Genomic DNA, 1,153,433 nt, shown 5'->3' with positions numbered 1-1,153,433 from the left:
GGTTATCACATTACCACAGGTAACAGATTCTCTTTACAGAGGCGTGATCTGGGGGAGCCCAGTGACGCCTGGTGTGAGCTTTCGGGGACCACAGTTCTCTTTGTCAGATGCAACTGGCAGGGAGAGCTGTGGTTACCGAAGGCTTATACTACATAGGAATTGGATACCTTCACTGCTACAAACTGACTGCACACCAAAAGGAAATGTTTACATTTCCAAGCAAAGGAATGTTTTGATTGCCTCTATGCTAATTGCATTCTGCCTTCTTGTGATTTATGCTCCCCTCCTTCCCTCTCTTTCCCCCTCCTCTTCTGTATCTGCCCAGTTTTGATCAGGCATCTGACGAAGAGAACTTGATTCTTGAAAGCTTATGCTATAATAAAATTGGTTAGTCTTAAAGGTGCTACTGGACTCTTTTTGATTTTCCTAGTTTTATGGACTAGGATCTGGATGACCCAGATTTGATTCCGTAGAAGCCATAGAAGCTTACTAGGTGATGTCGGTCCCATCACACTCTCTCAGCCAAACCCACCTCACAGGGTTTATTGTGAGGAAAAAATGGAGGAGAGGAGAATGATGTAAAATAAAAATAAATCAAAAATAAGGATCAAATCTTGAATCTGCTACAAACAGTATAGATTGGTGCATAGCTTTCCTACATCCTAGGACATCTTCCCAGTCTTCAATTAATTCCGCAAAGCAAGCCTGTTTCAGAAGGGCCTTTATAAGTTATTAATGGATGTCAAATTTACAATGTTACCTTCCTTCACCAAAGTCAAACTGCCAACCTAAGGGTCCAACTAAATGTGCAGATTCCCCAGATTCAACTTGGGTTTCTTACAACCTCACAGCAACTGTGAGGAATGGCTGTTAAAAAACAAAACAAAAGAGAGCCCAAACAGCCTCAGAATGCCACTACAGGGGAAGGAAGAGCTCCTGCCCCCCCCTAGCTGTTTCCCAGAATGGGGGGGGGGATTTCCCCTCCCATTTTTACTGTTCCACATGCACAGAATATGCTAAGTAGATCAGCAGAAACAGAGCCCCCCCCCTCCTACCTGCTTACTGTTTTGGAAAACAGCTTGAGGGGAGGAGGAATTGCTCATGGTGGTGTTCTGAGGCCCTTTGGGCTCTCCTATATTTTTAAAAAACCATTCCCCACAATTGCTGTGTGGCTGCAGAGAACCTGAGTTGAGTCTGGGGAACCTGGACCCAGATCTTTAAAAACCAGCACTATTGGTTTGACCCCCCCCCCATGCCACCCTATCAACTCAGACTCTTCACTGACACTGACATGCTGATAAAGTATAATATAGATTTCTAAAATTTGGTGGTGATTGGGGGATTAATGATAATTTCCTTGCCAGGTTAACTATAGTAATGTTTGAAAGAATACAGATGGAAAAGAACCTTCAGCAGTGTGTAATGTGGGAGAGGGGACTCAGGGCACAAACTTAGCAGATCTAATCAGAAGTAAGTCCCATTTCTATACAAGGGGGCTTACTCCCAGTCAGTGAGCTTTAGTGCAAAAACTTCACTTTTCATCTGTGAAATGTTGGAAGTATGAAACTACCATTCCATATAGAAAGGAGCAGCAGAGTACTCAACAGCCTGGATTAACTTGTCTGGGGTGAATAGGACTCTCTGTTCTTGCAATCTTTTATACAGAAAAACAGAAATTTGAATCATTCTCCTGCATGCCAAGATACATTCTTCAGATTGTTTTAAGACAGGAAAATATTTCCGTTGTTTCTCTGTGTTCTTTTTTGACAGGGAAAATGTAAGAATGGAAAGAAAAAAGCCAGTCCATATTATATAGGAAAGAGGGGGGGCAGAGAGTTAGATGGGGAAGGTCCTGGTTTGAGGAACCCCAAAATATTGTTAAACTGGGGAGCGGGCATCAAATTAAAATAAAAAAGGTTTGCTGTGGACTTATGAATCCTCTACAAGTGTTAGCATAAGCTGTAAAATAAAGAAACGTCACTTGAACAATTCTTCGTCACACCCAAATTTTGGTTGACCATGTGGATTTTTCTACTCTTGCTGAATAGTTATTGAAGAAGCAGTGCCTACCGCGTGTACCTTGAAATTTGTCTTGTCAGACAGTTACTGTAAACACAAGACCCCTGCCAGCAAAATATGGCAAAAGTATATTTGGTCTTTTGTCTTTTACCTGGTAGGGATTGGCAACACCTGCATTCTTGAGCCTGGAGAGAAAAAAAACCTATTCTGCAGATCCCAGTGTTGGAATCAGAAGCATATTTAGATTTTAAAAAGCTAACTCTCGGGTGCTGAGGGGTTTAAACTTGGAAACTTGCAGAGCAGGGATCTTTTCCATGCAACCCAGTGCCTCCGGATTTGCCTGTCAGTATGGCAGACAGTTTGAGGTGGCATACAAACATAACTTTCAAGAATCCTTATGGCCCAGAGGCTATCATTATGTAATAAGCAGCTTCCAATCTTCTTTCTGTCAGCTAGCACTATTTAACACCATATTACTAGCATTTGAGATGTAGGGTTGCCAGCTGGTGGCTGGAGATCTCCTAGAATTACAGCTGATTTCCAGGCCACAGAGATCAGTTTCTCTGGAGAAAATCAAAAAGAGTCCAGTAGCACCTTTTTGGACTCTTTTTGATTTTGCTACTACAGACTAACATGGCTAACTCCTCTGGATCTGGAGAAAATGGCTGCCTTAGAAGGTGTGCTGTATGACATTATACCTTGCTGAGGTCCCGCCACACCCCAAACCCTGCCCTTTCCAGATTCCACCCCCAAAATCTCCAGAATTTTGCAACCTGGAGCTGGCAATTCTATTGGATGCCAGTAAACTAAACCCAGTGGTGAAATATTAAAGTGAAAGACTCATCTCTCTTTGAAGTTCTGAAAAAAAAATCTTGTAAAAGTAAAAAAACCTCTTACGTTGCTATTCATATGTTCTTGCCTGCTGCTAGCCATACTGTGAAATCCTAAGCAGAGTTGAAATAAATGGGCTTAGACAGGAGTAACTCTGCTTTGGATTTCACTGATAGGCTTGCCAGTCACATTCTGGCAACCAGTGGGAAATGGTGGGGCAGAGAATTCCAAGTTTCGGGGCCACAGAAGTTATCCCTAGTTAGATGATGTCACTTCTGGGATATGCATCATTGCGCCAGGTGATGCTGTAGCATTTGCCCCAAATTCTATAGTTTAACCATAGAGTTTGGGGCAAATGTTAGGATGTCACCTGGCGCAATGATACCACTTCCAGGTTGCTCCAGAAGCTATGACAACACACTGGGGCTCATGCACACCTATTTCGCTAGGCATTTCTTTCTGCTGCCCAGCCGAGTGTCAGTAGGCAACAGGAGCTGGGGGCAGGACATTCGTCATTACCACCAGAGAGATGAGACTAGCCATGGTGAGTTAGGGACCCTCTGTATACAAAAGCAGCAAGCTTCTGGATACGGGATAGAAGGCAGCATCTGGGGAAAGATCTTGTCCTCTGAGCTCTGTTTGTTGGCCATTCAGGGCCACTGGTTTGCTTCTGTATGAAACAGGATGCTGGACTAGACAGACGGCTGATCTGATCTAACAAGGCTTTTATGTTCTTAAGGATGGTCAAAATTTGTGCCACAGTTTTATTAAGATATGGTCGGGCTGGCAAGACCGAGACAGAACTGCTTCCAAACAATGGTGTAACAACCTTGCCTTGGGGTTTAAAATGGCTTTGCAATGGATGAAAGTAGAAATTACTACAATTTTATATATTTAACTTGGCTATTTATTTAAAGACCTTTTATGAAGTATTCTTTCTCATATCCTGTTTTTAGAAGCAGCTATTTGTTTAGCAGTCAATTAATTTAACTTGCTTCATCTCCGAAACATATTGTTTACAGTGTGTCATTCCCCCCTGCCCCCCTCCTCTTTTTTTATAATGTATCACCAGGCTCATAATTGCTAACACATGTCTTATGAAATGAATTTGGACACAATACGATGTTCCTGTTCTGATTTAAGCATTTCACAACTAGATTGTATAAAAACAAATTGTTATATCCTGAATTTTTTAAAAAAAATATTTGTAACTACTTCTAATCCCTAAACAATTGTTTCTCCAGCTATTGCAAACAGAATGCAGAACTGTTCCTTAGCTTCTCAAGGGCAGCTAGGAATATCAATGGCTCAGGAGGATCATTAGATAAGATTGTCACCAGGGCCTCATGGACACCATGGTGCCCACCGATGTTTTTTATGTTGCCCACTTGTTTCTTCCCCCAAATGCCTCTTCTTCAAAGCACCAGTATAGGCTTTCCTCTACTCCACTGGAGCAAGAGGTGCTTCAGAAGAACCAGTTGGTGTAGTGGTTAAGAGTGGCAGGACTCTAATCTGGAGAACTGGGCTTGATTCTCCACTGTTCCGCTTGAAGCCAGCTGGGTCACAGCTTCTCGGCGCTCTCTCAGCCCCACCCACCTCACAGGGTGATTGTTATGAAGGTAATAATAACATACTTTGTAAACCGCTCTGAGTGGGCATTAAGTTGTCCTGAAGGGCGGTATATAAATTGAATATTATTATTATTAGAAGATCCCAGGAGGATTTGCCTTGCACCTGGCTAGTTGCAGTTGGAAATAGAGTGCTGGAGTAGTTTAATCTATCAAGGCTCTTCTTATTCTTTTAACCAGAAGCACAATTAAGATTCTCAACTAGGCAGCAATGATGGGAGTGGAAAATAAACCAATTCTTATTTTTGTAACATGATCAGTCAAAATCATTTGACTTTTCCATTAATTTTGGAGTATTATCAAGCCAGTCTTGTGGATATGTCAGCCCTCAATAAGACTGTGATTCTCCATGTCCTCAAATCTCTATTCTCGAAGATTTTTCAGGGTATGGCAAGCCACACCATCAGAACATGTCTTGGGACATTTAAAACAACAGTTTGGCAGTTGTTTATTAAAATCCTCAGTGTTAAAGGCAACTTTGATTGGACTTGTAGAAAATAGTTATGTGAAATGGCCTTAAGTGGAAGCCCATCTAATCTTATACATGACAGTGGCAGATCCCAGTTTTTATATGAGAATCTACTCTGTATATATAAAGTGTGAATTGGTTGTGATGCGGAAACTTCTACTTGCTCTGTGCAACACATGTGTTCCTCTTGCAGTCCCTTCTGCAAATATTTTTCTACTAGCTGGTATCAGAGCCCCCCTCAAAAAATACCTGAGGCAATGGACTGCAACAGTGAGAACAGCAGGTCAAAGAAAGGTTTAGCATTCCCCTCTGCTTACTTGTTTAGCTCTTTACATTGCATACCACTTTCCATATGAATCGGAAAGGCTTGCGTTGAAGAATATGCTGCCACTATTAGGATCTTTCCCACACATAAGATGCCAAGAGCAGGGGACTGGGAGACTTACCAATGTGCTGACATTACTACCTGTGTGCCTGGAAATGACATCAGAGCATTGCCAGGGATACTCCAGTGTGACATGGTACACCATGGTTTCCCCTACCCAGTCTCTCCCTTCCATGCCCAAGGCACCAGTGGGCATAGAAGGGAATTGCTGGGAGGCCTCCTACTACAGCGGGAGGCCTGGTGCCCCTATTCACACAGGTTATTTGTTCTAGGTTTGATGCTATTGAGAAGATTTTTTTTCCCTGCTTCCCCACAGAATTGTAATTCACTGGTGCAATACCAGGGGTTTCCCCAGCTTTTCTCTGATCTTTCCCATACTTGATTTGCTGCAGACTTTTGTGAGAGATCGTACCAAAGCTGGATGGTTGTTGTGTAAGATTTTCTGACCCTGCTCATATGGCCATTTTGCTTGCTCCAGTCCCCATGTAAATCTTTGTCAAGGTTATAAGTTAAATACATAAAGTGCGAAATGCTCAGTCGTCCTCCAAAGCAGCCCCCTTCCAAGTGGGGGATGGTCTACACTCTGGAAAAGAAATTGACAACATATTTATTGACTTTTATACCAGTTGGACTGTCTGGAATTATTTTGGAGCATTATGGTCATTAACTGGAGTCAATTGAGATTGTATATGTAGTATGTCTTTGTATTTCACATGTAGTTTACACTGAGCATTTCGCACTTTATGTATTTAACTTATAACCTTGATAAAGATTTACATAATACTTATATCTTTAGATTAGTTTTGCCTTCTACAACCGTTTGTGTGTAGCTTTCTAGCAAGTGAAGGTGCCCCTGTTTTGTCGGTTGCTCCAGTCCCCATGGCAATCATTTCCTTCCCCTTCTGGGGAGGTGCCTTTTATTGGTATTTGAATGTTGTTCTGACATTATAATAATCTGTGTATTAGGTTCTCTGAATTCCCAGCTTTCCAATTTTTTTAAAAAAAGATCTCTAGACCCTTTCATTGCATAGATATAAAGGAAAAGGAATATCTGTGCAACAAAAGGGGCTAGAGTCCCTTATAATAAAAACTAGGAAGACGGGGGACACAATACATAGATTATTATAATGATATATTGATATTCAATTGCCAATTTAAATAAAATCTGAAAGAACCTTTATAGCACAAATTGGAGATAGGCAGCTGCCAGGGAACTGGGGCAGAGAAACTATAGGGAAACCTTCCATGTGGAAGTCATGTTGCCACTGCACTGTCTAGGCAGTATCAGGGAAATTACACCAGTCTGTCCCTGTGTGGAAACCACCAGTGTGTAGGAGTAAGTGAGTATGACGAAAAAGCTGGTTTGGGGGGCCTTATAGGCTCAGCCAAATACTTCAGGGCTGCCTGTTTGCGGCTACAGGCTCTTCTTTAAAAAAATTCTGAAACCACTCTACTGATACACATTAATAAGGTGTCATTGAAAGAATAACTGTCCATTCTTAACTATTTCATTTAATTAAAATTGCTTATTTAACTTTGCATGACTTTAATCTTCGAAGTCCTCCATCACATCCATCCACCAAGCTCAACATAACCCTGCCCTTCAGTGACATCACAGGAGCTTAGCATATGGCAGCCAGAGGGGCTATAACAACTGCATCTACACATTGTTGGATATTGCATTATCATTGTGGTATAGAAGTAATTTGCGACTGAATTCTCCTACATGGACAAAACAATCCAGTTGAGAATTATTGGTATTGCACATTGTGCAATATCCAGCCATGTTTGTATGCATAATCTATTTAGGTGAGCAGATTAGGCTTATCAGGGTTCTTTTACTCTCCCAGTGTGTGTGGGGAACCTGGATCATACCTTGAGATCTTCTTGTGTGCATGCACTCCCAGGCAGGCACAATAACGTCACTTACAGAACCGGCAGCATCATGCCCAGCGATGGGCATGATGCTGCACTTCACAGGGGCCAGTTTGGACCCCTGTGCACCTGTTTTCTGCAATGAAAACAATATGTTGATATATTTATGTTGAACAATGCAGCATCCGATGCAGTTCGGAGTGCCATGTATAGCATCTGTTAAGGGAACCTGTTCATCTGGGCCTTTGACATTACATACCCTTCTCCCTGTTCCTATGTAGTTTGAGAACTTCTTTTAAAAGCTTTATCCCCCCCCCCAATTTTTCCCCAGGTAATCTTTGATGTATCTCTTGAATGGGAACACTTATGACTAGCTGCCACCATTTTGCTTGGGGAGGGGTGGTGGGATTTTCCCCTTGGTCGTAGAAGTCCTTTGCAATTTCTGTAACATCAGTGCAGCCCAAAGAATTAGCAACAAATGCAAGAGATAGCAAAGAATTTTGGATTCTTAATTGTATATCGGGGGCTTTGGAGGCTGAGAAAGTTGCATTTTTTTCAAGACGGTATTTTGTAGTACTGTGTATTATATATTTGTTGTCTTTACTGAATTGTTTTCTGAGGTTCTGCTTTGTTCATAGTATGTCATTGTCATCCTATTTATTGCTTAGTTTTCTAATTTTGTAATCTAGTCTTAATGCATTGTTTTGTAATCCATCTTGAGTTTCAGCGAGAAAGGTGAACTATAAATAAAGCAAATAAAGAAGTAAACCAATAAAATATATTTATTTCATTTATAATTCACCTTTCTCACAGAGACTCAAAGTGGATTGCAAAAATTAAAAAAAACATCAATACAATAAGAACAATAAAGACAGTAAAACTATCTAGAAAACTTCCAGAGGCATTAAAACTTTCATGATATTCCTCATAAAAATGACCTCTGAACAGTTCCATTTTATGTTTCATAAACTTTGCAGTTTTCTTGGTTTCATCAGAAACTGGGCAAGGCAATATGAGAGCTACTCTATATTCTTTGTATCAGAGAAACAGTTTGATAAGCATACAGACTGAGCTTAGTTTGTGGGAAAACGAATGTAATAATATGAATAAGACTGGGGAAGGGGAAGTCTGAGGTTCTGAGGTATCTCAGCCACAAAATTTAAGAACAGAAACTGATTCAGTCAGTAACTAGAGGAAAGATTACAGTTTGAGCCTCTTCTTACCATGCAAAGCTACAAATTGTTTATGAGACATTTTGTATAGACCCCCCAAGTACACATGTAAAATTTTGTCAACTATGTATGATGCACAAATCTATAAATTAAGGGTTTTTTTTCTTTGAAAGACACATGAGTGGAGATTGGGAAATTATTAAGCCCTCCTCATTACACATCTTAAATGGAAAAATAGACATTGTTCATAATTGACTTTGGCTGCTTCCACAAACATTGGATAATCCACTTTCAATACTCTTTAGCGAACATTTGGAAATGCTTTTCCATGGCTGCTTCCACACACATTGGATAATGCACTTTTGATGCATATTAGTGATTGTTTGCAACTGGATTTTCCTGTGTGAAACAGGAAAATCCAGTTGCAAACAGTCACTAATGTGCATCAAAAGTGCATTATTCAACATGTGTGGAAGCAGCCAATGTGTGGAACAAAAAATGCACTTCCAAAGGATTGCTAAAGTGCATTGAAAGTGCATTATTCAACATGTGTGGAAATGGCCTCTGCATGAATTTTACTCAGTAAGTCCCGCTATATTCAATAGCAGTTACTTACAGGAAAGTGTGAAAAGGATTGCATTTTAAGTAGGTCTAGACCGAGATCTGGGAAATTCAAATTTAAATATCAATTTAACTTTGAAACTCATTAGGTAACTTTGGGCAAATTATTGTAACTTAGACTACTGCAGAAATAGGTTGCTGAAAGCCAGTATAGTGTAGTGGGTTTTAGGTGTGCAACTAGGACTTTGAGATCTAGTTCGAATCAAAACCACATTCCACCATGACACTCACACCTAGGTTAATCACAGTCTCTCAGTTTAACTTTTCTCTCAGTGTTGTGATGAAAAAAAAAGAAGGGGAAGAAGAATCAGAAATGCTTCTTTGAGCTCTTTGGATAAAAGGTGGGAATAAAAATGTAATAAATAAGTAAAATGGCACTCCAAATCCTTTTGAAAGTGACAAGGATTAAAATGTAACCTATCAACCCCTAGAGTACATGTTCTCTTCCCTTTTCACCAGGAATGCGTAGCTGTCTGCCCCTCGAAATGAACCCTCATGTCAGCGTTCCCAGAACTGTTATCAGATAGTTGTAACATCATTCATTTCATCTGTCTTTTTATGTTAGTGGGGCTGATTTCACACTAAGGATTCCCCATGTTTCAGCCACTTGACTTGACTGATGTGTTTTTTCCATCTTTCCATTTCTGTTTGTGCGGAGACCTTTAACAGCCCATTCCTCCCAGTTGAAAAACCCAGAGCTTTTTTTCAGCTGGAATGCGGTGGAACGGAGTTCCGGGACCTCTTGAAAATGGTCACATGGCTGGTGGCCCCGCCCCCTGATTTCCAGACAGAGATTGCCCTTCGTACTGCGGTGCAAAGGGCAATCTAAACTCCGTACTGTGGCGCAAAGGGCAATCTAAACTCCCCTCTGTCTGGAGATCAGGGGGCGGGGCCACCAGCCATGTGACCATTTTCTCCGAGGGCAACCCACTGAGTACCACCACCTTTTTTCCCAGAAAAAAAGCTGTGGAAAACCTGTATTAGGGCTTTTGGTCCTTTTCTCCTGTAGGATCATATCCTGTAGACTTGGACAACTGACCTGCTGGATTTTGGACCAGCCCCAGCTTACTCCTCTCTCTTTGACCACATTATTCTTGGTAGTTTTAAGTGGAAAGGCATGTTGGTCTGTAGTAGAACAGCAGGATTTGAGTCCAGTGGCACCTTAGAAACCAACAAGATTTTCAGAGTGTAAACTTCTAAGAGTCAGAGCTCCTTTCTTCAGGCACAAGCTCTTGTCTGAAGAAGGGAGCTCTTAACTCTCAAAAGCTTGCACTCTGAAAATCTTGTTGGTTTCTAAGGTGCCACTGGACTCAAATCCTGCTATTCTTGGTAAATACAGAAGATTTGTAGAGCAATAAGAGCTACAAATCCAATCTTAAATACCATCAATTCTAAGCAGGGGTCATTTCATAGAAAAAGAGCTGGAGGGACTCATTAGCATAGCTCATTAGCATATGTCACACCTCTTGCCATCACTGGAAGTGTGTCATTAGTATAACTGATTTGCATATGCCACACCTTCTGACATCACCTATTCTGGCTGTTTTGGACCCAATCCTGGTCATTTGGGGCCGAAATTGGGCCCAAAATGGCAAAAAGGGGCTAAAAATGGCTGAGAAGCGGCACACAACAGTCAGGATTGGGCCACTGATGAGCGGGAGACTGATCCATCACCCATCAAAGGCCTGATCCAGGCCATTTCGCCCCCAATCCAGGCTGAAACGGGCCCAAAATGGCCGAGAGTCAGGTGGGTGGGGCTGCCTGACATGTGACCTCTTTGGGGAGCTGCCGGAACTGTGTTCCTGTGCGTTCCCCCTCGAAATGAGCCCTGATTCTAAGCTTGTTCTTACTTGGTGATCTTCTTTTACAGGTTTTGCTGCATGTTCATGAAGGGGAAAAAGCTAACACACTGTAAAAAGTGACAAATATATGTGTTAAGCATGTGTAAAACTTCAGATATATGTGTATAATTTCATTTTATTCCCACACAAGATTTGGTAAGCAGAAGCATGCTGAAAAGGGATGGAAAGAAACTATTATGAAACTTTGTGAAACATCTTCAGTCAGGACTTAAATGCTTTGCGCTGTAGATAAAGATGGTCTGGCAAAGCCTGGGATCCAACTCTCAGAGCCGGCATGAAGATACAGACTTCCCTTGTTCAATATGTTAGCGTTGGCATGGGAAACAAAGATCCGCCAGCTCCCAACACCACATTTGCATCTCTGCACCGCAAAATATTAATTTGGTCCCTTGCTGTTGCTGGTTCCTTACCGGCCAGCAAACCCAAGCCCTTGACATTTCAATTTTATTTCCAGACATGGCAGCAACAATTTGTCAGGGCTCATTGTAGTCAGCGCTGAAAGGCATTTCACGAATGAATGGGCTATGTTGTGTTGGTGATAAGACAAACCAATGTTTGGAAGGGCTGCCTGCCAGGTAGAAGAGAATAGTTTGAAAGGCTGAAAGAAGGACCTGGTGACAACTTGCTCATATTGGCTGTGCCGTACAATGTTGCTGTGGCCAGGGCTAAAGCTTGCAAAAAGAAAGCAGGGAAGCGACTGTCAGCAAGCTTTGCAATGACGAATCAATAGATACAGCAACAGAGAGAAGGATACAAGCATTGGGATTTTTTCCTCCCCTGAAGTTTGGCAAAAACAAGTCTTGGCTCTTACAAACAGACCAATGACTGCCAGAGTGGGCATTTTAATGGGTCTGTTTTCAGTGATAGGCAGCTTAGACATTAAATGCATACCAGTACAATTCTAAGTGGAGGTTCACTGATCTCAGTCCACTGTAAATGTACCAACTCTTTGACATATACAATAAGGGATTTATACCTCTCATGTGATGTAATGGTCGCAGCACATAACACATGTGGCCTCCATGATGCCTCCTGATGTGTTTCCTAGCACCCACATGCTGCTTCTCCAAAGCAAAGACCATTCCTGACTATTCACCTTGTGGGAGCAGGAGATGCTTCAGAAAATCCCTTTACCACTCCACCATTGCCAACTCCACCTGGTCCCCTAGCCAGCCCCCATGAGGCGAGGGCCTCCAGTCAGCCTCCATTGGCTCCTCTTTGTTCCCTTGGAGACCATGAGGCTGCCAGGATGTTGACCATCCCTGTTAGCCTGCTCAAAGTTTCCCCAAGGGTCCCTGGCCAGATGTGCCACCTCTGTCTCCATGAGGAGCTGGCGTCCTCCAGCTGGCCCTATGTCCTCTGCCTCCACCTGGGGGTGCCAGCCTCCAGACACTCCCCTCACCATTCTTCCTCCGTGCTGTCGTCTGCTGCCCATCCTTGACCATTGTTGCCCTCCCCCTTGAGGCCCTAGCCATTTCCCTTTAAACCCCTCACCTCCTTAGTCAGGCCCTGCCAGTGATGTCCTGATGCTTTTTCTGGCCCAGCCATGTTATCTTCTGGCTGGGCTGTAGGAGGTACAGTGATGCTGCTCAGGCCCCATGGGATCACCAGGGGTCATGGCATTGGGAGCCATGCTGAAGGCCACAGAGCTAGGAGCTGTGCTGAGGGCCTTGGCACTGGGAACCTCAGTGCTGAGAGTCAGTCTGTCGCAGTGTTATTCACTACCCTCTTAACAGTCCAGGTCAGCATTGTTACATCATGATATAATTTGAGCTTTTGCATGCCTACACCACCTTTAAAACATTTGCCTTGTACAACTGACCACTTTACCCTCAGCTTTTTGTTTTCCCAAGTAAAATAGTTTATCATTAAACATTCTTAAATGTCAAGGCAATTTTATCCAAGTCAGCCAGAATGCAAATACTAGAACAGGAATGAGTAAGGTAGGGATGCTGAAAGATCAACATGGAAATACAGGTCAGGACAAAATAAAAGATTATAACAATACACTGAAGAACTATACAAATGAGATGGAAGGATGACAGACAGATTCATACAAAGAAGAATCTTTTGATGAACCTGCAATCTTAGAAAGTCAAGTGAAAGCTACACTCAAAGAAATAGGGAGAAACCAAGAGTAGATGGCATACCAAAAGAACTATTTCAAGCTACAGAAACTGAGTCCATCAAAATTTTATCAAGAATATGTCAACAAATATGGAGAACGGAACAATGGCCCACAGACAGGATTCAATCTACATTCAAATTCAAAAAAGGAGGATGCCAAAGATTGCTGCAACTATTGAACCACTGCATTAATTTCCCATACAAGCAAGTGATGCTCAAAATTCTATAACAAAGACTTCTACTGTATATGGAACAATAAATGTCAGGAGTTCAAGATGGATTCAGAAAAGGAAGAGTGTTCTAGATGACTCTGGTCAGACCTGATTTAGATATAGGCATGTACTTAAGAAGCCCTGAGTGTCTAGTTAGCTTTCCTATATTGAATCATTTAACTCCTGGCAAGAGGCACACCACAGATAACATCTTAGGTTCGTTACTGGAGTCTCTGCTTCCTTTTATTCCATTATTTTTACAAAATAATTAATTAGTATTCTTAATATCAACTCAGTCATCAGAAAATTATACCATCCATTAAATCTACATAGATCATTAAAGGAGAGCAAGTACATGAGTCCAAAAACATATCTTACCCAAATATACAAAGATCATAAGCAAGGAGTCCCTCCAAAGAGGAAGCTCCTGATTACTTTAGCTGGTCATATTTATAGGATTAACAGAACCTTTTCTTAACAATAGCTGCTTCAGAGACTTAAATTCTTAGCTAACTATTATCTTATGATTTCATACACCAAACAATATTATCCATATTTGAAAATCTTCTTGAAACATATAACAATAGCTAGTTCATTTTTGCTACTTTTGTTTTAACAAAGTCTATTTAAAATTAGTGATTACAAGTTTCTCATACATTTGAGTATCTTTTCACCCTCTACCAATGCAACTATCCTTAAATAATATTGCCAGTTTTTATGAAGTTAGACATTTCTGCTGTTCTCAGATACTCCTTGCACCGGGACCTTGGTACATTGTCTATACTGATAAGAGTTAGATGGGTCTTCTAATCCATACATAGCAATACAACTATGTAACTATTGTTTTATGCCCCTATTCAAGGTTGTTCTCTCTCAGCCCTCTAGAGTCCCTTTGAGGCCTGTCTAGTAGAGGTGGGCAAGGACTGGAAAACAGACCAAAATTTTGCACGGCCTGGGCCAGTTTGGCGTTCGTGAACCAGTGGGTCATGTGATGGCTATTTTCAATGGACCCACAGACTTTTCGCTGGTCTGTTGGTCTGTGGTCCATTAAAGCCTCCTGGCGCCACTGGCAAGTGGCACCGGAAGTGCTTTAACATTTAAATCCCCCCTTGCTCCAGCTGCCTGGCGGGCTGCCAGTCAGCTGGAGTGGGGGAGAGGTTAGAGGCGTTTCCAGCACTGCTGGCGAGCAGGGCTGGACCATGAAAAGTTGTGGTCCATTGTCTGTGAAACACCACAGACCCATGGCCCGTGGGTTTTTCCTGGTCCATGGCCACCTCTACCGTCTAGTTATGGTACGGGTCTAACCCTGTCTCTGTGTGCAAAGGTATCTTGAATTACTTTCTTGGTCATATTCAGCAACCGTTCCTCTATAGCTCTAGCCATATCCATGACAAGAGGCACTAGAGATCATACTGTAAATTTATGGTGGCTAATGGAGCATACCAGTGAATTTTGAAGAAAATCAGCCTGTGTTTTATAGATTACAGCAAAGCCTTTGACTGTGTGAATCATGAAAAGCTATGGATAGTGTTAAAAAAATGAGTGTGCCACAACATCTGATTGTTTTGATGTGCAACCTGTACTCTAGACAAGAGACTACTGTCGGGGCAGAATATGGGGAGAAGGAATGGTTTCCAATTGGTAAAGGAGTCAGTCAAGAATGTATACTATATCTATAAGCAGAAAATATCATCAAAAGAGGGGTATTATATTTAGAAGAAAGTGGAGTGAAAACTGGTGGAAGGAACAATCATTTCAGATATGTAGAGGACATCACATTACTGGCAGAAAATAGTAAAGACTTGAAATGGCTACTGATGAAGGTTAAAGAAGAAAGTGTCAAAGAAGGATTACAGCTGAACCTCAAGAAGGCAAAAGTAACAACTATCAAGGAATTATGCAATTGTAAGGTTAATAAGGAAGACATTGAAATGAATAAAGATTTTCTGTTCCTCAGCCTAATCATCAACCAAAAGGGAGAGTGCAATCAAGAAATCAGGAGACCGAGGTTTGGAAGGACAGCCATGAAGGAAGAAGAAAATATCCTTAAGGACAAGGATGTGTCCTTAAGGATCGTACTATGGTATGCCTCATTACAATGTATAGATGTGAAAGTTGAATAGTGAAGAAAGCTGACAGGAAGAAAATTGACTCATTTGAATGTGATGCTGGAGAAGAGTTTTATGCATACCATGGACAGCCAAAAAGACACTTCAGTGGGTTCTAGAACAAATCAAGCCTGAATTCTCCCTAGAAGCTAAAATGATTAAACAATAGGTCACATCATGAGCAGATAGAACTCACTGGAAAAGTCAATAATGCTAAGAAAAGCGGAAAAGTAGAAAAAGAGGAAGTCCCCAAATGTGATGGCTTGACTAAATAAGAGAAGTAAAGGCCTCTGGTTTGCAATATCTGAACAAGGCTGTTAATGACAGGATGTTTTAGAAGTCTTTCATTCATAGGGTGGCCATAAGTCAGAAGTGATTTGATGGCACATAACACACACAAGGTAGGGATTTCTTTGTTAGGGTTAGAAATGGAAGTCCTGCTTTTCTTGGAGGAACGTTTAAAGTTTTGGCAGCTGTGACTATGCCTTGTGCATACTTTTGTGGAGGAAGAGATGGAAAATGTGTGATTGCCAATGTATGATTGTGTAATGTAGATATAGCTCATCCTAGGGTGACTTTGAATGTCACAACATTGATTTTTTTTTTTTTTGCTGATTTGTTCTTTTGGCTTTGTTTTCTTAAAGTTGTTTCCTGAAAGCAATGACAAATCCTTGTTCAATAGAAATTGTGAAATAATTCTACTCTCGGTGCACTTTTCTTGAGGGAACTGTACTTGTCATTTTCTGACCACAGAATTCTTGGTAAATACAGAAGATTTGTGGTGCAATAAGAATTATATTGGTAGATACAGTCCCAGCCTCAAACACCATCCAGTCTAGGCTAGATGATACAAAGTGGTCTTCCTATACAGATCTAGCAATTTGTTCATACAGAAAAAAATAAGTGTAGTGTAACGTGACAAATGCATATGTTAAGCATAAAGTGTGGTAGAATTCATCATTATTTTTGCTGCTGTGTTGCATCCAGTGCCACCTTTTTCTTTTGTAGTGTGCTTCATTGCAGTGTTAACTTCGTAAGCTGAAAGATGGCCATGTACATCCTGCTTGAAAACCGTATGCTCCTGACCTCAAAGGTCTGGGGGTTCATTGCTGATAATGAAAAGTATTTTATACACTTCTGTTTATTTAAAATAGTTCTCTTTCACCTGTCTCCCAAAGGATTTGAGGTGAGATATGATTTTTTAAAAAGCAAAGAACGTATAGACAACACATTATAAAGAAAGAGGCCAGAATAAAAATAAAATAAAAATTCAGATGGTGATGTTGATCTAGTTACATTTTATAGAGACCTTTTTAAATAATTCCGTCTTGAAGTGGTGCCAGAAAGCCATCCAAGTAGGGCCTTCCTTGCATCCGTAGGAAGATTATTCCTCAACACTAGTGCCGCCATAAAGAAAACCCCGGCTCAGGCATCTTGGAAGAGTCTGTTCATGAGAAGTATATAGGAAGAGGAGATAGTTTGGGTATGGTGACCCCACAACCTATGAAGAGCGTTATTATTTAAGCTCCACATTTATCCAGGTACTAGTACGTGTAAAGTGATTGTGCATTCGTAACACGTGAACAGGCCAGGGCTAGAATCTTGAGATATCAGGATGCATTGCTGGGGTCTGACTTTTACATTGATAGACAAGCACATCTCAAGGTATTTTTTCACCCCTCCAAGGTATAATATTTTCCCCCTCCTCTGGATTAGTTCATGAACAACATGAGTTCATGAAAAAATAACCTACAGTTTCCTGAGCTATAAAGCTAGTCAATGATATCTTCATATGGCAGAGCTGAGGGTCAGAGATACCAGCTTATGAGGTCACAGAAAACGATTTGAATCAGGGTATTTCCACATTGCACACAGCCTCTGTTATAGGCTAACTTGTTAGATTATCATAATCTGTGTTTACAGGTTACAGTGAACGCACATGCATCCTGCCTGTACATACATCCGTTTGTGAGAAACAGCCAATGTGCATTCACTTTACAAATGAAATAGGAGGCAAATACCTGGATAAATATGTAGTTTCAATCTCACATTCAACTGTACGTGAAATAAAGGTAACATAAAAATTACTCAGCAAACATATAAAGAAAAACCAAGTGTACACTGTACATGGATTGTATGTGAGTTCACTGTAACTTTTGAATGGGGCTTCTGTGTGTACAGTGTAAATTTGATTTCTCTTTATACTTGTATTGAGTAACTCATGTTACATTCCGTTTATGTACTGCTGAACATGTGATTTAAACTGCTCATTTATTCAAGTACTGGGCTGAATCCACATTACCCTTTTCCCCGCATTTTTCCCGGATATCTTCCGTTTGCCTCTACTCCGTGACTTTGTCTTTTCCATTCACATCTCCACCTCCAATCCGCCTTTTCCGCGCATCCTCGCGGTCACACGGCTGCCCGAAAACCGTTTTTTTTGGGCGGGACCTTTTTCCCCCGCCTTTTTTTTAAAAAAAAAAAACATTTTCCGTTATAACGGACATGCGTAATAAAGAAACATAACCTATTCGAAACATCAAATGAGCACAGCAACACCATTGGTCCGCGTTTCTTGGCGGGGTTTTTAAAAACGTTATAAAAGGGGAAGTGTATGGGGAAAAACTCTTTGTGGGTTTGAGTGGTTGTTTGGTGTTTTTGGAGTTGGTGTTTTTGCAATCTGTGTTTTTTGAAATGGATCCTATTCTGGCTATCATCGGGCATGTGCTTCTGATTATGATGGCATGCCAGTCTCAGATGCTGCTGGCCTACTGGCGGTACCGTGCCCAAAGGCGCAGGGCTGTTGCTAGATTTTTGTCCAGCAACTCGTTTACCACCTTTGCAATGACGCGTGCACGAAGACGACGGCGCCAGCCCCGACACCAGTGGTTTTTCCTGGCAGAGATGCAGGAACCGAGGCAGCATTGGGTATACCCACGCAGCACGGATTGGTGGGAGAACATCGTGCTGCGACATTGGGATGAGCATCGGTGGATTCGCCGTTTCAGAATGTCCAAGGGCACATTTTTGGAGTTGGTCGCCGCTCTCCGTCCAACGCTTCAGCGAAAGACAACAACCTTCCGCTCCCCGATTTCTGTTGAGCGCAGAGTAGCTGTTGCGATCTGGTGGCTTGCAAGCGGCACGAGTTACCAGGTCACCAGTGACTTGTTCGGACTTGGCAAGTCAACTGTTGCCTCGGCGGTTGTAGAATTCTGCCTTGCCGTCGAGCTCCACCTGCTTTCTCGAACGGTTCTCTTTGGAGACTCTATTGCCCAGGTTAGTTATATAGTGAACTAGCTGAATTTCATTATGCCGGTTATCCTTAAAAAAAAAAATTCTGTGTTGCCACTTAAAAACCTTATAAAAACCCTTTTATTCACAGTGCTGCCACCCTCCCCTACGCTTCCACCCCCTGAAAGAAACCATTGGTACACTGGAGTCATGGTTTGCACTGTGTCTCATGCCACATCACTGTAAAACTGGATTAGCAATTCCTACACAAACACATTTGCGGATGACCTTTTAAATTGTGGTGAGCGGCATCACAATAGTGGACATGTGTCTCTGCTATGGCACGTCCACTGCTGCAATGTTAATGCCAGCAGAATTTAGGCAACAAAAATTTTACTTTGTTCCAATTCCCATTAAGTGAAATCCGAACACATCCTCTCTTAGTGCCAGTCACCCACCACATTCAGGTTATGATGGCATAATTGTGATTTTGGACCACTGGGGTCATTGTCTGCACAGCGTGTCATGCCACAGAATAGTGCAACTGGGTGGACAATTCTTTCCCGTGTTCTTTGTGTTAAAAAAAAAAAAAATTGTTCAGCTTTGTTATTGGCCCCATGGGACTGCAATGATGTCTCCAGTTGCGCATTGTTAATGCTTGCTATCCCTGGGTCAAAAGTAGACCTCTGTATGGAGACCACATCTTCGATTGCTGTTGACATGACTAAGGCATCAATTTGACAGTGTCTGACGGTTTTTTTTTGGTTCTTCGGTTACAGTTGAATCGAAGCTGCATGACGGAGCAGAGAGAGACCATATCGTTCTCTTTCTGGTTTTGAATGAACAGAATGCAACTTCTATGGTCTTATTCCCCCCAAAAATAAGTTATTAGAATGATGCCACCACGTGAAAAATCCCCTCTCTATTCCTCGGAAACATCTCAATGACATTTGTAGTGGATGTCCCTGGAACAAAGCAAGAAACATTGTTACACAGTAAATGTTCACATTGCTTTCATGTGCCAATCACTGTAACTTTCATGGCAACTGTCTTTGAATCATTGGACATGAGAGATAGGAATAGTCAGCAGTGAAATAGATGTGGATTGAGTTAAGTAAGGGCTTTGAACACTTCAGAACACATTTAACAATCTGCTACGAACCCATTTGTAATAGTTCCTTCAAGCATCAAGCTATATCAACCCTGGGCATTTTGTTAATTGGATTACTGTGGAATCTTTTCCTTCTATCAGTATTGAAACAACACTTTACCGTGCTTCCAAATTGTTCCCTCAGTTTGGTTAAACAATAGTCTTTGTTCCCCACCCTATCTTTTCAAACAGATAATGGATGGCTTCAGGAGGATGGGGTTTCCTCACTGCGTGGGAGCAGTCGACGGGACACATATCGCCATTTGTGCCCCTGGTGGCCGTCCAGAGCAGTATGGCAACAGGAAAAACTTCTCCTCGATACTGCTCCAGGGGACTGTGGACCACAGAGGAAGGTTTGTGGACGCCGAGGTGGGGTGGAGTGGCAAAAACCATGATGCGTTTGTTTTTGCCCACTCAGCCCTGTGTTCTGCGATGGACTCTGGCGCACTGATCCCCGATAACCACGACATGGTTTTGGATGGGATTAGAATTCCACCTGTGATTTTGGCTGACGGTGCATATCCCATGCGCAGATGGCTCATGAAGCCATACGGCCGAACCGCAACAACGACCGCACAGCGGAATTTTGATCGGCAACTTGCTCGCTGTAGGAACGTGGTGGAAAGGAGCTTCGGTAGATTGAAATCCAGGTGGAGGTGTCTCTCACACAGGCTGCAGATTAGAGAGCAAAATGTCATCTCAGTTGTGACTGCATGTGTGGTGCTCCACAATTTGTGCGAGAGCAAAGGTCACCCGATAGTGGGTGGCGGTGAATGCCTCTCACCGGTGCTGCTGTCCCAACAGGAGGAGCAAGATTACAATGGCAACACCGGGCACCTTGCGGAGGGCAAGATGGTCCGCGATGCCCTTGCCAGACATATCTTGGGAAGGATGGACTCACTCTGAGATTGCTTGTGTGTGTTGGCCAAACGTGAATACCGGAACAACACTCATGTTAACCGGGCTCAAGACAGAAAGAAACACTGTGATTGGGGTTGCAAAAATTCTTCTTTCCTCTTGTATGTTAATAAAAATTACTCTACATAAAATTAGAGAATCTCTCCTAATATTTTTCTTACTTGATTTAGAATATTTAAGTTTAAGCTTTGGAAGGAAAATTGAAATGTGTGGTGTTGTTGATTTGCCTTCCAGAATGCGATAATTCCAGTTTGTTTACATGGTTAAGCACAAAGCGGTGTGACAACAGATTAAAAATTGATATTTCCAAATGAACCATCATTTTGGAAATTTCCAAAGTCTCCAACAATGACATTTTCACAGCCAACCATTGCTTAATATGTTTGTCTTTGAAGCATTAGAAAACAACGTTCTAGGATACATCCAAGCACGCAGTCTGGGAAAAGGGGGAGAAATCGGCTTAGGAATGGCCAGACACATCAAGGAAAGCCACAGCAGCCACTTTGCAGGATGTGCTTTTTAGAACAAACCGAGATCTACTTGAAATAACTCATGGGTTACTGAATTATCTTTGTCATGTTCCAACTCACCCTGAGAACACTGGTTCTTGAAAATCAAAAATGCACAAATCATTGTTAGTCAGAAAGGTGCTTCCTGTCCCATAAATATTTTTTGCAAGCTTAGCTTAAAATAGCAGACTCCGTGATCCATTGGCTAGATGCATCAGTGTACAAACATCTCGGAGGCAATCAAATCATTGATTATCACAGGACATGATTTAGATTTAGATAACATCTTCTCACCTCACATGAGAGAATACATCTTTTCCAGTAATTGTGTTTTTTTCATTTGATCAGGAAAGGGTGACTAGTTTGGAGACACAAACGTAACATGATTGGGGCTCCCCTTTTGGGGGGGGGGGTTGGGTATCACCAAGAGCTGGCTAACTCTGTTATTAGATATTGGGTTGACACAAGACACATCTTGAGTGAGAATGGGGACAATTTTCACCATTGTGTATGCCGGTGCGGTTTATTTGGGAACTGTCCTTTGTCTCAGTCAGAGGCCCGACAAGTCATGGAATTGGAAATAACTAAGGGAAGACAGGAGGGGGTGGACAAAATTCAGATTGCACATGCCATGACTGATCTAACCAAAAAAGGGGGGGACTGCGGTGTTGAAAGAACGGGACTGAGTGTGTGGGCAACGGTTGAGATCATAGAAACCCAACAATAGCGCAAACACTGCCCATAAGTGTGGTTGAGGCCATGCCAGAAAGAAACCACCATTATCAGCCTGGATCAGAATTCTCATGGAAAAGCCCATCCATGTCGACACACTACTGGTGTGCTCCTGCTGGAGCTGGGCGTGAGTATGGACCATACACCACGTTGGCCTGGATTGATGTGTCCTCTGCAAGTGCTGAAAATGCAGTTTGCAGAAAAATAAAAATGCATGAACGTTATAAGAAGGTGCAAACATTATTTTTTTCATGAAGAAGAAGAAATTTGAAATTGCGGCTATACATTGTTAGGAACACCAAGCAAAAATTTTAATTAACACAACTACAATTATTAAAACTGTGGCAACAACATAACCAAAGACTCATCCTAGGACGACACTGCACAATGTTCAGAGGGTCAGCCTATCTCTAGGTTTGCCAACGCATGACCGTCTGGTGTTGGGGTGCCTGTTAGAGACAGTTAAAACGTCCTGAGACAACTGTTCTGTTTCTTGCGTGACAAATGTTTGCCGGTGTTGACTGGTTAGCATCTCTCCAAGTGCTTTCAATGTTTGGACAGCATCAGTCATCACAGCAATGTTCTGTTGCCATGCTCTGGCAAAGTTGTCACTTTCCGACCTTGCTTGCTCCAAAAACTCTCTCTGGAGCCTCCTCTCATCCGACCTCCATTCACACATGACCTCTCTGTCATTCCTCCACTCTGCGAGATGAGCATCGTGTTCCTGCCGAGATCGGTTCATCATTTGGTCAGCCACGCCATATAGTGCCGCGTTACGCCTCTTCCTGTTTCTGATCTGGTTTAACCTTGTCCCCGGAGAAAGTTCTGCCAAACATGCGTTCAATCTTCCTAATTGTGTGAAAGATAACTTTTGTCATTGATCCATACACATTAATTCCACTACAGCCATGTATAATCACGAAGCATTACAGAAAGTATTGTGATGGTGGGATGTGCCCCACACTGGCCCCAAGCAAAGAAGGGAATTGGCATGACAGGAGCACTGGTCTTCCATGTGACACAATGGTAACCGAAAACACAAGTTGCAGTTCAGAAAACATCAGTCCATGCATAGATTGCCATGCACACCTGTGGATTGATTACCATTTGCTGTTGGGGATTGTCAAATAAGTATGTCGGAGAGGATCGATTCCAGTGTGCGATCCACAAATTTATGAGGTGATGCGTAACAACCATTTTAAACATTACAGGTGTGTGTTCCGAGTTGAGAGACATACCACTGTTTTGAATTAGCAAGTACACAGATCCTTACTTTTCTAACCGATGATGAATAATCCACTCACCATTGTTGTCGCGCAAGCGATGGGCCATTGGCAGGTCAGATTCACTGTCCGCGTCATCCTCAGCACTGGCACTGGTGGGATTGTTCTCTGCAAATCGAAGCGTGTGACATTATGAGTGATTAAAAAGGCTGTTCCTTGGTTAAGTAACGCAAAAAAATCCTGGATGTCCTCCATTCTCCAGGTTTGTGGCCAGATGGGGTTGTCACCGGATCATGGTATGCAGAAGTTTGGAAATGCAGATGCTATCTCTCTGGGATGACAGCAGAGGGACAAATTGTATCCATTTCCAAAGTCTCCAATTCAGTTTTCAGTAAAATACGTAAAGGTTCAATGTGGGCACTGTAACACATGGAATGAGATTAACTGCATGCATAAATGGACTCCTGATGTTGTAATAACCTGAATGTCTGCAGGACACGGGTACCGCTGTTCTTGCAAGGACAGCGATCTTGTCTGTGTCTTAACAGTTCTAAAAACACCAAACCATCCACCTTTCACAGCAACATTCAAATACGTGTGATTCTCAGAAGGGCACTATGAATTTGACAACACATTTTTTTTAAAAAAAGGAACCATATAGTTTAACATTTTCACAGGGGAATGTACTCAGCTTTGAAATCACACGTGATGGTGACCTGCACTCCTCACTGTAGAAAAGGAAGGGTGACATCTTCATGGGCAGTTATGTGCTTAAACAACATAAACCTTGTCTTGTCTGGATGGGTCATCTCTTTTAAAAAAAGAAATTGAAATATGCCAGCACATGATATCCCCAAATCATTATCACGCTTTTCAGGTGGGGTTCTCACAATAGAATGAAATCTGAAAAATAGCCATTAAACAAGAAATACAAATTTGGCCCCCAACAGGCACACTCAATACCCACCCTTGTCTTCCAGTCCATCTATGGTGCGGTCAAGGTCATCATCGGCTACATCCGTGGACGATGTTGAGTTATTTTCTGGAGTCAAGGAAAAAAATATCACATTATTAGCTTTTTACAAAGGTGAGCGTGCGCACAGACAGAAATTGGTTTGTCTCACTTTTATGTTGTCTGGTGTGCACTCACGTTCATACATGGTCGTTGGTGACGAGGTCCTCAAGAGGGCAGAATCCACGGTGACCAAATCGTGAGTAAATAACTCTTCAGATCCCTCCATGATTACATCAGGCCTGTTCAGCTCCTGGCGACCAATACCCAAATTCAAGCTGCGTGCAATTCTTCTTGGCTTCACACTTGCATCACCTCTCAATATACTGTCCAGCTCCCTAAAGTATGGGCAGGTGATTGGTCCATTGCCTGAGGTGGAATTGTGAGCAATCACGCGTTTGTACTCCAAACGCATAGCTTTGGTTTTATTCCGGCATTCCAACGCTGTGCGTTGATGGCCACGGGAGGACATCATCAGTGCGATTTTTTGAAAGCAATCAATGTTTCTGTGGGAGCTCCTGAGGGCTTCTTGAATTTTCTCCTCTCCCCAAAAAGAAAGCAAGTCCAGCACCTCGCGTTCCCTCCATGTTACAGATCTAAATGAAGCTGGTGCGAGGTCTGTCATATTTAAGCAATTGCTCTCTATGCCCCAATCTCCCAAATATCAGATGACAAATAAAGATTATACTTCCCTTCCACCTTTTGACGGAGGCGCAAACAGAATGCTGTGATCCCCAGTCGCTCAGAGGTTGACCTGAACTGAGTTCTCCCGCGGTTTGTTCAATCTATTCCCTGACCATGCGCAAAACAGCCCAACGGCTACCGTTCCTCTCTCCTGCCCTTTTATCTATTTTTATATTTCAATATTCCGTTATATCGAAGTTTTGTTAAAATGGAGGACCGAAAGAAATGCGGCAAACACCGAAGCGTTGTCTGTTCTTTGTGTTGGGGTGGTTGTATTTCTATTTTTTAAACTGTCAGTTCTGCGACCAAACTTTCAAATGTGCAGTTGGCTCAATCCTGCAAAAGCCGTGTTTTGCGACCAAGATGCGGATCCTCAGAGATTAATTCTAGTGTGGATTTTAACAGCGTTTCCCAGTATGTCCTCCTGGTCACTGGTTTTCTTTTTTAAAAAAATTAATTAAAAATTGATACATTTGCGCGGGAAAGCAAGGCAGTCTCCAGAGTTGATTTTCCTCCTTTTTGCAGAAGAACATGTCCCATTGGACAAAATTCAAGCGAGAGACCAATGAACTGCCTGTATTTTCGCGCCTTTTAGTAGCCGTTTTTTGCTCGTGTTAGGTCTCGTTCAAGGTTTTTTTTGTAATATCGATCTCACAATACGATGGCCGGACGGGCTAAGGGAGTCTTCTGGACAGATGAAGAGGTGGAGACACTTCTGGACCTCATTGCACGCTCAGGGAAAGCTGAGCGTGTGATGAAGAGCACTCATTTGCCAACCAAGCTAATATTTCACAGGCTTGCAAGGCAAATGAGTGCTCGAGGTTACCAGCGGACCCCCGAGCAGTGTAGGTCCAAATTCAAAAGGGTAAAAGGTGATTTTTATGGGGCGCTGGAAGCTTGGCAGGGGATTCCTCGCCAAAGCGGAAAGCCCCCCTACTTCACCAGTCTCATGCACCTCTGGGATCTCTCCGGAAGACCAAGCTGGCAGACCCGAAGACATGCTGGTAAGTTTTTTTTTTAATAATTTGCGTTCTGTAAGTGTAACTTGAAAGCTCACCCTTTGGCTTTCTCAGGACACAGCGGATTCCCTTGCTTCTGGGAATGTCCTGTTATCTGTCCCTTTAGTTTTGCGAAATAATGTAAGATAGATAGAGTCTTGAGGCGTGCTAGCGTGAATTAGAGTGGATTCCACCATTGATTGGTGTTTGAGAGAAGTTGAGAAAGTAAAAAATTCTTAGCTTTCCTAGAAATGTGCATGCAACACAGTCTTTCCCCCCCAATATCAATAACATTGGTTTATTTTGTTTTCATTAATAGAAAGGATGACTGTTATGTTTGAGTCTGAGTTGATTCTCTGATGCTTGGCTTGTTTCCTTCTCAGCCATACTTCGTGGAAGAGTTGCGGCTCATCGTGCGGGTGAGGAAGAAGAGGAGGAAGCTCAGGAAATTCCTCCACAGTCACCTGAACAAACCGCCCCAGAGGACACAGAGGTTCCAGGGACACAGCAGCACTCTGGTGAGCCTAGTACTGAAATTTCCACTAAGTGCTGGTCACAAGTCGCACGGGTCAACAATTCAATAGCACGGTGCTCTAATTCGGCACATCAGAACAGATGAAGTGTTGTCCTTTGGCATTCCTTTATTTTCAAGCTTGGTGTTTAATGGTACAGGTTGTGCACGTGCGGGACATTGTACTGCTTGAACATGCTTTTTCCTTAAGTATTTGCTCTGCTGAAATCAAAAATTTACAGTTCCCAACACATGCTCCTAAGCTGTATTGACAAAGTGAAAATCAATAACGCTATTTCTTCAAATTTTTAAAGTGCCCTGTTTTTTTCTTTCACAGTTGAAGAAAGCGCCCCGGGAACGTCGGCAGAGGATGCTCCCTCAACTAGTGCTCCAAGAATCACCAAAACCCAACCCAGGAGGAGAAGTGTGGAGGACATTCTCACCGCAATGGAGGCCATGGAAGGAAGACTGGGTGCCTCCAGTAAGTGTTGTTTTGACAGGTGAGATAAACCCTTCACTTGGAAGATGATAATATCTATCCACTTCTCCACCTCTCCACAGTCACCAACTTGCAGGAGAGGATGACCATGGTGGAGGGGCGTCTGAGAAGAGTGGCGCGAAGGGTGTCCACCCTCGAACTAGATTCTGCATAGCCTAATGTTTGTAAAACTGCAAGGTCAAAGACAGCCGTTCACAAACCACGAAGTAATGGATGTTTTGAGCAGCCAATCGGAACTCTTGGAACGGCAAGAAAAATGGAGGAGGGAAAGGTTCAAAAACAAAACCCGCGAAAATTGCGGATTGCCCGTTCACGGCCACCGTTAACGTCCCGCGAAAAACCCGTTCCTTAAAAAACGTGGAATATGCGGATGAGATGCGTTTGGGCAAACAGGTTATGTGACCGCGGCTCGGAATTGCGGGGGAAATCCGGGAAAAAAACGGAAGAAAAGGGGTAGTGTGGATTCAGCCCAGGTTGCACACCAGTTTCGTTTGTAAAGCTAATGTGCATTGTTTTTTTCTTATGAACAGATGTGTGCAGGTGCATGCAGGATGTATGCATGTATTCAGTGACATGCAGGACTTTTTTTCTGGGAAAAGAGGTGGTGGAACTCAGTGGGTTGCCCTCGGAGAAAATGGTCACATGGCTGGTGGCCCTGCCCCTGATCTCCATACAGAGGGGAGTTTAGATTGCCCTCCGCGCTGCTAAGCGGCGCAGAGGGCAATCTAAACTCCCCTCTGTCTGGAGATCAGGGGGCGGGGCCACCAGCCATGTGACCATTTTCAAGAGGTTCCGGAACTCAGTTCCACCGCATTCCAGCTGAAAAAAAGCCCTTGTGACATGTGAACTGGCCTTGTGTCTGAATGCTTTATGAAACAATAAAGTTGGTGCTCAGAAGTGCAAGGCTTGATTCAAATTGATTTTAAACTGACCTTAGAAAACTAGGAAACACTAGATGCCTTAATTATTAAAGTGAACAACAGATTTGTTTTATATATTCAGAAATGAAGAGTTGAAAACCAGGAACTTTGGGTCATCTGTCTTTTTATGCCAGGAGGAATGGTCTCCTAGACGAGAAGAGAAAGTTAGCTATAATGAATAAGTGGACATCCTGGAAACATTTGTGGTAAACATGAGTTGTCTCAAGAACTAGTGTAGGGCTTTAGGCAAGTAAATAGTCTCTTCTGGCCTGTGTTTCAAGGTTGTTTTAAGGATAATTGAGAATGAGATAATGTACATGAATAGTTGTGAAAGTTACAAAGGCTACACCCTGCTTTGCCCATCTGTATTCAGTTTAACAGACTGAATTGTAAACCTGAAGTCCCTGGCACAAACATATAGGCATTAGGTTGCATGTACACCATTAAGAGAATATAAGTAGAGGCTGCTGGATTGACTACTGGTACATCAAATCCAGTGTCCGGTTTCACACAGCGGCTAGCCAGTTGGCCTGGAGAGCCAAACAAGCAGAGCATAGAGGCTGAGGCTTGATACTGCCTCCCAGCAGTATTCAGAGGTTGTCTGCCTCTGTATATGGAGGCTCCCTTCCCATTTACAGCTGCTGAAGCCTGTTGAGACACCACAATATGTGACCAGCTCAGTATCAGTCAGTTCACCTGTGAATCAGAATCTCAAGCAGACATAACAAGGAATAATAAGGAAAGTATCTCTGAGCATATGCAGAGTGCTTTTCCCTCACTCCTGAATAATTGCAATTTGTTCTTCCACCACGCCAAGAAGTAAAAAACTGAATTTAGAGAATGATGCTACAACTCCAGCACAGATTCAAACCCCAGTGCCTCTCTCTTCAGTTCAAGCAGCATGTGTTAAAAGTTGCCACCATCCTGACTGTACGATTGGCACAGAATCAAAGGCTATGCCTTGCAGACTGTGCTATCCTTTGTCAGTGAACGTATCATGGAATATGCCTCACTCATTCTCTGACTACTCTTTTGCACTCAATCTGAACTTCCCCATCAGAAACATTTGGGTCAGCAATCATGACAAGACTGCCTAATTACATTACTAAGTATCTTTGAAAGCAACTTCCATTTCCTGTTACAGCCTTGTGTAAATGCCCATTGTTAGTGAAGACGTCAAAGGAGTCTCCTTCCCTCACCCTTAAAACACTTCTAGACTACGATAAGGGGCCTTGTTGAAGGTCATCCTCTTCAGTGATCAGTCCATTGACATCCCCAACTTGCCATTCTCTAGAAGGCTGGATCATTTCAGTAAAAATATAATATAGAATCTTGCCTCAGATTGTTCACACAGCAAGAAAGCTTACTATTTTGGTTAACGTGAGGTCCTCAACGTCTTTGGCCTTTTGCCAGTTCAGATCTTATGGAGAACACAGGTTGGGACTGGAGTCCTGACCTTTGTGTCCTGTGTAACAGTCCCAGATCAATTGCAGGTTTGCCTCAGTTCTGGGGTGTACGGTTCCCAATTCACATCTCAATTGTGGCCCACGTGGAGAAGGGCTTCGGCATTTTCCTCCTGGGGCAGTTTATTTTTATTTGATTTGCTTCACCTTTTTCATTGATCCTCAGGCAGATTCTACCATTTTTAAAAGAAAAATAAACAGTTTGAACAGCATAGGACATCCAATAGGACTGGGATTACAGAATTGGAAAACAGGGCAAAAAAAACCCCTGCCTAAGGCACGAGATATATTGCAGAAAGTGGGTTACAAAGTTAAAAGACAATGCGGTAAAAGCAGGTGATACATACAATAAACATTGCGATAGACTGCACTCCTGTTCACTTATAAAAGCAACCTCTTGAACTGTTACATTATACAACAGCTCTAATCCTGTTATAAGGAGCCTTCCTCCTGAACATTTTTGTTTTACACATTTGGTGAAATGATAGAAGCAAGGGGGCCTTCCTGACCTCCTCAGGCTAAGCCCTGGGCAACCTGCTTTAAATATCTGAAGAGTTGCCCATTTGGATAAGTGAAGGGCATCAAACGCTGACAGCAAGAAGAATCTTCATGGACCGGCCCAGGACAGAGGTTCCAATGTCATGATGAAGCTGTGGAAAAGGCCCTCTTCTGTCCTGCCCTGAGGTTTTCAGAGACCTTTGCTGTGGGCCATATAAGCATAAGAAGGGGAGAGGGGGAATCAGTAAGGAAAACACTCTCCTGATACATTAGTAGGCCTGGAGAAACTATTCTCCCTATCTAACAGGATTTCAATTCAGTAGCACCTTAGAGACCAACAAGATTTTCAGAGTATAAGCTTTCAAGATTCAAAGCTTCCTTCTTCAGGGCAGGGCAGAATAGGGTCTTGTATCTGAAGAAGGGAGCTTTGACTTGCAAAAGTTTTTATACCCTGAAAATCTTGTTCGTCTCTAAGGTGCTACTGGACTCAAATCCTGCTGTTCTATTGCAGTCTAACATGACTACATACCTGAAATGATCTCGCTATCTACCTAGCTGTAGAGCCCACCCACTAGCTTCATAGCCCCAGCAAACTTTTGTACAAATGCAGGCAATGCTCATGACAAGGAGGCTGCATCTGTGGGTTGCCCAACAGAGCCAACATAAAAAACAGGAAGAGAAATAACACCGTCAGTGTGGCGAGAGCCAAAAGACCTGATTCAACATTATGTGAGGGGAGAACCATGTACTAGTGTACTACCCTGAGGTCCTTTGAGTAACTGTGAGATACAAATATGATTAATGTATAAGCACTAACTACCTCCACTTTCTTCCATCCCCCTCTATTCTAACTCCTCTCAGTTTCTTCAAAAAATCCCATGTAAATATATCAAGCCAGACTTTATCTTTTTGCTTAATTTATATCCTGCTTTTCTCCCCAATAGAACGGCTTACAGCGCTCTCTCCTCCATTTTACCCACTTTTGTTCTGGCCAAATTGCTCATTAATGCCCATTTCCCCCCACCAGTGACTGGGCCACCAGACCTAAGTGGAGTGTAATTGCTTTGCATGACAGCAAGGGTCCCCAACTCCAGCTTAAGAAATTCTTGGCGATTTGAGGAAAGGCATGGAGTGGGAGCACAGCTGGGATGTGATACAGCGTCTGCCCTCCATATCGGCCATTTCCTCTGGGGAAATAATTTCTGTAGCCTGCAGATCAGTTGTAATTCCAGGAGAGTTCCTGGCTGTGGCTAGATGTTGGCCATCTTGTTTGCAGAGCATGACCTCTTTTTAGGCCAATAAAGGTTGCTGTGCTGTGCTGCTGTAGAAGATGGGAGCACCTGAAGCATGACCTCTTAACGTCTACACTCTGGCAGTTGCCTGGCCCTCTGTTCTTTACATTCAGTGCTCTACAAGAGAGCAACCTGTTATGCTGAAGCTGGTTTTCCATCCTTTTATGAGCAGGAGTAACTCCCACTTCTGTCTCCATCCCCTGATACCTGAAGTCTGAAAAACAGCTGGAGGACTCAGCACAATCCCAGCCCTTCACCTGTTCCTTCTCATTCACTCCCACAGGCCCTTGAAAAAACATTATTATTCCGATGGCCTTGTGAAATAACCATTGGACAAAGGCTAGACTGTTATAAAGGCACATGGCGGTGTACAGCTTTTGCCATGTGCAAGACTTTCATTCTACATGAGAACTCATGAAGCCGTCTTATACTGAGTCAGACCCTTGGTCTATGAAGGTCAGTATCATCTGACCAGACTGGCAGTGGCTCTTTAGGGCAGTGGTCTCCAACATGGTACCCATGGTGGCTAATGGTGTGTTTTTTGGTGCCTGCTTGCTCTTTCTCCAAAACATATATCCTCTTCAAAGCAAAGAGCCAATTCTGTCATTCTGTAGCTCAACTGGAGTAGGAGATGCTTCAGAAGTGCCCAGGAGGTATCACCATTGTGTCTGCACTCTGCAGCTATCACTCCTTGGTTTGGAACCCCTTGGCATTTTGTAGGATTCTTGGCTTGGAACCTCTTAACATTAGTTAGAATCTTGTAACATTTTGAGATTGGACCCCGCCCCCATGGCAGCCATTTTCTCATTGTGCCCACTGCTTGCTGTCAAAATTCCAAATGTGCTCATAGGTTCAACAAGTTTGGTGAACCCAGCTCTAGGGTCTCAGGCAACGTCTTTCACATCACTTACTACTGGATCCTTTTAACTGCTAATGCCAGGAATTGAACCTGGGACCTTCTGCATGCCAAGCAGAGACTCTACCACTGTGCCACGACCCCCTCCTTGTGCCTCTATAATCTCCTGTTCGAGGATCAGGCTGTAATCTTTTTTCCATTTCATCCAGCAGTTGGTGGACAGCTTGACAATGAAAGCCACAGTTGGAGAAAAAGAAGGAAAATCAATCAGGGGGTTCGTATTGCAGCATTTTAATCATGGTGCATTTTATAACGATGGTTTTATGTGGAGATACTATGAGAAATATTTCCTAGATTAGAGCAACATGACTCTCTGATATCATGTCATTGCCCTATCATGATGTAATATTAGTTTCATACTGCCAAGGAGCACATTTTTTTAAAGAGCAGTTTGCTTATTAATTTGCTTGGCCTGCCTTTCTTCACTTTATTCATTGTTCTTTACTGTCAAAAGTCAGCCATATATATGCGTTCCCCCCCCTAATGTAATGACTAATATTTATGAAGTTATTGGGGCTTCTAAACTGTGGGTGATGAACTCCCAGGTATAAAATTGCAAAGCAATGTAATCTCTATGGAATGAAAATTTTAAATCAGCTGCTGAGCCAGTTGCCCTTAAGGGAAATAAAATATTCTGTGATTTTTGTCGCTGTGTTAGCATATTTTTCATTTTCTCCCTGTGCAGAAAATAAATATGAAAGTCTGTTCTGCAACCTAGCAAAGAAAGTACTTGGCTTTAAGTTGGTTTGTAGAGTGGATGAGAATTATATTCCGGGAGATCCCGCATCCTTTCATGATTGAGCAGTTGAACGACCATAGCTTGCTTAACATTATAAGTAGTTGCTTGTGCTAGCCTTTTATCCCTCCTGTTTAATATAAGGTGGTTTTCATTGCATTAGTCAGCTAAGAAAAAGAGCTACCTCTTCTTTTTCAAAGAGTCTCACTATTCATCTTGCCGTTTTATGCTTAACTTTTCTAAAATAAAAACAGTCCATTTACATAATTCCACTTATTCATTTAAACTCATATCCTATATTAGATGAATTCACCAAAGGTTTAGAGTGGTTAACAATATGTTAATTAAAAAACAGCAGTAAACAAAATACCATGATCTGGTATTTGTGTCTCAGTTCAAGTCTACTCATGTACGAAAACAGTATGTAAGCATGGCTAGTTATTCGATAATGTGGGGGAAACGTTTAAATGTGCATCTAAATGCATATTCTATTGAAACCAGTGCAGATTAAAATATATATGTGCATCTGGAGACACAGCTGGGCACTTAGTATGCCTCCCTCATTGGAGGAGTGATCCAGATTTGTATCTCAAGATTGTTACCCAAATAGTCTCCAAGTAACGATTCCTCGGCTATTGGAGAACTCCCCCTTTCAGCGTGTCGAGAACAGATACATGTAGCTGGGCAAATTATGGGATCCTGACTATGTATATCAGGGTCTCAGATTTGGGCAGAGTCTCATATCAGAGTGGGGAGGTTCCCAGAAACAAACAGGCAGAAGACAGAATAAAATTAAAATCTTTATTGAGAAACTGATAGAACAGAGGAATGGCAAGAGGCGAACAAGAATCCAAACATGCCTGCAAACATGTACACACAGAATAAAAAGGCCAAACTTAACACCTAACACCTAAACAATAAACAGTGGGTGTGGGGAGGGGGCAATTGAAAACATATGACCTGTCCTGTAGAGTGTGGAAATCCTATAGGGCTCTGGTTTGAAGAGCAGAAGAGAGCGCGTAGAGACAGAGACCAGCTCGTCTCCAAGAAACTTGTGCCACACAGGGGCAGTAGCTGGAAAGACTGCTGCCAGGTATTGGGGATTCATGGGCAATATTTATTGCCTAGAAGTTCATGATCTGGAATGTGTTTGTCATAAGGTGGGACAATGATAAGTGAACAAAAGACTGGAAGTGACGGATGACTGGTTCCTCTAGAGAAAATGGCTCCTTTGGAGGGTGGACTCTATGGCTTTATACCCATTGAGGTTCCTCCCACTCCCCAAACCCCACCCTCTCCAGGCTCCACCCCCCAAATTTCCCAACATGGAGCTGGCAATCCTAGTGTTAAGTGATAGGTCTATGAGAAGGCTGATCTCCTGCTAGATCCCATCCTGCATTAATGCTATCAGAAAACCTAATTCTAGAGAATCACCCAAGTTTAAAGTGGGGAGGAAGCTGATATGGAAAAGGAGAGTTTTCTTGGTTTGCCTAAAAGTTAAAAATGCTTCCTGGAGGAGGTTTGGAGAAACACACACCCTAACGCTGGGTGAATAAGAAGATTAAGGAGAAGACAGAAATCTTCCTGTACAGTCACTAAGCGGAGGAACTAGATGGGGCAGTCCATTGCTCATTGTCTTGGGAGACCTGGGTCATTCATTAGAGTCAGATTATTCAGAGAGGAGGCTCCAGTGTCTGTGGGGAGAATGCACCCTCTGGTTTAATCGGCCTGAGGTGGGCTTTAGGCAGGAGCGATTCTGCGTTCCATTGCTGCTTAGTGACCCACCACCTTGTCCTTAGCATGGCTGCTGCTTAGTGAGCCACTGCTGTTAGCTTAACTTCAGCAGGGCACAGACTCCATTTTTTAGCCCTAAGCCCATGTTAGAACCAAGATGGGATTGGGGTCAAAATAGTGGTCCTTGTGAGGCGAGACCTCTAGGGACTACAAGGGGGAATACCTGTAAGGGTTAAGAGCAAAGCTTTTTAGTAATATGGTTTTACAGTGGGTTGAACCCATCCAGCTTTTCAGCAGGTGATGAAAGACTATCTTTTGAGTACCCAAATAGGCATGCTGGGAATCATGGGACCAGCATGGACAAAGGTTGTGTAGAACAGGAGAGGAGGAGGGGAACTGGACAAGATTGAGTTATAAAGCTGGCTGGATCCAACCTGATATTCGTTCTCCTTCTTGTGGGCTATTTCTGTGCAAAGTGGCTTTCTCTAGATTTCCCATCTCTTATGTTCTAATGTGCCTGACATGAAACCAGAAAGATGTAGTCCTATGACATATGTCTGATCATCTGAGAAATTCTAGGGTGGGGGCTCTGCATCTTGTTGAGCCTGTGGGAACGTTTGGATTTTGAAAAAAGGCAGCAGGCAGCACCACACTGGCTGCCATCTGTGGGGTGCAGCCGATCGCAACGTGGCTTCCAGGGAGCCAATGACAGAATGTTGGCAGGTTGCATGCCAATTCTCCTCTTCTGATAGACTAGCTATTTCTAAATGGGTGCTCCCTGCAGACGTACAGGTGAATCTTTCTAAGGTCTTCTGAGGCCTGTTCTGCTCCAATGAGATGGAGGAAAGCCAAAACTGGCTCTGTGGTTTGGGGAGCAGATGCTTGGGCGAAGAAGGAAATGAGTGCCAGGAAATAAACTGGTGGGCACCATGGCACGACGTTGGGAAATCAGTAGGATTTATATAGTGCTTAGAAGAGCTGTATCCTCTGTGTTTGGCAAAAGGTAATAGTCTTTTACAACTGTTAATCCCCAGGCTAGGTTTTGTGTCCAATGTGATACGAAGAAACATTTCAGCTCCTTGCCTGAGTAAGCACCAGAAATATTGATGTAATAACAACAATAATAATGTCAAGAAGAAAAACCATGAGAACAATAGTAAATAAAATCAGCTGTGGCCATGTAAGGAATCACGAATGAGAGAATGATTTGGGTATTCCTGCACCTGTCCCTCAAAATCTGACCCTCCAGGGTTCTCCAATCTCTCAAGGACTTATGAAAGCTGATTTGTCCCCCGTGTTCCTTTAAGTGACACTTGCCATTCTAAACATTCCATCCATTTTGGAGAGTTCTCATGCTTCATCAGGAGTTTTTTGGGGGATGGGGGGTGCTATTACAAATAATATTTCCTGCCTACCTATTATGTGGATGGCTCTGTTGTGCGGTTTTCATCATTCACCGAGACCAAACAACTAATAAACATCTAAATAGGAAAGTCAGAAGAAATTAGATTACACTTAAGGATTTAAGTGAAAATGCAGAAAAACAAACTGCCATCTGCTAAAATGAAAATATAACAGGCATGGATTTGATAACTGAATGAATATTTTCTATCAAAATATATAGCATATTATGAACTTACACTCCACTCTCCAAGATACAAGGATAGATTGAGTCCCATTCTAGCGTGTTACCAGAACTGCTCTATTTGAATGGGGAATTAGCTAGCAGTCCGGAACTAAATTTAGATCTTAACCACTGTATACCAGGGTCCCTCTCCAGATGCTCATGCAATAAAGAGGCAGACTAAATAACAATAAAACGTGTTTTACTAAAGAATGTGGCGTATGCCTGAGATAACACACACGTACACGGTTACACACAAGAACTAGGAAAGGCAGAGTAAGAAAATAGAGCTGGTTGCATTAGCGGGGTAGCCCACTTGAGAGCGATGAAGTTGGGTATACTCACAATCCCGACGTGGAGCAAAGACGTAGCAGCGAGATGAGATGGTCTAATGCCTGCACTAGATCCAATATAGGGTGACAGCAAGGAGTCTGGATAGGAATGGCACACGCACCATGTGGCCTAGGAGGCCAGCTTAAATACCCCAAAATGTACCCTAGGGCTGGTGCAGTCTCCAGTGGTTCTCATGGGTGAAACAAAGGTTTTAATGGCTTTACAACTACCCTAGATGGGCCACTTTAGGAATCTGATTATATTATTATATTATTATTATATTATTATTATATTATATTATTAGCTTGGGAAGAGGGGACAAAGGAGGGAGGGGGAGATCCGGGCGTGTTGAATGGATGTTCCAGCGAACTGGGCTTGTCCTGGTGTCATCATCTCTGGAATGCGGAGGCTGCTTTGAGATGCATTCCCTAAGTGCTTGGGATGGCCGGCACTTAGAGCAGAACCACAAGTGACAAAAGGCACAGATTGGACACTTGTCTGCTTCCCTCAAGTTTTGATGGGAAATGTAGGCAACTTGGCGGAATGTTGGACAAGTGACAGTTGAAAAGTCCACTGGACAGCAGTCAGAGAGCGAAGCTGCGAGACCAGGATGCCTACATTTCCCATCAAAACTTGAGGGAAGCAGACAAGTGTCCAATCTGTGCCTTTTGTCACTTGTGGTTCTGCTCTATGTTCCCATTCCGGGGCGGCTGTTAAGATATGCAGAGCAGGGTGAGGTTCGCCGCTGCAGACGTGGTCTGCTCGCTTCTCCGAAATGGCTTCTCTCAGCAGGCTGTTCAAGCTGGTCTTCTGGCTGCCTGGGAACATGGTTGCCGGCTGGGCATGGCTGAGGCTTGCTAGCAGGCTGCCCGGTAGCGAAGGCAAGCTTGGCGGCCGGCCCGCGGGACGCTCCAGGTGGGAACTGGCCAGGGGGTGCCTGGTCAGGCTTGCTGGAGGTCTCCCTGGCTGGCACCTGGCTGCTAACAGTGCGGCTGGAGCCCAGGTGAGGCAGGCTTCCATGGAGGCAGGGAACAACAGGTACAACACAGTCCATAGCAGAGATAGGAGACAGGCACAGTCCATGGTAGATAATAAACTGGCAGGAAACAGACACGTATTAAAATGCACGCGTGCAAGGCAATCTCTGGTGTAGCTGTAAAACAGCAACGCAGGAAACCCAAACACAGTCCATGGCAGGCCTTGGAGTGGGAGAGGGGGCTGCCTGGCAACAAGCGGTATCTGAAGAAGTGAGCTATGATTCATGAAAGCTCATACCCTACCACAAAAGTTGTTAGTCTTATAGGTGCTACTGGACTCTTGCTCTTTTCTATGAACTTACAGTGATGCTGAAGGCACACAGTTACTTTTTGTGTATTGCTCCTAAAGAATGTCTATTTTGGATTAGAAGGGGAGTTACTGAGCTGCTTTCATTTTGACAATAGAAGTGAAAGGAAGGGTGTGAATTTCCTACATTCCCAAGGCTTTTAGCACTGCATGGTGAAGTAGATTTCACAGACCTCACAGAAGGAATGAGGCCCTGCGGAAGTTGACATTCTTGCACATTTCATATTTTGCCACTTTGAAGAAAGAGAAACGTTCTTGTTAAGATCCAGCAAAGCCAAAATCAGTAATCAGAAAAGCTAATATTTGGCCTGTGTATATAGTGTATAGATTGCCAACTTCTGGTTCAGAAATTTCTGGAGATTTGGGGGTGGAGTCTTGGGAGGGTAGGGTTTGGGGAAGTAAGAGACTTAAGCAGGATATAATGCCATACAGTCCACCTTCCAAGGTGCCATTTTCTCCAGTAAAACTGATCTCTGTGGCCTGAAGATACAAGCTCATCCCTGGAGGTTAGCATACCTAAATTGTGGCACTATGATGATGATGATGACGACGACGGCGACGATGACAACAACAACAACGATTTGGGAAGGAGACTAGAGGAGACTTCTGGGTAACTGCCCTCAGAACTTATGGCTGTCCAAATCCAATATCTGGCTTCTCCATTTATTTGTTTAAACTCCAGCTGCCTACAATCAGCAAAAGGAAGGGACACAAGCATTATCTAACTGGTTAGTAGTATGTAAGCTTTGTATTCCCTAAAGGACTGTCATTTGGGAACCTACTAGAATAATTGTACTTAATTGTGTGGTGAGTATAAACCACTTTTCACAACTATTATGATTGGACAGAAAAGACACTGATGAAGATGAAGAACAAACATTTATGTACGAAGAATAAGTGGTGTAACACAAAAAAGGTTTAGTGAAAAACTTCAGTAAGAATGTACTACTTGCTCTCCACTCCCCAGAGATTATAAGTTTTTTCCACTGGGAGTTAACATGTTGAAACCGAGCCTTCTACCAAAAATAAACACTGAAGGGAGACATGATTACTTTTTCTCCAGGCAGTATTCCTCAGTATTAAAGATTCAGTTGTAACCTTTTAACCACAGCTGACAGGCTTACAGTTAAGATTCCAGACCACTCATTTAACTTCTAAAGCTTTCGGTCACAGAACCTGTACACAAAAGTTAGATTTGACAAGCTCTGAATAGACTGTTTATTTGTTTCAGTCAAACAAGTTTTCCATCCTAACCTGACGCCTAATCCTAATTAAAAGCTGGATAAAAATCCTGTGTGATGCTCTTATCCAGAACTGCAATTCTCTGAGGGAAAAATCATCCTGAGGGGATGATTGCCATACTTCCTCTGCCAGCAATTTCCCCTAAAAAACTTCCACTTTTACCACCACAGTTCTCAGCTTTCATTTAAAATGAAGTCTCCGGCCCCTTCCATTGCAGAGATAAGAGCAGAAAGGCATTCCTCCGTAATGAAAGGAGCTAACTTTAAAAATAAAATAAAAATAAAGTTGGGAATTCAGAACCTTACAAGAACCTGGTATACATATTGGTACAATGTTATAACAATATTCCAGTGCCATTTTTTAATTGCAAAAGCCCAGGTGGCCCACAGGAGATGGGATGGCCACTGCTTTGGGGATTGAGGCAGGAAAACTGCAGGGAACCTGCCATGTGGAAGCCCCTTTGTTGTTGCACTTAATAAGCAGCCGCTCCAGCAATAGGGAAACCACACAAGCTCATCTCTGTATGGAAAGCACCTATGTCAAATGCTAGCAACAGAAAGAGAATTAATTCAATAAAGAACCATGCTTAACAATCCTACGTAATAATCAATATAATAGCCCCAATAGAACTGCAGTTGAAACAAATTCCATTGTATTGATTTTTTGGTTTAGGCAATTTGCCCCCCCCCAAGCAAATCCAAATCAAATGACATTTCTGAAATTTACACTCCCAGTTCTACAGGTTTACAGGTTTCCTCTTGAATTCAATGGTATTTACACCCAAGCAGGTGTGTGGAGGGGTTAGGTTGCTAACCTATGCACCATTACTTGAGGGATAAGTTCCATTGAATTCCATGATGCTTAACTTCTGAACAAACGTATGTGGATTTGAGCTGCAAAATGTTGTATTGTGGCATCTAACCTCAATAAAAGCCACTGCCTCATTGCTGGTTTGTCATATTCTGCAACATCTTTGCTAGAGGCCATAATAATTTTTTAAAAAGAGTAACTTTGAAAGCTAATAGTTGTTTCATCTGAGTATTTATTATCTGGAATGTTGAACACACTTTGATTGATCAGGGTGATGCAAAAACGTGGGACTGCAAGCCCAAGAATTTTATAGCTCCTATAAAGTGCTGTATACAATTTTTGCTCAATTTTATGCTGTTAAACTAAACATTTGGTATCATATGGCACTTTGAGTGCTTTGATTTATGTAAAGACAGCAATTGCATCAGTAATAAACATTCTAAAGTGTGGGCTTAAGAGTAGTCTACTGTATTTATTTGTGACATAAACACTTACCTGCAATGTATTTGGAGAATCATCTTAGATTTAACTTGTACCGTACATTAAAGACATTAAGCTTCCGACACAACAAGGTCATCTCCAAGGTAAAGGCAGTCATGATGGAAAATCAGGCAAGGATAAAGTGGTGACTATTTTGAATTTAAACTGATAGGAGAAAAAATATACTATTTCTCCTGAGAGATGTTCTGTATTAAACTGAATTGAAAAGCTGCACTAAGCTATTATGCATTATTTAGTTTTTAAGTTAAGAAGATCACCGTCTGTTTCCTCAGAAATTAATTGCATCTGAAAACTGCCTTTATTTTGACAGCATGAAAAGATGATTTTAACAGTACAACCCTAAGCAGAGGTACACCCTTCTAAGTCCATTGCAGCCAATGGGTTTGGAAGGATGTAACTCTGTTTAGGATTGCAGTGTGAATGGGCGTGGTCATGTCCTTGCTTTCTCTTTTGCTCAGTACTGATCAAACATTAAGGGTATATCCAGGGCTTTTTTTCTAGAAAAAGAGGTGGTGGAACTCAGTGGGTTGCCCTCGAAGAAAATGGTCACATGGCTGGTGGCCCCGCCCCCTGATCTCCAGACAGAGGGGAGTTTAGATTGCCCGCAATCTAAACTCCCCTCTGACTGGAGATCAGGGGGCGAGGCCACCAACCATGTGACCATTTTCAAGAGGTTCTGGAACTCCGTTCCACTGCGTTCCAGCTGAAAAAAAGCCCTGGGTATATCTGCATTATGAACTTACAGTAGAACTCTAAACAGAGCTAGGATCTTGTAAGTCTGTTGAAGTAAGTGAGTCTATGTACACAACTGCCAAAATTGTATACTATGACCCTTACTCCTCAAACGAGTGACAAGCAAAAATGGCACATATGGGGCACATGAAGATAGGATTTTAACAGTGGCCTCCAAAGCAGAGTTACATCCTTCTTAGCCCATTGAAGTCAATGCACTTGAGTGTAGCTCTAGAGTGTAATTCTATTTAGGATATCATGACAAATGTGTGGGCATCATGCAAATATTGAAAGAAGCACCTGGAAGCCAAAGACAAGCAGGAGGGCCATGGGTAGGACTGGAAGGTGCAATACTCTTGTGCATTGACTTGACTCAATTTGTTAAATGTGGGTGTGTCTTTCCCCCCTTCAAAACATTGGTAAACAAAATACCTACAATGTTGCAATGCCAGACATTAATATTAACTGGTGTTTTAAAAACTGAGAAATAGCAGCTCAGTACTTAAGCAAAGCAATACATTTGGATTTTAAGTGTCTCTGATTAGGTCTAGATCAGAACTGCTGCTGTTATGCCAGAACCAGAACCAGAACTAATGCAGGGCTCTCTCTGAGAATTTAGAGGCAGTCAAGCCAGACATGCTTCAAGAGAAGTGAGGTACACAGAATGTGACAGATAAGACTCTAAATAAGCCTGCTATTTTAAAAACATCAGGGGATTATATTGGATGCCCTCTAATTACACCCCCCATACACACCCTGTCCCTAATGACTTGATTCAGAAAACTGATCTCAAAGTGTTCATCATAGCTAAATGCAAATATGAGAAATGTAATTCTTTCATGTGCCGATAATTAGCAAAGGTAAACATGGGGATTATTTTAATCAGCACAGAGATCTTCCCCTGCATAACCCACAAAAAGAACTTAATTGGCTACTGTGGGTGGACTGGCACATTCCTATAAGACCCCAGCTATGGAGTGTGTCCAATGTCTTAGAGTGGCTAAAGATGATTTGGATAGAACAGACATTTGAGGAGATGCTCTCTCAGCAACGTTATTTTGAATTTGAGTACCAGTCATGAAGAAGACCATTTCTATGTAGAAAATGTTACAGAATTAGAATCAGTTTTAGGGGATCAGATAATAGATGACTGATACAGATTAGTCACATTAAATTTGTAAGGTTATAATCAAATAGGAGGTGCCACAGATTTTAATTTCCTATACACCAGCATCCAGTTACTAAAGGATAATGTAAATATTCTTCAATCTTCTATTATGATATAAAACAGTTCATATAAAGGCACAAAGGCTAGTGAAGGATGGAGCTGCTAAAATATGAAGCTGTCTTACATTGAGTCAGACCAGTGAAATCCTAAGCAGAGTTACTCCGGTAACATTGAAAACAGTGGGCATAGACTGGAGTAACTCTGTTTAGGACTTCACTGTTAGACTAGACTGTTAGACTAACTAGACATGCCAGAGATTGAACCTGGGACCTTCCCTACCACTGATCCATGGCTCCTCCTCAAAAGTATTTTTTAATTCATTCAATACATGTTCTGGAGACGTTTCTCCTATAGGCCTTCTGATGGAAAAATCTGCTTGGTGAGAAACAAGGTATGCCTTTTGATAAAGCAGTGCTTCACAATGATGTTGTGTCCTCTGTGCTGGAACACTAGAACATGGTGTAAGTTGATGCACTCCTTTCTTCCATAGTACAATTACAGACAGTTGCATATAGATTGTGCTACAATTCAAAATTTTTGTATACCTTCCTTTAGGATAGTCCACTGATTTTGATGAAACTGCTCCAAAGAACATACAAGTTTTGTCACTTCCTATGTGACTTGATCTCAAACAGGCAAGTGGTTTAAAATGCTGATACTAAGGGTGGACTAGCACATTTCTACAAACCCCCAAACTCCTTGCTACTTTTAAAAAATGTGAATGTTCTCAAGAAGATTCAGAAGGAGCTGCACAAGCTTTTCCAATGTTTTTGATGCAGCATGCAAAAAGCATTCCTGCATAGCATAGCAGGAATGTATAAACCATTTCTGCATCTTGAACATGTGTGTGTTTTCCCCCTTTACAAATTGCTTTTCAAATATTACATTGGAAATGCATCCCAGAGAATGATCCGAAGGTGCATGAACAGGTCTCAGCCTGGCAAATACCTAGATAGGAGATTACTTGAGATCCAACTTAAGCTTCCCAAAGGAAGTGTAAGATATCCGTTGCAATAAATAACTAAAACAGCATGTTCTCAGCTGCTCTAGGTATGGCCATTATCCCCAGCTGAGTGTATTCCTTGGCATCCCCCTATTTATTCTATAAGGGGTTGGAAATTGATGATGAGGCCGCTAGTTTTTATTTCCCAAAAGATATCAGAAAAATGTCCAGTCCACATCTTGTACTTTAATAAACATTTTCAATCCCATACAAAGGAAAACTATGGAGCTGCCTTCCAGCCATTCCACAATTGTACACGGCCTTTGAGTGACACCATCTGGCCAAAAATATAACACCACTGTTGTTTTGGATGACATGATATCCCCAAGACAGGCTCACCCACAGACCTCTGCTTTTTTTAAAATGGCAGGTCTGTTTCCTGCTTTGTGAATGTGTGTTTTACACTGAAATAAATGGAATCTATATCTAAATAACTGTGTTTAGGATAATGCTCTACAGATTTAGCTTTTTTAAAAAATCACTTTTTAGTTCTGAGTTCTGGAGAGGAAGGCAGTGGAATGAAAAACAGTATAGAACAGTGTTTAGAGTTCTAGGAGAGAGAAAACCCAAGTTCAAATCTTTGCTCATCCATGAAGTTCTCTTGGGCTACTTGTCACTCTCTTCAGTCTAGCCCAATGTTTCCCAACCTGGGGATCAGGAGTCGGACCCAAAAATGTGTCACAGGCCAGCCCTCCCTGATGGCCACCCCTGCCTTTTGCACTGCTCTCTTTTCACTCTTCTTCCTTTATACCAGCTTTTCACATTCTAGTTTTCCCCACCCTTTGCGACAATAATGGAAGGAAAGGCATCCCACATCTAGTACCTTTACAGGTATACACATTTTCCTATGTAGAATAATGTTTCTGTAGGAAAATCATCACGTCTGAAGTGGCTCCCATCAGAGCCAACTTCAGTGCTTAATTAGAGGCAAGGCTTTGATCTGTACTTTGGAAACTAAGACCTAACCCTGGAAACAGTATCTTCCATGTCATACACTAGTTGGTATTTTTTCTTCTTCACTGCATATGCATGTTGATTGATAAAGAATCAAGTAAAATGTGTCCTGATGGATGCTAGAATGAATCTCTTAGGCTCTTAAAGAGGATTAGAGGGAGAAGAAGAGGGTGGTCAATGTACATGTAAAGGCTATGTACTTTGGAATACTACTTGCCTGGGGTTTATAGCAGTCACACTTGTCAGTTTCTTACAGTGGTGGGCCACTGTAGAAAACAGAATGCTGGACTAGATGGGTGCCAAGGTCATACTTCGTCTATGGTGCCATAAAACGTTTGCACCAGCCCTGGATAGGTTACTGTGCCAAGTAAATTTGGACTTCTGGGTCACCATATCTAACAGGTTGAGAAACACTGGTGTAACCTACCTTGCAGAACTGTTGTGAGGATAAAATAAGGAGATGGAAAATTATGTATGTCAGCAAGTGTATCTTTGAGGAAGAGCTGCAGGATAAAAAATGTGATAAACAGAGAGAAAACCCCATATATATGAACTTTGTTCCATAGCTTGTGGAACAGCAACATTTCCAAAATGTTGGTAAGATGGACCCCAAAGGATAGTTTGCCACAAAAACAAGAGTGGGGCTCCTGGGCTACCTCACATCCCAAGACATACAAATAACAGCTCCGTCCAATCTATTCAAGGCTGCGGATACTTACAAGAAACATTACTCACCTGCTTTTAGAAAGACATTTGAACAGCTGCTGGTTTTTGTATTTTCAGTGGAACACTTCCCTTTTTTGGTTCCTTCTTCCTAGCAAGTCAGAAGTGCAACTGAATACCAGTTAGCAGTTACAACCTCTACCTATTCAAATCAGCTAAACATCCTACGGGATGCAAACAGGCTTTAATACTATGGCCTGAAAGACTTCCGGTTTGGGATCTATGGAGGTCTGACGCAGCTCCATTCGCGGAGCTGACCGGACTGCCGTTTTAAGCGGCCGGCGGGGGCAATTTAGCCCGCGGCCGACTGCTCTCAGGCGGAGAGCAGGCAAAGAATGCTCAAGACCTCAGGGCGCGTTGATCTCGGGCGAGGGGGGGGTCCTGCGCAACGGATCTCCCCCCGACCCTTGAGGTCCCACCCTGTGACAGGTCGGCTAAGATCTCTGCGGCAGTTTCGGGGCCAATGCGGTTGGCATAAGATCTACATACCCAAGCTTCAACAAGGGGAAGAAGAACGGAGGGGAAATTAAGATTGAAACAGTGATTACAACCCAAGGAAACTGAATGAGAAGGTAAAGATCACTATCTTCTGATACGGGACAGATTGTTAAAAGTAAAGAAGAATAAAAGTAGATTTTCAAACTGCAACAGACTAATTATAAGGAGGGGAAGACTCGGCAAGAGTTGCATTAGAAAAAGGACTAAGTTTAAAGAAGCTATTAAAGAAATAGGACTATTGTTTTGAATACTTGCGGTTACGGAGCTGTGAGAAAATCTTACCATCGCGAGAGCTATTGTGGGAAGTCGGGAAACAGGAAGTACGTAATAACAATAGAGTTGCTGAAGAGAAGCGGCTCCTGCCGGAGGGCAGGAAGAAGGGAATCGCCATCTTTGAAAGGGGAAGAACCGCGGCTTCAGCGGAAGCGGAAGTAAGCCATTTTGGATTACAAAATCATAGAGGAACCATAGAGAAAAGACGCCCGACATTTTGGATTTTTAAAAAAGTTTCTTTTTGAGAAGACCGGGACATTTAAATTAAAAGGACATTAAATTTAACGCCACAGAGTTAAGAAAGAGAGCGGACTCATGGGAGCGAGCCAAAGCAAGCCCCACGATGTCGAAAAAAGAGTGGCAATCGGAAATAGAAAATTTGGACAAAAAACGTTTAGAAGTGATTAAAGAACTTAAGGATATGAAACCGGAGCTGATTAAAGAAGTAAAACAGACTGTGAAAAGTGAGCTTTCAGAAGTGAAGAAAGGTATGGAAACAATGCAAAATGAATTGCAAGGAACACAGCAGAGAGTCAAAGCAGTGGAAGGCGCGATGGAGAATCTAGCTGACACGCAACAAACAGAGATGAGGTTGATGAGGGGAAGAATGGCGGTTGCGGAAAGTAAACATATGGAGAAGCAGCTGAGATTTCGCGGCTTGCCGGAAGTGGAAGGAAAGACAGCTCAAGAACAGATTACTGAGGTGTTAGCTGAATACCTGGGAAAGGAGGAGGAGGAAGTTGTGGCTATCCTAGATGTGGTATACCGTGTAAACTCAAGAATTGCGACCCAGAGGAAATTACCAAGAGACGTGATTGTGCAGTTCACGACCCGAAACATGAAAGAAAAGATTGTGACTAAACAGTTCCAAGATCCATTGGAAATTGATGGCAAGACGATTATCATCATGAAGGAAATACCTAGATCGGTGCTACTAGATCGGAAAAAATATAAAGCTCTAATTCAGATCCTGAAGGACATGAAAATAAGGTACAGATGGGAACTACCAGAAGGACTGTCCTTTGAATTTGGAGGAGCTAAAAAGCGTATCAGATCTGAACGTGAGATGGAGCGGTTTATAAGGGACAATGAAAAGGACTTACCAGCAACAAGATTATGATCATGGAGTGTAAAGTTTTATCTTGGAATGTAAATGGACTTAATTCACCGAATAAGAGAAAAAGTATCTTTCACTGGCTATTAAAACAAAAATGTGATATTGTATGTTTGCAAGAGACTCACATTCGAAAACAGGATGTAAAGTATTTAAAATCAAGAAAATTGGGCAATGACTTTGCAGCGGCCTCTAATAAGAAAAAAAGAGGAGTGGTGTTGTATATAAAAGAGGAGCTGCAGCCAAAGCTTGTAATGAAGGATGTGGAAGCCAGATTTATAGCAGTGGAATGTATATGGAATTTAAAGAGAGTGCTGATAATTGGAATTTATGCCCCTAATGGAGCGAAAGAAAGCTTCTTTGAGGATTTGAGGAAGCAATTAGATGAACTTTCATATGATCAGATAATTCTTGCTGGAGATTTCAATGGAGTGACAGATTTGGAATTAGATAAAAAATCAACAACTGCACAAAAGAAAAAAGGACTATTACCAAAGTTGTTTTTTGAACTGATACAACAAGAAACCTTAGAAGATGTATGGAGAAGACAAAATCCTAAAAGTAGACAATTCACGTTTTTCTCCGCAAGACACTACACATTATCGAGAATTGATATGATCTGGGCCTCAAAAGACTTAGCGATATGGACTAAGGAGGCGGAAATAATGCCGATGGTTGGCTCGGATCACAACCCAGTTATGTGGAAGTTGGGGAGAAGGAGTAAAAGGAAAGGATGGAGAATAAACGAGGATTTGCTACAAGAGGGAGAGAATATGGAGATGTTGAGAAGAGAGACAAAATTCTTCATACAATACAATATGAACAGAGAAGTACCAACCAATAAGGTTTGGGACACCTACAAGGCAGTAATTAGGGGCATACTAATGGACTTAAATGGAAGGGTTAGAAAAAAGAAAGAGGAGAAGAGACAGGAGATTATGGAGAAAATAAAAGCCAAAGAAATACAGTTAAAGAAAAGACCAGGGAAAAAGAAAATCTATCAGGACATTAAAATACTTCAAGAGCAGTTGACAGCAATGAATAACAAAGAAATGGAGTGGAATCTTAAAAGATTGAACCAGAAAGCGTTTGAAGGTGCCAATAAACCTGGGAAATATTTGGCATGGCAACTAAAAAAGAGAAAAGAGAAGAAAATAACAAATAAAATTTGTGAAGATAACAAAACGCATTTGGAACAGACAGCCATTAGTAGAGCCTTTTATAAATTTTATGCTAAATTGTATAATAAGAAGGAGGTGAACAAAGACGCAATAGTGACATACTTGGAGAAAATGAAGCTACCAGTAATTTCGGAAGCTTGGAGAGATAAACTGAATAAAGAAGTAACGGATGAGGAAATAAGAAAGGCAATACAGTCAACAAATCTGGGAAAGGCACCAGGGCCAGATGGACTTACAGCCAAATTTTATAAGGTAATGGCCAATGAGCTGGTACCATTCCTAAAAGAGGTGATCAATGGTGTCTTAAAGGACCAACAGATTCCAGACACTTGGAATGAAGCTAATATATCATTGATCCCCAAAGAGGGGCAAGACCTGACTAACGTGAAAAATTATAGACCTATATCGTTACTCAACAATGACTATAAAATCTTTGCGAAGATATTGGTGGAAAGAGTGAAGGGATGGCTTTCGGAAGTTATTGAGGAGGAACAAGCCGGTTTTTTGCCAAATAGACAGATCAGAGACAATCTAAGGACAGTAATAAACGCTATTGAATACTATGATAAGCGTTGTGATAAGGAGGTTGGTTTCTTCTTCGTGGATGCTGAAAAAGCATTTGACAATTTGAACTGGGACTTTATGTTTGCCACTATGGAAAAGCTACAAATGGGAGAAAGATTCATAAGAGCAGTGAAAGAAATATACAGAGACCAGAATGCAGCAATTGTAGTGAACGATGAGGTTACTAAGAAATTGACTATAGGTAAAGGAACAAGACAAGGCTGCCCGTTGTCTCCGCTGTTGTTTATTCTGGTGTTGGAGATTCTGATGATACAAATACGACAAGATGAAGAAATTCGTGGAATAAAAATAAAAGACTTTTCATATAAGGTTAGAGCATTTGCGGATGATATAATGTTAATTGTGGAAGACCCAATGGAGAACATGCCAAAAGTGATAGAGAAGATCAAGGAGTTTGGAGATTTGGCAGGGTTCTATATCAACAAAAAGAAGTCAAAGATACTATGTAAAAATATGACTAAGCAAAAACAACAATTGTTAACGGAAATAACAGACTGTGAAGTAACAAGTAAGGTGAAATATTTGGGAATCGAACTGACTGCAAAGAATATAGATCTATTCAAGAACAATTATGAAAAACTATGGACTCAGATAGAGCGAGATTTGATTAAATGGAATAGATTGAATTTGTCATGGTTGGGAAGGATTGCAGCAGTTAAGATGAATGTGTTACCAAGAGTAATGTTTTTGCTACAGACAATACCAATTATCCGAGATTCCAAGCAGTTTGAAAAATGGCAAAGGAAAATATCAGACTTTGTATGGGCAGGCAAGAAGCCTCGAGTGAAAATGAAAGTTTTACAAGATGCAAAAGAAAGAGGCGGAATGCAACTGCCCAATTTAAGATTATACCATGATGCAACTTGTCTAGTGTGGTTGAAAGATTGGATGATGCTGAAGAATCGGAAACTATTGGCCCTAGAAGGATATAAAAAAACATTTGGATGGCACGCATATTTATGGTATGATAAAGTAAAAGCGAACTCCATGTTTTTGCACCATTATATACGGAGAAGCCTATATACAACCTGGAAAAAATACAGAGACTATTTACAAGAAGGAACCCCCTTATGGGTGGTTCCATATGAGGTAATAGATCCGAGAACTGTCGATAATGAGCAACAGTGTTTAACATATAAGGAGATAACACGAATAGAATTTTTTAAACTTAAAATAAAGACGCAGGACGAGTTATCTACAAATTATGATTGGTTCCAGTATAGACAGATCAGAGATCTCTATAATTCGGACTGTGCAAAGGGAGGGATAAGAATGGAGAATTCGGAATTAGAGCAGACACTTTTACAAGAAGACAAGAAGGAAATCTCCAAGGTATACAAAGTACTGTTGAAATGGTATACTGAGGAGGAGACTGTTAAAGTGCAAATGGTGAAGTGGGCCATAAACTTTAACAAAGAAATAACAATGGAGGCGTGGGAATACTTGTGGAAGAATACAATGAAGATTACGACATGCACCAATATTAAAGAGAACATTTACAAAATGATTTATCGTTGGTACATCACACCAAAGAAGATAGCGCTAGGGAATTTGAATATGTCTAATAAATGCTGGAAGTGTAAAAAACATGAGGGATCCTTGTATCATATGTGGTGGACGTGCGAGGTAGCAAGGCAGTACTGGGGGGAAATAATAAGAGTAATAAGTGAGAATTTACAATTTCAAATTAATAAGAACCCAGAACTCCTGCTACTGAATTTAGGAATGGAGGGTATTCCAGCTCAACACAGGACATCGTTATTTTACATGACAGCAGCGGCCAGACTTTTGTATGCGCAAAAATGGAAAGTACAAGAAGTGCCAACAATTGAGGATTGGATATATAAATTGCTGTATATGGCGGAAATGGACAAAATGACAAGAAAATTGAGAAATCTTGACCCAGGACAGTTCAACACAGACTGGGAGAAGCTGAAACAATATTTACTGAAGAATTGGGAGGTGGGAGGAGAACTGTGGCAGTTTGAGAACTATTGAAAAATAATAAAATGCAGAGGGGGGTGATCTTACCGGTGGGTGGAGAGGTAAATGTGAATTTCTAAGCAGCTATTTTATTAGATTATCATATATATATATATATATATATATATATATATATATATATATATATATATATATATATATAGAAGAACAATAGAAAGTAATTAAGTATAGGGATAGACTAACTAATATCATTTCTGGTAATTGTACAATGTATTAATTTGAATGATTTGGTTTGAAGATATATAGGGGTTAAATTGATTGATGATTTTTGATGATAGTATAATTGCATGATCAAAGTAAAATAATTATATAACTAAAGTAGGACGAAGCTGAGATACGTAGAAAAGTAATATATAGAGTGCAAGTTAAATTGGTTGACTTATATGAATTGTTCATAGAAATATCTGAAATTATGCAAAAGGGGACAAATTGTTTGTTTAATACGGTAGAAGGGACCAAAAGATAGAGTACAGAGTATCAAAATAGTTAAAGAATTATGATTAGAAGAAAGATATTGTTTAGTTATTATTCTTATTATTATGTTAATGTAAGTAAATAAGAGAATACAGTGGTAGAGAGATAAGTTTAGAAGAAATTGAATGTATATGTTAGTTAGACAGAATGAATTTAAAATGAGTAAGGGAAAAGGGACAAAGGGTTGGAAAACTGTTGGAAGTCAACAAAAAGGGGGGGAAGGGAGGGGGTTAGAATTAGGAAATAGGGGAATTGAATGTAATATGGAATAATAATATGTCTAATCCAATAAAAATTTTATTAAAAAAAAATACTATGGCCTGAAAGACATGTGCCCCAGCTTTCTTTTGTTTCTAATATCCAGCCTGATTATGAGTTCTGGAGAACTCAAACACTCTGTGCTGGGGAAGAGGGGGGCAGCAACTGCTCCGGAGCTGCTGTGCCCCTGATGCAAGGTGAGGACCAGAAGGAGTTGTGATACACCTGCTCACTTGCTGAGCCAGCCAGGCAGCTAAGATGAAACAGGACTCAGAGCTGGACTAGAATATAGAGGCAGATGGGCCACTGTATGATACTCACCTGCCCACTGAACCAGCCAGCTGAGATGAACTAACTAGTTATGGCTGGCTGGCAAATGATTGGGTAGGCTCCATGCAGTGCCCTGTCCCAGTGCAACTCCTGCCTTGTTGCTGGCAGAGAGGGCCTAATGGACCTGCGTAGCCATCAGAATGGAGGGAGGTGTCCAGTGGGGTGCCACAGGGCTCGGTTCTGGGTCCAATATTTTTCATTATTTTTATAAATAATCTGGATGAGGGTGTGGAGGGGCTACTCATTAAATTTGCAGATGACACCACATTGAGAGAAGCAGCAAACACACCAGTAGATAGAGATAATATTCAATGAAATCTGAACACACTGGAAAAGTGGGTGGATGTGAACAAGATGCAATTTAACAAGGGTAAGTGCTGAGTTCTACATCTGGATAGCAAAAACGAGGAACACACATACTGGATGGGGGATACACTTCTGGGTAGCAGTATGTGTGTACAAGATCCTGGGGTTCGGATGGAACATAAGTTAAATATGAGCAGCCAGTGTGATGCAGCAACAAAAAAGGCTAATGCAATCTTGGGGTGTATCAACAGAAGCATAACATCCAAACTGCAAGATGTCATGGGGGACACGATTGCTCTCTTTAAGTATTTGAAAGGCTGTCATTTAGAGGAGGGCAGGGAGCTGTTCCTGTTGGCAGCACAGGATAAGACTCACAATAATGGGTTTAAATTAAGGGTGGGAAGGTACCAGCTGGATATTAGGAAGCACAGTGAGATGAGCTTTGGAGAGGTATAATGCCACAAGCACTGACCTCCACTGACATCATTGTCTCCAAGACAGATAATGTCGCCATATGGAGTTCAGTTGTAATGGAAATAGATCTCCTCGTGCCACGTGGAGGTGTGGCAACCCTACTATGGAAGGGCCTCTGTGGGTATAGTGACAAAGAGGCTACTCTCCAAAACATCTGCTGTCAGAGAGAGTTTTAAAATCTCTCCTTTGGAGGTCATTGGTAGTCCTTGGAGATCTCTGGGCGGGTTAGCAACTACTCTAAGGAGGTGTTTCAAACACCGCAGTTGCCAATAGCCAATGCCACCATTGTCTCCAATTTACGTTGGTAAAATAGGTTATATGGAGTTCAGTTGAAACAGGAGATCTCCAGGTGTAGCAACCCTGATATGGAGGGTCCTCAGTGGGATATAATTCCACAGAAGCCACTCTCCAAAGCCACCATTCTGTTTGAGATAATTACAATCTGTCATTTGAAAGTCATTTGTAATTCTGGGAGATCTCTAGGTGGGTTGGCATCTATTGTCAAGTGGAACCTAAGTGGAGTATAATTTCAGATAGGCCAGCCCAAGAAGCCTCCAAGTCTCTGAGGATGTCAAAATCTGTCAATTGGAGATCAGCTGTAATTTGTGGAGATCTCTAGGAAGGCTGGCATCCACCTGGACACAGACTAGCCAACCTTGACACAGCCAATCTGGCCACCTGGATTCCCACCATGGTAACATTAAGACTAAACTACTGTAATGCACTCTGTATAGGAGACTCCAGCTGCTGCAGAATACTGCAGCTCATTTACTAGTAGGAGCTAGGCAGAGCATGCATATTACTCCCATTCTGCAGTCACTTCACTAGCTACCCATCAGTTACCAGGCTCAGTTCAAGGTTTCGACTAGCACATGGCCTTGGCCCCTCATATCTGCAGGACCACCTCTTCCCCTATGTGCCACCACGGCAGCTTTGCTCATCTGAACAGGGCCTTCTTCAGATATCACGGGGGAAGGGAGGAGAAAGCAGCCATGTCTCTATGGCTGTAAAGCCTGAATGCCTTTGTCCTTTGCGTATGTAAGAAGCTTTATTCTTCTGCATATGCGACGGGGGGGCGGGGGGCATTAAAAATGCCAAACCTTGCCTCTAGAGTGCTGAATTCTGCCATGGATGACCTGGGTCCATTTTGGGGGTCACCAACCCACAGTTTGCAAAGCAGTGGGTGAAGATGACCCCATTTGAGTATGTCATCTACTTACATCTTTGTGGCTGAGTGGTGGATAGTGCTGTCTTTGGGATATACATTTCCATATGGCCCAAGTACTTGGTTCCATGTAACAGTGTTAGCAAATATGAATGCTGTGCTGTCACAGGATGGCATTGTCAACAATATCAAAAGGCACTGAGAACTTCAGAAAAACAGGGATGCAGTCTCGCAGTCAGAGGACCAGTGTAGACCATTCATCAAGGCAACCAATGATGTTTGTCTGCCATGATGGGGCAACAGTCAGACTGAAATGGATCATCTTTATGACTTAGCAAAAGGAGTGGACAGGGTTGCCAAAACAGACATGGAAAATGGCTCTTCACCTCCACCGGTCTCATCCCTCTTTCAGCAACACTGCCTCATCTGGTGGAGGTTCACCAGCTAATGGGCTAATATGCAAGTACAAGCCAGCAGCAGCAGCCAGCACCACAGTGAAGCCAAAGACTATTGCTGCCTTTCTCCCTTGGCTCATCCTTGCCTCTCTTGCCTCATCATTGGTCATCTGTGGCTGGTACGTCTGATCAAGGGTGATCACTGATAGGTCAAGTGAGGCAAAGACAAGCCAGGTGAGGAAGACAGGCAGCAGCTGCAGCACCAGGCTTTTCTGCACCACTATAGCACTGGCTGATTCTTGCCTAGGTAGCCTTATTGGCACTGCTGGCTGCCTGGGCACTGTGGAGAAGTTGTACCCCAGGTCACCATCCCGTGGGAAATATTCTCCTGGCAAACCGACCCCTGCTTAGAAGCCCCTTATCTGTTATATTCTAGCTTGTGACATTTGCTGCTCCACCATCCTCAGTGTCGCCAGTTGTACGGTTGCTGACTCCTGCGTGTACCTGGTGATTTGGGGGTGGAACCTGAGGAGGGGTGGAATCTGAGGAGGGCATGGTTTAGGAAGGGAAGGAACCTCAGTGGGGTATGATGTCATAAAGTCCACCCCTCCAAAGCAGCCATTTCCCCTAGGGCAATTGATCTAGAGGTCAGCTGTAATTCAAGGAGAACTCCAGGCCTCACCTGGAGGTTGGCAACCTTACCCAGTCTCCTGCTTCTCAGATCGGCTCTGCTGTTCTCCCCTGTATGCTTGAACTGTCTCTCCAAGCACCTACTGATGCTTTAGTCAAATCCCTCTTCAAATACTGATGCTTCATGCAGCTTTCCAACCAAAGTGACATCAATTTTGCATCACTGGTTTTGTTCACATTCACCCACTGTTCAATGTTCTCTCTCTCTCTCTCTCTCTCTCTCTCACTCACTCACACACACACACACACACACACACACACACCCCTTTTCCATCATTGTTGCACGCACCTTCATTTTGACCCACTGACTGAATTGGTCTATGGGGAGCAATAATTAAAGCAGTTTCCTTTGTTTGGTTGATTATATATATTAATAGGACATCTCTTTTGATTGTTAGTTGGAGCCTCTAGACAGGCGACCCCTATTGGCTCTAAGCCATGTTTTCATGGCTACCTCCAGGCGTGGGGGTGGGGGGGGGAGAGCTGAAAACATGGTCTGGGCGCATTTTCAGCCCTGAGCTACTGCAGAAAACCCTGCTGCCTGCTGTTCCGATCCAATTCTCCATTGTTCTCCCCTCCAGAAAATCTGGCAAACTATCCTTTCCAAAACTCACCCATAGATCATCTCTATATTTTTATGGAACTTGGCAACCCCATATTTCAAACAGTTTCTGAGCAAGTGGAAGAAATGATGTCTAGTTTGAATGGACTGCAACCTCCATGTTTAGTTTTTCTGTGAAGAAGGATACCTCTGATATTTGTATAAACTTATATCCTGTCCTTAAGTGTCTCCAGGCCATTCCATATCATGAAAAGCTTCAACTGCCCATTTCCTCTATTAAAGGGGCATTTTTCTCCAGAACTATTGGTAACCCTACTCCAGACCACTTTGTCTTTAATGCTTCCCACAGTTTTTTGTGGCACTAACACTTCTTTAGTGCCGGTTCCAGCCTGTTTTGTGCTTTCCCTGAAGCGTTTTGGCAGGGAAAGGGTTAATAAAAGTATGATATTTCCATGACTTCATTTCTAAAATATTGTTCTGCAGGGTTTTTAATGCTTCTGTCTGGTTCCCGGTCTGGCCAGTTCCGTGCTGTTCCGGGAGTATTTGGCCAGCATGCTATGTCCATGTTTTTATTTCTAAAACATTGTTCTCCGGTGTGTTTAACACATTCCACTGTTTTTTGTGGTAGCACTATTTGTTTAATGCCTGTTCCGGCCCTTTCCATCCTGTTTCAGCCTTCAGCCCTTGCCATTCACAAAATTCTGGAAGGCAACCCATTCATAAATTGGGGAGTTCGTGTGCTCTTGTTCGTTCTGGCTTGAGTGAGGATAAAGGGAGTGTGCATGTGTGTGAACTGAAAGACGAGCCTTTAACTTTTAACCTGAAGTTCAGACTGTATGTCGCGGTAGGTTTTCCCTTTATCTCTATGGTAAAGGACCCGCCTTCCCCAAGGCCGTGCTGGTCGGCAAGGGTCTCACGTGAGGGCTCCAGGTTGGGCAGTCATGTGGTCGGGCTCTCACGTGATTGCTTGCGGCTCTTGCCGCTGAGGGTTGGAAGACAAGATGGCGGCGCTGGAGGAAGAGGAGCGGGCGTTGTTGGGCGAGGAGGAGCCGCCGCCGGAGCGCGATGCGCCCCCTTCGAGGAAGCCACTTTCGGCGCTCTGCGACCCGCAGCGCCTGGCTCATCGGCTGGTGGTCCTGGCGCTGATGTGTTTCTTGGGCTTCGGTGAGCGAGCGAGGGAGGACCAGAAAGCAGCTCCCCTGGGGCAGTGATAACTTTTTGGAGTTTAGAACAAAAAAGTCAGTTAAGGCTCCGAAGTCGTGAATAACTCTAATTCTTTATCCCTCTTTTCTCCCGACGTGTTTTTTCAGTGAATGAATTGGGATGGGTGCGGTGGGTTTCTGCTTGAAAGTCTGATAAATTTCCAAATCGTGTGGTGATAATTTAATTAATCTCTTTTGAGAGGTCTGTGTTTGTGTTTTTGGCCCCCCCCTTCCTCTCCGTTCATGCAAATTGCTGGCAAAAAGAAGGAGGAAGTAGCAGAAAATACTGAGAAGTAAAGCTGGCTGGTGACTTGCTAGTTGCTGGAGCTGCAGCTTTTAAACTCCCCTCCCTTCTTATGTTGTATTTGAATTATTTGAGTGCCTTTAAAAGTCTGTATCACTTTCCTGTGTGAGAAGCTAAACCTTGCTTGTTTTTTCTCATCTGGCAATTACTCTATCCAACTTGAAAAATAAACATAACAATAGTAAAGTGTCGGAATTCATGTAGCTTCAGGGAAGTGTGGCCAAAGCCCCGAACTAATACATCAGAGTTCTTCACAATTCACTTATAGTCCGCTTTTTTGCTGAGCCTCAAGACAGATTATATAATTTTTAAAAATGCAATGAAGTTAGATTGCAAGTTTTTAAAAACATGCAGTAAAAACAGTATAATGCTGTCAGCAACATGATGAAAATTGCCTAAAATTTACACAGGTATTAAGACTACAACTTTGAAATCATAGAAACATAGAGTTGGAAGGGACTCCAAGGGTCACCTAGACTAACCCCTTGCACAATGCCCATGCTGAGTGACTCCTGCTCAATGCCCAGAGGAAGGCAAAAAACCTCTAGGATCCCTGGCCAGTCTGGTTTAGAGGAGGAAAATTCTTTCCCTGACTTCAAAGTGGTATTCAGCATTACCTTGGACACATAAGAAAGGGCCACAAGGAGTCAAGTACAGGCTCATCCCTTCCAGCCCTCCCTCTCACAATCTGCCTAAGTTCATACTGAGTCATAGAATCAGCACTGCTTATGGACAGCCATTTAGCCTCTGCTTAAAAATATTTATAAAAATGCCAGAGAACATCTGGTTGCATTCAGTTCATTTTAAAAACCAATTAACGTTCTCTTTGAAAACGGAAAGAGTTGTTTTAGTTTCGTGATAAGCAGAATAGGAAGGTTTTTTTGGCAAAAAATTTAGGATGTTTTAAAACAGGATATAGATTAATTATCATGATTTGAAGCCTTTTCAGGATACAAAGCACTTAGCAGTTCATAGAATCATAGAGTTGGAAGGGGCCATACAGACCATCTAGTCCAACCCCCTGCCCAGTGCAGGATCAGCCTAAAGCATCTCTGACAAGTATTCATCCAGCCTCTTCTTGAAAACTGCCAGTGAGGGGGAGCTCACCACCTCCCTAGGCAGCTGATTCTACTTTTGAACTACTCTGACGGTGAAAAAGTTTTTCCTAATATCCAGCCGGTACCTTTCTGCATGTAATTTAAGCCCATTGCTTCGCATCCTACCCTCTGCTGCCAACTCGAACAGCTCCCTGCCCTCCTTCAAATGACAGCCTTTCAAATATTTAAAGAGAGCAATCATGTCCCCCCTCAACCTCCTCTTCTCCAAACTAAACATTCCCAAGGCCCTCAGCCTTTCCTCGTAGGGCTTAGTCTCCAGACCCCTGATCATCCTCGTCGCTCTCCTCTGCACCCTCTCGATTTTGTCCACATCCTTTTTGAAGTGAGGCCTCCAGAACTGCACACAGTACTCCAGGTGTGGCCTGACCAAGGCAGTATAGAGAGGGGCTATGACCTCCTGCAATTTTGTTGCTATGGCCCCTTTGATACAACCCAGGATTGAATTAGCCTTTTTTGCCACCGCATCACACTGACTGCTCATATTCAGTTTACAGTCCACTCTTACCCCAAGATCCCTTTCACATATACTACTGCCCAGTTCCTAATTTCTGTATTTTAATTTTCTTTAAAGGCAGCTATTTTTGCTATGACAACCCTGCAGCTCTGCAGACTCAAGTTCAGGGGGTGAGTAAAGAAAAAGAAGTGTAAACATGTCGAAGTTCACTGTTTACCTGTCCAGAAAAATTATTTTTAGAAGTTTCTACAACTGTTAATTTACATATGTTAAGCTTGGTAAGAAACAGTTCCTTCCCACAGCCGATTAGAATGCTTAATTGTTTGGTTTCCAAAAATAAAAATGATGGCTAGTTACAATGTGTGTTAAACCCTAGCTGTTAAATTTTGCTATCTGGGAATGTAGTAGCCCTAATAGCCCAGACTAGCTTCTCCTTGTCAGAGCTTAGAAGCTAAACAGGATTGGTACTTAAATGGGAGGTCACCTAGGAAGACCAGAGCTGCTATACAATGGCAAACCATCTCTGCTCATCCCTTGCCTTGAAAACCCCATGAGGTGGAACTTCATGGGGTTGTCGTGGGTCAGTTGCGACTCAACAGTACGCTTTACCTTTATATCTGGTGATAAATTTGTACAAAAATAGAATTCTCAAAGATTATATACATACTTCCTGTTGAGTTCATTGTTGGCGCCACCTAATTGGTATGGAGAAGCTGCTGTATTATTGGAGTGTCGGCGGTAGCTGAGTTGAACTTACCAGATATCCAGCTTCTGAGGATTGTCCTCTTTTTCAGATTATGGTGGTTTATTATTTTCAAGGCTACCTTAAAGATCATGACTTCCCTTTGTTCACGTTATCCCAAGGCTATTGTTTGCTCTGAGAAAACAAAAATACAGCATTACTGCAGTTACTTACTCTCTTGGTTTCAGAATGTCAGAAAGAATGTGAGAGAGTCAGGGAATGTGTTCAGTCACAATAAAGTGCAGGGAGTAGAAACAGAGTGTGTTCACCCACCATAAAGTGCAGGGCTGATCCAGTTCTGAGAAGGCACTGACACAATGGTAGAGGAGGGGGGAAAGTTATAGCTAGCAGAATAAAGGAAGGGAGGAGGGGAAAAGGCAAGCAAGCTCTGTCTAGGGCTGCTTTACATGGTGCTTGTGATGGGTAAAATGCTGTTCTGAGTGACTTGGAGGAAAGAAAGGATGTGAATATAGTGAAGAAAAATAAATATAGAAAAATACATACAAGTGTCATACTTAAGAAGTAAGGCTGCAGTTCAAAGGCAGGGAAGTGTCTCCATGAAAACATGTTCACTTCTCTCTGATGCCAGAGGCCGCTTTCCTCTACTCGTCTGGAGTGTTCCTTCCAGTATTGGTGGGGCCATGTGTGGAGCCTTCCCTTTCCAGCATCTTTCTTCCAGATAGTGAAATAAGATGCCTGAAATAAGATACCTGAATCTTAAACCAAGTGCTCATCTTCCAGAGGGGGAGGGATGGAGGGACCAGACTTTGTGGATCTCTGGACTGGACTCTTAGTATAGTGGTGGAAAGTAGCTCATTTTGTAGCTGTTCCTGTGTGACTATTTTGTAGCCAAAGTGGTTCAAAGAAGTTTTATATGTATACTTTTCTGTTTAGGATATGAAAGTGAACACTGCTCAGTTTATGGCATTGTATGCCTGGTATTCCTGGCCAAATGTCGTCCTCTGTTTCTTTGGAGGCTTTCTAATAGACAGAGTCTTTGGAATAAGGTAAGTGCGCAAACTCTCTTCCTTCAAAATAATAGAACGTTATCATTTTAATTTTTAAAAATGATTGTGAGATAAGCTGATGGCTTTCTTGTATGAGATGAACTAGACTTTCAGCCTCTGTAGCGTACTGGCTAAGAAAATCAGTTGTGATTTGGGAGGTCACCAGTTCAAATGCCACCTCTGTTGCAAAGTCAGGTGGCCTCAGTCAAGCCTCCTAGTTGGCAGAATGGATATGATGGTGATACTGGCATACACGATGAGGCTTTTATTATTTTATTTAGACTGTTTATAGGCCACCTTTCCACCCCAAGGATCCTTGTAATTTAAAATATAAACTTGTAAAGACAAGCAGAAAGGGACTAAACTGTGTCAACAGGAAAGCTCAGGTATCAACAGTGCCCCTTATTTTGGTCTAGCTTGGAAGAGAGCTTTTGGAAGAGAGCTGTCTTTTGCTTGCCTCAGAAGGTGTGTTGGAATAGTGCTAATCTCAGCCCATAGGGGAGAGAATTCTAAATCTGGAGAGAGTGGCTAAGAAGTCCGCCCATGGAATCCAGGCAACCTAATCTCAGCCAAGGTTTGGTTCCACAGGAAAGCATTGCAAGTTGGTCTCAAAACTAAAGCAGTCCTTCAGGTATAACCATGACATTTAGAGCTTTAGAGCCAGCACTTTGAATTGAACTCTGAAACCAATTGGGAGCCAATGCAGTTGAAGTCGCTTTGATTTTTTAAATGATCATTCTGGTGCATCCCTGTAAGGAAACTCGCAGGTAGCGGCAATCAAAGTTTCTGAACTATCTTCAAGGGTGAACCCACACAGAGTATGGTAGGTTAAACTAATCTGGTTGTTAGCAAGGCATACATGTTTTTGGCCAAGTCAGCTTTCTCCAGAAATGGCTGCAGCTGATGCACTGGCCTTAGCTGCTAAATGGCACTCAGGGTACCTCCAAACAGCCCTTGCCCAAAGAGAGAGTGGCATCTAGAAGTTCTCTAAGCCGTGAATGGTTTCCCTACCCAAAGAGTTTCTGTTTTATCTGGATAAAGTTAGGGCTGTTGTAAGGAGTGCAGCAAAATAATGTTTGTGAAGTGTGTTGAACAGGGAAAGCACTGTGTATATGTGTAGTGTTAGATGTTCATATTTATTTTGTCTTGCTTGTTTTTTTTAAAATGATACAGGAATTGCAGTTTCTCCAATTCTATTACTATCTTTGCACATTGATGATGACTTATAATAAAGAAATTTTAAAATGGCTTAAACTTTTTTTACAGATGGGGCACAATAATATTTAGCACCTTTGTCTGTGTTGGGCAGGTGAGTTAAAATGAGTAATGTTCATTCACTGCTCAGCAGCTAATTACAGGAAAGTAATCGATGCTTTAATTCCAAAGAACTCAAAACTCCTGTATTAAATGATCCTGATTTTAAGCAAACTACTAGTCAGACTCTTAGGCTTGAATCCTAGTAGGTCTGTGAGCAGAACTGAGCTAATGAAGCAGGACTTTTTCTGCCTCCCCTTCTTGCTGCATTTCCCCCCAAGTCTATTCCTGGTTGGTTGGGGGCAAAGGGGCCAAAATGAGGATCTGAAGTGGGTGTGGGGGGCGGTGGTGAGAAATTGATGCCTTTTCATCATCAGAAGTGGATTATAGGATCCAACCCAATGATTATACTGCTTTTCAACTATTTGACTGATATGTGACACATTACTTCTCTTCTGTAGCTCATCTTTGCTTTAGGAGCAGTATTTAATGCTTTTTGGCTGATGGAAGCTGGACGGTTTGTATTTGGGTGAGTTCATATATGAAAGCATTATAAATATTTGACATTTTCTTTTTTTAAAAAAATCAGCTTGTCCAAATGAAACATTGTGTTATACAAGACGTTGTAAAAAGTTATAGACAGTCTTGCGCTGAGTTAGCCTACTGATCCTTCTAGTTCAGCATTGTCTCCTTTGACCAGCAGAAGTTCTCCATAGTTCCAGGCAGAAAGCAGGTCTTTTCTGCCACCTAGTGCCTGATTTTCTTTAACAGGAGATTCTTTAACTTGTTTAACCTGGGATTTTCTGCATTCAAAGCATAATTTATTTACTTCATTTGTACTCCCGCTTTGAACGAGTGGGGGACCCTTAGCAGCTTACATTGTTCTCCTGTCCACCATGTTATCCTCACAACAACCCTGTTGGGTAGGTTAAGTTGGGAGTACAAGACTGGGCCATGGACATAAAGTATCCATGGCAGGGTGGGGATTTGAACCTGGGTCTCTCAGATCCTGATCCAACATTTTGAATCATTACTCTGCACTGGCATGTGCTCTCTTCTTGAGCCCCATTAACTTATAACTGAGTTGAGGTTTGAACAAGAGATGTCCTGCCAAAAATCTCCTGCTCTTAGTTAATACACCATAATAGTTGGCAACTCTTTAATTTTGAATCTGAAAAATTGGATTAGTTCCCTTTTTGTCTTTATAGTACTGCCTGATTGCACCCCACTATGAACATACATCTTTTATCATGCAAAAGCAAGGTTGTTACATACATTGCTTCAAATGCCTGGATTCATGAACTTACATTTATTTTTTTTAGGATTGGTGGGGAGTCCTTAGCAGTGGCCCAAAATACCTATGCTGTCAGTTGGTTTAAAGGAAAAGAATTAAACCTTGTGTTTGGACTGCAACTCAGCATGGCTCGGATTGTAAGTATAAAAATCCATTTTCTGTTCTTCCTGTTGTAATGACCACCATATATTTAGTTGTTCATTTTGCAATTGATTCCTAGCTATCTTCATGAGGGTGACTAGCAGTTATCTAGGTACACATATTTTTCTAAAGCTAATATCTGATCAGTGAATACTGTTCTTCAGTTAAGGCTTTTAGGCATATCATTGTACAATTCACAGGGCCAGGGAACACTGGTGGGAAGTACTGTTGCATGATATGAATAGCAGACGTTTAGGATGATAGTGTTTGCATGCAAAGGGTACCCAAAACGTTAGTCTGTCTGTCTCCTAGATGGATTGAATGGTTTGAAATAAGTTCCTACAAGGGTCTTTGTAGTTCTTGGGGCCTCAGATGGCTCTTGAAATGCCAGTGTTTTTCTTCTATCAAGGGAGGCCTTGGTTTGTATATGATAACCTTTGGGTACAAAACATATCCTTCCAACGCATCAGTACAAAATGTTATGTGTGCATATAGTTGGCTGGTTCATGTTCTTAACTATTACAAACGTTTTCATGCTAGTTCAGATGGTCCAGCTAGTTCATCCTCATCTATTTAATGTGATACAGTCTCCAGTAATGTTCAGTAACTTCCCTGGAGATTTGCAAGCAAGGGCAAGTTTTTGATAGCTGTCTCCCTAAAAGTGTTCCCAGCATCTGACACTAGAGGTACCATTTTAGGTATTGCACCTGACAGTTGCAAATCCATCTTTTGTGCGTCTTCTCACTCCCTGTGGTGACCACTGCACTAGGTAGTTAAAGGAAATTTAAGTGGGTATAAATCCAAATCCATTTCCTCCTGTCTCTGCTAGTTTGGATAATCAGATCATCAACTCTGGTTAGACATGCTTTCTGCTTATTGAGAACATCAGCTTAAAATAATAGTGGAATCAAGTGTATCCCTGGGTAGAATTTCTTGAAGTGAAATGTACAGAGATGAGGCTTCAAATTCCATATCTTATATATATATTTGCAAGATGCTCTTAGAAGAATGCCCATATACAGACTCTTTAAAATATACATTGTCAACAGATTTAGAAGTGTTTTTGTGTGCATAGTGTTTCCTTAGAAGATGTTGAAAATGGTATTACACTGGTTGATCATCTCTTTTCCTAGGGGAGCACTGTGAATATGAATATTATGGGCTGGGTGTACTCTAGAATACAAGATCTGCTGGGTTCTACAGGTCACACCACTCTCGGCATAGTCCTCTTGATAGGTTAGTAAATACTTTAAGTGATACTGAATTTGCATGACATATTTAGGATTTCTGTACTGTGATATAATTGGAAGTTTGTTCAATTTTCAGCTCTGACATATGTAAGTAGTTCATACTTTGCTTCAGGCTGCATGTGCTTCATAGTATAAATGCCACACTTGAAGCTCTGCCTAAAGGATACGTGATAGTATTCCTGTCTCCAGGTTGCTGAAAGTCAGCACCATGACAACTTACACTGTCGGAGCAGGGCCTTCTGCAGATGCCACCTTGCAGGTGGGCAAGATCAACAACTGTCTGTACATGTGTATCCTCTGTTGCAGCCCGCCACTTTATGGATCAGCCTGTCTGCGCCCAGGTAGGCTCCCCCTCTCCTGACATTCCACAAACTATGCAAAACTGAATTATTCAGAAGGACATTTTTACAATGGTAATAGGGCTGTATTGTAATGGAATGGTCAGGAAGATGCCTTAATAAAGGGAAAGGGACTATGGACTATACTACTGGGTATAGTATGCACTATCTTTTGTTGTATATATTATTCTACTATGAAATGTCTGCATTGTTTGACATGTCACATTGATACTTATGCTTGGTTTGGGTCTCTGCTTGGTTTAATGTTTCGACAATCCTAACCGTATTGTGTTGCTTACTGTATGTTCCATCCAGTTGATTGTAGTGACTTACAGTGTGTAGTCTGCCTTGATTCTCAGTGAGAAAGGCAGACTATAAATAAAATAATGGCTTTCTTGTCTAGTGGAAATCACTGCTAGCATGGATGTCTCAAAAGGGGGCGGGGGGCTAGACAGATTCATGGAGGGATAGGTCCATCAGTGGTTGCCAGCCATGGTTATAATAACATTAGATTTGTATACTGCCCTTCAGGACAACTTAACACCCACTCAGAGCAGTTTACAAAGTATGTTATGATTCCCACAAGAATCACCCTGTGAGGTGGGTGGGGCTGAGAGAGTACTGGAAGAGCTGTGACTGGACCCCAACGTCACCCAGCTGGCTTCAAGTGGAGGAGTGGGGAATCACACCTGGTTCTCCAGATTAGAGTCCCGCTGCTCTTAACCACTACACCAAACTGGCTCTTAGTAAAGGGAACCTCTGGATACCTGTGCTGGGAGGCAATACCAGGGGAAAGCCTTGGCTTCTATACCCTGGTTGGCTAACCAGGGCAGCTGGTTAGTCACAGTTTGAAACAGGATGCCAGACTATGGACCACCGGTCTGATCCAGCAGGGCTGTTCTTCAGTTACTTGGAAACATGAACCGTGGTTCTTTTAAAAGAAAGAATGAACTTTCCTGCTTCGCGTGATAATCTCTTGTGCTACTTAATTGACTTTGGTAATTTATTAATGAGAAGGTCTAATCATTTAGATATTTTAGAGACTTTGTGTATCTTGCTAGCCCACGCCATACACAAGCTGCCTGATACAGCTGTGGAATTGCTGTGGACCAAAAGCATACACCAGTCACTGCAGCAGCTGATGGTGAGCTTTTTCGGGAATGGGAACAGTTGGCGACATCAATATAAGATTACAGAACAGTATCTGCTCAGCACTAGATACGAGCTCTAGGTTGTCTCTAGTTGCTGATACAGTGCACATCATTGCTGTACGCGTTGAACAATTAATACAGTAAATCTGTCGCTGAATTACACCATTGTCTAAGTTAACCTGGAAGCCTTGCTTCTATTTAGGCAGAAGACTTCTTACACCTTTTCACATAAAATTGTTACTCTTTCAGGGATTCTCTTGATTCCAATCCAGCTTTCCATACACACCATCGCCAATAGTTGAATGCATTTAACATCAGAGAAGTAGCACTTTGGTTGCTGTGCTGTGTGAAGAGTTGATTCACATATGCCTGGACATTGCTTCCATTTCACAACTGACTCTTTGAGCTCATGTTTGCTATTAAAGAACAGCCAGTGGCACTTGATCCGTCACAGATGTTTCACATCTGCAAATCATCTTTCAGTATTAGTCACTGGGTGCTTTATGTGTGCTGCTGTGAACTTCCTTTGGTTGCTTTCCATGGAGTAGATGCCTCCTTTTACACGTTAATTCTATGTCTTAATTTTCAGGTGGTGTAACATGTATCTTTTCATTACTCTGTGCTCTCTTCCTTGCTTATTTGGACCGAAGAGCAGAGAAAATTCTTTGTAAAGAGCAGGGGAAAACGGGTGAGTATCAGTTTTCAATAATAGGATTTTAGTTTATGAAAACTGTTCACTGGAGAGCAGAGGCAAACTTTTGAACGTCTGTGTTCCTTTCCTCACTCTTGAGTTTGTCAGAAGCCATGTAAAAAAATTCCCTCATTTAGTCAGGAAATTTATACTTAGAAATGACCAGTTTCGCTTGTCCAGAGTCTTGAGGATCTTTGCTTTAAAGATGAGAAATGGGAGCCCTTGCTTCATCTCAGAGAGGTCTGGGAAGACAGTATAGTGGCGGGAGGGCTTGTTTAATTGTAGATGATCTTCAAGTAGTTGTGGCATCTCTTTTCCTGCAAACATCAGACCTTGGAGGGCATTTTTAGAAGTTGAAGGCCAAACGGAGGGGGTATTTTCCTTGGGAGGGGGTATTAAGGATCCTCTACACTACAACTCAATCTTCCATTCCTGTTTAAAGATTTTTATCCCCATCTTATCTAAAATGATGATGCAGTGGAAAGAACTGTGGGAAAGCCAGAACCAGAACAAATAGCCTAGATGCCACTGAATCATAAATATCTTCCTGCCTTGAGGAAGAAAATAAGTTCCCTGTCGGCTATTGGTGTTTGTCCATGTACTGTGGCTTGCTCATTTTCTTGCCCCAAGAGGAGCTCCGAGGTGCAAGTGAGGCATGCTTAAAGGAGCTGACCTGCAAGTGAGTCTTTCCTATGAATTATGCCTTGGACAGCTGAACATCTGAAAATGTCTAGGCAAAACTGTATCGGTTCTTGCTACAGAAAGACCCTCCCTGCATAAAGAGTAGCTCCATGAACACTTCCTTGAAGCATTCTTCTAAAAATTCAGCTTGCTAAAGCTAATGCTGATGTTTCTTTTCTCTCAAGGTGAAGTGATTAAGTTAACTGATGTAAAAGATTTCTCGTTGTCCCTGTGGCTCATATTTATCATCTGTGTGTGTTATTATGTGGCTATCTTCCCTTTCATTGGACTTGGAAAGTAAGTGCGTGTTTAGCAGCGTATTATCAGTCTTGCTGTTTTTGTTCTACCAGATGTTAGAGGTTCATTGTTTTAGAACAGATATTCTCCATTGCTGTGATTTAGCACTTTATAGAAGTCTGTATTTCCCACATGGATGTCATCTCCAGGAAAATGGTTCACAGAGCTTGTTTCAGTGCTCCTCCAAATTTTTCAATGATTCTTTTGGAAAATATGAGGGGTAAAAAGTCTGGGGTGGGGCTGTTTTTCCTAGGCAGGACTATCCTTGGGTTTTTTCCCCTTTATTTCTAGTTAAGCATCTCCTCATGCCCATCATACTCTCTTCCAAAATCCCATCCAACCTTTTTATGGATATGGACACTTTAAAGGCTGGGAGCATCATGGGGCTTTTTTTGTTGTTGGTAATATTAAGTTTAGTCTATGGGGAAAGCCTTAGTGTAATGTCAGCCATGGAGGATTGTCTAGACATTTTCCAACCATAACCTGGAGACTTCACTTCTGTCATGAACTCAAGCCTTTAATGTATGTCCAGAATAGTCCACTTTGTGAAACCAGTAACATGATGGTTCTGACGTTGCTGGGCTCCTTATTAAGCACCGTGGTCACATTAAAAAGACAAAGTGTACAGTGAACTTCATATGGAAGCTATAGAGTCATGGAGGGTTTTCTGTTATGGTAATCTGGTGTCCCCATGTTTCTGAGGTGCTCACACTTTGAAAAGCTTTAGGTTATATGTTTCAGTAATGCCTAACCTTGGTTCTGTTTGTGCCTACAGACCTAGCCACTAGTAAGTTGTGCTAGTAAATAGTTCCCCGAACCATGATTTTTTAAAAAGTATACTAAATTCTATTTGTATGCATAGTGGATATTGCTATTTGCAGTTCATACAGAGCACTTTTTTAATACAGACAATGCAGGGCTGTCCCCAGTGCGTAAAAAAATATCTACATCAAGCTCAGCTCTATAACAGGCGTAAAATTTAGCGTACGTGTTTAGCACAATTTCTTCTAGCGATTTAGGGAGTTGAGAGAGGACCATGGAAGGATCACTGAAACTCCATCACAACCACTGGGAATCCTGTTTAAACTCCCCCTCTAACTTTTAACACGACTCCCTTGGACCAGGTTGTCCTTCAACAAAGAAAGGTTTTTCCTTCTGAAAAAAAAACACATCGTTTTCCACTGGAGTAAGTCTTTCTCTGTTGAAAAAAGACTTACTGGGAAGGAGTCATAGGATTCAATGTATTGACAATTCAAGACAGGTGTTTCTCCTGGCCTGATCAGAATGGAAGAGGGATGCTTGCTCTTCAGCAGGACTATCCTTGCCGTATTTTAAACGTTTTGTGAACTTATGATAAGCCAGGTGTGTTTTTTGGGGGGTGGGGGTAGTCTGTTTTTAATATCTTTTTTTAACCATGTATGATATTATAAAACTTCCTTATGGAATTTACAGGGTTTTCTTCATTGAGAAATTCAAGTTTTCTTCTCAAGAAGCAAGTGCAATCAACAGGTAACTATTGCAAAATACAGGTAAATATTGCAGAATCCGCCCTGAGCCTGCCGATGTGGGGAGGGCGGAATAGAAATTGAAAGTAAATAAACAAATAAATAAATTTGGAGTCACTATGTCTGGCTAGATGGTTTGCCGTACTGGACTAGGCCCACAACAGACATAGCGATGCATGGCATATGGATTATGCACTAAAGCTGGCTTTTCTGTTTCACCCGTCTTTTTTCAAAACTTCCCTAGCCTTACTGACTACAGAGAAAACTAAATAGCATTTAGAAGAGCAAGATTCGGGTCCAGTAGCACCTTAAAAACCAACTAGATTTCCCACTGGACCCAGATCTTGCTCTTCTGCTACAGGCCAATATGGCTGCTCACCAGAAACTGAATACTGTTTACTTATTTAAAATATTTATACACCCAGCTTTGTTCCAGCCAGGTCTCAAGGTGGATAACAACAACTTAATAAAACAGATTAAAACACAATAGAGACAAAACTAAAAATGACTTATACTGCAGCCAGCAGCATACTCTCCCCACCCCACCCCCTTCAGTGAAAGCTGCACACTGTTGATAGGAGGAAGAGCAATGGCCATTCCAGCCGGCATCGCCTCTGTCTTACACGAATTCAACTTCAGTTTGTTCTCCCTAAGCCACTTGACCACCCCATTCAGATTCTGGGCCAGCATGTGGAATATAGTGGACTCTTGTGTGGTTTGTTTGGACCTCAGCCTAATGCTTCTCAGTGCTCAAAGTTTGGTATAGTGGTTAAGAGCGGCAGGACGCTAATCTGGAGAACCGAGTTTGATTCCCCACTCCTCCACTTGAAGCCTTGGGTCAGTCACAGCTCTTTCAGCCCCACCCACCTCACAGGGTGATTGTCGTGAGGATGATAATAACATACTTTGTAAACTGCTCTGAGTGGGTGTTAAGTGGTCCTGAAGGGGGGGTATATAAATTGAATATCATCATCATCAAAGGGGTTACACCAGCCACCTGGAAAACAGGTTTTGAGGCTGAGAGGAATTTTAAAAGCAGTTTTATGATGTGACATGGAAGTCTTTTCTTCCCCCCTCCCCACCAGGTGGTATAAAATCACATTGGGGTTCACTCACCTGCAGCTCTTTTGATCTTGGCCCCTTGAAAAAGGCAAAGCAGATGGCCAAAGATTCATTTTAAACCTCCTAGGTCTTTCTTGAGGAACTTTAAGCTGCTTGTTTAGGTTTTTTAAATGTGGAAGATAAGCTGCTCTCAAAGTAGTTGATAACTGTGCAGGCGCTTTTTGGACTCTAGTTGTGACTTAACATTTTGCATTCAAGGAAAATGACTTACAGATTACTTCAATCGCTTGCAGAAAAATATTCCCGTTAGCTCCTATCAGTAGGCTAACAATGGTGTGTCGGATGTTATCTCTTTCCATTGTTCCCTTTCTGCTAATGCTGAGTGTTTCTGGGTTCCTGGCTTCTATGAATGCATCAAATAAAACATGGAATTTTTGCTTGGGCTACCAGAGAACTTACAAAGTGACTGAAGTAGTTGAAGGAAGAGTCTTTCCTATAAAAGCTGGTCCATTTCCAGCACCAAGAATTGTATCCTGATTATCTGGATCTTTTAAAATAATTGTCGTTTTCTCCCCTCTCTTTTTAAATAGCATTGTGTATGTCATATCAGCACCCTTGTCTCCTGTCTTTGGATTCCTAGTGGATAAATTTGGAAGGAACATTTCCTGGGTTATATGTTCAGTGGTGATTACTCTGGCTTCTCACGTCATGTTGGCTTTTACTTTCTGGAACCCTTGGATCGCTATGGTAAGCATTTCCTCTAGCTTCACTTTTGCAAATAGATGAATGCATGTGTGTGGAAATGATGAGTCACGTAATGAATTGCACTTCATGTGTATTGTGTTCTAAATATATTTCTGTGAAAACAGAAGGAAAGACATAATTTTGTGTAGTGTTGTTTTCTCTTTCCCTCTGCTGCCTCTCCTTGCAGTATAACATGGATGCCCCCAAACTCGAAAGCATCTCTTTTATGTAGCAGTGCACGCTCGGTATTAATGTCTCCAGTGTAAGAAGCACTCGGTTTTTATCAGATGGGTTAACTGTATTATGTGCTCTTGTCTGTTGCATTCTTCATACTTATTATTTTGACCAACTACTTATAATATCCACCAGTTTTAGGAGCAGAAGAGACTAGTGAAAGCTGCCTCTTATTGCTGTTTGGGGAACTAGGTAGAAAAATGGTGTGCTATTTTATTAAACCCCTGTAGTCATTCAGTACAACAGTTGGTTGTAGCTCATGCTGAAAGTGTTTGTTTTAATGTTTTCCCCCCCACAGTGTTTGTTAGGAATAGCTTACTCTCTTCTTGCCTGTGCCTTGTGGCCCATGGTTGCTTTCGTGGTCCCTGAACACCAGCTGGGAACAGCTTATGGCTTGTAAGTAAAAAGATTACGATGTCTTGATGCTTTGGGGTCTTCTGCTACTTAGAGATTTGTAGCTCCGTAGCTGGTCATTGTTAGACAGCGTATCATTTCTCTGCAAGAGTAATTTGTAGCTTCATTCTTGGTACCTTACTGTTTCCTTGCCTTTCTGCGAATGTCCCGAAATAAGGAAGCTTCTGATTGAGACTTGGCAGTTGTTCTTGATGGCTTTCTTGACCTACTGTGAGATCTGTGCTTCAACCCTGGCCTGTGAGCTCTTCAATCAGGAATGAAAATTTAACAGACCCAGGGGAGACGGAACCAGCAAGCGCACAAATGGGTCTCGGCCTGAGAAAATTACAAGCCTTCTGCTGCCTTCTGCTGCCACCATTATGCTACCCCATCCATCTTAACAGTTTTTTAAAAAACAAAACAATGAAAAGCATATAGTTGCAGGGCCATCCTTGAGATACTGTTCATGCCAAGCTTTGGAAATAGGGATCTGGGGATATGAATGCATTGCTTGTGCTTGAGCAAGCTGCTGTTCAGGAAGAAGAGCCAGTGTGGTCTAGTGATGTGGGTGTTGGACTAGGGTTTGAGAGATCCAGGTTCAAGTCCTCACTGAGCTTTCTCACTTACTGAGTGGCCTTGGATGAGTTGCTTCCTTGCAGCCTAGCCACTTTATAGGGCTGTTGTGATTTGTGAAGCTAGAATGCGCAAGAGAAAACTGTAAGCTCAAAGAAATGGTGGGTGACAAAAATATACAATACTGTGAATTCACTAAATAGATGTTCTTCCTGTTTTTAAAAATGGTTTTGTTTTATCTGCTACTGCCTAGCTGTGCTATTTGTCTCACTCTTATGTTATTGTTTTTAAGTAGATTTTATTACTTTATTTTTAAGTGAAACTGCTTTGAATGTATAGAAGAGTAAATCTTTTAAAAACTTATTCCTCTTTGGTAATTTTTTTTTTTTGGATTTTGTAAGTTAATTGTCTTCTCAATGCTTTCCAGTATGCAGTCCATACAGAACTTGGGTCTGGCAGTGATTGCCATAGCTGCTGGTATGATACTGGATTCCCGAGGATACCTGTTCCTAGAAATCTTCTTCAGTGCTTGTGTGTGTTGTAAGTATGCAGCCTTTTGGGGGTGCAGCCTCTCTCATTGTGAGTAACAAATCACATAGAAGGGAGTTTTGAAAGAGTTATGCTTAAGCAGAAATCCTGTATGGCTTCTGACCCTGGTTTATATACATGCACACGTGTACACACAGCAGAGATTGCTTTGGGCTTCATTCTAAATGACTTCTGTGCATGGATGCTCTGGATGTTGGAGGAACTTTTGCTGAGATTTAGCAATCAGGTTTGATTGAGAGTAGCCAGAAATTTTTGCTACTTCGCATATGGCTTTTTTCCCTATGGGGACATACTCTATGTAGATATTGGTATTTAAGCACACAGGGGCTCCTTGAGCTTAAGAGATGTTAGACAGCATTTCAGTTTTTGTGCTTGCTGAACTGGGCAAGATGCCGGTGTATGCCCAGAAGCTTCCAGATCAGGCTACCTCTTTGATTTGAGAGGGGAGGGGCTTTTGTTCTTGTATTCAGGCCTTGTCCAAGACCTCCCTTGTCCATGTCAATTGCCATTCATTCTCTTCCTTAATTTTGCCTTGCTGCACCTAATCTTGCTCGCCGGACTGGGAAGGTTACAGGTCTGACAGGAGGGGCACAGATGTATACGTTGGTGTCATATAAAATTGCCTAAGTGTCTGTTTTACTGCAATCGCAAGCAGTTTGAAGCAAAGCACTCTTTTTGCAGTTATCATACACTGTGTTTTGAAACTTGTGTAGGCAACTCTTTAGTTGCTTTATCCATTGTAATAGTGCTGTGATCCCCCTGGCCTGTGAGGCATTTGACTTTTCCAAACCTGGAACCTACTGAGTGACAAGCATGTATCAGGAAGGTGGAAAGGGACAGAGTGAAGGTGGTGTCAAGGTCAGGACCATGGACAGCAGCCCATAGAGGGAGTGTTCCTTAGTGAGCAGCAAGCCAAGGGAAATCCTCTTCCGTGTCCTGCTGCTTTTCTTAGTGTGCATGCAGAGGGAGCTGTGGCACACCTTTTCTGTACACAGTGGGTCCTTCTCAAAGGCAACAAGAAAAAAAAGGCAGCTCTAAATGACTTGCAACCCAGCTGGAGGGGCTCCCTGACGTTTCTGTAAGGTTTATATAACTTTTTTTCCTTTGCTTTCTAGTGTCGCTCATAGCTGTAGTCATGTTGTACTTTGTGAATCTCATCCGAGGTAAGTATCTTTTCAACTACTTGAAACTTGTGTGTACAACTGATCTTTTAGTTAACAGCACAGTGGTGGAAGCTTGTACCTAGAATGATTTTGCAATAAGGTGCTTTGACTTCTTAAAAGTTCTGAATTACTTTGACTTCTCATCCTGGTCTAGTGTAATGTAGAGTGTTAAATACTAAGCACAGAAGCGCTTTCTTACATATCACTAATAGCTTCAAATCATGTTGCAGACCTAACATAATGAAGTTAGCCTTTTTCCTGTCCCCATCACATGGGTTTCGTTTTGTTCTCTTCACTTTGCATCCAACAGCAAGTTAGTCTTTTATTTCAAAAGTGTATCAGTGTTCAGTGGAACTTGACAGTAATAAAAATATTCTATTGCTAAAGCTACAGTAAAAATAAGCTTAACAGCTAAAACGAAACTTAGCTGGAGAAAAATCAAACTAAAGTTCAGTGTAAAAAGACATTTTAGTTTCTAAACATGACTGATAGTTGCCAAAAGCTACATCTTTGCGAGCAACATGGAAGCCAACAGTGAACTGTCCAAACGAGCTTCCATCACAGGAACATAAGAGCCCTGCTGGATCAAAACAGTAGTCCATCTTGTCCAGCATCCTGCCTCATGCAGTGGGCAACCAGTTACTTAGAGGAACAACAACAGGACATACAGGCTGAGGCCTGCTCCTGATGTTGCCTCCTAGTACTGGTATTCGGAGGCTTGCTGTCTTTATTTGTGGCGGTGCCCTTTAGATACTAGCCACTGATCGACCTATCCTCCATAAGCATATTGAGTCCACTGATATTTCACTGACCAGCTTCTGTAGATTTGGCCTGGCCTTGAACCCTTATTGTTCATGCATCCATTAAAGAGGAGTGTGGGGCAATGCCTCCTCTTCCCCCTAAATGAGAATTGGGGGCATAATATGGGAGGAGGCATGCCTTGGAGCTCCAGGCTGTCATCACCATCTTGAATCAAGCTCGGAAGCAAGTCAGAAGCTGGTACATGCAGGGCCAGTATCAGTGTAGTATGTCCCCTCATACTATTCCTGTTGGAGACAAGCCATAGTAATCTTCATCACCTAGAGTTTCCAGATCACTCAGAGACAGCCCCATATAGATTGCATTGCACTTGTCAGCATGGGAGGTTACTAAAACATGGATGATGAAGACCACATCTTTGTCTGGGAGAACCAGGTAAGACTAGACTGGTTCAAGGTACCACCAGACATTGCTGCTGCTAGGGAATTCAGCAGTGTCCTGCTGTGTCCCTTTGTCACAAGGAGTGTCCCTGTGCCACAAGTCTTGCCTTTCCAGAGGAGTGTACAACCAGCAACCCTCTGGCCTTGGGCTGATGTCCCCGCACCATTATGATTTCTGCCTTTAGAAAATGTCAGTTGTTATCAAGGTCTCTGTTTTGCTAGAGTCAGTGAAGGATGGTTTACAGAACTGTGAAATATTGTGAAAATGGCTTCAGAGGGGATGGTGACAAAACTGTGTGATGGGGCTTTCAGTACTAAAAATGCAAGAATCTTGTGGATCCCGCACCAAGGGTCCATCTAGTCAGCATTCTGTTGCTAGCAGTGACCAGCTGGCTCTTCCATATAAACAGGCATGAAAGCTACTGTACTTGGTTGTTTGGTCCTCATCTGGTCTGTTTCTCCCAAACCTGAGATTCCAAGAACTTTGTAGCTCTCTTTGCATTTGGTAAATTACTTACGAAATAATCCTTTGGGAAATTGTCTTGGGTAGGAGATGATCTGTGTGTTTTCACTTACTGCCGAAGACTGTTTTCATCCTGCTGTTTTTTAAATTTCTCATTTTTAATGCCATTTGTTACACTATTGTTGTGAAAAAGGTGTGTATAAAATGGCAGGAACCCTAAGCTCCTGGGAGGAAGGCCAGGCTAAAAGGGCATAGATACGTAGCCTGCTTGTTTGCCAATAAATCCATTGGGAACAATGGGACAGTTTCAAGCAAAGTGGCTTAGAAGTGTGTGCTATGCGCACATTAGTGGGAAGGAATTGGATTCTACCCACTTTTCTAGTGGATTGGCTTGGCTATCTGGAACAGATAAGAAGCATTGCATAGCTGCTGTATTCCTGTGTGGCTGCACCAGAATGGTTACTTGCTGCGATGATTTCCTTATGTCTATAACTGTGGTGATGTTAGCTGTATGTTCCGTCAATCTTGTTGTCCTACACCTCTAGCCATGACCATTTTTCATGTACTGCACATTTCCTCCTGTACCACACCTCCCCCTGCTGATGTTTCTTCTTTGATTCAGCTTTCTTCTGAAATAATTAGAATTTAGTTTTACTGCTTTGATTTGTAACCCTTGCTGCCTTTGTTTCTCAGTTTCATATTGTATCTTGTTTTTAGTTAAGTACCTTTAATACTTGATGTGTACAACTTTGCACAGGTGTCTAAAAAGCACTGGGTAAATTATGCATCTGAGTAAGAGGACTGTGGCATGTGAAAGCTTACCCCATGATTTATTTGTTCATAGAATTCTGTATATTTCTTCTCCCATAGGAGGTGACCTTAACTGGTCTGCAAAGAGAAGGGAGAAGTTTCAGAAGCTGGCTGAGGCAGAGTAAGTATGTAGCTGTGATTCTAACATGCCTGTGGGCTCTCACAGAACAGACTGTAGGAATCACGTGCAAATGAGCTTGGAGGTCCCGAGTAATATATGCAGGAATTGATACCTTAATAAATTGTTCTGAATGAATCTTTACACAAAACTGGGAGAGCAGATGCGAAGCATTTGTGTCTTTTGAAGATGGCTTAAAAGTATTGGCTTGGTTCCCAGGTTGTTGTTCATTGGGGCTCCCATTTTCTGTGGCGTCTCCCTTCCAGCTGTGGCACTCCTGGCTCGCAGGAGTGACATTTCAGCTGGATTTTGCTTTGGATTTATCGTGTTAAGTCAGAAAAGTCATTGATTAGATGGGGTTTACCTCCTATGTGCCACAAGATGCTGGTAACTAATATGTAGTATGCAAGATCAGCAGTGCATAATTGCCCCATAGTCCTGTGCCAGCCCTGATTAGAGGAATTAAAAATAATTGTCAAGCAAACAGCTCATTTGGATAAGAAAATGAGAGGGTTTTTTAGAAATCACTTAACATCTTACTCTAAAAGTCTGAATCAAGGTAGACCAGTCTGTGATCACAGAATATAATTTTTGTTCAAGTGAACATATTGCCACAGTCACAGAGAACACAGCTGGCTATGGCTGCAACTACTGTAGCTCTTGCGTGATGCCTGTCTCTGTGGGGACTACTGTATTGTTGTGACAAATAACCCATTTAGGGCCTTGAGTTGATGAATATTGATTTGTTGTCCAAATATGGCTTGAGAACCTAATTTTAGGCTCTCAAGTTTTCCATTTTGCTACTGTTGGGAGAGACACCTCTTCATAAGTCTAAAGTATTCGTATACAGATCAGGACTTGGGTTTCCTAATAGTTTTGTTTACAGATTTTAAAATTAACTCCAGCAATGGAGAAGGGGAAAAAGAACCACTGTTGTGTCTGACATACCAGGTGATGTGAACTTGGCATCTTATTCTTTGTGATGGAGATACAGAATTCCAAGTTGCTTTAATTCAAGGTGATAGTTGCCTACATGGGCTGGCAAGTTTAACCTGGTACTTTCCCCCTTAAATATGCCTCCTCTGTTGAGGACTCTGGGTTGGATTCTGTACTGAGCCAGTGGATTTTTCTTGCTTCCCCCAGAGACTTCTGTGAGCCTCACAGGCAATGCCCAGGGTTGGGGGACCAGTATGAATGAAAAGCCATGTGACGTGGTGTGAATCGCGATGTGGATGGACAATAGATTAGAATGGCTGCTCTCTCTTTCATCAGCAGAGCTTTGGATGCAGCCCAGAGAGCCAGTTTCCTCCTGTTTCCTCCTCCTCATTGCACTTCACATATAACACAGGATCCCACAGCACTCTGTTACTTTTTTAGGGGCTCATGAGTGGCTGTAGTTTTGGGGGCAGTAGGAAAAATCCACCTGTGTCTTCTGCTCTGTTCTTTAACTTTTATTTTTCTTTTGCCCAGTTGGAAAACACTGTGTTGAGAATGTGCTGGGAGTTTTATGCGTACTTGTCTCATTCCCAGCCCCCGTAGTAGCCCAATGCAAGAGGCTTTAGAGCTCTTCTAACAGCAATGAAATGTCACTGGCTCTGGTAACAGAAACAGAGAGCTGCTCAGGGCCATTCCAGGATCCTTAGCACTGCTGTCAGATCCATCTTGCCAGCCACATCTCCTGCCCATGCTTCATTTGAGTGAACAGTAGGCATATTGGAGCTCAGTGTTAGTTTCCCATGCTTCTTGGTCATGTCAGTGGCACTTGCGTGGGAGAGGTTCTGGGGTGTTGCAAGTGCTTGGAGCATGAGAAGTATTAGTTACGATAGGAGGGAAAGCACGGCCTGCAAAATCTTAATGCCAGCCCTGAAGCCCTCTTAAAGATGCAAAGGGGTAACATCTTCAGAATGTGAAGCAGGAGGAGAATGTAGATCAGTAGAGATACTAATTAGGCCCATGTCTCCCCTTCTCTGTTAGCTTTGCAGATAGAAGGGAATTGCCTTTGTAAGCATTGGCTGCAGATAGCCATTTATGACCTGAAAAGAGTTGCCTGCTTGTCTTCTTCTTTCTCTGGGAGTCACCCTTCCCTGTTGCCTTTTGAACATTCTCAGTGTGGTGTTCAGTACATTAATGGCATTTCTGACAAGCAGCAAAGATTTTGCAAGCCAGCTCCAATAACTCTCCCTACAATGTTTTTTACAGGTAAGAAATCTGACTAGGAAATGTCATCCAGAAGTGGGGAAGCTCTTTGATCAGCCACAGGTCCAACTGAAGAGTGATGCGATGAGTGTGTGGTGCATGTGTGTTAACAGCTTGATGTTTAACTCTTGGATGATCTAGTTGATTGGAAAGCACAGTAGCACTCACTGGACACTTTCACAACTAAAACTGTGTATGAATTGGTCAAACTTGCATCTTGATGGAAGGACTTGGATGGCAGCCAGCACAGAACTTGTGTTTGTTTATCTGCGCCTCATTGAAGAGCCTTGGTTACTGCTGAACGGCAGCTGGCTTCTTCAAAATGTGGTTGGAGCTGATCTTTTGTTACTTCTGCAGCACTTTATATGATTTTACCTTTTTATTATGGAGTAATGATCTTTCCCCTGGTACAATAATGGTTAGTTCTCGCAGATTTACCTTATATTCTAAGGGAGTGTTGCCTTTCCAAATGCAGTGTTTCTTAATTAGACATTGCGAAGGGTTGCATTTTAATAAACTGTGGTATTGAGTTTCAGGACCCTGAGTGGTTTTAAATGAAGTCCTCATGGTGATGGTTTCATAACGGGTGGTAATGGTAGAGTGATTAGCCAAATCAATGGAAATACCTCTAGGAGAAACAATATCTTGGTCTGCCAAACAATTTCATGGCTTCAGGGGCTTACTCCTCTCTTGGTTTTTGTACTGATACAATATTTCATGTTCAAGGCAAAAAACTTTTGGAAACTTTGACTTTTCCCTGAAATTTTGACGTTTATGAATAAATACTGGAGAAGAAGGTGTCTGTCTCTTATTGTCTCTCAGGTTTATTTAGTTGATCCACCTTTCTTTACACTTGAGTGTGCCCTTGACCTAGAGAGGGATATCCAGCAGATCTTCTGGCACATCTCACTGTTAACACTTGTGTGCTAACAGCATTCCCTTTCTTTTTACAGAGCAGAAAGACGGGAAAAAATCAGACGGCAGAATGAAGATGACTTAGCCAAATTACAGCCAAAGAGTGACTTTAGTTTGAGGAATAGGTATCTCTCCAGATTAGGTGCTCAGGTACTGATAAACACACAATATATTTCTTTCTATGAGGTTGCAGCGTAGATCACTTTGAAATGAGTTCAGTCCCTGGCGTCTCCACTTAAAAGGATGCATGAAGCTGCCTTACACCGAGTCAGACCGTTGGTCTATGCAGCTCAATACTGAACACACATGAATATGCTTGCAGCTGTCTTATACTTAATCAGACCATCAGTCCATCAAGGTCATCATTGTCTACTCAGACTGGCAATTGCTTTCCAGGGTCTCAGGAAAAGGTCTTTCACGGCATCTACCCACCTGATCCTTTTAGCTGCAAATGCTGGGGGTTTAACCTGGGATCTTCTGTGTACAAAACAGATACTCTGCCCTTGAGCTGTGGCCCCATAAGATGGTTGAGAAAAAAGCTGTGCCTGAGACCTTTAGAATCAGTCAGAGTAGATGGACAAACAGGCTGATCTGGTATGAGATGGCTCCCTATGTTTACAGTGGAATGTAGTCATTTCTCCTTTCTCTACAAGTAAAGCATACATATCAAACCTTTAGCCAAAATGCACAGCTGATAAGGTCTTTCTGATTGTGGGAAAATTATGCAGTTGTGCCTGCTTCCAAATTCATCCAGAGTAAATTTAGACAGAACTCCTTGTTGACGAGTTGCCTTGCTCTTTCTCTTATTTTTGCAGCTGCCAGACAACTATGCTTGCCCGTTACCTGCGCTGGCACACAGAAGTGTGTTGAAGTAGCACAGTTGTGTTGAGACGCAGGAACACAGTCTGAAATGTTACGCAACCCAGGACCTCGCTCTTTCGTAGCAGGGAGCTGCAAGTAGAACGGAAACAGAATAATATTCAGTATTTTTCGGCAAACGAAGAAAACATAGGTAGCCTCTTGAAGATTTTAAGACAGTACATTTAACTCTGAGCCAAGTGTAGAGGGGTGGGGGGAGGAGAGAAGCTCATAAAAACATCATCCCTTTTAACATCTGTGGGCTGCTGTTGGCAGCCTTCTGCTTGTAGAATCCATATCGAGTTACGTTTCCCATTGTAATAAATGTGAGGGGCAGTTTGGGTCATGTACAGCTGTTAGCCTGGGACTTTAACAACACATATTAATTGCGGTAATTATATTCTGCCTTCACATTGGACATCCGTGTTCTTATTTTATGTCCCTTTCTCTATATATAAAAAAGGGAAGCTATATGATCTTAATTCACTTGATGTTTCATTTCTGTGAAATTTTATTCCTTATCTGTAACTTTTAAAGAAGTGCACAGCTTCAGAGTAGCTGTCTTGATCTTTTCCTTGTCAATGAAAAGCAGAGTGTCGACGTTTCCTATGGAAATAGCTCAGTATGTGTATTTTTTTCTTAACCAAGGCAAACAGTAATTTTATAGAAAATGAGAAGTCTTCGGTTACCGTTCACAGCAATCAGGATCGCCGTGGTTGCTTTTGTACTCCTAAATTAATGAAACAGTTCGACTGAGAAACAGACCTCGAGGTCTGGTGCTGCACAACCATTTCAATAAAAAGTCAGTGCTAGTTGCATAGTTCTTCATGTCTAACTGTGTAGCTTTTATTCAGTTAGTACTGATTTTCTGGGGTTAATGTTAACTGGTGCATCTTAAGATACCTGGAGCACAGAATATTACAAAACGCACGGTGGGGGAAACGTCTTTTATATCTCATAGTAACAATATTGCTTAACGTGTTTAAATTGTAAATAACTACCTTGGGCTGTAGTGATTCCATTGAGGGCCTATTGAGTGCAAGTTTTCTTGACGTAAAGGTGATTTTTTTGAAAACTAAAAGCTGTGGATGGATTTTTTGTTCCATTTGATCTTATTCAGCATTTAATTGTAAATACAATTTGTAAAGCATAGATAAGTTACTGGCAATTGATTGGCTTGTAAATGTGTCCCCCCCCATCCTAGAAATAAAGCCAAATAAGCAAAATGTATGAGTTTTTAAAAATATTGACCCTTGCTTTCATTTCTTAACAAGCGTCGTTCCATTGAGTTATAACAGCCTTGCTGGGTTTGGGTGGAAGAAGCTAGCTGAGAAAATGTGAAGTTACATCATGTGAACAATAAAATTCTTACCAAATCAAATGGCTGCATTTATAGTTAGTAAGGAATCGTCTGACGTGTATATCTATGTAACTAGAAATTGCAACATTAATCGGTATTCTGTGTAGGGTTTTAACATTCTTCTATGATGTAGATATCACCAGCGTGGTAAGTCATGTGACCCTTTTCTTGGCAGGACACGATTGCAACACTTTTCCTTCCTGTGGGAGGGAGAAACAGTGGATAAAGACATTAAGGGCCTTGATGAGTCAGGTGGAAGGTTCCCCTCGTCCCCCCCCCCCATTCTTTTTCAACAGTGGCCAGTTAGATTCTTCTTAGGAGACTCGTTAGGCAGCTAGGGAGTTTCAAGGACAACTGAGCCAGGATCCCAGGTACGTCCTGCCTGTTAGTTCCTTAAGAGGCGTTCTTTTGGCAGTGTTGGGGTTATCCCTTTGCTTCCAAATTTTCTCAGGGTGTGAAAGAACTGGAATCAGAAAGCCTGCTTGGGAAAGCAGGTTCTCTGCCCTTTTTTGCTCCTAAATGCATCCCTATTGCTGGGGGAAACCAGGACATGCCCTTGGAGCCCAGTTCTGCCCACAAGCCCCTTCAATGGCAAAGGAGTAGCTCCTGTTTACTCTTGGAAGGATTGCGTGGGGTATGCTCACTCTTCATAAAAATTTCACAAGTTTCTGGTGCTTCTAAATTGTTTCTGACTTGTCTCACTGGTCATTGTGTATTCATGTAATCCCTTGGCAAAGATGGCACAACTCATTTCCCCAAATACTTAGATTTGAGATTTCTCATGATTCAGCCTTTCTCTGCCTTAAGACATCACATTCTTTTAGGTGGCCAATTTCTGCCTCCATCTACCAGTTTCCCCCAGGCTTAGTTTATTGTCTATACTTAATTTACTTTATGTGGTACCAGACTTCCTAATGGGGACTCAAACCTGTGTACACTGTTCTCTGTTTTATCCTCACAACAGTCTTGTGAGGTAGGTTAGGCTGAGAGTGTGACAGGGCTAAGTTCACTCAGTGAGCTCTTGAAGGTGGCAGTTTAATGCTGCAAAGTAGTTAAGTCAGATATGTGTAGTACAGTACTTTTGAATCTCATGTTGGCAAGTGCTTGGGCGGGGGGGGACCTTTATGTATGTCATGACCTCCTCCAAGCAGCTCAGTGCCTCTGACTCAGAGGCCTTGGAGGAGGAGCCTAAGGAGTTCAGGCTGGTGGCTGAGGAAGACCAGCTGAAGCAGGGAGGGCCCAGCACTACAGAGGCACCTGCTGTGGATGCACCAGGAACACCAGAGACCACCCTGCCAGAGTTTGCAAAAGAAACTTTCCCCCCAGCCCATTAGGTAGCTGCTAGGTCTCCAGGCAGGACTTGAACTCAGGCTTGTATTCCCCCAGGACCCTTCCCTACTCTGCCAGAACGGTGGCAGCAGAAGACCCAGGCTGAGGTGACATGGAAGTGAAGTGGCTGCGCGCCACCTCCTGGTAGATCCAGAGCAGAGTGCTGAGAGCGGAACTTTCAGGAGCCTGGCCAGTGCCCAGCGCAGCTTCAACACCTTTCAGCAAGTGCAGCTGAGTGATCAACATCCAACCTATTGAGGCTGAGGTATGAGAAGGCTGCCTTGTTGGATCAACTGATCCACTAGGTGCAAGCCTGTTTCCCGCTCCAGTCTGGCCTGGGTTAAGTGTCCAGTGACACTCTGAGGAAACCTGACTGGGTCTGGCTGCAGAGTGCAAGACAATATTTGTGCAATTGGCTCAAAGTTACAGGAAAAATGCTTTTCCTGGCTGGTTATAATATATCTGAAAAATTGACGGGTGGGCTATTTTCATACTAATTTCTGGACAATGTACTAGAATAAATTTTCTCTAGGTACTTGGTCATGGAACTCATTGGGTGAACTCCATGGAAGAAGGAAACAAAAATGTGGTAATAATAACAATAACAACATACAATTTATATAACCCCCTTCAGGATGACCCCCTTCAGGACAACAAGGTCCACTCGGAATTGTTTATAAAATGTGTTACTATCCTCACATGAATCACCCTGTGAAGTGGGTGGGGCTGACAGAACTGTGACTGACTCAAGGTTACCCAGCTGGCTTCAAGCAGAAGAATGGAGAATCAAACCTGGTTCTCCAGATGAGAGTCCTGCCACTCTTAACCACTACTCTAAACTGGCTCAATGTAGTAGGTCAGTAACAACAGGTCACCTTTGATAAACCACAGCTGCCTGAGCAGTTTAACTCTCAGCAAGGAAACTGAAACACTTCTCACGAACTTAAACTCTTGGGGATGTAGCTCTGAGGTGAGCAACGTTTCCCAGTGCTCAAAGACAGAATGAACTGATTAACTAGAACTGCCTTTTTAAAATGTGATACTTTACACTTAAAAAAGCAATATTTTGCCCTGAAAGATGCCACAAACTGGTACTGACAGAGATGCTGCTACGTCACCATTTGTGGATGCATTAGTCCAAGGCCTGGCCACTGAACTGTCCCCAACACTGTTTCATCTGTTGTGAAATCTGAAAGGAAGCCTCTAAGGTGACACGTAATGCAATCTGCTTCTGATTACTTGGTGTTGTGGGTCTGCCTCCCCCGTGTTCTGCCACGGCAGCTTTGCCCATCTGAACAGGGCCTTCTGCAGATGCCCCCCTGCAGTTGGGCAAAAGCAACAACTGCCTTCACATGTGCTTTCTCTGTGGTAGCCTCCAACTTTATCGAATGGACTGCCTGTGGAGGGCAGAAAAGCTCCCATTCTCTTGGCTTTCCACAAACTATGCAAAACTGAATTTATTCAGAAGGGCTTTCTACCCAGATTATAAGGATGTGTCATAAGAAATGGCTCAGAGAGATGCTTTGGAAGGGACAGGAACTATATGCTACGCTATTGGCTACTGTCTGCTGATGCATATGTGCCTATTAGGAAGTTTCCATGTTTCTAAACATGCCATGTAAATCAACTGTTTTTTCAGAAAGATTTCATCTTTATGCTCGTTTTCAAATTTTCTGCCACCATATCCTCTTATCTGCTCACTGAATCTCCTAACTGTGGTTCATTATTGTACTTCCCTCAGTAAATGTTCCGGCTGTTGATTATATTGTATTTTCATTTGCACTGTGTAATCTGCCTTGGAACTCAGTGGGAAAGATGGACTATAAATGAATAAATAATCAGGTATAATTTTTGTATCTTGCCCTTTCTGCAAACTTCCCTGGCATTTGGCTTGTCACTCTTGAAAACAGATGGTTCTGGAGGGAGGGAAAATAGATGAGGTAACTTTTTACCTTGGGGTAGTGGCCTGATCCCATCAGACTGGAGGTAAAGTGGGAGGGCCTTGGTGACTTCCCTCTTTCTCTCTTGTAGCAGGTGATACCCATTTATCTTCCCTCCATCCATGGCTTGCTTTCCTTGCTGACCCCTGTTTTCTGAGGCAAGGAGATTTACCATCAATAGAAGTGGGGCCTGTCTTCCCCTCCCCCATCTCTTCCTTGCCTGAGCTTTTGCATTGTGTAATCTGCCTTGCATCTCAGTGAGAAAGGCAGACTAAAAATAATGTAAAATAATTCCTTGGGTAACTTAGTTTCATGTTTTTAAGACTGGCTGCTGGCCAATCAACCCAGCCAGGTGGCATCTCAGTAAGTATATTTATTGCTTTTTGTCTTAAGATAAAAATTTGCAGAGCTGTGCTACTCAGCCAGCCATGGGTAAATCTAGGCTAGCTTAATACTGCCTACTCTGCCAGGTAATGTCTCCCCAGGGGTGTTCAGACAAGGAAAGGTCTTTCACAGTACTGACCGCTTCAGATGTTTAAAATGGAGATGCCAGCAGCTGAACCTGAGACCGGCTGTGTATAAAATAGAAACTCTGCTACTGAGCCACAATTCCAAAGAGGTTGGATGGTTTTAATATAAAGAGGAGAAACTATCACACTTTAAAGCCTTTGGACCATTTAAATGCTACGAATAGTTTGATATGATCATACAATTTGATCAAAGAGAGCCAGTTTGGTGTAATGGTTAAGAGCAGCAGGACTCTAATCTGGAGAGCCGGGTTTGATTCCCCACACCACTGCTTGAAGCCAGATGGGTGACCTTGGGTCAGTCACTGTTGAATAGTGTGTATTGAGCGTGACTGCACCAGCTTAAGAAGGATCCACAAAGAGTCCACACCTTGTTTGTTTAGTAAAGGTGTATAATACAATTTATTTATAGGTGGATTAAGAGCAATATATACAAGTTTACAGTCCAGAGAGACAAAGTGCTTCGCCTACACCTGGACTTACAAGAAGCCCCTACCATACTGTACATAGTAGCTATATATACATGTAGACACCCAATCAGATACATGCATGAGTTTAGCTGAGTCATTCACTTCATGGTCTCCTGACTCTTAAGTTAACCATCTGACTCTCTGTCACCTGATGTGTCTACCTGTTATACTGATCGTTCTGATCTAAAGCCTCTGCACATTGGCTTTTGACACTTGGATATCAACAGTCACAGCTCTTTCAGAGTTCTTTCAGCTCCACCTACCTCACAGGGTGATTGATGTGAGAATAATATTAACATACTTTGTAAACTGCTCTGAGTGGGTGTTAAGTTGTCCTAAGGGTGATATATAAATCAAATATTATTGTTAAAACGACCTTCTGTATATTGTGCTTTAGAACAAGTAATCAAGCCTGTGTTTTATCAGACTGAAGATAAGTTTTAAACTTTGTTGTGTTCTCCAGTTTGCTCTCAGAACAGTGGTGTGAGTTGTTTATGCCAAGTGTGGGTGACTAGCTCAAGATCTCCTAGTGAGTATTATAGCTGAGTGGAGATTTGAACCTGGGTCAGCTGGACAATCTAACCATTGCACCCAACTCTATCACAATCTCAGTAAGACAAGAAATTCATTTTTTATTGGTAAAACTTGTATTTTCTGAGATTTTTGATCTATGGTCATAATTGTAAGCTGTATGGGGCTTTTAAAAAAGGTGTGGTATAAGTGTTTTAAACAAGTACAGTTTGGGCTGTTTAGGACACTCTTTTATTTGTAGCACATCTCTGAGCATGTAATTTCTGAGCAAACTCAGGAAGAACTATTAAAACAACAGCCCTGTGTTGCCTATCTTCTTATTTCTGGCCATCAAGAGGAGTAAATTAGCGCCAAATCCTGTTTTCTGAGTGAAATGGGAGATGAATAGTGCTAGCTCGGTCAAAAGTGTCACTGCAGGCCATTCTGTTATGCATGTATGATTTGTATGATAGGCTAGGCTGATATTCATTATTTGCATAAAACTTTTATGATCTATTTAAAGGTTTTTTGGGCTTATTTTTGAAATCGGGGAGTGAGTGAATACCAAACAAAACCATAGTGGCAGCTTGATCTATAAAGAACAAAGCGGTGATTGATAACCTCAGGTGGAGATGATTATTGGTCTATGAATAGATTTAAATTGCTCTGCAGTAATGAGTAGTTTATTGTGGCTCAGAGGTAGATATTTTGCTCGCATCAATGGAGACCAGATCTTGGGCCTTGTATGTATAAACCGGGGGGGGGGGGGGGGAATGGTATATTTCTGCTTTCCATCTTCCTTTTTAACCCACCACCTTTAAAAAGTGTTCAAGTCTAATTAGGGAAGGTTAAGAAATAAGTAGTTGCTTGTGTAACATCATAGGGAGTCAGAATTTTAATGATCCCGGAAACAAAAGATGTTAAGCTACAACCCATTTCAAAAGATTTTTTTAAAAAAGAGAACCCAACCTATAGCACAGTCAGGAGAAATTCTCATTATTCTACAAGTTTTAAGAAAACTTATAAACTTCTTTTGTACTTCTTGACGTATCAGAGGAACAATCTCCAAACTATAATGATAGTATGAAGGAAGTGTTAATGAGCCTCAAAATAACTACAGAGATGAAAAAGAGGGCAGACAGGAGAGCACAGGGTCACTAGTTGCCAAGCTCCCATCTAGGCTAGTCTTGAAACTAGCTGATTTGCATGGCTGCATCTCCACAGCCAGTGACATACAAGGATAATGACCAATTTTAAGGAGCTGACTAGTACTACAAGAAAATTATCTCCAAAAACTGTACTCCTCTTTTCTCCCCAATGGAGACTCAAGTGGCTTACATCATAATTCTCCTCCAAGATATCTCTTCAACAATTGGGTGAGAGAGGGAGGGACTGCCCCTAGGTCACCCCATAAGTTTCCATGGTAGAGTGGGCATTCAAACCCGGCTCACTCAGATCCTTGTCTGACATCTGACTACTATGCTAACTCCACTAGTTGTGAATTTAAGAGAAGAGGGGAAAAATCTGCCCTCTGATGGTAAAAGATTTGATTGAATGTATGCGCAAGGATCATATTAGTCATCATAAACACAGGATTTGTAATAACTATAACACTAACACTATTTAATCAGGGTCACCAACTATCTTTTGCCTGGCAGGCTCTTGTTCCTTTGATAGTTATGACAGGATGAAATTCAGCAGGAGAAGTGTTCTCCTAGCACAGCACCAAAATATAGATTTAAGCTTTGCCTACTGAATTTCTGCCTGTGTAAATGAGGGTATAAAAACATGGGAGCCCTCCCAGGATGGACATCCTATAAATAATATATACTAGATTCCATAGCTCTTTAAAGAGCAGCATTGTTACTGTCTACTGCTTAATAAATAGACAGTTGTACACTAAATAATGTAATGGAAATCAATATGTTATACACTCCACTTCTGACACCCTCATGAGAGTGTTCTCACCCTCGTTTTAATAATCCAAGAGATTGAAAGGATGCACACTGCCTCCATCTTTCATCTCCTGGATCAATGTTCTCTACTGGTCACTTCTAAGAGCCTGATTCATCATGAACTATATCACAGAATTCCCTTGTTGGCATCTCTGTCGATACACAACCAAACCCATCGTTAAGGCTACATATCAGGAGAAGGAGGTTGTCTTTATTCATGCAGTAAAGTTTGTTTTCTTAGTCTAGCAGGTTTCGGTGGTCTCTAAATCATTAAACATTGTGTTTATCTTGTTAAACGTGTTATAGTGGCTCCTTTCTGGGGTGTAGATTCCAGATAGCAGCATTGAGTGTGTAGGGCTCTTCCCTAGGTCTTTGAGACTTATGTGGCATTCCATCTTGTCACCCATTAGGGTGAATTGGCCATTACGACAACTGGAACTGGTGAGCTGATGGCCTGCCCCCTACCTGGCAGGGCCAGCCCAGTGATGAGAAGGACGGTGCCTGGCTGAGCCACATGTAGCACAGGGCTGGCTAAGCAGGCAGGCTATTTTGTTCTCCATCTCTCTTCCCCCAGTATTCCCCGTCACCCATGTTATTCAATACCTACATCAACTGCTTTCTCAGGTCATCCAGATCTTAAAATCCAGTGCCCTAAATATCCTGTTACCTCTATGTGCTCTCTTTCTGTTAGATTCCAGGGGAAACAGTTAAGAGAGACCCTGAGCTGGTGTCTGGAGTCAGAAAGGGTCCGGTGGAGGGCGAGCAAAATGAAATTTTGTTATATTTGGCATTCCCTCAATGATTCCTCTTTCATGCCCAATGTTTAAATTGTTTGTAATGTTTTAAATGTTGTTTTTATGTCTTTGTATGTTTTTAGCTCTGGTTTTGTTTTAATGGTGCGTTGCTGCTGCTCCTCCTGTTGTTTTAATAGTTTAAAAATGTAATCTTATTATGTATGTTTTAATTTGTTAGCAACTTTGGTGAGCCATATGAGGGCAGAGAGGCAGGATATCAGTTCTGTTACATAAAAAATTAATCCAGATAAGATGGACGTACTCTTAGCCAGACACTGGACTGCTCTGAGATCAGTTATGTGGACTGTTCTGAAGGAGTGGCAGTTTCCCTGAAAAATTCAGTTTGGGGCTTGGCGGTACTCTTTTTATTTTTATTTATTATTTTTATTTATAAACTGCCCTTCCTCAGGGCTCTCTTAGGTTTGATACTCCAGGATAACCAAGTTCTTATTGAGTGAAAGACATTGTAGAGCATATGGTACTTTCTTGACTTGTGTACTCTATTCCTGCTATATATTTTCCACCTCAGGATGTTTTCAGATATAATATAGAGTCCTGTTTTAGCTCCAGTTGAAGTTATGTGAAAAAGGTTTGCCATAAGACAGAATTTAATACATCTGAACTTGACATATGGGAGATACTGACTAGCATGGGGTTATAGAAATGGTTCGAGAATTTCTGGTAATGGCTATAAACTAGCCACTAGGTGCCACCAGCGTTCTATGAATATACACCAGATGGGCATCTTGAATACAGAAGAAAAGTGATCGTTCACATCTTCAGGAAAAGGCATCATTGATAAATTAACGCCCAGTTTCAAAGGCAGCTTTTATGATCTATTAGGATTGTCCATATAACAACAGTTCGGTCACGTGCTTTTTTTGTGGTGGGCCCAGTCCTCTGGAATGGTCTACCAGAGCATGCGCAGAGAGCACCTTCACTCGCTGCAATGCAGAAAGACACACAAGACACTTGTATTTTAGATTTGTATTTTGGATTTTTATTCCGCCCTCCCCACGAAGGGCTCAGGGCAGATTACAACAGTTTAAAAACATATTAGAATTAACGTATACAATTAAAACCATAAATAGATTTAAAAGAGAATTTAAAAGAGAAATTCACTCATAAAATATACACTAATTACAATCAGATGGCGGCAATCGATAGGCAGCAAGCACGGCTCGATAAGATAAGGGGGTGGACAGCCCTATTAGGGAGGGATCCGGGTTTTATATACCCACGGGGACCCAAAGTAGTTTACATCATTAGCCTCTCCTCCATTTTATCTTCAGGTTAGGCTCAGAGTGTGTGACTGGCCCAGGGTCACCCAGTGAGCTTCCCTGGCACAGTGGGGATTCGAACCTGGGTCTCCCAGATCCTAGTCTACACTGTAACCACTACACCACACTGGCTCTCCAGTGTAAAAAGTAAAAGCTACCCAGAATGTAATGTGTTCATCAGTTATGACACGGGTGATTGAGTCTTGTGGCCAGTGACTGTGAGTTCTGACCAGCAGAAACTGTTTATTGAGTTGCCTTTGCCTCTTTTTGGTTTTCAGACTCTTCCCTGTAGCCACAGAGTTCACGTCTCCTTCCACTGCCCTGGAAGCTTTCTCCCTGCTCCTTTCTAGCTGCTTGCCCCATCAAACTCAAGAAAATCGTGGGGTGTGTCTATATTCGTTAATCATTAATTTATATTGCACAAAAATTGTATGCCGCTGTACTGGTCCCTAAGGAGGAGATTCCCAAAGCAACAGTAATCGTCTTTATTAAGAGCCAAGTACAAATTCCAAAGTCAAGATCATGACTTCTCATTAGAGAGAGATTCTTAAAGCAAAACAGAAAGGGATTGGTTAGCTCAGCACATCCCCAGCAGTTTTGCTCTGCTTGATCACTCCTGAACCTAGTAAAGCTCTTTGCAACAGCCGTTTTGTCTATGCATATAAGAAAGACTTTGCAAAGCTCTTGGGAGAAATGGAAGGCATTGTAAGCAAACATTGTGGATAATGTCATAATAAGTAGGAAGAACGGGCTGTTCAGCCAAACTACAGCCAATATGAGGTATCAGGTTCTCATCACAAAGGTGACAAGCGGCTAGCTGCTGAGTTTGGTACAGCTAGAGCATTTCATATGACATTCAGAAATCCTACCAAACAATTGTTTTCCATAAGTGCCTTCTGTGCATCTTGGATTTCTTCTTATGTTTCAGCCAGGATTCTTGCCCAAGAAAAAAGATGACATTTATTTAGAAAATTTATATGCTTCCTCCCCAAAGACCTGCTTGAGGTAGCTTACAACTAAACAACAACATTTTATATATTCAGGACAACTAAATGCTCACTCAGAGCAGTTTATAAAGTATGTTGTTATTATACCCACAACAATCACCCTGTGAGGTGGGTGAGTCTGAGAGAGCTCCGAGAATCTGTGACTGACCCAAGGTCATCCATCTGGCTTTAAGTGGAGGAGTGGGAAATCAAACCCGGTTCTCCAGATTAGAGTCCTGCTGCTCTTAACCACTATATCAAAACAATACAAGACAAAAAACAGCCTAAAAGCCTTAAAAATATGGGAAGCAGTCTTCAGGCTAGAAGCAGATCATAAAACAGGTAAGAGTTGAACCCGCTTAGTTAAGAGCCCTGGTAAAAAGAAAAGTTTTGGCCGGGTGCTTAAAGAGAAGTAAGGTTGGTGCTAGGTGAGCCTTGAGGAGGAAGGCAGGTTTTACAACTTTCTTTGAAATAGTTGACTTTATAAAATTCAAGAATAAATGATAATTAAAATGTGTCACTGCTTTCAAGTTAGAAAAATAATAAAAATTTGTAATATTTTAAATGTTTTAAAATAAAATTATATAGATATTATCTAAAATTATAATAATAAAGTTGGGCATACTACCTGATGCACAAGGTGAGGGACAAACATAGCCAGGTTTAAGTACAGGCGAGATAAGATACAGTTTAAGGTCTCAGGTTATAAGGAGAAATCTAAATACAAAAATATTATTAAACGACCAGTCTTTTGGAATGATGTTATGGGGCATCTTAAACTTGACATAGCTCAGAACCTCAGCATGTTTTAATCTATGTCTAGGGGTAAGAGTGATGGCTTATCCAAAATCCAATCTCCTCTTGTGTACTTTTATTCTGCAACACTGGGGCTGGGTTTATGCTGGATCCACAATTGCATTTCTTTAATTGGGCCATCTTGCCCTCCCCTCTGTTTCTGAGGCTTAAAATCTCTTCCCTTTCAGCAGAGGTGAGGAAAGAAGATTGCATGAAACTCTGACCCCACTGAAAGTGAGTTTTTACGGAATTTAATAAAAACAACAACAACAACAACATTCAATTTATTTACTGCCCTTCAGGACAACTTAATGCCCACTCAGAGCAGTTTACAAACTAAGTTATTATTATCCCCATAAAAATCACCCTGTGAGGTGGGTGGGGCTGAGAGAGCTCTAAAGACCTGTGACTAGCCCAAGGTCACCCAGCTGGCTTCAAGTGGAGGAGTGGGGAATCAAACCAGATTAGAGTCCCATGCTCTTAACCACTACACCAAACTGGCTCTCAGTGCTTGCAGGTTATATTTGTAGATTTTTTTTGAAGAGGAGACAACTGAAACCTAAATTAAATATATTTAATTTTCTGATGTGCCGGAAACTCTGTAAACATGAGGCTGCAGTGTGCTCCAAATTACTGAAAGGCTCTGTTTTTCTAAGAGCATAATCACTGCAATTAATTGCACTGTTTACATGTTTACAAAGCTTGCTCGTGGAGCTATTATGCAGCTGTTAATGTCAGCAGTGGGGAAGCAGTTTACTTACCACTTTGCATTTGTCCTGTTTCGGCATGTCAAATTAAGGCACTTCTGACAAACAGGCCCTGTTTATACTGACCCTGCTCTGCAAAGATATCTCTCTACATGGAACTTCACTGGTGTGGGTAACGTCAGCAAAATCAATGAGGCTACTGATCGACTCATTATTGTCAGATTGTCCCAGAGCTTCGGTCAATTAGATCAGGGCTTTAACTGTCATAGGTACTGCCCCCCAAACACGCAGCATAATGATTTTTGGGTTGCCAAAGGACTTATTGATTTTTTAAAAATTCAGCTGATAGGTATAAGCCAGTAAATAGGTGGATTGGATATAGGCTCAAGAGATGCTAGCTGTCCATACAGATATGTTAATAGCAATGAACTAGGAACAGATTCCCTAATGTGTTGTATTTTATGTATATGTATATGTATATGTATATGTATATGTATATGTATATGTATATGTATATGTATATGTATATGTATATGTATATGTATATGTATATGTAGTAGCATAAGTTTTAGTGGTCTAAAGCCCCCTTAGTGGGAACTGGATAACTTGGGTTGCCACCAAAATATATTGTTATTGTATTTTATGATTTTAGTGCTGTTTTTATTGTAATGTATTTATTTATTGTAATCCACTCTGAGCCTGTTTATAGGGAGAGTAGATAATAAATCCAACAACAACAACAACAACAACAATAATAATTTATATAAAGTGTGTGTATAAAGAGGTCTCTTAAGATGACAGAAATGTTGTTTTTATAGAATTGGTTGGCTGTTTTGAACCATTTGGAAGACAGATTTTAAATGCTCTTGCAAGTATTCTTAGAATATAAGAAGAGCCCTGCTAGATTGGACCAGTTTATCTAATCCAGCATCCTGTCTGACATACTAGTTACTCTTGAAGGGCCAACAACAGGCCAGATCTCTAACTTTATGAATACACTGAGGTATCAACTGGCTGTAACTAACCAGAACTGTAATATGGGGGCCATAATGGAAAGTTCATTGAAAATGTCATCTTGGCAATAAACGTAAAAATGGGTTAGATCCAGTTCTTGTTTAATCCCAGCAGCAGGGGATTTCTGCCGCTGGAGGAGAGAAGCCATTTTTATCAATTTCCTGCACTACTGCAGTCCCCCACATCACGAGCAACATCATTGCTGCAGTTCCCCTAAAAGTGGGCTCAGAGGGCTGCACTGGAAAGTAGAGGAGAGAAAGTTCCATTGGGTTCCAGTGGTACTTCAGATATAACCCAACATAAGCAGTTGTTAGGAAAGGGTAGGAAACAAAATTGAAACCAACACAATGTCAATCAACTGAAGCAACTGTATCATTAGTGTACAATTCTAATTGCTCCATCTTAAAAAAAGGCTATCCTATAGTTGGGAAAAAATACAATGAAAGGCAAGCACAGCAATCACAGATTGAAGCACCTTCCTTATAAGGAGCATCTAAAGGGTTTGAGAGCCGAGCTAGACCTGAAATCAGAATATATATCAACTGCTTATTAAAGATAAACAGCAGAAACATAGAAACATATAGCTGGAAGGTACCCAAAGGGTCATCTAGTCCAGCCCCTGGCACAGTGCAGGAAATTCACAGCTACCTCCCCAACCCTCACCTCCCTCAGTTGCCCAGAGGAAGGCCAAAAAACCCCTCCAGGATCCCTGGCCCATCTGGCCTGGAGGAAAATTCCTTCCTGACCCCAAAGTGGTGATCAGCATTGCCCTGGGCATGAAAGAAAGAGCCATGAGAGCCAAGCAGCAGCTCATCCCTCCATGCCCTCCCTCTCCTGATCTGTGGAGGCTCCCAATGTGGATCTGAGGAGACAGTTAATCCTTCCTTTCTGTGCCATTTTTTGCTTACCTTAGTGCCCCACAAAGACAGGTTTATCTATGATTTTTCTGTACAGCAAAGAGCAGTTCAAGGGCTGATCATAAATGGGGGCAACTGGGGCTGTTCTGTATACTTTTTTAAAAAAGCAGTTACAATTATAAATGGTGTGGGCAGAGAATTTCCTCTCCTGACAACTCAAAGTTGGAATCGTCCAATGAAATTGGTTGCAAGTAGGTTAAGGACAGTTAAAAGCAAGTTCTTTATCCCAGAGTGCATAAATAACTGTTCACCATCACAAGATAAAATGACAGTTCCTATTTGGAAGCCCATGAAAACATTATTGTAAATAATTGTTGCCATAAATCCATATGATCAGGGCTGGAGAAATCAAACTAATATGCACTAACGTCTTCCTAGCTGTGATTTTCTGTTCACAGGCGATTCAATCATGCGTGTATTTGCTCTTTCCCTGTTATACTGCTTGTTTAAGTAGACATATGAACAGTTACTTTCAGAGGTTATCCTATAGTTGGTAACTTGCTACAGCAATGTTTTCACTGGCTGATACAACACTTTAAAAAAGAACAGATAAATGTCTGATTAATCAACACCTTTTATTTGTAAGAGTTAAATGGAATATCTACGCTCTGAAGCTCTGTAACTGTATAAGATACTCTGGGCAAATTGAGAATGGCCTTCACCTTAATGTACTGTTAGTGATTTTGCCATCTGGTTGGGCTGTTAGAATGTTGACCAGGTAAAATCTTAGATCTAGTGGGAACTTCTTTTGCTGTAGATTGTCTCGTGTACAGAACTGAAAACATAGCGAAGGCACTGGCTTCTATGGCATACTTTTCTCTGGCATACTTGTGAGTCAGCAAAATCTTGTTATCGCTTTTCAAATAGTGTGTTTGCAGATTTTGTTCATTCTACCACTGTAGCTCTTCCTTGAATAGAAGTGCTATTAAGATTGGTGGGCCATTAAAGAAGAACTAATATTTGAAAGTTCAAGAGTAAAAGCTAGGCTGTTGCTTTTAATGGAGAACCCTATGCTCAGTGTCACACCATCCTCTGGAAGACAGGAAAGTCAGTTGGTGATACTTACAACAAAACTAAGCACAATGGGTGCAATTGACAAGGAACATGTAATTCTGAAAAATAAGTTTCAGGTAGCTAGCCATGCTGGTCTTCAATAGAACAGTAGGATTTGAGTCCAGTAGCACCTTACAGAACTATAAGATTATCGGGGTATAAGCTTTCAAGAGTCATAGCTTCTATCTTGAAAATCGTGTTGGTCTCTAAGGTGCCACTGGACTCAAATCCTGCTGTAAAAAAATGTGAGAGTTCCCAGTTTCAGAACCTGAGAATTGGGAAGGCTTACATCATCAGGTGCAAGATACCAAAACCAAGAATTTACCAAGAAGAGTCTTAGGTCTCTTTCTCTGTTTTGTAACACATCTGAGGAGTTATTACTTTTTGCTTTGACCTCATGTGTTAATATGATTTGCAATATTAAAATTCTTCCTTGGTTGCATTTGGGATTAGAAAAGCCAGATTCTCATGTTCTCCAGCATCATTCCTCAAATTACTTATACTGGACAAAATTATCTGAAATCTCTAGATCTAGTCTGCAATAAATAGTTTTCATATTGCTGTCATTTATGTATGGGACTGTTTAGTGTATAATTTATAAGTGTGTGATCACACATGTGATCATCATAATCATTACAAGCTAGTAGGAAAGATAATTATTGCAGACAGAAGACAGAAAGAATAGTAGCCCACTGAGTAAGTTAATGGCAGAGCTGAGATTTGACCCCAAGGTTCCTCCACGCTTAGGCCCAACTAAGTTTTAAAAGTCGCTTTGCACAGAGTCTCAGGAGTGCATTGGGATTTTGGCAGTGCCCTCATGAAAGCACCTTGCAGCACCATGGACAGTTCCTCCTCTGGAAGCCTTTCAGTATCAGGAGGAAACAGAAATCTTTAATTCTGTCTCCTACCCATGTAATTTTTAATAGCTTTTGGAGAGGGATTGTAGATCACTGGTAGATGGTCTCAGGTTTGATTCCTGGCATCTTCACGTAAAAGGATCAGGTGATGTGAAAGACTTCTACCTAAGACCCTGAAGAGCCACCGCAAGCCAGAATGCAAAAGAACAATGGTGGCAGTCAGTATAAGGCAGCTTCACGTATTCATCTCTTTTAACTTTGTGTGGATTTTAATACTGGAAGCTGCCCTGAGTGTTTATTTTTAAATAGAAAAACAGGGTATATGAACTATAATAAAAATTTGTGAGAGCCAGCATTCGCATGCTGGAACCGTAGGCACCTCTTACAGTTTGCATGATTAATTTTCATTAAGGTGGTCCTCTAGATTTCTCCTACACAGGAATCACAAGAGGTGCCTCCACTTGAGTGCTTCTGAATGGTGAGCCTCATGCGCTACTGAGCAACTGTTGAGAGGGGGGAATCTTTTTAGTTTGAATATAGACCTCGATAATGCAGTATATTGGTTTTCATTATAGTATCTATATTGCATCGTTTCCTTATGTTACTAGGAACGGGCAAAGCAATCAGTAGCAAGACTCTACCTTTCCTTTAGCATAGTTTGTTACATTCCAAAACTTTCTTGGAATTTAGTGTTTATTAAATATGACAAACCTTTTAAATTTGAGCCTTCTCCCACTTTCCGCCACAGAAATGCTAAACTATCATTTGAAGCTGCAGTATTGTAGGTATTTATTACAAATGGGTCGACTCAGTGAACAAGCGAGCTAACTTCCCTGTTCTCCTCTGCAAAGATTTATTTAAAAGCAGTTGTTTTAGTCACTGGCTAAAAATAGATGTTGAAATCATTATCTTAGGAACCTGTCATCAAAGATCCATTTAAGAGCAGCCAAGCGAAATATGAAGAAGAAAAGACATGGAATTGTAAGGTTTAATTTAAATATAAGACTTATCCTTCAATATTTTATATAATTGATGTATTTTTGTGCCAATATGTTTTGACATAAATATGGCAATCCATAATATATCGACCACAATGTCAACGTTATTTTTACGCTGACTCAAGAAGAAAACGTCATTGTTGCTGCTAATATATATATAAGGCTTTGTTTTATGGGAGAGGGCCAAAAGTCTTTAAAAATTATTGTACACAAGAGAGCCGGTGGAAGAAAGCTCCTTGGCTTTCAGACTTTACTGAACAGAGTGGAATGATATGAGCCCTAGTCTGAATTTATCCTTTCCCCTTTCTACTGTGTCTGAAAGTCTTTCCAAAGACTTAGAACAATACTGCACAACCAATTTCACATGATTACTAACATTTATTTTTACTTACTTACATTTATTCACCACTTCCATCCCCAATAGCTTACAATATCAATCTCTACTCATTTTATCCTCACATTTCTGTGAACTGAGTTAGGCTGGGAGAGAGTGTGACTAGCCCAAAGCCACACAGCAAGCTTCTGTGGCAAAGTAGGGATTCAAACCCGGTCTCTCAGATCCTAGTCCGGCTCTCTAACCACTACCCCACATTGGTTTTATGAAACCTAAGAATAACTCCTTAGGCATGAGCAAAACACTGTTTTAGGGTAGGGGCAGAGGGAAGTATAAAGTTAGGTTTGAACACATATCACAATTTACAGGCAAGAAAAGTTTGAATTTTATAGCTTGTAAAACCTTAAATGTCAATGTAATTTTGTTAAGGTTATATTTCAAATCTGATAAAATGGTGATTCGCAGCTGAGGGAGAGGGCTTATTACATCAATTCTACCTTTTCAAAAATTTCACCTTCTCTGCTTTGGAGATCTATTTTTTCCCACTAAGGTCTTTGTAGATTTCTTTTCCATAAACAAAGATTTAGGAATGGCTCTTGAAGGAGAACACTGGGAATTATTTAATTATTTTCATCACCTATTTATTTTGGAGTTCTTATGCTGCCACGTGGCTCCAAAAGAATCTTCAGGGTAAAAACACTCAGGCAAATATGGGTTGGAGTCAAAGATTCCATTTTGCTGGGCCTTCCACTCAGTCCAAGGAGCTTTCCGTTAGAGGAACCTGCCTATTCCACCAGTGGAAGGCTGCTTGTATTAAAGGAAGTTGCCAGTGTCACACTTAACAGCATGGATCATTGTGTCCAATCCTATACAACAACAATAAAAATAGTCACAAAATGACTAAATCAGATCCTAAAGTAGCAGAAAAAACAACCTATGAGAATTCAGTCAATACTTAATGTAGAAAGAGAGCAGAATTTCTTGCCCCAGATATGGTGACTAGAAGGAGACAATACCTTTAGAACAAACATGCAGACTCAAAGAAGCACTGTTGAGCTGAAGGTCTGGATTTTGGGCTCTTAGCCTTAGAACACAATTCTTTCCACACTTACTAATTTGTTTACTTCATTTATCACCTGCTTTTCACTGTCCGTCTTCTGTGCAGCCCCACATGGGGACTGCGCCTGCGCAGGCCTGCCGACCGGATTTTTCTTTCTAGCAAACGTCCACTAGGGGGCGCACGTCCTTCCCAATGCGCATGCGCGGCCGTTTCCCGCCCGAGCGACATTGGGCGACGTCGCCCCCTTTCCCCTCAGTTTCTTCTTTGCCGCCGACCGGTAAAGATCTAGCTGTCCGCTTGTGAGGAAACTTTTCCTGTGAGGATCCTACGAAGATGTCTGAGAAGTCGCTGTTCAAGCGCTGCTCCAACTGCTCCACTAAGATGACAAGGACGGATGGTCACGCCGTTTGCCTCGAGTGTCTCGGCGAGGGACACATCGTCGGGAAGTGTGAGCACTGCCAACGGTTCACCCCGAAGGCCAGGGCTGAGAGGGCTAATAGGCTGAACGCCTTACTGTGGAGACGGGCGATGCGGGTTTCGGGGGCTCCCGTTACCCCAGAGGGACCGCCACCGGCTGGTGGGACGGGTGACACCCCCCCTGAGAAGGGGTCCCAGAAGACCGCGTCCGCTTCGCGTTCCCGCTCCCCGGATCGTCGCCAAGCCCGGCAGTTAACCCCGGATCCGAAGGGGACTGCGAGTTCCGCGTCGGGTCGCAAGCCCTTGGCACCAACGTCGGATCCGACTCGGAAACGTCACCGTTCCAGGTCCCCGTCGAGGTCGGAACCGACCTTCACGCCGGCTCCGAAGGTGCCGAGAGCGTCATCGGAACCGAACATCCCGGCTGGGTCGGTTCCCAAACCATCGGATCCGCCATCGGCTCCGACTCCGTCGGTTCCGAAGCCTGCTGAGTCGACGCGCACCGACCTCGCTCCGAAGACGGGCGCTTGGTCGGATCCGAAGACATCAGATTCGATTGGCAGGGACCGAAGCTCGGATCCGGCTTCGGCTGACAAGGGCGGTAAAAAGTCCAAGAAAAAGTCGAAGCACAGTCAATCGGCTTCGGTCCAAACAGATGAGGTCCTCTGGGAGAGGCCTTTGACTCCGTCGCCGCACCTGTCGCCTCCGCTGCACCATTCGTCTGATGATGATGGTGATCTGCCCGACGCGCCACCTCCGGCCCAGCAGTGGCGTGCGGGTGATTATGCGGACCGTGTGGACCGGCGTTACCACCTGCCGCGGGCTGCATTTGACAGAGAGGGTTCCCTGTATGCCAGCTCTCCATCATTTGGCAGGGAGTATTGGGGTGACACTCGAAGTGAGTTCTCCCACTATGGTTCTCCCAGACACGGTTCACCTTGCTATCCTGCTGAACCCTACCAGGGCCCGAGTCCCAGTCCTCCATCTGACCCATCTCCAGATGACGTCATCATTGGGACCGGTCGTGTGTCACCATCTGAGGACTACCGGCTCTACTCTGAGCAGATGGTCAGGATGGCCCGTTCTCTTGACATCGAGATATCGGCCGTAGATCCTAAGCCAAAGGACAAAATTCTTCAATATGTCCAGTCCGGGAACCCTCCAACTATTGCCTTCCCATTCACTGAAGGCTTGGTGGAGATCATCCACGACATCTGTGAGAAGCCGGCCTCTGTGTACGCGACGTCCCGCAAGCTGGAGGCCCTGTACAAGACACGGGATGATGTTTGTGCATACCTCTTTGCACACCCGCCTCCTTCTTCCCTCATTACGGAGGAAATGCAGACCCGCCAATGCCAGGGGTCCTATGCGGTGCCCATTGACAAGGAGAGCAGGAAGTTGGATTCTTTGGGCAAGAAGCTATACTCTTCTGCTGCCCTCACGCTGAAAATCTCCAACTATTCAGCCATCATGGGGGCGTATCAGATATTCCTTTGGAACCGCATGGCGGCCTTCCTGGAGAAACTCCCAGCAGACCAGAGAGTGTTGGCGAAGGTGATCCTCGATGAGGCCCTGAGGCTTTCCCGGCAACAAATAAATGCGGGCCGTGACACAGTTGACACCTCTGCGAGGGCACTGGCTTCTTCCATCGTCCTGCGCCGGCACTCGTGGCTCCGCACAACTGCGTTGCCAGTGGAGACACGCAATAAGGTGGAGAACCTGCCATTTGAGGGGCAATCCCTGTTTTCTACCAAAACAGATGACTACCTGTCGCAGAAGCGCAAGGATCGTATTACAGCCAGATCCTATGGTATTCTCCCGGCCAGACCACCCACCGAGAATCGTGGCCAGTATCGCCCTGCCCAGGGTTATCGTGGACGACAGCACCGGTACCAGCCATATCCACGCCATGGTTCCTACCGGCCATTCCAACCACCAGGCTCTTACCAGCGCCGGAAGCCTACCTACCGCCCTCGTCGCGGCCCTCATGCCTCCGATACCAAAGAGTCAGCTACGCAACCAAAGCAGTTCTGACTAGAGCTCGAACAGGCTGTCGTGTTTGGAAACAGATTGGCTCAGTTTGCCTCTGCATGGGCGGAGATTACGTCCGATAGTTGGGTTCTTAAAATCGTTACACTTGGATATAAAATTCAGTTTGACGTTTACCCAGTGTTGTCTCTTCCTGACTACTCAATACAATCCTCTTCTCATAACTTACAGGCTGAGGTTGTAGCACTGCTAGAGAAAGGGGCTGTGCGGGAGGTGCTCCCTCAGGACCCCCCCTTAGGCTTTTACTCCAGGATGTTCTTGGTAGACAAGAAAGATGGAGGGGTACGACCCATCTTAGACCTGCGGGAACTGAATAAATTCGTTCTCGTCAAGAGGTTCAGGATGCTTACCTTGAACACGGTCCTCCAGTTAATGCCCGAGGACATGTGGTTCGCTGTCCTGGACCTCAAGGATGCATATTTTCATATTGCCATCCATCCTAATCATTGGAAGTACCTAAGGTTTCTATGTAACAATAGGGCCTACCATTACCAAGTGCTTCCCTTTGGTCTCTCAACAGCCCCACGAGTTTTTTCTAAGTGTATGGCTGTTGTAGTGGCTTATTTGAGGGAACAGGGTTGTACCATCTATCCCTATCTTGACGATTGGCTTCTGGCAGCTCCCTCTGCTGATGCACTCCTGGCCCAGATTCGTACAGTGATGCTCACCTGCTCCCGGTTAGGGCTTTTGGTTAATTTGCAAAAGTCTAACCTTACCCCGTCCAAGAGAATACTGTTTATCGGTATGGAATTGGATGGTGGTGTAAACAGAGGTTTTCTCCCCCGGGAGCGTGCACTAAGAATTGGCAGGATGGTGGACCTTTTTTCCAAGTGCAGGTTCCAATCCGTGACAGCGATCCAGAGGTTGCTGGGCCTAATGGCCTCTTCTACAGCAGTCACCCCTATGGCCCGATTGCACATGCGACCTCTCCAGCTGTGGTTCCTGTCGGTTCATGATTTTGAACACGAGTCCCAGAATAAGCGGTATTCCATCCCCAGAGGGATTATCCGGGCCTTACGATGGTGGCTCGATGAAGCTAACCTCCTTGGGGGTGTTGCGTTTGGGTCCATCCAAACCGAGATCACGATCTCCACTGATGCCTCCACGGTAGGATGGGGAGCCCAGTGTGGTGCCCTGAGGGCACATGGGGTTTGGTCAGAGCAGGAAAGGAAAGATCATATTAACCTGCTAGAATTGAGAGCGGTCCGTTATGCCCTTATCGCTTTCGCAGACACGCTGCAGCAGAAAGCAGTTCAGGTGCTCACAGACAATTGCACCACGATGTTCTACCTGAACAAGCAAGGGGGCACTACATCCAAGGCCCTCTGCGACGAGGCCGTTCGGATCTGGAACTGGGCCGTGGACAGGGGCGTGTTCATTCAGGCGGTCCATATTCCTGGCACCACCAATGTCATCGCGGACACGCTGAGTCGGATGCGATTCGACAGCTACGAATGGACCGTAGCAGACAGATACCTGAACGCCATCTTTTTGGACTGGGGGTTCCCAGACGTAGACCTCTTTGCGGTAGAGGCCAACAAGAAGGCCCCACAATTCTGCTCCAGGGGAGGGCTAGGTCGCCGCTCCCTGGGGGACGCGTTCCAGATACGCTGGACAGGGCACCTGTTTTATGCCTTCCCTCCGTTCCCACTGCTGTCTCGGGTTGTCAGCAAAATCCAGAGGGATGGGCCGCACTTAATTCTAGTGGCCCCCTTCTGGCCCAGACAAGCATGGTTCCAACATGTCATGCAGCTTTCACAGGGGTCATATTATCGGTTCACTCTGAACCCGGACCTTCTGTCCGACAAGGGGGTTTGGTATCACGACCTACCCAAACTCAACCTCACTGCTTGGCACATTCGGGGACGGAGGGGATGTCTGACAGGGTAGCTGAAATTTTGCTGAATGCCCGTAGGGACACCACTTGCAGGTCGTACGCAGCTAAATGGAAGCGATTTGAGGCCTGGGCTGCGGCCAACGCAGTTAATGTTTGGGATTGCCAGTTGTCTTCTGTGTTTGAGTTCCTCCTGTCCCTAAAGGATGGGGGACTCTCTAATTCCTCTATTAAAGTTTATTTGGCTGCCATTTCAGCCTTTCACCCTAAAATAGATGGGAAGACGGTGTTCTCCCACAGTTTGTCAAAGTCTTTTTTGAAAGGGTTGTACAATATGTTTCCACAGGTCAAGGAAATCGTTCCCCAGTGGTCACTACAAGTAGTGTTGGCGGGGCTTATGAAATCACCTTTTGAACCACTGGCCACCTGTGATTTGAAATGGTTATTCTGTAAGGTGGCCTTTTTGATAGCCATTACGTCTGCCCGTAGGGTTAGCGAGCTGGCTGCACTGAGGTGGGACCCTCCCTTTTTGAAGGTCCATCAGAATAAGGTGGTGCTGAGACCTGACCTTCGTTTTAGACCCAAAGTGTCCACTCAGTTTCACACCTCACAGGACATTGTCCTACCTATCTTTTTTCCTGACCCTTCTGATAACTCTGAAAGAGCCTTACATTCTTTGGATGTGAGAAGGGCTATTTTATTTTACCTCCAACGTACGTCACAGTTTAGGAGTGCCAAACAACTGTTTGTGTGCTATTATGGGCCCAGGAAGGGAAAGGCTGCTACAGCCCAGTCAATTTCTCGCTGGGTCACTCAGACTATTAGGGCCTGCTACTCGCATGCTAGGTTACCTTGCCCTTTGGAAGTAAAAGCTCATTCCACCAGAGCGCAAGCTGCCTCTGCGGCCTTCCTTAGGGGCGTGCCCTTGCATGACATCTGCAGGGCTGCAACGTGGTCGTCTTCTGACACGTTCGCTAAACATTACGCACTAGATGTGTGGGAAAGGAAAGAGGCTGCTGTTGGTCAAGCAGTGCTTCAGTCTCTTTTTCGGTGAGAACACATGCCCGCCTCCTGGGTAAGTGGCTTGTGAGTCTCCCATGTAGGGCTGCACAGAAGACGGACAGTGAAAACAGAGTTGCGCTTACCGTAACTACTGTTCATTGACGTCTTCTGTGCAGACACACAACCCTCCCTCCTACCCCGCTGTGTTCTTCCAGATGATGTGAAGGCATTCGGCGGCAAAGGAGAAACTGAGGGGAAAGGGGGCGACGTCGCCCAATGTCGCTCGGGCGGGAAACGGCCGCGCATGCGCATTGGGAAGGACGTGCGCCCCCTAGTGGACGTTTGCTAGAAAGAAAAATCCGGTCGGCAGGCCTGCGCAGGCGCAGTCCCCATGTGTGTCTGCACAGAAGACGTCAATGAACAGTAGTTACGGTAAGCGCAACTCTGTTTTCTCATTGAGACTCCAGGAGGATTACAGAGTGATAACTTACTTACCTGGGAGGAAGCAACCATTGAACTGAGTAGAAAACCTAGGATTGTTAATTGCATAACTTATTTCTCAATGCACATGGTTGGAATCAATGGTGGTCAAAGAATCAGGCCACAAGTGTAAACTTAAAGTGACCAGTGTAGGAGAGCTGAGTGTGAGGAGGATTCCCATACATACCTGTACCTATCCGAAGACATTGGTGGAGATGGAACATCTCAAGGCCTGCTAATTGGCTAGTCACCCTCACAGTAGGCCAAGCTGGAAGCTACTAGTCAGTCAACAACTGTATTCTTTCTGCTTTTACTCCTCTAGGCATTATCAGTAAGTGCAGAGCCAAACCTGTGGTCACTGGAATGACCTAGTTTCATCTCATGCCCACTTTATAGAGATTTGAAAGCCAACCTATATATGTGGTGGAGGGTGTTAAACTGGTTGTCTGAATCCATACAAATTCAACAAGAAAAGTGATAACCTGCTTAAGCTGGGCTGGAATAGAATGTAACTATATGGAAAGAATAAAGCAGACAAAGACACTTTGAAGGAAAAATCATATCATAACAAAATAAGAGCCACGGGGCACTTCTTATTACCCCTCTACTATATTAAAAATTAGGTAGAAAATGGATTCTGGGAAAAGGGAGTTATTTCCAGAATGTGATGTATGCAGTTGAAGACCATGATTGGTTGATGAGTAAAAATTTCTGTGGAGGGACAGCTTGCCTACATAACTCTTTGGTCATTGAAAGTATGAATCACTATTTATGGATATGCCCTTTACACATTAACTTGAAAAACGGAAGTGCTTAACTCTGTTAATAGTGAAAGCAATAAATCAGGCATGTGAGGAGAAAACTGTCTAGCTGTTAGATTCTAATCCACTGAAGGTACTCTATTCTTTCGGGCATTTGCTTATTCAGCCCAAAGAATATGACAAAGATTCAATAAATCTTGCATGATGGATTCAAAATAATATCAAACCGGCGAATAATGTAAAATATAATGTCCACAACTAATAATTATTTATACTTGGTTATATCATTATTATACTTTGTTGTGCCAAGTTCTAATTTATCACGTCTTTTCCATTTATTTTTTAAAACTTTGTATTGTTGTAAGCCGCTGTGAGCACTGGAGAGGGTGGATACATATTTTAAATGAATCAACACATAAAACAAACACTTCTCTTACTGTGAGCTGCCTTGGTGGCTTGTTGTTAGGCTGTGTGGGCTGTTACCCAAATCAGTCTCCATGAGAGGCCTGCCATACAAGAGTGTCCCCTGCTTGTGCACAGCTAAGACACAAGGCCAGGAGCAAAAAAGAATATTTTAAGTCTGTTGTATATGTATTTCCCAGTTTGGCACAGTAAATCTCAGAAAAAAATAAAGATGGAAGGGAGACGAGCACTTAACTAGCAAGTAACAGTTACTCTGATCAAGATACTACTCAGGAACCTGTGAGGAATGAGGAACCAATATGAAAAAAGGAACAAAGAGCAAGCAATTATATCATAGCATGAAAACCAATAGCAGTTACTTTGCACAAACCTAATGTGTAGATGTGTTCCTTTTAACTAGATACCAGATTATAGTTAATATTATGTTCCTCCCTCACAGCTAGTTCAGAGCAAGCCGACTCAGAGAAAGGATATAGGTAAAGGGTTGCTTAAACTGGGACTGAAAGATGTGGTGGGGTAGACAGGAAATGGAATTTAGGGCCGAAGGAAAGGACTCCCTAACCAGAATGCAATGGGGGAAGGGTTGGCAAACAGTAGCCAGTTCTGAATAGGGAATGGAGAAACTAAGAGCAGGTAAATGGATAAGCAGGACATGAAGAAGATTAGGAGAGAATATTCTGCCAGTGATTTCATGTTCAGATTAATAGAAGAAGGTTCTGGAGGAGAACCAACCAGCTACTAAAACTGAAGGCTGGAGGTGCCCTTCTTATGCCAACGGAGATAATCTGCTATTGGACTATTTGGTGAGGAACCAGGATTCACGCTGGCATTGGAACAACATTTTGGAAACTAGCTGCCTATTGATGAACTTTGGGTTATGCTCTGATTAGTGCATCTTTAGGATCCAGCTGTGATCACATAGTGTAACTAACCTATGTTGCAAGGGGCGCTTGAATATGCATAGGAAATGTACATAGGATATGTGAGAATATTGGCACAGATCTCACAGCAGCCTCGAGATGTGTCATCTGGGAATTGCATTTGCAATGAAAATTTCATATAGCTTTGATTATTTATCCTGCAAATTAAGTATGTGCACTGGAAAATTTCCATTTCAGTTTTGGATCCAAGGGTTCCAAACCAACCATGCACCATTAATGTTTTTTTCCAGTGGAGGCATTGCTGGCTTGGATCAAATCTGTTTGGTTTTTTTCATTACCATGAGTTTCAGTCCCATTCTTTGCAAGGGGTCTTCCAGGCTCTTTGGGGCAGCCGCTTTTGTACCGAATGGTGCCAAACCCACACAGAACACAGTTATCTCTCTAAACCTGTGACCAGCCGAGTTTTCCCTCAGTTACATTACACACACACAACAACAGACCCTGAAGAAGGCAAGTGTTGGCAGGTGCACATGGTGAGAAACTGGCTGGCTAAGGAAAAGCAGGGCAGAAGTGGCGGCATTAAAAATAATCCTGCTTTACATTCATTTTTTTTCTTTTTCTATAGTGCCAATAGATTACTACCTTTGATGCCATATTTCCTTGTGCTTACTCTCAGGGAAGCATCTTTAGAATTGCTGTCTAAGATTGAAGTCTTCCAGGGCTTTTATCAAGTTTGATTGCTTGAACAGACCATGCCTCCCCCGTGGCACTTTTCCTCACAGTGATCATCCAAGTGCCCTGATGGGTGAGAGGAGACAGACCAGTGCCCGAGTAGTGTTGCCAGTCAAACCAAGATGCACCCCAGAAGGTCTACTCAAGTTGTAAATACCATGTTATTCAATAGCCCTTACTCCCAGGGAAGTGTCCTTTGAATTGCAGTCTATGATTGAAGTCTCCCTTCCAAATGTTTCCAAAGCTGGTAGGCGGGGATGGGGGGGTCTCCCCTTGTGAGGACCTGATTGGCAGGGAGACAGTGCCATTTCCTGGGTAGCAATAGGAAAGGGGGAGATGCATTCATGTGCATTGTACTCATTCCCCCTTTCTGCCAAGAGAGTTAATTAATAACATAAGGGCTCTCTCCCCTTGGGATCCCACTGGTAAATGCTGTTCAGGAAAACAAGATGACGCCCAGTGAGGCAAGCCCAGTGCCTGCTTGCTGCTGCTGCTGCTCCAAGGTACGGACTTAAATGAAATACACAAACTTTTTGGTGGGAGAGACTCATTGTCATTTAATTTCCCAGATTTCTGCCATTTCTGTGTGTATTTCTGGCTTGTTTTTCATTATGCACACCCCTACTGCAAACCTATGCCATGGTTTATAGAATCATAGGGTTGGAAGGGACAATGCAGGAAATTCACCTTCATCCCACACCCCAAGTGACTCCTGCTCCATGGCCAGAAGATGGCAAAACACCATCAGGATCCCTAGCCAAACTGGCCTGGGGAAAATTGCTTCCTGACTCCGAAGCGACAATCGGCGTCACCCTGGGCATGTAAGAAGAGGTCACGAGAACTAAGCACTGACCAGGAAAGTGTGAGGAACTCTTGGAGATTTAAAGGAGCATTGATTGATATGTTCCTGGAAGTCAAGCTTCTTTGCTGGGAGTGCTTCTTCTGTCTTTGATTAAGAGATTTTCTTCTAATGTGCAGATAAGATGAGTTCTTCAGATATATTTCCTGCATTCATAGCATCTAAAGGTCATGAGGTTTTAGAACTGTCCCTCTTGCACCTCTGTTCTTAGCATAAGCTAAAGGTTCTTGGGGGAGTACCCACTTTACTAGTCTCAATGTATTGTAGCAGGCTACTCAACAGGTGTAGTTGATAAAGTGTCAGACTAGGATCTGGGAAGCCGAGGTTCAAATGTCCACTCTGTCATGAAGCTTGCTGGGTGACCTTGGGCCAGTCAGACATTCTCAGCCTAACCTCTATCTCACAGGCAGGGCCAGATCTAGGGTTGTGAGCGCCCAGGGCAACCCGAGTCCTGCCTCCCTGCCTTGTGTGTGTGCTGCATGCACGCGCACTCCCAGTGCTACATGATGATGTCACTTCCATGATGTCATCACACAGGGCCCAGAGGCGTGCCGTCCGCATGCCAAGACGGCTGCCCCAGCACAGGGTGCGCTGTGGAGCTGGCGGCAGCAGCATGAGTGGCTGAGCGGAGGGCTGGGAGGCCGCCTGCACCATTCGCCTGCCCCGCTTATGGGGTGGCTGGCTTACCATGCATTCCCTATCCTGCACATGCGGCAAGTCAGACACCCCGTAAGTGGGGCAGGCAAATGGCAAGAGTGGCCTCCCAACCCTCTGTTCAGCAGCCCACGCTGCCACCACCAGCTCTGATATGCTCCCGGTGACTGGCAGCTGTGCCCGGCACCCCCTCTTTGGCAGTGCCAGGGGCAGACTACCCCCATTGCCCCCCCTGTTGATCTAGCCCTGCTCACAGGCTTGCTGTTATGGGGATAAAATGGAGGAGCAGAGTCAATGTTGTGAGCTGCTTTGTTTTTGTCACTGGGGAGAAAAGCGGGCTCTAAAATGTTTATTTAAATAATTCTAGCATTCCACTAATAGAGGAGTTCAGTAATTCCATATTAATTGAGAATTAATAGAGGAGAAGACTGTGGCTTGTGGCAGATATCTGCTTTGAATACACAAGGTTCAATCCATAGCATCTCCAGTTAAAGGGACTTCTGTCTGAGACCCTGGAGACCCACAGCAGCAAAATGGCCTTCTCCCAACTCAGACTAGCCTGGAAGATGGATCTCTACCTTGGCACGGCTGGTACGTCCACCTGGATTCATGCCTTGGTAAAATCGAGATTAGGCTACTGTAATGTATTCTATAGAGGTCTTTCCTCAAAGTCAACTAGGAGACTCCAGCTGGTGAAAAATGTTGTGACTTGTTTAATTTCAGGAACTAGACAGAGCATGCATGTCACTCCCATTCTGCAGTCTCTCCATCATTTACTGGGCTCAATTCAAGGTAATGACTATCACACAAAGGGCTGTTCATGGCCGTGGCTCCTCATATTTGTGCCATCGCCTCTCTCCCTGTGTTTCTCCATGGTAGCTTCGCTCATCTGAACAGGGCCTTCTGTAGGTACCGCCCTGCAGTTGGACTAAATCATCAGCCAAAGAGGTTGTGCCAAATTAACAAATTATAATATAATTGTGAACAATACCAATCAATGTAAGATTGGAATATAGTTTTAAACAAATAAATAAATTAATAAAATTAGTGAAAATAATAATAAATTAAAATAAACTTGTATTGCTTTCACAGTTTTAGTTTGTTGTTTTGGTACAACCTCTTTGATTACCCTTCTTTTGTGGGGTCATTTTTCTAAATAAACAGCCACCCATATATATTCTTTCACTGTGGTAGCCTCCACCTTATGGGACGGCCTGCCTGAGGATATCAGGAAAACTCCCACTTGCCTGGCTTTCCCCAAACTAGGTAAAAATAGGCTCTTTAACTGAGTCATGCAGGGTCAACTGAACGCCATCAAAGGTTGGAAGCACAGTGTACTCCAACATCTCTGCTTTTCAACCAGCATCACTTCCATCTTGTCTGGGTTCAATTTTTATTTGTTTGCTTTCAGTCAATTGACAACAGCTGTCAAGCAGCGACTCAGTAAGTTAAACACAATGATAAAGTATGAAAAGTACTGATACAGAAGCGGGCTGGGTATGTGTGCTTTGGGGATAATTTAGTGGAAATTCCTTTCTGCTGTTCCAACTTGGTTCCTCTTTAAAATAGAAAGATTAAAGGCTTATTTAATGTTTTTAAAGAACTGGAGAGCCTCTGACGGCAAATGCCATGTGCTTGAAGAGGATTGCTTTTCTACTGCTGTTTTATAACTGTCTAAGTGCAGCTTTACAATCTGCCCCGTGGTGCAGTCTGTTTATGCTATCGGGTGCAGGAGAATGTCTTGCGCTTGTACATGCCCCTTTCCCTATGTAAAGTAGAAATTTCAAAATAAACTGACATTGGGCAAACATATGGAATTTTGGTACTACAATAAATTAGGATACGTTTCTACAAATATGTGCAATTCTTTTCTGTTGTGGAATTAATATAGAGCTTTCCAGTCCTCAAATCTAGATTACCTGTTAATAAATTTCTTCACTAATCTACTTAAACTTGCTGACTCTTGCCTAATGCACGCATAGAGTGGCCCTTTTATGGCTCATGTCAATAAAACATTGTAAATGTTGCATTACTTTAAACCCAAACAACGGCCCTCTTGGGACTGAGGCTCAAATTAGCTCATCATTAAAGTAATGAATGAATGGAGGCTCTAAAACCGATCTGCTGCAGGAAAGGGAACTTCCTTGCTTACTGAACTAGAAGGGGTAGTTTTGCTCATTTGGAAGCTATTTACAAACTTTATTAGGCAATATCCAGGTGATGGATTTCAAAAGACATGTACTGTTTGTGGCTTGGAGGACAACTATTAAGTTAACATAATGAATGCATTCTCTCTTCCTCCACCACCTTAATAGCTTGTCTAAGGCAAAAAGAAAATGCTTGGGATAAATTTGCACATTAGCCCCGGGGATTGGCTATACATGTAATAGGATGCAGGCGTGACTCTTAGGTTCTTACATTCTATGATATACCAAGGTTGCCCAAGGGTTTTTTTCACATTCCCACATGATCTATGAGGCTCTGCATTTAGTGGCTGTCCCCAGATGCAGTCCCCAATTGTAGCCCTTCAATAACTCCAACCTGGCAACATGGCCACTGAGTCTAGAGGAGCCACACTTGGTATTGAGGGTAGTGGACCTGACTCAAATGCGAGTTAAATGAACGGGAGGCTTTATTTATACCTAGTTTTTCTTTTGTTGGGTATCCTTCATAATGACTCAGCTGCCTGATATAATTGTAGTGGAATTAAACTTGAATAGCTCAAAAATGTTTTTGCTAAAAATCTCAGGCAGGCCACATCCCGAGATCAGGTGGGTTGCATGTTGGACTCCCACATGATGGACTGTGTATTTCCATAGAGTCCTGCCTAGAACGTTGAGCCAGAAGGGAAGTAGCTACGGGTGCTATTCCATAAACATGTCACACATGCAAGAGTTCTTTCACTGGTTCTATTGCAGTCCTTGAGCTTCTGCTAATGCAATAGGTTGCAAGATTTAGTTGCAGCGTTCTCCTGAAGGGTTTCGATGAGTAGTGTAAAACAGGGCTTTTTTTCTGGGAAAAGAGGTGGTGGAACTCAGTGGGTTGCCCTCAGAGAAAATGGTCACATGGCTGGTGGCCGCACCCCCTGATCTCCAGACAGAGGGGAGTTTAGATTGCCCTCTGTGCCGGAGGGCAATCTAAACTCCCCTCTGTCTGGAGATCATGGGGCGGGGCCACCAGCCATGTGACCATTTTCAAGAGGTTCCGGAACTCCGTTCCCCCGCGTTCCTCCTGAAAAAAAGCCCTGGTGTAAAACAGCACTTCCAGGAGTTGAAGATGCCTTTTGCATGCAGCAGGGCACCTTGAGATGCAACCCATTCATTCTTGTGTGTTTATGTTTCTGTCCACGAGATCAAGCCATCATCTTTCTTAGCTAGGTAGATTATGTGGGTGTAATATAAGCACCTGATCGCACAGCTTACCCTCACATGACCTCAGCTTGTAAGGTTTAGAGTTTCATAAGGGACAGATCTTGAAGACAGAATCTACTCTGTGTGGAATTCAGCAGTCCAGCAAATGGCTGCTTTGTTTTGCCTGTTTTCATGATTTTTGTTTGTTCCAGGAAAAGAGGTATTGCATAGATTTCCCACTACAAGCACAGAGGATTTTGACTAGCACAAAAGTCTGACTGAAAGCTTTGCTTTTGAGTTTAAATAAGAGTGGTACTAGCAGCTTTGACTATAAACTTAAATCTAAATTCCATTGCAGTTAGAATAGGCTCCTATTCCCAAAGGGTCTCACAAAAAGTCTAACCTTGAGTCGATTTGTTTGTGGAACTAGCTGTTGTCCTAACCCTAAATATGAACACACACAGCTTGTTTATCTTCAGTCAAGCAAATGAATCAGATTCTTTGGGAGGTGGCAAAAATCAAGTCTCAGAAAACCAGCTAGAGTCATTCTTGTCTCCTGTGTGAAATGGCACCAGTTTCTTCAAATGCAGTCTGCCTGGAGTGAAGCTGTGAGACAAAGACCCTTGTGTTTATTTAGAATATTTGTTAGCTGCTCTAAAAATAACGCTTGAGGTGAGGAAGAGTGTTTTTCCCTCTGGCTGAAATTCTGTGCCAGGTGTATTGTTGAGCTGTATATCATAAACGGGCATTTTCTGTTCCCTTCAGCGCTGCACAACAGAATGGCCATTTTCAATCACAGCCAACAGATTTCTAAACCCGTCTTTCTACTTCTTTCATCATCCAGCACCTGTTCTGTTTTCATGCATGTTAGAAGCTGATAATGAAAGACATCGGAATTCTCTGATACTATAGAGAAGGACAAGTGGTATTAAAATGTAATGTGCATCTTCCTTGAAATTGGAACATCTATCCTGAAATCTCAGGAGAGTAGGCAATTTCTGTCAAGAACAGAGGAGAAAGCATCACCCAAATTACATTACAGGCAGCTAATTTGTGCTTTCAAATACATGTAGATTGCACATTAGAGGCCATTACAGATAGGCGAACCCACCCAAGAAAATTCCTGAATGTAAACACACAAAGCTGTGTCTCGTTTATATGAGCCCAGCTTCGGGCAGCAGTTAGATTCTTGCTCTAGGGCTCAGGTTCAAAACCCCACTCAGCTATAATAGTTGTTGGGTGAACTTGGGCCAATCACTCTCTCAGCCTAATCTCCTTCACAGGATTGTAAGGTTAATATGCAAATTGGAAGAGACAACAATTAACAGTGTCCTGAATTTGCAACAGTTAGCTAACTTCCGTACAGTGAGTGAAACGCTGCAGTCTGTCTATACTGTATATAATTGTACTCAGTCCCTACTCTAACTGGCAGTATTAGTCCAAAGGCCCTGGTAGAAGTCCTTTCCAACCCTGTGACTTGGTATCCTCTCTAACTCAGGCTGGATCCATACCACGTCTAGGGTGGCCAGGCTTCCTGCTATAGTGAAAGACCTCCTGCCCTGGAGCCCAGGTGCTCACGCTACTTGGTAGAGTGGTAAGGGGAAAGGGGGATAGGCATCATGGCAGTGCCACTTCCAGTGTAAACCCAGGAGTGGTGTGTTTCAGGATTCCACCCAAAAACTCTGTGGTTTGACACCACTGTCCCTGCCCTTTGTAACTCCTGCTAGGTGTCAGCTCTTGGCTGGCAACCCTAACCACAGCTTTTGGCTTGAATCTCAACTAAACTGCTACTTTCAGATTATTCCCCTTTTCTGCTTCATGTTTTCCTTCAGGGTCCCCTATGCCCCAGGAACAGCATTTCATGGAGACCAGTAGGGTGCACTGGAAGGGGGGAAACGGGAGAGTTCTGTTTCACTGATAAAAAATTTAGTCTGGATCTAATCCCTTTTTTCTGCTCCGTTGTTCCTTGTCTGAATTCTTCTGCAAGTAGGATTGAAATGGGGATTCTACACAGTATTTAATAAAATGCGATATTCCCCGTAAAGATCCATCCTTGCTATATGCACCCTTGGAAGTAAATCAGCCAAGGACCTGCTTCTCCAAGCAGTTTCCCTTTGTTCCTTTGTATTTAGGCTTATTAATTACTGGCTTATTAATTACTGTTTTCTCAGGGCTTGCTGATTCTTTCCTGGCACTCATGAATAAATGCTTGATTATTAGCTTGTTGAGGTGGGAAAGGCAGGCTTAAGAATTGTTTTTAAAGTATTTTTTAAAAAATGTTATTGTTATTACAAAATAACAATCATTTAAAAAAAATCAGTGACTTGGCTCACTGAAATGCTGTGTGTGAGAGTGTATGTTTTTTAAAATTCAATTCTTAAGCTTCCTTTACTCCCAAGAGAAGATAACCAAAGCATTTATTCATGAACACCAGCAGAGAAAAAGGAAGCATGGAGAAAACAGGAAATAAATTAAGCAGGTCGGAATGAAAGAAACAGACTTTTTAAAAGGTGCCAGTAACCTGGGGAAAGCACAGTAGTTCTTTGACTGTCCACCTAGGACTGATAGCTGCAATAAGGGTTGCCAACAGCCTGGAAAAAAATGTCTTGTCTCTTTAATAGAGGCTTAATGGAATGTTATTTACCAGGTGATGTTATTTACCTCTGTGCTACAAAATGCTTCAACTACCCATATGCACATATTAAATGAATGAAATCTGGCCCTGTCATAGTAGACTGATGGTGACCCCTGGTGAGGTTTTCATGGCAAGAGACTAAGAGAGGTGGTTTGCCATTGCCTGCCTCTGCAACCATAGTCTTTGTTGGAGGTCTCCCAGCCAATTACTAACCACCAAAACCAACCCTGATTAGCTTCTGAGATCTGATGAGATCAGGCTCTCCTGGGCTATCCAGGTCAGGGCATACACATATTAAGCCTCTATTAAAGGGACAGGACACTTTTCTCCAGGATTGCTGGTCATCGTAGCTGCAATTGCATTTTAAGCAGATGGGATCTTAGCCAGAAAATGGGATCTTAGTAGTGTTGCAAGGCATGGCTTGGCAACTAGAGGGAGATGGGTGGTGGCTGTCAAGCCAACAGCATGTTACTTCCAGGAAAACTTCAAGTGACATCATAACTCTCTAGGGAAAAATAGAAAAACCATAGAGTTTCTGGTGATTCCTAGAGTGGTGTGATATCACTTCTGGGTTTTCTCCAAAACAGATGTTGCACTGCTGGCTTGATAGCCATTTTAAAAATTTGTATCCCACCGAAGGATCAGCCTAACTTATCTCATAACGTTGTTGTGAGGACAAAGGGAAGAGAGGAGAATTAAGTAAGTCACTTTGGCTCCCCATTGGTGAGAAAGCAGGGTTGTAAGTAGAGATGGGCACGAACAGCAATACGAACAAAAAAAAGCCATGAACAGCCCAATCTGCTGTTTGCGAACAAGCTGTTCGTGAGGCCCCATTCTAAATGAACAGGTGGTCGTTGCAAGCCTCATTTGTTGCAGTTCGTTGCTGTTTGTCAAACCAGACAGTCTGGCACCTGCAATCCCTTGACAACTTAGTCAGGGATTATCTGAACTCTGTCTGAACTCCTTCTGTTGCCCTGGAAACTCCAATCTAAGCCCAATTTAGCTTGATAGGCAGGCCTTCCTTTCAAGTGTGGAGCTCCAAATTTGTTACAACAAGGGAGCAAAGACCAGAGGGGAGAGGGGCTCCCAGCTCTGCCTTTGCAGACAGTGGAGACACAGTTGCTGTTGGCATTTTGATGGAGAGAGTGCATTGGATCTTGAATTTTCTATGTGTGTGGTGGGATAGGGATCTACTCCTTCAAGTTCCAGGGCTGCTGCCAGGTTCTGGGCCAAGCTATTATTTATTATTGGTACCTTTCCTGCTGCCTGCTCAGGTCAGATTTCTAGAAGTGGTGCAGTAGAGATCTTGAATTGGATGATGGCTGGGGGAGAGCCTGCTGGCCCCCACGAACAGCCAACCATGAACATGTTCGTGAACAGGGCCATATTCATGGTTGTTTGTGAGTCCCTGTTTGTGGATAGCAACGAACAACGAACATCATGTTCATTTTTTTTCCTGTTCGTGCCCATCTCTAGTTGTAAGTGAAGTACATAAATAAATAATAGGTGATGTAGAAGATGTTTACCTAAGACCCTGGAGAGTTTCTGCCACTATATATATATATATATATATATACACACACACACACATATACATACATACATACATACATACATACATATCATCTATCTATCTATCTATCTATCTATCTATCTATCTATCTATCTATCTATCTATCTATCTATCTATCTATCTATCTATCTATCTATCTATCTATCTATCTATCTATCTATCTATCTATCTATCTATTGTCTAAGTAGCATTTTGTCTTCAATGGACTTAGAAGGGTATAGGATTGTGCTGTAAAATTTGCAGAATCCTAGCTTATGGGAAGTAATACTTTTAGAATTGTAATATCAAAGATTAAGGGAAATCTATTTACATAGTGCTTTGTTGCTTAAAAACCAAAGTGGGAGAGCCTTCCAAAATCTGAGTGTACATTTTTTGAAAATGGTATTTCTGTCTTAAAACACAACTATGGCACTGGGGCCATAGTCTGAAGACAGTGATGTGGGACAGAAAATTTTCTGATGCTATATTTTCCTGTGGAAAAACTTCCATCCCACTTATGTAAATATACTCAGTCCATCCATAATTGTCAGTGCAGTTATGCTGCGGCTCAATCATGTTAGATGGGCTAAATGTGGGATGTGAAACATGGACAAATTCTATGGTCCAGGCTTGTATGTAGTGTTTGCCTTCTTTTGCTCACATACTTAAAACCTTGATAACATTGTTTAAATGTTTAAATTATTTATTTAAATGGGAATTGGAACATTTCCAATTCACATTTTCTCAGAAAACTCACATGGCTGGCTGAGGAAGTAGGAATTTAATACTTCCTTTAGGATGGTTTTCTGATTGAAAACTCTCTCTCCCTGTCCATGGGCTTCTATGACAGACCTCCAACTCCACCCTTATGCTGTTCCTGGGAGTTCTCCAAAAGGATTTTTGGCAGGATCCAAGTGCGTCCACATGTATTTTTCACAATGGTCAAATGGTGTTTCTTCTTAGACCATTTTTTATCAAAAAATACCAAGGCGGGGGGGGGGGGGAGCTCAGAAGGCCCTACAATTTGCACCCTGCTCCTGATCTGAATTGGCCTCCTTTGCAGCTGGCAAATGAATTTCAAAAAATCTCACTGGGAACTCTGTACACAGAAAAACTCTTTAAACATCATGTAGTTAAACCATCATACCTTGAAGCTCAGTAGACTTGGACATTATTTGCATGTAAAATTGGGTGAATCATCTAATTTTCCTCTCAATAAAGTAATTGGTGGTACCTAGAATAAAGAAGGATCTCTATGGGAGAATTGTACGGTTGCACACGGGTTCTGTAATGTTTCTTTTTGTGCCCTTGGATGCTTCATCTAAAATTTAATAATATTCATGTTTGTGGGAGAAAAATAATCTACTATTTTCCAGTAGTTACCTGGTTTTCAAAGGAGCTTCTGAATTAACAGAAAATTGGCCATCATTGCATATTACTTTAGTCCGTCTGATGTACTGGTTTTGTTTCTAGCAATAAGTAATGTGTTGCAATATGTTATGACAGATAACGATGTTCTTCCCATTTCAGATATTGAGCGCTAAGCTGTAATACCTTAAGCCAAAGAAAGAGTCTCTATGCCACTATAATAGGCTCTTGCGTCATTTTAATGGTGAGTTATGAACTGTCAGGAAACATATTTGGTCGCAATAACTTTCAGCCAACAAGTAAAGAGGTATAAATGAAAGATCGTGTTGCCATTGCTTGGGAGGCTGGTCTTCTGCGCCACCAAGAAGCCATTATACTGCAGGAGTCTTTCTTGTGTATTTTTTAATATAATTACACATTTCTTTCTAGCTTCAAAAGCATTTCTATAGTGAATCGATCCAACTGAATCATAGCGCTGAACTGTTATAGTGAACAATATTTATTTGCAAGTGTCACATTGGGGTGCCTAATTTGTCCCCAAGAGAGAGGTTTTCTGCTCAGACGGCAAAACGTGGCAATAAAATTCCTTGATTGATGCTGATTATCAGATTAAATGGCTTAGCTCTGGGGACAAAAGTTATAAATTACAGCCACCCTGGAGTCGTGATTGGCGACTGGAGATCTTTCCAAGTGCCAGCAGTTTTTTAATGAGATCATATATTTTCAAGCCTCTATGGTATATCAACTTTTTGAGGCTTATCGAAACAGTGTTTAAAATAACACTGCATCAGCTTTTAGAAAAGTCAGATATGTTCTTGATTTACTCGGTCAAACATTGCGGGGGAGAATCCCTCACAAAACCTAAGATTTGTGAGACAACAGGTGTTTGGCCTTCTGTGGCATAAACGCAGTACTTATACTCAACATTCAATTTAATAGATATTGCTTTTCAAGTCTGCTAAAACTGGATTCTGGTTTGTAAGCTCTAAAGATGCATTCTGGTGGCAGCTCTGAGCAGCCTCAGTTAACAAGTGTTTGCTTAAAACCTGAGCATAGGAAATGGAACTAATTTAATAGATATAAGTGACCAGAAAAGATTGCTCTGTTTACAAGAATTTTCTGTAGATCTTCTCAGACATTCTAAATGTGTAGAATGAATGTGTGTGGAATGTCAGAGGCCATTTCTCATTTGATATACATGAATTCACTAAAAATTCCAAACATAGGTTATGGTTGTATTGTCAAAGGCTTTCACGGCCGGAGAATGATGGTTGTTGTGGGTTTTCCGGGCTGTATTGCCGTGGTCTTGGCATTGTAGTTCCTGACATTTCTCCAGCAGCTGTGGCTGGCATCTTCAGAGGTGTAGCACCAAAAGACAGAGATCTCTCAGTGTCACAGTGAGAGAGACACTGTGAGAGACACAGAGAGAGACACTGTAGGGGATAGGGATCTTCTACAGTCCTTTCTCTCTTCCTTGCTCAATATCCTTCCCCCTATGTCGTTTTCCCCTAGAGGGGTCCCAGATACATACCATTTGCATATTCGCATCTTGAACCTTTTTGTGGAGGAGCAATGCACTGAAGGGGACTCCCCAGGCAAAGCAGCCATGAAGGCCTGCCATAACACCAACTCTAGAAAGCTTCAGCACTGTCACTGGGACAGATCCACAGCATGGAGAAATATTGTCATTTCCTTATTGGTCTTTGCCATAATACTGGACTGGAGCCACCATGCAGCGTTAGTATGGTGTGGAGGATGGCCTGCTTCCTTTCTCTGCTCCATTAACAGCAATGTACTGCAACTGCTGACTTCTTTGTTGCATCCCACTTACTGCTCCAAAAAGGAAGATAACAACAACAATGATGACATTCGATTTAACTACTGCCCTTCAGGACAACTTTACACCCATTCAGAGTGGTTTACAAAGTATGTTATTATCATCCCCACAACAATCACCTTGTGAGGTGGGTGGGGCTGAGAGAGCTCTGCAAGAGCTGTGACTGACCCAAGGTCACCCAGCTGGCTTCCTTGATTCAGGAGTCAGGAATCAAACCCAATTCTCCAGATTGGAGTCCTGCCGCTCTTAACCAAACTGGGTCTCCAATGTATGATAGGTCATGGTTACTGGCCTATTTATTCAATGCACTCAGTGTCAGGAACAGTCAGATGGTGGGTGTGCGGTTCATAGTATTTCAGTAATCTGCTCTTGGTTCTTTTGTTCCAGTGTGCCTGCTGCAGCCTTCATCATGGCCATATTCTACTTTGTTTTCATCATCAATGTTCTCCAAAAGCGGGTTTTGGAAGAGTGAATCTTGGCCAGGACAGGATTAAAATATACTGAGGCTCTAAACTACATCATATTTAAGATGTTGCTCTAGCTTTCTGGTTTTACAAGTCTGTTTGCAGGAGGATTACATATTGTGAATAGAAAGATCAGCCACAAAAGATAATGATTACTTAAGGGCTCCTATCTGATGCATCACAATAACGTTATATAAACCTGCCTTTCTCTTCAGAGACTAGTACTAGGAGAAGCACAGTCTAACAGTGTCAGGGGATTGAGGCTGAACTGCTGAGGGAGAGAGGTATGCACTGATGATTTATTTTTTACTTCATTTATACGCCACCTCTCCCCGCAGTGGGGACCCAAAGCAGCTTACATCATTCTCCACTCTTCCATTTTTATCTTCACAACAATCCTGTGAAGTAGGCTGGGAGTGGTCCAAGATCAGCCAGCAAGCTTCCTTGACAGAGTGGGGATTCAAACCTGGTTCTCTCAGATCCTGGGTTGGCACTCTAAGTGCTACAGCACACTGGCTCAGGTAGAGAAGCAGCCAGTGCTTGAGGAGTCCTTTCTCATGATCGTGGACATGCAGGGACTGTATTTGCAACTGGAGGGAGTGTACAGAGAAGCAGAGATCTTTCCTAGTATCTGCTGCTTGAGAACTTTTAACTGGGGATCAAATCTGGGACTTTCTGAATTCAGAGCAGATGTTCTGAGCTGTAGCCCTGAAAGTTTTGGGAGATGCTGAGAGGTGGTAAAAAGAGTTGTCAAGTCACAGCTGACTTATGGTGATCTCATAGGTTTTCAAGGCAAAAGATGTTCAGAGGTGGTTTGCCATTGTCTGCTTCTGCATAATGACCCTGGATGTCCTTGGTGGTCTCACATCCAAGTACTAACAAGGACCAATCCTTGTTAGTACTTGTGACACTGAGAGATCTTTGTCTTTTGGTTCTACACCTCTGAAGATGCCAGTCACAGCTGCTGGTGAAACGTCAGGAACTACAATGCCAAGACCACGGCTGTACAGCCCGGAAAATCCACAGCAACCAAGGACCAATCCTGTTTAGTTTCTAAGATCTGATGAGATCAGGCTCGTCTGGACCATGAGATGTTGGGAGGTAGTGTCTTTACTTTTCTCCTTACCCAATTATGTATCTATTCTGCAAAAAGTTTGGAACTAAATAGTTCTAAAGCATCCATTAGTAAAGTAAACTAAATATTGCATTCTGTTGTGAGCCACAAGAGTTTTATAATTTGTTGAAATCTTAACTGCATGGCCGTTAAAGTCAAGAAGCAACAGTGTAGTTTTAAAAATGTAGCAATGGATATATGCCTCTTGGGCTTCAAAAACACTGTGCTAGCCTTGTTCAAAAAGCATTGGTTTCTTATTGTTTTAATATTTAAAATGTTGGCCCTTGATCTTTGTGGCATCGTGAAAGATGCTGATTAAGCTGTTTCAAGTGTTCATACTGGTCAACAGGGAGGGGGAGGGAAGAAACTTGCAAAATGAGCATATTGTGCAATTTCTACGTCCACTGCAAGCATTCCTGCCGAAGCAATGCACTCTCTTTCCCCCATAAACCCCACACCATAATAAAAAGAATGAATAATCCTCTGTACGGGAAAAGTATCTTTTAAAAAAATCCCTGTACAGGCTGAAAACAGTACAGAGCTACATACATCAGATTTCTGCAGGTAACAAGAACCTCTGCAAGGAACTCCTGTATCTTCTCCCTTTGGGGTTCTACATCTTTCTCCTTGTGGGCAGAAAAACCACCTGTGCCCTCTCTCGTTGTTTATAATGTGGCTGAGGAGAATGGAGGGGGCAGCCATCTTGAGACTCTGTCTTGGTTTTAAACATACTTAAATGTTTTATCTTTGTACTAATTACATTACTGTAACCCGCCTGGAGCCTGCTTGCAGGAAGGGCAGGATAAAAATCAAATTAATAAAATTTAAATTAAAATAAAATTTGGACAAAGAGTGGAAAGGTAAGGGTTAAGCAGCCTCCACCCTGACAAGCCTTGGTTCCCAATGTTGGCTTTCATGTTTATACTTCCAGTACTTTAAAAACAGAATTTTAAAAGCATATGTAAGTCACCAAGTGAATAAGAATACATAAACTCTTCCCTTCCTTGGTGAATAAGAATACATAAACCCTTCCCTTCCTAGGGTTGCCAAAACCAAATAGGAGAATTCCTGGGGTGGTGCCTTGAAAAGGCAGAATTTGAGGAGGGAAGGGAGCTCAACTGGAATGTGGTGCCATAGAGTCTATCCTTCAAAGCTGCTATGTACTCCAAAAGAACTGATCTCTGAAGTCTGGAGATCAGTTATAATTCTGAGAGAATGCTAGGCCCCATCCAGAGGTTGGCACCCCCACTTCCTGTAGAAAACAAGCTGTTAAAGGAAGCTTCTAGTTTAATGCTCTCCTTCAGTTGCTAATTTTCTCAGTGTAGAGTTGCTCTCCTCCTACCCCTGGAATATATGAATATGCAGTTCCCAGTTCTGCCAAAGTAGTACAGTCCAGGAAGAGTTTTAATAGGTAATAAACCATTTATGTAGTCTTTGGTACTAAAGTATGGGGACACATCTTGTTTTGAGGCCCTCAAAATGAGGTGAAGGCATGTTAATAATTCCAGATTAGAGATGGGCATGAACAGCAATATGAACAAAAAAAAGCCATGAACATCCCAATCTGCTGTTCACAAGCAAGCTGTTTGTGTGGCCCAATTCCCAGCCAACATGCGTTCATTCCAAGCCCTTTTCATGGCGTTCATCAGCCATTCGTAAAGCCAGACAGTCTGGTGCCTTTCAATCAATCCCCCTGACAACATAGGCACGGACTGTCTGAACTCTGTCTGAACTCCTTCTGGCTTTCCTTCTGGCTTGTAACCCCTCAAAGTAGCTTCCAGCAGACAGTCCAGTTTTTTCCAATGTGAAAAGAAAATGACAGGAAAGGGAGGGGCCCATGGATCATGGCTTTCCCGGGGTGCAATCTCTCTGAAACTTGGGGGATCTTCAGAGGACAGTGAGGACTATGTCCCCTGCAAATTTGGTGGGTATTGGACATTGGGAAGGTCAGTTTGTAACGCCTCAAAGTAGCTTCCAGCAGACAGTCCAGTTTTTGCCACTGTGAAGAGAAAATGAAATGAAAGGGGGATACCCACAGACTCTCCTTTTCCCTGGCTCAAGTTCAGCTAACTCCCAAGGGGGTCGTTCTGGCTCCCACAAACCTCCAACTACGAACATGTTCATGAACATGTCATGTCCGTCGATGTTCGTGAATCCCTGTTCGTGGAAGGCAACGAACAATGAACATCGTGTTCGGGTTTTTTTTCCTGTTCGTGCCCATCTGTATTCCAGAGACTGGGAGAAACCTGGGTTCTCCTTGCTTTCCATTGTAAAATGTGGGGGTGAGATGTGAAGTAGAGGGACCCTCCATCTTGTCTCCACTGGTCTTAGAAGCTTTTTCTGTGTGGATTCTGTCATGACCTGCCACAAAATTCTTTTAGTTGCATAAATATTAAAAGGGAAATGGGTAAGATTACAGGCACGGGAAACAAATATTATTTATTATAATGAATTATAGTAATTGTGCCTGGCACCATGCAGTAAGTTAAAATAAATTAATTTAAAATCCTTTAAATATGAATAAGTAATAAGCATGCACTGGGACTATTACTTGGCTTAAATTTGGTGCAAGCATTAAACAGTTTATTGCAAGCGTACAGAAACAAAACAAACTCCATATGTAAAAAAGTTATATAAAGAAGCAAGCTAAGGCATGGAACAAAGTGGATACTTTGCCCATAACTATAGGCTGTTTCTTGCTGCCTTAAGAATATTCAACAAGATCTGTTGAAAGATGGCAGTCTTAATGTTTCCAAATTAGTCTGTAGCAGCAAAATAAAACAGAAATCCAGTTGCATGTTAGAGACTAAAAACATTTATTCCAGCATAAGCTTTAGTAGGGTCAGAGTTCAGTTTGTCAGATGCATGAATTGTATATTCATACGGTCAATTAATTTATACGAAAGAACAGAAGGGGGAAGGGGAGATGTCTCTTCATTGGACGAACAGGTCAATCCTTCCACAAAAGAATAAATGGCCACTGCAACATCTGGAAACCAGTGGGTAACAGTTTTCTTTATTTAAACTTAATTTATTTAAATTACTTATAGTCTTATTTTCTCCAGATCAATGGGATTCAAAGTGGCTTATGTGCTTTAAAAAATAAATACAGTATCACGTTGCCAGAAAATACCAATGAAAGGAGCACATGACAACATTGATTCACAGGCTATGGAAGCCATGAGCTTACAGAGTTCAGAAGGTTGGGGCCTTCTTTGCATCCTTGGGAAGTCTGATCCACAGCAGAGGTGCAAAAGGAGAAAGTACAAGTTCAAGCAGATATGAGGGTGCCAAGTCATGGAAGGCTTTAAAGATTAGTACCAGGACCTGGAATTGAGCAGCGAAAGAGATTGCCAGCCACTGTTCGATGTTGAAAAGGTGACACGTTTAAAATGCATAACCCCTGTCAACAGTATAGCTATGGTAGCTATGCCAGTCTCACTGGCATGGCTACCCTCTTCCTATCCAGGAATGTTGCTTTTTTGGCGCACGGCCCAAAAAGAGAGGTGCATCAGACTGTCGCTAAAAGTTTGTAAAGCGTCAGTAGTGTTTTCAGAGATGTTTGGTGAGGAGGTCTGTTGGCCCCTGATGCAGTCTGGAAACAAGCGTTGTTGATGACCGGTTCCTTGTTGGGTCTCGGTCCTGCAGAGTGTTCCATCTCCTTGTTCCATCTGTTGCAATAAAATGAAAAGAGTACATCGGATCAAGAACTTACCTTGAACAGGAACGAGGGGTCCTCACGGTTTCTCTGGTCCATTTAGTTTCGTTTCATCTTTGTGTCATCTCTGTTGTGAACTCTGTTATGAACTTGGTTGTACCATTGTTTCTATGAATATCTCCATATTGGCCGACTTTAAACTGTTTACTTTATATTGTTTATTCATGTGACTTATATGCCTAGAATATTACTAATGTTTACACTGCACTGTGCCACTTTATCACACTAAAAATTTTGTATAGAACCTTGACTGGCTACATCCCTTAGTCGTGGTTTGTTCCACTTTGGTTGCCTGTGTTGCTGCTAAGGGAGCTTCTCTTTGTTTTGTTTAACAGTATAGTTGCAGCATTCTACTCCAATCATAGCTTGTGTGTTGTTTTTTTCAAGGGCAGCCCCGTGTAGAGCTCATTACAGTAATCCAGTCTTTTTTTTTTTTTTGAAAAAATTTTATTGGGTTAGAATCCATTATTTTTACATTTACATTCAATTTTCCCCAAATTTTTCATTTCTAACCCCCTCCCTTTCTCCCCCCTTTTGTTGACTTCCAACAGTTTTCCAACCCTTTGTCCCTTTTCCCTTACTTCTATTAAATTCCTCTATCTAAAACAAATATATATTCTCCATTATACTAAGCAGTACATCCTTAACTATTTTTCTTGTTATATACCCAAACTGTAAGTCTTTGTTTCCATCTTAGATAAACAATTTATCCCATTTTCCATTTTTAAATATTTCTATATATCATAAACCTATATATCATAAACCATAAAAATTTTACACATTTAAATCAAACAATTTGACTTATTCTCTATATATTACTCATTCTGTCTTTTTATGGTAATTCTATATAACTCTCATCACATAGTCAATCAATTTGACTCGTCTATACCTTCAGACATTCAGTTTGGTGCATTATACAAATCTTATCAAAGAAAGAAAATATTGTTGGTTACTCAATCCTTATATTTAATCCTTATAGTTAATTATTTTCTATCAATATTCTATTTATTAACCTATATATATCTATATATATGTCAATCTGTTAATCTAACTGCTTATAGATTCACATTTATCTCTTCTCCCCCCGGTAAAGTCACCCCCCTCTACATTTTATCATACTTCAGTAGTTCTCAAACTGCCACAGTTTTCCTCCCACCTCCCATTTCTTCTCCAAATATTGTTTCAGCTTCTCCCAGTCTGTGTTAAACTGCCCTGAGTCCAGATTTCTCAGTTTTCTTGTCATCTTGTCCATTTCAGCCATGTACAGCAATTTGTAGATCCAATCTTCGATAGTTGGCACTTCCTGTACTTTCCATTTTTGCGCGTACAATAGTCTAGCTGCTGCCATCATATAAAATATCAGCGTCCTGTGATGAGCTGGAATTCCCTCCATTCCCAAGTTCATTAGCAGGAGTTCTGGGTTCTTATTAATTTGAAATTGTAAAATTTCCCTCATTTCTCTTATTATTACCCCCCAGTACTGCCTGGCTACCTCACACGACCACCACATATGATAGAGGGAGCCCTCATGCTTCCTACATTTCCAGCATTTATTAGAAGTGTTCAAATTCCCTAGCGCAATCTTCTTTGGTGTCATGTACCAACGATAGATCATTTTGTAGATGTTCTCTTTGATATTTGTACATGTCGTTGTCTTCATTGTAGTCTTCCACAAGTATTCCCATGCCTCCATTGTTATTTCTTTATTAAAATGTATAGCCCATTTCACCATTTGTGTTTTAACTGTCTCATCCTCAGTATACCATTTCAACAGTACTTGGTATACCTTGGATATTCTTTTCTTGTCCTCTTTAAGAAGGGTCTGCTCTAGTTCCGAATTCTCTATTCGTATACCTCCTTTTACAGAGTCCGAGTTATACAAATCTCTGATCTGTCTATACTGGAACCAACCGTAATTAGGTGATAGTTCCTCTTGCGTCTTTATTCTAAGTTTGGATGCTTCTACTTTAGTTATTTCTTTGTATGTTAAACATTGTCGTTCATTATCAACAGCTCTCGGGTCATATGGAACCACCTACCAAGGAGTTCCTTCTTGTAGATAAATTCTGTACTTCTTCCAGATCGTGTATAGACTTCTCCGTACAAAATGGTGCAGGAACATCGAGTTGACCTTTACTTTGTCGTGCCATAGGTATGCGTGCCATCCAAATATTTTTTTGTATCCCTCTAGGGCTAATAATTTCTTGTTCTTTAATGTCATCCACTCTTTCAGCCAAACTAGGCAGATTGCATCATGATAACAGTAATCCAGTCTTGAGGTTACCACTTTCTAGAACTCTCTCAACCAGCAAGATAGCTAGTTATTTTTTTCTCTTTTTACCTTTACCTATCTATTTGTTAGTTCTACTAATAAAGCTTTTGTTATTCTTAATCAGTTCAGTTGCCTGACCACTGCTTAGGCACGCTGACAACATCACTGACCTTTGAAAACTTCTTGTTTTTGATTGTTGGGGGTTTTCCGGGCTGTATTGCCGTGGTCTTGGCATTGTAGTTCCTGACGTTTCGCCAGCAGCTGTGGCTGGCATCTTCAGAGGTGTAGCACCAAAAGACAGAGATCTCTCAGTGTCACAGTGTGGAAAAGATGTAGGTCATTTGTATCTACTCAGGAGGGGTGGGGTTGAGCTGAGTCATTCTGTAAGAGTTTCCCAGGGTGTGGAATGCTAATGGCGGGAGGCTTCACTGAATCCTGAGAAGGTTCTTTTGCATATGGATTGGTGCTTGATGTGCTAATCTTCTCTGCAGGGCTATTGTCGGGTGTGGAGTGTTTTGTTGGCCTGGTGTTTTTCAGAACTGGAGCCCATGCTCTGTTCATTCTTAAGGTTTCTTCTTTCCTGTTGAAGTTTTGCTTATGCTTGTGAATTTCAATGGCTTCCCTGTGCAGTCTGACAAAGTAGTTGGAAGTGTTGTCCAGTATTTTGGTGTCCTGGAATAAGATACTGTGCCCTGTTTGAGTTAGGCTATGTTCAGCCACTGCTGATTTTTCAGGCTGTCCAAGTCTGCAGTGTCTTTCATGTTCTTTTATTCTTGTCTGGATGCTACGCTTTGTGGTCCCGATGTAAACTTGTCCACAGCTGCAGGGTATACGGTATACTCCTGCAGAGGTGAGGGGGTCTCTGCTGTCTTTTGCTGATCGTAGCATCTGTTGTATTTTTCGGGTGGGTCTGAATACTGCTTGAAGGTTATGCTTTTCCATAAGCTTTCCCATCTGATCAGTAATTCCTTTGATATATGGCAAAAACACTTTTCCTGTAGGTGACTGTTTTTCCTTGGTTGTTTGATTCATCCTGGGTTTGATTGCTCTTCGGATTTCATTTCTGGAGTAGCCATTTGCCTGAAGTGCGTGGTTTAGATGATTAATTTCCTCATTGAGAAAGCGCGGCTCACATATCCGTCTTGCACGATCCACTAATGTTTTCATTATGCCTCTTTTCTGTCGGGGGTGGTGATTGGAGTTTTTGTGTAAGTAACGATCAGTGTGAGTTGGTTTCCTGTAGACCTTGTGACCTAACTGAAAGTTTGCTTTGCGGATGACCAAGGTATCCAGGAATGAGAGTTTTCCCTCACTTTCTTTCTCCATTGTGAATTGTATGTTCAGGTGGATGTTGTTGAGATGATTCAAAAACTCCCTCAATTCTTCCTTCCCATGGCTCCAAATGATGAATGTATCATCCACAAACCGGAACCAGACACTGGGTTTATTTACTCCAATCACCACCCCCGACAGAAAAGAGGCATAATGAAAACATTAGTGGATCGTGCAAGACGGATATGTGAGCCGCGCTTTCTCAATGAGGAAATTAATCATCTAAACCACGCACTTCAGGCAAATGGCTACTCCAGAAATGAAATCCGAAGAGCAATCAAACCCAGGATGAATCAAACAACCAAGGAAAAACAGTCACCTACAGGAAAAGTGTTTTTGCCATATATCAAAGGAATTACTGATCAGATGGGAAAGCTTATGGAAAAGCATAACCTTCAAGCAGTATTCAGACCCACCCGAAAAATACAACAGATGCTACGATCAGCAAAAGACAGCAGAGACCCCCTCACCTCTGCAGGAGTATACCGTATACCCTGCAGCTGTGGACAAGTTTACATCGGGACCACAAAGCGTAGCATCCAGACAAGAATAAAAGAACATGAAAGACACTGCAGACTTGGACAGCCTGAAAAATCAGCAGTGGCTGAACATAGCCTAACTCAAACAGGGCACAGTATCTTATTCCAGGACACCAAAATACTGGACAACACTTCCAACTACTTTGTCAGACTGCACAGGGAAGCCATTGAAATTCACAAGCATAAGCAAAACTTCAACAGGAAAGAAGAAACCTTAAGAATGAACAGAGCATGGGCTCCAGTTCTGAAAAACACCAGGCCAACAAAACACTCCACACCCGACAATAGCCCTGCAGAGAAGATTAGCACATCAAGCACCAATCCATATGCAAAAGAACCTTCTCAGGATTCAGTGAAGCCTCCCGCCATTAGCATTCCACACCCTGGGAAACTCTTACAGAATGACTCAGCTCAACCCCACCCCTCCTGAGTAGATACAAATGACCTACATCTTTTCCACACTGTGACACTGAGAGATCTCTGTCTTTTGGTGCTACACCTCTGAAGATGCCAGCCACAGCTGCTGGCGAAACGTCAGGAACTACAATGCCAAGACCACGGCAATACAGCCCGGAAAACCCCCAACAACCATCGTTCTCCGGCCGTGAAAGCCTTCGACAATACATCGAACACCTCTACGGGGAGGAAACATTCCAACAGACCCGAAGATTGGAAACACTTCGGAACAAGAAAGCACATCTACTCTGTTCTTTGACCTTTCTTCTACGCTGCAGGGACACAAGAACCATTCCATCTTTTCTCACAACTAAAAGAATCTTCAAAACCACACAGGCGAACCGCATTTATGACCGTCTAGAACAGGCCCTCTTACGTGAGAGAATCCACACTACCCGCAGAGAACTTGCTGCCACAGACAAGGAGCTATTTTGCTTGCATATCAACACCAGCCATAAAATGAGAAGTCAGGATTGGGACAAGGTCGATAATCTCACCTACAGGAAGATGGAACAAGTGTTTACCAACCACACATCCAGACAGAAGCAGAAGTTTAACAAACTACAGGAAAAAAGACAGACAAGCCCAATGCTCGACAATGCACGCATTGTCATCAATCTGACAGACCGTCAACTCTCACCAGAAGAAACCTCCATCTTGGCAAAGGGAGGAAACTTTGCAGTCACTCCCACCAGGATTCCTGTGGAAGACATCATTGCAAATGTAGAAGCTGCCATCCGTCATCTACCGGAAGAGGAAGCTGAGGAAATAAGAGGAGAGACAGCCAGGATTCTACGAAAGGCAAAGCTTCCCACCAGCAATTTAACACGCAAGGAGAGAAATGCCATCAAGACCCTCAATGCAGATCCAGACATCATCATTCTACCAGCTGATAAAGGCAATGCTACAGTGATCATGAAAACGGAGGAATACAAAAAGAAGATTAAGGAACTCCTGGACCCCTCCACCTACAAAAAACTAAAACGAGATCCCACTTGCAAAATCACCAGGCTAACAAATGCGCTGATCAAGAATTCCTCACTACATCCCGACACGCACAGAAAACTATGCAAGACTGAAGCACAGCCACCTAGACTATATGGACTCCCCAAAATACATAAAGATTCAGTCCCACTCCGACCCATTGTGAGTGCCATTGGTTCACCGACATATGAATTAGCTAGACATCTGGCAGATCTCCTGCAGGACCACATCGGGAAAACCTCGTCTTACATCAAAGATTCAGCAGATTTCATCAACAAAATCAGTTCTCTGAAACTCAATCCACAAGACATACTTGTCAGTTTTGATGTTGTATCCCTGTTTACCAAGGTTCCAGTAAAAGACACTATTGCACTGATTAATCAGATTTTCCCAGAGGATGTAACAGCCTTATTCCATCATTGTCTGACAACCAGTTACTTCCAATGGGACAACGAATTCTATGAACAGATGGATGGGGTGGCCATGGGGAGCCCACTCAGCCCAGTTATAGCAAACTTCTACATGGAACATTTTGAAAAAACAGCTCTAGAATCAGCACCCCACAAACCCAGTGTATGGTTCCGGTTTGTGGATGATACATTCATCATTTGGAGCCATGGGAAGGAAGAATTGAGGGAGTTTTTGAATCATCTCAACAACATCCACCTGAACATACAATTCACAATGGAGAAAGAAAGTGAGGGAAAACTCTCATTCCTGGATACCTTGGTCATCCGCAAAGCAAACTTTCAGTTAGGTCACAAGGTCTACAGGAAACCAACTCACACTGATCGTTACTTACACAAAAACTCCAATCACCACCCCCGACAGAAAAGAGGCATAATGAAAACATTAGTGGATCGTGCAAGACGGATATGTGAGCCGCGCTTTCTCAATGAGGAAATTAATCATCTAAACCACGCATTTCAGGCAAATGGCTACTCCAGAAATGAAATCCGAAGAGCAATCAAACCCAGGATGAATCAAACAACCAAGGAAAAACAGTCACCTACAGGAAAAGTGTTTTTGCCATATATCAAAGGAATTACTGATCAGATGGGAAAGCTTATGGAAAAGCATAACCTTCAAGCAGTATTCAGACCCACCCGAAAAATACAACAGATGCTACGATCAGCAAAAGACAGCAGAGACCCCCTCACCTCTGCAGGAGTATACCGTATACCCTGCAGCTGTGGACAAGTTTACATCGGGACCACAAAGCGTAGCATCCAGACAAGAATAAAAGAACATGAAAGACACTGCAGACTTGGACAGCCTGAAAAATCAGCAGTGGCTGAACATAGCCTAACTCAAACAGGGCACAGTATCTTATTCCAGGACACCAAAATACTGGACAACACTTCCAACTACTTTGTCAGACTGCACAGGGAAGCCATTGAAATTCACAAGCATAAGCAAAACTTCAACAGGAAAGAAGAAACCTTAAGAATGAACAGAGCATGGGCTCCAGTTCTGAAAAACACCAGGCCAACAAAACACTCCACACCCGACAATAGCCCTGCAGAGAAGATTAGCACATCAAGCACCAATCCATATGCAAAAGAACCTTCTCAGGATTCAGTGAAGCCTCCCGCCATTAGCATTCCACACCCTGGGAAACTCTTACAGAATGACTCAGCTCAACCCCACCCCTCCTGAGTAGATACAAATGACCTACATCTTTTCCACACTGTGACACTGAGAGATCTCTGTCTTTTGGTGCTACACCTCTGAAGATGCCAGCCACAGCTGCTGGCGAAACGTCAGGAACTACAATGCCAAGACCACGGCAATACAGCCCGGAAAACCCCCAACAACCATCGTTCTCCGGCCGTGAAAGCCTTCGACAATACATCTTCTTGTTTTTATTTATTTACTTATTTATTAAAATGTGATGCTTTTCAATCTCCATTCCACACGGTGCAAGTTTTCAATGATTTTCATTTTGAATTCATACACATATCTGAGCTCTTTCCATGTATTATTAAAGATTCCTTTATTCACTTACCCAAAGTGTGCTTATTATTCTGTAGACAGCATGATGTTGGGCAAGTCACTGTAAGCTGGCAGGACCTGGAATTGGCCTAACCCTACCTCACAGTGTTGTTGTGAGGATAAAATTAGCAAATCTCATGTGAACCACTTTAAGCTTCTTGGAGGGACAGTGGAATACAAATATGAGTACTGCTAATAAATAAATAACATATAATAAATTAATCTTTTTAATGCCTTCCTCACTGGCATAGCTACCCTCTTCCTATCCAGGAATGTTGCTTTCAGTTTTGGCCTCTGTTTTATCCTTTACAGTGATTGTGAAGAAGTATAATCTTCTGTTTTCAAAACAGTTCATGCCTGAAACTTCTATAAGAAAGCAAAGAGATCTGGGCTTGCACAAGGGTTATCCGCTGCTTTACTTGGTTTTGTGGTTTTAAAAAATATATAATGCTTTTTTCCCCCAAAGTGACTGGGGAAGTAAAACATTTAAAACAAAATAAGACAGAAAACAACTACAAGATCATCCTCAAAATAACAGCAACAATAGGATCGTTCTAAGATGGAACTAGAATCTGCCTAAACCAGAAGATTCCCCTCTCTTGTGCTATTCAGTCTTCTTTTCAGTAAGTGTACTACCGGCCCCAGGGAGGGTAGAAAGCAGGCTTTCCACCAACTGCTTGGGCCTCAGATGAGAAATTCAATGGCAGTTAGCATCCGCCCATCAAAAGGTCCTGGGGTCAACCTTCCATTAATGAAGGTGAAGAGATATGATGATGTAGGCTAGGAGTCTGGTTTTTTTTTTTTAATTACTATTTTAACAAGGGTTGCCAGCCTCCAGGTGGTGCTTGGAGACAGGGGCAGCACCAGGGTTTCTGGCACCTAAGGCTGCCCCTACACATGTGCGCCCCAGACTGCGTGATGACATCACTGCATGTGACGTCATCGCACAGCAAACTGGCCTCATTGGTGTGGCGGGTGGATGGAATGGTGCGTGGAGGCTGCCCGCGCTCCCAGTCAGGTGCAGCAGGTAGCTGGGGAGGTGCACATGCATCCTCCCAGCCCTCCCACTTCTTTGTTCCACACGCCGCCATGGATGCCTGCCACACCTGGCCCATGGCTATTGTGCCTGGCCGGGGGTGTGTGTTGGCGGTGACGGCAGCGGCATGGGGCGGGAGAGCTGGCAGGTTGCAGCAGCTGCGGGCTAGGCATGGCAGGCAGCCAGGATGGTGCGCGAGCGGCTTCCCATCCCTCCCGCTCAGCTGCCAGCCCTGCTGCCGCCAGCTCCACGGTGTGCGCCCCTGTCCCTGGCGCCCCCTCCAGCGCCTCAGCACTCGAGATGGGGCTGACCTGGGTGCACCGGCCCTGCTTGGAGATATCCCAGAATTACAACTGATCACCAGAAAACAGATATCAGTTCTCTTGGATAAAATGGTTGCTTTGGAGGGTGGACTTCATGGCATTATACCCCACTGAGGCCCCTCCCTAAAATCCCACTCTTCCCAGGCTCTAGCCCCCCAAATCTCTGTAATTTCCCAACCCAGAGCTGGCAACCCTAATTTTAACTAATCACTTATGTAAGATAGCTTTGGATCTGGGTGTTATCAATATGCTGATGACACCCAACAGTTCAAATCTTTAACTAAGGGCCAAGCTACACATGACGAATGACACTTGAACGGCAAGTGGATTGAGTGGAGGGCAAGTGAACAGGGAGAAATACACTTGCTGTTCAAGTGTCATTCGTCATGTGTAGCTTGGCCCTAAGCCTCTGGATGCTGCTGTTTTGCTTCTTGCTGTGGTAAAGAAACAAACAAGCTATAACTGAATCCAGGAAAGCTGTTTGGGAAGGATAATAAGCTAGAAGTGCTTTCGATGTCCACTTTGAATGTTGTAACTTGAGCACTCCGGGATTCAGTTCTAGGAGTATTCTTGGATTTGATTTTACAGATGGGAAAGCGGATTGTTGCTTTTGCTAGAAGTGCCCTTTTCAATTATAAATGGTTGAAAAAATGGGCCCCTTTTTTGTATACAGATGACCTGGCCACAGATGTCCACGTTACCGAGGCTTCCAGACTAAACTACTGCCATGTGCTCTGCATGAGGCTGTCTATGAAGACACTTGGAAACTACTTCAAGCTTATTTAGGAAAAAATGGTATATAAATCTGTTAAATAAATAATAATAAAATAAGTATAGTGTAAAAAACTAGCAAAGCACAAGCTCTGACAGAACATCCAGAATCAGTAAACTTCTGAATAGGGAAGGAAGACTGCATGTTATAGCCTGATCTCATCAGATCTCAGGGTCTCACAACACAGTGTTGCTTGCTCTTTAAGTGTTGGGTTTTGCAATTTTACCTGGGGGCTGTAGTTTTAAAAGAGCTGTTGGAGAGAGAATAATTCACTCTTTTTGTAAAACAAAGAGCTGGGCGGGGGGGGGGGGTGTTGAAAAAGAAAAGAAGCTTTTGGCTAGTGCCCTCAACTCCTTAGATGCTAACTTCACACTCTCCCCCGCCCTCTTTATTTTAAAATCTGGCAGATTCCACCCAGAGGGGTTGCTGAACTACACAGTCTCTCCCTCCCCACCCCCTCTGGGTGGAATCTTCTGGGGGGGGGGGCAGAGAGACTGTGTAGTTCAGCAACTAAGCAGTTAAGGGAGCTAGCCAAAAGCTTCTTTTCCACCCCTCCCTCCCAACTCTTTGTTTTATAAAAAGAGTGAATCCTTTTCTCTGATCCAGCGACTCTTTTAAAGCTACAGCTCCCCGGTTGCGAAACCCGACACTTAAACAGCACGTGCCAGGCGTCACTGTGTGGTGAGACCCTTAGAAGCTAAGCAGGGTCAGCACTTGGACAGGAGACCACCAAGGAAGACTCTTCAGAGGTCACCATAAGTTGGTTGCAACTTGATAGGACATATGCACGCACAGAAACCGCTGCATACCAGTGCCAGGAGGGAAGACCAGGGGTAAGTCTTGGCCTTTATGCCCTGTTGTTGGCCCTCTATAGTAGCTGGTTGGCCACTGTGTGAGATAAGATACTGGACTAAATGGACCACTGGTCTGATCCCTCTCAGAGATCTTCTTATGTTTTTACAGGGTTTCAAAATAAAGTTTCAGTGATTGAGAGAGAGAAAACAACCTTTTCAATAAACAGGATCTGATGTTCTCTGGCCTCTATTTTAAACTTTGGTTGATCTCTTGATCTGGAAGCAATTTTGCCCTGTTGAAAATTGCTGATACTGTTGTCAGAGGTGTTTGGAAACTGTTCTTTAACCCAAGGGAGGTTTCTTCTAAGATCTTTAAGACACAAAATGTCTCGTGCTTTGATACGGGGCGGGGAGAAGTTGTCTTCTCATGCTGAATGCCAGCTAACAGATTCTACCTTAAGAATGAAATGATGCTAGCAAAAGACATTTGTTTGGAACCGGAAACAAAAAAGTAAGTTGGATAGGAAAGACAAAATTGAAATGAAGGGCAGAGGAACAGAAAGGAAGTAATTCCTCATCGTTTTCTGTCCTGCCCGCTTGCAGACTGGTGGAATTATATTTTTATTGATTTGTTGAAGATGTCAGAAAGAACAAAAAAACTGCTTCAGTGCAGTAAGTAAAGCATCTGATTATTTTGTGAACGATCTTCTGGTGCCCAGCAGGTTGGTTTGTTGGTAAACTATCAGCAATTTCTGACTGTGTTCCAAGAGGAAGTTGAGGGAGCTGCTGACGCCAAATATCGTTTTGTCACCTTGGCTAGTTGAGACTATAACCTCAGCCCATTAACTGAACCCCAAGTAGTGCTGTCACAGATTTCTTGCCAAAAGCAAGCTGTACTTGTGCTGTTTGATCAGCATTAATGGCCAATGATCTGTCTGGATCTACAGCAGTTTGCGTATGTGCAATTTTGCACAGCCCCATGGGAAGAATAGTTTTCCACATGCCCTGGCATCATTTTAAGGACACAGCTGTCCATGAGCCTGGAGAAAATTTATCTCCCCTACTGCACAGGCTCAAAAGCAGCCATAAAGAAGAAGGAAATGAAACTCCACCACCACAGCTGTATTGAGTGATTGCAAAAGCGCGCTGCACGGTGCTAGAATCAGGTGCCAAACACTAAAGGAGAACTGAGCCAGTTCAAGGGTTGGCTTGCGTGATTGCAGCTGGCAAAAAGATATGCTTCCTGTGAAGGCGACAACAAAGAGGAAGATGGAATGGGGCTGTTTCCATTGCATAAACTAAGCAGAAAACTGTATTTACATTTTGGCTTCTGTCTTCTGATCTAGAAGAGCTAGAGATTGGCAGTTGGATCCCGCCATGCTATAGCAGAAGAGTGTTACTTAGCACAGTTCCATTTGTGCAAGACATCATGCCAGAACTACTGTAAGATCAAGCTCTGATTTCTGTATCTAATCTGTGTTCCATCCTGAGTACAAAAATCAAAACTTTATTTGGTCATAAGGGAGGCTGCTGAAATATGCCTTGTGCAATGCCTTGTGTGCCTTTTCCTGGATGGCCCAAGATAGCCTGATCTTGTCAGCTCTTGGAAACTAAGGGCCAAGCTACACATGACGAATGACACTTGAACGGCAAGTGGATTGAGTGGAGGGCAAGTGAACAGGGAGAAATACACTTGCCATTCAAGTGTCATTCGTCATGTGTAGCTTGGCCCTAAGCATGGTCAGCCCTGTCTAGTTCTTGGATGGGAGGCTGCCAAGAAAATACAGGGTTCCTACACAAAAGCCAGCAATGGCAAACCACCTGGGGTTGGCTGCGACCTGACGGCATTTTACATGCATATGTCTTGTGCAAATGCATGATGAGATAAAGTTAAGTTGACTTAACTTAAAGGCTATCAGCAATGACTTCCTTGCATTTTGACTTGTGCAAGAACTCTTGTGCAAGAAATGTTATGCAGAGCCCAGTGCTTGGTTTTGTAAAGGGATTTTTCTTGAGGACCCCTCACTGAAAGACCTATGTATGAGCTCTATTGAAACTGACCTCCTACACAGGAGGCAAAATCTGCCTCAGTGGGCAAATTGATTCTCTCAGGGCCAAGCTACAAGTGACGAATGACACTTGAACAGCAAGTGTATTTCTCCCTGTTCACTTGCCCTCCACTCAATCTACTTGCCATTCAAGTGTCATTCGTCATGTGTAGCTTGGCCCTCAGATTAAGCTGAGAGAAGCTGAGGTCGTGTTGGCCCTACAGTAAGGAGAGAATGTCAACAATTTTTTTTTCATTTTGCAACTAAGATTTTAACCTTGAATGTGCTATTTCCCAGAAGAATTTCAAACCCATGACAAAATTATGATTTCAGCATTGAAATGTTTATATTACAGTAAGATCTGACTGTCCTGTCAATCAGACTTGCTGGCTGCCATGTATCCTGAGGAATGTAGTCTGAACAACTGTTGATACTATCCTTCTGATATTTTATTCTGTAAACAAATAACAATTATTTTGTAAACAATCAGTACTGAAAGGTATAATAAGCCCTCCAATGGAACTGGTCTTTACACATAAGCGCCTATGGAGAGGTGATATGTGCCATGGGCTTATGCTGTAATCAATAAACCCATATTTCTTTGAAGATCACTGCCTTTGGTGTCTTGATTTGTGTAAAGTCATTGGCTGAAAGGGGAGATAAAATTAAAATGCAGAGTACTTTAAATAAATTCCCTTTCAGGTTTTTAAAGCAAAACCTGAGAATCTGAGTCACCTAATGGGCCTGATTGGCACCAGGTGGCATACCCAGATTTCAGATAAAACCCAGCCAACCAGGCAATATGGCAACCTTGTACTTGACAGTTGCACCTGCCAATGTTAAAATGAGAGTGGTAGACTTTCACAGCTCCTTTTCCTATACTAGAACCTCAGACGGTTGTCAGCCTAGCCCAAATACTGGAACTCAACTTTTAGCACTCCTAGGCAAGAGAGGATGGGAGAGGGAAGAATGCATGTGGTGAGGACCATTCTCATTCTCTTCCTAGGAACAAATCCAGAGGGGACATGATATTGAGAAGGCTCATAGCTGCTGCAAGCCAGTCTTGGAGAACGTGAACATATGGTAAGCATTAGAAAGTTTGCAAGTGTAATGATGCACAGCTTTGAAAATTAGGCTTCAAATAAGGAAAACTTGAATGGGATGCTAGGAACATATTAGATGGGAGGGAGGAAAAGATCCATATGAGCCGCCAAATGATATAGTTTGGAATTAATGCGCTGACAGAATCTACACGACCAAAATAATTTGCTGAGGATGCACATGAGTAAGTAGAAATTACTTAACCCCTCCCCAAGGAACATATGTTTATATTTTGAAGTAGTTGTCCATCTGTGTACTGGCTAGACTTGGAGCAACCAAAGGACACACCAGAATTTTGGATCCTTTCCTTTCCACTAAAGCATTATGAGCGAACCAAACAACCAGACGGATTACAGGAGATTAAGCCTCCTGTCCACAACCTCCCACAGTTTCATGGCCATGTAAACAAACGAATTCAGTCTAAATTGAATTCTTATCAAGCATAAAACCCACCTTAGGGATTGAATTTTGATGAGCTATAAAGACATATTAACAAATATGACCTATTGCTGTATGTGGCATTTGTAAGAGGCCCAGTATTTTTGTGGAGGATGGCGGGCGTGATGGTGGAAAGAAAGCTACAGTAAATGTTGTTGGATCATATTTTTGTTCAGCTGCTGCTTAGTTCTTGAGAAATATATTTTAAGAATTAATGTTTCAAGACACTGTTGCTATGTTTTAACTATTTTGTTGTACAGCTTGAGAAGGGACCTTGAGGTGGACAGGTGTCATGGCCCAGTCTGGGCTCAGTGAGAGCAGGGACTCAGGAGGAGAGGGGCTTCGTGTAGCCAGCCAGGACTCCTCAGGAGAAGAGGAGCTCCATGTAGCCAGGCCTGACTCAGTAGAGGCTGGTAATCAGGAGCCGCAGCTGTTGGCTTATCGGAGCTTACAGCCAGCAGCTGAAGCAGAGCCACCAGTACTTTCCAGCCCCAGCACCACAGGGGAAGCTCAGCCAGAGACTTCCACAGGGGAAGCTCAGCCAGGGACTGCCAACACCACAGGGGAAGCCCAGCCAGGGGCTCCCCCCTCCAGGTTTGCCTATGCTTAAAGAATGCTGCAGACAAAGGCTGAGGCTGGAGCTGCAGGAGAGACGGTGCAGTGCTCGTCTCCTGAACCGACGCCAGCTGCTGGAGAGCGCTGATGAGTAGCAGTAGGATGGAGCCCCAGCAGCTGGCTGTAACCCATGCCTGGCTATAAAAGCTGAGCTGAGGAAACTGCCGGACGTGGAAGCAAAGTGTTAAACTACCTGCAATCATGCTGTGTGCTGTGCACCTTGCGCATGCCTGCCTTTGGATCTGACACTATTGACAACTGACCTTGGACTGTGCCTGACCTGGCTCTTGGACTCTGGACTCACTCCTGGTGTTTAGTTTGTGCTCTGACCACAGTTTGGACTTGGCTTTTGACCCTTGAACTCCCCTTGGGCTTTGTGTTGGTGCTTGGACTTGAACCACCCTGCTTGGGCTGGCCCAGCCTATGACAACAGGTGACATAAATTTAATCAGTAAGCCTTTGGCTGTCCAGAACTAGGAATTAGGTGGAAGCATAGGTGAAGTTTCTCCTGGTTTCCCGTCAGTGGGAGATGGGCTTAGGATATGCACCCTCTGATCCCAGTTGCCCTTCTGCCCTAAAATGTGAGAGAATCTGCCCTTCCTCATTTTAAAAAGATAGTGGAACAACCCGAGTTCAATCCCCAAACCATCCTTTCAGCTGAGGTTCTAGAACCAAATGTGGCTTGGTACAGAGCTAAATGTGGCTCTTTAAAAAAAAGAAAAAGAAATATTTACACATATTTATACAAATGTATATTGGAGGGTTAGGTGAGATACTAGTATGTGAAGAGAATGGCAGGAGATGGTTTTTATGTGACTGAAGGGTTTTTTAGAGATGCTTTACAGAAAGGGAAACAATAGAGATGAACAACATGTGGGTATACACCGATGCACTAAAACTATTGCACAGGTTGCTCATATATATACTGTTTTATTTACTTCATTTATACCCTGCCATTCTCCTCAATGGGAACCCAAAGTGGCTTACAGCGTTCACCTCTCCTCTATTTTCATCAGCACAACATCTCTGTGAGAGAGCTTAGACTGAGGCCCTTTTCACACTGCTTACCTTCACTCGCAACGACGTGGAAGATCACACAAAAAACGCGGAAGATCGCGTTTTCTCATGCGAGATTTGTGCGACATTGCGCAAACCTCATGTGAGAAAATGCGATCTTCCGGGTTTTGTGTGCCATGTTCCACATCGTTGCGAGCGAAGGTAAGCAGTGTGAAAAGGGCCTGTGTGTGTGTGACTGGCCCAAGGTTACCTGGCAAGCTTCCATGGCAGAATGGGGATTCAAACCTTCGTACTTTTTGTGAGACTTTATGGTTGCTACTTCCAAGTAAAGGGCTTGCAACAGCTGGTGTGCAGGCTGCAGAAACTTTATGGATTATTAATTGACATGTCATTGTCAGTAATACTCAACTATATATTTTCAATCATGGAAACAGGCTTTCTTGTACCAGCTCTTGCTGCTTGACTTCTTGCTCTGAATTTTGATCATTGTAAACATTGCTACTTCTGCTTGTAAGCTTCGAGGGACACTGCCGCTTAAATGGGGTTGTCTTCAGTTGAAAAGTTTGCAGGGTGGGAAATAGAGGAGACACATTTCCTTCGAATCTCCAAAGAGCCTTTAAAGTGGCATAGAGGGAGCCCCATCACATGAAGATCTATGGAGTGGGGTGGGGTGGGAATTGGCTTCAGGAATTCGCCTGTGTTCATAGAAAGGAACATCACCATCACTGAAAGACACGGGGATTAGTCCTCATCTCTGATTTGTGTAAACAAGCTTTTAAAGTTTGTCGTCAGTATTAAACAAGTTTTAACAGAGTTAAATACAGTTAGAGAAGTTTTTTTAAATTATTTTTTATTTTAAACAATAATAAACAGTACTAGACATTAAAAGGTATACAGTGAATACAGAAGGTAATGCCGTATAGAAACAAGAAAGTTGTTTACAAATGTTTTAACTCCAAAATACTGTCATTATTTAACCTTACAACTAGAAGTAAAATATATATTGCCTTTAAATTTGGTTTGTTTGAGGAACCACCTATTCAATTTATACTGAATAACCATTCTACAACTATGTGCTTCTTCAAACATAGTTGAAACTATCCGTTATAGTGATAAGAACACAACAATACACAACAATTGTTTAATAGTTAGACCTGATATATAGGTGTCTACATTGTGAAGTAACCAAAGTTAGTTACTGTTTGCAAAATCTTTGATTTTGGTTGTAGCTTGTTTTCTTCTGTATAGGTAAAAAAGGGAAACCATTTGTCAGTGAAGTTTGTTTCCTTAGGGAAATGTTCAGCTCTATATAAATCATCATTTATCTTTTCAAGAATAAAGTTGTTCCAAAGTTTATCAAACCAATTCTCAATCGTCGGTGCTTGGTTCACTTTCCACAGCGTAGCTATGGCACTTTTGGCCGCGACAAAAAAGTTGCAATAAGCTCTCTTCTGATTCTTGGAATTGCTAAATCTCCCCATTGGTCTAGGAAGAAGATTTTGGGGTCTAGAGGGACTTTGTAGCCCGTAATTATTTTGATCTCGCCTAGTACTTCTTTCCAAAAATTAGAGATACAATCGCACTCCCACCAGCAGTAGGCGTAGGAACCGTCTTGTCCGCAATTCTTCCAACATAATGGGGATAAGGATGAGGAGATCAACAATAGCTTTTTAGGGGTTAGATACCACCTATGAATGATTTTGTATGTCTGCAGTTTCATTACATTTACATTTGAGTTGAATGTGTAGGGGGACCAAATCTTTTCCCACGTGGGGTTGGATTGATCAATTCCACAATCCTTATACCATCTGATTTGACAGTTTAATTGCTTTTTAGTTGTAATGTTTAGTAAAATTTTATATAGCTTGGCTATTGACCCTTTTTTTGTTTAATAGTGTTTCAAATTCCATTAACGGTTTATTCATAATTGCTGAGAGATCTATTTTTTCTGCCATATTTTTCAGTTGCAGATATTTATACCAGTGTAATTTCTGCTTTAATTTGTGTTCTAAGTCTGCTTTCCCTAGCAGACCAGTTTGGGAGGCAATGTCTGTTAGTTTTGTTATATTCTCTTTCCTCCAGACTGCACTGAAGGAGGTATCGTTTCCTGGCTGGAACCAGTCAGTTAGAGAAGTTTTAATTCAGACATGATTCACATGACCATGGAGCTTCTTGGAAATCGTTGGAAATGTATGTGTGTGTTGCCTGTAGTGAGATAATCGTGTGTGGCTGCTATGAAGAAGATTCTACTTGCAGAATGTATCGGCAGTTGCACAGAAACTTGCTTTGCTTTGGGTGCATCAGAAGTGGAATGCTTTGTTCTGTGGTCATTGCCCATGAACAGTCTGCCATAAGCAAGGGGCAAACAATAAACATGGGTTTCAAGAGACTGTCACATGCGCAGATGGTCAGGTGATTGGCAGTCACTAATTCATTTTTCTTTGTAACGATCCGGATGTGCTTATTTTAGGACTGGAATGAATAACTACGTGGTCCAGAAAACCAACAGAAGTCCACCATCGGCTGCGTGACTTAGACAAGAGCTGTTATAATAATGCAACACAGAGGTATGAGGCTGGAGGGCCAGAAATCATTCTTTGGCATTTTCTCTTCCAACTCAGCACAACAGCAGACTTACCACTTTCTCCGGAGCCCTGGGATCTGAGGATTTACTGCCTGTGAAACTGCCGTGTGAGTACTTGAATCAAATGGCTGTGATTGAGTTGTTCTCAGTGGGATTCAGCACGCTGAATCACTGAGTTATCTCTCTCCAGGAAAAAGCAATGAAATACAGTCTGTAGAGTTTGAACCTAACATCTACAAGAGGCCATCCAAATACCAGAAATATACATGTCATCTCTGGTGGATTATGAATAAGAATGTCAGCAGCTGGGATTGATTGTTCCAAGAGAGTCTCAAACAGTGCAGACACTGAGTTTCTTGCATTTCATAAGATTTTTTCAGAAGCCGAGATCCTCACAATTCCTTCACAGATACACGATAACTCTGATGCAGAACTCCCTGGGATGCGGCTATTGTTCTGACTGTCCTGGTCCTGGCCAGCTCCCTGCTGAGGGGATGGAGCTGGTCATGGACTTGGTGTTGATGCCTCCAAATTTCTTGATGCTTGGAGGCTTTGGCATAATTCCAAGGTGACACAGTGATGATCTGGGAGTCCTTGGATGATCTTGGAGTCTCAGCCACAGCAAGAGACAAATACGCATTTGGGCAGACACATTTTCCCAAGGTCTTTATCTACATCCTTGAGCATCAGCAACTGGAACTCATCCAAGCAAATGTGACAAGCAGAGCTTGTGCAGGGGAGTTACACTCAGAGCCAAGCTACAAGTGACGCCTGACACAGGTTGGACGCTTGTCAGCTTCCCTCAAGTTTTGATGGGAAATGTAGGCATCCTGGTCTTGCAGCTTGGCTCTCTGACTGCTGTCCAATGGACTTTTCAACTGTCACTTGTCCAACATTCCGCCAAGCTGCCTACATTTCCCATAAAACTTGAGGGAAGCTGACAGGTGTCCAACTAGTGTCAGGTGTCACTTGTAGTTTGGCTCTCAGTGTAGTGTTTAAGTCTGTCTGAATGCAGGTGAATTTATCTTCAAAGTATCTCATAGCCGGCTGCCGAGAGTTAGATTTTATTGTAGTTTGGGCTAGGTTGCATAAGGCCTTTTGCCTCTTGTGAAAGCTCTGTTGTGTGGTGCTGTTAACTCAGTGATGGCAAAGAAGTAGTTGCCTTAATCTCCACATTTAAAACATCAACAGCTCACTTAGTGAAATACATCAAACCCAGTCATGCACTGGGCCAGTTGAAGACAGCCCATTGGCCCACCTGCAGTAACAAAAGAATTACTGTGGTAATTCTTCCCCCACTCCACCACCACCTCTTCCACCACTATAAGAGGGGGAATATGTGAATGCAGACACATGCAGGATGGGTACTAGCATCTGTGATGGGAAGAATGGTTGAACCATGTTCTTATACAGCAGAAATACCAAGGGGAAATGTAAATTGCAGGAATAGGAGGCATCTGAGAAATGGTTGATTCCCAGTACCTGCAGAACTTCTTGCAACACCTTTTGCAACTAACTCAGAGTGGTTTACAAAGTATGTTATCATTATCTCCACAAAACACCCTGTGAGGTGGGTGGGACTGAGAGAGCTCCAGAGAGCTGTGACTATCCCAAGGTCACCCAGCTGGCTTCAAGCGGAGGACTGGGGAATCAAACCTGGCTCTCAAGATTTGAGTCCCGTGCTCTTAACCACTATACCAAACTGGCTTTCAGGCAAGCCCAGGACAGATTTCCAATGGTGTTCCAAACCAGGGAGAACATGAAGGTGATTACAGTCCAGGTATCCTTCCAAACCAGTTGACACTCCAACTGAAGGTATACAAACTAAGAATGAGCAAGTGATCAAGTTGTTTGCTAAACTCAAAGACTATGTGATGGGTTAGCAGTAAAGGTGAACCCCAACAGCAAGTCAAGTGCTGTCTTCTTGTCTCAGTAATATTTGAGATGCTGAGTGAGCACCCCAGAATAAATGAAGGGAATGTGGCTTATGTATTTTGTATGCTACAGCAGAACAGCCACACTGTTACCCAATGGGAGGGTCTCCTTGTGAGTTGGGGGAATTAGCATGCAAGGAGGGCAGCAAGAGGGAGTAACTTAGAGATCTGCACCAATGTATACAAGGATTGTCCCAACTAGAGAACTCTTTCAATGACTTGACAGAGGTTTCAACCAAAAAGGAGATTTTTTACTGAAAATAGCAAAGATCAACAGCACACAAAACATGCACAGCACACACTCAGAGATAACTGGAAAGCAGCGGTGAAAGTTGGATAGAGTTTAAGGGATCAGGTGATATTTACCATCCAGAAGAAGGTGTCTGGGAGAGAGAGAGAGAGAGAGAGAGCGCGCATTGAGCGACCTGCGAGTCAAAGTGGAAGAACTCGAACGGAGGTTCGAGGGTGGATTCTGGGTCCAAGAGCATGCACACAGCTATGGCAGAGGGATAGTCCAATTTCTCTGTAAGTTAAATGGCTAGGCTGCCCTGGTGGAGTCCCTGCTGTGTTCTGTTTGTTAGAATAGCAGACTGCAAAAGCTCCCTTGTTCTGAAACTAGTTGCTCCCATCCATGTATCTTCATACTAATAACAGATATTAATCTATGCGGTGTGAACCTAAGAGCAGGAACCTGAGTGAGTAGTACCTATTCCTGGTTTGCAAGCAAAAGCAAACATCCACCTGTTTCCCAGATTTGGCAGTGAGGGTAAACTGGGGGATAATTCAGGGGTCTTTTTTATGTACAATGATGTGGTTCGGGGCTTTTGAATTTTGTGTTTGCATTTCTGGTATTGGTACATTTGTTCTGTAGGAGTACCTTGTCATGCTAGCAGTTTGACAGGCCTTTTGGAGAAGAAAGCTATTGTTGTTACAGACTGCTGTGACGTTTGCTACCAATTCAAAGAGAGAAAGCTACTCTGTTATGATGTGTGACTTACTCTAAGAAGTGTTAACAAGTGATAAAAAATAAAAAAGTTAAAGAATAGTGTTAATTAGAATTAGATAACTTAAAAAATTGATTTCAAGCTTTACAGAAGGTCTTACAGCAGGGATGTCATCTCCTATTAAACAGCTAAAGTATACCACTGGAAAAAAGATGCTAAAATTCATAAGAAAATATTCATATAAAATTGGATGTGTTGCTCTAATTTCACATTGTATAATTGAATGGCTTTCAAACTGTCCTGCGGGGCTCTTCACAGTTTTATCAGGGTTCTTTAGTGAGAGGGCCAGAAAAGCTTCCTGAAAACCAGTTTGCCCATTAATAAAAAAAATTCCTCTAAAACACAATGAATTGGAGGATCATTCAAAGGCAGCAACAGGGTTAACCAAGTTTGATGGGATCCAGCTTGAGCCAGAAGTGTGCCATATGACACAACCCCAACTCTTTTGCAATGTGAGGGGGAGTGTTGCTCTACCACGGATATGCTGCAGACCCGCAGCAGATATGCTGATGCACCAAGGTTTGCAAATGACAGGATTAGTCCGCTGCCTCATGGAAAATGTCATTCTCTGCACTTTGAGAATGGCACCGCCACATGATAACTGCTTGTTCCCTTCTGGGGTCATGTTTGTGTTTTTAATGCTAAATAAGCAACTGTAAATCCACAGTAGTTCTCTGCAATCCCAAATTGCACAAGGGCCATAAATCTTGCTGACCATTCATCTGTCTGCCTTGATATATCAGAGAGGGTTTCCACTTTTTCTACTTATTTGAACTTCCAGAGCTTGTCCTTGGAATGAATAACATTCAGTTCACAGCTTTAACAATAAAATCTCATTCCAGTGCCCAGACGAGAAACGCGTTGTGGTTTTTGTTAGACCCACTATACATATAAACTGCATGCAAGATGACACTAGCATTCTCCTGTAGACATTAATATTATTATTATTGTTTTTTGGACAGTAGAAAGACTTCCATTTGAAAATCCCTGTCTTCCATTGCATTTGTTTGTTTTTAAAGTCTAAAGCCGGGATTTCTGTTAATCATCTTTTGTAATCAGTACACGTGTTTGCAGGGGTCATTTCGTAGAAAAAGAGCTGGAGGAACTCATTAGCATAAATCATTAGCACATCTCATTAGCATATGCCATGCCCCTCGATATCACCAGTAGTGTGTCATTAGCATAACTGATTTTCATATGCCACACCCCCTGACATCACCCATCCTGGCTGTTTTGGACCCAATCCTGGCCATTCAGGGCCAAAATTGGGCCCAAAATGGCAAAAAGGGGCTGAAAATGGCTGAAAAGGGGCCCAAAATGGTCAGGATCAGGACCTGAGCAGGAGAGTGATCCCCCACCCATCAGAGGCCCGATCCAGGCCGTTTTGGCCCCAATCCAGGCCAAAGGGCCCAAATGGCCAAAAGTCAGGAGGATGGGGCCACCTGACATGTGACCCCTTTGGCGAACTGCTGGAACTGTGTTCCTGCATGTTCCCCCTCAAAATGTATATAACACAGAAATTATGAAAGCATGATGCACTGACACATTTGCGACAGTAGCTTCTCAGGCTCACAAAGTGCAATTACATTACAAACAACATGAAATACATCTCATGGAGATCTTTGAAGAGTTTCCTTCAACCATATTGCATACCGATTTGATGGCACTTTACAAATACACAGGGCTCATTTCGAGGGGGAACACACAGGAATGCAGTTCCGGCAGTTCCCCAAAGAGGTCACATGTCAGATGGCCTCGCCCACTTGACTCTCGGCCATTTTGGGCCCAATTCGTCCTGGATTGGGGCTGAAATGGCCCGGATTGGGCCTATGATGGGTGGTGCATCACTCTCCTGCTCAGCAGCAGCCTGATCCTAACCATTTTGGGCCCCTTTTCGGCCATTTTCAGTCCCTTTTTGCCATTTTGAGCCCAATTTTGGCCCTGAATGGCCAGGATTGAGTCCAAAACAGCCAGGATAGGTGATGTCAAGGGGTGTGGCACATGCAAATCAGTTACGCTAATGACACATTTCCGGTGATGTCAAGGGGCGTGGCATATACTAATACGATATGCTAATGAGTTATGCTAATTAGTTCCTCCAGCTCTTTTTTTTACAAAATGACCCCTGTCAACACTGATAAAAATGCCACAGGAATAAAATACTTTGTGCTGTCCACAGGGTTGGCAGAATAATTTACATTTTAATTATCCTCTTCAAAACCATAAATGACTACATTTAATGGGTTTCTCTTCTGTCCACAGTCAGGATGCCCCAAGTTATTCTGAAAGTGTCTAGGAATGTGTTTGTAATTAAACCTATGTTTATAACATGGTTTTCTTCTCTCAAAAGTGATTGAGTGGTGGATAAAGTGGTGGCTGAATCAGCTTTCTTTAATATGTAAAATTGTGGGTATTGAGTCCATTTTCTCATCTGAAATGCCTTAATGCACGCACAGACATTTTTTGGGGGGGGGGGTGATATAAGCAACTGAGATCAAGTACATGTGAGGGCTGTTTATTTGTCTAGCATCCTCTTTTATCAAGTTTAAAACTATTTCCAGTACAATGCATTCTTGCCTTAGAAGTCACTGGGCATAGAAGGGTATAGCTCTGCAATGTGACAGACTACATATCCTGTAACGTCTATATCACATACATATGCAGTATATTGATAAGGAATTAAGATATTCTGTAAAACATGTACACATTTCACAGACAGGAACACTGAGACAAGTCCCAACAATTGACTGAGACAAGTCAACAATTGTTGACTTCATGGTAGCCAAAATACTCCAAGAGCAGATAATCTGAGGGCCAAGCTACACATGACGAATGACACTTGAATGGCAAGTGTATTTCTCCCTGTTCACTTGCCCTCCACTCAATCCACTTGCCGTTCAAGTGTCATTCGTCATGTGTAGCTTGGCCCTCAGTGCAATCACACTGTTCAAGTGAATTTACAGAAGAGATAATTTAAGGAAGTGATCCAAGCCACAGTAATCTCACAAGTGAACCAGAACATGCAAGCCAATCCAAAAAGCAAGGCCGTGCTGGAAACAGAAGGAGAAAACAGCTGAGGAGAAATTGGAGGGAGTAGATTACCTGCAGTACTGGCCTTATCAATTGCCACCCTCCACTGACTGAGGCAAGGTGGTGGCGCAAAACTGCCAGCATGTTAGCCCTTATAGTCTATGAGGTGTCATTCCTTATGTGTATTTACAGTTGTCCAGGCCATTACAAGGATTGGGCCTTTATGTGAAGCAGTTTGCTTTTTGGTCTGCCATTCTGTCTTCTTTTTCTTAGTGGACCCAGTTGAGAAAATAGTTTGTGGCGATTGATGGAACACTGTGTTGGGCTGTGGAAAATCCCTAAATGGTCTTCTTGAGCCAATCTAAGTGGAAACAAGTCCGGAAAAATACACTCCTGAAGGACATCAATTGACTGAGACCAAAGGGAGTAGTATAATAAAGAGGGGAATTTTCCAAGAGCTAGTTCACCTATCTCTTGAATATAGAGTCCAGAGGCTGTTGGACTGGAGTTTCCAAACAAGGAAATTATTGCTGTTCACAGATTTGCCTGATGAACTGAGAGGGTAAGAACACAACAGTGAGTTAAGCTGACACAATATCATGGGGTGATCGAAATGAGTGGACAATATAAGGTTGGTAGAAGCTTCTGGATGGTTCTGTAAGTTGTCAGCAGTCTGTACTAACAATAAGGCATATATTAGTAGGTGGTAAGCGCTAAGATGGCAGGGGTACATATTGAGGATATAAAAAAGAGTTTCTTCTACCTCTTTCAAGTTATGTTTCTTTCACCGTTTAGCTCTTACCTTCTCTTCTGAACAGGTCAAGGATGGTTGCTGGAAACCTCTCAGATCAACTGTTCTGAGCAGATGAGAACTGGCTAGCTCTCTCAGTCTATTGTACTTGGAGGTTGTTGAGATTATTAATTTTAGGCTTGTATTACTCAGAGTTAGTATTATGGCAAGATTTATTAGTATCACAATTTTTCTCTTTCTTAGATGGAGAAATTCAGTAGCAAAAAGCTATTAGATAAACCACAATGACTTCATTCTCCATTTATGCATTACACTGAATCCGTGACTCAATTGGGGTATTTTGCACCTGCAGGGGAGACCAGCCAGGAGAGGACGGAGAGAAGGACAATACAGATACACCAGAGTGTAGAAAATCAGAGGAAGTTACCATGATGACCCTCACTCCTCAGGCTCCCCTTTAAGTGGGGACCCCACCCTTATATATTCCTCATCCCAATGGCTAAACACCACAGGAGCAGACAGCCTAGCTTCCCAGACTCCACCATTGGACCAAAGGAAGCTGCAATATATGCACCAGTCCACCTCTGACATCATTTAGCCATACACCACTACCCTCATTGGAGAGGTATTTTCTGGCCTGTAGAGGTTGTTTGTGGGAAATGCCTGAATGCTCAATGACTCCATCATCCAGTGAAGCCCTTTACTGTTATTGTCAGTCCCTCCAGTATAGTAAGGCTATCTTTGGTCTTTGACTTCTGAGTGAGGAGTGAATTGGCAGGTTCTTGTGCTGCTGAGGTGTGGGCTCTCCTTCAGGAAGACTGCGTGGTAGTAGGAGAGAGTTCCCTCCCGATGGTGCTGGGCTGGCATTGGTCTCCTGCTCTGAAGACTGAGATGTCACTGGAGTTGGTGCTGACTGTCCAGCCTGGGCATCTGTTACTCATTTTGGGTATTTTGCACCTGCAGGGGAGACCAGCCAAGAGAGGAAGGAGAGAAGGACAATAGAGATACACCGGAGTGTAGAAAATTAGAGGATGCTACCATGACCCTCACTCCTCAGACTCCCCTTTAAGTGGGGACCCCACCCCTGCCATCTTTTGCCATGACCATGGCCCAATTGGCATAGCAGGTGCTGGTTCTGGGTCCCTGGTGTGAAATCTTACTCTGGCCGACGGCAGTGTTTCCATTATAAGATCTGATCCACTGTTGTTTTCATGTCTTCATATGTTTTTAGCTGTGTGTTAACTGTTTTAATGATGCGTTGTTATTATTTTTGGTTTGGTTTTAATTGTTTTTAAATGTGATTTTTTTTTATTATGAATATTTGTTATCCATCTTGGTGGCCCTTCTGAGGCCAGAAAGGCAGGATATAACTTTTATTAAATAAATAAATAAAAATCTGAGCTCAGGAAATACGCAGAAGAAACAAATTTTAATAAACACGTTTTAATAAAGAGAAGCGCCATTGCCATACAGCCTCAAACGGCACCCAGCAATGGAGAAAGTTTTCCAATCACCTTAGACTGAGCAGGATGGTTGACTCCAAATCAAATTAAAATTGGCATTATATCTGCTCAAAGTAGCTTTTAAATATCTCTGACAATGGTCATTGCTTCATATTGCGGTAGTGAATTCCACACTTGCATACCTTTAATGAAGAACCATTTTCTTTTGTCTGTCTTGAATCCGCTTCATTGACAGGCCCTGAAAGAAAAGGGCATAAGCAGGGCTGGATCGAGGGGGGGCAGGGGGGGTAGCCTGCCCCCGGAGCTGCCAAAGAGGGGGCGCCGGGCGTGGCTGCCAGCTGCCCGGGAGGCTGAGTTCAGGGTTGGGAGACCCTCGCCAGCCTCACCGATGGGGCGGCTGGCTGGCTTGCCGCGCAGGACCTCCCAGCCCTGCGCTCAGCTACCAGCGCGGCAAGCCAGCTGCCCCAGTGCACACCCTCACCGCCGCCAGCTCCGCGGCTCACCATGTGCTGGGGCGGCTGGCTTGCCACGTGGGCGGCACAGGGCAGCAGGGCACGCTAACTGCGCAGAGGGCCTCCTAGCCCTGCGCTCAGCTGGTCATGCAGCAAGTCAGCCACCCCAGCACCTGGTGAGCTGCGGAGCTGTTGCCACCGAGAGCATGCACTGGGGCAGCTGACTTGCCGCTCGGGGTGGCTGAGCACAGGGCTGGGAGGTCCTGCGTGGCAAGCCAGCCAGCTGCCCCAGCACACGACCGCGCCGCTGCCAGTTCCATGGCTCACTGGGCGCTGGGGTGGCCGGCTTGCCGCGCATGGCTCCCACCCTGCGTGACGACGTTATCATGCAGCGCCTGGATCCGGCACTGGGCATAAGAATAATAGGAGTAGGAAACTATGCTCTACATGCAAATGACTTCAATGAGGCCTTAATATTGTTGTTTTTAATGCAGCTATAAGAAGACAAAGATTTTGTGGGCAGAAGCAGAGGAAGAAGGAGTGTGTAACCCTTTCTCAGCTGACTATCTTCAGGTCCAAATGGCACTCAGCAGTTGTGAAAGCTCTCTAAGTACCCAGTTTGGTGTGGTGGTTAAGAACGAGGGACTCTAATCTGGAGAACCGGGTTTGATTCCTCACTCCTCCGCTTGAATCCAGCTGGGTGACCTTGGGTCAGTCACAGCTATCTGGAGCTCTCTCAGCCCCACCCACCTCACAGGGTGTTTTGTTGTGGGGATAATAATGACATACTTTGTAAACTGGTCTGAGTGGGTGTTAAGTTGTCCTGAAGGGTGGTATATAAATCAAATGTTGTTGTTGTTGTTGTTGTTATAGATGTGTGGGACGCAAGGCTATTGGGGGAGACCTCCTGTCCTAGACCCCTGTTCACTGCAGCTGTTTGTCCAGGCAGGGGGTAGGTGGGGCATTCAGTGTTACACCAAAGCACAGCATCACTCCCTGTGCGAAACCAGAAAGTCTTGAACTCAGACTGGGTTCCTTTCTAATCCTGAAATGAGCACACTGTCCCTAGCAGATGAACTCTGCTTGGCGAGATGGTTTCTTATAAAATGTGAAGAGATAAAAGGGTTATATTAGACATTACATTTTTGTAAATATTGTTTTCCGCTTTTACAATAAAAGTGGATTAAAGCTTCATTTAGAGCACAGTGCTCCTTTACATCTTCTCCATGGATTTGAAATGTTCAGTATGCGGACAATTTGTGTGTGACTAAACACGGTATTTATTATTCATTTTTAAAAATGTTAGTATGTGTAAATGAAGAATCACTGACAATCCTATTAGTTGTAACCAGAGGCAATGAAGACTTTGTCTAATGGGCTACTGAAGCCAAGACTTAGTTAATTTAATGGTTGCAATTTTTCACTTCGGTAATGTGAATTCTGATAACCAAAGTTTGAGATGAAAATGTTTTAAATTATTGATATCAGCCACTGCAACTTGATTACTTAATGGATTTATTTGCTGTAGACCTAGATCGGCATCGCATGACGGTTACCAACATTCCTGGAGAAAAATACTTTTTAATAGAGGCTTAATGTGTGGAAATGGCCAGCTAAAGCTTTTTATGGCATGGTGGTAAATGTATCTGATAAATGACATCTGATTAAGCCTCTATTAAATGGACTGGGCTCCTTTTCTCTAGGGTGTTAGCAGCCTGACATAACAACTAGGGTTGCCAGCCCTGGATAGGGTTGCCATGCCAACTCCACTTTGGGAAGTCCTGGAAATTTGGAGATTGTGCCTGGGGAAGGTAGAGTTGTGGTAGGGAGGGAGCTCAGCATAAAGAACACTCTCTGAAGCTGCCATCTCCTCTAGGGAATCTGATCTCTGTAGCTTGGAGAGCAGCTATAACTGGAGGTGAAATCTGGCTTTGTCTGGAGACTGAAAACCGTAGCGGTAGTAGCAAATGCTGGGAGACTTTGGGAGATGGTGTCTGGGAAAGGTGAAGTTTCAGGGGATGTGATATTACATCCTCTGTTATGCATTAGAAATTTTGCCAATCTCTATGGGGAAGACTCCTAGATCATCACAGAGGATGCAATAACACATCCAGATGAAGATTTAGGGAAAGTAATATCACTTCTCGGTGATGCTTTAAGAATCTCTACAGTCTTTATGTTTTTTACTATAGAGACTGGGGAAATACCTCGAGTGTCACTGGCCCTCTTCACACTACTTACTTGCTTCTGAAACATTGTGAAATGTAACGCAAAAAACGCGGAAGATAGCATCTTCTCGTGAGAGTTTTGTGCAATGTCGCGCAAAACTCTCGCGAGAAGACGCTATCTTCTGCGGGTTTTGCGCTACATTTCGCGATGTTTCGGAAGCAAGTAAGTAGTGTGAAAAGGGCCACTGTCAACATTATTCCCCCCTTCCCATTTTTTTCTGCCACTCCCCAAATCATTGACAGCATGGAATAGGAGCGGAGAGCAGAGAGTTGCTCACCCACTTGCCATGGGTGAGCAAATAGCACCTAAGAGGTAGGCAATGCAATCTTAAACAGAGTTATACTGTTCTAAGTCCGTTGAAGAAAATGGGTTTAGAAGAATGTGTAAGATAGGGAGTCCACACCAGCAATGGAAGGGTATAGTTCTGCTTCATTTGCATCACGGCATACAAGGCTTCAGCCAGGCATCCATTTTAGGAATCCTCTTCTTCCCCAGACCATGCCTAGTGTTGCTGCTTAAACATAAGTATCTGCCACATGGCCACTAGCGGGGTTTGGGGAGGGGTTTGGGGAGTAGGAGGGGTTTGGGGAGGGGAGGTTCCTCAGTGGGGTATAATGTTATACAGTTCACCCTCCAAAAGCTGCCATTTTCTATAGGGGAACTGATCTCTGTAGTCTGGAGATCAGTTATCATTTCAGATCTCGAGGCCCCCACCTGGAAGGTGGCAACCTGATGTGAGAATAGATCTGGGAAGATTCTGATTTTATTTCTACTCACCTTTCCCAATGTACACTAAAATCTTCTGTTTATTGGCCCTGAAAAAAAGGTGCCAATGAGTAGTGTCACAAAAAACCTGCTGGATTTTTCACTGTGGCAGTGATCGGTGATAGATCTAGAAACTGAATAGCTTCAGGAATGAGGCTATTCTCCCCCCCATTGTTGAGCACACTCCACACGATTGATTGAACTCAGTAAATAGCTGTGAAAAGTTGATTTTCCTCTTTGGCTAGGTGTCATGTAAGGCAACAGCTAAGCAGTAAAAACACATACTTGAGAGAGCAATCAATCTAGTGTTCTCCATAATAGCTTGAAATAATACGTGATTTAGTTATTTACATCCCCATAAATTTTTAAAATTCTGTGAACATATGGTGGATGAAAATAAAATCCCCCTGTAATTCTTCTATAAACTACCTCAGATGGAAAGGTTTAGGGGTTCTGCAGTGGCATAAAAAAATCGATGCCTGTTGGTTATGATTTGAAGGTGACTGTAGCAAACTAAGGCTGAAGAGCTTCTTTGCGGGCAATGGGTTTTGGCTTCCATATAATGTGCTGTTGTAATTAAGACTTTGTGGGATTTCAGCTGGTGGGATCATAATTCAGAACTCTACTCTTGTCATGAAGCTCACTAACAGTGCCATCCTGACTAGTGCCTTCTAAGCCCATGAGAGCTTCAGTAGTCACTCTTCTCAGTAATCAGTTTACCAGATTGGGATTCCCTTTCTCTTTAGTTTCCCTTTCTCTTTAGTTTCAGGCGGGGCTTTTTTTCTGGGAAAAGAGGTGGTGGAACTCAGTGGTGGAACTCAGGACTGCACAATGACGTCACTTTGGGTTAGCTGGAACAAGGGAGGAATTTTTTAAAGTTTAAATTGCCCTCGGCAAAAAAGGTCACATGGCCGGTGGCCCTGCCCTCTGATCTCCAGACAGAGGGGAGTTTAGATTGCCCTCCACACTGCTCGGCAGCGTGGAGGGCAATCTAAACTCCTCTCTGTCTGGAGATCAGGGGGTGGGGCCACCGGCCATGTGACCATTTTCAAGAGGTTCTGGAACTCCGTTCCACTGCGTTCCAGCTGAAAAAAAGCCCTGGTTTCAGGTACGTAACCATGTTGTTCTGCAGTAGAACAGCAGGACTTTCATTCAGTGGCTGCTTAGAGACCAAGATTTTCAGGTCAAGATGGGTAGCCGCATTAGTCTGTCTGTAGCCGTAGAAAAGAGCAAGAGTCCAGTAGTGCCTATAAGACTAACAAAATTTGTGGTAGGGTATGAGCTTTTGTGAGTCACAGCTCACTTTTGTCCACACAAATCCTGTTGGATGCAAATCCTGCTGTTCTGCTGCAGAACAACATGACTACCTACCTGAAACGAAAGAGAAAGTTAGCTGTGACTCATGAAAGCTCCTACCCTACCACTAATTTCGTTAGTCTTATAGGTGCTACTGGACTCTTGCTCTTTTCCAACATTATTCCAGCATGAGCTTTCATGAGTCAGTGCTAACTTTCCCAGATGCAGTGAAGAAAGAACCGTTTTCTTCATATTTATCTTGAAAGTTACAGACCGGGAGGGGGGAAAGGAGAATTTGGGGGCAAAGAGAGGCTTAGTGTATAAACCAGTGTTAATCCTGTTAAGAAGAGGAGACCTAATGCTGTCCCTTTCTCAGGTTTCAGAGGGGGACAAACCCAAGAGTTAGAAAGACAGAGAGGTCAGGAGTCTGTTTACCCGTTGCTCTTTACTAACCTGGAACTATCCTTTGATGTGTAGATTGCTATTATCAGGACTTCCTCCTTGTGACACCCCATCTTCCTCTCTGTCACAATCTCTATTCCTCTTCTCCTTCTTGAACTGTGGATGCAGGACTCGCCCTGCTAGCCACTGGCATCCTTAGAGAACACTCTCTCCTCTTTCCTATCCCATATGGAGTTGCTACAATAAAGAACTCTATTTTCTAAACCTTAACTAAGGCTTTGAGTGTAAGTTTGTTTTCTCTCTCCCCCATGCACTCTGAATACAAGCTCCTACACCCCACGTTTCTCTGCATACTATGCTGTGCTGCTAACAGATTTTCTGTGTTAGATCCAATCCCTTGCACAAGGAATCACACCTGATTAATGACACCAGGCCTCTTTCTGCTCCCCCTCTTCTAGCATAAGCTCTCTTTGCCCCCAAATCCTCCTTTCCCCCCTCCCAGTCTGTAACTTTCAAGATAAATATGAAGAAAATGGTTTTTTCTTCACTGAATCTGTGCTATGTAAGTGTGATTATCTTGGTGGTGTTGTGATTATCTTCAACACGTATTTCTAACATATTACTTAAAGAATGCACACAAGTTAATAGTAAGTTTGTCTGTGTATGTTTGTGTTCTTTCTGTTTGCAGTGTATACACACTAAAAATGGTTTCCACTGGGCGGTATTATTCCAGGGTTTGTTTCCTGGCAAACAGTGTGAACAAATGCAAGTCTTTGTGTTCCCTCTGCCATGTTCTTACCTGGCATGTGATACTGTCTGTCTTTCTTGGGACAACCTCTCTGTATGCTGCTGCTGCCGCCTGCCTTTGTTGGGGTGCCAAATGCAAACCCCTCTGCCCTGCTGCCTGCCGGCTTAAGATTCTAACATGCAAGCTTCTGCCCACCGTATAACACAACTTTTTCCCTTAGGCTGCCAAATGTACTCCTCTTTTCTTGCTTTGTAAGCCTGCCTTTGTGGGGTTTCAAATGCCTGCCTGGGCTCACTGCCTGCCAAATATCTATTTCAGCTCACTCTGCATGAGAGAACAGCCTACGTGAGAATGTCGCTCATCTGTCTGAAACCTGGCAGCGAGGGGCCTTTGGTTGAGAGGCTTCTGAAAAGTTTATCCAAATTGAATGGAAAGAAATTGAACCGAAACCCCCTGGCAACGAAATTAATAATGAATAATGTATGAAATTAAAATGAATATAATTTTTTAAAAACAAAACAAACAAAAAAACATACCCACCATTCCAGTTCTGTTTCATACAGTTTAATTTCACATTAGCATTTCAGGCCTTATGAGCTAAGCCGGGTGTGGGTCTTCTTCCCTTCCTGTGAAGAAGATGTGTACCCAGGAGTTCCCTGTTGAAATTTAAGTTCCCCGGTGTGGGTGAACTCATTTGGATCGGGACCATGCTGCATGGGGAGAGGGAGCTTAAGCCTCCTCCCATGCTGTTTTCCCATCTTCAAATGGCAGTATTTGCCCCACTGAGGAACCTTATGTATAGCCCAGCAGTACACTTAGAATGGAAGCCCACCTAGAATTTCTATGGGGGTGAGGTGATTTTTGTTGATCCTCCCCCTCACATGGCAGCCCCCAATACACCCACCAGTTCTGCTCCTGCCCTGGACATCCCAAGCTATCCTGATCTTGTTAGATCTTGGAAACTAAGCAGGGTAGGCCTTGATAGTAATTGGATAGGAGACCCTCCAGGAAGACCAGGGTCATCATGCAGAGGCAGGCAACGGCAAACCGCCTCTGTTAGAGCTAAGCTCCAAGAGACTAATTACACGAGGAGGAGCTCGTGAAGGCCAGCAAAGATTGCTCCTCAGAGGGGTTGTTTATTTCCTCTTCACCTCTTAGAAGGGGAGGAGAAACTGACAGAGCCTTCAGGAAGCAAAGAGGAAATTAACAAACCCTCTGAGCAGCAATCTCCCTGGCATTGTAGGGAGGGGAAATTGACAAAGCCTTCCGATCTCTTTTAAAACTCAGCTTCACGGCTAACATTGTGACCCCCTTCACGTGCTCCTCCTTGTGTAATTCGTATCTTGTAGCTTGGCTCTCAGTCTCTTGCAAGGTAATGCCCTGTAGGGGACACTGTAAGTTGGTGGCACTCCCACCACCACCAGTGCTGCTCCTGGGCTCAGGGAAATCAGAAGTCTTCAGTGTGAGGGGAGAATTGATTAAAAATATCCCCCACATCCACAGAAAGCACAGGAATGTTCCAAGGCATTTTTTCCCACTGGGGCAAAGAGATACTTCTCAGGGCCAATTTAAGTGACATGGGGGCAGAGGCTCTTCCCATGCACCATGATCCTGATCCAACTCATCTCCACCCCACACCTGACAATTTGTTTCAAGAGTGAAATCCCAGAGCACATTTGCTTTTTAGGAACCAGAACAGTCACGAGTTGGACCTGTGAACAGTGTCATATGTAGTTAGGCCCTCTGAAGTGAGGGCCTAGCTACATATAACACTGTCACCACTTTCCTTTGTTCCTAAATTAGGAATAAAAAATAGGTATGTTTTCTTCTCCTCATTCTGCCTGCCTATGTCGGGAAAAGAAAAGGCGGATCCTCTTTGCTGTATATGTAATTTGTTCATCTTTCTTTATAGTCTTTTCCACATCTGGGGTTTAGAATATGGGAACCTGCAATATGGGAGAAGGGGGGGCAGGGAAATAATACCCAGGAAAACTTTGTACCTTGTCACCAAAAGCCAACCCAGATGTGTCAGAATGCTTTCGGTGCATGTTCAAAAGCATGACTGATCATGATCATATCTATACACACTTAGCCAATAGTGTTAATAAAAAAATCCTTCCAGCCAGCTTTGTGAAGCTGAGATAATTATGATGTGTTCCAATCTATTCTAGGCATGATCTCCTCTATTAGCTGTTGCAAGACGGCTGACCCAACCAAAACTGCATGATTGCAAATTGTGAGAATTCCAACAAACCTTTGCAAACAAATGCAGGGGAATGTGCTATCATGTTCTCTGTAGATGTACGAAACAACAATATATGCCCCAATAGGTAATAACAGTGAAATCTGACCATTCTTCCATGTGGCTGAACAGCCATTTCTCAACTAAGACTTCACCACAAAGTTCATTTATACACAGTAAATGCAAGGATTTGCCCAGTAATAGATTCAGGAAGTTGAAACTTCATGATCCTGCAAATAGGTATCAACACAGACGAGCCCTCTGCTTAAACTGGGAATAATTTATATGTTATTTTGGCATGTAATTTCACCCCTGGTGATCCGGAAACTCATTACAAGGTAGCAGGGACTGCTAATCAAGATTTCTAGGTCCCACTCTCTTTCTGATAAGCCTTTCGACCATTAAATCATCATCTTCAGCTGATATCAGCATGTATCATGTCTTGCCATAAGTGATAAAATGTTACACAGTGTTCTATGGTCCCGTTAAGTATAAATGAATTACAGTAAATCATTTGGAACAATGTAACTTGTTCTGAGTCCTCAGATCTGCATCTACAAGAGTGTAATGCGTTTGAAAGATTACATGGAAGAGTCAGCAGCACTAAGGGTACCTATCCACAAATAGTGAAAATGGCCAAGGTTTTGGTATTAACTGGATTTTGTTAGGTCTTTGTAAAAATTGTGGATTACATGAAAGGGAAAGCTCCCCAATGAAATGACTCTTCACAGGGTAGAGAGACACACACAAGCAAATGCAAGAATCTCAACTGTTGCACACACAGCTTTTAAAGGTGACTGCTCCAATCAGAGAATAAGTCAATTAATCCAATCAGTTTACATTTCTGCCGCCTCTATCTTAGTCAGCAAAGTAAGCCCCTTTGAAAGTTTAGCTGTGCTTCCTGTAGGAATACTGATATTGTCAAGGTCAGCTGGCATTATTGCTGTCTTTAATTTGAAATTGACCAGATGTTGTCTTCTAGTGTTCAGTTTTTAAGGAAAACATCAATTAGAACAATCCAACAGGCATCATTGTGGATTGATTTTCAAATGTAAATGTCATTGCCTTTGTATATTGCAACTAAAATTAAATGGATTTTTGTTTATGGTACTACACATTAAGACGTATTGTAGAGAAAATACTGTTTTAGTACTTTGCTCAGCAACTACACCCCCATAATCTTTCTTTAAAAGGAGATTGTTTGGGAGGGGTTCATTGACTCATTGTTTATAATGACAATTTTCCTCCTCCCTTTAATACTGCATCAATGCTACTGCAGTCCAATGAGGCTGTATCTTTGAAACAAACTGATAAACTTACTGCCAAAACATAGCTTAAAAACCAAGCTGGAAGGGGTGTGTGTGCACAGTGTGGCTGCATTTAAGCACACAACTTAGTTTGTTTTAACTTAAGGAAACTATACCTATCCTATAAACATTCCGAAATTCCAAGAAATTTGCAGAATAAAATTTCAAATTTTTGGTTGTTACACATTCTTGGTTTTGGTTGTAACACATTCTTGCTAAAGCCTCAAAAGTTTGCATTAAATCTGAGGACTTACCCTGCTGATTGATCAAAACATGCCCGTATTGTTTTTTTAGGTATTCTGGAATCATCCAGAAAGTACCTTTTCAAAGGTAATAGAATGATGTGGTGGTTTAGAGTGCCCTCAAGTCATAGCTGACTTATGGTGACCCCTGGCAGGGGATTCATGCAAGAGACTAACTGAGGTGATTTGCTATTGCCTGCCTCTGCAACCCTGGCTTTTACTGGAGATCTCCCATTCAAGGCCTTAGCTTAGCTTCTGAGAGCTGATGAGATGAAGCTCACCTGGTCTATCCAGTCCTTAATTCATTGAAGAATGGGACAGCTTTACAGGGTAGTGGAGCCATGGGCACATCAGAGGGCAGGCATGGAGCATGTGGAGTAATGAAATTCACATCAAGTTAGGGCCCCCAGTTCCAACTATAGCCTCCCCAATGCCACAAGCAATGCCACTCTTTTGTGTGGCTTTTTTGGTAGCGCAAGAAACTGGAGAGAGAAGAGGGTGGGTAGGAAAGCCACATTCCATTGGCAGATTTCCTCTTGTGGTTGTTGGGATCCAGTTCAGTACCACCTTTGCAAAGAAGAAGCAGTGTGCTCATGTAGTACATGGAAGGGAATGGGACAGCATTTGTACAGCTTATAGGCAATGTATCACTGCAGTCCCCTGTATTAAAGCTGTAGTTTGATGTGGCTGATAAAGTACACTTATTTTCTCAGCAAAGACATCTGTGGCTCTGTGAGTGTCATAGTCCTCTACTGTTCAGTGGCAATGGCCATCTCCATCTATGTATCTATGTACTGTTAAGTTGCAACCAACTTATGGCATCCCCATCAAGGGGCTCTGAAGACATGTGAGAAGCAGAGGTGGTTCACCATTGCCTTCCTCTGCAGAGTCTGCCTTGGTGGTTCCCCCATCCAAGTACCAACCCTGCTTATTTTCCAAGATCCGACCAGACTGGGCTACAGTATGTCCAGCCTTCCCTCCCATGACCATCTCTCCTATACTCTGCTTGCACCATGCTGGTACCATTGTGAAATGAAGACTTCTTGGATATTTTGATGTATTTCCTAGGTTTCCCTCCCCCTTTCTTGTTAAAAATGAGTGCAAAAGAGCTCCCCCCTCATTAGCACTGTGATGCGCAAATGATGAGACCATTTTTAAACAGTGATGTGGGAGGAAGGGGAAGAGCAACCAAGTGATTCCCTTTCAGCAAGGCTTATCTACACCAACATCCATGTTAGGAACACTAATATCATGCCAGTATTGGGTTTCATGCTAAGGGGGAGAGGAATTGCCATTGTTTGTCCTCTGCAAGCATCCCTGGTGCATGCACACATCACACTCAGCCCGTATGAATGTATTTTAACTATTAGGTATATGTTTCCCTTGCTGCAAAGGTTTCTTTGGAAAACATAGTAGAACCATTCTAAATTTAACCATTTAAATTCTTTTAAAAGCAAACACATGTTGCATTTTATAATCATTTTTAAAAAACTGATTGTTATTAAGTGTCACTAGTAGAATAAAAAAGAGAATTAAGTTATCTATCAAGACTATTTTCCAATATTCTTCTTTGGTACCACTTATCTTCATTTTCCTCTCTGTTTCTTGTGTGGATCTTCTCTTTCCACCCGAATAAATTTAAGTCCATGATCTGAAAGAACCATCTGCAGCTGGCACCTTGTAGTTTGTTTCCTGGTCTGGCAAGAATCACCCCAGCTTCATGTTACAGCCTATGCCAGGCTGATTACCTGGCAAGATGGTTCTTGGTCCTGAGTGTGTTGAAGCACTGGCCAATGCATGTCGTTTTTGTGTGTAGGGGAAAAATGCATTTCCTAACAGTCTGGTTGGCAAGGCTTGTGATTTACTCATTAGGAAGCTCTTGAAGAGTGCATGGCTCGGTTTCTGGGCACCAAATTCAGGACAGCCAAGATGTTTCATCTTGATGGCCACTTTGGAAATGGGTCGTAAGCCAGGGGATTGCAGCTTATTTAGATATCTTATTGGAGATAATTATCATAAATTGCAGGAGCTTGTTGGACATCAGGGCAGAGTTGGCAGACAAGATCTGCTTCACCAGGATGAATTGTCCAGCCATCTGGAGTGGCAAAGACCCCTGTTATTAGTGCCTTCTAACAGCCAGTCAGTTTCATGCTTCTCATGCCACTATGAGTCTCTATAGAGGAGACATCTTACACGAGGATGCTCGAGTGAAGAGAGATGCACTGTTAGCCAGGAAACATAGGGAGCAGAAGACTTTGTCACTTTCACCTGGGAGCTGAGAGGTCGCTCCTTGGAGGGTTTGTTTATTTCTTTTTTGCCTCTGGAAGGGGAGGTGAAAATAACATAGCCTTCAGGTAGGAGAAGGGGGAACGGGAAATTAACAAACCCTCCAAGGAGCGATCTCCGGGTTCTTTGTAAAGAGGTGCAAGTGACGAAGCCTTCTGCTCTGTCTCTCAAGTTTCCCAGCTAACATTGAGTCTCTCTTCACTTGAGCATCCTCGTGTAAGATGTCTCGCCTATAGAGACTCTATATGTCGAGGTTTCTAATGACTTAAGTCTTCCATTGGATGTCCTAAGATAAGATAATTGTTGTAAGAGAGGCTTATTTAAAATGTTTGCTACTGGACCTTTAACTAAGTAACCATCATTCAGATCTTCAAAATTCCAAAACACAAAACACTCTGCCTATAGAATTCTCCTCCCACAAGGGGTAGCACTCCTTTATTGTTCCTTGGAAGCTTTACCTGGTCCAAAATATGGCAGTTTTCTTGATCTAATGCCCAGTCTGCACATGCTTTCCCCCCCACACCCAGTCAAGTTTTCTGATGTCTCCTAAGCTCTGCAAAGCTCTGCAAAGTATAGTTGTAGAAAGCTATGTAGAAAGCTATGAACAACTTCTGAAGAATAATATCTGTCTAGTATATTTTTGTTCTGCCCTTTCTCTAATGGCATACATGGGTTCCCCTCATTCTTTATTCACAGCAACTCTGTGAGGTAAGTTAAACTGAGTGTGACTGGTCTGACAGCCAGTGAGCTTTATCGTAGAGTAAGCATTTGATCTCTAACCATTATAGCACATTAGATCTCTTATAAAAACTTCTGTCTGGTCGTAGTTCTGCTTGAAGCCAGCTGGGTGACCTTGGGTCAGTCACAGCTCTCCAGAGCTCTCTCAGCCCCACCTAGAGTGATTGTTGTGGGGATAATAATAACATACTTTGTAAACCGCTCTGAATGTGTGTTAAGTTGTCCTGAAGGGTGGTATATAAATTGAATATTATTGTAATCATATTATTGAGGGGTAGTATATTATTATTGATCAGTAGTAGCATTGGCACAAGTCCACTTTTCTCTTTAGCAACCCCTGTTGGTTCATCTTAACACCAGACAAAACTGTGTGGTGCTCATATGGGTGAACAACAAACAAGATAATGGGTTATTTGTAGCCAGTAGCCGTATGCATAAAAGAAGAGCAGTTTTGCGAACATGAATGTATAACTTCCAAATGTTTTGTTTAAAAAACTCTTATTTTAAGTAAACTTTATATAAACTTTATATAAATTAAAATTAAGGATAATTGAGGAAAAGGAACCAGAAGCATCTCGGTGGATCAATAAAGTGATACAATGTGATTGCAATGACACTGAATGGTGTGCTATTAAAAATATGCATGGGGACTCTTTGAACATAGAAATACATCCTTTAGAGACTTGCTGCTTCGCTTAATTCTAGCTCACTTGTTCTTTAAAACCAAACAATGTTTTATTTATTATTTAGCAACCTTTCAAAGGAGAATTTTCTCTATTGTGAGTCCTCAGTTCCCACTTTTGTATTATCTATACCCAAAGTATGAATACCACAGTGTAAGGAGTGCTTTCTTTGGCAATTATCCCACATCAGTAGAATGGAGAAGTATCACAGTTCTAACCTGAGTATTTCTGGAAGTGGAGAAGACTTTGTTTTGGTTGTCTTTCAGTGTTTGAGCTTAAGTAATTATGGAGGAAAATGTCATTAATTCTGAGATGTTTTAATGGATATCCAGTCTTGTTTTTTTTAAATAAGGTGACTATTATTTTCACACATCCGGAGCTATGTGAACATGGCCCAGGAATGTTACAGTGGGAAGGAAGTGAATTATTGGTTCTGCCCTTTGAGCCAGTTTGAATCTGTAAGTGTAAATAAGCTCTGAATTCAGGAGACCACCACTACAATGAGATTTTGGTCTTGAACAATTTAACAATAAAACAATAGTATGCTGCATCTGTTTAGTGAACAACGTAAAAGGTAATGGAAAGCAAAAACCAAAAACCCCACCAAATAATTGCTGATATCAACAAGGTAGTCAGCATTGTGAAGAATAGTGAACTGATAGGCAATCTTCAGGATGACCAAACCCATAATATCCCACTGAACCTGGACAGAGTGGGTGAGGTAGTATTACATGCAAACCTCGCAGGCCTGAAGCGACTGGAGATTGGGTCCCTGTCACTCCTCACTTCTCACTTCTGACGTAGAAGTACAGGAAAGAAACAAATATATTTTGCGGTGAGGGCAGCCATGCAACTTCATGTTGATCCAGTTGCAGGATCTTGTTAGGTTGGTGCCTGTTCAGGTGGGGCCACTGCTCAGCAGAGAACCAGCATGGGGTATGAGCATCAGACTAGGATCTGGGGACCCAGGTTCAAATCACCAGTCTGTCATGATGGAAGCTTGCCGAGTGACCTTGGGCTAGTCATAACCTAACCTACCTCTTAGGACTGTTGTGAGGATAAAATTGAGATGGGAGTATGTTGTTAGCTACTTTGGGTCCCCAATGGGGAGAAAAGTGGAGCATAAATAAACATTTCTTGTCATTCCAGAGGGCTATGAGAAAAAACAGAATTGTAGTATGTAGCTTTATATTGCCTTCATTCTATGGGTCAGTTCAAAGCAGAGTTTAATATGCTCAAGTTCATCAATATCATTTGGACTAGATGCCTCTTAAGTCTGTATAGGAACAGGTTGTTAAAGGACAAGGATCACTGTTACAGACCAGGCTTATGTAGGCTTACCATTTGCTGATCTCCAGACAGTTTTCTCTGTTGCTGAAAGCAGTGGCAGGAGAAAAAGAAATAAAAACAAGGCTCCAGTCTAGTCATCAACAGGTCAATTTCAGGGTACAACTCAGATGTGACAATGGTCACTCTAGGAATTGCCAGAAACTCTATGATAAAACCACAGAGGATGGACTTTATAACATTATATCCTGCTGAAGTCTCTCCCTTCCCTTCTCCAGACCTCTCCCTTCCCAGGTTCCACTCCCAAATCTCCAGGAATTTCCCAACCTGGTATTGACAACTCTAATTTCAAGAGAAACTACGCCTCGCTCCAGACTTACTTGGGTGGCCTGGGTTGCAGCCTGCAGGGTGGTAGAGGGGCATGAGGCATGGAAGCTGCCATATTTCGGCTCTCTCAGCATCCTGCCGAGAGCCTGGGATCAATAAAATTTAAACTTCCCAGCTGCCCAATCAGTAGTGGCCAGGAAGCAGCAAGCGGAGTGGGGCCAGGTACTGGACCTGGAGAACACAGTTCCCAGTCAGGTCCAGTGGTCAGTCATAAAGAGGGCTGTTGGCTGTGCTCCACTGCACTTCATTCCAGATTGTGAAATCCCACCTGCCCCCCCCTTACTCTATGGTTTGGCGCATCTTGCACATTGGGGTTTGTGTCATTTTGCCTTTTGTTTATACTTATCACAACTTTGTTTGGAGATTTGGCATTAGAATTGAATCCTTTTGGGGGGAGACAAGGCCTGTATGCCAAGTATCCCCAGTATATATGATTTTATCTTTTATGTATTTACCCATTTTAAATATTTAAAAACTGTTTTTTTTATCTGTATTTTACTTGGCTAGTCTTGTGACTGTAATAAACCCTTTGACTGATTGATTGTATCCCTAGTAAGGGAACTCCCATAAAGAATCTTGGGCATGAGTTATGGGGGAGGGGGGGTGGAATGCCCAGCTTGGAGGCTGCCAGGGCATACTCACTTCCAGGGGGCAGGGGATTCACAAGGGGTGTACACCCACATGAAATCCCACTAGCTGCACTCCTCAGTTTCCCTCCCTCAGCGGCAGTCTGAGGGGGTGGGGTGGGGGTCATCGACTGACAGACAGGTCAGCCGATGCTTGGAATCCGACCCCTATGCATCACCTATGCTCCTTTAGCTGTAGTTTTAATAAAGTTGTGGCCTTATTTACTCTAGTCAAGGTGTATGTGTTTTATCCCTGTGCCCTCCTCCCCTGCTCAGCCTATCAGCGCTGGGCTGCAACTCTAGGCTCTCTCTGGAATTTGCCAGTTCTAGAGATTTCCCAGTAAGTTAAAAGGTCAGTCCACCCCTGCTGTTGCTGTACCAACAGAAAGCATACAGAGACCCCTAAAAGCCCACCTCTCTGGGATACTCACATTAAGACCTTGAGATCAGTTGTCTCTGGATTATAGCATCCCTCAAAATAGAATAGTTATCTATGCTGGCACGTAGTTTCTACTACAAGGTCCTTCATTTCTGCCTGTCTTTCAGTTTATAACACACGATCCACTGTCCAATACTGTAGCAGCCAATGAATGGTTGAAAAGTTAAATATAGAGTGGTGCTGTGGCAGCAAACATAACTTTCTTAATTACTTGCATTGACAACAAACACTGTTTATCAGCCTTGAGATAAAGTGGTCTTAAAAGCTAGAAATTTACAAGATCTATGTGACTGCCAGACAGCTGTAATTTTTAGGGCATTGGTTTAAAGGAACATAAAGTAAGGAGGAAAAAAATTCTGGGAAGTAAGCAAGCAACTTTTAAATTAAGAAGGTGGGTGACGCGCATTTTAATTTTCTGAGTGCCTGTCCTCCCCCACTAGCGATCACATGTTTCAATCCAAAAGTTGTCTGGAAAAGTCGCTCTTCATTTTCCCTTTTAAAATAAAGTGCAGATCGTTTGCTGTCCGCTCCCCATTCATTTTATTGCGAAGCCAAGGAGATGTTTGGATGGAATTGTCACACAGAAAATAAGTTGCTGGCAGCCACCATCCTTCATGCCAAAAAGATGCATGTAATACATTTTGTTCTGAGAGATAAACGCATCGCTGTTTTTAGATGTGAGGACGATAGGCAGACCCTGTTGTGAACCAAGCTCCAGTTTTGCCTCTGGTGGTTGTTTGTGAAGGTGGTGAGATAATATAAGCTTTTTTAAAAATAGCATTTTTTAAACTAATGGGGGAAATCTGCACATTTCCTCGAGCAAGAGTAGTGCAGCCATATGTTAACCCAAAAACTAATTCTGTATGTTTAAATGCTCAGGCAGCAAGAACATTTGTCCCATTTTTTTTTTACTATTTCTTTGCCCACCTCCCCTTTCCAGGATTGTCCTAAAAATAAAGATAGTAAATGCCTGGAGGGCTAAAACTTTAGGCGTGCCTGTATCAGCTGTGTGTCTTGGAGAGGAAGCCCCTGTCTGCTCTCTTGGAGGAAGCTACAGAAGTAGCTCCAATACATGCTTCTGTATATGTAGGCTTAAGCTCCCCAAACCAGACATGCGGAAGCACTTGAGAATGGCATCTGTATGTATAACCCCTGTTTCCGGGCTATCAACATGGTTGCTGCTGCTCTACCCCAATTATTGACTCATTCTGTTACTATAAAGTAGGGGAGGAAGGGGAGGTAGTTGTGAATTCCCTGCATTGTGCAGGGGGTTGGACTAGATGACCCTGGAGGTCCCTTCCAACCCAATGATTTGATGAAAGTGAATTCTGTCATGGCATTGTTTTCTCTGTGAAGAATTTTTTTTTTAAAGTTGAGTATTCTTAACCTGCTCTCCAAAGAGTTTAGAGTGACATCCAACTTGTGAGATATTTGAGAGTAAGAGGTGAAAATTGGCTTCTTAGCAGGCTGGGGATTTGAATCCAGATCTTTCCTTTCTGAATCCAAGACTCCAAAACACATTGAATTTAACTGCATAAATGAAATTTAAAAAAAACTTATAGTGCAATCCTAAGAAGAGTTATTCTGGTAACTCTTCTTAGGTAACTGAGAGCCAGTTTGGTGTAGTGGTTAAGAGTGCAGAACTCTAATCTGGAGAGCTGGGTTTGATTCCCCACTCCTCCACTTGAAGCCAGCTGGGTGACCTTGGGCTAGTCATGGCTGTCTGGAGCGCTCTCAGCCCCTCACCTCACAGGGTGTTTTGTTGTGGGGATAATAGTAACATACTTTGTAAACCGCTCTGAGTGGGCATTAAGTTGTCCTGAAGGGCGGTATATAAATCAAATGTTGTTGTTGTCATTGTTGTTATTATTATTATTATAAGCCCATTGAAATCAGTGGGCTTAGACTGGAGTAAATCTGCTTAGGATTGCACTGTTTGTCTTGTGAAATGTAGACAGAGCAAGAAAGACAACATGTTTTTGAAAGGAAAACTGTAGTCATTAAATTCTATAGCTCTAGGGAACGTGTTTCTATGCAGCTGTCTCAAGCTATGGATTACTCATAAAGATGACATGGGGTGGGGGAAACCTTCATAAATACCCAAATTCTATTTGCTGAAGGAAAAAAAAGTTTATAGTGACATAGACAAAGAAGCAGTTGCAGGGTAGAAAACCCTACCATGTGGAAAGCTGATTGTTGGTATGGGTTCATCAGTCATCTGTAGTACCTTGGCATGGTGTAATGGTTAGAGTGTCAGACTAGGATCTGGGAGCACCAGGTTTAAATCCCCATTCTGCTATGGTAACTTGCCATGGGCCGGTTATGCAGTCTCACCGTAACCTACTTCACAGGGTTGTTATAAGAATAACATGGAGGACAGAAGTATGATGTAAACCACTTTAGATCCTCACTGGAGAGAAAGATGGGTTATAAATGAAGTACATTAAATAAATAAAGTGTGTATGGATTTCTACATTGGGATATTAAGAGAAACCATGGCAGATCTACTCAGAAGTCCCTTCAATGGGGCTTACTCCTAGGAAATTGTTCTTAGTATGTAGTCAGTATTACTCAGATTTTGATTGACTTTGGAGCCACAGGGGAGTAGTATGTGACTGAAGCGTTGCAACGGATGCATACCATTTGTGTCATTGCAAGTTCCTTCCTTCACTCAATTCCATTAAATTGGATGTCACACTTTCATGTTACGCTTATTCTTCAGGACGTGAAAAGATGCACTTTTGAGGGGTAAATTGTAGGTTAAGTATCAGGCAAAACTATTTCGGCCTTGAAAAGCAGCCTAGTTAAAGGCTATTTAGTCCTCTTTAATCAGGAATAAAAAGTATTTTTGTCTTGTGTTCTCTGATATTATTCTTTGTTGCTTTCTTAAACTGCAGAACAAAGGAGCAATCTAACGCTCACATCCTCCCCTGATAAATTAAACACAAATTGGCTCCGTTGGGTGCAATATCCCACCATGCTTCAACATACTTGGCAATCTTTAGCATCCATTTGACACAGCAGTAGATCAATTATGCTGGCTTTCTTACTTTGTAAAAAAAAAAAAAAGGCCCAAACCCAGAAATCCAAAATTTGTTTTCTTGGAGCCAAAATGAATACTTGTGTGACTTGCTGATTGGCTTCCTGATTGTGAATCACTTTTGAAATGTGACTGCTTAGCAGAAACACTGTCGAGAAATTATGGGGGAGACAACTAGGTTAGGTCAATGGTGTTCAAACTATGTTCCTTGGAAATTTATTAGGGGTGCCTTCTCATTAAGATCAGAAATGGCAGATAAGCCTCCTTAAAAGATGGTTTGTCTGTCTCTGTTACAGACCTTCCCCAATAATGTGCACGTGCTGGTGCATTTAACAAAAATTCTGTGGCATATGAACACCATTTGAAACTCAAGGATAGGAAAATGGCAACGCCTGGTTAATGCTCCATATGACCTGAGAGATGCGTACTCTGAGAATGCACACCACATTCCCTCTGTACCAGGGGTTCCTAGTGTAGTGCTCATGGGCACTATGGCAGCCATTAATAACTTTCCCAGTGTCTGACAGGTAACCAGCCTGCCTTTTGTTTGTTCCTTTGTCCAAATTCAAGCTAAGGCAAATCTGCATTACCAGAACTGCTATTTATGGGGAAATTAGCTTGCAGTCTGGGTTTAGTTATTGTGGGTCTTAACCAGCTATACCAGAGTCCCTCTTCCAGATTACTCGTGCAATAAAGAGGTGAGACTAATAAAGATAAACGTGTTTTTACTAATAGTGTTGCATATGCCTATAATAACACACACAAGCAAGGTACATACAAGAAACTAGGAAATAAAGAGTAGGAAAAATAGAGCCGTTTGGATTAGCAGGAGGACCCACTTGAGATCGACGGAACTGGGTATACTCACCTGGTCACAGCATGGAAGAAAGATGTAGCAGTGAAACGTGGCAGTATCTAATGCCTGCACTAGACACGCAGAGAGACGGCAGAGGTTCAGGATAGGAATGGCACGCGCACCTCATGGCAGGGGAAGCCTGCTTAAGTACCCCAAAACGTACCCTGGGGCTAATGCCTTCCATGTGGTTCTCAAAAGGGGAACAACGGCTTGATGGTTCTACAACTATTCTTGATGGGCCACTTTAGTATCTGATTGTATGATTGTGACACCTCGGGAATAGGGGACAAAGGAGGGGAGGGGAGTGCCGGGTGGGTTGATCGGATCTGCCAGGAAGCTGGCGTTGTCTTGATGGCATCAGCTCTGGAATGCGGCGGTTGTATTGAGATTAAGCTTCCATTAAGTGCCCTGGACAGCTGCCATGTAGCTTCCATTCCGGGGTGGCTTCCAAGATATGCATAGCAGGGCGAGTCTGGCCGCTGCAGACGTAGCCGGCTCGCTTTCATGAAATGGCAGCCTTGAAGTAAACTATCCAGGCTGTCTCTTTATTGCTTGGTAACATGGCTTCTTCCTTGGCACGGCTTGGGCTTGCTAGCAGGCTGCCCAGTGGCGAGGGCAGACTCAATGACTGTCCTGCAAGGGCCTCTCTGTGGGAACTGACCAGGGGGAGCCTGGCCAGGCTTGTGGATATTCCCTCCAGCTGGCACTGTGCTGCTGGCAGCATGGCTCTGGGCCCGGGCAAGATAGGTGCCCAAGGAGGCAGGAAACAGACATAGATGGCACAGTCCATTGCAGCAGGGAGAACAAGATACAGGCATGGGCAATGCTGCCCCAAAACAGAGTCTTTGGTAGATCTTTAAAACAGCAACACAGGAAACTGACATAGATCATGGCAGGCCCCCATAACAGGAGGAGGGGGGGGTCCCTGGCAACATCTGTTGGGTTAGACCTCTCAGGAGAATTCTGGGAAATGCTCCGAATCTTCATGGAGCATACCGAAGCAGGGCAATAAGGGGCTTCCGAAGTGGCTTGCCGCTTCAGAAATCGCTATTTCTGATTCTTCTTCCTGCTTCAGATATTCCGAAGCGGGAAAACTGAATATTTTTATCCCTGCACACCCCTACTCCCAACAGCACTTTATCCTTTGCAGAATGATCCTGCAAGTCTTTGTTCAAAGAGAATATTGTGGTATCTGGTTCACAAGAAATGGATGGGCTTGCGGGAAGCAGATTGTTCCCTTCTTTAAACAGTATCAGTGTGAGATGAACGAAGACTTCTGTTTGCCTGAAGCTAAAAACCCAAACAAATCCCATCTATTAAACATGGACATGATCCACTAGTAAATTCTGTTTGTGCAAGCCTCATTTAAACAAACACACCTGAGCAAGACATTAGTTTGCTTAAGCAGGTCACAGTACAAACTTGTAACGCACCCCCCCTACTAGTTTCATGAGTCATGGGAAAAAAAACTTAGATAATTCTGTAAAGTGTATCAGTTCCCCATGCTTGGGTCCTGTGCATAAGTATTGTTAACAAACACAACATCTTGCAGAAAGGAACTGGTACAGCACACTATGTTTGTGTGTGCATGTGCCGTCAAGTCACAACCGACCTACGGTGACCTCAGCAAGGAGATTTTAAGGCAAGTGAGAAGAAAGGGGTGGCCTTTCTCTGCAGAGCCTTACTTGGCAGTCACCCATCCAGATACTGACCCTGCTTAGCTTTCAAGATCTGATGAGATCAGGCTACAGCATGCCACCTTCCCTTCCCTTCCCTCAGGGTGGTGAAAGCCAGAGAGGATTGTGAGGCACTCCAAAGGGATCTGTCGAGGCTAGAAGAGTGGGCATCCATGTGGCAAATGAGGTTCAATGTAGCCAAGTGCAAAGTAATGCACATTGGAACCAAAAATCCAAAATATAAATACAAGTTGATGGGGTCTGAACTGGCGGAGACTGACCAAGAGAGAGATCTTGGAGTCATGATAGATAACTCACTAAAAACGTCAGCACAGTGTGCGACTGCCATAAAAAAAGCTAATGCTATGCTAGGGGTTATTAGGAAAGGGATTGAAAACAAATCAGCCGGTATCATAATGCCTCTGTATAAATCGATGGTGAGGCCTCATTTGGAGTACTGTGTACAGTTCTGGTCGCCACACCTTAAAAAAGATATCATAGCACTGGAAAAAGTACAGAGAAGGGCAACTAAAATGATTAAAGGGTTGGAACACTTTCCCTATGAGGAAAGATTGAGGCGCTTGGGGCTCTTTAGCCTGGAGAAAAGACGACTGAGGGGAGACATGATAGAGGTTTACAAGATAATGCACGGGTTAGAGAAGGTAGAGAAAGATGTGTTTTTCTCCCTTTCTCACAATACAAGAACTCGTGGGCACTCTATGAAATTATTGAGCAGTCGGGTTAAAACAGATAGAAGAAAATACTACTTTACACAAAGGGTGATAAACACATGGAATTCGTTGCCACAGGAGGTGGTGGCAGCTACAAGCATTGCCAGCTTCAAGAGGGGACTGGACAAATATATGGAGCAGAGGTCCATCAGTGGCTATTAGCCACAGGAGATAGATGGTATTCTCTTTGTGGGGAGGTGGTGCTCTGTTGTCTTGGTGCTGGAAGGAAGGCAGTGGGAGGGCTTCTGGTGTCCTGGCCTCACTGACAGTCCTTTAGATGGCACTGGATTTCTAGCCACTGTGTGTGACAGAATGTTGGACTGGATGGGCCACTGGCCTGATCCAACATGGCTTTGCTTATGTTCTTATGTTCTTATGTTCACATAGCACACTATACCCCCTCTATATCACCCCTTGTACTCCACTAGTCATTCTTTTTTTTTTTTATATAATTTTTTATTTTCAATATCTAACATACAACTACTACATACATACATACCCTACAAAACAGTAACTACAAAAGACTACAATAACACAAGGGATAGGAAAGAGGAAAGAAAAAAGAGAGAGGGAGGGAGGGGTGGAAAAAAGGGGAAGGTACCCTACAAACACTAAACACTAAACACTACATTTCTGTTTTCCCTTCATACTGCCATTATTCAAAAGTTAAAGCTTTATATTATATTGATGGAGTGGTTGACCTTACTAAATGCAAATTACAATTTAATTTCAAGTTAAATTTTTCTTCCCCTCCTGGGTCCCGGACGGAGTTCTCTCTGCGCAACTGCAGCCGCATTGCTCGTTTCCTCCCCCTCCCCCTCAGACTTCTCCTTTTCGTCTTGCTTGGTGCACTGGAATTCTGGGTTCCTGTCCTCAAAATCCCTTAGTTGATCTTCTGATAATATCTTAAAGGCTTGATCTTTATGGGTGAACCAGATTCCTTCCGGAAATAACCATTTGTACTTTATTCCACGTTCTCTCAGAAGAGCTGCGAACTTTTTATACTTAAAACGTCTTTTCCGGACTAGAAATGGGACGTCTTTCAATATCTTAATTTTGTTGCCCAAGAAGTCCAAATCCGCATTGTATGAATTGTATAGGATAGTGTCCCGGATCCTCTTAGATGAAAAATCGATGATGATCTCGCGCGGCAACTGACGCTTCATTGCATACTTTGAAGTAGCCCGACGGGCTTCCAAAATGGCGCTTTTAACTTCTTCTTTAGTTGCCCTCGCGGGTGTCGCCAATAGTTCCGAGACAAGACCCCGTAAGTCCTCGTTTTCCTCCTCTTTCACATTCTGGAGGCGCAAAATTGTCTGTGTTCGTTCCACTTGTAGCCCGATCAACTGATTCTCCACCAGTTTAAGCTCTTTATTCGTAGCCTTCACGAGTGACGCACTTTCCCGAGCAGACTTCTCTGCCCCCCCCGCTGCTTCCTTGATGGTTTTCACTTCGCTCTCAATTAAGCCGACCCTTTGATCTGTTTCATTCAGCTTGTCAACAAAGGGTTTTATAGCTTCACCAACCGCCCTCCGTACAATTTCCTCCAACGATTCTCCCTTTAAGGCAGCCGAAACTGACTTGCCAAGGGCAGGACTTTGTTTCTTTGATGCCATTTTGGGGGGGGGCGCCAACCAAATTTTGAGACTCAGCAAAGGGGAAGAGTGAGCCCTCTTGGCTTCAGATCTCACCTCTCCTTCACGTACGCTTGTAATAACAGAAGGAATTCGCTTACTTGTAGGCTCTCGCCTAATTCTGCTCTTTGCCGTTTCTCATGGCCCGGCAGCACTCGAGGCGCCACGCACGTCCGCCGGCCTCCGTAGGGACAAACGGGCAATTAACCCCCCGCATTGATTCCAGGGGGCTCTTCCCGCAGCGTCCCGGACCCAGCCTCCCTCACTGGGAGTTTTGGGGGCTAATCTTCGCAGATCAGCCGCCCGGACAGGGTGCTCGGCCGCTTCCTCTCGAGCCAGCGAAGAGGAGCGTCCGACATGGCGGAGAAAACGAAACCGAATCCGTACTCCACTAGTCATTCTTACCTCCTTTCCCCCTTTCTGTTCTCCCTTCAGTTGTCCTTAGTTACTAGGGTTATTATGATCCTATGCATATGTTCCTGGGAGTGAGCCACATTGAGTCTTACTTCTGAGTAGACATGGATAATATTCACTGTTTCTCACCAAACACTTACTTCCAATCTCTTAGGTATTTGTGATCCCTTCCCTTAGTATTTTTAAAGGTCAATAATTGGCAGACTGCAGAGAGAAGAAAGGGGCTCCTCACATAGCAACCCCCCATTTAAATGATCTAAGTCTACCCTGTACCCTTGAGAGCAGAAATGTGGCCTCTCTCGCTTGAGAAGTAGAAGTTTCTATGAACACATCCCATCTCCTGTTTAGAGTAGATCTTGGCAATGCAATTTCCTGAGCATGCTCTTTAGACCTGGTTGGGGAAAAAAAAACCCTATGTGTATCTGATCACATTGTTTTGTATTGTGTAATCCAGCTTGTGTCTCATTGAGAAAGGCAGGCAATAAATAAATAAAATTAGAACGTTATGCCAACAATATAGTGCTGGTGGTGAGTTATTGTGATTTAGGAGAAGGTTGTTTTCCAAAAGTAGTTTTGTCACTCAAATTCTCTGCAATCCTATAGTTTTCAGAAGTTCTTATCATGTCCAGAAAACTTTAGTTTAGAGAAAGTACTGGCAAGTTCAGAAATAACAATATGATAGTCATTAATGTTGTAGAAATAGCATAACTGTGTCACTGTAGAGTTAGATGTGAATTATTATTATTGGCAGGCTTTTGAATTGTTACCTATCACTTGCAAAGTATTCTCTCAACTCTTTTATATCTTGGGATCGCAGAACGATAACATTTATCACATCCTTGATTTTTTCCCCTCCCTTGAATAACAGCTTTTCTGTTTGCCAATAATTCTTGAAGAACCTTCTGGGAGAGGTGTGCAAGAGCTAGCGTCAAAAAGTCAATTGGAGAGGGACTGCTTATGGATTCTAGAATACCCACCCCTGCAAATTTTGTAACAGCTTAATTTTATGTTTGTTCCCTGGACACAAAAGAAGCAGCTTCTCGTTTTGTCATTACACACTAATTTCCTCTATCATTGCTAGCTTTTCATTATCAGTATAAAATATGTTTTGCTTTTCTTTTCTTCTTTGTTGACTGATTTGCATTTGATACTGGAATGTCTTTGCAGCTCCTTGACTAATTAGGAGTTGAACATCAAAAGAAACGTCTTTCAGTTGATTCTGATTGTTGTCTTTTTAAGTTATATTGCAAACTCAAGCAGATGAGTTTTCAGTAGGACTGTCCATCAATGAAGCAAGTTTTAATTAATTATCTGCCTTTATATGGTTAATGAATTGGTGCAATCTAAACAAATGTGAATACATCCAAAACTTAATAATGGGGTTGTGATATCCTTTTGCAACGTTAAAAGAAAGTGAAAAATAACATGGGCTTTCTTAAACAGCCAAGTCTGAGGCAGAGTTAAAACATACCTAATTCCATTTAAATGAATGGGCCTAGGCACTCCTATCTTTGCATAGAGGAAGCCTTGAAAGTTTCATTATTTTTTGATAGAAAAGAAAGGCCATCTTTAATGTTTTCATCTACTTTTTATTTTTTAAAAAATAGTCCTTAAAATAAATAAATGTGTGCCTATCATTTTTTATAGTAGGGGTAAAAACCGGCAAACTCTGTCTTGCACAAGCAGAAATGATGGTAAGATCTAATCAGTACTCCTGAAGAATAGAAGACTGGGCTGTGGAGAGGTGAATGGAAAATGTTCCTAGAGTAGGATTGCCAAACTTCAGTGGGGCCTGGAAATCTCCTGTATTACAACTGATCTCCAGACTACAGGGATCAGTTCCCGTGGAGAAAATGGCTGCTTTGAAGGGTGGACTCTGCGACATTATGCCATGCTGAGTCTCCTCCCCTCCCCAAACCTGGCCTCCCCAGGCTCCACCCCAAAATGTTGAGGAATTTCCCAACCAAGAGTTGGCAACCCTATCTTGGAGTCAATGTGCTGTTCTGACTTTGGGAAAGGTGAGACAGAGTTATGAGTTGATTGATGCTTAAAGCAGATTTATGTGCAGGGGCTCTCTGGGAACGTAAAGCAGTGAATTTAGCAGCTGAGTAGGGAAAACAACTACAAAGAGAGAAGGCTTGAGATGCCTTTCATATTTTTCTGGGTGCCATTGGAGGAGCTCTGATTGAAGGATAGCTGATGGCATTGGACCAAAGCTTCAGAACCTGGTTTCCCATTGATGGGCTTTTGATTGTGCTCTGATTGGTGTGACCTGGTTAGTATTACAAAGCAGAAGAGGGCAATAGTAAACTGCTTCTGCTATTCTCTTACCTTGAAAACTCTATGATGAGACAATCCAAAATTTAAAAAGTTATAGTGCTGGAAGACAGGATCCCCAGATCAGATATTTATTTATTTATTTATTTATTTATTCAATTTATATTCCGCCCTCCCCACACCAGCAGGCTCAGGGCGGATTACAACCACATACAATTAAAACACATTAAATAATTAATACCAGTTAAAACTATAAAACAGTCTAAGTCACACAGTTAAAAATACATACGTATATAAATAATCATAACGGCACAGCAACCAACCAACAAATCTTCACCCACCTCTAGAGCATCATAGTGGGGACTGTTTGCTAGATGGAGGCATTGCTAGTAGGGAGGGCATATTCTGTAATCTATCGGCCAGGGGGCTCCGCCTAACACCGCCCATATGCCTGGTGGAACAGCTCTGTCTTGCAGGCCCAGTGGACGGATCCTGCCGGGCCCTGGTCTTGTTAGACAGAGCATTCCACCAGGCTGGGGCCAGGACTGAGAAGACCCTGGCCCTGGTCGATGCCAGGGGGGCCTCCCTGGGGCCAGGGACCCTTAGCAGATGTTTATCACTAGAGCGAAGAGCCCACCCTGCTACCACCTCCAGTAGGCATGGCAGGGTGTCTGCTGGTGCTCTGGGTGGTCGGTACACCAGACAGACAGCCAAACTTTCCTCAGCACTCCACACCAGTCCCACACAATCAATGCCAGAGATCTCCAGGATGGGAAGCAGTCTGAAGGAGAAACCCTCTTGGATAAGGATTGCCACCCCTCCCCCCGACACTCCGTTCGAGACTGATGAAGGCCCAAGTATCTGGGGGGAGGAGGTCAGCTCACCTAAGGCGACTGTCTCGCCATCCCTCACCCAAGTCTCAGTCACACATACCAGGTCCATATTAGCTCCTGCAAAATTATCATGCAGAGTGCTGGTTTTATTGTTTATGGACGTGGTGTTGCACATCGTCGGTGTCAGAGGGGGATTTAACTTCCTAGCTCCAACTTTCCTTTCATGCCTAAGTCTCCAGGGTGGGTCTTAGCAATTTTCTTGCTGGAATTCCCCTGATGCAGATCAAGCTGCATTTAATCCAGGGGCCCTATGAGTTTATATCATAGGCCTGTATATCAAATATGGTGGAGGCAGGGGCCGATTACTTACAGCGGACATGAATAGATGCAAAAGGAATGCTGTGCGACACACATAATAGGAACATGAAATATGAGAAGTATGAAGCCAGGTAAGCTAGAAATCATAAAACAAGAAATGGGATATTTAAATATTTCAGTCCTGGGTGTGAGTGAACTAATGTGGATCAACTTAGGACATTTTCAGTCAGAAAACCACACAGTGTTTTACTGCAGAAATGAATTCAAAAGAAATGGTGAGGCGAGACATAGCACAAGCAGTCAAGAACTACAACACAAAGTCTGACCAAGTAATATCAATCAGACTTCAGTGAAAGCCTGTTACATAAACATTATTCAAGCTTATGCTCCAACTATAGTTGCTGAGAAGGAAGAAATTGAAAACTTTTACACAAGTGTCCAAGAAGAAATTGATTGTACACCTAAAGAAGATATGCTGATAATCACAGGTGATTGGAATGCAAAAGTGGGAGATAAAGCAGAATCAAACATAGTTAGAAAATTTGGACTAGGATCAGGAAATGAGGCAGGAATGCGGCTCATAGAATTTTGTGAAGGCTACAACTTGTTTATTGCTAATACATGCTTCAGGCAACCAAAAAGATGATTGTATATGTGGAAATCACCAGGTGACCAATCCAGGAACCAAATAGATTACATAATTGGAAGCAGAAGATGGAGAAGCTCTATTATGTCTGCTAAAACAAGACCGGGAGCTAATTGCGATACAGATCATGAGTTGCTAATATAAAAAATTAGAATAAAGCTGAAGAGAAACACTAAAAGACTCATAGTGCCAAAATACAATCTAAATAATATTCCTAAAGAATTTAAAGACTAGGTATGGAACAGATTTGCAATACTAAGTTTAATTGATCGTGAGCCAGAAGAACTATGGGCTGAAACCAGAGATATTATCAAGGAAGGACATGTAAAGACTATTCCTGTAGCCAAAAGAAAGGAGAAGTCTAAATGGATGAATGAGGAAACTATTAAAATTGCTATAGACAAGAAGCAAAAGCAAAAGGTAACAGAAATAGGATCAAAATTCTAAATGCAGCTTTTCAGCGACACGCATGCTGAGACTAAGAAATCTATTATAATAACCAGTGCAAAGAAATAAAAGACAACAACAAAAAAGGAAGAACAAAAAATATGTTACAAAAGATCTGAGCAATCAAAGGGAAATTCAAGCCACAGCTTGGGATGCTGAAAGATCAACATGGAAATACAGTATCTGATCCTGACAAAATAAAGGAAAGATGGAAACAATACACCAAATAAGTATACAAAAGAGATGTAAGGAATAGGATGACAGATACTTTCAACAAAAAACGTTTTGATGAAGAACCAGAAATCCTAGAAAGTGAAGTAAAAGCTGCACTCAAAGCAATTGAGAGAAACAAAGTAACCTGCATACCAATACAGCTATTTCAAGCTACAGAAATGGAGTCCATTAGAGTCTTAACAAGAATATGTCAACAAATATGGAAGACAAAACAATGGCCTACAGACTGGAATTGCTCAGTCTACATTCCAATGCCAAAAAAGGGGATGCCAAAGAGTGCAGCAACTATTGGACTATTGAATTAATTCCCCATGCAAGGTAAGTGTTGTTCAAAATTCTACAGCAAAGACTCTTACCACATATGGAATAAGAAATGACAAGATGTTCAAGCTGGATTCAGAAAAGGAAGAGGCACTAGCGATCACATTGCAAATTTATAATGGCTAATGGAGCATAACAGGGAATTTCAGAAGAAAATCAGCCTGTGTTTTATAGATTACAGCAAAGCTTTTGATTGTGTGGATCACCAAAAGCTATGGAGAGTCTTGAAAGAAATGGGGTGCCACAACATCTGATTGTTTTGATGCACAACCTGTACTCTGGACAAGAGGTGTCAGGACAGAATATGGGGAAACAGAATGGTTTCCGATTGGCAACACCCTCTTCTACAGCTGTACAGAGAATTTCATCATCTCTTTCATAAAGAGATCGACATGCTTCCATTGTTCCATTTATTGTGCTGGCAAGAAGTGTTAGCAATCAGACCCCTTCCCCGTGATAAAAGGGCAGTTTATGGATATGATTCATAAACCCCTTGCTATAAGTCCTAGAAACTGTCTGGCCCTAGGCCAGGAGACCAGAAAGTTATCAGGAGGACATGTATCAGAGGAGGAGTGATTGACTGATGGCATTCAAGACCCATAGAGAAGCAGAGATAAGGAGGCTTCTGAGAAAACTCCCTGCCTAATCCCATTAATGCCTTCCTCTAGCTCCTCTCTCCCACTTAACAAGATTCGGGCCCAGTAGCACCTTAAAGACTAACTAGATTCCAAGAGTATGAGCCTATGTATTGTCGAAGGCTTTCACGGCCGGAGAACGATGGTTGTTGTGGGTTTTCCGGGCTGTATTGCCGTGGTCTTGGCATTGTAGTTCCTGACGTTTCGCCAGCAGCTGTGGCTGGCATCTTCAGAGGTGTAGCACCAAAAGACAGAGATCTCTCAGTGTCACAGTGTGGAAAAGATGTAGGTCATTTGTATCTACTCAGGAGGGGTGGGGTTGAGCTGAGTCATCCTGTAAGAGTTTCCCAGGGTGTGGAATGCTAATGGCGGGAGGCTTCACTGTATCCTGAGGAGGTTCTTTTGCATATGGATTGGTACTTGATGTGCTAGTCTTCTCTGCAGGGCTATTGTCGGGGATAGAATGTTTTGTTAGCCTGGTGTTTTTCAGAACTGGAAACCATGCTTGGTTCATTCTTAAGGTTTCTTCTTTCCTGTTGAAGTTTTGCTTATGCTTGTGAATTTCAATGGCTTCCCTGTGCAGTCTGACAAAGTAGTTGGAAGTGTTGTCCAGTATTTTGGTGTCCTGGAATAAGATACTGTGCCCTGTTTGCGTTAGGCTATGTTCAGCCACTGCTGATTTTTCAGGCTGTCCAAGTCTGCAGTGTCTTTCATGTTCTTTTATTCTTGTCTGGATGCTACGCTTTGTGGTCCCGATGTAAACTTGTCCACAGCTGCAGGGTATACGGAATACTCCTGCAGAGGTGAGGGGGTCTCTACTGTCTTTTGCTGATCGTAGCATCTGTTGTATTTTTCGGGTGGGTCTGAATATTGCTTGAAGGTTATGCTTTTTCATAAGCTTTCCCATGAGTATGAGCCTACTCTTCTACCATGCTACCAACCATGCTAACTACCTGAAACGAATTAAAAACAGTTTTGGAAGGATAGCCATGTTGATCTCAGGTCAAAGAGTAAGATCTGGGTCCAATAGCACCTTAAAGACCAACTAGATTCTCAATGAATGAACTTTTCAGAGTCAAAGCTTGAGCTTGAGCTTTGACTTGGGAATGCTCATACCTTAGAAATCTAGCTGGTCTTTAAGCTTTGACTCTGGAAATCTCATACTTTGGGAATCTAGATTGTCTTTTAGGTCCTATTCAGCCCAGATACTGCTAATTAAAAACATTTACAGTTAGAACGGAAATAAAATAACCACCCCCAGTCCCTCTCTCCCTCCCCCTTTAAAGATGCTTACCATTCCAGTCTCCTCAAAAATTATGGCAAGTAGCAAACTTTGCAGCACCTACTGAATATCTCCAAAGTGGGGGCTTCCTTCCTCTCTTCAGAGAAAGGAATCTTGAAATTGCCTTGTGCTAAGTCAAAGAATCTGTCTGCGTCGCCCAGTTTTATCTGCTCTGCTCAAGGTCAAAGAAAAGCAATGATCTTACCACATAAGAACTTACCACATAAGATTCTTTTTACTGGAGTTGGCAGGATTTGAACCCGGTACTTTGACCACTGAGTCTGGAACTTGACCACTGAGCGAGACCTGACTGTCTTCATAAATAACAATGGGGCAGTAATGGTAACAGGGGCTTTGCACAATGGGAAATCCTGTTGTATTTCAATTTCACAGACAATTTTTAAAGGGAAATTCCTTCTGGACACAGAAACCAACTTATCAATAAAAAGAATACAGTGATGTTTACTGCATCTCTTTTCTCACACAGAGAGGTTGGTAAAGAAGCTGTGCTGGGAACTCAAAGGGCTTTCTTTCTTCTTCTTCTTCGTTAGCTATAAAATGCGGCGAAATGTTTCATTGCAAATTACTACCATGGCCTAATTAGCCCTGGCCTGGCAACCCAGCCTCCTGACACCATAGAATGCGACTGTTACTTTCGTTATAATGAAAAACGTTTATAACTAGGTATAAAAATACAGCCTTTAATGATGTCTTCGTTTCAGCAGTTTTTAAGAGAAATGTGCTAACATTAATAATTAAAAAATTCACTCACTTTGCTGGAACTATTCAGCTGAGCCACTGGGTGCTTTGTGGAATCAGTTTGATATAAGAAACTTCGGCTAACTGGGTCACACAAAGCTGCCTTGTACTGAGTCAGGCAGGCCCTTGGTCTATCAAAGTCAGTATTATCTTCTTTGGCCCTTTTTGCACTTATGGTTGAAACCATCATTTATGAACATTTGCTGAGATTGCAATGGCTTTGGCACGACACCCCCATGTTTCACACTGTCCAAGGCAGTTTCAATTTGGTGTCTTGTTTTTCATTTTAGATGGGCTTTGAAGCCTTGGTGCAGTTTCGAGCTTTCGGGGCTTTGCAATTCACATCACACTTTTTAAAAAAAACTTTGGGCAGGCGTAGTAACATTGCAATGTTGGAACCCATACCCCCTCCCCGGTATTTGCTGATTGGGCTGTCCCATGCCCACTGGAGAGGCAATTGATGGCGGAGTTCTGGGGGAAAATATATACTTTTTGTTTGTTCCACTCTCATTTTTTTAAAGCCAAGCCAGGAAAGGGTTAAAATGCTGATGTTTCCTCCCCTCCCTGCCTCTTTGTTTTGCAAAGGGCTGCTAATGGAAGACACTGGAGGGAGGGAAAAGCAGCCATTTAACCCTTTCCTGGCTTTTAAAGCCAGGAGGGAATAAGCAGCAATGTTAAGAATAGTTCCTGGCTTTGAAAAAAAATGAGAGAGTGCATGCATACCCAGGAGGAAGGAAGCCAACAGAGAAGCAGCCTTCTGACTGTGGCCTTCAAAATAAAATTGCAGTATGTCCACAGGGGGAAAAATTGGGGGATATCATGGACAAACATTGGTATTGCATCCCATGACTACCTTGCAAGTATGAAACTCCTGCAAACATGGGAAGCAGAACAGATACTGAAATGCTTTAAAGTCCCAGTGCGAAAAGGACTAGACAGGGATCTTTCACATCACCTGCTACCAGATCCTTTTAATTGGAGATGCTGGCGATCGTTTGCATGCACTTTCCTACTAAGATGCACTGAGGTCATTAATTCCAGTTTTGGTAGGACTTGATCTATTGTTGCCAAGTAGGCCCCCTCCCCTGCTTTGAAGCCTGCTATGAACTGTGTTAAAATTTCCTGCGTTGCTGTTTTACTGCTACACCAAAGACTGCTTTGCACGTGTGTGTTCTGGTACACGTGTCAGTTTCCTGCCTGCGTGTCAATTACCTTGCTGCTGCAATAGACTGTGTAGTTTACTGACTCCATGTTTGGTTAACTGCACAAAAGGACTCTCTTTCTGGGCAGCCCTGCCCTGACCTGTGTCTGGACTTCCCAGTGTGCGTTTGGACTGTGTTACAAGTGTGCCCCGTGCCTGCACTGCCATCTACCACGGACCGTGCCTGTTCCCTGCTTTGGACTGTGTTTTAAAGTGTTGTTCCCGCTGCCTCCATGGAAGCCTGCCTCATATGGGCCCAAGCCGCTGCTAGCAGCCGGGCGCCTGCCGGGGAAACCTCCAGCGAACCTGGCTAGGCGCTCCCTGGTCAGTTCCCGCCTGGAGCCTCCCGCGGGTAGGTCGCCGAGCTTGCCCTTGCTACCGGGCAGCCTGCTATCCAGCCCCAGCTATGCCCAGCCGGCATCCATGTTCTCAGGCACCCAGAAGACCCAGAGGAAGAGACTGCTTTGAGAAGCCATTTCGGCGAAGCGGGCACACCACGTCCGCAGCGAGAGCCCCTCGCCCCGCTCTGCATATCTTAGGAGCCGCCCCGGAGAAGGAACTAAGTGCCGACCATCCCAAGCACTTAGAGAATGCATCTCAAAGAAACCTCCGCATTCCAAAGCTGATGACATCAGGACAAGCCCTGTCCGCTGGAACATCCTTTCAGCCCACTTGGATTTCCCCCTCCCTCTTTTGTCCCCTCTTCCTGAGGTGTCACTTATCACAATCTGATTACCAAAGTGGCCCATCCAAGCCATTCAGTAGCCCATTAGACCCTTTGTTTTAATCTGTGGGAACCACCAAGTACAGCACCAGCCCCAGGGTACGTTTTGGGGTATTTAAGCTGGTCTCCCAGACCACTCGGTGCTTAGGCCATTCCTATCCAGACTTCCTTGCTGTCCGTCTGTGGTTCCAGTGCTGGCATTGGGCCACCTCGCTGTTGTGTCTCTGCTTCGCTTCAGGATAAGTGAGTATTCCCCCTATCATCGTTGGGAACCAGCTAATGCGAACGTCTCTGTATTTCCTACTCTGTATTTCTTAGACCTTGTATGTTCTTTGTATGATTGTGCAAGCTAGGCTTACGCTACACTCAATACACGTGTTTGGACCTTACTCCTTGTCTGCCTCTTTTTCACTAGAGTGTCTGGGATCGGGACCTCCGTAAACATAGGTTATGATCCTCGCTTAATATTAATAGTTACAGACTGCTACAGCTAATTCCCCATTATAATAAAGAGCAGTTCTGGTAACAGTTTACTGGTGGAGAATGCGGGCATAACCCAGTTCGTGTGAATACACGTGAGTCGACACGCGTGTCTTCGGCGAACTGACTTAGAGGAAAATTTTCCAGACCTCAGTGTAAAGAGCGCAATTTAGCTCAGGGAATTAAAAGTGTGAATGTGTGTGGCTCCAGCGAGCATTTCTATCTTGTGGGTTGGCTTTTCCCCCATTTCCTCCTTCAGCCAGCTTTGGACTACTTGCCTTTTGTGGTGCACCGCGAGGCCCTCCAGCCGTTATAACCGGTGTACTGTGGGTGAGGACCTCTGAACTGGTGAAGTTCCTGGCCACTTTCCGGGCCGCCTAAACGCGTCTATGTGGGTGGGATCCCAGAAGTAGGCACTATAGATTTATATATATCCTGAAGCAGCACATATAAAATTCTCTTCCGCCCTCCCCCGTCTCTCCTAAGTCCGTCCAAACCCCGTTCCTGCCAGCACTTAGGCTTCAATCCCCGCTCCGGAGGAAACGTGAAGGGATCGTTAGTCCGTTTGGTTAGTTAGCTTTGGGAATCTAAAGCCAGGTTCCTGAAGCCCCGCGGCAGCCGGCTGTACCGTGCTTAAGAGTTTTAAGGTAGACTCTTGGGCGCCTTTCCGCTTGCGAGTTTTAAGTCAGACTCGCGAGCGCACCTCGCTTGGGAGTCAGTGGGACTCTTGGGCACACTTTTGCTTGGGAGTTGTTAGAACTCTTGAGCGCACCTCGCTTGGGAGTACAGTAAGCTTTACTCCTGAGCAATTTTGCTTGGGGACGTGCAGTGGCAGTCCTTGAGCGCATTTAGTCTTTTGGTCAGGGCTTGGAGACAGTTTAACCGTTTGTCTCTGAGCACGAGGCCTGGGGACACTTTGAGTTTAGTTCTTGGGCAGAGAGCTTGAGAGCATTTGCAGCTTCTGAGCAGAGGCTTGGGAGCATTTCTGGTTGCCTGAGCAGAGGCTTGGGAGACCCCTTAATTGCAGTTCCTGAGCAGAGGCTTGGGGACACTTTTTGGTTTCCGAGTATAGGCTTGGGAGACCCCTGAGCTTTAGCTTCTGAGCAGAGGCTTGGAAGCGCTGAGAATTTTGTTCTTGGGCTTAGAGAGCTTGAGAGCACCCTCTGAGCCAGTAAACTTTTCCTGGTCCCGTGGCTTGTAGGCAAGCTTGAAACGGGAATAGGAATTTTCCCTTCTCCCCCGGTGGAGAAGAACCGAGTGTAGGACCCTTAAAATACCCTTGTGAACCTAAAAGTAGGACCTTAAAACCCCCTGGTAAAAACCCTTGAGGACCTGAGGGAAGGATAAACCTCCCAAAAGGAACATAGAGAGGAAGAAGTTGTTAAAACCCTTGAGCAGCTTTAATCGCCCCACCCCTGGTGTCGCTGATCCACTCTTTAACCACCCCCGAGATCAGCCTTAAACTAAAAAGAAAAATGTACCGGGCAAACCCCACCGTGCCCCGCCTGGAGAAGTGGCTAGTGAAGAAAGGAGATTGCCCTTGGGAAGCCGGTTCCTTCAAGGGACCCGACCCACTCCAGATAGTTAGAAGCGCCTTCCAGGACTTTTGTGACAAGGAGAAACCTAGGTCTAGCAAAAAGGACAGATATGGAGCCTGGGCACTTTTCACCGCCCTGCAGGACAGTGTGTCCCTAATTAGCAAGTTGCAAACAGCACAGGAGGAGTTAGAGGAGAGGTCAAAACGAGAGCAGGACGCCTTGCGCCTAGAAATCCAGACTCTCAGGACCAAGCTAACCGACCAGGAGAGAGAACATGAGGAAAAGGCAGTTGAGTGGCGCGCCGAACGCGTCAATTTCATATTAGAGAAGCAAGGACTAACTACCGCCCTCCAGGACGCTCAGCACAAGGCTGAAGCGGCCACCGCTCGTGCCGATATGGCTGAGCACGCATTAACTGAGGGACAAGAAGAGATTACTAAGCTCACCCATGCCGCCCGGTTCATGGCGGACCACAACCAGTCTAAAACCGCAGCCGCGGACCATTCAGCTTGTAAGAGGGAGCTAGAGGCCCTAAAGCGACACTTGGGGATGCAACAGGCCGTAATTTCCGCCATGCACCCCTCAGCCCTCTTGGCCCTCCCAGAAGATAGTAAGGATAGCTGGGCATCTCAGTCGTCCCAACCCGAGGAAGCCCCACAGCCCCTCCATCCAATAGCCACCAAGGAAATTGTATCCATGGACGAGGATGGCAGGAAAACAGACCGGGTCGTTAAGGAAACCCGCAATTGGAGGCCCGATGAGCTCCAAGCCATAGCAGATCGCATGGGACCCCTAAACCGAGACACCGCCATCCAGTGGTTCACCCATGTGACCACCTCTCAGCCTTCCGCTAGTGGTTCCGATGTGGCCCAACTGGCCCGCCAATGCGCCGCCCCTGAGATAGTTTCGGCCCTCAATGCCTATATTTCTAACCGACGGTTAGCCACACGCAGCCAGTATGGAGCAATTAAGGAAATTTGTGCATTCCTGTGGCCCACCAAGAGCTTGAAAGCCCTGTATATTGCGGAGTCCCAGAAACACGGGGAGGACCCAGAGGCATACTTAGCTAGGAAGCAGCTTCTCGCTGAGCTAGCAGACGAAGTGGACCTAGATGCAAGCGATGTACCCGACTTTGACGAGTTAGAATTCAGGAGAGCAGTCTTAGATGGACTCAATAGTACCACCCGCCTAGCACTAGCAGGAGTGGAGCCCGGGAGCATCTCATGGGGAGACCTGGAAGCTCGCATCAGAAGCATTGCTGGCCTGTTGCGAGAAACCGGCGCCATCCGCCATGTGAAGCCCCCGGCCTCTCGTAGGAAGGAGAGCGAGCCGATAAGTGCAGTCACCTATGCCAATCATGGCCCCCACTCACAATACCGACCACAGGGACGCAGCCCGTACCCGGAGGCAAGGGGAGGAATCCTGAGGGGAAGGAGCGGCAGCTTTAACCGGGGAAGGGGACCGAGGGACTACCGCCCGGGAGTCTCCTTTGCGCCCGCCCCGAGTTACAGTTCCTCCTCCCAGCAAGGACCCCACGAGCCCCGACTACAGGATGCACCCATAGCCCCTTCTCACTCGCGAGCATCGCACCCGTACCACCATCAGGTCTACCCGCCTCCAGATCAGTCTAATGCTTGGGGAGCATCGCAGGGCGACCACGAGGGCTACCGGGACCGCGGCAGCACGCCCCAGTCCAGGGACTCCCTCCGTTGGGAACTTTGGATGCGCCTCAAAAACATTGGAGCGAACATGGAGCTCTTCGACGGAAAGCCCACGTCCGTTCTAATGAAGGCGATCATGGAGTGGGAAGACCAGCAGCAGCCCCCAGTACCTCCGTCGGCGCCCCCTTTGCCGCCAGACCCTCCCTTCTCGAGTCCCCCGATAGCTGCGGTTCGAGAACGCCCGAGCCCCAACAACCCCTTTAGAGGAAGCGCCGCTTCCACCGACCAGAGTGCAGGATCAGAATAGGGTTGCCCCGAGTCCCAGTCTCCCTCCGTGGGCATAGTTGCCAAACTAAAGCCGGACACATGGGGGAGACCGACAGTGAAGGCAGGGATCGGGACTCCCGGGGAAAAGAAGAAGCCTGCCACCCTCCTCATAGATACCGGAGCTTCACTTAATATACTCCGGCCCACCTTAGTCACAACGGGAACTCAGACCCCCACAACCATGCAGCTCGCCGGTTTTGGAGGCGGCACGCAGGAATCCCCGGTCTGGCAGGATATCCCCCTCTCCGTTGGGAACCTGGCCACCCGGATTTCGGCATGCGCAAACCGAGGAGAAGATGATGGGCTTTTGGGCATGCCATTTTTCCGTGCCGAGGGACTGACCATTGACTTAGCGAACGGGCTCCTGTGGCGCATCCCGGGAGGCCCAGACTTTGTTAATGCGGTCCATCGATGTGCAGCCCTCAAGGCCCCCCTTCCTCTCGCCCCCATCACAGGAGACCCCTGGGTTCAGGACTTTCCCGAAGTGTGGGTGACAGATAAAGCCGAGTGTGGGATAGTGAAGGGCGCCTGCGTCCTGATTGAAGGAAAGGACCCCCCTCCCCAAAGACAGTACAAGTACCCAGCAGAAGCTGAGGCAGGGATAGCCAAGACTATAGAAGGACTCCTTGAGTGGGACGTCATACTCCCGATGCAGTCCATCTGCAACGCCCCATTGTGGCCAGTTCTGAAAGCAGATGGAGTGACCTGGAGAATGACGGTCGACTTCCGTGCCCTGAATGCCACCACCCCTCCAGTTGCCCCGGTTGTGGCCAAGTATAATGAGATCCTAACGGCCATTGCCGCTGGGTCCCGGTTCTACTCGGTCATAGACCTGGCCAATGCCTTCCACTCTATCCGGTTGCATGAGTCTTGCTGGTACAAGTTCGCGTTCACTTTCCGCGGCCAGCAATACGCATTCAAGCGGACACCCCAGGGATTCCACTCCAGCCCCAGCATTTGTCATGCCCATGTAGTTCAGATGTGGGAACGCCTCCAACCCTCCTCGAGGCCCCACGTACTGAGCTACGTGGATGACATTTTAGTCCACGCCCCCACGGAAGAATTAGCCCGCCAAATCACCAGGGAAGTCCTGGAACTCCTCCGCGAGACTGGGTTCAAGGCAAGCAGGGAAAAGGCCCAATTGGTTCAGACCAGCGTCAAGTACCTGGGTCTGACCCTGGGACCCGAGGGTCGCACCCCGGACGCCCAGCGAATGGAGGTCATTTCCAAGCTGCCTGCACCCACCGATGTCCCCTCCCTCAGAGCCCTTCTAGGAACTTTTAACTTTTCCCGAGACTTCATTGAGTCCTTTGCAGACAAAGCTCGCCCCCTTTATGCTCTCCTCAAGAAGAACACTCCCTGGGAGTGGGGACCGGAGCAACAGACAGCCTTAGCCGAGCTAAAGCGCAGCCTGGCCGCAGCCCCGGCCCTAGCCCATCCAGATGTAACTCAGCCATTCTTTATTCAGCTGGCAGTATCAGACAAGAGCATAGGAGCCACGCTCACCCAGCAGCAAGCGGGGACCGCTAGAGTAGTAGCCTATGCCTCTCGCAACCTAACCGCAATAGAGACTAAGTTCAGCCCATGCGAGAAGACATGCCTTGCTCTAGTTTGGAGTCTGACCCATTGGGAATTTATCATAGGAGGCTCCCGTACAATAGTTCAAACTACTCACACGCCCCTCAAATATATCCTGTCGGGAAAAATACAAGACGGACAAGTCTCAAACGCCCGCATAGCACAGTGGACCCTGGCCCTGGTCAACCGCGGAGTAGAATTTAAAAAGGAGACCACCGAGCCACCAGCCCCATATGGCCTATTGGTAACCGGGACCGAGCACGAGTGCCCCCTGGACCCGCCACCACAGGTTGTCTGGCTAGTCACCTGGGGGGTCCCGCTAGAGGAAGCCCGACAGAACGGCTTCACATGCTGGTTCTGTGACGGCTCCTCCTTTCACGTTGGAGGCTCCCCTCGGACAGGCTACGGCGCCGTGCGAGTGAGCGACGCCCATACTCTCAAAGGTCCAGCCCGCCCCCATTCCAGCCAAGCGGCTGAGGTGCAAGCGCTTCTGGCAGTGCTTGAGTTTGAGCCCCCAGAAAGCCCACTTGCCATTTACACAGACTCGGATTGGACGGCCAAAGCCGCCACGGTCTGGCTCCCGGTGTGGCAGAATCAGGGGTGGAGAGCCAGCGATGGGAAACCCGTAGCCCACCTACAGCTATGGCAGCAGGTAGCAGCACTCCTCCAGTCCCGCTCAGGCCCAACGCAGGTGACCCATGTCAAGGGACACCAGAAGACGAACTCAGAGACCGCTTACTGGAATGACCAGGCAGACCTTGCAGCCAAGGCAGCCGCCACTGAAAATGCTCCCCTACCGGAATCAGCCACCGACTGTCCCCTCCGCCCTGTCACCACTCGAGCACAAGCCCGCAGCCAAGCTCAGGGAACCGCAGGAACACTAGACCTAGCACAACTGCAACTATCTGACCCAGAAATAACTGACCTCCTAGCCGCAGGAAGGGATCAGACAGGGAGACTCATGATCAGAGAAGAGGAAGGCATAGTTTGGGCAGTAGATGCAGCCGGCGAACGCCATTGGGTAGTGCCATTGGAAGTTAGGGCTGACCTAATTCAGTTTGTCCACGAGCAGGGACACCGAGGCAAGGATCTGACTCTGGAAAGGGTAAAAGAGGTTGGTTGGTGGCCTGGCATGCGCACCGAAGTAGCGCAATGGGTAGACAACTGTCTGTCCTGCGCTATGGTCAATGCAGACCCCACCGGACCTAGAGCCCCCCTCCAGCATCAGAGAATTGACGGACCCTGGGCTCGCATACAAATTGACTTTATCGGCCCCCTTCCCCCCACTGCTCGCGGCAATCGCTACTGCCTCACTGTCATAGACCCCTTCAGCAAATGGGTCGAAGCGTTTCCGTGCAAGCGCAACAATGCAGCCACCACAGCCAAACTACTATTCAACAATGTCTTTTCAAGATGGGGCATTGTGCGAGTCATGGACTCCGATTTAGGCTCACACTTTATCGGAGAAGTTACACAGGAGCTTTGTAAAGCACTGGGCATCCAGCAACGGTTCCACATAGCCGGCAACCCTCAGGCTTCAGGCGCCATAGAAAGAACCAACCGGACCCTCAAGGAGGCTCTCCGCAAGATGGTTCGCTCCTCCGGGAGAGACTGGGATGAAAAACTCCCCATAATCCTAATGGCCATTAGAGGCACTACCGCAGTTCACGGGCTCACACCCCATATGGTAATGACAGGGCGAAGAATGCAGCTCCCGGAAGCCTTCTGGCTAGATACGCAGCTCCCTTCCGATATGCAGCCTGTAGTGATTAATGATGCTTGGGTCCAGGATCTGCTCTCATCCATACACGCCGTCCACATGCAAGTGGCCCAGAAGTTGGGCACAGCTCAGAAGGATATGGACCGCAAATTAGGATGGGTCAGGAACCCCAGGCAGTGGGAGGAAGGACAGCTCGTCCTATACAGGAAGTTCTCGCAAAAGGCGCATTCACTAGCAGCCAAGTGGCAAGGCCCAGTCCCTATCACAAAAAGAGTCTCCCCAGCTGTCTATCAGGTAGCCATCCAGAGAAAGACAGGAGGAACATGGCTAAAATACTTTCACGCCTCTCAATTAAAAGAATGGAGAGGGAAGCCGCTGCAAACCGCCCCTCCTGTGTATGACCCTGGGGGAACCGCCACCAGCCCAGCCCCCCTCTGCCCAGTGATTCGCCAGATATCCCTTCACCCTGGGCCAGAGATACCCTGTGTCCCCTTAGATAAGACCTTTGTAGCTTTAGTATAAAAGAAACAGTAGAACATGAAGATGTAAGAGTTTTTCCAATTCTATTCTTTAACTTCACTAGGCGGGCCCCACAGTTGGGACCCTTAGGGAAAGACACGGCAATCAAAGCCAAATAGGACCACCACCGAAAGTGATTCTCAATTGGATTGTAAGCCGCATGTTCGGGAAAAATTGCACAGGCAAAAGAGATTTGCTGTGTGAAAGTGGTTGGAGAGGCTTTAGCCCAGAGGTGAATGCATTCTTTCGAACATAGTGGAACCACCAAAAAAGGTGATCCCTGTATTCGAAAATATATCACCCGCCGTGCTGGTGAAGATCCCGCATCTACGTAGATTCGGGGTCTCACCTGCCAGACCCACGCTTTCGCATGATGGTCGGCTTTGGCTTTGAGGGCCGTGCCTCCCCTGGAAAAGGATCCCCAGATAGCCCAATATCCCTCTTTTACTAATGTTCATATTCGTCATGGTGAGTTGCTATACGGCGCCACCACTTAGTACGCTTTAGTGCAAAGGTAAAAGACCCGCCAGTATTTTGTAAATATGTTACCTCTGGAATGTGTTATTGGGGTGCGTTCGCCACGCACAAGGGGCAGCGTACCTCATTTACATAGCCAGAATCCCCCGCGCCAAGACGACCCCTGAATAACCCAGACCCAGTGGCGCCCGCAGATCTCGGCCGCCTCCGCCGCTTTTCGATAAACGCCGCCGAGCGCCTTCGGCTCCACTTCGGCCCTTTCCGCCAGCGGCCGCCCGCCCCACGTAATCTTTTCCCTTGCCCGTACCGCACAAGGGAAAAGAAGGGGGGGAGACATGTTGAAGTTTTAATGAAGCCCTGCCAGGCCTTCCAAGTGAGGGCAACCCAAAAGTACCCCACACCCGTATGCCTCTTGCTCCATGTGTTTTTCTTTTTTTGCTCAGTGCATTTTTCTTTTGCTCAGTATTTTTCCTTTTTGCCCGGTGTATCGTTTTTCTCTTAACTAGAAGATGGGGCCTCCCGAGGGAGTCCCCCCCAAAAATTGGTTGTCCTGCAAACATATGACGAAGGCCTATTTTTGAAGAATTAAAACGAGGGCCCCCGTCTGCAGCAACCCTTATAGTCAATGGAAGTCGCTCTTTAGTTTTTTTTCCATTTTAAAACGGCAAGGCCAGGCCGAGCCGGACCGACAGCTCTCAGCCCGCAAAATAAAAATAGCCCGCCACCGAGCAAGGGGCACCTGAAGGCCACATAGTCCAGGCACCCAGGGACCCCTGGGGCGAGTTTGCATAATCCCGCCTAACGTTCAGCCGACCCTTGCTCGACGCAAAGACGTCCCCCCTGAAATATACACGCTTTAGAAAGAAACCTCCGCACAGGAGCTCCCCAGAGCAACAAGCTGGAAGGCTCGCTTAGTGCTCCGGGACTTCTCGTTCGAGCCCCAATCAGTAACAGTGCTGGCAGAAATACGCCCTCCCTCTTTTTCCCTGCTTCACTTCATTTATTTTGCTGCAACAAACTCAGGGAACCTGTACTTATATCCGCAGGTCTCCCCAGGATATTTTCGGCACAGAAAGGAAAAAGAAGGCCAGGAGATGAGGCACCTGGCTACCCTGTGTTTGCTCGTGCTGGCAGGCACCCTAATAGAGGGACGCCCGTCCAAATTAATGCCCTACCCCCACTGGAGATGTATCAACACCCTGGCAGGAAATGAAATGATGGTCTGCAAAGTTGTACAGCAGAGCAATATGACCACCCCCACGGATCGCACTAACTTCCGCAGTTGTGAAGAGCAGTGGATCCGACCCCCAGAGCTTGTTATTTTATGTGTGGGAGTAAAAACTCTGTCCCAAGAATTAGTGTGTTACTCGCCTACTGATACAGTTTCACCTCTTGCTCCAATTCCATGTATGTTTCTTCCCCGTATAAGGCCAGCCCCCACCGCAGTCCCGGTGGTAGACAAATATACCACCCCTGCCAACTTCGAAACCTCGCCATTTGTCACTGAGGCTTTCGGACCATACTGTGAAGTTATTTTAGTGTCGGCCGCAGTATGGAAGGCAGGAGACCCCTTTAGAATGACCATCCTACTAGGCACCACTACCACTGAGTCTGCATCAGTCACTATCACGCCCCCTTCAGGCGCAGTTCTCTCCTTCACTATAGAACGCTGGGAGAACTTGACCTGGATTGTAAAAGAGGAAGACCTAGCCAAACACGGCCCACCCGATTGGATACTGGTTCAACAGACGCCCGAATGCCAAACCAAGCCCCTTGTAGAGAAATTTCACCGGCTTGGGCTGATCTTTGTAAATTTGACTCATGAACCAGGCAATTATTCCCTGCTGATCCGGACCTAGGGGACCCACACCATCCAAATTGACCCTTTGATTGCTAGCAATGAACAATTAAGCCAAGGCGGCACGCATATAGTGGGCTCCCATGTTTTGAAAACTGACATTCGAGAGAGAGTTCTAGTCCGCCCGCAAATGTCTTTAAAAGAGATCCGCATAGACTTAGCTGAACTAAATATAACCCAGAGGCTGCCGCAGTGCGCTCCCTATCTGGAGGCCGGTAGCAAGGGTTGGAATGCATGGCTACAACTGTGGATCGATCCCTCCCCCTCTCTCTCGCGTGCCAGACGAAGCATTGCCGACTGGACTGCTCCTGCAGCCGGAGGCTTAGCAATCATGGATTCGGTCAACATTGAGACTCTCGCTAATAAGTTTGCCCATGTCACGACTAGCATCTCCGACTTAGGTAAACCGGTGGTGCAGTCCCTAAATTCCATTTTGAATGGGCAACACGAGATCAGCTCCATTTTAGTTAACTGGGAGAGTCAAATTGAAAGAGATTTTTCTCTGCTGCTCAAAGGGACACAGTCTTTTGAACGCAACGTGTCAATAGCCATGGCATGTATGCAAGCCCAACAATTAAATCAGGCTGTGGCCATGGGGCTAATTCGGCAAGCCACGGACGGGCACTTGCCCCTGGAAATTAAAAGATTGATTATGCCCAAATTGTCACCCATAGGAGCTTGAATCCTGGTGGTCTCTCGTAAATTCCTCATTCTCACCGACCACCCAGGAGCTTAAATTATTTTTATTAACGGCCAGTGCGCACGAGTCATTCCACGTGTATCCAGTCGTGCCTCTGGGACTCCAAGTCAGCGACACCGAAGTCCTCTACGCCCGCCACCCCGACCATTGGGCCCGCTTCACCCCGACCGGATGGCAGCTCGTCAGCCTCCAAGGGTGCCAGCATCGAGACCAGACCGGCTTCACTTGCCAGGACCAAGCCTTTGCACCTCATCACCCCTGTGTAGCCCCGCAAGTCGACGCCCTCAACGAGTGCTCTTTTGAGGTCGTCCGGGAGAATAGCTCCGCTGTGGTCTACCTTGGGAAAGGATGTGCCTGCGTGCGAACGGCCTGCGACTTTGTGATCCTGAACTCGTTCCAGCTGAAGCCCGTGATCCCGGGAGTCAACCGCTGCTTCTGCAACCTGTCTTCGGTAGCAGCCTGCGACTTCACCTACACGGTACCGGTCTGGACCCAAGAAGAGATCCTGGTGGCACCCTCCATCTATCGGTATGTGAAGCCTGTCGCCCTTGGCATCGGTCTGGAATTAATCCACGAGCTCCTGGCACACCCGCAGCTCCACCGCACCCTCCAGAGCATCCAGAGGGACGGGGACACCACTGCTTTGGTTGTGTCCCACAACGGAAAGGAGATTTTGGATCTTGTCCAGCGGATTAAGACCACCGGCGAGCATTCCTGGTGGGAGACCCTCTTTGGTTGGAGCCCCACTGCCACTGGAATTTACAATTTGGCGTTGCACCCGATCGTTGTGATTTTGGCCTTTCAAGTTTTATTATGTGCCTCATTACTTTATTTGGGCTGTTGGAGCCGCCGACAGCTCCAGCAACTCCAGCTGTCTTACCGTTTGGATCATTACAACCCCGACCTCCTCCTGCCCTAATGGTTATTCTTGGCGCCCTCCTTTAACCCTTGTTTGCTTTATTGCTTGTGCCGGTATGGACTATGATTATGTTTATTACTATGTGTACGGATCCTGCACCGGCCCCATGGACGCTCTGCTGCCGGACACCGCTCCGAGGCCCTCCTGTGGACTAGGGGGGGGACATATTTCTCGGCCTCCCAGCCCACGGCCTGCCTACGAACGACCGCCAGCAACGCCACCGCCATGAGGGCTAGAACTGTGTGCCTGAAGCCCTTCTCGCCGCCTGCCGACCCTGCTCTGCGGATTGACGCAGACAGCAAGGGGGGGTGGAAGTGTGTTTTGGAGCACACGAACTGAGCTTGCTTGTTCTTGTAAATATGCAACCCAGTCCAGCAGCTGTACTGCGGACTGAGCCGTCTGTGATCTTTGTTGCTCTATTGTTTTATGAATTTCTTCTCACTGCTTTTTATGAATTTTACTCCCATGAATTTAGCCCCGAACTAGTCCCCCCCCTCTATCTATTGCAAGTGCGCCCATGAACTCTATCTCGATGAATTTGATTTTAACCTTAGGAATTGCCTTTTTAACCTGACTCCCTCCGCCGAGGTAATTCTAGCATATCTATTATTTTATGAATTTGGTTTTAACCGGGACCCCTTCTGAACGGTCCCTTTTAAAGGTTATTTTATTTCTGATTTTAAGTTCGATGAATTTGGTTTTAATCTGACTATATGAGTTGGTCTTTTAATTGCAGAGTTTATTTTTCTGCCCCCATGAGCCCTTCCGCCGCCTACCCCTCATGAATTGTTTCCACGCACTTGCTTTTATTCTTGCTGCTTTTGACTTCATGAACTATTGCTTTTAATCACATATATGTATTTATGATCTTAGCCATGTATGAATTACTCTACCCTTGATGAATTATGCCATGCTTGCACATTTCACTTTACCCTGTATGAATTGCTTTTAGTTGTCCCTGCTTTTAATCCTATGTATTTATGATTTTAATTATCCATGAATTGATCCATGTATATGAATTGCTCCTGGTTTTTAGTGCTTTTAATCCACCATGAATTACGTATGAATTACCTTCAATCATGAATTAATCGATGTACACAATTATGAATTATTGCTATTTATATGCATGAATTGATCATTGCTGCCTACTACTATGAATTACTATTGCTATGAATTATTACTATTTATTCTGACGATTGCACTTAGCACACCCCCTGGTGTGAACCCAGAGACCTGCAGCCCATTGGCTGATCTAAATTGCACTTATTCGGTTAGGTGGTTCTCCAAACTAAATTTTTGAGTGACGCCTCCCCCTCCTTCCCTTCCCACTCCTTCTTCGCTCGAAGCTCGACCACCGGACATTGCCGACCACCTCACCTTTGAAGTCAAGTTCGGAGACCCGCGCGCCTGACGTCACGGGGTCTCCGAGGGGGGGAATTGTTGCCAAGTAGGCCCCCTCCCCTGCTTTGAAGCCTGCTATGAACTGTGTTAAAGTTTCCTGCGTTGCTGTTTTACTGCTACACCAAAGACTGCTTTGCACGTGTGTGTTCTGGTACACGTGTCAGTTTCCTGCCTGCGTGTCAATTACCTTGCTGCTGCAATAGACTGTGTAGTTTACTGACTCCATGTTTGGTTAACTGCACAAAAGGACTCTCTTTCTGGGCAGCCCTGCCTTGACCTGTGTCTGGACTTCCCAGTGTGCGTTTGGACTGTGTTACAAGTGTGCCCCGTGCCTGCACTGCCATCTACCACGGACCGTGCCTGTTCCCTGCTTTGGACTGTGTTTTAAAGTGTTGTTCCCGCTGCCTCCATGGAAGCCTGCCTCATATGGGCCCAAGCCGCTGCTAGCAGCCGGGCGCCTGCCGGGGAAACCTCCAGCGAGCCTGGCTAGGCGCTCCCTGGTCAGTTCCCGCCTGGAGCCTCCCGCGGGTAGGTCGCCGAGCTTGCCCTTGCTACCGGGCAGCCTGCTATCCAGCCCCAGCTATGCCCAGCCGGCATCCATGTTCTCAGGCACCCAGAAGACCCAGAGGAAGAGACTGCTTTGAGAAGCCATTTCGGCGAAGCGGGCACACCACGTCCGCAGCGAGAGCCCCTCGCCCCGCTCTGCATATCTTAGGAGCCGCCCCGGAGAAGGAACTAAGTGCCGACCATCCCAAGCACTTAGAGAATGCATCTCAAAGAAACCTCCGCATTCCAAAGCTGATGACATCAGGACAAGCCCTGTCCGCTGGAACATCCTTTCAGCCCACTTGGATTTCCCCCTCCCTCTTTTGTCCCCTCTTCCTGAGGTGTCACTTATCACAATCTGATTACCAAAGTGGCCCATCCAAGCCATTCAGTAGCCCATTAGACCCTTTGTTTTAATCTGTGGGAACCACCAAGTACAGCACCAGCCCCAGGGTACGTTTTGGGGTATTTAAGCTGGTCTCCCAGACCACTCGGTGCTTAGGCCATTCCTATCCAGACTTCCTTGCTGTCCGTCTGTGGTTCCAGTGCTGGCATTGGGCCACCTCGCTGTTGTGTCTCTGCTTCGCTTCAGGATAAGTGAGTATTCCCCCTATCATCGTTGGGAACCAGCTAACGCGAACGTCTCTGTATTTCCTACTCTGTATTTCTTAGACCTTGTATGTTCTTTGTATGATTGTGCAAGCTAGGCTTACGCTACACTCAATACACGTGTTTGGACCTTACTCCTTGTCTGCCTCTTTTTCACTAGAGTGTCTGGGATCGGGACCTCCGTAAACATAGGTTATGATCCTCGCTTAATATTAATAGTTACAGACTGCTACAGCTAATTCCCCATTATAATAAAGAGCAGTTCTGGTAACACTATCTTTGATTAAAACCAGGGCCAGCAGGGTAAACCAATATAATCTTGGAGTATATTTGGCCCCCAATGATCATATTGAGCTCCAGTCATATCTCAGAACTAAGCTAATATGCATAAAGGATGCTAAATACATTATACACTGGTATACTGGGCATTCAACCATGTGGGAGACCTAAACTGATAACAAACTCTGCCTTTAGTACGAGTTCAGTTAGTTTCATATCCTTGGGTTTGATGTCTCTATTATACTAGGAGATGATTCACTGTATTTTAGAATTGTTGGTACCTTTTTTAAAGGCATATTTGCCTAAAAATGTGTGTGCCAAAGATTTAAATACTGTCCATGTTTTTATTACAGTGTAAGAACCTGCATATTAAGAAACACATTAGTCTTGATAGGTGTATTTTGTTACAGGATGATTAAAGAAACTGTGATTCATGACTATATCAGAATCAAATTAGACAGACTAGCATGGATGTGAGGTAGGTGTTTAGCTTCTAAAAGAAGAAAAGGCAATTTTAGATCTCAGCATCATTTAACGTTTTTCTTCCAAAGTATGAAGATCTGATTGCTGGAATGCAGTATTTTCTGAAATGTAAGGTATCAATTAGCTGAAGAGACAAGATTCTGTTCAGAGCATCAGTTTACAGTCAGGGTCTGCAACCTTTTCTAAGAATTCAAACTATGTTAAAGTTCAAAGCAAATGATCAACAAAGCCAGAGCCTTTTCCTATAACTGAAAATGTACATCTCAACATTACTGATAATTAACATCTTGATTTTCCATGAAGCTTCTACAGCCCAAACGCTGGTTGTTGTAAGTCCTTTATTAGAAAATGGTACACATGAGGAAATAAATATACTACAGGAGCACCCAGCGCAATTGTTCTTTACTGGATTACAAGATGTTTCCAAACATTGGCTTTCTCTCATGATTGTAATATGTTTGTAGATAACAGGCATGCCAGCCATCTCCTGCAAGCCAGATGCCATCTGCGGCAGTCTGTTTGCTGCTAGATCCAGGGGTAATAGGATCAATGCAGGGATATTGCCAACCATTACATGAAATGAACAATGATACATCCATCTTCCAAGTACCTCTTGGCTACCATTATTGGGGAAGGTGACATGTGGAAGTATTCTCATCCTCTATCTTGCTGTCTTACTACTTTAAATAGTAATCTTCTTTTCCCATGGCTGGAGGCCCTAGAAATTTTGCTGTCTCCCCCTTTCCTTTACAAAAGATTTAGACTCTGAAATGGTCAAGGTAGTATAAGTATAAATATACTGGAAGGAATGTATTCTGTTTAAAGCACGAGCAAACCTACCATCTGTATGTATTAAACTGCTTTAGGCAAAGGTTTGAAGCATGTCTAATATGAAGTTGTTTTTGTTTTTGGAGAGTAACTCCATCCTGTGTATTGTGGTACTTTTAGATGGACATTTTGCTCATCACATCAGAGGCATTAAAACTCATAAGTTCAGCTATTAAGCTGGAAGATAATGAGATGAGGCATCAATTATGGAATATATCCTTCTTTCCAAGGTGTCCAAACCTCTTACTATTAGACTCTGGAAGTGGTTGAGATTCATTTCTGAACTCTTATGTCCTAATTAGAGGCAGGCATGAACTGAAATATGAATTGAAGTTCATCATGAACTGGGCTGGTTTGTGGTTCGTGACCCAGCGGTTCATGGGAGCTCATTTCTCATGAATTGTGATCAATTTTAGCCCGGTTTGTTTGGTTCGTATTTTGGTTCATCACTGCAGACAGCCTGGCACTGATTAATCAGTGGGGAATGGGCTCTCTTCAGACCTTCTGCTGACTCAGAAGTGACATTTTCATGAACTGAATGAACTGATTCGCGAACAGGGGCAAATTTGTGAAAATTTGTAGTTTGTGAAACATGACAAACCACAAACGGCATGGTTCAGAATTTTCCCGGTTCATGCCCCTCTCTAGTCCTAATTTCTTAAACTCTTATGTCCTAATTTCTTTTAGATCATGGTTACTGGTCTCAATGAAACATTGATCTGGACAAGATATGGCCACTCTTATGTAATCAGCATTGCTTCATAGGTATTTGTGTTGTTTATTGCCTTGGAACTTTCATGAGATTGAGCTCAGCAGATTCAAGTATAGAATCTGAAAGGTACCAGAGAGTTTGGGCCATTGATTCTGAACAGTGCATGACCATTGAGGCTGTCTTTTGGTAAGAACTATAGAATCCTCTTATGATTACAAAGAGCAGTTTGGATACGTAATGACAGAAATTTGTGTATACTCTTCCATGTCAACCATCTGATCAAAGCTAGTATGAAGAAACTTGAATACATTAGCCAAGCAGTGTTCAACCAATAGGTGGGGACACTCAACTGGGTTGCTGCTGTAACATAGTGGTTAAGTGATTGGCCTGTAAGATAGCACTCTGTTGGTTCAAATCCCACCAATGCCATGAGCTCTGCAGGTAGCTTTGAGTCAGCCATTCCTCTCAACCCCAGCTGCCCAGCTGTATTGTGGAGATAATAATAACACTTCCTTTGTTCACTGCTCTGAGTGAGCAGTAATCTGCCTAGAAGAGTGGTATATAAGCACGCTGTTACTGTTATCATTATTTGTGTGGCCTCAACTACTGATTTATGAGCCTCTATAGAGCTACCATTTTTTGCTGTGCTTTGAAAGGACCTGCATGCTTTGGGAGTTCACACTTCCTGCCTCTCTTTGGATACATGCTGAGAAGAGTGGCTGATGGCAAGGTGAGCTCATTCAGTGGTGAAGAAGATTCCTTTTTAGAACAGGCGGCTTCAGAATATGCAGTTGTCAAACTCTCTCTTTCTTTTTCTCTTTTCCCCTACTCAAGGCATACTCCCCCCCCCATTGATCCACCAGTGCTCCATGCATGTGTATAGCACAGAGCATCCCTTTGAGGTTGTTGTAACTCTATCCCCTTCTATTTCTGTCTTGTCAAGTGATTCTGATGTAATGCAATTTCTTATCATGTGCTTGCAGTTCCTGCTGTTGTCTGGGGGCTAAAAGTAGATATTGGGCTTGGATAGGTTGAAGACCAATGAATTAGGTCATATAAAAGATGGAATTTTAATGTTCTTGATTTCATCTATACATAATATATAGCAACCAAACAACTGATTAAAAAAACACTCAGGTGCCTATTTGGAAAAAAACAAAAAACAGATGCCAGCCTTCACAAAGTGCTGGATTATTTAAGATAAAAAAACACTGGCCATTGACTATGTATGTAAACCTTATGAATTCAGGACATATTTTGTGTGCTAAATGGGATACATTCTTAAATTCATGCACTGTGATGTTTTTTAGACTGTCCTAAGTCTTATATTTGTTTGCAACTGTAGTAGATATTAGAAACCACTGATACGTGTGTATATTGAACCAGCTGGGCCGTGTCACTGATTTCTAAACATGTATTTGTTTAAAATCCATTACCCTGCTTTTCCCATAAAAAGAGACCACCATAAAACACAATTTTAATAGCATAAAACACACTCTGTAGCAGAACAGCAGTTGTCTCCTCCCTCCAAGCCCCTCTTGAACATCTTGGCTATGCAAAATCTGAAAGCCAGATGGAAAAAAAGCCTTTCTGACCTGCTGGGAAGAACATCCATCAAATTGAAGTCACCATTGACCAGGATGCCACAGCAGTAGTTCTAACTGATCTGCTGTAAAGGACAGTAAGGAAGAAGTTCTGAGACAAGCGTTTCATATGCTCTCCTCCCACCTTCTTCCTGGGAGGTCAGAGCAGTGTATATCGTTTTACCTGCCTCAGTTTTCTCCTCACAACAACTGCATGAGGTAGGTTAGGCTGAGAAAGAGTGACTGGCCTAAGGACACCCAGCAAACTTTGTTGAAGCTTGGGTTGCAATTAGGGATGTGCGTTTCGGCATTCAGAATGCCGAAAGAATGCCGAAACAAAAGTGTTTCGGCTTCTTTCGGGGAATGCCGAAACGTTTCGGGGAATGCCGAAACGTTTCGGGTAGCCGAAAGAAAAAAGCCGAAACGTTTCGGGATTCTTTCGGCTTTCTTCCGGCTTTTCTATGGGAAAATGCCTCCGTCTTCCAGGACGCCTGGAGGAGGCATTTTCCCACCGAATAAGCCCAAAATTGGTGGGGACCTTCCTCTAACCCTTCTCTGACAACCACCCAAGTTTCAGACAGATTGGACTTTGGGGGGCCATGTTATGGCCCCCCAAAGCAGGTCCCCCCATCCTCCCATAAGAAAGCGAAGGAGCAGCATATTGTTAGCATGCTGCTGCTGATCTTTCTTCATTATTTCCTATGGGGAAAAAATGAAGAGGCAGGCTTCCTTTGCCAGGGGTGGCATTTTGCATGCAAAATGCCCCCCAGCCCTCAGGGGCCCTTCTCCCACCCCTCCTCCCACCCCCCACCAAGGCTCAGCCTGCTCCCACTTGGGGGGGCCATTTCATGGCCTCCCCAAGTAGGTGCTCTAATCTCTACCACTGACAGCTGGGGGAGGCTTGTGTTGCCAGGGGTGGCATTTTGCATGCAAAATGCCCCCCAACCCTCTGGGGCCCTTCTCCCACCCCTCCTCCCACCCCCCACCAAGGCTCAGCCTGCTCCCACTTGGGGGGGGGGCATTTCATGGCCTCCCCAAGTAGGTGCTCTGCTCTCATCTCTACCACTGACAGCTGGGGGAGGCTTGTGTTACCAGGGGTGGCATTTTGCATGCAAAATGCCCCCCAGCCCTCTGGGGCCCTTCTCCCACCCTTCCTCCCACCCCCCACCAAGGCTCAGACTGCTCCCACTTGGGGGGCCATTTCATGGCCTCCCCAAGTAGGTCCTCTCAGCCCCTAAAGTCCACCCCTTACAGCCCCACACAAACCCAATTCCCCCCAGCTGCCACACACAGACCCAAATCCCCACATTAGCCCCTCACAGACCCAAATCCACCCCCACCTGCCCCACACCCATAACCCCAGCAACAGGCTGGCAAAGGCCAGCCCTCTCCCTTTGTTCCCTATGCTGGGAACTTCTAAACTCTCTTTCCCTGAGCAATTCTGCACAGCCCAGGGGTGCCACAATGGTGGGCACACTTCTGAGTGCCAGCTGGTCCCTGTGAAAGAGCACCTGAACCACAGACACCCTCCCTCAAATTCCCCCACCACCTACAGAGATGGCTGGCCAGCCAGCCCCATTGTTCCCTATGATGGGAACCAACTGCACAACAAAGAATAAAACAAGAACAACACAAAATAAAGTTTTAAAAAAATTATATTCTCCCTTCCAAAGTACAAGTAGGCAAAGCATTATGACACATTACACCAGCAGTCCCCCACACAGAAAAATTAAAACAAAACTCACTTAACATCAGAGAATCACAAAGCATGATTCCTGTCAAAAACACTTTATTTCTTGAACAGCTTTAGGTTACACAGTAGGAGGGCACAACAGGGCATGATAGCAATGTACTACAAAAAATAATACAACCCACTTCACCGTTTTTGACAGCAATTGTGTTTGTGTGATTCTCTGATGTGAAGTGAGTTGTGTTATTTTTGTGTAGTACACTGCTTTCCTGCTCTGTGGTGCCTTCCTACTGTGTAACCTAAAGCAGTTACAGAAATAAAGTGCTTTTGACAGCAATTTTTTGGGGTGATTCTTTAATGTGAAGTGAGTTGTGTTATTTTTGTGTAAGATAGTGCTGCCATGCCCTTTGGTGTTCCCCCCTGCTGTGTAACCTAAAGCTGTTCAAGAAATAAAGTGTTTTTGACAGGAATCATGCTTTGTGATTCTCTGATGTTAAGTGAGTTTTGTTTTAATTTTTCTGTGTGGGGGACTGCTGGTGTAATGTGTCATAATGCTTTGCCTACTTGTACTTTGGAAGGGAGAATATAATTTTTTTAAAACTTTATTTTGTGTTGTTCTTGTTTTATTCTTTGTTGTGCAGTTGGTTCCCATCATAGGGAACAATGGGGCTGGCTGGCCAGCCATCTCTGTAGGTGGTGGGGGAATTTGAGGGAGGGTGTCTGTGGTTCAGGTGCTCTTTCACAGGGACCAGCTGGCACTCAGAAGTGTGCCCACCATTGTGGCACCCCTGGGCTGTGCAGAATTGCCCAGGGAAAGAGAGTTTAGAAGTTCCCAGCATAGGGAACAAAGGGAGAGGGCTGGCCTTTGCCAGCCTGTTGCTGGGGTTATGGGTGTGGGGCAGGTGGGGGTGGATTTGGGTCTGTGAGGGGCTAATGTGGGGATTTGGGTCTGTGTGTGGCAGCTGGGGGGGAATTGGGTTTGTGTGGGGCTGTAAGGGGTGGACTTTAGGGGCTGAGAGGACCTACTTGGGGAGTCCATGAAATGGCCCCCCCAAGTGGGAGCAGTCTGAGCCTTGGTGGGGGGTGGGAGGAAGGGTGGGAGAAGGGCCCCAGAGGGCTGGGGGGCATTTTGCATGCAAAATGCCACCCCTGGCAACACAAGCCTCCCCCAGCTGTCAGTGGTAGAGATGAGAGCAGAGCACCTACTTGGGGAGGCCATGAAATGCCCCCCCAAGTGGGAGCAGGCTGAGCCTTGGTGGGGGGTGGGAGGAGGGGTGGGAGAAGGGCCCCAGAGGGTTGGGGGGCATTTTGCATGCAAAATGCCACCCCTGGCAACACAAGCCTCCCCCAGCTGTCAGTGGTAGAGATTAGAGCACCTACTTGGGGAGGCCATGAAATGGCCCCCCCAAGTGGGAGCAGGCTGAGCCTTGGTGGGGGGTGGGAGGAGGGGTGGGAGAAGGGCCCCTGAGGGCTGGGGGGCATTTTGCATGCAAAATGCCACCCCGGCAAAGGAAGCCTGCCTCTTCATTTTTTCCCCATAGGAAATAATGAAGAAAGATCAGCAGCAGCATGCTAACAATATGCTGCTCCTTCGCTTTCTTATGGGAGGATGGGGGGACCTGCTTTGGGGGGCCATAACATGGCCCCCCAAAGTCCAATCTGTCTGAAACTTGGGTGGTTGTCAGAGAAGGGTTAGAGGAAGGTCCCCACCAATTTTGGGCTTATTCGGTGGGAAAATGCCTCCTCCAGGCGTCCTGGAAGACGGAGGCATTTTCCCATAGAAAAAAGCCGAAAGAATGCCGAAATAATGCCGATAGAATCCCGAAAGCCGAAAGCCGAAAGAGATTCTTGTTTCGGCTTTCGGCTTTAACGATAGAGAATCTTCTTTCGGCTTTCTACTTTCGGCTATAGCCGAAAATTTTTGGCTTGCACACCCCTAGTTGCAATGTAGGTTTATACAGGGAGAGATTGTCTTCCTTGGAAGAAATTTACAAGATAAATGGAGGTGAAGAAAGAAATACCTAAATAATGAAAAATTGCAAAATACAAATAAAGAACACCACCACCTCTAACCTGATGAAATACAAAAATGGTCTCTGAATTTACAAAATGACTATTGTTCACATCAACAGTAGGCAAGGAGAAGGGAATTGCTGTGGAGATAATTCACAAGTCAAAATGAAAGGCCATGTATATTGTTTAAATACAACCAGTTTTGTTTGCTGTTATAAATTGAACTTGTATTGAAATGAATTGAAACTGAAAAATAGAAAGTCTATTTTTAATATGCCATAATCCACTGTAACACTGAAAATATTGAATTCTTTGCTAAAGTTTAACTTCACATCAATATGCTGGCTAGGTCTAGTGCGATTTTGTTTCTGGCCTATTTCTTTTATTTACTACAAACCTGTGTTTTCTATTCATCTTCTATTTTGGTAAGGTAGTATAAAGTGCAGCGGTTGATACTATTTTTCTCTCTGGTATTTAGTAAGTTCATAATTTTACTTGTAGAAAGCTAATGTAACCCTTGTCCACTAGAGACAGCTAAAGATTTGGGGTATTCCTTATAAGAAAAAAAAGGCGCAATTTTCCCTGAGAGACTGGAGGGCCTGATACTGCAGGGAGAAGCACTCCTCAGAAGCGCTCCTTTCTATGAACTCTCTATTAATATTGTAGGTATGAGAATTTCTTATTACTGGAAGGAAGAATTGTGTTTATATTAATTGGCTGTTAATTTGTTTGATTATTGTTGGGACTATTTGAAATGGATTGTCAGTCTATGAAGGTCAAATTACTTTGATTTCATCTCCCACCCCTTGCAGCAAGAAATCCAGATCTCGTGAGTCAAAGGTTTTTTATTGGAAGAGTATATATTCAAGGTACAAGAGTCCATAGATAGTCCAGATGCTGTAAAAAAGTCTGGCTGAACATAAGGCCTTTGTTGAGAATGATGTTAGTCTCAAGCAACAGTATATCAAACCCTCCTTTCCATCCCCCGCCCCCCGGATGCCTGGTTTGTATAGACAGACTGGGGAATGTGAAAGTTATCACTCCAAGGTCTCTTGCGAGTCTTCTCAGATAAGGCTGTCTTGGGAACCACATCTGTTCCTGTGAACCTGCACACAAAACAACACTGGAAAATTACAGCAGAACAGCAGTGGGAAAGCAATATGGCAGTTGTGTGGGTCACAGACCTGACATGGATGTTATATGTTACTCCTACTTCCGGGTTTTACCTGGAATTGATGAGCTGGCATGGAGGAGGCTGACATTCTTTCACTGTATTTTTCTTTTGCTGCTGCTCCAAGTGCCTGTGGGCAACAGAGGTAATTGGCAGGAGGCCACCTGCCTTAGCAGGAAGTCCGGCAACCCTAAATCCAAATAGCACAATTTTATATGCTAATGAAGTTATAAATGATACATTTCAGCCTGAAACTGTGAAATAAGTCTAGCAATTATGAGAAAGTATTGCCTATATTTCAAATTTCTTGTTTTTTCCTTGGGAAAAAATATTTTTTTGGTCCCGTTGCTTCGAAATTTTGTCCTATCACTTCAAAATTCCCAGGACATTTATATATCTACTTTTGCCTTTAGTATGAGATTCAGTCTGCATCCTGTATCTCTAGATACCACTAAGGTATCTTAGGGATACCACTAAGTGGTATCCCTAGATACCACTAAGGGACAAAGTCTGCTCCGGTGAATGTAATAAGCAACACCCACATTCATGCAGTTGGTATGGATTGCAACTCCATTTTTAAACGTTGGTTTTAATATGCAACATAGTTTAAGAGGAAGCCAGAATGCTTGTGCCTTTGCCTTTAAGCTAATAATTTTGGCATAAAAACAAGTTAGGAATATTCAGGTTATGGCTGATAAGTAAGTGATTGGAAGAGGAGTTTGAATGCAATATAGAATTCCACAGGGCACCCATATGTTTTCTTGATGTTTATCAGTCAGGTCTAGTTCCATGATGTGATGTTTGTTTTGTGTGATTTGAGTCCAGCGGCTCCTTGGAGGCCAACAAGATTTTCAGGGTATAAATTTATACCCTGAAAATCTTGTCTCCAAGGTGCCACTGGATTCAAATCCTGCTGTTCTACTGCAGACCAACGTGGCGACCTACTTGAATCTTTGGTTTGTGTGTTTTATATATCACAGGCTGAAGGTTTTTCTGACTAGGATGCCCAAGACAACTCTTTCCTTGCCCGGCTAATTGGAGAATCCATGAACTGAAGCTGCAGGTAAAGCATGTGTCCTAGACTGAGTTACTGTGGATTGAAACGCAATTTGTTTAGTTCTGAGTTATGTGCTGTTCCAGTTTTCTCAGGAGATAGTGATTAAAATCTGAGGTTAATATACCTGAAAAGGTCATGTTGGTTATTGTATAGCTTCCTGTGTCTCAATTATATATGGTCTAGTTCAGCCAACACTAACTAGGCAAACGCTGGCAGATTTGGGGGACAGAGAGGGTAGGTCAGGGCCTGTGGAGAGTGGTGTTTGGGGAAGATGTGATGTCACTTCTGGGTGATGCTCTAGTAATTTCTCATAATCTTCATGGTTAAGACCATAAAGGCATAGGAAAGTTTCTAAAGTGTCACTATGGAGACAATTTTTTCTGCTGCTCCTCAATTTCTCAAAGGCAGGAGATTGGGGCTGGGGAGAGTGAATCCCCCACCAGGTCAAGCCAGTTAGGAAGCCCAGGACAGTCCGGGCATTTAGACACAGAGGTCTGAAGGTTCAGTAGAGCCCCACTCCCTCCCCACTTAGTCCTTGTCCTTCAGCATGACCACAAGTGCACAGATGCAGGCTGTACAAGAAACACTGCAAGGAATGGAAGATCCATGCATGCCTCCCACACACCCCTCCCTCCCCTCTCTGTGTGTACGCTACAAGTTATTTGCTGTATTGTTCCCCATGTTGATTTTCTGTCCTAGCAAAATGGGGTAATGGCTATGTTTTAAAAAGCATTTAACAAAGTACAGATAAAGGTCAAAAACCTGTAATTGAGATATAAAAAAATGTGAACACAGCATCTTGTTTGCTTTCAATTGTATAGTAAACCTTCACCTTTGGCTTGTTAAATAGATCCAGAGGGAGAACACAATTGAAATTTTGGCATTGACTCAATAAGAGTTCATTTGTGGGAAATAAAATAAAATCTTTATTGAACTGTACAACATTTTGAGGCATATCCCCATTAGAAAATCTACAGTTTGTTCATTTAAACTAGAATCAAGCAAATCACATTTTTATTGTCAACAATTTAATAACCAGGAATGTCAGCAAGACGTATTCAGTTTACACTCAATTATATTTTCAGTGGCTATATTGTGTTCTCAGAGAGATGACTTATGCTAGCAACTTTTCAAATAAAAGTCAAAAAGACGTAAAACTGCAAAAATCCTTAGCAGCCTGCTTAGGAGGATGATTTACCTTCTGTTTCTAACAGAAGGGAACTACAACAAAGGGAATGCCCCTGTCATGAACAGTAAATAACACTAACAAGTATATAAATAAAATTTATAAAGTGCAAAAGTACAAGGTGCTATGATACAATAAATAAATAACAATTTTATAAATAGTTATTAAATACATCAAAAAATAACATTATCATAAATGACAACCAAGATAATACAATTCACAATCAATAATCATATACAATACATGTAAGAGAAAATTCGCATCCTGCAATGCTGTACCCTGGGTCTGAGGTAAGTAGTTAATTCATAAAGATAGTCTTTGTAATAACTCTGGCCGATTCCAGACGGCCCTCCCCATGCCGAAACGTCACGCGTCGTCGTGCGGAAAACGTGAAATATTGCGTTTTCTCGCGCGAGTTTTGCGCGACGATGTGCGACGTTTCAGCATGGGGAGGGCCGTCTGGAATCAGCCTCTGTTTCTTTTCTTTTTCAGGTCACCTCAGATCCAGAGAGGAAGTTGGAAAGTACAAGGTGGCCCCAACAGGCTGCTAGCAAGTAGCTAGTTTTGCAGAGCTTCCTCAGGCATTCATATAGCTGCAGTCTACAATCAAAGCAATCAAAAGGTAACTGACATGGACGCCATCTCTCACAGGTGTCAATGGATAATTCCTGGGAATTATCCGACGACACCTCTGAAACTGGCTACTTGCTAGCAGCCTGTTGGGGCCGCTTTGTACTTTCCAGCTTAGTTTGTGGTAGCGTCTCCTTTTTGGGGATTTCTAATAGAAGGGAGACTGCAAAGAAGAAATCAAATGGAGATTGAAACTTGAAAGAGTAGCCATGAAGGAACTAGAAAAGATCCTTAAGGATAAGGGAATGTCACTGAGGACCAACATCAAGATAATTCCTTCTATGGTATTACTATGTATGGATGTGAAAATTGGACAATGAAGAAAGCTGACAGAAAGAAACTTGAGTATTTGAAATGCAGTGCTAGAGGAGAGTTTTATGAGTACCATGGATGGCCAAAAAAACCAAAGTGGGTTCTAGATCAAATCAAGCCTGAATTCTTCCTAGAAGCTGAAAAGATACAACTATTGTACTTTGGTCACATCATGAGAAGACAAGACTCATTGGAAAAGACAATAATGCTAGGAAAGGTGGAAGAAGAAGACCCAAAATGAGATGGCTTGAAGGTGACCTTCACTTTACAAGATCTGAGCAAAGCAATTAATGATAGGATGTTTTGGAGGTTGTTAATTCACAGGATTACTGTAAATTAGAAGCCACTTAACAGTACATAACATACACAGACACATATACACTTGTGTATATCTATCTATAGGTATCTCAAATGGACAGACAACATTATGCACATCAAACTCAATGCACATAGAAGGCAAGTGGTCACAAGCATGCTGGCTTCACCCCCCACCTGCACATAATCTTCAGTTGTGTAGCATGGAAGCTACACATCTGGGCTCCTTTCCAGTGATTGATAACATTTGAAAACATAGTATCCCAGATCACTGGGACAGAGCCTACTTGGTAACATATTTATGCTTTGTACATACATAGTATGTAGTAATCCCATATAGGTGGTAGCGCAGGTGAAGCATGCTCATATATGGCTGCCAACTTGGGGTGAGTGGGTGGAGTTCTCTTGGAATTACGACTAGAGATGGGCATGGACCAGGAAAATCCCACGGATTTTCACGCACCATAAACTTTCCACGGACCAGCCCCATTCACGGACTGATTTGTCGGTTCATGGTCTGTCACTTTCAGAAGCTCTGGCTCCACCCTCTTTATACCCAGAGAGCCTAAACTCACAGAGAATCTTCAGCAGCCTCTCCTCCAGCCATCCTCCAAGTTTGGTCAAGATTGCATTTCGGATGTCCGAGTTACAGACCCCCAAATCAGCCACCCCCAGGAAACTTCCAGTAGATACTGGAGTCACAAATGCCAATTGACTTGCATTGGCTAGCAGCACCAAAAAGTTGCAATGAGGCAAAATCAAACAGAAAAGGGTGGGAGAAGAGCCCCCTCACTCACCACACAGACTCCTTCCCAGCCGTTGCTAAGGGAATTCATTCTTGCTTCTTGCTCACATAGAGAAGAATGGAAACTCTCTGGTTGGCAGGCAAAGCTGCCTATCAAGGTTTTGAAGGCTAAGGTTGGTGTTGCCATGGCTGCAGAATGTCCACCTCTCCCTTGCAGAATGAGAGCTCTCTGGTTGGCAGGCAGAGCTGCCTATCAAGGTTTTGAGGGCTAAGATTGGCTGTAGAACATTCACCCCTCCGTTGCCTAGGGAATTCATTCTTGCTCCTTGCTTGCATAGAGCTGAATGGGAGCTCTCTGCTCTGCAGGCAGAGCTGCCTATTAAGTTTTTAAGAGCTGCAAAAGGTCTGTAGACATCTTCTCCATTGCCTAGGGAATTTATAGATTGGCGTCAGGATGTCTGGACTCATGGACCACGGACCAAGGGACCGACCCAAATGGACCAAAATTCATGAAAAAGGTGAGTTCCATGAACTGTGTGTTCATGAACCATGAACCAGACCAGACTGTGCAAAATTTTGGTCAATTTTCCAGACCGTGCCCACCTCTAATTACGACTGATTTGCAGACTACAGAGATCAGTTCCACTGGAAGAAATGGCAGTTCTGGAGGGTGGACTTTTTGGCATCACATCTCTGCTGAGCTCTCTCCCCAACCTCTGTTCCACATGGCACCACGTCCAAATCTCCAGCAATTTCCCAATCCAGAGTTGGCAACTTTGTGCTCATGCCTGTTCCACCTCTATATCCATTGTTTTGTATACACATAATGTTGTCTGTAGAGGGCTAATATTCTGGATTGGAAATATTCTCCATTCCTAGGGATGGATGAAAACCCTAACGGTGGTGAATGCTGAAAGAAAACCTAGAATTTGTTGTTTGTACAGTCACTCATTCGATTTTTTAAAATAAATTTAGAAGCATCATTTAGCATGCGTATTTATTTTAAAATAGTTTTAAATCAAAATCTCAAAATTAGGTAACAATCAGCATCCTTATAGTTCTGTCTAATCTTACAAATAAAACATTAACATGTAATGCAGCTAATGAAATACAGAATAAAACCACTATTAAATAAGATCATTGAAAACTTCTTGAAATGAAGGAAGTTTTATAACTTCTTCTATAGCTGTGAGCCATTCCCTATAAATATGAGGAATATTTCCTTTTAACCATGTCTGTTGATGGATGATCTTTATTCTCATTGAGCTGGCTACTCAAAAAATTCCCACAAGGCATTAGAGTAGCAGCCGGATCATATATGACAATTTTTAAAAACATATTTCACAGCTGTTTACTATTTTAGACCTTAAAAGTTCTTTCTATCTTGATATCAAAAAGAGTTGTTTTGGGAATATGAAATTTGGAATGAAGAATCAACCCAGTCAGCAGCGCAATCCTGCCAAAATTCAGAAAGAATTGTTGCAGGAGGGCGGTACTGTAGCAGTTTAAAAGATTTGCTTTGAAGTCAATATTTTCACATTTATGACTGATGCCCCCTGCTCCGTGCTACAAGTAGTACCTCCTCTGATCGGTTTAGATTAAATCATATTCCAGATTATTCTAGGGGTCTTGTATTTATGCGTTTGGTGAAAAATTCCTGGTGTAGTTTTAGGTTATGAGGTGTCATAGTGTCCAGTTTAAGCAGTGAGAAGTAAAGTAATAACAGATTATTCAGCATAAATCACCCTCAGTACAGGCCCTCTATATTCTGATAGGAGAATGTGTTTATTTATTTAATTCAGTATTTAGCCTGTCCTGCAAGCAGGCCCACGGCGGGTTAACAACAACATTAAATAATACAATAAAATGCAATAAAACTTCAATCTGTAATAAAATGCAATAAAACTTCAATCTGTAACATCTAAAATACCAGTTAAGTATTTTGCCTCTGCTGTAGCCCACTTCCACCGCTGCGGCTCACTCCTGCTGCTGCTGCGGCCTGCTATCGCTGCCATGGCTCGCTCTTGCAGCACGGGAGTGTGCTCCCTGCCCAGGGGTATGCCATGCCACCCAGGGAGGGGACGCCCCAGGGAGTGCACCCCCCGCTGGTCAAGTAAGTGGGCATGGGGGGGGAAGAGTGGGATCGGGGGATCCCCTGCCCTGGTTAGGGGAATGGGAGCCCTAGTTCTACAGGCCCTGCAGTCTCACAGGGCCCAATCTCTCAACTGGGAGAGGGCAAAAAGGAAGAGCTGGCCACTCACTATATGAGAAGGGTTTCTTCATCATGTGTCTTCAGTCCATATCTTTTCCCAGTGGGTTGGACACTGCCCAAAAGTTCTGCAAAGGGAAGGGGGAATTTTTGCCAATTCTCCCTCCCTAATAGGCTAATGACTTCCCCTGACTCAGGGGAGGGGTCCTCCCAGCTGCAGCATTTTAGGGGGCATTTTAAAAGAGGAAAGGAAGGGACATCATACATTGTGGGTGGAAATCCTTCCTTCTACAGACATTTTGGGCAAGATCCACGCCAATATGATATGACATTGTTTTCAGTGTTTTCTCAGCCCTGTGCCTTTGCAGCAGCAGCTGCAATGGTGCTGGTGGAGAGAAATACTTGAAGAACCTCAAGACTAATTTTTCTCCAGTTTCTTTGTGCTGGGGGCAGGGAGAAGAGTATTCCTCACAAACGTGGGATTAGACTCCTAAAAAGGGTGGGGGGGGGGGGAAGAAGCCACAGAGGCAAAATGGTGGACAGGAAAAGGGATAACTGCCCCTTCATCCTGCCATTTGCCATACAACAGGCCCTCCCGATTCCACTTTTGTTTACAAAAACTTGTTGTTACATGCATATACCATGTAATTTTCACTCCAGTGACCGAACTATTTAAAAACTGACTCTGTAATACAGCTTAGCAAAACTAGGCAGACCTCTGAATTGTTGTCTAATTTCAAGTCATGGTATAATAGAATGTATTCAGGGTGTAGATTCTTTGAATAATATTTAGACAACAAATTATGTCAGGGTTTTTACTGTCCCAATGACATGTCCCCTGACAGTATTAGTCTCTAAGAAACAGAACTGAAAGGCATGAAAGCGTGCTGTATGGTAAGATGAAAAACAAATATTAATTTCCAGACTTAGTATTTGCACAAAGACAGACTACAGAGTGAACAATTTCTATTTAAATCTGAATAACATTGACTCACAGATCAAGGACCATTCAGATGGATTTGAAGGGCAAAACTGTGAGCTATGCTTAGAAAGACATTGATTGTGTTCTTTGTTCCCAGAAATGTGCCATGTACTAAAACAGCCTGATTTTGCACACCCAAATTGTACATTCCTGGTGCAGGCTGCAGCTCTATGAATACTTCCCTGGGAGTAAGCATCACTGAGTAACTAGGGACTGACCTTCTTAGTAGTGTTCCCAACCTCCAGTTGGGACCTAGAGATCTCCAGGAATTACAACTGATCTCCAGAATTTAAAGATTAGTTCCCCTGGACAAAATGGCTGCTTTGGAGGATGGGCTGTATGGTATTATACCCCACTGAGGACTAGGGGTGTGCAATTCAGGTTTCTGATTCGAAATAAGCACCTGACTCAGGCCTGAATCCTGAACCAAAGCTTTCTGAAGCGATTCGTATTGCTTCGGGAAGCTTTGGGTCAAGGGGTTTAAAGCGCCCATTTCCATGCCACTGGCAAGCGGCTTCAGCTGACAGGCGGGGACTTCTCCACCTGCCAGCTAAAGCAAGCTGCGGGGTTTTAAAACTACTGTCCGCCGTTTATTTCTCTCTCCATGTCAGGGGAAAAAAACCCTTTCTCCTTAGATGCGAGTTTGCCCAATGTAACACAGTTTATGGTGCAGAGACAGTAAACCAAGGCACACAGAAGGAAAAATATTTTTTATTCTAAGGAACTCAAACTTTGCAAGCATCTATAAAATAACAAATCCTCACTAAGAGGCTAATTAGGGCTAACATAACTGAAACAGATTAGCTGACTAATACTCCCACAGGTCGGCCTCACCAATGGACTCCACAGCGTGATAACAGGTCTTGCGACGTTCAGATCAAAGCAGTGGTCCAGCAGTATCGAAAGCAGGGAAAGCCGCACCCCTCCGTATAGCTGGAAACAGGCCCACCTTAAAGCGAATCCGGCCAATCAAGGCAAACCTCCATTAAACAATTGCTACCCTGAGAAACTTGTGAGAGGAGATAAGCCATGACGACACACACACACTAGTCGTGCCAAATTCACACAGGTGCAGGCAATTAGCCTGCTAACCCCTCTCAAGCCTGTAGCACTACTTTTTAACAGCTCTTAAAGTCAACTCACACCAATATATTCTTTCAGGCTCAAGTTCTTTTCCTGACACCCCCCCAAGTTTCTCAAGTTTCTAAAACGCGAGAAACTAAAACATCAATATGATTCATAGCTTCTAACAATCAAATGTTCAGCAAATCTACATAAGTGACAGTTAGTCAGCAAGATTAGATAATAAAACAATATAAAACACAGGATACATGATTATATACAGTTCAAAAAACAACATACAAGATGAACATTTCAACACGTACTGCCCGCCGCTTATTTCTCCCTCCTACCCCTCCCATCGGGTGAAATAAGAGGCGGGGCAGGAAGTTTGTCGGTGTGCTCTGAATCTTTATGGAGCACACCGAAGTGAGTTAATAAGCAATTTCCAAAATGGCTTGCCGCTTCAAAAATTGCTTATTCCCTACTCTGTTTCCTGCTTCAGAAATTCCGTAGAGGGAAATACGGTTTTTTTTGTTACACACCCTTACTGAGGACCCTCCCCTCCACAAACCCTACCCACCCCAGGCACCACTTCCAAATCTCCAGGAATTTCTCAACCTAGAGTTGGCAACCCTACTTTTTAGGATTGCTCTTGAAGTGTTATTGCCACCAAAAAGCAACTGTCCATTGTGATGATTTCATGTCCCTTCATAAATGTATACAATCAAGGGAGGTAAATATGTATTTATTTAACATTCTCCTGCCCCTCTCCCCTAAAGTGGCTTGTAATAGTGAACTGAGATGATAGTAGCATGGATCACTAAGACACAACTGGCTAAGTCTGAGAGGGGAGATAACTTCTGAACTAAATGAAGTTGGGGGAAAAACCCACTTTAAGATTCTATACGAATATGTTTGTTCTAACAATAAAGCTGGGTCTGGCAAGATCCCCAAGTTTTTAACAGAGTATCTGAAGAAGTGAGCTCATATCCTACCACAAATTTTGTTAGTCTTATAGGTGCTCCTGGACTACAGAGTCTGTAGAAAATAGCAAGACTCACCCCATCAAGGATGCACAACAGAGTTCTGAACACATGTTAAAATACAGAAAAACAGGATTCTCACCACTGTCTTCAAGACAAGATCTAGCATTACAGTACAATCCTAAAAGTGCTTTCCTAGGAATAAACCCCATTGGATAGACCTGAGTAGGATTCTGACTAGACATGCTTAGGATGGTGTTGGCAGTGAAGTTTCTGTGATTTTTCAGCCAGGTAAAGTACATCATTTGTTTGTAACCAGCTGTTCATACAAAGTAACGGAGGTATCATTTTGTGAGTGAATATGATCAGCTGCTAAAGACAGTTGAGTGGCTTCTTTCCAGAACAAGACCAAGTGTCATGATTTCTTGTGTTGCTTTCAACTTGCTTGATGAAAAGATCAGTCAGCTTTGGGTTGGTATCCCTCAGCTGACAACCTATGGCAGACTTTGGAGGGTAGACACTCACTAGAACAGTATCCCCTGATGTTATGATGTGTTACCATAGAGTTTTGAGTGAATACTAGATCAGCTAGTGACACAGGGACATCACTTCCAGTTACATGGCCAGAAATAACGTAATGCCATCAGGGGATGCCATTCTACTCCTCACATTTTCCCCATGCTGCTCAGTGTAACAAGGGTGGGCAATGAGGTACAGGAGTAGGAGTTCTACCACTCCCATCTAGCAAAATGGTGGTCCTGTTCAGCTCCACACTGCACAGGGAAATCTGTTTTTTCACCCCGTTAGTCATGGTTTTCCTTTCACATCAGATGCGGATTGCATATTTCCTCCCTGTTGTAATGCCACTGTCAAGATTTTGGGTTGCGTGTGTGCTGCACAATGCTACACTTTTTTTAAAAAGTGCATATCTCTACTCCAGAATAATGCAATACTTGAATCCTTTGACAATGTTAATTGCTGGATGGTCTCCCATTGAAGTCATTTATGTTGAAAAAACTACTTGGGAGAAAGGGAGAGAGCACTTCAGGATTTTTCAAATAGTAATCAAAACAGCAGAGAAAAATGTTTGCCATTTCTTGTCATAATGTAGTAACGGTACTACAACATTTCCCTGGTCCTTTTTTTAAAAAATCTGTTTTTTCACTGCTGTGCCATGTGGAACCTCTGTTAGAAGTGTGAACTGAGGAGCAATCTCACTGTCACTGTAACCACCATGGAAATTCACCCCCCCCCTTGTTGTGTGGAATCAGCCAAAATGTTGCTCATGTGTTCTTTTGAGCTCAATGTTTAGTTTAACAATAAATTTTGGACAAATCTGTATTTTACTGCTTCTGTCTCCACCTGATCCCCCCCCCTCCCATTTTAGAAAATGTAATCTTCACAGTCTCTCGTTTGGTACTGCAGGGCTGACCTGCTACAGTATTTATTGTGGTAATGCATTCATAAATCGCAGAATCCGATGGGCGCACCAGGAAAGGGTTCTGCTGAATTATTATAAATGTGATAATGAGAGGCTGTATATCACTGTGAAGGGCAAAAATGTCTGGAAATATCTGTGGTCACTGGTGCTTGTTTTCCATGTTTCAAAGCCTCTGACTTAATTTTTTAAAGCCCATTGTTAAGTTAGAAGAAATAATTGGGCTAGGCAAGTATTGATCGGAAACCAGAACTTGCTTCATCCATTTACTTAATTTAATTTATTTAAACATTTATATGCCACTGTTCAACCCAAAATAGGGTACAATGAAAAACATATAGATATATAAACCAATAAATATACAGAAACCAGGAGGAGGGTCAAAAAGAGTTTACTGGGGGTACTCCAAACAAAACAAGTCTTCACCCACTGGTGGAAGACAATGACAGAAGGAGACAGGCAGATCTCCCTATGGCACCATGACTGAGAAGGCCTTTTCTCAGGTTGCCACCTGTCTACCCTTGGATGGTGTGGTCATCAAAGCAAGGGCGTTGAAGATGACTGGAGTTGACAGGTTCTGGACCTAGTCAAGAACCAACTGGCTGGCCTTCTTGGATCTGAAGGTGCTTTCCTCCAGTATTCAAGCTCCTTAAGTCAAGATGACAGCATGGGAGTAAGGCAAAAAAAAAAAATGTGGGGCAAAGTAATGCGGTGGGAACAATGCAGGAGGCCATACAGAAGAGCCCAGAAAGCTGCCGGTGGAGGAAAGCGCATTGGATTAGTGTCTTGAGAAGCTTGGGTAGTTCTCTCCATCTTTTCTCCATCCTCCCAGCACTGAAGAGACTCCCTGCCTGCTTGGGCTTCTTCAGTGCCCCATGCCCCACCCACAGTCCTAAGACCAAACCCTTAATAGCTGATTTAGTAATTGTGCAATGTTGGTCTTACATTGCCTGCTGTGTGAAAGAGGATTCTGGAGTGGACCAATGGTTCGGTTCAGAAGGCTGTTCTTATGTTTTTCTGTTGCTAAAGTACCAGCTTAATATCATGTTTTTTTTTTTAAACTACAATAAATAGTAGTTGACATGTGTCCTTCAAAGGGCATATTTGCTGTTAGAGAAAATTTTAGGACTGGGTCATAAATTTGAAGACATTGTTATCAGAACCTGAAAGCTTTCTGAGATGCTAGTTTATCCTTTTCAGTAATGTCGTAGATTGAAAAAGTTTCAGATGTCTGTGTGGAAAGAACAATAGAAGGACAGAAAATTGCTGGCAAAGCCAAATGATCTGGGTATAAACATTACGGCAACTCTCCTATCTCCTTACTGTGAAATTCTTCTTTCCTGTGATAAGTTTGTTAATTGTACAGCTGCCCTCCCTCAGTCTTATTGCAAGCAGAGGATTAGAAAAAGAGAGAGAAGCTTGTCAAGGTTTAGAAGCTGGGGAATTAATGGCTTTAATTTGTTTTCATGCGGCTAAACCTGTTGAAATAAAGCAAATTGGATGACCATCTGAAGGACTAGCTCCTTTAGTGCTGTGCTGGAGTTGAAAGAGGATAAATTTTGTGAGGTTTTGAAAGTACTTTTCTGAAATGTTCTTAAAGGGCATTGCTATCTTCCCAGCTGAGATAAGGAGACTTTTAATGAAGTTTAAGAAATTCAGCTTGCCTGTTATTGGGAGAAGCCAAACTAATTTTATTTCTGTAGACAGACCCTATAATAATATAATAATCAAGTGCTGTCAAGTCACAACTGACATATGACAACCCCTTCTAGGATTTTTTTTTAAATTCTTTTTTTAAACGATAAACTATACACCATAACATAATAAATGAATTAAGAAACATGAACAATAGAAAAAAGAAGGATTTTGTGACTAACCTAGAATAAGTGTGACTCTAGAAATGATATATACTTGTTGCGGAGAAAATCGAAACTCAACCTGTAATGTAATCTAGGGTTTTTTTTGTTGTTGTTGTTTTCTTTCCCCTTTTCCTTTTAATTATATAGATATATGTATTGTTAGTGTGTTGTGTTTAGAATTGTGTGTTTTTTCTTATTCCCTTCTAGGATTTTTGTGGCAATAGATGCCTTCCTCTGCATAGCAACCCTGGTCTTTCTTGGTGGTCTCCTATTCTGATCCTTTTTGGTGGTCTCCCATGGCCAACCCTGCTTAGCTTCCAAAGTCTTATGAACTTAGGTTAGTCTTGCTATTCAGGCAGGCCTATAATATTTTAGATCTTATAGAATATTTAGAACATTGCAGTCAACTGTGTTTGTTCCATGTCAGAAAGGACATACCAAGAGTCAAAGCAGCTAACAGGTGAAATTATAAACAGCATTATAAGAAAGCGTTATAAGAAAAGGCTTAAAAGTTTGAAAAATTTAAGCTGAGAGGGGGAGATGACTAAAGCAGAGGTCCCCCATACATAAGCTGAGGGTGCCAGCAAACACCTTTTTGTGAGCCTGCCAAGGCTTTTCAGGAAGTGGGTGTGGCCAATCAGGGCTTGTGTTTAGTAGGGCTCATTCTGCTTGAATGTCTGTAGCTGTAGCAAGAGAATTTTATTTGCCTGAAGCAAGCTACCCTCCTAGGCCTTAGAAATGATCTTACTTGTTCGTGGGCAGGGGGAGCCCCTTTTCCCATCCCCAAGTGGTGCTGCTGCAGCCTGAAAGGGGTTGAGCACATGTGGGAAAAGAAAAGCTATTCCTACTCAAACCTGTTGCCCTGAGTTCTTCTCTGTTCTGCAGCCACCCCAGGAGGAAAGCAATTAAAATAAAGCTGTTCTTCCACAGCCCCCCCCCCACAAGCCAGCCAGAGCTGTTTTCTCTAAGTAACAGAGCTTTGGAGAGGAGTCTGCAGGGCTTGGGTGGAAGAGGGAAATTCCTCCCAAAGCCAGCCAGAACCAAATTTCCCTTTATCAGATTTAAAGCTCCTACCTTGACAATCTAGTTAGTTTCTAATGTGCTACTGGACTCAAATCTTGTTCTTCTGCTCTAGACCAACATGGCTATTCATTAGAAACTCTTGACATCTGGTTAGAATGGAAGGAGGAAAAGGGGGACTTTTTTTTTTATAAAGAAAAGAAGTCTACTTGCAATCCTATTTGGATTTACATGCAAATTAACATTATTCTTATTTCAACTGACTTGGCTAATTGATCGGCTTTGTGCTGATGAAGATTATGTGGGTCTTTATTGAGGTGCTTTAATATTTTGTTCATGTTTATTTTAAGCTAGATATTTTAAGTGTTGGTAATACATGATTAAAAGGTCTAATAACAAAAGAGCACTGCTGGGTTGGGCCAAGGGCATTCTTGTCCAACATTCCATTTCCCCAGTGTTCCTCCATGTTCATTTTAAAATGATGCTAGAAGGGCAATGTCAGAACACAATCCCAGCAAAATAATGGGATTTGGTTGATTATTGCTGTATATTCAATTGATTTTAATAGGATTCAGCTATTGCTAAGTGCTTCAGGATCAGAGTTTTTTGTGATTGTCTGTTGTCGCTAGAAGTAGAAAAGAGCAAGAGTCCAGTAGTACTTATAAGACTAACAAAATTTATGGTAGGGTATAGGGATGTGCGTTTCGGCTTTCTGAATGCCGAAAGAAAGCCGAAACAAAAGTGTTTCGGCTTCTTTTGGGTTAGCCGAAACGTTTCAGAGAAAGCCGAAACGTTTCGGCTAGCCGAAAGAAAAAAAGCCAAAACGTTTTGGCTTCTTTCAGCTTTCTTTCGGCTTTTCAATGGGAAAATGCCTCCGTCTTCCCGGACGTCTGGGGGAGGCATTTTCCCACAGAATCAGACCAAAATTGGTGGGGACCTTCCTCTAACCCCTCTCTAAAACCCCCCCACGTTTCAGACCGATTGGACTTTGGGGGGCCATGTTATGGCCCCCCAAAGCAGGTCCCCCTATCCTCCCATAAGAAAGCGAAGGAGCAGCATATTGTTAGCATGCTGCTGCTCATCTTCTTCATTATTTCCTATGGGGAAAAAATGAAGAAGCAGGCTTCCTTTGCCAGGGGTGGCATTTTGCTTGCAAAATGCCCCCCAGCCCTCAGGGGCCCTTCTCCCACCCTTCCTCCCACCCCCCACCAAGGCTCAGACTGCTCCCACTTGGGGGGGGGCATTTCATGGCCTCCCCAAGTAGGTGCTCTGTTCTCTACCACTGACAGCTGGGGGAGGCTTGTCTTGCCAGGGGTGGCATTTTGCATGCAAAATGCCCCCCAGCCCTCAGGGGCCCTTCTCCCACCCCTCCTCCCACCCCCCACCAAGGCTCAGCCTGCTCCCACTTGGGGGGGCCATTTCATGGCCTCCCCAAGTAGGTCCTCTCAGCCCCTAAAGTCCACCCCTTACAGCCCCACACAAACCCAATTCCCCCCCCAGCTGCCACACACAGACCCAAATCCCCACATTAGCCCCTCACAGACCCAAATCCACCCCCAGCTGCCCCACACCCATAACCCCAGGAACAGGCTGGCAAAGGCCAGCCCTCTCCCTTTGTTCCCTATGCTGGGAACTTCTAAACTCTCTTTCCCTGGGCAATTCTGCACAGCCCAGGGAACAGCTTGAACAGCTTTCTTGAACAGCTTTAGGATACACAGCAGGGGGGCGCACCAAAGGGCATGATAGAAGTGTACTACACAAAATAATACAACCCACTTCACCGTTTTTGACAGCAGTTGTGTTTGTGTGATTCTCTGATGTGAAGTGAGTTGTGTTATTTTTATGTAGTACACTGCTTTCATGCCCTGTTGTGCCTTCCTACTGTGTAACCTAAAGCAGTTAAGGAAATAAAGTGCTTTTGACAGCAATATTTTGGGGTGATTCTCTGATGTTAAGTGAGTTGTGTTATTTTTGTGTAAGATACTGCTGCCATGCCCTTTGGTGCACCCCCCTGCTGTGTATCCTAAAGCTGTTCAAGAAATAAAGTGTTTTTGACAGGAAGTGTGCTTTTGTGATTCTCTGATGTTAAGTGAGTTGTGTTATTTTTGTGTAAGATACTGCTGCCATGCCCTTTGGTGTGCCCCCCCTGCTGTGTAACCTAAAGCTGTTCAAGAAATAAAGTGTTTTTGACAGGAATCGTGTTTTGTGATTCTCTGATGTTAAGTGAGTTGTGTTAATTTTTCTGTGTGGGGGACTGCTGGTGTAATATGTCATAATGCTTTGCCTACTTGTACTTTGAAAGGGAGAAAATAATTTTTTAAAAAATTTATTTTGTGTTGTTCGTGTTTTATTCTTTGTTGTGCAGTTGGTTCCCATCATAGGGAACAATGGGGCTGGCTGGCCAGCCATCTCTGTAGGTGGTGGGGGAATTTGAGGGAGGGTGTCTGTGGTTCAGGTGCTCTTTCACAGGGACCAGCTGGCACTCAGAAGTGTGCCCACCATTGTGGCACCCCTGGGCTGTGCAGAATTGCCCAGGGAAAGAGAGTTTAGAAGTTCCCAGCATAGGGAACAAAGGGAGAGGGCTGGCCTTTGCCAGCCTGTTGCTGGGGTTATGGGTGTGGGGCAGGTGGGGGTGGATTTGGGTCTGTGAGGGGCTAATGTGGGGATTTGGGTCTGTGTGTGGCAGCTGGGGGGGAATTGGGTTTGTGTGGGGCTGTAAGGGGTGGACTTTAGGGGCTGAGAGGACCTACCATGAAATGGCCCCCCCAAGTGGGAGCAGGCTGAGCCTTGGTGGGGGGTGGGAAGAGGGGTGGGAGAAGGGCCCTAGAGGGTTGGGGGGCATTTTGCATGCAAAATGCCACCCCTGGCAAGACAAGCCTCCCCCAGCTGTCAGTGGTAGAGAAAAGAGCACCTGCTTGGGGAGGCCATGAAATGCCCCCCCCCAAGTGGGAGCAGGCTGAGCCTTGGTGGGGGGTGGGAGGAGGGGTGGGATAAGGGCCCCTGAGGGCTGGGGGGCATTTTGCATGCGAAATGCCACCCCTGGCAAGATAAGCCTCCCCCAGCTGTCAGTGGTAGAGATGAGAGCAGAGCACCTACTTGGGGAGGCCATGAAATGCCCCCCCAAGTGGGAGCAGTCTGAGCCTTGGTGGGGGGTGGGAGGAAGGGTGGGAGAAGGGCCCCTGAGGGTAAGGGGGCATTTTGCATGCAAAATGCCACCCCTGGCAAAGGAAGCCTGCTTCTTCATTTTTTCCCCATAGGAAATAATGAAGAAGATGAGCAGCAGCATGCTAACAATATGCTGCTCCTTCGCTTTCTTATGGGAGGATAGGGGGACCTGCTTTGGGGGGCCATAACATGCCCCCCCCAAAGTCCAATCGGTCTGAAACTTGGGGTTTTTTTAGAGAGGGGTTAGAGGAAGGTCCCCACCAATTTTGGGCTGATTCTGTGGGAAAATGCCTCCCCCAGACGTCCGGGAAGACGGAGGCATTTTCCCATTGAAAAAGCCGAAAGCCAAAAGAAAGCCGAAACAAAGCCGAAAGCCGAAAGCCGAAACGGCTGGCCGTTTCGGCTTTTGGCGTATTCGAAAGAGATTCTTCTTTCGGCTTTCGGCTTTTGGCTTTAGCCGAAATTTTTTGGCTTGCACACCTCTAGTAGGGTATGAGCTTTTGTGAGTCGTAGATTACTTCTTCAGATACCATGTGGGTTGGTATCTGAAGAAGTGAGCTATGACTCATGAAAGCTCATACCCTACCACAAATTTTATTAGTCTTACAGTTACTACTGGACTCTTGCTCTTTTCTACTGCTACAGACAGACTAACATGGCTACTCATCTTGAACTGTTGTCACTAGAGTTCCTTCTTGATCTTCAGTAAGCAGAAGTGTGTTCAACTTCTACATCTGAATTCAAAATATGGGGGTGGAGAGTGCAGAGAGGATGTGTCAGCATTTCTTGAAAACACAGAGTGGGATGCATTTGTGTGTGTGTGTGTGTTTTGGGAGAATTTATGGCTCAGGATCATTGGAACCTCAGTGAGACCTGCTTCTATTTCTTTTGTTTCAGGATCAGACAAAGCCTTTGCAACATACAGTCTTCATTCGGTGCACTGTGCTTATCTTCAAGTAGGAAAGTACCACCCTAGCCCGAAGGAAGTTGCCATGGATTACAAGCATTCATAGTATTTCTCTGTGAATAAAAAAGGTGACCTTGACTTCTTCATTCACATTCTCTCTCCCCCACCCCTCCTTCCTTTCTAACTAGCGGAAAAGATGGCTGGATCCACTGCTTAAATTTTCAGAGTAACACACAAGAATATACTTGTAAATGTCTGAATTGAAGTATACTGCCTCTTTCCATGGAAGTTCAATGTCATTTAATAACTGTGAAAGCATTCTGCTTCCAAGGAAGATAGCAGTTTTATGCGTACTGGTTCTGGAGTATGTTCAATTAAATCCAGTGGGTCTTAGAAGTAATGTGTGGGCTAAAAGTAATATGTGATGGCTCCTGCTTTGGGGCAAGGCCCTGTGTGGTCTGTGTCTGCCCTGTACTTCTCCTACCACCCAGTGATGTCCTTTGGAAACAGATCTCAATTGCCCCTCAGTGGCAACAGTGAGGTGGTGCACTGCTCTCCTATATAGGCACTACTGTTTTCAACAATAGTAACCAACAGCATATTGTTTTCCTTATTCATATGTCCCTTTTTATTTGTTTAATGTGTTGTCTGGGAACTGAAAAGGGTGAAAGGTTAGCGTCATCAGACTGCTGACTGTCAATTTCTTTGTTAGGCTAACAGCTGAGAATGGTTGGCTGATATTTTATCATTGAGCGCTGATGAGATTCATTGACAGTTGCTTGATAGATGGGGAACTGAAGTCTTTTCTAGACATTACATTTAGGGGTATCCAACCATGGGTACCAAAAGCATGTGCTACCCATGATCCTCCAGGTATGTGTATTTTGTCTGAAACTGGCATCACAGGCATGCATATTTTCGGTTTCAGTACTATACTGAAGTAGTAATTCTTCTGTTACTTTAAACACATGTCCAGTTGAACATGCAATTTTAAGCCCAATATTTATTCTGTACAGTGAATAGAGACAGATGTTTGCATGTATATGCAGGATGTGTGCATGTCTGCTGTAATGTGTGTATATGGTTTCTGTGGGTTTGAATTATTTAGAGGGGTATCTCACACACACACTTGAAGGCCAGAGGCAAGTTTGTAGGTGTGTGATGATGAAACCGTAGTTTACAATCTTGAAGAGACAGAGGTAATTTCCACACAGGTTTATCTGCCCTGGGTTCAAAGCTGCTGAGAAGTGGTTTGTCCCCCTACTTTCCCACAGCATTGTGGTGCATTTGTGCACTTCCTCGGGTTTCCCTTACTTTTTTTCTTTCCCAAACTTGCTTTGCTGTGACATGTTGGGAAAGATTGTAGCAAAGCATAGATGGCTGCCTTGTGGGTGGGGAAGTTAAGAAAGTTTTCTTGGTCCCACCTATATAGCAGCCATTTCCCTATCCCATAAGGCAAACACCAAAACGAGGCTGAAGCCTCTTGGAGTCCAGGGTTTGTTTTCTTCCTCTGTCTCTGGGGATCTGATGTGTGGTAGTAGACCTGCTAACTTGAAGGCAGACGTGTTTTATTTATATATTGCGAATAAAGCATCTAGCACAGAGTCATCATAACTTGCCACTGCTCTCTCATTGAAATCTGGAAAAAGTTCACTGTTTGGGGAAAGGGGAGGGAGCACATAATATTGGAAGAGTTGTCTGATGGGAGTCTGACACGTGCAGTTGGATAATGGGCTTGGAGATCTTTGGCATTACAAAGATTCATGTCAAAGATTCATTTTCAGCCTTCTTTCATACCTTCATCTTAAGTATGTGAGCGGAGAAATGTAATGTTATTACCTGTCTACAGATTAGCAGCCAGTGAACTGATTCCGTACAAGAACGGTGACCTTTTAGCTAAATATCTATCATCTACAATGAAGCCCCAATAAAGGAGAATAAGAGCTTAGCTCCTTCATATATAAGACATTCTGCTTAGACTAGATATTACTGTAATCTTAAACATCTTGTCCACTAGAAAGCAATCAAAGGGCCATTGATTCTCTTCTCCTCATGATACTACTTGGCGTCAAAAACAAACATCTTCAGGACACTTTTCATGATTATCTGAGAGTTCTTGAAATAAGCCACTTTCAAAATCCATATTCTGCACATCTCCAAATAGATAAGGCTACATCTAGCCTATACAAATCAGTTCAAACATGAAAGAAGGTGGGAAAGCTCCCAAGGAAGTTTTCGAATCAGATTTAAGTCTTTTCAATAGTTCTAAGATCTGATCTTTATGAGTTTCTTCATGTTACATTTTTTTTGTTTCTTTTAAGCATTCGCCTAAAAATATAAAATGAAAAGGCAGCTGTGACAGACTGCGTGTGTTAAAAAGTCTGAAAGTGCTGTACATAGAGCAGCACAACTATTAAGGGTTAATCCCTCACAGACAGAGCTGCGAGTGACAGGCTACTCCAAGTGATCTGATTGGGTAGAGTGAGCTTGAAAGAGGCGGGGCTGTTTTCAGTCCTAGCAGAGCGGAATCCACTCTTTTCATGGAAAACTTAACTACTGTTAGGACAAGATGAAGTCCTAATAGAGAGTAGTTTTAAAACTGACAGGAGAACTGGGAAAAGTTGGCAAGGAGGTTTGGGAAGTGAGTGCAGACTCCCAAACAGGCCAAGGAAAAGGGGATAGAACTTCTAAGGAGAGGAGATTTTCTCTACCCCGTCAAAGAGGGAGGTAAAGAGGGAGTGGAGAGATCCCTAATCGGTGCGGTTGGAAACTCCCTGTGGAGACTGTCAGATTCAGTTATGGACTGAAGGAAAGTGCTGGTGTGTGATGAGAGGGGGTTTGGGATACTAGAAAGTAGGTACCAGCATTCCTAACTCCAAATGTGACAGAGAATACTAAAAGAAAGTATACCAGAGTGCTTGGGGAAAAGTAAGGGCAGAAAAGCCTCAAGACAAAAGTATTTTATGTATCTGTGGAGAATATAAGAACTGAATACTGTGCAAGTTCTGATTTTACCTCATACATTTTAAACCCCTGATTTCACCTGACCTTTCCCTTCCAAAATAAATAAACTGAATTTTAAAAACGCCTCAGGTGCCATTTCTGTTGTTTAAGGATGAGGGAATGTCATAGCAGCAAACAAGTTTTGTAAATAAAAAAAGAAAGAAAGCCCCAAACCATTAATCAGATACAGCCAAACTGTCAGGGAGCTTTGACTGGTTGCAGCTTTTATATACGTTATGTAAGGTGTCTGAAGAAGGGAGCTCTGACTCTTGAAAGCTTACACCCTGAAAATTTTATTGGGCTCTCAAGTACCACTGGACTCAAATCCTGCTATTCTACTACAGATCAACATGGTTATTTATTTATTTATTTATTTATTCAATTTATATACCGCCCATCCCAGGGGCTCTGGGCGGTGAACAGTTAAAATTGATAAAAACAAAAACTAAAATCAATATACAAATAATAAAACAAATTAACAAGGTGCAGTGGTGGGGAGAACCTTCCCCACCCCAAAGGTGGGAGGCCGACATGGCACCGCCCCCTTCAATCACCAAACGCATGGCGGAACAGCTCTGTCTTACAGGCCCGGCGGAACGATAATATGTCCCGCTGGGCCCGGGTTTCCATTGACAGAGCGTTCCACCAGGCTGGGGCCAGGACTGAAAAAGCCCTGGCCCTGGTTGAAGCGAGGCGGGCTTCCTTAGGGCCGGGGACCACAAGTAAATATTTATTCACTGATCGGAGCGATCTCCGGGGAACATACAGGGAGAGGCGGTCCCGAAGATATGCCGGTCCCAACCCACTCAGGGCATTAAAGGTAAGAACCAACACTTTGAACCTGATTCGGAATTCAACCGGAAGCCAGTGCAGCTGGCGCAGGACAGGTGTGATGTGTGACTGGTAAGGTATACCAGTCAGGACCCGTGCCGCCGCATTCTGGACCAGTTGTAGTTTCCGGATCAGGCCCAGGGGTAGCCCAGCGTAGAGTGACTTACAGTAATCTAGCCTGGAGGTGACCGTTGCATGGATCACTGTAGCCAGGTCCTGGGGCATCAGGTAGGGGGCAAGTTGCCTGATCTGACGAAGATGGAAAAATGCAGACTTGGCAACCGCCGTGACCTGGGCCTCCATCGATAGGGAGGCATCCAGGAACACACCCAGACTCTTTACCACTGGCAAAGTTGCCAGTGGTGTCCCATCCAGGGCAGGGAGCTGGATCCCAACATCTGGCAGCCCCCGTCCCAGCTGCAGGACCTCCGTCTTCACTGGGTTCAATTTCAGCCTGCTCTGTTTCAACCATGCCGTCATAGCCTCCAAAGCTCTGGCCAGATTGTCTGGGGCCGTGTCTGGCCGGCCGTCCATCAACAGATTGTCTGGGGCCGTGTCTGGCCGGCCGTCCATCCACCTAAAGCTTCTCTCTATATATAACCTAGGAGAACTTTAGAGCTTGTACTTATACTAGCAATTCTTGCAGCATGATGGAAGTTTGAGCAAAGACCTTTTACAATGCACTGTTGTTAATAAATATTTCCTTAAGGAACTTAATCAGAAGTTTGAAAATGCTAATGTATATGTTCCCTGAGTTCTTTCTGTGTCAGCTAATATTCTGCTTCTACTACAGCAGCAGCAGAAACACTTTTGTTGGTGGTCACAGAATTGGCTTGGAAAAAATTTCCAAGTCCTTCAGGGGACGCTCTGATCGAAGTTATAGCACTCCTCTTTGTTGGGGGGGGGGGAGGTGAGGGAGGATTCTTTTTTCAGCCGGTAGAAAATCAAAACAGGGAGTTTGGGGAACAAATACTTTTTATTCCAGTGATGTAGAATTTATGAAGCTTTTGAGGTGTGCACAAAATCAGGATCTTCATAAGATTCACCTCATGACTAAATTCAAATTGGAGGAGCACAGGGTTCTGCTGAAACCTCAGTTTGCCCCACTGTTCCTATCTGCCAGGTGTGTCTGATGTTTTTGCAATGTTAAGAGAAAAACAAAGCTCAATGGCAGATGAGACTGATTAACAGCGCAATCCAAAGTACACTTGCACCCTTCCAAGCCTGTTCACTTGAATGGACTTATAAAGGTGTAACTTTGTTTAGGATTGCCCTGTTAGGTGCCTATTGGCTTGCAATGTAATCACTGTTTTGTTAATTTATACCTTGCCTTTCTCCCAAGTGGGGACCAAAAGTGGCTTATATTGTTCTCCTATCCTCCTTTTTATCTTCCCAACAACTTTGTGAGGTGGCTTAGGCTGAGGCCGTTTCCATACTACCTTAAAAAAGCGGTAGCTCCCGAAACGCTGGTGGCTTCTTTGCGCAATGTTTACTTTAAAACGCATGTGGGGTGTTTTTTCAGCTCATATCACACGAAGAAGCCGCCAGTGTTCCAGGAGCCTGCTGCTATTTTAAAGCAGAGTGGACTGAGAGAGAGGGAGAGAGAGAGAGAGAGAGAGAGAGAGAGAGACTGGGCCAAGGTCACCCAGCAAGCTTCCATGACAGAGTAGATATTTGAACATAGCTTTCCCAGACCTAATCTGATGCACTAACCACTGCACCAACTTGACAGAAGTGCTTGAAAGCTGTGATGAGAGCTTAAATATTTCATGTATAGCTGAACTGTGTGAAATAATCCTGACTCTTATTTGTCAACTAAGCGTGAGTTCGAGCCAAAAGCTTTTAACCACTTGATCAAAAAAAGAGAGTGGCATTCTGTTTTGCTGCAATCTGTCTCAGATGTTGGCTTCCAACACAGGGGGACTTAAATGCACATTACATACAGACATGTACAGCCAACCACTCATAGCTCCTTTTCTGAGAAAATACTTATTTGAGAAGGGAAAATTCAGTATGGATAAGCTCTCTGTGGAGGGTTTGCTCGTTCCCACATTGTTTATGGTGAGCCAGTGTGCTAGATAGTGCCTTTTCATCTGTGTATGAACACATTAACATAACATTTGAAACCATGTACCTTATATGAATTCACACATGCACATGGCTCGTGATGACTGCAGTACACAGGGAGAGACACACAAGCCATTTATTTTTATTTTATTTATTTGAAACAATAATAAACCTGCCTTTCCTCCAGAAAACTGGTACTGAATACCGATAAAGATTGGTCCAATACAGGGTAAAAACATCAGTACATTAAAATAGTCAGTATTGGCAGTGGATGGTTGTACTATGCTGATGTTTGGGGCTGGAGCTCGGTCTTTGCAGAAAATCAAATGATCCTATAATGTCAGTATTACACACTGTGGGCTCCATCTGATGATACACCACCTGAGCTGCCTTAGGATCAAGCTAGCTGAAAACATAATCCATCTGCTCTTGAACACCTTTTCACTCAGCTTTACTTCCTTTACCCCTGCTACTTCAGTATTTTGTTACTGCATATTTCTGGAACCAATATATTTTTGGTATCTCAGTTTTGCAATAATATCTCTGGCTGTGAGGACTAGGCACATGACCTTAATGAAAGCAAGGTTTCCCTGGAACTGAACAAGAACTTGGTACTGTTCTAGCAGCTGGCAGTAGCTAGCTCTTTTGCTTGTTACTTACATGGTCTATCCCTAGTACCAGCAATTACATTTTTCTCTTGCTGTAGAGACTATCACCTGTGTCCTAAAAGCAAAATGTATTTTCCCTACTTTATTTGGCTACTGGTTTAAGCTAGATGACTACTTGAAAGCATGTCAGCAATACTCCATTGGCAAATGTTTCAAAAGACAAAAGTATAATATCCAGTTCAAACATGATGGAGCTGGGTGGCTTTAAGGGAGGAAGGATAGCTTTACTATGGGTAGAGGAGGCTGCCATCTTCCTATTAAAAAGGTTAGATGACATGCAGTCCTGTGAGGGGGTGTGTCGTCAGTTTGCAAAGTGGGAACTTACTTGGGGAACTGAAATTGACTCAATGTGGGTCACAGGGGACCATATCATTCCAGTCTTTGCTTCTCTACGCTGGTTCCCAGTTAGTTTCTGGGCCTGATTCAAGGCGCTGGTGTTGCTTTTTAAACCTTATTAGGTTTGGGCCCAACATACCTTAAGGACCACCTACTCCCTTATGAACCTATTTGACCACTATAGTCATCTTCTGAAGGCCTGCTTTGGGTACCTAGCCTTCTCATGATAAATGGGTAGCAACCTGAGAAAGGTCCTTCTTGGCCATGACATCAAAATTATGGAATTTTATCCCCAGGGATATTCATCTACTCCCTTCTATCAGTGCCTTGCACCAGGAGATGAAGACTTTTGTTCCCTCTGGCATTCCCTCAGTGACCTCTCTTTCCTGCCTTATGTTTTAGTGGATGTTCTGTTTTTTTGGGGTAGTGGTGGTTTGGTTTTAATTGGTTTTATAATCTGTTTTTATAATGTGCTTTTTATTGTCAGCCACCTTGGTGACTCTGGTTGGGCAGAAAGATGGGAGAGAAATGAATATATAAAATGTACAGGAAAAGGCCACAGTCAGTTTCTCCTGGGAAAATATTCCACCTGAAGGGTGAAGCAAAATCTGAAAGTTCTGTCCCACTTGAGTTGAAATTAACAAGAGACTTCTACACATCTGGATGAGTTTTAGCTTCTTCTGGGTCATAGGAAGGGCATTGTGTTGAGCCCTTAATATTTGTTCACTCACAGTCCAAACTGCACTGCAAATTGCACTGACCCTACTAGCTAGGGAAACAGTAGAGCATTTTCCAGCAACCATGTAATGCAGTATGTGTGCTAGGAAAAAATACAAAAGCCTTGGAACAGAAGCTCGTCCTTGAACCTATGCAAGAACTATATAATGGACATGCAACAATCTAATAAATTGGAAAGGGTCCTTGCATTTAACATGTTAGGCATATTACTACAAATAATCGCAGAAAAGAAACAGGTGATTGGTTTTCAACAAAGATAGTTTCAGGCAGGTAGCCACATTGGTCTGCAGTAGAACAGCAGGATTTGAATTCAGTGGCACCTTAGAAACCAACCATCTTGTTGGTTTATAAGGTGCCACTGGACTCAAATCTTGGTTTTCAATGGGCAAGGATATGTTAGAGGTTACCTGGAATTTGGAATCACTCTCCAGCACTTTTCTGTCACGGTGGAGTTTGATATTATAAAAGACACAGGGTTGCTGCTGAGACTGGAAGCCCTGTGTATCTCCTTCCTCTCACTCTTGCAATGTCTAGAGATACCTATCACACAGCATGTGGCTTGTTAGTTTTGTCACACCCTCTGAACCTCACTGGCTGCCACTGGTGAGGATGCGGGAAATGTCAACATGATGTTGTCATGTCACATTTTGAATATCCCTAGATATTTTGAGAAGAACGAAACACCAGGCTTCTGCTTCTTGTGGCAGTTTCACTGTGTGAAAAACATCCAGTTCCAGCCTGTGACACCTGTTAAGTCTAGCTTCTCAGTTACTTGTTTCTTCCCTTTAGAGTTCCTGCCAGATATGTCTTAATTTGAGCTCATTTTCTGGGTCATCAGCTCAGTTTCTGAATGCTTTATAGTCTTGAGGAATCCCATTTAGAAAGAGGTCGTAGCTTTTAATCATTGTAACCATCTCGGCTTCCTGCAGTTTTAGAACCATGCTTTCAAATATGTGTTCATTACCATGACCTGAAATGCCTTCAACTGTTATAATGCGATGGCAGAGCATCTATTGGTATATTGAATCCATACTTCATCAGTATCACCTCTTCAATCAAGATTAAAAATTAATATTAAAAGAGAGTAGAGGGCTGAACTGTTTCGATTAAGAAATATTTCTTGAGCCTTGTTGTCAAATGGAGAACTGAAGCACTTGCCTCTGACTCAGTCTTCCATATCCTTTTCGTGCTGCATTGATAAGAATTGGTGCCACTAGAATCACTGATTGTGGTCATGTCTCACTTTTAATCATTGTTCTGTGCTGCATTGATTCTGAGGGTTGATGGGCACACTGGATGGGTAGAGTCCTTCCACCTTCTTGACCTCAAATGTCAGCATTCATGGCTTGACATGAAACCTGTGAGGCAGCTGTCAAACCCTGGCATTTCCAGTTTGTCCTCTCTATGTCCTATTGCCACATTGTCTTGGTTCTTCCCTTCTGCCTCCTCTGTTGTGTCTTCATCCTCCCCTGCCATCACCACTGCCACTTCCTCTTCCATTCTGGTATCTGGCTGTTGTCACCACTAGACATGGGCACGAACCGCATTACGAACAAAAAAACCCCACAAACTGTCCGTTCGCCTGTTCGCGATCCAGCGGTTTGTGAGCGTCCACGCCCAACGAACCAGCGTTCATTAGAGGCGTGGTTCGGTGTGTTCTTCTGCGGTTCGTGAAGCCAGACAGTCAGGCACCATCAATCAATCCCCTTGGAAACGGAGCCGAGGGAATGCCTGAACTCTGTCGGCACTTCTTCTGTCACCCTGGAAACCCGAATAGAAGCCCAGCTTACCTTGATCGGCAGGTCTTCCTTCCAACCACGGAGCTGCAAAGTGATTACAACCTGGGAGAAGACACCCGGGGGAGGGAGGGGGGAGGAGGTGTTCTGTAGCCATGGGCACTCCTATCTCATCCCTGCAAAACCTGATAGGCAACTCTGATGGCCAACCACAGACCTCCTGCATTGCTCAATGGGACCTCAGCTTATAAAAAGCACTGGGCTCCCAGGCTGGGTTTCACTTTCAGCGAGCAGTGGAGCTGGATGGAGCTGTTGCTTGCTACTTGTTAGCCTTTGGGAGAGAGAGACAGAGAGTTTAATTGAGCTTGGATTTTGTACACTGGGCCAACATCAACCAGTGGCTCTAATTGTATCGAGTGGGAGTTTCCTGGGGGCCTCAGATTGCAGAGGGTTTAGCTCCAAGAGCCCTATTGCAATCTTGACCATACTTGGGTAATGGCTGAAGGAGAGCTTGTTAAACATTCCCTGGAAATATGGGCTCTCCAAGTCCAACGGGGGCCATTCTGACACCCACGAACCAAGAACCTTGAACCGGTTCGGCAATGGGAAAAGTTTGTTGCGGTTCACTGGTTCGGGTTCATTGTCGGCACCGAACCATGAACCACAGGTTCATTAATTTTTTTTGGTTCGTGCCCATGTCTAGTCACCACCACCACTTTTCTGTTGTCTCCCTCTCTTGTCACTGCCTATTTTCTTCTTCTTTTGCTCCCTTTCCAGTTTCTTTCTTACCATTGCCACTGCTGCTTTCTTTCCTTCAAAATCTGCCTGTACTGTATCCAAGTGATAAATGAAATTATTAAAACTATCTGTGGAATAAGGATGGCATCACCTGTCTAAAATCTGGTATGGATAACCTCTTGCATAAAGGGTACGGTCCCTGAAAATTTCATCCCTACTGGTTGGAAAACAAACAAAAAAATAGATGAAAATGTTTCCCATTGATACCACTGGAAGGAAAAAAACAGAATCATGAATCTGAACAAGTGTAATAAAGAAAAGAAGTAAAAACTTTAAAGAAAAAACAATTTAATTTTTTTTGTGGACTGTGGAAAGTTTTTTGTGTCTTTTATGTCTGCATTTGTAGTTTAATAGGTTATCCAGAATGGAAAGAACACAATTGGAGCCATTACAAGTTAGATTTGGGGCCAATTTCAATGCTTGAACCAAGCCCAGCAGGCCACACAAGTGGGACCCAGAACACAGGGCATGCTGAGTTCAGCAATTCCTTTCCCTCTGTTTATGCCCAGCAGGAGGATGGTGTTAGCCCTCGTCAGATCTGCATGCTAGTTTTCTAGTACAGGCTAGAAGAGCTTGGCAGTGGGATGCCATGCTCTGATTCCATTCATGTGCAGCATCCCTTCTGCTCTTTTCAGAAATCCTGAAGAGATGTGAGAAGCTGGTGTTTTAGCCTTAAAAAGAAACCTTCAAAGGGAATTGTTTCTCAACTGGCTCTGAACTGGGTATTATTGTGGATGTGACAAAGTGAAAGAAATTCGTGTTGGTTTTTGTAATTGGTGGAAAATGCCATGAACATGGCTATCCTTGCTGGGGGGTTCAAGGCAAAAGACTAACATAGGTGGTTTGCCATTGCCTGCCTCTGCAACCCTGGTCTTCTCTGGAGGTCTCCCATTCCTGCTTGGCTTCTGAGATCTGATAAGATCAAGCTTGCCTGATCTTTCCAGGTCAGCTTAAAGTCTTCTGGTTGGATTCCCCCAGTCCATTCTGCTGATTATTAGCATTCTTTGAAGACATGAAGCATTGTTTAGCTGAGGGAATAGACTCTTACAATGATGGAAGTCTCCTTGCACGGATGAATTGTGCCAGCAGAACAGACTGGTACCGAGCTAATTTTTGGTTTCAATATAAAGAGTTTTTTTCCTTAGCTAAGGTTAATTGCAACTATACACTTTAATCAACTACATCTGATCATTAATTTGATTTCCAAGAACCAATCAATCAGTTGTGTTAAACAGATTAATGAAAAATTATTACAATGAAGACATCAGTTCTAAGGCAATTCTAGGTGATGCATATTGGAAGGAGTGTAGCTTATCTTCCTTATTTGGCTGAAGATCACAGTGAGATGATTCCCATACACCGTAGGGCCATCTTGTGTTATTCTTCCTCACTGGGTTGGTCACAAGTGGGGCCAAACCCACCGCAAACATTATTTCATTATTAAACATCATTTCCAAAGGAAGGACCGTTTATACCACCCATATTTTAATATTATTTCTGTTCATTTAAAACTGAAGGTGACTTTATGCAAACCATTCTCTCTCAGACACTTATGGTGATGAAAATACAGATTTACCTTACAGGGTAAGGATTACTGAGACAATTTAAGTTCTCAGAATGCTGGAAGTATCCTACAAATGCTACATATTCTATGGGGACAGTGCAAAAACATTTAGGAAAACGGGCAATGTTCTGAGGTCAATTACTTTGCCTGGTTTTCTTAGTTTATCAGTGCAATCCTAAGAAGAGTTACTCCACTCTAAGCCCATTGATTTCAATTGGCTTAGACTGGAGTTACTCTTTTTAGGACTGCACTATATGTCTTTCTGAATTTGCACATGCCTATTTTTAAAAAGGAGCACAACTGTGCATGTGTTAGCTTCTCCAAGGGCTTCTCCTGTGGTGAAGCCTTTGTCATTTGAGATGATTATGATAGCAGAGATGTGGGTTTTTTAAAAAAGGTTTTAATTATTTTTCAGGTGGAACGACTACAAATATTGAAAATTTGATTAAAATCTGGAACTGTTAGTTTTAATTTCAGGAAAAAGGGAAAGAGACGAAGCCAACCATCTGTGTTGCATAGGCTTTCAAGCCAAGAGGCAAACAGCCACTGAAAAAATCCGCCGGCAAGGCCAGCACCTCCTCACAACCTGCCAAGTTGTGGGTTTGGGTCCTATATAAGCAATGGCAAATTGGCGGAGCAACTTGGAGCAGCTTTTGAAGAGATGTCATTGACTGGTCTGTGGTCTGTGAGAGAAATTAGTAGCTTGCTCTGAATGTCAGTCAAAGGCCAGAAATCTCTATTTCTCCTCTTCACTGATCAAATCAAGAAAGAAAATTTTGTCCATTGCAACAGTGACTTCTGAAATGTTGAACTCTTTCATGGTTTGGAGAATCAACTGTTAGTGGGATGGTACCATCTTGTTGGTTGTAACGTTTCTCTTGCATTCTCAAAGTATAACTTGCTTTTTTTACCTGGGCTGCTGAGCAGCATTAGTAGTGGGACTGGAAATGGAAAAGATAAGAATTAAAGATAAGAATTAAAGATAACTTATAGGTTATGAACGCCTGAAGAATTCCATTTGAATGTCACTGTCAAGGCATAACCATAACAGTTAAAAACTGACAAATGATGAAAGAGGATTTGCAGTGCAACCCTAAACTGTGTTCCCCCATTCTAAATCCATCTCAGTGGGCTTAGAAGAGTGTAATTCTGCTTAGGATTTCACTGCTAATTTATCTTCTGTAAGAATGACCCCTTCCCGTTCTTGATGGTTAAGTGCCTCTTAATTGGGTAACAAAGTGCCACTTGAGAGATTCAGAGCCAAGCTACAAGTGACGCCTGACATAGGTTGGACACTTGTCAGCTTCCCTCATATTTTGATGGGAAATTTAGGCATCCTGGTCTTGCAGCTGTAATGGAGAGCCAAGCTGTAAAACCAGGACGCCTACATTTCCCATCAAAGCTTGAGGTAAGCTGACAAGTGTCCAACCTGTGTAAGGCGTAACTTGTAGCTTGGCTCGAAGTAGACTTTTCTGCCTACTGGTCAGTTGCTCTGGTATTCAGAAAAAATAGTTCATCAATTACAAAGAAAAAAAGGCCAAATAAAGATGGCTAGCCCCTCAGGTTGGAAGGGATGTGGAGGTTGCCTCCCCAGAGGGAATGAGCCAGACTGTGGGCGCAGGCCACTGGGAGCAGCGTCAGGGGCCTGTGCACTTTCATTGACCTCAACCCACAGCTCACCAGTGGCTTTCTGCTGCAGTGGCTGCTGCCATGTGAGCTCAGGGTCAGCGATGCTCACCCGTGCTGCCCAGGAGGAGTTCAGTGCAGGGCATCGGGGACACTGCAGGGGGGAGGGGGTTGCACTGTGGTGGCACTCAGTGGGCCTAGGGCCTGTTGGCCCAGCACTGGCCCAAATGCAGGGGGCCTGAGCCCATGCCCCTCACCATCAGGAGCACTGGGGCAGCCTTGTGCTTGGAAGCAGCAGCAGGTTCAGCATCCAAGAGCTGCAGCTTGTTCCTTGTGGTGGGTCTCTGATTCTCGAGAGTTCTTGCCCTGGAAACCTGGTTGGTCTTTAAAGGTTACTTGTGGCGGGGGGGGGGGGGAGAGAAACAGAGGTTTTTATTTTATGTTTTATTCCTGCTAGGCTCCAAGGGTGCTATGACTTTCCAAAAGCTCCTGCCCTGAAACTCTGGTCGGTTGTTGGGGTGCTGTTGGATCCAAATCTTGCTCTTCCACTGCCGACCAAGACAGCTACCCACCTGAGGATTGACTCTAAATGTTTCTCTTCTTCTTTATAGGGCAGGGTATATGTGGGAGCCCCCCAGGAATGGGCTTACATTCCCCAGCCACTGCTAGAATGATTTATGATACCTTAGGGGGGTTTCCGCACAGACTTATTTCTCATTATTGTGATCATTATTATTGTTTATTGATCACTGAGATCCAGTTGCTTTACAGGCAGCAGGGAGTGCAGTCAGTGTGGTCAGAAAATGGGGCATTCATAGCTGAATATAACATGATCAACATTGGGACATTCAGAACACCTTTCCCAGAGGAAGAGGTAGGGAAGTTAGAGACTTCATGAATAGGAATAAGTTAGAAGATTACAGGTTTGGTAAGCAATATGTATGGGACAGAGAGCATGTGCTTCCCCTCACGTTACTGGAACTTGGGTACTCACAATGGAGTTGAAAGATGCAAGGGTATGGCATCTTTACTAATAATGTGAGGGGTAGGTGCACTGGAGGGACCACTGTTTCAGGAAGGAGACGCAATTTCTCTGTCTCACCAGAAAAAGCATTGGTCTGTATGGCTGAGTTACAATTCACTCGCCGGAGTAGTTTAAGGTGCATCGAATGTTTTCACTGAGATTTTGGAACACAGCTTAGTTGTTTTACTTTATTTTCTCTTCTGTTAGGCAAGGGTCCTCTCACACCCCTGGGGATTCACTGCATGATTGCATACTTAAAGATAAAATGTACATGCAGCATCCATACACTAAAGGATGGTCACTTCAAACCTGGGGATATCATTGATGAATATAGTCTTCCCAGAGTGAACAACCAGCTACATAGCCTTGGCCTATCAAAGAAAGATGCATGTTGAGTGGTTTTGGGTATACCCTTGAGCTAAAACAACCTTCTGAGCAGGCACACACAGGGGACAGCCTCTTTACATGGTCCATAAATAGCATGATCCCATAGTGGAGTTTCACCCTTTGCAAGTCCACTTTGCCTGCAGGGGGTAGCTCTGTGGCAAAACTACCTTATAAGATTGTCAGGCAGGGCTCATAGGCCTGGACAGTACGGGATTCAGATCTTGTTGCTATCTTTGTATGCTTGGTACAGGCATAGTCTGGCCTCAGCCTCATAACAGCTGTGCAAACGCTTCAGCTAGAAGTCAGCAATTTTATACTTACATAGGGCTGCTCAAGTCTGGAGAGTCTATTTCCATATAAAGCCTTAGGACCAACATTTTGCACTCCAGTGCTTGTTCATATGGGGGTGTCCACTGGAATTCCATGAGTTGTGTTGCGGTGCTGCCTTGTGGGAACATCAGTGGCTAAGTCCCAATGGGATATGTCTTTCAGGCTGGGACAGGTTGCTTGCTTTTGCAGCATTCTGGCCAGACTCATGCTTTGGTTGCAGCTTTAAGAGCTTTGGCAGGAGCCATTTTGGGGCTCTAATGGCAGTTTTGGCATTGGGCATGGAGCCATGAGCCCAGTTTCCCCATACTTGGGGATTCTCTTAAAGGATCTTGGGGGTGAGGCATTGCAGGGACAAGCTCAGGTGGGGGCTGTCAGAGCATTCTCACCCCCAGGTGGCAGGGGGATCCGCACAGAGGTGTGTGCCCATGTGGAATCCCACAGCCTGTCATCCCACAATGCCCCCCTTCAGAAGTTGGGCTGAAGGGGTGAGGGGACATCAGCCAGAAGGCAGATCATTCAGTACTTGGATCCGTGCCCTATGCAATGCCAAGGCTTCCTAACCTCTAACTAACAAAGTTGTGGCTTTTTAAAATCCCAATGAGTTGTTTGTGTCCTCTGTCGCCTTGCCCTCATCCCTCCAGCCCCCTTTATGCAACCAACTCCCTGCAACCAACTCCCTGTATCCGCCATGCAGCAATACCCCTGATAAAGAGCTTCAAGGGACTTTCTGACTCCGAATTATATCAGATGATCTTAATATCTGGCTTCATTTTCTATCTTGCTCAATCACTTTTCCTTGTTATTCATTTGTTCTTTCATGTGCACAGCATTAAAATATCCTTTCTCTTCTTTGTGTTTGCACCCTAGAGCTCTGGCACCATGTTTTAAACAAACCAATTAAAATGAATTGCCTACAGATTGGCAACATGACATATCATTTCCCTCCAGAATATTGCTCCATGCCCTATGGCAGGCCACAAAGCGTATCTTGCTGTGCAGTTCTTTACCTTAATAATATGCCAAAACTTCACTAAGGAGTGTGTGTTTTGTGTTAGAGGGCTGTGTTAGTTCATTTCTCTTCTTAAACTGGAGGCTGGAGTTTCTGCATTTTCTTTTGTGGCCTTTTGTAAATCTTTTTTTTTGTCCAAATAGTTCTCTCCCTCCACCTCTTTCCCACTGCTCTATTTATAACCATTTTCATGGGAGAGCTGTTGATAAGTGTATTATTATGATCTCTCTGAAAACTGGGAGGCTGTTTGTACAAAAGAGGGGAAATATTTGTTTACAGCTAAATACAAAGAGCTAGGGGGGAAGGAGGAAGAGCTGACTCCTTTCAGAATAGATAATTTTCAGTGTTTATGTTTACAACAACCATTCAACATAGTTTTTTTTAAAGGAAGCTTTATGATGGAGGGTACAGCCAGACAACCCATGACCAGCTTTCCTGATTTTATTTAATTTTATTTAAAGCAGTCATAACAGCTGAGTGGGCAAGGGGAGCTAGCTTGGCTAGTTATATTTACTGATGTGTTATGCCTTCTACAATCAGATGGATGTACTGACATGCACATCCTTTTATTATTATAGGTGATAATATAGGTCATCACAACATATATAATCAGTGCTTTTTTTCTGGGGGGACGCAGGGGTATGTGTACCCCTAAACATTTTGTGAATCTAATGGGAGAAAGTAAAAAAATTAAAATGTTGGAATTCCCACTAAACCAACTCCAAACGTATTATGGATATTTATGTGATTTGTTAAGTTTTATGTAGCATATGTTGGCAACAAAGTTATAGTTTAGTTATATTTAAACTCACTAGGAGCGCTGTTCGTCTTACAAAAAATGGAACATCTTTGAGCATCGAACACGCCACCAAGATTGCTGGCATAATTGGTGACAGACAAATACAAACAAGTCTTCTGTAAGCCACTTGGAGCTCTGGTAGTTGGAATCTAGCACGGTGATTGGTCAGTCTTGTTAGGCTGAAGTCACTGAAATGGTGGTCAGTCTTGTTGCTACCCCCGATGGCGGTGACCAATTTGTGTATTTGTGTACGTTTTGCGCAAAGAGTGCAAAGAGTTTGTCTATACTGAAACTCTTTGGTTGTGCGCACGTGTCACTATAGAGGGGCTTGGTTGGCATATTGATATCCATAATTCTCATCACCGACAGTCTTCTGATATCATTTCCTTTCACAGTGTTTCCTGAGTCTCAGATGGAAGTGAGTGTTTAATCTGTGAAGTAATGTGGTGTTTTACTGATGAAAGTTATTATGAGCTGTGTAATATGAGGTAATGCATGTTCTTGGTAATTTTGTCCATTGACTGCATTTATTTTTTCCGATTTGAACTATAAAATGGTGATTTTCTTGAGTTAAAGTGAGAGTACCCCTAAACATTTTTAAGAAAAAAAGCACTGTATATAATAATAGTAATAATTATAATAGCAACAACAACAACAACATCTGCACTTATATACTGCTCTTCTAGACAGATTAGTACCCCTCTCAGAGCAGTGAATAAGGTCAGCATTGCTATTATCACCACAATACAGCTGGGGCTGAAAGGAGTGACTTACCCAAGGCCGTCTGCTGAGCTTGTGGTAGTAGTGAGATTCAACCCGGCAGAGTGCGGATCTGCAGGCTATCCTTCTTTAGTGTTTTGCTGTATAACCAGGAGATCAAGCCTAGAGAAACAGTTAGGAAGGGGTAGAAGGGCTCTTTTGTATCTAGGCAGATCTGTTGGAATAAGTGGTCTGTTCCTTAGTGCTCCTCAGTGCTGAAGCTTTTGTATTTGGCTATCTATATTCATAGTGTACAGTTTGGTTCCTGGTCCTTGCTCTACACAACTTAAACCTTCTAATGATTATCATTGCAGGCTGCCCACTTGCTCTGTGCCAGAAATGGACCACACTTGGAACTGGTCCAGCAGAAGAACTACTGGAGTTGCAGGAACTTTTCTGCTTAGTCTAGAGGAACTTTCTTCAGCCTAAGGTGGATGCATGCCAGTGTCCATTGTGAAGTTACTACGGGCCAAGCTACAAGTGACGAATGACACAGGTTGGACACTTGTCAGCTTCCCTCAAGTTTTGATGGGAAATGTAGGCATCCTGGTCTTGCAGCTTGGCTCTCCGACTGCTGTCTAATGGACTTTTCAACTGTCACTTGTCCAATATTCCACCAAGCTGCCTACATTTCCCATCAAAACTTGAGGGAAGCTGATAAGTGTCCAACCTGTGTCATTCGTCACTTGTAGTTTGGCCCTACATCTTGTTTAGGTTGTTTGTACGAATAAAGGGGAGATTAAATTTGGGGATCTGTTGATTCAAGAATGTAGTAAAAGGGTTAATAGAATATTCATTGTTGGATATGAAGTCGGTGGTGCTGAAAGATAACATGCTGGTTTCTATGTATAACATCCTAAATGGCTTGAGCTTGAGTTACTTGAAGGACTGCCTCCTCCTGTACTGTTCAGCTTGCAAGTTGAGATCCTCCTCAAAAGCCCTGGTCTCCTTGCCCCCACTTGCAAAGGTGAGGTAGTGACCAGAGATGGGGCTTTTTCAGTGGTGGCTCTTTCATCTGTGGAATGCCCTTCCCCATAAGGCTCCTGGGTGCCAACTGTACTCTTTACTATGTCAGGCTAAAACATTCCCTTTAACCCAGGGTTTTTGCTAGGTGTTGATCTTTCAAATTGTCTTACAGTCTGCTCAAGCCTGTTTTATGGGATTCTTTTAAAGCTGCTAAAAGTTCTATGCTGTAACCATCTGGCTTGGGTTTTTAATGCTCATTGTTTTAAATGCTGTGCTAATAGTTATTTTAAAATCATGTTTTACTTGTAAGCTGCTTTATAATGCTTTCCAAGTAATGTATTTAATTTGGATTTTATTTCTTGCTAATGTGGGTTTTTAAAAATTTTTACTGTGAGTTTAAATGCAAGCCTCTGAGGAAAGAAGGAGTGTAATCTGATTGGACAGTGGCTGTACTTCAGGGGTGGAGTGAATGGCAGTTTTTAGTCAGTGTGCTTCTGAGCGTAAGTGTTGATTCTAGTTGAGCCAGATGAACTGTGTGGAGCCTGAATGAGTCTGGTGGGGTTGCCAGGTCCAGGTTGGGAAATTCCTGGAGATTTTGGGGGTGGAGCCTGGAAAGAGTGGTGTTTGGGGAGGGGCCTCAGTAGGGTATAATGCCATAGAGTCTACCTTCCAAAACAGCCATTTTCTCCAGGAGAACTGATCTATGTGGCCTGGAGATCAGTTGTAATTCTGGGAGATCTCCAGCCACCACCTGGAGGCTGGCAACCCGAGTGTCTGGGTCTGTGTGCTTCTGAAACAAAGTTATGAAAGAAAGGAAATGCTAGTTAAGTCAGTCTTGAGTGTCTCTGAGAAAGGATTCTGGCTAAATCAGGCAAACTGTGTTGAAGCCTGAGAGCCTAATTCTGTCTATGTCAGGCAAACTGTGTGTGAGCTTAGATCAGTCTGTGTATATCCAAGAGAAAGAGTATTCTATCTGGGTCAGGCAAGCTGTGTGGAAAGGCCTGAGTGAATCCATCTCTGTGTGGATGAGAAGAGAGTTTATTTCCTTTTATAAAGGAAACAGTACTTGTAGTCTATGTCTTTGTGTATTGTATGTATTATCTATCTGTTTTACGGACTATCCTACTCTTAACTGATTTTTTTTTCAAATTTGTATTTCTATTTTCTGCATTGTTTCACATATTATACCTGATACTTTTTTGCATTGTTTCTAAGTTTGTAATCCTAGTTCTATTGCATTGTTTATTAGATATCTCATACTATTTGATTGCATTGCCCGTGTAATTTGTCTTTAGTCTCAGTGAGAAAGGCAGGGTATAAATAAAATAAACATGTATTTGTGTTTTGGATCCAATGGAGCATTTTCAGGGGTGGAAAGGTTTCATCTCATTGAGCATGACCTTTTTGCCTCCTGCTGCACTCCAAAATACCCCCTAAAATGCTGCTACCCTTCCCCCCAGAAGCAATGTTTTTGGGACTGTGGAGAAACGCCATTCTGTTTGTGGAGTTAACTTTCTATGGGCTGCAGAGGGGAGGGGCCAGTTCTGGAGTAGAATGTGATTGGAGGGAGAGCGAGTCAGTGGGAGTTGGTAGTTGACAGTTGGTGGGTGGAGAGTTGAGGGAGAGATGGCTCTGAGGGGAGATGTAGATCGAATGTAACCCCAGGTATCAAAGGATTGGGCCTGCCCTACACAACATCTAATTAGGGCATGAGGGAGATAGAGTAGGGGTTTCTGTTTCTGTTTTATTATTCTTTCCATTCACTGTATATTTGCCTGTGTATAGTTAGAAGTTAAATAAATGAGTTTTGGAATTGATGAAGGGAGAAAGCTCTTCTGTTCCACATAGTCCCCCAACCACTTGGGCCCACTAGCAGAGGAGGGAGGTTAGGAGGCTGTCCCGCCTAACCAGGATCCCATACGGGGACAGTGGTGGCAGCAACTACCCGGAGATAGGAAAGGAAGACAGCCCCTTCAGATGCCTGGCCTGAGGTGAAAAGGGAGGGGTAGGCAGAGCGGGGTCTACCCGTGGGAGGAAAGGCCCTGTTTCACCACATGGACATTTTGATCTGCAGCAGGAGAGGGAGATGAAAAAATCACCCTGGTGGATGGAAATCCTTCTACTCACATTTATGACTATACATCCATAAAGATATGGTGCTCCATGCTGCCCAGAATAGTATGAGAGTATGTGATGGCTACATTACGGTTGAAACTGATTAGTGCAAGCATGGAAGAAAACCAGAATCATCTATAAGATATTATACCAAAGAAATAATCTGATTAGAAAGGACTCTCTAACTGCCCTTGCCTTATTTAAGATGAGGCAAAGCATTTTGTTCTGAGTTTTTAAATTTTTTTGTACGAAGCATTTCACAGCAGAAGAAAAGAGAAATAGTTACATAATTTACAAAAAATCTGGCAGTCATTGTTTATTTTATTTATTTATTTTATCATATTTATATTCTGCCCTCCCTGCAAGCAGGCTCAGGGAGCATAACAGCATTAACAACATTTAAAACATCTCATTAAACATTATCATAATGTTATACTAGTTCCTATACAATGTTATACTAGTTCCTACCAAAAATACATATTTATCTATAATTTTGATACTAAAACCATTTCAAAGTCCAATCAAAGAAAGATAATGATAGGAATCAATCTACGAATTAAGTTCAGATCTCCAATAATCTATACTTGTCAGGCATCTCTTAAATGAACAGCCTTGCTAAATTTCTACTTTTTAGCAATTTGCTACACCTCCTTAACCCATTCTTTAACTGAAAGATTCCTAGGATCTCATTTTTAAAAAATATCATTCTAGTGGCTATTAATAAATCTCTAATAATTGGATAATGATATATAGCAGCTTGGTTCTGTTATGTTAGTACCTTTAGATAATGTAATACTTGTCAAGAGCTTTGACTCTTGAAAGATTCTTATCCAAATGTCAGAAGCTAAAGGTCATAACCAGCACATATGCATGTAATCCACTGTTTCCCACTGTTGCCACCTTAAGGGGGTTTGTCAAGTATAAAAGTGAAATGTCCTTGAAAAATAAGCAGTGCAAAAGGACATATTTGACTGTTTCAACCATGCCCAGTTGACAGGGACAGATAAACTTGGACTAGGGAGTATGAGAGTATCTACCTTCAAGGAGAGCTGATGGTAACTTACTAAAGCAGGCCAAGGTAAGTCTGTCGGGGTAAAATTTTTGCCAGTTTCTGGCCCCTGGAGCAGATTGGGCCTATGTTCTGTCAACTTGAAGGGCTATATTACATATTTGTTGTTTAATTATTCCTTTTGTTCCCAAGAACCCAAGATGCTTTAGGAGGGTAAAACCGTAACGTTGTAATTTCTCCTCAGCAGTTCTCACCTACCCTGAGCAATAATTATCTAGGTGAATTAGTGAGGTTAATCTGGAGAAGTCTGAATATTAACTTGAGCCAGAAACATATTTCTTGAAACCAGCCGCATACTTCAAGTGGAACCAACCTTGACTCTACTCTGAGAAGAACGTTGGGCACACAGTGCAGGACCACAAATACTGATCTGAGGAATTTGGATTAGATTGTTTCTCATTTGTGATAATCTCTATATATGCATAACTATAAACCATACGCCCTGACCTGGATAGCCCAGGTGAGCCTGATCTCATCAGATCTTAGAAGCTAAGCAGGTTCAGCCTTGGTTAGTAATTGGATAGGAGACCTCCAGTGAAGACCAGGGTTGCAGAGGCAGGCAATGGCAAACCACCTCTGTTAGTCTCTTGCCATGAAAACCCCACTAGAGGTTGCCATAAATCAGCTATGACTTGAGGGCATTCTTCACCACATAAACCATACATGAATTGGGCTAACTCCTTACCCTAAAAACTTAAATTGCATAGAGAAGAAGAATGTTGAAGTTGCTGAGACCGCTCTTTAGTCATTCTCAATAACATGGGAGAGGAGACACTGTATGGTTACCAGGCCAAACTGGCAACCAGGGGAAGGGTTGGGGATGGGGACATGGGGGTCAGAATCATGAGCATGATGATGTCACTTCCAAGAAAAACCCCAAAGTGACAGAAGTAGCTCTAGAAATCGCTGGAAATGGAATGGTAAAACCATAGTGTTTCTGGTGATTCCTAGAGCTACTTCTTTTGCTTCAGGGTTATCCTTGTGAGTGACATCATCATGCTTGTGACCCCAGTTAATGTTTTACTTTCTTTCCTTCCTCCACTAGGAGCTGCAGTGGGCAATAGGAGCTCAGGGTGGGGTATCCCCTACCTCAGCCCCCCCTCTGGGGGGGTGTTTGGCAGATCTAGGAGAGAGCTTGGCAGGGATGTGAAATCACATTATGACTACTGTTTTGCCTAGAAGCTCCAAAGCTACTACTTCCTCCAGAGGAACTGATCTCTGTAGCCTGGAGATCAATTGTACTCAGAAGACTATAACTTTTTTAAGGATTGCACTGAGAGCCAAGCTACAAGTGACGCATGACACAGGTTGGACACTTGTCAGCTTCCCTCAAGTTTTGATGGGAAATGTAGGCATCCTGGTCTTGCAGCTGTAATGGAGAGCCAAGCTGTAAAATCAGGATGCCTACATTTCCCATCAAAACTTGAGGTAAACTGACAAGTGTCCAACCTGTGTAAGGCGTCACTTGTAGCTTGGCTCTGAGTGGTCAAACAGGGGTTTGAATCCAAGCCTCCTTAGTTTCCCAGCAGAGAGTTAACTCAACAGCATAGGATTCATTTGTCCCCCTCCCCGCTCTTGCCCAGACATCTGGAATGATTTTTGTAGCAACTTGTGCCTGTCACTATCTGCCTTTTCATGTTCTGCAAATAGTTAATCTGATTATGTAGTGAGGTGCTGAAGTCATCCAGTTGGTAAGATATCATTACCGTGTGTTTAGTTCTGAACTTGCTTTTAGAGGACACAAGGTGAAGGAAGGTGATTACCTATTTACTGACCTCTCAAGTCACTAGAGCCTAGCAATATGAATAGCTGTTGCCCAAGAATTGCTATATTATCTGAGTTTACAGTTGGCCTTTCCTCCTCTGGCTCTTTCTGTATCTAATTTAGCAAAATTGCATTTAAATTAGTCCCTGATGAGAGACCCAGAGTTGACATTTTTCCTTTAATAGACATGTTAGTCTCCCTGCATGCTAAAATACCACAAATGGCACACTTTACTCTTCACAGGCAAGACAGCTATTATACATCAGTCAGTGCATTATATTCCAGGATTCACCTTGGGGAATTATTAGTAGCCATCACAGCTTTTCTTCCAGGAGAGAGTCGGGATTTCTTGACTGGCTAATTTATGTTTGTATTGTTCATTTTTCACAGCCATCTTGCAGAGGCTACCTTTTAGTAAAGTTAGTTTAAGAAAAAGAAATGGACTTGATACAAATGAGATTATGAATGCAGTTCTGTGCAGTTACTCCAGTTGAAACCCATTGAAATTGGACTGGTAATTCTGCATAGCTCAGGAAAGCCCAGTCTCATTAGATCTTGTAAACTAAGCAAGGTTGGCCTTGCTTAGTAATTGGATCAGAAACCTCCAAAGAAAACCAGGGTTGTAGAGGCACGCAATGGCAAACTGCTTCTGGTAGTCACTTGCTTTGAAAACCTCAGCAGGGAATTACTATAGACTATGACTTGACAGCACTTTCCACCACTACCACCAACTCTGCATAGGATTGCATTGTAGGTCTATGTTTAGGTTGGTGTTAATTTCTGTCCTACTGTTGAGCAGCACTATTTTTCTAATTGCCAGTTCATGACTCAGGAGTGGAGAAGCATTTCCAGATCAAGATCTCAAAGTGAATAGTAGCATGTTGAAACAAAAATTCAAATTCTGTTTCAAGAAAAGCTGGGTTTTGTAGCTGAATACATTTATGCTAATTAAGCAAATATGCTGTGACCCTCTTACACGTTGCCACCTTCCATAAACCTCCTTTCACAGGTTTGGGTTCTTCCCAGGCAGTTGAGGGCAGTCACAACATGTCATCTGTCTAAAGTATAAGTTTCAGGCAGAAAGACTTGACCCAAATCTGCATTGGGTCCCCTCTCTCCTCATCACAGAGGCTCCACCAGAAGCAGAGTTCCCTCTGTTTACTTCCCCTTATCCAGCTACTGCCCAGGGCTGTTGGGAAAAAGAATTCAGTGTTTTCTTTCCCTAATATACACTGCCACCATTTAGGTTAAACATATTGGCCCCTTGATTGTGAGCAGAGTGTTTGCGTGATATCATTGCACAGGCCCTGGGAGTGCTCACATAGGCCCTGGGAGTGCTCCTGGGCTTCATGCTGTGCTGATTCAGCCCATCTTGGGGACCAAATTGGCCTGATGTGTACCCCTAGAGCACTTCCGGGGCCTGTGTGATGACATCACTCCCGGAAGTGACATCGTTGCACCACAGTGGGGAGGGGGCATTTTGTACAAGAAGACACTAAAGGTAAGTGACCTGGCAACCCTAACAGTAAAGCATTGGATTTGACTAGAAACTAAAGTTCTGCAATTACGACGTGTGATGTGTACATTTAACAGTAATAGACGTATACACGAACCAAAATACGAACCAAAGCTCATCATGAACCAGGTCGGTTTGTGGTTTGCAAACCAGTGGTTCATGGGAACTCAGAGCCAAAACACACGTTAAGAAATACCTAGGTTCAGCACGTGTTCTCTTACCTCAAGGTTTGCCGGGATCTGTAGGCGTCCTGGAAGCTTAAAGTAGACGTCCTGGAAGCTTAAAGATCTGTAGGGGTCCTGGAAGCTTAAAGTCCTGGAAGCTTAAAGGATCTGTAAGCGTCCTGGAAGCTTAAAGGCGTCCTGGAAGCTTAAAGCTTAAAATACAGGCTCCTGTATTTCCCTTCCCCTTTTTGCTGCTCTGTAAATGCTAAACTTTAAGCTTCCAGGATGCCTACAGATCCCGGCAAACCTTGAGGTAAGAGAACACGTGCTGAACCTAGGTATTTCTTAACATGTGTTTTGGCTCTCATTTCTTACAAACCGTGACAAATTTTAGCCTGGTTCGTTTGGTTCATATTTCAGTTCATCACTGCAGGCAGCCTGGTGCCAATCAATCAGTTTCCTAGGCAATGGGGTGGGGGTGGGGAATGGGCTCTCTGTAGACCTTCTGTTGATCTGGAAGTGACATTTTCATGAACCAAATGTACCGGTTCGCAAACCGGGGCAAGTTCATGAAAGTTCATGGTTCGTGAAATGTGACGAACCACAAACTGCACGGTTTGGAATTTTCCCAGTCCGTGCCCATCTCTAAACAGGAACTATATGAACTATAGTTTGTTTTAAAGTAGTCTGTGAAAAGACTCACACTGCTCCCCTCTTAGTATCTCTGTGAGTGGGGGGTTAACTCCTGAGGTGAATTTGCCTTCCCTATAGCAGGGTTCCTGAGGGCTGCTGTTTACACTTCCCTGTAGAGGTGAATGGAAATAATTCAATTATAGCAGAAAAAGCGAGCTGGTTTATAGGTTTCCATTCTGGCCAACTGCTTTTGTGGCACTTCAGAGCATTTGATGAGCCTGTGGCACCCTTTTTATGACTTAGGAAGCCAGGAGGTGAAGTTTCACTTCCAGGAGCCCTGGAATGAGATATTAAGATGATAGCAAGGGTTGTTTTTTAGCGAGACTGAGAAAGGAAAGTGTATTAATGTTCCACTACACATGGCCTGGGGTTTGAGCCCTTCTACCTCCCTAGCTCTGGCATAAAGATACAAATATGAAAAGTAAAACAAAGAAGAAAGTCAGGGAAAAATTCTTTCAGTGGAAAGGAGTATATATTAGAGCTTAGGCAGTGGTTTAGAATGTTGACAGGCTCATATTATTTCAAAAGACTGCTAGTATGTAACAGTGGAATGATTTAAAAGTGACACAATTTTATTTGCCATCTTAAAATTGCATGCCTTGAATTTGGTACAACCCCCTCTCCCAATTACACCGCCCTTTAACACTGGGGGGAAATTCATTTTTCCTGCTAGCAAAAGAGCTCATAAAATGTCTCTAGTGTAGCATCTTGAGGCTGCAAATAGCTATGTTCATTGCTCTGTTCTGATTTGAAATGAGCGCCTGAATCATGTAATGCTGAAACGGTGGGGCTGCCTTCTGCCTTTGATGCCACGTTTGTAATACACATGGCAAATAGCTCCTGCCATGGGTGAGGACGCAATTCTAGGAAATGAGCACCCAGGTAAGGAATAGTCAGTGAAGGCTGAGATTGAGATGAAGCTCATTCCATTACTCATGTTCTCACTCAAGGCAGGGAAATGGTTGCCCATAGACTGCAGGTCTTGTATCATTATATTCCTGCAGATGGGAAGGATAATGGAATTGTGGCAATTAAGGTCAGGCCATTTGTATGCCTGAATGTGCAGAGATGTATCTTGAAAACCATGATAGCATTTGGATCTCATGGGATACTTGGTGAAGATAGAAAAGAGAAAATCTTTCACACAATTCAATGCTAGATTCTGGTAGGAGTAACTGTTGAAGGATGCTGTTCAAAACCACTATTGTTTCCTCTGCCGCTTTAGAACAGAGGTCCTCAATGGTGTGCCCATGGGTGCCAAGGCACCCAACGATACTTTTCCTGGTTCCTGCCAAGTGTTTTTAGAAAGTGGGTGGGGCTTTTGCCCAGCTGGGCTTCTGATTGAGCACTGGTGATCTGAACAGATTCAAAACAACATCGCTTTCAGCAGCAGCTGCCCCCACAGCACAACCTTCACTGTGTGATTGAAAATAGGCTGTGTGTATGCAAGAAAACATTTTTAAATGCTAAGTTCATATGTTTGTATAAACTGGCTCTGACCTGCTATTAGGGTTGCTAGCCCAGTGCTGGCACTCAGCATGAAATTGCAGGGGGGGCCTACTTTATTGGTGCCATGCTGATGCTGTCACTTCTGTGGTGCTGCTCTCCCCACCTCCCATTTTTTCCCTATTGGGTGGTGATGGGGAATGATAAGTCCAGGGTGAGAAGTTTCCCTTCATAGTAGGAACCCAGGAAGCCCTGCCTGCAATCCACTAGAAAGCAAGTTTCATTGAACTCAGAAGAATTTATATAAGCATAATTAGGATAAGGCTACATAATACTTCTGTAAGCACGGTTAGGATCAGGCTATTTGGATTAGCAATAGCGCCATTTTCAAGTGACAGAATTGTATTTGTTTTCTAATGTGCTGCAGCTTCTATTTGGTAGACATCCTAATGTTCCAACCACTAAAGAAGTACTTGTTCCTGATCTCTTTTCAGGAAGAAAAAAAAAGTAAAACACTGTATGTATCAAGTAACCTTGATCTTTGCATAGTTGAATACAAGGCACCATACTGTTTGGTATGATGAAGAATTTTATGTAACACAAATGCCTGAATTTTTCAACAGTACACTTAAAGCAATGGCAGGTAGCTAAATAAAGGTTATTACTTAATGCATATGGTATGTCTAGCATCCTGATGGTATGGACTGGCTTTATTTGAAAAGGAGCAAATAACTTCTGGAGCTGAAGACTTCTGCTTTGCCAAAGAATAATGAGGGAACTAGCTGCCAACCCTTCTCCTTTCCTTTACTTTTCGTTGGGGGTCTTGCATCTTGGAACAGGCATCAGAAATTGGTGAGGGGCCATGAGACCAGAAGGTCTGTGGCTGAGCAGTAGAGCATCTTCTCAGCATGGAGAATGTCCCAGGCATTTTCAGGTAAAAGGACTAGGTGTGGTGGAAGACTTCTTCCTGAGAACTTGGAGGGCTGCTGCCAGTCAGAGTAGCCAATACTGACCTTGATGGCCCCATGGACTGATTCAATATAAGGTAGCTTCAGTATGTATTCTGGGGGGAGGTGGGAGATTTCACTCTGGACAGCAATATTAAAAAGCTTTTATCTCACATGGTGTCTATGAGAGCCCATTTCTGATGAACCACCATGAACTTTAGACCGGTTCATTTGGTTCAGTTTTTGGCTCATCACTGCAGGCAGCCTGGCGCTGATCAATCAGTTTCTTAGGCAATGGGGGGGGGGGCTTTCTGCAGTCCCGGAAGTGACCTTCTGCTGCCCCGGAAGTGATGTTTTCACAAACCAAATGAACTGGTTCGTGAACTGGGGCAAGTTCATGAAAGTTAGTGGTTTGTGAAACATGACTAACCAAGAACCACATGGTTCAGTATTTTCTCAGTTTGTACCCACCTCTAATGTAGTCACAATCATGTGACTTTGAAGTGCTTTTTGTCAAAGTAAAAAAATTAACACAGCAATGAACAATGTGCTAAGTGTAAAATGTAGCTGAGGTGTTAGTGGTAGATTGCCGTCCCTTTGCAATGACCACAAGTAGCTTTGTGTAAAAGTCTTAAAAGAAGCCAGATATTTGTAATCTGGTACACCATCAGGTATAAGGGAAAACTGATTTGCTTAAGATCGTACTATGAGTCCTTTGTTAACTTAATTAGTGTATCTGTAATCTTTTCTCAGGAGATGTTGAGGGTGTGTGGGTGGGATTAAGATTCAAAACTGTGTTAGAAAAATGTGCTATGAAGTTGATAGCAATTAATCAATGCTTTAATTACTAAATGTAAGGTTCCTGAGTTACATCTATCTGCTCTAACCTGAACATTATGCCTTAATACTATGTAGGTAAGTATGTGTTGTGAACTTGTGTGACTCTGTAGTGAGGGAAATGTACCCTGCATATTTGCAGAGTATTTATAGTCCCAGCATTCAGAGAAGGGATTATTCTTGGCTCAAATTTATTTAGCTCTCCCAAAGGATTTATTTTTCTGTAGTGAGAGGTAGAGGGGCTTAAAATTGCCCGATATAATGCCCTCTTCCCACCCCTTTGATCTTCTACAGAGAAGTACCTTCATTTTCAAAACAAACATTTGAGTTAGGTTGGGCTGAGCATGTGTGACTGGTTCAAAATCATTCAGCAAGCTTCTATGGCAGAGGGGGGTTTCAAGCCTGGGCCTCCCAAAATCTAGTCCAGCACTCTAACCACTACACCACACTGGCTGTCTTTGAACCCTGAAATAACTTTTTCTCTTACCAGATCTCAGCTAGTGCAGTTGGGAAGTATGTATGGTGAATTGCTGGTAATCAGAATGGGACTAGTTGGACCCTCAGCCCAATTCCAAATAATGCTCAGGCCAGTGAGATCCACAAGAGGGAGATGTCTCTTCTTGCTGACACTGAGATTGCCACACAGAATCCCATGAAGTCTGGGCCCACAGTACACAAATAATTACCATTCTTTTACTCACCTGCGGAATCTGATCAGTAGATGTGCATTCTTGTGGCTATGGCAATGATATTGATAGGGCTTTGTGCTCTACACTGTTGCTGACTGAAGAGGTTCAGTTTGCATTCTATGATTCTACTTTGCAGATTGGGCTAGGCCTGTTTAGTGTGAACAGTCTTACTTTCTAGAATCAGCATAGAGTTCACATTGATATATTAACCATAGGCATGAGGAGAATGGTGGGGTTATAAACCAAAGAGAAATTTGTGCTGTTTCTGATATAATGAAAGTATCCTGCCGTAAACAGCCACAGAGATAATTAAGCACCTGATTTTTCTTCTCAAGAAGGTCATTATTAAAGAACTCCAGTGATTAGAGAGTTCCAATTAAAGGCTACTATCACTTTTACTCTTGATTTAGGTTTAGGGGGAAAGCTGCATTTAAAAAAACAACAACAAGCCAACAACCACCCCCCAAACAGCTACATGGAAATATTTTCATGACTTCTTAAATTCAATGAACCAATTTAGTTTGGGAAGCTTTCTGGAAGCTAAACACCTTAAATATAGCAGCATCCTGCTAATTTATGAAGCACATAGTGAGAACTAATAGCAAGTAGCATTAAACAAAATTGATGCTGGCTGGTTCATTGTCATTCCCCAGGCATCTGTGGGTAATGATGAAAGTAAATAAGGTAAGTTGGAGAAATTGAATTAAACTCTCATAGATTTTTTTTAGCATTCTGTAGAATTCGTAAAAGATGCAAGACACCTCCTTTACATTTTAAGAAATCATTTTACAGAGCTCTGCTTTATCCTTGCAAACAAAAAAGGATGGAGCCTTAATTTATGGTGGTAAGCACTGGCTTAGCCACTGCACTTGAATCCTGAAGTTAACTAATTCTAAGCCCATTGATTTCCATTGGGGGCATATGCAGTTGGGGGCACATGTGTTTAAAGCAATGGGACTTGGGTTTCAGCTATGTGCTATGTGAGCAAATGTTCCGATGGGTTGTTTAATGTGAAAAAATCAAGTGCTCAGAAACAATTTTGATTGGGACCATGGCATGAGGGAAGACTTAAACATTTCCTTCTCACCTGCATTTATAGTAGAAAATGAATAATTTGTAATGCAGATTAGAGATTGACCCCCTCTTCCAAGGTTCCGTTATCCCCAGTGAGAAAGAAAACATGGGCACAAGACAGGTGCCTGTCTTCTGCCCTACTAGAGCTAGCAGTTCGGGGTATGTATGTGTTTGTAAATTATTTCTATCAGGAAAATGGTACAAGAGAAAAGAATTAATTCTGCACTGTGGCCCCAATCCAAATCAACCTAACTACAGCTGCTTTTTTAAATTGAGAGATTTGGTCACTAATCTCCCACAGATCTTCCTTGTTCACCCCTCCTCAGAAAGGTAGTTTCCTTGGCTCGTACCACTTCAGGCCACAAGTGGGTGTTTTCAGTATTCACATTCTGTCTAATAGAGTTGCTAGCCTCCAGGTGGGGCCCAGAAGTTATCAGGAATTACAACTGATCTCTAGACCACAATTCCTCTGGAGAAAATGGCTGCCTTGGAGGGTGGGTTCTATGGAAATATATCCCATTGAGGTCCTTCATTTCTGAAAACCATACCCTTTCCAGGATTCACCTACAAATGGCCAGAAATTTCCCAACCTGGACTTGGCAACTCTATTGTCAAATAAAGGCAAAGTCTTTGTACATAAAAAATATAAATGTTGTAAGGTATATGAGCAGCTTCTAGGGGACAGCTTTTTGCTTTGCGTGTTCTTCATTCTTGGCCCTTCAGGGCTTTTGTAGCAAAATGGTTGCCACTGAGGGGACTGAGTCACAATTTGATCCATGGCAACAACTTGGGAGGTATACTGTGAAATTATCACACATTTTTTTCACTGCAAATGATGTAACAAATGAGGATAAAAAGAAAGCAATTCTGCTCAGCATTGTGGGGCCTTCCACTTATATTTTAATGAGAAATCTGTCACTTGTTCTGAGAACCTTGTTTAAGCAAGCCAGGCTATCCTTTGGTGGACTGAACCTGGAAACAGCCACACTGATCCTTATTACCAGAAAAGCTTTTATTGTTTTAACGTGCATGGGCTCTGGGAGTCTCCAACTACAGCAGCAAGGGGCAAATTGCATCACAGCTTTTTAGGTACACAGGCAACAAAAGTGCGGGAACAGAGAACCAATAAAGAACAAAGGCAAGAACAGAGGTCCAATCAGAAACTCACAGTTTATTTCTAAATACGGAGAGTAGTGTGAGTGAACATTACTCATAATATTGCTACTTTACCTGAGAGCCGTCACATTTCCTTATATGGGATTGTTTGCTAATTTACCAAGGACCAAATGCATGCAACTCACTTTTGCATTCAAGGCTCCACAAAATTCTCAGGACACACTACCTAAAAAAAACTTTTGGAGAGTTAGTAAATTTGTTGAAGAACCACTTTAATCCTGCTTCTAGTGCGATGATAGAGCATTTTAAATTTAATTCATGATCCATTAAATTTAATTCATGGCTGAACTGAGGAAGCTCTCTCAAAACTGCGATTACAGTGCCACCTTGGCACAGATGTTAAAGGATTGGTTAGTCTGTGGATTAAGTGATGAAAAAATCCAAAGACAACTACTGTCTGGATCTACCATGACATTTGATTTAGCTTTGATGTTGGACCTGGCTGTGGAATTTGTGACTAAAAATATACAGGACTTGCAGGTACCACCCCTATACCAGGAGAAGAAGAATTCCATGCCAAAGATGTCTGAACATGTTTTGAAAGTTGTCAAAGAACCAGAAAAGAGAAAGAAAAGTTGGGACAGCAGTTATCATTGAGCTTGATTCCATGCTCAATGTAAAGCGCTCTGAGTGGGCATTAAGTTGTCCTGAAGGGTGGTATATAAATCGAATGTTGTTGTTGTTGTTATTATTATTATGCCTCTACAGCCTGTAGATTTAAAAATGCAAAATGTTACAGTTGTAGTATCATTGGCCACATTTAGTCTGCAGATCTATGACACAAAGTAATGTGAAACATCAAGCCTTAATTCATAGGATACATGCAGCAGAAGATGAAAGTCCTGTAAGTGTGGCTGAGGATGTAGTCTATACCATTTATAATCTGACATTAGATGTAAACAACAAGAGGGTATCCTTCGAACTGGACACAGGTTCCAGTGTGACTCTTACGAGTCAAACCCCATTTGAGGCTTTATGGCAGCAGAAGGGCCGAATCCACACTACCGTTGTTCTTGCGGCAGTTTTTCACTTCTGCAGCGCCATTCCTTCATCTGTTCACATGCATCGTCTCCAAAGCCGTCATTAATTCGCCATGGCGTCGCCACAGCCCATTTCACTTTCGCCGCGGGTTATCTTTTGATGAATAACTGCCCTCCGTTGAATTCCGAGCCTCTCTTGACCCGCCTCCCAATTAAGAGTAATTCTCCGCCTTTGTCCCCACCCCTTTTTTAAAAAAATAAGAGTACCGTGTCGATATGGCGACATCTCATCATATTAATCTCATTTTAAAAAAGGGGGTAGACCTCAAATATCAGAGGAACAATTTCATATGTTAATTCAATTTATATATTTGGGGGGGGGGCATCCACATGATACTGAAATCATGGCTCATGTTACGCCCCGACACGGACTGTGCCGACAAGTTAGGCACAGATTTCAATTTTCCAAAGACAAAATGAAGCTCTGCTGTGGGATACTGCTGTAGGTGATCGTGACCGCTCACCCATTCCCGGATGATTTCAACCAGCATGCAGGCTGTGATGTTCCGAGCGCTCATCGTAAGTGTCTCGGGTGATTTTTTTAAAATATATTATCTTAATGGTGTCGTTGTACCATTGAACCAGGATGCTTACTCGTCGATATAGCGTCAATTTGTCCTTTTTTAAAAAAAACAAAAACCGCGGAGCCGTTCGGGTTTTTCCCGCCCCTTTACCCGTCTTTTTGAAAGGGGATGTGATCAACGGATTGTGCAGGAGAAGCGCTATTCAAAGGGTGATGTGGACAAACAAGCGAAGAATGTGCAATAACAGATGGAGCAATCATTACACAAGAAAAGCGGGAGCTAAGGTAGTGTGGAATCGGCCAAGGAGGAGGCACCCTTATTGCAGCCGAATACAATTAAATTGAGAACGTATACAGGAGAAACACTTCACTTACTAGGTGATGTTAAAGTCACTGTGTTCTACAAAGGTAAAGTAAAACTGTTATCACTGGTAATGGTTTCAGGCAGTGCCCCTAATTTACTAGGAAGGGGATGGTTAGCTGATTTTGGTTTAAGCTTTGATGAACAGTTTCAGATTTTCAACCTGGAGAAGGGATTTTTCTTGGAAAATGTTTTATCTATGCACCAAGAGGTTTTCCACGAAGAATTAGGTGCTATGAAAGGTATGGTGGTGGTGTACCCAAATTATGTGTGTCTGGTTATCTTAGCCAATTAAGAGAAATGAATACACACAGATAATGAAGTCTAATGAAGGATGTTGTAAAGAAAAGCCAGATATATTTGCAAATACAGGACACACTACTATTAGGTGAGCTCTGAGTGTGTCACCAGAACAAAGGAGTACATGCTATTTTAAAGGTACATTATGTCACATTGGAGAAACGAAAGTCACACTCAAGGCAAAGCATCTGACTTCTTTCACATCTTTGGATTGGCTATTGTCCGTTTTTCAAACTTAGTCTCGTGACAGAACATCTGCAATTCTATCCCTGTCCGTACCTTCTTCTTATCAGCTTCCCCATATATGGTCATTCTACCCTCACTTTTTCTTATCTCTGTTTCTGCAGATGGGTCTAAGGAATGTCCATTTAGCTATACTTCCTGAAGGCCAAAAGTTCTCCTTTTCCGGTGTGCAGCCAGAAAGGCCCAAGGAGCCAGAGAGGCCCAGGCAGGGACCAGTTACTTTAAAACGTGCACAAAGAACATATTTCATGTCCCCTTTTCTATACTAGTGTGATTTCATGATTGATCTAAAGTCACTACTAAAATTTGCTAATCTCACAGTGGCAAACAGTATGCCTCATTATTTTAAACCTAGATTGATTCCTTTTGCAATGAGACAAAAAATAGAAATGGAATTGGAAAGATTATTAAAAGCATGTATTATAGAGCCTGTAAAGTTTTCAGAATGGGCAGTTCCAATTGTACTCGTGTTAAAACCAGATGGCTCAGTGCGTATATGTGGAGATTACAAATGGACTCTTAACAGGGTAGCACAGCTGGAGCAATACCCTATTTCCAAAATAGAAGATCTTTTTACAGCATTAACAGGACGTCAATTGTTTACAAAATTAGTTATGAGTCACACCTATCAACGACTTGTTCTAGATGAAGACTTGAAGGAATATATTACAATCAATGCACACAAAGGTCTCTTCAGGTATCATCACTTATCTTTTGGAGTCTTTTCTGCCCTGGCGATATTTAAAAGGACTATAGAAGGATTATTTCAAGGGATTCCTCATGTAGTCATTTACTTGGATGACATATTAATCACATGGACCACAACACATGAATATTAACAAAATTTGGCAGAAGTTTTAAACTGACTGAAGGGGGCAGGATTGCATCTTAAGAGAAGCAAGTGTTCCTTTTTGAAGTTGAAGGTAGTCTGTTTAGGATATAAAGTGCATGCTCAAGGGATATACCCTGTGATGGACAAAATCCAAGCAATTTGGAATGCTCCCAGACCAAATAATGTTTCTGAGCTAAAATTTTACGTAGGATTGCTTAATTTTTATAGTAAATTTTTACTTAACTTGTCAATGCTTCTCTGGCTTCTTTATACATTGCTTAAGAAAAGGGTCACATGGCACTAGGGAGTGTCTCAAGAATAACATGTGATGCTTCACCTTATGGAATTGGGGCAGTTCTGGCTCATCAGCTGGAGGATGGGTCTGAAAAACCCATAGGATTTTTGTCACAAATTAGTCCCCTGCTGAGTATTTCCAAAATAGAAGAATAGATTCACAGCTGAATCAGGAAAGATTAACTGTTATGTTTGGAGTTCAAAAATTCCATAAATATATTTATGGGTGAAATTTTACAGTTTGCACAGACCACAAACCTCTGATTTCCTTATTTAATGAGATGAAAACAGTACCACAGATGGCTTCACCAAGGATCCAGAGATGGACTGTCACTTTGTGAGCTTATGAGTATAGTATTGTGTATAGAGCTAGAAAAGATCTGGGTTATGCAGATGCTTTGAGCCACCTACCATTACCTGAAGTGCCCACAACTGTAAATGTGTTTTACTCATAGATTATATAAGATGATAGTGTCTTACTCAAAAATTGCTTTGCCTCTCCACCAGTGACAGCCAGGCAGATAAGCCAGACAGCCAGACAGCATGGACTGATACAGATCCCTATTAGCCCAAGTCAGGGAATTTATTTTGAGAGGATGGCCACATATTCTGAAAGACAAAGAACTTTGCTGTGAATATTCTACCAACTTTGGTGTGAATTGAGTGTCTATGATGGATGTATATTATGGGGTGCCCATGTAATGTATATTATGGGGTGCCCATGATTCCAGGATCACCCTGGAATCATGAAGATGAAAGATGAAAGACTTAGCTAGAAGTTACCTGTGGTGGCCAGGAATGGACCAAGAAATTGGGCATATGGTACAAGCATGTGAATTTGTGCCAAGAAAGCCATAAAATGCCTATAGTGGCCAGATCAACCTTGGAGGTGATTACATATAGACTACGTTGGTCCTGTTCATGGTAAGATGTTCCTTATATTGTTGGATGCACATAAGATTTATCTTATGTCTACATCAACTAGCAAAACGACCATTGGGCAGTTAAGGATGTGTTTCAGTATGCACAGACTGCCTGAAATACTTGTGATGGATAATGCAAGTTCCTTTACTTGTCAACAATTCAAAAGATTTAGGGAAAAAATGGCATTCAGCATGTCACATCTGCACCATATCACCCAGCATCAAATGGACTAGCGGAACGTGTAGTGCAGTCCTTTAAGGAAGACATTTCCAGGATACCAGGTGAAAGTCTCAATATGAAGTTTGCTCGTTATTTGTTCTGTTATAGGATTACACCACATTCTACTACAAATCTATCTCTAGCTGAAATGTTGACAGGATGGAAATTGAGATCCAGGTTTGATTTGTTGCACCCATACCTAACAGGACATATGCATCACAAAAACAACAGCAACAGAAATGACAACGTGACAGGCAAGTGAGGGGACTTTTTTCTGATAGGAGATGCCGTTTAAGTTAAAAAATGTGACTGGGGTCCGTTGTGGATACCTGCTACAGTACAAACAATGACAGGCCAAGTGTCCTATTCTGTCACTTTACAGGATGGACGGATTGTGCAAAGATGTGGATCAATTGAGGAGGTGAGTTGTCCTGCCCTCTACTGTCCCTAACATTGTATCAAAGTAGCAAGCTATGGGCCCAAATTAAATGATGTCTCTTTCAGACTTAGGAGGTCCAAATGCACATCTCTATGGGAGCTCAGCAACTGACGCTGAGAATTTGGATAAAACTGTATATCCTGTTGTGCAGAACAAGGAGGATTCTGATAGTTCTGTGTTTCCCACAATTGCAGACCCATTGGGAACCCCATCACCTGCTTAGAGGCCAATGTGACGTTCTACATGTCAGAGAGTTGCTCTTACATATATAGATTAGAGATTATATTGTATGAAGTTCTTCATGTTCTTCTTAGTATTATTGTTAAGGTATTCTGGTTTGGGAGTTCAGTTAAAATTTATGAGGGGCAGAAATGTTGCAATGTATACGAGCAGCCCCTAGAAGACAGCTTTCTGCTGTGCATGTTCTTCAGTCTTGGCCCTTCAGGGCTCCTGTAGCAAATTGGTGACTGCTGAGGCTTGACTGACGGGCTAACTAGAAATGCAACCCTGTTTATTGTATATAAAGCTGGCGTGTCATGGTGTTCAAGAAAGATACAATCGTATGTGAGGAAGAAGGTGTGGTTGCTTTCTCCCTCACATGTATATGTGAGAGTGTTTTTTTTACATATGAGTGAGTAATAAAATATGGTCATAGATCCAGAGGAGTTAGCCGTGTTAGTCTGTAGTCGCAAAATAGTAGAGTCCAGTAGCACCATGCATCTGACAAAGAGAACTGTGGTTCTCACAAGCTTATGCTACAATAAAGTTGATTAGTCTTAAAGGTGCTACTGGACTCTTTACTAATAAAATGTGTAAATCCACACCTTCGTCTAAGTGGTACAGCCCAGCAAAAGATGGTGCATGTGCCAGGTGGATTAGGGCTGGATCAAAAGTTTTATTAATGCTGCTACTTAACACTGTTTTAAGTGGTACATACAGATATCATGTAGCATAGTGGTCAAGTGGTTGTGCTGTAAATCAGCACATGGCTGGTTTGACTCTCACTACTGCCATGAACTCAGCAGGTGGCCTTGGGTAACCCATTCCTCTCAGCTCCAGCTCCCCTGCTGCATTGGGGGGATAATAAGAACTATGACTTTGATCAATGGTCTGAATGGGGTGCTAATCTGTCTAGAAAAGCAGTATATAAGCACAGTTAATATTCTCTACATTTCTTCTGTGCTGAACTGACTTGCATGTAAGTTGTATCTAAGTCACTGTGGAGTTTGGGGGCTAGTAATATAAAATATTAAACCATTAATTATTGTATGGATTTGGTTTTATTTCTCTTGAGTGAACTGAATGTGATTTTTTGAAACTTGATCCCTGGATAATTCCAGAATATTCTTTGTTTTAGACTGTTATGCATCATGTGTGTATGAATAATTTTTTTAAAAAATTATAGGCATTGTAGTTTGTAGATAAAATATAGAGATAGTAGGAGCCTCGGGACTGGATTTAATTCATAGTCCTCCTTTCAGATCCGAATATTCCCCACCCTGATTTACAAAATCAGAATCACAATTTAAAAGTACCACAAACCATTTTAGCTCTTTGGAGATTATTCACTCTTTTGTACTTGGTTGCAGTTTCCTTTACTGTACTTTGTTATTGTTAATAATAAGACAACCTGTTTCTGGTCCCCTCTCCCTTTGATGATGCTTGCTTTCAAATCCTGATGCTGAATTAAGACAGGATATTTCTCTGTGATTTCTATTCTTCTTGCCAGAGGGGCACCGTAAGGATCTATAGAAGGCCCTGCTCTAGTTAACACTGTCTTGCCCCGGGATAATTTGTCTGGGAAAAAATAGTATTGGCTCTTATCATTTTGCTGATGACATAGATCTGTATTGTGTACCTGGCTATCGATTGCTGCAGACTGTGGTAGAGACTTGTTTAGTAGCTCTAAGCTCAAGTTATCCTGACGTTTGCTCCAGCTGAATAAAGGTATAATGGAGACTTGGCTTTAAGGGGCTTCCTGCAGCTCCTGAAATGTGTGCCAGCAATCAAGAGGTGTTCCGAGAGGCCTTAACATCGATACTGCATTTGAAAGCAGAATTGTGGATATCCTCATTTATGGTGCCCTTCCCTTAAGTATTCACCCTTCTGTATGTTTTAAAAAGGCTTTGAATTGTTAATACTCACTCTGTGTTGGCCTGCTGAAAAAGATGTCCCGCTAGAAAATTAATAAAGCATATCGAGTGGTTTTTACATCCGCCTAATAAACTTGTCTGTTCACAAATGTTATGGTGCCAGGAGTGAGAGGCTGATCTTTATTGCCACTTCGCTATCACTGGAAGTGCCCTTCACCTGTGGTACTTTGGTGTCCCACTAGATGTAATCACCATAAGAAGCTCTACCAGCAATTCCAAGCACCTTAGGGGACATCATCTCTAAAGCTTTAAATGGAGCAAGTGGTTCCTGAAATCAAACTAATGACTTCTTGCCTTCCTGGGGCGGAGGGAGAAGCTTTGAATAGACTGGTCTTTTCAAATGAATTTCCCCATCACTCCCTTGTTCCTTAAAAAGAGAGGTGCAACTTTTCTTAATGTGATATGCACAAAATGGGGAAAAAAGAGGAATTGCTCAGCTTCAGTGACAGTATGCATTAGCATACAACTGGGAGCCAGTAAGAGACCTGTGAATTCTGTCTAACTGAGCTTAATTTGAAGTAGGGTCTTTATAAGAACAACAGCATGTTAAAAAAAGGATTTGGGTATTCATCAAGTGCACATATACTATAGATACGAAGAACTGATTCCCGACACTTTGTGTTCAATACACTTTGAACATCTTCATACTAGCCCTTACACAGATCCCATCATAGCTAATAGATATCTTCATTGCTTTTTGCACACAGGATTGCCGAAGGAGGGATTGGCACTCTCCTTTTAAAACTACCGATCAGGCGACAGCTGTGGTTTCTGCAACACATTTTCTTCATGGTTCTTTTGTTCAGTTCCCTCTCCTGCCTGCTGTAATGAGGAAGACTCCAGATGTGCTGCACGGCAGACGTGAGTGTGAGAGAGTGTAGAGGTATGAAAAAAGGACTAGAGATGAAGTAATTAACAAAAGAAGCTACATCTGCTGTATCTCCTATTTATCTGTTGTTTTCAAGGGACAAAGCAAATCTGTGTTGCAGTCTGTATGTAAGAACATAAGAACTTCCCTTTCTATATTCACACAGACTTATTAGTGTCAAAGAGGAGTTTGGGCAAAAGGGAGCTACATGAGCTGCACATTTTATCAATAGGCTTCTGTATTTCTTGTTCAGGAAGAAGTTTGAGCCATATGTTAACCACAGATAATGTTTGTTAATACAAGGAATGTGGTTCACTTGCATTTTATTGCGGCACCTAGTGGTTTAGTACAAACATTACATAGTTTTAGAACACCAACAAAGATGAATTAGGAAGGGAACCAGAGGAGTTAGCCATGTTAGTCTGTAGTTAGTCTGTAACTGATTTCCTCAACAGAAGCAAACTGATCTCCATATCAGAAGGAGCTGTTTGCATCTCCATATCAGAAGGAGCTGTTTGCATCTACTCTGCCCTCCCCTCTCCTCCTCTATATCTGACCAGTTTCTTTTTGCCCTCTATGCATCTGACGAAGAGAACTGTGATTCTCGAAAGCTTATGCTACAATAAAATTGGTTAGTCTTAAAGGTGCTACTGGACTCTTTTTGATTTAGGAAGGGAACGTGATTCTATGAAAACAAAACACAGATGATTTAGACGCATTCTTACTATATTACAAAATATTGGTGGTAAACTGCTTTTCAGTCTTAGTTTTGTATCCTGCCTATTACTCCTGGTTTGCTTTGTTTTTGGTCATCTTCATCTGAAGTACTATATAACCAGTTTCCATTCACTGTTGTTTCTAATAATGTTAAGACAGTTACAGTGCTGTCATAAGCAGAGGTTATACCCTTCCAAGCCCATTGACTTCAGTGGATTTCAGTGGATGTAACTCCGATGAGGACTGCACTGGCAGGCTTTTAGACCAAGCCTTCCTGAGTGACATTCACCATGGAAGAATAATAGAAGTTTAAAATTGCAGTGTTCAGCCTTAAGACATTTTATAATGTCATATATTAATGCATTTGATAGTAATAACTAGGAATGTGACTTTTTAATGAAAGGACTATGTAGTTTAGTTATTCTGACTTCCATTGGTCCTGGTTGGATTGTCAAATATGAGGACAAGTGAGATCAATAAACTTCCTTTTGCTGAATTTCACCTGCCATTTTATTGACAGCAACTCATTGTGCTTGGAAGTATATTCTTGAACCCGTTGTGCATCTCGGAGAAGTCAGTATTTGCTTTCAAATGTCTATTCTGATCATGCAACTTCTGCTTTATATAGCTTTCCTTAGAAGTCAGATTATTAGGATTTACATTTCTAAAAATGAGTCTTTATCGTACACATTGTTTGATGGACTATCACTGTGTAGTTAAAGAGAACGTCCGCATTTGGAGATCCAAACCTCATGTTATATCTGCCAGATGATTCCAGCTGTGTTTCCCATGGGAAACCATCACAGGGTCCTGATTAATTCAGATTGCTGCTGTGCCAAGGCGGGAGGAGAAGTGGATCATGGCTTCCTCCTGTGCCTTTTTCTTAACCTAAAATAATGCCCCCATGGAGCATTATTTGTCCCAAGGGAGGCCTGCAGAAGCATTGAATGATTGCAGGAGCAGCATTCCATGGGGCAAATAATGCCACCTGGAATTGTTTGGGGGTCAGAAAAATAGAATGGGAGTAGCAGGAGCCCCCTGTGGTCCTGATCCAAACTGGGTCTCTGTGACTCTTCTGAATTGAATTTCCATGGGAAACTTGCCATTGGCATCCTACTACAAACCCCCATGATAATGATGTGGTACATTTAATGTGGTCACCAACAGCCTACCGCAGGATACTAGATGGAGAAAGCAGGAAATATAACCACCATCTTGTTCTGTTTGCAAGTTCCGGTTATGCCTGGCTGAATGCTGAACTATGGTGATGTATAGTGTGTGTGTGTGTGCGCGCATGCGTACACATGAGAGGATAAACCAGTCCCTTCTTTTAATAGAAGTGCCACTTGATTGAGTGAGGGTGGCTGAACAAACCTCAGGAACTTCTCAAAGTATCCAAACTTCCACAGAAATTACTGAATGGATTGGGCCCTAAATTAATGATGGCAAACCCTACATCTGTGGCTGAGGGACAAGATGTTCCATTGTGAATGCATCCTTCTATGTTCAATTGAACTATTTTTGCAGCAGGAAAGAACAGACCAGTTGGGCATGAACTTGTTTTGTGAGGCACATTTCTTGGTTTGGGAGCACTAATAAATATTGCCCTGAGAAGTCTCTTAAAAAAAAAGTAATAAAAATAAGCACTGAAGGCTTTTGTATAAAGGCAAGTCCATGATAAAATTGGAAGGAGGGTGTCATTGCAATAGATCTTGAATGTGCTTGTTAATTATAAATGGCATGTGATAAAGGGATGTGAGTGACAGAACAGAGTTATGAAGGTCTTGGTTATTTCTACCTCCTTTTCTAGCAAATGTGGATTGAAATTATTGTTCTTATGGAGGATGTCTGCTGCTTTGCTTACTTTTAAAATACAGCGTTCCTTGTATAATTAACTATATAGTACCTTGCTCAGGGATCTGGAGGCTTCTCTTCCTGCTACAAATTTGCTGTGTTTGGGATTGATCTGTTAGAAATGTACCAGTATATTAAACAAATGTGCAGAATCTAGTTATACCAATAAATATGTATCAAACTAAACCAGATATATGACTATGGGGAAAACCAGTGCTACATTACTTGTGGTCGCGCAAGAATAATTTACCACTATTTGCCTACAATTAAGTTCAATAACTTTTATGCTGTGATTAATTAAATCTTAACATTTCCTTGTAACCCCTGCATTTATTAAGCATGGAAATGAGTTTTCTCTAGCAACTCATTAAGCATGCAGCAAGCCTGGCGATACAGTGCAGTTTTACTCTAATAAAATACTTGGTCTTTACATTGCGTAGTAAATCTTTATATGCATATCAATCAATTCTAACTCTGTTGTTGACCCCAGGGAGGGAAATACTTGTTAGCATGGGAGCCACAGAGCTACTGTAGCAATGTTGACAATATTTTGCAGCTGTTTGTTGTATGCCACAAGTGGAATAAATATTTTGGACATTGGAAAGATGTAGGAGTATTTTTGGAGAGAAATAAGACATCAGTTTGTGTAATTCTGATGAGCTTAAAAAAAAACCTAGTGCTTTTTGCTGTTAATAGTAGCTGGCCATTCATGGACATGACTTGCCTTTTGAAAGGTGAAGTTCAAGTGAATAGCTTTGAGTGGTGCACCAACCCACGGTATGGTTTGCATTACCACTTGTAGTCTTTGACGTCTGCAATGCACCAGTACAGTAGTGCATGACTAAATCTCAAGAATCAGCTGCAAGATCATATATTTTCTTTCCCAAGAACCTTCTTACTGAAACATACATTTTCCTCTAGCCTTAAGCATGGGTGAGCAGTTCCATGGGTTAGGCTCAATGTTTTATGTTCTCTTGGATTGACTTGATAAAGGCAGCCATTGTCTTCAGTATGCAAGGCCCTGAGCAAGCCTGTTAATGACAGAATGTTTTGGAGGTCATTAATTCATAGGATCACCATAAGCTGGAAGTGACTTGACAGCCTATAGTGAACACTGGTTAACAGGAAACTTTGTTAGCTCCAATCATGGTTCATATCTGTAATATTTGTCCATGTGTTCACTGTGGAGGCTAGTGATGGACAAGAGGCATTCATTCTCCAGAAGAGACGGAAAGGGTTAAAAAGGCAGTGTGAGACCTGGATGCCCTTTTCCTGCATGATGAATCATGTTTAAGTAATCAGAACAAACCTGCCTAGATAGAAATGGGTGGGAAAGAGGCCGTTTTCCAATATGCGGCTGATGAACCCAAATGCCTGAATCACACTGGGAGTAGGACTGCCATGCTTTTGTGGGTGCCCCGTGGAATTCCCAGGGAACAGAGGTTGGAAGCTGCATTGCAGTAGTTCTTAGTTACGTTGTGCCCTCTACCAGCATACTTTGAAATTTGTCTGTTTGGAAAGCTTCATTATCAGAAAGCCTTGATAAAATGTGGAGCTCAATACTTAATATATTTAAACTATAATGAATCAAGATTAAGTTATTGTTAAGGCGTTCGTGCATTTTTTGGTTATGTCTATTAGATAAACATTTGTAAAACGTATACCATATTCTGCTAGGATATTTGTAATTTAAAAATGTGCTTGCAATTTGTTCAGAAGGCAAAATATCCCTAATATGCAAATAGTTCGGCAAGCTTTTCAATTTCCCAAAATCAGTTTTGTGACAGCAGGGAAACAAAGAGGGCTTCGGAGCTGTCTAATAGCTTTTGTTTTGATTTATTATCTAAGATTTGAAATAGCAAACAGAACCAATGCTAAGAGAGGGCTGAAATTTTTCGGCAAGTCTTTCCCCACTAATTAGCTCCCATGAGGTGAGAGATTTTTGTTCTGGCTTCAGCTTTGAACAGAAGGAGGCAGCTTTCCCTCCCACCCTTTCCCCCCATTGGTATTCACAATGTGTATTGTTTAAAATCAGAAGCCATAGCTGATAGCCATAAATGATTAATATGCTATTTATAGGGCACTTCCCCCCCCCCATGCAGTATACAATAGGCATATTCTTCTTTCAAGGAATTTGAAGCTGAAATACATTGAAAGTTTGTTGGTTAAGTCTGATGATGGTTAAAAGCATCACAATGATCTGGTTTCAGAATGATGAGCTGGGAAGCTTTGTTTGCTGAGCTTTATTAATTTACGCCCCCAGCTCTGGATGTCAAGTGCAAATCTTGTAGCAGGAACTGAAAAGTTCAGGTTGGCTCTACAGTGCTACGTATCAAGTCTAAGGCCACACACTTAATGTTTTGCACTGAGCCTTTAAGAGGAAACCTTGTTTCAACATTGGAGGTTCGGCCTGAACCATGGTCAGACCATCATCTGCTGAAGGCAAAAGTTAATATAGCCCCAACTCCTCACAAAATTGGGGGTCCAGTTAAAATGATTCGCCCACAAAGTCTCATGGACACTTCTAGATTCCAAAATGCCTTTGGGGATTTTAGAATCCCAGACACATGCCCCATGGTAGCTGCTGAAGGAGTGTGGAATGCAAAGCTCCTTGAAGCTATTGACACCATTGCTCCTTATCAACCACTCTGGCCCTTGAGATGGACACCAGCCCCAGGTTTTACCATGGAGCTGGCTGACTTAAAGAGGGTTGGAAGACTGGCGAAAAACTCACGTGGAAGCAGATAGAACATGCTACAGAACCCACTGGAAGACCTATGAAGTGGAAATGAAAGCGGCCAAGAAATGTTATTTTTCAGCAACTATTGTGTTGGCTAGTTCATGACCATCCCAATTGTTTAAGATATCCAGAGGCCTCCTAACCCCTAATTCTGAACCTTTACAGTCCCCAAAACAGACAGCTGCGAGGCCTTTGCTAAGTTTTTCATTGATAAAATAGCATGAATATGCTCTGATCTAGATGCTAGCTGCAATACAAACGAGATAGAAGAAATGCTTTATACACCATCCAGTTTACATTTGGACTGCTTTGAACCAATCACAATGACAGATCTTAACAGGATCTTGATGCTATGAAAGCTACTAATTGTGCACTCGATCCTTGCCCATCCTGGCTATTAACATCAAGTAAGGACCACGTAAGTGAACCACTGTCTCCAGAATGGGCACTATATTGTGGGGTTCCACAGGGCGCAATCTTATCTCCCATGTTATTCAACCTCTACGTAAAGCCTTTAGGAGAACTCATTCACAGCTATGGAGTTGGATGTCATCATTATGCAGATGACACCCAACTCTATATCTTGCTATCCAGGTCCCCACAGGATGCAGTAGAAATCTTAGATCGCTGCCTGACAGCTGTGGTGAAATGGTTGAAAAACAATAAGTTGAAATTAAACCCAGACAGGACTGAAGTGATGCTTGTTGGGAAGCCAGAGATCTTGAAGGACATCGTACTCCCCACTTTCGATGGAGTTCGTCTGACCCTTGCAGACTCAGTTAAGAGCCTAGGGGTTATACAGGATCCAGTGTTACTACTAGAAAAACAAGTTAAGGCAGCGGCAAAAAATGCTTTCTACAACTTCACTCTAGCCTGGAAGATGGCTTCTTGTCTTGACATGGCTGACCTGGCCACTTGGATCCATGCTATGGTAACATCAAGGCTTGACTATTGTAATGCTCTATACATAGGTCTCCCAACTAGGTGGCTCCAATTGGTGCAAAATGCTGCAGCTCGACTGTTATCAGGAGCAAGCAGGAGCATGAACATCACTCCCATGCTACAGTTGCTCCATTGGCTACCCATCAGTTACCATGCTCAGTTCAAGGTATTAGTTATCACATACAAAGTTCTTCATGGCTTTGGTCTGGCATACCTACGGGACTGCTTCCCTCCCTATGTTCCTCCACGGCAGCTTCGCTCATCTGAACAGGGTCTCCTGCAGGTGCCAGGCTGCACACAGTTCAGCAACAGCCTGTACACAGGCTTTCTCTGTGGTGGCCCCTACTGTGGAATGACCTGCCTGAGGAAGTCAGAAGAGCCCCCATTCTCCTGGCTTTTCATAAACGATGCAAAACAGAACTATTCAAAAAGGCTTTTTACCCAAATGGGAGGGCTATATCATAGGGATGGGGTCTCAGATGCTTCGCTAATGAGTTAGGGTCCATAGACTTCACCACTATGTTGCCTTCCATATTATCTGCTGCTTTAAATATGTACTCCTATGTACCACCAGTGCTCCATATTGTCTAATGTTAGACCTAGAATTGATTATGTTCTGCTTCAGTATTTTTTCTACTCTGTATTGAATTCCTGCTAATGCTATGTCTTTTAAACTTGTATCTATTTACCCTATGGCATTGTTTAGAGAAATGTCCTTGATACTGTATTGAAATATACTTGATACTGATTGTACTAATCTCATACTGTGTAATCCACCTTGAGTCTCAGTGAGAAAGGCAGACTATAAATGACATAAATAAAAATAATAAATAAATAAATATATTACATATTCATTGCAAAAGGAAACAGAGTGTCAGTCCCTGGCAGTTAGATCCCTTAGTTCTCCACAGCAAACACACGGGTGATTTGGTTGAAGTAACATTTATTAGAGATCCATCAATTCAGGTTGATCAGACAGTGGAATTGGCAGAAGTGACGTGTAGAGGAAAAGCATGGTTAGTTATAGAGGAAAGTCCCCCCCCCCCAGGTTAGTAGTCCGGTGAAATTCTGGCGCGAATGCCAGAGACAACGATATGCAACAATATCAAGTGAGGAATGAAATCATCCTTGTTCTCATGGCAGATACGATTCAGTCTAGCTGCCTCTGGCTCCAAGGCTGTTGGCTGCTAAAGTGAAAGTGTTTAACTTCAAAGGAGAGATAACACGGTGAGCTTCTAAACAACAGGCGTTGAAAGGCCCTCAAAACTCTTCACAGTTTCAGAGGTCTATTGGGCAGCTACTCTTTTGGTGGCTTTCATTTGGATATTTTGCTAAGGACCAACCTGCAACCTCTGTCTGGTTTGGGAATATGCAGCTGACTCTTAAAAGAAGGAAATGGAGAAGGAAGGACGCAAGCTAGCCAAAGGTTAGCATTTTAAGTTCTGGATGATTTACGGCGACAACGAGATCGGGGTGGGTCAGTGCTGCTGATGCTTTTGGATGTTACAACGGTGTTTGACACAGTCAATCATGATCTTTTGACTCATCGCCTCGCCATCATGGGAATCTGTGGGACAGCCCTGCAATGGCTGAATTCCTTTCTCCTCAGGCGGGGACAGGGAGTTGCGCTAGGGGAACAGATGTCTGCCCGCCATCCTTTGGTGTGTGGCATCCCTTAGGGCGGCAATTCTTTTCCCTATGTTATTTAACATCTATATGCGCCCCCTTGCCCATTTGGTTCATAGCTTTGGGCTGGGTTGTCACTAGTATGCTGATGATACCCAGTTCTATCTGTTGAGGGACAGCCAGTTAGATACTGCTCTGATATCCTTGGCTGGATGCCGTGACAAAATGGTTGTGTCAGAGCCGCCTGAAGTTGAATTCCCTAAAGACGGAGGTTTTGTATCTGGGTTGTGGGACCATGGAATTGGGAATCCAACTCCCAGCCCTTGGTGGAGTGCAATTACGGCCTTCTTTGATGATGAAGAGTTTGGGTGTGCTCCTGGATGCCACACTTTCTATGGAGACCCAGGTTGCAGCCATAGCCAGATCTACATTTTTTCATCTTTGGCAGGTCAGGCAATTGGTGCCCTATCTCCTGTTCCAGGACATAGCTTCAGTAATCCATGCAACGGTCACCTCTAGACTAGACTACTGCAACTCACTCTAAGCTGGGCTGCCTGTGCGCTTGACACAGAAGTTACAACTGGTCCAGAATGCAGCAGCATGCATCCTCATAGGGAAACCATTTAAGGTGCACATCCACCCTGTGTTATGCTGGCTGCACTAGCTCCCAGTTGAGTTCCGGATCTAGTTCAAGGTATTGGTTCTAGACTGGGACCTGCATACCTGTGGGACCGCCTCTCCCATTATGTCCCACACAGAGCCTTGCACTCTGCAGATAAGCAGCTCTTGGTGGTCCCTGGCCCAAGGGACATTCGGCTGGCCTCAACTAGAGCCAGGGCCTTTTCTGCCCTGGCCCCATCCTGGTGGAATGCTCACCCACTAGAGATCTGGGCCCTGTGGGACCTATTACAGTTCCACAGGGCCTGCAAGTCACAGATGTTCCACCAGGCCTTTGATTAGGGGCCAGCTTTGTGTCCCCCCTTTCTAACTGCCTGCCCTCCTTTTGCGGCCACCCTGGGTTTACACCATTGTGGTGTCTGTGGCTTGTAGTGGTTTTATAGTAGCTTAGTTTGATCAATGGGGCCTGAATTTTTTACCTGGATTAAGTGATTTGAATGTTTTTATTGTATTTATTGAAATATTGTTGGAAACCGCCCTGAGCCCGCTTGTGGGAAGGGTGAGGTATAAGTCAAATAAATAAATAAATAAAATAAGTTTTATGAATATCAATAGGCAAATTCAGCATGCCATTGATTCCTTCCCTTTGGTAAAACTGACCAAGACAGGAATTTGAATACTGTGATCAGTGTTTCCAACTCTGAATATTCCTTTGTTTCACTGACCTTTTCAACCTCATTATCTGTGAAACTTTCCAGTCTCCCTTCATCTGATCAGATAGGCTGAGATTGGTGGCCCTCTGGGAATGAGAAGTGCCACTTCTGTTATCTCAACAGGTTGTTGAAATTAAATGAATGCTTTGGAGAGTAGGTGGGCGGGATGCACACATTTTTTTAAAAATGGAAAATCCCAGTTGATACTTTTGTCAGGGGAACAAAAAATGAATAGAAACATCAGTCAATCATTTATTTCATTTATTTTCCTCATGACTGGCATTGTGCTTAGAGAACGTGAAAGAGTCAGGAGAGAGAAGAATAAACTGGCATGGAATTATTCTAGTCATCAAAGTCAAACATTTTGAGCATTCACCAATCAGATCCCAAGAAGAGAGAGACCTTACTTTATTAATTAATTATGTTATTAATTAACTATTTTGGCAGGAAAGGGGAATGAGACCAGTGTGCATAACTGCATCTCAACACCTTGCCAATTGGGTCCTCTCAAGGGGAGACCCCTCCCTTCCTATCAGCTTTGGAAATGTTTGGAAGGAAGACTTCAATCATAAGCTGCAATTTGAAAGACATTTCCCTGGGAGTAGTCATTATTGAATAACATGGGACTTACATCTGAATAAACCTGTTTAGGATTGCTTCTATAGTCTTTCAGGGCTCTTTCTTTTTCTGAGTCATATGGCAAATGTGTACCTACTCTGCCTTTTCAAAAACAATCCTGCCGCCTCCACGACAAAAGGAAGACTTACGGAAAAAACATAGGTCTGTATGGGTGGAGTGGGGGTTATTCAGACAGTCATTCTGCCTGTCTGCTTGCACTTGGGCAATGGAGAAGACTGGTGGTGTGAATACTCCATTTTGCAGCAGAATGCACTGTTTGAAGTACTCTCCTATTTGGAAGTACCTGCTGCTGCTGCCTTACCCACTGCCATTCGACTTCTGCAGGTCCATTGTTGCATGTGTCTGTGTTATTGTGCTTGCGGAAAAGCTCAGTGGGTGAATGGTTTGGACTAGGAGGGGCACTAATGGTTGAGGCTGTTTTTAGTTAAGCACAAAAACAGCAGTCCCAGAGTGCTGTTTCTTCACCCCATTGAAAAGAATAGCATGCAGTTGCACATGTGCAGTCAAAGTGAGTGCAACAGACCAAAATTCAAGAAGGTGGAAAATGCTAAACTAGTAATGGAATCGAATTATTCTGGAACCCCTGGAACTGAAATTAAAATAGAAGTTTTCTTGGTGCACACCTGTAGTCAAGAAGCACTGTGTGAACGTCAGTAGCGTTTGTCATGGCCAGTGGCTTTTGACCATTTACCAGTGGTATACCTATATGGAGCTCCCTGAATCACCCCTGCCTCTGCTATGACCAAATGATGGCTCCTCTTCCCATTGGTTACTGTTTAGTGGTGGTAGTTGCTTAATTCCCTGTGTGTCGCCTCATTCGCCATAGCCAAAACAATGATTTTAGATGAAGAAGCACTGCTATCCCCACCCATGAGATTCAGGATTACATTAATAAATAAAAGAAATCCAGAGCTTGGAACAGATGATTTTTTAATTTTAGTTTATTCTAAAAAGATTGAGCCTTCTCCAACTCTGCTTCAGGAACTGATTCTCATAAATAATCTCATTTTTAATCAGCCTGGTTTTAAAATTACTTTTCCATCAGTTAATGTTTAGTTACTGATTAAAAACAGAGTAATAAAAGTTAATGGTGCTGTCTTAATAAGTAGAATCATTCAGCCTCCTAACTATTCTAGGCTGAATTCCTACTTTCAATTATTTGAGAGGCTACAACTTGGCCTCTCCCCAGGCATCTTGAGGAGTTAGGACTGGAGCGAAGTATTAACAGCTAATGCAATTCATCAAAGGGGTCCAGAGATGTGGGGAGCCTGAAGGCCAGATAGCCATGTCTAAAGACAACATACTGTGGGTGTAGGCAGGGCACTGTGGGCAGAAGCAATCCTGACCTGGAAGAATATCATGAAGCCTGGAAACTGGATAAAGGACAAGTACCAGCAATGCAATGAAGGATCCAGCCAAGACTGAAGGGAATTAGGTAGGGTTTCTTTAGTCAACTCTCACAAATGCACCAATAGCCATTTCAGGAAAGCGTATGTACTTGGGAAAGCTCTATTTTCTAACCAAAGTATGAAAGGAATACTCTGAAGAAGTAATAGAATGAAGCAAAGTTTGAAATACTAGGTTCATTGGGTCTGAAAATCACGGAAACACAGAAGCATAGAACTGGAAGGGATCCCAAGGATCATCTAGTCCAATCCCTGCACAATGCAGGAAATTCATATCTCCCCCTCACTCCACCAGTGACCGTTGTTCTATGTCCAGAGGAAGGCAAAAACCCACCAGAATCCCTGGCCAATTTGGCCTGAAGGAAAACCCCTCAAAGTTGTGATTAGCATTACCCTGGGTATGTAAGAAATGGTCATGAGAGCCTAGCACTGGCTCCTCTCTTCTTGCTCTCCTCCTCACAATCTACCTAAACTCATACTGAGTCATAGAATCAGCATTGCTGTCAGATGGCCATTAGCCTCTTCTAAAAAACCTCCAAAGAAGGAGAGCTCACCACCTCCTGAAGAAATCTGTTCCTTACATATTTTAGACCTGTGGGCCATGGCTTCTGACAAAATTTGTGAGATGGTAGTAATGTACAAAAACTCCCCTTGCACCCAATTCCATTCCTTTACTCCCTATGCTAGTTTTTACAATATATTTGGAGGTTCTTGCAGTCAGTCATTCAATCAGCAATAATCCAAGCAAGGTGAAAACTTTCTTGCAAAATGAACTTCCTTCGGGGAAGAAGCTTCCAACAATGGTTCCTTTTGGGGATACCTTTATACCTGTATGGATGATGCTTCAGGTAAACGTAACTAATTATTCATCTTCGTTCTTCTGTGCCTCCACACATGGGGACTGCGCAGGCGCAGGCCAGCCGCCGGAGAATTTTCTAGAGCTTCCATGGCTCCGAAGGGGCCGTTTGTCGCGCGCCTCAGCGACCGTTTTCCCGCCCAAACGGTCACGTGATCCTCCAGCGACCAACGGCCCCTTCCCTCAGTTCTCTTCTTGCCGCCGCTTGGAGAGAACGTGAGCTTCGTTGCTCTGTGCTTTTTTGTGCTTCGTGCTTTATTCTGACTGATTGCTTGGCTTTTGACTTCGGACTTCGTGACCTCGACTATTCTTCGGATCTCGTTTTGGACTTTGTTGTGGACTCGGTAATTTGACTCGGACTGTTATTGACCTTCCTTTCGCGTGCCCCTGAAGATGGCCTCAAAGGCTCTCTTCAAGCATTGCCTCCAATGCCACACGAAAATGGCCAAGACCGATGGCCATGAACTGTGCCTGTTTTGTTTGGGGGAGACCCATAATGTGTCGGGCTGTAAGATTTGCCAGGGCTTCACCAGCAAGGCCCGGCAGGAGCGCAAGGCCCGACTGAACTCCTCCCTGTGGCAGAAGGTCATGTCCGGAGGCGCTCCGTTGCCCTCCCCCAAGGCCGGCCCTAGCCCCTCTGCCGATCGGCATTCCAGAGCTGGCTCAGTGGCCTCCGCGAGGTCGGGGTCGAAACCGCGTCCCCCGAGTACCTCGGTGTCGAGAGCGGCCTCTCCAGCGCAGGGACCGGTGCGGCCGCCCCGTAGCGCGTCTTCTACCAGGTCGGATCCGAGACCAGCTTCGGAACCGAGGATCCTGGTACCGAGTCCCCGGTCGGAACCGACGACCGGTTCGATCCCGATCAAGGCGAAGAGGTCGAAGCCGAGGTCCCCTTCGAAGGCGAGGAGCGCGTCGGTTCCGAGGTCTTCTTCGGAACCAGCGAAGAAGAAGAAGAAGACCAAGCATCATCGGTCGCCGCGTCCCGCTCCTCAGGAGGAGGTCATCGTGCTTCCTCACACGCCTTCCCCTCACCTGGGCTCCCCTGAGCCAGAAGGCATCTCCGTGCCAGTGCCGGATCCGATGGCCTTCGAGACGGTGCCCGCGGAATTCTCGTCGGGGCCGGAGCCGAGCCCGCGCCGTCGGAGCCGACCATCGCTTGCCCTTCGGTCGCCGAGGCTGGAACCGAGCCCGTCTCCTCGTCGGAGCCGTCCGTCGCCTGTCCATCCGTCTCCACCTCCGGTCGGTCGTGAGCGGCATGGTTCCGGGGACAGTGTCCGATCAGTCCGGTCCACTGCGTCCCGGCATCGACAGGCTTCCTACCTCCCCTCGCCATACCGTTGCCAATGGGAGGGGGCACCTGCGGGCTTCTCCGTGTCGGAACCGAGGCCTTCGACATCGAGGTCGGCGTGGGCTCCCCCTCCGCTCCAGGTTCCGGAATCCCAGCTCGGTTCCGATGAGGAGGATGTGGAGAGCTTTGGCGGCTACCAGTCGGAGTCCTGGTCCGAACCATCGCCAGCTGAGGAGCTAGTGCCATCTGCGGACTCCCCATTCGAGGACCTCCGCATCTACGCCGACCAGATGGCAAGGATGGCCCAGGCTCTAGAGATGGATATCTCTTCAGCAGTCCCCCAGACCAAGGACAAGCTCCTCAAACGTATTTACGGGGATAATCCGGCGTACGTTGGGTTTCCAATGCTCGAGGGTATTGAGGAAATCGTGGAGAAGGTATGGCAGGTGCCCTGTGATCAGCCTCCAACATCCAAGAGGATTGAGCAGCTCTACAAGATCAAGCAGGGCACCTGGCCGGCATTGGTGAAGCACCCTCCACCTTCCTCCTTAGTCACGGAGGAATTCAACCCCCGACGGTCGGGTCACTCTTCGGTGCCTGCCGATAAGGAGGGCAAGAAGCTGGATGCCATGGGCAGACGCCAGTACATTGTCTCTTCACTGGGTCTGAGGATCGCCAACTACCAGACCATCATGGCAGGGTACCAGCTGTACCTCTGGGAGAAGTTGGCATCCTATACCCGAGACCTCCCGCCTGAGCAGAAGGCTGTGGTGTCCCTCCTGCAAACAGAGGCTGTCCGGCTGTCTAAACAGCAAATGAATGCTGGGAGCCACGCTGCTGACACTGCTGCTAGAGGGATGGCTTCGGCGGTGGTCCTCAGGCGCCACTCCTGGTTGCGGTCTACGGCCCTGTCCCAAGAGGTGCGTTCCAGGGTGGAGAGCATGCCCTTTGAAGGGGACTCGCTGTTCTCCAAGTCCACCGACGAGACCCTGAAAAAGAAAAAGGAGGACAGGCAGACGGCACGGTCCTTGGGTCTGGCTCCTGCGGACAAGCCCTCCTCCAGGCCACGGTACGCTCCCCGGTCCGGCCCTTACCACTACCAGGGCAGATACCAACAGCAGCGGCCAGGCTACCATCAGTATCCTGCCTACCAGCAGCGGCCTTACCCTCCCGCACAACAGCAAAGGAGGCGTCGGCCCTTCAAGCCTCGTCCGGCACAACAACCGGCCCAGCAGAGAGATCAGCAGGGCGCCGGGAGGCAGTATTGACAGGTCGCGCCAGCCGTATCCCCGAACTTTTCGGACAGACTGAGTCCACTCCTCTCTGAGTGGGAGTCAATAACATCTGACTCATGGGTCTTAACTATTGTTGAACTGGGATACGGGCTGGAGTTCGTTGAGCTGCCTAGATGCAGTTCACCCCTGGCAGCTGTCAATAACACTATGGCCGAGCTGGATGCGGAGATCGTGTCGCTCTTGGCCAAGGGTGCTGTGGAAGAATTGCCCTATGAGTACTCTGTAAAGGGTTTCTTCTCTAGGTTCTTCCTGGTCCCTAAGAAGGATGGGGGCTTACGTCCCATTTTAGATCTGAGGGGCCTTAATGCCTTCCTCAAGGTGACCAAGTTTAAGATGGTTACGTTGGCGGCTGTGATCGCCTTGCTCAAACACGGGGATTGGTTTGCGGTTCTTGACTTAAAGGACGCATACTTTCACGTGGGCATACGGAAGGAGCACAGGAAATACCTGAGCTTTGTTTACCGGCAAAGGGCTTTCCGGTATAAGGTGCTCCCCTTTGGCCTGTCCACTGCCCCACGAGTGTTCACTAAATGTGTGGCCCCTGTGGTTTCCTTCCTACGGGAAGAAGGCTGTACCATCTTTCCGTACCTCGATGACTGGCTCATCGTGGCTGAATCGGAGTCTAGGCTGGTGCAGGACATTGGCTTGGTACTTAGCACTTGCCAACGCCTGGGGCTCCTGGTGAACTTGGAGAAATCCAAGTTGGTGCCCACCTGCAAGGTGTCCTACATTGGTGCACTGTTAGACTCTGTGGAGGGTAAGGCTCTGCTCCCCTTGGAGAGGGCTCGGTCCCTAAGGGGTCTAGTGTCCATGTTTAAAAGGAACCGATTCCAGTCTGTGCGCACTATCCAGTGCTTACTAGGGCATATGGCAGCGGCCACCTCTGTGGTGCCTTTCGCTAGGCTGCGTATGCGCCCTCTCCAGAACTGGTTTGTGCGGAGGTACGATGCTCTGCTGCACCCTCCGTCCCTCAAATTCTCTATCCCGAGGGTCATCCTCTCCTCCTTGGACTGGTGGCTGTCTGATGACAACTTGTTTAGAGGGACCCCTTTTGGGTATCAACACCATGACATCACGGTTACCACTGATGCCTCTCTATTGGGATGGGGGGCTTACTATGGTGATGTGTCTGTGCAAGATGTCTGGTCTGACAGGGAAAGGACCCTCCATATCAATGTGCTTGAACTAAGGGCCATTCGTTTCGCACTTGTGTCTCTTACAGCACTGCTGAGAAATCGTCAGGTCTTGGTGCAGACGGACAACACGACTGCCATGTACTACGTGAATCAGCAGGGGGGCACAGTGTCCATGGCCCTGTGCCGGGAAGCCACACTCACTTGGCAGTGGGCTATCAAGAACGGCGTGTCGCTCCGTGCTATACACGTGGCTGGGTCAGACAATGCCCGGGCAGATGCCCTCAGCAGGGTCCCTTTGCTGGACCACGAGTGGGAACTGAACGTAGAGTGCGTTGGGCCGATCTTCCAGATTTGGGGTCATCCAGTGATAGACGTGTTCGCCACTGCGGCGACCACCAAGGCCCACACGTTCTGTTCCAGAGCAGGGAGCGACCCCCTCTCTATTGGGGATGCCTTCCAGTTTACGTGGACGCAGGGCTTGCACTACATGTTTCCTCCGTTCCCCTTGATTCCCAGGGTCCTGTGCAAGATAGAGGAGGACGGGACGGACTGCATCCTGGTGGCCCCCTTCTGGCCACGGCAGGTTTGGTTCCCGAAGCTCCTGCGGATGTCCCAACGGACATATGTGAGTCTGCCCCCTCGGCAAGACCTTCTCCTAAACGGGAGCCTAGTCCACCACGATCCCAGGAAGCTGCACCTAACGGCTTGGCGGATCGTTCCTCCCCTGTAGGCTTTACTGACGAGGTACAGAGGGTCCTCCTGAATGCCCGTCGGCCATCCACTAGGCGCGCTTATGCGGCCAAGTGGCGCAGGTTTGAGCTCTGGGCACTTGCCAGAGGAGTGGTGCCTGACAGCAGTCCCTTGGGGGTTGTATTCGAGTATTTGTGCCACTTGCGTGGCCTGGGCTTGAAGGTGTCCTCCCTCAAGGTACACTTGGCAGCGATATCAGCTGCTCACGCCCGAGTTGAGGGTGCTACGGTGTTTTCTCACCCACATTCCCGCCAGTTCCTTAAGGGCATGTACAATCTTTACCCACCTGTGTCGGCGCCAGTGCCTCAGTGGTCGCTGTCCTTGGTGCTCTCACGTCTCATGTTGCCTCCATTTGAACCTATGGCTACATGCCCCTTGGATATGCTATCCTACAAGGTAGCATTCTTGGTGGCCGTCACATCGGCCAGAAGGGTCAGTGAGCTGTCTGCACTGCGGTCTGACCCTCCCTTTCTTGTGTTTCATCCCAACAAGGTGGTCCTGCGTCCCTGCCTCGGGTTCCTGCCCAAGGTGGTGTCCGCCTTCCACCTCTCGCAGGATATCTCACTGCCTGCATTCTTTCCTCAACCCTCCTCTAAGGGGGAAAAGGCCCTCCATTCCCTAGACTTGAAGAGGGCCCTAGCCTATTACCTGGATAGGACGAAGGGATTCCGCTCCAGTCCTCACCTGTTTGTATGTTTTGGGGCCAAGGACAAGGGTAACAGGGCTTCCTCACAGACCCTGTCTAGGTGGATTGTGACGGCCATTAGCAAGGCCTATTCCCTGGCAGGGGTGGCTTGCCCGCTTCATGTCAGAGCCCACTCCACGCGGTCCCAAGCATCCTCTTCGGCACTCCTCAGGGGGGTGCCCCTGGTTAACATTTGTAAAGCAGCCACATGGTCCTCTGCAGACACCTTTGTCAGGCATTACGCCGTTGATGTCAATGCGGAGCAGGATGTATCTGTGGCCAAGGCTGTCTTACACTCCCTTTTTTCCTGAGGGAGTTTTGGAATGACTTTCTTGGCGTACCTGTTGGGTACCCTTGAGTGAAAGTGTATATATGTACCTGGGGGTGTGTATATATGTAAATATTGAGTATTTATGTGTCCTTACACAGTATTTTTACATAGATGTATATATGCATATCTATTTATTGTTGTTCTTGTTTGCTTAATAAAATTGTGTTGGACTTCACCCCCGCCTTCCTTATTGTGTAAAGCTTGGTACACTCCCATGTGTGGAGGCACAGAAGAACGAAGATGAAAACAGGGTTAACATACCTGTAACTTATGTTCATCGAGTTCTTCTGTGCTGACACACAACCCTCCCTCCTACCCCGCTGTGAACTCCAATGCACGATGATGTGATGGCTGTAACGGAAATTGGTGTTTTTAAGGTGTTATGGCTGAAGTGTGTTGGTCAAGCGGCGGCAAGGGAGAACTGAGGGAAGGGGCCGTTGGTCGCTGGAGGATCACGTGACCGTTTGGGCGGGAAAACGGTCACTGAGGCGCGCGACAAACGGCCCCTTCGGAGCCATGGAAGCTCTAGAAAATTCTCCGGCGGCTGGCCTGCGCCTGCGCAGTCCCCATGTGTGTCAGCACAGAAGAACTCGATGAACATAAGTTACAGGTATGTTAACCCTGTTATATGGGCAACATGCACGTGGCTCGATGCCATGGATCTGAGTGTTTAACTCAGATTGTGATTGGTAGGAATCCCATGTAATACTCAGCAGAAAAGTGAAGGGATATTGTGGGAGGGGGTACTTTGATTTACAACCACCCCCGGTAAGATAGCATCAAGAAGTTTGATATCTGCAGAAAGGGTTTTCATGTTACTCTCTCTCTGACTCCTCTAACAATACCAATGGGTGACCAAAGGATGGGAAAAGCCTTTCAAGTTTGGCAAGATATCCTGTTTTCCTGGAAGTATTAAAGGAATTTATTCACATTTAGGTATACATCTGACTCCCTCTGAGATGCTATCACTGAGCACAGAAACTTGTGTTTTGAAGTGTAAAAACTCATACCTTGAGAATGTCAGAGCTTCCTCTTGGGGCACTTCAGAATGAGTAGATTACCTCTTGTAAATGTGGGTGGATGATTACACAGAATGAACTTTGAACTTTTATATTAAGCAGAGTTCGGTGTTCATGAGAGACAGAACTAAATCCCATTTTAATTTATATAAAACCACCTAACTCTCCAAGCCAGCCAGATTAATTCTTCATGCCGTGATTTGAGAAATATTCAAACAACAAGGTATTGGTCAGAGGAATGGAGAGGCTTCACTGTGTTGCAGTGATGCTGTAGAGTCTTATGCTGCTGTGCTGCTGTTACGGAGTCTTACACTGCAGCATCTGCATAGCAAGAATTGGGGACTGTGGCTGGAGCATCTTCCCTGCTTCTCTCTGCAATGGCATCTGTGGCTGATTTCATTCATGGACCTTCATAGTCCTGTATAGTGTGTGTGTGTGTGTGTGTGTGTGTGTGTGTGTGTGTGTGTGTGTGTGTGGTGTCTAGGGGTTCAACCCCCTGGCCACCGTTCCAAGTGCTGCTCTCAGCCACTCAGACCCCTAGCAGCCCTCCTGGAGGATTGAACTACCTGGTATTGTTTGAGACTTCCCAGTCTCCGGTTTCTTTACTTTGGGTGGATTTACACACAGCTGGTCAGAAACTCAAGACACAGGATTAAATATAATGGTTGTTTATTGGCTTAGGAGAGTGTATGCAGGGTTGCAGGAACCACTCTGTTAAGGCACAAGCAAAGGCAATAAACAAACGACTTATCTATTTCTTTCTAAAGCTATCTGACTAAAAACATAAGTTTGCTATCTTGCATTTCTCTGAGGAGGCTTGAGGCTCCTATTCACAAAGTCCATTAGCCTTGCCAGCCAGGTCTGGCCATCTCAGACCTGGCGGGGAACAAGAGTCTCTCACATTGTGATGGAATAAGGTAGCATAGAATGGTCAAACGAACTCTCAATGAGAGTGTGTGGCGTGATACAGAATGCAGTGAGGAGCCATCTTTTCTAGCAGTTTCAGCCAAACAGGGCACACTTCGCTATCAGCGTTGCTGAGCTTGAGAACAAGGAAGGAGGATGTGCAGAGCCAAGACTCCCTTGTGTCTCAAGGACACCTAGCCTGCCCAACAGCTCACAGGTGCAAGTAATTAACTGAGCTGAACATTCCACTCCCAGGGTGACAAGCTAAAACTGGGACTGTGAGATCTTTGGAAGCCTGAATCAATGTACTCAAATGGGCTTAATGTGGCTCTCCTAGACAGGGGGGTCCTGCAAGCATGCCCTAGTTCCTCTGATTTTTGTGCATATTCCGATAGACTACCTTGTCACTGGAGGTTCCACTTCTAGAAATATTTGGTATAGACATTGTCCATGCACACACTCATTGGACAGCAAAACTAAATGGATGCTATGACATCACCCCCTGCAAGAACACATCATAGTATCACAGAGATGATCAAGAACCTGATCCCAAATTTGCATAAGAAGGGTTGTGCTCACCTGGCAGCATGAGACATACCATAATAACATTTTTCTACATTATATCTGCACTCTGTTTCATGTCTAATATATTATATGCTATATTAGATGTCTCTTCCTATTGCTTGTAACAACTTACATTGTGCATCCTCTTTTAGTTTCAGTAAGAAAGGTTGACTATAATTATAGCAAATAAATAAAATCATACTGTGCTACACAATGAAGGATCGATCCCGTTATTAGCAGGGTCAGGAAGGATTCCCAGGTGAGTCCAGTAGGCTGAAACGGCAGGCTGTATATAAAAACTCTCAGTTGTGTTTGGAAGCTGCTGGGTCAACACTTTTCCCAGACCTGCTTTTTGTTGCATGTCTCAGGAGCTGGCTGTCTAGCTGGACAGCCCCCACCCCCAATCTTTCTGCAACCTTGTCTTGGATCCTGTCCCTGTCCTTGCTGGACAGCTCCTCTGCCTTGCCAGCATATTTATTTTATTTATTTATGTCATTTATAGTCTGCCTTTCTCACTGAGACTCAAGGTGGATTTATACAGTGTGAGGTTAGTACAGTCAATATCAGGAACATTTCCATGAGCAACGCCATTGGGCAAATAGATACAAATTCACAAAGACAAAGCATTAGTAGGAATCCAATACTACATAGTGCTGAGATCTATGGTTCCTAACTCATTCACGGATCATCTGAGATCCCCTCCCTACAATACAGCCCTCCTATCTGAGTAAAAAAAAATTTTTTTAATGATTTGGTTTGGCATTGTTTGCAGAAAGCCAGGAGAGTGGGGGCTCTCCTGACCTCCTCAGGCAGGCCATTCCGTAGGATGGGGGCCACCACGGAGAAAACTCATGTACAGGCTGCTGTCGATTTTGCCGATGTGCAGGGTGGCACCTGCAGGAGACCCTGTTCAGGAGAGTGAAGCTGCCATCGAGGAGCATAGGGAGGGAGGCAGCCCTATAGGTATGCCGGACCAAGGCTGTGAAGAGCTTTGTAAGTCATAACCAATACCTTGAACTGAGCATGGTAACTAATGTGTAGCCAATGGAGTGACTGCAGGAAGGGAGTGATGTTCATGCTCCTGCTCGCTCCTGATAACAGTTGAGCTGCCGTGTTTTGCACCAACTGGAGTCTCCTAGTTAGTTTAGATGGGAAACCTATATATAGTGCATTACAATAGTCATATAGGACATTTTTCAAATGTATGTTTAGTTTGGTTCATTTATACCCACATTTCTCAAAGCAGCTAACACCATTCTCTTCTATTTTTTCCTCACAACAAACCCTGTGAGGTGGGTTAGGCTAAGAACATGTGCTTCGTCTAAAGGTTACCCAGCAAGCTTCCACAGCAGTGTGGTGAATTGAACCTGGATTGCTCAGATCCTATTCCATCAATTTAACCACTGGCTCTGAATCCCACAACTGCAGTATTGGCAGGAACAAGACCCCTAACACTGCAGTCCTAAGCAGGTTACCACCCTATAAGCCCATCACTTTAAATGGATTTACAAAGGTGTAACTATGCTTAGGACTTCATGGTAACTCATATAAGTATGATTAGGCAGTATATGGCCAGGAAATTATATGCACTATTCAAGTCCTGATTTAAAAAGTCACAAGAGTGAGGTCTGATGCATGTTCTAGTGAAGTAGAATGCAGACTTTCTGGATACTTTCATTTTCTTGTGAAATCTAGTTGCAGATTCCATGATTACCTCTTAAATGTCATCAGACATATTCATTTTTAAGTCATTATTTGGGGAGCACAGTTTAATACATGGCAGAGCAGGATGCTCCTTTGTATATGTTCTTGTTATAGGAAATCAGGTTAATATGTTTGGAATCAAAGTTGAAGATTAGTTAGAAGTCTAATTCAGATCAGATTTTACGATGAGCATTGAAGTCTCTTCATAGCAGACAAAAGAAAAAGGGAGATGGAAGAGTGAACCTGCAACTCATTAAAATGAGAAAAAGCCTCCCCCAAAGTTAAAACTTTTAAAAGTAAACTTTAATAAACAAATAGCGATCTCACAGTCGATAAAATATATTATCATTTACTTTATAGATGGTTGTTGTGGGTTTTCCGGGCTGTATTGCCGTGGTCTTGGCATTGTAGTTCCTGACGTTTCGCCAGCAGCTGTGGCTGGCATCTTCAGAGGTGTAGCACCAAAAGACAGAGATCTCTCAGTGTCACAGTGTGGAAAAGGTGTTGGCAGGTCATTTATATCTACTCAGGAGGGGTGGGGTTGAGCTGAGTCATCCTGTAAGAGTTTCCCAGGGTGTGGAATGCTAATGGCGGGAGGCTTCACTGTATCCTGAGGAGGTTCTTTTGCATATGGATTGGTGCTTGATGTGCTTATTTTCTCTTCAGGGCTATTGTCGGGTGTAGAGTGTTTTGTTAGCCTGGTGTTTTTCAGAACTGGAAACCATGCTCTGTTCATTCTTAAGGTTTCTTCTTTCCTGTTGAAGTTTTGCTTATGCTTGTGAATTTCAATGGCTTCCCTGGGCAGTCTGACAAAGTAGTTGGAAGTGTTGTCCAGTTTTTGTGTAACTCCAATCACCACCCCCGACAGAAAAGAGGCATAATGAAAACATTAGTGGATCGTGCAAGACGGATATGTGAGCCGCACTTTCTCAATGAGGAAATTAATCATCTAAACCACGCATTACTGATCAGATGGGAAAGCTTATGAAAAAGCATAACCTTCAAGCAGTGTTCAGACCCACCTGAAAAATACAACAGATGCTACAATCAGCAAAAGACAGTAGAGACCCCCTCACCTCTGCAGGAGTATACCGTATACCCTGCAGCTGTGGACAAGTTTACATCAGGACCACAAAGCGTAGCATCCAGACAAGAATAAAAGAACATGAAAGACACTGCAGACTTGGACAACCTGAAAAATCAGCAGTGGCTGAACATAGCCTAACTCAAACAGGGCACAGTATCTTATTCCAGGACACCAAAATACTGGACAACACTTCCAACTACTTTGTCAGACTGCACAGGGAAGCCATTGAAATTCACAAGCATAAGCAAAACTTCAACAGGAAAGAAGAAACCTTAAGAATGAACAGAGCATGGTTTCCAGTTCTGAAAAACACCAGGCTAACAAAACACTCTACACCCGACAATAGCCCTGCAGAGAAGATTAGCACATCAAGCACCAATCCATATGACTCAGCTCAACCCCACCCCTCCTGAGTAGATATAAATGACCTGCCAACACCTTTTCCACACTGTGACACTGAGAGATCTCTGTCTTTTGGTGCTACACCTCTGAAGATGCCAGCCACAGCTGCTGGCGAAACGTCAGGAACTACAATGCCAAGACCACGGCAATACAGCCCGGAAAACCCACAACAACCATCGTTCTCCGGCCGTGAAAGCCTTCGACAATACATTTACTTTATACCTCATTTTTCTTCCCAGTGGGGACCAAAGGTGTCTTACACAACATTCTCCCCTTCTCCATTTTATCCTCATACTAACCCTGTGAAGTAGGTTAGGCTTAGTGTGTATGACTGGCCCAAGGTCTCCCAGGAAGTTTCCATGGCGGAGTGAGGAGGATTCAAACCTGGGTCTCATAGGCTGACAGTGCAATCCTAAGAAGAGTTACTCCAGTCTAAGCCCATTGATTTCAATGGGCACAGACGGGAGTATCTCTGCTTAGGATTGCACTGTAACACTTTAACCACTACACCACCCTGACTCTAATTAGCACCTACTGTATAGCACTAAAGTGGAAAAACTTCATTTGGCTCCTGTGCTTCTTTATAGGTGCTATAGAGGCAGTCTTTCACTGTGGAACTCTTTTCCTCTCATGCTAGGATCTCTGGGGCTTATTGAAAATTATTGCAACAATTATTGCAGTAGGGGTGTGCATCTGGATATTTTTGTATGGGGGGGAGGGACAAAAATTGACACAAAAATGTACTCAGAAGCTCGGCTCCGGTATATCTGGGGGTGGGAACAAGAATTCCAAGAGTAACAAAATTTATCTGCAAGAATTTCAGGAATCTTTTTGGGTCTTGTGGAGCAGGCACTCCCTCCCCCCATGGTTCTTCAAATCCTGCCTTTCTCCCCTTTTCCCTTTAAACAATGTAAATGGCCACAGGGGTTCTTTTTTAATTTCAGGATGGATTTTTCTTCAAGGCATGCTTTTGGGCTATCAGTATCTGGAACCTGAAATTTGTGCCTGAAAATAATTCTCAAAACGAACCACCCTCCAATTCCAGCATACCAAGAAGCATGCCTTGCAGAAAACCAGAAACTAAAATGGAAATGTTTGCAATGCTCATCCCTAAATTGCAAACACAAGTGCCAAGCACAAGGAAGTGAGGTTCTCAGACGAGGACTGCTTCCACGCCGTCCAGAGAGAAGTGTGCACAGATCAAAATTTAAGAAAAAAAAACATATGCGAAGGTTAAGAAAAAATACATGCACGAAGGAAGGAAGCTAATGCTTCTGCATTAGTAGAGCTTCTCCCCCAGCTCCACAGAGTCTTGCAGTAGAGCAAATCACCTTAACATGAGCATATTTTTGTGCCGGGAAGGGTTTCTTCATTAGCAACACTTGCAGATACCTTGCATTCTGTCTGGCTAGCTGCAAGAGAAATAATTGTTTGTCATCGCAAATGGAGATGTGTATAAGCCATCAATTATTGCCATTTGGGCATATGGTGGTTGAGTCACATCAACTAAACCAATGTGTATGATAGGCTTGTCACACAGCAAATAAGAAACCTGCAGAATATGCTGAAATTATATTCGCTGTAAGCAAAAAATACTTGCATCGGCTTTATAACTTCTTCCATACTTATTAGTAACGGACTCTCCTCAGTCATAGAGAGACAAAGGATAAATTAAGAAGAAAAAAGGTCCCCACTGAATGTGTTATACTTACAGGCTAGTACATAATTTATACAGAACATAGATGTTTCTTCATAAAAATCTATTGCCAAGCTAATGTTTATGCACTGGGATTTCCTAATACATTTCCTAATACATTTTATTCTACTGCAGAACACTGTATGGCACATAAATATAATGGGTTATGACAGCTTCAACATATTCCGGGCAAAGTATGCACTGTGTGCCAAAATGTTTGACATAAATAAGTGTTGTAAGTACACATGCTAAGAAGGATTAAAAATGTGAAGACTTCCCTTAGTTCCTTCCAGCTGTTAGCCCTCCTGGATATATTTTCAACCCAATAGTATATTCATGTATGTGTACATGATGCTCACACACACACACACACACACACACACACACACACTCTTACAAATTTCATGTATCATATGATATAAATGTGGTATCTCTTGGAGTAACTTTATGCTCCTAAGATGACATTTTTATAAATATACTTATGAATTAATTGCATTTTTATAGTGAGCCACTGTGCTGAAGCAGAAGATCTCGGGTTTAAATTGTATACAACAATTCAAGCACCATTACAGCTAATGTTAACCCTTACATGCAGGCACCCCTATGGGTGTGACTTGATGTCCCTTTACACACACACTTAAGTTTAGAACTTCATCTGTTGTCATCTCAATTTGTCTCAGTTCTTCAAACTCCCTCCATGAAAATAGTTGCTCTGACCTGGGAACATGCCCTACACTTGCCACAGTGAACACATATGTAAATAATTTATTTAGCTTCTTTGCCACCTTCCCATCTTCCTTTAGCAATCCTTTTATCCCTTCATCATCCAAAGGTCCAGCTGTCTCTCTAGCTGGTTTCCTGCTCCAGATATATTTAAACAAATCCTTATATTTAAAGAAATGCTTATACATTGTAGCCAGACACCTGTTGATATCCCACTCCTCAATCAATTTGTTTCTTGGGACATTTAATAACATCCTAAACCAATAGAATAAAATAGCTAAAGCCAACAAAAATAAAACATCAGCCGTTAAACATCTAGAGGTAAGAACTATAAAACACCAAAAATGATTAGAAATGAGCAGGGGTTTTTTTCTGGGAAAAGAGGTGGCGGAACTCTCAAGAGGGAAAAGAGGAAGAAATACACGGGTTTCTTTGAAATAATATTATTTTCAAGCGCTATTGCCGAGTATTTTCAAGAGGTGCCGGAACTCCGTTCCACCGCATTCCTCCTGAAAAAAAGCCCTGAAAATGAGAGATCAGAATAAAACTCAGCAAAAATATAATACTCAATGTCATGGTCAATAAAAACTACCAAGGTCAGTAAAAGCAGTGACTTAAAATAAAAAATGCAAGGAGAGGAGGAGAAGAAAAATGATTAATATGTAAGCTTGGGAGAAATAGGTAAGTTTTTACTCAGCAGTGAATGGATAACAAATATGGCACAGGGTGAGTATCTACAGGAAAGTAGTTCCAGTGCTGGGTGTGCCTCCGTTACAAAAGCCCTACTCTTAGTTGTGTCTTACCTCTAAAACAGGAGACAGGCTGAGCAGGGCTTTGAAGGACTCAGGGAAAAGAAGCACTGAAAGTAACATAACAGCAGTTTACAAAAATAGTGAGAGGTTATTATGAAAGAAGATGACGTTAATTAAGTTAACAAAGGGAATGGGGACAATAATAAGTGGCTTGAAGTTGGACTGCTTAGTCAGTTTATTTAGCATATTTTTGTCCTGGCCTTCCTTCAAAGAGCTAAGGAAGGCATACGTTGGTCTCCATGTCTGTATTCTATCCTCACTACAGTAGGGGTTTGTGTAATGAAATTCCCAGGAAGAAGATACACAAGGCAATTGCTGTTTTGAATCATTATCTTGAATCATTATCTTGATTTTCCAGGAAGTTAACATAAATCCAAGATGCTTGGGAATTATGGAGCCATTTGTGTTTTCTTTCAAGTTCTGGTGCTTATGAACCATGCAGCATAAATTCAGTAATACCAATTTTACCGAATCAGGTAAAATATGGTATTTTTTTACTGAAAACCAAACCCGAATCGCACCCCCCTAGCCTTGAAGTCTCTGCTCTAATTCCAGGGACTTGTGTTTATCCAGAGCCACAAAGAGAAATTTTGGGAGATAATGACACAGAATTAGTGCAACCAACTTTGACCCATTTTGTCTGTGGAATGCTCTTTTGGTTAACAAAGTTCTGCATTACAATGATGTTACAAATGAAAGAAGGATATTGATAAAAGGAAAAAGAATAGATAGTTTAGGGAAAGATGACTCTGGAAGTTGAGTATATTTTACCTCATTGATCCAACTGGGTTAAGAATAAGATGCACAAATGGTGGGTGTGAAGGAGAGTAGGCAGGTGGGAGTCAAGTTACTCATTCAGAGGAAAACGGGTTTTAAAATCATCAATTTCATATAAATATATTGGTGTGCTGTTGTAATAATAGGTAATAGGTGTAGGCGATTCTCTGAATTCCCAGTTTTCATTTAAAAAAAAGTATCTAGCCCCTTCCCTTGTGGAGATATAAGGAAAAAGTCATATCTCTGCAATGGAAGAGGCTAGAGACTAGCTTGAAAAAACATGAATGCTGGAAATTTAGAGAATTTGCTACACCTATTATTACAAAGGGGTAGGATGATATATTGATATGAAATTGACAATTTTTTAAAAAAAAGATTGAAAACAAAATCTTTTGTTTGCAGGGGAAGGAAGAGGGGAGTGGAGCGGTTCGATTATAATGACTGTCCAGTAACTGAAAAATAATTTAGTGGTGGGTGGGGAAGGGTGGGACAAATAAAATCAAAAGAAACATTACACACGATGAAGAAAATGGACTCTAAATTGGCTTCCAGAAAAAGATTGAGGCAAAAATGGTTTGAAAAGAACTGGATAAAAACTAGCGGGGAAACAAAAAAAAAATCAAACTGAAACTAAAGGCAAAAAAATTCATGCGGAAATCTTGGGATAAACCAAAACAGTATGAGGCCAGAACTGATGGGGAAAAACCATGCAGAAAACCCTTGTACTTAGATCATAATTCCGTGCTATAAGAAACATGGATCTGCCACCCCAAATGGAAGTTCTTCCTCCTTTCTGTAATTGTAATAATTTACCTTGTCTCCTAACTTCATTACACTAAGCATTTCCCCAATCCCACCTGTGCTAACCTAGGATATAGAGTGGGTCAGTTAAGCACCCAGCATGTTGAAATGACATGGAGGGTGTCACTTGGACCCCAGTCTAGAAAGAATATGCTTAAGATTATGTTTGCATGTGAATTGAAAACTGATTTTTTTAAAAGTCAGAACGTGGCAAGTTCAGCCTTGTTCCTTAAAATGAATTCTCTGTACATCATTGCCAACGTATTCTGGGACCAGACTGGTAAGTTGGTAATTTTGTAGATTTATGAGCCAAGATAGAATACTGCTTGCTCTCCTGAAGTGTGAATTAGCTCTCTAGCGAGAGTAGTAAAAACGTGGTTTTGCTAGTAAACTAAGTGGATACATCTTAAAAGATACCAAGGGATGGATGTAAAACGAGCAATGTCCTTCCGTGTCGCACCTGACCATGCCTGATAGACATAAGACAGCAAATCAGAGTTAGAAAAGCTTTCCAATTTTACAATGGCAGTAAATTGAGAGAAAAATATACTAAAATAGTCTGGAGGAATTCTACACTCAGAGAGAAATTCTTTGGTTTGAATAGATGAGGATCTTTATTGCCAATGAAAAGATCTGAAGCATTCCAACTTACAGGGACTCTATAAACCAGTGTTTTGTATTAAAAAGATAAACAAAACTGAGGTTTTATTCATGAGCCTCGGTGTGTGATCATCATCAAAACAATTGCCCTCTTCTCCTTTGTTCTTTTGCTATATTGTGCAAGGGTGGGCCTGTATCCGCTTACATGTGAAAACAGTTTTGAGAAACTGTCTTTTGGCTCATTGGCACTGGATGTAGTTCACAATTTCTCACTCTCCTGCTGTGTGAAATTGAGTGGCAGCCAGAGCATGAAAAATCTATCTTATTTAAGCAGGAATTATGTGTTGTGGGGCAAGGCTGGGGCAGCAATTCTCTTTCACCTAGACAGACCCTACTTTCTGGCTGCTGCCAGGACAAGCCCTGCTAGAGACCAGATGCAGAGATATGGCAGCTGAATAATTAGTACTTAGAATGAAGACCATTACCTGCCTTAATCTTCTTGTGATGCTTGCAGCCAGAAAGGACAGATAAGTGTGTTGTCGGAGCTGGCTAGGCTACTGTGTTCTTTCTTTAGCTGCTGTACCCCAAACCATAGAGCTGAGCAGTATTACCAGCAGAGGGCTTATGTGGTAAATTATACTGTTGACTTGGCGAAGGACACATGAGAAGAATGAACTCATTCACATATTTTGTACTTGTTTAGCCTTGTCATTCCATGTTTATTTTCCTCTAGTGTTCCCCTTGTAAACATCTGTGGCTTCTGGCTTTGCATTGGCTTTTTCACTTCTGGGACGGAGAGCTGGAGATTAATGCAAGGCATTGGATGCTGAGCCGTGCACTCTGCTGCCTTTCCAGTTTAGGTTTGGGAGACTGAGGGTCGTTTCTCACTTCACCTTATGTACTTGGGGTATGGCTGCTCAAGCACAAAATGCAGATGCTGGTCATTGGTGGTGAAAGGCATGTTTGTTTTAAAATTTGACATAGGCTGTTTCCACACAGCCCGTTATTCCTGCCGTTTTCCCACTTTAAGTCTGCATTTAGCTGAGTTCTTCCAAAAACTCATCCTCCTCACGCAGTCTCCACAAGTGCTTACTTTTCATTGTGAGGTTGCTGGACAGCCTCCGAACAGCCCCCCCAAAAGCAGTTTTGGAGGGGAGGTCGGGCACTTTCGTCATCGTAGCCCAAAATCACTTGCCTCTCTTTCAGGTTTTTTTTGTTGGCATATGCGTGATTGCATGCTGCTGCTTTTGCCATGAGGCTTCTGTAGCTGAACAAGAATCTAATAAGGAAGGGAAAGAGCTTCAGAGGAGGAACTGGGCAGTGACAGGAGGATTCTTCAGAGTGCTTTAACAGTTCATATGCCATAGAATGGAAAAAAGCTGCTTGGTCAACATGCAGCAAAAGAAAAGACTAGAGAAACTGTGGTCTCTGTAAAGACTTGGAAAAGGCAGTAACGAAACAGTATGCATACATTTTGCAAATGTAAATGTGCATAGGGTTAAGGAAAAGCCGCCAGAGGTCTGAGGGTGGACTGTGCCTATAAGGACGTGTGGAAATGGCCATATTCTCTTTAACTCGCTTTGAAGTGGTGTCAGAAGAAGATTGATATCCTCCTTGTGAGCGTCTGAAAAGTACACATTATAAATTTGCCACTGGTCTTCTCTTTAGGACACTTGTACCTTTTGTTTTTGGTTCCCCATATTTGAGAATGATATGAAAACTAAATGAGAACCGGCCCTATGCCTGGTTGATAAGTCTATGTCAGGTCATTACAATCCACTACTGTTAAACCATAAGCTACTGTAATACTAATGTGGATACACTCTAGCTTTAACTTTGCTCTTTCTTGTTGCTTTCATCAGTGTCCATTTGCATGTCTGGTATTGATTTCTAACCCTGTCCCTCAAGGGCTGTAGAATTGCTCAGCAGTCAAGTACTACCCTTAGGGATCCAGAGGAGTTAGCCGTGTTAGTCTGTAGTAGCAAAATCAAAAAGAGTCCAGTAGCACCTTTAAGACTAACCAATTTTATTATAGCATAAGCTTTCGAGAATCAAGTTCTCTTCGTCAGATGCCTGATCAAAACTGGGCAGATACAGAAGAGGAGGGGGAAAGAGAGGGAAGGAGGGGAGCATAAATCACAAGAAGGCAGAATGCAATTAGCATAGAGGCAATCAAAACATTCCTTTGCTTGGAAATGTAAACATTTCCTTTTGGTGTGCAGTCAGTTTGTAGCAGTGAAGGTATCCAATTCCTATGTAGTATAAGCCTTCGATGACCACAGCTCTCCCTGCCAGCTGCATCTGACAAAGAGAACTGTGGTCCCCGAAAGCCCACACCAGGCGTCACTGGGCTCCCCCAGATCACGCCTCTGTAAAGAGAATCTGTTACCTGTGGTAATGTGATAACCATTCATAGTCTCTATTCAGTCCCCGCTTGACAGAGTCAAATTTGCATATGAATTCCAATTCAGCAGCCTCCCGTTGGATTTTGTTTTTGAAAGGTTTCTGTTGAACCACAGCGACCTTTAAGTCTTTGGTGGAATGTCCTGGTAGATTGAAGTGTTCTCCCACTGGTTTCTGGACGTTTCCATTTCTAATGTCAGATTTGTGTCCATTTATTCTTTTGCGTAGAGGTTGGCTGGTTTGTCCAATGTACAGAGCAGAGGGACATTGTTGGCACATGAGGGCATATATCAGGTTGGAGGATGAGCAGCTGTAAGAGCCAGAGACAGTGTAGTTGATGCCATTGGGTCCTGTAATTGTATTTCCTGGGTAGATATAGGGGCAGAGCTGGCATCTGGGTCTGTTGCAGGGCTTGGTACCTGTGCTGGTGACTCTGCTGGCCGATTCATGATTGTAAGTGAGAAGTCGTTTAAGATTGGGGGGCTGTCTGTAGGCAAGGAAAGGTCTTCCACCCAGGGCTTCTGAGAGAGAGGTATCATTTTCCAGGATGGGTTGTAGCTCACTGATGATACGTTGGATGGGTTTGAGCTGGGAGCTATAGGTGACAACCAGTGGTGTTCTGTTGTTAGTTCCTTTAGGTTTGTCCTGGAGCAGACTGTTTCTGGATACTAGTCTGGCCCTGTTAATTTGTTTCTTCACTTCATTTGGTGGGTACTGTAGTCCCAAAAATGCTTGTTGTAAATCTCTTAAGTGTGAGTCTCGGTCGAGAGCATTGGAGCAGATACGGTTGTAACGTAAGGCTTGGCTGTAGACAATAGACCGAGTGGTATGTTTAGGGTGGAAGCTGGAGGCATGTAGATATGAGTATCGGTCTGTTGGTTTCCGGTATAAGGTGGTATTTATTCGTCCATTATGTAGTTGTACAGTGGTGTCCAGGAAGTGTACCTGTTGTGTAGAGTGGTCCAGGCTTAAGTTGATAGTAGGGTGAAAGTTATTGAAGTCCTGATGAAATCTCTCAAGGGCTTCCTTCCCATGGGTCCAAATGATGAAGATGTCATCCAGGAATCTTAAGTATAGTAGTGGTTCCAGTGGATGGGAGCTGAGGAAGCGTTGCTCTAAGTCCGCCATGAATATGTTAGCATATTGTGGTGCCATGCGTGTGCCCATGGCTGTGCCATTAACCTGTAGATATAAGTTGTCACCAAATTCGAAGTAATTGTGAGTGAGTACGAAGTGACAAAGTTCAGTGGCGAGGTTTGCTGTGGTTTTGTCCGGGATAATATTCCGTATGGCTTGCAATCCATCTGCATGTGGGATATTGGTGTACAAGGCCTCCACATCCATGGTTGCTAGGATGGTGTCATCTGGTAGGTTGTCAATGGATTGTATTTTCCTGAGGAAGTCAGTGGTGTCCCGTAAATAGCTGGGTGTGCTGGTGGCATAGGGCCTGAGGATAGAGTCCATGTATCCCGAGACTCCTACTGTGATGGTGCATTTTCCTGCAACAATTGGGCGTCCTGGGTTGCCCGCTTTGTGGATTTTGGGTAGTAGGTAGAATCTTCCTGGTCGTGGTTCCTGGGGTGTGTCTGTATGGATGCATTCTTGTATGTCCATGGGGAGTGTTTTTAATATTTTATTGAGTTCCCTTTTGTATTGTTCAGTGGGGTCAGAAGGTAGTATTTTATAGAATGTTGTGTTGGAGAGTTGTCTTTCTGCTTCTTGTATATAATTTTGTTTATCCATGATGACAACTGCTCCGCCTTTGTCAGCTTCCTTGATTACGATGCCAGAATTATTTTGGAGGCTGTTTATGGCCTCTCTTTCTCCACGGCTGAGGTTCTGCTTTAGGTGTTGTTGTTTGTCAATTATCTCAGCCTGAGCACGTCTACGGAAGCATTCAATGTAAAAGTCCAATGAGGAGTTACGGCCCTCAGGTGGTGTCCATGTGGAATTCTTTTTCCTGGAGTTTTGTAACGATGGTTGTGTATTGCTGGGTTGGGGGGGTGGGGGCTGCTGAGGCTGCTGTGATGGTGTCTGTTCAGTGCTTTGTTCGTCATTTTGTCCAGCAGAGTAGTTGAAGAATTCTTTCAGTCTTAGGCGTCTAAAATAGGCCTCCAGGTCTCCACAAAGTTGTATGGTTTGTGTGGGTCTGGCTGGGCAAAAGGATAGTCCACGTGAGAGGACTGATTCCTCTGCTGGGCTCAGCTTGTAACTGGAAAGATTGATGATGTTGCTTGGATCCCAAGTGTTTTTGCTCTCTGTTGCAGGCAGGAGTTTTGAGAATTTCTTCTCCTTCTTGTTCTGTAATTCAGTGAATAGATTACAATAAATAGTTTCTCTGGTTGTGGCAAACATCTCCCAGTTACCGGTCTGTGCAGAGGGGGTGCACTTCATGGAAGAGTCTAGTTCAGAGACCTCTTGCTTGATCCATTGTTGCTTGCTGTACATCAGTCCAATGAGGTGAATTAAGAGTTTCCTGGATAAGGTGTTGCATAGTTTCTCACTGTAGTCTGTGTGGTAAGTGGATTTCAATGGATTCCTCACACGAAGTCCCTTGGGTAGAATGTCCAGTCTTTTGCATTTAGAAAGAAAGGGATGACTCCGGACATAAGCAATATGTGTGGCTTACCTCCTTCAATACAATATAGTGTCCTACTACTTCTTTTATGTTTATTGAAAAAATTTTTTATCCTGTCTTTTGCTCAAGTTGGTGAACAATCAAAACCATTAAAATCTTTAAACACACACACACACACACACACACAATACAATCAAACAAAACACATAAGCAAGAAGGAGGGTAAGGGAGAGAACAAACCAGATGGAAACGTCTTTACCCACTGGTGGAAGAAAACGATAAAGAGGGACAGACAAATCTCCCTGGGGAGGGAAGCCCATAATTTTGAAGCCTTGACTGAGAAAGCCTTTCTTGGGTTGCCACCCAAGTCTTAGAAGTCTTAGAAGGTTAGGGCCCCAAAAGCCAGGCCCCTGAAGATGACCACAGTGGTAAGGTGAGCTGTTATAGGAGTAGGTGGTGATCCTTAAGGTACTCTGGCCTCAAGACACACAGGGCTTTAAAGTTCAATACCAGCACCTTGAATTGGGCTAAGAAGCAAATTGGGAACCAGTACAGATGGGATAAGACGGCAGGGATCCAACTCCCTAGAGTCAGCATGAGGGGGGATTTCAAGTGGAGAAGCAAGAAGTAGTTCCTGAGACCTTTTTCAACCTTCCACTTTTTATCCCTGCAAGTCAGAGGCAGTCTTAGCCAACAGGCAACTGAGGCAGTGGGGAGGGGGGGGACCTTGGCTGCTTGTTGCCCAGCCCCCCCCCCCAGTGGAGGGAGGAAAATAAGAAGAGCAGGCTCCTGTTGCCTCTTGTCCCTACCCTGCTCAGGCAACTGGTTCAGCAGTGGCAACTGCTTGGGCTGTCCTGTTTGGGTTCCGCTAGCTAGCTTGATAGCACCCCTCACTCAGGTGGTAATGGAAGGCCCTGGTGAGAAGTTGGCAGTGATTCTGGGGCCCCATTTTGGATTTTTGGCCAGGGCCTCAGAATCACTATCCATGCTACCTCTCTCTTCTCCCAGGGTTTTTTTCCTTCTAAGAAGGCTTACTTTTGGACCTGGAGGCTGATAAGGGTAAGCTGTTTAGGAAAGGTTTAGCATGCATGCACATACATCCCTGCCTGCTGCTTTCTTGCCTGAAGTGATCCCTTCATTTACACACACCCTCTTCACATCTGTCAGTGTCATTTGCCTTGGGAGATATCTGTCTGCCACAGTTCTGCTTCCTGCCAGTTTTGTTCATCTGGCTGGTAGGAGGATTGAGCTCTTTTCCACTGCTGAACTGACTTGGAGGAATAGTTTTTCAGAAGCTATGTATCAAGCTCCTTAGGTTGAGGTATTTTAATTTATAAGTTTTAGCTATGCTTCAGAATTGTGTAAGCTGCTGTGGGCATTGTGGAAAGGCAAGATATAAATGTTTCAAATAGACAAACAATTCCCTCTAATCTTCCCAAAGGGCATGTAATATAGTATTTTTCCCCTCAGTGGGCTTTCTGCTGAAGTTACAAACATGAACGGATTGTCTAATGGCCTTTTGGGGGGCAAATTTGTATTATCTATTCTGCTTGATGTTGATTCTAGCTATCTGGTTTGATGGGCTAGATTGTTTTTTGGATTTTTGCTATACCGTTATTCCTTTAGGGTTGCCAGCCCCAGGTTGGGAAATTCCTGGAGATCTGAGGAATGGAGCCTGGAGAGGGCAGGGTGTTGGGAGGGAAGGGACCTCATTAGGTTATAATGCCATACAGTCTGCCTTCCAAAGCAGCCATTTTCTCCAGGGGAGCTGATCTCTACAGTTGTAATTCCAAGAAACTTCCAGCCACCACTGGGTTGGCAACCCTATTTATATGTGATATTTTATGGTTTTAACATATGTTCCTGAGCAGCTTTGAGTTCTTTTGACATAGACAAGATACAGATTAAATTTTTCTTAAATCTAGTTCTGCTTCAGATTACACGAGGTTGGGGTTTTCTCTCCCTCCCCCAGCAGCCTCTCCCTTATGACCCTGTTGTGTGGTCCTGGATGAGCTGGGCCCTGTTGCATGGTGGGGAACCTGAAAGGACTTGTGGGGAGGTACTTTACTTTTCTTTTTTTTTTGAAAATTTTTTTATTGGGTTAGGATCAAATGTTTACACATTACAGTCAATATTCCCATTTCCCAATTTCTAACCCCCTCCCTTTCCTCCCCCTTTTTGTTGACTTCCAACAGTTTTCCAACCCTTTGTCCCTTTTCCCTTACTCCTTTTAATCTCCTCTATCTAACAAATATATATTCTCCCTTTATTCTAAGCAATTCGGCCACTCCCGGCAGCCACAAGTGGCTATGGCCGGGGGGCCGGGTTTGCAGCCTCGGATGGAGGATGGGACTTTCCCGCCCATCCGGGGCTTTTAGTGGGCGGGCGGAGATAGAGCCGTTGCTATCTCCGCCCTCCCCAGCACGCAGTTGCTCCAAGCGATCGGTTGGAGCAGGACGCGTTTGTTCCCGCTCTGCCGACGCTTGGAGGAACACTGCTGTGGGGACACGAGCTGACGCTGCGGCTAGTGCTCCCTTCGGCAGTGGGTTGGCACAGCGGTGCTTGCTTTTTGGCCGCTCCGGCAGAGCCGCGAGTCAGCGGAGCTGTAGGGCGGCGGCTGTGCAGGGCAGCGGAGCGCTCTCTCCCGCCGCTTGGGCCGGTCCGAGGGGCTGTGAGCCTAGAGGCCCGGCGGCGCAGCGCGGCAGGGCTTTTCTGGCCTCCACTTCGGCCGGCCTGGGAATCCGCGGGTGCAGGAGGCACCGGGCAGCGCAGTTTATCCACGCGGCGAGGCGGGAGCCGCCGGAACGGTTTGGGCGTTTACGCCATTTTCTTGATCTTCGCGGCGGGTCGGGCTGTTTCTCGGCCACGTTCCCTCGTCGCCGCGGCGCTTTCCCGGCGCGGCGGGCCTCGGGGGCGGTTTGGGCGCTTCGCGCCATTTAGTCCTCGCCCCCCCCCTTTTTGTTTTGCTGCGAGGAAAGGGGGCTTGGCTTTGCCCTGTCCGGGCCGCCAGTTGGGCCGGCGTAGTAGGCCTGTCCTGTGGGTTGCCAGCCTTCCTGGCTTATCCAGTTCGCCCTTGGGCTTGGCTGCTGCCGCCATTTTGGGCTCCCTCGAGGTTTCAGGGAGCACATAGTTGTAGTGTTGAGGGCGCGTGCCCCTGCTTGTGTAGGAGGGCCCGGTTCTTCTTCTTGGCTGGCCCCCTGTGTACCCTGGTGGCGGCTACGTGCCCTGTGGCGTGCTTCGCTATCACTGTACAGGGTTTGGCAGCATGGCTTCCAGGAAAGGAAAAGGAACAACCAAGGGCAAGCAGCCTGCTAAGAAACAGCCTGCTAAGAGGCCTCCCCCAGTAGTGTCCTCATCCGATGATGATGATGATGTTGGCTTTAACGCTGCCATCTTGAAGCGCCTTGAGGCCTTGGAAAGGGGTAAGGGGGCGCCTATCCCGGCGGGTTCCTCCTCTGAGCGGATTAGGCCTGTTAGGGTTGCTTCGAGGGCTGCATTTAGGAAGGAGATTTTAACTCGTCTGTCTGCACTTGAGTCCACTACAGGTTCGATGGAAGCTGGAACAGCGGCTGCATGTGAACTCCCGGCGGCTGAGGAGGTCGTGGCTGGGGATGCTGAGCCTGAAGAGCAGGCAGAAGGTGTCCCGGTTGCGGTGGCTGTGGAGACTAGTGGTCATGATGGTAAGGCTCCTCTACCACAACAGGCATACACCTGGCCATGGGGACCCTGGGGTCAGGCCGCTGCCTCCGGGTCCTCTGGTGCCACCACTCCATCCACTTCACTCAGCTCAGCCTGGCATTTTCCAGGGCACATGGGCTTAGCCAGCATGCTCCCAGGTGGGTCCAATGCCATGACGGCAGTAGGGTCTGCTTCGGGTCAGTCGCCTGCTTCCGATAATTTGGCCTCGGGTGTTCATCCCTTTGGATGGCAGTTTGGTGGCTACCCCCTATGGGGTTTCCCACCTTATGGTATGTATGGTCAGGTCCCTTATAGAGCACTTCCGTTCGGGGATACAGCTCTCCCCCTCGGCGACCATCTTACCCAAGCCACGAGGGACAAGATAGTTAAGGGGGAGTATGTGGATGTGTTTACCCTTCTTTTCCGTGAGTTGGAGAAGAAAGACAAGGAGGACCTGGAGGAACGTGACAAAGAGAAAATTAAGCGTCGTAAGGTGGATCGTTCGTGGCATAATTGGCTCCCGGGGTTTTTAATTTACGCGGGCGTACTGGGGAGGGCGCAACCTTTACGGGCTGTGTCCCTATTCCAGTACCTCAACATAATCTATCGCGGTTACACTGACTTTGTTGGTACTGCTTGGTTGCAGTACGACGAAGAGTTCAGGATGAGGGCGGCGCTGAACCCGCAGATACCCTGGGACCAGATTCACCAGCAGCTGTGGCTGCAGGTGATGTCCCCCTCCAAACCTAACTCAGGTGATAGGGCAGATAGTGGTCACTTGATCCACCGTCCACAGTCAGCTATTTCTACCCGCTCCCAGGCGGGGCAGCAGGTTCAACCCCGGCTGCTCTGTTGGGACTTCACCTCTAAAGGAAGCTGCAACAGGAGGGCTTGTAAGTATAGGCACGAATGTCCGGCATGTTCCGGTCAGCATGCCTATTCCTCCTGCCCCAGAGCCAAGCCTGGAGGTGGGGGGAGGCGTTCGGGTGGCGGCGGGGGCCAGCATTCGACTGGAAAAGGGCCCCAGCCCAGTAAATCTGAAAGCGCTTGAGCGCTTGTTGTCTCGTTATCCTAAGAGGGGTGATGCTGAGTTCCTGTTGAGCGGCTTTAAATTTGGTTTTAGGATACCGTTTCAGGGTCCGCGGGTTTCTTTCATGTCAAACAATTTACGTTCGGTTACTGGCATGGAAGCTGTTGTGCGGTCCAAGGTTTCGAAGGAATGTGTTGAGGGCAGGGTGTTAGGCCCCTTTTCGGCGCCTCCGGTGCCATATCTCCGTGTTTCTCCCTTAGGGGTGGTCCCCAAGAAGGCCCCGGGGGAATATAGGTTGATTCACCACCTTTCTTTTCCGAAGGGGGCGTCTGTTAACGACGCCATTCCAGATGAACTCTGTTCTGTGCGTTATACTTCCTTTGACCAGGCGGTCGAAGTGGTGCGCAGATGTGGTATTGGGGCTTGGATGGCTAAGTGCGACATTAAGTCAGCCTTTCGCCTGCTCCCAGTACATCCGGACGACATAGATCTTCTTGGCTTCTTTTTTGAGGGTCAGTATTACATGGATAGGGCCCTCCCAATGGGGTGTTCGATATCATGCGCTGCCTTCGAACGTTTTAGCTCTTTCTTGGAGTGGGAACTTAGACGGCGGTTTAAATGCTGGGACACCTGTCATTACCTTGATGACTTTATGTTCGTTGGGCCTGTCGGCTCTGGGCAGTGCGCCAACCTATTGGCTGGCTTTGTGTCCCTGTCGGGGGAGCTGGGCGTTCCCCTGGCTCATGAGAAGACAGAGGGCCCATCCCAGGTTATGACATTTTTGGGCATCGAGCTTGATTCGGTGCGTCAGTCCTTGCGTCTTCCGGCTGATAAAGTTAGCAAGCTTAGGGAGATGCTGGCTGCGTTTCGGGGCAAGCGGAAGGTGTCCCTTCTTGAATTGCAGCAGCTAGTGGGCTCTTTAAATTTTGCGTGCAAGGCTGTCGCTCCCGGCAGGCCGTTCCTGCGTAGGCTGTGCGATGCCATGTCTGCTCTTCGCGCCCCACACCATAAGGTCCGTATCGATAAGGGGATGCGCGCTGACATGGAGGTTTGGGAGGAGTTTTTGGGTTCCTTCAATGGGGTTACTTTCTGGCGTGAGAAGCTACTAGTTGGTGCGCAGTTTCAGGTTGCCTCGGATGCGTCGGGTTCCATAGGTTTTGGGGTATTCTTCCGAGGGCATTGGTGTGCCGAGCAATGGCCTGCCGATTGGTCGGCGGGGGAGATGGTTAGGGACCTGACCTTCTTGGAGCTCTTCCCCATTTTGGTGGCGGTTTTCCTTTGGGGCCACGAGTTGGCTAACCATGTTGTGCACTTTTGGTGCGACAACATGGCAGTTGTGCAAGTGGTTAATACCCTTACATCTAAGTCTTCCAGGGTGATGTCCTTGGTGCGGGCCTTCACCTTGAAGTGCCTTCAGCTTAATATACTGTTTCGGGCTAGGCATGTGCCGGGAGTCGACAATGGTGTGGCGGACGCTTTGTCTCGCCAACAGATGGATCGTTTCCGGCGTCTCGCTCCCGGTGCCGACAGCCTTCCCTCCAGGATGCCGCCGGAGCTGTGGCGGATTGGCAGGTCGAGGTGAACAGGGCTATTCAGATGGCCATTGCTCCCAGCACTCAGCGGTCTTATGAAAGGGCGGTAGGATTGCTTCAGGATTTTAGAAAAGGGGTGGGCCTGAGTCAGGTGTGGCCCATTCCCGTAGAGCACCTGCTGCAATTTTGTGTGGCCCAGCGGGCTCGTGGTCTTGCAGTCAAGACCATTCGTGGCCAGATGGCTGCGTTAGCATTTGCTAGCAAGGCACGTGGCTTGCGGGAGCATACGGGGGATTTTAGACTCAGGAAGATGTTCGAGGGTTGGTCCAGGGAGTCTGGGGTCATTAAGGATTTGAGGCAGCCGATTTCCCCTGCGATCCTTAGAGGTCTTGGAACTCTATGGGGGGAGATTTGCAAGTCTGGTTTTGAATGCCGATTGTTTCATGCTGCCTCTCTCACTGCTTTCTTTGGCGCATTAAGGGTGAGCGAGTTGGTGGCTCAGTCGCAGAAGGACGCCTCTGGGCGGGCTTTATCATCCCGCGACATTCAGTTCAAGGGCGATAAAGTTTTGATCTGTATTAAGCGGTCTAAGACCGATCAGAAGAGGGTGGGGTCTGTGTTGACCTTAGGACCCTGTGAGGACGAGGCTTTGTGCCCGGTGCGGGCTCTTCGTTCTTACCTGGCAGTTCGGGGCGAGGATGAGGGAGTGTTGTTTAGGCACCAGGATCGCTCTCCCTTAACTCGCTATCAATTCTGGGCAGTCACGGATAGAGCGCTGCGGCGGCTGGGTCTAGTGGGTGTCAAATTTGGCACTCATTCTTTTCGGATTGGAGCTGCATCTACTGCGGCGGCCATGGGCTATGCTGATAAGACCATTCAGAAGGTGGGCAGATGGAGGTCGGCTGCTTTTCGGTCATACATTCGTCCCCTCCCTTTGTTTTCATCTCATGCAGTTTGAATTTTGTTCCAGGTGCTGGGGGCATCTTTGAGAGGAAGCGGATTCTTATCGCGGGCCACAGTATGGTGTTCTGGGCTGCGGTGCAAGCCAGACGGACGCCGATTGGAGCTCAGCTGGGGCTGAGCGAAGACGCTTCAATTGAATGGCTGGGAAGGCGCGGCCTTCGGTGGTCTGGGTTGCTGCCTCTCTTGTTTGGGGGAAGGAACGGTCCTCCTCCCCATATTTTGGTCTTACACGTAGGTGGTAATGACCTCGGTTTATTGAAAGGCAGAGCCCTGTCCTTACAGGTGATTGCTGACCTTCGGGTGATTAAGAACCGCTGGCCCAGTGTTTATATATTCTGGTCGGAGATACTCCCTCGCCGCAGATGGCGGGAGTCATTAGACCCCCGTGGTATGGCTCGTGCCAGGCGCAGGGCCAACAGGGCAATTCAAAAAGCCTTAGCTACTGGCCTCGGCATCTACCTCCCTCACCCTCGCATTAAGGCCGCTAATGCCACCCTTTATAGGGCAGATGGGGTCCATTTGTCCCCATCCGGCAATGACATCTTTATAGACGACCTGCGGCTCGGGCTCAGGTTGGCGCTAGGCCACCTGTGGGGCGCGAGGGCCTAAGCCGAGGCTTGGCCTTTCGCGTTGGCAGGAGAAAGTGGGGAAATAGGGAGCGGGCTGGTGAGCACCCCCTTTGGCAATTCCCCAACGGTGGGGAAATGGGGTCTCTCAGGACGGAGGGTAATGCTTCATGGCTGCCACCACCTGTGCAGACTGCCACCAGGGAACCCCAGGTGCAAGTCCTTCCCTCATGCTGTATGGCTGAGGCTTTAGGAGCTTGAGGGGGAACCCTTTGCCTGGCCGGCCGGGCTGAGGCCATTCCATGAATGGATTACGCCCGGGGCAGTGGGGCTCGCCCAGACAGGTCAGGGCGGTGGTCTGAGGGACCCCGTGGCCTGACCTGTACCGCATAGTTTGCCCTTGCCGCAGTTTAGTGTTGATGTTATGTTTAATAAAGCGGCCATTTATTCCAAGAAATTGTGTCTGTCTCATTCTTCCAACTGAGGGTGCAATTCGGCCACTCCCGGCAGCCACAAGTGGCTATGGCCGGGGGGCCGGGTTTGCAGCCTCGGATGGAGGATGGGACTTTCCCGCCCATCCGGGGCTTTTAGTGGGCGGGCGGAGATAGAGCCGTTGCTATCTCCGCCCTCCCCAGCACGCAGTTGCTCCAAGCGATCGGCCCACCCTCCTCTCCCTGTTTCAGTGCAGGATTAGCCGGTTGCATTTGAGCCAGGTAGGAATTTTTTCCTGCTCCCCCTGATTGGCCTTGGCGGGGGGTAGGTTTTTTGCCTACCTTGTACTGCAGCAGAGGATGATGGTATTGTAAGGGTGGTGCCTAGTAGGCTTCCCCTGGCAGGAGAAAGTGGGGAAATAGGGAGCGGGCTGGTGAGCACCCCCTTTGGCAATTCCCCAACGGTGGGGAAATGGGGTCTCTCAGGACGGAGGGTAATGCTTCATGGCTGCCACCACCTGTGCAGACTGCCACCAGGGAACCCCAGGTGCAAGTCCTTCCCTCATGCTGTATGGCTGAGGCTTTAGGAGCTTGAGGGGGAACCCTTTGCCTGGCCGGCCGGGCTGAGGCCATTCCATGAATGGATTACGCCCGGGGCAGTGGGGCTCGCCCAGACAGGTCAGGGCGGTGGTCTGAGGGACCCCGTGGCCTGACCTGTACCGCATAGTTTGCCCTTGCCGCAGTTTAGTGTTGATGTTATGTTTAATAAAGCGGCCATTTATTCCAAGAAATTGTGTCTGTCTCATTCTTCCAACTGAGGGTGCAATACTTCTTTAACTATTTTTAATACTCTGTACCCTGACTATGAGTCCCATTTTCCATAATGGATAAACAATTTATCCCATTTTTCATTATTTCACTTTCAAATATTTCTATATATCATAAACTATGTAAACCATACATAAATCAACCAGTTTAACTTATACTCTATATGTTATTCATTCTATCTTCTTCTTTCTATTTTAGTTATATTTGTTTACATTAGTATTTCTATTCCCCTTCAGTCATAAGTCTATATATGATATCAATCAATTTGACTCATATACAACTTCAAATAAACATATTCAGTTTGGTACACTGTACGGAATCAAAAAGAAAATATTATTAGTTAATCAATCCTTATAGTTAACCCTTATGATTAATTATTTTCTATCAATATTCTATTTATTATTCTATATATATCAATCTAATATCATAACTGCTTAGAAATTCTCTTTTACCTCTTCTCCTCCCCGGTAAAGTCACCCCCCTCTACATTTTATTGTACTTCAGTAGTTCTCAAACTGCCACAGTTCTCCTCCCACCTCCCATTTCTTCTCCAAATATTGTTTCAGCTTCTCCCAGTCTGTGTTAAACTGTCCTGAGTCCAGGTTTCTCAATTTTCTTGTCATTTTGTCCATTTCTGCCATATACAGCAATTTGTGGATCCAATCTTCAATAGTTGGCACTTCTTGTATTTTCCATTTTTGCGCATACAAAAGTCTAGCTGCTGCCGTCATGTAAAATATCAACGTCCTATGATGGGCTGGAATTCCCTCCATTCCCAAGTTTAGTAGCAGGAGTTCTGGGTTCTTATTAATTTGAAATTGTAATATCTCACTCATTTCTCTTATTATTTCCCCCCAGTACTGCCTAGCTACCTCACACGTCCACCACATGTGGTAGAGGGAGCCCTCATGCTTCCTGCATTTCCAGCATTTATTAGAAGTGTTCAAATTCCCTAGCGCAATCTTCTTTGGTGTCATGTACCAACGGTAAATCATTTTGTAAATGTTCTCTTTAATACTAGTGCATGTCGTTGTCTTCATTGTAGTCTTCCACAAGTATTCCCATGCCTCCATTGTTATTTCTTTGTTGAAATTTATGGCCCATTTCACCATTTGTCCTTTAACTATTTCATCCTCAGTATACCATTTCAGCAGTGCTTGGTATACCTTAGATATTCTTTTCTTGTCCTCTTTAAGAAGGGTCTGCTCTAGTTCCGAGTTTTCTGTTCGTATACCTCCCTTTACAGAGTCCGAGTTATATAAATCTCTAATCTGTCTATACTGGAACCAATCATAATAAGGTGATAGTTCCTCCTGAGTCTTTATTCTGAATTTAGATTCTTCAGTTCTAGTTATTTCTTTATAAGTTAGACATTGTTGCTCATTATCAACAGCTCTCGGATCTATCACCTCATATGGAACTACCCACAAAGGGGTTCCTTCTTCCAGATAGATTCTATACTTCTTCCAGATTATATATAAACTTCTCCGTATATAGTGATGCAGGAACATCGAGTTCGCCTTTACTTTATCATGCCATAAGTATGCGTGCCATCCAAATATTTTTTTATATCCCTCTAGGGCTAGTAATTTCTTATTCTTTAGCGTCATCCACTCCTTCAACCACACCAAGCAAATTGCGTCATGGTAAAGTCTTAGATTGGGCAGTTGCATTCCGCCTCTTTCCTTTGCATCTTGTAAAACTTTCATTTTCACTCGAGGCTTCTTGCCTGCCCATACAAAGTCTGATATTTTCCTCTGCCATTTCTCAAATTGCTTAGAGTCACTGATGATTGGTATTGTCTGTAGCAAAAACATTACTCTTGGTAGCACATTCATCTTAACTGCTGCAATCCTTCCCAACCATGACAAATTTAGTCTGTTCCATTTAATCAAATCTCTCTCTATCTGAGTCCATAGTTTTTCATAGTTGTTTTTAAATAAGTCTATATTCTTAGCAGTCAGTTCGATTCCCAAATATTTCACCTTACTTGTTACTTCACAATCCGTTATTTCCGTTAACAATTGTTGTTTCTGCTTAGTCATATTTTTGCATAGTATCTTTGACTTCTTTTTATTAATATAGAAACCTGCCAAATCTCCGAACTCCTTAATCTTATCTATCACTTTTGGCATGTTCTCCAATGGGTCTTCTACAATTAACATTATGTCATCCGCAAATGCTCTGACCTTATATGAATAGTCCTTTATTTTAATTCCTCGAATTTTTTCATCTTGTCGTATTTGTATCATCAGGATCTCCAATACCAAAATGAACAGCAGTGGAGACAACGGGCAACCTTGTCTTGTTCCTTTACTTATAATCAATTTCTTAGTCGCTTCATCATTCACCACAATTGCTGCAGTCTGGTCTCTGTAAATTTCCTTAATTGCTCTAATGAATCTTTCTCCCAATTGTAGCTTTTCCATAGTGGCAAACATAAAGTCCCAGTTTAAATTATCAAACGCCTTTTCAGCATCAACAAAGAAGAAACCAACCTCTTTGTCACAACGCTTGTCATAATATTCAATAGCATTAATCACTGTCCTTAAATTGTCTCTGATTTGTCTGTCTGGCAAAAAGCCTGCTTGTTCCTCCTCAATGACTTCCGTAAGCCACCCCTTCAGTCTTTCCGCCAGTATCTTCGCAAAGATTTTATAATCATTGTTAAGTAGCGATATAGGTCTGTAGTTTTTCACATTAGTCAAGTCTTGGCCTTCTTTGGGGATCAATGATATATTCGCTTCATTCCAGGTATCTGGAATCCGCTGGTCCTTTAAAACTCCATTGATCACCTCTTTTAGGAATGGTGCCAGTTCATTGGCCATTACCTTATAAAATTTTGCTGTAAGTCCATCTGGCCCTGGCGCCTTTCCTAGATTTGCAGATTGTATTGCCTTGTTTAGTTCCTCATCTGTTACTTCACTGTTCAGTTTATTTCTCCAAGCTTCCGAAATTACTGGAAGTTTCATTTTCTCCAAATATAACGCTATTGACTCTTTATTTACCTCTTTCTTATTATACAACTTAGCGTAGAATTTGTAAAAGGCTCTACTAATGGTAGTCTGTTCCAAATACGTTTTATTATCTTCGCAAATTCTATTTATTATTTTCTTTTCCCTTCTCTTCTTCAGTTGCCATGCCAAATACTTCCCAGGTTTATTTGCACCTTCAAACGCTTTCTGATTCAATCTTTTAAGATTCCACTCCAATTCCTTATTATTCATTGCTGTTAACTGTTCTTGAAGTATTTTAATTTCCTGATATAATTTCTTTTTCCCTGGTCTCTTTTTTAACTGTATTTCTTTGGCTTTTATTTTCTCCTCAATCTCTTGTCTTTTCTCCTCTTTCTTTTTTCTTGCTCTACCATTTAAGTCCATTAGTATGCCCCTTATAACCGCCTTATAAGCGTCCCAAACTTTGTCAGTTGGTACTTCTTTATTTACGTTGTATTGTATGAAGAACTTTGTCTCTCTTCTCAACATCTCCATACTCTCTCCTTCCTGTAGCAAGTCCTCATTTATTCTCCATGCTTTCCTTTTTCTCCTTTTCCCTAATTTCCACATGATTGGATTATGATCTGAGCCTACCATCGGCATTATTTCTACCTCCTTAGTCCATAACGCTAAGTCTTTTGAGGCCCAGATCATATCAATTCTTGATAGTGTACAGTGCCTTGCAGAATAAAAAGTAAATTGTCTACTTTTAGGATATTCTCTTCTCCATACATCTTCTAAAGTCTCCTGTTGTATCAAGTCAAAAAAAAGCTTTGGTAATAGTCCTCTTTTCTTTTGTGCAGTTGTTGTCTTTTTATCTAATTCCAAGTTCGTCACTCCATTGAAGTCTCCGGCAAGAATTATCTGGTCGTATGAAAGATCATCTAGTTGCTTCCTCAAATCCTCAAAGAAGCTTTCCTTTGCACCGTTAGGTGCATAAACTCTGACTACCAACACTCTCTTTAAGTCCCAAATACATTCCACTGCAATAAATCTGGCTTCCACATCTTTCATTACAAATTTTGGCTGTAGCTCCTCTTTTATGTACAACACCACTCCCCTTTTTTTTTTATTGGAGGTCGCTACAAATTCTTTGCCCAATTTTCCTGATTTTAAATATTTTACATCCTGCTTTCTGATATGGGTCTCTTGCAAACAAACAATGTCACATTTTTGTTTTAATAGCCAGTGGAAAATATTTTTCTCTTATTCGGTGAGTTTAGTCCATTTACATTCCAAGATAAAACTTTACACTCCATACTCATAGTCTTGTTGGTAAGTCTTTTTCATTGTCCCTTATAAATCGCTCCATCTCTCTGTCAGAATATAAACTCACTTGCACATGTGTAAAGGCTGTTGTGCCCTTTAACATAGAGCATAGGGTGAGTCAGCAATTTCTCTGACAGTTCACACCTGATCAATTAAGCTGGGATTGCGGCAAGATTGCATCAGCCGTGTGCTGGTTGGCTGACTCCAACTCACCCTATAGGCTGGTGGACACTTAAAAGTCCAGCCAAAGGTTTGTGTAGTGCTGATCTGCTCAGCTTGGTGCCTGGTGCAAACCTTTGTCGCTCAGAACAATCTTGGATAACTCTGGTAACTGACCTAAGGACTGGACTCTGGTTTTGCTCTCTCTGTATGTATGCTGAGCACTTTTGCACCTGTAATATATGGACTTGTATAATACACCATCTGCACTTCATCACAACGTCTTGGCTCCAGTGTTTTTGTTGTTGGGCAAGGTGGGTCACTTGGCAGCACTAATTACAGGCGGTTATTCCGTCAGGGTTATGGGCCCAGCACGCTTCCGCTGCGCCAGTGTACCTGCCGCCTGCAACTGAACCTGTTGGTTTGCTGGAGCGTCGTTTGGATCGTTGTGTGGCAGCTCAAGGGTTGGAACAGACGCTGACTGGTTACAAGCCGGTGCCTGGACCCGTTAAGGCAGCTGTGAGTGCAGTGAGTGAGTGGGAGTCCTGCAGAGTGCAAGATAATAACCATGGCACAAATGGCTCTCATGCCGGCTGAAAGGCTGGGAGCCGATAACTATTTTACGTGGGCAGTATGGATGGAACATTATCTAAAAAGGGAAGGGCTGTGGACTGCTGTAAGCAACCCTCCCGCTGCTCCCACACCTGCAGATCAGACTAACATTGAAAAAGCCCTGGCCACCATCGTTTTGAGTGTGGATAAGACTCAGCTTGTCCATGTGATGGGTGCTGCTTCTGCCAAAGCTGCATGGGACGCTTTGAGAAGGCTACATGTGAGGCAAGGAGCGGGCTCACTCATTACTCTGACAAGAAGGCTTTACCGGTGCTATCTACAGCCGGGGGAGTCGATGTCTTTTCACTTGACTCGGATGGAGGGCTTTTTCCAACAGCTGGCTCAGAGAGGAAAAATCCTGCCTGAACAGGACAAAGTCTTCGCCCTGCTCAGCTCTCTGGATGCCAGGTTTGATAGCCTCATTACAGCCTTGGAGGCAAGAGACGTGGACAGTTTAACGATGGGCCTCGTCTCTGGGTTGCTGCTTGAGGAGGAATCAAGGCAGCAAGAAGCGAAAACTGCTACGACCTTCAAGAGCTCTGCAATCAACAAACAATGCGGAGGAGTGTCCCAGCACCTGCCGGAGAAAGCTTCCAGCGAGGAAACTGCACTACGTGTCCGTCATTGCTTTGCCTGCGGTTCTACACAGCATCTAAAGAATGCCTGCCCATCCATCCGGAGGAAGAAAAAGCAGCAGAAGTCAGCAGGAGTCGCAAGCAGTGGTGTGACCCAGCGTACTCAAACAGCACTGGTGTCTGCTGGACCCTCTGTGTCTGGTGGGAGTATCTGGCTAGTCGATTCGGGCGCTACACAATCTTTTTGTTGTGAGCGTGACTTGTTGGTCACTGAAACAGAGCCCAGGCTCAGCCATGTCTCCCTTGCAGACGGCAAAGCTGCTTCAACGCTCTGTCAAGGGGAGATTTGTTTTCCTGCATTGAAGCACTCCCTGGAGGGGGTGCTTTGTGTCCCATCCCTGCAAAATAACTTACTCTCTGTGGCTGACCTTGACAAAGCAGGCTTTGCTGTTTGCTTTGCTAACGGAGAGTGTACAATTTCCAGGGACGGAGTGGAGCTGCTGTCTGGACCACGAACTAACAATGTTTACATGGTTAAGAACTCTCCTACCATTAGCCATGTGAGTAACCGCCCTTACCACGATGGGTGTATACACTTTCTCCATCGCAGGTTTGGGCATGCTTCTTTTGGGGCTTTGGAGAAAACTTTGGGACTGCTAGGGTTAAAGGTAAAGCCTTGCAATGCTTTCCTAGACTGCAATATCTGCAAGGAAGTAAAAAGCAAGGCAGCCCCAGTAGCCAAACACAGCCAGAGGCAGTCAGCCAAGCCTCTTCAGCTGGTTCATATGGATGTGGCTGGCCCCTTTCCTAAAAGTGTTTCCAAAAACCAATATGTGCTTGTAATAGTGGATGACTGTACAAGGTTTTGTTGGGTGTATCCCATGAAACATAAATCAGAGGTTTTTAGTACACTTAAGTACTGGATGAGCAGAGTTCAGAGACAGCTGGACACTGCTGTGGTATCTATCCAGTCAGATAGGGGGGGCGAGTTCTGTTCAAACCAATTAAAAGCATGGTTGCAGAAGCAAGGGGTTGAACAGAGGCTTGCCAACACTATGTCTCCTCAGGAGAATGGTGTGGCTGAGAGGTGGATACAGACTCTCAAAACTAAAATGCAAGCCCTTTTGGCTGATAGTGGTCTGAAGAAACACTTCTGGGCTGAAGCTATGAAGGTTGCCTGCTATTTGGCCAACAGGACTTGGACTTCTTCAATACAGGACATTCCATATCATGCCCTGTATAAGAAGTACCCTAACATAAATCACCTCAGGGTCTTTGGGAGCAAAGCCTTTGTAAACGTCCCTTTGGGTAAGAGACGGACCCTGTCCAAGAAAGCCAGGGAGCTGGTTTTTCTAGGCTATCAGTCAGGTTCAAAAGCCTACAGGTTCCTGGGTGATAGAAATGAGGTGATCTTCAGCCGGTCCGCGGGGTTTAAGGAGAATTCTCACTGGGAGAGGCTAGGTGATAGCAACCACTCACAATTGCTATTGCCTCTGGCCCCTCCACAGCAGGAGGAGAACGTCATCACTCCAAAAACTCCCAGCCCGAAGAAACGGCATGCTGTGAAGCAAGAGGAGGGTGAGTCGGCTGTCAGCCGATCTCCCCCTCCTGCAGAAACAAACAGTTCCTCTCCCTCCTCCAGCCCTGCTCAAATGCAGGCTGTGCCGAGGAGGTCACAGAGGGAAAACAAAGGTGTGCCGCCAGACCGGCTGGGCTATTCACAGGCCATAAATTATGTTTACACCTCTGAGCCAGAGGATTTTTGGCAGGTTCAACAACTGCCACAAAAAGAGCAAGAGGGCTGGAAGGCTGCTATGCAAGAAGAATACCAGTCCCTCATTACCCATAAGGTTGTGTCACCAAGGTGGCTACCCAAGGGTGAAAAGGTAATTGGGTGCCGGTGGATTTTCAAAAAGAAACCACTGGAGGATGGTTCTGTCAAATACAAAGCAAGACTGGTCGCTAGGGGATTCTCACAAGTAAATCAGATACACTATGACCAAGTCTTTTCCCCAACAGTAAAAACCGAGACTTTTAGGACTGCATTGGCTGTAGCAGGTTTCAAAGGGTGGAAAGCTTTCCACTTTGATGTAAAAACTGCCTACCTCAATGCAGATCTTGAAGAAAGTCTATACCTGGATCAAATTCCAGGTTTCCCCATGGGAGAAAAAGGTATGCATTTAAAACTGCACAAGGCTTTGTATGGGCTGAAACAGAGTGCCCGGCAATGGAACCAATGCCTGCATCAGGCACTAAAAGCTCTGGGTTTTAAGCAGAGCAACGCTGACTCATGTCTGTATACCTTACAAAGGGCAGGTAAATGGGTGCATTTACTGGTTTATGTAGATGATCTATGTCTCATAACAGAGCATGAGGAGCACCTAACATGGTTCCAGGGCAAGCTGCAGGAAAGGTTCCAACTAAAGTACCTGGGCCCCTTAAGACACTACCTAGGGGTGGAAGTGACCAGGCACTCAAATGGAACCTATGTTTTGTCCCAAGAGGGAAAAATCCTGCAGCTCCTGGACAAATTTGGCATGGCAGAAGCCAAGCCAGTTAACACTCCCATAATTACAAATAGCTGTGATGAAGAAGGTGAGCTTTTTCCTCACACAACATTATATCAATCACTGGTGGGATCTCTCCTATATCTGTCCTCCTGGGTTCGGCCTGATATCGCATACGCTGTACACCGTCTTTGTCAGAAGAATGCCAGTCCTAGGCAATCTGACTGGGTGGCAGCCAAGCGAGTCTTGAGGTTTCTCAAGGGCACTAGCAACAGGAAACTAACTCTGGCAGCCAGCCATACAAACCTGTTCGCTTTTCCAGACTCCAGTTGGGGGACAGGGAGCAAAGGAAATCCACCACTGGTATAGCTATTTATTTGGGTGGTGCCCTGGTTCAGTGGAAGGCAGTAAAACAAACGTTTATATCCCTAAGTTCCGCAGAAGCAGAATTTGGTGCTTTAAGTTCCTGTGTCACAGAAGTGGAGTGGTTTACTTCGCTATGCCATGATTTTGGTATAGCCCAAAACAAGGTCATTATACACTGTGACAACACGGCTGCTATTCAGTTAGCTAGGGAGCAGAACTTTAAAAGTCGCTCCAAGCACATAGGGATCAGGTATCAAAACGTAAAAGCAGCTGTTGAAAAAGGGTTGGTGGACCTGCAATACAGCAACACTGAACAAAACATAGCTGACATGTTTACCAAAGGGTTGGATGTGATAAAACATAACATATTCACTGAACGGTTGTTTGATGGTGTAAATATGTAAGGTCAGCTGTGTATAATATATATAAATGATATGTGACATGTGGCAAGGAGTTTAGCAGGAGTGTCAGAATATAAACTCACTTGCACATGTGTAAAGGCTGTTGTGCCCTTTAACATAGAGCATAGGGTGAGTCAGCAATTTCTCTGACAGTTCACACCTGATCAATTAAGCTGGGATTGCGGCAAGATTGCATCAGCCGTGTGCTGGTTGGCTGACTCCAACTCACCCTATAGGCTGGTGGACACTTAAAAGTCCAGCCAAAGGTTTGTGTAGTGCTGATCTGCTCAGCTTGGTGCCTGGTGCAAACCTTTGTCGCTCAGAACAATCTTGGATAACTCTGGTAACTGACCTAAGGACTGGACTCTGGTTTTGCTCTCTCTGTATGTATGCTGAGCACTTTTGCACCTGTAATATATGGACTTGTATAATACACCATCTGCACTTCATCACAACGTCTTGGCTCCAGTGTTTTTGTTGTTGGGCAAGGTGGGTCACTTGGCAGCACTAATTACAGGCGGTTATTCCGTCACTCTCGCTCAGATCTGATGCGCTTTTTGGCCCCTCCAAACTCAAAGGACACACCTTCTGGTAACTCCCATCTGTACCTGATTTTCATGTCCTTCAAGATCTGAATTAGCACTTTGTATTTTTTCCGATCTGATAACACTGACCTGGGTAATTCCTTCATTATGATAATCGTCTTGCCATCAATCTCCAATGGATCTTGAAACTGTTTTGTCACAATCTTCTCTTTCATATTTCGTGTCGTAAACTGCACAATCACGTCTCTTGGTAATTTCCTCTGGGTTGCAATTCTCGAGTTCACACGATATGCCACATCTAGGATAGCCACAACTTCCTCCTCCTCCTTCCCCAGGTATTCAGCTAACACCTCAGTCATCTGTTCTTGCGCTGATTTTCCTTCCACTTCTGGCAAGCCACGAAAACGTAACTGCTTCTCCATGTGTTTAGTTTCTGCAACTGACATTCTCCCCCTCATCAGTCTCATCTCTGTTTGTTGCGTGTCTGCTAAGTTCTCCATCGCGTCTTCTACTGTTTTAACTCTCTGCTGCGTTCCTTGTAGTTCACTTTGTATTGTTTCCATACCTTTTTTCACTTCTGACAGCTCCGATTTTACTGTCTGTGTAACCTCTTTAACCTCTTTAATCAACTCCAATTTCGTGTCCTTAAGTTCTTTAATCACATCTAAAAGTTTTTTATCCAGGTTTTCTATTGCCGATTGCCACTCTTTTTTTGACATCGTGGGGCTTGCTTTGGCTCGCTCCCACGAGTCCGCTCTCTTCCTTAACTCCGTGGCGTAAAATTTAATGTCCTTTTATTTCAAATGTCCCGGTCTTCTTACAAAAATTAAATTTTAAAGAGTCCAAAATGTCGGGCGTCTTTTCTCTATGGTTTCTCTATGATTTTGCAATCCAAGATGGCCTACTTCCTTTTCCGCTGAGGCCGCGACCCTTCCCCTTTCAAAGATGGCGATTCCCTTCTTCCTGCCCTCCAGCAAGTGCCGCTTCTCTCCAGCAACTCTATTGTTGTTACGCACTTCCTGTCTCCCGACTTCCCACAGTAGGTCTCGCGATGGTGTCTTTTTCTCACAGCTCCATAACCGCAAGTATTCAAAACAATAGTCCAATTCCTTTAATAACTTCTTTAAACTGAGTCTCTTTTCAAATACAACTCTTGCCGAGTCTTCCCCTCTTTATCGTTAGCCTGTTGCAGTTTGAAAATCTACTTTTATTCCTCTCTGCTTTAATCAATCTGTCCCGTAACAGAAGATAGTGATCTTTACCTTCTCATTCACTTTTCTCGGGTTGTAATCGCTGTTTCGATTTTAACTTCTCCTCTCCGTTTCTTCCCTCAATCGAAGCTTGGGTATGTAGGTCTTATGCCAGCCGAATTGGCCCCAGAACTGCCGCAGAGATTGTAGCCGACCCGTCGCAGGGTGGGACCTCAAGGATCGGGAGGGGACCCGTTGTGTAGAGCCCCCCCTCGTCCGAGATCTAGCACACCCTAGGGTCTTGAGCGTTCTTTGCCTGCTCTCCGCCTGAGAGCAGTCGGCCGCGGGCTATTTTTCCCCCGCCGGCCACTTAAAACGGCAGTCCGGTCAGCTCCGCAAATGGAGCTGCGTCAGACCTCCATGAAGCCCAAACCGGAAATCCCCGGGAGGTACTTTACTTTTCCTTACATCCTCTTCCACACACAGTTTCCTCTTTCCCTCTTCCTAGCAGCCTATATATGCTCACCTTCTCTATCTCCTTCTCTCCTCCAAACTCACTAAAATTACTTTTTATCTGTACCCAATCTTCATCTATATTTATTATTTTTTACTACATTTATATACTGGCTTTCTCCACAAAGGGAACCCAAAGTAGCTTACATCATTCTCCTTGCCTCCATACTGTCTTCACAACAACCCTGAGAGGTAGTATAAGCTAAGAGTTTGTGACAGGATCAAAGTTACACAGTTAGCTTCCACAGTAGAGTGATGATTTGACCCTGGGTCTCCCACATCCTACTGTGAAACTATAGCCACTACACTACACTGGCTTTGTGGGAAGGTGTTGACCAGTAGCAAACAAGCCTTGGTGAGCCATAAAAGTCCTGTGGTATCAAGTCATCTGGTGGTTGCTTCTGGGCCTGGCCACAATGAGTCCTCCCTCAAAGGCCAAAACAGCCCTGGAAAGACCCTTGCTCCCTCTCCTTGCCTTTTACTGACAGAAAACAAGACTGGAATACTGGCTAAATGTTATTGTTGCCTAGCAACAGCTGCTGACAGCATCTGGTTAAGGATACAGGTGTTCTTCTTTATCATTTTGTGGTTTTTTAACCCCCCCTTTTTTTTAGATTTCAGAGTTTTCTGCAAACCTGGGTCATTTTTTCAGTTGTGTAGGAAGTAGACATGGGCACGAATCAAAATATGAATCAAATTTCATGATAAATCGGGCTGATTTGTGTTTCGCAAAACACGTTTCATGGGGCCATAGTTTTCATGAAATTCATGATTTTTGGGGCCGATTCGTTCGATTCGTGAATGACTCATGATGCCAGACAGGCTGGCATTGATCCATTGATTCCCTAGGCAACAGAGGCTTGGAATGTCTGCAGACCTTTTGTTTCTATTGGAAACCTCAATCTTAGCCCACATAACCTTGATAGGCAGCTCTCTCTGCCAACTGGAAAGCTTCCATTCTTCCCTATACAGCAAGGGGCAGGGGGGTTAATCCCCTAGGCAACTGAAGAGATGGGCCTTTTGTAGCCATGGGAACACCAATCTCATCCCTCCAAACCCTTTTAGGCAGGTCTGTCTGCCAACCAGAGACCTCCTGTTCTGCTCTATGTGAGTATTTCTTACATAAGGCATAGCTCTCTGCCTCGTGCTTTTCAGTTCTAGTAGACAGAGGGAGAGGGAGGACCTATTGCTGGGATTTGAAGTGAGAGAGTGGAATTGGGAGCTTTTGGCTGGATTTGCTGCTGCTTTAAAAGAGACTGAAAAGCCTCTTCCTTATTTTCAGCTCTTGGCCTTGCTGGGAAGGTCATAGGGTGAGGGTACCTTCTTTCCCAATGCCCCCACCCAACCCCAGTCTCAGCGCATTGCCTGGCTCTGGGGCCTAGCTTGACTGAGGCCTACCTTTTTTCTTTAATTTTCTTTGCTTATATTCTTATTTAAAGCATTTGTTCTTGCTGGCTGGTTGGGTGAGGGTGGGTGGAGGAGAGCCTGCTGAAGTCTCCCTGCAAGTTTGGCATCTCTGAGTATGAAGGGTGCCACTGAAGTGCCCTAGGTTCTGACGAATCATGTTCAAAATGGCTGAATAAAGAAGTTGGTCTGAGGCCTTGTGGTCTACACTGCTTTGTGCAGAATAAGACACATAATATGGTGCTTCCATTTTAACAAACGGTTCGTAAGGAACACCCCCTGCAAGATACCTGTATTTCCGGCATTGTGTCGGGATGATTACTTCTGTGACTGAAATTGTGATGAGAAGTTTCTTCATCCCTTGATGGGAAAAAGCTAGCCAACTCTAACAGGTTTCTCATTAAGCCTCAATTTTTAGAGCGGGCTGTAACATTTCAAATGTGTGAGGCTATAGAGCAGCTATCTGTGCACACATACAAATGAGGTTGTATCCTTTTGGATGCCTTGTTGAACAAGTGGACTATTTCATGTGGAAACCTTTTAAGCTATTTATACCTTTCGGTTACTTGGTTTGACACTGTGCCAGTTATGGAGCACTGCTGTTTTCAAATACTTGTAGCAAAGCATGAGGCAATAAAAAAATAATACAACTCTTTGTAGCTTGCTTCTATGTATTAATTATTTTAGAAAAGCTCCTTTTTTGTAAGAATACTGTGTATTTTTGTCTCCCACAGTTAAAGGAATTGGGGATTTTTAGGATTAGGAATGGGAAATTCTGGTTACATTTGTGTCTGTGGAACTCCTCTGAGATACCACATTAAAGGAGTTTGAATTGTGAATTAATACCATGGTGAAATAGAGATAAACCTGTGTAAACTTTGGGTTGGGAATCCTACAGATTTTTTATCCTCCAGCACTTTAAATCCTGCTGATGCAAGAAACTCTTCTGTTTGCAGTGTTCTGTTAGTGGAGGGACTAGTAGACCTGTTTAGCTACTGATTGTTACTGCCCCACCGTGTATGTTGGCTATTCACAATGCATTGTGCATCCATATGGGGAATTTCATCCACCTTGTTCCCAGAGATACAAGGAGGTCAAAATATAACAACTGATAACACCCAACAAAAATATCCATTCAAAGGGACATTAAAAGCACACACACACATATACACACAACTAGTAAAAGCCAAGTTAAAACTATAAAATCATGGTTCAAGAGAATGAGTAAAAAGAAAGAGATGAAACTGAAACAAAACAAACTGACGAGTAAATCATACGTTTGGATTAATAAACATTATTTAACCTAGCACTTGAAACTAAGACGATCAGATGCCAGGCAGACTGGCATTCCACAAATGGGGAGCCATCACATAAAAGGTCCTTTCTCTTGAAGATAACTTTTGGTGGGAAGACACAGAGAAGGGCCTCAGGAAATAATTTGTGGTTGGGCAGGTACATAGGCAATCAGAGGTGGATTTACAGATTTCCTCTGTGGTCAATGATCCAAAATTCACTAGTATACTTAAGGTCTTACAGTAAGCTCCTTTCACTGCTCAGAGCAAAGCTACAAGTGACTTTCTTCACATGGAGAACACTAGATTTTTCTCGCAAGGTTACCTGGGAAGTGAAGTCCAAGTGGTCCTTCCCCTCTCTGTTAGAATCGCTGCCTGAAGAGCCACAAGAGGGCTTCGTTTGGGGGCGGACAGCTGCTACTTTCTCCCAGGGCATCCTGCAGGCTGCCTGCTCCTGGGGAGCTGCTCTGGAAGCGGAAGCGGCCATGTCGGTGAAGCTTCAGCCACAGCGACAGCGGAAGAATCTGCTGCAGATTTGTGGAGAAGTAGAATCAAAGAATTATCATCGGTATGTAGATTTTTTCATAAAGATTCAAGAATAGTATTTACCAGTTTGTGCTATACAAGTCCAATCCGTTTTCTGCCAGGCAAACACAATTGGGTCCTGAAAAACATGCCAAACTGGTTTTACCCATGACCTACTAGTTTCTACTGAGCTTCCCGTACGAATCACCATATTTGCCCTTACCACTCTGATACCAATATACCACTTTGAAGTAATAGTCCAATGTTTAATGTCAGTTCTTCTATAGCTTTTCTTTCATGGAGAAAAACTTTTTTAAAAAATCAGAAGCAGACTTGGTTCTTGTGAAAGAATCTGAAGTACCATTCATTTGGCTCCTGGCAAGCAGTAAGCCAGAAGAGATCATCAAGTTTGCTGTTTGTGAGGCAGCCGGGGAACTGAATGCCCGTTGGAGCATTTACAATATTCCGTTCAACATGATTCTCACTATGGGGTGATTAAAAAAAAATTCTCTTGGTGGGAGAAAAAAGCTGTTGTGTGAATTCAGCCTCAGGGCTATACAAAAGTGTAAGGGAAAAAAGCAACCTTAGAAAATGCATCTTAATCAGATTGCTTGCTTTTCTGAACTTTACTCAGGTACCATTATTATTTTTTCCTTACCGTACAGTGTTTTGACTTAAGCTAACCTGCAGCCTGCTAGGGACTTTGAAATATGTTTCCTGTTCTGAGGCTTTTTTTTAAAAAAAATGCATACATGGGTAGAAAAGAGCTAAGCTCACCTGAATGGCTTTTCAAAACAAAGCAAATGCACAGTGCAATATAGTAACTTTTTTTTTTGTTTCTGATGCTCGAGTATTTGGGTTATACCTATTTGGAATGAAACCGGCAGAAGCAGTTTTCATAATAGGTGCAATTAAACGAGCTGCCATCAATTCTTTTCCACCTGGAATATTTGTTCGTGAGATGCACTAATTGAAAAATCTCAAATATTTCAGCTTTAGAAGTGGTGATTCCTTCATATTTGTGTGTGGGATTTGGGGAGGGGGGGCAGAGAGAGGGTTATATTTTAGCTTCTAAATGCTATCCCAAATGTGCTATCGACATAAATCTGTTTATATGTCTGAAGAGCATTATAAAAAAGACTATGAATCCACTTTGAGGCATAAAAGGAATTAGATTTGCTACTATAGCTCTGTGTGGGATTAATAAAATGCTCAGCATATCGCTGATGGAACGATCCTTTTGAGGGTAGGTATGGATACCTTGGGAAGCTGGTCAGAACAGCTGTGGTGAGTCTGCTCAGGGGTGTGTCTTATTATGTTGGTGGGGGGAATTGAAGAATCAATTGGGTTCAGTATTGTTTCTGGAAGAGCATTTTTAAAATGAACTGGGCTGAACCCTGCACATATTTTCAGAGACTGTTAAGCAAGGACAAATTCATCAGCATGCCCAAGTTTCCTTTCCTTTCTTTCTCTCTATATCTACAAATTACAGTGAATTCATTCCTCAGCTGGAAAAGTGCCAGAAGTTTCATCTAGCTATTTGTGGGCTGCCTCTTTTTCTTCTTTCCTTCCCCCCTCCTCTCTCTCTCTCTCTCTCTCTCTCTCTCTCTCTCTCTCCTTTGAGGCTTTCTGATGCCTATAGAGTGAGCTCAACTCAAAGGTTTTCAGCCTCATACTTGCCTGGTATTCTGAAACAGTCAGATCAGGCTGTGTAGAATACTGAGGAATACTGTGCCATCATCCGATTTCCTGCCTTATTTCCCTGCAGGTGATCAGCAACTTCGCAATGCATCTGGTAATGTATACCTTTTACTAAATAACCCACACAGGTGTCTTTTTTGCCCTCTGATTTTTTTTGTGAAGCTTTTGGAGGATTTTCTCAGCTATTTGAATCTAAAGATGGTGCTTACTGAGACACTGATGCTATTTATTTTAGTTTACATGTCTGCATATATAGGCTGTATGTCTCTGTGTAATTATGCATAGGTATTTTAAATGAAAGATATTTTAAAACTGTGTCTGTACAGGAGATTCTCATTCAGGCAACGTTGTCTGTCTGAACAAATCTTTGTGCAAATACAGATTAGTGCATGCAATTTATAATGAGTAAGTTTTTCAAAGCAAACTGCAATTGAAGACTTACCGCTCACACCAGTGTTTCTGAGCAGTGAAATAAGATACTAGTCTGACAGCAGTTGATTTAAAGCAAGGGTTGAATAAATAGCTGGAGACTCAGTGAACTCTGAAATAGCAAAGATCCTGCTGGTGTGGCAGAATTTCTGTAGATTTAAAATCTCTCTCTCTCTCTCTCTCTCTCTCTCTCTCTCTCTCTCTCTCATGTTTTCACTCTGAAACTGCTGGGGGGGGCAGTGATGATATGGCTGTTGTTCACAGTAACCTAATAGGGTTTCTGAGCTTCAGTATTTAGGAGGCATTATAGCTATTCTAAATACTACACCTTGAATAAATCAAGATGGGTAGCGGTGTTAGACTGTTTGTAGCAGTAGAAAAGAGCAAGAGTCCAGTAGCACCTATGAGACTAACAAAATTTGCGGTAGGGCATGAGCTTTTGTGAGCCACAGCTCACTTCTGTATCTGAAGAAGTGAGCTGTGGCTCATGAAAGCTCACACCCTACCACAAATTTTGTTAGTCTTATAGGTGCTACTGGACTCTTGCTCTTTTCTACACCTCGAATAGTAAGAGAATCAATGGAAACCTCAGAAACCAGGAGGTGGTTTCCCATGAGTACTGGGTTGGCATGCATGGGGAAGAATCTACATTTTTGTGTAAAGCGGTAGTTCAGTTATGTCCCAATGAGATCTGGCTGAAGGTGCTGGCGATGTGACTGAGCTTCATAGAGCAACAGAACTTAAAAGGATTTAGGATTGGATTTCCAAGACAAGCATCAGTCATCAATGCCATCTTTAGTAATTCAGTTGTGAAATTCCTTGGTACACTAGACATGTAGGAAACTTAACTATGAAGAAATATTATCTTGATCTTGAGTACAAAAAGGGCCAGTTTTTACTTGAGTTTGATGTTCCCTTAGAGATACTCTGATGTTCACTTAGAAATGTGTATACAGCTGTATACTCACACTTTCCTCTCGGGTCAGCTAGATTTGCTACGCTCCTTTCTACTTTAATTAGCATCTAATGATGGATTAAACTTATAATAATGTCATAGTTAAAGGTAGGCAAGATAAAGTAATGGGTTTTGTTAACAGGATAGAAAAATGAAGTTGAACTCGAACAGGGCATTTTAGAGATGGCAGATTGGCGATGTCCCAATTTAAATATATGTTCGCCAAGTGGTTAAAATGGGTTGGAAGGTATCCTTGAATGGGGTGTTTTAATATTTGATTTAGTATTTCATTGCGTCAAGCCTTCCTAGTCTTTTTAAGGATATTATAGTGGGATACATGTTGATCTGATTTGCAGTGTTCTACGTGTTGGTGCATTGAGTTGTAAGACAAATGACACAACATTGCATCAGAGTTATATGCTTATCTAAAGTTCAGTGCAAGTCTTGCTTGCTTGGGTCAGGCTGACCTCTGAGCATAGTTCTGAAGTGGTGCTATCATGTCAGGACAGGAGATAGCACAAGATGGTCTGGGAGGAAGGCTGAGAGAAAGGAGTACGGATAAGCTTCACCAATTTTACAACTTCTAGTGCTTGGGAGAATCTTAGGGTATGTCACATAGAAGTTCCCCATGCCTCTGACTACATACTTTAGTGCAAAATTTGAATAATTTGAGAAATGAGTACATATAAAAATTATTGTAGGTTTTGGGAATTTTTCATTCCAGCAGCGTTCCATCTTCCATGGCAACTGTATCATCTTTTCACAGCCTATGTATGCCCTGTCTACAAACTATGAATTGGTGCAATAAAATTGTGTGCATTTGGTTGAGCATGATCCCAAAATATACAGCCTCTTATATGGTTATATGATGCTCTGAACTATAGTTGTACCTTGTGTGAAGTTTATTTAGCCTTATACTCTGACTATTTTACTCGTTACTCTTTTACGCTTTCCTTGCGATAACTTTTTCAGTTCCATAAGGTGGGATCTCTAGGGCACAAAACTGTCTGAATCTCTTCATAGCATGTTGGATTTCTTCGCCACCGTTTTCTTTCATGGATGGATTTTTTTGGTTTGTTTGTCCAAAAGTGCATTTTCAGAGCTTGATGTTTAGTTTGGGGGCAACCTACTTTACACAGAACACAGAAGTCATCCTATGATGAGTAAAGAATTGCTTGTCTGACATTTAAGTCCTCCTGACCAGGAGTACACAGAATCCGACTGAATGGTTTAATCCTAGGAATGGGTTCTTAAGATGGCACTGTGAATCTTGTATCTAAGAGAGTTTGTCGAGTTGATTTATCGCTTGTTCCTTTTGACCAAGCGTCTCTGGATTGGAATCTTTTGTGGACCGGACTGTATTTTCATTCAAATATATGCTAATGCCTGTTTAATGGGATGATGTTATGCTATATTTTGGCTAGGGATAAAATGGGTTATGCAGAACTAATCTGAGCCTTTGTATTCTCTGGCAAATTTATTAGACAATTATAGACTATTTTGTTAATTCACACAAATAAAAGGGTACATTAGTGATGATTGATTTATCCAAAGGTGGTAAGGCTTTGATTCACTTCATTGTCCAGCCAAAAGCTTTGGTATCCATTTGCTAATGGCTGCCAATATATTAAAAATGTCAGCTCACACAAAGTGCCAACCTTGGAACTTTAATTACATATTGAATACATAATTTATTTGAAGAACTGCTTCATGGCATAAAACATGGTAATTGTGTTCTACTTGTTCACAAATTAAGCTATTTTAAAGATCAGGGGCTTCTGCCATAATCCTGCCCTGGGTTTTACATTGGTCTTCCTGTAGTTGTGATTTATTTTAAGAGTAGCCATTATAATACATACATATTTAAGGACGGTTATACATAATACATGGCCGTTCACATTTGTGTTGAAAAATGTGTATAATAAAATGTAAAAATGTATGTTTTGGCTGAGAAGCCACTTCAAGCACTGGCGCAGAGACAGTTTCTGCAGGCAAGCCGTCTTTCTGAAGGCAAGGAATTAGCCATTTGTTCTTTAGGTGGCCTTGGGAAGTCACCTTATGAGGCATAAGTGTAAAAGAAGCCATTGTAGGATAATGTAGGAAATGTCTGACAGTTTCAATTCCTCTTCAGCCATGTACTTCACTGGGTGATGTCGGGCCATTTGCTATATCTGTCCAAGCTACTTCACAGGATTGTTGTGAGGATTAAAACCCATGTGTGTTTGTTGCCTTGATGTCTATGGAATAAGGTTGAGCTACATATGTGATCCTTATCTATGATGCGTTTGGTGGTACTAAAGCCTCTGACATTAATAAGCTGTGGTGGTGCGGAATGTTCCCAGTCATTCCAAGTGCTCATAGAAAAAAGTTCTCAAAACATGTTCAGATCAGTATCTGAGAAGAGGACATTTACATTTTGTCTGGGGTTAGCACTCACACAGGCCCAAAGATACAGGAATAACATTGTGGCGCACTCTTGAGAAATGTAAACAGAAGAAGAGAAATAGCCGGCCAGAATGATGCTGTGAGTTTCTTTGGGTCCCCACTGGGGAGAAAATCAGGGTATAAATATCCAAACAAACAATAGATAAAATAAAGGTCTCTTGTACCCTGTTGGATCAATGGTCCATGAAGCTCAGGTTTTTTTACAGCAACTCAGAGCCAAGCTACAAGTGACGCCTTACACAGGTTGGACACTTGCCAGCTTACCTCAAGTTTTGATGGGAAATGTAGGCATCCTGGTTTTACAGCTTGGCTCTCCATTACAGCTGCAAGACCAGGATGCCTACATTTCCCATCAAACCTTGAGGGAAGCTGACAAGTGTCCAACCTGTGTAAGGCGTCACTTGTAGCTTGGCTCTCAAAGTGTACTGTGCTACCAGACATCCTTTCAACTGGCAGCGCCAGGGATTTAATCTGGGGCCTTGTGCATGCAAAGCATGTGCTCTGTCACAGAACTATGGACCCTTCCCTATAGTGGAAATAGATCTCTTCAGGAATCGAGGTAACTGAAGGAAGGGGAAGGAGAAACAAAATCCCACTGGAAGAACAAGTGAAAATGCACTAGACTTGGGGAAAAGGACAGAGGTAACTCCACCCCCCCAAAAAAGAGAAAGAAAAGGAAGAAAAAAAAGAAGCACAGATAAGTGACTCTGTTGCTCAAATGGATTTGAATAAAGCTGCTAATTCTTTGGCTGCCAGCTTTTTGTATAAATGCCAGGGCAATGATTGTGACTATGAGGATGAATATAATAAGGGAATATTGTTACCCTGCTTGCACAATCATCTTTAAATATGAGCAACTTGGCAACCAAAAAGAGACTTTGGCTAGATAACATCTACCAATGACTTGTCTGGTATGCAGAGCTGAAGAGCTGCCATCTATAATAATATACTCCTCCCCTTTTTAAAGGATGTCATAGAAGTTCTTCTCCCAGTGTTTGCAGTATACATATATAAAAGGGTGGAAAGACATTGTGAATGAGTTCCATGGAACTGGATTATGTCACTGTCACAGGATCACATTTAAAAGTCCCCGTGGGCTCTAAAAAGAAGTAAGCTTAGAGGTGGGGAGAGATTTATTTTGATTTGAAGAATTTTCTACAAATAACTATAGTGATGGTGGAAAGTGCTGTCAAGAGAGACCTCTGCTGGGGTTTTCAAGGCAAAAGACTAACAGTGGTGGTTTGCCATTGTCTGCCTCTACATAGTGATCCTGGTCTTCTTTGGAAGTCTCCCATCCAATTACTAATCAGGGCTGACCCTGCTTAGGATCCAAGATCTGATGATATTGGGCTTGCCTGGGCTACATAGGTAAGGTAAAGGTAGTCTCTATGCAAGCACTGAGTCATTATGGGGGACATCGCATCACGACGTTTTCTTGGCAGACTTTTTACGGGATGGTTTGCCATTGCCTTCCCCAGTCATCTACACTGGGCTACATATAACTATAGAAGTGACACACACCCCCAATCAGAAGAAATAGTATGAACAATTCTGAACAGCTGGGAAATTCATATCTAGATAAAACCACGTCCCCTTGGAATAAAAATTGCTGTTTCCAATTTGTGATGAAGCTTCCCCCCACCCTTGAATCTGAAGGTCTTTGATTATTTACAGTTTATTGCAACATCTGAATTAGAGCAAACCATGTTTTGCATTTTAATCCAAAATTCTATGATATAAACTTGGATGCTAAGACTATGGTTTAGTATCCCAGTTAAACCCAGATACTGGGTTTGTGAACGTCATGAACAAATTGTAGTTTGTTCAAAACATTGGAATGTAGTCTTTGTTTTTAACATGTGCATGCACACCCCCTCACCTTACTTGCACAAACTTCTTAATGTCTCTTGTACGGTGTTCAAAACTATTGGGATTTGGGACTGTGAAAGGTGGTAATTTTGAAACAATCTGCTCTACCTAAGTCCCATTGAAATCAATTAGAATATTTCCCAATAAGAAGATTGTATACAAAGCATCTGTATACAAGAGTAATTTGTTCTTACTAAGTGCAAAAACTGGTGTCACTGTTTGCATGTTGTTTCTGTTTCAATATGTGGACAATATGTGGTTCCGTAATTCTCTTTCCCAACAATATTGAATAAAGCTGCTGGGGTTGTACTTTAAAGGGGGAGACAGATGTGTGGAAAGCAGGGCCGGCGCGCCCATTAAGGCCAGGTAAGCAGTGGCCTCAGGGCGCGAGGGCACCAGAGGGGGTGTTGGGGGTGGAGGCGTGCACCGTGGAGCTGGCGTGGCTGGGCCACAGCTGCTGCAGCCAGCCAGTCCCATGCCACCACCGCCACACACACCCAGCCGGGTGCAGCAGCCGCAAGCCGCTGCCAGGGCGGTGTGCAGAGCACGGAGCAGCCTCTGCCCGCCACCCCAGCCATCTGCCGGCCAATGCCCCCAGCTTGCGCTGCGTGATGACATCATTACGTGATGATGTCATCACGCAGTCTGTGGCACGCGTGTGCGTGTGGAGGGGTGGCCGCAGGCGCCAGAAACTCTGGCGCCGGCAGTGGTGGAAAGGATGTGTTATAATGTCCCCTTGTGCTTTTTTCCCACTCAGCATTGCAGCCCCCCTCCCCCAAATTACTTTTACACACAGAGGGGAAAACTTATAGGCTCCTGTAAGATTTCCCCGTTGGAAGCAAAAGCATTTGGGGATCTTCAATTGTTGGTGGGAAAACAACATTGCTGGAAAGGATTAATTCCCTTCCCTACTCTTCCTAGCAGCTATATTCTTTTTTAAAAAAATGGAAAAAGAATAATAATGAAATTCTGCCCTTTGTCTTTCATGGCACGCACTGATTTTTACATGGTATGTTTTTGAAACGCCAGTCTTAAGTTGAGCTCTTTTAAATATTTGTAGCCTTACTGAATTAGCACAGATGTTTTGGTATGTCCCTTCTAACAACAACAACAACATTCGATTTATACACCACCCTTCAGGACAACTTAATGCCCACTCAGAGTGGTTCACAAAGTGTGTTATTATTAGCCTCACAACAATCACTCTGTGAGGTGGGTGGGTCTGAGAGCTGTGACTAGCCCAAGATCACCCAGCTGGCTTCTAGTGGAGGAGTGGGGAATCAAACCCGGTTCTCCAGATTAGAGTCCTGCACTCTTAACCACTACAGCAAACTGGCCTTCCAGTTTGTAGACAGGACAAACACCAGATTTGTTTTCTCATTATTTTCTTTTTCTTTATAATATAAAATGTTCTTAATCACTTTAAGAAGAGATCTATATGATCTGGTTGTGAGAATGTTTATCACTGTGAGGAGAATGTATCAGTGACAATTTGCCCCCTTTCATTAACATAGGATCCAATCCATTGGCTTACCTAACACCATGAACAACTTATCTGATTTTTCATTCTGAATCTCTTCAGAAGACTGAATTAAAGGTGGAACTCTGAAAAATACAGTTCTGTGAAGGGAAAGTGATAAACACTTAACAATTTTCAGTGCTTCACCAAACTAGAATTCCCAAGATTGTTTAAGGGAATCCATGTTATACAGGGAATCCATATTTGTAGTGTGGATATGTCCAAAGGTACAGTGCATCTAGCAGTGGGATAAGTGGTCATATGAAACCATGTCCAGATGGCAGATGCAGCATCATTTAGCCAATATTGTTTAACTTTTAAGTGTTTTGTAATGGAACACTTAGTCTACATTCCAGTTCCAAAAAAGGGGATGCCAAAGGGTGCAGCAACTATTGGCCTACTGTGCTAATTTCCTATGCAAGCAAAGTGGTGCTCAAAATTCTACAGCAAAGACTCTTACCATATATGGAATGAGAAATGACAGATGTTCAAGCTGGATTCAGAAAAGGAAGAGGCACTAGAGATCACATTGCAAATTTACAATGGCCAATGGAACATACTACAGAATTTCAGAAGAAAACCAACCTGTGTTTTATAGATTACAGCAAAGTTTTTGACTGTGTCAAACATGAAAAGCTATGGAGAGTCTTCAAAGAAATGGGGGTGCCACAACATATGATTGTTTTGATGTGCAACATGTACTCTGGGCAAGAGGCTACTGTTAGGACAGAATATGAGGAAACAGAATGGTTTCCAGTTGGCAAAAGTGTCAGACAAGGATGCATATTATCTCCCTATGTGTTTAACCTCTATGCAGAGTATATTATAAGGAAAACTGAATTAGATCTAGAAGAAAGTGGAGTGAAAATTAGTGGAAGGAACATTAACAATTTGAGATATACAGATGACACCACATTACTGGCAGAAAATAGTGAAGGCTTGAATGACTACTGATGAAGGTTAAAGGATTACATCTGAACATCAGGATTACAACTGAACATTACAGGATTACATCTGAACATCAAGAAGACAAAAACAATGACCCCTGACTGAGGAATTACACAATTTTAAAGTTGACAATGAGGAAATTGAAATTGTTCACCGTTTTCTATTCCTTGGCTCAATCATCAACCAAAAGGGAGACTGCAATGAAGAAATCAGAAGAAGATTGAGACGCAGAAAAGCAGCTGCGAGGGAGCTAGAAAAGATCCTTAAAAATAAAGATGTCTCTCTGGGAACCAAGATCAAGAAAATCCAAAATATAGTATTCCCCATCACTATGTATGGATGTGAAAGTTGGGTGGTGATGAAAGCTGACAGGAAGAAAATTGATTCATTCAAAATGTGGTGCTGGAGAATTTTGCAGATACCACGGATGGACAAAAAGACAAATAAATGGGTAATAGATCAAATCAAGCCTGAATTCTCCCTAGAAGCTAAAATGACAAAATTGAGGCTATTGTACTTTAGTCACATCATGAGAAGACACGATTCTTTGGAAAAGTCAATAATGTCAGGAAAAGTTGAAGGCAGTAAGAAAAAAGGAATACCCCAAATGAGATGGCTTGACTCAATAAAAAGAAGCCACATTCTCCAGTTTGCAGGATCTGCGCAAGTCTGTTAATGATAGGACATTTTGGAGGTCTCTCAGTCACAGGATCACCATAGTTCAGAGGTGACTTGACGGCTCATAACACACACAATGGAAGCATCATTGCAGATAGCTTTAAGGCCTTCTCCCAAATCAGACAGACTGGAAGATGGCCACCTACCTTGACATGGCTGATCTGGCCACCTGGATTCATGCTACGGTAACGTCAAGACTAAACTACTGTAAGGTACTCTACATAGTTCTTCCCTCAAAGTCAGCTTGGAGACTCGAGCTAGTACAGAACACAGCAACTCATTTACTATCAGGAGCTAGGCGGAGCATACATATTACTCCCATTCTACATTCACCCCACTGGCTACCTACCTATTAGCTTCCTGGCTCAATTCAAGGTTTTGGCTGACATATACAAAGCCCTCCATGGCCTTGGACCCTCATATGTGCAGGACCACCTCTTCCACTATGCTCTGGCACAGCATCTTCACTCATCTGAACAGGATCTTCTACACATACCACCCAGTTGGGCAAAATCAACACCTGCCTGTACCTGCACTTTCTCTGTAGTAGCTCCCACCTTATTGATTGGCCTGCCTGAAGAGGTCTGGAAAGCTCCAACTCTCCTGGTTTTCCACAAACTGTGTAAAACTGAATTACTCAAGAGGGCTTTTTTACTCAGGCAATAGGGCTGTGCTGCAAGAATGATACCCTGGTAAAGGGACAGGTTCTGTATTCTACTGGGCACTCCCTGTAAATGTAGATATGCTCCTATTTGGTAGTTTCCATGTCTAAGTTTAATGCTTTGTTTCAGCAAATGTTTCATCTCTGTGTTCAGAGATTTCAAATTTGTGCTACTTGTATCTTATTGTATTTATTCACTGTTGACTTACTTGCAGTGTCTAATCTGCCTTGGGTCCCAGGAAGAAAGGTGTACTAGTACAAACAAATACACAAACCATTGAAAACTTTTGACTGCAAGAACTTAACTTATTCATGGACACAGTGTTCTAAATGCATTGCATGCATCTGGCTATTGAGTCACAAACTTGAATGTGTAACTGTCACGACTTCAGGGCTTTTTTTCAGGGGGAATGTGGGGGAATGGAGTTCCAGAACCTCTTGAAAAAGGTCACATAGCTGGTGGCCCTGCCCCCTGATGTCCAGACAGAGGGGAGTTTAGACTGAGGGCAATCTAAACTCCCCTCTGTCTGGAGATCGGGGGCAGGGCCACCAGCTATGTGACCATTTTCTCTGAGGGCAACCCACTGAGTTCCACCACCTCTTTTCCCAGAAAAAAAGCCCTGTTCATACTTGATAATGTTTAAAAGATGAACACCCTGCATATCCCTCTAAGTCTAACCTCGTGAAATTTCCAAGAAATTTCAGAGGAGGCAACATGCTTTCACTTGCAACTGGCATAAAAATGAGGCATAAAAATGAGTAAATACAATGTAATAATAGCTTCATTTCCAACAATACATACGTCGACATTCTTCTACATCTGCATCTCATTCTAATATTTTCTTTCTGCTATTATTTTGTTTTTATGAACTTATTGCTCTAGAGATTAAAGTAACCCGATAGATAGATAGATAGATAGATAGATAGATAGATAGATAGATAGATAGATAGATAGATAGATAGATAGATAGATAGATCCATTAATGCCCATAAAAACTATTCTGTTGGAACCAAAGCTATGTAGATTAGCCACCTCAGGGTAGTTAGCAATTTAGATGCATAATTTATTTTTAAGCTAAGTAAACACTTAAATAGAGAAACAATCAGACATTACAATTAAATGTTTTGATTTTGCACTTGGTTCTGAAATTCATACCTATTGTTAGTTAAAATGCATGTGTGAGGAAACATGCAATAGTTTTAAATGGAAACGTTGCTTGTGCTTGGTGAGGAGAAAATATGTCACATTTTCTCTTTACAAGGTATAGCTACAAGAACAGGGAAATGACAGTGGCACCATCCTTTGACTAATGTATGAATCAAAGCACTACTTGAAATAAGGCCCATTGATTTGCCTTGTAGCATGTAGCTGGAATTCCTCCTAAGAAAATACAAGTGATAAGCTGCCCTAGGGACATGGTGTATAGAGAATTCTTAATAAATAATTTTTGTTCACAATAAATACAGGCCCACTATGGAACAATCTCACATGACCTGGATGATGATTTCCTGATTGATCTCACATGACCTGTATTTCTGATTTCCTGATTGTCCTCTCGCCCTTTCGCTCATGATATAGGGTTTCCAGCTGATGATTGGCACCTGGCAGGAGCTGGATGGATGGGGACATGGGGTGCCATTGGAGTGAAGGTGTGATGTCACTTCTGGGGAAAACTCTGGGGAAATCTGATAAGGAGATCTGATAAGGAAATGAATTTCTGAGTTGTAGAGAAAATGCAGATGCACTCTTCACAGCAGTTCCAACTACTGAAGAAAAGGGAGACATTCTGGATCTTCACACTGGAAACTTTGAAGACTAAAGGTTTAAATGAAGAAATTGATTGGTTGTGTGTATAAATGATATTGTTGCTTGGTCCTTTGCAGCTCATGGTGTCGCTTGTGATTTTTTTATACACTATACCTTTTTTTGGTATAGTGGGCTGCTAGAAAATAGGTTAAATCACTTTTGAGCTGATGTAATTGGCTGTCCTCTATCTCATGGTTACTTATACTATTGCATCTGCTTCCCCTCCCACTTCTAGGAGGAACTGCAGTCAGGATATAGATTTTTATAGACAAGCCAACAAACTAATGAGCCAGTTAAAGGACAGAGGATCTCCTACTAAAGTTCTAAAGCAAGTCTTTTATAAGGCAAGGAACACACCCAGATAATCTTTATTAACTAAGCTCTGTCATATTAATAGAGACAGAGATCATCCCTTTGACCTATGATTAGAGATGGGCATGATCCCAGAAAAATCTGTACCATGCAGTTCATGGTTCGTCGTATTTCATGAATCACAAACCCCACAAACTTTCACAAACTTGCTCTGGTTCACAAACTGGTTCGTTCGGTTCATGAGAACGTCACTTCCGGGTCAGCAGAAGGTGTACAGAGAGCCCATCCCCCGCATTTCCTAGGGAACTGATTGATCAGTGTCAGGTTGTCTGCAGTGACAAACCAAAATATAAACCAAACAAACCAGGCTAAAATTCATCACGGTTTGTGAGAAATGAGCTCCCACAAATGGCCAGTTCACAAAACATGAACTGGCCTGGTTTGTGATGAACTTCGGTTCATATTTTGTTTCGTGCCTGCCTCTACCTATGATTGTACCATTACTGGAGTAGAGTAATTGAAAAACATTGGGACCTTTGGTCAGAGATTTCAAGATGTAAGTCAAATCCTTTATTTACCTTCAAGAAAGCAAAAAATCTTAAAGATATACTTGTCAGGAGCACACTAAAAGAACATACTTTAGAAAATACCCTAACCCATGGGGGTGGGGGAAAGGAATGGGATTCCAAAAGGTAACTTTCCGTGTGGCAATTGCACTGTGTGTCTTAAAATCAACATGGATCTGCCAACACTATCATGATTGGAGACCATTCAGAGGTGTCAGTCATGGTTGCAGTCAGCCATGTGAAGTTTAAGCTATGCTTAAACTTTAAGCTATGCTTAAACCCCTTGCCTCTGAATCTGGTCAATATTTAAGTATTAAATATTTGACTACTTAAATCTGTATACCAGAGGACATGATTATGATATGACTGGATCCTTTCTTGAATCATTGCTATGTTTATTGCCTCGATGCTTCTCTTTCTTAAAGCAAGTAATCACATAAGATCAATACAGCTCAGAGCACCACTATGGTAGTACAAAACAGTACAAAACAGTCTCCAGAGTTGTATTTGTAATTTCATGTACTGAGTTAATGTGCATCCATCCTAATTACATACTTATCTGTTGGGAAAGTATCATTATATTTAAAACAGATGGTAAGAATAAAGTTGAATTAAGCATATCAACTTGGAAGAAAGTTTCTTCTAAATGTGTTCTAGAATTTGGCCATTAACCTGTCAATTCTTAAATAGAAGACCTTGGTTTAACTGCTACTTTTATATAGTTTGGAGGATATTTGTATTTGAAGTAAAACTTATCTCTTAGTTTGATAAGCAGTTTAGGCTTTCTTCCTCAATATGTAGCCCTGCTTACACAGAAGGGCCTTTATCATTTCAACTTTAATTACTCAAAGATGATGTATTGGATTTTTCTGTGTATCTTCTTCTATATGTGAGCTTCTGTAAACAACAGTACCATTTATCTGATTTGCTTATTGTGGCTCTTCTCCCAGCTATTTGCTGAATAGTGAGATTGTACTATATTTACCTTACCTATTAATATTTCTTTTGTTCAGCAGAGTGAATTCCATTAAATGCCATGGGTTCTGTTAATATTAACACTGCTGATAACGGCAAAAACTTTCCTTTGAGAGATTCAATTTCAAAGAAACATTTTAATATAAATCTGATAACAGCATTTTGTTGACCAATTATGTGTTAGCAATATTGGTGTAGCTAATTAGAGCTATAATAGTGACATGATGTATACTTTCTTAATTGTACTTTGAACTAACACAGCAAGTACTTTTAAAACCATTTCCATCGACCTGCACCGCTCCACTTGTACTCTATTTTTCTTTCATTAGCCATTTTGATTTTCTGATTGAGAAATAATAGTAGGATATAAATAAATATACCTTCATGCCACATAAAAATCTTTTAGGGCAAATATTTAATTCTAAGACAGGAGAGCTGGGCTGCAAAATAAAATTGCAATTTGGGGTGTGTATTATTAAACACTGGTTTTTCAAGAAATCTTCAAATGTTTGGACACTCAAGATTAGAGGTGGGCATAAACTGAAATATGAACCAAAGTTCATCATGAACCAGGCCAATTCGTGGTTCGTGAACCAGTGACTCATAGGACCTCATTTCTGATGAACCGTGATGAATTTTAGCCCAGTTTGTTTGGTTTATATTTTGGTTCGTCACTGTAGAGAGCCTGGTACCAATCAGTCTGCTTCCTAGGCAACCGGGGGGTGGGGGGGGTGGGGAGATGGGCTCCCTGCAGATCTTTTGCTGACCCAGAAGTGATGTTTTCATGAACCAAATAAACAGGCTTGTGAGAGTTTGTAGTTCATGAAACGTGATGAACCACGAACTGCACTGTCCAGAATTTTCCCAGTTCGTGCCCATCTCTACTCAAGATTCATTACAGTGTCTGTGTATAATAGTTCAACCAATGTTACCTTTTGTTGATAGAATAAGTAAAACATGCCAGGAATGTTGGCTCTGTTGACCGTTGTAAATGGTCAACAGAAATGTCTCTGCAAAGATTTTGTTTTTGCATCTTTTTCTGCTATATTGAATGCTTGCAGAAGCTGGTCTTAACTCTTGCCATTCTAGGCATAATGTCAAAAGCATTAGGACTAGAACATTTTCAGAAAAAAAATTATGCTAGTTGTGGTTAGAGATGGGCATGAACAGCAATATGAACAAAAAAAAGCCACAAACAGCCTAATATGCCGTTCGCGAGCAAGCTGTTCATGAGGCCCCGTTCCCAGCGAACATATGTTTGTTCCAAGCCCTCTTCGTGGCATTCGTCAGCCCTTCTATAGCAAGACAGACTGGCGCCTTTCTTTTCAATTCCCCTGGCAACATAGGCATGGACTGTCTGAACTCTGTCTGAACTCCTTCTGGCTTTCCTTCTGGACAGTGAGGACTATGTCCCCTGAAAATTTGGTGGGTATTGGACATTGGGAAGGTAAATTTGTAACCCCTCAAAATAGCTTCCAGCAGACAGTCCAGTTTTTGCCACTGTAAACAGAAAATGACATGAAAGGGGAGACCCATAGATCATGCCTTTCCCGGGGTGCAATCTCTCTGAAACTTGGGGGGGGGGTCTTCCGAGGACAGTGAAGACTATGCCCCCTGCAAATTTGGTGGGTATTGGACATTGGGAAGGTCAGTTCCAGCAGACAGTCCAGTTTTTGCCACTGTGAAGAGAACATGACATGAAGGGGGGAGACCCATAGAGTATGCCTTTCCCGGGGTGTAATCTCTCTGAAACTTGGGGGATCTTCAGAGAACAGTGAGGACTATTTCCCCTGCAAATTTGGTGGGTATTGGACATTGGGAAGGTCAGTTCCAGCAGACAGTTCAGTTTTTGCCACTGTGAAGAGAACATGACATGAAGGGGGGAGACCCATGGAGTATGCCTTTCCCGGGGTGCAATCTCTCTGAAACTTGGGGGATCTTCAGAGGACAGTGAGGACTATTTCCCCTGCAAATTTGGTGGGTATTGGACATTGGGAAGGTCAGTTTGTAACTCCTCAATTAGCTTTCAGCAGATAGTCCAGTTTTTGCCACTGTGAAGAGAAAATGACATGAAAGGGGGAGACCCATGGACTCTCCTTTCCCCGGCTCAAGTTCAGCTAAGTCCCAAGGGGGCCACTCTGGCTCCCACGAAGCTCCAACTATGAACATGTTCGTGAACATGTCATGTACGGCAATGTTCGTGAATCCACGTTCATGGATGGCAGTGAACAACGAACATCATGTTCATTTTTTTCCTGTTCGTGCCCATCTCTAGTTGTGGTAAATATTCTTTTTCTCTTTCCAGAAATTAGACAAATAATAGTGCCTGTTTTGATCTGGTTAACTCAGTCAATTTGCTCATGCATGAGAGTGTAGGTAGACACACAGGTATGTTTCTCACTTATTTTCTAACCTCTCTGTAGAGTATTTTCTCTAGTGAATTACCATTCATATGTGGGATCTGAGGGGTTGATGCAGAAATGAGCCAGTCTGTTGGTCTTGTGTCCTGAGGGAAACATAGGAACAGAGACTAGTTGCAGAGGTGAGAGGAACATTCAAGACTGTGGCAGGGTCTTACCATCTATATAGTATGCCAAGGAGGTCAGAGCGTTCTCCATCTCATCCTCAAAACTACCCTCTGAGGTAGATCAGACTGAGAGAAAGTGATCTGCCCAAGGTGATGCAACCACTTCCAAACGATTCTCCTGCCACTGCTCCGAGCAGTGGTGGGCATTGGAGCTTGCCAGCAGGAGGTCTCCTGCTATAGTGGAGGCTTGGCAAGCCTAATGAACATCAATAGCTTTAGAAGGTTATTAGACAGATTCCTGGAGGCTAGGGCCTTCAGGAAGCCTTCATATGCAGAGGCAGTGCGCCTCAGAATACAAACACTGGGAGGAAGCAGCAAGGGAGGTCCTCAGCGTCTATGCTGTTTTGTCCTCCAGGGCAACTTTTTGGCTGCTGTCTGGAACAGGCTGCAGGACTAGCTAGACCACTGGTCTGATTCAGTAAGCTCTTCTTATGTTCTTAGATAGGCTGCTTCATTCTTTATCATCTGGTTTTTCAGCTCAGTATCATCTTTTAAGCTATTTCTTTCTACTGTCTCCCCACCACCATGCATGAAAAAGCATTCACGACTGTAATTCTGAGCTTAAGTACAACTGGAAGTGAAACAGTTAAGCAGGCGGCTGCTGTGTTCTAATGTTCTGACTCATATGCTTTTTATAAAAATATGGTATTCTGTGAGGTGCTGGCTGCAGAGTAGGAGCTAGTCAAGTTTGACGTAATGACAGAGAGGAAGTGTAGGTCACATTTTTAATATCATCAGTCTAGTCTTTCTTGTCCAAGGGCATAGGTGAGAATCAGGACTGGTTCTTTGCAAAGTGCCTGGCCTCTCCGTTCTGATTGCAGGAAAACACTTCTTTCTAATTAAACACCATCAGTTTTCTGCCCTTCCTTGTTTACTTGCTGGGTGGACACTGTCATCTAGAAGAGCAGATTATAGCCATTAAGCTGAAAAGAGCAAAAACAAGGCCACTCTGAACGCCACAGGTCTACAACCTCTAACCGAATAAAGTCAAAGGCGCAACCTACTGGTGGCCTGAGGAATGATGCCACTGACCCAGATTTGGTGACAGAGTGCATTGAAGTTTAATCTTGAAGTTAAAAAAAAGGTTTTGCCCACAATTTCCTTGAAAGGAAAATTTGGCAAGAATTTCCATCCACGTGTATTTCATTGTGCTGTTTTCTCATGCACGTTCTGGAAAGGCAAAGGACCGCTGAGGATCATTCAGGAAGCACGTCGAGCAAATGATGTTGCCTAATACTGAGTCAGAAAAATACACAAAGGTGAATGGCAAACAGTAACAAAACAGTCCAATAGCACTTTAAAGACCAACTGGATTTCCAGGGTGTGAGCTTTTGAGAGTCAAAGCTCTTTTCGTCAGAAAGTAACAAAATAATGTATCTAGAGTAAACACCCTACTTTACAGCCATTCGCTCAACATCCTCATTTAAGAGCCATAAGTGATGCTGCTTTTAATGTGAAAACCCAGAAAACTGCTTTCCTCCCTGAGTTGTGGGTAGTGCTGTATGCCAGGAGACTGAGTCTTCTTAGTGACCCAGATCACAGATCCTTTTCACTATGTCTGAAGGCAGACTAATGTGTCACAAGAGGAGCCCGTATCTTTCCAGTTCCTACCCAGCTTTTGTGCTCACAGATCCTGGTCTTAAAAGCACTTGTAGTCATTGCCACATACAGTAAAAGATCTGTGATTTTGAGTCTACCAGAGACTCGGGAGGAAAGAAGTTTTCAGGACCTATGGGTCTTAATGAAGATGCTGATGTAATGGCTATAATGTAGGATTTGCTCTGAATATATTATTTTGTTACTGTTTACTATTATAAGTCATTTTGCTTTATATATTTTTCTATAATGGCTGGATTTTCTATTTATATGGAAACATTATGCTGAGTCAGACCGTTGATTTATCAAGGTCTGCATTATCTACTGTGATTGGCAGAGGCTCTTTAGTGTCTCAGGTGGACATCCTACATCTTCTGCTACCTGATCCTTTTCAGTGGAGACAACAGGCATTGATCCTCTCCTAATTCATTCATTCCTCTGTCTTCATAAACATTTACCTAATTCTGTCCATGAGCCAGAGATATTGTTCTGGCCCTGAATTAGGGGCTCGAGAGAATAATGCCTTTCCAGAATACTGAAGCTGGCCAGTCCTTTCTTAGGCAATCCATACCTATCTATTTACAAGAGACAGCCTGGGACTTGTCTTCTGGTTATAGGGGTACCACTGGCAGAAGTTAGCTCCCCCAGGCCTAGCCCAGTGGACCCACCCAGTTCCTGCTTCCCTGAGCCTCCTCCTAAGTAGGTCTTTTCTTCCAAGGAAACCTTTCTCCTTGAGTAGGCCTTTCTCCTATCCCCTTCTGCCACGCCCTCCCCAGGTGCCTATTACCTGGTCTCAAAATTTTCAGATGTGCCCCCCCATGCTCAACAAGATGGGGGATCCCTATGCTTGAGTTGACAGCCCACTTTTACCTTTTTGTCACTTAGCACAGCATACTTAATCGTTGTCAGTAGAAGAAAATTTGTAACAAATTTTGTTTTATCTTTGCTTTGGGGAACACTTAACTTGTGATTTTTGAAAGTTTGTCCCATTAAAAAATAAATAGCTGGCTCCATTCATGGATTACTCATTGGGTTTAGTAGAGCACTGGTCCCTGCAAGCCCTCTGCTAACTATGGCCAGTTGCGTCTCTCTCTCTCTGGGACTCTTGCACCATCCCTGCTTAGCTCTGTTTTCAACAGGGAAACAAGGAATGAGCCGGCTGGAGCAAGTTTCAGCCAAGCAGTTCTTTGACATATGGAAAGGGAGACAACAAAAGATAAATATACATTTTCATTACAAATGCTTCCCTCTTGGGTAGGTTTCCTTTCCCTTAAAAGAAGGAAAGGTGACGAGAGACATCTCTGCCAGGAAAGGAAATGTGCACAGAATAGTAATTGGTGTATTATGGCCTCCCACTCTATGCTTTGTTGCACTGTGTGCCAGATGCCCTTGATTCCAGACATAGGACTCAGTTCATAGATGCAACACCTGTTGGCTTGGGATTTTGGCAACAGTGCAGTATAACAGATTTTGCATGTAAAATAAGAGATCTTATTTTGTGAGCATGCAATCCCATTCGGCAGTGTTCCACCTGGAAAACCGAATGAAGTCATTTGGTGTGTGTGTGGGGGGGGGGGGCTGGGGGGGATGAATTTGTCCTGAAGGAAAATGTGTTTTTGGAAGCCTTAAATATTAAGATACAAAAGCACATTCAGAAAAATAAAACCTGTACTAAAAATGATGGAGGAGGAAAGAGATCTAGGCATACCCTTTTCTGTTGGAATTATGCAGGTGTAGAGTACTTATTTGTTTACTAAAGTTACACCATGCATTTTGGTTGGGCAGATCCACAAGGAAACTTACAATGAAAGCAAAAACACAACCAGTTAGGGATCTGCAAAGAATTGTGCCAATATAGTGGTGAGTATAAGCAAATAAAATTTTCCCCTAAGTAGTGAAAAACAGCTGAGCCTGGGGTACGTGGGTGGCTGCCAGCTTACCTGCCTATGGAGGTGAGCCGTTTAGGGCTAAAATGCAGTTGCTCATATTACCACCTGGTGAGGTTTGGTACTAGGTGAGCAAGAGCACCTCGTTTGCGATCTGAGTTGTACAGTCTTAGGAGGAGGGAGCTTTCACCGCACTGCACTATGACACTTGGAAATGATAACTGTGCCCAAATATCACCAGGGTATCAGAGGAAGGGGTTGCTCCTTTTAAAGCAGTTTTACAGGCATGCACATATGTTTATGTTTGGGCCTCAGCTAAAAGTAAATCTCCATTTTCCCGAACCCAATCATTCTCTCATTCGTGTGTGTGTGTGTGTGTGTGTAGGAAAGAGGGGGAAGAGGAAAGGGAAAGAGCACAATTTGAACAGATAAGCACTCAGCCATTACATTTGCTATTAGATGGAATGATGATAAATAATGTAGTATGATATACCATGAGAATACTCCTCTTAGCTAGAAAAATTGACTTCTTTAAACTGTTTTTATTATTTTGTTTAGTCCCCTTTCCCCCATAAAGAGCTCAAAGCAGCTTTTGTAGGGCTCCCAGTGGTCTCCCCCATAGGCACTGATAGGGTCTGTTCCTTCTTCACTTCCTAAATTCTATAGGATTAAGAACTTCCCAACGATACACTGGGTCTGGTTATAAATTTCTTCACTGTGTAGGTATGAAGGTGAACAGATAACGAGGCTGTTTCTTTCCCCCCATTATTAACTCATGAATATCTGGTTGGAATTCAACCGTGAGCTGTGGGAATAGTTTAAATCACTCTAGCCTAACACTGTGCTTAGTTGTGGTCTCTGTTGTATATATGCTGTTGTTGTGTAAATATGTTTTTTGTTACCAAATCCCAGTCTTCTGTTGAAAGGTTCATTAATGTCTGATTGTTGTCCATGAAAGCTGTAATAGGTATACTCATACAGAGAAGTTTTGCGTGTGTATAACTGGACAATTTCAGGTAACGTCCCTTGGCAGGCCGATTGACTGAAATGCTTCTGATGGATGCCTTCATTATATATGATGGGATTGTACAACCCAGTGGAAGTGCACATGGTTGTGTCCTGAAGTTTCTCTGAAAGTTTTTAGGGTTTGGGTTTTTAGCTTTAATCCATTACTTGGGAGTAAGTGTATATTGTTGGATGCTCTATACTGTTTTTAATTTACTGTTAATACATTTGTGGGGGAATCTCAAGTAGTCTTATCTCAGAGTGAAACACAATATAATTTTTTTAAAAATAACCCCACTGATGTCATAGAATTCCTGCACTTTCTCATGCTGTTCTTTTGTTCCCTGGTGTTAATACTGTGTTTTAAGAATAAAATAAGATCAGAGGTGAATGATGTGATGCCTGGGGCATATTTCTTTCTCAAAGTTTTACAGCAGCCGTCTAGAATACATTATGCAAGTGCTCCCTGCATAGATCTTCTGAGAGCAATTAATTGAACTTGTCTTGACTATATGTTGCTTCATATTAATAGAGCAACAGATTGTGTTTGTAGAAGCTGAAAGTCAAAGTAGTCAAGTAGCCTAAATGCAAAGCTCTGCATGTAGACAAAAAGAATCAAATGAAGAAGTGTAAAATGGGGGTTACATGTGAAAAAAAATCTCAGAATTGCAGCTAATCACAAGCTGAACATGAATCAGCAGTGTTGATGTGGCTGCAAAAATGGGTAATGTGATTTTAGGTTACATTAATATATTAAAGAGTACAAGTTCAGCCCCTGGCACTTCTACTGCACAGGACTACAGCTACAGGACCAGCTGTAGGCTACGTGAAAGACTTCTGCCTGAGACCCTGGAGATCTGCTGCCAGTCTGAGTAGACAATACTAATTTTGCTACATCAAGGGTCTGAGTCAGTATAAGGCGACTTCTTGTATAGGATCCAAGTCACAAAAACTAACACTTCCATTCTGTTGTGCTCTAGACTGCTCTAGACTAAAGCTTGAGTCCAAAGGACAACTTTCTGCATGCTAGATAGCCTTTGTTGTGGAGCATACTTCCTCTTCCATTAAAACTTCCATTTGTGTGAGATTAATTACTTTCAATAGGCCCTAGCACAAATAGAAGTTCACAGTATATACATATTTTAAATGAACAAACAAGATCCAAGTGGAAGAGTCCATCTGGACTACTGGGATGGATTCCAACTACCCCCCCCCCAAGGAGTCTTCTTCCATCTTAAGGAGAATTCCTCTAACTTAAGTGACTCTTCCTTCAATGGAAGGTCTGGGCACTGCACTCTAAGAACATTGTAGACAAATTGGAATGGGTTTAGAGGAATCCAACAAAGAAGTTAAGCGGGCTGAAAAACAAGTCCTGTGAGTAAGAGTTGAAGAAATTGGGTATATTTAGCCTGGAGAAGAGATTGAAGGGACATGATCACACTCTTAAAATGCCCTAAGGGGGCTTAAGTTGCAGAAAGGTAGATTTCAACTGAACATTAGCAGAAAATTCCCAATGGTAAGAGCTGTTCAACAATGGAACTAGTTAATGAGGAAGATATTGGGCTCTTACTCATCAGAGGTTTTTTGAAGTAGAAGTCAGCCAGCCATTTGATGGAGATAGGGTTGCCAGGTCCCCTGACTAGCCCGGCGGGAGATCAGGGGCCTGGCACTTACTTTGCTCTGTTCCTCGGTTCCTGTTTGTGCGTGCTCAGTGTGTGCACATGCCCGGGTTGTGCAATGACATCACTTCCAGGACGTGACATCATTATGCGGGTAAAGGGGCAGCCTGGGCCACTCCCATGCTCACCAAGGTGCCGAATTGGAGTGCTACGGGCCGCAATTTGGCTTGAATTGGGCCACACCACCTGGGGGCATGCTGCACTGTCTGGGGGGTCAGCGGACGAGGGAAGCAGGGGATCCTCCACTCTTAGCAGGGGAATGGCATCCCTTGATGGAGATGTTTTAGCTTTGGATTTCCGGCACTGAGCAGCAGATTGGACTAGATGGCCTCTAAGATCCTTTCTATTGCTATGATTCTATGTAAGTAATGCCATATGAAGTTTCCTTTTAAAGGGAAAAATTGGCAGCTAGATAGATTCCAATACTTTCTTTTGCTGTGAAAAATATGCCTCAGTTTTTGAAAAGGTTACTGGGTAGAGTATGCATTTTTTTACAAAAAGAAATGCATTATTTTTTTATACCAAGCTGTCTGTAAAGAAGAAAGTTACACAAAGGATTTTTACTTGCAAATTTAGGTGAGAAACAATGAATCTGGCTATGACAATACCTCTGCTCCTGCTGTGGGTGAAAGCAAATACAGGGCCTAATATAAATTTGAGAAGATTTCACACTTAAGAAATTTTCTTTGCCTGTTTGTCATGCCTAGCTCATGTTTTGGGGTGACTGTGATTGAGTCAGTAATACAGGCCAGCACAAATTGCCGCTCACAAACATAAATGTAGCTTGTTAGCTATGAATTGTGAGTGACCAGATGCTACTCATGCAGACAGGCAAGAGCCTTTGGTGTGCCTTCATTCTTGGCTGCTGGGTAAGATTGCCAACCTCCAGGTGGAGCCTAGAAATTATCCCCAGACTACAGCAATCAGTTCCCCCGAGAAAACTGCTGCTTTGGAGAGTGGACTTTATGGAATTATACTTGGTCCCTCCCCAAGATCCATCATCCAAGAATTTCCCAACCCAGAGCTAACATCCCTTCTACTGGGTTCCATTTGGCCTAATGGGGGCAGTCATGCAAACCTACAGTAAAGATTTCACACACAGCCAGGTGTTGTCTGAGACAAACGAATGTTATTAAACTTTGTGAGTATGTGTTTTCTATAACGAAATAGGAATGCGTATGCATGTAGGAAAAGAGACTCAGCCATATTAAAATGCAGATTCAAGATATTGTGGAATTGGTAAAATTAACTGCAAAAAGATACAAAGCCTAAACATTTTTAGGTTTTATTAAAAGCCTAAAACTGCTGTATTTGTTTCAGAGTAATATTCGTTGTCTTCCTACTATTCTAAACAAACACTATTTCCAGTTATGCCACTGGTAAGCAGTTCATTCCAAAATGTATACCCCTGATCTAGTACATGAAATGGATGTAACAAAAGACTGAAATTTCACGCTGAAATATAATTTGAGTTGACACCACAATTTCCTAGGGTCACATGAACTTTCAACACAACCCTCTGGAAAATTACTCCAGGTAAGTGAGAAACATTAAAACCATTTTCCAGGGTAGTTGAATCTGTTTTATTACTGTATGAATCCGATGGTATCAACTGAGTGTGTGGAGTGAACAAGTCTATGTAACTTAGAGCTGAACTAGATGAGACTAATGTGAGTCTATGTGAGTGGCCAGATTTGGTTTCCCCCCTCATCTTCCCGTGTCTCTTTTATCCCTGATGAACTCGTGTCCATGGCTATGATCTGTGCACAGCAAAAAAGCGGTTTACATTGCTGAGTGTCCGCCGACCATATCATTGAGTCACCGTTGCAGACAGGTGATTCTGTTTTGCTTCCGCTTCCCTCTTCCCGTACAGACAATAGGGGACAATGGGCTTAAATTACATGCACAAAGGTACCGGCTGGATATCAGGAAGAACTTTTTCACGGTCAGAGTAGTTCAAAAGTGGAATTAGCTGCCTAGAGAGGTGGTGAGCTCCCCTTCACTGACAGTTTTCAAGAAGAGGCTGGATGAATATTTGTCAGAGATGCTTTAGGCTGATCCTGCACTGGGCAGGGGGTTGGACTAGATGGTCTGTATGGCCCCTTCCAACTCTATGATTCTATGAGGGATGGTTACAGGGGACGGTTTAAGCATGCGCAAACTGGCAGTGTATGATGGGATACCATTCCTGCATCTTGGAGGAGCGCAGAAGAAACCTGTGCCAGCACAGACATGGGATCAAGCACAATCTGGCTGCGCTGGCGAGTGTACCGGAAAGCAACTGGGAAACACGTGTAAGTCTGTTTGCATGTTGTTCGCGTGTCATTCGTATCGTGTAGTTCGGCTCTTAGTATTGTCTTTATCTAAGCTTTCCTTTCCCCCTTCTCCTTGTTTTTTACTTACTACGAATTTGCAGAAACAGTAATGTGTAAGAAGCAGAACAACATAGCTAATTTTGACAATTTGAATATGCCTTGTACAGGTTACATTATTCCAACTGGAAGAGATTGTCTCTGAAATACTTTTCAAACACGATCAAGTTCAGCAGGTGCAATTTTATTTGTATTTGTTTAATGATATGGTGGAAATGGCTGCACCAATGTAGCCCTGACCTTCAAAGGAACAGAAGACCCTGTCTTGAATTGAAGTATGGCAATCATAAGCATGGGCACTTCTCGTGTGTGTGTGTGTGTGTGTGTGGGTGGGTGGGTGGAGTGCCCTCAATTCATAGCAGACTTATGGTATCCCCTGGTGGGGTTTTCATGGCAAGAGACTAACAGAGGTGCTTTGCCATTTCTTGCTTCTGCAAATCTGGTCTTTGCTGGAGGTCTCCCATCCAATTACTAACCAAGACCAATCCTGCTTAGCTTCTGAGATCTGATGAGATCAGGCTCACCTGGGCTATCCAGGTCAGGGTAGGCACTTCTCATAGTCCAAAATAATTTTTTAAAAAAAAATTGGAGAATTACAGGAACACATGTACTTTAGAACTAGGGCAGATCTTACATTTATGTGTTTCTGCTTTTAAAAAAAAGGTTTTGTGACAACTGATCCCTCTCATAATATTTTGAATTGCAACATAAGTTTAAGCCATCACATTTTCCCCACCTCTGGTGGCAAACCTGTGTTTCAATAGTACCATTATTGACTGTGGGGAGACTCTCACAATAGAATGGTACAAATATTCCATATAAAATTCTCTGTGACAACAACTCTCTGTGTATTAGTAAGAAGTAGCATTGAGCCCCATATAATATCTTTGTGCAGTCATTTCAATATAGAGCTGTTTTACTTATATATCACACTTTAAAATGGTTCTACATAAATAATAATGGATAAAGCAGCCATTCTTTCTGATCTTCATGAGCTAGCCCATTTATATCTGACTAATCTATGTCTGGAAGGAATTATACCTAATTTTTTTCCTGTCATTTACCTGCTTCCCCAGAAATAAACTTACCTATTTACTTAACTTTAACTTTAATTGAATTTTTATACCGCACATCTCCCGAAGGACTCAGGGCAGTGTACAGCCAAAATAAAACATACAAATATAAAAAAGTAGGAATATAAAATATAAACATGTTGGATAATTTAACTCAGAACAGAACAACTCAAGTAAAACACATTTAGGCCAGCCCCACTTGTTGGAATAATAACGTCTTAAGGGCACGGTGAAAGGTGTGTAGGTCAGGGACCATACGGATCTCCGGGGGCAATTCATTCCAGAGGGCAGGTGCCCCGACAGAGAAGGCTCTCCCCCTGGGGGTCACCAGCCAACATTGTTTGACCGACGGCACCCTGAGGAGGCCCTCTCTGTGGGAGCAGCAGGCGGTCTCGTAAATACCTAGGCCCTAAGCCATGGAACGCTCTAAAGATGGTAACCAGCACCTTGAAGCAGACCCGGAAGACCACCGGAAGCCAGTGTAGCTCATGCAGGAGAGGTGTTACATGGGCGCGCCGTGTCACTCCCATAATCACCCGCGCGGCCGCATTCTGAACTAATTGTAGCCTCCGGGTGGTCCTCAAGAGGAGCCCCATGTAGAGAGCTACAGTAGTCCAGATGGGAGGAAACGAGGGCATGGGTGACTGTGCGCAAGGCATCCCGATCCAGAAAGGGACGCAACTGGCGAACCAGGTGAACCTGATAAAAAGCCCCCCTGGCCATGGCCGATACATGATCTTCTAATGACAGCTGCGCATCCAGGAGGACACCCAAGTTGCGAGCCCTCTCTGTGGGGGCCAAAATCTCGCCCCCAATAGTCAGCGATGGAACCAGCTGGCTATAACGGGGCGCCGGAAACCACAGCCACTCGGTCTTGGAAGGGTTGAGTCTGAGCCTGCTTCTCCCCATCCAGATCCGTACAGCATCCAGGCACCGGGACATCATGTTAAGGGCATCATTGGGGTGATCCAGGGTAGAGATGTACAACTGAGTGTCATCGGCATACTGATGGTACTTTACCCCAAAACCATGGATGATCTCACCCAGCGGCTTCACATAGATGTTAAACAGAAGGGGCGAGAGGACCAACCCCTGTGGCACCCCACAAGTGAGGTGCCTCCGGGTCGACCTCTGCCCCCCTGTCAGCACAAACTGTGAGTGGTCGGAGAGGAAGGAGGAGAACCATCGCAACACAGTGCCCCCCACTCCTAACCCCTCCAACCGCCGCAGCATGATACCATGGTCAATGGTGTCAAAAGCCACTGAGAGGTCTAATAGGACCAGGACAGAGGAGCAACCCCTGTCCCGAGCCCTCCAGAGATCATCAACCAATGCGACCAATGCCGTTTCCGTACTGTGCCCAGGCCTGAAGCCCGACTGATACGGATCCAGATAGACATCTTCCTCCAGGTGCCGGGGAAGTTGTTGCACCACCACACTCTCAACAACCTTCGCCACAAAACGAAGGTTGGAGACTGGACGATAGTTCGCTAATACAGCCGGATCCAGGGAAGGCTTCTTGAGGAGGGGCCTCACCAACGCCTCTTTTAGGGCCGCTGGAATGAAACCCTCTCGCAAAGAAGCGTTAATAATTCCCTGGAGCCAGCCTTGTGTGACCTCCCAGGAGGCCACCACCAGCCAGGAGGGATACGGGTCCAATAAACAAGTAGCAGCGCTAAGCCTATCCCCCCATCTATACCCACCCAGTCAGAGTCCAGACCCTCCCGAATCTGAGCGATCTTGTCGTGCAGATGTTGGACAAAATCCTCAGCCCTGCCCTGCAAAGGGTCTTCCCGCGTTCCCTGGTGAAGTAGGGAGTGGGTCACCCTAAACAGGGCGGCCGGGCGATTATCTGCAGACGCGATCAAAGCGGAAAAATACTTGGATTTCGCCGCCTGTATCGCCCCTAGGTAGGTCTTGATATAAGACCGTACCAGTGTTTGGTCAGAATCGGAACGGCTGGCCCTCCAACCACTCTCTAGGCATCTTTTCCGGCGTTTCACCTCCCTCAGCTCCTCAGAGAACCAGGGGGCCACTCGGGATCGGCACCGGGTCAGAGGCCGCAAAGGCACAACACGGTCCAAAGCTCCAGCGGCCGCCCTATCCCAGGCAGCCACCAGCTCTTCAGCCGGGGCGTGAGCCAGCGCCTCGGGTAATGGCCCAAGCTCCGTCAGGAACCTATCCGGGTCCATCAGGCGCCTGGGGCAGAACCACCTGGTCGGCTCCGCCTCCCTGTGGTGGGGGGTAGCTGAACGGCAGTCCAGTCGAAGGAGTGAATGATCTGACCATGACAAGGGTTCAATGACTAACTCCCCTGTTCCTAGGTCATTCAACCACTGGCCAGAGACAAAAATCAAATCCAGAGTGTGCCCCCCGATGTGCGTAGGGCCCTGAACTAATTGGGTCAGGTCCATGGCCGTCATAGAGGCCATGAACTCCCGAGCCGCCTCCGATGCTTCACCAACAGATGGCAGGTTGAAATCCCCCATGACCACTAGCCTAGGGGTATCAACCGCCACCCCGGCTAGCACATCAAGCAGCTCAGGCATGGCCGCCACTACGCAGCAGGGAGCCAGGTACACAGTTAGCAGGCCCATCTGCACCCCACGGCCCCACTTCACAAGTAGGGACTCACATCCGGCTATCTGAGGCACATCGGTCTCCCTCGGACAAAGACTTTCCCTTATAACAACCGCCACTCCCCCGCCCCTACCCTGAGCCCTTGGCTGATGGAATGTGCGGAAGCCTGGCGGGCACATTTCAACGAGGGGAGCCCCCTCCAGCCCAGCCAAGTCTCCGTAATATCCACCAGGTCCACTCCCCCCTCCTGAACAAGATCATGAATGAGGGGGGCTTTATTTACCGCAGACCTTGCATTGCATAGCATCAGTCGAGGGCCCAGACCCCAAAGGTCTGTGCAACCCAGGGAACAAGAAGAACATTGGGGGCTGGAGTGTGCAACCTCTCGAAGACAGCGGCTGCACGCTCCCGAAACACAATATGGCCCCCTGCCGCCACCATATCTGCCCCTCCTACCTACAGTACTGATGGAGCCACCCTCATCAATCTGGGATCCAACCCCCGCCCTGATCTCCATCCCCGCACCTACAGTGCCGCGGCCCCCTGCCGGACCTGGCTCCGACCCTGATGGGTTGCCCCCCAAACCCACCCCGGTCGTATAAACCACACCCTCCCCCTTCCCCCTTAAAAACCGAAAAGCAAAACTCCTTAAAAAACCCCTAACATCCTTCCGCTTTCGATGCCATCTCTCGGGATTCCAAAATCCGTCATCAAGAAATTTCATTGGCAATCCAGATGGCCAGCCTTGAGGGGGGGGACCCCCTCAGGGTATATAGTTCAACCGCAGTATAGGTTAACATAAACCTAAAAACCTAAAAAGGGGAAGCCAGCCGGCTGATGACATAGGACCAGGGAAACACTGAACCGGAACAATGCCACACTAGCCTTCCCCCCCTGCCCTCTCACTGCAGCGGGGGGAGTCCTCAGGCCGAGACCCTCATGGACCGTGCTCTCACACCGGCCATGATCAGGAGATCTAATGTCCCAGTCCTTCAGCCAGGCAGAGGTTCCACCCGTCAGCTACCCTGGTCCCTCCTGGAGGAGAGGCGAAGCGGAGGAGAGGCAAAACAGAGCTCCCGAGGGCAGGGAGCAGTCTTGAGTTGAGGATAAATAAAAGGCCTGCAAATGGTAGTAATCGCATGATCCTGATGGTCAGTCCAAAGCAGATAGAAATGCTGGCAGACCCTCCGCATTCATGCAATGTCCCAGGACTAAATCCCTCGGGGAGAGACGCAGCGCCCCAGCGGGATCCGAAGGCGGCTCTGGCGAAGATGAACTCGGCTTCTCCAGTTGCACTCCCCCCACCATCCGGGGGGGGGTCTGGGAGGCCCCTCAATGGACGCACACGGGTCGCCCAGCGCGCTGGACCCGTTGCCGAGCGGACACACCCCTCGGGCTGCCAGCAGGGCCACACCACATCGGTGGCGTCAGCGCAGCTTGTGGATGAAGAGAGGCGGCGCAGCTTGTGGACGGAGAGGGGCCGCAAGAACTCCATCATGGCCCAGCAGGATTCCAACAAGCTATGGCAGCAGCAGCAGCGACAGTAGCACCCTCAGCAGCTGCTTCGGAGGTAATCCTCCCACTGCCGCCCTGGGGCGATGATAAGGACCCTGGGGTGGCCATGTCTCAATAGGCTGCCCCCGCCGTCCCAACTGGCAACGCCGTCCCAACTGGCAACACCAGCTTCCTCGGCGTCTTCCCAGCTTCCCAGCCGCGCCAACAGCACCCCCGCCTCCATTGCTTTCACCCGCCTACCAGCTGTTCTCCGCGGGTCTACAGCATCTCTTCCTGGCCATAGAACACGACCCGGGACAGCCCAAACAAGTCCTCAGGAGCCCCAGTAGCTGAAAACGGGCCTCAAAACAAACAATGGGACCCCCCAGCCCCCTCCAGGGAAGCCAGAAGCCTCCCCCTGCTGAACTCAACGGCGTTTAGCAGCCATCTTCTTGTTCCAGGAGGAAACAGAAGCACGTGAACTGATGAGAGGCTTTCATATTATGCAACAGTTTGAACCAGTTTGGTATAGTGATTAAGAGTGATGGGACTCTAATTTAGAGAACCAGGTTTGATTCTCCACTCCTCCACTTGAAGCTAGCTGAGTGACCTTGAGTCAGTCAGAGCTCTCTCAGAGCTCTCTCAGCCCCACCCATAATAACATATTTTGTAAACTGCTCTGAGTGGGTGTTAAGTTGTTCTGAAGGGTGGTATATAAATTGAATGTTATTATTGTATTATTATAACACTTCTGCTAAGGGTTGCCAGACAACAAGCGAGAGACAGCGGTTGGGTTTGGACATGAGGGGGGCTGGTGTTGGTGACTCTGTGACATAATTTCTGTGGAAAATCCAGAAGTGACATCTGTCCTTTCAAGAATTATCATAAACTCTATGGTAAAACTACCAGGTATCAGTCCTAGAGAGGACTGATATCACTTCTGGGTTTTAATGTCAGGCAGGCAAAAAGACTTCTTTATTTTTCTCCTTCAGCCATTCTGAGTGATGGTGGGAAACAGCAGCTTGGGACAAGGGATCCCTAAGACCCACCAGGGGTTTAGCAGCCCTACTTCTGTTCTCTAAATGCTCTCAATGTTTGGGCATTTGAGTTTCTATGCTCTTTTTGAAGATATTTAGATGCTGAAGAAGGCTGGAACACATTACCATGTGGTAACTAATTGTGACAGGGGCAGTTTGGCTATGCATCTGCATGTCTTGAGGTAGGTGAACTGATATGTGATTGACAGTGCAATGCTAAGCAGTGTTACACTCTTCTAACTCCACTGAAGTCAATGTGCTTAGAAGGGCATACCACTGTTTAGGATGGCACTATGAATGCATGAAAGTTGAAAGAGGGGATAAGAGGAGGCAATAATAGGAATTGTTTCATCCCTGTGATATTATAAATAGTAACAAAGCCTGTTGCGGGAAAAAATACAACAGGCTCTAGAAAAGGGAGGGTGGGCAGGCGGGCATTACCTCCTCCTCCGTGACTGATCCTGGCCGAGTGAAGGCAAGGGGCAGACATTGCCACGTGCTCCACACCTGATCCTGTCTGGGTGAAGGAGGGGCAGGTATTGTCTCCTGCTCTGTGCCTGAATTTGTTTGGGTGAAGGGAGTGGGCATGCTGCCTGCTCCATGCCTAATTCCAGAGGGTTGAAGAGGGAGTTGGCATTGTCACCTGGTCCACTCTTGATCCAGGCTCTGTGAAAGGGGGGGGGGGGTAGGCAATGCCACCTGTTCTGCACCTGATCCCAGCTGGGTGAAGGCCAGGGGGTGGGCATTGCTACCTGCTCCACTCCTGATCCCAGCCACGTGAACGGGTCGGACATTGCCTCCTGCTCTGCACCTGATTCCATCTGGGTGAAGGGGGGCAGGCATTGCTGCCTGTTCCACATCTGATCCCAATGGGGGAGGGGGGCATTTCTGCCTGCTCTGCTCCTGATCCTAGCTGGGTGAAAACAGGTGGGGCAGGCATTGCCATGTGTTCCACTCTTGATCCCAGCTGGGTGATGGCCAAGGGTTGACATCACCACCTGCTCTATTCCTGATCCCAGCTGGGTGAAGGCAGGTGGTGGGCATTGCAACCTGGTCAGCTCCTGATCCAGGGGTTGTTGTGCCACCCCAGAAGCATACCTGGGAGGCCTGTTCCCCTGCTTTTCTTCTCTGCTGGCCAGGTGAGGGGGGCAGGGGGGGAGGGTAGGAACAGGGGATTCTCCCACCTTCACTGTGGGGCCTGAGATCCCTAATAAACAGTGCAAAAGGGAAGTTTTCCCAGCACCCCAATGGCCCCAATCCATTCAACACTTCCATGGTAGTTTGGGGGGGCCAAGTAGCACATCTGGAGTTTGCTTATTTATTTGGATAGTTAAGCCTTCATTTTTTCTTCATTTGGGAACCAAAGTGGCTAACCACATCATTCTCTATTTTATTTTCACAACAACAACCATATGAGATGGGTTAAGCTGAGAGAAAATGAGTGATTCCACACACGTTGGATAATGCACTTCCAATCCTCTTTATAGATCATTTGGAACAGATTTTTTTGTGTGCGGAACAAAAAATCCACCTCAAATGATTGATAAAATGCATTGAAAGTGCATTATCCAACGTGTGCGGAATCAGCTCATGATTGTCCCAAGGTCACCCAGTCAACTCAGCTTTCATGACAGACTGGAGATTCAAACATGTTGTGTCTGAGATAGATTTGATTTGATTTGGACAATGGCCCTAACTGAATATGTGCGGTGTCCCTGCTACTTCAGTGTTCTCTTCTTTCTCCCCCCCTCCCCCTCATTTGAGAGCATATCTCCTTATCACATGGGAGACATTGCATCACCCTTCTACTTTTTCATATAGCTGAACTTTTTTAGGGTAAGGTGCCATTCTATCTTTACTGCAGATTGATGTAACACACCCTTATACATTGGAAACCAAGCCTCAGGTTGGTTTGTGATTGGGTTTTGAGAACCTAGGGGGATAATTAAGAGTTTGTTATGGAATAATTATCTAATTTGGTACATCTATAGAGTACAACAATCAATGAAGAGTATTGTGTGAATGCAGTCTGCAATATTTGTATTTTATCATACAATACTAGAGGTCAATTTTGATTTAGTATTTTACCTAAAATAATTCTAGTACATAAGAACAGACTATATTATATTGAATCCCCCCCTCCCCCCTTCTTTTTTTGTTACAGCACTAGATAAAACACCGGGAGCATTTCATGATTGGTTTCTATAAGTGTGGGTGTATGTGGTTATAAATTGTTTACAATTGACCACTGAGGAAGGCCTGAGGGCCGAAATGCGTCTGGTCAGTTTTTTTTTACTGTACCTTGGCCTATTTGTGTTGGTCATTGCACTGTACTATCATCTGAGATGTTTGCTAATGAGATGTTTTAGCAAGTTTTAGCATATACATGTAGCCTGCCATTCAGGCCTTATATTTATAACTTGTTTTTAATCTATATTTGTGCACATTTATAATAAATACTTTCTAACATATATTTTTAGGTTGTTACTTGAGCCCTCTATTCTGTTCCCCTGTTTGTTTGGGTTGAATTTGTGGGGACCTTCCCTCACCCCCCCCTTTTTTTCTTTCTTGTTGTTACTAGAACCAGTATGCCACACTAGCTCTTCCAGTCATGGAATTCCAGCATTGCATGTCATTTGGCTCTCATACATGCCATTCTTTTGTAGAAAATGTGCCATGCGCTCAGGAAATATAGATTTATAATACAGCTAAATGCAGATTTTCTCAGAAAGCTAAATTGCATGTTTTTGTTGTGGTTGCTTAGGACCAGCAAATTAATGTCATTGGAGTTGAGAATTTAAGTGCCGCTCTGCAAATTAAAACCTACATCCTACATCGCTTTAGGACTGGAAGTAACGTTGTTGAGTGAAGTTTTGTAATTAAAAGTAAAACAGAGGCCTCCGATGATAGATGTGACCTGCGGCACCAGCATACTGAAAAGCCTGTGCAATTTTTCTTGGGCAAGGGGTAGGCTGTAGATTTATCATCAGGACAGCAAACATATTCACATGGGGTGGGGGTGGAGGAAGCAATTAAATACAGACCTTGGTGACAGTGCTTGTCACAGAGAAGCATGTGAATCTCTTTACATGAATTTTAAATTAAAATCTTGCCTTTATTGTCCTTTTGAACTTCATGTTCATTTTTATAAGCCAAGCAACAAGATCAATGATAGATACATTCCCCTAAATCCAATATGTAGAGGTATTCTTGGTATGAAGATAAAGTGATCTGAGACAATGGTTACTAGTGGTGCCTGACACTTTAACAAAAATACAATGAAAGCGCTAAGTAATAATCCGATGTCCTGCATTTTATTGGGGACTGTGGCTAACCTGGTTACCTCTGACTGCATAAACCGTATTGTTCTACTGGAGTTTGAATGAGTGGACACGATTAATGACCGTCTAACAGCCGGAAAGGGCTGAAAGCATTTGTTTTTCTGCTACAAAAATTTAGAAGCATTAACCTAGGCATAAACGGCATAAATATTTGAAAACATTGGCTCATTAGGAACAATAACTTGCATAATAATGGCACTTTTCAAGTTTATTACTGTGCTCACTACCCCAGATGGCTGCAAAATTGTAGCTCGGATCTTCTATTGTGTTTGTCCGCTCTGCCAGGCTAACAAAAGGCTGTTAACATTCTGGCTAGCCATTACACGGTACATATGTTAATTGTGTAAATGACTTTATTGTAGCTCTAAATTGCTCAAAGCAAGGCAAATTGTATACTCTTGTGTGTGTGAGACAGAGAGAGACTTTTCCGAAAGGATAATTCTACATTGCTATTAAGCAACTTGTTCTATAGAGTTTTTTCCCCATTTCCCCATTTGTTTGAGCTCTCCCCCCCCCTCACCAGAAATATAAATTCTAATGTTATATCCTGAAATTGCATAATCTGATTTTTTTTTTACACATCATACTCATAAAGACAGGCTGATGTGTATTTCAAAGTGGTATAAATCTGAAAGACTACCATTGTTTGCCGAATTTTGGTGACAAAACTTTTACTTAGTGCTCTGCTAAGCTTCTTTATGTGTCCATAAACAGAAGTAAGACTGTTCAAGATATTCAGTGTTAAGGAAATATATGTCATGTTTGAGCAGAGATGGAGAATATTAGCCATTGAAAGAACCATTTTGTGTGCTTGTAAGGGCTCTTGCTATTTTCTTTCCTTTTTTTAATGCCAGATGAATCAACAGCCAGGTAATCAGCACGCATCCTTACTTCCTTCTTTCAAAATAGCTGTCAAACTAAAATGTTTCTAATAACTAATAACTCACTATTTCAGCTTCCATTCTCACTTTCGGGAACATGTTCCAGTACAAAATGGATTCTGGTGGAAATCTAGGTGATTGCCTTGTTACAACAGTGAGATGTCTAATATCTCTAACAACTTTTGCATAAATGGATATGGGGTTCAGTTAAGGACTCTCGATACATATTCTAGGCCACATTTAGTCTTTGGTTACACACACATTTCCTATTAACTTCCATGTATGCATACAAAAGGAGATTTAGAATCCATGAGTGTTTTGTATAATTTATGCAAGTAAATTGATTTAAATTATTTAAATGAGGGCCTGTACCAAGTCTACCATCTGGAATAAGGTTATGCATAGCAAAACATTTTGTGAAAGTAAGAGATGTACATCATTGAAATAAAAATAGACATTAATGCTTGAGAGTGAAAATTTTCTATATAAAATGAGTTATTGCAACAGAGTAGCTATTTGTTTGCCTTCAAAGCTAGTGCAAATTAATAGTGTTGCTATACTTGTTTAAAAATTGGTTTGGGATTAGGCTTAGGGGGTATTGAGGTATGAGATGACTACTCCAGTTATAAAGATGACTTCTTCCATCCAACCACCCAGTCCCAATGTGCTACTAGTATTTTATTTGTGTACTTCTCTCTACGCTTTAGTACAGGGTCTGCCAAGACAGAAATTGCTTTCTGGGTAAGCTCAAGTCCTTTAGGCCATCAGGGAGCTCAATAGACAAGATCTAGCTAGGGTTGACCGTGGCATGTGCTGCATGTCATGCTGAACAGTTTTTTCAGGCTGCTGTCCTAATGGCACTTTCCTGGTGGTAAGCTCCATTGAATAGCTTGAGAATTACTTCTGAGAAGACCTGCTTTGTATTTATTTTATTTATTTTTTCAATTTATATACCGCCCATCCCCAGGGGCTCTGGGCGGTGAACAGTTAAAATCGATAAAAACAAAAACTAAAATCAATATACAAATAATAAAACAAATTAACAAGGTGCAGTGGTGGTCCCAAAGAGTATGAGATGGAGAGGCTGTGGCTCCCTGAGGAGTTCTGAACTGAGGTTGTAAGAAGCTGCAGTCCAGAAAGAGTTTCCCTCCTTATTCTGTGATTCAATAGAGTTACAGAGTCAAGAGTCCTTAGAGGTGGGTAAGGTAAGATTCATTAGAAGCAGGGAGGGGGTTAATTTCATATGATCCTGATTAACACCTTTATCAAGACTCTTCTTTGAAAAAAAAAGCATTAGAGTAGTCTGAATCATTAAAATATTATAGTATCTTGCATTTGTGTGAAAGAAATATTAGATTCAGGGATAGGTGCTTCTTCTGACCATAATTTCCTACTGCAAACTACTATAAACTATTGTAGGATTGTACTGGCCAATTTCCCCTCCCTCTATCCTGCTCCTCCCCCCATAATTGGTAATCTGCACATTCTCTAGTTATTTGATCATTTTAGTGTGCATTTACAACACCTTTTCTACATACATATGAAGTCCCCAAATTATGCAAAAAGTTGAACTTGGTTTATGGTTGGCATATTCTGGTGATATACTGATCATGAGCATGGAAATCACTAGCAGGAGGAATAATAACTTAGCATCTGGAAGCCAGAGGTTCAAAAAGCAAAAGTTTTCATTTGTTCTCAGTTTAATTATCTCATTTTAATTGATTAATAAAATAACATCTCGTCTTAATTAAAAAGAGGTATACAAATTCTAATTAAAAATGAAATTAAACCTAGAGAGAGCATAACTAGTGGTAGCATGTAATAGATCACCACAATAGCTAGCACGCCACCTAATTCTTGTGTGTACTGGACAGTTTATATGCTTATTAATAACTCAGTAGAATGTTGAATTTGGAATTTAGCAAGATACACACATTTCAAAACTGTAGGCACAATACATTGTGAAATCCTTTGCATGGAACCCATTCATGTCAGTGGAGGTTGTGTTGGAGGATTTCCTGGTGTTCTTCTAGTAACAAGAAAAACAACAACATGAACATCTAATAACCAGTTTTATGAAGATCTAGATCTTTTTTGATTTGTAGAAAAATTAAGAGAACATGTAGAGCAAGTTAATATTGTAAAAATTAATATGAAATGTAGCCCAAAAAGTCAAGAGGACCATAATTCATAATCAAGGATTGGGCCATCGTTTCAGGATAAAGGCAATGCTTCAGAGATTCCCTGCACCTATCAGCTGTAGCACCAGGTATGTCAGGAGATCTAAATGTATCCTTACCCACTCCTTCATGCTATTTGATTGCATTGTTTTATACCATGGCCGAATCCACACTTCCTTTTTGTTTCCGTGCCTTTTTCGCAACCACGGCGCTGTTCAAGCAGATACTCACACGCTTTCCCATTCCGTGTGTTCCCTGCCATCACTGCGCCACAATTGTGCCTCCTTTCCATACCACGTGATAATGATGGAAATCTGTTTTTGCCCAGCCCCCCCTTTTTTTAAAAAAGGGCTTTCATAGTGCATTTGCACAATAAAGAAAGGTCGGTATACCGGAAAACCTACTTTAGTGAGCAGTGGTTTGCTCAGGAAAAGAAACAGATGATGGTCCTTTATCTTACCATCAGTTACTTTCCGCTCTGGGCTTTGAATGGAACCTGGTTCCCCCCTCTAAATACTCTGGCTTTTCCCTGGCTCTGCCTACATAAGAGTCGGAATATCGGTATAGCACAAAATTAACTGTTTTTTGGGGGGGGAAAAGGGAAGTGATGTGCGCCGTCAACGCTGATGATGGAGGAGGGAACTGCCCACTATAACACTTTACTCAGTGGTGTGTGGAGAACTGATTGCGCCACGAAGATGCACTGGGAGGGTGAATATGATGTTGCACAGCATGGTAGCAGAATGAACCCAACTGCCATGACTGCACAAGATAAGCGGATGGTGAGTGCATGTGGATTTGGCCCATGTTATCCACCTTGGGTCTTAATGAGAAGATGTCTATAAATTAAGTAAATATAATCAATAATCCCAGGTGGAAAGCCAATAGGATCTGGGGAGCCTCAGGTCCAGGATGATAGTGTAAACACTCAGTGTAATGTAGGTAGGAGCACAGTTGAACTTGTGAGTGAGAGTAGGATGGCAAAGGACGGCCATATGCAGAGACAAAGGGGCTGAGAAAGTCAAGGGTGTTGGTGAGGGAAATGTGTTATAGGTGTTATATATATGTGCCAATGCTAGAAGCCTCTGAACCAAGATGGGGAAGCTGGAGTGCTTGGTGCTAAACAACAATTTAGATATAGTGTCTCAGAAACATTGTGGAATGGAGAAAATCAATGGGATACAGTCATCCCTGGGTATAAGCTCTATAGGCAGGACAGGGAGGGACTTATTGGGGGAGTTGTTGCACTGTATATCAAAGAGGGGATAGAATCAAATATGTTAGAAAACATTAGGGGAATGAACTCCCTACCAGAAATGGGTAAATGTGCTTGAGTCATGCTGTAGAAATGAGGATCCTAAACATCATAAATGACTGTGCACTGGAAAAGTTGGTCACAGAGTCAACCAGAGGCTTATACTTGATTCCGAGTGGGCTCAAGACCTGCTGAGAGATTAAGGTGTTGTTGCACCAATTGGAAGCAGTGATCACCATGCTATTAAGTTCAGCATTCTTGTCAATTGAAAGTTACCCCTAAGGTCCAAAACACTAACATTTGACTTCAAAAAAGGAAACTTAACACAAGTGAGAGGAACAATTAAAAGGATGCTGAAGGGGAAGCACAAAAGAGTCAAATCCCTAGAGAATGCTTGGAAGCTCTTTAAAATCACACTAATTAAAGCCCAGATAGAATGCATTGCCCAGGTTAGGAAAGGTACTGTCAAGTCTAAGAAAATGCCTGCATCTGCTCAAGTCAAGGAAGCCAGAAAAAGAAAAGGCTTCTTTTACCAAGTCTGTCCCAGTGAAGGGAATGGGATCTGACAGAAGAAGTGTAAGTTAATAATCAGGCACGCAAAAAGAGAATTTGAGGTGCAGATTACTAAAAGCATTAAGACAAACAAGAATCATTTCTTTAAATATATCCAAACTACAAAATCAGCCAAAGAAGCACTTGGGCTTTTAGATGACCGAGGAATAAAACAGCAAAATTTGAATCCAGTGGCACCTGAGAGACCAACAAGATTTTCAGGGTTTGAGCTTTTGAGAGTCTCAGAGCTCCCTTCTTCAGACACTCTCAGAAGCTTATACTCTGAAAATCCTGTTGGTCTCAAAGGTACCACTGCACTCAAATTGTAGCAAGATTCTGTGCCCAGGTCTACAAGCAACGTAAATCACATAAGGCAGACTGAATGTATTTTAACCTTTTAAACAACTAATTTATGATTATCTTATTTTTCTTCTCTTATATTTATTCATCATTCTTCTCCTGTATTCAGTCTCATCTGTGTTTAAACTGATTTGCAAATGATTTTATATGTGTTGGTCGCAGACTGTAATAATAAACTTGACTTGACTTGACACTGCACTCAAATCCTGCTATTCTACTGCAAATCAACATAGCTACCCACCTAAAACTATCTTCAAGGAATAAAACGATTGCTAAAGGAAGATGGGGAAATGGCAGAGAAGCTAAATGAATTCTTGCATTTCTACAGTAAGATTTTAGTCTAATAGCAACGGACTAACAAGGCAAACAAAATTTTCAGAGTGTAAGCCTTCGAGAGACAGAGCGCCCTTCTTCAGTGTTCACTGTGAGAAATGTGGAGCAGCCAGTATTTTCAGGAAGGGAGTCTGAAGAACTGAGTCCAATTGAGCTGGTAAGAGAGAAAGTTGGAGAAATAAAAAAACAGTAAGTCTCCAGGTCCTGCTGAGAAAAATCCATATGGCTTTTGCAGAGGGAACTCTTGCTTCTTCAACCTTTTGGAGTTCTTGAGAAAGTGAACAAACATGTAGATAAAGTTGACCTGGTAGACATTATATACTTGGACTTTGAAGAGGCTTTTGACAAGGTCCCTCACAAAAGACTCCTAAGGAAGCTTAGCAGTTATGAAATAAGAGGAAAGGTTCTTTTATGGATTTAAAATTGGTTAAATGACAGGAAGCAGAGTAGGAATAGTTTAATAGTTCTCTCAGTGGAGGAAAGCAAGAGGAACTGGGCATAAGCAGTGTAGTTGCCAAGTTTGCTGATGGAACAAAATTATTCATAATGGTGGAAACAAAGGTAGACTGTGAAGAACTCCAGGAGGATCTTCAAAAATTTAGTGAGTGGGTAATAGTGTGGCAAATTAATTTCACTGTAGGTAAATGTAAGCTAAAGGTGCCCTGTGGCGCAGAGTGGAAAGCTGCAGTACTGCAGCCCAAGCTCTGTTCACGACTAGAGATGGGCATGAACAGCAATACGAACAAAAAAAAGCTACAAACAGCCCAATCCACTCTTCGTGAGCAAACTGTTCATGAGGCCCCGTTCCTGGCGAATATGTGTTCGTTCCAAGCCCTCTTCGTGGCGTTCGTCAGCCCTTCGTATAGCCATACAGACTGGCGCCTTTCAATCAGTTCCCCTGGCAACATAGGCATGGACTGTCTGAACTCCTGGTTTTTCTTCTGGCTTGTAACCCCTCAAAGTAGCTTCCAGCAGACAGTCCAGTTTTTTCCACTGTGAAAAGAAAATGACAGGAAAGGGAGGGACGCATGGATCATGGGTTTCCCAGGGTGCAATCTCTCTGAGGACAGTGAGGACTATGTCCCCTGCAAATTTGGTGGGTATTGGACATTGCGGAGGTCAGTTTGTAACCCCTCACAGTAGCTTCCAGCAGACAGTCCAGTTTTTGCCACTGTGAAGAGAAAATGACATGAAAGGGGGAGACTCGTGGATCATGCCTTTCCCGGGGTACAGTCTCTCTGAGGACAGTGAGAACTATGTCCCCTGCAAATGTGGTGGATATTGGACATGGGTAAGGTCAGTTTGTAACCCCTCAAAGTAGCTTCCAGCAGACAGTCCGGTTTTTTCCACTGTGAAAAGAAAATGACAGGAAAGGGAGGGACGCATGGATCATGGGTTTCCCAGGGTGCAATCTCTCTGAGGACAGTGAGGACTATGTCCCCTGCAAATTTGGTGGGTATTGGACATTGCGGAGGTCAGTTTGTAACCCCTCACAATAGCTTCCAGCAGACAGTCCAGTTTTTGCCACTGTGAAGAGAAAATGACATGAAAGGGGGAGACACATTGATCATGCCTTTCCTAGGGTGCAATCTCTCTGAAATTTGGGGGGTCTTCAGAGGACAGTGAAGACTATGTCTCCTGCAAATTTGGTGGGTATTGGACACTGGGAAGGTCAGTTTGTAACCCCTCACAGTAGCTTCCAGCAGACAGTCCAGCTTTTGCCACTGTGAAGAGAAAATGACATGAAAGGAGGAGACCCATGGACTCTCCTTTCCCCAGCTCAAGTTCAGCTAAGTCCCAAAGGGGCCATTCTGGCTCCCACGAACCTCCAACTATGAACATGTTCGTGAACATGTCATGTCTGTCAATGTTCGTGAATCCCTGTTCATGGATGGCAATGAACAATGAACACTGTGTTCAGTTTTTTTCCCTGTTCGTGCCCATCTCTATTCACAACCTGAGTTCGATCCTGGTGGAAGCCAGGTTCAGGTAGCCGGCTCAAGGTTGACTCAGCCTTCCATCCTTCCAAGGTCAGTAAAATGAGTACCCAGTTTCCTGGGTGTAAAGTGTAGATGACTGAGGAAGGCAATGGCAAACCACCCTGTAAAAAGTCTGCCAAGAAAACATTGTGATGTGACTTCTCCCCATGGCTCAGTAATGACTAGGTGCTTGCACAGGGGTCTACCTTTACTTTTTAAAAAATGTAAGTTAATGCACAATGAAACAAAAAAAAAATCCTAACTTCTGATATAGGCTAATAGGGTCTGAACTTGCTGAGAATGAGGGAAAGAGATCCTGGGGGCGTAGTGGATAGCTCAATGAAAGTGTCAACCCAGTGTGCTGCAGTGTGAAAAATATATTTTGTAAATTTTTATATTTTTAATTCTTACAAAAGTGCAAGTGCTCAAATGTGATAAATATTCTACAATAAATATACTACAATAAATATACAGCTAATAAACCTTCATAAATAATCATAAATATTCATCAAGCGTCCAATCCTTCCAGTCCACTTTGAATTCCAAATGCCAGAGTTGTAAACTGTATATTCTTAGTTCTTGTTCTATTTCAAAGCTGTTAATATCTGTGTGGAGCTTGAAAACGATAAATATCTGTGTGGAGTATCCTCAGATGACAGCATTGCCTAGTGGTTACAGCTGAAAAATCACCAAGATTGGGCTATGAAAACCTGTATGATCTTGTTCTTTGTTCTGTTTCAAAGCTGTTGATATTTGTTAGAAGTTTCAGAACTGTTCATATCCGTATGGAATATCTTCACACTACAACATTGCCCAGTGGTTAAAGCTCAGACCATCCAAAAATGGGCTGTAAGAGCTTGGCTGGCGTCGCCAGCCTGCTATCTCGTTTTGACAATGTTTTTTTCTAAGGCTCAAATCAACATACACTGTAATCAAACCATATGATGTTGGTATTAAATATTACACTATTACAACCTCCCTTAATCAAACCATATGTATGCCTGTTACTTACAATCACTCCAACACCACCACACTCATTTCCTGGAAGATGAAAGAGCCAATGGACCATTGCCGTAGGGTTCTAATGTTCATGATGTCATACAAATACATTTCTGCAGCCATAAATTACAGATTTAAAGGTACAGTGTTGTATTGAACAGATGCATAATTATATCACGAATAGCAAGAGAGTTCCATCTCATTATTTAGCCCATATGGAAACAGTGTTTTTAATCTGAATATCCATTCTGACTCCCTTTGCAATAACTTTTAGTGGACGTCATAGTTCAAGGAGGGCTTCATTACTGTTAAAACTGAAACCTTAAAGTCTTTCTCCCCATGGTTGTTTTCAATGAAATGGGACACTAAAGGGGCATCTGTGACTTTATTCTTTATTCTGGATATGTGTTCTTGAATCCTCACTCTCAAGGTACGAGTGGTACTCCCAATGTATAATTTTTTACAGACACATTGTAACACATAAACTACATAAGGTGTTTTGCAGTTAGAAAAGTCTCTATTACTGAGTTGTTTCATACCTACAGGATTCTCTATCTCCTTCAAATTAACTGCCGTGTTGCAAATCGTGCAATTCCCACAAGGGAAATGTCCCCCAGGGTGTATGGATGGTGATTGGTGATTATCAAAGGCAGCGTGTATGAGAATATCCTTCAGGCTCCTGGTTTTTCGATAACCAATTAATGGTTTCTCCTTGCACCCCTCTATATCTTTTAGAATGTACCAGTGTTTCTGTATAACTTTTGCTATTCTCATAGAAAGGGGTGTGTAATCCAATGTCCATTTTATTTGGTTCTTCACTGCTTGGTTTCTGGGGGTATACATGCTGTCTCTAGCTGTCTGATCTGCTTTTCTTTGTGCTCTCACTATTACCCTTTCTGGATAACCCCTGTTTTGAAAAGATTTATAGAGAGTGTGACTTTCCCTCTTATAGTCATACTCCTTGCTGGAATTTCTCTTCATTCTCAGAAACTGACCCTTTGGAATATTGTCCCTTAAGAAAAGCACAGATAAGTGCTCCTATTTACATTATACATCATTTCACCCACTGCAATTAAGGGACAATATTCATCAGTGGAAGGCGTTGTCCTCTATGCCATGTTGGTCCTGCAGGGTAACTGGTTGGCCACAGTGTGAGAGAGGATGTTGAACTAGAGGAATCACTGGTCTGATCCATCAGGGCTCTTTTTATGTTCTTATGTTTCTAAATAAATACATAAATTACATTTCCGTGTCACACTCTTTATACAACTTAAATGGACAATGCTCAGAAGAACTTCCTGCCTCCTCTGTGTATCAGTCATATTAATTTACATGCAAATTTGGTTCTTGAAGCAGAAAGAAAAAAGAACATTTTCAGAAATGTCACTAAACTTCTGCAAGCATACGCTTGGTGAACTTTATGCAAATGCATTTAATAAAGGCAAATGGCACATTTGATAAGTACTTTGTCATTCGGGCATGCATTCAGGTATACTTAAGGTAACACAACTGTCCTGTATGTAGATCAAGATTATTTAATGAACACCCTACTGGGTTACTGTTTATTAAGCATGCATTCAACAATTCCCCAGCAATTTGTTTAATTTGTTTACAGAGATTAATAGAGCATCTCTCAATTGATTCAAGTGACACAAGTAAAAAAAAGAAACTAAGAATCATCTACAGTATGTAATTCAACACAGACACTTAGAGAGCGATCCTAAGTATGTTTTCACAGAATTCCACTCAGGTATATTCAATGGGCTTTACTCCCAAGAATGTTTTCTTAGGATTGCACTGCCAGCCTCTTCAATGCCCAGAGTCTAGTCCTCCCTTGATACCACATTGGCCAGTATTTTTCTGGGAGCTGATGAATGTTGTTTCAATAGCAGATGGACATCAGTTTCCCCTTTGCAGGGCTTGCCTAGATAGATGTGGTTAGTGTGGAAAGACAGTGAATGGACACCTTAGTAGCTGCTGACTGACAGCCAAACTAGATGAGATATCTGACACAAGGAGGACGTGTGACTGTTACCCGCAAGTTTCCACGGGAAATGTAGTGAGAAAGAACCTCTGCCAGGGAGAAGAGGGAGGCAGAGGTTCTTCATCTCATCTAGTCTGCTTGGCTCCCTCTTGCCCACTGGCACACTCGGCTCCCTCTGGCTGCTGAGTGCATTTAGGGAATCAAGGGGCGTGCTCTCCCTCTTGCCGCTGCCAGCGCACTCAGCTCCCTCTGACTGCCGCAGGCACGTTTGGCTCCTTCTTGCTGCCACCAGCTCCCCTTGCTCCCCTAAATGCACTTGGCAGTCAGAGGGAGCTGAGTATGCCAGTGGGCAAGAGGGAGCCGAGTGGACTAGATGAGACCCCTAAAGAAAGAACCTCTGCCAGTGAGAAGAGGGATTCTCTCTTTTTTCTCCCTGGCAGAGGTTCTTTCTTACTACACTTCCATGGAAACTTGTGGGAAACTGACATGTGTCCTCCTCGTGTCAGGCGTCTCGTCTAGTTCAGCTCTGAGGCAGGTGAAGGATTCAGCAGGAATGTGACTCACAGTGATACATATGAAGGGGAGCTGTGTGCTGAGGCACACGAAAGTTCATGAAAAAGGTGGAGAGACAGGCACTGTATCATGGTTGGTTTGCAGAGACTGGGGTATGGTACTCAAAGCACATGTTATAAGATTTAACCCAAGCTAAGTAAAAGTATCTGTTAAATTGGGAGCTTTTAGTATCCTCTAATTCTTTTAATTGTAATAAACAAGAATATATCCTTCAGTTTGTCAAGGGAAGTATACGGTGCTTCTGGGGCATACAAGGAGATGGACATCTTTATTGGGATTCCTGAGGAAGAATTCTGATGCAAGGTGCAAGGCCCATGGGAAATATTGTTGTTTTTCATCTTCTGAATTCTGGTCCATGTCCATAAAGGTTTTCACTACTATCTTCAGACATTTGACTACCTCATCGTTAATAATTTTATCCATGATCTCTGACTCCAGGAGTGTAGAAGATGATTTTGCAGTCAGCAGAAGGCTTTGGTTGGGCAGATGGGAAATCTATCTTGGTACTGCTGGATATAAAGTTTCCTTCTCCACAGTCCTCTATCAGCTTCTAATGTAGCTCCAGAAGGTGCACCATTGAGTGGCCTCCGGGAGGGGCTGTTTTTGTGAAGAAAAGGGAGAGAGGAGAAGCGGGTGACTGTGGTGGCTGCTGCCTGCTGCTACTCCACCCACAGCCGGTACTGGAGAACAGACATTCTCCTCAAGGTCTGACAACCCACAGTGTTAAGGAGAATAACGGAAATATAGCTGCCAGGCTAGAATCTCTGGTGTAAGTTTCTTTGGATGTATTTTCTTGGGCCATTTTGATGGTTTACCTAGTATATCAAAACAACCTGAACACCTCCCCCCCCTCCACACACACACACAATATCCTCAGATCAGCCTTGGAGAGGAGACCTCCAAATAAGACCAGGGTTGCAGAGGCAGGCAATAGCAAACCACCTCTGTTAGTCTCTTGCTTTGAAAACCCAGGCAGGGGTCACCATAAATCTGCTGACTTGGCGGCACTTTCTATCACGATTTTTACCAGAAGGTTAGTGGGGAAAAGTTTGAAGGCTTTTGTTGACCTGTAAATATTGTATTATAACATAGCAAACACAAACATACTTCAGAATCTAATACATCTTTATAAATTGCATGAAAACAGATAAATTTGCTTGCATGTTATTCCTCAGGTGTTTTTTTTCCTGTGCAGGAAAAGAGAATGTATACTGGCTCTTTGTTAAAAATATTACTAGGAATATGGAGACTTTGGGAAAGATTTAGTGGACACCACTATATGAGCATTTCCAGGATATCGGAGGTAAATTCCAGTCCTGCCTCCTGAAATTTCAGAATTTGGGGAGGCTTTTAAAAAAAAGTAGGCAACAATTTAATTAATTGCTCAATGAAATTAAATCTATTCCATGTTGAGTTTGAGCCAATGAAAACTAAGGCACTGGGTCAGTTGATGAACCTTTGGAAAGTCAACATATATTTTTAACATTGTTTTAAAAATATTCTTTGTTCAATACACAAAGACCAAAGACCTTTAAACGTATCATGCAACTTGCATTGATTTTTGTTTGCTATTTCACATTGATTAATGATCCTTGCCCCCATGTACCCTGAGGCCAGGCAAAATGTCTGACTACAGGCCTTGCGCCTCCTTATTATCTCAGTAGGCATTGTGTTTTAATTAAAAAAGCAATGGGGGACTGCATCTGAGCACTGATGCTGCCATAAAAACATGCATCAGCTTTTGCTGCAATGCAGAATGGAAACAAATGCATCTCAATTAGCCTCCTGGCTTCTAAAACTTCCTGCAGTAAACCATTGTCACTGAGCTGTATTCCCACCAGACACCACAAAGGTCTATTTTTAAAACCAGAACATCATTATTACTTGATAGACGAAGGGATGGTTGCAGCATCCAGCTGTCTGCAGCTCACAAAATAGCTCTGGCTGCTTTATCTCCGCCTATTAATAAGGAACTTTATGGCCGAGGTAGACTGGTGTTAATACACCCGGAGAAGCAGAAGTGGCAGATCACACACACACACACAGAAGTGATATACTTCTATAACTGAAGTATATCACTGCGAACTCTTGGTACCTGGAAAAAGACTCTGGGATTATCTTTTTCTGAAAGGGGAGGCTAGTCCAGGGGTAGGCAACTCTTGTGGCCCTAGTGCTGAAAAAATGCAACTTTTTACCTGTGAAGATGTTGGCATGTCTGGAAACAAAATAGCAGCAGCCGGGAGGGGAGGGGTGGACAAGGTTGTACTTAGAGACCACAAAGACTTTTGCTGTGAGCTTGATGTTGTGGATTGGGTTGAGCTCTATGTGTGCAAATCCATGGACTGGATACTAGGAACCTGTTGTGTACTTATCCACTTATAAAAACCACCTTATCTTTGTAGATATTTTATTGCATTGGGCACTTTGTTTCTTATTTTATTTTTTATTTTTCTTCATTTATATTCCACCTTTATTCCCAATGGGGACTTGAGTTGGCTTACATAATTCTCCTCTCCTTCTTTTTATCCTCTCTCACAATAATCCTGTGATGTAGGTTAGGCTGAGAGTGTGTGACTGACCTGGGATTTGAACCTGTTTCTCCAAGATCCTAGTCTGATGCTGTAACCACTATACAAAACTGACTTTCCAAACTCCAAACTGGCATGCTTTTCATGCTGTGAGGATAGGGTTGCCAAGTCTCCTTATCCTTTCAGCAAGAGAGGGGGGACCTGGCACTTACCAGCAGTGATGTCCTCTGCAAACACTCCTGGTGGGTGCAATGATGTCACTTCCAGAAGTGACATCATGCCTGGAGGGAGTGTGCCCACTGTGTGCTGGCCTGAGAGGGTTTTTTTGCCTCCTGGGCCAATTCCCCTAGCCTTTCCCCCCGTTGCTGGCCAGGTGAGCAGCAGCAGGAGACAGAGGCTGGGAGTGGGGAATCCCCCGTCCGCACTAGGAGATTGGCAGCCTTGTGTACAGATGAGGCTTTTCTATGGAATGCCCTCTCCATCTGCTGTTTGTTCTTCAATGCTTCTTTCTGTTGCTGGTGGTGTACTGTGGCCTAGACTGTACATAGGCCAATCTGAATTGAGCTGGGAGAAGGGAATGAACCAGATGGTATTTTGGTTCCCTATGATTTAGATACTGCTTGTAATCCAGTGCAGTCTGTTAAACTGGAGAGAGGGGTCTATGTCTAGCAGCCATAGGGACGTAAGACTGAATGGATGAATATTTGTCAGGGATGCTTTAGGCTAGAAGGTCTGTATGGCCCCTTCCAACTCTGTGATTCTGTGATTTCTGTGAATGCCTTCATTTCTGTTCCTGCAACTTCACATGATCTACTCAGGAGGAGTGCTCTCTTCATGTTGTAAAATGTGTACTATCTTAATGTACTGGTTTATAATGAATAATTACTAAAGAATAGCCATTAATTAGAAGGCTATTGTACAAATGGATAGCATTGATTGTGATGCACTGTTTTCCTTTTATTTACTTGGTAGTAATAAAATGGAAAGTATAAGCTTTAAATAGAAAACCATTTGTTTTCCCATTGTTTTTCCTGTATTTGTTCTAAATTTAGAAGTCATTATGTTCTCATTGCTGGTAACAATTCACTTGCTTCTCCTTTTGGAACATTTTGAATGATCAATATTTTGCAAAGCATGACTGTTTCCCAGCACCACTTTGTTTTTTTACAAAAGAGTTATGATCTCCTACTCGACATACAGCCTGCTAGAAGAAGATGGATTTGTTTTTGAATGAAATGGTGGGGTCTGAATAACAATCTCTTTTTAAGGTAGGAACTGAAACACCTAAACAGATTTCCAAAGAGTGATTTTTCCCCCCAGCCTAACCTCACAGTCATGAAGGCAGTACAAGCCCAATTCAACGTGTACATAATAAACAATAAAGATTAAGGGCCAAACTTCATGTTATAATTTTTAATGTGTAGTGTTTGTGACTCCTTGACCTGATTTAGAGAGTCACAAATCAGGTGTTGGACTCAAGATCCCAGGTCCCTAATTCAGATTGGGACTAAAACATGGGGGCAGAGAGAAGAGGCTTTAGCCTCTGCCCACACAATTTTCCTAACCCAAAATGGCTCTAGTGTAGGAATCCTATTCCCCTGGTGGGGGCAGGGGATCCCCGCTTCTACTCCCCCCCCCGCCACTGCTTACTTGGCTGGCGGGAGGAAAGGTGGGGAATGGGCACATTCCCAGGTCCAGTGCGACAATGTCTCTGATGTCATCTCCCTACCCTGAGAGTGTTCCCGTTAGACATGGGCACAATCCAAAAAATAATCCCGATTTAGCTGATCGTGATTCCGCGCCGCCGCCGAACCCAGGTACCCGAACCTCACCGATCAAGTCCCATTTCCGATACAGAATCGGGAATCGGGAAGGCCGTCGCGGGAGGGCACCCTGCAGTTTCCAGCGCTAAAGGAATGGTGGGTGAGATGGATGGCGTCCATATTAAGGAGGATATGGATAGCTCCCTATTCCCTAATTCCCTATCCGCTGAAGCTCAAAGCTAAAGCTCCCTCTCTCTCTCTCTTGCGCTTTCTCTCTCCAAAAGCAGCAAGCGAGAGCTCGCCTCTGTCCCACTCCACCCGCGAGCGGAAAGTGAAACTTTGTTGCGCAGCACATGGCTATTTATAAAGCCTGGGTCTGCTATGCAGGAGGGCTGTGTTTGGCCGTAAGAGCTGCCTCTCAGGGCCAAGCTACAAGTGACAAATGACACTTGAATGGCAAGTGTATTGCTCCCTGTTCACTTGCCCTCCACTCAATCCACTTGCCAGGCAAGTGTCTTTCGTCATGTGTAGCTTGGCCCTCAGGCTTTGCAGGGATGATAATCAAGTGCCCATGGCTACAGAAGAACACCCCCTTCCGCCGCCCTCCCCTCTCTTCTCCCAAATGGACGAGACGGGCGTACGCTTTTCTGGCTGCTCCATGGTTGGAAGGAAGCCCTGCTGATCAAGGAAAGCTGGGCTTCCATTCGTGTTTCCAGGGCGACAGAAGGAGGGCAAACAGCTCCGGCATTCCCCAGGCTCTGTTTCCACGGGGCTCCGTTCCCTCGGGAACAGATGGCTGGCGCCAGACTGTCTGCAGACTGCAATCCTGAACGTAAACTGATCGATCCGATCAAGACCCGATAGAGCGCCCCACCTGAGCGCTGAACCGGGAGCCATGGACGGAACCAATCAGCCCGGTCCCGATGGCGCAAATGCCAAAATCGGGGCAATTTTCAGACCGTAATTCCGATCGTGCCCATGTCTAGTTCCCATGCTTCACAGTGGCTGATTTGGGACTCCAATGGTTCAACCCTACTCTGGTGGTGTCAGTACATGTGCAGTCCCCCAATGAGGCAAATAGTATCCCCTTCATTGAATCAAAGTCAGTTTGAGAGAACCTAGATACTACACATTGAAAATCATAACATTTGGCCCTGAGCATTTTAGTATTTATTAAAATTTCTGCATTTCGCCCCCTCTCTCCAATTCAGTCCAGCTGAGTGTTGCTTTTGAGCAATTGAAGAAGCTGAATTTTACTTACTGGTAAAGAGCAGTTGTATTTATTTTTCTTAAAAAATACTTTAAGAAGAACAATAGTCTCTGGTTATTCTATTATAGTCTATTTGTACTTTTCCTCCCTTATGAAAATGGGCATCAAGATCGAGCTAGAGTTTGAACTTGAGGCAAAGGACAATGCTTACAGACTTTCATTCCAATATTTCAGTTTTCAAACAAGAAGTTAAATTGCAGTGTGTTTTGCATCTTTGGTAGCCTCCTTGAAAAGAAGTGTGGGATCAATCTGGAGTTCAAATTTGAAATGGTATCCTGAACAGAAGCACCAACTTCAGGTATTGAGGTACATAGTTTTTATTTCTCCTCCCCCAACCCTATGAAAATGGCATGGGGGGGGGAGAGACACACAATTTGAAATTCTATATTTAAAATATAGAATTGTATCCTACAGCTGTATTTAAGACTTCTCGTGGTAGAGACATACAGAGAGAACTGCTCAGACAGGAAGCCTTTTGCCTCTCTAACAGTGCAATTCTATGAAGAGTTACTCCAGTCTAAGTCCATTGACTTCAAGGTTACACCCTATAGTTTGAATATGTTTAAAGTTATTCTTGTTATTTATAAAAGGGCTGGGCATGGTTGGCATCTGGTTAATTATACCCAGTGAAATTAATAGGTCTTATCCCTTTAAGAGATTAGCAACATGCTGCTCCAGCTGTAGGATAGTGTTACAGTGATATTATGACTTGTCTTGACTGAGACTTTCAGAGATGGAATGATTTGACCCCTGAACTGAGACACGAATTGTTTTGTATGAAGTCTGTGAGTATGCATTCCCACGTTTGAAGGGTAAGCTGTTTTAATTTACGTTGTAATAGAATGTATGATTATTGCAGTGGTGAAGAATGATATAAATGTTTTGGCTTTGATAAAGAAACATTGAAATGTTCTCCATCGGCCAATGCTAATTTGCAACCTGTGAAATTAATTGGATTATTCATTTCAAAAGACCGTACAAATTTCAAGAGACTATACAAATTTCTTCCTCATTGCATCATTTAAATATAAGAGCAATGGATGCGTACATCAACTTGCATTCTGTGTATCATTGAAGGATAAGGACATTGGACTTTTCCAGTTTGGAGGCTTATTTGAATAATTGTATATCTCTTTACAGAATTTTTTTAAGTGCCTTTCAGTTGGGATATTAGGAATTCAATTATTCATTGCATATATAGTGATTTTCTTACACTACGTTTATGATTTAGGTAAAAGGTAAAGGTCCCCTGTACAAGCACCGAGTCATTACTGACCCATGGGGGGACGTTGCATCATGATGTTTTCTTGGCAGACTTTTTGTTACAGGGTGTTTGCCATTGCCTTCCCCAGTCATCTACACTTTACCCCCAGGAAACTGGGTACTCATTTTACTGACCTCAGAAGGATGGAAAGGCTGAGTCAACCTTGAGCTGGCTATCTGAATCTGGCTTCCACCAGGATCGAACTCAGGTTGTGAGCAGAGTTGTGTAGTAGTTCTTTATATATTTAGTAAGTTTTTCATGGTTATTTTCTTTGCATTTGTGGTTTGCTTTCCACTATTCTCTCACTCTGTGCAGGTTTCATTATAGTGCTAGGTGTTTGGGTTTTTTCCAGTAGGTAATAAGTGACAAAATTGGGAGAAAGTACCCTTTAACAGAAATGTATTAAACTTGTACCCTTTCCTACTGCATACAGCTCACCAGCAATATATGGTGCCCTACCAGAGACTCAATAAACCCCTTTTGATGCCTGCCTGGGGTTATAAAAACAGGGAAGGGTACAGAGAACTTCCAAGTTCTCACTTAAATCCTTCCTGTTGAAACTGCAGAGCTTTAAAATGCTCAGCTTTATTAAGTTACACCCTTTGTTTCTATGCATGAAAATCAGTCATTTTGAATAGCAAAAGCCACTTTGTTATGCTATTCCCTTAGGGAGGGGGGAAATCCCACAAAGCTGACCAGACAAGTTGACCACAAATCAAACTGGGTTTCTTCCATTGTTCAGCTGGCTTCCTTCCATTGCTATCTAGGGTTGTCATTCCCCCAGTGGAAGTGGTGGGTCCCCCCGCTCCCAGCCTCCTCTCCCTATCACCACTGGCTGGCTGGCGGGGGGAAAGGTGCAGGAATGGGCCTCCCAGGCCACACTCCCAGCGGAGCATGATTTTTTTTTATTATTGAAGATTTAATACAAGAAGCTACAAAACCATAAAATACAAACAAGAAGAGAATTAAAATTAAACCATAAAAGAAATAATCAAAACAGCCCTTAGCAAATTGTTAAAAACCTCAAGAATTACAATAAACTAGCATTTAAACTTTGTTGCATTGAGGGGATTACATCTTTGGCATTTAAAACATCTAAAACCAGTTTCCATATTTTATCATACTTGAATAAAGGGACTACCAGTGGGGCATGATGACATCACTACCAGGGATGACTTGGGCCATTTAGGGGCCCAAATTGGCCTGTCAAGATGGCTGGGAGGTCTTCCAGGCCCTGAGTGATGATGTCACTCCTGGAAGTGATGTGATCGCATCAGGCCGGGAGTGCTTGTGCATGAGAAGATACAGATGAGTGCCAGGTCTCCCCTTCCCACTGGGAGGGTAAGGGGACTTGGCAACCCTATTGCTATCGCCATCAGCCACAAAGCCTATTTTCAGGCCTTCACAAATTTAAACTTTACATGTTTATGTAGTATATATCCGATTTTATTGGCCTGACCTTTCTTTCTGTTTAGTTGAAGTTTTCTCACTTGTAAGGTGGGCTTTTCCCCACAGGGGAGTAGTGACTTGACCTTTACCTCTTCCTGCTGACATTCTTTAATAAATAGGAACATGGGAACCCATCTGTAACCTTTTTATTCTGAGACTTTTTGTTTTGACAGGTGTATTGTTACTGCCACAGTGTCCAAGACTATGAAGTACAGAGACAGAAGGAAGCATCTTCACTGTAACATTTGTAGAATGTCTTACATACGTAACCTTCCCTTTGGGGAGGGGTATATGATTTCATGTCTGTTTGACCTTTTCTTCAGCTGAAGTCAATAAAGTTCATTTCTATAGATCATTTATAAGTCAAACTCTTCTTTTGCTCTTTAATTTCAGCATTTCTTTAGTTTGGTTAAAAAAGCATCTTAAAACATACTGAGAAACAAGGCTTGAAGAAGAGATCTTATTTTCCCCTCCCTCTTTCCCTTTCCTGAATGCCCTCATATCCTCTCCCATTCTCCCGTTTCCTTCTTTTCTTCCCATCCACCAGTCTACACACCTTTATCCACTTCACATTTTCAGCTATATTTATTATTTCATTTATACCCCACTTTTCTCCATAATGGGTACCCAAAGCAGCTTACATTATTCCTCTCTCCTCCACTGTATCCTCACAACAACCTTATATGGTTCAGAATATGTAACTGGCCCAAGGTCTCCCAGTGAATTTTTATGGCAGAGTCTAAATTACTCTGAATCTCTAACCACTACATCACACTCATTTTCCTGGGTTGGCTGCTGTTTGCACAGTGGCAAACAGCCAGTCCTGGTTAGTCAAAGCAAGTTGCATGGTAGCAAGTCACCCCATGGTTGCTGCCTGGCCTAGTCCTAATCAATCCTCCTTCACAGGTCAAAGACCCTCCTCCCTCAAAGACCAAAACAGCTCTGAAAAGGACCCTGGAGCCTTTAACAGAAACCATAGCTTGAAGGCAAGCAATACTATGTGGTTGCTTAGCATTTGTTTCTTAAAGCTACAGGTATTGCTTCCGTTATTTGGGGTTATTTTTAGATTTCAGAGTTTCCTGTAAACTTGGGGCATTTGTAGAAACATTTGTAGAAAGGTTTGTAGAAAGATCCATTTTATCTGTTCTTGGCTCCAGTCTCTGGATTTAAGTATCCCCAGATCTGGCCATGTTGAGAATTAGCTACATTGATGATATAAAATATATAGCTGTCATAATTAACCAAAGCAGAAGATGCCCCTAAGGAAGTGGAAGGGAATTTTTTCAAATAATATATTTTTTTACTATGATTCTTAAACCTTTTACATCCAAGGAATCTCACATACACTCAGTTCAGGAGTAATCCAGATTGAATGGAGGTGAGAACTCCTGTCTTGATAAATCTAAATTATGCTATCAGTTTAATGTGATAAAATGTTAGGAAAGGGCTAGGAATGAGCAGTTTTGAAACAGGATACGTGAAAAAAATGACATGTTGACTAGTTCCCAAACCAGCTATTCTCCAGTAGCAGTGGGAGAAAACTCCAGATCCTGCCTGACTGCACCTTCCAACAGAGTAGGAGTAGGGACAGATTCAAAACAGCACCTCTGTTGGAACAGGACTGAGGTAGAGATCCCTAGAGTGCAACAGTTTAGCTAGCCTCGCCTGTTTAGGGACAGAGACTTTTCTTTCTCTTCCCTTTTTTCTTCCTAACAGAGCCCTGTTGGATTGGGCTTGTGGACTATCTTGTGTAGCATCCTGTCTCATACAATAACCAACTAGTTATTTTGGAAGGACAATAACAGGACATAGAGGCTGAAGCCTACCCTTGAAGTTGCCTCCTGGTACTGGTATTTAGAGGTTTACTGACTCTGAATGTGGAGGTTTCCTTTAGTTACCATGCCACTGACAGACCTCTCCTCCATGAATCTGTCTAATCCCCTTTTAAACCTCCTCTTCTGTTCCCCCACCCCCTTTTGCTTGATACCTTTTAGGAGAGTTTGTCTACAGTGCCCTAACCTCAGGAGCAGCAGGGTCTTACCAGTCATCAGGGAACAGCCTTGTTCCCAGGACCCTTAAATCCTCCTTCATTGGCAGGTATGAGTGAGGATGAGGGGATCAGCTCATTGAGAAAAGAGGCAATGACTGTTCCAGTTGGCTTGTCCTGGCTAGGTGCAGAGCTCCCAGAGGTAGAGACCACTCCTTATTAGGACTCTAACCCTGTTTCTCTTCATGACAGAAAATTGTAGCCTGTGGCATTCAAGGCTATGCTGGCCAAATGGTCTAAGACCAACCCTTAGCTGGTCTCAGTCAGTATCTTCACATAAGAAATTCACAGAAGGGGTGTAAAAAACATATGAAGTTCCTGTTCCTAGGATCAATCTTTCGGAACAGACAAAGGGTTGGATCCAACCCAAAAGCCAAGGAGGGTATAATAAAGAGACCTGGGTAAGACTGAATGGGTAGATTCAGCCAAAGCATCACAACTTATCCTCGTCTACCTTGAGCTTCTCTAGCCCCATCTCCAGCGACCTCAGAGCCCACAGCAAAAGGCAACAGGGAAAGATTCATTTCTTTTTGCCATGCCGCATTGATAATGTTCTTGCTTTTCTGCCCCGATTAAGTTTTGTCTGTCTCTATGCATGTCCTTCTTAATAAGTCCCTAGCCTGCTGCAATCTTTGAGCGGGATGTGTTTTTACGCTATAAGAAGTCTGTATACTTTTATGACTTGATGAGATGTCGGATGTTAATAGGAACGCTTAATCGTAATGCACATGACCAAGGCACAAGAGCTTCACAATATGAAAGAATCTTGAATATAATGACACTATAAATAGCAAAGGATTTAAAGAGGCTGTAATAACATACCATTTTTATAGTACTTTGCAAAAGGTTTGCAAGCTTCTGAAATTATTTGACATTGTGTGTCGTTTCATTTGGCTCTACTGCAGTAAGTCATTGCTGTGAGTTTATATCAATAATATTGTTAGCTAATAGCTAATGACTAGGAAGAATCTGTTTGGAAACTCCTCGTGGACCTAAATATATGGTACAATTATTGATCTTAGAAGACATTTGATGCATGTGGACGTCTAAAATCAGAGGCTTTCTATGCTGTTCTTATTTTCCCTGCAGGTTTAGGAGCCATTGTCTTAGGGCCAAACTACAAGTGACAAATGACACTTGAACAGCAAGTGTATTCCTCCCTGTTCGCTTGCCCTACTTGTAGCTTGGCCCTTAGATTCCCCTGTTTTCGAGTGTCCTTACTCAGCCAAAGGTGTGAAAAATCCCTCCTGCTGTCCCCTTGGACTAAATGAAACACAGAGTATCCCATGCAGTTGTTCTGCTTGTGTGAGATATTGTGCAAGCAATTCCTGGGAACTATATAGGAAGGAAAGTGCTCAGTGGTTCACTAGATGTTGCTCAAGCGGAACTGGACTAAGCCCATTTATGTTCTTGCTTGAGAATCACTGGATCCAAGCCATTACTTGGGAAGAAATCTGTGACCATATATCTATCCCACAGCTGAGAAAGTTTTAAAGCTAGTCTGTATGTTGTCTCTTTAATCAGATTCATATTTTTATAGCTGAATTTATTCAAGAATAATTTCTGAAAATAGATTTTACTCTACCAGAATAAAGTGATTGTTTTAAATCTTAAACACAGAACTAGATAGGAACTTATTTTCTTTAAAAAGAAACAAAATGCAAAATTATTTTGGGAACCTATTCATGTTGAGTAAAACATGAAGAGGTTCCTACTTCTGCAGAGTAACTGGTTGCTAAACGTTTCTGGTCTCTCAGGTTACTGTGGAGTCTAAATTACAATACAGTATTTGTAATAGTTTGCAGAAGCCACAAAACACTGTTAGTGAAACTGTAAAAGAAGCACACCTCTGGCACAAATTATGCAGCATTTTTCTAAGCAAGCGGGCATCTAACTCCAGGCCTACCTCTAGCTGTCAGAACAGTCTTTCTTTGTTATGGTGGCAGGCTGCTAATCACAGCTGACAGAATTTTCTTGATCCTGTCTCAGCAGCCGAAGATGAGGAAGAAGCCATTGAATTCAGCAAGGGCTCAGGAGTCAGAAGAAACAAATTCTCTAGCTGTTACATCTTGCTTTACATCTTGCCAACCTCCAGGTCGGAGGAGATTGCATGGAATTACAACCAATCTCCAGACTACTGAGATCAGTTCTCCTAGAGAAAATGACTGCTTAGGAGGGTGGACTCTATGGTATTATGCCCTACTGAGGTCCTCCCATCCCCACCCCTCAAATCTGCCACAATTTCTCAACCTGAATTGGCAACTACAAGTTATATCACCTTTTCTCTGGAGGTTCTGCATGCAAGTTTATCTGATTTTCTGCTCCATTCTTTAGCTTTAAAAAAGGGAACATTACACTCTCAAATATGTACTGAATTTCTATTTTACTTCACTGATCAATACAGTATGAAAAACCTCCAGGCTTCTGTGCCATTCTGGCATAGCACTGAATGAGAGAAAGCCTGTGGTGTAAATAAATATTAACTAATCATTTCACAGGTGGTGAAACAAGGAACACACCTCCCCTCCAAAAGATGGGTCTAACAGTTGGGTCTATTTTGATGTGTCATGCTAGTAAATAGACAAATCAAATATGATGGAGACATTTGGTGGCAAAGAATGCTGAAGGCCCCTAGTTCACTTTTCTCCTAGTATGGACTCCAGACAGTTCTGTAGTAGCAAGCAGGAAGTAAACTCTCATGATCCATCTTACTTTACCTACAAGTGATTTGTCAAAATGGCAGGAATAGAAAAAGCCCACTGTTTACACATAGATGTCCTGAAAGAGCTAGTCACCAGTCCCAGGGCAACACTCCACACAGGTATAGAACTAAAACCACACCATTCAATAAACTCAGTGCCTGTTGCATCCTTTTATCGACTCCAGTAATGGTATTATTGGACCTGCTAATATCAGCCATTCTGTTAAAGGCTTATTCATCTGCAAGTCCATTCATATAAAGTATGTCATCAGCTGCCAGCCATACATTGGTTTACATTGGCCAAACAGTCCCTACGTAAAAGAATAAATCAACAATGATCGCATGATTAAAACTGGAATAAAGAATCAATAATACATTTATGACAGACACCCCCTCTTCACTTCCCCACTGTAAGGCAGATTTTCCTGCCATAATTTAATCTGCCTGAATTGGCTGAGCAGCCCTAGACAGTCAGATATAACTTTGGCTTATTAGGCCAACCCAGGAACTTGATGGAGAGAAGTAGGAGCCCCCTTCCTTTTCATTGGAAATGGCACTGGAGCAGGGCCGGCATGTCCATAGAGGCAGGTCTGGCAGCCACCTTGAGCGCTGATGCGCCGGAGGGGGCACTTGGGGTACATGCCGAGGAGCTGGCGGTGGCAGCGCTGGAGGGCTAGGAAGCCACCCGCACACTGCCCCAGCTGCCTGCCACACCTGACCCACAGCTGTTGCAGCCTCCCAGCCCTCCTGTTCAGCTGCCCCATGGTGCCACCACTGCCGCCGCCAGAATGCGCTCCTGGCCGGGCGCAGCAGCTGTGGGCCAGGTGCAGCAGGCTGCTGGGGCGGCACATGGAGCAACTGAGTGGGATGGCTGATAGGACACGCGCATACAATCCTAGCTGCCTGCCGCATGATGTCATCACGCAGTCCAGGTGCGTGCACGTGCGCTTTGTGCAGGCAGCAACAGCGCTGAAGCTGCCCTCGGCCTCAGGTGCCAGAAACCCTGGCACCAGGCCTGCACTGGAGACTGCATAACGTTCAAAAGGAAAACACTTTATTTAACAGACAAGGATTGGGAATGACTGGGAATGAAAGTGATGAGGTAAAATTTTGTTGGTAGTACTGAATTCACTTTGAGTAACAGGCAAAATAGTTTCCTTGAAGCTTAAGTTTTCATATTCTTGGTTCTTAGCAGTGAGAGGTGTTTTACTTAATACTTTAGTTACAGCAACAATGTTTCTTCACACATTTTCTTATGACAGCTCAGATTTCCTGAAGTTAGTTTAAAAGTGTTTTCTCTTCACAACACACCCAGGGTCCTTCTTAGAACTAACCCCCACTTTAGAGACTGGGCAGGAATTAATCTTCTTCTCCTAAGAAGATATAACTCTTCTTCCTTTGGCTTAAAAGAGAGTCTAACCTACTACCCAATCACTTGTGCTAAAACACACTCCCAGTTCTATGGTTTTTGTGTCAAGTGGACTTCAACTTCTGCTGACACTTATACTAGGAATTCTTTAATTGAATTCTTCAGGACAGTGATGTTACAGTAAGGCAAATTTTCCCCTTTCCTCACTCCAGAGGGGAATCTGTCTGACCTTCCCTGTCAGACTCACTTACAAACTCCTTCTCTAAACAATCCTGACAGAAACCAACTGTCAGCCCTTCAGCTGGGTTCTAACTGACCAATCAGAGCGGAGGAAGCAGCTTGCCACTCAAGCTCTCCATTTCAGGCAATAGTTAACTCTTTCCCTTTCAGCTCTTTGATGGTGTTGCACTTAGGAAACCTACTTTTAATGATCACTCCATCACAACATTCAATATGACTTTACATAAAGCAAAGAAAAGAATGTGTGCTGAGCTCCCTAGATTTTTTGTTTCTGACCTTAAAGATCTCTGCTATTAGGGCTGGGAAACATATTACATTTGCTATGCTATGGAAACTAGTCTCTTCTGAGTGAGTGTTCCTTGTCTCAGTAGAATTGCTTATCTTGTGGCTCATTGCCATCACATTAGCTGGTTCCTTTCCCCATTCCATGTGATGGGTGGCCAATGGCTGTGGAATGGAGAATCATAGCTAGTGATACATCTTGTAAGTAATGCTGCTTCTCATGGGAACCATTCAATATGGGAAGGCTGTTCCTGTGAGATATAAGGCATGCCCCAGCCCTGAACAACTATTTCAAAGGATGATATCTTGAAATCTGTTGGGGCGGGGGGTGGGGGGGGTAAGGAGGGGAGTCCTGAAGAACTAAAGCTACCAGCTGCCATGTATTAGACAAATTGGAGGCAGCTTTGAGAATCTTTGCCATCTTGTAGCTCGCTTCTTTTAGATTCAGCAATGATTTCTTTCTAGGTAGATCCATCATCAGAAGTGAAGGAATTTTCCAATGTATGTTGAAATTAGTTCTGCTGCTGCTGGCATGTTTGCCTGTCTGTGTGCTGACTGATGCTATATGGTTCGGAGCTCATTTTTGTATCTTCTGTATAATATGCCATACTGGGAAAGGAGGGAAAATCTATTATAATGTCTTACAGCTATGTAAAAATAATTTTCATTCTGAGATCTCTCATTCTGAACAATGAAATGCTTATTCTGTTCTGTGTACAATTATGCAGAGTTTTAAAAAAAAATTATACATACATAAATTAGGCATGCCCATTTGTCACTGACTACAAAAGCACTGCCCTAAGGAATTTTCAGGCTTTTCTATAGAACAAGGAATGATGTTCATACTTTGTAATCCTTGACGTGTACATCATATGCAAGTAAATAACGTATTTCCATTTTATGTTTCTTAATGTTCCTAAGCTTTATAGGAATACTCTGTGGGGTTTCAGGGGTGGCAATGGTGGCAGTAAAACTGAAATAATTTTATTTTAATTGTGTTGAAGGCCCATATCTGTATTAAAGTAGTGAACTCTTGTTCCCTTTGTTCTGCACAAGACACAATAATGCCTTTGTGTGAATTTCTGTTAGTAGAAAAAAGATCAATAAATACAATCCATGAATACAGTGGCTTTTCAGCTTAGTATGATCAAGGAACCCCTTCTTTAATACTGACTTTAGTACCATGGAACCCCATGCAAAGGAAAGAGTGCCGCAGTATGGTCATTTATATACTCATGTGAAACAGTGGCTTCTCTTTGTGGGACTTAGTGATGTCCCGTGTAAATAGGACAATGTAAAGATCAAGCAATTCTCCCTTGCAGCTGCACATTTTAAAAGACGATTAGTAGTGGTGAACAAATTGTCATTCAGGGAAGATCAATTTTTTGTCTTCCCAATGAGGCAAATGTCTATGTTCCCAAGCAACTTTTGGCTATGATGATATGGAACCTCTATGGTTAAGGAACCTCTTGAATTTTAGTTCCTTCAAGATAGGGCTTTCTTGTAGACTTTTGGAGGCATCTAGATCACCAATGCTGGATTAGATGGAGTTTTGGTCTGACTTATCAGGTCTCTTTATGTTCTCATGAATGTGAGTTTTCCCAGAATGCAGTTTGAAAATGACCGAATTAATAAATTTGTAGGCTTTATTTTAAAATGGTGGAGAAATAGCTCAGGGTGAGGCAGAAAAGTAACTTAAAATACAATTAGGGTTGATTACTCCTGAGACTTATTTGTTAGAGCCGGTTATAGCCCCAGTCCTAAGGGCAAATATTCTAGACACTCTAAACCTCTTTTTCCTCCTCAGAGCCTGGCTGCATCTTGGATCCCAGGGGTCCCAATCACTAAGGGTCGCCAGCTCCCACTGGGGGTAGGGCATGCGCTGGTCCCACCTCAATGGCTGACACCCCCCCCACACACACCACTCAGCTGGCCAATGGAGGAAGGAACTAGGAGACTTAACAGCTCACAGCAGGATCTTCTGGGTGCCACTGTGATGTCACTGGTGATGCAATGATATCACTTCCTTTACACCTGGAAGTAATGTCAGCACATTGCCAGATGAAGCTCTGATATTTGGGCAAAAACCAAAGAGTTTTTGCTCCCAAACCACAGCAGTTCATGTGCAGTGATGCCTTTACCAGAAATGACATCACTATGGTGCCAGAGCATGTGCTAATGTATGTGTGGAGGTAAGAACAACCCCCTGCTGCCCGCTGTCTCTGCTTGCACCCCACCACCTGTCAAGGGAAACTCGGCAACCCTGCAATCACATCAGTAGAGGTCAGTTCTGTTGAGGATGCAGATGTTGCTCATCTGGCTGGACCTCAGATGTTGTCATCACACTGGGGTCAATTCAAGCCAAGCATTAGGTTTGTTCGCTTGACTAGTCTTCTCATTGAGTTGAGGGGAACTGATAGCTCTCAATTCCCCTGCCTTACTTCCTTGGCCCCTGTCAAGCTCCTTGCAACCAGGGAGAGGAATGGCTCCCTTAGGAGATGGCTGCTGTTTGCTTGACAATTTCTTCCTTACTTGATCTAATGGGGGCTCCAGCTGGCTTTTGTACTGTTCTGGTTTGAAAGTCTCACTCCTGTTGTTCTTGAACTTGACAATGGCATATTCACTTCTTGTCTGAGTAGGGTTGTCAACTCCAGGTGGGGTCTGGTGGTCTCCTGGAAGTACAACTGATTTACAGACTACAGAGATCTGTTACCCTGGAGAAAATGTCTGCTTTGGAGGGTATTATGCCCTCTTCTTCACTCATTATGCCCTCTACTCTGAGAAATTATTCCCTGCAGAGGTTCCTTCCCTCCCCAAAATCCACCCTCTCCAGATTCCATCCCCAAATCTCCAGGAATTGCCTAATTACCTGGGTCTGTGCATGCCCACTTTGTCCAACTGTGGTGGAAAGATGCCACACTATTCTATATATTGTCGAAGGCTTTCATGGCTGGAGAACATTAGTTATTGTAGATTTTCCGGGCTGTATGGCCATGGTCTTGGCATTGTAGTTCCTGACGTTTTGCCAGCAGCTGTGACTGGCATCTTCGGAGGTGTAGCACTGAAAGACAGAGATCTCTTGGTGTCAATGTGGTACTGAGAGTGTCACACATTGTGTCACATATTGACACTGAGAGATCTCTGTCTTTCGGTGCTACACCTCTGAAGATGCCAGTCACAGCTGCTGGCGAAATGTCAGGAACTACAATGCCAAGACCACAGCCATACAGCCCGGAAAATCTACAACAACTAACCACAGTATTCTACTTGTGTTTCCAGAGAACCATGTAATGAACTGTGCACAAGAGAGAGGCCTTCTTTTGGTCATATGGCAAAGCAAAGATGATTCCATAGTTTCAGAGTCATACATAAAGTAAGGAGAAAGTCAGTCAGACACTTAATAAAGTTTATGAATGTAAGTTCTGAACACTTCTATTAAAGGCATCTTTAATGCTGCAGGAATGCTCATTAGAATGTAACAAATTGTACTAACCAGTTTCCAAAACTACAGCATGAAACTTCTGCACTGGAGATAATTCTCCTTCGTTTACTGACTGGAAATTTACAAGCTTCTGTAATACTATTTATTTAAATAAGGAAATTAGTCTTGGGAACACTGAAAGAATAATTGGAATGAGCTTTACTACCCTGAAATCCAGACTGTAAATTTGAGGGCTGAAATTGTTTAAATTATTTGTATGGTGTGGGTTTGCTTAGCATTAACACATATTAACAGCGGAGCATAGATAAGACTTCTCTGGTAATCCAGATCATAAAATATTAAAATTTCTATTAAAACCTTGATTTCTTGTTTGGACTGATGCCTCTGTCTTGACTATAAAATTTTAGCTGATTACCCTTCTGCATTTTAGGAGAGAATGCTAAACCATTTTATACCTTCATATATGAACCTGAAGATATTAAAATCAATAGTTGCACTCTAAAAATTATCTTGAAAGACAAAAAGTACATTGATTATGATATCCCTTCTCTTTTGCCATGTTCTTACAGTGCAACACTGATGAGGGGGGAGCATTTAGGAAGCTAAGTAGCCACTATGCTGGCGTACCTCAATAAATCCCTGTGCCAATATGGAACTGGGTGGGCTGAGGGTGTCAGACACTCTAAGCTGCTCCAGCCTGGCAGCTGCCCCACTGTACTCAGTGCATCAGCTGGCCAAGCAACCCTGGAACCCAATGCCTTGCAGGATTGGAGTCCTACGCAGCAGCAGCAGCAGCATTGGATAGATCTGGCAGAGTAGCTGAGCATTTCCTCACAGGATTTGTAAATAGGATGGCAACAACAAATGTCCCCCATAATGGTGGGGCTGCAGACCCTACCAAGGTGCCACTAGCATGTCTGTGGCTGGCACAGCATCTATACTGTTTGCCATTACTGCTCATGTCTCTGTTTCACTTCTGTGCAGGTGGTTACTCAACAAGGAGACCTGGGAGCATGACCACTGCTGTTGCTGTCACTCTGCCTAGTCACTGGTTCCGTCCCACGATCCTGAGCATCCTGCCATGGGCTGCTTTTCAACCTGGGAGTCTGCCTCACTCAGATGAATGTTGTGTTAAAGATCTCTCCGCATGTCTCCCTATGGCCCCTGGGAGCAGCTTGCAAAGGCACACGTGCCATACGGGACAGAGGGCTTGGGCAACCCCGTTCCTCAGACCTCATCACAATTTGCACTCAGTAAAGTCTGGGGTGTTCTGCAACTCTGGTCCTGCCTGATTGTTTTCTGCACAGATAAGACCCACTCCATGTCCCTTCCTGCCCTACCTCTTCCTTCCCATTTGTGACTTCCCTTTAGGGCTGCCTGAGAGGGTAGGCTCTGCTTCAGGAATGCCAATGTTTGTTGTTGGACTTTTGAGTGCCACTGGCCATCTGTTTTGTTCAGCTGTAAAACATAGCAGTGGCATCTTGGTGGCTGACCCCATACTTAGGTTCCCAGCCCCCTCCCTCCATACTGGTTACTGTGTGCTGTATGCATGGGGAATGGGATGGTGGGTGGTCTGGGAGTGTGTGAGTGTGGCTGCTCTGGGAAGGGGGGTCTTTGGGTTCCCCACTCTCCCAAAGCACTGCTGGTGTCTAAGTCATCCAGCTTGATATGTGCAGGAGTGGGGGACACACGCAAGGATGCTGCTGCCATGAGTGCAGTGGTATGGCGGTGGTTGTTGTAGAGCGACATCCTGGCCAAACTGATAGATCTCTAAGGCCTTCCTGTCCCCCCTTTTTGCCATTTGCAGGAGCAAAGCATCAGCTCCAGGTGCCTCTAATTCTCCCACTGTGGGGATTGAACTGGGATTTCTATGGATTCCGGTATGCTTGCTATGTTATCTGTGCCTTCCAGAGGTGTGTGCATTGTTGTTTCCTCCTGCAGAATGTCTATAGGGAATGGACCAACATTTCCTCACAGGATTGCTTCCACCTCAGAAGCTCTCAGGATCACACGGTTAAATATCACACACTAGTAAAATTACCCTCAATATCTGTGGGTGTTATAGAGCCATAGATGTTTCCCAGGTAGGCAAGAGAGTATAGAACTAAATCAAGTTTTTTTTACTGGTAGCTGTCAGTCTACCTAGCTAGGATGTCACATATTACTGGTGGGTAGCCAGCAATACAATAAGGCTCTCCTAAAACAGGCAAAAGTTCATTGCTGAAGAGTTGAGCTCAGAACACTAATTTGGAAAGAGCCTTCAGTGCGCTTAAAGAGGAAACGAGGTCCTTTGTAGAGGAAAGAGGGAGAGTTGATGTGGAAGTGGTAGAGGCCAAGATGTTGCCAAGCTGAAGAGGAAACAGCTTATATAAAGCAAACCAGAAGGATACAAATTCATAACTAAGATTATTCTGCACTCCTTTTTCATAGAGGGGTAAGTTAGAGCACTTGGACAAAGGGATGGTGTTTATTGCTCAGTATGTTTTCCTGTACTGTACATGAGACAGTTTTTTCTCAACTATATCATCTTCGATGGTTGTTGTGGGTTTTCCGGGCTGTATTGCCGTGGTCTTAAGACCACGGCAATACAGCCCGGAAAACCCACAACAACCATCGTTCTCCGGCCGTGAAAGCCTTCGATAATACATATATCATCTTCTTTTTGTTATCAATGACTTTAATTACAAGGAAAGTTTACTACTACTACTACTACTACTACTACTACTACTACTACTACTACTACTACTACTATTTTGGAGTTATGATTATCCATGCACACAAAAGCCTTTTTTGGTCTATGATAGGAAGAAGATTTTAATAACTGTAACAATCGTCAGATGCAGGTGGCAGGGAGAGCTGTGGTTATCGAAGGCTTATACTACATAGGAATTGGATACTTTCACTGCTACAAACTAATACGGCAAACTGACTGCATACCAAAAGGAGATGTTTACATTTCCAAGCAAAGGAATGTTTTGATTGCCTCCATGCTAATTGCATTCTGTCCCCTTGTGATATATGTCCTTTCTCCCCTCTCTCCCCTCCTCTTCTGTATTTGACCAGTTCGGATCATGCATCTGACGAAGAGAACTTGATTCTCGAAAGCTTATGCTACAATAAAATTGGTTAGTCTTAAAGGTGCTACTGGACTCTTTTTGATTTTGTAACAAGTGAGATTCCCAAGACTTGCCCTACATCCAGGAAAAGCCTAGGGTTCTTAATTTTGGAAAGAGTCTTTAAAGAGAGGAAAAGGAGATGGATTTGTTTCCAAAGGACTAAGGCATATGTCTAAAAATCCTGGAGGCAAAAATAATCTTATTTCTGTAGGAGGGTAGTGGAACAAGGCTGCATACATCAACTTGTCACTGAGCTCCAGTAACTTGAGACCTAGGCAGCTAAGAAAATTCCACAGGCCACATGACATAAAGAATGCCTGTTCTGCCATAGTTTGAAGGAAACCTTGGATTTGGTTTTGTGTGGGTTGAGGGAAAGGTTTAGAGTTATGCATTCCATACCCTCTCCCACCTGAGCCAGAATTTCAGTGTAATTATTAGTACTTTTAACTTTTTCTCAAAATTAAACTTTGGTTTTATATCTCAAAAACATGAGACTAGGTAGTTGACATTACAAGACTGCTATTGGAATGCAAACCCTGTCCCTCTCACTTTCCCCACTGAGAGTAGTCAGGTTAAAAGTAAATAAAAACACTGAACAAAGAGGAGGTCTTCAGTTTAGCTTGCTTTTGGATTCTGACCTTGGAAACAGTAATGGCATCCAGAAAATTGTAGCTGGATCGATTATTTTGGATAGTTGCTATGGAGACTCCCTACTGATACAACGACAATGAAAGGGTTAGGCAAGAAAAATAGGACGCTAGGTTATGAAAGCACATGGGATGAAGCTATATTGTGTGGCGCAGATTAGGTAGCAATGAAGAAAATAGTTTTTAGAATTATATCTATTGATTCAGTGTAATAAAGATCAACAACTTAAATGATGAGGAAGCCACTCTGGCTTTGAAACAGATCATAGCAATTAAACTGTTCCATTACGATTGTCTGCCATCTATCAGAACTCTAATTTCCACTAAAAAACTCTGGTGCCCATCTAAAACAAAGCTTTATTCCAGCACACAGAAATGTAGGACTTCTATGATAACCCTCTGAATCCTGTATACAAGGCTGCCTTTGTCTTTGTAACCTTCCTACCTTTACTGCACAGGGGTTCCATTTCAGATATTGCTGGAAGGAGAGAGAAGCCAGCAAGAACTGGAACGTTTGTAAGATAAAGAGAAAGAAGCGGGTGTTAAGATTCATAGCAAAATTCACGGGTCAAATTTGCAGCATGATTAAATTGCAAAAAAGCATTGTAATTTAGGAAGAGTTTTTTGGTGACTTTCTAACCTTAAATAAAATTTAGAAATGTTATTTGCATGGGGCCTGTCTCACCTTTTTAGTCATACAATGATTGATATATTTGGCATGCATAGTGCATGGGCCAGTTTAAAGATGTGAAGGCCCGGGGGGGGGGGATAGGAATATTTAGGGGCGGTGGAGAAACAGCCCCCGTCCCATTTTTTTCTCCAAGGACTTTCCGAGTATTTCCAAGTTTTGGGGAGCACTGAAAAAATCCTGTGAAATATTGTTCCCTTTGGAATGAGTAGAATGCCTTTTATTTTACTTATTTTTTATTTATACCCCATGTTTCTCTCCAATGGGGACCTAAAGTGGCTCACATTGTTCTCCATTTTATCCTCACAACCACCCTGTGAGGTAGGTTAGGCTGAGAAAGGGTAACCAACCCCAGGTCACCTAGCAAGCTTCCGGGGGATTCAAACCTGGGCCCTCAGATCCTAGTCTGAAACTGTAGACTATCCATTATGCCGAGCTGGCTCTCAAGGTTTAAATCAAGGTTTTACCCAAAATGTATACCGTGAAAACAAAAGCATTTACAGTCTTAAATTTTGTAAATATACTGGTTGTTTACAATGTTATATGTTAACTGAGTTATAAGTGACATAAGTATTCTATAAGTATTTGTTTTAAAGCAGCAAAATGGGTTTAAGTTTGATAGAAATGAAAGCATTACATATGTTTTCAGTCCCCCTTTCCCGCCCCCAAATTGTTGGTTTTTTTCCCCCTGAATAAAAGCTTTATTCCCGTAGCTTCAGAATTTCTGGCAATTTTACATTTCTAGGCTAATTTAACTTTAATTGTTGTGGAGAATCAGAGATCTGACCAGAAATACAGCTTATACAGGAACAATCATTTAAGGTTTGAAGTAAAATATCCCTCCCTCCGTGTCCCATGATATTGTACCTTGTAGAAAAGCACAAGTGAGGGACTCATGAGAGTCACCAGGAGATCTCTCCCCCCACTCCCCCCCCATGCTTCAGGAGAGGGGAAACTAAGCTGACATGCATGACTTCGTCATGCCAACTAAATCAGTGCAATTCAGCTTTAGCCAATCAGACTTGTACATTTCAGGGACCCTTCAGACTGCTCATCCTTTAGCAACAAGATGAGATTTGGGATCAGGTGGAAAGGTGCCCCTGTGACTGGTATTTTCATCCCAATGAAATATAGCAAAGTAGCAGCTTTTCATCTTTCAAAGTATTTGCATACCTAAGCATTTAAATAATTTGAGAGCCTCCAGGGTAAGAAAAATAGACAGCCACTTTTATGAGACAAGTTTGTGACCATTCTGCTTATTGGCCTGTTTCCTGCCCCCCCTCAAGAAATTACATGATGAATTATTTACTGCTGAAAGGTTATAAATATCCTTTTGAAGGCATGAGATTCCCATACATGTTGCAACACCAGGCGGTAAACCAATCTGCTATTTGAGAAGCAAATGATTTGTTTATACCAGCCTAGTTTCCATTTAAATCACCATTCTTCAGTGACATTGACATCCTTGAGATATACGAATTATAGGGTCTGTTATAGAAAGGACGAGCATTGCCACTGAACCAAATGAATGCTAAGAAGTTACTGTATGTTAAAAGTTTTGTTTGGAAATAATAGGTTATATTGTACACCACTCAATCCCCTCCACCAACGGTTCAATGAGAGAACTGTGATTTGGCCTGTTACTTTGAGCTGAGCATGTGTCTGATTTACTTCACAGTGGTATATTCCTACACTCAGGGGAAAGCATGTATAAGTAATATTAAGTTCTTGTATTAAGGATTGGAGGAAAAAACCCTTTGGGTGAGCTTTAAGCATGCATACTTTAACCACTGTGCCTGCCTATGTGCAGAAAAGCATAAATCAACAGTTTAACTTTACACTTGGGTGTATTTTTCTGTGGGTAATTTTATTCTGTTGTATTTATGTATAGGACACAGGTCAAGTAAGGAAAGAAGCTTAGTTTAATTCCCCAGTAAATAAAATTGGGGTTTTGTTCTATACAATCACACACAGTCGATGCCTGTAAAGGTTTTTGTCACCTTGGTTTCCAGATCTATAGGAAAGAGACTCTGTTTGATAACTGGTCAAAGGAAGTGACTCAATTTGGTGGGAAAATCCATCTGAAGTCTACTAAAAGTTCTGGTTTCTATATTATACTCATTGTGTGAAAAGTAGCCACCTGTAAATTGGTCTCTGATTTAAGAATTTCATAAGAAGCTGGATTATAGAGCTACTACTCACCTTTCTCGAACTGATATTTATCTTACATGTCTTTGGCACCTAGGCCGAATCCACACTTCCTTTTTGTTTCCACGCCTTTTTCACAAGCAGCGCGCTATTCATGCAGATTCTCACATGCTTTCCCATTCCGCTTGTTCCTCGCCATCACTGCACCACTATTGCGCCTTCCCTCAAAACCACGTGATATTGGCAGAAATCCATTCCCCCCCCCCTTTTTCTTCACAGTGCATAAAGGTCAGTATACCGGTAAACCAACCGTAGTGAGTAGTGGTTTGCGCAGGAAAAGAAATGGTCACCGGAGTCAAGATATCGGTATACCGGATAATTGACCCTTTAAAAAAAAAACGGGAATTGACGAGCGCTGTCAATTCTGACGGCAGAGGATGGAACTGCCCACTGTGACACTTTACTCAGTGGCGTGTGGAGAACTGATTGCGCCATAAAGACGCAATGGAAGGGTGAATGTGATGATGCACAGCATGGTAGCAGAATGAACCCGATTGCCACGACTGCGCAAGATAAGCGGATGGTGAGTGAGTGTGGATTCGGCCCTAATTGTTCCAGTTCATTCCCAAAATTAGCTTCTAAAGCTGAGAAAATATGCAGAGATACACAATGGATAAAGAAAGGCAGCCAATGGCTTTATGATCCCATCCAATTTTCTTTGCCTGAATTGATTAGGATCCAGTAGCACCTTAAAGATCAATTGGATCTCCAGGGTATGAGCTTTCAAGTGTCAAAGCTCCTTTTGCCGGTTATCCTGATTCTGCACAAGTTGGATAATGCACTTTAAATGTACTTTAGCAATCGTTTGGAAGTGGATTTTTTGTTTCACACATGAAAAATTCAGTTCCAAATAATCTCTAAAGAGGATTGGAAGCGCATTATCCAATGTGTGTGGAATCAGCCTTTGACTCTTGAAAGCTCACACCTTGGAAATGTAGTTGGTCTTTAAGATGCTCCTGGAGCCAAAGCTTGATCTTCTACTACTGACCAATATGGCTACCCATCTGAAACTGAATCCAGGGGGAAGGTTATAGAATCCTTTACACTCAGAGCGTGGCTTACACATGGCTGTTTTTTGTATGATAACATGGAACCAGGATCTGTCAGGAAATCACATGACCCACAACTTCAAGTGTCATGTATCTCTGTGTAAATCCCCAGATTTCTTCATTTCTTCTGTTTGAGCTGCTTGTTGTGAGGAACTGCTCTGGAATTGCTTTACTAAAACATGGAGCTCTCTGCTGAATTGTCCTTCATACCTCCATCCCACCCTGCACCACTAATCTGTCCTTCATCACATGACTCTAGACAGACAGTCTGCCCTCTCCTCCTTAGTTTCCACCACAAGTTTGATCATCTACGTCATCATCTTTATTAGTATAGGCTGCAGTTTGTTGAGTTCCGGCCCAGGACCTGATCACAGTATTCTATTGACTGGACTTACTTCAGCTCTGCATGCCCATAAACCCCAACTGGGACCCTACCAGAGCTGTATTATTCATAAGGCTGACAAGGCTGAAGCCTAAGGGCCCTGCAGGGACTCGGAGCCCGTCAACTTCTTTTGCTGAGGCACACCCCTACATAAATTACAATTAATTGATTCTCTTATATAACCTCTATTAATAAGATAATTAATTCCCCAGATATTAATTAATGATAATTAATTAATATAAGAAACAAATTGTCTCTTATATTAAAACCATTATCCATAAATTATATATTTTTAATAAATAATAAAAATTTATTCAAAAATATTACAGCATTGAACAATTATACCCCCAAATGTGCTTTCCTGAAGAGTTCTACATGCGCAACAAAAATGTTTTTAAAATTGTGAATAGAATTCTTCAAAATGGATATAGGGCTATGTACTGCGGAGTAGTACCTACTGTATGAGGGTCAGGCTGTCAGCTGTAGTGGGGTGAAAGATTGAAGTGCCGGAGTGGACTCGAAATACCTGAAAGCCTAGGGGCCCAGCCATGGGTTAATACAGCCCTGGACCCTATGTGAACAGTTTGTGGGGACACTAATTTCTGTTCTGAAAATCCTACAGTAAAAAAGTCGTTGATTTAAAAGAAAACACCATAGAACATAGAAACTTTTTGAATGTGTTATCTGTAAATCTGTTGTCCCAGTGCTAGTTCATTTACTCAAAAGATGAAAACCTCAAATCATTAAAATGGTTTAAAGTATTCTTTCCCTCTATGGAGTGATTAGATTAAATAGTATCAATATATCTGTGTAGTAAAACTATCAAAGGCTTTCTTAAGTGAGAAATATGTTTTTCACTCTGACAGCATTTTGAAACGAACATAAGAAAAACTTATTTAAAATCATTTCCTAGCTGGACTTCAACAGCTTTTGCCTTCTAGGGAGCTGTAGCCAATCACTAAAGACTTTTGTTAATTGTCTTGTGTATGTATTATTCACAACATCTTAAAATGAGCATACAAGCCTATAATTACATCTTTCTGACAAGTGTTAAATCTTAACAAGTGGTGGGAACTTCATATTTGAGGCATCTTAATGCAAATTTGAGAAACAAGGGTTCTGGACAGGAAAAAATGAGAATCAGTTATGCCAAAAGCATTCTGTTGTGTTTTGCTACTTTGCTAACATTTTAATATAATCTTTATGGTGCTGTTGGTAATGATTTAAAGTGTTGTTCCAAAAGTGCCAAGTAGATGAGCTTTCTGTTAGCAACATGTTTATGGAAATAGTGCTTTCTGGGCAGAAGCAGTAGGGGGGTTAGTAGGAGAGGTTTCTAGGTAATTAACTACTCTATTAGGAATCCAACATTATCAGATTGAATCATGTTTATCTGTGCAAATCAGTTGCAAGATTTGTCATTTGACCAATCAGGAATTGAAAACATACACTAGGCAAGATTTGGAAAGCATTATTGAATGTTCTTATGGTTATCAATATAATGAGCAAAGTCTCTGGGATATTTTACTGTGTAAAGCCCATTTCAATGAGTGAGAAATATGCAAGAACTATTGTGGGCTTGTGTACACATGGGGGTTTGTGCAGAAGATCTTATCAATGGATTCTGATCCATATTTGAAAATAATAAGAGTATGCATGATGTCAGAATCAATATTCTAATACATTTTAAAAATCTCTTTAGAAATCAACTATTTTACCTGATGATTGCTTATCTGGGGCAATCCCATCAAGTTTCCAAGTTTCTCTGGTGATGGGTGAACATTCCAATGCGCTTGCATTTTTTGCAAGCATACCTGTTGAATATTCAAACTTGCTTGGCAGGCATTTGTAAGTTTTCAGAGGAGATGCTTGCAAAAAGCATATACATGTGTGTATACATAGGCACAGGTGGCCATCCAATCTCTTCCTGTTACTCCCCTTTTTCCAAGCCAGAATTGCTATTTTTCCAAGGTTAGGGGAGTAACTAGCTATGGAGATGGGTGAGCCACAAACAAGTTCTATATCCTGCAAATTACTCTCCCCAAACTTTCTCAGCTTGACATCCTCCCAAATTGAATCTGAAGTCTGAGAACATTACAGTTGCCATAAAGGTAGGAAGTAATGGTAGGGAAGATTGGGGAGAGTAACTTACAGGAAATATATACCCTTGTTGCAGTCTATCCTCTATTTAAAGTGCCATCCCCTGAGAACAGGGTTGCTCAGCTCTTGGAAGGCACAAATCTGACACAGAGGAGGTCCACCCAGGGCAGAATTTAGCCCAGGGCCTAACCACACAGGGGTGGAGCCAACTGGATCAAGTGGTGGAGAGACCATGTACTCAGGGGCAGAGCCTAGGAGTAAAATGACAGAGCCAACAAAAAGTTACTCTGTTCAGCTAATGTGTGCAGCTATTCTTTGTGCTAACAAATTCCAACAAATGATAGGTCCATGTACATTTACAGACTAAATCGACCACAATCCAGATTCCTATTCTGCCACAACAATAAAGCAACAATTGAAAAGTTGTGTAACACAAGTAGGTGAGACAACTGTATTTTGCGTATTAGGTTTGCCATATAGCATACACGTATGCAGCAGATTTTTCAGACATTAAGCTTTTACCTTTAAACATTATGGGAAACAAATCATCCCTTTTATAAATAGGAAAAACTGAGTCTCTAGTTGAAAAGCATCAGTGAATCCATAGCAAAGCAGATCTCAAGAAAGTGAGCTGGGTATAGTAGAGTGCTCAAGAAAGCCAGGCCATGCAGTGAATCGCTCAAGGAAATGAATCAAAGCACCAAGCAAGTGAATCCACAGCACTGGGAACTCGACACTCAAGCAGAGCAGATCTCTCAAGAAAGCAAGTGATGTAGCAGGAGTATCAAAACAAATGACAGAAGGGCATACAACATGCATATTGTTTTATAGTTTTAAATGTGTTGCAGTGGTGATGAACAATTCATCTGCTTTTATACAGTGGTGGGATTGCAGTATTCTTCATGAGAACTGATAGAAAAATCCCAGTTTGAGCAAAGTGTGGATTCTTTTCTTAACCTGCAAGGTGGGTAGAGTCCACTTACTGCCCACTCCAGTGTTGCTTGTCAAAGTGGACTCTCGTGGGCTTCATTCTATTGATCCACAAAACAGTGATGGCAACATACTTGTTTATTGCAAACCTACGCTTGCCACATCCCAGGGTCATCATAAGGCTATTTGGATAGTACTGCCAGCCAACTCCTCCACATGTTTCTGCTGATGTAGGACCTTATTTATTGGGACTTGTCAAGTATTTTCATAACCAACCTGAGCTGTTAGGAGAAAGGCAGGCTTGTAAATAAATAACCTCAACTGGAGGAAATGGGCTATTAAAAATGAGACTCATCTCACCATAAACCCTAACAGCGCCATCCTAAAAGTTATATCCTTTTAAGCCCACTGCCAATGGGCCAAGTCAATGGACTTAGAAGGTGTAACTCTGTTTAGGGTGCTTATTGGCTGGGATACTATTAAGTATTGTGATTAACAGCTCATAAAAACAACTTCATTGAAGACTGGAAGCAGACAGACTGAAACCAAGCTCAACAGGAGCCAATTTATACTTAAGAAAACCACACCCCTTTTTAGCAACAACCAATACAAAGCAAGTAGTTAGAATACGTCGTTTGCATGAACTATATACAAAGTAACTACTTACAGCACAGCGATTGGATTATAAGGCAACAGTTATGATTGGCCATTACCAGTGCAAAAACACCCAATAGCCTTGTAAGCCCCAGGAGCCTTCGTTCAGACTCAAGCTCCAGCAATACACAACAAAAAAACACTGGTGCAGTGGAAAATATTAGGGATGGTCCAACCCATTATGGCATAAACTTTCACAATAAATCTGTCAGTCATCATGGTGCCCTGAAACTCCTAATTTTTTGCTCCGTTGGAGGATTTCCCTGTTGTTTACCACCTGCAGATACACTGAGTAGCTGTACAGCTGGGTCCCAACAAACGTGCACAAGTAGAAAAGGGTTGTTTTGTTATACACAAATGTTATGTTTTATATGTATAAAAAAAACCCACTGGTGTGAATGACTATATTTTATAACTCTGGTTGATTTTAACACGTTTAGCATTAATACCTAAATCCAGCTTCTTGAAAGGTGGGATCATCACATTTCAATTTGAAGTCAAACATCCCTGGTGGATGAACTTTTCTCAGCATGAAAAACACACACAAGGCTTTTGCATTCAAAATTTGCAAGAACACCCTTAGACATCAAAGTTTAATAGGTGAAGGGAAAGAACCTCGTACCCTCTGTTTTCCTTTTAAAATCAACCTTTTTCACAATTTAGCCAGGAGATGACCAAGGGCACTTCTTTAACAGAGATGGGTGAGTTAAACCTTTTACATGTTTTGATAGGTTATGAGCTTTTAAGAGTCACACAGCTCACTTCTTCAGATACCATTGGAAGAAGTGACGGTATCTGAAGATGGTATCTGAAGAAGTGAGCTGTGACTGAAGAAGTGAGCTGTGACTCACGAAAGCTAATACCCTGCCACAAATTTGGTTAGTCTTATAGGTGCTACTGGACTCTTGCTCTTTTCTACTGCTATAGACAGTCTAACATGGCTACCCATCTTGATCTTTTTACATATTGGCTTCCTACTATTACTTCTTCTTGTAAATTTTCTCTTGCCACTTGGCAACGTTAACTTGCATCGCAAAGCACTAGCCAGCTGAAATCATCCAAACCCACTGAATGCCTCAAATAATCCCTGTGTGTTTTTATAATAAAATGGGAAAGCGCTAAATAATTTACATAGACAAATGAAAACTAATTTGCTAATTTTTAATTTTTACCCAGTTGCATGAACCGTGGTGGTGAATAATTAACAACTCAGAAATGAATTTCAGATCAAACTCTTTTCTCTGTAGGGTCTAGTTTTAAATGTTATCATCTGCATATTCAGCCTGAATGCTCATTTATTATAAAAACATGTTTTTAAAATATATATATATATATATATATATAATAAAACCCAGAGGAAACAGCATTCAGCATGAACTGGGCTGTAATAAGACTGGCAGACTCTAGAGAGTTGATTTTGTTTCCACGTAGACCCAAGATAATTTCTTCAAGGCTGTTTTTTGAATTATTCATGCACACCATGGCTCTTAGCTTTCAGAGGCTGCATAGAACTGGCTCCTACCTTATGGCTTCTTATGCTGCTATTTTTTTGTTGTTGGCATATAATGCTTTCTAGTAGGACATCTCTCATTCAGTCACATGGCTGCATTCCACAGGATTCTATCTGTCAAACATTCAACATTAAGAACATGCATTAGAGCTAATGCAGAAATTTCACAGTGTGCGAGGTGCCCATGGGATGGCAAACGCTTGAAACCTGAGACTTTAGGCACTGAAGACCTAATAAACCTTGACAGTTTACATATTATTTGCTTTGACTCAGTTACTGACACTGAGGAAAATGCCGCTTATAGCTTCAGATAAACATTGTTAGATTGAGTACTCAGGTCTTTTTACGCTTTGACATATAATATTAGAGAAGATTGATAGGAACACAGGATTATTGGAGTGGGGAAAGGAAGAGTAGTTCAAAGAGCAACTTTCTGTTTAGAGGAAGTGGAAAACTGTCAGCTTCCTTGTTTTCAGTAGTAGAGGGGAAGACTCAGCAAAGTCTAAATCCCAATGCTTGAATGTATTCATGGCTAGATTACAGTGAAGCCATGCATCTTACACTAGAATTCAGAACACGGGGCAGCTACTTTGTAAACTCAACATGATCCTGTGGTAGAAGACTGTGGATTTTTGATCTGAGGGTTGCAACCTAAAAGGATGATCTGTCTTATATTTAGAAGCCCTTTTCTCATTTTGTCTGTTCTGATATGTAGTGGCTCTCCAACATCCAAGGTAAAAGTCTTTCATTTTACCTGAAAATAACATGGAAAGTAACAAGGTAAAGGTCTTTCATGCTACCTAATCCTTTCAACTTGAAATAAGGGGATTGAACCTGGGACCTTCTGGCTTTTCAACTTAGAGGAGTCATAAGCACGCACCTTTTCATATTGTTGAAGTGCAAGGAGTGGGATCTTTCCATGCATGCCAGGTGCAGAAGTACATTTAATGGCTTATTAAAAAAATAATGCGTAAAACCCATGAGCTCACCAAATACATAGACCTCCTGAGTAATATTTTTATGGATAAGGAAGGGGGGGGAGACGAGATGGTAACTGCTCCTAAACAGCACCTTTGCTATTAAAGAGATAGAAGTAGAGAAAATATTCTTTTTCTGAATTTCCACAGTAAATAGGTTGCCCCTTTCAGCATGCTTTAGTACATCGACATGCTAGATATCATCATATACTGATGACTGCCTTCACGGCAAGAAGAGGGAGAGAGACTCAGACATGCAGGCCAAGTGTGCATGGGTGGGAGGTCCCAGGACACACACTGAGCACATGGCAGGGCAGCCTAATTATAGAGCAAAACTTATCCTGGGGCAAAACTGATGTCTTACTCCCAAAGACAATAACTTGATGGCTGTCTACGGAGATGAGACAAAGAACTGGGAAGCTGTCTCTGGGGTGAGACAAAGAGATGGGAAGTTATCTCCGAGGTGAGACAATAAAACAGGGAAGGTTTGATAAAGCCTTCCTGGGCAAAACTAAAGTTATCAATGATGATTGATGATCCATGATGGCTGAATAGGTGAGGCTACCAGAGCTCTGAATAGCCCAAATGGGAGAATAGATAAGGAAAAGATCGGCAGGTGGTGTTAAGGAGATTAATTAAGGAACTCCTGGAAGACCCTATTGTTTTAGGATCTTTGCACATCTCTGGGGCATGGGGGCTGAAAACTGGTCTTGCCAGGCACGTCACATGCTAGTAATTTTCCAGCTCCCAGCCAGGATCTGGCTTCCATTTTCCTACCTTGTTAGGCAGCATTTTTGTGTTTAATCACATACAGAGAGGAGTTTATGATATTGCTATATTCATAAGCCTTCTTAATAACATCAGGGCAGAGCTGACTGCTAACAAGTGGATGGTGGATAGGGAGATCAAAGAAAGAAAACTCTCCCTTTTTTTGCCCTCCCATATTCCTGGAAAGGTCAACACGTTTGGGGATCAAAGAACTGTACAGTAGTTGAAATCAAAAGCATGCCCTACAACTGAATATCTATTTTACAGAAGTTTGGGGAAATATTTTCTAGTTAGTTCATAGCATTTCACTGGAGAAAGATTTAATCAAGTTGTCAAATATATAGCTTTATAAATATATTTTAACTTCACATAATTAATCTCACACATGCATGGCGGATAAAACTCTCTTGGCACATTCCCACAATAGGAGCCTTATTGAAATTCTTTTGCATAGTTTCTTAAAAAATTTAATAAAAGGTAACTTGGAGTCTGATATAACTTCTGTGCTAGTACTCTGGTTTTCAAAATATTTTAATTGGTATTTATCTCCTGTGGCTAAAAATCACAGCAGCAACAGGTAAGGCAGAACAAAGTTGCTATGCAACCATTTAAAAATCTTCCTTTGAAATATTGGCAGTGGGAGAGAGATTGGATTAATTCCTGGGAAATTCAAAGGGCCACAGTTATCATGGTGTGTTGTCTGTTCCTTGTAGGTTCTTACTTGCTATATGGCATACTTGAAGTGTACAGTTTTCATTCCAGCTGAGATATGGATGACCATCCTGCCATTTTTGAAGCCTATTGGTACACTTTTCATTCTATTAGAGAGCTGGTTGCTTTGATACTGTTTAATTCTTAACAAAATATCAAAGATATCAGCTTGCAAAAAGGAACCACATTGCATCAGGCTTCTGCAGAAATTGATTCCTTGCTGGACTGGGATCTGCATCTGCAGCAGCATGTGTGAAATACTGATTCCCTGAGCTGGGAAGCCTGCATCCAGCAATTGGAACAATGAGGGTGTTTCCTGGTGTGGTATGGGATCCATCCATGCATGCAATGGATGGATATAGCTTTATGTGGATTGGATCCAGACTTTGGAGAGGTTTAATTTCAGTTTGTGATATCCAAAAGAAGTTTAGTTTTTAGACCAATGCTTGTATAATATTGTGCTTTTTCAACATGTATTTTGAAATTATTTTGGTAGTTCCAAATATGTGAAAATGATCCATAAATCCACTGACAACCAATTCTGACCTAGGGATCCAGTCTCAAATTGTGGAATTAACTATGAGCAAATTGCATGGATGATGGAATTATTTTTATATGTGCAGATACCCAGAGGAAATATTTCAAGAGTTCCTACATATTCCCCCTATGATGGATGCAAACTAATTGCTCATAGCATGTTATGCTTACAAAAAATTATATTTAGAAAAAATACTGCTTATCATTTATGCAGTTGAAAGGCTTTACATACATGCATTCATATATTTATTTGGTGTGAAACATTTCTATGCCATCTTTTCACCCACATAGGGCCTCCATGGCAGTGAACATCAAAACATTAAAATATTTAAAGCATTAAAATGCCATTTTAAATACCTATACAATTTGATAAAAACATGTGACCATACAAACACAACACAATTGGGGAGGAGTGCCAATAAGGTTATATGTAATCCTTTTAAGATAGGTTAATGTTGTCCCTGTACTTGCAGAAACAGGGCTGAAGGAAAGATAAAACCTTGCCTAAAATTGCTGAGTAAGTTCACAACCAAGGGGAGCTTTTCCAGACTCTTAGCAATTATGCTACTTGAGCTAATACTGCGGTTTAGAAGAACAGTATGTTGTGTTTCCTGTGGAGGATGTGGATGGTAGGAGAAGATTAAGTTTGAGATTGGCAGATGTTGTTTTCCAATATGACCAAGGGCTTTATTTATTGATTGACTGCATATCTTGTGCACCTCTTAATGATGGATTCTCAAGTGTGAATTTATGTATCTAAGATGATACCATAAACAGTATTGGTAGCATTGCAACAGACCTCTGGCTAATTTTTGTCTATAGTAACAGTATAACGCATATGTAATTTGGGAAGAACAAGCATCGGTTCATAGTCTGACTATGCAACTCAAAGCAGAATCACATCTTTCTAATCCTGTTGACCTCAATTAATTTTACTCTGTAAATATTCCTGATTTCTTTTGCCATTGTTCCTCCTACATTGGTACAAATTTTATCAGTTCTTTCCTGGGAGAACAGTTCTTCATATAACCCTCATTTTTCAAAAGTTAAGAATGTGCTCAGATATTTCATAACAGTGAAGCTTCCCACTGAGACAAGAAAGGCTGGAATCAGAGCTTTTCGATCGGAAAGGATTTTCACTCTTTCATCTCAACAGCATCAGTAATCTGAGAGGCTATTAAAATGCTCCCTCCCGTCCTGTAAGTATCAAAATGCTTGACTGTCCAAGAATCTCTTTCCTGCATGACTGCTCTACTTCTTCTCATTTCTTGTCACTTTCTTGTTAGCTCGACTTTAAAAGAATTACACTCCAGGCTTTGGGCTTTGAACCAAACTTGGGTCACTTAAGCCTAAAGGCTTTTACTTGAGCCTTAAAGATCTGTTCTTAGGTTCCTCATAAACTTCACCAACAAATTAAAACTGACCATAGGATAGGTAAGCATCGAAACACAAATCCTTCTTATGGTTTCCATGCTTCTCTCTTAACTCAGTACTCATGCTAAAAGTACTTTGGACTGGCTTTATTCATACCTGTGGAATTATACCCCAGTAGGAAGCTTGTACAGTAGCAGCTTAGCTTAGTCAGCATGAAAGTTTTTTAAAACCATGAGATGTTTCCCCTGAACTTCTTGAAATGGTGACTCTGGCAACATCTTGACTTGAATGAACTATTTGAATGGCAACTCAGGTAGCCCTGAATGTGGAGATATTCATTTGAGAAGGATGAAAAGAAATGAGAATAAGCATGTTTGACTGGCATTTATTTTTGGTGTTTTTTAAAAAATATAAGGTCAGAAAGCAGTAGCTATAGGAAGAGAAAGAAAAGGGTGTAAAAATGAAATGAAGAAGATATAAAGATATTTTGTGTGTGTGTGTGCTATGTGCTGCCAAGTCGCCTCTGACCTATGGTGCCCCTATGAAGGAAAGACCTCCAAAATGTCCTATCATTAACAGACTTGCTCAGACCTGGAAAGCTGGAGGACATGGCTTTTTTTTTTTTTTTAGTCAAGCCATCTCGCTTTAGGTCTTCCTCTTTTCCTGCTGCCTTTCACTTTTCCTAGCATTGTTGACTTGTCTTCTCATGATGTGACCAAAGTACAATAGCCTTGGTCTTGTCATTTTAGCTTCTAGGGAGAATTCAGGCTTGATTTGATCTAGTACCCACTTATTTGTCTTTTTGGCCATCCATGGTATCCACAAAACTGTCCTTCAGCACCACATTTCAAATGAATCTATTTTCTTCCTGTCAGCTTTCTTTACTGTCCAACTTTCACATCCATACATGGCAATGGGGAATGCCATAGTTTGGATTATTTTAATCTTGGTTCCTAGAGAGGTATCTTTATCTTTAAGGATCTTATCTAACTCCCTCACAGGGGTCATCCAAGTCTCAATCTTCTTCTGATTTCTTCATTGTAAGCTCCCTTTTGGTTGATAATTGAACCAAGGAATAGATCATCATGAACAATTTCTATTTCCTCATTGTCAACTTTAAAATTGTGTAATTCCTCAATAGTCATTACTTTTATCTTCTTGATGTTCATCTGTAATCCTGCTTTGGCGTTTTCTCCTTTAACCTTCATCAGTAGTCATTTCAAGTCTGCCAGTAACATGGTGTCATCTGCATGTCTCAAACTGTTAATTTTCCTTCCATCAATTTTCACTCCTCCTTCTTCTAGATCTAATCCAGTTTTCCTTATGATATGCTCTGCATAGAGGTTGAACAGGTAGAGAGATAAAATGTATCTTTGCCAGACACCCTTGCCAATTGGAAACTATTCTGTTCATCTTCGTTCTTCTGTGCCTCCACACATGGGGACTGCGCAGGCGCAGGCCAGCCGCCGGAGAATTTTCTAGAGCTTCCATGGCTCCGAAGGGGCCGTTTGTCGCGCGCCTCAGCGACCGTTTCCCGCCCAAACGGTCACGTGATCCTCCAGCGACCAACGGCCCCTTCCCTCAGTTCTCTTCTTGCCGCCGCTTGGAGAGAACGTGAGCTTCGTTGCTCTGTGCTTTGTGCTTTTTCTGACTTCTGATTGATCTTTGGCTTTTGACTTTGGACTTCGGACCTCGACTACTCTTCGGCTTACTGATTTGGACTTTGACTGGACTCGGTAAATACGACCCGGATTGTTTGACCTCTCTCTAGCGTGCCCCTGAAGATGGCCTCAAAGGCTCTCTTTAAGCATTGCTTACAATGCCACACGAAAATGGCCAAGACCGATGGCCATGAACTGTGCCTCTTTTGTTTGGGGGAGACCCACAATGTGTCGGCCTGTAGGATTTGCCAGGGCTTCACCAGCAAGGCCCGGCAGGAGCGCAAGGCCCGACTGAACTCCTCCCTGTGGCAGAAGGTCATGTCCGGGGGCGCCCCGTTACCTTCCCCCAAGGCCGGCCCTAGCCCCTCTGCCGAACGGCAATCAAGAGCTGGCTCAGTGGCCTCCGCGAGGTCGGGGTCGAAACCGCGTCCCCCGAGTGCCTCGGCGTCGAGAGCGGCCTCTCCAGCGCAGGGACCGGTGCGGCCGCCCCGTAGCGCATCTTCCACCAGGTCGGATCCGAGACCGACATCGGAACCGAGGATCCGGGTACCGAGTCCCCGATCGGAACCGACGACCGGGTCGATTCCGGTGAGGTCTAAGAGGTCGAAGCCGAGGTCCCCTTCGAAGGCGAGGAGCGCGTCGGTTCCGAGGTCTTCTTCGGAACCGGCAAAGAAGAAGAAGAAGACCAAACATCATCGGTCGCCGCATCCCGCTCCCCAAGAGGAGGTCATCGTGCTTCCTCACACGCCTTCCCCTCATCTGGGTTCCCCCGAACCAGAGGAACTCGCCGTGCCGGTGCCGGATCCGATGGCCTTCGAGACGGTGCCCGCAGAGTTCTCGTCGGGGCCGGAGCCGAGCCCGCGCCGTCGGAGCCGACCATCGCCTGCTCTTCGGTCGCCGAGGCTGGAACCGAGCCCGTCTCCTCGTCGGAGCCGTCCTTCCCCTGCCCGTCCATCTCCACCAGCTGCCGGTCGTGAGCGACGTCGGTCTGGGGACAGTGTCCGATCGGCCCGGTCCACTGCGTCCCAACATCGACAGGCCTCCTACCTCCCCTCGCCATACCGTTGCCAGTGGGAAGGGGCACCTGCCGGCTTCTCCATGTCGGAACCGGGGCCATCGACGTCGAGGCCGGCGTGGGCTCCCCCTCCACTCCAGGTTCCGGAATCCCAGCTCGGTTCCGATGAGGAGGATGTGGAGAGCTTTGGCGGCTACCAGTCGGAGTCCTGGTCCGAACCGTCGCTGGCTGAGGAGCTAGTGCCATCTGCGGACTCGCCATTCGAGGACCTCCGCATCTACGCCGACCAGATGGCAAGGATGGCCAAGGCTCTCGAGATGGACATCTCTTCAGCAGCCCCCAAGACCAAGGACAAGCTCCTCAAGCATATCTATGGGGATAATCCGGCGTCCGTTGGCTTCCCCATGCTCGAGGGTATTGAGGAGATTGTGGAGAAGGTGTGGCAGGTGCCCTGTGATCAGCCTCCAACATCCAAGCGCATCGAGCAGCTTTACAAGATCAAGCAGGGCACCTGGCCGGCGTTGGTGAAGCACCCTCCACCTTCCTCCTTGGTCACAGAGGAGTTCAATCCCCGGAGGTCGGGTCACTCCTCGGTGCCTGCCGATAAAGAGGGCAAGAAGCTTGATGCCATGGGCAGGCGCCAGTACATTGTAGCTTCGCTGGGTCTGAGGATTGCCAACTACCAGACCATCATGGCAGGGTACCAACTGTACCTCTGGGAGAAGTTGGCGTCCTATACCCGAGACCTCCCACCTGAGCAGAAGGCGGTGGTGTCCCTGCTGCAAACAGAGGCTGTCCGGCTGTCTAAACAGCAAATGAATGCTGGGAGCCACGCTGCTGACACTGCTGCTAGAGGGATGGCTTCGGCGGTGGTCCTCAGGCGCCACTCTTGGTTACGGTCGACGGCCCTGTCCCAAGAGGTGCGTTCCAGGGTGGAGAGCATGCCCTTTGAAGGGGACTCGCTGTTCTCCAAGTCCACCGACGAGACCCTGAAGAAGAAAAAGGAGGACAGGCAGACGGCGCGGTCCTTGGGTCTGGCTCCAGCGGACAAGCCCTCCTCCAGGTCACGGTACGCCCCCCGGTCCGGCCCTTACCATTACCAGGGCAGATACCAACAACAGCGGCCGGGCTACCACCAGTATCCTGCATACCAGCAGCGGCCTTACCCTCCCGCACAACAGCAGAGGAGGCGTCGGCCCTTCAAGCCTCGTCCGGCACAACAACCGGCCCAGCAGAAAGATCAGCAGGGCACCGGGAGGCAGTACTGACGGGTCACGCCAGCCGTATCCCCGAACTTTTCGGACAGACTGAGTCCACTCCTCTCTGAGTGGGAGTCAATAACATCTGACTCATGGGTCTTAACTATTGTTGAACTGGGATACGGGCTGGAGTTCGTTGAGCTGCCTAGATGCAGTTCACCCCTGACAGCTGTCAATAACACTATGGCCGAGCTGGATGCGGAGATCGTGTCGCTCTTGGCCAAGGGTGCTGTGGAAGAATTGCCCTATGAGGATTCTGTACAGGGGTTCTTCTCTAGGTTCTTCCTGGTCCCCAAGAAGGATGGGGGCTTACGTCCCATTTTAGATCTGAGGGGCCTTAATGCCTTCCTCAAGGTGACCAAATTCAGGATGGTTACGTTGGCGGCTGTCATCGCCTTACTGAAGCAAGGGGATTGGTTTGCGGTCCTGGACTTAAAGGACGCATATTTTCACGTGGGGATACGGGAGGAGCACAGGAACTACCTGAGCTTCGTTTACCGGCAAAGGGTTTTCCGGTATAAGGTGCTCCCTTTTGGCCTGTCCACTGCCCCACGAGTGTTCACGAAATGTGTGGCCCCTGTGGTTTCCTTCCTGCGGGAAGAAGGCTGTACCATCTTTCCGTACCTTGATGACTGGCTCATCGTGGCTGAATCGGAGTCGAGGCTGGTGCAGGACATTGGCTTGGTACTTAGCACTTGCCAACGCCTGGGACTCCTGGTAAACTTTGAGAAATCCAAACTGGTGCCCAGCTGCAAGGTGTCCTACATTGGTGCACTGTTAGACTCTGTGGAGGGTAAGGCTCTGCTCCCCTTGGAGAGGGCTCGGTCCCTAAGGGGTCTAGTGTCCGTGTTTAAAAGGAACCGATTCCAGTCTGTGCGCACTATCCAGTGCTTACTAGGGCATATGGCAGCGGCCACCTCTGTGGTGCCTTTCGCTAGGCTGCGTATGCGCCCGCTCCAGAATTGGTTTGTGCGGAGGTACGATGCTCTGCTGCACCCTCCGTCCCTCAAATTCTCTATCCCGAGGGTCATCCTCTCCTCCTTGGACTGGTGGCTGTCTGATGACAACTTGTTTAGAGGGACCCCCTTTGGGTATCAGCACCATGACGTCACGGTTACCACTGATGCCTCTCTGCTGGGATGGGGGGCTTACTGTGGTGATGTATCTGTGCAGGATGTCTGGTCTGAGAGGGAAAAGACCCTCCATATCAATGTGCTTGAACTAAGGGCCATTCGTTTCGCACTTGTGTCTCTTACAGCACTGCTGAGGAATCGTCAGGTCTTGGTGCAGACGGACAACACGACTGCCATGTACTACGTGAATCAGCAGGGGGGCACAGTGTCTATGGCCCTGTGCCGGGAAGCCACGCTCACTTGGCAGTGGGCTATCAGGAACGGCGTGTCGCTCCGTGCTATACACGTGGCTGGGTCAGACAATGCCCGGGCAGATGCCCTCAGCAGGGTCCCCTTGCTGGACCACGAGTGGGAACTGAACGTAGAGTGCGTTGGGCCGATCTTCCAGATGTGGGGTCATCCAGTGATAGACGTATTCGCCACTGCGGCGACCACCAAGGCCCACACGTTCTGTTCCAGGGCAGGGAGCGACCCCCTCTCTATCGGGGATGCCTTCCAGTTTACGTGGACGCAGGGGTTGCACTACATGTTTCCTCCGTTCCCCTTGATTCCCAGGGTTCTGTGCAAGATAGAGGAGGACGGGACGGACTGCATCCTGGTGGCCCCCTTCTGGCCACGGCAGGTTTGGTTCCCGAAGCTCCTGCGGATGTCCCAACGGACGTATGTGAGTCTGCCCCCTCGGCAAGACCTTCTCCTAAACGGGAGCCTAGTCCACCACGATCCCAGGAAGCTGCACCTAACGGCTTGGCAGATCGTTCCTCCCCGATAGGCTTTACTGACGAGGTACAGAGGGTCCTCCTGAATGCTCGTCGGCCATCCACTAGGCGCGCTTATGCGGCCAAGTGGCGCAGGTTTGAGCTCTGGGCACTTGCCAGAGGAGTGGTGCCTGACAGCAGTCCCTTGGGGGTTGTGTTCGAGTATTTGTGCCACTTGCGTGGCCAGGGCTTGAAGGTGTCCTCCCTCAAGGTCCACCTAGCAGCGATATCAGCTGCTCACACCCGAGTTGAGGGTGCTACGGTGTTTTCTCACCCACGATCCCGCCAGTTTCTTAAGGGCATGTACAATCTTTACCCACCTGTGTCGGCGCCAGTGCCTCAGTGGTCACTGTCCTTAGTGCTCTCACGTCTCATGTTGCCTCCATTTGAACCAATGGCTACCTGCCCCTTGGATATGCTATCCTACAAGGTGGTGTTCTTGGTGGCCGTCACATCGGCCAGAAGGGTCAGTGAGCTGTCTGCACTGCGGTCTGACCCTCCCTTTCTTGTGTTTCATCCCAACAAGGTGGTCTTGCGTCCCTGCCTCGGGTTCCTGCCCAAGGTGGTGTCCGCCTTCCACCTCTCGCAGGATATCTCACTACCTGCGTTCTTCCCTCAACCCTCCTCTAAGGGGGAAAAGGCCCTTCATTCCCTAGACTTGAAGAGGGCCCTAGCCTATTACCTGGATAGGACAGAGGGATTCCGCACCAGTCCTCACCTGTTTGTGTGTTTTGGGGCCAAGGACAAGGGTAACAGGGCTTCCTCACAGACCCTGTCTAGGTGGATTGTGACGGCCATTGGCAAGGCCTATTCCCTGGCAGGGGTGGCTTGCCCGCTTCGTGTCAGGGCCCACTCCACGCGGTCCCAAGCGTCCTCTTCGGCGCTCCTCAGGGGGGTGCCCCTGGTTAACATTTGTAAAGCAGCCACATGGTCCTCTGCAGACACCTTTGTCAGGCATTACGCCATTGATGTCAATGCGGAGCAGGATGTATCTGTGGCTAGGGCTGTCCTACACTCCCTTTTTTCCTGAAGGAGTTTTGGGATGACTTTCTTGGCGTACCTGCTGGGTACCCTTGAGTGAAAGAGTGTATATATGTACCTTGGGGTGTATATATGTAAATATTGAGTATTTATGTGTCCTTACACAGTTTTTTACATAGATGTATATATGCATATCTATTTGTTTATGCTTGTTTGTTCAATAAAATTGTGTTGGACTTCACCCCCGCCTTCCTTATTGTGTGAAGCTTGGTACACTCCCATGTGTGGAGGCACAGAAGAACGAAGATGAAAACAGGGTTAACATACCTGTAACTTATGTTCATCGAGTTCTTCTGTGCTGACACACAACCCTCCCTCCTACCCCACTGTGAACTCCAATGCACGATAATGTAATGGCTGTAACGGGAATTGGTGTTTTTAAGGTGTTATGGCTGAAGTGTGTTGGTCAAGCGGCGGCAAGGGAGAACTGAGGGAAGGGGCCGTTGGTCGCTGGAGGATCACGTGACCGTTTGGGCGGGAAACGGTCACTGAGGCGCGCGACAAACGGCCCCTTCGGAGCCATGGAAGCTCTAGAAAATTCTCCGGCGGCTGGCCTGCGCCTGCGCAGTCCCCATGTGTGGAGGCACAGAAGAACTCGATGAACATAAGTTACAGGTATGTTAACCCTGTTTTCATCTTCGTTCTTCTGTGCCTCCACACATGCGCAGGCGCAGGCCAGCCGCCGGAGAATTTTCTAGAGCTTCCATGGCTCCGAAGGGGCCGTTTGTCGCGCGCCTCAGAGACCGTTTCCCGCCCAAACGGTCACGTGATCCTCCAGCGACCAACGGCCCCTTCCCTCAGTTCTCCCTTGCCGCCGCTTGACCAACACACTTCAGCCATAACACCTTAAAAACACCAATTCCCGTTACAGCCATTACATTATCGTGCATTGGAGTTCACAGCGGGGTAGGAGGGAGGGTTGTGTGTCAGCACAGAAGAACTCGATGAACATAAGTTACAGGTATGTTAACCCTGTTTTCATCTTCGTTCTTCTGTGCCTCCACACATGGGAGTGTACCAAGCTTCACACAATAAGGAAGGCGGGGGTGAAGTCCAACACAATTTTATTGAACAAACAAGCATAAACAAATAGATATGCATATATACATCTATGTAAAAAACTGTGTAAGGACACATAAATACTCAATATTTACATATATACACCCCAAGGTACATATATACACTCTTTCACTCAAGGGTACCCAGCAGGTACGCCAAGAAAGTCATCCCAAAACTCCTTCAGTCCTAACAGTTGCATTTTGTCCAGAGTACAGGCAACCTAGTCTTTTGGGGACCCAATTGGGCATAAATATAATTAAATATAAATTAATAAAGGTTTTATTTAATTTTTAAGAAGCTTATTCACTGTTCTTTTCTCAATACTGGGGACCTTAAGCAGTTTATGTTATTCTCCCCACTTTTATTTTATATTTAGAACCACAGTCTTGTGAGGCTCATTAGGCTCACCCAGCAAGTTTCCATGACAAACTGAGGATTTGAACCTGGTTCTCCCAGATCCTAGTCTGACATTCTAATGAACATACAACACTGGTTCTATTGAGTGAAAAGCAATTTGTATAAAACAAGGGCCTTTTTGTGCGACGGTACTCACCAGTCCTGAGTTCCGACTCCTCTGGCGGAGGGGTCCCAAGTCCTGATCGTCATGTGCCAGACTACCCTACTCAGCTAAAGAATGAAAGAGTAGGCCCTCAGGAACAGCCTATTGGGGATCTGCAGAGAAAGGGAGGAATTAGTTGAACCTTATATATGAGTAATGCACCTTTTAAAAAACAAACAAACAAAAGCACTGTACAAACCCATGATGGGCCCATTGCAGAGAAAGTTATACATATTCTACTGAAATCAATTAGACTTAAGTAGTTATATCATATATACTAATAGCAAAGTGGCCCTGATCCTGGATACTTAAATCTGGAACTTGGAGCCATGAATGGATGGATCTTCCTACACACCTGAAAAATGTCCCAGGTTTGCAGAAAAATCTGAAATATTAAAAAAAATACATTGGGGTTGAAAAAACCCCAAAATGATAGTGAACATCTGTAACTTTAATTGATGCCCTCAGTGGCTGTTACTAGGCAACCATAACAGTTTAGCCAGTAATCCCAGGCATGGAGCGGGGCCCTTTCCAGGGCTGTTTTGGCCTTTGAGGGAGGATAATTGGGACCAAGCCCAGAAACCACCACTTGATGCCACATGACATGCATGACTTACCGAAGCCCAGCTGCTTGCTACTGTTCAACAGTACCCCCCCTCACACACACACTAAAGCCAGCATAATGTAGTGGTTAGAGTTTCAGGGTAGGATTAGGGTTCAATTCTCCACTCTGCTGCAGAAGCTCACTGGGTAACTTTGATCCAGTCACACAGTTCCAGCCTAACCTATCTTTCAGGGTTGTGAGGACAATATGGAGGCAAGGTGAATGATGTCCCCATTGTGAAGAAAGCCAGTATATAAGTAAAGAAATATAGGTGAAGATGGGAGGGGGCAGATAAAAGGTAAGTTGTTTAGTGGGTTTGAGGGAGAGAAGGATGTAGGGAAAAGTAAGCATATGGAGGCTGCTTGGAGGAGTTAAAGAGAAAAAAATGTGGGGAAGGGAATATAGAGAAAAGTGAAGTACTCCCACAAGTCCTTGCAGGTTCCCCACCATGCAACTGGGCCCAGCCCAGTCAGCACCACTCAGATGGGCCATAGGGGAGAGGCTACTGGGTGGAGGGAAGAAAAAGATGGGTGGAAAGGAGAGAAGGAAACAGGAAGAGGGAAAGAGGTTATGGGGGCAGGGAACTGAAAGAGGATATAGTGGAGGAGGGGGAAATGATATGTGCCAATAGGTCTTTGCTGGTCTCCACTTGTCTATTAATAATTTGCATTTTGTAGTATTGGTCCAACACTTTAAGGAACAGATCCATTCTAAATTTGTGTGCTGTACTCAAGTGGTAGGTAAATAATTTTATGCTACTGGATGAAATCCTATACAAATCATACAAAGAAAATGGGAGCACTCCCCTCCCCCACTCTGATAGTGTTGTGAGCAAAATATTTCACATTAAGAAGACAAGAAAGTACATTAGTTTCTATAGGCAAACGATACTGAAAAAGGAGTATGCTGGAAATCTGTGTGTGTGTGTGTGTGTGTGTGTGTGTGTGTGTGTGTGAGAGAGAGAGAGAGAGAGAGAGAGAGAGAGAGAGAGACCCTGCTTCATATCATCCTTACAGTATTCACTTCTTTTATCCTTCCTGCTTTTGTGAAGCGAGTGAATGCTTAAACTACCAGTGCTACAAATTGTGTAATGGAAATTACTGGTCTATTTAACTACAATGGAAATTTAGCCCAAGTAGTTAAGTCGCTACATCCCAGCTTTTTTTTTTAATCAAAGAACTTTGCATACCTTTTGTACTATTTTAGTGCTTGTAATTTGTTGCTATTCATGGAAAGGAAACCATGGACATAGCCTCTCTTCCACAGAACACAGCGTCCTTCCAAATTACAATTAAATCCAATTTTTGTACTGAAAATTAGACTGGCTCACTGAAATGGGCATGTTTTCTCCTCAGCCTGTTACTTCACACGACGTTTCTTGAATCCATTTTGCTGCAGCTGAGATGTTCAAAGATGCGACTGAATTGCGCAGTGATTTGCCTCTGAGTGTAATCTCTGGCTATCTTTTTAAATGGTATACTAAATTATAAGCAGGTTGTAAAGAGACCACAGAAGATCGAACAATCATGCTAATGACTGTTATCAAGTGATTAACTATGGAGTTGGAATGTAGTGAAGATTAGATTATTTCACCGGTGAGATTGCCACGTGCTGTCTCTTTATGGCACAGCTAATTAGTATAGTTCTTTATTATAGCAGGTCCCGCTAGAGTTGCTAGAGTGAAGAACTTGCCAGTACTTTCTCCTGTCCTTTAGCTGATCGCCTTGGCTATGGCTAATTGCTGTGTGGGGTAATCTGTCTGATACTTTCCTGTTCAAGCTGATCTGAAGTGAATGGAAATTGAGCAATAGCACCGTAGGTTCATCCATTTCAATGAGGATAGATCAAGTAGAAGTAGAAAAGAGCAAGAGTCCAGCAGCACCTATAAGACTAATAAAATTTGTGGTAGGGTATGAGCTTTCATGAGTCATAGGCTTCTTCAGATACCAACCCACATGATATCTTAAGAAGTGAGCTGTGACTCATGAAAGCCCTACCACAAATTTTGTTAGTCTTATAGGTGCTACTGGACTCTTGCTCTTTTCTGCCATTTTAACTGGGTTTGTGCAGAAAAGATTGGCCCATTACTTCCGCCCCCTGAAAGTAAATTCAAATCCCTTCTCCCCCATCTGATCCCATGCCAAGTAGTGTAACACCAAACACACTGTAGGATCAGGGGTTGCACCTAAGAAAACAGTCATTTAACTGCTACTCTGCTTAGATTTCTGTTGTCTGTTGTAAGTATACCCTGGAAAAGTGTAGGAATCCAGAAACCAAGACATCAGAACTGCTGGATAGCAGAGGCAGGTGCCCTGGGATTCTGGAACCTCCAGGTAATTGCATAGGGCTTTAAGGTTCATCCACTTCGTCAAGGAGAACTTCTTGGTGTGTCATATCTTTAGGGGCAATATTTGTCATCTAGACTATATGAATGAACCTCTTGTCTTGCATCCAACCAACTGATGGTGGAAGGTGCTTTGGTCTTCCCAATGCTCCCCCCACCCCCAGCCATCAACTATGTCCCCTAGAAAGATTATTCCTGACATTGTGGGACCCACATGAACAAACATTTTCCCACTCCTCATTGCAGCCTCCCAGCTTGTACAGTTGCTGGCCTTTGTAGGCCCTACAATTCCCTGAATAATCTTTCTGAGGTTGAAAGGGACAGCTTGGGGGAAGAGAACGTGATGAAAAGCCACATCTGCTGTTGCCTTCTGTTGGCAGTGAGTTGATCTAAGCCAGTAACAGTAAAAAATACCAGGCAGAATCAGCCTCGGTTAAGCCCGAGTGAAATATTACCTATGCAGCATGAGTGCTGTCACTCCTTTGGGTAGCTCCGGTGATCAAATCATGGATGGACAGATTGGGAGGAACCTCAATGAAATAAAAGACCCACCCCCGGAATCCCCTCAATTTTAGCTGTACTCACTGGTCCTCATAAACTCCAACTCTATTCCACTAGGATGCTGTACTAATTATTCATATAATTCTGTTGTCACTGTGAGCCAGGTGTTTGAAGACACATTCAAATAAAAACCAGGAAAGTGTCTGGGAATGTTGTGCCTTTTTCAGTTCAGATTACAAACTGTACCAGAAACCTCCTACTGCAATTTAACTGCATTGAAATGAAAAACAAGGCTATGTTCTCATTACTATTTTTTTTTGGTTCTTGTTACATACAAAATAAAAGCTGCAGCGCTAACCCTGTTCCAATTGTGTCTCCCTATGCTTGTAATGTTCAGATAGGGAAATACACATCAGTGTGGGTCTCTCCCGATAGGAACAGATATCAACCTTGTAAATGGCACATGATGCCAACAATATACTGTGGATTATTCATTTCACTGAGCAAGCTGTCCTTTACCAATGAAACCTCTGCAATGAAATCTGTCTCCTCCTCTCCTCGGCTAGCATCTATTGTGGTATATTGGTACTATTGCTTTAAGGATTATTCCCAGAAGCCCTCCAGAAAGGAGAGGCCAACATAGGATTGCCAGTCCCCCACTGGGGGTGGGGATCCCCCGCTCCCACCCTCCACCTCCTGCCCCTGCTTACCTGGCTGGTGGGGGAAGCACCCTCCCAGGGGCATGCTCCCAGGTGGAGCAGCACATTCTTGTGGGCCCTATCCAGCCTGGATCAGGTGGGGATCAGGCCACTGAGGAGCGCAGGAGTGGTGTCATGCTCTGCAGTGGCCCGATCCAGCCTGATTTGGCATTGCTGCTGTCTGCAGCAGCCAATTCTGAGCTGATCCAGGCCCAATCTGGGCCGATTTGGGCCTGAATCAGATTGGATCAGGCCACTGTGGAGCAAAGGAGCACTCCTGTGCTCCTTAGCAGCCCAATTCCATCTGAATCGGGCCAAATCCAGGCCTATTTGGGCCCAATCCGGGTTGATTCAGGTCCGAATTGGGCCTACTTCAGCCCCCCATGGAACGTGGAAGTACTCCTGGGGGTGACTGCAGGCCACGTGATGACATCACTTTCTGGAAGTGACATCATCATGTGGGCTCAGGAGCATGTGGTGCTTTGCGTGCATGGCAGAAAACAGGCAAGGTAGGTGCTGGGTCCCCCACCTCTCACCAAGGGGACAGGGGGACCTGGCAACCCTAGACCAACATCTGATGACCATAGCTGAAGGAGGGGGTAGAGTTGTAGAGGCCTAGTCTTGGTCTGTTCAATTTGTTAACTGTGTGTGATCCAATAAACATAGTTCTTGAAACCATTGTGGCTATACTACTGATCCTTTTGGTCACAGACACGACATCTATCCTCCTGCCACTAACTTAATTACAGAAAGGAATTTTCAAGGATTTGTCCATTGGTATTATTTCTCATTCCAGATCTTTACAAAGTGAACAGTTCAGCTGCAGCATTTTTTTCGGAGGCCCCTCCAACAGATCCCCCATAAAAATATATTCACGATCTTCTGTTTGATTCCCAGCATCCATTTACCCATTTTTCTCCTGTTCAGTCCCCTGCTGGAAATAAATATTGTACTCAACTCCCCTTCGGGCAAGGGTTCTTTTGAATCCTGACATTGTCCCAGATATAAAGGAAGTTTTAGACATATTTGGTTATGATTTTGACAATTCAACTATGCGCCAAGGGAGAGCGTGCAACTCATGATCTGCTCAATATGTACAATCACCATTCTGGGTAAACAGGGCAATGCACATTATTTCTAGCTTTGGTGTGTGCAATCAGAAATCGATATTTTTTTAGGGTGTACTAGAAAATACATGTGCTGCCATAGTCACCTAAAATGGTGTATCAAGATGGTTGTGAGTAGCGTGCTTTCCTGTTATGTCAGTTGGGAACACCAAAATTGTAATGTCTGAATAGAGAATTTAAAGGAGTTGGTGAAGCACTTTTATTGGGCTGGAAAATGATATTGGGCAGTATACAAAATAGACAGTATGCAATCCTCTACTTAAGTCAACTTCTATTTTCCCATCCAAGCAGCCAAGAATGTGAAGAATGGGCTAGGAGACTTGGTTCAGATGTCATCTAACCATGAGCTTACTAGATGGCCATACATGACCCATTGTTTCATTGGCTTTCACCTACTACCTTGCAGTACACTGTCTTGAATCACTGTATGAATCACTGTGAACAACACTTCAGTTAGGTCAAGTGCTATTTAACATAAAGCATGGCAGCAACTAATACATATAATAAAGAGATGCTACAGCTGTTATTCACTGGGAAGGGATGCAGTTCTGTCAAGAAAGCAATCCAGATGTCTGCATACTGTTTTTCTCATAGAACTCAGTCCAATAAACTGTATCTGTATGGATCATACATATTTAGACTAACATTTCTTTTTTTGATGGGTACTTGAGTTGGCAAAACTCATTTTTACAGTGCACTGAGATAATGGTTTGTGGTGGAGCTGATATATACTTGGATTAAACAGCTTCTGCAGCTGATGAAATGTTTGCTTTGGAAATGCTCCCACTTCACATTCTCAAGTACCATAGAAACAATCATTAAATAAGAGTCTGGAACACACACATGGCCATTATCAAACTGCTTCCACTTTCTGCACGTTGCTTAATCTTCTGCTTTTGCTAGGCTGTAGGCTGCTGCTGCTGCTTCTTTTTTTAAAGAATCTTTAAAACTTCCATAGTGCTTGTTTTTTGTAATGTTCGAGGTTGCTTTGATGAGTGGATATAAATAAAAGTAGCAAGGTGAGTGGAGGATTAACTTTGTATTTCTTACTTCCAGATGGAAGCAATGGGGAGGGGGTAGAGAGTCAATAAGGCATGCCGATTCAGCATGTCTAATGTCTGCAAGCCACATGGGCTGAGCACCTGCTGGTCCCAAGGGCAAACTGGGGAGTAGCAGGATCTATCCATCCGAAGAATGGTTAGTGCATGAAATTCCTGTGCTAATTCTAACTTCTTTCCATTGATACCTACTAATTAATCAAATTTATTTCAAACACCTCTGCCGCCACCTTTCTCTCCAAATGACATTCAAGATGGCTTAAAAGACTCAAAACTGTTATGAAAAAACACATTATAAACACTCAACAGTAATAAAAACAGCATTTTCTCCAAAAAATGCTCCATAAACCTCCCCATCACAGCACCAAACCAACTTGAGTGGGGAAAGAATTTGCTGTATGGAAATAAACTTAATTTGTGGATATATGATAGCCTCCATTGACCAATATAGTGATTGATAACCATTGATAAACTACTGTATATAGCCCTTGCCTAGCCCTTTACCTGAGCTTTAATGCTAAACTCATCCAGTGTTTAACTCATGATGATCCCTTGTCATTAGTCTCAAGCAAACCAAGAATGGTTCTAATAGGCTGTTGCCTACTTGACCACCTATCATGTCTAACATAGTGGGCACCCTGCAAAGTACCTAACAATTATCTAGGTGCAAAATACTGATGGCTATTGCTGTCCAATGATGACTGCGGCTACTACTAACATGAATTGGTTAGATATGTCATACTAAGCTAGGCTGCAGGCACAGGGCCAATAAGAACCTTCAGCTGTGCTACTTTGCCTGGCCTGTTGCATTAAGAAAGTATCTAAGCAAACTGGTATTTGCCTCTACCATTAATAATTCTATTATTTTAATAACAGCAAAGTAATCTGTAATATCAATTTTGACACATCATCCATGTGCTCTAAAGAGGGTACTCTTATTTCATTTATTTACTTCATTTATTATTTATTTTATTTATATATTTAAAACATTTCTATGCCACCTTTCCACCCAAATAGGGTCCCCAAGGCAGTGAACATCAAGGCAGTCAAACATTTAAAACATTAAATTCACATTTAAAATATGTATGTAAAATAGTTAACAATTAAACATATGGACATCCAAACAGAACACAGTCAGGGAGGAGAGCCAAAATGAATTTACTGGGGGTACACCAAACAAACAAACAAAAATCTTCACCTTTGGTGGAAGACAGTGACAGAAGGAGACAGATGAGTGCTAAAGTTTTGGCACTGCAGCCAAGATAACCCTTTCTCAGGTCCCCCTTTTGGGTTTTTTTGTCTTATTGGGGGTCTCAAAACTTTCTCTCTCAAAGGATTTTTTAATTCTTTGTGCTCGGGGAGGGGGGGCAGTTTTGCCAGATGTTGTTTGTAAGGTAGATTCTGAATGCCATTGCTCAGCAAAGAAACAGTACAAGAATACTGCTCCAAGCCTTTCCCATTCATTATGACCATGTGCCTTATTTCAGTGCTCCTAGGCTGGCTTCTCTTTGCATCTGTAGCTAAGCAGCTGTTAGATATTAAATTCAGGGTGTTTTCTATAGATTCAGAGAGAGTGTAATTCATTTGAATAAGAGAAGCATAGAAATAGTGAGAAATAAAGAGCCAACATGAGAAGTGAAATGCTGATTCTATGCAGAATAGATTTGGTTGACAATAATTAACGGATGGATGGTTTTTTAAGGTATTTCTTAGTTTAAGTAATCCAAATGACTGAATGGCTTCATTACTTTCAAGATGGGGAGAAATAGTCTTTCATGGCATTGTTACTCAGTGAAAATTACCCTATATGTAAAGATTATAAGACCATCATAAAACAGGCTGGATTCTAGTGTAGATCATAACAACAGAATTATAGGGCACAATCCACTATGAATTCCAAACGTACATTCCTATATGCCGGAATGTGCCTGTGATTTCATTGAGACTTTTGCTTGCCTAGCTACCATTAGTAATCCCATGGCAGTCTAAGATTTTTAGTTGCATCTAGGATCATTTATTAGCATTTTCAAGGGGATTGTCACATTATTTACTGTGTAAAGGAAGGCTCTTGATTACTGAAGGGCTCTTAATAACTGGAAATTATATTTTGCCTGCATAGCAAAAATGTGCTGAGGATTAAGTTGTAACATTTGTATCATGAATCCTAGTTTACTGTAATTTTACCATTAATCAGCTATTTCCATCCAATTACAGGAAGCTTTTCAATTCATTTACAACTACAAATCAAGCAAAGGTAACATTCTAAGAAGGAATGGAAGAATGCACAACAAATAATTAAAAAAAATAAGATCCAATGATATTTTTTAAAAGCTTAGGTTGTCATTGATTCATTTTAGTTTGAATATTTGTACATTTTAGCTTGAATATTTGACCAGTGAGGGTAATGACAGGATGGTGATATAGTTGTTTTGCCAGAGTCCTATAGAATCTTGGTACATAACCAAGAAACATGTTATGTGCCCAAGATATCCTAGTATTGCAGCCCTGGATCACACTGTGCAAAGGTGTGTTCTGCAAAACAGAAAACATGGTTTGTCTTAATATTTTGTTAGATCCTTGTGTTGCTAGGACTCCTGGGGGTTGGTTGTGGTTCTGCACTAGAGCGTGCAGTAATAAACTCTGCCGATGCTACTCAAAAGTATTTTCTCCTCGACCCAACCTACAAGTTCAGAGAGCGAAAGAGACAGAGAGATGATGATGTTAGACCTATCTGGAACCAAATAGTGGTGCTCAAAGTTACCATGAAGAGCTGAAACTCATCTCGCTCAGCTGTGATGAGTATATGGACATCCAAATTCAGAGACCTCTGAATACCAGCTATTGGGGGGAGAGGACATGTTAAACTTCATGTCCTGCTTTTGGACTTCCTGGAAGCATCTGGATGGTCATGGATGAAACAGGATGACGGAATAGATGTATCCTAAGTCTGATCCAAAAGATATATTCTTGAATTCTTCTGTTTCTTGATGGATCTGACTGTAAAAACAAAGAAATATTGAGCAAGATGTATAATCATCCAGCTGTAGAGCATGAGTATTAGTTTCTGGAAAATATGCAACTCAATGTTCTAGAGAATGTCCTCCTCTGGAAGAAAAACCCCCTCTAGCTTCAATATTCTGTCCATAGCCTCTAGAAAATTCTATCACAAATTAATCTCTATTAAAATTGCACATGATGAAAAGAAAACTTCACCTGTGATGCTAGGTGCAATTCCTTGGAAGTAAATTCTATTTAAATTAGGGCCATCAGTTGCTTGAAGATTTTGCGGTTGATTAATCTCCTGGCTTTTAATTGATTCATTCACCAATTAACTTTAATATATTTGCATATTTCAAAACCTTTAATATAGATGTCTCCTTTTAAAATAAGCTATAAAATATTTGTTTTATTGATGCCCTCCTGGAAGCCATTGATGTGGGATAGAACTTGCAAGTTAATTAATAAAACTAATAAATAAACACTGCCACTCATTATTTATAAGATCATGTTAACATTTTTGTTAGAAGATGATACGACAAATGTATTTCAAAAAAATAAGGGTGTCCTTTAGCCACATTTAACTCCCTCCCCCCAGTATAACCTGCTAAGTCTTTGGCTAATTAATCTACAAATTAGCAGCACCATTCTAAGCAGAGTTACACCCATCCTTTGAAGCCAATGGGTTTAGAATGGTGTAACTCTGTTTAGGACTGCATTGTAAAATGCATTTTAAGTCTTTTGAGGCTTTCTTCCAAGAGAATAAATTCTGGATTTGGGTGCTGCTCAGATAAAGTTGTCTTCCTATGTAGTCCTGTTATGCGTTCCAACCATCTGCTCCCCTCTGCAATCCTATCGACCACTAGCTATAGTACTGCATGGCTAATGTGCTGTGGTTAAAGAATTCCATTCTCTTCGACTGAAAATAGCTTGAATTTATGCAAATAGGATTTGATAATAATAGCACCTTTGGTGGCAGTGGCTGGGAAACTATTTGGTTGACAGCTCAGTGACCTTTATTTGATAACCGAACCTTTGCCCCTTAAATGCACCCAATGAGGATATGTAACAAGATAAACTATTTTAAAACTTTTGTTTGAAGTGATAATGTTTTAGGAGTCTTGTCTTAGCATGCAGATTTTTAGCAAGAACTTTGATGGTGACATGGTGATGACAGTACCAAAGAAGCGCTTGAAAAGGGAAGGGAAACGATGTGGCTTGATGCTTCCAGAATACACAACTCCGAAGTATAATATTCTGTGAACGTGGTAGACATAACTGAAGTGACTAATTTTCATCAAATCTTGTGCAAAGCATACTAATCCTTTCAACTTGACAACTCAAAAAGGGAGAGTTAGTTTTAGCATGCTGCAATATCTGAGTTTTTTTAGCAGAATGAGACAGTTCACAAATGAACACACAGCTCTTTTCCATTTCTAACATAAAGTGCTACCATGCATTGACATATGGGCCAGAACCCAAATAACATGTCCCCTGGAAGGGGGACCATTAATGTAATGACAACAACAACAACAACAACAACAACAACATCCAATTTATATACCACCCTTCAGGACAATTTAACACCCACTCAGAGTGGTTTACAAAGTATGTTATTACTCTGTGAGGTGGGTGGGGCTCAGAGAGCTCCAAGAAGCTATGACTGACCCAAAGTCACCCAGCTGGCTTCAAGTGGAGGAGTGGGGAATAAAACCCAGTTCTCCAGATTAGAGTCCCACAACTCTAACCACTACACCAAACTGGCTCTCAGATCTATAACCAGATCTTTGCTTACCAAAGGGATGCAATGTGTACATCATCCTACTGTGCTTGTGTAGAAGCATTTGTTGAAATTAAATTAATGAGAAATATCCCTCACTTCATGGGAAGCTGTTTATTTAAGAATCTCTTTACAACGTGTGCTAAACACAAGTTTGACTGGGGAAAACCCTTACTCTTCTCACTTGTAATGTGTGACCAAGACTTACCTTTGGTTTTACAGTCAGTTCTACATGTCTGCCCAGGCATAATTAGATGATATGGGAAGATCCTGGGCAGACTGTAAAGCAGCCCTCTCTCCATGAACCTTCTCTGCTAATTAAAGCATGTGGGGTGGAAAAGAGGGAATGAAGATGCTCCTTTTGCCTCCACACATATGGGAGCCTATTTGCACCCCCCCCCCCACACACACACAGACTTTAAAGGTAATTTTTGGGTCACACATCAAAACCAAATTGAGTTGGGGTTTCCTCCCAATCAAACTCAGGTTTAACACGTGTAAAGAGACCGTGAGTCAAATCTGTGGAATGCTGCAGACTCTGTGGTCTGATGGTTGTTGTGGGTTTTCCGGGCTGTATTGCCGTGGTCTTGGCATTGTAGTTCCTGACGTTTCGCCAGCAGCTGTGGCTGGCATCTTCAGAGGTGTAGCACCAAAAGACAGAGATCTCTCAGTGTCACAGTGTGGAAAAGATGTAGGTCATTTGTTATTTGTCATTGTGTTATTGCATCTGTTTTAGCAAGTACTGGGTTTTGTGCAAAGAAAGAGGCACTGAAGGGTGAGAGGAGGTTAACCATTTGATTGGCAGTGTGTGGGATTTGATGAATAACATTTCATTTATAAGAAACAGAACAAATTGATGTTGGAGAACAATCATCATGGTTGTCAGGCTTTGCAGGTTGCTGTAAGAGCATGGTGGACTGCCACCAAAGAACGCTATCCAAAGCTTCTCCAAAGAAAGGGGAAGCATGTATGTGCTCCACAACCAGGAGACCCCTGAGGCAAGTTTCTTCCTCTGCTGAGTACTAGTGGCATCAGGGACCTAGTGGCACATCTAGATGCCAGGAAAGGCCCGGGCCCAGAAGAGGAAGCTAGGTGGGGAATCTTCTGGGGAGGGGGGAGTGCAGAAAACTGCAAAGTTGTCATGTGGGGCACAGAAGTCTGAGATTTTATCTGTCCTTTCTGACAGTTTAGTGCAACTGATGAACGGTAGCTGATCTGGGCTAGCCTGCCTTAACCCAATCCGTTTGCATGGCAGTGAACCGAGTGACAAAGCTGGGTCCATATGGCCTAGGAGGATTGTTCAGCACCCCCAGCAGCGATGAATCTGGAGAAATGTGAAAAACAACATGGATATGGCTGAAGGAGGCTGGTAGCAGTGGCAGTGCAGCCACCTAATAAGGAGGTAATGGGAGCATCTGCCATACTGGCAGTGAGGGAAGCGGATTCCAGACTGTAGAGTGCATGGCTGTGAGGTGGTATCTTGGCAGGTATCCAGTGGTCGGTGATGGTAGGTCCATTTGGCCCTGGCTGGGGTATGCTTGGCCATTGGGGGCCTTGTGGGTCAGTCCCTGCCTCCTTACCTCATGGCTCTTTCCACCCAACTTGGCCTGGCTAGCACATTCCAGGGTTAGTCCCGACTGGTTATGTGAATGGGCTTATATGGTGGGGTAGCTTAGGTGCTGTCCACTCAAGTTCCTATCAGCACACACACACACTTCATTGGAGCACGGACTGGCTATGTCAGGGCTATCCAGGTCCCTCAGGGATGGCTTCAGTCCACCATATCCTGCCCTAGGTGGTTAAGTGTGGGTGCCAGGTGCTGGTGGATCTGTGGGAAGCCCAGCAGTAGTCTGGTATGAGGACCCAGCCCTATACAACTGAGGGTACCTCGGCAGCATGGAGCATCTCCCAAACGTGCCAATGCCTTGTTTTGGGGAAGAATGTTCCTAGGGATGGGAAACTCCCTCCTTTCTGGCTGGTCTCCCCCACTTTTTGGTCAGGTACCAGACAGCCTGCTGTAGTTCATTCCATTCATCACCCTTCCCACCCAAAGAAGCCCAGTAAATGATGCCTGTGCGGACACATGCTTCGACTGGCCATCAGGTTATCAGCGGTGCACAGTTGCACAGAAAGGTGAAAATGAGTTGGCATTTTGCCTCCTCCGGGGCCTACCTGTGGACTCTTTGCTTTTGGGTTGTCATTCAAGGGCCATCCCTACACGGGCAAGGCTCTGCCAACCGGGTGCTCTGTCTCAGGTGTGACTTTTGGCTGCTTCAGCTCTTTTCTTGAGGGGGCATGTAACGCTTACCCGCAGCTTTAACACGGCCATGATTATCCCACGGTTTCCATATCTCAGTTTTAGGATTACAGCAGGCATGTGGGAGGACCTCTAAGTATGGGGGGTTCTCAACTCCTTTACCTGAGTCACTTTATAGAGTGAGGCCTGTTGTTAGTTGGTGTGCTTCAGGCCTTCTCCGATGTCTGCTTGAAGGTCTTTGATGGTGGCCCTAGTTAGTTTGCCCTTGAGGCCGATGGATCCCTGGCCTGGATTCCTCAGGAGTTCCCCCTTCCCCAGCTTGGAAAGCAGAGGTGTACAGGGCAGTCTAGTTTGCCATTTTACTCAGCACTCAATGGGCTTTCAATACTGCTGAACACCTGTTTAGGTCGAGGGGAGGCATGGCAACTTTGGTTTAGTGTGCCCCCCAGCTTTGATGTGACACTTCTTTCAGCTGTTCTGCCTTGTTGTGGCCTAATCCCTTAAGGATGGGTCATGAGGAGCCTTTATGGCTCATGACACAAATCTTACAGGTGTCAAGTTTGCAAACAAGCCAACGGCAATGGGGCTTAGGAGGCTATTGGGCCCCAGGGTGGTTGGGAGCTATGCCCAGGGGTCCCCTTAGTCTGTACATGGAGGTCCAGCGATAAGATGCGACTGTTCTGACATGCATGGCACACCCCCATCTCAGAGCCCGAGTGGCCTGGTGGCTGGAAGGGAGATGTAGTTCTCTGCCTTACCTCCTGGTCATATAGGTGTGGTCCTCCACCTCATGTTGGTCATTCACTTTGTGGTAATGACCTTGTCTCACAGGGCATGGCTCTTTCCTTACAGGCTCACACAGGCTTGCAGCACCCGGGCGAGTAGTGGCCTGAGGGTTTGAGGGGAGGTTCCATCCTCCACCTCATGTCCTGGTCATTCACCGTGTGGTGTTGACCTGGCTCACAGGGCAGGGACTTTTCCTTACAGGCTCGCACAGGCTAGCAGCGCTCAGGCAAGTAGTGGCCTGATGGTAGAGGGGAGGTGCGTGCCTCCATCTCACATGCTGGTCATTCGCCGCGTGGTGTTGACCTTGTCTCACAGGGCATGGCCCTTTCCTTACAGGTTCACACAGGCTTGCAGCACCCAGGCAAGTAGTGGCCTGATGGTAGAGGGGAGGTGCGTGCCTCCACCTCACATGCTGGTCATTCGCCGCGTGGTGTTGACCTTGTCTCACAGGGCATGGCCCTTTCCTTACAGGCTCACACAGGCTTGCAGCACCCAGGCAAGTAGTGGCCTGATGGTAGAGGGGAGGTGCGTGCCTCCACCTCACATGCTGGTCATTCGCCGCGTGGTGTTGACCTTGTCTCACAGGGCATGGCTCTTTCCTTACAGGCTCACACAGGCTTGCAGCACCCAGGCAAGTAGTGGCCTGATGGTAGAGGGGAGGTGCGTGCCTCCACCTCACATGCTGGTCATTCACCGCGTGGTGTTGACCTTGTCTCATAGGGCATGCTCTTTCCTTACAGGCTCACACAGGCTTGCAGTGCCCAGGCAAGTAGTGGCCTGATGGTTTGATGGGAGGTGCGGACCTCCACCTCACGTTGGTCATTCACCGCGTGGTAATGACCTTGGCTTACAGGGCATGGCCCTTTCCTTACAGGCTCACACAGGCTTGCACCGCCCAGGCAAGTAGTGACCTGATGGTTTGATAGGAGGTGCGGACCTCCACCTCACATTGGTCATTCACCGCATGGTAATGACCTTGGCTTACAGGGCATGGCCCTTTCCTTACAGGCTCACACAGGCTTGCACCGCCCAGGCAAGTAGTGACCTACTGTTTGATGGGAGGTGCAGACCTCCACTTCAAGTTGGTCATTCACTGCGTGGTAATGACCTTGGCTCACGGAGCATGGCCGCTTCCTTACAGGCGCACGCAGGCTTGCACCGCCCAGGCAAGTAGTGGCCTGATGGTTTGATGGGAGGTGCGGACCTCCACCTCACATTGGTCATTTATCGCGTGGTAATGACCTTGGCTCACACATCCTGGTTGTTCATTTGGGAGATGATGACCTGGGTTTGATGAAGGGCATGGCCCTGTCTTGGCAGGTGTGGGATGACTTGCTGGAGAATAGCAAGCGTTGACCCGGCATCCTGATTTGTTGGTCTGCAATGCTTCTGTGCCGGGTGTGGCAGGATGCATTGGACCAGAACGCTTTAGAACGGGCTAGGCGAATGGCCAACAGAGCCCTATTCAAGGCTAGGACAGAGGGGTTGGGGTTTTATTTGCTCCATCCGCAAATTCGGGCCAAGTTTGCAGACCTCTACCGAGGGGATGGTGTGCACCTCTCTTCCAGAGGTAACAGCATTTTTCTGAACGATCTGCGGCAGGGGCTTAGGCTGGCTTTAAGCCATTTGTGGGGCGCTGAGGCCTAAGCAGAGGCTTGGCCTCTGCGGTGGCAGGATTTTAGTTAGGGAAAATCTGTAGCGGGCCGGTGAGCACCCTTGGCACCTCCCCATTGGTGGGGAATTGGGGTCTTTCAGGAGCGGCTGGCTGCCGTACGGCCCAGCTGCGAGGTCAGACGCCCTGGGTGGGGAACCCCTGGACAAGCCAGTCTCCCCCCGCTGCCGTACGGCCGGGTGGGGGAGCTTTACAGGGGTGAACCATTCCGCCTCCGCCTGGCCAGGCCGGGTCCCAGCCATTTTGTGGATGGCTCGCACCCGGGGCAGCGGGTGCTCGCCCAGACAGGTCAGGGCGGGGTCCAGGAGTGACCCCAGGGCCTGACCTGTACCGCTAGTTAGGCCCTTGCCGTAGTTTATATTTAATTGTTGTAATTTTAATAAAGCGGCCCATTTTAGAACCCAAATACTGTGTCTGCCTTTCATTCCGACTGAGGGGGCAATTCAGCCATCCCGGCCAGTGGCAACAGCCACTCAGGCCGGTGGCTGCTTTTGCCTCCTCGGAAGGAGGAAAGCAGAAGGCACACCCTGGCATCCAGGGCTTAGCATTGGGGGCGGAGCCTGTAGCCTTAGCTGGCTTCTCCGCCCCATTGCATTCAGTTGTGCCTCATGCTCGGCCCACCCACCTCACCCTATTGCAGTGCAGGATTAGCCGGTCGCCTTTTGGGCCAGGTAGGAATTTTTCTCTCCTTGTCCCTGATTGGCACTTGGGAATGGAGTTTTTTCGCCTACCTTGCACTGTGAGAAGAGGAAGGTAATTGGCTTGGTGGGACTGAGGTAATTCCCTGGTGGCAGGATTTTAGTTAGGGAAAATCTGTAGCGGGCCGGTGAGCACCCTTGGCACCTCCCCATTGGTGGGGAATTGGGGTCTTTCAGGAGCGGCTGGCTGCCGTACGGCCCAGTTGCGAGGTCAGACGCCCTGGGTGGGGAACCCCTGGACAAGCCAGTCTCCCCCCGCTGCCGTACGGCCGGGTGGGGGAGCTTTACAGGGGTGAACCATTCCGCCTCCGCCTGGCCAGGCCGGGTCCCAGCCATTTTGTGGATGGCTCGCACCCGGGGCAGCGGGTGCTCGCCCAGACAGGTCAGGGCGGGGTCCAGGAGTGACCCCAGGGCCTGACCTGTACCGCTAGTTAGGCCCTTGCCGTAGTTTATATTTAATTGTTGTAATTTTAATAAAGCGGCCCATTTTAGAACCCAAATACTGTGTCTGCCTTTCATTCCGACTGAGGGGGCAAATCCCATTGTGGCAGCTGTCTTCATCTGAGCAATGTCTACTGAAGCAATGTCCTCAAGTAAAATTTTTCATGCACATTCTCTGTGGCAGCACCCACAGAGTGCTGGCTGGAACAGCCTGCCTGAGGCTATCAGGAAGGCCCCCATGTTTCTATTGTGTAAAACAATAATAATCTGTTGGTGAAGAAACCGATCATTGGAGGGTGATGTTTCTCGTAGGCATCTTGCGAAGTGGGAAGAGTTTGATTGCAGTTGCAGAAGAAAGGTCAGCAAGGGAAATGGGTGGCGGGGAGGGGGGGGAAGCAGCTGGACAGATACTCAGAAAAGTGTGAACAGGCCTGATCAGAAAGACTAGAAAACCAATAGCGATAGTCCTTGAGTTGGGCAGACAATGCCAAAACTGAAATTCAGGAAACAACAATAAATATTCTTGTTTCTAATTCTTATCTTTGGCCACTCCCTGCCCTCTCTGTTTTCTGTACACTTCCAGTTTACCCATCATTAAAAAAGTTTTTTCTTTCCTCACATTTCTTTGATCATCTCTCTATTTACCTCAGTCTCAGTGCACACATGGTCTATATGTGATGCCTCCCCTTTTTGCCCTCCAACTGCCTTCTTGACCATGAACAATTTGATTAGAGCCTAGACAGATAATGCAACACCTGTGAGTAGGCCCCATTGAATGGTAGGATTCTGAGTAGACCTGCCTAGGGTTGTTCTCTAAGCTATAATTGGCAGATATTTATATAGTTATATATTTATTTAAACATTTTCATCTTGCCTTTGGTGTAAGAGCATGGAACTCTAATCTGGAGAACTGAGTTTGATTCCCCACTCCTCCGCTTGAAGCCAGCTGGGTGACCTTGGGTCAGTCACAGCTTCTAGGAACTCTCTTAGCCCCTCCCACCTCACGGGGTGTTTTGTTGTGGGGATAATAATAGCATACTTTGTAAACCACTCTGAGTGGACATTTAGTTATCCTGAAGGGCAGTATATAAATTGAATGTATCCTCCTCCTCCTCCTCATTATCATCCTCTAGGGACTTGAGGGGACTTACGTACCAGAAGGCATGCAAATAATAAAAATCAATAAAATACATACTTAAAACAGTACAGCCCCAAGCTGCTTGGCCATATGGAACTTTTAATAAACCAGATGGTCAGTCACAAAATAAACAAATTCCATAGAAAAGGCCCTCTGGAATGGGACAGCCTTATGAGCTCTCCAGAAGGCTGGCAATACTGATGCCTTCCTGATGTCTTCCAACAGGCCATTCATAGGATTGGTCCCATGAGTGAAAATGTGAGATTGAGCACAGGATTGACATAAGACCTATAAAAGCTGGAACTGGTTGAGGAGCATAACTGGCAGATTGGTGGATATAGGGAGATATGGTCCCTAATTTTTGTAGCATGCTCACAAGAGGGCTAGCCTACAATGCTTACCTTGGCAAGGTAGCTTTTATGAAGAAGGTGATTTTTTTTTACATGAGGGAGCATGCAATCCTCTGTGGTCTAAAGTGTTGTTGTCCAGCAACAGAGAGACTATTGAAGTGGCTGCCTGGATCCATACCATGATCACTTCAAGTCTAAACTACTGTAATGTACTCTATGTAAGTCTCCTCTCAAAGTCAACTTGGAGACTCCAGTTGATGCAGAATGCCACGGCTCAGTTATCTTACTCCCATTCTGCAGTCACTCCATTGGCTTCCCATTAATTACAAGATTGAGTTTCAGGTTATGGCTATCACATACAAAGCCCTTCATGGCCTGGAACCCTCATAGCCTATGGGACTGCCTCTTCTCCTGTGCTCCACTGTGACAGTGTTGCTTATCTGAGCAGGGCCTTCTGCAGGTGCCACTTGGCAAATGGGCAAGATCAACAATGTGCATCCTCTGTTGGGGCCCCAGCTAATGAAAACACCTACCCGATGAGGTTAGAAAGGCTTCCAATCTTACGGCTTTCCACAAACTATGCAAAACAGAATTATTCAGGCAGGCATTTTTATAAAAGTAATAGGGCTCTATTATAACAAAACTGATTCAGAAAGAATGATTTAATAAAGAGAAAGACTATGAACTATACTACTATGTATAGTATCTATTGCTGTACTACGTACAGTTCTATTACGCTATTTCTGCATTGTTTAATATGCCAAATTAATATTTATGCTTTGTTTCAGCTTTGTTCCAGGTTTTTTTTACTTGGTTTTAATTTCTACATCCTAATTCATAACATTGCTTATTGGATGTCTCATCGTGTTGACTGCACTGACTGACACTGTGTAATCCACCTTGAGCCTCAGTGAGAAAGGACTATAAATAATGTTAGACAAACAAACAAACATTGATGACACTAATACAGGCTGTGAGCTTTTTGACTGCAGATCACATCATTTCTATGTTTTGCCCGGTGCATTGCTTATATTGGTGCTAGACATATGGCTTGACATGGCAGTAGGACTCTTGATTATTGCTCTAGTAAAAAAAAATTGTAGGACACACATTGAACTTTGACATCTGCTAGAATCTAGAATAATGAAATGAAGGGCAATAAACAGTATGAGTTAATTGCTTAGTGGCTACTGCTCCCGTAAGTGCATTCCATTTATCGGGTAGGTATTTAGAAATCTTGCTTGCGGTGCCATCACTTAACCATTTCCACTAAGCATCCACAAAGCTTAATGTTTATCCCACTGGTGCTCTAATTAGCAGTCATATCTTTCCAGTTTGAAGGGTTCCAATTATTTCTGCCCTCAAGCTAGTGCTCTTGGCTTCATTTCTGTTCAACACGATACCTTCCTGTATTCTGACTTTCATCAGCATCTGATTGATGTACATTGTTCAGAAAGACAGCACATATGTAAAAACACCCCAAAGCACCTGGCGCTAATAATAACTTATCACTAATAATAATTATTATTTTTATTATGCAGCAAATAAGGTTGCCAAGTTGCATCAATCAAATGGGAGACAAAGGGACCGCAACTGCAGCTGCACATTTCCCCCCTTTTGTATGCTCCTTCCTTTCCCACCTGTAGTAGAGAAAACACTTACTGCCGAGAAGGATGGGTAAAAGGACTGGGAGAGGAATGGTCAGTTAACTCTTGAAGTGGTGTGCTTTAAGATAAGTCTGGCACGTTTTCTTTTTAGGGGAGCTGTTGAAAGCAGTCCTCAGTTATCCAGGTAATAACCATCATCAAGCCAAAATTGCATCTGGAGAATAAAGATGGTGGAGGAAACATTATTCTAAGAAGGATGGGTGCTATTGATAAGTGTTCCTTTCCACTATTTACTGTGTCAGAGACACACTACAGCTGCAGAGGAACAAAACTACAGTGGTGAGAACCAAGCCAATAGTCCACAGGTTCATACACAATTGACATGATGGTGAGTTCACACATCAGTCTAAAGAGACAGTTTGCATGATCATGTTTATCATCTGATGACTCCAGCATTCACTTATGTGGTTGCATCATTTCACAAAAGTATTTAATTTCTTTATGTATTGATTTATTATATCCCTCCTTGTGAGCTCAAGGCAGCTCACAAATCATGATGAAAAGCATCGCCTTGAATTAGGTTTGAATTCACCTTGAATTAGGCTGAGATTCTAAGAACATTTACTGTAAATCAAGGCTTATTGAAATAGATGAGATATTGTTGCTGAGTGTGATTTGGCATGGGCCCCAAGTTAGTTTCACTTAATCTAAATATTCTGAAACCTCGGTCTGAGAGGAAAGTTGTTGTGAGCAAAAAATTATTTGGGAAGATATTTTCATAACTCATCTGGGATCTGCTTGCAGATACTGATATTGATGTTCCTAGGCTTAGAATATTGATATTCTTAGGCTGCAATCCTAATAACATTTTTCTAGGATTAAGCCCCATTGAATTAAATGGGACTCCCCAATTTGGCAGTGCCATCCTAATGGGCACTGTTGCAGAGGTGTCCAGAAGCCTGCGTAGCTTTAGTGGTACTATTCTAATCCCTAAGGACCTTCAACAGGGGTTGACAGCAATGTACAAACCTGGCCAGGCAAGGGCAGCAGAGCAAGTTCTGCAGTCTCCACAGAAACACTGGCAGCTTCCACCAATCAAACAACAGCTGCCGTTGACCCCTCCATAAGTGGCAGCTACAGGTGGAGCCAATCTCCATCTCTGAATGTGGCCACTGCCTCTCATTGCCATTCCCACCCTCCCACCCCGAGCCAGAAGACAGTGTGGGAAAGCCCCACAACTGTGGCACCATAAGTAGCAAAAGGGGGAGATCCATCATTTTGGCCAATAGATGGCTCCACAACTCCCTCTCTGCTGCAACTATAACAGCAGTGCCCTGGCATTGACCATGGATCCCTCCCTCATGCTAACAATCTGCATGGCTTATCAGACACCAGCAGTGTTGTCGGAGAGCATGAGACCCCTTCAAAGACCGTCCCCCCCAAGCAGCCACACACTATCTTGGACAACCCTCCAAGCCTCACCCAGCCCCTGCAGTATGTGTGAGGGGTGGAAGGGGGCAGGGATGTGAGTGTGGGCTCAGCTTCTTGGGTGCCAGTGAGCCACTGCTCCTCTGTGCAGAAGAACAAAACAGAGGTCCAGTGACACCTGGAAAACCAGCCATCCCAGCATTCTCACCCCTGATCCAGAGCTCCCCCTGCCCTGGGGATGTCTGAAGGGGCAGCCCAATGGGGAAGTGGCAGTTTGGGGGTGGAGGAGTTGGGGCATGGAGCTAGTGTCATCCACATATAGGCAAACAGGGAGTGAGTTGTTGCTTGAAGGGGATCTCTGGACCCAGGTTGCCAACTTGTGGAGGCAGGCTGAGCCATCTCTAGTGTTGCACATTTGCGAGCAAGGTAGACTTATAGGTTGAACTGCTGCCTGAGGGAGGATGCTTCAGGAGTCATACTGCAAAGGCCATGCACCCCAGTCGTACAGGGACCTGCTAAGTTAATTCTTCTGTAGATGTCTGTGGTTATAATTAGAAATGGGCACAATCCGCATGCCGAGTGAAAAAAACCCACGATAATGGCGATCGCGCGATTGTGATCATCCATGGCCAACGATCCAGCAATCGGGAGAGGCCTGGATCGGGGCGATCGGGCTCGGAACGGGGATCCAGACACTCAGGCGCCAGCAATCTATTCCCCTGACAACGGAGCCAGGGGAAAGCCTGAGCTCTGTTTGCCCTCCTTCTGTCGCCCTGGAAACCAGAATGGAAGCCCAGCTTTCCTTGATCAGCAGGGCTTCCTTCCAACCACGGAGCAGCAAAGCAGTCACAAGTTGGGAGAAGACACCCAGGGGAGGGAGGGGGAAGGGGGTGTTTTGCAGCCATGGGCACTCCAATCTCATCCCTGCAAACCCTGACAGACAGCTCTGACGGCCAAACACAGACCCCCTGTGTTGCTGAATGGGACCTGAGGGGAGGTGGCTCATCACCGCCTCCCCGTGCCTGCCAGGCTTGGCGTCCGCCGCCACCACCCACCATTCATGTATCGCTGAGAATACCAGCGCACTCCAGTTTGGCCTGGCGGGCAGGCACATGGAAGGTGCCGCCAGCGAGCTGCCAGACCCCCCGCCCCCTGAGGGGAGGCGGTTCGCCGCTGCCTCCCTGTGCCCGCCAGGCCCGGCAACCGCCGCCACCACCCACCTTGCCACATAGCTGGGAATAGCAGCGCGCCCCGCTTTGGCCTCCACGATCCACAATCCACGATCCACCGATCAGGAATGGAAGATGCTCGGTGTGAATCGTTAATTCGGGATCAGCGCCAGTGCCAATCCATGATCAGCTGGATCGTTAATTTTTTGGATCGTGCCCATCTCTAGTTATAATATCACACACACGTGCAGACACAGTTCCAAAGTATTTTTAAAACAATTCTCTGAAAAGATAGACTATTAATAGTGCATTCACAGTCCATTATCTCACTCTGAGTCAGAGATTCTAGTTCTCAGCCTACAGGGATTCTGACACTTTTGATAGTTCTGAGTTGGGCAGATGATTGATAGGCTTTCCCCCCATCAGTCACTTCTCCAATGAGGAGAAATTGCTTGTGTTATACTCATCAGGAGTATCTACAACACAGACCTATCCATTTTATAGCAGTTGAACTGCTCCTTTCTGTAATCTTGCAGATTGAGATCCATAAGAAGACAGAACATTTTCTGTTAATCCCTTACCTTCAATACAAAGGAGAGGCTTTCAGGTAGGCAGGCATGTTGGTCTGCAGTAGAACAGCAGGATTTGAGGCCAGTGGCACCTTAAAGACCAGCAAGATTTTCAGAGTATAAGCTTTTGAGAGTCAAAGATCATTTCTTCAGGGAAGGGGCTGTGGATCAGGGGTATTGTATCTGCATTGAGCATGAAAGGTTGCAGGTTCAGTCCCTGGTGTCTCTGGCTAAAGGGGTTAGGTAATAGGTGATGTGAAAGAGCTCCTCCTGAGATCCAGGAAAGCTGCTGCCAGCAGTGTAGACAATACTGATTCTGATGGATCAGTGGTCTCACTGAGGTCAAACAAGATCTGTCCGCATCGCTGGGTCTGACCTGGGGACACTGTCACCTTTTTAAAGTCTTACACAGGCAATTTAAAAATATTGCAAGGATTGGTTCTGGCCTGCAGTGCAGTGGGACAAGGTACTGTCCCCACCTACCTTTTCATGTGTCAACAAAAATATGGTGGGGGGCAATTCAGTACTTAAAAAGGTATGTATGGAGACACAAAAGTGACTCGTCCCACCACACTGCAGACCCATTCAGCATCGGCCCCTCACAGTGTTTTAAGATTGTCTGAATGAGGCTTTAAAATGATGATATCATCCTTAGGTTGGACCCAGGACACCATCATGTCTAGTTTGGCCCTCAGTATCAGGCAGCTTCACGTGTGGGTTCTCTGGGGAGTCAGAACGGTTTAGTTTAAATCTGTACTAAAGATATGCCATTTGTTTATACATGGAGATTGTCCACTCAAGTCCAGAGGAATATTCATGGGGGATGGGGAGGGGAGAAGAAAAGGCCTCTTTCCAAGTTCGGCAGCCCCAGACAGGCTGTGTGAAACTGCAGCACTGTTGTTGTGTGTTCTTACAAGTTCATTCATCTTGACCATCACCATGGCAACTGTTCCTTAAATATGAGAGGAAATTAACCCCCAATGTGCCACAACTGGATGAAGGTATGAAGGCGTGAATGAAACCAAATTTAATTTGTGTTTGAAATACATTTACAGTTAAAACTGGCTTGATATTTGTACTCTTGTTTGGGCTTAGAAGCTAAATGAAGTTTTTAAGGAATTCCTGGATAAATGTATTTATTTAAAACATTTCTACTACACACTCACACAGTTGGCATCATAGTTCCTGAGGCAGCACTTAAAAGTCCACCTGAGATGGTATCACATAATGATGATGATATGATGATGATATAACAACAACAACTTAACATCACACTCAGAGCTGTTTACAAAGTCAATATCATTATCTCCTCAGTTACCCTGTGAGGTAGGTGGGGCTGACAGAGCTCTGAGAGACCTGCAACTGATCCAAGGTCAGTTGGCTTCAAGTGGAGGACTGGGGAATCAAACCTACTACTAGTCTTAACCACTACATCAAACTGGCTCAGTTGACAAACAAGGGACTTGTCAACTACATCATTCCTACAGGGACTGCCTTGTGTACTGAAACGGGTTATTTGCTAAGGTGGCTCTCTATCTTAGTCCTTGCTAAAAGGAGGAGTTCTTCAGCTTCTCCCATGATATTGGGAGAATCTTACAATATAATCCTAAACAGAATTACACCCTTCTAAGTCAATTGAAGCCAGTGGATTTAGAATTGTGAAACTCTGCTTAGGATCACGCTGCTAGGTTTTAAAGTCACAGGAATCCAACCAGGATCTACACTGTAAAATAGGCTGTCCATGTCCCCATGCTTATACTTTAACTTGAGTCTGGGATGGGTGTGTGTGGGGGTCCCATTGAGGACTTGTTCATACATCACATGGATGGTATGGGTGCTGTTTCCCAGTGACTCCATCCCAAATCGCTCCAGTAAAGTTTGAAAGCTAGAATCATCTGGGATGGATCGATCACCCGATTAACAACCATACAGACACCTGCAGTCTGTGGAGTGAGGATTGATGGTAACCATGAGATTGACCCATCATACTTGGTCTTCAGATTTTACCTCAGAAACATGGTATCAAGTCTTGGAGAATTAACATACAGCTCAATTCAAAGTTTAGTTAATTTATGGGCATGACCAAGTACATGGTAGAAGTGTGCTAAAAGCATGTTAAAGTATACGTAGGTAGCCATAATATGTCAGAAGAATGAAATAGTCATCTGTACAATTTCTGTTAAATAAATTTTGTAAGCCACACTTGAATACAACAGCACAATACTGTTGCTTATCTACAGAGATCTACTGACTCCATCAACATTGTGTACTCATACTCAATAGATGGGTAACGTTTCTGCGTGTCTAAAAAGCCCGCTTGCATTTTGAGCCCTCAGTTTCTTTAACTATTCATGTCCATTCTCACCAGAGGAGAGGGAAAGAAGGACTGCTACGCTGGATTATACAATACATTGACATTATAACAAGTTTACAGAGGCACCATAATTCACTGTGTATTTTAACAGAAGTTTGGATTGCTTCCAATTTAATTTTCTGAAGTTAGACTTTGCAGCTGGGTCACTCCTGGCATAATCTGCACGATGTATCTCCGAAGGCTGTGAATTGGAACAGCAGCATCTGAGCTGTCGCCTGTCACCAGGAGACATCATTTACAGCACTTGAGGTCTGAGGGCAAAACATCAAAATCACTTTATGTGGACACAGCAACATAGCTAGCTTCATAAATTTTGTTGCAAGGAGCAATAATCAATACTTCATGTTTAATGACGCAAAACTGAAATTAGTATAGATTTTACGTCTTCTGGTCTTCCAAATTATGCAAACTTTACTAGCCTCTTTTTGAGGTTGTCCTACTATGTCTTCCATAAAGAACATCCAATAATATTTAATTGAATGATTGAATGACTGAAAGAAAAGTTGCAGACATTTATCTTTTAGTTTTTGCTAAGTTTTTACCCTTAGGTTAATATGAAATGATGTCAAAAACACACACAATGATTTATGTAAGTCATGTAGGTTTTGTTACCCTTGGCTATATATAAAGTCAATTGTAAATTGTTTTCACATTCTAAAATTACCTTATGTTGCTTTGGGATACACTGAAAACTAAATTGACTGCCGGAATGCTTTGGAAAATGAAAAAGGTTGTCTTGTAGATTCAAGCACACTATAAGCAAGTAATTTTCAGAGAGTTTTCTGAGTTTTATAAAGAGAGCGGTGGGTGAGCGGGAGAACAGTGGAAATGAAAGATGATTTTAATGATCGGGCTGCTCCAACTTTTTCTTAAATTGGTTAGCAATGGTGAGTGTTTAAAATAATCTTGCAGCATTTCAATCATTTTGCTGAAAGTGGACTTTTGATGTTGGCCACAGAATGAGAATTCTCACACACCTTGGCATTACATTGTTGAGTGTTATAGACCAGAATTTCCAATGTTCAAGGAAACAGAAAATTAATAGTAGTACAAAGCTGTGAATTCATTCTCAGGATTAAAAATGTTGGTCTAAACATCCTAAATGATCACAACAGATACTTTAGACTAATTTACATCTTCATTGGGGCGGGGGAAGTTTTCAGAACTAGTAAATTTCGGAGCATCTGCCAGGAGAGTGGATCAACCAGGAAAATAAGAGTCAAAAGGGCTGTAGCTTAGGGCTCATTCTAAGCTGTCCTTTACTCTCTGCAACGAAGATGTTAAGCATTCTCAGAGCCCACAATGCTGATGTGAACTTTGGGAGGTGTATTATTTCTCTTGATCAGAAAGAAGAGAAAATGCAGTTCTCAGAAGAAAAACAGGATGTGAGCAAGCTCAGAAGATAAGACAGCCATGGCTCCTCCTACCTGTTCTCTACACACTTCCCTCCATTATTGTGTGGTGTACACTTAGTCTTCTCATTAAAGAAGGCAACAAGATGGCAGGGGAGTCTAAAGAGGCTGTGGCAGCATTACTTCCTGTTGTACTGAAGAATTTAAAGCTGTCTTCTGAAGCCAGAGTTGGAATTTGCTGCAGAGGTGTGCAAAAAGAAACAAATGAGCCAAAAATACACCCAGAAATTGCTGGTTTGGTTCATTGAAGCGGCTTCCAGAACAGTGGAACAAAAGCAGGAAACAAAACTGTAACGAGTCCCGCCCTCCCGCTGAAAAGTTCTGTCTTTCAGTTTGGTTCTTACGATGCAGCTGCAGTGCAGGCAGACACTGGCCCTGAGCTGGCAGTGGCAGGCAGCAGCAATTTCCTTAACAGCAACCAACCAATAAGATCCCAAGGGGAGAGAATGAGCCCTTGCATAGCACAACTCTGACGACAGGAAGGGGAATGTGCACGTTGTGCGTGAGTGCGTACTGTCTTTGGTGCCTCCCAGGCAATGGCATTGGCATGGAGTGTCTCATCCTTGTAGAGATGGGATTCACAAAAGGCTTGGTTTGCTCTGGGGAGTAGACAGGAGCGGGCCATCAGCATCACCTCGCCAATCCTTTTCTGTGAGTTTTTACACACGATATAAGGAAAGGCCAGCAAGCAACGAATGAGCAACGTCCATCTGGGCCTGCACACACAGGTTTGAGTAGGGAGGGGGCTGCTCCAGCCTCTGAGACCTGTGCTGCCACAAAGGCTAATATTATGCAGATCTGGGCGAAATAATAAATGATTATTAAAGGAGAACTGCACCGAGGAGGACCCAGGCATATGTGGACCAGGTTGCTGCCCATTCAGTCCCTTTCTGCTGCTGCTGCTGTCCTTCACTAAGGTGCCTCCACTGTGACTAAAGAAGTTTTCCAAAGATAATGGGTCACAGGAACACCAGGAGGAATTGGTCTCCCCACCCTCTGCCCCTGGTTGCTCAGCCTGGCAACCCTATGCAAGAATTTTTCCCTTTGCTTTATGAATTTGAGTTTACACTCAGTGAATGCTCAGGGGTTAAGCTCAAATTGCCCTGACAAGTAGCCTGGTCAAAAGGGAGCATTAGACTTCCTCCCCCACTTTCCCTATTCCAAGCAGAAGAAACGGGCCTTAAAGCAGAGACAATTAATTCAACGCATGGTGCAATGCTGTGTGAGAGCAATGAAGAAGTCTTTGCTTTTTCCTGCCTTGGCTCATTTTCACAAGGGGGTTTATGGAAAGGAGAAACTCTGCCATTAAGAAGGCGACAGCCATACTTTGAGGGAGTCATTCAGAAGCAGCTATTCAAGACATGCTTTAGAGAACTGGCACATGGTCTGATGAGAGAAAACTAACCAGATGCAGAAGGTAACTGAGAGAATCTTAATCTGAATGACAGACCTGGAACTATTAAATTATATTGGCCTGAGTCAGATAAGTTTAGATGTAGGCAGAGAATGCTTTTTTACATATTTGATTTGTTCATATGCTTAAGCTGTTCAACTATTCATTTTTTTCATCAATTTTATGCTATATTCTTCCAAGATAAAATAATTATACCTTTTTTGACATTGGAGTCATTTGGGTCTCTGCAACCACAGACAAATCCCCATGCTGTGGACTCATGCTTGCCATGATAAAAGAGAGCAAGTGGTACTTTCAAGATTTTGCTACTTCTTCACTCTCATAATTGTAAAGAGGGTCTGGCTCAAGCCGATAACCTCTAGTACAATTACAGCCTATCATGGCAGTGGAGATCAAAGTGAAAGGGACAGAGTGAAATAAACTAGAGAGAGGGCATCTTCAGCTTCAGACCAACTAGAGAAAGGATCTGTCAACTTGACCCGTGCAAACAGTGTAAATCCCTCATTCTTAGTGATTCAAAACAAGGGCGTAATAGGTCGTTTCACCCAAGCCCTGCTGAGTCTCTTCTGCTCTCATGACGTATGAAAGAAGTACTAGTGCTATTCAGGTAACTGGTGGTTGTTTCCCATGCCAGTCTTGTATGAGCCATGTTGATATAGGAAACAGAATGTTGCCAGTTTGGTGTAGTGGTTAAGAGTGCGGGGCTCTAATCTGGAAAACTGGGTTTGATTCCCCACTCCTCTGCTTGAAGCCAGATGGGTGACCTTGGGTCAGTCATGGCTTCCAGGAGCTCTCTTAGCCCCACCCACCTCACAGGGTGTTTTGTTGTGGGGATAATAATAACATACTTTGTAAACTGCTCTGAGTGGGTGTTAAGTCTTCCTGAAGGGTGGTATATAAATCGAATATTATTATTATTATTATTATTATTAATTAGTGCAGGGAGACTCAAGTTCAATTCCCTGCTTCTCTATGAAGCTCAGTTGGTTTCTTAGGTAGTCTGGGTACGCTATCTCTCTGCCTTGCCTATCTCTCAGATTTGTAGGGTTGCCAGCAACTGACTGGCAACTGGTAGGAATCTGGAGCAAGGGCAGGGACATGGGAGTTGCCATTGGTGCAACAACATTATGTCACTTCTAAGATTTACCGGAGAGTTTTGGTGTTTCCTAATGAAGTATGACATAACTCTGATTGTTTGGGGTTTCTTTTTACTTTCACACCTACTGCTGTAGTAGCAATGGACAATGGGAACTGGAGGTGGGACCTGTTCCCCGCAAGTATCTGTTCTGAAGACTGAAGAAAACCTCCAGTGCATCATCTTTATTTCCATGTAGGAACAGGTAGAATAAAAAAATATGCTAGCTATTATAGTTATCCCAACCTACAGCTCCACCCAGGCAGCACCACCACCAATCAAAATATCCAATGAATCAATCCTGTATCTTCCCTTTATCTTATAAGGTAGGACAATGATTTTCCTGCCGACAAACCAAGAACTTTGATTGATTCCCAGGTCAGCAGCAGCAGCATGTACAATGCAAATTTCCTCATTTTGTCTTTTTTAATTATCTTAACCTTGCTGACCTTGAAGATTTTTTTTACCATGAAAACTGGCAAGCTAATTTGCTTGAAGTCTTGCTTAGCTCTGATTGGCTTTTGTTTTTACATTACATTCTGAAGTTAATGAGCTAAAGGAAGACATAAAGCAATGCCTGAGCTTCTTAAATTGCCTTCAAGTCCACCACATGTTAAATTAGCATATGATTGATGCACAAAAAGGAGCTGCGAGATATATTAAGCTGCAGATGATGTGTTTGTTTTCTAGTTTCTCCTGGTGATTTTGATTTTTTTTTGCTTGAATAACATTATGTTACATTAAATCTGAAACTAGAATATATGTAATGTTAAGTCTGTCAGCAAAGGTTCCTTGACTCTAAAAGATGATTTCCCCAGGGATAGGTAATGGATTGCTAAGGTCTTGTTCGACAAGGGGATTTGGGGGATTCCCTTTCAGGTCCTTGCTGATGACCTGCCTTGACTTTGCTTGGCCTTGCTCCACTTCCTCTCTGTCCCCCTTTGCTTTGCTTCACTGTACCCACCTAGTCCTCTTATTTATTTATTTATTTAAAACATTTAGAAGCCTGCCTTTTCCCAGGCTACTGGGATCCAAGGCAGGTAATGGATTAAAAACCATATGCATGACAAAAAGTGTAAAATATCAAAATTATTAAAACTATTAAAACTGCCAAACAGAAACCCTGTTTTTAAAAAAACCCTTCCCCCTAAAAAATCAAACAGACTGCAGAAGACACTGAGACACTCCAAAAGCTCTCTTTAAAAGTTCTGTCTGACAGTGTTGGAAAAATTACAGGAGAAATGAGGGCATTTGTCATTTCTTCAGAAAAGCTGCTCCAAAGAGGTTACAGAGAAAATCCACGACTAGGCAGCAGTGGGATACACCCTCACAAAGTCTGAGGAAAGCAGCAGGGGCTGCTGTGGTGAGTGAAGTTGTCACAGGAACTCATACTACAAGAGATGGTGTTTCCCCCTGCATCATTGTTAGGGAAGACTCTGCATGCTGGCATTGTTCTCTCCAATCACATGCCAGCCTGATAGAAGCAAGCCCTTTTATATCGCTGCATTCCCTGGAGCTCTGCACTCTGTTCCAGATAACACAGCCTAGACAGCTGTTCCTTGCTCCCTGGCTTAAGGGGTTTTTTTTTAGTCCTTATAATGCATTTTGTATCGTCACCCTCTTCTAATTTGTCATTCAGGGAGTTAAGCTGATGCTAAAAATTCAGAGACGGCAACCAGGCTTAAGGGCTTATCTTTTGTATGCTATCTTTTAGAACTAATTTTGTCCCCTGTTACCAAGAACATTTTAATCCTCTTAAAGGTGGATTTAAATTTTGTTTGAAAAAAACACCACCACCCTAATCCCTTGTAGCATTTGCCATGTAGGCTTGCCTTCCTTTTGGTTAATGGGTGTAGGACTATCGTGTTCAGCCACTGCTTTGAATGCAACTCATTGGCAGGAGGCTAGGATGACGCAACCTGGAGATCTATCCAACTGCAAGTGTTGTGTGTAAAGCCTTGGTCAGATATTCTTGTTAATTGCTATACAGTATTAGTCTGTAGAGTAAGAGTTGGCATAAGAAGAAAACAATAGTATTTGGGGGGCTGGAATCTTGCAGCCATTACAAGTGTTTAAATCATAACTGCCCTGAAATTTTTTAAGGTATCTGCTTGTTTTACAAGTTGTTACTCGCTAGTTACTTTTTCTGCTTTTGTATATAGTTAGTTGCTTTGTATCTGCTCTCACTTTTAATATCCCCCAGGCTTAGCCCCCAAATATCCAGGTATTTCCCAACATGAAACTTGCAACTCTACATGAAATAGTCTTCCTATTAGTGGCACAAAACTATCGAACTCCACTCTTATGGAGAACTATTCTAAACATATCTAATTTAATTTAATTTAATTTATTAGATTTATGTACCACCTTCCCTACACCAGCAGGCTCAGGGTGGATCACAATTTCAGTATTATTCTACTTGGATCTACTTGGAAGCAAGACCTATGCTATTCAGTGAGGTTTTTCTCCCAGGATGTAGGCTTGCAACCTGAGTTCAGCTATAGTTTTGGGTGGTTTGTAAAACCTTGTTTTGGTAGGGTTGGGAGGCTCCACTTTGAAGCAGCTGTTTTATTTTGTTGTGCAGCTGCTTTTGCAGAAGCCTGCTGGGGTTTTCAAGGCAAGAGACTAATAGAGGAAGTTTGCCATTGCCTGCATAGCAATCCTGCTCTTCTTTGGAGGTCTCCCATCCAAGTAATAACCAAGGCTGACCCTGCTTAGCTTCTGATATCTGACAAGATCACTTTATGGCTCTCTCTGCCACCATGGTTGCTGAAGAAGAACATCCTTGGGTTTTGGTGGGCTTTAAATTTTCTTTTAAATCACTAATATTTTTCTCTTTATAGTTTTTTTCATTCTGGCTTGTGCTGTTTGCTTTTTCTTTTTCTTTTTTACTGATCCTACAGTGCTTTGTGAAAAACAAATATTACAGTTTCTGAAATCAAGTTATTAAGTGCAAATTCTGACTAATTTTTTTAAAATCATTCTCAGAATAATTGTGAGGATATTTTGTTCTTTCATGCAGAGAATTTCAAAACAAGGAAGAATTGAAAGGCTTTGTTAGCCACACGAAGTCATAGAATTTTAAGCACAGAGAATAACCAACGGTTAAGTTTTCTGCCTTCAAACAGAGGCAGTTGTTCAAACTAAGGAGCCAGGAATTTGGAGTTTGAGGCTTTATATGTGAGACTCAAATGTAATGTTATCAATCTCAACGTTGGGCTTGGAGTTCTCCTGGAATTGCATTCAAACAGTGACATTTTTATTTAGCAAATTAAGCTAATATGTTGACTTTTTTGTTGCTCTTTTTGTCTTATTTCAGGAAGAACTCAAAAGATTGCAGCATACTTTGGAGCAAGTTAGTGATGGGAAATATTTACTTGAAAAGTAAGTACTAATGTTTTTGGATTACCAAACTGATGGCTTGCAGAGATTTCAGAAGGTGCTGTAAACTGTGCATTGTTTAGCCTGTAAATTGAACAACCAAGGCTTTAGTTGGTTAACCCATGGGTTGATCTGGAGCAAAAGGGGGAGCTCTAGATTTAATTTAAGGGAATATTTTTGAACAAATCCTTTTTCTTCAGTTCATATTATATCACTCTTTTAGTGCATAAGTATCTTAGGATCGTTCCTTGACATGGCAGCTCTGAATGCAAAAATGCAACTCTTTCTGGCACAGCCTCACAAAGTTTTAACAGTTATATAAGGAGCAGCAATTCCCTTGAGGAACATGCTCCAATGGTGTACTTTGCAGACCCCAAAAGATCATGAGGAAATACAAGAGAGGATCACTGTAGGACTGGCCAATCCCCTCCCCCTACTTAGGGATCCCAGGTCCTCCAGTGGGGGTGGGGGATCCCCCGCTCCCACCCTCTGCCCCCCCACCACTAGGGTTGCCAGCCTCCAGGTGGTAGCTGGAGAACTCCCGGAATGACAACTGATCTCCAGGCAACAAAGATCAGTCCCCTTGGAGAAAATGGCTGCTACAAAGGGTGAACTCTATGGCATTATACTCCACTGAGGCCCCTCCCTTCCCTAAACCCCACCCTCTCCAGGCTCCACCCCCCAAAAAACTCCAGGATTTCCCCAAATTGGACCTGAGAACCCTAGCCACCATTCACCTGGCTGGCATGTGGGTGGGAGCCAGAGAATAGGCCTCCCAGGCATGCTCCCGGGGTAGCATGATGACATCACTCCCAGGAGGAGTAACATCATCGTGGCACCCTGGGAGCATGCCTGTGCTTTGCAGTGGGCCAATTTGGGCCCCAAATGGATGGAACCCGATCTATTTGGGGGGCCAAATCAGCCACTGTGAAGCATGGGAGTGCTCCTGGCCCCTGCACAGTGTCATGTCCCAGAAGTGATGTCATCGCAGCATCCCAGAGCGCATGCAGTTTGCACACACATGAAGACATTCAAAAAGTTGAGTGCCAGTTCGCCCCACCCCAGTGGGAAGGTAAGGAGACTTGGAACCGCATCCTCCTTGTCTGAGGGAGACGAGACACATTTGAAAGCAAGAAGCTGCAACTTGTTCCATTTAAAATGAATAGATTGTTCATGATGACTATAGAAACGTCATGCCAAAATAAAGTCTAATGGATAGCCTTTCTTTTACAGCCACCAGCTTGCTATGGATGTGGAAAATAATATTGAGAAATATCACATTAATTTACAGCCCCTGGAATCAAAAGTGAAAGTGTAAGTCATCTAAAGTTGACTCTTTTATGTTTGCTTTAGAAATATAGCAATGTTGCCTTAGCTCTGGAGAGAATGTATTCACTTGGTTGATTGTCTCACATCTTTAAGTTATCTTTATGCTTCCTCCTTGCCCTAACTTGAATAGCCCAGGCAAGCCTTATCTCCTCAAAGCTCAGAAATTAAGCAGGGCCAGCCTTGGTTAGTAACTGGATGGGAGACCTCCAGTGAAGACCAGAGTTGTAGAGGCAGGCAAATCACCTCTGTTAATCTCTTGCCATGAAAGCCTCACCGGGGTCACCATAAGTCAGCTATGACTTATGCTTCCTCCTTAAAGTTTCAGAAGATCCAAATAGGGTTGCCAATCCCACAGTGGAGGCGGAGGATCCCCCACTTCCAACTTACTCCCCCTGCCACCACTCACTTGGCTGGGGGGAGGGGGGAAAGCAGGGGAACAGGCCTCCTGGGGCGCACTCCTGGCACGGTGTGATGAAGTCACTCCTGGGAATGACATCATCATGCAGGCCCCAGGAGCACTCCTGTGCTTTGCACCAAGCCGGTTTGGAGTCTGCATGATGGCATCACTCCTGGATGATGTCACTCCTGGAAGTGACATCATTGCACCACACTGGGAGCATGTGCGAGCTATGTGCACACCTGAGGCCAGGCCCCCCTTCCATCCGAAGGGTAACGGGACCAGGCAACCGTAGATTCAATGTTAGCTTGGGTTGGAAGTTTCCACTGATTTCCTCCTTCCCACTGCAGACCCCTCCCACTGTCATTCTTCTGTTATCTTGTGCCCCAGGAGCAGCATTTCAAGGAGATCAGTGGACTTCAGTGGGGGTGGGGGTGAGGAGGCAGGAAAGTTCCTTTCTGTCATTGGAAAATTTAATGAAAGCATATATGAGTTCATCTGCATTTCATAAACTAAGAATCAATGTGGATGATAAGTGCAAAGCAAAACTTAAGACCATTTCACTTATTCCAACCTTGAAGCTACTTACGGGAATTCTGGAGGGAGAAAGAGAGCATAATGAACACGATATTTCATATTCTTTGGTAAGGATGATGACTTCAAGTCACTGCTTATGGCTATTGATAACTTTACTAGTTGCCAATAGGCTGATTTTATATTTGGAATCTTCTTTTCCTTCATAGAGATTAATGTAGAAATGAAGTGTTGTGGATTTTTGATTATTTATTTTTAACTACCCAATGCAGAATGAATTAGAGTTGTCATATTTTGGAATCTATAAGTGGTATCAGCAAACTCGCTCGTTTTGCCATTTAGTTATAAAGTTGAAAGTAACTGGACCAATTTTGAGCCAATGGGCTTCATAGATGAAGGGAACCAAAGCCTCCTTGTACCCATTCCTTCTCTCCCTGTAGCCTTCTCCTTCCCTGCCAAGAATGTTATCCCTGACAGCCAGTGCGGTGTAGTGTTTAGTGTGTTGGACTAGGATCTGGGAGAGCCACGTTCGAATCCCCCCTCTGTCATGGAAGCGACCTCGACCTCGAGCCAGTCACACACACACCCAGCCTGACCTAACTTATCTCACAGGTTTGTGAGGATAAAATGGAGGAGAGGAGAATGGTGGTCTAAGCTGCTTTGCTTCTCCATTGGAAAAATGAAGTAAATAAATTTCTGATATTGGATGCCAACAACAGCTAACACTCAATGGGAAAATGGGGTGGGAGGAAGATAAATCTGTAGGTGTGGGAAGCTTTAACATCTCCACTCATCTCTCAATGTAAAAATTACAGGCCATTGTACTGTGAAGTTGGAACCTCTCTGTGGTTTTACAAGAACTTGACGCACGTTTGCCTGTCCAACTTTTCCATTACTGAATATCCAACTTTCAGCTTAAAAAAGATGCAGCAGAAGCATTTTAGAGAATATTAAAATATTAATAGAATATTTAAGGGACTGGAAGTTTCAAATTAAGACTGTGTACCGCTTAGTGTGGAAAATATTATTAGACAGACTATTTTTAATGAGGATTTGCAAGGAGATGGTGGTATTAGTTTGGGATTTGAGATTTTTGTTAATATTATTATTATCATCATTACTACTACTACCTATTAAGGTTAAAAACAGATCCATACCATACACATCCAAGCATCTCTTAATAACACTTCTCTAATTATATGCAGATGCTGAGGCTTTAGTGGATGGTGTGATTCTTTTATATAATAGGTTTACAAGATTATTTTTATTTATTTATTTAGCAGAATTTCTATCCTACCTTTCTTCCTTCATCAGGGCTACCAAGTTAGCTAACAAATTAAAACATACATAATAAAACCACATTTTAAAACAATTAAAACCAACCAGAACAACAACACATCACTAAAACAGTCAAACCAGAGCTTAAAACATACAACATAAAAACAGCAATTAAAACATTTAAAGCAGTTAAAACATTGGGCCCAAAGGAGGGATCACTGAGGGAACACCAAACCAAACAAAAAGGTCTTCTCCTGGTGGAAGATGGCAGTAGAAGGGGACGGGCTAATCTCCCTGGGGGCAGAGTTCCAGAGTTTTGGTGCCACAACCGAGAAGGCTCTCTTCCAGATTGCCACCTAATCTCAAGAGGTGGGAGCACCTGAAGCAGGACCTCTGAAGATTACTGCAGTGGTTGGGTAGGCTCATAAGGTAGTAGGTAGGCCCTCATATAGGGCTTTGACGGTCATCATCAGCCTTTGAACTGTGCCCAGGGAGCCAGTGTAGATAAACCAAGACTGGAGTGATATGGTTTCTATGACCCACTCCAGCCAACACCCTAGCTGAAGTTTTTCAAATACTTCTCAAAGGCAGACTTCTATAGTAGGCTGTCTTCTGTCCCCAACCCCCCAGTGCCACTCTCTACCCCAGCAGGAGCAAAAATGGAAGGGGGAAGCAATATAGAGATTGGGCGATTCCTACCGTATTGTGACATCACTTCCAGGGACAGCCAGCAGCGACGTTGGACAACATCACTCCCATAGGAGTGAAGAGGCCAGCTGAAAACAGTAGCACACCTAAATCTCCCAGCTGGACAGGCTGGACAAGAGACAAGCCAGATCAGGAGAGTGTAGGGCTATCAGTAGGCATGCAACTGGGTTGTGTTCAAAGGCAGATGTGTTTGTATGAAGTACAAGTAGGAGCTGCACATGCAGTTGTGCAAGCTGTTAGGTATACAGCCCCAGCATGAAAGCCTTATTTAATACCTAATGTAATCATGTAGGGCCAAGCTACACATGACGAATGACCCTTGAATGGCAAGTGTATTTCTCCCTGTTCACTTGCCCTCCACTCAATCCACTTGCCGTTCAAGTGTCATTCGTCATGTGTAGCTTGGCCCGTAGTGAGCTAACACTAGTAAGCGTTAACTAGCCTTTAGAACCCATTGTTTGCTGCTTCCCACCCAAAGTAGCAAGATTTACCAAATGACCTAGAGATGTGTGGTTGGTTTAGGACCACAGGTCTATTTCGTGCTGTTAAATTAATATGAGAAAAAGAATATTAATATTAAGCCATCCTTTGGATATGAGTTTGGGCCATGGAGGGCATTTTTGTTCTCTCCACAAAGGCTCGAGAGAACAAAAAGCAATATTAGCAATAAATAGACTAGGAAGGAAAAATCCAAGAGTAAGTTTTAAACCAAGGCCAGTATTGCTGATGAAATCTGAAGAACATAAGGGACAACACAGTAGAAATCCTGACTCCAAAATATTGTGTAGTTGGTGCTCTGTCAATAAATAGACCCTAATTAGAAAAACATGCAAAGTTCTTGAATCTATGTTTTAAAAAAAATGTGTCAAAAGAAGCCTTGTATCATACTGAGCATGTGAAAAGCAGCCCACACAGTGCCTGAGGAAAAATGCCAAAGTGCATGGCTGGAAGTGGGAGCCTGGCTTTCTGGATGTTATCGAATATCACTGGGTGTTTCTTTTTCATCTTCTGATGCCTTGCCCTGCTTCCACTCCCTTCTTTGCCAGCACAATACACTGGAAAAGACAAAATCATCTTCACAGGTCTAGTTGCTGAATATTTTTTACAAACCTGTCTCTTTCCATGTAGATGGGCAGGGGGTTCCCACGCTTTCCACACGTTCCCCATCTAGCTGCAGTTCCATGTGCTACATCCTGCACCAGTCCCCAGGATAACCCAACCCAGAAGGAGCAGCTTTTCTGTGGTCTCAGGGAGCTGCAGCTGGAAAGGGAAGACAAAAAAGATGTTTCCCGCTCTGACTGCATTAAGTGCCTTGGATTTCCTACCGTAAAGGATGTGCTATTTCTCCTGCCAATGAAGAACTTAACATAAATCAGAAGTATATAGAAAATGGAATAAAAGTTTACTCGCTTTGAGATAAACAGTGTGCAGTGGTCTGTGACTGGATTTTCCTATCCTTTTAAAAAAGGAAAGAGTCATGTGGGGCCCTGATACATGTCAGGCCAGTGTGGAAGGTTTTCCCCGTCTTATGCCTTCCTCGTTTTTACAACCAATCACCCCCTTCTCCAAGGCTGTCATTAGCTCTGGAAAGGAAGGGAAGCATAAGAGCAGAGGGCGAAAGGAAGCCACGCAGGAAAGGGTTAAGCCTGCTCCCCCCCACATTCTGGCTTCAGCCCTGGCCAGCCTCTTCACCTCTATTTGCTTTTTTGAAAGACTTCAAATCTGAGGATGCATCTTGTAACGTCCTGTGTGGTTTGACCCTTCGCCACATCATTTGACAGTTGTTTTCTGAAATGTATACAGAAAACAATGCATTTTACATTTTCTGTTTACTTCCCTCTTTTCACCACAGAGATTCTCACAAGTCCAGTCCATCTCAAAACAGGGTAGGGTTTATTTGATATTACACTGCCATCTGGTGTCACAATAGCAGTAGAGCAACGTAGCCAAAGATTTGATTTCTGAATATTTTCTTCTTTAAAAATTTGCCTGTGATCCTGAAACTTCTTTTCAGATTGGGAAATCATTAGCAATCATCCCTAGCTTTTTTGGGGTGGGGTGGGGGGAGATTTAGAGTCTATTATTTTATCTTGGTTTTAATTTGGAAATATTTTCTAACCATTATTGTAAGCTGCTGTGAACCACAAAACAAAAAATAAAACAAAACTAATAATACTTGTATAGGAAAAGATAGAAATAGGAACATGCTTCTGGGTTTTTATTAAAGAAATATGTGTAATGTTCTTCATATTACACAAATTAAGTCATATAAGTATGTATGTATGTATTTGCATGTATTTGCCCTACATGAAGTGCTGAAAAAAATTGCAAAGTCAAGGAGATTTGATGCTGGCAAACAAAATGGGGTGCAGGGAGAGAGGGGCTGAATTTGGTCAGACAAACTTGGAGCAAGCCAGGTCCCAGGGGCGTTGCCAGCATCTCGGGTATTTGCCTTGGGCTCCGCTGGTGACCATGCAGATCTGGGTGGTAATGAGGGACATAGGCCATGCCTTCTGGCTTCTGCCCCAATGACCTCAGCAGTGCTGCTCAGGCAGAGATCTGGCCCTGGGTGCCAAGCAAAATGGTCTGGTGGTCTTCTGCTATCAGCACACAGGCCGGGGATTGCCTACCTCTGGGTTAATGCACAGACGGCTGAGGCAGTCTACCTTCTAGTAGTGCTGGACCTTCCAGGACACAATTGTCTGGAGAGGTAACCAGAGCATCACCCAACGAAAAACATAAGGAGCTGCCATCTGAAATCAATATATCTAATTTTCAAGGCTGTTGATAGGGAGCCACAGTATGGCCTGCTTTCCAGGCTTGTCTTCTGTCAGTAAAAAGCAAGGGAGAGAGGGCAGGGCCCTTTCCAGTGCTGTTTTGGCCTTTGAGGGAGGACTCGTTGGGGCCAGGCCCAGCAGCAACCACTGAGCAAGTGGATACCATGAGGCCTGACTAACTCACCCAGGCCCGGCTGCTGGCTGCTGTTCAATAGCAGCATCCCATGAAAGCCAGTATAGTGTAGTGCTAACAATTTCAGACTAGTATCTGTGAGACCCAAGTTTGTATCTCCACTCTGAGCTAAACTAAATGTTATGGCAGCCATGGATCCAACCTGCAGCCGCCGATGCCATTTTAGAAGAAAATTTAGCTGTTTAAAAAATTGTCACGAGGGCCCAATCCTGATTGGACTCGTGAGTCAAACAGCAGCACCATGTGAACCTGCCCCTCATGCCTTTTCATATGTTGAAAAAATCTTTGGGGGCCATTTCAGCACTTGAAAAAGGTGTGGAGGGTGGGAAACAAGATCATATGGGGCCACTGCAGCATGGGCCCTTGTGGCAATGATTAAACAACAACAACAACAACAACAACATTCCATTTATATACCACCCTTCATGATAACTTAATGCCCACTCAGAACGGTTTACACAGTGTGTTATTATCCTCATCCTGTGAGGTGGGTGGGGCTGAGAGAGCTCCTAGAAGCTATGACTGACCCATGGTCACCCAGCTGGCTTCAAGCGGAGGATTGGGGAATCAAACCCGGTTCTCCAGATTAGAGTCCCGTGCTCTTATCCACTACACTAAACTGGCTCTCCTGGCAAAGTGGCTAAATTTTCCTCTAAAATTGCGTCAGTGGCCATGGGTTGGACCCATGGCTGCCATAACATTTACTTTGGCCCTCTGCCATAGAAGTTCACTGGGTGACCTTGGGGTAGTCACACACTCTTGGCCTAACCTTTCTCATGGAATTGTGAAGGGGGCAGATAAAAGGTAGTTTGGTTGGTGCAAGGAAAGGAGTGAAGGAAGAATATGGGGGGCTGTCAGAAGGAGGGGGGAAAGGAAATTGTATGGGGATAGGGATATGGGGAAAATTAGGTACCCCTCTCCCCCTCGCAAGTCCTTGAGGGTTCCCCACAGCCAGCACTGCACAACTCGGCAATAGTTTTCCCTGGGAGAGGCTGCCAAGGGGAGGGAAGGAGGGAAAGATGAAGATATGGAGGCAGATAGAGATAAGTTGCTTGCAAAGTGGGAAAGAGAGAAGGAAGCAGGAAAAGGAGAGAGGCTATGGGGGCTTTTAGGAAAGGGAAAGAGGAAATGATGGAGGAGAAATGGGGAAGGTAAAATGAGATGACTCCTGCAAGTCCTGCTTGTAATATATCTAAATCTGAACCTAGCGCTTCCCACTCTTTATTTAAAAAACAAACAAACAAGAAAAGAGCGATTAGGCCAGGTAGAGAGACAAGATTTTTTCTATAGGCCTAACTGACCCTCCAGGTTTCCAGAAACGTACAGAAATGAAAAAAAAACCTTTAATATTGAAGTGTTTTTTTTTTTTTTAAAGACAGCTCTTGTTACATTACATCACAAGATCCACTATTTTGAGGGAGGGAGGCAGGGGAGGAGAAACAGCGGCTGCCATATGAGCTCAGTGGAGGGCCGTGGAGACCCTGCAGGTGGGTTGGGGAGGAGGAGAATGACTCCTGCATGTTATGTTGGTCCTCCAATTGTGTGTGTATAAGTATTTGAAGACATAAACAAACCATATTTAGACTACAAACTGTAATTATATATGTTATTTGCCCTTAAAATAATTCAATAATACTCCCATTTTATACATGGATCCAGAGTAGTTAAGTGTGTTAGTCTCTAGTTGCAAAATAGTAAAGAGTCCAGTAGCACCTTAAAGACTAACCAACTTTATTGTAGCATAAGCCTTCGAGAACCACAGCTGATGATGGCTCTGAAGAAGAGAGCTGTGGTTCTCGAAAGCTTATGCTACTGTAAAGTTGGTTAGTCTTAAAGGTGCCATTTTATACAGGCACTGAGTCAGAGATGAAGATGTATCTATAATATTGATAATTTTATTTAACATGTGCCAGAATTGGAATTCTAAAATGTCTGAAGCTGCCTTCACCAAGATCACAAGGCAAATCTTTTGTAGCATACATTTCCCCAGTAATTCAGGTTTCTATTATTCTAAGGCATCGCTTTTTCCAACCTTCTTTGTCAGTTTAAGTTGGAATTTGGCCACTTGATAGTGAACCTTATTGTCTTAAAACATCATCAACAAGACTTAAGATTTAAGAGTGTTATGTTATCCAGTCAAAGTTTATCACTTTGAGGTTCTGTTGATCACAGCGGATAAAACTTAGGCATAATGCAATAAATAGGAATTAAAGTTTGGGTGGATTGTGTGTGTACGTGTGTGTGTTTTAAGTCGGTTTTAAAGGTAAAATTCAAAAGAGAAGTTTGAAACCATTTGAAATGTGAATCCTGACATTTTTCACAACATTGAATGTGGGCACAAACTCATTTCCGCTCTAGGCTGCGTCCCTGATAAGGTCCTGTCGGAGTGAAATAGTAGTTTTGTGCAAACCTGTAAGATGGACCTCTATTCACCCATATTTCCAATTGTGCCCAGCATTCAGAGAGCCTGGCGTGAATATCTCCAGCGCCAAGATGTACAGAATCAGGACCGACTGGAGAAGCGCAGCCCGTCACCCCCTTCCTTGTCATCTGACAAAATGAGCAGTTCTATCAGTATGAACACCTTTTCGGACGGCAGCACTCCTGTAAGTAAGGTTTTCCCCTTTCAAAGCTACTGTTTTTTTGCAAATATCAATATGAGGAATCTTGGAATGTCGTTTCTTACAATGTGTTAAGCGCTCAATCAGCTGTGTAACTCTTTGCTATAGTCAGGGGTTGTATACACAGTGGTGATATATTGATGTGTTAAAATTATCTGCAGTGATGTGAAACTGAGGAAATGTTTGCCTGGGTACTGTGTGCATTCCTCTTGACTGGTGTTTCAATTGGGATGAGTGTCTGTTACCTTCCTGTCCTGTCCCTTGTGAATCTCAAAGTCTCTTGAATGCCAAACTTAAAGCAGTCATGTTACAGGACATGAAAGGCAACAAGATTTGTTTCAGTGATTTAATCCAAAGTAGCCAGAGAGCTTTATCATGTTATGTGAAACTATTGTGGGTATATTTTACACCAGGGGTCCCCAACTTGTGCCCGTGTGCTCAAAATGGTTGGGGATGCCTGTTTTACACCAATGGAAATGTGCAAACTTAAACCATTTTTTGGTCTCTTAAACTATTATTTGAGACTCTGAATTTACACACGTAGAGAATGTAAAGCCAAGGGATGATTTGCATGCATGAAGGTTTTGCAGAAGATCCAGAGTAAGCTTTAAAATTTCATATATTCTCAGATAAAATTGTTGTCAATAGAAGAAATTCACATCATGACTTCAGATCATGTTTTTATGGATCCAAACAAAGTATAGTTAGTATAGTGGCCCACATTTGAACAATCAATGTGCTATGTTAGTTAAACCATGCTTCGCATTGTGTCTGAACCAAGCCATGGTGTCATTTTTAAAAATACCACAAGAGGTCGCTCTTCTACCATGCAGGAATGAATCTCTTTACATTACAGAGCTTCTCGAGTCTATTAACATTCAATTGGCTGTAGATTGTATTCTGGCTTGGAAACCTTGGTTCTTATAGATCTTTTTTTTTGTTGTTGTTGTTCCTTGGATTCTGTTCTTTATTTTTTTAAAAAAAATAAAAGTTCATAATAGATACTTGCAATATTATGGATCATTCTGTCTTTCACTGTGGAATTATTTATCCTATACACTTCAGACAAAAGATTTTAAAAAAAAAATAATTTTGAGACTTCTTACATTGTAATCCACACCTGTCTGTGGAAGAAGCAAACAGAGAAATAAGGACAACTCTGACTTTCCCTGGATAGGCAAAAATCTAGGAACGAATCCTGTCTTTGTCTATCTCTGGAGAATGTTACTGGAATTCCCAGACTGACTGAAGGCACATTGTGTGTGACCATCTAGCATTAAATGGGTTATGTCCCCCTTTGGCTAGGTCCCTACAGCTGCTACTATAATATTGTTATTGCTGTTTTACAGTACATTTCATTTCAGGGGACTTCATTGCCCATTAAAACAGCGCTATAATTGGCTGGACCTGCACCCACAGTGAGTCTTGAACTGGTGACTCAGGGCTTTCAGGTAGACTATATATACCTGAGCTGTGGACAAAAGAGGGAAGTGCAGGCAGAACAGCCAGAGTCATCAAAGAAGTAACAGATCCCCTCTCAGAATCATAGAATCATAAGAGTTTGAAAGGGGCTTACAGACCATCTAATCCAACCCCCTGCACAATGCAGGAGCTGCCTAAAGCATCCCCAACAAGCATTCATCCAGCTGCTCCTCGAATGAGGAGCCAATGAGGAGGAATCCACCTAGGCAGCCAATTCCCACTGCTGAATTACTCTTAATGTGAAGAAGTTTTTCCTAAGGTCCAGCTGGCACCTTCCCTCCTGTAGTCTAAACTAGAGATGGGCCCGATCTGAATTACGATTTCAACTCCCCCCCCCCCCAATTTTGGCATTTGCGCCATCGTGACTCAGCTAATCGGTTCTGTCCATGGCAACCGATCCAGCAGTCGGGAGTTTGCTTGTTCAGGACTTGATCGGATGGGTCAGTTTCTGTTCGGAATTGCAGACACTCTTGCGCCAGTAATTTATTTCCGGGGCAACAGTGTCAGGGGAATGAGCTGTGTTTGCCCTCCTTCTGAATGGAAGCCCAGCTTTCCTTGATTAGCAGGCTTCCTTCCAACCACGGAGCAGCAACCCAGGGGAGGGACGGGGAAGGGGGTGTTCTGAAGCCATGGGCACAAAGGAAAGGCAAAAGGCAGCGCGGGAGGCTGGGAGGCCACCCGCACCGTTCGTCTTTCCCCAGGACAAGGGACGTGTGGGCAAGCCAGCCGCCCCTTGACCTGGCGAAAGGCAAAAGGCAGCGCGGGAGGCTGGGAGGCCGCCTGTGCCGTTCGCCTTTCTCCAGGACAAGGGGCGCGTGGGCAAGCCGGCCGCCCCTTGTCTTGCGGGGCAGGTGAACGGTGCGGGCAGCCTCCGAGCCACTCGCGCTGCCACCAGCTCCGCAGCGCACCGGGACAGCTGGCTTGCTGCGTGGGCAGGGGCGACTCAGGAGAGTGTGTGCGCGCAAGAGCCTGACTACAGTTGCCCTGGGCGCTGGCCTCCCCGATTCCCGATTCCGGACCGGAAACGAGACTTGATTGGTTAGAATCGGTGACCTGCATTCGGCGGCAGCCCAGATCCACGAATGGCTTAATCGGAATTTTTTTTGGGGATCGTGCCCATGTCTAGTCCCCTTGTTTCGAGTTCTATCCTCTGTTGCAAACAGGAACAGCTCCTTCCCCTGAGTGATGTCAGTCTAAAGTCCTCCTGATGAATCTCCCCAGGTCCCTTCTGGGATTCACTTCTCTCCACTTCTGGGCTAGTTTGTGATACAGCATGGAGATCTGTTCTTGCATAAGAAGAGACCATGAGGGCACCTGATCTGGCTTTTCCTGGGTCTGACAGTATATTTGGTTAGGTTAGTAGTGCCAATTAGGTATTGCATATAGGAGAGAGTGAGAATGGGGTTGAAGCTGAGAGACCAGTGTCTGGCCTAATTTCCACTTAGTAGGTTCATGTCTGAAACTGAACAAGGGGTTTTTGATCTGCATCTCACACTAAAATCCACTGTGCCATTCATCCTTTTTTTTCAACAGGTCTTAGGCAGCAGCAAGGGGCGAGTTGCCCTCTGTCACTGTGGAATCAGAGAATTGTGGGGGGAAAGCACATCCTATACTGGCAGCTGTCGGGAGCCAATGGAAGTGAGGGTCAGCTCAGTCAAGCCTTGCATTGATTGATGATTGGCCAGCAACCCCTGTTGCCATCAGCAGCCCACGCTTGTTCCAGGGCTCTTAGCCAGTCAGCAGCCATATACTTGCACATTGATGAACAAATCCCGTGTACTTCAGCTTCCGCTTTCCAATACTTGAGTAATCTAATGGTCTCCTTTCCTCTGGCCCCAGTCACATGCTGTCATACAGAACAGCATCTCCAAGAGACTGGGAGAAGGTGAAGACTCAAATGACGATCGCCTCATTCTTAATCCCTTGAAATCGGTGGCTCCAGTCATAATTCAGCGGGTTGACTTTTGCGCCAGTCATCCATATCACAGCTTTCATTTGGGTGGTTTTATAAGGGTTTTTAAAGGCTATTAGGGTTTCATGAGCTGGGGAGAGCTACTAAAATTGAATTTCCCCAAAGCCAATATGATGCAGTTGACATGTAATCCGTCATTTGATCACTGGCGCGTTCGCTAGAGTGATAGGGATGTTCCTTCTGGTGGTGTGCTGCACATAACATCTTCCAAACACTCACTCACAGACACACATGGTGCAATATTATCTCTTTGAAAACACACAGGTTTATAGAAAACTTGAGCTAACCCCGCTCCTGTTCAGAAACTGCAAACAATCTTGCAGGTTTTCTTGCAAAGCACTACTAATAATAATAACACTTTGTAAACCGCTCTGAGTGGGCATTAAGTTGTCCTGAAGGGCGGTATATAAATCGAATGTTATTATTATTATTATTATTACTGCTTGATAAATCACTGAAGGTGTCCCATTGTGCAGAATTAAAAATATTTTGAAGGCACTATTTAAATTCAAACAAAACTGTTATCTTTACCATACAAAGTGACACCTTGGCCTTCGGAATGCATTTTTGAGGGAATGCCGTCTTTTAAAATATGGCTGCTTTTGTGACTCACTTCTGTCCAGACAAAAGGAGAGACACAGTTCAACAGAAGGGCCAACAGAAGCACAAATCCTGGAATAAACAAGGCATCCAATATGGAACTGCTGTGACTTAGATCTGCCTCATACATTAAGAAAATGGATATACTATCTATATGCTATGTATACTGAGGTCTTCAACGTGGGGCCTGTGAGTGCCATGGTGCCACCAACAGCTTTCCTGGTGCCCACCAAGTGCTTTAAGGAAGTGGGTGGGGCCAGGCGGGGCTTTTGCCCAGCTGGGCTTCTGATTGGCCGCTGGAGATTTGAATGATTGTGCAGATTTTTAAAAATGTTGCTTTGCCAGTAGCTGGATCTTCACAAAGATCTTCACTGTGTGACTGAAAGTAGGCTGCAGCAACCATTTTGTGCCGGGCTCTGCCTCCTGCAGTAGCCATTTTGTGGTTGCACCTACCAGATTGTGTCAGAATTCCAAAGGTGCCTGCAGGCACAAAAAGGATGGGGACCCCTAGTGTATACTGACAGATGTTCTCCAGAGCATCTGGAAACCTCTTGTGTGGTTTGCAGGAAGCCTCTTTTCTCCCTGTGTCCCAGTGATGTGTTCATGTAATTCCATAGCAGTTATATAAACCATACGGATCCTCCAACGCCCACTGGCTTGGCTCGGAGTTCTGACCTGCTTGTGGGTTGCAGGCAGGGAGCTGACACCTCAATGGGCTGTTCAGCTACCTGTGGAGCCCAGATCTGTTTGTCAGGCAAGTTTCCCCACCTTTGCTTGAGTGGCTTCTCCACATGCTCCCCCTCCTGTGCAGACCCCTACCTCCATTGCTCACCAGATGACAGCTTCCAAGGACTGTCCACAGCAAGGCAGGGAGATCCAAAGCTTGGCCATGCCCACAATGAGGTCTGTGGCAACCCTCATGAGTCAAGCAGAGTTAATGGGTTTGGTTCATTTTTGCACCCTCATAACTTGCACAAAATGTTGGGTCTTCAACTAGATACACGCAGCAGAAATAATCTATTTCTCAGTTGAACCAGATGATGTATCATGCTGATAAAGTCAGGAAATACTGGCGTAGATCCAACCATCCTCCAAGTAGCCCTCCTCCAGCCTAAGGAGCCTTCCTCCAATGTAAGTGAGTCTTCCTCCAGCAGAAGAGCCACATGATTTGATGAAAGTGTCTTTAGATTGGAAGAAGGCTTTGAACTTGAGCCAAAAAGGAAAGGTGGGGTATCAATATTTTAATAAATATACTTTGTATATGAGATACAGGTGGCATCTACCCCACTGAGCCAAACCCTAAAATGGGCCCCAGCTGCTAATTGTATCTTCTGGCTCAAATCACATTTTTAATCACAATTTTGCCTTGTATACATAGGTGTGGCTTTGGATTGCCTTATAACACATTAAAGAAAATAGAAGAGGTAGAAGTATGAAAAGAGGAAAATGTGAAGGGTAGGATTAGACAGAGACACTGATATCATTTGGGAACAAATCCATACCTCTGGGACTCCCCAGTCCTTTCTGAATGGAAGATCCAAGATTCAGTGGTAATGCCTCTCTCCCCTAGTTCCTGTGCCTCAGTCCTGAGGGAAACGTTAGGCAGGTCTAATATCTGGGGAATCTGCATTCCAACGATAGGCAAGCCAAAGAGAGACAACGCTCTTCATTTTTCTGTTTAGTATATTTGTATCTGCAGCTCTTTGGCTAAAGCTTTTTCTCTCAGCAGCATTTCAGCTCCTTAGACTGCAGGTGTGTATTGTCCCTCCCTTGGCTGACTGAAAGGTAGCAGATGGTAGCAAAGACAGACATTTATTTTCTGGAGTCCTGACATCTTTGTCTTCATTCTTCCTGGCACCAGGGTATGCTGCAATGAAAACTGAGAGTTAACTCTAGGTTGTTTTTTTTAAAAAACATAGTCAACAGGAATGTAGGTCTAGGGGAGTACTGGTGAAGTAAAAAAACAAATAGACACTTCCCCTAGCTGTTACTCAAGACCACAAGATATGAATGGCAGTGTTTTGTGATGGTGTGCTTTTAGATTCTGAAGTCAATCTGTCTATCCATGTTGGTGATTAATGGTAGCCATCCTCAGGCCAGCTAACGTGGATAAAACCACTGTAGGTCTCTGAAGATTGCACCATTTGAACGTGCAAATGAACCTTCCTCACATCAAGCATGTGAGACAGGAAATTACTTTTGCCCTTGTGAAACAGAAATTTAATCCGTTTATCATGCCTCCAAACTGAAAAGCGTTTCCTGGTGAACCACAGCCTCCTTGATGTCTGCTTGCTCTCCTGACGCCATCTTTGGCTGCTCCTTTATCAAGCCCGCCTTCTGTCTTCATCTTTGCTCTGACTATCCAACATAGATCTGTAAGGCTTATAGTTAGTCTTACAGTAGTCATGAAAGAAACTCAGACTTTTAGCTCCCATGGCTTTATTGGCTAAGAGATCACTATGTCATACTACCATACCACTCACTTACCTATAAATATGTAGTTATGTAATGCTGTCTAACCAAACAACTGCATTTTGAGGTGTACAAAACCCTTTTTGTCTCAATTAATTTGCTTCCCTCTAGCTGAACACAGCTCTTTGTGCCATGTAAAGGGATTCTTCTTTTCCTGAACATCTGCAAATTTGAATAGTTGGACTGTTCCCCAGCTAATTGTATAAGTGAGGCTTGGCTCTGATGGCTTGTAGCTTACAGCCAGGGAAAGGTTTAAAGGAGAATTATAGTCAACAGGGGGTTCAATTTAATGCACATTGATAATTTCCTAAGCAAAGCACTGAGAGCTGATTTAAATGTTACTGCCCCCAAATGGAGGTCATCACAAATCGGTTAGCCATGTTAGGTCATGCCATTTACAAGCCCCTTAATCTGCAACCAGCTCACACACTTGCAATAGCTGCATACAAATGTGTCTGTTGCCGGGGATGTACACCAATGGAAGGCAAGCACACAATGCATACATACAAGTCAGAACATGGGGTATTAGGCTTCTAGAAGTTGCGCCAACACGGAGTGCCAGCTTGGGTGAGCACTTTTTGATGGGCATTATCCCTAAAGCATCTATTAATATAACACTGAGAAAATGTATTTTTTTAAAAAAAGTTTATCCTGCCTTTCCCATAACTTATCTGTTTACAAATTCACAAAATACCCATAAGACAAGATAGTGCTAAAAATTAACAAAAATAGCTGTAAAAAAGTTAGTGTACCCAGTGAAGAAAAGAACAGTAGAAGAAACAGAAATTTAAAAACATGCAGGCAGCCTTTCTCTTTTCAGCCATCAAATGATTATAAGAAAAGGTGTCCTTGACTATTTTTTATGACAAGTAAATGGAAGCATAAATCTGAAATACTGAATAAAGGGGGAAATGGTCTGATTTCCCTAGCATTTACTCTGCTGTCAACATACTTTTTTAAAAAAGGGTTTCAGATTTTCAAGTTTGTTCACAGGAAGGGTGCTGGTGGAAGGCATCTGCTTGATCTGAGGATGGTCAGGTGGCCGATAGACTTGATTTAAGCCCAATGATGCTTACAAGGCATGAGTCCTGCTTATGCAGAACAGTAGTCCTATGTAATTGGAATGACTTCAAGTGACAAACTCACACACTGTGCAAAGCAGACCTTTTCTCTGTTGGAGTTGGACCAGACGGTGGCACAAGAATGCTTAAGACCAAACTGGAAACTGACCGGGTTGTTGAAGTCGTACGGAGTTCAGTGAATCGGAGTTGCCTTTGGTCTTGGATGAATTTATCTGTTATCTTTGATAGACAAGTACCACTATGCTTAATGTTGTAAACACCAGACATGCAGAATTATAGCATCGTTATGTATGTTACCAGTCCAAGTGTACAGCAAAGGTGATCTGGCCGCTCCTAAACAACTTTCTACTTCACTTAGTGGTGATAACTTAAGTCCAGGCTTTACTTTCCTTTTGATTTTTTAAAAATATTTTTATTTATGTATGCAAAGCAACAAACAAACAAACAAACAAAAACAATGCTGGCAAATCTATACCTAAGCTTCTATAAAAGGTCTCCAAATATTTAAAAATAAATCTATACCAATTGTCATCTATATGCGATATGTTTAAATGTTGGTAAGTTTATAAAGTCCTCAACCAATGGAACTGGAAGTGAGCTTTTGTCTATCCAGTGCTGTAGTGTAAGTCTTTTAGCGACTGTGAGGGCATAGAGGGCCCATTTCCATTGACCATCATTAGGTTCCATGACACTAATGTGGTTTATGATTGATGTTACATGTGGAGAATTTCTGTACGGAACCGTAATTTACATATTATTTATATATTGCACTTTGAGCACTTGCACTTTTGGATAAATAGTTCACATAAGTTTACGTACATTACTTTGAGGTCTTTATTCAGTCTCCATAGGTGGTTTCTCTCCTGTTGGTTGTGTTGCAGTTTCACGGAGACTCCTCTTATAGCTTTTTGCTTTCCTGTCAATTTCCAAAGGCAGGGAGGAGAGATTTCTACTGATTCAGGAACATTAATGCTGTAGCATAGTGGTTAAGTGGTTGGGCTGAGAATCAGCACTCTGCTGGTTCGACTCCCACTACTGCCAGGAATTCTGCAGGTGGCCTTGGTTAAGCCACTCCTCTCAGTCCCAGCTCCCCAGCTGTATTGTGGGGATAATAACACTAACTTGTTCACCATTCTGAGTGGATGCTAATCTGTCTGGAAGGGCAATATATAAGCACACTGTTGTTGTTTTGTTAAAATAACCACCTCTTAGTCAACAAAGTTGGCTCCAAAGCCCCCATATCCCAAAATAAAGACAGTGAACATCAATGTATGGGTACACAATGTGTGGGTTTATTACAACTTCTGCTCTGTGCCTCAAAACTCAACCAGATAATGGGATTTCTAGAAGGCTGCCCAAGCAAGTTTGCCAGCAACTGGGCAACCCACCATGGCTCAGAGCTCAGTGTGGCCAACAGCCATGCCTTGTTTTGCCTTGTCTGCATCAAATTGTACGGGGATACTGATCTTGTCAGATCTCAGGGCTGGCTTCGGTTAGTAATTGGATGGGTGACCTCCAATGAAGACAAGGGTTGCAGAGGCAATGCTGGGCCCGATTCGAAAATCCCAAATCTTTACAAATCGGGTCCAATTCAGGTATTTCTCCCGAATTGGAAACTCAAACAACACACCCCTAGTAAGGAACACCTAGGCCAACTCTAGGATTCTATCATTCTCTAAATGACTTGCAAACAATTACTAAATTTATTGATGTCTGTCATTAATGTTTTATCATTTCCCTGATTGTTGCCATCACTGATTTTCTAGCAGCTCCGCTCATTCACTCCTGGCTGCTGTGCATGGCCGTTTTCACACTGTCTATAAATCGGCCTCCTCGCCCAATTTTTAACACCATCCAATTACAAAATGCCATAAATCACTGTTTGTGGCGTTTTGTAAACAGATGGCGTCAAAAATCACGTGAGAAAGCCGGCAGCCTTCCGTGAGTCTCGAGCGATTTACAGACAGTGTGAAAACGGCCCATGTCTGCGTGTGTGAAGCTGAATCTACAAGATCTGTTTACATGTGCAGTTCCTACTCCATCTAGAATTATGCATGCAAAAGCTGACTTCTGTGCCCGTTTGCTCCCTATCTGGAATGGACTAGCCATGTTCAGTCTCTTTTGACATGATCTTTGGTCCTGATCAAAGTAGCATGTAAATATAATTACCATTTGATCTTATGAGCTGGGTTACTTCACCAATGTTTTTAGGTAGCCACTGCCAGTTGTTTCATAGCCAGGATGCAAGATGTCACAGAGAGCTTGTATTTACATATGGCTGTGACTGTGATTTATTTTAAGATTGAGTGATGTGGCTCTTTAGATGTTCAAATGTAATCTCCAAAGCCATAGAGAGTTTGCTCTCTACTGTAGTAATTCTCAGAAGCTGAGGGGAAACTGGTAAGAGACACAGTGGAGTCTGGAGTTTTTAAAGCACCACTGTAAAATTCTGTTGTTTTTTTGTTCTACCTCTTCAGGCAGAAGAGGTTTTTTTGGTGAATAATTTTAAATCACTAGTGTTTTCACATCACATACTTGAGTTTATGTGACTCAATCTGGGCAGACATAAATATACTTTCTGTTGCCAATTTTTGTTCTAAGATATTTCTTTGTCTTACTCACTGTGTCTGTCTGTCTTTCACCAGAACATTACAGAACATTAAAGAACTGAATTTGATACGTATTTATTAAGAACATATTCCATCTCTCAGTCCTGAAATGGATGCCTAAGGTGGGCTATATCATCATCATCATCATCATCATCATCGTCATCATTTAAAAACACTTATTGTAACCTACCCTGCACTGCCATTCCATGATGGAAAGTCAGGGTATAAGTTGTCTTCAGTAAGTTCAGTTCTTTAATGTACATTTCTATTTTGTGTGTGTGTGTGTGTGTGTGTGTGTGTGTGTGTGTGTGTGTGTGTGTGTGTGTGTGTGTGTGTGAGAGAGAGAGAGAGAGAGAGAGAAATTTCAGATATTGAATAACAGGAGGTTTATGAATTTCTTTGATTCTTACTTTCAAAAGGGTAAATGTGTTTATCTTTAGTACCATGGACAGCTCTGGACAGCTCAGTGTTCTGTGCAATTAAGCTTCCTCTTTAAATGTGCATAAGTTAGAATGAGGTCATTTCCTGCAGCGTGTTCAGTCTACATTCAAATGGGAAACAGTGTGGAGTGACAGCAGTCAGGAGCAGGAATAGATTGTCAAAAGAGAGGTCAGGTAGCAGTGGTGGAACACATAAGGAGAAGCTATCTTACTCCAGTAAAAGGAGTAGTTCTTCAGGAAGAGGAAAAGAGGATTGAAGAACTATCTTGTAAGAGAACCTGTTTCAGTGATAATAAACATAACGGAGAATGCAGCTATGGCAAAGAAAGGATGGAGATCAGTGTCTTTCAAATGTTTAGCATCAACACTTTAATTCCAAGTTTGATGAGCTGTTCCACTTTTTATTCTATAGATATATAACTGTGTCTTTCATTCAATTTGTACTAGATTTTTAAAAAGCATTTTATACCCCCAACTGTTGGTAGAGTGCCTTTACACAACAATAGCCACACATTACTGCTTAAAGAGTAAAGTAAGTTTATTTAGGAACTACATACTTGATAAGGCAGAGGAGAGATAGAGATAGCATCTAGCTATCTAACTGTTTAAGAGAGAGAGAGAGAGCCAAGAAGAAGAATATTGCCCCTAAGAGTACCAACCTGGAGACAAGACAAGAAAATGACACTCTACAGAAAGAGAAAAGAATCCAGCAGCACCTTTAAGACTAACCAACTTTACTGTAGCATACGCTTTCGAGAATCACAGTTCTCTTCGTCAGATGCATGGAGGGTCAGAAAGAGAGGTACTATCTTCACACTCCTATCTGACTAATCCTTGCCCCCCCCCAGTAGAGTCTTCTTCTCTTTATCTTCGCACACCAGACATTGTTACTTGCAATATCAACCACATCCTGAGATGCTTTAGTTGAACATGCCAAGAACTGAACTGGAGGCCTTATGGTTGCAAATCATGTGCTAAGCAATGGCTTAAATAGGCTTCGCAAAGTGAAATGTTCTGAGAGTTATGATGTAAACAAGTGCAGATCATTCTGAAAATATCTTAACTCTCCATCACACACAAACTGCAGCCCTAAATGCATTGGAGGGGAGTCAGAGGTCTACAGCAAGAGGGGGAAATTGGCAGCTGAAATCTTCTGCGGGATCCAGCTGATCCAGCTGCTTTGTATGGAGTCAGACAATTGGCCCATTCATCCCAAGATTGTTTATGGGCAGTCTGGCAGCACCTCCTTGAGCCTCAGTCAGAGATGTTTCCCATCCCTGTTGCGTGCAATCCTTGAACTTAAACTGCCAAGAATTGAACCCCTGCCCATTGATGCGCAAGAGCATATTCTGCGCTACCAAGGTATGTTCCCTCCCTGATAAACGGTATTTGACCAAATCATAACAAGTTGGGTCTCTGGAACCATAAACCCACCGATGTAGTTCTTCTTCTACCCATCCTTGAGTATTATGAACTTGATATAATTTAATTTGATACTCTAGAAATTAAATGCCTAGGATCTCTTTATGGAAATAGGATGGTTTTCTGCCCTGTGAACAAGTTGCCACATAAACTGGAAATAGCAATGCAATGATGTTGAATGCTGGGCTGATCAAGCCGTAGAAATTCCATGTAACCTTCTACTCTGCAAACAGCTTGGTCTTATATCCAGAGATGAGCATACATTTATTGCAAATCTACTTTTTCTTGCATTTGCATTTATATTTAATTGGAAAGGAACAGCTCTAAGCATGAGTCTTATCGTTTCTTTCCAATCTTGCCTGCCCCTTGGTGAGACTCTTTAGCGTAAGTTTCCTCTGCCTCAGCACAATATGCTGACATCTGTTATGACCTAGTCGGACTTAATAAGACCTCTGTAATAACATGATGAGTCTGTATCTCCCTTTAACTTGACTTGCATTAAAACTTGTTCAATTAAACTGCATAGGGGTGCTGGATTCTTGAGAAACTTCAATCTAGTAATGGTTTGGTAAATAAGTACATTAATATATTAGAGGTACTAAAACACTAGACCAAATATACTGAAAGGTCAATACATTGTTGACAGTGCATGTGTTTCCAAATTGTTTTGTTATCTTTGTTTTGCAGTGATATGTGACAAAGTGGTGTGGGCTTGCAGGGAGTATAGCCAGAGATACACTGGGTTGAATCCAATGCTCATTTTCTACTGGTGAAAGGGTGCTTCACATCATACCCACTACGGTATGAGTGCCACCTAGCCATGCCTAGTTAGGGAAGAGGCTGGATTTTAGAAGAGGGAACTCTTCCCCACCTTAGGAAGAGAGGAGCCCCTGGAGAGAAGACCCCGCAGCTGTTTAACTGGCCTGCTCCGGTGAGTTTGTAGGATGGTGGGCCAGAGGGTCATGGATGCCAGCCTTGCTTCTCCTCCTAGCCACCGGACACCATCTCAAGCAGGAGATGATTAAGGCACTCTGTGGTAATCCTTAAAGTGACAGTTAGACAGTAGAAACTGGTTTTATTTTCTTTTGGTAGCTGCAAACCTTTGGGGCAAGATCTATTTTCCCTAACTGGTGTGCTATTTATGTTCCGTAGGTCTTGTAGTTCAATAAAGACCTTTCTTGGTTAAGAAAAGTTGTCTTGATCCTCACCCATGTGCCTATGTCTGGTAACATACCAGAACTCTGTACATGTTCAGAGGCTAACGAGTTTCCCCAATGGCTGGCAGACAGAAAGCCTGTTTAAGTTGGGGTGGTGGGAACCCTACCCAGGAGTAACTCAGGTTCAGAGGGGGTTGAAGGTGGGGATTGACACAACTTTTCTTAACCAAGAAAGGTCTTTATTGAACTACTAAAAACTACAGAATATAAAGAGCATGCAAGTTAGGGAAAATAGCACAACAAGTTTTCAGCTACCAAAAGAAAATAATACCAGTTGCTACTGTCACTTCAAGAATTTCCACAGAGTACTTATTCATCTCCTGCTTGAGATGGGCATCCAATGTCTAGGGGGGGGGCAAGCCTGGCATCCATGACCCCCCTCCTTCCTGGACCCCAGAGGTGCAGTAGAAGGGGCAGGCATGAAAGGTCTGTTCTGCCAACAAAGCTTTCCTTGTACTTTGGATTCAAATCTATTTGCCCAATGCCCTTTTCTTTAGATTTCCCTTTCACAATGATGATGGTGATGATTTAATTATCACTTTCGGGTTTTTTTAAAGTTAGTTTTAAAGAGAGAGAGGACTAAAATTTGAATCATTAACATATAAGGCTTGTGTTCACCAACAATGAACAAGGAGCCACCTTCCCGTGGTGACGGTGGCAAGCTCCTTGTAAATGCATAACCGGCAGCTACTGAGAATGAACCTTTCTTTGTTCAGGAGCTTTGCAAGAACCTGCAGTGGAGAAGGATGGAGGGAAGAAGAGTAGCTCTCTTGCTCAAGTAGTTTTCCTATTCATTGCCCATGGTCATAGTAGACTATTGCATCCCCCTGGATTTACATCCCTGTGTGTGAGAATCTGCACTCAGCTTTTAAAGAGAGGATTGGATCCAGATTCAATTGGAAATTTCTACTCATCTCCCCCCACCTCTTTCCTGCTGTGGTTCTCCTTATGTCAGTCCCAGGGTTCCCTTTCTACCCAGAGCAGCATTTCATGGAAATCAGTAGAGGGAGGGCAGGGAAGTTCCATTTCGATAGTTTAGTCTGGGATCCAACCCAAATTGTTAGCATGGAGTTGAGGAAGTCCAAAGCTTGAGAACATGGTAGAAAATAGAAAAATCAACTTGGGAGAGAGGCAGGGTAGATTCTCAATTTGATATTAATTGGCCTTATCTTCTTTTCAGGTATTACTTTATACACTAAATTTCTCTTCTGTTTAACAGAGAGAAAGACTTAAATTTTCATAAGCACTTAAGACCTACAGCCACATTAATATGCATTTCATATTTTCAAGGGGTAACCTGGTCATTTGGCATCTCTGTTACATTTGGTTGCACTTGAGATATACAAGACGACAAGAAAGAGTGGGGAGTCTGGCAGGGAAATTCGATGGGATGAGTGGGACCTCTGAATCCTCCCCAATTGCTTTTGCACAGTCCAAACTCTTTTGACTTCATTGTGTGTGTCGAAATGTAAGGTGGAGAAACAGAGTCCAATTTCACACATAATAAAACTGATGGATATCGGTAGAACAATCTGGCTCCTGAGGCACATTTTAAAGGTCTTGTTAAATTTTAAATTAGCAAATACAGGTCAAAATTGCTATTAGGTTCTTTATGGGGGTAGATCTGTATTTTGCTTTGTAAAAATCTTCTGATCAGCCCTGGGCCTTACTGTGCATGTCAGAAATTAGATTCAAGGGACTCCCAAGTTTTCTCAGAGGGCTTTTTCACAAGTGCATATTCATCACTTGATGAATGTAGCTGTAAGCAATGACTCAGTTGTATAAAAATGGCCACTGATCCCTCAGGAAGTGGCCTGCCTCCTTCACAGTGGCCTCCACCAATACAATATGTGCTGGGGGGGAGGGGGGATGAGGAAGGTGGAGGAAGAGGAGAACATTCTCATACTAGGAAAAAAACATCAAAAGTAAACTCATTCTAACAGACAAAACAAGAGTACATTACATTTCTGATCCTAAAAATGAAATGAACACAACAAGTAAAGACAGAGATCTAACATCACAGATAAACGTCTGTACTACCTCAGCGGTACTGCTTATCAAAAGCACACATTCTGCTGAAAGATTAGACTGCACACCTACACAATTGCTGCAGGACATGGAGAATGGTCTCACTGAATCACAACAGATAAAAACATATTTTAAACCACATCAAAATACAAATGTCTTTGTTAGTAAGTTAATTAGCTGTCATCTGTTGTAACTAGGATCTCAGAATTGTGAACTTAATTTAATTTTAATTATTGCACTTATATTCCACTCTCCCTGCAATCAGGTTCAGAGCAGATTACATCAGAGCATAAACTCAAGGTAGAAAAATTGATAAAACAATTCCATCTTATAAAACTCAGTGACATTCATATTGCACAATCCCTCAACAACCAAAACCCATGCAGCAAGTGGTGAGTAATTAGATGTTATACAGACTGGGGAGGCAATGTCCCCCTCCTGGTAGGAGGCTGGTTAAATGGGGAGGGGTCTTCTCACCTTAACCACCATATGCCTGGCAGATCTTACTGGCCTGGCAAAAAGATAATAAATCTTGCCGGACCCATGTTTCCACAGACAGAGTGTTCCACCAGGTCAGTGACAGGCCCTGGCCCTGGTTAAGGTGAAACAAACCTCCCTGGGGCCAGGAACCACTAGCAGGGAACATACGGTAAGAGGCAGTCCCACAAGTATGCCGGTCCCAGTCTGCTAAGGGCTTTGAAAGTCAACCTTGAACCTTGTTTGTGGAAAGTAATATTCCTTTTGTTTTTACATTTTTCTGAAGTCTAAATATCATTTTGATTGCTTAAAAAATTAATGATTCCCACAGAATCATCAACTGCATGACTTCTAATGAAAGATTTTCATTCCAATGTTGTGCATTTTTCTTCCTGTATTAATGTAATGATTTGCTTGTTTGTTTTCCTTTTAAACTTTATTACCTTTGGACCTTTAATTCAGCTCCTTTTTATGTACTCTCAGTTTGACTCAAGAAAATCACCATTTTATAGTTCAAATCGGAAAAAATAAATGCAGTCAATAGACAAAATTACCAAGAACATGCATTACCTCATATTACACAGCTCACAATAACTTCCAGATTGGCATGAGGTTGTGTTTACCGTGAAAGGAAATGATGTCAGAAGACAGTCGGTGATGAGAAATATGGGTATCAATATTGCCAACCAAGACCCTCTATAGTGACACGTGTGCACAACCAAAGAGTTTCGGTATAGACAAACTCTTTGCACTCTTTGCGCAAAATGTACACAAATTGGTCAACGCCATCTGGGGTAGCAACAAGCCTGACCAATCACCATGCTAGATTCCAACTGAGATATGGCACTAGAGACTGTTTAACATTCAAAAAGGAATAACTTTATTTAACAGTCAGGGATTGAGTAAGTGTAGTGAAGTGTTATAAGTGGGGAGGTAAAATTTTGTTGGTATTACAGAATACGCTTTGTGTAACAGGCAAAATAGTATTCTTGAAGCTTATTTTCATATATTCTTAACAGTGAGAGATGTTTACTGAGTAATTTAGTTACAGCAACAATGTTTCTTCAGGAAGTTTCCTATGACAGTTCAGGTTTTCTGGAGTTAGTAACTTTCTTTGTGCACCTAACTTGTTCCTTTCTTGAAACTAGAGAGTATTTCTATCTCCTGAGTAGTTTAAAACCATCTTCCCTTTGCAACAGACCTGAGGTCCTCCTCAGAACCAAACCTCCTTCAAAATCTTCTTCTCCTCAGAAGATATAACCCCATCTCTTTCTGGCTTGAAAGGGAGCCTCAACCCACTATTCAATCACTTTTGCCAAAACACACTCCCAGTTCCCTGATGTCTGTGTAAACTGTACTTCAGCTTTTGCTGACACTTAGACTTAAATATAGTTCTTAGGACAGTAATGCTACAGTTTAGGCAAACGAGTCTTCTCTCTTCACTCTAAAGGCGAACCTGTCCGACTTTTCTTGTCTGACTCTCAGACTCTAAATTCTGTTAGAAACTGACTGCATTCAGACAGGTTCTAACTAACCAGAGAAGAGGGAGTAACCTGTCATTCAAGATCTCCATTCTAGGGAATAGTTAACTCTTCCCTTCCCAACTTTCTGATTTTGCTGCACTGTGGAAAACGGACTGTTAAGTGCAGTCCGTCATAATGCACTCGCCCATCCAACCCTCCTCCTTTCCTCAGGAGCCTGCATTTAAACTTCCATTAACAAATATTTTAAACACCTTCATTAACAAGCAGAAATGAAATCGAAACGATTTAGATGCAAAACATTTTACATTTATTTACGTCTAAATGTCATTTTGTTTAAAAAAATTATTTCCCACAGAATCATCAATGGCATTATTTCTAATAAAGGTTTTTCAATCCAGTGTTGAGGATTTTTCTTTCTGTGCTAAATTCGGTTTTCATAGATTCTTTCCCATCTCCATTTATGAGCCAAGCCAAAGATTTGAGGGTTTGTGCACTGCAGTTTCATTGAATTAAAATAGCACTGAGATTCTCTATGTTCCACTGAGCTAAAGGATGCTAAATATTTAATAAATGGGGTACCACAAATTATGCCCCTGGCTTCTGCTTACTAAACTAATTACTTCTTTTGCAACTTGCATTGCTTGCAGAAAAAGTAGAAAAGGCATGATGAACCTATTTTTATGAGCCCCCTTTACTTATACACACAAAGAAGTGTGCTGTTATGGATTTTCAAGACAAGAGACTAGGCAGAGGTGGTTTTCCTCTGCATAGCAACCTTGGCCTTCTTTGGTGGTCTCCCAGCCAAATACTGACCCTATTTAATGTAAGATATATTTAGAGGAGATGTTGACAGTTCTGGTGAGCTACAAAGTCCCTGGAGAAACTGGAACTTTTGCGCTGTTTCTTGTTATGTTTGCTTCTGGGTTGAATGATTAGATGGCAAAAAAAAGCAAGGATCAGGATATGACAACTGCTGATAATTGAGAGGATATATAGAAATGTGAATTAAAAGTTCCCTGTACCACAGGCGAAAAGGGCACCAAGCCAAATTGCCCCTAGTTTCTTTTGCTATTATTATATCCCCAGAAAATATTTTCAGTTATATAATTCAAATTCAGGAAATATAAATACACTTTATTTTTATTGAAATTCACCTCATCCAAAGTAGGCCCTAGATTTGGCATGCTGAATTACCTCATCTTGTTATCAGTTTTTTTAAAAAAAATTATGCAATAAATGTACAGAGCGAGATGCATGTCCAATTTGCTGCAGTTTTTAATTTCTTCAGTCATTTATTCTTTTTCTATGGATAAAATATTGCAGAAAAAGCTATCTGACCTTAGGTATGATTACATCAAGATTCTTGAGCCAGTTTGGTGCAGTGGTTAAGATCGGCAGGACTCTAATCTGGAGAGCCAGGTTTGATTCCCCACTCTTTCACTTGAAGCCAGCTGGGTGACCTTGGGTCAATCACAGCTCTCTCAGAGCTCTCTTAGCCCTACCTACCTCACAAGGTATCTGTTGCGGGGAATAACACTGGCTTTGTTAACCGCTCTGAGTGTGGTACTAATCTTTCCAGAAGAGCAGTATATAAGCGCAAGATTGTTATTGTTTTTTTAGTGTAGTATTTTATTGCTGCACATGTGTGCATTGCTATTTCTCTCACCGCCCTTCACTTCTACCCCAAATGATTTCTCCAGTAGGCGTCAAGATGTGCTAAAGGTGATGTAAAGGACAGGTTGAGATGGTGGCAATGGGTTTGGTGGGGCAGGAGGAAAGCCAAGATCCAGCTTTTACCTCAAGAAGTCCAGGCATTCACTTCAGCTTAAACGGTTATGGGGCACTTGAATTCTCACCTCGGTTCCTTTTGTCTTCATTAGGGACATGTGCAAAAGAGAAGGGGTGGGTGGAAGAGTGACACTTTTGTCTCCTTGATAAGGAAAAGGCATTTTTTCAGATTCTGACTAGAGATACGAAGGCCTGAAAAGAAAAACTGATAAATCTGGGGGACCATTCTCCCCCAGACTTCTTTCAGTTTTTCTAAAAGTAGAAGTAGAAATTTGGAGAAGTGTTGAAAAAGAAACTCCAATGGAATATTTTCCATGTTGGAATGAATAATACGCTTTTTAGGACAAGAATTTTACTTGCTCAAAATGTGCAGCATGAACATTTTATGTAAAACAAATTCTGCAGCATTAGATAATGGTAATTCTTGTGCATACTGTAGACATATAAAAATGCTTTCAAGGATATGTTTGTTGTTTAAGCGTGACTAATTTTTTGCTTGCAGTTGTTATTCATTATGTGTATGATTATAATAGGCCACTGAAGAGTTCTAAAGTTTATCTTGTTTTCCAAATATGCCTCTAGTCCAATGGTGACTCTACATTTCTACCCAAAGATACATTTCCTTTGTTTACAGAAGAAAGAGGTTCTAGTCTCCTAGAAATACCTCACACATGTGAGAGTAGTCCTCTAACTATATGGGAACATGGGAATGAGACAAAGCATTGGGCATTAGGACCCCCCCCCTTCCAGCAGCCCTAGGGTTGACACCAGCCATATATTTCAGGGAAGGCAAGATAGCAGAGAAAGCCATAGAGCAAGTGAAATAAAATGCAAGCATAGCACCTCATGCTTCTCCAGGTTGAAACTTGCATGGGGATGGCTACCAGTAAGCATCATCCAACACAATCACACTGATTAGGTGGCCCACATGCCAGTTGTACTCCATAAAGAGGCGTCGGTACTCTGAGCTGGCATGTGCCCTCTGAAAAAAAGCCCTGATTATAACTAGGCCTCAGCTGAAGGGAAGACAATTTTCATCACAAAAACTCATCACCAGTGGAAATCGACCCTTTTGGCAATTCTTCCAGGATGTGATGAAAGCCTGTTCAAATTACACTAAAATGAATTTTGTTTGTCCTTACATGCCTAATTGGTTCACCTGTGGAACCAGTTTAGGAAGCAGTGACTTCACGCTAAATCAGCTTGGTTTTCCTTCAGTGATGACAGCACAGAGCCAACTTTGATCAGCTTTGTGGTATTTTGTTGTAATAATCTTATCTCTACCACATGATCCTTGATTGGTTGGAATAACTGTATAAAAGAGGAAGAAGTGGTGTAATTGAGGGAGGATATTGTGTCAAAACAGCGGCATGTCAGGAGATAACTGACAACAAGACAAGCTCTCAAAGGTCTTCTCAACATCAGGGGTTCCCAGGAACTGTTTGGGAGGCCCAAGTCAGGAAATTGAAACAGCTGAATATTCAACATGGTCCTAATTAAAATATTGCCACAATGCGCATCAGCTTCTTTGTTTACTTGTCTCTTTTTTGGAGGATTGTTGTGCCACTCTTTTTGCCCAGTTGAAGGAAAGGAATGACATCAAATTTGCTGAAATATGGTGATAAGAAACAGAAATGTGTTTGGAAAGAAATTCTCTGTGTAGGAGCTGTTGTTAATTCTTAAAAGCCAAATGTGTTTGGAGAAAGCAAGAAACATAATAGATCCCTTGCAACTGCAGGTGATTTGAGACCAGCAGGTTTTAACTTGCCTGAGTTAATTAATCCCACACAATGATATGAATGATCATCTGGCATCTGAAGCAAAAGGGGGGGGGGGAAATGGAGAAAACCAGGTTGGTAAATAAGAAATGATCAGTGAATGTATTTCTTTCTCTTAAAGAAAAGAGCATTTATATCATTAGGGTCTTAATACTGGAAAGCAAATGCCTATTAGTACATTTCTACTTATATTTATTGGGGAAAGGCTTCAATCTAATTATACCAGTTGCCATACCAACATTGAAAGGTGGTTGCCTCATTTTAGAAACATCTTTTATAAAAAGCACAGGAGTACGTCTCCAAAAATGGAGTCTGCTGCTCCCACTTGTTCCCAAAGGACACTGATTTATTTTGGTCCTTATAAACATATTAAGAAGGAACTAACAATTCTGAAGAATTGAAGTAGTGAACAACCACTTGCGATTTCTTAGCTTGTCCTCCTGCTGTTATGAATTAAGATACCAATTGTGTTTGCTATTCTGGTACCTGTGCAATTCTAAATACACTCAAATAAATGGCTTTTCCTCTGTTGTTGAATGCTTTCCCCTCCATATGGAATATAATATTGCAAGGACAAACAGGTTTGCGATTAAGAAAATTATTTTTTCTCTTAAATAACATGTTCAACTTTTCCGACTGATAAGTAATTTCTTTGCATAATTGGGGGAGGGGCATGCTGAAGGCAGGGCCGGTGCCAGAGTTTCTGGCGCCTGAGGCTGGAGGCAGCTTCAGGGCTGTTGCCACCTCTGCACATGCATGCGCATGCACACAACCAGACTGCTCAGTTGCCCTGCACCGCCCTGGCCAGCTGCCGTGCCTGGCTCGCTGCTGTATGCTAGCGGCAACGGTAGCCGCATGGGGCAACTTAGAACCAGACCAAACGAGACGAGGGTCACACAAGTTTTCTTGGGAAATGTAGGAGACGCCTTGCCCTCTCTGAACATGTGTGTTTGTGTGTGTGGGTGGAGCCCCAAAGCATCCCCCCCATCTCCTGCCTGTCACCTCACAAACTGGAAAGGAGCAGAGGAAAAGTGATGTTTCTTTTGGGGGACTGGGGGGGGGATGGGATGGAATAATGACAGAAGAAAGCAAAGGGGAAGGGAGAAAGTGGGAAGGACCTAGAGAAACAGCTGTGCTTCAGGGTGTGCGCTTTGAATGAGCTGCTGAAGATGCAAATCCTTCTTCCAGGCACAAGCCTCCCTCCCCACCCCCAATGCGAGGGCATCCTGGGAGAGAGCAGCAGCAGCCCACCTCGGAATGGTCTTTGGGTGCCCTCACGTCCGGCAGGCTTGTGCCTGGAAAAAGGATTTGCCTCTTCAGCAACTCATTCAAAGTGCACACCCTGAGGCGCAGCTGTTTCTCTAGGTCCTTCTCGCTTTCTCCTTTCCCTTCCCCTTTGTGTTCCTCTGTCATTATTCCATCCCATCCCCCCTAGTCCCCCAAAAGAAACTTATCACTTCTCCTCCGCTCCTTTCCAGTTTGTGAGGTGACAGGCAGGAGATAGGGGGGAATGCCTGGTGTGCGTGCATCCTCCCAGCCCTCCTGCTCAGTTGCTCCACAGCGTGCGCCCCCGCCCCTGGCGCCCCCTCTGGCGCTTCTGCACTCGAGGCAGTTGCTGGACTTGCCTCCATCGATGCGCTGGCCCTGGCTGAAGGATTACTCTAAAGGGCTCTATTTACATTACCAAGATATTGAGCAATGTAAGACTCAGCGAGGAATATCAGATTTAATACTGACAATCTTCCTCACCGGAGATAGTGTAGTCTGTCTGTCACTTGAGGTATCCTTTTTATCTATCAGTTAGCTCCCCAGATGCACAAAATCGAAGTCCAAATCCTCTCAGTTATGCCATTTGTAATAATAAAAGGCCTATATGTTTGTTATGCAGTCATTAACTGACCTCTATTCTATTCCCCCTCAGTGGCAGTCTTCAAGGAGCAGCTCAACAAATACTTGTCGAGGATGCTTTAGTCTGTTCCTCCACTGGGAAGGGGGTTGGATTAGATGGTCTGTAAAGCCCAACTCTAGGATTCTATGAGTCTGTGATACAATAGATGCCATAAAAGATCTTACATAAAAATATTATGTCACAGTTGTCTGCTGCTGTTACTTTACCAATTGACCAACTGTACAATAAAAAAATCCCCACATTTTTGCTTTGTATCATGGAACATGGAAGACATTGTACTGAGGTTGCCTGGATTGGTGTTGGCCAAGACTCCACTGTGAGAGTATCCCAGAAGGTCAACACAGAGCAGGTCATACATTGAACTTAGGGCTGCCAGCCTCCAGGTGGTCTAAGCACAAGAGAGGAACCTACTCATACAGTAATGAAGGGAAGTGCAAAACACAAGAGTAGGCAAAACAATAAGTCACTCTGAATAAATGTATCAAAAATTTTCTAATGGAGTAACAAAGACTCTCATATAGGCAATAAAGAAACAATCAGTAGCAAACATTCAATATACATAAATTAGCCAAAGCAGTAAAGAAGCAGTCAGTAATACACATTCAATATACATGAATTAGCCAATCATGCACTACCAACCAACGTAAGTGCACTTGTATAATAACCAAAGGTCAATGAAAAAGGAAGACGTCCTGAATGAAATCAATCCAGACTTGAATATCAATTCAATATTGAATATGACAACAAAAAATAGGCTTAATAACACTAAATAAAGAGAACAAATAGTGAATAAAATAATCCAAACCCTCCTCTCTGTTTTGCTCATGTCTAATGCATGTTACCTCCCTTTTCTCTGATGGTCTCAGCTGTGGAATCTGGAAAGAAGGATGAATCCATGTTTTATGGCCAGAACTACACAACTGTATTTTCAAAACCTTTGAATATTAATATCCATATGCATTATTCCCTAGGTATTTAATGCAAACCTATAAACAACTGTATTCTGTTACAGCTTGTCTTGCAATTTTAGCACAAGTATGCTGCAGGGTGGGGGGTCTGGAACAATTTTGGTTCCTAAATAGAAAACACACATAGAAAAATGATTCACATATATGATAATTCCAACTGAATTTCCCATGCAGAACTGCTCAGTAATAAATAGAGGGATATTTTAATTCCAGTGTATTGTATTCCAGAGAGCACAAAGTTTCTGTTCTGGTTTTAGATTTATATGTCCCTGGTCTCTAGGAGGGAATGCATATTTATACACCCCTGTTCTTCAAGAGAAAATGCAAGTACATCTTATCCTTCTCTTTCCCTGGGAGTATTTACTTTGCGTTTTCTTTTTTTGTTATAGAGGAAGCAAGAAATAAGCATAGCACTTGAGGATGTATTTGTAAACTTTTCTACATAATATGTTGATACATTAACCCCTTCTGCATGGGCCAGTTTTGCCGTTTCAGTTCCCATACTGCAGGGGTATTTTTCATAACCATCTGTACCCAATATGTGGCCATGATGACTGAGTAGTCACTTTAGCTACTATGCAACTTTTCCAGGGCTTTCCTGGGAATGCTTATACCCTGACTTTTTTAAAAAGTCCATTTTCCAGCCTGCTGTTTCCCTGTACACACTCTTTATCCCATCTTTTAGTGTTCCACCCTTTTCTGCCCCCCTCCCACTCTGCAAGCCACTTCATTGTGATTGTTCACTGTTGACTATCCAGCCACTCCCCCTTTACATTCAGTTCCTCCCTGCTCCCCCCTTTCCTCTCTGTTTTCATTTCCACTCATTTAAAAACAAAATTAAGCCAGCATAGGACCAATGCACCGACAGGTTGAGGGGGAGAAATCCAGGAAATAAATTGATCCCATGTTCCAGCAATGCATCAATTCATCACGTGTTCAAAAAAGGGGGGAGGGCTGGCACTGTGATGACACTGATGATGGCATCAGTGACAAAAGCACCAGCACTCATCAATCCTGATGTATTTTGACACGGTGCAGACTAAAAAGAATGGCACCGCACTGACCAAACTTGAGAGGGGCAAAAGGGCACTGACAGCTGATTCCATGCCTTTTGGCTTGACTTCTGGGATAGTGAGGAGTTATATCCCGGGTGCAGAAGGGGCTATTTTCTATTTTTCTTTTCTGAAATAGATGTGATTGGCTTGAGGCATTATTTAAGTCCACGGGTATCTGATGAAGAAAAATTCCAAATTTACCCCAGATGCAATGTAACTGAGGCTGGGAAGATAAAGAAAGGCGTTTGGATTTTGATTTATTCTAAGACCATTTACATAAGTGTCTTCATGGAGTGACTGGAAAACAAAATTACTTTGCAATTGATGAAAGTTCAATCTCACATATTTGGACTGAAATTTACATGAGTCCCACTATCTCTTTGTCAGGAGTCACAGAAATGTTTGAGTTCTGGAGCCTGAATTGGTAACTTGGTGGCTTGAGACTGGGCCTAGGTAAGTAAGGTGGAACAGCAGGAGAAAAATATGGGGTACAGTGTCACCACACTGAGCAACTCTCTAGGAATTCCTCCAATCTCTTTGGTTTTTACCTTAGAGACTGAGGGAATTCTGATTCGGTTTCGTTTTCTCGGCCATGTCGGATGCTCCTCTCCGCAGGTCCGGGAGGAAGTGCCCGAGCAGCCTGACTGGGCGGCTGATCTGCGAAGATTAGCCCCCAGGACTCCCAGTGAGGGAGGCAGGGTCCGGAACGCGGCGGGAAGAGCCCCCTGAAATCGATGCAGGGGGTAAATTGCCCGTTTGTTCCTATGGAGGCTGGCAGACATGCGCGGCACCTCGAGTGCTGCCGGGCCATGGAAAACGGCAAAGAGCAGAACTAGGCGGAAGCCTGTAAGTAAGCGAACCCCTTCTGGTATTACAAGCGCACGCGAAAGAGTGGTGGGATCTGAAGCTAAGAAGGCTCGTTCTTCCCCCTCGCTGAGTTTCAGAATTTGGTCGGCGGTCCCCCCCCCCTAAAATGGCAGCGAAAAAGCAGAGTCCCGCTTTGGGCAAGTCAATCTCGGCTGCCCTGCAGGGGAAAGGAGAGTCGCTTGAGGACTTGGTGAAGAGGTCAGTTATCGAAGCCATAAAGCCCTTTGTTGACAAGCTGAATGAAACAGATCAAAGGGTGGGTTTAATTGAGAGCGAAGTGAAAACCATTAAGGAAGTAGCGGGGGGGGGCAGAGAAGTCTGCTCGGGAAAATGCGTCACTCGTGAGGGCAACGAACACAGAGTTAAAGCTGGTGGAGAACCAGCTGATCGGGCTACAAGTGGAACGAACACAGACAAGTTTGCGCCTCCAGAACATGAAAGAGGAGGAAAATGAGGATTTAAGGGATCTGGCCTCGGAACTATTGGTGGCACCCGCGAGGGCAACTAAAGAAGAGGTAAAAAGCGCCATTTTGGAAGTCCGTTGGGCTTCTTCAAAATATGCAACGAAGCGTCAGCTGCCTCACGAGATCATCATCGATTTTTCATCTAAGAGGATCCGAGACACTATCCTATACAACTCATACAATGCGGATCTGGACTTTCTGGGTAATAAAGTTAAGATACTGAAGGACGTTCCATTCTTAGTTCGGAAAAGGAGATTTAAGTATAAAAGGTTTGCAGCTCTTCTGAGGGAACGTGGAATAAAGTATAAATGGCTATTTCCGGAAGGTATCTGGTTTAGTTACAAAGATCAAGCTTACAAGATAACATCAGAAGATCAACTAGGATTTTGAGGACAAAAACCAATAATTTCAGCAAGACACCAAGCAAGAAGAAAAGGATTTGAAGTCTGAAGGGGGGGGAGGGAACGAGCACTGCGGTTGCAGCTGCTCAGAGAGAACTGCGTCCGAGGCCCAGGGGGGGGGGGGAGGAAGACTTAATTTGGATTGTAATCTGTTTTTTGCAAGGTCAACCTCTCCATCAATATCTTACAAAGTTTTAATTTCTTAATAATGGCAGTATGAAGGGAAAGCATTATTTGTAGTGTAGTGTTGTTATATGTTGCTGTTTTTTTTCTTTCCTTCCCCTGCCCCCCTTCTTTCCCTCTGTATTGTTAGTTAATGTAGGTAATAAAAAAATAAAAAATAAAATTAAAAAAAAGAGACTGAGGGAATTCCTAGAGCATCACTAAATGTGGTGATATCACTTCCAGGTACTTACCAGAAATGACATAACTGAGTTTTGCCGTGCTCCACCCTGCCCCTCCCCTCAAACCTCCTGAGACTGTCAGATGTAAGCTTGACAACCCTATTTCCAGTCTTCCTCAGATTAGGGATGTTGTAGCACAGAGCTGCTGTAGTACAATGGTTAAGTGGTTTGGCTGTGAATCAAGCATCCTACTGGTTCGAATCCCACTATGGCCATGAGCTCATGAGCCTTGGGTAAGCCAGTCCTCTCAGCCCCAGCTCCCCAACTGCATCGTGGGGATAATAATAACAGTAACATATTCACTGCTCTGGGTGAAGCAGAGTTATGATGGTGATGATGATAAGCAGCGTTATGATGGTGATGGTGATGGTGATGGTACTACCAAAATTCATCTCCTCTCCCATCTGAATTTTCCATCAGATACTGTTCCAAATTATATGGTCTTGTTTTTGAAATAGAGCAACTGGATTGGGAATCCTTCATAATAATCACTTGTTCAGTTTTTAATTCCATCAATTAATGTGTGTCTCCCCTACATTATTGATGGCATATATACATTGACAAAGTATTTTTGGAGCAGTCATGATGACTGTATGCACAACTGTTTCAAAGACTGTTTTTGCAGGATGTGCAGGAAGAACAGTATGTATTAATGGGGGGGGGGGAAGGGAAAGAAATTTTGATGCAAATTGCATTTACGATCATATCACACAATCAGTTTTTTTTTGTGTGCAGTGTTTTATCAGCATTTACATGTGCATCTGTAACTTCCAATGCCATCCTAAACAGTAACTTACAGTGCACACTTTTAGTATCTTTGAAGTCAATAGGTTTAGAAAAGCTCTGCTTAGGACTGCCCTGTTAGAGAAGAAGAAAAGATGCTGATGAACTGAAAGAATGGACGTTTTCAGTCAATTGCCTGTGCACCAATTCTAGCATTCATTTGTTAGGCCAAAATTAAGGAGGAATGGAATGCAGCCCCTAATGAACCAAGGAGAGCTGCTCATCCTTATTTCACGAGCTGAAAGGAAATCTCTTCCATATTGCCCCTGGCAATCGGCACAGGTGAAACCTCTGAATTGGCCTGGGCTGCTGTAAACTCCTGTTATCCTTCAGGATTAGTTTGACAAATTTCTACATAGCTAGCATCACCAAATGACCTTTCTAGGCCTGGGCTTGGAGGGCATTCTGTCCCCACCTAGGTATGAGTACTGCTGCCCTCAGTCTGGATTCAATTCCAGGGCAAGTACAAATAGTGCTCTCATGAGACCTATTTTATGATGCCCGTTCCTTCCAGGGAAACTCCCCTCCCCACAATCAAAATGAATTTTTTTTCTTCCTTTTGGAAAAGGGTATCTTTTCAAAAGGTCAGATTCAAACGCTAATTTAACTTCTCACTTTGACATGTTGCAAGCAAATGTTTCAACAGCGTCATAGTTCCTTCCTCAATTAGCCTAGCAATTTCAAAGGTTTCCTCATGGGTGGGTGGGTGGAGGGATTTCATTCTAGACTGCTTTTTGCAAATTAGATGGGAAATGGCTGTTCTGCAAAAAAATAAGTTCAAGCTTCTTACAAGCACACCATATTGAAATGTTGTAATAGAAGATGTCAATATTTTTGATTGGTTCATCTTGATAGAGTCAACTGATTACTGTACAGTTCCTCGGTCACAAAGAAAGGGTGGATTTGTGTACACACACTAAAGAGCTAGCAATCAAAGCACTATTATTCAGAGTGCAATGGAACTAAAAAGGGAAATAACTGATATAATTTGCACTTGAAGGTAACAGAGCTTTCTTACTGAGCTCAGAGAGAACACAGTTTTTATTACCTGCATATCTAGGACAGTGGTTGCTTGAGACATGCCCAAACTTGCCTGCCTGTGTCTTGTTAGTAGAAGCATTTAATTAGGTTGAAACCACCTTAATGCCTGACTAGGATAGTTGGCAATGAGGGTGAAATTGATGGGAGATGAACAGTTAACAGCAGGTGATACGCTAGAGAAAGAAATAAAAGAGATATAGTGGAAGTGAAGGATATTGCTCCCATATATTATATCTGACATTTACGGTTTTGTCTTTAAAAAAGCCCCACAATATTCTTCTCATCATGTGCAGCCACCATCTTTCTTTATTGTTTGAAATTTCTGCAAGGGGCTTGCATCCTAAGAAAACACTCCTTTGTTTTCAGATCTTCATTATGGGAACTATTTTTTAAATTGTTATCTCCTTTGTCTGGTTCAATATGGCCCCTTAGCTCTCCCCCCAAAAGAGTTCTTGACTACAAGGTGCCATGGATTTTCCAAGGTGTTTAAAATTCAGTCATGGTTTCTGTAAGCCACGGACAGTAGGATATTTTTCATTGAGAGGCAGTACATCCTCCTCTGGGGGCTTTATGGACAGGCTGTATGAAATGATAACATGGTGAATGGGGCACCTGCCATACCCTATCAGCTACTTAAATCAGCTCTCTCAGACAGAAATTCAATACCACAGTGTGTGTTTCAAATAAACTTGTAGGTATGAGGTCTAAGAACTTCGAAGAATTGTTTCAACATCTTTTAAGTGGACTAATTTTTAAACAAATTTGTTCTCATGAAATGAAGAGTAAGTGGAGATCTGGATTCAGATTTCCACTTATCCATGAAGCAAATAAGATAGCCCTAAGGAGTCTCTGCCTTTCAGTCTAAACTACCTTGCAGTTATTTAGAGGGGGGGGGGAATGGTGTAGACCTCCATGTACTTCTGTAAGCTTTGTTGAGAAAGGCAGGAGGCAAAAGTCATAAATAATATTTATTTATTTTGAATATTTATATGGTGTCTCTGCAGAGACTTGCTCAGGGTGGTTACTAAAAAAAAACAGTGCAAAAATGATAAAAATGTCAACAATAATAAAATTATCAGTATTGAAACATGCCAAGAGCCCATCAGGGGCATTAAAAAAACTAAGCAGTCTGAATTGTCATCTATAAGACCCCTCAAGATAAACCCTCCAGAGTCAGCATGGTATAGTGGCTAGAGTTTCAGCCTAGGATCTGGGAGACCCAGGTTCATATCTCCACTCTGCCAGGGAAGCTTGTTGGCTAACCTTGGACCATTCATACACTCTCAGCCTAACCTATCTCACAGAGTTCTTGTGAGGGAAGAATATTGCAAGTCATGTTGGGTCCTCATTCAAGAGAAAACTGGGATATAAATAAAGTAAACAAGAAAACAAAATATAAATGATTAATATTAAAAACAAACCACAAGCATAAAAATGAGGGGGGCACAACATTGAACAGCCCTTTAAAGTGATAGCCATAAATCAAGTCTCAGGCTAGAAGAAGACCATAAAAAATCCTGAAAAGATAAGAGTAAAGTGAAATGTTTAGACCTGACTAGATATGGGCACAAACCGGGGGGAAAACAAACCATGTGGTTCATGGTTCGTCAAATTTCATGAACCACAAACCACGAACTTTCACAAACCTGCCCTTGATTCACGAACTGGTTCATTTGGCTTGTGAAAACATCACATCCAGGTCAGAGAATCATCACTTCTGGGTCAGCAGAAAGTCACTTCCAGGCCAGCAGGAGTTCACTTCTGGGTCAGCAGAAGGTCTGCAGGAAGTCCATCCCCTGTTGCCTAGGAAACTGATTGATTGGCACCAGGCTGTCTGCAGTGACGAACCAAAAAATGAACCAAACGAACCAGCCTAAAGTTCGTAGCAGTTCATCAGAAATAGGATCTGATGAACCGCTGGTTCGCGAACCACAAACCAGCCTGGTTCGTGCTTAATTTTGGTTCGTATTTCAGTTTGTGCCCATCTCTAGACCTGACACAGAAAGGACATCCCAGTTGATCCGCAAGGGAAAGTTAAGAGCACTACCAAAAAAATCCAGTCTTTGGTTGCCATCTATCTCACCTCTGCAAGCGGGGGCACAGAGAGCAGGATTGATAGGAAGATCAAATGTTGTTCATAAGCACTGTTATTCAAAATTGCTGACTTGAGCATCCCATCCCATGCCAATGTGTTTATTCTGAGCACTGCAATAAAAACACAGGGATCCTTTGAAAGGGTATCCTAAAGTAGCTGTTATTTTGGGTAGTTGATTTTTTAGCTTCTGCTAGCAGATAACATTGGAAAGTTATTTTGCTAAATAGGTGCACTGGGACAGTTATGCACACAAGAAAGTTAAAACAATTGAAGGAAAAGGCCACAATGTAGGATTGATTTCACATAAGCCATGACAAATGCTGGTGCCTCTTTAATATGGCACCTAAGATTGCATGGAAAAACCTGGAAGTTTAGCAGAGACCCTGATAGATAGATAATGTGACTGATGTCTTCTAGGGTGGACAGACCCTCTGTTCATACAGATATAAAAATAATTGCATTTTGTTGGTTGTGTTACTGTCATGTAATCTCTCCATTTTACAGTTTGTTTTAGTTCTACACAGGACTTATCTATGTCATTTTGTTGTCATTATGTAAAAAAAGTTTATGAAAGCTGCTTTGAAAATGACTCTGTTTTAATTCAGAGAACCTTTAAGGCTCCAGAAACCTACACAGTTCCTGAATTAACCTGTCAAAGATGCAAGCAACAACACAAAAACTGAACCTTACTGCGATTTGGCTTGGCTCTTGCTCAATCATTCTTGCATTTGGTTGCTGACTCAGTATGAAATAAAATCCTTTGATTCCCTTCAGACTAGGAATCCATACATATGATGTCCAATTAGTTAGTAAAAGCTCATTTGTTCTTAATTAACGGAAGGCAGCAGCAAAAATGGACTAATTTAGGCGATAACGCTGTAATTAAATCCAGTCAGTGCTATCGTTGAAAATAAGGGAGGCTGTAAGGATCTGCATGTACATGGATTTCAAGTGGGACAAAATTCAGTAATTAGGAGAGATGCTGTGAACTTTGATGCAAATATGTTCAGCAGGCAAACACATCGTTTTTGACAGCTGCAATCATTTATGAGCTGGGCCTTGAATCGCCTCGCCTCTCCACTGTCCAACTTGAGCTGCTGCTGAACAGCTTTGTGACTGCAAAGTTGCTGTGGTAGAAGAGTTTTATTTCCTTTTTCCTAGCTGCCACTTTTTCCTGGTTGGGTCAAGTAATTAAATGATGTGGTATGAGGAAGAGGAGTACTATGACTCACAGAGGGCTGTGCCAAAATGTGCACGAGCTAAATAGAAGCAGTAACATGGACTTAGACCAGGGGTGGGCAAATTGCGGGCCGTGGGCCACATGCGGCCCGCTACGGAGTTTTTTGTGGCCCGCCAAGACAGTAGAAAAGTATGATAGGGTACATTTGTCTCATTAAACTGATTCTAAAATTAAATGTGCTTGCAGCTATAGATTATATGAAATTAGCACAATAAATAAACTGAATAAAACTACCACTATTTTATTTAATTTATATTTATTGATTTTTATGATACAATTTATACCTTTTCTGAAATGCAAAGTTAACTAATGAATGCAATCATTTTAAAAGGTGCGCCCCTCCGCTAACCTCCACTCCCACAAAGTGGCCCCCGAGCCAAAACAATTGCCCACCCCTGACTTAGACAAACACTGACTTTCTAAAAAAAACAGTGTAGTAGAGTAGTAGAGTTTAATCATAGGCCACAATTTGAGACACTACCCTGGGAGTAAGCACTATTGAATAACATGGGACTTACAACTGAGAAGACCTGTTTAGGATTGCTTTCATAGACTTTCAGGGCTCTCTCTTTTTCTGAATTAATTGGCAAATGTGTACCTGCTCTGCCTTTTCGGAAACAATCCTGCCCACACAGCAAAAGGAAAACTTATGGGAAAAACATAGGTCTGTTTGAGTGTGTGTGTGGGGGGGTGAGGATTCAGATGGTCATTCTGCCTGTTTGCTTGCACTTGGGCAATGGAGAAGACTGGTGGTTAGAATGCCCCATTTTGCAGCAGAATTCTAAGCATTAAAAGGAAGGATGTGGATTCCTCCATCATTGTGGGAACAAAACTACAAAGCACAAGGAAATATAACAGCAACAGGCATCCACAGAATGCAAAGGATGTAAGTTAAGGGGCCCCATGGCACAGAGTGGTAAGCTGTAGTACTGCAGCCCAAGCTCTACTCATGGCCTGAATTTGATCCTGGCAGAAGCCGAGTGTTGCGAAAATGGGGGGCGGATGAACCCTCCTTCTCTCTCTCCTTCTGGGTCCCCCCCCCCGGCAGCGCCTTGGTCCGTTTGTTCTGGAGAGCCACTTACCAAGGCTTGTGAGGTGTGAATGGAGTAACCCTTAGTCTAGCCCCGCTTTCCCTCTTGCTAGTCTGTCCTAGTGACGTGAATAATCACCTTTGTACAGAGAAAATCTTAACTCGTCTCAAGGTTTATTTTGACTGATAGAACGTTACATTGGGATGTTGCATTTAAAATGTCAAGACCAGATGCCACTAGATCTGTCTGCCCTTAGATGTTACAAATATAGAGCAAGACCGGTAATAGTTACAGAAATACAAGCATGCAGTTTACAATGTTATAATCTATGGACCTTATGATAGAAAGAAATAACTAAAAGAATACTTATCCTTAATATAAAAACCCTAAGCAAACTTACTGTAAGTCTATAACAGAAATCCTTATACAATCCTAAGTACTTAATCCTTAACCTATACTTATATTAATTATTAACCTAAGAGCAAATAGCGCCTTAAAGCCTTATAACAAAGTTACTAACCCCACAGAAGTCTTCTGCCTTACCTCCTGGAAAACCCCTGGACCAACTTGGGTCTCTTGTGGGTTCCAAAGAGGAAGCTTAATGGCCACCAGTTGGCAGACACAAAACCCTTGTGTCTTCCCAAGGAGTGGTGAGGACAAGCTCCTTGGTCACTCTTTTTATAGAGTAGTACTCAGCTTTCTGATTGGTCAGTGGCCCTGTGACACAGTTGATTGGTCAGTGGCACCCTGACATGGGTGGTTCCATGACCCTGCTGACATATATGGTCTAACAGTTCCTCTGCTCTTCCTTGGATCCTCAGGTGTTCCTTGTCCTTGTGCCTAAAATAGCCTTTGTCTTGAGCCAGTCTCTGCCCATGTGACTTTCACTGTATGGATGCTCTTTTTGAAGATTCAGCATGATTCAGCATAACTCATGAAGCCTAAAAAAAACTGTCTTGCTCTGATTGGCTAAAGAGGTCAGAGAGGAACTTTAACCCTTATATCATGGCTTGGGCCTCTTTCTGTCAGTCTTATATGTCAAAGCTGAATACCTTTCCCCAATTTAATGTCCTTTTATGGCCCATGCCTGGTTTGTGTCAAGGGGAGAGGGGGGCTGCTGCAAACTTCTGCCAGCTCTCACATAGCCTAAGTGTACAGGAACCAAAGTGAGAGCTTTTGGAAGTTGCTTTTTAGGCCAGAGCTGGTTCTATGTTATGGGTTTGGGTTCAGATCAATCCAAATTCTAAAATTCTGACCACACCGGGTTCAGGTAGCTGGCTCAAGGTTGACTCAGCCTTCCATCCTTCCAAGGTCAGTAAAATGAGTACCCGGTTTCCTGGCGGTAAAGTGTAGATGACCGGGGAAGGCAATGGTAAACCCCCCCATAACAAAAAGTCTGCCAAGAAAATGTCATGATGCATGACTCGGTCCTTGCACAGGGGACTACCTTTACCTTTTTACCTTAAGTCACAGGCCCTGTAGAAAAAAAATGAATGTGAACCAGGATTATTTTTAATGTTGCTGCTCTACACTGATTGGAGTGCTCTCCTACTTGGGAGTGCTTCGCTGCCATGCCTACAGACACTCACCTTCTATGGATCTGTTCAATGTGTATTATTGTGCTTGAGGGAAAACTCAGTGGATCAATGGTTTAGTCTAGGAGGGAGACTAATGGTTGATGTCCCAGAGCCTCATTTACCCACCCATTCCCTTTGAAAAGAACAGCATGCATTTGCGCATGTGTGGTCAATGCATGCACAATGGGCAACAAATTCAGGGGAACTGATATCTGTCATCAGAGATCAGTTGTAATTCTTGGAGATCTCTAGGCTCTACCTGGCAACCTTAGGCTACAGGGATTTTGTTTGGTTGTGTTTGCTGCAGCCAACTAACACAGCTCGCCTGAAGTGAATTATAACTAATTTCCAAAAACTCCTTTAGGAACAACAGTGTCACAACTATCTGAAACCTTATATTCACTTCAGCTGGAATGAGCCCAGCTGTTCTTGTCCATGGAAAAATCCACCTTTAAGTGGTGAAATTAGTGAGCCCTAGCAAGAGCAGCTATTGTATGTTAAGCATGGCAAAACAAAGCAATTTATACAGGAAGAAGTACCGTCACTTCCTGCATCCCTTTCACAAGATAATTGTTGTTATGAGATTGTTATAAAGCCCTGAAGCTGATGTAAAAATTGCTAATCTTTTACCTATTCACAAGAACAAGACAGTGACCTGTAACTGTAAAAAGTTTTATTCCTTCTGAGACTGGTAGAATGTTAATTTTTAAAGCCCCCTAGATGACTTTATAGCAACCTTTTTATTTTAACTCAATTCCTCCAAGTATTTTTCAACTAAGCATCATGGACAATTGAACAGCTGCTTTTGCGTGTTTTAAATTCCCTAATAATGATTAAGAGATACTTGAAATATCAGTATCATAATCATTTTTTTTCTATTTTAGTAAACCTTGCACTGATGAGAGATTTCATTAAAGGCGATTTCGTTAATGAACTCCTTCAGTTTAACCAATTACATAATTAACATATAAACCTGTTTGCAGTATCTTACTGTGGGATGAAGTTATGGAGTATATCTCACAAAGGTTAACTGTTCTCTAGTGGCGGTGGCTAATTCAAGAAGATTTAGTCTTACATTATTGCAGGTGCACTGTTCGGATATACAGCAAAATGCTGGTATTCTGTTTTGTAACCCATGTTTCCAGCCCACTGCAGTCATTTCTTCTAAAAGGAGAGTTTGGGAAGAACAGTCTTAAAATGACAACCTCCCTCACTGTGATCGGTGTAAGACGATCACAGTTAATCTCCTAAAGAGGATTGCAGCAATTGTGTTGGGTTCACGCATATCACAGTATAAAGCTTCGCTTTTTAATGGTGCCCACCTATTGATTTGCTTTTTTCCCCCTTTGCTGCCCTCATGAGCCAGTTTGAGCTCGGGTGAGGGATTTATTTTACAGGACATAGATGAGAACTTGGAGAATCTTCTGGGCAGTGTATCCACTCTGACAATGGAAAATCAGCCTGCTTTCTCGTGGAAGTATAACATCTAAACTGAACTGAAACTAAACTCAAACTGAAACTTAAAGAGAGATTTCTTCAAAAATCTTTCTTCAGTTAAAGAATTGAGAGAGTTCAAGAAATCTGGACAATGTGATCCCACCTGGTGATATTGATGAAAATAACAATAAACAAACGTCAAGTATCTTTTCCCTCTTTTCATACATAAAACAGAAATGATAAGATATACAGGGCAATAATTCAGGCCTGTTGTGCCTAAGTAAACCAGAGGTCACAGAGTCTGTTCTGACTTTAAACAAGCCGGTTTCTTATGGTTCAAAGGATCTGCTGTTCAGCTCTACCCTGGCGTGTTATCTGTCTTCTTTCTTTGTAAGGGTTCCTCGTAATCCTAAAACGCTGATGCACAGTTTTATAGACAATCTGGAGTCCTTCTGAAGCAAACTGCCTGATACTTGAAGCTTGGCTTGCCAACCTCCAGTTAGGGCCAGGAGATCTCCCAGAATTGCAACTGATCTCCAGACTACGGAGATCAGTTCCCCTGAATAAAATGGCTGCTTTGGAGAGTGGACTCTATGGCATTAAACTCCACTGAAGTCCCTCCCCTCCCCAAACCTCATCCTTCCCAGGTGCCGTCCTCAAATTTCCAGGAATTTCCCAGTCTAGAGTTGCCAGCTCTACTTCAGGCCCTCTAGGAAGATCCAAAATAGCTTCTGCAGTTTATTCAAGCAAAGGGATATTTAAGCGTCTTGATTTTTTTTTAAAATTCACATCGAATCCTGTTCTCAGTACTGATATTCAGATTTTCCCTAAATATTTACAAAATATATCTACTTTTTGAATGACCTTTTATGGGTAAAAATAGTTCAAATGGGAGCTGTTTAAGATCACTTCCATAGGTTTTTTTTAAAAAAACGTTCTTCTAATTTTATGGCTGTGGTGTCATTATCATTAAATGAATTCTTCCTGGAAGTAAAGATGTTTTTAAGGCTTCTCAAGATGTACTGTTATGTTTTAAGAGTGCTATCGATTTTTCATTACTTTACAGTTCATAGCTTTGAGTTCTATGCTAATATTTTAGGTGACATTAATAAATCATCATTCAGATGTCACATATATCCACACAGGCAGGCATCAAATTAACCTGCATTAATTGGACTTATAATACACAGGTTAAGACTTTTTTGCCTGTGAGCCACCTCCATCTATGTCAATAAGACAAGTCAGTGTAAAAACGAAAGGAATATTTATCCTTGGTGCCCTCTCCAGTAGTGGTGAGAAGGATTTACTGCTGGTGGTAGTGATATATTTCTGGAAAACAAGGACATGATATAGATCCATGAAGACAGAAGCAGTTGTAGGGGAGGTATATTTCTGAGTAACAGGACATCCAGACCCTATATGAGAAATGCCATGGGCAATCTCAATGTCTTTTGATTGGGTGGATTTATATACCGTCCCTTCAGGACAATTTAATGCCCATTCAGAGAGGTTTACAAAGTATGCTATTATTATCCCCGTAACAAACACCCTGTGAGGTGGGTGGGGCTGAGAGAGTTCCTAGAAGCTGTAACTGACCCAAGGTCACCCAACTGGCTTCAAGTGGAGGAGTGAGGAATCAAACCCGGTTCTCCAGATTAAAGTCCTGTGCTCTGTTTTAACTACTACACCAAACTAGCTCTCCAGTGGTGCTGTCACTGCTTCCCAAATTAAAAAATTCCAAACTCTGTAGCCTTTCCTTTTGGCTGTCCTTTTGTGCGCCTTTTCTAAACTCTACCATATCCTAATATAATGAGAAATGAGAGTTTCTTAAGCTCTTCGTAGTTACTTAAGTCTTGATGTTGAGAGGCTTTTGTTCTAGTGTTTTCCAAAACACTCTAGTATCTTTGAGTATTCTCTTACTATTTTTGGTTTGTAGAAGGTCGGTACCCTCTTTCTAGTACCCAAACCCCTTCTCTTGAAATAGCAGCACTCATCTTGAGTTTTTAACTGACTCTTAAGGTCTCAAAAGGCAGTTTCTAACCACAATAGACCAAGGATTTCTTCACTCTTCAGAGCTAACTCCCTGTTTGACTGGGTAGGGAAATTCTCCTCTCGTTAGAAGATCTATCCCCTTTCTTTGGCCTAAATGGGAGTCTGCATCTACTCCCCAAACTTCCTTGCCAACTTTCCCCCAATTCTCCTGTCTGTGTTAAACTGTTATCAGTCAGGGCTGAATCTTGAAACTGTCAGTACTCGACTCCACTCAGCTAGGGCTGAAATCAAACTCCCCTCCTGCCAACATCTGGTTCAGAAGTCTTTTTTTCTGTTCCACTCATGCTGCCCAATCAGATTCCTTGGAGTAGCCTGTCACTCAAAGCTCGTTGTTTCTGTGAAGCATTAACCCTTTACAGTCCTTCAGCTGTTTCTACAGCACTTCTAAGCTTTTGAAAAGTGCAATCCATCACAAGGGCCATCTCTCATGACATTTGCCCAAGTGACAACATTGTTCAGTGAAGCAATACCTGCTGGTAATCCCAAACCCTATGAGGATGCATTCTATTGCTGTCTACTTGTGGGCTTTCTCTGTATCCCTTTCCCCCAGGAATCCAGATGGCTCCATTTGCAAAACGGTTGGGGGCTGTTTGGCTTCCAATTTTTCAGCACCTTTTCTTGGAATGTACTTTCCGCGGTCACAGAAAAGGTGCAGAAAAAACGGAAGCCAAACAGCCCACAACCATTTTGCAAATGGAGCTATCTGGATTCCTTGGGAAAAGCCACCAGCATTTGGTCAGTGGGCCGTCCCTTTAAGAGTGTGTGGAAATGACAATAGACCTAATGGCAACTTTTTCTTACAAGGAGGTTATTTGTTATTTTGCTAACAAAGAACTCCCGTAGTGGCTTGTAAAAATGAAAATATAATTTTAAAATGCAGTTAAGTTTGGTACAAAATGCTCTTCAGGGAGAGGTTTTTCAGCTGAGTTGCATTTAGACATGCTAAAGGATGCATCATTCTGCCACCTCTCCTTCAGATGTCTTCCCTCCATGACAGCTGGAAAGGAGAGGCAGGAAAGTTCTCCACGGGATCTGGAACAAGGGTTGCTGGCTGCTGCCTCCTTTTCCTCCAATTGATGAATATGTGTCAACAAAATGAGGGGAGGGGGGCATTTGTAAAAAAAAAAAATTGGTACCAAGAGCTTTTCACATGCCTGTTGTTAATTAAAACATACTTTAATTAAAACAGGAGAACAATTTTTGAGGAAATCTTTCTGCCAGATGGCGATTCCTAATTTACCTCTAGTGTGTTGGATGCAACATGATTCTTTTCTGATTAGATGAAGTTGATTAGATATACAGGGTACATTTTTGTTATGAAAAAATAATTTGACAAATTGTACCTTCCTAATGAAAAGAGCATGGGGTGAGGAGATAAAGATTACTTTTCCATAGACATCAACAGATTTAAGTATTGTGCAATTTGCTTTATAGCAAGCTGTGTCCCAGAAGACCAGGGCATGCTATGTAACATTTTTATAATTTGTAATTTTTAAAATAATGTAATATTTTCTAAAATATGTAAGACAGATTGGTGACTTTGCTTTTTTTTTTTTTTTTGAAAAATTTTTATTGGGTTAGAATCCATTATTTCCACATTTACATTCAATTTTCCCCAATTTTTTCATCTCTAACCCCCTCCCTTTCCCCCCCCTTTTTGTTGACTTCCAACAGCTTTCCAACCCTTTGTCCCCTTTCCCTTACTTTTATTAGCTTCCTCTATCTAAAACAAATATATATTCTCCATTATTCTAAGCAGTACATCCTTAACTATTTTTAACATTATATGCCCAAACTGTAAGCCTTTGTTTCCATCTTAGATAAACAATTTATCCCAATTTTTCAATTTCAGGTATTTCTATATATCATAAACCATATAGATCATACATTCGTTTATATCAAACAATTTGACTTATTCTCTATATATATTACTCATTCTATCTTTTTATAATAGTTCTATATATCTCTCCTCACGTAGTCAATCAATTTGACCCATCTATATCTTCAGACATTCAGTTTGGTACAAAACTTGTCAGAAAAAAAAGAAAATATTGTTAGTTAATCGCTCCTTATATTTAGTCCTTATAATTAATTATTTTCTCTATGTTCTGTTTGTTAACCTATATATATCTATATATATGTCAATCTATTAATCTGACTGCTTATTAATTCACATTTATCTCTTCTCCCCCCGGTAAAGTCTCCCCCCTCTACTTCAATACTTCAGTAGTTCTCAAACTGCCACAGTTTTCCTCCCACCTCCCATTTCTTCTCCAGGTATTGTTTCAGCTTCTCCCAGTCTGTGTTGAACTGCCCTGAGTCCAGATCTCTCAATTTTCTTGTCATCTTGTCCATTTCAGCCATATACAGCAATTTGTAAGTCCAATCTTCAATAGTTGGCACTTCTTGTACTTTCCATTTTTGCGCATACAAAAGTCTAGCTGCTGCTGTCATATAAAATATCAACGTCCTGTGTTGGGCTGGAATTCCCTCCATTCCCAAGTTCAGTAGCAGGAGTTCTGGGTTCTTATTAATTTGAAATTGTAAAATTTCACTCATTTCTCTTATTATTTCCCCCCAGTACTGCCTGGCTACCTCACACGACCACCACATATGATAGAGGGAGCCCTCATGCTTCTTACATTTCCAGCATTTATTAGAAGTATTCAAATTCCCTAGCGCAATCTTCTTTGGTGTCATGTACCAACGATAGATCATTTTATAAATGTTCTCTTTGATATTAATACATGTCGTTGTCTTCATTGTAGTTTTCCACAAGTATTCCCATGCCTCCATTGTTATTTCTTTATTAAAGTTTATAGCCCATTTCACCATTTGTGTTTTAACTATCTCATCCTCGGTATACCACTTCAACAGTACTTGGTATACCTTGGATATTCTTTTCTTATCTTCTTTAAGAAGGGTCTGCTCTAGTTCCGAATTCTCTATTCGTATACCTCCCTTTACAGAGTCCGAATTATATAAGTCTCTGATCTGTCTATACTGGAACCAATCGTAGTTAGGTGATAGTTCCTCTTGTGTCTTTATTCTAAGTTTGGATGCTTCAGTTTTAGTTATTTCTTTATACGTTAAACATTGTTGTTCATTATCAACAGCTCTCGGGTCTATCACCTCATATGGAACCACCCACAAAGGGGTTCCTTCTTGTAGATAAATTCTGTACTTCTTCCAGATTGTGTATAGACTTCTCCGAACAAAGTGATGCAGGAACATCGAGTTGACCTTTACTTTGTCATGCCATAAATATGCGTGCCATCCAAATATTTTTTTATATCCCTCTAGGGCTAATAGTTTCTTGTTCTTTAATGTCATCCATTCTTTCAACCAAACTAGGCAGATTGCATCATGATAAAGTCTCAGATTGGGCAGTTGCATTCCGCCTCTTTCCTTTGCATCTTGTAAAACTTTCACTTTCACTCGAGGCTTCTTGCCTGCCCAAACAAAATCTGATATTTTCCTCTGCCATTTTTCAAATTGTTTGGAGTCTCTGATGATTGGTATTGTCTGTAGCAAAAACATTACTCTTGGTAACACATTCATCTTAACTGCTGCAATCCTGCCCAACCATGACAAATTCAATCTATTCCATTTAATCAAGTCTCTCTCTATCTGAGTCCATAGTTTTTCATAATTGTTTTTGAATAGATCTATGTTCTTTGCAGTTAATTCGACTCCCAAATATTTCACTTTACTTGTTACTTCACAATCCGTTGTTTCCATTAACAATTGTTGTTTCTGCTTAGTCATATTTTTGCATAATATCTTTGACTTCTTTTTGTTAATGAAGAAACCTGCCAAGTCTCCAAACTCCTTGATCTTATCTATCACTCTTGGCATGTTCTCCAATGGGTCCTCTACAATTAACATTATGTCATCCGCAAATGCTCTGACCTTATATGAATAGTCCTTTATTTTTATTCCACGAATTTCATCATCTTGACGTATTTGTATCATCAGAATCTCCAATACTAAAATGAACAACAATGGAGATAACGGGCAACCTTGTCTTGTTCCTTTACTTATCGTCAATTTCTTGGTCAATTCATCATTCACCACAATTGCTGCAGTCTGGTCTCTATAAATTTCCTTAATTGCTCTGATGAATCTTTCTCCCAATTGTAGCTTTTCCATAGTGGCAAACATAAAGTCCCAGTTTAAATTGTCAAACGCTTTTTCAGCGTCAACAAAGAAGAAACCAACCTCTTTGTCACAACGCTTGTCATAATATTCAATAGCATTGATCACTGTCCTTAAGTTGTCTCTTATTTGTCTGTCTGGCAAAAAGCCTGCTTGTTCCTCCTCTATGACTTCCGAGAGCCACCCCTTCAATCTCTCCGCCAATATCTTCGCAAAAATTTTATAGTCATTGTTGAGTAGCGATATAGGTCTATAATTTTTCACATTAGTCAGGTCTTGGCCCTCTTTTGGGATCAATGATATATTCGCTTCACTCCAAGTTTCTGGAATCCTTTGATCCCTTAAAACCCCATTCATCACCTCTTTTAGGAATGGTGCCAGTTCATTAGCCATTGTCTTATAGAATTTAGCCGTAAGTCCATCTGGCCCTGGCGCCTTTCCTAGATTTGCAGATTGTATTGCCTTACTTATTTCCTCGTCAGTTACTTCACTATTCAACTTATTTCTCCAAGCTTCCGAGATTTCTGGAAGTTTGGTTTTCTCCAAATATGACGCTATTGATTCTTTGTTTACTTCTTTTTTATTATACAGCTTAGCGTAAAATTTATAAAAGGCTCTACTAATGGTAGCCTGCTCCAAATACGTTTTGTTATCTTCGCAAATTTTATTTATTATCTTCTTTTCCCTTTCCTTCTTCAATTGCCATGCCAGGTACTTCCCAGGTTTATTAGCACCCTCAAACGCTTTTTGATTCAGTCTTTTGAGATTCCACTCCAATTCTTTATTGCTCATTGCTGTTAGCTGTTCTTGAAGTATTTTAATTTCCTGGTATACCTTCTTTTTCCCTGGTCTCTTTTTTAGCTGTATTTCTTTGGCTTTTATTTTCTCCTCAATCTCTTGTCTTTTCTCCTCTTTCTTCTTTCTTGCTCTACCATTTAAGTCCATTAATATGCCCCTTACAACCGCCTTGTAAGCATCCCAAACTTTATTGGTTGGTACTTCTTTATTCACGTTGTATTGTATAAAAAACTTTGTCTCTCTTCTCAGTATTTCCATATTCTCTCTTTCCTGTAACAAGTCCTCATTTATTCTCCATGCTTTCCTTTTTCTCTTTTTTCCAAATTTCCACATAATTGGGTTGTGATCTGAGCCTACCATAGGCATTATTTCTACCTCCTTAGTCCATAATGCTAAGTCTTTTGAGGCCCAGATCATATCAATTCTTGATAATGTAGAATGCCTTGCAGAATAAAAAGTAAACTGTCTGCTTTTAGGATATTCTCTCCTCCATACATCTTCAAGAGTCTCTTGTTGAATCAACTCAAAAAAAAACTTTGGTAATAGTCCTCTTTTCTTTTGTGCCGTTGTAGTCTTTTTGTCTAGTTCCAAGTCTGTCACTCCATTGAAGTCTCCAGCAAGAATTATCTGGTCGTATGCAAGATCGTCTAAATGCTTCCTTAAATCCTCAAAGAAGCTTTCTTTTGCACCGTTAGGTGCATAAAGTCCGACTACCAACACTCTCTTTAAATTCCAAATACATTCCACTGCTACAAATCTAGCTTCCACATCTCTCATAACAAATTTTGGCTGTAGCTCCTCTTTTATGTACAACACCACTCCTCTTTTTTTCTTGTTGGAGGCCGCTACATATTCTTTGCCCAATTTTCCAGATTTTAAATATTTTACATCCTGCTTTCTGATATGGGTCTCTTGCAAACAAACAATGTCACATTTTTGTTTTAGTAGCCAGTGAAAAGTATTTTTCCTCTTATTCGGTGAGTTTAGTCCATTTACATTCCAAGATAATACTTTACACTCCATACTCATGATCTTGTTGGTAAGTCTTTTTCATTGTCCTTAATAAATCGCTCCATCTCTCGCTCAGATCTGATGCGTTTTTTGGCCCCTCCAAACTCAAAGGACACTCCTTCCGGTAACTCCCATCTGTACCTGATTTTCATGTCCTTCAAAATCTGAATTAGCACTTTATATTTTTTCCGGTCCAGTAACACTGATCTGGGCAGTTCCTTCATTATAATAATCGTCTTGCCATCAATCTCCAATGGATCTTGAAACTGTTTTGTCACAATCCTCTCTTTCATATTTCGTGTTGTAAACTGCACAATCACATCTCTTGGTAGTTTCCTCTGGGTTGCTATTCTCGAATTCACACGGTATGCCACATCTAGGATAGCCACAACTTCCTCCTCCTCCTTCCCCAGGTACTCAGCCAACACCTCAGTCATCTGTTCTTGCGCTGACTTTCCTTCCACTTCTGGCAAGCCACGAAAACGTAGCTGCTTCTCCATATGTTTAGTTTCTGCAACTGACATTCTCCCCTTCACCAATCTCATCTCTGTTGCGTGTCTGCTAAATTCTCCATCGCGTCTTCTACTGTTTTAACTCTCTGCTGCGTTCCTTGTAATTCACTTCGTATTGTTTCCATACCTTTTTTCACTTCTGACAGCTCCGATTTTACTGTCTGTGTAACCTCTTTAACCTCTTTTATCAGCTCCAATTTCGTGTCCTTAAGTTCTTTAATCATATCTAAAAGTTTTTTGTCCAGGTTTTTATCCAGGTTTTCTATTGCCGATTGCCACTCTTTTTTTGACATCGTGGGGCTTGCTTTAGCTCGCTCCCACGAATCCACTCTCTTCCTTAACTCCGTGGCGTAAAATTTAACGTTTTTCTATTTTAAATGTCCCGGTCTTCTTATAGAAATTAAATTTTAAAGAGTCCAAAATGTCGGGCGTCTTTTCTCTATGGTTTCTCTATGATTTTGTAATCCAAGATGGCCTACTTCCTCTTCCGCTGAAGCCGCGACCCTTCCCCTTTCAAAAATGGCGATTCCCTACTTCCTGCCCTCCAGCAAGGGCCGCTTCTCTCCAGCCACTCTATTGTTATTACGCACTTCCTGTCTCCCGTCTTCCCACAGCAGATCTCACGATGGTGTCTTTTTCTCACAGCTCCAAAGCCACAGGTATTCAAAACAATAGTCCCATTTCTTTAATAACTTCTTTAAACTTAGTCTCTTTTTAAATTCGATTCCTGCCGAGTCTTCCCCTCCTTTTCACTAGTCTGTTGCAGTTTAAAAATCTACTTTTTTTCCTCTCTGTTTTTATCAATCTGTCCCGTCTCAGAAGATAATGATCTTTACCTTCTCTTCACTTTTCTCGGGTTGTAATCGCTGTTTCGATTTTAAGTTCTCCTCTCAGCTTCTTCCCCCAATCGATGCTTGGGTATGTAGGTCTTATGCCAGCCGAATTGGCCCCAAAACTGCCGCAGAGATTATAGCCGACCCGTCGCAAGGTGGGACCTCAAGGATCGGGGGGAGACTCGTTGTGTAGAGCCCCCCCTCGTCCGAGATCTAGCTCACCCTAGGGTCTTGAGCGTTCTTTGCCTGCTCCCCGCCTGAGAGCAGTCGGCCGCAGGCTATTTTCACCCCGCCGGCCGGTTAAAACGGCAGTCCGGTCAGCTCCGCAAGTGGAGCTGCGTTAGACCTCCATGGATCCCAAACAGGAAGTCCCGGTGACTTTGCTTTTATTGTCTGCATGAAGAAAGGCACCTACTTCATAGGCTTAAAAAGACAGATATTGCATAAGAGTGGTCATAGTAGACAGTTTTCCTGCAGTGTAACCCTGATTTCACAACTTGTACAGTCAGCAAAACTATTCCAGGATCTGTGGCAGACAGGTATGTTGGAGATATTATTCATTTATTTATTTACATTATTTATAGTCCAGTTTTCTCACTGAGTCTCAAGGCAAATTACAAAGGGCTTTTCAGCGTGTTTTTCTTCTTCAGTTCTGGCCCCGCTTCAGTGCTGCTTCAGTTTATCTAATTTTTCTTACTTATTTTTTTGCCTTTAGTTTTTGCTTCTTTTTTTCTTTTTGTTCCCCCCCCCCCAATTTTTTTAAATGGTTCTTTTGAGACCACATTTACCTCAATCATTTTCTGGAAGCCAATTTTGAATCAATTTTTTCCTCATGTGTGTTTCTTTCAGTTCTATTTGCCCCTCCAACTCCTACCCATGTCCAACTCACATTTCCATGACTAGATATTTGGTAGGTAGGTCAATATATCAATATGAAATTGGTGGTTGTTTTAAAATGCAAAAGCCTTAGCAGCCCAGGGGATTGGGGGGGGGGGGTCACTTGTGGAGCCAGAAAAAGCAGCATGGTTTGAAAACTACATTGCCATTACTGCTCTGGGCTTGCCCTGCTAGATGGGGCTTTCCAGTCTGGACTGCGGCAGAGCAGTTGCCCTTTACACTTCTTTCTGCAAATACTTGCAGTGTGGTTCATTTTCTTTTTTAAGAGCCATCATACCCAAACTGTGGATCGACTGGTTGTTGTGGGTTTTCCGGGCTGTATTGCCATGGTCTTGGCATTGTAGTTCCTGACGTTTCACCAGCAGCTGTGACTGGCATCTTCAGAGGTGTAGCACCGAAAGAAAGGTATCTCTCAGTGTCAACTCTAAAACTGTTTTCACAGCTACATGCTGATGTTACAGATTAAGCTGTGTGCTTGATGTGAATTGGATTGGATCCTCCTGATGATTTCCAAGTGTGCAAGTGGAGGATTTTAATCCCGCTAAATAGCAGACCTTCAAATCCTACATTATGCTATTCCGGGGGGGGGGGTCCTCTTTCTGCCAGGAGCAACCATTTTACCTTGTAATCCAATTCCTTTATTGTCTCTAGTATACTTTAGCTTAGATTGTTGTTCTCATTGTTCTCTAATTCCATATCCTATTCCTATTGCATTGTTTATTGGTTGTTTTATGTTGTTTGTGTCCTGTAATCTGCCTTGAGTCTCAGCAAAAAAGGTGGACTATGAAGTAAATGAAATAAAATAAATGACATAAATGGGGAGGGGCTGCAGCAGTAGGGAAGAAGCAGAGAAGCTGCACTGCTGACTGAAATCCTTTTGTCAGTGGTGGGGTTAGGGTTGCTAATCAGAGCTGACAACCTGTCAAGAGATGCTGGGGAAAGGTACAGTGCTGCTTGTGTTTGTTTTTAAATATTTATATTGTATTTATTATGTTTTAAATTGTGCTTGTAATTTTAATGTCTATAAATGTGATCCACCCTGAGCCTGCTGGTGCAGGGAGGGCGGAATAAAATTTAAACAAATAAATAAGACATGCATGCAAACACACATGCAAACACACAACATGAAGAACAGGGAGGAGGGCCCATAACAGTACTGAGGTATGCCAAATGAAACAAAACCGTCTTTACCCATTGGTGGGAGACAATGATAAAGAGAGACAGACAAATCTTCTTGGGGAAGGAGTTCCGAAATGACTGAGAAGGCTTTCTTTGAATTGCAAACCGTCCCCTTACAATTTGTTCATTTGTTTTCTACCCAGTGTTGCTATATAACTGGCATTGATTGGTCATGATGTGCTGACCCCTCAAAGCATTATCATAAACCACCTCTCCAATATAATGGAGCAATCTTTAAGCAGAGTTACACTGTCGTTGTTCCAGTGCACGTTTCCCATGCCAAGCAGCTTTGTGAAGTAACAAGTAAACTGAAGCATTCACATTGACCTTTGATCTCATGTGATTTCTCCCCTCCATTACCTTTGGTGGGACCCATATTGCATGACTGGATTTTCTAGAGGCTTGGATATTGATACAAACACCCTGGCTCATGCACTGCTTCTCCTGTGTGGCTGTGACAATGGGTCTACTCTGCATAGGGGGATTTTCAAAGGATTACTGGGGCTTTATCAGGTGGAGCCAATGATTAATTCAGATGACTTTCCTGCTTGGTTCTACCTGCTGCCTGTTGACTGTAGACTAGTCATACTGCAGTCTGAAATTTTGCATATGCTTAGATTCCAAACACGAACAATATAGTGCATTGATCACTTTAAATGTTCACTTGAGAATCAAAATGCTTAGTATGCACCATAAAAGCTATTTGCACATTATTACTTTTACTATATTTGCAAAGCAGCACTTGGCAACAGTCACTCCAAAAACAGGTTGAATGGCTTTCTTTCCTCTACTTTTCTGTGCCAGGATTTTGGTTATTTTCTTACATATATGAATCATAGAAACATTGAAGGGGCCATACAGACCATCTAGTACAATCTCCTGCCCAGTGTAGGATCAGCCTAGAACATCTCGGACAAATATTCATCCAGCCAACTGCTAAGAACATACAGTTATAAGAATATAGAACTGCCCTGATGGATCAAACGTCCATCTAGCCTATTGTGAGATTTGGAAGATAAGGAGAAGAGGTATTTAAACAAATAAAGAAATCCAACAGAAACCATCCAGCTGCCTTTGAAAAAAATTGTAAGTAGAACATGACAAATGGAGGTAGTCTTGTCCTGTCACTTGTCTAATAATCAGAGTTGCAATATCTGAACATGGAGGTTTTATTTTAGAGATAAATGAATTTCTTTAAAAAAAATCTCTTTTAGCTTTGCTGGGAAAGTTCACCAATCCTCTGATTATTTTAAATTATTTTTGTGTACTACCTCTAGATCTAGCATTACTTCTTGAGATAGAATTTGAAGAGTAGCTCACAGTGGATTTGATCATGCCGTCTTTTCCGCTCAGTCTTGCCTGATTCCCCTCCTCAGTGTAGCCCAAGATTGCCAACTGCCAGGTGGGGCCTGGAGATTTCCTGGAAATACAACAGATCTCCAGACTGCATAAGTCAGTTCCCCTGAAGGAAATGGCTGCTATGCACTCCATGGCATTATATCCTGCTGAGGTCCATCCCCTCCTCAGGATCCACCCCCAAATCTCCAGCAATTTCCAAACCCAAATGTGGCAACCCTAATTTGTAGTCCCTGTCCCATGTGAGTTTGGTTTATACAAGTCCCATGATCCTTACAGTAGTCCCCCTTTTTCAAGCATAAAAGCTGGTAGGATACAACCCGTTATTTGCAGATGGGGATACCAAATGTAATGAACCTGCTAACCCACAGAAGAAAAGCTTCTCTTGCTCCAAAGGATAGTTTTAGAAACCAGATTTTTCTTGATGCCTGCAGGCCAGTGTTTAGTGTCAGTCACAAATTTGCTATGGGGGCCCTGAAGCTGGTCCTTCCCAATATTTTGTTGATGCGAAAAGGTGAATTGGTAGAAAAGGAGAAATTATCTGGGAAACCAGAGACATTAAGATCACCATACAGCTCCTCATTTATTTGTCTGGAAGGAAGTGTATGATTGAAAGGAGAAACAGAGTGGCTGTGTACAGATGACCAAAAGAGAAGACAAGTGCCTTCAGAAGAAGAGGACAACATTGGCACAAACTATGCATGTGTTAATTTACCTTAATAGATTAAAATCTACACATAATTTCACTAAATATAAATACAACTGATCATAGTGCCAGTTCCATATGGAGCAATAGGCAGATATCAGTTCCAGGACTGATAGCCTGTCAATCAAATGTTTGCCAAAAGCTTCTTCAGTGAAGGCAGGAAGACTGGAAGGCAGAGAGACAGAGAGAAAGAAAAGGCCTAGACATTTCAGAGGATATCTGGCATCCCGAGAAAGGGCTTATGAGACAGCTGTTAGGCTGGTCCTAGAATGAGCTTATCATGGGAAATCTCTTCTATAGGAAATCTTGTGATCAGTTTTTATATTGATAGACAGATAGGGCCTGACAATGTAACCAGAAATGTTATTTTATCACACTGTAGATAAAGATTACATTATGAAACCTGCTTTTTTATTGTAGACTTGCTTGAATTTCAACATTTAAAAAGAAATCTCACACTAGAAACTGCATTTTTCACTATGTTAGCTCCTACAGTTTATCTGAAAAGACTAAAACGTTTAGAATTTCTTGCAGGAAAATTAGAAGAATGCTAACACATCTACTAGTTTGTGCTTATAATCCATTAAATATTTCAAAATTGACTGGCACTGAGAAAAGCCAAAATCTCTTATCTAAATAATGCAGATGAAAGGGGTTTGCATATATTCTCTTATTTTCCGTAATGTATTTTGCTTATGCTAGCCAGGGATGGCGCAGGAATTATGCAAGACACTAACAGTCAACTCTAAGAACCTTGGAAGTCCAAGGCTGTCCCTTTCTGTCTGCTGTATTTCTATCCCATCAGGGCTATAGCCAAACCTTTTGTGCTAATGGAGCATATAGGGTGTGGTAAGGACAGGGGTGCCCTGATCTGGACCACCCAGGCAAGCCCAATCTTTTCAGATCTTGGAAACTAAGCAGGGTTGGCCTTGGTTAGTGATTGGATGGGAGACCTCCAAAGAGACACCAGGATTCCAGCAAGAGTCACCATAAATTGACTATAACTTGATGGAATTTTTCACCATCACCAAGGATGGGGACAGAAGGTGGAAACCAATCCAGGATACAGAATCTAAATAGTAGGTTTAAATTGAATTAGGTATTAACAAGATACAATTTTGTTGTTTACAATTTTAAAAATGAGGTCAACCACTCCCAGACTCCCAGAATGGTTCTAAACCATCCAATCAAAAGCAATCTACAAAGTCATATAATTTTTTCATTCAAAAAGCATCCAATATAGTCATATAAATATTTTTCTTTCAAAAAGCATCCAACATATATCAGTAATAAGTGAAAATTATGTCACAACTCATATGACAAGACGTTACAAACACCATAATCCATCGACTATTTTCCAGAGGAAACAGAATACAAAATACAAGATTCATTCAAGAACCCACTGTAATACAGTACATGAGGCAGGGTGCTCCACCCAAAGTCCAAGGAATGCAGAGTGTCCTAGATGTAGGAGAATTCTGAAGTGGTGAGTCTTTGTCGTTATCCCAGAAGATAAAATCTTCTTCATGTAGCCCACTCCTCTTGCACTGAAAACTCCCCTGCACCCCAATGTCAGTAATTCTGCCTCGAAGTACCCTACAGACTGCTTGGCCCCGTCTGTTTCATGTGTAATAGTGCTTCCTCATGGGCAATCAGTTAATCAGGGATATAGTGGATCAATTGAGATACTCAGTTTTGGAAGTTATGACTTACAAAGGGGGGAAACTCCCATAGAGAATATTATTACAGAAAGAGTCCAAATGGATTTTTGAATTTGGGGCTGAAGGGCTTGAATCTCGAGTTGGACTTGGCTTGTTATTTGTAGTATTACTATATCCCTTTAAGATCTAGAGAGGACACACACTATAAATAGGAAGGTAGCAGAACCTGCTCCTTCATGGAGGTATCTCCCATCGAAGAGAGCCATTGGCGTTTTGATTTTGACTTTGAATGAAGGGAGGTAGATGAGTTCGTGAGTTATTTCTGTATTGTGCGTGTTTACTTTTACCATGTATTGAAGAAGCAATAGTCATTTGTGAAATGTTTACTTTGGGGTACAGGTTAACTGATTACCCATGAGGAAGCACTATTACATGTGAAACAGACAGGGCCAAGCAGTCTGTAGGGTACTTTGAGGCAGTTACCAAAAGTCTGCATCTTTGGGATGCCACATTCTGCAATGCCGTAAAAAATTCCACATGTAAACAGTACAATTATAAATTAATTCATTCTTTACATTTATATCCCACAGCCTCTAAGGAGCTGAGAGTGGCACTGAATGGGATTTTCAAAAAATCCCGTTCAGTAGATTACGCTAGGAGAGAATGATTGGTCCATGATTAGGTAGGGAACTTCCTTGTTCAGGCTGGGGTTAGATTTTGAACTTGGATTCCAAGTTCACACACTCTGGTACATTTCGCACTCGTTTTTTAGAGCGCGTTTGTACCTGTTCCACATCCCATGTTTGCAAGGTTTTCACACTTAAAAGCAGTCATGGGATGCAGTCTCGCTTTTTGTCCGCTGTATCCCCGATTTTTCCCCCTGCGGACATACCCTGATGTTTTTTTAAGTTCGCTGCTGACTAGCAGCTGGCCCGCATTTTGCTAATGTGAACACTTTTGCCTCCTTTTTGCTTCTCTTCTCCCCCCTCTCCTTTTCCCTGGGAGCTGATTGGTTTGTGCAGAATTAACCACTCCCACCCTCCTCAGCTCTCTGAACTCCTTGTCCACCATTTTTTTTAGTAAAGCGAGCTGAGGGTCATAAGGCTGCTTCTTGTTGGTTTCCTTCCTCCCGGTATGCATGCTGTTTTATTTTTTTTCAAAAGCCAGGAATGATTCCTAAGCTTGCTGCTAATTCCCTGCTAGCTTTAAAATCAACTAAAGTGTTAAATAGCTGCTTTCTCCTTCCTCCCTTAGGGTATGCACACACATTCTTTTTTTTTTTTAAAGACAAGAATGGGTTGCAACGTTGTAATGTTCCTGCACTTTCTTCCTGGCTTTAAAAGCCAGGAAAGGATTAAACGGCTGCTTTTCCCTCCCTCCCAGGCATGTTTCAGACTTTGCCAAAGAGGGGGAAAAAACCCAAGCATTTTGCACAGCCCTTTGGAAACAAGCCTCTGCTTCCTGGGAGGAGATGAATCGGCAGCATTTTAACCCTTTCCTGGCTTGATTTAAAAAAATGAGAGTGGTATATGTTTTCCCCCAGAACTCTGCCACCAATTGCCTCTCCGGTGGGCAGGGGACAGCCCAATCAGCAAAAAGGGGGGAAGGGTTCCAACATTGCAACGTCACTACGCATGCTCAATTTTTTTTTAAAAAGTGTGACGTGAATTGCAAGGCCCCAAAAGCCCAAAATTGCACCGAGGTTTTGAAATGAAGCACAGACACCAAATCGAAATTGCAGTGGACAGTGTGAAATGAACAGGTGCAATGCCGAAGCCACTGCGATCGGGACGAATGCTCATAAATGGCGGTTTAAAACCGTAAGTGCGAAAAGGGCCTCTGAATAGTACACTTTCAATCCATTTAGCAACTGGATTTTACCATGTGAAACAGGAAAATCCACCCGTAAACAGTCACTAAAGTGCATCAAAAGTGGATTGAATGTGTGGCTGTTTCCACATACCTGTAAACACCTCTGGAGAATCGCGCAAAACTCATGGCATGATGGCGTATTCATAGCACAATTTCCCATTTAATGGCTCGATGATGTCAGAAATCGTGCCATTAAATGGGAAAGCATGCCATGAAGACACCATTATGATGTGAGTTTTGCATGATTTTTGGAGGTTTTAGGCATGTGAAAACAGCCTGTATGATTCAGTGTGTGTGGAAGCAGAAAAAGTTTAGCATTCCAAGCACTGGAAAGCACTCAGCCCAGAATATCTGTATGAAGCTGGTGACCAGCTTTGTGATGTCATTCCTTTGCTGCCAGGCCACAGAAGAAAAAATAACAATAGTAAAGGTGTGTGTGTGGGGGGGGGGGCGTTAACTACCTTTGTTTCCCAGGTTGGGAGATTCCTGGAGATTTGGGATGGAGCCTGGGGAGTGTGGAGTTTGAGGAAGGGATGGAGCTCAGCAGGGATGTGATACCATAGCGTCCAGTCCACCCTCTGAAGCTGTCATTTTCTCAAGGGAAACTGATCTCTGTAGTCTGGAGTTCAGTTGTAATTCTGGGAGAACTCCAGGCCCCACTTGGAGGCTGGCAACACTACCTGGACTTTCCATGTTACCTGAGCAGTTTGGGATAGAGGCAATGCTAGAGTGCCTGCTGTTCTACAAATGAAATCTAAGTTGGAAGATTTATGTGACAATAACTAGACTTCCTATTGACCAGAAAAGATACAGGTTTCTCCATTCATTTGTTTACCACATTTATAGTTTGCCTTTATCTAAGCAGCCTCAAAGTAGATTATAAAGATATTAAACCATATATTAAAAACCAGTAAATAGCAATATTAAAACTAAGAACAATAAACAATCTATAAACAAGATTAAAAGCCGATTTACCAAAAGCCACTACCCCACCTCAAAAATTAGTCTTACATAGTCTGTGGGAGTGCAGAAGCATGAGGGGTGGGGCAGTTTTCCTAACTACTTCTGGTAGGCTGTTCAAGAAGGTAGGAACTACAACAAAGAAGGCTCAACTATGGATTGCAATAGATCGTGCTTCTGTGGAAGGGAATATTCAAAAGACCCTGCTCAAATGAACAGAGATAGCACAGCAGAGCATAAGCAGACATGCTATTTGCCCATGGCACTCAGCTCAGTACCCCACCCTCCAATAACTGAAGAGCAGGAGAAAAAATGGCTAGAAAATGTCCTTCATGGTGAAGCTCTAGGAATTTCTTCATGTCTATATGTTATTTATCATAGAAGTTAGGGAAAATTCCTAGAGCATCCCACAGAAATGATGTCATATCGGTTGTAAGGGACTCCAGTATCAGGGAAGAACACTCTTTCCCAGGGAAGGGAGTAATAAACTGCTTAAATTGCCAGCTGAGCAGAGGTGAGTTTCTGCAAGGAGATAATCACTTACGTAACTGCCAGAAGGCAGCATGAGGAATGGCTATTCAGATGGCCTGGATGGGGCAATAAAGGATGGAGAGATGTGTGCTGAGGCTGGAAGGGTTAAAAGATCTGAATATCACAGCCTCTAGGAGCTCTCTCAGCCCCACCTACCTCACAGGGTGTTTGTTGTTGTGGGGATAATGATAACATACTTTGTAAACTGCTCTAAGTGGGTGTTAAGTCATCCTAAAGGGTGGTATATAAATCAAATGTTGTTGTTGATGTTGTTATTTAAGTGGTGCTCAAGCTGGGACCAGAAACCAGGGAGGGAATAGAATAGGGTCTTCCCTAACTAGCCTCCGTTTCATAAGTTCCAGCAGGCTTGTGCCCATCTCAAAGTGAGGATGCCAAGGTACCATCTGTGACTCTAAAGCGTAGACAAGCTACATGTGTTTTATTTTTCTTTCTTAGTTCTACAATAGTCCTTTAGACCTGTGTTACACTTTTCCCTAGAAGGTAAAGATGTGTTATAGTGAATAAAGATTTTTCTCTTTTTAAGAACTCAGACTGTATTCAAAGAGTCTTACCTGTGCTTTTGATTCCTTCTTCCATACATAAGCTACCTAGCTAGGCTGGGTTAGATAGCAAACAGAAGAAAGAGAGTTGGGAGCTAGGACTGTCCATGCCTCAAGCATGCACATGCCGCCCAACCTATGCCTTAAGCCACTGGTAAATAAGGGAAAGGACAAAGCTACAGGGGTGGTTCTGGAATAGCCAGTGGGAAGAAGTGAGCCCTCCCACACACACACGTCCCTTTACCCACTGTAACAACAACCTCCTCAAACTCCATTTTCCCCAAGCTCCACCCTCAAAATCTTGTAGCATTTGCTGAGCCATTGCTGGCAACATTAAGCATAATGGGAGAGGCTTTCTCCAGCCGTGAAGAGCTTTGTAGGTAATATAACCAGCCAGCTCCTTGAATTGAACTTTAAAATTAATCAGCAACTAATGAAGCAATTACAGACTCTGCGTAATATGATCATTTTGCCTTAGTACCCCCCTCAAAATTGGAATGCGGCATATGTTAAAGGGCAGTCCCATGTATAGCATATTACTATAGTCTAGTCTCTAGGTTGCTGTGGCATGGATCCATGTGGTTGCCTCAGGTGTATTTGTAGGGGAAATCTCATTTTATCTTCTAATTTAGAAATGAATGAATTCTAAGGCAGTTCATGATACACATTAAAACAGCATGTTCGGGTGGCACTTCAGGACATCAGGGATAACAGATGTTATTACCTTAACTAGTGATACTTTTGTAACTAACATTGCTTAACTACCACTTTGCATACTAGATCATTTCCCACTGATAAGGATTTTCCAACAATTTAAATTTGCATTTCAAAGTAGCTATAAAATATGTATTTGGGTTCAAAGCATTAACATAAAACTATTCAATATTATATGTTCTGTCAAAAGTGCCAGGAAGAAATCCACAAGTATTGCCTTTCCATCTGGCAACCTCTTCCAAGCTTGAGAATTAGCATAAATATTTCAGCAATAAAGAGAAATTATGAAACATAAACGCTTTACATTGTATTCCAAATTGATTACTTCTTCAAAATTTAATAAGCCAAGGAACTGTGCAATCATAAAACAAATGTATTCACTACTTTCCCAGTGTCTTGAAGAACCATCCCCAAACTGTTAGTCATGTTAATTTTTACCTTAAAAAAAATCAGTTTAAGAAATTGCAGTCTGTTTGGACCTTGCATTTATTCATCATATGTCATTCTATAGACCAAGCTACAAGTGAAGAATGACACTTGAACGGCAAGTGAACAGACTCACATGTATTCCTCCCTGTTTACTTGCGCTCCACTTGTGTTCAAGTGTCATTCATCACTTGTAGCTTGGCTCTATTATACTCTTCTGTGACTAGAAGAGCAAGATTCAGGTCCAGTAGCACCTTAAAGACCAACTCAATTTCCAGGGTAGGAGATTTCGAGAGTCAAAATTCTTTTCATCTATGTTAAGACTCTCGAACATTCATACCCTGGAAATCTAGTTGGTTTTTAAGGTGCTGCTGGATCTGAATCTTGCTCTTTTACTACAGACCGACATGGCTACCCACTTGATGCTGTTACTAGGAAACAGAACTCTGCATGGAGCTATGCAAATGGAGAGGTGGAACGATACCAATAGAAACAAGCTTCATTTTTTAGGGCTGGGATTCCCAGATGCAGAAAAGGGGGTTAGTTCCCACTCCAACAGTGTCACTGAGTGCAACCCTTTAATTTCTCCCAGGTATTATAACATGTATATGTCTTTCTTTTTAATTTTTTATTATATGCTATCTTGAGAGCAACTTTAATAAGAGTGAGGTGGAATTTAAATCTTATTAAAAAAAACAAATGAATAAGCACACAAGTATATACATCGCCTAAATAAACAATGTAGGAAACAAATTACGAACCTTCTTTTCCAACCTGATTGGTTAGTTAGCATTGCTAGTTTTTCTCCAGGGTGGTGGTGACCTTTCTCTTGCATTGGTTGTAAATATTGGGTATATTTGTTATTTAATGCAGCAAAGTTGCAGAGTCAGGAAAGCGAGGAATCACATGTGGTGAAACACTATCCCAGCCAGTACATTGCAACAGATACAGCCTCTTTTTACTGAATCTGATTCATATTCACTTATATTTTCATCGTAGCAGAAGAAAAAAAATAGAAACCTAATCTAAATAAATAATCTAAATAAAATAATCTATTAAAAACGACTGGCTAATCTGGCTACATGTGAATGGGAGTATGGGTGTGCCTCTTACAACCTTGCCCAGGAGATCTGCAAAATGTCTTGCTTCTTGAAAGACCACAAGGAGTGAGAAAACAAAGGCACAGAAAGAAGAGTGAGAACAACAACAACAACATTTGATTTATATACCACTCTTCAGGATGACTTAACACCCACTCAGAGTGGTTTACAAAGTGTCATTATTATCCCCGCAACAAAACACCCAGTGAGGTGGGTGGGGCTGAGAGAGCTCCTAGAAGCTGTGACAGACCCAAAGTCACCCAGCTGGTGTCTGGGGTCTGGGACCCAGCCCCCAGACTTACCAGAAGAAGGGGATGGGAGGCAGCTGGGGGACAGCTACCCAGATATACCAACGGACACCCAGGACCAGGCCAGGCTGACAACAGAAGGAGAAAGAGACACGCCCCAGTCTCAGGAGGGCAGAGCAGCACCCAAGCCCCAGGGAGTCAGGCAGAGCAGGTGGAAGCCAGCTAGCCCCACCCTCCGGTGGGAGGCCCGAGGGACAGGCCAAGAGAGTGAGGACCGCCAGGGAGGGAACAGGCCCAAGGGAGAAGGCTCAGAAAGCAAAGGCAGTCAGCCAGCAAGCCAGCCAACAACCTTACCAACAGTGGAGGGAAGGGAGCCAGGGCAACACAGGACCACACCCCAGCCTGCAGGCAGGAAAGAAGGGAATAATGGGGACCAGCTGAGGCTGCCTGAAGCTCTGAGCAGAGGAGGCTTGGCAGCCAGCCAAGGAAGCACAGGTGTGGCTGCCCAAGGCAGCCAGACAAGCTACCCCAGGTGTGGCTGCTTGAGGCAGCCAGGGCCATGGCTAGAGGGCAAAGAAGGGGCGTGGCTGGCAGGTGGAGCCAGGAATGAGGGAAAGGATATAAGGGAAGTCCACCCACGGGGGTGGTGGGTTGTGTAAGAGGATGGTGGAGTTAAGGGGGCAGGGGCGGGGGCAGGGGCATGGGGGCTGCAGAAGGTGAGGAGGAAGAGAAGGCAGCCAGGACTCTGTCAGGTGGAGCAGGCCTGTGAGGGGAATGAGAGGGAGTGAGGGTGAGGTAGACCCCCCCCCCATCCACAGAGCAAGAATCTGCATATTCCCTGATAGCATCCCTGTATCAAGGTCAGACAGGGCGATGCCCAAGACAGAACCTGACAGCTGGCTTCAAGTGGAGGAGTGAGGAATCAAACCCAGTTCTCCAGATTAGAGTCTTGTGCTCTTAACCACTACACCAAGCTTCCAGATCATACAAAACAGTCAGCTATCAATGTAAAGGAGAAATTAGTGCCTCCTCTCAGTATCCAGACATGCTGAGTCACCTCTATTCCAACAGTAAATAGGCTTGCCAGCTCCAGGTTGAGAAATTCCTGGAGATTTGGAGATAGAGCTAGAGGAGGGGAGGGTTTGGGGAGAGAGGGAACTCAGCATGATAAAATGCAATAGAATCTACCCTCCAACGCTGCCATTTTCTCCAGGTAAACTGATCTCTGTAATATAGAAATCAGTTATAATTCTTGTAGGTTTCCAGGCCCCACATATAGGCATTTAGGATGTAAGAGTTGTAATTCTGCTCTGTGAATGTCCTAGCTATTGATTATATTGGATTCACTTGAGATATGTAATCCACCTTGGATCTCAGCAAGAAAGTCAAACTATAAACAAACAACAGCCCCTGCAAGAGGCTGGCTGTGCTGCTGCAGTTGCAGCCTGAAGGGCTGGGCAGGAAAGGCAGGGTGGGTGGCGGCGACCCTGGGGATACAAGAAGGGGCCCATGGAGGAGCCAGACAACTTTGGAAGTAGCATGACCAAGCGGGGAGGACAATGCTGCCACCACTTCCACTGCCGACGGAGGAGTGGTGAGGTGCCACCGGGAGAGGCAGGAAGTGGGCAGAGGGGCTGTACCAGGGCTCTTGATTATCTTCCCTGGGAGCCTCTTTCTGATGCTTCTTTTTCCACCAAGGAGCTCAATAGTAGCAGGTTGAGTTGCCACTTTCCTCTGAGATCATCCTCACAACGACCCTGTGAGATGGGCCAGGTGGAGAGAGAGTCTGTCTTAAACCCCCCTAGCAAGTTCTGTAGCCTTTTCCTCCTGATTTTATCCTCTCAATAGCCCTGTGAGGTAGGCTAGGCCAAATAAGTGGCTGGCCTGAGACCCCATAACAAGTTCCAGGGCATATCTTTTATCCTCACAACAGTCACGTGAAGATTGGTAGGTTGAGAGAGTGGCTGGCCTGAAACTGCTCCACCTCAGGAAGTTATGTAGTGTTTCTCTTCAGTGTTTGTCTTCACAATGATCCTGTGATGTGGGCCAGGCAGAGAGAGAGCCTGGACTGATCTCCCCTAGCAATTTCCATAGTTCTTCCCTCCTACTTTTATCCTCACAACAGTCCTGTGAGGTGGGCTAGGCTAAGAGAATGGCTGACCTGAGGCCCCCCCCCCGGCAAGTTCCATAGCTTTTCCCTCCCGCTTTTATTCTCGCAACCGTCTTGTGAGGTATGCTAGGCCAAGAGAGTAACTGACCCGAGCCTCCCCAGGAATCTCCATGGCTTTTCCCTCTTCCTTTTCTCCTCACAGTGACTCTGTGAGGTGGGCTACAAAGAAAATGAAAAAAGAAAAAAATATTAATAATATGACAAGAAGAACCCTGTTGGATCAGACCAGTGATCCATCTAGTCCAGTATTCTGTCTCACACAGTGGCCGACTACAACAAGGCACAGAAGCCTCCCCCTGATGTTGCTGCCTAGCACAGATCTTAGGCTATCAAGATTTTATGTTCATGCATTTGATGCTTTGGGGATTGTGCACACCTTGAGAAAGGATTTTCTTTCCTTCCCTTCTTTGTTGATGGAAAACAGAACGCCCCCAAAGGCTCCTGTGCCACTCAGATCGTGGGCGTCTTTGTGAACTGTTCTCAAGATTAATTGCCACTTTCCTTCTCACTGGTATCATGCAAGAAGCCACGAGTGCAGGAAAAGGGGGGGACTCCACAAAATAAACTCTGCAATTGTTTCTGTCGCCCCACTTATGCACATTAAGTAATTTTGATAATTTCCTTAATTTAGATGATAATTTCTGTGTAAGGAATTAATGTTTGTATGATTTATAGAAAGGTTACTGGAATCCCACCTACCGTCCAACCAGGATAATGGTTTTAAAGGGTATCAAACTTCTTGGTGGCAAGAGTATGTTAAAAGACAGACAGTATTCTACTTTATAAAAGATGGAGGCCTGGCTGGCACAAGGATCAATGGGATCATAAATCAAAGGAAATAATATATCTATCAGTGAGCAGCCCAGCTTGATTGCTCTGGCAGTGAAAAACCCAGGAAATGGCTGGATCAGAATAGGTTGCACCATCTATCTTGTCATTAATGCTCAGGCAGGTTATATTTACACATGATCAGATAATGCTTGTCTCCCCCCAGAAATCTGGAACTCAATTTGCACTGATGCAGGTTGTGGAAACTTCATGGAGTTTTGTAGATGAGCACGTAACAGCACCTGATCGGCATTCCAGATACAACGTCTTCATGCAATTGCCTTCCTTTTCTCACTAGCACATTGATTGTAGTGTGTTAACCTGGAACTAAAAGACCAATTCGCACAGACAGAAAAGGTCATGGAAGAGCACCCAGCTTTACATACCAGAAAGAAAGAAGGGAAGTGCTCATCACTCTTTCACCCAGTGATGGAAATAGGTGACCTTTATAATTTTTTTTTGCTTCTGATGAAGAATAAGTCTGAACTCAGGCATAACAACTTGGAGTGCTTTAAGTGATGAATAGATGCATCTCATCTCAAGGATCCTTTGTTTTCCTGTAATCACCGTGATGCTGTGAAGAGGTATTCACACTGGCAATGGAGCATCCCCATGGGGCTTTGTGTGTACTTTCCTTCACTGGCCATCATTCCCCCCCCCCCACTGTGCCACAACAGGTTCTGTATAAAATCAGTAATTGCTATTGCATTATTGCATTATAACAATATATTGCCACACTCATTTGAATCCCTACAGATGATGGCCCTGGACCAGGCAAGGGCCGTGTTCAAACAGCGTATACTGGATGTCGAAAGACAGAGGGATCTTGAGAGGGTCTCCAGTTTCCTAGCCCCCCCCCCCCACAAACAAGATATGTGGTTTCTCCAGCCTCCTATCTATCAAGCCTGGAGATCCCGTCCCATCGTAGGGCTTTCTCATTGGCCCGATGTAATACATTTCCATCTGCAGTACTTGAAGGCCGTTTTAAGAAGGTCCCAATGGCTGAGCGAGTTTGTCCATGCAAGGCAGGGAAAGTAGAAACAATTGAGCATATTATGCTTGCCTGTAAGTTCTACCATGAAATACGTATAAAACATATCCAACCTGCATTGAAGAAGCTTTCGAGCCTCCCTGACACAGAGCTAACTAATAAGCTCCTGTTAGGTGCCGATCCCCAGATCACGTTGGCTAGTGCCAGATTTTTAGCCGCGGCTTGTAGAATCTGCAGGGAATGTGCAAAGGAATAACATCTGCTTTTATTTCTAACCCTGAAAGCCCACACTTTTGTATTTATATTGCCAAGTTTTTATATAATTATATATTTATATAATTATTTTTACAAAGTGGTGTATTTTGTGTATGATACTCACGTTTTTTACAGGTCTGTACTGGTTATGAACTGTAAATAAATCTGATTGATTGATTGATATATTGCCACAATCTACTATTTCCTCTGAATTCCAGACTTTTTCTCTTAAAGTAAACCTCTATCCCTTTTTGTTGTGGATATGTAAAGGGAAACACATGTCTCCAAAATGAAAAGGGCTTGACACTTATCTGGGAATGCAGAGAATCGTGGCAAGGATTGTTATAACTTTTTGGAAAAGTCTGGAAAATGCCTTTGGTGGCAAAGTGAGGGCTAAGACAGAAAAAACATCATGCAAACATGCTTGAACTGCAGTCTTGTCAAAAAGATAATGGCAAACCTGGTTGGGGAAAGTGGCCTCAGATGAATAGGCAGCATAACGGAAAAGCATCTTGGCTGTGCTAGACCCCTCTTGGGTTTCCTGCAAAGGTGGGGAGTCTTCACCTGCTGTAGAGATCCCCATCTATTTTGACCCCCCCCACACACACACACACACCAGCTTTGGCTTGAAGTCCATCCACACACTCAACTCTAGTTTACTGATAGTAGGATTAGATGTTTGATATTTTGCCTACTGCCAAAAGATAGGATCAGCTAGCCAGAGCATAAGATGTTGCGCAACTTGATTGTTGCTGCACTTCTTCCTAGTTGCCCATTTTAGCTGTAAATCAGCTTTTCACACAGCTGTCTACTATGTAGTGGCTAGACTCCATCTGCAGGATTTGCTTTTCAGTGTAGGCCCCCCCCCATCCCTTTTGTATGCTCAGGCTGTCATGCAGCCACTGGTTGTGCGAACAGGGCCAATACTTAGGTTTGTTAAACAACTACTAAGTAATTCCCATTCCCCAACTGCAGCTGGTGCAGAAAGCTAAGGGGAGTAGAAATTGTCAGGTAGCACAGAGTTAAATTTTATAACAACAACATTCAATTTATATACCGCCCTTCAGGACAACTTAATGCCCACTCAGAATGGTTTACAAAGTATGCCATTATTATCCCCACAACAAAACACCCTGTGAGGTGGGTGGGGCTGAGGGAACTCCAGAGAACTGTGACTAGCCCAAGGTCACCCATCTGGCTTCAAGTGGAGGAGTGGGGAATCAAACCCGGCTCTCCAGATTAGAGTCCTACGCTCTTAAAAACTACACCAAACGGGCTCTTTTAGACACAATTAAAATTTAAAATAACCTGGGGAAAAAGCATTTCCAAAGTGGCTAACGTTCCAGTCACCTAACAGATCCCAGGAGTGATTTCTAGCTGGGAAATGGCAGGGAGGGGGAAGTTAAAGCTCCCTCCCTCGAAATTACATCCCAATCCAAATCTATCTCCCCCCAACCTCTAGCTTTTTTTTTTAATGCTGAAGAAAATATCAGATGTGATCATTTTATCCAGTCATAGTATATTGTCCTATATAATGAGAATCCTGATGAATTTTACTATGGAATTTTACTATATAATCAGAATCGTGATTAATTTTATTATGGAAATTCAATGTGCTGCACGCTGTTATGTGCTACAGAACATTGCATTGAAAGGATGCTCCCATTCCAATCTGGAAAGCTTATAGTGAGGGATGTGCTAAACCCCAGATCATGATTGTTTCCATTGCCCAGAACAACACCCTCCCAGTTCCACCTTGTCTGTGTAAATTAGTGCTGGCACTCACACTTAAGTACTTTAACTAAAAGTCTCCTTTAAAACTAAAGCTGTCCCAGTTAGGGCAATTTTTTTTTTCTCACCCAGAGGATTATTAGTCTGACCCTCCTTGTCAGACTCCAAATTTCAGCTCCTCCAACAATTCTGTCAGCACCAATTGTTACCTTCTCACTGGCCAATCATACAGAGGGGGGAGCAGTATGTCAATCATTCTCCCTTTTGGCAGTATTTTAACCCTTTCCCTTCCACTTGCTGGATACTGCACTTAGTAAACCTTTAATTTAAAAAACCATTCTATCACAGGCTTCTTACCATAATCAGCACTATGATCATTAAGAGCACATGTGTAAAAATCTGAAAGGATAATTGGAAAGGACATTAAAAATATGTATATTAGGAAAGAATAATCCCTTCCTGTTGGATTTAATATAGTACATCTAGAAAGATATACAAGGTTAAGCTTGATGTTTTAGCAGAGCAAAACCCCAGATATATTAATCTAATGGAGAGAAGAAGAAAGAAGGAAACTTAATTAACCTATCTGAATTCTAGATGCAAGCATAACAAAAGCCTGGAAAATGTTTCCAAAGTGATAGTAAAATCTTAATAACCTGTCAAATTTGCTGTTCAAACAGCATTTAGAATGAAAAATAGAGCAAGGATTTCTAACCTGAACTATATCTGGTCCACCATAATTCATCAAATTTCAAACCTGAAAGTTAATTTGCCTCGAGTCATGATCAGGATGGAAACCAATCATAGCCATCTTTTCGTACTTTAATGGAAGAAAATGAGTAGCCACTGATGCCTTCCTGCCTGCCAAATGTGAGAGTAATAGAATAGCATATTTTGATTACGCTGAGTAAACTGATAGATATATTCCAGTAGGATTGGTACAGTTCTGAAAATGACCATTTTAGCTATGAATAAATAATACTTAAATAATAACCCAGAATCAAGCTCTGTGGAATATTGGAGCTAACTGGTCTAATGGACATGACGGATTGTAGTTTAAAATTATACCGTCCTCATGGGTGAGAGTCCATTGGGGTGTGTGCAAATGAGCAGATGCAATGGAATATGAAGTGCTCCGATCAAGATCAAATAGGACAAAAAGCCCTTTTCAGAATCCAAGAACTCTATGGGAAAGACAATAATAGAAACGTGGGCAGTGTGATTCAAAACTGAAACGAGATGAAATTGGAAAAGATGTCTGCTGGTGTCATTACGGAATTTGGAAAGGAGCCCAGATGTCTCTCAACCATGAGGACATTCAATATGCCACTAGAAATTTGCAAACTGTTTCCTGAAACCATTTCCCACCCTACTCTTGAATTGGCACTTTAGTGGTAACACTTGAGCACCTACGCACAGAAACACAGTATGGATGCCATAGCATTTCCAAGATGGATCCAACAACTGAATCCAAGATTCCAGTCTGTCCATATGCATGGATACAGCTGCAAAAAATGTACCCCTCCCCATGTAAAAAGCAGTCACATGACTCAGGGCTGGGGGAGGCACTGAGCAAAGTGCCCTCATTATGCCGAACCATGCTCATCCTCCTGGAAGAAAGAGCAGGATGTGGGATTTTTTTGGTGCTCCTTTAAGCTTATCAGAATCAGCAAAGCTCAAGGTGGCATGAAAGAATCACTTCCTTAATGTGAATTCTAAAGAAAACCTGGGGAAATCTTATAAAGTACCTCCAGTTGCTTTTCCCTACAAGAAATTTGGAGGCAAAGATAGAGCACGATTGTTGTGCTCAATTTTAAGCCCATCCACCATGCAGGAGGCTTGAAGCTCTACTGCCTCCCCAGGCAGCACTCCCAGAGAAGATTGGAGAGATTGCTGCAGAGAATTCTGTAACATCACTGAGGCCTCATGATAAGAACACAATTTTTTCTTACTCTGCTAAGCCTGGCAAGGATAAAGGAGCATGAAAAAACTGTCCATCTTCCAGGCACAGCTCTAAGGAGCAAATGAGAGATCATCCCAGAAGTCCTTTATGAGCCAGCTGCAACATTTCCTGTGCAGAAAATACCCTGGTAGCATCTAGGATAGATTACTGCAATGCACTATTTGCCGGGCTGTCCTTGAAGACTGTCCAGAAGCTACAATTGGTACAGAATGCTGCAGATATATTTGTGACTGGAATGTAGGGACCATATCATTCTAATTTTGTTCTACTTACACTGGGTCACAATTTGTTTTCCTGCCCAATTCAAGGTGTTAGTACTGACCTTTAAAGCCATATACAGCTCAGGAACAGCATTCCTTAAGGACTGCCCACTCCCTTATGAACCTATCAGACCGCTATGGTTGTTGTCAGGGGTATTGTTTTGGATGCCCCCATCATCTGAAACTAGACAGGTGGCAATCTTGGGAAGGGTCTTCTTGATTGTGGTAGCAAAACTATAGTATTCCCTGCTCTGGTCGATTTCTGTCCCACTCTATCATTATCTTCCCTCAGTGAGTAAAAACTTTTGTCTGGTGTTCCCTCACTGATCCTCCTTCTTGTTTATTAAATAGTACTAAATTCTGCAGGAAAAAAATGGAATGGGCAATTCCAGGAAAATGCAAACTTCTCACTAAAGAACTGATCTTCTTAAAAGAAGCCTATTTAACCATAACAGATTATTAACAGGGAAACGATCTGTTCATTTCCCAGTCTTCCTTCCCTCCCCATCTGTGAGGTACATCAGGCTGAGAGATAATAAGTGGCTTAAGGTCACCTAGTCTCTAGCGGCCATCATTAACTTCACTGGAATGCACTGCCAGGGAACATAGTGCTGGCTACGAGTATAGATGTCTTTTAAAAGAGACTACACATATTCACGACGAATATGTCCGTCATGGCTACAAGCCATGGTGAGTAAAGGAAAGCTCCATATACAAAGGCAGTAAATGAATTAATACCGGTGCTTGTAGGCAATATCAGGGGGAGACCTATGTGACCACCAGTGGTGTTCTATTGTTTTGTTTGGGCAAGTCTTGTAGCAGGTTATCCCTTGGTATCATTCTGGCTTTATCAGTCTGTTTCCTTACTAGAGATGGGTACGATCTGCATTACAATTAAAAAAACCCACGATAATGGCATTCGCACAATTGGGACCTGGTGGATCGTTGTCTTCCACAGCAAATGATCCAGCGGTCAGGAGGGGGCTGGTCCCGGGCTGGACGGGGCGATCGTGATAGGATCGGGAAGCTAGACATTCAGGTGCCAACAATCTATTCCCCTGGCAATGGAGGCAGGGGAATGCCTGAGCTCTGTTTGAAACTTGATAACATTTCCCCTAGCGAGGTAAAGCAAACAGTTGTGAGTGAAAAGGGCTTCCTGAGAAAAATATAAGCAAAGTGATTGGGAGAGGAAGGGGTTAAGAGAGAGAGAAAACTTTGAGAGCGGCTATCAGCAGAAGCTGTTTTGCGCTCCTCCTGAGTTCATTCAGTGCGTTGAAAGAGTTAACACTGAGAAGAGATATCTCTCTCCTCCTGACTTCTCAGCCCAGTGCCTGCTTTTTGCAATAAGTTGATATGTGGTTTGATGTTTCATTTGTGTTTTTCCTATTTAAAAAACCATAGGATCCGTGAGGATCCATGTGGATCCTGGTTTTACTTTCTTCCTGTTTAAAATATGCTTTTGGAAGACTGGCTGCTTGCTTTTAAAATCGGGTGTGGGGGGAATGGATTCTATCCCTGCTTTTTTTTTAAAAGCTGGCTGAAACTTGTTGATGGGGTCTCTCTCTCTCTCTCTCTATTTGGAGAGGCAGGGATGGGTTAAAAACTTTCCCCCCTCTGCTCTAAGTGCGTGCGTGTGTGTGTGAGAGAGAGAGAAAATGTCCCCTCCCTGAGGGGAGGCGGCTCGTCGCCAGGTTAAAAACTCCCCCCCTTTGCTCTAAGTGTGTGTGTGTGTGAGTGAGAGAGAGAGAGAGAGAGAGAGAGAGAGAGAGAGAGAGAGAGAGAGAGAGAGAGAGAGAGAGAGAATGTCCCCTCCCTGAGGGGAGGCGGCTCGTCGCTGAGTTAAAAACTCCCCCCCTCTGCTTTAAGTGTGTGTGTGTGTGTGTGTGAGAGTGAGAAAACGTCCCCTCCCTGAGGGGAGGCGGCTCATCGCCGGGTTAAAAACTTTCCCCCCCATCTGCTCTAAGTGTGTGTGGGGGGTGTCCCTCCGATCCCAGATCCCAGATCAGAAACGGGACTTGATTGGAGTGAATCGATGATCTGGGGTCGTCACCACCACAGATCCACGAACAGCTTGATCGGTATTTTTTTTTGGATCGTGCCCACGTCTGTTCCTTACTATATCAGGTGCGTACTGTAATTCCAGAAATGTCTGTTGTAGATCCTACAGGTGAGAATCTCTGTCAGAGGGATTGGAACAGATGCAGTTGTCATAGAGCTTAGCTGTAAACGATAGGTTGTTTGGTGTGTTTGGGATGATGACTGGAGGCATGTAGATATGCTTGCTGATTGGTAGGTTTCTGGTATAAGGTGGCTCTTAAGGATCTGTTTTGTACAGCTCTCAGATCAAAACAGTTTGATGCATCATCAGTGACTTGCAACCTATGCTGGACAATGGTAATGCTTCTCTCTCAAGCATTGGGAGGCAAACTTTTTCTCACCCACAGACAGCCCCCTAACCATAAACAACTTCTCACTCCTAATAATGTACTTCCCAACGCTGACATGGATTCTGGGACCAGAACCTGCAATAAACAAGGATGCCAACTCTGGATACCAATTTACTCCGGCAGCACGATCACTGGCCCTAAGAATGCCAATTATACCATCTCAGGATCATTCACTCATTCACCTTCCAATGTTATACATGCTATCAAGTGTCAGCAATGCCCTTTTACTCTCTGCATTGGACAAACAGGACAGTCCCTATGCAAAAGAATAAATGGACATAAATCTGATATTAGAAATCGCAACATTCAAAAACCAGTGGGAGAACATTTTACCAGGACATTCTTCTGCTGACCTCAAAGTGGCTGTCCTCAAACAGAGAAACATCATGAGGAGATTATAACCTGAGATTGCTGAAATGGAGTTTATTCACAAATTCAGAACAATGCCCCTCCTATGCTGGGGGTGTGGGGGCTGACCAGGGGATTTTTATCTCACGACAGATGTTAATTTCTGCTCTTTCTGCTCTAATTGAACTTCATTGTACATTTACATCCTGTTGCCTTCCCTTGTAACACCTCACTAACCTTTGGCAGGGACGTAAAGACTCAGGGATCTCCTTTCCTGTTCATGTCTGAAGAAGAGAGACTTTCCAAAGATGACACTTGGAAAATCTTGTTGGTCCTATGGTGCCACTGGACTCAAATCCTGCTGTTCTACTGCAGACCAACACGGGTACCTCCTATACTCTGACCCAGTAGGGTTCCTCTTTTGTTGTTATGTTAGTGAGCTTCATGGTGCTGGTCTGATGTTGTAACCACAATGCCACTTGTTCACGTCCTTTTCCATCTTTCCTTTATTTTCTTCTTTGGAAGTGTACATGTTGAAGAGACAGGCTAGGCTGCGGTTATCTGCAGGCCAGTTTAGGATTTCCCTTCTCTCAAAAGAGAGGGCGCTGATTTTTGATTAAGTTTCCAAATTTTGGCAGGCATCCAAGAATAGAAACCAAGCAGACATTTCCTCTAGAATACACTGCTGTGGCTGTCTAACCTTAAGGTCAAATTCCTTTGCTAGAAAGAATATTCTTAAAAATGAGCATAGTATTGCTTGTGCCCTGTGGCTTGGCCGCATGTTCTGAAATGTGACAAATTATGCTATACAATTTGACATCTGCTAAGCAAGGCTCTTAATGCAAAACACGCAACCTTATCGCAAATATAATACTCACCTTTTATTATAAATTGTCTCTTTATCGCTTGATGGGATATCAACATTAAAGCTTCTGGGAGAAGCCAGTTAGAGTTGAATCAATACTTCCCCAATCAAGGTTTTAATGTCTTAGTTCATTTTAAAGCTTATTTTCAGAATGTGTAAGCGCATTCATCCAACAGGGTACCCTAGTGTCTTTTAAAATATTTAAATATAATATAATAAACAATAGGCATTTGTAAAGTATTTGGAGTCTACTATCTCAGCAATCCTAGCAAGAGTGCTGTAGGGTGGGACAGTATTATCCTAGTTTGCAGCTCAGATGAGTAAGTTTGGACCACTGTCCAAAATACTTGCTGCTTTGTCAGCAACCCATTTAGGCTGGCCGATAGTCGACTGTGCCCCGTGTCTCATACAGGGATATCCATCTTGAAGAGGCCACCATTACGGCCACCTCAGACACAAGCGGAGTGGTCCAGATTACCCTTGCTGAGCATGTGCAAGTCACCTGCACAGTTACTCATGCTTATCTCTATGTGGCACACGTAGAATATTGTTGCAGGCCTAATATTTGGTCTCTCTTCTGTATTGACCACCCAAGTGCTCTGCAGGTGTGTAAATACTGAATATTCAATGTGCCTAATTGACCCTGGATTGACAGCTTCAAAATCAGTTGGAATGATGTGAACATTTCTTCATTTTAATAGAATGCCGTCTTTATTTGAGAGAGAAGTTCTCTGCAGACGATATGTTGCTGTTCCATTCACACAATACAGGAGCTTATTGGCCTTGCATATCAGAAGTGCAGGGATTGCCATTATGTACCAGATAGTGCGATCATTGTAACTTGTGATGCTTTGGGGTTCCATTCACACAATGCAGGAACCTGCCAACCATGCATGCAGGGCACACAATCACTGGGTATTGTGGGTATTGGGCAATGCATGAATTTTTCATGTGGGCTCAGCTTCCATTCAGATGAATCAGAACCCTGATTTTCCATTTCAGCTCATGTGAGCGGAAGCTGTCCCCACAAGGAAAATCCATGCATTGCCCAATACCCACAATACCCAGTGATCCTGCATTGTGTGAATGGACCCCCAGTCTATCATCTGCAGATGCCTGTATTAAGAATGCAGACATAGTTTTGCAGCATGATTAAGCTGGGTGCCTTGATACTATAGGGGGAGTCACATGCAACAACCCTCCATTCATGTGTCCGTAGCTGGATGAGGAATCCCAAATGCAAATGGAGATTGCACCTAGCCACACTGGTAGAAAGCAACATCCAAAAACAGGAAGGCAGGTTCTGAAACTGAAAGACATTACCTAAATGAGTTTATTTGTTTTATTTTATTTATTATTCATGTCATTTATGGCCCGCCTTTCTCACTGAGACTCAAGGAGGATTACACAGCATGAGATTAGTACAGTCAATTTCAAGGATATTTCCATAAACAATGCCATAGGGTAAATAAACACAATTTTACAGAGACATAGAATTAGTAAGAATCCAATACAGAGTTGAAGAAATGCTGAAACAGAACATAAGCAATTCTAGGGCTGACATTAGTCCATATGAAGCACAAGTATTGTTGTATACTCTATTTTTTCTCCCCAGAAGAGACCCAAAGTGGCTTATTACATTCCCCCATTCTCCATTTTATCTTCACAACCACCCCATAAGGTAGGTTAGCCTGAGAGTATGTGACTGGCTCTAGGTCATCCAACAAACTTTAATGGGAGAACGGGGATTCAAACCTGGTTGTCCTAGCATTCCCAAATGTGACACAAGACTAATAACTACACGGAGACAATTTATTTAAACATTTAACTTTCAGTGGGTGATCTCCAGGGGTCATTTCCTAGAAAAAGAATGGCAGGAACTCATTAGCATATCTCATTAGCATATGCCACACCCCCTGACATCACCAGAAGTGTGTCAGAAGGCAGCATCCACCCCTCAGGCCCCTTTCCCCAAAAATCTCCAGGTATTTCCTTAAAGCAGAATGAACTCAAAGCAGCTTACCCTCCTCTGGAGAGCCAGCCTTGCTTGCTTGCACGCACGCACTCTCTCTCACAAGTCACAAATGAAAATAAAGCAGCAGAATGAATTCTAAGCAGCTTATGTTCCTTTGGAGCCCAGGCCCACTCGGCTTGCACTCACTCACTCACTCACTCACTCACTCACTTTCTCTCTCTCTCTCTCTCCCCCTCTCTCCCATGAGTCACAAATGAAAATAAAGCAAGCAGCAGAGCAGAATGAATTCTGAGCAGCTTACGTTCCTTTGGAGCCCAGCCCCACTTGGCTTACACTCACTCACTCATTTTCTCTCTCTCTCTCCCATGAGTCACAAATGAAAATAAAGCAGCAGAGCCTGCTGCTAAAGACAAGGACAGCCAGGAGGAAAAGGAATCGTGGGCAGGGCCAAAACCCACATGACTTCTTTTCAGAGCTACCGGAATGCCATTCCGGCACGTATGGCCTCCAAATGAGCCCTGGTGATCTCCATCAACACTTATTTCCAAATAAGCTGACAATTTGAGGGCATCCTCCTTGGGTGCCTGCTGGGCAAGTCCATCCTGGCTCCAAACTTGGCTGGTGGTTTCACCAGCCTTGTTTATCCTAGCCTGCACAGCCCTCCTGTGCTGAGAGAAGTCTAGTTTCATCCACCTCCCCTGATGGGCCACAAGGCACTTACCAGGCTCGAGAGATGCCGCTTAGCACCAAGGGTGCTCCTTCACAGCACCACTGAGCTGCATAGCACATGATGGCCTGTTCTGGACACACCACCACCCATCACTGTGATTCCTCAGGGTGTTTGCCAATTATCCTGAGCAACCCACCCTATTCCTGACAAACTAGTTGTGGCCTAACCAGCATTTAAAACGAGACCTAATTAATCTGCTCCTCTTACCAAAACATCATGGAGCAGGTGAAGAAAGGATTGTGCTGCTGCCAGTTAGGTGAAACCCTCCAAAATTCCTGCTCAGCCCCAAGGATGCCCAGCTATTCCTGCGATGCACTGTGGGAGGAACAGTGGATTGATCACAGCAACGAATGCCTGCTGGGGAAAGGTGTAGCAAGGTCAGACTCTTGCCACCCCACCCTGATTGGCTGGGCCTTATTAGCACACCTGCCGTGGTCTCATGCCACACTTGAGTACTGTGTGTTGAGGCAAACTGGCCCATGGCTTAAAGCCATGAACCTCATCCAGACCTAGTCTGACACTCTAACCACTATACCACACTGGCTGTGAGCAGTTTCCTAGCTCACAAAAGTCACAATATTAGTTACAGCTCTCATTGTAAAGCGTATCCCAAGCAAAGCGATAGAAAATTGCTATCTTGATCTCAGCAGTCCATGTTGCATACATAAAACCAGCGATGTGTAGGAGAAGTAATGATATTTCCTTTGGACATCCTACATTGTCCTGGCCCATTTAATAAGGGATTATTAGCATTTAAGTTAATTTTCAAGCCACATTTTTCAGGGATGAACTGAACCTTCCAATATCATTTGTAACACCTTAACTCAAATAACAGGAAGATCTTTGACTATCTCATTAGGGCAAGATATCTTTTCTCAAAGAAACTTCTAATAAATGTGGGCCATGGAGGTTGACAGCTTACCTATGCCAGTAATTAAAAGTTTCCATCTCTGCACACTCTGACACAGAACAAATTAAGTAGGAACCTGGAATAGGAAAGAGTCATTAGTTTTAAAACAAGGGGGTATATTTCTCAAGTGTACAAACTGTTAATTAGAACGAGACAGCTAATTTAGCCAAAGATGTGAGAAGCTTAAATTAAGAACATTGAGTCACAAATGAAATGAGAGGATTTTAAATGTTCAGAACAAGTGCTAAGGAAATGGTGGTGCTTTGACTGTACTTTGGGGGGTCTGGTTATGGAGAGGTGCTGGAACTGCGCTGGAATGACTTGAAGTATGGCCTGAGGAAATGGAAACTCTTTTTTCTTTGTTATTCTTCATTCATATGTGGAGAAAGACAAGCACTACCTCCTATGGTTCACAAATGAGTAAATTAAGGTGTTTATGCCAGTAATATACACAGAATGACTAATAGCATCTGCAGATACAGCACCATTTTCTGATCAAGATACGAGAGTCCGTAACCGATTTAGATATTGCACCTGGTATATTAGGCATATTTTAAGGGAGACAGGCACAAATGCCGATGATCATCCATCACACAGAGGGCAGAAATTGATTCAGTATGGAGAGCTTTCTCAGTATTTATTTATTCAAATATATTGTGCCTCTTGGATCCTGCAATGTGTTTGCAAACAGCATTTCTGTTTGTCATCTATTTTGGAGCTTGATCCTGTGCCCGGGGGGGTGGGGGCTTACTTCTCAGAACTGTTGCAAGAACCTTTCTTGGGATAGAGGGAGCACAAAGTTGCCCCTGAGTGAGGGGCCGTAAGCTAGCACATGAGGAAAGGAGTATTCTTTGCTCCAACCAGCATGAAGGATTCTGCATATTCTTTCACTATAAAAGCTATTGCAGTGAATAAAAATGGGCTGCCTGAGTCTTTCCTTCTGCACTGAAGATTTATTTGACTAAAAAGCAATTTATTTTTTAATAACGTGAAGCAGCTTCCAAAGTCTGAATGTGTTCACAGGAGAGTTGTACATTTTACACGGATCAAGTGAAAGATATGGTAATACAGCTCTTTGACTTCATGGTAACAAGTTTAATGTATGCACATCCTAGCGCTACTGAAATAGGAATGTACCTTTATGGTATTTCTTAAGAGCTTGCTCCTGGACTGATGAAATGGCAGAGTTACATTTTGATGTTTGGCTGCAGTGTCGATGCGCCTCTACTGAGAACATATGCAACGCAGCCAATACTAGCCAGAGTTGTGTTGCTTTGGCAGTGCAATCCTAAGCAGAGTTACATTCTTCTAAGCCCATTGAAGTCCATAAGCTTAAAAAGATGTAACTCTGTTTAGGATTGTACTGTGAGTCTCTTCTCTCACCACCAGTAATGTTCAGAGGCTGAAAGTGCTTTATTGTATCGGGTTTCGGGCAGAGATCCAATGAGAAAATGCAACAGCAAGACCTCTGCTGCCTTTGCTAAACTACTTAGCAAACTGATAGCTGGCTTTTCTGCCAGTCTGAATATGTCTAATAGCAAGCTGGAGGGGGAAAATTATGGGCACATTCCAGCCACTGCTCAAACCGTTTTTATACTATTGATTTCAATAAGCTTAATATAAAGATAGAAGTTGCTAGGATTTGATCCAGGGACCTGCAGATTTTGGTGCTGCTGCCATTCAGCCTCATTTTTGTTGTCCTCTCTCGACCCTCCCCACCACACACCTTGGTTCCATGACCACTTTGGATCTGCCACTCAAGTGCAGCACTCGAAATGTAATTTGTGGGCCACTTACAGAACAAAAGATATGAGATGGCAGGGAAAGGGGCAGGAGTGGAAATCCCAAACCTGGTTGTATTACAGCCCCAGTGGTGAACCCTGAGAAATGCCCATGGGCATTATGAAACTCCAAGAGACATTGTTCCACTCAAGTACAGAAAGCTTTTAGAATATTGTTTAAAGTATTTCAGTTCAGTCAAGGTGGTTCTGACACAATAACTGTCTGTCCTTGTTACATTCCGCTCTGAAAAAGAAGATTTCAGAGGCTTCTGGTGCTCAAATTCTTGGTTAGGTAACTATCCACCACCTTGAGGTCCCTAATTAGGTAGACAGGTGGGATGCAAATGTATTAAATAAAATAAAGCCAGCAAGAGTGCCTCTAAAAAGTCCACTCCAGGTTTTCCTTATGTGGAAGTTATCTCACATCATGGGAAGTCTCTTTGACACACTTCAATGTAATCAGAAGGTTTCTTTTCTGGGCTCATCTCTTTGGCCTTCCTCTTCCTATTATTCCTCATTCCCCTATAGCTGAAGCTGCAACCCTCTCCCCCAGTTTGTCCATGGCGGTTGGATCTCTGCTGTGTGCCTTGGGTTTCAGTCTCCATGCTGTGCTCAGTCCTCTATTGCATGGCATTTTCAATTGTGACTTTTCACTGAATTTGCCCTGAGTCTTTGCTGGGATCCCAGCACCTTTCTCGGAACTCTGAGGGCCAAGCTACAAGTGACGAATGACACTTGAATGGCAAGTGGATTGAGTGGAGCGCAAGTGAACAGGGAGAAATACTCTTGCTGTTCAAGTGTCATTCGTCACTTGTAGCTTGGCCTTTAGACTTCCTGTTTGTGCAAGTCTATTTGGACATTTAAGAACCTCCCTAGATGAATTTCAGGATAGGTACTGTTGCTCCTTCTCTCCAATCAACACATTCTCTCGCTCGCTCTCACTCTCCCCCCATACATGTTTTATAAAGTAGTTGAAATTTTTGCATTTATTGTGTGAGCATTCTAGGATTTTATGCTAATTATGTGCCTGATATTTTTCCTACGGTGTGTATGTATCTTATATCCTCCACAATAAAACTCTCTCTCTGTGTTTCAGTATTTGGGACCAGTGCTTTCTTTCAATTTGCTTAGTAGCTTCCTTTCTTCGCTTAAAAGACTATGTTTCATTAACCTCTCTATGTATCATCAGCATCTCCTATTAACACCGAGAGTAAGAACGTAAGCCTGTGGCACCTTTAGAACAGGAGTGAGAGGTAGCACACCGATCCTCTTTCTTGTGCTTAGCTCCCACCGTTTGGACCCAGCTGGAAAATGGGCTTCTTTCACACAGACGCAAGACTAGTATGTGTGTCCCTATTCAAGCACACTTAGGCCTCTTATGGTGAACCACCAGGGCTGCAAGCCAGAATGTACCACTGGTTGTGAACTGTTCTGAGGTTCTGAAATAGCCCCAGCCAGGCAGCCAACAAGAGTGGGTAGAACAGGGGAGAGTCAGTGCAGGCGGGAGGTTGCCCGACATGATCGACAAACTGGCAAGCCTAGTTAAGTAACTTCTTCCCAATCTTACTCCATTCAAATTTGCATTCTACCTGTTCTGGTATTGTTTATTGTAAAAAGAATGACACACACACACACACACACACACAAACATACAGGAACAATCATATTCCTTGTAACTTCTAGGATGGTCCTGGAAGAGTACCAGTGGTTCCTGAGAAGAAGAAAAAGTGGATTCTAAAACAGTAACTGTCTCAGTGTTCAAGCCTGCCTGATGTTGCTGTGTGCATAATGATGGGATGAGTGACTGAAGCTATGTATTACTATGCTTCACAGTACACCAAAATGCTTAAGGCCATCGCCTCCTTCTAATTGCTAATGATTTTGCAACACACAGCCCTTGCATAGTCTATGGATTCTGTACAGATCACTTCTGTGACAGCAGTTAAGCAGTGTCAGCGGGAAAGGGGAAATTCTGATATCTGATGATCATAGCTCTGTAGCACATCTCATTGTCGCCAAGACACCAGCTGGGGTGATAATCATTTTATATCTTAGCTGCTTGCCTAGTTGCTCATGGTAGCAATTAATATGAGTGTCTAATATTTACAGGATTCTTACCGCCACATTGTGTGCTACTGCACTCGCTGCTGTTCGTTTCTGACATAAATTATTTGATAACAGTCTTAGCTTTGCTAACCAGTAAAAAAAGATCTTAATTACACAATACATTGAGCACAAAGCTCTCTTTCCTCTGTAGGCACTAGACAATGGAGATCGGTGATAAAAAGCATTAAGCCTTCATTGGTATTGTTTATACATATATAATGGTGGTTGTGGTCTTTCGTGATAGCAGAGGCAATAAATAAAAGCCATTAGGACTGTTCTTTTCATTATTCCTATGATTTTTATAGCTCTTGGTTTCTTAACTGGCCATGCATAAAATTGACTAATATCATTCACAATTATGGGAAATAACTACCTTTAGTTCGTTCCGTTGATATTTAGAGCAGTAAACTGATTTGCAAGATGCACGTACTGTATTTCAGAATGTGTTGGTTAACTAATAGTAGAATGTGCATTTAAGTTGTAATTGGATTGAAAAAACCTTAACATGCCTCCAAAGTGTTGTGAGAAGTATCTGGAAAGTCCCCCAAATGGATGAAGTGGAGTAACGGTGCCCACCGTCTTCTACTACTACAAATATGGCAAGATTTCCATTAATGTGGATTTTTCAGTTCAGACACCAAAATGTTTTGGTCTAGCCCTGCTGACTGTTGAATCCATATGTGAAAATGGGCCACTAGTCAATACTAGTGGACAGTAATCAGAAAAACCCATAATGGTGCAGTCTGCAATAACTCGCCTGCAGAAGTATATGAATGAGAGTGATGGTTTCTGAATGTGAAAGCTGCTTACAAATCTCATTAGTTAGACCTCTGATGAAATATTCACTGTGCAGTCAGATGCAGAGTAATTCTAGTTTGGGCCCGTTACACAGGTAATCTGAATCAGATTGCATTGATAAAACTTTTCTCCATGTTTTCTTTTCCCAGACCTTTCAAAATCTGCTGTACCTGGCAATAAGGGAAAACACGAGGCCTCCATGTAATTATGTAATCCATGTAATTATGGTTTCTGGACAATGGTCTGTTTCAAGAATTAAGACTTCTCTCAGTCAATTGATTCATCCATTATTATTACCGTATATGATTTCCATTTCCTGTCTGTCATAAGATTCCTCAAAATAGTTTATGGCAAAACAATAAAAGATTGACAACATAAAATAATTTCTTTGAAAAAAAATCAAACTTATGTAAAATAGTTTCATTATTATTTTAAAAGCCTGCCTAGAAAGAAAAGGAGTCATCTTCAAGTGATAAAAAAGTAATATTCTGCACCCCAAAGTTTGAAGGCTATCATTTTAAAAGTTGTGCTCTCATGGTCCAAAGCTATACAGAGCAGGACTTTATTTGGAGATCTCTCAACATCCTTCTTCAGAGGGAAAGTTCAGCAGGTCTCTTCGTGAATTCGTAAGGCTTCAAATTAGATCCTCCCCAAATTAGATCCTCCCCAAGAGCTTTCTCAAAATTAGGAGATGTCACAAAAAGAGAAGATAGGAAGTTTTCCACATGTAATCCAAGCTCTGCTCATTATGACTTGATATGTAGAATTCATTCTCTCCCATAGTGAAGTCAGTGGCCCCATACCAGCCGCTGGAAGTGCAAAGGGCCACTCCCAAAGAAGATGAAGGTTTCTGAGCATGCCTTATTATTTTTATTATTATTTCCCCCCTTAAGGCATCCCAAAAGAGGGAAACTCCCAAAACAGGCTGAATGAGGAATTCACTCGTTCTGCTTAGAACACAAGCTGCTCCACAGCTTCCTGGATGACACATCTGCCCTTGACCCATTTCAATCTGGTTCCAAGCCGGGGTTTGCACTGGTGGATGTTGCACTGGTGGATGATCTTTGTTTGAAGTTGGATGAGGGACTATCTTTCCTGTTGATTCGCCAAGATCTTTCAGCAGCTTTGACACAGTTGATCATGATCACACCATTCTTATCCACAGACTTGCTTTAAGAGCATGGGAGAAAGGGTGGCATGGTATACCCCAATCTCATCAGCTCTTGGAAGCTAAGCAGTCAGTACTTGGATGGGCAACGACCAAGGAAGACTCTGCAGAGGAAGGCAATGGCAAACCACCTCTGCTTCTCACTTGCCTTGAAAACCCCTTGTTGGGGTCATCATAAGTCGATTGTGACTTTATGGCACATACTCTGCTCTGTGCTGGCTGACTCTACATAAAGAATCTCCACTGAAGGCACAGAATTAACTGGGTGGGATTTGTGTTATGGAGTGCCACAGGGTTCTATTCTCCTGCCAATGGTCTTTTAAATATGCATCTGTCCTGGTTCTGAATGGGTGCTTTGAGACTGTGGTCAGGGAGACTAAGGTGGAACAAGCTAAAGCTGAATCAAGACAGAGGTAATGCCGGTCAGGAAGGCTGATGTTCTAGAGGGATTAAATCCACTTGTCCTGGATGGAGTGAAGATGGCTTTTTCAGAGCCAGCTAAGAGAGTGGGCTTGCTCATGGACCCTGCCCTGCTCTTTGAAAAGCAAGTTGGCATGGTGGCCAGGAACACCTCCATATGGTTCACCGACTCTTTTGTTACCTAGACTCAGCCTATCTGGCCCCACTGACCCATGCTTCTGTAACCTTTTGGTTGGATTACTGCATCATGTTCTATGTGGAGCTGCCCTTGAAAACAACCCAGAAACGACAACTGATCCAGAATGCAGCAGCACAACTGTTGTCAGGGACTAGCTGCTGGGAAAATAAGTTGCATATTTTAAAACAAGTACATTGGTTGCTAGTCTGTTTCCGAGTTCAATTCAAGGTGCTCGTTTAAAGCCCTTCACAGCCTCAGACCCACATATTTGAAAGACCGTCTCCTTCCATATGTCCCTTTGTGCCAGCTATGGTCTTCAGGCAGCCATCTCTGGTGATCCCACCTCTTAGGGTGTCCAGTCTGGCATCAAGAAGAGTTTGAGCCTTTTCCATTGCAGCCTCTGCTCTATGGAATGGGCTCCCTGAAGAAGATGTGGGGGGAGTTCCCACCTTGGAGATCTTTAGGAGGTGCTGCAAGGCCTGTCTATTTTCCAGGGTTTCTTTTAAGGTGGGGGGAGAGAGAGAGATGGGGATTATTTTATTTTGATTTTAACTGCACATATTTTTTAATCTCTTATTGCAAGCCACCTTGAATCACAAGGAAAAGTGGGCTAAAAATATTTACACACACACACAAACTGTCTACTGGATCAGACCAGTGGTTCATCTAGTCCAGCAGCATCCTGTTTCACATGGTAGCCAACAGTTGCCCTGGAGTTCCCTTGCTGATGCCTCACTGCTCTGGTATTCAGAGATTTTCTGCCTCTGGATATGGAGGCTCCCTTCAGTCACCGTGGCTTATATGCATCAATAGATGTCACATTTCCAACATTTGTTCAATAACTGTTTGTTAGCTATGGCTAATTTTTTCGGTGTTAAATACCATCTATACATCATTTTATACCCATTCTCTCTAATACTAATACAAGTTGATATGTTTAAGGTATTTTTCCATAGTTGTTCCCATGCTTCCATGGTTATTTCCTTATTACAATTTATAGCCCACTTTACCATTTGAACCTTTACTGTTTCATCTTCTGTAAACCACTTCAGTACCAACTTATACACTTTAGATATTGCTTTAATATTATCTCCCAATAATAACTCTTCCAACTCCGAATTTTTAATTCTAAAACCTGTCTTCCTTTTTTCTGAGTCAAATAATAAGTCTTTGATTTGCCTGTACTGTAACCAACCATATTTGAATGTCAAATCCTCATTCCGCTTAAGTTTCAACTCATCCTTTTCTAATATAGTTAACTCTTTGAGGGTAAGCCATTCCTTTCCCTGGTATTCCAAATTTGGGTTGATTACTTCAGCTGGTATAATCCAAAGTGGTTTCTTTTCTTCTATATATTTCTTATATTTAAGCCAAGTTAGCAATAAATTTCTTCTTAGATAGTGGTGCTGAAACATTGAACCCATTTTATATTTTTCATACCACATGTAGGCATGCCATCCAAATAGTTTATTGTATCCTTCCAATGTTAGTAGTTTGTGATTGGTCAAAGACACCCATTCTTTTATCCACACCAAACATATCGCTTCATGATAAAGTTTTAGATCAGGTAACTGCATTCCTCCTCTTTCCTTAGCGTCGCACAAAACGTTCATTTTAACTCTTGGCTTCTTCCCTGCCCAAACAAACTCAGATATTTTCCTCTGCCATTTTTCGAGCTGTTTTTTATCCTTCACAATTGGTATTGTTTGCATTAAAAACATCATTCTGGGCAACACATTCATTTTGATTGCAGCAATACGACCTAACCATGACAAATTTAATTTATTCCATTTTATCATATCTCTTTCAATTTGTGTCCAGAGCTTTTCATAATTATTCTTAAATAAATCTATATTCTTAGCTGTAAGCTCTATCCCCAAATATTTAGTTTTGTGTACCACTTCGCAATTTGTTAATTCACTTAGTTCTTGCTGCTTCTTCTTGGTCATATTTTTTGTTATTTTTTTTTGATGTATTTTTATTTATATAAAAACCCGCCAAATCTCCAAACTCCTTTATTTTATCCAACCATCTTGGCAGGGCATCAATAGATCTCTCTTCTATGAATCTGTCTAACCCCCTTTTTAAAGCAATGTATGTTCCCCCAGCAGTGATTTCCACAGTTGAGTAAAGAAGTATTTCCTTTTGACTATTCTGAACCTCTTGCTCAACAATTTAATTCGGTGCCCCCTGAGTTCTAGTGTTATGGGAGAGGGAGAGAATTCTTCCTCTATCCACTTCCTCTACCCCATACATAGTTTTATAAACCTCTATCATGTCTCTCCTTAGCTGTCTTTTTTCTACAGTAAAAATTTACAGACTCTCCAGTCTCTCCAGATTAGCCAGGGATCCTGGAAGTTTTTTGCCTTCCTCTGGGCACAAAGCAGGGATCACTGAGGGGGAGTGGGGGGGGGGAGCTGTGAATTTCCTGCATTGTGGAGGGGGGTGGTCTACTTTCCAACTTTATGTTTCTATGCTCCAACCCCTTAATCAGCTTGGTTGCCCTCTTTTGTATTTTTCCCGTTCTGCAATGTCCTTTTTGAGATATGGTGTTCAGAACTGCACATTATATTTCAAATGAGGACATACCATAGCTTTATACAAGGACATTACAATATCAGTCATATTTTCAGTCCATTTCCTAGCATAGAGTTTGCATTTTCACCACTGCTATACTGGGTTGACATTTTCATTGAGCTTTCCACAATAGCCCTATGACCTTTTTCAATCTCAGTCTTAGCCAGTTCAGACCCCATCAGCATATATTTAAAATAAAGATTTTTTTTGTTTCATTATGCATCACCTTGCACCTTATCCACATTGAACTTCATTTGCCACATGGTTGCTCACTCACCCGATTTAGAGAGATCCACCTTGATGAACCTTCACAATCTGCCTTGGTTTTCACCATCCTGAATAATGTCATATCATTTGCAAACTTGGTTACTACACTGCTGAGACCAAATTCCAAATCATTTATGAATAAATTAAAAAGCACCCATCCGAATACCAATCCTTGTGGGACCTCACTGTTCAGTTCTCTCCATTGTGAGAACTGACCATTTATTCCTGCTCTCTGCTTCCTGCCATTTAACCAACTTTTAATCCATGAAAGGACCAGTCTTCTTATCCTATGATTGCTAAGCTTACTCAGGAGGAGTCTTTTGTGAGATACCTTATCAAAAGTCTTTTGGAAGTCCATGTATATGAGGTCTACCAAATTGGCCTTATCTGTTACTGGGAATGGGGCCCCTTGCGAGTAAGTGGGGGAATTAGCAGCAAGGAAGATGGCTACACGAGAGGGGTAACAATGGGACCTCCACCAGTAATTTACAGGATCCGTTCCCAGGGATGCAAATGAGACCGGTGATCTTAATTGAAGAGGATTTTTATTGAAAGGGAAAAATTCATACACACACACAATATTGCACACAAACACCCAAGATGCCAGGAAAAGCAGTGGTGAAAGTAGAATAAATTTGAGGGATTGCAAGGTGATAATTACCTATCTGGAGAGCAGAGAAGTCCGTGGAGGAAGAGCTTCAAACACCAGTGTTCTCGGCCAGGGAGAGAGAGACTTAGGGAAGGCACCCCAAGGGAACAGCACATCGGATCCAATAAGGGTGCTCAGTTTGAATGGGGCAGGGGTCCTTGCCCCATTCTCACCCTGAGGCGAGAGAGCCCTCCCGGCCATTGGAACAAAGATCCCAACGGTCAGTTCCTGGGAATAACAAAGGTTTGATTACCTTGATTGCTTATTGCTGGGGTGTGTAAAAGAAAATGCAAAGTTTCTCCTGGAACTGCACAAAAGGTGCAGTTTATTAATGGGTTCCACTGGAGCTGAGTTGATGAATTTAGTTGGGGAATGTACCTTTCCCAGGAATGAATTATAAGAACTTATGAGTGCTAATTGATTTCTCCTCAGTCATGGGCTGCGGATCTCATCATGGAAGGAGGGGAAAGGAATGTGTTAAGTAGGATGACACTGCAAGACCTTTCTTGCTTTGGCTCCACCCGGAGCTGAGAGGACTGTAAACTAATCATAGCTGGTCACTCTGCATTTACATTTGGCATTCCATTCATGCCTAGATCTCCTGGGTGGGACTCAGCAGCTGCTAGCTGGAATTCCCCTGTTTGCGAACCAAACTGCATTTAATCCAGGGGCCTTGTGATTTTTATATCACAGGTAGCTATCAAATAGCTATCAAAAATGGTGGAGGCCGGGCCAACTACTTACAAATCCACATGCTTGTTAACCTGCTCAAAGAACTCCAAGATGTTGATGAGGCAGGACTTCCCTCTGCAAAAGTCATGTTGATTTTCCCTCAGCAGACTTCGTTCCTTGATGAGTTTAATAATTCTCTAATAACAGTTTCTACTAATTTACCTGGAACAGATACTTAGGGTAACTGGCCTGTAATTTCCAGATCCCCTCTGGACCCCTTTTTAGAAATTGAGGTGACATGTGCTATGTTCTAGTCGTCTGGCACAGAGGCCAATTTTAGGGACAAATTATATAGACTTAGTAGACAAAAAATGTCATATTTAAGGTCTTAATGAACCATTGGGTGTATCCCATCTGGATCTGCAGACTTACTGATTTTCAGTCTACCTAGGAGTACTAAAACTTCATGTCTTATCACCTGACCATCACCTGACCATCAAGCTTAAAGAGAAGGAAGCAACTTGCAATGGGTGAGATACATTGTTCATTAGAACAAGGGTTTCTTGAGTAATGTTATCAGAAGGTGAAACTGAGGAATGCAAACAACAGTTTAAAATTAAAGACTTTGATGTTCCAGGGGAGAGCAATTGTTCTATGCACCAAGTATTATCTGCACATGTCTAAAAGCGTAACAGCCTCATAGGCGGTTCTTTCTGATTAGACACACAAATTACCTCCCTGGAGAACAATACTTGTTATGAGGAACTACCCATCTATCAATGCAATCCCATGCAGTATTACCCCGGTCTAACCTCATTGACTTCAGAGAGCTTAGACTGGAGTAACTCTGCATAGGATTGCACAGTAGGTTACCCAGAGTTATGATGCAGCTCTTTGATTAACTGGATATTCCTCATTGCACAGCATTAGCTGACAAAATACTCTGAGCTGTTGCACCAGCCAATTTTGCAAAATCACTGGGGCCTATTTGCATGGAGCCCTTTTAGTTGTGCTATTCTGATATTTAATTAATATGGGGTGGAGGGGTGTTTATTTTGGACCACCCTCCAAAGGCTCTATCCAGAAAAATTAAGTCCCAGCTAAGTCCAGTTGCAAACAGAATAAGATTTAGCTTTGACTAAGTCAAGGTTAATTCTTTCTGGATGGTGCAAAAGTCAGAGAGATTCATGAAAAACTATTTTCCTCATGTTTCACAAACCCACCATGGCCCCTTTTCTGTGGAATGCTGGCATTGGTTCACTTCTGATTAGGGGGAATAAAATGAAGGTTAAAACTATAAAATCACCTGTAAACTTGGCCCCTTTTACTTATCTGCAGTTTTCCAGAAAAGGTTTTTAAAAATTTAGGAAGAATGGAGAGCTCCGGAAAGTCAAATGCATGGCATAATGATGATGGATGAATTTTAAGTCTGGCCGCATTGAAGTCAGAAAGGCTTGTGATGGATCTCTAGGAATGTGAAATAGGGTGATGAAGCCTGTAATTTTAATAACAGTCCTAACAGTTCAATAATTCTCTTGGTGAGAACTGTTTTCAAGAACTGTTTGAAGGCCACTAAATAAAATGTCACAGCTTCTCAATACAGCGCTTTGATGCTTATAGTTGTGGTTGATTGCTAAACTGACTGCTGCTGAGTCGATAGATGGCCAACCTTCGGGGTCGTCATGGGTTGCCACAGTCTCTTCAAAGGAGCCACTAGGCACCATGCCCTGCCATCAGCATCAGTCGATATGTTGATCCCACCAGTTCTTGGTATCCATAGGGTTCGATTTCTCTGTTCTTCCCCAGCCAGTTAATTCCTCATAACTACCAGCATCCGAGCATGTGTGGTGTGATGACGACTATAATGACAGATTGGGGAGAGCTAAGTTCAACTCCCCTTATCTGTGAAAACTCATCGGGTCACTTGGGCCAGTCATACATACTCAGCTTAACCTATCTCAATAGATTGTTGAGAGGGCAAAGGGGAAAGCCCTGTATACCACCCTGTGGAAGAAAGGTGGGCTACAAATGTGATCGTTTTAAAGGATCGCTTCTTCCTAAACCCTTGCCTCATGGCAGCTGTTTTGGGGTTGGCTATGCTCCTCATTAGTGCCATTTTGTGGTGGCTCCACTGCCTCTTTTCAAAATCCAGTATTGCCCACAGGCTCAGCAAGTTAGTGAACCCCTAATATAATATAAAGGAAGGGAGGGGTTGAGAACATTATCTAAAGCAAAGTAGAATAATTCTGGACTGCACTATTTCAAACTGCAAGAGGAAGGTTTTTTTTTTTTAAAAAAGCATTCCCTCACATGAAAATTTCCACACATGTAGTAAGCTGGCGCACCAAGGAGATGTCTAGCTTTCTTTATGATGTGCTTGTATACTTCACACAGAGAGGTGTTTTTTTAATGTGAGTGAGCATTAAGGAATGTGTCGTTGTCAAAAATGCTAATACTACAGATAAGAGTCTCTTTCAGTGTAATAATTGGCTCTAAGCTTGCAGTGGTGCTGGAATAGCCATCACAATTTTATCCCATCCTTCCTCCAAGGGACTCAGGGACAGCATGCATGGTTCTTCTCTTCTCCCTTTGTTCTTCACAACAACCTAGCAAGGTAGGTTGGGCAGAGAGGGTGACTGGGTCAAAGTCAACCAGTGAGTATAATGGCAGAGTGGGGATTTGAACCTTAGTTCCATGGACCTAGTTGGACCCTCTAACCATTATAAAACACTATCTCTGAATATGCAGATATATAAAAGAAAGAAGTTGGGAGGAGGGGAGATGCTAAAGGGCTGCTGGATCCTTGATGATATTGGGATGTACTTGGTGGCATCTATAAATAATAAATTTGCTGCTAGCAAGTCCTTTTATGTTTCCCAAGGTCAAAGAAAGCAGCTCTTTATTTTTTAAAAAAGGGGGTGACATTTGCCATTTATATTCAGGCTTTAGATGGAGATGTCTGTCTTGTCTTTTTCTCTCGGTTTGTTCTATATCACGGTCACATAAGGAACTGTTGTCACTTTCCCTGTTTTTCATCAGTAATGTTTTGAGACACTCGCTGTCTGACATGTTTCCAATTTATGTCATTGCCTCTCATCTCAACAACTGGCAATCTCTTGACTTCCAGAACATTGCAATCGTAAGTCTGTATCAGAAGAGTTCTTTTGTGGGTCAGGATAAGTGACAAGAGCATGCCGAAGTTAGCATCTTCCGTTTGAAACCATTGCTACTTCTCCCTAGAAGCAGTACAACTAATAAAAAAGATTAGTTAATGTAAGCTTATATGTACAGTAATACATGCCAAGCTTTCAAATCTTCCACACAGTGTACAGTTACTCTGAAGTCATAGCTGCTATCATGTTACAAACATAGCAGATTTGCAGTGCCATCCTAAACAGAGTTACCCCTTCTAAGTCCACTGACCTCAATAGACTTTGAAGGACATAATTGCATAGAAGGGCACTATTAGTCATTTGCATGCATGAGAATCCTTGGCCCCTAGCTAAGCAGGAGAGGGTTTTTTAAAATTGTCACATTATCTGCTTTGGACAAAATAAGGGAATTGTAGGTGACTATGGACATTGTGAACCTCTTGTCCCTTTGTGAAGCTACGTTCTTTCTAGCATCCGAATGTGGCTGTGATGGATTGCATTTTATGCACACAGCTGCAGGACTGTTAAGGGTTAATTCCTCACAGAATCAGAGAGCTTTGAGTGACAGGTTACTTCAAAGGATCTGATTGGATAGCATGAGCTGGAAAGAGGAGGGTCTATTTTCAGTCCTAGCAGAAAGGGGTCAAGTGGGAAGAGTTGGGAGACGGAGTCCTAATGGAGAGTAGTTTTAACTAGAGATGGGCACGAACAGAAAAACAAACAAACATGATGTTCATTGTTCATTGCCATCCACGAACAGGGACTCACAAGCAACCACAAACATGGCCTTGTTCACGAACATCTTCATGGTTGCCTGTTCGTGGGGGCCAGCAGGCTCTCCTCCAGCCATCATCCAAGTCAAGATCCCTACTCCACCACTCCCAGAAAACTGACCTGAGCAGGTACCAGGAAAAGTACCAATAATAAATAATAGCTTGGCCCAGAGCCTGGCAGCAGCCCTGGAACTTGAAGGGGGAGATCCCTATCCCACCACACACAAAGAAAATTCAAGCTCCAAAGCACTCTCCCTGTCTCTCTCTCAAAATGCCAACAGCAACTGTCTCTCCACTGTCTGCAAAGTCTGAGCTGGGAGCCCCCCTCCCCCCTGGTCTTTGCTCCCTTGTTGTAACAAATTTGAAGCTCCACACTTGAAAGGAAGACCTACCTATCAAGCTAAATTGGGCTTAGATTGGGGTTTCTAGGGCAACAGCAGGAGTTCAGACAGAGTTCAGACAATCCCTGCCTAAGTTGCCAAGGGAATTGATTGCAGGTGCCAGACTGTTTGGCTTAATGAACAGAAAGGAACAGCAACAAACGAGGCTTGCAACGACCACCTGTTCATTTAGAATGGGGTCTCACGAACAGCTTGTTTGCGAACAGCAGATTGGGCTGTTTGTGGCTTTTTTTTGTTCGTATTGCTGTTCGTGCCCATCTCTAGTTTTAACACCGGCAGGAGAACTGGGGAAAGTGGGCAAGGAGGTTTGGGAAGTAGGTGTAGACTCCCAAATGCCACCCCTAAAAGGATAAATCTTCTAAGGAGAGGAGATTTTCCCTACTCAGTCAAATAGGGAGGTCGCTCTGGAGAGTGAAAAGATCCCTGGCTGGCTGTGGTTGGAAACTGCCTGTGGAGAACTTCAGATTTTAGTTAACTGAAGGAACGAATTGGTGTGTAATGAGAAGGAGATTGGGGTATTAGAAAGTGGGTACCAACATCCCTAACTCCAGAAGAGAAAGAGAATACTAAAAGAAAGTATACTAGAGTGCTTGGGGAAAAACAAGGGAACCAAAGCTTCAAAACAGAAAACTTTAAGTATCTGTGAAGAACATAAGACTTGAAATCTGTGCATGTTCTGCCACCAGTGGACACTTCCTGTCACTGATCAGCTGGCCGGCAGGGAAAAAATGGTGGGGAAAATGTGGGAACAAGAGCAGTGTCCCCCATTTCTGCTCCCCCATACTGCTCCCCCATTTCATTATCACAACAACACTGTGATATAGGTTAGGCCGAGAATATGTGACTAACCCAATGTCACCTAGTGAACTTCCATGGCAGAATAGGAATTCAAACCTTGGCCTTTCAGATCCTAGTCCAACCAATATGACACCACACCATAGTAGCATGTAATATCATCCCAACAATCCCCATGTAAGGCTGTTTCCACATGTCTTTATAGGGATGGCCCACTCACAGAACGCTGGTGGCTTTTCCAAATGATTCCAGATGTCTCTGTTTGCAAAGCGCTTGCAAATTGCTCGGTTTCTGGTTTTTTGGTGTCTTTTCTGAGACTGCTCTTTCCCTGGTCTTTTCTTTTGCCGTGGGCTGATGGAGCGTTTCTTCTGCATTCTTGGGCATCTGAATGGTAAAAGTGCTCTGAGGAATCATCCAATCACAGCCCATCTTCTCCCCTGAAGCTCTCAGCATGCAATTAAGCATGTGCAGAGCAAAAAAAAAAATTTGAAAGGGAGGCTGGTGACGATGACGAAAGTGCCCAACCTTCCCAAACCACAAGATAAGCACTTTGGGGGAGTGTGTGTGGAGGGTGCGTTTTCAGAGCAACCCAGCAAAACAAACACAAAAAGTGAGCAAAGGATGGGAAAGATTGGCTGTATTTGTATTTATATTTGAAGCTAAGGCTTTGTCTCTTTGAGGACTCATTCCTTGTAGAAAATGTCCTAAGTTTAAAAATAGAGACACATTCATAGTGCAATAATAAGTTGAAAAGACAGTTTCAGGAACAGTTTTTTATTTATGCATTTTTTTTTAAAATGAAAAGCATCAAAACAATGGTGCTTTTTTCTGCCTGCAGGTATAAAATGAGACATAGAGCCAACGAATGTTTAGCATAAAAGTGTTCAGAACATATTTGGGAAAAGTCTCCCAATAAATGATCAGGATTTTGACCCTCATCAGTAGACTCTTCTGTGGTGCAAAAGTTGCTGTACTAAAAAGAGAGCTGGCACCTGCAGCGTATGGTACAGCTCTTTTTAAAATCTGAGAATTCTGGCTGACACAAATAAATAGCTTTTGAGTCAAAAGTCCTTTCTCTTTCATAAATAGTCTTCACTTTTCACTTACAAAGAGACTATTCTGGCTTAGAACATGATGATTAGGTTGAGTGAGTCTCCTTCCTTTGATCCATCTTTTCCCAACAGGGCCTGATCTACGAGCACATTATATAGAATAATTGGTTTGCTAGCACACTAGCTATGTCTGCTACTGAACACTAAATTCTTCACACCTCCCCATATAATCATTATTATCCATTCCAAACTTTAATTTTCAGAAAAGAAAAAAAGCGAGAGAGGGAGCGGGAATAGACCTGCAACCCACACAAATTAAGCAAAAAATGATTGAGTTAAAATGGATACAAGTACAGGTTTTAAAAAATTACATTTAAGGGCATGATCCACTGTAATGCTCTTGCTCAGCTTCAGTTCATTTCAGCAGGACTTGTGCTGTGGATCACTTTCTAATGGACAGTATTCAGTGATTTGAGTTTAATTTTAGAGAGGAAGAACATATTGCAAATATCATCTGTTTAACAGTCATTTTGATAGTTCTATCTGTTTATGGGTGTTCGGCATCTTTCATAGTATTCCTTATCCTTACTAACTATGCAGTACAGTGAAATTGGCTTTTCGCGCCTGCACAGTCTCATACATACAACTACGGGCCAAGCTACACATGACGAATGACACTTGAACGGCAAGTGTATTTCTCCCTGTTCACTTGCCCTCCACTCAATCCACTTGCCGTTCAAGTGTCATTCGTCATGTGTAGCTTGGCCCTACCTCTCGATTCTTCCTGCGTAACTGCTCAGCAGGCAATTGATTAGAGCGTTCACAAATTCTATAAATCAGCCATCAATAAATCCTACCATTCAGTGTTCCTCTATATAGTCCTGAGTGATGTAATGGCTGCCAATAAGTTTGACCTGGCCGTGTCTTTGCACATTTCTAGTTTTGGGAAAAACCAATGCAAACCGGTTTGGAAGGTGTTTGCGGGTACTTGGCATGAACCCAGCTTACTAGGTAATCAGCTCACATTTTATCACCACATTCGAATACATTCGACCATTGATCAGTGTTGAATGTTTGCATCAAAATTCACAGCATCTCTATTTAATTCAGTCAATCTGGAGGAAGAAAAATTCAAGTGGGCTGCCACAGAGATCTGTACTGGCCTCCTGTACTCTTAAATATTTCTTTTAAGTCAGAACCATTGAAGAGGAAGATATTTATAAAATTACACAAAATAAAACAATTACGCTCCTTACTAATCCAATCAGAAAGCGCATAAGGAGTAGTTCCACCCTGATATATGCTATTCTAAAACAATAGCAAACATGGGCCATTTCTCAGTAAAATGGTTAGATATGTTAGTAAACAGATCTCTAGACCCTGAATAATAGGCTGCTTCTGTTGTTAACATAAATTCTCAGATTTTCTGATATCATTCCATTATAGAGAGTGATGGAAGGCGGCATGGTATAGCCTGATCTCATTAGATCTCAGAAGCTAAGCCGGGTCAGTACTTAGATGGGTGACCATCAAGGAAGAATTTGCAGAGGAAGGCAATGGCAAACCACCTCCATATCTCACGTGCCTTGACAACCCCTTGCTAGGGTTGTGATAAGTCAATTGTGACTTGATGGCACATACACAAACACATAAAGGGTGACAAGGGTCAGTTGGCTACTATACAAACTTTAGCCACAGAAAGCAGACTAAAGAGTATCTCTAAAACACATTCCATTACTGATCCCTTTAAATATCCTAATCATATCATATTATGCGGCAATCAATAGCCTACCATAGCACTTTTCAGATGTTATGTTCATGGTGCAGTGAACATACACATGAGACGGATGCACTACACATGATACTGCAGATATGCATGATGGTGCATGTATAACCACAGAGTAAATTGATGTGGTGTCTGATATGTAGTAACTTGGAAGCTAAAATGGAAGGAAGCCTTATCAGATTTGCAGATGACACAAAATGGGGGGTGAAGGGGACAGTTGCCACCTTAGAAGACTGAAATAAAATCCAGAATTACTGTGATGATGAGTTGTAAAGCTTGAATGAAATTAACAAAATTTAACAGAGACACACAGAGAGGTCTGCAATTAGGCATAAATATTTAAATGCACAAATACAGAAAGGAAGATGCCTGGTTTGGCAATGGTACGTGGGCTCCAAGAGAGTAGATTTCAGCCAAACATTAGTAGTAGTTTAAAAATGATAGCAATTACCTGGTGTATGGGGGTGGGTGTTCTCTCTGGAGATCTTCAAGCACAGGCCCATAAGGCCTCTTTTAACTCTATCAAACTATGTACTATATTCCACTTTATCAGTCAGTACCCAAAGTCTGTCTGTCTGTGCATATTTGTGTGGGCCAGCATGGTATAGTTGTTAGAGTGTCACACTAGAATCTGGTAACCAAATCCAAATCCCCATTTTGCCATGGAAGCTTGTTGCTAATTAGACAGAGTAAAAACTCACAGGAGAAATCAATCCACAATTTACACATATACCAAATAAATATTATTCAAAGTGCTCATGTGCTTCAAATTATCATATCAATCTATACCCAACTCATACACAGTTTCAAGAATATTTCAAATGCCCAAACGCAGGGGCTGTACATTCATAAACATCATAGAAAGGAACAAATCCAGGATGAGCATCGAAGTCCAAAAGTTTAGTCTCTTTCATATAAAGCGAAAATGGCTCTGTGTCTTCTTTCTCTGTAAAACAGTGGAAGAGAGGAAAGATGAAACAAAACTCCATGCCCTATCTGGGGTTGGCTCACAAGCTCAGATTTCGTAGAATCACTTCCTCAGGGGCATCACCATCCACTACAACATAAAACCAAACCCTCCATAACATTATATGATCACACTGGGAAATCTTCAAGCACGGGCCCATAAGGCCTCTTTTAATTCTATCAAACTATGTACTATATTCCACTTTATCAGTCAGTACCCAAAGTCTGTCTGTCTGTGCATATTTGTGTGGGCCAGCATGGTATAGTTGTTAGAGTGTCACACTAGAATCTGGTAACCAAATCCAAATCCCTATTTTGCCGTGGAAGCTTGTTGGGTAATCTTACACAAGTTTAAGGCTGCCAGGTCCCCTGGTAGGGGCGGGGAATTCCCTGCTCCCAGCCTCCATCCCCGCCACCACTTACCTGGCCAGTGGAGGGAAAGGTGGCGGAACAGGCTTCCCGGGCCTGTTCCTGGGATGGCGTCATCACATTACTCCTGGAATGGCACCTGGGATGGCGTCATCACATTACTCCATCACTGAGCAGGCCCCAGGAACACTCCTGCGCTTTGCAGTGGGCTGATTTGGGGCGATGACATCACTTCCAGGAAGTGACATCATTTCATCATCCTGGAATCACGAGCACACAAATCACGTGTGAACACATCAAGGAAGGTGAGTGCTGCACTTCCCCTCCTACCTGGAGGGGGAAGGGATGTGGCAACCCTACACCAGTCACTTTTTCTCTCCCTAACCTACTTCACAGCATTGTTGTGAGGATAAAATGAAGGGGGGAGAATGATGTTGTAACTAGCTGCATTGGGTCCTTAAGTGGGAAGAAAAGCAGTGTATAAAATATCTTGGATTTCCCACCAGCCAAAATTACTCATGCGTGAGAATAAAATGAGAATTGAAACTTAAATCTATAAAACAATGTGAAATGAAGTTCACTTCTTTTTTGCATACAATCACCTTATTGATATCATTATAGACCAAGCTGCAATCATTCAGAATTTCCCCCTTCTTCTTTAAATGGTCCCCTCCCTCAGATAGGAGGTATTTTATGAATAAGTGATGTCTTACTAGTCAACATGATGAATGTTAGGATATGTAGGGAATAGTTAAAGAATTTGTTTTAACTGTTATGCATTTAAATTGTTCTATTAGAGTGGATGCTCTCACCCTCACTACCAATAAAAATTATTTTTTGATGCGTGGAATGTCCTCTTAAAGGAGCAACTTTTGTTATCTTGCAATATCCTGGACTAAATAAGCTATTAAGAGCATGAAATAACAGCTCAGCTTTTTCACACATTTATTCTTTAAAACAATATTTTATAACTTTTTAAAAAATCTTTGTATTCCAGGGTACATGTTGAAGGTCAATTTTAAAATCACTAACTTGCTGATGCTAAATAAATGTTATGGCTGGAATATGAGCAATAATATATGAGGGGGCATAAGTTGCATCAGGATTCCATCCTCAGGTAATAACTTGAACAGAACTCTAACAATAAAGTATCTGTCTATTACATTTTATTTGGATCTTCATCCCAGGAGCATAGAATGGCACACATGGTTCTTCTCTCTTCCATTCTGTTCACAACAACTCTGTGAGGTGGATTAGGCCATGAGAAAGTAAATGGTTTGTGGTTGCCAGTGGGAGCAAAAATGGGAAGAGCAATGTGACATTACTTCTGGTTATCCCTGGAAGTGAAGTCATGTTGCTCTTGGGATCCTTCAATCTCTCTGATAAAAACTATAGAGATTTGGGGTATCATGACATCAGTTTTGGGTACCACAGGGCCCAACACCTGATTACCTGCACAACCCAGGCATGAGCAGGCTAAAAATCTATACCTGATGTGAGCAGTGAGCCAGTTCCATCCTGCAAGTGGCCTGCAGAGGCCTGAGATGGCAGGAGTAGAGATGGGCACAAACCACAAAAAAACTGAACCACGAGGTTCGTGGTTCGTGGGTTTTCACGAACTAGGAACCATGAACTGGCACAAACTGGGGCAAATTTATGAACCAGTTCATGGTTCGTGGGGTTTAAATGTCCCTTTCCGGCCACTTAGCAGTGGCAGGGAAAGGGGCATTTGACAGTTTACAGGGCCCTTTCCTGCCTTGCAAGTGGCAGGTCCTTTTAAACTATCAGCTGGCAGGCAGCAGGGGGGATTCCCCCTCACTGCCTGCCAGCTGATAGTTTAAAGGGACCTGCTGCTTGCAAGCCACAGGAAAAGTTTATATGGCCATTTCCCTGGGGAGATGGCCATTTAAACTGCTCCTCTATGACCCAAATGAACCAGTAGATCAGTTCATGGAAGTTTGTGGAAATGAGCTTCCACAAACTGGCCTGGTTCGTGTAGTTTTTTGGGTTGTAATTCGATTCGTGCCCATCTCTAGGAAGGAGTCAGTCTGAGCAGATCTGGGCCCATATAAACTCTACCTCAGACGTATCTCTTCAGTCCTAGTAGCTGGCCTATAGTGGAAGGGCCTAGCATTGCAGGCTTTGCTTCCTGTGTTTCTGGACTTGTCATTGCTGCTGCTTTGGATGTGACCTCTTGCTGGTTCACAATGCCTCTCCCCCCTGGTTATTTACTGATCACCAGTAAGGGCCATTCTTTGCTCAGTTAATGAGGGGGAAAATCTTTTCCTTCAAAGACTGTAGTCTGCCACCAAGAAATCAAGCACGACACTTCTGTGTAAATGTCTATATGTCGATTAAGCCATATGTGTATCCTTTGTAACTTAATATTTGAGTCTTTTATTTTGCTGAACCAACGACTGGAGCGTTGGAGGCTAATCAGCTTTTCCCTCCCATCCAGACAAAACCTTACCTTTGCAAAGGAAATTGGGGCAGATTGGTAGCAAGGACCAGGGCTTGCTAAACACACCAAAGGGAGCCACCCCTATTGTATTTCCTATTGCATTCTTCCTCAACCATAACTTTCTGCCTGGGATGATAGTATGTTTGCCAGTTTCCAGGAGGCAGGGAGCAGTCTCCACCACCACACCCAATTGCTTGCTGCCAGTAATCATGGCAGTGGGAAGAAAAGAATGGCATCATAACTGATGTTGTGGTAAACTTAAAGGACATTATGAAACAACCAAAGACTGCATTTGAACAAATTATAGATAGGAAAGGCCTTTCAAATAAAGGAGTAATCTCCAAAATTTATAATATTTTGCTACAAAACCTTAAACTTAAAACCTTAACATATCAGTCAAAATGGCACCAAGACTGTGACAAAATATTATCAAAAGAACAATGGGAAATATTATGGTCCTCTAAAATATTTAATTCATCAACAATTAGTATTAAACTACAGTCCTATAAGATATTAACAAGATGGTATCTTACACCCAAAAAATTAGCAGCTATTTATTCTCACAGTTCATCTTTATGTTGGAAAGGATGTGGGGATACAGGATCATATATACATTGCTGGTGGAAATGTCATTACATAGAAGAATTCTGGAATACAATCTTGCACCAAATCTTTTTGTTAACTGGCTACAAAATACCAAAGAAACCTGAGCTGATATTTCTGAATCAATGGGATGATATAGAGATCCCACCAATTCGACGAGACCTCATCAATGTCTTCTTAATGGCAGCAAAAAATTTAATTGCTTTAAAATGGAAATCACATACTGTACCAACAATTACCAGTTGGTATTCTAAAATATGGGACCATTTTTTATTTGAAAAAATCAATGATGGAATCTATCAAGCTGAAAATTTCCCCCAAACAACAAATTTTATGGAAAAATGGTTCCCTTTTTTTGAATACATTTCTAAAGAAAATCTATATCCTCCCAATAAAATATACCAAACAATCCTGAATCTATAATCCAAAATATATCAGATCATTCAACTTGAATTTGTCTTTCCATGTTTTACCCTTCTCTGTTATGTAGTTTTTAACAATTTACCCATGTTGTATTTCATATTGTAAACAGTTTTGTTAATAATTGAAATAAAAATATATATATATTATAAAAAAAAAAAAAAAAATAACTGATGTTGTGGCATCATTTTGGGCAAAACCCAGAAGTGGCATCACACTCAACCCATGTTATAGGGTGGATGTGATGTCACATCCTGGTTTCCCCCAGAAATGGCATGGTATCAGCGATACTTTTTTCCCTTCCCATCCTTGAAGTGACAACCTGGAAACCCTAGATTATAGGAAGCATAGTTTTTTTCAGCCTTTCAGACAGAGTCATTCCCAGCAGAAAAATGGTGGAATTGTTAATGTAGCTAGGGTTGCCAACAGGCCTGGAGAAAAATGTCCTGTCCCTTTAATGAAGGTTTACTGTGTGGAAATGAGCAGCTAAACTCTTTATGGCCTGGAGCTCAATATCAATACTTGGTAAATAACATCCTATTAACCCTCTATTAAAGAAAAAGAAGACTTTTTTCTCTGGGCATTTGGCAACCCCGCCAGTCTCTGTGCCATCACTTCATCCCCACTCCCTTATCTGCTCTGGTGGTGATGATTGCAACAACAGCAGAGAAGGGAAGCTGAATGTAAGTAGGGTTGCCAAATGCCTCGAGGGGGAAAAAACTTTATCCCTTTAATAGAGGTTTAATGGCATGCTAATTACCTCCATGCTATGAAAGCTTCAATGGACCATTTCCACAAATTAAGCATCCGCTAAAGAGATAGGGCATTTTTCTCCAGGCCCGTTGGCAACCCTAGATGTAATATTTCTGAGTCCACAGAGAATGAGAATTGGCTTAGAACAGTTTAAGAACAACTAAAACGTCTTGGACGCCAGCTTCTAAGCCTTATTCTATAACAAGCTAAGGTCTTAGGCAAATCCCCAAATTGCAAGTTCTGTAACATTGTAAAATGGGATGGAATGTCTCTAAGTAGTACATTCTGGCACTAGATTGGAGGTCTGAGAAACCTTCCTTCTTAGAATCTACATGATTATTTCCATGGCACCTTAGTCTGTAGGAACGGGAGAGCACCTGCTTTGTTTGTTTGTTTGTTTGTTTGTTTGTTTGTTTGTTTGTTTGTTTGTTTGTTTGTTTGTTTTTGTTTGTTTGGAGAGCAACTGTTTTGCATGCAGAAGGTCCCAGATTCTGTCCCAGCATCTCTGCTTAAAAAAGGATACAGGAATAGGTGAAGTGAAAGTCCTTTGCTGGAGACGCCATACAGCTGCTGCCAGTCAGAGCAGACAATGCTAACAGGAATGCTAACAGTTAAGTTGTTGGGGAAAAGAGAGAGTAGCTTTCATCTGTGCCATTGCTGCTGCTAGAACAGTTAAGTGAAGGGGAAAAGATGCAGAGGTTCAGTGTTTGGATGCTCATTTGGGACTGGGGGCATTCAGAAATTTGCCTTACTTCTGCATCAGGGTTTTTAAATTTCAGAATTGGGTTTCACAACCTATTTTCTAGTTTTTGTCAGGGTTAATTCTAAACTGAGCCCAAGGGAGGTTACCATCACTAAATAAAACACGGAAGGCAGCCTTCTGCTAAGCCTTTCACATGGTGTACTTCCATGAGTTAAGACTGGTAATTGAACTGTTTTTTCACTGCACTGGCTGCATTGTTGAAAGATCCAGGGGGCAAGAAAACGTCTTACTGTGGAAGAAGCACAGCAGGATATATAAAACACAATTAAAGTTATAAACCGCAGCTTGAATAATAGTTAATTTTTGATCAGAGATTTGCTGCTGAAGGGGAGAACTGCCCGACGTTAGAACCAAAGAACAAAGCTGGGGAAAGTGCAGGTGTTAATGGATTCGGTAAACTCTGTTGTACATCCAAAGGGATCTTTTTTACAACTCTGCCTGTCCGCTCTGTGATATTGAAGTCTGCAGACATGGAGATGAAAAAAGCAAACGGCTACTGTGCTGCGTCCTTGACTCCTTCCTCACTGAGTGCTCTGAGAGAAGCACAGCAAAGACGGCTCTGCCCCCCTAACAAACAGAAGCTGCAGGAGATCATTATTTAATAACTCTAAGCAACTGCGTATTCATTCTGCGTCCTCAGCAGTTTTAATTGATGTTGTTGCTTAAATGTTTAATTTGTTTGCCATCTGTGGCAGAATATATAATATGCTTTTAGGCATGGAGTCATATGTGTAATTTTTTAAAAAATGGACAAATTCCTTTTAAATGAACCGTAGCTTCACCAGATTACAGCGCCAGAAGCGATCCAAGTGATTTGTGTCCAGACTGGCTGATTCGCACATTACAAAGTCCACTTGCTGGGTCTGGTATCCCTAACCTGCGTCAGTTCTCACAGTCACATATGAATTTCAGATTCTCCTCAGTTCCCTCGTGTGTAGTGCCATATTAGGGTCACAGCAATGGGACATATGGAGAAGAGGGTTCTGCCTTCCTCATGTGCCATTCTGGCAATCTTGAAACAGTGGTGGCGGTCATTATTTAGCCTGTTGTATTTCCACTGACAGCATGGGTTTCTCCAAATTGAATGTGTGGAACTGTATGTTGCTCCACTTGCTCCAGCAAACTGGCAATACTTGTTAAGCTTCCTTTCAAATTCCTCCAATGGGGAGGCCTGAACAGGGAATCTCTATATTCACCTCAAATTTCAGCTTACGGTAAAATTTGGTGGCATTGTACAAGCATTATATCTCACAAGATAACTAGACATTTATGACTAATCCTCCTTTAGCTTTTCTCTGCTGTCTCTGGTTGCTGTGAATGAAAAGGGTAGAGATGGGCATGAACCGAAATACGAACTAAAATTAAGCACGAACCACGGTTTGTCAGATCCTATTTCTGACAAACCGCCACGAACTTTTAGGCTGGTTCATTTGGTTTGGTTTTTGGTTTGTCACTGCAGACATCCTAGTGCCAATCAGTTTCCTAGGCAACAGGGGATGGACTTCCTGCAGACCTTCTGCTGACCCAGAAGTGACCTTCTGCGGACCCGGAAGTAATAATTTTCTGACCTGGATGTGGCGTTTTCACAAACCAAACTAACCAGTTTGCGAACCAGGGGCAGGTTTGTGGAAGTTCATGGTTCGTGAAATTTGATGAACCACATGGTTCGGTTTTTTTCTGGTTTGTGCCCATCTCTAGACAAGGGCCTTTCACATATACAGTGCTGCTCACTCCCATTAAAACCTGTGTTTAATACCCTCAAATCTGATAAATGTGAAATAGATCTTTATGTTTAATTCTCAATGTATAGTGCTTCATCTCTTTGACACTGAAGCTCTGCGGCTGCGTTTTCTGCCTCCACAAAACATGAATGATATTTCTATACATCACATGCATGTTTGGTTAGGACTCAAATTAGGAGTTGTCAGGAGTTGTGGGAATGTGATAATTAAAAAGGTTAAGATGCTATTTTAGTTACCCCTCCCACCAATCCCCCGAAAACTTTAGTCATACATAATTACAAAAATAGAATTATCAAATTTCCAATAGGATTATACAAAAAGATATAACTTCTAGAAGCATAAGTAGAAAATTTGATGCAGTTAAAGATATTTTAATGGAGGGCCACAAAAATTATCGTGTTGCTCTCACCTGCAAACCAAGGTAATAACTGTGGGACTCTGTCCACAATAGGCTGGCCTTTATGCAATTCCTGCCTGCAGGGATCTGATATTTGTGTTTAGATTTTACCACCACAACCTCTTCCAGCCATGCTGCAAAGGACACATTTATGAAGATCTGAAGTTTGTGTTTGCAGCCAAACTTCTACAGCACTAACAAAATCAAACTCAAATTGGCTCACACCAAGTCAAGGAAAACCGTAATAGAGCATATTAAGGCTGCTCAGTACAGCTGCAATCAAAATGTACATGCAGATGAAGAAATAAAGAATTGTCCCCCTGCCTAACTCCCCTCATTCATAATCATAACTCCTCCTATGTATGTAACAAAGTCATATATCCAAGTCAGTTGAGTAAGGTTGAGGAATATATAGATATGTAGAGGAGTGGAAAAAGTTTTATCCATTTCTCCCGCTTCTTGGGAACAATGTGAGCCCCATTACTATTGATGTTTCTTTCTAGAAAGAGTCAATTGAAGATTACAAGGTAATAAAACCAATATGAAGTCCCTCGTTATCCTATAATACACGAAGAAGACAAAACACTAAACAGGATATGAAAAGTTATTTAAAAAGAAATGAATCCAGTCTTTGGAAATGTGTTCAATGACAGTGAAGATTTGTTCTTAAATAGCTACCCCTCTTGTTTGGAGGGGAAAGAAATATCAACTGAGCAAAATGATGTTGCCATCCTATCCTTCCCCCATTTGTCTTATCTCCTGCACCAATAATTTAACCCACCTTTCTCACTGAGACTCAAGGTTGATTACAAAATTCAGAAAACTTTTCAATCAGGCACGATGGATGCAAGGGGACTAGGATTGTGTGTAAAGGGCTATTGAGTTGTAACCCATTTATGGCAACCTTTCGTGGGGTCAAGGCAAGAGATGAACATTGCCTGCCCCTTTGTAGCAACCCTGCCTGGACTGTCTTGGTGATCTTCCATCAAGTACTAACCAGAGCCTACCCTGCTTAGTTTCCAAGATCTTAACTAGGACCCACCCTGCTTATCTTCAAAGATCTGATGAGATTGGGCTCATTCTTTCGGTCAGAGCAGCACTAGGATTACAGAATCAGAAAACAATGCAAACAAAAAACTAAGTCATAACATACCATAATGCAGAAAGTGGATTAAAATTAAGTAAAAGTAAAAAAGAAAGCAGATTAGAACGCAGTAAAAGCAAGGCAATACGCACAATAAACATTGCAATAGACTACAACCTTATGCCCTTATAAAAGTGCTCTCCTGGACTGTTCCATTATACTGCAATTCTGATCCCTTTAAAAAGATGCTCTCCTGCTTTTCATATTTTGCAGAATGATAGAAGTGTGGGAGTCTTACTGACCTCCTCTAGTAGGTCATTCCAATAAGAGACCAGTTGTTGACACCCTTTGCTGGCCTCCAAGGTATCCTTTGTGAGTTCATGGCCTTCAAATCCTTGAAATGCCTTTCCTCCCTGATCTTTCCTATATACACTCCTTTTGCCTCTCTCAGTCTATTGGCTTGACTTACGCCCTTCCAAAAACCATATTTTAAATCAGAGATCCTTGAATTTTTCACTGCAGAATAATTTGGGATAATAGGCATGAAATATGACCAGACCTAGATACAGTAAATGAGATGAGATAGTGTTTCATTACTCACTGCAGACTGCAATATTTATGGAGCTCCAGACAAGCCCAAGTTATCTGCATGTTTATCAAAATAGGAATAGCTATTTTGTAGTAAAAGATAATGAGGCTTTCAGACCAAAACTGCCCCAACATGATTTCGGTGTGGTGAACTTCAGTGCTCATTTTTGATGACAATTTCTTTCCCCTGAAATTCACTACTTTTTTCGTTTAAAAAAGCGCAGGCACTCATGATGTTCTTCCGTCTTAGCCCAGGTCCTGAATGCCCAGGAGGAGCTGGTACTCCATAAAAAGAGATGCTGGAGTATAAAAAGGTGAAGGTAATCCATACCAACAGGTAACCCTTGGGGAAAAGCCCTGCTGATACGTAGACATGGTGGAGTAATAAAGAGGCAAAAATCCTACCCACTCACCTAGCTGAGCTGAGAAGAACCGTGTGAGCAGTACCAATATACTGTATAATACAAGTGTTTATAAAAAAAAATTTCAACATCATATAGACATTTATTTACTACAAAGGGTGCATGTAAGTTCATAACCACTGCCATAAACCATAACTAACTGCTACATACAGAATTCATATCAACAGCAGAGTAAACCTTGACTGATAAGCGTGCGTGTCCTCAAGCAAAATACCAGTTCTGCAATTGTTCTTTGTAAGTGTATTCCAAATCTCAATGCTGAGAACACCCGCTGATGTTGTGCAGTCCGATGCAAAATCCCTCGGGGGAGGAATGGAAAGGAGATGTCGGTGGTGAGAAAAGATGATGTTATCCTCAGATGGGTGTGTGATGCACTGCTTGGAGACCCCGAAGGGGGCTCCTGCGCCCAACAAGCTCCCGGATGTCTTAGGCTTGTTTCATGTACATTTCCTCATGGGGCGATATATATCCCACCTCAAAACGATCTCTCTATAACGTAAAACACTCAAGTAAATATCTATTCCCTCCTTCCACACTGGAAGTGTGTTGAACAAGCTGTTCATGAGGCCCATCCTAAATGAACAGATGGTCATTAAAAGCCTCGTTCGTTGCCTTCAGCAGCCATCAATCCCCTTGGCAACTGGAGGCAAGGAGGGACTGAACGCTGTCTGAACTCCTTCTGGCTTGCCTTATGGCTTTAATCCTTCAAAGTATTTCCAGCAGAGAGTCCCATTTTTGCCACTGTGAAGAGAAATGCTCCCCGCTGATGTGGGGAGGGCGGAGTATAAATCTAATAAATTAAAATTAAAATGACAGCCAACGGGATGACCCATGGATCATGCCTTTCCTGGGGTGCAATCTCTCTGAAACTTGGGGGGGTCTTCAGAGGACAGTGAGGACTATGTCCCCTGCAAATTTGGTGCGTATTGGACATTGGGAAGGTCAGTTTGTGGGGTGTTTAAAGGGCCCTGCCCCTTGCACATGGCAGGAAAGGGCCCTTTAAACTATCAGCTGGCAGGCGGCAGGGGGGAATCCCCCCCTGCCGCCTGCCAGTTGATAGTTTAAAGGGATCTTTAAAGGGCCAGGTAAGTGGATTTGAGGGGAGGGGGCTAAGGGGGGGTTGGGTTCTGGACCCCATGAACAACAAACATGTCCAGGAACAGTTCCTGTTCATCCATGTTCATTGTTCGTTGTTCATGGATGGCACCGAACGACGAACAGGGTGTTCGGGGTTTTTTTTCCGTTTATGCCCATATCTACTGATATGTACTGAATCTATTTTAGCCAATTCCAATGAATTTTAATTTCTCATGATATTTCAGCTCTCTCTTATGCTCTCAGATTAAGAGGAAGAATCTTGTATCCCTCCAATTCCAATTAAAGAAATGTGACATTTGTATTTATAATGCTCCTTTTACAGTTTAGCAAATTAAGAGGATAACTTGCAGAAAAGTTTAGAGCATTAACTAGCAACTAACTGAGCTTCCTTGGTTAGTGGGACAGTCAGGAGGGCCTCTCCCTGTGATCTTAGGTTTTTGGTCCCAAACCATAAAGGATATAACCAACCATCACCTTGAACTAGTCTCAGGGGCGGTTGAGTAGCCAGTGTAATTGCTGTAATATTGGGGTCATATATTCCTAGTAGCTGGCCCTGACCAGCAATCTAGCAGCAGCATTCTGTTCTAGCTGCAGCTTCCAAGTTCTCTCCAAGATTAGGGTCTTATTTCCTATTAGGATCTCAGACTCTCTCTTTTACTCGGCTGCCTAGAATTCATAAATATGATTTCTTTTTATTTAATAAAATGTCATCATTGCCCTATATTTTGGGAGTGGTAAGAGCTGAGAAGGGTCAGACATTAAGAAAAGGGATGCAAATACCAGTCAAAGATTAATTCTACACTAGTACATGCCACATGGCAGCCCCATCATTGTAAAAAAGGTCTGTTGACCAAAATATCTCCAGCCTGTTTTCCCATTCTTAGCAAGTATCTTTTAGACTTTCATTAGCTTGCCTTTGCTTTTTCCTTGAGACAGGCTTGCTCTTTAAAGAAAACATGGTTGAACCCACCTGCCACTCTTTTACAAGGCTCTGATATTTTCCCTGGAGTTTTTATTTCAGGAGTCTGAAGCTTCATGTAAAAAGAACTTGTGCTTACAGAGCCTGAAAGCAGAGAAATATGTTGAGCAGAAAAGAAAAGGAAATGTACAACAAGTTCAGTCAACCATTTTGCCAGTAAAACACTGGCTTTGTACACAAGAACTGAGGTGTTTCAGGCTCCTCAGTCAGTGTCAACATTACAGCATTTGCAAATGAACTTATCCAGGTACATTTTGGATCAATAACAGTGTCTTCATAGAAGCCATGCTGATTCAGAGCCATCGTCTCAGAAGAATGTCCATATTGCTGCAAGATCATTTGTTTCTCCTTTCTTTCAACGTTCGGGAGGAAATTCTCAAACCTTTGTGAATCAAACACACACCAAAGAGGAGAAAGGAACAAATGATCTAGGTTGTAGTCTATTTTTTTTTAATACAGTGATAAGGTAATTATTTTAAATAATTATATGCTACCTCTCAGAAACTTGATCAACTAAAAACAATACAATAAATCATAAAATATATCAATATTTTATAGAATCATAAGAGTTGAAAGAGGTCTTACGGACCATCTAGTCCAGCCCCTGCCAATGCAAGAAAAGCCTAAAGCATCCCCAACAAGTATTCGTCCAGCCTCTCCTTGAAGATTGCAAATGAGTGGGAACTCATCACATTCCTAGCCAACCAATTCTATCATTGAATTACTATTAACACAAAGAAGTTTTTCCCTAATGTCCATACTTTGTAAACCGCTCTGAGTGGGCATTAAGTTGTCATCATCATCATCATTATTTATGTGCTTGAATATTCCCCCATTTTTGCATTTGTACCAAACAACAGTAGCCTTCTCATTGTGGAGAATGATAGGGAGGTGGGGGTCAGGTTATAGTAACCAGAGAAAAGAAGAGTTGGAAGTGAGAACAAAGGGAACAGCAGTACTCTAAAGTCATTGAATCCTCTGATGGGATTCTGAGTCATCAACAGATACAACAGTAGCAGTGGTAGCAGTAGAAGTAGTAGTGGTATTTCCTTCTTTTATAGCCCAGCATTCTCATTGAGACTCAAAGTGGATCACATAATAAAAAACAATGCAATAAATACAGGCAACCGTGCAATCAAACTGGATTACCGAATTAGAGAACAGTGCATTAAAAACAGTATGATATGCACAATAACCACTACAGCACACAGCAACGTTTCAACAAAAACTGATTCCAAAATTTAAAAAACAGTTTAATAGTGAACCATAGGGCTGCTATCAGTGGGTAGATGGGAGATGGTGTTGCTATTGCCATTATCTTATTTCCAGGTGAAAACCCAGAAATGACATCACAGCCCCCCTCCAGTGCAACAGTCTAGCAATTCCACAAATCTCTGTGGTAAAGACCATAGGAATCCCAGCAATCAAGACCAGATTGCTGGAATTCCTAGAGCATGGTGGGAGGAGGTTGTGATGACACTTTGAGGTTGTCACCCAGAAATGATGTCACAGCTTTGGTAACACTGTTTTCCGACTCTTTCACTCCCCTAGGCACTTGGGTATGGCCGCAGGAATTGTCTGCCACCATCTGGTGCTTGACAACCCTAGTGAACAAAGCAATAGAAACTACACAGCATTTCACAGACCTTAAGTGTGACCCTATTTCCTTTATGAAAAGCTTTATAAAATTGCCAAGATTCTCTTATCAAATCATACAAGCAGAAGGACTAGCAACTTGCTGTTTAAAACAGTGGAAGTTGAAATTTCCAGGATATCCAAAGTATGTTCTGGGTGCTAGATTCTGTGCTTCTATAATGTTATGGATGGAGTTCACACAGTCCTTGTTAACATTGAGCCAGTGCTGCAAAATGCACCTTACATTTTTTCCTGATAGGGAAGACAAAATCAATATTTCCTGAACAAATTGTTTCTTTAAATGATCATTTAATTGCAGTGCTTAAAAGGTAGCATTTATGTACTCACAAATGTTAACTTTTCAAAGAAAGCTGATACAATTTTCTCTTTGGGGATGAAAGGTTTACCAGTTAAGAGAAAATAACTCTGAATATGAGCCATGGCCTTTGCTGCTTTTAAGGTACTTAATTTGAATTCATGGTGATGTTGAACAGGGAGAAAATAATTTTCGATAATCGAGCTCCATTTTCATAAGAGCTTGGCTTCCTGAAGCATATTATTCTGGCAGGATATACACAATAAGCTGAGCTAAACAGAGGTAAAGCAGATTAGCTCTGTTTGTGCGATAAGGACCACCTAAGTGTGTTCTTTAAGTGATACAATCTGACAGCTACAGCTGAAAGTTTCAGCTGAGGAATAATGTAAAGAAACTGAAAACAGCAGAGTGGGGTACATTCATTTTTTAAAATGTATCATCTAATGCTTGAGAAAGTGCATCATAGGCCTAGCAGTCTGGGATTTCATACTTGGAAAGGCCATGTGCGTAATATTTTTGGTCTCTCACCCCCAAAATACTGCAGACAAAATCTTGGCTCCCATGATTGTGTTCCACACTTACTGGACAGCCTGCTCCTCAGTGCACACCCCTGCTAGCTTGAGGGCTCTTTGAATACTATTGATCTTGCTTGAGTGGAAGTGCTAGTAGCAGAGGAAGGAAGTCCCCAGAAACAGCTGTCCAGCATGTGCGGAATGCAATCATAGGACCCAGGCCAATACCTTCCTGACTTTGTATTCTTGTTCTCTGCCCTAGTGATGCCTATTTTGCATGTAAATCCTGGCAGTTGTGAGTCTTACTGACTCCGCATAATAATTGTAATAAAGATAATAAAATAGGCTGTAATTCAGGGTTGTTAAGGAGCAGTGGTTCAAGTTTAAGACAAATAAGATGATGGAAGATCCATGGGCAGATCTTCCTCAGCAGCTTTTCAAACTTCATTACAGCCATGTAGAACCCTGATTTGGATCAAGTCCATATGGGGAGGGGGAGAGGACGTTTCAGTCTTTCACCCACATACAGTTTCATAGATTGAACCAAAATTCTGAACAGCTACAGCCCTTTTAACGAAAACGGGTAAAAATCAAGTACAAGCTACCCATCTTTTTTCCTTTAAAAGACTAATCATGTTGTGAAACAATGTGAACATGAAAGGTTAACCATGACCACCCCAGGTGTTGTGCAACTGTAACACAGACTAGCAGAGATCACTGATCTCCCTCTCATTTCATTGGAACCCTAACCATTGTGCTGGGTGAAAAGAATGAGTTATTGGATATTAGTTAAGCTTTGAAACGTCACCATTTTCTGAGTGGTTACTCGGCATGAGTGATATAAGTGAGCTGTGATTAGATCAGGGTTGGTAACAAATATCTCAAGTGTTTCACACAGCGAGGCGTTATGATCAGGGCTTTTTTTTCTGGGAAAAGAGGTGGTGGAACTCAGTGGGTTGCCCTCGGAGAGAATGGTCACATGGCTGGTGGCCTCGCCCCCTGATCTCCAGACAGAGGGGAGTAGAGATTGCCCTACATGCCGCTGAGCAGCACGGAGGGCAATCTCAACTCCCCTCTGTTTGGAGATCAGGGGGCGGGGCCACCAGCCATGTGACCATTTTCTAGAGGTTCCGGAACTCCGTTCCCCCGCGTTCCTGCTGAAAAAAAGCCCTGGTTATGATAGATAGATAGATAGATAGATAGATAGATAGATAGATAGATAGATAGATAGATAGATAGATAGATAGATAGATAGATTTGTATGCGTATGCGTATGCGTATGCGTATGCGTATGCGTATGCGTATGTATGTACACACATATACACACACATATATATATACACACACACATGCTCTTTCTTACAAACAGATGTACACACATTCATGCAGGATGTATGTTTTAGAGACTGTTATACTTTAAAGAGAGTGAGAGAAAAGGAAAGGGTATCAATACAGTACAGCAGAGAAAAGAAGGACAAAAAGAGGAAAAGGCGGGCATTTAAAAGGCATCTTCTGTTGCAGGTTGTTTCGGCTAAATCTAGACCCCAGGGCCAAAAAAGGTTTATATTTGCTCTAGAAATTATGCACATGTGGAACACATGAAAGTTTTAAGCATGTTGCATGCAAAGTTTACACTAAAGAGCATAACATACAGATGGTCTGGAGACCGTTTTTATTCTCCCCTTAGACTCCAGGTGGATAATATTCCTATCCTCATATGCCTCTGCCAATCTAAGGTCTATGTGCCACTGGCATGAACCTCAAGAAGTAGCCTGTTTCTCATTTGAGTTTGTTTATAAGAATGGGCAAGAAGAGGCTGTTAATACAGGTCCCCTGCTTTGAAACAGCCTTTCCCCAGCCATGCAGATAATTTCTAATCTCTTCAGAAGTGAAGGTTTTGGAAAGATGTGCTTTACAATTGTGACTATTCTTCACCCTCTGCATGTGGTTACATCTGTACTACCTATTGCTGATGGACACAAGCTAATTTATTAAAGTTCTGCAGTGCACTGTTTTATCTAAGAGACTGAGCACAGCTCTGCAGCCTGCTGGGCCGTATTTGTGTTCGCTTTTTACAAAAGTCATGTAAGAAAGATGGATGAAATAAGCACGATGAGAAATCCTAACTTCTGTAGGATCTGGAAGTTCACAAGGATGTTTCTTAGCTTCTTAGAGGCTTCTATAACAATACCCATTGTGAATTATATAAGCATGTATGTGGGAGGGAAGGTGCCATGGTATAACTGAATCTTGTCAGATCTCAGAAGCTAAGCAGGTTTGGAACTTGGATGGGTGACCACCAAGGAAGACTCTGCAGAGAGAGACAAAGGCAAACCATCTTTACTTCTCACTTTCCTTGAAAGCCCCTTGCTGGGGCTGCCATAGGTTGGTTGTGACTTGACGGCACATATGTATGTATGCATTTAGAACATTTATTTTTTAGAAAATTTATATGCCTCCTCTCCAGAGCCCAGCTCAAAGTGGTTCATATATTTAAAAATAATACAATAAAATCATTAAAATGATATAACAATTCTCAACAGTAAAACAAGCTATAAAAGCAGCATAAAACAACATTCAGGATGAAATGATGTGCTCTTGGTTTAGAAGCAGACCAGAAAAACAGCTACAAACAATGGAACCACACCTTTAAAAGAAATATTATGGCCTGGCACCTAAAAAATTGCCTCAGGGGGGAAGATTTTCCAAAAGTAAGATGTGACCACTGAAAAATCCCCCCTCTCTAGTCAAGACCTGCCTCACCTCTGAAAGCAGTGTCACAGGGCCAAGCTACAAGTGACGAATGACACTTGAACGGCAAGTAGATAAAGTGGAGGGCAAGTGAACAGGGAGAAATACACTTGCTGTTCAAGTGTCATTCGTCACTTATAGCTTGGCCCACAGAAAGCAGAATTTGGGGAGAGGATCTTATCTGGTGGCTTAGACAGTGTGGAAGGAGGCAGTCCTTGAAGAACCCTAGCCCCAAGCTACCTTCCAAGATGGCAGAAATCTGAGATATAAAATAAATAAGAGAAAGGGTAGAATAGGGTTTTTTTTTCCTAAACAAAGAGCAAGGTATGAAAATCTCCAGAAGTCCTGTGTAGCCTTCACTCCTTTCCCCCAGACATGACTGGGGCTATAAAGGTGTCTTGATTTCATCTCCTTCCTTTGTTACTGCAGTGGCTTTAGAGCTGCCTCTTCCTTTGGCAACACAATAAAGGTTGAATGCCCCTAAGTGTGGGAGCAAGTCCTCCCCACTCAATTTAGTTCATCAGGTTATCCACCACTGGCAGTTCATGCCTGTTCTCACATCAGGAGATAATGGAGGAAGGAGGGAAATAACATTGTGGACCCAGCAATTTCATTTTTGGTCATTGCATCCACAATGCTCTAGGAATTTACCCATGGCATTTACTATATCTATACTTTATCTATGGCCTTTAGTACAAAGATTAGGGACATTCCTAGAGTGGTGTGAGTAGGACATCATTTTTAAGTTATCCAGAAGTGATGTCACTGCATCAGCAACGCTCTCCCTCCTCAGCTCCACTCTCCCTCAAAAGCTCTCAGAGCTTGCCAGCATAGGGTTGGCAGCCCTATACCCCAGTCTCAACTCACCAGTAATTGGGGGGAAGTACTTGCTGAGTTGGCCCTGCCTGCATGGTTCTTGATGTCCCAATGTTACTGTAATTGTGTGAAGTAATTCTCATTTCATTAAAGAGGTGACATGTGAAGGGGCTCTTGAATTGCTTCATGAATGGCTTTCTGGACAAAAGCCAAATGATGTTTGATTTAGAAACACAGTTTATAAAATATGTGTTAGAGATATTAAAATGTGTTTAAATATTGGTTATAAATTATGGCTCCAAAAACTCATATATGAAAACTGAGACAATACAGAGACAGGTAGCATGAGACCTTGCAAGGATGAAACACATTTTTTTTAAAAAAGTATTCCATGTTTTTTGAGTCCAGAATCTTGTGGTGACCTGGACTGTAGTCTCCAATAAAAGCTACAAATGTTTTCAAAAAGTATGGGGATTCAGCAGACCTCTGCAAAGTTTGGCAAACAACAAAGGATTTCTTGTAGCAAGACATAGCTGTGATCATTCTCTTAGATACAGCATTGCAAGAACATTAATAAATGATGATGTGTTCATCTGCAACTGCTAATGCTGACATGAGAGCAGCTATAGCACAGTGGTTGAGTGGCTGGGCTGTGAATCAGCACTCATGACTCATGAGCTCAGTAGGCGACCTTGGGTAAGCCAGTCCTCTCAGCCCCAACTCCCTAGCTGCATTGTGGGGATAATAATAACACTAACTTGTTCACTGCTCTGAAGGGGGCACTGATCTGTCTAGAAGAGCAGTATATAGGCGCAGTTATTATTATAACCACATGCAGAGGGTGAAGTGTAGTGCTAATTACCACATACGTTTCCTACTACTACATGGCACTGTGAAAAAATCCTACACAATATATGGGAGAAGGAGAGAATTCAACAGAGAGATGCTGTTTTCTGCAGCAGACGCATGTTGAGCATAATTTATAGTTTTGACAATCTTCAAGGCAAGGCTCATAAAGACTGTATTACAGCAGTCAATTGTACTAAACCAAAAATCTCAAACAGGTATCAGAGTAAGAACCCTACTGTTTACATCAGTATGTGTCCATTTTGGAAATATGGGGTTATTAAGAATTAGAGATGTGCACACTTTTTTGTTTATGTACTTGATCACATGTAGCTGATCAGTAGAAATCAATAGTTCTATTTCTACCCGTTAGATATGTCTTCTTACGGATTGAATTGACATATACTATGCTTTTTTCTCTTTCTATGGACCAATAGCAGTTTACATTGTAATCTGCTTTCAGTCTTAGAAATCTCTGCTCAGAGGGTTTATTTCTTTTTCACCTCTTAGAAACAGAAGTGAAACGAACGGAGCCTTCAAGAGGCAAAGAGGAAATTAACAAACCCTCTGAGCAGAGATCTCCCCGGCTCTGTAGAGAGGGGAAATTGACAGAGCCTTCTGATCTCTTTTAAAACTCAGCTTCCCAGCTAACATTGCAACTCCCTTCATGTGCTCCTCCTTGTGTAATTCGTCTCTTGGTGAGAAAAGTGGACCATATGCACAGCAAACAAATAACTAAACGAACATTCAGAAAATAGGGAGATTGCAGTCAGGGTCCATTATTTTCCCTATTTTTTGCCTTTATAAATAAGAAAAGATTGAGAGGCTGGTGGATTAGTTTCATTCCAAGGCTCTGAGAGACTTGGTTACTGCTCAAAATACCACTGCAATGATTTTTTGAGGGTCCAGTCAATGAGCTCTTCATGGCATCAGTCTGCCAAGCTGTAAGTTTACCTGCAGCTTATCCCGTACTATCTTCGGTTGGTCAATGCCTGAATGGACAAATATACAGTTTAAATGCACAACTCTTGATTTGTTGCATTGATCCCCAATAGGCTGTTTTATAGTCTGCATCACTTCTCAGCTGGTGGGCTAGAAATCTCCGGCAGCTTTTGGCTTTCAGGTTATCCACAAAGAATAGCAATTGCTTTACAGAAAATATAGGGAGAGAGGAGGTAATATATAGTCTCTGGCACTCATACAATCACTGCTGACAATTTTTAAGTGACCTGAGGACTTCAGCTGCAAGCAAAAAAAAATTATCTTGGCATCCAATTTTATTTAAGGTTTTAGCCCTCAGGGTTGCAGAGAAAAAACAGAAAATGCAAAGATAGTGTTCTTTTAATTGATCAGAAAATTGAAGCGTTTAACCTTTAATCTTCTAGTTTTGTGATACTTTTTCATTATACCAAAAGGCAGTTCAATTCTATCTGTATGTGAACAGATGAATGTTCAGGAGATGTGAGATGGGGCCCCTTAAGCTTCTTCTGGCTTGCAAACCAAGGAGTACCACATAATTTACCGATTTACTAATAATGCACTGTGGAATAAAATCCTGTTCTCTGTCCCTTGTCCCCTCCTTCTCTATGAATCTGGAGGCTGCTTTGAGGGCCTATCCATGCTGACTTTTTCTGCCATTGATGGGAAAGTGAAGTGGTAAAACTGTTAACTGAACACTGAGAAAACTCCAAATTTACCATATTATAGTAATGTGATGAAGTTCTCAGACACTGATTTTCCATGTGTCATGATGTACAGTAAATATGCATTCAAAATGAATGTGGTTATATGAATTGGTCCTTAGAGGGGGAAGGGTTTGACTGTTTTTATAATACATTTTGGGAAAAATCGAGTCCCTTAAAAGCTTATTCAAGTGCTTCAAATCTCATGCTCTGAGATTTCCTAGAGTTCCTCTGAATGTTAATAATAATACTAATAACAACAGCAATAATAATAATGGTGTGCTTATATACAACTCTTCTAGACAGATTAGTGCCCCCTCAGAGCCGTGAACAAAGTCAGTGTTATTATTATCCCCACAATACAGCTGGGGAGCTGGGCCTGAGAGGAGTGGCTTTCCCAAGGCCACCTGCTGAACTTATGACGGTAGTGGAAGTCAAACCAGCAAAGTGCTGCTTTGCAACCCAACTACTTAACTACTGGGGTGGGGGCCTTCTCCCCACCATTGCACCTTAATGTATCTGGTTATTTCATTATTGTTTATTGTATGTTGATTTTAGAATTGTTTTCTTGTTTTTATTGATTTTAACTTGTTCACCGCCCAAAGCCCCTGAGGATGGGCGGTTTATAAATTGAAATATAATATAATAATATACTATGCTGCAGCAGCTCTCAATAATTTTTTGGACAGTAGAGGAGACTGTTGTCAGACAGAGAGTTTCAGAAATATTATCTCCCCCCCCTCCCCATTAAGAAACCCTTGAAAAAGCCCTGATTGTGTCATTTTGGGGGAAACTTACCCTTTTATTTATTCTTGAGCTTCTGTATGCCTGAGCTAATAACCTTCAATTATTCCTTTCTGACATGTAATAAATCACCCCAAGGTTTGCTTGGATATAAATGCAGCAGTTAGCCCTCCAGGGCAACTATGTGAAAAAAGATGGATAGCGGAAATAGACGTATCTTTGATCTGATCCAGCAGGGATCTTCTTATATTCTTAAGCTTCTCTACCTCAGTTAAGACTTCTGCAAAAAGAATCTCCCCTTCTGGTTTGACAGGTTATAATAACTTGCCAGGTGGCTGGTCATGTTGAGGACCTATCAGAAGCGGATTTGACTGGCTTTTAATACCCTGATCCTTGTTACATTACAAAAGAACACAGTTTTACTGGTTAAGCTACAAAAATACCAGCTGGTTGGCATCCCTAGTTTAACTAACCAGACCTGTCTCCCAAGGGATGGAAAATCTAATTAAATTTTTCTAGGACATCTTTTTATGTCCTCCGGTGACAGTAATTATACAATTTAGCCTAATAGCACAGTCTATTGCATAAAGTCCTTCTTAAATAAGTTGGAAGGTTTTTTTTAACGTCGCTGTGCAGAAAACTTCATTGCATTGCACATTAAATTGCCATGGCCTATGACCATGTTTTCAATCAACTCTTTTAATGGTTTAGCATTAAAATGGCACTAAAGAATTTTTTTACTGTGAATTTCTAATTAAGTCAATTCATGATAATGTGATAGCAACAAACTCTGTATGGAGAATGTCAATACCTTGCTAATTGATTTAGGATGGTGTCCTCTAGTGAAACAATGCCTAGAACTGTTTTAGATGCACCATATTCAACCTGACTCAAGGAATTAAGGTGGAAATGATAAAAGCTTCACACATAGTTCATCTAGGGAGCAACTCTAAGCTGATCTACTCAGAAGTATGTCCCATTTAATTCAATGGTCTTACTCCCAGAAAAGCATGCTTAGCACTGCAGCCCTCCTCTATGAATGTGAACTGACTAAGATATTGACATGGAGCTATTTACATGTTGGATTTAGAGGTGAACAGCATTTGTAGTTTTTGCCTGTTCTGATGAATGTTGGAGAAAAACGTTCTCTTTGTCTTCCTGGCAAAGTCACCGATAGAGCATCAATCACTGAGGTCAACATTGGCAGCGAATTTTGTTTTCACCCCCTAAAGCCTGAAACAGCTATCCATAGCATTAGGAAAAGGTGCCTCATACATTACGCTTCCATCAAAGTTAGATATGAGAAATCCTTTAATGCCTTCTCAATAATGTGAATTGCCAATTGGAAATGTGATAAAGTGTCACAAACTGCTATGAAGATTTGAAGAGCATTCATAATAACGTGCTCCAGCGTAGAGCAGGGAGGCTAGCACTCTGCAGTGGGCTGTCAGTAGAACAGAAATTTCCATATCTATTTTGTGGCTTCAAATTGTGAAAAATAATGGGTCTTTTTTCTTAAGGCAGAGGGCATGGTCGATAGTGCCTGGCTTCTTATTTTGGGGGTAAGCTCACATTCACTGGTTAGGGCCATAGCTAGTATTCTTCACTAAATGGACTTCCTCTCCAAGATGGAGGATGATCACATTGCTTTTCCTCCAATGTGATATATGCCCTCATGTGCCAACAATGTCCATCTGCTCTGTACATTGGACAAACCAGCCAACCTCTGCACAAAAGAATAAATGGACACAAATCTGACATTAAAAATGGCAACATCCAGAGACTAGTGGGAGAACACTTCAATCTAACAGGACATTCCATCAAGGACTTAAAGGTCACTGTAGTTCAACAGAAACCTTTCAAAAACAGAATCCAATGGGAAGCTGCTGAATTGGAATTCATATGTAAATTTGATTCAGTCAGGCTTGGATTGAATAGAGACTATGAATGGTTGGCTGTTTCCACACATGTTGAATAATGCACTTTCAATGCACTTTCGCAATCCTTTGGAAGTGGATTTTTTGTTCCGCACATGGAAAATCAGTTTCAAATGTTCACTAAAGAGTATTGAAAGTGGATTATCCAACGTGTGTGGAAGCAGCCATTATCTCATTATCAGAAGTAACTGATTTCATTATCAGAAGCTACTGATTGCATCTACTCCCCCCTCCCCTCTCCACCTATATATCTGACCAGTTTCTTTTTACCCTCCATGCATCTGATGAAGAGAACTGTGATTCTCAAAAGCTTATACCACAGTAAAGTTGGTTAGTCTTCAAGGTGCTACTGGACTCTTTTCAATTTTACTAAATGGACTGTAACATTTCCAAAATGGGTCAGACTAGGGTAGTCAGGTCCTGGGGGCGTGAAAGCAGACTGTGTAGGGTGGAGGGCCTGATCCAGTGACTTACTTAACATGGGTGCCCAGAGTACTTACTTGTTTTGCCAGGAATGACATCATTCCAGGTGCAACGCAGAAATGAAGGGCCAAATCAGACTGCTGTAGGGTTCCCTGGGCTCGTTCCCATGCTTCTTCCCACCCCATCAGCTAAGTGAGAAGTGGCAGGGAGTAGAGGCTGGGAGTGGGGGATCCCCCCCCAATCAGGAGAATGGGAACCCTAGGTCAGACTCTCCTCAGTTGTCAACTCTGCCCAATATCTCTCGTCCATCATAGAGGTCTCCTGGGTAGGCTCCCCCAGGCCTCAGAATGGGTGGAAGAATGGGGTTGTGTCACCTTGTTTCTCCTTCAGCCCTGGGTTTGTGGTGTCTCAGACAGCACAGCCACACCCAGCTTCCTCCCTGCCTTGTTCCTGGAGCCTCTCTTTTGTAGGCCTCTGCTCCCTTCTTCCTATTCCTATCTGCCAATCCAGGCTCTCCTGCCAGAAAGATAAGGAGAGCTCCCTTTGGCCCTCCATCTGGGGATGTTGCTGGCTGTTACAGGGCAGAGGACTTCCTACCATAGGACAGAGGGCCCCTGCCAGTCCCTCCCCAGCTTCCCTGGGCCACCCTGGCTGGGTTCCCACCTCCTGAGACCACCTACAGGGTCCTTCCCTTACTGCTTTTGCTGGCCTTCCCCAACCCAGAGGGCAGGCTGTAGTGGAGGCTGAGCCAGTGCTGCTGGCAGGCACCATTTGATGCTTTCACTGCAGGTTTGCCCAAGGAAGACAGGGCTCCAGCTGCAAGTGCTGCAAGCTTCTTCCCCAGCCTTGGCCATGTCTGGTGCTTCTCCTGCAGGCTTGGTGCTAGCTTCTTCTTCTCTCCCACAGGTATACCAGGACTTAGTGGTGCTGCCTTCTCTTTCTGCAGCCCTTGGAAGCGCTTTGCAAATTCTAGCAGCAGGTGAACTCCCCCAGTTCAAGTGGCAGCCACCACAACAAAGTCCAGGCTGGGTGTCAGCCCCAGACACCAGTAAATGTCAATGACCTTATGGCAGGGGAGAATCCACACACACCTCTGGCAAAAGTAGGCTTTTATTTTAAGTTACCCCCACACCCATATTAAGCCCCTTATTTATTTGTTTGCTTGCTTCCTTGCAGAAGAGCCCCATGGTGCAAATTGGTAAGCTGCAGTACTGCAGCCCAAGCTCTGCTCACACGACCTGAGTCTGGTCCTGGTGGAAGTTGGGTTCCGGTAGCTGGCTCAAGGTTGACTCAGCCTTCCATCCTTCCAAGGTCGGTAAAATGAGTACCCAGTTTTCTGGGGGTAAAGTGTAGATGACTGGGGAAGGCAATGGCAAACCACCCCGCAAAAAGTCTGCCAAGAAAACATCATGATGCAATATCCCCCATGGGTCAGTAATGACTCGGTGCTTGCACAGGGGACTACCTTTACCTTTTACCTGCTTACTTGCTTGCTTCTTGAGAAAATTTATATGCTGTCTCTCTGGAGTTTTATACAACGAAACTCAAAAAGTGAAAACAGTTTTAAAAATCATTTAAAAAGCAACATAAGAATTGTATATTTTCCAATAATCATATGAACAAAGCAGGGGCATAAAAACAGCATAAAACAAGAATAAGCTTCCTAAAATGAAAGTAATAAAACAGTCTTCAGCGATGAGCAGACAATAGAACAGATTAAAAAGAATTAAACCTCTTAGTTAAAAGCCAAAGTAAAAAAGAAATATTTTGGCCTGGCACCTAAAGAAAAGTAAGGTTTGGAGCCTCTGAGGAAAGGTTCTTCCAAAGCTGAAGGACTGCTGCTGAAAAAAGGCCCTCTCTCTCTCTGATCCCCACTCACCTCACTGCTGCAGCTGAGACACAGAAAGCAGGCCTTGGCTGGACAGTACAGGAAGATGGCATGGTCCTTCAAGTACTCAAGTCTATGAAGGCTCATGCTAGGAAACAAAAGGGCTAGTTTATAAAATAGCAGAAAATTCTTGCTCATCTTCCCTCAGGGTAGCCAGCCATTTTCCACTAGGGAAAACCACACAAGAGTGAAAAAAGAAGCCTCTCCTCACTCCCTCACAGAACTCTGAGTCACACCAAGTGAAGGAACATTTTTAAGGTGTTTTGGAGAGGAGCTGTGGTTCAGTGTTGGAACATCTGCTTGGCATGCAGAAGGTCCCAGGTTCAATACCTGGCAACTCTAGTGAAAAAAATCAGGTTGTACGTGATGTGAAGGACCTCTTCCTGAGATGCATGAAAGTTGCTGCCATTCTGACTTTGGTGGGCCAATGGTCTGATTCACATCCTCATGTGATCATGGGTGTGTACGTGTGATTGTGAATCGAGTCCCCCTGACCTGACTTACGACACATGTTACATATAGCTGGACCCTCAGTTTGGAAGCTTGTGGGCAGCATCATTCATGAGGAAAAACAAGTCTTCCAAATGCCTAGAAATGTTTCCACAACAGACTATGGAGGGAACATTGCCAAGCTCACAGGATGGGGCAATACCCTCCCCCCAAATGTCCCTAGGTCTTATTGTTGAAGTGGAAATGGTCGTATCATAAATTTAAAATCTCTCTCCCCCACCCACCCCCTCTGTGTTTAAAGCCTTGGGTTGGTTCAAAAAGGGCTCTAGAGTTAGTGGTCTATCCACTGGCCGTAGCCCAGCATGAAAATTGCATGAGAATGTTCTAGACAGGACTGAGTATGGCCAGCTATTCACCCTCATCTCCTCCTGTGCCTGAGGCCCTACCTGGACTTTTTTTTTCTTTCAAAAATTAGGTTTTGAATTGTCATGTCTGTTGGGTGTGGTTTATTATATAGTGCCTTGGATCCTCTTTGGTGGAATTAAAGAAGGATAGAGGCATCTTAAAATAAATAAAACTTGCAGTAAAATCCCACACAGTCCCATAAATGTGTTTTGATCCAGTAGCTAGGAGTGTAGCACCAGTTGTGAGATTCCTTCCATCCTAATTGTTACCTGGCTAGGTGATGAGTGGATGGTCCTCATCAGATTCCAAGATGCTTACTAGACTGCTAGAGGAGAGCACCATATTTAAGGAGCCAGATGTCTCATATGGGAATGTTGAAAACAACAACATGTCTTACTTAGGTTGCCAGAGAAGGGAACAGCTGAACTGCCCTCTACTGTCTTTCGCACTTGCAGGAGCCAGCTGACTCAAGGAGTCAGCATGGTGTGAGGGAAAGGCCATTTCTTGCTTGGGCAACTACTCTGGATGGAAGCTTGTGTCTTTTAAGAGCTGCTGCTGTAACAGCGAATTGGGGCAGCTTGTGGGGAGGCAGGTCTTGGCCTTGGCCGCTGACTGTCCTTACCTCTTGAAGGGAAAGTAATCCCCATGAGGGGACAGGGGATAGATGCCAGAGGGCATGTGTGGCCTATTACACTGTCTTTAAAAACTGCTGAGAGGCAGCTAATGAGGAAGCACCCAGCTACCTTCCATAGGTTGCAATTGAGGGGGCCATCATGAGAAAGGAACGAGATGCTGGAAACCGTTCCTGACTCTGTGCCTTTTGGTGTCCCCTACAGGTGACATCAGGGATGGACTGGGATGATAGACCAGCAGAAGGTTGGGGCCTTGTTACTCCACGCTTCCATGAGATCCTATAAAGCTTCTGAGTCTGTGTGACTCATTGCTGAAGCATAAACTAAGCTGGTTTTAGTAGTGATTAGAGTGTAGAAGAGTGTCCAGAAAGCCCTAAGCTCAGATCTCCACTTTGCCATGAAGCAAAAAAGAATGACCATGGACTAGTCGTTCCTATAAAAAATTGAAAGGACATGTGAGAATGAATTTTCGTGCCCTTTAAAAAAAAAATTAGATTCTTTGAACATATTACTTTGCCAGTCTAGTTAACATTTTGCTATTGTTGGAATTTCTTAAGATTAAATATTATATTATATTTATATACCTGGTTAAGTTTCTGAAAAAACATTAAAAATTGAACCTCGATCAAATCAAGCCTGAATTCTTCGTAGGGGTTAAAATGACACAACTGAGGCTATCATGAGAACACAAGACTCTCTTTAAAAGACAAAAATGCTAGGAAAGGTGGAAGGCAGTAGGAAAAGAGGAAGAAGCAAAGTGTGATGGCTTGATTCAGTAAAGGAAGTCACGTCCACCAGTTTTCAAGATCTGAGCAAGGCTGTTAATGAGATGACATTTTGAGGGGTTGTTAATTCATAGGCTCACTGTAAGTCAGAACTTGAAGCAACATGATGGCACATAAACACACAAAGACTAAACTATACCTTACTGGACTGACTTCTGTTATTTTTCAGGTTTTGTGTGCTTCCCTCTTCCCTTGATTTCAACCACATCTGCTTCCAGAGTCACTTAAGTAAGGCCAGAAATGGATGAAAGAGTTTTGTGCTCAGCTAATATAGCCCCGCACTGCAGTTTTTAATCAGGAAAATACAAGTGCAGAGTCACTGCTTGCCGGCAGTAGAAAAGGATGAATGAGATCAATGAGGGCAGTCAAGCCTGGTTTTCCCATAGCCACTCTTTCTGCAACATACAGAGCAGTTCATAGTATGAATAAGGCACAAAGAAGGGAAGCCAATGTCAAGTATTTATTCCTAGTGTTGACTGTACGTTCAAGGGAGTTGCAGATTCAAAGAAAACAGAGCTCTCAGGCTAGAGAAAGCAATCTCACTGAAAACGACTCATTTGCATCGTACATATATTTGTCTGATTGCTGTTTACAAGTGTTGTGCTTTCTTGAACCATTTGTCAATATTTAATTTGTTGGTTAAGGTTAAAGTATGTAGCCAGGACAATTAGAAAATGTAACTCTGCATGTTAATTGAACATTGGTTTATTCTATTCTGATTATAACAACCTGGAGAAGATTAAATCAATACCAGTTTCTCCCTGGATCATTGGTGTATCGACGTCCTTGGCTCTTTAAACATAATACAATGCTACGCTTTTGTACTATGCTTCCTTGTTGTACCTTTTTTTAGAAATGTACAGCCCTCTTCAACCCAGTAATGTTCTTTTTAACTCATTACCCTATTCTCTGGAATGGTTATAAGAGGAGGGCAGGAGGACACCTTCTTTACTGATATTTAGATGTTAAGCATCCCTGTTTCAGAGGGATTAGTATAATAATAATAATAATAACATTCAGTTTATATACTGACCTTCAGTACAACTTAATACCCACTCAAAGTGGTTTACAAAGCGTATCATTATTATCCTCATGACAATCACCCTGTGAGGTGGGTGGGGCTGAGAGAGCTCTGAGAGAGCTGTTACTGATCCAAGGTCACCCAGCTGGCTTCAAGTGGAGGAGTGAGGAATCATACCCGGTTTTCCAGATTAGAGTCCTGCTGCTGAGGAATATGGATTTGAAGAACCATCAGCCCCAGAGCCAGGGTTACTGGCGCCTGAGGCCACTCTCTCTCTCGCACGCACAGCGCGTGCATGCCCCGAACTGCGTGATGACATCATCACGCAGTGACGCCGGGGCCATTGGCCGGTGGGTGGCTGGGGCAGCGCATGGAGGCTGCTTGCGCCTCGCACGCTGCCCCGGCTGCCTGCCGTCCCTGGCCCATGGCTGCTGCACCCACCCAGCGTGTGGCAGTGGTGGCGGTGCGGGGCTGGCCGGAGGTGGTGTGGGGCTGGCTGGCAGTGGCACAGGGTGTGCCTCTACCCCCGGCACCCCTTCCGGCATCCCCTCCTGCCCTGCAGCACCTGCGGTCCCCGCCTCAATGGTGGCACCAGCCCTGTTAACCATTATACCAAACTGGTACTATTTTACCAAATGTGCTCCTGGAGAACTTTTTGTGTGTGTGTGTGGCTTTTTGGGGTATTTTAAATGATTGGTTATTGAGTTTGCATTGTTGTTAAAGGTATTTTGCATGTTTTAAATACACTTTTTGCAAATTTTACAAAGCTGCCTTGAGACTCATGTTTGGGAGAAAGGCAGGATAGAAATGGTTGTGTGCTTAGAAGTAGATGGGCATAAATGGCTTTGGTACATGAATACAATCTCAACCATGCCTGGAACTCCCTTCTGGACTTCTTAGCCACATGCATGAATCCAATCACCTTGAGTAACCCTCAAAACCAAATAAGGAATGTTGCAACTCTGGCATTTCCTGCAGCAGTTCTTCACATTTCAAGAACAAGACAAAGAAAGAAGTTAGACATGGTCCAAATTTAGTCACAAACTGGGCCAGCTTCAGGTTTTGGACTTCCTGAGCAAGATGCCCTCCAGTGATCCCCTTCCCCCCTCTAGTATATTTTCCTTCATGTGTGTGTACTTTCACAAACAGTCCTATAGGAGTGCTGTCTGGGAAAAATCTAGACCCCCCACAGATATAGTACCTCTAGAGGCTTCGACCCACAGACTTTATCCATGTTTGCATTATGCTGGCATGCAAATAGAGCATGACTAGGAACTATGGTAACCCATGTAGGTGAGTCAATTGACCTACTGACCTTAAGAAACGAGGGAGCTGGATAGATGTGACTAGGATTCTGAGCAAATGCCACACAGTGGGAGGAGTAGCCATGTAGAACTTATGACTTTGACCGCAGTAGTTATTCTGGACTCACCCCCCTCCCAAAAAGCAGCCATTTTCTTCAAGGGAACTGATCTGGAGATGAGTTGTAATTCCTGGAGATCTCCAGGCCCCACTGGAAGGTTGGCATCCTTAGTCAGCCCAAGTAATGGGACAGGTTTGCAACTTCATGATTGCTACTACTTTTGACATGGAAACAGGGTTTAGACAGGCCCAAACCTGTATAATTGTCAGTTTGGGGAGATTCTTCCTATGTATTCTCATTTTAGCCAAACCCAAGGAACTATCAAAAGGGTCCAAGGCTACTAGATTAAGATTCAAGGACCGACATAGATTGAGAATCCATACATCCACTGATGGTAGATGCAGATTACACCACTGAAATCGAAGATATTTTAAGCATTATATTCCATATTATATTTTTTTCTGTTCTGAAGTGACCTTTCACAACTGAGACAGAAGCAAATAATAAACCAATCTATAATTTAAATATGATTGTCGAAGATGTGCTTGTTTTATGCACTGGGTTTCTGCTTATTTTAACAGAAACATCTGTGCAACCCCCAAATGCCTGCAACCCTTCCAACAGATGGGGAAAATACTATCACATTATCACAGTTGGGTACTTCATTGATTTTACTGTATAGTTTCATATTCATTTATAATTTCCAGTTTTAAATTAAATGAAACAGCTGCAGAAATTACCTTGCAAGAATGTCAGAGGATTTTGGAAATCTTGGCATAGCAATTTTAACAGCTAAACATATTTTCTTCACTTTTCATTTAATAAGACCCATTTTATCTTCTATTATGAGGTCTTATTAAATAGACTTCTACATGAAGAAAAAAACAACAATCCCTAAAATTATAATGCACAAAAAGCAGTTTGTGATGAGGGTATTTTATTATGTTCTTAGATTCCATAGTCACTATTGCAATGCTGTCAGCATAGGTTGGCTACCCTTTTTCAGCAAGTAGTCATTCTGTGCATAGATCCAGTGAGTTGATCAGAAACCCTATAGACTGGATACAATCAACTTTGCAAATGGTGATAAGGAAACAAGGGATCCTATTCCTCCCCCCCCCCAAATGCTATATTGGGGATTCTGGGACCATCATAGAGAAAGCCATGTGGGATGGAGACTGCTTGTAAGAAGAGGAACTGGGCATGAGTGAGTGAAAAAGCTGACTGGATCTAACCCTATCAGTATTTTTCACAAATAATTAATATGATCTGAAACACTGGGGTTGGGGAGAGAGGGCAGCAAACTTCTATACCTAGACAGCACGTCTTCTGCCAACAGCCCTATATGTAGTATTACTCAACAGAGAGGTGTGGGCTGAGGGGGATTTGGCAATGAACTGTGTCCCAGTGGACTGGATTCTTCATTTTATTACACCAACACAGCCAGACCCTTTTTAATGAAGCATTAATTTGGTTGAATGACCTGAACATGAATTATATACCAAGGGGAACTAGAGAGAGCTTGGTATTTAATTCTGAATCATTTCAGAGAGGTCTGCTCCAGTGCTTCCTCCCTCCCACCATGGTCATTACGAAATTGCACTTCCATGGAGTAGAGTTGTTCCGCTGCATTCACGGGGAGGGTGGAATGAGTTCAATCAGAAGATCCCATTGGTTGCTTACATTTTCTCAGCAATTATTTAGGATGATGTCCTAGCAAATTATAGCATTGTAGAGTGGGAAAGGAAAACATTCAGAAGTCTTTGGATGTGGAAGCACGCCAAAAACTACAGGCCTAGAAAAGGCCATTTTATTTCATAATAAGGGGATTGGTAGACTGCCTTGTTACCTATTTGTTTCCAGGCAAAATTCAAGATGCCGGCTGTAGGTTATGATTACCTATCATTACATGATTAACTAGCCATCTTGATACCATGGAACATTATTAGTATTATTTATTTATACATTCATTTAAAATAGGCAGGTTTCAGACTGTGGAAGTCTTTAAAGCTTACAGCAGGCATCTTGAATTTTGCCTGGAAACAAATAGGTAACAAGGCAGTCTACCAATCTGCATTTGGCTGTGATTAGGGTTGCCATATGCCTGCTGTGAGTGGATGATCTTATGCCCTTAGTGGGTTGGTGAGAGGGGCAGTGGGAGAAAGAACAAATATGTTAAAATGCTATCAGTGGCACTGTGATGTCACTTCCAGGTTTTCCCCAGAAGTGATGACAAGCCTTTCTAGGAATTGTCAGAAACTCTGTTGTTGAGGCACATGACTCTGTTCTAGAGTATAGTAGTACAGCAGAATAGAACCTTCAGTTGGCACAACATTGTCAAGAAACCAACCTCTCTCAGACCATTCCTTGGCTAACAAAACTATGGTTTAGGCTTTTAGCCTAGTCATGCAAGAGAGATGTCTGATTTTGTAGTGAAACTTAGAGCTAGTTGATCTCAGATAGATAAGCTCAGAAATGTTGTTCACACAACTCAGGTGCAAATGAGATCATTAAGATCAGAGACCATCAAAACCAGGAACAGAAGAGAGAGCATCATCCCCTGTGTTCCATTCCATTAGCACTTAGAGTACCTATGGGGGCTAGTTGCTCTGTTTAGGTAAGTGTCTCAGCTACAGAAAAACATTATCATATGTCTTAGGATGATCAGGATCAGGCCACATTGCTAGCAATATGGCTTAAGAGCAGGGCGTTCAGTTTGTTCTTTTCTCTTGGCTTAGCTTTTGGCTCTGCCTTAAGGCCAAAATCAGATACATCTAGCTATATCTGAAGAAGTGAGCTGTGGCTCATGAAAGCTCATACCCTACCACAAATTTTGTTAGTCTTATAGGTGCTACTGGACTCTTGTTCTTTTCTGCTAAGATAGATTCTAATTACCTGTAATGTATGAGTGCAGACATATGGCTTAGCCAGGGTTACTTTTTCTTCCTGAAGCCAAGATTTTAAACTAGAGTTTAATCCTAGTTTTTCTAGTGGAAGAAAAACTAACTCCAGTTAAGCCACATCTGTACATCACAAATAACTGGAGTTAGTCTTAAACCACCATTAGTTCAGCACAAATTGTGTGAGAAGGGAAGAGAGAAGAAAGAGGAACCAGGTGCATGAGTTCAGCATAAGCTGGGATCATATGTATTTTTAATTACCACAGTGAATTTGGGCATGTACATGCAGCTGAAGAATATTGCTACTAAGTTCTAACAATTCTACACAAACACGGAGTTGACTTTTCTCACTACTTAACAGGCATGAGCAAGAGTGGCCATTATGAGCACTAGATGTCTCTTGGTGGGCTGATGGCCTCCACCTCTGCCTGGGCCAGGCCAGCCCAGTAACAGGCAAGGGTGGTGGTGGCAGTCAAACCCCACACCAAGGGGAGGGCAGCAGCAGCCAATACCCACTGAGGTGAGGGTGGCCAAGACCTGTGTGAGGCAAAGGAGGCAGAGGCAGCAACAGCCTACACATGAGGCAAGGGAGATGGCACCCAACCAGTTGGGTATGCAGGATGCCTCTTCCTCCCTCCCCCTTTTGAGGGGGCAGTGCTGGGGTGGGGTGAGGCAGGCAGACTGCCTTTTCTTCTCTCCCTCCTTTGTGGGGGGTGGACATTCCAGGGCCATTTCCCCATTCCAATCCACCCCGTTATCAGGTCTAGTTGACTGAATCATCCTCTGCAGTCTAGCATAGATATGGTAGGGGAGAGACTGAACCATGAGAAAAACTTCAGATAGGAACAGTATCATTGGGTTTTTATGAGAAAAAACTATATATCTCTTGTGTGTGCCAAAAGTCTTCCTTGGGTTCACTGTTAAGAAAGGAAGACAGAACAGGAGTGCTTGCTCAAAATTTCAACTGCAATATGTTCCAAATAGTGATTCAGGATGCTCTTTGTAGACAGGTTTTGTTAAACACCCAAGCCAATTATCATTAACACTAGAAACCAGACTCCTCCCCCTCCCAGTTCACTGTTATCCAAGAAGATACCATACTGTGTTTATTTTTTTTAAAAATTAGTAGCTAGTTTCTTTGATAGTCATAATGCAACCAATTAAAGCAGTTTTCCCCACTTTTTGTTATTCACAGTAGAGTGAGAACATTGGCACAGTTTCCTACAAACAAGCCTCTCAATCATGTTTATTGTTTCGTGGCATGCTTTACAACATCTTAAAAATTCCAGCTGCATCGGAATGTGGCTGTCCTAGGTGTTTAGTCCCCTGCGTGCATCACTGGTTTTATAATGCCTGTATTAGTGCTCAGTGATTTAATTGCCACCATCGGAGGCTATGGCTCAGGAATTGCTAATAAAAAAAGTTAATGAAAGGCATATTCATTTTTTTTAGTTTTTTATTGTTTGGGGCTCTTTGTAATAGACTGTAGGTATGACAGGTATTTTTTATTAAATTTATACTCTCAGGGTAAAAAAAGCATTCACTGTCTATTCTGTATGGGTTTTTTCCAAAATAACTAATGGATGAGCTACAGTTAAGATCAGAAAATTAAATTTGTGTAATAACTTCATCTTTGGGAACTTTATCAGAAGGGAGAGATAAGAAGAGGTATTATTTAGCTGTAGAAATGATTGCATTCAGAAATGATCTCAGAATTCCTATCTTCCACTGATGTCCATAGGAACATTAGATGCTGAATTGTTCTCAAATGTATGTTATGCAAACACATTGATGCAGTCCAATTTCTGTATCTTTCTAGTCATACAATTCATTTGCTCTTTCCGTCATCCTTTGCCTCCCTTTTTTCTGCTGCTTGTATGGCTGATGTCCCTTCCAATCATCTCCCCACATTTAAGGCTCTTCACAACCATACTCCTTCCTATGTTTTCTCATCTTATTGATCATCAAACAGTAAATGAGATAGTCTAAGACAAGGGCTAAAGAACTACCATGCTCAGGACTGAAAGTGCCCTGTTATCTGTCAGGAATTTAAACTCAGGTCTCTCCAGCCATAGTGACCATTGCACTGCATTAGATCAGAGTTGTTGCTGCTGTTGCTGGATGGCAACACTGTTTGGTGTAGCAGTTAAGAGTGGAGGTGGGCATGGACCGGAAAATGCACCAAAATTTAAGACGACTGGGCCAATTTTGCATTTGCAAATGGTGGGTCGTGGGACACCCATTTTCCACATACCCCATGGACTTTTTGCCGGTCTGTTGGTCCATGGTCCATTAAAGCCTCCCTGCTGGAGCAAGGGGGGGGGGGGTTAAAGTGCTCCCAACACTGCTGGCAAGTGGTGCTGGGAGCGCGTTAACATTTAAATCCTCCCCTTGCTCCAGCTGACTGGCAGCCCACAAACCGGCACTGGACCGAGAAAAGCCATGGTACATGGTCTGTGAAATGCCACAAACCACGGACCCACAGCTCGTGGGTTTTTCATGGTCTGTGCCCACATCTAGTTAAGATTGGTGGGACTCTAATCTGGAGGACTGGGTCTGATTTCCCACTCCTCCGCTTGAAGCCAGCTGGATGACCTTGAGTCAGTCACAGCTTCTCAAAGCTCTCTCAGCCCCACCCACCTCACAGGGTGATTGTTGTGCGGATAATAATAACATAGTTTGTAAACCGCTCTGAGTGAGTGTTAAGTTGTCCTGAAGGGCAGTATATAAATGAATTTTATCATCATCACCATCACCATCACCATCACCATCACCATCACCATCACCATCACCATCACCACAAATCACGGCTGCCAACCCCCTGCTGGGGGCAGAGGATCCCTAGCCCCTGCCCCCCCTCACCTCTGCTCACCTGGACAGTGAAAAAAGGTATCTGGGGGGAGGTATGCACACAAAGCATGCACATGATTTGCATTGTGCTGGAAAATGGTATCATTTTTCCAGTGTAATGGGTGGGCATGGGAGCACATATGTGCTTTGTGTGCATGCAGGAGGTAAGTACCCCCCTGCACCTGCTCCCCCACCCCCTAGTGTAGCCACTGTGGGGCGGGGCTGACAACCTTTGTACAAATCCATCAGGTATAGGTTTAGAATTTCGGGTATCCAATATGGCATCCATTTATATTGTTATGTTGTTTCTAACCACTTATGGATGAAAAATACTTGCATTAAGAACATGGGAAACTGCCTTATACTGAGTCACACTATTGTTTTCTCCAAGTCAGTATTATCTGCTCTTTTCTCCAGGACAATATTGTCCGCTTGACTGGAAGTGATTTTACATAGTCTTGGATGGTGATCTTTCATCACTTAGTCCATGATCTTTTTTGAAAATTAGAGATGCCAAGCAACAGAACTGGGATCTTCTGTATAAATGGCTGTTAGTGATGCTGTATACATTGGAAAGACTTTTCAAAACAAATACTTTATACTTCAGCATGATTCATAATATTGAATAATTCATAATATTGAATAATGAACTAAAATTCACAGAGTTCACTGGAGAGCAATGTTTGGACCGAATAAATGGTGATAGGCTAAGCAGGCAAGTCTGCAGTCATTCAGCCAGTATGCACAGAATAATTCCCCTTGTACTAAGCACATTAATCTACATTTCAGGTCTAGAGGAAATAGTCAAATGAGTATAAGACCCTCCCAACTAACAACAGCAAAGCTGAATACACAAGTCTAATACAGGATGAAATAGAAATAGTAGAACAAATTTGCAGCTCTAAGGGTGGGATATATTCAGAAATAGAGTGCTTAATCAAGCCTGGTCTAACTTTTGTTCATAATTGTACAAACAGAAAGTGAAGACTTGTAGGGGATGGGTACAGTGCTACCTTGCTTCTTATATTATGTCAGGATGATTTGGAATCAAAAGAGTCCAGTCTTGGCAGAGTGACTCAAATTCACACAGGAACCTTTAAATGGTGGAGGCAAGTTACAGAACCTTGGATGGCTCCAAGGTGACTGACAGTTTGTTCCAACAAGATTCAGGCTGAGTTCTTCAATACTTAAAACAGATCCAGCCAAGCTCTATTTTCCTGGACAGGAAGTGTTTCTTAAAGGGCCTGTGCTTGCACTGTGACTCTAGTTGTCTGGCAGAATTCTTCAGTTTCTTGGCAGGCTGTCTGACATCTACAGCAAATGGGACTTGGGGACAGAGGGCTAGGAGGCTGTTGGGTTGGGTCTTCTGAGGACTGGCTGTGTACTAGGACTTCTGGAGTTCAGGTCCGAGATACTGCTCCCTCCACCCCATTCTTCCCTGGTTAGGGTTATTGCAGCCTATGTGCACCTGTATCAAAGACTGGACTGGTCCTTTTTTGGATCAGTTTGATGCTCACTAAGCAGGGACATAACAAGAAGTTATTAAAAGTTTATGGGAGGCAAATATGTTGTCTGACACATGGCATGAATGTGATTATAGTAACAGTCATGCTGATGGAAACCATAGTTCTGGAGAAAAATCCTGGACTATATTTAGCATGATGTCAAAAACAATAAGATCCAGCAAATTACACAAATGTATTCATTATCCTGATGCACTTCTACAGTGGACTGGAACTGACATGTTGCCTGTAGATACAGAGCCAAGCTACAAGTGACAAATGACACTTGAACGGCAAGTGTATTTCTCCCTGTTCACTTGCCCTCCACTCAATTCACTTGCCGTTCTAGTGTCATTCGTCACTTGTAGCTTGGCCCACAGTCCCTTGATTACCACCAAAGTGGATTGCCATTAGAAACATCTGACAGTGCAGCCTGAGTGTATAGACCATGTTTTTCAATAAAGCTTCAGCATCTTGACCATATTTTATTGCAGCCTGATGCTATGAGATTGCTTTTGAAAAAACCCAGAATGTGACATGTGTTGGTTCTCTATACATTCTGCATAGCACTGAAAAAAATTAAAAGGCTACCGGTAAAATAACTAGGGTTGGTATAGCAGAGACCCCAGTACTGGGCACAGCCTGGTAACAAAATGGGAAATGGTTAATAAAATAATGAAAAATTTTGTGACAGTCTTAGTATCAGGGTCGAAGGCTAGCTAGATGGCATTACAGCAGTTTCACTGGCTCTGTGCTATCCTTTGTAAAGGTCCCACATGGACTGAAAAGAGTCTCCTCTCCAGACCACTTGACTGCCCCCCTCCAGCACACATTGACACCATACAGTCAGGAAAAAGGGACCAAGCTATAGACAGCAGTGTAGGACCTGTGGGCAAGTGCCAACGTAGTCCTCCTGCTCCCCCTTTTTCTTCCACCCCTGTTTATGCCAGGGAACTGGATTTTCACTGGCCTGGTGCAAACAGTCCGACGGGCACAGTCAGCCTTTGAACAGCCTGACTGGGGAGAAAGTAGTTATAAACATGCAATGGTAGCCAGCAGGTTTTGTGTAGCATGTCTGAGCAGGAGGCAGAATATGGAAGTTCCAGAGAGGATATGTATGGAATTGAGATCTTGCTAGACAGCACTGTACCCATAACTGAAAGAAGGCCTTGTATTTTGTTATTCATCAGAGCAGGATAATAACAATAAAAAAAGAATTGCACTACAGTCTCCTGTGAAAGATTTTTTTCAATTCAAATAATGCTGGTAAGAGGCATGTTGCCATTTTCTACCAAGCAGTTACAGCCAAGAAACATGCAAGGCAGCCATGTTGAATGTCTATTAAGAGACAAATTACCCCAGGACAATGTACTGGCATGCAATAGATTCAGTTTCAGCATATCAAAAACCTATAAAAACAACAACAACCCCCTGGTGCCAATGGTTCCAGGCTCACCTCAAAATCACAGGACATTGTTCACAGTACCACCAAAAATTAACATACAAGAGTGTGGAAAGGTATTGTAACAAGGATGAAGGCAGGGCACCTTTCTGGCAGAGTGTATTGGCAGACAAAATGAGATTTTCTGTGAAAGTGAAAGGAATGCCATCTGGTCAGCTAAAAGGAGGGCTGCAAAGAAAGTTTGGGAATCAGTCAGGCAAAATAGACTTTTAGTACATATTTTACCATGTACATTTCAAAGCTAGTGGCTAATTCTAGAAAGCATGCCTAAATGCTGTGTTCAATTTCCTACTCAAAATCTAGCTTTTAAGTTCAGCCAACTGTTCAGAGGCAAAGCATTTGTAATTGCCTGCCCAATTAGGATGGCAATTACCATTTTCAAATCAAAATGTGTGAGATTTTACACTCAGACTCTCTCTTTGAATGCTATATGCAAAGGTTGCCAGCCGATGAAATATAGCAAAGCTGAACAATTACAGAGTTAGAGATTATCCATAGTTCATTGGTTTTACCTTTAACCCATAACAGACCTCACTTCACTTTGTTGTTTTTAGGAAATTAACAGGCCCCTTTTCACTCTTTAATAATATTGATGTAACTTATCTGCTTGACAAAATGTGCAACTCATATTTGTGATTGCCCTTCCCTGCCTTTTTAATTAGTTAATTTCTTGGTTAATTGTACTAGTGTGATATTATATCATTACGTGACAGAAAAAAGCATTTAAACATATTTTCTATTTGCTATTTTGTTCTATTGGTGCTTTCTTTATCCTACTATATAAAAGGCTAACCATGTTCCAGACAACTCACTTCTTACCCTGGTGTACCTCCAGAGGCTGCCTGGGCGGGAAGCCCAGAAGAGGCAGCCTGTTCCTCCAAGAATGTGCCACAGTGGAAAACCCAGGCAGGGATCAGGCGTGGAGCAGGTGACAATGCCAGCCCCTCGCCTTCACCAAGCTGGAAAGAGGAGCAGAGCAGCTGGCAATGCCCTTCCCTGTCTTCACACAGCAGGGATGAGGAGCAGATCAGGGGGAAATGCCCGCCCCCCCGCCTTCACCCAGCTGGGATCAGAAGCGTAGCAGGTGGCAATGCCTACTCCCTGCCTTCCTCCAGCTGGGATCAGGCATGAAGGAGGTGGCAATGCCTACCCGCTGCCTTCACCCAGCTGGGATCAGAAACAGAGCAGGTGGCAATGCCTCCCCCCCCCCCACTGCCTTCACCCAGCTAGAATCAGACACGGAGCAGGTGGCAATGCCAGCCCCCTCTTCATCCAGCAGGGATCAGGAGCAGAGCAAGTCAGAATGCCCACCCCTGCCATCATTCAGCTGGGATCAGGAGCCGAGTACGTGGCAATGCCCACCCTCCCTTTACCCATCTGGGATCAGGAGCAGAGCAGGTGGTAATGCCCACCCACCCCCAACTTCATCCAGCTGGGATCAGGAGCAGAGCAATTTGCAATGCCTGTCCCCTCTTCATGCAGCTGGGATCATGCATGGGCCAACTGGTAATGCTTGCCCTCTGCCTTCACCCAGGTGGGATCAGGAGTGGAGCAAGTGGTAATGCCTGCCCCTTGCCTTCACCCGGCCAGGATGTGGGAAAAGCAGGAGGCAATGCCTGCCCCCCCTTCACCCGGCCAGGATCAAGAGTGGAGCAGGAAGCAATGCCCACCTCCCTTCACCTTGCCAGAATCAGACATGGAGAGGAGGCAATGCTCGCGCCCCTTCACCCAGCTGGGATCAGTCATAGAGGAGGAGGCAATGCCTGCCTGCTCACCCTCCCCTTTCTAGAACCCATTGTATTTTTTCTCACAACAGGCTTTGTTACTAGTTTTCCATAAACTGGAAACTTTGCTGGTGATTCTAGCAAATTTGGAAAACACTTAGAATCTGCCATTCACACTGGAAATGTAAGAGTTGGGAACTTTGCTATGAATATTTAGCTGCTATAGTATAGTGGTTAAGTGGCTGGGTTGTGAATCAGCACGCTACTAGTTCAAAGCGCACTACTACCATGAGCTCAGCAGGTGGCCTTGGGTAAGCCACTCCTCTCAGCCCCAGCTGTATTGTGGGGATAATAAAAAAATGGACTTTTTTCAGCACTCACTGTTCTCAGTGGGCACTAATCTATCTAGAAGGGAGGTTGTTGTTCTTGTTATGTCAGATTCTTTTCCCAGTGAATTATGAATAGTTTGGAGTGCCAGCATGGTGTAGTGCTTATGTAGCCTCTGCCTGTGTGGGTTTTATGGGACTAATTCAGAAACAAAATTTACAAGACAACTTGGGTTTTAAAAAAAAACTCTCCAACATACAGAACAGTGTAACAACATTGCTTGAGCTAAATGCGTAGGTTTTACAGTGAACAGAAACTTGCAACAGAATTCAGTCAAGGTACTGATTTTTGCTTACAACAACTTCATGGTGAGCTGAGTCCACCAAAGGGCTGGATTAATTCCACCAGTGCAGCCCTCTTTCAAAAAGGAAGCAAGTGGACATCACTGAAACCAAGTGACAATTTCCAGCTTGAAAAATAGCACCCCCGAAGTCCTGCCTAGCAAACAAGCAACAGGTTCTTCTTCTGCTAAGCACCACATACTGACGCTGCCTCTACTGGACTAAACCAAATAGGTCTTGGGGGTTACCAGGGCTTTTTTTTCTGGGAAAAGAGGTGGTGGAACTCAGTGGGTTGCCAGCACAGGGAGCAACTCCTGGTGGGAGGTGGTGCCCCTGGTACCACATGCACATGCGCAAAGTGCGCACACGTTCCCAGGACCACACAATGATGTCACTTTGGGTTAGCTAGAACAAGGGGGATTTTTTTAAAGTTTAAATCGCCCTCAGCGAAAATGGTCACATGACTGGTGACCCCACCCCCTGATCTCCAGATAGAGGGGAATTTAGATTGCCCTCCACACCACTGGAGCAGTGCGGAGGGCAATCTAAACTCCCCTCTGTCTGGAGAGCAGGGGGCGGGGCCAACAGTCACGTGACCATTTTTAAGAGGTGCCAGAACTCCATTCCACCACATTCCTGCTAAAAAAAAGCCCTCGGGGTTACACGAGGATCTTGAAAATCTAAATCACCCCATCTGCTATGAAGCTCAATGCGTGTCTGTTCTCAGCCTAATTTAGTTCACAGGGTTGCTGTGAGGATAAAAAGGAGTAGGGAAGGCTCAGCTCCACCGGCCCCAGCTGTCTGGAAGAAGGGTGGAATCAAAATACCCAAGCAAAAGCATCTCTCATTCAATTGATTGAAGCCCTGTGGTAATAGAAGCAGCAGAATGGGGAACTGGTGTAGTGTTGGTGTAGTGGCTACAGTGATGGTCCAAGAACCCAGGAGATTCGAGTTCGAATCTTCACTCTGCAATGGAAGCTTGTTGGGTGACCTTGGGCCAGTCATACTCTCAGCCTAACTTACCTTACAGAGTTGTTGTGAGGATTAACTGGAGACCTATGTAAGCTCCTTTGGGTCCCCACTGTGGGGAAAGACAAGCTATAAATGAAGTAAAATAAAAATGGACAAAATAAAATTTTAAACATTTTTAATGTATGAGAATACTCCTAATGAGTAAATGCCTAATGAGAAAATTCTAAGAATACATATGCCATAGTACATTATATCGATCTAGTTTTAAAGCACTGGCGTTGCATAGCCCTTGTGTCACGAGAGGTACTGTATCATATAGTGTCAAGTGCTAAACTGATAAAATAAGCTGTATTAAACTGGTGATATCAACAGGCTATGGCAGCGATCCTTAAATTATCCCTGTGCCCCTTAAATTATCTTATTACTTCATTTAGTCCTTGACAATCAATGTCATTCTGAATTGCTCTTGGGTGACTATTAGTTTTTGTAACTGTATTTTCTGTAAATAGAATTTACACTTATGCCATGTTAACACCAGTTCCCCATTCTGCTGCTTCTATTACCACAGGGCTTCAATCAATTGAATGAGAGACGCTTTTGCTTGGATATTGATTTTCATTTATCCAGGCTCATCTCTTTGCTTCGTTGCATGCTCATATTTTCTTCTACCCACATACATGTATCTGAAAAATGAAAGGTGTGTGCTTGTGTGTGTATACATGCCGTCAAGTCACAATTCATTAGGACACATATGCCATAATAAATTACAGGGAAATCCTATGCAGAGTAATTTTGGATAGGCTTGCTCTGTGCATTGTGTGATCTCACAAGTTTGCTCCTATGGCATTTTGGAGGGGAAAAGATTCTTCGGTGTCCATAGTATCAACACTGGAGGGGAATGGACAGACTGCTGCCTATTTACTCCAGGGTTCTGCTTCATTGAAGTTCACAAACTTTGACAGAATATCTCTGGGTCAGATCCCCAGGAGTGGAGAGTGATCAAATCATAAACAGAAAAGAACAGCAGGAAGGCTTAGTTATAATTATATGACAAAGATCCGTCCTGGAACAGAGATGGTGCTGGTCACCCTCATGGACGAGCTTCACAGGTATCTGGATCAAGGCGGGTCGGCACTGCTGGCTCTGTTGGATCTTTCAGCAGCGTTTGACACGGTCGACTATGAACCATTGACCCACTGCCTCGCCAATGTGGGGATTTGAGGGACTGCCTTGCAGTGGCTTGTCTCCTTTCTTCACGGTCAGGGACAGAAGGTAGCACTTGGGGAGAGCTTATCCACACACCAACCATTGGTGTGTGGCATCCTGCAAGGGGATACTCTCTCCTCTGTTATTCAACCTTTATATGCGCCCCCTTGCCCTGTTGATGTGAAGTTTCAGACTCAGTAGTCACCAATATGCGGATGACACCCAGTTGTATCTGTTGATGGGCAGACGGCCTGACTCTGCCTCGGATGTCCTGGTGAGAGCTTTGGAGGCCATAGCTGGATAGGTAGAGCAGAGCTGGTTGAAGCTGGACCCAGCAAAGATGGAGGTTCTGTACTTGGGCTGAGGGCTCCCAGATTCAGAAATCTGGCTTCTGGCTCCTCGGAGTGATATTGGATTCCTCGTTATCAATGGAGGGCCAGGTCACAGCAGTTGCCCAATCTGCGTTTTTTCATCTTTGGCAGGCCTGGCAGCTTGCGCCCTATCTGTCAGCCCACGACCTAACTACAGTGATCCATGCAATGGTCATCTCCAGAATAGACTACTATAACTCACTTTATGCAGGGCTTCCCTTGGGCTTGACCTGGTAATTACAGCTGGTCCAGAATGCTTCTGCACGTGTCCTGATGGGTACACCATAGAGGGCACATATTACTCCAATCTTGCAGCAGCTTCACTGGCTCCCCATGGAGTTACAGATCAAGTTCAAGGTTTTGGTTTTAACCTTTAAAGCCCTAAATAGACTGGGACTAGCATACCTGAGGGACCGCCTCTCTCCTTATGTACCCTGGAGAACACTAAGATGGGCAAATAAGAACTTACTGGTGGTCCCTGGCCCCAGGGAGGCCCAGCCGGCCTCGACCAGGGCCAGGGCCCTCTCAGACCTGGCCCCAACCTGGTGGAACTTCTGTCAGAGGACACCTGAGCCCACCAAGACCTTATATCTTTTCAGCGGGCCTGTAAGACAGAGATGTTCCACCAGGCATATGGTTGAGGCCAGCCTTGTCTTAGGAGCCTCCCTACCAGTCTCCCACCAGGGGGGCTATGAAATCATCTGCCCCCCTACAAGCACAGTCACTGAAATGTTATTAACTGTGGCCCCTACCCTACCCTTTCTTGTTTATGTTACGATTGGGGAAATTGAAGGGAGCCACCATCTGAGATGTTGTCTGCATATGTATCGTGGTTTTGATTTTTAAATGTATTCTAAATGTTTTAATGTGTATTAAGCATTTTATTGTACCTCACCGTCAGCTCTTCACGGGGAGGGTGGGTGTCCAGAGCTGCTGGAAGCTGTTGGGACTTTGCCCCAATCCCCACCCCCCCCCATGCTGAGATGGAGCCAGGCTCAGACACTGACGTCCAGCCTGGCCCCCTTACCCGAGGAAGGGGCAAAGCAGGAGCAGCTGGAGCCACAGCAGACAACAGCGAGGGAAGCAGCAACGCCAAACCACATAGTGGCGCAGCGGCAACCCGCCAATCAGCTGGGCTCCTTGATGGCACAGTGGAGCATGGAGGAGACGAAAACACTGAGCTGAGGCTCTCAGGCTGCCTCAATGCTGCCGCCAGAGCCACCAGCACAAGTGATGGAGAAAGAGCCCAGGACAGCCGCCCTTAGCCCCGCAATGGCTGCACAACCCAGTGGACTGCTCCAGGCCAGCCAGGCTCAGCCAGGGAGAAGGGTGAGGCTGTCGGATAGGGAGACAGGACTCAGGGCCGGCTAAGGCGGGCAGCTGATAGGGCACTTGCCACAGACGGAGGAGGGGCACAAGACGGACTGACAAGAGCAGAGCCAGTCCACAGAAAGAAGCACAGGTGGAGGTGATAGGGAGCACTGGGAACAAGACAAGAAGGAGGCAGATTAGCTGCCCTGGGAGGGGGTGGGCAGTCAGGATGCTATAAAGGGGAGGGCTCCCAGTGACGCCGGGGAGGAGAAGGCTGGAGTAACTTGAAAGAACATCCAGAGAGAGAGAATGTGCTTATCCAGCAGGCAAAGGGAGGACCAGGTGACTCAAACCTCCTCCCTGCCTATTTCTGAGGCTGAGGAAAGCCCTCCCTGAGGCACCTGAGAAGACAGCTGAGGGCAGGGCCAGTGGGACAGGTGGGGCAGCGGCACACAGTGGTCTAAAAATCAATTTTAATAAATAAATAAATAATACCACACAGAAGGCTTACTGCATAACAGAGGCTAGCTGTCCCTTCCATAAAAAAACTAAAATGTCCACCTGATAGCTTGTAGATCTGAAGAAGTTCTGTTGCTTTGCAATATCCTAGGTTTTGGCAACAGCAGCCAATGGGAACATGTATCTATGTTTGCAGAATACAGTCAAAATATACTAGCACCAATATGTCTATGTTTACCACTCATTTCTAGAGCACTTTCTGAGTGCTGCATGCTTTAAACATCTTGTTCATTAAAATGATTGATGCTTGTGTTGATTCCCCGCTCCATTTTTCATACCAATGGATTCTAACAGACTGCATAAAGCTGCACACACATGCAAGACTTGTAGTCAGAGTAATTATTGACTTAGTACTAACTTGTCCTCTGAAATGGATAATTGTGAAATGAATGCACGGGTGGGTTCAGTTTAAACAATTACCAAGAGATGGCAAATAAACTTTGCTTACATAAATGAGCAAAGGAAATGTAGCTAATAAACATTCAATGGGGGCTATTATGTAAATCTTGCTATTTGTTTTGTCCTGGATGACTCTGGTCAGGCCTGATATAGATGGGGATTTAAGAAGTCCTAGGTGTCTAGTTAGTTTTCCTATATCAGATCATTTAATTCCCGGCAAGAGGTATACCTCAAGATTGTTTTGAGTTCATTGTGGGTCTAGTACACAAGTGATATTACCAGAGAATCTCTGATTCCATTTTAATCCTTTATTACAGCATAACTATACTGCATTTTTAACAATGAGTAAGTTATCTGTACTTGAAATTGTTAGTTCATTCTTGCTACTTTTTACCTTAACGAAGTCTACCTAAAAATAATCATTAACAAGTTTCTCATACCTATGAATATCTGATGGCCCTCAACCAATACACCACATTTTTGAACTATAACATCACTTTTGTGAAGTTGGACATTATTGCCATTCTTAGACACTTCTGCACCCTGGACCCCAGAACATAATATCTAAGGGGTCCCCATTGGGGTGAAAGGCAAGATATAAATGAAGTAAAAAGATAAGAATTCTAATCCACAAAAGGTCATATAATTGTTATTTTTTTAAATTTCTTGTCCCTGTCCAAGGCCATTCTGTTCTGGGCCTCTAAAGTGTCATGGCATGTTTAGCTGAGAGGTTTTTTGCCATCTTCTGGCCATGGAGAAGGGGTCACTGGGGCTGTGGGGGGAGGCAATTGTGAATTTCCTGCATTGCTCAGATGATCCTGGAGGTACCTTCCAATTCAATGAGAGCCAGTTTGGTGTAGTGGTTAAGAGCCAGGTTTGATTCTCCACTCCTCCACTTGAAGCCAGCTGGGTGAACTTGGGCTAGTCACGGCTCTTTGGAGCTCTCTCAGCCCCATCCACTTCACAAGGTGTTTTGTTGTGGGGATAATAATAACATACTTTGTAAACCGCTCTGAGTGGGCATTAAGTTGTCCTGAGGGGTGGTTGGTATATAAATCAAATGTTATTATTATTATTATTCTATGATTCTGTGATAGATCAGCCCTGTCTCTTGCGTGCAGAAACGTTTTCCATGATCTTTTTGGTCAACTGTTCACCTATGTTTCTGGCCATTTCCATGACAGCTGGCTTCTACAAGGTGATCAATCAGAGAACCAAGGCCAAGGAATGCTCTTAGTGTCAGGCTGGCCTTGGTGATCTAGGCTTAACTGATAAGACTACACGCCTGCACTCATCCCAGGCCTGATTGCCTGGTCCTCCTCTAATCAAGATGTTGATCCCCTCTACTTCTGGGCTAGGTGCCTGATGAATACCTGCTCCTCTGCACCATGCCTGGGACGGGGAACATACCACAGCCAAGGTCGAAGCATGCATCAGCAGAAAAATGAAACAGCTTAACAAGGCAGAGTCAGTGTAATGTAAGGCACATATTCAAAGGCATATATAGGCCAAAGATGACTCTTTAGGCAAGATGGACGGACCTATAGCACCACTACCTCCTCGGAATACAATTCTCTTCTGCAATACCAATACACCTATCAGTATGCGTGAAGTTTCCCAAATGGGACAAATAGCAGCTTTTTGGGACAGTTTCAGGTTGAGAAGGCAGCTTAAGCCATTTTTCCCTTTGTTCCACAGTCCCAATCTGAACAGGGCTCCTGTGTGTCTGTGGAGTTGAATTCTAAGCACGGAACTCACCGAGCACATCTGATCAACTGGGGAGGACGTGAGGAAAATACAGTGTGTACTTCAGCACTGAGTCAGACTATTGGGTCATCTTCTTGCTCAGGAACATCCATTTTGACTGCCAATGCCTTTCTGGTGTCACAAGCAAGGGTCATTCCTGTCTCCGCCACCTGAGATCCGTTTAACTGGAAAGATTAGGGCTTGAACCTTGAATTTTGCTTTTACATGAAAAGCATCCAATCCATCCTGGAGGCCTGTGGCCTTGTAGCAATCATCTTAAGTCGGTTTCTTAGGCAGCAGTAGAACAATAGTGCACTTAGGAGATTGCACTAAAGAATTTGTTTTACTTTCTGTGCAGTAATGGTAGAAATTATATGCAATGCTTAAGATTCGTGGGACAAAACATTATCCAAGTGGTTGTCTTCTGGTATTTTAAACAGAGGACGTGTTGCTGATTTAGAGAGAAGCCTGTGACTCACACAACGTGTTACACTGCAGGAAGCAGAGAATAGAAACAGAGTAAAAAAGTAATCCTGCAATCACTGTAAAGTCTGGGTGTTGATCATAGTGATTTTGTATGATGGGAAAATGTATCCTTCAGGGGGTCTTATTAATACTTCAGAGTAGATTATACTATACTCTTCAGTACATGGACTTTATAGCAACTGTTGCCTTTTGACAGCTATACTGTGCAGGCTCCCTGCTGAATATTATGAATTTAATGCTAAACCTTTAGTATAAATATAGATTACATGACAAATAACCGTACATTATTCAGAAATTGTGTTCAGCTCTCATGGACCATCTTTTACAAAAAGAATTTGTCTCCAGATTTCCTGTTACGTACTTTCCATATTTCAATACTAATTTCAGACTGCAATAATCTCCCGCTAGGCTACCAGCTTTCTGTCCAAAACTAGAAGCAAAAATGACACATTTTGGTTATATATTTGGATTCTAAATATCTGGATAACTAGCCATATGCTGATTGAGAATGATCTATAATTACGAGTATTTGGTCTCTGAAATAGATGGACAGATCTGAAGATTCAATTTTGTAAATCATACTTTTTTTAAAAAAAACTGTTCCACAATACCCATTCAACAAAGCACCATAGAGGCCCAAGACTGGCTCTTATGACTCCTTGCTGCTAAATGAGAAGTCTAGCAGAAGGGATCCATAGAATCCAAACCATAGTGGTAATATGAATCTTAACTGGGCCACCTTATGCAGCGTTAACACTGAACAGGATGTGTCCTGTTGTCATTGGCAGTGCCCAGCACAGATCTCTTCTGTGCCATGAACTCACTAGTTAGGCTTAGACAAATCACTATTGCTTACCTCCACCATCTGTAATATATAGATAACATACATCACACAGTTTGCAGAGACCGTCATAGCTGAAAAGTTGTGCTTTAAAAGAGACATTTGTTCCCATGATACGCAGACATGGACGTTGTCTCACAGTTGCTTCTGATCAGTTAGGTTCTGCAGGTTTGTGAAATGGTAGAAAACAATACAAAAGAAGTAAATCTAGAAGGATTAACCAGGGAGGAGGAATCCCATGCCTCCCCACTATCCCTCACTTCCTTCCCTCTTGGCTGCCCCCTCCCCTCCCATCATTGCTTCTTCTCCTTTCCTCAAAGTTTCCCATCACCATTTTCCTACCTCCAGTTCATTGCTTTCTCCTCTTGGTCACACTTACTTTTACAAACAGTGCTAAACAACTCCATAATACTGACAGTGATCAGTCAGCTTTTTGTTTGCTTGTTCAAAGTTGTGATGTGTATGTGTGTTTTACACATGTTTATTTTTAAAGAACTTTATTTGAGGATTTTCCTGCAAATTTTGGGGTCCTCCCATCTTACTAGAAACCTTTCTCCTTTCTGTACCCCGCACCACGGAAGAGATTTTTTGATCCTCACTCTAGGGCCAGATTTGGAATTAGGTATATGATAACGTTTCACATGACAAGCCTGTTATATAGATTACTAAAATAAAGGCTTGTATCCAATACAACACTACTGCTGGGAGATAAAGGAGAGGTGATTTCACCTTGTTCCCCCTCCACAGACCTCTGACCACCATACAGATCTGCAGCCCTAGGACTAATCTTTCTGGTTGTCAAAAGGCATTGCAGAGAAAGGAGAGGAACTTGGGGAAATCCCCATACTTTCCCTTTGTGCTTATGTGGGATGCAAGCCAATGTTATCTCAGGCAATTTGTACACTGTGGCTAAATGCTACATTGCCACTATCCAAAGACACAGCAGCAGTTGTTAGGAGGGCATGTAAGGGACAGATCTTCTAGTTTTCCCAGAACTGCTTAGTGTTCCCCTAAACCTGAATAGGACAGTTAGGACCTAGGCAATTAATTAAGTCACCTACCACCCCTTAAGTCTGAAGTCACTTTACTGTCAACCTCTCCATATCTTGACTTGTCTTCAATAATTGACTTGAGCTTACTCTGGATTAAGGGCCTCGAAATACAGCAAAATCCACATCTTAAATAATGGTCCCCATAGGATCCCAGACAATATACTGTGACCTAATATAAATTCAAAGGCCCATTCCACTGACAATTAATGGAATAAAACTGAAACTCTGAAAAATGAAAAATATGGATTTCTTACCACTCTTAATACTGCTCTAATTTTCCCTTTTGGTTGTACCAAAGCAGAAAAATGTATCAAAAGAACGATTCCTTATAAAGCTGCTTGAGGTAAGGAAATGCTGTATAAAGGATAAACACTGCCACAAGGCTAGATTCCAGCACCCATTTTTAAATTTAATTTTAAGTAAGGCAAGCCTTGTTATAGTAATTAGCCTGACTGTGATAGCTTTGCTACTGTTCATACAGGTCCCAAGGTAATAAAACTCATCTTGAATAAAAGGCAATTCTGGACCAGCTATGTTTCTCAAGGGCCCTTTTTTTGTGCACGCTTATTGCCCAAATTCATAATTGTTGAGCTAATGCAATGTTTTAATTGCACTTGCCGTTCTGTATGCAGAGCAAGCCATAACACTGATGAGTTTTACACTTTGATTAAGCTGTATGAAAATGCACTCATTTTATTGATGATCACATCATTTTAAATTCCAAAATACAATGGCTTGGATCCAGAGTGGCATTTCCACAGGAGCAAGAAGCGCAATTTTATCACCTCCTTCCTTGTGGCATCCTGGATGTCTCCTTTTCCTCAAGAAGTGGATTTTGGGGAGCATTTTGGGTTACTGCAGGAAGGGAGAGGAGGGAAAGTTGCAGTCCAAGGGCAGAAATCCTTATGTTTGTGGAAGAACTGTTTGTTTGTTTGTTTGTTTGTTTGTTTGTTTGTTTGTTTGTTTGTTTGTTTGTTTGTTTGTTTGTTTGTTTGTTTGTTTGTTTGTTTGTTTGTTTGTTTGTTTCAGGTTTGTATTCCACCCTCCCCGCAAGCGGGGACAACATATTAAAAATACAATTAAAAATGCATATACATTAAAAACAACACATTTAAAACAGGATGGTGGACAGCCTTCACAGGGAGGGTTAAGATTTATACACCACTTTTTCCAGGCCGGTGGAGTCCCAGCCTCAGCCATATGCCTGGTGGAACAACTCTGTCTTGCAGGCCCGGTGAAAAGATAGTAGGTCATACCAGGTCCTGATTTCAGCAGATAGAGCATTCCACCAGGTGGGAGCCAGGACCGAAAAGGCCCTGGCTCTAGTCGAGGCTAGGCGGGCCTCCTTAGGGCCAGGGACCACCAACAGCTGTTTATCACCTGATCGGAGTGTCCTCTGGGGAATATACGGGGAGAGACTAGGGTTTTTTTCACCTAAGACAACATTAGGAGATTCAATGAGACATTTATCTACCAATAGGTACATTGGGGGATACATATACTGGGCATTCGTGCCAGTATGCAATAAAAATCTATCATTTACCAAAATTTCCCTTATGTAGTTTTAAAAAAAACACTTTAGGTTTAATTTAGATTTAATCCTACATGTGTTATCTGTGTTATTTATTAAAATATTTATCCTCCCCCTTATGTCCATTTCATGGTTAATGAACCATCAGTACAATCCTAAGCAGAGCTACATCTCCTCCTAAACAAGTTGATTTCAATTGACTTAGAAGGGTGCAACTTGCCTTAGGATTGAACTGTCAAGTAATAGCTAGAGATGGGCACGAACCAAAATATGAACCAAAATTAAGCACGAACTGGGCTGGTTCATGGTTTGCAAACCACGGTTCGTCAGATCCCATTTCTGATGAACCGCCACGAACTTTTAGGCTGGTTCATTTGGTTTGTTTTTTGGTTCGTCACTGCAGGCAGCCTGGTGCCAATCAATCAGTTTCCTAGGCAACAAGGGATGGACTTCCTGCAGACCTTCTGCTGACCCAGAAGTGAACTTCTGCTGGCCCGGGTGTGACGTTTTCACGAACCAAACAAACCAGTTCGTGAACCAGGGGCAGGTTTATGAAAGTTTGTGGTTCGTGGTTCATGAAATTTGATGAACCATGAACCACATGGTTCGGGTTTTTTCTGGTTCGTGCCCATCTCTAGTAATAGCCACCAAAGAATAGAAACAAACATAGACAACAGTCAACAAATATCTTTAAAAACCATCCTACAACTCCAGAGAAGAGCTCTCAGCAGCATTTCATTCAGAAAAATCCCTTTGAAACAGAAGAGGTTTAAGTTGATGCTGGAAAACCACCAATGAGATTACAAAGGAAACCTCTCAGTAGGGTTATGCAGTCTTGGTGCCACTATACAGAAGGCTCTATCTTGTATATACAACCATCATATTGCTGATGGATTATTTATTTACTTCATCTATACCCTGCTTTCCCCCCCCCCCCAAAAAAAACCTGGGCACTGGCTTATTTCATCCTCTTCTTCTCCATTTTATCCTGACAAAAAAAACTTTGTGGGATAGGTTAGAGTGAGAGTGTGTAACTGGCCCAAAGTCACACAGCAAGCTTCCATGGAAGAGTGGGAAACAAAATTCCATCCTGGGTCTGCCAGATGCTAGTATTTGTTTTTGCTCAGTTATTTGGATAATGTGAAAGTAACTGGACAGAGGACTGAAGCATTACAAATATGAAACGCATTTACAGAAAAAACAGGAAGTAGGAAAATTCATCCAATACACTGGGAAGGGGGGGGTGTTAAAAAACCCAAATGATAAAAGGAGCACCTGTAGCTTTAACCAGATGCTTTTAGTGGTTGTTGCTAAGCAACCATGACCATTTATCCATTATTCCAGGCTTAGTTTCTGTCAGTAAAAGGTAGGGGAAGGGGTCAGAGCCCTTTCCAAGACTGTTTTGGCCTTTGAGGGAGGAGTTGTTTGGGCCAAGCCCAGAAGTAACCACCAGGCAACTTGATACCACATGATTTGTAGGACTCACTCAGGCCTGACTGCTTGCTACTGCTCAACAACACCCCTCCCCACAAAAGTGTCATGGTTAGAGTTTCAGAGTAAGATATGGGAGACCCTCACCCAGGTTTGAATCACCACTCTGCTCAGGAAGCTCACTGGGTGACTTTTATCCAGTCACACACAACCTACCTCTCAGGGTTGTTGTGAGGTTAATACGGAGGCAAGGAGAATGATGCAAGCTGCTTTGGGTCCCCATTGTGGAGAAAGGCAGTATAAATGAAGTAAATTAAATAATACAGATGAAGATGGGGGGCAGATAAAAGGTGAGTTGTTTAGTGGGTTTGATGGAGAGAATGACATAAGGAAAAGGGAGCATATGGAAGCTGCCAGGAGGAGGGAAGGAAGAGATAGTGTGGGGAAAAGGATACAGAAGAAAGTGAAGAACCCCCTGCAAGTCTTTACAAGTCCTCCACCTTATAACTGGGCTATGGGAGAGAGGCTGCCGGGGGTATGTGTGAAGACAGGGGGCAGGCAAAGTGGGTAGGAAGAAGACAAAGAAGCAAGGAAAGATGAGAGGCTATGGAGGGCAAGGAACGGAAAGAAGATAGTGGAGGAGGGGAAAATGAGATTCCCCCCTCAAGTCCTTGTTGTACATTTACATTATCAAACAGAAATCGATTTACTTAATATTTTGCATTTGTAGAGTTTGCAAGCAAAGTGGGATTAATCACAATTTGGTGTTTCAATTGTTATTACTGTTACTTTAAAAATAGATTACTACAAGCAGGGGACCCAGGTGGAGAAATCCTATTCCTCCCCCAGTCCCAATCCCTGCACTGTCTTCTTCCCCTACCAGTTCTCCTCACCCCCATTGCAGCCAGGGGCAGATTGTGAGGAAAAAACTGCTGTGGAAAGGTGCCCTGCTCCCTAGCCTTATTCAGCCTAACCCCCTGAAAGGAAGAAGGGAGAGAGAGCCAGCCTGCTTGCCTAGCCAGTGGAATTCAGCCCAGCTGGGCCCTGCTCTTCTGGTTGGCCCAGCCCAAGGGTGGGGCAGCAGGCCATTTTTCCATTGAGAGATGTTCCAATGGCCATAATGGACATGGGCACAAACCAAAATTTTAACGAACCAGCGGTTCGCAGTTTGGTGCTCCCACCGATCCCGAGATCGTGAACCGCAACGAACATTTTCCGTTGCCGAACCGGTTCACGGTTTGCGGTTCATGGGGTGCAGGACGGCCCCTGTTGCACTTAGAGTTTGTTTTGCAAACTCTCCTACAGCCATCACCCAAGTTTGGACAAGATTGCAAAAGGGATCTTGGAGTTATACCCTCTCCAATCCAAGGCCCCCAGGAAACTCCCACAAAAATCCAAGCTCAATTATACTCTCATTCTCTTTCCCCAAAGGCTAGCAAGTGGCAAGCAAGAGCTCTCTCCCACTCTACTGCTCGCTGAAAGTGAAACCCAACCTGGGAGCCCATGGCTATTTATAAGCACAGGTCCCATTGAGCAATGCAGGAGGTCCGTGTTTGGCTGTCAGAGTTGCCTATCAAGGTTTGCAGGGATGAGATTGGAGTGCCCATGGCTACAGAACACCCCCTTCCCCCTCCCTCCCCTGGGTGTCTTCTCCCAACTTGTAACCGCTTTGCAGCTCCGTGGTTGGAAGTAAGACCTTCTGATCAAGGTAAGCTGTGCTTTCATTCGGGTTTCCAGGGCGACAGAAGGAGCGCAGACAGAGTTCAGGCATTCCCCCGGCTCCGTTGCCAGGGGAATTGATTGCTGGCACCTGACTGTCTGGCTTCCCAAACCGTGGCCAAACGCGCTGAACCAGGCCTCTCCCAAATGCTCGTTCATTGGCCGTGGACGATCACGAACCACCGGATCGCGCGATCGCCAATTTCGTGGGTTTTTGAAGTTCTTAATGTGGTTCGTGCCCATCTCTAATCCTTTTGCTGCACTTTAATGGTTCTCACTGATTTCAGTGGGAGTGGCACAGAGTGGTAAGCAGCAGTATTTCAGTCCAAGCTCTGCTCACGACCTGAGTTCGATCCTGGCGGAAGACAGGTTCAGGTAACCAACTCAAGGTTGACTCAGCCTTCCATCCTTCCAAGGTCAGTAAAATGAGTACCCAGTTTCCTGGGGGTAAAGTGTAGATGACTGGGGAAGGCAATGGCAAACCACCCCGTAAAAAGTCTTCCAAGACAATGTTGTGATGCAACGTCCCCCCATGGGTCTGTAATGACTTGGTGCTTCACCTCTACCTTTCACACTTCCAAGTAAGGATATATAGAACTGCATTACTCGAGTCAGAATACGCAAAGCATGATCCTGCAACCTCTAGCTCCTGTGCCAAGAATGTTCACTAACCCTAACAAGAAGCAGAAAAGCACCCCACAGCGGGGAATTGGCAATCTAATGTTATATTGATCATTAAAATTACATATGCTTTACTAATAAATAATTCTCAAAGGAAATAAGCAGCGATTGCTAAGGTTCAATTGATGTTCTAAATTAGATCTACATAAACAGATCAAGCAATTAACTTTGCCCACAGCTTCGTCTGTGTTGCTGTTTTCTTGCTTGCATCTTAAGATTTTGTTTAATTTTGTCTAATTATGTTAGAACCATGGGGAAAGTAAACCAATTCCTGGCTTTTAGTGACTAATTGTCATGTTCAAAGGGCAATGATGCTACCCTTGAATCTTAACACAGGAAACTGAAAAGGATTTTGTGAAACTCTTTAACTATGATGTTCCAGTATGTTCCAGTGAAAAATTACAAAATATTCTTTCCAAAACTCATCAGAAGCCATTGTCCACTGAATGGTATTTTTCCCAATCCAGAACTAGGCTATATCAGAAGATAGCTTTTCTTTTTACTATATTGCAGAGGTGGTACAAACATTTTTTCTATGATACTATGATATCTGGTCAATCTGATTCTGTATGTTTTCTTTGCACTTCAGTCTATAGCTTGATAAGGGTGTCTTTTTGAAGCCCCTGCGACTTGTGTTTATGGGACAGAATTATACAGTCTTTAAAGTGACATTTGCAGGTAGCTGTTAAATACTACGGAACATGAATACCATATTCTTGGTACCGTTTTGGAAGTGTTTTTTTTTTAAAAAACTTCATTCTGTTACCTATTTTTAATGAATAAAACATGTTCTGCAACCTTTAGAACAGAAAGCAAAGCACAAATTGAGAAATTAACTAGACCATCAGATGCTTGTTATGTGATCTAGTTAATTTCACATCTCCTTTGAATAACTGAGAGTTAGTGTCCTTTAAAAAAAAAGAAATAAAACAGAGCTCAAGGATAGAGATGAATTAACTAGACCAAAGCACATTTGTGATGTCATATAGTTGATTTCATTTCCTTTCAAGCACTGAAATTCAATATAAAACAATCCATAATGAGTCACAGACCTATCTTGACTCATTCATTTATGGAATCTGGCTAGGACAACAGTTGAATTGTCCCATCAAGAGAATTATCTCATCAAGAGATTTTAAAATCATTGAAATATTTGCATGAATTACTGTTATTCCCTAGAGATTTGGGGTGGTGGGGTGGGCTATAAATGGATATCTAAGTTAACAAATAATATGACTAGAATCCAAAGAGACCCCCCTTGAGCATCCATGTTGGGCTGATTATTCTTTTGTCTTCTGGTTGCAGCTCCCTATGGCACATTAAAACTCATTGCACAGAATAACTCAACCTTCAGGAGTGGATATTTGGGGTATAAAAGGGACTGCAGTGGGAAGGGAAGCCTGGAATATAGCTCTTAGGCCTTTGATTCACCTCCCAAGGAACCACATCCTATGCTTATACAGATAATACCCATGTACAACACTGCAGCATGCATTTATTTTTAAAATAGACATATATGGACATCATTGTTTGTTAATGTCAATTTTATAAATGTTATCTGAAGATAATGCTGCTGGAGAAACATGAATTGTGACTCCAGCATTTCCGATTCAGTCCACTGATAGCCTGGCATTAAGCTTCCTAGCCAATTAGAAGTATGATTTTTAAATGGGATCATTCCAACGAGTAGTTTATCATTTGAGCCGAGGGGCAGAGATTTCAAATGTGTTCTTTTTCTTCATAAAAATGTAGTGTTTGGCTTATATTGTTCATGTAAGGCCATTCTAACTATTAAGATCACATCTGCTAAAAGCAGATATTTCTCCTTATCTCAACTTTACCATAGATGAACTACGGAAAAAATTCCATTTGAATTCCAAATCGTCTAGGGCCATTGACGCACAGCACTGTCTTCTACAAGAGCTTCAGCAGACTGTCCGTGAATGTGTTTCTGAAGGTTGTGGAAGTGATTTATGTTTTAAAAGAGGGAAGTGGAAGCCTTTTAACACACAACATTTCCTGTGTTCTTCAGTGAAAGGTGAAATATATTTCAAAAAGAGATGAAAGGATTTAGTCATATGATACTAGTCAACATCAATGAAAGTCCGCAGCTGGATGCCTCTTAGAAATCAACCTCTTTTCTTTTTCAAACTGTTTTTTAGACCCACCTGTAAAAGTCCATAAAGAACCTTCCTCCTGCAGTGTTGTGTGTTTGTTTGTAGTGTGGTTGCCAGACCTTGCTCTGCAGGGAAACACACCAATTCCATCTCTAAATAGCCTTTTGCAGTGCTGAAATGGTTTTTGATGTGCTCATTAAAGATGCAAGCTTTATATAAACCAGGTCTGAGACTTGTTTCTTGTAACATTTTTTCCCTATCCTATCAATTCAGCTTCCACGCAGAAAAAATTCTAAATACATTGCAACAAGCACCAATGTGCCAGCAGATTCCAATCAGATGTCACAGCAATTAAGTGGACAATGTTTGTGGACTCGTTGTAAGGAAAGATATATAATGCTGCTTGTGTTGGCACGCTGCTAACAAGCAAGAGACACAATAATGAGAAAGACAGAGAATGGAGTGTATTAATTATGGGATGGGATTCACTATGGGAACTAAGGTTGCCAGGCTAACCTGTCAACCAGTGGGAGGGTGGCAGGTGAAAAACTAATAAAACTAAAGGTCCAGCCTAGTCGTACCAGAAATGACAGTGGGTATCTCTGGGAATTGAAGAACTCTGTGGTAAAGTTCTATGGTTTTACTATAAAGTTTCCAGCAATTCCTAGAGGTACCATTCCTAGAGCAATTCCTAGAGCTACCATTTTCACTTCTAGATTGTACCCTGGAAGTGACATGTCAGCAACTAGGCTGGAGGCTTATTTTTATTTCTTTTTCTCAGCCTATTACTTGGAGCAGCAGTGACAAACAAAAAAATACCTGGAGACTGCCTGCAGGCAAATGGTAAGCCTAGATGGATCTCCTTTTAGTGTGAGTGGAGTAGTATTCAAAGGCTTAGGTCCAACAGTGTGTTTACATGGACAGAAGGGTTTGTTGAAAGAGCCATCCTTTCATGCTTACCCGTCCAACTACAGCCCCACATGCTCCCCAAAATTCTGCTCCTGACAGTCTCTCCTGGCCTTTAAGGCTGTCATCTTCTTCTAGACCACCATCTTGTCTCCAGCCATGGCCAACCAATGAATTCAAGAAGCTTTCAGGAGCCTAAGGTGATAATATTCCTTTGCTGCTGTAGAGTCTTGGAAAGGATTTTATAGGTCATCTGTCCAATTCCCTGCTCAGCGCATCCCAACAACTAGTTTCAGAAGTATATTGTTTCTGTACCCAGAAATTCCATCTAGCTATCATGGCCAATAGCTGTTGATGGACCTATCCTCTGTGATGGCCCTTGTGAGTTCAAAAGTTTGCTATGCTTAAAGAAAAATCAGAATCCAATAAAACTTGTCACTTGATCTCTTTCATACCCTTCATTTTTCCTATATCACAGCCTTTGCTACAATCTCATTTTATATTACCATCAGTTATTTTAATCCAGACTTTAATCAGGTTTCAACTAAATTAGTGATGCAAAGCTGCTTAATGCCATGTAGGCCATATTAAGCACTCTACAGATCATCACCTTATTTATCTCCTAAGATTATTTTTGTAAATTGCAAATGACAGTCAGACAGCAGCACCATTTGCATACCATTTTGGTAAGCTCCATAAATGCCTTGTTCTGTGGTTTCATGCATCGTAAAATATTTGGCCTGTGTTCAAGCAGACACAAGAACAAAAATTGGGTAGCTGCGTACAGAATGGTTGGGAGATCCTGACAAACTCTCCTTTGAGGCTTACAAAACATTTCCTTCCTCAGCATCACGTTCTGCACAACCAGGATAATTAAGTTTCTGCATTGTCCTCTCATGAAATTTTATAGGAAATTTGAGGCAGAGTTAAACCTAAGATGACCATCTGGGAGAGGGGAAATTTTCAATCATGTTTTTCCAACTTGAATTCGATTTAAGAGGGGGGATGAGCTTTATATTATTCTAAGAACAAAGACATGAGGTTGACAGAGAGAGGGGGGTGGAAGTTACTAAATGAAAGCCGTTATATGTCTCAGCTTCTGCTCTCCATCAGTAGCTAAAAACATGGCTCTAAAAATAGGGGCCTGCCTTAAAGGGGCTGTTAGAGCCCAGGTTCGAATCCCTGTTGTGCCATGGAGACTCGCTGGGGTGACCTTGAGCCAGTCACATACACTCAACCTAATCTACCTCACAGGGTTGTTGTGAAGATAAATGGAGGAGAAGAGAGCAACATAAGCTGCTTTGGGTTCCCACTGGGAAGAAAGGCAGGGTATACATGAATAAATAAGGATTACCAAGATGATTGTGAGCTTTGAGCACTTTTGGAAAACCAAAAAATGTTATTCTCTGGTATCCTGGCATAGATATTGGTTCTGAAGGATTCATGGGGTGATTCCTTCCTATCTACTCTCAGCAAGAAGGTCAGCAAGTGGAACTAATTACCTGTTTCCAAGACAGATGAGAATGGCTGGCCTATCTGACAGAGAAGTGGGGAAATGGCTTTTAGCTGGGCAAGCTGGGGCTTCAGTAGACACTGGGGAGCAATCAGGGTTTCCACTTGAGATCTAATTTAAGTTTCTAAAGCAGTCAAGTGAGAGACAGAAGCAACAGCATGCTAGTCTTCATGTCTTTCTATATGTTGCTTCAGTGGTTAGTGCAACGTGGAGCACAGATCTTGGCCGGGCCATGAACATCAGGCTTTGCTGTGTCCTATTTGCTATAGCAGGCAGGCCCAAGGGCCAGGGCAGGGCAAATAATCTACACTTCTCTGACCACCCTACATATCATCTTTTCAGGTAAAGTCCTGTTCACATGCTATAGTGAGCTCACAAACAGCTCTACAAGACTTGACTGTAACGTGAGAATTACTCAACACACTTATAAAAAAATCAAGAATAGACTGTACATGGATTGTACATGTGTGCGCTGTCACTGTTAAACAGGCCTTTAGTCATGCCTTCTTTTCTGCTACTGGCTTCCGAATACACAATCCTGTTTCTTTGTTAAAGAATCCAGGAAACGGCCACATGGAAAGACCAATTAACCAGAGCAAGGCCAGGACTGCAGAGCTCAGGATGCTGGCTTGCACAAACACTCCCCCCCGCCCCCACACAGTAAATTTATCATCCCCTCCCCCCACTTTCTGAGTCTCAGGCAGCCAGCTGCTGCCTCACTAAAGCTATTGCCACTAAGATACCATGGCAATGGGAACTTTGGGGTACAGTGGGGTGGGGGAAGGTGGCTGGGGTGAGGGAAGGTGGCTGCAGGGTGGTGGGGCCTGGGGCAGCTATCCTGGATGCCTGACCACCCCTTCAGAAGGTTAGATTCCTAATATTCATACCAGGCCTGGTTAATCCAGATGTTTCACACTGTCTACCAAGAACAGAGGTTGGTGTTATCCTTATTCCTTTCTACATCTGAAGAAGGTTCTGGGATTTGAGAGCACAAATTTGCAGTATATCATTTGGCTGGGTTGCAGGCCCAGAGACTTAAGTTTTATTTATTTTTACTGTATTTTGTTTACTTCATTTATACTCCCCCTCTCTCTCCAATGAGGTTCCAAAGCAGCTTGCAACATCCTCCCCTCCTCCATTTTAGCTTCACAACAACCCTGTGAGGTAGGTTACTCTGACCCCAATGTGGCATTGTGGGGATTTGAACCTGGGTCTCCCAGATCTTAATCTGACACTCAGCATTATACTATGCTAGCTATTGGAAAGTTCCCACAGAGTGTGACTCCAACGAGTAGTAGCAGCCCAACAGCCCCTCCAGAACTATTTCCCGCTCTTCCTTCTGCTGCCCTGCACATCTGACTAGAAAAATAGCAGAGCCTCCTGAATCACAGCACATTCTTTTTCAAAAGCAATCGACGTCTGCGTTTCAGTGACAAACTGGAAAATGCTTGCTGATAGTTGTTAGCTAGTAAATGCCTCCCTCGCCTCTTCCTCCCACTAACTAATCCAGTAAGCAAAGTCAGTGAAGCTAACTAGGAGGGATAAGGATTTTCCACCAGCAGCTCTCCAGCTGAGCTCGCACACCTGCTTGGTTGGAAACACTGTAATGATCTGGATCACCCCTTGGCTCCCTGCAATGAATTATTCGGCAGCATTCCTCTTCTGCTAGTAGATCAGGACCTCAGTATGGGTCATGACCCAACCTAAAGTAGATTGCAGCAGCAGCTGCACCATTTTTAAAAAAGAAAGACCACCTGCAAAGGAGCTGGGGGGGGGATGTGTTGGATGGTTAAGTTTTTTTCACCCCTGCATGACAAGTACACGTGCCAAGACCTTTGTCCTTGCAAGCAGTATGTGCTACCTGAAATGTTCAATTCTGTGTGTGAAAGAAGGCTGGGGAGAGGGCAAGATGGTCCCCAACCTCCCCTTGGGCACCTGTTTGCTGGTATTCGCAGCCCAGACTGGCTGCAGCATTAGGCTTATTCTTTTGTGCAAACTCCAGAAAACAAGAAGGCTTGTCATGTTGCCATTGAGGTTTGGCTATGTGACGATACCACTGGGGGAATGAGAGGTAGCAGCACCATCCAGACAGGAAATCCCACAGCCACTGGAGAGGATGGGATTTTTGCTGCCATGAGCCAGAAGACTGGGGAAACGGGACATGGGAAGTGCAGCTGGAGGAATTTTACTCCATCCTCCATGACTGACCTTTGCACAGAGTGCCAGTGTAGTGTAGTGGTTAGAGTGTTAGACTAAGATCTGGGAGAGCCAGATTTGAATCCCCACTCTGCTGTGGCAGCTTCCTGAGCAACCATGGGCCAGTCACACACACTCAGTCTAACATATCTCATAAGGTTGTTGTAAGGATAAAATGTAGGCAAGGAGGATGGTATAAGCTGCTTTGGGGAGAAAGGCAGGGTATAAAGTAAGTAAATAAAAAAAAATTCACAGGATGCAATGTTATTTGTGAAATGTGCCTTTCCTCTTTAACTTAGCCCAAGTTCTTCCACTGTGGCCTGGAAACCCTGGCTACACTTACATTTGATGGAGTATTTATTAGTAATTTTTCTTGTCTAGACATCCTTTGGCCAGCATTTCCCAACCTGTGAGTCCCAGTGCAAAAGTGGGTTGTGTGAAACCTATAAAAGTGCATCTCACCTTTTGTGATTGTATTGATTTGTATGTGTTGGTTTTTTTAAAAAATGGGTTATTATGATACTAAGTAAACTTGGACTTGTGGATCACCATGCCAAAAAGGCAGTGAGCCACTGCTCTAAACCAAAGCAGAAAGTGGATGTGTCTTCAAACGGGACCTTGTATTGCAGAGGCTGTGTTTAAAAGTGGGTCTGAGATGCAAAAATTGGAAGATGACTGTGCTAGAATCACCCCTTGGTTCTAGAAGCCCCAGAATCAATCTGAAACTGCCCCTAAGATCTGGATGGGGTGCTTTATGACAAGCAGCAACCATCACTAGCACCATAAAGCATTTTCAGTAGCTAAACATGTAAGACACATGTATGAGAATCACAGCTGTGTGTGTGTGTATCTGCCGATGAGCTTGGATCCATATTATCCCATCTCTAGTGATGAAAGGCATGTTTTGACAGTGGCTTCATGATCTTTGTAATCATCAAAGGGGTTGATTGCCCTGGATACAATTAAGACATTAATTGCCAACTGTTATTATTCCTCAAAATGTACTAGGGTTGCAGTCTTATTTTCCCTTCGAACATTTTTGGAGCATTGCTGCTTCTGAGCAAACATGTATAGAATTGGTCTGTAGGTACTATTCAGCATATAAAATATTATTCCTGCTGATAATCCTGCTGTTTTCCAGACATGGAACTTAATCTCCATGTCATAAAATCTTCTGCATAGAACAGCCCTGTAGAAGAAGAGGCATTGCTAACTCTATTGCTTGGGGATGGATAAAGAGTTCTTATGCCTGTGAACTGGGGCTCACCCAGATGGCTTTCAGGAACTGATACTTGTCAGCACAGTTGGGTCAACATATATGTTACTTCTTCCAGGTAGTTTCTCACAAAGCTTCTCATTAAGAGTATATTCAATCTGCCCTAAGTCACAGTTTATAGAATCAAACAAGAAATATAATTCTGAGCTGAAATGCAAGCTATGAAAATTTTCAAATCTTCCTTGTTGCCATTGTAGCTTTTTAAAAAAAAAAATGATTCATTTTAAAGTAAGATTTCTTGAGCATTGGATTTAGGAAACTTCTATTCCATAATATAGGCATGTTTGTCTCTATCCACAACAATCACCATCTAACATCACATATGTTCTTCAGCTCCTGATAGAAATGCCAGCTTTAATTTCGAGATGCTTTTGTTACATCGGGCAATGTGCTTTGCTTTGTAATTTAAAGTGAACATAATGCATCCCAATTTAACTCGCTTAGAATGCAAATGGAACTTAGAGCACGTAAAGAGATCAGGTAGTGCCAAAGGTTAATTTAATGCTCATTAATTGCCTTTTCACAAGACTGCAGATTTGTTTTTGGAATATCTGCATTTGTTAAGTATTGCTTGTTCTTAGAGTCTTAAGGAAAATGGCTGGGTTTTTAATTTTGGTCAGGCACAAAGTCCTGTTAGGGTCTTACTGATGTATGGAAAGAAGTTTTAACTCTTACGCTTCCTGATTTAAGCATAAATTGACCATAAAATTCAATTGAAACTTCGCTCCATTAAGTAACCGAGATCCAGAACATCAGAATGAAGTAACTATCTATTGTATCATATCTGACAAAGAGAGCGTTGAGTCTCAAAAGCTTATACCATGTGACTCTTGCTGGTTTTTAAGATGCTGCTATCATCTCCTGTACGGAGAAGCATGAACACAGAGTCAAGAGACACCCAAAATGATCTAGAGGTTTGCATCTCTATAAGGTTCCTAGGAGGGTTGCCAACAATCTGGAACAGAAAAAATGTTCTGCTCCTTTAACAAAGGCTTAATGGGTTGTTACTTACCAGGAAATGTTATTTACCTCTGTGCCACAAAAAGTTTCAAGTGCCCATTTTCGCACATTAAAAGGGCAGGACTTTTTTCTGCAGGTTGCTAAAGGTGTTCCTGTTCTTAAGATCTTTCATAAGCCTAGAGGCTATTTATAGAGTTTGTATTCCTGCAGTTGTAACTGTCACTGGCCGTTTCCACATACCTTCTCCCCCTCCCAAAAAATAGCGCAAAACTTATGGAACGATGTGCCTTCATGCCGCGATTTCCCATCATGACTTTGCTTCGTGATGCGTTTTCTGATGTCATTGCGCCTCGAAGCAAAGTCATGTTGGAAAATCGCACCATGAAGGCGTGTCATTCCATAAGTTTTGCGCTATTTTTCTGGAGGGGGAGAAGACGTATGGAAACGGCCACTATTCCTTGTCACTTTCCTGCCTGGAAAAGAGCCAGTCAGTATACTGTTGTTCATGAATACCATCTCCAATCTTTTTATTTGCTTCCAACATCCAGCCCTGCTGGAGCAACCTGCCATTTCCTTCTGTCTTCATCCCGCTTGTGGGGAGAGCAGAATATAAATTGAATAAAATAAAATAAAAATAATAAATCCAAATCCCTAAAACTATTCAGGAGCATAGCAGCATATTAGTTCTTCTTCCTTGGGCCTGACCTCCTCTGCCTTTTAACTATGTCATACCCCCTTCCTTGCTCTCTCACCCTGCTCCCAAGTAGGTCTTTACCCTTGAGTAGATCCTTTCTCATGAAGAAGTTAGGATTGGCAAGAATAGCCCCTTCTTGATCCCTTGAGGTCTGCTTCAGTTCTCCATTCTCTGCAGCTGAGCTACTACTTCTCTTACAGTGAAATCCTAAGCAGAGTTACTCCAGTCTAAGCTCATTGAAATCAGTGGGCTTAGACTGGAGGAACTCTGCTTAGGTTTTCACTGTTAGAGCCATTCCTTTCTGCCTCTTTCTCTCCTCTCAATTCTGGGTTTAGTATGGCATGGCAATCACCAGTGATACTTTTTTGGCTGTGCCACCTGGCTATGGTTCTCCGGAGTCAGGATCACAATGTTGTAAAGAGGGCCTGATAAAACTATTAGTTTGTCTAGACTTTTGGAAGTTAGAATGCTGAATGCTTTGGCGACTGCTACAGTTTTCCATTTTTATTTCTTTGCCGGTGTTTTGTTGGTTGATTGTAATGATCCATTGATTTATTTTATTTTTATTTAGCATCTGCTGTGGAAAAATCGAATCCAGTGTGGTGGTTAAGGCTGGGAAACACTGCGCTGGGAAATTCTTGGAGATTTGGGGGGGTGGAGCTAGGGAGGGCGGGATTTGGGGAGGGAAGGGGCCTCCATGGGATATGATGCCATAGAGTCCACCCTCTAAGGCAGCCATTTTCCCCAGGGGGTAATGATCTCTGTGTCCTGTTTGGCAGCCAACAGTCATTTGGAGGCCAGGCAGCAGGGTCACAGCGAGCAGGTGGACACAGGGCAGGCAGTAGTGAGACAGATGCAAAGCAAGGTCTGGATGGAGGAGGTAGGCAGTGACAGCAAGCCTTATGAGAGCTGTTGAACCAGCAAGGCTTCCAGCCTCCAGCAGGCTCCTATAAGGAGCTGGGGCCCCTTTTTTTGATGACCTTGTTAAAGTCTCAGCTCCCGTCAAGAGCTACTCTACCTCATCTGCTTCCTGTGAGAAAGTGGAGAGAAAGCAAAATGAGAGGCTCCTCCAAACACTAAAACCAAATATGAAAGAGTAGAAAATCACATGCAGAGGAAATAAAGTGAATGGCACAATGTGAGTTCAGAATCACGTATATTATCAGATGAATTGCTATGTATGCACTGTCACTTTAATTTACAACAGTTCTGTAGCATGTTTGGCACTTTAAATTTGTTCTCATGCTGGGTGGGTTTTGTGCCATTTCTATGTGATTGATTCATGGTGCTGTAAGAGTTTTTACTATTTATTTGGTAAGATTACATTTTATTGTTCTTAATCTTTTCTACTTTATTTATATTCATGACCTTTATTGTTAGTATTTATGATATTTATTGCAGTATTTTCTTGGTGGATCCATTGTTCGCCCCCGAGGAGGTTTCTTTATGAAACATCAGGTCACCTGCCAGCCCTGCATGTCGGGCACTTGGGTAGCATTCTTTGGACGTCCCTTATCTACTGGTTCCACCTGTAATAGACCAAATTAGTTATTAGAAGGACGTCTCAATTTACGATTCCTTACTATGGAGCTTGTTGGATGATTTCCCGGTGCAACTTCTGCACCATCCTTTGATATGATTGTTTTGCATACAGCTTGGAATCTTCTATGCATATTATAAGTTATGGAATTTTCTATGCTTGTTATAAGTTGTTGATGTGATATTCTTGTTTATTGGTATTTATAGTATTTATTGCACTTTCACTGATATGCTATCACTTTAATTTGTTTTCTAGTTATTCATTGTGCCGTTTATTTCCTCTCTTTGTGGTTTTCCACTCTTTCATATTTAGAAAGTTGTTACCAGAACTGCTTTTTAGTATAAGGGGGAAATTAGCTTTAGCAGTCTGTAACTAAAATTAGCGCGGATCTAACCTATGTTTACGGAGGTCCCGATTCCAGACACTCTAGTGACAAAGAGGCAGACTACAAATAGGTTCCAAACACGTGTATTTTACTAATAATGTGGTGTAAGCCTGAACTTGCACATACATACAAGAAAGCATACAAGGACTAGGAAATACAGAGTAAGAAATATAGAGACTTTCGCATTAGCAGGTTCCCAACGATGGTGGGGAATACTCACAATCCTGAAGCGAAGCAGAGACACAACAGCGAGGTGGCCCAATGCCAGCACTGGGACCACAGACGGACAGCAAGGGATTCTGGATAGGGTGGCATGCGCACCATGCGGTCTGGGAGACCGGCTTAAATACCCCAAAACGTACCCTGGGGCTGGTGCTTTACTTGGTGGTTCTCACAGATTAAAACAAAGGTTCTAATGGGTTACTGAATGGCTTGGATGGGCCACTTTGGTAATCAGATTGTGATAAGTGACACCTCAGGAAGAGGGGACAAAAGAGGGAGGGGGAAATCCGAGTGGGCTGAAAGGATGTTCCAGCGGACAGGGCTTGTCCTGATGTCATCAGCTCTGGAATGCGGAGGTTTCTTTGAGATGCATTCTCTAAGTGCTTGGGATGGTCGGCACTTAGTTCCTTCTCCGGGGCGGCTCCTAAGATATGCAGAGCGGGGCGAGGTACTCTCGCTGCGGACGTGGTGTGCCCGCTTCGCCGAAATGGCTTCTCAAAGCAGTCTGATTCCCTGGGTCTTCTGGCTGCCTAAGAACATGGATGCCGGCGGGGCATAGCTGGGGCGGGATAGCAGGCTGCCCGGTAGTGAGGGCAAGCTCGGCGACCAGCCCGCGGGAGGCTCCAGGCGGGAACTGACCAGGGAGCGCCTAGCCAGGTTCGCTGGAGGTTTCCCCGGCAGGCGCCTGGCTGCTAGCAGCGGCTTGGGCCCATATGAGGCAGTCTATTGCAGCAGCAAGGTAATTAACACGCAGGCAGGAAACTGACACGTGTATTAGAACACACACGTGCAGGGCAATCTTCGGTGTAGCAGTAAAACAGTAATGCAGGAAACTTTAACACAGTCCATGGCAGGCCTTAAAGCAGGAGAGGGGGCCTACTTGGCAACAAAGTGGAGAGAAGCAGACCCTGGACTGCTCATGGTGTGCTCTTTCGTTGGGTCTCTGGTTGCTCTCTGATCTTGAGGTTCTGGAGAGATCTCTGTGGGTGTGGGACCTTGGCTGGGCTCTTGCAGCAGCTCCCGGTCATTGGAAGGTAACTCCCCAGGGGGTTCCTGGTCTGTTGGCTTACTGGGGGCAAAGTCCACAACTGGCTGCTGTGTCAGGTCATGGGGTTCACACGCAGAGCACTCAGAGGGGCCTATACCTTGGATATCTCAGGTCTTAAGAGAGACTCCTCATCATCTGAAGGGCGAAACCATGGCACCCTGCAGTCTTGGGATCCATTGTAATTCTGGAAAATCTCCTGGCCCACCTGGAAGTTGGCAACCCTTCAGCAGCATGACCTTTCTCGAATGTCCCTTGTGGCCAGCTGCCCAGTAAAAGTTTTCCTCTTATGATGTAGGAAATAAAAGTGGGGCCAGGGTTTAAAATTTTTTTACAGCTTTTTATGGTATTCTCCCAATGCCCAATCTGTACCCACAGCCAATCTATATAGAGGGGAGAGATTTGTAGGTTCAGTTATTTCACTAAAGACTGGACCTTAATTTATTACCCAATTTGATCTTGTTGGCCCAGTTTGTCCAGGACACATCCCCTGACCAGGCTACTGCAACCAGATGATTAATACCATAAGGGGAATGAGTACCTTTCTCATATTCTGAGGCTTCCCTTATCACAGCCCAGGCAACAAGAACAAAGAGTCTGCAAAGAGTCTATTTTGTTCTTAAACTCCTTATTTTTAGGAGCCCCTGAAAGTTTCCGATCCCCTCGAGCTTTACTTTGTGTGATTCGATTTATGACGCTGTAGAAATAATACCCTCAAATTTCACGTGGCTTTAGCTTCAATACAAACCTCAGACCACCCTGTGAGGATTTTATACCCAAAGCACGGCTACCTCGTTACCCTAAATGGCTTTTTCTTCCTAGCAAACTGCATACTAGTCTATCCATGAGAAGGCTGCAAGTGATAGATTTGGGGTTTAATTGTCTATTATTTTCTAAGTATGTATATTGCTTTGCTTGGGTAAATTTTTTTAATTTAATTGAAAACTCACAAATTCCTTTAAGTAGACTGCAGCGTACAAGATAAGCAGACATATTACAGAAGATTTTAATTCCATTAATAGCCCCAAGCTGCACCATAAACTATAAGACTGGAGGTTAAATGGGTAGTTATCAGAACCTGAAAATGGAATTTCCTACGGGTGCTTATTTACTTATATATTACAATTCGGTGAACTATCCTCAAAGTGCATCAGCATTCTAAACACTTTAAAAACAGAATTGGTTTGCTCCTGCTTAAGGAAGGGCATGCACAGAGAAACAATGAGTTAGTTGGTGCCAGAGGGCAGAGAACAGTTTAAATCCAAATTTGATCCCAGACAACCAATTGAAAGTTTGAGAAATGGGTAAGGATGGTCACATATAATTTCCAAGTTTGTAATTACATCTGCGTTGAGTGGCACATGTACAGCTATCAACTAAACTACAAAGATCCCTTTGTCTTTCAGGGATATGTGGCAAAAGATTCTGTTAGGTTTTCAAGGCAGGAGATGTTCAGAGGTAGTTTGCCGTTGCCTGCCTCTGCATAGCAACCCTGTACTATCAGAGCTGGCCTTGCTTAGCTTCTGAGATCTGACAAGATTAGGCTAGCCTGAGCTATCCAGGTGAGGGCTAAGATATAATACTCAGACACAAGAGCAGGAAAAGACTAATAGGGTACAACATTTATTTTTTCAAACATTTATTTAGTTCATTTTAATCTCAGCTTTCCTTCTAGGAGCTCAGGTTGGTGTCCATGGCTCTCCTCTCTGGTGTATCCCACTACAACCCAGTAAAGTAGGTTAGGCCAAGAGAGAAAGAGAGTGCATAGCTGCCCAAGGTTGGGTTTCCAGCCTCCAAGTGGGTTTATCTTTGAGACGATCGTATGCCACTGGCAGGATCAGTCTGATAAATGCACACATCCTCAGAGGTCAACACTCATTGGCATGTATTAGCTCTAGAATTTCCACAGCTATCCAAGGAACAGTGGGAGCAATCAAAGGAACCATAACTGATTTAATGAGCCATTCCAGTTTCACTGTAATGCTTGTGTATACTTAGACATACATGGCTTAATCTTTGAGACAAGCGTATGCTACTGGCCTATGCCAGTATTTATACTGGCATTTATCAGATCAGTCTGATAAATGCACTCATCCTTCAGGTGGGGCCTAGAGCTCTCTCAGAATGACACCTGATCTCTGGACTACTTTCTTCCTCTGGAAAAAAAGGTCCCTTCAATGGTTAGACTCTATGGCATCACATCCCTCCCCTCCCCAAACTTTACCCTCCCCAGGCTCTGGCCCCAAATCTCCTGGAATTTCCCTTACTGGAATTGCCAACACTAGTTCAAGGCCACCCAAGAAGTTTCATGGCAAGCAAGAAAGTGAACCCCATGTCTCCCCTGGCTAAGTTTGACACTCTAATAATTACACTGTTCTCTCTCTCTCTCTCTCTCTCTCTCTCTCTCTCTCTCTCTCTCTCTCTCTCTCTCTCTCTCTCTAACAGTTAGAACAGTGATTTTAACTTTTTTTGTCTGATATCAGTAGCGGAAGTATGAACTGTATTCAGAGATCAATGTCCAAATCTCTACTGTAATCTGCTATAGGGCAATGATGGAGCTACCTGCAGCGATTGGCTTATGAGCCTGGCTGTCATAGACAGGCTAGGAAGTCCAAAAGAACTGGGGCTGCAACTGGATGTGCTGGTCTGATTTTAGAGAGGTGTAGGATGGGCAGAAGGGCCAAAACAGGAAGGGTCAAAGAAGCAGGCCCTATGAGCTGGAGGGGGAAATGGGAGAGAGAAAGGAGAGAGTGGAGTGAAGAGTTGCATGAGGGATCACAGCCATCAAACATGGCGTGTTTGGTTGTTGAATTCATGGCATCCCTCCCTGTAGGCTTCTCATTTCTAACTGATGATTGGCATTATCATCACATTTCTAGCATTCCAGCATTTTCTGTTTACACTATAAATTTCTAACCATAATTATTCATGCAAGAAAGGCTCAGAGAGGAGGGATGAGGGATGCATATAAGCATGGCAACGAGCCAGGTTATGCACAAGTTGGCTTAAAATGAGGTGTGGCTGCAGCTAACATGAAAATGATTCATGAGAGATCACAAATCTGAAGAGACAGAAAAGAGACAGTGTCCCATCTACCTCCAAGTGTATTTTTTGTATGGTGATTGCCTATCGCACTTACAGCTTCCATAAAGTTGTGTTTTTCCCCATGGTTTTATCACATTCAGGTATTATCTGATGAAAAGTTTGCGTAACACACTTCAGAGGTTTGTCTCAATTCACTTCAGCTGTCCTTTTTAACCAATGCAATGCAGAGCGCTATCCGGTCGCTGTCCTGACTTTATCGCTATGGCATGCAGAGTTAACCTTTCTGAGAGAGAAAATGAGATGAGCTGAAGAAGGTCAAGTCCACGAAGTAAGGTTTAGCTTTTCTTCAATCTGAGCCTGACGAAAATTTACTGAGGCTTTCTTTGTGCATCTCACCTTTAAGAAATAGCCAGGACAACATTAACGCAGGTACTAAATAATATCTGCTTATCAAGGCCATCAGAGTCTCCTCTTTTCTTTTCTTTACCATGTCCTTTTTTCAGCTACATTTTTATGGGTCTCCCATTGAGAGCTGGTGTAATGTGTGAATAAAAAAAAGTCTCTGTTTCAAATTTTGCTTCTGCTAGAAGCTCACGGGGTGACCTTCAGTATTGCACTTGCTCTCATTTTCAGCCCCAAAAGCAATGTGGGATAATAACATTAATCTACTTTTGTAGATTAATGAGGATTTTAGTAAAATAACGCATGTGAAATGCTTTAGAATACTGTAAAATGCAGTAAATATTGTAACATGATTTATTTAAAACATTTATATGCTGTTTCCTCAGAGACCTGGTTGAAATGGCTAAAAAAGTAAAACAAGAAAAAAAGATAAACATCATTAAAATTAGTAAGCATTAACAACCAACCAATAAAACCAGAAACATAAAAGCATATAAAAACCCAGAAGCATGAAAACACATAAAGGCCCTAAAGCATAAAAGCATAAAGAAAAAGACCTAAAACATAAAACCGCAAAGAGTATAAAACATTTGGCAGCCCAAATGATCCTCAAAAAATCCTCAGACAGAAAGCAAAGGGTAAAAAATGCTGAAAAGATCAAGCCCCTAGTTAAAAGCCTGTGTGGAAAAAAAATGTTTTGACCTGATACTTAAGAGAGTAGGGTAGGCACCAACTGAGCCTCAAGAGGGGGCATTCTACAGGAGTGGTGCCACCACTGAAAAAGCCCTGTCTTTGGTCACTGCTCACATCATTTTTATATGCAAGGGGCACCGAGGGCAGGTCTTCAATTGGCAGGCACATTAATATGGGAGGAAGTGATCCTTCAAGTACCCTAGTCCAAGTAGACGGTACTGCTGTACCAAAGGTCTTAACTTGGTATAAAGAAGCTTCATATATTCATATGTTTTGTCACATAATAATAGTGTATGATCAGAGAGCTCTTAGAAATTATGCCACCTACTGACCTCTGCAATGAAGGCATGCTGAAAATATCCCCTGACAGTAGGATTTCTGTCAGCAGGGTGCAGCTTTCTTGCCTCACGCATCCTTTGCAGCCCAAAATGTCCCTCATATCCGGCTTCTGAGGGACCATAACAGCATAAAAGAGGCATAGGAGGTTTGCCAAGGGAGGGAGAAATAAGAAGAAAAAACTGTTCCACCTTCTCTCAGTGGAAATCCTCTAGGGGAACCAACCCATTGGGTCTGAGAAGTCATTCACAGGCCTGTTATGTGAGCAGTATTAAGGATGATATATCTGGGTACAAGAAGCTTCAGCTTTAGAGAAGAGAATTAATGTGATGTGGTGTAGCTGTTAAGGCTAAGTCTAGAATCCAGGAGACCTGAGTTCAAAGCCCCACTCTGCCCTGGAGCTCTCTGGGCGATCGTGGACCAGTCACACTCTTTTTCTGTGTCTAACCTTCCTCCCAGAGTTGATGTTGTGAGGAAAATGGGATCCATATTTGTTGCCCTGAGCACCTTTGGCAGAAGGGTAAGATAAAAATACATAGGTAGAGCTGAACTGCTTGAAGGGCTTAAGTGGTTTCTATATTCATGGTATCTTTAAGTCAGTTTAAATATGTATTTATGTTATTTATAGTCCACCTTTCTCACTGAGGGCCAAGCTACACATGACGAATGACACTTGAACAGCAAGTGTATTTTTCCCTGTTCACTTGCCCTCCACTCAATCCACTTGCCGTTCAAGTGTCATTCGGCATGTGTAGCTTGGCCCTGAGACTCAAGGCGGATTACGCACTTGTGAGTCAGTACGGTCAATTTCATTAACATTTCAATAAACAATGTAATAGGATATAGATATGCAAATATGCAAATAGGCAGTTCTGGGTAATTCCGTTTCCATTTTCTCCATTTTCCTTCTGTATATAATTCCTCATTACTAGTAACCAAGGAGTCGGTTGTGCTTTTGCATTAAGTATGCAAAGTCTCCTTTTTTAGGTCCCCATCAAGGGACCCTTGCAAGTTGCAAGGGTCCTTATTTTCTCATAGTAAATGGAAAAGGAGCCGCTTGCGTTCGTCAAGCAGAAGGTGCTCAGCGGGGGACCGTGAGATTTCCGATTTTTTTTTTCCTGAGGAAAGATGCAGATGAAGGAGGCTGCCAAAGTGGGGAAGAAAAGCTGTTAGAATGTCTGGAGGTGAATTCTGTTGCAGAAAAAAAAAGTTTAAAGAGGACTGTTTCCTGCATTGTCATAAAATATCCTTTTAACACAGCAAAACCAAAAAAGCACATATCAAAAACCTGACCACTGCCCCAGCCTCTTCTGAAATAGTGCTTTTCTTTGCAGATTCCAGTTCCCACACCTTTGCCTTCTCAGAGAATAGCGCTATAACTTCCCAAGAGATAAACAGCTGAATTCTTTTGTTATAAGGATAAAACGGGAGAGTGAAGAGCCATCTAGGCCATCCTGACCTTCTTGCAGGGGGTGGGGAGTAGTAGTAGCGTAAAGATAGGTAGGAAAGAATTGGCCTGTAGTCTGTGCCTCCAGCTGAAGTGAGGGGCCAACAGTCCCCATTCAACCTAAAAAGAAAGAAGGCAGGTATTCATGAGGACCACCACAGTGGGGCAACGAAGAATATTTTGGCAAAATGCCACCTATTGCACCAGGAGAAGATAAGATCTACCTTAAACATTTTACAATGACCTGAACCAGTTGTCTGTTACCTTCTACACACAATTCAAAGTGCTGGTTTTGACCTACAAAGACGTAGAAAGTTTGTATAAAACATCCATGGGATGTATGTAGTGATCAGGACAGGGCTTTTCAAGCGGTTGTTTAGAAGAAGGAGCTTTAGCAGATGCTATTTGTTGTGCGCGGACAAGAAAACCTGAAATTCTTTTGAATGTGCAACTGTAGTGTTGAAGGGACATTCTGAAGAAAGGAGCTTTACCTCTCAAAAGTTTACACCCTGAAGATCTTTATTGGTCTCTAAGGCACTACTTCTCCTATGTACTACCTGTTGCTTTAAGTATGACCCTACAGGGTAATTCTGTGTTGTATAATGTCAGTCCTAGAAATGCTTATGCTCTGTTTCAGCATTTCTTCAACTTTGTGTTGGATTTTTGCCAATATTAGGTCTTCATAAACTTGCATTTATTTACCGTATGGCATTGTTTATTGAAATGTCCTCGATATTGACTTTGCTAATCTCACACTATGTAATCTGACTTGAATCTCAGTGAGAAAGGCGGACTATACATGACATGAAGGAAGGAAGGTAGGTAGGTAGGTAGGTAGGTACAGAAGCCCTACATTCCTTGGTCTTCCTCTACCCATATGAGAGAGTTCAGAGCCAAGCTACAAGTGATGCCTGACACAGGTTGGACACTTGTCAGCTTACCTCAAGTTTTGATGGGAAATGTTGGAATCCTGGTCTTACAGCTTGGCTCTCCATTTAATTAAAGTTCACAGAAACCCCACACACACACCCAGCAGAGGGGAAGGGGGGCACCTGGCAAGAGCCTGACGCCTGCACTCCCCTCCCAACCACATGTTCTCCCTCCCATAGACTGTAAGCTGCAAGACCAGGATGCCTACATTTCCCATCAAAACTTGAGGGAAGCGGACAAGTGTCCAACCTGTGTCAGGCATCACTTGCAGCTTGGCTCTCGGAGAGACCCTGCTTAGTATTACCTTATCAAAGATGACTGTCAGAGCCTGACCTGGTAAGTTTTTTGCATCTGAGGAAGCATGAATAAAAAGAAGGTCATGGGTGTGGCATCTCTGCGGTAGCAATATGTGCCTTCATCTTTTAAACACTTCAGTCTCCGAATATTATATTGGCTCCGTTACCCTGGCATAGACTTATTTTGTTATGGCCAGCAAACTGAGGGGGGGGGGTTCCCTTTCCATTATTGCAGGGACTTTTTTTAGCAATCATAATGTAGTTAATGACATTAAAAAAAACAGTGGAGAAGATCTTTTTTTAAAAGTTCAGTGCTAGTTGAAGATGGTCTGAACTTTTGTCTGTGGCATTTACAGTGGCTTCTGCCGTCAGCAAGAAGAATGGAACTGCCATGGGGTCGTAGGAAATGTTCCAGGGACTGCCCTTCTGGCTGACAGCTTGTAAACTGCCCCCTGCTTCAGTTAGCAACATGTTGAGTAGCTAGACAGCTTACGTGTTGTGTGTTTAGCCGAATGGCTAATTCAGCTCCCTCCTACCCGATGCATTCTGTGCAGAAACAGTCATCCAAAGTATGTTTTTCCACAGCTAAAAAAGCCTCACCCTGAGGACATCATCTTTAAATCGACTGCTCATGTAGGTAACAAGCATATTTGGCCACTAGGCAATTGGCAGTGTATTGCTGGCTGCCATCACTTCATAGGGAGCGAGATAGGTGAGAGCAGACTTTGGACACATGGCACGTGTCACCTCTTGTGGTCTATGGAATTGCATGCAAAGACTGAGGACTGAATAGAATTCTTGCATATCACGGACATTCTCTGTTTTCTGGTTCCATCCTGACCCCAATCAGTGTCCCAAAATCTTTTTTTTAATCCTTATTCTTGCCAGTGAGGGATGCCTCATTAAAACATGATGTACGGATAACTTTTCCCACTATCCTTTATGGTTCATCTCTCTATTCCGAGGGTTGCATGAATGAGTACAAGTTACATTTTAGAGTAAAATTTCTCTAATGAACGTGTGTGTGCATCAACACACGTCCGTAACCATAAAGGTGGCAAGGAGCGCACAAGCTGTCATTTTACATGCTAGCAAGTGTTATTTGGAACTCCGGATATCAGTGGTGGAGTGTGCCGTCAAGTCATAGCTAACTTATGGCAACCCCTGGTGGGGTTTTCATGGCAAGAGACTAATAGAGCTGGTTTGTCATTGCCTACCTCTGCAATCCCTGTCTTCATTGGAGGTCTCCCATCTAATTACTAACCAAGGCTGACCCTGCTTAGCTTCTGAGATCTGATGAGATCAGGCTCACCTGGGCCATCCAAGTCAGGGCCCTGATATCAGATGGTATGACAATTCTGTTTTTCTGGAGTATCTTACACCTAAAGACTTTAAACCTAAAGTCTGGGCGCAGCCATCTTGGTTTTTACAACATAGCAGGACAAGCTGTAGCAGAGTTGCGGTTTACCAATCTGTGGCCAATAAATTTGGCAGGCAGCAATCTTCAGCAATGGATAATGGCAAGGAAAGAGGTTTGATCTGTGACCCTTATTGGAGAATGGGAGTGTTCTAAACATGTCCCTGTTTTCATCTGTTGGAAGGGGGGCTTCCAGTGTGCCACTCCTCCTGTGGCTTTCAACCTCCACCTCTTCTGAAGCCCAGTAAGAGATGACTACATCAGGGAAAGAATTTGGCTTCTGTGCCCTGTTTGTTGGCCCTGCAGGCAACTGGGTGTCTACTCTCCAAACCAAAATGGACTAGACGATTCACTGTTTTGATGTATCAAGTCTCCTCCTATGTTCTTATGTCTTGCTGGCCCACCCAGACAACAGAGCAAAAAAACCCACCATGGTGTAAGTATGGGACCTGTTAGTGGAAGTTTGTGTTCATTTGTTGTATCAGTAAGTGTCAAGGGGCCTCTGTATTGTTGAAGGGGAAAGAAGCATGGTGTAGTGACTACAGTGCTAAACTAGACTCTGAGAGACATTCTCAGACATTCTCTCTCAGCCTCTCTCAGAGCAGAACTACAAGCGACAAAAGGCACAGGTTGGACACTTCAGCTTCCCTCAAATTTTGATGGGAAATGTAGGCAGCTTGGCGGAATGTTGGACAAGTGACAGTTGAAAAGTCCATTGGACAGCAGTCAGAGAGCCAAGCTGCAAGACCAGGATGCCTACATTTCCCATCAAAACTTGAGGGAAGCTGACAAGTGTCCAACTTGTGCCTTTTGTCACTTGTAGTTCCGCTGTCACTCTCTCTGATTCAGACAGTCAGACATTCTCTCTCAACCTAACCTACCTGTGAGGACAAAATGAAGGACAGAACAATGTAAGCTGCTTTAGGTCCCCATTGGGGAGAAAAGTGGGGTATAAATGAAGTAAATAAATATGCAGGTTAATTCTTATTTTAATGTCTTTCCTTTCGATGTCAACCTTGCATCTTTTAACTAATAGTCAACTACCTACAAAGGAAAGAAAGCCCTTTTATTTAGGCACTGATGATCAAACATGAGAGGGAAGGCAGCATGGAATACCCAATCTCTCCAGATCTCGGCAGCTGAGCAAGGTCAGTACTTGGATGGGTGACCACCAAGGAAGACTCTGCAGAGGAAGGCAATGGCAAACCACCTCGGTGAGTCTCTTGCCATGAAACTTCCACCACGGGTTGCCATAAGTCAGCTATGACTTGAAAGCACTATTAGCACCACTAATTAAACATGAGAGGGAAGGTGGCTTGGTATAGGCAGATCTTGTCAAATCTCGGAAGCTAAGCAGGGTACTTGGATGGGCAACCACCACGGAAGACTCTGCAGAGGAAGGCCTTGAAAGCTCCTTGCTAGGGTTGCCATAAGTCAGTTGTGACTTGACAGCACATACACACACAATTAAACATGAGCTGCTCTGAATGTGGGGCTTCCAAAATCCAGTTGTTTGCTGGATCCTATTCAGCTGCGTGCGTCTTGTGCAGGTATGTCAACTCCAAGAGCCTTTGGAGTTCAGGCATTTTCCTGCTAGACTTCATTCTAATGTAGTCTCAGGAGTGTAATAGGCAATCAGGGGCTGATTTATTTCGTCCATTACTGTGCAGGGGCCAAGAAAAATGTTTGTTAGTTCATGTAAACTTTGCAAATGGAAAAAGATGAATCTTCTGTAGCTCTTTAAAATGTATGTGGTCGTATTCAACACTGAAAATACATTTTTACTTAACTTTTTACTTTACTTAAAGATGTTTTCAGTTTGACTGGAGAACGGGGGGGATTCAAAACCGAGAGCAACAAAGTTCAAATGCATGCAATTTGCACTTAATGGCAGATGGAAAATTGGGCTCATTAAAATGACAACTACTTTTTTTTTAGTCTACTGTAATTTTTTTGTCACTTTAGCCAAGTATGTACAATGTAAGGGCTATCCCTACATTCACCATCTATAAATGGTCCTTAGATTTTCATCTGTCTGCAGTATTCTTTCATTTTCACAGAAATGACTAGGATTGGAAATGGAGGGCTCTTACAGTGCAATCCTAAGCAGAGTTACTCCAGTGTAAGCCCATTGACTTCAATGGGCTTAGACTGGAGAAACTCTGCTTAGGATTGCATCACTCTCTGAGCTGCAGGAGCTCCTAACAGTTGTGCTCTGCATCCCAACACACCGATACTGACACATTTTGCCTTACTGCAGCACTATGTTAAACAGTCGCTATGTTTTCTCCCATTATTTGGTGTCATGGTGATATATTTGTGCCTGTGGCTGAGAACTTTGGGGATCAAAGGCACTAAAGTCTTGTTATTGCGTGTCAGTGTACAAAATGCTTCCTTATCATTTTATCTATACCTGGAATAGATTTTTTTCGTAGTAAATATAAATCTGAACAACATATTGATTGCATTGATGCAGGATAATCTATTGCCCCAATAAATAATAGATATTGTATACTATCATTATCTGAATCATGGTACGGTAAGCATTATGACAAGTTATGCTTGAGGCTGCAATCTAAGCTCACTTACTAAGCTCACTAAACTTTGTGAGACTTTCTTCTAAGTTAATATGGGTTCTCTTGTTGTGGAAAGTGCCATCAAGTCATATCTGACTTATGGCAACCCCTGCTGGAGTTTTCAAGACAAGAGACTTGTGGAGGTAGTTTGCCATTGCCTGCCTTTTCATAGCTACCCTGGTCTTCCTTGAAGGTCTCCCACCCAATTATTAACCAAGACCAATGCTGCTTAGCTTCTGAGATCTGAGAAGATCAGGCTTGCCTAGGCTATCCTAGGATGGCAGAATAAGGAAAGCATAAGAATATAAGAAGAGCCCTGCAGGATCAGATTGGGAATCCATGTAGTCCAGCATCCTGTTTCACAGAGCAGCCAACCAGTTGCCCTGGAAGGCCACAAAAACCGGGCATAGAGTCTGGGGCCCTCCTTGGCTGCTGCCCCCAGCACTGATATTCCAAGGTTTCCTGCTTGTGTAGATGGAGGCTCCCTTCAGTCATTATGGCTAATGGCCTTTGAAGGACCTCTCCTCCACAAATCTGTCTAACCCCCTTTTAAAGCTAGTTATGCTTCTGGCCACCACTGCCTCTATCAGCAGTGAATTCTACAGTTTAATTACTCATCGAGCAAATAAGTATTTCCTTTTGTCTTACTGAGCTGGTGCTTTTAAGGTGTTAAACTCAAACCGGTTATGTTAACCTAATGCTAATATTAAGGATCCAGTTTCATTTCAATGAAGCCTGTTGGCAACCCGTCTCAAGTCCTTGAGATATATCATAAAGGACTATGGTCCTACATAGTCATGAAAATGTAATTGTCTTGTGGGGTCAGACAAACAGTTTATCTAGTTCAGCACCTTGGCTCCTATGACCAGCCATATGATTTTAGAAAGTTCATCAGCAGAGCAAGATGGAGACAACCATCTCCTGATATTTGTCCCCAGTATCCAGTGCACAGAAGAATACCAAAAAACCTGCACATAATGCTTTCCTTTTTGTCTTCAGACACCAGGAGGACAGCCTAGACAGTGTGGCTCCAATGCAGAGACAATTTGCTGCAGTTAAATCCCATTGAAATGAATGGGTGTTAATTTCATCACAACTGTAACTGAATTCCATTTGGTATCTCTGAATGAGAGAAGAGCTGCTTGTCGAACATTGCAATCCTAAACACAGTTACTCAATGGGTTTGGACCGGAGTAACTCTGCTTAGGATTGCACTGTAAGGCACTTGGAACTGGGCCTTATTTTTCTTGGTGATCAAAATAATGATTAGATGATACAATTTACATCTGTAAAGGCCATGGTTACAATCTAGCAAAAATTAGTTGCATCTACAGGTGCAATCCTATGGATACTTTCCTAGGTGCAAATCCTATAGAAGTTAATGAGACATTTCTCAGTAAGCATGTATGGGACCGGAATGCACATCTGTTCTATTATTTTCAATGGCACTTTAGCGCTCTGCAGATGATACACAGGTCTTCCATTCATATGAAGCTGCATATATTAGGAGCGATCATATAAATTGTGGAATTAGGCAATCCTTGGATTGTCTGTGTAAGTACAGCCACTGACTGTACCATCATGGAAAAATGTACACATTGCACAATTCACATGTTATTCAATCACGAGTCATGTTCTTGAAATGCACAGCTGGTGGGCTTCTTCCTTCTCTTGAATGTAACACTAATGTAATGTCTGCAGAGGGCTTTTGTTACAAGTAACATACAAAATTGTGCCCCAGGTGTATTCACGGGAAGAAGAAAATATGTATCCTCTAGAATTAGCCATTTTTCTAAGAATCTTCACTCTATATTTTTTACAGTCATTCCCTTTGATCTGTTACCCTTTTACCAAAAGTCATAAGTGTAGTATAGCATAACATTCTAATGTCTCTTATGACAGAATTCTGAACAGTAGCTCTAAAACATGAAATCTCTTGCTGGAGTTAAAGAACCATTTGCAAGGGATTATGAAGGAATTAGGAACTATCATTTTCAAGTATCAAAGCTTAAATGAGTTCACAATGATGGAAATGAATCAGCATACTATGTTAAGGCTATTCACAGTGCATTAAATTAAAGAGAGGCAAAGAAGAAAAGCCAACAGGCACCAACTCATTTACCTCTTGACACAAATTATTAAATATTATCATTTTGGTGACCTAATCCACATGCTTTCATGGATCAAGAGAGATTATCCATGTTACTCTGAAAATGAATTAGGCATTCTTGTTAAGGAGAAAATTTATGAAAGCAGAGCACATAATTTACATGTAATTACCAGTATTACAAGTGAAAGCCCTTTTCAATTTAAAGTGGTGTGTGCGGTGAGGAGAAGCATGCCATTTCAGAAGTGGCAGCTTTTCACAACAAATGGTTAAGAGGTAGTCATGCTTAATAACATAAGAGGCATACAGAAGTATTGGCTGCTGTGGCTTACTAATACTATTTAGCATGTGCTAGCTGGCATGTGGGACATGGAATGGTATGGTATAATCTAATCTCATCAGATCTCAGAAGCGAAGCAGTGTTGGCACTTGGATGGAGGTCCACCAAGGAAGACTCTGCAGAAGAAAGGGATGACATGGCATCTTTGCTTCTCACTTGCCTTGAAAGCCTTTTGCTGGTATCATCATAAATCCTTGCTACTTGACGGTACATACATACAAAGCTGGCATGTACTAGCTGTTGCATGGGACATAGAAGGGCCCCAGAGGTTTCATGTCATGTTAACCCCATGGAAATTCCACAAAGAACACTTTTGCATGTAGAACAGTGCAATCCTAAGCAGAGTTACTCCAGTCTAAATTAGAGATGGGCACGAACAGAAAAACAAACAAACATGATGTTTGTTGTTCATTGCCATCCACGAACAGGGACTCACAAACAACCACACACATGGCCCTGTTCATGAACATGTTCATGGTTGGCTGTTCATGGGGGCCAGCAGGCTCTTCTCCAGCCATCATCCAAGTCAAGATCCCTATTGCACCACTCCTAGAAACCTTACCTGAGCAGGCAGCAGGAAAGGTACCAGTAATAAATAATAGCTTGGCCCAGAGCCTGGCAGCAGCCCTGGAACTTGAAGGGGGAGATCCCTATCCCACCACACACAAAGAAAATTCAAGCTCCAATGTACTATCTCTATCAAAATGCCAACAGCAACTGTCTCTCCACTGTCTGCAAAGTCAGAGCTGGGAGCCCCCCTCCCCCCTGGTCTTTGCTCCCTTGTTGTAACAAATTTGGAGCTCCACACTTGAAATGAAGACCTGCCTATCAAGCTAAATTGGGCTTAGATTGGGGTTTCCAGGGCAACAGCAGGAGTTCAGACAGAGTTCAGACAATCCCTGCCTAAGTTACCAAGGGAATTGATTGCAGGTGCCAGACTGTCTGGCTTGACGAACAGCAATGAACGAGGCTTGCAACGACCACCTGTTCGTTTAGAATGGGGCCTCACAAACAGCTTGTTCGCGAACAGCAGATTGGGTTGTTCGTGGCTTTTTTTTGTTTGTATTGCTGTTCGTGCCCATCTCTAGTCTAAACCCACTGAATTCAATGGGCTTAGTCTGGAGTAACTCTGTTTGGATTGCACTGTAAATGTCTTCAATGTCAGAAAACATACCATCACCCAACACAGGGACCCTGTAAACAGCCTGAAGAGCCTCCCTGCCGCTGCCAAGAATGTGAAATGCTGTCACATAAAGATTCTGTGCAGCTTACTGGATAAACATGCAAGGGTGAGCCATTGCAGTAACTAGGGGCTCAGAGACTGAAGGAGACCCCTCCCTCCTCAAACATTCCTTTCCCGCTAATGGAGTTAATGCTAAGGGCTCAGTCTCTCCCCTTTGGAGTCAATTGGTTGCATGATGAGTGTAGACAAACTTTCCGTGAAGGAAAACAAGATGCTGCCTAGGGTTGCCAGCCTCCACGTAGTGGCTGATGATCTCCAGGAATTACAACTGGTCTCAAGGCCACAGAGATCAGTTCAGCTAGAGAAAACGGCTACTTTGGGGGGTGGTCTCTATGGAATTATGCCATGCCAAGGTCCTTTCACTCCCCAAACCCCACTTTTTCCAGGTTTCTCCAAGTTTCACCCCCCAGATCTCCAGGAATTTCCCAACTTGGAGCTGGCAGTTCTAATGCTGCCTGACTGCCCACCCCACTGTCTCACCTGCCTGTGTGGCCTATGTGCAGTAAGAACCAAAACAAAACACACAAACTTTTCGGAGGGGGGAGTCATTGCAGCCTTGTTTCCTGGATTTGGTTCAGTGTTCCAGAAGCTGCTTTAACAAGCTGAACTGGTGGTTTCTGTGTGTATTTTCAGCTTGATTATGCACACTCCTAATGTAGAGTGATTGTCAGGTCTTGCCAAGGTATTCCCCTCAGCACTTCACTGCATCACTCAGGTGTATGAGTTAAAGGTGTTTTTATTAAAGAAAAATACCAGTATCAAGATGCTAGGACAGGAGTATTGGCTGGAATGGCCCAAGTTAGCAAAGCAAGGTTAATTATAGGTCACAGTCCCTGCCCCCCACAGTGGGAAAGAAAGTCCGTTAGGATTTTGGTACGCAGAGCCTGGGAAGAGGGGAGGAGGGAAGGGATGAGCTCTACTCAGTCTCTTAGAAGCTTGATGTAGTCTCTGCTGTAACTAGGGTTGCCACGTCCCTCAAGTCTCCCAGGAGGACACTGGGACGCTGGCTCCTACCCTGTCGCTGCTCCTGTTGTCGTCCTGCGCGCGCGCATGCTCCCGGCATGCATAATGACATCACTTCCGGGAGTGATGTCATCATGCAGGGTCAAAGGGCACCCTGCGTGATGCTGTCACATGCGCCAGGGAGGGGCAGAGAGAGCGGGCAGCTCTCTCACCACCGCCACCACCGCACCCCTTGTCCCTGCTGGTGCCAGCTGCACAGGGGTGGCGGTGGTGGTGAGAGAGCGAGCTGCGGTGGCCACGGCCTCCTCTCACACCATGGCTGCCGCCACCCCTGTGCAGCTGGTGCTGGCAGGGACAGGGGTGGCCACGGCTGCTGCCACGGCGAGAGAGCAGGCTGCAGAGGCTGCAGCAGCAGCAGTGAGAGCGCCTGCTCTTCCTACCGCCACCTGCTCTCTCTCTGCCACCACTGCTTGCTCTCATGGTACGGGAGCGCACCCCACACTCTTGTGGCGCGGGAGCGCACCCCAATGAGCATGCCCCCCCACCAGCCAGGTAAGTGGGCATGCGGGGGAAGGTGGGATTGGGGGATCCCCCACCTCGGGCGGGGGGATGGCAACCCTAGCTGTAACTTCAAGGCCAAGTTCCCAGGCCTGCCAGGAAGTTGTAACCAAAACACCTGCAAGATAGGCAGCTAGCAACCATTCAGTAAAACAGGCTTTACTCTGCATGTTCTCAGAGGCATATTAATTATTCTAGCACAAAACTCATAACACATGACAGATATGCTGGAACATTTAACCCATGGCAGATATGCTGGAGGCTTATCTGACAGTGATATCAAAACAATTAAGAATTATTTTATCACTTTAACATATCTCTGTTGTATTCCATAACCATTATGTAAAATCAGTATTAAAAACTGAGTTCTTGGAGCAACCTGTACCTTAAACAACTGCATGACCCTAGTTTTCTGTTTCCTTACCAGATAGCAAAATTTGGTGATTTATAGAGGTAAATTGGCAGCAGCAGGGTATGTTTGTGCTTAACCCTTTCTCCATAATCAGTTTTTCCATTGCAACTTCTCATCTCCAGATCCTGCAGGGTTCCAAACATGCGTTTGCAAAAGTATCACACAATGGCAATCCCAGAAACCAGTCAAAAAGAGGGAAACAGAGAGTAAAGTATTCCCTGTCACTCATCATAAGAATGCAAGAGCCCTGCTGGATCTGACTAGTGGTCCATCTAGTCTAGCATCCTGTCTCACACAGTAGCCAACTAGTTACTATGAGGGACCAAAAACAAGGCATAGAAGCATTGGTATTCAGAGGTTTATTCCATCTGATTGTGGAAGTTCCCTTTAGTCCTGATGGCTAGTAGCCACTGATAGACCTATCCTCCATGAATCTGTCTAATCCCCTTTTAAAGCTATCTATGCCTGTGGCCATCACTATCCTCTGGCAGTGAAATCCTTATTTTACAGTGAATCCTAAGCAGAGTTACTGCAGTCTAAGCCCATTTAAATCAATGGGATTAGACTGGAGTAGCTTTGTTTAGGATTTCACTGTTAATTGCTCATTGTGTAAAGAAGTATTTCCTTTCCCCATCCTGAATCTACTGCCTATCATCTTCATTGGATGCCCTCGAGTTCTAGAATTTTAGGAGAGGGAGAGAAAGTTCCCTGTGTCTGATCTCTCTACCACATGCATGATTTTATAAACCTCTGTCATGTCTCCCTTATCAGTCTTTTTTCTAAACTCAAAAGTCGAAGACTCTTCAACCTTTCCTCATAGGAAAGGAGCTCCAACCCCCTAATCATCTTGGTTGCGCTCTTCTTTTTCCAGCTCTGCAGTGTCCTTTTTGAAATACGGCGAGCAGAATGGCACACAGTATTCCAAACGAGGCCATTTCTTCTCTTAAAATCACCCTTTCCAAAGATGCTTTTCCAGGGGGGAAAAATCCACCAAAGTTTTCTTAAATTGCTCCCAGTAACTTATTTTACTCTTAAGTTTTACAATCATTTGAAGAAAATAAATACCTAATTTTCATGGCTAATTAATTCACTTGGTGGCAAATCCCGCTGATGGGCAAGTACTGTGTTGAAAAATGATTATGCCTCACAAACAGTAGCAAAAAATCTGAAGAAGTTGCTGTGCTAATGGTGCCAGTTTTGGTTGTCTGGGTGCATATATGTGAATGATGTAATCACATTAAGGAAATCTGTGTCTATTGTCATGCTATTAGCCCTAGAGAGTCAGTAATTGATACCTCCCTTTTTTATAAAAATGTGACAGGTGGGAAGAGGTAAAGGCCATCATGGACACTTTTTTAAAAAAAAAACCTTCTAAATTATATATACAGTCTGAAAAAAATGGCTGTTCTAAAGCAACAGACTCTTTTCTCAGATAGCCATTATATCTCAGACTTAATGATTTGACGAGCAAGCCGTTTTGAATAGAAATTGAAGGGGAAAGCACCAGGGATCCTCTCCTCAACATGACTGACATAAGACGTAGTTGCTCACTATGGAGGTTTGATTGGAAGGAAACTTGAATCCCCCTCCAAATGGCTGCAGAAATGGACTTAAAAACTTCTACATGAGGTGTGTGACTCACAGATAATGTTGTTTGCATGTGGAATGTGAAAATCATGTGGCTACTTCTCTCTCCTGAGAGAGGGCCATATACCCCTAGTGTGCATATGTGTTTCCTTCTCTTAGTTTCAGAGTACGATGGAACCCTCTGTTCTAAGGAATGTCCAGTAATTTTAACTATGGATATCCCTTCTGGCAATATGTTTTTGGATATTTTCAGTCTGGACATATATAGCTGAACAATACTTCATTGGTATTTCTCAGATGCATATGAGTGTCCAGATGGTAATTGGTGTTTTTTGGCAATGTGGAAAATGGGTCCTGAAAAATTCTGAAAATACTAGGGAATTTACATGAATTTGGTATGGAGGGGCAATATTTTAAGGCTCCTAGGACTGTTTTTCCTCAATTATACAGTGTGTGTCAGTGTCTTCTTGACAGGTCCTGATATTGGCTTGCCAATATCATTGATTTGGCTTGGATTCTTTGGTATGGCATTGGTTCTGTTGGACTTGTAACAGTTTCTCTCACTTAAGTTGGTTTGTTTTGGATTCTCTTGTTTGACATTGGTTGTGTTAGGCTTGCTACATTAACCCACAGTTTTGCTAGGGATCTTTTGTTTGACATTGGTTCTGATAGGAGGCTTTTGGCCAGTGAGTTGCTGTTGTGTTTTTGGATGTTGGCTTCTTTGCTCTAGAGAAATCATGGGATATTCCCCCATAAGAAACAATGGAAACAAGCAGGATGGCTGGGGACACTTGTTCAGGGGCCCCTAGAATGGGATGCCTTGATCCAATCCATTTGAAAGTTGGAGGTCTTTAGTGGATAGCCAGAACTAGGTTCACTGCAATTTTGCTGTAATTTGCTTTAAAAAACAGCCGCTCAACATCCAGCAAATATAGAGCTGAAGAAATTCAAAATTCCAAAGAAAAGAAAGAAAACCTGAATCTGAATGCAAAAAATGGCACTGGGGGATCCAATTAAACTGAAAATCCAGTATTCGTGCCTTTCCTGAAACCTGAATCTGAAAAATGCCACTTTTTTCAGGTGCACATTCCTAATTCCTTCTTTTGGCCTGGTTTTGGGTCACATCTACATAGGGTTGCCCAACTCCAGCTTGGAAAGTTCCTGGAGATTCAGAAGCAGTCCCTGTAAAAGGTGATATTTGGGAAGGGGAGGAAAATCAGCCAGGTATGATACTAGAGTCCATCCTCTGAAGATGTCGTTCCCTCAGGAGGAACTGATCTCTGGAGTCTGGAAATCCGTTATAATTCTATGAGAACTCTTGCCCTGCCTGGGGGTGGTCTTTCCCACGTCTACATTTGCCATGAAATATGGGCCAATGTTTTTTGAGATGTGTCCCTGTAACCTCTTGTAACTAGTGGTCTTGAGGTTGTTGTGTAGGCTGGGGCAACATCTTGAAACCCTTGCCATTTATTTACACTTGGGTTGCAGGTGTGACAGTGATCCAGCTTGTATAAACATTTACATTTTAATTTTCTCTTAATTTCTTGAGGCCCATTATGTGTTTACCAAAGCGTGTAACAGCTTTATGTTAACAATACAACAATGTATCATTAAATGTGCACCAGCTGTTCATGTTTTACTTTTCTCTTCCTGATCGCCCTCTGCAAACCTTGTCAAGAGGGAAAGAAATGTGTGTTCCTCTTTAATAACTAACGCTAATGCATGAAAACAAGAGGCATTAACAGAAAGTCTTTTGACACATTGCTTTGATAAAATACTGTCTTGGAACTCATTAGCATTGTACTCGAGGCAGAATATCCAGACCTCGACTTCAAATATGGGAAGGGTTTACAACAGAGGTTCATTTTGTAAATGGATCTGGAGGTGCTCGTTCAAATGACACCTTTATAATATGCCTGTGAATCTCAGCTCACAAATAATTACCCTGCCTTTTGATGAACACTTTCAGGAACAAAATGTTTAACAAACCTGGTGACATTGCAGTCCTGAGTCTTTAAACATGGGCATTAAATATGCAGGGAACAGAAGAAGGCAGAAGGTTTGGTTGATCCCTCATGATCCACTCTGAAAGTTTAAGGGCAGGCTATTCAAAATGAAGGGTGAGTCTCTGAATTCACATTTACCCTCTGCTGACCCCCTATCCTTATTTCCAACTAGGGGAGGGCTATTTCAACCTTTATTTCTTTTGAAACAAAATGTGCCAGTACATTAATACACAGATAGACAGCAACCACCACAAAATGTGGTGGAGAGGGCCCTCAAGTCATAGCTGACTTACGGCAACCCCTGGTGGAGTTTTCATGGCAAGTGACTAACAGAGGGAGTTTGCCATTGTCTGCCTCTGCAACCCTGGTCTTCGCTGGAGGTCTCCCATCTAATTACTAACCAAGGCCAATCCTGCTTAGCTTCTGAGATCTAATGAGATCAGGCTCACCTAGGCTATCCAGGTCAGGGAACCTCAAAAAAAAAAAGTGCTAATTGTTGCAGTAATCGATGATGACTTGAGTCATCACTTGTATATGGTAACTTACATCCTTTGCTTCCTCTGGAAACTTACCACACAGTGCATTCCTAATCAGACATCAGTGGACTTAGAAGGTGTAACTGTGTAGGATTGCACAGTCTGAACCTTGGTACAGCCCTGTAATTTGGCCTCACTTCTGATGGCTAGGGATGGGAAGTGGTATGGATCTGCTATTTTAAAATGTTGATATATATAGTTTTAATGTAGTGTTACCTGTCTATAGCCTTTGGAGCAGAAAAGCTAAGATTCCAAATGCATATTCTGTTAATTGGCTGGTTCGACTCTACAGTCTTTTTGTACTGCTCAGTTGTTGCTTTTCCACATTTGGCTGTAAATGGAATTGAAATGGTGGTGCCACACAGCACTCAATAAAATGCTTTATTCTCTGTTTTTTAAAAAGACATCTCTATTGAAAAGATGCTACTGTGCATCTGGTGGTGGTGGTGGAGAGTGCTGTCAAGTCATAGCTATATAATGGTGACCCCCTAGTGGGGATTTCATGGCAAGAGACTATAACCGTGGTCTTCCAACAGAGGTCTCCCTTGGAAGGAAATCTCTTTCTGCAAAGGTCTCACTTCTCCCTACAGTTTCACTTTTGCTCTTTTGTTTTTGAGGCTAATTGATTGCTTTCTGTTTTCTGAAGGCTTCCTGCTTATCTCTCAATACTCATAAATAAATGCTTGATAATCTGTTCTTGTTGAGAGGGAGGTGCCTATCTTACTACAAAGTAAGACAAAATCACAACTCTTTTTATTTGATAGTTTATTGTTATAATAAGATTTCAAAATACTAATCATAAACAAAATTAAAAGTACAATGATGTAGCTTCTTTCAAAGTTAAGAATAGGTGTCAATCCACTCCCTGCCACCGCAACTGATAATCAAGTATTCATTCATTCATTCATTCATGCTGGATGAGAACTGGTAAGCCCTGGGAAAACAAGATGTCATCAATCCAAAATGGAAAGAGAGAGAGTTTTTTATGAGAAAGCCCTGGGAAGCCTCAATAATACACCAGGATAGGCCATGATGCAGCATCTGCTTGGGATGCAGAAGGTCCTAGGTTTAATCCTCAGCATCTCTAGTTATAGGGATCAGGTAGTAGGTGATATGAAAGACCTCTGCCTGAGATCCCAGAGAGCTGCTGCCAATCTAAGAAGACAATACTGGCTGTGATCAGCAATGGTCTGACTGGGAGGCCAAGTCTCTTGCTTCAGCCAGAAACCTCCCAGCCTCCCTCTCTGTTCCTGCTGGCCTGCCAAAGGACATTGGTGTGTGGGGTGGGGCAGTTCACAAAAGAGGCTTTGCCCCGTCACTTCCAGTAAATACCCAGAAGTGATATCATATTCCTTGTGTAATGAAGCTCTAGGATTCATGTGTAACTCTATGGTTTTACCATAAAGTTTTGTTGGAAACCTAGAGTATTGCATCAATATCACATTGGCAATTTACCCTTTGCCCTGCATTCTATTTGTTATTCAGATTACAGTGTGACAAAAATATGGAATTCAGGAACATCTATGTGTCTAATATAAGATTTTATACTTAAAATGTTGAGTACAGTGAAACCAAGAAAAACATTTTTGGAAACGCATCCAACCACCGTGCTTTTCCATCCTTCATTTAAATGTAGACAGGCCCATCTGTCATTCATTTTGTCTGTCTATCACAGGGCACACATGGCATTCTCTGTACATAAAATAAGGAATTGTATCCAGGATACCAGACAATAAAGTCAAAGTGTTTCAGTGTCTTTCTAGTTCAGAGTTCTGTTGCTCAGTTAAAGAGAATATGTGCTGCCTTTTTGAGGGAAGAATTGTACTGCTAATCATCCAGCTTTTTCCGTCACTTGTGAAATGTGGGAAAAGCAATGAGTAAACCTGAAAGAAACGCTTCACTGGAGGGTGACCACATGCAAAAATATCTGTTACTGTGAGTGTTGTTGCCTGGACAGGCACTGGGTGCCGTAGGTTTACTGCATGAGCCAATCACAAAGACTGATCTGTCTTGACTGCTTCATGGATTGCTATTTAAGAGGGTGTCTGCAAACCTTTTTATCTTATGCTGATCTTTAATAAACTTACTACTCTGGCCCACTGTCATTTGTTTTTTAAAATGTGGCTGCTATTGCTCATGGAAAGTTGCAGGAATTGGTCTGCCTCTCTTTTGTTGAGCTTGAAATTCAGAGGTAGAAGCAATCCATATTCGAGGGGCAGCCAGCAAGCTAGGATTTTGTAGACTCTGTGTAGTTAGTTGCTGATTCTCAGATGCTGAACTTCTTAACCAGCATGACAATTACCTTTCTAAACTAAACCAACAACCCCTCTTGTCCAGTACTCTGTCTTCAGCAACAGCCAGTTAGAGCCAAGCTAATCATGACACAGAATCCACATGTATTGTTTGCTTATCCACTCAGGCATCTAGGAGTATGTTTTAAACAAAAATAGCACACACTGGCAAGGGAAACTAAAGCTTTCCCCCTCCCCAGCTTGTCTTGCTTTACTCCAGTGGCTTAAGCATTGTTCTTCCAGCTCTGAGTGAGCTAACTGGGGCAGGACAAGGAAGCAAGAAGCATCAAAGTGAGGTAAGGCTACCAGTCAAAGTAGACCAATGATCAGATTCGGTGTAAGGAGTTTCCTGAGTATACCTCCTGTTAGTCATCTTTAAAAGCCAGTTTGGTGTAGTGGTTAAGAGTGCGGGACTCTAATCTCAAGAGCTGGGTTTGATTCCCCACTCCTCCACTTGAAGCCAGCTGGGTGACCTTGGGCTAGGCACAGTTCTCTGGAGCTCTCTCAGGGCGAAGCTACAAGTGACGAATGACACTTGAACGGCAAGTGTATTTCTCCCTGTTCACTTGCGCTCCACTCAATCCACTTGCTGTTCAAGTGTCATTCGTCACTTGTAGCTTGGCCCTATGCCTCACCAACCTCACAGGGTGTTTTGTTGTGGGGATAATAATGGCATACTTTGTACACCACTCTGAGTGGGCATTAAGTTGTCCTGAAGGGCAGTATATAAATTGAATGTTAGTATTATGTTATTATTATTATAAAAAGAAAAAAACCCTAAGCATGTAAGCCACATGAGAGACCTTCATATGGAATATGTTCCAGTATTACCACCTCCTTGTCTATCTTATTCACCTAGTTCTTCTCCTTCCCTTCTTATGACACCTTTTTTGAGTTGGGGTTGTCAAAACATAGCACATTGGCCATTTCCACACATCCTTAAAAGGATAGCCCGCTCACTGAACGCTAGCGGCTTTTCTCGAGGAATCCAGATGTCTCCTTTTGCAAAATGGTTGTGGGCCATTCAGCTTCCGTTTTTTCAGCACCTTTTCTGGGAACGCACTTTCCACAATCTCAGAAAAGAAGCCCCCCCCCCAAACCCAAAATCCAGAAGCCAAACGGACTGCAAACATTTTGCAAACAGAGATGCCACCAGCATTTCATGAGTGGGCCATCCCTTTAAGGGCATGTGGAAATGGCCATTGTTACAAAAACAGTACACTGTAAACTTTTACAATGGCATTGCACAACTTTTATTTCCAATCCCTTGTCTACTAATTCCTGTTTCCTAGCACTGAACATCCCCCCTTTTTTTACTTTTTAGATGACTTTTCAGTAAACTTTCTACTATGTGACATCAAGATCCTTTTTGCTGGGAAGTCATAACCAGTTTAGACCCCGTCAGCGTATATTTGAAGTTAGGAACTTTTTGATGGTTGTTGTGGGTTTTCCGGGCTGTATTGCCGTGGTCTTGGCATTGTAGTTCCTGACGTTTCGCCAGCAGCTGTGGCTGGCATCTTCAGAGGTGCTACCACGGCAATACAGCCCGGAAAACCCACAACAACCATCGTTCTCCGGCCGTGAAAGCCTTCGACAATTAGGAACTTTTTGTTCCAGAGTGCAACACTTTGCACTTACACTGAATCATATCTGTCATTATGTCTCCCCGTCATCCAATTTGGAGTTTTTTTAAAAAAAGATCTCTACAGTTTGCTTAGAGTTTAACCATCCTGAATAATTTGGTGTCATCTGTAACACAGGATAGTATGTCAGAAAATCCCTCTACGTACAGCTGAGCCTCTCTTGTTCTGAGTCTTTGCACTGACTGAACTGATTTTTTTAAAGGTTAAAATGTGAAGTCCAACCTTAACAGACATTTTGTGGTGTTATATAGGGCACTTCTATGTAGCCAGAACTGACTATTTAGGTGCTGAGGTGTCACACAGAGAAGGGGAAGGTATGAATGCTGAATCTCAATATTTGTTCACAGTTTTTTCATAACCATCCACCATCTGGTCAGAAAGTTTAACACTGGTTTGCCATATGGCTAATGAATACACACAGCCCTTACATTGCTCAACAGTATTCCTATGTTATGATGATGATTGATGTTTGTAGCACTTTTCAATAAGCAGAACGTGTTATTCTTTGTTCTTGTAGGGGTGACCTTGGAGTACTTAGTATTGTTCCGGCTAACCTACCTGACATGGTTGTTGTAAGGATGTGCCATGCCATGCACATTGATTCAGGACTGGTGTTATGCTGATGGTCAACTGGAGCAATCCAAAACCAGTTCAGTTGAGAGATGAGTTTCTCAGACTGAGAAATCAGGAGTGCGGCTTGGCAGGAACAACAGGCTCCTATCAGTCTTTTGCGTCCCCTGCAGAGTTGGTAGCTGCAGTTAGAAGAAAGGAGCTCAGTAGCTCCTGCCAAGGTTCCATTGTGTTACCAAAAGTAAGGTGCCTGGGTAGGGTAGATGAAGCTGGGGAAGATATAGCTGGGGGAAGGGAGGGAACTCAGCAGGAACATGATGCTATGGCGTCCACCCTCTGAAGTTGTCATTTCCTTTAGAGCAACTAGTCTCTAGTCTAGAGATCAGTTGTAATTCCAGAAGAACACTAGGCTTCACCTGAAAACTGGAAACTCTATGCTTGGGTCCTGCTTCTAGAATCCCCAATTAAAGATCTGTGCTGTCCTAAGTACAGCACTGAACCTCATAGAATAAGGATGGGAGATGTAATAAATCATATGAGTAGGGTTGCCAGTCCCCCAGTGGGGGCAGGGGACTCCCAACTCCCATCCTCCATCCCCCTGCCACCACTCACCTGGCCAGCAGGGGGATAGGCAGGGGAACAGGCCCCCTGGGGTGCACTCCCGGTGCAGCACAACAACATCACTCCCGAGTGTGACATCATCACGCAGGCCACGGGAGTACTCTTGCACTTTGTGCCTGGCTGTTTTGGGCCCCAAATGGGCTGATTCTTTAAGAAGCAAAGACTTCAGGAAGGTGAATGCCTGTTCCTCACCGCTGCCCTTGCTGGGAGGGTAAGGGGATCTGGCAGGTTAGTCTAGAGAGAAAAGAATTGGCTTCAGATGAGATCTATGGAAAGTTAGATTTTGACGTTTTCCAGTACGACATTCCATCAGCTGTGCCACACTGGTCCAGCATTTGACAAGAGAATGGTCTATCAATCTGGAATTCAGGGCTGGAAGTTAGGTCTAATCCCCAGGAAGTCATGATGATAGCCCAGGTCTATGTCCTAGGAGTCAGGTCTAGAAGATAGGTCTACCCATCTGGAAGTCAGGCCTGGAGCTAGGGTTGCAAATCTCCAGGTGGGGCCTGGAAATCTCTCAGGACGACAACTGAAAAATTTATTTATTGGTTATTTATTTGTTAGTCTCCCTTTCTCACTGAGACACAAGGCAGATTACAAATGTAAGTCAATGAGATCAACAGCTGGGGCATTCAGTAAACAATAGAAGAGGATTTGGATTGTAGAAATCTGGAACTAAGCAGAAATCTGAACAGAACTGAAATAAAGCATAAGCATTAACATGACGTGTTAAATGAAGTAAAAATGCATTGTAGGATCCTACTTACACCAACAGACTTTACGGACTATACACAGTAGGATACAGTCCCTAACTTTTTTTACTCAAGCATCTTTCTGAACAATTTTGTTACAGTGCAGCCCTATTATCTTGGTAAAAAAATCCCTCCTGAAAAATTCAGTTTTACATAGTTTGCAAAATGCTAGGAGAGTGGGAACCTTCCTTTCCTCATCAGAAGGGAGGACATCCCATAAAGTGGAGGGCACAACAGACAATGCGTCTGTACAGGCAATGCGCTGGATCCATTGTCAATCATCCATTTCCATATCAATTCTCAGCTTTGAAAAGAACATAAATGAGAGAATCTACTACTTTTGTTGGTCTTAAAATGATAGCCTTCTGTCTCTTGATTCCTTTGTAAAAAATTCTGAAAAACATACAACTAAATTTTGACATACAGAAAATACTGCCAGGAACCACCAGATTTTTGAAATAAATCATGACCAGCATGTGCAGAATATGCGTTAAACAAATGCTGAGTGCTGCACGATTTGAGCCATGGGCTCCCTTGTTAACTTTTGGTCAGTCTAGATCATATCTGTTGTTTCCTTATGCTAGACGTAAGAATAAGGAGGCAGCATTGTTTCCAACTGAGGTATAGTTTTCATCAGCGCCATTCCTTCTAGCCAGCAGTGTAGCGTGGGTTGACAGCACCCTGGGCAAGGCAAGTCTCACCGCTACATTTTTTGTTCTCCCTTTTGTTCTCCGCTTTGCACGTGTGCACTCCCAGGCCCACATGATTATGTCACTTCCGGGAAGTGATGTCATCGCAAAGGGGGCGGCTGCCCCCCTCCACCACAGCTGCCCATGCCACCACAGCCAGCTCGGCTTGAGCCGCCAGCTAGGCTGCTGCGGAAAGGCCAGCTCAGCGCCCAGCGAGCTGGCCACACTGTTGGTGTGCAGAGGGCGCAGGCAACCTCCCCATGGGCACGGTGCAGTCTCTGCCCCCCTCTGCTGCAGCCATCTGCACCACCACAGCCAGCTTGGGAAGCTGCAGGAAGGCCAGCTCAACACCCAGCGAGCCAGCTGCCCCGTCAGTGTGCAGGAAGCACAGGTGGCCTCCGTACAGGCAGGGCGCAGTCTTTTGCAGCCCTATAAATTTTGCACCCGGGGCAACCTCTCCTCTCGCCACCCCATGCAATGCCACTGCTTTTAGCTGCAGTTATAACTTCCTTCCTTCCTCCCCCTTTCACCGTCCACACCAAATTCTGAAGTGGACTAGGGCAATCTCAAACACTGGCCCGGATTACAAGAACACAGTTGTCAAACCCCACAACCTCCATAACTGAACCTGGAAATGACAACAGAATGCTGTAAGGACAAATCAAACAAAGGAATGTGAGTAGCTAGCATGAGCTTTAGGATCTGAGGAATTTACATATCTAGAACCACTATAGATATATGCTCCTCCAGGGAGCAAGGAAGGCCTGTTGTTCATTGGAAGACTTCATGGTTGCATGAAGGAGGTCTAGAAAGTGAAAAGACCTTCTGTAGGTTAGAAGAGAGTTCTCTGCCTGAGAGATTAGAATGATGCTTGCAGTCCATTGAATAATGGTCTGACACAGAATATTCCTCTTATTTCTATCCTATTGACTGTTTCCATTCTTTGGCAGCATCATTTTAATCACGGAGTGATCCACCAACAGATCTCAGAACATCTGCTTCTGTGGCTTTGTTGATGATGAAGTAAGCCAAATATGGGAAGCAGAAAATTATGTTGCTGCCATTGCAAATGGACCCAGAGCATGGGGCCAAGAAGCAAGCCTTTCTTCACGCATGTTGCTTTTATGATTGTGTGTATCATACTTAAACCAACCACCCCTTAGGTGGGCGACCTAATTTTAGCTCTTTGAAAAAGAAAGCTTTGGGTAATTTTTGATCAATGATGACCAAGCCAATGACATGTTCTTCAGAATCGAACACATGCCTTTACCTCATATTGAATCAGACCAGTGATCCATCAAAGTCAGTATGGTTTACTCCTATTGGTTGTGGCTCCCCAAGGTCTCAGGTGGAAGGCTTTCTCAACACTTACTTATGATTTTGTTTAACTGGATATTCCAAGGATTGAACCTGGGACCCTCTGAATGCAAAACAGATGCTTTGCCACTGAGCCACACTCCCACCCCAGCTGAGCTTTGTGTAGGGAGGAATTCCATCCCCAAGACATATCTTTCAAGATCTTTAGCATCCAGCAACTTATTCCAGAACTCTCTCATGAACTTCTGCTCTGAAGAATCATGACTTCTGGGTTGCATCACTCCCTTCCTATGATTTGTTTGCAGTCATGCATGTAATTGAGGCTTGTTAGCCAGCCGGCATTCTTATGCAGTGGGAGTGACAGCATCACAGCTCTGTTTGATTCCAATCTTCACTTGCTGGAAGGGAGGATCAAACCCATTTATCTAGGCTGGCACAGAAGTCTTGGAGAAACAAAATTGAACAGGTAAGAAAAATTACCCTGATGTCACCGCCTCTCTGGAGACTAACTAGTTTGTGTACTCATAGCATGATAAATGAGGATGGTTCTTTTTTGGTTTTAAGGTACTGTGCCCCTTAATTTCTAACTTGCCTTACCACTTCCTAGTCCACAAATTAGCTGTTAGTGGGTAGCTGATATAGTTCTGGAAAGGGGAATTAAATGTGCAAACCTTAAATGTGCAATTTCTGCTATGAGTCATTTCAAAAATATAAAATTGTGATATCTTTGTTGAGCCACATTAGAGCAATGTGCTGATGAAGAAGTTATGCTCCATTCACATATCTATTTACTGAAATACACTCCACTTATCGACTAAAAGAAGTTTACAACAAATGCATTTTAAAACACAATTCTTTTAAAAAGGCCATAAAAACAATAACAAAGAGGAAAAAAGCCTAATCCAGCAGCCATAAAATGATGGAACAATAAGCCCATCAATCAAAATGAAACAATAATGATCAGCAGAAACAGCACAAAATTACATTAAAACAGCAGTTTTAAGTTATGTGACCGCATACTTCAACAAAATGTTAAACAAGGGCCTACTGCAATAAATATAGCACCCCAAAATATTGGGTGTGGTGGCCAGGCAGATGGTACAGGGAAATTCATTGCACAGAAAAGGTGTTACCACTAAAAAGGCCCTGTCTTTAGTGGCCTTGGCCAACCACTTCTTTTCAGAAGACAGGGCTAAACAGGGCAGGGCATCAGATGACAACTTTCTAGGGAAGATGGTACAATATTATCGCATTCATCTTGTAATACATTTTGTCTTGGATTACTTGTGATCTTTATAGAAGTTATGTGTGTGGTGTAGTGGTTAGATTGTCAGACTAGGATCTGAGAGACTCAGATTTGAATCTCCTGTCTGCTGTGGAAACTTGCTCGGTGAACTTGGGCCAGTCACTCTCAACCTAACATAATTCATATGGTTGTTGTGAGGAGAAAATGAAGAGGACAACAATGTTGTGAGCCATGGATCCCCAACATGGTGCCCATAGGCACCATTGCACTTGCTAACACCTTTCCTCATGCCCACCAAGTGTTTTTAGAAAGTGCATGGGACCAGGTGGGTTTTTTGCCAAACATGGTTTCTGATTGGCTATTAGAGATATGATTGTTATGCAGATTTTTATGCTTTGGCAGAAGCTGTTTCCACAGCACAAGGATCTTCATTGTGAGACAGCCATTTTTTGACTGGCTCCACCTACTGCAGCAGCCATTTTGTGGCAGCCATTTTGTTGCTGCGCCCTCCACACTGTGTCAGAATTCCAAACGAGCCCATGGGCTCACCAAAGCTGAGGGCCCCTATTGTGAGCTGTTTTGGGACCCCATTGGGTCCCCATGAATAAATGTGCCAGGAATTCTCTGAGCGTAATGGCAGGTTCATTATTTATTGTTTTTAATTATTCTCAGTTTCAAAGAATGCAGGACAATTCTAAAGAACAACATTTCTAGTTGGTTCCTCCTGTAAAAGAGTTTGCCACCATTGATCCCTAACCCTTTCCCCAACACTGTCAGAAGAGACAAACCATTGCCTGCCAACATTTGGCAAAGTACTATGCCTCTCATAATTATTTCCCACAAAGCTGGATGACACAATGCTAAAAATAATGCAAGTGGCAGCTGGCACCCCATCTACATTAAGCTTTTTATAATGCAAACCCGAATCTGGGAGTAGTAGTGTCAGCAGCAGTAGTGGGAAAGTTTTCAAACAGGTCCCCGGCGTAGACCAAGCTATAGAGAACTTGCCAGCTACCATTAAAATTAGCTGGAAGCTGCTGCTGAGTTGATGGGCCTCCATTATTCTTGGCATGGAAAACTCTATTACAAAAGATTGAATCCATGGTTGTAAAAGTGAGATATTTCTGCAGTGTGTCTTTAGAGAATTAGTGCATATTTGTAGGGCATATTCAGAAAATGTCTGCACACAGGGAAAATACAAAAGTATTAAATTAGGTTGTCTGCATGTGTTTTGTCATGGTATAAAGCACTTTAAGCATATATTCTCCTAGGATGCCATTGCATTTCTGAGAGCAGCAGACAGCTCAGACAAGTGCCCTAAGGTCACCTGAAAGTTTCTGTTCAGCATTCACTCTTCTAGCTCCATTCTTCCTCTCTCCAAACACTTGAAGTTAACCTTTTGAAGGACAGGCAGGCCGTTCAAAGGAAATCCAGGAGTAAACAAAAGTAGTAGCAGCAGAAATTTATGAACATACGAAACTGCCTTATACCATATTAACTGAATTGTCCGTCTGTCTTAGTAGTGCCTGAATCTCAGGCACAGTCAATTCCTCCCCAAGACTTGCTACCTGGAGATGCTGCAGATTGATCCTGGAACCCTCTGCAAGCAAAGTGGATGCTCTGCCACTGAGTCGCAGCCCCTCCCACAATGTTACAAGAGAAACTATGGGAGAAATTAGGGATTGGACATACATCCTCCCCAACTCCCATTCTATACGAATTTCCTAATTTCATACGATAAGGAGTTCTGTCCCCTTTGTAGGTGTGTGGCATATGCAGTTGTGAGCAGACAAATGGCATGAAGGGGAAAGATTCAGACATGATGCAGACTAGACATGGGCACAAACTGCAAAAAAACCAAACCATGCAGTTCGTGGTTTGTGGCATTTTCACGAACCAGGAACCACAAACTCTCACGAACCAATTCATGGTTCGTTGGGTTTAAATGCCCCTTTCCGGCCACTTAGCAGTGAAATGGAAAGGGACATTTAAACCCTGGATCAGCTGCTTGTTGGGGAGATCCCCGACAAGCAGCTGATCATTTAAAAGGGCTGTTTAAATGGCCACTCCCAGCAGTGGGGAAATGGCCATTTAAACTGTAGGTGGGGCTTGGCCAAGCCTCACCTGCTCTTCAAATGGCCATTTTCCCTCCGCTCCGAGCAGCAGAGAAATGGCCATTTAAACTGCAGGTGGGGCTTGGCTAGCCAGCCAGGAACTCCTGGCTGGGCAGTCAAGCCCTGCTGTTTAAATGATCAGCTGCTTGTTGGGGATCTCCACGACAAGCAGCTGATTCGCAGGTTTAAATGCCCCTTTCCCTGCCGCTTTGCAGTGGCAGGGAAAGGGGCATTGCTCTTTTAAAACGAACCGAACGAACCAGTAGACCAATTCGTGGAAGTTCATGGAAACGAGCTTCCGTAAACCACTGGTTCGCGAATCATGAACCGAGCTGGTTCGTGGGGTTTTTTTGTTCATATTCAAGTTCGTGCCCATCTCTGTCAGTGACTGCTTCACCCCTGTTTTCCTGCTCTCAACTGTGGTATCCAAGCTTCCTTTACAGTACATCTGTCTGATTGTTTTTATCCTACGCTTCCTCCAAAGAGCTTGGGAACATATATATAGTTGTACTCCACTCCATTTTTGTCCCCAGAGCTACACATTAGGCTGAGCGAGAGTGACTGGTGGCATCACCCACAGCTGAGTTGGGATTTTAGTCTGGGCTTCCTGGGTCCTGACCAACATTCTAATCACTACACCATTACTGGAAAGAGACGTGCAATTGTATATAATGTGTAGTTTGGCCCTTGGGCACCTATTCATAGTTGGTTGCACTCTGTAACAGAAGTGCAACTCGATAAAACCAGACTTTGACCTTTGGGAATATTGCTGATATTTCTTTGTCTTTGTGGCTATGATCGTTGAAATAAATAAGCAATATGATTTCTGTAACAATTCTAACATACTGAACTGTTTTCCCTAAACCTTACATGCTTTATTGCCTGACAACCTCTCTCATGCTCCATATTTATTTTTATTTTGCAGTGCTTTCAGCCATACCTTTATTGCTGCTGAAGAGTAAAATATCTCTTAAATGTGATCTAATAAATCTTTGCTATAACCACCCAGCTACATCTTAATGTCTATAGATCACTCAGGCAATTGTTGAAAGTCCAACTGATATCCCTTTAGGCGTCAGACGTAAAAATAAGTTTTAGAAACCGTGCCAATTACACTTAATTATTTTCACAAATTTGAGAGAGGCCAAAAAATGTGGCAATAAGTCTGCACCGCAATGCACTAAATGAAGCTAGAACTATAAAACCTTTTTTGAAAAAAAAATAGTAATTAATAAAGTTAATGGCAATAATGAATTAAGGGTTTGGCTTTTCCTTTCTATGAAAACAAATGGCATAATTGTCATTCATTAATACTGCCTCTCAACCATTTTCCAGGAAGACCGTACAATATTGATACAATGTGATACAATCAATCAGTAATAAAATCAATAATGAATTCCAGTGCCTCCTTCCAACACTGCTTCTGGCACTTACAAGTATGGGCAAGGATTCTTCCTCCCCTCACCCCATTACTGCTCTGCAGCAGTGACCAGAGTTCCTCTAAGTAACAGTCTTATCACCCACCACTGAAGATTAGAGGTCAGGTGTCCCCCAGGTTACTCTGGACCAAGGGAAAGAAACTGGAGCAACTTTTGGGACAAAGATCCAGAGGAGTTAGCCGTGTTAGTCTGTAGTAGCAAAATCAAAAAGAGTCCAGTAGCACCTTTAAGACTAACCAATTTTATTGTAGCATAAGCTTTCGAGAATCAAGTTCTCTTCGTCAGGTGCATGACAGTAACTTTTGGGATTAAATGAATTGTGCCTTCCTTTCTGGGCACAGCTACCTGTCCTTTCTAAAAATGGGTAAAAAAACAAAAGTTCTGGGGAACACTAGGATTATCTCAATAGATGAGGAAGGATAGTCACCTGAAGTGCTGGTCTGACTTTTCACACTCCTCAGATATCTGGCAGTTACTATTCCTGATCTAAAGGCCAGTTTCATGAGAAGGTTCTTTTCATAAGGCAAGCACCGTGCTTCCTGCTTAACTCCAAAGGACATTACAGTCCTGGCAGAAAGGAACTAGAATATGCAGCACTCAACAACTGGAACTCTGGTTGTTGTGGGTTTTCCGGGCTGTATTGCCGTGGTCTTGGCATTGTAGTTCCTGACGTTTCGCCAGCAGCTGTGGCTGGCATCTTCAGAGGTGTAGCACCAAAAGAGAGGTGTAGCACCAAAAGAGAGGTGTAGCATCTCTCAGTGTCACAGTCACAAAAGCAACTGGAACTCTGCTTTTCTCTCCTTCTGTATATGTAGATTAGGAGTCCCTTTTCTCTGGTGAAAGAGGGGGATCCCTTGGCCCCTGCTCCACAGCAGCAGCATCACATCAATTCCAGTAGTAATAGTAAGATTTAATTGTATATGGCCAAAGGCCATCACAATACAGAGTTCACTTCCAGTATAAAAAGAAAGTTATAAGGTAGTTCTAGGAATCACTGGAAATTCTATAGTAAACCATAGACTTTCTAATGATTCCTAGAGCTATGTTTCTTCCAGCTTTTTGCCCAAACTGACATGACTCTGCAGTGGCATCGCAGCCCCTCCCCATATCCCCACCTAGAGTCCTCTCATCAGTTGCCAAGCACTGCCTGACAACCCTAAAATGGACAAACAGATAGATATTGATATATATAGATAGATATTATTTTCCAGAATCAATCACCACGTCATTTCTTTGCATCTTTATGGATGGATGTCATTTCTAGTATTCATGCTTGACTCTATCTGAGGTGTCTAACAGCTGCTTAGATAGCATGAAAATGCAAAAGAAAGCCAGAGATCTGTAATCTTCTTAATATCCATCCTTTTAGTCCTTCAAGTAAAATCTCCTAACCCAGAAAAGCTATTTTAATGGTCTTTGCTGGTTTAGGTGTTAATATCACCTTTGGGCCTGATCACTAAAGGAAGTTAATGAAAGTAAAATGAGGTGGTTTTGAAGCTGGAATTACACACAGTGCGATAATTGTGATTGCCCCTTTTTTGGCTTTGTGTTTTTTATGGGGCCATTTTCTTTATCATGGAGTAAGGGAGTTCTGCTTTGTTTGTTGTTGGACTGAAAATGAACTGACAGAAAATGAGATGATGGGGTGCTGAAATGTCTGCTTTATTATTGACATGCTGGGTTTAGCTTAAACTAAGTAATTTTTTTGTAAATAAAGGGATGGACTAGCAAAATCAGTTTGTGTGCTTAAAATGGTCTTCAAAGAGACCCTTAGAGATTCTTGTATTTTAATTAGCTTCCAATAAAAACAGTTTTGCGTGACAAATAGCACAAAGGAACTATCATTGTGCTTATGTGAAAGTAACCTTCTCAATCCTATTGAAGTTAGTTGCTTAGAAGGGTGAAAATGCTTAGGATGGCACTGCTAATCAGGTCAAAATGTGCACTAATATGCCACCCTACTTGCCCATCAAGCTATAGGATCAGGCACTTCCTGTCTGAACGGCTCTTCCTGTATTTTTTTAAAAAGGTATTAAACAATCACATATTCAGATTGAAGCCACAGTGCAAGGAGAGAGAGTTTATCCCTTCACCTCCCATTTGATTTTGCTTTTCAGACTCACTATATGCACACACACACACACACACACACACACACACACACACACACACACACACACACACACACACACAGGGTAGGGTTGTCACTGCTGGAACGGAAACCTGCAGGAGGCTTACCAGAGTGCAGAGTTGCTCCAGGGGAGTGAAGAGATGGAAACAGAAGTGTCTTCACTGTGGTACAGTGACACTCTAGGAATCTCATAGATCTATATGGCAAAACTATAGAGATCTGTGGGATTCCTAGAGCATCACTGCATCATTTCTGGTTTTTTGGCCAGAAGTGATGTTCAGCAGTAGCGAGCAACAGCTTGCGGCAGCAGGCAATTGCCTACCGCCAGTGGGCACTTGGCAACTGCATGCTGATATACTTACGGGAGGGAGGGGGAGTTAGTCCAACAAAATTACATTAATGCTTCACCATGGAAATTACCCTTTTTATGCACATGGACATAAAAACATGGGAGAAACGTCCAGTTATAGAATATGGAGGTATGTGTTTTAATTTGTTAGCCATCTTGTTGCCCCATAGGAGGGCAGAAAGGCAGGATATAAATTGTTTAAATAAAAGTAAATAAAAATAAATTGTAATTAATTAATTTGGTGGCCTATCTAAAGCAAATAGTTTGAGTAATTTCCCCATAGCATCCTGTTGCACCCAATTGGGTACAAACAAAGTATATAATCTATTGCATGTGTGGTAAATGTACACACATACACTCCTTGTTGCCCTTGTGAAACAGTGAGTAAGACTCAAGCATCGATATATGTGATAACTCAAGACTGCTTTGCAAGGAACCAGTTTGTTGATACAATACAGGGAATTGGCCGAGAGGGATGCTGGTAATCCCCATGTTTCTTGGCATCAATGGGCATCCAGGCTTTAAAAGTGAAAAGATTCTGCAGCTGGAAGGTCTTTTCCATTGCCAGTCCCCTCCCCTTCCTGATGCTGGGAAAGATAGAGAGCACAACGATGGTAGGGCTGGCATGGAATGAGCCTATTACGAGATGGGCCCAGACTATGGAGACAGTTTGAACTTGGATTGTAATTATTCATGTTCTCTGTACTGAGGTGCTTTGTTTTGACTCCTCTCCTTTACCATCCTGATTCTAGACTCTATATTTTCTGTACAGACACTCTATTTCTACATAGTTACTATTTAATCCTTACCATAGAATTATACAGGTAATGATTTTAATGACGAACCTTCGTAGTCCATCAGAATTTAGAAACATTTGGCTCAGAATCAAGTAAATGTAACATTACTAAATGGCTAATTATTGGAGATGAATGAGTATAAAGAGGATCATTGTCCTTCGTAACTCATGTTCTCCATTTGCTCATTCGGCTCTTACATTCAGAGGGAAGGGAAGTTAAATGCATGCTGTTCACGCTTGGAATATTCCTTGAACATTCCATTCACCTCTCTTGTATATCTCTGTGTCAGCAAGGAGTCTTTGAAACCTAAACCAATATGAAATATATTTTACAGAGTTTGTTTTTGATGTGAGAGAAGCAAGGCATAGCAATAATTGAATCTCCCCAAAATAATGTTCTGTGTCCTAGATAGGGATGAATGAGAATAGGGAGGAAATGTACTTTAACTGGCCCCTGAATAATCACCCGAGGAATTGCCTACTTCATTGTTCTGTCCAAGCTGCCCAGGTGTTGGACTCTTCACTGACCATAATATATCACTACTGCTTCTGTCCATATTGGTTAGGGTGGCCTGGCTCCATGTTGAAAAGAATGTAGCAGGTGCTCTCTAGTGCAACACAAGAGGTTATCCCAGAAGCCTATGCAACATACAAGCCTGAATGTGTAACATTCCCTTCGTGCAGCTATGGGGAAAGCACCAGACAGGTCAGAGGCCTGGCCTGGTGAGGACTGCAAACAATGAAAAAGAAAAGTGGGGGGAAGGCCCCCACAGACTCAACCCAAACAAGGCCGGGGAAAATACAGGGTCAAGTTACAAAGTAAAATAAAAATATTCCAAATAAGTATTTATTATGAGTGTACACAAGGTTGTAGTTAAAAACAAGTTAAAAACATAGGGCCTAAATTACAGGCTGCATGCATATGTTAAAAGTAACACTTCACTATAACTACAGATCGATGAAACACACCCAAAGTCCAAAGACATTGGAAGCCAAGCCTCAGAATACCATATCAAGTGAAGATCATTGTGTGAGTGCAGACTACTCTACAGCCTGCTAAAACCATTTGAATTATACCACACAATACAAGAGACAAGAGCACCGGGGCATTTTTATATTGGTTTCTTAGTGTGTGAGTGTGTTTGTTTAACATATATACTGTACAATTGAACACTGAGGAAGGCCTCAGAGCCGAAATGCATCTGGTCTGTCTTTGTGTCAGTCATTGGACTGTAGCATCATCTGTATATGGAGAAAGTTTTAGTTACTTTTAACATATGCATGTAGCCTTGTTTTTAACCTGTTTTTAACTGCAGCACGCTCATAATAAATACCTATTTGGAATAATTTTATTTAAGTTTATAACTTGACCCTGTATTTTCCCCACCCTGGTGAAGACTGCACCCTGAATAAAGTTGCTGAGAATCAACAGATTAAAGGTTAAAGGACAGATGTGACCTGTAGCATGCTAGTAAGTGCTCATTTTAGTGGGACTATGCCTCACAGTGTCCTGACCTGGACATCCCAGGTAACTTGATTTTGTCAGATCTCAGAATCTAAATGGGGTCATCCTTGGTTAGTAATTGGATGGGAGACTTCCACAGAAACCCAGGGTTGCAAATCCAGGCAACGGCAAACCATCTCTGTTAGTCTCTTGCCATGAAAACTCCACCAGGGGTAAACATAAGTCAGCTATGACTTGATGGCACTCTCCACCACCATGACTCACAGTTCTAAAACATCAAGATAGGTAGCTGTGTTAGTCTGAATGTAGCAGTAGAAAAGAGCAAGAGTTCCACAGCACCTATAAGACTAACAAAATGTGTGGTAAGGTATGAGCTTTCATGAGTCAGCTCATTTCTTCAGATACCAAAAACATAGCCAATATGTATGGTTGTGTGCCACAGCCACTGAGCTTGTGTTGCATCATGATCACATGCATTATGCCTGTATGGAAAGTTATGCTGAGATACCTTGCACAGACTGGACCGGTGGGCTGGTACCATCCAACCAGGGGCAGATATGATTGCCATTCGTAACATCAACCAATATTCAGAAATGGAGAGAAGGGGGGAGTAAGCTCACAACAGAGATGTGAAGGGGAAAGCCAGAGGCAGATTCAGCACAGTTCACTTCTAAAATAATTTCAGTCACCATATGATCATCAAAAGACAGCACATTTGGATAGACCCTCATATACAGCACCACTTTGCTGAGGCTTGGCCTTGGCAGTCTGTATCTGTTTTGAGGCTCAGAGGTCCATGCAATTTAAGTGATTTGTAATAATAATAATAATAACTGCGCTTATATACTCTTTCTACTGTCTCTTCTAGACAGATTAGTGCCTCACCCAGAGTGGTGAACAAGTTAGTGTCATTATTATCCCCACGATACAGCTGGGAAGATGGGGCTGAGAGCTGGGAAGCTGGAGCTCACCTACTGAGCTCATGGCAGTAGTGGGATTCAAACCTGCAGACTGCTGATTTGCAGCCGAACCACTTAACCACTGTGCTACTGCAGCTCTTGTAGATTCCTTTTGATCTGTAATTCAGCCAAGACTTAAACTGCTAAAAATAGCCAAAATGTAACAAATTATGTGGTATTTGTGAATTGGAAATACGTGACAAAATCTCACAAAAATCTTCTAAAACTTCTTTTCAGTCTAGAAATACCAAGAAGACATTTAGGAGTCTATCAAAGCAGGAATCCAGCTGTTGTTATTCTGCAGCTGCCTTATACAGAGTCAGACCATTGGTCTATCAAGCTCAGTATTGCAGCAGCTTTTTAGAGTTTCAGGAAAACGTATTTCTCGCATCACCTACTGCCAGTTAAGTGGTGATCCTGGGGACTTAACCATCTGTATGCAAGGCAGGAGCTCTTACCATGAGCCCCACCCCATTTTAATGGACTGGCTGCAAATTAATTTGATCTCTATGAGAAAGCCTCATCGTCAAGACGATCTACACAACTCAGAAATTGGTCTTGTTTTTCAGCCTAAGTTGATTGAAAGCCGTGTGTTTGTCAGAGGTACTTTTTTAGTGTTCATGTTAATTAGAGGAAATGATGTCTATTTTGTACTTGTAACCTGTTTTGAAGCTGGCAACAGGAAACACCCAGCTGCAAGTGTCACAACAACCAGATTATTGCATTGCTTGTTAAATTTGCCTTTCTGCTAGAGAGTCCCTTAAGTGTGTATGTGTTTTCTCTTGCTTTATGAGAAGGATTACCAGGCACCTCCTTTGTCAGTAATACCATTTTTTAAATTCTTGTTTACCATTTTGCCTTTGAGGCAGCCAGCAGGAGTACAGAAAAGCATCGCTCTCCTGAGCTGATGTCAAAATTTTGTAAGTCAGCCAACATGAAGTGCCGGCTCCATGCTGTGTAACTCTTTTGCCTGTATGAAATCAGAGTAAATGCTTGAATGGAATCAATGTGCACATAAATGCTGAACTCTTAGGTGATGTTTTACAAAGAGAAACAAAACTTCAAAGTCCGGAAGGCCCCTAGGTCAAGAGCAGAGCATTATTTGTATGCATAAAATAATAAGCTCCTAAATGCAATCCTCAGCAGCATCAAAGGATCTGAGGTAACAAAACTAAGGAGGAGACATCAAGCAGCTACTGACACTGGAGTAGGTAGTGGCTGCAGTCCAAAGAACACATACATTGGAGCAGGGCTTTTTTTCAGCAGGAACGTGGTGGAACGGAGTTCCGGAACCTCTTGAAAATGGCTGGTGGCCCCGCTCAGCAGCGTGGAGGGCCATCTAAACTCCCCTCTGTCTGGAGATCAGGGGGCGGGGCCACCAGCCATGTGACCATTTTCTCCGAGAGCAACCCACTGAGTTCCACCACCTCTTTTCTCAGGAAAAAAATCCCTGCATTGGAGTAAGCTCCATTGCTTCAAATGGAACTTACTCCTGCATAAACATAGGGTTGGATCCAGGCTGAATTTTCCAGTGGCAGAAGAGAATGTTCCTGCCTCCCTCCTCCCCAGAGACTGCCACAAAAGGATGCTCCTGGGGGCAGTCTACAGCAGATAGGGGGAATGGGTAGAAATCACCAATTCACAATGAAATCCTAAACTGAGTTACTTCAGTCTAAGCCCATTGCACTGATGTGCACTGGGAGTTGAGCTAGATGGATGTGTGCTCCATTTAAGGCTCCTTTATATGGCATGTATTAGATCCTTTAGCAACTGTTTGGTAAGACCAGTGTCCAGGAGTTCCATATGTTAAAACCACTATCATCCTTCTTGAAAAATTGCCATTGGGCTGTTTTAATGTACTGATCAGGTACTGGCATAAATGTCAAAGTTATTTTCTTTCCTGTAATGCAGATTAATAACCCAGCAATGGCAAGAAGTGGTATTTGGTTTCTTTTCCATGGTCTATTTCTCTCTCACACTGACAACATTCATACGTGGCTGAAACCATGTGAAGGAGTCAAAAATGGCCCCCTTTTTTTTACAGCCTCATGAAAACTGGCAAAATTCTGAGCCAAGGTGCCCCAGATGCCAGGCAAAGCCAAGGGAGGTTGTAGCACCTGAACAAATATGTTTTTGTAGATCTGCATATTCTGCTTTCTGTTGCCAGAGGAAAGGAACATTGTTTGCAAAGCAGTGAGGCCCCATTGTTTGACAGCTGGCACCCATGCTCAGATTATCTTTTGACTGCTCTGGTTTTGCCAAGCATTCTCCACATATGTTCAAGCTTATCTCATAAGGGCTAGAAACTTACATTGTGAAGATAGAAAATGAAAGTTGAAACCCTGGACTCTTCCAGATGCTGGATGCTGCCTTCAGAAGGTTGTTTCACACTTTACACAGCTGCAGTGTTATCATGCTGGTATTTTCCATAGTAAGTATGTACAGTGTAAAGGGTAAGCACACATCTTTGAGAGTTGGTTGGCTATAGCTGCTTGTGCAAGCTTCTGTACTTTATACAGTTACTGCAGGAAGTAAACACAACTGCTGCACAGGGAGGAGCCCCTCTCTGGATTGGGCTTGCAGATGTAACAAACTGCAGCACCTTCCCACAACCAGTTCTAAAAACTATTTCTGTTTCTGTCTGTTGTACAGACTGGGCTATAATCCTTTGTTTTGGAATCTTTCATGAAAGAGAGTTTGCTGGGATTAAAAGCCCTGAAGCACAAGCTCCTCCCTCCTGATCATATAATAGAACAAACTGGAATGCTTTTGTTGTTGTTGTTGTTGTTTATTCATATGTAGAGTCTTTTCAAATGGATGCTTACAGTTTTTCAAACGTATCTACTAGACCTTTCTCTCGACTTGGAATTGCAACAAAGAACGCGTAAATGTGATCTTGGTTCACTCACTATACACACAGCACACATAACATGAAAAACAGATAACCTAATTGTACACTTAAGAACAGAACAGTCGGGTGTAAGGGTTTTCTTTTTAATTACTTCAAATAGTTTGCAACCATCTCGCTCTTCTCCTCTCCAGTCTAATTTCTGTCTCCAGCTAACTCTGTTAATTTCCTGACTCTTCTGCATGGTCTACTTTTCCCTGGGCTCTCCATCTGGATTATTTGAATTTGTCCCACACACATTCTCTCAATCTCTTCTACAGCAACTAGGCAGAGACAGCCATACCACCAGCCCCAGAGTGACTATTAAACAGCTTTGACTTGTCAATTCGTAAGTTAGAATTCTAGAAGGGCCGGAATTTTTGCAGTTAGCGGTTGCCCCTTACAGAACTTCTAAACTCTGTACAGTTTACAACTTTTGTTCTGAACACACTTAAAGAGGGGGGGGGAGAGAGAATCAGTTAAAATTTGGTCCATGAGAAAGTGGACACCACGTCTGAGGATAGCCTATAACTGCTAGGATTTGTAAATCTAAAATGTTCTGAAGGGCTTTGAGAACTGGCCACACAGCCTAAGATTTTCAAATATTTGAATTCTCTGAAATAACATTCTTTAAAAAGGTGATTCCAAGTATTTTAGAATGTCTAGAATGCCTAATCAGCAGGAAATCCCACCGAGTTCAATCGGACTTACTCCCAAGTAAGCATACTTATGATTGCAGCCAGACTTAATTAAGAAGGGGTGTACTTTTGGCTTTAATAAAATTCCTTTTATTCATATATTCAAATTGCACTGATATACATACTAGATATATGTAATTGCTGCTTAATATATTTTAATCCCATTGCTGCTATAAAGAATGAAAATGATTAAGGTCATTGTACATTGTTCGCTTTTGATGAAGACAAAATTAACCAAGAAATCTTTGGCATTAATTCTTGGAGTGAATGCCTTGAAATGGATCATGTACCATAAGCCTCCACTTCAGCTGGAGAAGGAGATATCTCAAAGCCCAGTAGAACAAAGAAATAAAAAAGAAGAAGAAACACATGCATTTTGAAAACAGCTTGGGAAAAACTCAGAGAAATAAAACAAAGCTTTATAATTCAAATCTCTCAGGGCTGGAAATGTTTAACCCCAACAGCATTTGCAATCTAGATCTATGCATGCAACTAGCATTCCTCCCTGTTCATTTTTTCTATCAGATATTTACTGCATTGTTTTTCTGCTAAAGGATTACATCTAGTGCAATGTATTCTCCTTATCTTTATTTCTACAGGAATGCGCCTCTATAAAGATTGTATTTCACTACTTATATTTGCATACTGATTATGCTGCTGTAAATACATACACTGCAAGATTTAATTTGTAAAATGAGAGGCTCAGACCTACTTGTAAGCCATAAATGTCATTGCTATACCATATCTACCTTTCCTCTCTATAACGTTTACAGGGTCTTCTTATTTATTAATTCATCCATCCATTCTAATATTTACAAATCACCTTTCTCAGGAGACACCCAAGGCGGTATACAATAATTCCTTGACTTGGCCCCTGCAAACAGTTACCCCCACCACTACAAGTTGCCACAGCGGGGGGTGGGGGGTGGAGAAAAGTTAGTAAGATCCAATTCGGTTTCGTTTTCCCGGCCATGTCAGATGCTCCTCTCCGCAGGTCCGGGAGGAAACGTCTGAGCAGCCTGACCGGGCGGTTGACCCGCGAGGGTTAACCCCCAGGACTCCCAGTGAGGGAGTGAGGGTCCGTGGCGCCGCGGGAAGAACCCCCTGAATGCGATGCAGGGGGTAAATTGCCCATTTGCCCCAACGGAGGCCGGCAGACTTGCGCAGCACATCGCGTGCAGCCGGGCCATGGAGAACGGCAAAGAGCAGAACTAGGCGAAAGCCTGTAAGTAAGCGAATCCCTTCTGTATTACAAGCGTACGTGAAGGATTGGTGGGATCTGAAGCTAAGAAGGCTCGGGTTTCTTCCCCCTCACTGAGTTTCAGAATTTGGTTGGCGGTTTCCCCCCCCCCCCCTAAAATGGTGACGAAAAAGCAGAGTCCCGCTTTGGGCAAGTCAATCTCGGCTGCCCTGCAGGGTAAAGGGGAATCTCTCGAGGACTTGGTGAAGCGGTCGGTGACTGAAGCCATAAAGCCCTTTGTTGACAAGCTAAATGAAACAGATCAAAGGGTCGGCTTAATTGAAAGCGAAGTGAAAACCATTAAGGAAACAGCGGGGGGGGGGGGCAGAGAAGTCTGCTCGGGAAAATGCATTACTCGTGAGGGCAACAAACAAAGAATTAAAGCTGGTGGAGAACCAGCTGATTGGGCTACAAGTGGAACGAGCACAGACAATTTTGCGTCTCCAGAACATGAAAGAGGAGGAAAATGAGAATTTGCGGGATCTGGTCTCGGAACTTTTGGCGACACCCGCGAGGGCAACTAAAGAAGAGTTTAAAAGCGCCATTTTGGAAGTCCGTCGGGCTTCTTCAAAATATGCAACGAAGCATCAGCTGCCTCGCGAGATCATCATTGACTTCTCATCTAAGAGGATTCGGGACACTATCCTATATAATACATACAATGTGGATCTGGACTTTCTGGGTAATAAGGTTAAGATATTGAAGGACGTTCCATTTTTAGCTCGGAAAAGAAGATTTAAATACAAAGGGTTTGTGGCTCTTTTGAGGAAACGTGAAATAAAGTTCAAATGGTTATTTCCGGAAGGTATCTGGTTTAATTACAAAGATCAAGCTTACAAGATAATATCAGAAGATCAACTAAGGGACTTTGAGGGTCAGCATCCAGAGTTCCAGCAGGATTTGCAGCAAGAAGAGAAGGGTTCCAAGTCTGAAGGGGGAGGGGAGGAAGGAACGAGCGCGGCGACTGCAGCTGTTCAGAGAGAACTGCATCCGAGGCCCGGGGGGGGGGGGGAGGAAGACCTAATCTTGATTGTAATCTGTATTTTATAAGGTCTACCAATCTAACAGTATTTTACAAAGTTTTAATTTTAAACAATGGCAGTATGAAGGGAAAGCATTATTTGTAGATGTAGTGTTTGTGCTGTTATGTTTTTTTTTCTTCCCTTCCCTCTGCCCCCCTTCTTTCCTTTGTATTGTTAGTAATAAAAAAAAGAGAGAGAGAGAAAAGTTAGTAAGATCCTATAGATATAAAATCTCATAAATGTTATGGTGGAAAGGAAACAAGGAGAGCTCACCGCAGCATCTCCCTGGCAAAATAACTTCAATCCATATGAAGCTGCTTTAAAAAAAAAAAAAAGGAATGAGACCATTGATCTATCAAAGTCAGTAGGTGACTCTCCATAGGTCTTTCACATCACCTACTAATTGATCCTTTTAATTGGAGACACTGGAGACTGAACCTGGAACATTCTGCATGCAAAGAAAATGCACGGCCTCTCCTCTGATAGCAGATGATACCATGGCCACTCCCCAATAAGACACGTTGTCCAGCAGATACCAGACGTAGGAGACTCGTAATATTTATTGTTTAGACAGGAAATTTATAGTCTGCCTTCCTACCTCTAAAAAACACTTGATTTGGATGACAGCTATTAGATAAATACAACATACCGTCACTAAATACCACTCTTAAGCGAGCATGTAGTGGTAGTTGATGGAGGAAGGCACCACTGCTGTGTGAATTGTTGAGTAATGGACGAGCGGGTCACTGAGCTCATTTCTCTTCTCCTTTCAGGGCAAGATCTCTTTCACCATCTATTACATTTTTATCCCTCCCTTCTACCAGTGAACTTTTCAGGCAGCGTATATGATCCTCTTCTGCCTTAAGCAGTGCTGTGGTACCAGCTGGTGAAGGAGATACCATGTTAGCTATTGGTACAGAAGAGCTGTTTTGCTCATGGCTAAAAAAAAATGTCATCTAGTACTAAACTTAGACATTTGTGAAAAGTCGTTTCCCAGATGTGATCTAGCATGAGACAAAATTAAAATTTCAGTCAGGAAATTGGAATCTGCCCCGTGAAAAAAATGCTTCACATCACGCCACAGATCGAGCCTTTTTCAGACATTGAGAGAGCAATTCTAAGCAAGTCTGCTCAGAATCCTACACAGGTCTATTCAGTGGGGCATATTCCCAGGGAAGTGTTCTTAGTAAGTCTGCATTTTCTGGGAGGCCAGTAACTGCATTTTTAGGAGCATGTTCCTCCTGATACACATAATCACTAGGTTGTATTGTCGAAGGCTTTCACGGCCGGAGAACGATGGTTGTTGGGGGTTTTCCGGGCTGTATTGCCGTGGTCTTGGCATTGTAGTTCCTGACGTTTCGCCAGCAGCTGTGGCTGGCATCTTCAGAGGTGTAGCACCAAAAGACAGAGATCTCTCAGTGTCACAGTGTGGAAAAGATGTAGGTCATTTGTATCTACTCAGGAGGGGTGGGGTTGAGCTGAGTCATTCTGTAAGAGTTTCCCAGGGTGTGGAATGCTAATGGCGGGAGGCTTCACTGTAACCTGAGGAGGTTCTTTTGCATATGGATTGGTACTTGATGTGCTAATCTTCTCTGCAGGGCTATTGTCGGGTGTGGAGTGTTTTGTTGGCCTGGTGTTTTTCAGAACTGGAGCCCATGCTCTGTTCATTCTTAAGGTTTCAATCACTAGGTTGTCTGAACAGGGGCAGTGTGCATATTTTCATGGTACATGCAAGCCAGTGGATTTTCCAGGGTTTGGGCTCATGCATACTGAAGCTGTGCGTGCATGCAAAATACATGTGGTACCCCTATTCTGACAACATGATCAAGAGAAGCCTGCCAATGTTGTGCATGGTTACTGGCCTTACGGTAAGTGTGAAAATTACATCTGAAAAAGATATAATATCTCAAAATGTCAGCCCTGCTCTTCACTTCTAGATAACACACTGCTATGCAAGATAGGGGTCACATCTGAAATTAAGCTGTAAAATTGACCCCCAATCAATATTCTGCCTACAAAAAGAGATCTCTACAGAAACTTGGCTCTAACTGGAATACAAGTCATGCTCCCTTATTCCAAGGCCTCCATGTAGGATAAATTTCAATGTGTATCAGTGGAACCAAAGTACCAAGTTGTAGAAAATAAATTATCAACTGGGTTGATTAATGTTGATGTGCATTATTTTTCATAAGAAGAGAAATGTAATGGATAACTACATTTTGTATAAATTGCAAACCACAAATCTATTCAGCTCTTTCATCAATTGAATTATCAGTATAGCACAAACTACATTCCCAATAACCTTAAGTCACTTTGATGCAATGTTGCCAAACCAGAAAATTTCCCTTGTATTTAATGATTAAAACAAAAAATGGTTTACCTGGCAGTTTATTTTCATTGCTTTGCTTTGCTTTGGCAATTATTTTGCAGTATCTCTGCTCTGCTATTTCTACAGCTTCATTTTCCTGCTCCTGTTTTACTGTAGCCGTTCTCTAGGTACACTTTTACTGGGGTGGTGGGAGGGGGGGCTTTTTTAAAGTTAATTTGAATGAGTTGCATTATTATAAATAGGTTTGATGTGCATTGTAAACTGCCCTAAAAGACTTCCAGCCAAGACACATAAATTGTTTGAATGAATAAATGGGTAGACGGCTGGATGGATGGATGGATGGATGGATGGATGGATGGATGGATGGATGGATGGATGGATGGATGGATGGATGGATGGATGGATGGATGGATGGATGGATGGATGGATGGAACCAGGGCTTTTTTTCAGCTGGAACGCGGTGGAACGGAGTTCTGGCACCTCTTGAAAATGGTCACATGGCCGGTGGCCCTGCGCCCTGATCTTCAGACAGAGGGGAATTTAGATTGCCCTCCACGCTTCTGCGTGGAGGGCAATCTAAACTCCCCTCTGTCCTCCCCTCCCCTTCTGCGTGGAGGGCAATCTAAACTCCCCTCTGTCTGGAGATCAGGGGGCGGGGCCACCAGCCATGTGACCATTTTCACCAAGAGTGATTTAAACTTTAACCCCCTCCCCTTGTTCCAGCTGACCCAAAGTAACGTCATTGTGTGGTCCTGAGTTCCACCACCTCTTTTCCCAGAAAAAAAGCCCTGGATGGAACCATGCCTATGCTTCAGTTGTGATAAGCACTTTGATATCCAGTTTGTTGTAATGAGTAACTCTCCAGTAATTCACCAGGTTTAGAAGTATCATCTCTGATTGGAAAAGATACAAGCAAGTATCTTCTTTAGCAGGAGGTACCATTATGATTACACAGGGCCTCTTTTTGTGTGTGATGGTACTCACTGGTACTGAGTATTGGCACTTTTGTGGGGGGGGGGGCTCTTTCAAGATCTGAGGAGACATTGGTGGAAATCAGTGCAACTTTATATATGAGTACTGGCTCTTTTTTTCTTACAAAAAGCACTGTGAATACATAATTCCGAACATTCGGTATGGCTGGACCCATAACTATCAGTGCAGTCCCAAGGAGAGGGCTTAGAAGGGTGTAACTCTGCTTAGGATTGCTTTTTAAGTGATCAAGATAAACTGAGCCCTGAGTCACTGCGCTTCTGTCTGCCTGTCTATGCACAAAGACACACACAAACACAGTGTAACATTTGCCTTCCTGTTACTTTTCTTCCTGCACCGAACAATGTCTGCAACTTCAAAATTTTTTGCATTGGGCTTGTTGCCTTTGAAGTTTGCTCTTTTACTTCGCATCTGCTTTTGCCTTCAGCGAAGCCAAAGGTTTTCAGCTGTGTGCTGCCAAATAGCATTCAAACACAAAGACGTGGCTCAAACCAAGGTGCGATAAGAATCACAGATATCATTCACACTGACTTGCATTAGCTGTTATTGTCTATATGTGCTGTGTGTTCCTTACTTTTCATTGAGCTGTCACTTCCAGACTGGTGTCTATACCATAAATACTTGCTTTCTTTTATTAAAAAAAAAATTCTGCTTCAGATTCATTTCCCTCCTCCCTCCAAAAGATCCCTCTTCATTCTACAGAAGTCCTGGGAATGTTTCTCCTCCTTTCCTTCCTTTAATACATCCTCTTTGATGAGGATATTTTATAGCTCTCCAGGTTTTTAATCTCTCCCTCTGGAGACATGAACAGATCCGCCTGCTTTCTTTAAAGTAATAAGTCTACCCAATTACCTACCCCACAGAAAGGCTTTTAGTGCTCCTTAGCATTATCCTTCAAAGGGCACAGTGTTAGAAAGAGAGCACACCACAAATTCTCTTTCGACAAAGAATATAAAAAGCAAGACCTTGGGTTATGTTGGGGAAAAAACAAAAAAGGCAAATTGAGGTTAAATTTGTATTTTATATTGTGGCTCTACATTTTTGCCTAATTTTGAGTCCTGCAGGTTCTAATTTCCCTGTGTATGCAAAGAAAGATCCTACTTTACCTCATATTCTTACACACATTTTGCCAAATGCCTGAGTTCTCTTTACCATTTTACAGGATTTATGCAGATCAATCTACCTCGGGGAAAGAGAGACCTCTCCCTGGGTAGTCTGGAAATCTGTACAGGCTCACAGTCTATGCAGCTTGTAAAATAGTGTTTATTCCCCACCCCTTTGGCATCATGCTATTTCAAGGCCTCTTTACACACTACTTGTTTCTGACACAGATTTTCCGTATGTCAGCTCCCCAGTGCATAATCCTAGAGAAAAATCGTACATTACAATGTATGCAGTTTCCTCAGAAAATATTAACATTTATGTATGGGTCTACAGGCTCTCAGATGTACTCTGCTATGATGATAATCAGTCTTATGGTCCAGTTTTATATCATCCAAGACCAAGCCTGACTGATTTGATATCCACCAAGCCAAACGCAGCCACCAGCTATGATTGGTGTTTGTCTCAGGTAAGCTGTAAAAAAAAAGCAGTCCCTGCTGAGCCGCAAGATTAGCAGGTGGGTTACATTTGGCTTTGTGGGCCACAACTAGTGTAAGCCTGCCTAAAAGTGACTTTATCCCATATCAATGTATCTAAGAGTCTTTCTACATGAAACATCTTACATGAGGACACTCAAGTGTAGGGAGATGCAATATTAGTCAGGAAGCGTAGTTTAAAAAGACAAAGCTGGAGATCACTTCTCAGAAGGTTTGTTAATTTCATCGTCACCTCCCCAAAGGGGAGAGCAAGGACTGACAGAGCCTTCAGGGAGGCAAAGATGAAATTAACAAACCCTCTGAGGACCCTCTGAGGAGCAATCTCTGCCATCTCTGACTTTTTAAACTACCCTTGTGTAGAGAGGTGAAAGTGACAGAGCCAAAGGGATGATGTAACCCACCATTGAGAATCAGCCTTAAAAAGTTCATTGGGAATTAAATCAGGGCCAGGAGCTTTTCCTAATCTTAGCACCCTAATAAGACATATGACTTCCTTGACTGACACCTAGGCCATGGAGACTCAGTGTCAAAAGAAATAACAGTATGGGATGAGCGGGAAGAACCAGCATCATAGAATAACTCCCTGAAATAGTTTTCCCTCACCAAGGCAGCAACGCAGCAAGGAATTTTAAAATTTGAATTGATACTTCTGTGAGTTGATCAGTCTCAAGCATCTTAACATATACAATACTGTGCTTGAAAGGTTAATAATATCATAGCTGAATAGTTGAAAGGAGACCAAAAGGGGTTACTTGGTCCAATTACCTGTTTCACAGTAGGTCGCCCTGTACTGAAACCATCGCTCATAGATGTGTGTCTAACATTTCTTGAAAAACACAAAGCAGTGTGAATTTGCTCAACTATGAGCCACCTCACACCTGATGTATCTGGTTCAAAATGCCCTGCTAAGGCTGTTATAACGGTACTGTAACCACCATTAAGTTCTTCCTTCCTAAGCAGATACTGTTGGGTTATCACACAATTCCTTTCAGCTAAGACATTTAAAACCAAGCTGCAGATTAATTTGATCCCTGGCATGTCGGATTTCTGCACTTAATCCCTAAAATATTCTACCCTCGAGCTAGCAGATGGATCCTGTCTTTGCCCATTAGGCAATGAAAGCTTTATTGGAAAGTTAAGGAAAACTACATTTCATAGTTGACAACTGCCCATCAACCTGCTACCCTCTTATTGGAATAAATGACTTCACTATTAGTGCATGAAAATTAATGCTGACCTTGTGATCTGCTTGAAGAAACTATTCATTTACACAGCCCCCCCCCTCCTCTTAAGGCAGATATGGGGCAATGTCTGTGGATAGTTAATTTAGTAGCATGAAAGAGTCCTTTCCCAACTGCTCTTGCATTCCACCAACTTTATATTAAAACAACTTTATTCTGTTGTATCTACATTTTTTTCCCTAGAAAGAAAGGTTGAAATGTTTCCTCTTTCATTTACAATTCTAGCAAGTGGAAAAGATCACTTCAGAGGTCAATTGGCTAGCTGTCATGTTTTGCATATAAGGTATTTAGTTTAGATTTTATTTCTGCTTGCTAATATGTTCTTTTTTTTAAAAAAAAAGTGGTTATTTTAGGTTTAAATGCAGGCCTCTGAGGAAAGAAGGAGGGGGACTAGATGGGTGAATGGAATGTGCTGTGAATGGATGGTAGTTGTACAGTACTCTAGGGGACAGAGTGAACTACAGTTTTTAGTCAGTACTGAGGAAAAGGTTTTCAGTTAGAGTCCCTCTACACAAGACATCTAACTGAGGAAGCTCAAGTGTAGGCAGATGAATGTTAGCCAAGAAGCATAGTTTAAAAAGACAGAGCCAAAGGCTCTGTCAATTTCACCTCTCTGCACAAGGGTAGTCTAAAAAGACAGAGCAGGCTGAGATAGGTCCTTAGAGGGTTTGTTAATTTCATCACCTCCCCAAAGGTCTGCCATAGAACAGCAAGATTTGAGTTCAGTAGCACCTTAGAGATCAACAAGATTCTCAGGGTGTACGCTTTCAAGAGTCAGAGCTCCTTTCTGAAGTACTGAACTAAAGGTCCAAAGGCAAAGGTTTTAGGTCAAAACAAATAGCAAACCATTACACTATTTAAAAAATCTAGAAAGTAATTGATGCAACTGCATTTTAACACTGACTAAGAAGAAGTTTCATCCACTTCACCCAGCTACGTTGGTAACATCCAGGTTAGCAACACCTGGCAGGCACCAAGAAAGCTATCAGTATGCACCGTGGTGCCCGTAGGCACCATGTTGGGGGACCCCTATATTAGACTGTAAGTCTGTAGGCAGGGCATCTCTTCATTTATCAGCTTTGTTTTGAAAGTGCTTTATTAGTGGAATGGTAAAGAGTCCAGTAGCACTTTTAAGACTAACCAACTTTTATTGTAGCTTAAGCTTTTGAGAACCACAGCTCTCTTCATCAGATGTATTTGATGAAAACAGCTGTGGTTCTTGAAAGCTTATGCTACAATAAAAGTTGGTTAGTTTCAAAGGTGCTGCTGGACTCTACTATTTTGCAGCAACAGACTAACACAACTGACTATTGCTCTTTTCAGTAGCAAGCTGAAAAGACCAATAGTCTGGCCTGCACTTCTATCAAATTATTTTATTTTTATCCCACTATTCTCCCAGGGTGGTATTCATGATTCTCTGCTCCTCTATTTTATCTTCACAGCAACATTTTGAGGTATGTTACGCTGAAAGCAATTCACTGGTCAAAAGTCACTCAGTGTGCTCTTTGGCTGAGTAGGGATTTGTACCCTGGTCTCCCTAGTACTAGTTTGAGTCTGACCACTACACCTTACTAGCTGTCACATCTGCAAAGAAGGCATAGCTAAGTGAAAATAATAGGGGGAGACCGTATTGCATTAGGCACAAGGACACGTTAACCAGTGTTCCTGAGCGCTCGACACATTTCTCCATAGGCTCAGTGTGGCTTTGAAAGATGCCTTCCATTTCCCTATCGCCTGTCCCTTTTGTCGAGGTTTACTAGGCCTATGCAGCAAAAATTCTTTGGGTTTTTTCCCCCTCCTTCTTTTGGGAAAGTGTCAGCAAAGGCTTGATGGAACTGGATGAAATTTTACATCATTTAATGTTTTCCCAGGGCAGGCTTTTCAACCGAGTCTTTACAACACTGTATATCTTCATGTAAACTAAGCATAGCCGTTTCAGCAGTTTTAAAGGTGACTTGATAACATATATATGCAGATTACTTCAGGGCAAGTAGTCTGAGTTATCAATTTATGACAGGTCAAGTTGGCAAAGACCTTCAATTAAAAACCTACCATACCTTCTGTGGGGGATTCTTGCTATGGAATACATTTTTGATTCTGACTTGGTGTGCTATGGTAAGAAGTTTACGTACAAAGGACTATTTCTGCTGCTTAGGTTTAATTAGAACCAACAGCAGTTTCTCCTAGCTGGTATTCTATTTTTTGCCCTTCTTTTTACTGCAGTGGTACCTGCTTGACAGTCTTAACCTTTCTGCTGCATATTGGAACTCTGCCATTTTTTTCTCACTGCTTATGAAACGTGAGGGATTGACAGCACTAGAGAGACCAAAATGCTCTGCTTAGCTGACAGTCTGTATAACTTGCTTTCTCACATCCAGCCAAATGTCCTTCATGTTAACCTCCAGAAAACCCTCTCTTTTTGGAGTGGATTCCTTATTTGGGTAACTTTTGACCTCTGGTGAACAAAGGCTGTAGATCACTCTTGATGGTTTGTTAGAGGAACACTAATGCCTTTCACTTCATAAAACTAGATGTTAACTGTGTATGCACCCATGGTTACATAGAAAGAGAGTGAAAGCATGAAAAAGGTATGTTCAGGGAAATCTCTGTGGTGGTTTCCACATGGGAACAGGTTTGTGTGGTTTCCTTGCTGGCAGTGAAGCTGTCGACACATTGCAGTGGTAATGAGGCTTCCACATGGCAATTAACTGTGTGTTCATTTTTTTCATCTCAAAGATGTGTATTCATTCCCAGATAGGACAATATTGTGCCATCTTCAGGGCTGGCACCAGCATACCTCAAGGTATGCCAAGACTCAGGGCTTCCAGCAAAGCCCACTGGACCATCTGCCATTCCTACGCCCACTTGTGAACCCACCTGCCACACTCCCAGCTGAAGGAAGGTTGTAGGGGTGGTGCATGGGGCTGGGAACACAGGCAGTAGGAAGACTCACAAGTGAGTAGATGGAGAAAGGATGAATCGATAGGCAGTGGAGACAAGCTTATTGGTGGGTGTCATGTATGAGCCCCATCCATGCCAATATAAATGACCCTTCTGTGCTGAACCACTGTATCCTGCTGTAACTCAATGTCATTTTACCAGTGTTATAACTCTTTCACAGTCTATCTGATGGACTGTAACAGCTTCCAGTGTTTATGACCTTGTACTCTCAGGCTTTGCTATGTCTTGCTTCTTAGTGACTCAACTTGATATTGCAAATATGTAGAACGTTCTCACACAAGGAGAGCGCCAAAACCTTGTTTATGATGGGAGGGGGGGAGGGAAGAGCAGACTTGAATGTTAAAAGAGAAATCTCTTTCACATGATGTCATTCCTATCAACTTTCACTCTTGCTGCTTAGATGCCTACCTTGCTTCTGAGTAGTCCAATGGACATATATATGGAAATGATCTGATCTCTGAATAAAAGCCATTTAACCACGAACCTGTGTCTTGCTGCAATGGTCCAAGGATCTGTCTACCATATCCTGTCATCCATAGTGGGTGTGAAGAGTGTACAAGCAGGGGGCATGGTGGGGAGAAAAGGCCCACACAGTCTCTTCTCAGAGCCCCCTCCCCCCCCAGAACCAGCCCTGGCCATCTTGATTCTTATTCAATGTTATTTGTTTCCAACCTGGAAATCAATGGGGAAATGAAGATTGATACCATTGAATTCTTAACAGAGTAATTCCTCTCTGAAACATGTTCCTTCCTATTGAACTATGCAGAGATAAGTCTCAGTTCAATAGGATTTACTCCCTAGTCAGTGCATTCAGGATTGTAGCTTTAATCTAGTTTACAGTTTTCAACAGTATACACAACATTGAATTCCCACCTTTTCTTCATTCATGGCTTTGGACATTATATATTTTCCTTTTCCATTTCATAGATAACTAGAATCCATTGTTTAGTAGATAAAGTAGCAAAACAAGGATTACTGGGAATTTAAACTGAGTTTTTATATATATTATTTAAAAAAACCTCTCAAAACCATTTTAATCAAGGATTATAGTAGGATAAAAAAAAGTGTGTATAAGTGTGTATACCACATGGTGATAGTTCCACTCTCTAACCAGTTTCTGTTCTTTTTAAAAAAACCCTGTTATTTGTCTTCTGCTGGAAGTAGGGTTGTTTTGGATCTGCATGGATCCTCAGGCTAGTTCTGACCTTTAAAAGATCTTGATTAATCTCCTGAAACACAAAAGAAAAGAGCCTCCCCCAAACACACACACACACACACACACACACACACACACATTTGTTTAGAGAAATGTCTGCTCAGTTCAATTAATAACACTGGTATTCAGGGACCCAATAAGTCCAGAGCACAGAAAATAGCTCTTTGCCTTACCTATGTATTACAGCAAGGGTACAAATTTTGGGGTAAAGATTTATGGTGATGGTTTTCAGCACAACAAGGGCAGATTGTTAAACAGTCCCCTTCCCTCCCCCCACACAGACATACTTCTCTTCCTTTAAATTGGGGGGGTCCCTGCAGCACCATTTAACTAAACAAAAAAAATTAATAATTGTGGAACAATACTGAAAGTGTTGTTCTGCCCTAAGTTGTAGCCTTAAAGATACTGCCCAACTGTTTCAGAGTAAGGTAACCTGAAACAGTGTTTTTCATTGAGGCTGAAATCAAATATCATACCAAGCAGGTTTCCAAAATCCCCATTTTTGTGCCTGGGCTTTTTGTTGAGATTATAACAGGAAGATCCTGATTAGGCATCTGTCTGTAACAGAAGCATAGCCATAATAATAAAGTTCCCGAGCAGCCTTGTGTCTGAAAATGTGACTGAAAAAATATTGCAGAGAAGAAAGCGGATGAAAGAAAATAACTTTTTTAAAATGAGGGTGGGGGGCGTCCTTAATCCCATGAGTGCCTCCTGCTATGCCTGCTCAAGGGCCATGAAATTTCCCACAATATCCATTACAGCAATTGGAACTTCAGAGAAATGAGAATGTTACAGGCCTGGGGCTGGCTAGGTTCCCCCTTCAGAGAACAAAGGTCAGCCTGGAATACTTGGAAATGAATACAGATCAGGCGTACACATTCTGCTGCAGTCACAGTGGCAAGGTGCAGTCCGTCCATCCCTGAGGCTGCGTGGGTATTGTTACTGTGAAGCGGCATTGTAAATCCATAGAGGTTAATCTCTGAAAGGTGAGAGGACAGCCACTTCTCATTGTTAATACCGTCTGTTACAGAACACTGGCACGCTTTGTTGTTGCATGGCAGGTTTTATGGTTGATGCCTCAGTGACAAGGAACACAGATGGAGTGCAAATAGCTCGCTAACCTCCTACCTCAAACCTGAATTAATACAATGGTGACTCCTTAGGAGACAAAAAAATCTGTTTTGAACAATGCTAAGCATAGGAGATATCACAGTTCCCCAGAATGGGACTGGTGTGTGTGTCTGAAAAAGAAAGATGCTGCATGGAAGCTTTTTGTAAGTCTCCTCTGAAAGAGGAAAGAACCAGGCTATATGGAAGACTAGCCATATGGAAACACCCCACCCCCACCCCGCTCTCCTTTGAAGGTTCCTACCTTCTCTTCAGGTAAAGCAAGGCTTCAAGGGCTTGTCTCTTTCCATTTCCAGGAAAAAGAAAGTCTTGGCCAAGGCTATTTCCTCCCTCTGTGGCCAGATTTCCACATGAAGCCAACAAGGCAAAATAGCTTCCACACGAGATTTTACAAAGTCTTCGTGTTTGTTGGTGGACAATGCAGAGGCTTGGCATGGAAGTTTTGTGCTTCTCAGATTTTTCTCCTCACAGCCATGGTGCGGAGTAGAAGTGCTTTTAGCCATCTTCTTCCTGCACCTTTGCAAAACTTACATGCAGCCACCAACTAATGTGGTTTCGCAAATAGAAGCAACAGCATCTCCATAGCCACATTTGCCCAGGGTCTTGTTTAAACTGGGCTGCCACCTGTGCAAACCTGCATCATGTTTAAATCAAGCCTTAGACATAAGAGTTTTACTAGGCTTGCCATCCCCCATTGGCTTCAGCCGCCAAATGGCCATTTTTTTTACTTCAACGTGCCCTGAGGCTGCTCCTTTGTACTGGAAAATGACATCATTTTCCAGCACAAGGGAGGGAACACTGAGTACACTAAAGTGAGTTCAGTGGAATGGGAAAACATGGTAGCACGCACGTGTGCAAAGCGCACATGTGAGAGGTAAGCACCCTGCCACCCCCTCTCTCCTGCACCCCCGTTTTGACCCCTGGCCCCCCTAGCAACTCTAAGTTTCAAAGTGCTTTGTTTACTGTCCCCAGACAGGGGAGGGTAATGAGGGAGGGGTACAGCATAAGAGGGGGGGCAGGATTACTAAAACAGGGAATAACTCCATGAGAGTGTCCTTTTTATTTTGCATCTGTTTTCAACAATGTTTCACTTCCCCCTTTTCTGAGAATCGTGTGACCTTGGCCAGTGCCCTATACTGAAACCTCCTACCAAGCACTTTAGAATGGCACCTACTCCACCCCATGCCCACCTTAGACTAGACATTAATGGATAGGATTATCATTCGTTGGTGGCAGCAGGCAATCTCCTTCCCTAGTCTCAGTTTCCCCCTCCCCTTGATCATTTGAAGAGCAGGGGCGAAATGGGGGTGTGGTATCAATGGCGAAGCTTTACTGTGGCATTCTTCTGGTGGGCATGTCTTTCCCCAGATATTCCCTCAAGTAGTTTCCCCCAATCTTGACCACAGAGGTTTGGGGGGGTGGGATTCTTAGGGCATCGCCCAGAAATGACATCACCCCCCCCCCCAAATTCTACCTTCCCTAGGCATCATCCTAAAAATCTCTCTGCTTTTGCCAGCACAGAGCTGGCAACTGTAATGTACACAGGTAAGTGGAGATGTGAGGTATCATGTGGTGCTTTACAGAAGAAATTATTCCAGTTTACTAGTTTACTGCTAAAAAGTTGACAGTGGGAATAGGTCAGCAGAGGCCTAAAGCAACAGGAGAGGCCAACCCTTCCTGGAACATTTCACTCCTTTTTTAAAGAAACACCCAGCTTCCATTTTCAGTTGTCCTCTGCTGTTTCCTAGACCTTCTTTTAAACAACCACTTAACATCATAAATTAGGTTAAGATTTTTTTTCAAATGTCATGTTAGTTCTGCTGAATTCTGTATTAAGCTCAAACAGTATCCTTGCTGCATGCTTTTCGTGGCTCTGAAACTGCTAAGACAATCTTGATAATCCTCCATACGAGAGCTTTTAAATAATGAAACATAGGCTCAAGGGAAAGAGGGAGGAGCTAGTTCCCCCCTTCTTAAAGATAAACAGAATAAATTTTTGATTGGGCTTGTTTGGCTACAGCTGTTAACTTCACTATGAAAGGTGGTTCCTTCCATTTCTCTTCTTCAAATGCCAAATCCTGCCTAAGGACATCCAATTCACAGTCTAAAGTCCTAGCTACAAATAGGAGAGATGTGACTAGCATCCCATCTGTTAGTCTTTGATCAGGGCTCTGTATATTTCATGACAAACAATGGTGGGGAGGGAGAGACTGCAGCAGAAACAGATACAGAAATATGACTGTGTTCATTGATAGAAGAGACTGAAAAGGTCACTGGACAGCCTGCCTTCCTATATGCCCACAACCATGGATTTAAAACCATCTACTTCCTTTTAAAACTCCCACAATCCCTTTCTTCAAGCTGGGTGCCACAGGCCTCGGTTTTCAATATTTTTATCAATGATCTGGATGAAGAGGTAAACAGGCTACTCATTAAATTTGCTGATGATACCAAATTGGGAGGAGTGGCAAACACCCAAGAGTTAAAATTCAACAAGACCTGAATACTTTGGAGAAGTGGGCAGTTGTGAACAGGATACAATTCAACATAGATAAGTGCACAGTATTACATCTGGGCCAAAAAGATGTGAAGCACAAATACAGGATGGGGGATACACTTTTGGGTAGTAGTGTATGCAGAAGAGATCTTGAAGTAAGAATGGACTGTAAACTAAATATGAGCAGTCAGTATGATGTGGTGGCAAAAAAGGCAAACTCAGTCTTGGGTTGTATCAAAAGGGCCATTGCATTGAAATCACAGGAAGTCATAGTCCCTCTCTATACTGCCACGGTCAGCAGGGCTAGATCTGAGGTTGCCGGTGCCCAGGGCAACCCAAGTCCAGCTCTTCAGCACTGCGTGGTGATATCACTTCCGTGATGTCATCATGCAGGAAGAAGTGTGCTGCCCACGTGGCTCACCGGTTGCCCCAGTGTGCAGCCGAGTTGGCGGAGGCAGCGCGGGTGGCTGGGAAGCCACCCACGCCATTTGCCTGCCCCACAAGACAGGGGGTGCGCAGCTGCCCCCTGTCCTGTGGGGCAGGCGAATGGCACAGGAGGTCTCCCAGCCCCCCACACTGCCTTTCGCCTGCCCCACAGGACAGGGCATGTGCGGCAAGCTGGCCACTTCCGCTGCCCCAGTGTGCAGCAGAGTTGGCGGAGGCAGTGCGGGTGGCTGGGAAGCCACCCGCACCATTCGCCTGCCCCACAGGACAGGAGTGCGCAGCAAGCCGGCTGCCCCCTGTCCTGCGGGGCAGGCGAATGACGCAGGAGGTCTCCCAGCCCCCCACACTGCCTTTCGCCTGCCCCACAGGACAGGGCATGTGCGGCAAGCCGGCCACTTCCGCTGCCCCAGTGTGCAGCAGAGTTGGCGGAGGCAGTGCGGGGGGATGGGAAGCCACCCACGCAATTCACCTGCCCCACAGGACAGGGGGTGCGCAGCAAGCCGGCTGCCCCCTGTCCTGCAGGGCAGGCAAATGGCATGGGTGGCCTCCCAGCCCCCCGCACTGCCGCCTGCAAGTCAAATAGACTCATTTCTATTTGACCTGACTTTGATGCCTATCATCAGGCAACAGAAATGGAGGAACTAATTTCCCAGGTATGCAGGGCCCTGATTTGGACAGGGACCACAGCATGGGGCAGAGAGGGGGAGAGAGAATGTGCTTCAGCCTTTCCCTGTGTCATTCCTGACCCAAAGCACTCGGGGGGGGGTGTTATTTGCCCTTTCAGGTTCCCTATACATGTAGTCCATCCATACACATACAGCCCCACAATGGGACAAACAGTGCCTCCAGGGCCATTTGGGGTCAGGAAAATGGTGGGATGCCTGAAGTGCCTACTCCCCCTGTGCTGTGGTTCTGATTAGAACGTGGCCCTTCCATGCCTGGGAAATTAGTTTCCCCCGCCAGTGTCAAAGGCAAACGTGGGGAACCCTGGCCCTACATGTTACAAACAGTAACTTTCACTTCAGGCTCTAGCCAATAGCTATTTCCGCAGATATTGCTCCTTGAGAAATCTCTGCTCAATATGGAGAGAGACTCGCAATCTTTTTACACAACCTGACTATTGACATATTAGATTTGGACTTTTTCTTTGACATTAGCCCACTTTCTAATTTAATTTTCTTCACAGAGATCTTAAACAGTTATTACTAGAATTGCCAGCACCTGTGCAGTGATATGCCCATGGCCCCATGAGGGATGCGACAGGCCCTCTGGCTGCCACTGGTTTAACTACTCTGATGTCACTCAGGCTGATGTCCTTGAGCTGAGAAAGATCGGGAAGACCTTTAAAGCCCATACCTAATCTTTGTTATCTCAAGCCACAAAGTTTATTGCTAGCAACTGTTGGCTTGTGAACTCATTCTTGTAGGTACAAATAGATTGCACAGTTCTGGAGCTTTCTAATGAAGGTCGAGCAGATTTGCTGCCCCGGCATGGCCATTTGTACATTTGCTCAAGACTGAGCCTGTAAGCCAACAGGCTTTTTCAGTATTTTTAAAACATTGAGTGAACCGGAAAATCTCCTGGAAGGCTCTGATTCCATCCTCAGCCTGGACCAGTAAAATGCTCCCTGAATCATAAAAACGTGTCATAAAATAACTTTGGGGTTATGATGAGTCCCATCATTTAGTCCTTGTCTGACACTCCTTGCAAACTTGGTTTCATCCATTATATATTTTCCCTTCCCTCTTTCAAATCATGGCACAACAGAGGCAATTTTCCAGAATGCTGAGGTTATGTCCAGAGTGAATTGTCCTGCATACTGTATAATCGAAAAGATGGCAAAGATAATGTTACTCAGTAAACTTTTTGCTCAGTGGAGTTGCATGCTCGTTCTTGCTGTGTTCTCTGGCTCAGGAAAAGAAAAGCTACAGGGCACTGTCCATCAGATGTCATACCTCTCTTATACAGAGCTACCAAAGATGTGGCAGCTTCTATGATCATAGCCAGAGATACAAGAAAGCCAGGCTGTTAATGGTCCCTTTTGACCTAATTTGTTGAACGGTTTCATTGTGGCGGTTTCGAGATTGGGTTGCAGTGCTCTGCATGTGAGTCTTATACTTGCATTCACACTCACAAGCTTGCATTTTTCATGCATTTTTCCTGGTCCAGAACTTCACAATGGCATTTTGCAGCTTGTTCTGGATTGGTAGCTCCACAGCCTGTTTTCCTCTGTCGACCTTATTTTTATTATTGATTGATTAAATGTATACCCCTCGTCACAACATTGGCCGTTTCCTCACGGCTTACCTGGCTTCGCAACGTCCCGGTAGATTGCGCAAAAAACGTGGAAAATCTCATTTTCTCATGCGAGATTTGTGCGATGTCACGTGACGTCACACAAATCTCACGCGAGGAAATGCGATCTTCTGCGTTTTTTGCGCGATCTACCGGGACATTGCAAAGCCAGGTAAGCCGTGTGGAAACGGCCATTTTAAAATACAATATTAAATTCTCCCTACTTCACAACAATGCTGACGGGAGGAAATGGGGAAGAGCCTGCAGACTAGCAGCAGCTGCATAATATGTAGCTGGTATCTCCTGCTCCAACGGGCTCTGTGAGTGTATTAAATAACTTGCTAAGAGCACAGAAAAGCCAGGAGCTGCTCATTCTTCTGGTGGAGTGGGAATAGCCCTGGCTCGGTTGGTGTCTCCCTAGCCTCCCCTTCCCAGTGCTAAAAATCATTCAATGCCCCAGTAGCCAAGCAGAGAGGAAGCAGGTGCTGTTCTGATATGTCTAGATAACAGACATCTCTTGTGAAGGAATTTGTAATAATTTGAAACATGATCCAGGCAAAATTAAATCCTTTTAAATCCTATTGATTTCAATTGCAATGATAAAGAATGTGCTTCATGTCTCTCACTGAAATCAATGAGACTTAACAAGCGGATTTTAGGTAGTTCCGTCAGTAATAACCTTTCCCAGGTTTGTGCATGTAGCACCATAGCTTTAAAGTCCGTGTGTTTTGGCTGTGTCATCCCTAAGAGAGTTTTCCAATTGCTTTCCCCATATGTAGCAGTACCAGCTGGGCATATACCTTTGCAGCCACACACTTCCAAATTTGAGACTAGCTGCTCTGGAGATGTGACCGCTCCATCCTAATTTAGGTGTATTAAATGCTCTGCTTCATCTGTGCTCATGCACCAACCCATTCATCTGCAGAATCTCCCCCCAGCAGTCCCTTTTAGCTCTAGGAAAATTGCCCCAGCTGCAATTGAAGGCAGAGTAGCCTAGTGAGTGCAGCTAAGCATGTGCATGTGTGCTGTTAAGGAATAAGCTTATATGTAGCCCTTGTTGTCTTTAGTAATGAAATAAGAGTCCTTTGTTGCAAGAAGATACACTTTGGATAGGAAAGAGAAGAGAGAGCATTCTAAACTGTCTAAGCTAGAATGCTGGAAGATGCAGGTGATACATCTTTGCTCATGGCTGAAAGAAGGAAAAGGTTGTGAAGAAGGAGAGGTGAAGACAGAAGGGAGGAAACCCCTAAGAGTATCAGTCTGCTTTTCAAAGGGATAGCTACAGAAATGCGGGGAGGAGGATGAGCTTCCCTCCATGACTCTCATGCATCCTTGCTTGGATTACAATAATAGTCAACTACTAGTCTGTAAGGGGAAGAGCCCCGTGGCGCAGAGTGGTAAGCTGCAGTACTGCAGTCCAAGCTCTGCTCATGACCTGAGTTCAGGTAGCCGGCTCAAGGCTGACTCAGCCTTCCATCCTTCTGAGGTCGGTAAAATGAGTACCCAGTTTCCTGGGCGTAAAGTGTAGATGACTGGGGAAAGCAACGGCAAACCACCCCATAAAAAATCTGCCAAGAAAACATTGTGATGCGACGTCCCCCCATGGGTCAGTAATGACTCGGTGCTTGCACAGGGGTCTACCTTTACCTTTATACTAGTCTATAAAGCAGACTCCAAATTCTCCTTTTTCCAACGTCAGTAAAGACAGCATTATTAGAAATACAGCGCCAAACTTGAAGTCACTCCTAACTACATAACAACATTACCATTAAAGACCTCCAGAAACAGGGCTGTTTTTAACACTTGGGGGAAACACAAGATATATGGGCTGTATCTTCCTTCTGCTGTAATTCTGCACTGATCTCTGAGAGCCGCTTGTGACTTTAACAGTAAGTGACGAACAAAAACAAGAATTCTATCTAAATCGAGTGATGTTTCCGCAAATGAGACAGACATGAAAGCCAGGTATCGAAGGCTTTTCCTTTAAATGTAACCTGCTGTTCTCTTTCTCAGCACAAAAATGGGGAGTTCTTCTGGTATATTAAACCAATCATTTCTCTTCTACTATGAACACTAATGTAAGGTAATGGAAATCTATCGTAATAAATTGATTTACAAGCAGAGGCTTGGGCCGAAGCAAAGCACATTGTCCTTTCCAGCAGTTCCCTGCTGGCATTGCAGCTAATCAAATGCACAGGGATTAAAGGTAATTGCACCACGGCCCCCTAAGCAAAGTGTGGCTGGAAAGAGACTTATAATGGACTAATATCTGGTCACTGCTGTCACTGTACATCTTCATAAACCTCTGGCTGGTTTATCCTGCACAACCACATAGAAGTGAATTACTGTACCTCATCTACTATATGACAGAGCCTATGGCATTGTTTGATGGCTTTTTCATTAGTAAGACCATGAAAATAATTTGTGTTTTACCACAACCCAGTTATAATTTATTGTACATTATAGGATTATGTTAAGTATAGCATTCAAAGAAACCACTGTTTCCTTTTCTCCACTCCCACCCTCAACAGGGAATTCTTACTGCCACTATCTGAGGAAATGGCTAAAAGCATTCACTTTCTTCTATACAAATGAACTTGGGATTAGGGCTGGATGGAAATTGCTCATTTTTTTCCTTGAAAGTTTTCAGCAGCGCTAAAAAAATGCCTCCCTTTTAGACAATCTTAACGCTGCTTGCAAAAATTTGTATTGCCCTCACTTGTCCTCAATGAAATTAACTCAAGGCTGCACACACTAGCGATGATGTCACCCCAGTTACTACACGGTCGCTGGCAGGCCATTCCTGCCAGAGTGGTAGGCTTGCCAGGTTCCCGCCAGTGGAGAGCAAACTCCCAGCATTTTGCCGCGGGTGGCAAGTCTCCTGGCAATTGCCTGCTACCAGCAGGCAACCTGGGCAAATGGGCTGCATGCACACTCCCAGCAATGCTTGACGACGTCCCTTGGAAGCCTGCAGGGATGCTCCTATGTACCTATATATGTCTGAGTTCTTTTCCTTCACTGAAAGAAGCCTAACAACCTAATGAATCTCCTGGTCACTTCCTCTGTGTCTCTGTCACTTCCTCAGCCCTATCTGAGGTGAAAACCAACTTTCCCTGCTCCTAACTCCTAACTCTCTCTCAGCGGTTCCACAGCCTCTCATTGGCTCTGTAGGCCAGGATTTGCTATGGTGCCTGGCGAGTGGGATCACTGGAAACTCTGCTTTCCATCACAGAACCCCTCAAATAAAAGCCTGCATAAAGAGATTTTTTTTGGCCTTGCAGGTACCTAAAAAAAAAGCAATGTAAACACAGTGAGGATAAGGTTCCTTTAAGAGAGAGAAACAATCGGAGAGAGACTAAGGGAGGGGTGTGGTTGACAGGCAGAGAGCTTCAAGAAAGCAAGCAGAAAGGCTGTCTATAAATGCAGTCCTCAGGTTCATAATATTAATATAGTATTGTCAATTAAGAGAATGACAATTCCTGCGTGATTTACCAACAATAGAACACCACAGACACCAAGGTGAGGGGGAGCACATCCCACACAGGAGTGTGAGAACAAGCTTTTAAAGCCGGATTTATACCAACCCGGCATAATCCGGCTTTGCCGTTTTCCCAGGTTGGCCCCTGGGGCCAAACTCTGCTGGGCCAGGTTATTCAGCTATAGAAGAGAGGCTCAGGCAGCCACTGCAGGCACCAAGCGAGACGACAGGCATGGAGCCAAGCCCTGCGCCACTGCTGCAGAGAGCAGGGGAGGACAGGCAGAGTGGATTTCCATCCCATTCTCCCCCCCCACCACACCCAATCTCCAAAGCAGTCCTAGCTTACCACAGCGGTGAGAGGACAGGGCCCTTTAAGCCACCACCTCAGGCAGACGGAGCAGCAAGAGAGAGAACAGACATGGAGCCAAGCTCTGCACCGGTGCTGCAGGAGGCAGGCACGAGGCTCGCGGGGCAGGCAGAGGGAAGGCCTACCCCATTCTGCTGCTCCCCCTTCTGCCTGAGCTCCAAAAGAGACCTAGCTTGCTGCTGCTGAGCACCGTTTCAACTCCACATCTCAGCAGTAAGCTACGGATTCTTCATTGTTTCCATAGGAGAGTAGCCAGTGGCAGCTTGTTCAAGGCCCATAGAATTGGATCCCAGTGTGCAAGTCACCTGTAATTCAGGTGGTCTTTAGGGGGAAGAAAGGCGTGGGTTACCTACAAATTTAGAGGTGTTGGCTCAGAAAATGCCCCCTTCCATCCCTTTGGACATCCCATAGAGAATAATGGCTGGTTAAATCTGGGATTCTCTAACCTGGGTCAGAGAATCTGACCCAGATTTCACTAATCCTCTGGAAGTTTTTTTTTAATGAAACTTGAATCTGAATCACCTGGATTTTTTTTGTGCATACCCCTAATTACAAAATCGAGGTACTACCACTGAAAAGGCTCTGTCTCTGGTCTCCACCAACCTCACCTCTGCAGTGGGGGGCACAGACAACAGGGCTTGAGAAGAGAATTGTAACTGGCAAGCTGGACAGTTTTAGTAGATGGATATTTAGAATGAATTCCCTTCATTTTCTTTTGTGTCTGGTTTCTAAATACAATGCAAAACCTTTCATGTATTTACCTAACTGGGGTAGTGTAGTCACTTAGAGAATGAACTGTTAACTGAAAGGTCCCGGTTCAAAGTTCAACTCTGCCATGAATTCATCAGGTGACTTTAAACAAGCTGCTCTGTGTATTGGTCTCTCACCCATCTGCAACATACAGGTCATAATACTGGCCTTCCTTACAGGGCTGTTGTAAGGACTACAAGAAGATAAAATGAACCGGGCTGGTTTCCCCTGTATAGAAGATAAATTTCATGTGTGTTTCACACAACTGAAGATATGGCTGAATGTAGCCAAGCTTTTTCACAGGGTCTGTTATCTTGGGAAATGCCATAACCCATATCTGCAATTGTCTAATTTGCACATAATGTTTATCTGTGTGTGTGCGTAACTCAGGAAGGTCAGGGCTGCTTGTGTCGAAGGAAAAAAACTACTGTGTGAACCATCTCTATGAGATAACTGCCAGGCAGAAAGAACTAAGTGATAATCTTCATGGGGGGAGATACAAATGCCAGCACAATTATTAGGTATTCTCTTTGAATTTCAATGCGCAAGTCATGTTTAAAACATATTGGTAGAGAGAGCTTGTCTTCTTGTTTGTATTTATGTGTTACACTTGATGCTCAGCAAACCTTTGTAATTTACGGTCTCAAGCAGAAATAATGCAGATAGTGCAAAAAAATCCCAGTACTTTGCACTTTTATAGCATTTTCATCTAGATTTGAGGATGTTTTAGAAATATTTAATTAATCGAATCAGCACAACATTCCAGTAAAGAAGAAATATGATTTATCCTCTTGAACAATGGAAAGTTTGAGACACAAACATAACCGAGTGTGGCAAACATAACCGAGTGTGGCAAACATAACCGAGTGTGGCAAACATAACCGAGTGTGGCTGTTGCCGCTACTGTTTTCCTCAGCAAAATTTATACTGTTATTAGGGGCCATCCTAAGACAGAAAAGTGTATTCATGTTTATTTATTTAAAAAATGTATATGCTGCCTCTCCAGAAAATCTGTTTATGGTGGCTTGCAAACTAAGGGCCAAGCTACACATGACGAATGACACTTGAATGGCAAGTGGATTGAGTGGAGGGCAAGTGAACAGGGAGAAATACACTTGCCGTTCAAGTGTCATTCGTCACTTGTAGCTTGGCCCTGAAACATAATACACTTGTGAAAGAGACATTTGTGCTAAAAGTAACAAAGGCGTGAAACTCCAGCCGTTTGAAAACATTTAGCAGCCTAAAATGATCCTTATAAAACAGTCCTCAGGATGAAAGAAAAAAATAAAATAATTGTAAAAGATCAAACCCTTTAGTTAAAAGCATGGGTAAAAAGAAATGGTTTGGCCTGGACCCTAAGAGTCTCTCTACACGTTACTAAGTACCTAGGGATGCTCAAGTGTAGGATTGTATGTCTAGTCCTCAATTCATGTGCAGGCTGTTCTTGCTCAGTGCACATGAATGCCGATTTCACGGGAGCTCCGTTTGTGTGGCTGCATCTGCAAGTGATTTCAGAGGGCAAAATGCCAATTCCACTCTGTTTTTGTGGCGAGAACAGTACTGTAGGCTCCTTTGAATTGCCAGTTTGCATATCTTTAAGGTGAAAGTGTCAAGATCTGCATTTCAATGAATGGATGTAGGGGAAACTGGGATACTTTTAGCAGTTGAGGAGGAACTGATATCAAACATGGGACATGGGGCAAATTGAAGTGTGACTGTGCGATCAAGTGCATAGAAAGTTGGAGGGGGAACATATGAAAAGAGGTTCACTGGAGTGTCCCTGGGTACTTAGTAATGTGCAGAGAGACTCTAAAAGAGAATAAGGTAGGCAGGCACCAGGGGAACTTCATGGGGAAGAGCATTTCCAAGGAAAGGCGCCCCCACTGAAAAAGTCCTGCCCCTTGTCATCCACCCACCCACCCCCTGCACAAAGAGCAGGGTTTGGGGAAAGAATCCAAACTAGTGGGCTGGACAGTATGGGATGAGGCAGTCCTTCCAGTAACTCATCCCAAGCTGTTTAGAGTTTTAAAGGCAAGAGCCAGCACAATGAACTTTTCTTTTACATTCTGTAATAGATTGTGTGAAAGAAAATGTTACGTTTTGTGTAAAATGAATCCACTGGAAAGCAGCAACATGAAAATTTGCGGGCACAGGAGTTTAAAGCAAAATTGCCACTTCTTGAATGGGAGGGCTGGAACTGAGCGGTTCATGTCACCTCCTTGTGACAAGACTCCCAAGGAAACACAGCCAGTAATGCATCACCACACAAATCAACCTATATTTTACCACAGTAAGAACAAAAACTGATACAAACAGATCATAGCTGCTGGAAAAGAGGGCCATATCTCACATGCATATCTCACATCTCACTGGATCTTTTAATTTAATTTAATTTAATTTATCAGATTTCTAACCTGCCCTCCCTGCAAGCAGGCTCAGGGCAGGTAACAACATTGTTAAAATACAATAATAATAAATACAATATAAAATTAATAATACAATACTAAGTACAAGGTACAATTTAAAACCATAAACCATCCAACAGCTGCAAAGGTAGTAAAAAACAATACATCTCCTCAACAATCAGGAAGCTTTTGCAGCTTTGTTACTGAACATTTGGTGCTGGTTCAGGTGTGCCCTTTCTCTCAGCCTAGAGTACCTCCCATGGTTAGTTTTAAATTAAATGAGAACAGAAGAGTGCTACAGAGATTAGGGATATTATTCTTCGGGGTATGAAAAGGTGGAGAGGAAGCATTTCCTAGTTTTGATGGAGATTTAGGCAAAGGGAATACGTTTCTGAGGCTGCAGCCACCCGTTGTTGGTTATTGTGTTAATGTTGCGCTAGTGTTGCACTTTATTTATTTATTTATTTATTTATTTATTTATTTATTTATGTATTTATGTATTTATTTATTTATTTATTTATTTATGTTAGGTCACTTTCCATCCCCAAGAGACCCATTGCTTACAATCAATGGGAATTACACAAATAAAAAAGAAAACACAAAGAAATCTGGCTTGGTCCGGGTTCACCAAGCTGTCTATTGCTGGTTCCAAGCTGCAAACCGAGGGCTGAAAGTCAAGGGCCAAAAGCCCTTTGGCTCTTTCCCTTTGGCTTGTGTCTCACTGATGCTAAACATCTGCACTAAGAAGAGGGGAAAAGTCAGCCTGGATGGACTTCAGCGGCTGCTGGCTTACTACTAGGAGGATCTTCCTCAGTTGCCCCATCTGCCAGGAACGCCTCTGTCCCTGTCCAAACTATATACCTGGGCCGTTTCCAGACGGCTGACCTGCACCCGGGACGTCACGCCACGTTTTGGATCGTGCTGGGGAAAACGTGAAATATTGCGTTTTCTCGTGCAAGTTTTGCGCGACATTTCGCGTTTTCCCCGGCACGATCTGAAACGTGGCACGACATCCCGGGTGCAGGTCAGCTGTCTGGAAACGGCCCTGCAGGAAGACAAGGGGGGAAAGTCACCCTAGATAAATCTTTGCTGCTGCTAGTATGCTGTGCAGGATCTTCCTTATTTCACCCCTCTGTAGCAAGTATTCGCGACTGGATTGTCTTATCCACACAGGAAAATCCACTTTGCAGTGATTGCTAGAGCACACCAGCAGTTCAATATCTAACAATGTCTTTGTAGTGGGACATATGAGGCATGCTTGTATGCTCAGCCAATCAGCGAAAGAAATCAATATCAGAAGTTGAAAGGCATCACAAATAAGCTACGCTTCTCCAATCGTTTAATTATTGACAGTCATGCAACCAGAGTAATGTAATCGCTGGAGCTGTTAGAGAAATCATTCTTCCTAATGAATGAATGAATGGGAGGAAATCACAAGTTGCTCCCAGATTCTGCAACTGCCCACAACAGAAAAAGCTAAACTCATGTAATAAATAATTCATTTCAAATTATTCGCTACACTCATGTTGAGATAACAGAACAAGCTGCTCCCCCTCCCCCGCCACCGCCTCTCTCTTTTTGCAATAGATCAATAAACAAGCAAACAGCTATTTAGGTAAGCAAGCTCCAGCAAGATTCAGTCAAATACCATAGAACTGTGACCTGATTATCATTAGGTTATGCCAGTTAGTTACATTGGTTCTTTGTTCCTATCATTTGCAAAAGACTTACCTGACTGAGTAGTAATAATGAAGGGCAGGAACACATTCTTAGAAGAGGGTCACACAAGCATTAGGTCCCTCGATAACTGGCGCATGCGGCAGGGATTTCCATGTGCAAAGAAGTCACCACAGACCAAATGCCACAGATATTCAGATTTAGGTTGCTTCCACACAGAGGTTTTAGCACTTGGTGGAGGGGGAGGTTTTGCCTATGCACAACATTACTGCACATCTGTCAACCTTCTGGGTTTTCTCCTGCTTTAATGTGTTTCCTCTAAAACCTGCTTTGATATGATCTTTCCTGAAAGATTGTGTTCAGAGAAGGTTTTTGTCACCATGTGGATGAGAAGCTGAGGATTTTCAGACCTCCCTACCCACATCCAGAGTTCATTTTCCTCTTATCATTTTGGGTCCACTATTTCACTACCACTACCAGTGGGCTTTCAGCAGGCTTATTTTGTTTAATCAGTAGGTCTACTGCTATAGCGTCATAATGCTGTAGCAATATTTGTACTAGTGATTTTTTTTTCGAGTTGGCAAAAAGTCTGTTGGTGGTGGAGGGAGAATGGCAGGCACAAGGAGATACCACTGAGAATCACTTGCGAGGAGCCTCCATCACTGCTGCAAATGCATTCACCACAGTGAAAAGCACAACAGGGAATCATCCCTATGTGTAAACAACCTATCTCACATGAGCCAAACCAGTATTTTCAATGGAATCAGCCTGCACATCCGGTTGGTCATCAAACAAAAAAGTGGCAAGCAAGCAAGTAGTATGCATGTGTGAATTGGCCCCAGGATTACATTTTCATGAGAGATTTTTGCCCTAAATATAGCACTGTGCCAGATAAATACAGGTAATACAAGGGAGACAACAGGTTCAGGAAAAAGAAATAGGTGACCTTTTGCTACAAGAACATCTGGACCTCTAATGGGTAGCTTTTCCCTCTATCTGATGAGCTGTTCTTCTGCTGATCACAGCACACAAGCCCTGTCAGTCCCACTGACATTTGTATAACGTGGTCAACATTCAATGTGCTCACTTCACACAAACAATCTTTACAACAGCTCAGGTAGGTAGGCATGTATTATTCTCCCCATACTATAGATGGAGTGTCTAAGGCCGAGAGAGTATAAGAGCCCCTGGTGACTGAGATGTGAACTGGTACAGCCCCCATGTACATCTCATGATCTTAACGACTATGCTACACCAACTTTGTTTCTTCTTCTCCTTAGCCACTATAGAGGCTGCTCTCTTCCTTGCCATGGTGGTGGTGGAGAGTGCTGTCAAGTCATAGCTGACTTATGACGACCCCTGCTGGGGTTTTCAAGGCAAGAGACTAACAGAGGTGGTTTGCTATTGACTGCCTCTGCAACCCTGGTCTCCTCTGGAGATCTCCCATCCAATTACTAACCAAGGTCGACCCTGCTTAGCTTCCAAGATCTAATAAGGTCAGGCTTGCCTGGACTAGCCAAGTAATGGCCTTCCTTGGCACAGGACCACTTATTAAAGGGGTGAAGCAAAAAAGAAAGAGAATCAAAGGAACAAAACAGGCACAAACAAACAACAAGAAGAACAAAGAACTTCAGACATGAGGGGTTGGATCCCAAGCAGAGTTATCAACTCTGGCTTGGGAAATTTCTGGAGATTTGCAGATGGTACCTGGTAAGGGTGGAATTTGGGGAGGGAGCTCAGCTGAGATGTAATGCCATAGAGTCCAGCCTTTGAAGCTCCATCCCCAAATATCCAAGAACCCCCCAACCCAGAGTTGGTACCTCTGGATGAAGAGCAGTTCCCAGCTTAAACTGGCATGCTGGTTTGGAAAGAGCATTAATCCTTTTTGCAACACTGATGGTGAGCAATGGATAAGAAAGGAATCGAGGAAGTGCCAGAATCCACGCATAACATTCAGAAGGCTGACAAAGGCCTGTGCCTGCTCTTTCAATTAAAACCTCTGCGTCCCATGGTGACGAAAGCAGCAGGAGGTGGATAGTGATGGGCAGATCTTCATTGGAATATTTATTTATTTAGATCATTTATGTACTGCCTTTCCAGCCTGAAGTTACTATTTATTTATCTAGAAAATGTACATGTCGCCTCCAAGGTGGTTCACACCTAAAACCAGTACAAGGAGGACATCTGTAGTGGGAGAAACAGCGAGAAGGGTGGCATCGTTTAATACTTGAAGGATGAAGCTATGTTCCTTCATTTTCTTAAGCCGTGGTTGTTGGAGCATGTGAAAGAGCCACAGTTGTTCAAAGCTGACAATGTGCGCAATAATGAAATGTATGCATTTCCTGACAGAACAGCATGTCAGAAGTCTCCTACTGCTAAAGCAAAATGAATATTAGCAGGATTATAATATACTGCACTGTATCCTCCCTGTCTGTCCAGCAGCATTTACATCTCTCTGTCTCACACACAAACATACATACATATACGCACATGCACGTGCATGAGTGCCTCTCTTTCTGCCTGGGTGTTTTCATCAAAAGGCTGTGAATATGCACAGCCAATATATGCCTACAAGATATTATTGAAAAGCCCATGTGGGCAATACTTGTAGGCAATTTAATTAAACATGTTTAATGAAATTCTAAGGTCTCCCCAGCCCTCCCTCCCTCTGCAAAATCCAAGACTTCTCAGCTTCTCTGTCTCTGTGTGACCTCAGAGCTACAAACCCAGGGGCAGCTAGAGGGCCCAGCCACGTCCCCTGAGAATACTTTGCCCTCTCCACACACAGTAGGACACCCAAGCAAATCAATCCCCTGTTTCTGGATGACACTCATAGCCCTCCATGGACTGTGGACACACTTGTGGTTTATATTCTGAATGTATCGGATATAGTGTATTCATTAGATTCTCAGGTAATCCAATACATTTGGGATTTTTAAATTTTAAATTAGGATATTGTTAATAGTTTTCTAAAGAAAATCAAAACGTCTTAATATGATTACACCAGGAGTGCCTCATTTGCTGGCCAGATGTAACCATCTTACACAAAATAATAATGTTAATTGCGTGTCTCTGAAGTCATTAGAATTTTGCCTAGGAAGCTATTATGTCTAATGTTATGACATTTCCAAGTATTTTTGCCCAGCAGGATAGCCTGCCCTAGTATACAGCCTCGTTTCCTGCAGGCTGCATAAAAGTTCAGCCAGATTTTGTTGCGTGCGAGGGAGAACTGGGGGGGGGGGGGACACACTTCCACTAATCTAAAGGGGTTTTAATAAGTTGTATAAGAAAGGAAACGTCTGCCTTTTGTGTCTTCCAATGATGCCAGGCCAAATAGGTGATGCTGACTGCACAGGGACAAAAAGCAGGCAATGCATTCTATTCAATGCTGTGGATCCAGAGGAGTTAGTCATGTTAGTCTGTAGTTGCAAACTAGGAGAGTCCAGGAGCACCTTTAAGACTAACCAACTTTACTGTAGCATAAGCTTTTAAGAACTACAGTTCTCTTCGTCAGATGCATGGAGGGTATGAAGAAGCTGGCCAGACATATATAGGTGGGGAGAGAAGGGGGGAGTAGATGCAATCTTGTCGAAGGCTTTCACGGCCGGAGAACGATGGTTGTTGGGGGTTTTCCGGGCTGTATTGCCGTGGTCTTGGCATTGTAGTTCCTGACGTTTCGCCAGCAGCTGTGGCTGGCATTTTCAGAGGTGTAGCACCAAAAGACAGAGATCTCTCAGTGTCACAGTGTGGAAAAGATGTAGGTCATTTGTATCTACTCAGGAGGGGTGGGGTTGAGCTGAGTCATTCTGTAAGAGTTTCCCAGGGTGTGGAATGCTAATGGCGGGAGGCTTCACTGTATCCTGAGGAAGTTCTTTTGCATATGGATTGGTGCTCAAGCACCAATCCATATGCAAAAGAACCTCCTCAGGATACAGTGAAGCCTCCCGCCATTAGCATTCCACACCCTGGGAAACTCTTACAGAATGACTCAGCTCAACCCCACCCCTCCTGAGTAGATACAAATGACCTACATCTTTTCCACACTGTGACACTGAGAGATCTCTGTCTTTTGGTGCTACACCTCTGAAGATGCCAGCCACAGCTGCTGGCGAAACGTCAGGAACTACAATGCCAAGACCACGGCAATACAGCCCGGAAAACCCCCAACAACCATAGATGCAATCTGTTGCAAAAGTCATGAAAGAAGTGGCGTGCACATCCAGGCTGGGTGTGACCCCTCCCCTCCATAGCTGAATCTGAATAGAATGCCTGAAAGGCAGTTACTTCTGATAATGAGATAACCATCCAGAGTCTCTATTCAATCCAAGTCTGACTGAGTCAAATTTACATATGAATTCCAATTCAGCAGCTTCCCGTTGGATTCTGCTTTTGAAATGTTTCTGTTGAACTATGGTGACCTTTAAATCCTTGATGGAGTGTTCTGGTAGATTGAAGTGTTCTCCTACTGATTTCTGGGGCATTGTTGGCACATAATGGCATATATCACAGAGGATGAGCAGCTGTATGAACCAGAGATTGTGTAGTTAACACCATTGGGTCCTGTAATCTTATCTGGGTAGATATGTGGGCAGAGTTGGCATCTGGGTCTGTTGCAGGGTCTGGATCCTGTGTTGGTGACTCTGTTAGCCGGTTCACGGTTGTTAGTGAGAAGTTGTTTAAGGCTGGGGGGCTGACTGTAGGCAAGGAAAGGTCTTCCACCCAGGGCTTGTGAGGGGCCACACCCAGCCTGGACTGTGCACTCCACCTCTTTTCATGGCTTTTGCAACTGATTTGCATCCACTCCCCTCCCCTCTGGCCAGTTTCTTCTTACCCTCCATGCATCTGGTGAAAAGAACAGTGGTTCTTGAAAGCTTATGCTACAATAAAGTTGGTTAGTCTTAACAGTGCTACTGGGCTCTTTACTATTCAATGCTGGTCATTTAAAGGATGCATCTAAGTGCACAGGTGCAGCAGGGATTAACTGAAATCAGTTCCATACTAGTTAGTGACCCAAATGATGATGACCCCAGGGTATACTGACTCTTTTTCAATAAATAGTTTTTGGAATGGTATGTGCAGCCTTCAATGACTAACTAGCTATTGTGCAGGTGCAAAGCTGCTCAGCACAGTATGGTGCCTGAGATGAACCTGGACAGTGATCAAGAGCCCCACTTGGTTCAAACAAGTTTTGTTCTTCTGATGAGCATATTTACCATGAAGTTCTCAACATATAGGTTCCCAACTCTGGTTTGGGAAATGCCTGGAGATTTGGGGCATGGGACCCAAGGAGAGCAGAGTTCAGGAAAGGGAAGGACTATGTACGATATAATGCTCTAAAGTCCACCCTCCACAGCAGCTGTTCTCCAGGGAAGCGGATCTCTATAGTCTGGAGAGCAGTTGTAATTCCAGGGAATCTCCGGGCCCCACCTGGAGGTTGGCAGTCTTTTCAGAACACCTAATGAAACTGTGCATACTGTCCATCTACCACTTGATGGATCCCCACCCTTGCATACGGTGAGAGCAGGTGACCGCAAATGATCCTACTGAGATGCCACCACTGCCTTGTGGTTTTTATGATTAAGGAGAAGGCCATGGTCACACCTTAATAAGCTTCTTTGGAGTTGCATGGATGCTCTCAGTGAAGACAACACTGTCACCAAGCTTAACTCCACAACAGTCTTGTAGTATTACTGCTGTTGGTCCACGGCTATTTATTATTATTTACTGAACAACATTTATCGACTGCCTTTCCCCAATTTGTGGGGCCTAAGGCAATTTATAAAAGTATGCTACGGGCCTTGCAACCTTTGAAAAAATATGATTCCATTGTCAATAAAACAACAACCTCAGTCCAAACTTGCAGCCCGCACAACAGTGATAAAATCACAGCAAACCCTTTGGAACGGCATCTTTTTACAATTTCTCCTAAGTGCAAATCAGAAGGGGGAATTAGAGAGTCCACTGGAAAAGTAGGCTGCCCCAGGAAATCAAGAAGCTGAGAACTGGTGCACATGCTCAAGCTTTCTTTGGTCAATACGAAGGAGGGGACTGCAGGATACCCAGGCAGCACCCCCCCCTCCACCCACTACTCACTCATAGGTTCTCGTGCCAGCCAGTTGTGTAGAATCCTTTCCCTGCTATTTAAGCCTGGGAAAGGAAATCTTGGAACACCTCTGCCACCTGGGTGAGATCTGGGCAGAGCTTCTGTTTCCTTTCTTTTTTTCAGCTACTTAAGCCTCGGAGGCATGAGCCTAAGAGTGAAGGCCAAAGGATTCTTGATTTTTATATTCCAGTTTGCAGATTATGGCCCTGGGCTGGTAGAATTAGAAGCAGCCCAGGGTGTTGAAGTTTTGTACTCCCCCCCCCCCCCACCTCTCAGGTGTTTACACAATAAACTGTTTTGAGCCCTCATTGGGAGGAAAGCATAGGGGAAATCCTTAAATAGATCAATGTACACTGAAGGTCTACAATACCTGGGGGTTCCAGCACAGCAGCAGCAGCACGCGCACACACGTGCCCAAGAAGCTCAGGATAGCGTACAAAGTTCTTCTCTTATTTATTTGTTTATTTTGAATTTTCTATACCACCTCTCCAGGGAACCTAGGAACCTCTTCCCCCATTTTATTCCCTCAACAACCCCATCAGGTAGGTTAGGCTAAGAGACAGCAACTGCGCAAGGTCACCCAAGTGAACTTCATGCAGAGAGGATATGAATCTGGGTCACTCCAGTCCCAGTCCAGCATTTGTAACCCTTACGCCACACTCGCTTCCCAAGCAAGCTCCTAGTCTAAATCCTACTCTGGTGGTGAATATGCAGGAAACGAAGCTATTTAGCTAGTTAGGAGTTTCTGAGCATTCTTTAAGCAGTCCTTCTGGCGTGCGCTGTTGGAAAGTAGGGAGTTAATGTGGCACAGGAGAAATGCTGGTTACTAAAGAGGGAGACAGACGCAGACAAGGTAGCTCAGAGGAGAAATAGCTTTGCGAAAAAAGCTGATATCGTGGATTCCTGTAGAAGATAAAAATCTGATTTGTGTGCTTACGGCTGGGCTTGAGGGAGCTTTAAAGAAGCTGGTGGGGCAAGGCTCGGGAATAGTATTAGAGGAATGAAAAAATCTTGGTTCCTTTTAATCCTTTGGGAGTTGTTAATAAAGTTTTGTAATATGAAGCCTTGACTAGGCTTCTAGTTTTTCTTTCCTAACTTCAGTTTAGTCCTTGGAAAAACATACAGCTGACCAATTCCTCAAAGCACCCCTCCCCACCATAAGAATAGAATTTGGTCCAAAATGTTTCAGTGTGGTTTGAAATATGAGCTCCTGTGCGTGTGGAAAGAAATTCTGAGATTCCCTTTTATTCTTTAGAGGCAGAGAGCTGTAGAAAGTAAGCACGGAGAAGACTTATGGTCATGCACTGGATAGACTGCATTGCAGGGTTTGCTTAATTGGTTACTTGAGGAGGAATGACTGGGGAGAGAGGGAGACAAGCCAGTTGGGTGTAGTGGTTAAAAGCAACAGGACTCTAATCTGGAGAACCGGATTTGATTCCCCACTCCACTGTTTGGAGCCAGATGGGTGACCTTGGGTCAGTCACAGCTGTCTCAGAGCTCTCTCAGCCCCACCCACCTTACAGGGCGATTGTTGTGAGGATAATAACAACACACTTTGTAAACCGCTGTCAGTGTGGCATTAAGTTGTCCTGAAGGGCAGTATATAAATCATATTACTACCACCACCACCACCACCACCACCATCACCCAGAACAGACTAGAGACATAAGGCAGGGGTGGAGTGCACAGTAGACAATGGCACTAGTGGTCCTGGGAGAAATCAGGCAATGTTTATAGCATCAGAGAAGCATAATAGGAACATGTCGGAGCAGAGCAAATAATGCAGTCTGTGATCCATGCATGGAAGTATTTTGTCGCATACACAAAAGTGTAGTGGTACCATGGACCAGAGTATAGGCTCTTCTTCATCAAGCAGAGAGACCAAAGACTCAGACAAGGAGGAGGCTGAGCACTTGACATCACCACGTAACTGAGAAACCTCCAGGAGCCCCCTTTGAGCAATTGCATGAGTCCAAAAGAGTACCTTACCCAAAGATACAAAGGTCACAGGCAAGGAGCCCTTCCAAAAAGGAAGCTCGCAATTAGTTTAGCTTGTCATATTTATAGATTTCAGAACCTTTTCTTAACAGTAACTGCTTCAGAGACTAAAATTCTTGACTAACTATTATCTTATGATTTCATACACACAAACAAAATTATCCATATTTAAAACATCTTCTTGAGACACAAGACATATGACAATTGCTAGTTAATTCTTGCTACTTTTTTTTAACAAAGTCTATGTAGAATTAGTGATTACAAGATACATCTGAATACCTTTTAGCCCTCCACCAATGTAACTATCCTCGAATAACGGTCGAATCCACATTCACCCATTACCCGCATGTTTATCGGATATCTTCCGTTTGCCTCCAATCTGCGATTTTTTCCTCTTCGTTCACATTCCTGCTTCCAATCCGTCTTTCTTGCACGTCCCTCCGGTCACACGGCCACTCGAAAACCGCTTTTTTTGGCAGGACCTTTTTTTCCCGCCCATTTTTTTTTTATTTTTTTGAGCGCACTTTTCCGTTATTTCGATCTTGCCTTATAAAGAAACATCATTGAAGATAATGATGCCTCTCTTTCCCCCACTGACAGCACTGATGGCTCTCTCCCGTTTCTTTTTTGGAAATTTGGAAGCATGTGGGAAGCTTTCGTGAGCATTTCCTATGCAGGACAGTTCAGTGCTTGAATTTTACTGAAGTTTCACTTCCTTGGAGTGTCATTATGTTCCCAATAGTCACTGGCCGAATCCGCATTCACCCCACACCCGCATTTTCCGCTTTTGCGGGCGGGAACAAATCTTCCCGACCTTTTTAAAAAATTGTTTATTGTTTTAAAATTACTTTTCCATTATTTCGATATCATGATATATAGATAACGATGTCTTGTCTCTCTGATGCATTGACGGAGACCCAACAGTGTGCCCACATGTCTCGTGTCCCATTTTCCTTGTGTGAGGTTATAGAACATCATCCCTGACAGTTTTTGAGAAAATGTAAAATGTCATTGGGGACCGATTATAACTTGGGGGAAACATGGAGGAGTGATGGAGGTCCTGCTCTGTGTTTTCTTTATTTCGAATGATTGATTCACCGTAATTTCTATATTACAGTAATATAAAATAAAAAAAATAAAAAACAGTTAAAAAGGAAGTTTCGCAAGTCCGTTCTGAGGATGGATTCACCCCAAAATGATTTTTCAAACTACCAGATTTGATTCAGAAACAGCATAATCAATAAATCCAATGCTATGAAGTCAAAAACAGTCTTTTGCAGACTACGGAGCATTTGCAAGTTGAATCAGCCAATAGGAACTCTCGGAACAGCCGGAGAGACAGGAAGGGGGGTGGTTTTTTAAAAAAACGCGTAAATTGTGCATTGGCCCGTTCATGACCACCGTGAAACTCCCGTTGAAAACCTGTGACCACATATTCGGGAGAAATGCGAATGAAATGCGTCTGTTTAATGAGGTAATGTGACCGGCACTCAGGATTGCGTGGGGAATGTGGGGAACATGTGACTTAGAATGAGTAATGTGGATTCGACCAACATTGCCAGCTTTTATGAAGTTAGACATTCCTTCCATTCTCGGATACCCACTGCACCTGGGCCTTGGTACATTGTATGCATTAGTAGGAGTTAGATGGGCAGATTAGAAGGGTGGAAATCTGTTTAGGATTGCACTGGAAATGCTTTGATTGTTTTTTATTGGATTTGTTACTTGCATTGGGTCATTCCTGGAGAAAAATGAGTTAGAAATGGAATAACTAAACTATCATTAGCAGCAGCCATCATTGTAGTATTAGGTGTGGGCTACACCTTCATTGTGGCACCTTCCTTTATTGGAAACCAACTTTTCCTTGTTCTACTTTATATTTAAATATACAGAGCCATTTAGAACCACTTTTAATATTCTCAAGTGCATCATACTTGCTTTCAGTATGCTATTAGATTCCTGGCAGTTACCTATATTATTGCTCATTAATAATCTCTGATCAGTGCAGGCAAACATCAAAGACATTGAGGCTCTTGTGAAAGTCTGGCTTTTGCATTAGCCCTTCTGGGTCACATTCTGTCCTTGCACACCTCCCCAAGCACATCTTCCATTTGCAGTCTCTGCTTCATTTATTTTATGTCTCAAATGGATGTGTTTGGTAGTTTAAATGTTTCTTAAATGCAACACGACAGGCAAACTCGTCATGCAATCCCTTCCTAATGAAGTGATAGCAGACAGGGCTACATCAGAATGGTTGCTTGCACAACCATCCCCCGCCAAAAAACCCTTTCTATAAGTCCACATCAAGTATAGAAATGGAATATAATTGGTAATAAAAAGCTGTGAGTTTGGGCCATGGTTTTAGTAAAAGGAATTCCCTGCTGGCAAAATATCATTTAGCTCTTCAGAAACCATGGCCAAGATATCAAACTGTCTAGTCATAAGCCGAACAGCAGGGATTGAAGGAGACATTGGCCTCCTGTAGACGAGCTAATTGTTAGATCTTATTTTAAATTAATAAATGGCAGCCATATATGAGGATAAACTTATAGGCCTTCAGAGACAAATGAAACTTTAGAATGAGGATGCAGTTGCTATGGTGATTTTTTCTATTCTCCAGGAGATATAGGTTAAGATTCTAGCGTGGGTGGTTTTGGGGATATACCTCTATTTAAGTTTAGCAACCGTGCCAGAAACAAGAAAGCAAAACCCAAATTCCACTGAATGCGGGTACAGCTCATCTATTCATCAAAAGACCAATGGAATTTGATCCCCTCCGTGTTGCTTTCATCAGTCAAAGAAAAAACAAATAATCACCAGTACATATCAGGGAATCCTTGGGATGAATCCACACGTGTCACTTAAAGCGCTTCTCCAGGAGAAGATGGGTTTGTGTGAAAAACAGGAAGGCAGTTCTAAATGTACAAGAAGCAGTTTTCTGAAATGTGGAAAACATGTGGAAAAGGCACTTTTAGATGTCTTTGCTCAGGTTTCTGAATTGACTGATAGTCTTGCAAGAAGGTTACATTACAATCCAGCCTTTCAGTATATGTGTGATTTCTACGTGAATCCAAGGGAAACTTTTAAATCAGTTCAGCAGCCATTCTGCCTGACACAAGTTGACCTTGTGTGCACAGTTTACCAGTTCCACAACCCCAGAAAGCTGTAAGCCTCTAAGAGACAAAGTATACGTTGCTCAATATGAGATAGAACACTGAGGTGATAGAATGTTGAACCGTATCACTTCAGAAAATGGGAGGCTCATATTTTTCAATATTCCTCTTCTTTTTTTTTTAAGACTTGGTGTATAGACTCAACTGGCACGTCAGAAAGAGGGCAACAGCAAAGCTTTCTTCCTTTGTACTCTTTTACTATATACAAAAGGTATTTTTTTAAAGTGAGAAATGATGAAAGCTAGTACAAACTGTCTGTCTATAGCTTAGAAATCTGCTGGTTTGGTCTGCTACCTAATTCCACATAATCTTAGCCAGCATCTAGGTTGGCAAATGATGACAAGACACTCTGTGGCTGAGCTGTAAAGCATTTATTTTGCATACATAAGGTCCTGGGTTCAATTCCCAGAATCACCATTCAAAAAGGTCAGGTAGTTTATATGTAAAGTGACATCAAGTTGCAGCCGATTTATGGTAACCCCATAGGGTTTCAAAAGGCAAGAGATTAACGGAGGTGGTTCACCATTGCCTGCCTCTGCATAGCAACCCTGGATGTATTTTGTGGTCTTCCATCCAAGTACTAACCAAGGCTAACCCTGCTTGAGTTGTGAGAGCTGACGAGATTGGGCTATCTTGGGCTATCCAAGTCAGGGCTAATAGGTAACATGGAAGATGTCCACCTGAGATGGTGGACAGCCATTGTCAGCCAGCATAGATGACACTGATCTTAATAGACCAATTGTCTTGCTCTGTATGACAGCTTCATGTTTCAAGTGTGTCAGTCTATTCTGAACAGTGAGCTACAGTCACTCTCTATCTTGCTCCCCACCCCCAATTGGGTTAAAAGCACCCCCAGACTATTTGCAGGAGATGTAGTAGGTACTGAGGCTGTTGTTCTCCCCAGCACTTTCTATCCAGGAGATACAGCCAGGGTGATGAAAGCTTAATGCCAGCTGCTCTAAAGAAGAGTTAGTCTTGAAGAGGGAAGGGAATAGGAATAACATTTGGCAATCGTGTACTCTAGCTGGGCAACCACATGGGTTCCCTATTTTTCCCCCTTCAACCAGCAGCAATAATGTTTGCTTTGACCCTTGAAAGCTCATACACTGAAAATCTTGTTGGTCTTTAAGGTGCTACTGGTTTTGAATCTTGCTGTTCTACTGCATACCAATATGACTATTCACCTGAAACTATTTTAACATGTTTCAGCATGGTGTAGTGATTAGTATGTCAGATTGAGATTTGTGAGACGGGTTGAAATCCCCAGTATGTCAAGAAGCTTGCTGCGTGACCTTGAACCCATCACTCTTCTTGCCTAACTTCCCCCACAGTGTACCTGTGAGGATGGGTGGGAGAACCATGTACACTGTCCTGAATGCCTTGGAAGAAGGCTGGGATTATATACTAGACTCAGGGCCAAGCTATACATGACGAATGACACTTGAACGGCAAGTGTATTTCCCCCTGTTCACTTGCCCTCCACTCAATCCACTTGCCGTTCAAGTGTCATTCGTCATGTGTAGCTTGGCCCTCAGAGCCAAGCTAGACATAACTTATTACACGTGGAGAACACCCTGCGGGTTGCCTTCCCCCGGGGAGCTGCTCTGGAGAAAGCTGCCGCATCGGTGAAACTCCAGCCACAGCGACAGCAGAGGGATCTGCTGCTGCTGCTCTAATATGTCCTTCCCCTGCTTCTGAGCTCCCGGAGGAAAACTGGAGTGAGGGCATCTTAGAGCAGCAGCAGCAGCAGATCCCTCTGCTGTCGCTGTGGCTGGAGCTTCGCTGATGCGGCAGCTTTCTCCCCGGGGGAAGGCAGCCTGCCGAATGCAGGGCGCCCTGGGAGACAGTAGCAACTGCCCACTCCCAAACAGTCTTTGGGAGCCCTTGTGACCAGCAGGCTTGTGCCTGGAGAAATGATTTGCTGCTGCTGGTGCTGCTGGCTTTTTCTGGCTCTTCAGACACTGATTCTCTCAGAGAGGGGAAGGAGTCTCCGACTTCACTTCCCAGGTAAACCTGCCGGACCAGTCAAGTGTTCTCCACGTGTAGTAAGTCACTTCTAGCTTGGCTCTGAGAGACGTTGGCTTACAGAGTCATGCACTAGAAAGAACTCCAGGCAACATTCCAATATCCTGCTTTTCTGTCTAAACTACCTTACATCTAAAGCGAGTGTGGTGATATAGTAGTTAGAGTTTCAGACTAGGATCTGGGAGACCCAGGTTTGAATTCCTGCTTTGCCATGGAAATTTGCTGGGAAACTTTGGCCTGGTCACACAGTCTCTGCCCAATCCTCCCTACAGGGCTGTCGTAAAAATAAAATGGGGGAGAAGAGAATGATTTAAGCCACTTTGGATCCCCACTGAGGAGAAAGGCAGGGTATAAATGAATTAAATAAATAAACAAATAGATAAAGCCACATGCCTTTCCCTGAAAATGTACATGGAAATAAAGACTGTCTCTGTCTTTTGTCAAAGAATATGTACATAGTTACATTCTAGTAAACTTTTTGAGAGGAGTTAGGTTTGAAACATTTGAATTTTATGCATATGTCTACCCCCTGTGCAGGCAGAGCAATCTTAAGGAGAGTTTCCCCAGTCTAAATCCATGGGCATAGGCTGGAGTAACTCTGTTTAGGATTGTGCTGATAATCTCTAAGGACATGTCGAATTAGGTACTGATGCTCCCTTCACAATGAGTGTGCACAGACAGAGGACTGTGCCATTTGAATTCGATTCTGGGCTGTCTTTATGGTTGTTTCCATTTTAATTTTGCACTCTAAAGAACCTGTGGAGAATTAGGGGAAATCTCAGAAAATACTTAACTATGTGAGAACACCGTGCTATGTGAGAAACACCTCACTGTCAGCCATGTCACATCTTATTCAACAACCCAATATACAAATATTTGGTGTAGTTAAAAACAAATAGAGTATGAAGGGAAAATGTGTCTCCAAACAGGTAGTGGATGAAAGGTAAGCTACTACAGTCAATCACAGTTTCTCAGCATGTGTCCCCTAGTGACTGGAACATCTTCATATTTCATGAATTCTGGAGGAATACCAATGTACCTAATGCAGGATGAAGACAGAAAACATATTTTAAGAGAGTTGGAAGTGGCATAATAAAGGTATCATTTCCTGGGAGGTGCACACATTTGAATAAGTGACACTGCTGTACGCTGAGTGAGAGCCAAGCTACAAGTGACGAATGACACTTGAATGGCAAGTGTATTTCTCCTTGTTCACTTGCCCTCCACTCAATCCACTTGCCGTTCAAGTGTCATTCATCACTTGTAGCTTGGCCCTCAGACTATTGGTTTATCAAGGTCAATATTGCCTACTTTAACTGGCAGCAACTCTCCAGGGTTCCAGATAGAGGTCATTCATATCACCTGCTACCTGATCCTTTTAACTGAAGATGGTAGGAATTGAACCTGAGACCTTCTGCATGCCAAGTAGCTGTTCTACCACAGAGCCATTGCCCCACTTGTCTTTTGTCTCAGGGCCAAGCTACACATGACGAATGACACTTGAACGGCAAGTGTATTTCTCCCTGTTCACTTGCCCTCCACTCAATCCACTTGCCGTTCAAGTGTCATTCGTCATGTGTAGCTTGGCCCTCAGTGAAGTGAATTCTACAGGGTTTTGAAACACTACAAAACCTTGCTAGAGATGCTAGTTGAACGGGCGTAACACTCCACGGGCAATGATACCTTTCTGGTACCACCATCTTCAATCACTTGCCTCCAACTCCAATCTGACATACGAATTCTGAAATGGCATTTAGAGCCATACGGTACTGATCTGTCTTCCTGGTGCAATCTCATAATGTGAGAAGCGGTCTAAAGTTTCACCACCTCCCATGCTATCATGTTTCCTGCTGCAGAGGTGAACTGGGATGTTGAAACAATCCAGAAACAGGCAGCTTCAGCCTTAAGCAATGGGCAATTGCCCTGTACCGTGCTCTGGAGCAGGCAACTGCTCACAGTCCCACTCCAGCCCCAGAGAGAGACAGCTGGCTGAGCAGCAGTGGTGACTTGCACCCACCCTACAAGAAGTTCAGACAGCTGGCTCCCAGTGGTGGCAGCAATTGCCTCTCATGTGGCAAGGGCCACCAGCTTGGACCCCATGGTGGAGGGTAAGCATAGTAGTGGTCCCAATGGAGAATGGCAGTGATTTGGAGGCCCCATCCAGGACTTTTGGCTGGGTTCCAGAATCACTAAGACCACCTCAGGCATGAGTCAAGTTGAGCGACCCCAGATATGCTACCAGGGCCATCTGAGGCCGCTTGGCTCAGTTCAGTCCAGGGTTGTTTTAATATGCCAGCAGCCAGCCTGCCCTTGCTAATCCTGTATAGTTATCTGCCTTTTAGCTCTAAACATGTATGACGGTGAGGCACAGATGTTACAAAAGTGACTTCATAATATATATTTATATTAGAATCATGTGCACAACGTAGAAAGACACCTAAGAGTTTTCACTATACTTTCCATATGACTGCCCCATTTTTATTTTTGTGCATTTATGAGTTCTGAGAGCTTGCCAAAAAATAAATAAATGAGATCACAGGTTTCCCAGACACATTCTGCTCTGTCTTAAATAGACTCAGAACCAGCATTTCCATGCACTTTCTCTTTTCTCCCCTAGTAAGCAGCTCTGTTAAAATTCGCTACACTGAGAAATGCACCTTAGAAAAGCTTCTCGCTACCATCACTTATTTCAAGCAAACATACCGGGCTATCTTTGAAGATGCAAGTCACAGTTTCCTCTATTCTTTTTTTAAAGAAAGGAAGATGAAATGAAAAAAGTCACTCTGTATTAAATGATTCAAAACGTATACTGGGGAGTGGCGGGATCATGAATAATGCAACGAAGAACCAGGGATTTTCTTCACAAGGTCGATGAATGAAAAAGGCAAGGCTTTAAGACAGATCAGCTCATAGTCTTTCAGTGTGGCTGAGAGATCACCATCCATCTGGTGGGTTAAGGCAAGTTCAGGCGACTCAGAGCACCCGCTCGTCACTCCCGAGAAAAGATTAAATTGAAATCTATTGGCACCAGGTTGTGTTCAGTGGGAGTCTGACAGCTGCTGGGAAGAGCTGAAGTCTGAATGTTTGATGCCAAGTGAATCGGAGTCTATTTTTGAACTCCACTTCCACATCCTGAAGGAATGGTTATCAAAGGCGAAGGGAGGCGATGAACAATACCCCAGGCAGCCAATGCAGAGAACAGGACCCTACTTTATTTATGCCATTCAAATGACTGGGATTTCTTACAAAATGGCTTGAAAGAGAAGGTCTGTTTGTAGAAGATGAATGTAAGTATCGCCAGGGGAAGGGGGGTAAAAAAGAGTGCTTTCCAATCATTTCTGCCTTTAGTAAAGATCATTTGATTCCCCCTTAAACTGACAAGAGCTATTGTAAGAAACAGACATTTGGAACAGGGTATGGGCTGCTGGCAGACTCTTAGAAGGGAACTTTTTTTTGCCTTTGTTTTCAAGTATGTTCAAAACTGTTCAAGCTCTGACTCTGCACCGAATTGAAAGCATGGGAAGGAATAAAACCCATGGCCCCGTGTATGCCTTACTGATTTAGCACTGTTTAATTGCATCTCGGGGATTCCTAATCTGCAGCAGAGCACTTTTATTTTTAGCATTTCCAGTGTCTAAGTGGCCCAGTACAAAAATATACCCTGGTTAGCTTTTTTCCCAAAAGTGGGAAGTAAATAGCAAAATTATGATCTAGTGCTCTTCATAATCAATTATGCAGGCACGGTGACTTTGACAGGCAGCAAAGCAAAAGCCTGCAGCTATGCTTATTTAAGGAGGGCAATTGCTAATTATGTATAGCAAAATAGTGTTGGACTGAGGAAATTTGAAAATTAGGCACAGTTAGAACGAACAGAACATATGCAGAATACAAGGAGGGGTAAATCCTAACTCATAAATGTGGTTTTCTCAGCGGGATTGGTCGGATCTGTTATATTTTTTGTTGCTAAATACTGAGAATGTGGGCAGACTTTTGCAACCTTGGTTTTCAAACCTTACTGTGGGTTGTTTTATTATGCTATAAACTTGGTGGTTGAAAAATTCTGGAAAACTCACTTGAAGTTGGCTTTACTTTGCAACAGAAGCAATACCTCTAAGCACTCGCTTGCCTCTAGCTTATTCCACAGGACCTACCCATGTGTGTATGTGCATGTACGCACATGCACACACATGTGTGAGTGTGTGTGTGTCTGTGAGAGAGAAAGAGAGAGAGAGAGAGTCTGTGTTTGTGTGTGAGAGAGGGGGTGTATGCTTGTACACACACATATGAGTATGCATATAAAAATAGATATACATGACTTCTTGTTTTATACTCAAAGTCACCACCACAGTTTCTGGGAGGAAATGCATGAATGTGTGTGTTTATATATATGTAATAACCTTACCTAGGCATGTATTGTTTGAAGTGTATCTACTGAGTTGACACTGGATTGTATGCAGAGGACTGCTGTTTCCTTCAGATCTGGCAGGCAAGCAAATGTATTTGACCCTCCTCCTCCCTTCCTTACGCAACATTCGATGGAGGTTTTCAGGATAGACCTGGAAAGCATCCCCCACTTGAACAGTGTCACTTTTCTGAGTACAGCAGAACAGCCTGATTATCTCCATTTTGCAAGGTGCAAGTTGAGCTGAAAGCGGCTGAGGGCCAAGCTACAAGTGACGAATGACACTTGAACGGCAAGTGGATTGAGTGGAGGGCAAGTGAACAGGGAGAAATACACTTGCTGTTCAAGTGTCATTTGTCACTTGTAGATTGGCCCTGAGCTAACTTGGGACAGAGACGAACGTTCATTTCACAAGGCATACTTCTAGCCAATGCACTATGCTAGTTCCCAAGCTGTAGTCAGCTGTTGTTCATGAAAAGCAGAGCCTCTATGGCAACCAGCATTAGTCTTGTCCTGATGATATGTAGCTCTCTAGCCCAAGAAGTTGTTATAAACTATTCTTGCACCAGTTAGATGTTCTACATCTATCTTAGATTCACAAACCAAATTGCTTCACCTATGTACATTTTCCCGCTGTCATTTTCCTGTAGAAATCATTCATTGCAAACCGTTCACCATGACTTTAACACTAAGCTCTTCAAACTTCTTCTAAGATCCATTTACTGAAGTTGGCATCCTGTGACATAATGTGTTGTGGTTATATATGTAAATGTATTCTACATACAGAGAGATGATTTACACCAAACATATTTCTTCCTTCCAGGTGCATTGGAAGGAAGAGTTAACGAGCATATTTGATGCAAATGTATATAGGTTTTAAGTGTATTTGGTATTCTGTATGTATGTGTTTGCATTGAAAGGGAAGAGTGTTTGGCGTAAACCTGGCAACATTATGGAACAGAATTCATATATCAAGTCAAATTAAGTTGAAAAAGCAAATGAAATGCTAAACACAGTCTAGGCAAAAGAAAAAAGAAAACAGGCAAAAGCCAAAGGTACAAGTGAAGAAAAGTATTTTATTATCCAAGTGAAAAATTCCCTACATCATGTTTTGATCTAAAGCTTTTTTCAGGGGAATCTGCAAGTCTTTCGATTTTCTTACAGCAAGAATGTAAAAACTGTAGTAGTTGGTCTTTCCTTAACTTCGAGTCGATTAAGCCCTGGCAGTTTTTAAAATCCGCAAGCTCTGTACTTGTGCTATAGCCACCCACACCATTCTCATTCACCTGAGAGAGTGGAACCCAAAGCCTGTAACTCAAAACTTTTACCAGCTGATCTGAAGGAGAAACTAGCAATACTTCATGGATACAGCCATTAATGATTTCTTTGACACAGAGTTAGTGTGAAAGGGCTACAACTATTAATAAAATTGTCCTGAGATAGCTGTAATCAATCATTGAAGGAAGAACAAAGGAAATGTATGTACACCCTATCACTTTCCCTCATCCTTAAACCACAGAAATGGCACCAGAGGAGTTTTTAAAATTCCATAACTAAATAGTTTATTTACATTAGAGAGGAATGGTCAGGTGAAGCAAGGGGTTTAAACTTTCTGAGGTAAAAATCAGAACATGCACAGACTTCCATTTTTATGCTCTTCACTGTTACTTAAGGAATCTGTTTTGAGGCTTTGGTTCCCTTGTTTCCCCCCAAGCTCTCTAGTTTACTCTCTTTTAGTATTCTCTTTCTCTTCTGGAGTTGGGAATGCTGGGACCCACTTTCTAGTACCCCAAGCCCCTTCTCCTCACACACCAGTGCTTTCCTTCAGTTATTAACTGAATCTGAAGGTATCCTCAGGCAGTTTCAAACCACACTTGACCAGGGATCTCTCAATTCTCCAGCAGGGCTGAATCGACAGGGGGGCAGGGGGGGTAGTCTGCCCCCGGCGCCGCCAAAGAGGGGGCGCCGGGCACAGCTGCCAGCCCCGGGAGAGCACTGCCAGCCCCGGGAGCGTGCCTGGGGAAAGGCAAATGGCGCGGGCGACCTCCCAGCCTCCCATGCTGCCTTTTGCCTTTCCCGCAGGACAAGGGGCAGCCGGCTTGCCACGTGCCCCTTGTCCTAGGGAAAGACGAACGGCGCAAGCAGCCTCCTAGCCACCTGCACCGTTTGCCTTCCCCCCCACCGCCTCCGTGGCAAGCCAGCTGTCCTGGCACGCCACGGAGCTGGCGGCAGCAGCGGCAGCACGAGTGGCTGGGAGGCTGCTCGCGCTGTTCATCTTTCCCCAGGACAAGGGGCATGTGGCAAGCCAGCTGCCCCTTGTCCTGCGGGAAAGGCAAAAGGCAGCGTGAGTGGCTGGGAGGCTGCCTGCACCATTCGCCTTTCCCCAGGAAAAGAGACGCGCGGCAAGCCGGCCGCCCCTTGTCCTGTGGGGCAGGTGAACGGCGCGGGCGGCCTCCAAGCCACACAAGCTGCTGCCGCCGCCAGCTTTGCGGCTCGCCGGGAGAGCTGGCTTGCCGCAGGGGTGGGGGGGGGGCCCAGCATGATGACATCATGGAAGTGACATTATCACGCAGCGCCAGGAGAGCGCGTGCGCGTGCTATGAGCACACGACTAGCCTGACTACGGTTGCCCTGGGTGCTGGCAACCGTAGATCCAGCCCTGCTCTCCAGAAATACCTCCCTGTTTGAGTGGATAGGGCAAATCTCCTCTCCTTAGAATATCTACCTCTTTCTTTGACCCATTTGGGAGTCTGCACCTACTTCCCAAACCTCCTTGCTAACTTTCCCAGTTCTCTGGCTGGTGTTAAAACTGCTCTCCATGAGGACTCCGTCTCTCAACTAGATTCCACTCTCTGCTAGGACTGGGTAGCCTCTTTCCAGCCCAGGCTATGCAATCCAAAACCTTGGAGTAGCCTGCTAACTCAAAGCTTTCTGATTCTGAGAGGGATTAACCCTTAACAGTTCTAAAAATGTGTGTGCACAGCCCCTCCAGGCTTCTTTAAGACATGCAGACTGCCACACACCCATTTGTTCTCTTGCCTGCTGATTGTCCCTCAGCAAATGCAGAATGCCAAAGAGCATTTTATGCCAACCATCATGGTATAAGAGAAGAAATAAACACAGACTGATATTAAGCATGTTAAACACATTTAAAAGTACTGATTTAGGGGCACTTCACTTAAATATAAGGCTGTCAAATTGGTATTTAAACATGAGACTCCAAAATCAGATTTTGTTATCAAATTTGGTTGTAGCTGATGATTTAAAGGCCTGTCATTCAAGCCTGTACTGTATTCGTCTATGTGAAATTTTAGTCAAACCTCAGGACCTATATTGAAAAGGATAGGGGAACTGAATAAGATTTTCAGTAGTCGGAAAGTTTAGAACAGTAGATAAGGTAGATAAGCTGTGATATGGAATATCCCTCTAGCTCAAATGTCAATTATTTCAGGAACTCAGTTGATTTAGGTGAGCCACTCTCTCTAAGCCCCCCCCCCCATCTCTAATGTGGGGGCAATTATTTATTTAAAATTTTTGCATCTCAAATTTTTTCACTAAAAAGGACCCAAGGTAGTTTACAAATGTAGTTATTAAAACCATAAACAATTCATCAATAAACAATAGGAAAGAAACCAGCATATAAAAGAAAGAAAATAATTAATAAAAACTGACCTACTTTACAAGGCTGTTGGAATCTTTGTAATGATATATTTGAAACACTAGCCCTGTTCAGTCATTAACAATGAAATCCAAAGCAGAGTTACTCCAGTCTAAGCCCACTGAAATTAATGGTCTTAGACTGGAGTAACTCTGTTTAGGATTTTACTGTAAGTTTGGTTGTGTGCATGAGATAATATGCTAAATGTGATCCTACCAATATGTGCAATCTCTGCTTCTTCTGAAAGGGCAATATGAATATATTCAAGCTTTATAACATGTGTACCAGAACCCGGATTAATCTGTGGAGCCAGTTTGGTGTAGTGGTTAAGAGTGGTGGGACTCTAATCGGGACAACCGGTTTTGATTTCCCACTCCTCCACTTGAAGCCAGCTGGGTGACCTTGGGTCAGTCACAGCTCTTCCAAAGCTCTCTTAGTCCCACTCACCTCACAAGGTGATTGTTATGGGGATAATAATAACATATTTTGTAAACTGCTCTGAGTAGATGTTAAGTTGTCCTGAAGGGCAGTATATAAATCGAATGTTGTTGATGTTATGTACTAAGGTAGAAAAGTGTTGCCCCTTCAAAAGCTTACACTCTGAAAGTCTTGTTGGTCTCTAAGATGCCACTGGATTAAAATTCTGCTGTTCCACTACAGACTAACAAAAATATCTCCTTTCAGAAGAAATACATTTTCTGTGTGGATATGCACATCTCAAACTCCAGATTAATCTGCACTTTGGCATGCATGTTCCAAAGCTGAAATATATGCATGTTGCCCCTTTCAGAAGAAACAGTGATAATGTGTGTCCGCACATGTGGTCAAAGCACTATTGCAGCATGAAATCTCACCTGCTGGGGGAGCCTTCCTTCTAAAATTGGCATGTGGAAACTAAGAGTCTCTTTTGTCTGTTTCAAAGCAATGCTCTAACTACTAACCCATAGAGCTGTATTGAAACAGCTGTTCTCTCCTACTGTCTTTTTCTTACAGGCTGACAGCCATCTGACTGAAGAGAAATCAAAAGCTAGTTTATTGTCCAGTTATTAAGTGAAAAACATGTGTCCTAATCAATAATCACTCGTTGTCTTTTAAGACTTTTATTTAAAATCATATATAGTCAATCTTGAAATAATCAAATATACAAGGATGACAAAGACACAAAAAACAGTTCCGTATGTCAAAGATATCAGAAACAGATAAGCATATATGTCACCATCCCTTATTTTATCTATCTTAAATCTTAGGTTGTACTCAGAATCCCCGAAAGCTAACTGAAAATATTTACGTTTTGTTGTACTCCACCGTAAAGGATCATGAATAATGAGACACGGGTTACATGCCATAGTACAACTATAAAATACAACGTTAAGAATCTTACCAAAGTGCTTTCAGAAGACTCACACAACCCACGTCTGAGAGATTCAAAGGTCTTTTGGGTCTACCTAATGTCACCTCAATTATATGAAACTTACATAATCATACTAAAATCCTCCAACTTGTCACTTCTGATAGCATGACAGGAGTTCTTCTCTGAGCTATAGAAGGCTTTTCTCATGGAATTAATGTTGCAAACTTTGTACTTGTTCACAACAAGTTGCTGAGGTATTTATCCTGAGCATCGCCCAAGTATCGTAACTTATCTCTTTCCAAGGATGTAACAGCAAGAACCTAGCTGAGCAAGTAATTTGTATATACTTTGCAAATATCAAACAAATAGTAAATTAGGCCTGCTTCTTTTGTTCAACCAATACCTGTTTCAGACCAGGGTCTGTGATAGCATCAAGTAAACAACATCTGAAAAGGGCTAGACATACTATTTAAACACGGAATAGGATGAGAATGCCCTCCGTGACTAGAAGCACCAAAATCAATTATACATTGTTATGCCAATATGCTTCATTCTAATAATAAGCACAGTTCTGTGTATGGGCTTCCAAGATTTTCATTTCACAGGATTTATCTGTTCAAGATGCAGAATTTTGGTTACATGAGCATAATTCTTTTGAAAACTTTTCTGTGCTATGAACATGGACCAGCCTAAATAATCTCAGTCCACTTCAAATGTCTGATGAGTAGAGTGTTGCTTACAAAATCTACGCCTTATCCCATGCAGGCAAGCAAATGCATGTGTAAAGGGATCACATTTATAATTTTCTTTATTTTTATTTTATTTTACTTCATTTGTGTCTTTCTCCCCAATAGCGACCCAAAGCAGCTTACAGCATTCTCCTGTCCTCCATGTTATCCTCACAACAACCCTGTGAGGTAGGTTAGGCTAAGAGTGTGTGATTGGCCCAAGGTAACCCAGCACGCGTCCAAGGCAGAGCAGGGATTTGAACCAGGAGACTACTAGATCCAAGTCTGACACTACACCAGAGGGCTCTCTGCATAAACACGCATAAGCAGTCTGCACTAGACATGGGCACGATCCAAAAAATAATCCCGATTTAGCTGATCGTGATTCCACAGTGGCACCGAACCCAGGTACCCAAACCTCACCGATCAAGTCCTGTTTCCAATACAGAATCGGGAATCGGGAAGGCCGACGCGGGAGGGCGCCCCGTGGTTTCCAGCGCTAAAGGAATGGTGGGTGAGGAGGATGGCGGCCGCCGGGCCCGGCAGGCCCATGGAGGAGGCGGCGAGCTGCCTCCCCTCAGGGGGCGGGGGGTATGTCTCTACGGGAGTGTGCAGGTACTGTCACGGGGGGGGGAACCAGAGGAGATAGCTCCCTATTCCCTAATTCCCTATCCGCTGAAGCCCAAAGCTAAAGCTCCCTCTCTCTCTCTTGCGCTTTCTCTCTCCAAAAGCAGCAAGCGAGAGCTCGCCTCTGTCCCACTCCACCCGCGAGCGGAAAGTGAAACTTTGTTGCGCAGCACATGGCTATTTATAAAGCCTGGGTCTGCTACGCAGGAGGGCTGTGGTTGGCCGTAAGAGCTGCCTCTCAGGCTTTGCAGGTATGAGATTCGAGTGCCCATGGCTACAGAAGAACACCCCCTTCCCCCGCCCTCCCCTCTCTTCTCCCAAATGGACGAGACAGGCGCACGCTTTTCTGGCTGCTCCGTGGTTGGAAGGAAGCCCTGCTGATCAAGGAATGCTGGGCTTCCATTCGTGTTTCCAGGGCAACAGAAGGAGGGCAAACAGCTCCGGCATTCCCCAGGCTCCGTTTCCACGGGGCTCCGTTCCCTCGGGAACAGATGGCTGGCACCAGACTGTCTGCAGACTGCAATCCCGAACGGAAACTGATCGATCTGATCGAGACCCGATAGAGCGCCCCACCCGAGCGCTGAACCGGGAGCCATGGATGGAACCGATCAGCCCGGTCCCGATGGCACAAACGCCAAAATCGGGGCAATTTTCAGTCCGTAATTCCAATCGTGCCCATGTCTAGTCTGCACTTTAGCTGAGCAGGATGGTGGGAAAAGCTTACAGCTGAATCTGTGAACATTTGAAGGGGCAACACAATAATTCCTTATCCCTTTTACTCCCTATCAACAGCTGTCACAGCCAAATAGATAGCTAAGTAGACCGTGTTCAGAAATAGCACGCCTCTCAATATCAGTTGGTAAGAACAAACAGTAGAAGAGAGGTGATGCCTTCATGCCATGTTGGTATTCTTATCACAAGCTCCTGACTGACCACTGCTGGAAACAGGGCCCTGAGCTAGAGGAACGAACAAAGCTGCTAGTACCGAAGCACTGTCAATTTCCTGATTGTCTTCTAAATCCCAAGAAGCTACAGGCAATTATTTACCTTTCATTGTATCCCACCATAAAGGAGCATGAATAATGGGACATTATTTCAATTGTCTTTTTCTGAAAATTTCTTTTATTAAAAATATTGTGGTGGTTTCTCTTTATTTTAAACTGTAGCGTGCCATCAGGTTTTGAATTAACAAAAGAACCTGGAATAAAAAGGATACTTTTTTTAAAAAAATGGCCTTTTCTTAGTGAAACTGTAGGCAGCTATCACTGTCACTCAGAGTCTCTGTCCTTGATAATATAATCTAGGGAAATGAAAGGGAACATCATGTGTGGAATATGTGATGCATCTGAGTGCTTTTCTGTCCGTGAAGTGTAAAAAAACCCGCATGTGTTGTTAACTGTCACTTCTGTGTCTGGGCTTCCAAGATTTTCATACACTCCTCCCTTTGAATGTAACTCCTGATCAGATATTCTGTAATCTTGCTTAAACAGTGATCTTCATATAATAGTTGCAGGTGGTTAGCTGTGTGGGTCTGTAGCAGAACAGAAAGATTTGAGCACCTTAAAGACCAACAGGATTTTCAGGGTATAAGCTTTTGAGAATCAAAGCTCCCCTTCTCAGATAAGGAACTCAAATCGTCATATCTCATTTTGAGAAGATAGTGTTTGCTTGAATTCTTTTGTACTGGAAGGTGTATAATATGGTTAGATTGGTGGTAGTGGAAAGTGCTGTAAAGTCATAGCCGACTTATAGCAACCGCTGGTGGGGTTTTCATGGCAAGAGACTAACAGAGGTAGCTTGCCATTGCCTGCCCTGCAAACCTGGTCTTCATTGGAGATCTGCCATCCAATGAACTAACAAAGACTGATCCTGCTTAGCTTCTGAGACCTGCCGAGATCAGGCTTGCCTAAACTATCCAGATTACTGCACTTTGAATGGGACTGCCTTTGAAAGACTTGAGATGGAGCACCTTGGTTATTGTGAAGGGCTGAACACAGGGATCATATCATCTGTGTGGAAAGATCTACAGTGACTGCCCATTTGTTTCTGGGCTGGTTCTTATCTTTAAGGCCCTAAATGGTTTAGAGGCAGGTTACGTGAAGGACTGCCTCCTCCTATACTGTTCAACCCACCAGTTAAGATCCTCTTCCCATGCCCTGCTTCTGCGCTCTTCGTCTTCTGCAGAGATGAAGTGGGTAGAGTCCAGAGACAGGGACTGTTCAGTGGTTGCATCCCCCCTTAGAAATACCCACCTCTGGTGCCCACTGTCCTTTCCTTGATATGTCAAGCCAAAACATTTCTCTTTACTCAGGCTTTCAACTAAAGGTTTCCACCCTTTTAACTTGTTATGGTCTGCTTATAGCCTGAAGGTTATTTCATGAAAACCCTTCTAGGCTGCTTAACATTGCTTTATGGTTTGTACTGGATTTATATTGAATTTGCTTTTACTCTGGGATTTCCCTCAAGCAGGTCTCTGGAGAGGCAGCAAATACATTTTCCAGAATGAATGAGTGAGTGAATGAATGAATCCTTCCACCCAAGAATATCAATTGTCTTCTCTTCTCACTGTTTATTCTCACAATAGCCTTAGAGTATCTTAAACTGGAAGAAATTAAGATTTAAGATTGACCTCTCCAGTCTAATTGCAACACTCTAGCCACTGTAACAAAACTAACAGTGAAATCCTAAGCAGAACTACTCCAGTGAGATGGACACAAACTGGGAAAATGGTGTTTTGTGGTGGTTCGTGGTTCATGAAAAGCGACGAACCACAAACCACCATGATTATCCCCAGTTCACGAACTGGTTCATTCGGTTCGTCACTTCAGGGCAGCCACAGCACTTTTCTTCCTATTCGCATTTGCAAACAGCAGGAAAATGTATGTATGTATGTATGTATGTATGTATGTATGTATGTATGTATGTATGTATGTGTATTTAGATATTGATCCCTTACTTTTCTCCCCATTGGGGATCCAAAACAGCTTACAACATCCTTCTCCCCTCCTCCATTTTTTTCCTTATAGACTAAGAGTGGCCCAAGGTCACACAGAAAGCTTTCATGGCTGAGTGGGAATGCATACCTGGGTCTCCCAGATCCTAATCTGACACTCATTGCACCACTTATGCAATAAATAAATAAAGTGCAAGCACATGAAATGTTCATCAGTGTTTTAGTAACAGTTATTGCTGTACATCTTGCTGCCATTAAGAAGTATGCTTCTCTGGTGTTCTGTTTTGTTCTGCTTTGCCAAGGTCTGACTTTGAGTCTTTTGGCACCTTACATGGACTATTAAGTTGGTGCAGCAGGATTCTTCTCCACAATAAACTCATTTTTTTCAAGAAACTAGTTGTTACACTAGTTCCCTTTGAGGGATGTTGTCAGATTTTATGGGACCACAACAAAAATGAGTTTTGTCATTCCCAAGCCCTGCAAATTTTAAAACCAACCAGTATTATTCTTGGCATCTATCCCAGCTTCCTGCTGCCTAACTAACCCTCCCAAGCTCCATTATTGAATGCTTCCACTTGAAACAACATCTGGAATCCATTTGAACTTCATGTTCTCTGCTTACTTCTGATCACCTCATTCATCAGGCTAAGAGTTTTATCTAGGTTTAGGGACTCATCTGGTATACCCCAGGCCACTTCACAGCCAAGACTAACCAAAATAGCTTTCCCCAAGAACTCACTCATTTGAAGTCTTACAGCTCGTAGGTTATGGTCTGTCAATGATGTTTCTTAGGTCTGTGGTGGAAAGACTGTACAACTGGCCCTCGCAGAATGCTATTCCATTATGAAACCCCCTCCATTTATTATATTATTATTATATTATGTTATTATATTTCTTAAAGCAACAGGTGTTGCTTCTGTCATTTTGGAGGGGTTTAACCCCCAAGTTTCAGATTTTTCTGCAAACCTGGGGCTTTTCTATGGTTTGTAGAAAGATCCATCTTGTCTGTTCATGGTTCCAGTTTCCTGATTTAAGTATCCACAGATGGGGTCACATTGAGAATTATTGTGGGGGGACCACAAGGACTTGAAGAGGTGGCATTTCATTTTTCCCTCCCTCACTATTTCCTCTTTCCCTTCCCTGAGAACTTCATAACCTCTTCCCTTTTCCTGTTTCATTCTCTTCTTCCCACCTGACAAACAACCTATCTTTTATCTGCCTCTATATTCAGGTACATTTATTATTCATTTGCTTCATTTATATCCAGCCTTTTCCACAATGGGGACCCAAAGCAGAATGTGTAACTGGCCCTTTCCAAAAGGGGACCACCCCCCTCCCCATGCTTTTTACTGTCATAAACCAAGACTTGAATGCTGGCAGTCCTCTTACAGTTCCCTAGCAATGGTCACAGAGTGCATTTGTTTCTTAAAGGTACAAGCTCTTCTATCGTTTTGGCGGTCTATTAAAAAAAACCCATGTATTTCTTTTCTTTTTTTTTCTTTTTTAGATTTCAGATTTTATAGCAAATATGGGGCTTTTCAAAGGTTTGTAGAAAGTTCAGTCTTTGTCTGTTCGTGGTTCAGATCTCCAGATTTAAGTATCTACAGATCTGGCCATGTTAAGAGTTAGCTATATTGATTGATATAAAACAGATTACGATTTACTTTAGATGCATAGAAGCTTCAAACATTTGCAGAAAGTTTAGGAAGCTTGGTGAGAAGCAGCCACTGCATTTATAAGGTTTAGGGTTAGTAATTATCTCCAAGAATGATAATTTTCTGCTGTATCCTTGACATGCTGTCAGAAGAGCCTGCGGGATATATCCTCATTGGGATGTGCTGGAGTTACGTGCATAAATCCCCCTGCTTTGAGAGAAGATTATACCCCTGAGGCAATTGGCATTTTTTCATTCATACTCATGCCTACAAGTCTTGCTGATCAGGCATCTAGTAAGTGGTGTTGATATATTATTCAGGCAAAGTAATGACTGAATATTAAATTAGAGCTCCCATCCTGTAATCAGAGCATTCCGTTCTCTCTCTCTCTCTCTCTCTCTCTCTCTCTCTCTCTCTCTCTCTCTCTCTCTCTCTCTCCATGTGTGTGTGTTTGGGGTGGTTACATTGTTTTAGTGTGTGTATTACATTGTGATGTGTTTTACTTTATGTGTTATTTAAGAGATGCTATTATTTGTTATTTTGGGTTGGATCCAGCCAGATTTTTCACTCGTCCCCTCCTACTACCCATGTATTTTGTCTGTGCAGGTCCCCTGATCCTGGTACAGCCTTTTGGTGGTCAAAGGGGAGCCCTTTTTCCATTTGAGCCATCTAAAAAACTGGTTGGATCCAACCCCTTTTCTTGTTTTTTTCAGAGTAAATTTTAGTATCGTTTTTTATGAGGCTAAATTAGCTATTACTGTTTGGCATTTATGTGCTTACTGCTTACGCAGTGTTTAATTTCTAAAAGGAGACATGGCAGGGCTAAAGCATGCCTGGAAGCTACATCCTTCTTTGTTACATCCTCACACCTTTTGGAGCTCAGCCTTGAAAGTAAAAACAGCTTATAGGGCTTTGAGTAACCACAGCAGGCAGCTGGTATGACAGAAGCCAAAGGCCACATTTCTTGGGATATTCTCTCAAATATTTCTGAATATGTTATATTCATACAAATTTTACATAGATAGGACCAGGGCTTTTTTTCAGGGGGAACACGGGGGAATGGAGTTCCGGAACCTCTTGAAAATGGTCACATAGCTGGTGGCCCCGCCCCCTGATCTCCAGACAGAGGGGAGTTGAGATTTTCTCTGAGGGCAACCCACTGAGTTCCACCACCTCTTTCCCCTGAAAAAAAAGCCCTGGATAGGACCTGCCATTCCTACCCTCAAGGCAACTAACAAGTGGGGTCCATAGCCAAAAGAAGGCCTCTTACAGTTCCCAATCAACCCAATCAAAACAAAGACTGATTCCCACAGGAATGTATCCTGCAAAAATTGCTTTTGATTAGTAAGGGGGGAAAGTATATTAACCTATTACTACACTCGACTATTACTACTATTGCAATTTCTAGCCAACCCCTAGTTTTACAACCTGTTTCAAAGCAGCAGCCTGTAAATCCAAGTAGATCTGATATCCCATGTCAGTTCAATAGCCTATGAACGCAGTGGTAGCTCTTCAGGTCCAGCTGTCAAGGTTATTTAAAGAGGGGCTGTGTTGCTAAAGCCTCATCCTGTTTTCGAGATATAAATACGTGCTGCCTGACTGGGCAAAGTGGCTCTAATCAGCAAAACCGAATGCCTGAGCCGTGGATCTTACTGGAGATAGTGGAATTTTATAATGTTGCTTGCGCTATGTGGATATATGGGAACTCTTTTTTGTTCGAATCATAAAAAAAATGTTTGCTCAGCTGCTCTGCATGTTTTAAATGTTCATATTCCCACACGAACCCTCGACTAGACTTTTGATTAGGCAAGGTGCTCATGCTTTGAGGCTTTATGTATCAACTATCCAGGTTGTATAATTAATCTCCGAATTCAATTGCATTACAGCTCTTGTATTGCAATTGAAAGTGCTGTACTTAACCGATTATTGCTTCATTGAGTCTAGTCTTTTAGAATCAGGCAGCTCTAAGCAAAATATAAATACCAGATCATAAAAGAGTTGGCAAGAAGAGGCCCATAGGATACTTTGATGGCATGCTCCCATTACGTTGGTGGTTGGAGGTTGTCAGTTCTTCTGTTGAATGGAACTGTGGGTTCTCTGCCTGTACTGAAATCATGCTATTGTATCTGTTGAAAGCTTGGTAACTAACCATTGTCCAGTATATACATGAACAGACAGATATTGTGTATGACTGAGCAGGTTCTGCTGTACCTTGTGTGGCACTCAGTCTGTTCAGGTTGCTTCCACCACTCGAAGTGGCTCTCTTTGTTTCCAGCTTCAGATAATCAAGCACATCCCTTACCAGCCTGACCAAGGGTTGCCAGTCCTCACAACCCTTGGCTGACAACCCCCAAGAGCACTGGGAAAGACAGAAACTGTGACATCAACATCAAGCAATACTATGATGTCACTTCCAGATGCATAACCAGAAGTGATGTCATGATGTTGTGCAACGCTCTATGGCTTCTACCATAGGAATCTGAAGGGCTTCCTAGAACACCACTCAATATCATGGCACCACCTCAGGTTATGCAACCAGAAGTGATATCCTGGAACTGCACAACATTGATTCCCCCACCCCCATCCCGCTAGTTTGTTTATGCTGCTCCCACAAGCAGTGACAGGAGGCTGCCCAGATCTCAGGGGTGGGAGATTTCTCCCTCTAACCTGACCAATCATAGGCAAGCAAAGCAGTGACCAATCCTCTTTCATTTCCAACTTCCTTCTAAATTCACTCTCTCATCTGAATTTTTCCTGTCCTTTTAAACTTTCCAGTTTGTTATTTAACCAAAGCCTTCTTTTTTCCATAACATGTACCCCTTAGGGTATTAGAATGCTGGGCTTTGATAGGACAGGCCTGGGTTCAGTCCCACACTCTGCCACTCTGTTACTCACTGTGTTACTTTTAGTATCTCCTCCTGCCTCACATAGTAATAGTGTGGAGGGGAGAAGCCTGTGTATGTTCATCTGAGCATCTTGGAAGAAGGGCAGTATAAAATAATAAGGAATAAATAGAGACCAAAATGAATTGGGAAGCATTTGAGCATATCCCTGCCTTGCTCCTGCATCTGCTGAGAATACCCTGCAGACAGTAGTCTGGAGGAAGAGATGGCTGAGTCGTACTAGCCAGTAAGCCCCGCAGCTGTATTAGAGCTTCACTTTCAGGGAATTCACATTTTTGGATTGGCAGTGGCCCATTAGCCACAGATAGGGTTGACAACTCCAGGTTGGGAAATTCCTGGAGATTTTGAGAGTAGAGCCTGGAGAGGGAAGGGTTTGAGGAGGGACCTCATCTCAGTAGGGTATAATGCCAGAGTCCAGCCTTCAAAGAAGCCATTTTCTGCAGGGCCTGGAGATCAGTTGTAATTCTGGGAGCTATTCAGCCACCTAGAGGCCAGCAACCCTAGTCATAGAAGCTACATAGATGTGGCAGCCTTATATAAGGAACCCTTCTTCATCCTCCCTCTAACTGGCTCTCCCCAGCCTTAGAACCAGTGCTGTGTAGTGGTTAGAGTGTCAACTAGGATCTGGGGGACCCAGGTTCGAATCTCCCCTCTGGCATGGAAGCTTGCTGGGTGACCTTGGGCTTATCACCCCTTTTCAGCCTAACCTTACCTCACAGGGTTGTTGTGAGGATAAAATGGAGGTGGGGAGAATGATGTAAACCACTTTGGGGCCCTACTGAGGAGAAAGGCAGGGTATAAATGAAGTGAATAAAATACTGTTCTCTGTATGCTCAGGCTGCAGGATTGTGACAGAAATCGTCACAGAAATCAACAAGACAGTCCACAGGTTTTATTGAGATTTAAGAGGGACTGAAGCTCTTTTGAGATGTTCAGAGGAGGTGGAATGAATGCCTGTGGAGGGGAGCAGAGTAACAAAGGGAAACTCCTGACCTGTTGTGAGGGTGGATGTCCTTTTTGCTTTTATATTACAGTATCAGAGCCAGACAGTGGCTAAGTTCATTCTGTTTCTTTAAATTCATGCTGGTGGTTAAGCACAGCAGGTTGGAGCCTATGAAGCAAGTCTTGGCTGCCTTCCGCTGCCCACTCTACAATCCCTGAAATGACATGGCTGACCTCCAATGACAAAAAGCCACTAGACATGGGGGAGGAGGGCCTGCTGTGGGAGAAAGTTCTGTCACTGCGAGACCCTTGCCCTTGTGGGTCATAGAGTCCAGCTCCAGTTTCCATGTTCTGCTCCCACCCCTCAACAGACGAAAGTAAGGCTGCATTCAGCCATCCCAGTTGAACTTTCATGCATTTGTGACAAGCACAAGAATAGTTAAATATCATGTTTGCTGGTCCTCCTCCTTTCCCCTGTCATCTAGTTGTATCTTCACTGACATGAGAACTGCAAATGGGGAGGATGCTAAGAATACCGTTGGAGATACAAGATACGAACCCCCTCTGCAGTCCACTGGAAAGCGCTAAGAGCACAATCCTAGGTAGAGTTAACCCAGTCTGGATTTAGAAGGGTTAACTCTGTTTAGGATTGCACCAATGGTCTCTTGTCAAAAATAAGGGTTATTGCACCTCAGTGGGTACTCACCATAGGATATATTGCCAGTAGGACCTTGCACATTTCATTCTAGTGAATATGCAGAGAGTTGCCATTGCTATGAATGTATCTTCTGAGTAACGGGAAATATGGAGAAGGGAGTTGGGTCCTTCATGCAATAAATCTATGGAGATAAGTGTTGTGGAGACAGGTGTTATGGTTGTGCATTCCCCCCCTCCGATATACATCAAAAGCACCTCCACACGTCAACTTTATAAAAACGTGAGTGAGACCTGTATCAGAAAATAAATAAAAAGGGTGATGTGAAAAATTAATATATACCTCTATGTCCTTGGGCATAAAGCTATGAAATCCAGAGTTTTACCATACATGGGTCTTGTTTCAGATATAGAAGCACAGATAGCAATTCTCACCCTCTGTTTTCACATATCTTCAGCCATGGGTGTGAATTCACAAAGGGTGCATCTCTGCCTTTAAAAAGTAATGGGAGAAATAGCCCGTTCATTGAATTCATCTCTCCATGCTGTTCCAGTCAGTGTTTTACATTCATGCTTACATCTTCGGCTACCGACTTGACATAACATGAAGGATGACTGCAGCCCACCCATTAATATAAAGTTGGATCAGTATATTTTGCTGTGAGTGTTTATTAAAAACATATACTTCTGCTCCTCTATAGGAAACAATTTTCCTACAAAGGAATGCAAATGTTGAAATCACACATTCTGGCTGCGCGTTCCAAAATATTCAATCCGCCTACATTGCCGTTCAGGAGCTGTTGAAAGATGAGGCTTCTGCCTTGCAACAGCTGTGTAAAGTAAATAGATAAAGCTATCAAGAGCTGGATTAAATTTGTACTGATCCTTATATAATTGAAGCACTGCACTTTGAATGCTGATTATGAAGGCATTTCAATGGATAGATCTGGCTTATACAAGATGCTATCCCATGAATATCTGCCGGAGAGTAAATACTTTGTATTCACTACTTCGTTTAATACGCCTCTTGATATTTCACCTGGACAGATACTCCCTGCTTTTGTGGCAAATCACACATTCATTTATACTGCGGTCCTAAACAGTATTATACCCTTCTAAGCCAATGGGCTTAGAAAGGTGTGACTCTGCTAAGGACTGCACTGGTATTACATATTCAGGCCAGGATTGAAAGAACTGGGTTTGGTGGGGCATGTGTTTCTTGAAAAGCAGTCTCCCCCTCCCCTGAGCTCCATGAAATCACACAAGGGACTTCTAGTCCAAGAAAGGAAGTAAAGATGTTACTAAGCTTCCCAAGCCCTTGACCTTGCCCCATCAGATCCTGACCCTAATTCTTAATTATTTTATCACACCAACCACTTTTCCTGGTTTTTAGTGTAAGAAAGGCTGCCAGAACCACCATCACCAGTTACAAAAGACAAATGCAGGCTCCAAAGTGCTCTTTTAGACCAGTAGCTGTTCTTTCTTTAAAAAAAAGGTTATATGGCAGAGCTTTACGAAAGAAATTACTGGTAAGAGTGTATTGACAGTAAATATATGGAGGAGGGCTCTATTAATGGCTATTAGCCAGAATAAGTACATGCCACCACGGGCAGTATTAGTGATTCTGGGGGCCTGGGCAAAAGTTGAGGATAGGGCCCCAGAATCACTGTCACCCCCACTCCCATCACCCTCCTGGGCACACCCCTCTCCCAGGCTTCTGTGGGCAAAAGAAAGTTGTTGACTTTGGCCTGTGCAAGGCTAGCAGGCAGGTGTGGCAGACACTAAGCCAGCTCTGCCCAAGTCACTGAGAGGATGGGCAGTGCCAAGTTAGCCAGCTGCTGCCTGAGGGGGGTGGGCACTTGCGACAGCCACCAAGTTGGCCAGCTCCTACACAAGCCCCTGAAGTGGTAAGTGGGCACATGGGGAGCCAGCCGTAGCCCCAGACTCAAAGGGGACAGGTGCACTGAAGAGCTGCCTGCTCTTCCTCTCCTTTCCACCTCTATTGGGGGGTAGAGCTGTGGGCAACACCTAGCCATTGTCCAAGCCATGAAGGGAATGCGTGGCTGCTGAGCCAGCCAGCTGCTGCCCAAGCCCTGAAGAAGGCAGGCAGGCTGCTTGACTGCCAGCTCATCTTCTTCTTCCCTCTCCATCAGGGTTGGGACCATGGGCAGTTGGGACCCTGCATGCCATCTCTATGTTCAGAGAGAGTTTATCAAACCTGAATAACAGATGCCAAGGGGAAACAACGCCAGTGGTCTGTGGTTCTGGAATTTCTAGAAGAATCCGGTGAGTCACTATAGGAACCAGGAAGCTGGGTGAGATGAACTCTTGGTCTGACCTAGGTAACCTCTTCTTGTGTTGTTAACTATATTTATTACTTACTTATTACAATATTTATATACCACCTTTCCCTCCTAGCTCAAGGCAGCTTAAAATCATAATTAAAAATATTGCAATTTAAAAGCAACAAACCAAAAACATGAAATAATCCCAACTCCCTGCAAGACATATCTGCCATTATATTCCCTTTAAAACCCAGGCAAATAAAATGGCCCTTATGTATGAGCTGTCTGATGCATCTTTCAATCATCTGTAAGAAACAGAAGTGTCTCTTCATTCTCTTCTCTGAAATGGCCGAGTTGCTCGATCCCTCCCTCCCACGACTTCAAGCCCCAGATTCTTGGACCGCATTACAGGTAACAGTGGAGGTAAGAGTACACTGCAATAAGTGTTTTCAGCTGCTCAGGGGTATAAACAGCTTCTGCTCTGCCCCCTCTTGTGCCACCAAATTTGAGGTCACAGCAAGGCGCATGGCCCAGTATGGTTTCATTCGAGCCAGATGCCTCTCTCTCTCCCTCTGCTTAGAAATTCACTGTGATTTAGAAATGTCACACTTTAAAAACAGATTTTTCTGGAGATATTTGCATGCAAGCCACTTAGAAGCCTATACCCTGTGTGTGGTGTTCATGATACAGAAGACATACTGCAAAAATAAAAGGTGTTAAAAAAAAGTCCCAGGGACAAGCAACCTGTTGCAACAGAGAGCAGGACAAAATGTTATACAACCACAAATTGCTATCCCATAGTTAGTTTTTAATTATACACACACACACCAGACCCAGGATCCAATTATCTCCCCTGCTACATAAATTTCCTTTCCTCTCGGAATATAAGTAGTTTTTTCCCCTCTTCCTTGTCTTATACCACTAAATACTTGATCATTTGAAGATTACTGCTGTCTTGCATGTGTGCAAGTGGACCAGTTTTCATAAGGGGTCACTGAAAAGGGTTGGCCTTTGGCTGATTCCACACAGTGAGGATTCTCTGCATTGATCTCATTGTCAGTGCAAATGAAGAGGTATGTGCCATGACAACAGCACTTCCATGAGGGAATTTTCTATACACTTTCCTGCCATCAGCCCCTCACAGACACTGTTTTCCCTGCCACACCACTGGAGGACTTTTAAGGAGTTTTTTAAAAAATGTATTTGATTTAACATAATAGCACTATAGCAACTACAGATTTCTTTAAAGCCCTCTGGTGGTGCAGCAGGGAAACTAGTGACTGTGATGAGCAGGAAAGTGGTGCTGGTGTGCACAGGAACATTGAAAATGTGTACCCATCCAGACAACTCGATAATATGCTTGCACGCAGCACTCTTTTCTACATACACAGAGAAGATTATCGTAAAGTAGGCTTGAGAAAGAGTATACTGAGGGTGGGGAAACCCTGGGAAGAGGATGATGAGAGGGTGATGCTGTGTGGATGCTCCCTCTCCCCCAAAGCACTCCCACCTGGAAGCAAAAGCAAAGAAAAATGTCCATGTGGAGGCACTGGCAAACGGGTCCCGCTTATGCACCTTTAGGGACCTGCTCTGGTATGTCAGGCATGCAAACAAGAAAAAAAGGAAGAAATGTGCAATGAACAATACAATATGGGATGAAAAAGGCAACAGAAGGCATATCTGTAGTAAGCCACATGGCCCAAATCCTACTGGAATTCTAGTGCAACAGACTGGGCATAAGTACACATGCTAATTATGTAAACACAAATAGCAATGGCGTTTCAGTGTTATGCACCTCTGCACCTATCCTCACTTCTGGAATGGCCTCTCTTCTTCTCCTCTGCACTTTGTTATGCCATAATAACATTCGATTTATATACAGCCCTTCATGACAACTTAACACCCACTCAGAGCAGTTTACAAAGTGTGTTATTATCCCCACAACAAAACACCCCGTGAGGTGGGTAGGGCTGAGAGAGCTCCAAGAAGCTGTGAATGACCCAAGGTCACCCAGCTGGCTTCAAGTGGAGGAGTGAGGAATCAAAGCCAATTCTCCAGATTAGAGTCCTACCACTCTTAACCGCTACACCAAAATGTAATGTATGTGTTTCATTCATTGAATTCATGCAATATTAACCCCACACTTTTAATGATACTGCTGTTATGACCTAGTTTTCTTAGAATGGTTTCACATATGTGACATTTTTACATTTTGTCAATTTGTGGAAGAGGAGGTACACTTAGAAGAAGAGCTATAGGTGGGTGTGGTATGGTCATATGCCAGCTATGTGTCTTGTGCATTGCATTTACCATCATGAGACTTATGGTCACATTTCACAGCTGAGTGCTTATATTCATTTTCAAATTTTGTAGAGTGAACTTACAATACAATCCTATGCATGTTTACTCACAAGTAAGTCTTTTTTATTCAGTGAAGCACAATCTTCAGTAAGGGTACACCCTAAGCCTGCACTCCTATGCCCAGTTACCTAGAAGTGAAGCCCATTGGATACACTTGAAAGTAAATATACATACAATTGGGTTTATAGTTCAATCCAGTGCAGAGTTACCCCAATCTAAGCCCATCCATAACAGTGAATTGAGTCCGTGGTATCTCTGCATAGCACTACAGCCAATCAGTGAAGTCAATGGGTTTAGAATAATGTAACTCTGCTTAAGATTGCACTGTCAGGCTGCCATCCTAAGAACACTTTCCTGAAGGTAAGCCTCATTGAGGTGATCTGAACAGGATTCGGAGTGGACTACCTTAGGGTTCTGAAGGGGTGCTTTCACACACATTGAAACAGGAAAATCCACTTGCAAAGAACGCTAAAGTGCAATGAAAGTGCCCTGAAAGTACTTTATATCCAATATGTGTATAGGCAGCCTAAGTCTCCTAACTAGAGATGGGCACAAACCGGAAAAAAATGAACCGTGCAGTTCATGGTTCATTACATTTCAAGAACCATGAACTTTCATGAACCTGCCCCAGTTCGAGAACCAGTTTGTTTGGTTCATGAAAACGCCACATCTGGGTCAGCAAACCGGCACTTCCGGGTCAGCAGAAGGTCACTTCTGGGTCTGCAGGAAGTCCATTCCTTGTTGCCTAGGAAACTGATTGATCAACGCCAGGCTGTCTGCAGTGACGAACCAAAAAATGAACCAAATGAACCAGCCTAAAGTTTGTGGCAGTTCGTCAGAAATGGGCTCTGACGAACCGCTGGTTCGCGAACCACAAACCAGCCTGGTTTGCGCCAAACTTTGATTCATATTTCGGTTCATGCCCATCTCTACCACCCGTGATCTTGCTGACACTCACTGTAGGAATATAGAAGGTTTAATGACATATAAGCCGACTTTTGTTTCATTTAGAAATGACTTTCAAGGAATTAGTGCTGAACAATAGGAACAAAGGGGCATTAATGTTAAACACCACCACTTGTCCCCAACAAGAAACCGTATGGGGGAGGCATATTACCATCGTGTGACATTGTGCGCTTTCCTTAATGATAATAACACTGTGATTACTTACCAGCTTAGTCACTCCAATTACCGATACATGCACATTAACTAAAACTCTTTAGAGAAGATAAAGAAATGCTCACACAAAATTGCACTCGGAGAGCTAGTTCAAAAAACCATTAATGCATCTGATATTTTTCATAAAAGCAATTAAAAATAATTTAGCTTGGCATCGGTAGAACTAAATGAGATTATGAAAAACTGATGGAACTCTCGCAGTTTAATAACATAATTACATCCAATACCTATGCTGTTCTCTTTTTCTGCACAAAAGTTAGAAAACATTTCCTTTTCCACCAGCTAAACAAAAGAGCGCACGGATTTTTATGATCACTTTATCATGCATTCTTCTTGATATCCTAGAGATCTGAAGTCTGATAAATGGATTTTTTCACAGGTAGGGCAATTTCCCTGTTGTAGACTTCTAAGTAAAACAGGGATCTCCAAGCTTTTTGATCTTTGGAATTTTGATGCACAATGGTGGGTGCAACCGCAAAATGACTGACACAGGAGGTAGCACAAACCACAAATTGTCAGCGAGTGAGGTTATACATAACTCTAATTGTAACTCTTCAACATTAGAGGCGGAAGCTCTACTTAACAGAATACTTTTAAATTGAACATATTGATTAAAAAAAATTCCTTGCATACACACAGTAACAGAATGAAAACCTTTGTGTTGAAGCGGCAACTGCTGTTGTAGCAACTTTTTACAAATGCTCTCAGCCAAACAGATCTCCAAAGGACAATCAGAAGGCCGGCAGGCCAAAAGCCCCACCTGGCCCCACTCACAGGGGTGGTTTTGCCATTGCTTGCCTCTGCAACCCTGGTTTTCGTTGCAGGTCTCCCATCCAATTGCTAACCATGGCTGACGCTACTTAGCTTCTGAAATCTGATGAGATCAGGCTCACCAGAGCTATCCAGATCAGGGACTCCTTGGCAGTAAGACTAATTTTTTAAAAAAAACAGTAATCAGTGTATTTCCCTTTAATGGTACCCCAGTGTTCAGTGCCTGACTAAGTTGGCTGTAGTTGTCTGGATTTTGTCCAAATATCAATAACACCTACCAGTGCCCATTTAAGCCAATTACTGGCTCAGATTCATCCTGGTACATCCAAAGATAAGAGGTAAAATGTGCAGGCAATATTCCATGCAGTTGTTTAGTGAGAAACAACCCTACTCCCATTTTCCATTGCTACAGCCAATGACAGAAGTCACAGATATGATTGACATGCTTGCTACATCTCTTCCCAATAAGATTTGCTGTTGTCTGAAAACAACGCATGAGCAAAGCTTGTCATGATAACACCCTGTCTGATAAAAAAAATATGTTTCCACTGATCATCTCCAACTTTTGAGCAGTTGGCAAGAGCAGACACAACACAGCAGGTAGATGATGCAATAATTAATATGCCTAATTTGCATAATTAGCAAACTATTTGCATGATAAATTAGTCTGCCTGAATTTGGAGGGACCTTAAGCCAACTTCTGTGCCATTGATACCAATGCTGGTGGTATCTACATCAACTTTTCTTCAAGGTATTTTTCTTCAAATATTACTGAAACAGCTAAAGTTTACCACACAGATCCACTGGGCTTGAGATATATGGGCTTTGCAGAAAGAAGAATACAAGATTCCCATGTTGCCCAGAGTAGCACCACCAAAACAAGACAATGCATGGATCAAGGACTGCATATGTAAGGATTCTACTTCCTGCCTCATTGTTTAAATGGGTGCACAAAAGAAAAATAAAAAGGAAACGCAGAAATAGAATGACGCCTACGGTAGCTTTGAGGCAAGTATGGTAATATATGCATAAGTCTGGGATAAAAAAGGGCTGACTGCATCTGTTCCTAAGCAAAAGTACAATTTTTTGTCAGGAATGGGGTTTTCTGCATTCAGCTATAAGTATGCACGTAGTAATTATGTATTTTGTTCTCCTAGGCATTGTAATTATTTTTAAATGCTATCACATTTTCTGTTTTAGCTTTGTGTGTTCCTTAACTTGAAGGTTAGCTGCAAATCAGAATTGTATTGGGCTTTACCCATAATAATCTAATAAACCTTCAAAACAAAGCTTTCCTTGGCAATTGGAGCGAAGCATTTCAGTTTTTTTTGTTTTTTTATTTGCCTGCCTTCTGTTTAGAGCTCAGCGACACAACCAGGTGAAGTGAGAGAGGCCATTTATGCTGAGATTGATCCTCAGGCAGTTCTTACTCTTTAGGCACCTGTGTCTCTCAAAAAGTTGTTGTTAGAGGAGAAAGAGCATGCCATCATCTATGCTCGGAGAGGAGAACCCTGAGTTCCAGGCCATGGTTCCTCATCTAAGAAAATATAGTGTCCTTTCAAAATAAGAGCTATTATATATAGCACTGCTATTTAAGAAGGATATGTGAAATTTGAGTTAGAACTGAGTTGGTTTGGCTATTCAAGCTTTCAAATCAAGACAATTAGGGGTCAGGAAATGAATATTCTCCCCTACCTAATACTTCCCTGGATATTCCTGTGGTCTTACAGATGTGAGCAGATCCATTTCCCCACCCCTCTCTCACTTTAAGTGGCTCTCAGCATCCCAAGGGCAATGGGGATGCTCTTTCCTCATCAGGCTGGTTTGGGGGATTTGTACTTTTAGATTTACAATCTTTTAATAACAACAACAACAACAACATTCAATTTACATACTGCCCTTCAGGACAACTTAATGCCAACTCAGAGTGATTTACAAAGTACGTTATTATTATCCCCACAACAATCACCCTGTGAGGTGGGTGGGGCTGAGAGAGCTCCAGAGAGCTGTGACTGATCCAAGGTCACCCAGCTGGCTACAAGTGAAGGAGTGGGGAATCAACCCCAGTTCTCCAGATTAGAATCCCACCACTCTTAACCACTACACCAAACTGACTCTCTCTTAAGAGAATTTTAAACAAGAGCACTAACTTAGCTCCTACAAGGGTTTGCAACCAGAAGGGGATAGTTTGGAAATTTTCCCTCCATACCCAAATGTCTCCCTCTGGGATTCTATAAGCTCTCAGGAGCTTGAGCAAAGCTATATCCTCATCTCCATCTCCCCCCCCCCCCCGCTTTAGCTGACTGAACTGCTCTTGATATTCTGTGCTTGTTCCTAGATCATGCTCATTCACATTAGGTCGATTTGGGAGGTGTTTTCTTTTGGCTATTTTACAAAGCCTTTTTCTCCCCTGAAAATCCGGAGAAACTCTTACGTATGTAGAAACTGCTACCTTGCTTGTAAGTGGGCTGGTTTTTTTTCTGCTTTTGTAATTAGCCAGTTGACTATTAGATCAAGTGATGATCACAAAGCCTGTCTTCCTGTGATGAGATCTTCCTCCTGAAGAGGAGGGGAAATTTACAGAGCCTTCAGGGAGGCAACGATGAAATTAACAAACCCTCTGATGAGCAATCTCTGCCTGCTCTGTGCAGACAGGTGAAATTGACAGAGCCTTTTGCTCTGTCTTTTTAAACTACACTTCCTAGCTAACATTGGGTTTTCCTACACTTGAGCATCCTTGTGTAAGAGGTCTCATGTAAAGAGACTACTTGAAGGGTATTTGGAACATAGTCAAGTAGTTCACATTTTGCAGGACTTTTTACCTGTTCTATCTGAAACTCACAGGATTTGGCAGGCTCATACCTAAGGAAAATAGCAAAGTGTTCTTAGTGGTTCTAAGGCTCTGGGCAAAAGTCCACAATGAGGCCCAGAATCATTGCCACCCCTCCACCAGCCTCCCTGTTGGCCAAACAGGTGGGAAGTGGGTAGGAGTTGCTGCCGCCTGCAAGCCAGCTGTCCAACCTCCAGATGGGAGGCTTGCCACTGCTGCAAGCCTGCTGCCTGAGCCTCAGACAAGGTGGGCATGAGTGGTGGCAGGACCCTGCTCTTCTTCTTTCTCCTCTTGTTTGGGGTGGGGCTGTGGGTGGTAAGGGCCCCTCACAGTTGTCCCTGTTGACCATCAGCTAAAATCACCCCTGACCAAGAGGGCTGAATCTTCCACAACTAGACTTGGATTTCTGTTCCATTAAAGTGGAATATTTGGCCCTGGTGTGAAGCACAGGAGCACTCCAGCGGCCTGCACTACATCAGTCCTGGGAGTGATGTTGTCGTGCCGTAGTGGGAGTGCACCCGGGAGGCCTGTTCCCCCACCTTTTCCCCCCTCCAGCAAGGTGAGGGAGGCAGAGCTTAGGAGTGGGGATCCCCCACCTCCATCAGGGGACCTAGCATAAGCCAGAAGAATTGCAGAATAAAATACCACTGCAATGAAATTGCTTTCTACTGAGTCAGGCAGCTACTCTGTGTACTCTGCTCTTGTCTACTCTGACTGGCAGCAGAGCCCTATGATAGATGAGAAAGGAAAGACCATTCCAGAGACCTTAGACCTCTACTGCCAGTCAGAATAGACCAGAGTGGAGCAGACAACTTTGCAGAGTTAAAAATTGCATTATTAAATGAAAAACACATTTTGAGATTGTTTGCTTATTAAAATGCCTGTACCCTGCCTTTCCTCTTGGCTCAGAAGTCCAACTGTTATAGCTTCACCACAGGGTGGTTCCCTTGTAAATTGTGTTGGTTCCTGTGTGGAATCTTTCCAGGAGACAACGTGGTCTAGTAGTTATAGTTGGAAGCTAATATGGAACCAACGCAATTTACAAGGGAACAGAATAAAAGGATTAATTTATTATGAAGTGCATCTCTGGAGGTTGGACTTTTGATTGAATTTGTACATATACATATATTTGAATGTGATTATTGGATATTTATATGCAGTATTTATTGGATGATGTACATTAGAGCTTTGATACTTTGCACGTTGCACAATTTTTTAAAAAGGTTTTTCTTGTTCATTGGGTAGCTTTCCAGACTCGGAGGAGCCCTCTTTTTGCTTTGCTTTCCCCTTGGCTCAACATCTACTTAGGATATAGGATCTGTATTCCTCAGTATTTGTTAATGGCCACAAGCTGTCCAGGTCAAAATAAATTCATGCATGCACATTCCTGCACTACTTTATAAGACCTCTAGCCAGTGTCCATTTAAGCCACTCAAATATCTTGTTCTGAACTAATTAAAATATATATCAGTAGAACTAACATGTTCATTCACAGCAACAGAATGGGCCAATAGTTTGGGACTGGCACAGTGGCACACATGAAATATTACAGAAGTGACCATGATAATCTATATTGCAGCCCTTTGAGCACATAAAGTTGCTTTATATAGGGTTCGAGCCGTAGTCCGTAAAGGTTAGCATTATCTACTCTGGCTAGAAGTTTTTCTCAAGCAGAGGTCTTTCATATCACTAGATATCTGATACTTTTAAAACTGGAGATGCTGAGAATCAAACCTGGCACCTTCTGCTTGCAAGGCAGATACTCTGCCGTTGAACCTCATCTCTTCCCTTAAAGCACTTATTTAAGAAGCCAGCAAACTTCCCCACAGTAAGTCGGTCATCTGCATTCACCAATGATCTTCCCAAGTTCAGCCTATTCTGCAGAGAGGCTAGGTCAGCATTGTTCCGTTGAGGTTCCAGGTATAAAAATAGTACTACTGACACTACCTGACATCATCTGAAGCAACTACATTAAAACACAAACACCAAACAGCTTCAGCAAATGCAGCCCACAGAATTGAGTTTACATTTCTGTCATTTAAAAACCAACAACAAAAACATATTCAGAGTCAATTTAAGGCGCCGAGATGACAGAATTTGTAACCACGCACAGAAAACTGCATAAAGCTGTCTCAAAGACTCTAGAGAAACGCGGCTGCATTAATACATACTCAAGCAAAATCTGAGAGGCACATACTAGTGGGAGTATAATAGGGCCTAAAGACGCAGAGGCAAAGCCTCATGAATTTCTTTCTGTGCAGGTGCCCTTGAGTAAAACTCCCAGGAATCTGCAACAATTGCAGATAAAGGATTTAGATTGCAATTGACGAGGTTGTTGAATTTTACTTCTCATGGTTTGAAACTGAGTCTGCAAATGTTAACAAGCTTGCAGCCATTATTGTTACATGATGCCATAAATAGCAGCATATACATTTCATAAATAAATACAAAATTGTGTTTCCAGTGCATGTACCCAATGAGTCCAAAGGAAGACATTTTGCTCATCTCTCTCATCTGACATGGTGGAATCATTGCCAAAAGGGACAGCTGTGCGGCGCCCCTGTAGAATGCTGCTGTGCACGAGAAAAGACTTGATTCCTGGAACTGTTTCCCATCCATGCAAATAGAGAGGAGGGATAGCATCATGGATTGAAGAAGCTAGAAGAGACGAGAGTCTCAAACTGGCTCTTCTCTCCAATTGTCAGTTGTTTGTAGAATATACATGCCCAACGTCTTTTTGATAAAAGATACATCTTCTTTGAGAGCATAGAATCTCATGTCAGTATGTCGTGGAACAGCTATCACAAGAGTCTACATTTAGCACGTAGCCTTGGGTATTTGCATGGTATGAACACAACATTTTTGACAGGGAAGGGCATACCACTTTTGCATTTTTGTTTGTTGTGTTTAGAGAATACTGTTTGGAGATTATGTTGCATAGTCAGAACATGTCTGAAGGAAAAAGAATGTTGTGAGCTGTCAGGATATTCAGAAGTTAGAAAGCACAGTTAATGCTTTACAAAAAATGAAGTGGTTACTTGTACAGTAAGTTGAGCAAGCAACATCTGTCCACATACCAGCATGCCTTTCAACCGTATCCACTACAATTAGGGGGCAGAAGTGATGATTCAGAAAGAAGGGAGGGATTTAAACTAAGAGGAGCCCTCAACAGCTGTTTTGGGAATACAACATGACTGTGGCTGCTTCCACGCACGCTGGATAATCCACTTTCAATACTCTTTAGTGAACATTTGGAACTGCTTTTCCATGTGTGGAACAAAAAATCCACTTCCAAAGGATTGCTAAAGTGCATTGAAAGAGCATTATTCAACATGTGTGGAAACGGCCTAGAAGTGGTATTTCAGGGATCAAAGATGATACTGCATGAGTATAAGAGGGAGGCAGCAGGTTTATTTGTAAACAATGGCTAGACTTCTATGTGGAGAGTACAGTGGGGTTGGCCAATCACCTGTGGCTGAGGAGGTAAGTTATACCTACGGAAGAGACAGAAGTAACTTTTTGACTAGTTGACCATATTCCTCATTTTTGTTTATGGGTAGATAGTCTATGTAATGGTGAGATAAGAAATGAGTCAATGTGGGCTTGATCAGTCTTGATGCTCACGGAGTAATTTTGGTCTTACCTGATCTCTCTCAATCCAACTTAACCTCGCAAGTTTGCTATGAGTATAAAATGGAAGAAAAGTAAACCATGTACACTGCTCTGAGCTCCTTGGAGGAAGGGTGGAGTGAAAATGTAATCAACAATAGATGCCTCTGTCTTCCTGAAATAGTTGCTCTTTGGGAACCGTTACATCTATTTAATGTTATTAGGCCTATCCACAAGGCTGCAGATTTAAAGGTGGCAAGATGGGTGTCATTGCCGGGGGTATGTACATTCCTCCCACCGTCCCCTCCATTCCCAGTTTCTGCAAGTTTATGTTGCGCTTCAAGAACCTTCAAAACTTGTTTGTCTAGAGACAATAGAAGGGCAAAAGTAATGAGAGGATATATCACAGGAAAGAGTGTCTCTGTCGTCCCACCTTCAACACTCCAAATTACTGTCTGTCCCTCCAGTCTAAATATGTGCACAGTTTACTGGCATGCACCTCATTGGAATGCAAGATGTGGCCCAGCTATTCCTAATTTGCTTGGCAAAGAATAGTCTGATCTATTTGATAAATGGATCTCACAGATAGCATGTAATGTATTTTGAGAGCCAGAATATTTTGTTTTTATGGCCATGATGTGTGACTATTACAAAAAAATAGTAGTTTTGCCAAAGGCTATTTATAAGGAAAAAACAAATACTTGGTAGCTCCAGACATGGAACTTCCAGTGTCACATGAGGTTGTATTTGTAGTCTGACATTCTGACCTGTGTACCTCATCAGCTATCAGAATGCACATTTCTGACATCAGGCTGAACATGTGCTTTGTGAGATGTAGAAAAATATGTATTTCAAGATTTTTAATAATTCATTGGTGAGGTATACTAGATTATTCAGAAGCAGACTGGCTGATTTTATTTCCACACTATGGTTATGAAAAACGTAAGTGCTTGAAACGCAGTGTTCTCTGTCTAATACTGGAGATAAGCAATAGTCACAGCTAATTTTCCCCTGCCAACCTTAAGGCCCTTTCATTAGAAGTGAAATCCTGTGACATTTAGAATATCAAAAAATGTGTTTCCTTTGAAGCAGTTACCAGATAAGCTTCCTGGGTCCGAAGAAAAAATCTGAATACCTCTAGATAAAGCCAAAAAAAAAAAACCCATACCCAACCCAGTCCTCAGCAGAGTATCAGCTGATCTTCTCCAGGTACATCTTGATTTAGACAAAATTCTTTTTGCTTCCAGTTCTCCCTGACATTTTTCAGAAACATTTCGATGTGGCTTCCAAGATGATGATACCACAGTTATAGAGTCATTGCAGAAAAAATACTTTATTGGTGGGAGATGGGAATTAACACAGCATACCTTTAGGTAATCTATAATCATCTCCCGAGCAGATGTAAGGAAAAGGAGAGGCTAGGAGAAACATATGATTCATATGTAACAGCCACTTCAGGGTAGTCATATAGCAGCCGCTCTGTGTGATGGCCATGACACATCAAAGATGTTCTTCATATGTATCACCCAAATTATGAGGCCAGTTTTCACACTGATGCTACATGGTTCTGACCAGCACTGGTGTGACATGGGAACTTTCTGTAAACATTTAAAATAAGGGGGAAGTGATGAGTGATTCTCACACACTGCTCATGCTGCGTGGAGCCATTCCACACTGAAGCATTTTCAGCTGTTTCTACAGCTCTTGTCACACATGCCTGTAGCAGCATGGATGAATGAAACAACCATTCTGGCCAAGTTCATGGGTTTCCCAACTGACCATTGCATTTCCTTCCTGCCGGGAAGCTATTGAGTGAAAAAGCCTTACCCTGCCCACAGGCTTCATTCGTACATATCTACTATTGGAAATGGATCCCATGCCAAAGTAAGTGCACAAGGTCCCTGGGGGCCAAACTAGGGGAGGGGGATGAATTTTGGGGGGGCTTCATTGTTAAGCAGGGGAATGATGTCATTCCCAGCACAACAACAAAGAACCAATTTTAAGGAAAATATCCTTCACAGGGGCCTTCCCTTCATTGCTGTGCCAGGAATGACATCATACCCTTCATGACAACAAAGGCTCTGGAGAGAGCAGGAGCATGCTCCAGGGCTTCCAGACCCATTCCTCTCACCTTCCCACCTCCCACCCCCACCAGCCAGGTAAGAAGTGGGGGGGGGGGCAGAAGCTAGGAGTGGGAGATCCCCTACTCCCATCAGGGAACTGGAAATCCTACATGGTACAGTTCAATTTGGCAGCCATAACGTACTTAGTTATTTCATGTATAGTCCATCTTTCTTGCTGAGACTCAAGGCGGATTGCAACTAAAACCAATACAGGAATAAACTAATAACCAGGGCTCATTTTGAGGGGGAACGCACAGGAAGGCAGTTCCGGCAGTTCCCCAAAGAGGTCACATGACAGGTGGCCCTGCCCACCTGACTCTTGGCCATTTTGGGCCTGTTTTGGCCTAGATTGGGGCCGAAATGGCCCGGATCAGGCCTCTGACAGGTGGTGGATCACTCTCCCGCTCAGCAGTGGCCTGATCCTGACCACTGTGGGCCCCTTTTCAGCCATTTTCAGCCCCTTTTTGCCATTTTGGGCCCAATTTCAGCCCTGGATAGCCAGGATTGGGTCCAAAACAGCCAGGATAGGTGATGTCAGGGGGTGTGGCATATGCAAATCAGTTATGCTAATGGCACACTTCCGGTGATGACAAGGGACGTGGCATATGCTAATGAGTTATTCTAATTAGTTAGTTCCTCCAGCTCTTTTTCTACGAAATGACCCCTGCTAATAACTAAAACCAATGCATAGAGCCAACAAGATTAGACACAGTATGAGTGCAACGGAAACCAAAAGGGAAAAAGCTTCCTCAGTAGAACTGCACCAAACACAATAAAGGAAGCAAGCCAAAAGGTATATTGCCCTATATACAGTTTTACAACAATTTACAATAAGGAATACACCAATGAAGAGCAGTTTAGTACATCAATATTGAGAGCAAGAAAAGTTCCATCAGACTTCTTCAAATATTCAACAGGTAAGTGGTTCTATTAGTAATCACGTCGCTGTCAGTTCATGTTATTTCATCCCGAAATCCATAGGAGCCGTTTGGAAACAACGAAGAACGCTGAGTGGCAACGAGCTTACCGGTCCAATCCAATTTGGCTCGTTTCAGGAAAAATCCTTCATCAGGCCACCACCTACAATTCATTATTAAAAGTCCATCATAGACTGTCTCACAACATTAAATAACAGAACTGATATTCGAAAGCACTCATTTATACTCACTATTCCAACTTAATCTTAAGACGTGAAAGAAACCATCCAATTACAGAGTCAGTATAAAGTGCATTCAAAGGTAACAGGGAGGTCATATCTAAGCTAATAAATACTCTCATCATGAGTGGATCCCATCCCCCTCCCCAAAAACCATTTATCAAATCATTTCATCGGGTTCTGATCCTGAAAAGACCACCATCTATATGGGGTCTATTTCCTTAAAAAGTCAGGATCGGGACGGTCTCCTAATTATTATTATTGCACATAATCCCCAAGGTACACTAATAAGACAGCCCCACCAATATGCGTATTATTCAAAAGCTAGTAGAACGAATCATGTCTCAAATGTAAGAAGGGGGAGCTACAAAACTCCCTCAATTGACCAGTCTATTTCTATCCCACAATGGGTGCCGGACCGAGAAGAGCGGGGCTGGGAAGGGAGGGGGGGGAAAGGGGGGGGAAAGGAGGTAGAGCAAGAGGAATCAATTATTTAGGAGAAGGAAAATTCTGAATAGGGGGTGGTAACAGCTGTCACTGGGAACCCGTCCCTTTCCTATTTAAATTCTCCCGGGAATCACAAAAAGGCTGAGTAGTCTACCTCAGTGTTTAAGCCCTGTGGAGCCATGGTGTTTAATCTAAAAATCCATCTGATCTCTGCCTGTAAAAGGCGATGTTTATTCACTCCAGATTTGGGTAACACCTCCAATACTGAGAACTTAAAGGTTTTGTCCCTGCCATGCGTCTGCCACAAGTGCTGGTGAAGTGTTGTTATTTCGCTACAATTTTTAACCCGTGACACGTGTTCCTGGATTCGCTGACGGATCGGCCGGGTAGTACAACCTACATATAGGAGGGGACAGTCGCATTGAAGGAGGTATACTACATTATCAGTGTTGCAGGTGGAGAACCCTTTAGACTTTACCGATTGGATGGATGACGGGTAATTAATATCTTTAAGATCGCAGGACAGGATGCACACACTGCAGTGACCGCAGGGGAAATGCCCCCGCGGCAAAGAATTCTCTTTGGGAGGTGTTCTAAGATCGGATTGAACTAACATATCCTTTAGATTCCTAGTGCGGCGAAATCCTATCCTCGGTAAGGTTTCACATCCCGGGATTTGTAAAAGGATGTGCCAATTCTTCCTAATGATATTAGCAATTGGGCCAGACAGGGGAGAGTAGTCAATGGCCCAAGAGATACCCGTAGTTGCAGGAACCTTCTGTCTATACGTGAGTAATTGGGGTCGGGTTAGTCCATCGGTCTTTTTCAAGGCACGGGAAATCACCCAATCAGGATATCCCCGTGCTTTAAATGCCTTCCCCATCCTATCTGCCTCTTTGCAGTAATCAGAGTGGAATGACGCATTCCTCTTAATGCGCATAAACTGTCCCACTGGGATGTTTTTCTTTAAGACGGGGCGGTGATGGGAAGTATACTGTAAGTAAGCCGACCTGTCAGTCGGCTTCCGGAATGGTTTAACCCCTAGAGAAGTAGCAGACCGCTTAAAGACAACTACGTCCAAAAAAGGCACGCTCTCCAAACTACCATGGGATGTGAACCGTATGTTAGAATCTATGCTGTTAAGCCAGTCCACAAACCCTTCAGCCATCGATGCATCCTTTATTATGCAGAAAACATCATCTATAAATCTCCTTATACAAACTAAATGTTTGAAAAAAGGGTTATTCTCGGCATTATATACATATTTTTCCTCCAGTGCGGACATGAAGAGAATTGCAATACTAGGGGCCGCAGGGCATCCCATTGCGACCCCCTTCACCTGATAGAAAAATTGAGATTCAAATCTGAAATAGTTTTTCTCCATAATAAGATCCACAAGATCCAAAAGAAAACCAGTGGCGGGAGCTTTTAGTGGTCTTTTTTCCAAAAAATGCTCAATAACCGCTCTAGCTTCACTGTGAGGGATTGAGGTGTACAGTGCACACATTGTGGGTCCGGCACCCATTGTGGGATAGAAATAGACTGGTCAATTGAGGGAGTTTTGTAGCTCCCCCTTCTTACATTTGAGACATGATTCGTTCTACTAGCTTTTGAATAATACGCATATTGGTGGGGCTGTCTTATTAGTGTACCTTGGGGATTATGTGCAATAATAATAATTAGGAGACCGTCCCGATCCTGACTTTTTAAGGAAATAGACCCCATATAGATGGTGGTCTTTTCAGGATCAGAACCCGATGAAATGATTTGATAAATGGTTTTTGGGGAGGGGGATGGGATCCACTCATGATGAGAGTATTTATTAGCTTAGATATGACCTCCCTGTTACCTTTGAATGCACTTTATACTGACTCTGTAATTGGATGGTTTCTTTCACGTCTTAAGATTAAGTTGGAATAGTGAGTATAAATGAGTGCTTTCGAATATCAGTTCTGTTATTTAATGTTGTGAGACAGTCTATGATGGACTTTTAATAATGAATTGTAGGTGGTGGCCTGATGAAGGATTTTTCCTGAAACGAGCCAAATTGGATTGGACCGGTAAGCTCGTTGCCACTCAGCGTTCTTCGTTGTTTCCAAACGGCTCCTATGGATTTCGGAATGAAATAACATGAACTGACAGCGACGTGATTACTAATAGAACCACTTACCTGTTGAATATTTGAAGAAGTCTGATGGAACTTTTCTTGCTCTCAATATTGATGTACTAAACTGCTCTTCATTGGTGTATTCCTTATTGTAAATTGTTGTAAAACTGTATATAGGGCAATATACCTTTTGGCTTGCTTCCTTTATTGTGTTTGGTACAGTATGAGTGCAGACAGTAAAGTGGCAGAAATTACAAGACTGAAGAACACTGTAACAAACACAGCATACTATATACAAAGAAGACTGTCTTAAATTCCACCTATATTGGCTTGGATCAATTGAACGGCCAGTGGAAGATGTTGAAGGCCCAAGATCTTCTGTGCCTTCCTCTCCCCCTTGGATTCCTTTCCAACCCTGGTGCTAATGGGCTGCTGCAGTGAGGGGGAGTAAGGGAATAAATTCTGTGTGATGGTTAAAACCTGGCTGTCAGCTCTTTTGTGGTATATTGTGACTGCTTGGCTTGGGCTACCATTGTTTTTAATTTGTAGTGCTACCCTGTTGTGAAGGGGAAAAGATAAGAAAGGAGAACTGGGTGGGGAGACCCCTGAAGCAAACTGCCCCTTTAGACTGAATGCAGTTCTATTACCCCTGCACTCTGCTCTCTTCTTTCCTCCTGTATACCCCAGCCACCACAATATCAATAAAAAGAGAAACACAAGCTTTTATTTACTGGATAGCTTTTATTTACTGCTGTGTAGATTTGTGTTCCCTAAAGGGCTTGTATTTGTAACCTTAATAACGTGGTACTTGATGGTAAGATGATTAGAAACCTCTTTCCCACAGCGATTTTGACTGCACGGACAGTACACAGTTGGAACAGAATAACTAACAATTTATTTACAGGAAATAAGTTGCAGAAACAGGTAAAGATATAGTGTGGAATAAATAATAAGCACAAACATACAACTAGTTCTCAATTTCACTCCTCAGCAGTTGTATCCCCCCACCCAGTGGGCCTAAGTTAACAACACTAACACTGGGGGAAGAAATTAATGCTTTTCCCACAGACAGGTCTCCTCAGCTTGTAAGGTTCCTCTGTAACCACTTTATCATGCTGACAGACTTCTTATCAAGTACTAGGCTGCTCTTTTAAACCTCACAGAATCTGGCCTCAGAACCAATACCAGAAAAGGTAGATTTTGGACTGACTTTTCACAGGGTGCTTGTTTGATTCTTTAAAATAAGGACCCTACCCTGCCCCAAAATCCTAACTAAAAACCCCAAAAGAAAAGTCTAGCTCAGCTTATTCTCTTATCTAGAGCAACCAACTATCTATAGGAAAATGTATCACTTCTCCTGATTTAAACTGAGGTGTCTCACTCTCCCTCCCATCCAGTGGAGCTCCAGGGGCTCTAATTGGCTGACCAGTCTCTAGGGCTTGCTTTGGGGCAGATTCCCCAGGATTGATTCAGAGCCCAAGAGATAGGAGGTACTTTGGGCTGATTGTCACAATTGCCCTTTTTGCCTCTTACAGGAGCAGAATAGTCCTCACATAAGGGGAAAAAATGAGCAACTTTACTCCCTTCCCCTCTAGCCACCTGACCCACTCAGTTATTATTTCATCCACTCTGGAAATGAACTTTCCCAGGGTTAGAAAGGCTAAGGATGGAGAATTTTCCTAATCCACCCATGGATTGCAGAATCCAGCCTATTATCTACAAGTTGTATTCGCCATATAAAATTGTCCTCCTGAACAAGTAAACAGAGATCTCAATATCCCCTGGGAAATGAAAAGGTTGTTAGCTTCCAGTTTTCCTTGCATGTTTTAATCCTAGACCTTGTGAACCACAAGGCAAGGGATGTCAGCTTCCAGAATTATGACTGAAGAACAGAGTGATCAGTTCCCCTGGAGAAAATGGCAGCTTTGGACGGTGGTCTTTATGGCATCACATCTAGGATTGCTCAGTGTCTGGTTTTCACCCAGATTTTGGGGGACTGTCTGGGGAAAACATCCTCAAATCCTGGCCTCTCCTCTCAATGGCAGCTCCATTACCCAGCCCGGCTCAGACGCCCAGCTGGCCTCCTGTAGCTGTGCTGCACCACCCATGAATGGTTGGCCAGCCCAGGCGCCCAGTCTGCCTTCTGCCTCCAGCGGCTGCAGCACCCAGAAGTCAGGGTGGCATAATAACATCATTTCCAGTAGTGACATGGTCATACTGGGATGGGAGCATGAGTGTGTTTTTCTAAAAAGAGACTGCTCCCTTTGGGTCCGGTATTATTCCAGACCCCACCTGGGAACCCTAATCACATCCCTGCTGAGCTCCTTCATTTTCATAGACTCCACCATCCCCAAGATCTGCCCTCTCATTCTCCAGAAAATTCCTACTCAGAGTTGGCAACTTTAGTTAATGTGCCATTGAGTATAGAAGCAGACTCTCTAATGGTGTAGGTAACCACTTAATGTGTCACTCCCATTTTGAATGCAGGAGCCTAGAACTGTTCCAGCTAACTCCACATTCTTCTCAGCCATCTTGGAAAACTCAACCTTAGCCATCTTCTCCCTTCTTATCCCACTGTGCAGATGGGCAAATGTGTATGATTTTTCCTCTTGTTTCAGAGTGTTCCTTTATGTCAACAAGGCACAAACATACATCATGGCTTGAAGGAGCACTCCTGTCAACTTTATATATTACTTCATTCAGACCAAGATCTTAACTCTTCAAAGGAAATGAAAGTTCTCTAGGTGCACCATATGTCATGCTCTTGGACTCTAGAGAATATTGACCTTGATAGGGGGTGGGGAGGACACCACTGAATGAAGAGAAGCAGAAATAGACATCTACATGTACAGGTAACCAGAGGCAAAGGAGCTCCCAGGGGATGCTGTAATTAACTGCTATTTGTTTAATTAAAGCCTATTTACTTCTTGATATCTAATTTTTATAATCAACCTTAACACACACGCCCCACTTTTAATGCCATCAGTCTAATGGCTCAAGGTGATGTACAATCTCCCCCCAGTCTGTATTATAAAATACACACAAAATGTCACAATAAAACTAACATTTAACTAATTAAAAATAATACCTGCAACTAAAATCTGTGCTGCCCTTATCACCAGACTGCTAAGCTTAAAACACATGATCATCTATTATCTTTGAAATGCAGGACTCAGGTTCAAATAGATTTGTAAGAGGAAGAGGTTTAATTATTTGGGAGGCATAGCTGAGAACACCATGCACCACTGATGCTTTCACTAGGCACACACTTTAGACAATCAGAAGAATAAAATGGTTCATGGTCTGTACCACCTCAATCTGCATAGGGGGGTGTTGCCTGTTTGAATGTCCCACCAATATTCACATACAAAAAAAATCTCCACACACATACAAAACTAGCATGTCAGGAGGGCAGAATCAGCATAGATGTGTTGTTTTATGTAAGGTATTGGTTCTTCCCCCATAGAAGAGCATTTAAAATATGCAACTCCCCCACTGCAGCCTGAAGTGGTACAAACCAAGAGAAGCTTGCTCACTTAATTCTGCCGAGTGTATGAACTGGTCCACAGGCAGAACTTCCCATGGAACATCCCCAGCTTATCTCAAGGGCTATGGAAGAAATGGTTCTTTCTTTTCAATGTGTAACATTCAGATAAGCTGAGGCTGAGACATTAGAAGTTTATGGAAATTATAATACCACCAAACAAAATTTAAGCCCAGTAGAACCTTGGAGACCAACAAAATCTTTCAGGATATAAGCTGTAGCAAGTCAAAGCTTACTTTGTTAGATACAAAGTGAGCTTTGATTCACAGATCTTATCCCCTGGGAAATATTGTTTGTCTCTAAGGTGCTACTGGACTCAAATTTTGTTCTGCTGCTGCAGAGTAATACTGCTGCCCTCATGAAACTCTTATGATGCTACAATCTTTTTTATAGCAAGAGAGAGGACACAACTGTCTCCTTTAAAAAAAAAAAAACCTCACATCATGTGGGTCAATAGTAAGGATGGACTAGGATTGATACTACCTGAAGGTAGTCTGGGTCCTAAGATGCTCTGAAGAAAGGTGGACATGTGAGTGAATACATCCCTATGCATGTGAATGAATACATCAGTAGGTTAAATCTATTGCTCTGTTGTGGTAGTTTTGCACATACAACAACACGCAACTTCCCACATGCATGTCTATGAGGACACTATCAAGTACCTGCTTTAACATCAGGACTGTTTCTCAGAGCAGAAGCCATTTGCATTGCCTTAGTCTGCAGTTTCATCTGCCAAGGGGCATTTTTAGATGTGGCAATGCCGAAATGTGCCTAGGATCCAAGTGTGTACAACAATCACCTTTTCATGCATGGGGGAAAAAATTCTTTAAAAATCAATTAAACACTTTTTTTTAAAGGTTCCAAACATAGACCCGACCAGTGTACTGACAAAGAAGCTTGAAAAGTGATTGGGTGTGTGTGTGTGTGTGTTCCCAGCTTGTTCAGGATGAGGAAGAGGTTCTGATGGAGGCAGGCTGGCTATGGAGAGATTGATAGTAGCCTGCTGTTGGACAGCAGCTGCCAGTTTTAAATTTGGCACCTTTGTTGTCCTGCCTGGAGGCGAAGGTGGGACTACAGAGGCGTTAGAATGAGACAGCCTGGCATCACAGAAGACTGAAAGGGAGAGTTCCTCCTGGAAACCAATTTGCAACTGTGAGAAGAAAATGGGGACTGAGTGGCTGGAATAGTGGAAAACTATAGGAGACAAAGCTGGCAGTGAGAAAAATGGGATATTTTTCTTTCTATTGGTAAAGGAAATAAAGGGGACATTTAATTAGAGAAGGTGAGAATCTGGCTTAGCCAGATGCATTTAGGAGCTCACAAGCAAGGCAGGCAGGTGTGTTCTTTCCTTGTCCTTTGTCCCCAGCAACTGGCATTCAGAGGTATATGATCTTGGAATGTGGAGTTTCCATTCAGGTATCATGACCGAAAAGTAGGACTTCCACAGGGAGGGCTGAGAATGGAGCAAATAGGAGGAAGTTGGGGTAGTAGAGCCAAGGGAAGGGGTGGATGTGACTTGATGGCATGCTTTTAACACACCCCTCCCTTTTTTACAAGCATGAGCCTGTGCCAGAATCTTAGGGTGAAGCGGCCTCACAGCTGTTCTTAAAGACAGTATTTTTAAAAACCAACTGGATCATTACTCTGTGGCTCTAGGACTCTTCTTACTGGCTTCCAATGAATCTCTGAAATCAGTCCTTTCATATTCCCTGGCTCCAGAAACATACAGCAGAACATCCAGATCCATCCTGCCTCCAGTCACTTTCATGATCTGATTTCAACCATTCATTTTGCTTCTTCAAACTTCATTAGGCAATGCCAAAATAAAGATCAATATCCTCATATAAGTCTCAGGCCAGTTAGAGTCTCCTCGAGCCAGTCATCCACCCTAGAAGGCCTAATGCTTTTAAAATGTTATTCTTTAATAAAACAAGTAATCCTGAGCAGGTGCAATAAAATGGACTCTTATAACTCTAGGCAAGATATCTAGGGTTGCCATCTTCAGCCTGGGAAATTCCTGGAGACTTGGGGGTAGTATCTGTGGAGGAGAGAATTTGGGGAGGGATTTCACCTAGAATCTATGATATACCATAGAGTTTGCCCTCTGAAGCTGCCATTTCCTCCAGGAAACCCTGGAAATCTAGTTGGTCTTTAAGCTGCTACTGAACCTGAATCTTGCTCTTCTTCTACAGACCAACCAACATGGTTACCCACCTGAAACCATTTCGTCCAGGGAAACTGCTCTATAGTCTGGCGATGTTGTAATTCCAGAAGCTTGGCAACCATATGACTTCATTTTTAGAAAGCCTGTTATTTATCATTACGAAGTCAAGGAAAATGCCAAACAGATAGATTGAAAGCAACAAGACATGTTTACATTTTTCCCCAGGTCATCCTCTTTTTATTTGGAAGTTGTATGGTTTGTGTTATAAATCACTCAAAAAATGAACAGTTTCTCAGCATCTGTTGTGTTGGGGAAGAAGCAATAAGGCTATATTAAAATTCCTCACATACCCCAATCCCTTTAGAAAATATTTATCTATCTGAAGATACCCAGGGATATTTATTTGAAAACACAAGTGCTCTGTACCTATCGGTGAAAGACGAAACTAGTGATACTTCTAAACATATTAATCACACGAGGCCTCTCCTCACAACTTCTCTCCAAATGCTGCTTCTGCTCTGTAAGCCAAAGACATTTTATTATCTCTCTTTTTCTTTCTTGCTTGTTTATTTGGGGACAGGGGAGGATAAGTTACTGACAGAACAGAAAATGAAAGTTCCTAGCCGTGCAAGCCTCCTTGGGCTTAAACTGGACTTCATAAAGTCAGTAAAAATGGAAGCGCTGAGGAAAATGTTCACATCTCTATTCTTATTTTAAGGGTAAAGAAAGCTCCAGAGTATTAGCCTGTAAAAAACTGATCCAAGAAAACTGCGTTAAATAAAAAAGCCTACTATTAAAAATGGGATAGAAAACCAAAGTTAGAGAAATCTGAGAATAGGTGATCTTTCTTTGCCCTGTTATTGAATAAAAAGAAGGCCCAAATCTGGATTGCTTTTCATAATGAGAGCATTCAACAGGCATATTACCTACACATCTTCTAGCACTTCAAGATTTATTAGCAAATTAAGTCTGGATTGCTAGTTCAACTGCTGGAACTCTTTTAAAGACATGCCTCTGAGGTGTTTTTTGTCCAGCTTGTTTCATACACGGAAATCCTACCTCAGATTTTCAAGGCCCTTATGTGAATCACCCTACTTCATCCACACTTTGTTCCAGCACATTTCATAGCAAAAGTACAACCTCCTATGAGGGCGGTGTTCCTTTCCACTCCTGCATTTTGCTAATGGAAAGCACCACTATCCTGCTCTGTTAGCCCATTTTTCTTCAAACAGGGAACAGTGTGTGCATCAGGACAGAGAGGTTTCAACCACTCCATACAGGTAGCTCGGGTTACCAGGTCCCCTTACATTCCTGGCAGAAAGCACTCACCTTCCAGGTGACATAATCATGCAGGCAGAGGAGTGTGTGCTCCACAGCAGGCCAACTTGGGCCTCAAACGGGCCCAATTTGGCCTGTTTGGGGCCCAAATCGGCCCACTGCAAAGCATGCGATCACTGTCGGGGTAGTACGATGACATCACTCCTAGGAAGTGATGTCATTGTGCTGTCCTGGAATTGCGCCTGGGAGGCCCATTCCCGTGCCTTTCGCCCTGCCGGCCAGATGAGTGATGGCAGGGAGTGGGGGAGTGAAAGCGGGGGATCCCCTACGCCCACCAGGGGATTAGTAACCCTACAGAGAGCCCTGATCTCAATCACATACCAGGCCCGTTCTCCAGTCATGCTACCCCAGCAATAACATGGGGCAACACAAAGAGGATGCCTATGCCACACAGGGGCTCCACCCCTAGCCATCAATGGTGAGGGAGATGATGACATCAACTCCTGGGTCTCTGCTGGTGTCCAATGGGTCAGCTGTATGGGTTTGGCTCAGACCTGCTCAACAGCCGCAGAGTTCAGTCCCCAACGGTCTCAAGCTGTGAACTCTGGCAGGAGGATTCAGGCAACCTTATTTTCTTCACCTTGACAAAATGCCAGATGAAAGAGGTCCTGGCCTGGTCTCATCTATGTTTCATTACCACCAATGGGTAATGCAGAAGGTAATGCAAACCCACATGCGCATGCACACATTAATGGCTTTTAATGGTGGACGAGAAGTCAACTGATGTCATATTTGAATGGGACACTGGTTATCCTAAGCACAGCCAGAGAACACAAAGACTATTTTTTCCTAATGCTATTGAAAAAAAATTAAGGGAAGGAAGGGAATTATTTGAGTCCTCTTTTTAAGACAGTTTCTTTATCCAAAGTTCTGGAGAGCACCATTTATGTAGCACTGCATTTCAAATATAGTCACTGATTCTGAACATTTTGTAAAATGCAATCTGTGTCTGAGTATTGGTACTTTGGTTTTTTTATACTGATGCACTGGAAACTCTACGAATACAGAATTGCAATTATTTAGAGACATTAAGCACTATCACTGTAGAGGCAAGGTATTTTTACCCAGAAATTGATTCATCAGATCAAATTATTTATTTATTTCTCCATCAGGTGCTATTTTGAATAGACATATTATGTAACAAAACTATTTTCATCATAGAAGGTTTTTTTTAAAAATGGAGTCTGTCTCATTCAGCTGTCTGGCTATTGTAGCCCATGTTTGTATTGACATGTAGCAGCTTGGGGTCCTCCTCCATTATAGAAAGGATAATTTATCAGTTCATTTTTATAATTTGATGTTTGAACTTGAACTTAAAAACAATCACCACCAAGAGCTCAACTTTGGGTCCATTCACACCACCATGGTGGAATGGTTGCATTTGGGGATCTCAGCCAATGGTGAATCAGTCGCATACATTTACCACTTGCCACAGCTTTAACTTTTCAACAGGATTATTTACTACTTCAACAGATATTCATGGCAGCTGGTATACAAACCAGTTCTGTGCAGGGGTTATCACGCTCACACAGTTTGTTTTCCTTTCTTGCAGCCCTTGTATGTTATATGTATGAAAAGGTGTAAAAAAAAGTTACGATAAAATCTGGTTTAAGCAAATTAGGAGATAAACACATACTTGTACTCAGAGCCAAGCCACAAGTGACGAATGACACTTGCCTGGCAAGTGAACAGACTCAGGGCCAAGCTACAAGTGACAAATGACACTTGAATGGCAAGTGTATTTCTCCCTGTTCACTTGCCCTCCACTCAATCCACTTGCCAGGCAAGTGTCTTTTGTCATGTGTAGCTTGGCCCTTACATGTATTCCTCCATGTTCACTTGCTCTCCACTTGCGCTCCACTTGATCACTACGTGAGTCTGTTCACTTGCCAGGCAAGTGTCATTCGTCACTTATGGCTTGGCTCTCAGTTACATCTTTCATTACATTGTGCAGAAAGAAAAGGGGACTAGGGTCTGGTAGAAAAGGGAGGAAAAATTATTGCGCACGTTTTTATCTTATCTTTCCCTTAAAGAGATCGTGGCAGCGTACATTGTTCTTCCTTGTTCCAAGTTATCCTCACAATCCTGAGAGATAGGTTAATCTGAGAAAGAGTCCAAGGTCAACCAGTGGCCTTCATGGTCAACTGAGCCTTTTAGGCTCGGCCTCAACATGATATTGGGCAGCACTGGATCCTTTGACAGAAACTAGGGCAGAATTTAGGGACTCGTCCAAAAGACATTTGGAGTGAGGAAGTACAAGAATTCCAGGAAAGGGTGAAGCTGAGCCCCAACAGCGGCCTGTCTCCTTACTTCAAACACTGCTGTACAAACGCCTTGGCTAGAACTATGCTTTCTAAAAAATATGGAGAGTACACATTTCTAGAAAAAAATCTGGAAGTTTCATGGACAGTAAAACATTTTAGTGTCACTAATCACCTAAGTCATTGGGGTAACTGTGAGATATGTAATATTTTGACAAAAAGTGTAGAACATTCTTGCTACACCAAAAAATAAGAGGGGTTGTGGGAACAAAAGTAACACCTGATTGGGGCCTGCAGTGTGTGGGAGGCAATGAGTTCACACATGCAGAAAATGAGGCGATGCAGCCATGATGGGGGAGAATAAAAAACACTCCTTTGGACTGCAGGGTGTGGGTTTCAGCTTTGATCGTTCCTTTGCTTAGAAAACTCCATGCAAACAGAAAACAAGCCAGCAGGGAGAAACGTTCTGCCCTTCCTCTGCTTTTGTATTTGTATGCAGTTTTTAAGCTAGGGGAAGATTCAGAATGTTATCCTCCACCTGAAGTAGCATTATTATGGGGAGGGGAATTTCTTTTTCTAAAGTTCAGGTTTTAGATATAGCCATTGATTTCTCTTCTCTTTTTTTCCTTTTTAAAAGAGAGATTTTTCTTTGCAGAGAAATCAGTGTGCCCTTTTGTATTGCGATTGTTTTGATACATATCACAGGGTGGCACTCTTGCAGGATAGAAAGGTTTGAGAAGACATTGCCTGCCTCTGAGCATTTGCAGAATGAAATTCTGAAATTTTGTAGCCCCTGTTATGTACTGGCTTAGCTTCTGCCTGAGCTAAGGCTCCTGGTTCCCATTGCTATTGACTGTTTTCCTGCTGGCTGCATCCAATTCACATTGTACAATAAAGTCCAATCACAGCACTGTAAATAAGTTACTTTGTATATAGTTAATGCAAAATAAGGATTCTTGCTTCATGTGCCTATTGGTTGTTGGTTGACACGGGGCGTGGTTTATGTGCATATATTTGCTCCTGTTGAGCCTGTGCTGTCTGTCTGCTTCTGGTCGTCAATAAAGATGTTGTTATGAGCTGAAATCTTTACTAGCTGAAATCACTCTGAGCAGAAATCACAATGCATAATAGCACCCTCCTTTATGTCCTTCCTTTTTACAAATTTCTCTTTGATCAAAATGCAATTGATTAGAAAGACTCCAAATTCCTAAAAAGAGGAAATGAAAAGGATTGCTGGATTTCAGGGAGAAAGTGGGTAAAGGGAATTAAGAGAATTTCTCTTAAGAATATAAGAGCATAAGAGAAGCCATGTTGGATCAGGCCAATGGCCCATCCAGTCCAACACTCTGTGTCATTCTCTTAACTCTGGCTGATTCTGCACACGTTAGATAATGCACTTTCAATGCACTTTATCAATCGTTTGAGGTGGATTTTTTGTTCCGCACACAAAAAAATCCATTCCAAATTATTTATAAAGAGGATTGGGGAATCACTCTCTGTCTGAAGTGATAAAATCCTTAACATTCTATTACCTCAGTTCAGGCATTATAGGAACACTTTGATTTCTTTTTACTTGATTATGTTTCCAAATTATGCCTTTGTAATTGGCTGGAAAATTCAAGACTATCTCAAAATAATGAGCAATTCTAGGTATATGACTGTAATGAAATGAAAACTTCAGTGCACTGTTCCCTATTGCCCACTGCACAAAGATCCACAGAATTATTGCTACAAAATATAAATATAAATTAACAAATTCTAGAACAATTCTAGAATTAACAAATTCTTAAATATATAAATTAACAAATTCTAGAGCGTCAGTAAATTTGATGCTTTGGGGGGATTTTGCAGATAAGTTACAGAATAACATGATTCATCAAAGTCACAAACAGTGCAATCCTAAATCCTAAATACACCCTTCTAAGCCCATCAGCTTCTGTGGTCCGTATTCCTTAGTGGACTCAGAAGGACATTACTCTGCTTAAGATTGCATGGCGAGAATCTTACAGATATATTGGTGAAAAAAGTGCAATTATTTGTCCCGGAGAGTAGGTGATGCAGGAGCATTGGTATTTTACTGAATTTTTTGACATTGCTGCCTATTTTGATATTAACTATATTATATTTAGCTCTGTGTACTAGGCACAGTAACTAGCTTTTTAATTTTAAAACTATAACTTCACATTACCATGGGTAAACGAGATGACAGTTTAGAAGCAAACTGTTGTCTCCTGAACGGGATGGCACAACTGCAGCTGAATGGGTTTCCAGAGCCCATGAGTGCGCACTAATGGCCATTAATTACTGTGCATGTTATAAACAGATATGGAGGATCATGTAATTAGTGTAATATCCCCAAAATGATTTTAAGCTGCACTTTCATTAAACCAATTGACTTTATTGGATCATAAAAGAACACCCATTACAAGCTCAGAAGGCCATCACCCCAGCTAAATTGGATGTCCTTGCATACCAAAGCCAAGATAAATAGAAATAGCAATATAACTGCCAGGAACTCAGTAAAAGGAGCCATTTTTTCAAACAGGCCTTTTGGATATTCCACTCAGGGGCCATTATACATGCATTAGGCATCACATTCTGAGAGCTAACAAGGTCTCTTCCTTCACAGTAAGTGGGCAAATATCTGGACCAAAGGAAGATTCAATGGGGTGTTTAGTTACTGGTTTCCTCCCGTATCCTCAGCCAGTCTTGGATCTTATAGCAGGCAATGACATGGGATTGGCTTCTGGTCCTGATTAGAATTATTATTATTAATTAAAACTACCTGCTTCTCAGGAGAAGAGCTGCAGCTCAGTGGTGGAGCATGTAGATCCTAGGCTCAGTCTCCGACATCTCCAGTTAAAAGGATAGGTAATATGAAGGATTTCTACCTGAAACACTGGACAGCCACTGCCGGTCAGAGTAGACAGTACTGACCTTGAAAGGTCCATGGTCAGACTCAGTGTTCGCCTGGGATGTTATGGTGGAGCAGAGGGGCCAAGACACAATTTACTGACATGGGGAACCGAGCATCACATCTTACTGTCTGCTGCAGCTATATAATGAAACACAGGTTCTGGTTCCAAGTATTTGTTTTGCCTAAAAAATTAAGATTAAATGGGTCCTAAGGAGTTGATTTGTATTTCAGTGGTATATTATGTAAATGCATGTATGGTAATAAGTAACTTAAGCTTCAAGTGTAATTCTATTTAAAAATTGTTTCTTGTTGTATTATTTGAAAGGGAACCAATAATAATAATTTAAAAAGATTAAATGGGTCTGTAGAAGGCAGTAGGAAAAGAGGAAGACCTAAAGCGACATGGCCTGACTCAATAAAAGAAGCGACGTCCTCCCGTTTGCAAGATCTGAGCAAGTCTGTTAATGATAGGACATTCTGGAGATCTTTCACTCATAGTGTCACCATAAGTTGGAGGCGACTTGACAGCACATAACACACAACATAGTGTTAGCATTAAAGTGTTGGAAAGGGATCACCAAAGAACTGGTAACAACAGTTGAAGCCAAATGTGCTTTTCAGGTGAAGACGTTAATCTAGGAACCTGGGTCTGAATCAAATATCTCAGTAGTGGTGAGAAAAGTGAAGCTTTGAAAAGAAAAGCGATGGACAGAAAGAGGGAAGTTAACTCTTACCTGGGAAAATAAATGGTCAAGAAAGGTTTGAAGGAGATGCATCTTTCCAACATTCATTATTCTCCCCTCCAAACTTTTTTAAAAAATTATTTATTTATTTAAAACATTTGTATGCCGGCTTTAAAACACTTTAAAACAAATGTTTAGAACAATTTAAATTAAAAAAAAAACAATTTAAATTTAAAATAGTATAAAGTAATTTCATAAACACACACAGAACAGAGAGGAAAGTCAATAATTATTGAATCTATATGCAGCCCAAGATAGTCTTGTAAAAGTCTTTCTTTATATTGCCTCACAATAAACTTCCATGTTTCCAAGGTAAGTACATGGATCAGCATTGTAAACCTAGCAAGTTCAGCTTGTTAGCACACATATTTTCATTTTTGCAAAAATAATTTTAAAAGTGTTGATGTGGCTGCAACTGAATGAATCAAACTTACATTATGGAAAGGCTTCCGCTATACCACTGTTCTTTGAAGGCTGCAAATTTGTATTATACAGCAGGCTTCAGCGAACCAAGATATAATAAAACAGATTAGCTTTTTAACTGAGATATTTATAGGCTACTGTTAATTAGCTGCAATTTTAAAAATGGGATAAATCACCAAGTTAGTGGAAACTAATAATTATGGAGACGTACCTATATTTAACCCTCTGGATGGGAGTTCCCTTTGTCAAAGAATTCGAAGAAAGTACATTTCATGGACACAGCTGACTAGTGAGTTTAGCAGAGTTAACACTTGTGGTATACTTCTAATATTTGCTTTTGTAGATATTTACACCCTTCCTTTTCTCTGCCATGAAAGCTTGCTAGCTGATCTTGGGCTGATCACTATCTGTCAGCCTAAGCTACAGTAACAGGATGGTGGTTGTGAGAGGAAAATGGAGGGTGGACGGGAGAAATAAGTTGTAACCTGCTTGGGTCCCTTTGGAGAGAAAAGCAGGGTATAAAAATTGACGTAAATAAAGAAATGTGTATTCATTTTTGTCTTGTTTTGTTGCATGTACATGCACTAATGAGAAGTGTATCTGTGTTGTGTGTGAGAGAGAGAGGTGGTGAAAGAAAGAAAGAAAGAAAGAGAAAGAAAGAGGGAGGGAGGGAGGAAGGAAGGAAGATTTTTTTCCTGTTTGGCATACCCCAAATAACTGTTACTGGCAGCCTACCTGTTTTTCAGCATTGTCTATTTATATGAAGATTGTAAGGTCCCCCCTGGCAACCGTAAGGGGGGCTCACTGGTGACATCATTATGTTGCTGGTGATGTGGTGACATCACTCCCCATGCACCCGGAAGTCATCAGCACATTGTCAGAATATGCTGAGGATGCTCTGATATTTGGGCAAACTGAGCGTCCCCAGTGTCCCAATGACATCACTTCTGGGAGTACAGTGAGTGTTGTCAGTGCGTTCGGGCATTGTTGACACCCCCCTCTTTCCCACCATTTCCCCCCACCAGCCACTTGAGCAGGGAGAGGAAGTGCCATTAGTGGCATGGAATCCCCTGCCAGTACTGGGGGAACAGTAAGCCTGTTTTATATATTTTTATTTAATTATTGCATATATAATTTATTTTAAATGTTTTTAATGTTGAAATGTTTTAATGCTGTTTGGGTGGAAAGGCAGCCGAGAAATGCTTTAAAATAAATAAAGATGTAGATGAAGCTTGTCATTTCAATCACTGGCCTTCATTAAAGTTAATGGGAACTTTGTGATTGACTTCACAGGGGAATTGGCTTATGAGACTTGAAACTTCTGAATATTTGTGTAGTTCCTGTATTCACACTGACTTCAAAGAGATCCTGCACCTGCAGTGTTGATTTTTAAGGGTTTTTTTTTACTAACAGTCAAATGATTTAATGTGATAGTCCTGCTATAAAGTTTGGTGATAACCCACAATTATGGAGTTAATGGTATATATCTACCAGAAATTCAAGCAACTTCCAGAGGCAGGCTGGCCCTTTAACTTAGTGGGAAGGTTCCAGTTGGCCTGCTGTCCTGGAGGACTGCCAGCACCCAGGTGCAAGCTGATCTGACAGGCATTGGCAGCCACACAGGGGCAGCCTGGTTCACACTGGGCAAGCAGAATTAGCAACAAGCATTATCGCCATTCACTGGTATGATCTGAGTTTCCTCTGCAAGGCTGCCAGTACCTGCTGGAACTTGGCTTGCTCCTGGCTGCCAGTAGCCTTCCAGGGCAGTACCCCACATGATCTTCTCTGGTAAGTTGAACCTCTTGCCCTAGAAGTGCTGGCACCCCCCAGAGGCCCATCAACTCATACCTAACTAGAGGTGATGATTGCCAGTCTAAGCCAAGCCTAGCCACTCAGTTCAGCTTGATCTTGGGCCCTTTTACTGTCCCAACCCACCCCACAATCTAAGTTTAATTATACCCTCACCCTAATTACAGTTCACCTGTGACTCTTTACAGATGTTTGGAGCATATAGCTGAAGTTAAGAAAAGCTATTGCTATAAATCAAACCTAACGCTGTACAAAGCAGAAGCTTTCTTTGATGGGCTGTCAGAAAGTATCACCTGTATTTATAGGATACGATGCACCATCCGGCTATAAATATTTATAGCCAATATTTTGATGGGATGTATAATCAAGAGAAGAGCCTGACAACCATTTCAAATGAAACTAGTGGATGTGCTGCTGTTGAGAGATACTAATCCATACCTTTCAACACTTTCCTTCAGTTGGTGTTCAGGTTGCTAAGGGGTACCTAACGTGGGTCTATTATTGCAATTTATTTTCCAAATGTACCCACTTGGGTAGGTTTTTTTTTTTGGCTTGGAACTAAATCTAATGACTCAGCTAATGCATGAATTCTAAGAAGCATAATATTGGAGAAGCAAGATTTGTATGTCATATAGCCTGAAATGTAGGCATCAAATGCCCCCCGCACACGTACAGAGTTTTAAGTTAATAGTGTGGCGTATTACTTGCCATCAGGGCCTGTGAAAGTTGGGGTGTTCATATGAATGATACCTTTCGTTGACTACCTTTTATATTTATGGAAATTTTCTACCAGCTAGTTTCTGGTGGCGTTCAGAGTGCTGGGATTTAGCGGCATGATCTTGTCTACCTGCTAGGAATTGCGTTGAGTTATACAGCTGTTGTTGCGATCAACAAAGATGTTGTTGGCACATCTTCTTTTGATTTATAAGACGTTTGTGTGTGTTGACCTTCTAGGCGCACTACTAAGTTCATCTGTTTCCTCAGGCTGTTGATGGGGGAGAAACTGAGGGTTTCTAAGATGATCTGGCGGGCGTCTTAATGGGATATTGTTATCTTTATGTTTTACTGTTATTTTGGAAAAAGTCGAAATGGTTTTTCAATATTGACTTGTTTTAAGAAGTGCTTTTTTATTTTATTTGCTGGCATTTTTCGCATGCTAAAGACTGACTTTAAAAAGCTCTGGCAGAATGCCCAGAGCGCTGGATGGGTGTGTTAAAAATTGATTTGTATAAATCAAAATAACCTTCACAAGCTACTTTTTTTTCCATTTTACCTTTGCTCTGAGGAATTAACATTAGTAAAGTGCAGAGGGTTTCTCTGTTTTGCTGATATTTTTGTTTTAGGAAACGGAAAGGATTTGAAATCAGAAATAAGTCTAAGAAAATTCACCAACTACTTACACAGACTCACTGACATAAATTGGATGAATACCCCAATTTACTGAGTCACTGTGTTGAGTCAGCGGCTCTCAGGTATTAAAGTTCTTCCACATGAGGGGATAACTTTGCCCGTTATATAGGCACTTCCACTCAGTTTTCTCAGTCCCATCCCTATAGACAGAGCAGAGTTCCTTCTGATCTCTTTGTGTTGAGGTTATAGGCCTTTCTTCCTCATCGAAACCATGGAGCCTGGTGTAACTATCTGGCAACCACATTTGTCCCTTTGTGCTTCAGCTGCAATTCAAACATATGCTTATACCAGTGCTACCCATCTATAAGAATGCGGTCTTACCCAAGAATTTGGTCGTAGGTTCAGAACAGATGAAACAAAGAACATTTCCACACAAGTGTGATGTCACGGTTAGAGTGCTGGACTAGGATCTGAGAAACCCAGGTTCAAATGCCCATGGAAGCTTGAAGGGCAACCCTGGGCCAGCCACACACACTTAGCCTAACCTACTTCACAGGGTTGTTATTAGGATAAAATAGAGGAGAGTAGAAAAATGTAAACCACTTTGGGTCCCCATTGGGGTGAACAGCAGGGTATAAATGAAGTAAATAAAATAAAGAAATAAAATCGAGAATACATAATCAACTTTGCAAGATATAGTGACAGCCACTAGCTTAAATGGCATCACATAAATCCTTGGAGGATAGACGTGTCACTGCCTCTTAGCCATGATAACTGAACAAATGACGCCCTTGTCCATAGGCAGCATACCTCTGAGTGACAGATTCTAGAGACTTTCATGCCCTCCAGTTGAGTTTCTTAGAGCTATCTGGCTGGCCACTTTAAAGTTTTGACAAATTGACTCTTGGTTTGAACTAGCAGAGCTCTTCTTCTAACCTGAAATTCATCCAAAGATCCACTGCAAGATAGATGAAGCTGTTTGTGTACCACAGCCTAAGGATTAGCATAACTTAATCCAAGGAAGTTCATTCAAGATAACAAAATACAATGTACGCATAGGGAAACTTCACCACCATGATTAAAGGAGTCAGGAAGATAATCTTAATGACTAAATTGAGTTTAAAGAGCGTGACTTCATTACTGATTTTAAATAGAAGCCAGATTTTCTGACGTTATTCATGGGGTTAACAGTAGGTCACAGGCCACTGTATTCCAGAAAAATTTGGGAACTTATTTTTGTGAATAATAATAGCATTTATAAAAGTTTTTAGAGTCTTCAAAGTGCCTGCTTATGCATTATTACAATAATCCTTACAACAACCTTGTAAAAACAGTATGATGGTTCCGGTTTTGCAGAGGTGGAGAACAGTACTGAAGCTTGTACAAGAATGTGCAAGGCAGCCCAATCAATTGCATGCTACCGTATTCTATCAGTACAATCCTAAACAGAGTTAAAGGTAACGGTAGTCCTCTGACCCATGAGGGGGACGTCGCATCACGATGTTTTCTTGACATTTTGTTATGGGGTGATTTGCCATTGCCTTCCCCAGTCATCTACACTTTACCCCCAGGAAACTGGGTACTCATTTTACTGACCTCGAAAGGATGGAGGGCTGAGTCAACCTTGAGTTGGCTACCTGAACCCAGCTTCCGCCAGGATCGAACTCAGGTCATGAGCAGAGCTTGGGCTGCAGTACTGCAGCTTACCACTCTGCAGATCTAAATCCATTAAAATAAATGGACCTGGAAGGGTGTAGCTCTGTTTAGGATTGCACTGTATGTCTATTAAGGCTTATTTACAAGTAAGTCTGCATTTTTTAAAAGGTGCTCTTTGCACAGTTATACTGTCTTCCTGTGGAACCCTCATTGTAGCAAGCAAGACCAGAGTTTGTGACTGCTATGGGGGAGCCCCACCCATTGCTCCAAATTTAAGAACATTCATTCCCCACAACAGGCTGCCGGTTCCTGCACAAGATGGGAGCAAGAGAAAAGGGGAGCAGCAGTAAAAGCTGCAGTAGCACCTTCCATGGAACAGCTCTGAGCTGACTGCTCAACAGGCCACTACCATTTTAGTAACATCATAACATTTGATATATATACCGCCCTTCAGGACAACTTAACACCCACTCAGATCGGCTTACAAAGCATGTTATTATTATCCGCCCCACAACAATCACCCTGTGAGGTGGGTGGGGCTGAGAAAGCTCCAGAGAGCTGCGACTGACCCAAGGTCACCCAGCTGGCTTCAAGTGGAGGAGTGGGGAATCAAACTGGGATCTCCAGATCAAAGTCCTGCCGCTCTTAACCACTACACCAAGCTGGCTCTCTTTTTTGCAAGGTTGGCATGATTATACAAATCAGGACGCCAAAAAGAAATAGTTTAGAATCTGTTTTTAAAAGTCAGGCTTCAGCCTGAATTCATGCAGTGCCAATGCAACATCAAAAACAACACAAGAGTTCTGTGGCACCATAACACACAATACAAGTTTTCAGGAGCCAAGAGGTTCCCCCTCATCCAATGCATGAAGGCATTAAAAGTAATAAAGAGAAGCTCACCTCTAAGAATGTTGGCTATTTACTGGTGGGTCCAAAAACAATGAACATGTGGCCAAGTAGGGTTACCTGCTCTGAGTTTTTTGGAGCCTGAGGAGGGCGGGGCTTTGACTCTTGAAATCATACCCTGGAAATCTAGTTTTAAGGTGCTACCGGACTTGAAAATTGCTGTTTCTCTTTTTTGTCTTTTTCCACCTTTTGAAAAGAAGGAACCAAACCTGGTCTTTGCATGTGCAACATCTGGAGAGGCTAAGAGTGACATAAGACATTGCGTCATGTGGAAGCAAGGGGCTCGTGCAAGGCGACCAGTTAGGGTTGCCAGCTCCGGGATCGGAAATTCCTGGACATTTGGGGGAGTGGAGCCTGGGGAGGGAACTCAGCGGGGTACAATAATAATGCCATAGAGTCCGCCCTCCAAAGCAGCCTTTTCCTCCAAGGGAACCGATTTCTATTGCCCGGAGATCAGCTATAACTGCGGGCAATCTCCGGCCACCCCCTTCTCCGGCAAGCCTGGCGACCCTCCCCGTCCGCTTGCGAGGCCGTGCGTGAGCCGCGGCCTGCCTGCGCGCCTCCTTCTCCTTGCCGGGATCTCCCCTTCTGTACCGCAGGGGGCGGTGTGCGGCCGGCGCTGTCCTGGCTGGCTGCTGGCGGGGCGGCCGGCTGGCTTCCCCGTCCCCGCTTCTCTCCCCCCAGCCCTTCTTCCTGCGCTGCCGGCGTCTTTGCAATTGGGCGAGGGAGCCGGGAAGTTTCCGGAGCCGCGGCAGGGCAGGGCAGGACCAGCGGCCGTGGAACCAGCGGGGCTCGGGAAGGCGCCCGCCGTTGCCACGCCGCGCAGGCTTCAGGAAGCCGCGCCCGATCCGCCCCGAGGTGGGCGCCTCCCTTTGCAAAGTGCCCCGGCGGGGAGGAGGGAGGGGCGCGGGGCTTGGCAGGAAACTTTGCGCAAGTGGCGGGGCGCCCCTGGGAAGAGCCTCCCGCCGCGCTCCCTCCCCCCCCTTCCCCCTTGAAGAGCCAGGCAGCATCTGGAGGGGGAAGTCGGTGTCTGGCTCTTTCTGTGTCTGGCGGCGATGTTATTCCTCCAGAGGAGGAGGAGGCATCCTAGCCCCGGGTCGCTCTCTCCCTCCTCGGGCTCTGACTCTCTCTCTCTCTTTCCACCCTGTAGGATGGCATGGATTTAGGCAGCGACCCCTGCAGCAGCCGCTCCAGCTCGGAGTCCGGGTCCAGCAAAGTGACCCCTTGCTCGGAATGCAAATCCTCCCCGTCGCCTACCAGCCTGGACTTGGCTGCCTTGGAGGACTCGGAGGAGGACGAAGAAGAGGAAGATTTCCAGGGGTACAAGAGGAAGGCGCTTGACGCCTGGGAGGCAGAAGGGGACCATGCCCGCTGCTATGCCAAGAGCACCCCGCCGGCCAGGAGGAGTTTAACCCAGGGGCTGGAGGAGGTGAGGAGCACCAGGCTGGCCGCCCCCACCATGCCGCCCCCGGCTCCCAATGGCAACCCGCCTCCTCCTCAGCACCATCACCGTCCTCACCACCCCCACCCCCTGGATCTCCGGCACAATGCCAACGTGGTGCCCTCCGGCCGCAGGACTGGACACAAAGGGGGCAGGGGCTCCAGCAAAGCCCCCCACCTCCAGAAAGCTCAGCTGGGCAGCGGCACGGGGAAGCTCAGCAATGGGGGGCCGCTGGTGGCCGTGCACCCTTGGGAGCGCTCGACGGGAGGGAGCCTCTCGCAAGAGCAGGAGCCTCAGCTGCCCACTATGGACTGGGAGGCGCTGGAGAAACACCTGGCGGGGCTGCAGTTCCAGGAGCAGCAGATTCGGAACCAGAGCCAGAAAAGCAACTACACCTCTGTAAGTTGGTTCTTCTACCCTCTCCCCTTAAATCCTTCAGGGGCTGCTGGGGGAGGGGCGGCACACATGGTAAAGGAAGATGGTGGGTAGCCCTGTCGGTCCACAGCAGAAGAGCAAGATTCGAGTCCAGTTGCACCTTAGAGACCAACTAGTCAAAGCTCATTCCCTGGAAATCTGCTTGGTTTCTAAGGAGCAACTGGAATTGAATCATGCTAAAGGAAGTGTCCAGTGGAATTACTAGGCAGGGCAGACAGTGAGTCACTTCCCACCCTGGAGGAGTCTTTTTCCTTCCCATAGAAGGCAATTTGCAGATGGGCAGTGGCTGTTGGCATTGGGCTGGAATGGTTTGTCATCTCTCTCACCCTCCCCAAAATATGTCTCCATTGAGGTTGGCAGAGAAGCTGCATTGTATGCAGGAGAAATATAGCTTTCCCCTTTCCCTCATTTTTGCCAGAGAATTTGCCCTCTCTTTCTTTGTTCAACAGAGGGACCAGACCTGGCCTTGAGGAATTGGGGCCCTTGCGGGGCATATGCTTGGGAGGGGGAGGCAGCCTGGAGCTGCTTCCTGTTTCTTATCGGAGGAACACCTGGCTGCATTCAGAGAAGCCAGACAGAGTGGGTGGCATCTAGAGGAGGGGGTGGAGGAAGCTGGGAGAGGGGAATAAAGTAAGCAGGAATGCTAGTCTAGCCCATGCATGCCCCAGTGTGGCTCTGTTCCCAGTGAAATGAGGGTTTTTTATCACTTGTGTGCCCGGTTTCCTCTGCTTTTTGAAGATACAGCAGCAGGTTTTTTAAAAAAAAAAAAAACAGGCACCTTGGCCTATTAGGGATGCATAGTTTTAATTTAGCTAACGAGTGTGCTAACATCACAATGTGCTTTGTCATTTGCTACTTTGCCTCGGGGTGAGACTTGTGAATCCTGGAGTCCCTGGCTTCTAGAGATTGGGTGCATTGCACTTTGACTTTAGGGCATGAGGATAAGTAACTTCATTTTGCGGTGTAATTGCATAGCTGCTTCTAGCAAGAGAAGGGCAAAAAGAGGGAATGTGTTTTGTTTTTCCCTAATAGATCAGAACTGATTGGGGAAAATCTCCCTAATGTCATTGTGTCTGATTTTAATAAGAACTCTTCCTTTCCCCCTCACCATCCAGTATATTTATTTTAAGTAAGAGGGGGAATCCTTTCCCACTAGGTGGAAGAGGAAAGACTGTTTGGAGGTTTCGTTTGTATTTTAAAATATTTTTCTTACCAGACCAAATGGAAAGTCAGATAAACACATCTCAATATTGTCACTGTATCAGTAAATACTACGGAGATTATATGGTGCTATGGGGCGGTGCTGATGATGCTGCATTTTTAGTAATATTGTACTTTTGGAGCTTGTGTCCATGCAAAATAACCAATTCAAAATGCTGCACTGAAATGTCTGGTCTGTTTCTGGCTGGGATAAGAATGCCTTACAGAGTTCTGTAAATGGAACTGTTTCTAGCCAAATGGATACTCTCTTCATTCCAAGTTTTGAAGTCTCTTAGAAAGCCATCCTAAGCAGATGCAGACTTACTCAGAAGTAAGTCCCTTTTTTCAATGGGGCATACTCCCATGAAAGCTCTTAGGATTGCAGCCTTGGCCAAGCTGTGGTGATTGACGTGGTGTTGGCTTGCACTTTTGCCAGTTCTTAAGATAGGCAGGTGTTGGATAATAAACCAAGATGGAAGCATTGATATATTTCAGTGGTATACTGACTTAGAATTTGAACTTGCCATAGTAGTAAAAGGGCTACCTGCTAGGAAATGTAACAGTATTACAGTTGTATAAATAGTTGATCGCTAGTCTGTGTTTGAATGTATCCACTGAAAGGTTGTCTTCTGAGGCCTGTTTGAGTTCTCTCAGCCTGACTTATAATGAAAGCTCCACATGGGTATAACGCTTAGCATTTATTTTACTCTTTCATTTCCCGCCACGATACAACTTAGAAAAACTTCACAATGTCACAACTATTGTTTATATTCTCGTTCCCTAATCCAAAACCCAAGTTTTAACTGTGCTTACAGAAAATTAAAGTGTTTAAAAACTGAACAAGATACAATATTTTCATATGGCTGTGTTAGCACAGCTTTCGTTTAAGGGTTTCTTGCTTGAAAACACACACAACTACATGATGATTGTAAAAATTAAGCTACCACTGAGTCACGATGAATAATAATCCTTGTCTTTAAGTTGTCAGTTAAACTTTTTAAATGTGGAAATGCTCTCAAACAATCAGTTCCAAGTCTAAAGTGGTATAGTCCTGCAAGGAAACTGGACCAAATTCTGTTCCTGAGCAGTGGAATCTACTTGAAATCCAGGTCAGACTTGAATATCCTAAGTTATTTGCACTTAACTGACTTCATGAAAAAGTATTGTCTTTTGAAGAGAGATGAGGTGAGATTACACACCTTGTGGCGTTTGACCTGTACTGGCAAGTTCTCACTTGATTTTACAGTTACTGAATTGTGAAACACATATATGGAATTCACATGGATTACAATTCTGGAAGATGCTTAGCCCCTGATAAGAACAAATTTCTGGGGGAAGAGGCAGACTTGAGAATGCAGACTTGATGAGAAATACTAAGGAAACTCTTGGAGTTTATGGTGAGGTAAAAATGAAAGCAGACAGCCTTCCTGTTACGTTGGGGGAGGGGCTCTAACCCGTGCATGTCTTTGGTTTTCAAATGGCTTCCTCAGGTGATGGATATGGATATGTCCCAAACCACAGTGATGTATCCTCAAGCTTCAGATAGATGGCTGCCATAGGGTAATGAAAATGGTTTTGCCTTGGTCCCAAAGGAAGATGCAGCCACCTTAAACATCCTCTAAATAAAGTAGAAACTTGGAGATTGCTGGCTTAATATGTGATAACTCATTTTGAACTATGGACAAAATATTTTGCATGAAATGCATAAAGCTAAAAGTCCCTCTTTAGAAGCACAGTAACTAGCGTCACAAAGACTGTACAAGGGAGAATAGAATGCTAGGCCCAATGACGACAAGCTCTGTCTCGTTATGCAAGAACTTGCCTTCCATCTACTCCTACCTCTCTTTTCGTTCCATCCTCAAAACCGCTAAAGCTCCTTAGCCCTCCTCCCCTACTAAAACGCAAATGATGCAAAACTGAATTATTCAAGTGGGCTTTTTTACTCAGATCGGAGGGAAGTATTATAGGGAGGGGTCTCAAATACTTCACTAATGAGTTAGGGACCTTAGACTTCACCGCTACGTTGCCTTGCATATTATCTGATGCTCAAATATGTACTCTTATACTACCTGTACTTCACGTTTATCTAATGTTAGTCCTAGAATTGACTATGCTTCAGCAATTCTTCAACTCTGTATTGAATCCTTGGGAATGCTACGTCTTTGTAAAATCCTATGACATTGTTGTGGAAACGTCCTTAACACTGTATAGAAATGTCCTTGATACTGTATGGAAATATTCCCGATACCGATTGTACTAATCTCACACTACGTAATCCAGTCTCAGTGAGAAAGGCAGACTATAAATGATATAAATAAATAAATGAAATAAATAAATTGTACTGTAAGGAAGTTGTCTCAGAGGGATGCATCTGTAGAGGAACAGGGACATAAACTATACTACTATGTGCTGTTTACTATCTGTTGCTTTGTGTATGAGCCTGCCAGGTAGTTCTAGGTAGTACTATGTTGTTTAATGTATTGTTCTTAAAAGTGCTGAAGCTTTTTTTTCAGCATTTCTCTAACTGTGAACTAGATTTCTGCTGGTTTTAAATCCTCGCAAAATTGCATTTATAGACCCTGTTACATTGTTTATTGAAACTGACTGTATGAACTCACGCTGTGTAATCCACCTTGAATCTTAGTGAGAAAGGTAGGCTATAAATAACATGAATAAATAAAATAAAGTACAAGTTTATGTTGATGTGATTATTGGAATTCTTACCTAAATTGAAATGAGTGTAGGATTTATAATATACACACAACAGACATTCTAAGCTAAGGTCTCTTCATATTTTGATGTGTTACTAGTTATATAGTAGTGCCAACAAGTGCATATCTGTGAGGTAGAATGGGGAAGAGGGAGTGGAGTGCCTAGTTGTTGTTGAAAAATTCTACTTCCTACCTGTTTGCAGAGAAAAAGAGGTGGAGAGGGCCCACTTGCCAACAAAATGCCATTCATTATGGTGTGTTGGGTAGCCGTGGAGGGAGAGTGTTGTAAGGACGTCTGGGCACAAAAGTGTGTTGCACTTCTTGTAGAATCCCTGCATTCCCTATTTCAATGAGAAACAGAGCCGCACTGTCTGAGGTGGGTGTCAGCGTTTGGCCTTGCCGTGACAGTGTCCTCAAGGGCAGTGTTTGGAATGTTGGCCGAGCAGGATGGAATGTTGGTAACATTGCATGAAAATGTCTTTTTGTGCTGCTGTTTGGATGGTGGCTGCTTTCAGGATTCTTTCATTAGGAAGCCTGAACATTCTCTGTCATATTTGCACATCCTCTGCACACTCTATGCTTCCTCTTGTGCTTGCACAGTTGAGTATAGAGGAAGCACTGTGATGTGTTTGTGTGCTTGCATTTGGGAAGTGCAGTTCTTCTGCCTGCACAGGTACCAAGAGGTACCGTGCTCTGTGTGTGCATATGTGCACATTTGGGATGATGTGGCACATCTGGGATGATTCTGCATGTGTTTGTAAGGTGCTGTTACCTAACTTTGCATGTGGTGTATTTCTGGAAGTGGGATAGAGGAGACTCTGCAATGGCTTTGTTTGATTTCCATTGCTTGGCTCACCTCCTCTAGTCATCTACTTCGCATCTCTTTTCAAATCTCTGCCATGTTCATTTGATTCTGTGGTCATAGTGGAGTATATTCCAACGCTATCCAAAATCTCCTTTTCAGCTTTAGTCCTCCTTCAAGGTAATAGAGGGATAATGCATTGCATGGGGGTCAAGTTGTTGTAAGACAGACTGTAGAAGGAGTTCGCAGCTTACATGGTACAGAAGTCAAAGTTGCTGTCATAATTTAGACATTCACCTATTTATACCAAAGCATAGGAATGGTTAGTGATTTAACCCTTCTCTTAAACCAAAAGTGGTTTTTTTTTGGACTTTATTTATTTATTTTTAATTTCATTATTTATGGTCTGTTTTTCTCACTGGGACTCAAGGCAGATTACACAGAGTAAGTCAGTACAATCAAGAGGAAGGGGCTTCCAAGAAACAATGCAATAGGATTTGGATTATATAACTCTGGACCTAAGGAGAAATCTGAAACAGACCTGAAGTGAAGCTAAAATATTACCATAATGTTTTACAGCACAACCTTATTTGTCACAACACAGCCCTATTGCCCTGACCTGGATAGCCCAGGTGAGCTTGATCTCATCAGATCTCAGAAGCTAAGTAGGGTTGGCCTTGGTTAGTAGTTGGATGGGAGACCACTAGTGAAGACTAGGATTGCAGAGGCAGGCAATGGCAAACCACCTCTGTTAGTCTCATGCTATGAAAACCCCACCAGAGGTTGCCATAAGTCAGCTATGACTTGAGGGCACTCTCCACTCCACAGCCCTTTTACCTGTGTGAAAAAAGCTCTCTTGAATTTTTTTTGCATAGTTTGCAAACAGCCAGAAGAGGGGGACCCTTCCTGACATTTGAGGAATAGTAAGAAGAGAAGCTGGAAATGGTGGTGTGGATCCGACCTTCTTCTAAGGAGGCTTCCTTCAAAATGAGTGGCTCTTCCATTGAAGGCAGGGTCCTGAGCCTGGAGAAAGGCTTCAGATTGTCATCAGAGGAATGGTAGGGCAGTTGTAGGATCCATCGTAGTGTCTTTTTATATTTGTATAGACAGGATTTGTATTGGCTGCTGTGAAGTATGAGACTGTGGAGGTAGGGATGATGCAGAAGCCCATTTGTAGAAGCTGTATTATTCCTGCAAAGAGCCATGGGATCAGCCAAGCCAATCAAATCCCAGCCGGGTGGTAATATTGGACCAAGTTAACATCTTTGCTAAACTCCATGGCAGTTGTTGGAACACACACACACCAACACTAAGTGGTCAATCCAGGCAGTAACCTCTTGCAGTATCATGCAGTAATATTTGCACTGACTGTGCTTCAGCCCACTGCAGCCTATCTGCTTCTTCACTCTCAGCTGTAGCATAGTGGTTAAGTGGCGGGGCTGTGAATCGGCACTCTTCTAGTTCGACTCCCACTCCTGCTATGAACTCTGTAGGTGGCCTTGGGTAAGACACTCCTCTCAGCCTAGGGATCCCAGGTCTCCCAGTGGGAGTGGGGGATCACCTGCTCCCACTCTCTGCCCCTCACCACCACTCACCTGGCTGGCAAGGGGGAAAGCCAGGGGAACAGGCCTCCCAAGAACGTTCCTGCACTTTTCAGTGGGTCGATTTCACCCCCACTGAATTAGCCACTGAAGAATGTCATGGTGCATGAGGAGCAACAAAAAGTGAGCACTGGGTTTCCCCTCCTGCCAGTAATGTAAGGGGACCTAGCAACCCTATCTCTGCCCCAGCAGTATTGTATAATGACACTAACTTTGTTAACCGCTCTGAGTATGGCACTAATCTGTCCAGAACAGTGGTATATAAACACATGATGATGATGATGATGATGATGATGATGATGATGATGATGATGATGATGATGATGATGATGATGATGATGATGATGATGATGATGATGATGATGATGATGATGATTTCACCAGCCCTCCTGAATCCCTGCATGGCAGCTCCATTCCACTTGCTATACAGGGCTGTTAGATGCAAACAAGGTGGGCGCCAACTGTGTGGGGGAAAGAATCTACCTCTTTTAGTCATCACTGTGTACACAGCCAGGCTTCCCTCTGTCTGGGGTACGAGTGTGAAAGTATGAATGAAACAGTGTCTGTGTTTATCTCTGGGGCTTGTCCTGTACGAGTAAATGAATGTGTATGTTAGGTGTGGTTGTGTGTGTGCATGTGTCTGTTTAATTTGCCCAGTTTCTTGATCACATATGACACATCTGTATGACTTGTCTGAGTTTGGCTTACTTTCTTGGGTTACTTGCTCTGCGTGAGTTTTGAATTCCCAGCCATGAATTCTCAGATTGTCCTTGCAGCGCGTCTCAGCCTCACCGTGCATTCACCATCTGTAAAATGGTGAAGAATGTTCCATAGAGTGTTCCCTAAATACTAAAGTTCTTGATAATATGTGGCATATATGTGTGATACAGACATAACCATATTTTGTTGTGTATTATTTTTGGAACAAGCTCTCTCTGACTTCAGCTGAAAGATTTAGATCTCATTTTATTATTTTAACTGCCTACAAGTCTTTAGTGATGTGTTTTAATTAGTCAATCTTTAAACACTACAAATGACTCTGTGTGTAAAATCGCTTGTGATTATAAAATTAAATTAGGGAACCTTGGCTTAGCTTTTTATGCTAGCTTCCTTGACGAGGTTCCTGGTTTCCTTTCTCCTACTCTTCCACATGGAAAGCAGATTTAAATTTATTACTTCAGTTGATCATGTTGAAAATGTGTGGAATAGAACAGGGAGAGATGGTTAAAAATGTGCAGATCCTTTGAATATCACAAGGTCTTGAATGCAGCTAAGAGTGTAGTTTTATATTTTGGGTTTCGAAATTTAGAATTCTTGCTTTGCACTTCTGGAGCACCACTGTAAACTGCACCTTAAAGAAGGAATTTTCCTCCAGGCCAAATTGGCCAGGGATCCTGGAGGGGTTTTTTTTGCCTTCCATAGAGCAGGGGTTATTCAGGGAGGTGAGGGGGGAGATACCTGTGAATTTCCCGCATTGTATAGGGGGCTGGACTAGATGTTCCTTGGAGATCCTTCTAGCTTTATGTTTCTATGAACACTTCTGTTGCTTTGCTGAATCTTGCAAAATGTTTCTATAGTCCAGTTTTCTGTTTCCAGCAGTGGTCAGCTAACTGCCTCTGGAAGTTAATTTTACTTGTTTTATTTAAAATATTTTATGCCACATTTCCACCCAAATAGGGTCCCCAAGGTGGAAAGCGTCAAAACATTTCAGCTTTAAAACCTCAAGACAATAAAACAGCATTTAAAATATAAGTGTATATAACATATTTAAACAATTCAATTAAACTTTTAAACACATATAACAGCCCAACTAGGAGGGCCAATAACAAGTAGTGGGGTGATGCCAAAGAAAATACAAAATCTTCACCCACTGGCAGAAGACAATGATAGAGGGAGACAGATAAACGAATGGATTCAAACAGTCTACTCCATTCAGGAATCCCTGAACTTGCCCAGCCATCACTTGTTCAATCACCTGATCAAGAATAATATGTTTGAGACTGGATGGCAGTTATTCAATTCTCCTGGGTCCAGTAGTTTGACACAAAGTATGGCAGTGCCTCTGAACAAGGTGATTTCACCAGTGTAAAGACCACGTTGCTGAAGCTCACCACTTAAGGCTACAAAGGAGTAAACACGTGATTCTGTTTCCACATATGAAGGACTTCCTGTATCTGCAGAGTACATGTGAAGGAGAAATTTCTAGTCTGGCATTTTCTCCAGCATGGTAGACTTAAGCGTTTGGCTTGTCTTCTTTTTTTCTGTTTAAATAAAAGGTAGCAGTCAACCATTCAATTCCACTGCCTGCATAAAGCAACATGTATCATCTGCTCATAATGCAGAGCTGGAAAAAGTGCTGAAGAGGGAAACCAAAACTGGGACACATTACCTTTGAGGACTGTTTGGGATTTCTCAGTTTAAAGAAAACATGACGGTGGGGGCAGGGGGGCAGGGTAGGATTTTGAAAAACTATGTATGAGGTGGACAAAGATGTTGAATAGAACTTTTTTCCTCCCTCTTCCATAATACTAGAACTTGAGGGGTACCCAACCAAGCTGATGGGAGATAAAATCAGGATGGACGAACGAAAGTACTTTTTTACTCAATGAGTAATTCAATAGTACAGTTCGTGGCTCGTGGATGTAGTGATGGCCAAGAGCATAGATGACTTTAAAAGGGGATTAGACATATTCATGAGGGATCGATCCATCAACAGCTACTACCGATGACTAAAGGAAACCTCTGAATACCAGCACTAAGAAGCAATATCAGGGGAATCTGGCCATTTAGGGCAACTTTTGGATGGTCTGTGAGACAGAATGCTGGACTACATCAACATTGGTCTGATACAGTAGGTTTCTTCTTATGTTTTAAAAAAAATCCCCCAAACTAGCCTGATGTTTCTGTGGCTGCATGGTTCGGAAGTGAGTGCTGTCAACTTGTGCATCTCCCCTAATGTATAGTTGGAAAAGAGATGATGTCATCACAGTATTTCCTGCCTCGCCCCTTTGCTCCACTTGTGGGCTGCATAGAAGCACTAAAACAGTGTTGTGTTTTTATTTTCTTGCTGATGTGCATTGTTACGGAGGAAACACAAGGGAAGGTGTAGGTTGGTGATGACTATGAGCATTTCCCCATTGTGTCTCATTAATTTATGAATGACTTGAATCTTCCCTGAGTAATGCGGCTCAGACTTGCCTAAGACTTACCTCCAGTTCAGAAGGTTGTAAACACCGTACCATTCAAGAAACATATGAAAAGTTATGGTGCTAAGCTGGTACGGCACAGTGGCTGTAAACATTCCAGTCCTGATCTTATCCGTTACACTTGCCTCACCAGGGCAAGCGGCAGCTCCATTGGGCCATTTCAGATTGAGTAAATGGCCTGTGAGGTAGAAGGCTTAAGCCTACCATTTCTCCACACTGCAGTCCCTTATGAATTAGTGTCCCAACACTAAAACTCTTGGAAGCTCATTCATTGGATTTCTAGCATCCTGTGTAGTTTGGATCTAAGAGTGAGCATTGTGAGGTGAGAGAAGTGTCAGTTTGAAATCTCACATCAGCTCCCCAGTCCTGAATGTAGGGATCAATCTACCAGCCATCCTTAATGGGAAGTTGTAAGAATTACTGAAAGGATGGATGCCATCCATTTTGAAAATGTGCAGGATATGCGCTAAAAAATTTTTTTAACAAAATGAAAGTATTACCTGGTTGAACTGCGCTGCTTGCTTTAAGCTGTTTTTATGTAAAGTTTGATTTCCTACAATCTGCCGTAATGGTAGTTCTTGAACTGAAGAAGCAAGTGCTGGTTGGGGACACTAAAACAGCGAATCAAGCAGTCCTCAGTTATGCCTGTTATTTTCTTTTATATGGTACAAGTGAATTGGATACCCTTCTCTTCCCTGGTCTGCCGCCTGCGCTGGAAGAAGATTACAGTTCTTCACGTCCCTTTGGCAAGATTCCTTTTACCACTTAATCTGTTTCTCCGACAACAATTGCAGCATCCTGGCTCCAATCTGGAGGACAAGCAATTCCTTTTTTGTTCAGCTGCAACATATAAATCACCTGGAGGAGGAATTCATGAATGGTAGATTTGTTAATATGGTATAGGCTTCTGTATTTCCCTTCTGCTTACACATGTCACAATATTAGTGTAAGCAGGTTTCACTGCCATACTTTGGGTTTATCTAATTTTCTAATTACTCTGGAAGATATCCACTTTTGATTTTTTTTAGAAGTTTCAATTAATAAATCTTACAATATGTTAAATTAGTTCAAAGAGCATGTAAACTATTAAGCAAAAATTCTGACTTTCTGAATTGTAAATTGAATGAAAAGGCATCCTTTTTGGAAGCAATCAATCACAAGTTGTATCCAAAGAAGAATAACGCAAATTAACGTTAAATATGTTTGTGGGGAAAACTGGTCTTCTAAACAGCTTTGCATAAAGGAAATAAAAACTGTAATTAATGGTCTGTTTCAGTTGCATTTCATCGCTAATTGGCATGCAGTGTTTTGTAGCAATATGGTTAGCTCTATTTTTGAATTAAGCTGGAGATGTGCTGCATTGAACTACCAGTCACTAGACATACTGGTTTTTAATGTGATTTTTTAAAATATTGTTGAATTATGTTGCAGCTTATTTAATAAATAATTTTTGCTTGATACACGGTTGTGCTAAAGCCATTGTGGGGACAGAGGAAGAGAGAGCTGGAATTCTGAAAGACATGTAAATATCTAACAGAATTATGAACACATTTGAGCCAAATGTGCTTTCCTAGCCCCTGTCTCCAAATAGATTAGGATACCAACTAAACCAGATGCAAACAACCTGAACATAATGCTGGCCCTATAAAATCATAGAATCATAGGGTTGGAAGGGTTCTCCAGAGTCATCTAGTCCAACCCCCTGCGCAATGCAGGAAATTCACACCTCCCCTTCTCCCACATACACCCAGTGACCCTTACTCCATACCCAGAAAATGGCAAAACACCATCAGGATCCCTAGCCAAACTGGCCTGGGGAAAATTGCTACCTGACCCCAGGGCTGCTACTATGACCCAGGACCAGGGCTTTTTTTCAGCAGGAACGCTGTGAAACGGAGTTCCGGAACCTCTTGAAAATGGTCACATGGTTGGTGGCCCCGCAGAAGGCAATCTAAACCCCCCTCTGTCTGGAGATCAGGGGGCGGGGCCACCAGCCATGCGACCATTTTCTCCAAGGGCAACCCACTGAGTTCTACCACCTCTTTTCCCAGACAAAAAGCCTTGCCCAGGACTGAGTGTAGAATTTGGGCTGGGGTTGTGTTGTGTTGGGTAAGGAGCAGGGCTTAGGTGGTATCCTAAGTCTCTTTAGCCTGCTCCTTCACTCAATATCAGCATCATGTTAGTAAGCAACAACTTTGGTGTAACTGGCAAAATTCCCAAGAAGTCATATAGAGGAAAATACTCCGCCAGCCACCCACCACACCTCAAAGCCCAGCACAGATTAAAATGAAAACGAAGTCTGCCACCCATCTCAGTTCTCCTGAGATCCCATAAAAAACTCATTCGGGACACCTGTATCACATGTATGTGAGCATAGGTGTATGTGAGCATAGGGCTTCATTTTCATGTCCTCATGAGAGATAGACTTGGAATGCACATGGAATAAGGAACTTTGGGAATTCCAGAGAAAGGCAGTTGCCTTCTTCAACATTTGCTGACAGTAAGTATGCAGAGTGCAGAACCTTCCCCCCCACCCCCCCGCAAACGTGGGCAGCATACGATTGCACAGTCAGCATGATGTAATGCTGGAGTAACACACACAGCCCTACACAAATCACAATTGCCTTCCCATTTAAACCTACTTCTAAAATTACAAGGCTTGCAATTGCTGCTTGGGCTCTGATAAAACTATTGATGCATTCAAACACATCACTGCATAATTTTAGTAAGAGGAGTCTATAAAATAAAATGTACACCTGTAGTTGACTGAACAGGGATAGATTTAAACTGACAGCAGAGAGACGGGAATGCCCCTTGCCTTTGAACTTTGCTGTGCTGTGGGGAGTGTCATCACAGGGTTTTCTTTTTTAAACCAAAGATCATTTCTGGAGTATTTTGGATATTCAGGAGTTCAGAGAATAGGGATTTGCGCAGACTCAGACAAGGCAGCTTAAATCACTAAAGCGTTTCAAAGCATATGCTCAGACTTAAGTAGAGACGAGGTGAGAAGGAATTTTGGAAATGTTCCCGCAGTGCCTGCAAAAGGCTTGCAGGCAAGGAAAGTGTGGGAGGAAAGCAGGAGGTTCAGCGTAAAGACCGCCTGAAGGCTTTAGGGCTGTGGAAATTGGGGACAAGGGATGTGCAATCTGTTGGAAAAATTTGACACATTATACAAGCAGCCTGAGGATCCTGGAGAATAAGTTGCAGGAGTTGTTAAGTGGGTGTTGCTCCATGTGGAAACCGTCTCTGATACTTACTGCAGTGCAAATACATAATGGGGGTGGATTTTATATTTCTTTGTGTGTGTCTGCATAGCAAGACAAGATTAAAGATAATAGATCCAGAGGAGTTAGCCGTGTTAGTCTGTAGTAGCAAAATCAAAAAGAGTCCAGTAGCACCTTTAAGACTAACCAATTTTATTGTAGCATAAGCTTTCGAGAATCACGTTCTCTTCGTCAGATGCATGGTACAGAAACTGGTCAAATATAGAAGAGGAGGGGGGAGGAGGGGAGGAGAGAGAAGATGCAGTTAGGGGGGGAGAGGGAGGGTGCAACCAAAACATTCCTTTGCTAGTAAATGTAAACATCTCCTTTTGGTGTGGGGGTCAGTTGGCTTCAAAGGAGTTTGCCGTGTTAGTTTGCAGCAGTAAAACAGCTAGACCATCCAATTCCTATGTAGTATAAGCCTTCGATAACCACAGCTCTCCCCACCAGATGCATCTGACAAAGAGAACTGTGGTCCCCCACGCCAGGCGCCAGTGGGCTTCCCCAGACCCCGCCTCTGTAAAGGAAATCTGTTACCTGTGATAATGTGATAACCATTCATAGTCCCTATTCAGTCGCAGCTTGACAGTCTCCTCCCCTCCTCTTCTATATTTGATCAGTTTCTGTACCATGCATCTGACGAAGAGAACTTGATTCTCGAAAGCTTATGCTACGATAAGATTAAAGATAAGAATACTATTATCAGAACTAGGGTGTGCCTATAAGTTGTGTTCCAAGTGCTTCCAAAGTCTGCTTTCCATCCAAGGGTCCGGAGGACAAGTGTCTAGAGTTCAGGGTAGTGCTTGCAATGGAGCAGGCAAAAGGTATTGCTCTACTGAAAAGGTAAGAGGAAAAGGCCTGACTCCCAGAATGTTATGACAGATTGGCCAATCAAGAGATTTCGCTCTGTCTTCAAAATTACAGGGTCCAATGTAGCATGCAGCTGTTCATGTCCATGACTGAAGCGAGCTCTAGGATCTGAGTATGCCTTTTTGCATGTAACTCTCTAGGGTAAGTTCCCTTTCTGGCAGTGAGGTTCCTGAATAGCATTGTCAGTCACTGACAAATTGAAGCAAGTTCAATATGGGCATTCCGTTTGTCAGAGAGCCAGTTTGGTGTAGTGGTTAAGAGAGGCAGAACTCTAATCTGGAGAGCCGGGTTTGATTCCCCACTCCACTGCTTGAAGCCAGATGGGTGACCTTGGGTCAGTCACTGCTCTCCGGAACTCTCTCAGCCCCACCCACCTCACAGGGTGATTGCTGTGAGGATAATAATAACGTACTTTGTAAATGGCTCTGAGTGGGTGTTAAGTAGTCCTGAAGGGCGGTATATAAATCGAATGATGATGTTGTTATTTATAAAGAACTTATAAACACACCAGTTGCCTAGTGTGTTTAGCAGAGGATACCTCCATTATTTTTATTTAGACATTTATACTCCTCTTTTCTCCCCAGTTGGGACTCCAGTGCCGACAACATCATTCTTCTCTCCGTTTTATTGTCTCAACAACCATGTGAGAGGTTAGGCCAAAAGAATGAGTGGCCCAGGGTCACCCTGTGAGCTTTATGGTGGAGTGCAGTCTTGAACTTGTGCATCCTAGCCTTACACTCAAATGTTTACACCACATTAACTACTCCCTAACAATTAGTTGTCTGGAGTAGGGTTTAGTGGCTTTGCTGATTGACCATTTTTGCATCTACAGCAGGTAAAATACTATTTCCAGTTAATAATGAGGCTAGTATGACCTTCTACTGAATCTTTTAAATAATAAGCTCCTTGTAACTAGTAATCTTCCAGCATTTAAGCTACTACAAAAGCCAAAACCAGGGCAGAGTGTAATGTTTAAAATGTCAGACTAGGATCTGGGACACTAAGTTGAAATCCCTACTCCGCCATGAAGCTCACTTAGCTAGTCATTCTTTCTCAGCATAACCTACTTCACCAGGTTGTTGTGAGGATAAAATGGAGGAGGTGTGAATGATGCATGCTGCTACCTTGAGCTCCTTGGAGGCCGGTGGAATAAAAATGTGCCAAATACATAAATAAGTACATTAAACAAATACAGAGAGGAGACAGTTGTCTGCTGTGGTCCTCAGCATTTATTTTGATTTCGCGGCTCTAATTTAACCCACATCTCCTTGAGTCAAGGCTACGGCTTTGTGTAATGTCTGAATTACTTTGCTTCCATGCTTTCCTAGGTTGAAAAGTATTTCAGTTGTGTCATTTCAAGTAAAATAACAGTAAAACATGCATAGAGAGCAATCTTGTATTAACTCTGTGACCTGTGGATGTGCACTTTGCATCTCTTCTCAACAAGCTCTGTGTTATGTGTGGCACAAAGCAAAAAGCCTCATCTGGCCCTATTCCCTGTCTGATTTGTGGCTCTTAACCTTGCTGTGTTTTGTTCAGTTTCCCTATTGACCATGTAAATTGTGCAAGAGGTTTTTTTTCTTCCCTAAGCACTCTGGTGCTCTAATCTAGGGGAGTAACAGCAGCAGCATGGCTTAAACATCCTTGGAAAATAACCCAGATGTAACCAAGTACTATTCAGTAGCTTAAGATCAGAAGAACAAAAGAGATGGGCCTTACATACAGAGGAGCTAATGAGCCAGAAATTGCATGAACCAAAGCATGCCAAAGCATCTTAGTAGGAAGCAGGATATCCAGCCGTGCACTTAAAGGCAGAGTTTGTACATCAGCTGCTCTTAGCTTCTCTTCCTCCCTCCACCATCAGAGCAGTTTGAGGTAGGACTGAAAGCCATAATTACGCATTACCGATTTGTCTTCTCACATTTTTGAAGCAATTCTTTCAGATTGAAAATAAAACGGTAGTGTAGGTATTCAAGCCGAACATTTAATCCTACACTGCTCTTTGCTTTGCATAAGGGTTACAGATCCAGAGGAGTTAGCCGTGTTAGTCTGTAGTTGCAAAATAGTAAAGAGTCCAGTAGCACTTTTAAGACTAACCAATTTATTTGTAGCATAAGCTTTCGAAAACCACAGCTCTCTGTGTCAGATGTATCTGACGACGAGAGTTGTGGTTCTCGAAAGCTTATTCACAAGTAAGTTGTTTATTCTTAAAGGTGCTACTGGACTCTTTACCATAAGGGTTACAGAGTCTCCACTCATGAACACATAAAGCTGCCTTATATTGAGTCAGGCTATTAGTCTATCAAGGTCAGTCTTGTCTGCTCAGACTGACAACCGCTTTCTAGGGTCTTAGGTAGGGAACTCCTGCACATCACCTGCTACCTGATCCTTTTAAGTGGAAATGCCTGCCCTTGTCCTTGCCACAGATTGTACTAATCCCACACTATGTAATCCGCCTTGAGTCTCAGTGAGAAAGGCGGAATATACATGATATAAATAAATAAATTCTGGGGACTGAACCTGGGACCGTCTGTGTGCCAAGCAAATAGATGCTCTATCTCTAAATTCTCTATTGCTGATTGCCACTCTTTTTTCGACATCGTGGGGCTTGCCTTGGCTCGCTCCCACGAGTCCGCCCTCTTCCTTAACTCCGTGGCGTGAAATTAAGCGTCTTTTTATTTTTTAATTTAAATGTCCCAGTCTTTTTTGCAAAGAAAAAACTTTTAAAGAATCCAAAATGTCGGGCGTCTTTTCTCTATGGTTCTTCTGTAGTTTTTGTAATTCAAGATGGCTTACTTCCTCTTCCGCTGAAGCCGCGGCTTTTCCCCTTTCAAAGATGGCGATTCCCTTCTTCCTGCCCTCCGGCAGGGGTCGCTTCTCTCCAGCAACTCTGTTGTTATTACGTACTTCCTGTTTCCCGACTTCCCGCAGTAGCTCTCGCGATGGCAGAATTTTCTCACAGCTCCATAACCGCAAGTATTCAAAACAATAGTCCTAGTTCTTTAATAACTTCTTTAAACTTAGTCTTTTTTCTATTTCGACTCTTGCCGAGTCTTCTCCCCGTTATAATTAGCCTGTTGCAGTTTTAAAATCAACTTTTAATCTTCTTTACTTTTAACAATCTGTCCCGTATCAGGAGATAGTGATCTTTACCTTCCCATTCACTTTCCGTGGGTTGTAATCACTGTTTCAATCTTCGTTTCTCCTCCACTCCTCTTTCCCCTGTTGAAGCTTGGGTACGTAGGTCTTATGCCAACCGCATTGGCCCCGAATCTGCCGCAGAGATCTTTGCCGACCTGTCACAGGGTGGGACCTCAAGGGTCGTGAGGGGGCCCGTCGCGTAGAGCCCCCCCTCGCCCGAGATCAACGCGCCCTGAGGTCTTGAGCATTCTTTGCCTGCTCTCCGCCTGAGAGCAGTCGGCCGCGGGCTATTTTGCCCCCGCCGGCCGGTTAAAACGGCAGTCCGGTCAGCTCCGCAGTTGGAGCTGCGTCAGACCTCCATAAATCCCAAACCGGAAGTCCAGTTTGGCTAGGGATCCTGATAGTGTTTTGCCATTTTCTGGGCATGGAGCAGAGGTTGCTGGGAAGGGGGTGTGGTGGGGGGAGAGATAGTTGTGAATTTCCTGCATTGTGCAGGGAGTTGGACTAGATGACCCTGGAGGTCCCTTCCAACCCTATGATTCTATGAAATAGGGCCTTCAAAACATAAGTTTCTAGATTAATGGAAAATGAGTTCAGATGCTTGTTACTTTTGGAGAGGGGAGTAGGGTGATGCTCAGCTAACTATGGCATCAGTCAAATTTGGCACGGTACTGGATCCTCAAGAAGAGGACGCTTCTGAAGTATTCTCATAATGGCTGGATGCAGGAACAATGTGAGAAGGGCCAGTGGTGTGCTTCGTTCTCCCCCAAGTGTTGCCCTCTCTCCTGTTCCCAGGGATGTTCAAGTGGTGAGCAACCCCTCATTGCTCCTCATCGCGTAGGTGATTCCTGAGCTGCACTGTTATCAGAGTTGTGTGGTAAAATTTCGTAGCAGTTGTAATACTCCTGGGACATTGCTTCGAAAAAGTTGTTTCGACTAGGTTTTTTTTAAATATGTGAGTTTCTGAATTCATAGGAAAGAGTTGACAACTTTTGTAGGGAGAAGCAGTACCTACAACATAAGAATTAGTTCTTAATTGTGATTTTGAGGGAGAGGAATAAGCAGGGGACAAAGATTCTTTTTGACTTCACTTTCTCGTATAGTGTCACAGTGCACTCCTGTGCCTGTCTACTCAGAAGTAAGTCCCGCTGTTTTCAGTGGTACTTACTCCCAGGTAAGTGAACGTCGGATTGCACCCTCAGTTCTGTATGTTAGATTGCCATTTGGTATTGAAATAGGGACCTTCCAGATCTGAGGTTTCCTTGATTCTAGAACGCTTTTGCAACTTTTGCTAACTCTGATGGTTCACAAGAAACTTTATTCCTAACATTTAATGAAAACAAATTTGATGTAATATCATTCAGGTGATGGAAAATGGCTACCATTATTTCTTTTTTACAGTCAGCTCCCACGTTTTTAACTTGCATTAGGAGGAATAGCAAACATGTCATCGCATGATTTATTATACTTAGTAGTGGGTGTAATAAGATCTCCTTGTGTGAATAGGAAATTACCCTCTTATCTCTCAGTATCAATAATGTTTCATACAAAATCAACATTAACCTTAATAGGCTTAGTCTCATTCTTTTCATCATTTCTCCATGCCTGATAATTATAATCAATAGACTTGTTATTTTGTGAAAATGATACATGTGTGAATTACTGAGTGTACAGGGACTTTTAAAAAGAAGAAGTTAGTATGATGAGAAGAGCTTTTTCTCAATATGTTTGCCTTCAGCGGTTGTTACCAAGTTCTAGTGAATAGACTAGACCTACAGAACTCTGAAGTGGCAACATAGAGATATTTAAAATAAATAAATAATAAACTTGTGATCCATAGACTAAAGCCATTTACGCTGGCCTACCAGGAGCTCAGGATCTTTGAGAGAAAATTTGGGAACTGCTAACTCTATGATATCTGAAGAAGTGAGCTGTGACTCACGAAAGCTCATACCCTACCACAAATTCTGTTAGTCTTATGGGTGCTACTGGGCTCTTGCTCTTTTCTACTGCTACAGACAAACTTTCACAGCCACCCGTCTTGATCTGTCTCTTATGGCTTGATGTAAATATAGTACCAAACCCTGATTTGGCACTATAAGGGTGATCCTTCAAATAGCTTCCAACATACTTGTGCAGTCCTTGGCCCTTCCCTTTTGGTGCCCTTGGATTCAGTTAGTTGCTTCATAACTAAACAATAGTTTGGTTTTCCATGTTAATGCAAAGCATTTTTGTCCATTACATCCGAACCACAACTGCAGTTTGCACTTGATTTGCAAACCAGGATTACAAAGTGTGGTTTGTTCTCAGTTAACAATCCTGGGCTGTATCTACATGTCACTGGATATATTCCCTGCTGTTGCATAATAGCAATAATTTGCAACTGTATTGTGGGCTGGACAGTCCAATTACAAATTATGGCTACAGTGCAATGAGAGTGGAGTATCTAGTAAGGTGCAGCCCCAGTTGGCAAGATAATAACTAGATGAATTGGCAAATTATTGTCCACGGTTAAGCAGGAGCAACGAACTGATTTGTAACATAACCAGAGGAGGATGGACGAGGAAGCCTCAAGTTTGTTCACATTGTGCGAAGGCATTGTTAGCCAATGTTTCTGCATTTCATGTTTCTTATATTGGATTGTAATAACTGATGTGACGTAACAGAAAATACTTCATTTGTGGTAAGCTGCAGCAGGAGGGTGTACTTTGGCCACTTTTCACCCCGTTCAAAGGTTGAATGAGCCTAGCAAGGTATCTGCCTTATATTAAGGCACTTGTTGTCGAGCAAAAGCACTTTCTGTTGTAGAATTCCTAGATGCCTGTATGCTGCTGCACCGCTGGTGTGTTTCAGGCATTGTTAGTATGTTGGCTCATTTAACTTTGCATGCACAGACTTTCACCATCAAAAGTTTATATAGTTATATGTTAACTAAATTCTTATTATAAATGGTTGAGCGTGGCTACCTAAGCATACTCAGCAAATTGTCTATTGACTATGCAACATGGCAGCAAATCAGTTGACTGCACTTCATCATCGGTGGGTAAGTGACAATTTCATATAGTACATAGCAAAATGATTGTGCTTTGAAGGATAGCTTGATAAAACTATTTGAGTTGCATCTATAATAAATGTCATCTAAATGTAGTTTGTGATAGGGAAAGCTGTTACACTTATCACTGAAATAACTGAAGGGAAAGTAGCTATGCATTACATTAAAACTGGCATATATATTTTGCGAGCAAAATATGATTAATCTGCAGTCTGTTTTCTGCAAGTAGATTGTAGGTATCCTTTACATCCCATGCCAGTAACTGTAAAAATTCCCACTCGCTTTAATGATTTCTTGCTGTGCTCTCTCTAGTCTCTGGCAGACAACAGCTTTATTTTATGTGTAATCTGAGATGATTCTACACTTTTATGTCTTGAGAGAGAAGGATCAGATAACTCTTGTTAAAACAGCCTTGTGGAAGCAAAAACAAAAAAGGCATACACTCTTGTTGCGATGTGTTTATATCATAAATATACATTTTGGTTTACAGTGTAAGCTGTCCTAAACATTGAGCTGTCCACTTTTGATAGCTGAGCTTAAGCTGCTGAATAAGCTGATGAGATTCTTGATGGCCAAAGCCCCACAATTTATTCCCTCGTCCATCTTAATTAGTTACAGCTTCACTCAGATTAAATATGTGATTGAGAGTCATGTATAATATAACTGGAGATAACTGGAGGAGACTCTGCTTCCAATGATATTGAAAGAGGGTGTAATCTTTAGAAGTGAAGGAATCATCAAAGCTACCCTTAATGGGGCTAGTTTGAATTTGCCTTTTGGGTGTATGTCAGTCAGTTGCAGGAATCCTTGGATGAAATGGATTTTCTGGACCCTCAGGGTTCAGTGTAAGTTAGGGACATTGGTAACTCTGATCTGTGATCTGCATCTTGAGATGGACAGGATGACTATAACTCTGCTCATTCTTCTAGACCTGTCAGTGGCTTTTCCAGCAATTGACCTCCAAATTATTCTAGCCTGTTTCACTCCTGTCTAGTAGACTGATGCCAGAAGTTAGTACTTGGATCACAGCTCCAACCTGCTGTGCGTTGTCCCTTAGGCACTATAAGTTTCCATCTTGTGTCTAGGATTCATTGACCTCTGTACGGAGTGACTAGGAGAGATCACTGGTTTGCAATGCAGTAGCATCCATATGCTCTATTCTTCATTTTCATCACATCCAAGCACACTGGTTCCATTGCTAAATGAATGCCTACATGAGGTTATAGAATGGATAAGTGCCAGCAAGTTAAAGCTCAGTGCGGAGTTTTACCTGCCCAGCCACTATGCGGCTTTCCCCCAGCTTTCCTGGGAGCACTTATACCCTGACTTTTTAAAAAATTCACTTTGCGGTAGGCTGTTTCCCTGTGCATTCTCTTTATTTCATGTTTAGTGTTCCACCCTCTCCCCTCTCTCTCTTGCCCCCTGCCAGCCCACAACATTGTGATTGGCTACTCTTATCTAGCCAGCCACTCCCTCTCCCCTCCTTTCCATTCCTTCACCCCTCCCCTCTTTCCTCTTTTTTAAAAAAAATGTTAAGTCCAGCGCAAGATTGATGAATCACTGGTTTGAAAGCAGGCAGGGGGAAGTTCCCTTTTTATTCTTTTTCCTTTGTCACAGGTGGGAATATTGTATAAGGACCTAAATATCTGGGTATTAGAAGTAATTGAGTTTTAGATTCTCTTTTTATCCCATAGTAGAGAAATAGGTGCTTGGGGGCAATAGAGAAAGAGGCAGAAATGGAGCTTTGCCAACGATTCATTGCCGCTCTGATGAGAGGTGCAAACGGCCACATATAAGCCAATCCCATGCCATTCAGCTTGACTTAAAGCAAAGTAAGAAGTTATGTTCCTGGCGCAGAAGGGGCTGTAAACAGGCTATAGTAAACTATTCTGATCCAACTGCAATGGCTGCCACTATGCTTCGAGGACAGATCTTAAAAGCCCTTCATGTTCCAGGAGCTCCTCCATCCCAACTCTGTTAAATCAGCATAGGATAGACTACGAAGGCGAAGAGCCATGCCTCACCTGTTGTGATGACCACACTTTGGAATATCATTAACATGTTTATCCATCTCTCTGAGATTTTGATGGTTGATTAAAGCCTGGCTGTCCAGAAGACCGATAAGGATTCCACCAGCTGAACATGCAGTGCTTTGGAAGCTGGTTTTTTAAAAGAGTTATGAAAAACTTAAATCTTAACTTAAATTTTCATAATATGTACTGCTTTGAATGTTGCTGGAAAGACAATGCAGTATAGATGCATGAAAAAGTTAGCATAAAATATATGTTCTTGTCCCAAAACAGCTTACAATTCAGTTTGGCAGTGGGGGAAAATAAAGACAAGATACATAATAATAATAATAATAATAATAATAATAATAATAATAATAATAATAATAATAGTGCTTGTATACTGCTCTTCTAGACAGACTGATGCCCCACTCAGAGCAGTGAATAAAGTCAGTGTTATTATTATCCCCATTATACAGCTGGGGAGCTGGGCTGAAATGAGTGGCTTTTCCAAGGCTACTTGCTGAACCCACAGCAGTAGAATGATAGCATCATAGGGTTAGAAGGTACCTCTAAAGTCATCTAGTCCACACGCTGCATAATGCAGGAAATTTACATCTACCTCCCCAACACACCCCCAGTGATCACTGCTCCATAATAAACATGGGTACGAATTGAAATATGAATCAGTTTTCATCACGAAACGGGCCATTTCATGTATTGCGATACCATGGTTTGTGGGGCCACGGTTTTTATGAAATTCATGACTTTTTGGCCTGTTTCATTAGCTTCATGAACGATCGTAATTTCACACAGGCTTGCACCAATCCATTGATTTCCTAGGCAACAGTGGGCCCAGACCTTTGTTGCCATTGGAAACCCCAATTGTAGCCCACTTACCCTTGATAGGCAGCTCTCCTAGGCATCTGGAGAGCTTCTATTATGCCCTATACAGCCAGAAGCAGGGGGTTAATCCCCTAGGCAACCAAGGAGGTGGACTTTCTGTAGCCATGGGCACACCAATCTCACCCCTCCAAACCCTGTTAGACAGGTCTGTCAGCCAACCACAGGACTCCTGTACTGCTCTGTGACAGTGTTTGTTATAAAAGGCACCTCCCTGCCTCGTGCTTTTTCAGTCTCAGTAGACAGAGGGAGAGGAAGGAGGACCTTTTGGTATTGGACTGAGAGAGAGTATGGATTGGAATTGTGCTTTTGGCTGCTGCTGCTAGTTTAAAAGAGACTGAAAGAAGCCTCTTATTTCCAGCTCTTGGCCTTGCTGTGGGAAGGTCGTTGGGTGAGGGTGCCTTTTTTTCCTCCACCCCACCCCACCCATTTCAGGCATTTGCCTGGCTCTGGGGCCTAGGCCTCCCTGAGTGAGGGAGGCATCCGTAAGTGCTGTAACATCCAGCAGGTGGGTTTTATCAGAAGCCATCCTCAAGACTGGGACTTATACTACCCTCCCCCAAAGGAGGGGGAGGTGTCTATCCGTGGCACGGGGGGCAGAAGGGAGGCTTTCCGGAGCGCCAGCCACCTCCCGGGCCTGCGAGGAGGGGGCGGCCACCGACAAAACCCGCATGCCATACATTGTGGGAGCCCCTTAGGTCCCAAGGGGGCGTTGTGGGCCACCCCTGAGCCCATGACACAGGGGGACAGAATGGAGGCAGTCCGGAGCATCAGCCGCCTCCTGCGCCTGTGAGGAGGGGGTGGCCACCAACAAAATCCACATGTTGGATCTCGTGGGCGCCCCTTAGGGCACATCTCAGGATGAATGGCGAGGTTTTGGAGAAACATCCAGCTCTTCCTCTTTTATTTACATTTGAGCACCCGTGCCCAAATTCTTGGGACTGTCCCTGCCTGCAGTTGAGTCCACCTCTCACTCCGTCTTCCCGGCCCAGCTCCACATCACGGCCGGTAATCCTTCATCCTCCTCCTGAGTCTGACACAGCAAATCCCGGTCCCCATTTCAGTCAAGCACTCTGAGAGCACTTGCCTCCTGGTCAGCATATTGCAATCTTGGCCAAACTGGGAGGGTGGGTGGAGGAGAACCTGCTGAAGTCTCCCTGTGAGTTTGACATCTCTGGGAGAAGGGGGCCGTTGAAATGCCCGTGGTTCAGACGAATCATGAAACTGATGAATCGATTCACTAAACATGTCAATTCCATGAAAATTCATGACTCGTGATTCGTGAAACATGACAAAACACATACTTTCATTTCGGTTTTTCCCCGTTTCATACCCATGTCTACTCCATACCCCAAAGATGACAAAACACCATCAGGATCCATAGTCAAACTGTTCTGGGGAAAATTGCTTCCTGGACCAAAGGGGTGATCAGCTTTACCCTGGGCATGTAAGTGGGATTCAAACCTGTAGAGTGCTGATTTGACTCCCAACCACTCAGCCACTATGTTATATGCACTTAAACTTTGTGGTGGTTGGGGATGAAGGCAAAGGATTTCTCAGGCTGATTTTGTGTGGCTTGAATAGAAGTGACCTAGGAAGGAGTACCCAGCTTGGTGCATCCTGTGTTTTTCATTACTGACTTCCATAGCTAAAATGATGAGGATTTATACTTTCAGCTGGCATATATATGTAGTACAGAGTGATTATTTTTATTGTTGAACACAAACAAACATCTGGTACGGAATCCACTTTTAGTGTTGCAACAGTATAATAGCATACACAACACCTGCCATAATATAAAATTATCCAGTACTGCCTTCTTAACAATCATTTGTAAACTGGGAGTAGTCTAATGAAAATGTAGCTTCAGTGAAGCATGAAGCATCTTCCATATGTAACAATCAGCAATGAAAATGCCAGGCCAGTCTTGCACTGGGAATAATTGCGTGTCCAGAGCAAACAGGTTAACAGCTACTGACAAAGCCCGTAAATAATAAATATGATTCAGCAAGCTGAGAGTCCTTAGGGCACCTAACATAACATGATAAAATAAATATTACAAACAGGAAAGCTGCATGGCCCACATACAGCCAGGGAAGGGTTTTCAAAACATCTAAACCAGCTAAATCTCCTTGAAATTTAGAGTGAAGACAGACTTGACATTCTAAGAGAGGTGGAGCTCTTTGGTATTGTTGTTGTGAACCTCAAAGTACACACACTTTGTGTGTGTGTGTGTGCGCGCACACGTGTGTGTGCGTGTGTGCTGATTTCTGAGAGGGGAATGGGTTAGGCGAGTTTTTGAAATGGGGAAAAGCCGAACAAGAATTGAATGCTGATTGTGGTGACAATTTTGGTGGAAACCTATTGGCCAGAATCTATTACATCATCAACAAATCTCTTCCTCCCTGAAATCCAAGCAATTTCTCAATTGTTTTCAAAATATTCTAAGTGGGGTTTTTTTTGTAAGTGAAGAATTAATGTGTATGTATACTTCAACACATACCAAGCCCCCTCAAAAAGCACACTACAAGCAACTAGCTTCCGCCATAATCGAATATCAGTTTAGAAAGCTTCTGTACCACATTTTGAGCAAAATGGGGGGTGTGACATCACTTCCGAGGGATCACAATGTCTGCAATGTTGTCTCCCCCACTTTTCTCTCGCGTAGAGTTTTCAATCCCCCGGTGGAAATGGAGGGTCCGCTGCTCCCAGTCTCTGCCCCTCGCCACCTCTTCCACGGCCAGTGGGCGGGGAAGGAGTGGAGAACAGGCCTGGGGACTCTGTAATGTGCTCCCATGTAGGGGTGTGTGCTTTGGGTTTCTGATTCAGGTTTTTAACCCTAATTGGGCCTGATTTGGAAAGATTCAGGATTCCCAAATCGGTCCCAGCATTGCTGAGCTGATTTGGCAATCATGAAGCAAAGTTTCCCGAAGTGATTCGTATCGTTTTGGGAAGCTTCGGGCAAAGCGGCAGCAGCTACAGCACTTTTCTAGCTGTTTACAAACAGCTTCCTGCCCCGCCGCTTTTTTCACCCAAAGGGAGGGGACGAGGGCCCTCCCATCAAGTGAAAAAAGCAGCGGGGCGGGAAGTTTGAAAGCAACACTTTTCTTGCTGCTTGCAAGAAAACATTTATTTATTTATTTTATTTTATCATATTTATATTCTGCCCTCCCCGCAAGCAGGCTCAGGGCGGATAACAACATTAAAACATTTAAAACATTCCATTAAACATAAAACATTAAAAACATTGTATAAAGATTAAAAATAGCAGCACTCTTTTCTTGGTGGCGGTAATATCGTTGAGTACAGAAAGTGCAACAGTGCAATTGAACATGGCAGCAGCTTCAGAACAGTGGTGGGCAGCTCTCATAGGGAGGGGAGTAGATGTTATATCCTCCAGCCAGTGGAGGCCCAGCCTCAGCTATAAGTCTGGTGGAACAACTCTGTCTTACAGGCCCGGCGGAAAGATAGTAGATCCTGCCGGGCCCTGGTCTCGGTAGACAGAGTGCTCCGCCAGGTAGGAGCCAGGACTGAGAAAGCTCTTGCTCTAGTCGAGGCCAGGTGGGCCTCCTTGGAGCCAGGGACTGATGGCAATTTCTTTTCTCCCAATCGGAGAGTCCTCTGGGGAATATATGGGGAGAGACGGTCCCTCAGGTACGCTGGCCCCAGTCCGCACAGGGCCTTATAGGTCAATACCAAAACCTTGAACCTGATCCGATACTCCACTGGCAACCAATGCAGCTCGCGCAATACTGGTGTAATATGCACCCTATTTGGTGCTTTCATAATGATGCGCGCCGCTGCATTTTGTACCAGCTATAATCTTCGGGTCAGGCACAAGGGTAGGCCCGCGTAGAGCGAGTTACAGTAATCCAACCTAGAGATGACCGTTGCCTGGATCACTGTAGTTAAGTCACAGGTAGACAGGTAAGGGACAAGTTGTCTGGTCTGCCACAGGTGGAAAAAAGAAGACCTGACAACCGCTGTGACCTGTGCCTCCATTTTCAGGGAGGCATCTAGGATCACCCCCAGGCTCTTAACCCTTGGAACAGGCACAAGCTGTGCCCCATCGAGGGTCGGGAGCCGGAGTCCCGAATCCAGTCCCCCATGGCTCAAGTATAGGACCTCCGTCTTTTTTTTTTTTTTTTTTGAAAAATTTTTATTGGGTTAGAATCCATTATTTCCACATTTACATTCAATTTTCCCCAATTTTTTCATCTCTAACCCCCTCCCTTTCCCCCCCCCTTTTTGTTGACTTCCAACAGCTTTCCAACCCTTTGTCCCCTTTCCCTTACTTTTATTAGCTTCCTCTATCTAAAACAAATATATATTCTCCATTATTCTAAGCAGTACATCCTTAACTATTTTTAACATTATATGCCCAAACTGTAAGTCTTTGTTTCCATCTTAGATAAACAATTTATCCCAATTTTTCAATTTCAGATATTTCTATATATCATAAACCATATAGATCATACATTCGTTTATATCAAACAATTTGACTTATTCTCTATATATATTACTCATTCTATCTTTTTATAATAGTTCTATATATCTCTCCTCACGTAGTCAATCAATTTGACCCATCTATATCTTCAGACATTCAGTTTGGTACAAAACTTATCAGAAAAAAAGAAAATATTGTTAGTTAATCGCTCCTTATATTTAGTCCTTATAATTAATTATTTTCTCTATGTTCTGTTTGTTAACCTATATATATCTATATATATGTCAATCTATTAATCTGACTGCTTATTAATTCACATTTATCTCTTCTCCCCCCGGTAGAGTCTCCCCCCTCTACTTCAATACTTCAGTAGTTCTCAAACTGCCACAGTTTTCCTCCCACCTCCCATTTCTTCTCCAGGTATTGTTTCAGCTTCTCCCAGTCTGTGTTGAACTGCCCTGAGTCCAGATCTCTCAGTTTTCTTGTCATCTTGTCCATTTCAGCCATATACAGCAATTTGTAAGTCCAATCTTCAATAGTTGGCACTTCTTGTACTTTCCATTTTTGCGCATACAAAAGTCTAGCTGCTGCTGTCATATAAAATATCAACGTCCTGTGTTGGGCTGGAATTCCCTCCATTCCCAAGTTCAGTAGCAGGAGTTCTGGGTTCTTATTAATTTGAAATTGTAAAATTTCACTCATTTCTCTTATTATTTCCCCCCAGTACTGCCTGGCTACCTCACACGACCACCACATATGATAGAGGGAACCCTCATGCTTCTTACATTTCCAGCATTTATTAGAAGTATTCAAATTCCCTAGCGCAATCTTCTTTGGTGTCATGTACCAACGATAGATCATTTTGTAAATGTTCTCTTTGATATTAATACATGTCGTTGTCTTCATTGTAGTTTTCCACAAGTATTCCCATGCCTCCATTGTTATTTCTTTATTAAAGTTTATAGCCCATTTCACCATTTGTGTTTTAACTATCTCATCCTCGGTATACCACTTCAACAGTACTTGGTATACCTTGGATATTCTTTTCTTATCTTCTTTAAGAAGGGTCTGCTCTAGTTCCGAATTCTCTATTCGTATACCTCCCTTTACAGAGTCCGAATTATATAAGTCTCTGATCTGTCTATACTGGAACCAATCGTAGTTAGGTGATAGTTCCTCTTGTGTCTTTATTCTAAGTTTGGATGCTTCAGTTTTAGTTATTTCTTTATACGTTAAACATTGTTGTTCATTATCAACAGCTCTCGGGTCTATCACCTCATATGGAACCACCCACAAAGGGGTTCCTTCTTGTAGATAAATTCTGTACTTCTTCCAGATTATGTATAGACTTCTTCGAACAAAGTGATGCAGGAACATCGAGTTGACCTTTACTTTGTCATGCCATAAATATGCGAGCCATCCAAATATTTTTTTATATCCCTCTAGGGCTAATAGTTTCTTGTTCTTTAATGTCATCCATTCTTTCAACCAAACTAGGCAGATTGCATCATGATAAAGTCTCAGATTGGGCAGTTGCATTCCGCCTCTTTCCTTTGCATCTTGTAAAACTTTCACTTTCACTCGAGGCTTCTTGCCTGCCCAAACAAAATCTGATATTTTCCTCTGCCATTTTTCAAATTGTTTGGAGTCTCTGATGATTGGTATTGTCTGTAGCAAAAACATTACTCTTGGTAACACATTCATCTTAACTGCTGCAATCCTGCCCAACCATGACAAATTCAATCTATTCCATTTAATCAAGTCTCTCTCTATCTGAGTCCATAGTTTTTCATAATTGTTTTTGAATAGATCTATGTTCTTTGCAGTTAATTCGACTCCCAAATATTTCACTTTACTTGTTACTTCACAATCCGTTGTTTCCATTAACAATTGTTGTTTCTGCTTAGTCATATTTTTGCATAATATCTTTGACTTCTTTTTGTTAATGAAGAAACCTGCCAAGTCTCCAAACTCCTTGATCTTATCTATCACTCTTGGCATGTTCTCCAATGGGTCCTCTACAATTAACATTATGTCATCCGCAAATGCTCTGACCTTGTATGAATAGTCCTTTATTTTTATTCCACGAATTTCATCATCTTGACGTATTTGTATCATCAGAATCTCCAATACTAAAATGAACAACAATGGAGATAACGGGCAACCTTGTCTTGTTCCTTTACTTATCGTCAATTTCTTGGTCAATTCATCATTCACCACGATTGCTGCAGTCTGGTCTCTATAAATTTCCTTAATTGCTCTGATGAATCTTTCTCCCAATTGTAGCTTTTCCATAGTGGCAAACATAAAGTCCCAGTTTAAATTGTCAAACGCTTTTTCAGCGTCTACAAAGAAGAAACCAACCTCTTTGTCACAACGCTTGTCATAATATTCAATAGCATTGATCACTGTCCTTAAGTTGTCTCTTATTTGTCTGTCTGGCAAAAAGCCTGCTTGTTCCTCCTCTATGACTTCCGAGAGCCACCCCTTCAATCTCTCCGCCAATATCTTCGCAAAAATTTTATAGTCATTGTTGAGTAGCGATATAGGTCTATAATTTTTCACATTAGTCAGGTCTTGGCCCTCTTTTGGGATCAATGATATATTCGCTTCACTCCAAGTTTCTGGAATCCTTTGATCCCTTAAAACCCCATTCATCACCTCTTTTAGGAATGGTGCCAGTTCATTAGCCATTGTCTTATAGAATTTAGCCGTAAGTCCATCTGGCCCTGGCGCCTTTCCTAGATTTGCAGATTGTATTGCCTTACTTATTTCCTCGTCAGTTACTTCACTATTCAACTTATTTCTCCAAGCTTCCGAGATTTCTGGAAGTTTGGTTTTCTCCAAATATGACGCTATTGATTCTTTGTTTACTTCTTTTTTATTATACAGCTTAGCGTAAAATTTATAAAAGGCTCTACTAATGGTAGCCTGCTCCAAATACATTTTGTTATCTTCGCAAATTTTATTTATTATCTTCTTTTCCCTTTTCTTCTTCAATTGCCATGCCAGGTACTTCCCAGGTTTATTAGCACCCTCAAACGCTTTTTGATTCAGTCTTTTGAGATTCCACTCCAATTCTTTATTGCTCATTGCTGTTAGCTGTTCTTGAAGTATTTTAATTTCCTGGTATACCTTCTTTTTCCCTGGTCTCTTTTTTAGCTGTATTTCTTTGGCTTTTATTTTCTCCTCAATCTCTTGTCTTTTCTCCTCTTTCTTCTTTCTTGCTCTACCATTTAAGTCCATTAGTATGCCCCTTACAACCGCCTTGTAAGCATCCCAAACTTTATTGGTTGGTACTTCTTTATTCACGTTGTATTGTATAAAAAACTTTGTCTCTCTTCTCAATATTTCCATATTCTCTCTTTCCTGTAACAAGTCCTCATTTATTCTCCATGCTTTCCTTTTTCTCTTTTTTCCAAATTTCCACATAATTGGGTTGTGATCTGAGCCTACCATAAGCATTATTTCTACCTCCTTAGTCCATAATGCTAAGTCTTTTGAGGCCCAGATCATATCAATTCTTGATAATGTAGAATGCCTTGCAGAATAAAAAGTAAACTGTCTGCTTTTAGGATATTCTCTCCTCCATACATCTTCAAGAGTCTCTTGTTGAATCAACTCAAAAAAAAGCTTTGGTAATAGTCCTCTTTTCTTTTGTGCCGTTGTAGTCTTTTTGTCTAGTTCCAAGTCTGTCACTCCATTGAAGTCTCCAGCAAGAATTATCTGGTCATATGCAAGATCGTCTAAATGCTTCCTTAAATCCTCAAAGAAACTTTCTTTTGCACCGTTAGGTGCATAAAGTCCGACTACCAACACTCTCTTTAAATTCCAAATACATTCCACTGCTACAAATCTAGCTTCCACATCTCTCATAACAAATTTTGGCTGTAGCTCCTCTTTTATGTACAACACCACTCCTCTTTTCGTCTTTGTTGGGTTCAGTTTCAGTCGGCTCTGTTTCAACCAATCAGTCACGGCTGCAAATGCATGTTCCAGGACATCTGAGGCTGAGCCAGGCTGGCCGTCCATCATCAGATACAGCTGGGTGTCATCTGCATATTGATGGCACCCAAGCCCAAAACTTCGCACCAGCTGGGCAAGGGGGTGCATATAGATGTTAAACAGTAAAGGGGAGAGTATTGCCCCCTGTGGGACCCCACACACCAATGGGTGACGGGGTGACAATTTCTCCCCAAGCGCCACCCTTTGTCCCCGACTGTGGAGAAAAGAGACAAGCCACTGTAAGGCAGTCCCTCGTATCCCCACATCGGCGAGGCGGTGAGTCAGAAGATGGGAGATGGATGGTGGGGTTTAGAGTTTGCCTTCCGCAGTCAGGTAAATGGTAATCCTAATTGCCATACATGGGTACTGTTGTCTGCTTATCTCATGAATTGTAAAGCATTCATTCTGATTCTTGCCTTTTTTTCTTTGATCACAGCGTACAGGTAAGGAAAGAGATCGTTGTAGTTTGTGTATTAACAAAAGCCATTCAGGGCTACAGGTAGAAGTACCAGGCTACTGGCATCCTCAGACACTTTGGTAGCCTGATGTGTTACTTACTTTGTAATTAACTTGGCTGGTCTCTGAGACGTAGCCTTAAAGTAAACAGTTCTTTGCCCTTTCTGAGTTGGTGCATGTTTTCATCACATATGAGACAAGTTCTGCCTTTAGTCTTTATTGCATGGAAGGCAATGCTGTTTTTCTAACAAAGCTTTCTCATTTGTGGTGATTATTAACAACTGCAGTCCAGCCCATCGTTTCAGACACTTAATCCCTATTTACCGTACAGCAGTGAAAACATACACACAACTTGGGCTCTTGCCTAAACCCTTCGATAAAAACCCGTACTTCATATGTACCCATTTTGTTGACCCCTTGTTATAGACTAAGTTGGCCAATATCCAGGTGTACAATTTGTGTCTGATGCAAATTTTTCTGAGAACTGCTGAGTGTGTTGTTTTTGCACAAAATGTTCTTATAAAAAACACAGTAGAATTTTTGTTGCTGGAGTCAAATTTATTCTCAAATTTGTAATCCTGAATTCTTTGCCTCCTTTCCACCCAGAATCACATCCATGTAATCCTATATAAATACTGTGCTACTTCATTTGCAGTTTTCTTATCCAAGTGTTTTGGGTTCCCCAAACCATGTATCTAATATTGTCAGAAAAAAAGTGAAATGCACCTGGTTTGGGGGGCGGGGGAGAGGGGCTGCATTTACACTTCAGCATCTGCTCTGAGGAATGTGTTCTTGGTTTGTTGGTTTTGTAAAAAAATGTGTTGTTTTTGTTGCTGTCTCTTGTGATCAGCCCTTCCTCTGAAGAGATTAGAGTAGTGTAAATGGGGTCTTACACATATTTTACATTCATGATAACCTTGTGGGCTACCTGGGGCTGAAGTTGGATCTCTCTCATCTAAATATAGCACTATCTCCTATGGACAACATACTGTCTTGGTCTTAGTTGAGCTTGTCAAAAACTAGTATCAGTAACCTCAGAGTGATGAGAAAGAAGTGACTTTTCCTTATTAAAACTTCCTTCTTCATCAGACGGGAAGCAAGTGTATTTACCTTCACAAAAAAAAAATATATGGAGCTCTACTTGTGGCATATTTCACACATGTTGCTTTATTGTACCCAGGGCCGGATCTAGAGTTGCCGGTGCCCAGGGCAACCCAAGTCCATGACATCATCACGCAGGCAAGCCAGGTGCCCCGGCGCGTCGCAAGTTGGTGGAGGCAGCGCAGGGCTGGGCTCAGAAGCTGCCCGTGCCATTCACCTACCCCGCAGGACAGGGGGTGGGCGGCCGCCCCCTGTCCTGCGGGGCAGGCAAAAGGCAGCGCAGGAGGCTGGGAGGCCACCCGCGCGCTCCTAGTGGCTGGCAGCTGTGCCTGGCGTCCCCTCCTTGGAAGCGCCAGTGGCAGACTGCCCCCTGTCCCCCCCCTCGATCTGGCCCTGACTGTACCTACACTTTAGAGGAGTAGTTTATTACAGTGGAGTCCTTTAATGTTTTTCAGCTAAAATTGTAAAGGTTATGTCAGGATTGAATATGTTATCCACTCTGAGCCCTAAATAAATAAATTATTGACCCCATAAAAAACTCTTGGTCTAGCTCCCCCCCCCCCTTTTAAATCTTAGAATGGAGAAAAATAAAATGCTTTACTTTTTACCACTTAAGAAGATATGACTTGAATCTTGTCAGGTTTTGCCTTTTTCTTTTTGCCAGAGGCAAAATTGAACAGTATCTGAAAAAAAGAAAATCAATTACTTTTAAAAACTTGTGCACCAAAACTTGGAAACAGATCATGTGAATGTAGGATATTTAAACCTTTCTACTTGTTGACCAGTAACTTTAAACCTTATACAAGTAGTATATTGATTTCAGTGGAATCCCATGTCAGTAGTACCTCTCTATGATCAGATTCTTTCTCAAGCTTTATTTACTTGATTTTTTGTTTGTTTTTGCTACATCTAAGCAAAAAGATCACTGATTGAATAGATTTTACTTCTGAAATTTGGAAACAATTTACTGAGGCATAAAAAGGAAAATTATATTCTTCAATAGTAACTAGTGTTGAGATAAATTATCCTTATTTGATGTTTCCAATATCTTTATTTTGACCAGGCCAACTTTTTTGGCAAAATAATCATTTTTCTTGTAGAAATGTTGGTTTAGGTAATGTTAATGCTGCTTCCCCCCCCCCCCCAATTGGGAATGCCAAGGCATTTCTCAGCCATCATGACATTTAAAAACATTATTGAAAAATCCATCCAAGTACAGAGTAAAAGAGGACATGTTATAGCCAAATATTCATACATATGTTCCTGAAACAGGAAAATCTTCAACTTTTCCCAAGAGATCTCTATAGAGAGAGAGAATACTAATCTCATCTCCTGGGAATATAAGATGGAAAGACGTGTCAGTCTTACCTCAGATAAAAATTGGCTGCATTTTTTTTCTCTACTACAATTCCCATAGTGCTCTGGGTTCTTCATCACCAGTGTAGTATGTCAAGTTCTCAGGACAGTCCTGACTATGAATGCACGCTATTGAAAAGTATGCAAAGGCATTTTTGTTCCTCTTCTGTGCCATTGAGCATACACTTTAAACATACATGACATTGAGAACATGGTTAAATCTTTGCATCGAATGTGATCATTTTAAGAAGCAATTCAGACACTGGCCTTTCTACCTCTGGGGTCTCTCCATGATTGAAAATGACTTTCATAATTAAGGTCTTGTGATGTTATGGAAGTTAAGCGAGTCTGCTTATCCAGTTCTAAATAATCTTAATGATGGAACGATGACATATTGAATTGGATCAAAGTACAACTTGTATGTTTTGTGGCTGCCCTATGTGCTGTTATACATTTATGAATGATCAAGGCAGGAAACTGTCATCACATGCTGACTCATGATGAAGTTATGCTACCCGTTTTGGCTAAAGGATGATAGGTTTATGATTAATATTATGTCAGCGAAGATAAGTCTCATAAATAAAAAAAAGTTCATTGATAGTTTTATGATAATTCTGGGCAAAATATTCACAAGTATTGATACATTGAGAAACAGCCCTATGCAGTTTTGGTTATATTTAACGATATGTGTGAATGCTATTTGTGAAATCTCTTGAATTTAGTGGGATTAGTGTGGATTTGCCAGATGTTTGACATCTTTTCTAGAAATGTGGGAATTGTATGATTATAATCTTGATTATGAAAACATAACGGTGGGGATGGCAAGAGGCTTTTAAGCTGAGAATTTGGGGCATATATCAGTGTGTTCATGGGCAATTTTGATTTTGTGTAACCAGGGTGAATAAATTCCCAGGTTACCTTATGAGATGGACAGCTCAGGGTTGGCAACCTTTCTGTAACCGTGTCCCCTTTTCACAGATGTGCATACAGGGAGGGAAATATGGTTACTGTAGCCACACCACCCACATGCCTCTGTAGCTTTCTGAGCAGAGACAAGCCTGATCGGATGCCCAAGATCGTTCCTGCACTTGGGTTTGGGTCTGGTGGGAACCGCAGGAGCACCAGCCTCAGGGTAGCAGCAAGGAAATACACAACTACGCATTCACCGAAACTTCTCCAGTCAACTCCCCAATGGCTCACTGAGGATGAGCTCCCTTGTGGCAAAAAGAAGTCATGGATTCAGATCCCTGTAAGTAGGTAAAACCCAGCAGCAGGGTGATCAGCTGCAAAATAGGCCAGACTAGAACCCACACCTCCCACACTCAAGAGCAGTCTCCTAAGCACACACCCAACTGGACATGCTGGAACAAGCTCAGTATAGATTATTAGACATTCCCCAGCAGCTGTAGTGTCAACATCAGCAAGATATACCAAGGCAAGGTATATAACAAGGCAAGGGAGACTGTAAATAAGGGCATCGAGCGGTGGGTTAGGCACAAGCATAACAGAGCCAGGGTTCCCATTTACAACACCCTGTGGAGCTAGCTACTAGTCAGCCCCAGCAAGAATTCCAGGCATAGCTGAAGTTTTGCATCACCTTGAGCAACCCCTGGGGATGAGCTTCCCGTGCTGATTGGCTGCCTCACATGCCAATTGTTTTGGTCAGCAATCTCCCGGTCAGCATTCCTCTGCTGCACACAAGGATATCATTACTGCCACCTGAATCCATCTATCCCAGAATCCCTTGCACTCTGCTGCCCCCGCCCTCCATTCAGTCATGCAGGCTGCATGACTCATTAGACCACCAGCAATCTGAGAGGAAGGTCTCACTTGAGGACTCTTCTCCTTCCCCTTGGAAGAGCATACTTGCAGAAGCTTTGGATGCCTACCCTTCCCAATGCAAGTCCCATTTTGAAGGCAGGTGAGGTCAGTCGGAGTAGGGGGTGGGAGCTGATCCCTATCTAATAATGAATATATGAAGCTGTTTTATACTGAATCAGACCACTGGTCTGTCCAGGTCAGTATTGTCTACTCAGATTGGCAACAGCTTTCCAGAGTCTCAGGTAACCGTCTTCCACATCACTTATTACCTGATCTTTTTTAAAAAAAACCTGGAAATGCCAGGGATTGAACGTGGGGCCTCCCGCACGCCAAGCAGATGCTCTACCACTGAGCCACATCTAAGCAAACCTGAATTACACAAGCACAGCTGAGAAGACAACCCATGCATTTATTAAACAGTATTGAGCGTTTGGCCAGTAAGTCAGATAATAGGACTGGCCGCCACTTGTGTTCTAATTCCTTTGTGACTGCACTGACCGAGTGCAGACTCTTAAGTTGAGTTGTCCCTGTCCCTGCAAGCCCATGAGACGAACAACAGTGGTGGTCAGACAAAGAGTGGCATTTTGCACTGCTATATCTCTAGATATGCGGATATATTTTCCGCTTGCACTGGCATATCTTCAGGATACACCAGTATAAGCCTCGCTTTCCCTCCTAAGCCATTCAGAGTTAGGGTTTAGGGTGGGGCTTTCAAAGCAAATAGGAAAAATTGTTAAGTGAGCTTGATTAGACAGGGTTTAATGTACTTGTCTGATTTTATATAAACAGAATTATTTAAATCTATCCTGTTGCAAGTGCATATTTGTGTTTGGTGACATTTGTTGCTTGCTGTACACATTGAGTTACTATGGATACATTGCTAGTGCTATGAACCATTCTTTCTAGAGCAAGGGAGCAGTGTAGAAATTAGCAACATCACACCTCATTTAAGTGCGAATCTAGACTATTCTAATAATTCTGTTTAAAACTGTGGTATCCATTGCATTTGTTTTTTCTATTTATATCATGACATTTTCCAATATAATTACTTTTTGTGCAGTGAGTACCAGTTTAAAATATAATTTCCAAATGTGTTACTGATTTCTGGTAGCCCATCAAGATGAATGTAGCTTTCCAGCCATAGATGTACGACAACGCAATAATGTTTGATGACAAAAGTGGTGCCTGGCAAGTCCCTAGCCAACCATTATATTTTCCTTTGGCTTGTTGGGTCAGACAATAGGCAGGTTGGTTTAGTCATGTATAGTGTATAATATTATGCTGTCATTACGAATATGCTTGTGTTGATCATTGGTTGAATTTATCACAAATAATTTTATAACTAAATTTCTGGTATTCTCTTCAGATAGCCTAGATTTTGCTCAGTTGTGTTCAGATATCACAATATAGTTTGCCTAATCCCAAGGCTGTTATCCATGACTTCATCTTGGACAGTGGTGTAACACTGGGATGTGATGCCACAGTGGTACACCAGTCCTTCTGGATTTTACACCTATAGCATTTACTCAAATGCAACGCTTGGTTTTTTCATGTGTGTGCCACCAAAAAAAGAGAGGGAGCATCTTACAGTCACATGCATATTGCAACTATGTCCAACGATAGTTTTCTTTTTTTGTGTGTGTATAACATTTTTGAAGTGATCATCTTATATTTAGGGTTGTCTTCCTTTTGAGTAAATGTAGCATTGCTCTCGCTGTGTGCGCATGTGTGTGTGTGAAGTGCCATCAAGTCACAACCAACTTACGGTGGCCCCTTGCTGGAGTTTTCAAGACAAGAGACTAACAGAGATTTGCCATTACCTGCCTCTTCAGAATGATCATGGGTTTCCTTGGTGGTCTTCCATCCAAGTACTAACCAGTCCCGACCCTGCTTATCTTCTGAGGTCTGGCAAGATTGGACTAGCTGGGCCATTCAGGTCAGGATGGTATTACTAAAGATATACAAATTATTAGAAGAGAAAAATCTGTGTAGACTTGTTGCATCTGTAATGCTGCCAATAGGGAAGAAGGCATGGACTCGCTTTTCCGTATCTTCTCTCCAATGTGAATAGCTCCCTAGCTTTGTCAGGCAGTTATGTCTGTACCAACACTGACCATGGATAATGCTAACCAATGTTTAATAATAAGATAATGCGTAAAAAGAATTTGCAAAATCACTTTGAACCCAGGTTACAATGGGAGCCTTGCTAAGCTCCAACCACCAAACTTATGTTTTAGGCCAACCACGAAAAGGAGGAGGGTATTCACTCTGAGGAGAAGAGGAGAGAAGGAGGACAGTGTGTGAATCTGTGGCCCTCTCCCTATCTTGTGTGTGTGTGCTATGTGCTGTCAAGTTGCCTCCAACTGATGGTGACCCTATGAATGAAAGACCTCCAAAACATCCCATCATTAACGGACTTGCTCAGATCTTGCAAACTGGAGGACGTGGCTTCCCATATTGAGTTAAGCCATCTCACTTTGGGTCTTCCTGGTTTCCTACTGCCTTCAAAAAATATTATGTCTGTACCGGGCTGTAGAGATGTCTGGCCTAGTAGTGGTTCCTGGAAGTATTTTCTTTCAAATTGGTAGCTTCTCTTGTCAACTTTAATGAATTTTGTATCAAACATAGCCTCCTGGGCAATGTTTTACACAACAAAAAATGTCTGTCTCAGTAATGTTGGTTGATGCAGCTAACTGCCAGTCAGCAGTCAGATGTGTATTTTTGTTTTTATATGAATTGTTTGTGCTGAAGATAGCATGCTGTCTTCCTAGATTACCTTCCTGCTAAGGTTCCTTGCAGGAATGTGTGTCTAATACAGATCAGTAGTTGATACTGTACCCTCTTCTCTCCTCGGTAGACAGAGTAGGGGTGAAGTCCCATCGCAAATTTGTCATGATCCAACTGTATGTTACAGTGGCATATGACTAAGGTGATACATCTGTTACTTTGGAAGTGCTGAAAGATTTGTTGGAATTTTTAAAAGGTTCTTGATCTGGTTATTTTGTCCACTTAATTTAGACAGTCCTTAGTCCTTTCCCAGCAAATGTATGATCATCAGCTCTTGAAGCATCTTGAAACAAAGCTGACGGTGAGTTTTGACATATGAAAAGCTAAAACACTGGAAAATGTTGCTGCTCTTTAAGGTGCTACTAGACTTGAATTTTGTGCTACTGCTACAGATGACTTTCTGCATGAAACGTAAATGGAAATGTGCTGCTTCCACTTTTCTGATGTTTTTGCAGTCATTCTTTTTTTTTTTTAAATGGGGAGGACCAGTGGGATTCTGAGTATAAGACAGATACTCCAGATAACTTCTGTAATTTGGAATCCTCCAGATTGGAGGGGAAATAGAGCTTTCCTTGGAATTGGCTGCATTTATCAGTAAGAATCACTCATAACAACGTAACAGAACCCCTGATTTGTCATTATGGTAACAAGCCTTGAAAATCTTTGGATTCACACATTCCTCTCAAGTATTAATGCTTTTGTGGCAACACAGTTTATTCTTAATACAAACTGTGGCTTGTCTTCTTGTTTCAGAACCAGAATAAAACTTGATTTGGAGGCTAGAGGACAAACTGTAGTTTATCATTCAGACAAATATGAAAAGTGGCAAAAGCTGAAGTGGTTAATTTCCAGGATGTTCCTAAGAGAAGTGGAGGAGGAGGCTTTTGAGATCAAGCATTTCCACAGATTGTTCCTCTAATGGCAAACCATGGTTTTGAATCCCAACGTTATGTCCTCTAACATCTTGTAATGAGCACTGAGTTTTGAAAATGGAAATCCTCTTGACAATCAAGTGTGCAGAGATGTAATCATGATGCAAAATAATTAGGTGGTCATGCAAAGAATGACTTTTGAATCGAGTTATGTTTGTTTACAACAAAATGATTTGCATTGCATCAGATTCTAGCCCATATATCTAGCTTAGTACTAGCAGGCCTATTTGGCTGTGGTTGTGACTCAGGACTACAGTAGTTACTTTGCATGGGGAAGGGTCTGTGGTATCTCCCATTAGCTGACAGCCAGTGCTTAATTAGAAGGCTCAATATTCTGACTCATTATAAGGCAGTTTCTTGTATGTTGACTGTCTACTCTGACTGGAAGCACGTCTCCAGTGTCTCAAGTAGAGATCGTTCCCTTTGCTATGACCTGAGGAATCAGAACTGGAACCTTGCTGTCAAGGGAACAAATGAGCAAGCAAGACCAAGTAGATGTGTTCAGTACTGATAACCAAAAGACAGAGTTCAAGGACTGGCACAGCAAACAACAGTCTGTTACCTAGATGTTACTATATACTTAAGATTTGTATTATCTCAAAGATTCTCCATTTACAAGGTATAGGGTCTCTCATAACTAGAGATCCCAGGTCCCTGCTCCCACCCTCCACCCCCTGCCACCACTCACCTGGCTGGTGGGGGGGAAAGGTGGGGGAATAGGCTTCCCAGGTGCACTTCACAGTCGGCCCCAAATGGGTCGAATTGGGCCTGTTTGGGGCCCAAATCAGCCCACTGCAAAGCACAGGAACGCTCCTGGCCACTTCCTGGAAGTGACATCATCGCACTACCCCAGGAGTGTTTGTGTGCTTCTCATGTGTGAAGATGCCCAGAAAGGTGAGTGCAAGCCCACCCCCCCAAAAACCTGGCAACCCTGCTTATAGCCCCCTAGATGATATTTGAGATGGAAGCTGTGAGTCAGAGTTGAAAATACTGAAGGAGACGGACCAGCTGCCTGATTCACTAAAAGGCAGCTTCATATGTCGCATGATCCATATCCCTCCTGTGCCCCTGCTCTTCATGCAGACAGTTTACAGGGCCAGATCTTGTTAGTTTCAGCAGTAGAACTGCTTCATGTGCCTTCAGAGTATTTCCAGGGCCAGTCTTCGGAATTCCATGCTAACACATTATGCGAAAGCAAATGACAAAGGAGCATAATTAAAGAAGGCAGCCATGACACAGACCCAAATGTTACCTTGTTGTATTGGGGCCCAGGCTCCTTAGCCTTGCCTATCTTGGCAAATAATCTGGACAGCAGCTGTATTTTTTATTGATGTAAGGCTCACACACTTTAGGTTTTTTGTGGGGAGCAAGTCTGTGGCTCAGCATTGTGCCAGGCTGGTAAATAGTCTGGTAGCTAGCAGCATTGACTAAAGCAGACTATGGTACTTTTCGCACTCGGTTTTTAGAGTGCATTTGTACCTGTTCCACATCCCATGTTTGCAAGGTTTTCATACTTAAAAGCAGTCATGAGATGCAGTCCCGCTTTTTGGCTGCTGTATCCCTGATTTTTCCCCCTGCGGACATACCCTGATGTTTTTTTAAGTTCGCTGCGGACTGGCAGCTGGCCCGCATTTTGCTAATGTGAACACTTTAGCCCCCTTTTTGCTTCTCTCCCCCCCTCTCCTTTTCCCTGGGAGCTGATTGGTTTGTGCAGAATTAACCACTCCCACCCTCCTCAGCTCTCTGAACTCCTTGTCCACCATTTTTTTTAGTAAAGCGAGGTGAGGGTCATAAGGCTGCTTCTTCGTTGGTTTCCTTCCTCCCGGTATGCATGCTCTTTTATTTTTTTTCAAAAGCCAGGAATGATTCCTAAGCTTGCTGCTTATTCCCTGCTAGCTTTAAAAGCAAGGAAAGTGTTAAATAGCTGCTTTCTCCTTCCTCCCTTAGGGTATGCACACACATTCTTTTTTTTTTTAAAGACAAGAATGGGTTGCAACGTTGTAATGTTACTGCACTTTCTTCCTGGCTTTAAAATCCAGGAAAGGATTAAATGGCTGCTTTTCCCTCCCTCCCAGGCGTGTTTCAGACTTTGCCAAAGAGGGGGGAAAAACCCAAGCATTTTGCACAGCCCTTTGGAAACAAGCCTCTGCTTCCTGGGAGGATTTGAATCGGCAGCATTTTAACCCTTTCCTGGCTTGATTAAAAAAAATGAGAGTGGTACATGTTTTCCCCCAGAACTCTGCCACCAATTGCCTCTCCAGTGGGCAGGGGACAGCCCAATCAGCAAAAAGGGGGGAAGGGTTCCAACATTGCAACGTTACTACGCATGCTCAATTTTTTTTAAAAAAGCGTGACGTGAATTGCAAGGCCCCAAAAGCCCAAAATTGCACCGAGGTTTTGAAATGAAGCACAGACACCAAATCGAAATTGCAGTGGACAGTGTGAAATGAACAGGTGCAATGCCGAAGCCACTGCGATCGGGGCGAATGCTCATAAATGGCGGTTTAAACCATAAGTGCGAAAAGGGCCTGTGTCAAAGCTCCCCCTGCTTGTGCATACAAAATGGCTTGGTTGGTTTTTTGGGGTTTTTTTTGCTGGTCCATCTCCTCTGTAGAGAATAAAAATGCTTTTAGTGTGTTATTAAAAATTTAGTTTAGACATATTTTTATTTAATGTAACTCCTCTATTGAATTTATTAAACTGGGACTAGGGGAATTCCAGCATTGCCTGCTTGTGTTTTAATGCAAGGCCATCCTGTATTGTATTTAGATTGTGTGTGTGTGTATGTTTCTTTGCCATGTATCCTAGAGCCTTGGCAACCATAGAAAAAGTAACTGTCAAGAATTTTATGGTTCTTGCATTGGAGGTTTGTTAAAATTTGGGAGACCTACATTTCTCCTGAAAATAATTTGCAGATGGCAGAAAATTGTTTATATCTCTAAGATAAATTGATATTGCTTGACTTTCTGCTTGTAAGAATTTGTGCTGGCAAGTGAGGAAACCAGTATAATATTGACGTATGACAAAGTATTTCCTGTGCTTGATCATTAGTTCTTAAAAGCCCTGAGCTGTCTGGTGCCAAGTCTTGTTCCTGCTTCAAGGTTCAGATTACCCCCATCTCCTCATGAGTATAAAGAGATCTCTCTCCAGTTAGTTTTGCTTTCAGGAAGAAATAAGTGTTGTCTGCTTTTCATGCTTCTGGTTCCTTTCTGGAGATTTTAAAAAGGAGGGGGAGAAAGAGAAGTCAGATTCCTGAAGAGAGAGAGGAAATTGCTTGTGCTGTAGGCTCTCAGTGGCTGCATTGTATGCTGAAGAAAATGCAGGCTCTGTATTTGTGCTCAGCAGTAGACTTGCATGGATGCTTTCTTCTGATTTGATGCCTACGGAGAGATGCTTCCTCTTTCATTCTCATTGACTCGGATTCTGCACTGAATTTCTGCTGCGGGGGGCGGGCCTTCAGTGATCCCCAGGCACAGCCTTTTTGGGATCGTTTGGGGCTACAGTGGGAGGAGGGAGGCGAGGAAATCCCATTCTGCCAACGGAAATCCCTTCGGTCTGTGGAGATTGACCGCAGGATCCAACCCAGTTTTTCTCTCTGTCCACATACATTGCATATTCTCTCATACAGACACAGGTTGTCAGGACAGCAACACAAGACTTAAGCACAGGGTAGATTAAAGGAGAAACCTCAGCTCCAATACTCCATTGGATAAAAACAGTATATACTGTCTTTGTGGTCCCACGCATCATAGCAGCAGTATCTTCCTGTTTTGAGTGCGCTGACTGGGAAACCAGTGGGCCCCTGCAGTGACCATCTTCACAGCCATCTGGGTCTTGAAGCATCTTATGAAGTAGTACTCCCATAAGGAATCGTAATGCTGAGCCAGGCCCTGACAAGCGTTAGGGAGAAGCCACCCCAAACATCCAAGAATCTGTTTTAGAAATGCATCATCATAGCAACCTTTCCAATACACATCAGTCTACATATAAAATCAAAATGATCCATTAAAAGGATTCACCCTTAGCTAAGATCATTGCTTATTTTTCATTTTAACCTTTAGTTTATGGAGAAGCTGAACAAATCTGGAACGTGGGCAGAGCATACAGTTTCTCATGAACATATAGAAACACACACACACACACACAAATTGGCACAATATCCACCAAATTGTTCTGACTTCTAAAAATAGTTTGAAGTGGAAAGAAATCTTTAAGAAGAGAAAGCTGAGGGAAAACTTTTGTGCAGGAAAAGAACAAGGTGCTGGCTTGGATCCAGTGATGTGCAAGCAAAACAGAAGCAGACTTGGATTAATTCCAGTTGTGCAAGATCTTGGACAATACCTAGTGCTTTTCTCCCTCTATATTTATTATAGTGCGAGAAATTGGTTGCACAGAGTCTTACACAGGGGGGAATATAAGTGGAAATACAGTAAGTTAATTTAGCACAACTGGCTACCATAATGTTTTTCCCGAGTTTCTGTTTGTATAAGAACTCTAGCACAAGTGGAAATTTTGCACTGAATCCAACTTGCTGTCTCTTTATCAGAACATGAACACCTCATTCATACACCCTTGTCTGATCTAAATCAGGGGTCCACAAACTATTTGAGCCTACACATATGGAATTCTGCCACAGGGTCATGGGTGCAACTACAAAATGGCTGCCACAGGAAGTGAGGCATGTGCATTGTTCCTTCTTTGTTTCTGCATGACTATCATATTCATGACTTCTTAAAATGGTAGCTCTTCAGCAATTTTTTTTACTTAAATAGAGTTGAGAATGTATTCTTAGGTACTGATGGTCTTGTCTGTTAAACCCAGTACATGGTGGCATGTCCTTGCCACATTGGCTCACCCCACATGCAGGATTTGGCTTCAGCGTAGGGTTGCCAGGGACCTGGAGTCCCTCGACGGGGGATCCCCAGGTTCCCGGAGTCTCCCAGGATGCATTGGTAGCTGTCACTCACCCCGCATTGTTTTTTGTGTGCACGCGCACATGCTCCCAGCTCACATGATGATGTCACTTCTGGGAGTGACATCATCACGTGGGGTCAAAGGGCGGCCCGGGTCAAAGTGGGCCCTTGTTCTAGCCAGAACAGGCTGCTCTTGCCTGCATGACCGCGGCCCGCCCTCATTTGGCACACAGGGGCTGCAGCAGCAAGAGCGGGTGGTGGCGGCATGCAAGAGCAGGTGGTGGCACCAAACAAGAGCAGGCACTCCCCTGTGCACCAAACGGGAGTGGGCTGTGGCAGTGAGAGTGGGCCACGGTGGCAGCAGTGGTGGCAAGAGCGGCCTGCTCTTGCCAGTGCCGCCCACTCTTGCTGCCGCCCGCTCTCGCCGCACAGGAACGTGCCCCTTGTCCGGGGGTGTGCCATGCCACCCAGGAGGGAGCGCCCCAGGGAGCACCCCCCCACACCGCTAGCCAGGTAAGTGGGCACTGGGGGGAAGGGTGGGATCAGGGGATCCCCTGCCCCGGGCAGGGGAATGGCAACCCTACTTAGCACATACTGAAAAGCCTAGTTTTTCTGAACTCTGTACATGGTGACAAGTGTATATGGACTATGTTGCTCTCATCCAGAAGTCAGCATGGGGAGATTTTTCTCTGTAGCTACTATGAGGTCAAAATGGCTTATTAAAATACAGCTAATGTCTTCCATCCTTCTTAAGGCTGGATAGGAGAGAATTATCTGTCAGGTGAAATAAAGCATATATATGCCAATTATTATGTATGTTTAATGTGTACAATGCAATTGCAATCATTCTTTTTGTTACCGAAGTTCCAGTCCTATACATGTCTATTCAGAAGTCCCACTGACTTCAGTGGGTTTTCCAAATAAGTGTTTATAGAAATGCAGCCATTAATAATAGAAAACCCCTTGAGAGGGGTCGCCATACGTTGGTTGTGACTTGACAACACTTAATCTTAAACAAATCCTGGTATTTGGAGGAGACTGTTTATTTTAGGAGATAAAGGTGCACATAGAAGTATTTACTCCCACTTATCAAGGACTATAGCTAGAAAGATAACAGTGACTGCAGTTGTAAATGGGTCAGTCTGTTCTTATCTTGGATATATTTGTGACTCTGCACAGAAATATCACAGACCCACTGCTGTCCCTTGTATTGCTGGGCCTTTTGGTTCCACTGTTAACAGTTTTTTAAAAAAAGTTATATTCATTTGGGTGTGCTCAATTCATAAATGGATGAAATTATCACAATGTGTTCTAGTTTACAAATTTGTCTCCATTCTTGGTGGCTTTTAGAAAGTGTCTGGTGACACTTTTTAATTTTTATCTGCTTTTTTAAAAAAAAACATTTTTTTAGTAGTTATTTTTATTGTACTGGTATTTTAATTCTGTGTAAGCTATTTAGCACCGAATTCTGGAATTTATTTGTTTATTTTGAAAAAAATTATATACTCACCTGTGTTAAATAAATAAACCTAATAGTTGGGTTCCAATGCCCAGCACAAACCCCTGGAACTAGAAACGTGAAATTTGGGGAGAAGATTCCTTTTGTGATGTAGAGGCTCACTAAGAAGGGATTTTAAGAAATTTGCCCCCTAAAGGGGTAAAATGTGTTTTCCCATAGGGATACAGCTTCTGTGTGTGGAAAAGGGGTAAAATGTGTTTTCCCATAGGGATACAGCTTCTGTGGGTGGCTGGTAGACTGCTCCCCCCCCCCCCCGCCAACTGCCAACTTGGCCATTCTTCCCTGAGGTCATTTGCATATGCGGCCTGATTGGTCATCACCCCAACATTCTAAACAGTACGCAGTTGCTGTTGGGAGTCATTGAATGTATCCTGAGGTAAAAATACACCTCTTAGTCTTCTCCTCTAGGGTTGCCAGTCTCCCTGTGGGGCCTGGCTTTCCTGTGTGGCTGGCAGGCTCCTGCCTGCTTGCACCTCCCCTCCAATTGGTCAGCTGTGAAACTCTGTGTTCTGAGGTAAAAATCAGGTAAAGGAAACTGCAGACAGTTGAAGAAAGACAGTAGAAGACTCCTGAGTAGGGATTTTGTATAAAAGTCAGTATGGCAACTGAGTTTTTAAATGTTCATGGGGAGATGGTGCACGACCTTTCTAGGGGCCATTTCAATGTGGACCTCTCACATGAACCTGCCAAAGTGCCCATCACACCACCACTGAAAGTGGCAGGAATTGACTTGCAGGAGGATTGCTTCTTACATGGGCAGTTCTGTGTGGCCTGCTCCAGAGTGACCTTACCCAGCAGCCTGGTGATCCTAGCACCTGAGGGAAAAACCACCAATGTGGTTTACAAAGAGATCCTTCAATAGAATCTTTTCTTTTTAAAAATCTCTTCAATAAATGTTACATTTTGAAATTCAGCTCATCAGTTTTTGGCATCAACACACTTTGCTTTATTCAAACACTTTCGTGAAGCTCGGGTATATGCTATTATACTACAAAACCAACTCAACTCCCCCCTCAAATCAAAAAATGTTACATACCCATAAATATTATAACTGGATTTAAAGTAGTTAAATACCGTAGCGAAGCACAGGTATAAAGCTAGTATGCCATAAAAATCTGTTGGGTTTGCTACAATAGAAATTCATGGTTGGTCCTCTGGAGATTTATCAGCTAACAAGAACAAGAGAATTTAAAACTTTGCTTAGTTAAATTACAAGATTGTATTAGAAATTGATTGTGTCAGGAAAAAGCATTTCCCTAATTTGTCTTGTTGACAGGTTTTTCAAATTTGCCTGCTGTCGTGCCTTTCTACATGGCATTCTGGTTCTTTGTTGCCATTTTCCTTTATTTAGTACTTCATATCCCATGTGGTATATAATTTAAAAAATAGATGTTCCAGAACTACATCTGTCCCCTTTCATTCAAGGCTTCTAGAAGAGTTTAAAGATCTATTTATTCCAAGAAAACCTTCATAAGTGATTGATATTATTAAGTGTTCTGCTCAGGAGTTTTTCATCTGACACAGTTCTATTTGTTTGTTTGTTTACTTTATACCCCACTTTTCTCCCCAGTGGGGACCTAAAGTAACATACATAATTCTCCTCTTCTCCATTTTATCCTCACAACACTCCTGCAAGGTAAATTAGGCTGAGAGTCTATGACTGGTCCAAGGTCACCCAGCAAGTTTCCATGGCGGAGTGGGGATTCGAACCTGGTTCTCCCAGATCTAGTCCAACACTCTAGCCACTACGCTATGCTGGCTCTTGGCACAACTCATTTCTTTATTAATTGTGAACTGCTTTTTGCATTAAATGAGAAAAACATTTTCTGAAATATTTATTGTTAAAAGTTGACCTGAAATATTTTCCCCTCATCCATTACTATACATAGTCTCCTTCTGTCTCATTCCCCAGATTTTGGAGGTGCCAAGTAACCCTGCTTAGCTCTGTAGTTTATAAAGTCCTAAAAGGTTCTCCACTCCCTCTCAGACCACTTCTTCTACCTGGATTCCCGCTTGTTTTGTTTTTTGAGGTCATGGTAGCAAGGCCGGCACCATCGGATCATTTGCACACTGTTGGTGGGAATGTCCCAAAATTCAGAATTTCTGGAAAGATGTAATAAAACACATTAAAAATATAAAAAGTTACACAATCCCTTTTATCCCAGAAAGCGTATCTTTGGATCAATGGGACACCTTAGAAAAGTATTTTTCTAGTAGCGGCCAAATCAGTAATAGCTCTAAATTGGAAATTGCCGAAAGTACCGTTGATTGACAGCTGGATGGCCAAAATTTGGGCCCATTATATACAAGAGAAAATTCATGATAAAATCTTTCAGGTGGAACATTTTCCAAACAAAACTGATTTCATAATAAAATGGTATCCATTTTTTGAATATATATCTGAAAACAATCTACAACAGCCTAAAAAAGTGTTATCTTATGTTATGATGTCATAAAGGACAACTAAATCAAAACTCTTATGGAAAACATTGGCACCCTATAAGTTTGTTGTCATATGTATCACATAATGTTTTGTTTGCCAAAGGAAATTGCATGTATTATAACTGTTGAATTTGTTAAATTTGTTAAACTTCAATAAAAATATGTATTGTCGAAGGCTTTCACGGCCGGAGAACGATGGTTGTTGTGGGTTTTCCGGGCTGTATTGCCGTGGTCTTGGCATTGTAGTTCCTGACGTTTCGCCAGCACCTCTGAAGATGCCAGCCACAGCTGCTGGCGAAACGTCAGGAACTACAATGCCCACGGCAATACAGCCCGGAAAACAACAACCATCTTCAATAAAAATATTTTTTTAAATGGTAGCAAGGCCAGATCTAAGGGGGGGGGCAAGTGGGTCTCCTGTCCCCACAGCCGATGAAGAGAGAGTGCCGGGCTCGGCTGCCGGCTGGGAGCGTGTCCCGCGGAGTTGGCAGTGGCAGCGCTGGTGGCTGAGCAGGAGACCTGGGAGTCCACATGCACACCACCCCGGCCACCTGCCACACTGATGGCTACGCCTGGCCCACAGCTACTGTGCCTGGCTGGGAGCACATGCCGGCAGCAGCACCATGGGGCAACTGAGCGGGTGGCCTCCCAGCCTTCCCACTCAGTTGCCCCACGCTGCCATCACTGCCAGCATGCGCTCCCATCCAGGCACAGCAGCTGCAGGCCAGGGGCGGCAGGCGGCCGGGGCAGCACGCGGGGCAACTGAGCAGGAGGGCTGGGAGGCCAACCACATGCTGCCCTGGCTTCCTGCTGTGCTGGTGGGGCTGCTGGCTTGCAGTGGTGTGCCCTGCGAGATGACGCCATGCGTAATGACGTCGTCGCGCAATCCAGGTGCGTGTGCACATATTGCGCTCACGCATGAGTACTGGGGGGGGGGGCAGGCAGCAACAGCCCTGGAGCTGCCCCTGGGTTCTGGCAATCCTCCCTATAGCCCTGCATGGTAGCTGTCTGTTATATGCCATGAGGAAAAAGCTACCGAGTTGGGCTCTCAGTTATCCGCAGTAGAATCTTATTTCAAGTTTGCATACTAATATAAGGTAGGTAAAGGTAGTCTCCTGTGCAAGCACCGAGTCATTACTGACCCATGGGGAGATGTCACATCATGATGTTTTCTTGGCAGACTTTTTTTTGTTAGGGGTGGTTTGCCATTGCCTTCCCCAGTCATCTACACTTTACCCCCAGGAAACTGGGTACTCATTTTACCGACCTTGGAAGGATGGAAAGCTGAGTCAACCAATGTATTTATTTGTTAATTCTCTAAAATGTTGCTGGTCATTCCAGTTCTCTAATACCTAGCAATAAATTTAGTTATAACTAAGTTCCACAGGAATTAGAAATCGGTTAACATGATGAACTTCAAAGGTGACTAAAAATCTCATTTGGGTTGCTAACTGCCAGTCTTCTAAATGCTGGTAAAATGCTTTGCTCTTTTGCTCTTTTGCAGCATTACATGGGAGAAGAAAGCCAAGGTTTTCATTGAACACATACATCGAAGACCTGTTGTTCTAATTTTACTCATTAAAACTCACATGCTTATCAAGCTAGGATAAATCAGTACAAGGCTTAATTGTTTTTCCTTCGGAAACTGGCAGGCTACCATCTATTTGTTTCTTTCTGACTGCTTTAAACTGTATTTTTATCGCTGTGTCATAGGGACCTCTAGTGATTAAAACTGCATTACATCTTTTGATCTTGGAGGTGATACTTAGGTGTCTGGCTTCATTCTGACAATCTGGCGGCACAAGCCTGTTTTGCAGCAGCATGAAAATAGAGAATAAATATTGCATACTATTGGACTTAATTCTAGTGCTCTAACAGTGCAATCCTAAACAGAATTACTCCAGTCTTAGCCCATTAAAATCAATTGGCCTTAGACTGTAGTAACTCTGCCTAGGAGTATGAAAATACTCCTTTTTCTTTCTCCCCCCCCCTCCCATTCTTGTCACTTTTGGATATTAGCAAGCTGATTCCATCATCTACTGAATTAATTCTATTTAATTCCTTCCTTCCTAATGCATGGAAATCATCTTTATTTAATATAATCTTTCCCTAGGGGTGAGGAGATACATATAGTAATTGAAAGAGGTTACTCCTGTGAATTTTGCTGTGTATTTCCAAGTGAAGGTTACACATGCATGCTTGTGTCTAGTGGACAGATAGAGTTCTGAAAATGAACAGTGGGCATTGACTCTCTGGGGTCTCAAGCAGAGGTCTTTCACATCACCTGTCCTTTTGAATGGAAATGCCATAGACTGAGCTTGGGATCCTGTGGATGCTGAGCAGATGCTATGGGTCATGGCTCATGGTCCCTTCTTGATTTGACAATGAATACATGCATGCTTGCGAGGAAGAGGTTAATTGGCACTTGCTCCTGTTTTATTGCTACACATTTTACTATGCATTTAGTCTGATCTTATCTCTTAAACTGAGGATGCATCATGTCTCCTTATCTCATTTAAGATATCTATGCAAGCCGATAAAGACAGGCTTTTTTGTGTTTCTAAGTTACATATAATGAACTGAGTCATGAAAGGAACACCTGATTGAGACTTATTGGTACCCCGATCCTATCTCCCACTTTAGTTCATGCAGACTCGAGCAGATACTTCTGCTATGAGAGGCATGCCATCTAGGGCAAGATGACTCAGCTCTGTTCCTCTTCCCTTCTAAGTATGCATGAAATCATCCATGCTGCTGGTTTTCACCAATGCAGTGTTATGCTGATGATAAGGGACAGAAGAGAGCTTGCATTCAAATTGTGCCCCTTCCTCCACCCAAAAAAATCCTTTGCTCATCACTTTAGTGCCACATATTAGTCCTCCAGAATGCTGGTGCAATAATATTGCAAGTGGCCATTGCCCCATCACTGGAAAGAAATTAAACCATTTCCACTATGGATACATACATACATATGTATACATATGTATACATACATACATACATATGGGACTGTCCGGATCTCCCCTGCCCAATGTTCAGACTGCCACACAGAAGAAACCTCCACCCCCCCCCCCAGCTGAAATAGATACTTTACAGCTTTGTAAGTCCTGCAAGTAATTCCTTCTTCTGTGCAGTGTCCTAAAATCTGTAGTAAACTTTTACGCCAAAGAAAGAGGTGCACCCACAATAAGCACAGCTCAGACAACTCCATACAAGGGTGCAGATAAAAATGCAGTTTGGTGTATTTCAGGCCAAAGATAGCCTTCGCTCAAGGCAATTATGTATATTTAGAAGCATACAATGTTCAAAGAGAGCAAAAAGAAACCAGATTGTACTCAGCAAGAAAACATTTACTGTCAGGCTGATGTAACAGCCTTTCCCTCCCCCCCCCCCTCCTTTCCTTTTGCAGACAAGACGTTCAAAACAGCTTTATGGGGATTAGGATAAACCTCTGGATAACTATCTAATACTCTAGTGGCTCACGTAATTCTAGTAAAGAGAATCAGAATGATCCCTTCAAGATATGTGTTTGGGGTTCTTTATGATGAAAACTTTTCTGTGTATGCTGCCTGTCTCTAAATGTAGACAGATAACACATAGCCTACTGGTGCAACTGTAGAAACTTTCATTTAAAAAAAAATGATGGATTTCTACTCAAGTGTTTCTTAACCTTTAATTTACTGTTGTCCCCCCCCCCCCAGTAGAACATAACTGAATTCTTCCATTTACTTATTTATTTATTAAACTATTTTCATGCTGCCTTTCCCGCTGACTATGACAGTTGCCCCCCCCCCCCCGCCCCAATCAACCCACCCTGGTCCACAGGTAACAGACAATTATAGTAATATAAGTGGCTGGACTGGGAAGAGCTCAGCAGGTGTCCTTGGGTAAGCCGCTCCGCTCAGCCTCAGCTTCCCAGCCATATTGTGGGGATAATAATAACACTGACTTTGTTCACTGCTCTGAGTGGACACTAATCTGTCTAGAAGAGCACTATATAAGCACAGTTTTTATTATTATAATAGAAATACAGACTTTTAAAAGGCAGCTATACGGCTTCCTCTCAAAATAATAACCACCTTAAGGAATTGACTGGAAAATGCCCTCTTAAAATGAACTGCTTTATATTTCTTATGAAAGGCCACCACTCATGAGGCATTCTGCAGCTCCTCCAGATGCAGAGGACCCCAAGACTAGAGCTGCAACAAGACTAGAGCCACAACTGGAAAAGATCCAGCCCCGTACTGTGTCCGAACAGAGGGATCAAAGGGAGGGCCCAGCCAGGAGGCAGCCGTGGGTGGATCTGAGGTGGCAAACAAGATCATAACAAGTAAAAAGTTAGGACAGAAAAAACACTCCAAACAAATACTCTGTGTGTGTGCGTGTGCGCTCTCTCTCTCTCTCTCTCTCTCACACACACACACAAACAGTAAAGATACGATATGGCTATGATACATTCTTTAATATTAGGTTTCATCCCTACTTGTTGTGTATGGCCTTTTTGTGTGAGTTGGTGGGAGGATCTAGGATTTTATCCTCTGTGCAGACTCCTTTTCTCTCTTTTGCTTGCTGTCAGAAGCCATTGCGATGGGGGGGGGGGTCATAAGATCTGGATGCCTGCATGATGTAGGTAGGTATTTATTAGTCCACCTTTCTTGCTGATACAGAATTTAGAACAATGCAATAGGAACAATATAAAACATATAACAAATAGTGAAATAAGAATGGGTTATAAAGTTAGAAAACAGTGCAATAAAAACAGGGCAAGATATAAGATTTTTTCCCAAGAAAGTTCAAAATGCTCCCCTCCCAAAATTTGTAGCTTGCCCTCCCCTTAAGAATTCTTATTCTAATCTGGTTTGGATCAGTTTGGAAATAAAACAAAAAGGGCTACAATTTTTATTTTTATTTCATTACCCCACCCTTCCTCCAAGGATCTTAGGACAGCATGCAAGATTCATGTTCCCCAATCCTTAATCTTTGTAACAGTAATATAAGTAGGGACCCAGCAGCAAGGCCTGGTTCAGACAGAGAGAGGAGTAGTGTGGAGTACAAAGAGGAAAAAAAGAGTAGGTGATACATGAAGCAGTACGGAAACTTGTATATTCTGACATAGAATAAAGATAAAAGGCTACTTAGAGATGGAGTTGAGAGGTCTGTGAGAGGGTGGAAACAGACAAATTGGGGTAACAAATGGGGTGCAGATGTACCATGCCTAGGAAAGAAAAATGTGATTGGAGGGAAATATCTTAGGGCTGGTCTGGAGTATAAACACATGTATTCATTTGGGTAACAAGAGGTGTTGAGAACTTGCAAAGTGGAGTCCTGTGGATAGATGAGCAGTAAAAGGAGATATGAGGCATGGTAAACTGAGAGAACTTGTGTTTGGGGAAAGTCAGGAAGAAAAGATAAAATGAAGAGGGATGAAAGAGAGAGAAGTCTGCAGCAGTGCATGAAGAGAAGAAAGCATATATAATAGGCTGCCATGATAGTAAATAGAGCATGATTTGTAAAGAAAACATAAGGCTAAAATTGCAGTCTTTCTTGTTGGTTAGTGATTTGAGTTGCTCGCCCCTTTTGTAAAACTTTGACTAGTACGTTGCTAAACTTTGTTGTTATCTGCGGGCTGTGTTCATGACACATTTCTGTTTTATTCTCTCATTAATGCAGACCATGATTCCTAACCCTGACTCAGAATAATTAATATTACCGTATGCATTTCTAAGAGGATGAATTATCATTTCTATTTTAAATTGTGACTTACTTTGTAGTCAGTAATTGTGGTCACAGCCCAGCTGGCTTCCCGTAATGGCTTTGAGCTATATTGACTTGAAGAATTAAGGAGGGAAACATCTAAAACACTTTTGTAATTTCCATAAAACCTTAAACATCTACCTTGAAAAGTCTCCCAAAATGAGCAAAAAAAGAAACAAAACTAACAGGTAGCATCCTGGTAGGCGGGGGGGAGTGGGGGGGGGGGTGAGGAGGGGAACCTTGTAATTTTAATCTGTATCTCCTTCCCAATATTCCACCTTGCCATATAATGGGACAGAAACATTCTCCTAGCTTCAAATGTGCTATTTACCTGTTAGAAGCTGATTTTACAATATTTTACACACTGAGTTTTTTAGCTGTATGAGTGTGTTGTATTAATATTGATGCTACTGGTCTGCAGTAATTCTAAAAACTGTACATTTTATCGTATCAGCCTGTTGAAGATACTCTGTTCTAGAATATACTTGATGGAATTCTTACCATTTATACCACAGGGAGAGGCCGGTAGAGAGACTTCAAAGTAGGTTCAAGAAAGGAGAGGAAGAGGACAGTTGCCCAGGTTTTTTCCCCCTTCGGTGTTTTTAGAAGGTTCTTTTCTTGTATATATCAAACCACAGTATTGCTTTTACATGTTTTCCTTATTGCATATTGATAATGCAAATGACATTAGTAGAAGTGGAGGACAGTACTGTATTGTTCTTGAGAGAGAGAGAGAGAGAGAGAGAGAGAGAGAGAGCCATAGGGCTCAGAGTGGGAAATGGGTTAAAAAGAGAACACTGTCTTAACATTATAACAAACAAATGCTTTTTTTCCACACAAAGAGGATCCACCCATGGAATCCAGTATCTATAGATCTGCAAATTTCACCCTGTCACTATCTTCAGTACATTGACTCAGTTGACTGTTACTCTGTGTTCATTGTAGTTTATACGCACCCCTAAAAAAACTGCGGTCATATTTGAAGGCCATGTTTTGGAGTCCAGAAGCTTACCTTGTGCTGGGCAGAGTGCCCTCTTGGTTGTGGCTCTTGTTTTGTGGAATTCCTTGCTGAAGGAAGCTTCGGATCCATGCAGTTGGTTCTATACACTGGGCAGGGGGTTGGACTAGATGGTCTGTATGGCCCCTTCCAACTCTATGATTCTATGAAGTCCAGTTAAGAGAGGACTTTCAAAGTTCACAGTGCTTGTTTACGTGGTCTCCTACTGGCTTAGGGTTGCCAGGTCCCTATACCCTCCTGATGGAGTGGGAGGAACTGGCACACACTTGGAAGATTTTCCTCACGCACATGCTCCCAGTTCCAACGCGACATCACTTCTGGCATAGTGCTGTCCACAGGAGTCCTCCCACATTCTGTGCAGGGCCAATCCTTTGACAGTCGGCCCCTTTGGGGCCAAAATCGGCTCCAAGCGAAGCACAGGAGCACACCTGTCGCTGGTGCGATGATGCCACTTCCAAAAGTAACACTGTTGCATTTGCCAGAACTAAAAGTGTGTATGCCGCAGACGTTCCCAAGGTGCCCCTCAGTGACGGGTGATCACCAGGTGGCCTGAAACCTGCCGCTAGTCGTCAGTGACTGGCAGGCAGACTGCCAGGAGATTGCTCACCGCTGGCAGACACCTGGGATCCCTAAGCTGACTGTGTGGTCCTTTGATAGAAATGATTATTTTTAATTGATGTTGATGCGTATTTTTAAAGAATTGCTAGCTGCTTGAGGTTCATTTGGTTATACAAAAAAGTAATGTATAAATGGGAACATACACAGTAAGATTATGGTGACCCTTCACATGATAAGGATACTGTTATCAGGTTCCTAGTTTCATGAGACCCATGTAACAGAAGATGTAAGCCAGAGAGAAAAGTCATAGGCTCCACAGACCCTTTAATACAGCACAGAGCTTTGTCTGTACATCTAAAACTGCCTTATACTGAGGCAGGCCATTGACCAATGTAGCTCAGGACTCTCTTCTTGACTGGCAGCTGCCTCCTGGATGTCCCAGGCAGAGAAAGTTCTTTCTGAACACCTGTCTCTTGAGGTCCTTTAAATGGGTATCCCCAGGGCTTTTTTTCTGGGAAAAGAGGTGGTGGAACTCAGTGGGTTGCCCTCAGAGAAAATGGTCACATGGCTGGTGGCCCCGCCCCCTGATCTCCAGACAGAGGGGAGTTGAGATTGCCCTCCGCACCACATGGCACGGAGGGCAATCTAAACTCCCCTCTGTCTGGAGATCAGGGGGCGGGGCCACCAGTCATGTGACCATTTTCAAGAGGTTCCAGAACTCCGTTCCCCCACGTTCCCCCTGAAAAAAAGCCCTAGGTATCCCAGAGACAGAACTTGAGTCATTCTGCACACAAAGCATGTGGTCTACCACCAAGTCACAATCCCTGTCCATAGCTCACAGTCATTTTGCATGCATATAACCACTAATTAGTTGGGCTCAGTTATGGTTGGTTTGTGGTTTGGTGCAATGTACATCGCATATATTCAGTCACTTCAAATTAGTCACTCCAATGGGCCTTTCAGATGGACAGTTGTAACATTAAATTTGAATATTCTCTCTCTCTCCCTCTCCCTCCCTCCCTCTCCCCCCCTCTCCCCATACCTGTACATTATCGTTTCCGAGATGCAGGACAGATTAGTCACTAGCTGGTCACTTTCGAGACCATAATAATCACACAACTGCTACACCAATGACATATTAGATCTTGTTATGTGAATTTGCCCATACTTAGTCATGCTATTTTTCCCTGCCAGAGGCTTGTTTCCACAAACATCAGAGGAGAGCTATTTGTTTAAACAAGAGGCAGTCTTGACTTTTCAAGGAATTCTGTACTTCAGGAATCTTTTGAAATATATTATTCTCTTGCTTATGATTTAGCTGCAAACTCCCTGACAACAGATATCGCTAAAAGTAGGAGAATATCTTTATATCGTACTTTTATATACACCCACGAGACTTGAGATTAATTTCATTTTTTGAAAAAGGGTTACTGAAATATCTCTGTGAGTTTGGACAGTAAATCTACTCTTCTTGGTAATAAAAGAATCCTATAGGAGCTTGAAAAGTGCTCTGCATTTCTACAGCGAGCTTCTACCAAGGTTTTTCGGAGTGATTTATCAAGCATCAGACTGCAAACCTAAACATACTTATTTGGACATGAATTTTCACTGCTGTCAGTGGGAATTATGAGTAAATCTGATAAGGTTTGGGGCTTGAACCTTGGGAGGCATGCATTCAGATATGAAACAAAAATATTATTAAGTGCTTTGAAGATCTGTGCAAATGTAAATATTTAGGTTTAAAATTCTTCAAATTAAAGCATGGCTGTGCACTACAAAAAATCTTGCCCATTTATCCAGTGTATTCTGGCTGTGTTCTGACATATATTGTGCAGCCGTGCATCATTGGATAATGTGTCATTGTGGTGCCATAGCAATAATTGACAGCTGGATTGTCCTGCATGGACAAGCCTGTTCTCTTGCAAATGATTACAGTGCCACAATGATAGCACAGTATCCAGTGAGATATGGATGAAACCACAAGGACATACTGTTCTTTGTCACTAAAGCTTGCACATTCCCTCTCCCTCTGCCTCTTACATGCAGTTCAAAAATTGAAGAATTCCTGGTTGAAGCCTGCTCTTTGTCATTGGGTCTGATTTTTTTCATTGTGACCTTGTTCGCCTATAGGGATGCCAAGTACCCTGGCCTTGAAATTAGAGGGTGGAGACATTGGGGGGACGCTGGTGGGACTAGATTGAGGGCCAGTTTTTATCTTGTCAGCCTCACACACAGCCCGTTGATTCCGCATAGCACATGGAATGATGATGACACTCCCAAGCAATACAAAAGTGCAAATCATCACCAAGGAGGCTGGGCTATGGAAGAACCAACATAAGGCTCCCCTGAAGGGAAAAGTTGTTCTTCTCTCCAGACCTGTGAGATGGAGAAGCAACTATCAGCAGGAGAGGCTGTCTCACCCAGGGAGAGTAGGCTGGACCCAGGAAGGGCCAGGTACTGTAGGTTAGCAGCATTAAGAAGCTATCGTTTTCTTGCCAGCTCCTTTATGTGTTTATTTTGACCTGCTTGCTGAAGAGTATCTCCCTGTTAAATATGTTGCTCATTAACAACCAAGCCCATTGCGTAAACGACAGGCTCTACAAAACTGCCTCTGGCATGCTGTGCTGCTATGGCATGCCTTCACAGGCCTTTGGAGGACCGAGCAGCCACCTTGGGCCTTCCTGCCACTGCCTTGGGCCTCTGGACGGTTGGGATGCTGGGTCGGGCCTTCCCACCACCATTCCAGGCCTCCAGAGGCCCCAAGGAGGCCGCCTTGACGGCAGGAAGGCAAACCGTGTTGCTGACAACTCACTTTTTATCCCTGCGGAGGGGCCTGCAAGTGCGTCTGCATGAGGATAGAAAGAGAGTCGTCGCCAAGATGGCTTGCATTTTATACAGTAGGGTAAGTGGGGTTGGAGGGCTACTGGGAGTTGGCGCAGGCCCTCCTAAGACCCCCAGCTCTGTGACAGTGACCTTGGGCCAGTCACACACTGTCAACCTAACTTAATTTGTAGGGCTGTTGTGAGCATAAAATGGAGGGGAGGAAAATAACATAAGCTGCTTTGGGGGGAAAACATGGGGTATAAATGAAGTAAATAAATAATAATGAAAAAGCATAGTCTGTCCATATCACAACAGTCTTGATAGTATTATATATAATGCCAAGATGATTTAGGCTATAGTTAAGTTTGATTGAATCTCACGCGGATTGACATGCAGCAGTCTTTTGTGCACCACAGAGCAAGAACACATGCAATGCTTTCTGCTTCTACTTCATGAGGTAAAACTTGAAAGTACATTCATTAAATGTAAAGTTTCAGGAGCATCCTATATGGAAGCCCCCTTCATGTCCTGTATCTCTCCTCAGTCATGGTTCCAACATAACCTTATTCTATGAGGAATATACGAATGTAACTGACCCCCTTGATTTTCACCTAAATGATCTACCTGATTGGCCAGCTGTGGTAGCAGATGATGTTAAGGAATTAATTGCTCAGTTAAAGGTAGGGAAAGTTCCTGGACCAGATGTGATATCTCCTGAAGTCTTAAAATCAGGCCCAGATTGGTGGGCACCTCTTCTTGCTTCCCTCTTTACAATGGTTGATAAGACTGGCTTAATGCTTGGACAAAAATTCAGTTATAGTACCTGTTTACAAAAAAGGTGACTATACGTCCCCTTTGAACTTTAGACCTATAAGCCTCCTTTCTATAATTGTGAAGCTCTATGCCAAGCACTTACTTTCCAAACTTGATTCCTGGATGACACAAAAACAAATTCTGAGGCCTGAGCAAGCGGGTTTCTGTCAGGGGAAAACCACGCTGGACCATTGTATTGTCCTAGCCCACCTAGTGGATAAATACACCAGGAAGGCAAATCTCAAGTTATACATTGCTTTCCTAGATCTTAAAAGGGATTTTGACTCTATAGACAGAGATTTATTCTGGAACAAATAAAATAAAATGGAAATTCATAAGAGATTACTTCTGCTTATCAGAAAATTACATAACTCTATGATCTGTCAGGTTAAATGTGTACCAGCTGGTAAGCTAACTCCCGAAATTCCAGCTAACAAAGGAGTTAAACAGGGTTGCATATTAGCTCCTTCATTATTTAATCTGTGCCTTAATGATCTTGCATGGACCCTCTCTGGAGTTGATGGTCACAGCCCTAAACTTGGCTCTATACCTGTACCCCTGTTACTTTATGCTGATGATGCACTATTAATCTCCTGCTCAAAAGGGGGCCTGAAACACCTTTTAAATTGATCTCTCAAATATTTTGCCTCTAACAAACTTCAATTGAATTATGAAAAGACAAAAATTCTTGTATTTTCAAGAACTTGGAAACCTCTTAATTGGGAACTCAATGGAATTAGAATAGAGCAGGTTAAACTTTTCAAGTATTTAAGTATCCACTTTCAGTACAATGCAGCGTGGACTGCTCATCGCAGGTCAGCAACCAATATAGCCAAGTGTAGTGCCCACACTATTATGCATTTTTTAAAATAACAAATGTAACCAATTAGTTCCAGCTGCTTTGAAAGTTTTTAATGCCAAAGCAAGGCCACAATTGCTGTTTGGCATACCACTATGGATTGGTGCCTTTGACCACTCCTTGAAATGCATCCAAGCTAAATTTCTCTGAAAATCTTTGGGAATGCTTTGTTGTGTACCCTATGCAGTCCTATGCCTGGAAACAGAACAAGCCCTAGTCGAAACTAGGGCGTGGCTCTTAACCATCAAGTACTGGCTGTGAATGCACTATAATCTCTACCCCCATAGTCTTATTTTCCATATGCTCTTGGAATCCAGATCTTCTAATTGGCTAGCCTGCATCGAGAAAAAGCTCAGTACCATTGGCCTATCCTTAGACTTATTATCTATGCTTTCGCAAGCAGAGGCTTTTAGAATGATCAATTGCAGAGTTCTGGATACGGAACTACAAAACCTTCATAGTGCTGCTAACAAAACTTGCTGTCTCTTGAGGCTAGAGATTTGATTTAAAATAGGACACATGGCTCCTTACTTTTGTTATTTGCAAAACCCTCAGCAGCATAGAGCCTTTTCTCTGGCTAGATTCAACATCATGCCTTCAGCACTTTTATATGGCAGATTCCAAAAAATAGCCTTCTCTGCTAGACTCTGTCAGTGTAAGTTGAATGTATCGAAACAGTCCCACACATCTTCTTTTATTGCCTCTTTTATGCAAATGTACATTTTAAATCTTGACCCTATTCTTGGAAATAAGATGGGTCTGTCTGATAATATTAAAGCCCAATATATTTTGAAGGACATCTCTCCTGGCCCAACCGAGAAAAGGTTGCTTTTTTTCTCCAATAAGCCATCAAGATCTGTCAAGATAAGACAAAGTGGTGATTCGATGTTATACTTGAATTTTATCTGTACACGTTTTTATCCTTTTATTGTAACAATCTTGTAATTTGTATTAGCCTATTCTGTATTCTATTATGCCATTAAAGTTCCTGGTTGGTTGGTTGGTTGGTTGGTTGGTTGGTTGGTTGGTTGGTTGGTTGGTTGGTTGATTGATTGATTGATTGATTGATTGATTGATTGATTGATTGATTGATTTGTAAAGTTAGCATCCCTGTCCATCCTAAAACTGACCCTTTGAATTGGGAATAATATGAAGCTCAAGACCTCAAAAGACAGCTACAAATACACACACACACAACACACACACACACATAAAATACATATCAGGAAGGAGGAAAAGCAAGCAGTAATGTACCTTTAAAATGTTTCTAGCTCAGTTGCATGATCTCTCCTCCCCACTTAATATACTGCTATCTAATTAGCTGTATCCAAGTTAGCAGGAAACCATAGCATGCCCTTCTTCAGCACACACGGGGTTAATGACTTTTGAGCATATGCATTTACCTCACTCTTCAGCTTAGCTTTGAATCAGCTTTAATAATTTCTCAAGCAAAACACCAAGCAAAGCTTTTTCGGTTGTATTGAATACTAAGAACTGAATTCATTATTAGTTCAAAGGCTACACTATTTAATTCCTCAGTATCTTTCCAGCATGAATAAGAGGAAAAGGAGGCTTCAGAGTAGAAGTTTATCGCTAATGCAGAGAGGTTGAAAGGTGCATTAAAATATTACACAATGAGGATTCTAATATAACAACTACAGTGAACACATTATAACTTGAAAGGAATAAAGGCAATACATACTGCTTTTTCTCTGTACTGTCTGCAAATAAATAACATTTCTTTCTATTTAACTAAACAGGTTCTCAAATCTATATATATAAAGACAAGTGTCCTGACTGACTCATCAATGCCCATCCCTAACCCCTGGACCTAGAAACATGAAATTTGCGGAGAACATTCCTTTCATTATGTAAACACCCACCAAGAAGGGATTTTAAGAAATTTTCCCCCAAGGGGGTAAAAAGGGGTAAAATGTGTTTTCCCAAAGGGATACAGCTTCCCTGTGTAGCTGGCAGGCTGCTGTCTGCTTGTGCCCTGCCCACTGCCAGCTCAGCCACTCTTCCCTGATTGGGCCAGCCTTTCAAGGTCATTTGCATATGTTGGCTGATTGGGGCTCATTCCACATCTCATCCCTCCCCCCCCCCCCCCAGACAGTTGGAACAGAGGTCATTTGCGTATGCGGCCTGATTAATCCTCATCCCCCCCCCTCCCGTTCTAAACAGTTGCTATTGGGAGTCATTGAATGTGTCCTGTTGCACCTCCTAGTCTTCCCCTAAAAATTTACTGGGGTTGCCAACTTAAAAAAAAAAAACTACCCACAAACCAAAAAATGTTACATACCCATAAGTATTATAACTGGATTTAAAGTAGTTAAATACTGTAGCAAAGCACAGGTATCAAGCTAGTCATTCTGTAAGGGAGTCAGTCTATTCAAAGTTTTTAACTAATTAAATCCTGGTCTTTAGTTTAAAGTAGTAGGAACTCTGGATTCCAACGGGCATTGAATAGAAGTGCCAGCTAGCCTCTGTTTTGCTGGCCTGACCATTAAAGCCAGCATCAATACTTTTATCAATACTTTTAAGCCTAATCATATGAAACTATAATTTAAAAAATTCCTAACTGGTGCATCACCATTCTCTTCAAGATTTATGTCAGTTATTTTGAACTTGGTATTAATAACTAGGATTAAGTTACAGTAGAAAACTGCAAATGAAAAGAGCAAGATCCAGGCATAATAGCATCTTAAAGACCAACTAGAGTTCCAAGATACAAGCTTTGACTCTCGACTGGATTATAGCTTCAGAGTTTCTTCCTGGTTTGAATTCCACATTAATGGAACAGGTGTCCTGTATCTTGCAAACGGTATGCTCCCAGTACATGGATTTTTTTTAAAGGAGCTCATTTCTTTTGAGGCATCTTTGTGTGGAGTTACTCCTAAGGCAGTCAATAATTGCTGCACGTTAGGTGCATTCACTGAAGCTATATTCCTTCTTTCCCCCTTTTTAGCTGCTTAGAGGATTAAGAGTTTCAAGTCATAGAAATACCTGAAATAGCAGGATAGGGTGTAACCGTGAGCCTGAAGGGAACTCTGACGCATTTCAGCAGGCCTGAAGAATCCAAAGTATGCATGAATTCATGCACTGAAAGAACAGGGCACTATTTGTGCTTCTTTTTTAATTCTTTTGTTGTATTGGTTAAGACCTTTAAGAAACGCTGGCATTTTAAGTACTGCTAATTATGATTTGCCAGCCAGGACTGCAAGCATGAATCCTCAGAGAATTTGTGTATTTTGCTCCTGCATCTTTCCCCTTATTTTTTATGAATTTTGATTATTTTATAGAAGTCTATTTATTTAGTAGCAGCAGCAGCATCAACAACAGTGGTAGTATCATTTTTCAAAACCAGCTCTGTTTGCTAATCTCAATTTTGAATCGAGCTGTGGGGAGTTCACCTATCACTATTCTGAATGCTGTGCTTTGAAAAAAAAAATCTCTGCATAGAAGAAGAAAAAGGCACTTTGGGGAGGACATGCCAAGCTTTTCCCCATGGTTTCCCCTTCCCTTTCAAGGAGATTTCCCCCCCCACACACACACCAATGCAGCAGGAAACATTCTGATTAAGGGTCCAGCCTGTTTTCTTCCCAGGTCATCCTGCCTGTGTGGGGCAACAATAATGCTTCAGCAGATGGAAAGAGAGGGTGAGCAGTAGGACCTCAGAAGAGTGCATCACAGCAGCCTCTCCAGCTGTATCACTTCCCTTAAAGGTACAAGTCAGGCCATAAGGTGGCTGGTTCATTACTTACCTAAGCCCTGAACTCATGGTCTTTAACAAACCACTTATAGGCTGCTTCCACACACATTGGATAATCCACTTTCAATACTCTCTAGTGAACATTTGGAACTGCTTTTCCATGAGTGGAACAAAAAATCCACTTCCAAAGGATTGCTAAAGTGCATTGAAAGTGCATTATTCAACATGTGTGGAAATGGTCCTAGTCTCTCTACATGAGACATCTTGTGCAAGAACAGTCAAGTGTAGAGAGATGCAATGTTAGCTAGGAAGCATGGTTTAAAAAGACAGAGCTGAAGTCTATGTCAATTTCACGTCTCTACAGAGCCAGCAAAGATTGCTCCCCAGAGGGTTTGTTAATTTCCTCTTTGCCTGACAGAGCCTTCTCAGAGGCAAAGAGAAATTAACAAACCCTCTGAGGAGCAAACTTTGCCACCTCTGTAGAGAAGTGAAATTTAAACTACCTTTCCCGGCTAACATTGTGTCTTCCTTCACTTAAGCGTCCTCTTGTAAGAGGTCTCTTGTACATAAACTCTTAGTTCTCTGTCTGAACTTGCTACATTTGTCTACACAGTAGGGTTGCCAATCTCCATGTGGTGGATGGAAATCTCCTGGAATTATAGCTGATCTCTTGGCCACAGAGTTCAGTTCCTTTGGAAAAAATGGCTGCTTTGCACGGTGGACTGTATGGCGTTATACATTGTTGTAGTCCTTTCTTTCCTCAATCCCTATCCTTTTCAGGCTCTACTCCCCCCACCTCAAATCTCCAGGAGTTTCCCAACATATAAATGGCAACCATAGTACTCAGGAATTTATTTGTCAGATCACAATAATGGGACTTTTCTTACCCTTGAATCTCTCTTTTGCAGGATTGGGGGATGGGGGTGGGATAGAAATGTTTTAATAAATGTAAGTAAATACCCACAGTATCATATGTTACTCCGGTGCTAATTCTTACTGCAATGTTTTCTAACTTTGTAATCCACCTTTATTACACTGTTGCATTGTTTTAAGCTTTGTAATCGATCTTGAGCCTCAATGAGCAAGGCATACCATAAATAAAATAAGTAAATAAGTATCGCTATAATATGCATGCTTGTTAGAGAAAAGGCACCCCTCAAGGATAGAGCACATGTTTTGCATGCATTTTTAAAATGTGCATTGATCTTATTTTCTACACAGCCACTTTCCTACCAGAAACATCTTCACTTCTTCTTGGCAACATTCTCACCTTCACACACACAGCTATAAAAACAAGGACTGGTTACGTGGCCTCTCGTTTTACTGTTTGCACCTGCTGTGCCAAAGCTTCAAGCTATACTTACCAGAGATTTGTGGGATGTGAAACAGCTCTGAGTCACTTCAGCTGTTGATAGAGCAATAATGTGTGAAGCTAGAAATAATTTCATTAGGATTTTTATGACATGTCTTTGTCATGAGGAAGTTGCATAATGGAAGATTGTTTTTTTATAGAGCCCTGCCATTTTTTTCCAGTTTACATAGCTTTGAGTGTAGGATTCTCTCCCCCCCCCTTTACTTCTATAAGTGCCAAAGGAGTTGCCCTTATATAAAAATGCTTTGGAATGCAATACAAGCACATTTGGATCTATATTATTGTTAATTTTTTTTTTAAAAAAAGAGAGAGAAGAGGTTCCATGAATTTTGAATCTGTTTCCCGTAGGATTATGTGGCAGATGCCTGTATGCTACAACTAGTTAGCAAAGGAAAAGCATAGCTGCCTCCCAGGAACTCTGTGTTGGTAGCATATTCAGATATTATACAGGATTATATGCAGCATCAAATTCCTTTCTTCTGATTGATGCTTTGAATATTTGAATTGGGTGAAAGCCATAGTAAAAAAAAACAGAGAGAAGTGTGTGTTTATTTATGTAAAACACTTTTATCCTTCCTTTCCACCCAGTTGGAGCCCTTAAGATAGCTAACACCTAAAACCAACTTTGAAAACTTGGGTGTATACATGTGTGTGCGCACACATACACAGACCAATTAAAAGCATAACGTACCACTCCAATCAACTTCCTTGCTGAAATCTGTAAATTACCAGTGGCAAGATCTCTTTTATCCAGGAATGTAACAGCTGGCTCATCAGCTGATCAGTTGAAAGACTCCTGTCCGCTGCTGCCACCTGTTTATCCAACAGGAGACCCGGGTCCAGCAGCACCCCTTAAGCTGTGAACCTGCTTTGGGGAGTGTAACTCCATCCAGAACAGGAGAGCCCTCAATACCAAGGTCACTCCTTCCACCTACCAGTAGCACCTCCATCTTGTCAGGTTTAAGCTTTACTCTCATCCATCCCAAAACTGCTTCCTGGCACTGATTCAGGGTTTCCACAGCCTTCCTTGGATCTGCTGGAAGCATAAGATAGAGTTAAGTATCATCCACATATTGGTGACAATCCAGCCCAAATCTCTGAATGACCTCATTTAGTTGTCTCATGTAGATTTTAAAAATCATGGGGAACAAGATTAAAAATCATGGGGAACAAGATGAAAACTTGTGGGACCACATAGCAGCAGGACCCCAGCACCACCTCATGACACCTACCTTCCAGGTAGGACCGAAACCACCATAAAATGGCATCTCCCAGTTCCAACTCTGAAAGGCTATCCAAAAGGATAGCATGATCAATGGTATCAAAATCCACTGGTATTGAAAGTCTGAAAGGTCTAGAGGAATCAACAGGGTTGCAGTCCATCCCTCTGTTGGATAAAGCCAAGGCCTTTCATACCTATAACCAGGCCTAAAACCATACTGGAAAGGACCAAACAATCCATTTCATCCAGCAATCCTTGAAATTGTCCAGCCATCTCTCATTCAGTCACTTTGCTCAAGAGTGAGATTGACTTAAAGTTATTCAAATCTGCTAGCTTCAGAGTAGATTTCTTTAGACGGTCGTACTGACCCCTGTTTCTAGTCTGGGATGACCAGGGCTTTTTTTCTGGGAAAAGAGGTGGTGGAACTCAGTGGGTTGTCCTCGGAGAAAATGGTCACATGGCTGGGGGCCCCACCCCCTGATCTCCAGACAGAGGGGAGTTTAGATTCGAGTGGCGCAGAGGGCAATCTAAACTCCCCTCTGTCTGGAGATCAGGGGGTGGGGCCCCCAGCCATGTGACCATTTTCAAGAGGTTCCAGAACTCCGTTCCACCACGTTCCAGCTGAAAATAGCCCTAGGGATGACCATCCCCTGTTTGCAAGCAGAGTCTTAGAGAATTTAGAAATGAAAAGATACAGAGTTGGGGTGATTTGATCAGGAGTATAAGTGTGGAACAAAGGAAATGTAACAAGATCTGGGTTCAGAGCATGAGTGGGGAAGAGCAGGACTGGATTTCTCTCAATATGTATAGCTTTGCAAGTGTCTATGTGCTGTCAAGTTCCTTCTGACTTATGGTGACATCCTCCAAAACATCTTATAATTGACAGCCTTGCTCACCTCTCATTGACAGGTCTTGCAAACAAAAGGCTGTGGCTTCCTTTATTCAGTCAATCCTTCTCATGTTGGGTATTCCTCTTCGGCTGCTTCCTTCAACTTTTCCTTGCATTACTGCCTTTTCCTGTGAGTCTTGTCTTCTCATGATATGATTGTAGCACGATAGCCTCAGTTTAGTCAATTATCAGCTTACTAAAGAATACAGTCACAACCGCTGCGTATCCAGCTGCCAACAGTACCATACTAAGCAAAGTTACACCCTTCTTAAGTCCATAGAAGACTTAGAAGGGTGTAACTTTACTCAGGATGGCACTCTTGCCCATGTACCTTAGATATGCTGAATATGATGAGACAGTTTGTGATTGCTCCCTGGGGGTGGGGGTGGGGGCGTGTATTCTGCAACATGCTCTAAGCACATTTCCATTCTTCTTTTACATGTTCCCGAAATCATATCTTAGAAGTGAACAATTGCATGAATCAAAATTCAGGAGTAGTTATTTGACTAATTCAACACGCTGGATAAACTGAAGTGTAAAGACTAAAATACTTCTGAACAGTAATACTATAAACCATGTATACTGTGCTGATCTCCTTGGTGGGATAAAAATGTGACAAACTGAGAGATTAAATAAAGCTCATGGGGGTTGTGAAATCACATTTTTCTAAATAGGATTGTATTCCTTTAAGTAACAAGTTTACAGTTTGTGGTTCTTGGTCCAAAACACACAGCAAGATTGTTGGCAGGCCTGAGTTACAGGGGTCCACATACATAAAAGATAAACACTACCATAATAAGATTGCCAGCCTCCAGATAGGGCTTGGAGATCTCCCAGAATTGCAAATAATCTTCAAGAAGAGATCAGTTCTCTTGGGGGAAATGGCATCTCTAGAGAGTGGACTCTATTGGTATACCATAGAGTCTAGGAGAAATGGAAGTCCTAGATTGACATCTCTGCTAAGCTCCTTCTTCTCTCCACATTCCCCCCTTCCCAGGGTACATCCCCAAATCTCCAAGGATTTTTCAACCCACAGTTGGCAACCTTAGTTATGATACCTGTTTCCCTTAATTCCCACAAAACCTTCCTATTGGTTTGGATGATCCTCAGAATCCATATTGTCATATATGAAGAGATGAGGGTCTGTTCTGTCAGGAACTTGTATTGTCTGTTTTGATACCAAAATTAGGAACTCACCACAAAAAATTGCCTGGCACCAAATCTGATGTCTTTTAGTACAAAGATGTTTTATTTTCTCTGGCTTTTAGATGGTCAAGTTGAGCTGCCTGTCCTTGATTACTTTATCCTGGGTGTTTTCCACACAGGTTTTTTCTATGAGTTCTGGCCCCATACTGTTTCAATTTATCCCTTCTGTTCTACATGCATTTTTTTTCCCTTTAGTTTTCACTTTGAGTTTTTTTGTTTTCCCTCCAGTTTCTTCCAGTTCTTTTGAGACCACTTTTACCCCAGTCTTCTGGAAGCCAATTTTGAGTCTGTTTTTTCCTCAAGCATAATGCTTCTTTCATTTTGTTTGTTCCATCCATTTCCACCCAACTCTAACCTCCTTTTTAATGACTGGCCATTTATCATTCTAGATCTACTCCTCTCCATGCTTTCCTTTCCCTTCCCCTTCTTCCTGGTTTTGTTTTGATATTTTTTAATCATCAATTTCATATTGATAAATTGACCTACTATCGTAATAATAGGTGTAGCAGATTCTCTGAATTCCCACTTATTTTTTTTAAGTAAACTCTTTAGCCCCTTCCCTTGCAGTGATATAAGGAAAAAGACGTTATCTCCTCAACCTTATCAGTTTTAAAGGTATTGTATTTTATATTATTGTATTAATTGGAATCTGCCCTGAGCCTGCTGATGCGGGGAGGGCGGAATACAAATCGAATAAAATAAATAAAATAAATAAATCAAGGGAAAGAGCTAGAGGCTTACTTTTTAAAAAAATTATCAATTTCATAGCAATATATTGACCTAACATTGTAATAAGTGCCGCAGGTTCTTTGAATGCTACACCTTTCATTACAATGTTAAGTTGATCTTTCAATATGAAATTGATTTTTTTTTTTTATTGCAAAAGCCCGGGTGGCCTGGTGGGGGCACTTCTGGCACTGGAAAACACAGCATTGTTAGTTAGCCACATCGCCGCTGCTGCTCTTGGCTCTGTCCCAACAGAGGTCAGTTTGTCCTGTTGGTGCTGGCCTTCGCCTCCTGGCTCTGTGTCAGTCCGGTCCAGGCTCTCCAGTTTGGACCATCAGGGTGGGGCTTAGATATGGGTGGTGGAGCTGCTCCCCTTTTAGGCTTCCTCATTCAAAGACTTCCCAATGTGTTCAATCTTTTTTTAAAAAATCAGCCCTTTTATCAATCTATCAATGTAAGCATGCACAAAAAATAAAGGGAGGGTGTTGTGACATCACCAGTGATGACAGCATCCTCACCAATGATGACAGCACCTTAAAAATCCTGATTTTTAAAGGCATATGCAGAACAAAATAAACCCAATCCACAACTGTAAAAATGCAAAGGGAAGGCAGACATGTGGACGAACTGTACTCAAATCAATTTCAGTGCTTGAAAATTGACTGCTAAGAAAATCAGGAATAAATCAAATGTGAGGAAAAGACACTGATCTCTAGCTGCCTGCAATGCTTCTGACTCTGTGTCCCTATATTAATGTTTTCATACGTCTACATTGTGATGTTATGTTATCTTTTATGCTATTTGTTTATTTATATTCATTTTAAACATTTCTGTGCCACTTTCCCACGCAAATAGAATCCCAAAGGCTGCAAACACCAGTTTAAAACATTAAAACAGCATTGAAAATGTATCTATAAAATATTTAACAATTCAGTAAAATATAGACATACAAACACAACCAGGGAGGAGGGCTAACAAGAGTTTACTGGGAATATACCAAATGAAACAGAAATATCTTCACTCATTGATGGAAGACAGCACGCTGGCAAGAGTATGTTTGTGTTATCTCTAAACTGTTACCACTCTTGAACTGAACTGGTTGTGAACACAGCTAGGTTATTAAAGCCTGGAATATTACAAGAGAGAGCCTGATCTCAGAAGCTAAACAGGAGACAGCCTTGGTTAGTACTTGGCTGGGAGACTTCCAACAAAGACCAGGGTTGCAGAGGTAGGCTATGGCAAAGCACCTCTGTTAGTCTCTTGCCATGAAAACCCCACCAGGGGTCACCATAAGTCAACTATGGCTTGAGAGCAGGATTTCATTCATTCAACTAATGTGTGCTCAGTGATCATTTGTATACATCACAGGTGATGAGACCACTCACACGTACAGAAGTTTTCTATTTCGGGTGCCAGATGTCTCAGGCTAACCCAGATTCTAAAGCACAGGAGTGCCAGTGCACACATGGATCTGCTTCTCCTAAAGCAGTGTAGCCATTTCAGTCCATATCAGCGTAGGAAGCAGAATTCCATGTGCATTCCTTTACTGATGCAGCCTGTACCCTGGGTTGGAGTAACTGAGTGGGCCATGTGCAGGAGACATTTGAGTGCATGCTGAATTCTGAAATCAATGCACTTCTGTTCAGGAAAAAAATAGCACACAATGTATTTGTTGTTCACTCCTTCACAAACAAAAGAGATATTCAAGACTAAGGGAAGATGTCCAACGTTTAGAAACCACCCAAAAAAATTTTTAGACACCAGCCCCTCCACAACTAAAAAGAATTTCAGTGTTCTCGCGCCATTATTACCATTCTGGATGCTTGAGGCTCCCAGGTACATGCACACAGGTGTTTTAAAGCTGTGTGTCCATTATATGCATTTGACACATTTGCTGAAGAAAACACTGGTGTACTTGAGCAAACACAATTCCTGTGTAGGTATGGAGCTGTCTTTAAAATGTTGGGGGGAAATGTTAATAATAATAATAATAACAACAACAACAACATTCGATTTATATACTGCCCTTCAGGACGACTTAATGCCCACTCAGAGCAGTTTACAAAGTATGTCATTATTATCCCCACAACAAACACCCTGTGAGGTGGGTGGGGCTGAGAGAGCTCCAGAGAACTGTGACTAGCCCAAGGTCACCCAGCTGGCTTCAAGCAGAGGAGTGGGGAATCAAACTCTGCTCTTGAGATTAGAGTCCTGCACTCTTAACCACTACACCAGACTGAGAAATCACCACATGGTTTGGTGGTGGGTGGTTCTGTCTGAAATATATAGTTATACACGTCCCTTAATCTTTCCAGTTTTAAGATGTATGTGTGTGTGCCTGTATGTATGTTGAAAATAACAAGATGAATTATTACTGGGTTGGAGCTCATGATAATTTCTGCTGATCGAAAGGATTTCCAACAGGGGAATGGGTTTTTCTCACTTACCCTATCCTCCTGCAGCTGGAAATGCTGTTCCTGTGGGACAGGACCCCCCACCCCTCCACAGAACAAAATGAGGGGCAGGTCAAAGGTCTGTGGTGGGAGGAGTGAGTTGTCAAAAGTCTCCCCTTTCCATCAGCAGAAATTTACCTCTAGATTCAGTAATTTTGAGCCAGATTCTGTTTCCAACCATACAAATAATAACAACAACAACCTTTGATTTATATACCGCCCTTCAGGACAATTTAATACCACAGTCAGAGCCGTTTACAAAGTGTGTTGTTATTATCTTCACAACAATCACCCTACGAGATGGGTAGGGCTGAGAGAGTTCCAAGAAGCTGTGACTGACCCAAAATCACCCAACTGGCTTCAAGTGGAGGAGCAGGGAATCAAATCTGGCTCTCCAGATTAGAGTCCTGCTGCTTTTAACCTCTACACCAAATTGGCTCTTTGGAGGTCAGGTCTTCCCACTGAAAATAATAGCCCTTTAAAGTTTAAAGAGACATTGCACTTGGACCAACTATGAATAGCAAAAGGCATCCCATCCTGACTCCAGATTCTCCCAGTATTTATCAGGAGAAAAATACTGGGATTGGGAAACATCAAGAAAGCCTTTCACTATATTGGATATTGCTAATCCAATACAGAAAATATCAGACCTTGTATCAATATGCCAATATTTGGTTGCATGCCTAGGGTTGTCCATCTGCAGATGGAGCCTGGAGTTCTCCCAGAATTGCAACTGATCTCCAGATCAGTTCCCCTGGAGAAAATGGCTGCTGCAGAGGGTGACGTCTATGGCATTTTACCCCACTGAGGTCCCTCCCCGAACCCCGTTCTCCCCAGGCTCCACCAACCTCTCCCCCCATTATTATTTCTCTGAACAAATCAAACGAGTTTAAATTAACTATCTTCTAATTAAAATAATAGTATTTTTTAAAAGCAAAATAACATAGGGTTAAGAAATTGTTTCTGAGAAGGGTTGTAGGCTTTTTGGAAGTTATTAGAACTATACTGGTAGAGATTTACAAATGATACTGTCCACACAGCCAGGAAAAATGACTGAAGAGAGAACAGTGCCAGCAGTTCAAGGGAATGTATCGATCTATCTTCTTCCTCCCCCCTTTCTTTTTTAATGAGGACTAGAATGTTTCCACATCAGTTAACTGCTTTCATAAAGCACCAGAAGGTCACACCAGCCTCTCACTGATCTTTTTTCTTTGTGTCTATAATATAATTGGCTGATTGTGCTCGTGATGAGCAAGCCCCCCTCCCTTTCCCCCAGAGCGGTCGTGGCTACACATTATTAAACCTCACTGCTCGTTCCCTGAGGAGAACAGCTCTGCTACGTTCCTCACTAGCCAAGGCAGTGCCATTGCGCAGGTTGAAACGGCAGAAACAGCATCCATTTTAATCTGCGGGAAGCCTCTTGCCTCACAAGGGCGTTCTCTCCTCCTTCGGATGCTGTGCATTTCAGCCGTGCAGCTTCTGTAAACATCCCTGGCTCTTTTGGTGGCTGTTTTCTGTATGATGCACTGAGATGGTCCACCAGGAAAACTGTTCGTATCAGGTAGGAATTGAAGCTTGTTTTTTCCATAATCAGCGTCATCCTTTCCGGAAGGGAAAAGGAGAGGCCTGCCGTTTTCAAAGCAGCAGGTTGCTTCTGTTTAGCATCTGTTATATTGGTTTGCTTTTCTAAATGAACAATATTGGGTTGTATTTTTGTTGTTGATGTTGTTCTCTTTTCAGCAACAGTGTCACTGGTACAATGAAGAGTTCAGAAAAACAATCCTGAATTGGCTTTAAAACAGTAGAATGTTAAATCTCTGTTGCTAAGTCTGTATATATTTTTCTGGTTTTGATGGTGAGGGAAAGAGGTTATGTATTATATGCAGTAAATTCCACTTTAAAACAGAATTTGGGGGGAAAAGAAACAGTTTACTAATTAAAAACCTGATAGGTTTTGGGTAGTACCATTTAACAGGAGATGAGGGTGTTGGGCAGAAAGAACAGTGTTATAGCGGTAATTAAAAGCTGTGTATTTAAGGTGCATATTAAATTCTGGCTGCCCTTTGCACTTGTTGGTATTATCACTCAAGGCACCCTGTAAATAGAGGCAAAAGCGCTAAAGGCATTGAAATGTGTGCTGCGTGTACCTCAATCCTGATTTTTGTTTATAGCCTCTGAGAATCTACATACTGTGGTTTTGAGACAGCAGTCCTTTGGAGGATCTGCCACAGCATTTGAAAGATCACTTGCTTGTGTTCTAGAAGGTGTTTTGTCCTTGGCAGGTATTGTTTTTCAAATGCTGCACCTTTTGTGATGTCTCATAAACTCCCTGAGAAACAAAACAGATTGAGTTTCAAGCTGGTTTTGCAAACTGGCATTCTTCCATTTTATGTTCTGTTAACACTGCCTTGACACAACTGTCTCCCAATCCAGTTATCAGTCTGGATTCTGCTTGGATTGTGGCTTTTGTTTTTGGTCTGGGATGGGAGGTAAAGAGAGTATACCACTTTGTACAATTAAAATAGTGTATGATGCAAAATGAAACATTTTTTCTTTGCTCTCAGTAAAGTATATTTTAGCAAGAGGTATGATGAACTTTTCTAGGACTCAGTTCCAAGGTTCACGCTTACATCTCTTTTTAAATACATGTAATGCAGCAGGAATAGGATTTGAGTGGAGGCAAAATAATGTTCAGGTTTGCAAGTTGTTGTAAGTGTCCATAGGGAAAGATCATCAACCAAGATGGGAAGTTTTTGTAGTAGAAGCTGTTGTACCAGTATGTTTACATATGCAGGTTAAGATACATGTTTTTATCTGTTAGGATGGTGGAAATGCAAGAAGATGATGAGATGTAGAAACAGTGCAGAGCTGAGCACATACGGATTTTGTTTGTAGCTTTTTCAATGCAGATTTTCCATTCGTTCAAGCAGCAGTTTGAAGATTCCCCCTCCCCTGATCTCAGTATCTTTGTAGTTGTGCTTTTTCAGCGTTAGGATTTCTGAATATTTTGGCGTGAGAACCACTTAGCAAATATCACAACTTGGGTTTGACATCTCTTGGCATTTCAGTAAATAGCACAGTTGCTGGGTCTTAAGGAATGCTTGCACGGCTACATTTTATAATCATGGAGAGGTTAAAGTTCACTCATTGTTTCCTTTGAAATAGAAGTCCGTCAGTTGGCAACTGTGATTAAATGAAAGAGCATCAAACACCATGAGGGACACTTACTAATACTGGAGCGGATAGCTGCCTTGCCCTGTTTGGTGCATTTTCATTTTTGTGCATTTTTTTAAAGCTGTGCTATTATATGGTTTTTTTCAATGCACATTCTGAAATACACCTACTGGATACTGCATAATATGTGGAATGTTTGTTATTGGTTACCTCTTTTTTTAAAAAAAAATCTGGTTATAAACTCCCTTTCAGCTGGGCTAACATGTATTCAAAGAAAAACATACAAACTCTGCAAGCCCATTAACCTTGAGGTCATTTTTAATCCTTCTGTGATGTGGATTCAGGGGGTTTAGGATCAAACTGGGAAGCCAGAAATGATTGGATTGCACCAGGCCAAGCAGTCAGAGGCAGCTTCTCTCAGTGGGGGGATGGGAAAATGTCAAGCTCGGCTTTTGATGCCATCTGTGGTTAAATAATACATGCTCTTGTGTTGCATCAGACAGCAGGCTCCACTGGAGCCTTTTTCATTTAACTTAGAAGAGGAGCACCTTTAGGCTGTGGATGCGCATCCCTCTGCACTTCTTGGAAATGTGCAGTTTCAATCTTAGCCTAACTTGTTGGCTTTTTTTAGTTGAAAAAGACAACAAAAGGGGCTTTCCACACACCAAGCGGCTGTCAGCCTGGGTTTGTCATTGAGTGTGGACTTAAGAAGGACCTACAGCCAGTCTATCTGTATGATGCTTGTGTGTTCCAGACATGTGCTTTCTGTCACGTACACACTTTATTTTAGATGTACACTTAAAAATCTTAGGGGTATATCAAAAAACATAATAACTGAATTGGCCCTAAAGGGCTTGATGGGGGGATATAAAGTTACAAGGGGGGACCTGAGAGGTCTCAGGGGGAATCCCATTTTCTATCTCCTCCCAGCTGCTGTCAACAGGTTTTCTTCCCCTGCAATACCATCACAATATCTGGTTTGACTGCTCCCCACCTGTTCCCTCACTGTACAAGTTCTAACTTGTGCCCACACCCATCAGTGCTATGGCTTGTATTCTCCACTGAACGCACCCCCAAAATGTTTTCTTTTTAGAAAGATTATTATGTAGACCAGAGGTTCATTCTGGTTTGCAAGATCCTATATTACAGCTATAGGTGGTCCCATTGTGTAGATCAGCCTATACACACAGAGAGTGCCACTTGACTTTGAAATACAGGGTGTAGACAGAGAAATATTTTCTCCTCCTAATAGTCAATGTAGGGGTTACCAAGGGAAAGATATGAGCAGTAGGTTCAGGACCAACAAAAGAGGAAGTTCTGTTTCAGGCACCGAACTTACGGAACTTGCTATCACAAGATGTGGTGAAGTATGCTAGCTTAATGGGTTTAAGAAAGATTGTGCATTGAATGGTTAGCTGTGCTAGTTAAATAGAACCTCCATCATCAGAGGCTGTATATCGCCTCAATATTGTTAGGATCAAGCGTCATTTCGTAGAAAAAGAGCTGGAGGAAGTAATTAGCATAACTCATTAGCATATACCACGCCCCATGCCATCACCAGAAGTGCATTATTAGCATAACTGATTTGCATATGCTGCTGCCCCTCCCCCTAACATCACCTATCCTGGCTGTTTTGGACCCAATTCTGGCCATTCAGGGCCGAAATTAGGCCCAAAATGGCAAAAAGGGGCTGAAAATGGCCGAAAAGGAGCCCAAAATGGTCAGGATCAGGTCACTGCTGAGTGGGAGAGTGATCCACCACCTGCCAGAGGCCCAATCCGGGCCATTTTGGCCCCAATCCAGGCTGAAACAGGCCCAAAATGGCCGAGAGTCAGGTGGGCAGGGCCACCTGACATGTGACATCTTTGGGGAACTGCCGGAACTGTGTTCCTGCACGTTCCCCCTCAAAATGAGGCCTGGTTAGGATCAAATAACTGAGGAACGCTGTCCTCTTCATGCACTGTCAGTAAGGATTCAGAGACCTCTGGCTGGCAAGTCTTCAGAATGCTGCCGGACTAGATTGATCTTTGTCTCACTTTGCAAAGAAGTTTTTATTCTCTTGTTTATGAAGAGAGATTTGTACCTGCCTTGGTTTGTATATTGTATGTTTGTATGGCTACAAAATGACTGGAAATCCATTTTGTGCCATAGAGTAGCACCAGTAAGGGTCTGGTTTAGTGTGTGTTGGTGAGGAGCGATTGAGGGAATGAGCCAATGTTACTGTGTAAATTTACTATAGGGTGTAGGCTGTTTGAGCAGTCAGGATGCACAGAGATAGCAACCTTCATTTCCCTCTTCAGGAGTGGCTGTCCTTCTGCATTTGGGCAGAATGGCAAATATAGAAACCTTAACCACTTGCTATATTGACACCAGAAATCCAATATTTCTATATTACTAATATTCAAATGCTATAATATTGAGAATGAATCATCTTTCAGTATTAAATTATAAGTCATGTCCAACGAATCCCCTGCACCCACACACTCCAATGGTCCATTCTACAGCAAGAAATTGAACATGGGCTATAGCAGGGGTCCCCAACGTGTGCCCATGGATGCCCTGGCATCAGTGGACACTTTTTCTAGCACCTGTTAGAAAGTGAATGGGGCCAGGTAGGGCTTTTGCCCATCAAGGCTTCTGATTGGCCACTAGAAATCAGATTAACTGTGAAGATTTTTTAAAAACAACGACAGTGGTTTGGCAGCAGCTGCCATCGCAGCACAAGGATCTTCACTGCATGACTAAAGGTAAGCTGTATGTGTGCAGGAAAATATTTTTTAAAAATACGTTCATTTTAAAAGGCATCTTATTAAGCAGAGCTTCTGCTTAAAATGTTGAAGAGTCGCTATTAGAGTTATGTATAAGCTCACTTCTTAATTTTTTGTGGTAGGTTCCACCTCCTATGCTGGCCATTTTATGGTTGCACTCAGCAACTTGTGCCAGAAATTCACTCCGATGGAAAAAAAGTAAAACATTAGAAGAGCGCTGGTGAATCAGACCAAGGGTTCATCTAGTCCATCTAATCCAGTTCCCAATGCTGCCTGACCTAATGCTTCCATGAAGCAAAGGGCATTAAGGCAACCAGACATTGGCTGTTTCCACATGCCCTTATAGGCAAGGTCCACCCTTGGAACTCTGGTGGCTTTTCCCCAGGCTTCCTCACATCTACGTTTGCAAAACGTTTGCATTCTGTTTTGTTACCGTTTTTTCAGCATCTTTTCTGGGACCACATTTTCACCTTCGACCCTTTAAGCTCTTCTCCCTCCCTCAAACCAGCTGGAAAGGGGGAACACTTAAAGGGTAGAAGGCTCTCAGCTGGGTGAAGGTGGCAGGCAGGCATTTCCACCTCCTTCGTGCTTGATCCCAGCTGGGTGAAGGTGAAGGTGGAGGTGGGCATTGCCACCTGCTCTGCTTCTGATCCCATCTGGGTGAAGGTGGGGTCGGGCATTGCCACCTGTTATGCTCCTGATCCCAGCTGGGTAAAGGTGGGCGGGCAGGCATTTCCCCCTGATCTGCTCCTCATCCCTGCTGGGTGAAGGCAGGGAAGGGCATTGCCACCTGCTCTGCTCCTGATCCCAGCTTGGTGAAGGCAGGGGGTGGGCATTGCCGCCTGCTCCACGCCTGCCCCTGCCTGGGTTTTCAGCTGTGGCACACTCTCGGAGGGACAGGCTGCCTCTTCTGGGCTTCCCTCCACAGCAGCGGCCTTTGGAGGCACACCAGTGTAGGAAGTGAGTTGTCTGGAACACGGTTAGCCTTTTATATAGTAGAATAATATTGTAGATCCTTGCATAACTCTAGACCAGTCACTCACTCTCAGCCTAACCTCCTCACAGGGATGTTGTGAGGAAAACTGGAGAAGAGGAGAATGATGTAAGCTGCTTTGGGTCCCCACTGGGGAGAAAGGCAGGGTATAAATTAAGTTAAAAAATTTAAAAATTTCATTTTGAGGGAGTAAAATCTTGTCTTTAAAAGCATTTCACTCAAAATAAAAGAAAAATATTTCCGTGTAGGGTTTTCTTTCTTTTTGCTCTCAAAGTTTTTCATTTGTTCATGCCACGAAATCTGTACTTCTAGGTGTATGTGGACATTTACTATCTTCTTATGCTTATTATTGTAAAGAAGCTAATGATTTCTAGAAGAAAACCACACTATTCTGAATGCTAAAATCTATAAAGCATTGCACTCGATTCTGATTTATTTTAGAACTCTTTAGAAGGATTAGGCATGTAGTATTGTCGAACTGTGTGAATTTGAGGAAAGGATTTTCTTCTAATCTAATCTCTGTCTGTGCATGTGTCTCTCTGTGTGTGTATGGTTTTTCTTATTTTTATAATTATTATTTACAAATAAAGATACTTCTAAACAAATCTAGGTCTCTTTCTAATGTATTTCATGCACAAGATTAGACCCTGTAGACTTAGAATAACTCTGTAGTTCTCTTTTAAAATCACAAGTTGCAGCCCCCACACGTTAATCAACGGCAAAAGGTCTCAGATTGTGCTCCGACTCTAACATTGCCTCCTTCTCAGTTGCTAGAGCATTGGGAGCAATCTGTTCTTCTGGGCAAAATGCTTCGTTCATTTGAGTCATCATTCTGTGGGCATGAGGTTCAGAATGACTGACTCCCAAATATTGGTTTATGATGTCACTTCTGAAGGCAACATGGACCTTTCCTCTTTTCTTTGAAAGAGAAGTTGAAATGTTATACATAGAATTTCTGTGCATGATGAGTTTATGAGGTTCCAAAATAAAACCTGGAATGAATTATGACAGGTTAGAAAGAAAAGAAACAAATACATAATGACATCTTTGAGGAGTTTTCTGTTCATCACACAAGAAGCGTAGGCTGGAATATTGGCTCATCATGACTACCTGGCAGAGATTTATAGTGTTTACCTTCCACAGGAGGTCCAGCAGGGACCATTTCTTTATTTTGAGTGAGGATGTGTATCATCCTTAACAGGAGGCAGGTAGTGAGAAAAATGGGCAACATTAAAACTAGGCTTGCCAGGCCTCCTGCGATAGCGGAAGGCCTTCCGCTGGCAAACCATGTTGCCTGTTGGAGAAAAATAAAATTAAAACCAGTGACATAACCGACATTGCTACCTCACTTCTGGGTAGGACTTGGAAGTGACATAATATAGCTCTAGGAATCACTGGAAACTCTATGGTTTTACATAGAGGTAGCCTTTGTAAAACCCAGAAGTGATGTAGTGATGTCAGCAGCGTTGCCAGCCTCACATGACTGACCTCTTATCTCTTCCCCCATCCTTCCCACTTGGAACTTGAAATATTTCCCAATTTTACCTTCATTGAAAGGGGTTTGATCAGCCAGAGACAGGTCAGGGTGTCTAGTCTGTCCAAAGTTTTTCCTGAGTTGACTCATCTTTGGCTTTATTATGTGATCAGTGAGAGCCTTCCATAAAATACATGAAAGTTTGCAGGAGAGTTCCTGGTTATGGCTGTAGGGCAGACATACGGCACAGTCACCTTGCATGAAGCTGAGCGGGTCTGGGTTTAAAAAATGCTCGGATGGGAGACCTTGTCAGAATCCCAGGCAGACTGCCTTAATTTTCGTGATGGGAGAAAGATAGGATATAAATGCGATAAATAACTTTTAGACTGTTGCTGATTCTTTGAGGATATTACTTGCACTTACTACTTTTGTTTCATTTTCTAACTTTTACTTCATGTGTATCCCACCTTTCTCCCCAGTGTGGACCCAAAGAGGCTTCCCTCATTCTCCTCCATCTTACGCGCTCAACGACCTTGTGAAGTAGGTTAGGATGAGAGTATGTGACTGGTCTAAGGTCACCCAGCAAGTTTCGTAGCAGAGTGGGGAATCAAACCTGGATTGCCAGATCCTAATACATCACTCTAGCCACTACACCACACTGGCACTTCTAATAAGAAATAAGCGGGGTGAGGAATTTACACAAATTTTCCTGTATCTGGAATGTGTCTCTTCTCCTCATCCCACCCATCTGCAAGGAGTGTTTATGTGTTTTCTAGCTCTACGTCAAAAGCATAGTCAGAGGAAGTACAACTCACTTGTGCTTCCTTTCCTATTATTTCTTTTAAAAGTCTGAAGTTGCTGTTAGGAAGCTTAAATTTCCGTTTGGGGAGTACTTTTGTATTCAGTGAGTTATTCTTAATGCCCAGGCATGCATGAACTGTATTTTTTTTTTTTGCTCAAGCAAGATTTAAGGTGCCCTGGAGAGCAGGCAGTTTAATGTGGATTATTTTTCCCTTTTTAGGATATGGACCAAGAAATCAGAGGAAGTGTTAACAAGCTGTTTGTGTCTAGGGTAATTATTGCTGGCAAGAATAAATTAATACTTACATATAAGCAGTGCACCCCAATGTGGCCAAGTAGGAGCAGTTGCCTTGTAAAGAGGTGGGATAGTGCCATTTTTAATCCTGGTAGTGAAAAAGAAAGGTAACTCCCATCACACCAATCCGGTCCCCCAAACCCTAATTAGAAAAAGTAATTGACATTCTTAGCATAGTCACATTTGCCGCTGAACGACTTCAGCTTCATGCAATTTACTTGCATATCTGAAAGAGTCTTCAGAAATGCTAGAGATTTCTTATTCCCTGGAACATCACTCCCCCCTCCCCATTCAACCAAATACAGCTATGTGACAGTGTAAGGAAAAGGCACAGCTAAAGATGCTATACCAACTGGGAACTATCAGCCATCTTTTTGATAGGAGCTGCTGCTAAAACTGCAGCAATATTCATGGAAATGATTCCTCGTCCTCTCCAGCTACCCTCTCCCATGTACATCTAAGTTCAAATTAACCTTTTTCAAATCACTTGCAGATATTTGACAGTGCAAACTGACTTGTAAAGAGGAGACACAAAGTATTGAGAATCCCATGTATTGATTACGTGAACAATGAGAAAATGGGTCAGCTTATTTATTTGTTTAGCACGTTTATCTCCTGCCTGTCCTCCGAAGGGAAGGGCAGATGTACATCATTCTCCTTTCTCCCATTTTATCCTCACAACAGCAGCTCTGAGAAGTATGTGAAGCTGAGGTTATGTTAAGAAAGAATGACTGGCCCAAGGTCCAGCAATTTTTATGGCAGAGTGGGGATTTGATCTACAAGTCACAGTCACAGATCCTAGTCCAACACCATAACCACTACACCAGCTCTCAGTTCTTGAATATCATGAGACCATGCTTTGGTATGACATGAGAGATCCTCTGGCTTGTGTGCTACATCTTCTCCCTCCTGTCTTTCTACAACTTCTTTCCTTCTTTCCAGATTGCAAGCAAACTGTAATTTGCCATGTTAAACTTGGTCTGCGCTTGCCCTCCAAACAATAATTGGATTGTGGTTTGCAGTTTTGGGTTGGTAGGCAAGTGCAAGCCCTAATTGGCTTGGATATAGCAGAAACCATGTCTCCAAATGGTAAAGGAGGAAGCAATGTAGCAGGTAAGAGGAAGGAGGAATGTGAAACCTGAGGCTGAGATCTAATTGCCAAACCATGGTTTGGTTGCTGAAACATGCCTTGCATGAGAGAGCCAGGCTGTATTGTATCATGTTTATCCTTGGTTTCCTCTTTGATCTCAAATGCTATATGTTGCATTCCACATCCATCTATATTGTGATTATTAGCTGCATTGGTTTATATGTGGTTTGTAAGTCCATTGTTGCTTCTCCTGCACTCCGAGTATTCCACACACAAGTGATTATTGAGTAGTATGCTATTTTTCTCTTGCCACATGTGATTTTTTTAATGTCGTTTCTAACTAGGCTGTCAGCGATACGTATGTGAAAGACGAATTCTGTTGTAACGTGGTCATATTTAATTGTGACTCATTTTTCACTCCTGCTGAGCAGTGCAAAAGAGCACGATGCTCCCACCCAATAACATCACCCTTATAATGAGCAGGGAAAGGAGTGCATGAGCATTTTGAAAGGGGGTGAAGGACATGGCGTGGTGATTTAAAGTTCCCAGCTAATAAAAGTTGAAATGTACTTTGTAAATCTGTGCCACAGTAAATGAATGGATTTCCCTTTTGTTAGGCTGATAATTGGCTTATAGGTAGAAATCGGTGTTATCAGGGAGAGAACAGGAACTGCGTTGAAGGAAAAAGAAGAATTAATTTTAGTAACACTAGGAAATGACACGCTGAGTCAGCTGTGAGGATGGGAACCATAAAAAGTAAAGCATATTAACATAATTCCTATGTGCAGAAAAGTAATTACATAGAAGCCTACTAGCAAAATAATTGAATTTAGCTGGCCCATATATTAATGCTTGCCTTCGTCTAAACTTTTGAATAGTGCATATTAGAGCAATTTTAAAATAGGCTTGTCTCCTTGGTATTGCTGGTAAATGTATTGCAGGATCAAATCTTTTCTCAGTATTTAAAAGGAGACTTTAAAAGCAACTCTGTTCATAACCCGATGTATGTTATAAGCTTCATATCAGCCCTCCTTTCACCGGGGTTCTTTGTTCAAATTATCTTCCTTAATCTTCCTTCCCTTAGAAATTTAGGCACTTATCCAATATTATAGCACTCACGCATAGGTATCCACAGTCTCATCATCTCAAGTGCTTTCCTGGAGAGAAGGCAAAATTTAAGAGCAGACATTTGCAAAAGCATTTAGGGATCCTGATGTTATTATGGGGCCAGGCAGTAGCAAAGTCCAAACATCAAGCGACATAGATGCTTCACCTTGTTACTGACCTAGAAATACCCCTGTTAAAACCATTAACATCAGCAATGGCAAATTACAGGATGACTTTATGGAATGGCAATCTCTGCAGCAGTAAAAGCCAGTTTGGTGCAGTGGTTAAGAGTGTGGGACTCTAATCTCGAGAACTAGGTTTGATTCCCCACTCTTCCCCTTGAAGCCAGCTGGATGACCTTGGGTCAGTCACAGTTCTCCAGAGCTCACAGGGTGTTTGTTGTGGGGATAATAATAGCATACTGTGTAAACTGCTCTGAGTGGGTGTTAAGTCGTCCTGAAGGATGATATATAAATCGGATGTTGTTGTTGTCGTCGTCATCATCATCATAATACTTTGGAAGAAAAACTCTAGAGATATGAAGTAATCCATTAATATAGAAAGGCAAAATTACATGGTGCAGTTCTTCTTGTACAAGCAGTAACACATCAGCTCTTTAACACAATCTTTAAAGAAATAAGAGTGCACATATAAAACAATGGAATGTACAACAGATAGCTCACATGGCCTAGTTTTGAAATTGTATCAAAAGGAATACCTTGTTCTATATCTTGTGCAGAAGAAAAGATAGTGGGAATACAATTACTTTCCACTTACTGTAAGCACTGGGAAGTAATTTTAGTGCATCTGCTTCCACAAGGACTGTCTGTGTATGTGAGATCTGACCCAAAGTGTGGCCAGTCATTCTTCTCCTTTCAAAGTTGACTCTTACTGTATTTATATGGTGCCAATGTTTTAAATGAATGATTTGTATTATTTATATTTTAAATGGCTATTGCTGATGTATTGTGTACTGTGTTTTAAATTGTTGTAATCCGCCCTGAGCCCACTTGGTTGGGGAGGGCGGACTATAAATCTAAGTAAATAAATAAATAAATTACTGTGCCATCCTAAGCAGAGTTCCAGCCTTCTAAGCCCATTGACATCATACAACTGAAAAGTCTGAATCCAGTTGGTTCAGAGGCACACAAAGGCACGGTTCAGATGTCATAACAAGCCAATTTTGCAAACCAAAGTCTGGACTATTTACTTACTTACTTTATAGCCTACCTTTCTTGCCGAGACTCAAGGCCAATTACAAAATATATTTTAAAATGCAGTCAGACAGCATAAAACATCAAATGAACAATGCAGTAAGACAAGATTATTGTCACTTAGGAAGCATCAAATTCTGTGTATTGTCGAAGGCTTTCACGGCCGGAGAACGATGGTTGTTGGGGGTTTTCCGGGCTGTATTGCCGTGGTCTTGGCATTGTAGTTCCTGACGTTTCGCCAGCAGCTGTGGCTGGCATCTTCAGAGGTGTAGCACCAAAAGACACTGAGAGATCTCTGTCTTTTGGTGCTACACCTCTGAAGATGCCAGCCACAGCTGCTGGCGAAACGTCAGGAACTACAATGCCAAGACCACGGCAATACAGCCCGGAAAACCCCCAACAACCATCATCAAATTCTGGTTTGAAGGGAATACAGTCTTTAAAGATTGTATTAAAGAATCTCAAACAGTAGTTTGAAATAACAGTTTGGCTGTGGTTTGTCATCAGGGCCGGCGTGCCCATTGAGGCCAGGTAGGCGGTGGCCTCAGGTGCAGGGTGCCGGAGGGAGCGCTGGAGGAGGCACGGGAGGCAGGAGTACGCACCACAGAGCTGCAGCCTCCTATCCCTCCCGCCTCGCGCCGCTGCCACCGCAAGCACACACACCCATCTGGGCGCAGCCACTGTGGGCAGGCATCTGCAGCGGCACAGGCAACCGAGCGGGAGAACTTGGAGGCCACCTGTACACCATCACAGCCGCCCGCCACAGCAATTGTGACGTCATCACGCAGGCAAGTGCGCGCGCGCTTGCGTGTGCATGGGGGGGTGCCCGGCCAGCCGGCCGTGAGCGCTGAAAACCCTTGCGCTGCCCCTGTTTGTCATTATATCTGAGTCCACATGCATTCTGTCCTTTTGGGGATAGCATTTGAGGCTGAGGTAAGAGCTTTCTTCTGGGGTGAGAGCTTTCTTCTGAGTGCTGTTTTCAGGAGCTGCTGTTATCCTATTTGTATTGCTTTTGTGTTTTGCCCAGTTCTGCTGTGACCTTTTCCAAACTTAGTTTGGTTCAACCTTTTTGGAAAAATAGCTGTCAAAGCACCTTTGGACAATACGAGGATAGGAAGGTGCACATTTTTGTATTCCTGTTCATGTTTTCCTTACTTCAGCCCTCACAGATGCTGTTTTTCCCCTCCCCTGTATCAGAGGGCTTTTCCAGGCTTCTTTAAAAATCAGTAATTGACTGGTGGCTGAAGCACAATAATGTATTGCTGTGATCTACTAGTTCTCATCTTTCACTTATTTTTAAAGGCCAGTCCAAGGATCCCTAGTCCTTGGATGGGGTCGGGGGATCCTCTGCTCCCACCCTTCATCTCTCCACTGCCACTCACCTGGCCAGCGAAGGGGGAAGGCAGGGGAATAGGTTTCCCAGGCATGCTCCCAGGGCAGTGTGGTGACATCACTCCTGGGAGTGACATCATCACTCAGGGGCTGGGAGCACCCCCAGGAGTGCTTCTCATTTGGGACCCAAATTGGCCCACTGCAGAGCACAGGAACACTTCCAGCCCTGCGTGATGATGTCACTCCCAGGAGTGACATCATTGCGCCACCTGGGAGCGCATGCAAAGACGACCAAAAAAGTGAGTGCCAGGTCCCCCCTTCCTGCCAGAAGGGTAAGGGGACCTGGCAATCCTAGGCCTGTCTGTAGTACAGGCTGTGCATTTCTCCTCAGAACTCCATAATGAAAAGGCTAGAGATGGCTAGACTAGAGATGGCCACAAACCACAAAATGAACTAAAATGTGTCAAGAATCAGGCCGGTTCATGTTTCGTGAACCTGCAGTTCATAGAAGCCCCTGTTGGCTTAAGCCAGCAGCCCTGCTGCCAGGTGGTCCATTCAGCTGCTGCAGGAGCAGCCTGCAGCGAAGCAGCACGGAAAGGGGCATTTAAACCCCACGAACCACAAACTGGTTCGCAAACTGGGGCAAGTTCATGAAAGTTTGTGGTTCCTGGTTTGTGAAACGCCACAAACCACAAACCGCATGGTTCATTTTTTTTCCAGTTTGTGCCCACCTCTACTAGAGACATGTCTTTAAAAATGAAATTATAATTATAAATTATAATTATAAATCTTCTTTTGTGGAGCAATGGTTACCAGTGTTAGACCACTTTCTAAGCAAGGACCCAGTGGTTAAAAATATCTCACTTAAGGACTACCTTATGTTTCTCACTTGCTACTGAATTTATTGCCTATACGTTTGCATAATTGTCGCTTATATCAATCATATGCATTTGCTATGGCTATAAAAATTGAGATAGCAGAGTTTATGTATATAGTTCATGCCATTTCTTCAACTTGAATGTTTATTAATTGTGTAATTTATTTCAATTTAATAAAAATCTTAAAAATTAAAAAAAATGAAATTTGGGGGCTAACAGATTGTGGCAATAGATCTCTACAAAGTTGTGTATTACAGCCAGAACACTAATTGTGGAATCCTGTACACTCTTCTAAAAGCTCATTTCCCTTCAAGATATAGAAAGTGCTGTAATCTTCAAAGTGTATAAATTAAATTCTTCTAACACCTCCCCCACCTTTTTTAAAAAAAATGTCTCTGGCATTTAACATGAAACTGAATCTCTTGGGGGGGGGACACACTGTGACTTTTTTCTCGGGGTCTAAGAAAGTTCAGAAATATTAGTGCATGTTAAAAATAAATTTTGCAAGAGATCAAGAGAGACGAGAGATGGTATCAGTTATCCATGGTTATAAACTTGATAAATGATGTAACTCCAGAGTGGCAGACAAGTTTTATAGAAAATGCTTGGACTCTAGCAGATGATACGGGGAATCTGGGGGGTTGGGGTATCCTTGAAGCTTGTTGTCTTGCAGAATCATGGCATGGCAAGTATTCCTTAAATTGCACCTCTTGATGTCATTGGAGTTTAATCTGTTTCTATGTAATCTTCAGGACTCTATAAACAATTTTGTTTTCCTTGCATGGGTTGAGCCCCCTCTGCTGATGAAAAGTTTCGTCATACCTAACAACATTTCTGAGGTATAAATGAATTCCCTCCTCCTTTGAAACGTGCTTTTATTGTGCGAGAGAAATAATGATTTTTAAAGACTCTTCTGGTTCTGAGCAAATAACTGAAGCAGAAAATGCCTGGGAGGAGATGGAAGGGAATGCATGTGTAAGTAATATATATGAGAAATCTGTAAACGGGAACTTTGCCATTGGGTGAAGTTTTACAACCATTGACTTGATTTGTCTTTGCTGGACCAAATTAGCTACAGCGGTGAAAATCAAGGTGATCATGCAATTAGAAAGAGGCAAAAGGCTGGAGTTCTGAAAATAGCTGTATGTGCTTCTGTGCATGAAATGGGCAAAAAATGCCTGCCGGGTTCCTTTGCCACCCCGCCACCCCTTTTTGTAGCTTCTTCTGTTGTGTAGTGGGTCCCTTGCAGTTTCCCCTGAATTTGGGCTACCTAGGTGGCTGATTTAAGAAGTTGTGGCCTGAGGAAAAACATTACAGAGGCCAGAGCTTGATGCCTGGCCTTTCGACCTGCTGCTTCTGGCTATGGCCCATGTGGCCTTGCCTCCTCCTCCTCCTTCTCCTTTTAATCGTCACAGCAAGGTTGTGCTTTGCTGCTCTGGTCTAGTCTGCTCTGCCTGCTTCCATCTATTTTTATCTCATGCTGCCAGTGGCCAGAGGAAGATTGCTGCTTTTCATATATAACGGGCGGCGCGCACACAGAGAGACACCCTGCAAAACAGTGAGCTCAGAAGTGTAATCAGCTGGCTAAGACTCAAAGGCAGCCTTGACTTTATTAGGAAAAAAAGAAGTACGCTTTAGAGTGGATTGTAGCAGCATACTTTGGAGGCAGGTGATAGCAGCCGGCAAGAAGATCAGGCTCCCGAGAGGCCCATGGGTCAACAAACAGGCAACTTCTGAATGTAGAGAACAGCAACCGTTCTCCTCACATCTCAGCGAAAGGGACAAGAGGAGTATGCCCCAGACAGTTTCTCTGAATGAAAAAGAAGACTATAAGCACTGGCTTGATTTTTAAGTTGCCACCTGATAGCTGCAGTTTCAAGAATGAGCCATGAGAAAGGAGGCTTGGAGGAGTGCAGAACTGTAAGTTGCAGACAAAGGGAACAGCGACCTGTTTGATTCCATTGCCTTTTGAGAGTTAAAGAATGCATTTGAGCAGTAATGGAATGGATGACATCATCACTGAAGTATCCGCATTGGATATGGAGGGGAATTATAAAAAGGTAAGAGACAAAAGTGGGGAGGGGGTCTTTTCTCTGTTGGAATAATCACTTTGCCTTTGTAGAGTGGAAACAAATCAAAAGCATGCAGTTGCCCAGCCCCCCAAAAGAAAGTATTCACGTGGCCCTGTTGTTTCAAAATATCCTCAGAGAATGGAAAAGAAAGAGCTAAATGTTTGTTCATGAAAGCATCTCTATTTTCTACATAATGCAGTTTGTTGTCTTGTTTGCCAACATTCTGTTAAGTCCCAGCTCTGGATTCTGTATTCTCTTTTTTGGTATATTCATTGTTAGCATCATCCATTGAATTAAAATCGTCTGTTAGACTTATTTGCATACAGTTTTCGGTGAGGTGGGCAAGTGCATACAGTTTTCAGTCAGGTAGTTTTTTTTAAGCGTATGAACTTTTGTGGGGGACTGTTTTTTTCTGGGAATGTTGAAGGCTGAACAGTACACTGCATTTGCCAGGGCGTGTCAGGTTTATATAAACTGCTGCATGGGCACGTCTTTTAAAAGCATGCCAGCTGTGATACAGAACTTTAAATATAGTAATTCTCTATGTCTGGTAATAACAGACCTGCTCAAAAATAACTTCAGTTGCATGGCTGAGGCCTTGACATCAAATTAAAAGTATACGTGTGTCCTTTAAGCCGAAAAGTTTGTGTAATTCTGCTGAGCAGTGTGTGTTTCCCTGGAAATCTGTTAAAAGTTTCTTCCAGAGTTTTATTGACTACACAAGTTTTCCATATTCAGGGAGTTTTACACATCTTTTGATCACCTTGGTCTCAAAATAATAGTTCACTGACACTTGGACCCTTTGCATGCAAAGGATCCCAGATTCAGTCTCTGATAGAATCTAAGGTTGCAGTGCTGCTAAATACCTAGCTGAGACCTTGGAAAGCCACTGCCAACCTGACCAATAGTCTAACTTGCTATATGGCATTTTCATATATTGATATGCCCAGGGCTTTTTTTCTGGGAAAAGAGGTGGTGGAACTCAGTGGGTTGCCCTTGGAGAAAATAGCCACATGGCTGGTGGCCCCGCCACCTGATCTCCAGACAGACGGGAGTTTAGATTGCCCTCTGCGCCACTCGGCAGCACGGAGGGCAATCTGAACTCCCCTGTGTCTGGAGATCAGGAGGCGGGGCCACCAGCCATGTGACCATTTTCAAGAGGTTCCGAAACTCCGTTCCACCGTGTTCCTGCTGAAAAAAAGCCCTGGATATGCCCATAATCAGATAACTGCCAATTTTGTCAGTTTACCTAGTAAGGCCAAAGTGAAATAAAATAATTCTGCTACAAAAATCCAACTGGCATAAACTGTAATGCTGGCATTGAAGGGCCAAACTAGATGTGGTATAAACAAAGCTTCCAGTGCCGTCTCCCCCTTCCAGTGCCCTCTTTCCAGAGCCCATTTGGTGTAGTGGTTAAGGGCAGAAGGACTCTAATCTGGAAAACCAGATTTGATTCCCCACTCCTCCACTTGAAGCCAGCTGGGTGACCTTGAGTCAGTCACAGCTTTCAGAGCTCTCTCAGCCCCATCCACCTCACAGGGTGTTTTGTTGTGGGGATAATAATAACATACTTTGTAAACCGATCCGAGTGGGTGTTAAGTCGTCCTGAAGGGCGGTATATAAATCGAATGTTATTATTATAAGGCATGTAACCTCCACAAAGTCATTTTGCTGAACAGAAATGTCCCTGAAGTGCTCAGGTATCCATATCAATTTTTCAACCTACATTAGAATTTTAAAATTTCCTCATGCTTCTTTATGGAGCTAATCCCTAAACATTTTTGCTGATGTAAAAAAAAATCTGTTTCTGAAGCCTAAGAATATATAATACTGGTCCTATGCTTTAAGTGCTACTGTATAGTGACATTTCATAGACTTGAATTGAAATCCATATTACTACAAACATGGTTAAGATTTTTATCTCAAGTAAATTAATGTACAAAGAATATTGACTTGCAGTTTACACGAGGCGTAATAATAGGAGTCCAGTTTTACTTGGTCCAAATTTTAAAGCTTGTACTTCAATTTATTGGCCTGCTTGTGATTGTATTTCTAGGGTTGTAAATGCCAAACTGGTGAAGTGCTTTAGGGGGATGTACCCATGAAAATATCCCCTTAATACTTCTAACCAAAAGGCCTTATGTGCAGGGGGGGAAACGAACAATATTGTCCAACAAGACATATAAATGTTGACATAGCAGCTTCTATGTGCATGTATACAATATAAAGCTCATTGTGGAGGTATGCAGTTAACACATAAAGCTCATTTATTGGTAATATATGGGATAAAGTGGACTTTAAAAGGGTCAATAAAATTATCTTCTGATGGGTTATTGCTGCTGGATGAGCAATCAGCTAATGATCCTCCTAGCTTTTGTGAGACTCAGACTCTCTTTAACAGTTTGGACAAAATGATGAGAATAAGTCAGCTGCATTTCTGAAACACCATAAAAAGCAGCAGTAAAACAGAGGAGCTGCAAAGCTAATCCAATAACACTTGTCTGAAGCACCACCAAGAGGAACCAAACCAAGAAACGTTCTTGGAAATAAAATACCAGGCCTTATAATTTCCTCAATTGCAGTATGCTGCAATACTAGGTGCTTCATCTCTGTGTATAAATCTTATCTGATACGTTTGTTTTTGGCATTATAACTTGAATTGACTCAGTTGATTAACAGATTTATTGCTGGAGAAGGGGGAGTCAAAGTGAATTTATAGGAAAACTAGTTTGAAAGGATCACTAAAGCTCATATAGTGGTCAGCTAGTGTGTTGGGTTTGGATGAGGAAAATTGAGGTTTAAATCCCTATTCAGACAGGTTATTGGATAGCCTATGTCTAAGGTTGATGTCATGTAAAACACTGCTCTGGGCTCCATAGTAAGAAAACTATATAAATGTGATTATTTTTTTTAAAAAAAAATCAGAGTAGTTCAATAAACTATAGAAGGAGAATGCAGAAAAGATTTCTCAGAGGTTTTTGAGAGACCTGGGTGATTCCCAGAGATACATCCTGGGGGGCATGGGACCCCCAAGAACAATTTAGGGTGGGAAGGGGAAGGCTGCTGCACGAAAGGGGAATTCGCTCTTTCCATTGTATCCTGATCTTTTCAGTGAAAACCAAACCTTGGTGGTTATTGATCTGACAATGGATGTAATCCACCTTCCACTCAATTAAGTAGCAAAATGTTCGTTAACTAATGGGACAGGATTGTATTCCGTGTGGATGACTTAGTGGCAGATGGTTCTACTGTGCTACAGAAACCAGTTCTAATCCTCAGTGCGATGTGTGTGGCATTTTTGTTAGTTTGTTCTGACTTTTTATGTTGTAATATGCAGTGTTAGGTCTGGATGTAGAAGAGCTGGACTCATATCCTAGTTGATGAAGCTTGTGGGGCAAGCATCTACTTTTGCTTTTGAGGAACACAGTAGAATTCTGTGACCTATAATTAGGTTAAGGCAGGTCTAAGAAATGGAAATAACAATGCTGGGAATGGTTTTTTTATGTTTCAAAGAAAGGAAGGAGTTGTGTGTTTAATTTGATTCCTTATACGGAATCAAGCTATCTGCCTTCTGTATTCTAAACAATGGCCGTCGTCACACAGCCATAAATTTAGCGCCAAACTAGCGCCATCACCTGCTGAATGCTCACCTTATTCCAGCTCTCTTGCGATTTTGCCATTCTCCCCAATTCACGCTTTGTGACTTTATGTCGTCTTTATCCACTTCCATGTGAATGCCCTGGATCAACTATGAACACTTTGCAACACCAAAACGCTCACTCTCCCCAATCATCTGTCTCACCTAACACTGATTCTCCTGCCCTACATTCCCACCTGCCCAGCGCGACCCACAATTAAGCCTCAAAGTATTTTTTTTTTAAACGTCGGCCTTATAGCGCTATAGCGCTATACTGCCATGGGTGGGAAACCTCTGCTACCTATCACGGTTGGCTTTTGGGTTGGCCCAGCACAACATTGGTATAATAGAAGAGTGATATAGCACAAATATGCTGGAAAATTTTTTTTAAGGGGCGGGATTTTTAGTGCCTCACCCAGAGGCACTAAAGTTTCCAGAGGCACTTTGACTGACCGTTGAATTGCACTTTTCCCTTTTAATGTGACTGACTGGAAGCGCAAGCAGTCGTCAAAAGATGGGAGAATCCGTTCTAATAACGATAATAGAAGAAACGATTTCTAGTGCAAAAGTGACGAAATAAGGGCCCGTGTGACGACGCCCAATGTTCCTACTCACAGATATCCAGACACTGAGGGCTGGATCCAAAGGTTGGTTTCTTCTAATAGAAGGCACTTCAGCCTGCAGATCAGAACTTTAATGCCTTCCTCCTCCTGCTACGTACCACTGGGGGTGGTACTAGGGACAGCGTGATGGGCAAATTGGAAATCTGTAATGAGAGATTGAAAGCAGTGGAAATCAACCCATTCCCAGCGAATACTGACCTTGGAACTAACCCTCGGTCATTTGAGTATAGTACATCTGAATACTGTTGTGTGCTTAATAGTTTTCACACTTGTGTTCAAGCATTAGACCGTTAGTCTTTTAATAGTTAAGGAATTGCATTTTCAAACATTCATGACTGTTCAAACATTTAGGAGTAAGAAATATGTTGGTGATTAGAAAGCAGAGAAACAGGCCAGGCAAAAAGCTTATGTATAAATATTTGGCCACTATCTTTGCAAGCCTGTTATAATGATAGCAATAAGGGACCTTTAGACAGGTTGGCCATCTTTCTTAATTGCTGTTTTGATGACAAAGTAAATAGCATAAACCCTAATTCTCCAATATTCAGGTGTAATATTTGGGTTTCTAATATGTTGGAAAAATTCTGTGACCTCTGCTATCACAGAGTGGAAAATGAAGCCATACATGTATATAGTTTTCTTTCTTTTTTAAAAAAATGCAGAAATTGGTTTTCTGATAATGCTCAAATTCCTTTTTGGGATTTGTGCTGCAGGCAAAGGGATATATTTGTGCCCACCATTTAAATTTCACTCATTTCTGTGCTAATTGTATCAGTGCTATACTGTTTGCACGTAGACTGTGTTAACAGTTTTTTTAGTTTTTCTCCCTTTATGCTGTGATGTGCTGTGTTCAGTGGTTAAGTTGTTTGGCTGCGAATCAGCACTCTACTGGTTCGAATCCCACTACTGCCATAAGCTCAGTAGGTGGCCTTGGGTAAGCCACTCCTCTCAGCCCAGCTCCCCAGCTGTATTGCGGGGATAATAATAACACTAACTTGTTCACTGCTCTGGGTGAGGCACTAATCTGTCTAGAAGAGTGTTATACAAGTGCAGTTGTTGTTGTTATATTGTTGGGAAATATTACTGTCTAATTATTAAGGCCACTGATCTGAATGTACTGAGACACAAGCACTCAGCATAGAATTAGAGCCCAAAATTCTTTTAACACGGTAAGTGCAGTAGCTTCAAAACCCACTAACTCTACTGGGTGCACCATCTTAGTCGATATACAAATTTCAATTTTTATCTGTGCTAAGGGCATGTAGGAAACTTAGGGGGATGTCATTGGAGTATGTATTAGGAATTGATGTATATATGTGTTCTCAGGCACACCAGGCTCTGTAAAGTAGATTACCGATGAACAAGGTATTTTTGTGTTTTGTTTTGTTTTGCTTGAATATCACGTAGAAAAAAAGGGATGAAAAAACCTACAATTTTAGGCACAGATTATTGGCTCTTACAGTGAACAGTGAAAGGAAAAGATTAGGAAAACTTTTAAGAACAGAGTAGAAGGCTGTGCTGAGCAGTATTTATAACTTTAGAAATGGAAACTCTGTTTATGTAAACACCTAATTGATAAGGAAGGAGGTTCCCAATGGAATAACAGCTGTAAAATGTCTAATTGCTTGTGAGCTGCTTAGTTGTTTTGGAGCTGCTTTGGCTAGGGCTGATATATAGAAGTACACAAAGTGGCCTAAAGGCTTCTGTGGGGCTGTGCTGTGGTCATCCAATGGGCATCTGCTAAGAGCCATCTCTTGAAGCAGCCGTGTCCAGAGAACTCGTTCCCCATTTGACTGTGTCACGTGACAGTGCTGATTTCCACTGAGTAATCATGCCCCAGTAGTGGGGGGAAATAAAGGGAGATCTCGATCAGTGGAAGAATCTAAAATTGTCTTTGTTGAGAAGATTATCAGCGGTCAAGATTTATTTATTTATAAAACTCCACAGAGAAACAGATCAAATTAAAAGACTGGGAAAAGAGACCTTGATCAGGATGCAATATGGTATTTCAGATCTTGGACTGCTGTGAGCTTGGTCCTATTTGAAGACTATTTATATATGATGCCTTATTCCTAAACAGAATTTACAAAAAATAGGTTTGATTGTTGAAAATGTACTAGATATGATCCTGACAATATTCCCACAAGCACCTTCCCAACAAGCAATTCATATAAGTAAAATTTATGGAGCAGCCTTTTGAGACATGCTGCTATTTTTTGAAAAATTAAATCTGTGGCCTTCATTCTTTTTAAGGTAATGAGGGTAAAATACTCTGTGGTTCTAGTCGTATAATGTTTTAGAACTATGTAGCAGGACCCTCAGACTGAACAGTTCAGCCATGTACAGAATAAAATATGTACAATAAAGATGCTTTCTGATACAGAACCCATGGAGTACCCCATTGCGGGCTCACTATGATAAATAAGCAAGGTTTGGGGTGATCCAAGGCCAAGGATAAGAAAGTCTGAGTGACCCCTAACCAAAGTTGTGTTCTTGCCCGTGTAATGTATGTTGAATTTGCTGGAATATGCTGGCATTCCAGTATTTAATGGTTCCCCTCCCACATACACTCTCTCCAGGCAAATTGCAAGCAACTTTGTGATGTTGACCGGTGAGCATCTATGTATTTTTAAGTAGCATAAGCTTTCGAGAATCAACTGTGATTCTCGAAAGCTTATGCTACAATAAAGTTGGTTAGTCTTAAAGGTGCTACTGGACTCTTTTGATTTTGCTACTACAGACTAACATGGCTAACTCCTCTGCATCTGTATTTTTAAGAACTTCTTATTGTTGTCATGGAATACTTGAAGCATGCTTCACCTCTAATGCATCTGGTCTTTTCCTTTGATCTTCAGAAGAAAATGCCACTCTCAGCTACATCATTATCAGCCCAACCACTTCAGATACAGTTAGAGGAACTGAAGAGTCTCACTTTGTGAGGCTCAAAATTGGTGAGGCTAAAAAACTGTAAGTTTGATGTGGTCAGGGAATGGAAAGCAAGGGAAGAGAACAGTGACTTGAATATATTTTATACTTCAGAGGTTTTATATTTAGCTAGTGGATATTTTTCTTTAGTATACCATTATAGGGCTGACAATATTATACAAGAATTAACAGATCCGTTGGACTGGAGAATTAAAGAAATGGTGATATATATATATAGAAGTATGCTTGAAGGAGCATTTTAACAACTTATATCAGTATAATCATGCCCCAGTAGTGGAAAAAATGAAGGAAGATCTTGATCAGTGAAAGAATCTAAAGTTGTCTTTGTTGAGAAGATTACCAGCTGTAAAGATTGATTTATTTATAAAACGCCATAGAGAAACAGATCAAATTAAAAGACTATGAGCAGAGACCTTGATCAGGATGCAATATGATATTTTAGATCTTGGACAACTTTGGGCTTGGTCCTATTTGAAGACTGTTTATATATGATACCTTATTCCTAAACAGAGTTTACAAAAAAAAAATAGGTTTGATTGTTGGAAATGTACTAGATATGATGCAGATTTTCTGAATATGTGAAGGGAATATCCTCAAGTAGTAGATTATTAACACCATTTATGAGATAACTACCCAAAGAGAGGAGAGAGTTAAAACTAATCAGATTGGATATCTTGCTAGACCTGGGCATTCAATGCTTATGATGAATCTATTGGTTGCAGTGAAAATTATATATGCTTAACATAGGGTTACCAGGTGCCCGCCAGTGGCGGGCAAACTCCTGGGGATTTGCCTCCATATCCGCTGATCGCTGAGTGATCGGCGGGAGGGACAAACTCCCAGAGTGTGCCCGCCACTGGCACGCACCTCAGGAGCATGCGCCATGCATGTGCTCCCACCCTTTGCGCTGGCTGCGGAAGCATCCATGTGCTCCAATTTGGCCCCAAAGCGGCCAAATTGGAGCACGGGAGCGCTCCTGCAGCTGGCGCGATGACATCACTTACAGAAGTGACGTCGCCACTCACTTTGGCCTCATCATGCCTCTGCCAGAGCACACGCGTGCGCTAATGTGCACACGCGAGGGTAAGTTCCAGGCCCCTATTCTCCCACTGAGAGGATAGAGGAACCTGGCAACCCTAGCTTAACACCAAAAAACACAAACATTGACATCGACTAGTGATACCTGGCCCAAGAGAAGATTGCCTGTCTTTGATCCGAGCCAAGGCTTTTTCAGCCCTGGAGCCAACCTGGTGGAACACTCTACTCTCCCAGTTGATATCTAGGCCCTGCGAGATCTATTACAATTCCGCAGGGCCTGTAAAATGGAGATGTTCCACCAGGCTTATGGCTGAGCCAATGGCAGTTCCTCCCCCCCCCCCTCAATTTTGTTTTTACTGCATTTGTTTCTTGGCGCAGCCTCACCCACCTGTCTGCACTGTCATCTTTAGCTGCTACATTTAGATGTGTTTTAGTAGACACCATCAAATGTTCAGTGTTACTTAATTTGTATTTTAGATGTTACAGATTAGAGTTTTATTGCATTTTAATTGTATTTTATTGTATTATTTAATGTTATATCCTGCCATGAGCCTGCTTGCAGGGAGGACGTGCTAAACATCGATTAAAACAAAACTATAAAATATGGTAAAAATACATTATGTATGGCAGAGATTGAAAAATTAATAATAATGAAATGAGTTTGGGACCAGGAAACAAAATGTGACTGACTGTGTAATCCTGTGGTGAATTAATCCCATCTAATTCCATAGAAGTCAGTAGAGTTAGACTGGAGAAACTCTCCATAGGATTGCAATGTGAATTTTCATTGCAAGTCCATTTTATTTGCCAAGATTTTTAATGGGATATAGACTACAGGTATCCATGGAGGGTGTTATTTGGGGTTATATTTTACTCTGTTTTCAATTGTGATTTATAAGCCACCTTGAGCCATAAGGAAAGATGAGATATAAATATTTTAATTAATAAATAAAATATTTGGCCAGACATGGCTAAAGATGATCATTTATATGGTCATAGATTTTCTCATGTGCTTAACTCACTGTAATGTCTTATATTCATTATAATTTTTTAAGAATAGTTATTTGGAGTCATTTTGATCTTTAATGGTACATACTGAGATCTCTCCCTAGGGTTGCCAGGCCCCCTCGATCTCCCAGTGGGAGATTGAGACCTAGCTCTTACCTGGAGGAGGGGTGCGCGCGTACGCTCCTGCAAGCGTGATGATGTCACTGCTGGGAAGTGATATCACCACACAGCCTGTTTGGGCGCGAATCGGGCCCGTTGTGGGCCCCTGTGGAGCACAGGAGCATTCCTGCACTCCGCAGGGGCCCACAACGGGCCTGATCTGCTCCCAAATGGGTCTGATCCGCGCCCATTTTGGCACAGATCGGGTACATTTTGGTGTGGATTGGGCCCGTTTTAGGCCCCTGTGGAGCGCAGGAGCGTTCCCGTGCTCCACAGGGGCCCCGATCCAGGCCAAAACAGGCCTGATCCTGGCGGTTGTTGTGCGCAGGGGCGCGCAGCACCACAGGGGGGCACGTATGGAAGGTGCGTCCCCCCCCCCCCGCTGGCCAGGTAGGGAGGGGCAGGGGGCAGGGGATCCCCCGCCCCCACCGGGGGTCTGGCAACCCTATCTCTCCCCCTTCCATTTTTATGATACTGTAAAATTAAGATGGGCCCAGTTTTTCCTTCTGTGCTGAACTTTTGATGTTATGTATTATTGTTAATAAAGTAGTTAATTTTCTTCGTATGTTGGGCTCTTGTATAGTGAGTGTGGTGTAGTGGGAAGAGGGTTGGAACTGGGAGATTTGCAGAGCAACCCTACAGGAATAATCGTGGTGAGGAATGCACTGTCATCGTTCTTTCCTGTGAGACCGTCTTCTTCGTATCTTTACCTGCTCTTCAACCTGACATTTTTCAAGGTTTGCAAAATGTGGTGATGCAGATGGAAGCATCTTCAGTGCAGTGTAACAGACTGGATGAAAAATCTAATGAGGGGGAGAGTCCATTGAGGTTTCCTTTTACATTACAGCAGCACTTGTGGCAAAGCGAAAACGAATACACCAGCTTAGCTTATTAAGTTCAGCAAATGTGCTTTTAAAGCTATTGATTTTTCCCTCACATTGCAGTTAGGTTGCCTCTGCCCTTTTTGTGGCAGAAAAGCTCTCTGCCAGATGTTCTGAAGCTCCATACTGTGATGAAGATGCTTTGTAGGAGAGGGAAGAAAAAGCATTTGGGAAGCTGTAGTAAGTGGTACAATCACACTAATGAGTGCAGCTAATATCGATGGGGCTCAATATCAGACGAGAAGATTTAGGTTTAGCAGGAGTTCACTGTTACTGCTTAAAATTAGGCATCCGTTTTTAACAATATAAACATTAAAGTGTGTTGAGTTAAACAACTGCATTACAACAATTTGGACCAAAGTTATTGTAGCCAGGCACTCTCAAAACATAAAGTGTCCAGTCTCACAATTAGATATGCTTGGAATCAAACCAGGCCTTTATGTATACCAGGCATGAATTTTGTCACTGAGCTATAGCTTCATGTTCTGTGTGGTGTAGACAATTTGCTCCCCCTATTCAGGTTCCAAAAGCAATGGCTGGTTCACTAGAACGAACTTCTATTGTGTACAGAGACTGATACTTTTTTCATTGTATAATTATATCTTTTATCTTTAAAAATTGTAAATGCATTTAATTTTCCATAAAGTGTGATCTTTGGTACTTCCAAATGTGAATGAATTCTGCTAATCTTGATACTTTGCAAAATCAAAAGAGGAACCCACTGGCAAAGGTAAAGGTAACTAAGCAAGGTGAAAACACACCAGTAATCACAAAATGTAATCACAAAATGTATCAAGTAACACAAAGTAATCACAAAATGTATCAAAAATACTATAATGGAGTACAACTCTCATAAATAGTACAACTCTCATAAATGGACGTCGTGTGAGACTCAATACACTAATTGACTGTCTTGACTTTGGCATGTTGGAAGTATGAATTAATTTCTGTTTAAGGTGGTTAAATGTTACCCCTGATGACGTGGGAAACACGAAACAGCAGAACTCAGCTGGCACAGTCTGTCGGGCATCGTGGGCTTCTTTGCAGCAGCTTTTGAACACAGCTCCACCTGAAGGAAAACACGTGTTATCAATCTTGATTGATTTTATTCAAATACTTGGAATCTCTGGACTTACCTGCTGCATGTCTTCCTGTTGGATTTCTTGTATCATATATGTTAGTCAGCTGCACATGACTCTGGTGCACCTGTCTTTGTATGCTTACCTGATAATCTTGATACTTTGGCATATACGTGAAGATTTAAAAAAAAAACAAACCTGATGATCAAGTGGCAGATATTTAAGGGCTTACATTACAGACAGTAAAGTAATAGCATCTTGTCAGGGAAACCAGGGAAGTGTAGTTCCATAATGGACTAGCAATCTTGAATGGAGAATTCTCATGATGAGTCTGAGGATACTTTGAGGGAAGCCATGATTGTCATACTGGTGTAAGAGAGTATTGTGTTTGTACTGTGGATATGACCTTGGAGTACAAAGGGCATGAGACTGGGCATATAAAAGAGGGCAAACAGGAAGGAGCAAGGATGGCAGTGATGAAAGATGTGAAAAGAGGGACAGTTATTTAATGGACCATTTCCTGGGCTGGCTGGTGGTTCAACAAGTTGTGTATAAGTCTGCTCTTTAAACAGATGACAGCAACGATGAACTGCAAGCACTGAATTCTCTGCGGCAAATATTAATGCGGGGTGTAACAAATCCCAGCCACTAGGGTGCTATGGTGCCTAGAAATTTCATTGTGCTTCTTGGTGATTATTAGTAGAGGTAAAAGGCTCATGGTGGGGTGGGGGGTAGAGCTTAGCTTATTGTCGTGATGACAACCAGAGTTACCTCCATATTTACTTAAACACTACAATGTTTTTGTTACAGCTTCTTTTTAAAAAATGGCAAGCAACTGTGAAGAGTTTAGGGTTAGGTTTTGTAGTAGCAATAATTAGAAACTATGGTCAGTAAAATATAAAACGCTGAAAGCTGAAAAATAAGTCTGGCTCCTAAATTTTTGGGGTGGCTCCTAAAGGTGAAGAAAAATTTGCCAAGGTACTATATTAATGAAACTTGGAATGGGTTAGAGGAATAAATGATCTCATTTATTCATTGTATGGTAAATGCCCTGACCTTGGATCTGCTCATCTTTCGTATTTGATGTACTGAATTTACAGGAATTGCTGGCAGTGAGCTGACAATAAATGTTTTCTTCTGCTTTTTTTAGGCTCAAAAAAATGAGAGGGAGTCTATCAGGCAAAAGCTGGCGCTTGGAAGTTTCTTTGATGATGGCCCAGGAATTTATACCAGCTGTAGTAAAAGTGGCAAGCCAAGCCTTTCTTCTCGGTGAGTGAAATGGCACGGTGAACATTTCTCACTTTTATAGCTTACATATGGCATAATATCAGATATTTTTAACTACATGTATAAAGCTGAGGGTCCAGGCTTTGGAGAGTGTACAGCTTTTATCTTCAACATCTTAACTGTTCATAATGTGATTACAAAGAAAGACTCCTTCAGCTATGCCGAGTGTGATTTTTATGAGCTTTGCATCTTTGTTAATTTTTCATGACATCTGTTTGTTATGGCTATTTACTCAAGTACATATGAAATGCCATAATATCAAGCAGGAGCATTGATCTATCTAGCTGCAGCTCGTGGTAGATCTCCAGGATCCCTGAGTCCTTTCCAAGTAAATGCTATGTGAGATCTCTTAACTGAGACTTAACTTGGGATCTTCTATATGCAAAGCATATGTTCTGTCCCTGAGCTGTTTCTCCTCTCCCCTGGATAGCTGAATCAGGTTTGAATGTTTCCAAAGCTCTGTTTGAATGTCATGCTTACTTTCACTTCTTTCCTACCCTTTTTTCCAGAACTGTGTACTTTTTCAGTGAGTGTTGGGGAGGGGAAAAAATGTGTTACCCTGTTCCATAAGCCATCTTGAATTTAGGAGAGGTGATAAATAAATTGTGAAAATGTGTTGCTAAAATGTATTTTATTTATTTATTTATAGTCCACCTTTCCCACTGAGACTCAAGGTAGATTATAGGATATAAACAGTGCAGCCAGCATAAGACAACCAGTGAACAATGCAATAAGTCTAGGATTAAAGAATTAGGGAACAATGTGAAAAACAATCTGTCTAGAGCAGGTAAAATATAAATAATGCAGAAAATGGATTACAAAAGTAAAGGCAATGCAGTAAAAGCAGGAGATAACTTCAATAATCATTGCAGTGGACAATTCTATTATAATCATGTCCCCCTGGGTTGTTCTTTCTACTATCATTCTAATCTCTTTTTTAAAATGCCCTCTTGAACATTCTGAATGTTCCATAGAATGACAGAAGCAAGGAAGCCTTCCTGACCTCCTTAAGGAGGCCATTCCACAAGGTGGGACCCACCACTGAGAATTCATCTGAATGGGCAGCTGCTGATCTTACCCATTTTAGATGAGCAAAGCTGGCATTGCCTGACATGGTATGACATAGCAGGAGAGGTAGTCTAGCAGGTATGTGGGTCCAAGACCATTGAGGCCTTTGTAGGTGATAACCAGAACCTTCAATTAAATGCAGTAATTGATATTAATAATTTCTTTAGCATTTAAAAATGTTTAAGATGTAAAGTCTGGATGGTAATTAAATTATCACCATTACTTGGAAGCCTTTTCTTATCTTCTTTTGGATATACATAAAACTCTTATAAATAGGACCTTTGCTTATAAGAGCCAGTTTGGTATAGTGGATAAGAGTGGCAGGACTCTACACTGGAGAGCCGGGTTTGATTCCCCACTCCTCCGCTTGAAGCCAGCTGGGTGACCTTGGGGTAGTAACAGCTTCTTGGAGCTCTCTCAACTCCACCCACCTCACAGGGAGATTGTCATGAGGATAATAATCACACACTTTGTAAACTGCTCTGAGTGGGCGTTAAGTTGTCCTGAAGGGAGGTATATAAATCAAATACTGTTGTTGTTGTTGTTAAATCAGATTGAGTTGTGAATCATAAAATTCAGAGGATTTTTTTCAGTGAAAACAGCACCATGATGGACATGCCCTCAGTGTGCTATGATCCTGTTGTGGCATGCTGTGGCATGCTGTTGAAATTTGGCATGACTGCTACTGTTTACTGTAGCTCCACCCATTTTAAAGAGAACCTGTCTCATGAGGTGATGTTATGCAGCCTGGTCTAGGCATGCTTACTTGGCACTAAACCCCAGTGAGGTCAGGGGAGCTTAATCCCAGTTCAGTGTGCAAAGGATTGCAGCCCTCGTGTGATAACACCAGGGCCTTGCTGCCAGAATTAGACTAGGTACACTGCTCTTCCAGTAAATCTAGCATATTCCCAGAATTCAAATTTGCTTTTCTTCTTTCCTTAGGAGTGTTTCTAGAACAAGAAAGAACAAGTCATAAACCACATGAATTTGTTAGTGTGCAGGATGGGGTAGATTTTCTTTTATCAGGGATCTTTTCTTTTTGTACTTGATGGCATTTTTGGCAAGAAATATAGAAGGCAAAAACATCAGTGTTTCTACTCTTTACGGGTATGGGAGGCATCTTCCAGCATAAAAAGCCAAAGAATTCTGTGATGTCAGAAAAATAAAAATAAATTCTGTTCTCTCAAAGTAACTGCTGTCTGGCGCATCTCATATTTCCCATAATGTCTTCTGTACATGAACAGTGTTGATGACTTTGGGGCTTGAACCAGGAACTTTGTGGTCTGAGAGCCAAGTTAGATGTGGCATCCGCGTACAAGTCAGGCTAAATTCCTGGAAATGAAGGGGTGTGAGGGGTGATGAATTAAAGTGTAGCATCAGAAGGAGATGCTGCCCTCTTCTCTTGTGGGAGGTCGTTCTTAATCTTGATTGAAAATGGATGGTGAGAATGTATGAGGCATTCCTTTGCCACACTCACCCATGCTGTGCTTTAATTTCCATCCCATGCCTTGTTTTTTTACAAACTTGGCAGCAATCTGATTCTGACACCACAGGTCTGCCTCTATCACATCTAGCTTGGGCCAGTGCATGAGCAACTGGAAACTCTCTGTTCTGAGGCCTCAGAGGTTTCTGTTGCAAAACATAAGTAATGCGGTTATGCAAACGGAGCTTGTAGCGGTTCCACAACACAATTTAAGGACATAGAAATGATACAAAGGACAAGGCTGCAACCACTTCCACCCACATACCCAGTTGTGAGAGAACAGAGCATGTGGGAGTCTGGGAGGCACAAAACTCCCGCTGAATGTCCAATTCAAAGTCCTTGTGTTGACACCCAGAAAACACAATGGCTTTCCAACATGTGAACTGGCCTTGTACTTCAGCAGGTGGGTTTACAACTTGCAGTACCAGTTCAGGCCCCTAAATCCGATAATTTTTCTCAGAGAATTCCCAGTCGAGTTCTGGATCCAGTTCAAGGTGCTGGTTTTAGTTAGGGTTGCCAGTCCTGCTTAACTTCCCGGCGGGGGACTTACCTCCAATGTTGTTCATTGTAGAATGCTGCAAAAGAGCTCCAGTGTTTCTGTTCACTAAGTACAGGCATGCTAAGACCAAGATATACTTCATCAGGGTCAGAAACTCAAATGTTGCTGACCTGTCCTAGCCATAGTCAGAAATCCGATGTATGTGTTTTTGCTTTTTTTAAAACTTCAAGATTTTCCACAAGATGTTCAGTGGAAAGACCATAATTATTCTGGCAGGGTAGTCATGGCTTTCTCAAGTCTCACTGGGCACATGCTGTGTTACATATCCTCCCCTTCATATGTTATACCGTTCACCAGTTAGATCCACTGAAAGCAGTTAGCCATCTTTATTAATACATTTCCAGCACTCTTTTTTCATCTATTCTTAAATTCTGCAGCCTGCTACATTGATGTTTATTAAAAAGTAAGTTCCTCATTCCTGCATTCAGTGAGCCATACTCCGTAGAAAGTATCATAGAATCACAGACTTGGCTTTACTTAAAACTGTCTGAAATCTGTTTGATTTTAGCTATGGCGTGTGTGTTAGGAATTGAGGTTTTGAGTCATACAAAGGAGCAAACTTAGTTCCCTTTGCAAACAGCAAAGGAGAACAATGAAATGCTATCATACCCTTCCCTGGGCAGCTGTAATTTATGCTTTAGGTCTAAAAAACCCTGAAAACCTTGAGCAGCAGAAAAAGACGTTGCATAAAAATGTAAGCATGCAATTATTCATTATATATTGCATATTAATAATGCATCCAAAGAACCATTAAAGTAAATGGAAAATAATATTTTACTGTCCATTTCCACTGAAAAGTGATACAAGATTAAATCTCTTGGGAGGTCGGGGGAGAATCTAGCAGGGAATTGCATGAATCAAAGCCTATGTTTATTAGTTACACGTCTTGTCTGTCTGATGATAGGTTTTGTTTGCCTTCATATTTCAAACTCTTAATGAAATAACAAATTAGGGGCAATTTTCCTGTAAATTGTTGTTACCGTGTGGATATTTTCCATATCTGCATAGAGGGAAAACAGACGCTTCTGTATGTCTACCAAGTCTCACTGGCGATAAATCACAGTTAGCATTTTTATGATTTGACATTACACAGTTTAGGATTTTTGTCAAGGGAGATGGCTGAGCACAAGTCCAGATGGCCAGAAGTATAACACCACTAAAATAATAATAAACACCTTCATGGAAGAACTGTTCTTGCACAAGGGAGACCAATAGAAAGAGGTCATAGAAGTAACATATAAATATATATTCTGGCTTGCATGCAACCTAATGGCATTTTAGCAGGTGCTGGCCTTAGGAGCAAACTTCAGCACGACAGGTAAATTTTAATTCTGTCATGTTCATCTGGCTTTCATTATAACACACAATCTGACTTACAATAAATGGATATCTGAAGTTGGGGAAAGTGCTGTAAAGCCATCCTTATGATTGAGATCGAGATTTGTAAAAAAATTAAATTTTGCACATGTACCAATAAATATGTTTCTACCACAGTTTTTGTTAATTAAACAAGCCCAAAGACCTTGTCTTCAGCCTCAGGCAGTTCAATGCATTGGAAGGCTTTCATGTGGTTCTGACTAATTTGGCATTACGGTAGCGAGACTAGGGTTGCCATGCCCCCTCAATCTCCCAGCGGGGGATTGGATCTTACCTCTATTCTGAGGGGGGGTCCCACAAAGCGGGATGACATCACTTCCGGGAAGTGACGCCATCATGCTGCGTGCCCACCCCGCCCCCCAGCATGCCCACGCTCCACAGGGGCTTGCGTTGGGGGCTGCTGTGGAGTGCAGGAATGCTCCTGCATTCCACAGCGGCCCAAAACGCACCCGTGGATTGGGCCCATTTTGAGGCAGAGCACTCCTGCGCTCCGCAGTGACTCAAAATGCCCCCATTTTGGCCCAGATTGGGCCCATTTTGAGCTACTATGGAGCACGGGCGTGCTCCTGCATGCCGCAGTGTCCCAGAACAGGCCCGATCCGCACCAAAATGGGCCCGATCTGCAGCTGTTTTGGCATGGATCGGGCCCATTTTGGGGTGCTGTGGTGCACAGGAGCACTCCCGCGCTCCACAGCAGCTCAAAATGAGCCCAATCCGTGCCAGATGGGCCATTTTGAGGCGCTGCGGAGCACAGGAGCACTCCGCAGCGCCTCAAAACGGGCTCTATCTGCGGGAGCATGCAACTCTGCAGGGGAGCTCGCACAGAGGGTGCGTGCCCCCCACCGGCCAGGTAAGTGGGGGCGGAGTGTGGGGGGCGAGGGCGGGGGATCCTCTGCCACCACCGGGGTCTGGCACCCCTAATTGAGACTGAGCTGGGGAAGGGCTATGGCTCAGGGGGGAAAGCATCTGCTTGGCATGCAGAAAGTCTGCAGTTCAATCCCCAGCATCTCCAGTTAAATGGTTCGAGTAATAAGGTAATGAGAAAGTAGCCTAAGATTCTGGAGAGCCACTGCCAGACTGAGTAGACAATAGTGTCTTGATAGATAGATTATGTATGTATATATGATTCAGATCTCATATCTACTGTGAGCTCACGCTGCCTTGGCCTGGGGCCAAGCTTCTCTGAGCCTTTGCTCCCAATCTGCACCATGAGAATATTAATGCTGACCTACCTTACTGAGCTGTTGCAGAGCCAATGGTAGAGCAATGGGGTATCAGTTGGGAGATCTGGGTTCAAACCTCCACTCAGCTAGGAAACATATCAGATGACCCTAGACAAGGCACTCCCTTTCAGGATTGTTGGGAGGATCAAATGGGAAAGGGGACCATGTCTGCTGCACTGAGCTCTTTGGAAGAAAGGTGAAACACTAGAGGGAGGGAGAGAAAACAATTACTAAGATAATGTATAGTAAACGTAGTGTTTATAGTTCTTGTTTTAAATTTTGCAATTTGCAGCACCCTTCCAATTCATCCGTATGTGGTCTTGATTCAATTTGTTAGGCGGAAGTGTTGAAATTTAAAACACCCCCTCATTTTCTATCATAAAAAGTTATCAGTTATTAAAGTATAATACAAATATTAAAAACATGACGTTTACAAAACAATAAAGCATTATTATTTTCAGCTCTCACAACTATTTCAATCTAGAGTATAAATCTCTAACTAAGCATAATTCCATACCCTCTTCCCAGTCTAGGGTTGCCAGTTCCAAATTGGGAAATTCCTGGAGATCTAGGGGGTGAAACCTAGAGAAAGTGGGTTTTGAGGAGGGAAAGGACCTTGGCATGGCATAATTCCATGGAGTCCATCCCCCAAAGTAGCCATTTTCTCCAGGTGAACTGATCTCTGTGGCCTGGAGACCAGTTGTAATTCCGGGAGATCTCCAGCCACTACCTGGAGGCTGGTAACCCTATCTCAGTCTCCGGAGCCTTTTATAATAATAATAACAACAACAACAACAACATTCAATTTATATACCGCCCTTCAGGACAACTTAATGCCCACTCAGAGCGGTTTACAAAGTATGCCATTATTATCCCCATAACAAACACCCTGTGAGGTGGGTGAGGCTGAGAGAGCTCCAGAGAACTGTGACTAGCCCAAGGTCACCCAGCTGGCTTCAAGTGGAGGAGTGGGGAATCAAACCCGGCTCTCCAGATTAGAGTCCCACGCTCTTAACCACTACACCAAACTGGCTCTCTTTATCACTTTACACTGCCTAGTTTTTTATAGGTGATTAATTTGTTTAAAGTACAGTATCAGTGTGTAAATCAGGGTGTGGGTGAGCATCAAGTAGGGTAGAAGAGGATCTGAGCATTGCAGAAAAATAGTGAAGCCCCTAAGCCCTTCTTAGTTTAGAGTAGAACCTTTCCTCAAGCTTCTTGCACCACCTGGTAACAAAGGAAAGAGCATAGGCACTGCCTGGGCCTGCTCAGTTTGCGTACTAAGCAAAATATCTCTAGGCTCTTCTTTCTCAAAAGGATTTCTTCCTTCTCAAAAGAATCAAAGGGAAAGGGACTGTACTCTGAGGATGTCTTTCCTCTCATCTCACCACTGTTATTTCCCCCCATGAACTTAAATTCGTTCTTGTTTTACCAAGAAAAACAATAATAATAAAACAAAACTACTGTTCAGTGCTATTGGAATATATACAGTCAGATTGATGGCTGGCCATCCTTTGTTTCTAGTTGGAAGCTTCTCAGCCTTCTCAGGGGTTCAGTCTTCATAACACAGTAGAGATTCCAGGCATTGTTCACAAGAACAAAGGTTTATTGTGTGATATTCTGATAGAGAAATAATATGAGAAATGCTAGCTACTTGTTCTGCTCATGCTTACTTGTTTTTCTCTTGGTCAGCAAGAGGCCTTTGAAGCATTGGTTTCTGCTTAGACAAGGCTACTGCCCTGGAGGCCATGTTAGGCATGTGTGCAACTCATGATTAACTGAAGTTTGTGTGCATGTCAAGATGCAACATCAACTGAAAAGTTTCATCCCAGAAAGACCGTTCTGAGTGTTTGCTAATGAACAATGTATCTAAATTGCCGAATCCCACAGCATTTAAGTATTTAACTGATACGACAAAATGATGCTAAATCCAGTTTATGTTCCACAAAGACCATTTCATACCTCAGAAGAGTCAAACCAAAGTGATTACTGTTAAGTTTTGTGGCCTGGCTGCCATTAACTGAAGAGCTCCTAAAATAATGGCAGTCCATTCTTCTGAAAGATGATGTAATTCAAATTATTTTTGTTGTGAGGTTTCTCTCGCCCTAAAATGTGGACACTTTGTGTGTCTGTACAAAGAGAACCATATTCTGCATTTAGTTTTTCGAAAAAAATATATGACCAGTGTTGGGGAGGGGAAGAAGGCTGCTAATAAAACAATGAAATGATAAGGAAAGGGTTGTGTAGTAAGGCACATCTGCCTATAATTATTGCGATAAGGGTTGAAGAGAGGGTGTGTGAACAGATTTATTACATGGGTTCTGTCTAAAGCTCTTGATTGACACACAGAGGGGGGAATGTCAAGGGAATTTGAATGAAGAAGAGAAATTGAGCTCTTGAATGACTGCCAAGCTGTTTCTGTCTACAAAGCTGAAGTTGCTTCATAAGCAGCCGTGAGGCCCATGTTTTCCTTATTGTCAAACACTGTTGCTGGGGGTTTTTTTAAAAGGAATGTCTGTTCACTTAGGTGGCAGATTTTTATTTATTTATTTTGAACATTTATATACCCTACCTTTCTTCTGACAAGACCTGTTGTTGTTGTTTTTAATTTCCAGGGACTTGGATTAAATATCCATTGAGAAAAAATATTTTTCTTTTACATCTTTCAAAATTGGGGGAGTCTTACCTCACAATCATCTGTGAAATAAAATATTTTGGAAATATAGGTGTTATGGGCTTAGGAGTAAGAAATGAAATTACTCCTCTTTTGTGTAAATAAATTCTCTTTGAAAATGATGGACATTTTGTGCAACAAAAAGATAGAAAAGTTGACTGAGTTATTGATTAGACTCTGCCAAATGGAATGTTTTATTTAATTGTTTAGATATTTATACCCTGCTGTTCTCACCAAAGCAGCTTGCAACGATGTGTTTCAGTCCTCTATTTTATCCTCACCAACAGCAACCCTGTGAAACAGGTAAGATGAAGAGCAAGTGACTGGCTCGTGTTCTTCCAGCAAGTCTCCATAGGAGAGTGGCAATTAAACCTGTGTTTCCTAGGTCCAAGTCTGACACTGTACCTATTCCACCACCAAGAACAAGAATATTTTAAGGATTGCTTCCTTCTCATACATACGTGTCGGGTCATTCAGATCAACACCTGCAGACTAGCTCAGTTTCCCTCTGCCTTCTCAAGAGTGATAGATTGGGATGCAAGACGGGGCCTTGTCATTTGTGGCACCATAGTGATGGTGTGACTTCCTGAGGAAGTCTGCCTGCCCTCTTCAATGCTTGCCCTTTTTCAGCTGGTTTTCTCCAACTAATTCTTCTGTTTTTCTATGTTGGTTGTGATTTTTCTTTTTTTTTTTAATAATTTTTTATTTTAACATCTAGAACAATAAACTACAAAAAACTACAATAGTACAAGGGGAGGGAAAGAAGGGAGAGAAAAAAGAAAAAGAGGGGGAAGGGGGGGTGGAAAAATGGGGAAGGCAACTCACAAACACTAAACACTACACTTCAATGCTTTCCCTTCATACTGCCATAATTAAAGAAAATAGCTTAATAAAGTAATGATGGAATGGTTGATCTTACAAAATACAAATTACAGTTCAAATTAAATCTTCCCCCCCCCCCTGGGCCTCGGACGCAGTTCTCTCTGAGCAGCTACAGCCGCAGCGCTCGTTGCCTCCCCCCTCCCTTCAGGCTTCAAATCTTCTTCTTTTTGCTTGGTGTCTGGCCCAAATTCTGGATTTTTGTCCACAAAATCCCTTAGCTGATCTTCTGAATTAATCTTGTAAGCTTGATCTTTATAACTAAACCCGATTCCTTCCGGAAGTAGCCATTTGTACTTTATGTCACGTTCCCTCAAAAGAGCTGACAGCTTTTTATACTTAAACCTTCTCTTCCGGACTAAAAATGGAACGTCTTTCAGTATCTTGACTTTATTTCCCAGAAAGTCCAACTCCGCATTATATGAGTTATATAGGATATTGTCCCGGACCCTCCTGGATGAGAACTCAATAACAATCTCGCGAGGCAGCTGCCGCTTCATTGCATATTTTGAAGATGCCCGACGGACTCCCAAAATGGCGCTTTTTACTTCTTCTTTAGTTGCCCTCGCGGGTGTCGCTAAAAGTTCCGAGGCAAGATCCCACAAATCCTCGTTTTCCTCCTCTTTAACATTCTGGAGACGCAAAATGGTCTGTGTTCGCTCCACTTGCAGCCCAATCAGCTGGTTTTCCACCAACTTTAGCTTCTTGTTCGTTGCTCTCATAAGTGACGCATTTTCCCGAGCTGACTTCTCTGCCCCCCCCGCTACTTCCTTGATGGCTTTCACATCGCTCTCAATTAAGCCCACCCTTTGATCTGTTTCATTCAGCTTGTCAACAAAGGGTTTTATGGCTTCGATAACCAATCTTTTCACTAGTTCCTCAAGCGACTCGCCTCTTCCCTGCAGGGCAGCCGAAACTGACTTGCCCAAAGCAGGACTCTGCTTTTTTGCTGCCATTTTAGGGGGGGGGAACCGCCAATCTTCCGAGACTCTGCGAGGGGGGGGGGAAATCCGAATCTTCTAAACTTCAGATCCCACCACTCCTTCACATGCGCTTGTAGTAACAGAAGGGATTCGCTTACTTACAGGCTTCCGCCTAATCCTGTTCTTTGCCGTTTTCCATGGCCCGGCAGCACACAAGATGCCGCGCACGTCTGCCGGCCTCCATAGGGACAAACGGGCAATTTACCCCCTGCCTCGATCTGCCAGAGGGCTCTTCCCGTCGCGTCCCGGACCCAGACTCCCTCCCTGGGAGCCCTGGGGGCTAACCTTTGCAGATCAGCCGCCCGGTCAGGCTGCTTGGCCGCTTCTTCTCGGACCTGCCGAGAGGAGCGTCCGACATGGCCGCGAAAACGAAAACGAATCGTTGGTTGTGATTTTTCATTTGATTTAATCTTATATTGTATCTTGGTCTGCTTGATTATTAGCAGGCTTGGAAATCTTTTTCAAATGAATTTTAGGATATACATATTTAAATCAATGTATCAACAAAAAAAATACTAGTAAACACACATGGACAAGGATAAGCCCTCGTTTCTTTAAAACCATGTAAAAACAGCGTAAATGATCTATGCTTGCCATCTGATTTATTGGTAACTATAAATCAAAAAGTACAAAAATTAGATACGCAAATTTTAAAAGCAGCTGTATATTTATTACTTAAACATGTAAAGTGGAAATCTCCATGGTTTTCATATTTAGTTTTTCCATCAGAAGGACTTAGTTCAGTCTTACAAAATGCAGAATTTAACACAGCCCTGGCATGGTAATGTATTGATCAAATAATGTAATAAATTACTGTGTAGACCAAGGGTGGTTAAAGTGGCATTGTGAGCCTGCATAAAGCTTCACCATTTGCAATTGAAATGAAATTAGTTGGTATTTGGGTTCTAGGCAGAGAAAAGAAAAGGCAAGAGCCACTTGAATCCTCAATATAAGGACTAAATGATATGTTGCACAGGACATGGGGCTTGAAACACCATGTCTCTGTGCCAGGTTCTCTCTGCATAATACAAAGCATCACTGTCTGCTTGAAACAACTTCGGTTAGTATGTTTCACAACCTCTGCCAGCAGCAACTGATTATGTGGAGTGGAAATATAAAACCACACCTTGTGATGATAATGTAGTAACACAAAGCAAGGGATTCTACACACTATGGTGGATTGGGGAGAACTGGGGTCGTGGCCCTATCTAGATTACGTGAGGTTTCACCTTGTATGAAGATTGCAGAAATGACAATCCCCAGGCAAATTTATACTAAACAATGTACTGCTCTATTAGTTTCCAGTACTGAGAGTCAGATAGCACACATTTGTGCATTATACAATCAAGGCATCTCCAGCTTTCTGTCTGTTTGTGCTCTATGGAACTGGAAGGGGGGGAGGTTTACTTTGAGTAGTTTTAGCTTGCAGACTAGTTTGCAGTGGAAACCTGATTCTGCAAATTGGAAGATCATGGATATAGTCAGCAGCGTTTCTCAGTGCTACTTTTTTCTAGATGCTGTGATCAGTGCTGCAGATTAGATCCATGATATGCCGGTCCTCGGATGATTCTTGAGGAAAACTACTATCTTGGAAATGTCAAGACTGCTTATATAGATAAAGCAAGTATGTTTTATTAACACCCATTCAGAGAAGTGGGGATCTCTAAGTATATGCTGGATTCAGGCATATCCTGGAGAAGGCAATATTCCTACAACAATAAACTATTTTAAACAGTCTTATTTCACAGATGGCACTGTAGGAGACATGTATTATTAATATCTGCAGCAGCAAACACAGAAAGGTTATCGTTTAAACATATTTTTAAGAGGAATTTAAAAGATGTTGAAAGATAACTTATCTGTCAACTGACAATAGGAGTCCAGCAAACACTTTGAAACCAAGGACCAAAAGCAAACCAGTTCTACTTTCTGATGGGCTAATTTTGTATGTGTGATGGGATTTTTAGATGGAAAAATATTCATTCTCCTTTTCACCTCGCATTCTAAAGAATTTCAGTCTACTACTATGTGACTACTATATCACATTATTACTACTATATATCATTATTTCAATGTGGTTTTGCTTTGTCTACAGATTTAGAATAGGCAAAGATAAATTTTTATGGTTTTGCGTATTTTTTATGTCGTGATTTATATTTGAAGGCAGAAACTTGGAAATGTGCTTCTTAAAACTTTATACCTGATAAAAACTATTTTTAAAAAAGAATGGAACAGATCTAAAGCATTCACTATAAAGTTTCAACAGTTCCCTATGCACTCTTGCCATTTTTTTCTTTTCTGTTTGCTGCTTTGGGTCCCCATTGGGGAGATGGCAGGGTATAAATTAAGTAGATAAATGTAGTTGAAGATGGGGCACAGATAAAAGGTTGGTTGGTATGTGGGAAAGAAAGAAGGAAGAAGGGAAAGGTGAGGAAATGAGGGCTGCCAGGAGAATGAAAAGAGGAAATCCTGTGGGGAGGGCAATAAAGGGGATAGTGAAGTGCCACTCGCAAGTAGACATGGGCACGAACCACATTACGAACCAAAAAACCCCACGAACCGCCCAGTCTTCCGTTCGCGATCCGGCGGTTCGTGAGCATCCATGGCCAACAAACCAGCGTTCGTTAGAGGCGCGGTTCGGTGCGTTCTTCCGCGGTTCATGAAGCCAGACAGTCAGGCACCATCAATCAATTCCCTTGGAAATGGAGCCGGGGGGATGCCTGAACTCCGTCTGCACTCCTTCTGTCGCCCTGGAAACCCGAATGGAAGCCCAGCTTACCTTGATCAGCAGGTCTTCCTTCCAACCATAGAGCTGCAAAGTGGTTACAACCTGGGAGAAGACACCTGGGGGAGGGAGGGGGAGGGGTGTTCTGTAGCCATGGGCACTCCAATCTCATCCCTGCAAACCCTGATAGGCAGCTCTGATGGCCAAGCACAGACCTCCTGTGTTGCTCAATGGGACCTCAGCTTATAAATAGCCATGGGCTCCCAGGCTGGGTTTCATTTTCAGCGAGCAGTGGAGTGTGACAGGGCTGTTGTTTGCTACTTGCTAGCCTTTGGGGAGAGAGACAGAGAGAGTTTAATTGGAGCTTGGATCCCTATTGCAATCTTGACCAAACTTGGGTAATGGCTGGAGGAGAGCTTGTTAAACACTCCCCAGGAATATGGGCTCTCTAATTCCAACGGGGGCTGTTCTGACGCCCACGAATCTCAAACCGGTTCAGCAGTGAGAAAAGTTCATTACGGTTAGCTGATTCAGGTTCGTCGTCAGCACCGAACCACAAACCGCCGATTCGTTAAATTTTTTCGGTTCTTGCCCATGTCTGCTTGCAAGTCCTTGCAGATTTCCCACCTTGCAGCTTGGCCCGGTGGCCAGCACTGTGCAACTCAGCCTATAGGGGCTGTAGGCTGTTGGAGGGAGGTGCTGAAGGAGGAAAAGATAAGGACAGATAAAGATATATTGATTGGTGTGTGGGAATGCAAAAAGGAAGCAGGAACAGAGGAAAATCTATGGGGGGGGGCTGCTAGAGAAGGGGAAAAGGAAATAATGAGGAAAGAAAAATAAGATGCCCACCCACAAGTCCTTGTGAGTTCCCCGCTTGTTTTCATATATAATCGAGAGAACATCAAAGCTTCTCCATAGAACTGTTGGAGAATAAGGGGTCTGAATTGTATCTCTTCAGACTGTTGCTAATCCAGCACTCCCCTCAGAAATCTTCTAAGACCCTTTAGGAGACACAGTACGAATACTAATGCTCCTGCCTCTTGGGTCATAAAGAAATCCATAGTAAAGGGTCCCATATTCTTCCTCACTTTTCCTTGCTTCAGGTACTTCCTGCCTTCTGCAATGTTGAGCAGTTTCAAAGCATATGGCCTTCTCAATGATTCTGCCCTCCTTCTCAAATTCCTAGATAAAACGTCTGGCTTTGCTACTGTGAAAACTGTTTCAGGATCATTTTGTAAAAAGGCAGTGTAGAAATATCCTTCACACTCACAGTACTAAACCTGTTTCCTACAAAGCTGTTTTGTTATACCTCTTTTTGTCCTAGGTATAATTAAAAAATAAAATAAAATTGGGGAGGTGGGTAGTAGGCAGCAAATATGCAGCATAATTGCCTCTGCTAGAAGTAAATATAGCTAAAGCAGGGGTCCCCAACGTGGTGGCCATGGGCACCATTGCACACGCCAACACTTTTCCTGGTGTCCACCAAGTTTTTTTTAGAAAGTGGGCGTGGTCAAGTAGGCTTTTGCCAAGTATGGTTTCTGATTGTCTATTGGAGATTTGATGGGCTGTGCAGATTTTTAAAAACACTGCTTTGGCAGAAACTGCTTCCATAGCTCAAGATTCTTCACTGTGTGACTAAAGGTGAGCTGTAGCAGCCATTGCCTTTTGTGGCAGCCATTTTGTGATAGCACCAAATGTACCCACAGTCTCAAAAAATTTGGGGACACCTGTGCTAGACCAAAAGTAATACAGGAGAGCCACATCCCTTGTTTCATGTCAGTGCTTCTGTTCATAATGTTTTTATTTTTTCTATTCTGTTTTTAAATTCTGCATAAGCCATTTTACACAATCCCTTTTAGAGCAGGCAGGATGTACAACTGCCGTCCACCTTCACTTGGCAACTATTTCGTTTCACACAACTATTACTGTTCTTTACCTCGGGCAATGTTTTCCTTGTCTCTAGGGTTTCCGTCTTGTGTAGGCAGACCAAAAATGGGTGGAGGCACAGTTTTATTGACAGAACAGTAGTGAGAATGAAGGGGGAGGGTAAAAATAGAACTGAGAAGGCTTGAGGAATTAGCAAGAGCATTTCTGAACATTTGGAAGTTGGAGTTGCAAAAAAGAGATGTGGCTTGACAGACAGGGTGAGATGAGGCCATTTGCACGTAAAGAGCTTTTTTAAAAAGAAGAAAATGTTGTCATGCTGTTGAAATGCTTCTTCATTGTATTTTTTTCTTTTGATGTTTAAGCACAGCCCTTTTTTGGCGACACTCACTGGGACTGACTACTGGCACCTGGGTGAGGGGGAGTGCTCTCCCAAGTCCTGATGGGGGAATTGGTGGAAATTTGGGCACTATTTTGTACAAGAAAAAAAAGGGGTTAAATATATATTATTTAAAATTTCCTTTTCCTTGTTTAATCTACATGCTGAAGTAGTGATTGCCCCTAAATGTGTAAAAATCCTTGATTGTTATTTCCATTTGTTTTTATGGTCAATAAATTACTGTACTTTTAGAGTTCCTGCATGATTTCTCTAAGTTGGATTGGCAACAACACTAGAAGGATAAGCTGGTTGGCTGCCTTGAAGCCATTAATGCTTTTCAAGAAAACCATAAATAATCATAGCTGGAGGAGATTAGCTCTACAATGCTTTAACTACAGTTAGTACCTCTTGTATCTTTGCAGAACTAAAGTGGAGGAAGAGAATTAATGCATCTCTGTTCAGCCATTGCAATGAACCTTTGTTTCACCCAATCGCTCTCATATGAACATTCAAATCATGAATCATTCGTCATGCACCATGCAAGGAGGAAGGCACAAGGGAGGGAGTGTGCAGGCATGAGAAACAAGCTGTGTTTAGTCATGTCGTGCCTTATTACATGTGCCTGTTTTCTTTCTCTTTTTAAGGTTACAAAGTGGGATGAATTTGCAGATTTGTTTTGTCAATGACAGTGGCAGCGATAAGGACAGTGATGCCGATGACAGCAAGACCGAAACAAGTCTGGATACGCCTTTGTCCCCCATGGTAAGTTTGTGCTGTAACCTTACAGAAGGACCAAAAGTATGGAAAACTTCAGAACTGGGGAGGTAAGGGAGCCATCCAGTTTCCGAACTACAGAAAACGTAGCTGATGGTTCAAACTCATTTTTACAGTATTCATTAATTAAAGGCTGGTTCTGTGTACAGTTTATAATGAGAACCATAGGCCATAGTTTTCATTACACTTTTAATATGTTTACTTATTTGTATTCTGTTTTTGTTCCAATGGGGACCCAAAGCAACTTACAGCACAGAAAGATTACAGAAACAGACAAGAGGAAGGAGGAAGGAGAGGCTTCTAAGCACAGAACAGCTCTTCCCCTCTCTCTCCTCACTGAGCTTCCTGCCACTTCAAGGCTACAGCTCTCTTTCCCTTCATATCATGCCCAAGAGCTTGCACCTCTGGGAACGTCCAGGCCTTAAATACCTGTGGAGTCAGAGGCAGGCAGAGTCAGCTGGGTGTATTCGGCTGCTGCCAGCCAGCCAGCAGGCTCCTCCACACTTTTTCCCCCTGCCAGTAAATGCTTCTGCTATGCCCAGGCCTTAAATACCTGTGGAGCAGGAGAAAAAAAGTCAGCTAGACATTACTCATTTGATTCTAGCCAGTTGGCAAGCTGTTCTCTGTTTCCTATTTTGTGTGTGTGGAGAGATCTTTTGCTTGTTCAACACTGATTCCCACTGGATTAGCTGTGCGCCTTGCCTGTGTGCAAGGCTTGAGGCCAGTGATTTCTTTTAGCCTTGGCCAGTTGATTAGGGCAAGGAGATAACAACAGTTTTTATATCAATTGCCTCTATCTTACCCGGGACCATCTACTTGGATTAACAGCAGTTAGGGCCAGATGTGTTTTCTAGCCCTGATATCCTTTTAACCGAAGATGCCATGGATCTAACATGGGATTAGGGAATCAAGCCATTAAAATATTCTGGGTCAGCCAAGATGGGATGTCTGGTTTGGTTCCAGTTCAAGCCAACTAAGAGTCAGTATGTGGTTGAACACATCTGAACTCAAGTCAGTTCATAAGAGCAAATTTAAATGTCATGTGCTTCTAGTGGTGGTAATGCTCAGCTTCTTATTTTAATTGGCTAATTGAGAGAATAGCTTCTGAGTCGGATAAGCCTGTTCCATGTGTCAAATGTTAGAGCTAATGTGTGTGTGTGTGTGCATTTATTGCATCCTTTCCTAGAGCAAGCAGAGCTCTTCCTATTCTGACAGAGACACTACTGAAGAGGAATCTGAGTCCCTAGATGACATGGATTTTCTTACAAGGCAAAAGAAACTTCAAGCTGAAGCCAAAATGGCCTTGGCAATGGCAAAACCAATGGCCAAAATGCAAGTAGAGGTGGAAAAGCAAAACAGGAAAAAATCTCCAGTAGCTGATCTTGTACGTATTGCAATTTCAAAAATGTATTGCTTACTACCAATTTCCATTAAACTCTTTTTCCTGTAAATCCTTTTTGTGACTTTGGAAAATATTGAGCTATAGAGATAAGTTTTAAAAGCAGAGGGTGCTTGAATTTATATTAGAGCACGGTGAATAAGTTTCTTGTTTTTCATTGCTGTTCTGAAAAATCTGATTTTTACAGCAATATCCCCAGGGTTTGTTGTTGCAGCCGGTAAATGCTGGTTTTAGTTAATTGGTTGAACAGATTCCTAAAGCCTCCTTACAATAAAAACAGAGAGCTCCAAACAGCCAGCAGCCTCTGATGCTGCCCTTTGACATCCTCTTCCAGAGCAACAGGGTATCTATATAATGATTCTCCTAACCTGTGTTAAGTCAGTATTTTCCAAACATCCTCAAATTAGCACCTTTTTGAAACTAGTGGCTTCCACGCAAAGGTGGGCATGTTGTTATATTGAATTGGAAATATTACCAGAACAAAATTTTGAAAATACTTCTGTGTCCTATGTGAAATAGATAACTTTTAAAAATCCTATACCTAGATTTTGCTGTACATGGAGCATTTTTCATGGAAGGGCATGCAAATATGAGTTAGACCCTGTGGCCCAAAGCAACAGAATTCAGGAAGGGCTACTCTGATAGGATTCTGTTGCATGTGTAAGTTGGATCTTAGTGGATACCTAACCAGAGTTACTCCCTTCTAAACTCATTTATTGCACTGGACTCTGAAGGATCAAGCACTTTTTAAGATAGCACTGTAAAATACTGTTTTGAAGGGGGGGCGTGTTATGTACCTTGTGCCATCATGTTACTTCCAATGTATGGTAACTATGAATAAATTACCTCCAAAATATCCTATCATTTAGTAACCTGGTTCATGAATGCAGTGCAGTGGAATGAAATTGCAGTTACGTGGTGGTAGAAGTGTTGAGCACTGCTTCAGATTTGTCTGCTTTGGTGGCCCTGCTTGGGCAGAAAGGCGGGATATAAATGATGTAACTAAAATAAAAATTGTTGAGGAGAATCATATTTTGGCGTGTTCACCCATGTTAAAATAAATTGAAAATGGGAATAGCAAGCAGAGGAAGAGAGTAGAACTTTTCTCATTGCTGTGCAAGTGTTTTTTGCTTTTGTTTGGAGGGTTTTTTTCTTTTGAACGCAATAATGAAAAGAAGCATTTGAGGCTGGATTGCAGCATCTGCAATCTGAAGTGGTGTAGTCCTGTTTATCACTTTGGGGCCCTACCACCTTATCTCCAACTCATTTTCTTGAGTATGTGAACCAGTATATGGTAAACATGTCTATTGGTTTGTTGAATGAAGAAATTGTATTTATGTGGTGTGTGGTTTGAGACTGTGTGCGTGCGTGCGTGCGTGCTGTTGTTGATTTTCTAACAGTCCACCAGATGTTTTGGCTGGAATTTTTTGGTCCTTCATTGACTCGGATTTTATCCAAGAATCTATTGTTATTATTGCTGTTGTTAATGCAAGTTGAGGGTAAAAAATAGAGAGACCCCCCCCCCTCTCAGTACCTATGGTAACGCTGCATGTGGAGCTAGGATTGCCAGATCCCCTTACCCTCCTGATGGGAGGAGGAGGGACCCAGTCGTCACTGATTTGTACATCTTTGTGTGCATGATGTGCATGTGCACATTCCTGGCAGGACCATGATGACATCACTTCTGGAAGTGACATCATCACGCTGGCCATGGGAATGCTCCCGTGCTTCACGCTTGGCCAGGTCTTTGAGAACTGGCCCTTTGGGGGTCCAAATCAGCCCCAAGCAAAGCACAAAGGAGCATTCACACAGCCAACACAATGATGTCACTCATGGGAGTGTCTTCGTTACGCCCCACCGGGAGGATGCCTGCTGTGGGCTTCCCTAGGAAGTGTTCCGCCTCCTGGGCTTGTTCCCAGCACCTTTTTCCTCCACTAGCCAAGTGAGTGGTGGCAAGGGGCAGAGACTGGGAGTGGGGCATCCCCTGTTTCCACTGAGGGACTGGCAACCCCAGCCTTACACTTCTCTTGCCACTGTCCTGAGCAGAATTGACCCACAGTACACTTGAGAATTAAGATTCTCTGATGTCACATTTGACTTTACAAACATAAGAGTTGGGTCATTGTTAACCTGAGCTAACTAATGCCAGAGTTAATCTCTAGTTTGGGCTTTTGTAGTCTTAAACTATTATGCAATTGCTAGGATAATAGGAAGCTGCTCATAACAGCATACTGTTATTGTTGCTGCTGGTGGTGGTGGTTTTATAGTTTGGTCCCTGTATGGATATTTATGTGGTTCAGGAAGGGGGAAATAACAGCCTTGTACCTCCAAGGATACTGTTCACTCCCTTCACCCCTTTTAAAATGTTCTTTAAACTAAAGATACTCAGTTTTTTTCAATGCTCCTTGCTTCTTAGTGAGCAACAAGAATCCTCCGTCCTTATCAAGCTGGAGGCTGTAGGTGCGTGGCTCTTACAACTCACCTTGCCTTCCTCCAAGGAACTCAGGACAGCATTCCTGATTCTCTGTTCCCTGTTTTTCCCCCAACAGCCTGGTGAAGTAGGATAGCCTTTGGACACCCAGAAAGCTTTATGACAGAATGGGAATTAGAACCCAGGTCACTCCAGTCCTAGTCCTACACTCCAGTTACCACTACACTACAGCTACATTTAATTTAAAAGGGTTTTTTTTTTACATATTTGGGAAATCCTCTAATTATATAGAAAGTTTGTATGAGTGGCCCCTACTGTTCATTAGCAGTAGGAATGCTGAGAAAATGTGCAGAGGAAATTTTATTTTTGGGAAAATGTGTGTCATTGCTCTAAAAGGTTTTTAATTCTGTCTTTAGCTGCCCCATATGCCTCATATAAGTGAATGCTTGATGAAAAGAAGCTTAAAACCCACAGACCTGAGAGATATGACAATTGGGCAGCTGCAAGTAATAGTCAATGATCTACATTCACAAATAGAAAGTAAGTGGAAAAATAGTCCTACATTGCTGTTATATTTTCCTTTCATTATTTATGGCACCTCAGCTTAACTGAAGGAGGGAAAGATGCCTGTGAAAAGTGATAACTAACACATGGCTTCAGGCATGGGAGGAAAAAATCTTTCCAGAAGAAGGCTCACAAGAGATCCCAACATTTCCTCCCTTGTATTTTCTACTAAATTACAAACATGGGAAATTGTTTAAAAGTATTGTGGAGCCCCCTATGTTATATCAAATAAAGATGTAGTCTGAGTCTTGGGTGGAGCGGCAGGGGGGGGGGAGCTTGTATCCATTGTATGAGGTAAACATTCTGAACAAACAGTGGAAACCGGACGTCTTGTCACATAGGTCTTTACACACCTCTCCCCCTTTATATGGGACCTGGAAGCAAATAGGGGAGAAGAGGTTCAGTCATTCTCCTTCCATTTCATAGAAAATTTCCGAATTAAAATCAATAACAAGTTCATCCCCCCAGCTCTTGACAGGGTCCTGGGATTCCTCACTCACTATAGGTGATAATGTTTTGCATATCCCCCCTCCCCTTACGGATGCTGGTTAGTTCAGATCTTCCTTTTGTTCTTACCTTGCACTAGATTTTATGTTACATTTTATCTGGTCTGTTTAGCAACCGTTTAGGAGTAATTGTCATCCGCTCCAAGTGAACTCTTTTATTGGATCTTATTTTAAACTGTCCTCATTATTGCGTATATAAAAATACACAAAATACTTCAGTGCATCTAATGAAGTGAGCTCTGACTCGTAAAAGCTTTTGCAGAAATACATGTTGTTAGTCTTTGTGCCACCAGACTCCTGTTCTAAATCCATGAACAGATGACTTCATTTTTGCAACGGTCGAGGTGTTACATATGTCCACAGGAGTTTTCTCCATTGGAGCTTTCACAAAGAAACCTCCTTTCCATCAGCATAGTGAACTAATTAGCAATAAACTGGGGAGGGTCCAAATACCAGCAGATCTCTCTGTAGTCTGCATCAGTGTATACTTATTAATTAATCAGAGCACCTTCCCTGTGGCTGCCTACTGAAGCGGCTGAGTTGCGTTGGACCAAATGTGAATTATGCTTCCCTAAAGTCTGTTAGTGCTGGTGGCTGCTTTGCAACTGCTTCTGGGATGTTAGAAAATCAGTGAAGTTGCTAGAGAATAGTTAGAAATCAATTCTACCATGACTTGGCTTAGCTTTTAATTTTTGAAGCAAGCTCTGAGCAAGGAACAGCTCTGGCACATTTTTTTTTAAAATTTGATTTCAGCATTTAATTCTTCAAAAGGAATCACGAACATTCTTTTAGTGCTGTAATTTGTACATTAAATTAATCCTTAAAACAACCTTGTTGCTAACAAATAGTACAAGGCTGATTCCGCACACGTTGGATAATGCACTTTTAATGCACTTTATCAATCATTTGAGTGGATTTTTTGTTCCACACACACAAAAATCCGTTCCAAATGATCTATAAAGAGGATTGGAAGTGCATTATCCAACGTGTGTGGAATCACTCCAACAAAAGTAACATCAGATTTGCACAAGGCTACCCAGTCACTTCCTCTCACCCATGCCTGAGTTCATGAGCCACACTCTTCCCTTGACCTGGGCAGCTTCTCAAGCTTACCTGCACTCATTTTTCATTGTCCTACATCCTCCTGTTTACCTACTGAATTGGGCTGAATTGCCCCTTTAAAAAGCTTGTTTCTTGCAATATCTTTCTGGATGTAGAAACAACTTTGTCAGGATCGCTATAAGGAAGTACTACTTCACACAGCTTGTGGAACTTCCTGCCATATGATGTGATGGTAGCCTGTATTTTAGCCGACTTTGAAACGGGGATTAGAACTCTCCATCCAGGATAGGTCCATTTGTGGCTATTAGCAGTAAGGGGCAGCAAGCCATTGAATGCCAGCTGCTGGGGAGGGGGGCAATAGAGGATCCTGTTTGTGGGCTTCATAGGCACATTATCAGCTAGGATTGCCAGCCTCAAGGTGGTGGCTGGAGATCTCCCGGAATTACAACTGATCTCCAGGTGACAGTGATTAGTTCCCCTGGAGAAAACAACTGTTTTGGAAGATGGGCTATATGGCGTTATTCCATTCTGAGGTCCCTCTCCTCCCCAAACCCTGCCTTCTCCAGCCTCCCACCTCCCAAATCTCCAGGAATTTCCCAGCCTGGGCCTGGAAGCCCTATTATTAGCTGCTGTGGGAAGCAGGATGCTGGATTATATTGGTCTGATCCAGCAGGGTGATTTTTTTATGGTCCCGTTTTCTTCTTACTCCTTATTGTGTGCTTTCCACACACTTTCAAATAAGAAAGAGCAGCTGCCATAGATTGTAAACTTCAAAGTGCTTCTTCCTGTTCAAGGAAGGCTGTACTGATGTGTCATCCTGATTTTTTCCTCCCTCAGTTTTAGGTCCAAAGTAGACAGGACAGGAGCTGTATATTTGTTCTTCCCCTCTGTGCTTCCTTCAGTGTAGCTTCAGATATTCTTGTTTTTAAAAAAATCACTCCTCCCTTCCTTCAAGAAACTCAAGGACAGCATTCACCATTCTTCTCTTCTTCCTCCTGTCCTCACAACTGCCCCATGATACAGATGAGGCCGAGAGTTAGTGACAGGCCGAAATTTGTTGGGTTTGCTTCCTGGCTCCGCAGGAATTTGAACCTGAGCCTCCCCGAGTTCCTAAGTGGGCCTTTTTAACCGCAACACTTAACTAGTTATAAAGTTGAGCACGGGGAAGTGGATGGCATCTAATCCACATACAGCCCCGTCACTGTTGTAGCCAGTTTGGTACAGTTTGTAGGTCATATGGTTGAGGAGATCAAAACTCACCTTTTTACCTTACCATGACCCCCGCCTCACTGCAGGCACTTCCCCCTTCCCAGCCTGACCCATTTTGGAAGTGAATAACAACAACAACAACATTCAATGTATATGGTTGTTGTGGGTTTTCCGGGCTGTATTGAAAACCCACAACAACCATCGTTCTCCGGCCGTGAAAGCCTTCAACAATACATTCAATGTATATACCGCCCTTCAGGACAATTTAACACCCACTCAGAGCGGTTTACAAAGCTTGTTATTATTATCCCCACAACAATCACCCTGTGAGGTGGGTGGGTCTGAGGGCGAAGCTACAAGTGACGAATGACACTTGAATGGCAAGTGTATTTCTCCCTGTTCACTTGCGCTCCACAAAATCCACTTGCCGTTCAAGTGTCATTTGTCACTTGTAGCTTGGCCCTGAGAGAACTCCAGAGAGCTGTGACTGAGGGCCAAACTACAAGTGACGAATGACACTTGAACAGCAAGTGAATTGAGTGGAGCGCAAGTGAACCAGGAGAAATACACTTGCCGTTCAAGTGTCGTTTGTCACTTGTAGCTTCGCCTTGACCCAAGGTCACCCAGCTGGCTTCAAGCGAAGAGTGGGGAATCAAACCCAGTTCTCCAAATTGGAGTCCCGTCTCTCTTAACCACTACACCAGACTGGCTCTCCGGATGGGGAATCTGGGTGGGGAGAAAGGTGTTTCAAGTAACAGAGCAAACAAGATAAGGAAGAGGTTACACAAACACCCCTTTCATGCATCTTTTATTGCAAAATTAAATCTCTCCCATCTATACCTTAAACATTGTTGATTATACAAGTATCACTGCCCCCATTATGTCCAGTGTTCCTCTTCCCTTAGAATAAAATCAGGCAAATTATTTTTTACTCAGTGTGTACAGCACCATCATTATGTGTCACACTGGAAACAACCACCACTGCTGCCCAGAGTCTTTTTTTTAAAAGAATTTTATTTAAAGAAAATAAAGTAAGTGCATAGTATAAAAGTTATGCAGATTCTAAATTAGCCATTAAGTTAAGAATTATACCATCTTATACAACCAATAAGTATATAAGCAGTACAGTTATAATAGTTTTGGGAGTAAAACAAGCAATACATTTAAGTTTCTTTGACCTGATAAACAAAACATTACATATTTGTTTTCCCTATGCCTAAATACATAACATTTCTCCTTCTCTCTCCTTCCCTCCCTGCCTCTAAGCTTCTGTGTCAATTAGTTTAGCTTAAGTAATCGAAGAATCCTTCCATTTTCCCCAAAACTTGGTTATCGGTCTGTTTTGTAAGTAAATAGTCAATTTGGCCATTGAAGCGTATTCATGAATCTTATCTCTCCTGTCTGGGAGACTGGGACAAGCATCGTTCTTCCATTTTCCTGCAAATAGTACTCTCACTGCCGTCACCACATAACAGAAGGGGTCTCCTTGTTCTTTTCTCACATTAGTTGGTAAAATATTCAAGAGCATATTTTTCGGATTTAATTCAAATCTGAGTTTGAGGATCTTTTGCATCTCTTCATGTATTTTCATCCAGTATTTTCGTGCCCAGGGACTTTAACCATATGCGGTGCTCCCAATCCCTGGTTCAGTCTTCAAGAGCAGACCCCCCCCCCACCCCCTGCAAAGAATTACACCTCCCTGCAACAAGTTGGGCCAGCACTGCAGGAAACCTGTGGTTAACACTGTATTCTTTCAATTAGGTCTGCGAAGAGAACTGACGTTTTAGAAGATAGGAGAGAGAGGACGTTATGCAGCCTGCGGAATTCAGCACATTTATATTTGCCTGGGCTCAGTGTTTGCTCGTGTACATCACATAATACTTTATCATTATAGAATAATGAATGCTGATACGAGGCCAAATTGATAAGTGACCATTCTAGACACAGGGTAGTATCCATATTCTCAGTGATCAGCATAGAAAGAGGAAGAGATTGTTAATACCACTCAAATGTGCTGCTAAAACTTCACCATTATATATAAGCTCACGTAATGGATAGTTTTATCTAAATGCAAGAAAATGTTTTTTGAAACCCACTGTTTCCAAATGGTTTTGGAACAGTTTTTAAACTATCGACGATGAACAAGCACATAGGAATGCATTGAAGTATATGGTACATGTGGTCTAGTGTTACATATTTCCTAGTTTATAAAACATGACAATTGCATTATGTGTTTTCAGATTCCTTCTTAAACAGAAAGATTAAGGACACATCTCACTTTTTGTCCAACATATAATAAGGCTGTGCTAATCCTGCGGAGATCAAAGAGAATATAAATATCTGCAACGAGGCCTTGGATTGAGCCCCAAGTTGCAACAGCTTAGATAATGTTTTATCATGTCACCCTATTACAATGAGGATCTTCGCTGATTATTCATCCTGTTGTTTTCTCCTGGCATGAATTGGGCATGACATAGTGGCATGCCCTCATGTAATTGCCAGCTGTTGTGGTAGTAGCAAAAGCAGCATTCTTTCCTCTGAGTAACCTCAAACAGCAAACTCTTCACCTTCTCATTGAAGAACAAGTGTGGTAGATCACACACCCAGATCTGTTTCCATTATCTCCAGCAAGTTGGGATGTGCCAGGCAGGGTATGACTTGCTTCTTCATGTCAGGATTGACGCGTGCGTGTCTTCTAAGAGATTATCTCATTATGAGCCATACAGTAGTCATACTGATATTTTAGCTGAGGCTTGTCGTTCACAATACCAGTCACTGTTCTTAATACATTATCTCATCAGCCTCCCTATGCAAGCCAAATGTAAGAGGCTATTTGTTTTGGTCTTTGGGCAAATTGCTGGATTTCTGTACAGATTAGTCACTGTGTAGGAGCTGTGACTAAATGAAAATTAAAACTTGTTTATTGCCCCCCCCTCCCTATTTTTGGTCTCAGGCTTGAATGAAGAACTGGTGCAACTGCTGCTTATTCGAGATGAATTGCACACAGAACAAGATGCCATGCTGGTAGACATTGAAGACTTGACCAGGTTGGTAATGTTTCCTGAGTAGGTCTGTTTCAAGGTCTTTGGCTGGTTATGTCAATGGCCAGGGGGAGGGGGGAGCAGGGGATTGGTTCTACAAATCTGTAAGTGTCATCCAACAAGTAGATCACACTGTTTCCTGCCAAATGCCCGCTTGAATCACACAAATGCACCTAGCTGGGTGTATTTTTGCAGCAGTGGCTTTTGTGCCATCCATGGCACTGCATTGGCTGCTGTTTTCTATCTGTGCAAGTGCCTCTTGCCATAGCTATTTGGTGGTTATAATAACAACAACAACAACATTCTATTTATATACTGCCCTTCAGGACAACTTAATGCCCACTCAGAGCAGTTTACAAAGTAATTATTATCCCCACAACAACAATCACCCTGTGAGGTGGGTGGACCTGAGAGAGCTGTGACTGACCCAAGGTCACCCAGCTGGCTTCAAGTGGAAGAGTGAGGAATCCAACCCGGCTCTCCAGATTAGAGTCCTGCACTGTTAACCACAACACCAAACTGTCCTTCCCCCCTCAAAAAAGCCTTGCATATCCCAATAGCAGAACATTTTTTGGCAGTTTATATTGTCCTTTCACATACTTGATCAACATTTCTTGGATCGTTGGGACCATTTTGTCTTTAAAATTCAATACCTGGATGTTCCTGTGGCTTTCCTTTATTTGGGGAAGTTATTGCTAGCTGGACACTTGGTGACTTTGTGAAGGGAGAAAAAGAGTTGTGCTAAAATGGGATATTGAAACTTTCTCTGAAGATACTTTCAGATGGGTGGGTAGCCATGTTGGTCTGCCTTAGAAGAGCAAGATTCAAATCCAGGGTATGAGCTTTGAGAGTGGAAGCTCCCTGGAAATCTGGTTGGTCTCTGAGGTGCAACTGGACTGGAATCTTGCTCTGAAACTTTCTGTTCTTGAATCTTCCTCTCCATCTTAATTAGAATACCACCTCTTTTCATTTCTGTTCAAATCATTTGCTTGACACCTTGATAATATAGATGCTATCCTTTTTTCTTATCTTGCTAATTGTTCTTTTCCTAAAGTATCTTTCGTTCAAGATCTTGTAACTCTCTTCTGCTCCGTATTACCCTGGGTAGGCAACATAACCTACTAACTATATTGCCCCTCTGTCTAAAAGCTGCTATTAAATATGTAGTCTGGACTAGGAAGTGGACTGGCAACAGACAGGACAAAAGACCCTCAGACCTTTGACTCACAAGGGCCAAAATCAGTCCAAGTTAAGTGTCAATAGGACTTGGGGAGCATTTAAAATTGTTCTAACCAAAGGACTAAAGATTGAAAGCCAACAATAAGCCTGGTATCCAATGACTATATATGTGTCTTGAACATAAGGTATTTCATTATTCATGCCACAGGACAGCATCTGATAGAGAGAAAATGAGACTGGGGAGGTAGACGTTTTGCAACTTACATTTTTTATAATGAAAGCCAGGGTGTGGTCTGTTGAGTGGCTGAGATTGCTTGTCTCATTTCAAGTGTTCAGTCTAGATGTACAAGAACATGAAATTAATTACTCTTGTTGTTGCTCTCGCTTTACCTCTCACTTGAATGCTTCTCATCTTGTGCTAGTGTGTATAACCCTAGGGGGGAAGAAATGCATTCTTCAACTTCAGACAGAGATGAGACTATCTGAACAAAAAACAAACCCAACTATGTATATATTTTTTGCAATATTTCTTTTACAGTGCGGCCCCCTATCAATACCATGGTAATTTAGCACCATTGCTGCAGACAAGGTAAAATACAGTAAAACCTCACTTCTCCAGATCTCTTTAATCCAGACCCTTCCTTATTCAGTACATCCCTTATGTATCTCCCCTTCTATAAATCCTCTGTCACCCTCTGTTCCAGACAACTTTCATATTTCTTGGATTGTCTGGTTAGGGAAGGTTCTGAAATAAGTTAGCAGCAAAAAATGCTAAATCTCCTTTCTTGCAGCTGCCTACCACACAACATCTGTCACATTTGCAACTTTTAAAGAATAAATCCTAAAGCCCTTCCAAATCAAAAATTACCCACACTTGTTTTCTGCAGGCTCAAATGATTGTGTTTGTGTAGTGCAATTTTCCCTCCTCTGGCAGCAACTTCCTGAAATTCTGTTCCCAGGATGGAGAGGGGCCCCCAGGAACAGAATTTAGGGGGCACTCCAAGATGCCATAGGAGGAGGGAGGAGGAAAAATTGTGTTCTGAGAACTCAAGGACTTGCAACCGCGGAAAACTGGCACAGATCCAAACCAAACCTATATTTTGACTGCTTACATGCTGTAAACATTTTTTTATGCAATTGATTGAACTTCATTACATTACTAATTTTTTACCATGTCACATAGAATGGGGACTTTTGGTATACACAGCTCTTTGAGATGGAGTGCTTCATTGGCCACCCAAAACTTAATGTATATTTTTCCTCTTCTCTCTCCCCACCTCTTGCTTTTGGGACCCATTAAATGCATTGTAACTTTGAAGATGAAAGTTTTGAAACACTGATAGGACTCAGTTTCATAAAGAACACTTTAAATTGTTTTTTTAGGGGAAAGGCACTTCACGCTTTTAAAAATAGCACTGGCACACCTCTACGTTCTGCACTTTTTTAACTAACAGTGCAATCCTAAGCAGAGTTACACCAGTCTAAGCCCATTCATTTCAATGGGCTTAGACCAGTGTAACTCTGCTTAGGATTGCTCTGTAATAGTCTGAATCTTTCATTAAAGTTAGAAATGTTTTTTTTAAGGCACTTTGTGTTCACAGGGTATTTTCACTGCAGGCTCTGTAATATGTAGCAGCTGAATAGATGTATTTGATCTTCAGGTTGAAAACACAGCAGAGAACCAGGGTTGACAGCTCATGCTGTGTGTGCATGGTTAATATGCAGCAAAATACATAAACACACAATGCTGCCTCATGTTACAGAATTTGTCATGAACAGAGGTAGGGTGAGCCAGAGGCTATAGGCATGATTTGGATCTAAAGATATCTGGCAGATCTAGTTTTAAAAATTGAAACAAAACTTTTTATAGTACAATTTTCCTAGGGTTGGGTTTTTTTTCCTTCAGAAAGGTTATACCATGAAATAGACCGAATACGATCACTGCAAGAAGCTTGCATGTCATCAGTGGGCGCTGTTAAGCAAAACACCCTTTATCTTGTCTGTAAACATACATGACTAGTGGCTGGCATATGCAGCCATGTGAGTAGGCATTGACTCCCCAGACAAAAGCCTTGTCAATGTTGGTGAGCCAATTATGCACACATGGGAACTATGTATTTGGGCTCAGCACGGCTAAGTTAACAAAGCAAATCCTGCATGTTGCAGTGAATGCATGCAACCAGATGCAATGGACGAGAGCGTTAAGCAACAAACACGGGGCAAGGTTTCTATGGCCAGCATTAGGATTCATTTGTTTGTTTGTAGTCTGCCTTTCTCACTGAGACCCAAGTTGGATTACACAGTGCAAGTCAATATTTTATTTTTTATATCCCACCTTTCTGTTCAAAAGAACATCCAAGACAGTTAACAAATATGAAACCCTATCATAATAATCAAACAATTAAGAATTAACTAACCAATTTCCCCAGGCAAAAAGCAGCACCTCTAAATTGCAATTCCTTTTAAAGGCATCAGCAGTCAAGGGGCGGAGCTGAGCAGGTGGAAAAGCTCGGCCTCGATGACAAAGTCTTCCCAGGCCTTAACAAATGATCCCAAGACTGAGATTTTGGAACCAGTGAACAGCATACAGCCTAGATTTGCAATGAACAGCCTAGAGATGTTTCTAACTGCTAGCAGATTACAGCACTGCCAGAGTTTAGCTCCATCATGCAAACATCATGTACATAAATATCAAGAGATGTTGGTATCCACAGATCCCCTCCACAGACCCAGCACAAATCTTCAGTCAAGCTCAAATCCAACTCAGCGCTTAGCATTACCTTGGTTGCCTTCTTTCTACTTCTTCTATTTCTCAGAAGAATTTCCCAATACATCAAATCTCAAGCAAGCTTCTCAGGGAATATAGAGAATGGCAATCTTGTATGTGTATGCAGTCTTGTCTGTCTTTCTGTCTGGCATCCCTCCCCCTTCCTCTCTGTCCAATGAGAAAGTCCTCTCTGGTGTTTGTTTGAGGAGAAGTCCTCCTGGTAGAAGGAAGGCTCTCACATAAGCTTGTTCATACTGGAGAGAACAAAAATGGCTTGTGTCTTCTATTGTCTGGGACATACTTCATAAGTATGATTGGACAGATCTTCTTAAATTTACCGATACATAGCACAATGTTCTGTTTATTTTTTTGGATGTTCTTTCACATTGAGGGTTAAATTTCAGAGAAGTGAAGTAGAATATAAACATGGTAAGTGGCCTGTCTAAACTGGTAATACTATTTGTTACATAATTGGGGTTTATTCTCGTTTTCCAACATGACGTGGCATGTCTGAGCAACCTGATAGTGTAAAGATTATTTGTTTAGTAATTTAGAACCTAATAAACGAAATGAACTGCAGTAATAAGAAAGCTTGATACTTTGTTGCATTCGTATTTAGACAATCAGCCCTGTTAATTTTCTACCCTGATCAGCCAGAGGAGGGATTCTCACATTGAAAGTCATTTTGCACCTTGATTTTTTTTTAAAAAAAAAACTTTAAATATTTAATTAATTAAATATTTAATTATCCTGTCAGGTAATTTCTGGGACAAAGTGTTTCAAAAGGTGTATGATTTGGGCTGGAGCAGTCCAATTTTGCAGCCACATGAAAGGTTGGAATTCTAGACTGGGTCATCTTGTCCTATCTTTGAATTGATTCAAGACAAAAGAGTCCAATTTCCATAGGAAGAAAAATAAGTTAAACTGCCCATGTCTTCCCCCTCATCTGTGAAAAACAAATTTCCTTAGAATATCATTGCATCCTACAGTTGTATTTCCTTAAGCAATTTCTTAAAAATTCCCGTAGTATTCATCTTAATTTAAACTATTGAAGATTGTGATTAATTTTTCCCTCATGCTGGAACTGTAGCCCAGAGAGGTCTGATTAATAGGATCATTTCAGTTGGCTAGGTAATTGCAAAAGAAGGATTGTAATACTAAATTAACCTGAAGAGACACTACTGGATGTTATTCTTTTTCACTTGCTTTCAACACTGCATGTAAAAAAGAAGCATTTCTTGTTTCCTCTGTAATAACTTAGCTTTCCTCATTTCTCTGCAGACACGCTGAGAGTCAGCAGAAGCACATGGCAGAGAAAATGCCAGCAAAATAAAATGAGAAGCCATCAGACTAGAGAAAGACCTAGAACTTTTTTTTGCTTCTGTGGTTGTACAAATGCTGACGCTCCACGGGTGGTGCACAAGAAATCAGTGTTAGTCACTGATTCTGAGCGCGATCTGCTAAGTCCCAGGAACCCCGCACAAGCCCCCCCCTTGAAACTAACAGTGGATGTGCAGCAACAGTGCTTGGTGAATTGCTCCCGATGTCTGAAGCTTTATGTCCAGTGATTGGCCTATATGCTTTTTAATTTATTTGTTTTGTTTTTTTACTTGTGCCACTAAATATTGGACAGTTCAATAATCTTATTGTAGAACAAAATGTACAGTACTTATAAACATTGCAAACCATGAAAAAAGAAGAGAGGGTAGTTTATCTTTTATTTTTGTTTATTTTAGAGATTTTTAAGTTTAACAGTATTTTACCATTGACTACTACTTATTGTTTCACCGTAGTTTTAAAACAAATGCAATTGTAATTTGACGGTGCTATACAAGTTAACAAAAAACATACATGCCTGCCTCGTAGTGAAGTTGTAGCTTTCAGTAATATGTATATTTTAATCAGTTTTCAACATTTTGTGAATGTTGACTACCTGGCGTTCATTTTTAGATGTGCTATTAACATGCAGTTGGGTTGAAAGAGTTACCTTGAAAGTTTTATGTATAAATATGTAAAATAAAAATTAAAAATTTCTTTCATATGATCTGTCTTTTTGTTGACTAGTTCGAAGGCATGATATATTCATCTATGTGAAATTTCTTCTTTTGTCACCCCCCCCCCCACCAAAAGTCTCTTCTTTCATATCTCAGTTTTATTAACATGTAGAATATATAACATTTAAATATTTCTGTTTGGCATTCATAAGAACACTAATAGATAAATGTGAAATAGGTCCAAAAATACATTTAAAGTTTTCAAAAAATTGTGTGGGCTGAAACTTTCAAAAATGGAATTGTGTAACTAAACTTGAATTAAACACTACTTGATATGGGAATTGATCACTTCTTGTCTTTTGGCTGAGAACACAGTTGCAATCCTCATGTGTTTTAATATGTGTAAGTGTCATACTTCTGCCCTAAACTATAGCTGAGCATATAAAGTCTAGTCTTCACATTATGCAGAGGTCCATAACTGGATCTCCCAATGATTTTATTTTTGTCTTAAACCAGGCAAAGGAAGCCACTCTAAATTTACTTGGAGCATAACCCTTCCTCTCCCTATATGTGTTATTTAGTTACCTGTATTATTTCCACTGTGATCAAAAGCCATCTTGGGAGAAGGGATGATTTACATTTGGAAACAGTAAATATGCCCTTTGGGGAAAACTAACCACCATGTGTAATTCAGCTCTCAGCATCTGCCCTTCACTTTAGTTGAGGAGGCAGCTGTGTATAACTGGAGCAGCCCATGTAATCGGAGAAGCTGTATGTTGTGCTCACTCAGCAAATTATTTAAAGTTGAACTAACGTTTCCTGTATCCCATTTGCAAACTGTAGCAGCAGCTGTAATGTATAGCAAGCAAAACAGGTTGTTTATTTGGAAAAATTCTTTGAGCAAGTTGTATGGAAAGTATTGTCGAAGGCTTTCACGGCCGGAGAACGATGGTTGTTGTGGGTTTTCCGGGCTGTATTGCCGTGGTCTTGGCATTGTAGTTCCTGACGTTTCGCCAGCAGCTGTGGCTGGCATCTTCAGAGGTGTAGCACCAAAAGACAGAGATCTCTCAGTGTACTGAGAGATCTCTGTCTTTTGGTGCTACACCTCTGAAGATGCCAGCCACAGCTGCTGGCGAAACGTCAGGAACTACAATGCCAAGACCACGGCAATACAGCCCGGAAAACCCACAACAACCATGTATGGAAAGTGTTTCAGATCCTTGAAAAGTGGCAGTATGCGTTTTTATAATATAATTTGTTTCCAGTGAAGACAAACAAAATGGTGGGTGTAATGGAAGAACTGAGCCCCCTGTGAATAATGGAATTGCAATGCATATCAGGTGTGCATCTGACTCGAATAAAATAAATGTATTCTGAAACTTTTCATTCTGCTGTAAATTATTATTAGTATTGAGCTTTCTCCTGCCCCAGTTTCAAGGATCTCAGACCAACCTATGTAACTTCACTTCCCCCCTCTTTTATTCTCACAATAACCCTTTAAGGTAAATTGGGCTGGGACAAAATGGTTGGTGCCAAGTTTCTTGGCAGGCTTCATGGATTGCTGGGATTTGAACCCAGGTCTCCTTAATCCTAGCCAAACACTATATCCACTACACCAAACTGGCAATCTGAACTTTTTAATGGATAATTTGTATATGCAGTATTTATTAGAAATTTGTTTACAGTTCAAGGTTTAAAGAAACAGAAATATTAGCTCCAGAGGAATTAGCCGTGTTAGTCTGTAGTAGCAAAATCAAAAAGAGTCCAGTAGCACCTTTAAGACTAACCAATTTTATTGTAGCATAAGCTTTCGAGAATCAAGTTCTCTTCATCAGATGCATGATCCGAACTGGTCAAATGAGGTTGTTAGAATTTATTGTCTCTATATAGCTAGCAAATATAATATTTGGAAATGGCCACATTGTTTTACATATAATGAAATGAAGGCTAATGTTTCCGAGAGTGATCTCTTCCTTCATTCTCTGTTCAGCAATAGTTTTCTTTCTCAGTGCTAGTTGAAAGCATGAGATCATCTTTAATCCCAAAAGGGAATTCTTTGAGATCAAATTACTTCCTTTCGAATGAGAATTCCTCTGACAAATAAGGACTTTCTCTATCAAATGAAGATTTCAGAGAAGAGAATCATTTGATCCAACTCACTTTATTGGACTTTGATGTAAAGCCAACCATTTGATGGAAAGGCCAAACTTCAAAAGGTCACAGATGAATATACTCTGGAGAAATAAGGTTCTGATGGCAACAACTACAGGCAAATGTTTGGGATGTTTCCGAAAAAAGTCCAGAGTTTGTTATCTCCACTCCAAAATAGACTTGCTTGTTTTCATTCTGGTGTTTTAAGTTTCACATGCTTGTTATTTGTTCTTTAAACACCATATCATAGTTTTTCTGTCCAAAAATGGGAAATTTAAATATAAGCGTGATTCATATTTTTGTAAGTAACATGAGAAGGTAAATTTGTTGAAAGAATCACTAGGGATGAAATATCTAAAAACATTGGAAGAATCTTTAGAAGAGGAAGATGTGTCTGATACATACAAAAGAATTTGCATAGAGAATTTGCAAGGAGACATCAGATTCAGGTGGGTAGCCATGTTGGTCTGTAGTAGAAGAGCAAGATTTGAGTCCAGTAGCACTTGAGAGACCAACTAGAATTCCCGTGTCCTGCCTCATTAACCTTTTTAGAATGCTCTGATAACATCAACAAGCATGTAAATAGTAAGCAAACTGGCAAATGTCGTATACTGGGGCTTAAAGTTTCTTGCAAAATTCTTCGGGTAACATTGCTAAATAAAAAAAGGGTGCTTGTATTTCCCAGCCTCCAGAATTCAACAGCCTGGTAGAAGGAAAGTTTCAATAAATAACACACAGAAATGGTGTTAAACCTCCTGTAGTGAGTATGAATGCTCTTTTTAAAAATCCACTTGTCTTCTCTGTTGGTTTTCCTATGGGCACTGGGAGGACCTTTTCTTTTTTTAAAAAAAAAAGTAAATCCACAGTGCAGCCTTTTTATGGTGATCTTTGATTCCTTTCCGTCTTGGGCTTTGCCTCTTTCCCCAGGACACAATAATGGTCAAATGTAGAACAGTAAGATTTGGGTCCAGTAGTACCTTAAAGATCAAACTAGGTTTTTTCTATCTTGTACCTCATTTGTTACCTTTTGTAAAAGTATTGCTGTTATACCTTCAAAGCATTTATAATATAATTATAATTAACCTTTGTTGCTGTTTTTGCTTAGTATGAAGAGTGAAGCTGTGATACTAAGTTATCCAACATGGGAAAAACCAAAGCAGCCTGTACAAAGTTCCAGAAGCATTTCTTCCAACTGAGTGGATGAGCAATAGAAATTGTAGAACAGAGATGCGTAATAACCTACTGGTTAGGTTCACACCTTGTATGTAGCAGCCATGGGAGCTGACGTTCAGTGGCTGTTGATCTGCATCAGAACAGCTCAAACATGTCCAGTGGATGTCTTGCAGCTTTCATCTTGCTCTGCTATCCTATCTGGCATTGCTGCAGATACCTCCAACTTATAAGGCCCATTTTTAAAAGGGAAAAGAAATATTTACGTTCTGTGTTAACACTTTCTCTTTTGGCGTCTCTTTGCATCTTCCTTTAATGGCTGTCAAGCTGTCCGGATCCAGATCAATTTGTATAAGGGAGTTCTTGCATGACCCCTGCATCTGTAAATGTGTGAACTCAAGAGTTTGTTGCAATGCAGTGTCTCTGGCACATCACATCCATATTGTCAACTGCAAAGCATGACTAAGTCATGTCCATATTGCACATGCAGCTACAGTGCAGCCATCAAACCTACTCAGTGTGGCAGTCAGGCTGGTTATCAAATAGCAACAACTCAAGCGTAGAGAGCCAAAGCTCAAGGAGGCACACAAAAAGGTTGCAATCAAACAACTGTTAACAATAACCAGTTTTATGTCTCAGTGTAATAACCAGAATAGTCCAGTCCAATAACAAAGTCCCATACACCAACCTGTCATATATTTTCCTGTTCCTTTGGTATCCAAGGTGCCTATAGCGGAGCACACACAAATCTTTCAATCTGTAGTTAATGGAAGCCGCTTGTTCTCCTGCAGGGGAAGAGCAGAGGCGGCATTTCCACCCTGATGGCTACAAGCTTCGCCGGCCCCGTCTCCTTAGGCTCGTTTCGAGAACAGTCTTCTTCCCGCCAATAATTCGTTCTTTCCAATAAACAGTATTCCAACTTCCATATCCAGTGTAGTCAGTATCGATATCTGACCCCATCCGCTATAGGCACCTTGGATACCAAAGGAATAGGAAAAAATATGACCGTTCGGTGTATGGGACTTTGTTATTGGACTGGACTATTCTGGTTATTACACTGAGACATAAAACTGGTTATTGTTAACAGTTGTTTGATTGCAACCATTTTGTGTGCCTCCTTGAGCTTTGGCTCTCTACTCTTGAGTTGATCCTACAGGAGGTTTCCCCCGAGGATTTGACTATCAAATAGCAACATCAAGGCAATCCTATTGGGACTCACTTGCATGTTAATTCAAAAAGAGCACTATAAAAGAAAAACTTCTCATCCTATTTTCGTCCTATTTGCTACCTGCATCGGTGTGGTTCTTCCCTGTGGCTCCTCTTGCCTCATCCTACAGCACCATTTTCTTCCACCAACAACCCTCCCAGAACCCTACCTTTTTTTGCCTTGTACCTCCCTCCCTCTGTAGCCACCAAGCCTGCCTCCCCATTCCATGCACATCCACTTGGATGAGCTGCATCTGGAACATCTGCATATCATTATTTCTGCCACTAGGGTTGTTCTGAAGGATTTTTGCTGGCCTTTTCCCCTCTTTGGGTTGCCAATAAAATTGGCCTTATGTCAAAGTGTGGTTTCGGTGGGTATCCATGTTGGTCTGCAGCAGAACAGCAGGAATGGAGTCCAGTGGCACCCTAGAGACCAAACAAAATGTTCAGAGTGTAAACTTTTGACAGTCAGAGCTCGCTTCTTCAGACACCCTTGTAAGCTTTCAAGAATCAGTTCAGCTCTGATTCTTGAAAGCTTACACTCTGAAAATCTTCTTGGTGCCACTGGATTGAAATCCTGAGGTTAAAATGTCTCTTTTGTTTGCTAAATACTGTGCCAACTATGTACTTGTGTATGCAATCTTGGGATTCCTAAACCAATGTTGAAAATAAGGTCACCAACTCTATCTTCGGAAATTCCTGGAGATCTGAGATCAAAGTCTGGGGTAGACATGGGCATGAATCGAAATATGAATCAAATTTCATGACGAATTGGGCCAATTCATGTTCCACGAAATGCGTTTCATGGGGGCATGGTTTTCACGAAATTCATGACTTTTCAGGCTGATTCATTTGGTTCATGAATGATTCGTGATGCCAGACGGGCTGGCACTGATCCATTGATTCCCTAGGCAACATAAGGCCCAGAATGTCTGCAGACCTTTTGTTGCCATTGGAAACCCCAATCTTAGCCCACATAACCTTGATAGGCAGCTCTCCTTGCCAACTAGAGAGTTGCCATTCTGCCCTATACAACAAGGAGCAGGGGGGTTAATCCTCTAGGCAACTGATGAGATGGGCCTTCTATAGCCATGGGAACAGCAATCTCATCCCTCCAAATCCTGTTAGGCAGGTCTGTCTGCCAACCAGAGACCTCCTGTTCTGCCCTATGTGAGCATTTCTTACATAAGGCACAGCTCTCTGCCTCGAGCTTTTCTGTTCCAGTAGACAGAGGGAGAAGAAGGACCTGTTGCTGGGATTTGGAGTGAGAAAGTGGAATTGGGAGCTTTTGGCTGCATTTGCTGCTGTTTTAAAAGACACTGAAAAGCCTCTTTCTTATTTTCAGCTCTTGGCCTTGCTAGGAAGGTTGTTGGGTGAGGGTGCCTTCTTTCCTCCACCCCAGCCCACCCCAGTCTCAGGGCATTGCCTGGCTCTGGGGCCTTGCTTGACTGAGGCCTACCTTTTTTTCTTTAATTTTCTTTGCTTATATTCTTATTTAGAGCATTTGTTCTTGCTAGCCTTGTTGGGTAAGGGTGGGTGGAGGAGAGCCTGCTGAAGTCTCCCTGCGAATTTGGCATCTCTGGGTGTGAAGGGAGCCATTGAAGTGCCCTGGGTTCTGATGAATCATGAAACCAATGAACTGTTTCATAAAACGGGACAATTTCATGAAAGTCCATAATTCGTGATTCGTGGAATGCGATGAAACAAATGCTTGTTGCATTTTTTCCCAATTTCGTGCCCATCTCTAGTCTGGGGAGAGCAGAATCTGGGAATAGGAAGAGGGAGTTCAGCAGGAATGTGATGCCATCGAATCCACCTTCTGAAGCTGAGCCTTCTGAAGCTGCCATTTTCCCATGGAAACATTTATTTATTATTTATTTATTTTAGTTGACTTATATCTCGCCCTCCCCATGAATGGGCTCAGGGCGGCTCACATCATCATTAAAACACAATAAATTAATAGTCAACTTTAAAAAGATTTAACAACTTATATTAAAATACTCTGGTGCCATTATACATAGGCTACTTTGGATACTAATAAAAGACCTGCATAGGTCATAGCTGTGGGTAAAACACATAGCAGAGGGCAGTCATAGAAGAGGTAGCGATCTTAGATAGGATAAGGGGGGACACCCGCTGGTCCTCAACCTGGCAGAACATCTCTGTTTTACAGGCCCTGCAGAACATATTTCTGTAGTCTGGAGATCAGTTGTAAATCAAGAACTCCAGGCCCCACTTGGAAATTGGCAGCCATAGCTGAAAACATGCATGTGAAGGGACCACCTACACATGTAACCTCTGTTTCCAGGGTAACAACTGATATGCAATACTAAATGTGTGGAAATCACTGCCACAGCATGTTGTGATGGCTATTAGTACTTTTTTTTGTTAAGCATTAGACAAAATTGTGCTGGTTCATCAATAACTATTAATTTGATAGCTAAAAAACCCTGCAAGGTCAGAGGCAGATACTGTGGACAAAACAGATAATGGTAAGCTCTGTCATTCCCTGCTTGAGATCTCCCCCCACCCCGCCCTTCCATAGCACTCTTGGAGATAAAAATGCCAAGCAGGATTGACCTTGGTCTGCTGAAACAAGGCAATTTTGATGATCCAAACATTGGCATGAACTGAATGCTCACCCATTTTTGAAAAAGCTATCTGTTTTTGTTTTTTTAAAACACTTTTGGAAATACATTGGTAAAGTTTAAAATCTGGCACTGTAAACATAAACACCAAACCTTAGAAATGTGAATAAGAAGTTGAGACATGATGACACACTGCCTGAAGTGAAGAGGGGTAAAGTCCTTGGCTGTATTTTTTCTGGCTCTCTAGCATACAGAGAGCTCTACTTGGGTAAGGGCTGTGTGCATGCTTGTTCCCATTGTGCTTTGATTATTTTCAGCCAGTTTGATGTAGTGGTTAAAAGTGTCAGGACTCTAATCTGGAGAACCAGGTTTGATTTCCCATTCCTCTGCTTGAAGCCAGCTAGGTGACCTTGGGTCAGTCACAGCTCTTCCAGAGCTCTCTCAGCCCCATCTACCTCACAGGGTGATTGTCCTGAGGATAATAACAACACACTTTGTAAACCGCTCTGAGTGGGTGTTAAGTTGTCCTGAATGTTGTTGCCGTTGTTATTTTCATGGGCTTCAGCTGACACTTGCTTACTAGGATAAGAGCCTTAGGGTTATACTGGATCCAATATTACTGCTAGAGAAGCAAGTTAATGCAGTTGCAAAAATGCTTTCTTTCAAGTTAGTTTAGACCAGAGGATGGCCACCTGGATCCATGACACAGTAACATCAAGTCTGAACTGTAGTATTATACTCTACATGGGTCTGCCCATGAAGTGAACTTGGAAACTCTTGCGGGTACAGAATGCTGCAGCTCAGTTACTATGCCAAGTATGCATAACAAACCCATTCAGTAGTCACGCCACCATTGATTACCATCAGTTATCAAGTTCAGTTCAAGCTACTGACTATCACGTACCAGGCACTTCATGGCCTTGGACCCTCATATCTGCAAAACTTCTCCTATGCTCCACCATGACAGCTCCATTCATCCAAGAAATGCCATCTGTGGTGCTACCCTCTAAATGGGCAAGATCAACAATTGCCTTTATATGTGCCCACTCTGTTATGGTATCTATCTTGTGTCATCATGGCCCTCCTGATGAGGTCAGGAACGCTCCTATGCTTGCGTCTTTCTGCAAACTGTGTAAAACAGAGTTGTTCAGGAGGTCCAGAGAAGTAAACTGTGTTAGTCTGTAGATGCATGTGACGAAGAAAACTGTGGTTCTCGAAAGCTTATGCTACAATAAAGTTGGTTAGTCTTAAAGGTGCTACTGGACTCTTTACTATTTTGTTCAGGAGGGAATTTCTGTATAGATAAAAGGGCTATATTAGAACGGAATGGTTCAGGAAGGTGTTTTCTATGAAGAATAAGACTGGACTAGAATAATGAATAATCTGTTTGCTGTATGTATCAACCTGTTTACAGCACATTGCTTTCTACTTATGTAGTACCATTTTCTAAATTGTTAAACATATCATGTGCAATACGTTACTTTGTTTCAAATTTCTGTAATCCTAGTCCAACTACGTTGCTCATTAGATGTCTCATCCTCTTGATTGCATTGACTTACACAATGTAATCCTCCTTGAGCCTCAATGAGAAAGGCAAACCACAAATAAAGTAAAAAAAATAAATGCTGTGAATCTTACCAATGACATAACTAAGCAAAAAGCACAGTAATTCCTAAATGCTTTTTGAGTTTTCAGAGGCCAACCTGATATCAGTGTAAAACATCATCAAATACAAATGTACTGAATAATATTTTCAAAATCCAGTTGCACCTTTCACACTATAAATGTACCTGTTATTACCTACTTTATCGCATGCTGGTGGAACTGTTGGCTGCAAGAATGTTTATGCAAAACCCTTTAAAGGCATATTCACTAATACAGTTTATACCTACAGATAAGGATCAAAAACCAACAACGCTGCAGATTCTCTCAATATTCCTTTCACAAAAGCTTTGTAGTTGATGCAATGCTTCTATTATGCATTACTATTTATTTAAAATATTCCTATTGCACCTCTGTAAGGCTTCAGGCAGCTTTCAATAAGCTAAGCAGTACCAATAACAAGAAAACACGTTTTCAAATTATCTCATAAATGAAATAAGAGGGTTTAATCTGTCTTGAAACACAAATGTAGATGAACCACAGTTACTGGAACAGCAGCCGCCACCTTACTGCAGAAAGAGCAGTGCTGTTCTGAAGGGATGGGCTAAATCCTTCTGCAGTGATTTGATTTGTAACATTAGTTGGTTGCAAAGTTGTCCATTTACTATCGTGTATGCTCCTGTGAACTGGAAACGTTGGTTGAATGAATAGATTCATTTTAAAAAGGGCAGTGCAGTGAGCACAATATTCAGGCTGATGTATGTCATACCTGGAAAGAGGATAATTTAAGTCCAGAGCCACTAAAGACAAAATTGTATCTGCTGTTTCATTCTATGCTTGTTTCTTGGGCTGAAGTAATTATTTTGGATTTCCCCTTAACCTCCATATTAGACTTTCTGTGTGTTCTATTTTATTGACTCTTTATATTCTCCGAACTCTGCTTATAATGTAGAAAATTAATTATGACTGAAATTTGGTCATACTTTTTGAAAAGGTAGCATTATGTGCCTGAATAAAATTTGCAGCTCTCCATTTCAAAAATGTATGATTTGTAAAAAGAAGGGTTCTGGAGGAAAGAGTAAAACAAGAAACACTCTTTTTAAAAAAAAACACCAAGGGATGGTCAGAAAGGTAGGGCTCAAGACTTCATCCCCTTTAAGGTTGGCATCAGATGGAGGTTGCAATCTCCAGGTTCAGAAATTCCTGAAGATTTGGGTGTGGAGCCTGGGAAGGGACATCAGCAGGGTATAATGCCATACAGTCTACTCTCCAAAGCAGTCACTTTATCCAGGAAAACTGATATCTGTAGTCCAGAGATCAATTGTAATTCCAGGAGATCTGCAAGCTGTACCTGGAGGTTGGCAACCATACAGACCAGATGCCTTCCTGGTAGAGATGGGCACGAACCGAAATATGAACCAAAGTTCGTGACCAACTGGGCCAGTTCGTGGTTTGCGAACTGGCAGTTCGTCAGAGCCCATTTCTGATGAACCGCCACGAATTTAGGCTGGTTCGTTTGGTTCGGTTTTTGGTTCGTCACTTCAGACAGCCTGGCACCGATCAATCAGTTTCCCAGGCAACAGGGGATGGACTTCCTGCAGACCTTCTGCTCACCCAGAAGTGGCCTTCTGCTGTCCTGGGTGACCTTCTTCTGACCCGGAAGTGACACTTTGCTGACCTGGATGTGACATTTTCACAAACCAAATGAACTGGTTCATGAACAAGGGCAGGTTTGTGAAAGTTCGTGGTTTGTCGTTGGTAAAATGTGACAAACCATGAACCGCACGGTTTGGTTTTTTCCGGTTCGTGCCCATCTCTATTTCCTGGCATATTTGCATATTTGGCTGTCGTTTGTAGCTGTTTACCTCAGCTTTAGAGCTTTCTGCACATTGATATCTCAAAGATAACAGAATTAAAATGAAGAGAACAGTTTATTCCACAAGACTTGACCCCCACCCCATTCCCCTGGTGTGTGGTATGGGACACACAGTGCACAATGTTCTCCTTCACTATGCAGACAATTAGGATATATTTTTATTTATTTATTTTATTTATAGCCCACTTTTCTCACTGCAACTCAAGGAGGATTACATACTGTAACTCAGTGCAATCAATAGAATGAGATATTTAATAAGCAATGCAATAGGACTAGGAGTACAGAAATCTGAAAGCAAAGCATAAAATGTTAGACATGATATGTTACACAGTGCAGAAAGTGCAGACTGGGATAGTTCACAGTCCTTTCCCCTTTTTAAAAGCATCTTCTTGAAGAGGGGCCATCTTAGTGATTCTCAGGCCCTGGACAAAAGTCCAGGATGGGAACCCAGAATCATGACAACATCCCTCTTCCCTGCCAGGGCCAAGAGAGGGGTGGCCATGGGAGGTGGACAGGAGCCGCTACTGCCATTGGAAGCCAGCTGGCCAAGCCCCCAATGAGGCTGGTGCCAGCAGCAGGGGGTACCCTGCTCCTCTTTTCCCTCCTCTGTGGGCAGAGCTGTGCATAGTTGGCCTCTCCCAATTGCAAGGCCTGTGGCAACTGCCCCGTTCGGCATTTGCTAACACCACCCTAGTTCCTGGACCATTTTGTTATGATATAGCTGTATTTCTTTCATTAAAATGCCCTTCTGAACAATTCTGTTTTACATAGTTTGTGGAATGACCAAAGCTGGGACTGGGAGCCTTCCTGACCTTCTCAGGTGGGCCATTCCACAAGGTGGGAGCTACAACAGAGAATGCACAAGCCTAGTCATCAGTTGACCAAGTGAACACAGGAAGCTGCTTTGTATTGAGTCGCATCATTGGTCTATCAAGGTCAATGTTTTTCTGCTATCGGGCATCAGTTCTCCAGGGTCTTAAGGAGAGGTCTTTATCATTGCCTACTACCTGACCCTTTTAACTAGAAATGCTGTGGATTGAACCTGTGACCTTGGGCCTGCAATGTAGATGCTCTGCCATGGATCCACAGGCCTCTCTGTGGTCATATAATTTCTCTCACTTGAGAAAGCAGAACATTCAAACAGAGTTTCCATGTGATCAAGAGGTTGCATGGAGGCACTACATCATCTGCTTGGTTTTTTTTTTTTTTTAAATTTTTTATTGGGTTAGAACATTAATATTTTTACATTACATTACATTCAATTTTTCCCTAATTTTTCGTTTCTAACCCCCTCCCTTTCCCCCCCTTTTGTTGACTTCCAACAGCTTTCCCACCCACTGTCCTTTTTCCCTTACTTCTATTAGTTTCCTCTGTCTAAAACAAATCTATATTCTCCATTATATTAAGCAGTACATCTTTAACTCTTTTACTTATTATACATCCAAACTACACTTCTTTAGATAAACAATTTATCCCATTTTCCAATTTTGAATATTTCTATATATCATAAACCATAAAAATTTCCCACATTTAAATCAAACAATTTGATTTGTTCTCTATATACTAATCATTTCTTCTTTTTATAGTATTTCTATATAACTCATCACATAGTCAGTCGTTTTAACTCTTCTATACATTCAGTTTGGTGCATATAAGTCTTATCAAGTAAAAAAAAATATTGTTAATTACTCAATCCTTATGTTTAAACCATTAATTATTCTCTATCAATATTCTATCAATTAACCTTTACATATCTATGTATATATCTCAATCAATTAATTAATCTAACTGCTTATAAATTCACATTTCTCTTCCTCCCCCGGTAAAGTCACCCCTCTCTTTTATACTTTTATTGTACTTCAGTAGTTCTCAAACTGCCACAGTTTTCCTCCCACCTCCCACTTCTTCTCCAGATATTGTTTCAGCTTCTCCCAGTCTGTGTTAAACTGCCCTGAGTCCAGATCTCTCAGTTTTCTTGTCATCTTGTCCATTTCAGCCATATACAGCAATTTGTAGATCCAATCTTCAATAGTTGGCACTTCTTGTACTTTCCATTTCTGCGCATACAAAAGTCTAGCTGCTGCAGTCATATAAAATATCAACGTCCTATGATGGGCTGGAATTCCCTCCATTCCCAGGTTTAGCAGCAGGAGTTCTGGGTTCTTATTTATTTGAAACTGTAAAATTTCACTCATTTCTCTTATTATTTCCCCCCAGAACTGCCTAGCTACCTCACACGACCACCACATATGATAGAGGGAGCCCTCATGCTTCCTACATTTCCAGCATTTATTAGAAGTGTTCAAGTTCCCTAGCGCAATCTTCTTTGGTGTCATGTACCAACGATAGATCATTTTGAAAATGTTCTCTTTAATATTAATACATGTCGTTGTCTTCATTGTAGTTTTCCACAAGTATTCCCATGCCTCCATTGTTATTTCTTTATTAAAGTTTATAGCCCATTTCACCATTTGTGTTTTAACTATCTCATCCTCGGTATACCATTTCAACAGTACTTGGTATACCTTGGATATTCTTTTCTTGTCTTCTTTAAGAAGGGTCTGCTCTAGTTCCGAGTTCTCTGTTCGTATGCCCCCTTTTGCAGAGTCCGAATTATATAAGTCTCTAATCTGTCTGTACTGGAACCAATCATAGTTAGGTGATAGTTCCTCTTGCGTCTTTATTCTAAGTTTAGATACTTCAGTTTTAGTTATTTCTTTGTACGTTAAACATTGTTGTTCATTATCAACAGCTCTCGGATCTATCACCTCATATGGAACCACCCACAAGGGGGTTCCTTCTTGTAGGTAAATTCTGTACTTCTTCCAGATTATATATAAACTTCTCCTTACAAAATGATGCAGGAACATCGAGTTGACCTTTACTTTGTCATGCCATAGGTATGCGTGCCATCCAAAAATTTTTTTATATCCCTCTAGGGCTAATAGTTTCTTATTCTTTAATGTCATCCACTCTTTTAACCAAACTAGGCAGATTGCATCATGGTAAAGTCTCAGGTTGGGCAGTTGCATTCCGCCTCTTTCCTTTGCATCTTGTAGAACTTTTACTTTCACTCGAGGCTTCTTGCCTGCCCAAACAAAATCTGATATTTTCCTCTGCCATTTTTCAAATTGCTTAGAGTCTCTGATGATTGGTATTGTCTGTAGCAAAAACATTACTCTTGGTAACACATTCATCTTAACTGCTGCAATCCTGCCCAACCATGACAAATTCAGTCTATTCCATTTGATCAAGTCTCTCTCTATCTGAGTCCATAATTTTTCATAATTATTCTTGAACAAATCTATATTTTTTGCAGTCAGCTCAACTCCCAAATATTTCACCTTACTAGTTACTTCACAGTCCGTTGTTTCCATTAACAATTGTTGTTTCTGCTTAGTCATGTTTTTACATAATATCTTTGACTTCTTTTTGTTAATGAAGAAACCTGCCAAGTCACCAAACTCCTTGATCTAATCTATCACTTTCGGCATGTTCTCCAATGGATCTTCTACAACTAACATTATGTCATCTGCAAATGCTCTAACCTTGTATGAATAGTCCTTTATTTTTATTCCTCGTATTTCCTCATCTTGTCGTATTTGTATCATCAGAATCTCCAATACTAAAATGAACAACAATGGAGATAACGGGCAACCTTGTCTTGTTCCTTTACTAATCGTCAATTTCTTGGTCAGTTCATCATTCACTACAATTGCTGCAGTCTGGTCTCTATAAATTTCTTTAATTGCTCTGATGAATCTTTCTCCCAATTGTAGCTTTTCCATAGTGGCAAACAAAAAATCCCAGTTTAAATTGTCAAACGCTTTTTCAGCGTCTACAAAGAAGAAACCAACCTCTTTATCACAACGCTTGTCATAGTATTCAATAGCATTGATCACTGTCCTTAAATTATCTCTTATTTGTCTGTCCGGCAAAAAGCCTGCTTGTTCTTCCTCTATGACTTCCGAGAGCCACCCCTTCAGTCTCTCCGCCAATATCTTCGCAAAAATTTTATAATCATTGTTAAGTAATGATATAGGCCTGTAATTTTTCACGTTAGTCAGATCTTGGCCCTCTTTTGGGATCAATGATATATTCGCTTCGCTCCAAGTGTCTGGAATTCTTTGATCCCTAAAAACTCCGTTCATCACCTCTTTTAGGAATGGTGCCAGTTCATTGGCCATTGTCTTATAAAATTTAGCCGTAAGTCCATCTGGCCCTGGCGCCCTTCCTAGATTTGCGGATTGTATTGCCTTACTTATTTCCTCATCAGTTACTTCACTGTTCAACTTATTTCTCCAAGCTTCCGAGATCTCTGGAAGTTTGGTTTTCTCCAAATATGATGCTATTGATTCTTTGGTTACTTCTTTTTTATTATACAGCTTAGCATAGAATTTATAAAAGGCTCTACTAATGGTAGTTTGCTCCAGGTACGTTTTATTTTCTTCACAAATTTTATTTATTATTTTCTTTTCCCTTTTCTTCTTCAATTGCCATGCCAAATATTTCCCAGGTTTATTAGCACCCTCAAAAGCTTTTTGATTCAGTCTTTTAAGGTTCCACTCCAATTCTTTATTACTCATTGCTGTTAACTGTTCTTGAAGAATTTTGATTTCCTGATGTATTTTCTTTTTCCCTGGTCTCTTTTTTAACTGTACTTCTTTGGCCTTTATTTTCTCCTCAATCTCTTGTCTTTTCTCCTCTTTCTTTTTCCTTGCTCTGCCATTTAAGTCCATTAGTATGCCCCTTACAACCGCCTTATACGCGTCCCAAACTTTACTGGTTGGTACTTCTTTATTCACGTTGTATTGTATAAAAAACTTTGTCTCTCTTCTCAATATTTCCATATTCTCACTTTCCTGTAACAAGTCCTCATTTATTCTCCAGGCTTTCCTTTTTCTCCTTTTTCCAAATTTCCACATGATTGGATTGTGATCTGAGCCTACCATCGGCATTATTTCTACCTCCTTAGTCCATAACGCTAAGTCCTTTGAGGCCCAGATCATATCAATTCTTGATAATGTAAGATGCCTTGCAGAATAAAAAGTAAACTGTTTGGTTTTAGGATATTCTCTCCTCCATACGTCTTCGAGAGTCTCTTGTTGAATCAACTCAAAGAAAAGCTTTGGCAATAGTCCTCTTTTCTTTTGTGCTGTTGTAGTCTTTTTGTCTAGTTCCAAATCTGTCACTCCATTGAAATCTCCAGCAAGAATTATCTGGTCATATACAAGATCGTCTAAATGCTTCCTTAAATCCTCAAAGAAGCTTTCCTTTGCACCGTTAGGTGCATAAAGTCCGACTACCAACACTCTCTTTAAATTCCAATTACATTCCACTGCTACAAATCTAGCTTCCACATCTCTCATAACAAATTTTGGCTGCAGCTCCTCTTTTATGTACAACACCACTCCTCTTTTTTTCTTGTTAGAGGCCGCTACAAATTCTTTGCCCAATTTTCCAGATTTTAAATATTTTACATCCTGTTTTCTAATATGGGTCTCCTGCAAACAAACAATATCACATTTTTGTTTTAGTAGCCAATGAAAAATATTTTTCCTCTTATTCGGTGAGTTTAGTCCATTTACATTCCAAGATAATACTTTACACTCCATATTCATGGTTTTGTTGGTAAGTCTTTTTCATTGTCCTTGATAAATCTCTCCATCTCCCGCTCAGATCTGATGCGTTTTTTTGCCCCTCCAAACTCAAAGGACACTCCTTCCGGTAACTCCCATCTGTATCTGATATTCATGTCCTTCAAAGTCTGAATCAGCACTCTATATTTTTTCCTGTCCATTAACACTGATCTGGGCAGTTCCTTCATTATGATAATCGTCTTGCCATCAATCTCCAATGGATCTTGAAATTGTTTTGTCACAATCCTCTCTTTCATGTTTCTAGTTGTAAACTGCACAATCACATCCCTTGGTAATTTCCTCTGGGTTGCAATTCTCGAATTCACACGGTACGCCACATCTAGGATAGCCACAATTTCCTCCTCCTCCTTCCCCAGGTAATCAGCCAACACCTCAGTCATCTGTTCTTGCGCTGACTTCCCTTCCACTTCTGGCAGACCACGAAAACGAAGCTGCTTCTCCATGTGTTTAGTTTCTGCAACTGAAATCCTCCCCTTCACCAGTCTCATCTCTGTTTGTTGCGTGTCTATTAAATTCTCCATCGCGTCTTCTACTGTTTTAACTCTCTGCTGCGTTCCTTGTAATTCACTACTAATCGTTTCCACGCCTTTTTTCACTTCTGACAGCTCCGACTTTACTGTCTGTGTAACTTCTTTGACCTCTTTAATAAGCTCCAATTTCGTGTCCTTAAGTTCTTTCATCATGTCTATAAGTTTTTTGTCCAAATTTTCTATTGCCGATTGCCACTCTTTTTTCGACATCGTGGGGCTTGCTTTAGCTCGCTCCCACGAATCTGCTCTCTTCCTTAGCTCCGTGGCGTATATTTAAACGTTTTCCTTTTTTTCAAATGTCCCAATCTTTGCCAAAATTAATTTTTTGTATCCAAAATGTCGGGCGTCTTTTCTCTATGGTTTCTCTATGTTATTGTAATCCAAGATGGCCTACTTCCTCTTCCGCTGAAGCCGCGACCCTTCCCCTTTCAAAAATGGCGATTCCCTACTTCCTGTCCATCGGCAAGGGCCGCTTCCCTCCAGCCACTCTATTGTTGTTACGCACTTCCTGTCTCCCGTCTTCCCACAGCAGGTCTCGCGATGGTGTCTTTTTCCCACAGCTCCAAAACCACAGGTATTCAAAACAATAGTCCGATTTTTGCAATAACTTCTTTAAATTTGGTCTCTTTTAAAGTACAACTCCTGCCGAGTCTTCACCTCCTTTTCACTAGTCTGTTGCAGTTTAAAAATCTACTTTCTTTCCTCTCTGTTTTTATCAATCTGTCCCGTTTCAAGAGATAGCGATCTTTACCTTCTCTTCAACTTTCTCGGGTTGTAATCGCTGTTTCGATCTTAAATTCTCCTCTCGACTTCCCTCCCCGATCGAAGCTTGGGTATGTAGGTCTTATGCCAGCCGAATTGGCCCCAAAACTGCCGCAGAGATTATAGCCGACCCGTCGCAAGGTGGGACCTCAAGGATCGGGGGGGAGACTCCTTGTGTAGAGCCCCCCCTCGTCCGAGATCTAGCTCACCCTAGGGTCTTGAGCGTTCTTTGCCTGCTCCCCGCCTGAGAGCAGTCGGCCGCGGGTTATTTTCACCCCTCCGGCCGGTTAAAACGGCAGTCCGGTCAGCTCCGCAAATGGAGCTGCGTTAGACCTCCATGAATCCCAAACCGGAAGTCACATCATCTGCTTGGTAAAGGGAAAGGCACATTTTGTTCCTCTGCTACAATCCAGACACTACATGAACTGGGTCTCTGTTTTTCATAGTTTACTAAGGAAAACTTCCTCAGGTACCAAATCTCAGGCTCCAAGCCAAATTCAACTACTAAATTCCCTGCCATAGTTCCCATTTGAACCCTACGTCTGGCGTGCCAAAAAGAGCACCAAGCCCTCCAACCATGTTGCAGAGCAGGCATTTTAAAGCTACGGGAGATTATTTAACCTTGTGGCCTTGTGTGCAGCAGCTATGCACTTCAGAGTGTTGCACAGCCAAGCCTGTAGTCGTTTGCTCCACTTTATTTGCCTTGGTTCACTGCCACTGAAGTAATTGGAAGAGAGGTGAGAGACAGCCCCATCACCACAAATGAGAAGTAATGAGTTGTCTTTGCAAGCTGGGAGTTCTCCGCCTGAGGCAGTGTGATGAATCGGTAGTCGTTTAGGAACAGCTGTGGCCTAGACACTTGAGGCCTCTGCTCCCTTCTCCCTTTCCCTGACATAAATCTGACAAAACTTCCATGAAATTGATAGTGTTAAGCCAACATTCTCTGTGGCACAAGACTGGACAGGAAGGGTAATGTTCATAGTGACTATGCCAGTGAAATACCTTGAATGTTTTGTGATATTGGTTAAGACAAGCACTGTATACTTGAAGGATTTCTGAAGAAGATAGAATTTTTTATTAGACACAGAGCTCTTTGTTGATCTCTGATGTTTCCTACATTCCAGAGAGGTGGTATAATTGTGACTGATGTAATAGTTCTGCCGTGATTGGCAGGAGACTGAGGTCAAGGTCAAATGACGAGAGGTAAAGGATTCCCCAATCATTTTTACAAGGGGATTTGATGGAGGTGAAAAATAAATTTTCTGTGTACAATCCCCTCATCACTGCTTGTTCACCTCATTTACACTTGACAACCTTAAAATGATTAAAGCCCTAACTTGCTTGGGACTACAGAGATCGAAGGACCTCCTTCTATCATATGGAGCTACCTCTCCATTTTGTTTTGTGTCAGAGATCCTTCACTTGGCTTCCCCATCTTCCCAAGTGAGGTGCACATTGTGAAGCACCCACATTGATATTATTCTTGCCTAGGCTTTGCCATGCAAAGACCTCTTTATTCACTCGTGCTTTTTACTGCTTACAGTGTTGCTGATTTTTTAACAAATTAATTTCTTTTGCTGATTCCTATCTGGTTGATTTGACAGTTTTATTATTCTGCTCCGTTTCTCATCTTAATTACTTCATTTATGTAATTCATTCAAAGCACACGCCAATGGGGACCAAAAGCAGTTTATATTTTTCTTCTATTCTCCATTTTATCCTTACAACAACAACCCTGTGAGGAGATAAGTTAGGCCAGGAATGTGTGACTGGCCCAAAGTCACCTAGCAAGCTTCAGTGGCAGAGAGGGGATTGAAAACTGGGTCTCCCAGATCCAAGTCTGATACTCTAACCAATACTCCATGCTGGCTTTCCGCTCATCTTGGCTCCTTCGGTTTCTTTTATTCTGGGCTTGTTTTCATTGGTTTTAATGAGGGATCACTTTGGATCATCTAAGTAACATTTATTAAAATAGTTATTAAATAAATAGCACTAGGAGCCACTATAGTGGACTCAACTCCCAATTCATTCTGTGGTGGAAAGGTTTACTAAACCTTACATTTTAAAACAGATTAATACAGGAAGCTACCCAGAGTTGCCAGAAGGGTAGTTGGCAGGGCTTTTTTTCAGCTGGAACACAGTGGAACGGAGTTCCAGAACCTCTTGAAAATGGTCACATGGGCTGGTGGCCCCGCCCCCTGATCTCCAGATAGAGGGGAGTTTAGATTGCCCTCCGCGCCACATGGCACGAAGGGCAATCTAAACTCCCCTCTGTCTGGAGATCAGGGGGCGGGGCCACCAGCCATGTGACCATTTTCTCCGAGGGCAACCCACTGAGTTCCACCACCTCTTTTCCAAGAAAAAAAGCCCTGGTAGTTGGTGTAATTCTGTGCCAGAAACATTACCTAAGAGACCAGCACTACTGTAAAATGTGAGCTAGTGATTGTGGCATGATATTTGGTGAATCAGAACCATGCATGACTCTGGTGAAAGTGTATTCTGTCTCAATAAGCGTGATGTGGCTTTTCGGGGAAGCAGAATAAATGAGAATGCAGCCTCTCTATTCACTGAAGTTTGGGTCCAGCTCAGACAATGCCGTCCTTCGATGGCCGTAGAAGGATGTAACTCTGCTTAGGATGGCTTTGCAAATCTTTTAATGTGGCAATGGTCTCTATAGTTTTCGTTTTCCTTATCATATCTAATAACGGCCATTAACTTTATCAGGATAATTCATTGTTTTTAGGAAGTTAACTTCTATCCAGTTATACCAGTGTTTTCTCCTGTATGACACTGATTTCTGTAAAACATTATTAAGTTGGTTTCCTGCATGACTGTATGATGACAATGGTGTAAAATTAGGAGATTAAATTACATTTTTTTTAAAAAAAAACTTTTCTGAGTCAGTAGTATATTCTCTACCAGCTCCTCTTGTAAATGGCTCTTGCATCCTTTTGCCACCTTGTGGCGTCTGACAGTATTGTTGGTTAATAGCAAAAATTCACTTTTGGCTTCACTGTGGGTTGATTTTTTTTTACATTTTCTCATTTAATAACCATTTCTAGTTAAACGCTTTAATTTTCACCCCACTTCTTAATCAAAAAGGTCTTTCCCCCTAAATATTGTAGCCTTTAAAGAAAAATACCAGTGTGGGTGCAAAATGAGGTCAAAGCGCTCAGAGAAGTAGAATCTTCCCCACATTCACCTTCCCTCAGCAGCTCCCTTTGGCACCCAAAAAGGTGATGCCAAGGGCGGGGGACTCCATAGATTTGAAAGCCATGGTGTTAGCTTCAAAAGCAGTGATAATTCAACTAGAGGAAAGGAAGAAATGGCACTGGATTTCTTTTCCGTTTACACATCTGTAAGCGTAGGGAGAAATTCAGATCTGGACCAGGGCTAGGAATGGCGATTCCTTGGTTTCCTCCCTTCCTCCAGTTCTACTTTCCTGTACATTCCCTGGATTCCCATTTCTGAGGAAGTATAATAGAAAGCGTAGAAAGCAGTTAGTCCAATGCATGAACTAGTTAAACTCAGGGCTTTTTTTCAGCAGGAACGCAGTGGAACGGAGTTCCGGAACCTCTTGAAAATGGTCACATGGCCGGTGGCCCCGCCCCCGATCTCCAGACAGAGGGAAGTTTAGATTGCCCTCTGCGCCACTGGCGCAGAGGGCAATCTAAACTTCCCTCTGTCTGGAGATCAGGGGGCGGGGCCACCGGCCCTGTGACCATTTTTGCCAAGGGCAACCCACTGAGTTCCACTACCTCTTTTCCCAGAAAAAAAGCCCTGGTTAAACTGAAAGTTGAACTGGCACATTGTATTAGATCATCAATTGCATGTGAGTGTATGAGGTCAGTGAACACTGGTGTCCAAAGGGAATAGGGTATTTAAAAAGATGTTTCCACAGCTCCAAACTATATAGGTCTAAAAAGCAGATGCTGATACTTGTATTAAACTTTTTTCCTGATTATTGAACTCTTGGGAATTCTCGCTTTAGTCCTTGAGTTGGACACAGACTACATTTTCCACTAACAGAAGGAGTGGGGTAATTCCCACAAATTCTCTCTACAACCACCCCCCTCCCAATTTGCCTCCATACTGTTCCTGAGGGTCTCTGCCCCTCACCAGTAGTATTTCAGAGAAATCTGTCAGCTGCAGCTGAAAGGGGAGGGCGTAACATTCTTTTCCACTTATAACAGTGCTTTGCATGAGTGGGAAAATTAGTCTGGATCCAGACCCCCTGGGTCTTTTGGGACGTATCACATAATTTTCAGAATTGTTCCTCTGTTAACAAGCTGTCTTTGTGTTTAAGAACTACCTAACTGTTCTTAGGAAATTGTGTGACCTTTAAAGTTTCCTATCTGTAATATGGGGCCAGTAGAACTGTGTTTATGTGTCCTGTGTTAGATGTGTTGGGGTGTTGTGTTTATGAAATGGGAAGAGAGCTATATGATGGGATGTCTGTCTGTCTGTCTGTCTGTATGTATGTATGTATTTATGGCATTTATTACTAGCTTTCCAGCTTACGGAACTCAAGGGGTTTTACAATATAAACAGGAAAAACAGAAAAAGCACAATTTAAGATCAGAATTTAAATCTGCCAATATATTTTTAAAAGCTGGTTTAAATAAATTGAAGTATTCTCTGACATGAATTAACTGAGTGCCCTGGGCTAGTCACTTACTACTTTGCTTCGGCACTCTATATTCAAGGCAGGCAGAAATTAGGTGCATGTATATTGAAGACATGTCTAGGAAAGCTGCATTTGTAGAATGTCCACCCACAGTTCAGTTGAAGGACCAGGGCAAAACGAGCATAGAGGACCTTGCTTCTAAGCATGTAAGTCTGTGCAACATGTTAACTGCTCATGTGATGCAGCAGTTAATATGTTAATCCTATGCCTACCATACAGAGGAGGGGGCGTGGATTAGGGAGGTTCATCTCCAGTTAGCAGATGATGTGAAAGACCTCACCATAAGACTATGGCAATTTGCTTCCAGTCAGAAAAGGCAATACTGACCTTGAAGGACCATTGTTCTGATTCAGTATAAGGCTGATTTGTGTTTTAATAAGGGAAGAAGGTCACCTTTGATCACTAAAAGGCTCTGCTGGAGATAATGGGACCTGAATGGACAAAAGGCAGAGCTGTAGTACAGAGAGGAATTCGGTGAGATTGAGGAGAAAAAATGGCTGGATCCAACCTAGTGATTTCTGAACCTACAGTAATATATTACCTCCTGCTCTCCCTCCTTTGCATCTTGTTCCTGTGCTGCCAAACCCTGTGAGAAGATTATATACATATCTTTTGTCAAAGCCAAAAGTGACAGCTGCCCCGCCCCTTTTCCTGTTGGAGTGCCCCTTAGTCCCGCCTCCCCCCCTCCACGTGGTGCTCTGCACCCCCGAGAATTAGGAGCGTCTTGATATTATCAGTGGGGGTTGTGTTGGGGGATGGGGAAAGGGAAGGGGGAAAAAAATGTCAGCCGTTGCTTTTTTGTGCCTTTGAGAAAAATGAAACAGGGTGCTTGGTGACTATGTCGGGGGTCTGTGAGCCTGGTGATTTTGCAAAACAGTGTTGGGGAAAGGGTTTTTTTATTGAGAAAGGTGGCTGTGTGTGTTTTTGTTTTTTTCACATGAACGCGGCCAGTCTCTTGCTGGAAGAAAAGCAGTGTGCCCCTGGCTGGCTGAGAGAGAGAGGAAGCCCTGTTCCCCCCCTAAGTTTTCAACACAGAAAGTAATGGAGCACGTTCACACACAGAGAGAGTTAGAGCAGAGAGAGAAAAGGTTTTTTTAATCCCGTTCCCTCCCCCCTGCCTCTCCAAAAAGAGAGAGAGAGAGAGAGAGAGCCCGGCAGCATGTTTCAGCCGGCTGTTACAAAAGCAGGGACAGAATTCTCCATTCCTCTCCACCCGTTTTTAAAAGCATGTAGCCAGGCAATAAAGTCCAGAGAGAGAGAAATTTCGTGTGCAAATTTGGAAAAAAGCAGGTTTTCCTCCCCATTTTTGAAAAAATTCCCCCCCACCCCCGCATGTGTTGCAGAGAGAACGAACGACTGCCTTCAGATATTCAAAACTAGAGTGACCAGCCCGCGCTGGTAAGAAGGGCGGGGCGAGAGCCCCTTAGCGAATGAGATTGGCAGGGTGTTTTGGGAGGGGGAGAAGGAAAGCCTATGAAAGGCTGAAAACGGGGGGCCGTTCCACCTGTCTCCAAAAAAGCACCCCTCTTCTCTCTGAATGGGGTACATAGTGTGTGAAGTCTTCTGTTGCACCCCTTTTTTGCTTTTTGCCTGCTTCACACCCCTCCCCCACTGAGAGTTGCTGAGTCAGGGAGGGACCGTTAACGGTCACTTCCTCCACTGTTTCTGAGGCACAGAGCTGTGTTCCAGCGTTTCCGTTTTAATCATGCACCTCCCCCCACTCTTGCCTGTTTGATCCAGGCTGTATCCTGTTAAAAAAAGCACCCCGGTAAAATAGTAAATTTGCACAGAATACTGGCGATGTCAAAGACATGTTCAGACATGTATCTTATGATGAAATTACCCCCCCCCCCCGCATTAGGATTACTTCTGAATAAAAGATACAGGGGGTGCTTGTATTGCAGCTAGGGAGGAAAAATGCCAAAAGCGTTTTCTGTGTTGTGGTATAGAGGGGTGGCCTAAAGAGCACCAATCTTCTCAAGAGAGGTGGGGGAGACCCAGGAAGCGATTTTGGGGTGGCAGGAACCATTTTGGTGATTTTGAGGTGCGCCAACCTTGCAGGGCGGGACTGGTTATGGGGTAGCTTTTTGCCGGTTTCGGGGTACGTGTGAGGTGTCTATCAACTCGTCTCGACGAGGGGAACCTCGTGGTGCTGTTTTGGGGGCGATCGGGGGTGTTTTGCGAATTTTGAGGTGCGCCAACCCTGCGAGGTGGGGGTTGCTTTTTGCCGGTTTGGGGGTACGTGTGAGGTGTATATCAACTTGTCTCGATGAGAGGAATGTGTCGGTTCCCTCCCCCACCCCGCAGGGCATATCCAGCGTCTTTTAAACGCACCAATGAAGGCGGAGGGGCATGGACGGGGTTTCTCTTTAAAAATGGCAGCGGCGTCCGGCGTCCTGGAGGGCGTCTGCTGGTGTTGCTGCTGGGCAAGCTGTCCCGTGGAAGAGCAAGAGGAAGACTCGCTGTACGAAGAAATGGAGCCTAAGAAGGTTGATGGTGGAGAAGAAGAAACCATGTATGAAGAAATGAAACTTGTGGAGCCAGATAGATCCACGAAAGAGAAGAAATCTCCCTACGAAGAGAATGTACAGGACGTGGAGAAAGTAGTGTGTGTTCAAAGTATAGTGCCAGAGGTAAGTGCTGAGGGAAAAAAGTGAGAAAGAGGAAACCAGAGGGGGGGGGGGTATAGAAGAAAAAAACCAGGTGGATTCTTTTTCTTTTTTCTCTTGCAGCTAGAATATTGCAAGGTGAATAATTACACATTTTGGAGAATAGTGGATGCAGCCCACTGTAAAGTGAATGGGGATTGCTGTCAATACTGTGATGATGTAGCATTTCGGCAAGGAACGAGTCACCTGAGAGATGCTGATCCTGTAGAATATGACAATGAGGATGAGGAGGCAAAGGATGTGATAGATGGAAAACCTGTGATGGATGTTGAGGTAAAGGCCCAAGAAAGTGTGAGTTTTTTTCTTTAAAAAAGGAGAACTTGAGTGGTGTCTAGAGGTGAAATAAGAAACTTATACATCTCCGTCTTTTTTTCCTGACAGGTAGAGTGGGATGAGTCGATTCCGGAGGCAGCTGCAGACAGCCCTGAGAACGGTTCAGACTGCTCCTTGCATCAGTCGAGTCTAGCTGATGCTGAAGAATCGAATGGTGAGGAAGAATCAGCTGATTCCGAGTCTCATTCGGAGCATGAGACCTCCGGAGATTTAGGGATACAGTCAGAGCCCGAGGCATCTGGAGGAGTCAAAGAACCAGCCCCGTCTCGAGCGCAATCACCTGAACCTCCCCCGAGGGAGAATGATTCCAACAAGGGGGAAGAAGAAGAAGAGAGGCGCCCATGCGTGCAGGCTTTATTCCCCGATGTGAGTGTGGCAAAAAAAAAAAAAGAGCCCCTGAAAGAATGCAGGGTGGCAGCTTAGAGAAACATTTTCTAAAAATAATGTTTTTTCTTTTTAACACAGGTATGGGAGATGCCGGTCGAATATAACCTTCTGGCTAACCGCGTTTGTGAGAAATTAAATCCAGAGTGTTGCTATCGCTGCGGTTTGGTCGTCCTATTCCAAAAAGACAGTTACAGAGACAATCCACGCTCTGTAGATGTGACAGGGTTATCAGTGTTGGAGGTCAGGGGGAAAGATCTGTGTAAATTTCTGGGGTTGAAAGTCACGGAGCATGCTGAAAAGGAGAGATGTGGAGATGTAGAAATTCAGGGAGAAGATGAGAAGCCTACGGGTGCTCCCCCTGTGAATTACACAGAGAGCTCTGAAGAGGAGGATGGCCCAAAACCAATGGAAAGGAAGAAGAGGTTTAAAAAGAGGAGACCCTGGGTGTATTACTGTAGCGATTCTTGCTGTGATTCTGATTACTCAGACTCGTACAGACCCTATGCAACCTACTGCTGTCTTAAATGTTGCAACTCTTCTGAGGATTGGTCTTTAACTGAAACAGAAAATAGTGGATTTGAGCTTTTAACAGACACGGAGGGTAGTGGATGTGAGTCTGAAAATGCAGAGCTTTTAGGAGTAGTTCAAGGAGGAAAAGATGATCCAGAGGTACAGATGGATGGAGCTGCACCCGAGAATCTGACTGGAGAAGAAAACTGAAGGGGAGGGGAACATACATATCTGTATATTTTACTGTCTAATAAAAAAATACTTTCATTGTGGCAAAAGAGAGAGAGAAGCATCATGTCTCATCACGGGGATGTATTAAAAGGGATTTATTATAACCCGGGGGAGCCGGGGAGTTTTGGAGGTGTTGAATCTCTCTTTCGAGCGGTTTCTAAGAGGGGGCATAGGCTGAAGAGAAAAGAAGTGGGAACATGGCTTGCTGATCAGGATGCTTATGCCTTGCATAAAACAGCAAGAGTGCACTTTAAAAGAAACAAGGTAATCGTGGGAGATATCGATGAACAAAGGCAGGCAGACTTGGTGGATATGCACCCCTATGCTCAATACAACGCGGGGTACAAATACATTTTAACGGTAATAGACATCTTGTCTAAATACGCATGGGCTGTGCCTCTGAAAGATAAGGGTGCTTCCGAGGTGACGGAGGCTTTTAAAACTATTTTCAGAGGGGGACGGACCCCCCAGAAACTGCAAACGGACAGAGGCAAAGAATTTCTAAATAAAAAATTGGGTGGCTTGTCACCCACAACGATGTAAAGGCGGCCGTGGTGGAGAGGTTTAATAGAACTTTAAAGACGAAGATGTGGCGGTACTTTACAGCCAACAACACTTACAAGTATAGGGATGTGTTATCAGAGTTGGTCAAAGGGTATAACTACAGCTACCACAGAACTATTCAAGCACGCCCCATAGACGTGAAGCCATCTAACGCGCTACACGTGTGGAAGCGTGTGTATGGTGCGGCTTTGGGATCCTCTGCCAAAGAAGCCCCATTTCCATTTAGTAAGGGAGACAGAGTGAGGGTCTCTAGAACAAGGGGTACTTTTGAGAAGGCTTATGAACAGTCTTTCACCGATGAAATTTTTATTATAGATGAGGTGGTCAGAAGGGGCGAGAGGCCTATGTACCGCCTGGTAGATTTTGATGGCGAGCTAGTCCTAAGGGGCTTTTACAGGGAAGAATTGCAGAAAGTGCACAATTGGAAAGACAGAACATACAGGATCGAGAAAATTATAAAAGCCCGAAGCAGTAAGAAAAAGAAGTTTTTTTTAGTCAAGTGGAGAGGGTGGCCACCTAAATTTAACAGCTGGGTGGCTGCTGAAGACATCACAGAGCAGGATGGAAGATGATGGGTTTTACATCACGCTCCCTAGCAACGCTTCTAAGGACCTTTTTCCAGAAAATACCAGCTCTTCTTTCACAGTGCGGTTGTTTAAGCCTCTGGATTTACGGGGAGAGTGGGAAGTGGGCCTGGTTGAAATTCAGTATCCCCGCAATTGGTACACACTTACCAAGACATCTTCATTTGAGATTTCTGATGGGGCCAATAAGCGGGAGTATAAGCTGCGTCCTGGATATTATAGCGACCTACATGTCATATCAGAAAGTATGAATCATGTCGTCCAAAGACAGGGGCAGGCCCCCCCGATCTACAATTCAGTTATGATCCAACATGGGCGATGGTCAGATTTAGCGGCTCTGGTATTTACACTGTCACTATGAGTGAAGAATTAGCCCACGTGATGGGGGCTCCCCCCAATGTTCCAGTCAAAAGAATCTACAACTGCGGAGATATTACAAGGGGGTTTAATACCCTGTACCTGTACACGGATATCATAGAACACCAGTTGGTGGGGGACACAGCAGTGCCCCTTCTACGCTGTGTTCCTGTACAGGGGAAGCCTCAGGACACAGTCACGTATGATGAGCCCCACTACGTGTTGATCAATAAGCACCATATCGAAACCATCCGCATAGAAATAAAGTTGGATCAGAACCAGACCGTGCCATTCTGCTACGGGAAAGTCATCGTGAGGTTGCACGTTCGTCTGCGGGAAAAATGGTGATCGCAAAAGATTATGGGAATCCCGAGATGGTTAGGAGATACTACCAATCTCAGGCGGGTTATGGCCTCCCAGGATTTCACGGGGCACCCATTATGTATGGAGCGGGCGTGGGGGGAATTTTTCGCCGCCTTTTTCGAATGGCCGCGCCACTTTTTAGAAAAGGGGTGGACATTGCTAAGCCGCACTTGAAAACCGCGGCGCGCAATATCGCTCAAGATGTGGTGAGTCGCATGACTCACAGCGTTATGAATAAGTTGTCCCCCCAGGAGGGGTTGGGCTTCCTGTATCTGAAAAGAAGGGGCGGGCTAAAAAGAAAAGCCTCTAGCACACGCAGAGGCCCCCCTGGTCCCATTAAAAGAAAGCGCTGGGGTGTTAAGAAGCAGAGAGTTGTGAGGAAGGGGAGGGGAAAGAACCAGAGGCAGAAGAAGAAGAAGAAGAAGGGGGGCGTCGCAGCGGGCTCAAAGACGTACTATAAATGGCCATGGCTTTCATCCACTGCGGCTCGGAAGAGTGTGTCAAGTCTGAACTGGACCTGTTCCAGATAGCCCCAACCCAGACCAGCATCGAGAAAAGTGTGTACATCGAGGTCCCACCCCTTTCGGCCCTTACAGGATCGGCGCCTCTAGAGTTTTTCATAGCAGGGAATGGGGAAGATTACCTTGATTTAAATAATACCCTCTTGTACGTGAAATGTAAAATTACTCAAGAAGATGGTACAGACATCGCTCAGAATGCTAGAGTGGAGTTGGTGAACTACCCGATCGCATCCATTTTCAGCCAACTGGATGTTACCCTAGGTGATCGGCTCATCAGCCAGAGCAACAACTGCTATCCCTACAGGGCGCTCATCGAGACGATGCTCAACTACAGCTTTGAAACCCTATCTCTCCAATTTTCTTCAGGGGGCTTTTATAAAGATACGGCCGGTCAGATGGACACCACCCTGGTGAACCCCGGGAACAAAGGATTTGTCAAGAGGGCGTTGCTGACCGCTGAGAGCAAAACGTTAGACCTTTTAGGTCACCTCCACGCCGACATATTTTTTCAAGAAAAATTGCTCTTAAACGGGGTGGATGTCAAAATCAAACTGACCCGTAACAAAGACTCTTTCTGCTTGATGAGTGGCGAGGGGGTCGCTGTGCGCTTTAAGCTCCACATAGATTCTGCCTCGCTCTTTGTGAAAAAGATGAAAGTAGCCCCGGGCATTCGTCTGGCCCACGCTGAAGCCCTGCTGACATCGACGGCGAAATACCCCGTGGATCGTGTCAACATGAAGGTGTTCAGCATCCCTACCGGTGCCCGCGTGAGCAACCAAGACAACCTGTTTTTGGGCCAGCTCCCCAAAATGGTCGTCATGGGGTTGGTGGATAACGACGCTTTCAGCGGCAGCTTCACCAAAAACCCTTTTCACTTCCAGCATTACATTAACTTTGTAGCCCTGTACGTGGACGGGGAGCAGGTCCCGTCCAAGCCCTTCCAGCCCGACTTTGAAGCGGAAAACAACGTGAGAGAATATATGAGCCTCGTGCAAACGGCAGGGAAGCACCTTCAGGACCCCTCCTGGTAGATCGTGACGAGTACCGGCATGGATACACCTTGTTTGCTTTTGATCTGTCTCCTGATCAAGAGTGCACCGACCATTACTCCCTGATTAAAACAGGGAACCTGAGAGCTGAAATACGTTTTGGAGCTGCGCTGCCCCGAACCGTTAATTTGATCGTGTACGGCGTGTTTGATAATGTCATAGAGATCAACCACAACCGCAACGTGCTCTTTGACTACATGTAACATGAACACGCTCCAGTTATCATGGGGCTTACTTGGCAATCCTAACACCCGGAAAACCTTCTTGGACGTCTTCCCCAGCGATCAACTCCCCATTAAAAGAGTGAATCGGAGGCCCGCATCTCTAGTGGTGAACACCCACCCTCACTACCTCCCCGGGGAACACTGGCTGGCGATATATCTCCCAGACCCTGACACAGCCGAGTTTTTTGACTCTTACGGGAACCCACCCACTAGTCGCCTCTTCCCCAAAGCCATCATGACATTTTTAAACAAAAACTCAGAGGAGATCCATTTCCAGCAGAACCGTCTCCAAGGACCCAAATCTACCACCTGCGGCCACCACTGTCTGTTCTTTCTTCATCATCGTTGCAGAGGCGCCCCCTTCGAGACCGTCGTGAAGATGTACTCCCCCAATCCAGGGCAGAATGATAGAATGGTCCTGAGTTTTGTGAAAAACACCCAAGAGAATTCAAGGACTTTACAAAACATGTACACCCGAGCTCAAACCTGTGTTTCTTGTGGCCCCTAATAAAAACCTGTTGAAAAATTTAACTGAATAAAATGCGCCTTTTTTTCCAAAAGAAATACTCAGAGACATAAATTTGCATTTCAAAAATTTATTCTTCAGTCAACCACTGTGCCGGTACCTGTTGTTTCTTCCTTTTTTTCTTTTTAGAAGAAGAGACAGGAGTGCGGTTTAAAATCGGAGGTTGGGGGCTTTTCAGGCCTTCTAGTATGTTTCTAGTAGCAGGGGTGCCAGCGACCGAGGAAGGAACATTGAGTTCGGCCAGAGCCGACATAAACACATCAAGGCCTTTAGGAGGGGGGGGGGGCTGAAGCGGAAGGGCGTGTGTGAGTCACAGCCTTGATGAGGTCCAGCAAGTGGGTTCCAACAACTGGGGCCCTTCTGTAAAGAAAAGTTCCCCTTTCATCCCATGAGGCTATTTCTCGGTTTTGATTCATCTTCTTTAGCAGTACACGGGCGTTGTTTCTGTATCGGAGGGGCAAATTCTCTAGCACCTCTTCAAACACGGCAGCCTTTTTTTCATCGCTACCAGACGTTAACCCGGGTTGTGGGAGATAGAGATTCAGCTTCGTTTTCTCTTCTTCCCCCATTCTGACGTGCGTTAGGTATTTCTGCAGGAGAGAGCCGTAGAGCTTGGCTTTCTCATATTCAGACAAGTCCCCCCTCTCTAGGACAGTTTTCATCTCCCTGTCTAGAGAGTGTACAGCCGTGTGCCTGATGCTTTCGCCCTCCGGAGGCCTCTGAATAGCTAGCCGGTCTATTTGTTGGCTTGGGACCAGGTACATCTTCTCGGCATGCTCCATCATGAGGGGGTTAAAAAGCTGGTAATCAGGGGCAGAGCAATACCCAAGAGGGGCCCTATAAAACCGCCCTGCTGCCTCATGAGCTTCTCATAAGAGAAGTCTTGCCGCTGCTCAAGGATTTAATGAGGGAACTTTTTTCGCAGTGCAGTCTTCTGGCGCGCTGACAGAGGGATGATGCCTTTTAGCGTGTTTAGAGCTATTTCCCCGATAGCCTTGATTAGGTCATTTGGGGCTGCACTCAAAATAGCCTTCCTCAGGCGAGGGGGAGATTTGGACACGAGTTTCAGGAGAGCCCCGTTTCTTTTTAAGCAGGCGGACATGCTTCTGCAGCGGCAGGGCGCCTCCCCTTAAAAGCTTGAGGGACCCCTGTGTCATCGCCTTTTGAGCCCTCCCGGTGCCTTTTTAATAACGTAGCATGCTGGGAGGTCGGGGGGGAACATACCCGTGCATAGTCTGTAGGACTCTGGTGTGGCTGCGTTTAAATCTACCACCAGGTACCCGAAGGGCTTTCCTGTAGCATCTTCATAAGCCTCCATAAAAAAGCCTGTTTTTCCAGGGTACATCTGCCTGGCCAGAGTCGCTATTTGTAATTTATCTCGGGGATTTTTAAATAAAACCATGTACTTGGTGTTCAGATTGATAGTTCTGCTGCTCTTGCCCTGACAGAATACATTCTGCACGATGTAAATAATACTCAGATTTCTGTGATGAACATATTTAGTGAAAGCGTTTTCAATTTCGCCGCTATCAGACGCACATGCCATCAGATCGTCCACCACAACAAGGTTTATTTTATTAGGAGGCAGCAGTTCATCATCATTCAAATTTGAGGGCAAGCCCTCTACAAACTTTATAAACGTATAACGAGCAGTTCTTCATACAAAGGTTGCCAACATGCGTAAAACCACACAATATTTTCAGGCATGACAGAAAGTGTAGATTTTGCATTCAAAAGCAGGTTTTTTATAAAATAACTTTTTCCACAGTTGCTGGGGCCTGCAAGGATGGCTGAGAAAGGATGGCGCCATCGGGTATCCATTTTTTCAGTACCCGTAGGGTAGGCTCTTAAAATCTTTTGTGAGCACCCTTTTGTCATAGACCACCTTCTGAGTTTTTTGTAGATTTTTGGTTTTAATGACAAAGTTCTGTTTGTCTCTGACAATGCCTGGGTGACTCACCCTGATCTCGGCTCCACCAGCGCCAGAAACATGCGTGAAAACCAAATGCTTCAAGCTGTCAAAATGGATCTTTTCACTATTAGCCACGTTCAGAATAATCCCCTTTACTTTCAGACACACCTCTCCTCCTGACAGCCTATAGCCATAAGTCTTAGGACCCGCTGAAACAAACTCTGTTATATGCTGTTCCTGAGAAACTTCACTTGTAAGTTCGCCCAAATAATCCCCCAGTGGGGGGTTCCATTCCCCTTCACGGCTCACAAATATCACAGAGTCTGTGTCGTGGTACAAACAGCGTGGCCCTAGCCTGTCAAGCAATTTGTAGAGCTCCATCCTGGCATAAGCAGTGGTGAAAGCTGCTATGTACACGTTTGTGTAACCAGGAGAGGTCAAGCGGTCCTGAGCATGTTTCCAGGAGACGCAGGCTGCATCCTCACTGACAAAACTGCAGGTGGATACCTCATAATTGTCTGAAAATACCAACTCAAAATAACGGTCTGGGTCTCTCACAATTTCTGTTATTGGCATATTTGTTCTCTGTGCAAATTTGCCCCACAGAGAATTGAGGAAGAGTTTAGCAATCTGATGCTTTGCAGGGTTGGGGCTGATATAGGAGGGGCGCAAAAGGACCCCTTCCTGTTTATTAAAATCAGCGATGTATTTCTTTTTATCAGCCTCTGTCACACACCAACCAGGGTAGCCTGAAGCTTCCTTTTTCTGCCTGAGGTGGCGTTTTATGTAACTTTCAAACAGTCCCCCCGATTTCCTCTCAAAATGCCAAACCTCATAGATTTTCACAACCCTGTAGCCTTTTACCAGAGCCAATTGCAATTCCGCCGTGACCCATGTCCCCACCAGAGACCTCTCCTCATCAGTATGTAGACACTTTTCCTGCTGTTTGTTTTCAGCGCACGTCCTGCACAGTGTAAAAAATAACTTCCCCCCCCCCCACCTTGGAAGGCAACACAGGGAAAAAGAGACCCCTGGGGGGATATACTTTAACCTTGGCCAATCCAAAATATTCTGTGAGAGGTGCGAAATTATTCTGGATGATCTTGGGGTGCCCTAGAGGATAAATTTTCCTCGCGTTCACAAAGGGGTACAGACTAGTGAAATCGTAGTAGTGGATTTCTTCCCCCTCCTCCACTTTGTAGTAGAGAGTAATAGCGTTAGAGCTTCCCTGGGAACTAGGGGATCTGGAAACTGAGCTGCTTTAAGAAAGGCTTTCATGGAATCATCCATGTTTTTTAGGTGAACCCACTCATGCTCCCAAATGCTCCTCACTTGATATCCCATTTTTTTAAGGCAATCACTTTTCTGTCTGGTAGCACAATAAAGGTGTTGAAAAGATTTCCCCACTACTTTATTGAACCGGTGAGGATCATAACAATGAATGCAGCCATGCCAATAGCACCCGTTAAATTCAAAAGCTGTTTTCTGACCCTTCACCACGGCATACCCATCTAGGAAATAACCACCCACTTTCATTTCACCCCCATTTAGTGCATGACGGATCTGGATTTTTTCAGATTGCTCTATGTAGCAGAGCCACTAGAAAAGACGGGGGGGGGGGGGCAAAATGTCTTCTTATTACTTTTTAAAGACCATTAAAAAAAATCTTACCCGGATGTATACTCAGGGACATTGGTCTGGCTTGAGCTGTATACTCAGTCATCATTTGAGCTGTCACCTGCTGTGGTGTTGGCATTGTTGGAACAGGCACGTGCTGAGGAGGTCTTTCTTCCCCCTCAGACAGAATCTCTGCCAGAATAAATAAAAATAAGAAAAAATTAATCATAACATCAGACACCTCTCTTATCACGTATTAAAAACATCTTCAATAAAGTTTACCTATTTCATCAACTGGTATGATATTCTGGGGGTTTGCATGAATTATGGCCTCTGTTTCAACAACGTGCTGGAATTCTCCTACCATATTGCCACGGGAGATGGGCTGAATGGGCATACTTCCATCCATTTCTTCATTTAAAAATTCTGGGGGGAAAAAGGGGGGACATGGGAGAGGTCTCTTGTTCTGATATATATTAATATAAAGTATTTTAACATAATCTAGCTTCTTACCTGTCAGATTTTCTAAATCGACGGTATTCATTCGGGAATTCTTCTACACAAGGTGACAATGAAACCCCCGCCGCGTTTTCTTTCAAAATGCACCGTCTTCACACCCACGTGGTGCTGACCTTTTATCCCTGAAGGCTATCACGTTATCTATTTTGTCCGGAAAGGGTGGAGAAAATCCCTACTTATCTCCCTCCCCCCTTTAAGAAAAAAAATCCTTTTAAAATCCGTTATAGCAGCCTCTAAATATTCCAGCAATGATCATAACTAAAAAAACTCATTGGGGGATCTACCAGCTTTTAATTTTGGAATCCCTTCATACCTAACCTCATCAATATCCCTCATTTGATGTCATGGTGAAAGAAAACATCTATCCTATATAAATGCAGTCTTGTCAAATACAATATATATATATATTAAACATGGATATTTGGCAAAATTAGGGATACGCTGTATATATGTATGCTTTAGTTGAATTAAATAGGGGGATTTTTTGCTGTACATTCTCCTCTTTTAAGGCAGCACTGGCTTATCAAGAGCTGTTTCGTGGTTCATCAGTGTATACGTATATTGAACAAATTAGTGGTTGTTGAATTACTGTATTAAAATAAGCCTTCTAAAGACTTTTATACACATTTTTACAGAGAGCTGCAATCCTCATGTATATTGCATCATTTTTTCACCTCCTTTAGCACTCATTTGACTAGTGGCTCTTTATCAGCATCATGGGTATATGACCAAAGTGTCCATTGATAAAAATGGCCATTGATAAAATTCTTGTAAAAACCCATCCAAATTAACACCTGTACTGATAAAACAGGGTGCCCCCCCCACTCTTAACTCCTGGTACTCATCCCCCCCCTTTATCAATCATAGAGCACTGTGCTCCACCCCATGAATGTAGAATAGTGTCTAAAAAATGCTTGCTTGCAAGCTATGCTTTTTTCTACAGAGATACAGAACACAGGACTTGAAGCAGACCGTGGATTTTTTATTATTTTCACACATCAGTACAAGACTTCTGAATATTTTCTTAAATTCTATATACAGAGTAAAGCCCCCTCATAAACTTATGATCAATCTTTTTACAGAGATTCACAAAAACACTGACAAAAGATCTCTAGTCTGGAATGCAGTGGATAGAAATTGGTCTACAATGAGCGTATGGGATGGGTCACATTTCAGAGAAAGGGTTCTGAAACAATGTCCTGGGCTGTCAGCTGTAGCTATGGACTCTAGGAATTTACCCAGAGTTAGAAGGTGATTCTTGTTCATACTGAAACATTGCAGGGAACACGCTATCACAGTTATCACATACAACATGGGGCCTGTGTTCAGATTACAGCACACGTATTTTAAATTCTGGTCATAGGTCTCTTGGGTCCATGTTAAACACTCGTGAGATTTCTGCCCCCAGCAATCTAATACGCAGCCTTCACATTTAGAGTAGCACAGATCGTAGAAACACCTTTTCACAACTCCACAGACGCTCGCCAGGACCAGCTTTCTCATGGCCGATCGCTGGTTTTGTCCTGCTAGCGGAGAGATGTATTCCTCAGCCAATCCTGCATATTTTTGCAAGACCGTGTGAATGGGATCAGGACTCCCTGCCAAATCCACGAGGTGGCATTTCTAAAAAATAAACAAGATAGACAAAAAAAAAAACAGTGAGCAATACGCAAAAGCCCTCTTCATACACAAAAACCCAAAGCTGTGAGAACTTCTTTTATACACACCTGGAACGCTTCCTGCAATTGCTGATTCGAGGTAGTGGGTTTCTCAGCATCCCAGAAACACCTTCTCTTGTTTGGTGTGTGATTTTCTACTCCTTCCTCTTCCTTTTCATCCTCTGAAGTAAAAAGCCTCTTGGAAAGACCGGACAGTACATTCTCCTTGTCAGAGTCCCCACTAAACTTTCGTCTTCTCAACGTGGTCTTCTTCTTCACCGGTGCCCCGGGATTCACAAGCTCGTAAACAGCAGCTGGAGTGGTCAACACAGGTTCCATTTTCTTCCACGGGACAGCTTGCCCAGCAGCAACACCAGCAGACGCCCTCCAGGATGCCGGACGCCGCTGCCATTTTTAAAGAGAAATCCCGTCCATGCCCCTCCGCCTTCATTGGTGCATTTAAAAGACGCTGGATATGCCCTGTGGGGTGGGGGAGGGAACCGACACGTTCCCCTCGTCGAGACGAGTTGATAGACACCTCACACGTACCCCGAAACCGGCAAAAAGCTACCCCATAACCAGTCCCGCCCTGCAAGGTTGGCGCACCTCAAAATCACCAAAATGGTTCCTGCCACCCCAAAATCGCTTCCTGGGTCTCCCCCACCTCTCTTGAGAAGATTGGTGCTCTTTAGGCCACCCCTCTATACCACAACACAGAAAACGCTTTTGGCATTTTTCCTCCCTAGCTGCAATACAAGCACCCCCTGTATCTTTTATTCAGAAGTAATCCTAATGCGGGGGGGGGGGGTAATTTCATCATAAGATACATGTCTGAACATGTCTTTGACATCGCCAGTATTCTGTGCAAATTTACTATTTTACCGGGGTGCTTTTTTTAACAGGATACAGCCTGGATCAAACAGGCAAGAGTGGGGGGAGGTGCATGATTAAAACGGAAACGCTGGAACACAGCTCTGTGCCTCAGAAACAGTGGAGGAAGTGACCGTTAACGGTCCCTCCCTGACTCAGCAACTCTCAGTGGGGGAGGGGTGTGAAGCAGGCAAAAAGCAAAAAAGGGGTGCAACAGAAGACTTCACACACTATGTACCCCATTCAGAGAGAAGAGGGGTGCTTTTTTGGAGACAGGTGGAACGGCCCCCCGTTTTCAGCCTTTCATAGGCTTTCCTTCTCCCCCTCCCAAAACACCCTGCCAATCTCATTCGCTAAGGGGCAATCGCCCCGCACTTCTTACCATCGCAGGCTGGTCACTCTAGTTTTGAATATCAGAAGGCAGTCGTTCGTTCTCTCTGCAACACATGCGGGGGTGGGGGAGAATTTTTTCAAAAATGGGGAGTAGGGATGTGCGTTTCGGCTTTCTGAATGCCGAAAGAAAGCCGAAACAAAAGTGTTTCGGCTTCTTTCGGGTTAGCCGAAAGGTTTAGGAGAAAGCCGAAACGTTTCGGCTAGCCGAAAGAAAAAAAGCCGAAACATTTCGGCTTCTTTCGGCTTTCGGCTTTCAGCTTTTCAATGGGAAAATGCCTCCGTCTTCCCGGACGTCTGGGGGAGGCATTTTCCCACCGAATCAGCCCAAAATTGGTGGGGACCTTCCTCTAACCCCTCTCTAAAAAATCCCCAAGTTTCAGACCGATTGGACTTTGGGGGGCCAAGTTATGGCCCCCCAAAGCAGGTCCCCCTATCCTCCCATAAGAAAGCGAAGGAGCAGCATATTGTTAGCATGCTGCTGCTCATCTTCTTCTTCATTATTTCCTATGGGGAAAAATGAAGAAGCAGGCTTCCTTTGCCAGGGGTGGCATTTTGCATGCAAAATGCCCCCTTACCCTCAGGGGCCCTTCTCCCACCCTTCCTCCCACCACCCACCAAGGCTCAGCCTGCTCCCACTTGGGGGGGCCATTTCATGGCCTCCCCAAGTAGGTGCTCTGCTCTCATCTCTACCACTGACAGCTGGGGGAGGCTTGTCTTGCCAGGGGTGGCATTTTGCATGCAAAATGCCCCCCAGCCCTCAGGGGCCCTTCTCCCGCCCCTCCTCCCACCCCCCACCAAGGCTCAGCCTGCTCCCACTTGGGGGGGCCATTTCATGGCCTCCCCAAGTAGGTCCTTTCAGCCCCTAAAGTCCACCCCTTACAGCCCCACACAAACCCAATTCCCCCTCAGCTGCCACACACAGACCCAAATCCCCACATTAGCCCCTCACAGACCCAAATCCACCCCCACCTGCCCCACACCCATAACCCCAGGAACAGGCTGGCAAAGGCCAGCCCTCTCCCTTTGTTCCCTATGCTGGGAACTTCTAAACTCTCTTTCCCTGGGCAATTCTGTACAGTCCAGGGGTGCCACAATGGTGGGCACACTTCTGAGTGCCAGCTGGTCCCTGTGAAAGAGCACCTGAACCACAGACACCCTCCCTCAAATTCCCCCACCACCTACAGAGATGGCTGGCCAGCCAGCCCCATTGTTCCCTATGATGGGAACCAACTGCACAACAAAGAATAAAACATGAACAACACAAAATAAAGTTTTTTAAAAATTATTTTCTCCCTTTCAAAGAACAAGTAGGCAAAGCATTATGACACATTACACCAGCAGTCCCCCACACAGAAAAATTAACACAACTCACTTAACATCAGAGAATCACAAAACATGATAGAAGTGTACTACACAAAATAATACAACCCACTTCACCGTTTTTGACAGCAGTTGTGTTTGTGTGATTCTCTGATGTGAAGTGAGTTGTGTTATTTTTATGTAGTACACTGCTTTCATGCCCTGTTGTGCCTTCCTACTGTGTAACCTAAAGCAGTTAAGGAAATAAAGTGCTTTTGACAGCAATATTTTGGGGTGATTCTCTGATGTTAACTGAGTTGTGTTATTTTTGTGTAAGATACTGCTGCCATGCCCTTTGGTGCGCCCCCCTGCTGTGTAACCTAAAGCTGTTCAAGAAATAAAGTGTTTTTGACAGGAATTGTGCTTTTGTGATTCTCTGATGTTAAGTGAGTTGTGTTATTTTTGTGTAAGATACTGCTGCCATGCCCTTTGGTGTGCCCCCCTGCTGTGTAACCTAAAGCTGTTCAAGAAATAAAGTGTTTTTGACAGGAATCGTGTTTTGTGATTCTCTGATGTTAAGTGAGTTGTGTTTTAATTTTTCTGTGTGGGGGACTGCTGGTGTAATGTGTCATAATGCTTTGCCTACTTGTACTTTGAAAGGGAGAAAATAATTTTTAAAAAACTTTATTTTGTGTTGTTCGTATTTTATTCTTTGTTGTGCAGTTGGTTCCCATCATAGGGAACAATGGGGCTCTGTAGGTGGTGGGGGAATTTGAGGGAGGGTGTCTGTGGTTTAGGTGCTCTTTCACAGGGACCAGCTGGCACTCAGAAGCGTGCCCACCATTGTGGCACCCCTGGGCTGTGCAGAATTGCCCAGGGAAAGAGAGTTTAGAAGTTCCCAGTATAGGGAACAAAGGGAGAGGGCTGGCCTTTGCCAGCCTGTTCCTGGGCTTATTGGTGTGGGGTAGGTGGGGGTGGATTTGGGTCTGTGAGGGGCTAATGTGGGGATTTGGGTCTGTGTGTGGCAGCTGGGGGGGAATTGGGTTTGTGTGGGGCTGTAAGGGGTGGACTTTAGGGGCTGAAAGGACCTACTTGGGGAGGCCATGAAATGCCCCCCCAAGTGGGAGCAGGCTGAGCCTTGGTGGGGGGTGGGAGGAGGGGTGGGAGAAGGGCCCCTGAGGGCTGGGGGGCATTTTGCATGCAAAATGCCACCCCTGGCAAGACAAGCCTCCCCAAGCTGTCAGTGGTAGAGAAAAGAGCACCTACTTGGGGAGGCCATGAAATGCCCCCCCCAAGTGGGAGCAGGCTGAGCCTTGGTGGGGGGTGGGAGGAGGGGTGGGAGAAGGGCCCCTGAGGGCTGGGGGGCATTTTGCATGCAAAATGCCACCCCTGGCAAGACAAGCCTCCCCCAGCTATCAGTGGTAGAGATGAGAGCAGAGCACCTACTTGGGGAGGCCATGAAATGCCCCCCCAAGTGGGAGCAGGCTGAGCCTTGGTGGGAGGTGGGAGGAAGGGTGGGAGAAGGGCCCCTGAGGGTAAGGGGGCATTTTGCATGCAAAATGCCACCCCTGGCAAAGGAAGCCTGCTTCTTCATTTTTCCCCATAGGAAATAATGAAGAAGAAGATGAGCAGCAGCATGCTAACAATATGCTGCTCCTTCGCTTTCTTATGGGAGGATAGGGGGACCTGCTTTGGGGGGCCATAACTTGGCCCCCCAAAGTCCAATCGGTCTGAAACTTGGGGATTTTTTAGAGAGGGGTTAGAGGAAGGTCCCCACCAATTTTGGGCTGATTCGGTGGGAAAATGCCTCCCCCCAGACGTCCGGGAAGACGGAGGCATTTTCCCATTGAAAAGCTGAAAGCCGAAAGCCGAAAGAAAGCCGAAACAAAGCTGAAAGCCGAAAGCCGAAACGGCTGGCCGTTTCGGCTTTCGGCTTATCCGAAAGAGATTCTTCTTTCGGCTTTCGGCTTTAGCCGAAATTTTTTGGCTTGCACACCCCTAATGGGGAGGAAAACCTGCTTTTTTCCAAATTTGCACACGAAATTTCTCTCTCTCTCTGGGCTTTATTTTTTAAAGGGTGGATTAAAAATGGAGCCTGAGAGGGAACTCTGGCTGGTAAGTTTTGTGTGCTTAAAACGTTTTGGGCTTCTTTAAAAACGGGGCTTTGTAGGAGAAATTGGCTTCTTTTTCTGTCTCTGTCTCTCTGTCTCTGTTTTTAAGCAGTTTTTAAAACACTGTATTTTGTGGGGAAAACCACATTCAGGGCTCTGTGTGTGTGTGTGTGTGTGTGCGCGCGCGCGCGCGCGTTTAAAATAGGCTTTTGGAAGCCTGGCTACATGCTTTTAAAAACGGGTGGAGAGGAATGGAGAATTCTGTCCCTGCTTTTGTAACAGCCGGCTGAAACATGCTGCCGGACTCTCTCTCTCTCTCTCTCTCTTTTTGGAGAGGCAGGGGGGAGGGAACGGGATTAAAAAAACTTTTTCTCTCTCTGCTCTAACTCTCTGTGTGTGTGAACGTGCTCCATTACTTTCTGTGTTGAAAAAGTAAGGGGGGAACAGGGCTTCCTCTCTCTCTCTCTTTTGGACAGGCAGGGGGGAGGGAACGGGGTTTAAAAAACTTTTTTTCTCTCTCTGCTCTAACTCTCTCTGTGTGTGTGAACGTGCTCCATTACTTTTTGTGTTGAAAACTTAGGGGGGGAACAGGGCTTCCTCTCTCTCTCAGCCAGCCAGGGGCACACTGCTTTTCTTCCAGCAAGAGACTGGCCGCGTTCATGTGAAAAAAACAAAAACACACACAGCCACCTTTCTCAATAAAAAAACCCTTTCCCCAACACTGTTTTGCAAAATCACCAGGCTCACAGACCCCCGACATAGTCACCAAGCACCCTGTTTCATTTTTCTCAAAGGCACAAAAAAGCAACGGCTGACATTTTTTTCCCCCTTCCCTTTCCCCATCCCCCAACACAACCCCCACTGATAATATCAAGACGCTCCTAATTCTCGGGGGGTGCAGAGCACCACGTGGAGGGGGGGAGGCGGGACTAAGGGGCACTCCAACAGGAAAAGGGGCGGGGCAGCTGTCACTTTTGGCTTTGACAAAAGGTATGTATATAATCTTCTCCTGTGCATGTCTTCTTGAAAAGAAGCCCCATAGAGTCCAGTGGTATTTTCCCTCAGGAGTTTGTAATGTTGGTATCCATTCCCTGTTCTTATTTTTTAATTTTAAAAATCTTTGCATAGTTGGATAGGGGCAGGACTGATTAGACTCACAGATTTTATAAAAGAAAGGTGATATTGTCACCCCCCCCCTCCCCCAGTTGAGCCCAACAGGTATGGAATCAGTTAACGGAGGCTAGCAGCACAGGAAGTATCTGATCTCTGCGGAGATTAATAAAATTCTGGGTTCTTATCACTTTCTATGAGGTAACTGAAATTTATGTGTGTGAAATGTTAACTGGAAAGGGGATGTAAATTTAACATTTGTGTGTGTCTAAGGTGCCATCAAGTCGCAGCCAACTTATGGTGGCTACATACTGTTATTATAATTGAAATCATATAATTATAGTATTTTTCAAGATGAAAATAGAAGTCTGGTTTCAATGATGTCCACTTACTCCTTTTCAATGCAAGAGCAGTATATTAGAAGAACCTAGCAGCTGGATGGGAGGCATTAGGTTTTGCTTACCACCAAGTTGTTTTCAAGCACAAACTGATTGCTGCTTGAAGTCATAGAGGCAGGGCTTTTTTTCAGCAGGAACGCAGTGGAACGGAGTTCCGGAACCTCTTGAAAATGGTCACATGGCTGGTGGCCCCGCCCCCTGATCTCCAGACAGAGGGGAGATTAGATTCCCCTCCGCGCCATGCGGTGCAAAGGGCAATCTAAGCTCCCCTCTGTCTGGAGATCAGGGGGCGGGGCCACCAACCATATGACCATTTTCTCCGAGGGCAACCCACTGAGTTCCACCACCTCTTTCCCCAGAAAAAAAGCCCTGCATAGAGACTATATATTTTGTAGTTTTCTGGTTGCAGCTGAAGTTGCGTGTTCAACTGTCTTAGCTGTACTGCTCTGTGTTCTGGAGGGCTGTTACGAGGGATTTCTGACTTGGGAATTCCTGGATATTTGGGAGTGTAGCCCAGGGAGAGCAGAGTTTGGAGAGGGAAAGGAGTTCAGTGGGTATCTGATGTTGGGTTTAATTAAGGATGGCTGGACCAGTCAGACAGCCCTTCCGTTCCTTATTAACAGAGTGCTCCTCCTGGGCTTCAGCAAAGCAGCATGGCCTAAACTAATATTTACCACACTATTTTACAAATTGCACACAGAGAGCACTCTGAATAAGAACCAATAATGAGTTAAATAACCAGTATTTATAGAAATACATCAACTTAAGTACAGTGGAGAGGAAAAGTGACTAACTAATCTAGCTAACTAGGATGGCTTCAGATTGATAACAGGCCATCTGCTTCATTTGTCCCAGGAAAGGATACCATGCTGCTTCTCCAGATGCATGCAGGGAAGAAAATAAGGAGGAAGAAGGAAAAGGAAGGAAAATAAGGAGGAAGAAGGAAAAGGAAGGAAGGAATGGATTACATTCTACCAATTAGAGAAAGTGAGTGATAGTAGAGTACGCAGGAAGGAGACTGATACTAGCCTATCTATCTGTCTATTGTACTTGTCTTGAAGGTTTGAGCCAGAGACATCACCAGTCCCTTTTTCTAATATGTGATTCCAAAAGGTTTACCCTCTTGAGCTGCCATTTCCTTCAGAGGAACTGCTGTATGCAGACTGGAGATCAGTTGTTATTCCAGAAGAACTCCAGGCCCCACCTAGAGGATAGCACCCCTACTTGTTGCATTTTTTAAAGAGTCTTGTGCAATTTAAGTTCTGCTCCGCCGTTAGCCCCATAGAACTTACAAGCAAAGAGGTTATATAATATCATGGGAAGAGATTAGACAGAAAATGGAAAATAATACTCCCTTGTGGTATCAATATTTACAAATTAGGAATCTTATTAGAACTAAACAAGCTCACGTAGCTATTTTAGGCCTTTAAACACCTTTGAGCAAAAATCGATCCAACTTGAAAAGTCAAAAGGAATGTTGATAAAAATGGATGCCATTTTGATGGATTTAAAAAACAGGAAGACACTTTATAGGGTTAAATGTCAACTATACCCAGGGCTTTTTTTCTGGGAAAAGAGGTGGTGGAACTCAGCGGTGCAACTCAAGACCGCACAATGACGTCACTTTGGGTCAGCTGGAACAAGGGGGGAGTTTTTTAAAGTTTAAATTGCCCTCGGTGAAAATGGTCACATGGCCAGTGCGCTCCCACCCCTGATCTCCAGACAGAGGGGAGTTTAGATTGCCCTCTGTGCTGCTCGGTGGCACGGAGGGCTATCTAAACTCCCCTCTGTCTGGAGATCAGGGGGCGGGGCCACTGGCCATGTGACCATTTTCAAGAGGTGCCCGAACTGTGTTCCACCGCGTTCCAGCTGAAAAAAAGTCCTGACTATACCTGATACAAATTATGGGCAGAACTGGGATCAAAATCTATAATGACATAATGAAGACATCTTCCATCCTTGAGATATGAGAGAATGGTCTAAAGTTCATGTATAGATGGTACTATATGACAGATAAAAAAAATTAAGTAACAAAAACAGGCTCCACTCAGTGTTGGCAATGCTCATAGTAGAAAGGATCATTAAGGTGCATTAGGTGGAACTGTCCTGTTGTAACAAGGGTTGTAAAATAGCTGTGTTGGTCTGCAGTAGAACAGCAGGATTTTAATCCAGTGGCACCTCTTCAAAAGGGACCGCCAACTCTCGAAAGCTTACACTCAAAATCTTGTTGGTCCCTAAGGTTTCACTGGACTGAAACACATGTAAAAGGAGGCATCTGCTTACTGACTAACCTTCATGGCCCTAACATACCTTGGTCTACATACCTTTTCATTATTTGAGAAGAAGTCCTCAAAAAGCAACTGGTATCTGGAAGCCCAACAAATTAATCTGGCAGTTGTGATTACCGCCATATCCTTACGGCCAAAATACTGACAGATACCAGGGCCCATGGTCTGTGATTTCACCGGCAGCCATACTCCATAACCATCAACAGGCTTGATTTGATCTAGAACTCGCTTATTTGTCTTTTGTGCCACTCATGGTATCCGTAAAACTCTCTTCTTGCACAACATTTCAGATGAATCAACTTTTTTTCTGTCAGCTTTTTGACAGGCAGATTACAGAGTTATTTTTTTAAAAAATGCAACAAAGACCAGTATAATATGTACGATGCTGTAAAACTCCACTATACAATTAAATAACAATGTAATAATAGCAATATAATCCATCCCATAAACTAGATTTAACCATTAGAGAACAATAAAATAAAAAGTAGAATATTCACTGCTTCATTTAAATGTAAAAAAAATGATATGCCATCTCTCCAGGGACCTCTTTCAGCCTAGCCTATTTCACGGGGTTCGAATAGAATCGAATGTTATTATTACTATTCTTGAAATGATAAAACAGAGAAGAAGAGACCCTACCCTGACCTCCTTGAAGAAAGGGTGGGAATGGGAGAAAAATCTAATAGATAAGATAGGCAGTTTAGGTGCTAGCTGTGTTAGCAGGCCTTCAACTACTCTTTAGTAGAGGTGGGTGCGGAATGAAAAATGGACCAAAATTTTACACAGACTGGGGCAGTTTGGCGTTCGCGAGCCAGTGGGTCATGGGACATGCCTTTTTTTACGGATGTGACGACCTTTGGCCGGTCCATCGGTCCATCGGTCCGTGAAACCAGACATCCTGGTGCTGAGCAATCAATTCCCTAGGCAATATAGGAGCTGCCTGCAGACTTTCTGCTGCCCTTGAAACACACAAATGTTACCCAGAAAACTTTGATAGGCCACTCTGGCTGCTAACCAGAGAGCTCCCATTATTCTCTATGTGAGCGTTTAGTATATAAGACACAGTGTAGAGCTGTGGTTTCACTTTCCAGCTGATTACCCGCTCAGCGGAACTGCTTGTTGTGGGACTTTTTTTCAGATTGCTCCAGAGGGAGGCTTGGTGCTTGTGTTGTAGCAAGGCTCTGGGTGGGAGCAAGCTTATTGTATTTCCTCAGCTGAGGACTCACTCTTGTTTCTCCTTTTTTTCCTTTCAATTCTTATTTGTTTGTGGGGTGGCGGGCTAGCCTTGGGCTGTGCTCCAACCCAGTCTCAGAGTTGCAGTCAGGCTCTGGGTGCAAGCTTATTGGTCTCCTTGAGGGCTCACTCTTCTGTCTCATTTTTTCCCCTTTCAATTCTTATTTGATTGTGGGGTATTGGGCTAGCCTAGGGCTCTGACAATTATTGCAAGCCAATACAAGTCACTTGGCATTTGCAGCTCCTATTCTATGTACTGGAAATGTCCTTGGGGTGGCCGCTTTGGGGGTCTATAACTCGGACATCTGAAATGCAATCTTGGCCAAACTTGGAGGGTGGCTGGAGGAGAGCCTGTTGACACTGTGAGTTTGGCATCTCTGAGTGTGAAGTGGGCAGTGCTAGGGCCCCTGGAAGTGATGGACCATGGACTGACAAACCAGTCCGCAAACCGGGGCAGGTCCGTGAATGGTCCATGGTCCGTGAAACACAATGGGCCATGGATCGATGGTCTGTGGCTTTTTCCTGATCCATGCCCATGTCTCTTTAGCTGTATAGATCGGCACTTTTCTCATGCTGCAAACATCCACCAGGGAGCTCATCTACATGTGAACGTCCCAGTGTTGCCTGCACTAACTTCATCATTGGCCAAACTCTTGGAAATAATGTAACTGAAGAATAGTACACTCCGCTGAACATAATAGGTGGTTCTACTGTTACATTGCCTCAATATTTATACGTACCTTCAAATAAAAACATATTCTTTCAACTTTTCTTATACAGAGCTGCTGTAGAATAGTGGTTAAGTGGTTCAGCTGTGAATCAGCACTCTACTGGTTTTAATCCCCATGAGCTCAGTAGGTGGCCTTGGGTAAGCCACTTTCAGCCCCAGCTCTCCAGCTGAATTGTGGGGATAATAATAATACTAACTTGTTCACTGCTCTGGGTGAGGCACTAATCTGTCTAGAAGAGTGGTATATAAGCACAGTTATTATTATTTATTTTATCTTAAACAATTCTGCTTCTATTGGATCAATTCCCTTGAACTATATGTAGAGCAGAATGGAAAGTGGAGGGAGAGTTCAGTTGAGGTTCATACATCTTTCTGCTGTTAGTGACAGATTTAAAGCTATAATGAAAAAAAACCAAGAGGCCATTAAATGACTGTTTCCACAGCATTTCTGTTTATTCAAGATAGCATCATAAATATAGGTTCAATCAATATGTTTTTACTTTTAATTTTGCATATGTTTTAAGTGATCCTGACTAATAGAGGTTCAGATATGGGCATTTTTTCCAGTTCATGTAGGTTAGAACAAAAATAAGTTCTGATATCCCTTACAAGTGGTTTTTGCTCTCTTTGGATTTTCTTAGATTTTGGATATGTTGGTTAAGATACCGATCTGTCTAAAACAAACCCTATCATTTCTGTTGTAATTTGAGGTTTTCTAATTTTTTAAAAAATAACATTATTGTAGCTAATTATATTGATGTTCTCTCAGGTTTCTCTTACGGTCATTGTTGCTGCATTTTATAACAACAAGGATTCTCTTCTCTGTCATTAAGATTTAGCAGAATCTTTCTGTGATTCAAGTCTCAGCAACAATAATTTCTCTCAATATGTTTTACCAGAAATTAGGGATTATTGGATATTCAATTCATATATGGAAGAAGGAAAGTTTCATTCTTTTGACATCTGAACCAATAGGTCTAGTAGTAGTCAAATAGATGTGTCTTTTCTTGCATGAAGAAATAAAGTGATATGATGTTAAGCAAGAATTGTGCAGAGAGGCATTTTGAGGCATGAGATCCAAATAGGGTTACCAGTTCCTCAGTGGTAGTGGGGAATTCCCTGCTTTCACCCATCCCCCTCCACCACTCACCTGGCCAGCGAAGGGAAAGGCATGGGAACAGGCCTCCCAGGAATCACTTTCCGGGAATAACGTCATCACGCTGCCCCAAGAGCACTCTCACATTTTGCAGCGGTCTGATTTTGGCACCCAACAAGCTGCATTGGGCCCATTTGAGGCCCAAATCAGCCCACTGCAAAGCGTGCATGCGCTCCTGCACGATGATGTTGCTTGGAAGTGATGTCACTGGCAGTGACGTCATTGTGCAGGCATGGGAGTGCGCACAAGGGACATGAAGAAGGTGAGTGCCTCCCACCAAGAGTGTAAGGAGACCCGGTAACTCTTGGTTCAAAACTGTGAAATGGTTTTTCTTCTGTCAACAGTATACCCAAGGCAGTTTCCTACAGAATCACGTAACTTCAGGAGATTTGGGATGCCACAAAATTTGCTGTGGGTAGGTTCAGCCAGTTAGGATGCCATGCTCACCTGTTGCTACCACATTTTGGCATAGGCTCCCATCTCCCAACCTCTCAATGGCTGGCCTTGAATAGCTACCAAATACTGAGCTGGCTTGGTGGTGAGGGGAAGATGTGGGGGAGCTTGCTGTGATGGGAAGCATGATGGCCTGTTGAGCCACAGTAGGAGAGGCACATGGGAGCCTTCTGTGGCAGAGAGAAGCATATGAGCCTGCTGAGCTGTGGTGGCAAGGGAGGTGGAAGCAACAGTAGGCCTGTTGAGCTAGGGGAACAGGGAGAGCACCACTGATCAGTGAGCCTCTCCCTGAAGCTGTTGTATCAAACTCTCCCTCCACTTAAGCCCTCCCCCATCACAGTGGTGGGTCTGTGGGGGAGAAAGGAAGTTTGGGCAGGCTGGCAAGGGGCCCAACCTTGTTCATCAGATCCCTCATGCACTGGAGAGCACAATGTAAGTTGAAGCAGGAAGTATGCAAGTCTCCTCAGCCAAGGAAAAATCTTTTCTTGTCACCCTAAATTGTGTGCATTAAATCCTCAGCATGAGTTTTATTCCTTGACGCTTGTGTTATGCACTTCTTGGTATAGGAAGCTACACATTTGACAGTATCTGCACCAGCATACTTTCTTGTTTGATTTGCACTGGATAGCAGAACTTTAAACCACTTAATGATACTTTTCTCTAGGTAGTAAAGAGTCCAGTTGCACCTTTAAGACTAACCAACTTTATTGTAGCATAAGCTTTCAAGAACCACAGTTCTTTTCGTCAGATGCATGCTAGGTATTTTCTCTAGATATGAAGCCTGGGGTTGAGGGAAGAAACCTTAGGGAAGAAACTCTAAGGGGCAGCTTACAGGGATACCAAGAGCACAGCATTTCATTCTGGTTGTCTTCTTGTTGTTGTTCTCCTCCTCCTTATCCGCCTCCTTTTGTCTGCCATATGCTATTAACTTTGCCTGCCATATGCTACTAAGATTAAGTTATTCTTGCATATTTGTAAGTTTCAGTCTCATCTTGCACTACGTAATGTGCAAGATGAGATATATCTTGCTTGTTCCAGTACTAACTCTGCAGTGTGATGATACTTTAAGTATAATACTTACAGTTAACATTCAAGAGTTTGCCAGTTGAGAGTTAGTTAAAGCTAGGACAGAGAGACATGAACCACTCCTGTAAAAGTGTTCTTCAAAACCTTTTAAACAAAAACTTCATTTACTAATTAGCATACTTTACTCAATAGAACAACATGATACCAGGATTGCACATGCAAAGTGAAGAAATCTCAATGAATAATGAAATGTTTCAGTGGAATCATTTAAGTTACTTCAGAATGCTGCTGATTAGAAATGGGCACAAAACGGGGTGGGGGGAATGTTTCAATTTGTTAGGTTTGTGATTTGTCAGATCCTGGGGCCTACAACAGCCCCCTTCATACCCAAAGATGCCAACCTCACAAGGAGACTTCAGCAGGCTCTCCTCCAGCCACCCTCCACGTTTGGTGAAGATTGCAATACATTAACTGGGAGACCGCCTCCCTTCTGTCCCCCCGGGTGCCATGGGCTCAAGGGGTGGAAGGTGGCCTCAGTCAAGCCAGGCAAAGGCCTGAGATGGGTGGGGTGGGGTGGAGGAAAAAAGGCACCCTCACCCAAAGACCTTCCCACAGCAAGGCCAAGAGCTGGAAATAAAGAGGCTTCTTTCAGTCTCTTTTAAACTAGCAGCAGCTGCCAAAAGCATAATTCCAGTCCACACACTCTCTCCCTCCTCTCCCTCTGTCTACTAGGACTGAAAAAGCACGAGGCAGGGAGATGCCTTTTATAACAAACGCTGACACAGAGCAAAACAGGAGTTCTGTGGTTGGCAGACAGACCTGCCTAATAGGGTTTGGAGGGATGAGATTGGTGTTCCCATGGCTACAGAAGGCCCATCTCCCCCCTGCTCATTGCGCTCATAGAACAGAATGGGAGCTCTCAAGTTGGCAGGGAGCTCTGCCTATCAAGGTTATGTGAGCTAAGACTGGGGTTTCCACAGCAACAAAAGGTCTGCAGACATTCCAGGCCTATGTTGCCTAGAGAATCAATGGATCGGCGCCAGCCTGTCTGGCATCACTAAGCATTCACAAATCAAGTGAATCAGCCCAAAAAGTCATGGACTTCGTGAAAAACGCAGCCCCACGAAACACATTTTCATGATACACGAATCGGCTCGATTCGTCATGAAATTTGATTCATGTTTCGATTCATGCCCATGCCTACTGCTGATTAGAAACATTTCAAACAAGATTTATTTATGAAGGTGATTGGTTTAAATTTGAAAGGAAAGATTACTGGAAATAGATGAACAAGTGGAACATAGCAATGAAGAAATGACAAGCCATTGAAGCTAATTCTGAAAAAATGCCAGATAGGGCAACACAAACAGGAGCCATTGTGATATGACAGAAAATAAGATCTGGTTTCTGTTTATCAAATAAGAAAGCACAGGAGCATAGTACCAAAAGAGATGGGTGAGGATTGCAAGGAAGAAGACATCAACAATAAAGCTAAATATGAGACATTTCCTGTGAAATTGATACATTCATAGCTATATCTAGTAGCAGAGTGGCTGGTCCATGTGCAGAGGATGAAAGGAACAAAACCAGGCCACCACAGACAAGGTAGTGATCTCTTCAGACCTAAATGACTCCCAGGTATACAGAAAAATATGACTTTGGATGAAGCATAAGAAAAATGGCCTGGTGGTGGACTGAAAGTGCTCCAGACATGGTGAAAGGATTAAAACAACTGGATATCAGTCAGGGATGACCTACCCACTAGATAAGGTAGAACTCAGATTTTGTGTAACATATAAAGAAGCCCAGGTCCTATCCATGTGTCCCCGGCATTTGAAGTGCAGTAGATGGCCACGAGAGAGAGGGCTTTCTTAGCACTAGTGCCACAATTATAAGATTCCCTCTTCTGAGGAGGTTGCTGCTGCAATTTATTCGGCCATCCCGGTCAGTGGCAATGGCCACTCAGGCTGGTGGCCGCTCTTTGCTTCCTCGGAAGGAGGAAAGCAGAAAGCACACCCTGGCATCCCTAAGCACACACCCTAAGCATCCAGGGCTTAGCATTGGGAGCGGAGCTTGTAGCCTTAGCTGGCTTCTCCGCCCCATTGCCTTCAGTTGTGCCTCATGCTCGGCCTGAGCAGAGCTCATTTCAAGCTCTCTCAGCCGAGCTCCTCTGAGGCTGGTTTTACTGAGGGGCCTCAGGGCTTGGCAGCAGCAGCTGCCTTAGAGAAGCTGTGCTATTCCCCTGATTGCTACCTTTGGACTTCATGAGGAGAGTCAGGGCCCAGCGCCAGGCTCACTCGTTTGGCAGAGACTTTTTTCTTATTTACATTTGGGGCCTGTTGTCTATCAGTCAGGAAGGATAAAGCAGTGTTATGCACAAATGGATCCTGCTGATGGATCTATATCCATCAGCAGGATTAAGCCCAGCCCTTGAGGCCTCTGGCCTACCTAGGCTCCTTCCCCCTCCCCCCAACACTGTTTTACTTCATTGAGAGAGAATACTTGCAGCAGCAGCAATAGGCTTTGCTGTAGGCCACAGGGGTGAGTTACAGCCATTTAAGGGGTGGATTAGTTCATACTTTATTGCTACTGGCCTAGCAGGGTGGATTCTAGTAGTCCCCCCCCCCTTTCCTTCCACCTAGGCTTTATCCCTAGGCTTTGATGGCGGCCCTAGTTAGCTTGCCCTTGAGGCCAATGGATCCCTGGCCTGGATTCCTCAGGATTTCCCCCCTCCCCAGCTTGGAAAGCAGAGGTGTACAGGGCAATCTAGTTTGCCATTTTACTCAGCACTCAATGGCCTTTCAATACTGCTGAACACCTGTTTAGGTCGAGGGGAGGCATGGCAACTTTGGTTTAGCGTGCCTCCCAGCTTTGATGTGACACTTCTTTCAGCTGTTCTGCCTTGTTGTGGCCTAATCCCTTAAGGAAGGTCATAAGGAGCCTTTATGGCTCATGACACAAATCTTACAGGTGTCATGTTTGCAAACGAGCCAACGGCAATGGGGCTTAGGAGGCTATTGAGCCCCTGGGTGGTTGGGAGCTATGCCCAGGGGTCCCCTTGGCCTGTACATGGAGGTCCAGTGATAGGATGCGACTGTTCTGACATGCATGGCACACCCCCATCTCAGAGCCCGAGTGGCCTGGTGGCTGGAAGGGAGATGTAGTTCTCTGCCTCACCACCTGGTCATATAGGTGTGGTCCTCCACCTCATGTTGGTCATTCACTGTGTGGTAATGACCTTGTCTCACAGGGCATGGCTCTTTCCTTACAGGCTCACACAGGCTTGCAGCACCCAGGCAAGTAGTGGCCTGATAGTTTGAGTGGAGGTGCGTTCCTCCACCTCATATCCTCGTCATTCGCCGCATGGTGTTGACCTTATCTCACAAGGCTTGCCCCCTTTCCTTACAGGCTCACACAGGCTTGCAGCACCCAGGCGAGTAGTGGCCTGAGGGTTTGAGGGGAGGTTCCATCCTCCACCTCATGTCCTGGTCATTCACCGTATGGTGTTGACCTGGCTCACAGGGCAGGGACCTTTCCTTACAGGCTCACACAGGCTAGCAGCGCCCAGGCAAGTAGTGGCCTGATGGTAGAGGGGAGGTGCGTGCCTCCACCTCACATGCTGGTCATTTGCCGCGTGGTGTTGACCTTGTCTCGCAGGGCATGGCCCTTTCCTTACAGGCTCACACAGGCTTGCAACACCCAGGCAAGTAGTGGCCTGATGGTAGAGGGGAGGTGCGTGCCTCCAACTCACATGCTGGTCATTCACCGTGTGGTGTTGACCTTGTCTCACAGGGCATGCTCTTTCCTTACAGGCTCACACAGGCTTGCAGTGCCCAGGCAAGTAGTGGCCTGATGGTTTGATGGGAGGTGCGGACCTCCACCTCACATTGGTCATTCACCGCGTGGTAATGACCTTGGTTTACAGGGCATGGCTGCTTCCTTACAGGCTCACGCATGCTTGCAGCGCCCAGGCAAGTAGTGACCTGATGGTTTAATAGGAGGTGTGGACCTCCACCTCACATTGGTCATTCACCGCATGGTAATGACCTTGGCTTACAGGGCATGGCCCTTTCCTTACAGGCTCACACAGGCTTGCACCGCCCAGGCAAGTAGTGACCTACTGTTTGATGGGAGGTGCAGACCTCCGCTTCACATTGGACATTCACCACGTGGTAATGACCTTGGCTCACAGGGCATGGCCACTTCCTTACAGGCACACGCAGGCTTGCACCACCCAGGCAAGTAGTGGCCTGATGGTTTGATGGGAGGTGCGGACCTCCACTTCATGTTGGTCATTCACCATGTGATAATGCCCTTGGCTTACAGGGCATGGCTGCTTCCTTACAGGCACACGCAGACTTGCACCGCCCAGGCAAGTAGTGGCCTGATGGTTTGATGGGAGGTGCGGACCTCCACCTCACGTTGGTCATTTATCGCGTGGTAATGACCTTGGCTTACACATCCTGGTTGTTCATTTGGGAGATGATGACCTGGGTTTGATGAAGGGCATGGCCCTGTCTTGGCAGGTGCGGGATGATTTGCTGGAGAATAGCAAGTGTTGACCCGGCATCCTGATTTGTTGGTCTGCAATGCTTCTGTGCTGGGTGTGGCAGGATGCATTGGACCAGAACACTTTAGAATGGGCTAGGCAAATGGCCAACAGAGGCCTAGTCAAGGCTAGGACAGAGGGGTCGGGGATTTATTCGTTCCATCCGCAAATTCGGGCCAAGTTTGCAGACCTCTACCAAGGGGATGGTGTGCACCTCTCTTCCATAGGTAACAGCATTTTTCTGAATGATCTGCAGCAGGGGCTTAGGCTGGCTTTAAGCCATTGGTGGGGCGCTGAGGCCTAAGCAGAGGCTTGGCCTCTGCGGTGGCAGGATTTTAGTTAGGGAAAATCTGTAGCGAGCCGGTGAGCACCCTTGGCACCTCCCCATTGGTGGGGAATTGGGGTCTTTCAGAAGCGGCTGGCTGCCGTATGGCCCAGCTGCGAGGTCAGATGCCCTGGGTGGGGAACCCCTGGACAAGCCAGTCTCCCCCCGCTGCTGTACGGCTGGGTGGGGGAGCTTTACAGGGGTGAACCACTCCACCTGGCCAGGCCGGGTCCCAGCCATTTGGTGGATGGCTCATGTCAGACTATGGCATTCCAGACCTGATAGTCTGTCTCACTCCCTTCTGCAAGAAGACAAGGTCTTTTGTTTTCAAAAGGTTTATTGTGAAAGACAGCATTCAAGCCCAGATGTACATATTCCAGGATTAGAGGTCCTGGCCGAGCAAAGCGTTGTTAGGAATGAATCATAGAACGAAAGTTGTTACATCTCACACTCCCTGAGCCCAGCCTCCCCCCCGAGTTCACACAGCAAACTTCTCAGAGCTGGCCAAGGTCGAGACGACAGATAAGACAGTATCCTTTCCCATGGAATTGACCCTTTGCAGGTGGTGATGCTTAAAGGGAAAGAAGACTAAACACTACAGGATTAAATATGGCGTTACTCAGGTTAAACAGGTTCTGACAGCTTGCACCCAGGGCAGCAGGTGCTCACCCAGACAGGTCAGGGCAGGGTCCAGCAGTGACCCCAGGGCCTGACCTGTACCGCTAGTTAGGCCCTTGCCGTAGTTTATATTTAATTGTTGTAATTTTAATAAAGCGGCCCATTTTAGAACCCAAATATGGTGTCTGCCTTTCATTCCGACTGAGGGAGCAATTGCATGTTGCCATAATTTTATCTGACAAAGGGAGCTCTGACTCTCAAAAGCATCTCATTGATCTTTAAGGTGCTATCGGTCCCAAATCATGCTCTTCAACTACAGACCAATGTGATCAGCCACCTGAAACATAATTTTATAGCAGCTTTCTTTTCAAAGATTGTTTAAAATCATTGAAACATACCCTCAAGGACCTTTTATTGTATGGAAAAATGGGCTATAAATATTTTATTCATATAAAAATTTCTTTATTAAAGAAATGATTATTTCTAAATTCACTTAATTTGGGTTTTTTGTTTTGAAATGACTAGTACCTCTGACTAAACGAGTTTAATTGGAAAGAAGGAAAATTGAAAATGAATGGGACTTGTTTGTTTAGGTGTTAAGTATCTGCATAGTTTCACAGAGACTGCACATTGACAGTGTTCAAATTTCCCAAAAGAGAGTCAAGGAGCTCTTGGTTAACAGTTTTCCTCCGGTGGAGTAAGATCAAAATACTCTATAACAAGCAGTTCCTCTTTTGTTGATGGCAAAAGCCTGCAGGTTACAAGAAATCTTGTCCCAAAGGTCAAAGGAGCTGGAGAGAGCTGTGTAAGAATAGTATTCCAGAAAGAACAGGATTTTTTTCCCCTTCTGGCAAAACATTGGCAGTTTTTTGATATAGTCCAGTTTACACTCAGGGACCAGTTCCATAGAGTATCATTTTTGACTAATGCTCACATATTATAGATTCACAGCTTTTGTTGGAAACTCCATTCCTAGTATTTGTTGCTGCTTCCCCCCACCTCCCCAGACAAACACCACAGTTTAGACCCATGGGTACATTTAATAAATAATGCTGCACTTGTTATTCAATAGGCTGAATAACAGATAAGAGATCGCTTATGCCCAGCATCATCAAGCCTTTAGTTACTACAACTATAAACATGACAGGGTGCATAAAATGGAGAAAGCTGGGAGCAGATAACCTCTGGGAAAAGTCTTGGTGGGCCAATGTTCTCCCACACACACACACACACACACACACACACACACACACACACACACACACACACACACACACACACACACACACACACACACACACACACACACACACACACACACACACACACACACACACACACCGAGAGACTCTCGCCCCATACAGGGCAGGTGGCAGCCACTACCACCATGTGCCAGCCAACAATCTAAGCCCTGCCCCACGGTTTGCAACATGGCTCAAGCCCCATGCCAGGCAGGGAAGGCAGTGCACAGGCAAGACATGGGGGAGGGCTTTTCTGGGGGGGGGGTCATCCCAATCTGCCCGACTGGGAGGAATACTTGAGTGTGCCCCTGATTTCACCTGAATGAATCATTTTTAAAAGCATCCTACCCAGCACCCCCATTTTGTTGCCACCACTCCTGCTGTTTCTCTGGCATTTATCTCTCCCACAATGAATCTGCATGTTGTATGGGTGTTTTGCTTATCACACTGCAGTGAGGAAGGCTCTGGAAGGCATGTCCAAGTGAAGGAATGATGGAAAGCCATGGGGTGAAACCCCAGGACAATACTTGCCAGGCAAAAGACAGTCCGCTTTTGAACGTCCACCCCAGGGGACTGGCATGCCTCTCAGGTCTGGTGGGATGTAGTCTGCAAAAAAATAGCTGTCACACATAATGATATCATTTGAACATTGCTGACTTAAACGGTGGATTTTTTTTGTTAGCCCTAGCCCTCTCTAAGCAACCTCCCAGTGCCAAATCCACAGTGAGTTTGATGAGTGAGGTATTATTGTATTTATAGTGCTGATGGATATTATTCTATGTTGTTTCTGTTTTATCTTTATATGTATTAACTGATGTTGTTACTTGCTCTGGACCCATTCGGAGAGAGAGCGGGCTATAAATTTAATCTAATCCAATCCAATCAGAAAGGTATATTTCTTTCAACCTACTCACAAGTAGACATGGGCACGAACAGAAAAAAATTAACATGGTATTTGTTGCCATCCATGAACAACGAACATTGACAAACATGACCTGTTCACGAACATGTTCGTTGTTCATGGGGGCCAGCAGGCCCTCCTCTAGCCACCACGATCCCTACCACACCACTCCCAGAAACCCTACCTGAGCAGGCACAAGGAAATATACCAATAATAAATAATAGCTTGGCCTCAAAGCCTGGCAGCAGCCTTGGAACCTGAAGGGGTAGATCCCTACCGCACCACTCCCAGAAACCTTACCTGAGCAGGCAGCAGGAAAGGTACCAGTAATAAATAATAGCTTGGCCCAGAGCCTGGCAGCAGCCCTGGAACTTGAAGAGGTAGATCCCTATCCCACCACACGCAAAGAAAATTCAAACTCTAATGCACTCTCCTGGTCTCTCTCTCAAAATGCCAACAGCAACTGTCTCTCCCTCACTGTCTGCAAAACCAGAGCTGGAAGCCCCCCTCCCCCCTGCTCTTTGCTTTCTTGTAACAAATTTGGAGCTCCACACTTGAAAGGAAGACCTGCCTTTCAAGCTAAATTGGGCTTAGATTGGGGTTTCCAGGGCAACAGCAGGAGTTCAGACAGAGTTCAGGCAGTCCCTGCCTCAGATTGCCAAGGAAATTGATTGCAGGTGCCAGATCGTCTGGCTTGACGAACAGCAACAAATGAGGCTTGCAAAGACCACCTGTTTGTTTAGAATGGGGCCTCACAGAACAGCTTGTTCACAAACAGCTGATTGGGCTGTTCGTGGCTTTTTTTATTTATTTATTTTTATTTTTTATTTTATCGTATTTATATTCCGCCCTCCCTGCAAGCAGGCTCAGGGCAAATAACAACATTAAAACATTTAAAACATTTCATATAAAACATTTAAAAGCATTGTACAAAGATATTAAAATAGCAGCAATCTTTAGTTCGTTTTGCTGTTCATGCCCATCTCTACTCACAAGTGAGTGTGTATTATTGACTAAACAAAACAAGATATTCATAATTGATTTTCCATTACACAGTGTGTGGGTGCTGATGTGCAGGTGTAAAGTACCTTCAAGTAACAACCAACTTATGGCAACCCCAGCAAGGGGCTTTCAAGGCAAGTGAGAAGCAGAGGTGGTTTGCCAGTGCCTTCCTCTGCAGTCTTCCTTGGTGGTCGCCCATCCAAGTACTGAGCCTGCTTAGCTTCTGAGATCATCTGAAGAGATCAGGCTATACCATGCTGCCTTCCCTCGCTGCTATTACACATAGCTTTCCCTTACACAATTTTCACACAGCCCACATAAATGCATCTAGGCTTTTAACGCATGGAGTGTTAGTAGTTCAAAACTATTGGACTTAAAAAATAACTGTCCTTATTCAACTGATATATATTTGAAGATAACCGTTCATAAACACATGGGCTTGGCAACAAAGAGGCAGTATTTGTTTACAGGGAAATCACCCCGAGAATGAGTTGGGCGTGTTGTGAGGGATTTCTTTCGGGTATTTCTTGTTCAGGAGATGAGTTAGTCTCTGGTATGAATAAGACTCTTCTTTTTGGCTGTCGTACTTTTGAAGAATGGCCTACCTCAAGAGGTGTTGATTAGGTTTTCCCCTGCTGAGGTTCAGGAAATTATGTAAAGTACTATTTTATGGCAACTGCATTTGGGAAAGATGTGGAAGGATCATGAAATGGCTTGGAATAAAGGAAGCTATTTTTAAGCTTAATTTTTTAGTTTATTTGGTCGTGGCTATAGTTCATTTTAATTTTATTGAGGGTTTTTTGAGTAATTTTGTATGTTTTTAATGATGCATCTTTAGTAAAGGAATACAAGATTTGATTGTTTGAAATAAATAAAAAAGAATGTGGTGTGACCTTAAGAGGAAGTACGTTTTTCGAAAGCTTGTGAAATGTTTTAGCGCTTGCCTACATTCTGGTTCAGTCACTCATCAGTTGCTGTTTTATATCAACTGCGACTTGTCCTTCTATTCTTTGAACTGGTTCCCTGGCCTAGCTAAACGTAGGAAATGCACATTATGTGGGTGTCAGGAAGCAGCTGTTACCAGGAGACTAACATTTGTTAAGTAAATCACAGATTGAGAAAGAGTATTTGTTACTAAAATCATGACTCAGCCCACACAGTTGAAGGAAGTTTGATCTCTGCATGAAGGAGTTTTAGCAAAAGACTATGTCATATGACATATATAGCCATATGACTATTGTAAGAGTGCAGTCTTAAGAACACTTTCTTGAGCAGGATTCTGAGTAGACCTGCTTAGGATTGAGGTGTAAAACACAGATGACTTGAAGATAAACAACCACCTCCTAGGGCAGATGAGATTCATTTTTAACATCTCATATTTAATATTATAATTACAAGACAATGAAGAACATCCTTTGGGATAGAATGCTTCTGACGAGGGTTGCCAGCACCCTGCTCCCCCTCTCATCTGGCTGGTGGAAAGAAGGGAGTAGGGAGGCAGGCAATCTCTAGGAAATTGGCTCTGCTGCCTGCCAGTGCTTGGAGCAGCAGCTGGAGAACAGTAAATAAAAAAAGGCTTTGGCCTAGTCACTGGCACATCTAGGGTTACTGGTCTCCTGGTGGGAGTGGGGGTGTCCCCTGCTCTCAGCCCCCTCCCCCTTCCACCACTCACCTGGCCCATGGGGGGAAAGGCATAGGAATGGGCGTCCTAGAACATGCTCCCAGCATGGCATAATGACATCACTCCCAGGAGTGACATCATTGCGCAGGCCCTAGGAATGCTCCTGGGCTCCATGCTGGGCCAATTCAGCCCCTTTGGGGGCCCAAATCAGCCTGTTGCAAAGCCCTGGAGCACTCTGGGAAATGACATCACTCGCAGTGAAATCATTGTGCAATGCCAGGAGCACATCCCAGGACATCTGAAAAGGTGAGGGCCACCCCACACACACACACACCAGGAGGGTAAAGAGACCTGGAAACCCCAGGTACCTTACTGCCGGTATAACTCACAAGAGACAATGGGTAGCTCTAAGAATCGCCTGAAACTCCATGGTACCACAGAGTTTTACCACAGAGTTCTATGATTCCTAGAGCTATCCATTGTCACTTCTGGATTACAGCTGGACACTAACTATGCCAGAGCATTATTTTTATTTCTTTTTCTCCCACTGTACACCCCCTACAGCTGTTGTTCAGCGGTGAAAGGGAAAGAGGGACTGCCTAGTTGGGAAAGCGGGCTGGATGATTGTTATTACTTTGGTGTTCTGCATTGACACAATGTGAGAGAGATGGTTAGTAGGGGCAGGGAGAGCAGCAAGCAGCATGGGGATGGAGTTGTGTTGGGAGGACTAGGGTTGCCAGCTCCAGGTTGGGAAATTCCTGGAGGTTATGGGGGTGTAGCTTGGAGAGGGTGTTGTTTGGGGAAGGGAGGGTCCTCAGTAGGATGTAATTCCATAGAGTCCACACTCCAAAGCAGCCATTTTCTTCAGGGGAAATGATTTGTGTCTCCTGGAGATCAGTTGTAATTCCAGGAGATCTCCAAACACCATCTGGAGGTTGGCAATCCTGGTTGGGATTATATCCCACACATAAACACCTCCACCCCACTCCCTGCTGTCACATTTTGGTCATTCTTGGCAAGAATAAGGTCATCCAGCATTGTTTACAACTGTGGCCAACCTCTGGAAAGTCAGGGTGGGGCTTGAGACCAACTGACTTTATTCTTGAAAACCCCTCAAGGAGTGATCTAGCCCAACCACACCAGCAGGACTGACGTATTCTGAAGCTTCCAGGGAAACCAGTACTATCACTTAAGGGCTGCTTGTTCCATTGTCAAATTACTCTCACCCTTAAGAGTCATTTCCTGCCTTCCATCTGTTGAACTTTCTTGGAAAGCTTGACTTAGTATCAGTCGAGGTCTCAGAAAAGGGCATCACCGAGAAAACTTTAATGGGAAGATACAAAGGCTAGGAAGTTTGGCTTCCTTGATTCTCCAAGTATGAGGCTGAGGGAATTTCCCTTCCTCATTACAATAAAACAAATTCAAACTTGCATGCAGGATACTTTCACTACTGAAAACACAAAGTGTCCAGTAGAAAAGACCAAGAATCCAGTAGCACCTATAAAACTAACAAAATTTGTGGTAGGGTATGAGTTTTTGTGAGTCACAGCTCACTTCTTCAAAGTGTCCAGTGCTTATACATAAGAATTTTGCCAGAGCCATTTGCTAAGTAGTAAGATCTCCAGTTCTACTCATTCTCGCTAACATGAAAAGTCCCATTCATGAACAATGTAGATTTATAAATTCATATAATCCCTTTATTAATTTGCCAGAGAGTCAATGAAATCCCCAGGACTGGAAGGAAAGATGTATAGGAATGTTCATAATAGAAACAAGAATGCTAGCAATTTCATAGTGATGTTGTTTCAATTTTAAAAAACCCAGTTTCTGAGATAGGTTCTTCCTGGTTGGGATGGCACTGCAGTCTTCTTTTTTCCTTGACTCCTAATGAAATTTGACAGAAACATATCCTTTAAAACTGAAGCCTGGTTTTGCATACAAATAGTGTGAAATATATAAAGAGTGCAAAAGAAATGTTAACTAGGAGCACCGGGAACTAAAATATGTGACAAAGGGCATATCTGTACATCTCTAACTTGGAAAGTTGGACTTGAAAAGAAAATAACCCACAGTTGTGCCTCATGCCCATGGTTTTGTAACAATACTTCCAGACAAGCAATATGGGAACATTGCCAAATCTTGTGCTGGTCATACTAAATGATACATTCCAAATCAGCAAAATCCAAAAGCTGGTTGCATCCCCCCACACCTGTTGTGCCATGTTATGGTTCCAGTTTCAGGGGAAGCCTCCTGTCTGGTTCAGTATTTGAGCTGGCTTAGATGCCTACTACAGTTGGCAGAGTCTCACCTGACATTTTCAACCGCTCATTAAAAAAGCTTCTATTAGCCAGCCAAATTTTGTTTACTTATACTTGTTTGAAAATATTAGGAAATGTGGAAATTCACAAGCGGGGCAATAGCCTGCTGTTTGTCACCAGCATCTAGGATTCAGAGACATTGTCCATGGACATGACATTTGACTACTGCAGTAAAATCTGCCCCAAGCAGACTTTGAAGAGCGAGAGTATAAACCCTCTAAAAAAATTGAATGAGTGACTGAATGTGTGTGTTATGTGCCATCAAGTTGCCTGCAACCTACGGCGACCCTATACATGAAAGACCTCCAAAACATCCAATCATTAACAGACTTGCTCAGATCTTGCAAACTGGAGGACGTGGCTTCTTTTATTGAGTCAAGCCATCTCGTTTTAGGTCTTCCTCTTTTCCTACTGCCTTCTACTTTTCCTGGCATTATTGACTTTTCCAGAGAATCTTTCTTCTCACAATGTGACCAAAGTATGATAGCCTCAGTTTTGTCATGTTAACTTCTAGGGAGGATTCAGGCTTGATTTGATCTATTCCTGTTGCCAAAAGAAAGGAGAAGCCTAAATGGATGACTGAGGAAACTCTTAAAGTTGCTAAAGACAGATGGGAAGCAAAAGGTGATGGAAATAGAGTCAGAATTCTAAATGCAGCTTTTCAGCAATTTACACGCAGAAAGAAATCTATTATAATAACCAGTGCAAAGAAATAGAAGCGTACAACAAAAAAGGAAGAACAAGAAATCTGTTCCACAAGATCCAGGAAACCAAAGGGAAATTCAAGCCACAGCTTGGGATGCTGAAAGATCAACACAGAAATACAGTATCTAATCAGTATAAAATAAAGGAAAGATGGAAACGATACACTGAAGAACTATACAGAAGAGATGGAAGGATGACAGATATTTTTAAAGCAGGGTCCTTTGATGAAGAACCAGAAATCCTAGAAAGTGAAGTAAAAGCTGCACTCAAAGCAATTAGGAGAAACAAAGCACCTGGAGTAGATGGAATACCAATAGAGCTATGTCAAGCTACAGAAATGGAGTCCATCAAAATCTTAACAAGAATATGTCAACAAATATGGAAAACAAAACAATGGCCTACAGACTGGAAATGCTCAGTCTACATTCCAATTCCAAAAAAAAGGGTGCCAAAAAGTGCAGCAACTATCAGACTATTGCGTTAATTTCCCATGCAAGCAAAATGATGCTCAAAATTCTACAGTAAAGACTCTTACCATATATGGAACAAGAAATGCCAGATGTTCAAGATGGATTCAGGAAAGAAAGAGGCACTAGAGATCACATCGCAAATTTACGATGGCTAATGGAATTTCAGAAGAAAATTAGCATGTGTTTCATAGATTACAGCAAAGCTTTTGATTGTGTAGATCATGAAAAGCTATGGATAGTGTTAAAAGAAATGGGGGTGCCACAACATCTGATTGTTTAGATGTGCAACCTGTACTCTGGACAAGAGGCTACTTCATGACAGAATATGGGGAAACAGAATGGTTTCCAATAGGCAAGGGTGTCAGATAAGGATGCATATTATCTTTCTACCTGTTCATCCTCTGTTGGACCAATTCCAGCTGTATGCATGTGAGTGATGGGGGCACTTTAAATTAGGAACTGGAGACTTCTGAAGAATAGTATAGAACTAGTGTGTGGAATGCTGAGACAAACATTTGTAAGAGAAAGAAGAAAAGAGCAAGAGTCCCATAGCACCTATAAGACTAACAAAATAAGAAATTTTTGTTACCCTACCTCAAATATTGTTAGTTTTATGGGTGTTACTGGACTCCTGCTCTTTTCTACTGCTACAGACAGACTAACACGGCTACCCATCTTGATCTATCTCAACAGAAGAGAAAGTTGGTTTCAAGGTACATCGGGGGATGATGAGACTGCAGAAATACTATTAAATGACCGTTTCTTAAAAGTCCACAAAGTCAAATGGACCTGGGAAACAGTAACATTATAAATGGTCTAAAAACACTATAAAAAACAAGTATCTTTTTTTGTCCAAGGTGTCATGATGTCACAGCATCTCTGATTTTTTTAAAAAAAAATAATCATATGAAATTGCCCTGAATTTTCTGATTTAAAAAGTGGTAGAAAGGAAAAGAGAAAAAAGATTGGTGGTACAATATGAGTCAAGCATGGAATAGGGAAGCAGACCTTTGTCTTCATTTATATACATTCACTATCAAACCTGTTAGCTAAAATGTCATTTTATCCAACCACATTTTATTGTTATATTCTCTTGGAATCATAACTACAGCTATAACTTCATGCCTCCAGCCACTCAAAATTCAAGGCTCCATATTTCATCTACCTGTGTTATGAGCTTAATAATAAAATATGAGGGGAATAAGCATAGCCTCAAAATAAATGTGAAAACCAGAGTTATAAGAAAGAGGGGGAAGAAGCAGCAATTTCAGAACAAATAAATTTTAGCTACCAACTTGAATCCCAAATAAGCAATTCCAGGAAGATCTGGGCATCATTCTGATAGTTGCCTGACGGTGAAGGCCATTTGGCAAATGTGGGTGCAGAGATTTCCATAGAGATGGTAATGGTAGAGTACCTGAGAAGTTTAAATAACATAGAACTGCTTTCTCAGAAAACAAGCCCCTTGCCTACAAAGGTCGCAGGAGCAATTATAATGAGAATGTAAATGTATTTGTAGTTTAATCAGGGATATTTGATCAGCTGCCTTACTTGTTCGCTGGTTGTGAACATGGAGATGATTTTTTTGTCAATCGTTCAGATGTCCGAGAAGAGTCTGATCCTGTTTGTCAGGTTACTTTAAGGGTATTTAAATAGTACAGTGCCCTGACCTAGATGGGTTCACGTTGACCCATCTTGTCAGATCTCAGAAGCTAACTAGGATGGTCAGAAGCTAACTAAGGCCGTTTTCACACTGCTTACCGGCCATGGAACATCGCACTGAACATCGCCAGGAAGACGCTGGAATGGCGTCAAAATTGTGCCAGAAAGACACTGTTGTTCCAGGAGCTCGGTGCGATGTTCCGTGGCTGGTAAGCAGTGTGAAAATGGCCTAGGGTTGCTAACAGAGTATAAACAATCAAACCTGACATATTAAACAACACAGAAGCAACACAGTAGGAACATGCTTACTGCAACAGACAGTACACACAGTAGTATAGCCTACTATCCATATCCTAGTGCTATCCGTTCACCAGTGCATCTTGGAACCATTTCCTTGTAGTGTAGCCTGCCTAAAAAAGCCCTCATTAATAATTCAGTTTTGCATAGTTTGCAGAAAGGCAGGGCTGGATCTAGGGGTGGGGGGGCAGGGGGTAGTCTGCCCCTGGCGCCGCCAGGGAGTGGGCTCCAGAAGCAGCTCCCAGAGCGTGCAGGCGGCAACATGGGCAGTCGCACTGCCTTTTGCTTGCCCTGCAGGACAGGGGGCGGCCGGCTTGCCGGCCGGCCCCTGTCCCGCAAGGCAGGCGCATGGCGCGGGCAGCCTCACAGCCCCCCGCACTGGCTTTTTCTTGCTCCGCAGGACAGAGGGCGCGCGGCAAGCCGGTCGCCCCCTGTCCCACGGGGCAGGCGAAAGACAGCGTGGGGGCTGCAAAGCCGACCGCGCCATTCGCTTCTGAAGTGAATGGAGCAGGTGGCTTCCCAGCCCCCCGCGCTGCTTCCGGCGCGTGATGTGATGACATCATCAAAATGACATCATTACGCCGCGCGCACGAGGGTCGGCAAGCGTTGCCCCGGGTGCCGGGAGCTCTAGATCCGGCCCTGCAGAAAGGTAGGACAGTGAGAGCCCTCCTAACCTCATCAGGCAGGCAGGCCATTCCATAAGGTGGGAGCCTCAACAGAGAATGAGCATGTATGGGCAGTTATTGATTTTTGCTATCTGCAGGGAGGAACCTGCTGAATGTCTTGTTCAGATGAACAAAGCTGCTGTGGCAAAGCATAGGGTGTGGTTCTGAAGGTGTGAGAGACCACGGACATGAAAAGCTTTGTATGTGATAACCAAAACCTTGAATTGAGCCCAGTAGCTGGTGGGTAAGAGTAACCAATGGAGTGACAGTAGAATGGGAATAATATGCATGCTCCACTTAGCTCCTAATAATAACTGAGCTGCAGCATTCTGCACCAACTGAAATCTCTATGCGGCTGTATGTTTCTAGTGGCCAACAGTGGTTATCATCACTCCCTTCTCAATTTCAATTTGAATTCCCTTCTCTGTTCAATTTGTTTGCAAAGGTGTAGCCATGATAGTATGTTGTAGCAAAATAAAACAAAAGCCCAGCGGCACCTTAAAGATGCCTAACTAAACACTATCAGTGTTTATTTCAATCAGAGCTTTCATGAAAGCTCATATTGAAATAAATGATGTTAGTCTTTAAGGTGCCACTGGATTTTTGTTTTATTCTATGCAGCTTGTGACCCACTAAGGCAACCAGGTAGGCACCCTAATAGCCCAGGCTAGCCCAGTCCTATCAGAGCTCAGAAGCTAGTAAGCACAGTTGGTACTTGGATGGGAAGGAAGACTGGGGCTACTATGCAAAGAAGAGCAATGGCCAACCACCTCTGCTCATCTCTTGCCCCGAAAACCCCAGGAGGTGGAACTTCATGGGGCGGCCATGAGTCAGTTGCAACTCAACAACACTCTTTACCTTAAGGTAAACGGGGGCTGTGCATTATGGCTTGCAAGATGCTTGGCAATCTCCCATTTTTGCAGTTCCATGCAGGCACTAAAAAGTAGCCCCAAAACAGTTACTAAGCCCACAGCAGACCTCAGGGCATCCTCAGAGGAAGTGAACCTCTGCCTCTCTGTATGAGTCACTGCATTGAGCTTCCTTCTATCTCACCTGCAAGCACATCAAGAACATCTCATTCGGAAATGTCTAGGTCTCTTAAAAGCAAAGCTCCTCACATAAAATATTAAAGTGCACCTCCAATTTTAATTTAGAAAGAAAAAGGGAGGGGAAAAGTGTGCTTCAGGTATCAGAAGTTTGAGCAAGATTGTGGCCTAGCCTCAGGCAGACTGCAGTTTGCTGACATTGGTTAAGCCTTTTTTTCCCCCTGTGACAGAGCTCAATTTCTTACACAGTGGCTTGGAGAAAGATTTCTGCTTTGTGACGAGATGAAATGATTCCACCTTTTCCTTCTTCTTAGCTAAAGAGAAAACGGGCACATGTTAAATTTCTTTGGGCAAGACAGAGAAATTCTGAGTCAGGAGGAGCAGACGTGTGCTTGTGGTACAGTAGAAGAATCTCACTTCTCTCAAATGAGAAGCAAGAGAGATGACAGACATTTCTCAAGGCTTACTCTCTACACGTACAGAAATTCAACTGATGTAAATGCAATGTTAAGAGAGAAACACACACAGGTCAAATACTATATTCTTCTGGCAATTTTAATTTAGGAACATCATGCTAGTAAATGACTTATAAATAAATTATCTTTGTTTCTGTTTCATAAAAGAGGCAGAAATCAAGAAGTAAAGCATCCTTTGAATTGCACTACTTCAGGTTACAGTGATGGGAAGAGGCATAACATAGCTGTATTACAAACTTCCTCCAAATTCAAAACTAGCCTACAAACAGCCAAGCTACAAGTGACGAATTACACTTGCCTGGCAAGTGAACAGACTCACGTGTATTCCTCCCTGTTCACTTGCCATTCACTTGCTCTCCACTTGAGAGAGCAAGTGAATGGCAAGTGAACAGGGAGGAATACACGTGAGTCTGTTCACTTGCCAGGCAAGTGTCATTTGCCACTTGTAGCTTGGCTCTAATTCATCCTAGCCTTTCCCCCTGTCTGCTGTCCCACTGTGCAAAAAGAAACCCTCCCTGCCTCAGTCTAAAAGCATTTGGAAATTCACTGTGCCTTCCGGTTAATCATAGCAGGAGCATTTTCTAAGGAAGGCAGAGGTGGGCCGCCTCATCATGTTTTGGACCATATGTGATCGTTCCTCAAGTGTATTTGTGATTCTGGCCAGCTCACTGGGTTGGATTGTGTGACTCTCTTCCTCTAAGTTTTCCTCCAACAGAGATAGATTTTCTCCATTGGAGGAAGCTCTTCTCTGTCAGCAACAGTTGTTTTCTGTTGGAGACAGTATTGCTGTGTTGCAAGAAGACTCAAAGGCAAACTATACATTTGGGTTCCCAACAGAATATTCCACCGTTGAACAGCAAAAATGGGGAACTACCCCCCCCCCCCCACAGCATTGTTTCAGTGCAGGAAAATGGCTTGGAGGGAAGACAGAAACCTTTCCTTCCTCCCACCCATGGCCGAGTTGTAAGCCCACTTGGTTTCTCCTTTATTTTTTAAAAAAAACGGTATGGATGTAGTGAACCTGATTGGGGTCCAGGGAAACCAGTATGGCTGCCTTGTGGATGGGAAAACCCAAACTTTCCCACTCACATAGCAGCCATCCAGGTTTGTTGCAGCACAACTTTTGTTTGTAGCAACACAGGTTTAAGAAAGATAGAAGAGGAGCCAAGGAACTCCAGGAGGTACAAAAATGTATCATGACGTTATGGGGAAAAAACCATCTTCCCAACAGCATCAAATCCACAGCAAATAACCCATGTTGAAATTTATTACTATTTATTTATTATTTATTTTAAACATTCGTATGCCACTTTTCTATCCAAATAGGGCCCCCAAGGTGGCAAACATTTAAAACATTTAAAACATTTTAAACAATGTAAATTTCAAACAAAATTTAAAATATTATTAAAATAATTCTGAAAACACACACAATTCTATAAAACACACACACAAGCACAAAACACCAAGAACAGGGAGGAGGGCCCATTGAGGGTATGTCTAATTAAACAAAAAATGGCCTTACCCAAGGAAATCTTATCCCATCTCAACAGCATTTTCCCAATAGGTGAGATTCATTCTTTTTAGGAATGCCTTTGGAGACTAGATGGAAGATGTGTTTTGGTGTTTATTTACTGCTAGTAACCAGCTGGGGTCCACAAGGAATCACAGAGGTCTGAAGAACAATTTCAAATCTCTACCTTGTAGGATTCCTTAAGGCTTCAAAGGACCTGATTTCCCCATCTCCCTGTTTTCTGGAAGAATTAGTGTGGTAAATCTTGTTTTGTTTTTCCTTTAACTGACTCTCAGAAGCTGCCAACATTCCGTGTCTTCTTGGGATGCCGGGCTGCTGCCTGGCACTCTCTTGAGCTTTGAGCATGACATCACGTGATGCACTAGGGTTACCAGTCCCCAGGTGGAAGTGGGGGATCCCCCGCTCCCAGCCTCCACCCCTGCCACCACTTACCTGGCTGGCGGGGGGCAGGAAGCACAGGGAATGGGCACAGGAGCTCTGGAGTGTGCTCCTGCATGTCACACCAGCAATGATGTCATTCCCAGTGCAACAAAGAAAGGAAGGCCCCCATTGGGGGCTGATTTTCAGCAAATCAACCCGCACGGGGGCCTTTCCTTCCTTGTCATGTTGGGATTGACAGCATTCCCAGCACAACAAGGAAGAACTCCAGAGGTAAATTTCTCCTCCTGCATCTCCACACAACCCCCCCATTCCCCGGGCTGGTCTTCAGGGGGGCCTGGCAACCCTATGATGCATTGATGTCACATCCATATGGAAACGCTATGATATTACAATAGAGTTTCCAGAGCATCAGCTAACATGCTAATATCACATCTGGACATGAAAAACTGGATGTGGAATTGATGCATTGAGTGAAGTCTTTTCTGCCCCACCTCCCATTCTCCCACCAGCCTGGACACAAGGGCAGAAGTAAGGGCCCAGCGCACAGGATATTACCCACCTGAAATGGGCAAATGGTATACCTAATGCCTTCTGGGTAGGGTTGTCAGGTCCCCTTACCCTCCCAGCTGGGGAAGGGGGGACCCAGCACTCAACTTATGAAGGTCCTCATGCAGACACAAGGCATGTGTTCTTCCAGTGCGGTGTGATGACATCACTTCTGGGAGTGTCATCATCGTGTAGGTCCTGGGGTTATGGTGTAGCCCATTTGGGGTTAGAGTTACCAGACCCCTGTGGGAGTGGAAGATCCAGCACTCCCAGCCTCTGCGCCCCACCCCCATTCACCTGGTTGGAGGGAGAAGCATGGGGAATGAGCCCAGGAGCTTTGGAGTGCGCTACATGCTCCGGAGCTCTTCCTAACCACACCAGTGCAACAAGGAAGAGCTCAAGAGCACACATGCAAAGCACACGAGAGGTAAGTCCCCCCTGCTCACTCCCCCACCCCACCCCATCCACCAGGTTGGGCTCTAGGGGTCACGGCAACCCTATTTGGAGCTTAAATCAGCCTGCATGGGAGCACTCCCAGGTTCTGTGTGATGACATCACTCCTGGGAATGATGTCATCACACCTTGCTGGAAGCATGCTCCAGGAGACCCGTTCCCCCGCATTTTACCCTCACTGGCCAGGTGAGTGGTGGCAGGGGGCAGAGCCTGGGAGTGGGAGGATCACCCGTTCCCACAAGGGGACCAGTAGGGGACCAACTTCTGGGGCATGCTCATTCTTTTTCATGTCAATTTAAGGGTTTTTCCCTCCTTCTTGTGAATTTACAGAATTGTATTTTTCTGCATATTTGGAGAATTCCCCGAGTCTTATCTTTGGATGGCACAATTTGGCTGCTTTCATGATCATAAGTCAACCCAGCCACTATACTCATAGGAATGATTAATGACTAATTTGGAATGCTGCTGGATTTTTGATGCATTTTTATTATGCTGGATTTGGAATTTTAGATCCGATGGGCATTTTCCTTGGCTTTTATACAAAATAATTTGATGTTATGTTAAACTTAATCTTTGTTGTGAGTCTGGATGGGAATTTGGTGCCAAATAGACAGCAGAATACATATATTAAACACATGAGTTCCTTACAGTGAGCCAATGCCAACTTTATTACAGAGGCTGACCATATGGATTTGAAATGGTTTCCATCCCACAGTAGTTGCCTGAAAAAACAGTGGCTTCAAGAAACTGCCAGTCTAGTTCTTTAGTGTGGCTGAGATAGAAGGAAACCTTGAGTGAATAAGGTTTGCTTCCCTGGAAAATTGAGGAAATGGCACATAGGAGAGATATCTTTTAATTATTTCTGTGCTGCCTTTCCACTCAAATAAGGTTCCCGATGCAGCAAACATCAAAATATTAAAACATTCCAGCATTTTAACATTAGAACATTTAAAATAATTCAATAAAAATATATAACCACAGAGAACATCAAAATAAGGGAGGAGGACCAAGAATAGTTATTGGAGGCATGCCAAATAAAGATGGGAGTTATTATCTCCCAATGCAAGATTTTTCTGTTGTACCAATCCCAAATGTCATTTTAAACTCCCCTCACCTACTAGCCCCACAACATGCCAACTACTACTTGAGTTGTTTCCAAAACTTCAGCCAACCTTGACAATGCATAGCTGATTCTGATGCCTTGTAACAGACATTAATTTCAAATTACTTTACTGACCTCAGTAGTGTTAGATCAGGACACAAAGGACGATCACGTGAAACCAGAACCAGACCCCATACATGACTTTATATCAGTATCAAAACCAAACCAAATACAGTTCTTTCTCTGTGATTGATGCATAATTGGAACTCTCTGAGAGACTTTCATTTCAGCATCATACATCTAACTCCCTGTTATAACCACAAAGTGGTTTTCTCTCAGGAAATGAGATGTGTAGCTGTTTCCCCAATCCTCCAAAGACTATTCTTAATGCACATTCTGAATGCATGACTTTTTATGAGTACATTATGCATTAATCATGTAGTGAGTGTCTCCAGCTATTTGCCATGTTCTTACATGGCTGGACTTTTTAAGGCACTAAAGGTGCAATCTTAAGCAAACTTACACCCTTCTAAGACCATTGAAGTCAATGAACTTAGAAGTCTGTTACTCTACTTAGGATTTTACCGTAACTTCATTCTCTGCCATTGTAGTACTAAATATAGGTCAGGTTCCACAACATGTTTATTTACAGGTCCGGGGCAAGTCTGACACCACAAACAGAGTTACCCCTGTTTACGTTTATTGAAGTCAGTGGCCTTAGAAGAGGGCAACTCTGTTTAGAACTGCACTGAGAACCTCTATTATCACCGTCCACATTGCGGACATTTAGTTGCCCTAAAATCAACCTCAGAAAGGGCAGTTCATCCTTACTTTCACCCAAGGAAATTCTGCAAACTGGTCATCCTATGAAGATAGTCAATAAACACAGGTAAAGAACTCTGCCTTTTCATATGAAATTACTTTGCCTGGATTGTACAGATAACTCCAAGGGCACACAGTCTGGGTGCTTCCTGGAAAAGTCTAAGGGGTAGTGTCTTTCCATTGTGCTGACTATAGAATCATAGAATCATAGGGTTGGAAGGGACCTCTAGGGTCATCTAGTCCAACCCCCTGCACAATGCAGGAAATTCACAACTATCTCCCCTCCCCACACCCCCAGTGACCCCTGCTCCATGCTCAGAAGGTGGCAAAATGCTGTCAGGATTCCTAGACAAGCTGGCCTGGGGAAAATTGCTATCTGATCCCAAGGTGACAATCGGCCTTACCCTGGACATGTAAGAAGGGGACACGAGAACTAAGCATTGATGTAACCCTTCCTGCCCTCCCTCTCATGATCTGCTTAGGTTCACAGAATAAACATAGCTGTCAGATGGCCATCTATCCTCTGTTTAAAAACCTCCAAAGAAGGAGAGCCCACCACCTCCCGAGGAGGACTGTTCCGCTGAGGGACTGCTCTAACTCTCAGGAAATTCTTCCTGATGTTTAGCCGACAAAAGGAAACCGACGTTAGGAATAAACTATATTCTCTGTTCCACCAGGAGTGCTTACTAGTTTACCGTCATGGTCTTCTTTTTCCATAGTAAGTGGCTGTTCTATGTATCCTTTACACAAAGTGAAACTAACCATGACATCCAGTGAAAGGTTCCATCAAAGCATCAGTTCCACAAAGCTTCCCTCCCCACAACACTAACACTTGGCTTTTTGTTATTTAGGCTGTTGCTGTCATCATATTCTTTTGTTAAAAGATAGCAAGACTCTTTTTTTTTGTTACCAAGTGTCACTGTGGATTAAAACTACAAGAGAGAAGGCATATACCTGAACTGGCAGAGATTTAATAATTGAAACAGATGACATGAAAATACTTTCTGGAGTGGGTGTTTCAGCATGATGTTGGTTAGAATGCTACCTACATTTTATGTTTTCCAGTCCTCAATTTCTGTATCACATAGGCTATACTAGCGAGACTACAATAATGTGCAAAATTTTATGATGCGGTAGCACTTCACATTTTACCCAGGTGTACATCTATGATAAACTCATGGATTAATAGTTAGTTACAAATTTGGATTTACAAAATGGGTTAAAAGCTCATTGTGCTCTTTTAGCTGGTCCTAAGAAAAAATAGCTGTTTCACAGGAAGGAAGGAATGTGTATGAGAATAATATTGAATTCTGATATTCCTTTGTTGAAAGGAAACAATTGAGGCAGATACGCTTCATACATTTTTTTAAAGTAATAGTTTTTTGTTTATATGGCTCTCGTGTTTTTTTTTTTCATATTTCAAATAGAGGGAATTAGGGGAAACCCAGCAAAGTTAATTTTCCATTACAGTCTCACTTTCATATCCTACCCTTCCTCTAAAGATCCCAGAATGACAAAAAAATTATTGTAGCTTCCTAACAACCAGGTATAGAAGATTAGGCAGAAAGATAGCAATTGGTGCAGGCCAAGTTAAGATTTAACCCTGGGCCTGTCCAAATCCAAGTATAATGTTTTATCTACTGTGATCCACAGGATCTCTGCAACAAACTATACCAAAAATAATAGTTATTTTGTGTACACATTGTGTGATATATTGTCCTTTTGCACTATTATGTCACAAGACTTTAGTAACCATTGTCGAGGAAGGAAGCATGAAGAGTTTCCTTCTGACAGGCCTTGCTTATACCATGAAGTTTCAAAATGACTCACCATGCCATTCTAAGCAGAGTAGAATTGTGTTTAGAATTGTGTAACTAGAATGTTAACTATGCATTGAGGCTTAATCTGGGTACTATGTCACATGGGGCTTATAGTGTAAAAAACTGCATGCTCCTTTATATTGCAAATGTCTCTCTTCTGCGTGCCGAGTGATCAAAGATTCAGACAAGATTCAAACACCATGTGTGAAAATGCACTTAACCTTCATTGGAGACAGGATGGAGTAATTGTTATTTATGCCAGCTATGCTGCAGTAAATAAATGTACTTAATGGTCTTTACTAGAGGTGGGCATGAACTGAAATACGAACCAAAGTTTGTCACAGACCAGGCCAGTTTGTAGTTTGCGAACCGGTGGTTCATGGGAGCTCATTTCTCACGAACCGTGACGAATTTTAGCCCAGTTTGTTTGGTTCATATTTCGGTTCATCACTGCAGACAGCCTGGTGCCGATCAATCAGTTTCCTAAACAAAAGGGGGGATGGGCTCTCTGCAGACATTCTACTGACCCAGATGTGAAGAACTTCAGTGTATAGTGGAACTGTGGAAAGGGAACAGTGGAAAGGGAAGAACTTCACAGTTCACATTAGCTTCATGCCTCTCTAGCACTACTAACAGCACACAGTTCAGCTGTTATTATTATTATGTAGTTTTTATATAATTTGTGTAGTTTGAACAACTTTAGACTTTTCTGGGTAGTTAAGGAAAGGCTAACAAGCCTGAGAGTTTCTAGTACAGAAAAAATACAAGAAGTTCCTCCTCCTTGTGGCCTACCTATTTTATTGTCTTTTAGGCAATAAAATAGGTATCTTTTACCTAGGTTTATTAATCATTCCAGCTTTTTTACTAGTCTGTTCGAGTTTGAATTTTCTTTGTTTAAACTATAAACTACACACCATAACATAATAAACAATAAACTAGTCCATTCTGAGCTCTATAAAAGTGTCTATTTTATGGATACTTTTATGCTGCATGTGTCCCATGGCTTGTTTTATTAGTTTGTTGTTTCTATATCATTAACGTATTATTTTAATTTTAAGCTGCCTGAAGCTAATGAAGCAACATAGACATCTCCTAAATAAATGAAAATTGTCATGATCTACTAGCTCTTCTGAATTTCCAGCAATTTTTTAAAAGTAAGTCTCTAGCCCTTTTCATTGCAAAGATATAAGGGGGAAAGTGAACCTCCAATGGTATGGCAGAAAAATGACAGTTATGGAAGACTGAGACAAGGAAAATGCAGCCAAAACTGCTATGCGGATATTTTGTTTCCAATATGAATGCAGAGGCATTTGAAGATATAATGCACATTACATGGAGAATTCTCTCTGTGGAAGCAGTCAGGGCCGGATCGACAGGGGGGCTGGGGAAGTAGTCTGCCCCCGGCGCTGCAAAATAGGGGGCGCCAGACACAGCTGCCAGCCCTGGGAGCGCGGGGGTGGCAGGACAGGGGGCGCACTTGCCATGCGCCCCCTGTCCTGCGGGGCAGGTGAAAGGCAGCACGGGTGGCTGGGAGGCCACCAGTGCCATTTGCCTTCCCCACAGGACAGGGGCGGCTGCCCCTGCGGGACAGGCGAATGGCGCGGGCAGACTCCCAGCCACTCGTGCTGCCGCCACTAGCTCCACAGCGAGCTGGGACAGCCAGCTTGCTGCAGGGTGGCACGCGCCGCCCTGCATGATGACGTCACAGAAGTGCCACCATCACGCAGCGCCGGGAGTGTGCGTACACCGCACGCACAAGTGGCCGGTCTTCAGTTGCCCTGGGCACCGGCAACCGTAGATCCGGCCTTGGAAGCAGTCTCAGTCTCCTTTATTCATTTGCTATGGGAGGTTTGGGCCATAACTGATTCCAGTTTCATAGGGTGCTTGTATTGTTCTTCAGGGCGACTGCTGAATTGATATTAATCTTTTGCGGGCCTGCATATTCTCCTTTATAACTCTACAATCAGAAGTACTGAATACTTACTTGGGGGGGGGAGCTGGGAACAGTACAGTGTTACAACAGATTGTTACACCATTATAATGCTGTAGGGATATATCTATATCCTTTTCTTTAAGCCTGACAAAAGCCCACTGGAGAAGTGGGTGGGAATGGCAGCCACAGACGGCAGAGGCAAGGAAAGGGCAGGGAAAGCTTCCATGTGGAAACTTCATTGCTACTGAAAACACCACTGCATTCATAGTAGCAACTACAGCTTCACAAGACCCAGAGGAGTTAGCCATGTTAGTCTGTAGTTGCAAAATAGTAAAGAGACCAGTAGCACTTAGTCTTCAAGGTGCTACTGGACTCTTTACTATTTTTACAGCTTCACAAGTAGTTGTCTTCATGTAAGAGTGACCCATAGAAGGTAAAGGAGATGGAAATTGTTTTCCTCCTTCAGTGTGGTATAATGGTCACAGTGTCAGACTAGAATATGGGTCACCCAGGTTCAAATCTCCAGTCAGCAATGAAGCACAGGAAATGACTTTGGGCTGGCCACTCTCTCTTTCTTTCTCTCTATCAGGGTAACTCATCTCACAGGGTGGCTGTGAGAATAAAATGGAGGAAGATGTATGCTGCCTGAGCTACTTAGAGGAAGGGTAGGATAAAAATGTACAAAATAAATAAGTTTCTTAGTCTTTTTGAAAGTACAAAAGCATAACAGAAAACTATAGTAATGTTTCCCATTGAGGAAAAACCTGGAAAGTCTTTTCAAATAAAGTATACTCATATCATCTTACAACTAGTTTCACTTCTACTGAGGGAATACTCTCCTCACACAATTATCACCACAGTTTGAGACTCAGTAACTTTGGCCAGAGAGTGGGAAATACACAGGGAAACTGGAAAATGAGAATATTGGACTCTAAGCGAACAACTTTCTACCCATACCACAAGAACTTCATGGGAAACAAGTGTCAAAATCAACAATACAAATCTGGAAATGAAATAGACTGCTTGAGCCAACAGGAACCTGATCCTCTTTCCAATGAAGAGAGGAACAAAACTTAATCAACGGGAATTTGTCTATCTGAAATGACAGAAAGCCATTGCTCTAAAATGTACTGGAAATATTATGCATATGCAATAAATTTCCAGAGGGGAGAATTCAGAAATATGTTCCCTCTTGAATAAATATGACACACACGGCTGTTATTTTTGCACTTGCAGCTCAAAAAATCAGAAATTATTTTATATGTAAATGTCATCAGTTATCAGAGGAAACTCACCTCCTCGTTTGCAGTGGCCATGACAGCCACACAGAGAGCTGTTGCCATGTGGAAGCAGCCATGGTCATGGATTTTGAGGCTGCTAAAGACACCTCTGACTTGACCTGGATGCCTAGGCTAGCCTGATCTCATCAGACCTTGGAAGGGTCAGTGGAAGTTACTACTTGGATGGGACACCACCAAGGAAGACCAGGGTTGCTACACAGAAACCGGCAATGGCAAACCACCTCTGAATGTCCCTTACCTTGAAAAACTTAGCAAAAGGTCGCCATAAGTTGGCTGCGACTTGATAACAATTTACACATACACAAAGACACCTCTACACAATCACATGCAGCAACGTCGTTCAAGATTTCAGCTTCCATACAGTCTTAGGGACATGGCTGGGAAAGAAAGGGATCGCCTCTGCTTATATAGGTGAAAGTTGGGCTATCATTTCTCCAGGGAACACTGGCCGAGGACAAAAGAAGCTACAAATAAATGGCTTTCCCCACATTATCTGCTTCACCTAGCCTCAGTTTGCCTCTGCAATGCCATGCTCAGTTTTTAAACTCTTAGTTTTTCTTAAGTCATACCTGTTTCCTCCTTCCTGATGTAAGAACTACATAAACAAAAACACTTTGCTCATTTTAATATTTCAATATGCCAGGACACAGTACATTACAACTAAGAGGTTTTCAAGTGAGTCTTGCACAGCTTGTCTACTCCAGCCTCAGCCAAAGAAGTCCTAAATATCTAATCCAAGGCTGTTTCCAAATGAGAATTTTCTTCCCGCACAGAAAACAGGAAGATTCCACATTAAGAGGGAACACCTGCATGACGTCAGGCTCATTCCAAGCATTCCAGGGACGTGGCATCCTTTCAAACTAGATTAAAAAATAAACCTCTTTTGATCCGGCTCAAAGGGGAATCTGTGGCACGACTGAAAGGGAGTGTCTGTTTGGACACACCCTCTACTGCCACTACAGGGACGGGGCGAGATAAAGCTCTGCTTTCAAAACGGCACAGAGCAGCACTCTGCTATGCATCATTCCCCCTTTCTGGCCATTTGAAGGGATTTTTACTTCCCTGCTGAGCTATGCAGTCAGGGCCAGCTCATCCATTAGGCACATCTAGGGCACCAGATGCAGAGGGTGCCCAAACCACCCCAGTTGCTTCCCATTGGCCTACAGTGTTGGGGTCTGCCATGACAGGCCACAGTCCCAGGTGGCACCCTCAGCCCCAGGGGGCAACCTGCAGCAACCCTGTTTCTTCAGTTCCTTCCTCCACTAAGGTCATTTCCCATGACTGTTTGCCTCCCAGTCCATCCCTTTTGGGAGATGTGACAACCACAACCCTGGTCCTAGAGAGGGTGTTGTGAGTGGGGACAGCTTCCCTGGGGTGTGAGAGGAAGAGGGCATCAGTGGCACAATGGGAAGGAGGGTGGGCAGCAGCTTGCCTGCAATGTGGGAGGGCAAAGTCGTTCACCTAAGGCACCCCAAATCCCTGTGCAGCCCGTGTATGCTGTAGTGTTATGGTACAGCTCATCAGGGAAAAGGAAATGAGGAGAAGCGGGGTTCCAGGGCAAAGGGGCAGGGAAATCACCATCCCCACTGCAATTTTGCACAGCTACACTTGGGGAAAGGGGAAGAGCAGGCTGGGCAGTGGCAGCAGTGAGCATTGTGGGAACAGTGGTATGGAGGTAACATTCCTGTCCATCTATATAATGCTGTGTTACACCAGGAAATAATAATAACATTCGATTCATATACTGCCCTTCAGGACAACTTAATGCCCACTCAGAGAGGTTTACGAAGTGTGTTATTATTATCCTCATGACAATCACCCTGTGAGGTGGGTGGGGCTGAGAGAGCTGTGACTCACCCAAGGTCACCCAGTTGGCTTCAAGCGGAGGAGGGGGGAATCAAACCCAGTTCTCCAGATAAGAGTCCTGCACCAAATACTGTACAAATTATAGCATAACCAGCAGGTTGTACCCACATATTTCCCCTCAAACAGTGGGTTGTTGTTGTTGTTTTTGCTTTTTGGCCACAGTGTTGCCAAAATGTATAACAATTCAAAGCAGGCCCTTCAGTTCTACACAGAAGTGTTCTTTGGAAATACCTAGCTAATACAATAGTGACTCTTCCCATAGATAAGTCATTTCTTTGCAAATATCACAACATACTGTCTAAAGTTTCTAACACAACCTTGTATCACATGGTACACTCATGATCCCATATTATGCATCTGCACTCCTGTAAAAAATTAACTTTTGCTGATTCTCTACCAATAGTGCAAATTGGTTGGTCAACAGCTGGAAAATTAACGGTAGTTTGAATACTGAATGAGCAGTTCTCAGGTAAACTATTGTCTCCATTGCAAATAGCACAGGGATTTTCTGGAGATAATCTGGGCCAGGAGGTTCAGATTCCCTTCATTTTTGGCACAGTTAAATCCAAGGACCATCCTGAATCTGGAGGCCAATTTTAAACCTCATAGGTTTCTTTTATGATGATTTGTGCTTGTAACAGACAGACAGACACATATATCCTTTTATTGGTTGGAGATAATAATTACCAGGGCAGGAAGTTCACATTTGTTCACATTCATTCATTCATTTATTTTCAGAATGCAAGTGAGGCGAGGTAACTAAACTTGGCTCAGATGTGAGTCACTGAAAAATTACAGTATCTAAACACAGGAGGTTCTATGCTCCATGCAAAAGATAAACATAGCTATCAAAACAGAGAGGTAAAGAATGGGAACGTTTAAAATTGCTTTCTCTCTCTGTTTCTCTCCCTGCCTTTGTCTTTTGACGTACAGGTTTAGCCATTATTTGTTTTCAGCAAACATCTACTGAGGCTATGCTTTCCAGAATATTGTTTTTTGATATATTTAATGGAAGTGTCCTGATTTTGAGAAACACGTTTTCTTGAATGTTTGCCTACTATTGTGCTCTGCTGTTTTGGATATTAGCATTGGTTAGGCAGGGGGGAAGGCAGCATGGTATAGTCCAGTCTCAACAGGTCTCAGAAGCTAAATAGGGTCAGTACTTGGATGGGCGACCACCAAGGAAGACTCTGCAGAGGAAGGCAATGGCAAACCACCTCTGCTTCTCACTTGCCTTGAAATCCACTTGCTGGGGTTGCCATAAATCAATTGCGACTTGACAGCACATGTGCATACATCATCTATTCCTGGCATCTCTGCCAGCAAAGCTTCTAGGTTTACACCTGCATAAGGGTGGTGGGATGCTATACCAGCAGCAAGGGACTATTTGCCATCCTAAACAACTTGCAGAACAGCTTTAAGATTGCACTCTCAGTTGCCTACTACAAAGTTATCTTGTGGGGTTCCACAAGGCACAATCTTATCCCCCATGTTCTTCAACCTCTATGGAAAGCCTTTAGGAGACATCATTCACAGCTGTGGAATTGGATGCCATCAATATGTAGATGACACCCAGCTCTATACCTCATTATCCAAATCCCCTGGTAATGCAGTACTGAGTTGCTACCTGACAGTTATTGTCAATTGGCAGAAAGCAAATAAATAGAAACTGAATCCAGACAAGACGGAAGTGATGCTGGTTGGAAAGGCAGAGAGATTTTGAAGGACATTGTGCTTCTGACCTTTGATGGGGCTCAGTTGACCCTGGCACTCGCACTGCTGCTAGTGAAGCAAGTAAATGCAGCAGCAAAAAGGCTTTCGCACCACTCAGGCTCAGGAAGACGTCACCCTTCTTCGATACAGCTGATCTGATCACCTGGTTTCATGCCACAGTAACATTGAGACTAGACTACTGTCATTCAGTCTACATAAGTCTCCCCTTAAAGTTGACTCACAGAGTCCAGCTGGTTCAGAACACTGCAGCTCATTTACTCTCAGGAGTTAGACAGAGTGTGTGTATCACTCCCATTCTGCAGTTAGTCCATTGGCTTCCCATCAGTTACCGGGCTAATTTCAAACTCATGACTATCACTTTCAAAACCCTTCATGGCTTTGGCCTGGCAACTGCCTCTCCTCTCCCCCTCATGTTCTGCCACAGCAACTTCACCCATCTAGTCAGGGCCTTCTGCAGATGCCACCCTATAACAACAACAACAACATTTGATTTATATACCACCCTTCAGGACATCTTAACACCCACTCAGAGCACTTTACAAAGTATGTTATTATCATCTCCACAACAATCACCCTGTGGGGTGGGTGGGGCTCAGAGAGCCTCAGAGAGCTGTGACTGATCCCAGGTCACCCATCTGGCTTCAAGCAGAGGAGTGGGGAATCAAACCCAATTCTCCAGATTAGAATCTTGCTGCTCTTAACCACTACACCAAACTGGCTGTAAATCAATAGCTGGCCGCACATGTGCTTCCTCTGTGGTAGCCTCCGCCTTACAGAATGGCCTGCCCAACAAGGTCAGGAAAGCTCTCCTGGCTTTCTGCAAACTCTGCAAAACTAAATTGTTCAGCATAAGAAAATGAGATTAGAACTAAATCCTTTATGATAAAGTTCAAGAATTTATTGGTTTATGGAGGTTACCTCTTATAAAGCCATCACTGTATCCTCCAACAGTGAATTCTTCAATTTAATTTACTCATTGAGTAAAGAATGTACTTCCTATTGTTCATCCTCAATCTACTGCCCATCAATTTTATTGGGTGCCTTGAGAGGGTGGGGTGGGGGGAATTTATCTGTATCTTATGAATACTTAACATTATCTCTTCTGTACTGTAGGATGTCGATGTACATGGTTTTTAAACAGCAAACTCTATGCATCATTAAACTCAAGTCACACTAGGTTATTTCCCTCAGGGTGACAGGCTTTTGTGGCTTCCCTATTGTCATTGCAGCTTCCAATTCAGCACAGCAGCAACAGGGCAAATTTTCCCACCTTTACTCTGTGTCAGTCCCCTTCAACGGCCATTGCCCCCTCTCCTAGGCCACTGGAGGTTTGTGGGACTTTCATCATCAATTTAATATCATTATAACATGATAATCTATGTCCTAGTTCCTCTGAATTTCCAGCTTTCATTTAAAAAAAAATCTCTAGCCCCATAGTACTCACTGTGCCGCTCACAGAGAGCCACATTCACAATTACTATCAACCAATGAGCCACTAGACTACGGTACACCATGTGCACCACTCCAAACACACACACATAGTAATATAACTATTAAATGTATGCATAAGTTTTTAATTGCCAGAGTACCTCCGTTATCAGATGGTTTCTCCACACCCCTATTGAACATTGTGTGTGTGTGTGTTATGTGCCATCAAGTCACTTCCAACTTATGGCGATAGTATGAATGAAGGACCTCCAAAATGCCCTATCATTAACGGCCTTGCTCAGATCTTGAATCTTAGCCAGCCCTTATTTAGGCAGAGTGAGTGAAAGGGCTTCCTTCTCTGCCTTCTCACTTTCTCCGTAGTTTGAGGCACAGTAGCACAGGCAAGAGAAGGAGATTGCCAAATTGGAAAAGAGCAAGCTTTTCGAGGGGAAATCGGAGTAAAACCACCTCTGCCATAGCTTGCTCTCCTTTCACTGCCTCCAGCTTATTCTCCTTCCAGCAGCTTCCCTGCTGCTGGTGTGAGAGTTTCAAAATCTATGGGAAAGAGTAAGGGTTCGCTTGAGAGGACTGCATCTTCTATCCCTGGAAGGAAGCCTGCCACTCAAGGAGACTCGCCGTTTAGCCCGTCCCTGCACCAGTGGCTGTTTTAAAGTGGGTCCCACCTGCCAAGCACAAGCCCTGCCAGGCATGTGCCTCAACTGCTCCAGTGCGTGATCGGGGCAGGGGAAAGGGCACCAATTGGGCGGGGGGACTGGGAATATTTAGACTTTCCCATCCATATGGGTGCCGCTCCCTCCCTCCCAACTGCTTATAAATACCATTCACACAGGGGCAAAAACCCGTGCATAACTGACCACAGACCTTTTTATTGATAAGCAGCAGCAGGGGCAGTCTCTCCCCTCCTCCCCATTTCCCCCAAGTATTATTTACACCACTGTAGAAACATTCAGTTTAATGACTTGGAAGATCCGTCTGTACATCGCTTTAGACCGCGCTGTGAAGTTCTATGCAAATGTGAATTGTTGCTGAGCGACCGCGAGGCGGGAAACTCTTCCCCCGGCATCCCTTCGCCCCTTCGCGCGGAATGAGTGGAGTTTCCTTGGAACTTCGAGCAAGCCGCGTTTTACAGCAAGGCAATCCCTTCGCGGGACTGCTTTGAAGAGAAACCGGCGCCTAAAGAGAAAGCAAGTGGACTGCAAAATTCCCTCCAAGCAACGAAGGTGGCCGCGAGAAGTCTTGACTCACGGGTAATTGCTGGGAATGGGACAAAAGGGGTTGCTTCTGACCTGACTGTCTTGTGGGAGGGACAAGGACAAAAATGCCAACGCTCTCGAGTATAAAAGCCGCGGCTCAGAACTGCAAAGAAAACCAGCGACCTGGCTGACTCCAGGTAACCCAGTGGCCAGCGCTTCCACCTGCACAATGAGCAGCCTCCAGACTGTCTGGCTAGGTGAGTGTAGCGGATCCTCTCTGCAACGGAGCAGAACCTTAAGGGTTAGAATGAGAGTCCGAGCGGTACCGGCGAGACCTCCTGGCGGGGGGAAACTGATTTGGAAACGGAAAAGGATTATCAGATGAACAGAGGCGGGGAGCCAGAGGGTGGCTGGCTGTTGATTAACAGGACTTAATTCCTGGGGATGCCAGAGCAGAAGTCTACAACCTGTGCCTTAAGCCAAGGGCGGTTTATGGTTTTCAGATGTGGTCTCTTGACGAAAGAAAGAAAAGGACATCTTTAAATTAGGAAAAACTGGAAGCCCACCTCGGTGGGACGCTAGAATAAGCAGTATGTGAAGGGAACGGCCAGCAAAGATTAAAGGACTTCTAAGACGTGCTTTAAGACATGCAGTGCATTAAAACGATCATGGGGTACTTCCATGTATATTGTATTGTCGAAGGCTTTCACGGCCGGAGAACGATGGTTGTTGTGGGTTTTCCGGGCTGTATTGCCGTGGTCTTGGCATTGTAGTTCCTGACATTTCGCCAGCAGCTGTGGCTGGCATCTTCAGAGGTGTAGCACCAAAAGACAGAGATCTCTCAGTGTCACAGTGTGGAAAAGATGTTGGCAGGTCATTTATATCTACTCAGGAGGGGTGGGGTTGAGCTGAGTTATCCTGTAAGAGTTTCCCAGGGTGTGGAATGCTAATGGCGGGAGGCTTCACTGTATCCTGAGGAGGTTCTTTTGCAAATGGATTGGCATTCCACACCCTGGGAAACCCACAACAACCATCCATGTATATTATTTATTGTAACCTGACATGTGCTAATAAATGATTTGAAACAGGCATTGTTTGGCTCCTGCAAACATTATGGATTATTATGGATTATTATTCATGTCAATGAGCACTAATGTTAAGATGTATATGTTTAAGTAAATGTGCTTTCATATACTGGCTCTTTGTTGATCTTTTTGCTTTGGCATAGTTTGGCTGCTTTTGCTGGTCGCTGTGCCGGTTTCAACTTCTGGGATCACTGTGATGACTCAGAAGCAAGATACAGACTGTGCAGACTTGGCTGCACTCAAGTCCTGCTTCCGTACAGTCCTTAAACTTGTTTGATAAGATCTGTACTACAGTTGCATCAACTCTGGGTGGGAACATTTTCTATTTGGTTGGAATTTCTATTGGTACTTTTTTTTAAAACACGGTTTGTTTTCATAACATTATGATGAAAAGGTAACTGAAAGGTGTGTTTATCTAACTTAAAACACTCACACCTTGGAATACAAAGATTGCTCCTGGGTGTGTTTCTGTGCCAAACTTCTAGCAATGAAAGTTGCGGCTCTTCCACTGAGGACAAATGTCTGCTTACCTAGAAATGACAACCAAAGAGATCCTTTATTATTGGCTTACTACATTAGAAGGAAAATGATGGAAGCATAGGTAGTGGATTCAAAAAGATGCCAGCTGCCCAGAATGGGAATGTCTGCAGATTTCCCGGTCCCAGGCGTCTTTCAATTTTTGTAACCTATTTCCTGTGCATGGATGTATTTTAGGTTTCTGGCTTCTAGGAAGTCTTCTGTGCTTGAGTTTTGGCACTTCAGTGGCAGCTTACAACAAAGGAACATCAGCCAATTTAAGGGAGTGCCTGAACTTTTCCAAATACCTGATGACTGAAACCAAGGAGTCGTTGAACCAGATTCAGGTATGTCGTTCTTTCTTGGCTAGAATATTATGCTTCCTAGCCTTTGCGGGGCAGATAGGGGGACAAGAGAGGTGCTCTAGCACAAGCAGGGGAAATACTTTTCCAGTTTTACTTCTTCTCCCCAATTACAAGGAAAGCTGAAAAATGTAAGGCTCTTCTGTTCGTTCCTTCTCCTCCCCCACACAATTACAACATTACTTCCCCACCTCCCAGCCTACTTCTCAGGGCAGTTGTAAAGATAAAATGAGGGAATGAAGATATCTGTGCATGCAACCTTAGGCTCCATGGAGAAGTTGCAACATAAAAATCAAATGGGGAGAAAGCTTCTTGAACCGTCTATTTGGAACTAGTGTGGTGTAGTTGGGCTGGGGCTGGGAGACCCAAGTTCAAATCCCGACCATGCCATGAAACTCACAGTGAATGATGAGCCATCACTCTCTTTCAGCCTAAATTACCCCACAGGGTTGTTGTGAGGATACAATGGAGCCAATCAGAGGAAGGGCAGGGTAAGGATGTAGTTATTATATATGAAAGAAGTCTTCCAAAGAATAAAGTCCTGTATTCTCTAGGAAGATAACATAATAATAATAATAATAATAATAATCGATTTATATACCACCCTTCAGAACAACTTAATGTCCACTCAGAGCAGTTTACAAAGTATGCTATTATTACCCCACAACCATCAACCTGTGAGGTGGGTGGGGCTGAGAGAGCTCCAGAGAACTGTGACTAGCCCAAGGTCACCCAACCAGTTTCAAGTGGAGGAGGGGAATCAAAGCTGGCTTTCCAGATTAGAGTCCCGTGTTCTTAACCACTACACCAAACTGATGATAAATGACTCGTACATGCATTTATAAAACTGGATTTCAGCAGGACTGGAGTTAAAACTTGCCAGAGTCTTTGATCTCCATCATTCTTGTCAGTCCATTTAATCAGGGGTGTTTATCCGTCTGTTAATCAAAACTTATCTTTTTTCTACTTTGAAACTGCTACTGTTTTCAGTCACTATCATGTGTGTTTGGATGAACTGTGAGACACAGCACACCACCAAGTGTGCGCCCACTGCCTTTCCTGGAGTCCTGAATCTACCCAAGTTGGCCTCTCAGATAATGTTGTAGCTATTTGTACTTTGCTTTTCTCCCCATTGTGGATTAAAGTATTGTTCTCATCATTTTAGTGTTTTTTTAAAAAGTCTGTACGGTGGGTTATGCTGAAAGAGGAGAGAGCCTCTCTACACAAGACATCTTACATGGGGACACTCAAATGAATTACTTTCTGTGTGGTCTTATATTCAAGTGTACTCTGTCTCTGTAGTGGTGCATGTATATCCACAATGGGAGAACAAGTGTAAGATCTTTTGCTTGATCCTACAGATGTCTTGTGTAGAGAGACTCGTTCAATGTCACCCAGCAAACTTCTGAGGCAGAGAGGGGATTCCTGGCGACAGGTTTCACAGAAGATGCAAAGTGGCCATGTTTGAGCAAGAAAGAGGGTCACCCCGCCAGGGTCACCCCGCCCCCCCCGCCCCCCCAGCTGACATCACCTGCCACAGTAGATGCCCAGCCTCTTTCATAGGCGGTGGGAGGGACACACCACCTTACTCATTCTGGTCAGGAACGAATCACAGTAATGCAACACATTTTTATTAGGACTAACCCAAATGTTACAAAATAGTGAGTACAAGCCTTAGAATCCCCCCCTCCAAAATCCTGGATGTTCAGTGCAAAAGTGGGGAAGGGGGGATTTAGGGTATGATGGAAAAGTCCCAATTTTGCAACTTTCTTAAAATTTGAAGGCTCTGAAAAATATAAACACCAACAGTTAATCCAAGGGAACAACTCCCATTTTTGCTTTTTTGTCTCTGGAGCCCCTGTTGCAATTTAAATTCTGATTTGACACCCATTGCTCTGTAATCTAGGAAACCTTTTAAAAATCTGCCTCCTCTGTCCCCCTCCCCTGGTTTAGCAAAACTGAGAAGAGTTTCAAAGGGAGTCCTCTTGCCATGCAAACCCATTGGAAGTTAAGAAATGAGCTTTTTCATCATGCTCTAAATATCTATTTCTCTGTCTTTTTCTCATCCTGAATTTTGGGGAACAGCAAAGTTTGTTGCTCAAGAATCTCCCCACCAGCACCCTGCACTACTTTAAGGCATTCTGCCCTTTTGCCTGCTAGCTCCCCGAGGTAGGCTTGCCAGCCTCCAGGTGATAACTGGAGATCTCCCAGAATTACAACTGATCTCCAGGCAACAAAGATCAGTTCCCCTGGAGAAAATGGCTGCTTTGAAGGGTGGACTCTATGGAATTATACCCCACTGAGGCCTCTCCCCTCTTTAAACCCCACCCTCTTCAGGCTCCACTCCCCAAATCTCCAGGAATTTCCCAATCTGGACCTGGCAACCCTGCCCCCCCCCCGCCTCTGTACAAGTGACAGACAGACAGATATCCCGTGCTTTTCTTGGCTCTAGGATTGAAGTGCCATGGAAGTGTCGTGGGCCGGGGGGGGGAGGGGTGGCTGGGTCGGTGGGTGGGTCAGCGAAAGAGCCAGCGCTTGCTTGTGTGTGTATGTATAGAGTGTGGGTGTGTATACTGAATACACACACACACAGGAAAGGAGCCGGTTCGCTCCGCCTCAGCCTTGAAGCCAAGAAAAGCGCGGGAAAACCAGTAAGAGTCATGAAGCTCTGGCGCCCGTCCCTGCAGCTAGAGATTGCCCAAGACAGCAGAGAGTCTCGACTTCGCCCACAACGGCTTTCTACTCATGAGACAGAAGAAACAGAAAGGGTGATGCCTCCCTGCACACTTGCCAAAATAGGCGGGGATTCCCCGCTGCCGCGGCTTGCTCGCTTTTTGACAGCAGCCCCCCCCCCCAACAGGGCGGTTTCTTCTGGGAGACATCAGGCAACCCACCGCTTTCATCAGCTGTGACTAAAAGCAACCCGTTTTGAATACTTGTCACCCAAGCTATTGGCTTCGGTCCCGCGTTTGGTTGGTTGGTGGGGTTTTTTTTTCCAATTCGCAGGACGTGTAGCAACAAAAAGTCCACAGCTCAGTTTTTATGCCCAGGTAGCAGTTTTCCCTTGGTTGGGGGACAACAGAAATATTATCTGTTTGCTGAGTCCGTTTTGGCTGGCCATCAGAAGCACACACCCAACGAAACGATGCTTTCGAGCTTGCACAGAGTGGGTTTTTTTTACTTTTTTTAAAATGTGGGGTGTTGAATTCTTTCACAATTAAACCATCTGTGAAGAGTTCAGATCTCAGTTGAGTGAGGGGAAGAAAGAATTTGTCGGTTAAGCTATGCCTTTTGGTCTACAAAATATTGGGGGGGAGTCTTTCTCAAATTTTGTTAATTCTTAATTAAAAGCTCTTTTTAAAAGGTTAGCATTTGTACTATAAAGTGATAGAGTACAAACTTAACACCTAAAATGTAAAATATTGATATGGGCATTGTTATGCTGCTTTTCTAACACGACCCCGACTAGCTTTCTGAAAAACCAAAATACAATCCTGACAACCTATTAAAACAATAAAATGTAAATAAATAACAAAGAAGGCACAAAATATCCTGGGTTAGTCCTGATCCTCTGAGCTGCATAACGCGAGACCCAGGCTGTGAGTCTCAGACCAGGAGATTTTGGCAGCTGCTCAAAAGCCGACACCTCCGGCACAACCTAGGCTAAGTATCTTCATGCCGAGGAGAAACAAACTCAGCCTGGCTCTTATTTGGCTGCTGTGAACACAATCTTCCCACTTTGTCCTCTGTCCAATGCTTGGGATTTATGAAATTAATATACCTGTAATAGAGTATAGTATCAGCTATTGTGGAAACCCTATTTGGTTTTTAATTATATTAGTGCTTTTTTGTTGACTTACCTATATTCTTGAGAGATTGATATCCCATCTTTCTCCCCAGTGAAGACCCAAAGCAGCTTATATTGCTCTGTTTTATTCTCACAACAATCCTGTGAGGTAGGTTGAGTTGAGAGATATTGCAAGGTATAAGCCTATATAGAGTAGGAATCAAAACTATGCTGCAAAAGTGAGTGTAGGAGTATGTGGGAAGAAAATAGCGCTTAATTACTAAAACAAAAGGACTTCAGAGTTATATCAGCCTGCATCCTCCAACCTAGAAGTTCATCTCCTAGTTCCAGGTATGTAGTTGTGTGTGGTCATGCAGTTACTCTTCCCCAAAATGTTCTTCCCAGTTAGTGCTCAGGACAACAACAGAGTGTTTGCAGCCTTAGCATTTAAAACAGGCATTACTCTTGGTTCAAATGTATTCAGATCTGCACCAATACCCTTTCCCCCCTGTATTGATGGTGAGTTTACGTTGCATGGACACTATGCCTATCCCCACTGGCCTTAGGCAGTGTGTTGCTTTTCTTACACTGAAAAGTTCTGGGATTTAAACTTGGCGGTACATTGTGCCTCTTCATACCTTATCTCAGATTTTGAGGAAGGAACATGACAGTGGTTATTTACTTTTGAGTAAAAGGCATTCTGCACATCCTCAGTAGCATATATACTTTCACAAATACAAGTTGCAGAAAGGTGTCTTACAATGAATAATTATAAACAAGGGGAGTGCATTTATTGTGGCGGAAACTTTTGTGAGCCAAACCCTACTTTACCAGATTCACAAAGAGTTGCATTGGTTTAGCCGAGATTTATACCCAGAACTACAAACAGCAAGAGAGCGGAATGGAGGAAGTTGTTACTAAGGTGTCTTTTACATGAGTTATCTGCCCAAAGTGCAGATGCTTTTGGAAAGTGTTTTCTTTTTCCTGTTTCCCCATAGCATCATAGTGCATTTGTGCTCTTTGGGATGATTTCTTGCTTTTCTCTGAACTTCCTCAAACTGCTTTGCTTCAAAGTTTTGTGAGTGATCGCAGTAAAGTCTGGATGCCTGCTGTGCGGTGGGAACATTTGGGTTTTCTAGCCCACATGGCAGCCATTTTCCCTGGCCTTGTCCCCGCAGCAGCCATTTCCTCCCACCAACATGTGGGCTTTTTACCTTTCAGAAAATTGGCACTAGAATATTGTTATATCAATAGACCATTGTACCAATAGGCATAGTTTCTCTGAATTCCTAACTTTCGTTTTAAAACAAAGTTAGTATCTAGACCTTTTCCTTGTAGAGGTATAAGGGGAAATGCAAGTCTTCTCAAGGGGAGGGACTAGAGGCTTACTTTTTTAAATGAAAGCTGGGAATTCAGAAGCTGCTACTCCAATTGATAAAACAGTATATTGGTAAAGCAATATCCTAGTTCTATTTTTTTTTTAAATTGCAAAAGACCTACTGGTCTGGGTGGGGCCACTTCCTGGGAAGTTGAGGTGGGGAAACTGCAGGGAAATCTACCATATGGAAGCCCCGTTGCTGCTGCATTTTATCTCAGCTGCATCAGCAATGGAAAAACTACAAAATCCCATCCCTGTGAGGAAGACACCTAAGAGAGGTCAGAAGACCCAGTTTTCCAGAATAAACTGTGTTACATTGCAGAACACAGAGCCAATTTAAAAAAAATCTTATCCAATCAGAGTGAGTGGAGATCATTCTCAATTGCCGACAAATTGGAGAGATTCATCAATGACTACTAGCCATGGTGACTAAAGGGAGCCTCCCTCTACACATGCAATAAACATCTGAATACCAGTATTAAGAGGAAGCATCAGGAGGGCCTCAGCTTGAAATCAATGGGCTTAGACTGGAATAACTCTGCATAGGATTGCACTGCATGCTTTGTTTGTTTGGCCCTCCAGGACAACAGGTTGGCGGCTGTGTGGACTAGATGACCACTGGTCTGATCCAGTAGCAGACTTTTATTATGTTAGCAAAGGAGGATGAATCTGTACACGAACCTGTAAGGGGGGGGGGGGCATGTTTTTCAGTGGCCTGTGACATCCAGGTTTCTAGTGCCTGAAAGAATTCATGTACTCAAAGTTTGTTTGGTCAGAGAATGTACTACTTTTATCCCATCTTCCTATATTTTCTGGTTCCATATACCAGCGTTGCAGAATATCAGCAAAGGGAAAAATTGTAGTAAAACAATCCTTTTCTCAAAAAAATTGTTCAGCACTCTATTTAATTGATTTAAGTTAAATCTTACAAAACAAATCAATTTATTCCAAATAGCACAGTGCTAAAACATGTTTGAATTATATTCTTATGGAAATGATGGTGCAATATATTCAGAGTCCTGAAAAACTTTTATGTTTTAAAAATAAGATGAGTTCTTTACAGTGCGATCTAAAACAAAGTTATACTTTGTTCCAAATCCACTGAAATCAGTGGACTTAATGGGAAGTAACTCTGCTTAGGAATGCACTGTAGCTATAAGAATTAAAGCTAGTCATGTTAGGAAATAATCAGATAACCATTTCTTTGGGCTAGTTTACTTCATTCCTTGCAGATAGGCTTGTCAAACCTTAATATTGCCAGTCAGCACATCAAAGGCTGGAGGGGGAGAAAATGGTGGCAAATTGGGGGGCACATGCCAGTCTTGCACTGGTACGTGATGGCATTTCCAGCAAAAAGTGGACGTGACATCAAGGGACATTGATGGGTTTGCAAAAAACCTTGAGCACTCTAGAGTGTTCCATGATGTTGCTTCTGTTTTTTGCTGGAAGTGAGATCAGCAGACCGACATCATACCAGCATGCCAGTTCCACTCCCAAAATGGTCCCAGGAGTTGCTGGTTGCAGCTTGGCAACCTACCTATGGGGCAGGTCGGTATAGCTGCCTCTTAGCATTGCCTGCTGTTATTTCAGTATCCCTCTCCATCTGAGCCTCTATTACCCCATCAGTCTACAATTCAAGTAAGCAGCATATGAGGGGAACCTGTAGCCTCTGCCTCTCTCAGCTTTCCATGTTGCCTGCCTGCCTGAATGTACAAGCAAAGCCTCTGCTGCTGCCTAGCAGATACAGCGTCAGAGAATGAAACAGCTCACAGGCTCATGAAATGTCCTACTACTGAGGAAAGTGGGAAATTCAAAACACTACTGCAGGTGAACAGGCTTTTAGAACATCCTATAGCTGCCCAGTCCAGGGGGTAGCAGAGAGGTCTCTTCTTATTTCTCACACACATCCCCACCATCACAATGCTATTCCTTTACTTAATTATGTGATATGCATTCAATTTGCTTTGAAATGGCTAGCCATCAGTTACAAGGCTCAATTTAAGGTCATAACTATTTAGGGATGTTACTTCCCCGGCAGGGGCGGGGATCCCCCACTCCCACCCTCCACCCCCGCTTAACTGGCAGAAGAGGAGAAAGGCGCCTCCCAGAGCGCGCTCCCGGGTGGCACGGTGTGTTCCTGCACTCCTGTGCAGCAGCCCGATATCACCCTGCAGTTGGGCTCCATCAACAACTGTCCATACACACGCTTTCTCTGTGGTAGCCCCCATCTTGTGGAATGGCCTGCCTGAGGAGGTCAGGAAAGTTCCTACTCTCCTGGCTTTCCACAACCTATGCAAGACTGAATTATTCAGGAAGGCTTTTGACTCAGATTATAGGGGTGTGTCAAAAGAAATAGCTGAAAGAGATACCTTGGTAAGGGACAGGCACTATATAGACTAGTCTATTGGGTACTGCCTGCTGATGTAGATACATTCCTAGTGGGTAGTTTGATGTTGCTAAAGATATGTTAATTAATTATGCTTTAATTCAGAAAAGTTTCCTCTATGTGTTCGGCCTTCTGCTGGTTTTCAAATGTATAGCTACCATACCCTCCTGTATCTGTTTTCATTGAATTTCCTAACTGTTGATCATATTGTATTTTTGCTCTGTGAATGTCCAAAATGTTGATTATGTTATTAACTTGCAGTATGTAATCCACTTTGGATCTCAGTGAGACAGGCAGACTATAAATAAACAGCAATAATAATTACAACAACAGTAACAATAATAGGTTAATGATGACTCGTAGAAAGCTTTATGAACCCATGCTATTGCAGCAGCTTCGCAGCTTGGTTTGAGATACACTACCAGTATAATGCCTCTAAGTTGTACCAATTAGCTTCTATAAAAGGGAAAGACCAACACCGTAATATGCTAACTAATTCAATTAGAGCCATAAACAAAATGAACACCAATCAATTAACAAAAATAACTCCCCAAAATGCTCATATTAACATGAATTTATATTAATATGGAATGATAAAAATCCAATAAGATCATATCATCTGCAATCAATAAGAGACAAAAAGCACTTGAGTCACTTTAATGTCTTACTGGATTCTTCTCATGCCATATACAATTGACTTTGTAGTCTTACAAATTGTATTTCTATTTACTTTACATGCTATGTACTTGTACTTATTACTATTTATATATTGGATTGCCTGATTGTTGTTTAGCATTAATATATGCGCTATTACTCATTTTCAATTAATTGTTAATATGAGGTTTTGGGGGAGTTATTCAAATTAATTGACTGGTGTTCATTTTGTTTATTCACTCTTATTGAATTAGTTAGCTTATTACAGTGTTGGATTTTCCCTTTTATAGTCACTGCTTAATTCTCATGGCCCTTCTTACATGCCCAGGGTAATGCCGATTGCCACCTTGGGGGTCAGGTAGCAATTTTCCACAGGCCAGTTTGGCTAGGGATCCTGGAGGTGTTTTGCCATCTTCTGGGCATGGAGCAGGGGTCACTGCGGCAGTTGGGGAGGGGCAGGGTAGTTCTGAATATCTTGTATTGTGCAAGGGGGTTGGACTAGATGACCCTAGAGTTACCTTCCAACCCTGTGATTCTATGATTACCGTAATTCTCTCTTTGGTTTGTTATCCAATTGGCTTCTAAGCAAGCTGGGAGAGAACTGGAGGTATAGCTCATTTCCTTCTATCTGGTGTCCACTTGTTTGGAACATCCTTCTTTTCCTTGGATATTTGCCAGTGGTGATGGCCAAGCAGCAATCACTGATCAAAGATTCTTAGCACAATTCCACTTGTATTGTGTTCATTGATTCAATCAGTGCTTTTCTTATTTTTTTTATTTCTTATTTTAGTAATGTTTTCTTTATTTTGTATACGGACAGGGAAGGATTACTTGTACCATGGAAACAACTCGCATTCCAAATCCTAACAATGAAGCTAAGATACGAAATGCTTGCATGAATGGAAAGTCAAAGGTATATCATTTAGTTTGTTTCTGTATATCTGTTGTGCTAATGGAAATTATTAAGGCCATTATGGAATTAATGTTTCTTTCTTTAATATTTTATTTCAGTTTGGACTCTGTTTCTCTGGAAAAAATGATACTGTTAATCAGGTAAACTACCAATCTCTGTCTGCATTACGTTTCAAGTATTGTTGGTTTAGTTTTAAAGAAGCTCCCGTAACACTTCCCATGTATTAATTGCTTTTATCTCCTGCAGACATTGTGCATGGAGACCATCCATACAATTCTGGAGTCTTATGCAGAAGTAATCAGGCACTCCAAAAGTTTTGGTTTTCCAAAGCTTTTGGATGCTGTCAATGACTTGTTGCAGGTATGGATTTGTTTGTTTTTTTAAGTACCTAGAATGTTCTTTTGAATCCCATAATTTTACAGATTTGGAGGTCTTTGAAGCTGCTGTCTGCTCTGATTTTCATAAAATATGGATTTGTTGAGGTGGTGGTGGTGGTCTATAGCTACTGTTAATGCAATTCAGATAAACAGTTGAGTTATTTATCAATCCTATTACATTTTTATACCACATTTTTATACCTGTTACATTTTATACCATTCCTTCAAAGAATTCAGATCAACATACATGGCTGTCCCTTTCTGCCATATTATCCTTCTGAATGGATTTTAGAATCTAGTTTTTTCCAGTAATCTCGTAATAGATTAACCAGGACACTGCACTGGTTTTCAACATTAGTCCTTTTTATTATTATTGTGTTATTTTAACTTTATCATTTCCAAACCTGCCTTGGCTTGAACAGAAAGGCAATATAAAAATCTGCTTTTAGGACCATTTGATTTTTTTTTAATGCTTCAAGGATGTTTCAGGGAAATAATGATTAACAGGTAATCTGAATAAACAAAATAAACGTGTCTAAACCTGCCATTATTAGAGAGTAGAAAGAAGAAATTTGCATAATTCATTAGTTATAGCAATGAACAGATATAACATCTTTCCTGCCTCTCTTCAAAAACATGACTGAATCAGGCCCATTTTATGACAATATTTTATATAAAAGTTAAAGTACACATGCTGTGTTTCATTACTGTAATATGCAAGGGAGTGTTCTGGGTGACTCTGGTTAGGCCTGATTCAGATATAGGCATGCACTTAAGAAGCACTAAGTGTCTAGTTAACCTTCTCAGATATTAAATCATTTAGCTCCTGGCAAGAGGTACACCACAGATAATGTTTTAGGTTCATTACTGAGTATTGTATACAAGTAAAAACAATTATAGAATCTCTAATTCCATTCTAAGCCTCTATTAAAACATGATTAATCAGCATTCTTAATAACTAACCTTCCCTCTTGACAAGGGCTCACATTCTTGGCTAACTAATTATCTCATAACATCAAACACTAGACAAGGTTATCTGTATTTGAAACATCTTCTCAAAGTATATAAAATTGTAAGTTCATTTTTGCTACTTTTAATCTTAACAACATCTCTGTACAATTAGTGATTAGTTCTAGAGCCAATTCTCTGTGTATTCTGCCAAAAAATTGAAATCAGGATGGTCCCATCTATTATTTTTGCTGATGGAAGATATTTCCATTCGTGGAATGGAACTTTCTTGCCTCCCCACTCCCATTTCAACCAACTGATTTCCCTCAAATGCTGCTCCTTGGGGAACAGGAGACTTCCAGGGATATCTTGAAGGGGAAATCAGGAGAAATCCCTCCCCCCTTTCCATTAGCAGAAATGAATGGACTGGAATGTCTTGCTGATCAATATGAATGATTCCTAGAGGTTACCAGTATCATAGCCAATGAGTCTGATACTGTAAACATCTCTATTATTTGTAAAACAAAGCTTCCAGTTATTCTTTCAGGGATGAAATGTCATAATTTAAGCAGAAATTAGTGAGAGAAAACAGTGTTATTTAACACTCCATTGCCAAAATAAGTTGATTTCTGGGATTGTTTTATACCCCAGGTGCTGTTTTTGTTTACGCAAAGAAAAGTATTACAGGATAAGAGGCTGTATTTTGGGCACATTGTTTATGAATTAAGAGAAAAAAGCTCTACAGGAACTTCTCTGTGTATTTTGCCAAAAAAATTGTGGTCAAAATGAAAATTCTCCCCAGACTAAGGGAGTATGAAATTCTTTAAACACTCTAGAAGTGCTTCCTACGTGCTATGCATTGTTTCAAATGGTTAAGAGAGATACTGATGTTTTAAGCATTGTTTTAAATTCATATACATATTTATTTTTTGATTATGTAACATTTTCAGGCTTTGAAAATCAACAACAAGACTATAGAAGAAGCACCATACAAACCTCCTGATTCTTTCAGTGTCTGGTTCAGGCAATGCAAGTTTCTTTTAACTTTTCAACAGCTTGCTGAGACCATAAATAGAATCATGAACTATCTACGACTTGAGAACAATGAACAAAATACTGAAAGAAATTTTGATTCTTCAAGGTTTTTTTAGTTTTCTAAGGGAGAAAAAAAAAGTAACAGCCTTCATGAGTCTCATCTATTCCAACTCCTGTGCCTTGTCCCATATAACCTGGGTTTACAATGTGCCCCAACCAGAGAGCAGAATTCAATAAGCCAAAAAGTGCCTGCAAGAAATCCAGAGCTGAAAGAAAGTATCTTACCAGACACACCCCAGGAAAATGGGAGTTGAATCCCTTGGAATCACTGACAATATGATTTATAGGAGAAATCCATTCTAATTCTCCAACCCTCATGTATAGCAGAAAATTGCATTGAAGATTCTATACGCACATGTTTGCCAGGCACCCGCTGGCTAAAATGGGTGTCTGGATCCCCAAGTTCAATCTCATATTCTCAGGCAGTTTGTTAAAGGGACAGCACTGATCATCTAATTCGGCATTGCATTCTTAGTCCTGATTCTGAACCTATTTATTTATTTATTTGCTTATTTATTTGTTTATGTTAGACCACCTCTTTACAGATGTGCTTTAGGCAATTTACAAAGTAAAAAAACAAATATAATAAAATCATTAAAAAATCAGTATCAAAACAACCATCATCAACATAAAATGATATCTATAAAACAGTCCTTGGATTAGCAGTGGACTACGAAAGCAGCCGAAGAGGACAGAACACTTCAGTTAAAAGCCTGGCACCTAAAGGACAGTACAGCAGGAGTCCAAGGGACTCCAAAAGTGAGGTGCCTGCCACCTCTGAAAAAGTTCTGTCTCTGGGTGCCATCCTCTTTACCTTTGGAAATGGAGAAACAGAGCAGGACATAGAAAGAAGGTCTTAACAGGCAGATGGGCCTTAAAATACCCTGACCCCGAGCTGTTCAGGACCTAGGAACCAGCATTTTGAAGTGTGCCCAGAAACAAGCAGTCAGCCAGTACAGATCTCTTAGCAAAGGGGTGATACGACCCTTGTCTCCAGCCCCAGCTGCTACATTTTTAAACAACCGAAGTTTCAAAACAGCTATTGAAAGCAAACCCAAGTGAATATGTTACAATAATCAAATCCAGATGTGATCAGAGCACAGCCAGTCCCCACTTTTTAAAGGAATGGCCGTAACTGGCATATCAACCAAAGCAGTTAAAAGGTGCTACGTGCCATGGAGGACACCTGAGCCATAAATTGTAGGCCAGCAGGAGAGTGGTGGATAGCCTTGAGGACTGGATGTGGAAAACTAGCAATGGAAACCATCCTATAGCACACTGTTGCTCACATGGAACCTTATCCCAGAGAGAGGGAGGTCTGTATATCGAACCTGCTTCCAAATGCAAATCATCCTTGCTGGATTGGGGTATAAAGTTAAAAGTTATAAAATTTCCATATGACAACAATTTCTTTGCCACCTGACTCAAATCCATTCTTTTTTCTCCATTCCCCAAATCCAATTTTCACACTGTGTTCAGAGTAGTTGAGAACTCTTTGGGGCCCCAATAAGCCAGTGGTGTGGAATGAAATTCTAATTCTATTGTTTGTACAAGACTGTCTTTGCAGTCCATGAATTGTTGCTCACAAATGCCCCAATCTGGTGTCAAAAAAAAAAAAGAACATATAAGCTGGTTTGTACATATTGTTCAGTTATAGCCAATGAGCACATCTATTGAATGGGGGTGATGATAACACATTAAAAACCCCTCACATTGCTTTCTTGAGGATTACTATGATGCAGAGGAACCAAATGTCTTTTAAACTATTAGACATTTCAATAAGCTGCTGAAAACCCAAAAGGACTAAATACATAAATGGCTTTTTTAAAAAAGCTATTATAGCAGGTGGTGGTAAGAACAGCAATTTTCTAGCCTTGCAATGTGCCATGTCCATTGAGGTGGGGAACAATTTATTTATAAGTAATTTATAGTCTGCATTTATTTATACTTTTCTATATTTCCAAGTTAATAAATTATTTCTTAAATTATATTGTGGTGTTTCCCCTTTTTATTGTTGAAATAAAAGGTTAATGATATTCAAAATTGTTTTAAATAGCTTGTGTGTTTGTGTGTGTTGGAAAGTGCTGTCAAGTCACAGCCAACTTAGGGCGACCACCATAGGGTTTTGGTTTGCCATTGCCTATCCCTGCACAGAGGTCTTAAACTTCCCTGGCGGCCTCCCATCAAGGCTGCCCCTGCTGACAAGATCAGGTGCATATGCTTGAAATATGTTCCTATTTCCTGCCACTGGTTTTGTCCCAGCTGGCCTCACGTTACTACAACCAATTTGATGAATATGACGGGTGTGGGGAGGAATTGGTCAGTTTTAGCTAAAGGAGCTGAGAAAGGTATCTAGGCCAAGCCATGTCTGATGAAGGGAGATACTGTGTCTGGTGGCACAACAAATGCTTTGCACATGGAAGGCTCCAAGCTGAATCCCCACCATCTTTTGCAGAAAGATCGTGGGTAGCAAATGTGGGGCAATTATCTTTCTCTGCCTGAAATCCTGAAAAGCTCCTGAGAGTCAAAACAGACAATTCTGAGAAAGATGGGCCAATGATCTGGTTTGGTATCAGGCATCCCAGGGGGTGGGAGTTAAGTTATATTGGGAAAACAGCACCGGGGGGGCGGCGGTTAACCCCACTTTCTCAGCATCCCTCCTACTAACTCACATATCTGCTCTAAAGAGGCAAAAGCTGGGAAGGCAGAGGTTTGATCATGAAATCTTTAACTCCCTGGGAGAAAATCATTTGCTACTGACGCCCATCAGCATTACTTAGATCTAATAAAACAACACTATCTCCTGTGTAAGTTTATTCTGGCATAAGTCCCTTTTAGTGCCATGGGGTTGACTCCAAGCTAGATATGCACAGGATTGCAACATTAAGTTCTGGTCACGTGTGTCTTTTACATTAATACCTACTGCACAGACTGTTTGGGAGAGACGTGCCAAATAGTTGCATGTCACCTTTGAAAGAGATGACTGTGGGCATAATTAAATAAGGTTACTATGACAGTTCACACCCATGAGACTTGGCTGAGTCACAGCACTGCAGGGCATCCCTCGTGTCTGTGCTTTACTCGATGTGACAGCATCCTTGTGGCTGTCACGAAGATGCCATTGCCATTTTAAACTAATTTAAAAATGCTGCAAGGGTGCAATATGGCAGGCTAAGGTGCTCTTGTTCCCTCCCACTGCTACCTTATCAAGTGCCAAAACATCCACACAGACACATACTTGAAAAAGGTGCTAATGGGGAAAAGAGCATTGTGCTGGAGGTCCAATCAGGATTGTGCCTTCTTGGCCTTCTTAGGCGACTTTAAAAAGTGGTGGTGTCCTTGTGGCAGCCATAAGGGCACCATCATATCTAGTTTGGCCCTTAGACATTAATAGCACTGTAGTTATTTGAAATGAAAGGGACGTACTACGTAGTAATGACTTCATATATTATCAAAGGCTTCCACGGCCAGAGAACAATGGTTGTTGTGGATTTTCCGGACTGTACTGCCGTGGTCTTGGCATTGTAGTTCCTGATATTTCGCCAGCAGCTGTTACTGTCATCTTCAGAGGTGTGGCACCGAAAGACAGAGATCTCTCAGTGTCAAACTCTGAGAGAACTCTGACACTGAGAGATCTCTGTCTTTCAGTGCTACACCTCTGAAGATGCCAGTCACAGCTGCTGGTGAAACGTCAGGAACTACAATGCCAAGACCATGGCAATACAGCCTGGAAAATCCACAACAACCAATGACTTCATAATTGTGGATTTTATAAAATTAAGAATAACTATTTTGCCATTCTCAAGCCTGAAAATAATATTAATCATAAACTCGAGATGATCTGCCCTATGAAGTTTGGTAGTGAGAATCTATATGGGCAAGGGTATGCTCACTAATGTTCAGAAAAATTCTGTGAAGTGTGCCTGATTTTATAGCGGGTTAAAAGGGCTGCAGTGGTTGGTGGTGGGCCTGGCTCCAGTGAGTCCTCTCTCAAAGGCCAACACCCAAAGGCCCAGAAACAAAGTCTTGAAGGCTATGAATACTGTTGTGGTTGCCTAGCAACAGAACAGAGGGCATTGTTTCTCAAAGCTACAGGTACTCCATTTATCATTAGGATGGTTTTTGCAATTATAGTATCCAAAAATACTCCTTTTTTCATAAAGCTACAAAGGTTGATCCTCTGGGTAGATATATATTTGTAAAAGGAACTGTAGGCAATCACCTTCTTACAGTGGCATCCATCTATGCACCTAACCAAAGGCAAATAACCTTTATAGAAGAACTATTAATTAATCTAGAAAAATTTCAGGAAGGCGAACTGATTGTGGGTGGAGACTTTAATTTCATAATGAATCACAAATTAGATAGGTCAGACTATAAAAAATCCAATAAGAAATGTCACAATACTAAATTGGCAACATTGATTAAAAATCACAATCTGATTGATGTATGGAGACAAACTCATGCTACAGAAAAAGACTTTACTTACTACTCACCTAGACATCACATTTACACCAGAATTGACCTTATTTTAATTTCAGAAAAATTAATTAATCAGGTAAACTCAACCGAAATTGGTAACATAATCCATTCAGATCATGCTTGGACTACTTGCACCATTTCATTTAAGTCAGAAACAAAAACTGAAAAACACTGGACATTTAGTAAATCACTGCTGTACCATTCAAATCATGTTAAGGAAATTGAGAATATCATCAAACAATACATGAAAGAAAATACAACACCAGAAACAAAACCACATATTTTTTGGGACGCTTTAAAAGCTGTCACTAGAGGACATCTAACAGCATTAACATCACGAATTCACAAGGATAAGAAAGCTCAAAAACAAGAAATTACAGGGAAAATTAAACACTTGGAATTCCTACATAAACAGAATGGTAGTAAAAAAGTATACCAGAAACTAATAAATGAACGCAAACTTTTAGAAACCATAGAATCAGATAATATTCAAAAAAATCTCATATATTTAAAACAGAAACATTGGTTCAATACACCAAAGACTTTACGTATTCTCTCTTGGAGAATAAAAGAAAAGAAGGTAGCAAAATTAATCAGGGTAATCCAAGACAAAAAAGGACAAATATACACTAAATCAAAAGACATAATTAATATCTTCAGAGATTACTATAATCAACTATATACATCAAAAAAACCAAAAATAGAAAACATATCCCATTTTTTACAATCACTTAAAAATCTTAAAAAATTAGAAAAAGCACATCAGTCAAAACTGGAGAATCCAATCACCACACAAGAAATTGCAGCAGTCATACAAAAATCAAAAAACAACAAAACATCAGGACCAGACGGATTTCCTGCAGAATTTTATAAAAAATTTGCCCCACTTCTGTTACAACCCCTTACTGAAACTTGTAACATGTTACTAACATCTGGAATACAGCCTCCTTCATGGTCGACTGCTTCTATTATAGTAATTCCGAAGCAAGGCAAAGATCATAAAACCCCAGCCTCATTTCGCCCAATTTCTCTCTTAAATCAAGATTACAAGATATTTACTTCAGTTATAGCCGAACGTCTTAATTCATTTATCACTCACTATATACACAAGGACCAAACCGGCTTCATGCCCGGAAGGGATTTAACACACAATATTTATAAAACTTTAAATTTAATGTCTATATGCAAAAATCAACATACTGAAGCTCTATTCTTATCATTAGATATCGAAAAAGCCTTCGATTCCTTAGAAATATGTTATTTAGATGAAACACTATACCATATGAGCTTTGGAGAAAATTTCCGACGTATAATAAAGACAATCTATTCACAACCCACAGCGCATGTCAAAATAAATGGAAACACTTCAGACAAAATCTATCTACATAGAGGAACAAGACAAGGCTGCCCTTTGTCATCTGCTTTATTTGCAATTGCCTTAGAACCACTGACAATAGCAATCAGGGAGAACACCCAAATTCAAGGAATCGCAGTTAACTCTAAAACATATAAACTCAGTGCTTTTGCAGATGATATGCTGCTATACCTCACAAACCCAATCCTATCGCTTCAACACTTATCAAATCTTTTAAGTTTATTTGGTCAAATTTCAGGATTAGAAGTAAACTACACCAAGTCGAACATACTTCCTTTAAACACAACAAATACAACTCAATTGAATATTAAACACATATATAAATTCCAGTGGGAACCAAAAAAACTACCATATCTGGGTATAATCCTACCATCTGACCTCAACCAGTTACTAAAGTTAAATCACATAGATAAAATGGCTAAAATAAGAGCAGAATTAAGTGACTGGAATAAAAAACAATTATCATGGTATGATAGATACCATCTAATTAAATCATTTGCACTTCCCAAGTTAATTTTTCTCTTTCGAACAATTCCAATATTAATCCCACCAAAACTTTTAAAACAATGGCAAACCTTCTTCAATAAATTTTTGTGGCAAGATAAACATCCAAGAATTGCATTTACAACACTAAGATTAAAAAACACACAAGGAGGCTTTAATTTCCCAGATATTGATCTCTATCAAAAAGCTGCACGATTAAAAGATGTAATTTCTATAATACAGAAGGAAGATCATATGGATTGGATCAACCTTTTACAAAACACACAACAAAATGAATCCATTCAGGATCTTCTATGGAATAAACAACACGTCCGCCCAACAAACTCTAAACAAAACATCTTTTTTACAGCTATCCTAAAAGTATGGGATGCTTATAGAAATAAAATCACCCCCAAATATTCCAGGTTCTCTTCTTTTCTTTTTCAGGATTGGTTTCCACCGGGTCTCTCACCCGCATTCACTAAAAAATGGAGCCAAAACAACATAACAAGGCTAACTGATATTGCCTCCCGAGAAGGCTTACTAGATAAACCAGAATTGGAGCAAAAAATTAATAGTAATATATCATGGTTTATTTATTTTCAATTAAAGAATCTAGCCTCTTCTATAAACTTAAAGGACATTATGAAACAACCAAAGACTGCATTTGAACAAATTATAGATAGGAAAGGCCTTTCAAATAAAGGAGTAATCTCCAAAATTTATAATATTTTGCTACAAAACCTTAAACTTAAAACCTTAACATATCAGTCAAAATGGCACCAAGACTGTGACAAAATATTATCAAAAGAACAATGGGAAATATTATGGTCCTCTAAAATATTTAATTCATCAACAATTAGTATTAAACTACAGTCCTATAAGATATTAACAAGATGGTATCTTACACCCAAAAAATTAGCAGCTATTTACTCTCACAGTTCATCTTTATGTTGGAAAGGATGTGGGGATACAGGATCATATATACATTGCTGGTGGAAATGTCATTACATAGAAGAATTCTGGAATACAATCTTGCACCAAATCTTTTTGTTAACTGGCTACAAAATACCAAAGAAACCTGAGCTGATATTTCTGAATCAATGGGATGATATAGAGATCCCACCAATTCGACGAGACCTCATCAATGTCTTCTTAATGGCAGCAAAAAATTTAATTGCTTTAAAATGGAAATCACATACTGTGCCAACAATTACCAGTTGGTATTCTAAAATATGGGACCATTTTTTATTTGAAAAAATCAATGATGGAATCTATCAAGCTGAAAATTTCCCCCAAACAACAAATTTTATGGAAAAATGGTTCCCCTTTTTTGAATACATTTCTAAAGAAAATCTATATCCTCCCAATAAAATATACCAAACAATCCTGAATCTATAATCCAAAATATATCAGATCATTCAACTTGAATTTGTCTTTCCATGTTTTACCCTTCTCTGTTATGTAGTTTTTTAACAATTTACCCATGTTGTATTTCATATTGTAAACAGTTTTGTTAATAATTGAAATAAATATATATATATATCATTAGGATGGTTTTAACTGCCCCAATGTTGTTGTTGTTTTTAGATTTCAGATTATTTTTCCCTGTAAATTTGGAGTGCTTCTCAGGTTTTTAGTAAGATCTCTCTTAGTTTGTTCCTGTATCTGTTTTAAGTATCCACAGATTTGGCCATTTTGAAATTAAATTTGTTGACAAGTGGGGTCACACAATAAAATGTTGCTGGTTGTACTGTGATGACATGGGGTGGGGCTGGGAGCCAAACTGGGTGGCAGTGGTGACAAGAAACAGGGAACTTGTGGGGGGAAGGACAACATTTGCAATGAACTCTCCTCACAGAACGGACCATGAAGATCCGTGGAGGAAGATCGGCCCAAGAAGCAGAAAAGAAAGGGGAGCCCTTTCAGCCCCCACCAGTTTCTGCAAGGAAGGCAGAATGAAGCCTGTACAGCAATGCAGCTGCGCAGCCTAGATCAGCCCCCCTTCCCCACACCTCATCATTGAAAGATATTTCAGTCAAGAGCATTTGGATTAATCTGGTCACTTTAGATAGATGTTTAATTTTCATAAAGGTTTTCATGCCACTACACTTAAGAGTGAACCAAGGACTCGGCTTTGTTTTAAAGTTCAAAGTCACCAAGGCATTACACAAAAGGGACTTCAAAACACATTACATTTACATATTGACATCTTGTCTCCAACAAAACAGCCAGTGTCATAATTTGTTTCATTTAAGTGTTTTTCCAGGGTGTACAGGGGTAGCTAGTCAGCCTGATTCACCTTCTGGTAATTTTCCAACTCCAGCTGAGGTTGGCATCTGTCCTGCCTGGTCAGGCAGTATTTTGTGCTTATGGCACCTGAGGAAAGGGGCTTATGATATTTCATATTCATAAGCTGCCCTTTCAATAAGTAGAAGTGGTATGACTGCTAACATTTCCTGCCCCATATTAAACATGGTTATTAGGGGTGTGCACCTAGAAAATTTCAGTTTCAGTTCCAGGAGGTTCCAGAATAATTCTATTCCATTACTGTTTGTTCTGGCTGGGGCAGAGCCAGCTCAGATCTGATGTTTGATTTTTTTCATTTTCATGGGTTTCAGTCTGTTGCATGCATGCAAGACAAGTGTTAGCCACTCGTGTGCAAATGCACGCTGTTCTTTTAAGAGGAGGTGGGGAAACGAGGCTCTAGGGCAGATGTTTTTGCATGCAAAGGAAGCAAAATTGCACAAAACACAATCCTCCCACCCAGCAAGCTTAAGAGCACACAACGCACTCAGAGGGACTCCTATAGAGGCCAGGGGACAAACTGGGGTGGCCATTAACTGTCTGATCTGTACTACTGATCCAAATTAAGGGGAGGAAATCTCCATTTACATTAGACAATCAGATTCTAAATCCTCAACAACATACAAAGTGAACATACTTGTTCTACAGCCCCAATTAACAAACTAATTAAACAGCAAAACTTGGATTTCAGGATATTTAACCCTCTTGTTTTTAATAACACATTAACTGTAGAAATCACTGCCATGGGATGTTGCAATGGTAGGGTTGCCAACTCTCAGGTGGGGCCTGGAGTTCTGGAATTACAATTGAGCTCCAGACTATGTTACCAGAACTGCTCTATTTGAATGGGGAATTAGCTTTAGCAGTCTGTAACTAAAATTAGCGCGGATCTAACCTATGTTTACGGAGGTCCCGATTCCAGACACTCTAGTGACAAAGAGGCAGACTACAAATAGGTTCAAACACGTGTATTTACTAATAGTGTGGCGTAAGCCTGAACTTGCACATACATACAAGAGAGCACACAAGATCTAAGAAACACAGAGTAAGAAATGCAGAGACTTTCACATTAGCAGGTTCCCAACGATGGTGGGGAATACTCACAATCCTGAAGCGAAGCAGAGACACAACAGCGAGGTGGCCCAATGCCAGCACTGGGACCACGGACGGACAGCAAGGGGTTCTGGATAGGGTGGCACGCGCACCATGCAGTCTGGGAGACCGGCTTAAATACCCCAAAACGTACCCTGGGGCTGGTGCTGTACTTGGTGGTTCTCACAGATTAAAACAAAGGTTCTAATGGGTTACTGAATGGCTTGGATGGGCCACTTTGGTAATCAGATTGTGATAAGTGACACCTCAGGAAGAGGGGACAAAAGAGGGAGGGGGAAATCTGAGTGGGCTGAATGGATGTTCCAGCGGACAGGGCTTGCCCTGATGTCATCAGCTCTGGAATGCGGAGGTTTCTTTGAGATGCATTCTCTAAGTGCTTGGGATAGTCGGCACTTAGTTCCTTCTCCGGGGTGGCTCCTAAGATATGCAGAGCGGGGCAAGGTGCTCTCGCTGCGGACGTGGTGTGCCCGCTTCGCCGAAATGGCTTCTCAAAGCAGTCTTCTTCCCTGGGTCTTCTGGCTGCCTGAGAACATGGATGCCAGCGGGGCATAGCTGGGGCTGGATAGCAGGCTGCCCAGTAGCGAGGGCAAGCTCGGCGACCGGCCCGCGGGAGGCTCCAGGCGGGAACTGACCAGGGAGCGCCTAGCCAGGCTCGCTGGAGGTTTCCCCAGCAGGCACCCGGCTGCTAGCAGCGGCTTGGGGCCCATATGAGGCAGGCTTCCATGGAGGCAGGGGGAACAGCACGTAAAACACAGTCCAAAGCAGGGAACAGGCACGGTCCGTGGCAGATGGCAGTGCAGGCACGGGGCACACTTGTAACAAAGTCCAAACGCACACTGGGAAGTCCAGATATAAGTCTGAGCAGGGCTGCCCAGGAAAAGAGTCCTTTGTGCAGTTAACCCAACATGGATGCAGGAAACTAACACAGTCTATTGCAGCAGCAAGGTAACTAACAAGCGGGCAGGAAACTGACACGTGTATCAGAACACACACGTGCAGGGCAGTCTGTGTGTAGCAGTGAAACAGCAACGCAGGAAACTTTAACACAGTTCATGGTAAGCCTTAAAGCAGGGGAGGGGGCCTACTTGGCAACAACTACAGAGATCAGCTCCCCTGAAGGAAATGGGTGCCTTGGATGGTCAGTTCTATGGAATCAAGTTCACCCCAAGAATGGAAGACCAGTTGGACAATTTGTCTGATGCTTGCCAGCTCTTATTTCTATTAGCTTCACTACTTTAAGGATCACACCCTAAGTTCTTCCATCAACTTCTTGTTTTAGGGGTTATACATAATTTGCTCCCACTCAGCCACTGGGAGACCTTGGGCCAGTCACGCTCAGTCTAATCAGCCTCACATTGTGGGGATTGACAGAGGAGGAGAGAATCACATGTACAGCGCTGATCTCCTGGAAGGAAGGACAGGATAAAAATCTGATAAACAGACATTTTTTTCCAGATTGAAACTTTTTATTTACTCCTAAAATGTATTTTAAATTAACTTTAAAAATGAATGCAAATCCATATTTAAACCAAAGTGACATAAAAGGAATCTATAGAACATTGAAATGTATTTTACAAGAAAGGTATATTTCACAAGAAGCTTGTGATTTGTTGACTCCAACTTGTAAGCAGCAGTCACGGAATGAATAAAGCTGCCTCTAGTACCAGGTAACCCTGCTTTAAAAAGGGGATTCACATCTTGTAAGAACTAATCCTGGCTAAACAAAGTGTACTATAAAGATGTCCAGCACTTTTTTCAGTTACACATAGCAAAAAACTGGTAGTAGAATCACCTTAGCTTCCAAGAAACTTGTCTGTCATTACTGTGCTGTCTAAAATAAGCTTTGAATGAACATCAGGCCTTAAGGCTGCCTGGTTCCTGCCAGGGCATGAGACTCCCCACCTCCAGCTCCTGTTTCCTGCCTCTGCTGTGGAGGCCAGCAGGAGAAAAAAAGTTTTTAAAACTTAAACTGTTGATGCAAGTCCACTCTAGGGCTGGGATCTCTATGATAAAACCAATGGCTGGACACCTGCCAGGCATCATCAATATATACAGCCTGGAAAATCCACAACAACCAATATTGAATTATAAATATGGGATTAGATCCAGCAACTCCCTTCCAAATGACAAAATTATACTTTACTGTTAACAGCTGCAGCCTGCAAGTTTCTAGTCGGAAGACCGGGGGGGGGCAGGGTGAGTTGGATCAGGACCACATTGCCAGGAAAGTTATTTGCCCAGATGCAAACATTCAATGTACACGCAAATATCCAATGATGGGGCAAGTAACACCTCCAGTGCCTCCAGTGCAAGAACTCCTCTCTCCCCCAAGGCTCTATGGTCCCAATCCAAATCAGGGCACACCAGTCTTTCTAAATTGTCTTGATAGACAACTTGCAGCTGCTGTATGGTGTGATCTGGGGCTGTCCTTCTCCACCCAAGGAAGACTTAGAAAAAGAGATTCTTGGAGTGCAACTCACTATCCGTAAGTGGAAGCTTAGGTACTCCCCCCCCCCCACACACACACTTTTGCAAAAGACTGAGAGACTGTAGAGGTGTAGCTACAGGGAGGCTGGTAAGAAGCAGTATAGTGTCTGTGATTAACTACAGGGACACAAAAGAGCTGAGTGTTCATATCTTCATCAATAAAAAGCAAAAGTGAACACTCACATTTACATATATGATATATTACTATGGTACGTATGCTGCCAACAGAGAGGATTAAAGGCCAGCTAACCAGAGATGTAACAGAGATGCAAAGAAAAAAATGAAGGGGAATGTTTTTTTTTCATTTTTTCCAATGGCTTTTTTTTTTGCTATTCTTTTTCTGATGGAAAGTTTGAGAAATTTTGGGGACCAAGGAAAAAAACACTGTGATTTGTTTCCATTGGAATGACTGAAATGCTTTTTAAAACAAATGCACAGAATGAAAAGGTCCAATGACTTTTTTCCCCCAATGGAAAAATTGAAAATAAATTGGAAACAGCCTCCAACAACCAGGCTTGGCTAAACATTTTTGAGAAGCCGTGAGTGCAAATTTGCTTCTTAGTTGAGTATATGAGAGTGGGAATGTTTCTGAAAATATTTCTATTTGCATGATCCATTTTTCTTCTTCCTCACATTATATTTCATCCCACAGGTTCCACAACTGGCCTGACCATCTTATAACTTTATAGCAGCTCTCCAGAGTTTTAAACAGTTGGCAGTTCATAACATAATTCCTTTTCATCCATTTGGAATGTTTTCACAGAAGAATATCCCTGGTGTTTCTTCTTTTTCAAACTGTTTCTTCATGAGCTTGTGTCTGTTTCAAAAACTCTGAAAAATAAATCGTGATTCATTTAGAACCAAGAAAAAAAATGTAGGCTTGGATGTGGCAATGTATGTATAGCTTTAAATGAGCACTCAAGAAGTAGTTTGTTTTCCCTTCAAAGCTTTTTTTCTAAGGGGTCATACTTAGGTTTTGTTCTTGGTGTCTGTTTAGTCTCTCAGTGTTAGTATTCTTTCCCAGCTGGAGATCTGTTGCTGAAGCTACCAGTTTCAACTGTGTGTTGGCTGCAGAGCAGGGCAGAAAGGTGACTGGAAGCAAGACATCTACCCACCACACCTCAGACCCAAGCTAGACATTATGGCATCAATGGGTCTGACCTGCAGACACCAATGCTGTTTTGGAGCTTAACTCGGCCATTTAAAAATGCCCAGAGGGCAGCACAGTGGATCCAGGTAATCTTGTTTCCCCTCTGCAGGGCTGGATCAACGGGGGGGGGCAGGGGGTAGTCTGCCCCCGGTGCCACCAAAGAGGGGGCACCGGGCGCAGCTGCCAGCCACTGAGAGCGTGCTGGAGCTGGTGGTGGCAGCAGCAGTGTGCAGGAGGCTGAGCGGAGGGCTGGGAGTCTGCCCATGCCATTCGCCTGCCCCAGGACAGGGAGCACACGGCAAGCCAGCTGCCCCATCAGCGGGGCAGGAGAATGGCGCAGGTGGCCTCGCAGCCCTCCGCTCAGCCGCCTGCCCTGCCACCCGCCAGCTCCACGGCGCTCCGTACGCCAGGGCAGCTGGCTTGCTGTGTGGGCAGCACACTCCAGCCCTGTGTGATGACATCATGGAAGTGACATCATCATGCAGTGTCAGGAGTGCTCGCACGCTGTGCGTACCGAGGGCAGAGGCTGGACTTGGGTTGCCCTGGGCGCCAGCAACCCTAGATCCGGCCCTGCCCCTCTGCACCCTTTGAAGTGCCAAACTGGGCCCTTGTGGCATATTTTAATGGCAGAGCTGAGTTCTGAAATGGTGTTGGCTTCCACAGGTCATACCTGTGGATGCCATAACAATTTGTTCAGCCCTTAGAGGATACTACATTCAGGTTTATTTTTTTGAAATAAAAAGTAGAAATGGAAAGATCAGGCAAAAAGAGGAAGAGAAGGCAGAATTTTAAGAATGGAAGGAAGGAGAGTTTCAGACAAGAGATGCAACTATAGAGGAAAGGAAAGTTCAAGTTGAGATACTAAAAGGACCTTGCAACACATGATGAAGTCCTATTTTCTAGTGGATGATTAGATGATGTTATGTCAGACACGCTATGGCAGTTTTGTGCCTCCTAGGTGTACACCAGTCATTTTCTGCTTGTATCCATAGCACACAACAAAAGTGAATTCGGCCTTCCCCAGAGCCATTTTCTTTTCCTCAAACTCCCCCCGTGGTGCTGCTATTGGTTGTGTTGTAGAACAGAGGCTCCCATTTTATTAGTCTGAGGATGTGAAAATGGTGTGGCAGGGAAGACAAGCTGTTTCTCCCCACATGCCACAGCCACAATTTAAAAAGGGTCAGAGTGTTTCTGGGAGGCACAAAATTCCCACCATGTCAAGAAAATTCCCACCATGTCAGGGGAAAGGACCCCTATGTCCTTAGATGTGAGTTTGCCCAGTGTAACACAGTTTATGGTGCAGAGACAGTAAACCAAGGCACACAGAAGGAAAAATATTTTTTATTCTAAGGAACTCAAACTTTGCAAGCGTCTATAAAATAACAAAACCTCACTAAAAGGCTAATTAGGGCTAACATAACTGAAACAGATTAGCTGACTAATACTCCCACAGGTCGGCCTCACCAATGGACTCCACAGCGTGATAACAGGTCTTGCGACGTTCAAATCAAAGCAGTGGTCCAGAAGCGTCGAAAGCAGGGAAAGCCGCACCCCTATCAGAGGTTATAACCTGTGGAATCCCAAATTCTCCACAATATTCCAATAGGGCTCTAGCTACACTCTCTGCAGTAGCAGATCTCAGGGCTTTAGCTACAGGATAACATGAGAAGTGGTCTACTATAACCAAGCAATACCTTTTACCTCTACGTGAAGGTGGGAAAGGACCCTGAACATCAATCTGAATTTCTGCAAATGGAACAGGCAACACAGGTATCTGTTGCAGAGGTACTTTAGGGTGGTCAGTTGAAAAGCCATGTGTCATTCCCCAACAAACATGAGGACTTCATAATGTGTACTGAGGCCTTGCTTTGAAATAACCTGCCAGATCTTGGGTGGCATGCCTCTTGATATTACATGCTTCTTTTCTTCTTACTGGCATTGTTTAACATACATTACTGTATTTAAAATATGTAAATCCTGCTGCTGTAAGGTAGCATATAAATATGACCACAGGACAAGCAACTACTAATACAAAACACGTATTAGCCCTCATAAAAGAAAGAGAGGTCAACTGAATGAAGAGAAATCTTCAAAATAGCCACTCTTTGGCCTGGTGGAACTACCTTTAACAGTTCTGTGGAGCCAGACTGCGCTAACGAAGAGGGAGGATCAAGCATATTAACCTACTGAGATCTTAATTTGAAGGACCAGTCCTAAGTCCATCAACCACTTCTTTTTCAAAGAGGTAAAGAAGCTGCATGGAGGTTCCTTTCATGTCACTTCAACACTCTAACCACTGTACCACTCTGGTTTTCATAATAACCAGAGTGACAAAGTGCTTAGAGTGTTGGGGTAGGACTCAGGAGACCTGGGTTCATATCCTCACTCTCTCTATATGAGACACCTCAGCTCATGTTAGTTAAGTGTAGGGAGAAGCAATGTTAGCTAGGAAGCGTAGTTTTAAAAGACAGAGCCAGCGGAGACCACTCCTCAGAGGGTTTGTTAATTTCATCTTTACCTCCCCAAAGGCTCTGTCTATTTCACCGCTCTGGTCTAAAACTCTGTGGGATCGCAACCAGCGGGCAGTGAGGAATGGAAATGGGTTGGAGCTGCCTTCCAGAGCCGGGCTTGGCCCTGGAAAGGTTTTAAGGGGCTGAAGTTTCCCTTTTGGTATTTCACAGCCCCTCACAGGGGCTGTCTTTTTAAACTACCCTTCCTGGCTAACATTGCATCTCCTGACACGTGTTCTTCACATATCAGATGTCTCGTGTAGAGAGACTCTCTGTCTTGAAGCTCACTAGGTGACCTTTGGGCCAGCCATTTGGACTTAACCACCCTCACAGAGTTGTGAGGATGAAATGGAGAGAGAACCCTGTCTGCTGTTCTGAATGATAAGGAAGAAAAGTATGGTAAAAACACAGCAAGAGCTACAACTTGACAGTATAGCAAATACAGGTCCTTTCTGCAGTTCCAATGACAATGAAATAATATAAGAACCCAGAGAATGGTTCGTGCAGAAGCCAGTTAAGAAAAATAAGCCACATTGGTCCTGGGCCCACCCTTAGCTCTGTGTTTCCAGTCTCTGCCTTCCCAGCTGTTATGCCATCTCTGTTATGCCAAACAGAAGCTAAGTGCAGATTTCTTTGCAGCAGCACAAACTGCTAATAACATTTGCTTCTCTGTGTTACTTCATTCTTTCATGCCATGGTAATTACGTCATCATTCTAAACCACAATTGTGTATACCTTAGGGTGGAAACCAAGTTACACTCACATAGGTATCTAATAATAGCATGATTTTTTTTTTCTGGGGTAGGAGGAAGCTCAGGGGTGAATCAGAATGGCAAACAGACTTTTAGTATTGCAAGAACAGGCAAAGTTCCTCAAGGCACAATGATGTCTGTGATTCTCTGTTAAGACTTGAACTGAAACACAAATGACAGACTGCATGTTCAGAGAACTTTTTGCTCTTCTTTTCTAACCTGAATATTCACCTCCCCCTGCACCACAGTTGCATCTAAACTGAAACAGCTCAGGATTGCACAAAAGAACAATGCATCCTTTCCATCTCTTATGTAAGTGGAAATTTGGATTCTGGCAACTGTGTGGGGGAGCACCCTAGCATACTGGGGAGATGCGTATGTGACCTGCAATGAAAAATTAAGAACTGTGACGTGCTTAAAATGTTTATTGAGGATTGATATGTATTAGCTCAGGGAAAGCCACATTTGCAACCAAAAGAGACATTGGACTACTGTATGCTCTGTTCCCTGCCCCACTAAACTATTAATGCATGTAACTATAACTTCTTAAATTACAAAAGCATCACTGTTGAACCTTAGCCAGGCCTTGTGTATCTGGAGTGAGGGAAAGGCCCTCCCTCTCTGCCTTCCGGCTGTCTCCTCAGCATGAGGCATAACAGGTCAGGGGAGAATGAGCTTGCCAAGCTGTCTAGAGGAGGATGAGCTGATTGTGGAGAAAAGGCAGTAAAATAATTGCCACCCCAATGTGGCCAACATGTACTTTTCCTGGGTGGCTGCTGTAGTGGTGGTGGTTGCAGTTTTTGTGTCCCCCTTACTCTCCTCTCAGCTGCTGCCCAGGGGTTAGGATGAGAAAGTAGAGGCTACAAAAAAGGGTTGTTAGAGGGAATGAGCCTTTACTTCCATCACTGGGATGAGATCTGCAGCTCAGTTCAGCTCACAACTCACCTGTCCTCTAGTCCCTCCAGCAGTGGCTGCTTTAAGGTAGGAACTGCCCTGCCAACCACAATCACTAGCAGGCCGACTTTTCTGGAATATGGAAAAGGTGCCACACTGGGAAACAACCACAAGCAGCATATCCAAGAGCCATATGCGGCTACTAAGCCAGTGAGTATCACTGTATTAGATTTATTTATTAGTAGCTGTTGTTTGTACTTACTGCCAACCTTTCCCCCTCCCATCCATGCCTTCTAGGGAGAGTTAGGGAATTCTCTTACTGGGCATGCAACTTAGAATGTGCAAAACTTCCTGATTTTTCTTCTCCAAACTTCAGGGAAAGTGAGTGCTTTGGAGAGGGAATATGAGTCACTAGGCATGCTTCTCGCCAGAAGGTCTGTGGCACTTACTCTTGGTAAACTGGCAAATGGATTTGTGGATTATCTTTATTTTCAGAAGCTATATTTGCAAGTAAACCCTTAGCTTAATTATAAAATAAATGCTTCTGTTAATGCAGATGATATATAAAATCCTAGAGCATTTAGTGATGTTTCTGATGTAAGGTCTGTAATAACAACAACAATGACAACAACAACATTTGATTTATATACCACCCTTCCGGACAACTTAATGCCCACTCAGAGCGGTTTACAAAGTATGCCATTATTATCCCCGCAACAAAACACCCTGTGAGGTGGGTGGGATTGAGAGAGCTCCAGAGAGCTGTGACTAGCCCAAGGTCACCCAGCTGGCTTCAAGTGGAGGAGTGGGGAATCAAACCCAGCTCTCCAGAAACCACTACACCAAACTGGCTCTCTAGTGAAGACAGGTGTAAGAGTCCGTCAGTGGTCACATCACCTTTTCCACCCAGACAGTGAACCTAGCTTTGCCATTTTTTGTATGTGAAGTCAGGCAACTTATGGCAACCCCATAGGGTTTCCAAGGCAAGAGACATTCAGAGGTAGTTTGCCATTGGCTGCTTCTGCATAGTGACCCGAGCAATCCTTGGTAGTCTCCCATCCAAGTACTAAACCAGGGCCAACCCTGTTTTGCTTCTGAGATCTAAGGAAATTGGACTAGTTTGGGCCATCCAGGTCAGGACTTTGCTATTTACCTTACATGTGTTAAATTTATTTTATTTACCTCATTTATATTCTGCCTTTCTCATAGAGACTCACGGTGGGTTATAAAAAAAAATTAAAGTACAATTAATAAGATAAAAGCTAACAACACATACAAGCAAGTTGAAATCTGGATTGGATCTCAGACTTGCCCCTTCCCTTGCACTTAGGCCAAACATAATCTGCCTTTATAAAATATATTTTAAGATGACACATATGCATTGAGGACATACACATTGACCTGCTTCTCTCCTCCCCTACCTTCTTTCCCCCACCTCCAAAACTTCTCCAGGAAAGCATAGCAGTGACACTACTAGGTGCCCACCACCTATTAGTTAGTGCAGGGTTTTCTTTTTTCTTCAGAGTTCACTTTGGAACATTTAAAATGTACACTGTTGTCAGGGCTGTGAAGGCATTTTCAAATAAACCCTGCCCCCTACATTTATCGTATTATGAACTAGAGATAGGCACGTACCGGGAAAATTCCGAACCGTGCAGTTCGTGGTTCATCATGTTTCATGAACCATGAACAACAAACTTTAACAAATTTGCCCCAGTTCACAAAATGGTTCATTTTGTTCATGAAAATGTCACTTCCGGGTCAGCAGAAGGTCTGCAGAGAGCCCATCCCCCCTCGTTGCCTAGGAAACTGATTGATCAGTGCCAGGGTGTCTGCAGTGACAAACTGAAATATGAACCAAATGAACCAGGCTAAAATTTGTCACGGTTCTTGTGAAATGAGCTCCCACAAACCGCCGGTTCATGAACCATGATCCGGCCCCGTTTGTGATGAACTTTGGTTTGTATTTCAGTTCGTGCACACCTCTATTATAAACCTTTTCCTTAGAATCTGAATCATCAAAGGGAAACAAAGAAAGAAGAATTGATATTTACCTTGCAGAATTTCTATCACTTCGTGGGATGCTTGACCATTAAGACACCCATATAAACTTTGTGCAGTTCCCTTATTCTGTTCCGAATCCCTCCATTTCCGCAACATCCTGCATTTGTACATATTGATGTCTTCCTCCTTTGCTTCAATCTGCTCGATATCTTCAATGGATAAATTAAGACACTGAATGCCAATAACTTTCCAGTCTTTTCCCATCTTCTTTGCAAGGATCATCAGCTGCTTATCAGTTAATACTGTATTGGCTTTAGTTCCATCTGAAAGGATGCAAAACCAAATCAGTTGTGTGGTTATTGTATTTACTTAGCCCAAGCTGACAAGCTAGTGAAATATCCAAGGCACCTTTACTAATGACTCCTCAAAACCAATGGCCCTGTGTCTTTCAGGAAAAAAAGTCATTCAGAATTGCACGTTCATTTTATTTATTAATGGTGTTACAATGGTGATTAATGGAAGACATACTGAGGGTTCCTTCTGACAATATTTTTTATACTTTATGATGATTAAAGTTACACTGCAGTTTTTTTACCATGCTTAAGGACCTAGTTATGCAGTTATCTTAAGATAATTCTAGATTTCAGTTCAACCTCCAGTTTGCCTGTGTTTTTACATGTATTGCTTATTGTAAGTTTTGACAAGATTTCTTTTCCTTTCAAAATTTTAAATTAACATCCTACCCCTACACACACATGTTGCTCTAGTTACCAAGTTTCTTTTCCAGTCAAGGAAAAGTTTAAAACTGCAGCAGTAAAGCTTTTAGGGATTCAATGTTAGGATACTTGGTACTGTGAAGAAAATGGGAAGACAATACAACAAACATGGAGTAATTCTGTGTAGAAATCTAAGAATTTTTGCCAGATACTCTGGAATGTTTGAAGGTGATCTCTGGTCTAACAGGTCTCTGATTTCTACTCAGATGATAAGAGAATTTCCAATACTGCAATACTATGCATTTCACAACTAAAACAATCTTCAAAACCATTGCCGGTGATTCTGCAGTATAATCCAGATCTTTGAGATGTAGTTCAGTATGGCATGAGTAATTCTTCCAAGAATAGGATAGATTTAATCTCATAATTATTTTAATTGGTATTTTTTTCTAAAAGGTGGCTACAACTGAGCAGTGCCCTAAAAAGCATGAGCGCTTGGCCTATGGAGAAAAACACTTCCTAGCACCTGTTGCCATAGGGCCATGCTACAAGTGATGCCTGACACAAGTTGGACACTTGTCAGCTTCCCTCAAGTTCTGATGGGAAAGGCAGGCATCCTGGTCTTGCAGCTTGGCTCTCCGACTGCTGTCCAATGGACTTTTTTTTTTAAAAAAAAAATTATTGGTGAGTACAAAGTTAATACACATATTCCCCATCTTACCTATATTATATCAACCCCCACGCTTTCCCTCCCCCCTCCTTATAGACTTCCAACTGCTTTCCAACCCTTAACTTATCCTATTACTTAACTTATTTTCAACTAAATTCTTCTAAATCATATATGTATTATGTCTCTTACTCTAAGCATTTTCAAATTCGTTCATATATACTTTATCAAATCCACGAATATATCTATTTCTCTACTATCTAAACTGTATATTTTTAATAAGATCTCCTTATTAGTAATACTAGCTTAGATTAATCAATAGCTAACTTTTTCATTACAGGTAAAGTTACTTCCCCATTCTGTCTGTAAATGTCCAATGGACTTTTCAACTGTCACTTGTCCAACATTCCACCAAGCTGCCTACATTTCCCATCAAAACTTGAGGGAAGCTGACAAGTGTCCAATCTGTGCCTTTTGTCACTTGTAGTTTGGCCCATAGGAAACCCAAGAGTGAAAGATTTTTCAGGAGTCCAGTACGGTCTTAATATTATTTTTCAAATCAGAGTTAAAAGCTTTTATGGCTGCAAGAGCCAAACATGACTGAAACTGTTGGACTTGTAGGACAAGTTCTTTACTCCATGTTATTTGCATGTGATCCAGTTGCAGGTAAAGAGATTTTTTAAATATATGCACACACAAAGGAATTTGCTGTCTTCCATTTTGTAATCATATATAATAACAACAGAAAAACGCCTGCATGATCTCTTGCAGTAATTGTATCTGGGTTAAGTTTGGCAAGGCAAATGCAAGGCTGAAGTGAGTTGAAAAAGAGACAGCAAGCCATGGAAAAGTGACAAGCTTCTGATTCGCTTCCAATTCATAACAGGATTTGTGACCATCAGAGCAAGAGTGGCTGTGTTCTCTCTGGTGGATGGAATGGGCAGTTCTATAAAAAAAAAAACCCTGGGTGGTTTGTGAATGATGAAGCCAAACCCCAAAAGAATTCCTTGTTCACGTAGACAGGACTTACAACCCTATCAGTGGCCACTAGCCATAATAGCTAAATAGGACCTCTATGTACGCAGGCAGTGTAGTCCAAATGCCGGATGGTGGGAGACACTGCTGACTTTATACTCAGATCCACCAGCGCTCTTTAAAAGGTTCATAGGACAGAAGGGACTGTAGGATAATTTCAATCTATATAAATAAGCCTTCAGTTTTGAATATGGAGCATGAAATGTGGGAAATGGCTTTCTTTTTTATTATTTCTTCAATTTATATTCCACTTCTTGTGCAAAAATCTCAATGCTGCTGGATGAAGTAACTATAGGCAACCTCCCATGTTAAAGAAAGAACTGCAAAGGCGAATAAAAAGGGGAATTTCTGCATCTCACTATGGAGGGAATGTACATGTTTCCTATTTGTGTATTATGCTGAAGGCATGGAAACAGGAGGTACAAGTCACCTGCCCATCAGCTATTGATGCTTCTTTGCAACAGGAGAAGCCATCCTGAGATTACCATGGCTACCTGAAAAATGCACACAAAAATGCACGCATAGTAGATAATCCTATCTACTCTCTATGACAAACCTCATTATCTAAACAATATTCTGAATTTTCATAGCGCCCCCACCCTTTGGTTTATGCCTAGATACATAGTACTTGTGATTGAAGACATTTCTGATTATCCAGATTTCCAGGTCGATCAAGTTCTATATCACGTTACGCTAAGGGGATAGCATTGGCCTCTGTGCCTTGTTTATTTGCCCTCCAGGGCAACAGGTTGGTTGCTGTGTGAAACAGGATGCTGGGCTGCTCCAGCAAGGCTGTAGGTTCTCAAATGTGGTAAGAGCGTCCAATCATTCTTCTGTTTTATACAATAACAATGCTCCTGCATTTTCATCATATCTAGTTGCAGGTATTTTGCATAATCATCTTTGTTCAAATACATATCCATCCAGGTCCTTTTTTGCATTGTGTTTCCCGTTCCCACCATATGGAATGGCCTGCCAGAGCTGGTCAGGAAACCTCCCATTTTCCTGGTTTTCTGCAAACTATTCAAAACTGAATTATTCAAGAGGGCATTTCTACACAGTTAATACTGTTGTACTGTATAGAATGGTTTAGAAAGCAACTTAAGGAAAAATTTAAGGACTGTGGTCTATAGTACTGTGTATAGCTCATACAGGGCTAGGACTGGTAGACCACCCCCAAAAGAGAGAGAAAAGAGACTAAAATGGCAGGAAAAGAGACTGAAAAGAGACTGAAAAGAGACTAAAGAGACCAAGTCATCAAGTGCTCCATATGGTTCAAATGTTTGATGCTCACCTGTTTTCGCACTAAAAATTCTGATAAATAAAATATATGTATTTTTTCAATAATCCCCAACCAAAAAAATAGGCCGGAGTCGGTACCTGGGTTTTGTTGTGCCGAGTGCAGAGAGGACGGTTGCTCCAGAACGATTATTCTCAGAGGATTCTAGTCACAGGATGAGCCTCAGTCGTGACAAAGGAAGGGGGGAAGTTTCTCCTGACCTTCGTATCCCTCTTCCCTGTCTCCCACTTTCTCCCGTTTGACCTTCAAGGTCTCTGCATGTGGAGTCAAGCAGGCACGTCCTCCCCGGCTCTCCCTTGACTTCCCTCATAAATAATCAATTCCTAGGCTTCCCCTCTTCTCACCCGCCAATCGTTGAGAACTCGCTCTGGGTATGTTTCCACCTTTCTGCCCTGGTGGATCTTGTCTACAGGACATTGAGGTTGCATCTTTATCTCCACAGGGCTCAATCTCTCTTCTTCTTCTCTTCATCTTGCTTCTTCTGGGCTTCAGAGCATCTCCAGTTCTCAAAGCTCTGTCAGTCCAGCCCTCTTTAGTGAATACATCCTGGTCTTCTTGTCTGCTGTATCCCTCCTTGTCTTCCACTCCCCCATCTCTCCTCCAGCTTGATGGTGGCCTCCTTGCTTGGAGATGGGAGGTAACTCCCATCTTCCCTGGGGGCCAGAGAGTCCGAACTCGGACAGGCAGTTGAGACCAGAAACAAATGTGTAAGTATACACATTTTGTGTAACTACAAAATGCTAAAGAATATAATTTTTCTCTCAAAACTTGAGTGGGATGTAAAATTACATCAACAGTCACACTAAAAAACCTGAAAAAGTTATTTAGCTGAGCATCAAATGGATTATCATCATTTATGATAATATCTACCTAGTGGTTTTCTTCCCACTTAAATTTTTCATTTTGTTAATCAAGCTATGTATAACTCCAAAACTTCAAAAAAAAAATGTAGTATACCATACAGTAGAATATATTATGTGCATGTATATAAACATATATATTCATGCACAGGTTATCACCTGGTGTTTGAGGCTAAGTTTCATTTGTTTCTGGTCCTGGATGGGGTATGGCTTGTTCATTTATTATTGAATAAAAACAAAAACCACACTAAAAAGTATGATTAGGATTTTTTTTATTAAATGGAATGCTAATTCAAATAAAAAATAAATCAAGATTTTTTAGGTTTTTTACCAAAGAAAGCAGTGATTAAACTATTTTTTCTTTTCTCTACAGTTTTTTGAAGAGTTTCCACTTCTTTAAGTTTTTGCCGCTCAGTTCCACGCATCGCAACACAGCCTTCCAACATACCCTGTGCAACACTAACTTCCTGCAAATTTCCTTTCTGTATTGCTCTCTTCAATCGTTCATTGGCTTCTTTGAACAGACGATCAGATGCTTCAGAAGTTGCCTCATGGTCCTTTTTTGTCAGTGATATCTTACTTTCTATCTCAGCAATTTTTTTCCTAGACTCTTCTGCTTGTTTAACCTTTTCTTCCATCTCTTTAGCTAAATGTATCTCCTCCTCTTTCTTTTTTTCTTCCTCCTCTTTCAATCTTTTTTGTTCCTCTAAGTACATTATGTATTGCTTACGTGCACTTTGTCCCATAGCAATAAGTTTTGATGTCATGGGAACCAGTTCAGGTTTATTTCCGTAGGTTTTCAATGTATCTTTGACCAACAAAATTGCATTCAATGTTTGTTCACAAGTAGAAGCCTTGTCCTCAGTTAAAGCCCATCTTGACACAGAAAAACGCCTCTCAATGTCTGCATTTCCATGTGATAGAGACAATGCAGTCTTGATAACTTTAGCCAACTCTTGAAATTTTGTTTTCCCAGCTACATTAGTTTTCTTTAAAATTTTATCCCCAAAACGATCAATTCTTCTTTCAAAAGCTGGGCGGTCTGTCTCCATCTGCAACATTTTCCATTCATCAATGAGAACATCTTCTTTCGTATCGATAGGGAGTTCTCTGGCAACTGAAACTACATCTTGACAGCTTTTTCGGGTTTTCACAAGAGAAGGGTTTAAACATCTCAGAGCTTTCAACAAACCACAACCTTTTATTGCCTTTTCAATCAAGTATTTGCATCCAGCAACATAATGCTCTTTAGCATTTTTCATAAATAGCAATAAATCTTTTTCTGGAAGATGTGAGAGTTCCTTTTTAACTTCCCATGAAACAACAACATCTTTTATGGGTAACATGTTTTTCAAATCAAATAACTCATTCACATCATATTTATCTTCAGAAACCAACTTGCAAACACGTCTAGCCAGTTTCCCTAACAGTTCTTGTAGCTGAGGGTACAGGATGTGAATTAAAGGTTCATCTCGTTGGAATCTTTCGGTGAAACTAGTGAAAAGTTCTGCAGAAGATATAGTGAAGTACAATTCTGCTCTGATAGTTGAGCAACGTAAAAGGTTGACAATCTTTCTGTATGAACTAGACTGTAACACAGCCTGATTCTTTGTTGATGGGATGAATTTAAGAAAGTAATGATTTACTCCTTGCCACTGTTCGAGCAGTCTCTCGGCAGCAGAGCGAAATGTAAGCCACCTAGAAGGAGAATGTTTGAGGAATTTCTTTTGAGGTAATTTGAGATCTTCTTGGATCTTTTCATATTCCTCTACCCTCGCTGGCCACCCCTCAAAGTAGTGGTAAACAGCAATAGCTAATTCAGATGCATCTTCACCAAAGGTCTGCAAGGCTTTCAGATATGAGTTGTGAACAATGTGAAGGGGGCATGTCCCGATATGAACTAATCCATGTGACCTCATTTCAATCAAATTTTCATTGAAAAGTCTGTGAACTTTCTTATTCACATTAGGTCCATCTGAACCAATCAGCAGCAGCTTGTGAATGGGCAGGTTTGCCCTACTGATGGCAGTGTGAATTTTTTCATGAAGAGTTTGTGCATCAGCTTTCCCGATGAAGAATGTCTGCAAATGTCTTGAAACTACTTCACCTCTACCCTCTGACCAATATCTCATCGATATCTGGAGCTCCTTTTTGTCTTCAACATTGGTTGTTTCATCAAAACAGATTGAATAAAAGGAGGTTCCCACATCATCTGAGATCATCTGTTGAAAATATGGTCCCAGTGCATCAGTAATTAAATATCGCATCTTTTTAGGGCTTAAAGAAAAATCAGTTGGAACACCCCCTGGAAACATTGCATCAAATGTTTCCTTTATGCCACTGCAAGAAGATGCCGAAAAGTTGCAACACACTGACTTCATAACCCAAATGAGTTCAGATACTGTTGCCGCATTCTTCAAACTATAGAGTTTAATAACAGGTGCTGAAGAACTATGGCTTGATCCGGGATATTCACTCTGGATTGTTTCAGACAAATCACCAGGATTAGCTGCAACTAAAACCATCTGTTTAGGCCCTAGAAGATCAGAGGCTAATTTTTTATGTTTAGCATAGTATGAGTGTTGAAGAAGAGCATGAAGACCCCTGTTCTGAAAATCTACTGTACACGAACAAAGTTTGCAAAACACTTCAGTTTCACTGTCTTGATGCCCATACTGACATCAAATGTCCATTGCGGTCTTTTTTAAGAAGCCAATCAGCTCTAAATTTGCACTTTCCCATCATTAACACTTCAGATCAGCAGCCAACCATTTCAACATGAATCCTGAAAGGAAGGAAAAAAGAATTAGAAAATGAAAAAAGTAAAGCACTAAAGTAAAACACTAATACTAAAAAAATTAAACAAAATAAGTTACTAATAGAATAAAACATAAAACTATAATAAAATGCAACATGCCTAATATTCATGAAATGTAACATTTTTAGGGGGGGGGGGTTGAAAAAGGGCTACACAGGAAAATGATACAAGTTAGCTTCTTCAGAGCATCACAACTCTCACACAGAAAAACCCTGCATGCATTATGAGCAAATTCTCATCATAAGAAACTCATAAAAAAGAAATGTTGATTGTACATTTAATAAGGCAAATCACATACCTTTATTGCATTTGAAGAATAGTGCATCCCACAATCCTGTTCCACAATTTTAATTTCTTGAGCACTTGAGGGCGCAAAAAAGGAGAGAAAAGAGACTTATTCTGAAAAAAAGAGACTTTAAGAGACTAACCCAAAAATAAGAGACTAAAAGCTAAAAAAGAGGCCCGCTCCTAGGCCTGCTCATACTGCTTTTAAGTGGGATCTACTATGAAATTTTTGCATTGTCTAACACATCTTGTTAATACTTAAGATTCACTTCAGTTCACTTTTCAGATCTGTGGCTGCTTCCAAATTTCTACTATACAAATACTATTGCATTGTTTGTTAGCATCCAATCCTGTTAACTCTGTGTAATCTGCCTGGAGTGCTAGTGAGAAAAGCAGACTATTATGCGAGTGAGTGAGTGAGTGAGTGAGAGAGAGAGAGAGAAAGCAAGCAAGCAAGCAAGCAAGCAAGCAAGCAAGCTTTAATTGGTCAATCAAGTCCAGTAATATCTGTTCTTACTGGGACCAGCAGTCCAAGATCTCATTCAGTGGCCTTTCCTATTTGGCTACCTGAGATTCTTTAACCAGAGAAGTTGGCAAAATGAATCTGGAACCCCAGGTATGCAAAGCACAAGTGTGAGCTAGTGTAGTATCATGTGCTGGGCTAGGCACAGGGACAGTTCTTGGTTTCAACTCTAACCTGAGCCATGAAGCTTGATGGGTGACCTTGGGCCAGTCTCTCTTGACCTAACCTTCCTGGCAGGGTCTTTGTGCAGATAAAATGGAGAAAGGAGGAGGATCATGCATGCTCTCAGCTTTTTGGAAGAAGAGTAGGATAATAATGGAATAAATATTACTGTTCCAAAATACCAAACTAAGAGAAAGAGAAGGTAGAGTCTCTTTCAAAATATCTCTTCATCTACGAAGAACCTTAGAGAGCAGTCCTAAGCAGGTTTACTCAGTTCTCTCCAATGGGGCTTATTCTCAGGAAAGAATTATTTGGATTGCACTGCCCATGTACCAACTAAGATTTTTTTTAAATGATTCAAATATAAAAATATTGAAATGATCCAATATCTCCCCCTAGTGGACACTTACTAATATGTTACTACTGTGTGCATCTAGGCTAGCTTAGAGCTAAACTACACAAGACATATTACACAAGGACACTCAAGTGAGGGGAGACGCAATGTTAGCCAGGAAGCATAGTTTGAATTTCACCTCTCTCTACAGAGCTGGCAAAGATCGCTCCTTGGAGGGTTTGTTAATTTCCTCTTTGCCTCCCCCAAGGCTCCATCAATTATTAACAAACCCTCTGAGAAGCAATCTTTGTGGGCTCTGTAGAGAGGTGAAATTAACAAATCCTCTAAAGGGCCATTAGGTTAGTAAATATAATTATTTCTGTATGTTTAAATCAAGTACCTTGATACTCCTTGCAAATACAGTTGCTGTATCTGTAATGTTTATTACATATGTGTTATGTTTAAATCATCACAAGAACCACAAGAAGAGCCCTGCTGGATTAGACCAATGGTTCATCTAGTCCAGCATGATGTTTCACACAGCAGGTGACCAGTAGTCCTGAAGGGCCAACAAAAAGGGCACAGAAGCCAAGGTCTTCTCCTAATGCTACCTCTTAACACTGGTATTGTCAGGTGGTCACCTGTCATACCCAACAAGATCCTGTGTAATGTTTGTGCTCTAATGTTATGGGCATAGCTGCAGGCTGATTATTTCTACAGGCTGATTATTTCTTGACTGTGATGTGCAAGTATGTAAAGGAGGGGCTGTCTCTGCCGCCTCTACTGTTATCTGTGTGTTCTCTTCACCTCCTCTCTCCTTAGCCTGGGATGTTGCACGGACACTCACGGCCTTGAGGCTTCTCATATATCAACTTTGCTCTTCCTGCCTAGATGCTTCCTTTTGAACATAGCTCTGTTACTTTAAAGGGGTGGGGATTTGAGAATTTACCCACGCTTAGCATCCTATATATGTCTTGTGCTTGTAGGAAAACGTCACTCCTGTCAAAAATGGAGTAAGATACTAAAACTGGTAGCTTTCAAATAAAGTTCTTTAACTCATGCAGTGAAGTCTTTTGAGAGTTTCCTGGCAGATCCTTACAGGTATTCAGAGGTTTGCTGATTTTGTATATGGAGATTCCCTTTACTCACCATGGCTAGTAGCCATTGATGGACTCACCTTCCATGAATCTGTCTAATCCCCTATAAAGTCATCAGTAAAAGAGTTAATATGTTATAGTCAGTGTTGGACTGAGGTTGGGGAGATGCAGGTTCTGCAGTGTAACCATACTCCAGTAGAAGACCACTGAAATCAGTGTACCTAAACTGGAGTAGCTCTACATAGAATTGCTCTGATAGCTCCCCACCTTAGCCAAGGGGCTGCCCTTGAAGACAGTCCAAAAGCTACAGCTGGTACAGAATGCTGTAGCCAGAACGATGACTGAAGTGGATCATAGGGACCATATCAGCCCATTCTTGTTCCACCTGTACTGCTTCTGGATTCAATTCAAGGTGCTGGTATTGAACATTAAAGCCCTATAAAGGTCAAGACTCGTATACCTTAAGGACTGTCCTCTCCCATATGAACCTACCCATCCACTCCAGTCGTCTTCAGAGGCCCTGTTTCAGATGCTTCTGCCATATGTGGCTACACAGGTGTCGACCTGAGAAACAGCCTTCTTGGTCATGGCACCAAAACTTTGGAATGCCCTCCCCAGGGAGATTAGTTTATCTCTCTCTGGTCTATTGGTGTCTTCCACCAGCAGGTGATGACATTTCATTTCATTTGGCATATCCCCAGTAAGTGTTATGGACCCTCCTCCCTATTTTTGGTGTTGTGCATTTATGTATTCATATGTTTTATTGAATTATTTTATATATTATTTTAAATACTGTTTTAATGTTCAAATGTTTTCATATTTGCCGCTGTGAGGACCCTATTTTGGTGGAAAGGTGGCATAAAACTGTTATAAATAAATGAAGCTCATTGGGTGAGCTAGAGCAAGGTGTTCTCTCTCAGCCTAACTTACCTCATCCTAACATATAAGGATAAAATGGAGGGGGCTAGAATAGTGTACACTGCCCCGAGGAAGGGTGGGATAAAATAATGACTAGATCATCTCTATGCTATACGTGCTGGGTTTTTTAACTGAATAAATCCTTTACCTGTAGTGTCGTTACCTTTCAACCGTTTATTGCAAAACTCATCTTCTGACAGGCTGTTGCTGGATTTTCGTCTTCTGATGCCTAAGGAACACATGGTAAAGAATAGTGTGTCACGATGCACAGTTTGTTGCATCTTCTAAATATAAACACAAGAACTTGGATCCAAAGATATCAACACATGTGAAGGAAAATGAGAGTTGGGGCAGGGGATTCTCCATCCCACCATTTAATTAATTTTTTTCTCCTGACAGTGGGAAATGATAGTCAGAGATAAGGCATTGGTTAGTCTTAAAGGTGCTACTGGACACTTTTTCATTCTTCACACACACCCATACCACTGTGGGGGGAAGAGCCCTGGTAATATCTGCAGACTGTCTTGGGGTCTTTCCTTACACCTGCTACCTTTGAACAGAGATGCCGGGACTGAACAAATGACCTTCTACATGGAAGGTATGTATTTTACTACTGAATCACATCCCCTCCACCAAGCTCCTGATATTCTTCCTTCTGATATGAAGGGAATGCTGATTCTTCCTCCTTTCTGCCTGCAGATTCCAGGATTCAAAGGATTGGGGGCGGGGGGAAGGTTTTCCACTCCTGCAATGGATTCAATTTAATGCATGTAAGGTTGCTAAAGACACTTAAAAGTCCCATTGGGAGCTTTTACATAAATCTCAAAATGAATTAATATGGAGAGTATTCTCATTCATAGCAAATGTTATTGCACCCGGTGGATTGTACTAAATAATGTCTACGTAACTTACTGCCAGTGCGTCTTCTTTGCTCGTTGTCATTCTGGTTATGTTGGATCCAGTCACCTGTAAAACGGAAACGTTCCCAAAAGAAAATAAACACCTGCAATACAGTAATCTGCACTGCTAACAAATACACCAGGACTTTCACACACACAAAATAAGCCTCTTTCTCCTTGTCAGCAAACCATGAGCTGAACCAGTGAAAGGGATTTTTACAATTATCTTTCTATTTTCACTTTTTGTCAAAGTATTTCATCTTACTGATTGTATTGTAACTGCAAGAAAATACTGTAAGTTTTTTTGGAATGGTCCTATATTTTCCATTATACTCATTACCACAACTGTTAAAACAATGCACAAAACTTCTAAACTAAAAAGAAACAAAAGAAGTATGAAGTCATTGCTAAAACTACAAGCATCAATGACCCACTAAGAATCCTTTTATTACAGCAGCTAAAAGCTAATCTCAAAATGTAGTGCTTTTGGAAGACAGTGTGGCTTCACTGATGGTGCACTTGCTAGCTGTGGAAAAACCCTTCTCCAAATTTGTTTTGCAACCAGAGGTATACAAACATGGTTAGCAGGTTGCCAGTTACCCTCTTTACTCTAGTGACCATATCTGCCAAGTATGATCCTCTACCTTACCCTGAGTTCTCTGCATATTTCAGACAATTCATTGAGGGAGTGCTTTCTTCTGAAAATACAAGACTTCCTTCAAGAGTACAATTCCAGATAGCTGCATCAGTAGTGCCTTAGGCTTTGTGAAATCTCCAGGGAACAGAATTTCATTTAGGCAGATACTAAGAATGCCTTAGACTGCCAGATTTTTGATCATCAGATACTTCCTATGCCTTTAAGTGCTATGAGGCAGGGTTTCTCATGGTGCCTGTAGGCCTCATGGCATTTGCCAGTACTTCCCTTGGTACCCGCTGAGCTTTTCAGACAGTGGGTGAGGCTATTGTAAGGCAGGGCTTGTTATAGACTGCCCTCATTAAAATGAAAGTTTCCTTCTGGAGGATTAGGAAGACTAGTAAGTAAGGCTTTCCTTCTTCAGTGTGTGGTTCCATTCCCCCTTCTAGCTTTCCTTCTTCCCAAAAGATGTGAGGAGGAAGGTATTCTGTCCTGTGGCAGCCATTTTGGGTTTGGCACTGGCAACCAGCAGGAGGATGGGACTGGGGACATGGTGAGAGGCCAGCGGCAATAGCATAACATCACTTCCAGGAAAAACCTGGAAATGACATCACACTTTTCTAAGAATTGGGAAAAACTTTATAGTAACCACCGAGTTTTTGGTGGTTGTCAGAGACATGGGATCACTTACTGGCTTTATCTGGAAATGAAATCATGTCATGATGATTTCTCCCCCGCTGTTCTGAGTGCCTGTGGGAAACGGGAATTGGAAGCAGAGGACTCCCTACTCTGCCAGGAGACTGGCAACCGCCCTGTCAAAATTGAAAGGATGCCTGCAGGCTCAAAAAGGTTGGGGGACCCTGCTCTGAAGCAAGGAGAATGCTTGGCATCTCCAGTTCCCACTCCACTGTTCACTATCTGCTATGTCTAAGTTGGAAGGACAGTAAGCTGAGGAAGAGAGCAGGCGTCAGTGAACCTTGTTTCAAAAATTTTTAGATATAGGCATAACCTCCCAGCAAAGTCCTAATAAGCCCAGATCTGTATGACCTCATTGCCTGTAGGAATGGTCCATGAGGCAATCATAGCCAGATTTAAAGAGTTGTGGAAAATGTAGGGAAAACAAGTCTTAAAACTCAGATCATGCTGATTCGGAGAACTCTGATAGGCATAAAAAAATCCCTTCTCCACTTGCACAAGTTTTTCCATCCAATGCCAATCTGCCCTCTATTCAGTAAAGAGAACATGGAAATCTATATATAAATGTCTCCAATGTGTACAATCTACAGAGCCTGTGCAGTCTGAGTTAAAGGAATACCTCATTTTAGTCAGCCCAACTATATACATATTTGCTCTTAAGAAAGACCCACTGAATTCAACAGACTCCCTCCTAACTAAGTGTGAACTGGATTTCAGCTTCTGTCATATTTATATACACACACCTTTGTCTTCTTGCAATAGTAATGTTGGATAGTGCTCAAATATGGGAAATCTAGTCCCAATATAAATAGGATCTGAATTTTAAAATGTACAGTTTTTGCCATCATACCTGAAGAGTAAAAATCTTTTAGGATGTGCAACACACAAATCGCAAAATTATCTGTCATATAATTTTCATTATTCTATGCCTTTTCTCACATCACAGATCTAAAAGCTCTGGTCTCTCCTTTTTGCAGTTTAACAGTTTTGTCTATTGATTGAATAAAAGGTATTAGAGAAATAGTAATCTGAAAAGCATTGGTGAGAATTAAAAAATAAACTGGCCAGTCACTGCAGTCTGTATTTTAAATATTCATTTTAAAAATTATTATTTCAGTTGTAGTAGTAAAAAATTTATATCATAAAACACACAACACAGTACAGCAATAATATCAAAATAATTATCCTGTTCATTTTAAACATTATATACCTAAAGCATTTACTCTAGTCTATTTCAAGAGGAAATGTTTTAAATTACTATTTTCTTTTGTTGTGGACAGAACACTATTCAGTTCAAAGACCATGACTGAAAGAGAGTACGTTCTATATACAATTCTATACACACAGAATAGACCCTTAAGAATCCGGATTGTTCTTTAAACTCTCCTAAGTTTAGTTAGGGAGCAATTAAAGAGAAACTATCACCACTGAAAATGCAGCCTATTTCCACTGAACCTCTGGAATTCACATCAAACCCCCAAACCACTGTTTGACCTCAGAGGAATTTAAAGAGATGTTTCTAGTCCTGTGGATGTTCCGTGGGGCAGCTTGTTGATCAGAAACCCTACTCAATCTCCCCACATTGGCTGTATGTGCAGCACATCATGCACTTTTGGACTGCAACAAATGTGCTGCCCACAGTTCACCACTAAAATACATCACTTAACTAGAAATTAAAGCCATGGGGCTTGAGAGTTATGTAATGGTTCAAGTATCTAAGACTGGAGAGACAAGGGCCGAATCCACACTACCTATTTGATTCCATGGCTTTTTCGCAAGCGGCGCACTATTCACGCAGATACTCACACGCTTTCCCATTTCGCGTGTTCCCCGCCATCACTGCACCACTATTGCGCCTTCCCTCCAAACCACGTGATATTCACGGAAATCCGTTTTCTTCCCTTTTTTTTTTAACAGTGCATTATGTTCGGTATACTGGTAAACCAACCCTAGTGAGCAGCAGTTTGCACGGGAAAAGAAACTGTCACTGGACCATGCGCATGTCGCACGGGGACTGTTTCCCTATTGAGTTTCCCAATTTTCACTAGTGCGAGGTGCTAAGCTGAGCAATCCTGTATTTCCAACAATGGTTGTCTCCAGGGAACAGCAGGTGTGGGAAACAAATTCAAGATATCGGTATACCGGATAATTGACCCCTTTTTTTAAAAAAAAGGGAAGTGACATGCGCCATCAATTCTGACGGCAGAGGATGGAACCGCCCACGGTAACACTGTACTCGGTGGCGTGTGGAGAACTGATTGCGCCATGAAGACACATCGGAAGGGTGGATGTGAGGATGCACAGCCTGGTAGCGGAATAAAGGTGATTGTCACGACAGTGCAAGATAAGCGGAAGATGAGTGAGTGTGGATTTGCCCAAGGTTCAAATCTCCACTTGAAATTATGATGCTGGTTGGGTGACCTCGGGCCACTCACATTCTCTCAGCCCAGCCTACTTCATGGGGTTTTTGTGAGGCTGGAAGTAGAAGCCTTGCGCTCCTTGGGAAAAGGCCAGGATAAAAGTTTCATTGATAGCAAATGCACAGACTGTGCATTGGATTCTGGCTAACGAATACTTACATTCCCTTAGCTTTGCTTTCCAAACAATTTCCTGAGATTCCAGTTCTACCAAAGATAATGAAAATTCCATGGGTTGTTCTAAATATACCTCAATATAACTTTTCACTTTTAGGAGAGAGTCATCGACAAATTCAATCTCCTAGAAAGTAGATATCAAAGCGTTAATAACTCCACATTTATTTACTTAAAAATAGTTATCCTCCACCTCTTTCTACAAGTATCTTCAACGCTTACAGAATAAAACACAAAAAAGGACAGAGCAGCAGCAAGAAATCAAGATAAATATTAGCAGATAAATTAAAAGATTGTAGTTTCAGCACCAGGACACCTCTGCAGGAGAAAAGTTCCAGCTACTACACCACTACTAAGAAGGCTTTGTTCCACCTTCATTCTTAAAGTGGGTGATCAGAGACATGGATCTCTGTTAACATTCTCAACCAGCCAGCAGGTTAAGGGGAGGGCGGTCTAGAAATGTGATTAAATAAATAAATAAATAAATGATTTGTTTCAATTTCAAAGCAAACAGCATTTTTAGTTAAACATTTATGATTCCGTAAGAGATTTTACTAAGCTATGTAAAGATTTTTAATCATGTCCCAGGATTCGGTTACAATAATATCCACGTCAAAATCACAAGTACAAAAGAATAAAATTCACCACTTTTACAAAGTGATGCAACTTGTTGACAAGCCAGTTATATAAGAATGAAGAACATACCTCAGGTGTTATTTCAGCTTCTGGTTCGCTAATCAATCTGTATTTCTTCCCACTTTGGAGTAATTTCTGACAAGGGGGCTTCTCAATTTTAATAAATTTCTTACCGGAAAGTTTTACTGCTTTTGAGACATCCTAAAAGTGAGACAGAAGTTTAGTGAATGTCTGATTGAAGAAATTGAAGAAGTACAGCTACATTTGAATATACTTCCATATCAAATATTTTGAGAAATAAGGGTTTACCTGCGCACACACAAACAGACCTGAAATTCATTAATCAAGTGGCTCTTAAGATATTGTTTAATGGATGACTGGCTTAGCATTTCTGCTACAGAATATGCAGGGTAGTAAATTAAGCACGTGTTACATGGATTGCTCCATCTGGTTATATGTCCCACTGAAATCAATGGGACAAAGTAGACGCTCTTGCTTATCAGTGATTCAAACAAGGTAGTTCATAGAGCCCTTCTCAGTGGGGGCCAAGGCTATGCAAACTAGGGTTATCAAGATGGGTAGCTGTGTTAGTCTGTCTGTAGCAGTAGAAAAGAGCAAGAGTCCAGTAGCACCTATAAGACTAACAAAATTTGTGGTAGAGTATGAGTTTTCGTGAGTTACAGCTCACTTCTTCAGATACAGCTAGAATGTGAGTCCATTCTGCTATTGTTGTTCACTGGCTTTTGTCATTTACCTGCTATTGTCATTCAGCATCTGAAATCATTCCACTCATCAAGATATAAGGACAGATGGACTCATATTCTACCTGTATCTGAAGAAGTGAGCTGTGACTCACAAAAGCTCATATGCTTCCACAAATTTTATTAGTCTTATAGGTGCTACTGTATTCTTATTCTTTTCTAGTGTTATCAACAAACTGAGAGGGCATGACCAGGCCAGTTTATGCAGCTGAGGCACCAGTTGCCACACTATAGATGTGGGAAAGGTAGTTTTCTGGACATTTGAGGCAAAATTTAACTTGGCTATCATGTGAACCTATAAAGCTGACTTATAATGAATCAGATCATTGGTCCATCAAGGTTAGTATTGTCAACTAAGACTGGCAGTGACTCTCCAGGGTATCAAGGAGATTTCTTTCACATCACCTACCATCTGATCATTTCAGCTGGCAATGTGGGGGATTGAACATGGGGCCTGCTGCATCCCAAAAACATGTTCCACAACTGGGCCATGGCCCCTTATAGCTAGACATCATTACCCAAGTCTTCCCACAGAATGGGAGAGCCAGTAGTGCTGAAAACCCTGGCTGGCTAGTTGCCTGGCCTGCTCATTCATTGGAGCTGCAATATTTGCACTTACGCTGGCAATCATGGCAGAGAACAAGGATGGGCAGTAAGGAGGAACCATGCTGGCTGATTTCCTTGAGCTCACTTCACTTCCACTGCCTGCCTACAGCTCTCCTGCTCACTATTTTGTTTGCCTACAAAGGGAAAATGAGTTTCAAGCAATAAAGGAGTGAAGGTACAAATAAGTGTGCTACTGCCTGCATGTATAACATAGGGGCAGCCAAAAATAAGACCTGGCTCATCCTCAAGCCAAACTCATCTTCTGTGTGTGTATGAGTGAAAAGGAGCTTGAATATTAACTGGATCTTGGTGTCTGTATGTGTGCTGCATGAGGGAAAAGTTTGTGCCTTTCTCTTCCCATAACCATATAAATGCACACATGTGACTGGACCTGTAATCTGTGGCTTGGGTCGCTTTCTTATCTGCTCTGTACGTAGGTCACTTCCTAAATTCAGATTGTGACACAATAGTTGCCTGAATTATGCTGACTTGGGGGTGGCTGGAGAGATACAATGTGAGCACCGTATTGCTTGGTTGTAAGCACATACTGTAGTAACTTGTTTCTCCCACAAACCCCATTTGAGGGAATAAAGTTTTGGGCCTAGGTTGGTTAATGGAAGGAGGAATGAAAAAAGAAAGAAGTGGTGCCTCCAGTCTACTGGCTTCCATTACTTCTAATCAAGAGCAGGATTACCAGAAAATTATAGGGGGCAGGGGCAGACTTCAAAGCAGTACTCCAGTGCCTATAATCCAAGTACTAATCAGACCCAACTCTGCTTAGCTCTTGAGATCTTACTAGGGATGCCATCCCCTTGCTAGGGTTGGAAGATCCCCTGATCCATGCCACGACTTAACTGACCAATGGGGGGAGGAGGTATAGGGAGGCTGGCCAGAGCACATGGCAGAACGGTGCCATGCATGCTCCACAGGCCCCCAATTACATCACAACTGGCTTAAGTGCTGGGGTCTTAGCAGTGCCAATTCCTAATGAATCAGCCGCGCTGAGACCCCATCACTTCCAGTTTAAACCAGAAGTGATGTCATCAGGATCCACGGAGTGCACATGAACAAAAGAAAAAAAGCAGCACCCTGCCTTAGATCAGATGACAGCGGGCATGTTCAGGGTGGTATGGTCATAAGCAGGGCCTATAATCATTGTTTACCATTCACAAGTACAAATAAAAATATAAGCAGAACTTTTTCAACAAGGAGGGATGAGTAATGAAAGTACGATATATATGCTTAGGCAACACGCAGCTTGGAACAGAGTTAAAGAGTCTTTTACTTTCTCTCTGAGGCCTTCTGCAAGTCTCTCTCAAACGCTCCTGCTGCTTGGCTGGTTCTCTGTGGTGCTGCTGCAGATCTCCTTTAGGCTCCTCACCAGGCTATGCTGTTTTCTGCAAATGCTCCTCCTCTGTCTTCCTTTCTCTTCAGAAATCTTTCTTTTCACTCAGAAATCTCTCTTCTCACACACGTTTTACATTTTCCTCATAGGGACAAAGTACCTTTCCCCCAAATGGCAACACAGGGCCAAGCCCAAAGGGCTTACCCAATATATACCCTAGAGAAACACCTTGCTTTCTATGGGCGGTGCCCCCTGGGCACACACAGGCTCCACCCTTGGCTCAAGCAACTCTGACACCTGACCCACCAAGCTCTTCCTGCAATTTGCCTCAAGCCTCAAGCCTCAAGCCTCATCCAGCTGCCAGATTTTTTTTTCAGGAGTTAACAGCCTACCAACACCAGGGATAAAGCAGAATGACATAGGGGAAGCAAAAAAACAGGGGGTTCATGTCTGTATATTCGAGCAAAAATGTCAACCTCACCTTTATAAATGAGTCATTGTTACTTGCCACATAGACACGGAATGATAAGGAAGGGTGATCATTGACAATTTTGTATAAAAGAATCACCCCGTGGTAATACACCGGATCATGGTTCTGAAGAACTGGTCCAACAGGAGACAGCGAGCTCACTTGCCATTTGACATGCGTGGCCGAATGGTCAGCAGAACCCTCAAACTCTGGGCCATTGTTTTTGAAATGGAACACTTTGAAAGTTGTGTCTGATAAATGATCTGCAGAGAAATATCAAACTTTAGCCTTTTCTAAACGTTCAATCAGAGTGAATGTAATAATGTGTTTAAGATCACAGCTCAGTCCTTACCATTCAGGCAGAGGGTATGTGGAAACTGAATAGAGGTAAGGACAGAGGCTGAGGTACACGTGACATCAAATATAGGGCCTCCAACAATCCAGGGCTCTTTAATATAACTGGCATACTTGCTCCAAGACAATAGGGAATATTTAATGACAGCAGCTTTGGTAACTTCAAAGATCAATCCTGTGACAGCACATTGGTAAACCCCTTCAGCATCCAGCTTCAACCTACATTAAACATATATGTGATAAATAGAGCACAGTTTTTATTATATGCAACATTCTTTCCTCTGTATTCTCTCATCCTCCTAAATATGAAGTGAAAATGTATGAACAGAATACCGATGTAGTCACAGCTGTACCTTATCTAAACAAGGAGCCAGCTCCATACTTAATGTGTATTCTGACTTCTTAAGGAAAGCGCTTTTAACACACAATTATGATGATGATGAATAATGATCTTCATTTAAAATAAATTTTTTTCTTCAAATATTTTTACAATAAAAAATAAAAAGACTGTTGTGCAGTATTTTAAAAAGTAGCAAAACTGAGTACAGAAGTTTCTAGCTCTCCACTATCTTTGGTTTAGGCTGTTTAAATAGTTACAAAGAAAGTGCTGCTTTACACAAAAAAGTTTGAGGAGGTTTTAGTTGATTACATTTGTATAAAGCAGACTTAACTTCCACAACTTTGGAATATGCAAAGTAGAAGTCGAGATTCTACTTTGTAATGTACTAGGTAATTCAATGTTTTTTAATAAATAACATCCTACAATTATCAAGGTAGCTAGGACCATCTATTTTTGATTAAGAAAAAGAAGTATCTCTTTTCCTGCTTTTGTCTTTCATCTCCTGTTCTCTCTCCAACAATATCTTCCAAGGGTAAGGCAGAGGAAGAAGGAGAGAACTACACACAGCCATTTGAGAGATACACAAATGAAGAGCTAGAGTGGGAGAAATTCCCATTCCATCCTTCAGCCTCCTCTACTGTGTGAAAGTGTGATGTATGTGTTTATGCATGCACAAGGATGGATGTATCACCAGACATATGTACGAAACAATTCGTCCACATTTATTTATTTACAATATGTAAATATATTGAATATATAATAGAGATGGGCACAAAACGAACTATGAAACAAAATTCTGTACGGAACAGCTGGTTCGTAGTCAAAGAACCATGCGTTCTGTGGGACCGCGTTTTTCCGAACCAAACAAACTTTTCTTACCATTCTGTTGCCGGTTTGGACACTTTTGGCACCAAATACTCCCTTACCCAGGCAACGGTGGCAGTCTTTAGCTTGCCCCCAATCTGAGGCCTCCAGGCTTGATTGGCAGCTGTCCTTGCCAACTAGAGAGCTCCCACTCTGGCCTATCCAGCCAGGAAAAGGGGGGAGAGGGTTAGAATCTCCAAGGCAAGTGAGGAGATGGGTCTTCAGCAGCCATGGTAACACCAATCTCTTCCTTCCAAATCCATGTTAGGCAGGTTTTTCTGCCAACCAAAGTGCTCCTGTGTTGTTCAATCTCTTGGCTTTTCCCATAAATAGGGGAAGCTGTGTGATTCATGGTTTCAGTTTCTCTAGAGTGGGAGAGGGAGGAGAGTTTGGTGGCTGGCTGTGATGTTGCCCCCCCCCCCCCGAACCGGTTTGGAAATTGGGTGAGTTCGTTAAGTTCGTGTTCCGTGCTCCACGGAAATTAACGAACCAGTTCGGGTTTTTTTGTTCCATGTCCATCTCTAGTATAATAGTAAATCACAATTAAACAATGGTAATCAAATGCAAATTATGAACATATTTACTTGTAGTATGGTCATCTCTAGTATATACACATTGACAGTGTATGTATGTGTCTGTGTGTATTTATATCTATCTATACACACGCACACACAATATGTATATTCTGCTTCTCAAAGCATTTTAGAAGCTTTGTCAAAGCAAGTCTGTTCCATAAACTTTCAGAAGTTGACACTTATATATTAAACAAAACTTACCAGAATTGTCCTCTGGAAAGTCTTCTGGGAGTTACTTGCTCTTGCTGCCCCTTTATGATATAAATAATGATAAAAAACCTGAATTAGTAAGACAGCTACATGACTTTAAAAAGGTTTAACACAAAAATCGAGATTCACGTTTTTAAAACCTACTTGTTGAATCCTGCAACGTTCGCAGTGATGTTGAGAGTTAACCTCTAATTGAAAAACAGTAAGAAAACAGTATTTTAAAAAACTGAATGGAATTAAAAGCTGTCCAATAAACATTATCTGAAGAACGGTATTGTACCTGATTTAGCACAATTTGAGCCAGGTGCTTCGTCTTCTAGTTCCTTGTCTGAGAAAAAAAATTAATTTGTTTCAGTGCACTGTTAAGAGTGAATAGCAACTTGAATTAATACTTCTGTTTCATCACTATAGTAAACTGGCTGACATGTATACAGAGATGTGACCTGCAAAAATGTCTCACCCCAGAAAGATACAAGAAGAGTTTGTACATCCTTAGTAGTCTTCTCAGGTATACAGACAAATACGATTTTGTAAATTAAATGGGGAAGGGGAGGCTTTTTAAAAAATCAATTTGATGAGGCCTAAATATGCTCCAGAAAAGATAAAACCTTGATAGTAGCTGAATATGGTAAAGCCGGAGCGGGGGGGGGGGAGAAATGGAAGGATAAATCAGCCTGCCCAATCGCCTGATTGGTTAGAAAACTTTGGCAAGCAAGAATTGATGGGATAGCTCGGGGCTTTCAATTTGTGCACGGATAATGATTTGTTCCTGTGTTTGTACACATGCCTCTATACTCCTAGCTCCCATCTTACTCAAAGCATGATTATAGACTCCTAGTTTGAAACAACCTCATGTTCACTGTGGTGTGTGAATACAGATGCGTGGATAAACAGGAATTGGTTTACATCCTCAAAACGCATTTCAGAACCATGATTTAGTCTTGGCTTTGAATCCTAGTAAATCTCAGTGCCCCCAGTTTAAGAAGTGTTGTAACGTTTTCCCAAAGCTCTGAGTGTCTTAACAGTAGGGATGCCATTTCCCTGCCCAGGGTGGGGGATCCCCTGCTCCCACCCTCCCCTCTGCCCCTACTTACCTGGCCGGCAGGGGGTGCATGACCCTGGGCGGTGTGGTGTGCTCCCATGCCCACAGCAGCCTGATTCAGGCAGAATCGCACCCACAGCAGGCCCAATTCAGGCCGAATCACTCCCCACAGTGGGCCAATTCAGCCCCCTGGTGAGCACGGACGTGCTCCCAGGCTGCCCTTTGACCCACGCAATGACATCACTTCCTGGAAGTGACGTCATCACGCAAGGCCAGGAGCACACGCATATGCAAAAACAAAAGCAGGGACACTGCAAAGTAGGTGCCAGGCTCCTGATCTCCCACCGGGGGAGTCGGGGGACCTGGCAACCCAACTTAACAGTGTTACAAAAGACCCTGTGTATAATGGATTATGAGTGTAAGCAACATACAGGCCACATTCAGACATCATAAATAAACCTAACAAAGTGTCTTGCAGCTCCTCAAAGAGTAACATTTATTGCGTCATAGCCCCCTTCATCAGTTGTAAACTCAAATTTGTTTATGACAAGAATGATCCACAGTCCTCAGGTTCACATATTCTATTTCTGCTCCCCTTCTCTGAAGTGCCAAAATTACAAACCAGGAAATCTTTAATAAACCACACTTTCTTGTAATGTCCAAATGGGCAATCTAAGAAACTGCAGTTAGTTTCTTGCTTGCAAACCAGGATTGTAAACCACAAGAATCCCCTAGGATGCTTCTACATCATCATTATCATCATCATCCCATTTATAATCCACCTTTCTCATTAAGAATCAAGGTGGATTATACAGTACAAGTGAGCTACAATATGATCAACAGCCGGGACTGGGGGAAAACTATCCCTGCAACAGAAGCAGCAGTGAGAAGGGTGGATAAGCTTACCAACTCTGGATTGAGAAATTCCTGGAGATTTGGGGCTGCAGCCTGGGAAGGCTGGGGTTTGGAGAGGGGAGGGATCTATGCGGGGTACAATACCAAAGTCCACCCCTTAAAGCAGCCATTTTCTCCAGGGAAACTGATCTCTGTAGTCTGGAGATCAGTTGCAATGCTGATGTATTTAATTCTCCAGGCCCCACCTGGAGGTTAAATAACCAAGAGGGTATCACGGAACAAGATAGAAAAAAACAGCAATACAGCGATGAAAACTAACAAAGTAATAAACAATCCAATGTTATACAAAATTATTTTTATGTGTACTGTTTCATAGAGAAAAATAAGTGAAATCATGCAAGAAAGTTCACATACACTTATCTTACTCAATAAACAGGAGTGCCAAGTTAGATAACAAGGTTCTAGTTCTTATAAACAAATGATAAAATCCATGCCAGTTACATATCATTCATCCTAAGAGTCTCATTTACATGTAAACAATAAACTTCTGTAAACATCAAGGACTTCTGAACATCAATAAGCAAACAAATTTCATTGGATGATAGTCAACTCAGAACACTATAGCTGGTTCTCTAAAGTGCAGGTGCAATGCAATAAGAAATCTTATAATTCCACAAAGATTTATAATGTGCAGTTTTGGTCCTGCAGAATAAGTGCAATATGCATACTCGGCTTAGCTCCTGATAGTACCAAACTGCAGTATTCTGCATAAACTGGGGAAGCCATGTTAATTTCAAGAAAGATACTTGGACTGAATTTTTTGGCAAGTTGTGGCATTTAATTATTTCAAATGAACAAATATTCCATCTAGCTATCATGGCTATTGGGTGTTAACGGGCCGAACATCCATATATTCTTATTTCTTAAATGGTGTATAACCATATTAGTTCATTGGAGCAGTTTTAAATTTTACATAAAATTAACAGTAGGCGTAAAATGTGCAGATACCTTTGACTGGCTTCCACTATTTTTCCAACAGGAAGAATTCTTTTTAAATTAGGTTATGTTAACATTTTACATGTTAGTCACTGGCCTTGGTCCAGACAGCTTTTCCACTCTAGGGAGGAGAGGGTCCATCTCAATCACCAAAATGGCTCTTCTGGGGAACATGGAACTTACATGGGCAAAAGCCTTTTGGGAAGGGGACCACAGTAAGGACAGAAATTGTGTGAGATGGACTGAAAAAGCTGGCTGGGTCAAACATGTGTACGTAATTCTATTTAATATTTTGCAAACCTCCTCTTATATATTATTTATTTTTATTTTATCAAATTTATACCCCGCCTTCCCCACAAATGGGCTCAGAGTGGCTAACAACATATATTATATAATTAAAACCACATATATATCTAAAAACCATAAAGACAATACAAAACAACTGGCACCATGATCAACTCAGGCTATAATAGATATCTAAAAAAACATGTACATAGCTGTAACACAGCCCAGGGCAGTTGCCAGAGGAACACAGGATGTAACAAAGGGGACAATTCGCTGGCTCTCAACCAAAGGCCCAGTGGAACATCTCCGTTTTGCAAGCCCTGTGGAACTGTAACACGTCCTGCAAGGCCCGTATCTCAATTGGGAGCATGTTTCACCAGGCCAGAGCCAGGGCCAAAAATTAAGGATAAATTAAGGATAAGTTAAGGATTAATTAAAGAACACTCACTTGATTCATCTTCATCTACCTCTTCTGTATCTACAAAAAAAAATTGAAAAGTCTAATTACTGACTCAGAAAACATGTTGCTAATGTGTTCAAAATATAAATGTATGCTGGAATATATACATATGCCAAAATCTCCTTGTCCCTTGTCGACATCAACCATTTCCTCCAATTCTTTTCCTGTTCATCCTGTTTTGCCACTTCTGTTGCCAATTTCTACACATATTTATAGCTTCCAGTTGCCGGGACTACCTTGTCAGCACAACAAGGCTCATTTTAACAAGTATTATGTCTGAGATAAAATACCATTTGCTGTCTTTTCTGTTCACTCACAAATGTCTACAGGAACAACGCATATAAATACAGGGCTTTTCTTGTGGTGGTACTCACCACCAGTACGAGTACCAGCACCTTCTGAGAGGGCTTTCCCAAGTCCTGAGGGGGGAATTGGTAGAAATCAGGACAACTATATGTCTTTTCTGCTTGGGGTTTTTTCATCGGTTCTGGCCCCATACTGCCTCTGTTCCTCTCCAGAGTTCTGCATGCATAGTCAAATATACCCCGATTAAATCTCCAAACTGCTTCCAAGACTTTTTTGCATTCTGTGAGGAGAAAGGCTGCATCTCCTGCAGAATCAATCTTTCTTTGGCTTTTCTTCAGCTTTTCTCCTTGCACACATACCCAGTGTTTTTTTTCCCACCAAAGTCAAACCGGGGCTTTTTTGAAGTGCAGAATGCTTTCTTCGGTATGACGTCTGGCTCTGGCTCTGCCTTTCACCCGCCCCTTTATTGCCCTGCATACTGACTGGCTGAACAGCAACCAATCCAGTTTTTTTCCTAATTTTTTAAAATTAAATAGCAACATTGCAAACTTGGTGCCTTAAAGGGAAATAAAACCCTTGCAACTGCCATGGAGGAAAACACTGCAATGCATTTAACCCAAAAACTCTGCAGAGAGCCCTGAATCCCACTGGATATTTTAAAGTTTTCACCTGTGCTTACTGTGCTTTTTAGATAATTCTTTTCTGTTTTTTTTAATGTAAACAGCAAGCCTGTAACACTGCAACACTGATGCCATTAAAAAAGACCCCTTGAAAGTTTCCTCAGCAATCAGCTGAGGAAACTGACCTGTCCTCAGCCGGTCAACTAACGAAACTGACATGATCTCAACCAATCAGCTAATGAAACTGATGTGTCTTCAAAGCCAGCAGCAGAAAGGGGCCATTTTTCTAGTGCAAAAATAAAAAACAGACAGCACTTTGTTTCGATTCCCTCAAAGTGTAGAATTAAAAAACAGAAGCAGTATGGGGCCAGAACTGATGAATAAAGTGGATCTGATCCTCATTGAATAAACAGAAAGCCTGATGTAAATATAAACCATCACAGGCATGTGCAAGTAATGGCAAACCCTGGGCTCTCTCTCTCTCACACACACACACAACTGATAGCTGTTTGTATTCTCTCAAGTCTGTTTTTGAGTTTGATATGCAGCTTAAGTTATTAAAATATAAATATTTTGAAATATTAATTACTCACTGGAGTCACTTTCGGAGCAACTTTCAGGGTCACTGTAGGAGCTGTCATCACCTTTACAGAATTAAAGCAAGAGTTAAAATAACATCCAAAAACTATAGTAATGTACTACCTTTTGTTAGGACCAACCAAAATATTACAAGATCAACAGTGCACAAACCATCCAAGTGCTTTGTCATATCGGATGCTTAGTAAAGAAAAAAACAAAATTTGGGTGACAGGAGAGTGAAAGATGTTTAGGGCATACTGGATAAAGCCAAAGTCTGTACACAGTTTTAATTCTTAAAATTAAAATTTCTTAAAATGTTAATGTCTTAAAATGGAGACCAGGAGACAACTAACCTAGATTATATGCTGATGGATGCAAAGCAAATCAAGAAACAAAAAAAATCCCTTTGAAATTATATACATTCTAATTTTGAAACAGTATAAAGTATAAAATAATGTTCAAAGTAAAACTTTAAAAATGCTATTTCAGTCAAAACCTTGTAAGAAATGCCATGTTATTAAGATGTAATAATCAACCCCTCAGCTAGAAAGTAACAAATATCCGGCAATGTAAAATTTAGAAATAACTAGGAATTCTTATGTATTTAGTGTCTTTCAATGTTTTGATTTCTAACTTCTGGTGTATGTTATTTTTAAGCTGTTATTGGGCCATTTTTCTCTGTTTTAATAGTTTATTTAAAGCTGAAAAAAAGAAATGTGGGGATACATCCACTTTCCACTGTGTGTTACACTAGTATTGCGCTTTGCCAATGGATTGTCTTAGCCACACAGGAAAATCCAGTTGCATGTGATTGTTATACTGCAACATCTATTATATGTTGGTGCAGCTTAAGATATAAAGTTTCAAAACTAAAAAAAAAAAATCTTTGGATTACTTGGCAGCAGATTTCAACACCCATTTAAGAAACGTCTTTACCCATTAGCTAATATTTACCTGATTGATTCTCCTGAGTGGAATCTTCATCTTTAGAGTCACAATCCCCTGTTTGTTGGAGAATAAAGGTGTGTCATTTGAAAAGTTTTAACATTCAGCAGGTTTTTTTTCTAATAAGAACAAATGAACTTTAGAACAGAGAGTTAGTTGTCGTCCAACTGTATAACCTGTCTTTGATTGAGAATAATTATTCCAAGCTTACAGGTCTATCTCCAGGTCTAGCTGTGAGCATTACCAAATTATTACCAAAGGGTGCACTCTTCTCTGTTACAATGTAATAGAACCAAAACCATAAAAGCAATGAAAGCACAGAGAATGCTTATTACCTTGCTAGCTTATCCCTGCCACCAAGATCTTATGAAACTCCCTGCCCATAACATAAGGTCATGCTGGAGCAGATCAAGGGCCCATCTAATTCAGCATTTTGTTTAGACAGTAGCAAACCAACTGCCTCTGGGAAGTTCACAAGCAGGATGACTACAACAGCATCCTCCCACCCGTGGTCCCCAGAGATTGATAGAAAGAGGCATACGGTCTCTGGTACTGAAGGGAGTAGATCTCCATGATGGCTAGTATACATTATGACTAGTAGCCATTGATAACCTTATCTTACATGATTTTTTCTACTCCCTTTTTAAAACCTTCCAAATTAGTGGCCATCATCCAATCATGTGGCAGTGAGTTCCACAATTTAACTATGTGCTGTGTGAATAAGTACTTCCTTTTGTCTGTCCTGAATCTCTCACCCTTCAGCTTTAGTGGATGACTCCAGGTTTTGGCGTTATGAGAGAGGAAGAGAAGCTTCTCTCTGTCTACTTTCTCTACCCTGTGCATAATTTTATAGACCTCTAGCCGGTGTCCTCTTATTCTCCTTTTTTCTAAGCTAAGCAGCATTAAGCAATTTAACCAGACATCATAGGGCTGTTGCTCTGGCCCTTGGACCAATTGGGTGGCTCTTTTCTGCATCTTTTCAAGTGCTTGGTGCCAAGCTGATATATGTTTGGATACCAGATGAAAACACTTTTTCTGTCCCATTCTTGGTGGTCTTGTAGATGTGCTGCTATTTGGGGGTTATAGCTTTCATTGTGTTTGTATTTTAATTGTTTTTACCTGTTTGTGGGAAGCTGTTCCAGGAGAGTACAGGTATATAAATATTTTAAATAAAAAATAATGATGAAGTCATGCTGGGCTTCCCAAGGCCAGATAAAGCTTTATCCACAGTGCAAGTCATGCCTCAAAGCCACAGTCAAGCCACAGTGTAAGTCATGCTTCAAAGGCAGCAAGAGATCTACAGGATTAAGATGTCAAACCCAATTGAACTAGTGTGCAAATCCTTATTAGATAGTGAGGATTACTCAAGTGCAATAGCTGTGCTTACATAAATAAGGATTTTTAAAAGCATACCACAGAATTCTCTGTTTGTAAGACAAACCACAGAACCAAGTTTGAAAATATTACTACAAAACCACAACTCACTGTTACACTGTATTAATGAGGAAAGCTTGTAAATATATTGGAAATGTGTAGTGAAGGCTCAGATATAAAGAAGAGGGCTGTGTGGGGATAACACCTGGACAGACTTGTCCATGGGCAGGACACAGTACTTTTGAGACCCCATAGTTCCTAACCCCACTGTTACTTCACTCATCCTCTCAAACATTTGTCCTCCAGATTAAATGATTCAGCTCACACTATCTATTTTGCTTCTTATTAGGTTCATGTTACCCTTCTTTTCTATTATCTACTCTTGAGGCCTCTTTATTTTCATATTGTTTTACCTCCAAAAGTCTTCACTCTGTTGTTCCTATTTATCAATCTACCTTTTCTCACTCTTGCTTTTTCACTTACCTGGAATTACTGGGCTTCACAAATCGAACTTTTCACATCACTTCTCCCTTGCTGCTCCCAGCCACTAACACCGATTGCCTCCTATCCATTCATATATTTTAAATGCCTTTTAAAAGCTCGGTTCTTCTTGAGCTGATCCATATATTGACCTCCATTGCTATATGCTGGTTGTAAGCCTGTGGTCTTACTGTACATGGGAAGCTGCCTTACATCAGACCAGACCACTGGCTGGCAGTGGTTTTTCCAGGGTCTTAGACAGAGGGAAGTCTTTCACAGCCCCTGCAAGTTGCAGTCCTTTAACTAAATACCCGGGACTGAATCTGGGACCTTTTGTAAACAAAGTATGTACTCTACCATAGAGCCACAGCTTCTCCAACACACATCATTAAAGTGAAGGGTCTATGTATACATTAGCACTTCCATACCAGAAAATAACTGCTGAATCTAAATAATTGTGAAGAAGGTATGTGAATTTGCTGTTTCTTCAATTCAGCATCTGAGCCTCAAGTGGAAGTTATTGCCTTAAACATTTTGTAACTACAGACTTCTAAGCAAGTTCCCCTTAATTCCATCTAGTCAAAACATCATCTCTTTGAAAAGTGTTCTGTGATCTATCCTGACAAATACGTATTAGCTCACTCTGGACCATTACCTTGGGAACAACTGCTACCACTTCTAGTGCCCCTAGATGTTCTGCCTCTAAAGGAAAAAAAACTGAAATCCTGCCCTAAAGTCATAGTTGACTTATGGAGACCCTTGGCAGGGTTTTCATGGCAAGAAACTAGCAGAGGTCGTTTGCCACTGCCTGCCTCTGCAACCGTGGTCTTCATTGGAGGTTTCCCATCCAAACTACTAACCAAGGCCAACCCTGCTTAGCTTCTGAGAGCTGGTTCTCCTGAGCTATCCAGGTTTCTAACTACTGGTAAAAGTTGGCTTGCATCAGAAACAGGAGAAATACATGAGGATACAACACCCACAAAAAAAGAATCTAGCATATTTTCTCAACCCCGACACAAGGTGCTTATCACCATCCTTAATTTGTGCATGGATACCATAAGACCACAGAAGTCTAGGCTCATGGAGGGTCAACAGGGACTTGATGCAGAGTACAAAGAGCAGAAGGAAAATAAAATGGAGTAGCTAACTAAGCACTAAACTTTGCAAACATCTTTATAATTTTTCCCAGGGGTCACAAGTTCACAAGTTTATTATTACGGTCCTGTGACCCAGCATAGCCAGAGTCAAATGGAGTCGAACTTAACTAGGATGAAGAATGAGGAGAAATGAAAAGGTTATGGGATGGGTTAGCTTGACTGGGTATGAGTAATTATTGATCGATGATCCCATTGTCACTAGAAGATATAACAATTAAGAGAGTAATTTTCTTAAAAAGGAAGATTGGACTCTATATGAAAGAAAATGTGTGTGTGATGAAGATTTCTGCTTCTTAGTTATAAACAGAACAGCAATTTTTAAAAAGAAGACAAACCTATTATACTAACTTTGCCCAATAATTATTACTATGGTGTAAAAAAAAAACATTACTTAAGGCAAAATTAAAATGAAAAGAGGAAGAACCTGTAGTGAGTCATTAGCCTTAAATATTTCACCTGGGAGTCAACTTACCTATTGCCTAAAGTACAACATACTCTTGTAAAATGACACCTGATTTGCTCATGTTTTAAAACAGTGTAATGCTTGGCATTAATTCCATGCTTGTGTCAAAACATATAATCTTTGTTGACATAAAATGAAAGCATAGCTAATACTTTAAATATGATGCACAGACAGGAAAACCCCATTCATGGGGATATACATATTGTATACATCTGTGAGTTTGCAATGCAGGTGCTGAAATGTGGAATCCAGCATGGAGTTTTGCAAGCTTTCTTCTTTGCCTATTTATATGAAGTAATTTTGTTACAGCTATAAGAAGATTCTGAAAATGTGTTAGCACTGTCTGGTCAAAGCCCAGCTACTTGCCATTTGGGGTTCTAATGATTAGGAACTACAGGATATGATACTTTTCTGTTTCTTGAACCTAATTCTTAACCAGCACCCCCTCATATCCTTTGGCAGTCACCAAAACTCCTCAGCCTTTTGCTCCTCCAGTCCTTTCCACTCATTCCAAAGAACAACATATTCATTGGAAAGTTGTAAAATTTGAAGCAAGGAAAATTGTGCATAACAGCAAAAACATGCAAGTATGCACAATTCATACTATGCAGAATGTGGGGGGCATGTATTTTAGTATATATAGCTCTCAACAAACTGAAATTTCAAACTTTTGGGGGAGGGATAAATAATCTGAAATTTAGCGCGAATCACTGCATTTCCTTATCTCATTTGTCGCAATTCTGGACAGTACTTTTCATTCAAATAATTTTTAGGCCTCTCCTCCCGCCCACCCCCGGCATAGGGTAGAAGAGAACGTACAAGAGCAGTATTTGTAACATAAAACAAACAACATACAGGATAATGGAGGTTTTACATTCATACTGCAAAGCAGCTAAAGAGCTACTTTTAGCCTCATGTGTGAAAACACCTCTGTGTTTTTCATTTTTCCATTTTTTAAAATGTTGATTTGTAACAACCTTTGCAAGGTTGTTGCACTCTTAGCCATCTTGTGTTTAAGGAAATAAGGTAGTATACAAACATCTTGCCCTGACCTGAATAGCTCAGGCTGGCCCAGTCTTGTTAGTTCCCGTAAACTAAGATCCTGTCGTTTTAAGCTATTCTTATTTAGTAATTGCAGATTTGTACCTGATTTTAACTGTATTAAATTATGCTTAAGGCCTATGGCCATATAAGCAGAATAAATGATGAAGGTGTAAACTAAGCTGGGTTGGCCCTGGACTTGGATGGGAGCACACCAAGGACATCCAGAGTTGCCGTGCAGAGGCAGGCAGTGGCAAACCACCTCTGATCATCTCTTGCTTTGAAAACCCCACAGAGTCACTGTAAGTCAGCTGTGACTTCACAGCAAAATGAAATAAAATGAACATTAAGGCAAGTCTCCGTTTTTCCTGTTTTAAACTTGAAGTGAGATATCAAACAAGCCTATGGGATCTAAGCTCCTTATATTCCAGGCTAACAGTACAAACCTGAGTACATTTTCCAGAGAGTAAACCCCCTCATATCCTTTGGCAATCTAGGCCTGAGTAGGACTGAGTAGGCCTCAGTCTAGGCCTGAGTAGGATTTTGAACAGACCTACTTAGGGAACGAGCCTAAGCAGGTCTACTCAGAAGTAAGTCCCATTATATTCTACGGAGCTTACTCCCTGGAAAGTGATTTTAGATTGCAGCCTTGATCTAAGGAAGATCATACTAATTGTAAACTGCAAGGCCCTGTGAGCAGCCAGAATCCTTATTTGCATGGGTTCTGTCTACAAAGAGAAGTGTTCAAATTATAGCGAAAGCGGAAGTATTTTTTTTAATCCTGCCCTTTTGTTTGTGGTGAAGCTTCTTATCAATCAAAAATATCAAGAAACATCAATCTAATACTAAACAAAAATTGAGAAAAGTAAGCCAAATGATGTGTGTCCTCTTTTGCCAAGTGATGGAGGAGGAGGGGTATATTTGCTTATATTTTATTTTAAAAAGTTAATTAAATATAAAATTACTAGTGTATTGTATCCTTTTTAAAAACAAATTGTGAGAGAATGCCACCACATACTTTCAAATGGGAGCTTAAACCACGTATACCTAATCTCAACCCACGTCATTATACCTCATCAGACAGTATCTGAATCACACTAACTTTTGCCATCCTAGAAGCATTCAGCCTAAATGTCGTTATTCTGAAATCAACAGGGTTATTATTTAAGGAATATATAACTGACCTTTTGGCACTAATGAAAAGTTAAGAAAATCAAAATCAAATTTTTATAGTCCTTAATTACAGAATTGAAACAGTGAAGAACCATTTCTATTTCTATTAAAATAAATCCACCACAAATTTTTGTATGCTTTGAAAAGATAATTACCTTGTTCTTCTGAAGTTAAAATACCAGAATCACTGAAAGACAAAATGTTTGAGCATTTTTATTACAGGAGAATTAAAAGATGGACTCCCTTGTACTGCCATTAGAGACATTAAATATAAATTGAAAAAAAATGGAACAATTCTTGGGGGGTCTTTCTCACACAAAGCCATGCTGTTGTAATTAGTTTAACTGAATAACTCTATGAATGAGAACCTTGTTAAGGACTTGTGGATTCTTAGATTCTCCTCCACATTCTAGTTTCCCTAATACTATTCTCAAGACAAGGATCAGCACTCGAAAAGTGACCATGGCTCAGCGGCAGAACATGCTCAGCATCTCCATTTACAGTATCTGGTAATATATGTGCCGTCAAGTCACCTCCAACCTATGGTGACCCTATGAATGAAAGACCTCAAAAACATCCTATCATTAACAGGCTTGCTCATATCCTGCAAACTGGAGGGCGTGGCTTCTTTTATTGAGTCAAGCCATCTCATTTTTGGTCTTCCTCTTTTTGATAGGTGATGTGAAAGACCTCTGCCTGAGTCCCTAGAGAGCTGCCACCTGTATGAGTAGATAATACTGAGTGTGATGGACCAATGGTCTGATTCAATATAAGGCAGTTTCAAGTGGTCACTTAGAAGCATCGAAATGAAGCTTTGTGCAATTCCTGCTAAATGGGAAATCAGTAAGCATCTGGCCCCATTAAGTCTTTTTTTAGGATATACAGTCTCGTACCGTTCCTACAACCTAGAAGCAGTAAGAAGTTAACAAAAATGTTTTAAGGTATACAAGTTTACATCAGTTCAACAGCTGCTGTTATTGCACATGCTTTGTCTGGGAAGGAAGTTCAATAATCACTGTTGAAATTATTACTGCTGAAAAAGTTTGAAGTACATACTTAAACCACCAATAATGTTGATCTTGAGCATTAACAATGGAATCAATTCTTCCAGTGAAAAGGGTAACATTTTCATATGTGGATGAGATGTTTGGGTCTTGACAAACTCAGTCAAGAGCTTGACTCCTAGACCCAGCCTTACAGATGGAGAGGCAAACTCATATTGTTGTTAGGAAAGGCTTATTTCAATTATATCTAATTTAGAAAGTGGGCCTTCTCTTGGCTATACCTGATATAGCCATGCCGATTCATGCCACTGTAACCTCGAGGATTGATTACTATAATACACTCTACATAGGGCTGCTCTTCAGGAAAACTCAGTAATCCCAATTACTATGAAATGCAGCAGCTGGGCCCAAGGAAGACCATCCATTAGTTTCTCGAATGTCTATGCTGGTTGCTGGTGCATTTCTGAATTCACTCTGAGGTGCTGATTTTAATCATTAAAACTCTTTACTGCCTGGATCCCACATACCTATTAGAACACCTCTCCCACTATAAGTCCCTGAAAGTGCTACACCAGCACAGTAGGTACGCTTGTCATTCTACGTTCAGAACTGTTTCAGCCTGAACAAAGAGGGTAGCCCATTGGTCTGTAGTAGAAGATCACGATTTGGGTCCAGTAGCACCTTAAAGACCAACTAGATTTCCAGGGTATGAACTTTTGAAAAGAACTTTTGTTCAGCCTGCCTGAACAAGGGCCTTTTTGGTGGCAGTTCCAGTCCTGTGGAATTGTCTGGCAAAGGAAATGTCTGAAATGTTGGTGCTTCACAGTAGGAACAAGACAGAACTGTTTAAAAAGGTATTTGGGTAATTTAATTTGTTTTTGACCCTGATAAAGGCTGCTTTGAGGAGGGGGTTTTGAACTTGGAAAAAGTTGAGGTCGTGTTGTTTTGTAGATTATGTTTTGTACTGTATCTACTGTTTTGTAGATTATTTTTATGTAAAATGCTTTGGGCAAATCAGAAAAGCTGTTTATGTATTTAAAATATGTATATATCTTGTCTTAAAGAAGAGCAGCAAGATTCTCTCTCAGTCATTCTGTTCACTGCTTACAAAAGTCACTCTTTTCCAATTCTTATAACAACTGTAAAGGAAACACATTTGCCATCTTTATGGCAAAAATTAAATATTAACAGAGTCCGTTAAAGCGTCTAGACAGAATAAGTATCTCTTTTTATTGCCTGCTGCAAAGTATTGCCTAAGGCAGTACAGAATCAATGCTAGACAAAGATACAATTAATCTCTTACGGTGATGTAACAAGGCTTTCTTTTCAGTAATAACTAGCCACAGTTCCCATAGAAAGCATGTCATCAGAATGTCTAGATTTAAATGACGATGACAGGAAAGTGCTCTGTCAGAGCTTTACTTATGTCCTTTTACTTATAAGGCACAGCAGTTTGGGGGGAGGGTGGTGAAAGGGCTCAGGGAGCAGACTAGCCCTTCTGCCAATGTATCTTGCACTTATGTTGATCTGATCCTGAGTTTCCCTCTCCTGGATAGTCCAGGCAAGCTCAATGTCATTCAATCTCAGGAGCTATGCAGGCTTGGCCCTGGTTAATAATTGGATGGGACATCTCCAATGAAGGTTAGGGTTGCTATGCAGAGGCAGGAAATGGCAAACCACCTTTGTTAGTCTCTTGCCTTGAAAACCTCAGCAGAGGTCGTCATAAGTCAGCTATGACTTGAAGGCACTTTCCTCCTCCACCGAGCCTGGGTTACTCCAGTGTGGCAGCATCACACCAGGCTGGGGTGCTGGTAGTGTCCCATTGCAGCAGACCACCAGTGGGCCTCAGGTGGAAATTCCTGTGCCAGTGTGGAAGTGGGCAAGCCAGGGATGCATGCTGGTAGATAATCAGCTTCCTAAGCCACTCCAGGCTAGGTAATGCCCCTAAACAGTGGTGGACAGTTACACCATGAAAAAAATACAGCATAACCCATACAAAAGGAAAAGTCAATTGCCTTTCCCCCTGTGGCCATCACAGTCCCCAGCAATCCTCTCAGACTGCATTTCCAGCCCAGCTCTTGAAGTATCCCCCCTCAGGCAGCCATTCGACCTGGGAGTCTGCCTGCTCCAACTGCCTGCAAAAGGCCCTGGGAACAACATGCACAGGCACAGTTGCCATACTGCACAAAAGGAGTTGGCAACCTGTGTCCAGGCATTCCCTTCATGATTGGCAGTTCAATAAAGTCTGGGTTGTTCCACCATTTGCTTATGTGTAGGTGGCACTAGCTCCATGCCACACCCACCCAACCTGTCCCTTCTCCATTGGGCTGCCCCTTGACATATCCCAGAGGGTGGGCTCTGGCTCAAGGGGGATAATGCTGCGGTGGCTCCAGATTTTCCAGATGTCACTGGACCTCTGTTTTGTTCTGCTACACAGCTGAGCAGTGTCTCACAGGCACCCTAGAGGCTAAGCCCACACTTTGGTCCACATCCCCCTTTCCCCCTTAGAACATACTACAGGGGGCTGGGTGTGACTTGGAGGGTTGTCCAAGAAAATGTGTGGCTGGTCTGGGGGAAGGGGGGTCTTTGAATGGGTCCCACATTCTCCCACCACACTGCTGGTGTCTGATAAGCCGTGCAGATTGTTAGCACATGGTGGGGGGGGATCCAAGGTCAATGCGAGCACACTGCTGTCATGGTTGCAGCAGAGAGGGAGTAGTAGAGCCACATCCTGGCCAAAATGATGGATCTCTGGGCTGCCCCATCAACTAGACCATCCTGCTCCCCCTTTTGCTGTTGGGGGCGGGGGTCAGACACAGGGCTTTAGCCTGCCTCTCTCTTCTACCATGAGGAGTTTGAAACAGTAGCCCCAGCCATGCTATCCCAGTGGCTTTCCACTGAGCCATGCTGATTTGTGTGATATTCTCTGCCTGGCCCCATATGGCATATAGTGACATCAGAGTTGCAGTAAGGTGTCTAGTCCCTGCTGGCATATCTTTTAGGATAACAACAACAGCATTCAATTTATATACCGCCCTTCAGGACAACTTAATGCCCACTCAGAGCAGTTTACAAAGTATGTCATTATTATCCCCACAACAAAACATCCTGTGAGGTGGGTGGGGCTGAGAGAGCTCCAGAGAGCCGTGACTAGCCCAAGCTCACCCAGCTGGCTTCAAGTGGAGGAGTGGGGAATCAAACCTAGCTCTCCAGATTAGAGTCCCGCACTCTTAACCACTACACCAAACCTTCTCTCCTGGCTTAGGGGCTAGCCGAGTGTCAGGGGATGTGGGTTCAAGCCTGGTCTAGGTCTTTTTGGTCCTTTGCCTTTCTGTTTTTACTTTTCTGGGGAAAGGGGTGTGTGGCTCAGAGTGGTGGTGTTTGCAAGCAGGTAGCGCTTTCACTGCCAGTCTGGCCCTCGCAAACAATGGGGTAGGCGCTCTGTCTGCCACTGGGGTGGGTGTTTCCTCCAGGCTGAGGAAGGAGCCTCTTGAGCCAAGTGCCCCAGTTGGGGTGCTACAGTTGCGGGGGTTTTCCATGCTGTCCGCTGGCTCTCGGAAGGGGGAGTGGCATTGAGAGGAAGCGGCTGCATTCACAGACGGAGATTGGCTGCACCTGAAACTGCCAATCATGGAGCTGTCAACAGCAGCTGTTGTGTAATTGGTGGATGTTGCCGGAGTTTCTATGGAGACTAGAGAGCTTGCTCTGCTGTTGTGCCTAGCAGGATTCGTCTGTTGGCATATCTCCCTGTGAAAAGTCCTTAGGGAACAGACTAATGTCACAGAAGTTACACGGTCCTCTGGACACCTCCACAATGGCACACTTTAGGATTGCCCTAAAAATCATTTAAAAATTGAATTACAACTTAACAAGTGGCTGGACAAAGGATATTCTTCCAACTCCTTGTTAAAAGTAATTTCAAATGGTATGTTTACTACTTAAAACATTTAATCAGTCTCTTTATATCACATTTTCCAAAACTATTTCCAGATCTGTATGTCATATATCTATCATGAAAAATTTTAACCCTTAGGTAAAGGGTTAAACTTTGTTGGAACTGGGAAGTCTTACACACCCACACAGACACACACACACTTCAATTTTCCTTTTCTTCCAGTTAACCATTTGTGGGACTGCTCTCATAAGATAACCACTGCACAAGAGATGAGTTTACATCACCACTCTTATCACATTTCAAATTAATTGCACTTTTCCACTTTGTTATTGTGGATTGGATTTCCTGGAGCCACCCAACTTCATCTCAAAGATGAAAGCTCAGGGCTCTTTCCTAATAACTGCTGAATTTGCACAATTTCAGCTATACTAACCATCTAACAAATTGGATACAGTGTACCAACAATGTCAGGGGAGGGGGGAACCATTTGAGAGAACTGTGATAAAGTAATATTATTGTGAAGTAACTTATATATTACCGTGAAGTTTAAGAGAATGTATGAATGGATGCAAAGGCACAGACTAGGGGGGGGGGGGTGGAACCAAAATGCTTCAATGTGGGAGAGAGAGCTACAAAACAGAAGTCAAACTAATCAAACAAGGGTCTGTACTTCTTGAATGAGGTATAGAATTTTCATGCAAAACCCAGGCAATAATAGTGCGTCATGGAGTGTGGTGGTTTGTGCACCCCACCCCCCATGAAGATCAGCAGGAAATAATGTAAAGGCCGGCATGCGTGAATAGCTATCTGCATGAACCAAAATTAAGAATACTCAACATTGTGAATCAGAGGCAAGACTTGTTCGAAGAATTATAAACCAAGACAAAGGTCTTCTCTATGCTTAATTTTTTAAAATGTCTTCTCTCATATAATCAATGCTATAATGGATATTGATCTTTGGAAAAAGCCAGAAACACTCTAATCTTTATTTTTTTCCCTGCTTTCCCCAGGTCAGTTCTGCTTAGGATTTGTTGTTATTTTTGCAGTGGATTTTTTTAAAAAAAGAAATACAGCTTTTTTAATGCTGGCTTTGTGGCCAAATATCCCCCTCCTCATTTTTGTTTAGGGCAATGAAATGATTTGGTTCCTCATCATAACAGTTAATCCCTGCATACAGTAGCAATAAAAACAGAAAAGGCACTCAGGCCACTATATTTATTAGCTATATTTATTTATTGCAAATCCTACTTTCTGCTATTTGACTTTCTAGGTAGCTTTCAATCAATAAAACTATGTACGATAAAACCCAAACACAAGCCTCAATAACTGAAATATGCAATAAAATCCAATTCAAAAGAGAAATAGCAGCCAAGAATCATCACATCAATGCTCAAGAAAATAAAAATAGTTTTAATACACCAATTAAAAGATTTTTTAAAAGTTAGCATCAAGCAAAAAAGCCTGGAGAGTTTATACCACATATACCCCCACAGAAAAGGCAGGGCCTCTGTAAATACCCACCTGAAAACTGGGGACCTGAAACAAGGCCTTATGGGATGAAGCAAGTTTGCATGAGAAAAGATACTCTAGTGCCAGGCAGCTTAGAGGCTAGAACAGCACTGAAAACTGCACCCAGTATTTTAAAAAAATTGAAAGCCTATGATTCTCTTTAACATTAGCAAAATATGTTCAAGTCAGTAGCTCTTAGTTTGCAACCAGATGGCTCTGTTTTGAATATAATGAAGTTTCTGGATGGTCTTCAAAGGCAGCCCCACGTAGTATGCACCATAGTAATCCAGCCTGAACGTTGCCAGTGCATGCAAATAGTGGGGAGACTAGCTGTTTCTAACTAGCACTAAAATGTGTAGAAATAAGGGAGAAAAATGAACATTAAATTGAGTTTTGCAAGAACAATAACACTTTCATTTTAAAAAATGGTGTAACCTTGTGTTGCACAAGATTTGTATGCTTCGTTTATCCTAATTAATAATGGATACCAAGACTGGATTATTTTATACAACTGAAAAGTGCACTGAATGGAAGGATTTGTTTGTTTAATTAGTTAGTTCCCTTGTTAATAGCAGGTTTAAAATATGTGGATTCTTTGGGGGGGGTTGTTTTTAATACAAAAAAATAACAGTGTTATATATCTACAAAATAATTCCTGTCTCTATAATTAAAGGTTTTTTTTCCATATATAACATTCTTCATAACAAGCACAAAAAATGCCTGAATGTTATCCTGAAATCTTGTATTCCAATAATCAATAAATATATCCATATTTCTATGAAATTGTCAGCTGATTCATTTTACTCATCTTTTAAAGTATGTCAATTTAGATATAAATGCAGCTGAGCCAACTCTTTCATCAAAGAAAAGTGAATCTGATTTTTTCCCCATGAGAAGTACATACCTTAGCACATTGTGGATTATAAAACAAATTTTCATCTACATTCCCAACCCTGAAAAGGATTACAGTAGATAACAATCTTTACTCAAGAAGCCGAGATTTTTTTTAATTTTCCAAACTAGACCCCATGCTATAGCAGTTAGAATGTCAGAGCAGGATCTAGGAGACTCAGGTTCGAATCCCCACTCTGCCATGGAGAAGTACATCACTATGTAGCCTTGCATATTATCTGTTGCTAGAATATGTACTCCTATACTACCTGTGCTTCATGTTATCTAATGTCAGTCCTAGAATTGATTATGTTCTGTTTCAGCAATTTTCAACTCTGTATTGGATCCTTGCTAATGCTGCATCTTTGTAAAATCCTATGACATTGTTGTGGAAATGTCCTTGACACTGTATGGAAACATCCTAGGTACTGTATGGAAATGTCCTCGATACTGATTGTACTAATCTCATGCTATGTAACCTGCCTTAAGTCTCAGTGAGAAAGGTGGATTATAAATGACATCAATAAATAAAATAAAATAATGCTGTAAGCTGGTTTGGGTGTTCAGGGGTGGGGTGGAAAGCAGGGTATAAATAAGTTACAAAGCATGAAACAGCCTTATACAGAAATCAGACCACTATACAAAAATCAGACCTACTGCATTCTCTGAGCAGCAGTAGTTTCAGTCTTTGATCATCAACTGGTATCAATCTTTTTTCCATTTCCTTGACCCGTCACCTCTCAAGCAAAAAAAAACACAAAAAACTTACCTCTTGTTTTGCAGTTTAACTGAAAGTGACAGAAACTGAAATCTTGCACTAAGATGTATTGCCCTTCTAGATGTACCACCATTTGCTATGAATAGCCCAAGGGAACAGCTAAGTGTTTCATTTGGGGTTTGGAGATGTGGTGCAGGCATTTTGGTAGGGAGCTAATAACTGCTCATGACTCATTTCCTAGTAGTTTAGGTGCTGAGTTTTAAGCTGCAGCACAACTTCTCTGAAAGAAGGTATGTGGTATACTGATATTATGCTAATAATGAAGACTGGTTGTCACATCCAAATGCATAGAACGCATGTCAGATTTTTAAAGTGCTTTCTGTACTATATCTTAAAAAGCCTTATACTACCTTTGTAAGGATTAAAAGTTGTCCCTGTGGGATGGCCAAAGCTGGGAGAACAGGGACTGGCCTAAAGACCGTGAGCAACATTTGAATACACAGCTCACAATCTTAAATTCTGTGCTATACCAGCTTTCTGCTAAAGAAAAATATCTTTTTTCTCTAAGGGACCCCCCCCCTTTTCCCTAGATATGTAGACAGCTGATGCCTTTTCTGTCTGCCACAAAGCTTCTGAACAACAACAAAAAGCCCAGCATGGAGCCTACAAAAAAGGTGAGGAAGGAGTATTGAAGTAGTTTGTGCCAGGCAGCGCCAAAAGCCACAGAAAGCTCTCTCTCCGCAGTATAGATAGTCTCGGGTGGGTAGTTTCTGGCAGGTAGCCCTGTTGGTCCGTAATAGAAGAGCAAGATTCTGGTCCAGTAGTACCTTAAAGACCAACCATATTTCCAAGGCATGAGCTTCCGCAATTCTGTTCCACAAGAGCTTTGAGTCATGAAAGCGCATACCCTGGAAATCTAGTCGGTCTTTAAGGTGCTACTGGACCAGAGTCTTGCTCTTCAGGTGTTAGTCTGAGGAAGTAGCACAAAATTCAAGTCTAGTAGCGGACCAACATTTCCCAAGATAGAAGCTTTCCTGAGTCAAAGCTTACTATAAGCTTATCTGGCTGCCTCCCACCCCTCCCTCCCACCCCGCAGTAAGGAAAGGGACCGTCTTTCTATTGTGTCTATGGAGAGGAAACAGCCCTTCCTCTCCATCGTCTTCACTTCTCCCCCAGCCAGCCAGCCAGCCATCCTTTGTGCTGCTGAGGGAGCTGCTCCTGCAGGTTCGCGCCCGCCCACTGGCTCTCCCTGCCAGCTTCCTTCACCCTCCTCAGCACCCGTGCAATGGCGCCTTTTGTTGTGGTTGCTGCCCCTCGCCAGGTCCTCGTGCTGAGGAAGGGCTCCAGAAGCGCGCGCGGGCGCCCGAACGTCTTTTTCCTCGCGGAGGGCGATCCCTCTTGAGCCCCCCCCCGCCCCCCCCCACACCTGCTGAGCCGCAACACCCTAAACTCGCCTGGCGAGCTGTTGTCTGCGGGGCGCCTTCCCTAACTCACCACGCGCCTCGCCAGCTTCCCTCTGGCGCGCTCATCTTTTCCGCGGGCGCTGCGCTTACCAGCTGTCCACCTGCGGGCACTCCAGGTCGCTTGTCATCCTGTGAGGGAAAATAACACGCCAGGCGCGCGCCTCCTCCTCCTCCTCGCGGCACCAGGGGCAAGCGAGCTCTCAGCGGATGCGTGGCTCTGAGCGGGAACAGGGGAGGGGAGGCAAGCCCAAGCCCAGCCCAGCGCGTGCAGCGACACAGCTGCAGCCGTCGACTTGGCAACCAGAGCGCGGGAGACGGCGCTGCAGACGAACCCAGAAGCGCTGGAGGCTGAACGCCTGTCGCCTCCGCTAGTGGCAGTGGGGTTGCCAACCTCCAGGTGGGGCCTGGGGATCTCCAGGAGTTACAACTGATCTCCAGCCCACAGAGATCAGTTCCCCTGGAGAAATGCAAGATTCGGGTCCAGTAGCACCTTAAAGACCAACAAGAGTGCCAGGACTTTATTATTAATAACAACAGTGTACTTGTATACAGCTCTTCTAGGCAGATTAATGCCACATTCAGAGCCATGAACAAAGTTATTATTATCCCCACAATACAGCTGGCCACCTGCGAACTCATGGCAGAGGCTGGATTCAGAACCCGCAGAGTGCTGGTTCACCACCCAACTACTTAACTACTATCCCACAGCAGCTCTCTTTAAGGTGCTACTGGATAAAAATCTTGCTCTTCTACTAGACCAACACAACTACCCATCCAAAACTACCGTCTTGGAGGAAATGGCTGTTTCGGGGGGTAGGGGTGTTCTATGGGCTTTATGTTTAGCCCCCCCCCATCCCGTCATCCTCAGGTTCCACCCCCAAATATCCAGGAATTTCCTAACCCAAAGGAACCCTAAACGGTAGCACGACCTTGCTCCCCAGAAAATCTAGACTGCTGCCTAGTCTTTAGGTTACAGACGGCAGCAGCTCTCTAAAGGCATGGGTGTCACCAAGCATGTGAAGCACTGGGTTGGTTCCTTGCTGGCAAAGCACAACCAGCCCACGAAAAGTGGAAATGCAATGGCCTTAGCATGACAGCCTTATAGGCCCATAGTGCATCTTCTGCTATCTTGGAGATGCTGCAAAAAGGGTTCCCTGTTTTTTATATTATGTCCCCCTTTTTTAATCCACACATTTCCTCTTTTTTCTGTAATAAACCTTCTTTCTAAAAAGGCATATTTTGGCTTCCTTAGTTAGTTAGGAAAGGGCGGGGAGGTAACTTTCTGTGCTGGGAAGCTCCCTTAGACCAAGGATCCTCTTGAAAGCACCCTGGTAATTGGCTGCCACCACTCATGCATCTCCTGAGAACATCTAGGCCGACCTGCTGAGAAAGTGCCCTTCCGGCTCAGCCCTACTCAATGACAAAGTAACAGGGCAGAAACCCAGGGAAATTCCTTGTAACAAATTATGTGGTACCCAGGCAATCTGGCACGTAAGAAAAAGATTAATATCCCAGAGAAATGCTTTGTACTAAGGAAGCCAAGATATCTTTATAGAAAGAAGGTTTAATATAGAAAAAGGTGAGAAATGGTGGGTGGTGGGTTCAAAAGTGGTAGGAAAAGAACAAAATATGTGTTGGACTTTTGCAGCTGTTAAAGATGGAGAGAGTCATCCCTAGAAAAATTGGGATAGGATGGAAGTTTATGGCTTGTGTGGAAAGAGTGGAGAGAGAGAGACGTTATAATGAAAGAAACACATTCATGACAGATAAGGAGGTGCATCTGTTTTTGCAGACTTGGATTTGTGTATTATGGTTATCATTATCACGATCATGAGAGGATTTAAATGGCTTCAAAGAGGAGGACCCATAGGGGACAAACTCACAGAGAGCAGGAGCAGAGTCCAATGACTTAGATGGACTGTTGCCCTCCTTACTTGTGTGTGAGCTTTCTGGGGGCATCCAGCTGGCTTCCACGGGAAACAGCACACTAAAGGAGATGGACCCTGATCCAGCAAGGGTCCTGCTATGTTTTTAAAAAATGGTACCTGAAGAATTAGGAAGCTGGCTTTACAGGTCATACAAGCTTGAGCTCCAGCACCTATCTTTTTTAAAGATTAAGGCCTGGGATCCAACTCTTCTTCCTTTCTCATCCTTCTGTGGAATCCCCTTGAGGGACCGGGAACCCACATTGCTGTTGCTTTCTTTTAGGCACCAGGCAAAAACATTTCTGTTCACTCAAGCTTTTAATTAAGGGGTTGATTTTTTAACCACTATTTTAGCCTTGAAACTGTTTTTTTTTTAAGAGCTGTCTGTGGTTTGTTTTTATGATCTATGTTGTGCTGGGCTGGGCCTTTTTGATGATGGATTTTAGTTCATGTCTTTTGTTTTTATTTTTTTGTAAACTGTGTTGGGCAGGTTCCTGGAAAAGCAACATAAAAATGTTATAAATGAAAACATACATCCATCTGCTTGGTTAGTTACTTGGAGCGCTACTAGTGGAATCCCAAGTCTTTAAAATTAAAAGAACATCTTATCTGTATGCTCTGACACTTCCAAAGAGCTTCTCACAAACTTTTTCACCAAATGTTCCTGAGAAAATTTAGCAATCATGAGATAAGAGGATGGAACCTCTTGTGGTTAATAGCTGATTAAACAGGAACCAAACAGTAGTAGTAAAAAGTATTGCTTATTGGATATATTGCATGTGTATGTGCTGTCAAGTCACTATCAAATTATGGCAACCCATTGGAGATATTACAGTGTTTTTATTTCATTGTTCTGTAATTGTGTGATAAAGTTTATTTTATGTATTTATTTATTGTATGTATTATACTGGTCTTTATTACATTGTTTTATAATTTTGTAGTCCGCCTTGAGTCTCAGTGAGAAAAGTGGACTATAAATGAAGTAACATAGACATGTTCAGAGACAGCATATACATGAATACTGGTTGCTTAGGGGTAGCAACAGAGGAAGGCAGTGGTCTCTGTGTATCTGCTTGTAAGCCTTCTGAGGTATCTGGTTAGTAACTATGGAACACAGAACGCTGGAAAAGGGGGACCATGAATCTGATCTCTCAGAGCCAGAGTTGCTGTAGCATATTGGTTAAGTGACTGCACTACAAACTAGCACTTTGCTAGTTTGAATGCCACAACTGCCATGAACTCTGCAGATGGGGCCTGGGGTATGCCACTCCTCAGTCTCAGCTGTATTGTGGGGATACACAGTATTTGTATATCACTTTGACCAGAGCACTAATTTATCTAGAAGAGAGGTATATAAACACATTGTTGTGGTTATGTTCTTATGAAACACACAATGTAGAGAGCCAAAGTACTTAGTAGGATTGTCAACTCCAGCTTGGGAAATTCCTAGAGATACAGTGGCATTGCCTGAGGAAGGCAGGGATGGGACAGAACTCAACGGGAATGTTATGTAGCTCTAGGACTTCCATTTCTTCTAGACTCTATGGTATACTGTACAGTTCATCCTCCAAAGCTGCCATTTCCTCTCAGGGAACTGATATGGGTCATCTGGAAATCAGCTATAATTCTGGGAGCAGTCCAGGCCCCTCGAGATTGGTAACCTTAGTAGGTAGTCTATAACTCCAGTATGCTCATACATATTTCACAACTATTTAGCGCCTAATATAATTAAATTATATTACCTACTTACTTGCTAAGGGTGTCTCTGCACAAAGGATAATTCAGATCTTGGATGCACATCTGGAACTGATTAGCTTTAGAGAACCTCCTCCTACCCCACTGTCATCTCTTTCCTGTTCACACAGCAAATACAGGGAATCGTGCGTAGGCTGTGCAGCCACATGGGACATGCAGCTATGATGGGGGGAAAGACAACATAATATTTTATATGTCTTTGGGGATATGGCTTCCCACGTGTCCATTGTGCCGAAGCACATCAACCAGGAAACAGGAAGTTTTTTAGCTGCTGCAGTGCACCATTCTTTAAACACAATATTTTCATTCATTACTTGGAAACTGGATCTTACAATTTCGGTAGTGTGTGGTCAAGTTTCCATTGTAATCCTAAGCAGAGTGATCATTGGTTTCAAATGGCTGAACATGGAGTAACTGAACTCTATATATGGTTGCCTTGTTAGATGTTCTGAAAAATAACATATTGGTGAGAGATGTTGGATGAACTTTAAAATGTGCTTATTTATAATAAATATTTCTTAGCTTCACTATGCAGAACACACAGAAACTGAACTGACTGCAGCCAAAAAGGACCAGAAAGGACAGCTAGAAAGGAGGGGCAGTGTGGGGTAGTGGTTAGAATGTCAAACTAGGATTTGGGAAACCCAGGTTCAAATTCCCACTGTGCCATGCAAGTTAGTTGGTGCCTTTGGGCCAATCTAACCTGCCTCACATGGTTTTTGTAAGGATAAAATGGAGAGGAGAATGAGGTAAATGCAGTATCTTCCTTAAGCAAACAAGGACAAAAACAGTATTCCCCCACCAAGAGTGTAATGTCCATTACCACTTTCTTCTCTGAAACACCCAAGTTAATTACAAGAGGCATGACAAAGTTGAGCATTTAAAGGGCCATAACTTTTAGTGGGAGAGAGATCAGAAATCACAGAGATTTGGGAGTGCTTATCTCTAGCTTGAATGGAGCTCTAATTTTTAAACAATGGCTATCTCCACCATTTCGGAATGTGTGGGCTTCAACTTGTTAAAAAATAAGATGAAGGAAATGCTGCAAATTTTGCATTCCTTTTGAAACAGAACAAAAGTGAATTCATCACTTATTCTAAAAGCAAATTCAATGTTCTTATGGCTTTCAGCATCAGGGGCCATTCAGAGAAAAGGTGTGGGGTCCACATGCTTGGGATTCCCTGGTTATGTAAAAAAAAATGGTTTCCGTAGGACGCCAACATGTTCTTTTCTAATAATAAAGTTGATAGCTGAGTGCCTATCAGTTGGGCAATAGAATGGTCACTCATAAACTACAGAGGGATTTCTACATACTCAGGGGGCTTCCCCAGTGCCCAATGATAATCATGACTGAGCATGTTTCTTTTAATAGGCAATAACTCTCCCCCAACTTATAGTAAAAACCTGGTGGCTAAGTTTGCAGTTCTGTCTAGTAATTGCAGCCTTCCTCAGTGCAATTAAGGATACACTCACACTCCTCTTTATTTGTGAATAAGTCCCATTGAACAGAATAGAATTTAATTCTAAGCAAACATGCAGCAGACTGTACTGCCAAGGGCCGATTCCAGACGGGCACAAATAAAGCGAGTGCTTTCACTTTTCCAGCGACCGGCAACAATATTCCCTTCATTTTTTTTTTAAACTGGGCGCCATTTGCGCAGTCACACGTTTGCGCACATTGAACTGTGCAAATGCACACAAATGCACAAATGCACAAAAGTTGACACTGCGTATTCGCATACCTGCACATTTGCGCATTTGCGCAAAACACGTAAAAAAATTTTTTTTAAAAAAACTGAAATGCGAACCAATGAAGGCCCCCGACATCAACTGTGACGGGGAGGAAACAACCAATCCCGGGTACCTCAGTTGGCCGTGCGAACATCCGGAAGAGGGATGGCACGGCATGCTGCGAGACAAAGCGGATGGAGACGAAAGTGAACGTGTGGCCAGTAAGCGATTATTTTCGCAGAAAAAACACAATTTCTGGCCATCTGGAATCGGCCCTGATGAATTACTGGTGTGTGAATCCTTCCACTCACCACTAGATCATCCATCAGCACCTACGGATCAATTAAGTATACTGAGGCAAAGGTGAGTGCAGAGTAACAATATTCATCCAGCATCACTGGACCAGTCACCAAATATGTTTAAGGAGCCAGACCCTGAGAATGAGCACGAGAAAACTCACCACCACATCTTTGAAATGAAATTGGAGGCATCAGAGCTCCATGACCTAACTCAGACAGTTTAGTATTAATGAATGCAATGGTTTGGTCTTGTAGGCTTGCTAGGAGAGGGGGACCCGGCACTTACTGTGCTCCTCTCAGTATTCATTTCCGAGTTCTTGTGTGATGATGTCACATCCTGGAAGTGATGTCATCACGTTGGGCACAGGCATGCCTCCATTCTTTGTGTGGGGCAAATTCAGCCTGTTTGCCCCCAGCAAAGTACAGAAGCATGCCCATGGCCTGTGTGATGATGTCACTTTGGGAAGTGATGTCATCATGCCCCACTGGGAGTGTGCCCAGTGTGTGCTTCCCCAGGTTGCCTGCTGGTGGTGAGTGATCGCCAGGTATTTACTGATTGCCAGTGATTGGCAGGCAACGGGGCAAAACCCTTGGCAGTGGGAAGCCTAGTTGGCCTACATACTCACAAAAACATAGTCACTCATTGAAGAAAAAGAGCAGAGGTTATGTAAAAAGAGCTCTGTTTTATAGGCTCATGAGGCAGAGACAAAGGGAGAAGCAGCTAGACTTTCTCTCTCTCTGATCCGATGTCACATAGCAGATGTGCTGTCCAGTGGGAGTGCTTCTGTGCCTATACCTCTGCTCTTCTTGAACATTTGGAAATATTTCAAATACTACACAAATGCTGTAGGTCTTCAAGTTCTCCTCCAAAGTAAACCACTCTCCAAAATGAACCAACTCAGGAAAGCATTACCTCTGGAATTTGTCATCTCTTGTATGAGTGAGATATACACGTAGCAGTGTACATTCTGGACCAAATTTGTGTGATAAAAGGTGAACACTGGGCCGCATGCATAATAACTTGATTCAATCCATTTTTCCTTCTCAGTAAACAGGGAAAAATGAAATCGTGTGAGTCAAGCCATTATAGGTCTCTATGTGGAGTATCCAGTTCTCTTGTCACACTGTAAGCTTGAATGGGAGAGGTCTATTTTGCTGTTCCACCATCTGAACTGGAGTGGAAGGCCAAAGAATGCATGAACAGGGCCTATGTCATCCGGTTTTCTGTTGCCAGTTGTTACAGTACTACTCAAGAGAAAAGGGAAGAAATAAGTATCTTACCTTCCCACCTTTCTTTATCTCGTGAACGCTGCAGGTATAAAGTAACATGTGCAGGCTGCAGCGGTAAAATTCTCCTAGAGAAGGGAGAGTTTCTGAAACAAGTTTTCATCTTGTGGGAATGTATGTATGCTTGGGAGAAAGGGCTGCTTATTTTATAGGGAAAATAGTAAACTTTGCATTATACGAAGCTTTCCTTTTGAGCATTTGTCAACACATAGCCGCTAATATTTACTTTATGCCAAGCTCTGCTTGGAAATTATTCTAATGCTCCTATTGCAAGGAAAATCTTGCCCTTCCTTTTCCTGGTATGATATTTGCACTTGCTTGACACATGTGAAATTTCAAGTTAATATTTGAATAATGAGATAGTAGGATCCTGTTACCCCTGCCTTATTTCGCCCTCGGCAATCTGTTGTTATAAAAACTCATGTATGGAAAAGAGCTGCAAGAAAGAATTAATAACACTGAATGAGACTGGGCTGGGTTTTCTTAATACATTGTTTTATGTTGATTGATATTTGTAGCACGCTTTCTGGAAAAGGTGAGATGACTATCCCACTAAAAATCAGATTCAATGAGACGGGGAGCGCTCATGCTTATAGCATGGTTTGGGGTTAGTTTATATCAGGGCTTTTTTTCTGGGAAAAGAGGTGGTGGAACTCAGTGGTGGAACTCAGGACCGCACAATGACATCACTTTGGGTCAGCTGGAACACTGGGTCAGTTTAAATCGCTTCTTGGTGAAAATGGTCACCGCTGGAGCAGTGACCATTTTCCCTCTGTCTGGAGGTCAGGGGGCAGGGCCACCGGCCATGTGACCATTTTCAAGAGGTGCCGGAACTCCGTTCCACCACGTTCCGGCTGAAAAAAAGCCCTGGTTTATATATATATATAAATGGAGAGCAGAGGTGAAGGGAAGTAGACCTTTCTTCCTTTCCCATGCTTACCACACTGCACCCGCTTACTTTAAGCATTTCTCTTCACAGCCTAGATCACTTCCAGTACTGAAAGTGGACTCAAAAAACAATGCTTCAGACTATGAAGTGTAGTGGTCTATTTTCTGCCGCTGTTGTTTAAAAACTCACCACCGTTCATCTTATGCATGAAATTGTAGGGTTGTGAATAAATCACTCCCAAATGTATTTGGCCCTGAGGATCCATTGAGTTCGTAAAGGAATAACAATACTCAGTATTTTACTTAGCATTTTACCTAAATGTTCTCCATGTACTTTCTGATTAGATGAGTTCTGAATAGTAAGTCAGCATTATCCCTGTATTACAGGTAAGAGAGAGGCCACTTACAAAATGAAATGAATATTATAATGCGAATTACCAAAAATATATATACCTCAACAGCTTCCCCCTCCCCACGCAAGCTTCAAGCAGGTAATGAGCCACATGGATGCACCAAATTGGTGATGGCTTGGCTAACACGGTGTTCACAGGGCCCCAAGCTACAAGCCCAGTCTGCATTTCTCATATGCCCTGGAGGGCAGGTTTGGAGAAGGGAGGGACCTCAGCAGGGTATAATGCCATACAGTCCAAACTCTAAAGCAGCCGTTTTCTCCAAGGTGAGTGATCTCTGTTTTCTAGAGATCTGATGTAATTCCAGGTGATTACCAAGCCCCCACTTGGAAGTTGATAACACATGGTAGGATAATATGTGTTCAAATGTATCTTTGGTCAGGAGAATAAACACCCTCTTGGCTTTTAAATCATTGGCGGACAGGTCATTGACGAGTAAACCCATGTGGCAGATGGAGTTGAACCTTCAGCAATTTATAATTGTTGAGAGGCCGGAATCCTGAGTGTGATCACTGAGCAGCCACAATTTTAGTTTCCTTCTCTGAGATGTCCAAAACAACACAGAGACCTGAGCTGGTGGTGTTTCCCAATCCCTCCTCTCCTCTTGGTGTAACGGAGGCCTCAGGGGAAGATCTAGATTTCATCTCATCTGCTTTGCCCTGAATCTCCAGTGTGAAAAGTGGCAATTTCACCCCACTCACTCTGTGCAGGACAGGCGTTGGGAAATACAAAGCAATCACATGTGCCCCTCCGCTCAGAGAGTTTTGCATTCCATGCTGGAATTCGGGGGCATTCCACTCTTCAGAGTAGAACCATTAGGTTTCACTCATCCCAGAAGCTACCCACCAGACATGGAACCAATTCTACTGAACAGAATGCATACTACATAGAAGCGCAGTTGATATGGATGCCTATTGGATCGTTCCTGTGACATCCTTGGTGATGCAATGTAATAATCTTTTCACAATTTTAAATAGCCCTTCAAATGTGTTTTAATTTTTTTAAGAAGAGTACTTACGCCCCATAAGTACTCATTCAAGCCTTTAAAATGAAAATATGGCACAGTATGCTACAAAGCTCATCTGACATTGATAGTTGGTATTTTACAGTCAGGATTCTGTGCTGACTTGAAAGGCCATATTTAACAAAACTTACAATTGCCATTCCCTTTTTAGAATAATCTGAATTATCAAAATCAAAAAGAGTCCAGTAGCAACTTTAAGACTAACCAACTTTATTGTAGCATAAGCTTTCGAGAATCACAGTTCTCTTCATCAGATGCAGATGCAGATGCATCTGACGAAGAGAACTGTGATTCTAGAAAGCTTATGCTACAATAAAGTTGGTTAGTCTTAAAGGTGCTACTGGACTCTTTTTGATTTTGCTACTACATACTAACACGGCTAACTCCTGCATCTCTGAATTATCAAAGCCTCACTGGTTTGACTGTACAGGCTATGCAACCATTAACTGGCGTATACCTTTTTTCTTTCTATTAAATTTTTTGACCAATTTATCACAAATGTTATTGTCTTATCAAAAAGCTCTATCAGCCTTCTCTTAGCCTTCCTCCCTCTGTCAATTGTTCATAGATCTCTCTTCCTTTCCTATGCAATATCTCAAACAGGCCTTTCTGCTTTTATATGAAAAACACAATGCAACGTTTCTAGGTATTAATTCCCCATCCTCCTAGCCATTCATTTGACAGCTTTTTCCTGGCCCATCCATCAGCCCATGTGCTACAAGGTTTGAGGAGGCATCCCATGTTCCTTCTGCATCAGGGTCCCCTTCATAAAATGGCCAGTATTTTTAGAGAAGGCATTTTTAGCTTTTCACACAGACAAACACGAGAACACGGCAAGCAGCAACAGGTCCATGATGCAGAAATGGAGTTGAATTATTCAAATGAGAAAGAACGGCGTTCCAGAGGAATGGCCTGCTTTTAGCACACACAAAGAACACCTTGTAAATAGCACTGCTAAGTTGTTTTCAGAGCAATAAAATCTATTATCAGCTGAAGTCATGTTTATATTATTTGCAGTCGGTTGCATGTGGAAAAGGTTACTAATGAGATCATAATTTTTTTACACATAGCCCATCATTGAGTGATTCCACACACGTTGGATAATGCACTTCCAATCCTCTTTATAGATCATTAGGAACGGATTTTTTCGTGTGCAGAACAAAAAATCCACCTCAAACGACTGATAAAGTGCATTGAAAGTGCATTATCCAATGTGTGCGGAATCAGCCATTATCTACAAATAAGATAAAGGGAAGCTATGGAGTCATGAAATATTCTGGTTTCTCTTGACACAAACTCACCAGTTAAACTAACAAAGTTAAACTTTTTAATATAGAATATGTCCCAACCTTCCATATGTTACACTGCCCATTTTTTGCTGCCATAAGAATATTTACTTAAGTATTCTTAACAGTGCAATCTCAAGCATGTATACTCTAAAGTAAATTTCATCAGGTTCAATGAGACTACAGAGTGCAATCCTAAGAAGTGTAGCACCAGTCTAAGCCCATTGAAATCTATGGGCTTAGACTGGAGAAACTCTTCATAGGATTGCACTGTAAATGTGCTTAGTACTGAAGTCTGAACATACTAGGACCATATAGGAGTCTCCTATAAGCTACCTGAATTGGCTCAGTATTTGAGACTCATGCTGTGTGGTGTGTGGTGAGTGCACTCAAGTCAGAGTTGGCTTATGGCGACCCCTGGTGGGGTTTTCATGGCAAGAGACTAACAGAGGTGGTTTGCCATTGCCTGCCTCTGCAACCCTGGTCTTCGTTGGAGGTCTCCCATCCAGTTACTAACTAAGGCCAACTCTGCTTAGCTTCTGAGATCTGACAAGATCATGGTCACCTGGGCTATCCAGGTCAGGGTTGAGACTCATGTTAGTCTAGCAAAAATGGGGAAACTGCTCCTATGGCTTCAAAGCAATGTTTACCAAGCTGTGTTCCAGGAAGCCCCAGATCTTCCCTTGCAACAACCACACTGGGTACATTCTAAAGCGCAGGGCCACTCACAGTGCAATCCTAAGTCAATTGGCTACAATGGGTTTAGACTGGAGTAACTCACAATAGGATTGCACTGTCAATGTCATGCAAGACATGCAAACCTAATTTGCATCCTATTAGAGAGCCTAGAATGCCTTGCAACATACAAGGATCAATGACAGAGCCTTTTAGGAGAGGGAAACATTCTTCAGCAGACAAGTTAATGTGGAAAGTGACCCTATAGGCAAAAAGTCTGGATTAGAGATGGGCACGAACCGCATTACGAACTTCAAAAACCCACGAATTTGGCGATCACGAGATCGCAATCCGGTGGTTTATGATTGTCCTCATCCAACGAACCAGCGTTCAGAAGAAGCCTGGTTCGGTGCATTCGGCCGTAGTTCGGGAAGTCAGACAGTCAGGCGCCAGCAATCAATTCCCCTGGAAACAGAGCCGGGGGAATGCCTGAACTCTGTCTGCGCTCCTTCTGTTGCCCTGGAAACCCTAATGGAAGCCCAGCTTACCTTGATCGGCAGGTCTTCCTTCCAACCATGGAGCTGCAAAGCGGTTACAAGTTGGGAGAAGACACCTGGGGGAGGGAGGGGGAAGAGGGTGTTCTGTAGCCATGGGCACTCCAATCTCATCCCTGCAAACCCTGATAGGCAGCTCTGATGGCTAAACACAGACCTCCTGCATTGCTCAATAGGACCTGTGCTTATAAATAGCCGTGGGCTCCCAGGCTGGGTTTCACTTTCAGAGAGCAGTGGAGTGTGACGGAGCTGTTGCTAGCCTTTGGGGAGAGAGACAGAGAGTTTAATTGGAGCTTGGATCCCTATTGCAATCTTGAACAAACTTGGGTAATGGCTGGAGGACAGCTTGTTAAACACTCTCTGGGAATATGGGCTCTCTAATTCCAACGGGGGCCCTTCTGACACCCACGAACCATGAACCTCAAACTGGTTCGGCAATAGGAAATGTTTGTTGCGGTTCGCAACCTTGGGATCATCATTGGTACCGAACCACGAACCGCAGAGTCATTAAATTTTTTTGGTTCATGCAAATGTCTATTCTGGACCCCTGCTCCTACAGAATCTGTGTCTGTGAAAGCTTCCAAAAGCATCACCTTTAACTCTTGGTTTATACTGGTGCGAAAAATGTTATTCCACTAAAGCTGCACTTAACCATTCTAGATGTTCTATTTAAAATCAATGTTGCGTAACAACAACTGGCCCAATTCCCATATATTATTGTTTTTAAAATAGAAGACACTGACTCAGCTTGATAAACTTCCAAGTGCTATTTTGTACAAATCTGGAGGCATGTGAGCATACTCCACACACACACATAAAGAATTTAAAAAACTGTACAACGGATTTGTTTTTTTAAGATTGGGGTGGCAAGGACATTCAGTGTACATTTGTTAAACAGCAGCTTTTTCTGCCATATCAAATAGCTATCTCCTTTGAAACCTGAAGCAAGTTTTAAAACCGTATATCAAAAGTTGCCAAATGCTGATTTCTCAGGAGACACTCTGTGTCCCAAGGGTGATCTGGGGCGGGGGGGGGGGTATATTTTATTGCACAACGTCTCGTAATGAATACTCAGACTCTATTGCCAGTGTGCAACAGAGTGTGGTAGAGTGGCTAGAGACCTGATGGGAGAGATCTGAATCTATGGCTAATGCTGCCAGCAACCTAGGGAATAAAATTTCCTGTCCCTTTAATAGAACCTTAATGCTATGTTATTTACCTTCATGCCATGAAGACCTATAACTACCCATGTTCACATATTAAGCCTCTGTTAAAGGGACAGGAAATTTTTCTCTAGGCCAGCTGGCAACCCTAGGCCAGTAACTCGGGGTTGCTGTGAGGGGAGGGAAATGGGAGCAACTTCTCGTGTATGCTGCCCTGAGGTCTTTTATTATTGTTTTATTTTACAAGTTTTATATGCAACCTTTCTGCCCTCACAAGGGCCACCAAGGTGGCTAACAAATTAAAACATGCACAGTACAAACCACATTTTAAAACTATTAAACCACCCAAGAAAACCATCATTAGAACAATTAAAACCATAACTAAAATACATACAGAACAAAACAACAAAACATTGGGTAGTAGGAGGGATTACTGAAGGAACGCCAAATGAAAGAAAGCCTTCACCTGCTGGTGGAAGATGGCAACAGACGGGAACAGACAAATCTCCCTGGGGAGAATGTTTCAGAGTTTTTGATGCCACTTTATTGGAAGGGTGGTTTATAAGGGCCAAACTACACAATGCACCCAACACATGTCAGGTCACACATGCACAAGTCAGATGTCGATCCCGTGAAGAGGGGAAGAAAGCCTCCACTGCTGTCCTTTCAACTGGTGAAAGAGGGGTGGGAGGCAGACTGGAATCACCTTCTCCCTCTTTGCAGCACCCCCTTTGCAAGGCTGAGGAAATGAGCACCATTTAAGGTGAGTTCCCGCAGTGGACTCTGATTATGAGTCCGCTCACACACTTGTGACCCAAATGTTGGGGTATTGCATAGTTATACCCTAAGAAATTAAGAAGCAAAATCTGGCATTGAAGGCTTCATAGGGGCAGGATGGAATTGCATCAAGGACCAGCTGTGGCCTATATGCCTAAAAATGGCTACTAGGCTTCGTTTCTCAGCCACTCCTTCCTCTTTTTTAGTTTTGACTATTTACTTCCTCAGGGAGCCTGTAAATATTTTCTTTTCCATTTCAAGAAGCTGTAACAAAAACAATAAGTGTCCATCACTCAACCAGGGGATTCTGTGTTGTCCTTTTTGCTTTTGTTAAGTGGATGGGTGGCCTTCAGCTTCAGAGGGTTTTCCCCTTAGAAATATACAGACACATTGGGAAAGAAAACATAGGCGACTCACGTCCTTCATTAAACTTTCTTTCACTAAACTTTCTCAACCTTTCAAACATGTTGTTTCTGCTTTTCTCTCAGTTCTGTTTTCATTTATGTAAGAGACCCACCTACCCAACAAACATGCTCTTGGAGAAATGAGAGGGTTTTTTTTACTGAGACAAGCTCATGTCACATTGCAGTTGGTTCGTTGGGAGTAGGACTCTGTGGTTTCCTCTTTGTAGAGAGAGACTGTACTGGCTTTGCAGAGGGCCAGTGTTGTGCAGAGGTTTAAGTGCTGGACTAGAATTTGAGACAACCAGGTTCAAATTCCCAGCCTGCCATAGAAGCTTGCCTGCCTCAACTTCCTCCACCCCACCACCTAAATGTTGTTGCTCTTAATGCCCCCAAGGAAAGAGGATGGAGGAAAGTCTAGCTAGGAGGAATAAATTAATAACTGAAAGCAAAGAAGTGTCTTGAGAAATGCTATTTCCCAGCAAACAGGCAGGCACCATTAAATTCTTGATGATTAATTCACAAAGTTAACAGAGCTGTGAATTATACTGAGAAGGCTTTGACTGCCTCAAATATCGCCTACCGGATCTGATGCTGGGTAAGTTGGACAAGTTTTAGGGCTGGCATTGCAGCAATGTCCAGCTACAAACCCCTTGTTCTCCTGTGCTCTGTCCTCTAAAGGAAATCAGCCCAGATAAGTACTGGAACTTCCCACAGCTTGGAGAACTCTCCAAGATGGAACGGGAGATGTAAGCAGCAATCTCAGAAGAGGAGTGTTGAGTCCCTAGGCACTCTTCTTGCCCAGGTGCCCCCCCCCCCCAATTCTGGAACCAGCCCGTGAAGGAGGTGCGCACACATGTAGAATATAACAATATATTATCTTTTTTAAAAACTTAATTCATGTCCTTCTTATTAAATCCTGCTTTTCTTTGTAAAGCAAGAACTTCAAGGAAAACAATATTATGATTTGATACTGAGAAGAAAATGACAAGTCACCATAGATGTGATCTGTAGATCCGTCTGGCTAGCGTATATCATGCACAATCTGATTTCTGTTGTTAGTGCTCTAATCATAAATATTTTTGATTCTGCCTGATAATCAAACAACAGAGAGAATTGCCTTCCATGCCATGGAGAATAATGATTCTACTTCTACTGTAACTACTTCTAAGTTTAACTCTTGCTTCTGGTTGAGGTTATTTACATTTTCGTGGGTTGGTGCAGGGCACAAAGAAGGGGCAGGCTAATCCATAATAGGTGCCTAGGCAGGCTAATCCATAATAGGAAATGGGATTGATGAGGGTCAATAAACTGAAGCTCATTCCTGACAAGACGGAGGTGCTGTTGGTCAATGGAGAAGCTACTCAGGGACTAGGATTGCCAGGTCCCTTCACCATCCCAGCAGGAGGCTGGGGACCTGGTGCTTACCTTTCTGGCCGCCCCAGTATGTGCAATGATGTCACTTCCCATGACAGCACTTCTGGGTGATGTCATCATGTGGGTGCAGGAGCATGCACGCACGCACTTCGCAACAGGCTGATTTGGGGCCCAAATCAACCCGCTCCAAAGCACATGTGCATGCTCTTGAGGCAGTGCAATGACATCACTCCCATCCCCACCAGGGGAATGGGATCCCTATCAGGGACTGTGGAGTAAGCTGTCCTGGTTGCACTCCCCCTGAAGAAGCAGGTTTGTAGCTTGGGGGTGCTACTAGATCCTGGCCTACAGTTGGAGGTCCAGGTCTCCTCTGTGGCACATAGCACCTTTTATCAGCTCCAGCTGGTCCACCCATCTAATAATTTTGTTTTAACCTTGCATTTGGACCTTTAATGGCAGCTCCTCCTTACATTACTATAGCGGGTAGACAAGACTAGAGATGGGCACGAACCAAAAACCCCCAAACCATGTGGTTCGTAGTTTGTCAAATTTCACGAACCATGAACTTTCACGAACCTGTCCCTGGTTCACAAACCAGTTCATTTGGTTCGTGAAAATGTCACATCCAGGTCAGAAAATCGTCACTTCCAGGTCAGCAGAAGGTCACTTCAAGGTCAGCAGAAGGTCGCTTCTGGGTCAACAGAAGTTCACTTCCAGGTCAGCAGAAGGTCTGCAGGAAGTCTGTCCCCTGTTGCCTAGGAAACTGATTGATTGGCACCAGGCTGTCTGCAGTGATGAAACAAAAAACAAACCGAACGAACCAGTTTAAAAGTTCATGGCGGTTTGTCAGAAATGGGATCTGACGAACTGTGGTTCGCAAACCATGAACCGGCCTGGTTCATGCTTAATTTTGGTTCATATTTCGGTTCATGCCCATCTCTAGACAAGACCCCTCACACACAGCCTTTCACCCTCCTTGCCACCCAGGCAGGAAAAGGCCGCACGCCACTTGCCTAGCCTCCACTACAGCAGGCAGAAAGCCCTGACCCAAATCTTCACAGGATCCTGTCTCTCCTCATCAAGAGGCTCCACTAGACACATGGAGCCATCTACAGCCCAGGACTAGTGGGGAAATACAAAATTTGCAGCTAGAGCCCGCATCCCACATGACTCCATACATGCATTTCTCATGATCCCTAGGATACTTTTCCTTGGTGATTAGAGGGGACCTCTGCTTCCCTTTTCACCAGTTGAATGCTGGTTGGATCCAGCCCTTGTTTATGCTAACAATTTATGGAAAGCAACACAAATCCATTAACAAGCCTAATAATCAGAAATAACTGTGAAAGACAGGTGCAAAATAAGCATTACATTACAGGGGATATACATTAGCCATCAAATATATTTTAAAGTCTTGAATGATCCGAGATAAGCCCGAATCCTTGACATTACACGGTTTTACAGCAAATATAGGGAAGACTTCTTCCTTGGGTTATTTCACAGACTTATTTATATCTCCTAAAATCAGCATGTGTTACGGTTAAAGCTACAGCCATTAATCATGTTATTGTTATCAAGGAGGAAAAAGCCCTTTTAGAAGTCTCCAATTGATCACTGTTCTGAAGCAGCTGCCCAGCATGTGTATTTACAGAAATATGAGTCATCCTCCATACCTGAACTATACCGATAAGTTTTACAACAGTAATTTTCTAACCATAACCATTTTCTTAGTTATGTTTATACAGTTATTGGCAGCCATTTATCTTTTTTTAAAAAATGGCTTTGTACAGTGTTCTGGGCCAATAAAGTATTCCCTCTGTGGTCTACTGCAAAAGCCTGGGCTGTGATACAGAGAAACATCTATGTTCAGCTCTTGACCTCCTAAGCCGAATCTGTACAACCACCAAAACAACTACAGCAGAATTGGGACCAAACTAGACATTTCTTCCAGTTGCATTTAGCTCTTAAGCTGGCCCCTTATTAAGATTCCACTGACCCAACCATGCCAATCTATGCTACTTTACCTTCCAGACTGGACTAGTGCAACATGCTGTAAGTGGGTCACCTTTGAAAATGGCTTTAGAAGCTTCAATTGGTACAAAATGCAGCAACAAGACACCTGTTTGGGAATCATCCTGTTGGAATAAATTAAGGTTGCCAGACATATGCCTGCCCATCCTGGGAGCATTTGGAGGTTGAGACCTAGGGAGAGGGAGAATCATGTGTGTGCATGTTATGTGCCATCAAGTCATCTCTGACCTATGGTGCCCCTATGAATGAAGGACCTCTTAAACATCCTATCATTAACAGACTTGCTCAGATCTTATAAACTGGAGGACATGGCTTCTTTTACAGAGTCAAGCCACCTCACAGCTGTTCTTCCAAGTCTCAGTCTTCTTCTGATTTCTTGGTTGCAGTCTCCCTTTTGGTTGATGATTGACCCAAGGAATAGTCTAGGAATTCCCTCTATCTCTATGGTAAAGAGCACAGAGATGAGAAATTCCTCGAGTGTTGTGGACAGGGCAACTGGAAGTGCCACATATATAGGTTTGAATAAACATTACACAAAACATGAGTTCTACTTCATCTTTTGTAACTGTGTGACTGCTCTTTCCTGTCTCTTGTTTCTCACCTTCTGTTAACACTTCCTTGCATCTGTCTGCTCTGACCACAGGTCCTCCGTTTCAGCAGTGAGACTGGGATTTCTTTCTGTTTCTTTCTGTGGTTTCCATGCAACTCCAGCGTTAGCCAGTTGATGGCACCTTCAGGGAAGAGAAGCAACTGACACTTGAGAGAAGGAAAGCATGATTAGGAAATAGATGCAGAGGAGTTAGCTGTGTTAGTCTGTAGTAGCAAAATCAAAAAGAGTCCAGTAGCACCTTTAAGACTAACCAATTTATTTGTAGCATAAGCTTTCGAGAATCAAGTTCTCTTCGTCAGATGCCTGATACAGATTAGGAAAGGCCAACCCAGAGGTGTCAATGCTGTGAAGTGAACTGCCTCTTAGGCAACTGCATTTCCGAGGAAGAATCATATTGTTACAAACAAACCTACAGCTAATACAGTTTTCCAGCTCCCCCTGGTGGTTAGAGATAAAAAAAACAGAGAAATGGCTTTTTTGGAGTGGAAATGAAAGGCACTTCAGGATACATTCAGAGTGATCAAAAAGAGTCCAGTAGCACCTTTAAGACTAACCAATTTTATAATAAATTTTATAATAAATTTTATAATAAAATTGGTTAGTCTTAAAGGTGCTACTGGACTCTTTTTGATTTTGCTACTACAGACTAACACGGCTAACTCCTCTGATTCAGAGTGATGAGTCACTCTCTGGGAGACTGCCAAAGATCGAGTTTAACCATCTTTGTTTACAGCGAGGTGTAACTTCTCTTTCCCCTATCTTACAGGGACAGAAAGCAAACACGACTCAGTGGGTCAGATAACACGACAAGTATTATGTTTCGTCTGTCTGGACCCTGTGGCATCCCCCTCACATCAGTTTTCTCCTGCTATGAGAGCAGGCAGACCAGAGAGAGAATTGCAGGAGGGCAGGAGGTTGCCCGTAAGCCTATGGAACATATAACTCCACTTTTGCATCAAATGCATTGGTTACTTATTTGCTTCTGGTCTCAGTTCAATTACCTTTAAACCTTTCATGGCCCTCATACATATTAACCTCATCTTTTAAATTTTACTTCATTTATAAGCCATCTTTCTCCCCCGTGGTGACCCAAAGCAGCTCCATTTTTCCTCACAACAACCCTGTGAGGTGGGTTTAGGCTGAGAGTGTGTAACTAGCCTAAGGTCACCCAGCAAGCTTCCATGGCAGAGCTGGAAATCGAACCTGGATCTCCCAGATCCTAGTCCATCACTCTAGCCACTACATAACACTGGCTGCCAATACACTCTTACATGCCAGTCACCTTCTTCAGACAGCCTTCTCCTGGTGGTGCCCTCTCTCAGGATTGTCTGTCAGGCAACAGTCAAGTCGCAGGCTTTTCCCATGGTAAGTCCAGCCCTTTGGAATGGCTTACCAGAGTGGGTGTAGAGGGTGCCTTCATTTTCTTCATTCAGGAGAGCATGTAAAATGGTTTTAGTTCAAAGGGCATTTGGTGGTGCTTACATTTTTTCAGCAGCTCTGGTGGTGGTGTGTGTTGTTTTTATTTTGGTGAATGGCTATTATATTGTTTGTGTGTGTGCGCAACTTACTTGTTAACCACCTTGAGTCTAATGAAGTAAAGTAGGATATAAATAGTTTAAATAAATAGATATTGGGTATGCCTTATGAACTTCCCAACGTGAACGTCAGCCTCAAAAAGCAGCCATGGGGAAGCCTGAGAGAGAATGGAGCCAGAGTGCTGGGGAGGGGTGTTAATTCTTCTGCTTTGCTGTTTCCCCAGTCAAAAGTAACTCCACATCAGAGGCTGCTTTTAACCCTAGCAGGGAAAATTGGACGCACACATTGTACCTGCTGTCTTAGGAGCATGAATATGACTCCCATTCTTCAGTCACTCCATTGGCTACTCATCAGTTACAGGGCTCTCCTTTATGTCGCACCATGGCAGCTTCGCTCATCCGGACAGGACCTTCTGCAGGTGCCACTGTGCAAGTGGGCAAAATCAACTGTCCGCACATACATATTCTCCATGGTGGCCTCCCACTTTATGGAGTGGTCTACCTGAAGAGATTAGGAAAGCTCCCATTCTCCTGGCTTTCTGCAAACTATGCAAAACTGAATTACTCAGGGCCAAGCTACACGTGACGAATGACACTTGAACGGCAAGTGTATTTCTCCCTGTTCACTTGCCCTCCACTCAATCCACTTGCGGTTCAAGTGTCGTTCGTCACTTGTAGCTTGGCCCTCAGAAGGGCTTTTTACTCAGATAAGAGGGCTGTACAGTAAGGAAGAGCTCTCAAAGAGTTAAGTGATAGGGAGGGACCATATACTTTCCCACTTTTGTTGTAAGTATGATAGACCATAGACTCTTTTACTAGTGCTATAAGTATGAACCATGAAGGTTAAGCTTGCCCCCATGCCATTGTCCTGACCTGAAATGACAGTGGGACGCTGCTATTTGTTTCATTGGGGTAAATGTACTGTAACCGCCTATTTTTCCAGTGGGGAAACAGCAAATCTCCAGAGCTATTTCAGGTCAGGAAGATGATGCAGGAAGAAGGCTTTCCCCTTGCACTATGATCCAAATCCAAACTGAGCACTTGCAGTTTGTTTTCTTTTTTTCCAATTTATTTTTTCTTAATTTTTATACTTTTGTCGCTTAGGTGAACATTGCCGTCTCTGAGAAACTTCACCCCTTTAGTTGTGTGGCTGGAATTACATTCAGAAATGTGTTACACACTAAACTGCTATCCGTTTGATTTCTTGATATGGCCAGCTTTATTTATGATCTTAAAGAATCTGATCCATGTTTTTAGAACATCATGACCCTTCTCGAAATCTCTTTCCTTCTTCAAGTAAGAATTGGGACTAGAGAGTACCACTCAGCACTTCCGATTGATCCAGGCAATATGACTGAAGCCAATTTGCACTGCCGTACTGAAGCTGGCCACAGGACTGCGGGCTCGGATCATGTTTCTGTGTCCCAAAGTCAGAATTCTGGTTGGTATGCGTGGACCTTCTGCTGCAAATAAAAGAAAACAGTGAACAAGAAAGGTGAAAGGTGAAAAGTTCCAATGAAAAACCTTCCAGAATGACCATCAGTACATCACTGTTGGGTGGCTACTAAATTAGCTGCTGTATTTCATAAGTGGATCCCAATCTGGGAAGAAGAAGGGGGTGACAAGTGTGGTTGCCAATAACCTGGAGAAAAAAATCTGCCTTTTTCACAGAGGATTAATGGGATTTGATTTACCCGGTGAGATGTGTGTGGAGAGTGGCATCAACTCACAGCTGTCTTATAGCAACCCCTGATAGGGTTTTCATGGCAAGAGACTAACAGAGGAATGGGTGTTCAGCAAGGATGGACTTTTGGATCAGGATGCAGTTGCATGCTGTCTTACGGCACCCTTATTTAAGTCCTTTAAAAGTGATCATTGTAGGTCTTCCTATCTGGAGAAATTAATCACCCTGGAATTAAGAACGGCTTTCACTTCTTTAAGATTCCAGTCTACTATGCCCTCAATGATCTGTACTGACTGTTTTCTTGGTATCCCTGCCCCCCTTAGATTTTGCCACTGTGACATGGGGGAAGTGGATGATGTGGTACACTTCATTCTCAGGTGCCCATGGCACGAAGCTCCCAGACAAAGGTTTACTATTCCTATTATTCCATGGTGTCATGGTATCACTGAACTGGACTTGGTTATATTTTTACTTTCGGACATAGATCCCTATGTTTCCAACAGAGTGGCTTTATTTGCATTAGCAGCAAGGAAGATTAGACTGAGCTTGGGACTCACTGTAAGTCATTGCTTTTATTGTCCATTTTATTCAATTGTGATATTGCTGTGCTCTTTTGTTTTACTGTTTTACTGTTTGAACTGTTATGGCCTATGGCTAAGACAATAAACACGAGTGAAGTGAAGTGACTAACAGAGGTGGTTTGCCATTGCCTGCCTTTGCACCCTGGTGTCCAGTGGAGATCTCCTATCCAATTACTAACAAAGGCCGACCCTGCTTAGTAGGGGTGAGGACCAAGAACATTTCCACTTCAGTTTTGGTTCTGAAGGTTCCGGAATAATTCCATTCCATCACTAATTTTTTACAGTATGGCTGGTACCAGCTCAGTTTAGGTTTTTTTTGTTTTTTTCGTTTTTGCCTGTTATGCGCACGTTGGCCGCATATGCACAAACGCACATGAACTGATGGCTCGTCCAAATCTGATGAACATCATAAAGGAAGAGTGCATTGTGGAGTATCATGATGTCATCCTCATTGCTGTTCCTGAATGCTGATGTACAGCAAGCTCAGGACCCCTAGGAGCACCCAGAAGGCTCTGGTCTATGCTTTTGTGAGGCTTTTCAGCCTTGGGTCTGCTCTGAGTGTGTGTATACCTTTGGCAAGTAACTCTGGACACAGGCAGATACCACATACTATTATAGTTTATTCAAGAAAGAACATAGGAGCATATGCAAAGCAGGAATTGCTCTTCAAAGACATTTAGGCAAGGCACAAAACACATAAGGCTTTGCTATTCTACATACAATCCATCTAGCTAAGTTACTGCAAGCTAGCTATCTAAGAAGTCTCTGAGTTGGTTCCAAGGCTGGTGGTTTTTACCAAGGTGTTAGCAAGGAGTCCATCCATGCCAGCCCACTCTAGGCCTCCTGATTGAGTGGCATAGCGCTAAGAGGCTCTCTCTCACACACGTAGTGATAGACAATGATGACTGGATAGGGTCAAGGCTGAATGTTTGCCTAGAGACAACGAGACTTCTTGAGGTCTAAGGAAGTCAGCCCACTGAACCAAGGAACCAGTCAGGGCTCAGCAACTTAATTGGCATTACAGCACGAGAAACTATAGGGAGTGCAGATTGTTGAAGACTTCAGCTACCAGGCTCCAACCTTCTCAAGGGCATTTTCTCAAGGGAACTGAACAAACCACAGGTGTATCCAGTTAGCAGGCCAAGAGACTTCTTCTCAAAACAGGCCCAGTACAGTCCTGCACAGACAGGAGTCTGAATGAAAGTATCAAACTTGTGCCTTTAGGAGCCTGTTAAGAGTATTTTGCTTACATTGGTCAATATAACTAATACACAATAATCATAGCATCTCATGCCCAGACCTCAAGCACGCTCCCAACATCAAAGCCAGTGGCTTGGTTGGAAGGACAGTCATTCACTTTTGAATAAAAACTAAAGGCTCCTAGATAACAAGACATTGTTCCAGGGGAGTGTGGTGCTTAAGATCAGAAGCACATGACCAGTGCAGTTGAGAGCAGCCATGATGAAGGCAAAGACCTGCTAACCCTAAATTCTGCACAATCTTACATGGCCATTCATATCTTGATCTTATACTTGGCACCAATAGTCCTTGCATGGAATTCCTACTTCCTTGAACCAAAGCTCACCAATGCCTGTGGCATCTCTCCTGGCTCAGGGTGAGCCTCTGGTGACCTGAAGCTTAAAATCTGGAAATGGGAAAGGACACTGATAATATGCCATTGTCAGTCAATTAACTAATGAACAGATTAGGTAGTTAAAGGATAAATATCCTGCCTTATCCAGAGTTCAAGGTGACTTTAAGAAAATGAGACATAAGACATAAAAATTCAGTTTAGTCTTGAATGATAAAATACTACCAGTCCAAAAACAGATTAAAAATCCAGTTGCCCAAACAGTAATCAAAACAACTTGACTGGAGAAAGCAGAAGATAATGGTCACACCTCCAGAGAGGTCGAGCTGAGATCCTACCTCTATGCTAGGAGAAAAATTAGGGCATACTGGGACCCACCAAATCTCATCCAAATGAACCAATGGGAAAACAGGAGGGACGTCTTCTGCTGAAACATTCAAGCAGCAGCCAACCCTTTCTCAGGTTTCAGAGGGGGACAAACCAAAAAGTTAGAATTACAGAGAGGTCATGGATCTGTTTACTCTCTACTCTTTACTGCCTTGGCACTATCCTTCGATGTGTAGATTGCTGTTCTCAAGACTTCCTCCTAGTGAGGCCTCATCTTCCTCTCTTTGTCACAATTCTCTCTCCTCACCATCTTGACAATGGATGCATGACTTGTCCTGCCATCCACTGGCATCCTTATACTAGATAGATACACAGATATCTGTCTCTTCTCTTTCCTATCAAGTATGAAGTTCCTACAATAAAGACTCTAATTTCTTTTTTAAACCCCAACTAAGGCACTAAGTGTAAGTCTGTTGTTTTCTCTCTCTCATGCACACCCAGCCGTGCAAGCTCCTACACCTCGCCTATCCCTGCAAACAATGCCACTCTGCTAATCAAAATGCCCCACAACATGCTGCTCCTATGGGATGGTGACCCTCGGGCGTACCATGGGGGGAGTTGGAGGGCTGCTGTGGGAGGGGGCAATATGTGAAAATCAGACAGAGACCCCTTGGGTGTGCTGATCTTTTCGATGGGACCCTGCCCATTGAAATTACACCTTCTTCATGCAGTGGTAAATGCTTTCAGTACTTCTAGATATACTTTTCTTCACTTGTCTTACCATGACACACACGCGCAATATTGTGCTGAGTTTTTAAGCTTTAGAATAAAAAGCAATCTTTCTAACTTTCCACTCTTCTTCTACTTATTTCAGGCTTTTAAACTCCACTTTTATTACTTCTTGGCTTTCATCCTTTCATCCTTCTTCTCTCTCTTCAAAGTTTCTTGATCTCTTTATTTTTTGCCATACGATGCAAATTTTTGGGAAAGCTCTAATCTCCTCTCCCTTTGAGAATATCACCGAACAGCAGAAACTGCTGAGTCTGTTATATGGTAAAGTGCTACAGACAATAGGAAGGTCAAAAGAGAACTGAGCTAAGAAGGATGCCAAGGCAAGATTTGTTTAGATGTTTAACAGGGCACGAGCTGAAAGACTGCTGCAGCAGAAGGGAGCCACTGCATGGGGCATTGGGGGGGTGGAAAAGTGCCCCAGGACACTAACGTTTAACCAGTCTATCCTACAAGGAGGATTTATGAGGTTAGCATAGTTCCTGTAGGGGATGGACAGTGACTGACACAGGAAGCTTTGCACAACTTCCTCCTCACTTTGGCCTCTTCTTGCACTTCCATTTTAGACTGCAAATGCTGACACAGAAGCAGCGCATAGGGTTGCCACCTCCAGGTTGAGAAATTCCTGGAGATATGGGAGTAGAACCTGGGGAAGGCAGAGTTTGGGGACAGGAGGGACCTCAGCAGGGTATAATGCCATAAAATCCAGCCTCCAGGGTAGCTGATCTCTGTAGTCTGGGGATCACTGGTAATTCTGGGGTTTCCCAGCCTCACTCGGAGGCCTAGCCCAGATTTCCCTGCCAGGCACGCTATTAAAGCAGGACAAGAGTTTCTGCAGCACAAACATTTCCATGTCTGCAGTCAACATGCTAAGTTTAGATGGAGGGTTTTTGAAAGGAAAAGATGTGGGTTGGAGAGAAATTGTTTCCTCTACCTGTCTTTTTCCTTTGCAGTCACTTGACCAAGAAATTTGGCTTCAAAATCAGAATAGGGTAGAAGAGAGAGAGAGAGAGAGTTGTGGCCGAGGAGAGGGTAAAGAACCTCTCCTGCTTGCAGTTTCTCCCCCACAGATGCTCCCATCCCATTTGGCATGTCAGATGCAGAACACAATTGAGCAGCCTTTGTATGTCACCAGATACTCCACACTCAGAACACAAGTGCTTCTAAGTGACAATCAAAAACTCCCATTTTTTTGTTAGCAGTAGACCCATGGCCCATTATCTAGTCTTCATCCATTCACAAAGCCAAAATGCTCTGGTATACAAAGCAAAATGCTCCTTTTGGAGGCTTCAGAAGAGGGTAGGCAAGGAGCCTCAAGAAAGGATAAAGTGCAGAAGAAACTGAGCCTTCATCCCTATCGTGGGGAATAAGAGTACTGTGTGGCAAGGAAAGGAAGCCCTTCAGCCAGCTTGTCCTTCAACCATGGCTTTTGCCTGCTTCTCTGTCACTTCTCTCCTTGGAAGCGGGGTGGGGGGGATTATTAGCTACAGCTCAACTGTTCCAGGCAGGAAGGACTACATGATGTGATAACCACATACATCATAAGAGAGCCAGTTTGGTGTAGTGGTTAAGAGCAGTGAGACTCTAATCTGGAGAACCAGGGTTGATTCTCATCTTCTCCACTTGTAGCCAGCTGGGTGACCTTGGGTCAGGCACAGCTCTCTCAGAGCTCTCTCTGCCCCACCTACCTCACAGGGTGTTTGTTATGGGGATAATAACATACTTTGTAAACTGCTCTGAGGGCATGTCCTGAAGGGCAGTATATAAATTGAATGTTGTTGTAGTTGTTGTTGTTGTCGTTAATAGGCCCAACTATAGGGTGGTATCTGTTGTTGTTGTTATGAACCTATTTGGTTGGATGCTACCAAGATACTATTTGTTAGGAGGGTGAGTAGTGAGGTTGAAATGCCCCTGTGCTAAACAATGTGTTTGGCAGCATACACCCCATCTTAGATGCTGAAGTGGGCGACGCTTTAGGTCCCTGACTCACCAGGGGCTACTACAAGACTATTATGTAAATCCTTTTTGAACTCAATGGCAATGGTTTAATTTTGAATAATGTCCAGCAGATGGCGTTCACTCATAGAGTATAGGTAGCTAACTTTTGCAGTTAGTCAGGAAAAGCAAACCAGTCAAACCAGATGAAAGGATGGTGGGATTTATGCTCCTCTATTATTTCTGGACCTTTTCCAAACAACCCACTTACTCATTTCTTTAGCCAACACCTGCTGCTCATAGGAAGGCCGAACACCTACAAATACAGACGCAGTTATGCAGCTGCACCCATATAAGTATGTGTACTCACCCAAACACACACATGCCCGTGTGTGCTTGCAAAAACAGCACACAATTGTCCATTGGCCCTCTATTTAAAAATCCCCTGCTATGAATAAACGTACCCACCCCTAGCCAGAAACGTGGGATACAGAACGAAAAGGCATAAGCAATTTTAAACCGGCAAGGCCAGTTCGACAAACAGTTGCTCATAGTTCTGTTTAAAATAACTGAAAACAGTCTGAGAGGGGTTTCACTTGGGGGGGGGGCATCTTCCCACTGATGCTGCCAGCACAAGGCTGGCAATTGGCCAGAGACTCACCAAAGCAATTGGGCTGAGGTGATGTGCTGATGTCACTTTTCATGCCACCAGAAGTGACACCAGCACATTGCCAGGGACACACTAGCATTCATGCAAAACTCCATGGTTTTACCATAGAGTTTTAACCATACAGTTTAACCACTGATTTTTTCCAGATGATAGAGCATGCCCAGCAACACACTGGCCTCACTTCTGGTCACATGGGATGTGATATCAGCGCATCAGGGTGCAGGCCATCTCTCACACACACACACACACACACACACACACACACACACACACACACACACACACACACACACACACACACACACACACACACACACACTTTCTCTTTTATTTTTCTCCTACCACCCAGCTGAGCAGCTGTGGGAATGGTCCACTGGGAGTGGGGAATCCCCTGCACCCAGCAGGAACCAGACAAGCCTCCACCCTAGTTTTTTTTACAGATATTCAGCAGAGCTCTGTTTTGGGCTGCTAATTCCTGTCTTTGATGCATCCACTTGCCTCCCTAGTAGAAAGGAGCCAATGGCACAGCATCTTCCAATCAAAGACCTCTTTACTAGCAATTGGGGCTTTGTTTGAAGGGCCCAGTTCCTTAACTGTTGTGAGGCTCCTCCCTCACCGGCACCCCCTACCTGATGGCCTGCCATCTTACCAGCCTCCCCAGTGGCTCCCCTGGCAGCTTGGGGCCTGTCTTGTGCTGATGGCAGTCTCATGTGGTTCTGGCTGAGGTGGAGCTGTCTGGACTAGAGGTGGGCACAAATCACAATACGAAGCAAAAAAATGCATGAACCAGGATTTGTGGTTCGTGAAAATGCGGTTCATGACTCATGAGATCGTGTTTTCCATCACCTCCACAACTTTTTTTACCCGGTTTGTGTGAGTCGTCAGCGGTTTGTAAAGCCAGATAGACTGGTGCCACTGATCATGTGTGAAACTGACAGCCCCGTTCTCCTGTCACTCAGGCGGCGGGAGAATGGGGCTGTCAGTTTGACAGACCCCGCGCTGGGTTCGGCCGATGGGCTGAAGCCGGCATGGGGTGAGCGAAGCTGTCATCCCTCTCCTGCCACCCAGGGTGGCAGGAGAACGGGGACTGTCAGTTTGACAGATCCTGCACTGGGTTCAGCCCATGGGCTGAGGCGGCGCGGGGTCTGTCAAACTGACAGTCCTTGTTCTCCTGTCACCCAGGGCTGGAGGAATGGAGGGAGAGTTTGAAGGGAAGAACATTCCCTGCACCGCTTGCAAACCGTGTGGGGAATCTTCTTCCCTTCAAACTCTCCCCCTTTCCAGCTGACATGGGTGGCAGGAGAACGGGGGCTGTCAGTTTGACAGATCCCTTGCCGGCTTCAGCCAGTGGGGGTGAGTGAAGCTGTCAGCTGGAAGTTTGTGGTTTCTGGTTCGTGGAATGCGACGAACTATGAATCACGTGGTTCGGAGTTTGGGTGTTTTTTTGGTTCATGCCCATGTCTAGTCTGGACAACTGCAGGAGAAGGGTGAGTCTGCTGAGTGGTTGCAGGCTGTTCCCCAGAGTTGTGCCTAGGCATCAGCTGTGACTGGCGTAAGGGTGAGGGAGGCCTGGGGGCCTGTAGAAGCTCCTACAGCTCAGGTACTGCCAGAGGCTGTGCTGCAGGGCCTGAAGGTGGTGTCAGCTGCTGCAGGGCAAGGGAGGTGGGTGGACAGAAGGACGGCATCGCCGGACAACTGTTTTCCCCCAGGATGGTGTAGTGGTTTGAGAGTTGGGCTAGGATCTGGAAGTCCCAGGTTTGAATTCCAACTCCACCTTGAAATCTCACTGGGAGACCTTGGGCCAGTCACTCTCTCTCAGCCCAACTCACCCCATAGGGTCATTGTGAGGATAAAATGGAGGAGGGATGAACAATATTTTAAGCCATTTTCAGTGAAACCCTAAAGAGAGTTACTGCACTCTAAGCCCATTGAAATCAATGTACTTAGACGGGAGTAACTCTGCTTAGGTTTTCACTGTTAGGGTCTTTTGGGGGGAGAGGCAGGAGTAGAAATATCTAAATAACAAATAAATGATTTTAAACAAAAACAAATGTTAATATATTTCTTTTATCCTGTGGCCATTTCAGTTTCTTAACACAATACAAAAGCCTATACAACGTTTCACCTTGGAAGAAGTGGCACATTGATGCACACGTTGAGGAGCAACCCTCTTTTTAAATTGCCAGCAACTCTGTATAATAGAAAACTATCGTCTGCAGGCATTACAGAAACTAGGAAAAGAACAAAAACAAGCAGTAAATAGATTTTGGTCATTGATTTTACCTTAGCCTTTCTGGTCATTGATTTTACCTTGGCCTTTCTTTTTGAGAAATGGGCACAAGACAGCTGGAACTTATAAAGTCAGAGTTTGAGGCATTAATAGTTAAATAATTAATGAATAATGTACAGTTATGCCCTTCCAGTGCTGGTGAGAATTTCCAGGGATAATGGTAAGGTGATTTTAACATTTATTTACCAATATACAAGCATAATGAAGGTGGGGGCAATGAGTTATTCCTTATTAGATCTCCCGAGATACAAGGCCTTTTCAGACATTATGTTCATGCATACTGGGGGCTCAGCAACCATGTGTATTAGGAGCACACGTTACCCACAATACTCTTGATACATGTGGTTGCACTTGCTATGGTTGCCAGATCCGGGTGGGGCTTGGAGATCTCCTGAAATTACAACTGATCTCCAGATGACAGAGATCAGTTGCCTTAAAGAAAATGGCTGTTTTGGAGGTTGGACTCTATGGCATTATACCCTACTGAGGTCCCTGCCTTCCCCAAACCCCATCCTCTCCAGTCTGACCCCCTCCCCAACTCTCCAGTAATTTCCCAACCCAGAGATGGCAACCCTAATAGTTGTCATGTTGTCTGGCAGGGGCGACACAGGCAAATAAGCTTTAGTACATGTAAATAAGAACCTTGAAAAATCCAGCATTCAGTTCACACGTACTGAAGTGTACACACATGCATAATACCTGAGTTGCCCCTGTTTAAACAACATGATCACTGCATGCATCAGAAGGATCTATGAGGAGCAGGGAGGCTCCCAATGTGTGTGGATGTAATGTTTGAAAAGAGCTGGAGAGGGGGAGAGATATTGCATCCTAATGTTTTAGCCTTCAGCCACATTTTCTGTGTCTGCTTCTTTTTCAGGATGTGTGTCAGTTTCCAAACTCAAACTGTTGGTGCTTCACTTCATAACCCCCACCCCTCACAAAGGTTGCCAACCTCCAGGAGGGGCCTGGGGTTCTCCCAGAATTGCAGCTGATCTCCAGACTACAGAGATAGTCTGGAGATCAGTTGCAAGCTGGAGAAAATGGCAGCTTGAGAGGGTCCATATGGCGTCACGTCTACCACGTCTACCAGGCTCCTTCCCCTCCCTAAACTCTGTCTTCCCTAGGCTCTGCTTCCAAGTCTCCAGGAATTTCCCAACCCACCCCTCACATCCAGACCCCTTCCCTTCTCCTCAGCTTGAAAATAAGTCACCTTCACCAAGCTTTGATGTATACTTGAACTAGTGAGCTAGAGCAGCTTCTGAAAATGAACTTCCTTTGAGGAAACGTCTACAGCCACGAAAGAACATGAGCATTCTTTTCTCAAAGGCTTTGACTTCCAAAAGGTGCCTTTTAAGGCCAACAGTAGTGATAGAAATTTCAGAGGGTTAGCCATGTTAGCCTGTTGCAGCAAAAAGCAATCAGGAGTCTTGTGTGACACTTGTGTGACACAATGCAATAAAATTGGTTAGTCTTAAAGGTGCTACTGGGCTCTTTTTGAACTTGCAAAACTGTATCCTTGCATAAGCTTCTGTGAACTAGAGCCAATTCTGCATATGCTGTGAGTGGATCCTCACTAAGTAGACATTTTATGTAGGAGGTATGGAAAAAATATACAGCAGCATCAAGAGGCCACGAAATGCAGGAAGTACAGGGTGAAATCCAATTATGTAAAATTCAAATCGAATCAAGAAAAATACAGAAATCATTCACTAGGGATGCTGTGCTTCCTAAATGACCCATACGTCCTACATTTCATGGCATTTGACTCTATTTTTTGGTTTTGTTTATTTTTCATTAAAAGTCTGCATCATGAGGATCCACTGTTGCATCTGAAGACATGAAAATGTGACAGCATTTCTAAAGCTTCCAGGGTCAAATCTGAGTTGCCCCTCCCCTTTTTTACAAATACTTCAACTAGGGTTACCCAGGCAACCAGCAGGAGACTGGGAGGATGTGAACATGGAGAGCTAGTTGTCAACTGACAGAGTGATGTCACTTTTGGGGAAAACACAGAAGTGATGTCAGTTCTCTCTAGGAATCTCCAAAAACTCCGGTTTTACCACAGAATTTCAGCCAGTTCCTAGAGAGGACTAACAAAAAAAAGTGATGTCACACTGTCATTCAACAAATCTGATCTGGCTCTCCTGTTCAAGTATAGTATCAGACTCTCAGCACAGATGTCTGTTTGAATTACTTAAAGACATGTAAACAATGGCTGAATCCACATTACCTTGGCACGTCTTTCAAGCGCGATTTCCAAATCGCGCTAGAAAGATGTTATACTTCCGGGTGTTTAGCGAACATTTAGTGCAACACCAGGACACGCCGAGGTAATGTGGATTCAGCCAATATTTAGACATTTATGCCCCACTTTTCTCCCCACTAGGGACCCAAACCATCTTGCAATATCATTCTCTCTTTTTTCCATATTATCCTCACAACAACAACGATTTGAGGTAGGTTAAGCTGAAAATGACTGGCCCAGGGACCCTCAGCAAGCTTCCCATAGTGGAATGGAGATTCAAATCTGAGTTTCCCAAAGTCTGAAACTCTAACCACTCTACAACACTGGCTCGCAACAACTTCATTATAAGCTTGCTTTTGTGTATTAAGTTAAGTCACCACACACTGATAAAAGAAAAGGACAACTTGTGAGCAATTGCTCTCAATAATCAGCTCACAATTTCACTCCCAACCGAATTGGCAGCAGGGTTGCTGTCACTATTATATGCACAACTCTCCATCAGGAGATTAGGACGTTATACTCCTGTAGAACAAGCTGTCACTCCACTTAAGTGACTCTCAGGATCACTTATGGAAGATTCGTATTGTTTGGCCAGTGCTGAGATACATTAAGAAAGGAAAAATTAGAAGAGAAATACCCCATTTTGCGGGTGCATCATTAATTATGAATATGTTCTGTTCATTTGTAAGGAAATAGAGACTTTAATTTAAGGAGGGTGGCTTTTAAAATTTCCTTTTAACAAGAAACACAGTAGAGTGATGGCTCAGCCGATTTTAATATGAAAATCAATGTTTTGTTTTCTGCTGCAAATTAATGTTCAGTTAAACCTAGGAACAATGTTTTAATGAAGATTTTATAATATTCATAGATCCACTGGACCTTGCCAGTGAAACTGTACCCTCTTGTCAAATAGGGTGGCTGACCTTTGTTTTTTTTTTCCTGGCCCTACTGCCGGCCCTTAAAATGCTGCAAACAAGTGAATATTTTCCTGGCGTGGAAATTACACAAGCAGAACGTTCTCAATCTCCAGCTCTTGCCAAAAAGACCTTCACCCACTTGAGCATAACAGCTGTTTTGAAAATAGACTGCAGTTTTTTCAATCTAATAGTCAGTGGGTTGGCTCCGGTCAGCTTTTCTGCTTGAGAAAAAGGGAGGAGGAAGTCTCCTTTGAACACCAAAAAGGCTATGAGGGAGATCATGGGACCTGCATGGACAAAACCACATAGCACCAGTGATGTAGCAAAGAGAGGAATTAGATGAAATTGAGTGAAAAAGCTGGTTGGTTCCAACTGGATATATCCATGCATGCTTTTAACTTTTGCACCCTTTTCCCTAACTGCAAGTTTTTCTTCTCCCTTTCTGTCCTCTACTGAATCTACCCCTGTAAACCAGACTCTGGCCACTGGTATGGTTAGAGGGCCCATGAGGAAGCAACTCTGCTGAAGGTAGGCTGGTCTGTGCCTAGTAAACACAGGGCAGACCTCCTGAGAACACAATATATGCTGCCTTTAGATCCAGGATGGAAGAAATAAATAAAATCCATAAATAAATCTCCTATCGAACTAAGAGAGAAGACAGCCTAAGCTTTTTCCATGCCCTCCTTCAGCAGTCTTGCCACTTGCCCCTGCACTTGGTAGCTGAATGGTACACCTGAATACCTGCTTGCCACAGCAGGCAGGGAAGAACAGGAGGAAACATATTTGTCTTGTCTCCTGTTCTAACAGAGGATTAGAATGGCTGCATCTGAGGCCCAGCTTGCAAGCTGGCAGCCTCATTGCAATAATTGTATCCGGAGCAGGGCTTTTTTTCAGCAGGAACACAGTGGAACTGAGTTCCAGAACCTCTTCAAAATGGTCACATGGCTGGTGGCCCCACCCCCTCATCTCCAGACAGAGGGGAGTTTAGATTGCCCTCCACACTACCAAGCAGCGCAGAGGGCAATCTAAACTCCCCTCTGTCTGGAGATTAGGGGGCGGGGCCACCAGCCATGTGACCATTTTCTCCTAGGGCAACCCACTGAGTTCCACCACCTCTTTTCCCAGAAAAAAAGCCCTGATCAGGAGGAGCTATTAATGGTGAAGGAGCTATCTTGAGATAAGAACTAGAGACTCTTTGTACTGCTATCAGCAATTCCAAGGTTGTCCGGAAAAGTTTAGACAGATGAAATTCATTGTGGATTAGCCACAATTAAGCCTAGATTGCCCAGTCTGCATTTTCCATTTCAGTTTGCGTGTTTAATTGTAAAATAGATTCTACGCTAATTTTGCCATTTCCTATTTATATGGTAAAAACACTGATCACAGTCCCATACACAGTTATACAATGATTTTTTTACCCCACCCTTCTTGCAAAGAGCTCACGTAACCTTGCCAACTTAATGTGGGGAAATGGGCAACTGAAGCTTTTCATGGCATGGATGTAAATAACACCACTGGATAAATAACATCCCATTAAGCATCTATAAAAAGTGGTGGGCACTTTTCTCCAGGCCAGCTGGCAACTCTAAGCTCATGGTTGCCTTCCCGTCCTCTATGCTCACAACAGTCCTATGATGTAGGTTAGGCAGAGAGAGAGACTAGGCCAAGGTCACTCAGCAAGCTTCGTGGCAGAGTGGAGATCTGAACGTGGTTCCAGCAGATTCTCATCTGGCACTTTAACCACTATACCAAGCTCTTATGAACTCATGCACACAATCTAAATTGCGGCACGGGACATGCTGCACCCACCTAGTCCACTCCATCTTCTGGAGTGGTAAATAACCTATGATCTCAATCTCTTTCAGTCTGGTGTTCAGACCGGTCACAGTACAGAAACAGCTTTGGTCATCCCCAATGGATGTTCCAGACCAGTCTTCCAAAGCCGAGTCTGTCCCTGTTGGTTCTCTAGGACCATTCAGCAGCTTTCATTACCTTCAACTATGAGTGCCTTTTGAACCAGCTGCCAAATATTGAACTCCTTTTGAACCAGCTGGCAAATATTGCCCTGGGTATTAATATTAGACTGGTTCTGGTTGTTTCTGGAGGGTAGTTTTGAAGAAGACAGTCATATTATTCAATAACTACACAAAAGTATATGGGGATTTGGAGTGAGTTGTTATCAGTATACAGGTAACACCCCTGCCTCCCGCCCTGTTCATTAAGTTTCAGAAAAGTTGTGGATGAGCTTAGCTGGTGTTCAGAGGTTGTTGTCCTGTGTGCAGCCAACAGGCAGCGGTCTTCCTGAGGCCAGAAAGTGTAACTCCTATGAGGTAACTGGTTTAGCCCAGCAGGGCAGAGTCAGTAGTTAGAGCCTGGCAGCTGAGGAAGAAGCTGGTTGCTTGTGAACTGAATAATAATTAATATGCTCTTATCACCTTGAATAAGGTAATCAAATATTCTATGTGAACAATATGACTTAAAGTGGTGTTTGTATGGTGTTGCTGGGATTATATTATTTTTTCAGGGCTGTAATTCCCCAAGAAGAGGACAGAAGCCTAGGCTACAGTTGCTTCGAATTGGAAGGATCATGAAAAAAGGACTCTATCACTTGTCTGATTCCACTAAGTTGAACTGTTTACCTTTTCAAAGACATTGTTGGTTTAAAGTTTCTGTATGGTTGCACTTATGAGTATTGTATTAATTGTTTAAAGGTTTTAAAAAGATTTTTTTCTTTACTTAAATTTGTGTGAAAGTTTGCTTCCTAAGCCCCATAGAACCCATACAAGGAGAAGTTACACAGGCAGTAGTCCAGGTGAGCAGGCAGGTCTGCTACAGGACAGGCAGGCGAGAAGCAGGGCAGGTGAAAGGCATGCAGGAGTAAGACAGAGTAAACATAAGACAAGGTATGAAGGCAGGCAGAAGAAACAACTGCAAGCCTTATGGGAGTTGCTAGGGGCCCCTTTTTGATGACCTGGTTAAAGTCCCAGCTCTTGTCAAGAGCTTCTATATGTCATCTCCTTCCTGGGAGAGACTGGAGAGGCAGACCTCAGACTTCTCAATGTGTGTTCCTTTGTCGGATCCCAGTCTCTGCCCTGGTCATCCTTCACCTCTGATGCTGAGGTTCTGGGGTGGCCTCTGTGGGTTCAAAACCTCGGCAGGTCTCCTGAAGTGACTCCAGTCATCAAAAGGTGCCAGCAGGTTGCAGGCTTTCCAGGTGTCGCCTGGTCTATTGGCCTACTGTGGCTTCAATGTACATTATGTGGGAAAGGGAAACCACAGATAACAGAGGAGAGAAAACAGATTATCCTCTGTTGTCTAGAATTCCCGTTGCAAGGGTAATTTAACACAGGCTGCTGATATGAGCAGCCAGGCTACCTCAAAAAATGATCCTGGTATGGAAGCAACCAAGGATGGACTATTAAAATATGGTTTATGTGGTGGGATTGCCTGTGAAAACAGCTTCAGATGGTTCAAAACTCTTACAGGAGCCAGTCAATTACATAACAACAACAACAACAACATTTGATTTATATACCACCCTTCAGGACAACTCAGAGTTTTTTTACAAAGTATGATATTATTATCCCCAAAACAATCGCCCTGTGAGGTGGGTGGGGCTGAGAGAGCTCTAGAGAGCTGTGACTGACCCAAGGTCACCTATCTGGCTTCAAGTGGAGGATTGGGGAATCAAACTTGGTTTTCCAGATTAGAGTCCCGCGCTCTTAACCACTACACCAACCATTGTTTACAGACAGAGTAGAAAGTGCTGGTGAGTGACTACCTTAAGCCCTTCACTGCTTAAGTCCAAGGTATCTGACAGATCACCTCCACTCACATATACCAGCTCATACGCTGAGGTCATCTAAGGAAGTTTTATTGCAGGAATTCCAGGTTGGAGAAACCTGACTGGTGAGAACCTGCAGGTTGGCTTTGTCAACAGCCTCATCTATGGAACTTGTTCCCTCCTGCATTATGGATGATTTTTTTACTTACTTCATTTATACCTCACCTTTCTCCCCAATGGGGACCCAAAGCAGCTTACATCATTCTCCTCTCCTTTATTTCATCCTCACAACAACCCTGTGAGATAGGTTAGGCTTAGAGAGTGTAACTTGCCCAAGATCACTCAGTGAGCTTCCATGGCAAAGCAGGGATTTGAACCTGGGTCTCCCAGAACATAGTCTGGCATTCTAACCACTACACCATGCTGGATGATTCTTTCCTTAGAAGCCTTTTAGTACCAGATGATTTTTTTTTGTATTCTGCAAAGTGTTCTTATAGTCAAAGTTTGTTCCCATTGCCTGATTCTTTTTGTTGCTCTTTGGTTTTAAGTCATTTTTTTTTTTGCATTTGCAATGTTCTGTATGGATTTAAGTATGCATTTTAAATAGGAAAGCCAGGTTCAAGTGTCCGAATAGATAAAAAGTTTAATTCTTAGTACGGTGACTAAAAAAAAAAATGCTGATTCACAGCAGGTATATAGGGTTGCCAGCTCCAAGTTGGGAAAATCCTGGAGATCTAGGGGGTAAAACCTGGAGAAACCTGGAGAAAGAGTGGTTTGGGGAGGGAAAGGACCTTGGCATGGCATAATTCCAGAGTCCACCCCCCAAAGTAGCCATTTTCTCCAGGTGAACTGATCTCTGTGGCCTGGAAACCAGTTGTAATTCCGGGGGATATCCAGCTACTACCTGGAGGCTGGCAATCCTACAGGTATATAATAATACACAGGCAAATTCAATAGCATTTAAATGTAACTGTTCAATAAGAATTAAGGTTGGTTACTTAAAAGTTTTGTGTCCAAAGGTTTAAAAATTAGAAGATAAACTCTAGAGATACCTACTCCCATTGTTGCAGTATGACAACATACCAAAACCTAGAAAAAGAACGGTGAACAAACTGAAAATAGATGGAAGGAGAGGGAGAGATGGGAAGCAAACTAGTGATTTATAGATGCAGAGGAAAAGAAATATATCCCCTCCCCCAATGTCTTCCAGGAATAGCAGCTTCAACCAACTACAAACAGGAAGTGATGCTTCTGGTACCAGGAAATAGCAAGCATGATATAGCAAAGGCCAAAGTCATCTGAAGAGAAAATAAAAGGCAGAGAGGAAAGTACTAAATTCAACAAAGGCTGTACTATTGAAAAATAAATATGTCCCAGGATATATTTTAAAAACCACAAGATTTTTAAATCTCTTACTTACTCGCTTCTTTGCTTTTTGCTATCTGATTTCATAACTTCCACTGCCAGCCATAAATGCTTGAAGTTGCTTCTCATTCAGATGGAAGTAATGAAATTCACTCATCCTCCCCTAATAATACTTAAAATATCTGATAGTACTCATAACAAAGCCCTAGATGTGGCCTTATATGTCTGCCCTTCCCTTTAAAAATAAAAAGCCATTGTGTGCTTGAGGAACATATGTGTGGTAAGATCAGTGGGGAAACACTACTGGAAGTGCATCAGTGACCCCTCATTCCTGTGGAAAAAGAAATAGGGGCCGTTTCCACACGTCTTACCTGCTGCTGGAATATCCCACAAAACATCTGGAAGACAGTGTCTTCTCACACCAGGAAGACATGATTTCATGCAAAACTCCCAGATGACAGCGTCTTCCTGGCACGATTTCGCGCAAGAAGACGCTGTCTTCCGGGTGTTTTGTGCAATGTTCCAGTGGCTGGTAAGACATGTGAAAACGGCCTGGGTGTGTTTCACCCAAACTGTAAATTATAATCTAGAACTGCTGTGGTCCCAATCCAAACAAAGCAATTTATGTGAGGAAACAGGGTTCTGCATTAGGGTTGCCAACCTCCAGGTGGGGCCTAGTGATCTCCCAGAATTACCACTGACCTCCAGACTAAAGCGATCGGTTCCTCTAGAGAAAATGGCTGCTTTGGACGATGGACTCTATGGTATTATATCCTGTTGCAATGCTTCCCTTATCAAACCCTCCCAAGGCTCTACCTCCAAATCTCCAAGAATTTCCCAACCCAGAGTTGGCAACTCCATTCTGTACACAGATAAAATGTGTTCAAAACAGTATCTTGTCTTATTATGTGCAAATGTTTATTTTTGTAAAATCTTCATCTATTCTAGTCCAATATTGGTTATACTGAAGTAGTAGTAACATCTATACTTTTTTTAAAAAAATGGCTTCTGATGAATCAGAAACTTCTGAAAACTGAGAATACTGGCCCAGTGATTCCCAATTCTACTTATGCTGATGTCCTATTTATGGGCCTGCCCAGCCCACCACCCATTTTCAAGCTGTGAATCAGATGCATCCCATCTCTGGCTCTGTACATTTAGTTCTGGCTCCTACACTGACTCCCTTTTAAATGTTAATTGAATGGGATTAGACATTTCCTAATTTACCAGCAGAATAAACTGGTATATATAACTTATGTCTGCACTCAAGGCTCAGAGCATATATCTTGCATAAAGTGATTCCATTTATAATGATGGAACTGGCATTGGTTCAAAGCACCAGTCATGAGACATTTATGGTGCAAAAGTCCTAAGGAGAGTTGCACTCTCCTAAGTCCTTTTAAGTTAATGGGTTTAGAAGGCTATCACTCTGTTTAGGATTGCAGTGTTCTTATTTTCCCTCTGAGCTGGCACCGATGATCATATACAATTGTTGCTCAGCAAGCCCATACTTTTACTATGGAATGATGGCAGAACGTTGATGAGGAACCTGCTGGCATTTTCTGCTGTGTGAAAAGATATACAAATTAGAGGCCTGGGTATTTTTTCTTTCCTCGCCCAGAATGTACAAAAACACACAAATGTAAGACAGTGCCTAGCAACTCCACTCCTCTTTTTCTGTTGTTTCTCCATAAGGGCATTAGAGCTCTGCTGGATCAGACCAAAGGTCTATCGTGTCCAGCATCCGGTTTCCCACAGTAGCTGGCCAGATGCTTCTGGGAAGCTCACAAAACCAAGGGCATGAAAGCAGACACTGTCCCCCGTAGCTTGTCCCTACAGTCTAGCATTCCCTGCCTATCCACAGGGCCAGAGGCGTGAAGCTGACCTCGGGTGTATTTGTTGGAATATTACAACAATTTATTGTTGGTTGTTGAGGCTCAGATGCTTCACAAAGGAAATTTTTCCCATTGTTTCAGCTCATTTGTATAGAGTTGTGATATTAAAATCATTAATAGTCCACAGAAAGAAAAAATGAACTTTTTTTTAACAATTTTCCCAAGGAAAAACTTAAAAAATGCATAAGATTTCTTTACCAGACAAAACATTTATTAGGTGGTGAGTTCATTATTTTTGTCCTAATTGCTTCCAGAAAACTCCCACATATATAAATATCAGCCAAGGGTTTCCAAGACCTCTAGATGTGTTCAGCATTACTCATCCCTCCTACAGAATCTATTGGTTTATATTACTTTTGTTTGTGTGTATCGCATCTTTAAACAACTGCAGATTGGAATACCTAAAAATAGCTCTTCCCTCCACTTTCTTTTATGTGGGAAACTCCTAAAGCCTTCAGAGTTCAATATTATAGCTAATCAAAAATATCTTATCTGCTTTTTAAATAAAAATATCTGATTTTGAGCATCTTTGGCTGCATCATAGGTCTAAGAGTCCCAGCTTTTCATATGTATTCATTGCCATTGCCAATCTGTTACTAGAAATTTGTAATTGAGGAATCAGCATATGAAATTAAGCATTTCAGCCACACAGCTTCCAGCAGCTTCCCTCTTCTTGTCTACTGTTGTAGAATTACCCTTTAGAGTTACCATATCACAATGCAGCTGCAATAGTAGAATCCATGCTTACATATTTTCATCTTTATGCAATTTTATGAGGTTTTTAATCCTGGTTAAACTGACAAATTTCTTCCCTTTTGGACTGTAAAAAACCTGTCAATTTTGTTTTCTAAGCTGTTGGAATGTTTATGAACATTCCATGCCATTATACCAGTTCAGCCAGCCAACAGTATAAAGATAGGTATATCCAGCCTCCCCCCATTTCCTGTGTGTGTGTGTGAGTGAGTGTGAGTAAGAGAGGGGGAGGTTGTCAAGCCACAGCTGAATTATGGTGAACCCCATAGGGTTTGTAAGATATGTTCAAAGCAAGATATGTTCAGAGGTGGGTTGCCATTGCCTGCCTCTGCATAGTGATCCTGAACTAATCAGGGCAGACCCTGCTTGGCATCCAAGATCTCACAAGATCAGGCTATCCTTGGCCATCCAGGCTTTTATACTTGCATTTTAAGAGATAATTAAGGAAACCATAACATCTGACTTCTTCAGAATTCTACAGAAGTTCTTGGATTTAACTGTGTTTTAATACATTATCTGGACTACATGACTTTCACAAATGGATGCTTCTAATAAATAACCCCACTTTACATCGTGTTGTTTAATATGTAGGATGCTGTGTATATTTTGTACATGACCATGCTTGAAAACTGAAGGAAGATCTATTGTGCCACATTGTGGCTCTCCAATGCTTCTAGTCACAACAAAGAGGACTCAATTCTTGTCCTAGAGAAGACAATCTTTTCCAACTATTTCTATCCTACATATCTTTATCCTTTCTTTTTGTGCTCCTTGAATCATTCAACTGAAAGACTATGGTTTGGATCAATTAAACCACCAATGGAGGAGAGAGAGCTAGTTTGGTGTTGTGGTTAAGAGCGCGGGACTCTAATCTGGAGAGCTGGGTTTCCCCACTCCTCCGCTTGAAGCCAGCTGAGTGATCTTGGGCTAGTCACAGTTCTCTGGAGCTCTCTCAGCCACACCCACCTCACAGGGTGATTGTTGTGGGGATAATGACATACTTTGTAAACCGCTCTGAGTGGGCATTAAGTTGTCCTGAAGGGTGGTATATAAATCGAATGTTATCATCGAATGTTATTAAGACACCAGTGGTCCAAGATCACCCTTTCGCCTCTTGTGTGAGCAAAACTCCTCTTACTTCTATCCTCCATAGGAAAATTTTCACCCCTTTCTTCCTAAGCTTGCCATACCCCTGGTGGGGGCAAGGGATCCGACACCCCAGCCTCCACCACCACCTCCACCTCCACCGCCTCCACCTCCACCACCTCTCACCTGGCCAAAAGGGGGAAGAAAGGCATGGGAACATAGTGCTCCATGTGCTCCAGAGTGCCCCCCACACGCACCTGCATTGTGCCAGGTATGAAGTCATTCCTGGAATGGCATAAAAGTAATGGGTAGCACTGGGTGCCAAATGAGTGAAAATCAGCTCCAAATTTAGCCTGAAGTAACAGAGGTCACTCGCTGAATCCTGTTTCTAAGGAACTGATCTTTGGTGGTTCTGTGGAATTCAGAGGGACTCTGTATGGGATGATGATGATAATGATACAATAACATGCTCATGCAGATGTTTATGGTCTTCAATGCAGGACCATCCTTTCAAAGTAAATTGTATTATTATAATTACCAGTGCTTAATGTGTTATGTAGCACTGTCAGCATTCCAGGCACTTCACATCTTGCTATCCTTACAACTATGCAAGATGCTGCTGGCATGAGTCCACAGCATGGCAGAGGTGATATTTGAATGGGGTTCTTTTGGGATCACTCTTTTGTTTTCTTAGCTGCTATGTTGTCCTAGCCCAGTTCAGCAACATTTACCACTTACTGCTGCTTTCCTATATATATATATTTCTTCAAATTCTTCATCATCGGGTAATACTGCTGTGCAGGTCTGCACACGGAGCCTTATCAGATCTAGAACCTATGCTCTATAGAACCTGCTAAGGGTTATGGGGAATATTCTGTAGCTCACACTTGGTTCAAATGTGATCTTGGCCAAGCTACTGTTCCATTGTGTCCACAAGAGGTGTCCCCGTCCACATGTGACTCTCCTACCCCCCACTCCACCCTCCCCCCCCCCTTTTAGCCTCCAAAGGACTGGCAACTTTACTTCTTCCTCCCCCATGTAGCTACCCAACCCATGTGTCCATTAGCATATACAAGTCCACAATCTCCTGGGTTTGGAAGGGGCTCCAGGAGAGAGGGAAGGAAAGGGATCCAATCTATTAATTGGCACACTGGCAGAACAAGGATCACAAGGAAGCTAGCAGAAAGAGGGAAGGACGTCCAGAACAGATAGACAAGTGCACATGGTCTTCCATAAATACTGTGAAGGAGTCTGCTTTGCTGTAATGATGACCAGGGTAGACTGGCCATGTAACTTACAGGGAATATTTCTGGTGAGCCCCTTTACTAGAGGGCCACTGGCAGGCAGGAGCAAGCAGAGCCAAGCCCCAGGCCACCCTGACAACACATACTGGGAAGCTACATTATGGCAAAGTAGACCCACATTTGTTTTTCAAGCATGAACATATAGATGTATACTGTTTTACTATATCTAGTTACTTGTGCGTATAAAAATGTCATGGTCCTGGGCAGGGCTTTTTTTCAGCTGGAACGAGGTGGAACGGAGTTCCGGAATCTCTTGAAAATGGTCACATGGCTGGTGGCCCTGCCCCCTGATCTCCTTGGTGGCCCGGAGGGCAATCTAAACTCCCCTCTGTCTGGAGATCAGGGGACGGGGCCACCAGCCATGTGACCATTTTCTCAAAGGGCAACCCACTGAGTTCCACCACCTCTTTCCCCAGAAAAAAAGCCCTGGTCCTGGGAAATGTGATATAAGGTCCTCAGAATGCAAGTCTGTGTCAGAATTCAGAATCCCAGCTGTCGCTGTGAAGTTCAGAATATGCGAACCTGCATGTATAGCCTGGATTATAGCATCTCAACCATGGACTCCAGAGAGCCTCCACTGTTTTCAGAGTTCCAGAGGAGTTAGCTGTGTTAGTCTGTAGTTGCAAAATAGTAAAAAGTCCAGTAGCACTTTTAAGACTAACCAACTTAATTAAGATATAAGCTTTTGAGAACCACAGCTCTCTTTGTCAGATGCACAGCTAACACCTCTGGAACTCTGAAAACAGTGGAGGCTCTCTGGAGTCCATAGCTGAGATGCTTTTTACTGATTTCAGAGTGGCATTTTTAAAGAAAATAGCTTACAGGAAATTAGCTGTGACTATTTGGATTTGAAGCGACTGGCATTTTGCAACGAGGTATCGCATATATATTTGTATACCATAAAGAAAGGAATGAGAAAAGGATTCTGAATTGAACATCAAAGCAGTATGTCTGTGAATCAATGCTAAAGCAATTAAACAACAGATTTAAAATGCAACAAGTTAATTATGCAATGAATGGAATAGTAGGACATGCACTATGCATAAGCCATTAAAACACTATTGAATTTTAAAAGATTGCTTGTATTGATAACCGTCAAAATCTATTAGTAGCTATCACATTGCTGTCATGGTATGATAATACAAACCTGCCGCTTCCTTTCCCAGTCCAGGCCTGTAACTTCACCGCTAGTAAAAACACTCAATGGGACATACGTGATACCTTAAGATCATGATGAAACGCTTAACTGGACAGTAAAAAAACAATAACAAGGATGTTCAAAACATATCTGTCACAAGTGGCAGATTATGGACACAGATTATGAGGTTTTATGATGTTCTAAAGTACTCACGGGAATTTCCCCCCACGCCTTTCCTTAGGCATTTAAGACAACTGAGACACTGATATGTTTCCACATACACACACATACTGTATCACTGATGTGAGAATATTATTCACCTGTGCTGTTAAATGTGCTTTCCAGCTGCTAAACATGAATTGTGTATTTAGTTGTTGCCTCTCTCTTCAAGAGCAATTTCTTGGTAGGCCAGTTCAGATGTCATACTCACAACCAAACCACAGTTTAGCTACTGAATTTCATGCTTGTTTACCCTTTCTTCTCCACACCTTTTCCCTTGGAGTGCTCCAATTTCATCCAAGGTAGGTAGCAGTTTGCCATGATATCCACAGCAGATAAACCATTGCTTCCATAAACTATAGTTCATCTCTGAACCAGAACTGAAAATCATGGTTTAATATGGGTTTCCAGTTCTGGTCAGGATATAACACTACGTTTTGCAGTAACCATAGATGGCCCATTTGGACATCACAGTAAACTACACCTATGACTAACCAGGAAAAGAGTACATAGCCAGAGCACATGCAGGAAAGAGGAAACATATGAGTACAAAGCCTATTTGCAACAGATTTGGCAATGACATCTGAACCAGACCAGAGTCAGTGATGCATTCTATAAAGATTATTGAAAACGGATAATATATGTGCCAGAAAGGACTATAGAAGGCAGAAGTATAAGTAATTTTTGCATCTCTGCCAATGAGGAAGGAGGTCCCATGCCTAATTCTCATAGGCAACCTTCTGCATGCAAAGCAGAGACTGTTCCGCTGAGCCACAGCTCCCCACCATCACCACCAATATATTTACCAATATTTTACACCTACAGGTTTGGAGAAAATTAATTTGAAGCACGGTTAGATTCAAAAGCCATGTTAAAAATTTCACATCCTTTGAATAAAATAGCCCTGGAGGTTTAGTGTGTTCTTGTAATTCAGATAATTAAGATTGTCAGGCACAGCCTGGCAACCGGTAGGAGATGGGGAGGCAAGGACTTATGATTGGAGAGGCGATTGGCATCCCCAGCATGACATCACCCCTGGCATGACCCAGAAGTGAGCCTTTTTGTTGGGGGAGTGATGGGATAGAATTCACCAAAAATTCTGTGGTTTGAGGTGAATGCTATAGGTTCACCCGATGTGATGACATCACTTCCAGGTCATGCCAGGAGTGAAGTAATCATTCTAGAGACACCAATCCCCCCCTAATTTGCCAGGGAATTTCCTCCCACTTCCCAGCTGAGTGGTAGCAGTCAATGGTCTAGGGGGAAGGAGGACCTGGTGGCAACCCTACTTGTAATATACAATCAAAGTCTATTTGGAATAGATGCAACCGGACTCCTAAGAGCAGACAGGAAGTCGAGGCCAGCATTAAGACTTCCGGACTGAACCTTGCACCCCATGGTGCGTTATCTTCAGCCAGCTCAGTCTTCATCTTTATTCTCCGGCACTACACTACAATGATGACTGAGGGCTAAAATACACAATTTATTTTAGATAAGTCAGAACACAGGTGCCTGGCCTGACTCATAGTAACTAAAGCATTGTGATGTTCTGTACAGCTTTAAAGGTGAATTACTCTAATCCTACACGTTATGAGTCAGGTCAGGCACCAGTGTCCCAACTCATATCAAACGTATCATCAGGGCCGGCGCGCCCATTGAGGCCAGGTAGGCAGTGGCCTCAGGCGTGGGGTGCCGGAGGGAGTGCCAGAGGAGGCACGGGGGCGGTCTAGTGATGACGTCACGTGTGACATCATCACACAGTCCTGCGTGCGCGGGGGGGGGGGTGCCTGGGCGGCCGGCCGCAAGCGCCGTAAACCCTTGCGCCGCCCCTACATATCATGTATTTTGGCCCTTCAGTTTTTAATATACAGGGCTGCTCTGGGGCGGGGGGAGGATAGGGGGACAAAATTTCAGGCATCTTGTTCATGTTAGGGGTTCATAGAGTTTGGCAAATTGTGTGATTTGTTTCTAGTAATTTAGCTTTATTGTACCATGAACCTCTTTCATGATACAGTCATTAAAACAAATTGTAGTATTTGTTCATATGAGCCAGCATGTTATAGTGGTAAAAGTGTCAGACTAGGATCTGCAAGACCCAGGTTCAAATCCCCACTCTGCCACAGGAGTTTGCAGCTGGCTGGCAACTTTATGGCAGCCCTATTAAAATGGAGAAATTTTATATATAATATTTATATCAAGCAACCCATATATATTTTGTCTAAGTCTTGCCTAGCTTCAGGAGTCTATTTCCCACACAGCACAGTTCTCATGAACAGACTCTGAAGTGAATAACCTTTACAAATGTTACAGGGTTTGTTTGTTTGTTTTTAAAGAGAAAGATCACCACACTATACCTCCAGGCAACGTTCTGAATTCAAATGGCAAACTAGATCCAAGAGATGGGAATGACCCTTCCAGTACTCAATCTGAAAAGAGAAGCTTTCTGCAGATGGAGCTTTTTCCAGCACCTCCTACAACAGGCAGTCTGTTCCCCCACCTCTTTTTGTTTTGCCGAACCTGAAGTTTATATGAAGAGCTGGTGAACTTGAAAGCCGGTTTATTACTTTGTGACATTCCTCCGAATAAAGAGATTACACTGGTGTGGTTTTTAAAGATTTCCACTCATAAAGAGAATCTAGTCACACAGTGAGGTATTTCTAGATATAACTAAACCTTGACATTTCCATCTTTTATTATGATTTTTATTTGAAATTAAGCACTGTTGCTGCTAAAGAAGGTGTTCCAAATGCACGAGTCCTTTCACATGGCTTTTTATGAGGGTTCATGGAAAGGTATCAGCAACAGACAAACCTCAACAATGTTTTTTCTCTCTCTCTAGTACGTCCTGGCACTGGCCTGAGGAAAGGAAAGAGGCTGCTGCTGTGATGTCATTCTTGTTTGGCCTAGGTGCATGTATTTGCACAGGTGTGACTCATCCTGGTAAGACTTAATGAAACCCAGACAGTGTTAAACAATTTGTTTTGACCAGTTGAGGCGATTAAGCAATAAGACAACGGGAGAGCCTTGTTATTGCAAGAATAACTGGAGAGCACTTCCTGTTTACGAGGTTACAACCGTGTCGGGGGCTGAATAAACTCCAAGGCTGGGGGCTGAAGCTATTTTGAGCAAATAAAATGCTGAGATTAAAATAGAACCTTTGAAACTCCTTTTCTCTTCCTGTCCTCTCGATTTCTTCTTGCCCTAAAATTCTCTTCCCCATATTTTATTTCACAGGCACCACTAACTGGGGGGCTTCTACCCTCCTACACCAATAATGACAGAAATGTGGCTGTTGGGAGCTGCTTTTGAAATGGCATTGGCCTGCGAAAATATATTTACTTTAAGCTCAGCTTCAGTGCTCAGAGGCAGTTTTACTTTACAATGTAGGATATGCATGATTACTCAGATGTAAATCCCACTGCGTTCAATAAGATTTACTCTCAAGAAAGTTCACATGGCATTACTGCTTTTATAAGAAAGGAATATAGCAACTTAATAACAAACTGTCCAGAAAAACATGGATGCTATTAACTGCCTCTGTATATAAAACATGGAAAAGGCAAATTTAAATGTACATATGAGCCATATACATATATATTAATTTGAATGCAATCATAAACATGGTTGTTGTGGGTTTTCCGGGCTGTATTGCCGTGGTCTTGGCATTGTAGTTCCTGACGTTTCGCCAGCAGCTGTGGCTGGCATCTTCAGAGGTGTAGCACCAAAAGACAGAGATCTCTCAGTGTCACAGTGTGGAAAAGATGTTGGCAGGTCATTTATATCTACTCAGGAGGGGTGGGGTTGAGCTGAGTCATCCTGTAAGAGTTTCCCAGGGTGTGGAATGCTAATGGCGGGAGGCTTCACTGTATCCTGAGGAGGTTCTTTTGCATATGGATTGGTACTTGATGTGCTAATCTTCTCTGCAGGGCTATTGTCGGGGATAGAATGTTTTGTTAGCCTGGTGTTTTTCAGAACTGGAAACCATGCTCTGTTCATTCTTAAGGTTTCTTCTTTCCTGTTGAAGTTTTGCTTATGCTTGTGAATTTCAATGGCTTCCCAGTGCAGTCTGACAAAGTAGTTGGAAGTGTTGTCCAGTATTTTGGTGTCCTGGAATAAGATACTGTGCCCTGTTTGAGTTAGGCTATGTTCAGCCACTGCTGATTTTTCATGTTGTCCAAGTCTGCAGTGTCTTTCATGTTCTTTTATTCTTGTCTGGATGCTACGCTTTGTGGTCCCGATGTTTGGTGTAGTGGTTAAGAGCACGGGACTCTAATCTGGAGAGCCGGGTTTGATTCCCCACTCCTCCACAAAGCCAGCTGGGTGACCTTGGGCGAGTCACAGTTCTCTTGAGCTCTCTTAGCCCCACCCACCTTACAGGGTGATTGTTGTGGGGTAATAATAACACTTTGTAAACCGCTCTGAGTGGGCATTAAGTTGTCCTGAAGGGCGGTATATAAATCGAATGTTATGTTATTATTAAACTTGTCCACAGCTGCAGGGTATACGATATACTCCTGCAGAGGTGAGGGGGTCTCTACTGCCTTTTGGTGCTACACCTCTGAAGATGTCAGCCACAGCTGCTGGTGAAACGTCAGGAACTACAATGCCAAGACCACGGCAATACAGCCTGGAAAACCCACAACAACCATCGTTCTCCGGCCGTGAAAGCCTTCGACAATACATCAATCATAAACAGTTACATAACTTATATCCTTCTACACCCATTAACTTTCAGCTCTTTCCCTCCCATCTCCCAGTGATCCCGCACGGCTCTGTCTTTGAAAACTCTTTGAAAACTAAAGTTCCCATGTAAAATTGCATCCCCAACACATTAAAAAGTACATGTCTGGTGTCACTTGTAGCTTAGGTCTAAGCTGAACTTCTATGGTAGGAAACTGTGTCATGTGGTAGGAAGAGCAGGAGTCAGAATTATGACCTGGCCAGTTCAGAGGAAGGGCTAAGCATTGCACATATAAGCGGACGAACTGGCATGATAGAGAGTGGTTGAAGGAAAGGAGAGAAGCAAGGGAGGGCTTTTGTGGCAAAGGGTGTCTCTTATCCTACTAAAAAGGAATCTTCTCCACCAATGAGTGATCTCTCCTTGTTGTCCCACTACTTCTATCAGTATGCTTGCAAAGACAGGCAGGAAGCATGACATCTTTCCATGGCAGGTCCCTCAAAAAAACAAGGGGAAATGGTGGCTGTATCAGTGCAGCTGGGGCTCTGTAAACCACCTGAGGGTCCCAACCCATGGGCTGCTGGAAGCCATTTCACGAGGGACACAGCTTGGGGATGCCAAGTCCCCCAATCCTCCCAGAGGTAGGGTGGGGGACACAGCACTTACCTCTTCATCATTCCTGGGTGCTCCTTGTATGCAACCATGATGCATGCATGCTCCCGCAGCTACATGATGATGTCACTTCAGGGAAGTGATGTCATTGCATGGGCATGAGAGCACACCTGTTTGGAGCCAAAATCGGCCAACTGAGAAGCGCAGGAGCTCTCTCAGGGGCAGTGTGATGACATCACTACCGGAGGTGATGTTCCCCTACCTTTCTTCCCTTGCCAGTCAGGTGAGTAGAGGTGGGGGCAGAGGGCGGAAGCAGGGACCCCCACCCTTAGCAGGAGAATGGTATCCCTAACTCAGATCCATACCGACTTTTTAAATGTTTTTAAACATGTGATAGTATAAATACTGAACTGGGAAGTTGCCACTATCTTACAGTGCAGTCCTAAACAGTTACTAAGTCTGTTGAAGTCTATGGTTTTGGAAGGGTGAGACTCTGTTTAAAATGGTACCATTGGATTAGCAAATCCAGATTAACATCTTGATATGTGTTCTGCATTTCATTATCACTAATTTTGAGTTTTAAGACCCTTAGAAAGGTTAACTGGCAAACCTTTTTTTAGACCTGAATCAATAATGTAGTAACAGCAAAATTAGTTTTGGCATTTCAGACCACACCACAGCTTCAAACAGAGCAACGTGTCTTAAATTTAAAAGGTATGAATACTTTCTAAGCCTTCATCAAAACTATGATGCCTTAAACCTCATAGGGAAACAGAACCATGGTATTGTGTAACCATGGTAGAACCTCAAAGAATTACACAGACAAAACTGAGCACTATATAAACCATGCTTAAAGCAACAGCTATGATTTCACACAAAGCCACCTAATAAATTCCAATGTCCCATTTATTTTCCTTCTAAAGCTACCTTTCAGCTCCTGTGCAAAGGCAATTTGTAGCCAATAAAAGCAGCCTCTTTGGTTGCTCACAGCAGAACCTGAAACCTTTTTAAAAGGTCAGGGAGAATCACTTGACTGATTCAGGCAATTGGTACCAGAAGTGTCAGGCTTACTTGACTGGTACCTCTATAGTTTTCTCCTGAGACCAGAGCTAGGTATTAGTAAACCTAGCTGATTCCCTTGAGAGTTCCTGAAGAATTGCATCCTGGCAGTAAGTCTTACTGTCTCCCAAATCCCATGAAATAGAGCAGTGGAGGGTGGGTGGGTAGGAGCAACGTGTTTATGGTTGCATTGATGAGGTCTTTGTTCAAACCCCCACTGTTATGATCTTCACTTTCTTTAGGGTGGATTTTGCTTTAATCTTTCCCTTCACACCCTCTGGGTAGTTAGCTGCCACCAGGAATATTAAATTCCGATATATTTTATTTAAGTTTTCCCTTTTGGTAACGTGTTTATGCGTCAGGCTCCTTCGTGGTTCTATGTGGCCCTGAGGATAGGAATGGGAGATAACAATGACTGCTACTCTGGGATATAACACAAAAAAATAAAAGTTTTTTTTTTTAGAAGTGTATTGGTTACATAAAAGTAGTTCTTAGTTCTTCTAGTTGCTTCATCCAAACTCATTCACACAGATCTCTTGTAAGCCTTCACACACAGTTAGCCTCTTTCTCTAGGCTTTATATTTCTCTCACAGAGAACTCCTCAGACAGCACACAGCTAGCCTGTTTTCTTTTCACTCTCAATCCTTTCTCTGTCAGGCGCACACACAGTTTGCCTGCTTCAAACAGAATGAATATATAGTCTCACAGACACACTCAGTTCAGGCTTCCACTCAGGTTGCCTTTCCCTCACCAATACATGAACACACTCAGGCTGCACACAGCTCGCCTCTCTTGCCCTGACTGAATCTTTTTCTCTCCCTCAATAACTGAAAACTGCCTTCACGCCGCCCACTCTCTGTCATCAACCAATAATATCACTCACTCGTCTCTCTCTTTCACCCCCGACTCTTCACCTATCTCACCAAACATTTAAAGACACATGCACCCATTTCTTGAAATCATTACACCCACTATGGCCTTATCACTATCTTTTAGCTGAACTACCTGACAAGGTTGTTCTAATAAAATGAGATCATCTGAGCTCTTTGAAGGAAGGGTAGGAGGCAAATAATCTGAGGGGTGGAGTAGCAAGCTGGGGATATCTCTTTACCAGTTGTACAGGATCTGGTCTGAGTTGCTGTTCATCCTCTACTGCAGATGTTTGGCCAGATGTGTGGGACTTCGGTGTGGGCTAAATAGTTCTTGGTCCTTGGCTCTTAGCCCATTAACCAAACCAATGGATCCAGGAACAGCCTGGGAACTGGAGCTGTGCTCTCTCTCTTTCTGTGTAGATGGTGCTGGAGGAACATCCCTCATGAGAGAGATCCATTAGTGCAGCACTGCAATAGAAAAGGCCCTGTCTTCATTGGGCACCTGGCTAACTTCTGAAGGTGGAGGCACCTGTGCAGAAGGCCCATCCAAATGCAAGAAAGAGGTTCTTCAAAGACCCTGGCCCCAGACCATTTACAGTGCAATCTTAAGGAGAGTTACTCCAGTTTAAGCCCATTGAATTAAATGGGCTTAGATTGGAGTAACTCTGCTTAGGATTGTACTGTTAAGAGTTGTAAAGGTCAGAGCTTTAAAGGTCAGGGCTTTAAATATAGACCAGCTGCTTCTACACATTCTGCTTTTATATATGTACTTCCACTGACATCATACATGGAGATTTACCTAAGAACTTTATCTATAAAAGCACTAACGGAGGAGGAGAAGGTGGAGGTTTCCTTCCTCCCATATAGCCAGGTTTGCTTTCCGCTAATTCTGCAACAAAGACCAGCAAGGAGAGAGAATGACTCTGTTAGACCATCCAGCAGCAACAGGTGGTGAATGGGGAGATTTACCTGTTGGGGCAGTACGGCAACTTCTTTGCATAACAGGGCCTTAATTGAATGTCTTGTGGCAAGAATGGTAGTCAAATCTTGTAGATGTCAAAATTAAAAATGACAGTAAAGGTACCATGTGCATAAGGAAAGCATAAAATCTATGGAGAAGAGAGAGGATATCATAAATGCTTTACTGGGTGAAAATTCCCACACTGCTACAACAATATACCATTGCAACTTTGCTATATGAGAATGTATATAATGTGTGATATCCATTGCCTCTGGCTGAAGAGGACATTTAAAGTGCCATTCAAAGCTGAGTTACACCTTTCTAAGATCATTGACTTGAACTGCTTAGGAGGGCACCATTAGTTGAATGTGTACATGTTGTTGCTTTGAGTTACACAAAGGAAAACTAAAACCTACACCCACAAACAATGAAAAATGAATGAACCCATTGTTTGTGGGTGTAGGTTTTTTGTGTAGGTTATGTGCTTTTTCATAATTCTTTGATGTGATACTTTCTTCTTTACTTCATTGCTTTGAATTATACATGGTTGAGGGCTTCTAAAAAGTTTTGTGATCAATAGTTTTATTAGTAGACTAATTTGAACACATTTTTGTTTTGTTTTACAAATTAATTTTCCATTCAGAAATGCATAGCTCCAAATCAGAGATGATAATCCACCTAAAATGTTTCTTTAAACTCAAGGATTAACATTTAGATGTGAATAAACTGAAGCCAATGGTCTTGTACGTCAGACTTGGCTTGCTGAACATTCTTTCGCACATTTACCTAGACTACATTTCCATTGTGGGTTTTGAATAAATATCTAATTTCCTCTTCATTAATTTTTTGGTGCCTCATGAATCCACACACAGAATCCCATAATGTTCCCTTATCCGACAAATGAAGTCTGTATTTCTTGGCTGAGTCGAAGGATCAGCAAAAGGGAGAGTATCAAGTATGGATGGAGATTGGGACAACACAGATATAAAACCCAAAAAACTGTCATAAAGCAAGAACACAAACCAGGCAAAATTAGGAGTATCTCAGACTACTGATTTCAGTGAGCAACATTTGGTTCTCATGCTCTGGTAGGATCCTGCCTTTAGTTTTTCTTCATAATAAATGTAGCATGAGTAGTAACCAAAAGCAGGATGGCTAGACAATAGCTCAAACCTAAATACACTGTATTGGATCCAAAGGATTGTTTGTGAAGCTTGTAAAACAGCTCCTGGGGACTGAGGAAGCCTCCTGTATGTATCCCTGACTGCTAGCAATTAATTATCAGAATCCAAAAGAATTGACAGCTCTCTACTGGCAATCCCTAGGAGCTTTCTGTGGGTGGAGTCTGGGGAGAGGGACGTGCATGCCATGACCTCACTTCTGGTTGAGCAGCTGGAAGTGATATTGCCATGTTTTGTGTAGTGATTAAGAGCGTAGCACTCTAATCTGGAGAGCCAGGTTTGATTCTCCACTCCTCCGCTTGAAGCCAGCTGGGTGACCTTGGGTCAGTCACAGCTTCTAGGAGCTCTCTCAGCCCCACCCACCTCATAGGGTGATTGTTGTAAAGATAATAATGACATACTTTGTAAACTGCTCTGAATGGGTATTAAGTTGTCCTGAAGGGCGGTATATAAATCGAATGTTATTATATTATTATTATGTGTGCAATGCTCTAGGAATTTCCAAAATCTCTATGGTAAATACATCACTTCTGACCTCTCACTTGGAAGTGATGTCACAGCATTCATGCTGCCATTCTCTCCCATTCTGGGAGTGACATTGTCGTGCCCCCTGGAGTGTGCATGCCACGCATATTCCTGGGGTGCCTGCTGGTGGCAGGCAATCTCCAGGGGGCTTGCCGCCTTCCACCAATCGGTGGTGGATTGGCAGACAAGGGTTCAAATCCTCGGGCACCTGGTAACCCTACTTGTGCTTCTGGGAGTCTTCTGTTTGTGGGCTCCCATTGCTTGCGTGATGATGTCACTTCTGGGAAGTGATGTCATCACTCTGGCCACAGATGTGCTCCCAAGCTTTGCGTTTTGAGCAAATTCAACCTGTTTGGGGCCAAAACTGGCTCCAGCGAAGCATGGGAGCAGCCCACACCCAGCACAATGACGTCACTTCAGGTCATAATGTCATTGCACCACACCAGGAGCATGCCCAGCATGCGCTTTCCCAGGTTGTCTGCCAGTGGTGGTCAATAATTGGGGGCAGGCAACAGGGCAAACTCCTGGAAGATTGCCCACCAAAAGTGGGCAACTGGAAAGCTAGTGGCAAGTCTAGAGGGTGCCAGTGGGCCCCGAAGCAGAAGAGACAACTTTATCACCATAATGTTGTACAAAGCACTTGAGTTCAATTTAATTTCCAAACAAGATTTATTATAAATCTTACACAGGCCTAAAAACTGCTGCACGATTCAGTAACTCAGTATAGGCCCAGTCATCCCACTTCTGGAGGAAACCTGGAAGTGATGGCATCAGCTCTAGGAATGTCGTAAAGCCACAAAGTTTCCAGAAATCCCTAGAGCAACTGTTGTTGCTTCTGGGTTTTCCCTGGAAGTGAGAATCATACTTGCAACTGTGGTGAGTTGTTTTTATGAGATCCAGAGGAGTTAGCCGTGTTAGTCTGTAGTAGCAAAATGGCAGAGTCCAGTAGCACCTTTAAGACTAACCAACTTTACTGTAGCATAAGCTTTCGAAAACCACAGCTCTCTTCGTCAGATGCATGTTGTCTCTTCTGCTTCAGAGCCCACTGACACCTTCTAGACTTGCCACTAGCTTCCCAGTGTCATGCCTCTGGTGAAGAGAACTGTGGTTCTTGAAAGCTTATGCTACAATAAAGTTGGTTAGTCTTAAAGGTGCTACTGGACTCTGCTGTTTTTATGGGTCTTAATGGTATCTCGGTACAGGAAAGCCCCCACCCCAACAGGGGATTGCCAGCCCTAGTTGGCAACCGTGCAAGTGACGTAAATGTAGAAAGTAAAACTTCATTCCATGTTATAAGTAATAGTCCATTCCAAGTGACTGTGTATGATTGAAGCTAGTTTATTTCTTATAATTTCAATGAAATTCTAAGCAGAGTTGATTTCAAAGGGCTTAGATTTGAGTAAATCTGCTTAGGACTTCACTATAAATGCTACCTCTGCAACAACAGAAACTGGGAGCCAGTACATGTTTAGTGATTGCCTCTGTGATTACCTGTGGGGATTCACAGGGCTGCCAATAGCCTAACCAAACAGTTGGAATAAGGTTGCCAACTCTGGGTCGAGAAATTCCTGTAGATTTGGTGGTGAAGCCTGGGAGCAGTGGGATTTGGGGAGGTGAGGACCCTCAGTAGGGTATAATTACATAGAGTCCAATCTCCAAAGCATCCCTTTTTTACAGAGACTGATCTCTGTAGTCTGGAGAGCAGTTGTAATTACAGGAGACTGTCCGATAGGCTTGCCAGCCCCCTGCCCAGGACAGAGGAACCCCACTAGCCACCCCTGGGCCTGCTCACCTGGCTGGCTGGAGGCAAGGGGGAAGGCTTTGTGGGAGAGAAGCACATGCATGCTCCTATGCTCCCTGCCATGCTGGAAAATGACGCCATTTTTTGACATCATTTTCTGTAGTGGGAGGTCTGCCCCCCCCCCAGACCCCTTTACCCCTTCTTTGACCCTTGGGAACCTGGTAACTTTATTCTCAGGCCCCACCTGGAGGTTGGCAACCCAAAGGGAAATGCCAGTTCATCCAATGGGGCCTCCATTTAATCTGTACTAGACCACATGCCCCTTCCACAGATGATCACATTGGGGCCATGGATCACAGGAGCCAGGCCTGAAATATAACATTCCCTGTTACCTCCTGTTCAAATAAATCCCAGACACACAGAATCCACCTGGGAGTAGATCCAGCTTCTGATATAAACCCTTAGAGCACACAGTTTTGATCACGGAGGAGACCGTGTTTCAGTGACTCATACTCTACACATTATTAGAATACAAATTAGGAGGGTTGTGCTAAAAATGTTATGTCTGAATCGGTTCTAAATGAATGCATTTACAATTTGGAAGAAAAGTTACGTGGAGGGGGGAATGTTGTGTGTGCCCAATATCACCTTACTGTGAATAGAGACGGATGTGGCAGGAAAAAAATGTATATATTAGTTACTGAGATTCTGGCACAAAAACGATTCTTTTGCAGACAGACATTATTTCACCTCCGTATGTTTGAGGTGACCTTGAGGAGTGTGAATACAATCAGCAAAGTCAACAAAGCAGCCAAGGAGCAGCTTGGACAGATGGGAACCACTCATTCTTACGGCTTCTGACTCATGTGCTTTGTGTGGGCGGTTGAAAAAAAAAGTAGAGAAAAGGGAATGGGAAGAATCTGTTGCTATATTTAACCAGGAATAATAGGAAGAGGTTCAGCTATTGAGTTAAGTTGTAAATAACAGTGAAATGAAATCACCCTTCAGAAATTCGTGACTCCGTCATTACAGCCTGCTGAGAAAGTCCATGAGTAACAAAGATTGTGGTTTGCGGGGGGGGGGGGGGGGGACCTGACCCTCCCCCCTGCTAAATTTTTTTTAGAAAGCTACACAGCTTCTAAATTTCTCCAGATTGTGTTACTGGCCCTCTCTTTTCTGGTAGATGTAGACTTTTTTATCCTCAGTAGCAGCAATTCTTAAATCCTGTAGTAATTCTGTAATAAAAATTACAGCGCAGGGATCAGTCTGTTTTGCCTCTACTTCTCAAACCACATTTTCCAAACCTTGTTTGGAACGGGTCTGTGTTCAGCTCCCTCTGTATTCTGATGCTGCTGTACTATGTTCTATCATAATAAAAATGGTGTTGGCAGTAGGGTTGCCAACCCGTACATGGGGCTTAGAGATCTCCCAGAAATACAACTGATCTCCAAACTGCAGAGATCAGTTCCCCTGGAGGAAATGGCAGCTTCAGAGGGCAGAGTCTATGGCATTATATCCCTGCTGAACTCCACCCTTCCCAAGCTCCACCCCCAAATCTCCAGGAATATCCCAAGCTGGAATTGTCAACTCTAGTTGACCACCCGATCCATGCCACTGCCTACCAGGGTAGACCAATGGTCTAACTCTATGGCTGTTTCTTGGGGAGGGGGAGAGATTAGAACCATACATCTTTTCTCCTTGCCTTTTCCTGAGCCATGTAAAACACACAGGGAACGTATTGGTGATCTTATTCTTTCTCTAGCAGGACAAATAGCAGGCCTAGGGTACTGTTTAAGATCAGGAAAACATCTGAGGGAGAAAGGCATAACCTTCCGTCCCTCCTTTTTTGGCCCCCAATCCAAATTAAGAGTCCTAACAGCTTCTAATCAACAATTTTAAAAAGTTGTCTAGTCTTGTCTATTTTTAAAATTTTGTTGATTTATTTACTGTTGCTATAGCATAGTGGTTAAGTGGCTGGGCCGCAAATCAGCAGTCTGCTGGTTCAACTCCCATGACTGCCATGAGCTCAAGGGGGTGGCCTTAGGAAAGCCGCTCCTGTCAGCCCCAGCTCCATTATGGGGATAATAATAACACAGACTTTGTTCACTGCTCTGAGTTGGGCACTAATCTGTCTAGAAGGGCAGTATATAAACACAGTGTTCTTGTTGTTAATAGTCCACCTTTCTCACTGAGACTCAAGGCAGATTACACCGTGTAATTCAATATGATCAGCAGCTGGGACATTCAATAAATAATACTGTAAGGTATAGATTGCAGAAATTTGAAACAAAGTTGAAACAAACACAAGCAATTTGACATGATGTAACAAACAACAGTAACAGACTATATTGAAGCATCTCTTTGAACCATTTCCTTAGAGCACAGCCTGTGTAAGAAAGCCCTCCTGAATAATCCGATTTTGCACAGTTTGCAGAAATCCAGGAGAGTGGGGGTTTTCCTGACTTCTTTGTGCAGGCGATTCCATGAGACGGGGGCCACCACAGGAATGCATTGTGTCTAGGCAGCTGCTGATTTTGCCCATTTGCAGACGGCTTTGTTGAGATGAGGAAAGCTGCTGCGATGGAGCATAGGGAGAGAGGCAGCCCCATAGATATGAGGGGCCATAAATATGTGATAGTCAAAACCTTGAGCTGAGCCTGGTAATTGATGAGTAGCCAATGGAGTGAATGCACAATGGAACTAATATGCATGGTCCATCTAGCTCCTGATAATTATTGAGCTGCGGTATTCTACACTTTGTATGCCCCCCTTGACTGGCATAACCATGCAAACCATGTTTGTATATGATCAGATTGCTATGGTGATATCCAAATAGGAAGTCTCCTCAGTTGGTTGGAGAATTATCATTAATGAGGCAAGTGAGAAAGGATAACTAGAAATCTCCACCAATGTTTATGGGGATTATTCCCTAAATCAGGTAGATATTCAACCAGAAAGGGTTTTTTATTATTATTAAAGAGAAATAAAAGGCAAACGTACAGAAAACCACACACAGCACGCATACAAGGCTAACTAGGAAAGTCAGGGAGGACAGTGGGAGAAAGCAGTTTCATGGAGGGTGATAATTACCAGTCTCAAAGATAGGAGGGATCCACAGAGGCAGCAGTGGAAAAGACCAATGATTCACAGTGAGAAGAAGAGTCTCAAGTGAACTTGAGTGTGGGTGTATGGATCCAGAACACACACCCAGAGCACATGGCTGGGGAGCCCAATGACAAGGCAAAACGTTCCCTGAGGGAACCTTGATGTCTTGCTCTCAAAAACAATGGCTTTATGCCCTCCCTACTAGTGACACCTCCATCTCTCATATTTCCCTGCCAAAACACTCCGGAGATGGCTAAAATGTTGGTCATCTAGATTGTGTGCCGTTGTGTATTTTAATCTATGTATCGAAGATGTTTTATGGTTTTAAATTGTATATATTATGAAATATGATTTTAAACTTGGTTGTAATCCGCCCTGAGCCTGTTGATGTGGGGAGGGCGGAATATAAATTGAATATAAATAAATAAATTTATGGTTTGTCCATAGGTAGAACAATAAGTTGAGGGGGGGGGGCTTGATGGTTCTTATCTGGGGTAGACTATAGGTGAAAATATTGCTTGATGACCTAGTAAGCACCGAATGGGAATGCTACCAGGTTTGCTGAATAAGTTTTGATTAGGTGGGTGGGTGAGTGGAAATGTAGCAGGGCATTGACGGGATTAGACAAGGGTTTTCTTATGAAACCTCATTATCTCTGCATCTCTCCGGGGTGTGGAGGGATCACCAGTTAGTTAACCACTTCTGACTCACGGTCTGGTAGTTTTCTAGGTTCCTGCCCAGCTGGCATTCTTTCTGGACCAGGCAGTAACTTGGAGTCATGAAGGGCATTTTTGATATTCCATCCATAAACTGCCCTCTTAGCATGAGAAAGGAGTCTGACTGCTAGCACTGGGGAAGAGCCAATTCATAGGAAGTTATCTGTTTAATGGAGTGAAGGGGCTCATACTATCCCTTCAACACATTCTTTCAGGGTGATCCTTGGTGGAATGTATGAATTGGGGCTGTTAATCTTTTAAAAAATAATAAAACTTTCATTATAAAAACAAAACATTTCCTCTTATAGAGGTATGACATACAGATGTCATGAACTTATTGCACAATTAACATTACAGTAAGGCACATGCTCCCATCATTGCCAACTGTCATTCTCAAATTATGAATCACAAGGGTAAATAAATAATAGAAGGATCACCAAAATATATTCTAACAACCGTTGTTGCACCTCACAGGATGGATTACAACACTCTTTATTTAATGAATGGCACAGGGAAGGTGTTTGCCAGGCTTCCACATAGCGGCTGCTCCATGTTACTGACAGAGCATGTTATAACCACCTCTTAGATTGTCTACATAGTGCATTAAATAACTGCTAATGGAAAGATGCAAGATGGTTTGCTAGACTTGGAACTCCTTAAAAAGCTGCTAGGTGAATGCATAATGCTTCATCGCGTTCCATCACTCAATGTGATGTAATATTTATATTGATATTAATAGACTTGGATCCAGAAGTCCATTTCCGTTGGCAGAAGGATTTCCACCTGCAGAGCACAACCTTCTCACCTCCTTCTGCTGCAGCTCAAAATGTCTCCTAAAATGCATTTGGAGAGCATTTAGGGTGCAATGGGAGGTGAGAAAGTTGTGTTCCATGGGGGGAAATCCATCCACGGAAATATCCAGATCCAGGTCTTTGATTGCCTTCTAAAGCCAGGGAAGGAGTCCCATAAGAAGAGTCACTCCAGTCTAATGGAGTAGTGGGCTTAGACAGGAATAACTCTTCTTTGGATCGCACTGCGGGTGCCACAAAAAGAAGTGTCTGCTCTGAACCCTCTTTCATCGGGTCTGAAGAACAAATGGGAACCAAAGAAGTATCCCTTCTGATGATATCAGAAAGAGGGGGAACTTCTATTGGATTTGTGCCAGGGGCGCATCTTTTGGCTGTTTGGCTCATCTGAAAGATAATTATAGCAAAGGGGAAATTTATCATGATTCTTCAAATTGCTATAATCAGCAGGAAAGAGGGCAGACGGTCTCAGGCAGACTGTGGCAGCCTTATGGAATGTAGAGGTCTGTGACGATGTGCTTTGCCCCCAACAAATATTTCCACTTTTACTTTATTTGAAGAAAAAGCATTTTGCTTCTGGACAGCACCCAAATATGTTAACCAAAAGGAATGACCTACTCTGGGAAGGAATCACAGCCATGCATGAATATTTCAGGCCTCCCATATTATAATAGTCATTGTTAGTGTTATTTGCTGGAAGTAGAGATTCTTGATTTATTTCATGAGTTTCCTGTATCTGTGGAGTCACTGTCTTGCTTCCTTATTCATTTTTTGAATTACTGATGACTCCTGAAGTGTACTTGAAGAGCATCAAGGAATGGCTATTAAATGCCTTCAGTTCAAAACACCCGACTCAAAGGCCACTTGTCCATTTTAAGGAAGAAATAGCTTCATAGCAATTTCAAACCGAAATAGTATTTTATCACTGAATAGCATCACCAAATGGAAAAAAACTGTCTATTTGCGAGGTATATTTGTGAACAAACAAAGCTCCCACTGTATTTTACTCTTCATCCTGTACCTTTTAAAGCCTTTTTTATTATTATTTATTCGACTTCTATCCGGGCGTCCCTGCAAGGGGGCTCAGGGAGGGTTACATCAAACATCAAATACAATTTAAAATCGCAATAACAAATATATAATCATAAAAATATAACACATTTCACTCCCCAGGATGGCGGTCCTTATCATTTACATTCCCCCCCCCCAAGACACAGTGGGAAAGAGAGGGGAGAGGAAAGGAGGGGAAGGAGGGGGCAACATCATGCTCAGTTACACTCATATGGGGATGATGATGACATTTAAGTCCCCTCGTATGGGGGTCATGATGACATTTTGGCCCCCTCCCAATGCAATATTCTCTCTGCATGTTAGGTGGGAGGATGGCCTTGTTGCAGAGAAAACAGATTTTTGGGGAGTAATAGCCATGCTCTGACATGGTTTGCCCAAGCTAGCCTGATCTTGGAGGTCTAGGGTTGGTATGCAGAAGCAGGCAATAGCAAACCACCTCTGAATGTCTCTTGCCTTAATCATATGTTGACTGCAATTTAATGGCAAAAAGCCATGCTGCTATTTTTTCATGGTTGTTTTATTAAAACCTAGCAAGAATTGTGCATCAATACAAGAGCGGAGAAGTACGAGGCCAGCACAAGCAGATATACCTGAAGATACGTCTTCCACAATTTGCCAATGCAAACCTAGCCCCCTTCGGCAGAAACACATCTCACTGTGATAGCAACTGCTCTTCCATGAAAGAACTCTCTCCTCCCAATGGTGATGTGCTATTCTCTTCCCCAGCAGCAGGGAGCTGGGACAGAAGGACTTGGTTAGTTGTTTAGCTATTATGGAATGGACGGGAGAATCACCCATGTAGCTACCATTTTCAGCCATGGACACATGCTTGTGTATTTCCAGCTCAAGCTCAAATGGTATAGCAGTTCATACAGACCAGCTGTTTTTGACAAGATTGTAAATGTGATGCAAATATATTTAAAAGTTGTAATGCGTGCCCAACATATGGGAAGCACATTATGTTTTACAAGTAGGATGACGCAGATGTATTGTCTAAAGCTCCCACTAAGAAACCATATATCCATTAGGGTTGATTTTTCATGAAATCTGACAACACAATGTCGTTTAGATGGCTCATAATTCAAGTTACTGCACTATAAAGCTAAGTGCTTGTGTCCTGCTTCTGAAACAGATTTCAGTTGATAAATGGTTTTCTCCATTAGCATGAAAAAGGACACATCTATTGGAATACAGTTAAGTTAATTAAAAAAACAATGTCAAAGAGGCTCTGCTCTTTCAGCATTGCAAAACAGGATTCCAATAAATTTGTTCTGACAAAGTTCAACATAAAATCCCAGATAAGAGCAATGCGACAAGTCTTGGTTTAGTCCTTGCAAATCAAGTCGTTTGCAGGCACAACAACCTGCCAGGTACTCTATAAGCCCTCCACATTTCTTCAGATAGGCAACAGACATGGAGACTGTTATGTCCCTGGCGTGATAGTCTCCATGACTGCTGGCCTGTGTTCTCCTTGATAGGTCCCAAGTTTGCAGGCCTGATGTATTTGTTAATATATGCCATATGCCACGGCTAGATCTAGGGTTGCCGGTGCCTGGGGCAACCCTAGTTGGACCTTGTGTGTACGCGCTGCGCGAGCGCGCTCCCATTGCGGCATGATGATGTCATTTTGATGATGTCATCACGCAGGGCAGCGGAGGCAGCATGCAGGGCTGGGAAGCCGCCCGCGCCATTCGCCTCCCCTGGGCTTCGTTGGAGGTCCCCCATCCAATTATTAACCAAGAATGACTCTGCCTTGCTTCCGAGATCTGACAAGATCAGGTTTGCCATGCACCCCCTGTCCTGTGGGGCAGGCGCATGGCGCAGGTGGCCTTGCAGCCCCCTGCACTGCCTTTCACCTGCCCCGTGGGACAGGGGGTGGCCGGCTTGCCACGCACCCTCTGTCTTGCACAGCAGGCAAAAGGCAGTGCAGGGGGCTGCGAGGCCACCTGCGCCATGCGCCTGCCCCACAGGACAGGGGGTGCGTGGCAAGACGGCCACCCCCTGTCCCGCGAAGCAGGCGAAAGGCAGCGCGGGGGGCTGCGAGGCTGCCCATGCTGCTGCCTGCGCGCTCCGGCAGCTGGCAACTGCTCCCGGTGCCCCCTCCCTGGCGGTGCCGGGGGCAGACTACCCCCCTGCTCCCCCTCAATCCGGCCCTGCCATATGCAAAGTAGCTTAATGTTAACAGTAGGGATATTGCCATTGCATGTCCCTATTTCTCCAAGTGGCATTTGTAATATTATACAAGCAGAACTGGAGGCAAAGAGGAAATTCTCAAGAGCAGCTTCTCCGCATCAGATTGCCAGAGGGATCTTGCTCCCCAAAGCACTTTGTCTTCAGCCCAGTCACAGCTATCTCCATTTCCTCTCTGTCTCAAAACTCAAACTTGGTGTTCCTTCCTAACACACACGATTGCCCCTTTTTCTTGGAATGAGTCACTTTGCCCAAACTGTGAAGGAGACCCGAACAGAACAATTAGGGGACTATCTCCTTATAATCAGTGTGCATTGAAGGAAGATTCACTTTCATTTGTCATAAATGACTGGAGCCACTCAGTCTCTCTACACAAGACATCTTACACGAGTAGGAGCAAGTGAAAGATCTTACACTTGTTCTCCCATTGTGGATATACATGCACCACTAGGGAGACAGAGTACACTTGAACATAAGACCACACAGAAAGTAAGTCACTTGAGCATCTCCATGTAAGATGTCTTGTGCAGGCAGACACTGTATCCTATGCCTATATAGGCTCGATTGGGCTGAATCAGGAATAAAGTCTGCAAGATCCATTGTGGTGGTTAGAGTGCCTTCAAGTCATAGTCGACTTATATGGCTACCCTGGTGGGGTTTTCATGGCAGGAGACTAACAGAGGTGGCTTGCCATTGCCTGTTTCTGCAACCCTGGGCTTCGTTGGAGGTCCCCCATCCAATTATTAACCAAGAATGACTCTGCCTTGCTTCCGAGATCTGACAAGATCAGGTTTGCCTGGGCTATCCAGGTCAGGGAGCGAGATCAATTAATGTAAACAAAATTTATTTAGCTCAAGATCCACCACCATCTGTGCTGTAGCACAGTGGTTAAGTGGTTCGGCTGTGAATCAGCACTCTACTGGTTAAAATCCCACTACTGCCATGAGCTCAGCAGGTGGCCTTAGGAAAGCCACTCCTCTCAGCCCCAGCTCCACAGCTGTATTGTGGGGATAATATTAACACGAACTTGTTCACCGCTCTGGGTGGGGCACTAATCTGTCTAGAAGAGCGGTATATAAGTGCAGTTATTATTGTTGTTGTTATTATATTAAGCAATGCCACAAAAAATTATATAACCAAACACATGGGTGTATCAGACAAGAGAAACGCAATAGGTTGTCTCTCATGTTAAGGTAAACAATTGACTTGCTTGCAAAAACTTTGAGGTGAGTCATATCCAACTTCTCTGATCCACCAAAGTGCTAGGTTCTTCTAATTCACTCCTCTTGCAAAAGGAATTCAGTTCCAATAAACCAGACAACACAGTAACCAGACTGCAATCTGCAACTTGAAAGACATAGTCTTCAAATAATGATATATTTATAGCAATACCCCTATACTAATTAACTTTTCATATCTATCATTTTCAGTTACCTTATACAAGGTGATAAAAGCCCCTCAAAATCTTATCCAGCTTCCCAGCACAACAAAGAGCAAAACCACAATATGTTTAGGATTAATGTTTTATTTATACTCTGTGAATGCTCAAATGTTAGGCTAAAATGACCTTCCTCGATAGATTAGATTGCAGATTACAGTCAGTCAGATAGTAGGGAAACCAATTGACATGGTGGAGTGAGGTAGCCAACAGAACAAAGGAAGTCTTCCTCTGACCAGAGCTACACATAACCAATCAAGTATCAGGGACCATTTTGTGCTTGACTAGTAATTTTCTATGAGAAAGAGCAGTGTGAGGGGTTTAAAAGGATGATCTTTGCCCTTGTAGGCCGAACCCACACTACCTATTTGATTCCACGGCTTTTTCACAAGCGGCGCGCTATTCACGCAGATACTCACACGCTTTCCCATTCCACATGTGCCCCACCATCGCTGTGCCACTATTGCACCTTCCCTCCAAACCACGTGATATTCGCGGAAATCCGTTTTCTTCCCTTTTTTTTTAACAGTGCATAATGGTCGGTATACTGGTAAACCAACCCTAGTGAGCAGCGGTTTGTGCAGGAAAAGAAACGGTCACCGGAGCATGCGCATGTTGCACGGGGACCGTTTCCCTATTGAGTTCCCCAATTTTCAAGAGTGCGAGGTGCTAAACTGAGCAATCCTGTATTTCCAACAACAGTCGCCTCCAGTGAACAGCAGGTGCGGGAAACAAATTCAAGATATCGGTATACCGGATAATTGACCCCTTTTTTTTTAACATGAGCCGTCAATTCTGACGGCAGAGGATGGAACCACCCACGGTAACGCTGTACTTGGTGGTGTGTGGAGAACTGATTGCGCCATGAAGACGCACCGGAAGGGTGGATGTGAGGATGCACAGTCTGGTAGCGGAATAAAGGCGATTGCCACGACAGCGCAAGATAAGCGGAAGATGAGAGAGTGTGGATTTGCCCGTAGAGAGATGTGTGAGTGGGATTTGAAGGCAAACTTTTGAAGAGATTTCAGGGCAAAAGGAGAGGGGAATGGTGAACCACTGCTGGAAATGGGCTGAAGCACCTCAGTGTGGGTGTGTGTGAGTGTGCACACGTTCGCAAAATCTCTCTGTGGGGATCTGATCGGGTTCAGATCTTCTGCCCCATAAGAGGGTCTCTGTGTCTCCACCTCTGTTCTACTTATATTTATGAATATGTTCCCCTAAACCAAAACTTTATAGGTATGCTAGTGTGTGCTCTTTTTTCATGTGGACTTCAACATTCATTTCAGTGGTAAATGAACTGGATATTTGAAGCTGTTGGTATTCATTGGGAAGATCTGTAGGCCTCTTCCATATGCACACTGGATGCTTGCCTCTAATAGATTATAAAGGACACAATCCAGTCACAGATAAGCACTTTCAAATCCAACAGAGGAAAGCAAACATGTGCTTAACATTCCTGTTGACTGCCATAGTCCTTAAACATATTTTGCTTTCTCAAAAACTTCATATTTACCTACAAGGATCAGGGAATTACCTGAATTACCTGAATCATTGAGAGGGAGAAAATGGCCTCCCCACAGTGACACTCTAAGAATTTCCTCTAGTCCCTATGGTAAAGACCATAGGGATGAGTAGAGGCAGCCAAGAGTGTGTCACCTGGAAGTGACATCACATCCTCACCACTCTACCATCCCAAGGTACCCCCCCCCCAAATCTCCTGGCATTTGCTGAGTCAGTGTTGGGAACCCAAATTTTAGCCAGCTTTTAAGTAGCAATGTAGGACTGCTTCTCTTTTCTGCCAAATGAAATCATACTAAAAAGTATGAAAGTCAAGTGTTTAATGATTTTCTTGCTTCCAAAGAATCAATATATTTATTCAGTGTTTGCTTTCAGTATTGATTATTGTGGATTTCAGATAAAAGTCTGAACTTCTAAAGTACTACATTCCCGTAACGCATTCCTCAAGGCCTCAGAGTTTATAAATGAAACTTTCAGCAGCCACAAAGATGACTTTCCAAAAACTCCAAAAATAGTAGATTCCATGGTGAAGGAGCTTAAGATGCCGTGACTAAGAATAATTTATTCATGCTAAGATACTGTCTGAGAATTTTTGGCACATCAGTTTACAGTTGCTGTCTGTGAAAGATATCCTTTCTACAGTATTTTCTCAAAAAATGCAAGTTGTCATGTCAATCTATTAGGAAACATTCAAAAGCAACATAAAGAGCTGGATCCCATAATCTATCAGCATAAAGTGCTGAGGGCCACAGGTCATCCCAACTCTCCCCTCCCCCGCAGCAACCATTTCTAGTTCTGGGAAAATGTATTCCCAATGTTGTGGGACCCATGTGGAATAATTACCATTTGGGTCTGGAGGCTGCAGTAGGGAGGGAGAAGAGGGCAAAATCGGAAAAGGGAGCAATTTCACCCTCCCACACATTGCAGCCTCTCATCCTGCATGACTATTACTAACCAATCCAGTTTATTCTTCCCCAGCCTTCTCTCCCCCTGACTGCTCCCCAACACTCCTACGCAGAACCAAACTGTGCCAGCATCTGTTACCCAAATCAATCCCTGTGTCAGGGCTGACATGTGTATAGCGCTCTCCATGAGCTGTGACATGAGTTCAGGGGCAAAAAGGAGGCATTTGAAATCTATGGAACAATTATCCCATTTTAAGACAAGCACTTAACCAGCAAGTAACTTTATTACCCTATCCTATCCAAGATACAGAACTAGGAAGCAAAAAATCAGGAAAAAAGTACAAGACGGTGACTTTGCAAAAGTACGATAGCAGTTTGCATATGACAATCCAATTCAAACCTTGTATGTTTAAACAATCCTAGTTACATTGTTAACAACTAGTGCTATGGTGCCAAGCCTGGAAACCAGTGGGAGGGCTGGAGGCGGGAACAAGGAAGCATGTAAGTGATGCGTCAGCAATGTTGCCAACGTTACGATATCACTTCCAAGTAAAACCCCAAAGTGACAAAATTCCTAGAGCTACCCTTTGTCATTTCTGGGTTGTACCTGGAAGTGCTGTTGTGATTTTGAAAATATTGCTGATTTTTATTTTATTTTTCTCCCGCCGCTTCTCTAAGCCACAGGGTTTGCCAGTGGGAGGTCCTGCCATAGCAGAAAGCCTGGCAAGCCTAGCTAGTGCCCAACTGAAAGTGGTTGCGGAAAAGACTGGCTAGCAATAAGGCATACCAAACTGGAGCCAGGAATGGGGAAGCTGAAACTTGAAGGATGAGGGGGGAAAGTGAGGAAAATAAAACTATAAATTGCCTGTTCTGAATAAAATTATCTTGTGTTTTCAGATCTCTGGAGCTGGAAAATGCTACCAGGGGCTGAGGCTGGTGGTGCTATGACTGTAGTGTTGGAAAACCCATTACAAGGAAGAAGGTCCAGGTGAACATGGAAGGCTTGGTATGCCTTCTTTGTCTTACCCCCTACCCTCTTTTTAAAAGCAAATATGACTTCTTTATTGAAGCTGGAGGTTCTTCCGGCTTTTCAGCACCAATGTAATGGGCCCATTGCATGGATTTGACTATCCGGCTTTTCAGCACCAATGCAATGGGCCTATTGCATGGATCTGACTATCTACAACACAATTAGTAATAGTGACTTTTCTTAAAACTTAAACACCTAAATGTTAGCAGTCAGACCCCCCTCCCTACACTGCAAGGACAGTTTATAGATATGGAATATCATAAACCCCTTGCCATAAGTCCTGGACATTTCCTGGTCCCAGGCAGAGTGGATGACAGCCAGCTTGGAGGCTGGAAAGTTACCAAGCCATGAGTCAGGGGGGAGATGACTGGCTGATGGCCCCCACACCCTGGAGAGCAGAAGAGATAATGAGGCTTCCTGAGAGACACTTCCTCACCTAATCTCATCAACACCTTCCTCCACATTTCCTCTCTCACTCACCTAATTAGACTATTCAGCACATCTGATAGCTTTCCTGTCTGATACTTATCAGGTCATAAAACAATATTTTTACCTATAGACCATCCCAGATAGTGATATCATACCCTTCCCAAAGTTATTGTCTTACCTTCGGACAAGCCATTAAGCTATTGTTTTGTGAGCAAGACATCAGCATTGCTCCAGGGTATGTTTTGCCCTATAACTGGGCTTCCCAGCCATGTACTCTGTGTGTATGTGCCTTGGTACATGCACCCCAAAATCCATTTGGGCCTCTCTCCATGAAACACTGGTCATTTTGTTGCTCCTCCGTGGACCTCTCTCTTTCTGAGATTGGTAATTATTACCTCCGGACAAGCCATTAAGCCATTGTTTTGGGAGCAAGACATCAGCATTGCCCTTATTATTACCCTTCCCTGAAATGGGAAATGCTTTCCCATTTCAGGGAAGGGCAATAATTTCCCATTTCCTCATTGTCTTCTTAGTTAGCTCTGTGTGTATTCTCTGTGTGTTTTCTGTATGTTTGCCTTTCATTCTTCTGTTAATAAATAAACTTTTTCAGTCGAACACCTTGAGAGTTCTCTAAGGGAATAATCCCTGTATACATAGGTGGAAAATCCCAGTTACCCCCTCTCACATATCTCCTTTAACGCCAATTCCCCCAACTAATTAAGGAGACCTCCTATTTGGTTAACATAAAAGGGAATTACAAAAATTAAACATTGTTACTTCCTTAGCCACAATATAAAGAGGGGCATGATACCCAAGAAGAGCATCAGGGAAACACAAAAGATAAAGGAAGCAATACATATACGGAATGCTTGGACAGGAAAATTGGTCTTGAATCTGTCCTGAATCTTGAATGAGGTCAGGTAGATAGATGATGAAAGTGGCAGGCATTCTAGTGATATAGTACAGTGAAGGAAAATGCATACAGGCAGGAGAAAGTGATAGAATTTGGGGTTTTAAAAAAATGGTAAGTAGCAATTGAGGTAAGAAAATGATGACGAGAAAATGAAAAGAGACAGCATGCAGGAAGGAACAACATAATGGAGACATAAACAATTAAGCAAGAGAAGATTGAACTAAGCAAGATACGTTGCAGAAACCATGTTGAGAAGAGGTGTAGGAAAGTGTGGTGATTAGGGAAATACGAAGGATAAAAATAAGGTGGCTGGCAAAGTTGAGCAAAAATCAGCACAAAAAGTTGTCCTTCCTCCCTACTCTGTCAAATACAACTCAATGACCTATCAAGGAACTCTGTGAAGTGGCTGTATTGCAGGGCCAGATCTACATATTTTTTGAATGGGAGCAAAAGTAAAAAATGGCGCCCCCTTATATTTTTCTTTATATATACTTATATGATCAATATTTTTAATATAGATATAAAATAAACAACTCTTCTAAACAACAGAATAAATTGTGTTGACTTCTATGAATTGTTAATAACGCTTTTACATTCTCTTATCCATCATTAGCTATGCATTCCTCCTAGAATTCCTTTTGTCGTAGGGAGCTAAGGGAGTTCATAGCCAGACATACATGTTAGAAATTAGGAAGACAGACTTTAAGGAATTCAGAGGCATGATGAGAGCCATTCCATGGCAAAAAATACTGGAAGGGAGAGGAGCAAGTAAAGGGTGAGCTCTCCTAAAACAAGAGCTGTTGCAAGCTCAAGCTGTCAATATTCCAGTAAGACAAATGTGGTAGGAAACTCACTATGATGGGGGAAATTTAAACTCCAACAGAGGAAGTCCAATACTCAAATAAAAAAAATAGATTCTAATTCTTTATTCTAGAAAAATAACATTTATTGGTTAGCCAAGGCAAGTTTCTGACACTCAAAAGAATCCACAGCAGATGCAAAGCAGAGATATAAGAAAAGCAAACTCTCTTGCATCATGTCCTTAGGAGAAAATACAAATAAAATAGCACAGCATGTAAGGGCATTTCTTTCTTGAATAAAATTAAGCATTAGTAATAATGTATATATTGAATATACACCATAATCTCTCCTTCAACTAAAAGTGAACTTTTCTTGGGTTTCTTTCTGTAAAACTTCTCACTGCATCATCATAATTTATGGTATTTGCCATATCACTTTCAATAGACAATATAGCTAGGCAGCTTCTGGAAGTTTGCTCAACTGTGAACTCACTGTATGCCCTTGGGCATATCAACATATCTCAATATGCTGAGAGGAAGTAGAGACCTACCCTGCAGGGTTATTGTGCAAATAAGAACTATTTCAAAAATAAATCAGCCAGAATGCTCCCGCTGGACGGCTTCTTGATAGCATTGTATGTAGGATGGCTGCCCTACAATCCTGGTATTCCCTACCACTGGAAGTCTGCCAAAACCCAAGAGTCTTCTAGCTGGGCTGATTGCCAATGATGAGGCAGAATAGCAACCAGACTGAGAAACTTTTTGATCACAATTCAGACAGGTGGGGGGGGGGGCGAGCCTGATAACTTCTGCCAAGGCGGCTGGCCCATGTGAGAGGCCTGGCCTGGTACTTACCCTGCCCACCTTACTCCCCGTGGCAGTCGCCCTTGCGTGGGCTGCAGGGAGGAGTGGGAGGGAGGCTGGCAGCATGTGCTCTGCGTGCATGCGCACGCACAGCAGCAGCTGCCTTGCCACCACTTGCTCTCTACACACAGTTGGGCACACAGTCGAGGAAGAGGGGAAGGGCATTGGCTGGTGGCCAGGCCTGCTCTGCATGCGCGTGTGCGCGCCAGTAGAAGCCTCCTTGCCGGGGTCTTCTCTTTGGCGCTGCCCAGGTCAAGCGACTCCCCCCCTGCCCCTCCCCTAAATCCAGCCCTGCTCTATTGTACCAAGGGACATATATCCAGACCATCCATCTTCTAAGTCTAGTGGCCATAGACAACTGTCTGTAACCTCAAATGCCCCAGTTCAATGATCCCTTGAAGGGGTATCAAACATGTAGGTATAAAATCTTGTGACGTTACAGTTGTTGATACTGGAGTGATATGTGTGCACTTTCATGGACATAAACCATAATATCTACACTACAGATGTAGACTGATCTAATAGTTGTTCTTTCATCTTAGGGAATCCTAGGAATTACAGTTCTGTGAGGACAGCTAGAATTAATTAGCATCATTATATACTTCAGTGACCAGGATTCAGGGTGGGGGGTAACTATAAACTGGTGAGAGGCAGAAATGTGTAGTAGTTAAAGTGTCAGTCTAGGATCTGGGAGACCCAGGGTCAAATCCCAGCTCTGCTGTGGAAGTTTGCTGGGTGACCTTGGGCCAGTCACACACACTCAGCCTAACCTACCTCACAGGGTTGCTGTGAGGATAAAATAAAAGAGAGGAGAATGATGTAAATCTGAGAAGAATGAGGTAATGTAGATCGGTTATCCTGGGATGGAGGGGAAAGCAAAAAAAGAAACAAAATTTTCTTGGCCTTCATAGGTCATTATTCAAACAATAGGTAACAAAGTACATGATATTTTCAAAAATACAGTCAACTATCTTCAAAAATACAATACAAATACAATCAAATAAAATAAAAATACAAATTCAATCTTCAAAAATACAATCAACTATATTTTCATAGAATCATAGAATCATTTTAAAAGCAAATACTTTTTTGCTTTCACAAGAGTCTGAAATTAGAAGCCTTCTCATCTCCAACATACATCAACTAGCATTTTACATAATATCAGTTTGGTTTTGTGTCCCATTTCCTTCAGCTTCCACTTTCACACGCTGTCCCTCTGAGGGAGCAGCTGACACTTTCAATAAACACAAATGAAGTAATATGAGACTTACAACACTGACTCAGTAAAAAAAAAATCACAACATTGTGTATTTTGTTTCCTAAGGAAATGCTTTAGAACATTGTTCCCAAAGGACTTAGAAGTACCAGTCTTCTCATTTTAAGGGGTACTATAAACTATTCAGCTATTATAAGAGCAGGCAGTCCAATAAAGGTCTGTCACATGGGCATGTGGCCATTTCTAGCATGATGCCGGCTGGTATCCTAGGCCCTCCCAGCAGAGAAACAAGAAAAAAGACCTAACTCCAAGGGGCTACAGCAATAAAATCCATAGGAATTTCACTGATAGCTGTGGAGTGGCATATTAAAGATGTCCATAAATCCACCAGACATTGAAGGAGCCAATCAACACACAGTGATGCCCACCGGACAGAGATGCCAGCCACGTAAACATGTCTTGTCTCAAGTCCCCAAAGCACAAAACAAGGGGAGAAGCAAAGGCAACACGGTCCCCTCAATTGCATGAAGGACCTAGGTATTACCCAAAGGGAAGGTCTCCTTGTGAGTTGGGGGGAATTAGAGGCAAGGAGAAGGCAATGAGAGGGGGTAACTGAGGAATCTCCACCAATGTATATGAGGATTGTCCCAGCTAGAGAACTCCTTTCAATAACCAGACAGATATTTCAACAAAAAGGGAAATTTTATTGAGAATTACAAGGATAAACAGCACACAACACACACACACAACTTGTATTCAGGGATGACTAGGAAAGAAAGTAAAGGTTGGGTGATATTTACCATCCAGATGTCCAGGGGAGAGGAGGAGCACTGAGCGAACAGTACTTCAAGGAGGAAGGGCTCAAATGGAGGTCAAGAGTGCATGCTGGATCCAAAGCATGCACACCATTTAGGGTAGAGGGGCAGTCTATTTATACCATGGATCCTACCCAGGGGCAAGATTGCATCTTCTACCAAAAAAACAAAGGCTGGAGTGGTTGTTCCCAGGGCAGAACAAAGGATTGAGAAGTTGTCTCTACGGTGAGACAAAGGCCGAATCCACACTCACTCACCATCCGCTTATCTTGCGCAGTTGTGGCAATCGGGTTCATTCCGCTACCATGCTGTGCATCATCACATTCACCCTTCCAGTGCGTCTTCACGGCGCAATCATTTCTCCACACACCACTGAGTAAAGCGTTACAGTGGGCGGTTCCATCCTCAGCCTTCAGAATTGACGGTGCACGTCACTTCCCTATTTTTTTTTTAAAAAGGTCAATTTTCCGGTATACCGATATTCCAACTTTTAAGAAATGGCAATGTACCCTCCCCTCATCTTTGATTGGCTCATTTTTTGCTCATCACAGAGCACTTTCTAACAATTGGCTGGTTGGTATGGCGGGCAAATTTGAAATTAGATTGTGACATTAAAGGCATTGTCCGGAAATTCTGCTGCTCAGAGTGGTTTTCTGATTTTAGTAGTTAACAACATGGATGCTCAGAGTGTGATATTTGTGATGATGGCTCAGATTGTGATTGGCATGCTTCGCAGCACAGCCACGCAACACCACAAGATGATGCATTCTGTCTTTCGCACATGGTAGAATCTCCCACCTGCGTCCTAAGCTTTCAGGAATATATTTGTTTTCCGCACCTGCCGTTTACTGGAGACGATCGTTGTGGGAAATACAGGATTGCTCGTCTTGGCTCCTTGCGCTCTTAAAAATAGCGGGACACAGTAGGGACATGGTCCTCATGTGACATGCGCATGCTCTGGTGACCATTTCTTTTCCCGCGCAAACCGCTGCTCACTACAGTTGGTTTACCAGTATACCGACCTTTCTGCATTGTGCAAAAAAAAAAAAAAAAGGCGGGGAGAAAACGGATTTCCACCACGATCACGTGGTTTGGAATGAAGGCGCAATTGTGGCGCGGTGATGGCGGGGAACACACAGAATGGGAAAGTGTGTGAGTATCTGCATGAACAGCGCACCACTTGCGAAAAAGGCACAGAAACAAAAAGGAAGTGTGGATTCGGCCAAAGAGCGGACAAACTGTCTCCGAAGTAGGACAATAAGCTGGTAAACTGTCTCCGGGGAGTGACAAAAAACTAGGAAGATTTGATTAAGTCTTCCCGGGCAGAACTAAAGTTATCAATTATGACTGATGACCCATAAGGTGGATGGGTGAGACTATCAGCTCACTAAGTCGCCTAAGAATAGGAAAGTGGTTAAGGGAAGATCGATAGGGTGGGTTGCGTTAATTCAGAAACTCTGGGAGGGGCCTATTTGGTCAGGACCCTTAGGGTGCCTCCAGGGTGTAGGAGGGGGTGAGCTGGCCTCACCTGTCATTCCCCATATTTGCATGTTTCATCTCCCTGCTGGGATCATTCTTCTATGTTTTCTGCCTTCCTGGGCAGTAGTTTTAGTGCTTGAAGCATGCTCAGAGAAGGGACTTATGCCATATTCATAATCATAAGCCTTCTAATATTATGGGGGTGGGTCTGACCACTAATAGAGGCATGCTGCGTAAGAAACTTGTACTCCAGGGGCCACTGTGGTAGATGTCCAAATCCCCATCTGCCAAACAGCCCTTTGATAGGCACATGTATAGGGAAGGCAGCAGGAAGTCAATGGGCTTAGAAGGGTGTGATTTTGCTTGGGATGGCACTATAAAAAACTTTAATGGGTTTGCAGCTTTAATCAATACTTTCTGTCCTGATGTGATTATATTATCTGAGAGAATTTAGAATGAGATCCATTCTAACATCGCACAATATGATGCAATGGTTAAAAAAAAAAAACTGTATCAATCACATTTTAATAAAACATCTTATGTTTTAGCATACATCTTCTCAGAGAAGGGCTTTTATCCTGTAAATTGGTTTGCTGTTTCTAATATTGTCCTATAGATGTTTTATGGATTTTTAAAATTTTAAATATTTTGTTCTTATCAATTGGATTTTAAGTATTTTTGTTTACTAATTTTAAATAATGTCTCATGTCTTCTTGAGAAATGTTGCAAAATAAAAAAATAATCCCCCAAACATGATTAAGCTAAAAACATGGTTACTCTAATGAAACAAAAACCGTGCTCTAGCTTTACCTTGAGACATCTTTATGTGGATATCCGCCATTAAAGAGTCAACGGGAAAGGTCTCTGATTACTGGTCAGAGACATCTATATTTCTGATCAATTCTGATTCAAACATAAAGAGTTAGTATTGTTATAATAACCAATTAAATGGAACTGTGATGATTTTAAGCGTGTGTGTCTTTAAAAGCTTGGCGTGGTACAGATGAAGAGTAGGGATGAAAGAGAGGGATGAGTGAGTGAGATGATTGGTTGATGTCTGAGTGTGGGCGGAGTGAACTGCAGTTTCACTGAGCGGAGAGAAAAGATTCATTCTGCTTTCTGGCTTTGACAGGCAAGCTGTGTGCAGCCTGAGGGTGTTTATGCATTTCTGAGAGAAATATTGATGCTGGTTTAGAAAGGCAAACTGTGTGCGCGCCTGAGAGAGAAAGTTTATGTATATCTGAGTGAAAGAGCCTATGTAGAGAAACTTTAAGAACTAAGAACTATCTTTTAAACCTTAGGCTTAAGTAATAGTATGAAACCGATACACTTCTTGTAAAAATAAAAGTTTATTTTGGTTCCCCCCCACATCCCATAGTATATGTTATTCCTATATCCCATTCCTATCCTCAGGGCCTGGTGCTTGGGCCTGATGCTTGGGCACATTATTAAAGGCAGGGCTCATTTCGAGGGGGAACGCACAGGAATGCAATTCTGGCAGTTCCCCAAAGAGGTCACATGTCAGGTGGCCCTGCCCACCTGACTCTCGGCCATTTGGGGCCCATTTCGGCCTGGATTGGGGCTGAAACAGTCTAGCTGGGGCCTCTGACAGGTGGTGGATCACTCTCCCACTCATCAGCGGCCTGATCCTGACCATTTTGGGCCCCTTTTCAGCCATTTTCAGCCCCCTTTTGGCATTTTGGACCCAATTTTGGCCCTGAATGGCCAGGATTGGGTCCAAAACAGCCAGTATAGGTGATGTCAGGGGGTGTGGCACATGCAAATCAGTTATACTAATGACATACTTCCGGTGATGGCAGGAGGCGTGGCATATGCTAATGAGTTATGCTAATGAGTTCCTCCAGCTCTTTTTCTACGAAATGACCCCTGATTAAAGGGGAAATTTAACTGTTTTGGAATATAATTCCTAGTGGCAGCAATCTACCCAGAGAGTGTAAGAAGATGGTTAAAGGCAAAATCTAAATAAAAAGAAAGGGGGTCGTAACAGGAACTGTCTGTGCCAAAAATAGGAGAACCTTCTTGTCTTACGTTTAATCTTCTTCATACTTAGATAATCTTCAAAAGCCTAAACTGTACAGTAACACAAGATAGAAGCTTTGAAGCTGTGGGCCACTTTCCCCAAAAAGGTTCATATGTCTCCTTCACTGCTGATAAAAACCGGTTGATTGTATTTGGCTAGGAGTTTGACTAAACTTGTTTGTGGCAGGATAGATTATGGCTTCTCCATTTGGCACCTGTGTAATTTGGGTTTGTTTTATTGTTGTTGCTGCGAGGTCTGATTTTATTGCATGATTTTATATTACTCTGAATTGCTAAGCTCACAATAGTAAATAAATATTTTAATAAAGAAAAAAGAAAAAGGAAATCCATCCCAAAATAATGTAATTCATGTGATTCCAGATTCTAGAATTTGGGATGTGGTGGGAGGGGGACCCAATGGGCAAAAGATTACGGATAGATCAAAAATAAGTAATTAAACTGTTAAAATCACTGCCTGTGGGCACAGTGATGGTCACAAGCACAGATGGCCTTAAATGGGGATGTTAGGCCACTTCATAGAGAATAGGTCCATCACTGCCTACTGTCCATGGTGATGTAAAGGGAACAGCCACACTGGCAGGCAGCAAACTTCTGAACATCAATGCTAGGAGGCAATGTCAAGGGAAGCCCATTTCTATGCCGTTTGTTGGCCCTTCAGGGCAACTGGCTGGCCACTGTGTGAAACAGGATGCTGGACTAGACGGAACACTGGCCTGATCCCAAAGAGTTCTTTTTATGTTCTTTAGTCTACATTCTCCATGCCTTCTATAGGGACAATGCCATCTGTGAAGACTCTATGGGTTTTTTTATCATGGAGTGAGGTAAAGCATTCCAGATTACATCTCACCTCAATGTCACAGCAGCCTTTTAACACAAAAACTGTTGATGCGCTAGATATGATAACAACTGCTGGCTGGCTATTCTGTTCTAAGAGCCCAGAATGGGCAATTCATGTTTCATCAAAGAGAGCTAAAAGTTAGCTCTGTCTGTCTCTGTCTGTCCGTCCATCCATCCGTCCATCCGTCTGTCGCACTGCTGACATAAATGGTTATTTGTATTGCCAGTTACAGAGCATAAACAGAGGTTCTTATAATCAGGCAATTTCATGGCATATATTCTGTACTTATCTTTGAGATTTCTGGTTTTAAATGGATCCATTAATTCCCCTCCCCCACAACTTTAAAAGCTTGACTTAGTTCTAAGACGTCAAAATGAAATTATAGGTCTAGATCAGGGATGGCATTTAACCCAGGAGTTATACTATTGTGACACCATTCTATTACACCTTGCGTGAGTCATGACTCACACAATATAATGGTTGGCTGAAAAGGTCATGCGTGTCAGTCCACATATAGAAATTGGCACGCTTCGTTTAACTACTAGTGAATATTCAGTTTCTCTTTATAATAGCATATTCCCTTGGGCAGGGGAGGGCTTGTCTTCTCTTTGTTTATTCTTTGGAGCTAAGGCCTTCAAACTTCTTTAGCAGGGCAGGCCAGCCATCAGTTTCCCCCCAATGGAAATAGCTCCTTCATTAAAAAAAAAAAAAGGAAATAGCTCCTTCATAAAATCACTCTCTCCAGTGATATAAAAAAGGTATAGAATGGAATCACATTCTCCAAAGATACATAGGTTATTTTAGCTGGATCAGCTACTGTCAACTGATGTACTTTGGTGTGGGTGAAGTACACGGACAAGCCACCTACAAAAACTGAAATTTTATTACACTATCGCACATATCCCTACAATTTTAGAACCAAATAAATGATGTAAGGGATTGAAACCCCTGTCACAATTAAGATGTAAAATCCATCTGGAGGGGGAGCTTATATGGACTGGGGCTGTAGTTTTGGTGAAGGTAAGAGTTATCTGCTACTCTCCCTCTCATGCACGCTGTTTTCCCAATTGAAAAATGGTCTCCCAGGCTGCTTTTATGTTTGTGACGGTGTGCAGTTTACTGTGCACCGTCACATTGGCAAAAGACTGGCAGAATATGAATACCTGGGGGGCATTTTTAAACTGGGGAAATGGAGTGTGGAGAAAACCTTTCCCCCCCAGTATCATAGCCCCAATCCGTATCACCACCCTGAAGCTGCTGTTTGCATTGAAATTACATGAGAACGATGGACTATATATGAAGTAAATGAAAACAAATTGGAGGGGCTGCTTCCCAGTGTCATATAATTTAACTCTTTTCTTCCTATTCACTTTGAATTTGTTCAATTATATTTTTAAAATCTAAGCATAACTCCATAAGTGTATTATTTTTGGTGTGATCCTGAACTTAGGAATAAGGTCAGTGGTGCATGCATAAACACACAGCACTGTAGAATGATGCTTTGCTGCACTGCATTACATTCCTTAAAAGTTTGGCTTCTGGGAGCATAATGAAGAATGCCATATGCTGATCCTCCAAACAACAGGCATATCAGTTCCAGAAGATCAGAATCAAACCTTTCAGTATAGCCCAAGTAAACAATACAAACAAGAAAAACATGAGCAGTTTACTCATCTGGTATCAGATTTGGCACCTTGGAACAATGAATCTGGACAGAAACATATTCCATATTTTTGCCATCTTTCATATCTACATTGCATTAGTCCTCATATTTAATCTCTACAGATCCTCATTTATATATAGATATCAATAGTTCCAAATTTGGATAAATCTCTGATACTGTATTCTTTGGCCCTGATCCAGCTGCAAGAGCACACAACTGGCCACAGCTGCCTGCACAAGCTCAAAGAAAATGTGATAGTCCTGGCCATCGGTCAGAACAGAGAGATCAGAACACCAAACAGCTGGTTGCAGCTTATTTGACAGGACTACACATGTGCAGCAGCAGTCGCTAGATCTGACTTGAGGATCACTCACAGAGCACCAGTTTGTGCATGAACCTTCCTATCCAGCTAAGGAAATATATACAAAAGTCCATTTCTGTGCATGTATGGCTCCTACGAAGATCTAGGCCTTACATTTGTTATTTCAATCCAGGCTTGTAGTAAGAGGTGCAAAAGAGTGCTCCAAGTGGAACAGAACATTCACTAATCCTACACTGGTTATAGCTGAATTGAGGATAGAAGGAAAAAAGGAAAGTCAGGCACCCTTCCATTGTACCTAGATCCATCTGGAAGCCCTTCCTCCAGCTACTCCATGTTGCGATAGATGCCTTGTACATTGGTGGGCATTGTATGTGTGTCTGTGTATCTGTGTTACTTTCCTTATAGGTGAGTGATTTCTCTTCGTCTATGGTGGGAATGCCTCCTGACTCCTCCTTTCTCGCTGTCTCCATTGAGAGAGTTTCTCACTCTTGCCTCATGGCTTTTCAAGGAAGAGGATGCACCTTGTCAGAGCTCCTCCCATGAAATCCTGATCCACATACCGGCTTGCAGCCATGATGCTAAACTAGTTGACCATGGTATAAAGAAAGTAATAGTTGATTCTTTCTTCTTTCTTTTAGAAGAAATTGCTATTAATGGAATCTACCTCAATAAATGTAAGTTCTATATTTTCTATAATTTAATTGCTTGTTGATAAATTACTACACGATAGGCAAAACACTTCTGACTGGGTATTTCTGCTACCAAATGAAATGTAACTATTTCTAATATTTCTGAGATTTAAGTCTTCCTCATTAGTTGGAGCTACCACATTTCCAGGTGGGGTAAACCAGTACTCTAGGTTGGGGCAATAAACGCACTTGCCCCGTCCTCATTACCTAAATAGTATTTATTTAGAATATTTTTATATAGGGTTTCTAGGTCACCTGGAGCCAAACCCAGGGGATGGGGAAATTGTGTGGGGGCACAGAGGGAACTTACCTCGCACACTCATGTTCAGACCTCCTGGGCCCATTCTCTGTGCTCCCCACCCACTGGCCAGATGAGTGGAGGTGGAAGAGTGGAGGCTACGAGCAGGTGATCCCCCACTCCCACCAGGTAACCCTATTTTTATGCCACCTCTCCAGGAACCTGCCCAAGACAGCTTACAAAATAAAAATATTAAAATCAGAATATCAAAATATATTAATTAAAATCCAACATAAAAAAAATCCCAACATAAAAACATAGATCATAAAAACAGACCACTAGCAGCTTTAAATAACAGCTTTCTGACTAAAATAGTTCTAAAAAATCAACCCCTTAATTAAAAGCTTTGCTATTTTTGCAAAGGGACAATCCCACTTCTTACCATTTGTTAGACACTTCCAGTGTCTTGACATTTCTCATGTTCATATGTAAGCCTGTACTGGAAAAAGGGTTTGGGGCCCAGGACCTAGGCCTGATTAATAGACTGCAGATACATAGACCAGACTAACAGATGACTGAGCTGTACCTAGGTTTGTTTAATTTGCATGTTTAGCAAAGGCCCATGGGGCATGTATATAAAAAAGAGGTCACCATGAGTAAGAGAAGTGGTGTTATACAGGACTAGGCTAGCTGGAAATACTAAAGGAGAGAAGAGTTGCTGCTGCTGCTTCTTGTTTCCAAGCTTTGGAGCTAAGATCACCACAGAGCTGAAATGACTGGCTGGAAGAACTGAACTCTTCTCCCTGGAAGAACTGCAGTAGCTGGGAAGAGCTGAAGAAGCAAGAGCAGGAGTTGCTGGCAGCTGAACTCATTGACTGCTTGAGAGCAGCACCCTAGCACAGAGCTGCCCCACGTCATCTTGCTAGGAGAAAAGGGGAACTGCTCCTAGGGCAGTAAGCGAGCCCCAGGATTCAGACAGCATCTTCACAAGAAGAGTCCTGCTGTGGCAAGGCCTGCTAGATATTTGGGATGCTGTTCCAGGCAAAGCCTCTGGCCGAATCTACAGAACTGTCTGCACACTTTACCCAGGGATTGTGAGTTGGACTGTACTCTGGGGTCGCTGGTTACTGATCCAGTATATTAATAACTTTGGGAATATTTCATAGTTGTGTTTAAATAATTTGCATTTATATTTTGAATTGATAAACATTGAACCTGGTCCTCTTGACTCTGGGGGTTACACATAACAATTCACAAAGATTTCACAGTTCTTGTTTCTGTTATAAATGTAGCATCTTTTTGCAGACTAACGCTAGAAAAGCAGCATTATCACAGTGCCGGCCATTGTGAACAGGGCACTCTCTTCTCATCTTGTATATGTTTGGCTCTGCTTGTGCACTTGATGTATCTGATAAAGGAGGATCTTGAACGTTTAAGCAATAATAAACCTATTTGTTTATACGGTGCTAGAAGGCCCAGTTTCATTTTTCTGTGTTTGTAACATTTCTGCTAAGGAGCACCTTGAATCCACATTAATCAAACTTTTGTCATTTGATCTTCTGGAAATAATGTATTATATGAAAGAACCATATGAAAGCCATAGAATTCAGACTGAAACTATTCAGGACAGGAAGAAGCCAAAGGCCACTATACATTATACTTCCATCAAGTGATGCTTGAACACCTGCCGGCTTGAATCATGATCTGTTCACTATTCACAAACAGGGAGAGATTTTTCATCAGGCAGTTCAGTAGTTCACAAGCAGCTTGCTCATCAGGTTTCTTTTCATATATTCAGACAGTAAAATGAAATTGCCAGTATTTCACACCTGTGCATTCTCAGTTAGCTCAATGGGGGTCCTACTTTCCCTCCTTGCCCACAGATGTTCTCACTACATCCTTCTCGCCAGCCCATCATATGAATACAGTGAGAAAATGAATAAATACTGAGCAAATCAGCCAGCCAGTGATTATAAGCTCTGTACCTTTTAAAAAACCATCTTACTGTTCAGTGTTCAAATCCATGTTATCAGCAAGGTTATTTCACATATACACATTTTTTGCACAGCCTCATGGGAATTGTAGCTCCCCCACCATGTAATTTAATACCTGACACAACCATCCTGACTTTGGCAGAGAATCAGTTTCATGTACTGGGCTGATGCAAACTCTCCAGTTGGACAGCAGAGATCTGAGGCCCAGCTCAGGAGTGAACAGGGCTGTCAAACACGGTATGTTTGCCATGAAATTCTCAGCATTCCTATTTTCAACAACCCCATACACCAGATTCGTATCATTATCCCCGTATTATAGAAAGGACTGAAAGATCATGGCTTACCACTACCGTTGGGGGAGTGTATGGCTTTTTGAACCAGGGACTTCCTGATTTGCAACTCAGTTTCTTGTTGTTGTTGTTATTATTGTTTATTTATAGCCTGCCTTTCTCAGTGGTGGATTACATATGGCAAATGAATACAATATAATCAATAGCCAAGACATTCACAGCAAAAATACAATATGATCAACAGTTAGGAAATTCAATGAAAACAGATACAGGAGGGTATGGTAGCTATACATTTGAAAACCAGCAGAAGGCCGAACACATAGATGAAACCTTTCTGAATTAAAGCATAAGTAATGAACATGACATCTTTAGCAATGTCAAACTAGCCAGTAGGAGCATATCTACATCAGCAGACAGTATCCAGCAGCCTAGTCTACACTTCCTCTCCCATTATTAGCATTATGCTAATGCATACTATACTTTCACATTTTAATGGGGCCTTCCAAGGGTTTTTTTGTACTTTAAGTACCAGCCACTGATGGAGACCAGCCTTGATTTATAAAAAGCATAGAGATTTCATCCAGTTTTCTTTTTAAAACTATGCTTGATATCTCAAAATATAGGAAAGGGCATAGCATTGGGCTTAGCTTCACTGAGTTTTATTTGAAAGTAGACATTGCCATGTTAAAAAAGCAATAGCAAAGACAGTTCCAAAAAATCTGTGGGACATTAGATGAAATCAGTGCAGTATACAAAACTTCATAGAATTGTGCCAAAAGCAACCCCTGGCCTTACAAAGGGCTTCTATAAGTGTATTTTGTCCTGTAGGCTTGGTATGAATTTCAGCACTAGATAATACTTCTGGCCTGACTTCAAGGCTATTGAAGGAGGGCTGGTAAAATGATCACTATTTTAAAAAATCAGATGAGCCATAGTATGCATAACATTTATATATTACCTTCAGCTATACTGATGTGTTCCACAGGGAAATTTATTATTGGCATTGCAATAGGAGCTAGATATAATCTTGGAAGCCCTTCAGGTTTTGAGCTTATGTATGGTACTTCTTTCCTACAGCAAGAAGCCAAAGATATGGAAAAAGTACAACTCTATAAAAAGTCAGGAAAGTTCTTGTATCTGTGGCATTGGAAACTGGAGCTGCTGGCTGGTTATTGTGACAGCAATACGACAGGTCGGGGTATTTTACCTGCAATAGTTAGTGTTTTATGATCTGATATTGAATTGCTATATGTTTTAATGATGTGACGTTACTGATAATTTGATTTTTATTTGCTACCCACTGGCTACAATCCACCATTGAGTTAGGACTTGTGTACATGTGCAGTTGAATGAAGTAGTCACGAGATAGCAGGGTGCTGTGGTGGTAAGAAAGGGCTGTACTATTTCAGACTAAACGTGAGAGATTGCATTATTGTTTCTCTTCCCTGAAAGGGAAAGAGCACAATATTTGAAGAAATAGGGTACAGCCTTTCTCTCCAGTTGTGTTAATTTTTAATTTATGGGAAGTTTTTAAGATTGGGAAACATTTAATATGTGACTCTCTTTACCATTTGACATGGTACAGCCTATTATACTACCTCAGGATTCTATTACCTTCTTCTGCTACATGAAGAAGGGACTAGACCTTGCCTATATCTAAGTCCATGGAAGTTATTTTATTTTTAATCCCACACTTCCTCTAAAAAGCTCCGAGGGGTGATGTACAACATTCTCCCATTTTATCCTCTAAATTGCCCTAGATAGGCTAAAAATGAGAAAATGGTCCAGTCACCCTTTGACCTTCATGGCTGAGTGGGGATTTGAAATTGGGTCTCCCCACTTCTGATGCAACCCTCTAACCACCATCCTGCATTGATTAAATGACACCTAATTCTGTACTGGATTTTGATTCTTGAGAGCAAGAAAGGCAAGATGAAAATAATAAATAAATAAATACATTGTGTGTCAATTCTGTGAAGATTCTGGACACGATCCAGCAAAACTTCTTGCAACTAAATTCCACGGAGGCAAATAGGATGACTAAGAGAGGAGAAACCTTGGCCAGGGCATTCATGGCTATCAGCTTCAAGAGACCCACCCCCCGGGCAGAGTGAAATTTGCTGAAACAGATTCCCCCTTACTTCCCTAAAGCAACAAATAGACGTGTGCCCAGAGGAGCATATAACGAAAACCCAAACTAAGGGACCTTGTGCCATCAGCTCCCGAGAAGGTAATTAATGCCCCGAGATCATTTTGACTGCTCCTTCTTTGAGGCATTGAAATTCATTAAAGAGCCCCCGTCCATTTTAAGCTAGTCCTCTACATACTGCAGTGAGAACATCTGAAGCTGCCTTATACCAACTTTGGTATTTCAAAGTCAGTATCACCAGGGCCTCAGGCTGTGGTCTTTAAGATCATCTACTATCTGATGCCTTTAAGATTTGATGCTGGGGGTGGAACTTGGTATTTTCTACATGCAAAACAGCTGCCCTACCACTAAGCCAAGTCCCAACGGAGTTTGATGGGATTCAGTACCTAGTTAACACATTTCAGATGTGTAGCTGATGTTGGTTTCATGCGGCAAAAGTAACAAAAGACTCTTATGGCACACTAGAGACTAAACTGATTTATTGCAGCCTCCAAGTTTTCATGGTTCACAACTCAAGACGCATGAAATGCACAAGTGGGTATGTATCCTGAATACAAAGAGAGAAATGAATTAAATTATAAGTGCGTTTTGGATTGCAACCTTGTGACTTTTGTTTCCTTGATAGCTCAGGCCATTTTAGGCTCTTGTTGTTACTGAATATATTCTGAAATTAAGCTCATTGCCTTCCTTTCAACTCTGTCCTAAGTGAGACACATCTGTAGAGGCAACATGGTTGATTATGCTAACAAGATTCCAAAGACTGTAATTTTATCTTCCCCAGGACAACTTCAAAGTAGGGATGTGCGTTTCGGCATTCAGAATGCCGAAAGAATGCCGAAACAAAAGTGTTTCGGCTTCTTTCGGGGAATGCCGAAACGTTTCGGGGAATGCCGAAACGTTTCGGTAGCCGAAAGAAAAAAGCCGAAACGTTTCGGGATTCTTTCGGCTTTCTTTCGGCTTTTCAATGGGAAAATGCCTCCGTCTTCCCGGACGTCTGGGGGAGGCATTTTCCCACCGAATAAGCCCAAAATTGGTGGGGACCTTCCTCTAACCCTTCTCTAACAACCACCCAAGTTTCAGACAGATTGAACTTTGGGGGGCCATGTTATGGCCCCCCAAAGCAGGTCCCCCCATCCTCCCATAAGAAAGCGAAGGAGCAGCATATTGTTAGCATGCTGCTACTCATCTTCTTCATTATTTCCTATGGGGAAAAAATGAAGAAGCAGGCTTCCTTTGCCAGGGGTGGCATTTTGCATGCAAAATGCCCCCTTACCCTCAGGGGCCCTTCTCCCACCCCTCCTCCCACCCCCTACCAAGGCTCAGCCTGCTCCCACTTGGGGGGGGGGGGCATTTCATGGCCTCCCCAAGTAGGTGCTCTAATCTCTACCACTGACAGCTGGGGAAGGCTTGTCTTGCCAGGGGTGGCATTTTGCATGCAAAATGCCCCCCAGCCCTCTGGGGCCCTTCTCCTACCCTTCCTCCCACCCCCCACCAAGGCTCAGACTGCTCCCACTTGGGGGGGCATTTCATGGCCTCCCCAAGTAGGTCCTCTCAGCCCCTAAAGTCCACCCCTTACAGCCCCACACAAACCCAATTCCCCCCCAGCTGCCACACACAGACCCAAATCCCCACATTAGCCCCTCACAGACCCAAATCCACCCCCACCTGCCCCACACCCATAACCCCAGGAACAGGCTGGCAAAGGCCAGCCCTCTCCCTTTGTTCCCTATGCTGGGAACTTCTAAACTCTCTTTCCCTGGGCAATTCTGCACATCCCAGGGGTGCCACAATGGTGGGCACACTTCTGAGTGCCAGCTGGTCCCTGTGAAAGAGCAACTGAACCACAGACACCCTCCCTCAAATTCCCCCACCACCTACAGAGATGGCTGGCCAGCCAGCCCCATTGTTCCCTATGATGGGAACCAACTGCACAACAAAGAATAAAACAAGAACAACACAAAATCAAGTTTTAAATTTTTTTTCTCCCTTCCAAAGTACAAGTAGGCAAAGCATTATGACACATTACACCAGCAGTCCCCCACACAGAAAAATAACACAACTCACTTAACATCAGAGAATCACAAAGCATGATTCCTGTCAAAAACACTTTATTTCTTGAACAGCTTTAGGTTACACAGCAGGGGGGAACACCAAAGGGCATGGCAGCACTATCTTACACAAAAATAACACAACTCATTTAACATCAGAGAATCACAAAAACACAATTCCTGGCAAAAACACTTTATTTCTTGAACAGCTTTAGGTTACACAGTAGGAGGGCACAACAGGGCATGATAGCAATGTACTACAAAAAATAATACAACCCACTTCACCGTTTTTGACAGCAATTGTGTTTGTGTGATTCTCTGATGTGAAGTGAGTTGTGTTATTTTTGTGTAGTACACTGCTTTCCTGCTCTGTGGTGCCTTCCTACTGTGTAACCTAAAGCAGTTACAGAAACAAAGTGCTTTTGACAGCAATTTTTTGGGGTGATTCTTTAATGTGAAGTGAGTTGTGTTATTTTTGTGTAAGCTACTGCTTCCATGCCCTTTGGTGTTCCCCCCCTGCTGTGTAGCCTAAAGCTGTTCAAGAAATAAAGTGTTTTTGACAGGAATTGTGCTTTTGTGATTCTCTGATGTTAAGTGAGTTGTGTTATTTTTGTGTAAGATAGTGCTGCCATGCCCTTTGGTGTCCCCCCCTGCTGTGTAACCTAAAGCTGTTCAAGAAATAAAGTGTTTTTGACAGGAATCGTGTTTTGTGATTCTCTGATGTTAAGTGAGTTGTGTTATTTTTCTGTGTGGGGGACTGCTGGTGTAATGTGTCATAATGCTTTGCCTACTTGTACTTTGGAAGGGAGAAAAAAAATTAAAACTTGATTTTGTGTTGTTCTTGTTTTATTCTTTGTTGTGCAGTTGGTTCCCATCATAGGGAAAAATGGGGCTGGCTGGCCAGACATCTCTGTAGGTGGTGGGGGAATTTGAGGGAGGGTGTCTGTGGTTCAGGTGCTCTTTCACAGGGACCAGCTGGCACTCAGAAGTGTGCCCACCATTGTGGCACCCCTGGGATGTGCAGAATTGCCCAGGGAAAGAAAGTTTAGAAGTTCCCAGCATAGGGAACAAAGGGAGAGGGCTGGCCTTTGCCAGCCTGTTCCTGGGGTTATGGGTGTGGGGCAGGTGGGGGTGGATTTGGGTCTGTGAGGGGCTAATGTGGGGATTTGGGTCTGTGTGTGGCAGCTGGGGGGGAATTGGGTTTGTGTGGGGCTGTAAGGGGTGGACTTTAGGGGCTGAGAGGACCTACTTGGGGAGGCCATGAAATGGCCCCCCCAAGTGGGAGCAGTCTGAGCCTTGGTGGGGGGTGGGAGGAAGGGTGGGAGAAGGGCCCCAGAGGGCTGGGGGGCATTTTGCATGCAAAATGCCACCCCTGGCAAGACAAGCCTCCCCCAGCTGTCAGTGGTAGAGATGAGAGCAGAGCACCTACTTGGGGAGGCCATGAAATGCCCCCCCCCCAAGTGGGAGCAGGCTGAGCCCTGGTGGGGGGTGGGAGGAGGGGTGGGAGAAGGGCCCCTGAGGGTAAGGGGGCATTTTGCATGCAAAATGCCACCCCTGGCAAAGGAAGCCTGCCTCTTCATTTTTTCCCCATAGGAAATAATGAAGAAAGATGAGCAGCAGCATGCTAACAATACGCTGCTCCTTCGCTTTCTTATGGGAGGATGGGGGGACCTGCTGTGGGGGGCCATAACATGGCCCCCCAAAGTTCAATCTGTCTGAAACTTGGGTGGTTGCTAGAGAAGGGTTAGAGGAAGGTCTCCACCAATTTTGGGCTTATTCGGTGGGAAAATGCCTCCTCCAGGCGTCCTGGAAGACGGAGGCATTTTCCCATAGAAAAAAGCCGAAAGAATGCCGAAAGAATCCCGAAAGCCGAAAGAGATTCTTGTTTCGGCTTTCGGCTTTAACGATAGAGAATCTTCTTTCGGCTTTCTACTTTCGGCTATAGCCGAAAATTTTTGGCTTGCACACCCCTACTTCAAAGTATAAACTTTCAGTACATTTCTGGTGTTAGTGAGAGACTTCAAAAGAATCATTCCATCTTCAAAGTACTTTCCTTCCTTGATAATGGAGAGGTTTGGCCTGATCAGGGTTATCTAGAAGCTTGCTGTTGTATCATCACTTGGCAGGACACAGCCACTGATGGGTCTCTGCTGAGCTGAGCAACATAGATTTGGTCTCAAAGTCCCTGATTATTATCAGCATGGCTATCAGGTCATGCTTAGTCCTATCGACTGCAATGGAACTTACTTCGAGTTTATGTGTGTGAAATTACAGATCTCTAATGGAGGATTTTCAGCAACTGAAATAATTTTCAGGATACTGTGGAAGGAAAGCCATGGCAATTAAACTAGTATAAAATCAAACATTTGAGGTCTAGAGGCATGTCTTTTCAAAGGACTTAGGCCTCTAATTTTGGGGATGAGGTGAAAGGCTTCAGTGCTTCTTAAACCCTCAGTCCAAATTAGTAGGCTGAATTTTTGCAGTAAGAACAGATGAAAAGCCAGACTGGATCAGACCAAAGATCAGTCGCATCCAGCATCCTCTTTCCCATAGAGCCCAAGGTCAGCCAACAAGCTGGGACACTGAGGCTAAAGTCAACCTCTGCAACTGGTATTCAGATACTCTGCTTCTATGAACATGTTTCAGAAGGGTAGACATGTTAGCATGTAGCAACAAAATAAGAGTCTGGTGGCACTTCTAAGCTAATGACCATTGCTATATTTTGTGGCAGTGAGTTTCACAAGTTAATTATGCATTGTGAGTTTGCCTGCCATGAATCTTCTACCTTTTGAGTGTCTTCCAGGTTCTAGTGTTCTGGAAGAGGCATTTTATCCACACTGCACAATTTTATAACCTCTCTCACATTCTCCTTAGTCATTCCCCCCCACCCGCAAAAAACACTAAGTCATCCTTTTTCTAAAAGACAAAGTCTATGATAGATCCAAACATATTACTGGTAAGAGTTGATTCTTTTGGTAGATTGGCAAGTCCTTGTAAAATGACCTAGAGGATATACGAAAAGCTGCTGCCCAGATATCACTGCCACTTTCTGTCCATCAGCACTTTAAGAGAACAATGTCTCACCACAATACAATGTTAAGGACACTTTCCTGGAAATAAATCCATTGAGTAGGCTTGAGTAAGACTATCAATAGACCTGCTTAAGGTTGCACTGTTAATCAAGCTGTCCTCATTTATTTATTTATTAACTTCATTTATTCTCCATCTTTCTTCCCAATGGGTACCCAAAGCAGCTTACACTGTTCTCCTCTCCGCCGTTTCATCCTCAGTTATTAATAACTGGAAGATATTTGGGGTATTAGTAAAAACTGACTCTTCTCCTTTAAAACAAGCCTTCTTTCAGTTCGATCTTTTTGGAGCTGCTGTAAATTTGTGCTTATTTCAAGTTTGCTGTCGTACTTGGGATACAAGAGAGTGGCAAAGTGCATTGATTTTTTTTCTTACAAATATTCCTTGGCATTCAAGGTTATTATTATTTTTTGCCTGAAACACCTTTTAATACATTACAGTCACCTTGTGAAGAGTGATGTTGCATATGCAACTTTAATGAGAACACAAACCTCAGAAAGTTTTACCTTGTAGATTGCAGTGCTAAGAGGTACCTGCCTGGGTTAGCGAACTAGTAGAAAGTCAGAAAGAGGAAAGGTAAGCTAGGTTATTGCAGAGATGGGAAGGCTACAAGCCCTAACTCCATGGCTTCAACCCATGTTCACATTATTGTTCTTATATCTCAGACCTTGAGTACTCCAAAAATTTCCCCCAGTCAACCTAAGGTCTTCTGTTCTATTTAACAACTCTGCCCATTTTGCTTTATACCTGGTACATGGAACATTTTTGTGATACTAGCTTTTCCTCAAAATGCATTTTTCCCTATGAAGGCATTGGCCTAACCTTTTTATTTCTCCCCCTAAATTCCATGCACCTGGAACAACCTGAATGTCCCTAGCCTACCCAATTTCCTCCATTCTTTGTCTGCTATTGTTATTTGGGGTAGAAGAAGTGATTTATATTTCTTGTTGGCAGAAGATGGGATACCACCTCAGCCACTTTCTTACTGGTACTCTGTAGCCATCCGTAAGGGCTTATTTTCATTCCTGCCCATACTGGTCCCTTCATCAGTCCTTTCCCCTATCCCTATTGTCTAAATTTAAGATATAAGCTTCTCTAGGTGGAGGCCTTTCTTCTGTTTGTCTAACACCCTTTGCCTGGATTTCTACAGTAAATTCTCAGCAAAGTGTTGTTTCTTCTGTTTCTATGAATGTACACAGATCGGGACAGGGAGGGCATGAAGGGATGCCCAGGGTAAGACTGGCACTTTGGGGTCAGGAAGGAATTTTCCAGATTGGCCAGGGGTCCTGGAGGGTTTTTGCCTTCCTCTGGGAGGGAGTCACAGGGGCGGAAGGAGGAGGTAGCTGTGAATTTTCTGCATTGTGCAGGGGTTTGGACTAGATTATCTTTGGAAGTATCGTCCTGCTTTCTGTTTTTATATTACTGTCTAAAGTGGCAGTCACTGATAGCATAATTAATAACGATAATGACAATAAAGATAGTGATGTGGGCACGAGCCACGAGATATCCAGTGTCTCTATGTGGGCCCTTCTTGTGGGTCCCGTTTCTTCTCCAGAAAATAGAAGACTCCATCTCTCTTTGGCCTGATCACACAGGCAGGAACCCGGCCAGAGGGTGGGGGTGGGGGGGAATATCACAGTCTCCCAAACTGCCTAATGGAAGAGGAGCTGCATTAAGCCCATTAACATCAGCCAAATGGGGGTCATCAATTTTTAATCAGAAATAAACCCAGAAATATGGTAAGCAAATCCCAGTAGCAGTAAATTTAAATAACGGTCACGGGGAAATCCAATCACTTAAGCAGAGGGACTTCAACCAAGCCAGGGAAGGGGGGAGGCAAGATGCTCTCTTCTTCTTCTTTGACAGAGGGAAGGACGGACAGCTATATTAATAAAGATTAAAGCGCCGCAAGGAAGCGCGCCCCGCTTAACCCCTTCCCTGCCCGCGCCTGCAAGACAACATGCCAGACTTTCCCGCCTCTTGCTCGCAGGACCCAGCCGGGCAGGCTGCCTTCGTAAGCAGGTTGCGGGGCTCGGCAAGAGCGCAACCCGGCGCCGGACCCCTGGGCTAAAAATCGCCGGCAGGACCCCCGCCAGCATTGCCTGGGCAGAGGCCCGCCGAGAGTGGCCGACAAAGAGGCTGGGGGGCGGCGGGGATGGCGGTGGGCACCCGGCGCCCTTCTCCTCCCGCTGCAGGCTGCTGACTCGGGGGGCCGAGGGGGGCGCATGGCCGGGCCCGGCCTGCCCCCGCCGGGGCTGCTGGCGCTGGGGGCGGCCGCCTTGCTGTGGCCGCCCTGCCAGGGCACCTGCGGGGAGCTGAAGTGCGGCGCGCAGGAGAGCTGCTGCCGCTACGGCAACTTCAGCGCGGCGGAGTACAAGTGCTGCAAGCCGCCCTTCCACACCTTCCTGGACAACGTGGGCTGGTTCGTGCGCAAGCTCTCCGGCCTGCTCATCCTGCTGGTGCTCTTCGCCATCGGCTACTTCCTGCAGCGCATCATCTGCCCGCCCAGCCCGCGCAGGCACGGCCGTCGCAGGCACGGCCGGCGGGGCCCGGAGGAGGACGACGACGAGGAGGGCGAGGACGACGGCGGCGGCTCCGACTCGCCCGGCCTTGGCGGAGAGGGCGGCAGCGGGAGGGGCGGCACCCCGCTGAACGTGACGGCCGCCACCTCGCAGGACTCGCTGCTCGACAGCCGGGCCCGCGACGCGCCGCCGCTGCTGCCGCTGTTCTCGCCGGTCTTCTTGCAGCTGCCCAGCTACGAGGAGGTCAAGTACTTGCCCACCTACGAGGAGTCCCTGCGGCCGCCGCAGCCCCGCGTCCTGCCTGTCACCAGCCTGGCCACCGCAGCCTGCCGGGGCCTCGCCCAGCCGGACTGAGCCGCCCGGCGCGCTCGCTGACTGCCGCACGCCCCTCGCCGCCCCGGAGAAGGCGCTGCCTTATGGCCCGCCGCGCTGGCCGGGGGTTGCGTTGCCATCCTCCAGGTGGGGCCAAGAGTCCTCCCGGGATATTCAGGCGGCAGAGATCAGTTCCCCGGAGAAAATGGCACCTGCAGAGGGTGGACTCTGTGGCATCGCGTCCCTTCCCCAAATTCTGCCCAGCAGCCCCAGATCTCCAGGGATTTCCCAGCCCACCCTCGGGGGAGCGCCCTGTTTTCCTAAAGAGCTTTGAACAGCCTGGGCGGGGAGAGGGAGTGGCGGGTGGCGGCCCTTCACTTCTGGCAAAGCTACGCGCCTAACGGACTTGGATGGTCGCGGCAGAGGGCAGGAGGGGGGAGGGAGGCGCACAGGCCTGAGGAACCCCCCAGCGCCCGCCTTCCGACCCCTTGCCGTCTGCGAGACGCTGATGACTGTATCTCATATCATAAGTGCCTAGAGTAACGTGTGAAAAGGCGTTCGGGTGGACATGCCCGGGAGGAGAATTGGTGGTTGCCTTTCCACCTTCTCTCAGCTTGGTCTGTCTTGCGGGGGCCCCTTTCCCCCCACTTTTGTGCAACCACTTTTGCCGCAAATTAAAATCCTGGAAGAGATCCAATGTGATGGTTTGCTTGCGACCAGCCCGGCACAGATGGGGGTGGGAGGTGTTTCGGTCATTTCCCGCTTCGAAAGGAAAGCAGTGTGGCAGGGTCGTTTTCGGTTTTTCGGGTCAAACGAATCAAAGCTTCTGTTTCTTGCAAACTTTTGAGATAGTGGTAGTTACTTGCTTTCTAGGGTTGCCAGATCCAGATCAGAAAATTCCTGGAGATTTGGAGGGGGGGGAGTTTGGGGAGGGCAGGGTTTGGGCCTCAGCAGGGTATAATGTCATAATGGTCACCCTCCAAAGCAGCTGCTTTCTTCAGGGGAACTGATATCTGTCATTTGGAGATAAATTGTACTTCTGAGAGTTTCTAAAATCCTACCTGGAGGCAGGCAACCCTAGGAGGGGGTGGGAGTTGTGAAGCAAAGCATCAACAGTTCGAGTTGGGAAACAAACACAGAAAAGAAGCAGACATGGAATATGTGGCTGAGGGCTAAAGCACTTTCAGAGAGGGAGAGGGATTGACAGTAGAAAGACTGTATGTTTGTTCGGTCCTTGGAATACTTTCTTTAAATTTTAGAAGGAATTTGGGATGACTAAACTGAAGGCTGGGGAGACAGTCTTGGTTATTAGTAGCTGTATGGAAACTCATTGGAGAGTGTTCTCCGTAGTTAAACTGGAGTTCTGTGGCACCCTAAAGCCTACATTTTATTCCTTCATAAGCTTCCATGAACTAGAGATGCTTAAGCAAACTGAGTTAGTCTTTAAGGTAACCCAAGGCTCCTGTTTATTTTTGCTGCAAAGACTAACATGACTGTTCCCGCTTCTACAATTCTGTGTAGTTCATAATTCATCCTTACACTTCTGATCAATTTAGGAGCTGTTTGAGGCTTTCTCCCCCCTACTGAACTTTATTCTTACTATTTTGGCTTAACTGATGTGCTGTCCCTTACCATAGGAAGGGGTGGTTTCACCGCAGCAGGATTTATGATTTTCATCATTGATAGCTCACCTTTCTCCCCAACGGGGCCCTAAAATGGCTCACAGCATGCTCCCCTCCTCCATTTTATCCTCACATCAGCTGAGAGTGTGTGACTAGCCCAAGGTCACCCAGCAAGCTGCCATCACAGAGTGGGGATTCGAGCCCCAATCTCCCAGATCCTAGTCTGACACTGTCTAGCAAGCGCACCTCTTAAAACAATACTGGACAGGCTAAGACTACAGCACTTCCTTGGAAATGCCATGGAACTTGGCCTGGCTTATTTCTGATGGAACATCAATAGAATTACGTGTGTATGTTACGCACATGAAGTGGGCACTAGTCCCTCGCAAATTCATGCTAGAATAAAAGATAGTATAAATATCCCGGTTTATGCTGTAGTGCACCTTGCACAGTTACTCCTCTGGACTTAGTATGCGCCAGTGAGGTTAATATGGAATTTGCATTGGGGCAGTACCCAGCAGTGGGTAACTGAAAAGGCAGTCCTAAGCATGTTTACTCAGAATTAAGTCCCATTGGGCTCAATGGGGGGGCTTATTCCCTAGGAAGTGTGCTTGGCTTCATCCTATTACTGGAGCTGCACACAAGTAACTTGATAGAACTGTTCAGGATTATAACTCCATCAGTTTACTTATTTGCACTGGTTTAAAAAATGTGTACTGCAGCATGAAATTGCCTTTACTAAGGGTCTAACTATATTATATGCATATATATTTGAGTAAAGCCAAAGGCTCTGGGAAAGGTATGGGAGCGGAAGGTACTTATTTCCCTGCTTGTTGCTTCTTTGCTTTGGTTATGCACATGCATATCATGTATAATTTGTACAAGGATTGGTTCTAAAAAGTTGTGTGTGTTTGAACTTTGATTTTAAATTGAACATTGAACAAGGAGGCAATTAGCAATCTCATAGTAAAATGGGGAAGGCAGGATATGAACGGGAGAGTATTTGAAAAGATAGCAATGCAAGTTTCAGTTGCCCAGTTATGTGATAACATGCTCACTTGAGAACGGTAGCCACAGGATGGACTTCACAGCTTAATCATAAAAGGAATCAGTTTTTTAAAATGGGATAATTCAGAGCAAGCGAACTACTTTTAATAGTCCTGATTGTAAACCTTCCGTTTTTTGTCATTTCAACTAAATTCCAACATAACATTTTGCATCTATGGGCTGATGTATGGGATTGTTTCTGCTGGTACACGCACCTTAAAACCTTTCACTGAATGGTGCTTTCACTGTGCTATTTGGCCTACAGCTGCACCCATTTTGGGCCATGAAAAGCTATTGGATCACATAAAGTCTCAGGGGATTCTGAGTCGCATTTTGGACATGCGTGTGCTTGGGTGCCAGGCTGCTGAAAAGGAAGATCCTAAGTTTGGGCTGCTTCTAGTTATGCCAGTGCTGAACACAAACTAGGAGTGTGCCCAAAGTGCAAGTCAGAATTCTTTGCAATGCTGAATTATGGAGCACACCTGGCTTACACAGAGTGCCAGTCAGGCTAATTTGAAGTTGCAAGGAGCAACTGAAGATCGCTTCAGATTTTGTGAAGAAGTCAGTCCTGAGACTGAGTCTTAGCTTTCATTTTTTCTCCTCTTTGGGTGCAGAGGTACCTAAAAAAAGAAGGGCTGCTGTATTCTGGAAGTACGCTCACTATATATTCTTGTAAGATTTATCTATTTCTTTCCAAAGCTTGTAGCTTGGAAGCAGAAACTGGCTGAGCAGAGCAATGGTTGGCTTTCACATCAGCCCTCGCTATTCTTTCAGTGTTCCTCCATGTTCTAGCTTTGGTACTCCAGTTACTCATAACAACATCGTAACCATTTCGTAAATCAGAGAAATCGACATGGCAATGGGAAGTGTTTATTTACTGAAACAGCATATATGTCATACGTAAACAGCTGTGGCATTCAGGCAGATGGCAGACCACAGCACCTAGAAATTTTATTGTGGCACCTCATGCTTTCAACAGTCATTTATTGTAAGTGTCTCTTGGTGATTTTCAGTAGAAGTACAAAACTTATTTAGGTTCGTGATACATGTTAGCTTGATAACCAGGATTATTCCATATTTATTTATATGTGACAACACTTTTGTTCTAGCTTAATTTTTGCTTTTAAATTGTCATGGCCTGATCTAGGATGAAAAATTATCCAGAGCCACCGTAAACCAATTCCTAGATGTTTTCTGGAGAAATACATCCGTGCTCCAGACACCCAAAGTCAGTCCCCTTCCAACTGGGAATCTAAACCTCTCTAGTTTAACATCCAGGTTAGGGGACAATTCAAGTAAATCCTCATGCTTCCATTTGTTTGTGAGGGTACTTATGTTTTTTTTTACAGCCATTCTCTGTACACGAAGGGAGGGAGCAAAAGCAAGAAGTGAGGCAGCTGTGCAAACCTGCAAGAAAGCAGCTTTGTGCACACCAGAGTTAAGTGTGATTGTCTGAATGCAACTGCTATACTGAATACTCTAGTTAGTTCTGGCAAACTCCAAGTCAAAAATTAGGCTTTTAGCTACAGGATTTCATTTTGATCATCCTGATCTTGAACCTGTACATATTACTTGAGAAGTAGAGAGCTACAAAATTAAGCTTTCACTTCCCTCCTTAAAAATTTCTGTTGTAGCTAAAAAGTAAAGACAGGTTTATAATTTTAAGAATAGGAAAAGTGGTTAGATGGTATTGTCACTGCTTTCTAAATGAATATATATTTTTTGTGTCAAGCAGCAAGCTATATAGAAAAAAAAGATTTTGCCAAATTCCAGCATGATTTAGTTTGAAGTGGGCTGTAGCAGGCATCTGTTGGCCAGTATCCATACCACCACAACACGTGTGCATGAGCCTCTTAAGAGCACTTTTGCAACTTTTTGTGAAACTTTTTGGAATATGTTTTTTGGGATACTGAAATGAAGCAGTTGGGGGTGCAGTAAAATGAAA

At 43.1% G+C, this 1,153,433-nt stretch overlaps 6 protein-coding genes and 1 long non-coding RNA gene across 15 annotated transcripts; 5 read left to right on the top strand and 2 right to left on the bottom strand.

Moving 5' to 3' along the window:
• Positions 1 to 18,003: 18,003 nt before the first annotated feature.
• On the top strand, positions 18,004 to 20,596 carry LOC129332644 (uncharacterized). Its single transcript, XM_054983881.1, has 2 exons — positions 18,004 to 18,585; positions 19,883 to 20,596. Exons 1-2 carry the CDS (start codon positions 18,004 to 18,006, stop codon positions 20,594 to 20,596), a joined length of 1,296 nt encoding a protein of 431 aa, XP_054839856.1.
• Positions 20,597 to 22,592: 1,996 nt separating this feature from the next.
• On the bottom strand, positions 22,593 to 24,156 carry LOC129331886 (uncharacterized). Its single transcript, XR_008597295.1, has 3 exons — positions 24,040 to 24,156; positions 23,154 to 23,240; positions 22,593 to 22,698 (listed from the first exon to the last, which is right to left on the bottom strand). It is a non-coding gene; the product is annotated as an uncharacterized LOC129331886 (long non-coding RNA).
• A 31,947-nt stretch (positions 24,157 to 56,103) lies between these two features.
• MFSD1 (major facilitator superfamily domain containing 1) lies at positions 56,104 to 81,147 on the top strand. 2 transcript variants are annotated; one of them, XM_054983383.1, is made up of 17 exons: positions 56,104 to 56,302; positions 58,334 to 58,386; positions 59,853 to 59,965; positions 61,232 to 61,274; positions 61,681 to 61,748; positions 62,542 to 62,650; positions 63,788 to 63,890; positions 65,983 to 66,081; positions 66,951 to 67,062; positions 68,515 to 68,571; positions 70,220 to 70,376; positions 70,906 to 71,003; positions 72,001 to 72,113; positions 73,238 to 73,285; positions 75,818 to 75,878; positions 79,025 to 79,136; positions 79,802 to 81,147. In XM_054983383.1, the coding sequence occupies exons 1-17, from the start codon at positions 56,140 to 56,142 to the stop codon at positions 79,859 to 79,861; spliced, it is 1,569 nt and encodes a 522-aa protein (XP_054839358.1). In that variant the 5' UTR covers positions 56,104 to 56,139; the 3' UTR covers positions 79,862 to 81,147. The 2 variants fall into 2 exon arrangements, with proteins under 2 accessions (XP_054839358.1, XP_054839359.1); XM_054983384.1 differs by lacking the exons at positions 79,025 to 79,136; positions 79,802 to 81,147 and adding an exon at positions 78,075 to 78,867.
• Positions 81,148 to 301,701: 220,554 nt separating this feature from the next.
• On the top strand, positions 301,702 to 896,064 carry SCHIP1 (schwannomin interacting protein 1). Of its 7 annotated transcripts, XM_054982444.1 has the most exons (12): positions 301,702 to 301,780; positions 447,816 to 447,880; positions 449,111 to 449,191; positions 457,549 to 457,699; positions 761,335 to 762,024; positions 863,723 to 863,841; positions 879,738 to 879,855; positions 881,054 to 881,251; positions 884,114 to 884,237; positions 889,992 to 890,085; positions 891,797 to 891,847; positions 895,307 to 896,064. In XM_054982444.1, exons 3-12 carry the CDS (start codon positions 449,124 to 449,126, stop codon positions 895,356 to 895,358), a joined length of 1,665 nt encoding a protein of 554 aa, XP_054838419.1. In that variant the 5' UTR covers positions 301,702 to 301,780; positions 447,816 to 447,880; positions 449,111 to 449,123; the 3' UTR covers positions 895,359 to 896,064. The 7 variants fall into 7 exon arrangements, with proteins under 7 accessions (XP_054838419.1, XP_054838420.1, XP_054838421.1 ...); XM_054982445.1 differs by lacking the exon at positions 891,797 to 891,847; XM_054982446.1 differs by lacking the exons at positions 301,702 to 301,780; positions 447,816 to 447,880; positions 449,111 to 449,191; positions 457,549 to 457,699 and adding an exon at positions 760,920 to 761,042.
• A 28,651-nt stretch (positions 896,065 to 924,715) lies between these two features.
• Positions 924,716 to 925,801, top strand: LOC129332643 (uncharacterized protein F54H12.2-like). The gene has a single exon (XM_054983880.1). The coding sequence runs from the start codon at positions 924,716 to 924,718 to the stop codon at positions 925,799 to 925,801; it is 1,086 nt and encodes a 361-aa protein (XP_054839855.1).
• A 78,285-nt stretch (positions 925,802 to 1,004,086) lies between these two features.
• Positions 1,004,087 to 1,055,551, bottom strand: LOC129332878 (caspase recruitment domain-containing protein 8-like). 2 transcript variants are annotated; one of them, XM_054984177.1, is made up of 16 exons: positions 1,055,469 to 1,055,551; positions 1,046,054 to 1,046,085; positions 1,040,220 to 1,040,267; positions 1,039,280 to 1,039,330; positions 1,037,749 to 1,037,778; positions 1,034,403 to 1,034,450; positions 1,034,267 to 1,034,310; positions 1,034,114 to 1,034,163; positions 1,032,132 to 1,032,352; positions 1,031,792 to 1,032,042; positions 1,028,668 to 1,028,799; positions 1,027,951 to 1,028,089; positions 1,024,055 to 1,024,108; positions 1,023,291 to 1,023,371; positions 1,012,478 to 1,012,750; positions 1,004,087 to 1,005,948 (listed from the first exon to the last, which is right to left on the bottom strand). In XM_054984177.1, exons 1-16 carry the CDS (start codon positions 1,055,504 to 1,055,506, stop codon positions 1,005,908 to 1,005,910), a joined length of 1,533 nt encoding a protein of 510 aa, XP_054840152.1. In that variant the 5' UTR covers positions 1,055,507 to 1,055,551; the 3' UTR covers positions 1,004,087 to 1,005,907. The 2 variants fall into 2 exon arrangements, with proteins under 2 accessions (XP_054840152.1, XP_054840153.1); XM_054984178.1 differs by having other exon boundaries at positions 1,023,306 to 1,023,371.
• Positions 1,055,552 to 1,147,932: 92,381 nt separating this feature from the next.
• C6H3orf80 (chromosome 6 C3orf80 homolog) lies at positions 1,147,933 to 1,149,487 on the top strand. Its single transcript, XM_054983812.1, has one exon. It carries the CDS (start codon positions 1,148,211 to 1,148,213, stop codon positions 1,148,859 to 1,148,861), a length of 651 nt encoding a protein of 216 aa, XP_054839787.1. The 5' UTR covers positions 1,147,933 to 1,148,210; the 3' UTR covers positions 1,148,862 to 1,149,487.
• The last annotated feature ends 3,946 nt before the right edge of the window (positions 1,149,488 to 1,153,433 follow it).

The sequence above is a fragment of the Eublepharis macularius genome, chromosome 6 (assembly GCF_028583425.1).
Source record: "Eublepharis macularius isolate TG4126 chromosome 6, MPM_Emac_v1.0, whole genome shotgun sequence".
In the NCBI taxonomy this organism is placed as follows: domain Eukaryota; kingdom Metazoa; phylum Chordata; class Lepidosauria; order Squamata; family Eublepharidae; genus Eublepharis; species Eublepharis macularius.
The sequence above is the reverse complement of the archived record's forward strand: the minus strand, read 5'-3'. Positions and strand labels throughout refer to the sequence as shown.

Coding starts and splice junctions, on each gene's coding strand:
- LOC129332644 (XM_054983881.1), top strand. CDS start 18,004: ATGGATCCTATTCTGGCTATCATCGGGCATGTGCTTCTGATTATGATG. Junction 18,586..19,882: donor TTGGAGACTCTATTGCCCAG/GTTAGTTATATA, acceptor CTTTTCAAACAG/ATAATGGATGGCTTCAGGAG.
- MFSD1 (XM_054983383.1), top strand. CDS start 56,140: ATGGCGGCGCTGGAGGAAGAGGAGCGGGCGTTGTTGGGCGAGGAGGAG. Junction 67,063..68,514: donor CCTTTCATTGGACTTGGAAA/GTAAGTGCGTGT, acceptor TGGAATTTACAG/GGTTTTCTTCATTGAGAAAT. Junction 72,114..73,237: donor CTTCAGTGCTTGTGTGTGTT/GTAAGTATGCAG, acceptor TTTGCTTTCTAG/TGTCGCTCATAGCTGTAGTC.
- SCHIP1 (XM_054982444.1), top strand. CDS start 449,124: ATGGATGTGGAAAATAATATTGAGAAATATCACATTAATTTACAGCCC. Junction 457,700..761,334: donor TTTCGGACGGCAGCACTCCT/GTAAGTAAGGTT, acceptor TCCACCCTGTAG/GATGGCATGGATTTAGGCAG. Junction 891,848..895,306: donor GCACCATTGCTGCAGACAAG/GTAAAATACAGT, acceptor ATTTCTCTGCAG/ACACGCTGAGAGTCAGCAGA.
- LOC129332643 (XM_054983880.1), top strand. CDS start 924,716: ATGGCTTTCATCCACTGCGGCTCGGAAGAGTGTGTCAAGTCTGAACTG.
- LOC129332878 (XM_054984177.1), bottom strand. CDS start 1,055,506: ATGACAAGCGACCTGGAGTGCCCGCAGGTGGACAGCTG. Junction 1,037,779..1,039,279: donor TTGCTCCGAAAGTGACTCCA/GTGAGTAATTAA, acceptor TTTTTTTTGTAG/ATACAGAAGAGGTAGATGAA. Junction 1,028,090..1,028,667: donor AAGCTGAAATAACACCTGAG/GTATGTTCTTCA, acceptor TCTACTTTCTAG/GAGATTGAATTTGTCGATGA.
- C6H3orf80 (XM_054983812.1), top strand. CDS start 1,148,211: ATGGCCGGGCCCGGCCTGCCCCCGCCGGGGCTGCTGGCGCTGGGGGCG.